This window comes from Cydia fagiglandana, chromosome 5 (genome assembly GCF_963556715.1).
Source record: "Cydia fagiglandana chromosome 5, ilCydFagi1.1, whole genome shotgun sequence".
Lineage (NCBI taxonomy): Eukaryota > Metazoa > Arthropoda > Insecta > Lepidoptera > Tortricidae > Cydia > Cydia fagiglandana.
The window spans coordinates 12,704,280-13,791,581 of NC_085936.1; the positions used below are offsets into that span (position 1 = coordinate 12,704,280).

The window sequence follows — 1,087,302 nt, forward strand, 5'->3', positions numbered from 1 at the left end:
ACAAGTCGGGTGTTGGTTTTGCCGCGGAAATTAGGTCCCGTTTTTCGACAAAGGTCAAAGACTTTACCTTGTTTTGGTTGACTAAAACGTGGACGCATTTCAAACCGTCACAAGGAACCACTTCTTGATCCATTGTTAACACTTATTAAACTAAGCGCCACAACAATGAACAAATTCACATTCACTATTTAATCAAATTCACTTAAACAAACTTTCGTTACTTTCGACTCGACCACTGACTCGGCTCAACTAAATAATAATACACTTGAAGTAAACGCGAACGCGCGCTGTGCGAACTTATGCAGCTAACTTCACACAAAATCCAAGCATAAATCGTCTTATAAAATTGCTATACATACCAACAAATAGTTACATCGTTCTTTGACGGTTTGTAGGCTGATAGTGCCCAGAGCGGGACGAAAAAGCAAGCACGGTTGCAAGCCAACGAGTGCGAGTTCGAGCAGGATAGCTAGAACATCCTCCGCCTGATTTAGTTCGCGCGGACGATGCGCCACGCCGCGGCATAATTTTGCAACACGCTCGTGCCGCGGTTCGAGGCCGCTGTGGCTTGAATTTAATAATACGGGTTCGTTTGGCGCGCGATTTTCAAAATAATCTTTATTGATCTTATCACTACGTAATTTTGGTAAGGCAATTAGTTGACTTAGGGCAAGCCCGGCTTTTGGGCTTGTATGGAAGTCCCGCCACTGCTTTACCTATAATATGGACCGCGGCTATACATTATTTGCAGCCATCACATTGTAAAGGCCAGCGCCTTAACTATTACTAAATGCAATGTAGAATTATGTCGACTGGAAAATAACTATGTACATCGCACAGGAGCAACATTTACGACGCACTGTCGCAGAATAAATAATAGTACTAGGTACAGAAGACTCATTCTCTAACAAAACGCGTCTGTCACGATCAGCACAGATATGGCCGCTAGGTGGCGACAGCGCCACGCGCGGCTTATGGCAAACCCCAAAATTGGGGTCGAACGGATGGAATTTTTCCGAAATCGCGGAGTGAGCCACGCCTGGCACTGTGACAAATTGCAATTCCATATAATTCAGTGGCGGGACTTCCATACAAGCCCAAAAGCCGGGCTTGCCCTAAGTCAACTAATTGCCTTACCAAAATTACGTAGTGATAAGATCAATAAAGATTATTTTGAAAATCGCGCGCCAAACGAACCCGTATTATTAAATTCAAGCCACAGCGGCCTCGAACCGCGGCACGAGCGTGTTGCAAAATTATGCCGCGGCGTGGCGCATCGTCCGCGCGAACTAAATCAGGCGGAGGATGTTCTAGCTATCCTGCTCGAACTCGCACTCGTTGGCTTGCAACCGTGCTTGCTTTTTCGTCCCGCTCTGGGCACTATCAGCCTACAAACCGTCAAAGAACGATGTAACTATTTGTTGGTATGTATAGCAATTTTATAAGACGATTTATGCTTGGATTTTGTGTGAAGTTAGCTGCATAAGTTCGCACAGCGCGCGTTCGCGTTTACTTCAAGTGTATTATTATTTAGTTGAGCCGAGTCAGTGGTCGAGTCGAAAGTAACGAAAGTTTGTTTAAGTGAATTTGATTAAATAGTGAATGTGAATTTGTTCATTGTTGTGGCGCTTAGTTTAATAAGTGTTAACAATGGATCAAGAAGTGGTTCCTTGTGACGGTTTGAAATGCGTCCACGTTTTAGTCAACCAAAACAAGGTAAAGTCTTTGACCTTTGTCGAAAAACGGGACCTAATTTCCGCGGCAAAACCAACACCCGACTTGTGTATTTCTCAGTCAAGTCAGTCGCGTAAGAGAAATTTCTGTAGGGCCGTCTACAAAACTCATTGGATTGTTGGTTGTTCCCATACAAATAAGATGTATTGCTGGTGTTGCATATTTTTTTCGAACGATATTAACGTTTGGAATACTTCTGGCTATAACGATTTAAATAATTTATCTGGAGCAATAAAGAGGCACATGAATTCCGGTAAACATATGTGTGCAGTGATTTCTTTTAGCAACTTTAGCAATTATCTAGTAATAGTATGCCCTCAGTGCGCTATGATTAGCTCGCCTCGTCACGCTAGCAGATGCATTTGACCCCGAAGAGTGAAGATTGGACAGTTATTACGAAAACATATCTTTCGGCTTGCCCTACTCCAAAACCCTAGGCACGCTACTGATATAATTGGTTTCGTAGAGTCGGACCAAGCTAACTTTGCATTACATTTGCAATAACAAAGGGTGGAATTTTATCATTAATGTAAAATTATTATAAATAAATATGACGGTTACATTGACAATCCCTCAATTTCTTCAGTTCAAGTCGGTATAAACTAGCTTAGACGCATTTTAACATTAATAGGTAATACATATAGGCAAGTAGTTTAATTAGAGTTTAATTAGATTTTTGTTCATTCTGTCTGAAGAGTTAAACGTCATATTTTCATATAAATATGACAATACCTAATGATGGCATTCTGCATTGTTACGGCAAAACAGCGTATCTTATACATATATCTCATTAAGTGCATATTTCCTATTTAGATACGCTGTTTTCCTATAACAAGTCATCATACCTACAATTCGTCATTGAAAATGTCATGCAAAGTTAGCACTGTAAGACTCTAAACCTGCATACCGTTTGACCGTTCTCTCGATCTCTTTTTTGCAAAACATTTTTTTAGTTAACCCGTGAAGCTTTTAGTAAAAAAACTCTCTCTGATAGAAAAAAGTTTCTGCTATTCTTAAAGTTACTTAAGTTCTTGCAGAATGTTCTACTTCATTCACTCTCCGAGGATTTACGCATCATTACCTCCCCAACCAAATCATTATTAGTAAGGAACAATAGTTTATTTGTTTTACAAGGGGGCAAAGTTGTTGTTTAACCGCTCGTGCTAGTATTGATACCCGAGTAAGCGAAAGATTCCAAAATTGAACCACGAGCGTAGCGAGTTTCTAAAAATGGAATCTTGAGCGTTGCGAGGGTTTCAAAGCATGAGGGTTAAACAAAATTTGCCCCCGAGTTAAACACAAAATTTTTCACCATACCAACCCGAAGCAAATATTAAATGTATAATATCAAACAAAATCAAACCAAATTTAATCCAAATGGATGTTATTAAATATTTATCATCCAAAATCATCATTTGAAAGTCAATTCTACCAGCAAACAACTCAAAATTTAATTTGATTACTTTGCCTCACATGTGAATAAAATGCAACTTTGCTATCAGTTTTTGAAGTGCAAAGTAAGCCTTTCCGAGCTGGTGTGGTGAAAATATATTTGTAGCTCTGCTCCGCCTCTTTATTTTAATGACTGTCATAGTTTATAGCAATATACTCGTAATATATATTTTTTTATAGATTTTTTTTTTATATCTTGGATTTATTTACTCTTAAAAATATTATAGCGTTTCTGATTTTCTGCGCAAAAATACGAGAAAATGAATTCCCAGTCCATATCCAGAATTATGAAGAGTAAAATGACAGCAGTCAAAAAAGTACTTTTTGATTCAGGCAAAATATGTTACAAAATGCATAGAACATTATTGTGTGATGGTACCTACGTAACCCTTTGGGCTCGAGTCCGACTACCACTTGGACAATAAAATTATTATAAATAGAATTAGGTGCTTATATTTTTAATAGGTTGGGTTTATTGAACTATAAGTAATACGTTTTTTGGATATAAATTCTTAGCCTTATAGTCACTTGTTTATTAATATGTACTATGTAGGCACCTATTATAAAAAAAAAATTGGAAACCCTTAAAATGTACATTTAATATTAACTAACAATATTGCCCGTTTTAAAATGTAGGATGGATATGCATTAAAACCCGATAGTTATGCACCTTTGTGACGGACGACAATGCATAATACATGTGACGCTTCAAAGAGATTCCTTGGTTCAGCGAAGCTCTGTAATTAGTATTCCGAATGCATCAAACACCGGGAAATGCAAGATAAACTGTGCCCATTTTGCATTTCGTCATAAAGATATTTGATTAAATACAGTGTTGCCAGCTTATAACTTTTTCCTCTTCATATTCGAGATGCTCAGCAAATGACTTCATTATACTCCTAAGTAACAACACAATCCGTAGGTATATAGCTTTATCTACTATGTAACTAGTGAGGTTGATTAATGTAAGATTGTTGCATGAAAAGAAAGATATAATTATAAAGCTCAATGCTACTTTGGACCATCTGTGGAACAAGCATTATAATAGGCCAAATCTAGGTTATAGATAAGTTTGCCAAAAGTATACCACTAGGTAGGTACTAAGGCACCACCAATAGTGGTTCTATTCTGTCGTAGCGAGGAATGTATTTTCATAATTTTATTAGTCATGAGGCAATGACTAAAAAGACAAAGAGATTCAAATTATGCCTTTGCAAATTATGTGATAAGTTGAGGTTAAAAGGCAACACTGATAAAAAGTTCAATATTGTATGCAGAGCTCGGCTCTGACACTACGTGATGATAACGTTATAATATAAGATTATATCTTCCTTCCCACGCTTCTAAAAGCTTAATAAGAAAATTATATATGTAATTATGGAGTAATTTTAGCCGTTGTGCTGGTTGATAACTGTGTTGAAGATCAACAACAATCTCATAAGATATGGGGACATTCATTAACGTACGAAATTCCAAGAGGCGAATTGATTTTTTTATTTGATAAATTTTAAAGATGCTTTATGTTTTTACAACAATACGAGTGCAAACAAGAATCAGGTTATCATGAGATTAATATCAGTATCAATTTCTAAGATGATTAAGTAGTCGACTATAAAATTTAACATATTAATTATTCTAAAGCAGATGTTGATGCTTGTCGGTATGGAGCGAAACATGTCGAGCATTTTTTACTTAAAATACGTGAGTAACCCATTTTAATAGATTTATCATCAAACACATATCATTGACTACCATTCTGCCCACAAACGACCTAATAAATTATCAAGGTAATACCTATCATACATTGAGTATGTTTTAAATGTAGTTATATTTGTGTAGTCTGAGTAATTTGTCGTCTGTCAGCTAATTAATCGGGTTGTGGCCGTAGGGTTAAGTTCCCGCATCAATTATAAATTTCTGTTTGACAAGTTTGATTTCATCAATTTCGCATTCAAGTGTATAATTTCAATTTACACAGAATGGACGCGTGATGAATTAATCACATGCGAATGAATAGATTGAGTCGAAATACTAGGTATTTTGTGAATATTTTTCTCCAATTTTAAACCTATACGGTACCTATTATTACATGTGAAGTTGAAGTATCTATGTAAAACAAGCAGAAAGATGCGTAAATATTTTTATTTGACTGCCAAAAACGAGAGTAATAAGTATTTCTCGAATACACATAGTATACGTGTGGGTGTACATTTGTACTTAAGTTTAATCTTCCGCAGACAGCACAGGGTTTAAGAATCGTCTCCGAAGATTTGTCTTATATATGTGAAGGAGGGTTATATATGTGAAGGAGGACGAATTGCCTATACTATTATATGTTCAAGTAGTGCAGCTCTGCAGCTGTACTCAGAAATGGAATGTCACCTTAATGTAGCAGTAGGTACCTACCTACATTGATGCTCGGTAAATTTTCATAAATTCATTACGAAATAATTAAGGGTAACTTAAAAATACTTCTTTATTATTGATTACACAGATAAACTATATATCTGGTTTAATTTATCGCCCGTATTGGCGTATTGGATTTACACCCTGTATACATACTTTAAATTGGTAGGTATCCTACCTATTTCGTTTTATTCAAACCTGGAACAGGGAAACGAATAAAACTTTTCCGTTATCTAGAATTCTAGATAAATCCAATGCCTCGCTTTAAATAACTTTTAACGAGGCAGGCGAATGCTGAAAAGTTTGTGGGCGATGCATCGATGCAGGTACAGGTAGGTACTTTCTGTTACATTCCTCCTTTACATTCCTCGTTCAGATTTTGAAACAGTCATTCCAACATGATAGAATGCGTAGCGCATCCCTCTACCGCTAATACATTAGTGCGGGCGAGATATACCAAGATTTATATCAGTTTCTTAGAATCAGAATATGGCTTTTTATACCTACGGCTTCATACTTCGCCTACATATATTGAATCAATTAAGGCCAGATTCTTTGAAATATGAACATTTAGAAATAGTTATTGAGCACTATTGGCCTAATCGTAGACCGTGACGTGAGTTACCTAGCTATATGTAAAACATTGTAAAAAAGCAACTATTAAAAAAAAAAGAATTTGAATTATCTGAATTTGGTGAAGTTATTTTTATGGTGTCCAATAATCAATCAAAAAACTATAAATTGTATAGTTCGATTTGCTAATTAAACATATTATTTATAACTTGTTTAGTAAATCGTCGTTGTTAATGCTACCTAATAAATAATAGGTAGGTATGTATTACAATTTACAGCAGGATAGTAATATATAATATAATATAACCTGCTCTTAATCGAAATTCTATATAAAAGAACAAATCAAATAACGAGAAAGCATGTTACAAACGTTCGCAAAATGTTTTACGAAAATGTAAACGGCAAAGAGTAAATAAGCGGAGTGGGTTGCCGCAGGGCGTCGCGTCGGGCCCGATCCTAAAATGGAAACGCGCCCGTATCTGATCTACATTTAATTACTAACAAGCACGTGTAATTTGACTACATACAATTTTAAACGCAACTAATGTCTGAACATAGCACAGTATAGCAGGAGCTGGGTAGCACAATGGTTCTCCTAACGTCTCTCTGGCGGGCAATAACCCATACTAAAGCCTTAGAGGAGTCCAGTGGCGAAATGGAAACAACATTTTTTGAGACCGTCTATCGCATCACTTATATAGCAGGTACCTACAATGTTGCAGGTTGCAGCAGAAATACGATAGTATAAGCGGGCGAGGATGAGGTGCTCAATTCAATATAGTCTGCGGATGCTGTTTATACTTAGGTACTTATAGCGTTTGTTACTGTAGTGTTTAGTGTTTAACTCATAATTTAGCTACTTCTGCTGCTGAATGTACGAATTAGGACACGCACAACTATATTATTTTGAAAAAAGACTTCATCACGTTATCATGAGGCTTACTAAGGGCACGGTTTTCTGGATGGTAAAATGCAAAATACCCTTAGCTTTATTGAAAAGAAATTCCATTATGAATTTCTAGTATCGCGTATTATAATATAATAAAGGACTTTTTCCTATCTGTCGCATCGCTAGGAGGAAAATCTGTTTGTTCTTGAACAAGCTCAGCAAAGAACGAATTGTTGAGTCCGAGTCAATTATGTCGGCATCCTTTTGCAAACGGTTTCAGTGGAATCCAATTAGGTACTAAAGTATTAGTTTCTTTGAAATAAAAAGGTTCGCCTTCGTTGCAAATATATTTTATAGGTTTAGCAGCAAAAAATGTAGAAGGAGCTGAAATATTATTCCTTTCTACACTTTAAAGAGGCAAATAATGTACCCACATATAAAACATTTTTATTAAAAAATTCCAGAGAGAAAATTTTATAGCGAATATTCCATTGAAAAGAGCGTGCTGCTGGGAATACGTATAAATACAAAATGTAGAATAAAATAAACCTATTTTTATACAGTGAAGTGTAATTAAACTTTTGATGATTCTGACGGGGATTGATAAATTTACAGGAAAAACTTTAGTTTTATTTAATACCATCATGCTGTACTAATAGAAACTAAATAAATCTTCAATGGAAGATCTCAAAATAACTGTAGTTAAAATATATGTAACAATATTTTTTAAAAGCTTATTGTATCCAAAATATTGTTTATTAAGAAGAGTTTAAGGTGTACCTAAGTACCTATATGCTACTTTTGTAGATACTAAGTTCAATTCAATTAACTATCCTTCTCTCTTCCTTAACTCTTAACTATTAGGCACTGGTCCCACCGCGAGCTAGTAAGCTATGAGCTATCGGCTATAAACACGAACAAAAGATAAGCACTCCCGTGTAAATAAAAGAGACACGGCGATATTTATAGTTACTCGCCCAGCGGTGAGCTTATTTACACGGGAGTGCTTTATCTTTTGTTCGTGTTTATAGCCTATAGCTCATAGCTTACTAGCTCGCGGTGGGACCAGTGCCTTATCCTGCGCAACTTCCTGCATTTTAAATTTGTATGTAGATATTATCGGGTGTTTCAGAAAGTAGAAGCACATATTCCAAATGATATAGATAGTACAATATTTTTCTTAAGTTTTACAATTACTCATTAGTCAGTATTAAAACTATTAAATTTCTACTTCTTTTGCAACAAAGTCTGGTACACTGACATCGTCAACCGTAAGACAGAAATCGCACCTTGGATGGAACCTTCGACATACGCTTCAGCACAGATTTATTTCTGATGTCTTTGGATACTTGCAACCAGTTTTTTTGGAGGCCTTGATAGAATCTGAGAAAATGAAATGGGTAGAAATAAATAAGTTTTTGCTGTCTACAACCGAGTGACTTGGTTCGGAGGGAGCCTGCAATGTTCGTTGTTAAAATCAAAGAAGTCAACTAGGTTAACGTAAGTTGGTAAAATTACGCAAATAAATTTATTAAAAGTAAATAACACGCGTTTATATTGACTAAGACATTATTTGAAAACAAATAAGTACTTGGTTAAAACCACCAAGAACGTTTAGCAAGAATTGTTTGTTTGTCAATTACAAAGCTTTATTCCGCATTTTAAATAAGTCTTTGTTGTATCCAACTAAATAAATTTTAACGAAGCCAAATTGATACTTTGCTAGAGCTTATTTTTTTCCGTGATAAGCTTAATATTTTTTCGGGGATATAATATGCCTTAGAAAGAGCCCAAAAAGTGTCGATTGAATGAATCCAAAAGGCAGCATCGCAAAGTTGGATGGTGTTTAGCAAAAATGAGTCATCCCACATCCATTTTTCAATAAAATGTCAACTTTAAGCGTCAATATTTCGAGTTGACATCTTATTGAAAATAATTTGGCCAAGCCCGAGATAGCTCGAGGCATTTAGTGTTCCGTATTACGGCTACCATCAGTTTGGCATTGACATAAACGATATCGTGAAAGTAATTTACTTCCTATATATCTCTTTCGCACTAATATGTCAGTACGAGCGAGATGCATATTAGAAAGTAAATTACGTTCACAGTAGCGTTTATCAGGGACACAGCCGCTATGGTTAACGTGAAACGTGGTGTAGATAGCTAATGCGAAGGCCGAAGGCCGAGCTCCGCGTAGGGCCGAAGGCCCGAAGCATCCAGGATGTCTGTGATTAAACACAGAACAATAGTACAAGTGTCTAAGTGCGAAGGCCGAAAGCCGAGCTTTAGCAAAATGTCAGTGCTTTAGCACAGAGCAATAGTACAAGTGTCTAAATGCGAAGGCCAAAGGCCGAGCTCCGCGTAGCCCGAAAACCCGAAGCGTCCAGGATGTCAGTGCTTTAACACAGAACAATAGTACAAGTGTCTAAATGCGAAAGCCGAAGGCCGAGCTCTGCGTACGGCCGAAGGCCCGAAGCGTCCAGGATGTTAGTACTTAAACACAGAACAATAGTATAAGATAAGTGACTACGAGTAAGTGCGAAGGCCGAAGGCCGAGCTCCGCGTAGCTCGAAGGCCCGAAGCGTCCAGGATGTCAGTGCTTTAGCACAGAACAATAGTACAAGTGTCTAAATGCGAAGGCCGAAAGCCCGAAGCGTCCAGGATGTTAGTGCTTTAACACAGAACAATAGTACCTATAAGTGTCTAAATGCGAAGGCCGAGAGCCGAGCTCTGTGTAGGGCCGAAGGCCCGAAGCGTCCAGGCTGTCAGTTCTGCGTTTAACCACTGACATCATGCGATTGCTTGATGTACTATAATAATTTTGAGTAATATTTTAAATGTATACTCCTTCAATTTGAATTTAGAACTCATTATTTTTTTTATTTGATTTTGTTTCTAGTTCCATGCCATATATATGTCGAATACCGACGGTCTTAAAGGCGGTGGGCGCGTGGGGTAGTACCTAGATGTATTACTTCACAGCTAAACCAGTATGCTACCATTGCTACCAGTGCATGAAATAAATATTCGGACTCGTTAACCATACTAGTGCCTACTATATTTCAGTACTAAATAATAAAAAGAACTAATTTCTTTAAGGATGTTAACGGATTACTTTCAAAATAAAAAGATCACATGAAACCGTTAAAATCTTTATTCAAGTCAAACTAGGCCGGCTACAACCCTAGACATCTGACCTAAGAAGATTTAGATATGGGACCGGCAACAAACTCAGAGGGACAAATCTTTTCAAAACAAGATAAAACAACACATAACACATCCATTCTTTATTTCACAAAACCAAACTAACACTTGAAATAAAACACTTAGCTAAATGGTTAAAGAAGGCTAGATTCTATAAGCTATCAGAATAATCCTTCAGGTATAAGCCTTCAGGAACGTAGCGAGTTAGGCACGAGGTTGGCTAACGAGTACGTCCGATCTCTAGCGCGGTCCGATCAAAAAAAAAAGAACTACCAGCGGCGGAGCCACCCTGCTCCCGCTTCTAGTCAAGTTGGCAAACCTGCTCGACCAGTCTACCAACATACCGACAAACTGCCACTCGTGCCTACGCTCACTCGAGAAAAACCTCTCGACGTTCCAAAGCCTTCTACCTGTCATCTTAGTTCAACAACACGCCAATAGATGGCGTTACTCTACGCAACTTTATTTCAACAATGCGCCAATAGACGGCGTTACTCTCTACACAACTTTATTTATTTTGTTACAATCAAATAATACGTAGCTCAACATTGATAATCGATTTTATACAGGCGTCTAAAATAATGAACTATAACGCTGCAATAAGTCTTTCTGGTGTCAGGCTCCGACACGGCCATCCTGCGCTACACACGTCCTCGTGTGTGGGTGTATGCATTTGATTCTGTAACAAAATACTCAGCACAGTATCTCATCGCTCGGTCATTCCTGACCAACAATTTCGGTCTCACTCAAATTACTATTAAAATCAAACTTTGTTATCAATCAAACCAGAAAAAATAATTGTTCAAAATTACTTTAACAATCCTCAATTCTCTAGTCAAACAAAAATAGTCCATCGAGCAAAGACTAAATAAAAATCATCAAATTTGCAACGTTTATTCTTGCTCTATGCATACTTCAATCATCGCCGCTATCTTGCGGATACACTTCCAAAATCATCGCCTCCATCTAGCGGATACTCTCAAATCTACGTGAAAACAGAACAATCTCAAACATCAAAAACACAAATCACAACAGCTCTAATTCATTACTCGACAGTATCACTACTATTGTCATCAATATCAATTTACGGGAAAAGTATCTGGCATAAAAAAAAAATCTTTGGTCATATGTGATAATAATCATTGTAGGACATCTTAAAATAAATAGCACACTGACTTAATAATGCCAATTTTACTCATATCCTCGTATGAACACAGTACATCAACGGGAATTCATTTTTAACAAAACAACACCAGTCCTTCGGTGCATAGCCAGTCCTTCGGCAGATACCAGACCCTCGTCAGAAGTAACCATCTCAGCCGCGTAAGTGCTACTCCTCGCAAAGAGCATTCTGCACATAAAAAGCAGACCACTTGCACCTCTTACATGCTCCGGCACTTCTGATGCGGTCACTAAACAATACCCAGTCCATCGGGCGTGCCTTCAGTCCATCGAAAGCAAAATAGTAGTGCCCAGTCCATCGGGCGTGCCTTCAGTCCATCGAAAGCAAAACAGTATTGCCCAGTCCATCGGGCTTGCCTTCAGTCCATCGAAAGCATGACAGTATTGCCCAGTCCATCGGGCGTACTTTCAGTCCTTCGAAAGTACAAGCTTTCAGTCCGTCGAAAGCAAAACCATGTTAAGAGTGAATTCCAAAAAGAAAATAAAAACAGAGTTTTAAATCATGTTACTCAGAACCATTGGTACTATCAGCGTCAACTGATCGACTGAAAATAAACATTACTGATCAAAATCACTAAAGGTCGCTTTCTACTTTAGCTTTTAACAACAGAAACTCGCTCAAGACTTCTATGCAGAAGTAAAACCTCTCAAAATAATCCCAACAAAATGGGAACTGCTCACCAGATTAATAAAGCATGATGCACGCGACCAAGTCAAAGGTGGTGGTGGTGAAGTCCGACCCAAGCACGAAGGCTGATGCTTTCCGCCTTGCAGTTGCCGTTGCTGCGGCAGATCGCGAGATGCACGATGTAGTTTAACATAGCAGACTGTTACTGAAATGATCATTTGCACGGTATCAGGTTTGTCATGTTAGCAGGCTAAACTCAAAGGTTTATGAAATGCAATGTAGCAGACACAAAAAACATGTTTCCAATGTATACTGGACTTCAAAAATCTCAGAATAAAATTTAAACTTCAATGAGTGCGTTTTATTTTATTCTATGAACAAACAAACACGTGTTCCAAAAATAAGTAACACGGTAAAATGGGCCAATACGAAAAATGACAGCTTTTACGTTCGACTGTTAAGTAGCTAACACACTACCGCACCGCACCAAGGTCATTGTGGGACGCACCCATAAGTAAAAGGGAGAAAGCGATATCTCTTTCTCCCTCTTACTTATGGGTGCGTCCCACAATGACCTTGGTGCGGTGCGATAGTGTGTTAGCTACTTTATGCTTCGCCATTACACTCACAATAAAATTCACTAATAAACGATTAGAACGAAACCTGTCCTTTTATTTCCAAATCTCCAGCACAGATGATAATGCACAGCTGCTTCTGTGTCACGGGCGTAATGGCATCTGTAAGTTGGCTCAGCTCGCGCTGCAGGAAACTGTAACATTAATTTTCATATGCGTAGCTCATGTTTCCATAGAATGCACGATTTGTGATCTATCACGACATTACGGGCAATAATTTGTCGCAATTTTAATAATTACTAAACGTTACATAGTAAGGATTACATAATCCTATGGATTGGCCAATCAGCAGGATCAATTTCTAACGGTGCATTGTATTTTTATGAAAAAAATAATTTGAGGGTAGATGCACAAGTGAGCGACGAAATAATATCACGTCGTGATAGCCGATATTTGGTTTTAATTAACAATATGGATTTCACATGAAAATAACTTAAGATCACTTAAATTTAAATGGATTATAATAATTAATTTTATCTTCATAAAAAAAAACAATTATTGAGGGTAGATTCACAAGTGAGCGATAAAATAATATCACGTCGTGATAGCCGATAGTTGGTTTTAATTAACAATATGGATTTCAAATCAAAATAACTCAAGATCGCTTCGATTTAAATGGATTATAAAAATTAATTATAAAGAAACTTAAAGATTCCAGAGATGACGTCACGTCACAATCGTTAATGCTAGACTGCCTCGATCAAAATTCACAATTTCACAATAATTCTCACCAAATAACAATGAATTACACTCACCTTTCAATCAAGGTTAGACACGTGAGCTTACCATTACCACGTGTCCAGATTATGGAATGTAGGTCACCAGAAATACACCACGCTCCCAGGTGGCTGTGTAAGCAATACATAATACCTTGACAATCCCACTTGCTGATGTCGAATACCGACGGTCTTAAAGGCGGTGGGCGCGTGGGGTAGTACCTAGATGTATTACTTCACAGCTAAACCAGTATGCTACCATTGCTACCAGTGCATGAAATAAATATTCGGACTCGTTAACCATACTAGTGCCTACTATATTTCAGTACTAAATAATAAAAAGAACTAATTTCTTTAAGGATGTTAACGGATTACTTTCAAAATAAAAAGATCACATGAAACCGTTAAAATCTTTATTCAAGTCAAACTAGGCCGGCTACAACCCTAGACATCTGACCTAAGAAGATTTAGATATGGGACCGGCAACAAACTCAGAGGCACAAATCTTTTCAAAACAAGATAAAACAACACATAACACATCCTTTCTTTATTTCACAAAAGTAAGCTACTAATGAAACATAAGAAACCAAAATAACACTTGAAATAAAACACTTAGCTAAATGGTTAAAGAAGGCTAGATTCTATAAGCTATCAGAATAATCCTTCAGGTATAAGCCTTCAGGAACGTAGCGAGTTAGGCACGAGGTTGGCTAACGAGTACGTCCGATCTCTAGCGCGGTCCGATCAAAAAAAGAAAGAACTACCAGCGGCGGAGCCACCCTGCTCCCGCTTCTAGTCAAGTTGGCAAACCTGCTCGACCAGTCTACCAACATACCGACAAACTGCCACTCGTGCCTACGCTCACTCGAGAAAAACCTCTCGACGTTCCAAAGCCTTCTACCTGTCATCTTAGTTCAACAACACGCCAATAGATGGCGTTACTCTACGCAACTTTATTTCAACAATGCGCCAATAGACGGCGTTACTCTCTACACAACTTTATTTATTTTGTTACAATCAAATAATACGTAGCTCAACATTGATAATCGATTTTATACAGGCGTCTAAAATAATGAACTAGGGTACATCGCCAATTATTAGCTAGTTTTCAATTACTGGCCACCTATACTAAAATGAATTCTGTGTATAGGTGAATAGAACTCATTTTTGTAAGAGGCGGCCAGTTATTGAACGAGTGGGTTGTGGATAAATTTCAGTTACTGGCCATTTTCCTTATACTGAAAATGAGTTTTATTTATCTGTAAATAGAATTCATTTTTGGAATAGATGGCCAGTAATTGAAAACTGGCTAATAATTGGATTTTCGTACCTTATATACTAAAATGAACTTTGTTCACCTATAAATAGAAATCAAATTAAGTGGCCAGTAATTGGGGGGTGGCTAGTAATTGGCGATGTACCCTATAACGCTGCAATAAGTCTTTCTGGTGTCAGGCTCCGACATATATATAGACTTTAATACATATTATTTAGAAGTTTAGAACTGCCAAAAAATGAAGAGTCCGTCTAAGCCAGCGGTCGGCAACCTTTTAGCAGCCAAGGGCCACATAGGTAGTAGTTAACGGAGGTGATGCGGGCCGTACTTTGTTAATATTTATGACTTTATGAGACATTTTCGTTTGTCACTATTACATACAAAATAGCCAAGGCGGCTCTCGGGCCGCAAGTGACAGGTTCACGAGCCGCATGTGGCCCGCGGGCCGTAGGTTGCCGACTGCTGGTCTAAGCTAACAAAGTGTAAGAGTGAGATAAACGTCATATTTTGATAGAAATATGACATTAATGATGACACAGTCACACTTTGTCATTGAAAATTCCTTACAGAGTTAGCTTGGTCCGATTCTATCAATAATTGGACGTAGTTTAGGGAAAAACATATACTTAATCCACGATAATCTGTTAAATAAAATACAAAAACAAAAGCCATTAATTTAAATGACGTAGTTTATGGATGAATCCTTTTCACTAAACTACATTCAATTGATAGGTACTAAACTCAGTCCGAGTTTATATAATTAGAGTTAGACCAAGAAAAGCCTGCAGCGATTTTGATAGCACTCGCAGTGTAAGCGTTATTTTAAACATCATACTTCAATGAAATTATGACGTATAAATAACACTTGCACTACGTGGGCTATCAAAATCGAATCGCTGCAGACTTTTCTTGGTCTAAATTAAAGTTTTTATAATGGAAGTACTTCTACGTCCGTCCGTCCGTACGTACGTCCAAGAAATCGCTGCAGACTTTTTACAGTCTAACTATAAATATTAAATGACTTTATTATCTCTATACGTCTTACTAACTCTATGTGTCCTATTGTGAAAACAAAAACACAACGACAGTGAAGAACGGAATTCTTAATTTGAATTTTTCAGATTTTTAGATACCTAGTCCATTGATTGGAAAGCCCGTTCGAAATTTAAACTTATTCACAATATAATAAGGTTGTATTTTGTAGATCTCTCTCATACTTATAGTAGGCTATTCAGATAAAATTAAATATCCCACAAAAATAAGCAAGCAGAATTCAACTTTGTGTCAAAGACATAAGTCATAAATTTCAATGCCAAAGTTTTTACTAAGGACCTTCTCGCTAAAACTACTGCCAAAATGAAATGACCAGTGTAAGCATCAGTTAGCTAGCCCTAAGCAACTAAAGATCAGGCTGCAGTTGAAAAACTAATAAAGATAAAGTTAAGCTGATAATTTTCCCGCCGTCTCCATGCTTCTTTAAGTTGGGTATTGACTGGTCAGCTGCCTGTTAGCTATAGTTTTCGCGAAAATCGCCAGGACAGAGGTGAAATTTTTTGTATGAAAACTTGCAACTTTAAATGCATTTTTTGACGAAACTATTGCATTCTAAAATGAAGTCAAAATCAGTCCATCGACTCAATGTTTTGCAAGCTTTCTAATGGTACCACACATGATTCTTACAAATGAAAAAAAATTCAGCCTACCCCTCTCAACCCCCTAAATTTCCCCCTTAAATAAGAAATAATCAGTTTTGACTTATTTACAATATGAGTGGTGGTAATTGCTATAACTGTTCCAAATTTTAGGTATCTACGTCAAACGGTCTCTGAGAAAAACGCATTTAACTGATTTGCATTGCAAGACCGAAGTGATCCCATAAGTGTTCCGTGAACAAAGTTTTGTACGGAACACTAAAAATTAAGTCTGTGGGGTTGACACATTATTGCGTATCAGCATCCAGTTGTGCTAATACTTTCTGGAACACCCGATATATGTGACGCCGGCAAATTGTAAGAATCCGCCGTTTACAACGGCGTCGGCACTGCACAAACGTTTCGCCGTTTGCAAATTGCCGAAGGCAATTTGTAAAATGTCGGCATTATGCATACCTTATGGCATTAACGGCGCCGTTTGTAATTTGCCGCGGAATTTTGGTCGAATTAGTTCTTCATTTTACCACGCCTGGCGCTGCACATCAAAACTATGAATAATGCTGGGGTGTCCATCAAATCAGGAGTTATTGGTCCCACCGCACTGTTTCTTTTCAAAAAACATATCCTTCACTCCTTCCTTCCTTCCTTCTTTTTATTCCTTCACTTCGCAGGGCTCCTAATTCTGGACTGTTTGCCCTTCGGGCATCTGAAGCTACCTAACGAACCTAACCTACCTACCTACGCTTTGTTCCTCAAATTTTATTGTTTCCATGGACGTCGCACTAAATCCATAGGTAGGTAGTTTTAGGTTCGTTAGGTAGCTTCAGATGCCCGAAGGGCAAACCGCCCAGTTGCGGGGCTCTCTAGTTAAGTTGTGAAGGAAATATTTTTTGAAAAGAAACAGTGCGATGGGATCATCCATGAACTCCAGATTTGATGGACACCCTGGCCTTTTTCATAGTTTTGATGTGCAGAAGTTTGAAATGTAAGCTTCAGTTAAATTAATTTTTGGAATAAATGATTGAATACCTTTAGATTTTTATTTGTAAACCATGGTCACCCTAGCGAAAACCACAACGTCTGACGTTGACGTTATTGAGCGCACTAACAATTTGCCTTCGGCAATTTGCAAACGGCTAAAGGTTTGTAAAATGCCGACGCCGTTTGTAAACGGCGAATTCTTACAAAATGCCTGCGACATATACATACATATAATAAAGTGCCTACTTCATTAGGGTTTTCGAACTCGGACCATGGCTTCTTCTACAAGCTCTACAGCAACACCGTGAAGCTAATGATAGCAACGTTCATGGTGGGCGAGGTGTGGTACATGATCACCTTCGCGTCCTCGCTGGACACCGTTATCGAGCAGCTGAATGCCACCCTCATACAAGTGATGGCTCTGTTTCGGTATAAGTACATGGTAAGTAAATAAATGCAGAGGAGTTATGTTAGTTATTCTAGTACTTTAAGATATTTAATATAGATTTTGTATTGAACTGGGAACATTATCATAGACAATTGATGCCAACTTTATGTAAATTCTTCAAATATTCTGGTATACCCCTACCCCCTAGGAGAGTAATAAGTCTCCTACACTCAAATTGAAATTATTTAGAATTAGCTTCTAATACTGTCAAGTTGCATTTTAGTAGAATTATTGAAATATTATAAATAAATGTAAATCTCACAGACACAATCGACTTCGACTTTCAAAATGTTTATTTTAAAATAATGCATTTAGCGCATGCACGAGCACGTCTACAAGAACTTGGCAACGTCCATGCAGCTCTCAAACCTAGACACGTCGACACCCGCGAGGAAGGCGCTGGTGGACTACTGGATGGAGAAAAGCGAGACATACTTGAAACTTATGCTGGGATTGGGCAGCCTGACACTAGCCGTATGGTATGAGGAGCTCACAAATATAAATAAATATACCTACTGACGAATTGAAATCCCCCTTTTTTAAGTCGGTATGAAAATATACCTATCTATTTTCTGCCCGTCTACTGTCCACGCAGTTACAGTATAATTTTATTTCAATAATATGACAGGAATGCGTGTTGTATGTTGTGTTAACGTACCTACCTTCCAGTACTAAAACAGAAAGGAAAAAGGAAAATGTTTACAGTACCGAAGTACCTATTCTAGTCAAATAAAGCAGATTTTATTTAAATCAATACTTTCAAGAGAAAATACAAGATAATCTGCTCCGCGGCTCCTTCGCAGACTTATTTGGATAGAAGTTGTCAGCGGGTATTTAAGTCAAGTCGCCAATTGTTTTGAATTGAATAATTTTCCATTTGCATTGGAGTGTCGCCAAAGCAATGAAGTCCTTCGTCAATGAAGATAGATTAAAATATTGTACTTTAAAGTACGTAGGTAATTTGAAATTCCGATTTGAGTTTGACCTAAGTTTTGCAAATTATTTAGCTTTAATATAGGTTCGAGGAATCAACATGAAAAAATAACGCGATATGTTTTCCCTTCCTGCCAGGTATGTTTTCCCGTTGGTGGATGACATAGAATACAATCTAACCGTGAACCTGTGGCTAGGCGTGGACTGGCGTAGGCCCTCGCGGTACCCCATTGTATACATCATTCACATCGTCGCCTTCCACTATACCGCCTTCTTCATAATGGTCAACGATGTCATCATGCAAGCACACCTCATACACCTCATCTGCCAGTATACGGTTCTGGCTGACTGCTTTGAGAATATTCTAGATGATTGCGAGAAGGACTTTAAAGGTAAATGAGCCGAGTTGTTTGCAGTGGCGTACTTGTTTGCAAAGGGTAAATGAGTAAACGGGTTTGTATCTTAGTTAGATACGATCCTGGAAGAAGAGTGTCCGTGAATTACCATTGCTAATTGAGATTGGTCATCAACATGCTCTTGGATGGTGTAATTGTACTTATTTGAAAAGCAAATATTTTCTAAATTTAACAGAGTATCTTAATAAGGAAGGGTGAAGGGTGCCTATAAAAAGACTTTTTGATGAGCCACATTGGAAGCTGTCACTTGACTACTTTAATAAAGGAAAAAAAATATTTGTGATGCTAAAAAAGATTTAGTTTATTGTGTATGCTATGCTATGGGGCATTATATATCTATGAAAAGGGACCTTATTGTCGATGGCGCTTACGCTGCACAGAGACGCGGGGCATTATGTTTATATCAGAGCATCGTTAATAATGGCGTAAGCGCCATCGACAATAAGATTCCATTTCATAGATGACGTCACACATATAACTTTTTTAGGTTTAAGCAGAGACCAACTTATTCGTGACAGCAGCTTCAGAGAAGTCTATATTTCCCGGCTGGGCCTCCTGGTAGAACAACACAAAAAGATTTTGATGTAAATATTAGCATACTACTTAATTATAATATCTATCCCATTTAAACCGTCTGTTCGTGACTAGGCGCTGCGTATTTTTGAGAGTTCGACCTTTTCTTGGATGGTGAAATAAAAATCCGAAATTTAACGTGCTTACTCTTATAATTCTAAAAGCTTAATCTACGTGTCCATTATTCGAGGATATTGGGGTAGAGGGGGACAATATGTCGTGACGTAGGGTGACGAAGGCGTATATAGAGCTCCGTATTGGCCGCGATATGTGTGACGCGACATACGCAACTAAGTGGCTCCTACCAGAGATGTCGCTGTGGGTCTCGTACGGAACATGCCCCCGGCCTTGAAAGATCTGGCTTTCAAGAGGATTCTTGGTCTTCTCTCCTCTCTTTATCAGGCTGAGACACCAAGGGGCAGATTTTGGTGTAGGCGCGTCTTATGATGCCAGATGCGGTGTGGATGTCTGCCACTCTTGACACTCCGTCTCGCCCAGGGATAGTCTTGACGACGCGTCCTAGATGCCATTTTAGCGGAGGCAGATTGTCGTCTTTTATGAGAACTAGTGTGTTCGGCTTCAGGTCTTCGCAGTGGCTCCTCCACTTGGATCGCGTCTGTAATTCGGAGACGTACTCCTTGGGCCATCGGGTCCAGAAATGCTGCCGTATCTTCTCCACCATCTGGTACCGGTTGAGTCGATGAGCAGGCGCGTGCTGAAGGTCCTCTGAGGCGGGCGATGTCAAAGCGCGACCGACAAGAAAGTGCGCAGGGCTCAGAGGAAGGAAGTCGTGCGGATCCGATGACATGGCGTACAAAGGACGGGAATTGAGGACGGCTTCAATTTGGCTTAACGCCGTGCTAAATTCCTCGAAAGTGAGGTGAGCGTTTCCAATAACACGGCGTATATGAAATTTACACGATTTTACTCCAGCTTCCCATAGGGAACCAAAATGGGGCGCGTAAGGTGGAATAAAATGAAATTTAATATTACTACTAGTAGCGTAATCTATGATGTCGGGACTACATTGGGACAAAAACTTGGCAAAATCGTGCATTAAACCCACAAAGTTCTTGCCATTATCCGAAAATATTTCGGTAGGCTTGCCGCGTCTAGCTATAAAGCGTTTGAGAGCTAGAAGGTAAGCATCGGTGGTTAGATCACTGACAAGCTCTAAGTGGATGGCTCGCGTAACAAAACATACAAACAAACAAATATATGCTTTAACAGTTTGAGCACCTCTGCCTTTGCGGTTTAATATGAAAACTGGCCCTGCATAGTCCACACCACAAGTCAAGAAGGGATATGTAGGCGTAATTCTCTCCTCGGGTAAATTTCCCATGAAAGGAGTAAGGGTTTTCCCTCTTAATCGCTTGCAAACAATACAATCATAAAAGATTTTTCGCGCAAGATTCCTACCACCTAGTGGCCACCAAGCATCATGCAGTTCGAAAAGAAGAGCTTGACGCGCAGCGTGTAGAAGTTTCTTATGTTCGTGGCGAAATAATAAAAGCGTAAAGTGATGTTTGCTTGTTATTAGTATCGGGTGCTTTTTTTCATAAGCAAAGTATTGCGAATAACCGATGCGACCGCCGACTCGCATGACACGATCTTCATCAATAAACAAATTTAATTTACTTAAATTATGCTTGGTTTTAATTGTTTGTTTATTAGTCAATAGCTTGTACTCATCTGGAAACGATTCAAGTTGAGACAGCCTGACTAATAAATTTGTTGATTCCCGCAGTTCCTCGACGCTAATACTGCCCGCACGCTTATTATTTTTATTGCGCGCGTTGTGAATAAAGCGTAAAACGTAAGACGCGGCGCGTATCATGCGCGAGAACTGAGAAAACCGTTCGAAAGGGAATAATGATAATGACGCTTCAGTGGTAGCGGTAAGCGCTAATTCTACGTTAGATTTAACCTCCGGAAGTATGTCATGCGTATCATTCGAACTCGGTAATTTTGGCATGTTTTTAGGGTCAAAGTTAACATCCTGCAGAAATTCAGGTCCTTCCCACCATAAACTGGATCCAGCTAGGTCTTCCAATCGAACGCCTCTCGAAACTAAGTCAGCCGGATTAACTTTACCGCTGACGTGGCGCCATGGAAGCCCTTTGGTCAGTTCATGGATCTCAGTGACCCGATTCTGCACGAAAGTCTTTAATAAATTAGGTGCCATGCGCAACCACCCTAAAACGCAAGTCGAATCAGAGTAGAATACGACGTCATCAAATTTGCAGTGAAGACTATTTATGACCCTGTCATATAATTTAGCGCCTAGAAGTGCACTGCAAAGTTCTAAGCGGGGCGTACTTAGGACTTTAATGGGAGATAATTTTCCTTTCGAACATAATAATCGTGAGCATACTTCATCATCATCATTTATTGTGCGAATATAAATGCAAGTGCCATAAGCCACCTGTGACGCGTCTGTAAAGATATGCATTTCTATGCGCGTATAATTACTGCTACCCATTACATAACGCGCCACACGGATAGTACTTATGGCCAGTGTTAATGATTTAGTAAAATCATTCCAGGTGCGCATGACGTCAGAAGGGACTTCGTCGTCCCAGTCAAGTTTAAAGTTGCTAACACACTATCGCACCGCACCAAGGTCATTGTGGGACGCACCCATAAGTAAAAGGGAGAAAGCGATATCTCTTTCTCCCTCTTACTTATGGGTGCGTCCCACAATGACCTTGGTGCGGTGCGATAGTGTGTTAGCAACTTAAGCAGCCATAAACGCTTGAGTAAGACCTTGGCTAGCATAATGGTTGGACTTAATAAACCTAAAGGGTCATAAATTTGCGAGATATGTGATAAAATAATACGCTTAGTTACTTTATCATTAGGTTTCATCAAATCAAGTTGCGAGTTAAAATAAAATTGATCATAGTAATTATTCCAACCTATGCCCAATGTCTTTGAATTGCAGTCTTTATCGAACGTTAGTTTAGTTTGCGCGTCAGACAGCAGTGCGAAATTAGACTCTAACGACGGGTCGCTAAAGTTAAATACCCACTTTCGTAACGGAAAACAACCTGATTGCAATGTTCGCGCGGTTTCATTGCATAATCGTAACAATTCAAGTTTATCCTGTGACCCAGTTATCATGTCGTCTACGTAAAAATCTTCGTTAATTATTCTTTTAACGTCGGGATCGGTGCATTCAGTGGCTAACTGTTTTAAACAACGGACACTTAAGAAAGCCGCCGACGCCATACCGTAAGTGACGCGATTTAAACGATAAATTTGAATCGGTTCGTCGGGGCTGTCGCGCCAAAGGATCAGCTGAAGGTCGCGTTGATTTTCTGCCATCAGTACCTGACGATACATTTTAGCTACGTCCGCGCATGCCACGTAACGATGCTGCCTAAAGCGTAAAATAATCGACAGAAGGTCGCCCTGGATCGCGGGACCTACCATTTGAAGATCGTTCAGTGATGTACCACTACTAGATGCCGCACTAGCATCAAAGACTGCTCTTAAGCGTGTAGTTGTGGATTCGCGAAAAACTCCATGATGTGGCAAGAAGAAATGCGGTGAGTTATATGACGTAACTTTACTCATGTGCCCTAAATCGAGGTATTCATGCATAAAGTCAGTATATAATTTTTTACACGTTTCTGAACGCTGTAATCGTTTTTCCAGCGCCAGCAAACGACGTTCGGCTTGAGGATAAGTTTCTCCTAGCACTTCGGGTGGCTGCTTGAGTGGCATGCTAACACAGAACCTTCCTTCGCTGTCGCGCGTAGTGGTGCGAACGAAATGCTCCTCGCAAGCCTTCTCCTCGTCAGACCATGCGTCCCGAGTGGTAGGTACCTCCTCAATCTCCCAGAACCGCCGTAATAGCGAATCTGTTGTTTGCGTAAAATTACATTGGATGTGCTGGCCTTCAATGCGTGCGTTTAAATTGACAGGACCTGCTACTACCATACACACTACATTGTAAACAAATCCCAAAACTTTTCACCACCTATTAAAATATCGAAATCTTTGTATTCTAAAAATTGCGGATCTGCCAGTTGTATATTATCTGGAATATCGAATTTTGCGCAATGTTCATATACAACTGGCATTGATGTGTTTATTTCCGATAAAACAAAACAATGTAAATTTGTTGTGTAGTCGCTAATGCGCGATTTTATTTGGACATTGCAGGTTTGCGTACACTGCGTCACAGTACGACCTACACCGCTTATTTCGTGAGTGGACTGTACTAATTGTGTGCCTAATAAATCACGTAACGATTCTTTTATAAAGGATCGTTGAGAGCCGTTATCAATAAGAGCGATAACAGTATGCGGTTTATTATTTTTATCAATCACGTCGATAAGCGCAGTTGACAACAAGACCGGCATCAAGGCCGGCGGCTGCGAAGGAATTCGCTGACAATGTACATTGACCGACACGGCGGCGGCCGAACTAGATACAGCGGCGGCCGAAGTGGATGCAGCGGGGGCCGTGACGTCAGCGGGGGCAGGGACGCGAGTGCACTCATCACTAGGAGGATGGATAATTGAATTATGTTTATTATTACACTTGCGACACGGGCCGAATACGCATGACTCCACGGAATGACCCGCTCGTAGGCAGTTAGTGCATAACTTGTTGTCGGCAACAAACTTAAGTTTAGATTCGTAGTTAGTATCAAGAAATTTGACACAGGAATAAAGTGGATGATTCATTTTACACATAGGGCACGGGAATTTTGGTTTTTGCTGTGATTTTTGTGGTTTGCTGTTGGTAGAAACATTGCAGTGCACTTTGTTATTGTTGTAGTTATGAGTGGAGCTAGGAGTGATATGTTTTTTGTTCACTTCGTGCTTATCGCGTATACTCGTACTTTGTGAATGTGATGCCTGCAATGTTTCTAACATATCTGCACGGTTTCTTAAAAATTTAAATAAATCATCCAATCCCAAGTAGCACAGATTAGCTGTATAGCAGCCGCATAATAAAGTACGAATACGCTTGAAGCTGGAATATAAAAGCTGCATAAGAGCTGTATAAGCGTCTTTTCAGCTTTTATAACTCTTAAATGGGCACAAATTATGCAGCCTTAAGTTCACATAGCTGCTTAAGAGCATTGTAGCAGCAATTTAATGGAATTATAAGGGGTAACAGGAGTTATAAGAGGTGTATATTTACTGGGTAAGAGACCACCAGTTACCCTTTATTCAGCTAATATGTCACATGTGCGCCCTAATACCGGGAAAGATTGACGTTGGGCTGAATAAAAGATAATTAATAACATACTTTTACACCTCTGCCTTAAAAAGCAGCTATTATTTAACATAGTGACGATGAACGCAGAGGTGAACATATTTACATTGAAGCAAAAACGTCAAGTGCAACGACACCATAAGTCATTTTGTTAAAGTGTTTAGTTAAATGTTAGCACATGATCTTTTATATATTAATGTGAGAAATATGTTTGGGAATGCAAGTTTATTGACATTATATATATACATTATCTAAGAAAATTTCAGTGCGCCACGAAAATAATCAGTATTTATTTAAATTTATGATATAAATAAGCTATGTGTAAAAACTATTTCAGTGGTTTGGACAGAATTATGAGATATAAAGTTAATAATACGTTATAGGAAATACTAAACTAATGATTTAGGTTAACAACTCATGCACAAAACCTTATTGTTACCCTTAAAAGTTGAAAAAGTAATTTCAATTTTGTAGGTTATATACAATAAAATGGCGGTCAATGTTAAAAAGCAACGTGAACCGTTAAAATTCTATTATACGTCTATTGGTTTCATAATAGTTCACTCGTTCTCCCTTATAATAAGTCAACGAAATAAAAGCTGCTTTAGCGGTAAACATGTTCAATGATAAGCAGTATTATGCGCCCCATGTGTTCCATTATACGTCTATTGGCTTCATAATAGTTCATTCATGCTTCCTTAAAAAGTCAGAATAATAAATGCTGCTTAGCGGTAAACATGTTCAGCTATAAGCTGTATTATGCGCCACATGTGTTTCATTTATATGTCTATTGGCTTCATATTAGTTCACTCGTGCTCCCTTAAAAGTCAGCGTAATAAAAGCTGCTTAGCAGTAAACATGTTCAGCGATAAGCTGTATTATGCGCCACGTATGTTCCATTATACGTCTATTGGCATCATATTAGTTCACTCGTGCTCCCTTAAAAGTCAGCGGAATAAAAGCTGCTTAGCGGTAAACATGTTAAGCGAGAAGCTGTATTATGTGCCACATGTGTTCCATTATACGTCTATTAGCTTCATAATAGTTCACTTGTGCTCCCTTAATAAGTCAACGTAATAAAAGTCCACAATTACCTCCTTATACAGCACATGGCGTAATTTTATCCACTAAACAGACCTTATAACGGTTAAAGCATTTGATAACCCTTAAAGCTGTATAGGGTCGTAGCAAATATACCTTTATATCACTCTTTGCGTATTTATGGTAGTTTTCAGAGTCGTAATGCAGCTTTTAATCAGCCCTAAGCTATATTAATATCACTGAGATCTATTATACAGCTGTAGGACGACGAGTGTACTCTTATAAATGTCTTAATACGCACAGAGCGTTAGATAGAACTAAAAGTGAGTAGTTATAGAGCTATCTGTGCTACTTGGGATTTAATCTTCATCTGAGTGTCGCCGCTCGTAAGGCTACTTTTATGTTGTTCCCACTCGCGTTCAGTGGTTTTATCGAGCTTTGACACCAAGATGTAAATAATCAGAGTGTCCCATGACGATATAGGTTCGCCTAGGACTTTCAAAGCGCGTAAATTTTTTAGTGTTGTGTCAATTAACTTTCTAATAAGTATGTGCGATTCTTTAGGCAGCGACTGAAGCGTAAATAGTGCCTTGACGTGATTGTGGATTAATAACCTATTGTTATTGTAGCGATTAAGAAGGAGATCCCATGCCACCGCGTAGTTACTTGACGTTAGTTCGAGCGCTTCTATTACTAACAAAGCACTACCAGTCAGCGATGATTTTAGGTAGTGGAACCTTTGGATGTCACAGAGATCCTTCGAATTGTGAACTAGTGATAGGTAAATATCTCTAAATGCGAGCCAGTTTTCATACGTGCCGTCAAAAGAGGGAAGTGATAAAACTGGCAGCTTAATTGCCTTCATTGTTGTGTTTTGCGAAACAGTGGGACTTTTATTTGCTGTACTATTAAATTGACTTAAAATAGACTCGGCGAGGGCCTGCGCAGTGAAATAACTATCCTCAAACTGTTCTCGTTGCGTTAACTGGTCATCGAGATTCGATTCGAAAACATTCGCTTCGATTTGAGTTTGAATATCGTTAAATTCAGTGTACAGGGTCTCTGCTCCTTGTATGCGTAGTTTTAAATTTATTCTACAAGGCTCAGTTAAAGCGTCTAAATTATCGCTACAGCTTTGAATGTGGGTTGCGAACTTTGTGAGTCTAGCCTTTATAATGCCACGTTTTTTGACCAATTCGCGAACTTGAGGTTCAATCGCGGCATCACAGATCACCCTAGCTGGCGATTTATCGCGTGATTTGCTAGTATTTGGTACTACAGTATCACCTAGTCCCATTTTGGTTAGGTTTAGTATAGAAAGCTGGAGTACTCACGTGTGGACTTTGGACCCTGATGCAACTCCGCGTTGTGTAGGTAGCGGCGAAAAGGAGTCCCAATACCGGTCACGTAATAATTACTCGTCACGGGCTCACTGGAATTGATTAAGCACGGTATTAAGCAACTGAAGACAAAGGGGGTTAGGTATAGGGTGGCTGGATGTCCGTACCGAAATATGCGCGTTTAAAATCGTTGGATGTCCAGTTCTCGTCCTACAGCTATCCGCAGTTTCCCAAATTTGCGCGTCCTTGGGTGTCTTCGTGCTGCATACGCGCCTTCCGTCCAAGAAGAAATGTCGATGCGCTTTCTCTTCCAAAGGTGCTGCTTCTCAATGGCCTCTCAATTCGTACTCGACGATTGGCGAAGAAACCGTTGATTATATCCGGTTCGAAGGACCAATATGTTCGTGACTAGGCGCTGCGTATTTTTGAGAGTTCGACCTTTTCTTGGATGGTGAAATAAAAATCCGAAATTTAACGTGCTTACTCTTATAATTCTAAAAGCTTAATCTACGTGTCCATTATTCGAGGATATTGGGGTAGAGGGGGACAATATGTCGTGACGTAGGGTGACGAAGGCGTATATAGAGCTCCGTATTGGCCGCGATATGTGTGACGCGACATACGCAACTAAGTGGCTCCTACCAGAGATGTCGCTGTGGGTCTCGTACGGAACACCGTCAAATACCTACTTCTAAGTGACACGCTAACGGTTAATTAAGTAACCGATTTACCTACGTTTTATGTCTTCTTTACTTTCGGAATTTAATTTAATGACAAACAGTTGAGCCACAAGCGGCACAAGAAGTGGCACCAAAAGACAGATCTTCATAAGGAAATCACAAAGAAAAATTTTCCTTCACTTTAAATTAGATAAAACAGCTAATGATTAATCTAGTAACTCAAAAGTCAAATTCATCCAGTAATTTATGCTTATTTCCAGATAAATCCAGATAAATCATAGCAAAACTTTATACTTAATTATAAGATTTGTCAAACTTGATGAGCTTAAAGCGTTTATCACAATTTTGGACACAGATAATCTAGACTCTAGTTTCACGTCTAATTGAATTATATAGTCATTTAACGTAGGGCCTTGTCTACTAGGCTTCTGAACAACAGGGGTACCTATTTACGTCTGTTACGCTACGTCTTACGTAGGCGAACAACGCGCGAACGCGGCGCGGCGCGGCGCGGCGAAAGCGGCCGCCGCCGCGCCGCGCCGCGCCGCGCCGCCTGACATTCGCGTGCAAATCGCGCCGCACCGCGTTCGCAACGAGATCGCTTACGTAGGACACTTCTATGGGCATCAAAGGATTGATTTCGCCGCGCCGCGCCGCGCCGCGTTCGCGCGTTGTTCGCCTACGTAAGACGTAGCGTTAGTAACTTAAGTGAGTATAATCCTCTGACATCAGACAGGAAGCCAATAAAGTAATATTTGGTAAAAAGCTGCGTAGTTACCTCGTAAATCGCGTGTAGCAATTGATGACATTATTACTAATGATAGATAATGTTAACTTTTTTCTAATATAAGAGAGTAGAGACTGCACGATCCCACAGTCAAACCGTGTAAACTGTTTTGTGGGACACTGTAATTGTATAAGATGTATATTTTTATGTTAATAAATAAAATAAAATAAAATAAATAATAAACCTTGAGATCTACTTTTCAATTGTAATTTTAGAAGGAAATTTGCAACTGCCAATTCATTTTATAACAGTAAAACAGCTCTGCAGTTGCCATCCGAACGTCGCCTTATAAATATAATGTACCTGTCTGTCTCGGTACAGTCAACACTCAGCAGCAGAAGTTGCAAGGCGGGCAAGGTGTTCAAAATTACCTTGACACGCTCATAATTATTCTCTTTACAATAAAGTCGCGTCAAGATCATTCTGGATGTACAGCAGCAACAAGCATACTTACCCGAGGATGACTGCAAGCGTCTTCAGCGCTTATATTTGTGACGTTCCACGGCAAAAGGTGCCTTATGGCGGCTGGCGCTTACGTGGCATAGCGCCGCAATAATATTGGAGCGGCGTTAATAAAAGCGTAAGCGCCAACCGCCATTGTAAGGTACCTTTACCCGTGTGACGTCACATTTTGCGGTTAAAACGCTACCTACTAATTCACTTATAACTTCAGGCACACTATGGAGCTCCGTAAGATCATAAGCCCACCGATGTTGGGACAAGTGGCGGCAAGCAGCTTGCAAATTTGTTTCGCGGGTTATCAAGTTGCGATGGTAAGAGTTTATTAAGCTGTTCCTAAATTAAATGTGACGTTCCACGGCAAAAGATGCCTTATGGCGGTTGGTGCTTACGTCGCATAGCGCCGCAATAATATTGGAGCGGCGTTAATAAAAGCGTAAGCGCCAACCGCCATAAGGTACCTTTAGCCGTGGGACGTCACAAATGCCTGTGTAAACATGTGGCCATGTTAAACCTTTACACCAAGGTTTTGCTATAAACTCATTACCCTGAAACATATGGTATAAAAATTAGTACCTATGTCGTAGTCTCTATACATTTAGGTATATGCAACTTTGACACTAGTTTTCGCATTTTCCGGTGAACACTTGGATATGACACGGGCAAAATACTTATAGTTAGTCGTTTTTAAACAGGTAGTGTATAAATATTTTGACTTTTCCTAACCTGTGAAATTGGATACCCAATAACAATAGAGGTAATTTCGAATTCGGTATCCTCAATTTTTATTAGCCTTATATAAAATCTCTTATATTCGGTGTCCGTATTCTTTCCCCTATTTTCCTGATATTCATAGTAAATAAAAATTTATATGGACAACGACTTAAAATAACAAACCTTTAAGTTCTAACTGTGCTTATACAGGTTGATTCAGCCTGTATACATATTATTATGACATTATAATCTTAGATATTATTTTCAGACGTTGACCGTGAGTTTCATTAAGTTCTCCATGAGTCTGCTGTTCCTCGGCTACAACTTGTTCGAGCTGTTCGTGATCTGTCGGTGGTGCGATGAGATTAAAATTCAGGTCAGACACCTGTTATTAAGTACAGTCGCCATCATATATATCGGAGCGGCCAAGGTGCTCATAAATATCTGAGCACGCCTCTATTGTCAAGGCATTAGAGTGCGTGTTCAGATATTGTGAACACCTTGGCCGCTCCGATATATCTGATGGCGACTGTACTATACTACTGTATATTTAATAAACTAAATCCTATACTCTGTATCTTTAGGTATTTAAAAACTAGTAAACAAAATCTACCCTCAATGGCATCTTAAGCCAGTTAAGGGTAGATAAACATTACATGATCAAATAATGTAGGTGTTCACTGGCGAAAGAGTGGACTGTAAAAAATGGGACGATAGGGGAATACTTTAGGGCCGGTTGAGCAAGAAAGTTGTTGTATGCCAAATTAACTTATGGAATTAAATTTAAGTGCGAGATAGTGTGAGACGAAGTTACCTTTGCAATCCGGTGGTTGTGGGTTGAACCGTTGGTTTCTGTCGTGGACTGCTGGTGGTGGTCCGGGCTGCCCTTGTCGCAAGCTAGAGGTAAGCTCAGAACCGTTACCTTCAGTCGGCCAACTTAGACCTAGGTTTTTCCACTGCACAGATGGGCACGGCGTCCTTCGGCTACACAGCACTGATTTTAAATAGTCTAGAGATTGGCAGTAGTGCTTTTAACAAAATTGCGAGAACATTAACGAGAATAGCGATATGTGATGTGCACTGGTAGTAGTTCTATGACATACTGGCTCTGACAGCTCATGACAGAGCAAGATTTAAATTCGAACCGTGACTTTGGTGTTGCCACAGTATTTACAAAAAAATATTCCTAAAAATACAAAGCCAAAGCTGAACATTCCGCCCACCAAAATGCATTGTATTTTGACTAAGCGAAAAGGAAACAATAAAGTAAGGTAAGTGCGATAATATTAAGTCTAAAACGAAAAAATGGACAACACAAAGGTAGCGCTCTAAAGCGACTATGCAGGCAGTGGGCACAGTTTGACCACAGGCCGTTTGTACAACCCTATGGCCGTGCGCACAGTGACCACACGACAGATCCCGTCGGATCCGGGGTGTGTGTCGATGATGCGACCCAGGGGCCACTTCATTGGGCTCGTCTGCTCATTCACAACGAGCACTAGTGCACCAATTTGGACGTTGGGTTGCCTATCGTGCCACTTCATCCGCTGGTGGAGGGTATGCATATACTCCTTGGACCATTTGTTCCAGAAGTCCTGGTGCATCTTCTGAAGCAGCTTCCAGCGTTGGAGAGGGCTAACCCGAACGTCTGATAGGTCTTCCTCGGGCACGACAGATAAGGGCTCCGTTGTGAGAAAATGGCCCGGAGTAAGGGCCGATAAGTCGTTAGGATCGGTACTGAGAGGAGTAAGGGGTCTCGAATTAAGAAGAGCCTCGACCTGGGTCAAGATGGTTAGAAACTCTTCGTACGTCAACCTCTGACTACCGATGACTCGAGCCAAATGTGTTTTAACAGCCTTGATACCGGCCTCAGCGAGACCCGAGAAGTGAGGGCTGCCTGGCGGATTGAACTCGAATTTAATCTCGCTATGCGTCGCAGCATCTCCTACAATACGTTGCAAAATATTGCTCGCGCCGACAAAATTCTTCCCCTGGTCGGATACCAACCGGTTACACCGACCACGACGCGCGACGAAGCGGCGAAGCGCGGCAAGAAACGCGTCTGAGGACAGCTCAGTGACGAGCTCCGTGTGTACAGCCTTTGTCGAGGTGCACACGAAAACGCAAATGTAACCCTTGTAGGTCTTGTTACCTCGCCCGCGACCCAGAGCTATGTCAAAAGGTCCCCCGAAATCGACAGCAGCACTCAGGAAAGCTTTGAGCTGGGCTACCCGATAAGACGGCAAGTCGCCCATGAACGGCGCAGGAGCACCGAGTGGTCGAACACGGAAGCATTTCATGCATTTTGACGTGACAGCGTGGATAGCTCGCTTTGGGGACAGTATCCAGAAATGCTGCGCCAGCAAATTATGAAGCGTCTGGACGCCTGGGTGCATGAAACGCTTATGGTACTCGTCGATCAAGAGGGAGGTAAGACGATCGTCGCGAGGTAGCAACAGGGGATGTTTAACATCGAATTCGAGAGAAGCTCGCGACAGGCGTCCGCCCACCCTCAAGAGACCCGCGTCATCGAGGAATGGAGACAATTTCTTAAATGCTTTCGGGAGAAAGTTCGAAAGATTGTTTTTCACTTTCTCGATCTCCGAAGCAAAGTGGTGTTGTTGAACAGAACGCACGAGGAACATAAGCGCCTGTTTAATCTCCAGGGGTGTTAGAGGACCGTCCAACAAGTTGTTGGGCGTCTTCCGATTTCTTACGTTGTGCACGAAACGAAAACAATAGGCGAGGACACGTTGGAGTGTCCTCAGTGCCGAGAACTTATTCATTAAGTTGTCTGTCCACGTCTCCTGCACAGAGACAGTAAGGACAGTCACCTTGCGCTCTTCGTGTAGGACATCCACGTCGACTGATAACGTTGACTTAGGCCAGTCAGACTTGTCCAGCACGAGCCAAGATGGACCCTTCCACCAGTTACTATGGTGGACCAGGTCGTCCGGCAAGAGGCCCCGCGACCCACAGTCGGCAGGGTTGTCGCCAGTCCTCACGTGTCGCCAGCAATCAGGAGCGATAATCTCCTGGATGTGGCTCACGCGGTTAGCCACGAAAGTTTTCCACTTGGAAGGGCAAGACTTTATCCAAGTCAACGCAACGCTAGAGTCAGACCACGCGTACACCTTGTCGATTTTGTGGAGAGGCTCCAGAGCCGTTGCGACCGACTCCACTAGGTCTGCAAGTAGTACCGCGGCCAGCAACTCGAGACGTGGTATAGACAATTTACGCAGGGGTGCCACTCTCGATTTACCACAGACCAACTGGACGTACTGCGTTCCGTCCTCGCCTGACGTTCGAACGTAAACCACCGCGCAAAACCCTCGCTCTGAGGCGTCGCAGAACCCGTGAACTTCGAGCGAGACGAAATCGTTGACCATACGACGCGGGACAGACACGGACCTCAACGAAGGCAGCTGCGCTTTGAACTCTCGCCATTCGGATACAAGGTTCTCTGGCGCGTCGTCATCCCACGAGACACCTGAGACCCACAGCAACTGCATGAGATATTTCGCTAAGAACGTCACAGGTGAGAGAAGGCCCAGAGGGTCAAAGATCCGAGCAATCTCCGAGAGGATGGTACGTTTAGTGCACCGACGATCTTCGACAGCCACTCGAAAGGTGAAGTCGTCTGCCTGAGGTAACCACGAGAGGCCAAGAATTTTTAGTGAGATGTCCCCAATGGAGTTGAACTCCCGAAAGTCTTCAGAATACAAGTCTGAGGAGGGGACACCGTCGAAGAACTCCTGGTGGTTCGACGTCCATTTCCGCAAATGGAAACCGCCAGAAGCTAATATCGTCGACAACTCCGAACGAAGCTTCCGTGCTTCTTCGATAGAATGAGCTCCAGACACCACGTCGTCGACATAGATGTCGCGGTCTAGAACTGCCGAACCGGAAGGGTATTCTTCACCCGATTGCCTTGCCAACTGAGCAATAGTTCGGAGAGCTTGGTAAGGAGCGGACGAAACGCCGTAAGTAACGGTCAGCAGCCGATAGTCCCGGACAGGCTCATTGACAGACGGACGCCATAGGATACGCTGATATTCAGCATCTTCCGGGGACACTAAAATTTGTCTATACATTTGCTTGACGTCGGCCGTGAAAACAACATTATGCCACCGAAAACGAAGGAGCAAGTGGAAAATGTTATTTTGCAGCTTCTGCCCTGGCAGTAGCGCATCATTTAGCGAGATGCCTCGGCTGTCCTTGGCACTGGCGTCAAAGACGACCCGGAGAGGAGTACTGGTTGACGAGGGCCTCAATACTCCATGGTGGGGGATGTAGAAGAACTTCCCCTCATCCACCCTTGGAGGGTCACACTCCTCAAGGTGGCGACAGCTTTCGTAATCCTTCATAAAGGCTACATAGTTTTTGTAGAAGTCGGAGTTACTAAGTAACTTTCGCTCCAGCGACGAAAATCTCCTAAGAGCAATGGCTCGAGAGCCCGAGAAGGTGGGTTTATTGGAAGTGTCAGCGAAAGGTAGAGGAACGACGAATCTACCTTCCTCTGTGCGACGAAAGTTAGCGAGAAAATATTCCTCGCACAGCTGATCCTCCTTCGACAAAATGACGGTGTTCGGAGAGCGGACATCTTCCAACTCCCAGAACCTCTTAATAGAGTCGTCAATTGATAACCTGCCCACGACCAGTTGACAACTGTTACCACGGAACCGAGAACGACAGATGTCCGTTGCACAGTCGCCTGCGTCACCCATCAAAATCCACCCGAAGATGGTGTTGAGGGCAGTCGCCTGGCCAGGGGCCCCATGGGTCAAACCAGGGCGTAACGAAGAAGCGAGAATGTTGACGTTCAGCAGCAAGTCAACAGGTCCTGGAATATGCCAATGAGGGTCAGCTAACTCTAAGCCCCTGATATGTCGCCATGATGAGACATCAACATGATCCGTTGGCATTTCCGGACAAATTTTTGGTAACAAATAAGCCTCTACTGTAATAGCAGTATCAGACTTCCCGAGCCTGGACGAGACAGTACATGACAATGTGCCACCGGGCCTAGAAACCACATCACCAATGCCAGTCACGGCATGCTTCCCATATTCTGCCCGGAGACCAAGCTTCTTTGCACATTCCTCGCTTATAAAGTTGCAAGCACTGGCACAGTCAAGCAAAGCCCTTACCGCTACCAAGTCGCCTTGGGCATTCTTCACCAAAACCTTGGCAGTTGCAAACAAAGAAGAGGCCGCCACATTACTTGCCACCATTGCCAGCGGATTCGATGTGTCAGACGGATGCTTCGAGCTATTTACATCCACAGCCGGGGAGGCAGGCACATTTGCATTATTAAAATGTAACAGCGTATGGTGGGAGAAACGACACTGCTCACACCGCTGTTTTGACTTGCAGGACTTGACAGAATGAGACCCCGACAGACATAGAATACATAACTTATTTTCTTTCACACATTTGAACCGATCAGCGGGGTCATATTTTAAAAAAGTTGGACAAGATACAAGACTATGAGCCAGCTTACAGACTACACACGTTGGAGCAGTGACCACCAAGGCCATTTTTGGCTTACTAGAAGGCTTACTACTGCTAGGCTGAGGGGTACTAGCAACGAAGCCCGTTGACCCTGCAGCATCTAGTGCTCGGTATCTTTTCTCAACAAAATTCTGCAATTTACTAAACTCCGGGATATCATCGGAGTTGTGTTCTAGCTCAAACTGCTCCTTCGTGCTCCTATCCAGCTTCGACCACAGTAACTGAATAAGTAAAAAGTTTTTATCCGGCAAGCTGAAACCTTTCAATATTGACAAGTTTTCAGTAAAGACCCTATGAACCCGCTGTAGGTCACTAGGCCGAGACACTTTTACAGGTTCACACTGAGTAAGCTTATCATAATAAGTTGTAGCAATTAATTTAATTTTATTATATTGCTTGTACAGCGCCTCATATGCTACCTTATAATTGTCATCGGTGACAGGATAATTTTTTATAAGGTCATATGCTTCATTTTGCACGCTCGACAGTAAATAGTGTAATTTTTCAACAGGGGCAATATCTGTTCGCTTATGTACTAAAGAATTGAACAACTGTATGAATGTTACCCAGTTTTCAATTTTCCCATCGAAAGCTTTAATTTGTAACTTCGGCAACTTCGGCAAGACCGGCTGCGGCGTCCCCGATACCCCGGAAGCCCCAGCAAAGGCCTGCTTCCTATTCTGCAAACGCGATCTCACTGCCCTAACCTTCGAGTCGAACATCGCGGTATGGGAACAAATTTCGCGGTGCTCGCTTCGCGGAGCAGCACTTAAAAGTTTTATTTGAGCTTCATGAAAGTTTTTCGCAATTGCACACAATTCACTCTCGTCACACAAAGCTAATTCAGCATCCGACAACATTTGCAAATACTCTATTCTCATTACCTGATAATCACGAGCAATCATCACCGTGTCTACGCCAGCATCATCTTTCTCGCCAGAGTTATCACTGCCTCCCATATTAATAAACACAAAACTACACAAAATTGCAGTAAATACACAAAAAAATGTTCAAAACAAACTGCAATTCACCTTCCACAACTTCAATGACAGACAGCTGACAGTTGACACTTGACAATTATGAAAAATGTTGCCAGCGCAATTAAATAAGTGACCGAATGATTTTATTAAAGCACCACTACACGACCACCAACTTTCTTGCTTACCCTCGACTTTTTTTATAAGTCTACCCTAAATTTAGAATTAAGCAGATGATATGACGAAACGAATTTGAATAAGCAACAGACAACGACAAACGAAAAACCAAAGGTCACTTTTCAAATTATCCGGTTCGAAGAACCAAAATGTTCACTGGCGAAAGAGTGGACTGTAAAAAATGGGACGATAGGGGAATACTTTAGGGCCGGTTGAGCAAGAAAGTTGTTGTATGCCAAATTAACTTATGGAATTAAATTTAAGTGCGAGATAGTGTGAGACGAAGTTACCTTTGCAATCCGGTGGTTGTGGGTTGAACCGTTGGTTTCTGTCGTGGACTGCTGGTGGTGGTCCGGGCTGCCCTTGTCGCAAGCTAGAGGTAAGCTCAGAACCGTTACCTTCAGTCGGCCAACTTAGACCTAGGTTTTTCCACTGCACAGATGGGCACGGCGTCCTTCGGCTACACAGCACTGATTTTAAATAGTCTAGAGATTGGCAGTAGTGCTTTTAACAAAATTGCGAGAACATTAACGAGAATAGCGATATGTGATGTGCACTGGTAGTAGTTCTATGACATACTGGCTCTGACAGCTCATGACAGAGCAAGATTTAAATTCGAACCGTGACTTTGGTGTTGCCACAGTATTTACAAAAAAATATTCCTAAAAATACAAAGCCAAAGCTGAACAGTAGGGTAAAGTCAGGTCGTTCAGTGACAGATCCAGGTGGTTTTGTATTTGGTTGGTTAATCAATAAATGTTATAACTACCCGACAATGTACAAATTATTTGTTTACTTTTTTTTAAGTAGGTACCTAAAGATACAGACTATAATGTACTGCCGTTGAGTACTTTTATAAATTCATTATTACTCTACCCCAATATTACAATAGTATTATGGTATTAAAGGCCGCCGGAAGACGCTGGATGCGGGTCGCTTCCAACCGGTACGAATGGAGGTCCAAGGGGGAGGCCTATGTTCAGCAGTGGACGTCTTATGGCTGAGATGATGATGATGATTAAAGTATGGTATACTTTAATATTTGATAAGCAAAATTACCAACGCAAAAACGGCCAATCAGATTTAAGTTACATTTGGAATACAAATATCAGAAACCTCGATAAACATATGTTACTGGTTACAGGGCATGCCTGAATATCGCATCCAACTTTAGCCCTAAATTCCGGTACTTAGATGCTAGATGCCGCTAGAAGTTTATGGAATTTTCCTTATTAAATCATAAAAAAGGTATCAAACATAACGTTATTAAATTTGTGCTAGTGGACGATTTTACATGTCCGACCTATGAATGCTTGATTTAAATTTCTAAAAAAATAGCAGCATATATATGATGATATACTCATCAATGTCATCATAATAGTCCGACTCGATTACATAACCTCAGCCGGCATTAAATAATTTTGTAGTCTTATTTATTTTATTATTTTTATTTTATGTTAGAGCGAGAACATCAGCAACGCGCTGTACTGCTCAGGCTGGGAGTGCGGGGTGGCCACCATGGCAGGAGTGCGCGCGCGCCTTATGCTGGTCGCCACGCGGGCCTCTAAGCCGATCGTGCTCACTGCGGGCGGCATCACAGAACTATCGCTCAACTCCTACTCTAACGTATGTGCCGCGTCAGTGTTTTATATGTCAGAACTAGAACATCAACTCGCTGTGCCAGTAACTCCTACTCAATTGTATGTGCCGCATCAATCGGCAATTCGGCATGCGCTATCTTTGTACGTCAGTTGGGTCAGTCCCTGACTGCTCAGGATCGTCAGGTCTAAGTCGATACATATTACTAGGATTCACCAATTGTATGTACCTAATCATTGCATCCTTGCTTTGCTGTGCGCTGTCATAACAGCATTATTTGAGTAATTGCACATTTTTATACAGACCTACTAGTTACTAGTAGTCTAGTAGTAGTTAGTAGTCTGTTTGGTGATATATGTAATTCAAAATAAGAATTCAAAATATTTAATGGCGATAACGTTTCGCAATTTGAAAACATTAGGACATTTGAACGTTTGAATATATTAAGTCCTAGAATTATCAATAGTATTTTGTTGTGTAAACGCATTGTATAATATGAGTACCGTACTTATGTAAGTAATAGATATGCTTTATACAACGCAAATATAAATATGTACTTAATATTGGAAAAATCTTAAAATAACTTTATTGTTTTTACATTTTCAGTTGGTGAAGACTTCATACAGTGCTCTTACAGTTTTACTTGGAATGCGTCACGAGTAAACAGCAGATAGTTTAGAACCATTCGCCCGTAGCTAAAGCTTGAACAGAGAAACTGTTCTAGATCATTCACAATTTACTTTTCAGTCGCAAAAAACACCTGTCATCAATTAATTCCACTCAATACTATCTCACAAAAATGACACGAAGACCACAAAACACGTAAAAATGGCACCTCCTATATTTTTATGTACATTGGGACATTGGTGATAAGTTTCTTACAATTGTGTAAGAAACTTATTACATCTGCACAAAACAATTTGGAATAATGTTAGTCAACGTGGTCTGGTCCGAATAGGTACTAATTATAAATAATGGAAGTGGACTCGGGCCTCAAAGTCGGAGGGACAACTGAAGTGCGCACATCGCGCCATATTAGTTCAGACAAGATGAATGTCGTTCGATACTTGATTACGCTTGCTAATCTCCAGGTAAATATATAATTATATATTTATGTATAAGTACCTAGTTGAAAATTATTAAGCTGACCGTTCAAAACTATGAGCTTTCATAATCCTACACGGTCAACTTAAAAAAAAATCGACTACACAATGCATTACTTTACCAGTGCATAAGAGGTACCTATTTACGTATAGATAAAATGATGATAAAAGTCATCGAATTAGCGTTTTCATATAATGAGTGTGGTTGAATATTTGTAACTAAAGTTAGGTACTTTTGACCTTAGGACCTTTAAAGATTAGTGCATCGTGCTCTCACATAATTTTTGTGCAACCGAGATTTACCTACTGAGAGTGATGTCAATTCAAACCATGATTAATTTAGTTTTGAAGTTACGGGCATGATGCTGCTGCTACATCACGAACTAATTTTCAATTTCAATATAAGTAAAAAAAGACTCGAAAATTATTTTGGTTTAAAGGTAAAATACATAGTTACTTGTTTGACAAGGGGGCAAAGTTATTGTTTAAATTCACTTGCAAATAGCAACCGAGCAAGCGAATTTTTCAAAATTGAAAAGTAAATTATTGAAGGAAACACAATATTTTATGGATCCCAGGCCTGAATCAAACGTATTTAATTTAATTAAAAAAAAATTATCAAATATTTATCATTATCATTCATTCATTTCATCCCTTAAAATTCAATGCCGCCAGTCAACATGAGGAAACAACTCAAATATTGCATCTAATTACTTTGTCACTCTTGTAGAATAAATGCAACTTTCTCAACGGTTTTTTATGAATAAAGAGAGGCCTTACGAGATGTCGTGAAAATAATGTTTTGCTTTTCAGAGTTTCCAAGACTCTAATGGACCACTAAAGGACTTGTCCACACGAGTGAGCGAAGTGCAGACACTTGCAAACGAGTTGAGGAACCATTCCGAGTTCACCCTTGAGAGCTTCAGACAGACCGGCTACGGTTGGCAACATCGGCAAGTACTTGTCTCAGAACCTGCGCAACTATCTCTTCCACGGCAACGTGAATCCTAAAGAAGATGGCGTCATTCTGACTCTTAACTACTCCGACCGACCTCCAGCGCCACAAGGCTCCATCACTGACAAAAAAGACGGGACCCTGTCTTATTACGTACTTAAAACTGAGGATCTTAGTAACGACGAAAGGCATAATCTCTACAGGTATTTGGACACTATCAAAGGATACAACCGCACCAAAAGAGCTGTGTTTGACATGGTGAATTAACACGTCACGTAGAGCTAGAATCTGTTTTAAAACAATAGTTACTTTACACTTGTTTGTAATAAAATAAGACCTTACAGTATTTTATAAAGCAGATTATTAAAAGTAGTAAGCACAATTACAGTTTTCTTCATTTGGACCATTAAAGGTTCAATGTACTTACGTAGCTTTAGGTACCTCCAAATAACCGATATCTAGAGTTCTAGAGAAAACTAATGCCTCGCTTTAAATAACTTTTAACGAGGCAGGCGAATGCTGAAAGTTTGTGGGCGATGCATCGATGCAAATACATACAGATACTTTCTGTTACATTCCTCGTTCAGATTTTAAAACAGTCATACCAACATGATAGAATGCGTAGGGCATCCCTCTACCGCAAATACATTAGTGCGGGCGAGATATACCAAGATTGATATCAGGTTTTTAGAATCAGAATATGGCTTCATAAAAAGCCGTAGGTATAAACCTACGGCTTCATACTTCGCCTACTGTATATTGAATTACTTAAGAGGCCGGTATCAATTTTAGTCGCAAAAATGAAAAATTGATAGACTTTTTGCTAAAGAAATAACAAGTACTGGTTTCTATTCGCACGTCTTCCCATCTTGCACTTTTACAGATATTTTATTTGAAAACAGATTTAGGTAAACGCGCGTAAAGCACTGATGTTGTCGATCTTATTTGTAAATTTCGTAAAGTTTGGATTAGTAAAAAAGGTAACTTTGTATTACACATATCCTGTACTCAAACTTTAGTAGACTACATTTTTGTTATTATGACTTAGTGTAAATGAAAGTTAGACGAAATCAATTTTCTCCAGAAATTACTTCAAATTAAGTGGCAATTTCTCTGAAAATCGACTTAATTTCAACGTAATTTTGATACTTAAACTATCGACAATATTTTCTGAAACTGTCCTTATATATCATTTATTATAATTTACCTACATTTATTGATGAATTTTTAAAATTGCCCCTTCTAATATATTACCGGTGACGCGCGCTCGCGACCTCATTATTAAAAGCCAAGACGAGAAGACGTGCTAATAGAAACCAATACTTGCTATTTAGATATTACGTAACAAAAGGTGTACAATTTCAACGACCAAATCCATCAATTTCACATTTTTGCTCTAAAATCGTTACCGGCCTCTTAAGGCCAGGTTTCTCGAAATGTGAACATACACATAGATATAGTTATTGAGCCTGTTCGGCTAATCGTACTCGTAGACCTTTGAGTTACAAAACATTGTGTAAAAAATGAAGCAATATTAAAATGGAACTTGAATAATTATCTGAATTTGCTGAATCTATTTTTATTATGTGTTACGAAAGAAAAAGTCCAATAATCGATCAAAAAACTATCAAATTGTATAGTTCGATTTACTAATCATTAATGTATTAAAAATAAATCACGGTACACTAATATTTAATGCTACCTAATAAATTATTGATTATAATTTACAACAGGATAGTAAGTAAATTTTATATGAATAACCAGACCTTAATCGAAATTCTGTGTAAGAGAACAAATCAAATAACGAGAAAGCATGTTACGGGCGATTCTCAGAGGTGACCTTTGGTGCCTGACTTCGGTGCAAAACATTTTTTTTAGCTTATTTGATATGCGACCATATTTCCTAAAATCTATCCTTAATATAAAACATATTGGTAGTGGAGGCCTCCATTAGAACCTTAGAATTTTTAAGATATTTGAGATTTAAAAAACACCGAAATCATGTGCAGGCACTGAAATCAATTTGCGTCACCGAATTCAATAATGCTTACACAAAAATCACATTTCAATTTTATATCTTAATTATATTACAATTTAATCATATTTTTCATTCTTATTTGATGATAAGCGATGTAACAAGGCTAATGATCTCGAAAACTTACATAAATTTAATAGATATAGACTCAAGATTTTAAAATAACCAAATTAAGACTCGTAAAACAACATCTCTAGAAGATATCCCACACTATTTGACTGTCCTTATATAATAGGGCGCTGTACGGTCCTGGAAGGAGTTTCAGACATGTCGATCACAAACTTGCACATTAATACCATAAAGGATAAGATGTTTTATTCACACAATCCGACCGCACACGCATTAAGAAGAAACTTATGTTACCTACATCCGATAAACAAGAAACTCTTGAGTGGTGTTCAATGCTCAAAAAATATTTAATGCAATACGGAAAACAAGTATTTTTAATAACAGAGTTTTAAATCGTGAATTTCATTAATTTGAAACTATTTGAAGTGATCAACTAATGCATGAAGATCTAATTACCTATTAATTATGATCGCCAGCACCCTCAAACACTTGCACTAAATTGTAACTCATAGATTTAGACATAAAGACATAAGATATTGAGGATTGTTGATTTACTATGTTACATTTGTGTCTATGGCTAGACTTTAGAAATATCGATCAGTAGGTACGCTCAGTGCCTTTGAAACGATCTTGACATTAGAAGGCCACTTTATTTTTAATCCCTTGTTCTTAGTCCGTGGCGCTCACGATAAAAAAGTGTGATATACGGCAAATGATGATGATGGAATTTCCTTTTGCAGAGTTGCTCGTTTTGACTCACAGATTGATTTAGGAAGGGGAGCCAACCGGATCTTTTATGTAAAATTTTTACCCCACGAAATTTGGAAAAAAATTGTTTGGCTATGTGCGCAAATTCAGTATCATTTTCAGGTAAATCAAGGATGCTAAATTCATTTCTGATATTTAATTTACACGGTTTTATATAAATAATTTGAAAAAAAAATGAAAAATAAAAATTTTCTAATCCATTTTTTCCCAATAAATAAAATTATCCTAAATTTTTAATATTTTAGTAAATTAAAGCATAACTGCCTCGTCGTCGAACGGCGTACGCCTGGGTTACAACGGAAGAACAGCGCTGGCTTTGCCAGCTACATGCTGAGTTGTGACCCTTTTATTGCATTTTGCACTAAATGTTATACATTGTATATTTGTCAACATGTTTTTGTCATCTGTGTTTGTTTGTCATAAATATTTTTTTCTATTACTGTTTTCTATTTTCAAAATTTTTCTTATTTTTATATATACACAAAAAATAAAAATTTAATGGAAAAGTCCTACTATTCCTCGTTATAAAAAGTATACACATTGCATATTGTTTAAAAATATAGAGAGAAAAAAAATGAAATGTAGATCTACTTTCGACCACCAGCTCACTGAATATTATACAAAGATATGAGTTACAGCTATAAGAATTACGGCGTTTGATGATGATGAGATACCCTTTAGCATAGTGAGTCCTTAGAACCCTTAGATCATTTTAGGAACGGGAGCCACCTTGATTTTTGGTGCGGTGTGGTTGAAAGGGTGGGGATGATTTGTCTCATACAATCATAAATTTGTGAAAGCATCTGCTTAGGTTTCTGCATTAAGTTTGGTGTCATTATCGAGTAAATTAAAAGAAAAAAAGAGAAATGAACTAATAGTTACATTATTTCGTATTTTAAAGATTTTACTACCTATATATTTGTAAACACTGTTTAACATTGCTTATTATGCTCGGCGCACAACGTAATCCGATTTAAGGGATGTAGCTATACGGAGGAAAATAATTTGAATATTAGTAAATATTTACATTATTAATTTGTATTCTGAATATTTAATTACCTAAATGATTTCTGTCTTTTGATTTACTCGAAAATGTCACCAAAGTTATTGTAGGAACCTAAACAGGTGCTTGCATTAATTTATGATTGTATGGGACAAATCACCCACCTTTCATCCCGACCGTATCAAAAGTCAAGGTGGATTTCCTTCCTAAAATGATCTAAGGGTTCTAAGGACCCACTATGTATAATAAAAAGGGATCCCATCATCATCAAGCGCCGTAAATTGCTTAGCTGTAGCTCACATCGTTGTATCTTGTTCAATGAGTAGTCGAAAGTAGGTATACATTTAATTTTTTTGTTCACATTAATGTAAAATAAATATGCCATATGTATACTTTTTATAACGAGAAATAGTAGGGCTTTTTCATGAAATTTTTATTTTTTGTGTGCATATTAAAATAAGAAAAATATAGGCTTTTATTCGGAAAAAAATAAAATTGTTTTTTTTTTATTATTTATAGGTAACTGTATAAATTAAATACCAGGTACGAATTTAGCATCCTTGAGTTACACGAAAATGATACCAAACTTGACCACATAGCAAAGATTTATTTTTTACAAATATCGGGGGGCACCCCAAAATTTTGCATCAAAAATTCGATTGGCTCCCCTTCTTAAATCAATGTGTGAGTCAAAAGGAGCAACTCTGCAAAAGGAAATTCCATCATCATCATTTGCCGTATAATTAAGTGAACACCAGGGACTATCTGTACACCCTGTCCCTTAGGTGCACCTTGCATAGTAAGTACTTACATACACCGGTTATTTTAAAAGTAGTGGGATCTAATTAACTGCTTTTATTTAACATGGCTGACACGTTCAAAAGTATCGAGGTGTAGCGCCTCAGGTGATACAGAGGATAATTAACATAATTTACGATCTACGTACGTATATTGCGCGCACTGTTGTCCACCAGCCTACCCCCTAATACAAAAACGTAATCATACTTTACCGTCAATATAATAAAATGCTTGAGTAATTTTAAATGTAAAATGTAGTTTTAATCAATGTCTGTCGCTCCTTTTGTGACATAAAATATGTAAATAAAGTGTATATATTTAAGTTCTCATTTTAAGTGAAATGTACCTACAAATTGGTTTGAAGAGAATATCAAGACAGAGAAAGAAAGATTGGGTCTACAAGTTTCAACACACGTCTGATTAAAAAACTACTCACAGTAAACTAGTGATTTTGTGTACTTTTACTCGTAGGTACTATGACTTAATTTACTTACAAACATAATTTTACGTTTATACAATGTATCTTGTACTTTTTAGGTGTGATAAATTAGTACAACAAACTAGTTTGCGAAGCAGGATTTGAATTCAGTGATCACTTTTTTGATATCGGTGGCCAAAAAATCCACCGAAACCAAGGAAATCAACACCAGTGATATCAAAATTAATCGCTTTTTGCAATAGCAATTACAGAAATAGTATGAATGATACAGAGGAGATGTAATTATGATGGATTTACATACTGTCGAGGATTTCTTAATCACTCGTATAACGATAAATGCACTAAAACTCTCGGAGTAAATTGCACCACCAATCTCAAAAAAACATAGGACCAAACCCACCGAAGGACGGAGAATCGTTTAAAAAATCACTTTATTATACTGTGACTGTACCTCTACTTTATTCAACGGTTAAGGCACAACTAAAGCATACTATATTTGAGACACTGAGTTCCTGGTCTACAACGTTGTAAGAGTAACTACATGTTTTGCAAATTACACCGATATCAGTCACTAGCCCGGGACACATCGTAAATTTGGTTTTATTCAATGATTCAAGCAAACACATTATTTTGATATAAAGAATATGATAAGTTAACTAATACCTGATGCGTGAATACCCATAATAACTCCGATCTAATGCCCCATCTTGAGTAATAATTTTTTGTTTCATATAATCTGGATGCGGGACACTCCCACCGAACATAATTTTTGACATTTGGATTTTTTTTTATGTATAAATAAATAATTTGATAGTGTTCCAGATAAAATATAGGCTGAAGATCATGCCTAAATTAATTCAGATTTATTGAACAGTAAATTCAATCATTTATTGCCCCGGACACGTAAAAATGGCCCTCCTGAGAAATGCCCAACGTTCGCAAGATGTTTTACGAAAATGTAAACGGCAAAGAGTAAATAAGCGGAGTGGGTTGCCGCAGGGCGTCGCGCCGGGCCCGATCCTGAAATGGAAACGCGCCCGTATCTGATCTACATTTAATTACGAACAAGTACGTGTAATTTGATTACATACAATTTCAAACGCAGCTGATGTCTACATAGTACAGTATAGCAGGAGCTGGCTAGCACAATGGTTCTCCTAACGTCTCTCTGGCGGGCAATAACCCGTACTAAAGCCTTAGAGGACTCCAGTGGCGAAATGGAAACAACATTTTTTGAGACCGTCTATCGCATCACTTATATAGCAGGTAGGTACCTACACTACCTACGATGTTGCAGTTTACAGCAGAAATACGAGTAGGTATAAGCGGGTAAGGTTGAAGTGTTCAATTCAATATAGTCTGCGGGTGCTGTTTTACTTAGGTACTTATAGTAGGTCAGGAAATGAATGCTCAAAAAACGTTGTAGAGGGAATGCTAGGAACACAATTTTTGACTCCATAACTTTGTTTGGACTAGTTAGGAGGTGAACATATCAAAAGTCCCCGGCTGTAGCCCCAGTGCTGGGGGGTAGAGGGGGTAAGAAGGTCGAATTTTTTGGTTTTTCATTGATATCTTGGAAACTTTGCGTCTTAGCGACATGACTACTAAGACAAACCGAAAGATGATAAAATTAGTTACAAGTTTTATCCAGTCAAATTTTTCGACATCTTGAATAGTTTTTGAGATACCCGCTCTTGAAAGTTTATTTAGGGATTTTAATTTTATCTTGATATCTACATCAGTGAAGCTGTTAGGCCATGTTTGGTATCATTTTCGTATAAATCGGGGGTGCTGAATTCATTTATGGTATCACATTGACACTATTTCGAAGTAAAACCAAAATTAAAAAAAAAAAAAATTTTTAAATCCCTCTTCACGCTTAAACCGCTGAACCAATTTGGTGTAGAAATAGTTTCAGTCTCGACACAGGACATAGGATAGTTTTTACAACCAAAAGCATCTTTTGAGGGTGTGAAAAGGGTGGAAGTTTGTATGGGGAATCAATAACCGCTGAACCGGTTTAAATGAAATTTAGGATGGTATACATCTGTGATCTAGATGAAAATGATACCAAACATGACTTCAAACCTTACCTTAAGCAGTATTAACCTCAGGAATTCAGTTTCGTCGACGAAGTTGAATTCCCCCCATACTCCATTTCACAACTTTAAAGGATGATTATTGAGATAAAAAGTATCTTATGTCCTGTCTTGGGACTTGAAATATCTGTATACCAAATTTCAATTAAATCGGTTGAGCGGTTTAAGCGTGGAGAGGAAATTAAACAAAAAAGGTATTTGTTTAAAGTTTATATGTTTTTTCTTAGGAATGGTGTCAATCTGATACTAAAAATGAATTCATCACCCCCGATTTATACGAAAATGATACCAAACTCAGCCTAGCAGCTTCACTAATGTAGATATCAAGATAAAATTTAAAGCCCTAAATAAACTTTCAAGAGCGGATATCTCAAAAACTATTCAAGATATCGAAAAACTTGACTGATTAAAACTTGTAATAATGTAGTGAAAATTATAATTTATTAGTTATTTAGATTATTATTGTGAGATAAATGAAAAACTTGTAACAAATTTTATCAAATTTTGGTTTGTCTTAGTAGTCATGTCGCTAAGACGCAAAGTTTCCAAGATATAAGTGAAAAACCGAAAAATGAGACCTTCTTTCCGCCCTCTACCCCCCAGCACCGGGGCTACTGCCGAGGACTTTTGATATGATCACCTCCTAACTAGTCCAAACAAAGTTACGGAGTCAAAAATTATGTTCCTAGCTTTTCCCTCTATAACTTCTTATTGCTTGGCCTATAGTTTGTTACTGTAGTGTTAACCTCGTAAGTTCTGTGTTTTTCCGACAGCAGTAGTCAGTGCCTGCTGTCCTTGTACTATACGAAGTACAAATCAAGAATAGTGCTTCAGACCGAAACAAAAAGATGTCGATTTTAGAGATTTTTTTAAGTGAGGTCTTATTTTTAGTATTTCATATGGTATGTTTATTATGTATAGCACCTCTTTAAGAAGGGAATTATTGAAAATATTTTATACCTGTGTGAGTACATTGGGTTTTTACACAATATAATAAAAAAGTTAAAAAAAAAATTTAATATTAAAATTAAATCATATATTTTCTCTAAACATCACTAAAGTAAAAAAAAATACTTTTTTAATACAGTTGCTCAAAAAGTGCTACTTTACGTAGCTGTTTAGCGTGCGGAAAGTTGGTTATCTCGAACTAGTGCTTTTTACTTTTCCAATTTTTTTAAATTTATACTTGTTCCAATTCACGACTACTTATTGATGAGTGTTAATATTAGTTTCCTTTAAACGTCGTAATCAGCATAAAAACCTACCGTTAATGTAAGAATACGAAAAATATTACATATTTCATATTTAATTACTTACCTCTTCATCATTATAACACGTTTATTTTTTAATATTCAATATTGAAAATTCCGTTCTTAATAAGTTGACTGAATGGAACGGAATAGCTGCCAAACGCCCATAGATATAATATACTTAAAGACGACGTCTAACCGAGCTGTCACTGTTACCACTTTTGTTTAGTGTACGATTAACAATGTTTTTCTTATTTTTTCGCAACTGTATTAAAAAACGTCGTTCGATACACGTGCGGAAATGTCATTCTTCACTCGTCCCGAGTCTTGCCACTCGCCTGCGGCTCGTGGCAAGATATCTCGGTACTCGTGAAGTAATGACATACCTTCCGCACTAGCATCGAAATGTACTATATTACAACATAACTAATCTTCTTCTTATAAAAAGGTGAATTAAAAAACCTCTTTTCTTTATTTTAATACCATACTACATCCACGGAGGTTGGATTTGGGTGTTCAAAACCTTTACTAGATCTCCAGACCTACCCCTTGCACTTTGCCCACGTCGCGCCCTTGTGCACTTGTGCTTCTACCACGGCTACGCCCACCTCATTGACCACGAGCACTTTGAAATCGATGACTAGATACACGTCCGCGTACTGCAACTTCTATTTCTCCATCTTCATATTTCGAAAACGAAGAAAAGTCCCTATTTGATTCTTGGTCGGGTTCAGGTATAAACATACGAGTATCTTCATTATCCGAATCCTTGAAGTCATAGTTATTGAGAAGTTGTGATATTTGCTTTTCATTAAACGCTAGAATAGGAAAAAAAATACTTGTAAGTTAGACCGAACGTACTACCGTAAGTTCACGAACTTCCTTAAATATACAGGTTTCTTTGAAATATTGTTTATTTTACAATATTTATAGTTTAAATATACTAATGCATTCGCATGACAACAGAAAAAACAAGTGATTAGTTGAATATAAACCGATTATCTTACCTCGTGCTGGCCAGCGACCTGAATGTGTGGCCATCTTGCGAAAAAGTGACACTGACATTGACAGTTGACTTTACCTGTCTAACATGGCGAAATTGACCATAGAATATAGAATGAGAATGACCGTGTCAGAGTTGCCGTTGTAAAAAAACTACCCGGTAAATGGGGAATGAAAAAATTGTACATTAGGCAGTTACGCCATCTATGTAGTTAAAATGTCAGGTCTGAAGTGCTATCCTTAATTTGTACTTGTACAAGTACGCGGTGACTTACGAGGATAAGTGTTTAACTCATACATTAGCTACTTCTGCTGCTGAATGGAAATGAATTAGGACCAAAGAATATAATACTCACTAGGAGAAGAACGGTAACTCCATACAAAAAAATGTCCCCAACCGTTTATACGTTTATACTAGTGGCGCCGTCTTTGTGTACCAATGGAACTAAAGTTGCCAACCGGTTTAGCCTGGCGGGTATTGGTAGGTAGTAATTCTGTTGATAAACATATTTGTTATCTTCATATCACGAAATATATGCAAGATGCAAATATTACCCCTTGTTTGTGGTATTATCAATTGATTTAAATAAAAGGCATGTTTATGTTTATAACATTATATATATTATTTATTAAAAAATGTTTTACATATAAAAATATACACTGAAAACTGGCAACTGGCAACTTAATAAAAAAATAGACATTAATAAAGCGCATTCACAAAGTTTTCAGTACCTTTTATACAAATAACCAGACATAGAAGTTTTTGTGGCATAATCGAGTGTTTGAGAAAATGAAACATCGATAAATCTGCTATCGATAAGTCTGTGACAGATTAATAATTAAAAGATGTAACTTCTACTTGCTGTAAATAACCTACAAATTTTAAGAATGCAAATCAATTACAAACTGGCACATATATAATTTCTTTTTTACTATATTTAGTGTACTAGAAAATAAAACAAAAACTCTAGTATACAACGCCCAAAGGACAGAAAACAATTAAAATATCAAAGAAGATATCGAACCTGTCGTGTACTTCGCGATAGCTATGTTATTATACAGTGTTAAAATCGATGATAAAGTTACATCGATAAGAGAAATGTCGATAGTTAATTTTGTCAATCACTTTATTTTGCCACAATAACTTCTATGTCTGCAAATAACATTAGGCATGCCTACCTTTTACACTTTACACACAGATACACTACACATTACACACGGCATTTTACACAGATTTTCAACTTGTATTCATACATTTCTTCACGGTTAATTAATACGCTTTCCAGATGCGCTATGACTCGGTTCCTTCTGAACCCACTAAAGTTGTAAATTTCACTCTGGCTGCTTCAACAACCGTTGCTCCGCATTTAGCACATTTTCTATGTGCATTGCTGTAATCCATGTAGGTACAGACTTACAGTCTTAAGTGGTACGTAGCGGTACACGTTGTATGTATTATTTAAAGAGTTAATAAATAAAATTTTCGTTATGAACTTTAACCACAGCAGTTGGACAGAGTCATTGACAAATATATTTTTTATTATGGTGGGTAGACGTACCTACCCTCCATATATTTTATGAACATTGATAAAGACAGTTGGAAGCAAATATTCATTATAAAACTTAATCGCATGTAATTAAGTTTTAAGCGTTTTAAGTCCCGTTTTATGATTAATATTGTATAAAATTCGTGATAATTTAAATCAGAGTTGGGAGCAATGTTGCTGTAGAAAAATGTTTTTATTTTTATTACTCGTAACTTTTTCCCGGAGGCCAAAGCACACATAGAAGCTTAAGGCGCACACATGCGCAATTATTTGGGGACATAACTTTCTTAGGAAGTGAACAGGCCTTGCATTAGGACACGCAACTTTGTTCGAAAGAAGACTTCATCACGTTATAATGAGGCTTACTAACGGCACGGTTTTCTCGACGGTACAATGAAAAAGTCCCTTAGCTATATTGAAAAGAAATTCCAATATGAATTTCTAGTATCGCGTATTATAATATATAAGAAAGGATTTTTTCCTATCTGTCGCATCCCTAAGAGGAAAATCTGTTCTTGAACAAGCTCAGCAAAGAACGAATTGTTGAGTCCGAGTCAATTATGTCGGCATCCTTTTGCAAACGGTTTCAGTGGAATCCAATTAGGTACTAAAGTATTAGTTTCTTTGAAATAAAAAGGCTCGTCTCCCTCCCTACTGGTTTCATTGCAAATATATTTTATAGGTTTAGCAGCAAAAAAGGTAGTAGGAGCTGAAATATTATTCCTTTCTACACTTTAAAGAGGCAAATAATAGACATATAATATATTTTTATTACAAAGTTCCGAAGAGAAAATTTTATAGCAAATATTCCAGTGAAAAGAACGTACTGGGAATACGTATAAATACAAAATGTAGAATGTGTAGAATAAAATAAACCTGTTTTAATACAGTGAAGTGTAATTAAACTTTTGATGATTTTGTCGGGAATTGATCAATTTACAGGAAAAACTTTAATTTTATTTAATACCATCACGCTTCAACTAAATATAATTAAATAGATGCCTAACATTGAAAATAAATCTTCAATGGATAAAAGATCTCAAAATAACTGTAGTTGAAATATATAACAACGATTTTAAAAGCTTATTGTATCCAAAATATTGTTTATAAAGAAAAGTTTAAGGTGTAAGAGCATGCTACTTTTGGAGATACTAGCTAAGTTCAATTCAATTAACTATTCTAATTACCCTTAACTATTGTCCTGCGCAACTTCCTGCATTATATTAGATGTATACATATAATGTATAATAAAGGGCCTACTTCATTAGGGTTGTCGAACTCGGACCATGGCTTCTTCTACAAGCTCTACAGCAACACCGTGAAGCTAATGATAGCAACGTTCATGGTGGGCGAGGTGTGGTACATGATCACTTTTGCCTCCTCGCTGGACATCGTCATCGAGCAGCTGAATGTCGTCCTCATTCAAGTGATGGCTCTGTTTCGGTATAGGTACATGGTAAGTGTAAATAAATGCAGAGGAGTTACTTTACTTATTCTAGTACTTTAAGATATTTAATATAGATCGATTGTTAAAAGCTGGCGCGTGATTTGTATTGGACTGTATATTGGATAGGATTTGTATTAAATAGACTTTCGATGCCAACTTTATGTAATTTCTTCTAGTATTCTGGTATAGGTACCCCTATCCCCTACCACACTCCTACATACAATCAAATTGAAATTATTTATAATTAGCTTCTAATAATGCTGTCAAGTTGCATTTGAGAGAATTATTGCAATATTACTTAAGTCCCTGATTATTTTAAAATAAATGTAAATCTCACTGACACAATCAGTTAGTCTACTGCTATTTTCAAAATGTTTATTTTAAAATAATGCATATAGCGCATGCACGAGCACGTCTACAAGAACTTGGCAACGTCCATGCAGCTCTCAAACCTAGACACGTCGACACACGCGAGGAAGGCACTGGTGGACTACTGGATGGAGAAAAGCGAGACATACTTGAAGCTTCTGCTGGGATTGGGCAGCTTAACACTAGCCGCATGGTACGAGGAGCACACAAATATAAATAAACTGAGAAAATAAAAACCTCCTTATTTAAGTTGGTATGAAAATGGGTCAAACACAAAGCGTGCATTTGAAAATTTAATAAAATAAAAAATTGCGTACGGTTATCAAACTTTTTATGGATTAAAAACATAAGATTACTCCTACAAAAATAAAGAACGAGGACAATCAGAACCCACGTTAAACGCTTCTCACATGCACGTGAAATGGCGGAACACTTTTTTGGGGCATTTTGTGTTTGACCAAATATTTCTGTTCGTCTACTGTCCACGCAGTTACAGTTTTATTTATTATTTAGCAATTACATATTTCTATTAGCATGATAGGATTGCGTTTAGTAGGTTGTGTTATCTTACCTACCTTCCAGTACTAAAACAGAAAGGAAAAAGGAAAATGTGAAAAGTACCAATTCTAGTCAAATAAAGCTTAAACACAGATTTTACTTAAATCAATACATTCAATGGAAAACAGGTACATGAAAATCTGCTCCACGGCTCTTTTCAGGCTTATTTGGATAGAAGTTGCAGCCAGCAGTTATTTAAGTCCAGTCGCTAATTGTTTTGAATTAAATAATTTATTTTCTATTTGCATTGGAGTGTCGCCAAAGCAACGAAGTCCTTCGTGAAGATAGATTAAAATATTGTTACTTGCGTAGGTACCTACTTGAAAGTACGTGAATAGGTAATTTGAAATTCCGATTTGACATTGACCTAAGTTATGCAGATTATTTAGCTTTAATATAGGTTCGAGGAATAAACATTCAAAAATGACGCAGATATGTTTTCCCACCCTGCCAGGTATGTTTACCCTTTGGTGGACGACATAGAATACAATCTAACCGTGGGCCTGCAGCTAGGCGTGGACTTCAAAAGGCCCTCGCGGTATCCCATCGTGTACACCATTCACATCGTCGCCTTCCACTATACCGCCTTCTTCATAATAGTCAACGACGTCATCATGCAGGCGCACCTCATACACCTCATCTGCCAGTATACGGTTTTGGCTGACTGCTTCGAGAATATTCTAGATGATTGCAAGAAGGACTTTAAAGGTATCTAATTGAGCTGAGTTGTTTGCAAAGGGTGAATGAATAGACATGACGGATTTGTACCTTAGATACGATCCTGGCAGATGTGTTAAGTGTCCGTGAATTACCATTGCTAATTGAGATTGGTCATCAACATGCTTTTGGATGGTGTAATATCATTTGAAAAGTAAATAGTTATTTGTAAATTTTACAGAGTAAGGAAGGGTGCCTATAAAAAGAATCGGCAACATGAGCTTATCAATTAACAGTGTATGACTGTAATGTGAGATGTCAGGGGGTATCAGGTTGACGATCACGGGCTTTTAGATGAGCCAAATTGGAAGGTGTCACTTGAATATTTGAATAAATATATTTGTGTTGCTTAATAATAGATTTAGTTTATTGTGTACGCTTAATTTCTTTGTTAGGTTTAAGCAGAGAGCAACTTGTGCGTGATAGCCGCTTCAGGGAAGTTCATATTTCCCGGCTGGGCCTCCTGGTTGAACAACACAAAAGGATTTTGATGTAACTATTATATTTACCTACTACTTAATTATAATTATCCATTGAAACCTTCAAATAGTTCTAAGTGAAGCGCTTACGGTTAGTTAGCAGATTTACGTTTTATGTTTTCCTTACGTTCGGAATTTAATGTTTATCCATTACAAACAGTGGATCCACAAGCGACACAAGTGGCACCATAAGACAGGTCTTCATAAGGAAAACACAAAGGAAAATTTTCCTTCACTTTAAATCAAATCCGTCCAATTAAATTATGCTAATTTTCTAGATAAATCATGGCAAAACTTTATACTTAATTATAAGATTTGTCAATCTTGATGAGCTTAAAGTGTTTATCACAATTTTGGACACTGAGATAATTTAGAGTTTCACGTCTAATAGAATTATATAGGTAGTCATTTAAAGTAGATCCTATTAGGTAGGTAGGGTAGGGTTACCTACTAGTTTTCTGAACCACGTAATACATTTTATAGACATCATTGTATTTACGTCTATTAGTACCTAACTTAAGTTGGTATGTAAATTTTGAGATCTCTTTTTCAATTGTAATATTAGGATGAAATTATCAACTGACAATTAATTTTACAACAGTAAAGCAACTCTGCTGTTGCCATCCGAACTTCGACTTATAATTATAATGTATCTGTATCGATATGGAAGTTAGAAGGTCAGATGGCAATCGCTTTCGTAAAAACTAGTACTTTTTACGTCAAATCATGGGATTAGTTGTCAAGCGGACCCCAGGCTCCCATGAGCCGTGGCAAAAATGCCGGAATAACGCAGGGAAGAAGAAGAGTATCTGTATCGGTAGAGCTGCAACAACAGGACCCCTATTCGACAAGCGACGTTTGACGTATCGTGTTGATCTCCCGTTGATGTGGGAAAAATCATAAGTTCTCGAATACGTACATTGTCAAAATTTGACATTAACAATCCACAGTTAGGGTGACAAGCAAAGCAACCGAATCACCCTTAGTTTAGAGTTGGGTTTTGGTTGTACCATATGATATTATCCACCGTTGATGGAATCAACACTCAGTATGCACTGTATGCAATAAAATCAACTGTTGATTTGACGTGGATGCGAAATCTGACAGTTGTACATGTCGAATTTGGCCCCTGTATACTTACCCGAGGATGATAGCGAGCGTCTTCAGCGCTTACTTATATTTGACCGTTCAAAACGCTGATAATTTAATACTCGCTTATAACTTCAGGCACACTATGGAGCTCCGTAAGACCATAAGCCCGCCGATGTTGGGACAAATGGCGGCAAGCGGCTTGCAAATTTGTTTCGCCGGTTATCAAGTCGCGACGGTAAGAGTTTATCAAGCTATTCGTAAATTAAATGGCTGTGTAATTTTATTATACCTATTTCACGTTACATCCATGTTACACCAAGGCTTTGCTATAAACTTGTTTCCCTGAAACATATGGTATAAAAAATAGTATGTCGTAGTCTCTGTTATGCAGCTTTGACACGAGTTTTCGCATTTTCCGGTCAACGCTTGGATGCGACATGGGCTACTGTATGGACCTGGCACAAAACCAAATAGTCGTTTTTAAACAGCTGATATATTAAAAATATTTTGACTTTTCCTAACCTCTGAAATTTAATAGAATAGAATAGAAAGTGAAACTTGAATTAACCATCTGTTTGAGGTACTAACTTAAAGACGATAAAATAAGAAAAAATTGGATACCCAATAACAATAGAGGTCATTTCGAATTCGGTTTCCCCAATTTTCATTAGCCTTAAAATCTCTTATATGTATTCGGTGTCCGTATTCCTTCCCCTATTTTCCTGATATCGGTGAGTTTCATAACAAATAACAATTTATATTTAAGAGAACGACTTAAAATAACAAACCTTTAAGTTCTTGCCAATGCTTTGCCACTTCGAGCCCTCGGGGTGTAGCCATCAGGAGATCTTCCTCAGTGCACGTCGTTGAGCACAGAGAGCACTGAGACATTAAGACATAAGAAACTTAGATATTATTTTCAGACGTTGACCGTGAGTTTCATCAAGTTCTTCATGAGTCTGCTGTTCCTCGGCTACAACTTGTTCGAGCTGTTCGTAGTCTGTCGATGGTGCGATGAGATTAAAATTCAGGTAACACACCTGTTTTTAAGTATATTTAATTAACTAAATCATAATGAATATTGCTGGCAATATTTGCAAAGCCGTTTACGTCGGACAAGTTTCGAGCGATCAACGGCTCATTGAGATTGAATGAGAACAAAGCTGGGATATTAAGGATTAAACGATTGTACGTTCGCAAAAATTGCTGTTGCTATCAAATGTTCAATACATTTTTAGGTACGCCTGAATAAATACTAAATCCTAATGTACTGCCGTTAGAGTACGTTTATAAATTCATTATTACTCTACCCCATTATTACAATAGTATTATGAATATTAAAGTATGGTATGGTACGCTTGAATACCGTGTGTGGCCTGTAATACGAGCAAAAAATTTTACTGTAGACTGTACTCCTCATACTGACCAACATTAGTTCAGCAACTTATGAAAATAACATGTGGTTTGATTTTTAATACACTTTAGCGCAATCCATGTTTTAATTATTTGCTCCTGTTACAGGCCACATCCGGTATATGATACCCAAAATTAACAACGCAAAACGGCCAAACAGATTTAAGTTACATTTGGCATACAAATAGCAGAAACCTCGATAAAAATATGTTACAGGGCAAGCCTGAAAACGCAACCTAATTAAGCCATAAATACCGGGACTTTTTAGATAAGTTTATGGGATTTTCCATAAATCATTAAAAGGTATCAATCAAAACGTTATTTGTGCTAGTGGAAGACGATTTTAAATATCCGACCTATGAAATACCTACTATATCATAATAGTCTTAACCGACTCGATTAAATAACCACTAATTTAGAAGCCTTATTTATTTTATTTTATGTCAGAGCGAGAACATCAGCAACGCGCTGTACTGCTCAGGCTGGGAGTGCGGGGTGGCCACCATGGCAGGAGTGCGCGCGCGCCTCATGCTGGTCGCCACGCGGGCCTCTAAGCCGATCGTGCTCACTGCGGGCGGCATCACAGACCTATCGCTCAACTCCTACTCTAACGTATGTGCCGCGTCAGTATTTTATATGAAGAACTCAGTACTAGAACATCAACTCGTTGTCCGCTCGGTCTGGAATGGATGGCCAGTAAGTCCTACTTTCTCGTTTGTGCCGCGTCAATCGGCATGCGCTATCTTTGTACCTCAGTCGGGTCAGTCACTGCTCAGGCTCATGATCTAGATGGAAATATAATACTAGGCTCCACCAATTGTATGTAACTATTACATCCTTCCTTTAGGATACCTGGTCGGACCGCTGGCTGCGCGCTGTCTTAAAATCAGGAACAGCAATTTTTGAGTAGCTGCAATTTTTTGCACGACTGCTCGACTGCCACAAAAAAGGAGTGTCATGTTTGTTATACGTATTCTAAAACTTTATGTACGTAAACTAACTATGGATATCACCAAACTAGCAAGACCTAAAAATATTTAATGTTGATGACGTTTCGCAATTTGAATAATTATTATTAAGCCCTAGAATTATTAATACTATTTTGTAGTGTTGTGTTTGTTGTGTGTATGTGTGTGTTTGTATTGTGTGTGTGTTGTGTAATATGAGTATCTCCTATAAGCTGGCAGCTTTATACTTTTATGTAATCTTGGAAAAATCTTAAAATAACTTTGTTGTTTTTACATTTTCAGTTGGTGAAGACTTCATACAGTGCTCTTACACTTTTGCTTCGCCTGCGTCACGAGTAAACAGCAGATAGTTTAGAACCATTCGCCCGTAGCTAAAGCTTGAACAGAGAAACTGTTCTAGATCATTCACAATTTACTTTTCAGTCGCAAAAAACACCTGTCATCAATTAATTCCACTCATTACATTATCTCACAAAAATGACATGAAGAACACAAAACACGTAAAAATGGCACTCCTATATTTTTATGTAAATTGGGACCAATTGTTAGACACTTATTTACATCTGCACAAAACAATTTGGAATAATGTTAGTGAACGTGGTCTCGTCCGAATATTAATTATAAATGCTGAAAGCGGACTCGGGCCTCAAACTCCTCAAAGTCGGAGGGACAGCTGAAGTGAACACATCGCGCCATATTAGTTCAGACAAGATGAATGTCGTAGGATACCTGATTACGCTTGCTAATCTCCAGGTAAATATACAATGGATTACTTTATCAGTGCCTAATAGATACCTAGTACCTAAATCTTATCGAATTAACGTTTTCATAAAATGCGTGTGGTTTAATATTTGTAACTAGAGTTTTTAGTGACATCAACTTAAACTTGAAATTTAAAAAAAATACTTTATTTAGTGCTTCGTGCTCTCATCAACGTTTGTGCAACTGAGATGAATCTTATGAGTAAGTAATGTCAAATCAAATCATGCATAGATGCTGCTGCCGAACTAATTTCCAATTTCAATATAAGTACAAAAAACTCTAAAAGTACTTACCGTTTAAAGGTAAAATAGTTACTTGTTTTACAAGGGAGCAAAGTTGTTATTTAAATCCTCTTGCTAATAGCTACCCGGCCTAATAACAAGCGCAAAATTCCAAAATTGAAAAGTAGAATCTTGAGCGAAACAAAAATTATCTCACGCATTTTTTGTAACATTACAAATCAAATCTAAATGAATGCTATTAAATATTTGTCATTCAGAATCATCTCTTAAAGTTCAATGCCGCCAGCCAATATGAGGAAAGAACTCAAATATTGTATCTAATTACTTTGTCACTCTTGTGGATAAAATGAGACTTTCTCATCGGTTTTTACGCATAAAGATAACCTTTGTGGTGAAAATAATGTTTTGCTTTTCAGAGTTTCCAAGACTCTGGTGGGCCATTAAAGGACTTATCCATAAGAGTGAGTAAAGTGCAGACACTTGCAAACGAGTTGAGGAATTACCACCCCGAGTTCACCATTGAGGGCTTCAGACAGACCGGCTACTACCAGGTTGGCAACATCGGCAAGTACATGTCTCAGAACTTGCGCAACTATCTCTTTCACGGCAACGTGAATCCTAAAGAAGATGGCGTCATTCTGACTCTTAACTATTCCAACCGAACTCAAGCAACACAAGGCTCCATCACTGACAAAAAAGACGGGACCCTGTCTTATTACGTACATAAAACTGAGGATCTTAGTAAGGACGAAAGACAGAATCTCTACAGGTACTTGGACACTATCAAAGGATACAACCGCAACAAAAGAGCTGTATTTGACATGGTGAATTAACACGTCACGTAGAGCTAGCATCTGTTTTAACACAATAGTTAGTTCACACTTGTTTGTAATAATAAGACCTTTCAGTATTTTATAAGGCAGATCAATAAAAGTAGTAAGCACAATTACAGTTTTTTTCATTTGGACCATTATACTCGTAGATTAAATGTACTTACGTAGCTTTAGGTACCTCCGAATAACCGTAATTTTAAAAACCCCCGATGAAAGTTTTGACAGCGCCTTATGATGACTAAAATATTACTTAATTTTATGAACCATCGAAATGCCAGAATATCACAAATCCTTTACAGATAACCGTATCAAAATCGGTGGAAATTTTTGAAAAATAAAACGGTCTAAACTAATTAAGTATTATGTATGTATGCATAAACAACATGCTAATAACAAGCATGACTCTCCGTCCTAATACTTGCAGTCTCTGTTGCGTCTTCGGTAACGAAAATACATTATTATATTTTTGTACATTGGTACCGATATGTATAGTACTTCTAATTAGTAAATAAAAAGAAATAATCAACATATATATACAGTCACCACACGGAATTGTTATGCCATTTAGTTCTTGCTAAATTGGAAATTCTATAGCGTAAGTATTGATATTGAACAACCAATTTAGGTAGGACCCTAAATGGCGCAGCAATCGCGGAGTGTGAAGGTACATGGTACCTAAATAGGTAGGTGCCTGATACTAATAATCTTTTATCTGACATCTTTTTTCTAAATTAGGTATGCTTATTACATTTCAGCCATATCAGTGAAACATTTGCATACCTGCTTTGAAAAGATCAATACGTTCGTCGAATACTTATTAATATTAATAAATATCAAAATGATAAAATAGGTAACACGATTTTGTTGCGTCAAGGGATAAGCAACATTGCCATTGTGTTGTTTTGGTTTTATTAATATGTCGGGGTTCTGACAGAGGTACGCATATTATACAAATATGATACGAATTTATGACTAAGTAAATATACGACCCAATACCCCGGGGAAATTTTGCTAGGCAGTAAATAAATATAAGCAATGAAGACAAGTTTGTTGTTATATCTATCATTACTATTCAAAATATACTAAATCTCATTGTTCACTTACAATAAAGTAAGTAGATATATTACATATATTTGTTAGAGAACTTATTTGTAGGTAATAATAACTAACTTGAACTTATTGTAGATATTATCTGAATGCTAATAATACGTAAGAAACGTAGTGGAATATCATTAAAAGTAACTAGGTATTACATTGTTGTATCAACGCCAGCTCTCATATTTCCGATACCATATGGGCACATTATGATAAAGGGCCGCTAGATAGCCGCGTACGCTAGGCAATTACAAAACAAAAACAGAAGCGCGCCCTTTGTTTACTATGACGCATACTGCGTGAACCCATGCAATCTATAAACCGCGGAGTCGTTTACCTTCCGCGCGCCGAGACGGCCGCCATGTGCGCGGACGCGTGAGTGCACAGCCCGAGTCGACGCGCGCGCAGATAGACCGACCCCGCGGCGGCGCGCGGACATGGTGCGCTGGCTGAGGGCGGCGCTCGTGCTGCTCGCCGGCCTCTGCGCCGGCGCATGGCGCCCCCCGCCGCAACCGATGCTCCTCACCACCCTGCACCGCACGCGACGAGAAGCTCCCGACAACACGCGACACCTCCAGCTGCTCGGCTGGCATTTGGAGCTTCAGGAAAACACTGCGATACGATCTCCTTACTACAACGAGTGTCAGTTTTACACAGGACGAGTGCTATACGAGGAAACGTCATCAGCGACAGTGACAGAATGCGGGGATCAGCTCTACGGGCTGCTGCAAGTAGATGGGGAGGAGTTTGTGCTGCAGCCCACAGGACAAGGGAACAGTGACGGTACTCATGTGCTCAGGCGAAGAGATGTGTTACTTTCGGAGCAGCCAGCGGCGTATAACCTCACGGGCGACACGGTATCCGATCTTGAACTTGACCTATCTGATGAGGAGTCGGCGACGCCGATGCCGCAAGTGCGTCTGCGGCACAACCATGACCGTGACGTCCAGGAATATCGCAATGTGATAGTATCCAGACCCGTGACAGGTGTGTGCTGTTTACCGAGTATCTTAGCAAATTCCGTGGCGGCATTTTTGATGGTGTATTTATTTTTGCAGGCCCCCAGGAACTGTGGTTAGAAATGGCCATTGTGGCAGATCACACAATGTTGAAGTTTCACGGTCAAGATGAAACACGAGTGAGGCACTATATTTTAGCGTTAATGAATATTGTAAGTACAATCGTTTTCGTGAAATTGAATGATGAGATATTTCTGTGTACGCTGGTATATTTAGTACATCAGTATTTTATTATTTATTAGTATAACGTTTTAGGTCAGTGCTATCTTCAACGATCCATCGGTGAGCTCGAACATGACGCTTGTGATCAATCAGTTGTACTTGGAAAACGATCCTGTTGTGAAATACGGGAATGTTAAGAAGACGCTGGAAGCTGTAAACAAATGGAACTACAGACATTTAATGAAATTGCCACCAGGTGAGGCGAATAAATAGAAACAACTGACTTTCAATTTTTAAATGAGAAAGTTTTTAAGTTTAGGAACGCAAAATCATCTAAACTGTATTAGTAAAATATATCTGATACTTTTTATTCCAGAACAATTTAGTGAGTCCAACGCGGACAAAGAGTAATGGAAGTCAAACCTTAGTTACATAGCCTTTATTTATTATTGGCTTTATTACCGAAATATTGATATTTCAATTATTATCCGCTACTGATTCAGGTTATTCCGCCCTCACTAATAAATCTGATCTTTTCTTTTACGTTCTAGTCTGCATCAGCTTATTCCAATTTATCTCACTGGAATCGCTTCCGACTAGCCAATTTACGATATAAGCTCTGTTTTCGCAACCTAATCGATCGATATACACTGGGGCACTTAAAATTGATCCTTATTGCATAACAAAACTCGGCACTACAGCTGGCAGTAATAAAAACAAAATTTTATACGAGTGGTAAAAATTTTGCGAGTTTGTTTCGTTTTCTGTTCATTTTTCCGCCAGCTTGTTGTTCTACTATCATTATGTATGTGTAATATCTATGTATTTTTATTGCATTTAGTTTAAGTGTTTAATAATAATACCTAAACATGGTCACAGTAATTAATTACACGTAATTTCAAAAAATCACTTGTGAAGAGAAATGAGAAACTTTTATGGCACAACCACAGAATAACTAATAGTACTACCGTAGCACAACTACTGGAAAGTCTATAAAGTGTCTAAGTCTTAATAACCGTCAGCGTGAGACTTTAAAACCAGAGGTCATGGGTTCAAATCCTGATTTGTAGATACATTGTAGGTGCCAATGTGTTTCTCGGAACTAAATGTGATACTCAACTAGCTTTTCGATGAATAAAATTATAGTGTGAAATATATATTAAGGATGACTCACGTTAGACCGGGCCGTGTCCGGGCCGGAGCTTCCGGAGCTTACTTTCCTTAGAAAACGGTATACCGGTAGCTCCGGGCCGGACACGGCCCGGTCTAACGTGAGTCATCCTTTAATCTCAGCATGGCCAAAGTTTCCGGGTTTCGTAAAGGCTCTTAAGCTAGTTAATCGGATAGGAGGTGAATGCATATCCACTCGCCTATACGATTGGCATAAAGGTGCCTAGGCATTAAAAATATATGTAGTTGTAAACTTACTTGAGAAATTGGGATGGATTGGGTGTCACCAGACCCGGCTGACCTAGTGGTCAGCCGTGAATGCTAAAGAGTCTAATGACATAGGTTCGAATTCGAATCGATCTAGTCTCGGTTACTGGAGACTTGGAGACCTTATACAGGTTTTCTTTCGCGAATATTTACGTGTTTTTAGGGTTCCGTACCCAAAGGGTAAAACGGGGCCCTAATAATTATTAAGACTCCGCTGCCCGTAGGTACGTCCGTCCGTCTGTCACCAGGCTGTATCTCACGATCCGTGATAGCTAGACAGTTAAAATTTTCATATGATGTATTTCTGTTGCCCCTATAACAACAAATACTAAAAAAGTACGGAACCCTCGGTGGGCGAGTCCGACTCGTACCTGTCCGATTTCTTTCTTTTAAACTTTACTTAGTACTGTAGATTTGTTTTTAATACAAATTCTGAAGATTTTAATATAGGTAATTAAAAGATTTATTTGGTGTTAACGAATATTCTTCCGCTTCCTAAGCCTCAAATCCACGATTTTCACGTTCGATGTAGGTGCTTTATGATATACCGCACTGTACATGTACGAGTAGGTACGTTTACTATCATAATTGACGCAGCAACGTTTGGTATTATTTTGCACATAAATATTCCTTTGTATATGCACCAGTCCCGAATACTCGCATGTTTTCAGACCGTGCGGGTTGGGATGCAGCGGCTTGGCTGACCCGAGCGCCTCTCGGCGGGCCGTCGGGCTTCGCGCCCGTCTCCGGGGTCTGCTCGCGCGAGCGCTCCGCCGCTATCATCCGCGACGAGGGGCTCACGAGCGCCTTCGTCATCGCGCACGAGTTGGCTCACCTGTAAGTACCTCATATGTTTCACTAGCTCGTTCACAAACCATACTTTAGGGCGTCGTTGATATTTGCGCCGCTCGGCGGGTCGTCGAGCATTGTCCCCGTCTACACGGTCTATTCTGCCTGGCGACGAGGGGCTAACGAGAAGATGCTCGAACAGTACCTTCAATTTCTCATGCAAGATAACAACACAAGTAACATGAGTTATAATTTTATCTACGGCCAAGTGCGAGTCGGACTCGCGTTTCTAGGGTTCCGTGCATAAGTCCGACTCACGCTTGACTACACATTTCTAATAGGTTTTCCTGTCATCTACAAGTAAAGAACTATTTTTTCAAAATTTTAGACCCAGTAGTTTCGGAGATAAAGAGGGGGAATGGTCATTTTTTGGCTATTATCTTAAATAACTTCGAATCTGTGTATTTTAAAAATTATAAAAAAAACATGTCTATCTTTGGTCACTAATTTACATATGTGTACCAAATTTCAACTTAATTGGTCCAGTAGTTTCCGAGAAAATAGGCTGTGACAGACGGACAGACAGACGCACGAGTGATCCTATAAGGGTTCCGTTTTTTCCTTTTGAGGTACGGAACCCTAATAAATGGATATTAGATATATTTTAACAGATGGTGCTTTGTCAGTGAATTACATTGCAAGTATACCCTAATCTGGAATTTAAATTAAGATGTTAGAAATGAGGTCAATATCATAATTGATAGCACTCTGCACTCTTGAAGAAATTACATCATTATTGACTTATTCTTGTTCTATCCATTGACCATGCAGTCTAGACACCAACTAAAAATAAACATTTGAAAAGATAATCTGTACCTATCAATAAATATAAATACTCGTAGTTATGAACACTACATGCCGATAACCGTTTGTACAGTAGTTATAGTAGCTTCAGTATCCTTTCATTATATGTAATACTATAGTGGTTCTATGTAGCATGTAGCTGTAGATGTAGACCTCACAAGCCCACATGACACATAACTTTTTGTGGCGGTTTAAAAAAATCGAAAAACTGAATCGCCCAAAAATTCTATATAATTATTTATATAATCGAACCTTCTCACAAAATTTTACTTGAACCGGTTGAGAATGCGACCAGGCGGCGTAGCACGGTCGCGTTTTTATCGCTTGTCACCATGCCTGTCACGTTCTAACAAGTATGTTAGTGCGAAAGGGATGCGCATAGTTATAGTCGATAAAAATGGAACCGTGCTGCACCCGCAGGAGAGGAGGACGATAACATAATGTTTCCTGAATCTGTATATTAAGTAACATCTGCATCGTTCTTCATTAGTAATAATTATATGAACATTTCACAGAATAACAAAAGACAGGAGGAGGAGGTTATATCGATAACCTTTTGATAACAAGAAATTACTACCTATCTCAATAGGCTTCCAGTAAAAAATCAGCCCTCTTTAAATGGGCCCCCATCGTCCCTTTTAGGATGGCCCGCTGAATGCGACATCAGTGGCCAATTTCCTTTGAAACTTTCTCGATATAAATTCAATTGCAAAAGTTTTTAGTCCTAAGTCCCATTAAGAAAGCTTCATTTCCATTCTTAATCTCATGCAACGTAACTTCAGGCATAGTTAGAGTTTTTGAATTGATGTGAAAAGTTTGAAGAAATGTAAAAAAGCAAGGATTATACATTATCATTTATCAGATTATCACACAGTTTTTATTATAAATTCTCTCAAGTATCTGTTTTCCAGAAAACGGGCTAACTATCAGCATCCCATTAAGAATTTACTAGGAACCTACTCTTGGAGTAATATGATTATGAGCAACATACATTTTTGAAACATCTCATGTTGATTTGATATTATATTAATCGTCGGCTCCTTTAAGGTTCGAAACTTTAGATATTGTCGGTAAAACTCCTATCTCCTTCGATTAGAGTTAAGAGGTTTGCCACATGAGCTTACGTTTACCTTTCAGTGCATCTAGGTCATCTTAATGTACTCGTATAGGTTCGAGCGCGATGTACAGAGAGTAATATAATGTCAATATCAAATCAAGGATTGGTTTTTAAAATCGAAATCCACTCTATGACACAACTACGTCTCATATTCCAAAACAGCACGTGTGCTCTAAAATGAGACCACTACATGCCTTAGTAGGTGTATGTGACGCTTGAAATAGCATGAGAAATTTATTCATACTAAATTCGGGTATATTTAACATATCATGCATTGGCATTTTATAAGAGGCGTTTTGCATTATTAAAACAAGATGCCGTGCCGATAGACTTAAGTATAGACTTAAGGTATTCACTTGTACCTAATGACCATTTTCGCGAACAGAAGAATGTACTAGCGTTCGTCGAACAATTCGCCGAATCTGCTTAAAAAAGTGTATAAAACCTTTATATGTATATCTGAACGGAAGATAAGGATATCGCACGGGTTTAAACGTTTTATTACCTCAATTACTCTGAAAATATATTTCTGATTAAAATTTTGCTCGTGACATCGCTCGAATTATACTGCCGAGGTATTAAAAGGACATGGAACCCTCCATGTCCTTTTATTGATACATACCTGAAATGAAATGAAAAAAAAAGCGGCCAAGTGCGAGTCTGACTCGCCCATGAAGGATTCCGTAGTAGCAAGTAACATAATAAAATTGCGGTTTACGAATTATGACGTATTAAAAAAATTACTTACAGATCTCGTTCAAACCAATTTTCGGTGAAGTTTGCTGGTTAATGTACATCATATACTCGTATTTTTTTTATTTTATCATTCTCTCATTTTAGAAGTTACAGGGGGGAGGGACATTTTACCACTTTGAAAGTGTCTCTCGCGCAAAATATTCAGTTTAGAAAAAAATGATATTTAGAAACCTCAATATCATTTTTGAAGACCTATCCATAGATAGCCACACGTATGGGTTTGATGAAAAAAAAATGTTTGAGTTTTAGTTCTAAGTATGCTAAATCCCCAAAATTTATTGTTTTTTTTTCTATTTTTGTGTGAAAATCTTAATGCGGTTCACAGAATACATCTACTTGCCAAGTTTTAACAGTATAGTTCTTATAGTTTCGGAAAAAAGTGGCTGTGACATACGGACGGACAGACAGACAGACAGACAGACATGACGAATCCATAAGGGTTCCGTTTTCACGGAACCCTAACAAACATTTTTCGTGATTTTTTTAAATCGAGCCAAATTTAACCTAAGTGAGGTTTTGGCTGGAGTCTGCCTTTGCAAATACATTGTATTAGACGTGCGCGCCGGTCGAAAAAAATCGGGCGGCGGCGCGCCACGAAAAAATCCACGGCGGCGGCGTAACGCCGGCGGCGTGGGATTTTCAACTTTTCAATATACATATAATGAGAAACCAAGATTAACTCTTAAATCAACACGGGAAAAATCTCAAAAAAACTGTGTTACATAATTTTTTTGGTTTATTGTAGAAATATCATGAAAAAAAAAACGTATGCCATTATGTTGGACGTTGCCAGGATCGGTGTAAATAAAAAGATACGCCGCGTAATGAAAAGACGTCCAGTATTTTGGACGTTGCCGAGTATAGACTACCTATTTTATGTGCATAAGGTTTTTTTAGTCTAATTCATGTTTTTTATAATAAATATAGAATAATAGCATTTTTTAATTAGAAATAAACTTACTGATAATATCAACTTATGTAACGAATTGAAGTAAAACCTATTATTTTTATATTTTTGGAATAACTTTATAGCTCGTAGGTGGCAAAATTTTACCAGTCATTGACGTCATTTATTTAACATTAAATCAAACAGAGGGTTATGCTAGGAAAATTTTATCAATATTTTCCTAACAAATTTCTCAAATGAAATCGGGTCTGTCTCTTGATGAAAACAAATCCACACACAAACAGGAAACAAACAAACACGCACACACACACACTCACACACCACATCCACAGGGAAAAAATCCATAAAAATATTTTTTTTATTTATTTGGTTCATTACTTTTTAAAATGTTTTGAAACACCTAACATCCCTCTATTTAATTTATTTACCACAAAAACTACCAGAAAAATTAATAATTTTACTCCGCGCATACTTGGCAACGTCTAACATATTGGACTTAGCAAAAGTGCCGTGTTGTCGATTACAACGGGCAAAATACTGGACATTACACTTTTTACACTTGTTTTACCCATAAACAAAAAACATTTTTATGTAATTCATATTGCCACGTAATAAACAGACCATTTAGTAACCTATTGCACATTTTATTTTAATGCTGCTTAATACCGTAATATAAAAAAAATTAAATTTGGGTAAAATGTCAGTCAGTTGGATGCTTCCTTGCAAGTTCTGCGTTCTGTAGGACTTTGACAAAAAGATTATGTTCACACTGGTTCCCAATATTTTCTTATATACTCATACTTAAAAATAACATATCATTCAAGTAGCATTAGTAGTAGTAGTAGCTTCCTGGTAGTGTAAGTACGCTACCAGAGGAAAGTAACGCTATGCTTTAATATTTGGTGCAGAATTCTTTTCTTGGGATGTCCATTATAGTGGACGTTATTGATTTAAGGGTTAAAATAAATAAAGCAATAAATTAAAAAAAAACTGAACAGTCGGAACGCTAAAGCTAGGCACGTCGCACGCGCTTTATGTCCATTTGATTTTAAATTTGTACTCTTGCGGGCTTTGTCTCTGCGCGAATTTTAAACTACCGGCGGCGGCGGCTGCGCGCTGACTCCTTATGGCGGCGGCGCGCCGCGGCGGCGCGCACGTCTACATTGTATTCACGTCGACGAGTACAATTTTGAGCGCTTGTCACGAACTTACTCGTTTCATAAACATATTGTTTCAACATCTCATGTAAACAGTTTAGTGACGTACTAAAAGTTTAAAACAACGGCCTCGAAACAATAACACGTTTCTTGGCAAATATTAGAGGAAGTGTAATTGCAGTGCAGGCCCTTTGTATCCTTAGTCGGGTGATATGTGAATTTAATTAGAATTCATTGTTTGGTTTCCATTAAGCTTTAAATGCGTCCCAGGGTCGTCTGTCGACGTCGGATGCTGCTGGCCCTTTATTGTCATCGCTCGCCGAGTGTTTCCAGTCTAATTGTGATCTCGGACGATGCTATTAAATGCACGATTAAGCAATAAGCATTCAAGTAAAAAAATGTACTAGGTAATCCCTATGAGGCCTGATAAAGATGATAATATCCCTTCCCCGTCTGGGTTGGAAACTTGGAAGGTCATAAGGTCAGTCGTTTTTTAGGGTTCCGTACCCAAAGGGTAAAACGGGACCCTATTACTAAGACTTCGCTGTCCGTCCGTCCGTCCGTCTGTCACCAGGCTGTATCTCACGAACCGTAATAGCTAGACAGTTGAAATTTTCACAGATGATGTATTTCTGTTGCCGCTATAACAACAAATACTAAAAACAGAATAAAATAAAGATTTGAATGGGGCTCCCATACAACAAACGTGATTTTTGACCAAAGTTAAGCAACGTCGGGAGTGGTCAGTACTTGGATGGGTGACCCTTTTTTTTTTGCTTTTTTTTTGTTTTATTTTTTGCATTATGGCACGGAACCCTTCGTGCGCGAGTCCGACTCGCACTTGCCCGGTTTTTTTTTCCAAAAATGAGAGCCCGTGATTATTTTTATATTAGGTTTCCAACCGCTTCCACCAGACTTTGGAGTTCTTTAGGCTGACTGATTTAAACTTTCACGATTTTTAAACATTATTAAATTGCACAACGGGACTTAATCGCGTATTTAAGTTTTAAGATTTACCTGTGACATTTTGAGGACGGCGTTGACCCCATGGTCTCGGAGAACACTGACTAAAATTGTCATCAACATCTTCTAATAGCCGCGCGAGTTTTTCAAACTACCCGCACTTCTTTTGGCATGCAATTGATTTCGTGGTTTGTTATGATTCTAACAAAAGTGAAAGAATAGAATGCTACCAGGAAAGCGCTGAGAAGTGGAGAAAAGTCCGGTAACATTGGGATATTCCGCGACAGAGCAATATTGTTTTAGATCTCAACGTCTTCCTTTTACTGGTTCACCTAAACTGAAGACTCGTCAGTGCTGTTTAAGCAGTGACAATATGGTGCCTGCCAAGCCTTTGTGTGACCGCGGGCGTGACCACAATTCCGGGCCCGTTGGTTCCGTCTGTTCCTGTCCTTGATCACGCCTAACGACCGTCTCTTGCCTTTGCACTATGTACCTAGTTTATAGCTTAAGGTGGCCATATTAGTTAGAAATCAATACAAAAAACATGTAAATGTAAGTATAATATTAATGAAGATCGTCGTAAATGTGTACAATTCATACCGATCAGGACACACGGTATGACCGGGAGGACTGCGACGGCCTGTTAGTGGCGGTTTATTTGTATACTTTTACAACTATGGGAGTCAAATCCTTTGATGGTAACAGTTATGATGATAGCAAGTTATTTATATTGTACCTAAAATATATTATTTATTTATATCCTCCTAAGGCCCCGCCATACAAATGAAAAACCCAAAATTTGCCACTGAAATTAGAATCTAGTGTCCAGGTATTAGAATTGGATTATATTTTTTAGAAAATTTTATGAAATAAAAAAAATCGACTGTTCCAATTAAATATGGTTAAAATTGTATCGAACTGAAAAAGAACTATAGGAAGGACCTTGGACATTAGAAGGATATTGGTATAAAAGTCGAATCAAATAGTACACTAAATTTCCACATGGTTGCATCCTACCACTACAGATACATGATTGGAGCTACATACGTAGTTAACCCGAAGGAATTCCCGGTCACTGATTTAGAGTCTGTTCATCGATGTGAGCCAACAAAGAACCCTTTGCACTCTAATTAGCACTTGGCCAGTTCAGTCAGTAAACGGCGACGATCGGGCTCTGAGGGCCTACCGCGAACCACGTTCGACGTGTTGCCTCCCTGTCACACTTACGTACGAATTTATAAGTGCGACAGAGAGGCAGCACGTCGAACGTGGTTCGCGATAGGCCCTCTGCACTTTCATAGCTCACAATGACCAAGCCGTGTTAATGAAATAACCAGTGAAACGTGAACTCAAGATCATTTAGGTAACCATTCTTGCACAGATTTACCCGTCACAATATTTAATGTTTGGTGACAAAAGGGCAGTGGATTTGCCATAACATTGTCGCTTTAAACAACTATCTATGCTTACAGAACTAGTTAATATTTTCCGTGGGAAGGATATATTTTACTGGGTGACTCAGATCAACTCGCCTGAAACGATAATGAACTCGGTTTATTAGTTGGGAGAATAATTGGAACCATTAAGGACCCTAACAATAACCTAAAGTTACTCATTGCGGCAAAGGTAGGTTTAATACATTTTACATATTATTATCTAATTGGAAAAAGGACTTAAGATGTTGATAATTATCGTAAAACTAGCCCTTTCATCGTTTTCAATGAAAATTTCGCCATTAACTTGGCGAGTTTACAGCATAGTGTAACAAGTTCTGTTAGAACTAAGGCATTCATTATAAACGATATGATAATTAGTAGTTAGGCTTAGGCCGATGATAAACCTGCAATAATTTGTGGGCATATTCACACTTCTTTAACTTTGTAAGCACATTAAATATAACAGTTAAGAAGTAAAATATATGTTTTCAAATTTCAATTCATACATAGCCTCAAGATTTTAAGCATATAATGTTCGAAGTAAACGTAGGTATGATTCATAAATATCGGCAGGTAGATCAGGCAGAATATTTTGAATAACATCACACTACTGTGTTAAAACTTCTAGTAAGTAATCATAAATAAACATACTTCAACTTGTTTAGTGACATCATATATATGCATGTTGAACAAAAGTGTGAAATAAATAATTTAAAAACTTGCCAACAACTTCATGGATAGTGACTAAAAGACTATAAAAGAAGATGGCAAGAGCCAATTTAAGGATAGATGCAAAAAAAGATCGCGTAGGTACAGGTACGGAAAGCAACAATATACCTAGGTAATTAGCGGATGAAAAAACGACCCAAAAATATCTGCCACTGGCATGCCAGTTACCATCACATTTACCATAATCGAGCAAGTTGCTTATGAATAACTAAACACATTACTGTAAAAGCGTAAGAGTACACTTTCGGGTATTTTGAGCACTTTTTTTCGTTACGACATATCACATGTCGATTGTACATAATTATGTTACAATCTCTAGCCCGTACGATTGCTAAGTTGAATATGAAAATATAATTTAGTAATTTTGATTCCTTTGAGTTAGGTTAATTATAGCACCTACCTTGTTTTATTTATAAGTACGAGTAGGTAGCTATATTGTTTTTAACACTAACACTACAGTAATATATTTAAATAAGTATGTATATTGTTAAGTGGATTTAACTATGTTTACAAAATCGGGTTTACGTTAATATAAATGCCACTACTTAGCAGTAATTTATGTAGCCATATTGGCTACCTATAAAATAAATATCAGCCTGTAACTGGTTCTTTACTACCATTTAATTTAATAAGAGCTATGTGTTTACGACATGTATTTAAATTGATTCCAGTTTATGTTCGATATAAAACATTCTATCTTACTACGAAATATAAGTGCTGGGGTCCATTTCTCGGACAGTATTAGACTAAGGAATATTATTAGTCCACGAACTGTCTAATCGTATGGGTTACCATGACAACATACTAATAATATTTAGACTAATACCGTTCGAGAAATGGGCCCCAGATGTCTGTGGCGTACGTGTGTATGGATATTGAAATATAGCTTTTCCTAGGCATGTAGGTAAACAAATGAGGTTAGAAATGACGCATGTTTTATTTTTTGACTATTTATTTTTTTATTTAATATTTTTTAAATCTAAATTATTAAAATTACAATCCCGTAATGGCATCTCCGAATTTAAAAGACCTGTAGGTATTAGGCACTCTTTTGTACCACAAATCCACTGCGGGAGCGTGAAGTAAGAGAAAAGCAAAATCTAAAATAAGTAGGTATATATATCTAAAATTGATCTTTGTACCTAACCATAAAACTAGGGAATGCAAATCAGTTATTTTTTGTATGGAAATAATCGGTTTTTAACCGAAACCGCGGTTATTTCTATACAAAAAATAACCGATTTGCATTCCCTACATAAAACCTATTTTGGGGACAATAAGAACTCCATTCAAAGATTTCAACTGGGATTAAACATCTTATAACCTGAAAAATCTACACCGTAATCAAACGAATTCCATCTGCTTTGCATACTTCGTGCAAACAGAAAAGCTAGCAGCTCCATCGTCAATAGCATCCCGTCCGTCCAGTTGGCTTATTCCTCAAAAGAAGTGCTCACATAAACGAAAACGAACAGTCTTAACAAGCAGAGAAAGCTAGGTACTCTGAGAAAAATATTCCTATCATAAAAATATTCAATAGGTTGTCAGCGTCTTTTTGGACAGGCAAAGAGAATCTTTACGGAAAAAGGAATAAGAATTCAGGTCCGTTGCTCAATGGACAGTAACCGCATCTCTTTGGTCTATTTCTGTACGATTAGTTCGGGCCGATTGATCTCGATTCTCGATATGCAAGGTTACGCGTATGTATCTACGTTTATATTCACTAATAGTGTACGTAAAGCATTTTTTAATATATTTATTGTATTATGCCATGGTTTTAATCCTTAAATTGATGCAGTATAAGGGAGTTCCTTTGCGCTAAATAGTCGTATTACGAATAAATAGGAAAAAAGGGTTAACAATTACCTATTGTGTGGTTATTGGGTAGGCATCATAATCATCATTGTGCAGCTATAGGTATTTAAAGCTAAGGACCTTACTAAAAAATGGGTTATATCTTAGAGGCATACTGCAAACTTTATTTACTATTATTTTACTATAAAACAAGGATACTTACTTAAATGCAGTTACTTAGCCAAGTTTATGGAGTTGCATCGTATTACTTAGCGTCGGCGTTCTAATTACCCTATGAACGTCGACCTGCCGCGAACATAGAAAAACGAAATATCGCTATCTTCGTCTACCGCTCTTGCATATTATCCAACGATAGAGAGGCAAATAGACGAACGACGAATGAAATAGCCGCGGTAAGCCCTCTACAGAGCTAAATAGACGAGTACTTCGTTAAAAGTCAGTGTGGTACCTACCATCATTTTGAGTTCGCTAGTACTTTTACAAAATCGGGGATCAAAATACCGGTCTTTTGGGCGGTTTGCAGAAGCTCGGCAAGGTTTGGGAATACTAGCCCGCGGCATTAGTGAATACAGAGACCAGTAAAACATATTCTCGAATTCTTCGAGACTTTCAGACGGTTGGTAAGAAGTAGATAACTATTATGGTTGTTATATTTCTCATAAGGTTTCGCTAATTTCTATTTATTCAGTAACCAAGTAGAAATTAAATAAGTGCACTAGAAATCTATTCAAAATCACCGCGCAATTGACTCTCCAATTATCTGAGTTAAGTCCACAGGTTAAGTCAAACCTGCATGGTTGCAACCGCTGAGTGGCTTTATTACCTTTACACTGTTAAGCTCAGATCTGAATTTATATTCAAAATATAAGGGTCTGGGATCTGATGTCTACAAAGAAGTGTAAATGCCATGCACAGTCTATCTTTGCTCATCTCAATTGAAGTTTAGGGGTAAGTTGTGCGACGCATCTGTTTCACATCTGGGTTTAAAATAAGAAGTGGACGGGTAGCTGACTTATGCAGAGTTGCAGATGAATGCGTATCAATGATACTTAATAATTTGGTCAGGCTTTAACATATTTTGATGATTATTATAAGAAAAAAGTAAATACATATCTGTCGTTTTTGGGATTTGAGGGCTACAGATAGAAAGTTGAGGAATTGTGCTTAATGTAAAAGGCACTGGGCGTAGGTAACCATTCTTAATATAATCGAGATTACAAAATAAGGATTTAGTGGATGTTTGCGGTAAAAAAAATACAAAGTATAAGTACGGTCGGTGCCCCAACTTAAGTACACAACATAAAAAACAACAAACACAACACAACACAACACAAACAAAACAACAAAAGACACAACACAAAACAAGTCCTGTTCACACAACACAACGCAAGTTCTGTTTAAATACAGAGAAAACGTATAAGAAAAGAAAGAAGAAATAAAGAGAATATCTAAAAAAATATCTAACGTCGGTAATGTGACGCGTATGGCAGCTAATAGGCACTCCAGTAAGCTGTAAAAATCTGTAGGTATGATATAGGTACCTACCGTTGAATTTAAAGGTAAGTTATCAAACGTTACGCTTCTTAGCTTTATCTTTATCAGTAGTGTTAAAAATAGCGTTAAGTGTCCGACATTTTTCTGTAAATCTCCAAATTATGCCTCAGTATCAAATGTTTTCTACAGGGCTAAATTGCTGATAATTTTACAATTTCCACATGTACAACCTCTAAATACAGAGGATAGATGCAAACGAAGTAAGTTTAATATTTAGTCAGTTAAAGATAAGCAATCCCAGATATAAGTTTAGTCATTAAATAGTTCAGTAACTTATGTTATTTTGCGGGCTTCAACTCAAACTAGATTCGCACGTGTGCAGGCTAAGTGATCCTATGGTTGCGCGAGAGAAGTTTATAATATATGTATATTAAGGACTAGTAAAATTGGGAATCAAAACTAGAAGAACTGACTTGCGTTGCGCGCAAGTCATGGCAAGGAATCTCGACTCATGTCAGTCTAAGAGACTGTAAAATTCTGACAAAAATACCGTATCATAGCTACATTTCTAAACGTACCATCGAAATAGAAGTAGGTAACTCTGTACTTCTCTGGCCTACCGCCAACATAAAAAAACGAAAATTGTGCTCTGAGTATTCGACCGGTCTACCGCTACTAGGCTACTGCCTATCTGCCTACGATTGGCAGATAATAGGCACTGGCAGATAACGATTGTAGATTTTTTCAATGTTCACTGTAGATATCGCAATTGTACTGGTGAAGATACGTTATTAAAAAACCGGCCAAGTGCGAGTCGGACTCGCGTTCCAAGGGTTCCGTATATTACACAATTTTTAACAATGTATTTTTTATGTGAAACGTGAGTGAAATCTCTTTAAAAAATCCGTAGGGGTCGGATCAAAAACTGTAATTAAGTCTGACTCACGTTTGACTGTACATTTCTAATAGGTTTTCCTGTCATCTATAGGTATAGACCTATTTTATGTATTTTTTTCAAAATTTTAGACTAATAACTTCTAAACTGTTTATTCGAAAATTATAAAAAAAATATATTTGAGATCCTTACAATAAGTTCTTTCATTTGATATGTAACATGATATAGTTTGAAAATTTTTATTTATTAATTTTTTCATTTACCCCCCAAAAGTGGCTTCCATGTTTAAAATTCATTTGTCTACGTATTTGGGTCACAAACTTACATATGTGTACCAAATTTCAACTTGATTGGTCCAGTAGTTCCGGCGAAAATTGGCTGTGACGGACGGACAGACAGACAGACAGACAGACAGACGCACGAGTGATCCTATAAGGGTTCCGTTTTTTCCTTTTGAGGTACCCTAAAAAGTTGAAAAAAAATATTTACTCAGGAATGTAGGGACTCGGACATACAAAAGAAAGTTACCTACAAGTTGAAAAAAAAGATCCGTATTTAATGTCTAGAATCAGAAAAGGTTATTAAGTCGAGTCCTAAAGTTACAAGCTAATCTAGAAAATTGGATCACTAGAGTAGGAACTTCGAGATCCGTTGGTACGTAACAAACTAACCACATGCACTTTATACTGGTTCTTCGACAGAATCGACCTCGCCCGAGTTCGGTCAGCAAGTAAAATGGCATATTTGTGTTCGATACCGCGTTCTACTCGATACTCATATTTAAAAATAACATTACTTCCACACATGTCCGGACCTTTCGAGGTTCACATGGCGTCCCGCAAATGTATTTCCGTTGCGTTGCGGTCATCTGTCACTAAAGGTAGCCACTGACGAGCCTTCCAACAGTCCAAATAGCGTGGCTGCAATCCAGAATCGGTCCGTGAATGTCAAAAACGTACAATGTTTAATATTAGGATGCCGTCCATTTGGATGAATCCATTGAAACGGCATCCATTTGGAAGGCTCGTCAGTGGCCTGCTTTAGGCGAAGAATCCAATCAACCGTAGCAGGTAATACATACTTGTCCGTTTTTTTCGGGCTCAATGTACCCTGTTTTTATGTCCTTTTCAGGGATTCACACAAAAATATTCGACATTACGTAGTCTTGTCACGATCGAAAGTGATAATTTGCCTGAGGGGTTTCGGGCTCGGCCTGGATTTTCTCCACGTGGCTATCAAATCAGTGTGCAAAATACATACAATCCGTGAGCGAATGATATTTCTTTGTTTCACGATATCTAGCTATTTCAATATTAAGTTAGGCATTAGTTTTGTGGAGCATTGTCTTTACTTTAACAAAAAAGTTGTAACTTTTTGTATAATAAATAACTAAATAAATATATCCATCATTTTTACCGACCTATTTTCTCTATATTTATTAAGTCTGAGCGCGCGTCTACCGAGGATTTGTGATAATAATATGTATTTATTAAATAGAGATCCCGACTTGAGATATTATATATACCTATACCTATCTCACATGGGCAGACAGTGGGCCATTTGCAAAGCAAGTGCCTACTTAACTGTAATTCCACATTTTCCAAGATTATTGAATGATAATGACATTATTACAAATAGTATATATTATCTTCTGTATGTATAATTCTCACAGGAGCTAATATACTTGTGTACATAATCATCGCGCTCGATTCGGATTTTGAAATAGACATCTATTAGACATCACCAAGATACGATAACGATATGGTTAAGATCTAACCTGTCAAATTTCACATTTGCGCGATTCTGGACTTACTCTTGAACGATTATAGATCCAATTCACATCTAATAGATCGAATTGCGCTGCAAAAGAGAACTAGTTGATATCTAAACCATAACGTATCTAGAATGGGTCTAGTACTTGTCGTCTCTTGTGAATACCTTGAAGTTCGAATACGGCAGATCGTTTAATTATTTAAGTAAGCATCAACATTTAGGATAGAGACACGACGTATACGCTTATCTTCATTACCTAACCGACAGTAGTGTCTGCAGCCAGGCAGATTATCTCTGCGATATTTACATGTCTCTAAGTCGAGTGTACTCGCCCTAGTTACAATGCCATGTTGTTATTCCTACAGCGTTAGGCAGGCGAGCTATCACCTCAGGTGGACCACTATATGTGGGCCTCTTAAGATGCGAAACTAGCATGTACTTACTTATTACACCGGTCACACGATTATTACAATTAAATAAGTGCTCTATAAACATAAAACGTTACATAAACGCTCTTGCTTTTTAAATTGGGTTATGACGTCATCCAGATAAAAGTATATCAAATTAATATTAGGCCTTTTTTCGCAAAGTATACTTTTTTTTAAATGACATTGATTATGATGCTTTTATGGCTAATTAAAAAAACAAAGTATCTTGTAAGCTCGTAACCTAAGCGTTTTACCCCCTATATATTTACGTTACGAATTAACTTCAACAATAATCCTACATATCTATGGCTAAATTATTTCAGGTTATTTGGACGCTCTAGATTTTGAGACGCATGCTGAATAACATCCTTACCTCTAACTCTATACGGCCATGCTAGCGCAGCCTGGAATGATTAAAATGATTTACTTCACATATATGGGATGTTTACCTACCGCGGGACATAAAGGGTAAAACCTCGGCTAGTTTATAGCCGTTCTAAATTTAACAGCGTCGTTAAGCGATGAAGCGGGTCGGATGACTCAAAGAAATATGTTTAACTAGACGATTTATCTTACAATTACCACGTGTTGGAATAGTGATGTGCCATTTCCGAGTAGGTGTACAGAGCTGAATAAAATTTGAATCTTTTGAGGAAACTACCTTAAATCCTTGAGATTTCGAGCTAATTTTACGGTTTCTCTCACGACATTTTTGAGTATGACTCACGACAGTTTAAATTCGAACAGAAACATCCTTTTATTTATTTTACCAATCTAGAATTGCTGTACGGTCAGCCAAGAAAGTGGTCTACCACTTTTCGACTCTATCAATCAGATGATAGAGTCGAAAAGTGGTAGACCACTTTCTTGGCTGACTATACGCTGCATATTCACCAACTTATAAAAAAATTTCAGTCACCTACAAACAAAGCCACAAATAAAAAAAATCCATTCTTAAATGCTTCTCATATTTTCTTTGACTATTATTGTCTTTTTTTTTTAATTATGAATGGGCTTACTCATGGCCACAGACTAGCCGAGGCGTAGACGTGGCCTACGATGAAGCGAGCTCGCCCAGAAGGTGCCTGTTCACTCTTGATTTGAAGGTTGCCGGGTTATAAGAACACGGAAATATAGACGCCGGCAAGGAATTCCATTCCTTGGCAGTGCGCATAAGGAAAGTAGAAGCAAAGCGCTTCGTGCCAATTGGTGGAATATCTACCAAGTAAGGATGGAAACCGGCCGTGCGTCTAAAATTCCGATGGTAGAATGGGGACGCAAATTTCAAAATTGCTTTCAGCAAATGAGCTAACTCAACATTTTAATGTATTTTGCCTGAAGCGTCTAATAAATAGGTATTGTTATTATTTAAGCTCTGCCAGGTAATTTCTTAGGTTTCTTTAACAAAAGCCATTCGTTTTCATATTAAAAAAAATCAAGTATAAAATGTATAATTTCAAGAATGAATATCCCGCTGGAAAATATTCCTGTACCTCAACTGTCACTAATTTTATTGTTGACAAGGTTCAGTTTTGCTTGGCAATAAATTCTGTTCGGTAATTACTCATGTCAAAGCCGGCCTCTCGGCTCTCTTCACGCGTAATTAGCTTCATTTGCTTCAATTAATGAGGACCGAGAAGTGGTCCTAGGTAAACATGAAAGGATTTTTGTTTACTGATGCTTGATTTCAGTGATATAGTTTGTAATCTGGGATTGAATCGGATACAATCGGAACTCAGAAACTCCATTTTCTTCTTATGTAGTACTACTAACTAGTACTAGTACTACTAAATAGTTTATTTTTAATAATTATTAATTAAAAAGGGGTAATTTTGAAACTCAGTAATATCTATTACATCAGGATATTTCCATACTTTGGCAACACTAATGCTACTAGCTACTACTGCAACGCTTAACGAGGCATCTCGCTTAGGTACCTACTGTTGCTATGCTATGACAGCAAAAAAGGCTTCTAGTACTTTAGTAGGTATGTTAAATAGGAAACGCGTCTGTCACGATCAGCACAGATATGGCCGCTAGGTGGCGACAGCGCCACGCGCGGCTTATGGCAAATCCCAAAATTGGGGTCGAACGGATGTACTTTTAGCTACCTGTAGCAAAGCGACGAAATCGCGGAGTGAGCCACGCCTGCTTTGGGTTACGTAAATTAACGTTACTTTTATAATATATCCCCTTATAAAAGGGACTTTTATCAATATTTTGTCATGGAAGTGGACATGCCCATACAACCATTTCTAGTCGCCGTTACGACGCGGTGTTGACACATCTTGTGTCGACACCGTCTGTTTCGGTCACAATTCCAGTCGCAGAGTCGTCGCCGTGTCGACACAGTTACCAGAAATGGGGAAGGGTCGACACATGACACAAAGTGACATAAAGTGTGGTCGCCGTGTGCACACATTGTTTCGGGTTTGCGACTACTTTATGCCAAAATCATTCATTCATTCGTTCATTTTGTTCCTGTCAAATGGAAACTGTCAGATGGGAAAATGCTTAAATAAAAATAAGTGACATTAATACGCCATCTCTAAAACGGATTACAAGACGTAATTATATATTGTTTGCATTTATATTACAATAGGACTTAAATTATTATGGGGAATTAAACTGCTCGAGTGATTTGATAAACTAAGTGTAATATAATCAACGCGCCACCACATTGTTTTAGTTTAGCCGGAAATGAAATTGTTTACTTCTCAGTGCCTGTGTTCATAACTATATTATTTGATGCATTTTTAGTACTTCGATGCGTATACTATACTTAAATAACAGAAATAACGCTTTACATACTACGAAACTTGTTAATTATGATGTATAAATATGGTTTAAGGCTGAGAAATATTGCAGTCACAAAGTAGTCGCAATGTTTCGACTTTGTGTCGACTCTGTGTTGACACATGACACGCGCTGTCAAAAGTAATAACAAAGTTACTGGATTTGCAAAATGGCTCCTTGTGTTCATTCGTTTTCAGATATTCTCAAAGTGTAAGAGCCATGCCGTGGAATAAAAAAAAGTTAATCCTCATATTTTAATCGCGATTAATTTAGTCGACCTAACATAGATTGAAATTGCATTCATCTGAATATTAATCGAATAAATTATCGATTAAATCTCGATTGAAAGTTGACAGGGGGACATTTTTGTACGTAAATGGAATGCATGTAAATATTTCCCACCTTTTCGGGGCGGGGACAAATGGGAACACACAATTTTTGGAAGTATTCCCATTTATTCCCGCAGGGAACAGATGGAACAGGATTTGAGAGTAAATATTTCCCATTTTTTCCCCCCTTATCGGGCTGGGGACAAATGGGAACACACAATTTTCGGATGTAATCCCATTTATCATTTATCCTCGCTAGATATGAGCGCCGCGCCGGCGCGCCGCCGCCGCCGACGAAATTTTCGCGCCGCCGCCGCCGACGCTGCGCTATCGGCGTGGCATCGGCGTGACCTTGTTAGATACTACTACTTTCAGGTTCAGATAATATATATTTTACCTAGTTTAGATCTTTAACGCGCCATTCTGAATAGCTTATAGACATTCAAAAATATTGAAGGTAAATTCAAACTTTTCTCTCTGGTAGATAATAACCGCGCTACTAGTCTTAGGACAATAAAATTACAAATTCTGCCAGCTAGTTAGCTCATCCGCGTGAATGCACCGCGAAATAAACCATTGCAAGCATGGTTGAATGTTTTTAAAAGGTGTATAAAGGGGTTAATTCCAGATATTAAGCGTTTTCACGTCCAAAGGTCTGGCCGTTGGCTTCGCACGGAAGGGCGTCGGAAACGGAAACGGGTCTCATTTAAACTTGGCCATCTATCTTTGACCTAGCATCGCTCGCATGGAAGTATGCCAGTATCTGAACCTCCAAGTTTTCGGCACTGTGTGGAGCTCAACTTTCGGCCTCGCTTTTAAAATGCTTGGTCATTGGTTTTTGTCCGATCTTAGCTCCACTGCAGCACGGCCTTTGGCCTCGCACGAATGCGCCTAAGTTTTTAACATTATGGCCTCGGTCTTTATCGATCTTCGGACTTGCTTACACCTGACCACTAGTTCAATCTAAGCTCTGCTCTCTTGCAACTTGGTCTTCGGCCTGCACAGAAGCGCACCGCAATCGGCGCTCCAGGCATTCGGCCGTCAGCCAAGCTCACACTTTGCGTTCGATTCTAAGCTGTATGCTTAATACTCGCAGCTCCGCCTCTGGCCTCTCGTGCTCGCATGGGAAGTCGTCGGAATCAGATCTTCGGTGTTAGGTGGAGCTCGTCCTCGAGCCTCACCTTTTGACATTAAATCAGTTTTGTTCGGTTGATTTTGGTTAACGACGGAGCTTGATTTTCCTCATCAAACATCAATTCGACTCTTTAGACTGTCGACAAGACGTTTATCTGATGACACAGTCAACGCGCTACTTTTTACTTAGCACAACAGACTGATAAGGTCCTCGCAAAGATTTTCCGGCCAGGGCCTCACCAAGATTAAGACCGGCTCTGATGCAGCGCGATACCGTTTATAAAACTATTTTCGTACCTTTATTCAATAAATTATCCTTGAAATTGAAAAATGCACTTATTTTATAACTTTCTTACAGCAAAAACATGTATTTTCGGTAAAATTTTGGTTTGAATTATTTTTTCATTAATCGAAGGTGTTTCAAGGCAACGCCGCCGATTCGCCGCCGCCGCCGACCGATTTTGACCGGCGCGCCGCCGCCGGCTAAATGCCTATCGGCGCTCATATCTAATCCTCGCAGGGAACAGATAGAATAAGATTTGCATGTAAATATTTTCCATTTTTTCCACCTTATCGGGGTGGGGACAAATGGGAACACACAATTTTCAGATGTATTCCCATTTATCCCCGTAGGGAACAGATGGAATAGGATTTGCATGTAAATATTTCCCAATTTTCCCACCTTTTCGGGGTGGGGACAAATGGGAACATACAATTTTCAGATGTAATCCCATTTATCCACGCAGGGAACAGATGGAATAGTATTTGCATGTAAATATTTCCCATTTTTTCCCACCTTATCGGAGTGGGGACAAATGGGAACACACAATTTTCGGATGTAATCCCATTTATCCTCGCAGGAAACAGATGGAATAGGATTTGCATGTAAATATTTCCCATTTTTTCCACCTTATCAGGGTGGGGACAAATGGGAACACACAATTTTCGGATGTATTCCCATTTATCTCCGTAGGGAACAGATGGAATAGGATTTACATGTAAATATTTCCCATTTTTTCCACCTTATCGGGGTGGGGACAAATGGGAACACACAATTTTCGGATGTATTCCCATTTATCCCCGTAGGGAACAGATGGAATAGGATTTGCATGTAAATATTTCCCAATTTTCCCACCTTTTCGGGGTGGGGACAAATGGGAACACACAATTTTCAGATGTAATCCCATTTATCCCCGCAGGGAACAGATGGAATAGTATTTGCATGTAAATATTTCCCATTTTTTCCCACCTTATCGGGGTGGGGACAAATGGGAACACACAATTTTCGGATGTAATCCCATTTATCCTTTATCCTCGCAGGGAACAGATGGAATAAGATTTGCATGTAAATATTTCCCATTTTTTCCACCTTATCGGGGTGGGGACAAATGGGAACACACAATTTTCAGATGTATTCCCATTTATCCCCGTAGGGAACAGATGAAATAGGATTTGCATGTAAATATTTCCCAATTTTCCCACCTTTTCGGGGTGGGGACAAATGGGAACACACAATTTTCAGATGTAATCCCATTTATCCCCGCAGGGAACAGATGGAATAGTATTTGCAAGTAAATATTTCCCATTTTTTCCCACTTTTTTTTTTTAATTTTTTTTTTTTAATTTATTTATCAAAGGCACATATACATAATCAATTTTAAAGTTACTCGCCAAACTACGTAGAATGCAGTTTGTTGGCGAGTTATCCTCGCAGGGAACAGATGGAATAGGATTTGCATGTAAATATTTCCCATTTTTTCCACCTTATCGGGGTGGGGACAAATGGGAACACACAATTTTCGGATGTATTCCCATTTATCTTCGTAGGGAACAGATGGAATAGGATTTGCATGTAAATATTTCCCATTTTTTCCACCTTATCGGGGTGGGGACAAATGGGAACACACAATTTTCGGATGTATTCCCATTTATCTCCGTAGGGAACAGATGGAATAGGATTTGCATGTAAATATTTCCCATTTTTTCCCACCTTATCGGGATGGAGACAAATGGGAACACACAATTTTCAGATGTACTCCCTGGCGTGACAATGTGACGTAACGTGACAGGTGCGACATTTCGACAAGTCTCATTGTTGCTGACGTCACAGGCATCCATGGGCTACGGTTATCGCTTACCATCGGGCGGGCCGTATTCCTGTTTGTCACCATCATTGTATTATTTTTAAAAACTTTATTATATCGGCAAAAACAGGTATTTCTTTTGCGATGTTTATGATGATAATGATGGAAATTGTCACAAGATTTCAAAGAACTTTCGGTAATTCTTGAGTTCTGTGTCGGAATTTCGTGACAATTGTCGTATTTCTTGTGACAAATGTCATTAGCTTCGCAAAATAAGTACTTATTAACTGGCGATATAGTGGAGTTTTTTTTTAATTAACATGTTGGTGGCAAACAACCACACCGCCCGTCTAATGGTAAGCGATTACCGTAGCCCATGGAGGCCTGTGACTTCAATTACAGTGATGTAGACAATAGGGAATATTAGGCAAAGCTCTGCGTAGGTGGCACTAGTAGTACACATACAGTAAACAAACATGCGTCACTACGTCACTCACATATCGCCTATCGTGAAACACGACAATCGAGGGTTCGGTTTCTGCCTCTCTATCACTCTCGCATATTCGAGCGATAAAGAGGCGGATAACTAAATTTCGATTTTCGCGTTTACCGGTAGGCACTTGTTAACAAACCGCCTTGATGCATCGATGTCATATTTTATTGTCTTTGAAAACTTGTCAAAAAACAGTTTAAGGCATAGTATGTATAAGTTAGTCTATGAATTTACTGAGTCGGTAGTACTGCACTCTGGCGGCAGAACATTGCAGTACCTAATATACCCTATTGTTGGACCTGTCACGTCCTAAAACCTATAAAACAATATTCATGACGACTTTTATGACAACATGCGTAGCCGCCATCTTGGATTATAAAATGGTCATCATTTTCGAATTCTGCACTCCGTAAAACCTATAAATCGACATCCGTGACGACGCAAGTTATCTTTATTTTCAGATCTAACCAATTGCTACAGAATACAAAGGACAAAAAAAGAAGCAAGGAGGTAATGAAACAAGCAAAAATACTGATGATTCCTCGACGCAATTGGATGATTCTTAAATTGTGTCCAGATTTTCTTGTCATAAAAGTTTTTATTTTTCACATATAACTCACACAAGCTCCGTGACATTTCGACCTTGTAATTTTTTTAATGTTTTTGTTTATATATGCGTATCTCACTAGAATAATATAATCAAGGTATGTTTATGTTTGATGGTTGAAATAGTAACTCTAAAAATTATATTTGTGTCTTATATTCCTGCCAAAGACTTTTATTTTTCCTTTTCCTTCTACACAAGTTAGGCCAAGTAATAAGAATTTAGGGCTCTCAATTTTATCTTGACTTCTACATCAGTAAAGCTACGAGGCCAGTTTGGTATCGTTTTCGTATAAATTCACAGTACCAAATTTAGTTATGGTATCACATTGACACCATTCCGAAGTAAAAACATATAAACTTATTAAAATACTTTCTTTTAAACTCCTCTTCACGCTTAAACTGCTGAACAGTTTTAATTTAAAGGTACACATATATTTTGAGTCCCGAGACAGGACATAATAAGTTATCTCAAAAATCATCCTTTAAAGGTGTGAAATGTGGTGCAGGGGGGAATTCAGAATTGAATTCTTGAAGTTAATACTTACTGTTTAAGTTTAGGTTTGAAGTCATGTTTTTTATCATTTTCAACTAAATCAAAGATGTAGAATTGTAAACCATCCCAAATTTCATATAAATCGGTTCAGCGGTTATTGATTGTCCGTACAAATTTTCACGCCACTTTTCACACCTTCAAAAGATGATTTTGGTTATAAGATCTATCCTATGTCCTGTTCCGGGACGCAAACTATTTCTATACCAAATTTCAACGAAATCGGTTCAGCGTTTAAGCGTCAAGAGGAGTTTAAAAAATACCGGCCAAGTGCGAGCCGGACTCGCGTATTAAGGGTTCCGTACATTAAGTCCGCCTCGCGCTTGGCTGCACATTTCTAATAGGTTTTCCTGTCATCTTAATAATCGTGATAGGTAAAGGACTATTTTGTGTATTTTTTTCAAAATTTAAGACCTAGTAGTTTCGGAGATAAAAGGGGGGGGGGCATGGTCATTTTTTGGGTATAAAATCAATTTGTTTACGTTATATGTCCCTCTTTGGGTCCCTAATTTACATATATGTACCAAATTTCAACTTAATTGGTCCAGTAGTTTCCGAGAAAATAGGCTGTGACAGACGGACAGACATACCGACGCACGAGTGATCCTATAAGGGTTCCATTTTTTCCTTTTGAGGTACGGAACCCTAAAAAAATTGTTTTTAAATTTTGTGGAACACGGCCTAGCACCTTCACTGATGTAGAGATCAAGATAAAATTGAGAGTCCTAAATAAAGTTTCAAGAGCGGATATTTCAAAAACTATTCAATATATGGAAAAAATTGACTAAATAAACTTGTAACAAATTAAATTAACTTTCATTTTCTATAAGTGGCCATGTCGCTACGATGCATAGTTTCCGAGATATAATCGAAAAACCGGAAAATGGGACCTTCAAAGCCCCCTCTCTCCCCCCCGCTCAAAGGCTACGGCCGAGGACTTTTGATATGTTCACCTCCTAACTTGTCCAAACCAAGTTAAGGAGCCAAAAATTGTGTTCCGAGCATTTCCCTCTACAACTTTATTGAGCATTCGTTGCCTGACCTAGTAGCGTATTGCATTTCTTTAAAAACTTTTCTGTAAAAGGTTGACGGGTGTTGGGTGTTTATATGGTTTTGGTCGATTTTTATCATTCGCATCGCCCATGATGACTTACTAGAATTACGAGCACACGAGACACAAATAGTAGTTTGACAAACCTTGGTTTTCAAGAGGTATTTTATATTGACATTTGCTGTCACAAATTTGCTGTCAGATTTAGTCGCAAACCGCACGCAAAGTGCACACAAATGTGTCGACACCTTGTTACGGAAAAGTGTACACACGGCGACGACACTTTGTTTCGAAACAATTCTAGACACATTGTGTGGACTCTGTTACGACACATCTGACATTTAGTTACCACTTTGATGATTCTGCGACTGGAATGGTTATATGGGTGTTTAATGCATGCTTTTTCGCAGTAACACTTAATGTAAAGGCCGATGCACATAGCATGCGTAATTCAGCACGGCATAGCAGATACTTGTAATGAATGCGATAGGTACACATTGCGTACGTAATACGTACTTACTACACAGAGAGGCAAAGACCTCCATTACATAGGCAACCGCTGTTGCCTGGCCTTTACACTATAGTTGCGAATGTTTCGATAGCACGTCGTCAACTTGGATGCCAACCAGTTAAATTGTGCTTTATAAGGTAAACGACCTAGTTGTTTCCATTTTAGGTCGAAGTATGTACATAAACATAAATATGCTTTAATTTCAAGATTATTCTACTACTAAGTGGACGAGGACGATATATTGCCTGCATTAGTAGGCTGTTTATTAAAATAAACTGATGATTTTGAACGGCACAGGACAAGTTAAACGTAGGTTAGGTTAGGTAGGCAGGTGACACTAATAATACGCACAGCAAATTTTAGCTGTCTGCGCCAATTTATTTTTATTGTTATACCTAAATTAGAAATCAAGTGTAATTGAAAGACAATTTGAAACTGTAATCTTAATGTGAGACCCTCAGAGGGTACCATCTACTATCTTCGCTGCGGCATTAGCTGTAGGTACTTACTTAAGTAAATAGGTACTTACCTAAAGTTAATTGAAGGCCAAATCAATCTAATAAAATCGGTTCAATAAAATCTAGTATTTTTCTGTAGTTTTTTTTATTATTTATTTATCTAATAAAATATAGTGTTATTCTTATAAATAGTCGTAGTCCCGCAAAACTCAACACTGATTTTGACTGTGGGGTCATCAGTCTCTAGTTATTAACTTAATAACTTATAGTATGTAATTAAATTACTACAATATATTATGGTAGTGTTTTTTGACTTAGTTTTAAATTTAGGCTTATTATTTTCACGTCTTATGGCTGCAGGCAAACTATTAAGTAAGTATGGAATTCTTTTCCTAAGGGTTCTATCCCCGTAGTAGTTATTCATTCTAGGAACGGATAGTTTGCCTGAAGTCACAGCCTTTGTGATATATGTATGATTCACTGGTGTTAAGGAATCAATTGAGTTAAGCTCATGGCAACTATGGTTATTGATCGCAAGTAAGTATTTATGTTTTAAACTAACAGTTACTTCCATTGTCATTTAATAATAGACTAATAGTATTTTTCACTCATTCGAACGTAATCTATGTATCAAAACAATAAAAAAAACATCTTAATGGATTTAAATCACGTAGGTATTACTGCATTGTAAGTCTGCGTGTTATAATTCATAAAAGATACTTAGATATGTTATTTTAAAGAGTATGGGCCCTTTATGACCAAAAGTGATTAAAACATTAAAGGTCGCTCGAACAAAAAGGTATCCCGGGAACCCCTGATCCACCTTTAGGGTACATATTAATTACTTAGGGTTAACATTTAACATATAATATACCTATATGAGATAAATGATAGCCAAAAAGCAAAAACCATGTTTTAAATTGGGTATTTCTGGGAATAATTAGTCATTTCAGCCGCATGGCCTCCCATGTCGATATGAGGAGCTACCGTTCGTTCTGGTTAAAATATTATATGTGTATTTGTGTTATGGTTTCTGAGAAGATATTTAGATTTCTCGAATTCATTACTCATAGATATTTGTAAGAATCAGACACATCCCTACAAAAGGTAACTATAAGTACACACACTAGACCGCTTTTTTATTTTTGAAAGTTAAGCTATATGAATGACAAATAATCCCGACTGTTAGCTTCAATTTACCGATTACTTAGTTTTAGTCAATTACTTGTATTTCACCAAAACATCTACGCCACCTTCAGTTTCCGTGTCTTAATTCCTAGGGATTCGCCGATACGGTGTCATTACAAACGCCAGGGGGCTTACCACGAAAGCCGAAATTCGTGTCTCTGCTAAGTTGGTCCAATAATGCAAGAGAGATAGTTATATAGTAGAGTTAGACGACCGAATTCCAATTCCAATATTCACCGCAGGCATTCAGAATACAAGCTATATGACATAATACCTCAGTCTTTTCTTATTCTACGCCATACTAAACCAAGAACTAACTAACTATTTATAAACCGGGTGTGGCCTGTAATATGAGCAAAAAATTAAACTGTAGGCTGTACTCCTCATGCTGACCAACATTTGTTCAGCGACTTTTAAAAATTACTTGTGATTTGATTTTTAATACACTTTAAAGTTTATTCTAAGACGCAATGTATTGCGAATTTTGTTATGTATAAGGCGTGAGAACGTGAGAAGCAACGTCAATCACAATGATATGGCGGGGCGATGGCATCCATTGGAGATAAAAAAAAAATTATGATATATAGAGTCTAAATACTTCATATTTTTTAAAAGTTGTTGAACAAAAATGTCACCGTTTGAGGAGTATAATCTATGTTTTAATTATTTGCTCATGTTATAGGCCACACCCGGTATGATGATGATGATGAATAGATGTTATTTAGTGTTGATATAGATACTTTTGTCGCGTACTTCTGAAAGGTCTGTAACAGATGGTATTGAACCCCGCCGTTTCGTGTCCTGACTAATTGCGGACGCGATGAGAATTGATAGCAGAGTTCAAAGCGGCCGCCTCGCCCGCGAACACGTACCAAATGGTACAGTCGCCATCAGATATATCGGAGCAGCCAAGGTATTCACAAATATCTGAACACGCCTCTATTGTCAAGGCGTTAGAGTGCGCGTTCAGTTGTTGTGAACACCTTGGCCGTTCAGATATATCTGATAGTGACTGTACTAGCCTTTTATTCGGTGTTGTTCTTAGAAAACAATCCCTTTTTCCTCGTAGATAACCAAGTTTAACAACCGCCTTTCCCTAATAAACTAATAAGGAAGAAAGTTACGTGATGTTTTTTATCCTAGGACAGACAAGTTACGATTTTAGATAATGATCAACAATTTTTTAAACATCCCAAACGGGTTAGGGTTCCGTACCCGAAGGGTAAAAAGTATTACTAAGACTCCACTGTCCGTCTGTCTATCACCAGGTTGTGTCTTATCTTATGAACGGTGATAGCTAGACAGTTGAATTTTTTGCAGACTATGTAGATATTTCTGTTGCCGCTATTTCAACAAATACCAAAAAGTACGGAAGTTACGGAACCCTCTGTGGGCGAGTCCGACTCGCGCTTGTCCGATTTTTAAATATGTTTATTTACTGCTTACTGCTAGCCTTTCTCCGCAGACGTTTTGTCTGGTTGCCCTTGGCATAGGCCTCTCCCATATTCCTCCACGCGTCCCTGTCCAGAGCCTGTCTTCTCCACAAGGCTCCAGCCACCTGCCTGAACTCGTCTTCCCATCTCATTTTTTGTCTACCATCATTCCTTTTTCCGTCTCTTGGGTACCATGTTGTGATGTCTTTTGACCATTTTTCTCTTTTGTCTCGGAGCATGTGGCCAGTCCACTTCCACTTTAGTTTTTTCATAGTGTGGTTTACGTCGATTATTTTTGTTCTCTTTCTAATGTCCTCCAGTTTTATTCTATCTCTAAGTTTAACATTCAACATGCTTCTTTCCATACTGTTCTGGCATACTTGGAGAGCTTTCCTTTCCTTGACAGTTAGGGCCCATGTTTGACATCCATATGTAAGGCAAGGAAGGATACAGGTGTTAAATACTTTGGACTTAATATTTGTTGGTATTTGGTTGTTCTTCACTATTTCCTTTAGTGACCAGTATCGTTTCCATGAGTTCCTGATTCTAGTGTCTACTTCTTGTTGTGTCAAGTTTTGAGGTGATATCACTTGTCCAAGATACGTGTATCGTTCTACATAAGCAATGAGGTTGTGGTCTATGTATATATCTTCTTTTACACTGTTGGTCATTAACTTGGTCTTTTCGGTGTTCATCGTTAGTCCCACTTCTTTGCTGCCGTCTGCAAGCTGTTGTAGCATTATGCTTTGGTCCCTCGGGTTATCACTCAGTAGAATAATATCGTCAGCAAACCTTAGATTTGTTAGTTTTGCTCCATTTATGTTAAGGCCAAAAGATTCCCAGTTAAGTTTTCTGAATACATATTCTAAAACTGCAGAAAACAGTTTAGGTGATAAGGGGTCTCCCTGCTTAACTCCTTTCTGCATGTTAAAAAGTTGGCCTTCTCTTTCTGTTCGTATTTTAGCTGTTGAATTTTTATATATTTGTTGGATTATCCTTATGTATTTTGTCGGTATGTTTTGTGTTCTCAGCGCTTCCCATATGTATTTATGTTTCAGTGAGTCGAACGCTTTATTATAGTCTATGAAAGCAAAATAATAGATTTTGTTGTATTCTTCATTTTTTCTATCAGCTGTTTGATTGTATGGATATGGTCGACTGTTGAGAATCCACTCCGAAACCCCGCTTGCTCTTTAGGTTGGTTTGCCTCTAATTCCTTGTTTATTCGGTTTAGGATAATTTTGGAGAATATCTTGTACAAGTTTGTAATTAAACTGATGGGTCTGTAGTTGTTAACCAGGCTTTTGTCACCTTTTTTGTGAAGTAGTATAATTGTAGAGGTGGTCCATTGATCTGGTATAGTTTCGGATCTCATAATGTCATTAAATAATTTTGTTGTGGTTCCTAAGATTTGGTCTATACATCCTTTAATTATTTCGTTGGGTATTTTGTCGTCACCAGGGGCTTTTCCATTGTTTTGTGATAGGAATGCTTGTCTTACCTCACTTTCAAGAATAGTAGGGATTTCTTCCTCATCTTCTTTATATTCTAGGAGACTGTTGGTGTCCTCTGTATCACTATATATTTTTAAATATGTACCTACCCACAATACAATACAAATAATACAGGAAGAAGAGGTTAAACAACAGGCCGTCTTATCGTTAAAAAGCGATCTCTACCTACCTATTATGTAATATAAGTAACAACACGTACTAAAATATTAGTAAACTCCTTAAGGTAGCTATTGTTATTGTTAACATACTCCTAACTAAAATAACTTATTTTTAGATGCTCGAATCGACTTCGTAAATATTCTGTCTATTTTAGACGAAATCCACGTGCACTGGTAGGTTGGTTGTACACGTGGATATTCTAACATAAACAGAATGTGTTGATTTCCGAACTATGCGTTGCGTCCGAGACGTTGCGTTCACCACGGCTCCATTAGGGATTTAAGCCGGGTCACGGAATAAATAATAGTAATAGTACAGAAGATTCACTCTCTCGTCTGTTACGATTAGGACTGATATGACCGCTAGGTGGCGCCAGCGCCACGCGCGGCTTATGGCTAGCCACCAAAATCGGTGTGGGACGGATGTACCTGTTGCAAAGCGACGAAATCGTGGAGTGAGCCACGCCTGGCCGGGTGTAAAATAAACTACAAACTATTTAATATTGGTGTGGTTATAGGCTTTAGGAACACTAGCAATAATATTTTATAGCATTTCCTTAAGTCCGAGGATCGTGATCAAAATAGAACATTATTATTCAGTCCGGTTCGCTTGATAGAAAATGCGTTTGGGAATCCTTTTCATTTTATGAATTGTATCGCTCCAGCGCATTGGAATTCTTCTACATATTTGCTATTTTCCCTTGACAGTTACTTAGGTACGAGTTTTTTCTGGTACACAATATTAAATCTTAACAATATATTATTACGGATTCTTTTCTTTGAGTTTTCGGACACGTTTCTGAGAAAAATGAGTGTTGCATGATATCCAAATGGTTAAGGTGTCAAAGTAAATAAGTAGCAGTGTTGGCCGAAACGTTAATGCAATTGAATATTCTCGACGATTAACCAGCACAAATTGAACCGTCAACTGTAACCGTCCGTTACCGTTTACGGTTCAATTTGTACTGGTTAATGGTCAATTGCAATTAACGTTCGGCCAACACTGATAAGTAGGCTCGATTAACATACAATTTCAATTAACGTATAATTTTTCATCTTCACTTTTGTTTCTTTCATATTCGTTCTTATGAAATTATTTACGTATTTGTACCCAGGTTGGGCCTTACGCACGATGGCGAGGATCAGTGCGCAGCAGCGGCGCAGCGCGGATCGGTGATGGCGCCGACTGTACTCGCCTCGCTTCACAACTTCTCCTGGTCTGCCTGCTCCAAGAAACAGCTACATGACAAGGCCAAGTCAGTACCTTCTTGAATTACTATTCACACCACCAGAACCAGTTCGTGGTGACATTCCGCGTTTCGGTGACGGCGCCGACTGTACTCGCCTCGCTTCACTACTTCTCCTGGTCTGCCTGCTCCAAGAAACAGCTACATGACAAGGCCAAGTCAGTACCTTCCTGAATTACTATTCACACCACCATAACCATTTCGTGGTGACACTCCGCGGCTCGGTGACGACGCCGACTGCACTCGCGTCGCTACACAACTTCTGCTGGTCCGCCTGCCTCAAACACGCCGCCATAGTTACTCATCATAAGTAAAAAAAGTCTATTTTATCGGATACCGAATACGCCGTGTAATCCGTTAAAATTGAATTTTCATGATTATTTGTGCTGAGATATTATTAAATTTTCAAAATAATTGTAGGTAGTACGAATTTAAATGTATATCGTACTAAGTAAGCCAATCTCCGAAGTTCCTGCTCAGTTGCAATTCCAGCTTTTAAGTTAAAGCTGATTAGTTTAGTTTTCGTTCTTAATTACTGTTTTTTGTACTCGAGTAACTTTCAGTGCCTTGTATATTTATGGAGCTCCGAGGCTGATTCGTTGTTTATTGTTCCGAAAGTAATTGCCTGAGTAAATACCTAAAGGCTCAATTTGCAAGTTTTGAAACCGTTGTTGATAGGTACCAAGTACCGGCAAACAAAGAATCAATAGAGTTTTCATCTCTTTGTGTTTTTAATATTTAAATTTAACTTTAAAACAGAGATGTTTATTTTATAGTCCTTAATTCATTATTGTAGATAGCAATCTACAATAATGATAAAAACAAGCAACTTCCCCGTATGGTTAACTAACACGGTGTTCTTGTAACTTTAAAAGTGTCACAAGTGCGTTTTCGAACCTTTATAAATTAAATACAATCATGAGAAATCGATATGTTAGTGTTGCTTACTTTTTTAATTTACTTAAGTACATCAAATGTTTGATTTCTACATTTCTCATTATGACTAAAATTACTACTAGGTAATATAAATAATGCCAAGGAACTTGTAGGAATGTGACGTATCTATTTGAAGGAAAAACGTCCGTTGCATCAAGTTGAATTTCTTTAATGAGCTTAACTGGAGTGAATAGGGCGTTGCGAGCACAACGAAGCCCATTTAAGTTGGTTGACTTGCTACATTTATAAAGTTGTCCGTATTATGATCAATATTCTTGGTAATAGAATACAGCTCTCACTTTGTTAAGTATCGTTAACATACCGAGCGTCTTGAGAATACAAGCGTACTAAGTTTCAACTGGGTAAATATGTGAAGTGATATATACAAGTATGTACCTACTAAGATATATATATATGTTATACACACCGTAGGTAGATGTTTACCTATTATGCTCTAATGACAATGAAATCACTTTTTTAAAACAAAGAACTTCTCAATAATAAGCAACTGGCGGTATCTAGGCTAACTAAAGAGTTATCTCTTTTAAACGCCTAGCTTTTATTAATTAAGTAGATATTGCATTGCAGAGCCGCTTTAATTGTTGTTTATTCTGCATGTCTAGATATCTACGTCAAAATAACTTTCTTAATTAGGTACTCCTCATTCATAACGTCGAGCTTTTTTTAAAAGTCAATACCTTGTCGTTAAAGATAAGACTATGAGTAACAATTAAAGCTAAATTGTGTCTCGGTAGTTATTTTGTTTCCAAAATTAATTATTACGTCGAAGACGAAAGAGCCGAGATTGTATCTACCGCAAGTAATGTAAGACTAAGTGTATAAGTAGAACTATTCCCTTAAAGGGAATTAGAATTACGTAATATGTAACACGGCTTACACGACGAAACGAGGAGTAGCGGAGCAATTAGTGACAATTTGGAGTAACTGCACTTAAATAAGGTCGTGACAAAGCGGACAACCTAACGCCGAGACGTAGGTACCGGAGACACGTTTATTTGACTCAGCAGTTAACTCTAATTTGAGAGACTTTACTTATCTATTATGCAAAAGTGGAAGTTATAGAATGTAAATCATACAAACGAAATAATTGAAATAAGTCGAACTATGATTAATAGTTATTGTAAATACACATCGAATTATGTAAAAATATTTTCCCTTATGTCAATATCCAGAGAGGAAAATTAGGACTACGTTTGTATGTAGCCCTTGCCGTCCCCTTTTCTTTTAAAAAAGGTTCTAAAAGCCCTGACATAATTTTTGGTGGAACAAAAGTAAAATAACAGTCGTTTTGTATTTTTTATACCACATCGGTGGCAAACAAGCATACGACCCGCCTGATGGTAAGCAGTTTGTGTTTATTTTGAATCTGGATTTCCGATTGAATTATTGTAAAGATTCAGCGTTTGCACCTAGTTTTACAAACACACTGCCGTATTCGAACTTCAAGATATTCACAAGAAACGACACGTACTAGATCCATTCTAGATACATTATAGTTTAGATATCAACTAGTTCTCTTTTGCAGCGCAATTCGGGCAACCAATGTCACTTTTACGTTAGATAGAGTAAGATATCTATTAGATGTGAATTAGATCTCTAAGTCATATCCTGTGGAAATCGTTCAATAGTATGTCCAGAATCGCGCAGATGTCAAATTTGACAGGTTAGATCTTAAACATATCGTTATCGTATCTTGGTGATGTCTAATAGATGTCTATTTCATAATCCGAATCCGGCCCACAGCCTGTGAAATAATTGTGTATTCCAGGAAATGGTGGTGCCTGCACACCCGCAGCCAGGACGACGGGGTGGAGCTGGGCGGTGCCAGGGAGCTGCCCAAATACGCCTTCACTATGGACGAACAGTGCCGAACCGAATTCGGTGACGGGTGAGTCTTAAGGTTCATGTAGACGGTGCGGAACTTTTGCATGCGATTTTAGTTAGGTGGTTATGTAATGAAATGAAACTAGCTTGTGAGTTGTCGCACCGTCTGAATAAGGGCCCCCCCACATCTGGCGTCTTTCGAGCGTCGGCGTCTACAATTCTATGGCCGACGTCGACGCAACGTCGACGCAGTGTCGACGCAACTGCGCAGCGACGTCATTTTCCATAGCGCTGGACCGACGCCGACAGACGCCGACGCTCGAAAAACGCCAGATGTGGGGGGGCCCTAAGGGTCGGTTGCACCAAACTGTTCGTATTGTTAAAAAGTTCGCTAAATTTTTATGTATGGAAAGTTACATAGTTAAAGCGCCGGGGCGCGCCGGCTGACGTTGATCAGTCTGTCGTGGTCGGTGCAACTGGCCCTAAGTCTTCAAAGGGCCATTTATCAGTGTTTATGAAACATGTATGTACTTATAATATCGCAAATCTTGGGATACATGAACGCTATTAAAAGAATATTAGCATAGGTACCTACACTTGTCTGAAGCTTTTTTACGTTTACTTAGCTTCACACCGAATTATGTGTGTAGGTACAAAATACGTATTATGTAACTAATTTATATTTTAAAGCTGAATCTAAGCCACTTTAGGGCTAACAAAAACCTACTGTCTGTATTAATAGTGTGTCTAGTTTTTTATAAAGTTATTATTTATAATAAAATAAGCACTATTTGTAACTATTTGTAAATATAGAAAATATATAAAAATATTCAAAGTTCAGGTACAAAATAGATATGCACCACAAACAAATAAATTATTTTACCAACATCGTTGATAGGGGTCACTAGCGACTAAATTACGGAGGCCGTTCCTGATAGGTACACTAACTAACTAACTAACTATTTTGGCTCAGCGATCCAAAGAGAATCTTGGCCTCCGAAACCAGAGCGTGCCACCTGTCCCGATCCTGCGCAACTTCCTGCCAGTTACTGACGCGAAGCTGAAGCAGATCCGCCGCCACACTGTCTTCCCAGCGATACCTGGGCCGACCCACTGGACGGCTACCAGTCGGTCGTCCCAAGAACGCCTTCTTGACAGCCCGATCCTCTCCCATTCTGAGTAGGTGACCGAACCAGCGAAGTCTGTGCGCTTTCGTTTCGCCGATGATATTGGGTTCGGCCACTAACTCCTCGATCTCGGCATACACATAGGTACACAGCCATGATTAACATTTTCATCAATAATTGCCTAAATTGATGAAATAGTATTATTTCAGAGTAGTTATCAAGGTTTAATTAAGACGAATCCCCCAAATACAAACATATTTATTGTTATTCGAGGCATCTCAGTACCGACACAATAGTCTTCTAATCTCAATCTTTGGATGGAAGGAAAGAGAGTAATTACCAATACAACCCGGCGCCCTCTTCAGATTAATCAGGTCGGTGAGGCACCAAAGAGCCTAAAGATTAATTAAATCTTACAGGATTTTTGCCGTTCTAGAAACTAGTTGATTTAAAACTAATTGATTTCAACAGATTTTTCGTTAAAAAATAAATAAGAAAACATTTATGTATTTTAACGATGACCGTGCAATAAATATATTTGACGTAAAATATTTACATTCCGTTTAGCCAGTTTTCAAATCAAATAAACATTACTTGTTTTCATCACCTTGCTCGTACTTGCTCTTGGAAACTAGAAGTTGAACCATTAGCAACAGAGTTAATCCCGCAAGTCCGTAAGTACATACCAACATTTTGTATCTAAGTAGTCGAACATTTATTGAACCACAATAAAACGAATTAAAAAGAAACAATAGAAGAACAAGTTACTTATTATTTTAATTGTATGTTGTCAGGAATCAACGGTGAAGTATAGAAAATAAAAGCTGCAATATTCAACAGACAAAATCACACTCACAGTTAACGGTTAAGATTAGCGAATTTTCATATTTTGACAACGTAAAAATACTCACAGTCTGCAGAGAGGATAATCCTCATAGAAAATTTACTGCGCGCTGCCAAACAACTGTGTGTAGCCGAATAAAACGAGGACGAGCGTTACGCTCACAAAGGTTCTTGCACAATCCCCTTATGAGGGATTAGAACCACAGTCGAGATCCATTTTGTCATTAGATACAGTTGGATGCGCTTCACGTCTAGGATTTGAAACAGCGGATGATTAAAAATCATTTAAATAATTACGCATTAATATATTCATAGGACATTTTTTTTTATTACACGAATTGACTAAACCCCACGGTAAGCCCATGAAGGCTTGTGTTGTGGGTACTTAGACAACGATATATATAATATATAAATACTTATATACATAGATAACAAACATGACTCAGGAACAAATATCTGTGTCATCACACAAATAAATGCCCTTATCGGGATTCGAACCCGGGACCATCGGCTTCATAGGCAGGGTCACTACCCACTAGGCCAGACCGGTCGTCAACATTCATATACTTTTTGTTTATCCACATACCAGAATAACTGTAGTATGTACCTAGTAGGCACCTAAGAAATCACCTCTCTATCTATAATTTGAAGCTAATCAGCTTGAACCATTATTATAGGAATAAAGAAAGTTAAAAGTTCGTTTAAAACACTCATTCCAGTTGAAATACGAGCGATAATTTATACACCACCTTTATTTTTTATCGTGTGCATTTGACATAGTTTATATCCCTTTTACTCTTTCCAATTTATGGCACAAGTTGCCCTGAAAAACACGCTGTCTTTAGAATTTAAGGACGTACATTTTGGAGTCCAAATATTGCGTTTAGGTACCTTTTTGAAAGACTAAAATTCAGACAGATCAGATTGGTAGGTACATTAAATGGGTCTCTTTTATTACCCCTTAAGTTTTAAGTCATAACGTATTGTTTGTCCACATTTTCGTTAGTCATAATTTGATTTTTCTCAGAAACGTGTAACTTTTCAGAGTTGCTATAAAACAAACCTAACCAAACCTAACCTATCTATATGATAACATTACGAAAATCCTGAAAAGTAGACGGTTTCAGAATTATGACTAATGATAATCTGACAATCATTATATTATGGCTTTCAATAATTATGTCAAACAAAGGGATCCGACATTAAATATACAGTTCTCTTGCAAATTGAAATGAAAAAGTGGTTGTACAAAGAGGCAGAGCCAACGCTCACCCTTTCACGACGCTCGCTTTGTTGCCGGGTCGTGAGCTCCTCACTCACTGTCCGAACCTTTAGCCCCGACATGAAGTACGGTAGAGTATATTTTTTAACTTTAACATTTGCTCCGTCGACATCGAGTTAGAGAATAAAAACAGTGGTAAGACAGTAATTATAAGCGTAAAGCTTTCGTTTTAACTAAGACAACTTATGTGACTAAAACTACTTTATAACTGTATTTTAAGGCCCAAAACCTACTTATTGATTTTTAGATCATGTACATGATTACACCGAATAATAAGTTTTTGGCAAAAATTTCGTTTTTGGTACAAGCTTTTATCGCTGATTGTACTTTTCTTACGACAGACAACTAATACTCATCGAGACAATTCTAAAAACCGCTAACACAATTAGGTTACGTTGTTTCATCACAGAGTTCCTATGGCTACCTCCTGTCTCCATCGTCAGATCAGCTCGATGGTACCATAATATTGCATTGTCATCCGATTTATACATGCATGCAAAATTTCAGCTCAATCGGAAACCGGGAAGTGTATCGTGGAGGAAGTGGAAAGATTTAATTACACACAGATAGACAACGGTCAGGGGAAACTAAATAAAAGCTTGTAACAAGACCGGTCATTGTGGCACTCTTTGGGGGAGGCCTATGTCCAGCAGTGGACGTCCTCTGGCTGATATGATGATGACATGATTACATATTAAGGTAAGGTGGGGTAAAACTATCACCGGGGTAAGATAATCAATTTTATTGTATAGTAATCCTCATACTGTTTGTCTTGACCCGAGGAGAATAAATTAGTCGCAGAATAATTAGTTAGTCCTACCTCACCTTATAGGTACCTATGTATGTAAGAGTATATTGATATTCATAGTTACTTTTTAACCGACTTCCAAATCCCAAAGGAGGAGGTTATCAATTCGGTTGTATGTTTTTTTTTTTTTTTTTTTTTTTTTTTTTTTTTTTTTTTTTTTTTTTTTTTTTTTTTTTTTTATGTTTGTTACTCCATATCTCCGTCATTACTGGACCGATTTTGAAAATTCTTTTTTTGATTGAATGTATATGCATACAGATTGGTCCCGTTTTTATCAAAACCCAGTTCTGATAATGGGATCCATGAGGAATCGAGGGAACTCCTCAAATCTTAAAGGCATACATATAGTGATTTTTGGGTTTTGATCAACAAATCAAGCATATACATCCAAAAAAGTGACATTTGATGAAGTGGAACTGCTGATGATGATCAGAACGGAACTCTTCAACGACGCATAGTTCATGGTTGGCGATTTGTCCTCTTCGTTATGTTTGTTAAGCAAGTTAAGTTTCTAAGCCACATTTTTGTCAAGCTCGAGTTCTGATGATGGGATCCATGAGGAATCGAGAGAACTCCTCAAATCTTAAAGGCATGCATATAGAGATTTTTGTATTTACATTAGAAAATCTAGCATTTTCATTATAAACTGTCGCATTTGATGAAGTGGAACTGCTGATGATGATCAGAACAGAACTCTTCAACGACGCATAGTTCAGGTTAGGCGATTTTTCCTCTTTGTTATGTTTGTTAAGCAAGTTAAGTTTTTAAAGCACATTTTTGTCAAGCTCCAGTTCTGATGATGGGATCCATAAGGAGTCGAGGGAACTCCTCAAATATTAAAAGCATGCGTATAGAGATTTTTGTATTTACATCAGAAAATCAAGCTATTTCATTAAAAACTGTCGCATTTGATGAAGTGGAACTGCCGATGATGATCAGAACAGAACTCTTCAACGACGCATAGTTCACGTTTGGCGATTTTTCCTCTTCGTTATGTTTGTTAAGCAAGTTTAGTTTTTAAGGCACATTTTTGTCAAGCTCTAGTTCTCATGATGGGATCCATAGGGAATTGAGAGAACTCCTCAAATATTAAAGGCATGCGTATAGAGATTTTTGTATTATCATCATAAAATCAAGCATTTACATTAAAAACTGTCGCATTTGATGAAGTGAAACTGCTGATGATGACCAGAACAGAACTCTTCAACGACGCATAGAGTACACGTTTGGTGATTACGAATTTCGATTTTGACTTGGACTGGGACCCGGACTCGGACCGAGAACCGGACTCATACCCGGATCCGGTTCGGACCCTGACCCGGACCCGGACCCGGACTCGGACCCGGATTCGGACCTGGACTCGGACCCGAACTCGGACTCGGTTTCGGACCCGGACCTTGACCCGGAAAACCACTATGATACCCTTAACTAAATAAACCACTATGATTACCTACCATAAAATGTAGGTATAAAGTATGATGATACCAATCTTACTAGCCCCTCCCGCTTAAACCCCCGCCGTTTAGTGGGTTAGGTTAGGTTTGAACTGCGATCCTCACAGAACCGAACAATGGTTAGGTTAGGCTAGAACTACGACCCTTACAGAAGCGAAATGCTAGTAGAAAAGTGGGTGGTTTTAACTCCTTTTCTACATAGTGTACCATCTACAATAATCTTTCACCGGCCCCCACAGAAGTCGGTTTTTTTTTCTTAAAAATTATGGTACATAAATAGTTGATCTCCTGAATAATTGTTAGGAAGTTTTATGATATACTTACAGCTTATTTTATTAAATATTTAATCACCTACATATTAATTGAACGAACTAGCTATGCCCACCTTTTTTCAAGCGTTTTACCATTATTAAAATATTATCCTTAGTTATATTTGAAAGACAAAACATCGATAATTTTTAACCGACTTCCAAATCTCAAAGAAGGAGGTTATCAATTCGGTTGTATGTTATTTTTTATTTTTTTTATTTTTTTTTATGTTTGTTACTCCATAACTCCGTCATTACTGGACCGATTTTAAAAATTCTTTTTTTGATTGAATGTATATGCATACAGATTGGTCCCGTTTTTGTCAAAACCCAGTTCTAATGATGGGATCCATGAGGAATCGAGGGAACTCCTCAAATCTTAAAGGCATACACATAGTGATTATTGGTTTTTTATCAACGAATCAAGCATATACATCCAAAAAAGTGACATTTGATGAAGTGGAACTGCTGATGATGATCAGAACGGAACTCTTCAACGACGCATAGTTCACGGTTGGCGATTTGTCCTCTTCGTTATGTTTGTTAAGCAAGTTAAGTTTTTAAGCCACATTTTTGTCAAGCTCGAGTTCTGATGATGGGATCCATGAGGAATCAAGGGAACTCCTCAAATCTTAAAGGCATGCGTATAGAGATTTTTGTATTTACATCAGAAAATCAAGCATTTTCATTAAAAACTGTCACATTTGATGAAGTGGAACTGCTGATGATGATCAGAACAGAACTCTTCAACGACGCATAGTTCACGTTTGGCGATTCTTCCTCTTCGTTATGTTCGTTAAGCAAGTTAAGTTTTTAAGCCACACTTTTGTCAAGCTCGAGTTTTGATGATGGGTCCATAAGGAATCGAGGGAACTCCTCAAATCTTAAAGGCATACGTATAGAATTTTCTGTATTTTCATCATAAAATCAAGCATTTACATTAAAAACTGTCGCATTTGATGAAGTGGAACTGCTGATGATGACCAGAACAGAACTCTTCAACGACGCATGGTACACGTCTGGTGATTACGAATTTCGATTTTGACTTGGACTGGGACCCGGACTCGGACTCATACCCGGACCCGGACCTGGACTCGGATCCAGATTCGGACCCGGACTCGGACCCGGACTCGGACCCGGACTCGGATCGGTCTGGGATCCGGACACGGACACGGACCCGGCCTCGGACCCGGACTCGGACCCAGACTCGGACCCGGACTCGGACTCGGACCCGGACTCGGACCTGGACTCGGACCCGGGCTCGGACCCGGACTCGGACCCGGACTCGGACTCGGACTCGGACTCGGACCCGGACTCGGACCCGGACCTTGGCCCGGAAAACCACTATGATACCTTAACTAAATAAACCACTATGATTACCTACCATAAAATGTAGGTATAAAGTATGATGATGCCAATCTTACTAACCCCTCCCGCTTAAACCCCCGTACACCGCACCGCATGCGCCATTAAGTGGGTTAGGTTAGGTTTGAACTGCGATCCTCACAGAACCGAACAAGGGTTAGGTTAGGTTGAAACTGCGAGCCTTACAGAAACGGAATGCTACTTGAAAAGTGGGTTTGATTAGGTTCGAACTGCGATCCTCACAGAACCGAACTGCTATCTGAGAAGTGGGTTAGGTTAGGCTAGAACTACGACCCTTATGGCTCCTCTACACGATGGGCCAACGCCGGCCACTCCAAGGGACGCATTTATGCGTTAGAGGGAGCAAGTAATATTGCTATCTCTTTCTACCGCATGGCTGCGTCCCTTGGAGTGGCCGGCGTTGGCCCATCCTGTAGAGGAGCCATTACAGAAGCGAAATGCTAGTAGAAAAATGGGTGGTTTTACCTCCTTTTCTACATAGTGTACTATCTACTATAATCTTTCACCGGCCCCCAAAGAAGTCGGTTTTTTTTTTTCTTAAAAATTATTTTGAGTTCCGTCCGAGTGATTCAGTGGATTTAGGTAGGAGTAGTTATTTGAGCCCGGTCGTAGCTATGGATAACTGAGAACAAAGGATGATTTAAGAAGCGCCGAGATTATTCAATCAAAATTATTATAATCCCGCACAAAGTACAACATTTATGGACACTCTTGCAGAAAATTAAAAACATTAAATAACTTACAATAATTAAAAAAAACAATACTTTCAGTATTTAATAATAACTCTATGAAGTACATAAATTATGATTCGCAATGTTTTAATTTTAAAGTAAATAATCTGTCATAATTTAGGTATATCTACTGAGCCTTAAGAGCCATATGCTCCATATATATATATATATGGTGGCTTTTTTTGCGGTGGATTCATATGGCTATGTGGGTACATACGATATAAATATAATAAGTTACGCTCTCATTTTAAAACGACCTGCTGAAATAGCATGAACATTTAAGTAACATACTTATTATATCTATGTCTGATATTATATTCGTTGCTATAATTTGTTAGACAACGAAAAAATAAGTTTTATATGTAATATAAAATGCATAAATAACATTCAGCGATATAATTCGTCACTAACTCACACCATTGAAATTATTGGACAATAAACCGTGTTACAAATGTAATAAAGTGCATTGTTACTTTAATTGTTTGATAGTACTTAGTGACTTTTGCTTGTCACCCGACGATATGTAACTGCTAATTGTCCGTAGGTTTTCGGTGTGCAAATCGGTGAAGGTGCGGTCCGCGTGTCGGCGGCTGTGGTGCTCGCACCGCGCTCAGCCCAACGTGTGTCGGTCTAAGCGCGGCGCGCCTCTCGACGGCACGCCTTGCGGACCCGGCCAGGTAACCAGTCACGTGTAACGTAAAGAGGCCCACAGATTACCCGTCCGCCGAACGATATCAGCCTATCAGTTTTTATTCTTCTTCTTCCTCGATTCCTCATGACTGAGGGTGCACCAAGGCTCTCCATTCTGCACGATTTTCCGCCTTCCTAATAATAATAGGCGCCTGTGTAAATCCCTGGCAGGCCTTTTTTACAGTGTCCACCCAGCGGGTTGGTGGACGTCCACTGTCAGTTGTTAGGAGCTGTCAAATTTTGCTTTTAACTGACAGGCCGATATCGTCCGGCGGACTGATAATCAGTTGGCCCCTTAACATGTCAGGGGCCGTGCCCAACATGACAATCGTACATCGACAAACCCAAATCAAAAAGCAATAAATAAAGACAGATGCAACGAAAAGCTACGATTTTCATACATTACCTATTTATGTTCCGTATGGGGTTTTCTAATACTATTCGCATTTGTATAAATAAATGTACAAGGTCAGTGTGTCAATTGCTTTGCGGAGTCACGTGAGAAGGATGGACATTATGGTGGAACATCTATATATATCTGAAAATTACAGGTCCACTGGAAAGCTCAAAGCTCAGCCCATCTATTATTATTTTACATTCATGTGTTAGCCTATTTAGGCTACACGTTTTTGCAATTGAAAAACCTATAAGTATAGGTACCTATTACGGTTCGGCAACATCGCAATGCAATGCAACACGAATACGAAAATTTTGAAAAAAGACTGCGCCCTGTCAAATTGGACTAGCACACTGATTGAACGAAGAGTGTATTGTGTTATTAACTCGAGGCTGATATCCCAGCTCGTCCGATATAAAACGGCAATTGAAAAGCTCCGCATCCGTTTCATCGTGAAATATTTCAATTTTAACTCTGCTAAAACCAATACAGATTCGCTACAATGCCGGTTGCGAAACAAAAACTCTTTTTTATAAAATCCGTAAAGCGTTGTGTTTGACGGATCTTATCAAAGCAACTGAGTAGATGTTTTAAACTTTAAACATTACTACATTTTCCCTAAGTTTGGAGTATTAGAAAACTTTGTGAGCCCTTCTCTTTACCAGCTCCTTTGTGCAGAGGGCGTGCCGAGAAACCATGAATCTAGTATTTAACTGGATCAGGCATGAGGGGTGAGGGATATGACCAAACGGGATAGTCTTATGTATATTTCAGTAGGAGTAGCAGCGACAGCGCTATTATTGTTTGTCCTTTTCAGTCTAATATTTTTTTTATTCCCCACCGTAAATTATGTACAGATTACGGGGGGCAACAAATAAATTCGACCAATCATAGCGTCGCATTGCGTATGTTTTGTCCCTCACGGACGCACGCGTATAGCACATCTATCCATCCATGCGACAAACGCTATTCTTGTTGTTTAAGCTTAGGAACATTCGACCTCCCTTAGCTTCGTTTAGTTTAAGCCAATAATGTTCCGAAGTTTGGAGTAACCGATGGATAAAAGGTTTACTTTCAACCTGTGAAGCAAACATAACAACTTAGTTTATATACATTTAGAAACTCTGAAGTCCTCCAAGTTTGCCTTGTAGGGTAAATATCCCCTCCTATCAAGAGACATCGAAAGTAAAAGGGCCCACTGATTAACAGTCCGCCGGACGGTATCGGCCTGTCAGTTAGAACAAAATTTTGACTGTTCCGAACAACTGACAGGCCGATACCGTCCGGCGGACTGTTAATCAGTGGGCCCCTTAAAATGCGACTGATCCAACTGTTATTACCTATAGTTAGATGTTTCAAGGTAGGTATCTTATTGTCATTTATGAATTGTCCATAACATTCTGACATCTTTAGAAACATTAAACTTTTAAAAGGGGTTACAGGAAGGATACAGTATGTGTCAAAGTAGATGTTTATTTCCCTTCGATGCAAAAAGTTTTATGGAACTTGTTTAGAAAACATTTGTTTCTAGGAAACAATATGTAACCCCGAATAAATTAATGTTTTCTTACAGTTCATAAAGCTTAAAGGTGGGAACATAATAGGCGATCTTATTTTATTTAGCGATGGCGATGATTACTCAGATTGAAAAAAAGTAAAAAGTAAAAGGCAATTCTACGATAACAAGTATTTAATACAAAACAGCTTGAAAACGGAACCACTTGGAGGATTAGTTAATCTTCGGCGTCAGATGTTTAACAAAAACATCACTGAAAATTATCTACAGCATATTCGCTTATGTTCGCTCCAGCCTGCCGTGCATTGATAAAAGCATGTGTTATCAGCGACACCCAGTGCTAACATTTGCATGCAGGTAAAATATTCGTGAGCTATTCACGTTGACGGTTTTATGCCGACACACGCGCGCTTGATACGATATGAGGAATGCCGGGGTGGGGCGCATACTCCGCGATCCGATCGCTGTTCGAGGGGCTAATAGACGCTGAGTATCTAAGGTAACGAATACTAATATACCTATAGGTAATACCTTACGTTGGTTTAGTAAAAAAAAAATCCGTGAAAAAAAATCCGTAAACGTAAAACAACGTATAAACGTGAATCCGTGTAAATAAAATCGATGGTAAAACACGAGTATATTATTAAGTTTTACTGAATTTGGCGGGTCGCGTACCTTGCAATCCTAAGCTCTTTAAATTCTAGATTCGTTTGCTATATTCATAAATTCATTCATTGGTTACTTTCGAATCCCGACAGTAATGCGGTAACGAACGTCACTAATCGTCACTTCGAATCAATATCAATATCTTACTCTTCAAAGGCCGCAAAAACATGTGACACGCTCTTATGGCTCTACAAATAAGATTATCAGCCGTATTCGAACAATGAGATACGTCAAATACTAGATATTGAAACGATATGGATTAGATATGTCAGTGTCAAACAAGTGTCAAAATTGACATTTCTTCAAACAAAAACGTCACTTTTTGACTTTTGTCTAGTATTTGACGTATCTCATTGTTCGAATATGGCTGAATGTCAGATATTTTTGTGGCGTTCGTTGTGTAACATATTATTGCAGGTACAACACTGCATCGAGACTCTATCGCTGAAAAATGCCGCAGTGTGTAAACTGCCTAAACTACGGCGCTGATTCAATTTGTTATATATCGGGCGGGTGCACGCTGCGGGCGACTGTAGGGCCGTAAACACATACACATAGACATTGCCTATTCTCATGCAGATGCCCGGTAAAACTATTTGACTAGTGCAATTCGTTGATTGCAATGTGAAACTGCTGTATAACTAATAGTTACTATACTCGTAAATATTTTTGCTTAGTACATTGTATGATTTTTAGTTGTTTACACCTTTTACTCGATTGTCGAAGTCGATATTACTTACCTGGCGGCATATCCAAGGTGACAATCGCTTTGTCTCTCTATCACTCTTCCTTCTTCTTAATATTAGTGTGACAATGACAGTTGCGTTGCGTTCGCTACGGAGCGTTAGCGATTGGCATGTTTTCGGCCTGTATAAATAAATTTGGTATGCTTAAAGTATATCCTCACTATAGTTCGTTTTTTTTAGCATTAGAAAGAACTTGAAAGAAGGTAAGCGATCTTGGCAAGTCTTTTAATTGAAAAACACTTTTTAAAAATCAATAACTATTACTTACGAAAGCAGAAGAATATAAAGGATCGTATTAGATTCATAATTGTTACATATTTGCCGTAACTTATTTTTAAAATGTGTTTTTCAATTAAAAGACACATCAAGATTGTTTACCTAATTTCTAATGCTAAAAAAACGAAGTATAGCAAATGATATTCATAAATTTTATTCGACTGATAAAACAGGAGCAAGCACTTTGCCGTCTGTTGGGAGCAGGACTTTCCGGTTGAAATTTACGACAGAAAGTTTTAGTGCGGTTGTAAATGTTGTATTTATACACATGTCTTGCTCTAATGCGATAGCTTTTAGAAAATAACTGTAGAGGCTGTTCATATATTATAGATTTTCGGTGGACCCCCACTTACCAGTCACAAAATTACCTACAACTTAAATAACTTACCTAACATGTATTGTATAAGTTTAACATGAAAGAACATTATTGCAGTGGTGCGTGAATCGAGTCTGTGAACCAATGCCTGGTCATGGGATCAGAAGTGAGGACAGAGTAGAAGAACCACCGGAGCGGCCACACTGGGAGGAGTGGGGGGCATGGAGCGCGTGCAACGCTGACTGCGGTTATGGGCTGCGAACCAGGTCGAGGCGATGCTGGTACAGGGGGTAAGTCGGTATAAACCACGTTTTAGACACATTTTGATGACAGAGTAGATGAGTCACCGAAGCCGCCACATTCGGAAGAGTGAAGCATGGAGCGCCTGTAAGGCTAACTTCGGCATTCGTAGCTACGAATGCCGGATAGTCGCGCTGAAATGAGTGGCCCGAATGCCATTAGACAAATTGCTTCTATGTATGTTCTAACTACAACCTAAATATGTGCAACAAAGTCGGTGCAGGGTAGCGCTCTTCCTAAATTTTGGCAGCGAATTTTACCTATTTCTAAGAATCCTAAGGGACGAAATTACGAAATAAAATTGTTTTACTAAGCCTCCACTATCATCGTGCAAAGCGGCTTGCTTTCCTCTCAAAATGCAGCATTCGGGCAAAAAAGCTTCATAACCAGCCTGCGTATTATGGATGGCTTTATCCATCTTTATCCACGTGATAAAATAACTGTCACTTTTTAACACCGTGGGATAGAAAGTGACACCTTTTTATCACGCTGTCACGTAGATAAAAACGACCATCATATCCGTACAATAAGACTATACGACAGTAGATATATTACGAGCAGAGCACTTGTTACCGCAGAGTTGACTGCGAGCTTGGCCAATTATTTTACTCTGTTAGAGGAATAACAGGAGGAATTCTTATAGAGCGACATTCAAAACTTATTGAACAAGTTTTTGTGTTTTTAATGTCAACACATTGAGGTGACCCGCTAAAATGTTAACTTCGACAAAATAAAGGCCGCCCTAAATGGCAATCTATTAACTGTATTAAATAAAATATTAGATAATGGCGCCATTACAATAGTTTACCAATGTCTATTCAAGAACTTCTCACAAATGAAGCTAACAATGACGCGAGTCAATAAAACTTTTCTTTGTAAACTAGCACTTGTTTCGTGAATAAGTTGAAAAGTTACAGTCATTGTACGTCGAGTGTTTCGATCTCAGTGAATATTGTTTTATACGGAAGCCGTATTCAGGCGCGACATCTTAATACTAATATTTTGTGAATTCAAGGCGAATTACAGGATCGTTATAATTTCATACAAATTAAATTGAGTTATTGTGTCCACCGCAAAATGCTGTGGACGCTGGATTAAATCCGACCTCGGTCATTGGAGGCCTTGGTTACTTGGTTATTTGTTTATTTTATGACATGACTGTATATCGACGTACTTATAGTACTAGTAGGTACGTGCGTACGTACGTACGACGTACTTATAATAGTAGTCCCTAGGGACTGTTAGGTTAGACTTAGGGTTCTCAAAGGTGGATTTTACATTTAGATGAAAGGTATTGAAAAAATCTTCACTTTTAAAGATTTTCATGATTTCATGGGTGCAGGTTGGTCCCTTACTCGCATAAAAAAATTGTCCCGTACTTACATGTAAAAAGTTCAGTCTTAAAAAAATCCTTAAACTTAACACTTTCAGACGTTTGGCTGACAAATATAAGTTTTCGATATTATGTATTAAAAACAATGCATATCCAAGAATAACACTGTTTTCAGGTAGCCAGCAGAGACTCGAGGTGAGACGACAAAGAGCGTAGTTTTTGTAGTGAATAGAAAAGACTTTCAAATAAAAAACTGCTGTTGTTAACTTTAAAAATGTTTAACTTGTCTATTTGTATAAAATAATTATACCTATACTAGACCAACTACTTATACAAACCAGCTCGCTCTCGGTCCGGCAATTGTTCATCTACAGGATAGGTACGATAATGCATCGAAGCACGATAAACTCGCCCAGCTTTGCAACCCTTACCAGCAAAAGGACTTTTCGAGTTCCACGGAACAAAATGCAAACGCCTTATGCACGTCGCTTCCCGCAATTTCTCCAGCCATATGTGTACAATCACATAGTAAAAATATTATACATGTATAATTACCTACTTTTGTCAATCTTACTTGTTCTACTTGGTTAATAAAGAAATTTTGTATTTTTTGTATTTGTATATATGGACAATTAGCACAATACAATTAATACATTTGAGGCAATCGAGTAGCAAATTACAAAATGATGATGATGATGATGACTTAACGCAAAATTATTCATGCAATTAATAATTAATTGTAATCTCCTTATTTTTTTTAAATCAATGTATTTTATACCGTTTTTTTGTTAAGTTCTGGTATTTACTGTTTACTTAATGGAATATCAATACCAGGCAGGAGAAAACTTATAATGACGCTAGCATTAATCTAAAATACCTTCATCACCCTATTCATCTTACCAATCAGCGTGTTAATTTAGTTTACATATTTAGTTGGAAATGACTTTTGGTGTTAAGAAACTGTGTATTAACTCTGACAGGCCTATTCGGATTTCGAGATAATCACAAGATCTAGAGACGATTTAGAGATCAACTAGATCTACATTAGATATTGACTATAGATGTGACTTGGATATCTAAGTCATAACTTGTCGAAATCATTCAAGAGGACCTCCAGAATCGCGGAAACGTCAAATTTGACATATCTATCTTACAAATTTAATACCTTTAAATTATCCATATCGTAACTTGTTGAAGTCTAGTAGAAATCTAATTTATTTTCCGAATCGAGCCGTGACTCAAAACCAAGGAACAGGGCTGAATAAACGCGCGACACACTACACTACACCTGTGTAAAAGTGACATTCCATTTCCAACTGCAGCTGCAAAACTGTTCATTTTACTATGGAAACGCGTCGCTGCTGTCATTGTCAATTTCCATAGTAAAATGAACAGTATTGCAGCTGCGGTTGGAAATGGAATGTCACTCTAAACCAGCTCTGATTTTAGGGAGGTGTCAGAGAGCGCGTGCGAGGGCGGCGCGTCTCAGGTGGCGACGTGCTGGGCCGGCAGCGCCTGCGCAGCTGTGCGCGACGCGCGCTCCGACTGGTGCCGCCGCCGGCGCGGCTCACTCATACCTCACATACACACCGACGGTACGTATGTGCGGTTATAAGGTTATTAATATTGAGGAGCTGGGCTGGCAAGACTAGCCCACCCCCTATCACGCAAAATAGGCGCTAATAGTCTTCGAGTTACGGAAAATGACGAAAAAAAAATGATGGGAAACCATAACCGATGGACACTTGCGGACGATAATAATTACTAAATAGGGCGATACATTACGCAACCACACTAGTAACTACCTATACATTTTCCCCCAAAAAAATCTAGAATATTCACACCGGGACTTTGTAATGAACTTTACACATAAAAAACCCAGAACGCAATAAATTTTAAAAAAGGTACGGTAACTTCCGACGTGAGTGATTCCCTTCCAGTACCAAAAAGTCCACTGCCCAGTTATTTTGATTCACAAACCACAAACAATAGAGCTTTATCAAGCTATTTAATCATTTGAAGCAAACAATGATAATGACGCCTTAAACACATTACGGTACCCGATAACAACCAGCCGTGCATGATTACCCCTTAATTAAGTTGTAATTTTGTTAGGCGAAGGCTAATTATTAAGTAATAAATACTACTCACACATATCAAATATTTATATTTACTGATCGTGTAGGGAGTTTAATGTGTTCACAAATATTATTATATTATATTAATAACGGAATTCTTGATTTTTCAGATAGCTACTTAGGTATTTTAATTTTATGACTTATGGGCTAGAATAACATTTAACAAAGCTAAGTACTTAATACTTCTAACTCGTGTTATACCTACGCACTACGCATACACGAATACGAGCCTTCGCAACAGTATGTGGGGTATACGAGGGAACAATTTTACTTAGACAAAAGTTAGTACTTAGTGCGAGCTCATATACGTATATCTGCTACATACTAAAGTAACTAAACACTAATCACCATGTACCTAAGTAAACAGGCCCCAAGGCGAAGCCGATCGATGTCGTGTGACCAATTCTGCGTAGTTATTAGGAATTTCTTCTATTAATTGTTAATTTTGGAGTATAATTTCCATGAACATTTATTTATACATCTTTTGTTTGTGTGTAGAGTCTCAACAATGTGAAATGTGGTGTGTGGACTACACGGGAGGAGATCCCTCCAGCTACGGCTCTCTGCCAGATGCCACGCCTTGCAGCTACGACAGACCCTACGATCTTTGTTACCAGGTTGTTACAATTATTAGAGTCATCATCATCATCATCTCAGCCATAAGAGGTCCACTGCTGAACATAGGCCTCCCCCTTAATTATTATAGAGTATACGATCTTTGTTACCAGGTATATAATAATATACAATAGAGTACTATTAAGAAACAAAAGTATGTACTGGAGAAAATTCTCTCTTGAGACTCGAACATTGAAGTCTTATGGAGATTGGTATAATAATATGTTTGCTAGAAATACCAACCTCAAGATTTTGACGAGAAGAGTTTGACGTTACGAGTCGAAGCGAAGGCAAGACACGCAATCGATCTGAGGCTTCATTTCCCATCTGCACATTATACTATATACATATTATACATTTTACTTGTCTACGAAAGGTCATTATCTATCAAGACCTCTTATTTGTTATCTACTGGCCTGGGGTAATGTCTCAGAATATAAGCGATTACACTTTTTTTTTCAGGGGGCTTGTGTGAAAGGCCAGTGCAACCCGTCGGACTCGACTTGCAACTGGTGTCCTGATGGCTACTGTAGCAACAATACGCATCTTTACCACAGGCAATTGGGAAAAGGTAAATAAATCATAATACTATTCAGTAGTATATACAGGGTGATTCAGGAGACGTGAGCAGGACTAACACTGCGCATTTCGTAAATTATAAGCAACTGTTTCGTATCAGTATTAGTGCGGTTAACGTTAATTTTCTAGTTGTGTTGAAAAAAAAAAGTTATTAATTTATTTACGACATGCATGGTCACCCTACAGTTAGAATACTAAACTACCGATATTCTGTGTCAAATTGAATGTCATCACGGTCTGGTTACTTTTGAAAACTCGTATGTCACTCAAGTTTGACGGTTTATTTTCTTCGTAATCAATATGCTGTCATTGCGGTTAAAGAGGTTTTTTGTTTATTAATTAGATCTTGTAGGGTGACCATGATTGCAGAGAATTAAATTTGCCCTCGCCAAAAATTTAAAAATAGGAAAAAGTGTGCTTGTTTCACCTAAATACGACGGTAATCGATCAATTATCAGTTACTGAGTGTGCAGGATTAGTCCTGCTCACGTCTCATGAATCACCCTGTATTGTTAGGCAAGGGATGAAATTTCATTTCGAATACGAGGAAAGGAAACTTTCTTATAGTATTTATTGAAGAAATCTTCCTGAGCAATTACGGTAAAAGGATATCTAGTTATTTATTGAACAGGGCGTTCAATATCACGATGGTAATGAATACGACAAATCCATAATCTTATAAAAATAAACCCTGGAATGTAAAACTCCGGCGCGTATCAATTTCAACCCGCAAACATAAGAGTCACTTTTATAGCACGAGGAATGAAATATAAATTGTAATCCCATACAGCGAGTTCCCTTCGTGGTTATTCCGAAAATAGAATTGGAAATTTAAAACCCAGAGCGAAAAACCGCTAATATTTAAATAGCTTCAAAAAAAATTGCTTCGGCGATGTGTATTGATATCACAAGAATGGTTTCTATAAGTATAAAAAAAACTACTCATTTGTTAGGGATTGTATAACATATATTATATATGTATCATATATTATTAATATTATTATAATCTACCTAATCTCTCACTACAAAGTGTCCACGTCCAATTACCTAAAAACTAAAACTGCTCAAATTGCCGAATTTAACAAATTTTGTCATCGGACATTAAACACGAAACAGCTACATTGTTTCCCACCGAAGGGCAAATAATAGAGCAAATTACTAATAAAAGGACTTTCATGATTGAATTATCACAAAGACGGCTGATCTCGGCATACCTACCTTTACAGCCCGAAGTAATTACGTTCGGACTCGCGCCGTATAGCCGGAGATCTAGCCCTGGAAAATGGTCAACGATTTCTTGAGCAACCGAACTAGGCAGTTTGCTTTATTATGTACCCTAGCTCAGGGGTCTCTAAAACCCGGCCCGCCCACACCCAAAGCGTCCGGCTCGCGGGAGCCAGGCTCCAGGGGTGCAGCCATAACAGCAGCAACCAGATACACCAAAAATAATAAATGAGAAAATTACGGCTTCTTCGTGTATTCCTTTTTCCCAGCTGCAAAATTTTACTGGCCTGTCACTCTGATCTCTACTTGTAACCATCTGCTAGACGCCCGAATATAATACTTAATAAGGATAGTATAGCAAAATAAGCAGGCTTTGTTGCTCTGGAGATCGTTGATCATTTTCCGGGACTAGCTCTTGGTCTAATATCTCGTTAGCCCGTTGTTCTAATTAGGTGATGAAATGTGCCTACCTTTCGGCCATAGGGGATATCGTTTCTATTTTCTATCCCTATGGCAACTTCTTATATCTCAACGACTCAAAAGATTCCCGCCGGGGAATCTATTCATAATTCGCGCCTGCATTACACCGCCACTGAAGTGGAGGAGTATGTACAGTCAGCGTCAGAGAAACGTGACCCCCCTGATTTTAAAACTATAGCTCACACGGCAACGTCGAAACATTAGTTCAACATCGCCACAGCTGTATCAAGCATCATATTATTTCAAAAAGTCATTTTTCCCTTTTGTCTCCAACCGTTGTTGGGAATCGATCCTCGGACCTCGCGGCTGTTATTAAGACTACATCATGTTCTTACATTAGTCCGTCACTTATACCATTGAGCCACCGAACACATATTATTACTTGCGAAAATATGAATCACTATCGTCAAATCGTAGAGGTGGAAGTTACTCGTATGTCGATGCGTCCTTGTCTTAGTCATAGATACTTAATATAGTCTTGTCTTTGTTTATTATTATTTCTCTACCCTCATATCCGAATCCGAAAGTGAGTAATAACATCTTTAACTAAATATGTTTAGGTTGAATTTAGTATGATTATCCCGTTTCGCGTTTTTTAAATTACAATTGAGTTTTAGGGTAACTTTGTAATAATTCGCATCCGCCGCAAATCATTACCGTCATCGTTACGTCTATTCTAGGTGTGCCGAAGTAGTAACGTTGTTACATATTATTCTCGACTTGTCCGAAAACTTGTGTCAACTGAGTTTTAAAATGGTTCGATTAAACTCTTTTATGAGATCGAAAATTTTAGTGCTTCGGGAACAAAACCAGAGTAAAAAAAATTGCACGAGAAATGAAAATAGCGGTGAGTTATTTAGAGTTTACTCCATTTCATTGGCCATGTTTTGTTAATAGACCTATTAAGTTTAAATTGTGTTTTTTTATTTGCAGAGGAACACGGTTCGCAAATTGGCTAAGGCGGTATGAAAGAACGGGTGACTTTAAAGAAGATCGGCAAGGCCCTCGTCCTTCTGCCTACACAGAGGAATCTCAGCGGCACCGTAGTATTGTGCAAATTCATACCGACGCTCCATTTACTACAGCTCGCTCAACAGCTGAGACATTTGGGGTCATCTCTTAGCACTGTCAGAAGACATTTGCACGCTGCCCAGATACACCATTATAAACCAGCAAAAAAAATAATTTGGCCAAGCCCGAGATAGCTCGAGGCATGTAGTGTTCCGTACGGCTACCATCAGTTTGGCATTGACATATCGTGAACGTAATTTACTTCTTATATATCTCTTTCGCACTAATGTGTCAGTAGTGTCAGTACAAGCAAGATGCATAGAAAGTAAATTACGTTCACACCCATGGTAGCGTTTACGTCAACGCCAAACTGATGGTAGCGTACCGCTCGCATCGTTACATTTTACAGAGGTTTGCCTGTTTTTAGGATACCTTATTCAACTACCCTATAGGAACCCTTATAGTTTCGCAACCCTTGTGGTTTTTACTGCATATTTAAGTAATGGTACTTAATGAAAAGGAATATTGTGTATATTGTTTCGACGAATCTTATACTCTCAATAAAATCAATAGATGAGGCCATAGCTGTTAATAAATATTAAATGACTTTATTATCTCTATACGCCTTACTAACTCTATGTGTCCTATTGTGAAAAAAAAAAACACAAAGACAATGAAGAACGGAATTCTTAATTTGAAATTTTCAGATTTTTGAGATACCTAGTCCATTGGTTGGAAAGCCCGTTCGAAATTTAAACTTATTTACAATATAATAAGGTTGTATTTTGTAGATCTCTCTCATACTTATAGTAGGCTATTCAGATAAAATTAAATATCTCACAAAAATAAGCAAGCAGAATTAAACTTTGTGTCAAAGACATAAGTCATAAATTTCAATGCCGAAGTTTTAACTAAGGATCTTTCTCGTTAAAACTAATGCCTAATATGAAATGACCAGTGTAAGCATCAGTTGGTAGCCCTAAGCAACCAAAGATCAGGCTGCAGTTGAAAAACTAATAAAGATAAAGTTAAGCTGATAATTTTCCCGCCGTCTCCATGCTTCTTTAAGTAGGGTATTGACTGGTCAGCTGCCTGTTAGCTATAGTTTTCGCGAAAATCGCCAGGACAGAGGTGAAAATTTTTGTATGAAAACTTGCAACTTTAAATGCATTTTTTGACGAAACTATTGCAGTCTAAAATGAAGTCAAAATCAGTCCATCGTCTCAATTTTTTGCAAGCTTTCTAATGGTACCCCACACGATTCTTACAAATTAAAAAAATTTCAGCCTACCCCTCTCAACCCCCTAAATTTCCCCCTTTAATAAGAAATAAGCAGTTTTGACTTATTTACAATATGAGTGGTGGTAATTGCTATAACTGTTCCAAATTTTAGGTATCTACGTCAAACGGTCTCTGAGAAAAACGCATTTAACTGATTTGCAAGACCGAAGTGATCCCATAAGTGTTCCGTGAACAAAGTTTTGTACGGAACACTAATAAGTTTGTTTAATAAGCATCGCGACGATCGTCTTAGTTTTGCCAAAAAATATTAGGATTTCGATTGGGAGAAGCATTTAACGTGTCTTTACATTTAAAACACTTTTGAAAAATAAGTTATAGTTAGTAAATATGTTACAGTTATGTAGCAAGGATATATAGGTATTACATTACTTTGGTTTCATAAATAATAGTTACTTTTTGTTAGAAGCGTTATTCCATAACAAGACTTGTCAAGATTGTTAACCCTTTTTCTAATGCTAAAAACAAGGTATACGAGTAGGTAAGTGTTGTGTTTCCTAAAATTGTGGTAACGTGACAGGAGATGAATATTGTTATCGCTGGCCGATAACATGCTGTTTCTCTCTGAAACGTAGTTAATGGCTCGCAAGGTTAGAATATCTTCGCGTTTTATACATACCCATTATTAATCAAACCCAATATTTATATATAGTTATCTGTTATGCAACTGCATAATAGATATTAGTAACTACTAATCACGCGCGATTCGACATTCAAAATATATCCTGTCTGGACTTTCATGACTCAGTCATTCTGATTGTGTAAGGCAAAGACAATATACAGCCACCAGCCTATATTCAATAGACAGTATCCTAGGGATTTCCCCTCCGGTTCCCTCCTATTACTTGCTATTACTTATTAAGACAGCTATAATCGCAGCCTATGTAACATACTCGTACCACAATTTTAATTAACTCACACTATAATATTGTTGTTTACAATGCAGCTGTTATGCAAAGATAAAATACCAATAAAATACAGTGTTTTTAAGATTGTTTTTATTTTATTTTTTCCTTTTTCTACTATAATATTTGATATTACCCGTATTTAGTTTCCAATAGTTCTGAACTTAACAAAACAAAGAAAAAACCAAAAAGATTCTAACGCTTTGGATCGGTCTCGAACCCGGTTTCTTAGGATCTTAAGTCCGCTTGTGAAACCACACAGCTACGCAAACATTACGTGTGATGACGAAATTATTGTACAGTTTCTATACTGATACTAGGGGGGTCACGTCTCTCTAACGGCTCGGCCACGACATCAAGCGACTTGCGACGGCGGGAGCGATAACCATAGGTTGGAGCGAAAGGTCCGATCGCTCTGTCACGCTCCAACCTATGGTTATCGCTCCCGCCGTCGCAAGTCGCTCGATGTCGTGGCCGAGCCGTAACGCTGACTGTACACCAGAAGACCGGCTACACGCTGAGGTGTTCCAGCTTCGATCTCGTCACTACGTGCACTTCAACTCTTTTGTGGTGCGCGTGCCGCGACCGTTGCAGGGGACCATCGAGTGCGCCGATTTCGGGCCGAAAGGTATCGTGTTTCGGATGTTCCGGGGCAAACCGACGTATCCGACACAAAAGCAGCCGATGCAACGGAGGCCGCCGTTTTGACGACTAAATAGTGTTTAGTTTTTTTTTAAGTTTATGACATACATATATGTTAGTCTGTAAGGTATTTGTAATATGGGCCTTGTTGCCTGAATTAAATTTCTAAATAAATAAATAAAATAATAATAGATTAAATGAAACAAATTTTGTGACTGCATACATAAAACTACCGACAGTTAGGTATTATTTGTGTTTGTTGTTATTTAAATATCTGTCAGTAGGCTGCTCTATAGAATGAGGAATATCACACTGCATTGTAATAGCCTCTAGTGTTTTTATCATTTTATCACTTCTCTCATCGCGCCTTGAAAGCGTTCAACGTTCATCCCTTTTGCACTTCAACCTACTTGAGAGAGAACGTAATATTCTATGTCAGCGATAAACATGAAGGTAATGGCCTGAACTGGAACCGTTTTACCTCCGGCAACGTGTTTCTGTGCTGAATCGATTGGTCGTCTGCCTTTACGATGGCAATGGGGTTAAATTTTCCATAATTTATTTTGTTTTTCAAGCATTGTTCGGGTAAGTAGGTATTTTGACAACATTTGCTCAGTAGTAGTTTAAAAAGCCTGGGTCGTTTCCCGGCATTTCGTGCAAATCATTTTACTGTTTTAGAACTCACAATTTTTTAAGTTTTTTTATTGAGAATCGTTGGCATAAACTTATCATTAAAACTGGGATAACAAGATGCGTTATTTTTATTTCGTAATTTAATAAAAACATAAGAACATAACGCATCCGCCTTCGTCTTGTACCAGTACTACCAGTAGGTATAAAAATTATTAAGCACCTGATTACTGACCATTTAGGTACTTTGCGAACCTTGCTAAATATATTTTTTATATGAAAGGAAAAATTTGAATTCATCCTTTTTTAATGTACCTACCTATATAGTGTCGCTCGCAGACGTAGGTATCAGCTTGCTAAAAATTAAATAGGAAGTTGTCTACTTGAGCCACAATCGATATTTATGCCATACTATTCCACAGGCTGGACACGAATAACTATGGTCCCGCACGAGGCAAACCAGCTCTCCATCCACATCGCAACACCGGTCCCGCTTTCCATAGCCATCAGAGAACGCAAGCGTGACAAACACATTCTAGAGCTGCGCAAACATTCCAAGCGGGTCGAGCTCGAACAACAGCACAATTACCTCAAATACGATCCAAATGTGCCGCAGAATTTGCAGATAATAGACCTGGATAGTAACGTGATAGATATAAAAGAGGAACGCTACGGCTGGGAGGGACAGGTGGTCGCTGCGAGCAGTTTGTTGCGGTGGACTCAGACGGACGCTGATGTGCATATATCGGCTCAGTCGCCGCTGCAGACTGATCTGATGATTATGGTGAGTACCTTATATCATTTCCAACAGCGTTTCTACACATTCTGAATTCTTAAAACGAAGAAAAATAAGTTGGGTCAAGAAGTTATGTGGAAGATAGTACAAAAAAAAAATATAAACTCGTTCCCGAAACTTTTAAAGACCTTTCGATGTCGGTACTTTATACATGACTGTAACCATGTTTCAATTTTTTGTGGTCAAGCCTTTATTATAATCTGTGTAGCTCATATACAGATACAAATATTTTATTTCGTGTAAAGCTTTCTTTTTACTAAATGAAACCTTCAACAACAATACGAACCCCGACAGTTTCAGGTCTTAAATTCTTCCATCACTCACGTATTCCATTTATATTATGAGTCCGTCAAATAAACGGCAACAAAAGGGACTAAACTATGAAAAGTGTAACAAAGTGAAACATTTGATGATAAGGGACCAAGGCTTAATTATTCAGAAGCGGTTTCAACTCCGCTCCCGAGCTATTATTAAAATCAAACCTCGGCTTATAGGACCACAAAAAACTTCATGACCCCGAGATCTATCACAACTGTGTGTTATTCCAGATCACACTTACCCTGGTTCTTTTCATAGTACTCACCTACTCTCCTTTATAAACGGGAATCCACGCTCTGTACTTAATTGAGAACTCACTCCACGGACTTCATATTTCATTTACCTTTATCGTATATTATTCAAAAAGGTTCAGTATTTTTTTTATGTAAAAGTGGAACCCGTAAAAAAAGCGGACGGAGTAATTTGGTATTTCTGATTGCTTAACCACTGTGTTATTTTTAATTCGGAATTTTTGGTAACAGCCCGATTTTCAGGATTTCGATGTAAAAAGAGTGTTTAGCAAAACTTGACGACTCAATTAGCAGTAAAAATAGAACTGAAATAAATGCAACGATGTCCTATACCTCAAGAGATAGCAGAGACGTAAATTTCGTGTTAAGGCATAGTGAGCAAGACGCATTAATGTTGATATCATAATAAAGACAGAAATCTTTAAGTAGATACCTACATCAGTAGGTAGGTAGTTTTGACTTTAGGCTTTATCGCTATTAAGTTGTGACTGTTGTGAGTCATAGTTATCTTTTTAATGTCCTTCTAATCATGATAAAAATACCTACGTATATATTTTTAATACGTAACTAATATAAACTCTTCTTATCCTTCACCATAGGCGATACCCGAGCACGAATTAGAAACAGAAGAGGCAGTCACCGTGGAGGTGTCCGTCAACTATAGCTCGCCCGCTGGCAATAGCAGGAGCCGACCCATGGAATACAGGTACAACCTCGTCAATATTACATAATATATACAATTACAAATACACTTTAATAACGGACACGAAGAAGTCATAATTCATTCATCATTATAGTTACAATATCTGGGAGACCGATCTTAGTTAGCTTGGAAAACATATAAAAACTCAAAAATGGGCGTTTTCTCACAGATAAGACCTAGCCAGATCGATTTATTGTCCCCGAAAACCCCCACATAGCAATTTTCATCGAAATCGTTAGAGCCGTTTCCGAACCATAGGTGAGAACGAAAGGTCCGAACGCTGTGTCTCGCTCCAACCTAAGGTTATCGCTGCCGCCGTCGCAAGTCGCGAAATGTCGTGGCTGAGCCGTTACGGTTCCATAGCGAGCTTATCTATCTATCATAAAGTTAGCCGAGCCGAGTCGAGCTCGGTCGTAAACCGTCCTGCAAAATTGAATGCCCGTGTGATTTACTTGCTCGCTGTAAAACTTTGTGAAGGCGTAATAAATGGTCGAAACCATCAACAAAGATTTGTGAATTAAAGTAGATAACTGGAAGAATGTATAGTATGACTGATTTAAAAGACTTACAACTTAACTACTTCCATTTTTACCTGTTAATTTAATGTTTCGCCCAAACTTAGAAATTCTAGAGATGCCATCCATATGCATTAAAGAATTATCTTAAACTTATGCGTAACTCGTGTTTATACCCACTCCTCTGGATAAGAATAGCCCAGTGCAATGTAGGTCTAGAATAACGCTTAAAAATAAGCTTTAAATAATAGAGAGAGAGAGCGTTCAAGTCGGATAATGATGAACATATTTTTTTGGTGTAGCAAGTGGCCCGTGCGCGGCCCGTGTAGCGCGTCGTGCGGCGGCGGGGTGCGCGTGGTGCGTCCACGGTGCCTGCGCGGTCAACAGTGTTCCGCGCCACGCTACGAGGCTTGCAATACGCACCGGTAAGTCTGATCAGGCGTGGCTCACTCCGCGATTTCGTCGCTTTGCAATAGGTAGCTACAAGTACATCTATTCCACACCAATTTTGGTGGCTAGCCATAAGCCGCGCGTGGCGCTGTAGCGGCCATATCTGTCCTGATTGTAACAGACGCGTCTTGTTAGAGAGTGAGTCTTCTGTACCTAGTACTATTATTTATACTGTGGTCTGGTACACACTCGTCGAGAGCCTCACGCCGAGTCTCGGCACCGCTCCGATCCAATAGGAAATCGCGAGGCGAGACAAGGAAGAGCGAGATTACAATGAAGCAGCATGTACACACTCGTCCACGGCCTGTCTCGGGGTCTCTCGACGAGTGAAGCCCGACAGGAGCGATAGAGACACACAAAGCGTTTCGTTGTCGAAGCGATAGCGATTGACACCTCGGTTAGGCCGGCAGTACGTAAGGATGTAGTGTGAGTAGGCGGGCTGCGCGTTGTGCGCCCGCGGTGCCTCCACCACGCACGTCGTGCACGCTTCGAGGCCTACAACACGCACCGGTGAGTCTGATCAGCCAGTTATAGTTGTAGGTGGCCAGTAAGCAAGGGTATGTATAGCGTGAGTCGCCGGACTGGCCAACCAATTATCGAACAGGAGTCGATGGAAAGACGCCAGACGAATTATCACGGTCTTCAGACATAAAAAACTTCGTGCCCTAAATATCTATCAAATCCAATATGATTACAGGCCAACAAGGTACAAAACTTATTGGATACCTAGACGATAAATCGTTAATCAGCGAACTCTCGACTGGTGATTTTCTAGTGTGTACGGCCTTTTTTTTTTAAGAGGGGAAATGCTTTACGCATACCACCCCGGCGCGGGGACGGGCCGGTATGGTTATGTGGGACTCTCTGTTGTGGGCTAATGAGACCCCAGGTTTACCCACTAAAACCCCTCTGTTGCCGCCTCGCTGCTATACGGCGAGGTCCCAGGAACGCCGAAGTACTCTTCCGCAACCTCGCCAGAGCGTGTACGGCCTGGTCCAACTTTAAGATACGTCAGTTACCTAATAGATCTAGAAAAGATATGGATTAGATATGTCAGTGTCAAACAAGTGTCAAAATTGACGTTTCTTCAAACAAATACGTCACTTTTGACACTTGTTTGACTTTGACATATCTAATCCATATCGTTTCAATATCTAGTATTTGACGTATACTGGAGTCAGTTACGGATCGCTGCCATATATGACCCAAAATTTTTTTATTAAGCTATGAGCTTCATCACATATGATCTCTGAGTAATTCTAAGCATTTCTAGCCTCGGAGGCGATAAGAAGCGTGCGTCTAGTCGAGGAGGGCGGAGTACAAAGATGGCCGCCACCCGTCATCATTAAAAAAAATCTGTTCTGGTCTTGGTGGCTACTAGGGCAAGTTTGGTATAATTTTCGTATAAACCGAAGACGTGGAATTCATTGCTGATATTTGTTTTTTTCAGTTTCATAGTAATTTTACAAGAAAAACGTAAAAAGATAAAAATTTGGGATGGAGGTTTTTGCTTTGAGAGCTAATAACTTTTGTATAGTGGCCAAAAGTATCATACAAAAATTACTATAATAAAGCGCAATTCATGCAGCTTCTAAACATACATGTTTAGTAATATCCTACTGCAAAAAGACGGTGAAAAAATTATTAAATGACCGCAGCGCGGGTAGTTGGACTCTCGCTAGGCGGCGTTTATCTTACAAAATGGTCGAGTACGAGTATCTACGTAGTTAACTATGCTTACTTTGCTAGATTTTATGATGACGAATAAAATGCTTTCTGTATATTTAATGTCCGCAGTTTCCAGTACACAGACATAATTCTGGTATAGGTTAAAAAAATACACACAGGTATCCCCATGTCTAAAGAGGAGGGCGGCTCGCTTAACAAATAAGATCATGTACAACCGCAATTTCAGGTTGGGTTAGGTTAGGTTCGTTAGTTACCTTTTATCCCTCAGAGCAGAAAACAGAAGCGCGAGGCGGGGCTTCGTTGGTTTGTCACCAAGTCATACTTGCATAACCTATATTAGTACGACAAATATACATAGCTGTTATGATTTCTAAATGTAAGCTCTAAGCATAATAGTTATTTGTTTTACAAGGGGGCAAAGTTGTTGTTTAACCGCTCGTGCTAATATTGATACCCGATCAAGCGAAAGATTTCAAAATTGAACCACGAGCGTAGTGAGTGGTTCGAAAAAATGGAATCTTGAGCGTTGTAAGGGTTTCAAAGAACGAAGGTTAAACAAAATTTGCCGCCGAATGAAACACAGAATTTTTCACCACACCAACCTGAAGCAAATATTATATGTAAAATATCAAACAAAATCAAACCAAATCAAATCCAAATGAATGTTATGTGCAGGTTGGTGAGTTATAGCATGAAAATTATCGTGAAAATAAATATTTTGCCTCTTCCTAAGTAGTACAATTTCTCTCATAAATAGTGTTTTAATATTATCAGCAAAAATAAGAGCGCTATTTTATTAGAATAATTTCATTTATAATAGTTATTTCTCGGACCCAATTTTGGACCCGGGTATATCCTTAAACTACGTTCAAAAGAGAGGTATGGGCACTGTGAATGTCATCTCGCTTTGTGTGGTAGGGCACAGCACAGCGGATGTCATTCCAGATCTATCCGAGCAGAGCCCAACTGGGGAAGTACGTACTTACCTCCTTACCTTACAGAAAACATCGGTCAAATAACACTAGGCCCCACTCAAATCGTTGCAAGTGCATTAAAATTAAAGTGCATAAAATTGTGTCTGTATGATGAATTATGTCTGGATGAAAGTATTTTATTCGTCATCATAAAATCTAGCAAAGTAAGCATACCTACGTAGGTACTCGTACTCGATCATTTTGTAAGATAAACGACGGTCCGCAAGATAAAAGAAAGTCCAACTACTCGCGCTGCGGTCATTTAATAATTTTTTCACCATCTTTTTGCAGTAGGATATTACTCAACGTGTATATGTTTAGAATCTGCATGAATTACGCTTTATTATAGTATTTTTTATATGATATTTTTGGCCACTATACAAAAGTTATTAGTTCTCAAAGCAAAAACCTCCATCCTAAATTTTCATCTTTTTACGTTTTTCTTGTAAAATTACTATGAAGCTGAAAAAAACAAATATCAGCAATGAATTCTACGTCTCCGGTTTATACGAAAATGATACCAAACTTGCCCTAGTAGCCACCAGGACCAGAACAGATTTTTTTGAATGATGACGGGTGGCGGCCATCTTTGTACCCCCCCTCCCCTTATTGCCTCCCAGGCTTGAAATGCTTAGAATTACTCAAAGATCATATGTGATGAAGCTCATAGCTTAATAAAAATGTTTTGGGTCAACTTCATAACTGACTCCGCTAGTATCTCATTGTTCGAATACGGGGGTATGTGACACACCGGTCGGCTACAGTCAGCCTAGATATAACGAAAGCGTTAGACAGGGTGTGGTATTTTTGAAGTGATCATAATGAGTTATGCTAGAGTTGCCTGCTAAGGTTTATGCAAAAAGATAGCTATTTTTTCCAGCGAGCTTGTACAAATCGGAATCGCTGTGGCCCGTTGGTCTCCACCCTTTACCTTTCCAGTCACAACTATTCTGCTCTTAATGGATGTTTGACGGTTGATGACAAAGTTGAGGGCAAAACACGACAATTTCATGCAACTAAAGATTTTTATTCGAGACAAAGATAAGGACGTAATATTTAGTAAATTATTCAGCCTCTGTCTCATTTCATTCTCATTTCTTCCTAAATTGCCGAGTTATCAAAAACGTTTTCAAACGCTTTGTGTGCGCTGAAGCGGATTTAATAAAGTCAGTGAGGCAATTCTGACGTTAGCGCCTAGACGCTTGCTACGGTTCGTTAAAGTCCTGAGACGTGTAAGTCTTGTATTGACGTACCGAACCCCCGCCGCTCATACCTAAACTTCTATATGACCGTTCTACGAACGTATTTATTACCTTAATTGTTCGGGCTACTAAGGTAGAAGTACTAGTGCTTGACATAAAGGGGCTGTCCATAAATTACGTCATCGATTTTTGACGATTTTTGACCCCCCCCCCCATGATCATCCAAAAATCATGCTTCAAATGAGCCCATTTCCTCCTACTTCATGCAACCGTCATCCGATGTCCAGACCCCCACCCCCTAATTTGAAATGACGTAATTTATGAATAGCCCCAAAGTGCCCATGTCGAATACTAGTGCAGCGTCGAGCACTAGTACAAGAGGTAAAACGGAAAAAAATAATCAAAAACCGGGATCGAAAAGTTCGGGGTACCTAGGATTTTTTTTGTAAACGGCCAGTAAAACTGATTTCGATTAGCCTAAGATCACACTTACATTTGTCTGAGACATAGCACTGAATCAGGGTTAGTAACGACAGTCCTTTAACCCTCTCAAAGCCGGAGAGTCCGAGGCGAGATGACGTCGCTTTGTAGTTGCGCTATTTTAGCCCGGGGAGTTATTTACCTACCGGAATTAGATTGCTGTTTGTTTAGGTTTGAACGGAACTTGCTTAAAACTTATCACGTCTATTCAACACTGATTTGCCTGTAAATGTTCTTAGGAACCCGTGTTGTACGCAAATATCTCTATTGTGTGCACATTTACAATACAAATACATTTTGCATAATACAGTTGGTATTCAAAATATAAGGTGGCACCTAACAACTCTGATATGTTAAGTACGAATACTTCTTCCAACCAAGGCATATAAAGGAAACCGCGATGGCATTAGATATTAGATACTAGTCCGTGTAGGTTCTATTCTAGTAGAAGAACTAGTCAATAAACTCGTTTTTGTCGTACAAATTGTTTAACTAATATGCAAATAATTACTTACTCCTCTGGCGAAATTGCGCATTGGCGCAGGAATCAGTGGCGAATAGTCGTATTTTGGGCGCAACGACCCAAAATACGACTGTTCGCCACTGATTCCTGTCCTGTGCCGTTTCTCGCCAGTTTTCAACACGGAGCTCGCGCAGAGCGTCCACCACATCTACCCATCGATACCTAGGTCGACCGACCGGGCCCGCCCGATCGTCTCCCATTCGCTCAAGATGGCCGAGCCACCGAAGCCTTTGTGCCTATGTCACACCTATAATGTTTGGTTCAGCACCTAGTTTTCGGAAATAATTAACCGATTTAATTTTGTTCAGATGCGAGTTCCAATGGAAGGCGGACGAATGGGAGGCCTGCAGCGCCACTTGCGGAGACTCCGGACTGCAGGAGCGGCAGCTCTTCTGCGTGCCCGTTAATCTGAAGTACGTTAAGTAAGGTGTACTTAGATCGGATATATCTTAGAGACCCAGAGCAATGTTTGTCCGTTCGGTTTTGGTATTTTCTTTTATTTCAAAAGTCGAATTTATTTGTTCTTGTACAAGTTCGCGAGGACTTTTATAATATTAGTATGTATTAGTAAGGATTTCAAAATTTAAATCCGTCTGACATCTTGATTTTGTTATTTAATATATAAATTACCTATATTACCTACCCTTAAAAACAGACTATGGGATGACAAAAGTGTACAAAAACCGACACCTGCCTAGTGTATTCTCTTCGTTGCCACGCTACTTTTTTTTTTTCCTTACTCGAGAGTTTACTCGTCAGGCGTGACCAAGTCGTTTCTTAACAGCCTGTGTTGAGAGCACGTTTTACTGCCTTGGAAATACTACTCTTTTCCATCGTCAAAATGAGCCATAAAACGGTCCAAAATATAAAGTTTATGTACTTACTTACGTATTTTTTACAGCCGACTGAAAAACGAGGAAATGTAGCGACTAGAAGCAAAAGTCATCTAAAATAATATAGTGACGTCCCACGGGTAAAGGTACCTTACGGCGGTTGGCGCTTACGCTATTATTAACGCCGCTCCAATATAATTGCGGTGCTATGCGACGTAAGCGCCAGCCGCCATAAGGTACCTTTTCCCGTGGAACGTCACCCTATATTTTATTTTTCACCCTATAAATATTTATTTGAAAGCAGAAGAACTAAAACTTGTCCACATTTTCACAGCTCCACATACCAAAGGGATCTGATTAGAGCCATGGTGTCGCCGGCGCTATGTTCGGAGCCCAGACCGGAGCAGCAGCAACCGTGCAACCGCTTGCCTTGTCCCGTCTACTGGCAAGAAATGCCATGGACGCCGGTAATACTTTTTAATAACTTAGTTTCAAATACTTAGTAATTCAATCAACTTAACAACTTAATAGGTACCTAAGAGCTGGATTAAAAATCATTGAATGAATATCATTGAAAATACAGTGATAATTGTCTTCTCAACGTCCGCCAAATTACTACGTAGCAATGAGAAAAGATATTTCTGTCAGTCATCAAGATCAAAGAACTTGATATCTAATAGGCAAACGGAACTCTAGTCCTTTTAATAGTTAATTTCCTAGGTAAAAGCAAACTGGGCTTATGCGTAGATGGTTGTCATGGTGTACCAACATGCTACATGAGATCAGTTTTAGCCGAAACGTTAATGCAATTGACCATTCTTGACCATTAACCATTACATATCGTCGGGTGACAAGCAAAACTCATTAAGTACTATCAAAAATTAAAGTAACAATGCACTTTATTACACTTGTAACACGGTTTTAGAGGGACTGGGTAGGGTGAGTAAAAGACTCCGTTGACTGGTAATCTTAGACTGATTTATTCAATCATACCTAGGCGTTTTATACATCCTGCTATCTTTACGACACATACAATATATCAACCTATACTAAGTTATCGACACGCGCTGATTATATTTTGCTGACCGCCATAACGGTTTATTGTCCAATAATTTCAATGATGTTAGTTAGTGACTTTTGCTTGTCTCCCGACGATATTGAACCGTAAACTATTATCTGTCCGTTACCGTTTACGGTTCAATTTATAATGGTTAATGGTCAATTGCAACTTACGTTCGGGCAACACTGCATGAGATAATACTTCCCCAGTGTTCAACAACGTGCGGTCGCGGTATATCGCGGCGGCCTCTGGTGTGCCCCGCCGAGCACGAGTTCCTGTGCGGCGCGCGGCCGCGCGAGCGCCGCCGCCGCTGCCGCCTGCGCCGCTGCCCCGCACCGCGCCCCGCACCCTGCGCCGCCGACACCCTCAAGTACTGCGAGTTGTTCCCTACTGAGCAGCTTCGTAGGAACTGCATTCTTCCTCAGTTCAGGAAGTATTGCTGCAACGCTTGCGCCGCTGCCGACCGCACACGCACAGTCCGGGACGTTGGTTAAATAGGATAGCTTTAATAATAGGTTCATAGACTTTTGACTGCCTATAATTTTTACGATAGATACTGTGAAAATATCAACGTTGCTAGAGTCAAAACTATCTTAACATTTTTTGCATTGGACAAAAATCGCATGTCTTTACAAAAAGGGGGCTTTAAATAAAATTTGTATTGTATTAATATTGATGTAGCATAATCTATACCTAGGTTCACATAATACTTTACCAGTTTAAATAGTTCTCGAACTAGAGTCTGTGCGGAAAGAGAAGAGTCGTGGGACTTGAGGGCGCGCCAGTGCTATTTTATGGTTTTTGCTATGCTGACAACACTAGTCACGTGATTATAGTACGACACTAAAGGTCATGATACTTGTATCCCTTTTGTTCCGGTTTTTTACCACGGCTTACTAAATGGAGCCTGGTGGTGGTGTCGGCTCGTCAAATCAATCCTCTGATTTAGCGCAGGCACTAGTTTTCTTTTTAAAACACACTCTTGTTTTTGTCTCAAATACTAAAAAGTGACAGTGCGATTGACAAAACTGCTAAAACTAGTTTACTAGTTAAGAATCTGTCCCATACAACTGTAATTTTAGTACCAAACAAGATAGAGTCTCATTTATGTACTACCTAATCTGTGCAGTCCAACAGTTATTTTAATACAAAACCGGGTAGATCGGGTAGAAATTGGGCTTTAGAACTGTAATTTTTCTATCTGGGATATATTTCACCCATTGTAAACTTGACTTGTAATGTATGTGTACTTACATTATTAATAATAAATATGAATATGAATAAAAATAGTGCATAAGTAGGTAGGCCTTATTGGGATATGTCCGGTTCTCTCATCTCACGATATTTTACTTCGCCGAAAAGTCTGGTAAATATGAAATACTTATAATTTCGTAACTAACAGAACCTAGTAAACGAACTTACAAATAAAGAAATATTTTTATGAAAAAGTTTTATTCTTTGTAATCGAAGTCTGAATTAAAATATTCAATGTCACTTATGTTTGAGCTAGCTTCAGAACAACCAGGGACTGATGTGAGGAACTGGATATGCTCGAATCCGGCACGTAGATTACGAATTCTTGCATATCACCTACTTAGCGGTCTTTTATTCGAGATACCGTAGGTACTTTTACACAATCCTGAAAAAAAATTACATATAAATATGCATAAAATGGCAAGTATCAAGACTATTTGTCAGTTATTTTAAAGATCATGAATGACCTGCATATTTATGAAAATTAATATATTTTGAATGAATATACTTACCGATGATGTACCGGAGACAAGTTACTTAGGGGGTTTATTAAATAGGTAATTATTTAATATTAAATACAACATCAATACCCGCGAATAGCGGAAACACGTTCCGCGACTTTTTGTAAGTCGATAGTCGGCTTTTAGCCGTTTTCTTCCCCCTGACAAAACCGAACAATGTTAAATATAATTTTTCTTGTGGTTTTATGTACGGTTTCATCGTGTTTTGAAAATATTTTATACATAAAACTTGCGGTTTTCGTTAATAAAAATATACAATGACAGAAGTTTGTTTACTTTTTACAAGACAGGTGTCAAAGGTTTGATTGCCATATAAAATTTAAAATGTTAGTTCCCGTTTCTGCCACGACTCTTCTCTTTCCGCACAGACTCTATCAACAATGCAGTGGATATTAAGGTATTAACAGATTTGTTAACAGTTTCGATATTTTGCATGTAGTTAGGCAACTGAAAATCGAAGTTTTTAATTTGAGTTTTGACCATCAGCAAGCGATATTATAATTATTATGTAAATGTATTTTAATTACTTTTTACATTTTATAAACAGTATTTGGTGTCACATACCTTAATAATTAGTTAGGTAATATTAATTAAGCTATTACCGAGGCGTAGATTCACAAAAATATAATTTCTTCTATCAGAATCTACCACATCAATTTATCTACTGCTTGAAATCACATGTACAGTGGCGTTCGAAAGTGCATGGACAGAATATGTCGACCGTAATGCCTTAATATTACGGTTGAAACATGTCCATGCACTTTTGAACGCCAATGTACATACCTTCGTAAATAATGTAATGTGTATTCAGTGTTGTAGGTATTGTGCTGTTTGTACGTAAGTTCTGTAAAATATATTTTATACATACTCGCATAAGCGTAACGAAGTGCCATAACTTCCATAATAAACGTGCTATTTCTAATAATAGTTGGCTTTAATTTTTTTTTTCTGTCTAATGAAGCTGGAGAAAATCTATTTCAGTGAAAACTAGTTTTGATTAAACCAAACTAAACGATACACATAAAAGAAGCATTTTTTCTAAATTATATGTATTATAAAATACATAGTCGGCTTGAGGGTTAGTTCCCAATTCGCCGGATTCTTGTTTCACCGGATTCTTGTTTCGTCGGATTCTCGTATATTCGGATTGTGGCGTACAGTAGGAAACAGGAATCCGGTGAATAGGGAACTAACCGTTCGTTCTGGCTCACCACTCCGGCCGCAGCCGAGGCAAACTCGCTTCGCTCGCTCAGCTCCGCGCGCTGTTTGGTCATGGTCTTTTGATTCTAGCAGATTACTGTGAAAAATAGTTTTCACACATTCACTGCCAGCGACCACTTGAATAATAATTCAAAGAGGCGTTTCGGAAAACTAGCTGACTAGTGAAAATGTATTTTTTCTCTTAAAATGATAATGTAGTATGTAACGTACAAACGCTTCTTCTACTAAAGAACATAACAATACTTTCACACATCATATTACAATCCTCATTCCGCATTGCACAATCCAAATGGCAAACTTCATTTCCTATCAGTCAACCATTGGGCAAACAGAAATATATCTGGTCTGAACTGCGGAACTGCGGTCATATATATTGTTTTGCCCTCAACAGTTGCCCTATATGTGTCGCAGAGGCTCCACGCGTAACGGATCAGCTTACTTAATTATCTACAGTGTGCCGGGCAGCCTCGCCCACGCTCTCCCCCAATAAATCCTCAGACGCCGTCGCACGGACAAATGTGTTTTTCCACAAAATCCACGGGTACTTCCATTCCAAACGGGCGGGCGAGCAAAATCGTGTTATATTAAAAATTCTTCGAAATTAACAGATTTTTACGAAATATTTTATTCAGGCCGCGGTATTTGAACTTTGGTTACGACCTTGGGAGCATCGATCCTGGAGTAAATTTATCTCTTCATTAAATTTGTATAAGTAGGTATGTAGTATATAACAAACCCATATCTTAGTAATATTTAGCTATGCACTGAAAAAAATATGAGCTATCGAGCACACATTAAAATTATTTCATTAAGATTAACTGCTATTACAATATCAACTAATGTACGTTCGTTCGTACGTAACGTACAAACAGTAGGTGTATAAAGTTTACTGCTTGGTTCAATAGGCTCATATGAAACTGTTTAAAGCATTAAACGTTAGTTGTTTTTAATTGTTTTAAACGATTTTTTTTTCTCAGTGTGTCGCATCCTAAAGAAGCTTTATTTCGGTCAGATTCCTAATGCCAAAAAATGGCTGTTATACCACAACACAAAAAACAACTTAGCCACGTACGGATTAACCTGAATTCTTCATGATATTCGCTCAGCTGCTTGTTGATGAAGCATGTAATGATTTTATTTTGTATATACATGTACACAGGAAGGACGTAAGTAGGTAAGGTCAGTGTGGCGAAGTCCGGCATACTTTATTATTTTTTGACTTTGGAGTGATCTAGTTCCGTTAATTATTCACCTATGTTACTGCTTATAATCGCATACCATGAAGAATTTAATACTTCTTTCTAGAGAAATTTCGTTAAAAATTTGGTATGATTAATAAACCTTATATGAAAATTACACTAAATATTAGACTAGGTACCTTGAATAGTCCATTAAGTGCCGGTTTTCGTGATACTGGTATTCTATGGTATGGTACTCCACATACTTTCTACTTTTATCCCGTACTGTTATCGTTAGCGTAAAAACTCGTTTTTAGTTAAAACATTTTTTATAAATGCCAAAATTTACTTAAGCGCTTTTCTTTAAGAACTCTACTGTAGTTCTTAAAGAAGACGCACTGTAAGACTCATAGTTCCATTCCTATCAATCACGTCCTCAATAGTACTGAAGATCGTGGCCGGTTTGTCATTGTCTGATAAAAAACCGGGCAAGTGCGAGTCGGACTCGCGCACGAAGGGTTCCGTACCATAAAGCAAAAAAAAAAAACGGGAAAAAATGCAAAAAGAAAACGGTCACCCATCCAAGTACTGACCACGCCCGACGTTGCTTAACTTTGGTCAAAAATCACGTTTGCTGTATGGGAGCCCCACTTAAATCTTTATTTTATTCTGTTTTTACTATTTGTTGTTATAGCGGCAACAGAAATACATCACCTGTGAAAATTTCAACTGTCTAGCTATCACGGTTCGTGAGATACAGCCTGGTGACAGACAGACGGACGGACGGACGGACGGACGGACGGACAGCGAAGTCTTAGTAATAGGGTCCCGTTTTACCCTTTGGGTACGGAACCCTAAAAAGGACCTGATTCGCGTCTTAATCGTGTTGGTGTCTCTTTCTAACAAATAAGGTTAGGTACCTATGTTAGGTATAAATAAAACGTTACGTCTTTTATAGAATGCGACCCTGTAATTGTAGAGTATAGTAAGAGGAATAACTTGATCATTCATTTTAACTAGATCGGATTATTTTACATTACCGCACAAGTACGATAATATAAAAAATAGCATGCGTGTGTAATATCTAGATATACACGTATATTGCGTGATAGGGTTATGAGCCTAAACGCGGTGCAATAAGTTCCACGTTACGAGCAAGTGTGTTGAAAATTAATTTTGAGTTTGGACCAATAACACCGGCCAAGCATGAGGTTTGACTTAGCAGACCTAGAAGTACCTACAAGCGCTTAGTAGTTTAACTGGGCCGATTTTTATATAGTTGTCGATTCTTTGTCTTAAATTTAACAAAAATAATCAATAAAGGATGAAGTTTATTTGCTTTGAAGAGCTCTTCATTTTGTGCGGAATAAATACGAAATCCCAATCTGGGCCAAAAAAATGAATGTCATTTTCCGTTCAGTTATTCGTAATTGTTAACTACTTATATGTTTAAATCATACGTTTTCTTAACTCAGTAGATTTTTTAGCACATATGGTGAAATTACGGTTGTTATGTATAGTTCGTTTTTTTTAGCATTAGAAAGAACTCCACAGAAGTAAGCGTGCAGTTTTTATCAGGCTCGTTATTTGTTAATAATTATTGAATTATCTAATGTAGCATGGTCAATACATATAATTTACTTCAAATTAGGTATTATCGCTAAAAGTGCCGGATTTGGAACCACAAGCTTACTTCTGCGAAGTTCTTTCTAATGCTAAAAAAAACGGACTATACAAAGTAAGTATGTAACTCTATTTATCCACAAAATTTTATTGAAATCTGAAGAAAAAGCTTAACCCTCCGTGTAACATGTACGCCAGCTAAAAATCTATATACCCAACCCAATTATTGTTTCACACGTTTACATTTGAAGAACGTTTATTCAGTGCGGCGGGTTGGTCGATTACTAAGGTCTGTTGCCATCTATTATGTACGACGAGACTGGCTGCGATATACCAAATTACTCATGTACCAACTGATCGATGCGGCCCGCCCGGAATAGGCCTTATTTTTAACGTAAACGTCCTTAGTACCCAGTTACAAATTAACTTATAGCACAGAATAAATAATAGTACTAGGTACAGAAGACTCAGTCTCTAACAAAACGCGTCTGTTACGATAAGCACAGATATAGCCGCTAGGTGGCGACAGCGCCACGCGCGGCTTGTGCCTTTCCCCAAAATTGGGGTGGAACGGATGTACTTTTAGCTACCTGTAGCAAAGCGACGAAATCGCGGAGTGAGCTACGCCTGCTTATAGTAGTTAAGTGCCTGTATCGTTAACTACCCAAGATAAAATAAATTCCAGTTCTATACTTCGTTTTTAGTTTTTAGCAGTAGAAGAAGTCCCTCAAATGTTAAATACCATTTGATATTAGTAGGTAGTTGCTTATCGTTGAAAGAAGAAAGAGAATAAGAATATCAAAAAAATAATGTGAAAGGTATGAGATATTTTGATTTTTAGTTATACCGGTAACGATACCTGGTTCGAAATTAAGATAATATTTTTATAGCGTTTGTGGAAGATCAAATCGAACATGAAAGCGAACTATTACCTACCTAACATACCTTTATTCACTGAACCACCGACCAGTACGGATATGATGGTCGTTCTTGTCTACATGACAGCGTGATGAAACGGTGTCCGTCACTTTCTATCCCATGGTGTTAAACAGTGACAATTATTTTACCACGTGGATAAAGCTATCCATAATACGCCGGCAGCGCACAAGAGCCTCTGGAATAGTCGTTCGGCGCCCATTGTCTCTGCTCCGATACAGCTAGTTATCTGCTCGCATTGTGCATAAATCTCGTTCTGTTTCCGTTCGTTCTAAGCCCGAGGGAAACTGGGTAACTGAGATACAGGCTTCTCTCTATTAAAAAAAACAGATTTTATTTTTTCAAATCTCTTTGACTAATATCTCAAAAGAAATTTACTGATTGAATTGAGAATTTATTTCAAGAATAAAAAATGTAACCAATTATATTTAAAGAATCAACGCCATGCCAGCGCAGCGCGAGTTACCTATGCGCTATTTTATTAGTTTGACCACAGACCTATATCGAGTAGACGGAAAAAGTGTATGTACCTACCTCGCGTGCCGAAACGACGATTATAAATCGTCGTTGCTCGCCGCGATGCTCAGTCCCCTCTCGACCGCTTTCCGTGTGTGACGTTCGGATGTGATAACAAAATGGCCCCTTGCTCGATAATAAACTGTTCAAACACCACCAAAAATATAGGACCTATTAATCAAGACATTTCCTTTCATTGGTAAGTACTATTTGCCCTAAAATATCTGTTATTATTTAAAAAAACAATTTATTTTGATGCTCAGTATTAATTTCATATAAACAGTAGCAGGCGCCTCTGTGTCTAATGCTACTTTTCCATTGCGGCTTTAATTTGACGCGCCAGACTTGGCAAGCATTGAAAACCAGCAACGAAAATAAAACAATCCAAACTTGTCGAGACGCGTTCAAGGTTGATTTCTCATTCGTCTGTCAAAAGTAAGATATAGTGTTGTACCCTACGATTTTCAATGCCGAATTCTTAATCGATTAAAATCGATTTTGAAGACAGAAAAAATGATAACTATTTTTTCAACCTACTATTTATGTAGCCGTGTGATAAAGTAGTAGTCAAAATGAAATCTGTACTGTTATCTTTTATAAATACGACACGCTTCTCTCTCTTTCTTTTTGCATAGTTTCTATTTGTTGTTCCTTTCTAAGTGCACTTACAAGGAAGGGTACCCAACTGTCCGACTCCGATGTGATTTATTTTGCTATATGTTATAGAGTAGTCTAAAATTACGGACACGTATTTTTTTGTAGCTACCCAAACTCAACCTGTTAGGAGAATTGGCCTTCAAAGTACTGAACATTGACCAAACCTTCTAATTTCTGAGAAGAGATTAGTTCAAAAAAATTGATAATTAATTACTGGTTTCGTTATATGTTGGAGAACATGAATAAAAAATGGGGACGTGTTTTGTCATTTCACCACAAACTCATTTTTTATATAAAAAAAAATTATATAAAATAAATAAATATATTTGAGTTGAGGTTGAGTTTGGGCAGCTAAAAAATACGGAACCCTAAAAATACGTGTCCGTTATTTTAGACTACTCTATAACATATATCAAAATAAATCAATTCGGAGTCGGGCAGTTAGGTACTCTTCCTTGTTAGTTTCGAATCTTTTTTTATTTTTTCATGACGTATTCGGCTAGCTCTTCTTTTGGCTTCTAAAATTTCTTCCCTGGTTTTATTTCGCGATTTTGATGTTTCCATAGCCTACAACAACATATATACTTAGTGAGTTATATCCAAAAAATTGAAAATTGTCTAAATTTTATACCTATACATGTACATATAAAAAAGTATTAGATACAATCTTTTTTTAGAATAAGTAATAAGATTTAATTTAAAAAATTCAATTCAAATATTCTTTAGGAATCTAGTGATTCCGTTAAATATCATTCGTCTGTTTTTATCATTCGTCTGTCTGTATCATTCGTCTGTTTTTATCTTTCGTCCGTCAGAAAATCGATGACATTCGCGTTAATCGATTTGTGATTTTTAGCGAGCGGGACCGCAGATATAAAATCCATGAGTATGAGCAAGACAGTTGAATCGTAGCGGGGCAGAGGGGCATCGGTGTCTTAGATCGGTTAGGACTTCCCATCACTAAATTGCGGCTGTGACGTCACAGTAGGTGGTAAAAAGTCGGCACGCTTGGTTTCGATATAAATCGACGAACTCTTTCCTTCTATCTCGATTATTGTTCTGTGAGTTTGACCCCTTTGTAGCGAAAAGCGCCTACGAGCAAATAATACCGTAGTAGTGCTACAAAGAAACAAGTCGTAGCACGTAGCCTGCTTAATGCTTATCCTATAAGAAGTAAAATAGTAGATACGAGTAAGTAAATAACAATGGTCCAAAAGGTAATGCTTTTACAATATATTGGCAGTGACCGGCGTCTTACAAATTAGTTACAAGTTATTATTCCTTCGTTTTATTACGGACGGACAGAGGGGCTACCGCGAAAACCGAAATTCGTAAATTGCGGGGATCTCTACTACTCCTATGAAGGCGTAATAAGAGTGACTGAGAAAAATGCCCGCAATTTGCGAACTTCGATTTTCGCGGTTATAGCCCAGTTTTATTTCTATCCTTGATACTTGTAGAAAGGTAAACACCTCCATCTCTACTAATAGAGGCGTTTAAGGTGTCAATTTGTGTCGCAGCTCCTCGGTGTACAGTCAGCATCGATAGTAGCGAATGAAACAACGCACCAAAAGTACCTACCTATCTGACATCCCAGATAACTTTCCCAAAATATAAATGTCTAAAATTTCGCTTTCAAAAGTATAAGTACAGTATTTTACAGTCTTAATTGTTCTACTCGTATATATGTATAAAGACATCACTTTTTAGGGTTCCGTACCCAATGGGTATAATTCGGGACCCTGCTATCCGTCCGTCCGCGTCCGTCCGTCCGCCCGTCCGTCTGTCTATCTGTCTGTCATCAGGCTGTATCTCGAGAAATGTAGCTTAGCAGTTGAAATTTTTACAGATGATGTATTTCTGTTGCCGTTATAACAACAAAATAAAATAAACATTTAAGTGAGGCTCCCATACAACAAACGTGATTTTTTTGTAATTTTTTGCGTAATGGTACCTACCGAACCCTTTGTCGCAAATCCGACTCGCATTCGGTCGGTTTTTTTAAGCTGTTACATTATCGTAGACGGTAATTAATTAAGTATACTTCTGATGCTGACTGTACCCACTGACTGCCCGTGACGAGGGTCAGAGCTGTGTGAGCATTAGCTTTGCCAATCGATACATATTGGCGCTGGCTCCGCCTTCGCAACTATAGCGCTAACTTTGACTACTTTGACGTAAGCGTTTTAATTAATATCGGAATGGAATCTTTATGAGCTACGAGTAGGTATTTTAAATGGGTCACTATTGTTTCCCATAAAGTTTTAAGTCATAATGTATTGTTTGTCCGCATTTTCGTTTGTCATAATTTGGTTTTTCTCAGAAACGGATATTTTTTCACCAACCTAACCTAACCCATCAATAGGATAACCTTAAGAAAATCCTGAAAAGTTAACGGTTTCAGAATTATGATAATCTGACAATCATTACATTATGACTTTCAATCATTATGACAAACAAAGGAATCCGATTTTACATATGTTATACCTATCGCGAAGAATGATATACATACATATTGCTTATAACAGTTTCTTCAAGTATCTTTTGGTTGAGCTTAATTTTTTTTAAGTGTGCAAATTATATTTCTACCATTTTTTTTACTTACCTACTTAAATATTACATAAACTTCTAAGTAAACTAATGTGCTAAACACATCCAAAAAAAATTATTACAGAGGTAAACAGAATCTCATTTGTAGACGCAAAAAATTAAGTTCAAATTTACTTAATTCCAAACGGGATCCCAGTAAGCTAGACTAGGATTGAATTCCAGTTCGTTGAATAACAGGATTTGCATCCACGATGAAGGCAATTCATTATGTCCGCTGACAGATGCGCTGAACCTTCTCCTATAGGGCCCTATCTATCTACCTGCAAAACCCGAGATACCGTGAGGAAAGAGAACAGAAATGTTCAGAGTCGTAACTTCATCCTCTAGTAGAGGAACTCTAAATATTTATTAGAGGTCTAATATTCGGGTAATATTCTAAACCGTGAATTCCTATAATCTTATCCATACATATAAGATTTGTGGAGCGGATACTTTTGCCCATAGTGGTATTTTTGACTTTTAATAACAACTTTTATCAGTCAAGTATTTGCTGATAAAGACCCAAACGGAATATCTCAACGACCCGTAGGTATTTCAGGTTTAGCGATATGTCTTGTCCGTTTTTGTTCAGCAAGTTAGGTTTTCGTCATGGTCGAGTACTGATTATGGATCCAGGAGGAATTGAGGGAACTCTTCAAATTCTATAAGCATACTCATAACATTTTCATTATTTTTATCTAAAAACCAAGCATTTGCATTTAAACACTGTTATTTGACGACTTGTAATTGTAATTGTAATTGTTATGGGGTGTACTATGGGTGTAGATAGATAATTATAACGGCTTATAATTTTTTTATTTTGTAGCTGGTTTTTTATCTATTAAAGATTATTTTTCTGTCGGGACGCTTCCTTTATGGTGCCTCTATTATGGTGGTGTGGTGGAGGGTGGTGGTGGTGGTGGTGGGTTATTTACGTTACGCCCCATTCGCTCTTATGACCAGGAGTGATCGATCCGTAAATATTTTGCTAAAGCACAAAGTCGAATTACTGAAATGCCACATTCTCTGTGCTCCAAGAATAGAATTGTTTCGCCGTAGCTGTAGTCGGCGGAAACCATCCGGAAACCCTCAATAGATCAAGGATACGTCACTGTCTCCGGACTCTCCGGTCAACTGTAGATTGCAAGTAAGTACATAATAAAAAGTCTTTATTAAATCTCTAAAAGATTACAGTATGTTATATAAGTATTTTTTTTTAATCTTTAAGGTTTGTTTATAGAGACCCCTCTTTGGGTGAAGGCCTCCTCCAGTTTTCGCCAAGTATTTCTATCTTTGGCCTTCTGTGGCCAGTCCTTGCCAGCTGTAGCCGTTATTTCGTGGGTCCACCTTTCTTTGGGCTTTCCAAAAAAAGTACATACATATTTATAATAAGTAGGTAAATTGGGTATTCATTTTGAATGTTTATTATCCAAAATTTATATTAAAAGAAAAAATAGAAAAAAATTACGCTTCCGGCAGGATTTGAACCCGCAACCTCCGCAATCCGTGCGTTAGCTCTAACCAATTGAGCTATGGAAGCCTACCAGAATCTCGCGAATTTTGCAGGTTGCGGATTTAAGTCCTGCCGGAAGCGCAAATTTTTCTATTTTTTCCTTTAATATAAAATTTGGAATATCGCTTGCTGACGTATCTGCATGTTTAAAAATTGTTTATTATCCTTCTAATTTTGATTCATATAGGAACTTTGTTTATGAAAATAATTCATTTCCAAATAAAAACAGAACCAAATGAACTGAAACACTTGATTGAATAACTACCTATTTGGTAGACACTCATTCATTCATGATCTATAAACTAACGAAAAGAAAATCAAGAACAAAACAAAGCAGTTAAATCACCCGTAAATTCAGAGATAACAGGATAAGCCAAGCTTAAACAAACTTATAAAAGTTATAAACAACTGCCCTTAACTCGGAAGCCGATAAATAATTTATTTCAAAGCAGCGACAATGTACGGTTATTGGTTAAGCGCTCGTTAAGTAACGAATTTTAGGGGTAAACTCATCGCCAACTTTGAACCCCGACAAAGCCGGCGAAGCCTTAACCTCTTAAGTTCTAGAATCGTTAGCTACGTTTTTGAATTTGGTACCTTTACTTATGTAATCAAAGTTGTCATGTAATCAAATTGTGTCTTGGAATAAAGCCTTTATGAGGGCTCAGAAGCAAACCGACGAGTTGATTTTGATCGTGGCTTATAAGCCACAACTTGGGACATCTATCACAATAATTAGCGGATTGGCAGGCGCCTCTTGGCAGGAATCAAAATTTAATTAACATTGTCGTCATTATATTGCGTCGCTCCGAGTTCTGTGCAGCGCCCAGCCATTAAATTACGAATGCTCTGAATACTGAACGTTTGTCTACAGATATTGAGCGTTGAACTTTGACTGTTACTGTTTTTGAGCCCTCAACGTTTCGTAGGTACCTTTACAACTATTAACCTTTAGGGCGCCTGTACACGGTGCCGCCTCCGCGCCGACACCGCACCGCCGCCGCACCTCCGCGCTATGTACACGGGACGCGTAAAGCCCGCCACGGCGCCGCCGCCGCGCTGCCCCATACATATCGCGAAGGTGCGGCGGCGGCGCGGCGGCGGTGCGGTGTCGGCGCGGAGGCGGAGCGGTGCCGTGTACACGCGCCCTTAGGTACCTCTCTGTATTAAACGCTGTTCTCAAATGCGACATCATGTTATGTGATGGGTCCCAAAGGAAGTAAATACCAGAAACAATTATAATTCTACTAGTAGCTTGTTTTTTATTTGAATTTGCAATTTTGTCTTAGGAGCGTTCTAACTCATTAAGTACCTAATAAAAATATTTCTTTTTAAGAGATAATCTGGACGCATATCTTAACGACTGGCCGGAGATTGCTCAAAACCGAGACGAGTGGAAATCGAGGGGGGAGGCTTTTGCCCAGCAGTGGAACACCGTATAGGCTTATAATAATAAATAATGCGCTGTTGGCTTCGGCCCCACGCACGCCTCCCAAAGGTCCGGGACCCCATGGTCCCGAAATATGGAAAGACAAACAAATAATAAGAGATAATCTTTTTCATTAGTATGAGAGACAGGGAACATCTTAATACCTACCCCACCTACTCGAAGACCGGTGAGGGCTATAGATAATACCTCCTACTAATACCTACCTATGAAAATATCCACTGTTCATAACATTCTACCGATTGTTAATCCCTTATTTTCCCCGCAACAAAATCTTTAAAAACATCAAGGGACTATAACGTTTTGTATCCGAATAAAGGGCTACGGGGCAGAAAAGTAATAATTCAGCCAAACGGTTTTACGAAGTTCGCTGCATGCTCGTGTGGGTTGAAGGTCGGCTGATATGCCGCCGCTCAATATCACACGGAGGCCGATTTTGTTTAACTATATGATTTTAATTTCGTTTTGTTACGATCTTGAGTCATGTGATCTGCCGGGCTAGCACATGATTGGCGCGACGGTATCTCGCGGACTACCCGTCCCTCTTTCTTTCTTGTTAACATAGTTAGAAAAAGACGGGTAGGTAGTCTATCTCGCCGCGAGATACTGTCGCGCCAATCATGTGCTTGGCCTACAGGCAATAAATGCTAGCGAGATGCCTATAGTAGGGTCAGTAAGGAACACAAATGTATGAAAGTGCATGCACTTTAGTCTCAGGCGATGCCGCTTGGCACGATTGTTCCTTAGGTCAAACAAAGTTGATCTGGCCCGGTAGCCAGGAGATCGTACCATGCAGACCCCCCAAGAAGGGGGGAAGGGTCGGCTCCCCAGGTCCAATCTATGCTATATTCCTTCCTAGTCTTAGCAACTAGGGCAAGTTATATATCATTTTCGTATAAATTAGGGACGAGGAATTCATTTCTGAAATAATTATTATGCCTTTCCATACAAAAAAAAAGATTTTTGTACAAAACATGAAAATGTTATGTCATTTTTTGTGACAATTTTGGATGTTACAATCACAGTGTGGCGATTTGCACTAAATAAAAAATTGGACGATGTAGCCCATGTATTCTTTATTCTGGAAAATATCACTTTATAGTAGGCATTCATACATTATTTTGTAATAAAAAAATAATTTATAGCGCGTGGCGGTAACAATTTCCATACAAATGGAACTATGCCCAAAATCAAAGATTAAAAATGTTTACTAACACACTGAATTTGACATTTTAAAAGTTTAAATATAATGTTTTAATAATTTTTCCATGCGTTTTTGCCCTTTTTTGGTACAAATTTGTTGTTTTTATTTTTCTTCCACACAAACTTTCTCCCCCCCATTTCCCCCCCTTAAGCGTTGATTTTATAAAATTTTATTTTATTTTAAACTTAAACCTGTCGCATTTAATTGATGTTGAAAATTTCAGCTTTATATCTTCAGGGGTTTAGATTGTATGATGTCTGGAAGTAAGCAGAGTTTTGTTAGATATTATAATGTATGGGATATTATGAAATAAAATGTGACAAACACATGTAGATCCTAAACTACCGAACATTTTAACCTGAACGTTTGACATCGATTAATTACAAAAGGAATAAGTTAACTATAAAAACAAATTTAAAAATATCTACCCTTAAGGGGGGAAAGGGGGGGGGGAGAAAGTTTGTATGGAGAAAAATAAAAACAACAAATTTGTACCAAAAAAGGGCAAAAACGCATGGAAAAATTATTAAAACATAATGTTTAAACTTTTAAAATGTGAAATTCAGTGTTTTAGTAAACATTTTTAATCTTTGACTTTGGGCATAGTTCCATTTGTATGGAAATCGTTACCGGCACGCGCTATAAATTATTTTTTTTTTTACAAAAAAATGTATGAATGCCTACTATAAAGTGATATTTTCCAGAATAAAGAATACATGGGCTACATCGTCCAATTTTTTATTTAGTGCAAATCGTCACACTGTGATTGTAACATCCAAAATTGTCACAAAAAATGACATAACATTTTCATGTTTTGTACAATTTTTTTTTTTTGTATGGAAAGGCATAATAATTATTTCAAAAATGAATTCCCCGTCCCTAATTTATACGAAAATGATATATAACTTGCCCTAGTTGCTAAGACTAGGAAGGAATATAGCATAGATTGGACCTGGGGAGCCGACTCTTTCACCCCCCCTTTTTGGGGGGTCTGCATGGTACGATCTCCTGTCTACCGGGCCAGATCAACTTTGTTTGACCTAAGGAACAATCATGCCAAGCGGCATCGCCTGAGACTAAAGTGCATGCTAAATGACCTTACTGACCCTATTGAGTAGTGTCCGGAGGAGCGGTGGCCAATTTCACACAGAGGGTAATGGAGTCGTTAATTATTACTAACTTTTTATGATTGAATGAATAAATTATTTATTTACCTGAAGTAATAAAGTTAATTAAGAAATCGATATACTCCGAAAAACCAGGAACAAGTGGCCATAGTCCATTCATATTATATCATGGATACGCACTTAACTGAAGACAGCGAGGAAGACCTCGAACACTTGTTTAATCCAGCCACCAATTGTAGTTCAATGGCGTAGAAAAAAATATACCTATATGGCAGGTAACTATAATTACTTCTTAATCTACACTGAGAGAAAAATCATCACCAGGAATTAAAAAACAGTTCTGTATTGGGGGAAAAAATGAAGTTTTAGTAATAATTATAGACGTTTCACTATTTCTGCAAAGTTTATTTGTTTCTACAAACAGCTCAGTAATCCCAAATATAATTTCAACAAACAGATAATAGAAATTGCAAGAACTAATAGAAATTACAAAAGTCAATTTGTTCCTATTAGTTAACTCTCCTTGTCCCCGGATTAAGTTTATTTTTGTAATTCTAAGTGTATTTTTGTTGTACTTTTCTCTCAGTGTAGTAATTGTATTTTAATAAAAAAATGTCAATAATATTTTGATGACTGATTGCATTTCGTAAGCACCAATCAGCGTTAGCGCAAGGTCGTATCAAAATAACAATAAGAAACCAGATGCCGGCGGCACCCTAGGTTAGGTTTTTTATAATGTGTTTATAACTTTTTTTTTATTGTTTTGTAAGTGTTTTTATATTTTACTTTTATATTCATATTATAATTAACCTAACTTAAGAAGAAAAATAAATAAAGAGAAACCATATCAAATCGATATATTAGAAGCAGCCTCATGGCTACATACATTAGAGCTTAAACCACACATAAGCTCTTTCGAGGAGGCATTTTCCGCTGCGAGCTGCGGGAGGTAAATCTGGCGTGAAATGAAAGCCGACCGCCGAATAATACATTGAACCACTCCTATAAATATTAGACAATACCCACAAATTTAGAAATTAAATATTGACTGCTCAAAGTAGAACACGGGTTAAGAACGTACAATATATATGTCGCAGTCAAAAGTGTGAACTGGTCAAAAGAACTTTTAACCGACAAAAACAGGCAAAACTGCTTTTGACTGAGCATGTTGGTCAAAAGTAGTTTTACCTGAAAATTATTGATTTATAGTAATTGTGACTGTTACTATCAGTCAAAAGTACTCCCAGAGATAGGTAGGTTAGGGTTATTTTTTTTTGCTACGCCCAAAAAACGAAACTGTTCCCAGAGATAGGTAGGTTAGGGTCATTTTTTTTGCTACGCCCTAAAAACGAAACTGCTGCCAGAAATAGGTATGATTTTCAGGTAAAACTACTTTTGACCAACATGCTCAGTCAAAGGCAGTTTTGTCTGTTTTTGTCGGTTAAAAGTTCTTTTGACCAGTTCACACTTTTGACTGCAACATATATATTGTCGGTATCTATTTATTTACTTATTCAAATCTAATGTCTCTATTCACAAACGCTCGTCATATCATTCCTCATATAAACTTACTTCCTCATATAAATGTATACGTACTTAATGAATTTCCAAATTGTAAACATGTCTGTATAAAAAATCCTAACTTACCATGAGTATTTTTACGAGTACGTTAAAAATATATACTAAGCGTCACTTGCACCATTCCACCAGTACAATTTGACACACGGTTAACCGCTTAACCCCGAGTTAGCGGGATGGTGCAAGTGGCCTTAAATGTACTTAACAAACAGACTTGTAACCATTGTTACCAATATTAATGTAACAACGCGCCTATTAGGAATAAAGCTAAAGCCGCTCTCAATAACACTTGCTTTTCACTGTTTTCGACATGTTAGCGCCTGCAATCGTTAGTTCTAATCGTTATATTTTCCAAGTAACTGATAGATTACTTTCAAATTTACTATATACGCTATACAAAATCTGTGTTTAGTAACGCGATTCTAACATTGCATAGGTTCATAGGAAAATATATTTCGTAGGATGCGCTTAGAGTAAATTGAAACATCAGTTTATTGAGAAACGCAAAACAGGCCTAACGAAATGCCATTCAGCCGTGCCAAGAATCTCGAATCTCGTCCTGTTTACACATTACCCCGGTTTCGTCTACCCTATACCGATTTCGATTTCAATTTACTGAAGCATTCCTATTTTTACACGTTCCAATAACGTGGGCCGTGGAATTCGAGTTCCAACCATTCTAGGGCTCTTTTGACCACCTTTGTCGAGCACGATTTTCAATAAGCCAAGTTATTGGGAGCTTAGACTGGAATTAATAGGTTGGGTGACATTTTTTTTGTGTGCGATCAATTGAATGCAAAAAAAAAAGATAAAGCTGAAAAAATTTTTGTACTTATATATATCGCTCGTAAACGTTTCTGCTTGATTAAATTAAGTTTTAAATGTATGTGCTAACCACATTGTTACTGGTGAATCCTCATTATAACTAGAAACTCCGGTGCTTGTTAAGGATAGAACATTCTTACGCAAATTTGAGTCTGAGGTGATGAATATTTCCGTATCGCTTGCAGACGTTTCAGTATGATAAAATTTGTTTGGATAAGCGCTTCCAAAGAACCTCCGAGAGACCCGTTGTACAGATAGTAGGCGCGCGACATGAGAAAAGTGGCCAGCACACAAATGACACGCTAATTGACCCTTCAGACGAGGGCCACCGGGTGCCGGGCTCTATAGTACAACACAAGCCCTCTGGGGTTCATTTTTGCAAGGTTTGTTATTACAATAAAACGAAATTACCTAGTTACATTTCCCAAGTAGCATTGCAAGCTGTATATAAGCTGTATTAAAGTTTATTTGTATACTATAAGCTGTACAGTTAGGCTGTACAAAGGCTGTATAAGCGCTTATACAGCCCTTATAAGTAAAAAAAGGGCCCAAATTATACAGCCTTTGGCGTTATTAGAGCTGTAGAGTAGCTGTATAAGCAATACATAAGCTGCATAATAGCTGCATTACAGCTATATTTCGGTGTAACAGGAAACCTTAACACTACATATAATCTCTTATAAGTACGATATAAGAATATAAGTTTTAAATGAGTTATAAGAAAGAATTACAAGAGAATAATAATCATTTAAGAAACTAAAATGTCTTAAACTTGTTCATTCGTAATATATATAGTAATGGCGACAATAAAGTGTTATAGTGGATGGTAAAAGTAAATATTATACAGGACTTGAATGGAATATTACATTATTTGTAAGTGCGGATTATTATTTATTGTGAACCTGTGTATCTTTTCTGGCAAAATATTTACGCGCCTACAAAATAACAAAGAGAAACCATAAGGAAAATATCAAAAATCGGTAAAGTTACTGTTTGTTTTTAAGGTTAGAGTATCAAAAATATTTATAAATATTAATTCTAAGGCTAAACAATTTATTTTAGCTGGTAATCATAACACGGCGTTAGTCTTCTAAATATTTGCAAGTATTTCTTTAATTATATTAACAAATACGTTTTTTTTTTATTGTAAAATGGCGACAATTTTTAAACAGCCTACAGGATAGTTGGAGAGCATTATAATCTTAGTAGCTGTGCTGTGTAATAAATGGAGTGTCTTTTACAGCTTTTGTAATTAAAACAGCTTTATAATAGAATATTTGTATTCGTTTGGCTGTATTTCGGTTCTCCGTACATAAGTTATAATTCTCTTTAGAGATCCGTATAACAAATAAAAAACCTGTACTGTAACTATCATATATTCCTTTAGTTTTATAATACACTTATGTTCAGAAATCATTACACTACTATACTTATACGAGTGTAAAATTACGCCAAAAGATTGAGATAAGCGACTCTATCAATAATACAGAAAAAAGCTGTACTATAGCTGCCATTTATTCATTTGGTTTTATAATACCCTTACAGACAGAAGTTATACAACTACTATTCTTATAGGAGAGTAAGATTACGCCATAAGTAATAGCGTTAAAACGGGGTTGACAGATACATTTGTACAGCTACAAGTGCCAAGTGATACTACAATACAGCCTGTATACAGCTTTTACGATAAAATTAGCTTGTAGTGTTTCACAACACTTGATGTTTTAAAACGGAGTTGACAGATACTTTTGTACAGCTAAAAGTGCCAAGTGTTACTACAATACAGCCTGTATACAGCTTTTACGATATAATTAGCTTGTAGTCTCTCACAACACTTTTAGTTTTATAGTAGATTTTTTATATTCTGATAAAGCACCCCATGCTTCCGCAGAATCCTTTATAATGATTTTATACAGCTTGAGCTGTATAATGTCTGTAAAGTACCTTTTATACAGCTTAAATCTTTTCTGACACTCTTATACGTCCCTTAAATCACTCTAAGTTCTTAATTGGCTGCTATATTGATGTTGCCGACACTTCCATGCTACTTGGGTTATGTCGTTCCCTAAAAAGGTTACTGTTATTAGAACTTACGTTACTAAGCATATTATTGTTGTGTTGTATCAGAGCTTCGTTAACAATGGCTTAAATTCCAATTGCTCTATCATCGCATTTTTTTACTAAAGGAGTCCGTATGCATCATCATCATCATCATCTCAGCCATAAGACGTCCACTGCTGAACATAGGCCTCCCCCTTTTGGGGAGTGAATGCCATAATCGCCACGCTTGGCAGGCGGGTTGGTGATCGCAGTCGAGTACACCGAATTTGAGGGACGCTGCTGCCCGTCCACCGGTGGTCTTGGACGTAGTTTAAGGACATACCCGGGTCCCGGGTCCGGGCCCGTATGCATAAAGGACATTAATACACAGGTACTTACATGTACATGTACAGTACTTATCATGTCGCTAAGATCATAAAGCCATTGCTTGTAGATATAAGTGAATACTGACATTAACTATATTTTGAAAATAGTATATATAGACTAATCTTCCAAACTAACTTTGTTCTAGTTACCTTTAAGGCTAAAGTAAATTGAATGTTCACCATCAATAATACATTTCATTTTTATTTACTAAGCACGTGTAGTCACGCCATTATTTCATGTTATGCTCTGATAACATCAGGCGCCTGTCGTCACCTTTGACACAAATAGAAGCACTGTTATTACCATCGCATACCGATACGATAAGCTACCTAAAATCACTAACTCGAAACGAGAGCGCTACCTACCTAAGCTACCTAAACTCACTAACTCGAAACGAGAGCGCTACCTACCTAAGTTAGCTAAACTCACTAACTCGAAACGAGAGCGCTATCTACCTAAGCTACCTAAAGCAAACCAAAAATGTTAATGTGTTCCTTGATTATGCCTCCGGTTAAAACTCCGGTTACCTACGAATATCAAGTGCAGATGTCAGACTTTTTCTCAATTTTACTTTTTTTTTCTTCAATGCAAGTGGTACCATGATGCCAGTTCAAACTTACATTTTGATATCTAGTGTAGTAGGTACATAACGTAATTTTTTTTTTTTATCATTTGCAAAAAAGCGACATGCGCGTGCATGATAATAAAATGACATCATTTCGACATTATTTCGACACCAGAATGTAAATTCAAATAGAACTCCATATAAACATTTGATTTTACTTCCAATAACAGGATCAAATGAGACACAATATCACATGACCGAGGTCTTACTTATATCGATTCCGAGTCGAATGCAGCTCAAATAGGTAATGTCCAGAATACACGGCAAGTAGGCAAGGTCTGCGTCTTTCACCGCGTGAAAGGTATGCCATTAATGTTTTATTCAAAGAGCCAGGACACCGCCGCAATCTGTTTTACTTCTAAACGACTGCATGCCGTTAGCGGGACACCGCGTAGTTTGAAAAGGCTCTTATTTGCTTCTGCTCTCTAGTCACGAACATACGGGTATTTGTGTACCTACCAAGTACTTGTAGTAGAAATTCGACTTTAATGTGTATTTGGGAAAATATGTGAAGTACTTAATCAAAATTCCTGTTAAGGTTTTTTTACAGCAGATAGACACGGCCACGCTACGCTATCATTGGTCTTTTGACAGTTTTTACGCCCATCGGACCTAATAGCTTATTTACCTAATGTTCACGCTGCGCGCTGCGTATAACATGGCACCTAATAACTGATATGTTAAGAGCCAACAGGAGTGGTCATTTCTCCATACAAACGTACTCGAATGTTTCCTCCGTGTACCGACCGATTAATATTGTCAATATCTGTGTCGGACCGTTTTGCTATTTTTGATATTTTTGTTTTTTAAGGCCTAGAGCCCTTCAAAAATGGCCGAAATGGCCTCATTGACTATGCCGCAATGAGAGGCGTAGTATTCAAAACTGATATCAATTAGCCAAAAAAGCAAATGGTCCAACACAGATAATTTCATAATCATTTAGATTTCCAAATTTGGTTACGAATGGTTAAGTTTTGGAGGAGGAAACAGTCGAGTACGAAACCTCAATTTTTGAGATTTTTCGCCTTGTCCTCTATCCTTATCGCACTAGTTTTAGGAGCCGCTTCCGTTAGCGAGACGGGTTCCGTTACCTAAAATGTTTAAAACTCAGCTCCTGTTTCGTCTTAAGCCGGATACCGACACCTATTTCTAGTTCCACATATTTACCCACAGATTACCAGTTCGCCGGACGATATCATGCCTGTCAGTTGTTTGGAACTGTCACCCTTTGCGTTTAACTGACAGGCTGATATCGTTCTAAAACCTCAATGCTGCGTGCAATTCATTTACTATAAATAAAAGCGAAATCATTCATTATTAATGGAATTCTGAAAACGGATATCTGATTTCCATGAAATACTGGGCACAATTCGCTAATTGCAGTACTGCTCACGCTAGTTCACTTTGCCATGCGTGGCTGTGCTTCCACTAGCTAAGCTTGTTTGAAATATGTATGCACATATTTATATTTGTACTTAGTTCATGGTAAACTATTGTAGTTGTTCTCAGTTCTGCCCTAGAACTGCCATAATACTTCATATAATTTAATTTAATATGATTTGTAATGTATGGGTAGGCGTGAACCCTGACACACAAATATAACCCTACTAAGTAGTTTTTTTTTACAAGATTAAGCATATCGCTCCTTGAGAAACATAGTGTCACTATACAAAATTAGGAACGATTCGAATAGTAACGTTGTTCCATTTTTGAAAAAGAATTTTCAGGCACAAATCATTTTGTATATTGACGCTGTTTCTCAAGGAGCGATATTATAATAAACAGTACAACGCTTGTTGCTTGAGGTATGCTATTAAGAGATAAATTGTATTGTATGTCCCTATGCCCACGGCCCACATGCAAAATAAATTTTTGAGGCGGAAAGCTGGTGATTGGTGTGAAATTGGATTGTGTTCGCAATTGACGTGCGTCGGCGGCCATTAGTGGCGCGCGGATTGAGCGCCCGGGCTGAATGGCAATTATTCAACGACGTATTTTAAAAACGTCACTTGTATTCGGCAGTAAAATGAACATGTATTAGCTCACGCTAGTAAAATATAACTCTATTAAATTTAACGTTTCTAAACCTAGTCAAAAAATAACAGATCCCATTCGTTAACTAAATAGATCCAAGAATGCTGGTAGGTAAACGTACTGGTGCTCGACGCGGTCCCAGTAGGTACATGTCATCTTAAAACTTAAGTCATTGTCAATAGAGGTGACAGCGAAGTGTCATAAATTATTGTCATTAGCATGTCGAGCACTAGTACGTTTACCTATCATAATATTTTTACATAAAAAATGTTATGTCTGATTTGGCCATATTTGAGAACATTCTTTTCAAAAGAAACACAAAAAGATAAACATACTCTCACCAGTCTCACCCTAAATGCACATACCGTCCGTCTCCGTTTTCTCGGGGATGAAATAGGTAGGTATGTAGCACAGAGTATGAGCATTTATGTTGTATGCAGCAGAAACATAATACTGAAGATAGAAAAGAAACCCGATCTTAGGTTACTTAATTGCGATTTATTTATGTGCCGGTGTGGATAAGGAGAGATTGATACGTTGCAACGAAGAAAAAATCGGGCAAAGCGGTTTACAAAAGGAAGAAAGATGAGTCTGCGTTTTGGGCGCCATGCCGAATAAAGCCGTTTACGTATCGCCACCAATGAAGGCACGAAGATGTGGCGGTAAACCTAAGTTACTGCCGGGAAATATTTGTTACATCTTCCTAACGATCGTTCTAACGTAACTACCTACACCACATTATACAGTTTTAATGTGAAGTCAGGCGAGGCTCACTCCGCGATTTCGTCGCTTTGCTACAGGTAGCTAAAAGTACATCCGTTCCACCCCATTCCCCATTTCCCCATTTTGGGGAAAGCCATAAGCTGCACATGGCGCTGTCGCCACCTAGCGGCCATATCTGTGCTGATCGTAACAGACGCGTTTTGTTAGAGAGTGAGTCTTCCGTACCTAGTACTATTATTTATTCTGTAGCGAAGTAGAGCTAAGGCTGATTACTTGACATTGACAGGCTGTATTTCTGCATAAAATGCCAATTCTACATTAAAGGACATTAAATTTCATCCAAAAATAATATATTCATATTACTCTACGACCCTGGGCTAAAATAAGCGGTGAGCATTATTTAAGTCAAGTCAAGTTAACGTTTGTAATCGGCATTCCGTGCCCCGAGCTATTTATCGAAGCGCCCCAAGCAACAGGTCCCGTATTCACATCGTCTACTGAGATCTGACAAGCGTTCGCGTATGACAAACCAATGTAAGCGACGCTTAATAAGCGTATTCATATTTCAAAAATATCATATCGTATCAGTTTTAGTAAATACTAGCGACTGTAGTGGTACACCGTGGGCTGGTAAAACCTGATGGTTATTTGTAAGATAACTGAGTTAAATAAAACGGGAATAAACGTATTTTATATATTGACGGAATCAAGAAAAGTGACATGACATCACATGTCAGTAAAACAGAAAAATAAACCTATCTAATGAGGTTGCGTTCTTAATCTCCAACACTCCCTACAGAACGCATACCCATTTTACCAACACAATAAGCATGTTTCTCAAAAGTAGTCCCTTTTGTTAAATTATCAGCCACCATATTACCACTGTTCACAAACAAGAACTTCACTTTAGCCTTCACAACGTTTTCTCTCAGAAAATGCAAGCGAATGTCTATGTGTTTGGTTTTCGCCTTATAACAATCTGTGGTGGCTAATTTTATAGCACTTTGATTGTCACAATGGATAGGTAGCGCACTATCTTCAGCTTGGCCTAGTTCAGCCTGCAGTTGCTGCAGCCACAGAGCTTCCTGAGTCGCTGCAGCCATCGCCATGTATTCGGACTCTGCCGTTGAGAGTGCTACGGTCTGTTGCTTACAAGAATTCCAAGAAATGCAACCGTTCTGGAACAGAAATACGAAAGCGGTCGAATCCAACTTCTGCCGACCCACATTGCCACCTCTGCAGAAACCTGATGGGACACTGGCCCACTCCGCGACAGAGAAAGCAAACTTGTTTGCTTCTCTGTTTGCGAGCAATTCACGTCTAGACGCAGGCTCAAAACTTCCACCTACGCTACCTCAATGCAGTTCCTCTATGCAGAGACTTGCTATTCATCAAAAAGAGGTACGCCGAGCTCTGCAGAATCTTGACGTGAATAAGGCCAGTGGACCAGACGGTATACCTGCACGTGTACTAAAGCAGTGTGCGCCTGAGTTGTCTTCTGTACTGACACGCCTGTACCGCCTCTCTCTCCAAACAAGAACGGTGCCGAAATCCTGGAAGCTTGCAAACGTGCAGCCAGTACCCAAGAAGGGTAGTCGTGCTGATCCCTGCAATTACCGACCAATCGCCATTACCTCCATGCTCTGTAAAGTCATGGAAAGGGTACTTAACGGCAAGCTGCTGGCATACCTCGAAGCAAATGATCTGCTCAGTGACCGTCAATATGGCTTTCGCCGAGGTCGGTCTACTGGGGATCTTTTAGCGTATGTCACGCACTGCTGCGGCGAGGCCATCGAGAGGAACGGTGAAGCGCTTGCTGTTTCACTGGACATCTCGAAGGCCTTTGACAGGGTTTGGCACGCAAGTCTCCTTAGCAAGCTTCCTGCATACGGCATCCCTGCTGACTTTTGTAGCTGGCTATCTGATTTCTTGAGTGAACGGTCGATCAGAGTAGTTATTGATGGCTGCTCTTCAGACCTCATGGCCATTGACGCCGGTGTTCCTCAGGGGTCTGTTCTCTCCGCAACCCTTTTCCTGCTCCACATTAACGACATGCTGCAACCCAGCATTGTAGGTTATGCAGATGACAGTACGGTTGTTGAGAGATATTTGGCTAGTGCAGGGGACAGCAGGGAGGATATACGTTCACAGAGAGAGGCCATGGTTGAGCGAATGAACTTGACCCTTAGTCTCGTTTCCCAGTGGGGTGATGACAATCTGGTCACGTTCAATGCCTCCAAAACGCAGACGTGTCTATTTTCCGCAAAACGGAGTCCATTCGACCTGACTCCTTCTTTCCGGGGTGCATCTGTACCTATTGCCGACAGCCTGGAACTCCTCGGCATGGAGCTGAGTTCAGTCCTCAGCTTCGGCAGCTTCATTGAGTCTAAAGCACAAACTGCGGCCAGAAAGCTGGGCGTCCTAAATAAGGTGAAGCGATACTGCACTACTACACCTGGACAGCTTCTAACACTTTACAAAGCTCAAGTCCGGTCGTGTATGGAGTATTGCAGCCACCTGTGGGATGGCTCAGCTAAATACCAACTCGCCGCTTTAGACTCAGTGGAGCGCAGAGCCAGGAGGATGATTGGCGACAAGAAGCTAACGGCTAAGCTTCAGTCTTTGGCCCATCGGCGGAAAGTCGCCAGCCTGTCGGTATTCTACAGGTTGCACTTCGGGGAGTGTGCCCAAGAGCTACACGAGCTTATTCCACCGTCCCCATTCTACCATCGGACTTTTAGACGCACGGCCGGTTTCCATCCTTACTTGGTAGATATTCCACCAATTCGCACGAAGCGCTTTGCTTCTACTTTCCTTATGCGCACTGCCAAGCAATGGAATTCCTTGCCGGCGTCTATATTTCCGTGTTCTTATAACCCGGCAACCTTCAAATCAAGAGTGAACAGGCACCTTCTGGGCGAGCTCGCTCCATCGTAGGCCACGTCTACGCCTCGGCTAGTCTGTGGCCATGAGTAAGCTCATTCATAATAATAATAAAAAAAAAAAAACATAGCCCGTGCACGATCTCCTATCCAGCGGATCATTGGCCCAGTCGGCGTCACAAAATCCGATTATTCCCTTTGAGTCATCTTTCACATAACACAGCTTAAAGCTTTTCGTTCCTTGAAGGTATCTCATAATCCTTTTAACTCCAAGCCAGTGTTGATATCCCGGACTATTACAGTACTGACTCAACTTATTCACTGCGTGAGTAATGTCAGGTCGTGTGACATATGCCAAGTAAAGCAGACATCCAATCGCTTCTCTGTATGGAAAGGTATCCTTACTGTTTTCAGGCATGTTTTCAAACTTAGCATTCACTTCTATCGGAGTGCGCACCGGTTTGCAATCGGACATCCCGAAACGTTCCAACATGAGCTTGATGTATTTTTCTTGATCCAGCATGATCACACCTGTCTCACAATTTCTAGTTATATTTATGCCAATGCATTGCCGCACTTCACCAAGGTCTTTCATGCAGAGTTCCTTGTTCAATTTATCTTTGATTTCAGCGGTAGTCTTCTTATCGTTAGTGAAGATTAAGAAATCATCGACCCACACTGCCATAAATATCATAGTTGTTCCCTTTACTAAGTAGTAAACACACGGATCAATCTTCGATCTTGTCAGTCCAATTTTGAGTAAGGCATCGTTCAGTTTCAGATTCCATTGCCTGCTAGCCTGCTTGAGTCCATATATCGATTTATGCAAGCGACACACTTTGCCGGTTTCTTTGTAGTGTTCGGGCTGTGACATATAGATCTCAGTATCAATATCACCCTGAAGAAATGCACTGATCGCATCCATTTGTGAAATCTCTAAGTCATACTTCGCAGCTAGTGCAATTAAGTAACGAACTGAAGTGTACCTTACCACTGGAGCATATACTTCGTCATAGTCAGTGCCCTTTTTCTGAGCATATCCCTTGATAACCAATCTCGCTTTATATCGAGTCACCTCTCCTTTCTCATTGGTTTTCGTTTTAAACACCCACTTACAGGGCAGAACCTTTTTACCCGGAGGCAAATCCACCAGAGACCATGTTTGATTCTTAATCAGAGAATCGTATTCTTCCTGCATGGCCTTCTTCCATTGGTCTGCCTGGAGAGATGAGAGAGCTTGGTCAACAGTCAGAGGGTCATTCAAATCAGGTATTGGACAAAAGTAACTTGTATCAACTTCATCCTTCTCTGCATACTGGACTGCTTTTCGCGGACGTAAGTCATAATCACGTGTTGGTGAATCAAGCCCAATCGAGTCCTCTGGTATGTAAGATGAGTCATCATTGTCGCCAGAAAAGTAGTCGTCACCTGAAGACGGTTCCACGTTGCTTTCTACTTCATCTTTGCAGGGTTCTTCAGGTGGCTGTTCTGCTTCGTTACTGTCGGATGTACAAGGCATGTAAATGTTGTTATCACATTTTCTGACATTTTCTAAAAATACCACATCCCTACTCTTCGTGATCTGATTCGTTTCAGGATCAAGTATTCGGTATGCCTTGGAAGACTCACAGTAGCCGACAAATATCTGTTTTCTGGACTTTGCATCCCATTTTTGGCGTTTTTCTTTAGGTATCTGTACCATAACTTCAGAGCCAAAAATTCTTAAATTTGACAGATCAGGCTTCTTACCAGACCACTTCTCCATCGGTGTTTTGCCATCAATTGCCTTTGTGGGGGACCTGTTGATGACATAAGCCGCTGTGGCCAGCGCTTCACCCCAGAAGGGCTTTGGCAGGTTAGCATCAAATAACATGCACTTGGCTCGTTCTACCAGGGTCCTGTTCATTCGCTCCGCGAGACCATTCGACTGCGGTGAGTACGGAGTGCTCGTTTGATGTTCAATTCCATGTTTGCGCATGAAGCCTTCAAAGTCTTTGTTGCAGTACTCTTTACCATTGTCTGAACGAATTGCCTTTATTTTCCTCTCTAGTTCATTTTCTACTCTGCTCTTATAATCTTTAAAAACTTCAAGCACGTTCAACTTGCTTTTCAAGAGATACACATGAACTTTTCTAGTAAAATCGTCTACAAAGGTAATAAAGTATTTCATACCTCCAAGAGATTCTTGCTCCATCGGTCCACATAAGTCGGTGTGGATAAGCTGTAGTGCGTCTGTAGCTCTCGTGCCTACATTATTGAAGGGCAGTCGGGCCTGCTTTCCCGTGAGACAGGTAGTACAGGTAACAGGACTCTTACTTTTCTCAGGAAACGGTTCAACTCCCTCGGCGCACTCCGGCAGCTTGCTAACATCTGTAAAGTTCAGATGTCCCATGCGTCTGTGCCACAGGACAACATCATTTAAGTTAGCAGAACAAGTTAGGTTGGAGACAACTTCTCGGTGTGTATTCAAAATGAACAAATTGTTTTCATGTGTTCCTGTACACAAAAGGTTGCCTTCGCTGTCGTAAATATAACAGCCGTCATTGGTGAAGTTTACTGTGCAGCCATTTTTCACCATAGCACTGACAGATAAGAGGTTTGAGCCAATTTTAGGAATATAAAGAACTTTTCTTACCTGAATTTTGCTATCTTCATTACCATTCAACATTAAGTTTACCTTTCCCATACTTTCAACTGGAAGCGGTGTCTTACTGGCTTCTATCACGTTAGGTGTCGGTGGATTTGTGACGTCATACATCCAATCGAGTCTGTTGGTCATGTGCATGGACGCACCGGAATCCACATACCAAAGGTCGGGGAATTTGGTCTGAGAAGATGCTGAAAATGCTGCAAAAAAACTTTTACTTTCTTCCTGTTTTTCAGACTGCTTCTTTTTCGGAGCACGACAATTCTTCGCAAAATGCCCATGCTTGTTGCAGTTAAAACATCGAGGGCCACTATTTGCCTTCGCTGGACTTGCTTGACTTCCATGAGCGGCCTTACTCCTCGTGAAGAACGCTGAGCTCTCAGGGCATTGAACTTCCTGCAGGAGTTTAGACTTGATGGAATCTGCGCTGATCTTGATACCCGAACTCTCCAAACCCATAATCATTGGCTTATAAGTTTCAGGTAAGCCTGCCAACATCAGCGTTCCCAGCCATTCGTCATCAATACTGAACTTAATATTTCTCAGTTTGTGGGCGGTTGACATTATCTTGTTTACGTAGTCATCGACATTTCTGCACGAGTCCAGCGTGGTAGTAATAAGGTCTCTCAACAAGGCTACTCTTCTGTATAACCCGCTATCATCAAACGCCTTTCCTAAATTCTCCCAGGCTTCTTTACATGTAGTGGCATTCTGCACATGTACATAGTTGATCGGGTCTAACAGCAAGATAAGCTTCGACTTCGCCTTTGTTTCCTTTTTACTGTCGGTATTGGTACCAGTAACACATGTCCACAATTCTTCAAGCTCGAAGTAAGCTTGCACAGCAAATTTCCAACTTGCGTAATTTTCTCTCCCGACAAGTTTATCAATATGTATATTATTATTGCCTGAATTCGACATATTTACGTGGTAACAATAGTTCGATGAACATCTGACGTAACAATATAATTCGCCGTTCAAACTCGCCCGTCGGCGTTCGAGAAATATGAAGCGTTAACTACGGCGTTTTATTCACGGACTCTTTTACTGCTTACAAACCACGCTCTGCTACCATGATGGTTATTTGTAAGATAACTGAGTTAAATAAAACGGGAATAAACGTATTTTATGTATTGACGGAATCAAGAAAAGTGACATGACATCACATGTCAGTAAAACAGAAAAATAAACCTATCTAATGAGGTTGCGTTCTTAATCTCCAACAAAACCCGACAGATTTTAACCTCGCATTCCTAAGATTTTAACCTGCATAAATTTTGCAGGAAAAAATATTGCGTTTTCTTTTTACATCTTGGCAAAAAAATAACCTTAACAACGAATAAATAACGTTTTTTTTTCACTCGAAGCTTGACTGCGATAAATGATTGCCCAAAAGCTCAAAAGCAAAAATGTACCTATACGAGACACTTTAACAATAATTGAGTCACAAAGATGAAGACAGACGTACCTCTATTTCGAAAAATTGATTTCGGGGTTGACCCCTTCATTCGGGTTGAATAATTAGATATTGACACGATGGGACGTGCTCCAAAATATGCCATCATACAGACTGGACAGCCATTAAAAGCCTCACCATAATGACTATCTTAGAGAGGTACAGCTTACATATTTTACATTAAAACAAAAAAACTAAAATTATTCCAAAATAAAATAGGCAAATGACCCAGCACTGGAACACTTTGAGCTACTATATATGAACCTCCGCTCGCGTCCTCGTTCGTTCGTTAAATTTCAAAACATCCTATCTTAGTGTAGCTCCACAACATTTGAAGAATATTCTTATGTTACTTTCATGGCTCTACTATCAACGGTTTAGGCAGTGTCTTTTCTGTCAGCATCTAAGTAACTGTCATATCCTACTTCTTCTCTTAATTTAAAATTATCAATACGATATTTCATTAAATCACGATGGCGCATACAAGCATCCAGCCCACCTGATGGTGATTGTACAACTACTTGTATAAATATTCACTGAAATGATTATTTGGTTTGTCCTCTTTTAATATAAGTAGACGAGATATAACGAGACGCTGGATGCGGATCGCTTCCAACCGGTACGAGTGGAGGTCCAAGGGGGAGGCCTATGTTCAGCAGTGGACGTCTTATGGCTGAGATGATGATGATGATGATGAATATAAGTAGCAGTTACAAAATCAACAAATAAAAAAAAATGAACCAAGACTGGGTTAAAATAAAAAAATAAGACATCCAAACACCCAAAAACAGACACAGTTACACAATATCATAGACACAGGTAGCAACAAAATATTAGGGACATAACGAACATATTTGGGTAAAAGTTACAAAAGATCGTATCTTTTTTGCCAGGATGAATTGGCTTACAAATATTGTATCAAGTATCCTACCCTTTCTCAGCATAACCCTTAATTGAGTTCGGTGTTAACTTTCCTCCCGCTTGACAAAACATCACCGAAGGGGTCATTACCTTAGGATAACCGAGACCGCTGTCATATTAACGAACGACACTTTTCGCAAGTTATTATGCGGAAAATTTCCTCTCCGCGGCTTGAATAGCTATGAAGCTCATACATTTTCGTTCGAATTGCGCGGCTTCAATGATCGAAATTATTTCAAACAAGCAAAATTTCCAAATCTGTAATTAGGTATATTTTGAATCTTCTGAGCTAGACAACAGGGTCTTTACTTGCAGGGATTATGTTGAGAAAAAGGTTTATCTCAGATGATTCCAACGGAAAAGTCGGCCCAATTTCGGATCACGTCCCGAACTACACTATAACTCAGAGATGATATCACTCCCACGTTATTTTCTGCGCGACAGCCGCCTTCATTTTCTTTGCTCTCCTAATTATTCGTCCGCATTCCACACACGCGCTCAGTGCTTTATTAAGGTTCGCTTATGAACATCCCTTGCGAATTAATAATGTTAAAATGTGTATATGTTTCTCAAAAACTTCTACCTAATTTTCATTTTAAAATAATCAAGTCTTCGGTCGAGTCGGACCTTTAAATAAGCTGCTATATACCTCCGCGAGGCTTCCATAAAACTCGCGTCGGACCGGCTTGCCGATATATTTTGAAACAATAATTGTACACCTTCTTGCTACCTTAATGAACCATAGTAAAGGTATAAGGATTAGGTATATTTTGTTACTCTCAGTCCATTAAGCACAACCGCTGCGTACCGAATTCTTAAATCCCTTGAGGCAATAAACTCTCAGGTTTATGGCATTTGGTATTGACAGGGTGGATTTCAATCATGCGACCTTATTCTGCGATATTTGCCGCGTAGAATGGCAGCAACGAAATGTAGGTAGAAAAACTGACAAGACGAGACTAATAGGTATTTAGATACCTATTTATTTTTGTTTCTTGTACTTCACTGAATAATTTAACCGAGTGCTCGAGTGCGGCCTGACTAGTACAAAAAAGTTTATACTAGGTGTTGGATGGATACTGACTACCTACTAAAATTTTGTCTTAATGTTTTTGATAAATAAAAAACTTTTACTTTTCAAAAGTATATCCATGAAGCATATTTTGAGGCATATAGGTATACAACAAGCTTACATTCAGTCGTAGTCCGTGGCGCTCACGACAAAATTCCCACTAAGTAGTAAATAAATTGTACATGGCACGGGTGACGGGAGGGCAACTAAACCTTGTTTTGACTTGTTGCTTGTACTAGAGCGAGCAAGTATTTTTCTTCGAGTAATCTATTAGTACAGCTGCCAGATGAACGAACATTAATAGTCCTAAGAAAGAGAAAGGTTTAGGAAGCCAACAAAAATACAGCCTCTTAAAAGTTTACGGGTCACGAGGTTGCGCGCAAATTAACGCAAAGCCCCAGAATACCTTCCGGCACACGTCATTTTAATGTGATCATTAACTCGAGTAACCAACTCACTCGATGCCATTTCGATCTCGAAGGGAATAGGGCGAGCGACTGGGCGGGCGGCCGGCGTCCGGGAGGCTGCGGCGCGGCCGCGGCGCGCGCGGCGGCAGTGACTGCTCGCCCGCCGACCCGAGCGCACGCCGCGCGCTCCGCCCCGGTACGCGGTATTTCGCATGCAAACCTACCCCTCCGCCCTGACCCGCCCCTCCCGGCCACAGCCTCCGCGACCTTCACGTGGATACATATTGCGCGGTGCATACGTCCATCACCCACTAACCGCTTGATAATCTGTTAACAGTTCATTGCTCATTGGCCGGCGTAACTATAGATTTTTTTAAACATTTTCTGTAAGCTAGTACGACGATGTTTAAGTTACTAAAGTTTCCAGAACTCTTCATTGTTTACCGGACACTTCTTGAAAGTTGGATGCGCTCTATTTCTAGACGGCCCATTTCTAGGAATACTTTGCGCAATATGTATCCCGTTAGTATCTGTTTTGAAATAAAGACTACTTTTCAATAAATGTTGCATGGTTGTACGTAGAACTTTGATCTGCTCCGTCGTTTCTCTTATTTTCATATCTACCTCTTAAGAATAATTAGTCTGTCCGTCACTATAGTTCGTTTTTTTTAGCATTAGAAAGAACTCCACAGAAGCAAGCGTGCAGTTTTTATCAGGCTCTTTAATTGTTAATAATTATTGAATTATCTAATGTAGCATGGTCACTACATATAATTTACTTCAAATTATTACCGCTAAAAGTGCCGGATTTGGAACCATAAGCTTACTTCTGCGAAGTTCTTTCTAATGCTAAAAAAAATGGACTGTAGTTACATTATTGTCAGGTCCTCATTTACAACTTTTCTTAATGAGTTTCCTATCTCTTTGTAAGACGTAGGTACTGTTTTGTAACTTCACCGTTTAAATACTTCAAGTAATGGGGATAGCTATAATATTCCCTGTAGACTGTAACTTCATTAACTAGTCTAGACTTAGATATTTATTACTCTCAGCGGTATCAAGGACCATCGAAACATCTAGTCATTGGCCATGCGCGTGTCAAAACAAATTGCCGGTTACGTACAGTCAAAGAATTTAACTTCTGTACCATTTCGTACCTTGTCACAATGACAATCAATATGAAAGTCGCTAGGGACCTCATACTATTGTCACTGCGACAAGGTAACACGCAATGATACTGTAATTAAATTCCTTGACGGCACACCTGTAAACTTGTAGGTTTATAAAATAAAGACTTTTCATAAGAGCTTGTAACTAGTTAATACAAGCGAAAGTGCGATTGTGCACTACAATGAATTTTACTGTCCGGCAGTCGTGAGTTTTCATGGTCCGATATGGCATGAAAAAAACGGATGATTGGCTTGTGCAATTGTCCGTCTTTTTACTCGCAGGTGCGGCGCAGTGGCATGACAAAAACGGATGATTGGCTTGTGCACTTGTCCGTCTTTTTACTAAAAGAAAGGTAACCCCTAGCCGGCCCGTGTCCGGCCAAGTCATGAATAATACTAATACCAGACGCAGTGCACAAGCATAAACACGTTATTCATGGCTGTCGTCTCGGACCGGAAAAAAACTAAAAAAGTAAAATGTCGGACGGTAAAATTACGTAGAAACTCGGACTGCCGGACAGTAAAATTCATTGTAATGCACAATCGCCCAAATAATTATTTCAACTGATTTCTTTACACGTTCATGCATTCATGATATGAACGCGTAGTCGTTACATTCTTTAAACCAGCATCGATTGGTGGATCAGTTGGCAAGATTAAATCAAAAGTAAACGACATTTATTGAAAAATAACATGATAGAGATGCTGTGCTACGCAGATCGCAAAAGTACCTGAATGAATTTATTCACTTTTAATTAATGTCTAACATACTGATTTAGAAAGCTACAACTCGATCACAAAATATCTAAATCGGATGCTAATTTTATTAAAGGGTTTTAAAGGTGGCCACTGACGAGCCTTCCAACAGTCCAAATAGCGTGGCTGCAATCCAAAATCGGTCCGTGAATGTCAAAAACGTACAATATTTAATATCAGGATGCCGTCCATTTGGATGAATCCATTGTAACGGCATCCATTTGGAAGGCTCGTCAGTGGCCTGCTTAAGACTTCCTTTTAATAATTTAATCAAAACCAAAAAGTTCATTGATTCTAAAGCGAATTTTCTCCTTTCATCTCCCGCTATAAGTATTTGGTGGAAAATCAGAAGATATTTGCATTAAATTTAAATTACTCTCTTCAGTGCCTCGCGTACAACGTCATAGCTTTAAAAGCTTTCGGGAGGATAGGAAATTTTAATGGCATTCTTTTTGTAATATTTCTTAAATGTCTAATTTGAATTTCTTTGAAATACATATTATTTTCAAAGTCTAATCATTTTTTCAATATGTCGTCCGAATTTTTTGTTACTTCATGAAAAAGCTGTTAAAAGTTCCAGTTCATAAGATAAAAGTTACCTTTGTTGCCGTACCGTTATCTCACGATTTAAATAATTATCGTTTTTTATAAAAAGGGTACAATGCTCAACAACTTTCTATCCAATTACGTTAATTTTATTTTTTTATAGTTACTAAAAGTCTAAATGCTACCAGATTTCATTTGAATCGATTCGGTATCGTCTTGGGTCGTCCCATTCGTTTTTCGTCAAGTTCTTAAATTAGTCCTATTCTGCTTTCGTCACTCATTCTACATTCGTCAGAATCGTCGGTGGCTTTAAATGTAGAATGAGTGACGAAATCAGAATAGGACTAATTTAAGAACTTGACGAAAAACGAATGGGATGACCCAAGACGATACCATCGATTCAGGCATAAAATTAGTACTAAGTAGTTATTAGTAGTACGTTTTGTGAGAGAAAAGTTCAACCAGTCTTAAAATTCACATCGTAAGTGTATTGCTGTCTAGATAAGTATGCCTGCATTTTCAAGGAACCGAATTGTAGTTGTCATATTTATGTCCTCTATGTAGAGTTAGTCCAAGAAAAGTCTGCAGTGATTTTCTTAGCCTACGCAGTGCAAGTGTTATTAATACGTTATACTTTCATAGAAGTTTGACGTTTAAAATAACACTAGCACTGCGTGGGCTATGAAAATCGCTGCAGACTTTTCTTGGTCTAACTCTACCTCTCTTCTACTATGTACCTACTTATAACTACTCGTACGCTTGCCTGCAAATGAGTCTAAATCCTATTATGTGTTAGATCACCCACTCCTTTGCTCGTCGCAGATGTATATGACGTGTTTACTGAACCGTAGTGGCCGTGGCGAGGCGAATCGCGATTACACACTAGTTTACAAACAGCTCTTCTGAATTAGCTCGTTTTTTCATGTAGTACAGTAAAGGCTGCGTAGAAGCAGTCCGGTGTGCCGTCCGCGTATAACGCTGACATGGATATTTAAAACAAGTGTGGAAACAATAAAGCCTTTGGAATAAAAGTAACCAGTAAGTCTAAAGTTGTATATTAAAACTTCATCAGCAACGTTGAATATTTTTTCAAAGTAGATAACATTAACCGTGCACCAATCACTAACCCGGGGTTAACCGGTTAAACATGAAGTAACCATGGTTACCAGTTCAATTTGGTCCACTCCAGGTTAACGAGCTTAACCCCGGGTTAGTGGGATGGTGTATGTGGCGCTCAGTGTATATAAGTAATTGCCACTTCACAAGACGCCATGCATACTTCTGCGTGTTATGTTAAGATATTCTTCTGTGTATTACAGGTTTTTGCAAACGGTAGCTAAAGCTTTTTAACCAGCACTATGGGTACTTACTCCAAGTGTAAATAAAAAAACAAAAGTATCAGTAGTCAAAAGTGTAGGTAGTTATGTTCAAAATATACATACAATAGGTATACATAACAACTAATTTATTATAATTCACAAATACATTAAAGTGGATTCCATTATTGGTTAAACGGAGCGTCCATATCATTTAAATTTATTGCTTGAGGTCATTTTCCACATCCATCGCAATCACTGAAATGAATGCGCCGCGTGAGTAGGTATGTAGGTACTGTAAACTTGTTCAAATTGTCCACTACAGAATACAGAATATAGATCTTTATTTGTAAAAGCAAATTTTACAGCCTACTATCTACTTTATTATGAATAAAATGTTCGTGACAAATTCTTTGTCATGTAGTGGTAAGAGTATAGTGTGGCTCCCACCAGCCGGCCTAGCCAAGGTTACAATCGCTATCGCTTCGACAGCGAAAAGCATTATGTCTCTCTATCACTCTTACGGATTAGTGTGACAGTGACAGTTGCGTTTCGATCGCTACGGAGCGTAAGCGATTGGCATCTTGGCTACGCGGCCTGGTTGGCACTAACATAAACGCTATCGAGGACTTAACTTATATTCTATGCATCTCGCTCGTACTCGCATATTAATGCAAGCGAGATGTATAGAAAGTGAATTACGTAGACGTTAGCTTATAATATGTCAGTTTTGACATTGTCAATGATTCATGGTATGTACCTACGAGTCAAAGAGTATACTTAATAGTAAGTATATAGGTATATTATACGGGTACAGGTACCTACCTAATATTCTTAGACTTTACTTTTGTAACTTGGTACGGTATTTATGTAGTGCCTACTTAAAAAAAAATTTTTTGGATACTTAATTCTCGCCGACTTGATGATTTTAATGAATTCATTAGCCTTCAATAAAATGCCATCATTTGACTGTCTTTATTGGCAGTTCCATTTCACCAAACCAATTCAATTCAATTCGTATATGCACGAATTAGTATAAAATAACCGAAATGAGGTTAGGGTTTGCCTATAATATTTAAGAAGTTTCCTCGATTTTTTCAGTGTCACATTATCTCCACTCATCAGAAGATAATAAGGACCTGGCACAAAAATCAAAAATTTTCATACCGGTATCGGTACAACCATTTTCGAGAAATCGAATCTAATCCTATCCTTCGAATTAAATTAAAATTTATCTGCTGCATCGGGCAGGTAATAATCGTACTAAATGTGTGTGTGTATCTTACTATAGCATCATAAATGAAAACATAAATAAATAATAAACAACTCAACAGCAAACATATTTGACATACGAAATACGTTTCATAACACAACATTGAAAAGCGAAGTAAGCTGATGTGACATAGCTATCGAATCAAAAATATGCCTACAGCCGTGCAGACAAAGTTTGCACTCTATTATGCCACTAGCTATTCAATGCAGTGCAACTTGTTCGCGAGGCCTAGTGGGAGCCTTTCAGACTACTCGAGTGTCACTGCAACGTTGTTGGCCATTGATCAAGTTTACTTGGTAGTTATAGTCATAAGTAGTACGAAACTTTAGCTTCAAGAATGACACAGTGCAAGTACTTAGTTAAGGTTCACGCTTTTGTTGAGACAGAAATGTCGATAGACCGGGAGACAGTGACACATTTTACTGGGTCATTTGTACCAGTATGGCGGTTCGTCAGGGATCTAAGTACGTAATGAAGGAAAGAAAAATGATGGTCATAGCGCTGGTACCGGCGGCCCAATCGCGTGGGCGTTAGTCGAACGTGTCGGATAAAATACGAGTGTCGAACGATTTGTTCTTTACTATCTTTAGATATCTTTACTAATTATATAGACCTACAAGCCCTTATCCGTAGGTTTCATTACCTACCTACATGAATTCACTAATAAATTAACACTGAACTGCTCAAGCTCAGGTAGGTACACATTTATTGTCAGCTTATAATACCGGGTGTGGCCTGTAATATGAGCAAAAAAATAAACAGTAGGCTGTACTCCTCATACTGACCAACATTTGTTCAGCGACATTTAAAAATAACTTGTTCTTTATTTTTAATACACTTTTAAGTTTATTCTAAGACGCAATGTATTGCGAATTTTGTTATGTTTAAAGCGTGACACGCAACGTCAATCACAATGATATGGCGTGGCGATGGCGTCCATTGAAGATAATATATATTTTGTGTGAAAAATAGGGAAAGTAAATACTTCATAATTTTTTAAAAGTTGTTGAACAAAAGTGTCACCGTTTGAGGAGTACAATCTATGTTTTAATTATTTGCTCATGTTACAGGCCACACCCGGTATATTATTTGGAGTATTTACGAATACTTTTAGCGATACTTTTCTACCTTGTTTTACAGGCGGTTGGAGACAGTAATTTAAAAGTATAATAACTTAATACATAATACCCAAATAACTTAGCGTGTAATATTTAATTTTTTTTAAATAAATGTCCGTGTGTATAAACCCCCTGTTTGAAATCTGGATATATTATGTAAGTTCTATTAAGCCATATTTTCAAAACAAACCTGTAATTTCCAAATACCTGCCGTCCCAATTTTGCCGTCTTCATTCTAATAATTTAATTCAATTCAATTTAATAAGATATACACACAATACACGTAGGAACTATTATTAACACATTCATTACCACTAAGTGCTACGGGCTCGTAGCGCGTAGCCACGGTTTCGCCGTATGTAGCGCGTAGTCGCTACGAACAGTGTACCCGACAGTCGGGTTCTTGGTGTTGAATGTGTTAATGAATCAACTATCCAGAGCTGTTGAAACAGTTTCACGGTAGTGGGTAGGTACTCCAAATAAGTGAGCTTAAGGAGAATTTCTGTTACCCTGTTGTATAATTGTCACAGAGAAAGTGGCTGCGTAGATGCTGAGAAAGTTTAAAAAAACAATAAAAATCTACATCATATTCACCTTTCTAAGAACTTTCTGTTTTAGTGTTAAAATGGAAGTTATTCTTTGTATATTTCCTTTCATCTGTTATTTCTAATGTTACACATAGGTATGTATAGGTATAGCTAATACGTCTAATAACATAGAATTAAACTTTATAAAAGAATACACAATATTTACGTTTTAAAGTAACATCATTATTTACTGAAATAAGTTAATGCAACATCAAATAGCATACATTATTTTACACACAACAGAAAATGCCAAGGAACGCTTAGAAATTATTCATATTAAGCTACGTACCAAGAGTAATCTGTTTAACCGTGACTCATGAAAATGACGTGGCTAATTATAAATATACTCTACTTTACTGTAAGTTTGTTTAGCGTGCATAAACATCGGCGAAGATAGAGCGCTCATATTTTGTAAAGAAGCGGCTTAACTATTTCAGCCGCTGAAATATTCTCAATACTTACCTACCTAATGTTCGAGCGCGTCAAATGAAGCCGTGTCTCGAGTCTGAAACTTCCGTTATTACACATTACACGACATAAACCGCTATCGCAAGGAAATGATTGCACGGAAATTGTTATCGGGTGCGGAACTCGAAATAAATTGTAATAATTTCCTGCTTGCTTCGACTTGAGATATTTAACGGGCGACTTATTCTGATTAGCCGCGGTGCGGGAAGGCTTCGCGCTCGGGGACCTTTCAAACAATAAATAGGTAGGTACCTACAAGTTCGCTCTGTCATTGTTAATAGGTGGATTATCTGATGACAGAATGATTTGTATGCTAAAACTAGCTTCATTTGCGCCCCATCATTATCGCAGTAACTATAATAATAAAGATGAAACTTATCACGAAGATAAATATTGTAGTATGTTGGTATGATAGGTACACAACGTGAAGTTTTACAAGAATTTATACCAGCCAAAACAAGTCCACGAAATATGAACTGTGTTTACTTCCATTAAATGAAGATAATATTTACTTTAAGAAATTCATCTTTACAACATTCTTTATGTGTACCTACCTACATAAATATGAAAAGTTCAGTTCAGTATTGACAAGGTTCATTCGCATATAGAAGTTCTCGATAGGACATTTATTTTCAAACCATTTTTAAATGTTGTACTTATAGTGTGGCAGTGGACAAGTCAATAAGTGAACACGTCAGCTTGCTTTTCGTTTTAGTAGAAAATCAGGTTTTAATTCGGCAAATTAAAGTAGACAGAGTTATGTAGTACGTTTATATGAGTAGGCACTAAATCCCAGGCACATACTTGAGCCGAAGAAAGCAATAACACGGGGTATATAATATATTTACCTACCGTATATTGCGAATGTCGCCGTAAAGTGCACGAACGGCAGCGGATTACCGCGGATCCCGCCGATGCATCATTTCTTTGGATTCGATTTGAAACGCGCCTCGTAGTACTCGAGCGAAATTTAATATCGATTTTAATACCGTATTAACTTGATTGCAAAAGGCATTAACTCAGAAAACATAATCATACACTATTATTTAGCTTCACAAGTGCACAAGCTGAACAATGTATTCATATGGTTGCCCATTAACTAGACTCATATTAAAACATTTCGAGGAACCCATCAGTGCGATAACTTTTATTTTAAGCCGAATTCTTCACCATATGCCACTTATCTTTGATCATGATAACTCATTTACATCTTATCCAGAAGTAGACAGCGATTGTCCGAATGTCAACCCATCGATCTGACGACCAACCACCGCGTTGCCTTGTTTACTCCGTTTCCAGTTGGTGTTGGTGCAATACAAAACATAGGCGTACCCACGGTGGGGCAAGGTGGGGCAGAGCGGCAGTTGCCCCACCCAGGTCTCTGACCATAAGCTAAGAATTTCTGTTACAACCGTACCCTGTTACAACGTACCCAGCCTCCCCTACTTCTGCCCCACCCCTTAAAAAATGCTGCGTACGCCCATGATACAAAATCTACTACTATAACACCAACAAGTCTTCTGGGGAGCTTGTCAGTGTCAGGCGTTCGACCAGTAACTCAATTGGGCCACGGCGTAAAATTTTCCCGGTTTTCATTCGCCTCGGCGATTCCGCGTTACCCCGGATATTGCTGTCGCTGACAGTATTTTGGCAAAAGCCATTAATTAAAACATTTTCACACGTTTCAGTGATTTAATTCGATTCGTCCATGTTACACTTATTTATGAGACCTATTTTTTATTCATGTCTAAATATTAACTCGTTGGTAAAAGTGTCTAAATTGATAAGTGTACTCGTATACCTACAAGTACACTTAGTGCGTCACAACACAACTGTAGTAAGTATAGGTATAATTCATTTTTAAAGTAGACGTAATGCGTAGATCCAAGCTTCAGCAGCTAATCGCATTAATTCTACGCAACATAATTTAACATTATTATACATACGAAACACGAAATATACAATCTCATGTATACATAGACATCATTTCAAATTCACGCTCATTATCATTCCGTTTTATCTGATATTTTAGATATTCCTTTAGCCGTCCACCACTTCTTCCATTATGGCTATCCACTTTTAGAAGTAACGATATTTACAATGAGCATAATACTATTAGTTCGAAGTAGTCTGTACCCAGTATAAGTAAATTCGAATCAGTAGATTTAATTTAGGGCTGGATTTTTTACATTAATCGAGTCATCTCTCATTGGTATTAAATATACTCTTTTATTGAATCAGAATCAGATTAAAATATTTTATTCGTGATAAACTAAATAAAAATACTTACTAAAGTGTAACTAAAAACTACAATTATACATAAAGTAGGTGAAAGTTAAAGTTTACCACGAAATGGTCTCGCCTCAGCATAATACTGACCACGGTCACGTTCTGGTCACGATCGCGGCCGTACGACACGGCCCTACCATAAGCGACCGTCGCCGTCTTGTCTACTGTCTATGGCAGTAGCTGACAATGAATCTGCTTCAACTGGAATGTGAAACCGAGCCATAATACTATACCAATACCTATCCTTGACTTCCTTCCATCTGTCATCATCATTTGTCCCAGCTTTTAGCCACGGCTCATGGAAGCGCTGGGGTCCGCTTGGCAATTAATCCCAAGGATTGGCGTAGACGCCAATTTTAAGGGGACTGCTATCATGCCTTCCATTCCAACCCAGGAGGAAACTAGGCCTTGTTGTAGTCCGGTTTATTACGATGTTTTTCTTCTTCGAAAAGCGGCGGGTAAACATCAAATGATATATCGTCCCTAACTTATGTAACATAAGTTGAGAATATCTTATTGATACGAGCCAGGATTTGAACCCACAATCTCGGGATTGAAAGTCACACACTCTTACCGCTAGACTACCAGCGCTTGCAACCTCAACAGCTGGAAATGTTCATTCCGCTGGTCTTATTTCTATAAAATCACCCCTCTTCTCACAAAAAGACAAGCTCCTGAAATGGCACCAATATCTAAATAAAACTAAGCACCTCAAGATACTATACTAGATTGTTTCATAGTTTTAAGCACTTGTTTATTTTTCCGGGAGACTTTATAATAATAATAAAATACTATAATACTATCTGGCACTCTTCAGACCAGGGTTTCATGAGCATAAAACAACTCACAAATAGGTCGGCTCGCACGCACCTGCACTCTATTATACGGCGAGGTACAAAGGCGGTCGAGGCTCTTTACTCGCGCCAGTAAAATTCACACCCTCAATCAAAAGGTCCTTTTACATGGAGTGAGTTTTCTTCTTGAAGGTACGACTACAAGATTAGAATAGTAACTATAACAAGAAAAATACCATGTAACATGATATCGAATGAGACAGAATAATCCAATTCGGAGACAAGTAAATGGAACGAATGATGAATGAACGTAATCAAAGACGGAAACATAGTTAAAAATAAAATATTAGCAAAACTCGAATTTACTTGGTAATTAGAACCTTAAAATGCATCTTATCGTATAGGTATTAAAACTATATATCTCATCGAATTTTGTTACGAGTATTTGTATGATAAGTAATACGAGTACCTACGTATAATCGTGGGACAAATAAAATTATTGAATGTAAACGTTTTATACAATTAACTATCACCTGAAAAATATAAAATGAAATGAGTCTAAGCCATACACCACCAGTCCGCCACCCACGACAAAAAGCCGTTAATTTAGAGATAGAGACGCCAATCACGACAGTGTGTAATTAAACTTATTAAAATTGTAGGTATCAATGGTGGTGGGCTGGTGGAGGTGGTGTACGGTTATTTATATCGTATTATGTCCTCGACATAAGTGTAAAGGTCCCCTTACAATTTGAATCATATAAAAATGTAGGACTGATATGAGAGAAAATTAAATGCTTGCTCTTTTTGCACTTTTCTAGTTCCTTAGTATTCCGTATCGAAACTGTTAAAACGGAACAATTATTCCTTGAAATCAAAGGCCTTACAAACTATTTTTTTATAGCTGTGATCTTGTTTTTATTGAATATCGTTCATATTCTCAATTCTAATTTTAATTTTATACCATGCATTTTAAATTCATTAACACTGAAATTAAGTAAAAAAGAAAATATTATTTATTGCACCAATATTATAACATTTATAACGTATTTAAATGTTGGCATATCTGCTATTAACCCATTAACGCCTGATTTTGGTATTATAATTGAATTGGCGATTAAAACTCTCTTAATGTATGCAGATTTAAATCTTCATTTGCCACTCTTTTGCAGAACACTTATTGGCGAGTACCCACTCACACTTGACCGATTTTTCACTTCCTTTTATTAAATCTCCAATGTGATAGAAATCCCGGAAAATGTCTCATCTTTTCATAAGTATTTCTGAGGACGGTCCCCGAAGTTATATATTGCTTTGAATCAAAGAATACATATTTAATATTTTTCCAATCCACTTACATCGAGTAACAACTTTTATCTCAATGACAAGTTAAATCTCATTAGAAAGACGAAACTGCGCAGAGAATCATGATTCCTGAATTTCTGAAACGGTACTTAAGGTACATAATATTTTACGGTCTTATTTAAGTTTACCTATATATGGATCTAAATCAACATGGTGTTTCATGGGTGCCGTTATGGTTATACCGCCCCATTATACGTAGTTCAAAATTTATCTAAAAATTTCATTCGCATGTTAGCGTTTCTCTGTAACGTTACCGGCTACAAACGGCCGTATTCCGATACGTTAGTGTCAAAAGTGACATAGGGCTCGATTCGGATTTTGAAATAGAGATCTATTAGATATCTTTTAGACATCACCAAGATACGATAACGATATGTTTAAGATGTAACCTGTCAAATTTGACATTTGCGCGATTCTGGAGATACTCTTGAACTATTTCCTCAGGATATGACTTGGAGATCCAATTCACATCTAATAGATATCTTACTTTATTTAACGTAAAAGTGACATTGGTCGCTCGAATTGCGCTGCAAAAGAGAACTAGTTGATACCTAAACTATAACGTATCTAGAATGGATCTAGTACGTGTCGTCTCTTGTGAATATCTTGAAGTTCGAATACGGCAGATTGATCCAAAAACGTCACTTTTGACACTGACAGATCGGTATCGCAGGTACCACCGTGACTTATAGGTAAGATTGTTCGAATCGGATCGAAAGCCATTGACAACCAGTTTTATTGTCCGTTGGACAGTAAGCGGCTACTTTGCGCCGCCGGCACGAGCCCGGCCCGGCGGCGGCTCGGCAACGGCAGCTAATACCACAATTAAGAGCGCCAAAAGCTCACCCCAGTAAATTGATATTTTACGTCCCCTGACACCATTTTCCCTCTCATTAATACAAAGCCGCTTTTTTTACCTCCCCGTGTTTTGCCTTTATCGCCACGGTTTTTACTCATTTTTCATACACTTTTTGCTGAGATTAATTGTTGCTCAAATACTTGGGCTCAAGGCATTCCTGGGCGGATTAATCTTTGTGGATTATACTGCCATCTTTCTTGTGCTCGTTCAGCTGTGTTGTTTACTTTTGTTCTCAGGATTCTGAATTATTTGATTCTCCTAAAAAGTATAAGGAATAAATAGCCCTTATTTATGTGAATGAGTGTAGAAATAGTAAAATCATAATCATAACTTAGTAGGTATATAGTTGAATATAGTGGCATTTCGTTTCTACTTTTATTCTTTGATAATTATTTGCCTTTTTGTGTTTTCTTCATTAAAGAAAAATATACGGTGTTTTTGTATTTATTTCCACAAACCTATAAGTTTATTTCTTCGGCACGCTTTTGCATATAAACATATAAACGCATATACCTACCTTGTGGAAGTCGTTAGATTTCTCTATTAGAATTATTTAACAAGCTGTAGAGTCTGTTCGGCAAGAGAAGAGTCGTGGAATGTATTGGGCCCCATACATTCCAACACAGAATAACTAATAGCACTACCGCTTATAATTACGAGTATTATCAGTCGTTACAATGAAGTATTTGAACAAATTAAATTCTTTCCAGGAAATATTTTAATTTGTTTTTATCAAGTAGAAACACTACTATATAAATTATAAACTGAAATAAATGTCATATACCAAGAAAAAATGACCAAGGCCTCCAGTGCCCCAGGCTGGAATCGAACCAGCGTCCTCTGCTATCGCGGCAGGTGCCTGAGCCACTCGGCCACCGGGTCACAGAGACATTAGTCAAATTTACCAAGTACTTATATGCACTTTTTTACTGAAGGCCATCTCTCTCGCTAGCTCGGTATCATCATGGGAATGATCCAGCTAGAAAGGTTCGAACCATACTGTTCTACCTTAGAGATGGCTAGGGGGCGCCGCAAGCCTTCAGTAAAAAAGTGCATATACTTGGTAAATTTGACTAATGTCTCTGTGACCCGGTGGCCGAGTGGCTCAGGCACCTGCCGCGATAGCAGAGGACGCTGGTTCGATTCCAGCCTGGGGCACTGGAGGCCTTGGTCATTTTTTCTTAGTATATGACATTTATTTCAGTTTATTATCAGTCGTTGGCGTTTCTTCGTAGTAATAATGATATTCGTGCGATCTATGGATAATATGTGTTTCTGAAACGCGACTCCTAAGCTGTTTGGCAGTGCAAATAAAATCACACTCGTCTCGTATCTCGTATTTATATTTGCAGCAAAACTGTGTGGGTTCATTCGACGAATGTTACAACATGTTCGTTACAGCATACGCGGTTATCACACTGATGCGAAGTCGCACGTCTATGCGTATATAGCGATGTCCCGCTCGCACACCGGAGTGGCGTGCGATCTACGTTAGCGCAACATCGGCGTACCAAGCCTGTGTATCCAACGGTGTTATTTTATTTGCTCCAACCACAGGCGAGTCTTCCGATCAGTTTTTAGGTTTTCTGAGATTCTTCACCTCTCTTTATGATTCCCAACATTTAATTACAGGTAAGTATTATGTTCGTCGAACTCTCAAAATAATATACACAGGCGGACTGTTAATCAGTGGGCCCCTTAACGGTACGATTTTCTCCATAAAGGCAACAAATCGTGTTGAAATCAGCTCGACATTTCGTTGAGATGCTGCAATTGTTGCGTGCGATATCTGGTCACTGTAGCTGTGTAGAGAGAATACGCTCAGAGGGCCTACCGCGAACCACGTTCAACGTGTTGCCTCCCTGTCACACTCACGTACGAATTAACAAGTGCAACAGAGAGGCAGCCCGTCGGACGTGGGCCTCAGAGAATTTCTTTCGAGTCAGAACTGTAAACGTTCGTTCGACTCCGCTTCAATCTACTCGTATTAGCAATAGGAACACGTAGCTTGGATAAACATGCGAGTTGCGAGTCTGCAATAAAGCTCAAGCTTCTCAGCGAAAGCTTTTATCGAAGTAAATCGATTTACATGGGTAGATTCCATCTGCCGACGTGGAATTGAAACTGGTTGCTTGATTTACTGTTGGTTACTTATTACACATCCTAAGGTTCTTTATTTTCGACGACCGAGTTTAGTAAATATGCGAGGGGTCCATTAAGGTAACGGTAGGTACAAGTGCGTAGTTTCTTGTGTGTTAATATAAGTACTTATAAAGTATGTTACACTTTTAACGTATTAGCTACAGACATGTGTGATTGTGTATACACACAATCTGGTCGCCATCAGATATATCGGAGCGGCCAAGGTGCTCAAAAATATCTCAACACGCACTCTAACGCCTTGACAATAGAGGACGAGTAGGAGGAGGAGGATAGATGGATACTTGTGAGCTCCTTGGCCAGTGTTGCCAACTGGGATTTTGAAAAAATGCTAGCTAGACTAATGTCTAAAAATATGAAACGACATAAGGCGATGGCGCATACTGTTGCTGCCAATTAAGTTGGTGCAAACTTGGCTGAGACTAAATTATGCTAAAAAATATGCCAGATGCTAAATGGAAAATTTTGGTGCCAAAGCGAGTGAAAATATGCCAGATCTGGCATCATTTATGCCAAGTTGGCAACACTGTCCTTGGTGGCTTGTCCTTGATATATCGGAATATATCTGATCACGAGACTGTACCTACTTGTATGACTTGGAACGATCTTATAATGTAATTCTGCTTTTACAAAGGCTTAAGTTCAAAAGCGTTCTCAAACTAAGTAATACAAATGTTTAGCCTAGCTATATCAAAACGGAGTACTTAAGTGAATTATATTCCTCGTAGCTCTTTGCTTGCCATAGTGTTATTACTTATTTTCCACAATTTGTAACGGTTACCCTAAGCTCATTACATTTATTTCTAAAGGCTGCGTACGACACAAGATCAACATAATCCAAGAAATAAATAAGGGCCCACAGGTGAGACAGTTGAGCCTTACCCCTCTGTCACCCCTGTCTCCCCTGCCTTGAGTAACTCTGTAACTGTATCCATATAGGTCACAGCTAGTGATGTGGCCTTCTTGGATATATTTGTAACCCGAGGTAACTTAAATAAATACATATTTATATATAGGCCAATTATACACAGATAGACCTCTACATACTTAGGCCCACTGTGAGTTCAGTAAAGCTTGTGTTGTGGTTACGTGGTACTAGATGACGATATATATAATAATCGCCTGGGTAGCGATATTACGTATAAGTACACAACTTATTGGATATCTTTTAAATGTTAATTATACTTACCTAATGCTAATAGATATAACGCTAATAATCGAAACTAAAAATAATGATCAAACACCAAAACAATAAAATATAAAAACCAAAATTCAGGTCTAGTTTCCATATGGGGCCAATACCCTAACTAAAATGCCGGAAATATTGTAGGGTAATAAATACGGAACAATCTCACAACACATCACTGGGCACGGAGACAGATGGGTGATGCGAGATTTTGCAGCGAATGTAGGGCAAGGCTGGTGATGGGGTATTTTGTTGCAAATGGGTGTATTATTGAAAGCGCGCGGAAATTAGAGTGCTCATTTGGCGTATTTGGAAACGTAAAATGTGTTACTGAGATAACATTAAACATATACAACATATTTAATCATATAATTGAGCTTGTTCGCTCGCTATATTCAGATTTTAGCGTACATATTTCATTTGAATGTCGCTTTCACATATATAAAACTAAGTAGCTTATAATATTTTTTATATGACTGCCTCCGTGTGGGTAATTTAATAAACTAATAAATCGTGCTCTACCTTTCTTGTCTTAAAATAAAACAGATAAGGTGCACGTATTATTTAATACTAATTTGCTATCTATATTTGTACTACCTAAATACAATATTTTCTAAAACACTAAATTATTTAATATAATTACAAATTCCAAGTGCATAAATAGTACAATTTGATCCTGCCCGCATACATATTTACACCGTAACGAACTGTATGCAATATCACTTCCCGAACAATTTATAAATGATAATTACTCGGGAAATAATTACAATTAAGTGTTACAAATATAAAAGTCTGTAGATGCTAGGTGTTTAAAACGCTATAATAACATTACATGCAGTGCACCTACTCCTACTGCTGTAGGTACTTTTAGCAAGCTCCTACTTTCCAGTAATAGGTGTAATTGCCTCCTCACCTGAAGATTGTGCCCAATGAAAACGAATCCATAAACGCAAAGAAACCACAACATGTAAGATATCGTTAAGAAATCTTTACCGTTAACGCTTCGTTAATGTTAACGTTTGGATTTAAGTAAGCTTTCGTGTTAGTATTTTATGTGCAATACGTTGTAACCAATGGCCTTTCAATACGCTTTCACGGGCCATAACGTCGGCTCAGGCGATATTATCCTCATATGAAGTACGGTAAGACCCCAGATCTTTTATCCACTAGATGAAGCATACAAAACGACTCCCACTAACCACGAAGCGAATGGCGCTTCCATACAAATACATTTAGGGTCGGTTGCACCAAACCGTCTGTCACCGTTAAAGCGTTTGCTAAATTCTATTGTATGGGAAGTTTCATAGATATCTGTTGCGTGACGTTAATCAGTCTGTTAACTGTGGTTAGTGCAACTAGCCTTTAGTATGCAATTATGCATGTAGCATAACTACCAATAGTATATTATTTATTTTCCGCAAAACAGCAGGTTTTTCAGTTAAACTTTTCGACTGCTAGTCTCTATAATAGATCTTCGACGCGGGCTTCCCTATTAGGTATAAAATCATAATCCTTTTGATGTCCATTGTAAATTCTAACATGATTCATGTAACATTATTTTCTCTTCATTTGCATTTCTCCTTTCTACCACACAGAATCCATTATCACCCTTATCAACCGTAAAAAATGTCATAAAAAATTGACTTCCAGTGCGAATATGATGGTCGAACGTGACAGAGTAATCGTGACAGTGCCCATCCCTTTCAGTCGAGTGAAGCTCAAAAGTGTTGTTTATTTTATCATGCGAAACGCCATCCGTCATACGCCTCTAGAAATAAAAAAAAACGATGGCATGTAGGTAATAGATAGGTAATAAAAAAGGATTGACTGTACGTCGTATTGGACCAATCTGTTTGTGTTGTTGTGTCTGTTTGTCCAAATCGTATTTCGTCCCAGTGATGTAATTGTATCGCAACGCAAAGGAAGTACCATACTTAGGTACATATTACTATTCTTAATGATACAATTGATACAGAAGCTACGGGAGGTAATCGCTGAGCAAGACGAAAAGGATTTTCCTTCAGGCTTTTACAAACTAGCTTTAGCTTTCCGATTTCATTTTAGCCGACATTCTATTTCCGAATACGGAGGGAATAACTGGAAATCAGTTATTTGAGGCAACGAATTTTTATCTCTGAGTAAATGGATAGCTTTATTCTACAGTTATCTCGATTTTTAGGGTTCCGTACATCAAAAAAAACGGAACCCTTATAGGATCACTCGTGCGTCTGTCTGTCCGTCTGTCACAGCCTATGTTCTCGAAAACTACTGGAGCAATTAAGTTGAACTTTGGTACACATATTTAAATTAGTGACTCAAAGACGGACATGTAACGTAAATAAATGAATTTTGAACATGGGGCCACTTTTGGGGGGTAAATCAGAAAGTTAAAAAATAAAGTTTTTCAAACTATATCCTGTTATATATCAAATAAAAGAGCTCATTTTGAGAATTACAAATACATTTTTTTATAATTTTAAAAGGAATAGTTTATATATTTAATAGTTTATAAAATAGCCAAAAAATTACTTCCCAGCCCCCTCCCCGCCCCTTATCTCCGAAGTTAGGTCTCTAATTGTTTCAATAACTATTTTATTTGTGAAAAACGCACCGCCTACAATCTTTTCTGCTTTTCCCTAAGGTTGACTAGTAGAGAATGCCTCATGGCATAGATTTTACCTATACGATATTATTGTTACTCAAAGTCCTGGCCTCGATTCCTAATTGCATTGCATTGTTAAATAAATAACCGACATGGGTCGTATCTTACATCTACGAAAAAATTAAGTGATTTACATTTACAACAAAGCGTGTCAGTAAACACAACAGCTACCTGCCTAATGGTTCGTATTTAATTGCTTCGATTAGATACGAGTAAATAGGTCGTTGTGATTTGTATCACAACAAACGCAGCATATTGAATTCATATTCGTTGACAACTCCAATCGATCGTACCCACGAATATGAATTCAATATGCTGCATTTTGTTCAACTGTAATTTACGTATATAAATAAATGAATAATAAATAAATTTATAAAACGAAATTTTTTACAGAAATTGACAAAGCCCCACGGTAAGCTCAAGAAAGGCTTGTGTTGTGGGTCTCAGACAGCGATTTAAATAATATGTAACTGTGCTCATCACACAAATAAATGCGCTTACCGGGAGTCGAACCCAGGACCATCGGCTTTATAGGCAGGGTCAATACCAAAAAGGCCAGACCGGTCGTCAAAAATAAACACTAACAACCATGGGAGCGGGTATCATTTCACATAGACAAACCTAAGTTATCCTGCTACGAGTATACAAGTAAAGTAAACGTAAAGTTTGTACATTTGAACATTTCTTTCTTTTTCACGTAAAACGACTACACAGATTTATTTGAAACTTGGCTTACATATACATTAAATATCTATCTATCTATCTAATATCATATGATTATAATCTGGAAAATACTTATACACACTTTAATGTTTTCTATGAGGACAAAGTCTAGTAGATCTTCTTTCTTCTTTTCAACCCTCTGTTGGGATTTAGGGCAGTGAACTCGATAATTTTTCACTGACTCCCATCCTGGGCAGTCTAGGTTCATCCCACTCCATCCCCAATACACCTCGGAACGACGCTAAGTAAATTTAGGACGACCATGTTTCCGTTTGCCGGGTGTCCTGGTCAGGGCCACTTTGGATAGGTGGGTGTCAGGTTTCCTGAGGATATGCCCAAACCAATGGCATTTCCGCATCCGGAATCCCTCATGTAAAAATATGCATATAATAAGTTTTTAGCTAAATCACTACAAAGCAACGCAATAGAATAATGAAACACATCTCTCTGAATCAAAACATTGAAAAGAAGCCTATTTTTTATAAGATTTGTTTAGGTAGGTACCTACCATCGCGCTCCGCGATTGTTGAGCCATTTAGGGTTCTAGCTAAATTGTTTGTGCAATACTTACGCTATAAAATTTCCAATTTAGCAAGAACCCTAAATGGCATAACAATCCCGTGTGGCGACTGTACATGTACAAAGAAACATGTGTCGGAGAGGTTATAAAATACTTATGCTCATGAGTAGGTTCTTTGTCTAACCATCATTTCTCCAGTGACATGCGGACTGCATTTGCTAGTCAAAGCGGCGTTGATTTAAAAGCTGCCTTTGTTGCGTTGCGAGATGAGTTTCGACGGTAACTGTGCGGTGCGGGTCGAGGCCGACACATGCGGGTCAGTGCCGGGCCTTGGCCTACCTGTTGCCGACTAATCCCGACCACACTTAACATTAATTACTGGTTTAATATTTCTATTACTAGTAACACGAATCGGAGTGTGTTATGTAGGAAAAACTATAAGGTTACACGCTATAACTTCAGTAAACTTTTTCAATTTTTCATTCAGTAAATTACTATGTTTCTGGTTGTTGGTCAAACAAAAACGAATTTAAGAAAATAAAGGAAAAATATAAGGAAACACGTTTCACGAGACTTGGTTTCCTTTGGGAAATATGTAAATACCCTATCTTATCAATTTAAACCGATGTATTTTCGAACAATATTTTATATCGGAAATTATAAAAAGTCAGTAATACTAGGGAAACTAATTTTATACACTTTACATACGGTAAGTATACCATTAAATTTTATCTTGCCTGGGCACTTCAATCCTATTTCGTTAATTAAAAAAAAACTTAAGACTGCGGTATTACTGATATGACCTAATGTTTTGAAAGAATTTTCTCTCTTTCCAAAGTTATTTTTAGTAATTTGACGGTACATGGGATTCATGGAACATATTTTTTAATAATAATAATCGTTAAACATATCACTAGTCGAGTAAAACAGGAATTGAACGCATGATGATGTCTTTGTTCTTTATTCTTCATCTAAATTGAAAACTTTCTTTTTGCAAAACAAACAAATTAATACTTAAGTAGGTAAGTACCACCCTATCTATTTAAATTCGAAGCATAGTAAATACAAGTAATTTATAGAAGCAATTTAATGCACTTAAAAAAAGCTGAAAGTTTCCACTAACGATGAGATTTAAAACGTCTTCAATGCTCAGAACTCGACAAAAGCTAGTTCCATTAAGCGCTACAACTTTTTCAGTTTCCACCTGATCGTGTACTTGCGCACAGTTTTTAATTATTTACTTAACAGGCATTATCAACGTATTTAGGTAGTACCTTAAAAAAGTTCCGACAAAAGTTACATTTATTGGTTTATTAAGTATGGCAGCGAGACGTGGGCAACGACTCAAAGACACGTGCATACCATCCAAGTTGCCGAGATGAAAATGCTGAGGTGGATGTGCGGCGTTACCAGGCTCGATAGAATCCGTAACGAGTACGTACGAGGAAGCCTGGGCGTGCGCGACATTGCCGATAAAATGCAGGAGAGCAGGCTGCGATGGTATGGTCACGTAAAAAGAAGGCCTTCTGACTACGTAGGAAATTTGGCGCTGCAACTTTCCATCCCAGGTCGAAGATCTAGGGGCAGACCCAGAACAAGATGGAAGGATGTAGTGCTAAAGGACATGAGTGAGTGCAAGTTATCCGAGGATGATGTCGTGGATAGGGCGAAGTGGAGAAGGTTAAGCAGGAAAGCTGACCCCACCACCATGTGGGATGGATAGCTAGGAAGAGAGAGAGAGAGATTAAGTAAGGCGACAGAACGTTATTTATGTTTTATAATAGCAATGTAATATAGGTAGTTTCATAATCTTTTAGCTCCGCGTTCGCTCGCTGTTTAGATAATACAGGAAAATCAAGCGAAAACCGTTTAGCAACTTCTATGGTCTGGATCCGGACCGGTACTTAATGTTTCCACTGAAAGAGGGACTTCCTTTAAAATATTTAAAGTGTCATTATGATTTCATGAACTTGTTGAAACTGACTGCAAATTAACATTAATTTTATGAGGCTTGAGGTTTCTGGCATACGTAATTATTTGTATTATGTTAGTTATTTGAATAACAAAATTTAATCTTTCCCATTAATATTTAGGTGGACTGCGCAATGTAACATGCGTAATCACTAATCATCATTGATGTGGTTTGCACGCTCGCTTGTACGTTATCACAGTATTATTACGGATGTGGATATATCGATGATTGGTTATGTTGCCAGGTTAATGCAGCTGCTCATTCTCAAACAATAACAAGTTATTTATGTGCGGATAAATGATCTCGTCCGCAAACAATTCCAATAAAGCTATTATATCCATCCATCAATATTTAAGAGCTATGCTCTTGTCGGTGGAGTAGGCCCAGGCTCACATATCTCAGCCAAAAAAAAAGATAGAGTTTCTGTCGTGTCGTACGAGGGAGTTAAAAGGCTGGCCCAGCAAAAAGCTATTATATAAACTAACATTATTTCAAAGGCACCAAAATCTCCGGCGAATTGTATTTTTATTACGTTACGGGTAATAAAGACTTTTCATCACCCTATAAAAACTATCTTGCTTGATTGTATCTGAATAAAAATAGCCGGTTCTTGGTGTCCCTTTGAGTGAAACACTAATAAAAAGGCTACTGCGCGTTTTTACAATCTTGAGTGGAGTTTCGCAGTGATAACGTCGATCAATGGAGACGAAAATGTATGACCCCTTAATTGTTTACTTTCTTTAATATCTACTTCTATTTTAGATACAATGAAATTTGAGATTTATACCTCTAAATCATTAACGTAGCATGTTACAGGTATTACGAGTATATAATTAATTGCATGTTCTCCTATTCTCCCCTTAATCAAAGACTTAAGTAATTGCGCTTTGCGAACTGATTGCGTTATTCGGTACTTAATGGATACCAAATGTCAGGTTAGAATAGCTGAATCAAGTTCTGAATAAACTTTGCTATCGACTGTCATAAATCACTCGAATAGTCGCTGGCTTCGAAACGTACCTGCTCGTCCGCTGCGAATTTATTACACTTTCTGACTGTACGTACACTCGACACAGATTTATTTGTATGATAATATATTGTATAAGCATGTATTAATAATACACACTATCGTTTTCGGTTTGTTTGCAATTCCAGGACTTAAAGGATTATCGATATTTATTGTTATTTAAAGCTATTAATTTTGTTCAAATTCAGAATAGTCTCAGCCACGTAGCATACTTCTATTTTTGGCATGATATTGATAACATTTGATAGAATAGCTTACATTTCACAGCTTTTTGCAATTTATCAAATGCCCCCTTTTAACGACAGTACCAATAAAGTCGAGTAAGATACCTACTTTATTTAAATTTTTTTTTTCTTTGTCCAGGCATGATGCGGCGCGGCTCAATGGCCATCCTCGGCGGCGGGGAACCGCTGATAGTGGTGGAAGAGAGCGGCGCGGAAGAAGAGGCCTCCTACCGAAGCCCGGTGGCCACTCGCGGGCTGTCCATCGACCAGGAGTCCCCGCCCGACCCGTACCATCTGTCGCCATGGCGCGACACCCGCAAGCACTCCCTACCCACCCCTTCCTGTACAACCGGCCCTACTGCTAGTCAGGTTAGTTCAATTAAACAGTAATTAAACCTCTACACTGTTTATACAGGGTGATTCAGGAGACGTGAGCAGGACTAACACTGCGCATTTCGTAAATTATAAGCAACTGTTTCCTATCAGTATTAGTGAGGTTAACATTAATTTTCTAGTCGTGTAGAAAAAAAAAAGTTATTAATTTATTTACGACATGGATGGTCACCCTAACATTAGAATACTAAACTAACGATATTCTGTGTCAAATTGAATGTCATCACTGTCATTACGGTCTGGTTACTTTTGAAAACTCGTATCTCACTCAGGTTTGACATTTTATTTTCTTCGTAAAAAAGGTTTTATGTTTATTAATTAGGTCTTGTAGGGTGACCATGATTGTAGAGAATTAAATTTGCTCTCACCAAAAAGTTGAAAAATAGGAAAAAGTGTGGTTGTTTCACCTAAATACAACGGTGATCGATCAATTATCAGTTACTGAGTGTGCAGGATTAGTCCTGCTCACGTCTCATGAATCACCCTGTTATGTTGTGCTGTTACCTCTTGTCTCAAAAGTATCTTATCTCTATATTCTAAACCAATTTTTTACTTCAGGTCCGCCGTCTATCAGAGCGAGGAGAAGGCGCCGCTCGCGAGGCGCGCGAAGCTGCCTTCCTAGCGACGCTAAGCCAGGTCCAGCCACAACCTGGTGGTCGAAGGTAAAGAACAAATTGCCAATACTTAGATTTCCACTCAATGGTGGATGGACGACTTACTCAGCAGATCGGCACTTAAACTTGCATGTATCTAATGAGTTAGATACATGCAATAAAGAAGTAAATAAATCTCCAAATGCAGGAAGCAGAAAATGATAGCGGCATAACGTAACTAAAGCACATAAAAAGTGTTTGTACCCAGTCATTTACTATCTGATTCTCTCTATTCTATTGCGTTACTTAATGTTCTTTAACAGTTTTTTCGCGTTGCATGTCAACAAGTCAGAATGATGAACTAAATGATGGTATTTCAGACATTCCGTTGTGACAATATCACGCGTGCCACAAGCGCTGTTCGGGCGAGGTCGCCGCGAGTCCATCGCAGCCTTCCCCGCGCTGGGCCGCCGCCGGGACTCGGTTAAGAAATGTTAGTATCGCGAAATTTGACACTCCTAAACACTATTTTTCAGAGACGCGCGCAACTTTCAAAGAAATTTGATACTTCTATACGAGTACGGTGGTTACATTCAAAATGGAATTTGAACTCTCAGTCTGCTCCGTTTGGCTTGGACCCTGCCAATTAAATATTAAACTATGTACATAGGAAGCTCCATATTCCTTTGACTTTAAGGTGCTCCTACTTCACCACATACACCATTTCCTGTAATTCTTTTTCAATAATGCATAGGATATTCGTACTTATTATTATTTTCTAATCACTGTTCAGAGACTAATCACTAGGCCTGTTCCAGGTCCACCAGCAACCGAAACATTAGGCAGCACCCATAATTTACAACTCGACATCATGGATGACATCGTACAAGCCCGGAAAGTACGCATGCGGCTTTGGAATACCTCTAGTGAACGCGTCTGTGAGGTGCAGCCACTGGACGAACGCTCGCCGATGAGCGGGTCCGTGCGATACACGAACCGTGGCCGACGCCACTCTGACTTTGTCGGGTCGCCATTGCCACCTATTCCTGCTCGCCGCCGTGCCTCCGAGATGCCACCCCCCATTCCGCCGCGAAGCGGCGCTGGCGTTGTCTGCACTGACACAGATCTCCATCACATGCTCAATGCGCTCACATCTTCTTCCACTGAAATTGATCTCTGCGGCAAGCCGGAAAGAACACGACGATTAGCCGACACGCGCTCTAGCAGCTTCGACGCGTCCACTTTACGAGACAAACCCCCGGGTTCAGGTACTACTTGGTTCACACGACGCCATCAAACCTTGGCGACAAAGAAAAAAGTAAACGAACCACAGAAAAAATCCAAAGTCACTTTTGCACCAGACGCTAAACAAGCTCCAGGGGATATAGCGGCGGTCGTGTGGGATCAGCCGTCTGGTTCGATCGTAGATGCCAGCGCCCTTGGAAGTGCAATCGAAGTGTTTCTCAGGAAGGGTGGAGCAGGAGACCCTGGAGTTTCGGGTACTACGGCCAACACTGTGAAAGAGACAGGAAAAAGTACTGGCGCACGGCCCAAAGTGCCGGAGCCGCCAGGGGCATCTCGGTCGTCGGGCCGTCCCGGTGACGAGCGCTGGTGTCCCGCCAGGCCCGAAGACGATGAAGGAGCGCAGGGATGCGATGCAACCCTCTGCTCATCATTAAAAGACCTTTTCGTGTAGACGCACCCAGTGCGGATTACCCTTGTAAATTATTACCTAGCCGTTACTGATTGATTTCTTAAGAGGAGAGTGAGATGTGCGAGAGGGTTCATGGTCTGCGGTCCGCCGCGACTCGTTCCACGACCCTTTCTCGCGTTCGATGTACCTTTTGTACTTTATGAATCTTTCAATGTGATAGTCTGTGCGCTGAGCCTAGCGCCGGTCGTCCCCGCTGTCTCGTTTCTAAGTGTAAATGCATACATATTGGCCTGTATTACCGTCGGTGCTTAAAAAAATCCTTACATGCATTCGCACAAAATTGGACCGTTTCATACCTGCGACCGACGCCCCGCTTCGCGCGCAATTATTTTTAGAGTGAATTCTATTTTCATTGTAAATTTTTAATATTAGCAAGCAAAATATTGACTTACTGTTAGATAGAGAAATATATTTGTGATGAGCGGGCGCGCGTTTTCCGCCGCGTCAGCGGTCTCCCGCCGCGCGCCCCACCCCGCTCCCCGCCCCGTGTCGTTCGACAATCTGTGTCTTGTAATCCACCGTAACATTAAACAATTCAACTTAATCATATAGCAGACAAAATTATGGAGTTTTCGGGAGAAATGTACGCTTAATAGAAGAAAGCGGCTGACTGTCGGTCGCTTCTTATCAATAAAAGTTTTTATCGATGTTATAAGTTATTTTATTTTCCTTTTCCTTAAAGAAATATTAGAAGTTAATAAGCGACGTTGTTCACTAAATTAAGAACTCTAAATTGGAGAAGTTACGGTCAGTTAATTTGATGTAGGCTCTTGGGCAAAGTTGTAAAGCCTCAGAGCAATCTACAGCCCTTAGCGACGACATCTGAGATCGCCCGGGGGACAAAGGCGAAGTTGGTAGACGCGCCAATCAATTAGTTAACTTTTACGCAGGATAACTTTTTCATATTACAAGGACAGCTGCAGGTGTGACTTCTGCCCATAAAGTTTTTTTACCTACGTGAAAATCTATACAACTACTTGTACAGTCGCTATCAGATATATCAGAGCGTCCAAGGCGCTCACAAATATCTGAACACGCCTCTATTGGCAAGGTTAGAGTGTGTATTCAGATGTTTTTGAGCACCTCGTTCGCTCCGATATATCTGATGGTGACTGTACGAGCAGGTACATAGTTTACATGACATGATAAGTTAAGTAGGTATATGGATGTCAGTAAGGTTTCTATTTATAATCATAACAATTCATAACCATATTCAAATATAGGTATTTATTTTGATTTGACAACATGATCAGATGAGACTGATGCCAGGTCGGGAAAATGATGTGTAGAACGTGGCCAGTTGCAAATATTGTACGTAAGTAAATAGTTTAAACACGTGCAAGCATTTTTTAATGGATCTTTCTTTAAAGACATTTCATCCTTATAGGAGAAAAAAAGTGTTTTTTAATACAGTTGCTCAAAAAGTGCTACTTTACGTAGCTGTTCAGCGTGCGGAAAGTTGGTTATCTCGAACTAGTGCTTTTTACTTTTCCAATTTTTTTAAATTTATACTTGTTCCAATTCACGACTACTTATTGATGAGTGTTAATATTAGTTTCCTTTAAACGTCGTAATCAGCATAAAAACCTACCGTTAATGTAAGAATACGAAAAATATTACATATTTCATATTTAATTACTTACCTCTTCATCATTATAACACGTTTATTTTTTTTAATTAATATTGAAAATTCCGTTCTTAATAAGTTGACTGAATGGAACGGAATAGCTGCCAAACGCCCATAGATATAATATACTTAAAGACGACGTCTAACCGAGCTGTCACTGTTACCACTTTTGTTTAGTGTACGATTAACAATGTTTTTCTTATTTTTTCGCAACTGTATTAAAAAACGTCGTTCGATACACGTGCGGAAATGTCATTCTTCACTCGTCCCGAGTCTTGCCACTCGCCTGCGGCTCGTGGCAAGATATCTCGGTACTCGTGGAGTAATGACATACCTTCCGCACTAGCATCGAAATGTACTATTAAAATTTCCATACATTTTTCAAATTTTCCTTTTTGTTACCGCCATACAAAGTAGGTATATGGGGAAAGGTAACACAAGAGGAAAAAGGTCTGGGATATTTATTTATCCCATTAGGATAGAAAGAGCTCGTGATTCTGAGTAGAAATAACACAAAAGTGGCAAAAAAGGTAACAATATATAAAAATGGCAAAAAATTAATGAAACGCTCAACTGACAAATAAAATAAAAACCGGGCAAGTGCGAGTCGGACTCGCGCACAAAGGGTTCCGTACCATAATGCAAAAAAAAAAAAACAAAATAAAAGCAATAAAAAACGGTCACCCATCCAAGTACTGACCACTCCCGACGTTGCTTAACTTTGTTCAAAAATCACGTTTGTTGTATGGGAGCTCCATTTAAATCTTTATTTTATTCTGTTTTTAGTATTTGTTGTTATAGCGGCAACAGAAATACATCATCTGTGAAAATTTCAACTGTCTAGCTATCACGGTTCGTGAGATACAGCCCGGTGACAGACGGACGGACGGACGGTCGGACGGACGGACGGACGGACGGACAGCGAAGTCTTAGTAATAGGGTCCCGTTTTACCCTTTGGGTACGGAACCCTAAAAACATTAAACGACTATACCGTGCGCCAAAACTAAACAAAGTGCGTAAAGTACAAACATTATCGAGCGATGTCGGGCGTATCTCGCCCATAAATCTCACTTCAGTCAAACGTGACATTACAGAGTAGAGGGCATTTAATGAGTTGATATTAAAAATACTTACGTATGCTCTTTCAACGATCCTTATTGGCTGGCGTCGTAATAATATTATCCGGCCCTTCTGTACTACGAATGTCCTAACTGCGCAAGTGCGCAATAAGTTTATCTTAAAAAAAAGTTTACTTTATTCAAGCAATTTAAGCAAGTAATTCTGTTGTCGTTGGACCCGTTCTATGAAAGCAAAGTCGGCATATTTTTGTATACAACCCGGTATACAAACTTACCCGTCCGGTATTGATTCATACAAAAATACTTTACTTTGTGTCTTTACATTATTTTGTTTGCACATCTTCAGTCAATGTGTACTTGTGTACACAAATTAGAAAATTGATTCGTAATTGTACACTAATGGATAAAAAAACAGAATATAGATAGATAACAACAAATATTAATATTACTTTTTAATAGTTCTAATTACGTTCTAACGGTTTTAAACTGCCTAACCAATGTTAATAAATCCTGTACCTATTAATTCTAAGAGCAAATCTGCGAATATACGATTACGTATGATCAAAAATCATAAGTAAGTATTATTCTTCGGTTCATATTTAATTTAACCCTAAGTGTTACGCTACGTCTTACGTAGGCGAACAACGCGCGAACGCGGCGCGGCGCGGCGCGGCGAAATCAATCCTTTGATGCCCATAGAAGTGTCCTACGTAAGCGATCTCGTTGCGAACGCGGTGCGGCGCGATTTGCACGCGAATGTCAGGCGGCGCGGCGCGGCGCGGCGCGGCGGCGGCCGCTTTCGCCGCGCCGCGCCGCGCCGCGTTCGCGCGTTGTTCGCCTACGTAAGACGTAGCGTTATGTAATAGTTATTTGTACAACAAGAGATCAAAGTTTGATATTTCTTTGAGTGCTTATTTTGAGTCCCGTGCAAGCGAAAGATTCTATAATAGATTCACGAGCGTAGCGAGTGAATCTAATTTAGAATCTTGAGCGTAGTAAGGGATTCAAAAGCGCACGAGATGTAAATAACTTTGATCTCGTGTAGTATACAAAAATTTTCACCCTAAGCAGTGAGAACATACCTAGAGGGACAGAGATAATAGAACCCAAGTATATCGAACTTGTATTAGACCCCGCATGTTGAAATGACATTTGACTATAATGGTCACTTGAATGTCATTTTGTCTCACTCAGTGAGCAAAATCGCATTTTGCTCACTGTTTTTAAGAAGCAAAGTACCCTTGTTCGAGCTGCTGAGGTGAAAAAAGCTTTAACAAACGTACATACAGAAACGACTACCTAGTAATAATTCCATCTTTCCTTCCTCCGAGCGAAGTGCCTGGGTGGATATCAATTCCATATTTCAAGCGTAATATTAGTTAGGCAAAGTGCAAACAGAAGCCTGATATTAGAACGGGTTTCAGTTAGTAGAGTTTAATGAGCAACTTTTGCAATATTGCTTCATTCGTATTTTTAACTTGGTTCTTATTTTAGCGATGCGAGTTTCCAGTAGATTTCGATATGATAATGATATGGCATAAATTTCCATGATATTATAATGAGTGGGTATGACTGGCGCTTGTCTCTTACTTTGCCGTGTCAGAGTAGTAGTATGTACTTATGTTTTATCATGTTATTGCATGCGAAAAGTATCCTGGTGATACCATTGACTAGGAATCCTCTAGACCGAGTTTAGAGCAATTATTTCATGCAACCGATGATGAAAAATGCGGGGCTGCGCGGGACGAGGTGAGCGAAATCCCGTGCCGTGATTGGTCCTTTCAAAGACACGGACGTCACACAAAGACACTTTCGACTTGAACATGGAGTAAAATTACCGTATGCGTGGCAGAGGGGGTAGCGCGACTATATTAAGTCTGGAGGATGTTTTGTCTGTGGGTGATACAATGTGTTAATAGCAATGGGCCTGCTTTATTTCTTGTCAACGATTACGGTGAGTCCTAAGCGTCCATATATATTATGTTACATCTACGATGATTATCCAGAGAACAGACTAACTAATAAATAGTAGTATTTGCGAAAGGAATTCTACAGTGTGCGAACATTTAGGCTCCAGGGTGTGATGATCACAGACCTGCCGACGGCGAGCGGTGTGGTTGGAGATAACAGCTGTAGGCATTACGACAATTTTTTCTTCTCAACACAAATCATTATAGTTACAAGTGGTAAGTAGAAAAATATCAAGGAAATGCTTTGGGTAGTCCGGCAAGGTGCAATCACCTGGCGCCTATTCGCACAGTCGTAACATTTGCCGGTTTATTGTCCAAACATTAAAACCGCTACAACAACAGTTTAATTTAAGAATGTCGGTCGAGTTGAAGAAACTCGCAGTGTGTGTTATAAAACAAACGTGGGAATACTAAAACGTCTTCATATTCTCTATTCTAGTACCCATAACGAGTATTAGAAATTCCTTGATGAATTTTTAATATTTTTATAAAATATCTCCATGGTGCATTCGACTACACCATAAGAAATCCATTTAAAACTCAATTAAAAATATTAAAATCCACAGGTTGGAAATGGAAACATAGTTTAAATTTTATTGAACTTCAACAAAACCAAAATTATCAACTTTCATTATAAGTAGGTTCTGTATGATACTTGTACACATTTTTTAGTTGCAAGAAATGCGCTAAACATGAATACGTTTTAACATGAATGCGTTGTTGTTTATGTGTATTTTTATTATGGGTTAAAAGCCTGAAATAAACGATATTTTATTTTATTTTATTTTACGTTATATTACAAAAGGGCGTTTGGGCAAATATTTATTAAATCTCATAAATGAATATTAGCACATACTTAATTAAATTAATTTTAGGTAGAGGTAACACAGTTAACGACTCGTTAAATTTACATGACTGGTTTCAACAGGATATTCACTCTACCTGTTGCGCTGACAGAATACTTTTTGTTTCTACGCCAAAGGAAACAGATGCAACACGGATATTCGGCAACGTCACAAATAAATAACCCTCTATTTCACGTCAATATATAAGGGCCCTTTTAGACTCGATCCCATGCTGCTGCCATATTAAAAATTGTACGATTTAGGTAAACTATGTAAAAATATGGGTGCACAAATCATCTCAAAAATATGTCCCATAACTCTTATGTCAGCAAATCAAGAATTATGGGACATATTTTTGAATAAGTTGGCTGCACCCATATTTTTACAGTTGACTGTGCCACTTGTAATGGATGCCTCCTGCGCCTAAAGGTGACAGTCCATTTCCAACGACAGCTGCATTACTGTTCATTTTACTATGGAAATTGACAATGACAGCGACGCATTCAGTACCATAGGTAGTGCAGCTGTGGTTAGAAATGGAATGTTACCATTACCTAGCTTAGACGTTAGCCGCTCTTTAGACGCGCGTTAGCATAACGTGTGTTGATAAGTACACGAATATCCGTGTAATTATCTTTGATAATTGCTCATGTAATTATTTTGATGATTGAAACATGCTGTTAATTACGCTACCCGCGATGGGAAGGGGCTGTGGCAGCGAGTTAATGCGTATTGGCAGCACATGCCAAACAACACGAGCAAGCTTCGTAGCTTAATAGTGCTCGTGCATTATTAATTATCAACACATATACGTATAACAGGCCATTAGCAACATATTAAAACATACTTTTCAGCGGGTCTATTGCAAACAAATTTATTTTTATAGATTAAACATCTTGTTTTCGATATACCGACGGAGGTTACATTGGTCTTGTTCGCGGATAACTGATGTCAAGAATGTTTTTATAATATGTCTATGTCACCGTAAAATTGAAAATACTCGCCAGTTCACAATATCGCTGGTTAACTTATAAATTATAAACTGACGGTAGCCCATACAACCATTTCCAGTCGCCGTTACGACGCGGTGTAGACACATCTTGTGTCGACATCGTCTGTTTCGGTCACAATTCCAGTCGCAGAGTCGTCGCCGTGTCGACACAGTTACCAGAAATGGGGAAGGGTCGACACATGACACAAAGTGACATAAAGTGTGGTCGCCGTGTGCACACATTGTTACTAGTTTGCGACTACTTTATGCCAAAATCATTCGTTCATTCGTTCATTTTGTTCCTGTCAAATGGAAACTGTCAGATGGAAAAATTGTTAAATAAAAATAAGTGACATTAATACGCCATCTCTAAAACGGATTACAAGACGTAATTATATATTGTTTGCATTTATATTACAATAGGACTTAAATTATTATGGGGAATTATACTGCTCGAGTGATTTGATAAACTAAGTGTAATATAATCAACGCGCCACCACATTGTTTTAGTTTAGCCGGAAATGAAATTGTTTACTTCTCAGTGCCTGTGTTCATAAATATATTATTTGATGCATTTTTAGTACTTCGATGCGTATACTATACTTAAATAACAGAAATAACGCTTTACATACTACGAAACTTGTTAATTATGATGTATAAATATGGTTTAAGGCTGAGAAATATTGCAGTCACAAAGTAGTCGCAAATGTTTCGACTTTGTGTCGACTCTGTGTAGACACATGACACGCGCTGTCAAAAGTAATAACAAAGTTACTGGATTTGCAAAATGGCTCCTTGTGTTCATTTGTTTTCAGATATTCTCAAAGTGTAAAAATGCCGTGGTCAGAGATGGGACTTAATAGATTAACTGTTTATTCGACTAATTAATGGAATAAAAAAAGTTAATCCTCAAATTTTAATCACGATTAGTTTAGTCGACCTAACATAGATGGTCAATTTTGGAATCCAAAATGGCGGCCATGCACTGTGTCATAAAAGTCGTCATGGATGTCGTTTTATACGTTTTAGGGGGCCCCAATTTTGAAAATGATGACCATTTTGGAATCCAAAATGGCGGCCATGCACTATGTCATAAAAGTCGTCATGGGTGTCGTTTTATATGTTTTAGGAGGCGCAGATTTCAAAAATGATGACCATTTTGGATTCCAAGATGGCGGCCATGCACTATGTCATAAAAGTGGTCATGGATGTCGTTTTACAGGTTTTAGGGGCCCCGATTTAAAAAATGATGACCATTTTGAAATCCAAAATGGCGGCCATGCACTATGTCATAAAAGTCGTCATGGGTATCGTTTTATAGGTTTTAGGGGGCGCAGATTTCGAAAACGATGACCATTTTGGATTCCAAGATGGCGGCCATGCACTATGTCATAAAAGTCGTCATGGATGTCGTTTTATAGGTTTTAGGGGGCTCCGCTTTCGAAAATGATGACCATTTTGGAATCCAGAATGGCGGCCATGCACTATGTCATAAAAGTCGTCATGGGTGTCGTTTTATAGGTTTTGGGGGGCGCAGATTTCGAAAATGATAACCATTTTCGATTCCAAAATGGCGGCCATGCACTATGTCATAAAAGTCGTCATGGATGTCGTTTTATAGGTTTTAGGGGCCCCGATTTAAAAAATGATGACCATTTTGAAATCCAAAATGGCGGCCATGCACTATGTCATAAAAGTCGTCATGGGTATCGTTTTATAGGTTTTAGGGGGCGCAGATTTCGAAAACGATGACCATTTTGGATTCCAAGATGGCGGCCATGCACTATGTCATAAAAGTCGTCATGGATGTCGTTTTATAGGTTTTAGGGGGCTCCGCTTTCGAAAATGATGACCATTTTGGAATCCAGAATGGCGGCCATGCACTATGTCATAAAAGTCGTCATGGGTGTCGTTTTATAGGTTTTGGGGGGCGCAGATTTCGAAAACGATAACCATTTTCGATTCCAAGATGGCGGCCATGCACTATGTCATAAAAGTCGTCATGGGTATCGTTTTATAGGTTTTAGGGGGCGCAGATTTCGAAAACGATGACCATTTTGGATTCCAAGATGGCGGCCATGCACTATGTCATAAAAGTCGTCATGGATGTCGTTTTATAGGTTTTAGGGGGCTCCGCTTTCGAAAATGATGACCATTTTGGAATCCAGAATGGCGGCCATGCACTATGTCATAAAAGTCGTCATGGGTGTCGTTTTATAGGTTTTGGGGGGCGCAGATTTCGAAAACGATAACCATTTTCGATTCCAAAATGGCCACCATGCACTATGTCATAAAAGTCGTCATGGATGTCGTTTTATAGGTTTTAGGGGGCCCCGATTTAGAAAATGATGACCATTTTGAAATCTAAAATGGCGGCCATGCACTATGTCATAAAAGTTGTCATGGGTGTCGTTTTATAGGTTTTAGGGGGCCCTGATTTCGAAAATGATGACCATTTTGGAATCCAAAATGGCGACCATGCAGTATGTCATAAAAGTCGTCATGGCTGTCGTTTTATAGGTTTTAGGGAGCGCAATTTCGAAAATATAACTATTTTGGAATCCAAGATGGCGGCCATGCACTATGTTAAAAGCCGACATGGATGTCGTTTTGTTGGTCATAGTCATCATTTTCGAAATCTGCTCTTCCTAACACATATAAATCAACATCTAGACGGCTTATATGACAAAGTGCACGGCAGACATCTTGGAATCCAAACTGGTCATCATTTTCAAAATCGGCATTTCCTAAAGCCTATAAAACGATATTCATGCCGACTTTTATGACAAAATACGTAGCCGCCATCTTGGATTATAAAATGATCATCTTTTTCGAATTCTGCACTCCCTAAAACCTATAAATCGACATCCGTGACGACGCAAGTTATCTTTATTTTCAGATCTAACAAATTGCTACAGAATACAAAGGACAAAAAAAGAAGCGAGGAGGTAATGAAACAAGCAAAAATACAGATGATTCCTCGACGCAATTGGATGCTTCTTAAATTGTGTCCAGATTTTTTTGTCATAAAAGTTTTTATTTTTCACATATTACTCTCACAAGTTCCGTGACATTTCGACCTTGTAATTTTTTAAGTAAATGTTTTTGTTTATCTATGAGGATCTCACTAGAATAATATAATCAAGGTATGTTTATATTTGATGATTGAAATAGTAACGCAAAAAAAATATATATTTGTGTCTTATATTCCTGCCGAAGACTTTTATTTTTCCTTTTCCTTCTACACAAGTTTGGTCAAGGAATAAGAATTTAGGGCTCTCAATTTTATTTTGACTTCTACAACAGTAAAGCTACGAGGCCATGTTTGGTATCGTTTTCGTATAAATTCGCAGTACCAAATTTAGTTATGGTATCACATTGACACCATTCCAAAGTAAAAACATATAAACTTACTTTCTTTTAAACTCCTCTTCACGCTTAAACTGCTGAACAGTTTTAATTTAAATTTAGTACACATATATTTTGAGTCCCAAGGCAGGACATAATAAGTTATCTCAAAAATCATCCTTTAAAGGTGTGAAATGAGGTGTAGGGGGGAATTCAGAATTGACTTCTTGAAGTTAATACTGTTTAAGTTTAGGTTTGAAGTCATGTTTTTTTAATAATTTTTAACTAAATCAAAGATGTAGACCATCCCAAATTTAATATAAATCGGTTTAGCGTTTATTGATTTCCCGTACAAATTTCCTCGCCACTTTTCACACCTTCAAAAGATGATTTTGGTTATAAGATCTATCCTATGTCCTGTTCCGGGACGCAAACTATTTCTATACCAAATTTCAACGAAATCGGTTCAGCGGTTAAGCGTCAAGAGGAGTTTAAAAAAAACCGGCCAAGTGCGAGTCGGACTCGCGTATTAAGGGTTCCGTACATTAAGTCCGACTCGCGCTTGACTGCACATTTCTAATAGGTTTTCCTGTCACCTATAGGTAAAGAACTATTTTGTGTATTCAGACGGACAGACATACAGACGCACGAGTGATCCTATAAGCTTTTTGCTTTTGAGTTACGGAACCCTAAAAAGATTTTTTTTAATTTTGTGGAATGGTGTCAATGTGATACCTTAAATAGATTCAGCAACCCAGATTTATACGAAAACGATACCATACACGGCCTAGCACCTTCACTGATGTAGATATATCAAGATAAAATTGAGAGCCCTAAATAAACTTTCAAGAGCGGATATCTCAAAAACTATTCAACATATCGAAAAAATTGACTGAATAAACTTGTAACAAATTAAATTAACTTTCATTTTGAATAAGTGGCCATGTCGCTAAGATGCATAGTTTCCGAGATATAATCGAAAAACCGGAAAATGGGACCTTCAAAGCCCCCTCTCTTCCCCCCGCTCAAGGGCTACGGCCGGGGAATTTTGATATGTTCACCTCCTAACTTGTCCAAACCAAGTTACAGAGTCAAAAATTGTGTTCCGAGCATTTCCCTCTACAACTTTTTGGAGCATTCGTTGGCTGACCTAAGTAGCTTATTGCATTTCTTTAAAAACTTTTCTGTAAAAGGTTGACGGGTTTTGGATGTTTATATGGTTTTGGTCGAATATTATCATTTGCATCGCCCATGATGACTTACTAGAATTACTTACGAGCACACGAGACACTAATAGTAGTTTGACAAACCTTGGTTTTCAAGAGGTATTTTATATTGACATTTGCTGTCACAAATTTGCTGTCAGATTTAGTCGCAAACCGCACGCAAAGTGCACACAAATGTGTCGACACCTTGTTACGGAAAAGTGTACACACGGCGACGACACTTTGTTTCGAAACAATTCTAGACACATTGTGTGGACTCTGTTACGACACATCTGACATTTAGTTACCACTTTGATGATTCTGCGACTGGAATGGTTATATGGGAGGAAGACTCCAAACTAACCTAACCTCCGTATGATTACCTATAAACTAACTGGTGCACAATCTTACGGCTCGGCCACGACATTGAGCGACTTGCGACGGCGGCAGCGACAACCATGGGTTGGAGCGAGACACAGCAATCGGACCTTTCGTTCTCACCTATGGTTGTCACTGCCGCCGTCGCAAGTCACTCAATGTCGTGGCCGTGCCGTTACAGTGTCATGTATAACTTACAATTGCCAGCTGTGTCGACACCGATAATGTGATAACGATTAATTTTGTAGCTTGAAAGTAACATTACAACTCTATAAAGGAAGTAAAATGTTTATCCAGCATTTCAGATTACCGCCTCCGCTGAAAAGTGTTATTAACGTCGCTTAACTTATCAACCTCCGGGATTACCTGAATTTCAGATAGAGAGCCTTTAATTTAAACTCCGTAGTAAGGAGAATTAATTACTGAGTGTGAAATAGGACGTACAAGATTGTAGCTTCGCCTAAATGTAATTAACCAGTTAATAACTTGTAGGTACTCGTATACCGGGTGTGGCCTGTAACACGAGCAAATAATTAAAACATAGATTGTACTCCTCAAACTTTTGAAACTTTAGTTCAACAACTTTAAAAAATTATGAAGTATTTAGACTCCTTATTTTTCATACAAAATAAATAAATATTGGTGGACATCTTACACAGATCAACCTAGCCCCAAACTAAGCAAATCTTGTACTATGGGTGCTAGGTAACGATATACATACTTATATAGATAAATACATACTTATATACATAGAAAACAATCATGACTCAGGAACAAATATAAGTGTTCATCACACAAATAAATGCCCTTACTGGGATTCGAACCCAGGACCATCGGCTTCGCAGGCAGGGTCACTACCCACTAGGCCAGACCGGTCGAATATATTCTTCAATGGACGCCATCGCCACGTGCGAATGATGAACAAAAATTTGATTAGCATTGTTTTTAACTTGTGGTTTCTATTCTACAGTTTTCTTTATATATGTACCTATTTATTTTGCTACAACGTACTCGTAAATTTCTAAGACTCTCTGAAACTGACGGTAGGTAAATTAATTGCTTGTCAAGAGATAATATACGGTACGCTGACACACAGTTGACATCAGCTACCTATAATACTAAAAAATTCACGGATCCCAAGGGAAAATACCTGCTCTCCAACCAGCGATCCTCGCATGTTAAGCTGAAACACTCGCGCATTTGCAAAGCGCTATTTGGTAAAATGGATTAAAGATATGTATTTATACATTTTTACATTTAAATTTTTGTTTTTTATTTGGTAGTCATACGGCGCGATTCAGGAAATGAACTAGAGAGTCACTAGATATGAAATAGTAAAGATATGTAACACTATGAAGTATTTGAACAAATTAAATTATTTTCGGAAAATATTTTAATTTGTTTTTATCAAGTAGAAACACTACTACATAAATTATAAACCTGCCTGTGCCTGATTATTATAAACCTGGGGCACTGGAGGCCTTGATCACTTTTTCTTAGTATATGACATTTATTTCAGTTTAAGATATGTAACGTTCCTCGGTAAAAGGTACCTTATGGCGGTTGGCGCTTACGCTATTATTAACGCGGCTCCAATATTACTGTGCGGCCGCCATAAGATACCTTTTGCCGTTAAAAGGGCAGTGACCAACAATTAAGCAAGGTGCAACATCACGGATTCATTTGATTAGGTAGAAGTCTGTTTTCGCTCGTCTGGGTTAATCAACGAGCCTCCCTTAAGGGATCGTAGCTTCGTAGCGGCCTACGAACTTACTAGTCGTAGCCGGCGGCTACGGAATTCTGTCCAAGGCGGAGCTGTAGGCAATTTCATTTTTTTATAGGATCTTGTTTGAAAGTATTCTTATTTCATCTCGCTTTCACGTATATATAAATGAGAATGACGTGTACTATGAACAAATGAAGTTATTTTACCTCATAAACTGCCCCAAAAAATCCTCATACATTCTGCGGAGTTTTTCTAATACTAAAAATAAACGCAGTAATTGTGTGTAATGAAAGTCCGAATAGAAACAAAATATCAGATTACGGAATGTTTGCGGGCGCGCTTAGCCACCAGCCGCTGTAATTTAATTAGGACGGGAAAGTGTATTAACCAATTTAAAGGATTGAGCGGTATTCAGTGGGGATTTTAGGTACCGCCGACATTTTCCTGTTAGTCTACCCAACTGTTAACGTTTAGTTTGGCATTCGTACCCAAAGATAAAAAATAGAGAGAGAAAAAGAGAGACTAAAGCAAGAGGTTACGAACGTTTATTAAATGGTAGTTACTTACTTACTTGGTTGGCTAGGTGACCCAAAATGAGTCTTGGCCTCCAACAAAAGAGCACGCCACTTTGATCGGTCCAGTACCGATATGATGGTCGTATTTGTCTACGTGACAGCGTGATAAAACGGTGTCCGTCTCTTTCTATCCCGCAGAATTAAAAAGTGACAGTTGTTTTATCACGTGGATAAATGTGGATAAAGCGATCCATAATAGGCTTGCAGAGCGGTATCCCGCCAGCTTTCGCCGACGCCGAGCTTAGTTATTAAATGGTGCACGATAAAATATTAAAGCGTAAGTATATAAATTAGACTTCTTTTTTTTATTAACTGGAGCTTGCCAGGTATAACGCGATCTCCACATGTTTACTGCCATTCAAAAAGATTGCACGCGTTTTTTTCAAATTTTACTACCTTTTTAAATAATACTGTCACCCCACGGGATTTTTAAGCCATTTAGGGTTCTTGCTACATTGGAAATTCTATAGCGTAAGTATTGAACAAACAATTTAGCTAGGACCCTAAATGGCGCAACAATCGCGGATCGTGATGGTACAGTCGCCATCAGATATATCGGAGCGGCCAAGGTGCTCACAATCATCTGAACACGCCTCTATTGTCAGGGCGTTAGAGTGCGCGTTCAGATATTGTGAACACCTTGGCCGCTCTGATATATCTGATTGGGATTGTACATAGCTAGAATATAAATAAATATTCCCAGGAATATCGGGCAAGTTGTTACTGTTAACACGATCGATGTTAGGATTATCGTTATAGCCTTCGGCAGAATTCTGCTGGGCGCGCAGTATAGGTACCTAAGATTAAATTAACGCCCTCTTGACCTGCATACTGGCCAATTTGAACGCACACTAATATCAGAATGACATAATATATACGAGTATGATATAATTTAAATACCTATCGTGCATTTCTTCTCATACTAGTCCGTTGTATGTATTTATTACTTTCAAGATTACCTATGGATCGAGATATAAGCACATCGGCTTTTTCTGTAGTAGGTACTCAATATTATAGGTATATTTTTAAACTCCGGCGGCCTAGCCAAGGTGACGCTGCCGCTCGCTTGCGCTTCGCCATCGAATCGCTTTGTGTCTCTCTATCACTCTTATATTAGTGTGACAGAACAACTGCGTTTCGTTCGCTACCTACGAAGCGATCGGCATGTTGTCTACGGGATCAGTTTATGACTTGTATACTCGTATTAGATTGATTAATTAAATCTACACATCGATGTATTTAAGAAAAATCCTCAGTTTCCCATTGATCACGAACGCTGTTAGGGGTTTTGTAAACGTTGGAATGTATTATTAAATGTATTTTTTGTAATTTTATACGTGATATAATGATAAATGCGCCAGAACGCTGCCGATGCTGATTAAGGGAAACCAGATCGACCAAGTGGCTACTTTTTGCTGGAGGAACCGAAGCTGACATTGAAACACGAATAAACAAAGCCCGAGCTGCATTCAGCCAGCTTAAACCTGTATGGAACGAGAATAACTAAAGTGAGGATTTTTCAATGTAAAGTCCAGTCCGACTCGCATTTGGCCGAATTTTGGATACATAATATGGGGCATTATCTATGAAAAGGGACCTTATTGTCGATGGCGCATACGCCGCACAGCATCGCGCGGCATTGTAATTTATATCGGAGCATCGTTAATAATGGCGTAAGCGCCATCGACAATAAGGTCCCTTTTCATAGATAACGTCACATATATTGAGAGATGTCAATCATACGATGTCTTATACAATTTCATTTGACTTTGCCCTAGTTCATTAGTTGGGTAAAACTCATCATCATTGGCCTGTCACATCAATAAGATGATGGTCAGCGTCTATATTAAGAGTGCGGCACTTCCGCAAATGACTATTAAGTTCAGCGCACACTCTCCATACAAAATAACCCTCATTTCAATTGCTTCCTAAACGGGGAATGCGCACAAAGCTCAATTGATTGGTCCTCGATTGGTCAGTAATTGTGTTGCACTCACAGTACTCACACCGAGTGCCGCTGACAATCGAAGCTGCCAGTTTATTCATGATATCGCGGTGTCGATGTCGATCGATTGGCGAACATTTGCTTTGATTTGGTTACCGTTATTAGGAGCCATAGCTGAGTAACTGTCTTAAAGTCTAAGAAGAACATTTTGACACCTATAGTAAAGTACTGCAGAGAGATACGGTGACAGCAGTCATCTACATACATATAAATTGTATGTAGATGACTGCTTAAAACGCATATAATGTATATAATAACGAGACCCAAATAGTTTCAGCCTGATTGTATTACACGGAGATTGTATTACAGGGTAGAGTTCGAGTGAATTTAAACGGCTGCCAAAGATATATTACGCGATTTAGAAGCGTGTTATGAATGAAGATCATAAAATACTATTTTCAGGGATTGACAAAATATTTTGTAGGAGGTTTGGAGTTAAAACCTGACTACGGTTACCGATATAAGATGTGGGAGGAATATATCCCTTCGCCTGGTAAAGGGTTAATCTAAAACTTTCATCTTCTTTTTCATCGTCTTCTTGAAACCTTTGTCCGAAGATTCCCTAATTCATTACTTATACAATATTTTACTTATAGAGATTTTTATGTTAAATGAATAAGTGCTGCTTTCAAGTTCGTCTGAAAAGTTTTTAAGAACCATAAAAGTCCATTACAAATTGATCAGTAAATGTTATTCCGATTGAGAGCTTCAACTCGGAAAATCAATCAGTTTATCTCAATTGATCTGTTGCCTCAATGAATTGACGCTCACTCCAATTTATACAATATCAGAAATGTGATGTAATATTTGTACTTACCTCTTTTTATCGATGGAGCTTTTTCCTCTTTAAATGTTATTTTAGCATTTATATCCAAAAGTAAGTAACAACTATAGTTAGACCAAGAAAAGTCTGCAACGATTTTGATAGCACACGCAGTGCAAGTGTTAATTTAAACGTCAAACTTCTATGAAATTATGACGTATTAAATAACATTTGCACTGCGTATGCTATCAAAATCGTTGCAGACTTATCTTGGTCGAATTCTACAATAATTTAATAAACGTAAACAATGTGCAATTTCTTTTATCTTCTCTCAATTAGGGTGAGAGAGAATCAATATGATATTAGGCTTAATTGTTCTTTTCACAAAAGTATTTCTTAGAGTCTCCTTTCTAATATAATATGATTCCCAGACTTTTAATATAACTTATAATATATCATACCTATATATAATTATATAATTACCTTTATCAGTCCAACCAATAATTCACGTGACGGCGTTCGACCGGAAAGCTTTGTTAATTCTAGGTACCTTCGTCTCGGCAGAGATCTAAATTCTGCTAAGCCTTTATAAGGCAGAGGGAACATATTTCCCACCTGGTTTTGAACTTTATTTCATAGTGATAGGATTCAATTTTGCATAATTCCTGCCACCCTTATGCCTTATAAAGGGTTAAGTAATGGAAGAAAAATCATTTTTTGGCTTTGAAAAGCTTATATCTATTCTAACAATGTTTAGATTATTTTTAGCCTGTATTTGTGTCTATAATTGAAGGCAGAATTAAAAAACAGAGAGGCAGAGGAAGACCGAGACGTGCGTATTTGGACCAGGCCAAAGAGAAAATCAACGTAATGACGTAGCAGGAGCTCAAAACAGTGACAGAGAGAAGAACGGAATGGCGACTCTCCACCGACAAGAGCCAGGGCTATAACCACGAAAATCGAAGTTCGCAAATTGCGGGCATTTTTCTCTGTCACTTCTATTAATGTAACTCCTTCATTGGAGTAAAAGAGAAAGATCCCCGCATTTGCGAATTTCGGTTTTCGCGGTAGTCCCCCGCAATAATGATGATGATTGTGTGAATACACTTTTTAGATACTTATATGTCATTCTTACAATAATTATTAAAGCAATGTATTTTCCTAAAAACTATATAGGTATATTTGGAGAAACCTGCAACATTTTAACAGCAAACAAGAATCGAATGTTCTTTATGTTCTGCATAACAAATGGACATCTGTAGTTTTCATTTCATAGGCATTAATTCATTAGAGATCTTAATTTTCTTTTTATGTCCAATGTAATGAATGTACCTTTAATTTCAGCCAAATATACCCCACTATTATACCGTTCATTGACTCCCAAAAACTAGTTACAAAGTAAGATAAATCAAGCTCAAATTATGGTACCAAATACAATTACATTGGAAGGTTAGGAGTCTCAGTTCAACGGCAGTGTTTGTGCTTCTCAGACCCTCTATTACCTTCGCTGACAAAGCGAAGGCCAACATTTAACTCAACCAGTGTAACTATGATCCCGTGAATCGTTACAACTATGCGTAGTCAAAAAAGGACTCCGACAAATGGGTTTTCCTTTAGTAGCTCTGTAATCGTATATATTAACATCCTAGCTCTCCACAACGTCCCGTAACTACGTTTGCTTCGGGTCGCCACTGATTGCCTATTAGTCTGCCTACTAGAATGACAAATCAGAGTGGCTTTTTGCTTCTTAAAAGGAAATAAACCACCTCTGCTGTACTAAGACAACAAAATATTTTGTAAAAAAAATTGGTGTCATTTACTTATTTCAAGATATATATTTTCCATTCGATGAGCAGATATCTTGTAAAAATAATGCAGGGTTTCTTTTTAAATATATACCGTTTGAAAAAATTGTGCGAGGAAGATTTCTGGGGTTAAAATACCTTTTATCATTGTGTATTTTGATAGTTTCTATTCTCAGCTTACCGTTAGGTACTATCATCGACCCTTTTACTTAGTCGGGTCTCTTACGGGCCATTACGTTGTTTGGAACTCAGAATTAAGTTCAATTTTGTCTTTAAAAGTGTAATATCACCGAGGCTTAGCTTTACACTAATCTAATAAGTAATAAGAATTCAGTAATATCGAGGTTATTTGACCTCGGCCATCAACCAATAACAATGTTTGCCCGGGGCCCGGGTTGGCCGATGATTTTCTATATTGGGTTGCGAGAAATGCCGAAGTATATTGCCCTTTAGTATTTCTAATATTAGTTGTTACAAGTTACGGCGTGGTGGTTTAATTTATGATAGGGATGAAAGTTTGTTAAGTAATAGGTCCTCTTAATAAATTCTCATTGTTTTTTCCTTGATTTTCTTCTTCTAACTTGAATAATTAGGTCAGGAAATGAATGCTCAAAAAACGTTGTAGAGGGAAATGCTAGGAACACAATTTTTGACTCCGTAACTTTGTTTGGACTAGTTAGGAGGTGAACATATCAAAAGTCCCCGGCCGTAGCCCCGGTGCTGGGGGGTAGAGGGGGGTAAGAAGGACGAATTTTTCGGTTTTTCATTGATATCTTGGAAACTTGGCGTCTTAGCGACATGACTACTAAGACAAACCGAAAGCTGATAAAATTAGTTACAAGTTTTATCCAGTCAAATTTTTCGATATCTTGAATAGTTTTTGAGATACCCGCTCTTAAAAGTTTATTTGGGGATTTTAATTTTATCTTGATATCTACATCAGTGAAGCTGTTAGGCCATGTTTGGTATCATTTTCGTATAAATCGGGGGTGCTCAATTCATTTATGGTATCACATTGACACTATTCCGAAGTAATACCAAAATTAAAAAAAAAACATATTTTTTTAAATCCCTCTTCACGCTTAAACCGCTGAACCAATTTCGTTGAAATTTGGTATAGGAATAGTTTCAGTCTCAACACAGGACATAAGATAGTTTTTATGACCAAAACCATCTTCTGAGGGTGTGAAAAGTGGGGTGGAAGTTTGTATGGGGAGTCAATAACCGCTGAACCGGTTTAGATGAAATTTAGGATGGTATACATCTGTGATTTAGATGAAAATGATACCAAACATGACTTCAAACCTTGCCTTAAGCAGTATTAACCTCAGGAATTAAGTTTCGCCGACGAAGTTGACTTCCCCCCATACTCCATTTCACAACTTTAAAGGATGATTATTGAGATAAAAAGTATCTTATGCCCTTTCTTGGGACTAGAAATATCTGTATACCAAATTTCAATTAAATCGGATGAGCGGTTTAAACGTGAAGAGAAATTAAAAAAAAAAGGTATTTGTTTAAAGTTTATATGTTTTTTCTTAGGAATGGTGTCAATGTGATACCAAAAATGAATTCAGCACCCCCGATTTATACGAAAATGATACCAAACACGGCCTAAGAGCTTCACTAATGTAGATATCAAGATAAAATTTAAAGCCCTAAATAAACTTTCAAGAGCGGATATCTCCAAAACTATTCAAGATATCGAAAAACTTGACTGAATAAAACTTGTAACAAATTTTATCAGCTTTTAGTTTGTCTTAGTAGTCATGTCGCTAAGACGCAAAATTTCCAAGATATAAGTGAAAAACCGAAAAATGAGACCTTCTTTCCCCCCTCTACCCCCCAGCACCGGGGCTACGGCCGGGGACTTTTGATATGTTCACCTCCTAACTAGTCCAAACAAAGCTACGGAGTCAAAAATTGTGTTCCTAGCATTTCCCTCTATAACTTCTTATTGCTTGGCCTAAATGAATATTCTTGATTTTCTGTAATTCGATTTTCCTTGTAATAAAAAACATTTACAATGTAGGTATTGTTTATGTTTGGAAATTGTTGTTCTAGCTTCCGCACACGTGCGGAAAGCAAATTGGGTCCCTCGCCTTAAAATATACAGGGTGCTTCTAACGACAGGAGCAATAAATTAAAGTATAGACTCCTTAACTCAGCCATTCTCAAAGTGTGTTCCGCGGAACCCTAGGGCTCCGCAAAGCCTCTGTTGGGGTTCCGCGAAAATATAAGAAAAAAACCAGCTCATCTATAGGTATATCTGGTCCACAGTCATGAACGAAAATTTTTAATTTGGGGTTCCGTTAAATATTTCGCTTGCCGAAAGGGTTCCGTCACCAAAAAAGTTTGAGAACCGCTGCCTTAACTAATGTATATATAATTAAATCCAAATTGTTTTAGTTAATTAAATAAAACGAAAAAACAACGGGTTGCACTCCGGGAGTGCCGACAGAAGTGAAAACTCAATGACTAGTCCAAATTGTCTGCAGCACTATGTATAAATTGTATAATTGACCCATCCTCCTTTCTATTGAAAAACTTTAGTTCCGAAATTGCTGGTCAGTGAGCTTGTTTAAAATTAGAAATTTTAATTTGTAGCGTTAATTGTTTAAAATTCGAATAGATATTGTAAAGTTACCTTGCAGACCTCGCATCGAAATATTTGGTCATCATATTTTGACTAGAGTTCACTTTTACTAGATATTTCATCAAGATGTAGCTTTATTGAATTATATTTAAATGCTAAGTTTGAGTGATATAAAGTTACATTACAATGTAACTGTGAGATCCTCGTATTTCAATTCAACCCGTACAAGATTAGAACCTTTTTCATGTAATGTCATTGAGTTTTTCTTTATTGATTTAAATGCTATCTAAATGAGTGGCCCTCTAAACGTTACGGTCACGTGATCGGGTTACGCTGTCTCGAGTTTATCATTTTTTCCCCACCTCAAAAAGTGCCCAGCGCCGCAAAAGAAGTTTTCACTTCAAAAATTCTACTTTTTTCTAACAAAATAAATCGGACCAGCAATGTACTATACAACGTATTTGTTCAGTCAAAATTCTTGACATTGACATTTCCGATCGTTATCAATTAGCTTTATAAGACCTAACATTACAATAATACAAAAAAAAACTTAAAAAATACTGTGTTTATTGATCATAAACAAGTGGATCGTACTTACTTATATAATACAAACGACAATTTAATAACAAACACAATTTAATTTCTATTTAATACCCTTGACTGACAGATTGCTCTTTCGCGCGCTTCATAACTTAAGTATGATAATTTGATGTATCCTTATCCTTGTTTTTTCAAAAACCTCGAAGTATTATTACTTTCTCTCCTCTAGACGACTTTTGAATGAACTGGAGCTCCGTCAAGTTGAAACCAAGTTATGTTTCGAATGTTTTCTGGCTGCAAAGTGCTGTTGCACTTTGTTACAATATTGCAACAACTTATATATATTCGTTTGTAGGTATACTTGTTATATTCGTTTTCTAGAGTTAATAAACATATTAACTCTAGAAAACGGGCCGTATTCAAATTACCTTCTATGAATACCGGGCCAATTATCATATTTCCGTGTAGGTACAGCTACCCACACGTTAACCGAAAATCGGTATTGGTGAGCTGTTTGTCGCATTAAACGGGGGTTGTCTGTACTTTAAATGGCTAATTTCTACAAATTTCATGATTTTGGAACTTTGAGATATTTTAATTATGATTGCTAATGATCTAAGGAATTTACAGTTTAATTTAATGCTACTGTTACACGGGATCGGCACGTTTTGGGTTTATGCCCGAAAACGATATTTTAAGCGTCTGTTAAATTGCCTTTTGCGTACGAAAAACGTAATTTCAGTTGTAGAATGCCGTGTGATATTCTTGCAGCTACTCGTGTATCTACAATGTTGCCACTCGTTAAAAATAGCTTAATTCATACAATCTTGTACCAATATGAAATAAATAATTAGCTGTTGTGGTAATATTCATTAGAAGTAAATAAGTATTTATACCCAGTTAACACTGAATACAAGACATTATCTAAGATCATGTATTTATTAACTAATTATTTAATAATAATAAAAGTTATTAAGTAATTATACTTACCCCACGCCTACACAATAATGTAATTAATTATGTTATAACGGCCTATGTGATTAAACAATCTACTACAATTCATTGGTATGCTTATAATTAAAAACTACTCGTAACAGACATAAGGTCATCATCATCACTGCCGCTACTACATTTTTGTTATTAAATTGTGTATTAATTGACATTTGTATATAATCAATATTTATTTATAATTTCCTATGTTTGATTTGATAATATTAATAAATGTTTTATTACTTACCTCACGCCTACATAATAATGTAATTAATTAACCTTATAACGCCCTAATTCATTAAACAATCTACAATATTAAATGCTTATAATTAAAAGCTACTTGTAACACACATTACGTGATCACTGCCGATACTACATTAATAATTATATTGCGCAAAGGGGAAGGGTAAGTGAAAAATTCAAACGGGGATGTTAATACACGACAGCCGCAGGCTGAAGTGAATTAAAGACTCGAGTTTGCAAAATTCTTACCCCCTGAGTTAAGGAAAAACCTGTTATTCTTAAATAAGTGACATTTCAAACAACCATCCGCCATATTGCTATTTTTTGACAGGTTAGTCAGCCAGGATTAAAAATTGTACCTACATTCGTACCTAAAAATATTTTAAACGGCTATAAAATTGATTGAATTGATGATGAAAATAAAATAAACAAATCTGTTTGCGCAATCTCTAAACTAAGATAAGTAATTCATACATCAGTCTCTAATCGTCCATACAAGCGCTGATGGCCTAGCGGTAAGAGCGTGCGACTTTCAATCCGGAGGTCGCGGGTTCAAACCCCGGCTCGTACCAATGAGTTTTTCGGAACTTATGTACGAAATATCATTGGATATTTGCCAGTCGCTTTTCGGTGAAGGAAAACATCGTGAGGAAACCGGACTAATCCCAATAAGGCCTAGTTTCCCCTCTGGGTTGGAAGGTCAGATGGCAGTCGCTTTCGTAAAAACTAGTGCTTACGTCAAATCTTGGGATTAGTTGTCAAGCGGACCCCAGGCTCCCATGAGCCGTGGCAAAAATGCCGGGATAACGCGAGGAAGAAGAAGTCTCTAATCGTCCATCACAAGCAAGTTGTAAAGGTAACAGGCCTATACTTTACCATACCACCCTAATACTCGTATTTCTTGGGAAAAAACACAAAAAATAATAAACCGATTTTGAAGAGAATCGACGAGAAAAAATGAACTACCTATGCGTTTACAAATCATATTTAGGTTGACAATATAAGCTAAGCATCATACGCTTTTGTCATAAATAAGGTAAAGGGAGGCAGTTTCTCAAAACGAATCAAAGAAAATAAAGAGAATGTGCAGACAATATAGCGAATTGGATTCCCCGGAGCGTAGGTAATGGCACGATTGTGAGGGGCCAAATCTAGTTACCGAACGACGATGTACGTGCGGCGCCGAAGATCCTCTCTGCGACTTGTGATAAGTAAATCTAGTATGTAGAAACATGATATAATACAATTGTCATCACCTTACTTCAAATCATTTGATTTCACATCATTATATCTACTAAATACCTAATGTGTGTACATACAGAAGCAATATTGCTTCTTGCCGCTTGCTCTTTCAGCGTAATACATATACATACTGCCCTCCTAAGCCGAATAGCGCTATCTCAAAAACAAATGATTTTGAAAATGGAATTCTCAGTAATAGAAACTAAAGTATAAGTTAGCAATGAATTTTCTTTTGAGATAGCGTTCTTTGGCTTAGCAGGGCAGCATATGTACCTACTCCATAACTTTAGATCGTTGGTTTATTAGTCGTTTGCCTACCGAATACGGCTACCATCAGTTTGGCTTTGACATAAACGCTATCGTGAACGTAATTTACTTTCTATGCATCTCGCTCGTACTGACATATTAGTGCGAAAGAGATATGTATGTAGAAAGTACATTACGTTCACGATATCGTTTATGTGAATGTCAAACTGATGGTAGCCGTACTGACCGCTATTTCATCCACTAGATAACCACTGCGGAAGTCGGCCCAATGATAATCCGTTCTAACAGCAGTGTACAGTGTACCCCAGCTACCTTGAGTTTGAAAATTCTTCAAGTAGGTACCTACAGTTCGTTTTTTTAGCATTAAAAATAAGGTAAACAATCTAGATGTGTCTTTTAATTGAAAAACACATTTTAAAAATAAATTACGGCAAATATGTAACAATTATGAATCTAATACGATCATTTATATTCTTCTGCTTTCATAAGTAATAGTTTTTGATTTTTAAAAAGCGTTTTTCAATTAAAAGACATGTCAAGATCGTTTACCTTCTTGCAAGTTCTTTCTAATGCTAAAATAAACGAACTATAATGCAAGTAAATAATACACCATGGATCTGCTTCATATTACTTCATTCTATTTGAACATGTGTGATCAATTTAATGGTTTAATGAATTAATCACAGAAAAACTGCTTGCCTTGTAATAAAACCCTAGTTACGAGTAATTGCCGTGAATATGATTCTTTTATTTACAAGTTTTTATTTACTTTCACCTGCCCGTTGTCTGTCTGTAATCAAATCTCATCATGTGATTCGTGTGGGACACTTCAATCCCTTGACCGGGTTTTTACATCTAGGCTGTTTAAGTCTAAAAATTAGGCAGACTGTAAAACCCTAAATTTACGTAAATATGATTTACTTGCAGTAAGTATACAGACTGGATTTGGTCCGTGCCGCGTAGAGAAAAATAGCAGGCTTATTTTCGCCTTTCTTGCCGCTAGATAAACATGTTTCTGGGATAAACTCGTTCTTATTATCTACATTTTATATCGTTGTTCGTGTGAGCAAAAACTCTCTTGGGGTCTACTGTAAAGGGCCGGAAGCATTGCCGGAACCGATCAAACAAATAGGCTGCTGGGCGTGATTGTGTTACCATACCCGTTCAGTTTCGGGTCTAAGAGAGTAGCGCATATTTTCAATTATTAGGTGTGTAAGGCTTTGATGTATTCAGAACATCAAGATACATATTTGAGGAGCGAGTCACGATTAACCTTCAGAGCCGTACTTTACTAAACATGTTTATTTACAGAGTAAAAACTATCATCATATTTTACATGTATATTATTACTGAGATACAGGCAACACACAGTCCAAGCTGCCTATGAAACTGATGGTCATGGGTTCATAACTAGCAAGGCCTGTTCACTTCCTAAGAAAGTTATGTCCCCAAATAATTGCGCATGTGTGCGCCTGAAGCTTCTATGTGTGCGTTGGCCTCCGAGAAAAAGTTGCGAGTAATAAAAATAAAAACATTTTTCTACAGCAACATTGCTCCCAACTCGGATTTAAATTATCACGAATTTTATACATAATTAATCATAAAACAGGACTTAAAATGCTTAAAACTTAATTACACGCGATTAAGTTTTATAATGAATATTTGCTTTGTTTGAGCGTTATATGTATTATTATAAGATTTATGAGTAATTTGCCATTTATAGTGGAAATAGTTTAATTTGAAACCTCAAACAGCTCGGCCTAGATCTATGACAAAGATATTTTATCTGTGCTTTTCGCTCTTGCAAAAATGGCCGCTCAAGCTAGTTCGCTTTCCTTTACAATAAAACTGAAAATTAGTTATTGTGTCGATTCACGGTATAAATGTGTGTGAAAAATAATAATACAATGCGTCTTTTCATAAAATCAAAGTTTTATTGCATAATCATCCACCATAATAAAAAAATATATTTGTCAATGACTCTGTCCAACTGCTGTGGTTAAAGTTCATAACGAACATTTTATTTATTAAATCTTTAAATTATAAATAGAACGTAGCGGTACAACCACTTAAGACTGTAAGTTTGTACCTACATAGATTACAGCAATGCACATAGAAAATGTGCTAAATGCGGAGCAATGGCTGTTGAAGCAGCCAGAGTGAAATTTATACAGCTTTAGTGGGTTCAGAAGGAACCGAGTCATAACGCATCTGGAAAGCGTATTAATTAACCGTGAAGAAATGTATGAATACAAGTTAGAAATCTGTGTAAAATGCCGTGTGTAAAGTGTAGTGTATCTGTTTGTAAAGTGTAATAGGTAGGTATGCCTAATGTTATTTGTATAATACTGAAAACTTTGTGAATGCGCTTTATTAATGTCTATTTTTATTAAGTTGTCAGGGTTTAATTTTCAGTGTATATTTCTATATGTAAAACAATACAATGTTATAAACATAAATATGCCTTTTATTTAAATCAATAGATAATACCACAAACAAGGGGTAATATTTGCATCTTTCATATATTTCGTGATATGAAGATAACAAATATGTTTATCAACATAATTACTATATACCTATAATACCAATACCCGCCAGGCTAAACCGGTTGTTAACTTTAGTTCCATTGGTACACATCGAGGGCGCCAGTAGTATAAACGTATAAACGGTTGGGGACATTTTTTTGTATGGAGTTACCGTTCTTCTCCTAGTGAGTATTATATTCTTTGTTCATAACCCCGTAAGGGCATTTGTGTGATGAGCGTGGATATTTGGTACTGAGTCAGGGGTATTTTTGTATTTATAAATAAGAATGCATTTATACCAAAAAAATAAGAATGATTTTGTTAAATTCAACTCCTCAGGGTGTAAACATTGGGTTGAAAGTATTTAACGACTTCTACGGAAACGAAATAGTTATAGCTGGAGAGTAGTGTTAAGATAGGTAGAGAAAAAAAGTTAAATGTTAGAATCGTGTAGTATACCCTTTACATCTCATTCTATTATTACACAGGCAACACCTCTCTCTATGATCAATGTTGCCACTATACACCTATCCGGGTTCTTTTTCCGTTTTCCCCTCCGCTCGAAACGTAATGGCTCCTCATAAGTCAATTTTATTTTATAACTTTTAAACATGTGATATATAATAATCCGATTTAATCGACCCTTTGACATGGACGAAATGTAGTGTAATTTATTGCAAATTAAAACTACGATTTTGTTGAGTAAAAGAAGCATTTTATTTTCGACGACATCCTTCGCCGCAGTCCTACGCAAGGCCCTGCGCCTTCATCCTGCACATCAGTTTATGTACCCAGAAGAGAGTGCTGCGAGGATACTGAAAACAAAACCGCAGAAAGGTACGTCGGAAATAGTGTCATTTTTTTGAGGTTAGAATTGCACTTCCCTCGTTTGCATATAACCTCACTTTTCTTCGATTGCTCAACTAGTCACTACAAATTAGTCCAAAATGTCGTCAAACAGTGAAAATAACGGGCACATTCCAGTTGAGAAACTGGATGGCTTGGCAAACTATTCAAATTGGAAATTTGCTATGAAGATGCTACTAACGCTGGATGGTCTATGGGGCTGTGTGGAAGGTACGGACACCAATGCGACCCACGAAAGCCGCGCTTTAGCTAAGATATGTTTAACGATCAAGCCTGCACTGTACCAGTACGTGCGAGATGCCACGTCGGCAAAGGATGCCTGGAAGAAACTCGCCGATGCCTTCGAGTCCAAGGGCCTATACCGAAAAGTGCTCTTGCTACGTCAACTGCATAAAGTAGAATACAACCAGTACAGCAGCATGTCGGAATATGTCGAGGCGGTGATGCGGCTCGTTCAACAGCTCGATGATATAGGCAAGAAGATAGACGATGATGAGGTAGCGGAGATCCTGTTGAGTGGTTTACCGCAGGAATTTGACAACCTGGTGTCGGGTCTGGAAACCGCCTGTCTTACAAGCAAACTCACGGTGGAGCTTGTGCGTGCCAGATTGCTACAAGAAGAACACCGGAGAAGTGCGAGTGACCAGGAGGGTGTGAAGGCCTACCTAGGAAGCAAGAAGAAGAAGTCATCGCCTATGTTTTGCCAGTTCTGCAAGAAGAGCGGACACACTATCAAGCGTTGCTTTAAGCGCAAGAAGGAGCTGAAGAACAATGAAGAGAATCACACTATGCTTGCATCAGCCATGGTATGCAGCGGCAGCAGCTGCCATGATTTTGTCGTGGATTCCGGAGCGTCCCAACATATGGTTGCTAATAAGGAGCTACTAGAAGAACCTAGAGGTAAAAATTCTACAATTTATATAGCTAATGGTAATAAATTACATAGCAATTGTAGTGGTAGGGTCCCTTTGTGCTCCAATATTAGCCTTGTAAATGTTCTCCATGTGCCTGACCTCTCCAGCAATTTACTGTCCGTTAGTCAAATCACTGACAAGGGTTATACTGTCGTTTTTAGTAGGGATCATTGTAAAGTCTTTGATAATGTTAAAGTCACTGGCGATCAACTGTTAGTTGCTTCTAAGGAAAATGGTTTGTATAAATATAAGGCTCAAGTGCGACACATCCTTGAGGAGGAGTCTTCCAAGCTCTTGCAAACCAGGCAAGAGACAGTGAATGCTCACGCTGTTTCGACAGTGCCAATGGATCTAATCCATAGACGTCTAGGTCATTTGTCTGAACCAGGTATGAGGATTCTTGGTGATGGGGAGAAATGCATGAACTTACTTTTTCAGAAAGAAGACACCATCAGTGGTAGTTGCGAGCCGTGCTTGACAGGCAAGATGGTGCGAGCACCGTATCCTGCTGTCAGCACGAAGCGCACTACCCAACCACTTGAACTCGTCCATTCAGATGTGGCCGGACCGATGCAAGTCGAAACTTGGGGTGGAGCTCGTTACCTTTTGACCTTCACAGATGACCATACCCGGAAAACGTGGGGCTACCTTATGAAGCATAAATCAGAGGTGAGTTCACATTTTATTAATTTTAAAACTATGATTGAGAAACAATCCGGTTTTTTAATAAAATGTTTGCGCAGTGACAATGGCCTTGAGTTTACAAACAATAAACTGGCCAATTATCTTAAAGAACATGGTATTATACATCAAACCACTGTCCCTTTCAATCCTGCTCAAAATGGAACAGCGGAAAGGGCTTTTAAAACGATTTTTGATAAAACTAGGGCTATGCTGCAGGAATCCGGCCTGTGTAACCGCTACTGGGGAGAGGCAGTTATGACAGCCATTTACCTGAAAAATAGGTCTCCTACCAGAGCGCTTTCAGGTGGAATTCCCGAGAGCTTATGGACTGGGTCTCCTATAGACATCAGTCATTTACGTGTCTTCGGGTGTACTGCTTATGCACATGTTCCTAGTCAAAAGCGTCGAAAACTTGATGCTAGAGCAAAAGCGTTAATTTTTGTTGGTTATGGTGAAACTTTTAAAGGATACCGTTTGATTGATCCCACTAAACCTCATAGAGTTATACAGTCCAGATCTGTTATTTTTAATGAGGATAAATTTATAGGTAAACATGACAGTAGTAAAAAGACTTGTGGAGCCAATTTTTATAATTACTATATTGATAAAGACAATTTTAATAATTCAATGACTAATAATGAAAATAATTCTTTTAATGCATTGAATAATTTTAATAATGACTCTCATTTTAATGTTAATGATGTCATTCAAAATAATGAAAAAGATAAATCAGCTGAGTGCTCATCCTCTTCAAATACAGTTTCAGATGCAGAGACCCTGACGCAACCGGCGTGGTCACCGCTCTCTGAGCACTACTGTACGGGCGATGAAGGTGCAAGTGACAGTCCCGGTGATGAAGATTGCGTCCCAAGGGGCGCTTTGTCTTCTCTGCCGGAGTCATCATTTGATGATCATGACGACGGTGATGAAGTGGGTGCTCCAAGGGGTCCCGTGTCTTCTCTGCCGGAGTCTGCACCAAGTGAGCCGACGCTGCCGGCTGTTTCCGACACGTCTCGTTCACGTCCCGTACGTAAAACACGAGGTAATATGCCACAGCATCTCAGAGACTATGATTTATCTATGATAGCGGAAGGATATTCGCCAGATGAGCCTGCATCATACCGCGAAGCCATGCAATCTTCTGAAAAGGAAGACTGGCAGCAGGCAATGCAGTGTGAGTATGACTCTTTAATTAAAAACAAGGTATGGATCTTAGTAGACAGACCTGCAGATGAAAACATCGTCAAGTGTAAGTGGGTTTACAAAAAGAAACTCGACACCTCAGGTAAGCCTGCCAAATTTAAAGCTAGGTTGGTTGCCCGTGGGTTTAGCCAAGTAGAGGGCATTGACTATACGGACACCTTTGCACCTGTAGTGAGGCATAGCACACTGAGAATATTGTTTTCTATTGCTACTGAATTAAACTTACAAATAGACCATATCGATGTTACAACTGCATTTTTAAATGGGGAATTAAACGAAAAGATTTATATGGAGCAGCCTTTAGGCTTTAAAAACTGTGATAAGGTTTGTTTGCTTAAGAAGAGCTTATACGGCCTTAAGCAAGCAAGCCGAATGTGGAATATCAAAATACATGATTTCTTAGCACAAAATAATTTTACTCAGAGCAAATGTGAGCCATGTATTTATACTAAGAAGACAAAGACTGAATATATTATTATTGCATTGTATGTTGATGATTTTTATGTATTTCACAATAATTGTATTAATAATATTTTACAACTTTTACAAAATAATTTTGAAGTCCGTCATTTGGGCAAATTGAATAATTGTCTAGGAATGAATGTTTATAGAGAAAATGGTATCACAACCCTAGATCAAACTGAGTACATAAAGCGTTTATTATTCAAGTATAATATGTCAGATTGTAAATCTGTTTCTACACCTTTACCGGTTAATTGTAAATTACAGAAATCAAATAAGACATGTTTAGATGATGAAGTCTATCAGTACAGACAGTTATTAGGAAGTCTAATGTATTTATCAGTCTGTACTAGACCGGACATTTCTTATGCATGTAGCCAACTTAGTATGTTTAACACATGTTTTGATGAAAATCATTGGCGCATGGCGAAGCGTGTGCTACGTTACCTAAAAGGTACTATTAATTATGCCCTTTGTTTTACAAAGAGCAATACTTTTAACCTTACTGCATACGCTGACGCAGACTGGGCCAATGACCTTTCAGACCGCAAGTCCTATACTGGCTTTGTGATTAAGTTAGGATCTAATGTAATTAACTGGGAGGCAAGAAAGCAACAATGTACTTCTCTTTCAAGTTGCGAGTCAGAATACGTAGCTATTGGAGATTGTTGTAAAGACATATGTTTTGTACGAAATTTCTTGTCAGAAATTATCGATAAAACTTTTGACACTGTCATTTATAATGATAGCCAAAGTGCTCAAAAATTACTGTTAGTTAAAGAGCACTCCCACAAAAGAACAAAGCATATAGACCTAAGGTATCACTTCATTAAAGATCTGATTCAAAAAGGGAACTTAAATGTAAGGTACTTGCAGACTGACAAAATGGTAGCAGATGTATTAACAAAACCTTTATGTGCTGAAAAACATTGTAAATTTGTGCAGGGACTTAATGTTAAGCCTTTAAAATGTTAATTAAGAGCCACTTCTCTACTTATGATTTTTAAATGTGATATTCATTCCTGTCTTACCTAGTTATAGCTGCATGTCTATATTTTACGTCTATGTGTTTTTACTAGACTTAAGCCTGCAGCATGTAATTTATTCTAAGTATGCTTTATGTAGAGCCATACTTAGAGCTTTTCTAGGCATGTAAAGTGCAAGGAGGAGTGTTAGAATCGTGTAGTATACCCTTTACATCTCATTCTATTATTACACAGGCAACACCTCTCTCTATGATCAATGTTGCCACTATACACCTATCCGGGTTCTTTTTTCGTTTTCCCCTCCGCTCGAAACGTAATGGCTCCTCATAAGTCAATTTTATTTTATAACTTTTAAACATGTGATATATAATAATCCGATTTAATCGACCCTTTGACATGGACGAAATGTAGTGTAATTTATTGCAAATTAAAACTACGATTTTGTTGAGTAAAAGAAGCATTTTATTTTCGACGACATCCTTCGCCGCAGTCCTACGCAAGGCCCTGCGCCTTCATCCTGCACATCATTAAATGTAAAAAAATATTTAATATTACGGGCTAGAGTAATGTAGAATGCTGCCAAGTTCCTTCCTCGCTAATTAATTAGAGCGAAACCTCGCTGACGAGACGTTTAAGTTTGGGTGGGCAGAAGTAGAACACCCGCACCTTTCATGGCTATAATTAGCGTTACGACGGATATGAAGTGGCTCCATACTTCTGTACAATCGTCGTCGAAATGTATTTGCAGTTTTTAGTGGATTACTATAGGTACTAGAATCACTTCATGGTCTTGCCCGGGCTCGAATTTGAGTAGGGGAGACCGAGGTGAGTTGTAACAAAGGAGAGTTGGAATATCGTCGAATTTTTGGAATCTATAGTGTGCGTTTGTTAGCTCGTAACTTGAACTAACAAACGCGCGCTATTGCGACCTAGTTTCTAGTTAATAGATTCCAAAAAATCGACGATGTTCCAACTCTCCTCTGTCACAACTCACCTCGGTCTCCCCTACTTATGTATTTATGTAGGTAGATAGTTACTACCCGTGTGAAGCCAGGACGGGTCCCAAATCTAGTCTAATTTCAAGACACACGTGTCATGAGTTCATGATTGTCATACCTTCAAATTATGATTAATTTCTGAATTAGACAATGGTTTTAAAACGAGAATCTACTTACCAATTCGCTAATGTTACCTAATCGTTTGACAGTAATGTTTATAAATATTTCCATTTTGAATTAAGATTATAATTCTTGGTAAGAGTTCTAAATAAGTCAAAATCAGAAATCGTGAAGTTTGTTCGTTAAGTGTAACTTAAAGCTAGTCCCGGCGACTTAGAGTCGTTTAGTTCAATTAAGCTCGCCCACCTCTCAGCTCTGTTAATCGAATCTCACAAGTTGTAAGAATTTGTTAATCCGCGCATTCGGCAAGCGAGGACGTGGAATGCCGAAACATAATTCAATTTCTTCCAAATTTTCGCCGACGACCGAGCTAAGATTACAAGCGCTTAAACAATTTGAATTCGGTTATTACAGTTTGTATCGGTTTTAATTGAAACAAAATATTTACTTGCCAGGGGATTGTGCGGTTCTTTTGTTCGCATTGTCTAGCGGCCGCGGATTGTTCTAGGAAAGAACGGGAGCTCATGTAATTTGAGAAAGCGGTTTAATTGTGCAAGATGCAAACTACCGCAGGCTCTGTCTGCACTGGAAATAGAGTACTCAGATGTTTATTGTGCCGATTTTACTAATATATTAAGTATTACTAAGTAAGTAGGTAGGTACTTATCTAATTTACCTGTATCATCCAAAAAATGGAATTCAAGTATTGGAAAGTAAATATTTATCAGAAATAAACTTATGAATAATAAAACTTATGCCATGACCGCCATGACATTCTTTAAGGGGTTTAACCTGTGTTACTAATCAATAATTACGAATACATATATAAAATTTAGACAATTTAATATAAAATTAATACAGCGGTGTGATAAATCTTATGGACATCATAAACTACCAGCTTACTATCGATGATCTAATTTTCCAAATCCCACGCCTAGCAGAAAGAGTGTGAAGTAAGTAAGTTGTGACCTGACAGGATTTTTCTTTCACTTGGGCGTTGTCAAATAAACACCCTCCCAAATCTCCAGAACCCTGTGTAAACACACGACCTTTCCCATCACCTTCTCGTATTTATTAACTTCACGGGATAAAGGTAAATGATTTGACCGTTCCATGAATTAGGGTGACGTGTTAACATTTACTGAATACCTACCCCATACTTATCCCTTTAGTCCGTAGCGGCAATATACTTGCCATCATACTTAAAACAAAAACGCATCTCTACTATGAGAATTACGGTTCGAAATCGAACGACTAGAAAGGAATGTCAAATGGTTAAAGGGTTATAATGGAAAGTGTACAAACTCAGACAATAAATAGTTGTTCTCTTTTGTACATTATTGTACAGCTGATTGTACCTACCTGCTGCACATCTACCAAATCCTCCTCAGTACATTTAACTATGTTAAGCTTAAACTCATCATTATTAAAAATTATGTATTTATGTTCTACTGTAGCCGTAAGAGGCATATCTTCAATTTACTTGCGTCTTTACATATTTTTACAGTGAAAAATTTTTGACTGGAAAAATTGTATTGAGTTGACTGTTGAAGAGGTCGGTATTTAAGATCTCTTAATGCCATCGCGAATCAAGAAATAGTGTAATGTTGTTTGTATTTAATTTAGTTTAAGCGCTAGATTAGTTGAGCGTAAACTACTGTTAGAGCAATGTGTTGAAATACATCAGATAGTTGTATAAACAAGACGTGTTATGTTGTTAATATAATGTTAATATAATAAGAGTTACATCTTTAGAAAAAAGTATATTTAACCTAACCCGATATTTATCTACACGCTAAATAACGAGTCGGTGCCTGTATCCATTATTTTTAATTATAATGAAAAAATATGAAATTACAGCAGAGAGCGAAATTCAATTTTCTTCCGTGCCAAGGGAAATACACTGGGTGTTTTAATGATAAACCTGAAGAAGAATTAAAACCAGGTTCTGGACTTTTAGGATGACGAAAGAGGATTTAGATAACCCAGAGATTAAAATAGAGATTGCCGGTTAGGTGCGAGTACGAAGTACTTACCTATACTTATGTTATAGATTACAGAGGCTTTGACACTTCGCATCCTATTATGACATTTATGACTATGACGAACATAGCAATATTTCCGCGCATACTCATACGGTACTGTACTATGTACCGTAAAGGAGATGGTTCTAAAGGATCTAATTTTGTATAAAATTCATGATTGATTGAATTAATTGTGAAAATTCATGTTCATAATCATACTAATAATATTTTTATTCAAAACTAGCTGTTGCCCGCGACTTCGTCCGCGTGGAATCTTATCTTCAACATTTTACATCTTTAGTACCTATAATTTTCATATCCAAGCAATGTTGAAATTAAGTACTTTTCTTTTTTAGCAAGTTGTATGAAGTTTTAAGTCAAGTGGATTTTGATGTTGGTTGCTGAAATTACTTTTCTTGTATTCTCATAATAGGTACCCTTATACAAAGATTCAAGTTCCGCATTCCGCACTCACAAAATATCTGATCTCCATAGTACAAACTTTCAACCCCTTTCTCACCACCTTGGGGGATGATTTTCAAAAATGCTTGAATTAGTTTTCATGTTTTTTAAATTATTACCTTTTTTCCAAAAAGTTAAAATGCCTAGCTTCAAATAAAATTTGCACCTGAAGACGAACTTTCATCCCCTTTTTAACCCCCTTAGAGGTTGAATTTCCAAAAACGTTGCAATCACTTTTTTCAATCACCTGTCTCGGTTTTCTTGTATTTGAATTTGATACTTTTTTACAAAGTTTCAAGTTCCTAGCTTAAAATAAAAAGTGCACCCGAAGACGAACTTCCATCCCCTTTTTAACCCCCTTAGGGGTTGAATTTCCAAAAACGTTGCAATCACTTTTTTTGTAATCGGCTATTTATGCCTTTCTACGAAGTTTCAAAGCATTTGTAATTGATTAAAATTTTCAACCCCTTTTTAACCCTGTTAGGGGATGAATTTTACAAAACGCTGAAATTACTTTTCCTGTCTTCTAATAATATCCCTAAATACAAAGATTCAAGTCCACCACTTGAAAATTTTTTTGATATCCATACAAACTTTCAACCCCTTTTTCACCACCTTAGGGGATGAATATTCAAAAACGCTCAAATTAGTTTTCTTGTATTTTAATAATATATCTTTTTACGAAGTTTCAAATTCCTAGCTTAAAAGAAAACTTTAACCCCATACAAACTTTCATCCCCTTTTTAACCCCCTTAGGGGTTGAATTTGTCAAAATCGCTTCTTATCTCTTATACACTTTATAAATGCAATCTGGTGTGCAAATTTCAACTTTCTGGCTTTTGTAGTTTCGGCTCTGCGTTGATGAATCAGTCAGTCAGTCAGTCAGTCAGGACACTTGCATTTATATATATAGATAGATTCTTACAGAACACTTTGTGCAAGTCAAAAATAAAAATAAAATTATTTACATAGAATATACAAGACCACTCAAATTAAAACTTATAACGATTGACTGTAGATAAGGTACCCAACCATACGTGTTTCTCTGTTACATAATCCCATACTCTATAATATTTCTTTATTAAAAAGATCTTTCTACCTTTAAGCTCTACTATCAGACTATATGACTGACTCCATGATTTAATATTAATATACTTAATGACTCCATAATATTATTATCTACCTTCCGACATACTGCTCTCATCTTTTACTGTGGAAACAATATAGTTTTTGAACAACTTACCAAAAATAAAAATAATAACGAAAAAAATAGAAGGTATCACCAACTTATTAGACTACCTAGCTTTTATACTAACCGCCCATTGAAACGAATACCTATAACCTGTATGCTGTCAGCTTTGAAAAATCCAAAATTTCAGCCTCAATATCGGCCAAATTATTTTTGTTTCGCAAACTAAGATCTAAAATATCTAAATAATAAATAACAAACGATGTATTAATAAAACCTTGTCATCTTAGTTGAAACAAATACCTACCTATGTGAATATGTAATGATATAAAACAATTATCTTAACTATTACAGATATTTAGACTCAAAGCATACTTTTCTCATTTCCAAAAAATCCCTACATGACGGTACTTGTAAAATTAAACAAAAGCTTACATGTAAATACTTGTTAACTGCTATGTAAAGAGCGCACAGAGACTTTATCCTACTCATCTTAACGCATATAAAGACGTTGAAACTTTTTAATTTCCCAAAGAATGCCGAAAGTTTAGATTGTTTTCCCTGATCAAAGTGTTTCGGCAAAGCTTGCAAGGGTGGCAGGGGGAATGGGCGGGGCTAGCCGGGATCAGCAACAGGTCCAGAGAGATCGATATCTGCGGGATGCTGGCGCATGCGCGCCGCACTCTGCATACACCATGCGCTCTCTGGTGTTACTCTGGCTGTCATTACTAAATCCAGGTATGTCAAAACAAATATTTCATACGATATCCTATCCAAATTACACGATTAGCGCGCCTAACAAGCCATTAACTTTGATTAGTAGGTGCGTTACAGTGTTCCCTTTTATCCCGGATAAAAACAACCTTAAAAACGAACTGTCAAAATGACTTGTCTATGGCTTCTTTGTTGATTTTCAGATAAATTCGTAAAATAAGCAAGATGTAGACTTTGGCTGTTGTATTAAGGTCGTTAACACATGTAGTCTAATTTTCCTAAAAAGATGAATCACAAATGTATCCACAGTTCCGCATGTTTGAAACAGAAATACAAAATTAACAATACTCATACAGCATCTGGTATTGGGGTGATAATTTCTAATTAAAAAGATTTTAAAACAGATATCACTACATCTTATAAAACAAAGTCCTCTACCGCGTCTGTCTGTTTGTGTTTTTGTATGTTCGCGATAAACTTAAACACTACTGAACGAATTTTTATGCGGCTTTCACTTATCAATAGAGTGATTCTTGAGGAAGGTTTATTATAGGTGTATAAATTTGTTACGGTTTTGTGTAACCCGTGCGATGCTGGGGCGGGTCGCTAGTATATTTACGGATGTTATTTAATGCAAAAATAATGTGGTCTCATTTAATAACTAAATAAAGTCAAGCTGTCTTGTTATCTTTTACAATCCAGACTAAACATTTCTATATTACACAGTTGAAACTCATTGAAATTTAAGCCGCAACTTTTCTGGATTTCTGGGAATTATATAATTACAAAAATCATATAGGAATTATACCCAGTAATATAATTATTGTTCAGGAGTAGTGTTACATTTTTTTTTTCTTATTTTTAACCGACTTCCATTTCATAGAAGGAGGAGGTTCTGTATTCGGTTGTGGCTATTTTTTTTTTTCTATGTACGTTCACCGATTACTCCGACATCCGTAGTCCGATTTGAGTAATTCTTTTTTTGTTTGATAGGAGCTACCTCCGAGTTGGTCCCATTTTAATTTGGTTCTGTTCTGATGATGGGATCCATGAGGAATTGAGGGAACTCCTCAATTTTTAAAGGCACATGTAAAGTGATTTCGGTGTTTTCTAAAGTAACTTGAGCATTTGCTTCCGAACACCGCCAATTTGATGTAGTGCACGTGTAGCCTTACCACGAGTTTGACATTGACATATTCGCTAAGTTAGCGACGCTAACGCTTTCGTAACTTACTTTTTATGCATCTCGCTCGCACTAATATGCCAGTACGAGCGAGATGCAAAGAAAGTAGGTAAGTTACACACACGCTAGCGAATAAATCAATGTCAAACTCTTGGTAAGCTGGTAAGGATAGGTACTGATCGGGGGTTAGGGTTAGGAGTTAAGGGGTCGGGTAATGGTGGTTGAAGGGCTGTTGGTTCAGGGCCGAGGGGTACATGGATCAGGGTTGATGCGCTGTGAGGTAGAGTGATCGGGGGGGTTGAGGGATTGGGTCAGTGGCGGGGCGGAGGATGGATTTAGTGTAGTGACAGGAATTATAATTTCCCAGACGGACTCGAGAAAATTCCTGATTACATATTGATTAAAGTAGGTCCACGAATTTAGTGTTAATCATGATGTTGTTTTTCATTCATGCGTCGCGCTCTTAACAATGCGTTAAAACTAAAAATGGAAAAATAAAAACTTTTTACAAAAAAAAGAAAACCGACTTCAAAAAGGATGAAATAAAATATTATCCTTTTTAAGTCTATGCGTTACCAACTGATATGTTTGAAGTCGGTGCCAAGCCAAGTAGTAACAATACCCGTCAAAAATAATCAGCTTTATGACTATAAATCCCATTAGAACTGTACTTAATAACTATTATAAATGTGCAAGTAATTTTGTCTGCCTCTTTGTCGCCTTTTCATGGCTAAACAACTGAACCGCTTTAGGTGAAATTTGGCAACAAATCCTTGAATTGTTTTATATTTTGAAATGTAGTCCTCTAAATAAGGGACGGGAAATAACTTCAGTCCCAATCCCACGCTTGCGTGCCGACAAACATGGTACGGACTGTGCCAAGAAGGTTTGATCGTGTGTTCTGAGGTGTGTTCTTAGGTACAGTCGACGTCAAAGATATGTTTACACTTTTGCACCTTACTCCTTTGTAAGGCGAAAAGTGTAAACATATTAAAAAAAAAGATAAAAGATTTTTATTCGTGACGATCACAAAACATGTACGAACATGTACAGTTTTTAACGTCGACTGTACCTACAAAAAGAACGTTCATTGTCGTCGTGTAAGGCAATCCAACGTACATCCTTATCGAATCGCACCAAAATCATGGTATGCTTCAAAAGTTGGCTTGGCACCGACTTCAAACATATCAGTTGGTAACTCGGAGTAATTAACAACGGAGACGCCATGTCTAAAATTTACGGTACAAAATAGTCTGCCGTTTTTTGCGGGGGAGGGGCACATCAAATGTATAGGTACGTCATGTCAGATAAACGTCAGTCCATACATATGGTTGACCATTGGCCGCCTATTTTCGACAGAGGGGAATGCCTGTTAATGGCGGCTCCATTGTTAATTACTCCGAGGTTGGTAACGCATAGACTTAAAAAGGATAATATTTTATTTCATCCTTTTTGAAGTCGGTTTTCTTTTTTTTGTAAAAAGTTTTTATTATTTAATGAGCAGTCTTGTCCAGTTAGCTATGTCAGTAGCCAGGTACATTTGTATTTGAATAGTGTCAGATCAAGTTAAATTGGCAGCTATTTTGATAGCACAGACTGTGGGCAAGTGTTATTTAAAACGTCAAACTTCTAGGAAATTATGACGTAGTTAACACTCGCAGTTTCACTGCGTCTCAATCAAAATCACTACCGACTTAGCTTGGTCTGTCTCTACCTTCGAGTACCAATCAGTTATAATAGCATACGATAAGGAACCATCATCATCAAAGAAACCTAACTCGATTGGTTTCATAAAAAAAGTAAAATGACGAATGCCTTTCCAGAAGGTGAATGCGACCTCCTCCGTGACAGCGTCCACGTGACGTCAGCCGCCGCGAGACCCAACAACGACCTGTGGTGCTACAAGTGCCTGGCAGAGGTGCCCGAGGACAAGTGCGCCGACCTGCGCCACAACAACTCGGCGCTCATCACCAAGTGCCACAACGACCGGCCCATGTGCATGGTAAATAGGCATTTCTGTTTAAAGTTGCACCTCCAACTTGCATTTTACTTACTTACTTGGTTGGCGCGGTGACCCAAAATGAGTCTTGGCCTCCAACACAAGAGCACGCCACTTTGATCGGCCCAGAGCGGTATCCCGCCAGCTATTTCGCGTTTTCACTTTTTTTTAGCTTTTTTTTTCGTTTTCGCAGTTTTTTTCAACTTGCATTTTAGGTTTTGGAATTTTTACATAGGTAATTTCCACTTAGAATCATGAGCACTTTCGATCCTAACACGAGAAAAAAAGTGAACCTAAAAGGTCCCTCATGTTTTGGTTGTTCTTTGCGGTCATAAAAGGTTGTATTGAAAACGTAACCAAATAGACCAAAAGAATTTCGTTCTCGGTAAAAATGGAAAGAGCTCGTGAATCTGAGTAGACATTATATGACAATTCCCAATTCTAGCACAAAAGTTGGAGGAACAACTTTAAATAGAAATGTCCAAATATTAAGGAACACAGCCACTATCAGTTGCATTAAACTCTGTACAAAACGCTCCCGATACTGATTGTGTATGGCAAGAATCGGGTGTTTCTGGTTCTGGTGCTATTTTTGTTTAGGAAATCAGATCTATAATGCTACATATGATTGGGTAACTTACCCGAGGACAAATGCGCCGACTCACGACAGCCCTGCGCTCACCGGCAAGTGCCACAACCACTGCCCAATATGTCATCCATCAATTGCTGACGCTGAATTCCTAAAAAGGCAAAAACACGTGAATAACTAGGGGAAACCTATTGCGAACTTATAAAATCTAAATGGTCAAAAACGAAGTAACTACATCTTGTTCTAGTCCCTCCTCTGTATTTAAAAGTCATTAGGTACTTTTCGCAAAAGTTATGCTGACACAGTTCCTCATTTTGCTGCTGCCATGTCATGTGGCAAGAGAAACATTCAAAGCAACGTCATAAAGCACAAATGTTCAACTATTTCCAAACAGCTAGCACGTGTACACACGATTCATTTCAGTTCCACGTAAACACTATTAAGTTTATCCATTCACAGTTCACCGTAGGGCCGAGGTACTTACCTCATTCGTCACAAGTCTTTGTACGCTAACGGCTTCTTCGAATCTCGACCTTGTCAGAACATAATGAATTTAATATGAAGGTGACAGTAAAAAAGAGTCTAGGTAGGTAGTCCATAACTAATACATAAAGGACCGTTTAAGTAATTAAACCAACTACGAAACATTTTTCACTAAGCGCCACTTTTATCGTCGTTAATTGGACACATGCCGTGCCGAGTTTTGAAGAAAGTCTGTCTCCATCTATACCAATGGCGGCGCGTCCATAAAAGCCGATTCCCACCGGCTTGCCTGTTTTTGGACATTTGAGCAGAGTTGTGAAGGATATATGTAAGCCAAATTAGCCCCGGCTTGCCTATGGATATGTTTGACGCGCCGCCACTGATCTATACCTACCTATTGATCTTGCTTAGTTCGCGTAATAGGCACAATTACAAGCTGTGTTTATGTGTTCATTCTACAAATTAGTTACCTATATTTTTTTCCGGCAGGTCAAGCGCTTCTCCTACACAACATCTAATGAAAACTCCACGACTGATCTCAAGATGTGGGCGCTCGAGCGGAACTGCACCAAGCACTGCGAACCTGGCTGCATCATCATTGGAGAACGAACGAAACTATACGCCTGCACGTCATGCTGCTCTACTTCTCTGTGCAACTACGGATCCAGTGCCAGCAGAGGAACGCTCCAACTGAAGCTGCTGTCAGTAACTCTACTCGTCGTCGCGGCGATCACCAGACTAACATTATGATCACTCCATATCTAAACAATTGTTGATGTCTGGCAAGCCAACCGAGTCAGTAGGGAATTATGGGATCAAAAGTATAACTGTGGTAGGTATGGTGGGGTGGCTATATAGTTTAGTGAGGGAGGCATCATATTATTTAGGTATAAAATATGTAAATTAATGTGACTTACGTGTTAGCCCGCTGCATCGGAGAATGAGGCCAAAATATTCATCAATCACTTGCTAAGAAACATTGTCACACACAACATTATCAACCGATCTATACACAATATCGCCACAATGTTGGGTACAGGACGCGTTGGGCATTAGGCAAGAGTTCATGGTCTTCATGTTGCTTATAATCCAGGCACTTATTCCTATAGTTTGTACCTACTAAATATATAGAAGTGAAGGTGCACGACGATGTGAATTATTAAATATCACAGCTTTCTTATAGGTTTCTATTTATTTCTCAAGCACACACAATTATGTAAAAGTTTAAGGTAAAATAAAACGTTAGTCGGTCCCAAATTCAACATAGTTAAATTAAACACAGTTATGTACCGCAAAAAAATCATGTCGAGCACCCATTGATTGACGTGACACTTGTCAGGAAGAAGAACAATAGTAGGCAATGTTTTTCTTTTGTTTTTGACATTCTTCAGAGTGAGCTAGGCGGACCTAGCTCACAGATTTACTTTACTCTATTTCTAAGTGGTGCCTTTTTCACAGAAATAAAATAATATTTACTTAATCCTACGTAAAAGTATATAAATACATAAGAGTAAAGGCTGCAGAGATTTTGATAGCCCACGCAGTGCAAGTGTTCTTTTAAACTTCAAACTTCTATGAAATTATGGCGTATAAATAACACTCTTGCACTGCGTGGACCACGCGCGCTCATTCATTCTTCCGTGGCGTGGACTATCAAAATCGCTGCAGACTTTTCTTAGTCTTACTCTAAGAATAAGAATAAGTTTATTATCAAAAGAACACATAACAGAATATGTCAGGGGTCTCCGCACTAGGCTATGCCTGTGTCGCGGGGAACCAGTTACAATTTAAATATGAGATCTAAGTTACACAATCAAGTCCAGTACCTAATATCTTAGGTATGTTTTTGATATAATATAACAGACTTAACCTACCTACATTGAGGCTTTTTCCAAGCTCTATATCGCTAATTTATTGTTAGACATTAGGCACTGACACGATTGGCTAGCCAGCAGATTGTACGAGTAGTAGGTACTTATTTGTAGTTAAGTTTATTAATCTTGAAAATGACATCGTTAATTCGCTTGTACATAGTGCTACGAATTTAAAAGGAACCAATATTAGGTGTACCTAGTTAACTTAATCAATTTCTAATAATGCCAACTTTTCATGTAAGTATAATAATAATAATACGAGGAAGTATACCTACTTACTTGATTATTCATAATATATAATATCATTACCACACTGTTAAAAATATTCAGGGAATTTTACATAATTTTAGGGCAACTTTCGTTGCCCTAACTTTTCTGTATTTTTACATAATTATGTAATTTTACAAGGCGTATGTAATTTTACATATCGACCTGATTTCATTATTATGTAATTTTACATTTATGTAATTTTACATAATCAAACAAATTGACGGTTATGTAAAATTACATTTATGTAATTTTACATAATCATACTGTCAGATATGTAAAAATCTCACTTATGTAATTTTACATAATCTGTAAAATCTCATTTATGTAATTTTACATATCCGTAAAATTTCACTAACGTACTTTTACATTTTTTTCGGTAATATTACAGGGTAATTGTATGTTTTGTTACAAATTTCGTATGTATAAATACATAAAGTTTGTGTATTAGTAATGATTTTTATGTATGATTACATTTTATTCAGTAATATTACCGAATTATTATGTATTTTGTTACAGATTTCATGTGTAAAATTACACCAACTTAATGTATTATTAATGTTTTTTTAGTATTTTTACTTTTTATTCGGTAACATTACACAATTATTATGTGTTTTGTTACAGATTTCGTATGTAAAAATACATTAAGTTTTTGTATTATTAATGATACTTTATGTATATTTACATTGTATTTGGTAATATCACAGAAGTAATATGTGTTTTATTACAGATTTCGTATGTGAATTTACACAAAGTACATGTATTATTAATGATTTTTTTAAGTATTTTTCCTTTTTATTCGGGAATATTACCGAATTATTATGTATTTTGTTACAGATTTCGTCTGTAAAATTACACAAACTTTAATTATTATTAATGTTTTTTTAAGTATATTTACTTTTTATTCAGTAATATTACAAAATTATCGTGTTTTATTACAGTTTGCGTATGTGATTTTACCACAAACTTTATGTATTTTTAATGATTTTTAAGTATTTTTCCATTTTATTCGGTAATATTACTGATACAATTTATGTATTTTTACATAAGAAAACTGTGATTTTAAATATGGGCAAGGTAAAATTACTTGTTGTTTGTGTATTATTACCTGTAAAATTAGGTAATATTTCATGTTATTAGGGGATATTTTTCTGTAAAATTCAATACAAATTCTGTACATTTACGGTAATTCTCCGGATTTAGTTATTAACCATTCGTTAGTTTTTTTTCTTATGTATTTTAATTAATGCAGCCTGTCTGCAGACTGCATTTATTAAAGTACATAAGAAAAAAAAAATACCAACTTGCTAATAGCAAAATCCTGAGAATTATCGATAGCATGTAAATGTACAAAATTTGTATTGAATTCTTTAGGAAATATCGCCTAATAACATGTAAAACGAACTAATTTTATCAGTCATAATATACAAACAACAAGCAATTTACAGTTTGGAGGTTATTTAATAAAAAACAAAATTACAAAGAAATAAATTTATTGATTTTCACACACTAAAATTATAGAGCACACGCGTATATACACGTCTACGTGCATATTATTATTATTTATTCTGTGACAGAGTACAAAAAGTAGAAGACATATACGACACTATAAATTATATCTTATGTACATAAGTACTTCTTATGAATTAGTCTTATAAAAGTTTCGGTTAATAAGGCCTATGTGAATCTAATGCGTGAAACCTATACCATTTCAAGTAACGAATTGTCTGAAAATGTTTGTTACTGACATTAATTATAGTTAGTTTTTTTAGCATTAGAAAGAACTTGCAAGAAGTTAAGCGATCTTGACATGTCTTTTAATTGAAAAACGCTTTTTAAAAATCAAAAACTATTACTTATGACTTCCTTCTTTAGGATTTATTTTAAAAATATACCTTTGTATAAATTCTAATGTGTTTTGACAGTCCACTGGATATTCCATATTCAAGTTGCAGTAAGCCGCCATCAATAGTTGTAACGACGTAGGCAGAATCTCAGTTTCGCTAACAATCGTTTTTTCTACCAGCAAGTAATATAATTATATTTTCATTATCTGTGGACAAAAAACATAATGGTTAAAACAGGTAATATAATAGGCCCCCAAATTTAATACTTCCTCCTCAAATAAGATAATTTATCGTATTACGTTAAGTGGCACTACTAGTGAGTAAGGGTACAAGTCTCGGGCAGCGCAGTTTTAAAAGGGTGTAAGTTCCATGCCCCTTTTACAACTAAGCTGCGCGACACTTGTACCCTTTTTCACTAGGGCCACAGGTTTATTCAATACATTTACGTTTTAACACTGTATGTTTCATATAGATTATATTATGATTAATTATAAATTATATGAAACATACAGTGTTATGCTTCGCAGGTAAGGCATTTTATCATTGTAATAATAATTAAGTCTCACCTAAAAATACAATGTTAGGCGCAGCTATTTCGGATAGCTCTGCAACTTGAACCCTGGTTAATGGTTCCTGGAAAAGAAAAAGTTAATAAGATTAGTAAATGGAACTACTATATTTAGGATGGTACCTCATCTGGAAGAAAATGGATTATGAATTATATCTTGGGTATTGCTCTCCCTCTATGTGACGGATGATCAAAATAGCGTGGGCCTATGTTGCACCAAACCTGAGTTCCACTAGGTACAGCCAGGGTTCAGCATCAGCTCTATCTTGTCAACTTCAAGCGTCAAATTTTTAAATTGACATCATACTGCAAAATAAATGTGGTTTGAGTCAGCACATTAATGCTTAACAGTAGGTATCCAATTATAGTCTATTCTACAATACACTACATTCTACAATTACACAAAAAATATTTCATTACGAAAAGTCAAATTAATTTAGATTTACTCACCTTTTTCAATGATATTTTTTAAAGTTGGGTCCATTATTGGAACAGCTTTCTTGATTGTTTGGTCTACTGACCAAATTTTAATAACGGGCATGTTTTACTGTAAAAGAATAACACAATTTATTAGTGTTGGTGACTATTTAATTAACCTACACAATCAAGCATGTACTAATATCGTTTTAAATTTAGATGTACTTAGCTAATAAATACTTACATTTTTTTAATGGCATACGACGAAAGCGGCTGCTCCAAGATTTTGTAGATCAGGTCCACCCTGGACGTGGACAGGACACGATATCAACTGGACTTTGTAAAGGACGCCGAGGAAACCGTTAGAAAAAAGTTGAACCGCGAACCCTTTCTGGAAGTACATAACGTTTTGAGGTCTAATGCAGATTTCACTAGATATTCGATGCAAGAAAGTAAAGGTATATCTAATACTTATATTTACCTGTTTTCTTGTATGCTATCTCCAATTTATTTACACGTTTACACAAGTACTACGTTCTACGCACAGCGAGTGAGCGAGCGCCATTTTGATGTGAACTCATGAACTGCGCAGCTACAGGTTCGTGGCGGGGGGGGGGGGGGGGGGGGGGTGCGCCTGACTAGCGATCGCGTGATCCATGTAGCTCGCGCGCCATTGGCGCGCGTTATAATATTGATCCGTGATTGGGTGTGAGCCAGTGCCGCACAAAATTCGTCCAATCCGCGAGTGCTAACGGATATGAATTCATATTTGAAGATTTATAGTTTATTTTTCGAAATTAATAATTAGGTACACAATTTTACCAATAATTGCTGACATTGGTACCTATAAATAACATCGTAAGTTTTGTTGCTTCCAACTTTGATGCTGTAATTCACATTAAGGGGTTCCCTGGAGCCAATGAATGACCTATCTGAATCCCTTAGTTTTCTAATTTTTTTTGTAGCTTATCATACGGTAAAGTTGAAAAGAATTTATGTACGAAATAGGTATCATTTGATATTTACCAATCGCTTTTCGGTGAAGAGGCAAACATGGTGAGGAAACCGGACTAGTTCCAACAAGTTTCCTAGTTTCCCCTCTGGGTTAGAAGGTCAGATGGCAGTCGCTTCTGTAAAAACTAGTGCCTACGCCAATTCCCGGGATTAGTTGCCAAGCAGTTCCCAGGCTCCCATGAGCTGTGGCAAAAAGCTGGGATAGCGCGAGGAAGATTTATTATCATAGGGTAAAGTGCCCTATTACCAGCCACCTGCATTAATCGTTGAATAACTTTTATAATATGTCCAAAACTACACGGAATGTTTGTAAGTATACACGGTGTAATATGAGGAAACCGAATAGCTTTAACCACGCATTTCTGAGGTCAAAAGAAAGAAAAAATGTAAGATGAGTTTAGGTATACTTCACCAAAAAAAAATTTTTGTTGTTGTTTTGTTTTTTCAATTTCTTGAATGTACATGTACATAAAAATAAATGTTATTTGATGTTGATTGGTAAACTTTTCACTTAAAATTGATTTTTACATTTTTTTTCGTAAAACCTACTTTTTGCAAAGCGTTACTTGTCACTTTTTGATATCTATCAAGAAGGATATTTTAGACTACGTCCCATAGCAGCAACATCACCATCAAAAAGGTCTTTTACACTGTGTAACAATAAAAACTTGTTTTTTTTTAATTAATATTATCTCTGAAACTAGGCGAATTTCAAAAAAGTTTATAGGACATTTTTGTCTCTAAATATGATCAGGAATACGCAGTTAAAATTATTCGGTTTAAAATATTTCGGTTTCCTCATGTTACACGGTGTATTTGTCCGCGATTATCTCGCGTTTAGCTGAACCGATTTTGATGTGGTTTTGAGAAAAGTGTTTGTTACATTCGGGAGAAGGTATTAGTATACATAGAGCTGAGCTGATGCTGAACCCTGGCCGTACCTAGTGGAACCAGAAAAGACAAAACTGTGGAAATATACAATTGGACAGCGCGGCAATGCCGCCAGCCTTCTTGGCACCCTGCCCAAAGGCACAGAGCTGGAGCCAGGTTTTTATTTATAATTTTAGTTTATATTGTAGTTAGTTGTAGCTTTATGTAGTTTTTAATTACATGTAGTTAATAATTTTTTGTAACATATTTGCTGTGACTTAATTTTTTAATAAAAAGAGACGTCATGATCGATTACCTTTTTTCTAATTGGGGCATTTTACCCTATCCCATATTTACTTAAAAATTAATTGGGAGGAAAACTAACTTTTTATCCCGCCAGGTGGTGGTGGCGAATTAGCGACTTTACCTCGCTTTGACATAAAAACTGTCAAACCACATACATTTTTTGTAAGTTATTCTATTCTTGTAAAATTTTCTCAAAAATGCCTATGTCTGATATGAATATTTGACATATTTATTTTTAGAGACGTCAAAGACGAACCCAAATAAATAGGTACCTACCTAGATATGTATGTAGATTTCGTATTAAGTAACTAAGTATTTCTATCTTTACATAATATTAATGAATCTATTTATCTTTAAGTAGGTATTAGTAGTAACGATGTGGTGTGAGCACAAACCGATTTTGCCTAAAATTAATTAGGTAAGTACAGTCACCTGCAATAATATGTTACTCTTCGAAGGCCGCAATAATATGTGACACGCTCTTATGGCTCTACAGATAAGGTCGTGTCAGATATTTTTGCGGCCTTTGAAGAGTAACATATTATTGCAGGTGACTGTACCTACTTACTAAGTAAGTACCTAAGTACCTTCTTAATTTCGACCGCACGGGCGGCATTCTCAGCAGGTTAAAACTTGTTCACGGAATTGTATTAGGGTATTCCACCTGTCCAGTTTCTGTTTCTTTGTCCAATGTGTGTTTTGTCTCACATTTTGCTTGAGAGAGAGAGTGAGATGCCATGACATTGGACAAACATATCATTGGACACATTACCGCACCGCACCAAGGTCATTGCGACGCACCCATAAGTAAGACCTTGACAACAACCTTGACAATGTCCTTGGTGCGGTGCGGTAATGTGTTAGCACTGTTAGCAGCTTTATGGTAACATTCCATTTCTAACCGCAGCTGCACTACCGGTACTGAACGCGTCGCTGTCATTGTCAATTTCCATAGTAAAATTGACAGTAATGCAGCTGCGGTTAGAAATGGAATGTTACCATTAGGCATTAAGTAGTTTGTGTTCTATTATATGTATGTAGGTAAAGGATAACTCACGCTCACGTTAGACCGGGCCGCATCTGGGCCGGAGCTTCCGGCGCTTAGGTACGTTTCTATGACATGACAGGCGAACACGTGATGCATTCCATAGAAAACGATGCGCCGGAAGCTCCGGCCCGGGCACGGCCCGGTCTAACGTGAGTCACCCTTAATGGGTACTCGTATGTTACCAGACGAACTCGCGGGCAAGAGCTAGGAATTCATAAATGTGAAAAAAACCGGACAAGTGCGAGTGGGACTCGCCCACCGAGGGTTCCGTACTTTTTAGTACTTATTCTCTTTATTTATTTTTCTTCTTAAGTTAGGTTAATTATAATATGAATATAAAAGTAAAATATAAAAACACTTACAAAATAATAAAAAAAAGTTATAAACACACAGTAGGTACTTATTTATTGTTATCACTCACACTTAATAATGAGAGAGTGAGATGCACTGACATTGGACAAAGAAATTGAATGCAAATTTGACAGGTGGAATACCACCCTAAGGGCCCCTTGCACCATTCCACTAACCCGGGGTTAACCGGTTAAATCTGGAGTTACCTTGGTTACCAGTACAATTTGACACTGGATTAACGGTTTAACCGGTTAACCTCGGATTAGTGGGACGGTGCAAGTGGCGCTAAGTTAGTTAAGTAGTAGTTTGGTATTTTTACTTTTATGCTGTTTAACTTGTTTGAAATAAAATAAATAAAAATGTAATGTAAAGACACACATTGAAATAGTAAATTTGCAGAAAATTAAAGAAATATTGGAAAATTTTATTGTATTGTTTTTAATTTTACTGGCATTTTTCTGAATATTACATAATAGATAAGTAAATTTACATAAAAAAAAATTCACGAAAGTAGGTAAAATCACGACACTTTTATGTAAAGTTCCCCGCGGTACGCGTGTTGTTTGCTGTTGGTGCTGTTGTTGATGTGTTGTTGTTGGTAATGTTGTTGTTGCTGTTGTAATTGTGTAGTAGTTTGTTTTCCAAAGGGAAAAAGAAATAAAGTTGTACTTTTGCTAGGACAAAAAGATCCGCTTGCGAGCACTTCATTCCTGCAGCTCGGCCTTCGGCCTCGCGTGTTTGGGAAATCGAAAAGGACGCTCCGGGCCTTCGGCCCTACGCGGAGCTCGGCCTTCGACCTTCGCTCTGCCGTGTCACGCCTAACTCCGTTAACTCGAGTTACATGAGTTACGAATAACCAGTCTAAATCGTCTTAAAAACCATTAAATATATATCTTCTATAAGAAAATTTTGAAAATCTTCATTATTTACTGAGAAAAGCATATGGCTAACTCATGTAACTTCATTTTTTTGCCGATGGCGTCAGGCACAACTCAGTTAACTTAAGTTGTATGACTGACACAACCAAAATATCAACATCGTTTCTTAAGTTAGTTAGGCATGACTGGCCGAGCGCTTGATTTATACGACAACAATATTCCTATAGTAATACGTGTCACGTCTGATCACGCAAATGTCATGTAACTTGACTTACATGACTTCGTGTGACCACTATAGTATGGAAGAGTTGATCATGCGGAAACATTTAATTCGAATAAAATGAAAACTATTCAATTATGCGAAACATAAATTAAAGGGCCCAGTCTGTGACCATATTTCCTACATGTAGATTAGATAAAATAAAAAAATTACGACGAACCGTCAACGATAACAGCATTTGAATCTTTAAAACTTTAAACGTAATTATCTCGAAACTCGACTTTTAAAGTTACATGAGATGCGCGTGACACGGCAGCGCTGGGTTTCGAAGCTCAGCGCCGCGTTAAAAACTGCCAGGGTCCCTCTATGACATTTGGTCGAGCACCACCTAGGTCTGACCGTTTGGCCGGCCCGTCCAACATTTTTCTGACCGGAAGCGGTAGACCAAAAGTCGGAATTTTCTGGAGATCACGAGACCGCCCTCTATATGAAACTGTCAAAGTCTAACACACCACGAACCTCCTTCTGGGAGAACAATTGTGTCATCAGTCAGTCGTATTGCAGCTTTATATAATATAGAAAAATACGTATATAATAAAATTATTTTTGTCCCTGACATTCCATGTAATTTTACAGATTTTATGTAAAAGTCCATTGTCTTAGTGATTACTATACAATACATATTGAATATGTAAAAAAAAAACATATTCACGGCCTCCTTAGCCTATTAGTTGATAGTGACCCTGCCTATAAAGCAGGACGTCCCGGGTTTGCATCTTGGTCAGAGCATTTATTTGTGTGTCTATTATCACGTAATATATTTGTTCATTAGGAGTTATGGATGTTGCCTATGTATTCAAGAATGTATCGATTATACATTTATACCTAAAGTGCCCACAACACAATCCTTATTGAGCTTACTGTGGGACTAGGTTAATTTGTGTAAAATTGTCCTATATATTATTTATTTATTTTACCAGTAAATTTACAGAAAATATGTAGGTATACCATTAAGAAGATATTGGTAAATTTCATTATATTGTTTGTAATATTACTGACATGTTTCGGAATATTACATAAGACTTAAGTAAATTTACATAAAAATGTATTTTTCAAAAGAAATAATAAATTTGCGAGATTTTTATGTAAAATACCCGTTCCAATTGTTAAAAATCAATTGTAGTATTACAGATATTTATGTAAACGGGCATTTCTTAGTGACTATTACATATGTATCGTGTAAAAAGACCCATTTGAACAGGAAGTTTACAGAAAATTTGTAAAATTAAAAAAATGTTGGGAAATTTCATTATGTTTTTTGTAATTTTTCTGATATTTTTCGGAATATTACATAAGAAGTAAGTAAATTGTAATAAAAATGTGTTCTCAATAAAAAATGGTAAAATTACGAGATTTTTATGTCAAATTCCCGATTTAATTGTTAAAAACACATTAAAAAAGTATTTGTCCCAAAAGTTCCATGTAATTTTACAGATTTTATGTAAACGTTCATCTCTTAGTAATTATTACATATTTATTATGTAAAAATACCATTTAAACAGTAATTTCTACAGAATATATATGTAAAATGAAGAAATGTTGGGAAACTTCATAATGTTTTTTGTGATTTTAATGACATTTTTTGGAATTTTACATAAGACGTGAGTAACTTTACACAAAAATGTAATTTTCACAAAATTAGGTAAAATTATGAGATTTTTATGTAAAATACCCATTTTAATTGATATAAACACATAAAAAAATGTATTTGTCCCAAACATTCCATGTAATTTTACAGATTTTATGTAAACTTCTATCTCTTAGTGATTATTATATATTTATTATGTAAAGCGACACATTTAAACAGTAAATTTACAGAAAATATGTAAAATTAAAGAATTTTTTGGAAATTTTATATTATTGTTTGTAATTTTCCTGACATTATTCCGAATATTACATTACACGTAAGTAAATTTACACAAATATGTAATTTGAAAAAAAAATGGTAAAATTACGAGATGTTTATGTAAAATTCTCTTTTTAATTGTTAAAAACACATAAAAAAAAGTATTTGTCCCAAACATTCCATGTAATTTTACAGATTTTATGTAAACTTCCATCTCTTAGTGATTATTACATATATGTTATGTAAAAAGACCATTTAAACAGTAAATTGAACAGAATATATGTAAAATTAAAGAAATGTTGGGAAATTTCATAATGTTTTTTTGTAATTTTACTGATATCTTACGGAATATTACATAAGACGTAAGTCAATTTACATAAAAATGTATTTTTCACGAAAATAGGTAATATTGCGAGATTTCTAAGTAAAATTCCCTCTTCAATCGTAAAAAATACATACCAAAATGTATTTATCCCGAACATTCCATGTAATTTTACAGATTTTATGTAAATATTCATGGCTTAGTGATTATTACATAAATTTTATGTAAAACTACATAAAAATTATTGATTTTACCGAAAAAATTAAAAATTTACGAGAATTACGTAAAATGTCATATTTTTCCGTAAATTTCCCAGATTTTTCAGGAATTTTACAGGATTATGTAATTTTTTTGCATGTAAAATTACATAATTTTTAACAGTGCAGCAGGTTTTCCAGATAAATATAGTTAGAAACACAAGGAACGGCTAAGCCCTAACTTAATTATTATATAATATTATAGTATTATAGCTAACCTAAATTCATCCCTACAGTAAGTATTAAGCATGTGATTGTTCTGGATACTATTCTCTTCGGGTACTCGTACCTGCTTTAGGACATAATATTAAGGAAAACGAGATGGTACATACCTATGCAGTGTGTAAATACTATACGGGCGATATTTAAACGGTAGGTAAATACCTACTATTAACAAGGGCGGTTTATCCCAAAAGAGGAATGTTCAATTTCACCAGCCGGCCTAGCCAAGGTTACAATCGCTATCGCTTCGACAACGAAAACCATTATGTCTCTCTATCACACTTCCATATTAGTGCGACAGTGACAGTTGCGTTTCGATCGCTACGGAGCGTAAGCGATCGGCATCTTGGCTACGCGGCCAGGACGGTCAATGTTGAGTCATTGAAATCATGCTTTTCTTCTATAGTTTTGTCAGATAATACTTACTAGCAAAATGTGCAATAAATGCGCCTATCCGAAATATTTTGAACGTTACAATCTATATATATGTATTAACCTTTTAACCGCCAGGAATTTTAGAGCGAGCGTGCTCGTGTCGCCACCGGCAGTAATTGTACCACGCAAAGTAAGGTTGGCATAGTTACGGGAGTTATAAATGTGCTGTAAAAACCAAATCAGATCTTTGTCTTATTTATCAGACTGTGGCGAAATGAGCTGGATATGTAATGTCTTATATATCAGACTCTGGCGGTTAAAGGGTTAATAGAACATTCCTAAGCTATTTAGAACCATTAGACTACCTATTCAAATGCAGTATCGTCAAGTTAGGTATTTATCAAAACAAAATGTTAACGGCAATGGCCAACAAACTTAAGTATAGTAAGCTGCAGAGATAACTGAACCCTCCTGCACAGAAACTTGTTTGCAAGGGGGTAAAGTAACTCTCTCTGCACCTGACTGTACTTAGGTATGTACGTAACGAACTAATGAAGTCGCTCTTGGTTATTGCCAGTTTACATGTAGCAATAAATCAACTAAGTAGTTAGAAGAAATTAAATTACTACTTGCGAGAATTTGTAGCATTATTTACTCAGCCTACCTACATCCCGAAATTAGGAAAATTTCATTGCCAATTTCATTTTAATATGAGTGCGTCGCACTCGCTTACTTTACACATTTATATTGAAATTATAATTGGTGAATAGATAAGTATATAGTATAGTATTTAATTTATACATTTACAGTAGGTACATAGTTATGGTGCTACTTTACCGCCCTAGGGAGGGATTAAGGACAATACGGTGCTTATGTCAAAAATTTAGCAGGCTGCAGGCATATTAAATTATTTGGTGAATAGGTCTCTTTTTCTACTTTTCTGAATAAGCCTCTTTGATAAACATATGGTGTATGTTCCTATTCTGTATCACCACGCAAAAGGAAGCACCATGTCAGTCACCATGTTTACCTAGTCATATTATATTAGGTACTCGTAATTGGCCGTTGAATGGCACCTTATTAGTTTTCTAGTACTTAGCCACATACTATAATATTATATATACCTACTTACAAGGAGCTGCTTGAATCCTCTGATGAAAAAGCATCAGGCCAGTGAGATGCCCAGCAGACCATAGGCACAGCACATCCTTTGTGTACAGTCAGCAGCAGAAGTTGCTAAGCGGGCGAAGTGTTCAAAATAATCTTGACGCGACTTTATTGTTAAGAGAATAAGAGCGTGTCAAGGTAATTTTAAACACCTCGCCCGCTTACCAACTTCTGCTGCTAACTGTACTACTACTTAAGTTTTAACCATGGCCATAATTCAAACAAAATAAAATCACGGTGCCTAAATTTAATCGTGGGGCAATGTTGATCACACGCAAGTAAAGGAAGATATCCGCTTACAGAAAATGGATATGATATACAGCCTTGGCCTTGATAAAGACGCTATCTGTTATTACCTAACCGTTTTTTTAGTCCATTTTGCAAAAATACCTACATTGCTACATTGATTCCGGTTTGGAACTCGCAACGTAACGAAAAATCTGTTAGTTGGAAGTGTCAAATGCCGTGATACTCGTGATAGCTATTTTCAGTACTGCAGTATCCAGCTGAAAATAGGCTGTTGACCCGCCGATGTTGTTGGCAGGTTGGATTAGCATCCAGTTCTATTACAAACTTCATTCCGATGCGTTTATTATACCTACTGATGGCCACGTGGTGTTGTCATACATATATTATGCAGTCGTAGGTGTAGAGCCACGCCCTTGCAGTGGAATATTTTACTAGAGGCTGAGGCGAGATAAGAATTGTTTATATGCTGTACGTTCAGTGTTGAAGAGTGACGCAACGCGATGATAGAAGCTAGGTATACCATATCTAAGTTATCGAGTCTGACAATATTAACAGGTACAATTAGGTCATAAAAATGTATACATTTTGTTTTTGCTATATGAAAAAAGGTGATAGATGAACGTAACTATAGGTACGTAAAACAAAGACTAGTTACAAAGAGCATGTATTGCGAGAATAGAAAGGAGATATCAAATTTCGGTCTGTTGGCAAACAATAAGTAACCAGTCTCGTATGCCTGTGGGTATAATGAAAGAAAACAAGTTTTTATGTATAAGTTAATTTATTATGAATAGACAATGCACAGAAATAAAGTCGTCGCGACCTAAACACAGCTATAAATTCTTAACGTAATTGGAATGACCCATTAGTTAACTTTATTTCATATTTCTCTTTATGACTGGGAAGGTTTTATATTTGGGAGGACATTATGTTAAAACTTAAGATATCATATTAAATTTTAATACATAATTGTCTGAGGAGTCGAGTTAGGACAGTTGTCCACAGTCGGAGATGGTGACCTTCTTGGAGGGCTTGCCGGACTGGGAGCCCAAGGCTTCAACTTGCTTGACAACATCCATGCCCTCAACCACGTTTCCAAAGACGACGTGTCTGCCGTCCAACCAGGAAGTCTTCACGGTGGTGATGAAAAATTGGGATCCATTAGTGTTAGGGCCAGCATTGGCCATGGACATGACACCAGGTCCGGTGTGCTTCAGGACGAAGTTTTCATCAGCGAATTTTTCACCGTAGATGGATTTTCCACCAGTGCCATTGTGGTTAGTAAAATCGCCTCCTTGCAACATGAAGTTGGGGATGACGCGGTGGAAGGTGGAGCCCTTGTAACCGAAGCCCTTCTCGCCGGTGCAAAGGGCACGGAAGTTTTCACAAGTCTTCGGGGTGACATCTGTCCTCAACTGAAACAATTCAAACACAAAATTTATAATTCAGTTATAATGTAAAATGCAGTTTTAAAAATATTCACGTAAACACTAACGAAGCCAAAATTTTCCTAACAAAAATGCCGCATCATTCTCAATATTACTCTGTAATAACGAACATCCTACCTATCGAAATGGCCTTAAAAGAAATCTCGACTTAGAAGGCATCTAACAAAAGTGGTATATATGACCTTCACACGATAGAGGTAATGGTCGACAAGGAATTAATTATGATGACTACATACCTATTATGGAGTGATAAGTAGGTAGGTAAAAAAATAACTAATACAATCATGCAAGTTTTAGACTGCTTTCAAAGTTTTCATGAATAGATCTCATTAATTATCAAGACAACATAAGACATGTTACATAGTTTTATAAATTGACACTAAGCTGTAAGCTAAACGGCTTCCAGAAAAAGCGTGGCCGGTCACGCCGGCCGGAAAAATATATTTAACTTACTTCAATAACAATACGTCCCATTGAACTGCCGTCGGCAGCCACATCCAAGAAAACTCGCGGTAGAGACATTTTCTTGTAGTTTAACGCAAACTACCTTAATTTCTCTCTTGGTATAACCACAATGGCGCACGGTACGACTGCGTCCCTCGTCAATGCCGGGCGGAAAAGGAATGAAGCATAGACAAAGTAAAGTGCTTAGCGCAAACGCTCTACACGCTTGTTCCACGCATTAGGCTTAATCTACACTTTCTGCTTTATTATAAATAAAATAAATATTTAATCAATAATCAAGTTATACTTGGTCAAGCAGATCTTGTCAGTAGAAAAAGGCGGCAAATTTGAAAAATGTTGGCGCGAAGGGATAGCGTCTCATAGAAAATTTGAATTTCGCGCCTTTTTCTACTGACAAGATTTGCTTGACCATCTATATAACAAATCGTTCTGAAAACGCAATGTGCAAAACTATAATATTAACTTTGATCCAGCGTATATTTTATAAAAAATAAACTTATTATAGTTATTATAAAAAATAAAACAGGAATTCAGAAGAAGCGCGCCCCTTAGTTTGTCATGTTATGTTTTAAAATATAAGAAACCTATGAAAAATATTTAATAAATTTGTGTCATGATGTGATTTTAATCTCACTATAGTTGCACCAAACAAAGTCTGCAGCGATTTTGATAGCCCACGCAGTGTAAGTGTTATGTATACGTCATAATTTCATAGAAGTTTGACGTTTAAAATGACACTTGTACTGCGTGGGCTATCAAAATCGCTGCAGACTTTTAAAGGTCTGACTATATGAACCAAAAAAAGGAAAACGTTTCCGGTTTCATTTATCCTATACCTATCCTATTAAAAAAAACTACTACTAGAGGCGCGAAACGTGTTTGCAATTGATATGCGTCAACCTGCCACTGCCACTGTGCCTGTCACTGTCACTTGGCAAGTAGTTGAAAATTGTAATTTTTGTTTATTTTTTACAATTTAAACTCAAGTCCTGTGCACATTTATAAACCAAATAAATAGAATAAATGGTTGTATACACATATTTTAGGCCCTAGTCTTGCCAAGTATTTTAACGAGTTAGTATAATTTATTCTTTACAATTCGAAATCTTGAAAAAGGTTATCTTCTTCACCCTTATCATAATTTGTGCGAGATGAATCTCTTATCAGCCGTGTGCCTTAATTGTCACGAGAATCATCGTTCTTATAGTGTATTAGGATAATAGTATTTTGTACTTCGTTTCAGATATTATTTTTTTCATAAAATGAGTTTGGAATCAGTTAAATATGAAAGGGGAAAGCTGGAAATATTGGACCAACTGCTACTGCCCCTGCAGACGAGATATATAAAAGTACAAGGTGTGGAAGATGGATGGCGGGTTATTAATAAAATGCAGGTAATTTGGCTAAAATATTAAACACATTTGAAATACTAATATTATGTAATATATTAAAATCATAAAGCAGCATTAAAAACTTTGTTGATGTGATTTACCTACATTAACAAAGTAAATATGTTCTTATATAGTCTACACATATTGAATCACTAAACTACATATTTATAACACAGATGCTATGTTTTATTTGCTCCTAAATGAAAGGAATTAAAACAGATTTATCATTGTTGCACTTGTAAATGCCACTATGTAATCTTTCAAATTTTAAGAAGAGAAAATGAATGAATTTTCTAGGTATCATATTGGTTTTCACAAATTGAGCATGTGCCTGAATTTACTAGCGCAGCAATGCTATGTGGAACTGGTTGAATTAATATATTTTCATTTACAGGTGCGTGGTGCACCTGCTATAGCAATAGTTGGCTGTCTATCACTAGCAGTTGAATTGTTAAAAGACAACAGTTTGGACAAAAAGATAATGCGACAAGAGGTAATTAAATTTATATGTTAGAAAGTCATTTATCATCCAAGTCCCAAGTCATAAATCTTTACCAAGTCCCTGTTGTGTGCTCACTTTTTTTTTGTTTATTTTTTATTATGAATGGGCTTACTCATGGCCACAGACTAGCCGAGGTGTAGACATGTCACTTTTTTTACTTTAATATAATACAACTTCTGGGGCCCGTTTCTCAAAAGCTTGTAACTTGTAATACAAGCGGATGTCACTTTTTAACAGGTTTTTGTTAGAAAGGGACTTCAACTTGTATTACAAGTTACAAGCTTATGAGAAACGGACCCCTGATATACGTTGATCTTTGATGGACTCTAATATATATATAGTCAGTATTTTGTAGAAGGCAATTGTTACATTGTTGACTTATGTAAGATTTTGATTATATGTACATTCATAGCTCCATTTATATCTGGTTCAAATATATTGACATACTATTTATACATCAGCATTAACAGGACTCCACTTTCAGTTACATTTGACAAATTGCCATGTGTACCGGAGATCGTAATTAATATTACCGTACACAGCGGGAAGAAGTTGATAACTCGAGATATTGTACCGAAGAAATTTGAACTTAAAGTAAAATTACATAAGGTTCAAATTTCTTCTATTTTTTTTCCCGAAAGTTACCAACTTCCCGCCGTGTACAGATTTGAAGTTGGCACCATTTCCACTTGCAGATTGAAGGTAAACTGAACTACCTGGTGTCTGCACGACCAACAGCTGTTAATATTAAACTGGCAGCCGATGAGCTTATAAATTTAGCCAATACTCTGAGTGCCAATGAGGATGTTTCGCCTGAGGAATTTAAAGAGAAGTTGGTATACAAATTAAATATTTATAAAATTTCTTATATGATTTTATTTAATGTATCTAAACATGTAGTTGAGTGAATTATTGATAAGATAGGAATTTATGCAAAAACAAGTAACATTGTCTGTATGTGAATTTTTTCTCTCAGAAAAGTCAACTTACATTGGTTTATTATAGAGGTGACTTTTTATCTTACACAAACTAATATTTTTTCTGTAATGTTCAAAAGAAAATGTTTAGTAAACATAGCAAACAACACTTAGGTTATATTATAATATGCTTAGAGTTAGACCAGGATAACTCTGCAACCTTTTTGACAGCACAGACTGCAAATGTTATTTATATGCCAGAAATAGAATTTATGGTGTATAAATAACACTTGCACAGTCTGGGCTCTCAAACTCAATGCAGAGTTATCTTGGTCTAACTATAGTTTCTTGCTTTTATTTACAGATTCATCAGCAGCATAGAAGGTATGCTTAGCAAAGACATAGAGGACAACAAAGCCATAGGCAAATACGGCTCCGAGGCTATTTTGAAGAATATCGAAGGCGAGGGTTCCGTGCGAGTGCTCACGCATTGCAATACGGGCTCGCTGGCCACGGCGGGGTACGGCACGGCGCTGGGCGTCATACGGTCGCTTCATCAGTCCAAAAGATTAGGTGGGTTATTTTATTTTATTAGAAGACCAACAGCGGTAACAAACAATATAAACTTATAACTAGGATACAATCATGAAGCCAATAACAGGTCTCCCTAACAGATACAAAAGAAAATATTACGGATTTGCTTAGGTACTACACTAGCACTACGTTTGTGTGTGTGTGTGTGTGTGTGTGTGCGTGTGTGTGTGTGTGTGTCTGTGTGTGTGTGTATCGTTAGACTGATTGTTGTACGTTTTTGAAATTCTATTATTATAATCTACAATACATTACAAGTACATATTTATAAACTGAAATAAATGTCATATACTAAGAAAAAGTGACCAAGTCCTCTAGCCTGGGGCACCGGAGGCCTGGGTCACTTTTTCTTAGTAAAATGACATAAATTTATTTCAGTTTATAATTTATATAGTACTGTTTCTCTCCGTCCGACGTGTCGGAAGCCGGTGTTGCTCGAAGCTGTTTCTACTTGAAATAAAAACAAATTAAAATATTTTCTGAATATAATTTAATTTGTTCTAATATTTCTCATTACTATGAGTACTTCCATATTTACTACAGAGGCCGGAAAATTCATGGACCTTAAATACTACGGATACGGACTTTAAAAGCCGTAACATACAGCCAGGTCGCGGTGTGTTACGTCTATAACGTCGCTAAGGGTAGTATTCCACCTGTCCAAATTCTTTGTCCAATGTCAGTGCGTCTCACTCTCTCATTAAGCAAAATCTGAGACGCAATACACAAGGACAAAGAAATTAGAATACTTATACGTTAAAATAAAACGTTTTTTAAATAGGTACATATTTATACTTCTCGAAAGTTTCTCAGGTCTTTTTTATCAATTTTCTTCAATAAGTTAATCAAATCAAATATAAATTTCAGAGCGCGTGTACTGCACTGAAACCCGCCCGTACAACCAAGGCGCCCGGCTCACGGCCTACGAGTTGGTCCACGAGAAGATCCCGTCCACGCTCATCGTGGACAGCATGGTGGCCGCGCTGATGCGCTCCAGGAAAATCAATGCCGTCGTTGTTGGGGCTGATAGGGTATGTACCTGTACCACAGAATAAATAATAGTACTACTGTACAGAAAGGATAGGAAGCTACAAAACCGAAGTTTGACAGCAGTTCAGGGTCGAATAGAAAACAGAAATAGAAATAGTTTATTCGTGGCATAAAAAATTGCATTATCACTTTCAGCTATTTAGGGTTGTCAAAATTTAAGTATCTTATCGGTGGTAGTGCACGCAAAGGGACGTCGAATTGTGTCAACCCTAATAATTCCTCGGAGCAATGCTGATCTGAGCGGAGTCGAGTTTGTCCGGAGGAGTTTCGCACCCCTGCCTGTACCTACACTTTAAACTGAGCATTTGTTAAAACAATTACACTACTTGATATGCAATTTTCTGTGATTTATATGTTATTTCTACTTAGTATCACGAGCTCTTTTGATCCTAATAGGATTTTCAATGTGCTACCATAGTTAGTTATCCTGGGCATTTTCCGCAAATCGACAACCATTGTGCCTATTTTGCGTAATATATAAATGGTGCTACCATATTTCCTACACTGTGTAACACAAGTAGAGCAATGTATGTAATTTTTTTTCTCTGCTGGGATGGATTTTATAAACACCAATTTATAAAACACTTAGATTTGGCCGTACAAGTACAAGGTACAACCAAGGCGCTCAGCTAGCGGCCTACGAACTAGTACAGTCGACGTCAAAAATATGTTTACACTTTTGCACTTTACTCCTTTGTAATAGGGCACAAAGTGTAAACATCTTTGACGTCGACTGTACATGAGAAGATCCCGTTCACACAATCCACTAAGCTGATCAATTTTATCAACATTACATTATTTGTTTTTTTTTAGGTTGCTGCAAACGGGGACACCGTGAACAAAATCGGCACCTACCAAATAGCGATCCTGGCGAAACATCACGACGTTCCGTTCTACGTGGCGGCGCCGTTTACCTCCGTGGACCTGTCTCTGGCGTCCGGCGAGCGGATCAAGATCGAGGAGCGTCCGGACAGGGAAATGACGCACATTGGAGAACATCGGATTGCCGCGCCAGGTTACTACGTTTTTTAAATAAAATATACTCTTCCACAAAGTCTTTGGAAATACTTCTCTTAACCTTTTCGACGCCGTGTCAAACACAAAAGCTGTCACTCGGACGCCAGGTCACCGAAGTGTCAAAACTGAAATTTAACTTTATGCATATGCACGTAGGTCTATGTTGCTCTGTGGTCTGTGACCGATTAATCCGTCTTTGGTGTTGGACCTGCGGTGCGGATATATCGGTCATTGGCGTCCAAAAGGTTAAGACTACATAGTTTTTTAAAACTTTGCAAATACTTCTCATCTTAATATCCATCTGCCTTAGCTGCAACTATTCATCATCTTTATCTCGTTGGGTGTTGCCGACTTCTTGTGACACACATTCGAAAGGTTCCGTCACATAGGCGCGTTTTCCGGGCGGGGCGTGAGCGTTTCATATGTAAAAGCGGCGCGCCTTGCTCACGCGCCACCCGCAAAACGCGCCTGTGTGACGGAGCCTTAATCCTCATCTAGAAATAAAAAAAGGCTCAGATAAACGAAAACAGTTCTGTTAGCCGCCCATAGGCATATAAAAGAAATCATATTTCATTCTATTTTGACATCATAATTGCATTCGTCTAGGCAAGTTTTGATGTCTGCGGGCGCAGCACGGTTCCATTTTTATCGCCTATCACTATGCGCGTCCCTTTCGCACTTACACTGTTAGAACGTGACAGGTATTGTGACAAGCGATAAAAACGCAACCGTGCTACAGGGGCTGGGCGGGGTAGTGGTTATTGGGTGTTTTTGCTAGTCGTAAATATTGTTTCGAGTTTAGGTATTTATTTTTATTCATCATTTTTCTCAGGCTAGGTTTTTATAATATGAATATAAAAGTAAAATATAAAAACACTTACAAAACAATAAAAAATACATATAAACACATTATAAAAAATTAGGTATTTATTATTATTACGTACAACATATTATAGCCAGCTTATTTGTTTATTTGCAGGTATCAAGTGTTGGAACCCCTCCTTCGACCTCACACCAGCTAACCTTATTACGGGAATTATTACAGAAAAGGGAGTGTTTCCTCCTGACAGAATAAAGGAGTATAAATAGATCGAGATCAAATCCTTCAGTCAGTGCCTTCAAGTTTACCAATCGTTTATTAAGGATAGTAATTTATACAATTATACATGATTATTTAACCTTTATAGCTATTGTATATCTTATCTTACTAGCCATCAGCTAAAGCATGCGATAAAATAATAAATCTACATGCTTTTTATTAATAATCCAAAAAATATGTAAGTTATAATCAAGCCTATTACTGCTCAAAAATAATATATTAAAATACTAAGACACTAAAGGTAAACTTAATTATTGAATTTCCTAATTTGACATCCTTACATCATATCATATTCATTCCATCACATAGTTATTATAATTATATGCTCTTTGATTCCATTAATATCTATACAACTTTGATTAATTTACTAACGTAATGTAAATATAGAAGATATTAGATCACCAAACTTTGAAAAGAACAACATACAACTGAAGGGATGTTTACAAAAACAACATAACTGACTGCACTGGAACCTGCCCTACCTGAAACGATTAACAAAGTTCTTAAAAAAGTGTCAACCGCTCTAAGCAGTTAAATTAAATTGTTATTGTAAACATCCCTTGCAACTGTATTGAGAACCTACTCCTTTTGAAATCTTGAGGTCTGTTAAAAATATGCAAGTTGTATCTTTTTGGACCGGTTTTAGCTCCATAAATAGCACAAAGCAACAATTCGTATCTCGCTGTGTTAATCACTGATAACTTCAACATTTAATATTCGTTATAGATTGACTCAATAGAATCGTGTTTACCTAAACACGTTTTATTCATTTTAGTATGTTCGAATAATAAAAAGTAAAGGCCAGTCTATTTTGATTTTATGCAACAATTTGTAAATCGTTTATGTTGCTTGAAGATACAATTGATTTATAAATACGCGCGCAGTGTGAAACAGCAAAATTTCGGACGGAAATGCAAACCATAGGTGTAATTTTCTTCCAACCTTTCACTTTTTATTATTCCACGATGTTGCCATTATATTCTCTGTCAAGCCATTTCCGTCAGTAGAAAAGAGCGGCAAATTTAAAAATGTAGACGCGAAAGGGTCCAAAGAAAATTTTAATTTCGCACCTTTTCTACTGACTAACTTGTTTGACCCACTATAACTCTACTCATAAACTGACAAATGGGACGCCGCAATACGCGAGAAACGGCCGAACATATCTATGTCTTTGTCTGACGTATTGCGGAATCCCCCTAGTTAACCTAAGTTAGTAACAAGCTCTCAAAGGAAATATGCGGTCTCGTCTTAAAGCCAAAACTTTCTTTTTAATACAGTTGCTCAAAAAGTGCTACTTTACGTAGCTGTTTAGCGTGCGGAAAGTTGGTTATCTCGAACTAGTGCTTTTTACTTTTCCATTTTTTTTAAATTTATACTTGTTCCAATTCACGACTACTTATTGATGAGGGTTAATATTAGTTTCCTTGAAACGTCGTAATCAGCATAAAAACCTACCGTTAATGTAAGAATACGAAAAATATTACATATTTCATATTTAACCTCTTGGGGTTCAATGTCCTAATACTAGTACAAATTACCTCCAATGAAATTTAAATCTTAATGAAATGGAATAGAGTTGCTTTTATTTTGTTTAGTTAGATTTTAAAACAAAACAAATTCAACTCTATTTTCTAATACGGTAGATTCAAATTCGATTGCCAATTTTCCTTGTATGGTGGGCCGCTAGAGGTTAATTCAAGGCCCCTACCTTTATTGTTCTATTTGACGGCGCAGCAACTAGTATCATTTCTCTCTCCTCGCTCTTTTAAAATGCCATTTGTCAAACAAGGACAACTATACTGTTGACAAGATGGACTTCAAATCCAAGTGGCCCCTTTTTAGGCGACCCAGGTTGTACATGTGTGCGTAAAAACGTATATGTGTGCTCTTTTAGGGATGTGAAAAGTCGATTTTAATCATGTCATATATCGATAAACGCTACACAGCGGAACGAAATAGCGATTAATTGAAGCTTCAATATCTTCGTTAAACATAAACATAATTGAAATGCTAATGGATAATGAATATATTATAATGTAATAAAATAATTCAATTATTGCGGACCACCTATTTTAATAGGTATTTATGTATTTTAATTAAATATCTGAACTTTCCCTTGGTTCTCTCCTGGGGCGTGACTACAAAATTGTGATATTATAACCACAATAAAGAAAAAAAGCGTTTTTGTTCATTTTAGGTATAGTTAAACCTTTGAAGTAAAATTAAAATTGCAAGAAATGTCGGTAGTTTATCGATATGACTTTATCGACATGGCTACAGCAAAGTGGGTCGCTTTGTTAATCGTACACTAAACAAAAAGTGGTCCCACTGACAGCTCGCTTGGAAGGCATCTGTATATATTCTTATATCTATGATTTAATTACTTACCTCTTCATCATTATAACACGTTTATTTTTTAATATTCAATATTGAAAATTCCGTTCTTAATAAGTTGACTGAATGGAACGGAATAGCTGCCAAACGCCCATAGATATAATATACTTAAAGACGACGTCTAACCGAGCTGTCACTGTTACCACTTTTGTTTAGTGTACGATTAACAATGTTTTTCTTATTTTTTCGCAACTGTATTAAAAAACGTCGTTCGATACACGTGCGGAAATGTCATTCTTCACTCGTCCCGAGTCTTGCCACTCGCCTGCGGCTCGTGGCAAGATATCTCGGTACTCGTGAAGTAATGACATACCTTCCGCACTAGCATCGAAATGTACTATTTTAATACAGTTGCTCAAAAAGTGCTACTTTACGTAGCTGTTTAGCGTGCGGAAAGTTGGTTATCTCGAACTAGTGCTTTTTACTTTTCCATTTTTTTTAAATTTATACTTGTTCCAATTCACGACTACTTATTGATGAGGGTTAATATTAGTTTCCTTGAAACGTCGTAATCAGCATAAAAACCTACCGTTAATGTAAGAATACGAAAAATATTACATATTTCATATTTAACCTCTTGGGGTTCAATGTCCTAATACTAGTACAAATTACCTCCAATGAAATTTAAATCTTAATGAAATGGAATAGAGTTGCTTTTATTTTGTTTAGTTAGATTTTAAAACAAAACAAATTCAACTCTATTTTCTAATACGGTAGATTCAAATTCGATTGCCAATTTTCCTTGTATGGTGGGCCGCTAGAGGTTAATTCAAGGCCCCTACCTTTATTGTTCTATTTGACGGCGCAGCAACTAGTATCATTTCTCTCTCCTCGCTCTTTTAAAATGCCATTTGTCAAACAAGGACAACTATACTGTTGACAAGATGGACTTCAAATCCAAGTGGCCCCTTTTTAGGCGACCCAGGTTGTACATGTGTGCGTAAAAACGTATATGTGTGCTCTTTTAGGGATGTGAAAAGTCGATTTTAATCATGTCATATATCGATAAACGCTACACAGCGGAACGAAATAGCGATTAATTGAAGCTTCAATATCTTCGTTAAACATAAACATAATTGAAATGCTAATGGATAATGAATATATTATAATGTAATAAAATAATTCAATTATTGCGGACCACCTATTTTAATAGGTATTTATGTATTTTAATTAAATATCTGAACTTTCCCTTGGTTCTCTCCTGGGGCGTGACTACAAAATTGTGATATTATAACCACAATAAAGAAAAAAAGCGTTTTTGTTCATTTTAGGTATAGTTAAACCTTTGAAGTAAAATTAAAATTGCAAGAAATGTCGGTAGTTTATCGATATGACTTTATCGACATGGCTACAGCAAAGTGGGTCGCTTTGTTAATCGTACACTAAACAAAAAGTGGTCCCACTGACAGCTCGCTTGGAAGGCATCTGTATATATTCTTATATCTATGATTTAATTACTTACCTCTTCATCATTATAACACGTTTATTTTTTAATATTCAATATTGAAAATTCCGTTCTTAATAAGTTGACTGAATGGAACGGAATAGCTGCCAAACGCCCATAGATATAATATACTTAAAGACGACGTCTAACCGAGCTGTCACTGTTACCACTTTTGTTTAGTGTACGATTAACAATGTTTTTCTTATTTTTTCGCAACTGTATTAAAAAACGTCGTTCGATACACGTGCGGAAATGTCATTCTTCACTCGTCCCGAGTCTTGCCACTCGCCTGCGGCTCGTGGCAAGATATCTCGGTACTCGTGAAGTAATGACATACCTTCCGCACTAGCATCGAAATGTACTATTGTGGAGTTTGTTATTGCGTTGCGTCACTTTCCATTTCGCTTACCATATTGAGACAATTTAATCATATTATGCGAAAAATTGTTCCGTGTGGACTGATATTTATAGCTCTAACACACTACCGCACTACACCAAGGTCACGGTGGGTGCGGTAGTGTGTTAGAGCTTTTAAACAATTTGAGAACATGGATACCAACATAACAGTACGAATGTCTATGATCTATGACCATGATCCATTCATTCGCTCACTTTTATGTCACCGTTCATTCATTCGTCATCGGACTTGACAGTATGAAAAAAAAAATCAGTGTGTAATCAATCAATTCTGCAGTCAAGCGCTGGGATTGGAATTTTATTGTTAACTTTTATAATGTATTATATTGTAGGGCATAGTCTTAGGTTAAAAAAGTGGTAGTTTTAAAATGGAACAATGAAAATAAAAACGTGAAATGTATAACTTGTTGTGCTATAAGTGGTATAACTGTTAAATGTTGGTGGTTTTGGGCTGGTCCGTTTACAGAAACGGAAACAATCTATGTTTCCACTCGCTTTTAGGACCGTTCTGTAAAATATTTAGGTGACAACAGTTTAGTTTCTTGTATAAATTGTACAGAATTTATATTATTGTAATGTAAATAAAAAAATATTCTTTGCTGGCGCATGCGTCAAGACGAAAAACAGACAAAGGTTTTGTGGAGTTTGAAAATCAGCTGTATTATTTTAATGTGCAATGAGTTAGTGCCCGTGGTGTGTTTGAAGAAGTGACAATGATTAGTGAAATTGGATACACAGTGTTTGTGCTCCTGGCCCTGCCTTACATTGAAAGTGGTAAGTCTGCTTTTGTCTCGTCGCGATCGTTGACAATAATATAAACATAGCTACACCATTCTTCTTGTAATTATATTCCCTACTCTCTTTCATTTATGCCCTAAGGCCCTTCAACCTTTGCTACAAAATTTAGAAATATCTTAAAGAAATAATAATGTTCTGATGAAGATGATGATGAATGAGTATGTTGTACTGAATTATCACGATCATAAATGTACAGTCCTGCTTTCTCTGTCTGATTTTTTTTCTACTAAATAAATAAGGATAATAGTGATTACAATACATAAGATTTAGTCCTGATTAGCTTTATTTATATAAAACTTAAATGTAAATTATTAACTGTCTTGATTTGAATACAATTGATTTAAAGTTCTATAGAAGTATAATCACAATATTATTTTTACACACATTAGCTGTACACCTTTGTTTGACCAAACCTTTGAGACTTGATCTTGGCATTGGTTAGGATCTAGTATCATTCATGGTTCAAGGTCTATACAGATCTGACTGCTTGATAGTGATCACAGATGTCCGAGATGCAAGGCAAACTGTTATCAACAAAGTGTTTGTACACCGCAGTAACTGCAAATCAATCTTACTTTTATTCATGCTAATATGCACAAACAGTGATTCAATTCTATTCAACAATAAACTGCTCATATTTAACTACATTTTATTATGGAAATTGTGTATGTGTATTATCAAAAAATGGCTTATGACCTCAGATATCATAGTACTGTACATAGTATAGTACGAAAATGAAGGAGATTTGAATATGGAATATATGTATTACCGGCTAGAGTAGAGTTAAGTTCTTATAATAAGTGTTTGTTTGGTTTAGTCATCGTAAATCTATGATATTGTTACTTTTCCTATCACAATTAACAATCTCAATCTCAGTAAACTGTTAGCCTGAATTCTTAATAACTTCCTGTTAATATTTTTCTGTTATCTTCAATTTTTAGCAGGAAAATAATAATGGGAACATGATTATTAAATAGGTACTTGAGCAAGTTGATTTGATTACAGAAATCCAAAACAATATAATTTATAGGGTTCCATGAAAGGGATAGTTCCGAAATTTCAAACACTCTCCTTAAAAAAACAGTCTCACTGACAGTAGCCAGCAGTGGCGGCGCGTCAAACATATCCATAAGCAAGCCGGGGCTAATTTGGATTACATATTTCCTTTACAACTCTGCTCAAACATCCAAAACCTGGCCAGCTGGTGGGAATCAGCTTTTGTGGACGTGCCGCCACTGGTAGTTAGACATCTTATTTATCTGCCCTCCCACTGCCAAGCACACCAATTGCTAACATTAAATGCTCCTATACAGTAACTACTAAAAAAAAGTAATACTGCCCATAACTCGGTAAAGTGGAGCCTTTTAGCAAACTAAAAGACATATATAATTATCATAGACTAGCTGTTGCCCGCGACTTCGGACATGTGGATTTGTATGTTGGTTATATTTTTCTACATGAGCATAGAACATTATGCAAGAAAAGATAGCGGTAGGGACTGTTTAATCATTTGTCAATAATTATACAAACACAAAATACGAAGTCTGAAGCCTCTAACTAAAAAAATTGTTGTTGATATAATCCCGCAATATATAGAGGTTTTTCAAGTGCACTATTTATTATAAACGTTCGCTCCCGATACTTTCAACCCATTTTAACTCACTTAGGGAATACACTTCTAAAAACGCTGAAATCACCTTTTTTGTTTTCTATTTCTGTGTCATTTGATTTCACTTTACAACTCACTATTTCACTTTTAACAAAAATAATCGTTCCCGATTCACACTTTTTTCACCAACTTAGGGAATTAATTTTCAAAAACAGTGATATCAGTTTTCATCTCAGTAGTTAAATAAAATTCGACCATAAATATCGCCAGGTGACAAGCAAAAGTCACTAACTAACACTATTGAAATTATTGGACATTAAACCGTGTTACAAGTGTAATAAAGCCCCTTAATAAAGAAGAAGATATTATAAAAACTTCTATCCCCTTTTTAACCACCTTAAGGATAGAATAATCAAGAATTTAGACTCATCCATTGTTTTCAATCTCCAATGCTCTATTATGCTGTTAACCAAGCCAAACCAGCTTTCCTCAATTTAAAAAATTTGGTCTTCGGTATTTGGCAAAGATACTAGGCAGGTTAATAAAGTGACATAAACGTAAACACTCCGTTTTGGTCTACTTTCATCTCCCAGTGCGGCGACGTTCGAGTATACGGCGCAAAAACCAGTTACGAAAATTCTGAATCATACTAGGAACCAGTATTACCCCACTTATTGCTCGCCGGGTCGGTATGAGAGTATGCTATTGTATATAATGAACATACGACGTTTTTAATTAGCTGTGGCTGTAGGTATGCGTTGAAGATTACACATCATTTATCTGTCTATGACTTGGCATTATCCGCTCTTTTGTACCGTTATCCTAGCCCAGTTTTGCTAATACTTATTCATACAGTTTTCTGCTCGTATCCTGGGATCCTTTGATTCGTAAATACCTATAACCATGTGTAGTCTGTGTTATAATGGTCAGTCTAAATGGGTGGTAGCGATCGGTAAGTTTAATTTCGTTTTACGTTATAATTTCCCAATGCCAGCTATTGCAGTCCAAAGAGAATTATACCACTACGTTTTAGTCGACGGTGGTGAGTAGGTAACTTGTGGATTCATAAAGTTCTTCAAAACCAGGCCAAAATATTGGGTTCATGTCAGTTCATGCCAATAGATGGACACAAATTACAAATCAAATTGAACTGCACGTGTTAAGTTTGCTAATTTTATATTTAGGATTTTTATATGAATCACCATAAAAGTAAAACCTAGCTACATACGAAACGTGAATGCTGGTAAGAACAAGCAAACGGTCCAGAAACGTAGAATAGATTAAACCGTGGAACAGTAATCCTCTCGTTTACCTCCCGAGTCGCTCGGTCAAAGATTCGCAGATATCTGCAAAAAGGCACCTACATCCTCTTAGATACAATCGACAAATGCGAACCAGGAACTAAGACTACGCTACGTTTCAAACGGAAAGAAACTATGCACACTCATTCTTCTACACTCATACGTCGTTTTATTTCCAGAGTTAACGTTGAAAGGGTCACTAGCAATACGTTAACGAGCAGCGGGGAGGAAATGCCCACTTTGAAATCTATTTGCATCCTTTTTGGGCTACGCTTCCATCTGTCAGCGAGCTATCTCTAGACTTTTAGCACTACATTCCCTCTGCAGTTCGCAATGGGAAGTGGGCTAGACTAGGTAACGGTATTTCGTTATTGGCGCAAATCTGCATTGGTGACGGGATTGAGTGGGAAGGCTATGTCGGAACTGGCAATGGCAACACGGACTACATTTCAATATATTCTAGTTCGTTTGCAAAATAGTTCTTATCAGAGTGGTGATGTTAATTAAAAATAAAAAAATAGTTCCGTCAACTTCCTCGTGCTTTCTACAAATCTTATTACATAGGACGCGTGTAAATGAGTCTCATTTTAACGGTAATTTGTGAGATATTTTGAGGAAAGATTTGTTAAACATTATGTAAAACATTTAATTAAGACGTCCGTATTTCTCGGTCTCAATTTGCCATATAAATGCTGCTTGCCGCTCTCGCTACCAATAATAGGTAACATCTTTCTAAAGTTTCGAACTCGATAATGCAAAAATCGTCAACCATCCATTTCATTCCGTCACTCAAATAGGTTTTTATTTTAATGAGAGGAAAGTAAACTAGACTATCATAACGCCAACTGCCTTTAGCCTAACGGTAACGGCAACCATTCTTTATTAGCACAAATCTATGTGGAAACGGGAACTACGTCCCTTCCATTATCTGAAAGAACGTGACCCGTTCGAGTCGTGACCTTTTTTACTGTTCACAAAATCCCCTTTACTGATAATCGAGACTTTGACAAGGGTAACACTGTCAAAAATACAGGACGCGGCGTCGCCTTAATGCGTAGCGACAGTCGCGAGTGGATATCGCCAGGTGATTTTGATTTATTCCTATCCCAGTTAGGGGTTGAAACTAGGCTGAAGGCACCGGAGTTTGTCATTCGTTCGTAAACAAGAGAGGAATGACCAACTGACTGGGGAGTGACACCGTTGATAATAATGTCGGACAATAGATCGCTAGCGTCGGCGATGCGGAAAAGCTACCTGTATTATATTTCCTAGAAGGTATGCGAAACTCGCACAAACTGATCGGTTATACATTAGTTTAAAGTAGTAATAATTAAATATATAAAGGACGTCTAGGACGTAAAATTATACATGATGATTTAACAGGTCGGCACCAGGGCACTCCAACAATTCATCATCATCATCTCAGCCATAAGACGTCCACTGCTGAACATAGGCCTCCCCCTTCTCCAACAATTATATCAACTCAATGTAGGTAACTTATATATTATTGTGATTTTAAAGAGTTAGTGCAGCTTATAGTTTCTGTACGTATAGCGTAGCGTGTTGATTTTATGATGCGTGATGTTTTGAATTATGACTACTTAATTCACAACACAAAAGACTCTTTAGGCGTTCCGTTTCTTGTACATCTTGGGTCGAGGTTCGTAACAATAACAATTGTAGTTGAATATAGGGTTTGTCAGAAACTTCCTGTTTTTTTGGCGTCTTCGAAATAACTATATAAATAACAAACTAACTACCTAGCTTAGCTACCAGCAATTAATATGTAGGTTTAATTGATAATTATGGAAATACAATAAAGTAATTGTAATGATTATTAAGGACAGGCGGCTAATTGTGTTAGTATTGCAATTCCATTGTTCTTGGGCATTGCGTAAATCCGCCGTTTGTTTCTTTTGGTTTTATACTAGACAAGGTGTTTAGATGCGCTAGTATAGTTAGCAACTAAACTATGATATAAGTATGTAGGTAATGCTTAGCTGCACAAATCTTGTGTTTTATTTAGCCAATGTCATGCTAATGTTAACAATATCCTGATTTCAATTTTAATAAAGTCGTAAGCCATTCTTAATTCCCAAATTCTACGCCCTTGTCCTCAATCAGTATACTCGTAGTTACAACTTTCATCAAACTTTTGCCAGCAGCCTTGAGTAGGTTTAATACCTGCCTCGTTTAATTTTTCATTGTGTTTAGGGCTCTCCCATAACGTTTGGCCTTTATCAGCTTATCTGCAATGTGGTTTGCTACTCCAATAGACCGGTTATTTGGTAACTTATGTCACTTGCCATAACATGGCCGTATTCTCATGTACCCAGTCGGTTCCCTAACATAAGAATCCATTTTTCTGTACAATTAGTATGGCGACGTTGGTACTTAAGTTGGGCCATCGACCGTACATATTTTTTATTTTTATTTTTTATTTATTATAATGTCACTTACAGTATACACTAAACATGACACATAGGAATATAAGCATGAAATTGAATTATACATAACTATAATAAATTATTAACTAAAACAAACAGTAAGTCAAAAACTTAAATAATATTATTATCTAGTCAGTACTAATGGTGCTCGGGGCGACTATAGCCTCGAGGTAGCGCCCGGCTGTGGCTAAGAATCTCGGTTCAGGAGTCGAAAATAAGTCCAATGAATCGTCTTGGGTCAATATGGCGTTAATAAGCTTTAGAGCTCGGTAGAGAGGGGAGTGCGAATTCGACTTACTGGTGTTTGGGAGGTTGAGTAAGGGTAGTTTACGAGGACGGAGATTGTGCCTTGAAACAGGTGGAACGTTGAAAGATACCTGCGCTAAGAGGTAGCTGTTCTTTGTCTGGCCTCGTAGTAAACGAAGCAAGAACCGTACCAAGGCTACATTTCTTCGAGCTTCGAGTGTCTGGTATCCCACCATACCCAATACGTACGGGGTTGGATACAGATACGGATAGTAAAAATACATTTTCTTAAACAAGTATCTCGCGAAGGATTTTTGCACTTTTTCGACTGTTAGGACATATTTGTCTTCATGAGGATTCCATACAATGGCGTTACAATCTAGTTTGCTTCTAACATATGAATAGTACAACAGATTCAGAGTTCGTCTATTTGAAAAGTGCTTGGTCTGCCGCTTAACAAAACCCATACGTTTTTGGGCCTCTTTGCAGGTTTGAAGAACCTGGTGATGAAATGTCATCTGTGGATCAAACCAAGTGCCTAAGTCTTTCACTAAGGCAGCTCGCCTTATCTTTTCACCCGCTATGTGATAGTCATTATGGTATGGAGATTTTGATCGTGTATATGAGATTATAGAACACTTTGGAATGTTAAGCGAGAGACTATTTTTTATGCCCCATTGGTGTACTTGATTTATATCAACCTGAAGTACGGCCGTATCCCGCAAGTCGTCAACAGGATAAGCCAGTTTTACATCATCGGCAAAGATTAGACAAAAGGAATGAGATATTTGTGCCGGAAGATCATTTATTAATATTAAAAATAATAAAGGTCCGAGATTGCTTCCTTGACCTATGCCAGATGTTACTTGATAATGTTTAGACTTGCATCCTTGATATTGCACAAATTGCATCCGTTTTGACATGTAGTCAGCCATGAAATCAAGGAGCTTCAACGACAGACCACATTGAGCCAGCTTGTGCAATAGTATTCCGTTATCAACCCGATCAAACGCCTTTTGAAAATCAAAGTACGCTACGTCGACCTGCTTGTGAACTTCCAGATTATTTGCTATAAATGTAGTGATATTCATTAGGTTGGACGTGGTTGACCTTTGTGGCAAAAAACCGTGTTGTTCATCACAAAATTCCCCCTTTAGCTGATTGAATAGCCTTTCATATATTATCGCTTCGAAAACCTTTCCAAATACACACAAGACTGCCACTGGTCCATAGTTTTTTATTTCGGATTTAGAACCGCTCTTATGAATGGGTATCACTTTTGAGGTTTTCCAAAGGGAAGGGTATTGCCCTTGTTTGATTGAGAGATTGAAGATATAATGAAGGGGTGCTGCAAAGATCTCGTGGCAATCCTTGACAACAACCTGCGGGACACCGTCTGGTCCCTGAGTGAATTTAGACGCGAGTTTCTTCAAAACCGTGCGGACTTCACTTAAATGGATATGCTCAATATGCACATGGGTTGAGCCCACGGTAGCTTTGTTAGAGGACTCCATCGCTTCTTTAGCGTCTAGGGGAGGCGGCTTATCGAGGAAGACGCTCTGAAAAAACTTAGCAAATGAGTCCGCCACTTGTCGCGGGGACAAGTCGCCGAATACAGCTGGCTCGTGACCCTCGCGATTCATTTTTACGTACGACCAAAAGGAACTCGGGTCGCGTGTGATGTTTGATTGTATAATATCTCGATAATTACTCATAGCTTCCTCAGACATTGTTTTAACAAGTTTTCTATAATAATAGAAAAATGCATAATATTGTTGATTTCTAGTCATTTTGTATAACTTATGGTAACTATTTTTCAAGTTGATGTAATAAATTAAATCAGCCGAAAACCATTTGGGGTACTTTGTGGCACTTGTATATTTTCTCTTAAGCGGAACTGCTATCTCAATTATATCATTTATCTTATTGTATAGAAAATCTACTGCCTCATCTAACTTATCTATAAGATATAGCCTTGACCAGTCTACCTGTGATAGTAGTGAATATAGAAGTGGATAGTTGGCTTTACGAAAATTTCTCACTGCTTCGGTATTATTGGTTTCCGAAGTATGCTTTATTTGAGTAGCGAAGAGTGACCTTATTTGTATAGATATATCAAGGGGCCTGTGATGCAGCTCTTCGGACACTAGGCCACTCATGCTCTCTGATACCGAGATTGAAGCGACTGCCGGGGTTGCAAGTACCAGATCAAGTATACGCTGATTGCCATTAACAATATAATTCTCTTGGGATAAATTACATGCAGATACAAACATTTCATAATCTTTGCGTATAGAAGCATTTGTCGAATATAAATTAAAGTCACCTAGTATAATTATTGGTGAAGAGTATGAATTAACAATTTTTTCGATGCATTGAAATATAGAGTGATACCTGGAGTCCGAAATACGTGGGGGTAGATACACCACACAGCAGATGAAGCGCGTTGAACCAGCTGTAATATGAGCACAGACTATTTCATCCTCTTTATTGGCTCCACACTCTAACCGGCGGAGGACTAGCGGTGCACGCGCAGCCAATAGTACGCCACCGCCGCCGCGTCCCCGTCGATCTCCGCGCAGCACTTGCCAGTTGCTTGGAAAGAGTTCGGAATCGAAAACAGAGTCGTCAAGACGTGTCTCTGTCAGTGCAATTACGTCAGCGTTGAACGAATGAAGTTCATTTTTTACAGAGGTCACTTTACCTTTCAACCCTCGAACATTTTGATAGAATAGGCTATATTTTTTAGTTCTATGCTTGGATTTGGTTATTGGTACGAAAAAACGTTTTTCCCTGGTTTCGCTTTTTAACATTTGTATACCATTCCTGCAAAGCCGTGTTCCGCGGCCAGACTGCTGGTGACATGAAGAACTCAAATTCTCGCGCTGAGACGCCTATTATGAAACAGGTATGTCGACTGTGTACTGGGCTGGGTTTCTTAACAGCCGGCCTAGCCAAGGTTACAATCGCTATCGCTTCGACAACGAAAAGCATTATGTCTCTCTATCACTCTTCCATATTAGCGCGACAGTGACAGTTGCGTTTCGATCGCTACGGAGCGTAAGCGATTGACATCTTGGCTACGCGGCCGGTATAGTTATCGCTATGCATTTTTTTCTTCATATACGATATAATATTATCCTCTGTAGTGTCTCCGTGAAAATTCCAAGCATGGATATATTTACGTGGTTCCGTCACCTTTAAATCGGAGTCATCTTCGCCGGTCGCTCTTATGACAGTTCGGCGAAACCGCGGTTTAGTTGTCCGTCGCGGCGAGGTGCCACGGTTATTGATTGCATTTTCCCCGATTACCCCATCCTCCTTTGTGCACGTAGATAACCTTGGCATTCTTGTGGGCGTGTGTGTATCAGACGCCGTCTGCCTCGATGGCATCATAGGTTGTGCGGGGAGCTCCGGTTGAATATCGTGCGGTATGGTTGACAAAAAAGAGTTAGACAAATCGGATTGCTTATTGGTCTGGGATATCGTTTCACTTAAGCAGTTTACACTGTGCGGCGGGTTTGATTTTACCGAGGATGTAAACCGACCAACTGCTGTTGCTAAATCTTGTTTTATTATTGATACTTCCGATTCCGCCGCTAAGATGCGCTTATTATGGTCCTCAAACTCCAGGTGTAGTGTTTGATATTCATCAGTCGTCTCCTCCACGGTACTAGTGAGGTTGTTTATTTCTATTTTGAGTGCATCATATTTTTCATTTAGGACGTTCGTTGACAAAATAGTATTATGGTCCGCTGCTTCATTTATTTTATGCTGCAAATGTTGAACGTCTTTCTTTAGTGCTTGGTTCGCTTGTTGTAGGCCTAAGAGCTCATTTTGTACTTTATTAATTTCTGCTTTCCTAAGGTTATTTTCATTGAATAGAGTTTGAGTTTCTTGTTTTATTTCTTCTTTAAAGCTCATTATTGCGTTACTTATTTCAGTTTGAAGTGTATTACGGAATTCTGCAAGCATCCACGTGTTATTATTTTTTAACTGTGCAGAGACTATCTCTGCCACATTTTCTAAAGTCAGCTCAGTCTGAGATCTCGAGGGAGTAGTTGGTGGGTGGTCGCTGGTAGGGCGTTGCTGGGTCTTCGAATATTGAATCTTCGTTTGTTGGATGTCGTGATACGACGGTCCACCACGGTTAAGCACCTGTGTTGATGTGCTTCCCACGACAATGTCTTCAAAACTTGTGACGTTACTATCATCTAATGACATATTTGTATCTTCAAAATGATGCTCCTTTTGTCGCAGGACCGACGGTGACGTCGCTGGTGTATTGTCATCCCGGCGCCGACGCGTGTTATTGTCACACCGAGGGCATTTCCAAGTTTTTCGCAGCTCATTGCCATGCTCTTTATAATACGCTGCGTTCATGTTTACACAGCCATAGTGATAAGATCCATTGCATTGTGGGCAGTTGAGTAATTCTCCTCTCTCAATCTTCCTGTCACACCCTAAGCAGATCATTATAATTTCGTATTATTAATATACCTGTGATGTCCGTTTACTCCTATGCATATCATGTCCTTTTTGCTCGTGCGCCAGTGTCCGCGCGCTGCAGCGGTCGTACTATGCAGCGCTGCAGCGCTGCAGCGCACGTCGGGAACAGGTTACGTGTGACGTGTGACTCACCGCTCACCGCTCGCGTATTAGAAATATTAACCGTTGGGTGATAATTTATAAAATGTTTTTGTCATTACTTTTAAAGTATTGCGTATTTTAGGAAGCGGTTTTTTTCACTATATTCTTCGTTTCACTATCTTCAAAACGATATTACACACAATTATAGTCACTTGTTTTTTCGGGCATTTATGGATTTAAAATAACAGAAGTAGCAATAACGTGACTGCTTTGCACTGCTTTGCACTAGTTACATATGTAACTTGTACGACCAGGCCGGCCGGCAATTCATTTGTCCACATATGTTAAGTTTTGCATATCTTTTGTTTGCTTGTACAAAGAAGACACAATTTAGGCACAGACGGTCAAGCGAGTAGCGGCCTTACCTGTTCCAGCATTTAAATAATTCATAGTCAACTCGCCTTTCTAATTACCTGAATCCAATGGCAACACAATGAACCTTTATGTCTGACGCGCCAGCTCTAATGAAGGACGTTTTTGCAGATCCAATTTAGATGCAGTCTCCGACGCTTATGAATCAGACATTCGTTTGAAACAATGTTAAAACGTATCAACACGTACCACTCCTAATGCAGTTTTATTACCTTTTACTTTTTGACGACATGTATTTGAACTACAAGCGGATAAGTTAATTAAGCTCGTCACAGACGGGCTTTATAGTTGTTAACGTACTTACAAGTGTATTCTGAGTGATAAGGAGTGACCGGAAATCGATATTGAACGAAACACGCATTGCACATACTTTTTTCTTAATCCTAGGATTACGAATGTAACTATTTTAAGAAATTCCAGGCATGAGAATTATCCATACAAGTTAACAACGGCTGGGCTATGATATTGAAATCAAAATCAACCAAGCGCAATCTGACAGTGCATATACCTACTGGTACTAGCTCACCTGAGCGTCTCTAAGCACTTGCAATATGGAGCTGAGCTGACGCATCGCTGTGACTGTGACTGTGACGGGTGTCGTTGAACCGGTGAGGTCACGACCAGAGTGACGCGTGCGCTTGCAAACGCACTCACTGGCTACTGACGAGGCGACAAATAGATCCTTAACTTTATTGTTTAACGCCAAATCTATAATTTTATACTAATTTCGAAGATTCTGTGGAACTGTAACCTGCTAACTTACTTGCTTTCTTGTGGTTGGTATTGTTAATCTGCTAATACAGTCTGAGTAACAAATAAGAATTATTCTTTGACAGTTTCGAATTGACCTTTATACATATGATGCTAAGGCTATCCGTTGGACGGCAAGTCTTAGCTTCATGGGTATAAGGGTCAATTCATAACTGTCAGAATACAGTTCTTATACTATCTAACTAATCTGACTATCTAAATACTTACTTATTTTTTTTTTTTTTTTTTTTTATTAGGAAAACTTACAGCTTGAGTAACAAGTTAGGTAATAACATAGAGACAGTAAGCCAATTACAAGTTTCCACAGGTAGAAACTGTATACAGTATATAGCGTGCGAACTTACAAATTTAATAAATAATACTTACTTACAATTATATTTTGCTTAACATGGAGAATAGACTTACACAGTGGACGAGAAGAACAAAAGAGAAATACTAATATATTAAAAAAAAAAAAAACGACAGAAGTAGGTACATAAGTGTTAACAGTGGGAGAAGTCTTGGCTCATTAGTTTGCGTATAGAACTAAAGCTGTCACAGAACAGATCGATGAAATCATGATGTTTGCAAAGCTGATTGAAAGACCTAGAAGCTCTTAGAAGAAAGGAGTTTTTCCTGTATTTACTACGAACAAAGGGAATATGGAACGTTTTTTTGGTGCGACAAGGTATGCGTGAGGGGACTGAGAGCATCAATTTCGCTAATAGATCAGGACAGTCTACATAGTTCTGAGCAATTTTCATAATGTAAATTACGTCAGATATATTACGCCGGATATAGAGAGGTAGAAGATGAAGTTTGGTACAATGCTGATTATAACTTTGTTTTGGAATTTTGAATTTAAATCTCAGAAAACGAATAAACTTTTTTTGGATTCTTTCAATTTTTGAAGTATAGATGTCATAACAGGGGTTCCAAACCTGAGAGGCATATTCTAGATGGCTTCTTACAAATGCACAGTAGACAATTTTAATTGATTTTAATCTTTTGAGGTTCTTGCACGATCTTAAGATAAAACCAAGTGCCTTAAATGCTTTATTCACTATTGAATCAACGTGCCGATCAAAGATCAACTTATTGTCCATTACGACACCCAAGTCTCTTATTTCACTACACTTGGAAATAACCTCATTTTTTAACATATAGTTAGAATTGAAAACATTACGCTTCCGAGTAAAGGAGATGGTGAAACATTTGGACACATTTATATCTAGTTTATTGATAGCGCAATAATTATCTAGTCTACAAAGATCTTCTTGAAGGTAAGTAGCGTCAAGGGTGTTATTGACTACTCGGAAGACTTTCATGTCATCCGCAAATAAAAGAATATTTGAGTGTTTAAAGCATTGGGAAATATCATGTATAAAGATGGTGAATAATAATGGTCCAAGAAGAGATCCCTGGGGCACTCCTGAAGGGATTTCCACCCACGATGATGAGAATCCGTTCAAGACAACCGCTTGAGATCTGTTCAATACATAAGAGGAGAACCATCGAAAGAGGTCACCTCTTATACCTACTGATAAAAGTTTTTGTAATAGCAAATTATGGTCGATGCGATCGAACGCCTTACTGTAATCTGTGTACACAGCATCGACTTGGTCTCCACTATCCAGGCTGTTTGACAGGTAATCATTAAATAATATAAGGTTGGAATCAGTAGATCTTTGTTTAAGAAAACCGTGTTGAAAGGGACAGAATACATGTTTAAGAGAGGCATACACCTGGTTATAAACCACGCGCTCAAGTAATTTGGCTACAAGACACAACTTGGATATCGGTCGATAATTCGCAACATTACTCCTATTCCCTTTTTTGTGAATAGGTGTAACGAAAGCAGACTTCCATAAGCGCGGCATGACTCCCTCTGACAGTGATCTATTAAAAAGTATAGCTAGCGGATACGAGATGCTTTCAGAGCAATTTACAAGGAAAACAGCTGGAAGATGATCAGGCCCGGCGGATTTGCTAAGGTCTAGACTTTTAAGAAGTTTCATAACATGGTCGGGCTGGACTTCGATGGACGCAATATCAGCAATAACAGAAGTTGCTGGCTCATCAAGCGGGTAAGACTGAGAACCAGGTGAAGCATTATTGGTTAAGAAAGTAGAGTGAAAATAGTCGCTGAATAAGTTGCTAATGCCTTCACCAGTGTCCGAGGTAGAGCCAGAGTAAGACATCGAGGCAGGAAAAGAGGATCCCTTGTTGTTATTTTTCAAAAAAGACCAGAAATAACGCGGATTGGTTTTTAGCGAGTCTTCACTAACCTAACCTTATTTCAATATCAACACAGTCTTTGTTAACTTACCGCTAGTCATAGCCACACTGGTGAGTTTTAAGCTACATTTTTCAACAGTGAATCCATAAGTATTCCCGAATATTGAATATTTAGTAGGTATTTCGTGAGGCCTGTGGTTTTTGGAGCCCTCTCGCGCATGAGAGGAGGCCTGTGCTCAGCAGTGGGACGTATATAGGCTGAAATGATGATGATGATGATTTCGTGAGGTACCTCCTCACTCCTGGTTACTGCCGGGGGCAGTAACAATTTTATTTGTAGCCCATAGAAGACGAATTTGGGAATTTGGGAATTGGTGGTGGTGGGTCGATTTACTTGCGACATGCAGTTTATAAGGCACATTATATTATAAGCTACACTTAAAAAGAAGCATGCGAGTGGGTGTAACAAGATGGTCGTACTGATGCAAAAAAAATGGTAATTTGGGCCAAGTGGCAATATCCTTGTTCGAATGATTGCGTTTTATTTATAAGGGCAAGTCATAAACGAGCTATATTCTTATAGTAAATACATTATAAACGCATCGAACACGCCTAGCATTTTATTTATAATATAGCTGGATGCTTTTAGAGGGATAAATGTAGTCGAAATTTCATTCTTCATCTCCGACTTTATTTTGTCCGGATACAAGAATATCCAAAAATATTGTACCTACTGACTATGACATCATTGCAAAATCAATAGGTACACGGCTGTAAGCGAATGGGTGCGTAACATAGATATAAAGGCTTGGCCACACACAGAGCGCGACGCAGCGCCGCGTCCGCGCCGCGTGATGCCGACGCGAAGCCTGGTCAAACAGGGCGCGCGCCGATCGCGCCGGCCTCACGCTCTCAACACGCCCTCAAGGCGCGCGTGAACGCGGCGCGGCCGCGCGGGAACGCGGCGCACCGCTCGCTGCCTAACGTCCGATCCTACTGATGTGACCTTGCGCGACGCGGCGGGCCGCCGCGTTCGCTCGGCGCAGCGCTGCGCACGCGCCGCGCGGACGCAAGGGGCCGCGCGGCGCGGGGCGCGACAGAAGCGGGGCGTGATACCGGCGGGACGCAGTCTGTTTGACGTCGGTAACCTGTTAGCATGTGCCGCGGTCGCGCGGCGTGGACGCGGCGCTGCGTCGCGCTCTGTATGTGGCCAAGCCTTAATGATCTGAGATGCGTAACTAATCAGCAAAGCAAAGGTGCAAGTACAGCATGCTTGTCTACTGTGATAAGTACTACCTATAATCTAACGCCGTGTATCGCGAGGTTTTCGGCTGTGGTGTAACAACTATTTTATATTTATACTCTTTCACTGGCGTTAATCATGATTATGATTTACGATTAACGTTTGCCATTAAAATAGAAATTTAATTAAATGAATAAAAAAACAAACGAGTACACTTATACACTTTAGTAACCTGTACTTATATTAACTTTTAATATAAGAGAACAAGCTATTTTTATACGTCGTACGAAAACAGGAAACATAATGGGTTCGAAGTGTAGGCGAGCATCTTAAATGGATTTACGGATAATAAAAACAAACATGTAAACATACTAACTGCCTTACATATAATATTATTAGTTAATGTATGACTTGGTGTAGTAGTCCAAATAATAATATTACAGTTACTTTTTATTCAACTGTTTTTTGTGTAGACAGTTTAACACCATATTAACTTACAGTGTGCTTTTAGAATACACTATATTCACTATAATATGCCACATCTACTCCGAATGCATGCGTTTTTAAAGTACAGTACACTATTCACACGGCCATTGTCTGACGGCTACATCATATTTGTAAACAATGTACCTAAATTAACGTGAGTGCTGCCTGTTGACTTTGTTACCTACATACTTTGATTAAAGCGATACTAATAGGTTTCAGTTATGTTTCATGGTTTGTCATATTTATATTCTAGATTGCCGTGTTTTGTAAAATTGAGCTGTCGTTCCATAATTTATTGGTTTCGTTTAGACAAGAGTGTGATTTATTTTCCTTTTGTGATAGTCGAGGGTGGAAGCCCTAAACCACGGCGTTGCATGAACAAAAGATTTCCTTTGGCAGGATTGGTCCGGGGCGCTCTCAACTTTATCTTGATATCTATATCATTTTAGTTACTAGGCCAAGTTTGGTATCGTTTTCGTATAAATCGGGGATGCCGAATTCATTCCGTCCAGCGCCGTTCAGTCCGGCACCATTCCGAAGTAAAAACACGTAAAATCAAAAATCTGGTTGGCTCCACTTCTTAAATCCATCCTTGGGTCCTAAGGACCAATCCTGCCAAAGGAAATATCTTGTTCATGCAACGCCGTGGTTGGCCTTTTTATGCTCTAAGCACCATCAACTATGAATAAAATGGCAGCTGGTTAGATTGGTTAGTTGCCATAGAACGAACGTACGTAACGTACATACCTAAGTATTAGTGTATTATTTATGAGTTTTTGTACAATCATTAATCATTTTTTAAAGCTTCATCATCATAATTTAAGAGCATGGCTCTTGTCGGTGGAGTATGCGCCAGTTTTCGCGGTCCTCGGCCAGGTTCTTTAGGTCCCTGTAAAAGCTAGTGTTTTAAAGCTTATTTGTTCCATATTCATTACATTACATAATCGAAGAGTTTAACTATTAGTTTTACTTTTCTAAAAATACATCAAAGATCTTAAATTTATCCATATATGTGAATATTGTGAATGTAAAGTTGGGTAGGCAGCCTTTAATAATAAAGGCGCCTAACAAGAATTAGATTCGTCCGTTCAACTTCACATAAGTAGCAACAGTAACGAAATCTCTGAGAAAATTGTAACTAATATCATTTTATGTGTATAGTGTATCCGTAGGTACATTTACAAAGGCTCCAGTCTACATAGAGATAGTCTTATTTGAATATTTGACTGTCGTAACGGTCAGTAAATGCGACACAACGCTATATAGAGCCGTTACCGGAATCTCTGTCACTGTAACACCGGATCCAATATCAATAGGGTTACCAGATACAAACTATAAGTCCTGACGTAATGCCTGACTTTAACAAAATCCTAACATTTTTACTACCATGGAATGGAACATTTCGAAGACAAAGACAAGGCTAGCTGACCACTCATTTCATTATCCTTATCCTTATGCGGCTCTAATAGGCACTTTGCGTGTCTCCGTTAAACGAGAAGAAAAATCAATAATATTGATATTCCAGCCGCATCCCTTCTTTGTCCTCTCCATCATAAGTATCATAACTGATCATATTAGTTAATGATTCGTTTTTTTCTTAACCCGTTATAGTGTCCCACTGCTGGGCAAAGGCCTCTCCTCTTGATCTCCTCAACTCCCGTTGTTATGCTTTTTCCGGCCTGTTACTGATGAAAATGCCTATTATGGGTCGGTTGCACCAAACCATCTGTGACCCTGACCGTTAAAGCGTTCGCAAAATTTTATCGTAGGGGAAGTTTCATAGTTGACTGCTAAGTGATGTTGATCAGCCCGCTAAATGTGATTGGTGCAACTGGCCCTAAGTCGTCATGATTATTTACATACATACATACATATAATCACGCCTATTTCCCGGAGGGGTAGGCAGAGACCACGGATTTCCACTTGCTACGATCCTGACATACCTCCTTCGCTTTATTTAAAATAGTTAAATCACCAACTCATTATCGTAGGATAAATCTCAACGTCCGGTAACCCTAGTGTAATATCTCCGGCAGAACCCCCGAAACGGGCACAAGTCTCGCCGTTAAAGCCCCGCCCCCGCCCGCGCCACATCGCCGCCAGTAATCCCTGAATAGGTAATGCAGGGAGACGGTGCAATGACATTCCCTCTGCACGTGTTGTTTTGTTGCCCATCCCAACCCTCCCGTTATGCGCGTATTAAAACGCTCGCCCGTAGACAACCTCCCGTAGTGGCCGCATTATGAACAGTGGCGGATTTGCACTAAGGGCCATCCCACATTTAGCGTCTTTCGAGCGTCGGCGTCCGGTCAGCGCTATGGAAAATAACGTCGCTGCGCAGTTGCGTCGACGTTGCGTCGAGCAGCGGCCATAGAGTTGTAGACGCCGACGCTCGAAAGACGCTAAATGTGGGGTGGCCCTAAGGCCAAGTAGGCCCGGGCCTAGGGCGGCAAATTGTGACAAAAAATTCACTGCTGATAACAAGAAATAACTCAAAAGGCTTGGCCACATACAGAGCGCGACGCAGCGCCGCGTCCACGCCGCGCGACCGCGGCACATGCTAACAGGTTACCGACGTCAAACAGACTGCGTCCCGCCGGTATCACGCCCCGCTTCTGTCGCGCCCCGCGCCGCGCGGCCCCTTGCGTCCGCGCGGCGCGTGCGCAGCGCTGCGCCGAGCGAACGCGGCGGCCCGCCGCGTCGCGCAAGGTCACATCAGTAGGATCGGACGTTAGGCAGCGAGCGGTGCGCCGCGTTCCCGCGCGGCCGCGCCGCGTTCACGCGCGCCTTGAGGGCGTGTTGAGAGCGTGAGGCCGGCGCGATCGGCGCGCGCCCTGTTTGACCAGGCTTCGCGTCGGCATCACGCGGCGCGGACGCGGCGCTGCGTCGCGCTCTGTGTGTGGCCAAGCCTAAAATGTAGTAAATTGCTGGGTGCTGAGAAAGGGGCGGCAAAGACTGCAAATCGTTGTGATATTTACATGCTCCGTCTAAGTGATCTGTGGCTTACCCTAAGGACAATTAAACGTATCTTGTGCTTAGCCGACACTCTACCTACAATATAAATGCAATTAACTATTCAAACTTCTTCCCTACTTTCTGGCCCTATGAGCCTAGCCTAGGATAAATGTACACTTAATATTAAACTATTGTAGTGTAATTAGTGTAATTACACAGTTAGCCCCCCCCCCCACATCTGGCGTCTTTCGAGCGTCGGCGTCTGTCGGCGTCGGTCCAGCGGCTATGGAAAATGACGTCGCTGCGCAGTTGCGTCGACGTCGGCCATAGAATTGTAGACGCCGACGCTCGAAAGACGCCAGATGTGGGGGGGGGGGGGGCCTTAGGTACATTAATTATTACCTATAAAGTAACATGAACTGCCAAGTAAAATCGTTATCTTTAAGATATTATGGGGGTTACTAATATTACAGCTAATAGAATAGAATTATTATATCCTTTATTTCCGATATTAAACATAACATAGGCACATAATACAAATAATCACACGTCGGTTTTGCCGGTTTAGTGCTTATCGTGTCCACATAGGCCTTCTCTTAGCTTCTACCATTCTTTTCTGTCAATACCTAGCTTTTCTGTTCCATTCAGCTCCTCTGATTTTGCTTATGTAATTTCCCCAACTTTTAAATTGGCCATAATAAATTAATAATGCATCTTTATTAACGACTTCAAATTATCTTCAAACTTGGCCAAGAACCCATACACTTTTTAACCGTCTTCAATTTTTGCCTGTATCCTAATAGTCTTTATAAAAGTCATAGAAGGTCACTTTGATTGTTTCTCATTGAACAATTGGGACAACGACCCTGCTCTCCAATATATCGAGCTATTTAATTAGCAGTTAGTTAATCGTTTAGGGGAAAAACTGCTCTATCACAACAACTAAGTGCACAAACATCGCCCTGATCCACCCTCTCATAAGCGCACCCTCTTAATTACCACAAAATGGTAGTATATTATGAAATAACCGTTATAGCAGAAGGTATATGCAATTTATTACTTAACTAATAGTGCTGCTTTTTTAACAATATGAATATGATAAAGAAACGTAATTTCGGCTAAATTGGCCTTATTATCACATTTATTAACTTTCACAAAAGAAAAGTTTCTACGAAAGCGACACGCTTTGAGATTTATCCATGCTTATGAGAATGATATCTATTATTACATAAAAATACAATTATACGCGAGTGGTATAGAGTTGCAAAAGGTAAACTGCGCCGATCATTAGTGCAAGATAATGAGCGGTGTGGATTACTTGTTGTTATAAAAATTAATAGCCCAGCGCAAGAGGTAAACCATTTTCCTTTTCAATCAACACGGTGAGTCGGTGACTCACTACCGTGGATGTGAATAAAAAAAATCGTTGCACAGCGTTGTTATTCCAATACCTTACAGAGCTCAGGAGAGCCAGCATAAGCACGCTTTCCGATTACGTTATTGCTAAGGATTTAGAAGGGATTTCTTAAACTGGTTTGCATGAGTATTTGGGTCTGTGAGCAATCTGAATACACAGCCAGGAGCTCAGCCGGCGGCAAGCCTCTAAATCGTGTTACTACAGCCTTGGAGGCCGGCCACGCTCGGCCGAGCATGACGTGGCGGTCCAACGCCAATATCTTTAATCTATTGTACCTACGATCCTATCTCGGTAAAGCTAGTAACGTATACCTTCTGAAATACACTTTTCCTTTACCCTTGTTAACGCTACGTCGGAAAATTGTGTTCGACACGGTGTCTGGGGCTTTGTTAGTATGTATATGTTATGTGGCTGTCTGTCGGTTATGAGAGTCTTGTGTAAGATTTCATTCCAACGCCGGCGAATAACATACGTGAAAACAAGTGTAGGGGACCATTGGGCAGTCGGGAGGCTCGGGCATGCCCATGTAAATTAGGTCGCCTACCTCCCCTATCTGGCGGCCTAGCCAAGGTGACAATCGCTTGCGCTTCGCCATCGAATCGCTTTGTGTCTCTATTACTCTTCCATATTAGTGTAACACTCGCAAATGCTTTACGTTCGCTACGGAGCGCTAGCATGTTATCGCATGTTGTCTATGGGGCCTGTTGTCCCAAGATCCTTTAAAGAGTTTAAAGTACTAGCGACAGAACGTTAGACTCTCCTGAACTCGATAAGGAATAAGAATAACACCCCTGAGTTGCTGTGGGGCCCACTACGGCAGTAACTTTAATCTACTACACCTATCGTCCGATCTCGGTGTCGCACACTTCGCTTGTACTACTCGTAAATAAACTTTTCCTCGTAAACCCTGTTTACGGTGACAGCAAATTTTTTATCGGATTTTTCTTGCTTAAATTGTATTGTGTTTTAGCTGGTTAATGCCAATTTCGGTAATAAAGCTAGCTGAGTGATTAGTATAAGAAGGCAGGAAATGTGATAAAAATTCTTATAAAATAGTCAATCAATTTAATTAGACTGACTTATCTTTAGATGCAGTATTATTATTGTATACTATGGGCTCGAATAACCCGACATATTATATGTAATGTAAGTAGTAGTAGTTTCTGCCGTCTTGCTTTAATAAATAAAATAAAATTCATTTATTTCAGATAGTAAGGACTCCATAGATCTATATAAACGTACAGAACAAATTTTTCTCATAACACGTCTCAACACGTGTCTCGAATGTGTTGCAGTCGTATTTTTAGATCTGTAGCTAAGAGCTACGACCCGCTACCGCTATGTTTTGAGTAGAAAGAAATGACGCTAATTAATTAGGAGACAACTTTTCTTTTCATCTTTACGCTTGCAACTTGATATGATAACAATCTGCAAGCACAAGTGAGATGCCCGAGCAAATTATGTAAAAATGAGAGGAATTGATATCAATGTGCAAACTGGATGTACTTCCCAATTTGCATACCTAAATTCTTAAATTATATTGGTGTTTGAAGAAGAATCCAGTATAACTGTTCCATGTATCGCCCTATTATATCGTCGAAACTTTTGTATCGATAAAGTCGCGCTGCGCTTAGTAAAAATCCAAGAGGGTGTATAAATGCAAAACACAGTTTGCTTTTGTAATTATAGATCCACCAACGCAGTATTGTTAATTTAAAGACCAAATTGTCTGATAGGTATTACGCGAATGTCATGAAGCCGCAATTGGTTGAATACCTAAAATACCTTCCTAACAATAATATACCATAGCAGGCACAGCATCCCATCTACTTGTCATTGTCACCCGTAACAGCTGCTCGTTTGCATCTGTTGTCATCAAATCCCTCCGGCCCCCGTAGAAGTGCCGCTGTATACCTAAGAAAATAGCCTTAAACATAACACATATTGTATCTTACATATGTACGTCGATCCAGTAGCTCTTTCTCGAAACGCGCAGCTGTATTGTTGCAAAAAGTCGCCGTTTGCGATGGCTATTAGACCGACAATGCCGACATCTGTATTACGCACGTGTGTGGTGCATTGCCAACAATACAGGAGTCAATTGCTTGTTAAGTGGCGAGGACTTTAACCATTTGTATTGATACTTGCTTGGTTTTTGTTACATAATCCAACGCCGCTGGCAAAAATGGACAGTTCTACTTATAGGCTTTTAGAATTCTGGTTTACATTCTTATTTTCAAGTTAGTTTCCTGAAAGGTAAGTTGCGGTCGGTGACATCCTTTTAGAAACATGCGTTACTCCGCAGTAAATAGATGAATTGAAACAGAATCCCTTGACAACTTGCTTCTTTGTTCGAGCCTTAATGGAACGTCGCAAATTAGCCGCATTGAGTCGCATAAAGAGACGTGATTCAACGGTACTCGGTCAGCAACATCCTTTAATAGCCGATCTGGTACAGACGTAGTTTATGAAGCAATAATTACGGGTGATTAGCGTTCATTCGCATATATGTATAGGCTTATTATGAGACGCCTTTATCTGAAATGTAAATAATAAAGATCCTTCTTATTTATAAGGAATCGGGGTTAGTAAATTTATTTCTCATGTTTTTGCATTCCCTAGTTTTGTAGTCCAGGATTTCAAAAGTTCAAAGTCCTTTTATTAGGTTACGTCTTACACAGACCAACCTAGCCCCAAACTAAGCAAAGCTTGTACTATGGGCGCTAGGCGACGATATACTGTACTTATATAAATAAACACATACTTATACTCATATACATAGAACTCAAGAACAAATATTTATGTTCATCACACAATTAGATGCCCTTACCGGCATTCGAAACCAGGACCATCGGCTTCACAGGCAGGGTAACTACCCACTAGGCCAGGCAGGCCGTCAAGTAAGTCAAGTACAAAGCGGTGTATGAATAGATTAGTATTACGTAGCTCACGGCAACTCCGGAATGCAAAGCAAAGCTCGGTATTCGTCAGCGATCTATCCATGCAAAAGTTTGTTTACGTTCTGTTCTGGGCGCCTAATAGCCCGCCCGGGAGCGGGGCGGTTACTCGCTTAGGCGGGGTCGATGACCTCTACACTGTTAGATTTCACACATCTGAACTGAGTTCTGGCAAGGTAAAAGATGTTCGGCTATAAAATGACACAAATAATTGGAAGTAGATTAATTGATAAATCAATTGAAGTATTGTCACCATTTAATCTACTTATGACTACTAAGTAAAATATATTAACTATGTAAGTATTAATGATTTGATCGATTTACATTTAGAGTACAATAAAAACCTATCATAAGTATATTTGATAAAATTAAACGTTGACGGGGGGAAACCACACCTGCCTGGGACAAGTAAATGAAAATTTAATGAAACAACGTACACGCACTCGAAGATGTCGCTTTTATAAAATTGAGGTTACATCAAATACCACCCTCTGCATAACGTCTTTATAATAACCATATTAAAGGAAGCAACTTGGTATAAAAAATAACGGTGTGTATTAGTGGACTTCATTTGCAATTCATAATAACTTATGTCCTAAAGTCATTGCCCTGTTTTCACATAATATGTAATATTAGGATATATGTAATACATTAGGGCAAAAAAATAACCCATACGTTGTTAGGACAATTGTAATTAGTGCATAAATTAGGGTATGGAAAGTGATAATTGTGGCAAAAAACAAACCGATCAAAAATCAACAACAAAGCCCGATCATAGTACCTACTTAGTGTAGGTGTACCTACCTACAGACATGCTGTATGTAGATAGAAAGCTTCGATTGAAAATAATTTGCAAGATACCAAATTGAAAAATAAATACATAATACAATTGTAGTTTTCAGTTGTGTTTTCAAGTTTTATGAGAATTTCTGCTAGGAAGTAAATAAGCCGGGTTTTTTACTTCCAATAATATTCCAATAAAGTTTACAAAGTTAATTTTGAATTACGAATTTCGCAGAAGAATAATCAGTAAAGTTCCAATATTTTTGATCTAAAGTTATCACTTATGGTTTTCCCTTAATTATCATTTTCTGCAGTCAATGGACTGCACATAATAAAAAATACTGGAACATTTATCAAAATTACATTGTTTCATAGAGTAACTGAACATTCCATAAGTAAAAGTAATGTCCATGGTTTAATTACAGTTAGTAGAGAGCACGAAAACAATTTGGTTCGTCCGGCTAGATCGCACGGTGCACTCGCCGCCCGACGACGGCAATTAGCGACATGTGACGCCGACTTCTTATGAAAGTGCTCTCCGATTCATTAAAAGGGGTCGTAAAGCCAGGAAATTAGAAGGAAACAAAAGATAGTGCGTGCCGCGCGATTGTTGCGACGGAAGATATATATGGCCGCCGCGCGAGTCTTTAACCTACTCTTAACTTATATCATCAGGTACCTACTCTGAAAATATACTTGTTTAAAATTTTGCTTATCAGAGACCTCGGCTATATCACTAGCTATTCTTTATGACATCAATACACTTAAATAATTACGAGTGAAATTTGACTATCGTGTACTATTCCCAGAAACACAACGTGGGATGGATCCCCTTCTCAATGTAAGCGGTTTGTAGCAGTCATTCTATAGATACAGTATAGAACAAGAAATAAATTCGCTCTGAGTACGTAGCTCTACAGCTGCACATAAATATAGAAGACAAGATGGAGGTGGGATCGTAACCAGTTTAATTGGCGCAGATAGTTGCTACGGTTCGAATTGACCGTGTACAATTTATCAATTTGGCCGTTTCGTAATTGTATCGCAAAGAGTCGAGCAATTTAGGCTCCATCAATGTTTGCAGATATCGAGTTCTCGTGACTGATTATTAAACTAGTCTTTGCTTTTTTTTTGTAACCAGTTATCTTAAAAAATACTAATCCGCTTAAGGCATTGAATTGAAACCATATCGACCCGTACTGGTCTTTATTACGTTAATAGCCTCAGGCCGCAACTTTGTCGGCGTTGAAGATTTCCGTGATAAACACTATCTTAAGTCCTTTCCCGAAACTCGAACTATCTCCAACTCCACACCAATATTCATTAAATTCGGTACAGCGGTTTAACCTTGAAGAGTTGATAGACAAACAAAGTTACTCTCGCAACTTTAATGGTACATATATACATAGGAGGAATTTCTTTGAATACCTCAAATAAATCCACGAATGTAGATCCACACTTGGTACTTGCAGGCCAGGGCGCAACCTTTTTCTTTGTTTTCTATCCAAAAATCTGGCCAATTTTTTTTATAAGAACTGTACCATTCCCTTCAAACGCGTTTAAATGTGTGGCGATTCAGTAGTAGCTTCGCACACCAGGGCATGGGGAAAGCGTGTATCGACGTAACTGGTCGCTAAGTAATTGCTCCCTCGTCCCTGGGGTACTCGCTCTAGCTTGTTTAGTGCTGTTGGCGAGCACTTTCTGTTCGCTGCTAACTAATAAGATTTCTTTATCCACTTTTCTACCCACTACTTGTTTGTTCTTCGTCTCTCCAAATCAGATTCATTTGGCTAATCTATCCTTTCAGAAATGTGGAATAGTGGTCTCCCGGGTTATAAATAGGTATCTGCATTTAGCAAGCATTGCTGTAATGCGTGGGAACCTCTGGAATGGAACCAGGCTATGGCATTTTTAAAGAACGTAGGTTGTTTTCTACAATCGTAACAATGTTCACAAAAAATATTTGTATGGGAAATTCCAGGTCTCTACCGAGTTACGAAAATTAGTCCCTTGTTGTGGTTAGTGCAAAGGACCTAAAACTGCTTATTCGATGTGACATACGAGTATGTATATATAGGAACTATTTCAAGGATGAGACGAATGAGACGATATCTAACTGTACACCTCACACATTATTGAATTTATTGACACCCATTGACAGCAACCTATGTTTGTCATAATTATAAGACATGGTTTAAGCTTCAGCTAAGTTATCAATCAAAAGCAACTGTCTGTGACGCTCAATGGGTTCCTAATTGAGTATCCGTTTACCAGAACGATAACAGTCCTCACAATAAGATCCTGTGTCGAATAAAAGGTGTCTTGTATCCCTTCGCTGGCACCACGACGTTGAGACTTATCGAATGAATGAACGAACTCGTTGGCCCCGATACATAAATTGTAATGTTAATCCCGCGCAGACCGAATAATACTAGATACCTATCTATAATAAACTACATAGAATTCTAATATAATTCATGCACCACTAGAGCAGATTTATTAAGCTAGAGTATTATTAATTATTCCGTCTGCGTTCCCCGTTGGCGGTTGATGGTACAAAAAATAAATCTAGACACGCGGCAGCGTGTCAAGCCAAGTTCAAGCAAAGGAACTGGCTAGCCAGCGCCAAGGGTAATATTACACGAACCACTCGGTGCCACTTTTGACCCTTCTATAACTCAAAACATCTTTGACGTAAACACATAAAACTACGTGTGTTTAATTATATCCATAAGGATATCTAGAAGCCCAAATTTCATGAAGCTAGCTCAAACGGTTATAAAGGTATGAAGGTCAAAAAGTCGTAAATTTTAAGACTGACTTATGACTTATAGTACCTAAACCTAACCTACTTCCAGATGACCTAGAAGGATGAAATTTGGAATCCAGCTTGGTTATTGTGTGTAACCGTAGGAAAAAATCTAAAAATAAAATAAAGTTAAAAAATAGGGGGGGGTCCCCATACAAAAAAACCACTTTTTATTGGGACTGACATATAAGTACCTAAACCTAACCTACTTCCAGATGACCTAGAAGGATGAAATTTGGAATCCAGCTCGGTTATTGTGTGTAACCATAGGAAAAAATCTAAAAATAAAATAAAGTTTAAAAATAGGGGGGGTCCCCATACAAAAAAACCATTTTTTATTGGGACTGACATATAAGTACCTAAACCTAACCTACTTCCAGATGACCTAGAAGGATGAAATTTGGAATCCAGCTCGGTTATTGTGTGTAAGCGTAGGAATAAATCTAAAAATAAAAAAAAGTCAAAAAATAGGGGGGGTCCCCATACAAAAAAATATTTTTTTATTGTAGTGTTGGAACCGTTACAAGCAGATATTTGAAACTACCCCAATATATGTATTATTATATTTGCTATATTAAAATAAAGTTTAGTTAGTCAAAAAATAAGTGGTGTCCCCATACAAAAAACTTGTAATACGCTCTAAACAACCGGCCAACGGTGTGTCGTCGGCGGCGCGCGGCACCACATAATTATACAAAGAACAGAAGTAAAAATCATACAGCGGAAACACAAGAAAAAACATTAAATCTCAATACCTGCCTAGTTTTCTTTACAAAAAGTATTGATATCCCACCAAAAACATAAATGTAAAAAAGGAGAGCCAAGTTCAATACAAAAATTATGCTTGGCTGTGGGGCTCACCGCAAAAAGAATGGAGATCTAAATGAGTGCCACTGCCAAGTTCTATGCAAAATCCAAATATGTATTTATAGGAACAAAATAACATTATAAACAAGTATTAAACTCTATTTCTTTGCTTTATTGGATACCTATAACAATTGCTGTTATTTAAAAAAATGTGTGATCTTAAAGTAGGTTAGATTTGGCTTGGCCAGGTTTTATCAGAATTACAATATACATAAAATGATTGATATAATGAAAACTGGCCAAGTCAAATCTAACCTACTTTAAGATCTCACATTTTTTTAAATAACAGCAATTGTTATTTATAGGTATCCAATAAAGCAAAGAAATAGAGTTTAATACTTGTTTATAATGTTATTTTGTTCCTATAAATACATATTTGGATTTTGCATAGAACTTGGCAGTGGCACTCATTTAGATCTCCATTCTTTTTGCGGTGAGCCCCACAGCCAAGCATAATTTTTGTATTGAACTTGGCTCTCCTTTTTTACATTTATGTTTTTGGTGGGATTGTGTTTATTTCGTGAGTCTACGCTTAATTAATTTTAAATATCTAGTCTACTGGAATGCCAAACATGTTCTGTCATTAATAAAATAAACTATATAAAGTGTAGACGCTCCGACAAACGTGTCTTTTTAACAAGCTTTTATTAGGTCGACTTGTATGTAACTAACTATGTAATGGAATCTAAGGTAACTAATTTAACCATCTCCCAAGGATCGTAGCGTCATGAAAATTGGCAGCTGTATGTAGTTCTGATGACAATACAATAATATGGTACTGTCGAACTGATCTGATGATGGAGACAGGTGGTGGCCACAGGAACTCTCGACCTGTATGTAACTAACTATGTAATGGAATCTAAGGTAACTAATTTAACCATCTTCCAAGTATCGTAGCGTCATGAAAATTAACAGCTGTATGTAGTTCTGATGACAATACAATAATATGGTACTATCGAACTGATCTGATGACGGAGACAGGAGGTGGCTATAGGAACTCTGTGATGAAACAACGCAACCTAATTGTGTTCGGGGTTTTTAGAATTGTCTCGATGAGTATGAGTTGTCTGTCGTAAGAAAAGTACAGTCAGCGATAAAAGCTTGTCCCAAAAATGAAATTTTTGCCAAAAACTTATTACAAATACGTGGCTCAAGTCTAGAAATAAAAAGTTATTATAACTTCAGGAATTTCGCTAAGATTATGTAACGCGTCTACACAATTTGACTCTCCATGTTTAAGTAGATTCACATTAAGTTCTATTCTGTACACAACTAATAAATAGACCAGGGGTATTTCGCCTTTAAAGCAAGTTCGAAGTGTGTTTTCTCCAACATTCATTACTAGTTCTCACCTCACTGCATTCCTGCAACAAATGAAATCTATTATCACTGAAACTTCCACACCACGGGTTCTTTACCTGTCGTAACAATCGCGAACTCCGTCAAGGGAAGTTATAGTGTTATCTTAGACTTGAATAGGGAAACTTGTTCATTTAACAGGGAGTCCGTCGGTGGTGGTGGAAGAATTAGTTCAGTTTCGCACAGTGCCTCATGTTAAAGATATAATTTAACGTTACATGGTTGATACGAACCTTTAGTTCTTTTATCTATCTGGTAGTATTTTGTCTATCTTGTTCTTGAAAATTATGGATATAGTTCCAGTGTAGACCGGGATGATAATCTTATTAGTTTGTAGAATGTGGTATCGTTGGGTAGGTAAGTAACTCTAACTAATAGGTAGCCCGCATCGCACAGTCATATGTCGTTCTAACGTTCTAAACGTTATTGATAGCATACGTTCTAAACGTTATTGATAAGAAACGATAACAATGTTCTAGGGGAACGTTTATTTTATTACAATAATCGAATTTATCTAGATTTCCTATGTTAGTAAAGTGTCATTCAATGGAATTTGCTAACTATGTAAACAAAAGTCAGAGACTATTTCAATATGGCTGTTTGTCTACATAGCAAGTTCCTATTTACTTTGTTTACTTACCTATAATAAATTGCGCCATATTTGTGGTGGCGGTGGCCTAATAATGTAATACGGCCCCGACACTATCATGGATACTGACATTACTTTGACGGAATGATGTTTTTAGTGATAGTGTAGGGAGTGTCATGAAGGAATGACGGCAAGTAATGAAGTTTATTTTAATAATTTCCGTCAGTATTGGAGTTATGTCAAAGTAATGATACTAGAAATGACATTATACTGACAGTGAATTGGTTAGAATGATGGAATCAGAGATGACAGAAAGAATGATGGACGATAATGAAGTTATTAAACATTTTTAATATTTTTGAAGAAATGTCAAAATAATGACATTATACTGATAGTGAGTGGAGCGCATCACTCTAATCCCTCATTCCGTCATTTAAAGTACTTTAGAAGAAGGTTTTATACTAACAAGAGTCATTACTGGCATTTAAATCAATAAGTGAAGTATACCTACTCTATTATCATTGCTCTAAAGTTTATTTTCACTTGACTCTTAAGAAAAAAGGAAAACATGCAGAATACGATGCACAAAGAAAATCTCTGTCCCTTTCTACAAGTTTCCATACATGAAATAAAAATTAAAAACCTTTTATTTTATGTTATTTACAACAATTTAATTATATTTTTACCGGGAAACGCGAAAATCTAAATTTAGTTATCTGCCTCTTTATCGTTCGAATATGCAAAAGTGAGGATGATGATGATGAAAAGTGATAGAGAGGTTAGATAACGAAATTTCGTGTTTCGCAGTAGACCCCCAGATTGTGATGGATTGTGGTAGTGGCGCCCCCTACGCAGAGTTTCGAGTAATATTCCCTATTCAGGGAAATAGAATAATACAGTACCGGTCAAAAGTTTAAGTTCACTCTGCGAAATAAGGTTATCATATGTAATTATGCTCAAATATAGAATATGTTTTGAATTTCAAACGTTTAATTGTTTCCACGACTACCAAATAACAATAAAAATACCTCTTGGAGGAATCGTTTTATGTTATTCGGAAAATTTGATCCATTTAATATTTTTGTTCCGTATTTCCTATGAGATTTCGTGAAGTTAGAAATCATTTAAAATGGGTCGCAAAGCCGATTTTAGTGTCGAAACTCGTGCTGTTATTGTAACTCTGTCAAATGAGGGCTACACGACGCGGAAAATCGCTGAAAAAATGAAGGTTTCTCAAACCGCTGTCGTGAGTACTTTGAAACGAAAACAAAAAACCGGTCTTAATTGCAGTCGATCTCGATCAGGTAGGCCAAAAGTCACGTCTAAAAGCGAAGACCAATTTATTTGCGTGCAGAGCAAACGCCAACGTACTCTAACTGCTCCAGAAATTTGCGAAGAACTCAACGCCACCCGAGAACAGCGAGTATCGGTTTCGACAGTGCAACGGCGTCTGCGAAACTATGGTCTAAAAGGTCGTATTGCTGCCAAAAAACCCTTGTTACGTAGTCAGAATAAAGTTAAGAGGTTGAAATGGGCCCAGAAACACAAAAACTGGACGTCTGAACAGTGGTCTAAAGTTTTATTTTCTGACGAATCGAAGTTTGAAATTTTTGGAGGGAGACGTCGTCAATATGTTCGACGACAAGTAGGCGAACGAATGATAAAGCAATGCGTGATGCCAACAGTGAAGCACGGTGGAGGATCAGTTATGGTCTGGGGATGCTTTGCGGGTGATAAAGTTGGTGATCTCGTGAGAGTCAATGGCATAATGGATAAGAAAATGTATCATAACATTTTGCAACGTCACGCTTTTCCATCTGGAAAACGGATTGTAGGCAGAGGTTTTGTTTTCCAACAAGACAACGATCCCAAGCATACGTCGAAGTTGTGCAAAAACTACATTTCATCCAAAGAGAACCAAAAAGAATTAAAATATATGGATTGGCCTCCTCAATCGCCCGACCTCAATCCGATTGAGTTGTTATGGGATGAATTGGACAGGAGTGTGAGAAAAATGCGGCCAACTAATAAAGAACAGCTTTGGGAATACCTATACATTTGTTGGAATAAAATTTCGACATCAACACTGCAAAAACTAATTACGCGAATGCCGAAAGTGTGTATGGCAGCATTGAAAGCAAAAGGCGGATATTTTGAAGAGTCTAAAGTTGGCAAAAACTGATCTTTTTTATTTAATTGTGGTTTTAAATTAGAGAATTACCTTTAATTTATTATGTAATAAAAGATTATTAAATACTTTTATTAGTACATTGTGTTATAGCTTCATTTAACCGAATTTACAGAGTGAACTTAAACTTTTGACCGGTACTGTATTACGCAATACTCTGCGTAGGGGGCGCCTCTAGCACATACTGAGGGCTTACCGCGTAATTTCGTTTTCTGCCTCTTTATCACTCTTGCGTATTCGAGCGTTAGAGACTGATAACGAAATTTCGATTTTCGCATTTCGAAGTAGACCCTCTGAATTTGCTAGTGGACTCTACGCCGACTTTTGCGTAATATTCCCTTTTGCGTTTTATTTCGTGCATGGAGTTCAATATATTTTTTAAAATATGGTCAACATCCCTATTTTGTATATTCTGTATATGGCCTTATAATAACATGTTGTAAGTATGCATCTATCCTAAAAGTAAACTCTCTGGTTTATGGCATTATTTATAAACGCGTTACTGGCCTGAATTAGCTATGAATAGTTTTGATCTTCTCGTTTTGGCCTTTATCTCTCATTTCGACTTATGTATTTGTAAGAAGGATAAAACATATTAACTAAATCAGGCCTGTAAAGCTTAAAAAGTTTTATGACTAATTGAGAATGCATAGTTAGTGTTTATGGTTGAATGTTCCATATAAGACTATCCCGTTCGAACTCTTTTTTATGACGGACTCTTTTTTTATACCTCCTTACTTCGAACCTCCACAGATATTGTTTTTACTAAACGTCAGGTCAACCGCAGAAACCCCGACTAGTTTTAATCAGCAAAATCCTAACCACTTTTTTAATAATTAATATTATTATGTACAAGTATTAGTATTTCGGATACCCCAAAAACCTGTGTCTTAAAGTGGGCTATAATGGTTTATACAAAATAAAACGAAAGAACATGTACATTAAATTACAATGAAACAACACAATAAATTGAATATAAACCAATCCAGTACTTACGGTGCACGGAAATCTCAACGCTACGACTACACATATTTCGTCGGCTAGAAGACTGGCGTCAACTAGAGATGTGCGCCGATGGCAAGATCATCGGCGGCGGCGTCCGATGATTTTTTGACCGGCGGCGGCGGCGTGATCGGCGTGAAATCGGCGTGGCATAATTTTTGATACTGCATGAGAACGTGGCTGTAGAAACTCTACATTTTAATGAGCCTTCTGAGTATTTACTAGGCTATCCAAAACATATTATGTGTGTTTTCTAAATTATTGCCGAAAATTATATCCCGTCATGTCACATGGCAACCATTTATTACCAATACCAACTTAACGGTTACCAACGGTATGTTTAAATATTGAAATAAAAAGGATAGGTACTTTAAATCGCTACATTTTAGGCAGTATTTTTACTTACTTTGTAAGCGGAATACAAATAAAACACAAAAAAAAGTTCTTTATAAGTTGTCTTAAATCTATATTGACTTTTCCCAGCCGCTGTCGCCTCACCTAGGATTTGTTACGAAATAATGGTGAACTACATACTTTACATTTGTCTGAACTGAAGTTTAACAGAAATGTATGTTGGAATAAAGATGTCATCTTTTTCGAAAGTAAAAGTCTCTGGCAGGCTGATTCGCTCAACAGAATGTCTTTGAAGTGTCCCGTGTTATGAAATATTAAGGTCTACTTTGTTTTCTTTACTGCTAGCTTAGTGATGATACTTGGTGATTTAAGTTCCTATAAGTAGGTATAATTGTTTAGGTATAGCTTATTACGAAGCTTTAACCTGACTTTTATAATTTTGATTGAAATATATATTGTTAAGTAAAAGAAGCTGATAATCACCATAAAATGACTAAGAATTAATGAAATTTTATATTAAGTATGTGATAAATAAATCAAATCATACCTATCATATGATGACCATCTCATGCGTGTCACCAGCATCATACGAGAAATCATAAAATACACAATTATAATCGTGGTGGTGACAGCTTGCTGGAGATTCTAAGAAGAAAATAGCATGTTTATGTCCTAAGATATGAACTAATTCACTGATTAAATTGACAATAAAGAGACTATTGATGTAAAACAAAATGCGTTCTACAAAAAAGCTGTGCGAGAAAATGTCAAATAATAACCTGAGATCCCAAAACTATTCTTGTTTAAATTAACGCTAAATCGTTATCATTATCACAGCTAACACCGCAACGACAAAAATGATTTGCTTCACTGGCAAATAATAAGAGAAAAAGCATAAGGATCTTTAAATTATACCTCTGACACTATCTACTCACTACGCAACATGGAATAAGACACGATAGGTATCAAAATTTCCCACGCCGATTATACGCCGGTCAAATTTATCGGCGGCGGCGGCGTGGAAAAATCGTCGGCGGCGGCGGCGCGGCGGCGCGGCGCACATGTCTAGCGTCAACTAACAAACAAGTTGTTGTCTTGCTGTTTGCGAGCGAGAAAATTCGAATATTGGCGAGAACTTTTAAATTTTAGCAGTGTTTTAAGCTGTTATTTTATATTTTAGCGCTTTGATTCACTTTGTGAATTTTGCCGGATCCGGTAGGTTGAAAAATGTGCCGGATCCGGTCGGATTACCGGATCCGCCGGACCGGATTGCAATCCCTACATATCAGGTACCTTTTTTCTTAACCAAATACTTATACATTCTTACATAACAGAAGAATCCAGTAGGTACAGTCAGCGTCGTATAGTAGGTAGCATCCTAAGTATTCAAATAGTTCGGTTCACCATATAATAGGTATGTATGGCGTACCGAACTATTTGAATAGGATAGGTACTTTGGATGCTACCTACTATATGATGCTGATTGTACTTTAAGAATAGTTTGATTCCCGGTTCGTGGTAAGAATAAAAAAAATATTTGGATACATTTTTTAACTACCAATCGTTCACACAATCATGGCGCACGCACGCACGAAAAGGTTGAAACAAATAAATATTATTTTTAATTAACTATTTCTTTTTCTGCATTTTTCTGGCTCATCGGGCATAGAGTTGCCACAGTACATAGTTTAATTACGACAGGTTAGAAATATTTGAATCGATGATTGAATAATGTCTTAGTTTTGTGTTCTTCAAAACGTACACTACAACATAACTAAGAACGGTTAGGAAAATAATAACTTAAAATTCCCCGTGAAAGGTAATGATAAAAATACTGATAGAAATACTGATAAGTGTGTGGGGAGATTTAGGAATGTCATGACCTGACTGGACCAAACGCTGGAGCGTCATGAAATTTCATGTCATTGCTAATGATAGTGTCGGGGCCGTATAACAATTAGGAGCATGTTTATAGCTTACGTATATACTCAGACCAAGGTGTTCGCGTGCGTATAAAGCACCTATTTATAAACATTAACTTCAAGGGTTACACTGAGCTGAGTATTGATTCAGCCAATCTTAATCTTAGGCCTAATACTGCTGAAAACAATAGTAAAGCCTCGCAAAGGCCTGAGATTAAAATAATAACGTAGGTATGTTAACTTAAGCTATAAATTCAGATCGCTTGAGCGTAAACTAAATTAAATTTGGTCATTTGGTCGGTATTTTCAGCGAAAAAAAAAATCTTATTCATTTTCAATATATCGAATATCGTTATGGGCTATTTAATATCAAGCATATTCCTTCTACATTTCATAGACAAGGTACTATCTGATCATTAAATGGTATTGAATTACCATCGAACTATGTTATCACAGTAACGTTACAGTCAACAAATATTTAAAAAAATATTACTACTTGCTAATGTGATGGGTTTTTATAGGTATGTAGATAGCCTAGGGTTCCGATTCGCGGAGTGTACTTTTAATAGGACACCCTCAGAACAGTGACCTAGAAGGTGTTGAATAAAAGTAACCATTGACCGTACTAATAGTAGCCTGACATTGTGATTCTATCCCGAGCTCCTGTCCCACTGACCCAGTGACACGCAGCGCTGGCAAAAACTGCCTGTTCCGTGCTACTGTACAAATAAACGGAAAAGGTTTAAATATTACAACCCCGAATGCAGCTCGAAGCTGTAAAAGCATGAAACATAATGTTTTGTAATACAATGTATTCCTGTTTGTAATGCTAGTAGTAGGAATGTAAGGTACCACCGAATGACGAACATTATTACACAAAATTTAAGTTATAGTTTTTTTCAACTAGGAAACATATCAATTTTTTTCTGCTTTCCCGTGGCTGCGGCCAAAGAACTTAGTATGTGACAACTATTTCAGTGTATCATTTTGTTATTTAAATAATACGGTTAAGTATATTTATCAGAGTAACTTTTGGAATAACCCAAAGCGCGTTAAGTATTTAAAATTGCTGAAATTAAAATATTAAACTGCGGGCATACCGTAAATTTATACTGACTGAAAATGAAGTTAGTACGAAGCAGTTACATCTAAAATTTATAGGTACGGCAATTTTTCCTTTAAATGATATCGGTAAAACGACGAGAGCTTTGCATCAGAGGTAAAAACACCGGTACTTTTCTGATACCAGTTTATAGTAATTAAAATGTTTTTCTGTTTGGGAACCGGTTTTGAATTATCGACAAGAGATCAGTATAACCGTTATGTTATCCTTTTTAATACCGGTTTCAAACAATGCTTGCAATGTTGAAGTGTTCTATGAATACCATTACCATTTATTACATATGCAGTTTAATGGTCTGCTAATATGTTAATGATCCGCGATATAGTGAACATTTGAATGCATAAGTTTACTATTTCGAGATGGTGTTTGTTTTTAATAACATAGTATCAATCTGGCAGCATGTGGTTAGTTCTGCATCCTCTGCTTAAACTACAAAAGAGATAATTTGCACAGCGGCCTTGACACAATTGATTATGATGCAACATTACATGGCACAGATTCAGTGATCTCGATTTTACTGCAATTTTGTTTACCTACGCTTTGTTTTCCGGTACGCGGCACAAGTGCGCCTTAATAATTAGGTAGGTACGAAAGGTCAAACATATACGTAACACTGAGCCTTGCAGTTAGTAAATCATAAAGGGTTCTAATTTATGTACTTATATTATCCGACCGTCAAACCTGCTGACACAATAGCCGGGCAGTCTGGTTACGCTAGTCATTACTAAAATACTTTTACTATAGGAATAGTCTATAGTAGCGTATGTGATGTGACTAACAATACAGGGTGTAATCATTAAGTGTAGCCAGGCGATAATTCCGTAAATATAACCGATATCAGAAAGCTTCAAATTGATATCGAAAGTGCGTTACCCAATGAGTAAAATTACATTAATAACTTTTTTTAAATAAAAGCAGAAATATCCCTGGCTACACTTAACGATTACACCCTGTATACAACCATGTGTTTAACTGCATCCACCGGTAGTATTGCATCCCTCCACATATTGTTATTGCTACCTACCTTTTGGATTCGCCGATTCTATTTAAGCTCAGCGAAAGTGCTGAACCAAAATAACTAGTAAACAAAGCAATACCCTCAAACAGTATCCTTTAAGAAAACGCCACGCTGGCGTCGCTAGGGTAACATGTTGCGCGTTTTATTTGCGTGCCGGCGCTAGGGTATCAATTCCAAATGGGACGTTAAATAAATCCACCGTCTCATGCTGCTGCCTCCGGATTGCATTCTGCAGCTGCGCGTAAATAATGTCGCATCGTGGACTACCATCTACAGACCCCGCGTTATGATTGTGAAACTTGCAACCTGCAAAATCATCACATTATAGAGTGTACAGCGAGCTGGACATTCATTCATAAAGTTGATAAGTTGATTTGCATTTTTGCGGCGGGGTGTAAGGGCCCCGCCACATCTAGCGTCTTTCGAGCGTCGGCGTCTGTCGGCGTCTGGTCAGCGCTATGGAAAATGACGTCGCTGCGCAGTTGCGTCGAGCAGCGGCCATAGAGTTGTAGACGCCGACGCTCGAAAGACGCTAGATGTGGGGGGGGCCTAAATAGAGCTAATCTGATGCTGCATCGAATTTACAGCGACTCTATAAACGTCATATTTTCATAGAAATAGGACGTTTATAGTGGCGCTTCTACTCTGTCGCCTGTTAAGTCGGTGACGTCGGTGTAAGCTTCGGCGGATTCTAGACGCTCTACTTGTCAAACTATACCGCGCCATTAATTTGTGACCTAGTTAATCTTACATAATGTCCACGTATAAGCCAATATTTAAAATTGACGAAAGTTACGGTTGCTCTCTCATTTAATATGGTCCGTCTAGTAGTCGAGTGATCTGTGTCGCAAGCTACCTCAAGCACCCGCTCCGTCTTAACTGCGAGGTCTACTTAAATCTTTGTCTCGCGGATTGTCGGGGTGGCAGGGGTGTGAACGTTATGCTACATTTAACCTTAACCCACGTTTCCTGAGCACGCTAATATTTTCTCTAGACACTAATCTATGCAAACTACTAAATGTATAATTCTTAAAAATACTAGATCCGATAATGTATACATCTAGGGAATTAGCCTTAAGTTAAGAAGAAGAAGAAATACCAGTTTGCTTTTATTTGATGATATATCTAGATATCTAATAACTTAAATATACTCAATGAGATATAAATAAATATCATCAGTCATCACGTATGGTCTCGGAGTAATTAACAAGGGAGACGCCATGTCTAAAATTTTCGGTACAAAATAGTCTGCCGTTTTTTGCGGGGGAGGGGCACATCAAATGTATAGGTACGTCATGTCAGATAAACGTCAGTCCATACATATGGTTGACCATTGGCCGCCTATTTTCGACAGAGGGGAATGCCTGTTAATGGCGGCTCCATTGTTCATTACTCCGAGCGTATGGTTATACTGGATAGAGATGATAAAAACATTTAAAACGCAACCTAGTTTACATGAAATTAACCGTTTTTAGTTGAAAACAAAATGTAGTCAAAACGTTGTTAGGTTGAAAGTGACGTCTCTGATGTCTCTATTCATTGCACCATCTTTTATAACTAATATATTAACATTATTAACCCGCATTCGCAAAGCGAGCTTTAACTAAACTAAACATCCTTCTGGGCTGTTTATAGGTATCTATCCGTCCTATCCCTTAGATTAATCAATATTCATGGGTGTTATTCCTCTTGAAGTTTCCCAGGAAGGTTCTGGCTCGAGTTCGGAAGGCAATTGGCGTTCGCTGCTATGACACTTCGTTGGACCTTCTGGGAATAATAATTCCCCTTCGAGTTCCGTCGAAGCTAGTTGAGGCTTAAGCGTTGGCGTGTGACGAATATTCCACGCTTATTATTGTATTAATTTAACGCTCTAACGCCCACTAATATCGAAATAATTGACATTCTAATTGTAGGTATAGTGTAGGAAATCTAAATAACTTATTAGCACTTACCGTTATCATTAAAGAACAAAAATGATTTAGACGCGAGCCAATTGTGTAAGTACAACTTGGACAAGCAGGTATACCTTCATAGTAACATAAAATTCTATAGGCTTAAATTAGTCATTTTTTTAGTAAAGAAAATTCGCGTTAAATTAAAAAATAATAAAGCTAAAAAAACATCAAATACAGAAGGCAGAAGGCTAATATAGAGAAGCGGTTTCTTATTTCCAACAAAAACTAGTAAATCTAATTGTTAAATTTCCCGTTTCCGAGTTAGATTTCCATTTCAAGGGCCTCGTCTATTGTCTTAGCGAGTGTCATTGAAGTTTCTCCAAAGTTTATAATTAATTAACGTAACGAAAAAATCCAGTCGGATAAATCGAACGGTGCTCAATTGTCGTTTAATCAAACTGCAAGTTGGACAAGCCGGGGTGAAGCGAGCACAGTATTAGGTACCTAGCAACTTGATACTTCCAAGTAGTAAGTTTCAGTAATTAACGTGCACATATGACGTTTGTTAACGACACGTACGCTACAAAAACGTATTAGATAGGTCGTAAGTGCATTGGATATTGCTACAAACATAAGACACTTGAGTTACACGCTCGGGATGTTGTCGCACTTGTCTGTCGCCCTATATTTCTACCGCTTACCGAGGCAAGCGTTTGACTCGGACTGTAAGTGTAACTTCCGATGTCAATCTCGAGTTTGTACTTATACTGCTTCGCTCTGAAAGCATTGAGAATAACATTCCACGGCGATAAGCGGCATCTTGCTACTGCGCTGCACCTAAACTCCTTAACTGTATTTAGTCGACGTGCGAAGCCACTGCGTCTGTTTGTCCTCGCTTGCCGAATTTGCAATTCGTCGTCTGACTCAAGATTGCAATAACGGCGATAACTATTGTTTCTGGGTATCTATTTAAGCGTTCAATTCTAACTTCTACAATACCTAACAAATAGGAAATCCGTATTCCTGCTCAGAGTAATTCCTGTAAGAATAGGTAACAAAATGTCTTGTCGCTTAGGTAGCTAAGACTCATACCATACGAACATTGTGTTAAACTGATTAATCATTTACCTACCTATTTATTTTTTCAGGTTTTTTTTTAGTAAGAGCTTTCTTTTCATGATTAACATAATCATGAAACACATTTTTTTAAATAGGTATTCGTAATAGTATACTTTTATTCATTTGGGAGAAAACAAATTACATAGAGTGCCATATTTGATCAAATATCAATTATAAAATCTAATGAAGAACTGCTCACAGTCAGAGACGAAGCTTTGCGACTGACTGTGACTGGCTAGGCATCAGACTATGTACGACGCTTTGTTCGGTCGCTTTGCTAAACCCTGAAATGCGGAGGTAATTTGGTAATACACTCTTTAATACTTAATCAATCAGTAACTATTACGTGAAGAATATTTTTCAACATATATAGTCAGCAAAAAGTTTGATAATCTGAAGTAAATTTACTGATTGTTTATTATCAGTAAGTGTAGCATAAATAATCAGATAATCACATAATTTTCAGGGGACTTTCGTTACGCTTTCAACTTACAAAATCGGTAACGAAATCGTTATTAGGCAATCTGAGTGGAATGTGAAGCGGGCGGCTCGAATTCAGATTTAGTGGTGCTCAATTGACCTACTTAAATAAAAAAATGCCTCCAATGTTCAAATCCAGGACTATTTATTGTTCATCGAAATTAAATTGAATCTCGTGTTTTCCCCCAGTATCTAACTATGTAACTGAGTGGGAAAGTTTTTTAAATCTACTTTGTCTGTGGCATCCCTTTTGTTCTACTTTACCCGCCGTACTTTCATTCTTAATTTAGGAAAGAAAAAATCTAGTTAAGATTAAAAGCTTTCGCGTAGCCTTTTTGAGCGGGTGGTTTTTGTTTGGTGTTATCGTACTTACCTGTTGTTGTCTTACCAATTAAAAACTTGAGCAATGCCTTCCTTGCGTGCTTGCTGAATGTCAACGAAGTCGGTGTTCCAGTTCAGATTGTTTTGCCTTAAGCCTTTCAACTGGGCCTCATGGACTGCCTGTGACACGTTTCAAGCTTTAGTTTTGCTCTACGAGGGAGTTTTGTTATTGGGAGTTAGAGTATGCATGTGTGCAAACGTATGGAGGATGGAGGAGGAGGATTTGCATTCGTTTATGGGTCGCCATTCGTGCCGTTATCAGCGTTGACTATGGTTTGCAAAACTTGAAAAAAAGACACTATTATTAAGTTGTTTCCGTTGTGTTTTACTTATTTGAAATATAATGAGAAAGCAAATGCCATTGTACATACCATGTAGAAATTTGAACGGATCTTTATGTGTCTAATGAACGTTAATGTCGTTGTTTCATCTTTCACACGTAATGTGATGGTTTCCGTGCCGTAAAATACATATATGTACTCGATTCTTATATTCGATCCTCTCGTCAGTTTTCTCGTTATTTCATTCTGCAAAATTAATCTGATAGCTAAACTTGTTAGTAGACGATATTTAAAGTCACTTATCCGAACTCAATTCTAATTAAGCAAATTGTTAATTAATTGTGTAATTGTGCAAAAATATAGTCGTATTTCAAATTTGTGTTTACAAATAATATCTGAAATTTAAAACGAGAGTGTTTTAAGTTGATTGACAGCTGATATAAATTTAATAATTGAAACTACGCAGTATACACAAAGAAGTGGATATTTAAATTAATATGCCGTTCAGTGGATTTAAATTTTATTCGTTTATTAATTCGATTTATGTATCAAATGTATAAATTATAAAGATTAACAAGGTGAGCAGCTCAAATAGCTAAGCGAGAGTGGTGTTTAAAATTATGTAAGCACAGCTTTACTAAAAATATTAAGAGAATATAAGAGCGTTGCTGCTGCATACACGTAAAACAAAGTCATCAAGGCGTCTCGAATGTCTGAAACAGGAAAAATAACAAGTACCTTTGCATAATGTTTTTCTCTTTTGTTACAGCAACCCGTCGCGAACTAAGCGAATACATCACATACTACGAGCCGCTCGAGTACGACGCGAGCGATCTGCACGAGCAACACACGCGCGCGCGGCGCTCCACAGACGCACCCGCCGACTTGCGGCTCAAGTTCCGCGCACACGGCCGGCGGTTCCACCTGCGGCTCCGGCGCGACCTGTCCGCCTTCCATGAGGACTTGCAGGTTAGTACATCATAACATAACACAAGCGACTTGCACGAACCGCAGCACTCGCATGGATCTCCACAAGATCCGCGCACCTGATTGATTAAACAACAAATAACAATCCGCTGAAAGACGTCCACTGCCAGAAAAATACCTAAGACATTAATACTTGATTATACTAGAGCAAAAGTGCGCTTTGTAGGTGAACATCTACTCGGAGTTCGTACGCGATAACTCATCCTAAGCTTGCAAATTACTCTGCGAAAAGTCCAGAGTTGATGCATGTAGTGCATAAGACGTTTTAACGATTTGCATTTCTTTACAGCTTATACTCACTCTTCAAGAATGTTGATAATGTTATGCTTTGCGTACAGGATGTAGGACAGAACAAAGCTGGAATACTAAATTGAAAATAGTTTTGGAAATTGTTCCTCTACACGATATTGCGGCCGCTTGGCTGCTACCGTAAATAATTTTAATGAATTTTCCGTTGTTTCAGGTGGAGGGCTCACAGGGGCAAATACACAATGTCGACACTTCGCACATATATCACGGGGAATTGGCTGGTAAGCATTAAATATTCTGTTATAAAGCAATAAAACAAGCAACGTCCTTGGTGAGAGATTATGTGGAAGGACGCAAATTAATAACTTCAACCATGATGATGAAATTCATCATAATTGACCAAGAACGTAGGCGCGATATATTTATAAATTATAATATTCGACTCTTTGCTTTTAGTTTTTTGAAGAAGGCTTAAAATATTTTAAGAATTTGGACGCTAACAAGCATTGGTTCTTAGTAACTCATTATAGATAATTTCGAATAAACTTCAACCGAATTACAAAAAGTTTAACCAAATAGGGATGTTTCCTCTACTTAAAATAAATTATTTCACACCGTACACGAAATAAAGCACCAGATAATAATTAGAAAAACATAGGCAGCAGTTATTTTTAAGCACTATTTCTATTTAATATATCGGATTGAAATATATAAAGTAGGTGAGTTGACTGTGACGTCACTACATTCGTTTTCATATAAATTCCATATTAGCAAATCGTTTTGACAGTTCTAAAAAAGAAGCTGATTTGACTAGTAGGAATGTAGCCTATTATCTGGAGAACATTCTTCAAGTATTTGTAACTTGTCCACACCTCTGTCAACGGTAACTGTATGTGGGAACCATTGTCTCGGAACGGAAGTACATACATACAGCGCGTATAAGAATACCCCACTCGTGACAATGAGTACAATTAAAATAACTCGTAGAGTACCTAATGCACATCGTAAAGTAACCGACAAGGAGTCGAAGTTTAGGTGGCGTGCGGTGGTCGGGCGCAGCACCCATTGTGAGGAGAACACTGCGAACACCGACGTTATCTAGAGCTCAGATATAACGCCATTGTTTGACTCACCCCCAGAGAAAATTTAATAAGTCCCGCTCGGAGCACGTCGCTCGCGATTGTGTTTCTCTTTAATCAAACAGGAGTCAAACACCGCTCGCATCGCATCTGCCCGTCCCGTGTATAATTGAGCGGGCCGATCTCTCGTTTTGAACATTAATAATGGGTGGAGAGCACTAAAACATATTTCTTTTTGCAATTACTGTCGGGATGGCGTCAAAGTCCCGGCTAATTGGGAGCTTTCCGAGCTTTCGGCGGCCACTCGACTTTTAATGTCGGCGAACGGACGGAGCCGCGCGGCAGTGCTCCCGCTCCGCAAGCTTACCTTTGCTACCTAAAGACGCTATGTAAATAATTACTCCGTCAGAATATTTGCCCCGACATTGTCCTCATTTCGAAATGTAAATCAAATTCTTTAGAGGCATTCAAAATATTTCAAATATCTGAACAAAATTGAAGGTAACGTTTACCGTGTAGGTACGAAATGTCTTGTGAAATTAAGTAAATAACCGTTACACTCATCCCGTGCAGGGCATGCGAGCCGTACTCGTATAATTAGATATTGATTTGGGCCCCCATCGTGCCAGCGATTGCTGAATGCTCGCCGTCGATAACTTGATAACCGTTTGACTGTTGTCACGGTCTCATGGACATATATACGTAGGTACATTACATATAGGGGTGATTCCTTTTGTGTGCTTGTGTTATTCATTCGAGCGAAGACTACAACCATAATTTCGTTATCGCTTTCGTTCGTGTTTACAAGTATAGCCGCAGCATCGCACCGGTGTGGTTATGATCGCGAAAGTTTGGAACAGTGCGAATGGATAAACTTGTGCGGAGGGCGTAGCGGCATCGATCGCAGTTCGTCGCCCTACTTACACCGGCTCTATGCACTTTGCTACCGAGTCGCGATTATGCATACAGGCCCTACGACCAGTTGTCGCTGTAAACGCAGATATATCTGAATGTGACCGTTATCAAAGGTCGAATACTTACCTACTTGAACGTTTCGGGGCGAGCACAATCTCGCTTCTGTCTACCGACGAAGCCGCGACTCGCAACCCATTAATTATTTATTCCTACATCTGTTCTGGAGTAACTTTTTGAATTATCTGAATACATTTTCTTTTATCGTCAATTCAGTGCTAGCTAAAAAGCAAAACAAATAACTTCCTATTCGATTCCAAATGTCATATTAGATCTAATAGCTATAAAGGAAATGCATACATAAAATATGAGGGGACGATCGCTTCCTTCCCGAAAAAAATTACCTGTTTCTGTGGCAGGGGCTAGGGGTCATATATGGACATTATTGGTTTATGGTTTATTAAACAGTTATATAATAGTAGTTTATGTGACTGCTACATAATGAGAGGCATTAAAATACGAGTGTGGGTTTAAGAAACGAACGTTAGTGAGTTTCTTAATAGGATCACACGAGTGTTTTAACCCCTCAACTGCCTTGTCCCGTATCCGTCCCAGACAATTTGGACTGTAATAAAATTAATAATTTGGTTATTAATTCAGTAGCAAATTTTTGACACTGGCGTTCGAGGGGTTAATGCCTAATTATGTACAGTTACATACACTACTTTATCTAAACACATACTTAAAACTAACTAACCACTCACATGCTTTTGGTAACTGTAGCTACCAGCTGTCACCCTTATTTTATTATAATAATAGAGGTCACTGAAAAATATCAAGCAAGTGAGTGGCTAAAAGATAAACTGTACGTCAAATGGTGGTGAATGAAAACTTTTTTCACGCATGTCACACATCCTTAGTTTTTTTTTAATTCTAGACAAAAGAATGAAGTCCCTATTCTCATGTCACTCGAGATCAAATGTCGTGCGGTTTATATTTAAAAAACATACTAAATTGACGTTTCGTATCGATAACTGTTTTAATATCTATGGATACTAGAATAGAGACCTACTTGAGTTTTGACTGCTGTTCCAAATTTAAACTCATAACCTACAAAAATCTATAACGTTATGTACATTAAAGTACAATTTTTCCTACTACCACAGATAAGAAAGTTCTCATAGTAAAATTGGTTGTAATAAAGCTTGTCATTTCCTACGGTTTCTGAACGTATTATAGAGCACTAATGACATGTGTGTAGATAAAAATTGTTATTTGACCGAAGTACACTACACTTTCGTCAGGTATTACCAATATGGTTGCCTAACTTGTCATATTATGCTATCAATAGTCGTATTCTGTGACATTTTTTTTGTACCCCCAATGAAACAGTAACGGCACTATTCAGCTATGAGAGGCTTGTTAGTGTGTTAATGGACAAAAATGAATTTTCCCATCATATTCAATCTTCTCCAAAACGGTTCGCAGTCTACGCGATAGCAATGTTTCTTACATAGGTTACTAACAGGGATGTTGCGAATATCTGCATCCGCGGAACATCCGCATTATTTTCAACATCCGCATCCGCATAGAATCGATGCGGAGCTCATGCGGATGCGGATGTCAACCAAGTCGGTAACAGGAACGTCTTAGCGGCGGCGTAAGTGCTCGGCAATTTCGTCACTATATTAACGAAATCATCTAGATCCCGAAAAGTCGGCCAAGTTACTGTTTATTCAGTTTATTAAATAAAACGCACCTATACCTACCATATTCTTGCTCAAATACTAAACGTTTCGGTTTTTTTTAAATAATAATTACTAAAAATGTAATATTTGACATTTTTTAAGTACCAAATCTTGACTTCCGCAATTTCCGCATCCGCATCCGCGGATGTGAGGCTTTAAATATCCGCATCCGCGTCCGCGGATGTCAAAAAATCTGCATCCGCAACACCCCTGGTTACTAACTCACTAAATGGCGCTGACATAAGTCGGGGGTTTTTATAATGTAGGTAAAGTTATACTAATGATGATGAGAGTTATACTAATCGAAAACATTGTGAAACAAAACAAAGCCAGTAAATGTTTAAAGTGGGTATGATACCCACATATTCGTTTTCAACAACAAAAAAAAAACATTTTAATTTTTGTATTTAAGTACGTTGTATCGAGTTCCTATCGAATATGTATTCGCCTCCATGAATCCATTGAAAAGTATGCACCTACTTTTCAATGTATTTTAATATCCTCATGGATTAATGGAAGCATATTTTCCAGCAAGTAATAAAATACTCCATGATAAATAAAATACGCCGCCCCGCAATGTACGGGAATTTTTCTGCCACCACAGCTCTTAAATTCTACTGAAAACATTTTCGGTGCCCTGCGGTTTGCGAAGGCATTTCGCTTCTCCTCCCTATTTACTTTTCGAGCCTTTGTAATTTTTTCGTGATTTCAGACATGCAGGATTTCCAAGACCTATTGGTTTGTTTTGTGAAAGGTTTACGAGTTAATACCTACACGTGTGTCAGTCCAGTCCTAAAGTCCTAAACCATCATTTGTAGACTTAGTAGTATTTGGAGAAAATTCCACGGGCTGTCCCGTACAAACACATTTTGTTTTTGTTTCGTATATTAGAACTTTTTTTTCGGCGTTTAAAGCCGACGATTATTTTTCAGGTCATATTTTTGACCAGTTACAGAAAAAGAAACTGCTATACCTGTAAATCTTCAAAAAATTCGCGTTTGTCGGGACAACGGTAGATCATTTCATGGAATGCTCCATTTAGGTTAGATACCTTTAAACTTTGAAAGAGCCGTACTGTAGTTAATGATGATATATCTTGATATCATTAACTAAAATTGACAACACAAGATTTTAAAAAGTGATTTCATAGTGCACAATGATATGGATGGGGTGCATGAATTGTTGAGTAAGTACCTACATGGTTTAAGGACATCGCACCGTATGGAATAAGCTACTGATTTTACCGTTAAGTTACCTTTTCCAGCCTTTGTTAGCTCTGGCTGCATAAAAAAATACAGTACCTAGATAGATTTAACATGACACACACACATGGCAAACAAACTTTTTGTTTGATCTGTTTGAGTATGCGGATGCATGCAGTCAAACTAATCATATTGTCAGAGCAAAACAAATGCACCTAGCCACAATGAGCTGTATTGGTTTAGTTGCGTGACTAGGTTCCGCTATGGGGGGAATATTTCACACGGTAACCCTCTGCTCTGGCGTTGATAAACTGGCCGGACAACACTGCAATTTTATTTTCGCACACAAAAACAAAACGGCTTTATCTATCTATCAGGTGGTCAAGGTAGCTTTTCTTGAAGTATGTCTAAAGTTTACCATAGTAGTTTATGTGACTGCTACATAATGAAAGGCATTAAAACACGAGTGTGGGTTTAAGAAACGAACGAAGTGAGTTTCTTAAAAGGATTACACGAGTGTTTTAATGCCTAATTATGTACAGTTACATACACTACTTTATCTACACACATATAATTACCTTCTTTTATACATTCACTAACCTCATATTTCAGCCGACATCCATCGTTACTCTCTGGCGGAACTCGCAGATTTGAGAGATGCCGTCTCCTTAAATATCTTTTTATCACTAATTTTACATGAAACTTTTGCATAAAACTTGTTGAAAAACAAGAAAACAAATTAATTTTATACCTAAAACTAATTAAAAGATAAACAACTGTACGTCAAATGGCGGTAAATGAAAACTTTTTTCACACATGTCACGCATCCGTAGTTTTTTTTAATTCATAGACAAACGAATGAAGTCCCTATTCTCATGTCACTCGAGATAAAATGTCGTACGGTTTATATTAAAAAAATATACTGAATTGACGTTTCGTATCGATAATTGTTTTAATATCTATGGATACTAGAATAGACACCCACTTGAGTTTTGACAGCTGTTCCAAATTTAAACTCATAACCTTACAAAAATCTATAAAGTTATAACTTTAAAGTACAGATTTTACCTACTACCACAGATAAGAAAGTACTCATAGTAAAATTGGTTGTCATAATGCTGGTCATTTCCTATGGTTTCTGAATGCATTTTAGAGCATTAATGATATGTGCGTAGATAAAATAACATTAAAGCTTCGATTTAAGAATTCTATACTATTGTATTTAAGAAAACAGCCTTCAAGACCGTTTCTCGACATTATCAGAATTAGAACTATATAAAATAGTAATGTCTCTTGATGTCCATTTCCGGATTATTATTAGGCACCTAATGCTACATTTTAGCAAGCAAGGTGTAACGTTTTGTCATATTTATACGTGATTCTTAAAATAGTTTATGGTAGAAATACTATCATAAACCGTAAGTCTTCATACCGAATATAGATAATTATGTATACCGATACCGATACCAAGCGGTGTCGTCGTCTTTATCGGGCGATACACGCAACCATCACCGGCCCAGAAGCTACAAAGACAAATGACATCCGTCGCTCCATCGCGCACTTCAACTAGTAACTTTATCTACTTTAGTTACTGAATCTAGTTTACGAGCGCTATCATGTTACGGAGCAATTATAAAACTAGTTACACGAGTAACGTGGTGAGTCATTTCATTGCATTTGTGACGATGTGGATAGGGTATGGGCTTGACACGCGCAGATACACGAATACACGTGGACCGTACGCGATTAGGCGTAACGTATAACATATGCCCGGAGTTGGTACCGTACCATTTCCACTATTACCACGGCAGGTGGCAATGGCATGGCTAATTTTTATTTAACGGTACATATTGGCCGTTATGTACCTATTTGTTTATTTGTCGTGTTACACTTACACACACGTAAAAAGTGGTTATGGTAATGGCCAATTATTGGTATATTTATTTACTAGGGCATGTTCAATTGTTCAATGTACGTGTTTTAAATGATATTTGGCTAAAGACTTTTTTAATTATGTTTTATTCTAAACCTTCTTAAAAATTAAATACAGCAAAAAACTTGTCCTTGGGTAACAAAAGCTCCGCGAAGGATGATCATAAATAATGATAACAAGATTCTCAAACAAGTTGTAATATCTTATCATTATCGGTATCATTACAAGCCTTAATCTCATTAATGAGCTTTCTGTGGGCCTACACTGAGAGAAAAATCATCACCAGGAATTAAAAAACAGTTCTGTACTGGGGAAAAAAAATTAAGTTTTAGTAATAGGGTCATTCTAATAAGTTAAGAGGTAATCGCTTGTATGAAAAAGTGTCACAACATAAATGTTTAAAATTTCATCTAATTATACAATATTTATATTGAAACAACTCTTTTATGTATATTTGTAAGCTAATCAGTCATTTCTTTAATTTTATACCATTTTAGAAGACACCAGGGGAGAGACCGTACTTTCTCTATGTAATAAAGAGAGAAGGGTCTCTCCCCTGATCTCTTTAAAAACCAACAAAATCGAAATTTTGACCAGCCGTCTTACAAATTCGTGCAAATTAAAGTGTAATGATTCATTTAAACAAGAATTCATACCTCCACTGTACATTTTGGAAAATTATGCGCCAGGGGAAAGACGCCAGGGGAGTGACTTTTTCATGTCAAATCAGATATAATTGCGAAAGTATTTATTGTAAATAATTAAAATAAAGTATTTATATAATCTATGCATAAACTATAGTAAATATACAAATACAATTAAGTATTTATATCAATAATTTTGAAATAAAACTGACCAGGGGAGATACCACTTTCATAAAACAACATTGTCAAGTAAAGAGGTCAATGATCAAAATGACTGACAATCGGAACCAAAAGATGACTGTCGCAGGGTTAGTGGTCAGTATTGAATGAAATGCATTCTATTGGGATTAAAATGGCAATAATTAAAATTATAAACCCAATATTTTTACATTTACATAGTGGCCAGGGTAGGAGACATAGAATTTGGGGGACAAAATTTAACATAAATATTTTTTATGAAAAATAAAAGTTTAAAGGATTTTATTAATGAAATTACAATCAATATTTGTTTTAATTTATGAAGTATACCAAATTTAATGGATTTATGGGAATTACATCTGGATAAAATTACTGATTTATTGAAAAACCTGCAAAGGGACAGGCCAGGGGAGGGACATTTTGCATGTTTGAGGTGCAATTGTGACAAAACTGAATTAATTAATTAATTGAAATTGACTGTATATAGAGGAAATGCAATTTTTTAAGGGAAATTACCATAATTTATTTAAATTGTTTTAGAAAAGTATGGATATTTATCATGGACACCGTTAATACCTCTTAACTTAGAATGACCCAATAATTATGGACGTTTCACTATTTCTGTAAAGTTTATTTATTTCTACAAACAGCTCAGTAATCCCAAATATAATTTCAACAAACAGATAATAGAAATTGCAAGAACTAATAGAAATTGCAAAAGTCAATTTGTTCCTATTTGTTAACTCTCCTTGTCCCCGGATTAAGTTTATTTTTGTAATTCTAAGTGTATTTTTGTTGTACTTTTCTCTCAGTGTAGGTCGATTTGTGTTAGATGGTCTTGTAATATATATTTATTATTATTGATGACGATTCGACCTTTATAATGCTAAAAGTAAATTTATGATTGAAGAAAGGTCACTGTTGACAGCTAACAGATCATGTCCATAACCGTCTCATAACAAGAATACCATTATCAAGTTCGAATCGCACTCATTGGGTTACGGACATGTATTTTGTACAGGCTAGGCAGTCGACAGAACATGTATCCCTTTTTTTCATATATTTATATTGCCCATTATCACTAACTCCTGCCTAGTCCTATCAAATTCATTATGACCTATCGGTCCATTTACTTTTCCTCGCTCAATCTCTTAGATAACTATATCGGAACTGATTAATGATCGTTACAAATTAAATGCAGTCAATAGAACGATTTTGTTTTGGCTTGTTTCGACCCCACGAATCTATTTAACGACACTGTTGATTTATCGCTACGTTTGCGGCCATTGCCTAATAGCGCTCGTCTGTGCTTAGCGAAAGTCAACGAACGGAGTGACCCCATGATTCTAAGTACATAAGCTTCATTATGACCAGCGATAGTAAGGGTAGGGGTGATTCGTGACAATTTGGCAATGCACTTTATTGAAACGCTAACGGTTATTTGCTATAGCTTGACGTCAGACTGATGGGGAAGTTATATTAATTAAGTACATCGTCCACATTAAGTATGTCGATCAATTAATTAAAGTAAGTGTTTGAACATTGAACACCTCGTTCCTAGATTTCGTATGTATCTCTCTGTTACTTAAATTAGAGGTCAGCTAGAAGAGATCCCTTAAAGGGATAAGTTCGCCTTTGTACACATTTACTCTATTTTCTGTGTTATGCACCTACTTGTTTTGTGCAATAAAGTGTTTATTATACTACTACTATATCAAAATTTGTATAAGATTACAGTACATATCGATTCATCAGATGCAGAATTGACGGAAATGGAATGAGTCATCTATCATAGTCTGAACGACGTTCTGTCATGTCATGTGGTTCTATACCTAATACCTATGTATATTATTTTGACGCACACAAGTCTATCTCTACTATTTAGGCCTGCGCCAGATTTAGTAAATCGACTTCACATTTTACAATAACCTTTTTGAACCGACCCTAACACTTAGCATTTTCATTGTTAGCTGCATTTGGTTACAAGAGTGCTCTACTTGCACACTCGATGCTGCTAAGATTGCAAATTTCTCAGAGCCCGGCCGTCCAGCCTCGCAACTTGCCCACTAAGGGTCTCCTAAGTTGTCGGGCTATACTTATGCGGTTGTGGTGTTCTTGCGGAAAAGTAGCCGATAACCTACATAACTTAGCTGCGTCATTATAAGTGGTATAAGACGGCCGACATATTTGAAATAGGTCCAATTAGAAAAATACCTTTTACAATATTTAATATGTAGAACTACAGAACTTTTTGTTGGAATAAGACTTTACATTCCAAGCTCCATTGTAATATTGTGTTAACAGGTCTTAATACTTCGCTTTTTTCCTTAATTATAATTACTTTGAGGAATCCTTGATAATTAACATAAAAAAACAATTATGATTAATGATACTCGCAGACAATACAAAATGCAAATTTCATAGGTAGCTTTTTCACGTCCGGTTTAAAAAAAAGATTGCTACGAGTAAGATCAATTAAAGACAACCGGAATTCAACTAGCACATACCATGTTTGTATTATAATTCATATTATTATGCATTTATTAATTTCAAGCCATTAATTTCACTTACCCGTATGTCCTTAAACTACATCCAAGACCACCGGTGGACGGGCAGCAGCGTCCCACAAATTCGGTGTACTCGACTGCGATCGCCAACCCGCCTGCCAAGCGTGGCGATTATGGCATTCACCCCCCCATAAGGGGGAGGCCTATGTTCAGCAGTGGACGTCTTATGGCTGAGATGATGATGATGATGATGAATTTCACTTACTGAAATTAATACCCACTCTGTATATGGCAGTTGGTATGTTAACCTTTTATTAGTACTCTTTCATTGGTTCGTACAACTTGTTCGACATGGCAGTCTAACCCGTCTCTTTTGTATTGCGCTATAGTTCGTTTTTTTTAGCATTAGAAAGAACTTGCAAGAAGGTAAGCGATCTTGACATGTCTTTTAATTGAAAAACGATTTTTAAAAATCGAAAACTATTACTTATGAAAGCAGAAGAATATAAATGATCGTATTAGATTCATAATTGTTACATATTTGCCGTAACTTATTTTTAAAATGTCTTTTTCAATTAAAAGACACATCAAGATTGTTTACCTTTTTTCTAATGCTAAAAAAACGAGGTATAGGCAGGAAAAACTCGTATGTGTAAAGCTGAAGTAAGACAGCTAGAGCTAAGATTCCAAAAGAGACCAAAGATACAATGTCAATGAAGGAGACTTCTTGCATTACGCCATAATTGTCAAAAGTAATTAGATATCTCTACTGGAAAACATATGGGTACTATCCCTACATATATCCGGCCGTTTGTATTGCGAATGGTCTCATATCAAATTTTTGAACTGCCTACGTACTTACTTCGCATGGGTAAACCTTAACAAATTATACACCTGAACCTTCTTCAAGAATCCCTGTATTATTAGGTGAAAACCGCACGAAAATCCGTTCAGTAGTTTTTGAGTTTATCGCGAACATACAGACAAACAGACGCGGTGGCGAACTTCGTTTATAAGATGTAGTTAGTGATAGATTAAAATGCGTAAGAAAAAAAGTTATGTTTAAGCTGTCACTTAGGGTCGGTTGCACCAAACCGTCTGTCACCGTTATAGCATTCGCTAAATTTTATTGTATGGGAAGTTTCATAGGTCTCTGCTGCTTTGACTTTGACCAGTTATACACGGTGTAACACGAGTAAACCGAATAATTTTAACATCGTATTCCTGATCATATTTAGAGGCAAAAATGTCCTATAAACTTTTTTTTTAAAACGCCTTTTTTCAGAGATAATATTAATATAAAAATAAACAAGTTTTTGTTGTTACATAATGTAAAAGGCTTTTTTGTTGGCAATGTTGCTGCTATGGGACGTAGTCTAAATATCCTTATTTATAGATGTGAAAAAGTGACAAGTATCACTTTGCAAAAAGGTTTTACGAAAAAATTAATTTTAAGTAACAAGTTTACCAATAAAATTTATTTTTGTGTACAAATACATTCAAAAAATTGCAAAAATGAAAAATAAAAAATTTTTTTTGCGAAATTTACCTAAACTCATATTACATTTTTTCCTTCTTAAATCTTTTGACCTCAGAAATGCATGGTTAAAATTATTCGGTTTCCTCATGTTACACCGTGTATTAACTGTGGTTGGTACAACTGGCCCTTAGTATTTTTTTCCTTTGCAATTATAGCTCTAGATCACGTAGTCAACCGTTTACTTTTTTTTTAACAGACGATCCCCAATCGAAGGTGTTCGGTTCGGTGACGGACGGCGTGTTCGAGGGCAAGATCATCGCCAGTGACGGCGCGTACTACGTCGAGCACGCGCGGCGGTACTTCCCGCCGAACGGTACCCGCTCGCGGGGGCCCCACTCCGTCATCTACCGCGAGGGCGATGTGGTCGACCCGTACGCGCACAGGAGACACGGTCAGTAACGCACTTACACTTTTGGACGGAGAATACCCACTCAACCGTCCGGCCCGCGACACTGTTTTCCTGTCAACCGTCCGGGGTTTTTTAGCGACGCACGCCGAGCAGCGCATTCACAACTTTCTACAAAAATTATAACTACACTGCCATCTAAATTTTTTTAGAGCTAACTATTTAGTTAGGCTACGTTGTCGCATCAAGAGAATTAGTAAATAATGCCGAAATAGTTAGATGGCTCTGAAATCAATTCTTTCTTCCACCCCTTTGGATAGTAAGGTTCCCGCGGACGGTTAAGAGCATATTTTTTTCGGATACTATGCTATCGTCGGACGGTCAAGTGGATACAAAGACACCAAGTCGCTAACACGCCGTTTTCTTACGCACCACAGACCAGCCACCCAATTTATTAAGTATATGCAATTTTCTGCGGCACACACACATTCTGACTTGCGCCAATGACGGCTCTTATGATTGTGTGCGTGCGCGAGTAAATATTAGAAAAATCTGCGTATTATGGAGTCGCAGTTTGTCTTAGCGACGTGTACTCCCTATTATTTGGGGTGGTTCTCTTATTTATCGCCGAAAATGGTATGGCCGATTATAACTTCCCAACTCACGTTTGGCGGAATTTCCTTTCGCCGAATTTTCATTTCCCAACTTATCAAATGGTTTTTTTTTATTTGCCAACCGCACAGTTACCAACTAAACGTTTGGTCTGTGTTTTATAATGCCTATTTTCAAAATGCCAACTTTCATGTCGTAGAATGTTTTAGTTGGCATAATATACACTTAGTTGTTTATTGTCTACCATTTGTTTCATTTGGTCAGACTGTGCCAATAACTTGGGGGCCTTTTGTAGGAATAACTTTACTCTAAAATCAAAAATGGCCGAGATATTTGACACGAAAGTTGGGATATTTGACCCGAAAGTTGCTGTGATGTAATTACGTTTTTTAGGTTGTTGAAAAAAAAAATAACCTCGAAGACTAAGGCGGGAGCAAAGCTCCCGCCTTAGTCTTCTAACCTAACCATATCCAAGTCGGTTCTGCCCAGGAAGGTCTTGCTCGCTCGCTTCGCTCGCTCGCTGCCACTGGCTTCAAATATTAAAATATACATTATAAAAAGTCGAACAACTCGGCCATTTTAGATTTTTTGGTATGTATCTTTTTCCTATTTGTAACTTGCCTAATGTATGAAAAGCGAACTGTAGCTTCAACGAAACGTTACTCGTCCAAGAGTTGTTCGACCAAGTGAAAGATTTGAGAAATGATAAGTCTCCCAAATGTTTAGAGGCGTTATAATAATCTGCTTTATAATAATTCTACCAATTGAAACGTTGTCACACAAAAATTTGCTAATCGTTAGTTGTCAAAGTGAAACGTCGGCGAAATGTTGGTTGGCAAATGAAATTCCGCCAAAAATAGTTCTGCGAAAAGGCAGAACACCATTTGGGGTACATACGGTGGTACTTCTAGACGAACTGGACAAACTAACGCGAGCCCAAATTGTTAACATGGTGCGAAATGTTCCACTGCATTGGGCTCTCCTTACTCTTTATCTTTTCTTAGTTTACCCCGTCATAGTACCCAAAAATCTTCCAAAGGCAAAGCATAAAAGGTTACAAAAAATAAGTTGAGAAAAAAATCTAGAAGTTGATACCCAATTAGGTAGGAATTTCCTGCTAGTATTGCACTCATCCATTAAATATTTGCGTCAATTTGTCACTGGCAATTAAGAAATATTCCGTTTTAATACGACGTGTCTGAATCTAATTCCCAAACGTAATTTGGTTTATGCACGACTAACGGGGTTGAGTTTAGTATCCCCTGCAATAACTCAACTTAACGTCAAAATGCTGTCACTGGCCGTTCATAATGAATGGGCCATTGGACGCGGGTATCGCGCCAGTTCCGTTTCGCAACATTAGATATGTAGTGCAACTGGATTAGTTGACGCAAGGTCGTTTAACAAAGTTAAATCCCATTTGCCTGCGGCGCTGTCGTCGGCTGATTGCGGCTGGTCACCGCTGGGGAGCCATTCTAGAAGGTTGTCGCACTCGAGCGACTCGTGGGCTTGTCAGTTCAATGGCCGTTATACACATCTGAAATTCTGATATGAATGTGTAATTCAGATAGGTCGATGGTCATGGAAGTCTGTCGGATAACATTGACTGATTTTTAAGAACGGACAACTAGTAAAAAATCAGGCGGTCTAGCCAAGGTGACAATCGCTTGCGCTTTGCCATCGAATCGCTTTGTGTCTCTCTATCACTCTTCCATATTAGTGTGACAACGACAGCTTTGAGTTTAGTTCGCTACGGAGCGTTAACGATTGGCATGTTGTCTACGGGGCCAGATCTTACTTTTCCGGCAGATCTTTTGGCATGCGAGTACGAGTATATTGATTGTTGTGTTATGTGATTTTCTTAAGAACTCTTGTGACCTCCCACTTTTTGTGCTCGAAATTTTAGTTTATATATAAATAATAACAACGGTTAAAGCTTGAGCAAAACTGTAAATTAACAATATATTGGTATTATTGGTATGTCGGTATACTCGGTATAGAATTGGAATGACGTCTGTACCGGAAAAGTTACCTGCCCCTGCTGCGCCAGAGAAAGGTTTACCACTACGCTTCGCGAAACTAACAGACCCAATACATAATCATAATCAGCTATATATATTTATAGGAAACTTCTACGTAGTAACTTATAGTTGTCTAAAAAGGGAAATACCAGGAATAGGTTCAAGCTGTGATGTAGATTTTTTTTCAGTGGCCCGTGAATTTTTTTTTGAGACTAGGTATCACGAGTACCTATCACGACGAGATAGAAGACAGAAGTACATTGATGGAAGTCGGTTGCTAAACGTTATTTGTGTTTTGGACTGCACCTTCTATATAATATCTACGAGTAGAAACACAGCTCAAGACAGTATAATGAATGTGAGAGAACCAAAGAATTGATTAAATCTACACCGATTACGAACAGTTCATTCGCTTACTAACTTTGCCGCTGACTATACCCAGCCGTGTCGCTACGTCACGGAATAGTGTTCAGCGCAGTTAGGTCGCGTTTAATTACCAGTTGGCACACCGGCAGAAAAATACACGGCGACTAAATAAACGAAGCCTGACATTGTTTTATACCGGCTATACCGCTGAAAACTAATTCAAATTCGTGTTAAATATTTATCCGGCCGTAGGCTTCCAGAATGGTAATTTCGTGTCAACAGCATTTGCCCGTGCATTTTTGCCGTTTCAATTTTAGCTGTTGCAAATCCATCGCTGCGGCTGCTACCAACCCAAATGTCTGACTCTCGTGGAATGCATAAGCGCAAGCCTACCGAGCTTCAATTTAAACGTTCCGCCGGAATGAAAGGGATTTTGTTACCAAAATGAAAAATTCACATTTACGAAATGACATTGGTTATCGTGCCGTAAGTGACGCAACGCAGCCCCGCAATTCGCTTAATTTTACCCGAATTCAGTGCAGGAGTAATGAGTTCGTGAAAGTGGATTTTCACAAAGTTAGTAAATAACATTCTAGGTAGCTGAATTACTGGTAACCCGCGAAAACAAATTGCTATTTGGTAAACAGGAAGGTTCCGTTTTTAGCTACATTTATTTTCATTACGAGTTATTGACTGTTACACCCGATTTTTCCGATATTTTATTTACTTTTCTGATTCGGTATCGGGTATTATTGGTATTAACGTATCATATCGTAAAAGTTGTTCCAGCTTTACAAGCAGTATTAAACATGTCGTTACGAGATAGCTTTTGCAATCTTGTTAGCTTGACGCACAATATTCTTTTTATATCGTGAAGGAAGCTAGAATACTCATGCACGTGTAGAAAAAACTCGCAACACAAGAACACGTACCAAAATAATTACGGCTTTGACATTGGCAACGCGTGCATTTACGAAACCTGCGGTGCATAAATTTTGGTACACCCGGTTGGTATTAAGAGTACGGAGGCGTGTCAGATTGTGTCGTATGGTCCAATAATTTTAGTAATACGGTGTCTTATTTACATTTGTATCGCCAAAGCCCCAGTTGTTCCAGTCCTAGATTGGATTTAGGTACTAAATGTTGCAGAGATTGATTATTTATACCCTTTTGTAAGTAGATTGTAAGGATAATTTGAATGACATCTGTTTTGGGTTTAGTTTATTACTATTGTAAAATGACTAATAAGTATTAACTTATAGCCTTATCAATAATCGACCAAGATTTCCTTGTTTGTAAATAAATAATATACTTAGGTATACGATTTTTTAAATACTACAAACAAATTGGAAAGTAAAAAAAAAGTGTTTTTATTAACATCAAATAATAAGTACAGTGGAACCTGGATAATTGCAATCTCAAGGGACCGGCCATTTTTTGTCAATTAACCAGGTTTTTCATTTAAGCAGGTCGTGTCAATTAACGAGGTTCAAAAAATCGTTGCGTCAATTATAGAGGTTTTCATTAATAGAGGTTGCGTTTCTGACAAATTTCTTTTATAGAGGTGCAAATAACCATTGAAAGTAGACACGCTTACGTTCTGGGTTTCTAGTCTATAAAAAAGCTATATATAGCTTCTGTCAATATTTGCACTTTTACACTACATTAATTACAACATTATTTTCTTATTAATCATTTGGGTTTAAAAAATTCCATTGAATTGTAGAAGAAAGTTTTATTAGAATATAAAAAGCATACTTTGTTTTTGATTTTAACAAAACTATTTCACCTACTACAGGCTGTGATAGATACCCAATAAATAAATAGCATTCTGGATGAAGACATAAATAAAATGATCATTGCTATTATAATATTGTTTCTGCTGTCTGCAAATACATTATTTCAATTACAGAGGTAATAAGTAAGACAGAGGTAAAAAAATAGAACAATAATAGAGGTAAAAAAAGAGCAGAAATAACGGATTTTTTTATCACAGTGTCAATTATAGAGGTCTTAGTTGCTATGTGGTCAATTACAGAGGCAAAATTACGAAAAGCACTAAAATCTAAATTGCAATTATAGAGGTTCCAAAATTTCAATTATAGAGGCCTCTTGGTCTCAAGGGACCGGGACCGGACTTTTGGTTGCAATTATTGAGGTTTTCCATTTATCCAGGTGCCAATTAACCAGGTTTCACTGTATAACCTATTTTCGCTCTCGTAATCAACATACCCATACCCAATCTACGTCTAATAATCATGTGTGGCTTCTGGTTTGAAATATGGACAAAATACGACGCTGCGATTATTGGCTTTGTGCTGCGAAGACAATTACTGAGCGCAAAGGCAATCTTGTTGCTTGATTGCTTTTCGTTAATAAAGTAAAGAAACACCAGTCCAAAAATACCGTAAAACATAAATATAAAATGTACGAGATCTTGAAGTCCTCCTTATTTTATAGCCCAGTAAGTTGATCCCAAAAATTAGTACTGACACAATTTTTTACGATATGTATCAGTATATCTGACTTTGACCAAGAACTAATTAGGTTAGGACTATTAGTCTTTCGTAAACGTAAATATGTACATGAATAATTGTAATTTTTTCCATTTCTTACGACTCCAAACAAAACTCTTTCGAAGTTCTTTCAAACTCTTGTTTGAAAGTCGCACGTCTTGACACCCGACTACCCGGCCATACCCGGATATAAGGGTGTTTACATAAAACACTGTCGTACATAAATCTAAATTATATTATTTATTGAGGAAGCCTCCAAACCAAATTCCATAAATCAAGGTAGCGACAAAATTGATCGCAAATTATGCGAAGGACGGCAGGATACAATCAAATCATGTATTGATCGAAAGGATATTTTCACGGCTCTTGTGACAAAATACATGTTTACATCACTGATTACTTGGCTTTGCCAAAGCCAGTAGAGCCTTAGGAGAACCTGCTATTTTTATATGACAAATGTGGCTAATATTGAACTAAGTAAATGCTGTACGTAATACGTACTCATAGACGGGTACCCACACTTAATTGATACTTAATCACCTGTTCTAATCTTTTATTTACCTATATAAAATTGTTAGTTTACATATATTTATTTTATAAATAATCTTCAAAAGTTTAGCAACATTAGCTATGACAAAACATTCGGACAAAAGTTTTCCACAAATAGGTACACATATATTTATAAGTTATAACATCATGTATTGTCTCTTGCCACGCAATTTTGAACTATTCTGACAGTTAGTGTCTACTGAAAATTAAAATTAGATACGAAAATAGCCGGAGATTTTACTAAAACCACACAGTATACGCTGTCACGGAGGTAATATAAAATGGCATTGTTAGCGGTTGTTTGTTCGACAAGAGTCCCGCTGCGGGACTCGTCCGATAATGCCAGTGTGCTCAGCAAACAAGCACGTAAGTTACTGTCTGGAGTCTGCTGCTATATCGCTATTACCTAACCAAGTCCAACGCTCCAACTGACCAGTGTAACTGACCACGATATACGAACGTATGCGTAATTGAAACTGCAATTATACTGGTCTTACCTTATTGTTCTCAGGGGCCCTTGCGGATACACTTCGACCCATAGGGATTTATACTGGTTCTAATGAACCATTGACTTGTCTGCGCCTGGTTAGTTGTTAGATGAAACGCGCCATGTATTCCGATACTTTTCGCGAGCGCGTACAAGTCGAGTTTTAGAGGCAACCATCAGCGTAACATGCCCTCGACATCCGTAGCAACTGTTCCTACGGTATCAGAGTACGCAGTTATAATGGTTCTCTTACGAATTCGACTCGATAAAATCTTCAAGTGTCAGTCCTGGAGTGTAGACGCCTTCTGGCTTCAGCGCGCAGCGCAGCTATTACGTCGGAGATATAAGTATTGGCGTTCTTAACGGCCCGGACTGGTCCATTTCAGTTGTCTTCGATGAAATGTTGTTTCACCCGGTTATTTGTTTACAGTGGCATGGATGTGCCTGCTTACTTATTTTAATATGTATTTTTATTTGCTAAATAAAAACGTAATAGCATCCCCTTTAACCATTGTGCCACTTTTCATTATCGGTGAATAAAAAACGTACATCAGTAAATAAATACATAATAGTTCAGGTCGTACTTCTCATAGAGCAAGTATTATATTATATTGACTTAATTAATAATTTGCTCACGACATGTATCGTGAACACATGAAATACATATATCACGCTAGCATCAGTTCTGAGAACAAATAAGGAATGAAACGTTTATGTTATCTTATGCTAATTAACAAATATTTGCGGTCGTTATATAATTTCCTGCCTGCTCGACGATTTCTAACTATTGCCAGTGTGCCTTTAAGTACCGCAATAGTGAATGATTCCTGGAATATTTCTAAAAGGAATATTTCTGGTATGTATTAGTGTATACAACTTCTGTACGTGGTGTAACCAGTTTCGGAAGGAGTTCTTGCATTTTGCATAAAATCTTTAATAATTTTGTCTTTTAAAGGCAAAAACAGTCTAGTTTCCTTCTTGATTTAATTTTTTTTATTTTTCCATCATCCTATACTCGTACACTGGCGGTCAAAAGTGCATAGAGATGTTTCAACCGTATAATATTAAAGCATTACGATCGACATATATCCGTGCATTTTTGAACGGTACTGTACATACCTATATGGGTAATCCCATCAGTTTCTGGTTGATTTCATAATAAAGTAAATAAACCAACTTTTTGTCATTAAAACAATACCTATAGGTTGTTCCATTCCAATATTGATTATTTAAAATTAAAATTACTGAAATAACTCAAGTCATAAGTTTTCCTGACAAGTATAGCAAAACATTTCCGTTTGATATATTCTAAAGGTTTTATGGACGAGAAATCGTATAGTCTTTCCTAAAATCGAAAACAAAGTTATTCAAGGCACTAACAAGTTGATAATTAAAGCAATATTTCATAAAGCCCTTGTTAAAACTTGTCGTTCGTCGCCCTTTCATTATAGCGTTCACAAATTCACGTTCAGTTAACCCTTCATTTATATCTGGAACTCTGTAATATCTGAAATAATTCACAGTTAATTAAATTGCACATTTACGACTCGTATACTCATTGTACATGTACATCCACAAAATGGTTTTCCAAGTTAAAACGTACATTATGATGATTGTGAAAGGTCTCGAATGGTAATCAAATTGGTTGCGTGTTGTCCTCTCTGTAATCAAGTTATTAACTCCAATAATGATTTTAATCATCCTGAACATTGTATGGGTTTATTTATAGAGCTTGCTTTTATTATTTATAAGTACTTATTACTTAATTCATTATTATATACCGAGTGTGGCCTGTAACATGAGCAAAAAATTAAACTGTAGGCTGTACTCCTCATACAGACCAACATTTGTTCAGCGACTTTTAAAAATAACTTGTGGTTTGATTTTTAATACGCTTTAAAGTTTATTTTAAGACGCAATGTATTGCGAATTTTGTTATGTTTAAGGCGTGACAAGCAACGTCAATCACAATGATATGGTGTGGCGATTGCGTCCATTGAAGATAATATTTATTTTGTATGAAAAATAGGGAGTCTATATACTTCATAATTTTAAAAGTTGTTGAACGAAAGTGTCACGGTTTGAAGAGTACAATCTATGTTTTAATTCTTTGCTCGTGTTACAGGCCACACCCGGTATATTACTTAATTTCTTCATTCATTATTAAATATTCGCTTAATGTTTTACGAATTAGAAATTTAAGAAAATACTGTTTAAATACACAGTTTTTTGATCGATTTAATGTATAAGTATTCTTAAGAGTACCTAACTTTATAGATGACGTAAAACTCAAACAAAATGTTGTTCTTATATCAATAGGAAAGTTGATAACAGTGATAAGTGATAACGCTTCTGCGAATGGCCAAATTGAATGTCCATTGAAGTTGAAGACTTTAAAGGCTTGGCCACATACAGAGCGCGACGCAGCGCCGCGTCCGCGCCGCGTCCACGCCGCGCGACCGCGGCACATGCTAACAGGTTACCGACGTCAAACAGACTGCGTCCCGCCGGTATCACGCCCCGCTTCTGTCGCGCCCCGCGCCGCGCGGCCCCTTGCGTCCGCGCGGCGCGTGCGCAGCGCTGCGCCGAGCGAACGCGGCGGCCCGCCGCGTCGCGCAAGGTCACATCAGTAGGATCGGACGTTAGGCAGCGAGCGGTGCGCCGCGTTCCCGCGCGGCCGCGCCGCGTTCACGCGCGCCTTGAGGGCGTGTTGAGAGCGTGAGGCCGGCGCGATCGGCGCGCGCCCTGTTTGACCAGGCTTCGCGTCGGCATCACGCGGCGCGGACGCGGCGCTGCGTCGCGCTCTGTGTGTGGCCAAGCCTTAATGGTCGGGAACTGACGGCCGATCCTCAGATACTCGCAAATATCGGATCCGAGTGAAGCGGCGGCATTAGCGTGGCTAGAGATTCGGAAACCAAAATACAATGCCAATGCCGTATCAATACAATATAATTTTCAGTGTATCACACTTGCACACAAGTAAAGGCCGCGTGAAGCTCTCTGGAGCAAGCGACATCTCGTTTCGATATCATTTTGATACGTCAAATGCACATTCCAGAATAAGTTCTGAGATGTGCTCGGTAATTTCCGCCATCCCGCCAGCCTGGGACCATATTCCAACCACTCGCGTAACTCAGGCACTCCAGTATAACCGTAGTTTTCGACTACTCGTACCTGTTACAGATTCCTAGATCACAGTTCCACTGGTTTATATGAGCTTTGGACGAGTTAGCTATGGGAGTTCACGGCCTGCAGGCTTCGTTAAAATGCAACGCGCCGGATGTAAACGCCAATGCGCGCTTACACGACACACCGACTGAAAAATACCTCCACAACATACCTATTCAACATTTTTAATTTCAAAATCCCGCCAGCCGTTTCGTATTGTGCTTTTTTGTGCCGCCGCGAGTCAGTTTACTGATTTGTTTTAAAAGGAGCGACTCTGAGCTATTTTTTCTAAGGAAATATGGTTTTATATATAATATTTTACATAATTGAACTGAAAACTTCTTTAGCGGCGCTGTGCACTTTTTGTGATGGGGAAAAAATGTTAACTCGCGACAGGTTACGTGACCGACAGATTCGACAGATTGATAATTCGTAAGACGGACACGTGACCTGATCGAAAAACTGTTACAATGTCATTGAGTTTTCACTTCTGCCGGCACTCCCGGAGTGCAATCCGATGTTTTTTTTCTTTAGGTAAACCTACACTTATCAGGTTTAGGTCGTTCAAGGTGAAAGTACTCGATGGTAACAAAAATATAAAATTATTCCTTTCCTCTAATTCACTGTTGGGTAAGTATCATCTTCTACCATGGGTTGTCCCGGCTTTTTGCAACGGCTCATGCATGGGAACCTGGGGTCCGCTTTGGCAACTTATTCCAAGAATTAGCGTTAGGCACTAATTTTTACGAAGGCAGCTGAATATATTTGAAAATGTTGCGAAAAGTAAACAAGGTGCGATACACGAACAGTTCCAGGCATTATAATTTGGAGCGGAAACTTGTTTAATAAATCCGAGGAATTTCCTGTATCCGTACAAAAGACTTCCATGTCAGTGTCCCGCTGCTTATTTCGCTACGGCGCGGTATCCTCTTTATTTTTCTTTCCTCCCAGCTGTGTAACTTTGCCTGCCAACTTGAAATTTGTTATGAATAATTTAAAATCGTCTCGTATAATATACCGAATCGAACCTTGGCCCTATTGGCTAATATGTCTTAAAAGTTCGACGTATATTTATTACATTTCGAAGTTGTTTACTTATTCAAGACGTATTAGGTATGCAGATTTATGAAGCTCGAAGTTTATCCTATACTAATCCGCGGGACTTGAATTATCATTATTCTTTGTACAAGTATTATGATGACGTTATTCTTGTGCTTAACGCTATTAATTCAACAATACAGTATCAAATCCATGAACTATAATCAACTAAAACGTTACCAAAATCCTCGTCAACTGCATGTTTCGTCGTCGATTTAAATCAAATCTGAATTGAATCATGAATCCTATTCATCCCATCATTTGGTAGTGTTCCTCATTAATTGATTTCGAATATTCAACTAATGCCCAACCCGACGGTAACACAGGATGTCATCACGTATTTATAAGGGTACGCCTGTGTACGAGTATATCGAGTACCCAACTACGAGTATATCGCTTCATTGTGTGTCCCGATCACATACGTGGCTGCGTTTATTTGCTATTGTTTAAACCAGCACCAAAGAGCACAATGACACTCGAGTATTAATTAACAAGCTTTTGTCAACAACGGCGCACATAAATATCGATCAATTTATTCATAACTCTTTATAAATTAAATACGCAGCTCAATGCGGATTGGCAAAAATACCATTAGCTTGCACAATACTGCTGTGTTATGATTTATGAAAATATTTTAATCAGAGTAAACAAAGTGAGAACTTATTTGTATTCATAACGTAAACTTCAGTGTAATGTTGTCGTTATTATGTTGATGTATCTAGATACTAGGCCTCCGCGCTGGGGTATGTTCAACGAGCTAGCATTGAACAGCTATTCAAACAAAATCTCTTGCTTGGTCATCTCACAATTTACCGGTTCACTACTTGTGCCAGTCATTTATGTTCTGTTATATCGTACAGGTCACGTGGGCGGGTGCGGTATCACAGACGAGGTGGTGCAGTGGATGGAGCGCATCCAGAACTCTGGTGTAGAGGACGAGGTGTCACCGTCACCGCCCGCGCCGTCAGCCAACCCCTACCCGCACCATATACCGTCTTCGCCCCCGCCACATCCTAACAGCTTGAGGGATGATAACCCTAGGTAATGCAAGCCTGGTACTTTTAGTACCTTTTGTTTTTTCGGCTTATGAGTCGACGATATAGTTTCGATAGTTTCTGGGAACGGATTTTACTACCTACTTAGATTTTATCCGAATGGCGTACAGGGATATAACCGCGAAAATCGAAGTTCGCAAATTGCGGGGATTTTTCTCTGTCACTCTAATTACGCCTTCGTTGGAGTAAAAGAGAAAGATCCCCGCAATTTGCGAATTTCGGTTTTCGCGGTAGCCGCTCAGTAGATACTTGCTTCGCCCAAAACGTGATGTTTCGCAGCCTGCATATTATGCACAGCCAAACCCGTCAAATCAGAGTAAATAAGCAGAGAAATTGGGTTTACTCCTGTTAAAGCATACATCAACTGACGTATAGCAGAGCTCAATTCGCCAAGCTCATTTACTTACTAATTATTCATAATTTGCTAATTAGACCGGGAACTAGCTACCCTCCTAGCAACATGTTAGTCATCAGCAGGATTATGCTAAACGCAATGAGTTAATTTTATACATCGTTGACTTCGTGTGTAGTCAAGATAAATTCTGTCACACACGCTCTTTAGTCTCTATCGTCTACTGAAATCAACTTTACGACCCATTGCTTGAGCATTAATGTGTTATGGAACTTGTTTTGAGCGCTGAATAAAAAAAAAATAAACCCTCTTTAACTATTGCGCCACTTTCATTAGCTTTGTTCTGTGTAGCGTATATAACTAAAGTAAGTATTAATTAAAAGCTTTCTAAGAAGTTAGGTACAGCTAATTTCAACTACAACTGCCGTTGATTTTATCACACACTATCGACCTCTCATACAATACGACTAACCATTTAAGGCTTGACTTTAGAGCGTGCCTAAAAATGTGCAATCTACAGAATTATATACACCCGGCTCGAAAACTTTAGTTACCTAAATGTTCTGGTTGTAAACTTAAATGAGCCGGCTTAAAAACGCGCGATTGTGTCCGATTTCGACTGTGACATTGTCCTCTCACAATAGACAAGTATCACATTGTATCGTTTGTATTGTATGTACTAATAATAACACTGTTAACTGACCATTGATATACTTTACGTCTTTGCATTAAGGTTCATGAATTGCCAGTTAACTGATATCCATGTTCAGGTTCTGGGACATGCAGTACCACGACAAGTACTCGCGGGCGGCGAACAGCGGTCACTCGCGTTCGCGGCGAGCGGCCAAGGAGGCGAACCGGACCAGCTGCTCGCTATACATACAGACGGACCCGCTCATATGGCGGCACGTCAGGGAGGGATTTCCTGATGTGAGTACTTTTATCAATAATGATGGGATTGGCGAACAGCGGTCACTCGCGTTCGCGGCGGGCGCCCAAGGCGGCGAACCCGACCAGCTCCTCGCTATACATACAGACGGACCCGCTCATATGGCGGCACGTCAGGGAGGGGTTTCCTGATGTGAGTACTTTTATCAATAATCATCGGATTGGCGAACAGCGGTCACTCGCGTTCGCGGCGAGCGGCCAAGGAGGCGAACCGGACCAGCTGCTCGCTATACATACAGACGGACCCGCTCATATGGCGGCACGTCAGGGAGGGGTTTCCTGATGTAAGTACTTTTATTAATAATCATCGGATTGGCGAACAGCGGTCACTCGCGTTCGCGGCGAGCGGCCAAGGAGGCGAACCGGACCAGCTGTTCGCTTTACATACAAACGTATCCGCTCATATGGCGGCACGTCAGGGAGGGGTTTGCTGATGTAAGTTCCTTTTATCAAATCATTGTATGAGGTAATTTATTCGATATTGTACGTTTTGTCAGACAAGCGATCCGTCCGTAAATGAGTAGATCGACTATATTTTTTGTTATTATTCTGTTTTCAGCCAGGCCAGGACACAACAGTAAAGATGTAGAATTTCTTAAAAGAAAATTTGGAAAGACATGACAGAAAGACTCTAAGTCATCATGATCATCACTTCATGCTTAGTAATAAGTAATAAAGGGTAGGAAAATTCTTGATGAAACCATGGTTTTAATGAGTGACCCAGGCGGACTCCAAAAAAATAATAAGCGCAAAAATAATTATTAGTGAAGTATGTGAAGTAGTTACAATAATTTAAATGAGCAACTACGGCAAATATACCTAGACTGTCTCGAATATTGAAATGAGTTGGCGATATTCATAAATGGATTCATTGTCCAAAATTGCGCTTTGATGATTATTTTATTTTTATATTGAAGCGGAAACCGCTGATATGGTAAATTACCTACTGTCGGGAATGTCTGTTGCACAATTCAAGGAAAATCGTTTTAAATGAACTATCTGAGAGAAACAATTGTTTTGACCTATCTTTTGCTGTGAGGTGAACGACCGCGAGTGTGAATGTGAACACTTAATTTTGCATTATTTCCCTGTAAACAATCTATGTCAGTAAGAGAAGTGGTAAGAACAAGGTTTAGACTAAGCGTATGCTGAGACGCAGGCGACGCAATTCTAATAGCAACGCAGCGCAGAGCAGATTTTGTAAATTGTGGAACGTCCTTGAGAAGCAGCGTGCGTAGGTGAAGGACGTTCTATACTTTTCAAATTCTACTCTGCGCTGCGCTTCGTGAACTGCGTCGCCTGCGTCTCAGCATACGCTTAGCCTAACGCGGCTATACGCTGTGTGAGCGAAACAGCTCACAGCTCGCAGTGCACGGCGCTGTCTCGCTCACACAATGGATATATAGCGAGGTCTCGCTCGCACAAGTCGACAATCATTGGCAGAATCTTAATATTCCTTTATTTGCAGCACCGAGACCCCAGCAAGAAGGCCGAAGTGGACATGAAGACCCGCGAGGAGCTGCTCTCGCTGATCGCGCACCACGTGACCGCCGTCAACTACATATACAAGAGCACGCGCTTCGACGGACATATGGAACACAGGAACATACAGTTTGAAGTGCAGCGGATAAAGGTATGTTTTTTTTTCTTTTATATTTTTCTAGGAATTCTAGGACAATCATCATCATCTCAGCCATAAGACGTCCACTGCTGAACATAGGCCTCCCCCTGACAGACGGACGACCTTGTTAATGCCGCCGGAAGACGCAGGATGCGGGTCGCTTCCAACCGGTACGAATGGAGGTCCAAGGGTCTCAAGAGGCCTAGGACAATAGAGAGGGAAAATGATTGGTCACCTTATCCGACATGACGCTTTTATAAATAACATAATAGAAGGAAAGTTTGCAGGCAAGAGAGGAAGAGGAAGGCCGAGGATAAGCGACATAACACAAATAAAAGAAAAGGTAGCTGTAATGTCGAGATGGAATGGAGTGGGCTGTAATGTCGGAATGGAGAGAGCTACACCGACAAGAGTCTTAACTCTTAAATTTACGACGATATTTTTCTGTTCTTTATTTCATGAAGCGGCGTATTTAGGGGATAGCCAGGGCAGTCGCTTGAAACCTACACCTCACACAAGTCACAGATCAACTCGAGGATTTTTTTTTAACTTCAGCTTTATTTTTCTTAGTAAAACCACAAGGGCCTTGCAAAGATATGCCACAAGTCACGCTATGGTTAAGGCTGCCGTTGATCCCATGCAAGTCTACCTACGACAGTATTAGTATGATCCTTTGGAAACACGTAAAGATAGTGCCGTGTACCGCAGTGTACCTGTCAGTGTCAGTAAATTTGTTGGCCATCAGCCGCCGGCAGATAAAGCTAAGCGGCAGTCAAGATGGCGTCAGTTATTTTGGTTTTGGCGCGTGATCCCTTTTTATATTATAAACGCGAATCTCGAAAGTAATTCTGTCCGCCTGTTACCACTTCACACATAATTGAGATGAAACTTGGCATGGAATGGAGGTAGTCTGTTCTGTAGTCCCTAGGAAGGGCAGGATAATTCTTATCACGAAATTTATTGCGCAGATGAAATCGCGAGCAGTAGCGAGTATGCTATAATATTTTGGGACAGAATATGAATATGATACGAATTTAAACGATCGTTGTATTGTATTGTATTGTAGCTCGGGCGATTTTCCGCAACTCGACGTCTTGCGCCTATTTTGCGTGATAGGGGGTGGGCTAGTCTTGCCAACCCAGCTCCTCGAGGAATCCTATCAAACCTTTGATGTTGAGTAGGACCTCAGGGAGGTCACTCGGGGATCCGAGATGTTTTGCCCTGTATGGGGCCAATCCGCTGCATTCCAACACCACGTGAGAGGCTGTTTCTTCTTCCTCCATGCATCCACGGCATAGGGGACTGTCTGTGACACCTGTTATAAAAAGATGTTTGTTAAAAAGTCCATGACCTGTTATGACACTGGTTACCATACTCAGTCGAACCTTTCCTAGTTGAAGGAGCGCCCTTGTGAGCTTACCGTTCATGCTAGGCATGGCCTGCTTGGCCTGTCTGCATCCAGTTTGGTTTAGCCAGTGTTCTGTGTGTAGTTTCCCTGTACGTGCCAGCAGCATTGAGCGTACCTTACTAAACGGTATCGGGAGGATCGGTTCCGGGCCTATCGCCCCCGCACCCGATCCTTGTCTGGCGAGCTCGTCCGCGGCGTCGTTACCTCGGGATCCACTGTGTCCTTTGATCCATTGTAAGGTGATCTTATTGTTCTGACATACCTCCATTAGTCGTTCGTGGCATTCGTGTATAAGTTTGGATGTGACTATATGGCTTTTTAGGGCCATTAAGACTGCTCTGCTGTCGGAGAGTATGCGGATGGAGGATCCTACTACCTTCCTTGCAGTGATGGCAGCCGCCGCGTTAATGATGCCCATGCACTCAGCCTGGAATACCGAGTTATGGGCTCCTAGCGGAGTGGTGATTGACATGTTCAGGTCTTCTGAAAAGGTTCCAGAGCCTGATCCGCTGTCTGTTTTGGACCCATCAGTGAAGATTCTCAGCTCCCGGGGATTCGTAGTTGTCGTCCTCAAATAATTGTATTTTGTACCTTTTGTCAAAGATGGCTTGTTTGTGAATTCGATCCGTGCCCGCCATGAGCACTGGAAATTCGCTGTATACTTTTTCCAGGCATGCTGTGTGAAGAGCTCCTGTGGTGTTAGACCATATATTGAGGGTTCGTAACCTTACCGCTGAGAGACTGGCCTCTTGTTGTATGTGTAGGTGCAGCGGTGAAAGGTTTAGCATGACCTCCATGGCTGCAGTCGGAGTGGACCTCGTGCAGCCAGTGGTGGCCGCGCATGCGAGCCTCTGGAGTCTTTGTAGCTTGTCTCGTAGGTTGCCTAGGTTTGTTCTTGGCCACCAAACCAGAGCACCGTAGCAGAGTAGGGGGCGGATTATAGTCTTATAGAGCCAAAGGGTAATTTTCGGGTTGAGTCCCCACCTCTTACCAATCATCCTTCTGCACTGCCAGAAGACTACTCCCGCCTTGTCTATGCGTTTGTTGATGTGATTGTTCCAGTTGAGTTTACTGTCGAGCGTTAGCCCTAAGTACTTAACTTCGTCGGTCAGCTGTAGCTCAGTCTGGAAGAGTGTTGGTCTGGTAAAGTTGCCAAGTGCCCTTTTATTGGTGAACATTACCATTTCTGTTTTTGTGGGGTTAACTGATAGGTCAAAATCTCTACACCAGCGTTCTACGATCCGAAGAGCTGCCTGGGTGAGGTCGCATACTGTACTGGCAAATTTACCTGATATTAATATTGCCAGATCATCAGCGTAGCCTATTGTGTAGAAGTGTTCCTCGTTCAGTTTGGTTATGAGGTTGTTGACTACTAGGTTCCACAACAGAGGTGAGAGAACTCCCCCTTGAGGGCATCCTCGCACCGCCGCTACGGCCTGCGGTTCACCTACATACCTTATTGTCCTTTGATTTAGCATGTTCATGATCCACTTTATTAGTCCAGGTTCAGCGCCGTGGCTTTCCAAGGCGTTCCCTATACTGGAAAAGTGAGTCTTGTCAAAAGCGCCCTCTATGTCAATGAAAGTGCCGAGGCACATTTCTTTGCCGTGGATGGCTCTCTCAATGCGGCTTACAACCATGTGAAGAGCCGACTCCGTAGATTTACCTGAGCTGTACGCGTGCTGGTTGTTGTGCATCGGTATGTTCTTTAGCGCCCGGTCCCTCAGGTCCCTGTCGCACAGTTTTTCCAAAGTTTTCAGCAGGAATGATGTGAGACTGATGGGCCTAAAGGATTTGGCAGCTGTGTAGTCGTTCTTACCTGGTTTAGGTATGAATACCACATTCGTTCGTTATCACACACACATCGTTATCTATGTCTAATTAATTTTAATATGTGATCATTCGTGTGTGATACGGCTGCCAAGTTGTCATCGGCTCCCACAAACCAGTAGGTATATCGTGGGAGTAAATTAACATTTAGTGCTATAATACCTAAAGCATGAAAACTGTCCCTATAGTATAGGTATAGAATATCTAATACACCTACTAGGAATAGGTGCAGAATACGAATTTTGATTAAGATGTACTTTAACGGGTTGAAAAAACTCCTCTGTATTATTATTGTACTCGCGTGTATTTAACAACGTCTAAAAAAACTAAACGCTACCCCACTTCAACTCTTCAACTTCTATAACATTAACTAATCTCCCCAATCACTTAAACTTTTATTACTACCATAGTACCGCTTCTACCCTCACGCTACATTTCGACTATTGCCAATCTCGGTCTTATAATCTGGTGGAGTAGAGTGCACATAATACAAGAGTCGCCGGGTGACACGGTTCGGTATTACGACTTACAACCCATTCTCGCGTGAGAAATGGTCGTACATCGCGCTCCCCGTTTGGTTTAATGCCTTATTTAAGATTGTACCCGTTTTTGTAATTGTATTTGTCTTTTTTGTAATAACGGTAAATGAGATGGAGCAAAATATTTCACTCGAATTCAATTAAGTAAAGTGCTTCAATTTATCATTATTAAAGTGGACGAACTTGATCCCCCTGTCAGTTACAAGTATTTGTAAAATCTCAGTGCTTTTGTTGAGTCGACCTAATAATTCGATGCTTTGATCTTTTCAGAATATTGAAATGATATTTATTTTGAGACTTTGACTGAAAGAGTTGTGTTGTGAGTGAAAGGGCAGGTGAAGAAGAAAGGATGAAAGAAAGAAGACGGATCCCTGGCAACATAAGTGCTTATAAACACCGTTTGTATAATTTGAAACTCGTTTTGTTGACGAGTGACTGAGATTCTAAGTTTGATTGCCAGTCAGTGTGATAAATAAACTGTTCTTGTACAGATCGATGACTCGGAATGCAACCACCACTACGGCACCAGCGAGACGAACCAATTCTGCCTCGAGAACATCGACGTGTCCAACTTCCTGAACCTGCACTCGCTCGCCAACCACGAGGACTTCTGCCTCGCCTACGTGTTCACCTACCGGGACTTCACCGGGGGCACTCTAGGTAAACACCTGTTATTGAACACTCTACCATAACAGTAAGGCCAAGTAGCCAGTAGTTCTGCGTCTACAACATCGACGTGCTTAACTTCCAACCATAGGTTCCAACGATATGACGGTAAAATGGGTTTTAAATAGGCTTATTTCTAATCTAAGTTTATAACTGGATCTAGATTGAAAGGTGGGGGGGCAGTGACCGAACAGGATAGTCATATGTATCTTTTAGTAGGAGTAGCAGCGAAAGAGCTATTATTATTGTCCTTGTCACAGTCTCACATTTTATTTGTTCCCCACCGTAAATTTAGTATGTACCTATTATGGTGGGCAACAAATAAATTCGACCAATCATAGTGTCACATTGCGTATGTTTTGTCCCTCACGGAGGCACGCGTAGACCAATTCTATAGGATCCTACCTTCTATGCTTCTGAGTCTTAAATGGGGCAGTGTTTTAATGTCAATGTTTTAGGTAAATTGAGTAAATATTTAATGTAACTTCGTTAATAAACTTACTTCTATTAAGAATAAGTAATAATACCGGCAGCATCAAAAGTAATGGATCAGACTACGCAATCTTCATCTATTTTCTGCACTGAAAATATTTGAATAAGTAAGTAAATATCGACTGCTGTCATTGACTATGACATTATGAATATCACTTTCAAAGGAAGCATCATTAACAGGCGGGATGATAATACACGTAGGTAGGTATGTATGTATCTAAAGATAGTGTAATTGACGAACTCTGCTACATCATTATATTTATTCAAGACAAGAATGAATCATGTTACTCAGAACTCCAGACACAAACAACGTATCATTGTTTCTGTTTCCAATTATCTTCTTAAATTGACCTTCATGAGTCAAACTGCAAGATAAATTCACCTTTTAGCAACATACTGGGCTCTAGTAAAACTTGTATGGGATAAAATAGGCAAAAAACTAAAGCATTTTTTGTTGAGTTTACTGTTTTTTCCTTAGAGTCAAGGTCGTTTGCGTTAGTGAGTAGATATAGATACCTACGTGTCTTGTGTCACGAAGAGTGTGATATAAAAAAAACTCGGTCGGTATACTTGGAACTACGTATGACCAGTATTTTAATACTACTTACGAAACATTTTGCCAAGTCTGGGTCTTTATCGGGACAAAATCCGTTCGCCCACGATCGTTTACTCGCAAGCTCTCCGTGTGTTCGCAATTTTGTCGCTCTTGTCTGATTTATTTACTTTAAGGATAAGGATTTACGACTCGTTTTCGCGAGATAAATATTTTTATTTGAATCTCAAAAGAATTCCCTCCGACGCCCAAGTTATATTTCAACAAGGCAATCTGCAGACAACGGTATCTCGAGCGAGTCTCTTTATAAGTACGACCGATTAACTTTAGGTGTCAAATCTATTTTGAATTTTCTTTAAACCGATATTTTCGGGGTCCCCTTTCGACTTTGAAATTTGACTGACAGCTGAGTTAGTTAGACATTTTAATTTTATAAGTTTGTTCATAATGTTGTTAATTTGTTTGAGTGTTCTATAAATACTTTTCATGAATGATGAATAATCTATGTACTTAAAAATTATGTATTATTAAAAATTGGTAAATGACGGCAGCTACCTCAATCCGTGTTTCCGATCAAAATTTGTCTTACCTAACATTTGAAATAAGTGCATAATATACCATTTTTACACGACTGCCCAAACAAAAAGAGTGTATTGTTCTTGTCACAGGTCTAGCCTGGGTCGCAAGCGCGAGCGGCGCGTCGGGCGGCATCTGCGAGAAATACAAGACCTACACGGAGACTATAGGCGGCATGTACCAGAGCACGAAGCGGTCGCTCAACACGGGCATCATCACGTTCGTCAACTACAACAGCCGCGTGCCGCCCAAAGTCAGCCAGCTGACGTTGGCTCACGAGATCGGACACAATTTCGGCTCGCCAGTAAGTTTTACAAATACATTTAACTTAATATTTTTGTGTTTCACGAATATAAATAATGCCTTAAATGTTAATATATTTTTCCTTTTTGGAACGTACTGTGGTGATTATTAACGTAATGTGATTATTAGATTGCCGGCCCAATGTGTTACCAATTCCGCCAGCTGTCCACCCGTCAATCAGCGCGATCGATGCGCAATCAATGACTAAAATCGCGTCCCACGTTGTCCAGAGTTGATCATCGTTGACTTTTTCATTGTGATTGACATCTGTATTTACCTATAGTATAGTGATTTTTTGGATTGTATAGGACCTAACAAACAACAACACAACAACAACAATAATGTGTGTGTGTGTTATTGTGTGTGGTATTATTATGTTGTTCAGGAAACAACATAATAAATAATAATAACAGCATAGGTACCTTCAGATCCACCCTCTGTATTTACAATTAATATTAAGTCTAATATTTTTACATTATAAATAATACCTCTTCGTTACCTAGGGGCTATTCATAAATAGCATGAAGTAGGAGGAAATGAGGTCATTTGAAGCATGATTTTTGGATGATTATAGGGGGGGGGGGTCAAAAATCGATGACGTAATTTATGGACAGCCCCCTATTAGATGAGATCCTATATTTGACAATGTTTTTTTTATATTATATTATAAATATTTTATTTATTTCAGCACGACTATCCGTCGGAGTGCCGACCAGGCGGCCAGCAGGGCAACTTCATAATGTTCGCGTCGGCCACCAGCGGCGACCGCCCCAACAACAGCAAATTCTCCGCCTGCTCAAAAGGGAACATCAGTCAAGTGCTCGACGCAGTACGGGATGGACGGAAGAGGAACTGCCTCTCGGCCAGCCAGGGATCGTTCTGCGGGAACAAGATTGTGGAGCTAGGAGAGCAATGCGACTGTGGTAAGTTTATGAAAGAATGGGGCACTCTTTGAGAGTGCTTCAGGAAGCATCAGCTGTATTTACAAGCGGTCCAAATTGAGCAAGTACTGCGTCTGCTCAAAGAGGAACATCAGTCAAGTACTCGATGCTGTACGGGATGGAAGAGGAACTGCCTCTCGGCCAGCCAGGGATCGTTCTGTGGCAACAAGATTGTGGAGCTAGGAGAGCAATGCGACTGTGGTAAGTTTATGAAAGAATGGGGCACTCTTTGAGAGTGCTTCAGGAAGCATCAGCTGTATTTACAAGCGGTCCAAATTGAGCAAGTACTGCGTCTGCTCAAAGAGGAACATCAGTCAAGTACTCGATGCTGTACGGGATGGAAGAGGAACTGCCTCTCGGCCAGCCAGGGATCGTTCTGTGGCAACAAGATTGTGGAGCTAGGAGAGCGATGCCACTGTGGTAAGTTTACGAAAGAATGGGGCACTCTTTGAGAGTGCTTCAGGAAGCATCAGCTGTATTTACAAGCGGTCCAAATTGAGCAAGTACTGCGCCTGCTCAAAAGGGAACATAAGTCAAGTGCTCGACGCTGTACGGGATGGACGGAAAAGGAACTGCCTCTCGGCCAGCCAGGGATCGTTCTGCGGAAACAAGATTGTGGAGCTAGGAGAGCAATGTGACTGTGGTAAGTTTATGAAAGAATGGGGCACTCCTTGAGAGTGCATCAGGAACTACCAGCTATATTTACAAGCGGTCCAAATTGAGCAAGTACTCCGCCTGCTCAAAAGGGAACATCAGTCAAGTGCTCGACGCAGTACAGGATGGACGGAAGAGGAACAGCCTCTCGGCCAGCCAGGGATCGTTCTGTGGCAACAAGATTGTGGAGCTAGGAGAGCAGTGCGACTGTGGTAAGTTTATGATAAAATAGGGCACTCCTTGAGAGTGCTTCAGGAAGCATCAGCTGTATTTACAAGCGGTCCAAATTGAGAAAGTACTGCGCCTGCTCAAAGGGGAACATCAGTCAAGTGCTCGACGCTGTACGGGATGGACGGAAGAGGACTGCCTCTCGGCCAGCCAGGGATCGTTCTACGGAAACAAAATTGTGGAGCTAGGAGAGCAATGCGACTGTGGTAAGTTTATGCCGAGTTTGTTGCCGGTCCCATATTGGGATACCCTCCTCCAATTGAGGGGGGATTTAAATCTTCTCGGGGCAGAGGTGTACGGTTGGAGCCGGTAAAGGTTTATTTGACGTTCATAAGCGCATTGTAATATGCCTACTTGAATAAACAATTTTTTATCTTTATCTTTATGAAAGTATAGGTCACTCTCTGAGAGCGCTTTAGGAAGTATTTACAAGCGGTCCAAATTGAGCAAGTACTCCGCCTGCTCCAAGGGGAACATCAGCCAAGTGCCCGACGCTGTACGGAATGGACGTAAGAGGAACTGCCTCTCGGCCAGCCAGGGATCGTTCTGCGGGAACAAGATTGTGGAGCTAGGAGAGCAGTGCGACTGTGATAAGTTCATAAAAGAATAGGTGACTCTATGAGAGCGCTTCAGGAAGCATTAGCGTTATTTACTAGCGGTCTATGAGGTGGTGAGGATGAATCATCAATGGTCTCTAAATAAAACCGTATGTTCCAGGCTACGACGAGCTCGAGTGCAAAGACCGGTGCTGCTACCCGCGCGTCATCAACGACACGGAGCGCAGCCTCAACATGAGCGCCCGCGGCTGCACCCGGAGGGCCATGACTCAGTGCAGGTAAACATTCAATATAATATTTATCATTATTTTCCTTTTACGTTTGAGAACAGTTTAAATTCAATTTGCATCATCCATGCACCTAAAAATTTTGCAAATGTACATAAAGTGGAGTCTTCATGAGCGCTTTGCAATGCGAAATCTAAGGATCAGGGAGGTAATAGAGGCAGAATAAGAGTGTAGGAGTAGTATCACTGAATTTTCTTTCTTCTATCACATTTATTGACAGATTTCTACCTCAAACTTACCTGTATATTATTGTACTCAGTGTATGTTCTTTTTCTCCTTATCAAACTCATACATTTCGTGTTCTTACAGTCCGTCACAAGGCCCGTGCTGCAACGCGCAGACATGCATGTTCGTAACAGCGGGCGCCAACCAGACATGTCGCGAGGCGACCGAGTGCAGTCACGCGTCCTTCTGTTCGGGCCGATCTGCGATGTGCCCAGAGCCGAGAGCTATGGACAACGGCACTCTATGCAATAACGGTAAAGTATACTATAGTGTACTGGAGTGTCAAGTTAAACCCTTTGCATATTCGTGACTGCGAGAAACCAGACGTGTGAGGCAACCGAATGCAGACACGCGTTCTGTTCGGCCAATAACGATAACGTTCGCTAAACGGTAGTTTCAAGTTAAACCCTTTGCATGTTCTTAACGACGAGACAACCAAACCTGTCCCGAAGCAATCGAATGTAGACATGCGTCGATCTGTTCGGGCTGGTCTGCGGTGTGCCCAGAACCGAGAGCTATGGGCTATGGCACTTTATTCAATAACGGTAATATCAGTATGATCTAAAATAATAAAGATGCAATTTACCTGTGCATCTGTGACACTCGGACATCTAGATATGGTGAAGGAGCTATTAACACGCCGCACAGCGAGTCTTCGCTATCAGGCAGATTCGTCGCACCGCACGCAAATCTAGCCGTACCTTAAAGATTTGTGTTCGGCTTTGAATACCTTTAATCTGTCCTATCCCAAGGGCACAACTATGTGGCGTAATTATAAGGTGTATATGGGTCATGGGATCGGACATGAATATAATATTTACGAAATTTACTCAACATTAGTTTTATTGCAGGCACCCAACTGTGCAAGTCCGGCGAGTGCAGCGACAGCATCTGCAAGCTGTGGAACATGACGGAGTGCTTCCTGTCGTCGGCGCCGACGGCGCGCGGGGAGGGCGTGACGGCCACGGCCGACCGCCGCATGCTGTGCCAGCTCGCGTGCCAGGTCGGGCCCGACCCCGACTCCTGCCAGAGCACCGCCAGCTTCGCCAAGAAGTACAACCTGCCCGAGGAGGGCATCAGCCTCCGCCCGGGCTCGCCCTGTGACAACTTCCAGGTATGTATACCGACTGACCAAACCGTGGCCCTAATAACCTAACGTCATACCTCGCAATTTAGGAAGCCGTTATACCACAGCACCAGGGATACTTCCCTATCGAACAGCTTTGTGGATGAACAGATAGATGCTCGCCGAACGTGGTCGCTTGGTTTCGGTTTCGACGCACAATAGATGCGGTGTCATGCCGGCCACTGTCGGCCGCTAATTAATATAACCCTTATAAATAAGAACAGCTGTATAAAATAATGACATAAATACATTTGTATTTGAATTTTTTGTGACATATGCGATGTGAACGATTTTGAAAGTTACTATACAAAATTTGGTAAATACGGTATTCGGTAGAATCGAGTATACGTTATACGGAAAAAAATACGCCGTGTGAATCTAGCCTTAACACCATCTTGTTTAGTTGTCAAATGCGAATAATAAAATTGTCTTAAACTTTCGACATCTTGCACGATCAATGAATCTATGTTAGGTATTATGAAATCTTAATTTCTTCAAAGATCAATTCTAAATTCTAACGTTTCGTTTTAGGGTTACTGTGATGTGTTCCTAAAATGCCGCGCCGTGGACGCGGAAGGCCCGCTGGCGCGTCTCAAGAATTTACTGCTGAACCGAGCCACGCTGCAGACGGTCCAGGCGTGGGTGATCGAGCAGTGGTGGGCCGTGCTGATCGGCGGCGTGCTGCTCATCGTGTGCATGGGCGCCTTCGTCAAGTGCTGCGCCGTGCACACGCCCTCCTCCAACCCCAAGCGGGCTCCGGCCAGGTAACATACAACACGAGGTTAATATTATATATACTGTTACCGTGTGCTTTCGTGGTCGCCCTCGTCGATGGAAGGGAGAGAACGGAGCGGGGATCTGGAATGGCTAACACTCTTATGTTTCCAGACGGCTGTCGGAGACGCTGCGGCGGCCGATGAACACGCTGCGGCGCATGCGCCACGCGCACGGCGCGCACCCGGCGCGCCAGGAGCCGCGCGCGCCGCGCCCCGGCCACCGCCGCGCCAGGCACAAGTACACGCCGCCCGCCGCCTACACCCGACCCACTGCCCCAGGTGAGTCGCTGTCTCCATACTGCATGCGCCACGCGCACCCCGCGCGCCAGGAGCCGCGCCCCGGCCACCGCCGCGCCAGGCACAAGTACACGCCGCCCGCCGCCTACACCCGACCCACTGCCCCAGGTGAGTCGCTGTCTCCATACTGCATGCGCCACGCGCACCCCGCGCGCCAGGAGCCGCGCCCCGGCCACCGCCGCGCCAGGCACAAGTACACGCCGCCCGCCGCCTACACCCGACCCACTGCCCCAGGTGAGTCGCTGTCTCCATACTGCATGCGCCACGCGCACCCCGCGCGCCAGGAGCCGCGCCCCGGCCACCGCCGCGCCAGGCACAAGTACACGCCGCCCGCCGCCTACACCCGACCCACTGCCCCAGGTGAGTCGCTGTCTCCATACTGCATGCGCCACGCGCACCCCGCGCGCCAGGAGCCGCGCCCCGGCCACCGCCGCGCCAGGCACAAGTACACGCCGCCCGCCGCCTACACCCGACCCACTGCCCCAGGTGAGTCGCTGTCTCCATACTGCATGCGCCACGCGCACCCCGCGCGCCAGGAGCCGCGCCCCGGCCACCGCCGCGCCAGACACAAGTACACGCCGCCCGCCGCCTACACCCGACCCACTGCCCCAGGTGAGTCGCTGTCTCCATACTGCATGCGCCACGCGCACCCCGCGCGCCAGGAGCCGCGCCCCGGCCACCGCCGCGCCAGGCACAAGTACACGCCGCCCGCCGCCTACACCCGACCCACTGCCCCAGGTGAGTCGCTGTCTCCATACTGCATGCGCCACGCGCACCCCGCGCGCCAGGAGCCGCGCCCCGGCCACCGCCGCGCCAGGCACAAGTACACGCCGCCCGCCGCCTACACCCGACCCACTGCCCCAGGTGAGTCGCTGTCTCCATACTGCATGCGCCACGCGCACCCCGCGCGCCAGGAGCCGCGCCCCGGCCACCGCCGCGCCAGGCACAAGTACACGCCGCCCGCCGCCTACACCCGACCCACTGCCCCAGGTGAGTCGCTGTCTCCATACTGCATGCGCCACGCGCACCCCGCGCGCCAGGAGCCGCGCCCCGGCCACCGCCGCGCCAGACACAAGTACACGCCGCCCGCCGCCTACACCCGACCCACTGCCCCAGGTGAGTCGCTGTCTCCATACTGCATGCGCCACGCGCACCCCGCGCGCCAGGAGCCGCGCCCCGGCCACCGCCGCGCCAGGCACAAGTACACGCCGCCCGCCGCCTACACCCGACCCACTGCCCCAGGTGAGTCGCTGTCTCCATACTGCATGCGCCACGCGCACCCCGCGCGCCAGGAGCCGCGCCCCGGCCACCGCCGCGCCAGGCACAAGTACACGCCGCCCGCCGCCTACACCCGACCCACTGCCCCAGGTGAGTCGCTGTCTCCATACTGCATGCGCCACGCGCACCCCGCGCGCCAGGAGCCGCGCCCCGGCCACCGCCGCGCCAGGCACAAGTACACGCCGCCCGCCGCCTACACCCGACCCACTGCCCCAGGTGAGTCGCTGTCTCCATACTGCATGCGCCACGCGCACCCCGCGCGCCAGGAGCCGCGCCCCGGCCACCGCCGCGCCAGACACAAGTACACGCCGCCCGCCGCCTACACCCGACCCACTGCCCCAGGTGAGTCGCTGTCTCCATACTGCATGCGCCACGCGCACCCCGCGCGCCAGGAGCCGCGCCCCGGCCACCGCCGCGCCAGGCACAAGTACACGCCGCCCGCCGCCTACACCCGACCCACTGCCCCAGGTGAGTCGCTGTCTCCATACTGCATGCGCCACGCGCACCCCGCGCGCCAGGAGCCGCGCCCCGGCCACCGCCGCGCCAGACACAAGTACACGCCGCCCGCCGCCTACACCCGACCCACTGCCCCAGGTGAGTCGCTGTCTCCATACTGCATGCGCCACGCGCACCCCGCGCGCCAGGAGCCGCGCCCCGGCCACCGCCGCGCCAGGCACAAGTACACGCCGCCCGCCGCCTACACCCGACCCACTGCCCCAGGTGAGTCGCTGTCTCCATACTGCATGCGCCACGCGCACCCCGCGCGCCAGGAGCCGCGCCCCGGCCACCGCCGCGCCAGACACAAGTACACGCCGCCCGCCGCCTACACCCGACCCACTGCCCCAGGTGAGTCGCTGTCTCCATACTGCATGCGCCACGCGCACCCCGCGCGCCAGGAGCCGCGCCCCGGCCACCGCCGCGCCAGGCACAAGTACACGCCGCCCGCCGCCTACACCCGACCCACTGCCCCAGGTGAGTCGCTGTCTCCATACTGCATGCGCCACGCGCACCCCGCGCGCCAGGAGCCGCGCCCCGGCCACCGCCGCGCCAGGCACAAGTACACGCCGCCCGCCGCCTACACCCGACCCACTGCCCCAGGTGAGTCGCTGTCTCCATACTGCATGCGCCACGCGCACCCCGCGCGCCAGGAGCCGCGCCCCGGCCACCGCCGCGCCAGGCACAAGTACACGCCGCCCGCCGCCTACACCCGACCCACTGCCCCAGGTGAGTCGCTGTCTCCATACTGCATGCGCCACGCGCACCCCGCGCGCCAGGAGCCGCGCCCCGGCCACCGCCGCGCCAGGCACAAGTACACGCCGCCCGCCGCCTACACCCGACCCACTGCCCCAGGTGAGTCGCTGTCTCCATACTGCATGCGCCACGCGCACCCCGCGCGCCAGGAGCCGCGCCCCGGCCACCGCCGCGCCAGGCACAAGTACACGCCGCCCGCCGCCTACACCCGACCCACTGCCCCAGGTGAGTCGCTGTCTCCATACTGCATGCGCCACGCGCACCCCGCGCGCCAGGAGCCGCGCCCCGGCCACCGCCGCGCCAGGCACAAGTACACGCCGCCCGCCGCCTACACCCGACCCACTGCCCCAGGTGAGTCGCTGTCTCCATACTGCATGCGCCACGCGCACCCCGCGCGCCAGGAGCCGCGCCCCGGCCACCGCCGCGCCAGGCACAAGTACACGCCGCCCGCCGCCTACACCCGACCCACTGCCCCAGGTGAGTCGCTGTCTCCATACTGCATGCGCCACGCGCACCCCGCGCGCCAGGAGCCGCGCCCCGGCCACCGCCGCGCCAGGCACAAGTACACGCCGCCCGCCGCCTACACCCGACCCACTGCCCCAGGTGAGTCGCTGTCTCCATACTGCATGCGCCACGCGCACCCCGCGCGCCAGGAGCCGCGCCCCGGCCACCGCCGCGCCAGGCACAAGTACACGCCGCCCGCCGCCTACACCCGACCCACTGCCCCAGGTGAGTCGCTGTCTCCATACTGCATGCGCCACGCGCACCCCGCGCGCCAGGAGCCGCGCCCCGGCCACCGCCGCGCCAGGCACAAGTACACGCCGCCCGCCGCCTACACCCGACCCACTGCCCCAGGTGAGTCGCTGTCTCCATACTGCATGCGCCACGCGCACCCCGCGCGCCAGGAGCCGCGCCCCGGCCACCGCCGCGCCAGGCACAAGTACACGCCGCCCGCCGCCTACACCCGACCCACTGCCCCAGGTGAGTCGCTGTCTCCATACTGCATGCGCCACGCGCACCCCGCGCGCCAGGAGCCGCGCCCCGGCCACCGCCGCGCCAGACACAAGTACACGCCGCCCGCCGCCTACACCCGACCCACTGCCCCAGGTGAGTCGCTGTCTCCATACTGCATGCGCCACGCGCACCCCGCGCGCCAGGAGCCGCGCCCCGGCCACCGCCGCGCCAGACACAAGTACACGCCGCCCGCCGCCTACACCCGACCCACTGCCCCAGGTGAGTCGCTGTCTCCATACTGCATGCGCCACGCGCACCCCGCGCGCCAGGAGCCGCGCGCGCCGCGCCCCGGCCACCGCCGCGCCAGGCACAAGTACACGCCGCCCGCCGCCTACACCCGACCCACTGCCCCAGGTGAGTCGCTGTCTCCATACTGCATGCGCCACGCGCACCCCGCGCGCCAGGAGCCGCGCCCCGGCCACCGCCGCGCCAGGCACAAGTACACGCCGCCCGCCGCCTACACCCGACCCACTGCCCCTGGTGAGTCGCTGTCTCCATACTGCATGCGCCACGCGCACCCCGCGCGCCAGGAGCCGCGCCCCGGCCACCGCCGCGCCAGGCACAAGTACACGCCGCCCGCCGCCTACACCCGACCCACTGCCCCAGGTGAGTCGCTGTCTCCATACTGCATGCGCCACGCGCACCCCGCGCGCCAGGAGCCGCGCCCCGGCCACCGCCGCGCCAGGCACAAGTACACGCCGCCCGCCGCCTACACCCGACCCACTGCCCCAGGTGAGTCGCTGTCTCCATACTGCATGCGCCACGCGCACCCCGCGCGCCAGGAGCCGCGCTCCGGCCACCGCCGCGCCAGGCACAAGTACACGCCGCCCGCCGCCTACACCCGACCCACTGCCCCAGGTGAGTCGCTGTCTCCATACTGCATGCGCCACGCGCACCCCGCGCGCCAGGAGCCGCGCCCCGGCCACCGCCGCGCCAGGCACAAGTACACGCCGCCCGCCGCCTACACCCGACCCACTGCCCCTGGTGAGTCGCTGTCTCCATACTGCATGCGCCACGCGCACCCCGCGCGCCAGGAGCCGCGCCCCGGCCACCGCCGCGCCAGGCACAAGTACACGCCGCCCGCCGCCTACACCCGACCCACTGCCCCAGGTGAGTCGCTGTCTCCATACTGCATGCGCCACGCGCACCCCGCGCGCCAGGAGCCGCGCCCCGGCCACCGCCGCGCCAGGCACAAGTACACGCCGCCCGCCGCCTACACCCGACCCACTGCCCCAGGTGAGTCGCTGTCTCCATACTGCATGCGCCACGCGCACCCCGCGCGCCAGGAGCCGCGCCCCGGCCACCGCCGCGCCAGACACAAGTACACGCCGCCCGCCGCCTACACCCGACCCACTGCCCCTGGTGAGTCGCTGTCTCCATACTGCATGCGCCACGCGCACCCCGCGCGCCAGGAGCCGCGCCCCGGCCACCGCCGCGCCAGGCACAAGTACACGCCGCCCGCCGCCTACACCCGACCCACTGCCCCAGGTGAGTCGCTGTCTCCATACTGCATGCGCCACGCGCACCCCGCGCGCCAGGAGCCGCGCGCGCCGCGCCCCGGCCACCGCCGCGCCAGGCACAAGTACACGCCGCCCGCCGCCTACACCCGACCCACTGCCCCAGGTGAGTCGCTGTCTCCATACTGCATGCGCCACGCGCACCCCGCGCGCCAGGAGCCGCGCCCCGGCCACCGCCGCGCCAGGCACAAGTACACGCCGCCCGCCGCCTACACCCGACCCACTGCCCCAGGTGAGTCGCTGTCTCCATACTGCATGCGCCACGCGCACCCCGCGCGCCAGGAGCCGCGCCCCGGCCACCGCCGCGCCAGGCACAAGTACACGCCGCCCGCCGCCTACACCCGACCCACTGCCCCAGGTGAGTCGCTGTCTCCATACTGCATGCGCCACGCGCACCCCGCGCGCCAGGAGCCGCGCCCCGGCCACCGCCGCGCCAGGCACAAGTACACGCCGCCCGCCGCCTACACCCGACCCACTGCCCCAGGTGAGTCGCTGTCTCCATACTGCATGCGCCACGCGCACCCCGCGCGCCAGGAGCCGCGCCCCGGCCACCGCCGCGCCAGACACAAGTACACGCCGCCCGCCGCCTACACCCGACCCACTGCCCCAGGTGAGTCGCTGTCTCCATACTGCATGCGCCACGCGCACCCCGCGCGCCAGGAGCCGCGCCCCGGCCACCGCCGCGCCAGGCACAAGTACACGCCGCCCGCCGCCTACACCCGACCCACTGCCCCAGGTGAGTCGCTGTCTCCATACTGCATGCGCCACGCGCACCCCGCGCGCCAGGAGCCGCGCGCGCCGCGCCCCGGCCACCGCCGCGCCAGACACAAGTACACGCCGCCCGCCGCCTACACCCGACCCACTGCCCCAGGTGAGTCGCTGTCTCCATACTGCATGCGCCACGCGCACCCCGCGCGCCAGGAGCCGCGCCCCGGCCACCGCCGCGCCAGGCACAAGTACACGCCGCCCGCCGCCTACACCCGACCCACTGCCCCAGGTGAGTCGCTGTCTCCATACTGCATGCGCCACGCGCACCCCGCGCGCCAGGAGCCGCGCCCCGGCCACCGCCGCGCCAGGCACAAGTACACGCCGCCCGCCGCCTACACCCGACCCACTGCCCCAGGTGAGTCGCTGTCTCCATACTGCATGCGCCACGCGCACCCCGCGCGCCAGGAGCCGCGCCCCGGCCACCGCCGCGCCAGGCACAAGTACACGCCGCCCGCCGCCTACACCCGACCCACTGCCCCAGGTGAGTCGCTGTCTCCATACTGCATGCGCCACGCGCACCCCGCGCGCCAGGAGCCGCGCCCCGGCCACCGCCGCGCCAGGCACAAGTACACGCCGCCCGCCGCCTACACCCGACCCACTGCCCCAGGTGAGTCGCTGTCTCCATACTGCATGCGCCACGCGCACCCCGCGCGCCAGGAGCCGCGCCCCGGCCACCGCCGCGCCAGACACAAGTACACGCCGCCCGCCGCCTACACCCGACCCACTGCCCCAGGTGAGTCGCTGTCTCCATACTGCATGCGCCACGCGCACCCCGCGCGCCAGGAGCCGCGCCCCGGCCACCGCCGCGCCAGGCACAAGTACACGCCGCCCGCCGCCTACACCCGACCCACTGCCCCAGGTGAGTCGCTGTCTCCATACTGCATGCGCCACGCGCACCCCGCGCGCCAGGAGCCGCGCCCCGGCCACCGCCGCGCCAGGCACAAGTACACGCCGCCCGCCGCCTACACCCGACCCACTGCCCCTGGTGAGTCGCTGTCTCACTGCTGACGGTATCGTCTTGGGTCGTCCCATTCGTTTTTCGTCAAGTTCTTAAATTAGTCCTATTCTGCTTTCGTCACTCATTCTACATTGAAAGCCACCGACGATTGTGACGAATGTAGAATGAGTGACGAAAGCAGAATAGGACTAATTTAAGAACTTGACGAAAAACGAATGGGACGACCCAAGACGATACCCTGCTGACGACCTACCCTACCCGGATATAAACTAAAAGAATACCTGCCACGCTCGAGCTGTATAGCATTTCACGAGGGTATAACACGTCCATATTACACCATCATCGCTGGCTGGTCCGAGCGGAGCTTCTATGAATTTAGTTTATTTTACAAATCGCTCGCTAGATGACGCCGTTTAGTGTACATATAGTAATAATTGAATCGCGCTATCAAAGACTTGCAGGATTTATTTTTAATACTTATTATGAATGATATTATGATATACTAGATGGTGCCGTTTCTTATTGTCAACATTTTGAACCGCAGTATTAAGATCCCAGACGAGTACGTGTGGATTTTATTTAATATACGAATCGCACACAATTAAGCTGTTCCGTGTAGGGAGTATCCCGTGTCTGACCTGCGCATCTGCTCATAGATTCACGCAAGCATAACGATGTGTTTATTCGGCAGCATCAGCGCCGGCGGGCCCCAGCGCGGGCGGGCGGCGCGCGGAGCCGTACGCGAACGCCTACCCGCTGGCCGCCGCGTACGAGATGCGCTCGCAGAAGGTCTGACACTACGAGTACCCCGGCGGCGGCGGCGGCGGCGGCGGCGCCGGCGCGGCCGACGGCGGCCTCGAGCTGGTGGCGCTGGCGCCCGGCGTGCCGCTGCTGCTCGGCTACGTGCTGCGCGCGCACCCCCCCGCCACCCCCACCCCCGCACACACCGCCACCGTCGCCTCGCAGACCACCATCACCCTGCACTCCCCCGACACGCTCGCCGTCACCAACCCGCAGCGGCAGGCCGATATCTGAACGCTCCTTCTCCCGATTCAATGAATGACACCGGTGAATGGTGTCAAGTCCGGGTTCGACGCTCGGTCGGACCCGATTGTCTTTTGTCGGTCGGCTGGCGGACGGTTTGCCTCGTAATTTACGCGTTGGTCGTCGACGAAACGTGGCGACTGCGAACATTATTAGTGAGTAAAATAATTTTCATGAGATTACGTAAAAGTAGCGTTACATTCCTGGGATTTCTAGTAAACATGTTTCGTCGACGTGGAGGCGCCGCCGATTGTATGAAAAAATGTATTTGAACTCCTACGATATGTTTAGTAAATGAAAAAAAAACATATTCATTTTTTAAACGACTCTAAACTAAACCACCGCATGTAATGTTTCATTAGTATAGTTTTTGGACGTTGAATAACCCCCTAATGTGATAGGGGAGGTTAGTCTTTCTCGACTTAGCGGTGGAAGCAGGAAGCCCCAACACTGTTGTATCCTGTCGCCCTAGTCGTAGGGCGGCATAACCGTAGACCGCTATCAGTAGCATCTCCGCTCGCGTCTACACATTTTAACTTGTACTACTCTCATTCTAATCTTATATTTTAGCGCTGATATAATCTATCAAGTTCAGACACTTTATTTTGTCGTGAATTGAAGTTTTATATCAGCGATATTTGGGTCGATAATTAAAAATGTGTTCTCTCAAATTATTCCTTTCCATTAGAATATATGACAACGCGCAATATTGGTTTAATTGGTAAGAACTATGTTTGCTCAATCAAAAAGATATATGTACCTCCTCTATTCTATGTATACTGCGAGCTCAAAGTGTGTCGATCGATTACTTCATTTACGTATTATGTTGGTTTAAGAATGAAATTATCTTTGAATTCACTAAGCCCCCAAGCCCGGGCTTTATAAAGATCCGTTACTAAATATCTCTGACGGTAACTATGAGTATATCGGCAACTTCATATGTTTATCATCAAAGCGGATTTTACTCAAGTATTTTTATAAATCCCAGAGTAAAAGGCGTATCTTAACGAGCCAGTGATACTTTAACTACACGATAATAATGGATTGTCAGAGCTGCTTATACAACAGGCATTTATGTATATTTTTGTATATAAATGAAGTAAAGAGTAAATAAAAAGCTATTATGTAAAAATATCAAACAATTGTAACTGAATACCAATACTAGTTAGTGTATAACGCATTGTTTTACTGGAATCTCCGTAATCGTAATTTTATAATCTATTTTTATTGTATTTTATTGTAAGGGGACGCGGAGGTGCCATTATACCAATTTTATAATTCCATTTGTTGAATTGATGTTCTTTTGTATTTGTTCTTAGCAAACTTTTATTGAACATTCGATTTGAACAACGTAACGCCCATTTTAGTTGTGTCTCAAACATTTGGACAAACTACAGTATGTAGTAATCATCACAACTTTGTTATTACTATTAAAATAATGCCATATTCACGTAAACACTGCCAAGCGCTTTTTCTACTTATGCGCTGTGTGATAAGTACCAGACATAGTTGAAATTAGTGAAGTGTAAATGTTTAGTTAGACACTACCGCGGTTAGATTAGTGTGTTCAACTGCCCTTATTTCCGAATACCAGATTTCATACATGATTTTCAAAGGTCCTTTTAAACACCAAACCAGAACTTCCAACATAATGTAAGTTCCCTATTATCCAAGTATTAAGAAATTTGGTATTTCGGAAATTCTTGACTTGGGTGTTTAGTAAATCGGAAATTTTTAGGTTCGTGGGCCAAGAGCCGCAACTGAAGCGAGTTCAGCCAACGAACCAGTGTTGTGACAACTAGCGGGTGGAATATTTTAGGTTGTAACTCTTCAATCTCTTGAATCATTCCGGTCACACCATTGCATTATACATGAATGATTATTTAAGTGTCTCACGGATAGTAACTTGGTACTTTTGGCTATCTGCATAAAAAATAACTAATTCTAAATACATATTCGCACCCGCTGAAGATAATACGTTCTAACAATGTCCTGAAATTATTGAAGTCACTGGAAGCTTCATGGGCTCAAATGTTTCCAAATTCTGCATTTAGTCTTCCTAAGGACTTGTACTTTTTTGTATTCGTTAAATGTTATTTTTAAGTAGATTGTAAATTATAAAAAAAAAACAACAGTATTGCCAAATGATCAAATAATTAAATTAGACTGAAAATCTTACAATGTTGTTATGGTGTTCGTGATTATGCGTTCTCTTAGTTACCTCGGTCGTCGCGCGCCGTGGTTTGTTTTCTTCGTGTTACTGGCAAACACAAACTTGCATATCACATTATAACGTTTACTCTATTACATGATATACCTACCTGTAATATACGATTACGATTGTTTGGTCGGTCGTTTCAGTTGATCTCTTTGATAGACGATATACGTTAATGGTCATACATACTACGCGTAGAGTTAACTTTCCGTCGTGCAAGCCAAAGAGCATGATGTATTTTTTATGTTTTCTATACATTTAATGTTAAGGGTCAATCTTATAAGTATACCATAGTAATGCCATTTTATTAGTGAATATCGAAACAATACGCGAATTCTCATAACTGTACTATAACATTGTATATTTGTATGTAAACCGAGAGGGTAATGTTTCCGATGTAGAGCGACTTGACCAATTGTGTAAAGATGGATCACGTAACCATCGCCGTAGTACTCAATGGCATTATTTCTCCTAAGTATAAGCTAGATTACCGTAATAGATTATTTAAAAGACAATGTGAATATTTTTAATTAATGAGATGAATGTTACAACATGTGATTTCAAAATAATAAAAAAAAACAATAAATTTTACATTAAATGTGGCATTTTTATTGCTTAGTATTAGATCCTTGAAATGAAACAAATGATATTAGGTATTTCATATTTGTTTTTAATTAATAATATGTAAGTATTATGTATTTACACGCTGGGTATAAAACTGTATACTTGTATAGTGTGTACGGATTTACACTAAACCTAACATACATTGCGGATTCTAGGACGCAGCCCGGACATAATTTTACTTACACATAGAACCGAGGCAAGCACTCGAATAAATACAGTATTTAAATTACACAAGTGTTACAGTATTCAAGTCACTGTCATGACATGATTGTTGTTAAGATTGTATTACATATCAGTCGCTACGTATTTTGTAGATCAACACTAAAGACTCCTCGTTGCTTGCGGAAAAGAGTAAGGGGCGTTTACGCTAGGTCAGTTGCCGCTTTCGGCTTACACAGCCAGAAAAACAAAAGACGTCTAATGTATTCCTGTTAGATGAGGATACTGGACTGGATACTAATTCTGGTTGCATCATATACTGTTTTGTCTTGTACACATACCAAGATTATTTTACCAACGTTCGAAACTTTGACAGCGACGGATGACCTAGCGAAAACGCACCGAGTAAATAAGTTAGCCTACTAAGGTATAAAAGCTTTTGAAGAATGTTTCACTAACACTTTTATCAGTAAAAATATTCAATTCCTGGCGTCCATGGCAGAGGCTATCCCGAATTTATTATCATCCAATTAATTAGTATGACTTTCGAAGTTGTTCATACTATTTTTTGTAAGACGACCAAGGCGGGCAGTTGTTTAAATTAAATAAGTATAGCAAGTAACATAATAAATTGAATCTCTTAGTATACCTAACAGCTTAAATAATAAAATATTTCTTATTCATAATTACAAACACGACAGGAATATTCGGAACAGTCTTTTTAACAGAATGTAGGTGTGGAATAAGTATAGTAGTAGGTACCTAACGTTTATTATAGCATCTGATGACGAATACATCATTTACCTACTTGTAACGTTAAATTGAATAACGTATGCAATTAGAATTCAGTGGCTATCAATCAGTGTTGGCTGAACGTTAATGTGATTGACCATTAACCATTACAAATTAAACCGTAAACGGTAACGGACGGTTACATTTTACGGTTCAATTTGTAATGGTTATTAGTCAATTGCATTAACGTTTCGGGTAATACTGGTGGTATAGCCTTATATATACTTAGAAGAGTTGTAACAGATTTAATTTCAATCATTCAAGTGGCTCGCTCTTTCGTATGACACAATCAAATGCAAAATCACTACCGAATGAAATAAATGCAATTGAAAAAGCTCATCGAAATTTTATAAGTGCAACAAAGGCGGGATTTCATAAATTATATTAATTACCTAAATTGTTAAATTTATCTACAACAATAAAGTATAAAAAAATTGACGCATTTTATAAATCGAATGCTCAACTTACAATTGTCTTTCATGTCTTTCATTGCCTTACAAATATTATTACGAATGCAAAAGCACTTGTTCTTGCTTGTAAACCTCATGATAAGCATTACGTATCAGTACATATGGGAAACAAGACTCCAACAAATCCATAGTCAAGAATGGTGACTCCTGAACTATGAGATCGAGCAGCAAGTAAACAGATTCACGATTTTTGATGGCTTCTTTGTCCGTTTCTTGTCCCAGACGTAATAGGGACGAAGATGCGAGAGCCAGAAATTCCTTCATGCGATCCTCAATATCGCCTTGCCCACATATAGTAAACAATGCTCCAAATATGTGATTGATCGCAGGTGCCATGCAGTGAATGTTGTTCGCGTGGCCTTCGAGAGACGGTCTGTAGAAGGATCCCTCACTGCGCGCGAGTCTCGGAAGCGACACGGCCACGAACACCATCAGCAGACACACCACTAGGTGTTCCTCCTCTTCCTGTTCGGCTTTGTTCTGCCGCAGCGCGGACGCTAAAGTAGGGTCCACTTTGCAGGACAAGCCTGCGGCGGAACACATCTCCGATATCACCCGCATGGGGTCGCCGCTGGGAAGCTGCTGCTGAAAGTCTTTAATAGAACTTATCAGGAAGGGAATTCGCCGTTCCAATACATCAAGCAACGACTCTTGCGCCACTTGGCGGAAGCTCAAGATTACGCCAATTATTGTCATCCTTTGCAAAACATTGTCCACATGTTGCAGCCTTCTGAACTGTTCTCTCATTATTTCCGGTTTATCAAAGTTAGTTCTGAGCATCTGAAGTACTTCTTTGTTCTGAACTACAAGTTTCTTCAGCTCCTGGACTTGGCTCGATATGTGCCACATCAAGGTTTCGCTCAGTAACTTCATACCGTACGGCCCGATGAGTTCAGCCAGGGCTCGCAGTTCATTAATATCGGAATATTCTTCAGCGTTGAATGGAATGGCCCCTTCTGCGGTCAGGCTCACAAACGCCTTCTGGTTCATCGAAAAACAGATGCTCCCGGCACTTACTCTTCTTAGTAAGATTTCAGAATACCACTGCGTGTATAACGACGCAATCGTCTTCTCCCCGTGGCTATCCATATTTTGCGTTTGTTGTAGCAGGCAGTTGTTGAACACTCTTGTAATATCGATGTGCACGTAATTCTCGACGCTTTGCAATACGTTCATGTATGCCTTGACACTAACCAGTAACTCTGACGGCTTCGCAATTTCACTGGTGTCTTGGTTGAACATGACCATTCCAACCAACGCCTTCGAGAATCTGTTCTCTAAATGCTGATGAAGATACTCCCGGGGAGCGAATGTGTATTCCCAAACATTAACAGTAGTGCAGTAGTTAATGGCAAAGCAAAGTTCTGTCAGCGCCATGTGTAGCTTGTCCATGGTGGTCAATTCCTCTCTAGTCTTTCTGTAACTCTCTGCTCCAGGCTTAACAATTTCAATCGTGTTTTTCTTATTCTTGTCTTTCTTTTTCCTGTTTGCCAAATGGGCAATTGTTTGTGCGCAGTGTTTCGGAAGCAACTTGTCGCTCATTGTGCATTGCTCGTCACAGATCGTTGTGATAATATTTTTTGCCTCTTTTGCCATCTCATCCAGGTATATATTTACCACCGATAAACTGCGTTCTCGAATATGATGTCTTTCTTCAGGGCATAACTCATGTGTGCAGTTCTGGAAGTGACTACAAATCAAGGGAAATGCAATGATATACCTGTTTTGAGCAGGGAATTCGAGGCACATGTGGAATTGGCTCTCGAATATCTTACTGTAAAAACAGAACAGGGACAAATCTGATGTTTCGACCATTATTTCATCGAGATTGTCAACCATTTTAGTATGGAAGACCATTTTGTCTATAAATTGCGCTAGCTCTCTATGATCAACCAGATTCAAAGGAGTTTTGGCAACCGAAGTGTAGGCCTGCAATCTGAACCAGTCCAATCGGAAAGCTCGGAAATCAAAGAGTTCGTTATCTTCAACCTGCTTGACGTTCATATTGGCAGCAGTATTGCACAGAGATGACAGTATAATACTTTCATCCTCTGGACAGACTTGGAGATTTTGTATCATTAGATTCAAAGCCACAGCATCAAATCCAGACAGATACTGGACATAGTATCTCTGCATAACTTGGCTGTATTTTCGAACCAACGCTCTTAACTCTTCCATGTGGAAGAGTAGCTCTGGGAGCTGACGGTCTACCAAGTCTTCGGCAGCCTTGCCTTTCACTTTCTGCGGTGGATTATCATTGTGGCGCAACAGCCAGAACACTTCGTCACGAGCGTAGCATAGACCGATAAATATTAACAGGGCTTTCGGACCCAACAGACCAGGCTGGTCAGTCAAGATGAGACCAAGTTCCTTTAGGGCTGTTCGTAAGAATTTTCGTCTTTCTCTGTGCTTATAGCCTGCCTTCTGTACAGCGTGGTGATAACAATCTTTTACTTCAGATACTCTTTTTCCGTAGCTTTTTATTCCATCAAAGAAACTTTGAATGTACGTGTGAATGTAGATCACCTCATCACGGAATAGTGCCAGAACCCAACCGGACTCCAAGGCACTTACCCACATCTTATTGGCATGATCTTGCGAAAGCATTTGATGACAAAGCGCAAAACCAAATATGACCCATCTCTCCAAGGATTCCAATGATACATATTCACAAGACATCGTGTTCGTTTCCGACGGTTTAAGGAGTTGCGCCGGATTGCTAACTAAACTCAACTTCTGCTCTGATCTCCAGTGTTCTGCAGTCATATTTCTAGCTGGATACACATGCCACAAGGAATTTAAGGCACTGGCCAATAATTTTTGATGGGGAGCAAATTCCTCTGACAGTTTTTTTAATGGAGCGTCGTAGTCAACAATCAGTTGTCCCAATCGCGGGAAACTGGCATCTATTTGGTTGTGGACCATTTCATGCGCGGCATTAAAAAGACCCAATACTGCTTTGCGGTCTTCAACGCGAGAGAGCAAGATCATCAAGGATACGTAAGTTGTGACCAAGTCCAGGTAATTCTTTGTCAGCTCGAAGTTGAGAGTCAAGTCAAGCGTAACTTGACACGCCGCCATTGTGTTGAGTAGATCACTAACATTATCTTTGAAATCTAAAAGATCTACAAAGGTGTAGTAATATAATGAGAGAGACTTGATTATGTCATTTCTTATTTGGGAAATGGCTTGAAGGCCCTTCACGTCAATGTTGGGGAATCTTCGGACAATGTGTTTGATTGATGATTCAAGAGTTTTGTCGGATAAGAATGCAGGTTTGGATTTAGCATCTCCACAGGCTTTCTTGATGTTGTAGATCCGCGTGAGCATACCAATGCCGCGATCGTTGAGGATTATGAGCTTCTCCGCCAGCTTCTGCTGGCTGATGTGGACTGACCTCGACATTGTAGACATGTTTACTGTAAAAAAAAAAATATTTTTGAAATAATAGCCACTACCTCAAACTTTGCATACATCTCAGTGTTTACAGTAAGTAGACATGAGTGCAGTGGTAGAATGTTAAAAATACCCCTTAGGCAAGCATTAAGCATACATTTGCTTCAAATTGCAGGGACAGGACAGGGGTTAAAATTGTAATAAAACAGGTAAGCATGAATCAACTTCTATACACGCCAAATCGAGTTCTATTAATATCTTACTATCCATTATTATTCACAACGACGGGACATAAGCAAGTTGAAAAATCGATCTTGAGTATTGCGTGTTGACCTATATTATAGGGTTGCCAACCGTACTATATTATATAGTATTGTACTATATTTTGGCTCTCTGTAGTATATACTTTTGGAAAAATATATAGTACGCTAAAATACTATATTTCCGAATACCCGTATATTACACTCATGTTTAGTATTTTATCTAAAAGTACAATATTTTTTGAAATGTCCTATATGTTTGATGCCTTATTCTGGAAAATACTATATTCCACCAAAAAAAAGTTGGCAACCCTACCTATATAGTGGCATTACGCAAAGGGTTCAAGTTTATACAACAAGACCAAGTGCGGGTAGTTCGAAAAACTCGCAAGATGTTGATGTCAACTTTAGCCAGTCTTCTCCGAGACCAAAGAGCATATAATCACTACCTACGTTTCCGAGACCACGGGGACAACGCCCACCTCGAAACGAAACGTCGGAGGTAAATTTAACATATTTAGTGCCGAAAACCCGACTATCGGGTATTTTATGATTTCGTTCCCAGGCCGGGCGTCCCGACGGTTGGGATCGTGGTACTAGTGCTTTATATGACGAAATTGCTGTGGCCTAACGCGGACGTCTTGTTTGGCTGAGTTGCAATGAAAACTTAATTTTACGCGATTAAGTCTCATCGTGGTAAATAATAATTAGTAAAAATCGTAAAGTTTAAATCAGTATCTTACCCATAATTAAACATTAAATATACAACGTGTCCCAAAATGCAACGATAAGCTGGCACCAGAAGATGGACCTGCCATGACTACTCGAGGAAAAAAATAAGAAAAATTATATCTCAATTGTCATCGACCATATCAATGACATGGTCGTTAAAAATACCATTAGGGGTGTCGAATTTTTTTTTTTTGTAATTCCATAATAAATTTAAATATATTTTTTTAATTTTATTTCCTTGAGTAGTCATGAGCAGTGGTCTATTTTATAAAGCTACAAGTTACAATTTACAAGCGGAAGTCCCGTTCTAACACATAGGGTTAGAAAGAGACTTCCACTTGTAAATTGTAACTTGTAGCTTTATAAAATAGGTCTCAGGTCCATCTTCTGGTGTCAGCTTATCGTTGAATTTTGGGAGACGTTGTATACTAAAACCCTTTTGGGTATTTAAAATAAAGCTAATTAGCGTAAAAACAAAGCTAATTGCAAAAAACTGATGTGGCTGGCAACATTGCCTAATAATATAGACATTCATTCATCATACATTCTGATAAATAACATAAATTTAGCACCTTGAGATGTCCCAGGTCCCAGGGAGCATATAATCTACTGGAAATAACACAAATAGACCTATTTATACTATTGATATCCTGTTTATGAACAATAGGTACATTTTAGCCTAATGTTGGCTTTTAGTTAACTTTTTGATAAAAATCGCATTTGTTGATTCAATATTTGAACAATAGCTTATAATTTAGAATTAACTAATGATAATGACTCACAGGCCGCGTCACACAGATAACTTCGCAAGCAGCTAAAAAAAAAATTTATTTGTTTCTCTATGTGTTTTAACTATTTTGGGGATAATTAATTTCACTTTCTGCACTAATTGATTCTGCATGGGCTAAATTAAAATAAACAAAACACAATTATGAACCTGTAATATATAAAAAATTTAATAGTTATTTACGATACATGTGCGGAAAAGAGGAAATTCGAAACAAATAAATTAAAACATGACCAAAGGGAGTGTTTTAAATCGACACAAGTTGCGAATTACCTTTAAACTTTTAACATGCACATGGAAAGTTAGGACCACATGTACTGTAAAATATATAACAATAAAGTACAAAAGAAATACACTAAGATTTAGAAAATGCTCAGTTATTAAGGTAATTTTTTTTATTTGATTGAATGGACATTTGTTTTGTATAAGTAACACAACAAATGAGAAAAAACAAAATATTTATGATATATGAAATGAAATCACATGGCAATAACAGAGGTCTACATTGCTAATAACCTAATCTACCTAAACCCATCTGCACTATACCCAATTCTAAAGTTCCTATCATGCTTGCGCATTGCCACACTGAATAAAGACGGAAAACTCAAATTTAAACTGTTCTGAAAGATACTAACATTAAACTTATTTTATTGTTAGTCCTTGAAAAGGGGGACCTAGGTTCTTCCAAACATGTCGCACGAGTGACTAAAACACGTGAGTTAACCCGTAAAATTGGCTTAAGATGGACAACTCTTCAACAATTCAAGACCCGGAATAGAAATTATTTTCTCTATGAGATGTCCACACAGTTTCTTAACCCATCCAATAAATAAAAAATAAAATAAAAAAGCCCTTTATTCATTGTAAAGTGTTTACATAAAAAATTGAAAATAAAACTATGACTTATAATATGTGTTTTACTAATGAATCCCTAGTGGGTAAAGGCCTCCTCCGTTGCCATGCCCATCCAACACCAAACACAATTTTTTTTATGTGATAGTCAGCAAACGAGCAGACGAGCCGCCTGATGGGAAGCGGTCATCGTCGCCCATGGACATAAGCAACATCACAGGAGCCACTTAAGCGTTGCCGACCCTTGAGAACCCTAAATACCCGCTTCTTGAAGAATCCCATGTCGTAGCGCAAAGGAAATACCTCAGTCAATATGATTGTTTGTATGTCCAACATTCATACCTTATCAGAAAGTGACAATGTAAGAAAGAAAAAATAAACAAATTGGGGCTTAACTTCATATACTAACAATTACAATTATGCATTTACCATGAAAAACAACAAATTCAATAGAAAATTGGATTAGGAATGTGTGGTATGAAATAATAAAGCATAGATTGTGTGTATGAGGTCACCAGCTCACTAATAGCCTTGTTGATTGAATGAAACAAATTACTATTACTACCGACCGACGCAACATTAGTGTAAATAAGTGATAATCAAAATAGTTCACACTATGAGATCCTATACAGTATTATACACCTAATAAAAGAGCTAATATTAACCCTATGTTAGTTTGCCTGGGTCCCGGAAGGCTGAAATCAGCACCACTCGGCGGATATTGAGTTCGATAAACATTCCTGGGAACCACAGTCAGAGGTATTTAGAACTTACTTGTAAATGCAACACGACAGCTCAAATACTAGCGGGAGTTGATCATGTTCCACCTTTATCAAAAATCACTTGATTGTGCACATAATTTATCCGAAAAAATAGATTTAATCATAAAATAAGTAACAGGGAGTGTCTTCTCTGCACTGGTTGACAAATTGATTTGACAGTTGTTACGGGGTTGCTGCTGTGATGAAGGACGCCTGAGCAGTATTATTATGAAAGCCCTGCTACACGGTCGCCGACAAGCCTACTAACCGTCTGACCTTGGTCTGTCCTTGGTATGTGGGTCCGTCTGAGTCGTCCGGCTAGACGGTGGCAGACCACAGTGTGTTCAGAACTCGCGGACGGACAACACGTAATGCAAGCGCACAAAATGGCCCCGAACCTTTCAGAAAGTTGGCGTGGCAAAACGTGGCATTAAGTACCTACTCAGTGGCGTATGGCCCTAAGGGCGGCGTATGCCACCCCTGGCGGATTGCATTTTGTTTTTCTTCCTTGACTTCTGGGGCGGCAAAACTTATTGGCCGGGGCGCCAAATTTCATAACCTACTCATACTAGTGCAATGACAAAAAAATAAGTTTTTGGCAAAAATTTAATTTTTGGTACAAGCTTTTATCGCTGACTGTACTTTTCTTTCCACAGGCAACTAATACTCGTCAAGATGATTCTAAAAACCCCAAACACAATTAGGTCGCGTTGTTCTAACACAGGGTTCCTATGGCCACCTCCTGTCTCCATCATCAGATCAGCTCTATGATACCATAATAATGCATTGTCACCCGACTTATATATGTATGCAAATTTTCAGCTCCATCGGAAACTAGAAAGTGAGTCTAATTTAACTTGCTTGTACTTATACGCAAGCGACCGGCCAGTCAGTGATTACCCCCAGTATTAACTCTATAATGATAAGTGAAGTTACTGAGCTTGAAATTAATACACTTATCCGCCAAATGAAAAATAAAATGAGTTTTGGTATGGATGAAATTCCTGCGGTTTTAATTAAATTATGCTCAAATGAATTAGTACTGCCTTTACGCCTCCTAATAAACCAGTCTTTAACCGATGGCGTTTCCCCTGACTTGTTAAAATGCGCAATAATTAAACCCATACTAAAACCGCGAGGTTTGGAAACTGAGCCAAGTCAATACCGCCCAATTGCACTTCTGCCCACCATTTCAAAGTTATTTGAAAAAGCTATGGTAAACCGCGTGTATAATTTCTTTGAAAAATATGGGATATTAGATAAAAATCAGTTTGGATTCAGAAAAAAACACTCCACCGTATTAGCCGTTTACCACTATATTCAAGAAATTCTTAGTCACATAAATAACAAAAACTACGCCATTGGATTACTTCTGGATATGTCAAAAGCCTATGACCGCGTATCACATGATATTCTGTTGCGAAAATTATATGGCATGGGGATCAGAGGTAACGCATATAGATGGTTTCAAACATATCTACAAAACCGGCAGCAGTGTGTACAAATCAACTGGTACTATACAAACTCGGGAGAGACAAAAACCGTAACCTCAAAAATGCGACATATAACATGTTCAATCCCCCAGGGAAGTGTAACTGGTTGTCTCCTATTCCTCGCTTATATAAACGACTTGCCCAAAATACTAAACATAAACACTAAATGCGTGATGTTTGCTGACGACGTGTCCATACTCATAAGTAGTGATAGTAGCACAGAATGTAACGAGCGCTTGTCAGAAGTATCAAAAACAGTTTGCGAATGGCTAGTAAACCATAATTTAGAAATAAATATAAGCAAAACTAAAATAATACAATTTAAACCCACACAAAAAGCCGCATTAGAAATGACATTACAGATAAATAATACAATTATTGAAGAAGTAGCTGAATTTAAATTATTAGGAATAACAATTGATTCAAGTATAAATTGGAAATATCATATTCAATCCATCAAGAGTAAATTGAGTAGCTTTATATATGCACTAAGTGTTCTCAAGGCCAATACAAATCAGAAAACCGCGTTATCAGCCTATTTTGCCTTCGCCCATGCATGGCTCCAATATGGTGTAATATTATGGAGAGCCAGCACTGATGTACACCAGTTACTCATATTACAAAAGAAATGCATCCGCATTCTATCAAATACTCGGGTACCAGATAGCTGTGTTCCACATTTCATTAAACTTGAAATCCTTACGTTACCCTCTATTTATATTCTAGAAGCAGCTCTATTTGTTAGGAAGAACATGAATTTATTTAAACAAAAAGTAATAAAATCACAGAGACGAAATAAATTAAACCAGCTAGAATTACCAATTTCAACATTAGCAATGTTCAGAAATGGTCCGTATTACCGATGTATACTAATAGCGAATAAAATACCAGACGTAATAAAAAACGAAACCAAAGATGAATTGTTCAAACGAAAACTTAAAGATCTGTTAATTAAAAGGTGCTATTACTCTGTTGAGGAATTTTTAAATGATACAACCTTATCGAACTAAAAATATAGGTACATATTAATGTAAATGTTATAATAAAATGTATCATCCTCAAATAAAATGTATCATTTTCTTTTACACTCAATTGATAAGCAATGAATAAATATTTTTAATTTATTATTAATTATACAACATAAATGTTTTTAATTAATTTATTTTATTGTCGATGTTAAATTTAACCACTTGTAAACTAGTCAAACCGAAAACTATTTTTAATAAATTTTAATTTTCTTAATAATTTTCCACTACAAAATCGTGTCATGTTGCATGCCATATAAAAATTAGGTTAAATTTACTGTAGTATTAAGTTTTAGTTAAGTACTTACATTGCTATGTACCCTAACAGGGTTCATGTGAACACTAGCTGTAAAATGCTCTTTGTAAGACCTTATGTAACACATGATTATAAATGCAATAAATGAATTATGAATTATGAATTAAGATTTGACCCGTACAAACATATTTACATACATACTTACATTAGGTATATTGCTAAGTTAATAAAAAGCTTGTAAAAAAGAAAAGGGTATATGAATGAAACGCTGACTCAAAAAACGGCATTTGTTGAATCATTTTAACTTATTAATAAATTTGCTGGACTACGCTACGGGGACATACATAACTTTCTGAGAATGAAGAGGAAGGTATTTGATGAATTATTAGAAATGCTACTGAGTACCCATGGCATGGCTATTAACCACACGAGCGCACACGGCGCGTCCTCCAAGCGAAATGGCCTAGTGCGGTCGGCGACGGGCGGCCACACGGTTCCGGACCGACCGCTCAGACCGCGGTCGCTGGCGCGCGCTCGCATGCCAAGGGCGTCCGGAGGTCAAACGAAATTTTGTTGGTAACAACTGTCTACACGGTCCGGGACAGACCAAGGCCACGCGGTCTGGGGGCTTGTCGGCGACCGTGTAGCAAGCCTTTAACATTGCAACATTGAGATAGGTAAATTAAGTGCCCCAACACACGAGCGCTTTATTAACGCGCGTTAAATAAGCGCTTGAATCTGTCCGCACTCGAAATTGGATTTAACGACCAAGGCTTAAAGTCGAAAATCCAACAACGCTTGATAAAAAGCGCCACCACTGTCGATGTCGTATCCATTTGTGTCATTCAAACGCTTTTTTAACGCGCGTTGAAAAAGCTATCGTGCGAATGGGGGCTTAGCGGAACCAAAAGGACCTCCAAAGGAAAAGGAAGAAACCTCTTCAGCCTCGACCGAAGCCAGCTACGTTGTTTTTACTCCATCCTCTGCCGCCTACCAGAATTTCTACAGTCCACTCTCCGCGCCCCCCCCCCCCCCCCCCCCCTGCGCACCCCGCTGCGACGTATAGGGCCTTTCTATTCGTTGGTTATTCGGCTTTACTTTGAACTTAATACGCTTTGGTTAAGTTTTAGTAAACTAAAAAGATAAAGATTTTCATTTTGCATAAGTTCAATCAATATATATATAACATTTTATGGCGAATATCAACCCCAGCGGCTCGCTGTGGCTCCACAAGCCATGCCCATTTGCCCAAGGGACCTACCTACCGCTAACCACGTTCGACGTGTTGCCTCTCTGTCCCACTTATGTGTTTGAGTGACAGAGAAGCAATACTTCGACTATACTTCGACTGTGACCCGGACATGGTCCGAGGTAGTCCCTCAAGCCGCCATAGCCGTCCGTACTGGGACCAGTGTAGCCACATAAATAAATTAAACATTTTAGTGAAATAAAATTGATTGAATATTTTATTATTTTAAATTAAAATTCAATAAATTTTCTTCTAAAAATACTACTGAATATTATTATTTTGGTTTGGGAAACCCTTCGTAAATCATAAAAATAAATTTGTGCGAAAAACAAATGTTACGTTCTATAACTGAATATCTATATGTATGGTATTCATTTGTTGAAAATGGAGACGTGAAGGAAGGCTTTTTGTCGGAAAACTCTGATTTCATGTTAGCGGTTGTGGGGATATCCATGTGAGTACAAGCATTTTGATATGTGCATAGTTTTCGGCGACTCATAAAACGTAAGACTTCTTTGTTAAAATACCATTCAAACTTGTGTTAGCTTTGAAATTCAAGGGAGAGACTATCGGTAGGTATAGTTCATGGTTTTACCATGCTCGATACAAGTATCAGGTATGTCATAGTTTAACAAGTAATTATATCGTATCTAATGTATTGTTTCAATGAATTCATTAAAAAGCCTTCGGGGTTCTAGGTAATAGGTGTGTAATAAATAACATGCCATGCCTATGTCAGTACCTATATAGTAGGTACCTACCACTACATGTCACGTTCGTTGGTCGGTATTATTCGCTAATACTGCCAAGTATTGAAATAACAGTTTTTTTATATAAAAATTCATTTTCGCGAATATACAACTTATTTGAATCACAATTATTACCTGTGTTACTTACTTATAAATTACTTTGATTTGTCATAGATTTCAATATGGCTGGGACTAAAATAAACACGAAGGCACGAAAAGATGATAGGAGCAAAGGAAATAAAACTTTAAATACCAATACTGAAGACACTGAAGATCACGACTTCTCTTTGCTAAGAAAACCTGTATTAACCAGTATCACAGGATTTGCTCAAGCAAAGAAAATATTTGATTTTGCCACAGAGGAAGTGAGTATTAATTAATGTTCATATTATTTTGTTACCTGAATTTATTAGCCATAGTAATTTATATTTTGTCATTGATCTACTTAAACCTTTATGTGCATTTTTCAGCTAAAGAGTCTTCTAGCCAATGAATGTGATTTACTATATGAGTGCAAAGTATGTCGCAATATATTCCGAAGTTTGGCGAATTTCATATCTCACAAACGTGTTTACTGTAAAGAGAAATTTAACTCATCAGTTCACAGTCATTTTGCCAAAAATTATTCAGCTGTAAGTAGCTTAAATTATTGTTTCAATCGAGGTTACTTTTTAGTGCACATCTTAAATAATTAAAAAACACCATGTATATTCCTGAAAGCCACAAAGTGTATCATGAGATCTCCCTATTCAACGTCTGCTTGATATTAGGATATAACTATTCTAACAACACTAATTAACACACACTAGAAAATTCAATTACTTATGATTTAAATTATGTCTCCACAAAAAATTATATAGATAGGTACTCATGCACAACACAGATCAAGTCTGATCGCTTATTAATGTACCTAGGTAATGTAGCATGTTGTTATTTTTCAGGCAAATGAAATGTTAAAAATAAAGCAGATGGAAGAAGCTTACCAAGATTCCTTGAAAGTTACCGACTTGGTGTCCAATGAGAATGAAGACCGGATTCCTCTTACAAAAGACTTGACCGGAATAATGGAAAAACTTACAAAAATCAAGGGCAAATACAATTTTGACGAACAGCAAGTAACATTACAGAAAATACCAAACAGTTCTGTAGCAGTCTTTCAGAGTCATTGTGAAGAGAACAAATATGACAATATGCTTGCTCAAGTATGTATAATATTGTTTGATTTTTAGGACACAAGGTTGTCCTTATCAAACTCGCTTGTAAAAATATTTACTAGGTACATAAGAAACATAATTAAGTTAGGTATATTTTTTATAGTTAAACTATAAATAGTTTTCAATCTGAATCTTGAGTTTTGCACAATACTTTAACATAATGTATGTAAATTTAAGGTCCAGGAAATAAACAACATGATATCACGAGACAACGCAGTCCTGCAACGTGACGGGTCATTCAATGTGCAAAGTTCACAGAATGCTGACAAGACCGAAGACTCGGACAATGTCATACAAATTAGTGATGACGAGGACAGTGACGAGGACGGCGTGCCGAAATGCAAGATATGTATGTTACAATATCAGTTATATACCTATTACCTGTATTACTAAATGTGCTGATGTGTTGTTTATGATGCACTATGACATAACATAAAGTAGCTACCTACATATATACATATTGGATAAATGAATCCTTTGAAATATTTAAATAGGTTCATATCACTTGGTTAAAGAGAGGTGATATGACAGAGGGAAAATAAAGTTGGTAAGACTTAGTTGTTGGAGGCAGTCGGTTGTTTTTTATAATTAAGGCCAAGTTAAAGAAAATTTCCAAAAAGTTAGGGAGGGTAGGTAAAGCTACCCGTTATTGGCACTCTTCACTTCAAATCAAATGAATATAAAAATTGTACATAGTAAGAAGTTTTTTGGGTGTTAAGGGATTACCCTACTTGATTGATGAGGGCCTATAGTAAAATAAGAAAGCATACCTATAGTTCGTTTTTTTTAGCATTAGAAATTAGGTAAACAATCTTGATGTGTCTTCTAATTGAAAAACACATTTTAAAAATAAGTTACGGCAAATATGTAACAATTATGAATCTAATACGATCATTTATATTCTTCTGCTTTCATAAGTAATAGTTTTTGAATTTTAAAAAGCGTTTTTCAATTAAGACATGTCAAGATCGCTTACCTTCTTGCAAGTTCTTTCTAATGCTAAAAAAAACGAACTATACCTACCTACTGTGATTGATGATACTAAATATTTATTGATTGTTTATCCAGGCGACATGCAGTTCTCTACGCAGAAGACCCTGAAGTTCCACATGAAGTACAAGCACCTGGAGAGCCGGCTGGTGTTCCCGTGTCCTGATTGTCTTGAGATATTCTCCACCTCCTGGAGCGTTTACCGGCATCTTTTCAAAGTGCACAGGTAATTTTATAGATATAATGTAATAAATTACCCTATACACAGTGGCTAAAAAATAACTGCATTCCCGTTGCTAGGGAGGTTTTGGGCAACTTTTACTATGGGACCCTTGAGACCAACCCCGAAAACTTATAAAAAACAAATTACCCTCCCATAGAAAATGGACCAGCCAAAATGAGCAGCCGCAAACCTCGTAACTCTTCCCGAGGAGTTACAAGGTTTGCTACTTTAGGTATTGTTGGCTAAGGTAGCAGTTACTAATTTTCTTGAAACGGACTTACGAGGTTTGCGACTTTAGCCGACACATAATCAATGAATCTCAATTTTTCTAGGAAATCGGCAGCACAGATCAGAAGGCTGAGAGATGCCATCCAAGGAAAAGCTTTTAGGATGAACAACCCTCCAGCTTTTTATGAGAAAAAGAAGAATTCCAAACCGATTACACCGCAAAAGATCTCTGAAGAAGAGAGATTAGATCAGGAGAATCAGGTAAAAAAAGTTACAATGAAAATCGCACGCAAACAATATTATTCGTTCTTATTAGACAGTTAAGCCCTAGCGAGTAGCATTTCTTTGCCGGTGAATATTTTCGCGTTGCTGTGTCCTTTCGAAACAATTTTACTTTCCTCATAGTCGAAATAAAAAGTGAGGGTACCCTTCACTGTGCTCAATGTCAATTAATACACCCTCGAACTATGTATTGGCAACGAGCAATAAATACATTCGGGTGCAATGGGTCATTCTTAACTAGATAACAAGCTATTACTTCCGATGTGGGCGACGGTCTTATGTGTATCAAGGTAAAGGCACAGAATAAATAATAGTACTAGGTGTAGAAGACTCACTATCTAACAAAACGCGTCTGTTACGATCAGGGCAGATATGGCCGCCAGGTGGCGACAGCGGCACTTACCTATGGCTAGCCACCAAAATTGGTGTGGAACGGATTTACTTGTAGCTACCTGTTGCAAAGCGATGAAATCGCGGAGTGAGCCACGCCCGGTAAAGGCTCACTTTCAAAGCAATGTATCTAATAAATCCAATATGAAAACAGGCATGGATGGACAACATGGAGGGCGACGGCGAGCTGCCGCGCTGCGGCGGCTGCGGGCGCACGTTCGAGCGGCGCGCCGCGCTCGCCGCGCACACGCACACCTGCCAGCCGCGCTGCCGGGCGCTGGCCCGCCGGCCCGACGCCAAGCGCATCGAGATACAGATCCGCAAGGACTACCACAAGGGGCCCACCGGCAACCCGCTCAAGGACACGGGTGAGTCGAGCGGAACCCGACTGTGAGGGTTCATTTAGACTGCCTGCGAACTCGCATGCGATTTTAGTTACATTGCGGACTGTTGGTCCAGTCCGATTCAACCGACCGATCAAAACCAGCAATGTAATGAAACTCTTATGCGAGTTCTCGCATCGTCTAAATAGGGCTTAAATGTGGAGCGGTTGATTCTCGTTCGGGCACCGCGCGGTCCTTGTTGCACAGTGTCAGAATGATTAGTATGCAAATTTTATATGTAATGTAATAATAATAAGACACTATATCCCTTGCTTCTAAGTTAAATTGTCTTAAATAAATGGGCTTCGGCCCAACGCACGCCTCCCAAAAGTCCGGGACCCCATGGTCCCGAGATATGGAAAACACTATAAAAGCTTAAGATACAAGTACCTAACGATGTAGTCGATGTTATGTAGTGGCATGGTGTTGTTTTCCTAATATCAGGGATTTTTAGGGCGTGGATTTTCGCTTTGATAATAATATTATAAATTATTGTTTACTTTCAGAAAACAAACAAACCGACGAGGAAGTTCAAAATTTGGCCAAAGCCCCGGAGAAAGACGCGGAACCTACTGAGAAAACTCCTCTTCCGGATGAAAAGAATGTTGAAACAGAGGAAAAAGCCACTGACCCAATGCCCAACCCGATTGTGAAAAACAGTCAACCCGAAATTATACCTACGCAAAAGAAGCCAGAAGTTCGCGGTAATGTACTAGAAGAAGCCACTATGGATATAATCGATGACAGATCTAGTGACAGCATAGATTCCCCTGAAAAAATAGTCAAACCTCAAACGGAAAAGAAAACCAAGCTCAGACTTCCATTTGCGCATCAAGCCGAAAAAAGTAACCTAGCCGCTTTCAAGCAAAGATTGCGAGCTGATGTGGATATGGAAAAGCTTCTCTGCAAGAAATGTGACACAAAGAACACGCGAGTCCAAGAACTACACGAGCACATGGCCGGGCACTACAAATGGATGCGCTACGCTTGCAAACTGTGTAACTTCAAGAACTATGACTTCGAAAAACTGCCCGAGCATGTCAAAGTTGTTCATAAACTGAAAGGCGATTCAGACTTCTATTTCAGTACAGTGAAGGCGCTCGATGGTCCAGAAGCTACAGAGCTGGCAGAGCCGGTTGAGGAGAGCGATGTGAACGAGGAGAGTTCGGAGTCGCGGCGGCCGAGCCGGTGCTCGAGCGACTCCAGCCGGCTGTCGGACGACAGCTCCTCGAGCAGCGCGCGCGAGGTGGGCGCCAGGAAGCGGAAGATGTACCACAATAGGAGTGGCGGCAAGAAGAGGAAGGAGAATGGTATGTTCATAGATTTTACTTTTACATATTGTATAAGGCCGCGGACTAAACGCACGCGGCCGGCGGCGCGGCAAGCGGGGCAGCCACCGCCGCCGCTGGCGACTAAAACGGGTCAAAGTCTATATATTTAGATTGAGTCGCGCGAACCACGGATTGCGACGCGTAGCGCGGGACCGCAGCTGCTGCCCCGCTTGGCTGCTACCTTTTACCTATATTTCGTTTTTTTAGCATTAGAAATAAGGTAAACAATCTTGATGACACATCAATTTTAATTGAAGAACACGTTTCAAAAATAAGTTACGGCAAATATGTAACAATTATGAACCTAATACGATCATTTATATTCTTCTGCTTTCATAACTAATAGTTTTTGATTTTTAAAAAGCATTTTTCAATTAAAAGACATGTCAAGATGTCTTACCTTCTTACAAGTTCTTTCTAATGATAAAAAAACGAACTACCTATAATTATAAATATAACAAGTCCCCCGCCGCGTCTGTCTGTTTGTGTGTTTGTTTGTGATAAACTCAAAACAACTGAACTGATTTTTATCCGGTTTTCACCTATCAATAGAGTGATACTTGAGGAAGTTTAGGTCGCGGTTTAGGCTAGGGGGCGGGTGGGTCGCTAGTGACTAATATGACGCTTTTAGAAAAGTAAGATTGGATTTCTTATTACTAATTTCTGTTCCAACATCGGTATTGTAACTTATACTTAATACCTAAAATGTTGTTTGCAGGTGAACCAGACAATATCAAGGAGGATGCTACAGACAGTACAAATAACATCGAGGGTAGGGAATCACCGTCAAATGTTAAACCGTTTGAAGAAAATTCATCTGACATAGACGACCTTGAAGAGAAACTCGCAAAGCAAGCCAACAAAGGGCAATCTTCTTCCTACGTATCGCGGAGACCTGTTCGTAAGAAGACTAAACCAAAGAATGAAGACTTTGAATACGATTTGTCTAACCTCTTGAAAATGGAAGCACAAGGTTACAGGGAATCTCAGATTGTCACACCAGTAAAGCCTATACAAACCAAGAAAAAGCTACTACAAGAACTACAAAGTAGTTACGATAATATAAATAAAGAACATGTTGGTGCTTTAGCGTTGCTCTCAAAGAAAGCAGTTGATAGGGCTGCAGCTGAATTGAAAACTACTAACTTCGGCCCTCCCACCTTCAATGTTCAAAAGGAGCTTAGACTCCCCAATATATTTGCCAGACCCATGGTACCTAAAGGGACAAGAGGAGACAAAATTTCGCCGAGAAAGGACATAACGGAAGACACAGTGAAAGATGGTCCATGCTTAAATAAAATGCCGAAAATACAGGACACTTTTTCTGTTAAAGATTTAAAAAGTAACAAGATAGTTGAAGAGTTGACAAATAACAGCAAAGCAGATCCTAAATCATCCACAAGCATACCTAACGACAAAGCTAACATTGATAATGAACAACCTGTTAACTCTGAACAAAATGAAAGCGTAAAAGCAGTCAATATTCCCTCAGTGAACATTCCTATAAAATTCCGCCGACAAAGTTTGGAAGTAATGAAGAATCCTATTATAAACAAAAACATTTCAGACTTCTCCAAAGCAGGAATGAAAACTAAAATTCTCCTCATAAAACCTATCAATAGGAACAAAGACGGAGTTTCTGTTAATACTCCACTGAAGTTTCAAACGATAAAATTAAAGGAGCCAAATAAGGGTACAACTTCCAATGAAGAAAATTCAAATGACCAAATAGTTGTGGTAAAGGTTCCTAAAGTTGAACGAAGTGTTTCACGGAATGTATCTGATAACAATGTGAACAATAACAAAATAGTAGTCCAAGCTGTAAGGCCAGAATCTGTGAGTGATGCAGAAGCTAAAATAGTCACGGACGCAGCAAGCTGCCCTGCAGGCTCGAGTGAGAATACCACTAAGAAACCTGAAATAAGCTGCGCTGAAACTAATCCTAGTTGTAACAGCAATAGAGTGGATCAAATTAATTCTAACCATAACATTGACATAGTTAGTAGTAATACTCATATTGCTAAATCCCTCTCAGACGGTGCAGACATTTTAGAAACTACTAAAAATATTGAAAAAGATAGTTGTGTTAATCAAGTAAGCAACAATATGCATGAGCCCATGGATATCCAGGAGATAAATAATACTACTCCTAATGCTGTTGTGATATCAGATAATGTTAAGGAAATTAATTCAAACTCAACTTGTAGTGTTGAAGAATCGCCAATAATTCAGAAACCTGATACTGATTTGGTAGGTTTAAGTCATGGATCGTGTACCTCGTCTAATAATGCCATAAGTCTTCAAGAATCTGTAAGTACGGATTCTACAATGTCAAATGACACTCCATCCTAATAATGATTGTGATTAATTTGTTATAATTATATTGTAGCAATAGTGCAACTTAAAATGAGTTTACTTCAAGGAAATTGAATTTTTTAGTTTTACATTATGTATTACGTGTACAGTATCTTTAGTGTGTACCTTGCCTAGTTGTTAATTACAATTATTAAGACCTATATTTGCTTTTTTTCTGAAGTCACTCCTGATACCCGCCACTCCTGGATGTACTAAGAGCAACACCATTTCTTGATCTTTATGTCTATGCAATAAAGTTCACAAATTGTTAGCAATGCGGACGATGGTATAAAAAATACGAGTTAGGTATTGCCTAACTCGTATTTTATGGCTTTCCATCGCACAAAATATTATGCTTCAAGTGGACCTCTGAAATTCCAGCAGAATAGTCCTTATTGCACATGGTCCTTGGGATTGGGGTTTCTAGAATTGTCGTATGAGTGTTATGATTACGATGCCTGTGGACAGCCTGTCAAAAGAAAAGTACCTACATTCAGCGATAAAAGCTTGTACTCGTACCAAAAAATTGCCTTTAATTCTAGAATATCAACGAAATATTTATTATATTGTGATTTTTAGTGAAGTATGCCACTTGTACCTACCGGGTAACGATCCATGTTCTAAAGAATGTGAATAATATACGTAATATTTTGTAAGAAGTAGGTAATTTGAATATTTAAAATTACTTGCTACAGTTTCTACTCCTGTCGCGACGAATGATGGTCCCTAAGATAAGTCCTATGACTACGACACAGTTAAATTTTATATGGAGTAGTTTTTATGTAAAATGTTTGCAGACAGTTTTTGGAAGTTAGCCACATTAATTTATTTAGAAACGTAACATTTAAGTAATAAAATATGCTCTAAGAGTAAAATACATATTGCACCAGTATTTTTTTTAATTAAACCCTAAAAATGAGAGTAAAAAGAACTGTCATAGGGACCAACATTCGACGCGATAGGAGGATTTATAGAACTAAGGAACGGGAGAAATGTGGTTATAAAAAAACATAAGTAGATAATCACTAGGTTTAATAAGAAATACATTACTTCATCATCCATTCACATCAATAACAGTTTAGGTGCTCTTGGCGAGGGTCTCAGCCTTGGCTACAACTTCCTCGATGGGCCCGACCATGTAGAAGGCGACCTCGGGCAGGTGGTCGTACTCGCCCTGCAAGATCTTGGAGAAGCCCTTGATGGTCTCCTCGAGCGGCACCAGCTTGCCGGCGTGGCCAGTGAACACCTCGGCCACCTGGAAGGGCTGCGACAGGAACCTCTGGATCTTGCGCGCGCGCGCCACCGTCAGCTTGTCCTCCTCAGACAACTCGTCCATACCCAGGATGGCGATGATGTCCTGGAGCGACTTGTAGTCCTGCAGGATCTTCTGCACGTCACGGGCGACGTTGTAGTGCTCGGCGCCGATGATGTTGGGGTCCATGATACGCGAGGTGGAGTCGAGAGGGTCCACGGCGGGGTAGATGCCTAGCTCGGCAATGGCACGCGACAGCACAGTCGTGGCGTCCAAGTGAGCGAAGGTGGTGGCCGGGGCGGGATCGGTCAAGTCATCAGCGGGCACGTAGATGGCCTGTACTGAGGTGATGGAGCCCTTCTTGGTGGTGGTGATTCTCTCCTGCATAGTACCCATGTCAGTGGCCAAGGTTGGCTGGTAACCCACAGCAGATGGAATACGACCCAGCAGGGCAGACACTTCAGAACCAGCCTGAGTGAAACGGAAGATGTTGTCAATGAAGAGCAGCACATCCTGACCCTCCTGATCACGGAAGTACTCAGCCACGGTGAGACCAGTAAGGGCGACACGGGCACGGGCGCCTGGGGGCTCGTTCATCTGGCCGTACACCAGCGACACCTTGGAGGTCTTGTCCTTGAGGGAGATGACACCAGACTCAATCATTTCCTGGTACAGATCGTTACCCTCGCGTGTTCGCTCGCCTACGCCGGCGAACACAGAGTAACCACCGTGAGCCTTGGCAACGTTGTTAATCAGCTCCATAATGAGTACGGTCTTGCCGACACCGGCGCCGCCGAACAGGCCGATCTTTCCTCCCTTGGCGTAGGGCGCCAGCAGGTCCACGACCTTGATGCCGGTGACCAGGATCTCTTGCTCCACGCTCATGTCCACGAACTCGGGCGCCTCGGCGTGGATGGCCGCCGTCTTGTCGGTGGGGATGGGGCCGCGCTCGTCGATGGGCTCGCCGATCACGTTCATGATGCGCCCGAGCGTCTCCACGCCCACGGGGATGCGGATGGGTGAACCGCAGTCGTGCACAGGCTGTCCGCGCACCAAACCCTCGGTACCGTCCATGGCGATGGTGCGCACCGTGTTCTCTCCCAAGTGCTGCGCCACCTCCAGCACGAGCCGGGGCTGCCTGTTCTGCACTTCCAGGGCATTGAGGATGGGAGGCAGGTTGTCTTCGAACTGTACGTCTACAACGGCACCGATGACCGCGACCACCTTACCTTGCCCCTTGCCTGCGGCTTTGGCAGCATAATCCCTCTTGTTGACGGCCGAGACAGCAGCAATTTTGCCGCATTCTGTGACGGCCTTTTCGGCAACAGACTTGGCTGCTAAGAAGCCGCTTCCAACCCTACTTACTGCCCCCAACATTTTCGATTATCCGGAGCACTTGGGTGAGGAATAATCGGCGGCCGGAATTATGTAACGTGAACACGACCGATGGCAGAAAATTTCGGTCATAGACAAAAATATAAATCGTTATCTAACACCACCCACTTCCGTCAGACTATGACAAAATAATATAAGCCAAGAACCATTCACTGCAAAAACTGTAATAAATCAGCATATTGACAGTACATTTTGTTCATTTTTCTATTTGCAAGAACTTAAAGTTTGTGTATAGGTACAAGACTTCGATTTCTTTTCCTCAATCTTTGCAAAAAGTATATTTTTTTTGTGAACGCAACTTATAGACAATTAGTAACGTTTTTTTCGGAATTGTCACTGTCAGCTGGGTACTTTGTCAAAATTGACAATGTCAATATGGGATTTGATTCGCATTGGATTTCCTCTGATCAGATAATGTGTTTTTAAATCTAATATTTTTAACATAGCGCCTAAACGTACATAATGTTTAGAAGTCGTATTTTATCCCGAGTTAGTAGAGCTTTTTCCTTTGGATAAATGTCTCCTACACCGTAATATTAGACTTCTAAAATGTGGTATTATACCTTTTCAGGTTCTATGGCAGCAACGTTTTCACATTAAAGATTATGCAAAGCCAGGGCCTGTCATTAGTGTGGTCACCGGGATTTCTCCAGTGAGGCAACAGAATACAGTAGCAGTAGAAGATAGCTATGTAAAGAAATTCATGAAAGCCGTTGGTTGGATGGATCAGTCCAGGACAGTAAGTGTCATGAATATGAAATCCTTTTTTTTTAATAATAGATATAATAAAAAAAAATAGAAAATCGTAGCAAAAAGCTAATATTTTTTGTTCTTCCAGCGTTTAAAACTCACAGGTTATTTTCTCTATGAAAGTGTGCCAGACAAAGTAGCATACTTAGAATGGTTTGAAAATCTCAATCTGCCCGACACCTTCGCCACATGGTTCACAATAACAGAACTGCATGTGTGGCTGCTGCTGGTCCGATACATGGCGGAAGATGTTGTTCCCGGTACAGAAGAGAAGAAGAAATATATCAAAGGGGATGGATCTTTTGTAAGAAACTGTATAATCGAGGCACTGTGGGCCGATGTTGGAAATAGGATTAAGTTGTTGGAGGTAATTATAGTATAACCTCTAATTGCCCAGAGCAAGCCTGCTCTGGAACTGCTCTATCCTGGAATGGAAAGCCTTCCATTCCATCTTTATCATGACAAATTAAAATTGCATTTGCCTTCTTAAGTTTTGATCTGTGGGTGGCTAGAGGATAAAATATTTAATTGATATTTAGGTATAGTACATTTAAAAACAAATATTGGAAATTGACTAAGCACCACAGTAAGGGGTCATCCATTAATTACGTCACACGTTTAGGGGGTGGGAGGGAGTCAAGAAAATGTGACATGTTGTGATATGGGGGAGGGGGGAGTCACAAGCATTGTGACGTCATTTTAACTTCATCACTATTCATCAGTAACCGAAAATTAATTTATATTTTTTTATTCGCTGTACATTTAAATATTGAGGTTTTGGAAGTAGGTAATTTTCGTTCCTAATTGGTTTTGTGTTATAAAAGTGCTAATATTTCGTTTATAAACATATTTTTTTATTAATAAATAATGACAAGTTAGTATTGCCGATTTGTTGAAAACAAAATTGCCTAAAATGTGACGTCACACCAGGTGGGGAGGGATTTGCAAAATGTGACCAAGTGTGACAAGGAGGGGGGGAGGGGTCAAAAAACCTAGAAATTCGTGTGACGTAATTAATGGATGATCCCTAAGCTCAAGAAGGCTTGTGTTGTGGGTAGTCAATCAATGATATGTATAATATATTCTGTCCTGCTAAGTCAAATAGCGCTATCTCAAAAGAAAATTTCTATAACTGAGAATTCCGTTTTCAAAATCACTTGTTTTTGAGATAGCGCTATTTGGCTTAGGAGGGCAGTATTAATATTTTAATACATAGCGAAAACACCCATTACTCAGGAACAAATATCTGCTAAACAAATAAATGTGCTGGAAAATATTTAGACTGAAATGTTAGTTGACTTTATCTTGTAAAAAACATTTCTCTGTTCCTATTTAACACAAATACTATTAAATTAAACATATTCCAGGGAGCAAACCCAGCTATAGCCAGAAAGCAGGTGTCAGAGCTGTCTGAGCAGTTTCAAGCTGCCCTTGTGGGCTACGATGAAGGCCTCTCTGATGACCGTCTGCTAGCTGCCGCTGTCTGGAGGAGGTTCTATTCTATGTCTGAGGACACGCAAGTTGAACATGTTGAGAGGATTGTCCATTTTATTAGACATCAGGTAAACATGTTTTTGCTGTATTTTTTCAATCATTAATTTGATAATATTAGATCATAATAGACTAGATTCAGAAGAGATAATAGCCAGATAATACTTTATAACTATTTTTTATTTTTTTATTATGGGTTCTTTTTGTAATATTTATACCCATTTTTATAGCCGATTGTACTTTCTCTCATTTCAATCGTCATGTCATTCAAGTACTCTTCAAGACCTGCCTTTATAAGGCAGAGAGAATATATTTCCCACCTGATTTTGAACTTTATTTCAAAGTGATAGGGTTCAATTTTGCATAATTCCTGACACCCTTATGCCTTATATATGGTTAAACTTAATATGTTTGTGTTACTTTCACCTGGGTCATCAAATCAGCTCCATGTTAGCGTATTATTGCATTGTAATCGAAATTATGGAAGTTTGCCAAATTTAAATTCAATCAGACAACAAGACTTCTCGTTGTCAAATTCAAATTTATGTTACAAAAATATGGAGTGAAGCTAAATAAACGTGTGTAAAAACGAATACTTAACATTGTTGATAATGCACTCATGCTCACTTAATAATGCAATATTTTTTCCATACTTGGGTCATATTGATAACTCTCAAGTCAAGGTTACTTCATGTCATCTCTTGCCTGTGTTACTGTGAAAGGTAACATACTTGTGTTCTACATAAAACTAACAAGACATTTTCCTTTAATTTCAGTTAAAAGTACTCGACAAAATACCGAGTGAAGACCTGAAGTGGAAACCCGAAATTACCTGGTTAAGTATACTTAAACATTAGTAATAATTTATTGATTTGTTTATAGTCTGTAAAATATGTAGTTATGTATAAATAAAAGGATTGTTATTTAAACTTTATTCTTATAAACAGTTTACTACATCAACCTTAGGATATCACATTTATTTTTTGCTACTGCAACAAGGCTTTGATATGTTACATAATATATGCCTGTGGAGTTAGGTATATAAATGTAAAGGGATTTGTCATTTTAGTGTCAACTTGACTATGAGTGGTAAGGTGAGGCATATAAAGCCCATCTTAAGCTAAATAGAAAGATTTTTAAACTAATCAGGATATTACGTAAAACTCACTCAATATAGGTTTCTCATGTATTTAAGTTTCTTAATATAACTTATAAGTTCATTTAAATTTCATCATCGTCATTCTAGCCTTCAGTCGCCCACCTAGGCCGCCCTAGGTACCAAAATAGTTATAAAATTATATTACGGCACTCTTAATTCACTTTGGAAAAGAAAACTAAGTTGAGCAAGAATAAAATAAGCGAATTGTTATTAAAAACTATTTAATTTGTCAAACGTAGTACAGCGCCCGCAGCTCATCGCATTTTTGCCTTTCCCACAAAACTGTGATAACCGTTCTACACAGATAGTCCAGTTTGCAAATCGTATTGCACCACGGCCAACTATTGTCGCTGAGCTTAGAAAAGAAGGCCGCGTATAAGTCAAGGAGCTGTTTGTTGTCTGTGACCATCCTTGTGACGAGGTTGTCCATGGATGCGGGTGATAGGTCGGTAAGTTGGAACCGTTGCTTCAGGTCGTAGAGCAGGAACCAATGAGGTCGTCGGTTTGGCGTTAAGTTCGCTTCGGTTAGGTTGTAGACGTAGTTCACGATGTTGGTTGGTTCCTGAAGTGAATGGAGATAGTCAATATCAGCAAATCATAATATAATAGGTATGCATCACGTTTTGTTGGTGAAACTAGTAAGGTAAGGGAACTATCAATCAGCTGTCGCCCAGATTATTTAGACTCAAAGAAAAAATCATGCAATTAAAATGGTACCTAGTTACTAAATTGGCGAGTTTTATTAAGACGCCATCATTGCCACTACATCTTATATAAAACAGTCCCCCGCCGCCTCTGTCTGTTTGTGTGTTTGTTCATGAAAACTCATAAACTTATTGAACGGGTTTTCATGCGGTTTCCACCTATCAATAGAGTGAATCTTGAGGAATGTTTAGGCGTATAATTTGTTAACCCGTGCAAAACCGGGGCGGGTCGCTAGTTATTTATAAAGTTATCTATAGTTCAATTACTTTATTGACATCTTTTCCATTAAGTAGGTATAGGTAGGTATATAGGCTACCTATTTAGTTTAGGCACCAATTCAAAATATGTCACAATGAATCGCGTGCAGAAAAGTGGAAGATAAGATTATTCGTATTCGAGATTCGATACATAAATGAGTGCATTAAGGTGCTTACATATGTGACAGGATCGAACGTCGCTATTTTATAATTGAGGTTATAATTGGAGTAGGTGGTGGCGCCGCCGGCGCCCCACGCCACGCTCACGGCCTGCCCCTCCGGGTTGTAGAATATCTTGAACTCGTCCGTGTGCGTGTGGCCATTGAATTCACCGGTTATTGTTGAGGCGAACCTGCAAAAACAATAACTTAGTTTAGAGCGAGTCATACCTACGTCGGATTTGTTAGATAGGTAGTAATAATTCTTTACGTAGCGTAATTTTTTTCGTTACGTATTCTTTACGTGGTTTAGGTATTAGGTACAGTCAGCCAAGAAAGTGGTCTACCACTTTTCGACTCTATCATCTGATTGATCCAAGTGCTTTAGTCATTAGGATACCTGTTAACAATCCTGTTGTATTCTCTAGTCCATGTGTGCGTGAGGTCGGACACTCCAGGCGGGATATGCGTCAATATGTGCACTTTCTCGCCGGCCAGCTCTGCCTTGTGAAGTTCGTCCACCAGCCAATCCAAGTGTTTTTTCGCATCGAGAGGGTCATAAACTAGCCACCTGAAAATTGTATTTTGTTGCAGTCTAAATTGATTATAGGTAAATATAAATCTTGCAATGGTCAAATAAATTCTACATTCATCATCATCATCATCATCATCATTTCAGCCTAAGAAAATTTGACGTTTAAAATAACACTTGCACTGCGTGGGCTATCAAAATCGCTGCAGACTTTTCGTGTATACGTCCCACTGCTGAGCACAGGCCTCCTCTCAATCGCGAGAGGGCTTGGGCTATAGTCCCCACGCTAGCAATTTCTACATTCAGTAGGTAGGTAAAAGGCCGATCGAGTTCCTTCACCTGAGAGGCGCGCTGGCGGGGAAGTTGGAGCTTAAACAGAAGCCATAGTGAAAGTGTCTTTATAAGCTCACGGCATTACGCAATCTGTCCAAATTTTTGGTATAAAGACAGATTGTGTACAGTAGGTAGAGATCAAATTTTAGTGTCTGGGATACCTATCAAAACATAGTTTATTATAGGTACTGTTAAATCTGTGATATTTGCCAATTGACAATTGACATATACTGCTGGACGAAGGTCTCCCTTAAGAAAATAACAAATCGTACACTGCCGTCATTTCACATTTTTCCACAAATTTTGCCCAGCGAACGCAAAACGGGCCTTTTAGGCCCGTTTTGCGTTCGCTGGTCACATATTCACTGGTCATCAGCTCACCAATTATACTTATAAGCCACGTTGTTATTGAGTGAGATGGCCCTCAGCCCCGGCCTGACAAGCACGGAGTACTCGCCGCGTTCTAACAACGTGTCTTTGGCGCCCTCAGGCAAGTAGAAGTCCCATTTGTCGGCTAGAGCCTCGTACAGCCAGGTCGTGTTGATTTTGTCGCCCGTCACGCGTGACGGGGCAAACCTGTGGAGGAAAATTTTGTTAATTCTCTAGTTTATTTTAAGAACGTCACGTCACATGTTATATCCGATTCAAAGGACCAATTTATGATGATTCAGTAGAGCAGCCTGCGCTGGGTTCAAACATGCTTATGGCTAATAAATATGTATCTTATACATACACCCTTCGGAGGTAGAAGTGTTCGCGTTATCATCAGAGCTCGGATAGGGTGAGCTATTTGCCTTATATATGACATAAGACATGTCAAATTATAAGGCAAATAGCTCACCCTATCCGAGCTCTGGTTATCATACAACGCTAAATGTGAAGTATCTTCTTAAGATCTTAAGCCCTTACTGCATGTAATAAAAAATATTTGTTTATATTTGAACTTTAATAGCTGTCAATAGAGTTGAATATCATATCCGCCATATATGGCATTGTATGCGGCAAAGGGTTAATTAAGCGAGACATACATTAGAGAAGGCAGATACTTGATTAAAGTACCTAACTACGAATAAACTACCCAAAAAAATACCGCTACTCTACACTTAGTAAATACATGATTATAGGCAAGTAGGTACCTTCTGATGTGCTATCAGTTTTCAATTGTGCGAAAATTATCCACGTGGAAAAAATTCGGAAACTTCGTGACATTTTTGTATGGGGAACAAAGTTTTTGGAAAATGGAAATTCCTTTAGTGTTTAAAAAAAAATCTTATAATCTTTTAACTGGTTGGATGTTTCACTTACTGGTTAGTCGGTTGTGACTCGTGGTTGCCAACAGTAGACACGACCAGCACGTGGTCGCCGAAGCTGCTTCTGATCTTGTCGACGACGTGTTTGTTCATTTCGTTTATAGCCTCGTACGTGGTCTCCCAGACGAAGTGGTCGATGGTGTCACCTATGTAGTACACTACGTCGACATTCTGAAATGGTTTTGTATGGATTGGGTATTTTTGGATCACGGTCTTTGGAGAACTCTCCTTTTCTCGTATTCAATCAGGCATCGTTTTATAGGTACCTATACTAAACAAAACTTGTTTAAGTTTTGAGAACATATTATATTTTAGCGTCTGATACTACTGATTGTATCGTAACGTAATGGATCTCGATAGTCAGTTAGGTAGTTATATGGCGCAGTCAGTAGGATCACCAACGATAAATCATGAGAGATCTAAACGATTTTGGTGAAATTTCAAATATGTTTTATTTTATATGTTTCCTAGGAAGGGCCCCTGTCCACAAACCGATATACAAACGGATTAGAGTAGAGTAGAGTAGACTAGTAGCGTGACCTTTGCCCATACTCCATGCTTGGCTAAGTGACGTAAGATGTTCCCTTCTTAAGGTAAGTCAGCTTCAAATAAATATTGCTTGCCAAAGTGACCAAATATATCGCAACACCTCCTTATATCTATGCTAACAGGGGGTGTTAGGATATGGTAAAGTAAAGTAAACGAACCTGGTGTGTTTCAGCAATCCTGTCGACGACGTCATCGTAGGCCCAAATCGGCGTATCGCAGTTCCTATAGTCTCCCCAGTAACCGGCGGGGGGATGGTTTCTTCCGGGCAGGAACCTCGTTTGGGTTAAACTTCGTGTTTCTCTATTAAAATAATGTACTTAATACATGTATTGTTTTATGTAGTCTTAAACGAACTTATTACTGAAGGGAAAGGAACGACGAAAATAATAACTAAACGGATGAATAAATAAATAAACATTGGGGACATCTTACACAGATCAACCTAGCCCCAAACTAAGCAAAGCTTGTACTATGGGTGCTAGGCGACGATATACATACTTATGTATATAGATAAATACATACTTATATACATAGAAAACACCCATGACTCAGGAACAAATATTAGTGTTCATCACACAAATAAATGCCCTTACTGGGATTCGAACCCAGGACCATCGGCTTAGCAGGCAGGGTCACTACCCACTAGGCCAGACCGGTCGTCAAAATAAAAAAGTTTTTAAGCGTTAAAAGTTGTCACAGTATCCATCACGCTTTTGAATACGAGTAGGTATAGGTAGGTACTGTTTACGTCGCATGTGCCGTTATAACAGAGCTTTTTCTGTCTAACCGGAAACATTTATACTATATTTATATTGTTTGCTCTATTAGGCTTTTTGGTTGTATTAAATATTTAGGTCCTACTTGCCGTATTTTCTACGGTACCTACTTACCGTATTTTCTGAGACACACTCAAATCCAAAACAATGTTATCGTCTTTTCTGATGAACGTTTGTTCGTATATCGAAGTGTCCAAGCTGGAATGGTACTCGAAGGCTTGGGAGGTGGTCTGGCCCTTGCGGCAGCAGGTGGGCTGGCCGCAGTACGCGGCGCCGTAGGGCTCGTACAGAGGATCGAGGTGGGCATCAGTGATAAGGGCCACGGTGAGAGGCGTGGTGTCCGTGGCTGGAGTCTGAAAAGCAGGTTATTTACTTCATACAATTTATTCCTAGTTCTAGTAGTTTAGTTAGTAGTTTGTAATTTGTTAATCCTAGTCTGCGCGGTAAATATAGAAGGTTATATATTTTCTTATGGTTCCGTCACACAGGCGCGTTTTTTGGGCGGGGCGTGAGCGTTTTATATGTAGGTAAAACGCTCACGCGCCGCCCGGAAAACGTTCCTGTGTGACGAAGCCTTTATAGAAAATATCGACGTTTTATCAGGTAAAATTTGTAAGGGGTTTTTTCTGTGGTTTTGAATCCCATGGTGCATAATTGTTTTCCTTCGTATTTTCACGGAAACGTATTACGAACTTTTCCTGCTGTTTCAGTCGGTCTCGGTACAAAAAGTATAAGTTGACTGAAGTCAAATACGAACGTTTCCGTGAAAATACGAAGCCCGAAGGAATAAACAACGCACTGTATCAGTAAAAGTAGAATGATCTACACATATTCACCTCAAACGTTGTTGTTCCTGGTGGTGAAACCCTTTACCAGAGATATTTAAGACTAAGAAGTTTTAAAACTTTTCTACAAAATTCTGTTCCAAACCTACCGCGTCGACAGTGACAGGATCAGGCAGATCCACCTGCCATTCGAACCTCGGGTCGGTGTAGACGCAGACGTTAGGGTCGCTCGCCGCTTGCAGGATCAGACCACAAAATGTCCTCGGCGTAGCTTCGGGGGTATTCTTTATTATATATGTTAGAATTGGCTGAAAAAAAATCGGTGTTAGAACTCTTTCTATACCTCCTTGTATGCCGAGGTTTTTTCAAGGGGCTACAGTATGGGGCTTTAGAAAAGGGAATGTACAGTCACCTAGCTGCAATAATATGTTACACAACGAAGGCCGCAATAATATCTGACACGATATTATTTGTAGAGCCATAATATCGTGTCACATATTTTTGCGGCATTCGAAGAGTAACGTATTATTGCAGGGGACTGTACAGGATTTTAAAGGGACAACGAATGTGACACCTTTTGGAGTTGGAGGCGTCCATAGGCTACGGTGACTGCCTACCATCAGGCGGGCCGTATGCTTGTTTGTCACTAACGTGGTATTAAAAAAACCTACAACTTAAACGGATTTATTCATGTCGTTAATTAGGTATCTTCAATATGCACAGACCCGTGAACTTCTGTAGTAGTAAAAAGTATTAGTAGGCAAAACGTGTCACGGTCGTTATCAGGTGACGTGAGGGGTACACGGGTCTTCAAATTAAACACAGGCGCTCTATCTAATGGTCCGTTTACTACTGACACAATAAACTGTCTCCCTACATACATGGTGTGTCTGACCATGGGGCTTTAAATCCAGGGCTTGATTTTACTCGCTAAACTGAGCTACTTTTTAGTTAGGGAGGCGAGGTAGCTAAATGGCGTAATTCAACGGCGCCGTCGAGACCTATCAAAATCGAAAGATAAAATAATTTCGAAAAGAAAAGCTCGTATGGCAAAAACCATTTTAGCGGTGGGTTTGGCGTGTACGGTTTTTCAAAAATGTTAAAAAAACAGTTACTTGGGCATTCTCGAGCGCGTCAGATATTCATACTACGTATGCCCCGAGTGCCTCTGATAACAACGGTATACTAATCTGCCGGTTTGCGTGGTGGGGGTAGGCATATAAAGTAGTCAAAAATGCAAAAAAAAAAAATTTACTCGAGCGCGTCAGATTTTCGGAAGGGGTGTTAAGTAGGCCCCAAGGAAGCTTCCTTTAAAAAAACTGACGATTTCGGCGTGACGATAAGTTACGATAAATTTTTGAAAATGCAAAAAAAAAAAATTTTTTTTAAATATTCGAGCGCGTCAGATTTTCATAGGGGAGGTTTATCTCGGTATCCTGAAAGCATATTTTTTTAATCTGACAAAAATGTTGGTGGGTTCTCTTAATCTGACCGAAAAAGGTTTTTTGGTTTGGTTTGGTTTCTTTTTTTTCCTTTCTTATGTAAAGAGACCTTTTTTGTGTAAAATAAAATTACCTTTTTTGTTTATTTAAACTTTTTTTTTGTAAAATGTATCGTTCGCGACTTATATGCCGCAACGCGTTCTTAGGAAGACGAAATGGCTCCTCCACACTTCCGGTCATGCGGAAACCGGCAGATTTTGTATTTTTAGTAAGTTTTAAATTATATTCTTCAAAATAAAAATAAAATAATCGCGCTCGAGAATGCCGGATTAACGTTTTTTTTTTACAAGTTCGCGACCCTATATTAACTCGGCGGCGTCAAGGACTTATCGTCAGATTAGTTAAATTTAGTCTTTAAACACTAAAATCAACCCCCAATATCTTAATCTGACGCGCTCGAGTATTTCAGACTATCCATTTTTTTTTACTAATCTGATCGTCTATCCTAGGCGCGCGTCACTACATATAGAGCTAAATACTTTACAAGGTTGTTCTATTAGGTCTAAGGTATCTCTCATATCTTAAACTGCCACGCTAGAGTATTGCCGAAAATTCCCCTATTCGCCTCCCTAACTATTACTATGGGACCAACCCTAAAATCGGGGAATTTTTTTTGGCTTTTCCATAGAAAACGTCGACATCTGATCAGCCAAAATGTATGAAAAAGTAAAAACTTTTTTCGGGATTTCGGGGTTGGTGTCATAATAAAAGTAGCTCAGTTTAGCGAGTAGAATCGAGCCCTGGATTTAAAGCCCCGTGGTCAGACACACCCTGTATACTACACCACCTGCAATCCTTATATTATTTTCCTACGAGTATAGTAACAGCACCAGTCATGGGACATTTAAGAGGAAATTTGGAGTATTTGTGATATTTCCCTAATACATGTGAATGGTCTACCGCTTAGCGTATTGAAAGATGAAAGTCCTACCCGTCTTTCATGTTTCAGGCGTGTTGTATCAAAGATACTGCAATGAGTTTCCACATACTTAACAAATTAAAACTATGCTATTTTTCTCCAGTCATGGACACCAAAGCTCCAGTAATGGGCCCCCCAGTAATGGACACTACTCTATCAGTATAAAATATTGAAATAGGTCATCAGATCTGGTCCATGTTATCATAATATTGCATTATCATCCGATTTGCATATTTAATTACGAATACAAAATTTCAACTCAATCGGAAAACGGGAAAGTGGCTCAAACTCGGCTACCAAGATTTGACCCACACTAAAAAACGATATTAATTTATCCGAAGTCCGAGCATACCTCCTGGTTGACATATTTCGTAACTACACATTACTTCTGTATTGTTTAAACATGAAATGATGGCATGGCAAGCATCATTATGTAAATTTCCCATTATAGGAGGTATGCAGTTTTACAGCTCCTATAATGGGATTGGGCCAAATACCACTATTTTTTTACATCTGTGGACTCACAACATAGTATGTTGTATACCTTATCTCATGGTAAATGCAATTAACAAAACACATTTTAGTTTTCATCAAGTATTAATTAATTAAAATTTAATAAATTAACTCACCTCTCTTAGCGAAGTTGTTAAGAATTCGTAGTGGTATTTTTTTTTCAGTGACATGACAACTTTTGGGTTGACGCCAATTTCTTAAAAAACAACCAAATTTAATAAAAATTCAAACTGAAACAGCTCTAGGACTCTTATTTATGATAATATACAGGCAGTGTTTATAAACTACTTTTAGACACTTATTTTACAGGATTTGTGGTTTTTTGTCCCATTACTGGTTCCACGCCCATCATAGGGTACACTACTATAGATACCTAAACATAACCTTACCATATTTAATCCGACTGCGCCTTTACACACATCGTGGCTCTCGATGCCTATGGACGTACAGAGAACCGTGATGGACTCAGACAGTTCCTCTTCGCTCTGACCCTCCTCCACGCCCGAGAACAGAGCCGCGAAAGCAGACCGGCAGACTAGGCAGTCCAGGGTCTGAAACAAATGTAGGTATGTACTTACGACTGTTAAAGGGGCCCACTGATTAACAGTCCGCCGGACGGTATCGGCCTGTCAGTTGTTCGGAACTGTCCAAATTTTGTTCTAACTGACAGGCCGATACCGTCCGGCGGACTGTTAATCAGTGAGCCCCTTTATGGTCGCTCAAAGGTCGCTCGCACCGACTGAATTAACTTCATTGCCACTAAGTGCTACGGGTTTCGCCGTTTGGAGGGCGTAGTCGCTACGAACACACTGTTCCCGACAGTCGGGTTCTTGGCCCTGAATGTGTGTAAGTCTAAATATCCCGCATGTTCAGGTTCACTTTGCACATAAGTTCACATAACTATACTTAGCTAATAATATGTTCAACGCACGCAACGCTTGAATATCAGTTTTCTTGGCATTGGAGTTTAGGTAAAGTAGAAAATGCTGTATAATTTAGACGACAAAATAAATAAACATCTCATAGTAGTTAGCACACGTAATAGTTATATAGATAATCCCTTTCAAAGGCTAATGCACTTTGTACAGAAGTTATGTTCGAAATTGTCTGTACATAATATGGATTGGAATGCTTCAAGTAGCAGTGCTATTATCTGTTGGCAAAACACTTAAATTTATCTTATATGTACCTACGTACGTACTAACCTATTAATGGCCGATGTATTCGTCTATATTATCAGTAATTGAGAAAACCTTTGCAAATAGGACGTGACTGGAAGTGTTTCGAGGTTTTAAGAGTTACTAGCTCTGAAAAATGGTCAGCAACGCCAAGAGCAACAAAACGGACAAAACCTGTATCTATGAGGGAGTCGAGTTAAAAAAACGCGAATTGGCTACTTAAAAACAGAATAGAATGCTCCCATCACCAGAACCACTTACCATTCTAGCATTTCCTGTGTTCTCAAGCGTCCTCGCAGTCACATATTCAGGCATACGCAGGATTTCAAACACATCGTTCATCTTCCTGGTTTCTTCCTCAGTCAACCGCTGAGTCACGAACTTTTTGAACAAGTCTTCCACCTCATCTAGAAGTAGATAGAGAGGATTTTATGATGTTTTGTATGAAATGGGCTATCTATTACACGATGTTTTGGATTTTGCAGGGATTCTAGTGTCATCATCATTGTAAATACCGGAACTTTCGGGTAAGTTTAAGGCTCTAGCGAATTATTTACTTAGACCTGCAGACATCCTAATGTTATTTTGCACAGGAATACAAGTACTATCTCTCTTGTATTCTCTATTCCGTGTTTTTTTGCACTTAAGTGGTACATAAAGGTGGCCCAGTAAAAATATCAACTGTGGGAATGGGAATCTACCAGATCTCGCTCGCAGCCGGCTCACATTTATCTAGAATTTTACAGGATCGGGCTCCTATTTTCCTTCAATAGGATGAAGGTAAGATGGCTAACTGATGGTCGTTGCCCTTAGACATTAGGTACCGACTGCTTCGACTCGACATATCATAGTGAAATTGTAGAACTTACCATGGAATACAAGATTGGCGGTACTCGTTGCCACTATCATTAAAATCACAAGAACATTCAACCCCGCCATAGTAACGAATAATTATTACGTTGACATGGATGGCGCCTGACTTTTATAGGCTATCACCTAGTCATTGAACTATCTACTAAAATTCTTGAAATACTTCGCGCTCGCACGACATGCGGGCGTTGCCACTGATTACCTATAGTATATTAACTTGTTACATATTTACTTTATCAGTTAGCTAATCCATCAGAAATTATCAATAAAGCCCTTACTGCCAATCTAATTAACAGGTACCTAATCACTTTGTTTTGTTATTACGTAGGTAGGTACATAGGTGATTTCCTTGTTGTTAAAGTTAATGTACAAAATACCCTATAATTAAAAGGTCAACTTGTCAACTTAGATAGTTGACACTTTTACACCCTTTAATTACTGATGTGACATCAATTGTTTGTTCTCATAGGGTTATTCCCACTAGTTACCACCAAGTGTTACCAGATTTATTTTTTCTTACCTCTTCCCAATGGTAACAGTAGTGGTGATTAATTGTATACCTACATGGTACTCGTAAAGAAAGAACAAAGTTACACGATAGTTATTAGGTACTTTATTTAAAACCATAGTATAACTCCTTTAGATCTTCGCATTTCTGTCTTTCCCACAAAACTGTGACAACGGTTCTACAGAGTTCCTCCAGTTTGCAGTCTGTATCGCACTGTGGTCTTGCATCGCTCATCTTGTAGAAGTAATCCGAATATAGATCTAAGAGTTGTTTATTATTTGTGACCATTCTGGTGACCAGATCGTTCATTGAGGCAGGTGACAAGTCAGGCAGTCGGAACTTTCGCGTGAAGTCGTAGAGTCTGAACCAATGGGGTCTACGTTTTGGCGTGAGGTTGGCGTTAGTCAGGTTGTAGATGTAGTTCTCGATGTTCGTGGGTTCCTGGTGGGTTAAGAGATTACTTCAAGGCTCATTATTTTGCAGTTAATTTAAGCCTCAGGCGCCTCAGCAGGTTAAGCCCAGAGGGCAGATGACCTAACACCAACATGACCAACACCAATCCGCTATGTTTGCTTACATTAAGAGTTACAACATTTACAACGTCAACGTCGGCTATAATTTGATAGGTAAACTGATCAATCTGATGATCTCTGTTTAGAAGGCTGGTCAAGAAGGCGATACCAATTGTTGTCCATATAAATACTCTCTATCCGCAGCCGTTAAACTGTTTTGTTCCTTTTATAGCTGCGTTTCGACCCGAGAATGCGTTGCGAGGGATGTGTTTTTAAGAAGCAATAGAATCACTGCACGCTGAGCGAGGAATAGAAATTAAGTGATTCTAATGGTTCGCTGGTCGAAACGCATGCCTTAACCAGGCAGGCAATAGAGATAATTATAAAGAAATAGGCAACTGTTCCATAGGTGCAATAATATCTGCATCTGAGGGCCTACCAGAAATTACTAAAATCTAAATTAGTGCATCATGAATTGTGAATAGACGTTCTTTGAATTGGCGGTTGTGGTAGACTAAGAAGAGGATTTGTACTCGTATAAAAACGTAAAGGGAAGTACCTACCGATTCAATCGCACCTACCCTTTTACTTATTTAATACTTTTCTGACTTTACTTACAAATGTGAAAGGATGGAACTTGACTATTTTATAATTAGGGTTGAAGTTCGAGAAGGTGGTGATACCGCCCGCGTTCCACGCCACCCGCACGGCTTGACCCGACGGGCTGTAGAATATCCTGAACTCGTCCGCGTGCGTGTGCCCGTTGAATTCCGCGGCAATCGTAGAAGCGAACCTTAGGATGAGTATTTTAGTACAGTCCCGAGCCATGCGTATAACAAACGCAAAGAAGAGAAAAACATCGGAAGCAGAGAGCTTTCTGGATTTATTTGATTAATTATGCTAAATAAACGGCTAACGACTAAGTCCCGTACATAAGACTGCCAAGCAAGTAAGCATACAACCATACAATGTACTGAAAGTTGTATTAATATACCTGTTTACAATTCTGTTATACTCCCTGGTCCATGTGTAGGTGAGGTCGTCTTCGCCCGGGGGTATGTGTGTCAGTATGTGTACTTTTTCGCCCGCCAGCTCAGCCGCGTGCAGTTCATTTACCAACCAATCCAAGTGTTCTTTAGCATCGAGAGGGTCGTATACTAGCCACCTAAAATAAGAATGAAGTAAGTGTATTTGTCTTGTAATTGTAAATTGTAGGCGCTTAGGTGTAGGTAATCCTGACCATAGCTTACCAGTTATACTTATAAGCCACGTTGATGTTCAAAGTGATGGCCCTGAGCCCCGGTCTGATTAGCACAGAGTACTCTCCACGCTTCAAAAAGGTGGCTCTGGCGTTTTTGGGCAAATAGTACTTCCACTTTTTGGCGAGAGATTTGTAGAGCCACGTTGTGTTCAGCTTGTCCCTCGAAACGGATGCTGAGGCGAATCTATCGGATAGTACGACACAATGTTAATTATTTTCTCCGATTTTTTTACATAAGTAAAAAGTATAGTTACTGGTATTGACCAGTATAGTATAGTTCTAGTTAATAGTCCAGTAGTAGGTACGCAATATTTTGCGTAGACGTGGACATAAGTCACATCAGCGAGACCTTTTATCATGTGTTTGCCAAAAGATCCTAAAGACCAAACGGTGGTGGTGAGTGACCACAAGAGTGACAATCTCACACGAAACCTCTTTTATAAGTGCGGGAAAGAATGCTTTACTCACATCGCTATCACGTAGCAATTAATTGATATGCTGATGCTTAGTCATTCCCTCTTCAAACAGAATGAGAGTCTATGTGAATGTGAAGTAAGTATCCACACAGTTTTAGTAGTATACTCGTATTCAAAATTCAATTCAAAATTCTTTATTTCATTAAAAACCATTACATATTTTTACCAATGGCTGGTGTCTCCCTGTAAGTTATTTACAAAATAACCTGTGCTGGGAGGCACCGCTCTTCCATATCTAATTTACAATTTATTTAGTATTATACTATCATATACTTAACTATTATGTGTGTGTGTGCGTGTGTGTGTGTGTGTGTGTGTGTGTGTGTGTGTTATTTTGTTATTTTTTACATCGTATTGTAGCTTTGGGTATATATCTAGTGCTTTGTTTAAAATATTGTATAGGTGCGAAGAACGTTTATTATATTGCCTATTAGCAAAAGTGGTGTTGGTTTTAGGTAGGTGCATGGCAATATCTTTCCTCCGTCTTGTCAAGAGATTGCGATCAAAAGTTGTGGTTTTATGCTTTCTTAGAACAGAGGTTAGTATATATAGTTTTCTGACAGTAACCAACTTACACATTTGATATAGTTTATCAGTTGAGAACCACATCCTCTTAAAGTACATAATTTTGAGAAGACTACGCTGGGCTCTCTCTACGTCTATAAAGCGAGTCTTAGCAGCGCCTCCCCAAACAGGCAAACAATAGGTTAACACAGACTGAACCAACGATGTGTAGATTTCTTTTAAAAGGTCTCTACTGTGGCCATTTAGACCCGGAACGCTTCTTGGCACCACATGTCTTAAATTTTTAAAAATCCAATTAAGCTTTCGTAAACGTAATATAACATATTCGAGATGTTGGTACCAGGACAGTCCACGATCCACAAAAACACCCAGATATTTGGTGCTATCAACTTTTAGTATAGTGGGACAGGTTTGCTGGGAGCAGTTCAGTACATTCTTACCACAGCTATGTATTTTAATGTATTTAAAAACTATTAACAGGTTGTGTATTGCTGTATATACTATGACATATATAATTTGTTTTGGCAGTATTTAACGTAAGGATATTGTTCTTAAGCCATTCATTAATAGTTTCAAGTCCAGTCTCCGTAAATTTCTGAACATCTTCCCATGAAGACCCAGTGAAGACGATGGCGGTGTCGTCTGCGTATTCAAGGGTGTAACGAAAAAGAAGAAAGTAGTATAACTTACGCAAGCGGTCACGAGGTCGGTCACCTACGCGCTGGACAGACCTGATAAAATCTGTGACACAAACCACCATAGTCCAATGTTCCCGTAACGCCGAAGACCGTGGCAAATGGAGGCACATTGCGAGGGCTGCGTTATCCACGATAGATACGTCTCATCATACAACCACGACCACTCTGTCAAGAGTGAACGACTGAGGAGGAGTATAACTTACTGGTTAATAGGTTGCGATTCATGATTGCCTACGACAAGTACGACCATCACATTGTCGCCGAAGCTCCGTCTGATTTTTTTGACCATGTAACTATTCATAGCGTCGTTTTGCTCGTATGTGGTCTCCCAAACGTGGTGGTCGATGGTGTCACCTATGTAGTACACCACGTCAACGTTCTGAAATAGTTTTTGGCCGTACACATTTATATCCAAAATTGTTTTTTATTTAATTTGTTTACCCATAAACTTTGTAATTTAACTATTCCCCGCATATTGTTTGTTTTGTACCTTGTGTGTACCAGAAATCCTGTCGATCACGTCGTCGAATGTCCAAAGCGGCGTGTCGCAGTTTCTATAGTCGCCCCAATAACCAGCAGGGGCAGCTTTCTTACGCTTATTTCTCTTATGAAATCGCATCTTTCTAATTTCCGCAGCCACTTTTAAATCCAATAACATTTCATCACCGTATCTGATAAAACTTCTTTCGTAAATCGACTCATTAATGTGGGAGTAGGAGACTTGGGCGGTTTGGCCAGCACGGCAACATGCAGGTTCAGTGCAGTCGGCCACCCCATAAGGTTTGTATAGAGGGTCGATGTGCCCGTCTGTGATTAGGGCAACTTTTAGAGGCTTGTTCCTGTAGCTAGATATCGGGCGCTGAAAGAAATAATTTGCTTACCGTTAAAACAAGATTTTTAGGCTTCCATAGTCGAATCTATTGCAGGATGTAACAAAAATAGTGGGGATCCCCACTTAAAGTCATGTCTCATGTCCTGATCCTGATTAAGAAAAAGAGGAAGAAAAAAAATTTTTTTGTCCGGAAAAAGTTTTGTCCCTTGAGGGTTGGCCGAATTGGACGAAATTTTTTTCATTTCATCTTTATCATATTTCCCATACAAAACATATTCTTTTCATTTTTGGAGCCCTAAATCAGGTAATTTGATATGAATGAATACTTTCTTGTCCATGACCGGAACAGGATCCGGAAGATCCACATGCCAATCGAATCTGGGATCATCGTAGGCGCAGGCATCAGGGTCGTCCGCCACTTGCAGGGCTAACCCGCAAAACGTGTTTGGTTCGGCTTCAGGGGTGTTCTTTATTATATAGACCAGTATAGGCTAGAATCAGATAAAAAAACGGAAGTAGACATTTGAAGTAGGTGACCAGAGAGTCCCCAAAAAACGCTCCCCGGGGAATTCGCTTTATCGTATTAGCATACGATCTCGCATTTCACAAAAAACATGGTAAGGTGCAGTAGATAGGAACTAGGTAATATGGACCATGCACACCAGAATTTTCCACATCCCGCTACTCTTAATAGATCGCCAGAAAAACCACTCATCATCATCATCGTCATCGTATAACATAATAATTGTCCGTTATTTTTCTGGCGATTCTAAACAGAGACAACGCTGAGACAAACGATCTTCTTCTTCCTCGCGTTATCCCGGATTTTGCCACGGCTCATGAGAGCCTGGGGTCCGCTTGACCACTAATCCCATGATTTGACGTAGGCACTAGTTTTTACGAAAGCGACTGCCATCTGACCTTCCAACCCAGAGGCAACGCTGAGACAAACGATATGACGTCGAAACGGTTTTTTTTACGATGTACGTCATAGTTTTCCACGACTTGATATCGCATCGTGAATTCGTGACACGATGTCCCATCGTGAACTCGTGACTCTATTGTATAACGCACTGTATAAAGGCTTGGCCACACACAGAGCGCGACGCAGCGCCGCGTCCGCGCCGCGTGATGCCGACGCGATGCCTGGTCAAACAGGGCGCGCGCCGATCGCGCCGGCCTCACGCTCTCAACACGCCCTCAAGGCGCGCGTGAACGCGGCGCGGCCGCGCGGGAACGCGGCGCACCGCTCGCTGCCTAACGTCCGATCCTACTGATGTGACCTTGCGGGACGCGGCGGGCCGCCGCGTTCGCTCGGCGCAGCGCTGCGCACGCGCCGCGCGGACGCACGGGGCCGCGCGGCGCGGGGCGCGACAGAAGCGGGGCGTGATACCGGCGGGACGCAGTCTGTTTGACGTCGGTAACCTGTTAGCATGTGCCGCGGTCGCGCGGCGTGGACGCGGCGCGGACGCGGCGCTGCGTCGCGCTCTGTGTGTGGCCAAGCCTTAATATACGTATCTACTCACCAATTGAGGTTTAGGAACCTTTTCGAGTGAATGTTCAGATATATATCGAGGCAATCTGAGTATTTCGAACACGTCGTTCAGCGTCCTGCCTTCATTTTTAGTTAGCCGGTGCTCCATAAACTTTATGAATAAGTCTTCGACTTCATCTTACAGGGAAATTAAGAAAATAAATAGTTAGAAGAACTTGAAGACTTGCCCAGGTGGGAGAATTGATTACGGCATTCGGGTTCTAGTAAGTATATACCACCTTGGCAAGTCTCCGGGACTCAGTGGTGGTTTTGCCCTCAGGCCAAGTTTCTAGGCCCGGGCCTAGGGCGGCAAGTTTTTTGGGGGCGGCAAATTTGCCAAAAAATTCGCTGATGATTATAAGAAATATTTATAGCGTCTTTCGAGCGTCGGTCGGGGTCTACAACTCTATTGCCGCTGCTCGACGCAACTGCGCAGCGACGTCATTTTCCATAGCGCTGACCAACGCCGACAGACGCCGACGCTCGAAAGACGCTAGATGTGGGGGGGGGGGGGGGCTAAAGATACAGGCTAATAGTAGTCTGATTAATATACTTTTTTGAGTAGTTGGAAGAAGCTAATGTCTCTGAATATGTACCAAGGGGCTGTCCATAAATTACGTCATCGATTTTTGGCGATTTTTTATGTAACTGGTCACACCAAATTAAAAACTCCGCCGCCCACTTCCCCGCGTGTTTTAAGATGACTAAATGGCCGGCCATTTACAGGTCTAATAAAACAAGTCTGTTATGACGACGAAATTATGTCGGGAGAGGTTTATCCCGTAGGACCTACCTATGTATATGCATCCAAAACAGAAGAGCACACTTTATTTTCTGTTTCTGTACCTACGCCTTTGGCGGTCGATGACGATTTTGAAAGTTTAGTAAGTGCCTATATAATATTGGTGGCCGTGCGTAGCCACATTCCATGACTGAATATAATATATTATGTATCTATACCGTGTGTGGCCTGTACCACGAGCAAATAATTAAAACATAGATTGTACTCCTCAAAAGATGACACTTTTGTTCAACAACTTTTAAAAATCATGAAGTATTTAGACTCCCTATTTTTCATGCAAAATATATGTTACCTATCTTCAATGGACGCCATCGCCACGCCATATCATTGTGATTGACGTTGCTTGTCACGCCTTAAACTTAACAAAATTCGCAATACATTGCGTCTTAGAATAAACTTTAAAGTGTATTAAAAATCAAACCACAAGTTATTTTTAAAAGTTGCTGAACAAATGTTGGTCAGTATGAGGAGTACAGCCTACGGTTTAATTTTTTGCTCGTATTTCAGGCCACACCCGGTATAAAAGACACGGAAAAGCGGACACTGTTGAAAGCTATTGGATTGATTCAAAATTCATGCATCTACTCTGGCCGTAAGTATATTTTAATTTGATACAAATTACAATTACAAATTAGAACTCACCATAAGATATAAATTTCGCAGCAGTCGTTGCCACCATAATTAAAACTAAAAGCCAATTCATCCTTGCCCTGTCGTTTTACCTAATAAGCATGCGATAACGCACGCGCGTTACTAACAAAAATTAAACGTGTGTAATTAATTTAGAATAGCTATGGTACACACATCAACATCAAATGTGCCATGCCATAACGACACTCGCGCTACGTAGAGTCAGACCGAGAAAAGTCTGCAGCGATTTTGATAGCCCACGCAGTGCATTGCGTCATTTTAAACTTCTATGAAATTATGACGTGTAAATAACACTTGCACTGCGTGGGCTATAAAAATCGCTGCACACGTTTCTTGGTGTAACTTTACCTATCCAATTGTCCCTGTTGTAACCTGTCCAATTCGATGGTCCATATGAGAGAGTGAGACGAAATGCACATTGGACAGGTGGAATACCACCCTTAGGTGAAAATGTAAACAGCGCCATCATAAACTACGATAAAGTAAAGCCGGAAGGCGGCTCTTTCTAGTCGTAAACTCATTGTGACAAGGAGGAGAACCCAACCCAGGACGCAACATTGATTGAACGGAATAACTTAAATGTATGATCATGTATGTGTAATGTATGATTTATTCATATAAAACATTAACATCGGGTTTCAACAGTATTTGAAGAAGTTTCGGGTTTGAAAATGTCTTCATTTTTAATGCGATATAGGCAGTGACTTAAGGTGACAATGTAAATAGCATCCTCATGAATTACAATGTTGAATATCACAATTATACATTTGACGTTTAAGTTAGAAAATACATCTGTAACAGATTAACAAAAATGACAAAGTATATTCCAGATAACAAAGTAGTTCATCAAACTTCGCTCATCTCGACGTCCTCGATGTTGAGATCCTCGAGCATCTCGGCGAGCGTGATGCGCGGCAGCGACGGGTCGATCTCGTCCGTGTCGACGGCCACGTCGCCGCGCTTGAAGATGTTGATGTTCTGCCGGAAGGCCGGGTCTTCCTCCAGGTCGTCGAGGAACTCGTTGTAGTCGCTGTTAAACAATGAACAATATTTTAAAAAAAATTGCTAACTAGCTAAATGGTTACACGATTACGCGACGTTCATATTAGACGCTCGAGCTAGCGGAAGCAGTTATAAAGTTGACCCAAAAATTTTTTATTAAGCTATGAGCTTCATCACATATGTTCCTTGAGTAATTCTAAGCATTTCAAGCCTGGGAGGCAATAAGAAATGTGTGTCTACTCGGATTTGTAATGGATTCAAACTTTCAACCCCTTTTTAACCCTGTTAGGGGATGAATTTTACAAAACGCTGAAATTACTTTTCCTGTCTTTTAATAATATCCCCAAATACAAAGATTCAAGTCCCGCGTTCGAAAAATTTTTTGATATCCATACAAACTTTCAACCCCTTTTTCACCACCTTAGGGGATGAATTTTCAAAAACGCTGAAATTAGTTTTCTTTTATTTTAATAATATATCGTTTTACGAAGTTTCTAATTCCTAGCTTAAAATAAAACTTGAACCCCATACAAACTTTCATCCCCTTTTTAACCCCCTTAGGGGTTGAATTTCTCAAAATCGCTTCTTATCTCTTGTACACTTTATAAATGTAATCTAGTGTGCAAATTTCAACTTTCTATCATTTGTAGTTTCGGCTCCGGGTAGCAAAAATCTCCAACCAAATTTTTCACCTTTTTACGTTTTTCTTGTAAAATTACTATGAAACTGAAAAAAAACAAATATCAGCAATGAATTCTACGTCTTTGGTTTATACGAAAATGATACCAAACTTGCCCTAGTATCCACCAAGATCAGAATAGATTTTTTTTAAAGATGACGGGTGGCGGCCGTCTTTGTACCCCACCCTCCCCCCCAGCCTAGGCTAGAAATGCTTAGAATTACTCAAATATCAGATGTGATGAAGCTCATAGCTTAATAAAAAATGTTTGGGTCATGTATGGCAGCGTTACATAACTGACTCCAGTAAGCGGAACGGGCGGCTCGGCGTCCGGACATATGCAATGCAAACGTATGCGTATGTATGGTCTCAGTCCAGGAAGCTCTATGCTACGATGCACGCTCCATACAACACGCCGCTGAGCGCTCGCCACTGAGGTCGTACAATAAAGTAAGGGCCAACGTCATTCAGTAGAGATAATAAAATTTAGCTTACGTTTTAACGGTGAACGACGCAACGTTTGGCGCAGCCGACCCTTAATCTACGGAAACGGGTCCGCGATATGGAGTATAGACTATTGAAGTACGAGCGAATACTCGTTACTACCAGGAATTTAGAACTGTAAACAACTACAGTATTCAAGCACTTACTCGTTTGTGAACTTATCTCCGTCATGAAGTTTTTAAGCCATGTGCTCGAGCTACCAGTTGGGCGTTGGGTATTGCTCCTTAACTAGGGACACGTCGGGTACGGCGGAGCGATACAACTTTTCTAGGTAAGACCAGTGGGCCTACCGCGAACGACTTCGATCGCTCGTCTGTTTACCTCTGGAGACGAACGAACGTCTATTAGGGTATGGTCCTGTTTTTTTTAAATGATAACTTACTCGTTGGTAGAGCTAGCTCCGTCGTGAAGCTCTTCGGCCATGTGCTTGAGTTTCCAGTTGCGTGCGCGGCGGCGCGCGGCGCGCTCGCCGTAGTGCTTCTTAACTAGGAACACGTCGGGGACCACGGAGCGGTCGAGCTTGTCCAGGTTTGAATCGTTGACGTTCGAGTCGCCCAGGTTGTAGCTGGAACAATAAGGCTTACATGTAGAACTTTGAATTGCGGAAGCTTTTTTATATACCTTTTTTTAAGGCCGGGTAAAATGTAAGTAGTGCATCCATAAAAGTAGAACGCTAAAATTGCCTTTTAAACGGGAGTTATCCTTTTCACTAATGAGAAATGAGGTAGCCACCGCAGCGCACGAAAGAAACAAAACCTTTTGTTTAAGAACCCATCAACGTGCACACTAGCGCCACAGCTAAATAATCATGATTATTTAAATTTAACAAAAGATATTGAAAAAACCGGGCAAGTGCGAGTCGGACTCGCGCACGAAGGGTTCCGTACCATAATGCAAAAAAAAAACCAAAAAAAAAGCAAAAAAAAAAACGGTCACCCATCCAAGTACTGACCACTCCCGACGTTGCTTAACTTTAGTCAAAAATCACGTTTGTTGTATGGGAGCCCCATTTAAATCTTTATTTTATTCTGTTTTTAGTATTTGTTGTTATAGCGGCAACAGAAATACATCATCTGTGAAAATTTCAATTGTCTAGCTATCACGGTTCGTGAGATACAGCCTGGTGACAGACGGACGGACGGACGGACGGACGGACGGACGGACGGACGGACGGACGGACGGACAGCGAAGTCTTAGTAATAGGGTCCCGTTTTACCCTTTGGGTACGGAACCCTAAAAAGGGAGCCACTGCGTACTATATCGTGTATTTAAACCTTTTGAATACATCAAACCAGTTTTTATGTTGCTGGATTCGTCGATCTAGTAACTCAAAACAAAAACGGCCGTTTTAACTTTAGACGCATAGATTGCCGAATCCAGCAACATAAAAACTAGTTTGATGCATTCAAAGTAGCGGCGGTTTTCAATATCTTTCGTTAAATTTAAATAATTAGGATTATTCAGCTGTGGCGCTAGTGTGCACGTTTATGGGCTCTTAACTGCTTAGGGTTTGGGCGAAAAATCTTTCAAGATAATTCATACTATAACTTACCCCATGACAGTATCACCAGGTTTGAGGACATGTCCAAGATGTGTCTTAGTGTGGACGGGGCTCACGTCGAGTCCCAGCTCGCTGGCTCTCACCACCCACACGTCGGCCACCACGTGCTTGTTGGACAACATGCCTTGCCCGGGGAATGACTTCTTTTCCTGAAGACAAATGTAGTGGGTTATAGTCGTTCGATTCGAAGCTGGCCCGAAAGGCCAATCCGTTTGTCTATTGTTAAGTAAAACGGTGCGTGCTACTACCTATGTTACTAAAAAAGACGCAGTAGGGTATTGTCGGGCTAATGCGGGCGACTGACGCGAGGCCTTAGACCACAGGCTGATACTCCTATACCACTACAGTATGTACAATGATTTTCTAAAGAAATGGAGTAACCCAGGATACCTATACAATTTTTGTCACGGAAATTATTATACAACGCAGACGAAGTCAGGCAGTAGCAGTGGCGGCGCGTCCATAAAAGCCGATTCCCACCGGCTTGCCTGTTTTTGGACGTTTGAGCAGAGTTGTAAAGGAAATATGTAAGCCAAATTAGCCGCGGCCTGCCTATGGATATGTTTGATGCGCCGCCACTGGGTAGTAGCTATCTAGAACGTTTATAAGGCATGCGGCAGATTACCGTTTACATAAGAAAAAAAAAGATATACAGACTAGACCATATTTTATAGGTACTACTTACATGTTCCTTTAAAATATCAATATCCATTACGATATATTCCACCAGCTGTTTTGGATTGCAAATTGGATTGAATGGATTCCTCCAGTACACGGTAGCTGAGACATCACACACTAAAAACAAATTTAATTAAAGTTATGGTTAATTTCATTAACATGAATCCGGAACATTATAATAGAGAAAACTAGCCTAAAATAAAAAATAATGTGAGAAACTTCTAAGCATAAACTAAATAAGTAATTTCAGACATAAATATTAGTCGCCCGTAACAGTGTAACACTACCATCAAATACTTTTTAGGAACAACTTACCCTGCCCAGTATTTGCATCTATCAAATGTATAGTGCTGGTAACTCTGTTCACCAAACAGATAGGAGAAATGCCTCCGAGTTGCTGACACAACTTCTTCGGAAGGCACACCACACTGTCTTTAGAGAGTGGCACAATCTCTATACTGAATGTGAACTTGTAGTTGTAGATGTTGCTGTGTATATCGTGCGATATTAACTTCTTGGAATGTTGGCATTTTATGGGAAGCACGGATTGTATGAAATCTACCATCTTGCGGGCGTGGCTTTCTGTTGTGTAGAAGAAGTCCAATCCGTCTGAAAGGTACATAATATTTAATTTGTGTACAAGTGCGAAAAGTAGGAAATTCGCAACGAATGGCGATAAATTGAAACACGACCGAAGAAAGTGTTTTAAATCGACACGAGTTGCGAATTACCTTTTCGCATGTAAACGTTTTACAGTACATATGGCCCTTTAAATTTTTGACATAAGCCTGTATTGTCCTTAATCCCGGCCTAGGGCGGTAAAGTAGCACCATATGTACTGTAAAATTAATTATATAACAAGCAAGTGCAATAGCCAAGAAGTTACAGCCTGAGCAGAAAAACCCGCATTGTGAGAATGAGCAAAATCTCGTATAGTTTTCTTCTTTGTATTATGTCGAACCCTACGCCGAGTCAGACGACGCTAGGAGCCACACTGTTTTTTTATTTTGTGGTTTCGTTTTATACTGTAATGCTGTGTTACTTATTTAGTCAATAAATAATTTAAATAAAATAAATAAATTATGCTCATGCGCCAACATAAAACACATGCTACTTTTGCATTATGGGATATGAAAACAATCTTGCTTGCAGCAATGATGTTTCATAAATTATAAATCAATTACTAACCATGCTTAGGCTTAATCCCAAGTGTATTCTCATGCGCCTTATGCTTCAATATCAGCTGCTCAAGATAGTAGAATGTCTTCCTGTTATTCGCGCGTTGTCTCACTTGCACCATGGCGCGCCAGTAATCTTGAGCCTCGGAGCGGTGGCAGGCATCGCACATCTGGTGCTGGATGCTGAACTCAACAATGAAAGTTTGCTGGAGAACTGCACCTCCCATTACTTCGCCTTGTACTGTTAGTTTCACCTGTTGGGTAATAGAAGGATAAGGAACAATATTGTAGTTGACTATTCCTAACGTTTTTTGTAGGTAAGAGTATAGGGTGATATACCTATATGTCTACTAACCTAAATTATCATAATTTTCATATAATATATGCACTAGTTTTCATGACTCAATCTATAAGTCACTAATAGAAACCTTTTTAATTATATTATACATATATGAGCCACTTAACTTCAAACTCGGGTAAATCCATCTGTCAGGTTATGCAATTATGGTATTAAGAAAAGGTAATAGGGTAGATATTTGCTGAGAGGGTCGAATGAATTTACTTGAGTTTAAAGTTAAACAACACATATAGGTTACAAACTTACAAGCAAGGAGTCAGTAAAATTGGAATATAAAAAATATCTGCTTTATTTTGCTAATTCTTTTGATTGATATCTACTGATCATATGGTGTAAAATTTGGAAATTTTACACTGTCTAGTTATGCCTAGTCTAAACTAAAATAGTTAATATGCAGGCACAAATTTGGAGAATAATAACATTAATAACTCTTTTTACCCTTGAAATAAAGGTTACTATAAAAAGGGTCCTCTTTCTCAGCATGTTGCTATGACAACTTATACTTCTGATTTTCAGTGGGAACATCACTTAAAACAAAAAAATAGTATTCTAGGAGTTAAATAAATAAATATTTTACTTTGATCCTCTTGGAATGGGGCTCAGTCCAGGCAAACCCCGCATCTATCAGCTTGACCCTGTTCAGGCCTTTCAGCCGCTTCAGGCACAGGGCGAGCAGCTCGCGGGACTCAAGTGCAGCCACCACCCACTCTGCAGGTGGTTGAAGATATCTGAAAATAATTATCACAATTTTTTTAAGGTTCCGTACCCAAAGGGTAAATAGGGACCCTATTACTAAGACTCCTCTGTCCGTCTGTCTGTCTGTCACCAGGGCCGTATCTCATGAACTGTGATAGCAAGACAGTTGAAATTTTCACAGATGGTCTATTTCTGTTGCCGCTATAACAACAAATACTAAAAACAGAATAAAATAAATATTTAAATGGGGCTCCCATACAACAATAAATAAATAAAATAAATAAAAAATAAAATAAAAATAAAAAGCCTTTTATTTCCTTTTGTTATACATAAGTTTGTTAATATATTTATGTTGATTTAATTTGTAGGAACCCGTTAGGTGAAGGCCTCTTCCAAAGATATCCATTTTTCACGGTCTTGTGCTATTCTTTTCCAATTTGGACCAGCAATTCTTTTCATGTCTTCCTCCCAGCGCATGTTTGGTTTGCCTTTTCGGCGCTTACCGTCTGGGCCTTTCCAGTTCGTGACTATGGCTGTCCATCTGTGGTCTTTAAGGCGAGCCACATGTCCAGCCCATCTCCATTTTAGCTTTCTAGCGTGTTCTAGAGCATCTATTGCTTTTATTGTTGCTTTTATTTTACTATGTCTTATCTTTTGTATCTTTTTTATGTTCAACATGCTCCGTTCCATTCCCCTCTGGCAAGTAATAATTTTATTTTTTATTTTTTCTGTGAACTTCCATGTCTGGCAAGCATATGTTAAGCTGGGGATGAGGCAGGTGTCCATAGCCTTCTTTTTAAGAGTTATTTGCATGCTACTTTTAAATATTTCTTTATAAGACCAATATTTGTTCCATGTATTTTTGATTCTTCTGTCAACTTCTAGTTCATTGTTCTTGTTGTTGAAACCAATCTGCTTTCCTAAGTATATATAGCTTTCAACATAGTCTAATGGTTTGTTGTCTACAATGATATCTATTTGTTTTGAGTTGGTCATGGTTTTTGTTTTATTTATATTCATCTCCAGTCCTACTTGTTTGCTTGCATTTTGGAGACCATCAATCATGGATTGCAGGTTTCGGGACGATTCCGCGAGCAGCACCAGGTCGTCTGCGAATCTGAGGTGGCTGAGATATTTCCCTTTGATAAATAGGCCTTGGTTTTTCCATTTTAAGCTGCATATGACGTTCTCTAGTACGGCAATGAAAATAGTTGGTGATAAGGGGTCACCTTGACGGACTCCTCTTTCCACTGGAAAGGCCGGACCCATGGTTTCCAGCTTCACTCTGCTGCTGCCTTTTTTGTAGATGTTTTTAAATATATTTATGTATCTGTCGTAGTCAGATCGTATAATCCGCCGTATTACATTACGGCTAGCCGTTTTCAAAAACAGGGGCGTTTTGAAATGCGGCGGTTCGACGATTAGCCGGATTGTCACTGCGATACGTTCTTCAATAAGGCGGCCCACGTTTAGCCGCATCGTACATTGTAGAGTGACCAGTTCTTTCGGTCGCCTACGTAACCGGACTTTGACAATGTTTGCAATTTAATTTATTTCTACCATGGTCCCACCGCACTACATGTGTTTCTTTTCCAAAACATTTCCTTCACAACTTAAATAGACGGAGCCCCGCAAGCGGGGCTCCTATTTCTGGGCGGTTTGCCCTTCGGGCATCTGAAGTTACCTAACGAACCTAACCTAATTACCTACCTACGCTTTTTTCCCCAAAGTGTAATGTTTTCACGGACGTCTCACTTAATCAATAGGTAGGTAGGTTAGGTTCGTTAGGTAGCTTCAGATGCCCGAAGGGCAAACCGCTCAGAAATAGGAGCCCCGCGAAGCGGGGCTCCGTCTAGTTAAGTTGTGAAGGAATTTTTTTTTTGAAAAGAAACAGTCCGGCAAACTCCACATTTGATGGACACCCCAGCGTTTGTCAGGCAGCGCCACGAGTGTTAAAAATGGGAACTAAAAACTGTCAAAGCGGCGGCTAATGACTCGCTGTATTACATTACGGCTAGTCGTGTTGAAGAACGTATGGCGCCGAATACATTCCGGCGGATTCTCATTCAGCCGCATTCAATACGGCTAATCGTTAAACCGCCGCATTTCAAAACGCCCCTGTTTTTGAAAACGGCTAGCCGTAATGTAATACGGCGGATTATACGATCCGACTGCGACATATCCACTTCCTTGATATCCAGCAAGCCTTCGATAAAGTATGGCATGAAGGACTGTTATACAAGTTAAAAACAAGGCTGCCCAACTCATACTACATGGTCCTTAAGTCATACCTACTAGAAAGAAAATTCCAAGTCAAATTTGGCGAAGAGACATCAAAACTGTATGACATTAAAGCATCAGTCCCACAAGGATCAGTCCTCGGCCCAGTATTATATTCAATCTACACTGCTGACCTGCCGGTCTCCGATGAAGTGATCACAGCAACATATGCGGATGACACAGCTTGTCTTGCAAGTGACAAAAAACCTGAAATCGCATCACAAAAACTACAAACACATTTGAAAGATATTGAACACTGGCTCGAGATCTGGAGGCTCAAACCCAGTGTAACAAAATCTGTCCAAATAACCTTCACACTACGCAAGGGAGACTGCCCACCAGTGACTATGCGAGGCGAACCCCTTCCTAGCCAAAGCTGCGTCAAATATCTAGGACTCCACCTCGACAGAAGACTTACCTGGGCCAACCACATCAAAATGAAAAGAAAAGAAGCAGATATCAAATGCAGGAACTTATACTGGCTAATTGGAAGACAATCAACTCTAACACTTAACAACAAACTACTGATATACAAATGTATAATAAAACCGATATGGACTTATGGAATACAGCTATGGGGATCAGCCAGCAACTCAAACTTAGAAATACTTCAAAGATTCCAGAACAAAACCCTAAGAAGGATCACGTGTGCACCATTACTGGTCAGAAATAGTGAAATACATGAATACACAGAAATACCAACAATAAAACAAGAGGTAAACGAATACTGCAAAAAGTACAAGGAAAGACTTCAAAACCACTGCAACGAACTAGCCAGAAACCTGTTAAACGAACAAGACTACACACCGAGGCTAAAAAGATGGCACATCCTAGGGCTAGACCAGAGACAATAAGCCCCCACGTAAACTGGTGATGGTGCTCAGTGGAACACCACCCTAAATAACAACCTAAAAAAAAAAAAAAAAAAGAAACAAACCATCTGATTATGGCTAGAACAGCCGATTGCAGATTTAAGTTGAGAGAAAAAAAAAAAAAAAAAAAATGTATCCACTTTCTATGCCTTGAGTTTTTAGAGTCGTCCATATGCTCTCGTGGGAAACTGTGTGAAACGCCTTTTGGTAGTCGATGAATGCAATGTATAATGGGCGTCGGAATTCTTGATACTTCTCGATTACAAGCTCTAAAGTGTGAATGTGGTCCATGGTCGAGAATCCTTTCCTGAAGCCAGCTTGTTCCACAGGTTGTTTCTTATACAACAAGCATGATTTTATCGGCTGTTTTTTGCATAATGGTACAGAACCCTTCGTGCGCGAGTCCGACTCGCACTTGGCCGGTTTTTTAATTGCTCTACAAATTATAGTTATTTGTAGTAATTACTAATAATTATTAGCAGTGAACAAGAAAAGGCTAAGGCATCAAGTATCTGAAATTGTAGCTGCGGCTAGCCAAGCCCCGTACAGATGTATTGTAATGTAACTTTTGATAAAATGCTTGAATGTGAGGTTAAGGGCCATTACGCACTTGCGGCTGGCCGCTTAGGCGGTTCTATTGAGCGGCCAGCCGCGATGAAACCGCGATGCAACCGCGTTATTAAGCGGCTGGACCGCTCGACGTCTTGGGTCCATTAATAAAATGGACGCCGTTGAGGTAGCTTGTGTTATATATTTGTACTACCTAAAACAACCAAAGAAAAAAAAAGATAATGGATTCACCCTTTACTAGAAACACGCAACGAATTTGGCCAGTTCGCAAGCTGTTTTCAAGAATTGAAGAAGCACGAAGATACATTTTTCTGCTATGTTAGAATGAGTGTCTCATCGTTTGAAGAATTACTCAAAGTTTTATATGACACCATCAACGGACAAGATACTAAATTTCGTGATTGTATCCAACCCGAACTGTTATTTTCTTGTTTTACTATAAAAAATTATCTACGTATTTTATTTTTAATTAGGTACTAATAAATTATTATATATCTACATGCTAAATAATATTGTAGTGGATGGATACGTCGGCTACAAACTCATCGGCGGCTCGCCGCACCCTGAACCGCCAGTGCGTATAGACAAGTTGGCGGCCAGCCGCGAAGCGGGCCGCAGCTCTTCATTCAACCGCCGCGGTTGAAATTTTGTGGCGGTTAAGTGCGTACGATCACAAGCGGTTGCATATTAAATTGCAAAAGCCCGGTTAACCGCAAGTGCGTAAGGGCCCTAAAAGTGATAATGGAATGAATGAAAATAATAAAATATCTACCTTTCACATCCTCTGCAGAAGAAGAGTGTAGCCTGTTTAGGGACACCCTCAGAAATGTCGACATGAGCCCTCAAACATGCTACACACATATTTGAGGGATTTGCTTCTATCGGCACTGCACACTGACAACATAGTCTGGAAACAAGAACCACTCGATCAGTATCAAAATAGTAGAACCGCAGACGTATAAGAAGGTTGATAAAGCAGTATCATTGAGCGGGGATTTATTAAGATAGTATTGTAACTCAGGACTTCTACATTAACCTAAAACTAAACATGGGTAACTTACATTCGCGTGCTGTCGGACGCCGTAACATTTTCCGGAGTTATATACTCCATTTTTCACTGAGTCTAGTTATTATATGGTTCCGGTATGTAATATTAAGCACAATTTTATTGAAAAATATCTCCAATCACAATCACACGATACAAGCGTGTTTTCCGTGTTTTGAGTGACAGTGACAGTTGACGTCACCACATGTGATTATGACATACAGTTTTTGTACTGTTCCAGATATAGAATAAATCGTTTTCAATTATAGTACGTAAAAGACAACCGATCAGTTGCAATGAAAAGTAACAAGTAATGATAATACCCTAATAATATGTAACATTAACAACCTGTGTTAGCTATTACAAATAAAAGGAGAGTTTTATATAAATACTTGCTTGGAAATTAATTATGTTAAATAAAGTTTTTCTATGTCTATGGCTATGTCTAATTAACGCGGTGCGGTGCGGTAGTCTGTTACGGGTTTTCAAAGTAATATACTAAATTTGATCACACCTTTATCTACTCTGTGACATTCTCCCTCTCCCCGCCCTGCCGCAACCTTCCCCTCCTCCTCTTCGTCTCGCACTTGCTGCCGCTTACGTAAATTTTTCGTAGTGAGCGTGACCCTTCTGAATTTTTTCCTATTCGATCGATCAAATTAATAAACGAAGATGTTCTCTACCGCCTGTAGAGCCGGTCGTTTGGCCGCGAAGTCGGTAGTGGACAAATCTGTAGCCGACAAGACACCCTTGGTCGCTGGAGCTCTGGTCAACAAACGTGATTATGCAGCGAAGGCCGCAGGCAAGGGACAAGGTAAAGTAGTCGCTGTCATCGGTGCCGTTGTGGACGTACAGTTCGAAGACAACCTGCCTCCCATCCTCAATGCCCTGGAAGTGCAGAACAGGCAGCCCCGGCTCGTGCTGGAGGTGGCGCAGCACTTGGGAGAGAACACGGTGCGCACCATCGCCATGGACGGTACCGAGGGTTTGGTGCGCGGACAGCCCGTGCACGACTGCGGTTCACCCATCCGCATCCCCGTGGGCGTGGAGACGCTCGGGCGCATCATGAACGTGATCGGCGAGCCCATCGACGAGCGCGGCCCCATCCCCACCGACAAGACGGCGGCCATCCACGCCGAGGCGCCCGAGTTCGTGGACATGAGCGTGGAGCAAGAGATCCTGGTCACCGGCATCAAGGTCGTGGACCTGCTGGCGCCCTACGCCAAGGGAGGAAAGATCGGCCTGTTCGGCGGCGCCGGTGTCGGCAAGACCGTACTCATCATGGAGCTGATTAACAACGTTGCCAAGGCTCACGGTGGTTACTCCGTGTTCGCCGGCGTGGGCGAGCGCACACGCGAGGGTAACGATCTGTACCAGGAAATGATTGAGTCTGGTGTCATCTCCCTCAAGGACAAGACCTCCAAGGTGTCGCTGGTGTACGGCCAGATGAACGAGCCCCCAGGCGCCCGTGCCCGTGTCGCCCTTACTGGTCTCACCGTGGCAGAGTACTTCCGTGACCAGGAAGGTCAGGATGTGCTGCTCTTCATTGACAATATCTTCCGTTTCACTCAGGCTGGTTCTGAAGTGTCTGCCCTGCTGGGTCGTATCCCATCTGCTGTGGGTTACCAGCCGACCTTGGCCACTGACATGGGTACTATGCAGGAGAGAATCACCACCACCAAGAAGGGCTCCATCACCTCAGTACAGGCCATCTACGTGCCCGCTGATGACTTGACCGATCCCGCCCCGGCCACCACCTTCGCTCACTTGGACGCCACGACTGTGCTGTCGCGTGCCATTGCCGAGCTGGGCATCTACCCCGCCGTGGACCCTCTCGACTCCACCTCGCGTATCATGGACCCCAACATCATCGGCGCCGAGCACTACAACGTAGCCCGTGACGTGCAGAAGATCCTGCAGGACTACAAGTCGCTCCAGGACATCATCGCCATCCTGGGTATGGACGAGTTGTCTGAGGAGGACAAGCTGACGGTGGCGCGCGCGCGCAAGATCCAGAGGTTCCTGTCGCAGCCCTTCCAGGTGGCCGAGGTGTTCACTGGCCACGCCGGCAAGCTGGTGCCGCTCGAGGAGACCATCAAGGGCTTCTCCAAGATCCTGCAGGGCGAGTACGACCACCTGCCAGAGGTCGCCTTCTACATGGTCGGGCCCATCGAGGAAGTTGTTGCAAAGGCCGAGACTCTAGCCAAGAGCACCTAAATAAATGTATCAATCAAGTAGTGTAAGGAAGAATTATAGTATATTTATTGGAATGAGTAACTAACGGAAAGGACTAAGGTTTATGTTTTGTTCAGTAGTAGTTTCCATTGCTATAACATTTTAAATAATGTAATCCAATATAGTAATTATGGAAGTAGTACAAATATTGTAAATATCTGAAGAAAAATCCAACTGAATCATGTAACGTCTGAACCGAACACATGTTACTTTGCGGTGCATTTTGTCGCAAATAAAATTGTAAAAAAATAATTATGATTTTTTTTTCCTTTGAGATATGATCATATCATATAGGGAGCGTGTATGCTAGGTCAGAGATTACGTAAATGGAATTTAAAAAATTGACCTAAGTGGAATAATTCGCCTTATAGACTGCAGTTTGCCAGACAGATATACACATTCGTACAGTCACCTGCAATAATATATTACTCTTCGACGGCCGCAAAAAGCTTTTATGGCTTTACAAATAAGATCGTGTCAGATGTTTTAGCGGCCTTCTTTGTGTAACATTATGGCAGGTGATTGTACAAGACAGCTTTCTTACACATTGTAAGACAGTAAAAAGATCGTGCCCCCTAAATCAAACAGCGGAAATAGATGGCGCTATAAGTTTTGTGGCAGATACTGGACTCTATCGGTCAATTATGCAAGAGCTAATAGAGGCAGATTCTTATTTTTAATGTTGGCTGAGGACCTACGTCAGAGTTGTCGCAAAATGTACTTGGATGGGTTACAATATAGCATGGTTGCATTTTTATCGCCTGTCAGTTTCGCATTTAGGTACAGTCACCTGCAATAATATTTTACTTTCTGAAGGCCGCAAAAATATGTGACTCGCTCTTGTGGCTCTACAAATAGGATCGTGTCAGATATTTTTGCTGGCTCCGTTGTGTAACATATTATTGCAGGTGACTGTACATACTTGTTAGAACGTGACAAGTGATAAAAATGCGACCGTGCTACTGCCGCTGGTCATTCGACTCATTCGAGATTATCGCGCAAATGTCCTGACATCTTTCATTTAATATACCTATTTGTTTACGCGTTCGTCTGCGAGTTCGGCGACTGTGCCTCTCAGTTATCAACTAGGACACCTATTCGAGTTCAATATGTTTAATCGCGCGTTCGAAGTGTTCGAACAAATAAAAATAACCAAGGGCGATTTTGCAATGCAATGCCACACTCGTTTGAACTCTTTGTAGTAGTAGGTAGCTTACTTGCAGGCTTTCTTAACTGGAACACCGCGAGCGCAAGCGATTGTACATATTTAGGACGACTCCTTACAGTGGTAGGTAGTGTTCTTGGTATCGGCATCAGTTAAGGAATTCATTTGAAACGAAAAAAAAAACAATGTTAGCTTAGATGTTTAATTACAAAGGTCTTATCGCTTTCCACCAACGCGAGGCGCGGACTTCTGGCTCACTTTAGCGGCCTTAGCCTTGGGGGCAGCCTTCGCCTTTGTGGGGGGAGCGGTGGCCTTCTTGGCGGCCTTGGTGGACTTCTTCTGTTCCTTGGCAGCCCTGGGAAAGTTAAGGTGTTGATTAATAAAAATAAAAACAAGTACAAGATGGAGGCCATGGAGGGCAAAAATACCCACTCAAATTATAATAATCCTGTGCTTATCAGTTTTTTTTCTCTGTGAGGTAAATAGATATTGATGTTGTTCTGAACAACTTTCGGACTCCAAAATCTGTGGGTGTTGTCTGTCAGTAACTAAGTAACAGGACTTTTTTTGTAAATATTATTAAAAAATTGGATTAGGTTGCCAAAGCAAATGTCACGCTCCTTTAGCATGTAATTGAGAAAATGATAATATGAGGAGAAAAAAAACAATTATCCAATTATTCAAAAAAACATTACAAGCCTCAATCAGTTAATTTATCCCTTTTTTACAAATACATAAGGGATCATCCATTAATTACGTCACACGAATTTCTAGGTTTTTTGACCCCTCCCCCCTCCTTGTCACACTTGGTCACATTTTGCAAATCCCTCCCCACCTGGTGTGACGTCACATTTTAGTCAATTTTGTTTTCAACGAAATCGGCAATACTAACTCGGCATTATTTTTTTAATAATTTTTTTTTTTTGACTAAATAAATATTAGTAATTTTATAACACAAAACCAATTAGGAACGAAAATTACCTACTTCCTAAACCTCATTATTTAAAAGTACAGCGAAAAAAAAATTAATTTACGGTTACTGATGAATAGTGATGAAGTTAAAGTGACGTCACAATGTTTGTGACTGCCCCCTCCCCCATGTCACAACAAGTCACATTTTCTTGACCCCCTCCCACCCCCTAAACGTGTGACGTAATTAATGGATGACCCCTAAAGACTACAAAAACATAGAAGGTAACTTTGCACCAACTAACATATTGAACATTATAATGTCATATTTTCTTAGAAAATTGATATAAAAAACCGGGCAAGTGCGAGTCGGACTCGCGCACGAAGGGTTCCGTACCATAATGCCAAAAAGGCAAAAAAAAAAGGTCACCCATCCAAGTACTGACTCTGCCTGACGTTGCTTAACTTCGGTCAAAAATTACGTTTGTTGTATAGGAGCCCCACTTAAATCTTTATTTTATTCTGTTTTTAGTATTTGTTGTTATAGCGGCAACAGAAATACATCATCTGTGAAAATTTCAACTGTCTAGCTATCACGGTTCGTGAGATACAGCCTGGTGACAGACAGACAGACAGACGGACGGACGGACAGTGAAGTCTTAGTAATAGGGTCCCGTTTTACCCTTTGGGTACGGAACCCTAAAAATGATGAGCTTGCCACACTGTCATTGCAAATGCCATGCATACTTAGCTTGGTTCGACTCTAAGCCAAAATGATGGATTAAGACAAACAATTGATAACTTATTGAGACTTGTATTTATGAATAACTAGCGACCCGCCTGGGCTTTGCACGGGTAAACAAATTATACACCTAAACCTTCCTCAAGAATCACTCTATTGATAAGTGAAAACTGCATGAAAATCCTACATAATTTTCAAGTTTATCGCTAAGAAACAAACAAACACTCAAATAGACAGACGCAGCGGGGGATTGTTTTATAAGGTGTAGTGATACCATGAGAGTATACTCACTTGATGGCCTGGTCTCTCTGAGCCTTGCGCACCTCAGGCTTCATGTTCCTCTTGGCCATAATGTCGCTGAGGGAGGCACCAACAATGGCTCTCTGGTATTTCTGGGTCCTGCGGGTGCGCTTCTTGGTCTGCTCTTCTTCTTGACCCTTCTTGAACTTGCGCCTAGACATATGCATTTTTTTTTTAATTTAAAAGAACACTGATAAGGAATTTAAATTGTGACCAATTTGATACTGATTCTTTTTTTTTGAATTATGAAATTTAAGATCCCTACAGTTTGATTAAATTTACAAAAACTGAGCAATTTGGTTGAAACTGTACATGTTAAATTACTTTAAAATTTAAATTCTACAAGACCCTTTCAGCTTTTAAATTAAGACCCCTAAAAGTTGAGGGCTTCTCGTGATAATAGGTTGTCTCTTTCATACATGAGTTACATGACTTACATGCAATTATTCTATATTCTATAAGTAAATCGGAATGAATTTTGTTTGTTTAAAAAAAGTAATGATACAAAAGAAATGCTACTTTATTTGGTTCATGAAAGATTCAAATTAGCTTGCATGAATATGTTCATTGTACATTTTAGTCTCAGGAGGTTAAGTTAGAACTAATCAACAAAATATTGTAATGTTACCTGTAGAGCACAGTCCATGTCACTTTACGAGGATTCCTCCTCATCAAGTGCGCGGCCTCACATTTTGAGTTCAAGAATGTGAAGGACTGAAAAACAAGCACGAAAAAGGGAATTAATGAGGATTGACGACAATAATAGAAAATACTTCTAGTTATTTACGTAGAGAGACAGTAACTATCTTCTTGAACTTATTATTCTTGAACTAAGCATTTATACACGAATGATTTGAAACTCGGGTAAACTTGGTTCCTACTCAGAGGTTATATTAGGACCAATGATGTAAACATGATTATTATATTCGTTTGCTGAAGGAACATTAAATTAATTTCTTTTTCTTTGAACTACAATTTAGATTAGGATTTAAACGTAATAGAATATTTACCTTGCCATCCACTTTGACCATAGTTTTCCCATGGCCGGGATAGATCTTGTATCCACTATACGCGCACAGACCGATCCTGAAAATAATTCAAGCATAGTAAGAAGGACACATAGCTTTTGATTATTTCTTAAATTGAATGAGAAATTATTTCTAGATTACACAAATACTTTAAGATATAAATGAGAATTTGCGAAAACGTACTTCATTTTGAATTGTCAAACGCGAAAGAACTGTCAAACATTCGGAGTTGTCACAACTAAACCACAGAACCAGAAAAATAACGAATGATTTATAGTCATCCCAAAGTCATCCATATTAAGGCCAAGTTCAACAACATGAGGAAGCTAAGTAAAGTATTATAAGTTACAAGTTTTGATTTAATAATAGTATTTGACGCAAGTAATCTCCCTACGTTTGAAGCAATCAATGGTTTGCAAAATTACAAAAAATAATGAGTTAAGTTTAATCAATACTTCATAAACACTTTATTTTAAACTTCTCGACGTGTTGGTAGACCCGATAGTTGTTCAAGAAATATGTTTTTTGTAGATAATCTTTGGTGTTTTTTTAATCTAGCAGCACCAGAAGATCGTCCAAATTCTACAATAAACAAGTCACTGAATTCTTTTCCTGGTGTATAAAATAAATAAATAAAACGAGTATATTAACAATATGATAACGAAGCAATTAAATAAGTCATAAATAATTGCTTACACTAGATACTGGATTAATATACTGCATCATTTACATCTCAATTCATTCATTAAACATATGCCATGGATTGATAGTTTGTTTCAAAACGTTCTAACCTAAAATATTGCAGTCGAATCGAAAATGAATCAAAATTGTGTTATCTAATTAGTTTAAATAAACATTGTGACTTGAAAAAATACTCAATCCTTTACAAATTTGTATTAGTTGAAGCGTTGCAATGTTTTGTCCAGATTTTTCTGAGTTTCAGGTAACGTAAATATGGTTTCTAAATTTAGAACAGGCCGGTAGAAATCCTTATCATTATCGAACAATAATTTTGTTTTGATATTTTGCCACAAACGTGAAACTTACTAATCAGAATCTTCTAGGCATTTATGATTGCTTGTTACTAATGCTAATAAGTAATAATAAAAGCGTACGACTTTTTATTATACTGTTACACCTGACAACAAATCTAATGTATTATGAACAAAGCAAATAATCGAATCAAACCTACTTTTATTGTTTTAGGATGTCCTGAAGAAGATGCGTGTTTTAGACGACAAGATAGTGTATGCACTAAATACATCCATTCCCACAGAGTCCTTTAGAAAAAAAGTAGATGCAACCTCGGCTTGTGCAGACTTGTACTCGCAGATTCAGAAGGGGCATACCGACCGGGAAGCCGTCATTAAAAATTGCATAGTGACTACGGCTGATACAGTAAAAAAATTAAGGGCTGCTAAGGAAGAGAGGCCTGATGATTACGATGTTTTGAAAACTTTAAAGGCAGAACAACGGAAGGTAATTAAAGTTATTCAATATCATGATTAAAACTATTATTGTAATAGTTTTTAAGTTAACCTTTAAATGCAAATTAACTACCCATATTTATTTAAATTTATTCCGATCACTCAAGTGTTTGTACTGTTAGTAAAAAAGTAGGCCCATTTTATTTACTCTATGATCCAATTGTAAAAAATATGTGTCTTCATTTATTATAGAAACAGGCACATAGATAAGAGTGTCAAAGTGTTAACAGAAGATAAGATAGATTCAGTATGATCCACAGTCTCTTAAAACCAGTAGGTTGTTTCATAAACACCTAAAAGCTCTTGTCTCATTCTAACACATGGAGTGTAAACAGAATTATGCATGTGATGTACGTAGCTAGCCTACAAATGAAATATTGTGGCTAATTAAACGTCTTGGCAGTTATTGGTTGGTTCTTGTTATTTCAATATTTTTCCTGAAGATAAAAAAAACATTATATAAAACATTGGCCAGACATGTGAGGAATTTTATATTTAGATGCACAATTGCTTGTTTATTTTTAGTCAGCCAACTCTCATTTTAGTTGCACATTGCCAATAATGCTGTATGCTGCCATGCTATTAGGTTCATATCATTAGTTTCTAGAACTTTCTTCTAGGTTGTCCAAGGTCATGGACTAATCAAGCAAAAAAAAACCCCGATAGGGAACTCGGGGATTTCAAATGGTGATAGGTGTTAAAATATATGTATTTTTATTATTAAAATATATTATACATTATTTAAACCAATTTTTAACAAGCAGATACATCTACGATCAATACTATAAAAACCTCCTTTTGTTTAAAATTATACATTATGCTTATAAATATTATCGGTTTCTCCACAGCTACGTCTTCTGCAAACTGAACTGAGTGTGGAAGAGGTGATCCGTGAAAAAACAACAAAGCTGTTTACAGAGAAATGTAGAAGCTATTACAAGCCCGACAACTTATGAAGACTGAGAATTGAAATAATTGTTTTTGAGCCTATAGTGTATATATTATAAATAGATTCAAGTTAAAAGTTGTTTGATTACATTCAATACTTAATCTAATAATATCTAAAGTACACAACACTTATTAAAACCTGCAAGCACAATTTAATGACTAAATTGGTATGGCTCAATGACTGTTGTCATGTTCTACTTGGCAGCTGCAGCTGCTTCCTTTTCAGCATGCTCGGCTCTATATTGTTTGTGGAAATCCATGTTCATTTGATGGACAGATTCTCCCCTCTTTGCGGCTGCCTTTCCTGCCATAATGGCGCCAAAACTTGCGAGAGCAGTCAGGAGCATAAGAACATTTGCGATTTTTATGCGAGCTTCACTGCGGGACCTTTCAATAATTTCAGCTCTGAAATGAAACAAAGCAGATTACTCTATTGTAGCACACTAGGTGTTGCAGCTTATCAGTTTCAGTTAATACAAGGTTGTTAATGTCTACGCTCATGATAGAATACAATACCGTCGACCTTCAGATTTTTCTATAAGTAATCACACTACAATAAAATTGTAAACAATATTGCATAACATTATCATTTCTTAGAATAATACTGGTCATTAAGCTTGGACGAATCAATGCACTTACGAGACAAATGTCGGGATTTCCTCCTTGCTCTTATACTTCTTGGTCCAAACAAGGACAAACTTCTGAAAATCTGTTGGTCGGTATCTCTTCGACATAGAACCAGAAGAACTCGATGCCGGTGTTGGAGTCGGAGGCGGGGTGGCTGGCGTACACATCCTTCTCACAAAACGTAACGCAGTTGTTCTCGGAAAAAAATGTTTAATCATTTTATAAACGTGCACAGTACTACTTTGCTCGACGAATTATTAAAAACAATGACAAAGTGTATAGTTTTCCTCCTTCCCTCTTGCTCATCATTTGACAGTTTGACACTTGACAGTCGAGTTGATAAAGTATGTTGCACACGAAATGCAAGGTCATGTGCAGTCTAAATCAAAAAAATTCGTGACGTGATTTGGTCAAATCTATAAGCAGTAACAGACTACCACACCGCGATATTGGTGAGCCGCACCGCACCCATAAGTGAGAGCGAGAAAGAGAGAGTACGGTAGTCTGCTACGGATGTTTTGCTCTTCATTGGGCTAGCAAGCGTCAAGAACAAATTAATTATCTATCGCATATTTTTCGATTTACACTCGTCAAATTTACGCGGTTTTGCTTATAACTTATAAACTCATATTAACACAAGAGAATGTATATTGTCTTTTTCTTGCAGCTACTATGCGTAGAGTCTGGCTACTGAAATTTTACCTAAATTATTGGCGGGAAATTCAAAAAATCTTGGGCTGGTCACACTTTGTGTAGTAGGAATTATAGTTTTGATACTAGACAATATCTTTGATATTCTGTGCACAAATAAGGTACCTAAGGAAATAAGCTAAATAAACGTTTAAGTGCACTCAAAGTCAGCTCACATAATTTCTACCACTATTTAAAGTACAGTCAACGACAAACACACATGTTTACGTTCCAATATTTAGATTTTATAGATATTTTTCAGAACTTTTAATTTATCCGTTTCTTTATACACTTGTCCTATTTATGAGATTCAGGCATTAATAAATTCACGTACTTAATCAAAGTAATCGGCAAATGTTAGAACTAGTACTTAAAGTATCAAAATATTTATAGAGCACCAACCTCGTATTTTGTTTACATTTGGTTAGAAGTTGTAAACATTGCACTTTTTCATTATACAACGCTACACGTCGACTTCGCACATTGTCGTAATTATTTACGAGCTTAAATAATAGTTTGTGAACCTCACTCAGCATAGAAATTATTAATATTATTTAAAATAAACCCCATAAAAACCGCAAACAATTTGAATGAATGACATAAATCGACAACTGACTTTTAGCTTTTTTTCAAATCATAGACAATTGGTGATACAACAACGAAATATCTGTCAACAATTTTTGGCTAGCCAGACTCTATCAGCCTATCCTGCTGTCAAAGACTACTAATAATGTAGCAGTTCATTTTTGGTTTTGTTGAACGCAGCTCTAAGAAGCAAAAAAAAAAGCAAAGCACTGTGACGTCTGTCTGCAAAAAAGTGTAATGCACAATCGAATTAAATCACGAATGTGGTGGCTTTAAGTTAGTGAATTTTCATGTAATCGGTGTAGTTAAATTTGTCAGTGGTTTATGTTTCATCGGTTTCATGTACACTGATTGATTTCACTACAGAAGTACAATTTCTTCATTAACAGTCCGTCGTCATCTATCGATGTAAGTTTGATTGCGAGCTTACGACTACTTTTCTCGATACGCATTCACGAAATTATGATTGTGTTATTTGGCGGTATGTCCTTGCTGCAATGATTGATTTTAATGAGCTTATGAGCTGCAGTGTTTCCACTGGTGTAGATTGTAAGCTTGTTTAGATTAAGAATTAGTGAGATGATCAGTTTCAAATTGACATAGTGATTCAACGTATTGTTTAGAATTTAGAATTAGTGGCCACTCTATTTCGCTTCTGTTACGGATGTGCTCATACAGTCATCAGATCATAACATGTTTTGCTAAAAGTATGATTGTTGTGTCATATGTTTAATGGAGTCAGTAGTGTAGTCTGCCTTATCTGTTGAATTAAATTACAACTACTTACCTACTGTAGTAATTCACATTTTGGTTAAAAAAGTGTATATTTTTAGAAGCTCTTCATCTTTTATTTAAAATGTCATAAATTATTTCCTCTTTTCTAAAGTAGCTCTCACTCAAATAATTAATTGTTGTATTGGATGGATTGCATTGATTACTTTATAATGAACAACAATAAAGGAGACATTGAAGGTTCATTTATAAATAATAGGAAAAAACTTATTTTTTAGTAATCTTACTGTAGTTAGTTTCACCATATTAAAGTACATTAAGTAAAAGCCAGGTTGATAAATAAAATTGTAATAAGTATATCTAAATATAGAATATAAATTATTGTAGTTACATTCAAGGTTACCCAGACCAATTATATTTGTATAATTAACTTGATTTTCAAGGTTGTCTGATTTTGTGTATACCTATTTGTTGATAGATTTAGTTATTAAATAAATAATTAGACTATATTGCTAACATTCCAGATTCAAATGAATCATATAAATCATTCCTATTTGTTCCTGCTTAACGGAGGCAGTCACGTCGGGCAGAGACAAATGGGAATATATCATAAATGCCTGTGAAATAATGCAGTATTAATTGATGTACTGAGCTATCGGCGGGTTATCATCTCTCTTCTACTGACAAAGTTGTTTGTACATTGTACTATTTTCAAAAATAAAAAAAATTAAATGTTATTCCAATTTTTATTTTGTTTAGATGTCTGGCGGTCACAAGCATCGGTACAAGAACGTAGGGCTCAGCGCTGACGAGTTGAGGCGTCGGAGGGAGGAGGAGGGGGTCCAGCTCAGGAAACAGAAGAGGGAGCAGCAGCTGTTCAAGCGACGGAATGTTACCCTGCCAGCGGCAAATGTTCCTGATATTGCCTTACAGGTTATTCCCGATAATAGGGCCTTTCGATCTGGCAACCCTAGATGTAACCCACTGCTGTGGCACCTACATTAATCACAAGATTTCTAATTAAGTAAATTCAATTATGGTGCAGTGGGTTCAGCTAGCAAGCATTTTTCATAAATCGTAGCGACTTTTTAGATTATAATATGCTTTCTAAAAAAATATGTATAGCTTTCGGGCTCCTCGTGAGCGCGCTGTATGTAACGTGTTTTGACACGACAAGACAGTTTTTATTATAAATCAATTTTCAATTTCATAAACCTCTTAATAAAATGTTTTGCCGCCGCATATGTGTGGCTGTGACAATAAAAGCAATGAACTAGGCACATATTGAACGCAGTATTTTTCAGGATGACATCAACATCTCCCCATCGGACGACATATCCCCCGCGATGGTGGCGGCGCTCTACAGCGACAACCCGCAGGAGCAAGTGATGGCCACGCAGAAGTTCCGCAAACTGCTGAGTCGCGAGCCTAACCCGCCTATAGATGAAGTTATACGGACCGGCATTGTTCCCAAATTTGTGGAGTTTCTGTCTTGTAGTAATAACCCTACTTTGCAGGTAAGAAATAATTTATACTTTATTTTTCCAACATGTTTTTTTAAATTATAGTTTTAATAGATAAATTCATTTCGAGTGATTTGAATTTTAATGTTAAATGGAGGTTTGCAATTAAGCGACCTAGTACAGGTACAGGGCACAGTATCTACTAGGAAAAGCGGAACAAGTTAGAGACATTTTAAGTTTGATAAGTAATTTTAGGGGTTATTCGTCGACCGCCATATTGGTAACATCGCCTCGTGATTAATTTCTTTGTTTTTGCTCATTAATGTTGTTTAAAGTGTAATATTGATAGCGTATTATGCAGTAAATTAATGTGGAAGTGTGCAGATAATGAAAAATTAATCATGAAACGCGTTTAACCACCTTTCTGGCGTCAACGCCGGGTAGCCCACGAGGGTCCTTGTAAAGTCCAGCTATCACCTTACAAGAGCTCATAACCCTAATACCGAACAACGTCGTGCTCTACGAGCATTTGGTATTTCTACCTCTAACCGTGGCTGGCTAGAGCCCTAGAGGCCATAATTTGATAGTTTTATACCGTACACTGGCTAAAGTTTATTTATTACAAATAATATTAATTCGATCCCACGTGGGATCCACTTTGACGTTGGCGAAATCATCGACAGTATCGATGGAGCCATATTACCCAAAGATTGATTGATTGATTAAGTAATTTTAAAATGATCTCTATACTGAGTTATTATTCTATCCGATAAGGTAAGAAAAACGAAATTAACAAGAAATCCGACGCAAGTATCTATTATCTACTTCAACGACAGTTGATTGTGGCACATTAGAATTCTTAATATCATTTCGAATTAGGTGGCGGACCCCTTTACAAGTCCGTTATGAGGCTAGAAAGAAGATGGTGACATATTCAACAACAACTATAGTGCGTATCTCCAGGTATTTAAATAAAAGTAAAGAAAATCTACTCCTCCTTAAGCCAGTTGAGGGTAGTTGAAACCATTACATGATCAAATAATGTAGGTTAATGTCAGATCGTTTAGTGACAGATCTAGGCGGTTTTGTATTTGGTCGTTAAACAATAAATGTTATAACTATCCGAAAATGTACAAGTTGTTTGTTTACGTTTATTTAAATCCCTAAAGATACAGAGTCAGTCGTGGCTCACTCCGCGATTACGTCGCTTTGCAACAGGTAGCTAAAAGTACATCCGTTTCACATCAATTTTGGTGGCTAGCCATAAGCCGCGCGTGGCGCTGTCGCCACCTAGCGGCCATATCTGTCCTGATCGTAACAGACGCGTTTTGTTCGAGAGTGAGTCTTCTGTACCTAGTACTATTATTTATTCTGTGACAGAGTATAAGTAACATCCGTTTGTGCAGTTTGAAGCGGCATGGGCGCTGACGAACATCGCGTCGGGGTCCGCGGAGCAGACGCGCATCGTGGTGGAGAGCGGCGCGGTGGGCGTGCTGGTGGGGCTGGTGGGCTCGGGCGCCAGCGACGACGTGCGCGAGCAGGCCGTGTGGGCGCTCGGCAACGTGGCCGGCGACTCGCCGCGCTGCCGCGACACCGTGCTGGCCGCCGGCGTGCTGCCGCCGCTAGTTGAGTCAGTACACCACTTTGCATACACATCTCACGAACATGTTAAGGTTAACTGAAAAAGAACTGGCGGTTTAGCGTTAGTTGCGTTCTCGCGCGCGACTCCATACTTGAAGTCGCGCAAGATGTATGGAGTCGCGCACGAGAACGCAACTCATGCTAGCAGCTCTGGTATGAGGGTGTCAAAAAATACGCAAAATTGAACCCTATGAGTTTGAAGTTTCTGCCTTATAAAGGCTTAATAGCCACTGGTGTTATCCCATACGAGCTCAAACGGTTGATCTTAATGACCTTTGTATATGTTCAGCCCCTTTTAACTCGTCCACAGGCGCGAAATTTCATAAAACGAAATAAGAAAAAAGCTTCATAGATACAACATATCAACGCATAATATATCCTTGTTTCAGAATTTTGAATAAATATACGAGACTATCAATGACTAGAAATGCTGTTTGGACACTGTCAAACCTCTGTAGAGGCAAGAATCCCCCGACTAACTTCGAAGCTGTTGCACCAGGTTTGTTTCTAGAATTATTGAGCCGTTTTCACGGAACGGTTATACCTATCATTGATTTTGGTACTTCCTATACTCGTAACAAGATATTCTTTAGCGTGAAATTTGATTGTTGTGTGTAAATGTTAGATTTTTAGTATGCTGTTTATTGTCTGCTTCAAAATCGAGTTAAAACTACTAAACTGATTTCAGTTGGATCGTTTTTATGACGCGGGTGATTTACAAACCGACTTTGAAAGAGGAAGATGTTTTATACGGAAAAAAAAATCTGATTGAAATTAAACATTTTGGCATTTTCATGGCAGGTATACCAGTGCTAGCGCGGTTGCTTCACCACACGGATGCGGACGTTTTGAGCGACGCGTGCTGGGCGCTCTCATACCTTTCCGACGGGCCCAACGAGAAGATACAGGCCGTCATAGACGCCGGCGTGTGTCGGCGACTTGTCGAATTACTCCAGTGAGTGTTTAAATAACAAGCTGCTTTGATGTGTGCTCGCAAGGTTTACCTTCACTTGACGGTCAGTCTGAACGGTCACACGGACGCGGACGTACAGAATGACGCGTGCTGGGCGCTCTCGTACCTCTCCGACGGACCCAACGAGAAGATACAGGCCGTCATAGACGCCGGCGTGTGTCGGCGACTTGTCGAATTACTCCAGTGAGTGTTTAAATAACAAGCTGCTTTGATGTGTGCTCGCAAGGTTTACCTTCACTTGACGGTCAGTCTGAACGGTCACACGGACGCGGACGTACAGAATGACGCGTGCTGGGCGCTCTCGTACCTCTCCGACGGACCCAACGAGAAGATACAGGCCGTCATAGACGCTGGCGTGTGTCGGCGACTTGTCGAATTACTCCAGTGAGTGTTTAAATAACAAGCTGCTTTGATGTGGGCTCGCAAGGTTTATCTTCACTTGACGGTGAGTCTTTTTGACTTGAAAACATTAAAATTAATAGATTTATTACAAACTGTTTAGGGACGTAGAGACATATAGAAGCTAACAAATGGAACGGAAATCTAGTTTTCGATAACCTCTTAACTTCCATGAAGACACCGTTTGCATTTTAATGCAATTACTATTGAATGCCGAGTTTATCTTAAGTGCCGATTGCATAATATGTAGCAAAACAATACAAGTGTCAAGTGTGTGCATGTTTCTTTGTGATGTTCACGTGGTACTCGTACTCATACCGGTTACGAACTTAACATTAGAGGTAAAGAACAAAACAAGTATACGTGTGTCTGTTCTAAACTACGGTTTTTAAGACTTTGACGTCAGACTCACATTTTAGATCCTTGCCATTTATAAATTGATCATAAAACGACAACATTTTTACACCATTAGTAGCGTCAATGAAATTTAACGGTTTTGAACTAAACCGTTTAATTTTTAAAACTTTTAACTTTTCGTGTGGCGCGTGTTATCGTGAACCCAGTCGGAATGCACAAGGGTTAAGCTCATTCCGTTTTCATACAGTCATAGTTCATCAGCTAGAAACCTGACTTTAGGTAGGTTTTAATGACATAATGAGATTCCACATACTGAAAAACTTGTTACTCGGTAGCTCGCCCACTATTAGCGTCGGTTCTAAAAGTATCAAAATTACAATACGGTGTATTCCGGTGATTCCGAAAGGAACTCTTATCACAACGGAATATGAGTGATTTTTGAATGATTTCCGGGATTATCTGATTTCCGAAATTACCTATACCCAAATGATTACAAAAATTAAAATTTCAGGCACAACAAATCAACCGTGGTCTCAGCGGCCCTCCGCGCAGTCGGCAACATAGTGACCGGCGACGACTCCCAAACGCAAACAGTGCTCAACTGCAACCCTCTCGGCTCTCTGCACGCGCTGCTCCGGTCCGGGGCCGAGGCGCTGCGCAAGGAGGCCTGCTGGACCCTGTCTAACATCACTGCGGGCAACGCAGCACAAATACAGGTGTGTATCGGAACTTTAAAGATATGTTTTTCAACCTTACACTATATATATAAAAAAAAAATCGCGACGCTCTCAGTTGTTGGTAACCTTAGTATGGCTCTTCTAGCCCCCGCTACCTCCAAGGGAGTTGCAACCCAGAGGCACAGAATAAACAATAGTACTAGGTACAGAAGATTCACTCTAACAAAACGCGTCTGTTAAGATTAGGACAGATATGACCGCTAGGTGGCGACAGCGCCACGCGCAGCTTATGGCTATAGCGACCAAAATTGGCGTGAGACAGATGTACTTGTGAGTCACGCCTGCCAGAGGTTGAAAAACACTACATTAGAGCATGTATTTATTTATCCAGTACCTCTCTTAAACCTATTGCTTACACAAAGTCTTTCGTCAGAAATGTTGCTGTTAGTACATATTATTTACAATCATTTTATAATTTTGTAGAATCGTAATCGACATCGTAATTGGTATTATCACACAACTGTAGCTACTAACTTCACTACTATTTGTGACGTCCCACGGGTAAAGGTACCTTATGGCGGTTGGCGCTTATGCTATTATTAACGCCGCTCCAATATTATTGTGTAAGCGCCCGCCGCCATAAGGTACCTTTTGCCGTGGAACGTCACATTTATTTTATTCATAAGCATAACATAAGTATCCAAATAAACGTCTGCTAATAACATAAACCCAAATAAACTGTAACTACCTAAACTCAATTGTAAAGCCCCCTCCAGACTATGCGCGTGAATCGCGGGCGAAGCCGCGATTCGCGCACGAGTGTGGAGGAGGCTTAATAGAAACATTTTGTATTTCAGGCTGTTATAGACGCAAACATCTTCCCAACACTAATAGAAATTTTAAGGCAAGCCGAGTTCAAAACTAGGAAAGAAGCGGCGTGGGCGATAACGAACGCCACCAGCGGCGGTAGTCACGCACAGATAAGGTACGACACCACGATTTGATCTATACTATCTATTATTGTTTCTATCTGTTACTTTTTAATTTAGTCTGGTCTTGGAGTAGGGCACCTTAAACTTTTTTGTCCCGAAACTTACTATTGCCTAAATACTAACCCCCTTATTCATAAACGTTTACTAAAGTTGACAAGCCAATAATAATCGTTTGTCCCTTTCCGACGTATTGGTATGATGAAAAAGGACAAACGATTATTATAGGCTTGTCAACTTTAGTAAACGTTTATAAATAAGGGGGTTATTTACGAAAGCTGGCGTAAAATCTGCGCCAGCAAATGAGAATGATGACAGTTGAGTACGAATCCCGCGCCATTGTTATTATTATTTATCATATAATTATTCAAAGAAGTCCTAACGCAAATGAGCTTGCTGCTAAATACGTAAGGTCTTACGGACTGCGTTCAAATATCTGTGCCATATTCCCACACAATGACATGGATGTACCCGTTGTGCCTGTGGACAGAAAAACAGTTGAATCACCAAACCACAAGAATAAATGGAATCGACAGTCCTGCAGTCAATAGTAGTTTGTGTTACAAGGGATCTAAATGATATATTTCCGTCAAGGGCGTACATTGAATCCTGAATGAAGCGATGGATTCTACAATAAAGTAGAATCCTGAGCGTAATGAGGGATTCAAGTATTAACGCCCAAGACGAAATAATTTTGATACCGAGTGACACATACTGCTCTTTACATCAACTATGAGGAAAAAAATAGTCTCCTACTTGTATGTCATTTTGCCGTTTTATTCTCTATCAAAACCAACAGCGCAGCACAATATTTGATGTATTTTAAAACTAATTTGAGAATTTACTTTCAGGTATTTAGTCGAACAAGGTTGCATACCACCACTATGTGATTTATTAACATTAGCGGATCCGAAGACAGTGCAAGTAGCACTCAATGGAATTGACAATATTCTGAAGGCCGGTCAGCAGTCCGACCACCAAGACAATCCGTATGCGGTGCTTATTGAAGAATGCTTTGGTAAGAAATACCTATTTTTACAATGATAACATCACTATGTTATCATTGTAAAAATATCTTATGTTGAAATTTCCCGTTCAAAGGAATACGTCTAATCTAAATCTAATACCTCTAAACGAGCAATTCTTTGTTAAAAAAAAACACTTACGGGGTTTCTATGAAATCTAACTTTCATAAAACTGAAACATTCTTACAAAACTAACACTTTTTTCCAGGCCTCGACAAAATCGAATTCCTGCAATCGCACGAAAACCTCGAAATCTACAAGAAGTCGTTCGAGATAATCGAGAACTACTTCGGGTCGGAGGAGGAGGACGGTCGGCTGGCGCCGGCCGTGTCGTCCACCACCGACTCGTACCAGTTCAACGCGGAGGGCCTGCCCACGGGCGGGTTCAACTTCTAACCGGGCCCCGACGCTGCTGCCGCTATACACGCTTATTGTGCAGTTAGTATTCCTCTTTATATGCAACGGAGAGATGTCGTTCGAGATAATCGAGAACTGCTTCGGGTCGGAGGAGGAGGACGGGCGGCTGGCGCCGGCCGTGTCGTCCACCACCGACTCGTACCAGTTCAACGCGGAGGGCCTGCCCACGGGCGGGTTCAACTTCTAACCGGGCCCCGACGCTGCTGCCGCTATACACGCTTATTGTGCAGTTAGTATTCCTCTTTATATGCAACGGAGAGATGTCGTTCGAGATAATCGAGAACTGCTTCGGGTCGGAGGAGGAGGATGGGCGGCTGGCGCCGGCCGTGTCGTCCACCACCGACTCGTACCAGTTCAACGCGGAGGGCCTGCCCACGGGCGGGTTCAACTTCTAACCGGGCCCCGACGCTGCTGCCGCTATACACGCTTATTGTGCAGTTAGTATTCCTCTTTATATGCAACGGAGAGATGTCGTTCGAGATAATCGAGAACTGCTTCGGGTCGGAGGAGGAGGACGGGCGGCTGGCGCCGGCCGTGTCGTCCACCACCGACTCGTACCAGTTCAACGCGGACGGCCTGCCCACGGGCGGGTTCAACTTCTAACCGGGCCCCGAACCCGCTACCGCTATACACGCTTATTATCAAGGAGAGAGATATATTTTAGTCCGTTGACTGTCAGGACTACACTAAATAGGCAATACTGTTAATTAGCCGTCGGTGCAGACCCTTGTCTGAGCATCAAGGTAGACGAATTGTCAGTTAACACATTTATTGCCAGGCAAAAAAATAAACAGTGCTCTAAAAACCATGCAACATCTATAGGTGGCCGGTTGCTTAAAACTTCTTTGCTCGTGTCAATCTTACTAGCCGCAATGTGTGTCCGCTAGGTGGGCTCTTTGGCGTAGCCTGTTGTTATCTATGGCTACCTATAGAACAACCCGCCTGGTGGGTTGTCTGGTATCTGAGCAAAAGTTGCGAGCGCCCACTAGGCTGGTTCCTGACAGTGAATGGGTTTAAAATGAGGATATTGGTTTATATATACTGCAACCATTGTTACGACTGTGACGATTAAAGGAATAATATGTGCCGTCTCAATCGTTGTTGCTTTAGCGTACTCATAACCTGGTTCTTATTTAGGATTTACTTTTAAATCTGTAAAAACTCTAGTTACTTCACAAGATCAACAGCATTTTCTGTAATACAAGTAACGAACAAAATCGATATAAAAACTGTTGCCTTCTTTTAACCTATCTCTCCTTTTCTGTTTTTAATTTTTCTCTTTTCTTAGCTATTATTGACGAAATACGTCACTCATCCAATTTGCTGCGCTAAAATTAATATTGAAATACATATAGTATCACAAATGATGCTCTTATTTAAAAAAAATTGTGATGTTCGTTTGAATGCATAAAACATTGTAACAAATACAATTATGTTCATTACGTATGAATGGGCACATTGATTTAAAAATGTTACATGTAATATTCTTAGTCTGGAATTCTGGATGCTCGAAAATGTTATTGGACTAGTCATCATATTGTTTTTATTAATCTGCTTATTTCTATTGCAGATGTATCAAAATAAAACTAGTGATAACATGTTAATGAAGTATGAAGCGAAACAAGGGAATATCTATGAAGTCCTAAGTGTGGTTTGCAGACCAAATCAAACACCAGAGTGAAATTATATTTGCACCAATGTAGGTACTACATGTGATTTTATTAATTTATATGTATGATAATATTGATAATTGTTAACAATAAAAGCGCTTCTTTATTATTTGCTGTGTAGATAATGGCATATCTAGATCATATATTTTTTAGAAAAATGAATATATTTTGTTGGCAACAATAGTGGCTAATATTTGTTAATATTAAATATACATACCTGTATATTGTTATGTGGAAAGTAACGTTTTAATTGACTATGTATGTATTATAACAAAATTGGTAACATCTCATGGTCCTTTTTATTTATTCCTTTCCTATTAGCCTTTTAGACCTACATATCGTATAATAAGCTTTTTATGATGTGTCCAGGAGCCGCATGTTACGACTGCCATTGCGTCATTTGATCACACGATAAAAATCTATATCCTGGCCGTATTTTGCGGTTTTTGAAAACATAGTAGATAAAATAATTAAGTCGTATCTACATAATTAGGGCCACTTGCACCATCCCACTAACCCGAGGTTAAGCCGTTAACTTAGTGTCAAATTGTACTGGTAACCATGGTAACTCCAGGTTTGTCCGGTTAACCCTGGGTTAGTGGAATGGTGCAAGTGGGCCTTAGATTACCAGTAACCCGAAAACGCATGGCGGCATACAACGCCATCTAGTTTACTTGGTAAAACACCTATGCTTGGTGTGTTTTATTATTATTATGTGATGAGATGTTGATAGGGTATTAAATAAGATGAAAGAAATCAATATTAAAAATAACATTAATATATTTAAAAACGGTATAAAAACATTTCAATTGCACAATTATCCCTTTTTCTCTTACATTTTAATGTTTACAAGTGCACAACCGTTTATTGGAATGAAATAGATTATAATTTATAAATTTTCTAAAATGCATAATAAACTTTTAATAATATAATATCCCTGTAATAGCGAAACTTGCACAAGGTCAAACCAGGAACACAGTAGAACCCGTTATTTAAGGTACTAACCTTTATCGCGTAATATACTATTTTTTTACACTGGGGTGCCGATTTTTGAAATTCGACCACTCGATTTCGTGTATTTCGTTAAATGATATCTCCACTACTAGGCGTTTAAACGCTACTAATAGAATTGAAATCGAGTGGTCAATACCACTAGATTCCAAATTACGATCGCTCGTATTTCAAAAATTAGCATTTTGCCGTTTTCACCGATTTTCGAGTGACGAAATCGAGCGATCGAATTTCAAAAATCGGCCCCCTGGTCCCGGCAACACGTTGTCATACATTTTCATAGTAAGAATCTTCTTAAGCGGGTTTTACTGTATATTAACCTTTTCGACGCCGTGTCAAACACAAAAGCTGTTACTCGGACGCCACCGAAGTGTCAAAACTGAAATTGAACTTTATGCATATGCACGTAGGTCTAATCCGTCTTTGGCGTTGGACCTGCGGTGCGGATATATCGGTTATTGGTGTCCAAAAGGTTAATATCATATCAGCAAGCCATTCCGAAATCCTGGAAGAAACTTAGTATTTTCAGGAACTTATGTTGGTGTAGCAGATCGTCCCAAAACGCCATTCTGTCCCTGAACGGATTCCTTCCTTTGGTAAGTTCAGATCCGATATTTAAATAATTCAACTTATTTGCGTTATCTACTGGGTCCCATTTAATCTGTAGAAGCGGATCATTTTCGTCGGGTGTTGGGTTTCTGAAAAATAAGAAAAGGATGAAGTTATACTCTGGCTAACCCACGTTGTCAGTAGAAAAAGGCGCGAAATTCACATTTTGTTCGGGCGGGCAAACCTAATAGCGCCTACTTTTTCTACGGACGTGACGTTACAAATCTTAGCCAGACAATTTTGAGGGATTTTTTTTACCGCGAGTTACTTACAAGTTCTTAAATCTATAAACAAGTATACAAGATTGTGGTCCCGATTTATTTAAAACGAAGCACAGGATATCGGACGCGAAATATTAGTTTATTTTGACTAATTTCTTAGATCATACAGCTGGGTTCTCACAGCTATATTCGAATGAAATGTCGCCTGCGGTATTTCCGGACCGATACGACCTTGAAAGAAAAGAGCGTACTGGAATGTCGGCAACGCAATTACAACCCCTCTGGTGGCTCTGGTGTCGCGGGTGTCCATGGGCATCAGGCGATTCGTCTACTCGTTTGCCTCCTATATCATGAGATATTGCTTTGTCAATCGTAAATACTATTACATCAATATTATCATGAATTACATACCCATATTTGGCAAAGTTGGTCCACATTTTGATAACTCTGCGTCTAGTTGTAACAGAGTCACGACTGCCCTTGCAAGGTGGCGATCCCGGGATTGCAATACGGAATATAAAAGGTATTTCTGCATGATGTCCAACACAGTTAAATAATTCCAAATCCTTTGGCAATCTCCATTCCCCGGCGTGGGTTAAGATATAGTAGTATATTGGACATTCTGGTGCAAAAGTTGTGTGCAGTTGGACAGTTTTGGTTACGTGATATATAAAAAAGAAGTCACTGATAAGTTGTATATATTGGTCTTTACTATCCTCATTCATAAAATCTTCACCACCTGAATAAAACTTCAAAATCTTTTGCCCTATCACCTGGTCCAAATTGTCTTCTACTGCTATTGGTTTTGGAACCATATGTCGCACATTTTCATTTATCTTTTTGTAGTCATAATAATTGACACCTATAAAGCGTACAAACTCACCTTCTTTACTATTGCTTCCAATTATAAATGGCACTTTATTGAAATTTCCAGATTTAACAATTAATGTTGGGCTTCTCGTAAGAAACGCGGGTTGGCCCTCAAACTCTTGTTCAATGCAGGGCTTAAAGACTGAGTCCACAAAATTACCTTCAAATCGCGCTATTCGTTCTTGGACCATATCCATCCAGGCAGATGTGAGATCATCTTTTGAGCATTTTTTTAAGTTCTCTATGATTGTCACCATGCAGCTGGTTTGTAAGCCTAACTTCATGGCCAGTTCTGTTACCACAGCGGTTGGGTTCCTATCTATAGACCAATTATTTAATGCTGTGGCACTTTGAATAATGGCTTTGTGGAATAGCCCAGTTGCCATTGGTGAAAGCATCATAAAATGCACCATAGAGCCACCTGAACATGACCCAAATATAGTGACATTCTTTGGATCTCCTCCAAAGGTATGTATATTCCTCTGAACCCATTTCAGACCTAATACTAAGTCTTTCAATCCATTATTACCTGGAGCAGATATGTCATTGATAGACAAGAAGCCAAATGGCCCCAACCTTCCATTGCAAATCACATAGACAACATCGTGATTTGTTATTAAAGATGCATCATAAATCTCTTCTACACGATATCCGAATCCATAACTGGGCATAAAAAACATGACGGGCATGGGCTTGTTAGGTTTGATGTTGGGACTGATGACCTCAAGATAAAGACAGTCCTCTGCACCAATCATTTTTCGTTCCCGGCCAACACATACTGGCATAGGCGAATTCATGGTGCAGTCTAATTCTTCAGCCCATGGAGCAATAGGTTGAGGTGGCTAAAATTAATGAAATATAAGAACAAAATGAAACTGGCAAACATAATTATAAAATGAACAATCTATCTTTGACTTCATCTTGAAGGTAATTTAATCCTATAAATTATGTGTAATGTATAATTATTTTTCTTTGTATTTTCACAGAAACATACAAACATGTCTTTTTTATTTCAGGGAGTCTCAGTATACAAAGAACTGAGGTTGACTGAAGTAGCATGACAAATATGGATGATTTCGAGAAAATACGAAGGAAAACAATTATGCACTACATCTGTACCTTTGACTAGGTAAATGTAGTTCAAGAATATCTATTAAAAATAAATCAATAAAATAATAATTATGAAATATGTACATACTTACCATAAATCGTAATGGGCCGATAGGAGGCCTGGCAAAAGGTATGCTCTTGAATTTGTAGTAAGTTCCCTCATCATTTCTGTCAATATAACCGCGTATAGGCCCCTCTCTTGTTTGTACTACACAGGTGGAATGCCCATATTGGGTATCTTCAGAGGCAGGATGCATTACTCCAAATCTATGGAATAGTGCAATCAATACTTGGTTGTTCGATCATACAATAGTTGGCTGGGATTTTAACTTAAAGATAACAAATGCATGTAAATTATATATAGATGTTTCGTCATCATATGTGTTTTTCTCATCGTTAAGTACTTCTGTTTTCAAGGTTATCGCATAAGTTTTTCTTACCTTATTAATTAATTTTACGATGTGTAACTACAAATTCTCCGAGGGTAATTACTCAATTAGATTTCCGTAGTGTAATTTTATTACTTCGTTAGAATAGTTGAGGGTATACTAAAATTAATTCATAATTTTATCACATTTAATCTAAAATCCGGTTTGGCTAAATCTCAGATGTTTACAAGCACGAGGACGTGGTACCTATCTGTCAGTTAATTAAAGAATATTTTGATTATAATTCTACACAATCTCGTATGATAATAAAATTATGATTGTTGATATCGGGCATTCGGGCCACTACCTTAACTGTCAATGTCAAATCTGTCAATGTCAATAAACTGCTGATAGCTGACGCAAATGGGCATGTTCTAAAATCATAGAAGGTTGAACTATTTTAGATTCATGTCTAAAATAGTTCACAGGCGAAATGACACAGTGTTTGCGGCGTACAAATACAAATTATTTATTTGCCAGAATACAGTTGATATGTATTATAGATGGTGACTTAAAATTAGAAGTACAGTGTACTCTACTCACAAATTGAGCACGCAAAACTTATAATAGGTACATATGTAATGTCATGCGATCAAATTAAATAACTAAAATAGCAATTAATAAAACAATAATAAAATAAATATATATATTGTAGAGAAAATGTGATCATGGCAGTTTGGTGTACTTTGTGAGCAAAGAATATAATACTCACTGACTAGATAAAAGGTTAAGGCACTGGTCCCACCGCGAGCTAGTAAGCTATGAGCTATCGGCTATAAACACGAATAAAAGATAAGCACTCCCGTGTAAATAAAAGAGACACGGCGATATTTATAGTTACTCGCCCAGCGGTGAGCTATAAATATCGCCGTGTCTCTTAAAGCGCTAGAGAGACCACTTCGAATAAAGTTACGTGAAACGGAACGATTTTTGAAACACCAATCCTGTATTAATTTTTTCCCATTCGGAAAAATACAGAACGTGTGTGCTTGATCGAACATTTTGTATCAAAAAAGAGCATTCAGGTTTCCGAATCTGCATTCCCAATTCGAATTTCTGATCAGGATTCCGAAGGTCTGCGGCCAGCCATAATGATGCATTCATCATAGGCGCCACTGCGCCATCTAACGGTATGTGGTAAAAGTAACTGGGATATTTATTTTGATTGAGTGTCCCAAAAATGAAAATCGTAGTGCGCGCTTGGCCTAACTTACATTTCTTTAATTTAATACAATAAAATTGTAATAAGTAAGCAATGAATATTTTGAGTACCCTATAAATCATCATCATCATCATTTCAGCCTATATACGTCCCACTGCTGAGCACAGGCCTCCTCTCATGCGCGAGAGGGCTTGGGCTATAGTCCCCACGCTAGCCCAATGCGGATTGGGGACTTCACATACACCTTTGAATTTCTTCGCAGATGTATGCAGGTTTCCTCACGATGTTTTCCTTCACCGAGAAGCTAGTGGTAAATATCAAATGATATTTCGTACACAAGTTCCTAAAAACTCATTGGTACGAGCCAGGATTTGAACCCGCGACCTCCGGATTGAAAGTCAGACGTCATATCCACTCGGCCACCACTGCAATTACCCTATAAATACCCCAAAGAAATTCCCTTCTAATAGTTAATTTTGGACATATATCGTCAGATATTATAAATGTAGAATTATGTGCGTGCGATAGAGAGGAACAGGCGGGTCAATGTAGGAAATTATTTGTGCTTAGCGTCCTTACTTTACTAAGATCTAAATATTTAAAACTTTAAAATAGCAAAATAAATGTACATCTCTATCCAAGCTACATCTATATATTTGTCAGACGATACTTATTCGTCGTACAGAGGGCCTATTCGAGCGATAGAGAGGCACATTTCGATTTTCGTGTTTCGTGGTAGGCCCTCTAAGAGAGGCAGATAGCGCAGAGGGACAGGTGGCCCGGGCACCACCAAAGAGGGGGCGCAAAAAAGGCTACCCTTCCGACTTGCCAAAGATGCAGAGGAAAACTTTTGTCACCGTATTTACCACCACTGTGACAGGATCGCGTGACTTATATAATTGGTTCTTGCTCCAATCACTGAACCCGATTATTTCGCGCGAGATGACAAGCCACAATAAGTGCTAGAGGGGGCGCGGCTACCCCTCTAACAAAACAAGGAGAACACACTAAAAAAAAAAGAAGCTCCAGGTTCCTATTTAGTGCGACAGGAAGATTTCATTGAATCCTATGTACAATTGTACATTGCAGTCGGCATTGGATATATCGGAGCGGCCAAGGTACATAAATATCTGAACATGCACTACTAGTTTTGAATCTTATCGTGAATCGCGCTAGTAACGGCAACGCCATCGCTAGGTACGTCTACGAGATCTCAAATAGAGATTTATCTTGATCGACCCCGAAGAAATGGCACACACATTCAAATTTCGGCGACATTAAGAGAGATAGAGCTTGCGCTAGGGATTAGCTCGCAAAAGCAATATATTTGAGGGTTTTACAAACGGGTGTGAAGGTAACGGTCCCACATTGAGGTCGGTACATTTGTGGCTTCCCCTTCATTTGTTTGAGCATATGGCGGTGCGTGGGCGAACCTTACCTACTGCGGAATCATACGGACCATTATTTTACCTCATAAAATGGGCATGTGTAAAAATTGGTTAACCATGACCGAATCAGCTGTTTGACATTTTTATTTCTTTTGAACTGGACTTAGCCACACTTAGCTCAATGATTTAAGTGGTATCCAGATTGAACTGATCAATTCGGTCGATTCGATCATGAATGAAATTGGCGTCAATCTCCAATTTTAAGCCTCCTCCACACTCGTGCGCGAATCGCGGCGCGAAGACGCGAACGCGAATGTGGCGTCGATTTTCGCAGACAGCGAAATCGACTCCACACTCGCGTTCGCAGCTTCGCCCGCGATTCACGCGCATAGTCTGGAGGGGGCTTTAGATTTATGGTGATATTACAGGCCCTCTAAATTGAAAAAAATGCCCCAGAACGGAAATACTGGCGTCACAAATTGGTTTTCTTGCGTCCGCACCTCATTTTATCGGTAATATCGGTCATTATCGGCGGTTGAATTCGGCGAGCCAAATTAGCGTTTGCGTCCGCACCTCCTGATTCGATCGGGCAATTGAATCAGATTGGCGAAAAATTTACAAATCTGGATACGCCTTTAAATTGACGACAAGTACTTATTTTCGCTCGGTATTTTCGCGGTGTTATCGACAAGGCCAAGATGTTCAGAAATATCTGAACAAACCCTCTATTTTCGACGTTGTAATGCACATTCAGATATTTTTGTGTATCTTGACAGCTCTAATACATATGATGGCGACTGTCAAATTAAGTTTTGTGCCGAGGAATTTAATAAAATAACTGATATTTTTTTCCTTTGGTACTTGGTACTAAATGTTGTAAATAACTATAAGCAAAATTAATTTACCTTTTTTGTGAATAACTCAGTCCTAACGTAAAGTAGGTAACTATTTTCAGTGACGTGAAATTAAATTACACATAGATTCATTTTTATTTATGATGCATGTGACTAGACTTTCAACCGACTTTGAATGAGTACTTACAAAGTTTATTTATCACTGACTAAATATAAAATTTATTTCTGCAATGGCCAATTCCAAGTAGGTAGTAGGTATATAGGTACGTGTGTTTGGGTCCACTAGTTCCCACGTGAATCGTAAGAACCGATACTTAGCTGTTCACTTACCGTATGAAGATCCATGAGACCCATTTTGAGTACGAAGGTCGCAGAGGTCCTTTGTGATAAGATTATTTATAAGTCGCAACGGCCATTCTATGTCGGTGTCTACGTTTTGGAAAACGGTTGCAAAACTCGGTAGGGAATGATAACTTAAAAATACAGTCACAAACTACTTCTTCTACAATCTCTCTTTGGTAGTAATAAATCAAAACGACATAGGTAAACTATGGGTAAATTTACCTTAAATGCGAATTTACGGAATACGGGTCCATTTTTCAAGTGACTTTCAATTCCGTTTCTCACACGTGGCACATCCTATTTGAATGGCCGGGGCTGATCTGTGATACCTTCCGCTTTTCGAAACCATCCGCCAGTGCTTAATACTGTCCAAATAAATGGATATTTAAGAACTTTCTTCTAAAGGTACCTACTCAATCTAAATATCATGTTTTCTTTAGTTTTTGTATACCAATATATATCATGTTAAGAAAGTCAAGGAGCGCGAGGCCGATTCGCATGTAGTAAATCAACGTTTAAATGTTACTCATTACCATGGTCACATTCCCCAGGACAACAACAACAATAGACAAGTGCCTAAAATCAAGAGTTTAAGAGTAGGTTACCTACCTTAGGTTTAAATAGGTACCTATTTGAATTTACCGAACAATGCAAATTACGCGTGTTTTTATGGTAGACCATTTCCGTACATACTTACCTACTCGTAACGATCTCGTACTTACCTAATATAAGTTTATGCAGTTAGTAAATAAATAGGATCCTACTCAATTGATTAACCAGAAAATGTAATGAGAAGAAAGTCATGATCTCGGTTTTATGACACGAAAATGAGAAATGGCGCGACTTAAGTCGCTCGGAGCCGTAAAAGGGGGTGGAATTCTGAAAAATCATCATAGGTTAGGTTCAGATGTTATCGCCCCGACGATATAAAAGGTGAGAAGCGAGGAAGTGGGGTCGCAAGGAGGAAATTGTCATTTTTCCCGCGGCCCGCGCTAGATGGAGGTTTGCATTTTGAAATGACGTTTGAAATAAATTTCCGCTAACGCCTGCGTCGCCGGGGCGTTCGATTGGAAAATTGGCCCGATAATAATTAATTCCTTCAAACCGCATCCGCTTTCCGAGGCGTTAACCAGCTAGCTCTGTTTATATCCGTTCGTTATGTTCTGATATTTTACATCGTGTTGTGACGATTTAGAGCATTTGCAGACAATATCCGGCGCAGTACGACATCATGGGATTTAGGACTGAATAAGATTCAAAGAATAAACAAATAGTAGGTATATGTTGATTGAGTTATAGTTTAACGATTACAATTACTAATTACTCAATTAAAAAAAACCTCCATGCGGAACCTCGATATCCTCACGCAATACCTCTTTATTTTTCCAGTCCTATCTCTGGACATCTTGTACATTTTCGAACCGGGCAAGAGAGACTGCGACTAATTACCGGTCGTGGGCGAGCCGCGTGCGATTGGCAGCTAGGGCCATGCGTGCGCGACAGCCAGCTTCGCTAATTATAATTAATATTGGCGTTGATACCTATTGACCGCAGGCGACAAAACATGGAAGCAATACTTACAACGAAAAAGTAACACTTTAATTAAGTGATGGTTTTCACCTCGTTTTCACAAAAAAAGGGATACTGAATAATGACGATGGCCGAAGATGGCCGATGGGGCCGAAAAGTGCTCGAGTGGAGACCACGGACTAGCAAGCGCAGCGTAGGACGTCCATCCACAAGATGGACAGACGACCTTGTTAAGGCCGCCGGAAGACGCTGGATGCGGGTCGCTTCCAATCGGTACGAATGGAAGTCCAAGGGAGAGGCCTATATGTTCAGCAGTGGACGTCTTATGGCTGAGATGATGATGATGATGATGAATAATGACGAATAATTTTCTAAGCCAGTGTACCTAGGGCCCATTAGAGTTTTACACATTAGTAAATACCTAATATTAGTCATTTCTTTGGTAGGTACCACACACACTGTACATTATGTAACATAGTTATGTAGGTATGTATATCTTCGAAAGGCCACGTGGAAGTTAGGTATACAATAAGTAAAGCCCTGTCTTAGATTGGGCCGGACGTGCGGTCACATCAATCTTATAAGCCCCAGTTCTCGACCAGTTTTGGCCTAACTTTAGTGTATTTAGCCCTTTGACCGCCGTTGTCCGGTATACAAGACAACGATAGAACGATACGCTGGCGCCGTCGTCTTGTATACAAGACACAAATTCAACCACCGAGTTAATGTGAAAATAATAACAATTGCAATTTCATTTACACTCTTGTTCATATTTTAGGTCTTTGTTTTTTCATTTATTTGCTTTTTAAGCAGCTATATAAATCCATTCTTTTATAATAAGGCTTTTAAAAAAATTGCTCCAATTTTCAATGTTTTTCATGTTCCTCGTCGCCGTTGTCTTGTATAAAAGACAGCTAGGGATGGGAATGTTAGCTCGATATGGGAATTTTTAAATTAAATATAAAGTCAGAAATATGTTTTTATTTAAGTATTTTAACACTTGTTAATCGCCAATTTCTTTTAACGAATAGTAGGTAACTACTTACTAGAATACGTAGAACGAGAGTCAGATAGGCATAACTATATGTAAAGTTCAGGCAGCTTCTTTAGCTGTATAAAGTAGAGTCAGACAAGTAAATTTGCCCTTGTAGATTGTGGACTATTTAATTGCAGAAGGATAAATAAAAAATTTAAAGGATGTTATTTTATAGCTTAGTGGGAAGGGATACACCGCAGCGACCGCTTCGCACAAGAGTGCATGGTACAGATGGACATACCTGTTTATCAGACTTAAGTTTTTTATCATAACATTGAAATTAATGTGTATTTTTATAACAACTCGTTGAACGTTTTTTTGGTAAGAGTTTATAGATTAATGTAAACCAAACTGAAATTATAATGATAGATTCTAATTCCGGAAAAATATCTTCACTCATTAAAAATTCAACCCACGTGTAATTTTCACTAAAACAGTTTCAGTAAACAAACGGTATATTGACTTTATCGACACATGATGCGCAGCTTTAACGTTACGCCAATAAAGTTTACGTACCGACAAGCGCTTACGCCGTTGACCTAGAGACTATTATTACTTAATCCGCGCGAAAACGGTCCTTGTCGGTCTGCACTGCGGGCAGTCCATGCGCGCCGTTGTCTTGTATAAAAGACTTCTCGTACAGCCTAGTGCGGCGATATCACGTCTTGAATCGACATTGTTTAGTGGTTGTTTTTTATGTTAAATCCCTATATTTTAAACATTTTCGGGTGTAAAACATATGTTTTATTTTGGCAATTTGGAATGAAATTAAAACAGGATAAGAACAAAGCTAAATTAAAAAGATTTTTACCATAAATTGTAAATATCGATATCACTATTTGCAATCCCTAAACTTTTTATTAGTTGTTTACTTAAAATTTGCTCTGGCGTGTGAGTGAGCATCTTTGCGGACTAGGTCCGGCGGCCAAAAGGTTAGTTGGTAACAAAACATAAAATTAAGCGTATGATTACAAATACAAAAAAAAACAAAAATGTATGAGTATGTACCTATATGTATATGTGAATAGGAAAAATGTGTGTGTGTATATAGTGTTGGCAGAAGAAACTAGCCTTTTGAGACTTTTGAGCAACTCGACTCGTTTTTAAGAAGCGATTAAATAATTTCTGAGTCTTTTAAGTACCGAGCCGAGTCCATTATTGAGTTTTTTTAAATTGCAACGCAAATAGACTTGAGCCTCCTATAAAAACTAAAAGTGTACATGGGCGGGCAGGCAAAACCGTTAATGAAATATAAATGAAACTGATCTACCGGAAACTCCGATTAGCAAAATTTGTCTAACTATTTGCGTCTTTACCACTTCAATACTATCTTTGTCTCTACTGCTACTAATACTAAAGTTAGGTAAAGAGGCGGAGATAGAATTTCAATTAAACAAATTCGCAGATACAATCCAGTAGTAGAACGGAAAAGACGAACAAGTTAATATTATTTCCAATAAGCTAAATTGGTCGCTGTTATATTAACGGTGACACATTTCTAAGTACTACACAATTCACTCCGGGAATAATTTAAAGGAAACTCTATGCGAAAAAAATATAGTCAGCATTTTTTCGCAGAAATAAATTGAATTTCCCAAACCTCTGTCGTGAAACAGAATTACGACACACAAAAGTTGTTTGGCATGGAATAAAATATTTCCCAATAAAATAGATTTCGCAAATACCTACTTACGTTCGACGATGAAAGGAGAGTTCTAGGTACAGAAGTAAGCTTTCACGGATATTTATATCTAGTTTTTATAATACCAGGAAAATTGTTTAATAAATATGGTGTTATGTAAATTATGCTTGTAAAACACAAGACACTTTTTCGAATAACTATATATAATAAGTAGTTCAATTTTATGTCCACGCAAAAGTTTAAATCTAATAGACCAGCTTCATAATATTGACAAGTTTGACAACAAATAATTGTCCAATAGCACGTTAATTATCCGTGACAGAATATTGGGGCATGATTGGCATTTGAGGCCTTATTATGGGTAGGGTCCGGACGGAATGCTTGGCAGTAGGGTCCAGCGGCACGCTATATTGAATTCTTAGCTTTTATGATCTTAGAATAACTATAATGCTTGAATGGTCCTTTGGACCTTTAAAATGCAATATAAACCTAAGTAAATATCTCAACGCTGAAGTGGGTAACTTAACTTCGAAAACCTAGTATTTTATACCTAAGATGCTTTGGTGAGCATCGCAGAGGCGTGAATGTTGCCAAAGCATAGATTTGGGCTTAGGTTGATCGATAGCGAGCCGTGACACGCTAGGAAGATGCATTCTGGAATGCAATCAGACTACATCGGAGTTTTTGGTGCGGGAATGTTTTAAACTAGCCAAAAACTAGGTAAAAACTGTAAAAACCGATACTATTTTAACATTTCCAAGCACATTTGGAGCTTACTATCTGTTTTTAATTCACACTTCACATTGTTAATTATTTTACAATAAACACACGAAATCATTCCAGCACCAACAACCCTGATGTATAGTAACAGCACCAGTCATGGGACATTTAAGAGGAAATTTGGAGTATTTATGTTATTTCCCTTATACATGTAAATGGTCTACCGCTTAGCGTGTTAAAAGATGAAAGTCCTATCCGTCTTTCATGTTTTAGGCGTGTTGTATCAAAGATATTGCAATTAGTTTCCACATATTTAACAAATTAAAACTATGCTTTTTTCCTCCAGTCATGGACACCAAAGCTCCAGTAATGGGCCCCCGGTAATGGACGTGGATCCAGTAATGGGCCCCCTATAATGGACAATCCTCTATCAGTATAAAATATTGAAATGGGGAATAAGTTACGGCAAAAAAATCAATGTTTGGTATAAGCTTTTATCGCTGAATGTATTTTTCTTTCCACAACCAATTATTATTGTATTAGATCCATCGAGACAATTCTAATATACCCGAACACAATTATTTAGGGTTTATTGCGATAAAGTTCCCATGGCCACCTCGTGTCTCCATCATCAGATCATGTCCATGTTATCATAATATTGCATTATCATCCGATTTGCATACTTAATTACGTACTTACACAAAATTTCAACTGAATCGGAAATCGAAAAGTGGCTCAAATTCAGCTACCAAGATTGGACCCACACTAACTAACAGGGCAAGTTAAATAAAAGTTTGGAAAAACGATATTAATTTATCCGAAGTCCGAGAATACCTCCTGATTGACATATTTCGTAACTACATTTTACTTCTGTATTGTTTAAACATGAAATTATGGCATGGCAAGCATCATTCTGTCAATTGTCCCATCATAGGAGGTACGCAGTTTTACAGCTCCTATAATGGAATTGGGCCAAATACCACTATTTTTTTACATCTGTGGAGTCACAACATAGTGTGTTGTATACCTAATAATACCTTATCTCATGGTAAATGCAATTAACAAAACACATTCTAGTTTTCATCAAGTATTAATTAATTAAAATTTAATAAATTAACTCACCTCTCTTAGCGAAGCTGTTAAGAATTCGTAGTGGTATTTTTTTTCAGTGACACGACAACTTTTGGGTTGACGCCAATTTCTTAAAAAACAACCAAATTTAATGAAACTTCAAACTGAAACAGCTCTAGGACTCTTATTTATGATAATATACAGCCAGTGTTTATAAACTACTTTTAGATACTTATTTTAGAGGAATTATGTTTTTTTGTCCCATTACTGGTTCCACGTCCATTATAGGGTATACTACTATATAACAATCAGGAGTCATCTAATCGGGCATCTCACGCGCACCAATAGCGCAAGCCGATAAGACTCAAGGTTGTATGAAAATAAGATGCGAACCATATCCAATTGTTAAAACGGAATCAGCAAAGAGGCTTCAATCGTTTCCACATTATTACTTTTAAATATCATGACTAAAACTCTCCTAGCACTTCCATCAGCATTATAGCGTATAAAACCCCGCCATTGACACGGAACTGGGTACTAGCATTAATTAACTCCCTTAAATCAAAACAACGACGCTCCAAGTCGCGGCCGCTCACTTTAAATTTAATTGTGGAGGGACGGGGAATGGCAACAAATTGTGCGAGTTTAAGTATAAATTTTGCAAGATATTTGCCAAATGAATGAAGTTAAGGAACTCGTGTTGTTTAGTAAGCAACGTGAATGAAATTATCAATCGAAATAATGCTGATTAAGTGTAGGTATTTAGTTTCAGGGGGCTATCATAGGTCAACTTTCCTAAAGAAGCCATAAATAGGGTAGCTACGTCGCTTAACCTAAACTGAATTTTAAACAGTCTGATTTTGTGGCGAGTGGCAAAGCCAATTTTATCAATAGATAAATGCGGCACTTTTTTTAATTAGTCGCGAGGGATCGATATCCCTACAAATTTCGGATTTCGCGCCGTTTTCTACTGACAAATTGTTTATAAATATTTGTCGTGAAAAACAGAAGCGCAGCTCAATAGTTTTTTTACAATAAAGCGGTACGTTAAGCGGCGGCTTTCGGTCCGGCATAGAAGTATTTAATCCCTGAATACCGTTGCGTTCCATTTACTTTCCCATTTCGCAGCAAAACTCTTTGTCAACATAGATATCCATATGCGGATTGTTTGTTTCAATGCATGTTATAAATACAATGTAGGCTAGGTCCATCCAACGTCAACAAAATTGGGATTGAATTTCATTTAAATTAAATCTCACTATACAAATTGGATTGGTATCATATTAATTCGTGCGCTAAAACGAAACCCCGTGCGACCACAACGCATAGATTGGATACGAATTTAAGCACATTGAATTGGAATTTGATGTTTACGTAGATATGCCAGTTTCGCTACGCCATTGCTTAGGTTACCAATATTTGGTAAAGTTTAAAATTTGCATTTTACTCGTAAAGCAAAGTTCAATGTCGAAATCAAGAACTTGTTCCTAACTTCTATAACCGAATTCCCAATTTGAATGGCGAAATACAGGCTGAGCTAAAGCTTTATAACGATGTGGCCCGCTCTTATAACATACTTGGGCGCGCGTGTATTAAGTACCTACATTGTTGAAATGAACCTAGGATCCGGTTTAGAAGTTTGTTATAGTTAATCGTAACCCAAATGCATGGATCAGCTCCCACTGGATCTTGTATTATGAAGTATTTAAATGTAAATCAGACGCATCAGCAGAACAACTTGTAAAGTACTTCACACCTTTTATTTGTGATTTGCGTTCACGTTTACGATTAAGCGTTGAAACAAAAACAAATATGTATCAATAAAAACTGGCCAAGTGCGAATCGGCCTCGCACATATTCCGTACCTACTATCACGCCATTTTTATATCGTTTCGTTTTTTTTTAAGACTGATGACAGATAAAGGTGGTACATATTATTGGGTTAGTTTAAGTGACGCGTGACGCCCTTTAAGGACACAACGGACGCAACTTGATTGATGGATTAATTTTTTACAAAATCCCTAATTTGGACACACAACCACTCATAAGTGGTTGTGTGTCTGTGAGTCAAATGCGACACATCTTACATGCTGCATCTAACGGCGTAATAGTGTTTTGCGAGTTAATCGTAAACCCGAAACATAGCCGGGAAATATTTATAGGGCCTGCCAATTACGAATTCGTACGACAGCTGCGCTCTAATGGAGTATTTCGTAGTCGCTCTAGCTTCAAATGAACGGGCGTCGTCACAGATGTGCGACGTAGGAGGCAGTGGCGCAATAGGCTAGCTAGTTCCTAACCGGTCAAATCCGCTACTTTTTATGAAACATCTAAACTATTTGTTACTGCTATCTAACTTACGAATTTAAATTACGAATGCAACTTTGTTTGAATAATCCACCTGCTTTGTATGACTTTTTGGTTATTTTTAAATTAGTGTATTTTCGTTTTGATTTCAGGACCATGACTGTGGTGTAGCAATTGTAATTATTCTATGTATATGCGAAACTGGAAATTTCCACGTGGTTCTTTGAGTTGACTGAATTTTATTGAGAATAATGTAAAATATTTATTGTCACCTACTTATATAAATATCATACGCAAAAAAAAGAGATGCCTTATGTATCAAGGTGTATCAAGATCTAAATCCGAACCTGCATTTTTGAATTTTACGGCTGACGCCATAACCATTAGGCTACCAGGTCGCAAAGGCACCCATTCTAATTTCATGAAACCTACTACCTGAGTTGAGTAGGCACGTACCATATATATCGCTCAAAGCATATGGCTTACGCCGCATTCAAAAATGTGGCGGAACTTCGTCTCGTCTGCGAACGTTTTCTTGCATGTAATTTTAATTTTATCCTAAGAAATCAAATTTAGACGAATCTCAAGCCAGGATTACTTGTAATAAAGGGGTTCCGTTTAATATATCCCTTTAATGTTAATGCAGCGACGTGCTTAACGAACTATGAAACTGAGTAGCTACTCTGAAGTTTCATTTCTGCGCAGCGTAGCGTAGGTAACGATGTTTTATACATGGCTATATGGTTTGTGTTTATAAACATAACTTTACAGCTCATATTTAACCTATTTTAAGTCTTTAGTAATGTTAAAAGTAATAATTAGTTAGTAGATAATAGTAATGAATAAGTTATGTTTTACTCGGACGTACCTACTCGTATATCAAAATGGGTCACTCACGTTTGTTTTTTTTACGCCAAAATGCTATGTACCTAGTCTGCGTTAGTCAGCCATCATGTGCTTCAGTTAAAGTTCCTCGTTCAAAAATTCAAAGATTTATTTATGTTCGTTGATAGAGCGAAAGTGACCAGTTTAAATACATTTGAACGTCACTATATCTAATGAAGTACTACTTATATTACCTATTTATCTGTAGTTTTGAACCAGGTAAATAGTTACAGGATCACATGAAATTCGGTAAATAGATGACCCAATAATCGGCCTGTATATTAAAAATAACTTAATTAATACTAATATGAAGGTAAGTATGTATAATTAGGCACTTACAATAAAGTGAGCATTTATAAAGTCAAACGGTAAGTTACCGTGGCCTGTTTTAAGGCTCCTCTTCACGTTGGGCCAACGCCAACGCCAACGAGGGACGCAGCCATGCGGTAGAATGAGATAGCAATATCACTTGCTCCCTCTAACGCATAAATGCGTCCCTCGTTGGCGTTGGCCCAACGTGAAGAGGAGCCTTTAAAACACACTGATAGTGTTTAGTGAGAACTCGCTATAAACGCTAATACATCCGTCAGCAGTGGCATAGGTTTAACACATTTAGGGCCAAGAACCCGACTGTCGGGTACACTGTTCGTAGCGACTACTCGCTACATACAGCAAAGACGTGGCTACGCGCTACGAGCGTAACCCCTTAGTATCAATGAATTATTAAGGCATGTGTCGTATACGCGCAGTAAGTAGTGCGCAGAGGTGACGAAAGTTTGGAAAAACTGATAGTGATTGGACACACCGAAGGCAGGAGATCACGCGGTCGTTCACCAATAAGATGGACCGATCAAGTTAAAGACTCGGCATCCTCTGCTTTCTACACGGTCGTCAGAGACGCGTTGGACAGAAACCGGTGGAGACAGATCATCCGCTCCAGATGCAACCCTGATACTGACCACGATCCTCAGACATGAGGGACCGACCAAAGAGAGAAGAGAGTGTCGTATACAGATCGGGTGCAGTAATTAATAAGATCAGAGGCATTTTTAAATGTTTGTTCTGTTCTATTAAAATCGTTTCACGTTTTTTTCTTAGAATATTTATTTTATTAATTTCTTGCGTCGTTCTTTTTACCCTTACATTTTGTATCCCGATCCTAATTTTTCATCGGCAGTTTTATGAGCGGTTTCATGTCTTTCTTTGTAAATTCCTACGCATAAAGTATAAGGAAATTCGTTAAGATGGCCGTAAAACGGTTGAGTATGAATTGGTATTTTTATAGGCGTACACAACATTTTCATTTTCCACGTAACAAATATATTAAGTGGGTGTGGGTGGGGCTTATTTCTCCATGACTAGGATAGCTTGGGAAACAGGGCTATAACCGCGAAAATCGAAGTTCGCGAATTGCGCGGATTTTTCTCTGTCACTCTAATTACGCCTTCGTTGGAGTAAAAGAGAACGATCCCCGCAATTTGCGAATTTCGGTTTTCGCGGTAGCTGCTCAGGGTAACTTCCAGAATTGCAAGTAAGTATTATAGACATTCTAGACTATCTAGTAACCTACATTCAGTCTATCAATTTATAGGAATCTATAGATATACGAGTAGGTATAGAGATGCACAGTGGGTAAAACATAAAGATCAAATGTATAATTATGTATCTAACATCTTTCATGTAACCTATGTTTAACAAAATAAATGAACTGAACTGAAGGCCGATTTTTGAAATTCGATCGCTCGATTTCGTCACTCGAAAATCGGTGGCAAACGGCGAAATGCTAATTTTTGAAATACGAGCGATCGAAATTTGGAATCTAGTGGTATTGACCACTCGATTTCAATTCTATTAGTAGCATTTAAACGCCTAGTAGTGAAGATATCATTTAACGAAATACACGAAATCGAGTGGTCGAATTTCAAAAATCGGCCCCCTGAACTGATACCTACTTACTTAGGTCACTTTTGGTGCGTTCTTCCAAGGCACCTAACCAAATGAGCTCACAAAACATGTAAAATGCTTCTAGTTTAGTAGATATTGGCACTTTTCTAAATTATCTCCGGAGTTACCCCCATGTACCTTAACATTGTTTTTAAATTGACTTACCTGATCGTAACAGACCGCGGTCGGCCATTGAATATGTATTAATGATGTGAGCCAATATTTTTTATTATCTGCTATCGGATCCCCAAGCCCGAGAATTGGGTTGTTATGATAATGTTATTGCCCTACTTATGCTGCTCTCCTAATACCGATAGATATACTTACCTAGCTCACGGCCGATCTGACGGCGGTCTCAGACAAATGGCGGCACAAATCAAGGTTGTTAATTTTTGATAAATTACTCTGTTTTTGTCTGATTTTTATCTTCCTCGTAGTCGAAATGACCTAATATTTTTACGGAGGTACGTTTCTGTCCTTCATATAAATTGGGAATTATATTTGAAATATTCTTAGGAATTGCTTAACACTTATTATTTCTATTGTCGTAAAGAAAAGACGCTTAGCACGAGAAATCTCGTACATTGACCCGCTTGTTCCTATCTCTATCGCACGCGCATATTAGGTATATTGCTGTCCCGCCCATGATGCCGGCGGTCTGTGACTGTCTGTCAGTATTTCAGCAACAGAACATCTTTTAGGGTTCCGTAGCCGAAATGGCAAAAATGGTACCATTATAGTTTCGTAATGCAAAGCCGTCTGTCTGTCCGTATGTTATCGCCAATTAAATCGGAAACTATAGGGTAGATACCTATATATTAATGACTAGCTGTGCCCGCGGCTCCGCCCGCGTGGAATTCGGTCTGTGTCAGTAAGCGGCTAATTAATTTCTAATCCTAATTTCTCTCCCTCTCCCCTGGAGGCGGAACTTGAAGTAAAGTTGACAGATGGATATGCTAAAGGACTGTAGTCCAGATAAAATATTTTACACTTAGGTACCACTAAATAAAACTACACTCCAAAATCAATAGTTGTTTTCGCATTTATTAAAATTTTACACGTGATTTTAACGACAGAGTGTATATCGGACGATACAGTAAGGTATATATATGTACGCGCGCGAGCGAAAGCGAAGCGGCCTGCCTAGCTAGAGCGCCACTCACCGTAATCTTTTTCAGACTCCTGAGGAAGACCGCGTGCCGTTTGTAACCTCAATGCGTTGCGAGAATTTTGCGAACGATTGGATTTTTTTCGGGAAGGCATGGAAATGCGTATAAAATGCGAGACCCAAATCGTTTGACTCCGCAAACGACCAGTGCCAGATTAAGATATTTTGATGCCCTAAGCATTTCTAGACCATGGTGCCCCATCTCCCTAGGGTCATCAAGATTACATTGAATTTTTTGGTAAATTGAGTGACGTTCATTGCCGCATTACAGCTGAGAATGGAAATGAGTCACATCATTTTATCACGAAAATTTACAGTGCTGCAGCAGAGTACCTAATGCTACTGCAGTCGCCACCCGAATGTCACCTTTGTCATATCTCAGGAAGTAATAGAAAAGGCGAGCGAAGCGAGCGCGAAAATTTTTCGATATAAAAAACGCAATTTGATAGACAGTTGTACAATTTTACTTTTAGTATGGAAATCAGTTACATCATTTTATCACTAATATTAACAGTGCTGCAGCAGTAACATTGCAACAAAATAATGCTGCTGCAGTCACCACCTGAATGTCACCTTTATCATATGTTAGAAAGTGATTGAAAACGCGAGCGCAGCGAGCGCGAAAATTTTTCGATAAAAAAAACGCAATTTGATAGACAGTTGTAGATTTTTACTTTTAGTATGGAAATCAGTTACATCATTTTATCACGAAAATTTACAGTGCTGCAGCAGTAACGTTGCAAAAGAATAATGCTGCTGCAGTCGCCACCTGAATGTCACCTTTATCATATCTTAGAAAGTGATTGAAAACGCGAGCGATGCGAGCGCGAAAATATTTCAATAAAGAAACGCAATTTTATAGACAATTGTAGATTTTTACTTTTAGTATGGAAATCATTTACATCATTTTATCACGAAAATGTACATTGCTGCAGCAGTAACGTTGCAACAGAGTAATGCTGCTGCATTCGCCATCCGAATGTCACCTTTATCAGACCTTATAAAGTTATTAAAACGCGAGCGAAGCGAGCGCGAAAATTTTTCGATATAAAAAACACAATTTGATAGACAGTTGTACATTTTTACTTTTAGTCCCAACCAGGCGCGAATCCAGGATTTCATACAGAGAAGGGATGGGACAGTTTTTTATCAGCCTAGCTTCGCATAGGGCTCGATATTTAAGGGTCTCAGCGAGGTTGTTTGATGCAAGAGAGGTGAAAAGATGCAAGAAAGCAGAGCTTGGAATTGACCAAGTGAATTGAATTGGCGAAGTGTGAGCAAGGCAGAAGGCCCAGCTGCGAAAGAGGAAAGCTTGGATTTGGATCCACGCCAAAGTGTAATTAAAGCAGAAGATCAACTTTGCCGTAATGTAGAAGGCCTCGCATAAGACCTAACGCCGAACTGCAAAAGAGTGGCTTGAAATCGAATCTATGCATGTAATCACGTCTCTTCTACTGCTCACTCTTTGGCTTCACTCGAAAGCGCTACTCGTTTAATTTTGTTGTATTATTAAATCAACATAATTATTATTATTATTCCATTAAATTTGTTGATATACGTAATACCCTCTCTTCTAAACTTAGAGTTAATTTGGCAAAATCCTTCCTCGGTGGCTTATTCATGTCAACACGTATTAAATTCAGCGCCATCTGTTAGTTTACCAGGGTTCTCTATAGTGGTAGCACATATTGGAAAAAAGTTTGCCCCTCCTTCCTAAGTAGCGCCATAAGATTCAGGGGCAAACTTAAGTCAATCGAGTGTTTTGGCTACCCCCCCTTTTAGGGGTTGAATTTTTATAGCCTAAAACCTGGCCGGGGATTTTCTCGACAGATTAGTAAAGTTTTCATCAAAATCCGTTCAGCCGTTTTCACGTGATGCGCGTTCAAATAAACAGACAAACAGATAAACAGACAAACAGACAAAAATTCTAAAAACTTTTGGAACGTGTTCTGTTATCGATTCTAAGTATCCCAAGCCAACTTTTTTTCAAATATCTTCCATGTACAGACTTTCGACCGTCTTCAGCTTTATTATATGTATAGATATTATTTTTATATAAGTTGTCGTAATATTAAATTTTACACAATGGAATAGAAAATAATTACTTACCTACCTAATACTTATTTTTTTTCCTACTTACATATTTGCTACTTGCTCCGTCGAACCTTTTCGTAAGTCGACTTAAGTCGAGTCTTCGCTTCGTAGGTAAACAGGCAATTTGCTTTTCCAAAAGTTTCTAGATCTGGAAACTACGGGGTATCCGAAAAAGGTTTTGGAATATATTTAAGCATATTTGGCATCAGTGACCGTACTTTGCTGAAACAAGCTTGTTGTTATATCGGCATAAAATATGATTTTTTAGCGTCATTTGGTCGAACGGGAAAATTTGTAGGCAAAATAGACATCGTTAGGAGAAATTGTGTAGCGGCAAGCAGAAACCTTAGCTTTATAGACCTGCTCGGTAAACTTTTCCCGAGTTAAACCCATTAATTAGTTCAACAAAGTTGTTTGCGTATCTGTTGGGCTATTTATTAACCTTTTACCCGGCTGACATTTCAAAAATTACAATCAAATGTCAGTTTTACTCATCGAAAATTGAACACAAGTTTGAAGTGCCGTATGTGGGGAATATATATCCCTTAGCCTGGTAAAGGGTTAAACAAAAATTTGCAAATTGATACTTTCTTTATTATAACTGGATTGAAATGGTACCTAATAAAATTACCTACGCTTGGTTGTACGTAATTATATTAAACAACAAGTTTATTCAACAAGCTCGCTGCACCAAATAAATCAATCTCAATGAAAGTAATAAAAGATTTTATGCAAACGGTTAAAACTTTTCGGTATTAATGTATGACCCATAAATTATTATGTACTCGTAAGTTACCTAGTCATTTAGCCGAATTTGCATTTTTTACTAGGGAAGGTACAAGTTTTTTGGCGTCCTAGTTCTTTGTTCAGGCGAAGGGATTTAAGCGGCACAGGCGCGATAGCCCCGGTTTTCGCCCCATTAGTTGCTCAGCGTATCCTTATCTAAATTCGTTAAATGTGCTTGCAAAGGTTTTACATACAAACTTTGCATAGAAATATCCCCTTTTATAGTATCCCAGTTTTTTGGCCATTATTTGAATATCACAATGCAATGGGTTTCGTAACTGGTTTCGTAGGAACTACATCGTACACTTTGTATAATATCAAATATAAGTGTGTTTGACATGACATTAAGATATAATGTGTGCCTGGAATTACTGCCAGTCACATTTTTTTGTATACAAGTCGCAACCCATTACTGGTTTAGGTACAGTATTTATGATAGCAATAGTAGTAAGATATCCAAAAATTATGTAATTGATACATAGAAACGAAATACCAAAGGAAATTGGCTTTAATTAACTAGAAGTATGCATAAGATATATTAGACATATAGGATAGACATTAGGTTTCTAAAACGCGTATGTCAATATCATAAACAATATCTAGAAGACAAAGGAGATTATATGTCATTCTCCCCCTCTATGATTTCTTCGTTTGGGTCCAGGATGTAGTCGTTAAGATGTTGAGGGATTTTCTTAGACCTCGTAGATCTACGGAAGATCCGTGAAGGCGGAGCTTCTTGTGGTGGAGTACTGTAGATCTCTTGATCATTATTTAGTGTACCTACATCAACAGGGTTTTCTTGTTCTTCGTCCAATGTGGGAATATCCGATCCTCCATCAGGAGCCGTTCCGTCGGGTATAGAGCCTTCATTATCGGATAAGGGAAGAGGCGCTAAGTGTCTGTTAGATACGGTAGACTCCTGGCCATTACGTCGTCGTACATATGAGTAGTTTGGATTACTGTGTAGTAACTCGACTTCTTCGACGTAGGGGTCTGTTTTCGATCGAACAAATTTCTTAAGTAAGACAGGTCCCGGAACGAGCCATGACGGAAGCGACTCGCCGACCGGTGTTCTCCGAGGGAAATTGAATAGCTTCTCGTGTGGAGTGGCATTTATCGAAGTGCAAAGGAGTGATCGTACGCAGTGGAGAGAAAGTTTCAAGACTTGTTCCCAGTTTTCGATGGGCAGGTTCTTCGATTTTAAGGACAGCTGTATAGTTCGCCAGAGGGTGCCATTAAGCTTTTCCACTTGCCCGTTACCCTGAGGGTTGTAGGGAGTAGTGCGAGAAGTGGCAATGTTACATTTCTTGAGGAAATTTTGTATTTCTTCCGACATGAAGCAGGATCCCCTGTCACTATGTATATATAAGGGCTGGCCATATTCGAAGAAAAGTTCTTTGAAGCACTTAATGACAGTCGCCGAAGATGTATCAGAACATGGGTATGCGAAAGGATAGCGTGAGAATTCATCAATTATTGTAAGAATATATTTGTTGTTCGTGTTCGAAGGCAAAGGTCCTTTAAAATCTACATTCAATCGTTCGAAGGGCGATAAAGCTTTAATCAAAGTGCCATTTGCTTTGGCAAAGCGTGGTTTGATTTCTGCGCATACGCGACATGAAGCAGTCATCTTTTTGACATCGTCTAGGTTGTATGGTAGGTTCTTTAGCTTGATCCAGTGATACATTCTAGTAATTCCAGGGTGAGAAAGCGCATCGTGCAATTCGTACAGCTTATTATTGTTCATAAATGCGCAAACTCTTGAAAGAGCGTCAGCAGCAGTATTCTGAGCCCCTGGTCTGTAAATAATATCATACTTATAGCATGACAGTTCGAGCCTCCATCTTTCAATCTTGTCGTTTTTGATTTTGCTAGTATGATTTTGGTCGAAAATGTAGCTTACGGATTTCTGATCAGTGATAAAAATAAAATGTCTGTGAATAAGGTAGTGGCGCCATTTTCTAAGGCATTCGACGATAGCACAGGCTTCCTTTTCGACGGAAGCATGTTTGCGCTCGCTGTCCGACAAAGTTCTCGAGAAGAACGCAACCGGTCGACCATTTTGTGATAATGTCGCGGCTAGAGCATAATCTGATGCATCAGTCTCCACCGTCAAGGTTTCTTTATCGTCAATAGCAACCAATGCTGCCTTTTTAATATCAGATTTAAGAAGTTGAAAACTACGCTGAGCATTTGCGTCTAAAGGGTAGTTGGAATTGTTAATCAAAGGTTGAATCTTTTCCGAAAAGTTATGAACCCATTTAGCGTAGTGAGCAAATAGCCCTAGAGCTCTCTTCAATTCTGCAGTATTGCGCGGTAACGGTAGATTTATTAGAGGCTCCAGTCGATCTTTATCTGGTTCAATTACGTTGTCCCTGACAGTATATCCAAGGAGGCTGATGGAACTTTTGCTGAAATTACATTTTTGTTCGTTTAGTGTGAGATTGTACTTCTTAGCAGCGGCCATGAATTGTTGTAAGTTTTTATCGTGCTCTTCTTTGTTTTTACCGCAGACTGTGACGTCATCAAGATAAGTAAAGGTGCCTTGTAAATGTTCTTTTTCAATTATGTGTTCGAGAGTGCGTTGAAAAGCGGCAACTCCGTTAGTGACGCCAAATGGAATACGTTTAAATTGCCATAGTTTACCACAAACTTCAAATGCGGTATATATTTTCTCTCTTTCAAGAATAGGGACTTGATGGTATGCACTCTTCAAATCAATCTGGCTAAAGTGGTTGAATTTCGCTACTTTCGAAACTATAGACTCAATGTGAGGCAGAGGATACGCATCTAGATATGTGAACTTATTGATAGTTCTGGAGTAGTCGACGACCATTCTTTTCCGATGAGACCCACCTCCAGCAACTAGTACCTGAGCGCGCCAAGGAGAGACGCTCGGCTCGATAATCCCATCTTTTGAAAGTTTAGATATCTCGGCTTGAATAAATTCTTCATCGTCTTTGTTGTGACGTCTGGATTTAATAGCGATGGGCGTAATATCAGCAGATAAGTGTGTAAAGACAGATGCTGGCGGTACTGATGCTTCCATTACGCAAATATGTAAGGGTTCTCTGGTCCCTCCGAAATCGAGCTCGACTTTCGAGTGAGTTTTGAGTATATCATGGCCGACGATAACGTCCGCGCATAGGTTGGTTACTATACGTAGAAGGCGTTGCTTATATGTGTGATTATCTATTTGGAGCGTAGCAAAACAAATGCTTTCTACTTGTGACGTGTTGCTTAGAGATGCTAGATTAATCGTTTCTTTGTGCGGATATTGTTGTAATTTCATTAATTGTGCTATATTTCTATCGATGTAGCTCTTGGAGCTCCCGGTGTCAATCAGAGCGTCGGCGCGAGTGTCGTTGATAGTTATGGCGACCGTAGCTTTTCGCAGGCTCGACGGACTTGCAGCAGAATATTCGTTTTCGTAGGAATCTTGAGATGGTATGCTCGGGATGGCATTACTCGTGGAAGGAGAGTCACGAGACCGGCAAACTGATGCAAAGTGTCCCTTCTTGGTACATAGTTGGCAGTGAGCGTGGAAAGCGGGACACTTTATTCTTTGATGTACCTTACCACCGCAAAAGAAACAACGTCGTATTGGTGGTTGAGGTACTGGGACAGCAGGAACAGCAGCATTGTGAGAATTTGTAGCTTCTTGTGAAGGCAATACTGGCAAGGCATTCAAAGTACTTGGAATGTTAACACCCATGGTTTCGGAGTCCTTTTCGGCTGTTTCGAGGCTTACTGCCTGATTATAAGCTTCGTCCATTGACAGAGATGATTTTTCTAGCAAACGTTCCCGTATTTTAGGCGACAGAATACCAGATATAAAGGCGCATCGTACAGCTTGTTCTTTATGTTCTTCAGCTGAAACGGACTTGAAATTGCACTTTTGCGCCAGAAGATGCAAGGCGCGGCAATATTCAGAAATACTTTCGTCTTGCTTTTGTTTTCTCGTCCTGAGGACATGGCGAGCCAATATTTCATTTTGGGGTTTCACGAAAGTTTTGTCTAAGAGAGCAATAGCAGATTCATAGGTTTGACAGTCTTTGATGATGATGAAAATATTAGATGACAAATGGTTCGCTAGCAGTTTTAATTTTATAGTATCATCCGTGGCATCGGTGGAAGTATGTTCGGTGAGAAAGCTAGTGAAGGTATACAGCCAATGCAACCACTTATCTCCAGCCGCGGGGGCCGTAGGTTCAACGTCAAACCGTTCCGGTCGAAGATATCTGGATAATAAATGCGATGACGTATCATCTGATTCTTTCTTCGGATCCGTCATTATTTTTCTAGTTAATTAAATTGATACATAGAAACGAAATACCAAAGGAAATTGGCTTTAATTAACTAGAAGTATGCATAAGATATATTAGACATATAGGATAGACATTAGGTTTCTAAAACGCGTATGTCAATATCATAAACAATATCTAGAAGACAAAGGAGATTATATGTCAGTAATGTTTTTTCGCGGAAAAACCATTCCATTTTTGATGAAAACTTCTTTAGCGGCGCTGTGCACTTTTTGTGATGGGGAAAAAATGTTAAACTCGCGAGAGCGTAAGATGTAAGACCCTTGGTAAGACGGACACGTGACCTGATTGAAAAACTGTTACAATGTCATTGAGTTTTCACTTCTGCCGGCACTCCCGGAGTGCAACTCGTTGTTTTTTTGTGTAGATAGACCTCTGAGTGTTTATTCGGAAAATAGTCTGTTTTGTTATACGATAATTGCTCGGTAGGTAACAAAGACAATAAAAAGACTAGTATACATTTATTATAATATACTATTTTAATTTACACGGCTACATACATTATAATATTTATAATATAATATAGCTTGGCCAATATATATTGCCACGTCAAGTTCGCTAAAGGTGACGTTCGGATGACAACTGCAGCAGCATTATTGTTGCGATATTACTGCGGCGGCATGCATTGACGCGGATGCTGTATTCTGTCAATTTGCTTGATAAAAATGAGTGACGTTCGCCGCCTCTGTAGGTAGGTACTGCCGCGATTATGAGATTTATGAGGTTCAATCTGTCTTTCATTTTATCAAGGAAATTGGCAGATACAGCCACGGCATCAATGCCGCAGCTGTAATGTCCTAATGTCGCAACAATATTGTAGCCGCAGAAGACATCCAAATGTCACGTTAAAGGTGACAGTCCATTTCCAACGACAGCTGCACTACTGTTCATTTTAAGGAAATTGACAATGACAGCGACGCGTTCAGTACCAGTAGGTAGTGCAGCTGCGGTTAGAAATAGAATGTTACCATAAGGCTCGACTTTATACGGATCAAATAGGTACCTACGTCGCGTGATATGAAACGTTCACGTTTCTATCGGATTTCAGTTCAATCTAATCTCATAAAGGGACGCGGCATCCGCGCCGAGACACAATATTTCACTTTTTATGATGTAGGTGGTATCCAGAGCCGTAAAAAATATAGAGAAAGTGCTGTGGCGTTTTTACGGCGCCTTTAATAGTGCTCTTAATAATGAAAAGCTTTGAAGAGATGTCACGTGCATTTTTACTGCATGGCCCCAGCGTGTGTTTTCCTGCAACGCTCGGTAAATTAAGTTAGCCGTTGAGAGGTTTAAAAGTGATTAAATTATATTACGGGCCGGGTACTATGGTCACAATCTATGCGGATTACTTACTTTGAGTCAATAGGTTCATAATTATGTACTTTGTAGTTTTATAGCCGTTAAACTTCTTCACCGCAAGAATTTAGCTTACATGTCCAGCGAGGGCTCGTTTTCTGTTCAGCATATTACAGAAAGTAAATTAAAATTATTAATATGCACATTGTTAATAAACTTTGGTTTCGAAAGGCACTTAAATGTTGGGTATGACAGTTTCTTGGCGGTTCTTTCACTCACTTACCTAAATGGTAAAATATTGCGAACCGCTGGTAGTTTAATTAGACATATACCTAATATTGCCCTTGTGATCTATTTGCAGTATACATTTTTAATTTTCATCTTCTGTATTACTTATAGAACCTGACTATTAATAACATAGGCTAATTACAAAATATTCAGTACGTAAGTATTTGGTATAATGAATTGAAGTCATTGCGCTAAAATGTTACCAACAAAACATAGCTCGATTTTTTATCTCACAGCAACAGCACGCACGATACATGATTTACAGTCTGGTGAAACCGAAAATTTACAAACAAAGCCTTTTTATAGAATTCTCTCCCCTACCCGAAAGGCATACCGATGCCCGTCTGAAAAAGGTCCGCAGAATAATGTTTGCGCAGTGCTAGTTGGAGACGAGCCTCGCAATCTGTCGGGCAATAAGTCAAGACTGTCAATACAACGACAGAATATAAAACATTAGCTCCCTGGGGCCAGCTCTCATATTTCAAGACGGACCTACCGTGCATTTTGAGCCGTAGTAGTGAGATTGATTAAAGTGTCGACCTTGGAATGCTAGTGACCGCCTCCCGGGTTGAGTTGGGCTTGTTTCTATCCCAAACGTCGGTTTGTGGCCGGGGTAGCTCCAAACGATGATTACTACTTGTTATGTTGCGGTCTAAACTTGTACAGAGCGCTCTATTATTACAATGGGGATAGTTAGGTCATTTTGTATTTACTTACAACTCTACAAAAACGGCACATTTTAACTTTAACGCACTTAACACATTGAACAAATTTAGCATTTTGTAATTGTAATTGGAATTGGTAATTACCTAAGTTCGTTTTATTTCTCAGTTATAGACTACTATTTAATGATGCTATTTAATACGACATCAAACCTACCCAAATGAAACAACACATAACATATGTAGTTTACATTAACCTTTTGTATAATTTATAGCTCAATAAATACTCTCCTCACACATAACATAAACATAAACAAAGAATAAAATAATTATTGCTAATGTTAAGCATAAAAGCACCAAAACACAGGCCAGCCAAACAGGTAGGACATAATGCAGAAAGGTACGTTACGCAGTAACTGCGGACGTACGGCACACATTAAATCCGTATGCTCAACCCGGCGCGTTATTCCAGGCAATAGTACGGCAATAATGTGCCGCTGTTATTATTTACGAGAGAAAAAGTGTAACCAGCGTTGATACAAAGCGAGGCGGCGAGGTTAATGAGAATGGCCGTCATTTCGCATCCGCCTCATGGGCCGAGGTGGAGCGTGTAATAAAGTTTTACGCCACGACCCTTATTACGGCTCGCAGTTCCCACGGCTCACCCGTTAGTCTGCTGGACAGAACGATTAACAATGGCTAAACAGATTTACTTGTACACAGATTCACAACAGCTAATTAACTTTGCATCCCTCTATTTACCTACCATTTTAGTTTTAACTATTATAGATAATATTACTTTTAAATGGAACATCGGTAAAGTTATTGGCCAGTACATTTTGTGAGTTCGCTAAGAACTCCGTCTAGCTCGAACGAAAAGTATTTTTCCATTTAAGTATCGTCCTACAGAGAGGAAAGCAAGGTTTTGTTGAAAACTTTCAAACAAAATCAGTTTCAAATTCATGACCAAACTTCGAGCAACCATATAAAGTTAACTCGGCCCAGAAAAATAAAGCTGGGAGCGTAATAAGCTCGAGTAACCTCTTGCCTCAAGGACGGTTGAAATGACTTCTAATTGCTCGCAAGGCGAGCCAGCGAATGCAATTAGCCGGTCAAACAATTAGCTTTTATGTAATTCTATCGAAAAAGGTAACAAGGCAACAGCAATCAATGGTAGTCCAAGGCAGGCAGGCTGCCAAGAGGATGCTGGTTCATTAGGTCTTGCAACTAAAGAGTTGCTCGGACCCAGGCTGACGCAGCGGCCTGGCTCGTTACCCTAATGATAGCGATTTCGTTCCCCCGTAGCCTTACTTTTAGTTCCCGGAACAGTTTACTGTACCCGTCGCTAATGGCCTAATGCTTCGGTTTGTGCCGCGTTTATTTTGTTACTTAATCGCTTCTACGAGTATCTAGCGATAGTAATGGACCGTTTAACTCCGCCTCGCAGCGGGTGCCTCAGCTTGCGTCTCGAGAGGAAGATTGTTTTATAATAATAAACTTATTCTATGATACTTGTAGGTATACTTAGGTATACATTTGTTCCCATAATTTGATTGAAATTTATAAAAAGAATACTTAATGTAAAAACATAATGATTTACTCATTATAGTAACATTGGAGAAAAAATAAACTTCATGTACCTAAAAGTTGGCGATCACTAATCACCTACAATTAGTGATCATTGATCTGAGAGATCGTGGTAAGTATGCAAACCTTGTCAACGTATTTTGACTACGATGCTCCGCAAATACTTCCGACTAACGACCACCAGCAATTTCGACAGTTGAAGTAAGAGAGAATTCACATAAATACGAGTACGCGGTAACATGAATGCATTTTTCTTAGTCTTTATCTTAGCGTAACAAATATATGGCCAACGGATAGTTGGGCCAGGTAGGTAATTGTCCCAGGCAAGGCTTCCTATTCCGAGGAAATGAACGCGCTCGACTCCGAGAACAATTTCCTTACTTTTATTTGCTGTCTGCCGTAATCTTGAGGTCATTCATGGTTTGTCCGAGATCTTTCGTTATTTTAGTACACGTCGTTACTCCTGCAAAGCCTCGGGTTTACCTTTTCTGTCCGGTTGCGCGCCTATGAGAAAACCCGCTATTTCCTCACTATGATTTATCTCTCGGCCTCTAAGCTCTGGGTCACTGTTATAAATGTATTCTCTCAATGGAGGCGCACTTTGCCGCTGACTAGTCTAAATTTTACAATTATTGTCTTGGTAAAATGTAATCGGATATAAAAAATATAAGCATTTTACATTGCATCATAGCGAACGTGATCTTAACTTCTAAAGGCAACTAAAAGTAGGTACGTATTGTATCTATATTGAATTTTGTGCCAGTTTTCAACGATAAATAGCTTAATTTCCGGGGAAAGTTTCAGTATGTCATTTATAAATGAGTTGTTTGAGCGAGTGCATCCGCGTAAACCGCGCCAAGCGGCGGTCGTCGTCACACTATGAAATAAGCATTAAATTAATGTTTAACTTTGAAATATAGATATAATTTTATTCCACTATATACGTATTCAATGGAAATGATTTATTACCATCTTAAAATGTAAGTACCTATTGTAATAGCGCCTTATATTGTCACTTTACACTTGGGAAATTAGTGCCTAAAATGGGAAAACGTAAGTAGAGTTAGACCGAGAAAAGTCTGCAGCGATGTTGATAGCCCACGCAGTGCAAGTGTGATTTTAAACGTCAAACTTCTATGAAATTATGACGTGTAAATAACACTTGCACTGCGTGAGCTATAAAGATAGTTGCAGACTTTTCTTGGTGTAACTTTATGTACAATTTATTTATTCTATCTATACGAAATGAATCGTTATTTTAGTTATTTATTAGGTTAAGGTTTGGTTACTTTTTTTAAGAAGTCACTTGTTGAAGCTATTAGCTTGGTGTGCTTGGATAGAATTGTCCACTCAACAGATGGCGCTGTCATCATTTTGTTAAAATTTTAAAGGATATACTTTTATACACACTGTATACTAGCTGTATATATATTTAGATTCGCCCAATAGTGATATCTCAAAGCTAGCATAAAACAACGCGGCAATTTATCTCAAAAATAAAATATCTAAATAGCTCGTTATACTGTAGGTATGAAATAGCAAGAAGCTCAACAAACCCGAGGTAATGGTGATGGAATCTATACCGTCGGACGTATTAGGTTTCACAACAAACGCTGTCCGCCTGAAAGACGATGCGCCCCCAAAACATTCAGGAGAGGACTGGAAAAGTTCAAATAACCCAAATTAAGGAGCGCAATAAAGAGACCCTTCGGAGCGCCTTGTGGGAGCAATTCATGAAAATGCCAGTCGAACGTTCCAGTAAAGATGTTCGAACCAGCATAACGGGTTGAATAAACAGGTATGCTTCGTCGCGCCTTTCTTTTACTTCGCACTTGGAGACTTTTTGCAAGTTAAAGAGAACATCCACAATAAAGGTATTACGGCTTTATACTGCCACCAACCTCGGTTTAATCGGTTTTCCTACTCGTGCAAATAAAGAAAACTGCTATCCATTTGCTACGAGAAAATAAAGCAGTGGCTTTGTTGCGAAGTACATCGAAAAAACTATTTCATGCCTTATTTTACGGTAGGAAAGTTTACATAGACCACATACAACATTTGAATAGTTAGAAAGGTAATTTTAAATGGAACTATATTGTGGAAAAGTGTATCAACATAAACTTTTGGAATAAGTGGAAAGTTATGCTCTGAATAAAAGTTGCCATGAACCATTCAGCCGTAATAAATATCTGTCTAAATCATGTTCTCCTGTGAGACAGCCCAACTGGGAGCAATCTCAGTTAGAACGACCGAAAAATATAACGTACATTTACAAATACTTGCCCCCTCAAAATAACGTATTAGGGAGCGCCGAGTATGACATAAATAGTGGCGGTGTGGAAGTCAGTCGACTATATAAAAATGAGGTTGTGAGGGATATTACGGCGGCGGCAGGGCGCCGGCGCCGGGGCTCTCGCCCTTGCTCTCGCAGTTCGCGGGCAGACCCGTCGGCGCCCGCTGTGTCGCTGGCCGTCCGCTCCGCCTCGCGACACGACAACACTCGCCCGCGACGCTTCCCGCGAGCGCTCGCCCCTCGCGCGACTCACGATCGAGTGACTTGCTCCGCCAGGTGAGCGTGAGCATGACTGACAGCTTCCGAGCACCAAACGCGCCTACTTGAAGTGTCTGTGCCGGAGTGAAAACAACATGTTTCAAACAAGTAGAACACATGACATCAGTGCTGTTGTGAACTACGATTGTATATCTCCGCTAACTCAACCGATCCTGGTTTTTAATCCAGCATAGGCTCAGGGAAGCAGAAGACAATGACTCTAATTCCAATAAAATATTTACTTTTTGTATTTTTATCGTTTTGGCAAGTTAGCAATCTAGCATCGACATGTCCAGAAAAATGTACGTGCCATAACAATTTAACCTTATCTCTAAAATGTTCCTACAACGTAACATTGAAAGAAAATCAGAATGTGTATCACGTGTCGGTGTGTTGCGACGACGAAGAGCAAATATGGAGGCAGGAGTTCGCAAACAAAACGCTATCAGAAGTGATGGTCCGCTATTGCAGCGCGTGTGGCAGCGCCGATCTCGCATCGCCGGCACTCGACACCTATTCGCTACTCATCACAAACAACAACCTTTCCAAAATTGCGATCAACGTCAACAACCGAAACTTACGACAGATAAACTTATCTGATAATAGACTGAAATCCATTACAAAAGGCCTCTTTAATAATTTTTCGTCTCTTCAAAAACTAATTTTAAGTAGAAATGAAATAATTAGCATATTTCCGGGAAGTTTTAATGGACTATCAAAATTAGAATTGCTGGATTTATCGGAAAATAACCTAACGATCTTAGCGAACGTTTTTACGCCGCTTAAAAACCTTCAGCATCTAAATTTAAGTAGAAACAACATCGAGTTCATCCCCGAGAACTACTTCAACAATTGGTTGTTGCAACACTTGGACGTGTCGCATAACAATTTGAAGAAGATGGAGCCTGGCGCGTTGCAGTTGTTGCCAAACCTCGCCCGGCTGCTGCTAACTGACAATCCTCATTTAGGAATCACGCAGCTAGACCGGCAGCTGCTGGTCGGCACGGGACGCCGGCTGCAGCAGATCGATGCGTCGCGCACCGGCCTCTACCAGGTGCCCGAGGCCTTCACCCACTCTGTGCGCTTCCTGTCGCTCGTCGGCAACCAGATATCATCCGTCAGGTGCGGCGATCTCGACAGCTACCCGTTATTGCAGTCTCTCGACTTCTCTGACAACAAAATTCTTTCGGTTGAGGATGACTCTTTGGGCAGATTAGAAATGCTCTTATTACTAAATATTAATAAGAACATTTTAACAACCGTACCTAAATCTCTACCTGACGAGCTGAAATATTTATCCGTAAATGATAATCTTGTGAAGAACTTATCTCGACATGACTTCAAAAACTTACCCAATTTGCGAATATTGTTATTGAAAAACAATCAAATACGATACATTGAAGATCATGTATTCGACGATTTATTGTCTCTCGAAATGCTGGATTTGTCGAATAATCCGATACAAGTTCTATCGTCGAATACTTTTGACGGACCTCTGTCGCTTCGCGACTTAAGGCTGTGCTACCTGAACGTGTCGGTGCCGGCGCAGGACGGCTCGTTCCCGGTGCCGTCCCCGGAGAGCGTGCAGATGCTGCACCTGCAGGCCAGCCCCGGCCTCGCGCGCCAGCTGCTCGCCGACTCTGCAGCGCTGGCCGCCTTCTCACATCTGCAATATCTCGACTTAAGAATGAATAATCTATCGGAAATAAGAAACGATTTGCTTTTCTATCTTAGTCAGTTAAAAACCTTAAGATTACACGGCAATAGCCTTAATTGTAGCGCCAAATTGTGGCTAAAAGACTGGATGAATTGGAACCAGTCCACATCAAACGGCGAAAGCTGTTACTACTCCACTTCAGAAGCCAAAGAGGATATAATCAAATACAACTGTACTTTTCCGGAAACGTTCACCATAAGCGAAAGCTTGCCGCCGGTGAATTTATATAGCACAGAAATGATAAATAAATTGTTGAGGTACTATGGGTATCTCAATAATAAAACAGAGAAAAGTTTCGACTTTACAAAACGTGACAAGATTAAACATAACTCTGTTAGCTCCGAGTACGAGTCGAAATTGAACAAAACCATTGCCAAATATACGAAATATGCTAATAGTTCCATCTCTAGTGAAAAGAAAGATGCGCTTAAGATGAAAAATACGTTAAAATTCCCATATTATGACTACTTGAACGAAACCACGGCCATCAAATCACGAGAATCCTCAAAAATATTAGAGCAAAACAAACTGTTACATGATCAATTTAATATAGATCAAAGGTTTTTAGATACAGAGCCTAATTTATCTCCAGCATGGCGTGACTCGAAAAAAGGGAATGAAGATGACATTCCAGAAATTCGGCAAAATAATAAATCTGGTAAGCGCTTGAATACACCAGTGGAAGCTAAAAAACTTTTACAAATGAACTTAGTGAAAAATGAATCTCACCCGGCGACCCTTTTAAATGTAACTCATAATGAAATAGGGCTCGTCGTCGCAGGCGGCAATCAGACAGCGGATGCGAACGAAAAATCACAGTTTTCGCCGTATCAGTCGCCTCACACAAACTATGCACAATACATGGGCACAGTCGCCGTGTCCGTACTGATAGTGATGTCTTTGATCCTTTGGATCAGTTTCCGCCTGAGATATAGGAGAAGGCGGGTGCCAATCGTGGAGGTGGAGGCTGAGGACCAAATAGAGGTGTCGAATATATCCGGTGGAGTGCTGTGGTGACACCTGCGCGCAGCCGACCCCACCCCCTTCGAATACGACTCGCTTCTGACGTAGCACTAGTAGTGTGAGTATCTACATGTTCATTCCAATTACCCTTTGATCGTCACATTCGGTTTGGTTTTACTGTGCATTTACGCGGCTGGGCACTTGGTAGTTGCATCGGCATTTGTTTACAAAGAGTGTTTGATTGGCGAAAATACGCTGCCGCTTGTGGCGATTTGAGGGTTTCGTAAAAATATTTATTCAATAATATTCATGGTAGACACGGTGAACATTCAGAAAACTAACATGTTCGCATAGTAATTTTAAATAAATACCTACAAATAGTCATAAAGTACAGGAAAATATATAAATCCACCTCCGGTGATTGCTATAGTTATTGGCCACTACGTAGTAATTGGCCACTCCTAACAAATTAGAAAGAAACAAGTTAATTGAAGCCTTATTGTTAAGAGTGGCCAATTACCTACTAAGTATGTTGTGGCCAATAACTACTTATAGAGGTATAACAGTCACCCTATTTTTATACAACGTGTATTTTTGATATAACCTCAAATTGAAACTAATTCATAAAAAATAACAGGTTATTTTTAATGTACGTTTAACTTTAAACCATAGTGTATATGATTTCAACTATGTAAAGTAAATAAGTTGAGTCAGTAAATACGATATTTTGATTCAAAATAAATTAAATGAAACCTTTAGTGATAATTATAAGTGAACGTAAAAGACGAACATTTTTAACAAAACATAAAAGTTCATCATTGGTCGTATCAAACATACACGCTGTAAATGTATTCGATAGAGTTAGATTAAGATAAGTCTGCATCGATTTTGATAGCCCACGCAGTGCAAGTATTATTTTAAACGTCAAACGTCTATGAAATTATGACGTATATGATGTATAACACTTGCACTGCGTGGGCTATCAAAATCGCTGCAATCTTTTCTTGGTCTAACTCTAGCTAATGAAGAGTTGTAGGTCATCACTTGCATCCCTTATAGTTTATTTTGAGAATGCTGTTTCCATTTTATTTAAAAACTGCACATATATTTAACCGGATAATTACGCCTTTAATTTGGGCAAACAGAAATGTAATTTGGAACAATACGTTGTTGTTTCAGCATTACGTTTAACGTAGGGAGTGACGCGACGCGAGGCTGTAGATAACGCGTTCTTTGTTTCAGTGCGGAGCGGTCGGCTGCACGCTGTATGGGAGCTGTTATGTGATATAATTGGACGTACATATTTTTCTATGGAATAAGTACAAAGTTGGATGGGCAGCGATGCTTATACTTGTTTGTGTCTAAAGTGTAAATAACCTTTGTTAACTAACTTAGGACATAGAGATAAATAACGTATTTTTGTGTAAAGTCGTAGCATTGTGATCATTAAGGTTTGTTTGAGTATAGGTAAGTGTACCTATGACCTATATTTTTTAAGAAATACGTATTATTAATTAATGTTGCTATAAAACATTTACATAGAGCAGATCTTGTCTTCCTTGTTAACCCTGTCATTGTAATAAATAACATAAGATATCTTGTAAACGATCATAAATTGGTCAGGTCATGTAGTGCCAAAACGTTTGGAATCGTACATTTGTGATCCCTGTGTTTATACAAAAATTGTTGTCGATATATTTATCAATAGCAAAAGTAAATTAAGAACAATACTATATATCAATCCGAAATGCCAATATATAAAATGAATTAAGCACGTATTTATTCACTTTCCTGATCTGTGCATTAATTAATTGGGTACAGTTCTTTGATTATAAAGTTATGCGCTTCGGCAATCTTGGTCTCTCGCAAATATTCGAAGTTACCTACATCTCTTTCTTTGGTACAGAGAATTTTATATATAAGTATAGTTAGACGAAGATTGCCGAAGCTTTGAAGCTTAAATTGTAGTCATACAATTATGACTCATTTTTGTGTAAGACTTGCTAAATACCTAAAACAAACTAACCTATGTACCTACAGTGCGCTAATTGTAATATTTTAACGAATTACGAGTAATTTCCACGTTTTGCAAAATATGTCGGTAAATTACGAGTTGAGTAGATACTTACTCAAAAACTTTGACTCAACTGTACTCAAATTGATAATCCTTGAATCTATGATTTATAAGTTTATGTACGTTATCCCATTTTAGTGATTCATAAAAATACTGGTACACGTGTAAATATATTAGTCGCTCCATGAAAACCAACTGTCATTTCTAGATGTTTACATCACCATTTTTACACCTCACCTCACCTCATTTTTATCACATTTGCATACTGTTTTACAGCTCTTTTCCAGATTGTCAAACTTCCCATAGTTCGATATGGTAACGGTTTGCTATAAGTAACTTATAAGCTGTTTATTTCCATTTGTCTCATGCCTTTACATTTTGGTCCAAGAATGTATGAACACTTCAATCTTCTTTGTGCTCTGCAAATACAGTTGTTCTGTTGTTTAGGTACTTACATGCAATGTTTTGTAGGGTACTGAGTTGACAAACAAAGAAAACAACAATGAAGTCACATGGGGTTATTTCTAACCTCTAGTTCCCCTTTAACTACAAATAGTAAAACTATGAAGCAGAGTTTTTATCCATTAATATAATTTGTAAAAACTGAAAAACTGAAAAAAAAATTAATAATCTGAAAGTCGTTTGACGGTAAAAATATCGGGCCAAGAGTATTCCCTTCTCATAATACTCAAAGTTCCGAACATTCCCAGCAGCTGCAATTTTAATAACCCCCTGCAACGGTACATCTAACTATGAATAATTTACCTGTTAAAGTGTACATTGATAATTTCCTGCAGCGTGTGTTGTGTAACATCGGATACTCGACTCTAATTTATGTACATTTTGATATCGTTTAATAGCTTTTAAGAGAACAATATGATGCAGTTGTATCTTATGTCAGTGCTCTTTAATTCGACTTATTTGTAAGTTTGCTAATCAAGTGATTAAAATTCCATAAATTATATTGCAATTCAAAAATATTTTTAAATAATATCAGTGCAGTACATACAGTCAATAACATCAGGTTTCCAGCTAGTATCTATACAATAAAAATGCCATTATACTTAAATATTTTTTTTATGGAAATCTCTTGTTGATATGTTTACTCGTAGTTAAGACAAAAAATATATTATTTCTTTTGGAGACGGTGCCGTATTTTATGTACATTGTCTGACGTCTGACTATTTGATTTAGCTTTGTTATTATGTGAGCGTAAATATGAAAATTTCTAACTTATTACGTTTTTCGAATAAGTATATTATGTATAGAATAAGGTTTACCGTCTCGATGAGATTGCATCCACAGAGGCTATTTGGCAGTATTAAACAAACGAGGATAAAAGTTTAATTTAACATAATATACATGTAGGGTAATTCGCCAGTAACTGACCACTGTTAGTAATTGTGGCCACCCTAAACTAAAAATGAATTCTATTCACCTATAAACTATTGAAGTATGGCCAGTTTGTAGCATGGAGTGACTCACACACAGCTGAGACACCCACCGCGAATCGATTTAATATATTAAAACCTTATACTAAAATGAAATCTGTTTATAGGTGAATGCATTTTAAGTTTAGGGTGGCCAAATACTAACAGTGGTCAGTTACTGGCGAATTATCCTACATGTCATATCCATACAGTTTACAATCTTAAAACGCAAAATTGTATTGGGATAACAGCCGTCAACGTACCCAAATTAAAAAAAAATACTGTGAAAAATACTATAGTTTATTGTTATTAAATTGTCCATAAATAATCCAGATCAAATTTATCATCAGTTATTGCAATCAGAATAAGCCCCTGGATCATACCTAACCTTTCTGCAACCAAGAACAAAACAACGACGTTCGAGATCATCAGTATGAATAAACAAATCTAAGTTTACGTGATTAATGCGTAGGTAGTCCCGATCACACCATTATTCATTTAAACTAAATTAAATGAAATAGTTCACCATCACTTTAACCCTCTGAAACTAAGGTTGTAACTCGATGTTTAAAGTTTGAAGGCAATCATGTGTAGATATAGATATATGTTTTTACGTAAAGTTGTAGTTTATGATGTACAAACAAATAGCTAAAGATTTACGAAATAAATAGAATCGCATTTAACAGTATTTCGTTATTTACCTATGCCCTAAAGTGATGTTCGACTTAGCAGCTCGTGACATCGCTAATGTGTTGCCATACTGATATTACAAAAATCAACGTATATTTTGAATAGCAAATTGTAGCGTTTACCCGTAATATTGTAAGTTTTTACTATTTATACCAGTGTTACGAACTGATGAAAAATTAAGTCGAATACCGCTAATGCCTTTGAAACCTAACTAGTCATTGTGATGACGTCATTCCGCTGAAGTAGATGGCCGGCGCCGCCGTCTCCCGGCAGTTTTGGAGACCCAATGCCATGCCCAACAACATACTAAAAGTTGGTAGCGGTTTCCGGCTCTGAACTATCTCTGCGACCGTTTCCCATAAGGCATGGCACTAAACTAGAAGTTGATACATAAAACATCGTCTACTGAAATGTCACACAAAATCAAACACGTACTTACACGTACAGGCTAATTCGAACGTACACTGACATCAGAATGATACTTGAATCATGTTATTTAGTTATTGTGCGTCTCGCCCGAAATCAGGTAACTTTGATCCACAACTTTGGTCTAAATTCTAGTTCCAGTAAAATATAAGAATAAGTAAGCATACCTAAGTATTTTCCAAATTATGTTGAGTACCTATATATGTAATATAGAAAGAGCATTATTTGTATATCTATGTATACCTACAAATCATAGAGGCTCGTTAAGAATCAACGTTAAAAACTGGACCATAGTTATACTACAACCTCCTGACCCCTTTACCTGATTCGAGTTGGCCTGTGTGTCGACCTTTAAACAAAGTACAAATAAAATAATGTAACGGTACTTTCAAATGAGTGACAATATTTTCCTGCGAACCATACGACCATACAGACGGATACCATGAAAATATTATGAGGTACAAATGCTTCCAAACTATTAAGTGTCACTGAAAGTAAATCTTGTCATGAGATTACATTATGGTTTGTTTCCAATTGTGTCACTTCCACGTCCCGAACAAATGATGAGGGAACCAAATAAAAATACTTTCCCTAAGAATTTATAAAGAGAGAAGAAAAGAAGTGAGCGTACGTAATGATTTTTCAATATTTGTATTGACAGAGAAAATAAGGGGCCGCGTGCGCTCTTCGTGCCTCCGGGTGCTTCAATTGATTTCAAACACACATTTTTTACAACACAACGAGGGCAGTCAGGCGAAATGTGATTATTACACTTCCTGGCGGTTTGGGGCGCTTCAAATAAATTTGACAAATATATGTTCTGATTAGGTACCTTGAAAACAGGTAGAGGTAGAAGAATAGACGGATATGTTGTGGAGGTGTAAGATTTACAAGTTTTACCCTTGGTGGTGTATTGATAAACGTCAAAATATGATGATAACAATTTTATTTGCAATGAAAAGTGAAGTGATAAGTATTGATTTTAATGTAGGTAAGTTACCTATTTTATTTAACAAACTTATTTAAGCGGACAGGGAAAACTCTTGTGAGACTTATTTTAAAACGGGTCACTCGCGTATTATTAAGTGGAGCTCGACATGTTACGATCCAATTTTCGAGGATCTTCTTCACGGAGCACTGACTCGCCTTCATTGGTAGAGGGCGCGATGCCATTTACTGCGGGCCAAAGCCCTTAGTAATACGTGAGTGACCCGTTGTAACACATTGAGGGCCAAGAAACCGACGGTCGGGTACGGTACAGGAGCATTCCATGAAATTGTCTACCGTTGTCCCGTACAAACGCGAAGTTTCTGAAGATTTAAAGGTATAAGAGTTTCCTTTTCTATGACAAATGGCCAAAAATATGCACAGAAAAATAATCGCCTGCTTTAAATGCCGAAAAAAAGTCGCAACACAGGAAATAAAATGCGTTTGTACGGGACAGCCCGTGGAATGCTCCTACACTGTTCGTAGTGAATACGCGCTACATACGGCAAAACCGTGGCTACGTGCTACGAGTAACCCGTAGCACTTAGTGGCAATGAATGTGTTATAATAATTTTAACAAAAGACAAGTAGGTAAAATGACAATCTTTGATTGCAAAATATGTTACCAAAAAACAATTAAACAAGCCAAATCAGAAAAATGCATTCAAGTCTTTGTTTTGTATCATACCAGTTAATACATTTGTGCCTTTGTTCGTAATTTGAGTAAAAAAACTGAATACTTACTTAAGAGTTTTATTAAATTTATGTAAAAAACTATATTAGCTTTAGTTGTAGTGTAACTGTTGAATTGAACGTTGTACATTGCAACTGTCAACGATATTATACTCGCTGAATACCTATAGTTTTAATTAAATGCTTTTATCGAACCTTAGGATTAAGCTGGGTTGGTAATTAAACCCGGCCAGGATTAATGACCTTTGTCTGCAGGTATACTCTTTGATTTATTAAGTCCGGTGTTTTGTTGCTTAATACTTATTAATAGACACTACATTTTAATTAAATTACTGGTAGATTTTACTGTACAATTGTTATTACAAAGTGTTATTTGGAGTATAAATTCGGAGGTTTAACGTTTACATAACAAGGCACTATTTACTGGCGCGTACTTGAGCAAATGTTGACACGCCTCAGCGACGCGACGCGCACGCGCCTATTTACGATTGCTTTAATTCAATCCCAGTCTCCGCTTACTATTTTTCTCGATTACTAATCACAAATACAATAGTCCAATTAGGAAACCGAAGGGTCGGCGGCCACAAGTGGATATGGCTCGTTGAATTAACAAATAAATTTAGTCGAAATCGGTAGGGTAGGTAGGTATCACTGTCGGGGCCCAATATCAATATTTAAGCGGGGCGCAGTCTCGCGCTCCTTGGCTGTTTGTCTTGTGCACCGCGACTCATAATGGCTGAAGGGCTGTTTACATTCCACTATGGAATAGGAATAACCTTGTTAACATTGTCGTGCCCCTCGGGATCACCTGCTTTACGTGACAGAACCCCAACCGACGGTTATACAAATGGATAACTTACTGAAATGATTTTCTTTGTCAATCTGTTTAAACAGACGTAGGTACTTTTTGACTGGCATATACGTAAAGCAAACATTTATTCATTCAGTATAATTTTAGGGCTTATAAATATTTAACGTTTAGAATGTTTAGATTATGTTTCTGAATAATTCGTCTAAATACTTATAACAAATGTAAATTTAAAGCGAATATATGTTGGAATAACTTACTAACTAGTACTAATGTTTTGAGTTGCTTGTTACAGTTGTTCCTTAATTACAAAGTGCTACTAAAAAGTTAATAACTGATTTAAAATATACGACGCGATTCGAACTTTAAGATATCGCGCCGTTAGACATTCACTACATATGAAATAGTAAAGATATGTGACGTTCCACGGCAAAAAGTACCTTATGGCAGCTGGCGCTTACGCTTATTATTAACGCCGCTCCAATATTCAGTCGGGGTGATGGTACCTTTCGCCGTGGAACTTCACATATCTTTATTATATCTTATCTAGTGCATCTCTAATTCATTTTCCCGAATCGCGCCGAAAAACTGATCGCAAGGCACAATACCAAATCAGCGTAGTAGTGCTACGTCGTAGCAGTTCGTAGCACGTACTCGTAAGTCTCGTAACCTACAAAAATCTACGAAAGCAAGAAAAGCACACGCGCTTCATTTTTGCTGTTAGAGGATGCACGTGAATTCTTACTTAAGTTATTTACTTTAATTTTTAAAACAAGTATTTTAAAAGAAGTACGAAAGACTAATGTGCAAATGCCTTTGAAATTTTATTGTTTGAGGCATTCTATCCATATTCGGCCATCTATGCATTGAAACAAGATAATAAGCTTATAATTGGTGATAGTTACATTGTTAAGCATCACTATATTATATAATTAATATTCTAAGACACTTAAACGGTTTAATTTCAGTAAATATCCTATTTTTTGCTATAAATTTCAAGCTGATCTAAAGTTAATGTCCTTACCAACTAAGTAGAACCTTAAAAATAAGAGGCAGCTGCCGGAAAATCATTTTGAGGAGCTGTCTCGGCGCGGGTAATCGATCTAAGGGCCTCGTCAACGGCGGATTACACACAAGCGTACTCTGATCTGCATGAATATCACCCGCACTTAAGGTGACCCTTTCAAGCCGCCATATTTAGAAAATTCACACAAAATTCTATGCTCAACGTCGTGAAAATTTTAAAAATATTAGTTCTTTTAGACTTTTACGTAAATGTTAGTGTTCATTGTTTTAATCAAGCGATTAGCAGCATATTATCTTATGTGTCTGAAAAAAAAAACAAATGAGCTCCGGTTTGGTTTCAAGGTGGAGGTCCTAGTGCCCGTGGTCCGCTCTTTGAAAAGTGAACCTTTGCGCAATTGTGTGGCGCAATTAAGTGGTTCTTATGTAAACGACTGCCAACTGACTGAGCTCTGAGGGAAGCTTGGTTATTTTTAGGATTAACAAACTATTGATAACTATTCCGGTTTCCTTACGATTTTTTCTTAACCGAAGAGCAACTGTTATATATCAAATGTATTTAATTTATTCACAATCACATCTTTACTTCTTCGAAACCCCGAAACTACTTCCAAAAGAAGATCACTCGATATTTCATACTTTAATATGAAAATCTACCATATTCCCCAGCTCCATATTTCAAGAAACATGTTGAAAACTCCTTAACTGAAAAACTTTAGCATCCTATTTTTATAGTTAGATCACAAACTACAGGTGAGCCCAAAACTTGGGCTCATTATACAGTCAGCAGCAAACTTGCTAGAAGCAGGCTTGGCCGTGACAGGCAGAGCTAGAATGAATTATTCAACCGAGGCCGGCCTCTGCATTACGGTCACAAAACCGCACCTACGACTACAATGCACTAAACTTAATAGCTTACATGGACAGTCCGGAAGAATGTTTATACGGTTACTTCATTCTGGGGCCCTATTTGATCCAAGGAAGTCACAAATTACGCTATGGAACGCGTTGCCATCCCCGTTAAGGCAGTGTCAGTCTGTAGCGTCGCTGAAGGCAAAATTAATGAGGTTATGGCAATAACACAAAATGTCAACTGAAGGACACGTAGGTAGGATTGTGCGGTTATATATATTTATATATTTGTATGTATTTATATATATGTACATATGTATATATTTATTTATTTAGAAGTAATTAGTAATATTGTTATGGACATGTAATTGTTTCGTATATCTATATATGTATATGCCTTTGCACCTAATGCATCACATTGTATTAAGTTATGTTCCTAGGGTTAGCTACTTCTTTTAAGTCTCGCCGTCATGTACATTTTATCTTAGTTTGACTACCATTTCATATGTATCTCTCAGTTACTTAAAGGTTAGCTGGAAGAGATCCCTTAACGGGATAAGTTCGCCTTTGTACACATTTATTGTATTCTCTCTGTGTTATGTACTTGTTTTGTGCAATAAAGTGTTTACTACTACTACTACAAAATTATGAATAACGCTTGTTTGTAATAAGTGGTCAAGACAGTGCTGTTCAATAAAATTTTGCAATACAACATGTCGCCTAAAAGTCTGTTAGCATTAAAAAAACGACAGTTTGGCCGTGCTGTCGTCCGTAAACATCAAAGAGTTGAACACCAATAAAATAAAAATAAAATAAAGTAGCCACATACCAGTGATGTAATTTTATATAATTATCTGAATTTTAACTCATCGTTTCTTTTGGTATCCGTGCTTTCATGTATATTAAGTAGGTACTAATACCGATCTAAGGGACGAAATACATAGGAAGTGGAATGTTCTTTTGAGTATATATACGTAGAGTAGAGTGTATGCTGCGCTCCTGTCTTTTTTTGGCTCAGCCATGGGAGTTTCATATAACTCATATATACTTACTCTTATTTACCTATTTTTATTTCTTAAGACTTATTAAAATAATTCGAATATACTAAGTATAATAAATCCAATTTTATGATTATTCTACCTTTCTTGTATCGTAACGCAAGTCACATCAAATGTACAACCGCAAAAAAGTCACATTAAAAACTAGAATCTTGTAAGTATTTCTATGGGTTTCAAAGTTGACAGAACGTACTCAGTAAACATTCACAAAAACCGAATGAATCGCAACTATATTTAAGGAGGATGAATAATTCAGAGGGAAAAGGGCCAGTCGCCGAACCACTTTTACGTTGTGTCAGATTTATATCAGCAACTGACCTACACTGTTTTGAGAGTAAACTTAGTACAGAGAGCTTTATAGGTCGGCTCGTCCGTTTTATTATATGCGTGAACTAGCGATACCGTAAGTACACCACTGCACCGTGCGATTACATGTCTTCGTCCTTGCGTTATCCCGACATTCTGCCACGGCTCATGGGAGCCTGGGGTCCGCTTGACAACTAATCCCATGATTTGATGTAAGCACTAGTTTTACGAAAGCCACTGCCATTTGACCTTCCAACTCAGAGGGTAAACTAGGCCTTGTTGGGATTAGTCCGTTTTCCTCACGATGTTTTCCTTCACCGAAAAGCGACTGGCAAATATCAAATGATATTTCGTACATAAGTTCCGAAAAACTCATTGGTACGAGCCGGGGTTTGAACCCGCGATCTCCAGATTGCAAGACGCACGCTCTTACCGATAGGCCACCAGCGCTCCTCACCGTGCGTGCGATTACATAATCGATCGTTAAGTAAGGTATAAAGTTTACTTGAGAAATATAATATCGAGTCAAAATGCCACAACTACACAAAACCTCGGGCATAAAAAGTATACGGCGTTGTTAATAAGGATATTTATTTCAGAATAATTTCACATTATATGTATTTATCAACCTTCTCCCCAACGCTTACCTACTTAAATCCCCATTTTAATATGAACACTGGCAATTTTCTGCAACTGGGAATTTTCGAAGTGTCGCCTCGTATTTTTAATTGAAACGACGTGAAGGTGGCAGGGGCACAAGAGCACTCGGTAAATAATTCAATTGAGCAGATTCGTGAGACTTGAAATTACCTATGTAAAAATATTACTATCGATTTACCGGTTTCTTAGTAAACAAGGTTCCGTACCTGTAAATAGAATATGTTATTAGAATAACATACACTTGAGTTTTATCTTTTTGACTTTATTAAAATTAGAAATAAACTAGGCGGATTGCGCAGGATACGGCAGCATGTATTGCATTGCGGATGACACTTTACATATGTATGCAAAATTTCAGCTCAATCAGAAATCGGGAAGTGGGTCAAATTTAGCTTCGAAGATACCTATATTTAGCTTACAAGATAGTGTGGGTCAAAACCCACACTAACTAACAAACTAAGAGGGTAAGCCAAATAAAAGCTTGTAAAAAGCCTTAAAGATATCGAACTGCCTTAACTTTAACTTAAGCATGTAATCTAGTCTTCCTCAGTCTCATTTCAATAATGCGTTGGCATCCTCTAAGTGTCGTCTTGTGTTTTTGATTGAACGGTAGCAGGGAGCGTGCATTGACGTATATCTCAGGACGGGCCTTACGGGCACTAAAAATAGTACTAGCTCAACGACGTCACTCACGAATTAGAGCCAATCGCGCGCGTGATGCGAGCTCAGGAACCAATCGCGTTGTAGCGATGTCACATCGCTGTACTGGCCCCATTCTTATGGCCCGTAAGGCCAGTCCTGAGATATACGTCAATGGAAGCGAGCAGGAGCGCTCAGTGGATTATTCAGCTGAGACAATGCAAAATTGTCGTCAGGTTGCAACTATCCGTTATTTATTGAAGATATTTAATACTGGTTTATTACCAAGTACTATCAGTACTTATACACCCACATGCTACCGACCTAGCTACCCGGACGATAGTCATGTTCTTGCTTTTTGCGCTTGATTTTATATTTATTATTTGGCGGCACAGCATGTTTGTTGGTCGAATGGTCGTTTAGTTAGTAAGGTAGTGGTACTGGTGCACAACGCGGTCCCAGTACATGTCACCTTGAAACTTAAGTCATTGTCAATAGAGGTGACAGCAGGGTGGCATCTATTGGGCGTTAGCATGTCGAGCACTAGTACCACCACCTTAGATTGATATCCTATCCATAAGAAAATGTCACCAAATCTTCGATGCAAATTGCAACAATTTTGGAACAGACCCTACAACAGCTAATTAAATATTACCTTTAATAATTTATGCAAAATGAAAGAACGAAGAAAACTTTAAAGCTGGTAAAATAAGCGAAGGCGTCAGGGCCGTCAAAGATATTAAGATGAAGGAATTAATGATTGCGGCGGTTGCGGATTTTATTTTTTAAGAGCCCTATTAGAGCAAGGAAATCCCGCAGTTTCAGGGCTGGCAGAATTGCTCGTCATAAAACCAGGGTTAGGTATTTTGCTGTGTGACTCCAAACTCATGCCTCAGCCAAAATTGACGCTTCGAAATTTATAGGTCTCGGAAAAGCGTGATACATGTTTTTGCTGTCGAAGTAAATCATGGGACCTGAGAGTAAGTCTATATATGTTATGTTTAAAAGCAATAGGTTTAAAGTTAGGTATAAACCAGCAATACGTACCTATATTTAAAAAAATTTAAGACCTCTTAAAAAAATCACATTTTAAGGTATCGTCTTGGGTTGTCCCATTCGTTTTTCCTCAAGTTCTTAAATTAGTCCTATTCTACTTTCGTCACCCCTTCTACATTCGTCACAATCGTCAGTGGCTTTCAATGTAGAATGCGTGACGAAAGCAGAATAGGACTAATTTAAGAACTTGGCGAAAAACGAATAGGACGACCCAAGACGATACCCATTTTAATACGGTTCGGTGAACTCTGGTCAATGTTATTTCATACTCGTACCATCACGCTCCGCGATTCACCATTTAGGGTCCTAGCTGAATTGGATGTTCAATACTTACGTTATAGAATTTCCTATTTAGCAAGAACCCTAAATGGCATAACAATCCAGTGTGGTGACTGTACATGTTTTAACCATAAAGATGACAGGTCACTGTATATGTAGCTGAGACAATGCAAAATTGTCGTCAGGTTGCAACTATCCGTTATTTATTGAAGATATTTAATACTGGTTTATTACCAAGTACTATCAGTACTTATACACCCACATGCTACCGACCTAGCTACCCGGACGATAGTCATGTTCTTGCTTTTTGCGCTTGATTTTATATTTATTATTTGGCGGCACAGCATGTTTGTTGGTCGTCGAAGGAATTAATGATTGCGGCGGTTGCGGATTTTATTTTTTAAGAGCCCTATTAGAGCAAGGAAATCCCGCAGTTTCAGGGCTGGCAGAATTGCTCGTCATAAAACCAGGGTTAGGTATTTTGCTGTGTGACTCCAAACGCATGCCTCAGCCAAAATTGACGCTTCGAAATTTATAGGTCTCGGAAAAGCGTGATACATGTTTTTGCTGTCGAAGTAAATCATGGGACCTGAGAGTAAGTCTATATATATTATGTTTAAAAGCAATAGGTTTAAAGTTAGGTATAAACCAGCAATACGTACCTATATTTAAAAAAATTTAAGACCTCTTAAAAAATTCACATTTTAAGGTATCGTCTTGGGTTGTCCCATTCGTTTTTCGTCAAGTTCTTAAATTAGTAGTAGTTAGTAGTAGTCTAGGAAGGAATGGTGCCAACTAAACAGACTCCGTACCGAACATGGACGCTGTGCGGACTACCTGTTTAAGTGTGGTTGGCGAGACTCACCAGCATGTGACTGCGGGGCCCCAGTACAGACTATACACCACATTATACATAGTTGCCCGAAACGGAAATATGTCGGAGAGGCCCTAGACCTTCACTCGCCTAATGCACACGCTGCCCAATGGGTGAAGAATTTAGATATCGTATTATAAATATTGTAATTGATAATTAGCGACTCTGTAAATGCCATACGAATAAATAAATTAGTCCTATTCTACTTTCGTCACCCCTTCTACATTCGTCACAATCGTCAGTGGCTTTCAATGTAGAATGCGTGACGAAAGCAGAATAGGACTAATTTAAGAACTTGGCGAAAAACGAATAGGACGACCCAAGACGATACCCATTTTAATACGGTTCGGTGAACTCTGGTCAATGTTATTTCATACTCGTACCATCACGCTCCGCGATTCACCATTTAGGGTCCTAGCTGAATTGGATGTTCAATACTTACGTTATAGAATTTCCTATTTAGCAAGAACCCTAAATGGCATAACAATCCAGTGTGGTGACTGTACATGTTTTAACCATAAAGATGACAGGTCATTGTATATTTATTTATTTATTTATTTAGATATTTAATTCAGGCAACAAGGCCCATATTACAAATACCTTACAGACTAACATACATATGTATTTTATAAACTTAAAACTAAACACTATTTAGACGACAAAACGGCGTGGCTCCGTTGTATATAGGTACTCTTTTGCAAATGAATTGACACAAAGGAAAACAGCGGTCATTAGCGGTACACTACAGCCCTACTGAGATGCCGGTGAGAAGTGTGAGGCTAACGAACCTCGCATCTGCTCTACACAACAATTAAACTGCGTGTTCAAACTGGAATGCTGAAACTGGAATTGTGGTAATTTTCAAGTTATACCTCCAAAAAATACTTGTAGGCCGCGGCATTTGAATCCCTAGTGTAAGTTTATTATTTCATAATTGCATGCATGTAGTTGATACAAAAGATATTAAATATTTTGGTTCTTACATGCTACTTGATTCGGTTTTAATAGCGTGACGTGCATTCCCGTACTTGCGTTTCGTCTATTTTTGTATGGGATTTTGAATAACGCGCCAAGCGGGACGTTTTGGAAACTCAAAACCTCGTACAAAATGAGTAAAATGACATTTAACGCAAACGCGTACGTCACGTCATATCACGCTATCGAATGAAATTTACACCGTGGTACAGGTTATTGTGACGCTTAGGTATGTTCTTAGTTAAATGTGTAAGTTAGAACGTTATTATGTAAATACTAAAATGTAAATGCTAAATACTACTGTTAAAATCAAACCCCTTACCGTAATCGGGTAACAGTTGAAGTTTCCGAATATTGATGTGAACGGAAATAGCTATTGGGTGTCTTAATATAAGTAGTCAACGCATTTACTATTATATAGTTATACATATAAATAATATTGTGTTGTGTGACCGTTAGGTACTTCTTACTCTTCAGCTATATTTTAGTTATTAACGTTAGTTTTCAGCCATTTGAATTTACGTTGGAAATAAACAGTAAATCTGTAGAAATACGTGCATCGAACGGGAAATCGCGTCGAACAGTAACGAGGTCCGGCACAAATTTAACGAAGCTTGCATTTCCTCTTTGCTACAATTAAACAACGCGTTAAAATTGGAATATTGCAGGCGATAGGTAAAATAGTTTTGTTGTTTGACTGATGTACAGTCATCAGCAATAGTATCTTACACAACTAGGGCCGCAAAAATATATGACGCGCATTTATTGCGCTCCAAATAAGAACGTGTCATATATTTTTGCGGCCCTAGTTGTGTAAGATACTATTGCTGATGACTGTACCACCTACTCAAAGGTCATGTTACAAAATGATCATGTGTCAACTACAGTTCACGCAGGATATCCGAGGAATCATATCATAGAGCGATACGAATCTACGATCAGTGGGTACATTGAACGCCACACTCTCCCATTTTTTTGCTAGAAATTTCTCAAAGCTCCTCTGCGAACTATAGGCATTGTCCGGTCGCCACCACATATATCGGGGTTGCCAAGTTACAGGTCTAAACAGTGAACACGCCTTTACTGTGAAGGTATCAGATAACATTTTCTGATTTTTGAATGACCCGCTCCGATTAATTTGATTGTTACTGACCAGAGACGCAAGATATTTTGCCGGTAATAGCTAAATCTACACATTTCTTCGAAGAACTTTCTATCGTAGCTTACCTCGGCATCATCTAATTGCATTTTAGATTTTTTTTTCAGAGCTGATTTTATATCAAAGTAATAAGTTTCGCTTGACAAGTGTAAGTTTCGAATAAAGGATACGTTAGGGCACGTTAGACCGGGCCGTGTCTGGGTCGGAGCTTCCGGCGCATCGTTTTCTATGGAAAGCATCACGTGATCACCTGTTATGTCATAGAAAAGTAAGCGCCGGAATATAGGTACATAATCTTATTAAGTTATCGTCACTTTAGATATAGAAGGTAGCCTTTTAAGTAAAACCGCTATAAATACTATAAAATACCAAAACATAAAATTGTCATTGAAGAATGATATCTAACCCAGATTCAATGAAGCATGCATTTTCTTTGCAGATGTAGCATTGAGCGTAAACGTTGTTTTATTAAAATTATGGGATTTCTTAGTGTTAACAAGCGAGAGAAATGGCAGGTTTTCACTTTAGTTGGAATTTACACTCCTTTAGATTTAGACGCTGTCATTGTGACAATATAATATAGCAAAATATTAACATGAAGTGTCATTTATATACCAGTATAAAAAATAAGTTCAAAAACTAAAACCCGACTACTGCAAATCGCGCTCTAAAAAGTATGAAACAAGATAGAATTCTTATCTAAAATTATCAAGCAGGAAATGTTATAAATGTTACCATTTTTTTATACAAAAATACAACGTAATATAATTTACTGATTTTTATATATATACAGAGATTCAGAGGATCGCCGTGGTCGTATGCCACGATTATAAACTTAAAAGTAATGTGGCATACGACGACGGCTATCCTCTGAATCTCTTTAAATATATAAAAAATTCAGTAAATTATATTACGTTGTATTTTTATATAAGAAAAATGGTAACATTTATAATATTTCCTGCTTGATAATTTTAGATAAGAATTCTATCTTGTTTCATACTTTTTAGAGCGCGATTTGCAGTAGTCGGGTTTTAGTTTTTGAACTTATTTTTTATTTAATTAATTTTGGGGTCATGATTTCGTTACTAACTTTTTGAAGTCACTTTACTTTTACTTTTTTAGTCACTTTTGCGAGGGCGTCCTCAGTACAGAAATGCACGCAGAGCGCCGCCTATATCAGGCTGCGCCCTTTAGTGCCTATGAGGGCGCCGAAGGCGCCCGGTTTTGGAACGCGTACGTCGGGCTACGCCCGACTCTTTTAGTATGACGGCGCCGAAGGCGCCCGGATTTGGAACGCGTACGTCTGGCTGCGCCCGACTCTTTTAGTATGAGGGCGCCGAAGGCGCCCGGCTTTGGAACGCGTACGTCGGGCTACGCCCGACACTTTTAGTATGAGGGCGCCTCGCCCGGCTTTGCAACGCGTACGTCGGGCTCCGCCCGACACTTTTAGTATGAGGGCGCCGAAGGCGCCCGGCTTTGGAACGCGTACGTCGGGCTACGCCCGACACTTTTAGTATGAGGGCGCCTTCGGCGCCCGGCTTTGCAACGCGTACGTCGGGCTCCACCCGACTCTTTTAGTATGAGGGCGCCGAAGGCGCCCGGTTTTGGAACGCGTACGTCGGGTTACGCTCGACACTTTTAGTATGAGGGCGCCGAAGGCGCCCGGCTTTGGAACGCGGATATCGGGCTACGCCCGACTCTTTTAGTCTGAGGGCGCCGAAGGCGCCCGGCTTTGCAACGCGTATGTCGGGCAACACCCGACTCTTTTAGTACGAGGGCGCCGAAGGCGCCCGGCTTTCGAACGCGTACGTCGGGCTACGCCCGACACTTTTAGTATGAGGGCGCCTCGCCTGGCTTTGCAACGCGTACGTCGGGCTCCGCCCGACCCTTTTAGTATGAGGGCGCCGAAGGCGCCCGGCTTTGGAACGCGTTTATAGTATGAGGGCGCCTTCGGCGCCCGGCTTTGCAACGCGTACGTCGGGCTCCGCCCGACTCTTTTAGTATGAGGGCGCCGAAGGCGCCCGGTTTTGGAACGCGTACGTCGGGCTACGCCCGACTCTTTTAGTATGCGGGCGCCGAAGGCGCCCGGCTTTGGAATGCGTATGTCGGGCTACGCCCGACTGTTTTAGTATGAGGGCGCCGAAGGCGCCCGGCTTTGGAACGCGTACGTCGGGCTACGCCCGACTCTTTTAGTATGAGGGCGCTGAAGGCGCCCGGCTTTGGAACGCGTACGTCGGGCTACGCCCGACACTTTTAGTATGAGGGCGCCGAAGGCGCCCGGCTTTGGAACGCGTACGTCGGGCTACGCCCGACACTTTTAGTATGAGGGCGCCGAAGGCGCCCGGCTTTGGAACGCGTACGTCGGGCTCCGCCCGACTCTTTTAGTATGAGGGCGCCGAAGGCACCCGGCTTTGGAACGCGTATGTCGGGCTACGCCCGACTCTTTTAGTATGAGGGCGCCGAAAGCGCCCGGCTTTGGAACGCGTACGTCGGGCTACGCCCGACACGTTTAGTATGAGGGCGCCGAAGGCGTCCGGCTTCGGAACGCGTACGTATCTTGTAAAAAAATTGACCGTTTCATACTCGTACATTTTGGCTGATCAGGACCTATATACCTATTCACGTTATAAAATGTTGCAGGACATTAAAAAAACACCATGTATAGCAGCCAAACAAATTTCTTTTGCAAAAACCTTCTTGTATCGCCGTAGTCGCGTAACACGCGGAATAGAATCTAGAGCGCTTGTAGATTCATAGTTCGAATCACCTAACCGATAAATTAATGTTTTATCTGGCGCATGCAAGCAAAGCCGGGTGTAAAAGCTAACAATATTTATATATTTGAAATGTGCTAATTGAGCTCTTTCCAATGATGTATAACACATCATCATTACTTAATTTTAGTTTATTGGTTCGTGACTTTATGACCTCTAGAGGGCGCATTGTTCATTTTTTTGTGACGCCATATAGCCTATAACCAGGGGACGATTAAGACGATTCGAATGACACATCGTTTGTTAAAATATAATAAGTACTTTAGAAGTTATGAGGGAACAGATGAACATACATACATACATACATACATACATACCCACATACATACCGGTCAAAATCATAACCCTCCTTTTGCGTTGCCGTAGTCGGGTAAAAATACCTACTCACATTGCATAAAAAACAAACAGTGTCATTTCAATGTACCTACGAGGGTTGCACTGAAAATGTCGGGAATAGAGAAAACTGTCGCATCTAGACAGTCAATCTTTATTTTAATGCATACTTAAACTCAAACTGACCACGCATATAAATTTTCTTTTGAAAGTAATCATTCTGTAATGCACACGGCTCATAATCCCAAAGTCCTTTTTGTATGGCGATTTTGGGGCCTTAGTGGTTTTGTATGAAATTCGTGGAGTAGCCAACGGAATTGAAGTTTTTTTTACATATATATGTATATAAAAGATTTTTTTACTGTTGTCATATGAATATTTAGGAATGTCGAAATCTGCCGACATGCAACTTTTTTGGCAGTCTTTTTAATTAACAGCACAAATGCGATTTTAATTTTTGACGTCGCTTTGGAATGACATGCTTCTTTAAGATCACCCATGGGATAAAATGAAAGTGACTTTCATATTTAATTTTAACTGCAAACGAGCGTACGATGAACTCTAGTTCATAAAAAAATAAGAGAAGCCCTTTGTAACTTTTATTTGTTCGCTGAGGGCATATTGAAAACCGTTTAAAAATATGATCCGAAAAATCACTTGGTCAAAAATTCAAATAATGTTCGACATACAATTTTCAAATTGCCAGTAATTCTTAAATACAAATGACAACCAAATGGAATATACCTTAAAAGTTTTATAAAGAGTTACATTTTTATAAATTATATGCCTCTTTCTATTATGTTATTTCTAAGTGTCCCATTCCCGAATATTTCAGTGCGACCCTCGTACAGACTGTAAATGACATGAGTTTACTTACTGTATTCAAGCGTCAATCATAGTAACCGCAGCCGGTAATTTTATATGGTCAATCTAGTAGATAAGTGATCTATTATTGAGATACAGGATAGGTACTCATTTATTATCCGCTTACCCCGATGAAGTGGAAGCTCATATCCTCTTCGGAAAACCTTATTTATTTTCTTTGCCAATTCTCATCCCATCGTTATCTAATTTTATTGACTATTGTTCGTCTTATTTATGATTCGGTGAATTGTGTTACGATCAGACAATGGTAAGGGCCCGCCCTATCGTACTTAATTGTGTTAAATCAGATTTCTTTTGTTACACGATGTTATTTACTGTTTAATTAAAGTCTGTTGATTCATCTTTCTGTCAATTATTTTCGCTGAGAAGCCGTCAAAGTCTCAGGGGGAGCAATTGGGATAAAATAATCTTCGTAAGAACACACACTTGACTACAAGCATGGAAGGCGTTTAGGGCAAGGCCTTCGAGACTCGTTACTTTCTATGACATCATTATCCGTTCTAAGATAACGCTTGATAATACTACTTAAGTACTTTTCTAAGCTTCAGTATGTATGCATATGTAGGGTTGAATCTGAGAGAATTTTGGTGATGTTTGTCAGATAATGGGATGTATGGTTTTTAAATGTTAAAAGTGCCAAAGGCGATGAAAATGAAACAACTAGATTTAGGATAATTATATGGTTGTTTCTCTCCTTCCAGAATCTAACAAAAATAAATTGCATTTAAAACAATAATATTGCTTTCTCAATCCACGATAATCGCCAGTCAATCAGTGCTAACTCGTAATACTTACCTTCTAAATACTCCAAGAATGATACTGTTCCTGGACACCTTACATAATTTTAATTTATCAAAACAAGTATCTAACATACCTAATTAGGTACATATACCTAATTAGGTATATGTAATTACATAGAACTACGCAGGCTCAATATTACTTAAATAGAGAAAATTATGGGTTGGGTGGGTTAAAATGCTAATATGTACCTATAATATATATATACCGTGGTATATCATGATCATGACTTTGTTTTGCACATTACATTGCTATTACTGTCAAAACCTGAGTAAATTTTTTTGTTATTTTTATGGCACCACTCACGCGCTAAAAATTAAAATACAAATTTACTCTTATTGTGTCCGTCGCCGGCAAGGAAAATATTTCTCTACAAAGGGGTCAGCCCAAAAACACTTTACATTATTCAGACACTCAATATTCATTCACACAGAAAGCTTTTATTTTCTATACTATTGCATGCTTGATGTGCTATAAGTATTTTTGTATCCAATATGTACTTGTAGATAGGTTATACAAATATTATATGTGTATGTATATTCATAAATACAGACATAAAATTATTAATTAATGTATCGCTCTCAATATTATTGAATATTGATTAGTGATTACGTATTCGCAATGCAAAATTACACGAATCGTTATGTAATCTCCAACGCAACATGTTTATCAGCAAAAATACGAGTAATGTAGAGTAATCAACATGAACCTGTCAATGGGAAATGAAAACTCTTTGATCCTAGTTACAATAAAGTAAATATGTATCGGTCTCAAAATCGACAAATATGAAAGGGGTATATAAGTTCGTCAGTCCATTTGATGTGCACAAGCAGAGATAAAACGTCGTTATTATAGAAATCAAAGGGCGAAAGTTGCAAGATTAGCCGCCCCTCTCTTCCTGATAAAGCTAAGTATTCACAGGCGATCAATTTGCCAGATTTATGGCTGGAGAAAAATACGCGGACAAGGGGTCGGTCGCTGTATACCTAACCTAACGTAATTTTTGCTGAACCTACACTTTTTTACCGCCACAGAAAATGTTGTGGCATGGAGTGACTCGTCGAGCGACCACTCCAGACAGGTCGGTAAAAACCATGTTTGTTAATGCGATGACCTATTGTGGTTAGCAGCACACAGACACGTTTTTTACCGACAAGTCTGCCTTTTTATTTTTAAACGGTTTTACTTGCTGCTTTTTTTGGTACCTACTCCGTGTAGCCTACACACAATTTTGAAGTAGGTACGAGTGGTGCTCATTCTGTGTTTCTGTTGCTGGAGCGGCCTACCTACTCAATACCGTAACTTTGGTTGGGCTTTGCGCGTAATTTTGAGAGTGAAAGATGTAAGTAGTATGCGCTCAGTGCGCCTCGCGGCTATCTATAGTGAATGCGCCGCTTTAGGCTTATTTCATGTCATTGCCAATGGTGAGCGAAAAAAAGTTAAAACGGAAACTTTTATCTACTTGACGGCGGGATCTGAGGTAATTGCTTTTGATGCCAGAAATAAAAGTTCCCAAATTTCTATTGAGAACGAACATAAGTGCTGCGGCTTTGAGGATGAGCCGAATTTTCACTGTAAAGACTTTAGTTTAGAATGTTTTATGTACTTACAGATGGATAGCATAAAGTGTGATGTGCAGCTGTACTTTCGTCATTATTGTATCTGCCATAAAGGAGTTTTATTCTATAACTTATAACCAGCTTATAACAATTTTACCAAACATCATTTTATTCTTAGCTTAGATGTCTGTCTCTCGTTTGAGTCCGGTATCAATTTTATTACAACAATGTTATCAAGAGACTTAAAAATCACAACTAGTAGCTCCATAAAACAGTGTCCCGGAACTAAAACAAGGGTATACTTGAAATTAGCTCAAAAATAATCTCACAAATTAGCGTAATGAATGTCATGTAAGTAGGTCGGCCGGGGTTGGCTCGTTATCTGGCCCGTTATTAGCGAGTGGTGAGTTTACGACGAGCATTACTGCCCTCGTAATTTTACGTCCCTTTAACTCAACGACAGAACTTGTTGATGTCTTTTGTCCAACTTCCGGGACTTCCCAGATAAGGAAGGCGCTTGAATATTCTTTTTGACGTATGAATAGATTTTTGTCGGCAAATTGTTTTGTGCGTTACGGAATTGGGGATCGGGAGGGCTTGTAGTAAATATCAATTTGAAAATATATTTTTTACGTTTGTTTTATGTTGTCACGAAATGTTACCTATGGGTTATTTACTTTTTATGCTACGACTTTCAACGACCTGGAGGATTGGCATCTCACGCGAATCATTAAGTATGAACAAGAAGCCTAATGAAATAATGACACGATTTTGATTGCATTCCCCATGCATCAATCAGCGTTAATGATTGTTAAAATCGTATTAAAACAAGATTAAACCTGTAACAAATAGTTTTGTCAGAATCGGCCTCGTATCCTTGCATCATGGCATTATTTTCGAAAAAAGTTATTTAAGATTGCTAGGGCTCTTTTTGGAAGTAGATATAAATGCTAAATCGGGCCGGATCCGGTCCGATGTGCTTTCCATAGAAAACGAAACGCCGGAGCTTCGGCGCGGCCCCGGCCCGGCCTAGCGTGAGTCATCCTTAAATCGTTACTAATATTCATTAAAAAAAAGAAAATCTGATTCGAGAGAGAGATCGAGATGGGTTCAACAGTTTTAATTGCTATTCAAATCACAATCTAGTAACTGTTCCTGTTGGCTTTGAGTTACTAAATGTGGTAAAAACTTCACATAAAGATTCACAGTTTAATCTCACACTATCGTATCCTAAATGTCCCGAAACATGTTTAGATAACAACAAAAACAACTAATTCGGTTCCAACAGCTGTTTGCTTAGTTAATAGGCACTAGAAGTTACCGCAACTACAAAACGGCCTCGTTTCAAAAAGTGTTAGCGCTAGCGATAATGAGTGTTAAATTAAATCTTTACGAGTACGATATTAGCTATTAGCTAAAGCTTCGTTTACACGAGTTTCTGCACAAGCTGACCATTTTATTAGGGCAAAAACATTAAGAGTAAATTCTATGTACAATAGAGGTGAATATGTACAATGATACAGTTCTTTGAGAAAAAAATAATCGTTTGACGTAATAAATAAGAGAATGACATGATGCTTTTTTTTAAACAATTATGGCCTGGATGCGAGTCCTTTAAGTCAAATATGACGCGTTAAAAATTGCTGGTTTTTTAAAACGACAATTTGGCCGTGACTTTGATCAACAAAGACACACGCAACGATACGATGGTCATAATTATAGGACCTATTTTACCTGTCATTTTCCATAGTCAAACGGGGGACAATTTTATTGATAGACAGGCAACGCATATTTAAAAAAAATCCCGAACCATTGACGATTACTAACTTACCATGGCGATAGGCATTTGTTTGTTTGTTTAAAGTGACATTCCATTTCCAACTGCAGCTGCAATACTGTTCATTTTACTATGGAAACGCGTCGCTGTCATTGTCAGTTTCCATCAAAGAATATAATACTCACTAGAAGAAGAACGATAACTCCATACAAAAAAATGTCCCCAAACGTTTATACGTTTATACTAGTAGCGCCGCGTTGTGTACCAAGAACTAAAGTTGACAACCGGTTTAGCCTGGCGGGTATTGGTAGGTAGTAATTCTGTTGATAAACATATTTGTTATCTTCATATCACGAAACATGGCTGACTGATATTATTAACTTCTCTCTCTCTAACGGTGAATTTCCGTCGCTTTGGCGCAAAGCATTTGTCATACCTCTGCCTAAAACAAATAATCCTTCGTTGGTTAGTCAGTTCCGACCTATTTCTATACTCCCTTTTTTGTCGAAAATCGCTGAAGCGGTGGCTCATAAACAGCTGTCAAGGTTTATTTTCTCACACAAACTTCTGAGCCCCTTTCAGTCTGGTTTTCGACCGGGACATAGCACCTGTACCGCACTGCTCAAAGTGACAGAGGACATCAGGCGGGGCATGGAGAATCAAATGGTCACAGTACTTGTCCTCGTTGACTTCTCAAATGCTTTCAACACTGTCGACCATGAGATCCTCCTTGCCCTACTTGAGCACCTCAATGTGTCGCCGTGTGCCTTAAAATGGTTCTCGGCATATCTGTGTGGACGTCAGCAAGCAGTACGTGTCGACCGCATTTTGTCGGAATGGTGTAACTTAGCCACAGGTGTACCACAAGGAGGTATTCTTTCACCCCTATTATTTTCTATATTTGTCAATTTTATCACTCCAGACCTTCGCTGCTCGTACCATCTCTACGCCGACGACCTGCAACTCTATGACCATTGTAACATTGCCGACCTTACTGCCACCATTAATAAGCTAAATCTGGATCTCAGACACATCCAACATTGGTCTGAGAAGTTCGGTCTATTCGTTAACCCCTCCAAGTGTCAGGCCATTGTCATAGGCGGCGCCCGACAGCTCCTTAAAGTCGATATTACACCTCCTGTATACTTTAATGGCACGCCTATTCCCTACAGCCAAAGTGTAAAAGACTTGGGTGTCTTTCTGGATAGTACCCTGAGCTGGAGGACACAGGTAGCCGAAATTAGCCGTAAAGTTACTGGTTCTCTTCATGCACTCAACAGGCTTAAACACTTTTTACCAATTAAAACAAAAATATTGCTCGTACAAACTTTAATACTGCCAATAATCGACTATGGTGATGTGTGTTATCCGGACTTAAATGAAGAGCTCCTGGATAAATTAGATCGTTTAATGAATAATTGCATTCGTTTTGTTTTCTGTCTCCGTAAATACGATCATGTCTCCTCATTCCGCTCTAAACTTGGCTGGTTTCCTATTCGTATTCGTCGCAAAATTCGCATGCTCTGCACCCTTTTTTCTGTTCTTAACGACCCTCAGTCCCCCGAATATCTAAAATCTTTCTTCCACTACTATGGTGTCTCTCGTGTCCGTCAGCTTCGCTCTTCTGGCAATCTTTCTCTGTCTATACCATCTCACCGAACTGGTTATATGTCCGATTCCTTCTCAATTCAGGCAGCTCGCCTTTGGAATAGTCTCCCTGTCAAAATTAAACAGTGTCCGAACAGATTTGCTTTTAAAAAATCCTTAAGTGAGCACTTTGCTGGCAGTACTGGAAAATCTTGAATGTTTCTGTTTTGTAAGTTCATCTGATTTCATATGTATGTATGTATGTATATGTATATGTAAGTAGATATATGTATTTGTATCAATATTATTTATATTTATGTATGTTTATATTAGTGTATTTATTATGATTATATTGTGTTCGTACAGGTACCTAATTGTATCATCTACTACATGTTTTTGCACCGCCTACAACTTATCTGCTTTGCCTAAAGGTTGACTGGTAGAGAATGCCTTATGGCATTAAGTTCGCCTTTTGTACAGTGTATTTCCTTATGTGCAATAAAGATTAAATAAATAAAAAATAAATAAATAAAATATATGAAAAATGCAAATATTACCCCTTGTTTTTGGTATTATCAATTGATTTAAATAAAAGGCATATTTATGTTTATAACATTGTATAATTTTATTTATTAAAAATATGTTTTACATATAGAAATATACACTGAAAATTAAACCCTGACAACTTAATAAAAAAATTGACATTAATAAAGCGCATTCACAAAGTTTCCAGTGTAATACAAATAACATTAGGCATGCCTACCTATTACACTTTACACACAGATACACTACACTTTACACACGGCATTTTACACAGATTTCCAACTTGTATTCATACATTTCTTCACGGTTAATTAATACGCTTTCCAGATGCATTATGACTCGGTTCCTTCTGAACCCACTAAAACTGCCCATACAACCAATTCCAGTCGCCGTTACGACGCGGTGTAGACACATCTTGTGTCGACACCGTCTGTTTCGGTCACAATTCCAGTCGCAGAGTCGTCGCCGTGTCGACACAGTTACCAGAAATGGGGAAGGGTCGACACATGACACAAAGTGACATAAAGTGTGGTCGCCGTGTGCACACATTGTTTCGGGTTTGCGACTACTTTATGCCAAAATCATTCGTTCATTCGTTCATTTTGTTCCTGTCAAATGGAAACTGTCAGATGGAAAAATAGTTAAATAAAAATAAGTGACATTAATACGCCATCTCTAAAACGGATTACAAGACGTAATTATATATTGTTTGCATTTATATTACAACAGGACTTAAATTATTATGGGGAATTAAACTGCTCGAGTGATTTGATAAACTAAGTGTAATATAATCAACGCGCCACCACATTGTTTTAGTTTAGCCGGAAATGAAATTGTTTACTTCTCAGTGCTTGTGTTCATAAATATATTATTTGATGCATTTTTAGTACTTCGATGCGTATACTATACTTAAATAACAGAAATAACGCTTTACATACTACGAAACTTGTTAATTATGATGTATAAATATGGTTTAAGGCTGAGAAATATTGCAGTCACAAAGTAGTCGCAAATGTTTCGACTTTGTGTCGACTCTGTGTAGACACATGACACGCGCTGTCAAAAGTAATAACAAAGTTACTGGATTTGCAAAATGGCTCCTTGTGTTCATTTGTTTTCAGATATTCTCAAAGTGTAAAAATGACGTGGTCAGAGATGGGACTTAATAGATTAACTGTTTATTCGATTAATTAATGGAATAAAAAAAGTTAATCCTCAAATTTTAATCACGATTAGTTTAGTCGACCTAACATAGATTGAAATTGAATTAATCTGAACATTAATCGAATAAATTATCGATTAAATCTCGGTTGGAAGTTGACAGGGGGCCATTTTTGTACGTAAAAATAATAGAAATGTCTTGCATGCAGATGGTAGCCAAACACTTTGTCATAAAAGTCGAGATGGGTGTCGATTTATAGGTTTTAGGGAGTGCCGATTTCGAAAATGATGACCATTTTGGAATCCAAAATGGCGGCCATGCACTGTGTCATAAAAGTCGTCATGGATGTCGTTTTATACGTTTTAGGGGGCCCCAATTTTGAAAATGATGACCATTTTGGAATCCAAAATGGCGGCCATGCACTATGCCATAAAAGTCGTCAGGGGTGTCGTTTTATAGGTTTTAGGAGGCGCAGATTTCAAAAATGATGACCATTTTGGATTCCAAGATGGCGGCCATGCACTATGTCATAAAAGTCGTCATGGGTGTCGTTTTATAGGTTTTGGGGGGCGCAGATTTAGAAAATGATGACCATTTTGCATTCCAAAATGGTAGCCATGCACTTTGTCATAAAAGTCGTCATGGGTGTCGTTTTATAGGTTTTAAGGGGCGCAGATTTCGAAAACGATGACCAATTTGGATTCCAAGATGGCGGCCATGCACTAAGTCATAAAAGTCGTCATGGATGTCGTTTTATAGGTTTTAGGGGGCCCCGCTTTCGAAAATGATGACCATTTTGGAATCCAGAATGGCGGCCATGCACTATGTCATGAAAGTCGTCATGGGTGTCGTTTTATAGGTTTAGGGGCGCAGATTTCGAAAACGATAACCAAATGGTTATGGTGGCCGCCATTTTGGAATCCAAAATGGTCAACGTTTTCGAAATTGGCGCCCCTTAAAACCTATAAAACGACACCCATGACGACTTTTATGACATAGTGCATGGCCACCATTTTGGAATCCAAAATGGTCATCATTTTCAAATTCTGCACTCCCTAAAACCTATAAAACGATATCCATGACGACTTTTATGACAAAGTGCACGGCACACATCTTGGATTCCAAACTGGTCATCATTTTCGAAATCGGCACTTCCTAAAATCTATAAAACGATATTCATGACGACTTTTATGACAAAATACGTAGCGGCCATCTTGGATTATAAAATGATCATCGTTTTCGAATTCTGCACTCCCTAAAACCTATAAATCGACATCCGTGACGACGCAAGTTATCTTTATTTTCAGATCTAACAAATTGCTACAGAATACAAAGGACAAAAAAAGAAGCGAGGAGGTAATGAAACAAGCAAAAATACAGATGATTCCTCGACGCAATAGGATGCTTCTTAAATTGTGTCCAGATTTTTTTGTCATAAAAGTTTTTATTTTTCACGTATTACTCTCACAAGTTCCGTGACATTTCGACCTTGTAATTTTTTAAGTAAATGTTTTTGTTTATCTGTGAGGATCTCACTAGAATAATATAATCAAGGTATGTTTATATTTGATGATTGAAATAGTAACGCAAAAAAAAATTATATTTGTGTCTTGTATTCCTGCCGAAGACTTTTATTTTTCCTTTTCCTTCTACACAAGTTTGGTCAAGTAATAAGAATTTAGGGCTCTCAATTTTATTTTGACTTCTACAACAGTAAAGCTACGAGGCCATGTTTGGTATCGTTTTCGTATAAATTCGCAGTACCAAATTTAGTTATGGTATCACATTGACACCATTCCAAAGTAAAAACATATAAACTTACTTTCTTTTAAACTCCTCTTCACGCTTAAACTGCTGAACAGTTTTAATTTAAATTTAGTACACATATATTTTGGGTCTCGAGACAGGACATAATAAGTTATCTCAAAAATCATCCTTCAAAGGTGTGAAATGACGTGTAGGGAGGAATTCAGAATTGACTTCTTGAAGTTAATACTGTTTAAGTTTAGGTTTGAAGTCATGTTTTTTTATCATTTTTAACTAAATCAAAGATGTAGACCATCCCAAATTTAATATAAATCGGTTCAGCGGTTATTGATTTCCCGTACAAATTTCCACGCCACTTTTCACACCTTCAAAAGATGGTTTTGGTTATAAGATCTATCCTATGTCCTGTTCCGGGACGCAAACTATTTCTATACCAAATTTCAACGAAATCGGTTCAGCGGTTAAGCGTCAAGAGGAGTTTAAAAAAAACCGACCAAGTGCGAGTCGGACTCGCGTATTAAGGGTTCCGTACATTAAGTCCGACTCGCGCTTGACTGCACATTTCTAATAGGTTTTCCTGTCATCTAAAGTAAAGAACTATTTTGTGTATTCAGACAGACAGACATACAGACGCACGAGTGATCCTATAAAGATTCCGTTTTTTGCTTTTGAGGTACGGAACCCTAAAAAGATTTTTTAATTTTGTGGAATGGTTTCAATGTGATACCTTAAATGGATTCAGCAACCCAGATTTATACGAAAACGATACCATACACGGCCTAGCACCTTCACTGATGTAGATATATCAAGATAAAATTGAGAGCCCTAAATAAACTTTCAAGAGCGGATATCTCAAAAACTATTCAACATATCGAAAAAATTGACTGAATAAACTTGTAACAAATTAAATTAACTTTCATTTTGTATAAGTGGCCATGTCGCTAAGATGCATAGTTTCCGAGATAATCGAAAAACCGGAAAATGGGACATTCAAAGCCCCCTCTCTTCCCCCCGCTCAAGGGCTACGGCCGGGGACTTTTGATATGTTCACCTCCTAACTTGCCCAAACCAAGTTACAGAGTCAAAAATTGTGTTCCGAGCATTTCCCTCTACAACTTTTTTGAGCATTCGTTGGCTGACCTAAGTAGCTTATTGCATTTCTTTAAAAACTTTTCTGTAAAAGGTTGACGGGTGTTGGGTGTTTATATGGTTTTGGTCGATTATTATCATTTGCATCGCCCATGATGACTTACTAGAATTACTTACGAGCACACGAGACACTAATAGTAGTTTGACAAACCTTGGTTTTCAAGAGGTATTTTATATTGACATTTGCTGTCACAAATTTGCTGTCAGATTTAGTCGCAAACCGCACGCAAAGTGCACACAAATGTGTCGACACCTTGTTACGGAAAAGTGTACACACGGCGACGACACTTTGTTTCGAAACAATTCTAGACACATTGTGTGGACTCTGTTACGACACATCTGACATTTAGTTACCACTTTGATGATTCTGCGACTGGAATGGTTATATGGGTGTGAATTTCACTCTGGCTGCTTCAACAGCCGTTGCTCCGCATTTAGCACATTTTCTATGTGCATTGCTGTAATCCATGTAGGTACAGACTTACAGTCTTAAGTGGTAGTACCGCTACGTTGTATTTATTATTAAAAAGATTTAATAAATACAATTTTCGTTATGAACTTTAACCACAGCAGTTGGACAGAGTCACATATATTTTTTATACAAATATATTTTTTATTATGGTGGGTAGACGTACCTACCCTCCATATATTTTATGGACATTGATAAAGACAGTTGGAAACAAATATTCAATTTTAAAACTGAATCGCGTATAATTAAGTTTTAAGCGTTTTAAGTCCCGTTTTATGATTAATAATGTATAAATTCGTGATAATTTAAATCAGAGTTGGGAGCAATGTTGCTGTAGAAAAATGTTTTTATTTTTATTACTCGCAACATTTTCTCGGAGGCCAACGCACACATAGAAGCTTCAGGCGCACACATGCGCAATTGTTTGGGGACATAACTTTCTTAGGAAGTGAACAGGCCTTGGTTTCCATAGTAAAATGAACAGTATTGCAGCTGCAGTTGGAAATGGAATGTCAATCTTACTCATTGAAATAAATTGCAGCTGTAATCTGACTGGCTGGGTTGGCCGCGTAATGGGGGTTATTACTACTACTTCCTTTAGCAAGGTTTGCTTTCACAGCGATGTTTCTGAGTAGAGCTCGAGTTTATTGAGATTATTATAGTAATCGGTCGTGGACCACACAATAAAATAAGCGGAAATACACCACTTTTAAAAAGTTACTTTTATTTTTTGCTAAATGCCAACTACAAGTGAATAGAATTTATAAGACAGAGAGAGAGAGAGATAGACAGACAGAGAGAGAGAAAGAGAGAAATATGAGAGAGAGACAAGACAAAAGAATGCGTGCAATTTTCAAACACTGTTATACTTTTCTCTAGTTTATGGAACGATCGCAGAGATAGGTATGTACCTACTTTTTGCACCATGACTGAAAATATTTACAAGTTGTTTGTCTCTAAATTTATATGCAGCACAATATTAAAAATAATTGTTCATGCACAAATGAAAACAATGGCTTGTAACTTGTAACATGGCAAACCTGCATAGTGCAGCCACCGCGCACTGGCCGGTGGAAAAGAAAAACCTAAGCCATTCGCCAGTGTTTTGTTTTTTTCTCATCAATATTCTCCTGGAATTTTGTTGCATATAGCTCTCTAGTTTTATTTATTTAATATGACTTTGTGGGATCGGAATCTAGAAGATTCGCTCAACGAAGATATTCGAGAACGTTAAGGCCAGTGCCGATATTTTATTGGTTTTGACTCGCGTACTGACGGAAATTAGTATAATATTTTATTGTTCATATTTTTTACTATTAGCTACTTTGTTTTACTATACATAATAACCTAGTTATCATTTAACTATTATGGCTCTATTTGCCGGCTACAGGCTATAGCGTAGTAATAATAATTGTATAAACGTTTTTTCGTACCTATGTGGAGTATCTGGTTAAAGTTGGGTTCTGTCTGTGCCTCGCCGACCAGACAATGTAGTTAAGTCCACTTGTCGGTTCCCTCGGAGGCTAGATGCCGTAAAAACGAGGTTAAGCCGTCCAACGACAGCGAACAGTGCTTACTTGACATTTCAATATTTTATCTAAGGACTGCTATTAAAGTAGATTCAAATCAAACTTAAGCTGCGCTGCGTATAAATGTTATCTTCTTTGTAGGACACAAAAATATTAAAATTTACCAGTAATTTACAAATGAAATGTGTATAAAATGCCAAAACAAATCTTTAATGTCTTCAATTGGAATGAAATTTTCGTTCGTTCAGATCGTTTTGATTAATAGATATGAAATATTTAAAAAATACTAGATTTTTAGCTAAAAGGCAAATAAACTAGAAAATCAAAAACCTCTCAACTTCACATTTATTAGAAGCAGGTTTAAATACTAGACTAGTTTATATTCTAAAGATATTTTAAGTTTCAAAGGCAAGTTAATAGTAAAATTAAACAAAGAAAACATAGAAGCTCGCCAATCTCGCCATCTTATTTAATTAATATGTAACTCAAAGCCAGAACTAAGGTTGCTTAAAATAATTAAACCGGTTCCTTTTATTACGATTTTCAATTAGGAGTAATTATTTGATTTTGATTTTCAAGGGGGCCAAGTCGTTGGTTAACTCCTCGTGCTAATATTGGGCTAGCTATTAAAGATTTCAAAATTAAATCACTATTGTAGCAAGTGGTTCGAAAAGTAGAATCATGAGCGTTGCGAGAGTTTCAAGGCTCGCGGCTTAAACAAACTATGCTACCGAGTGAAACACACAATTTTTCACCACACTAATGGGAAGAAAACACACGCGCACCTCATTCAAAAACACCACTTAAATGTCAATTCCACCAGCCAACGTGAGGAAACAAGTCTAAATTTGCATCTTACTATGTATTTTGGCAAAATACATAGTACCATTGTATTGTTGTATGTATTAAGTTGTAGTTTAAATTTTTCGCAGTGCCTAATACTGCGTCTACCAGGTCCAGAGGCCTATCTAATAGTGCTATATGTGCATGCAGGATACTCCATTTCTCTTATTAATATATGCGCCACAAGATAAACTATTCGGCCATAATTCAAGGGGAAAGAATCCAGAAGTCCTGTAGGAAAGTTTTGCAAACTAATCCAATTAGGAGGGGGCATTGCGGACCTGATGCTTATAGGGCTGTCACAAATAGTTGTCCGAAGCGAAGTCGCGTCCGTCAGCTTTGATTACAAGCCTACTTTTATTCTTACTTGTTTTTAACAGTTACGAATCCAAACAATTCGACTATATTTTGTCGATACGAGTACTAAGATGACGTCGTCGACAAACGAGTGATCATTGCAACTTCAATGATGTCCCATACGGGCATAGTATGTACATACTTAATTGAATAAGACATCATCATCTAAATGAGCTCTACTAGTTTCAGTCGACTCAATTTTCGAACTAATAAGCGCATTAGGCTCAATCGAATCAATCTGATAACCCTGCCCTCTACTTATTCTGCTGGGATGGTTCAGGTTGCGTTCTTCCTCTTAAACGAATGAATGAAACTATTTCTAAAATCATTTGAACTACGTAGGTACTAGGTATCGTCCAATCGTACTTCCGCGACGTCAACTCCGATTACCATTCCTTGTAATAATATTTGTTTGACCGGACACATCGATTAACTCAATGCTTTATTTTCCTTAACAAAGATTTTCTGCAAAATATATTGTGATAAATAATCCGAACTCATATAATCACAGGAGTCGAACCGTTCAATTTTTCCCCAAACAATCGCGCCCGTTATCTCTGTCTAATCGATTGTCAATAACAACAAAGCCGGAGATGAATCCACGGGGCGCTGGTAAGCCCGCGTTAATTAGATTAGTTCGCAAGTTGCTGATACCTGACCGAGATGTTCAGTTGCGGGTAACTTTGTCAAACTGCCGTCCTATCACAATAACTTTGGTACATGCTGTTTCTATGCACAGTTTAGCACGTAGGAAACATCGATTTAATCTTAATACCTTTTGTGTAATTTATAGTATCAAAATCTCCCGTGAAGGTGTGGGTAAAGTATGCGAGCTAAACGACTCAAAAATAAAATAAAATGAGAGAAACGTTAACAGATGCTAAGCTATAGAACACCACAACAAAGAAACCACTTTCATTATCACCTTTAACATAATTGACGCCCACACAAACATAATTTCCCGTGGCTTACCTAATTGAATGATGTACAAAAGTTCTCACGTACAAAGTTGAGCAGTTGTTAACAGTTACAGCAGTTCATACTGGCCACTGTCGGCCTGAAGTTGCCTCCACAGGGACACCAAAACAAAAGCTGTATTTGCGTTACAAAGATTAAACTCCATGTCTTTTTGAGTACGTATCGCAAATAATTAACGTTAATGAAAACCAAGGTTTAATTAATTAAGGTGAGCGCAAAGGGAAGAAGCGCAGGTAAACAAGAGAATTCTATTCGATGAAGTATAGGTACTTATGGCATACCCGCGGGTGCACTCGAGACTCTTACAAAGGATTTAAACCAAAGTTATTACGGAGTTGCTTTATTTGTTGCTCATAATAAAATAATTATTAAAATAATAATTATTTGTCTTTCAGAACATTTAGCGAAAACGAAACAGAGTAAGGTTAGGTACTTGCGTAATTATAAGATGCTTATATACTTTTTTGGTCATATCATGGAGTCTAAAAAGCATTGCCTAGAAAGGCAGATTATCTTGGGTCAAATAGATGGCAAGCGCGCGCGAGGAAAAGCACCCACGAGATGGTTTGATGTTATGAAGAACCATCCACCCGGTTGGCGGCAACATGCAGTGCGTGACCCATATGACTTATGATCGGACACTGTGTCGTGATCCACACCAATGAGGGACCGAGGAAGAAGAAGATATACTTACGTATGCAATGCATGTACCTACCTATCTTCGAAGATAAATCGCTGAAAATATATTAAAGGTGGTTACCTAACCACCACATTACTTTTTGACGAAGCTTACGCAAAATCAAAACTTAATTACGTATTTATTCACTAAACAGAAATTGAAAATTAATTTGCATAATAGATTAGGGTTACTCGCCCGAATTAGAGGCAAAGATGTAATTTCAGACAAGAGGTCGACGAAAGTAGGTAAGTATTTGGAAAGTTCGGGTGTTGTTGTCTGCTCGGAGTGGAGGTGTCAAGCGGCGGGCTGTCGAGACACCGGCAACTTCGCCAAGTTTGCTTGCCTGCCCTCACGCCGCCGAGGAATTTTAAGCAGGTGCCAGGTGAACGTGTTTATTCCGACCCACTCAAATATTTAACAAATAACTCGCAAAGATTCCTTATTACAAAGTTTTATAATCACAATTTACTTGTAATCTTTTTCTTATCCCGACAGTATACTCGTATTGTCGGATTAAGCGAGGCGGAGCCCAGCTGCTATAGGTGCTAAAAACGTGTATTTTGAAACATTTCCCGCTGAATGCGGCGCGGTCCAACGAAACTGTTTATAATTATTAGAATTTATGTAATATTATAAAAGTATAAGCAAAATAACACAAAGCGGTAAAAAGCATTGGAAATATTTTGTTTCATGTCGATATCCAGAATAGGGGTCCGTGTAGCAAGGTTCAGTTTAAGAACTGAATCGAAGATTAGAGCAAATATATCAAATTCGTAATCAAACTAAATAAATGCGTAAAGTACTTTTTGTCCGCCCGGCAAAAGGTTACGTTTGCTTTTGTTTTGCCCACAGAGAAGTTAATTTTCGAATAAGGCAGGTACAGGCCTAAATTTACGGGAAAATAAATGCAAAAAGGGTTGTTTGTTTGTGGCAGGACGCGAGCCAAACAGCGGCGTTAAATAACGTGGTATCTGTAGGGAAATGCGTCGAGATAGCATCGAAGCGCGTTGCCAAATTACACCCTAGCTGCGTTTTACAATAACCACGGCACGGGGTCGCGGCGGCGGCGGCGGCCACGGCCCGCTCCACTTGTCGCGACGGGAATTAATCTACCGACGCCTTTAGTGTGTTAATCACTTTTATGTGAATTCAATTAGACTTTCAAAATACCCACTGGAAAACCACAGAAAGTGAAGGACCCACGCGAAATCGCCTTTTCATACGTTTTTCAATAATGGTAATATCAAGACAGGAAAATGGGGACTACATTTGTATGGAGAAGCGGCCGTCTTCTTTCCTCTTAAAAACTCAACTGTTTAGTTTAGCCAGCTGGTGACAATTGACAGCTGTAAGAATGTAGGTAATAATAAAATACTTTTATAGGACCTCAAAAATCGAGAAAATATACTTGCCCAAATGAATATGGTATGGTTAGAACCATTGAAATCGGTATATCCAACTTAGGTAAGTAGATAAAACAGTGCCTAATTCAATTTATTTAATTTAATTTTATTAAAATCATTTTTGCCCTTTCTACATAACAGAATTAGCGAAGCTATTTTTATTCAACTCATCCTTTTAGACATGATTAAGTGGCAGCTAATTTGGAATTTTCTTGGTAACAAATTACTGGCAAACTAGCCGGCAACTATGAAAATAGCAAGCACAACAAAAGCGCGTGTGAGCTGCGGCCGCCGGCTGCAATAAAGATAAGATAGTTTATATAAATCTTCATTATATTAAACCCCAGCCGTTCTCATATTTTCAAACGGGACGTTTTAACGCTCTCACCGCTTGCGGTAAGCGGGTGCAACAAATTTCCCGAATAATAGTGTGAAGGAAAAAATGTGGGAAGCAAAAAAAGGTACCAAATATCGGAGGAGGCAAAGGGGTGAGATATATTGAGTCGTAAAACATATTTCCTACTGGAAATATTAAATGTTTAATTTATATCGTGTTTACCGCGCTTCGAGACGTCAAGATGGTCTAGCCAATTTTCTTAGTTGGAAGGCACTTTCACGAAATGGATGTTAGCCATTATTATATTCAATTTACTTAGTTCAGCATTAAATAAATTATGACAGTAATAAATGTAAGTATTAACCGAGAGTACGTACATTGCTAAGTGCTTTTATTAAATTCGTTACATAAGTTATATCTTTCAGTATTATCTAAGTTAGATTTTATTCATGTACGTTTGATCTTTTGTAAATTTTCCTGCGTTGGTGCATGAACAAACTTGAAATTCTAATGAGTTGAAAAGTTACTCGTAATAAAGTGAAGTTGTAAAAATAGCAATTAAGTTGATAAAGGGTTGGAGCGGAATGTCGTATATCAAGGACGGGGTTCCTGACGTCTGCTGGATGAGATTGTTTTAATTCGGGCAACTCCGCCGCTTCTGCGGACTATCCTTTTAACTTGCTAATCAGCTTATCCCGCCGCATGGATTTGTGTACGGAACGGAAATTTAAATCTTCCCTCCGTGACACTCTCCTAATTAATACGCGGCAATGGAACTTCTGCCATTGTGGCAGCACCGGGCATGAATACTCTTTCGTCGACCCTTTGTCGAAGCCATGTATGTATATACCTAGTATTACAGTCTTTACTTTGTGAGAAGTTAGCCTATTAGTATTAGTGCCGAATTTGTGTAGTGTGGCGTTTGTGAATCAGCCCACTGAACTCGATAAAATTGCCATGATGACCACTTGACCAGTTGATCAAGAAGATGAAGAAGAAAAGTAGAGGATCATCTGTTAGCAAGAGGACATAAATAACAAGTAGGTATACTATTGTGTCATTCATGGTGGTTTCTAAAACTTTAAGATAATAGTTTTGGTATAGCATAGCGCTAAGTACAGTTACGCGTTGATACGTATGCATTTGCATACTTAAGTAGGCATGTTTCACCAGTAAGTAGGTAGCACATTAAACGTAGAACTGCACGCCACTTCAGCTCTGAATGGAGTCGCGATATTGAGCCGCAAAGTGTTTCTGCAACGCGTTTGAAAGGCGTAGGCGCGAACTAAAAATACCTATCAAGTTTCTATAAAACACAAAACACAGCTTTTCAGTTTCCATACAGAATTGCAAGCAAGCAATTAAGTTGCGAGTGAAAAGAGGATAGGTACGATGGAACAGTGTTACAGTTTCTGGGTATCTTCCGATTGGTTGTACGTCGATTCGGATCAATTTGCCTTTGAAAAACGTTTTGTGAGGGCTATGTTTGCTTTATTTTTAAAGCCTGAACTTGTATCGATGTGGTTGCTTCGTGTGTGCTGTAGGTGTTAATACTTCGGTTTTGCACTTACCATTTAATATATATAACGATTACGTACCGTACCTACCAACCTACTACGATTTTATTAAAGTTTTATTCTTAAATAACCCTTGTAAGTGTGTTGTTAATGTATTCCTAAATATTAGAAGTCTATTTTATCTGTTTAGCTTATTTCTGTTGTTGTGTAATTATTCCAAGCTACTTTAAAACATCCCGAATCTCTGAATTTTAAATCGAATGAGCCTTTAGCGTCAGGCGATGAATGTAAATCAAGTGAATGAATGAACTAAATTGGACAGTATACCCATTCAATGCAGTTGGTGCATGGTAAGCACAATGCTTCCCGCTGAATTCATCCACTATTGAATCAGTATTCGATTGTCCCCGAAGTTCAACTTTTTTAACATAAATTTCGGGATTCCTGTAGTTATTTTACATGTTTTTTCAATAAAAAAAATACAAATTGAAGATGAAAATATTACCATGGCATGTTGATTTTATACCTTCTTTGGGATTGTGTTCCTCCTCCTCGCGTCGGTTTCCTCAATGCTGAGGGTCGTGACCATCTCGTCGAAATAGTTTTGTGTGGACCACTCGGCGCCACACACTTCTATCTGCTGCCTCGTGAAGAGCGTCGTGTACTGTGGTGTCGAGGGTGGTGCGAACCTGGTCAGTCCAACGTATCGGGCTTCTGCCCCTAGGTCTGTTTCCTTCCACTTTGCCAGTGACCACTAATTTTTCAAGATTATCGCTGCTTTTCCTGGCTATGTGTCCGAAGTACTCCAGAATCCTTCGTAGGCAGGTGGTAGAAAGTCTCGTCTGGATCTTGAGCTCCTGAAGAATCGATACATTGGTGCGATGTGCTGTCCAGGGAATCCCCAGCATCCTGCGCCAGCACCACATCTCAAAAGCATCAATGCGGTCACGGTCGGCTTTCTTTAAGGTCCACGTCTCTGCGCCATATAAGAATATGGAGAACACCAAAGTGCGCACAAGGTTGGTCTTGGTTTTCAGGGTGATGCTCCTGTCCTTCCATATCTTTTGTAGCTGCGCCATAGCTCCTTTTGCCATCCCGATTCGACGTCGCACCTCAGCTTCGCAAGAGCCATTATTACTAATGCTTGAGCCCAGGTATGTGAAGTTGTCAACTACCTCCAAGTCAAGTGTTCCGGTGAGCTCAAGCTTGCCTGTGCGATTTACGACCATTATCTTCGTCTTGGATCTATTTATAGAGAGCCCTAGTTCTCCGCTTATGCGTTCCATCCTATCCAATAAGGTGGCCATCTCAATCTCATCTGACGCTAGTAAGGTGGTGTCGTCAGCATAACGCAAATTGTGAATTTTGCGTCCACCAACGGCAATTCCTCCTCCCCAGCCATCGCATGTACGCCTCACTATGTACTCACCGTATATATTGAATAGGATGGGCGATAGGATACAGCCTTGACGAACTCCTTTTTCAAAACTGAATGGTTTGGATATTGTACCGTCGATCCTCACCATTCCTTGGCTATTGTGGTATAGTGACTGCAGAAGCGCGGTTAAATGATGAGGTACACCCAGTTCTGATAAGACTCTCCATAGACAGTCCCAATTGACACAGTCGAAAGCTTTGCTATAGTCGACGAAGCACATTATGACCGGCGTGTCAAACTCATAGCATTTCTCCACGATTTGCCTGATGTTAAGAATTTGTTCACGGGTGCCTTTTCCCTTTACAAAGCCAGCCTGTTCCTGTGGGATCTGCCAGTCGAGATAATAGCGAATACGGTTGTTTATAATGTGTAACAGGACTTTGCTAGCGTGGGATATTAGCGCGAGTGTGCGATAGTTATCGCATTTTTTGGTCGAGCCCTTTTTGTGAAGTGGAAGGATAATCGACTGAGTCCAAGCCTTTGGCCACTCGCCATTTCGCCATACGTGGTTGCAGATGTTGTGCACTGTGTCAACGCCTTTTTCACCCAGAGACTTAAGCACTTCCGCTGTGATTTGATCTGGACCTGGCGCTTTCTTAGTCTTTAACGATTCAATGGCTGCTACTATCTCCGAGCGTAGGATATCGGGTTCCAGGTCCAAAACAGACCAGTTCACACGGACATTAAGGGGATCTGCTGTGTTGGGCTTTTTGTACAGCTGCTCGCAGTAGCGACGCCATCTTTCGGCAATAGTGTCTAACTCGTGCAGTGGTTTCCCATCGCTATCCTCGATGACCCACACTTTGGGCTTAAAATTGTGTTATTCACTATAAAAATATTTTTGAGTATTAAACGGCCGCTTGACTGACACGGTTGAAACAGGATCATGTCATTCATATGACAAATGTTACGAGTGAAAGGGATCAGACTAGGGTGTGTTTAAATCGTATCAATTTAAGTAGGTTACCTATACCTACATAAAACTCCTCAAATCATATGCGACCATTGTTAGCGGCAAATAGAGAAAACCCATTAGAATTCATATCTAAAAGCGTGCTGAAAGGAGCAGTCTAAAACCTACCTCTTTATATTCACGGGGAGGCACAGGTTAAGCGGCACATACCGCACATAGTATAAATGAACCGGTAACTTTAGCAATCTCTTTTTAGCCTTAATAATTTAGTTGTAAAAGTCACCTTCGTTCAAACGAAGACAGTTGAATTTTAATTCGATCGTAAAGGATCTTTAAAGTTAGTGGGAAGGGTAGGAATGAAAATGTACAGTGGTCCGCTGACGGGCATCGCAGTTATGCTAACAATATCTGTGCTACGTGAAACTACACTTAGCCTCGGCTGACGACAGCTGCCACGTTTCGCTTAAACCTAGTGGCCGCCGCATTTGTAAGTAACTGGTTTTAAATAAATTCAAATGTTTGATTTTCGTCAGGAAAATTTTACCTATTTGGTACTTTAACAACATTGTCATATGGTTGGGCAGCAGTGCATTGCAGCTTGCAGTTTTGTTTCTTTTTAAAAATAAAGGAATGCCTCCTTTAAGTACCTAAAATGAACCAGCGTAAGGATTTAAGGTAGTTACAGGTCCCTCTACAAGGCCCGACTTATCTTTCCACACTGTATTCATAGGAATGTATAGACATAGAAGTTGTTTAACAAGACTTATTCACTATACAAGATCCAATCAGAAACCGTAAACTTTCAACATTATTTAGGTATTCTGTTTAGGTGTAGTCTTAAGCTCTTCCTTAGAATGTTCAATGTAAGAAAATTAATTCTAAAATTAGGTACTAGCTACTTAGATGTGTTTTCTCATTAAATTTGAGAGAAGATATTAAATACGTTGTTTTATATATACCTAATTCCCAAACGATAGTTAATCATCAAAAAAAATTAGGTACCTAAGTAAATCTCATCAACTGTCAAGTGTGTTTTAGGGTTCCGTACCTCAAAAGGAAAAAACGGAACCCTTATAGGATCACTCGTGCGTCTGTCTGTCCGTCCGTCTGTCACAGCCAATTTGCTCCGAAACTACTGGACCAATTTAGTTGAAATTTGGTACACATATGTAAGTCCGTGACCCAAAGACGGATATGTAACGTCAACAAATGAATTTTAAACATAGGGGCTACTTTTGGGGGGTAAACCATAAAATTAAAAATCAAAGTTTTGCAAACTATGTCGTGTTACATATCAAACGAAAGAGCTCATTGTGAGAATCTCAAATATATTTTTTTTATAAATTTACGATAAAAATTCTAGAAGTTATTCAAGAAAATAGACAAAAAATGACCATTCCCCCCCCTCTATCTCCGAAACTACTAAGTCTAAAACTCTGAAAAAAATACACAAAATAGTCCTTTTCCTAAAGATGACAGGAAAACCTATTAGAAATCTAGAGTCAAGCGTGAGTCGGATTTAAGAACAAAAATGCGGTTTAGGTTTTTTAGGGACACAGCCGCAATGGTTTAAGTGAAACGTGATAAAAAATGCGACTAAGCTGTATCTGGCACACAGCCGCAATGTTACTTGTAGTACTGATTGATTAGGTTACTAGGTATTGTCACGTGTTTTAAAAAGCACTATACATGGTGGCCAAAAAATAAACTAAGTGTATTTCCGTTGCCGACGTGCAACCCCGAAATCGCAAAGAAAAATTTGGCTGTTCAAAAAAAAAAAAAATCAAAAATATTTATTTGCATAAATAAGGGTACAATAGGTGGTATACAAAGTTTTCAGTCGCATTCCTTATTTTACCATAATATGGCGTACAAATATTCAATATGTTACCCCTAAGAGCTATATTCTGGCTATATGTACATACATGCATTCTTATAAGCTAAGTATATGGCACAATTTTACACAAAGTCAAAAAATAATAATTTAAAATGAAATTGATAATTAATGTCTTGCTTGGTAACATGTCTAATAAATATAAAATAAATAATTTCATAATCAATAAATACTTTATCAAATTATCATGCTTACAAATTACAATTTTCCAAAAACTCATCGATCGAATAATAGCAATTCTCAATTAAATATGTATATAATTTTTTTTTAAATAAATTAAATGGCAGTTCCTTAAAACTATCAGTAAAACAATTAAATATTTGTATTGCCATTCCATATACATTCTTCTTAGGTAGAGAAAGATTTGTTGTCGGCATGAAAAGTTTATTCCTATAAGCACCTCGTTTTGATGTCATAGTGATATTTCTAAAGCAAGACGGGTTTTTCCTAACGAAAATACAAATTTCGTGTATGTACAGAGCGGGTAATGTTAATATTTTTTTACTTTTAAACAGTGGTCTACAGGGCTCTCTGAAGTCTGCTCCACACGCTGCCCTAATGCATTTCTTTTGGGCCTTAAAAATTATATCTGAGTCTACCGAATTTCCCCACATAATGATGCAATATCTTAATTGTGACGCAACATATCCATGATAGGCTGTCATAGCTGTAGATTCTGACACTACATTACGAATACGATGCAAGACATATACAAAACGATCTAATTTAATTCGTAAACTGTCAATATGAGCTTTCCAGTTGCAAAAGCAATCTATGGTCAATCCCAAAAATGCGGTTGACTTTACTTCCTCTATAGGGGAGTCCTGGTAGGTAATGTTCATCGGAATATGCTTACTTTTATATGTTTGGAATTGTACAATTTTTGTCTTACTAAGATTAATATTTAAATTATTACTGTCAAGCCAATTTACTATATCTATTATTGCTTTATTAATGGTTTGCTCAAATGATTTGACATCGTCACATTTTACAAGTAGTGTGGTATCGTCTGCAAAGAGTAAACAACTATGCCCCATAGCCTTCGGGAGGTCATTTATGTACAGCAGGAACAGCAGTGGGCCTAATATACTGCCCTGTGGAACCCCATATAAGTTAGTTCTGTAGCTGGATCTATGGGTAACTTTATCTCTGCCAATAAAATTTGTAGTTTCCACACACTGTTTCCTGTCTTTGAGGTAACTATCTACCCACTCTAATGCAGGGCCTCTTACGCCATATCTATACAGCTTACTTAATAATAAGTCGTGTTTCACAAAATCAAATGCCTTACTCATGTCCAGTAATACCGCTACAATAGGAGTTTTACTGTCTAAACTTTCCATCACAGTTTTTATTAAGTGGAAACATGCTAAGCTTGTTGAACTATTTTTCCTAAAACCGAACTGATAATCATTTAAGATTTGGTGTTTAGTTATAAAATTTGATACCCTGTCGAACATAATTTTCTCCAAAATCTTTGAGATAACTGGTATCAGGGTGACAGGACGGTAATTATTTAAATCTGTTTTTGGCCCCTTTTTGTAAAGTGGTTTAACTATTGATAATTTTAACCGTTCAGGAAAAACTCCTTGCAAAAAAGATAGATTTATTATGTGACTAAGAGGCACTGATAATGAGATGGCACATAATTTTAGGACTTTAGTAGATATCCCATCGTACCCCGTGGCTTTTGTGTTGTTTAGCGCCTTTATTGCTCTGATTACATCTTCTGTACTTACTGAGTATAGGAATATGCTATCTCTACTTTGGTCAATACTATAACATTGTTTCGTCTGTTTTTGTATTCTATTAGTAATGTCAATAAAGAAATCGTTAAATTTCTCAGCTATACTTTTAGGATCGACTATTGCCTTACCATCAGATACAATTTGAGTGATTTCATTAGAATTGAGCTGAACGTCGCAATTATTTTTTATTATTTGCCAAGATGCTCGACCTGCATTTTTAGAACATTTGATAAAGCGGTTATTTGATATTTGCCTGGCAGTGTAAAGGCATGTTTTTAAAAGCTTTGCGTACATTTTATATTTTCTTAGGTACTCAGTGTTTTCTTTGCATTGCATAGTCATCTTAAACATTTTCCTTTTATTTTTACAGGATATTTTTATGCCTTTGGTTAACCATTTGTTCAAAATAGGTTTATTTATTCTTTTCACTCTAATTAAAGGAAAACACAAATCGTAAAACAGAGTGACCAAGTCGTGAAATTCATTAAATGCTACATTAGTATCATTTTCGCAAAGAATTTCTGTAAATGTTAACGCCGACATACAATCTATAAACTTTCTCAAATTATCTTGACCGTAGTCCCTTATTGTTTCATACCACACTTGCGGCTTTCTCTTAACCATCTTTTTTACTTTTAATTGGCATGTTAACGTTTGACAAGTTTCGTGGTCAGACAAAGCTAAAAAATGAGTTTGAGGCAAACAATCTGATATATTGCTTGCAATTAAATCTATGCAGGATTTTTTTCTTGTCGGAGTAGTAACATGATTTTTTAAGTTATAATTAGACAAAGTACACACTAATTCCTTTTTGAAGTTAGTTTCTTTCAAATAGTCAATATTCCAGTCTCCGCAAATAACTGTGTGCTTGTGTTTTCTAGAGATTACTTTTTGTAATAACTGATTAAGTAAATTAAAAAAGTTTTTAATATCTGATGTCGGCGTTCTGTAAATACATATTATAATTAAATTGTACATCGGAATTTCCAAACCACATGCCTCGAAGTCATATTTCTGAGACCATGAGTTGACATAGTTTAATGGTACAAATTCAATGTCAGTTTTTACAAGAATACATGTGCCTCCTCTCTTTTCTCCATCTCTACAGTAAGATGCAGCAACGTTATAATTGTTTAGTGTTAAATTAGCTATTGATCCAGCTTTTATGAAAGTTTCACTCATACATAACACGTCTATATTTCCTACGCACTTCTGTAAATCACAAATTGCAGTCTCTATAATATCCCTTTTACCTAGTATCCCGGCTATATTTTGGTGAAGAATAGTTATTTTTTGTACTTTATTCACGAAAGGAATGAGTTGCATCATTTTCCTCTAATAATTCCATATTAAGTGTTTCGACGTTTTCCATGAAACTTTTTAGGTTTTGGAAAATGGCTTTAAGCCCGAAATTTGTGACTTTTCCTGAGTGATAGGAAAACATATTGAAAGTCAGATCAAGGTTCGAATCGAAGAAGTGTGCGTACTTATGTGTACTTATGTCTTGATTAAGTAGTGTATTGAATAATTCTACTCGGTAATTGTATATCGGAGCCCCGCAAATGTAAGTTGGTGTGCATACAATTAAATTAGTGTGTGAGATTGTTGTTAACATTGTCCTTATCTCTTGTACGAGCGTCAAGTGATCGTAGTCTTCCCTAATTTTAAAATCTTCCTCACCAATTAAAATGAGGCAGAAATCTTGTCTCGAATAATCTTGAAGGGTTTCGGGCAAGATTTTCATAAGATTCCGAACCTTGCCGCCAGGGGTAGAGAAATGGAAACATTCCCATTTGTCGTAACATTGTAGCATCATATTTAATAATTTGTGGTTTTTTCGGCTGCTATTGGTGCTCACAATACATAGCTTACTATTAGTGGTATTATTTTCAGAAATTGAACTATTTTTATTAATTGCATGATCCAGTATCTCTTGTTGCGATAGTTGTGAGTCTGATGTCGAAATGTTACTATCATTATCACACGTGGCAGAAAGTTCCATCTGCTCCTGATTTTGGAGGTTTTGATTCGTTGATTTATGTATGATTTCCTCAGTCGTCTTCTGGTTCTCAACATGTTCCAATTTGCTCAGATCAACACCTTTTAATGTCCTATTAGACCTAGTACGTGGCGTGTTTATTTTTTTCGGACTTGTTGAACATATACGCGTAAGCTTCTTAATTGTTTGTTCGTGTTCTTCTATACGCTTCTTTAGCGCCCCATTTTGCAGAAGTAGTTCCTGGATCTCATTTTTAGACGAATGCAGCCTTATTTCTAAATTATTAATTTTGTTTTCATATTCCTTCAATGTTTCCTCATCGACAGCCCGAATATCGGAAGAGCTTCTATTCAAGTTATATTTTTCTGACGTCGTTGACTCAAAGGAAACATCTGATGAGAACTCCGTGTCCGAAGGCTCTTTTACCGTAAGGTGATCTTTATTTTGTATAGCTTTTCTCTTCACTACTTGGGATTTAGGAGGAGTAATATTGGCATCGGTTAAACCTCTAGATGTACTTGGTACATCGGTCTTGCTCGGTTTTGCAGGTTTCTTTGGCTTATTACAGTCCTTACACTTCCACTTAGTTTTATTTTCCATTAAATCGAATCGTTTGTGGCTGACACTAACACACGCTAAGTCATACATTTTTGAACAAGTCTGACACTTTAAATAATCTTTATTTGTAATGTTTTTCTCGCATTTGTTGCACATAAGTTTTTTCACCTTAGGAGGCATGCTGATTAATAAAGAAACAAAAATAACATAAAAAACCAAAAAATAAAAATGCAAAAAGTTTTTAACTCTCTGAGGATCGAACCCACGACTCCGCGAATACGCTGAGCAAAAACAACTCTTTATCCAACTGAGCTATCGTAACAATTACGTTATGAGACGAAAATATGCATCAAGTGTAGCGTTCTCATTAACGTCATTATGTTGATCCACCCCGAATTTTACCGAAGTTAGCACTCGCACTCACGAACTATCGATGCGTAATCATCGTTTAAATAACGTAACGTTCACTTTTTGTTGTTTTTACTTATTTCTGCTTCATTTTTATAACTTTTAGTCATTTTATTATTACACTTAAATAGCTTAGTTCTTCAGCTAACGTCACGTGTTTCATACGTTTTGACCCCTCCGGCCGTTTTGGCAACCAAGTTTCGCAACCAGTTGTTGAAAAATAAGAAATAATCTTGTTACGCAACTAGTTGCCCAAAAAGAAATTCTATTCCTGATCCACAACTACCGTAGATGACAGTGGAGTTTCGCAACCAGTTGTCGGAAAGGAATTAAATGTGTTTGTTTACAACTGGTTACCAAATAAGACTTTCATATCTCATTTCACAGCTAGACATTACGTGAAATCTAGAATATCCTATAAAAACTTTTTACAAAAAAAAGAAAACCGACTTCAAAAAGGATGAAATAAAATATTATCCTTTTTAAGTCTATGCGTTACCAACTGATATGTTTGAAGTCGGTGCCAAGCCAACTTTTGAAGCATACCATGATTTTGGTGCGATTCGATAAGGATGTACGTTGGATTGCCTTACACGACGACAATGAACGTACTTTCTGTAGGTACAGTTGACGTTAAAAATATGTTTACACTTTTCGTCTTATTACAAAGGAGTAAGGTGCAAAAGTGTAAACATATCTTTGACGTCGACTGTACCTAAGAACACACCTCAGAACACACGATCAAACCTTCTTGGCACAGTCCGTACCATGTTTGTCGGGATACAAGCGTGGGATTGGGACTGAGTTATTTCCCGTCCCTTATTGAGAGGACTACATTTCAAAATATAAAACAATTCAAGGAATTTACTTTCTTGCCAAATTTCCCCTAAAGTGGTTCAGTTGTTTAGCCATGAAAAGGCAACAAAGAGGCAGACAGAATTACTTACACATTTACAATAGTTATTAGTACAGTTCTAATGGAATTTATAGTCATAAGGCTGATTATTTTTGACGGGTATTGTTACTACTTGGCTTGGCACCGACTTCAAACATATCAGTTGGTAACGCATAGACTTAAAAAGGATAATATTTTATTTCATCCTTTTTGAAGTCGGTTTTCTTTTTTTTGTATAAAGTTTTTATTTTTCCATTTTTAGTTTTAATGTATTGTTAAGAGCGCGACGCATGAATGAAAAACAACATCATGATTAATAATAAATGCGTGTACCTATACCTACTTTAATAAATATGTAATCAGGAATTTTCTCGAGTCCGTCTGGGAAATTAAAATTCCTGTCACTACACTAAATCCATCCTCCGCCCCGCCACTGACCCAATCCCTCAACCCCCCGATCACTCTACCTCACAGCGCATCAACCCTTGATCCATGAACCCCTCGACCCTGAACCAGCAGCCCTTCAACCGCCATTTCCCGACCCCTTAACTCCTAACCCTAACCCCCGATCAGTAGCCTTACCAGCTCACCAAGAGTTTGCCATTGATTTTTCGCTAGCGTGTGTGTAACTTACTTTCTTTGCATCTCGCTCGTACTGGCATATTAGTGCGAGCAAGATGCATAAAAAGTAAGTTACGAAGACGTTAGCGTCGCTAACTTAACGAATATGTCAATGTCAAACTCGTGGTAGGGCTACACTTGCACTACATCAAATTGGCGGTTTTCGGAAGCAAATGCTCGAGTTACTTTAGAAAACACCGAAATCACTGAACACGTGCCTTTAAAAACTAAGGAGTTCCCTCAATTCCTCATGGATTCCATCATCAGACCAGAACCAAAAATAATACGAAAACACCTTGGAGGTAACTCCTTCCAAACAAAAAAAGAATTACTCAAATCGGATCACAGGTGCCGGAGTAATCGCTGAACATACTACATTTCAAAAAATCATCATCATTATCATCAAAACAATCATCATTATCAGGTCTACTTCATCAAAGTGGTGGTTTTCGGGAGAAAATGCTCGAGTTGCTTAAGAAAACACCCAAATCACTATGCATGTGCCTTTAAAAATTGAGGAGTTCCCTCAATTCCTCATGGATTCCATCATCAGAACAGAACCAAATTAAAATGGGACCAACTCGAAGGTAGCTCCTTTCAAACAAAAAAAGAATTACTCAAATCGGACCACGGATGTCGGAGTAATCGGTGAACGTACATAGAAAAAAAAAAGCCACAACCGAATACAGAACCTCCTCCTTCTATGAAATGGAAGTCGGTTAAAAATCACCTGGAACGAGCGTTTGCAGTCAACATTGCGGAGTAGGGGAAAATGGGTGGACACAAGTATTTATATGCCCCAACAACCGCACCGATTTCGACGCCCGCCACGCACAGGATATTGCTGATCTGCTTAGGTTCTCGTTAGAGATGGTGAATTCCGTGGTGTCAAATATATTAAGCAATGTTGTGGACTAAAATAAATTTTTATAATATATTGACCTGTACGCGTTATTTTGTATTTTTTGTGAAATTTAGTAAATCGCAGCCATGGTATTCGTACTACCACTCAACTAGGGGGCTGTCCATAAATTACGTCATCGATTTTTGACGATTTTTTAGCCCCCCCCCCTCTAAAATCATCCAAAAATCATGCTTCGAATGGCCCCGATTCCTCCTACGTCATGCTACCATCATCCGATGTCCAGACCCCACCGCCCTAATTTGAAATGACGTAATTTATGAATAGCCCCTAGGTAAGCTTTATAGCTTATTTATCTGGCTTTAATTATTAAAGTCAAATATATAGCTATTTTTAGCTAAATTAGCTAAAAAATCATGATTATTTTTATTTGACTAAGAATAACTTATTCCCATAAAATTTTCTCATCTACGAATTATTCCAGACAAAATTATTCCGGACGAATTATTCCAGAATAAAATCACCGTGATTTTATTCTTGCAAATTCTTATTCAAATAATGATTTTATTCCTGAATGCCCAACACTGTATGTAAGTACTTTTATATGTACATTTGTTTTCGAAGCCTTGGAAACTAGCCACATTTTCTCTAAGTGTCTGAGCTCTATTCTTCGTTGGCAACTGGATGTCAAACAGGAATAGAATTTCTTTTTACCCGACTACGGCAACGCAAAAGGAGGGTTATGATTTTGACCGGTATGTATGTGGGTATGTATGTATGTATGTATGTATGTTCATCTGTTCCCTCATAACTTCTAAAGTACTTATTATATTTTGACACACGATATGTCATTCGAATTGTCTTAATCGTCCGCTGGTTATAGGCTATATGGCGTCACAAAAAAATGAACAATGCGCCCTCTAGAGGTCATAAAGTCACGAACCAAAAAACTAAAATTAAGTAATGATGATGTGTTATACATCATTGGAAAGAGCTCAATTAGCACATTTCAAATATATAAATATTGTTAGCTTTTGCACCCGGCTTTGCTTGCATGCGCCAGATAAAACATTAATTTATCGGTTAGGTGATTCGAACTCTGAATCTACAAGCGCTCTGGATTCTATCCGCGTGTTACGCGACTACGGCGATACAAGAAGGTTTTTGCAAAAGAAATTTGTTTGGCTGCTATACATGGTGTTTTTTAATGTCCTGCAACATTTTATAGCGTGAATAGGTATAGAAATCCTGATCAGCCAAAATGTACGAGTATGAAACGGTCAATTTTTTTACAAGATACGTACGCGTTCCGAAGCCGGGCGCCTTCGGCGCCCTCATACTAAAAGAGTCGGGCGTAGCCCGACATACGCGTTCCAAAGCCGGGCGCCTTCGGCGCCCTAATACTAAAAGTGTCGGGCGTAGCCCGACGTACGCGTTCCAAAGCCGGGCGCCTTCGGCGCCCTCATACTAAAAGAGTCGGGCGGAGCCTGACGTACGCGTTCCAAAGCCGGGCGCCTTCGGCGCCCTCATACTAAAAGAGTGGGGCGAAGCCCGACGTACGCGTTGCAAAGCCGGGCGCCTTCGGCGCCCTCATATTAAAAGTGTCGGGCGTAGCCCGACGTACGCGTTCCAAAGCCGGGCGCCTTCGTCGCCCTCATACTAAAAGAGTCGGGCGGAGCCCGACGTACGCGTTCCAAAGCCGGGCGCCTTCGGCACCCTCATACTAAAAGAGTGGGGCGGAGCCCGACGTACGCGTTGCAAAGCCGGGCGCCTTCGGCGCCCTCATAGTAAAAGTGTCGGGCGTAGCCCGACGTACGCGTTCCAAAGCCGGGCGCCTTCATCGCCCTCATACTAAAAGAGTCGGGCGGAGCCCGACGTACGCGTTCCAAAGGCGGGCGCCTTCGGCGCCCTCATACTAAAAGTCTCGGGCGTAGCCCGACGTACGCGTTCCAAAGCCGGGCGCCCTCATACTAAAAGTGTCGGGCGTAGGCCGACGTACGCGTTCGAAAGCCGGGCGCCTTCGGCGCCCTCATACTAAAAGAGTCGGGCGTAGCCCGACGTACGCGTTCCAAAGCCGGGGGGCTTCGGGCCCTCATACTAAAAGAGTCGGGCGTAGCCCGACGTACGCGTTCCAAATCCGGGCGCCTTCGGCGCCGTCATACTAAAAGAGTCGGGTGTAGCCCGACGTACGCGTTCCAAAACCGGACGCCTTCGGCGCCCTCATAGGCACTAAAGGGCGTAGCCCGATATAGGCGGCGCTCTGCGTGCATTTCTGTACTAAGGACGCCCTCGCAAAAGTAATATAAAGTGACTTCAAAAAGTTAGTAACGAAATCATGACCCCAAAATTAATAAAATAAATAATAAGTTCAAAAACTAAAACCCGACTACTGCAAATCGCGCTCTAAAAAGTATGAAACAAGATAGAATTCTTATCTAAAATTATCAAGCAGGAAATATTATAAATGTTACCATTTTGTTTTATATAAAAATACAACGTAATATAATTTACTGATTTTTATATATTTACAGAGATTCAGAGGATCGCCGTGGTCGTATGCCACGATTATAAACTTAAAAGTAATGTGGCATACGACCACGGCTATCCTCTGAATCTCTGTAAATATATAAAAAAAATCAGTTAATTATATTACGTTGTATTTTTATATAAAACAAAATGGTAACATTTATAATATTTCCTGCTTGATAATTTTAGATAAGAATTCTATCTTGTTTCATACTTTTTAGAGCGCGATTTGCAGTAGTCGGGTTTTAGTTTTTGAACTTATTTTTTATTAGGCAACTAGTTGCCTAACACGATGATATATTCTTTTTTGACAACTGGTTACGAAACTTGGTTGCCAAAACGGCCGGAGGGGTTTTGACTGGTCCGTTTTCTATGGGAGGATACATTTCTTTTCGCGATTTCGGGTCCCATAGTAAATGTTGCTCAGTAGGTAGGTATAATCCCAATACCTCCCTGGTTACGGGAATGTACTTATTTTTTGGCCACCCTGTAGGTATTATCTCTCTTCGGCCTTCGCTTTTAAAACACTTGCGGAAGTTGTAGGAAGCGCGACCCATTGGACGCTCCGAGTTTCAGCTCTACGCGGAGCTCGGTCTTCAGTCTTCGCATTTAGACACTTGTACTATTGTTCGGCATTTAATTTCCTATCTAGAAGCTACTTTGCATATTTGCAGAGATATAAGCCACCACGCCAGAAAACTTCATGTTACATGTGTTGAAAACTTGATTGACTCATTCGGGTTTTTCAAGGCGTTTCACTCACGTCACGTTACACGTATAACATTTTTTTTTTAAATTGTGTGATGTACGGAACCCTTGAAACGCGAGTCCGACTCGCACTTGACCAGTTTTTTTTTTACTTTTACACCCTATCCATGTACTTAAATTGATAAAACTGCACAAATAGGGAACAGATCAAAATAAATTATATTATTTATTAAATAGTTTTGTGTTTTGAAGTAGTCACACTATTTTATATAAATTACAAACTGAAATAGATGTCATATACTAAAGAACAAGGGATCAAGCCTAGTTCGATTCCGGCCACGTTCACCGAAGGACTTAGTCATTTATTCATTAATAATAATAATTGATTAAACTGATAACGAAATTTTTGGTAATAGGCAGATTAAAAATCTTTGTTGGTGTGTAGCTATGAGTATACACATCTTTTTATGAAATAATTATGAAACATTATATGTATTCAATGTTATAATAACAGTATTCCAACTCCTATTATGTAACATCCTATCCCATCAAGTGGCGGCAACAAAGGAAAATCCTTTGGTTGTTCTGTACTGAGCCCATTGGAAATGGGTCGGATGATAATGGTGGGTAAATCCCCGTAATGCGCTTGACCCTGCCGTAATGTCTTTACGCGTCAAAATTTCGACGAATAGGTAGCAATAACTTTGTTATATTAAAATCATTGTGTCGTAATATTGAACCATTGACATTCATTTGTCTTAATTTAATAGGTAGGTACCAAACGCATTTCGAAATCTGAGCGTCATACTCGAATTCGCGACCATACCTTCTCGTAGAAAAATGAGTAAAAATGTAAATGAAGAGAAACTAAATAATCACTCCTGCTTAAAAGTGTAAAATTATTTCAATTTCAGTACTAGGGTATAGTTGCACTTGTGTCTAAAATTATTCATAAAATAATGAGCTCCTTCCTTATTCTGAGAAGTAGGAATACCTAATCAAAAAAGTAAGGTCTATAAAAACCCCGGCTTTATTAACTTATTCGAATGAAAAAAAAAATGTGTAGTTCTTACATTTGTCGTATTCTCCACAGTGATAACTTTTAAACTAAGTAGGTATGTAACCAACGTTTTGGTTAGATTAGATCCAGAAAGTTATTTGTGACACTTGTGACTGCCAGCTGTGGGTCAGTACATTTTAGGCAAGCTGTTACAACACTGTTTTGAATCTAAAACGGTCCATGTTTATGATAATCCATTTAAATCTTCAAGTTACTGGAATTTGACGATTAAGCTTAGTTTATTGGTAGATTCTTTTGACGCTTGAACTTAGACGTGAGTTTGTATTTGAATTAACTTTTTGATTAATGAGATGTATAATAAAGTTTCACAATATTACTTGTATGCTGCAGCGATGACTCAAATAATTTTTATTTGAACAATTCCGTAAAGCCGGGAAACGAGCATGAAGTTATGCGCCGTTTAGTAGGTACCTAAATGTCAAGACTTTGCGAAAAGTCGGCAGCGGTGGCGGCGCGGCACCGATTGCGCGCAATTCATATTATAGTTGCAATCAGATTTGCCTCTGCACACGACATTTTATTCGGTAAGGTTCTACTTTATTTTGAACCTTGCTAAAAATACATAAAGTCTTCTTTCCCGAGTTATGTATGACGGAATCTGACCTTAAATCACAATGAATTGGGTGGATGGAAATATATTTTGCATATTCCTTGACCTAATTCACTTGGGATCTAAGAAGTCTCAAGAACTAATCTAGAACACTCGTTATCTTCGTTTAGTACTCGGTAAGAAGTTTTAAATTGAGGCTATAATAACTTTATCTTCTATTATAAATTAAATGTAACGGTGCGTGTAACGAAGCGTTACACTATCGACCTTCATACTATTTCTGGCACCATACAAATTCTAAATTCCCCTTTTGAAATTCAAATCCTATTCCAAATTCCATTCAATGATTTTTATTTTCAGTTCGATCACATACTTTGATCGATAAACATCATTTTATCTAACAGACTGTACTTCCCAAGTTTCTAAACACGACCGTTTAAGTGTGATTTTTATTAGTAAACGTAATAATTCATAAGTGCGTGCAGTTCAGTATAGTGCTCGTTTTGTGGCCCTGCACACCTTCCAGATATATATCTACATCATCACCAAGGCACATATTGTAAGTTATTTGATTTCTAACCTTCTGAATTACGAAAGTGTTTTTATACATACCTATCTGTTAACACGTAACCTGTATTGTTACAGGTGCCTTTTTATATAATTAATAAATACCCATCATCGCCCTGGTTCCCGACTTTGATTACCTTCCATCATCCTGGTGAGGCTCCCATCTGCCCCCTCACATTAAACAATATATACCTCTATTAAACTTCTGTGATTCGCCCTTCGTGATTACACTATACTTCACTTGTAGTAGCACGCGAATGTGCTGCCATCGTACACAATTTAGAGTAACATTTTTTAAGAAAAAATATCTCACCTAAATTGGGGGTATTTCATACACGTTTTGTGTGGCGGCCATCGTGCACGTACTTTTTCTTTGCTAGTGAAATATTTTGTGTTTTAGCAAGTTTGTAATAGTGTTTAGTGTTTTTGGATAAAATGGGAAAACGCAAACATCGTGAGGAAGACGAGGAAGATTACTTGGAAAGGAAAATCCGAAGCCTCGAGAGGAAAAAGTCGAAGATTCGTCGTAGGCGCCGTCACCGTAGTTATAGCCCCAGTACGTCCTCCTATACAGATAATGAATACGAATGTATGGACCAAGATATAGGCGAACCCGATCCCTTGCTAGAGGATTCGCAATATGAAGGTAAGTTATTCAGTTACCGTCGCCTAATCATTTGACGAAATATGTCTTATGTACATGGAGCTTTGTTTTATTACGTTGTGCAATGAGTATAGTCTGTAAGGCTATTACCGACCCTAATTTATACCTCAGTTCAATCCGTGAGGTTGAACGCTGTGTAAACGGGAAGCACATTATATTCCTAGAGTATAGTCCGTGAGGCTATGCCGGAATACATTATACTTATAATACTTTGAATGAATGGAAATTGCTATCAGTCTAGACTACAGCCCGTGAGACTGTATCACGACTGTGTTTTACAAGTAATAATTAGAACTTTCGTATACCTTCGTACGTAGTTATTCTATACTTACTACTTGTACATCATTATGTACGTTCACAAGCGAGCAAGTAGGCGGTTAAAACCCTACCCACCCACAGATCATAAAAATCCTACCCTACCAAATATCGGGCAACTCATAAAGTTTACCGAACCGTTTATACGGTCTGACCAATATAGGTGTTGATCTCTGATTGAAAACATTCAGTACCTAGATGAGGGTCAGCCTAAATATATGAACTTATATTTTTTTATTACTGAATATAAAGCAGTATTGTGAAGAGATCGACCGTAATGTTACAGAATCCCCATTGATCAACGACACCGTATACGACTTAACTGACGATGAGGCCGGAGCCTCAACGTCGGGTGGGCTGCTTGCTGCCGGCGGGTTACGATCGGTGGTCGTGCAGAATGGCAGCGCCGGGCCCCGCGCGGTGGACGCGCTGGCTCCCGCCCCCGCTCCCGCGCCCGCCCCCGCCGCCGCGCCCGCGGCCGCGTCCACGACGCCAGCCGCGCCCGCGCCCGAGCCTACACCCGCAGCCGCAATCGCACGGGTTACTAATGAAACACTTGATGTACAAGAATCTGCGCCGATTATTCCCGCACTTGATCCCGGTTTATTATGTTTGTTGGGCGACGAGCCCGTAAAAGAAGAAACATTTGGTCCTTGCATTCACGATGATATCTCGACGAGATGGTCAGATATTTTGGTTAATGGAATGAAGGATGATATCAAGAATGAGATTTTAAAACGTTACGAAATTCCAGAGAACTTAAAATTAGCACAAGCCCCTATAATTAATCCCGAGATCAAGGCCGCGTGTAACGATAATGTTATAAGACGGGATAATATTCTAAGTGACAAACAAAAACTGCTCGCGACTATTATAACAGGAGTTGCCAATACATTATCGAACTTATTGACAACAGATTCCATTTCAGACAATAGCAAACATGTGACCATAAAGTCGCTCAGCGATACAGGTAGACTCTTATGTCACTTACATTTCTCAGAGACTCAGAGCAGGTGCAATTTCTTAATGCCTAGTCTAAATAAGGAGATCAAGGACAACATTAAGGACTTGAAGCGCGACAATTTACTTTTTGGTAAGGACTTACAAGAAAGCCTGAAGTCAATAAAAGCAGTGACAAAAACCGGAGCAGAACTAAGGCCGACTGTCGCAAAGCCTAAATGGACGCCCAAGCATCAGCAGGCAGGACCGTCGACATCGAAGTCTTTAAACTGGAGGGGCCAGCCGTCGTCGGCGGTGCGGCCGCCGCCTCGCCAGACGTCAGCGAGGACGAGCTTCACGCGTGGTGGGCGCAGACCGCCGCCGCCGTCCCGCTCCCGCCGCACGAGCGACCGCGACCGCCGAGCGCCGCGGCCGCACGGCCGGAGTTCGCGCCGCTAATACCGGATGCCGATGTCCAACCTCAGGCTGGTAGACTTAAATTTTTTTATGAACAATGGTTAGGCATAACCAAGGATCCTACAATATTGTCTTGGGTCCGTGGTGTGCTTATTCCTATATCGGACTGTATATCTCAATCGAACATTCCTGTTAACAAACCCGAGTCCGTATCGCATGAGACGAGTATGAACGAGGAGGTTGAAAAACTTATTAGTTGTGGTGCCATACAAGAATGTGAACCATGCCAGGGTCAATTCTTGTCGAGTATTTTTCTTATTAAGAAGAGTAATGGAAAAAATAGATTTATTCTAAATTTAAAGTCATTGAATAAGTTTATATATACCCCTCACTTCAAACTCGAGGATTAGGACAGGCATAGGACAGCAATGAGATTTTTATCAAAAAACGCTTATATGTGTACAATAGATTTGAAAGATGCGTATTTTGCTATAAATATCGATACAGAATATAGAAAATATTTACGTTTCCTTTGGCAAGGCAAAACATACGAATTCCAGGTGTGTCCCTTTGGGCTAAATATTGCTCCCTACATATTCACGAAGTTAATGCGTCCTGTTGTGCAATTCCTGCGCAATAAAGGTTTTTTATCAGTCATTTACTTAGACGACTTGTTACTTTTCGGTGACACATATTCTAACTGCTTACGTAACTTTAATGTAACAAAAGACTTGTTAGAATCATTAGGTTTCACAATAAATGTTGATAAATCGGTAGATACACCGAGTCGTACGGCAAATTTTCTTGGGTTTAACTTCAATTCTGCAGATTTTACAATTAACATTCCATGCGAGAAGCGACAAAGGATTAAAAACGAGCTTTTATACTTTAAATCCATTAAAAGATGTAAGCTTCGTAATTTCGCACACTTGATAGGATTATTAGTTTCCATTTGTCCAGCAGTACCGTACGGCTGGGTGTATACGAAGAGACTTGAAAGAACCAAGTTTCTTTATTTAAATAAAAATGATGATTATGATCAGTATATTAATATTCCAGATAGCTTAAATGCTGATTTAGATTGGTGGCTAGGCAACATAGACACTTGTAGCAATCCGATACGGTCAGGAAGTTATCAGTTAGAGATATTTTCCGATGCATCCCGTACAGGCTGGGGAGCACGTTGCTCTGATATGAGAGCCAGTGGTCAGTGGTCTACTGATGAACTTGATCAACACATTAATAGTCTAGAATTACATGCCGCGTTTTTTGGTTTAAAGATATTTGCTAAGGATTACAGAAACTGTGAGATTTTATTAAGAATAGACAATACCACTGCGATTTCATATATCAATCACATGGGTGGAGTTCGATTCCCACATCTGAGCGATTTAAGTCGACGAATATGGCAGTGGTGCGAGGACCGTGGCTTATATATATTTGCTTCGTATGTTAGTTCAGGAGACAACTCTATAGCGGATGCAGAATCGCGCCGAAAGCATGCAGATATAGAGTGGGAGTTAGCTGATAGTGCCATTCGGAAAATTTGTAATATGTTTAAGAGGATTCCAGAGATTGACCTTTTTTGCTAGCCGAGTAAACAAAAAATGTCCCAAATTTGATTCGTGGCATCGTGACCCTGACGCGTACAAGATCGATGCGTTTACTATATCCTGGTCGTCGTATTATTTTTACGCTTTTCCACCATTTTGTCTAATACTCAGGGTGTTGCAAAAGATTATAATGGATAAGGCGGAGGGCATTGTTGTTGTGCCACTGTGGCCTACACAACCCTGGTTTCCCCTTTTTGAGAGATTGTTGATTTCTGAACGAATAGAATTCCTACCTAAACCAAATTTACTGTCCTCCCCTTACAGTGTCGAACACAAGATGCACAGGAGTCTTACCCTGGTTGCCGGAGTGTTGTCCGGGCGGCGTTCATGAGGCAAGGTACTCCTCCAGGTGCGGCAGATATCATGTTAGCGTCACTCACAGAAACTACTCTTAAACAGTATAATTGTTATTTAAAAAGATGGTATTTATTTTGTAATGATAAAAGTTACAATATTTTTGATGCCAGTACAGCAGAAATATTAGATTTTTTTATGTTACTTTTTAATCAAGGTAGTCAATTTGGCTCAATTAATACTGCGAAAGCAGCATTGTCACTAATACTGAATAGTAATGTTATAAATAATCCAACTATTAAACGATTTATGACGGGAGTATACAAACTCCGGGCTCCAAATCCACGATATGATTGGACTTGGGATCCTTCAATCGTTCTTAATTATTTAAGTTCTTGGTATCCAAACGAAAGTCTTTCTTACGAGCATCTTTCTAGGAAGTTAACAACTCTTTTGGCTTTAGTTACAGCACACCGTGTGCAAACCTTATCGCTGATTAAACTTAGCAATATTCATAAATGTAACCAAAAATATATTATTGACATTACGGATAAAATTAAGACATCAGCGGTTAATCGCTTGCAGCCAAAATTGAACCTGCCTTATTTTGATGAAAATCACTCCATTTGTCCTGCAAGGACTTTAGAATGTTATCTAGATATATCATCTGCCAAACGCTCAAGCGATTGTGATTTTCTTTTAATAAGTTTTAAGAAACCATTTAAAAAAGTTTGTTCACAGACCTTGAGTCGATGGATCAAAACCACGTTGCTAGAGAGTGGTATTGATACATCGATCTTTGGTTCTCATAGTACGAGACACGCAAGCACGTCAGCAGCCAACCGGCTCGGGGTGAATATAGAACTGATTAAAAAGACCGCTGGTTGGTCAGATAATTCCTTAACATTCGCTAGGTTCTATAATAGAGATGTTCTTGCGGACTCGTCTGAAGTGTTTGCTCGTACAATATTACAAAATGCTAACAATAACTGAGGACTGTTGATTATACATAGTTAAACTAACAGAAGCTCTTGTTTTGTTTTATTTTTCATGTTACCAATATAACATACATGTTTCAATTCCTTTGCTATTTCGTGTCACTCTAAACATCTACAAGTGAAGTATAGTGTAATCACGAAGGGCGAATCACAGAAGTTTAATAGATAATCAAACGAACTTACCCGTAAGTGATGTTCGATGACTATTAAACGATGTGATTCGCCCGAGTGATTACAACCCTCCCTAACCCGAACTGGTGAAGCTCCAGATTCTACCCATTAGGACACGAAATAGCACACCTATTTGATGGCCTTCTTTGTAAGAAACGTGTATGAAATACCCCCAATTTAGGTGAGATATTTTTTCTTAAAAAATGTTACTCTAAATTGTGTACGATGGCAGCACATTCGCGTGCTACTACAAGTGAAGTATAGTGTAATCACTCGGGCGAATCACATCGTTTAATAGTCATCGAACATCACTTACGGGTAAGTTCGTTTGATTATCTATTAATATATCTAGGAATTGGACATGGGTAGGTAATTGGTAATTACCTAGAGCGGTCTGCTCTCCAATATCAAAAACGAATTCCATAATAATAAATGAGTTTTCTTTTGTTTTATTTTCCTCTCCTAGCATGTGTTATGTTGAGTCTCTTGTATTGCATGGAATGGTACGGATACCTAAACAAGTCAAGATTTCTTAAAACCAAATTCTGGCAGTCCGGTTTCAGATTAAACACATCATTTATTAACAAAGTCGTAACCCTCGGACGAACGTGACGAAGATGTGAAGCGCTGAGGTCGTAAATGTTTTTTTGCAGCGAAGCGGTGCAGCTCAGGTTGTAATTCGTAGCTCCGCCGGGTGTCCGTTACATGGCCGCTCCCGGCGGACGGCTACGGAATATTAAGTCGGAATGGGATAAAAATGGCGGCGGCCCTGGCTCAGGTGACAGTAGAATTTGACGTCGGTAATTTGACGCCTTTATCCGGGTCAGCTTCCCAACAAATAGCGGATAGGAGCCGAATGAGCGTCAAGGGGAGAATTGACATGTTTTGCATAAGGTGGCCAATGTTCTGGAATAAATTGGCGTATTACATCGAACTTCCTGGAATTACTGTCCTAGTTTCCGAATTGCTCTCGTTCCCTATTACTTCTTGATGTCTATTTTCGTGATCTTATTCATAACTTTGTTAAACAATTTTATAAATTATACCTAGATTATTTACATAGAAAACTAAGCTCTAAAGGTCCTTAATGTAGACGGAAAATAAGAGTAAGTTATTTTAACATATAAACAAAGTATCTGAAGGTCCTCCATTTCCTCTTGTGATCAATTACCCATCTTAAAATTTAATTAGTCGCTGAACTCCTTGAACATCAATAAAAATATTTTCCACTGGCGATAAATTCATAAGAAGACAGCGATTTTATGAATGAACGAGGAAAGGAAGCAATAAAAGTAATTACGGAGGAACGAGTGAAACTTGGCCGCAGTCTCGCATTAGGCGGACTTAGTGCCTGCTGCGCGGAAAACTTGTGCCAATTAATGTAAGGGAGTGTATCGGAGGGGAGGCCGAGGAACCACGACATAACTTCTGGATGTGACATTCGCAAACTCTAGCGAAAATACTCCCATGTTAATTTTATTTTTATTTTATACACCTGCCTACATTTTCGGGGTATATATTAAAAGAGATAAATTTTTCATTGAATTGATTTCATATCTTATCCTGGTCTTGTTGCTTGTCATCTTATAGACTAAAATAAATGTACGAGTCGGCAAATCTACTAATTTGTATTAGTTGAACTTTGTTGTAGTTCTTTATTCTATCTAATAATTTCTTCTTCGTTTCTTCTTCTCCTTTCTTCTGCGTCTGTTAAAGTAGGTAAAATCTTAAGGCAATGTTGAATTTATTGTACATATAGACATTGATAGGGTTCAGGTTTCAGTTCACCTTTATATACAAATGTATAAATTACAAAAAAAGGAACCCGGCTTTTATAAAATTACTTACATTTTAATATTCCGGCTGCGAAATAAGACTTCGAATACTCTTTGAATTTTTCCAGGCTAGAACTTTTTAGGTTTCCATTTCTAAGATTACTCATGCATAATGGATTCAAAAGGTACCTAAGTACCTACCTACATATTTAGAATCCAATTCATTTCAATTTTCGTACTTAAACCAAGTTTTATAGGTATGCTTAGTCTGGATCGGCCGTTCGACCCATAAGTTAGATTAAACACAACGAAGGCAAAACACAGAAATTAATTCACCCTTTATTAATTTTCAATAGGGAACACAAATTCAACATTATTAATTTCATATCGTGAACACATAAATAAACTTGTATTAGAAAACTAAGTAGGTACCAATAATAACAATCTGTCGATTCAGAAGAAGTTCTTACCTGTTATGTAATGACATACCCATACCTACCTATGATGTTTTCAATAATAGTATGTATGTACGTACCTAGTAAGAAAAATACTTAGCAAAACATATCAGATTATGTTAGGTAATAACAAATGTTGGAAGTAGTAGTAGGTACACAAAAAAAAACCATCTCTTAAATAAAATATAGGGATACATTTAAGGTACCTACCTATGTAAATCATACTTCCACTGGCTAAAACAGAATTCACGATATTAACTGTATAGTATTAATAACCCATATGGACGAATATTCCGATATTAAAACGTTTAATACCTACTATATATCTCGTGGAAAACGCAAGGATTGTTTTGTCAAGGCATGACAATTGGCAAGACTTGGCTCCAGCCCAAGACGATATCTCTGCATCATTCGAGCCGGCTCCGACCGGAGTAGAGAAAGCACTTCACAAGGAAACTTCTACCGGTAAATTGCATTCGCTAAGTAACGGCATTCCGTAAATGAAAACCCGTAAGGACCTTATCCGGTTTCATTAGTTTTACGGTTTCATTTTTGTATGTGTCAGATAATATACTCTTACACTGACCCAAGTAAACATCTTATTCAGATAAAATTTAGAGACATTTTGTTACTTAGTCTAAACAAACTAAATAAATACGAGTATCTCGACTCGGCTTAGCGAGCAATTTGTAAAAAGGTACCTACTCGAGTAGCTATAATTGGGACGTGTTCTACGAAATTGACAAGATAGGTAACATAGAGGTTCCAGTGCCCGACACAGCTCCAATAATCGATATTTTCAATCATAAGTCATAGCAATAAAGTTGACAGCGAGGTGTATATTATTGGGGTGTTTACTTTACTAAAACAAAATCCTTTATACCGTAAATTTAACTTTTCAAATAAAAGACATTCCAAACATTCACCTGTCCAAGTTTTTCGGGAAAATTACGTAAATTTCGTTAAGTACTACACGAGAGACCTTCATCGTTTCGGATCAGCGATAATCCCATTACATTTCCAGTTTCGGCAATTTGAGTGCCTCGCTCTATGGTAATAAAAAGTTATTATTGAAACGCAGGTGAGTGCCGAGTTCCCCCGAGCCTTAAGTTAGCGTCAATCTTTATGGCGGCGAGGAGTTTGTGTACCTGCATAATCTTAGCGTCTCACCGGGAAGCGTTCTGCTGCGCTCAAGTTTTTTATGGTAGATCAACGGTCTCTGCAAGATGTTACCCGTTAGGCGAATATAATACTTATATCCTCTCTGAAATATTAATAAAAGGTAACGCACGCATTGATTGTCACTTTATTCGCGATATTTTTTAACTCGTCGGGGATCGATTTTCGCATTAAGATGCTATTTATTAGTTTGAAATTATTTTAATGGGCGAAACTCACAATAATATAATTTCCTAATTTTTGAAGTTTGATGTATGTTGATTATACATGTAGCACAATACGATTGATTACTCAATATATACTCAAATGCCACTAATCTTGATGAATACTGTAATTCATCATTTACAGTCCGAGACAAACACTGCTTTGTTGCTCATAAAAGCCTTCTCTTGTCGCCATGTCACGGGACATCGGGAACATTAAATTATGTATAAGTATGTATAATGCGACTGTTCGTTGATGAAGATTTAACTTTGAATACGTGACTCCAATACAGCTTCACACAATAGGCTTTATACGACCGATAATTCTCTATAGGATAAAAATACGTGCGAACAATATTACTCTGTAAAGTTTGTAATAAGTACAGTCAGATTCCTTGAAAACCTTTATTATTAGTAAAGTTCTGTACCTACAGGGGTACTTACCGCAGTATCTGGCTGGCTGTACGTTTCGACAGAATTGTCGTTAGCAAAAAGTTTTATTTCCCCCTGCTTCCTCTCACAATAAACATCGATTTGAAGTCAACAAGCGACATTCGGCCTGCTGTGAAGTCACAGATCTTGGCAGATAAGTACCGTCCGTGTCCACCCACTGCTTGATTTATAGAATTTGTCCTGATATTAGCTTGCCAACAAAACAAGCAACGGAGAATATTCCCTATAATAAGTACATTTTGGAATTTGAGAAATACGTAGTTCGAAGGCAGTTCTAGCGAAGATTGAGATCTAGATTAGATAGTGCTACTATATATCTTTCGTGTCTCGCATCGTCGATAGCGAGTCGACTGTTTTCTTTTGTAACTGTTACGTGCTTTGTGACTGTGGATACTTACACCATGTTAGTTATATATTTAAATACCTACATAAAAATTTAAATATCTACTTAGGAAATATTAATAATCGAGGAATAAATTGTACTCATTAGTCTTATTACCCATAATAATTATACCTAAGTGAGCTTTCCGGTATTCGATCCCCGGACTATTAGTTAGCGGACTGTTAGCACGGAAGCTGGATCACTACCGACTTGGCTGAACGGATCATGTTAGTTACGTTGGAATTGGCCTGTTGATTAGTGATTGTTATACTTGTATAACTTTTAAAACTATTAGTAGTTAGCTGCGTTGCGTTATACTGTAGCGCATTCCGTAGTGCTAAACCGTAGCCCGTAGCATGTTAAATAAGGTATGTAATGAAATTACATCGAAGTCTGCCGCAAGTATCGTGAATGATTAGATGTAGGTATAACTGTACCACGTAGAGTGTGACAGTCTATTGTAATTTAAAAACAATATACTAATATCTCTTAATATTTTAGATTTAAGCCAGTTATTATATCTTGTTTGTAAATAAATGTCTATACTAATAATTACTTACCTAATTAGCATAGGATCTGAGATAATGAAGATGTAAATAAGTAGTAAGTAGCCATCGTTAATAAACACAGCTAAAGTGAACCGACGCAATCTGAGCTAACTCACTCATTATTTTCATAAGGAAAATATCCTCAGCGACGAAAAACTTCATCGCAACTTTTTCTTTCTTGCCTTATTAGCTTTCCTCTCTTTACTAAGACTACTCTTTTTCCCATTTAATTTAAGTTTTATAATTCATTTTCGGTACAGCGGAATTGCCCTGTTTAAATATCCAGTACTTAGCTTTTAAGTTCCAGGCAAAACTACTTTTCCGAGTGGGTTAGAGCAAGTACGCTTGACGTGGGTAATTACGGGGAATTATAGCGAGTTTTGCAAATTATAAGACGGGGAAAATTGTTCGCCGGAGGAACAGAATTACGAATAATATACACAGAGGGCTGATTTAGACGATGCGAGAACTCGCATGCGAGTTTTATACCATTGCGGGTTTTGATTGGTCGGTTGAATTAGACGTAACCAGTTCGCAATGTACCTAAAATCGCATGCGAGTTCGCGCGCTGTCTAAATCAGCCCTGTTTGAAGGGTGCTACAGCGCGTATCTGTAAACAAAGTTAATGGAAACTTGTATGTCACCAAGGAGAAATTAAATGTGAATTGAAAACTCACTTGTACCACCCTGCAACCTCAAGGGGAGGGAAGTTTGATAACATTGTAAGCTGAGCCAGAAGAATACGGCACTGTTAATCAACCGTTATTCTAACTTTGTTGGTTCTTTCAGGCTGTTTGTGAAAATTTGTAAGTAGGCTTAATTGTTTCTCTGCTGGTGGGAGATAACAATCAATTTTAAATATGTAAAGTGATTACATACATATTCTTTGACATGTGCTGTTAAATTAATATACCCTTTTTTACTATTGTTTAATTTGATAACTTTTGTTTAATAGTAATTATTTAAATAGGGCGTTGAATACATTATAATGCACCCACACACAGAGTTATGGGTCTGCTTATTGTATGTCACACCATTGACAAAAGCTTGTGATAATTAATATAACATATTTGTGGTGGGTAATTTTCATTTGTCAGGTTTAAAAATCATGAAAACATGTCTCACCAAATCTTCCTTCGCAAGTTTCACGCGGCGGCAGCGCGCTGTACATTACCTACGGCCCGATCCGAACTTTAAGATACGTCAAATGTTAGATCTAGATACGATATGGATTAGATATGTCAGTTAAAGTGACGTTTTAGTTTGAAAAAACGTCAGTTTTGACACTTCAAAGTTCAAATCGCCGTTAATAATGTAATTTTTTATGATAATACATATGATGTTTATAATACACTCCCTTTGTTATATTCGAGTTGACGCTTGCTTAGACGGACCCTGCTGTACAGAATAGGACATGAACAGCTTGACCTATATAAGGGCCCGATTCGGATTTTGAAATAGACATCTGTTAGATATCTTTTAGACATCACCAAGATACGATAACGATATGTTTAAGATCTAACCTGTCAAATTTGACATTTGCGCGATTCTGGAGATACTCCTGAACGATTTCCACAGGATATGACTTAGAGATCCAATTCATATCTAATAGATTTCTTACTCTATCTAACGTAAAAGTGACATTGGTTGCCCGAATTGCGCTGCAAAAGAGGACTAGTTGATATCTAAACTATAACGTATCTAGAATAGATCTAATACGTGCCGTCTCTTGTGAATATCTTGAAGTTCGAATACGGCAGTAAGACAGCAGCATTTTCAAGTCATACCGGAGATAACGAGCAGTCGGCACGGTATGTCGTAATATTTATATTTATTTTTATAGGTCTTGTTAGGACGGTACTTCATTTTGTTAGTGTATAGCGAAGTGAACGGATTTTATGTTACCTACTCAAAATGAAATATAAAACATTGTTTATTTGTTTTATTGTAAGGGTGGGCATTGGAGCTAATAACTAAAAAAACACGTTTCTGGTATTGCGAGTACAACACGTCATATTAACGTAATTAGGTCCAACTTTAATATTTTGATGTAGTGATTTTCATTGCAAATATTATATAACTAGCTGTCCCCGCGGCTCCGCCCGCGTGGAATTCGGTTCGTGTCAGTAAGCTGCTAATAAATATATAAAAAATAGTAAATTACATTACGCTGTATTTTTTTATTCAAAAAATTATAACATTTATAATTTCCTGCATGATAATTTCTTAAAATAATTGTATTTTATTGTTTCATACTTTTTAGAGCGCAATTTGTAGTACCTTAGTCCGACTACGCCCGACTTTTTTAGTATGAGAAAGTCGAAGTCGCCTAGCTTTGGACCGCGTGCAGTGCGTCACATACGTCGGGCAATTCCCGACTCTTTTAGTATGAGGGCGCCGAAGGAGCCCGGCTTTGGAACGCATTCAGCGCGCCACGTGCATCGGGCTTAACCCGACTCTTTGAGTATGAGGGTGCCTTCGGCTCCCAACTTTGGCAAGCGTACAGCGTGTCACGTACGTCGGGTTACGCCCGACACTTTTAGTATGAGGGCGCCGAAGGCGCCCGGCTTTAGAACGCGTACAGCGTGCCACGTGCGTCGGGCGTAGCCCGACGCTTTGTGTATGAGGGTGCCTTTGGCGCCCAATTTGGTAAGCGTACAGCGTGTCACGTACGTCGGTCTACGCCCGACTCATTGAGTATGAGGGCGCCGAAGGCGCCCGGCTTTGGTAACCATACAGCGTGTCACGTACAGCTGACTGTCCATCCTGTCCGCTATAACAGTCAGGAGACTGTTGCGACTGTCCCGCAGGCGCCGCAGTGCAGCCGCGCAGCGCGCGCGCATGATGGCCGGGAACCCGTTCACGCGCGCATCCGCGAACATCCCGGACGCCTATTAAGATTACATTATTTTTTTTTGGTAAATTGAGTGAAGTTCATTGCCGCATTACAGCTGAGAATGGAAATCAGTCACATCATTTTATCACGAAAATTGACAGTGCCGCAGCAGTAATGTTGCAACAGAGTACGTAATGCTGCTGCAGTCGCCACCCGAATGTCACCTTTATCATATGTTAGATTAGAACGTAATTGAAAACGCGAGCGAAGCGAGCGCGAAATTTTTTCGTTATAACAATGCAATTTGATAGACAGTTGTACATTTTTACTTTTAGTATGGAAATCAGTCACATCATTTTATCACTAAAATTGACAGTGCTGCAGCAGTAACGTTGTAACAGAGTAATGCTGCTGCAGTCGCCACCCGAATGTCACCTTTATCATATCTTAGGAAGTGTTTGAAAACGCGAGCGAAGCGAGCGCGAAATTTTTTCGATATAAAAACGCAATTTGATAGACAGTTGTACATTTTTACTCTTAGTATGGAAATCAGTCCCATAATTTTATGACGAAAATTGACAGTACCGCAGCAGTAACGTTGCAACAGAGTAATGCTGCTGCAGCGCCACCCGAATGTCACATTTACCAAACCTTAGAAAGTTATTAAAAACGCAAGCGAAGCGAGCGCGAAAATTTTTCGATATAAAAAACGCAATTTTACTTTTAGTCCCAACCAGTCGCGAATCCAGGATTTCATACAAAGAAGGGATGGGACAGTTTTCTATCAGCCTAGCTTCGCATAGGGCTCGATATTTAAGGGTCTCAGCGAGGTTGTTTTTATGCATAAAAGATGCAAGAAAGCAGAGCTTGGAATTGACCAAGTGAATTGAATTGGCGAAGTGTGAGCAAGGCAGTAGGCCCAGCTGCGAAAGAGGAAAGCTTGGATTTGGATCCACGCCCAAGTGTAATTAAGGCAGAAGATCAACTTTGCCGTAATGCAGAAGGCCTCGCATAAGACCTAACGCCGAACCGCAAAAGAGTGTGTTGAAATCGAATCTATGCATGTAATCACGACTCTTCTACTGCTACCGATTGTTTCCCAAAGAATTACGCGCCATTATTTTTGCAAATTTCGCATTCAGAAGTTAAGGTGTAATAAATAAACTCAGATAAATAAATATATACATACATACAAACACGAACGCTGAAATCACAATACACTCTCTCTCTCTCTTTTTTCTGGGTAGTCGTGAAAAAGATGGCACTGTGCAATGAGGGGTAATTAATTTACTGTCGTTTAATTTTGTTGTATATTATTAAATCGACATAATTATTCAATTTGTTGATGTCCGTACCCCCTCATCTAAACTTAGAGTTAATTTGGCAAAAACCTTTGTCGGTGGCTATTCAATTCATGTCACTACGTATTAAATTCAGCGCCATCTGTTAGTTTACCAAGGTACTCAATAGTGGTAGCACATATTTGAAAAAAGTTTGCCCCTCCTTCCTAAGTAGCGCCATAAGATTCAGGGGCAAACTTAAATCAAGCGAGTGTTGTGGCTACCCCCCCTTTTAAGGGTTGAATTTTTATAGCCTATAACCTGGCCGGAGATTTTCTCGACAGATTAGTAAAGGTTGCATCAAAATCCGTTCAGCCGTTTTCACGTGATGCGCGTTCAAATAAACAGACAAACAGATAAACAGATAAACAGACAAACAGACAAAAATTCTAAAAACTGTTGGAACGTGTTCTGTTATCGATTCTAAGTATCCCCAGCCAACTTTTTTTCAAATATCTTCCATGTACAGACTTTCGATCCTCTACAGCTTTATTATATGTATAGAAGATAGATAATCATAATAAAAAAAAAAATTGTAATTACAAAATAATTTTATGTTTACTGCAAAACGTAATTCAAGACCAAAAAAAGTAAGACAATGTTGCCACTGCAATAGGTAATTTGTTTGTAAAATAGTAAATTCCTTTTGATAAATAATCACGCTAAGATAATTTACTCCTACGATTAAAAAAAGTACTTTTATTTACTTATTTTTACATAAATACAAGACGCGCTAGTAAAAAAGTGGCAACATTTCATACTTTTTTTGGTCTTGAATTACGTTTTGCAGTTTAGTTAATAATAATGGACTTTCCCTGAGAGTTTATGGCACTTATAAGAAATATAACACTCCAACAAGACTACTAGCAAGTAGCAACTTTATAAAATACTTTTTATGGGGCAAATAAGTTCTTATTAATATACGAATACATAATTAAATCATAGAGCAGGACTGGTAAAGAAAGATAAGTTAAATCCGGTTTCTATACTTAAATGCTGATGAAATAAAATTCGATCAGCTTAACTGAATACAGATCATCGTGCCAAGAAAAAGGAAATGGCGTTTCGTTTCATGAATCCTTTGATCTTCCAAGTCTTTAATATCGGATTATGATTATTATATCAATCAGAAAATATAATCATCTTTAAAGATACAGATTTCAGTAAAAGCATGACGGATATCGCAGAAATCTACGATAAGGCTTAGCATAATGTGAGCCGTCTAGATTTAAATGGGGCACTAATTCCTTTGAGCGCCGATCCTCAACGAGTTGATCATTCGATCCGTTGGACAAAGATTATTCGACAGATGCGGGTATTCACTACGCTATCTGAGTAGTTAGTTTATAGCTGTACGCTAAATCTACGATACAAAGTACCTATGTCTAGACCTTTCCCACCTTATTCATAAAACTTATCAAACCACTGTTGTTGCCTCTTTCTATATAGTAAATTCAAATTTTATGCCAAGATGACGGACAAAGACAAACAATTTTCACAGCTTGTTTAAATTTGACGAATAACGTCATTATTCTCGAGTTTTTCATAAGGGCACTAAAAGTACCAAATACCAAAAATAGTGACCGCTATAATAGTTGCCTAAGCTGCATGCACTTGGCAAAAGATAAGAAGGCAACGAGCTCAAGCGCAGATGAGCAAACACGTAATTAAACGACCCAAACGCTAATTAATGTATCAAGAGAAGGGGCACTGAAATGAGAATTTTACAGAACGCTTCCCGTTACAGTCTACTTACTGCCTCTCGCGGTAGAAAGTTCAAATAAAACGGGATGAAATTGCATCCGCATTGCCGCCCTGCCGTAACTACGTACTTCATGCAATAGTATTGCCACAGTTACTGGCAATGAGGGCAATACTTGTCTGTGCTTGCAGTTTATTATAAATGAGATCACATACTGGGCGAAATTAGATGCAAAAAGTCGTTTTTGCGTCGCCAGCAGTTTCGTTTAGGGCGATTCTCAGAGATGACATTCGGTGCCTGACTTCGGTGCCAAATTTTTTTTTTAACTTATATAATATGCGAGTTTATTTCCTAAAATCTACCCTTAATATAAAAAATATTGGTAGTGGAGGCCTCCATTAGAACCTTATAGTTTTCAAGATATTTGAGATTTAAAAAACACCGAAATCATGTGCAGGCACTGAAATCAATTTGCGTCACCGAATTCAATAATGCTTACACCAAAATCACATTTAAGTTTTACATCTCAATTATATAATTATTTTAATCATATTTTTCAATCCTATACATAAATTTAATAGATATAGACTCAAGATTTTAAAATAACCAAATTACGGCTTATAAATCAACATCTCTAGAAGATATCCCACACTATATGACTGGCCTCATATAATAGGGTGATGGGTGGTCCTGAAACGAGTTTCAGACCACAAATTCGCACATTATAATCATTTATTCATTGCATTATTATATCCATGAAGGAGAAGATATTTGTTTCACGCAATCCGACCGCACACGCATCTAAAAAAAACTTATGTTACCTGCACCCGATAAACAATACACTCTTGAGTGGTGTTCAATGCTCATTAAATATTTAATGTACTTATAAAGCAATGTGATGCAATACGGAAAACAAGTATTTTTTTAATAAAAGATTTTAAAAGCGTGAACTCCGTCAATTTAAAACTATAATATTTGAAGTAGTCGAGTAATGCTTGAAGATCCAATTACCAATTAATTATGATCTCCAGCACCCTCAAACACTTGAGCTAAATTGTAACAAAGTTGTTGACAAAGACATAAGACATTGAGGATTGTTAAAACATTTGCTGTGTTCAATTTGTCTCTATGGCTATCCTTTAGAAATATCGATCAGTAGGTACTCTCAGTGCCTTTGAAGCGATCTCGACATTAGAATGCTATTTTATTTTTAATCCCTTGTTCTGTACATCCTGTCCCTTGGGTTCACCTTGCATAGTACTTACAAACACAAGTTATTTAAAAAAAAGTGGGATCTAATTGACTACCTACATTTATTTAACATGGCTGACATGTTTAAAGGTATCGAGGTTGTCACTCTCCACCCTTCCTTAACCTATATAAATAAATATATAAATACATAATTCCCTAATTACACTAATAATTGGCCACGTGATCGTCTAGTCTAGTAGTTAGGACCCCTCTGAAGTGAACCGAGATACCCTAGATTCTTTAATGAGTAACAGCTATATTTTGGTCTCCAATATTATTTTACTTTACCTAGATTGTAAGAAGATAATTATGGTACTGAAGATATGTTTTATTATGATATTAAAGAATAATCTGAAGGGTATTTTAATTGAGTCTCAGACACAGTATATTGAACAAATTTCAAGGCAAGATATTATTGTTTTTGTTAAATATTCGAATGGTATGAATATAATATGAATTTAAAAATGTTTTTGGTAAAATCCTGCTACGCCTATTAAGCTCCCGGGGTACTATAGAGGCAGCACTCCTGAGGTAAGCTCATTTACTCCCTAGCATTTTAAGAATAATTATATTTAACTATCATCTTCTAAACGACGTGTGATTTACTCACACATACTACCTCCATATTTCGATGCAGGTCTGGGAGCTCTTAGTCCGATAACAATATCAATCGGATCACCTACCCTACCTCTTTAGCCAGACGGGCTTTGACCAGCACTCCGGAACCTATGCGCACCTAGATGACGATGGAAAGAAGTGCCAAAGTATCCATCAGTCATCAAAATTACTTATCTTTTTATATTCAAAAGCTAGGGATACTAATCCCTTAGTCCCATTCCCCAGAACTGATAATATAGTCAGAATTCCTAGTTATCTAGATGTATAAACAAAGTACCGAGTTTATTTGCTAATTATTATGTTTATTGAAACTGAAATATCAAGATGAGCATTATTTCACTCAACTTTTCCCATTGAACTACTCTTGTCTTGCCAAAGGGGTCCCTAAAACAGAACTAATCTTCGATCCTTCCATCTCAGACCAGCCTGTACTCCTAAACCCAGCTTGATATTTAAGTATTGATCATGAAAACCTGATTGAACCACTCAGTACCTCGTCCCTACACCAGTAAACCAGAAATATAAATAGAAATTTCATAAAACATGATCCCCATATAAATTAGAAAATAGGAAAGTTAAGGCAGTAGAACCTTTACCTTTTAAACACACATATTTTAGTATAAAGAAACCATATTTTTAAACCCTTAAAGATAAATATATTATTATTATATCAACCATATCAATTTTATAAACTAGAACTAAAAGAACCCTAAAAAAACAACAAATGAGTGTGTGATTCTACCCTAACTCTAACCACTGTCCCTAATCTAGTATAACCAAAGCACAGTTCATTCTTACCATTGACCTGGTACTTTGGAATATACGCAAGTGTAGTCCCTACGAGAAGCTGTAATCATTCAGCGAGCGATTCTGAGAATTTCAACCTATAGGCTCGAGTTATTGTCCCCCCCCGAGGCATTTGGTACAAAGACTGGGTGGCAACTCGGGTAGGACGACCCTATTGTGTCTAAGAATGGTATAAATAAATATATTTAATATACGAGGTCCCCGAATACTGTAGGTTTCAAATGGGCCCGGATTACTCCAGATGATTCACACGTGAAATCTCCCATTTTACTAGCTACAGCTGGACATCGGTAGACCAAGGAGGGAGAGATATTTGGCTTTCTATGTAGGTAAAAAGATAAGCCCCAAGACAACCCTCATCTTGGTAAATAGGAAAAACCTCCTTCCATCCGTCGTTTGTCACCGTTAGGATAACAGATGAAAGGCTAGACAAACTGTCTGTCTAGACACTGATTTGGTTTCGAAATATATAAAAATAGTCTAGGAGTTTTCGGGTACAATTTTGAAACAATTATCCTTAATTATTCAATAATAATGCCATATAATAGACATTATATTTAAAACAAATAACTAAACTGAATCTAATTGATTTCTATGTCAAGAAGGCCCAAAATGATAGTGAAATACTCAGTACAGATGCATTAAATTCCAACGTTACGAAGTATTGACCCCGCACTGTCCGAACAATAACACACCTTCTAACTCTAGTCTTCCGAAAACATTCGTCCCCGAAAGCCAACGATAGATAACCAGAGTATTCACTAGACTCTAAACCTTCGTTACAAAACTCCTATTAAAAATTAATAGCAAAGTGAAAACACTCCGTTCGACAATACCCAAGCTTAAACATTATGGAAACATAAAATTGTCTCCACAACGCCAAACAAAGATACGAATTCCAAATATTAACTCTATGAGACAAAGACATAGTCTTTTCCTCGATAAAGCCAAACACTTAGAAAAATGAACAGAGTTTTTCCACTCACCAGTAATTTTGACGCACTTTATGAAAACCAAAGTCAGGTGTCGGTCCGGATGCTGAAGATAAACTAAACTTGTGACCGCTCCTCTCAGCCCTTTTATATGATTCGTTGCTAACTCAGACACGCTAGTTCAGTCAAAACATCTGTGCTGCACCTGCCTACTTGAGACATCTCTTCCAAGAATCATGTCCGAAGTACGAGCGCACCTGCGCGCCACCCCTAGTTGAGACAGAACACCTGCCTACCTCAGACATCTCTTCCAAGAATCATGTCCGAGTTACGAGCGCACCTGCGCCTCCACCCTTAGTTCAGTCACATTCACCTTGAAAATGATACCTATCTTCAACGAATTATCTACAAAAATCAACCTTACATCTTTCACTTAAGAATTATTTTGGCCCGACGAAGTAGTTCAGACACGCTCTGTAATTAAGACATTTGATACCTCAGAACCAAAGGTCGTAACGACACATTATCTGTGTAGCCCTTGTGCCTCACACGTAAGATTTATTTTTGATTGATGTCACATCTTAGAGCCATCTATGGATTTCTTACGCAACTACTTGAACGTTAGGTGTCTCGTCGATAACGCTCCGACGGTCAATACATAACTTATTATGAATTTAATTCCCTCCACTGCCCACAGATGGCGTTGTTATCAAACGTTTTAACTTAATATTTATATTGAAGTATGAGTAAAATCTAATTCAATTTCATAATTAAGGCTTTTTATTACTTAAATGTTTTATATTTATAGATAGGGCTTACGGCTAGTTACAAGGTGTAGGGCCTCCGGTGATACAGAAGACAACGAACATAATTTACTTAATTGGTTGGAAAAGAATATCAGACAGAGAAAGAAACATTGGGTCTATACGTCTGGTTTAAAAAACTACTAGCTCATAGTGAACTAGTGATTTTGTGTACCTACTATGACATAATTTACTTACAAACATAATTTTACGTTTGTACAACGTATCTTTCACTTTTTAGACATGATAAATTAGTACAACAAACTAGTTTACAAAGCAGGATTTGAATTCAGTGATCACTTTTTTGATATCGGTGGTCAAAAAATCCACCGAAACCAGGGAAATCAACACCAGCGATATCAAAATTAATCGCTTTTTAGCAATTACAGAAATAGCATGAACGATACAGAAGAGATGTAATAATGGTGGATTTACGTACTTTCGATGACTTCTTAATCACTTACATAACGATAATTGCACTAAAACTTTCGGAGTAAATTGCACCACCGATCTCAAAAAAACATAGGACCAAACCCAGCGAAGGCCGGAGAAACGTTTAAAAAATCACTTTATTGTACTGTGACTGTACCTCTACTTTATTCAACGGTTAAGGCACAGCTAAAGCATACTATGTTTGAGACACTGAGTTCCTGGTCTACAACTTTGAAGGAGTACTGACATGTTTTGCAAATTACACCGATATCAGTCACTAGCCCGGGACACATCGTAAATTTGGTTTTATTCAATGTGGTGAGCAAACACATTATTGTGATATAAAGAATATGATAAGCTAACTAATACCCTATGCGTGAATACCCATAATAACTCCGATCTAATGCCCCATCTTGAGTAATAATTTTTTGTTTCATAAAATCTGGGTGCGGGACACGCCCACCGAACATCATTTTTGGCATTTGATTTTTTTTTCTGGTATTATATAAATAATAAATAAATAATTTGATAGTGTCCCAGACAGAATATAAGCTGAAGATCATGCCTAAATTAATTCAGATTTATTGAACAGTAAATTCAATCAATTACTGCCCCGGACACGTAAAAACGGCCCTCCTGAGAAATGCCCTTTAGTGTCTAGACTATTCACTTAAAATACCTATCATTGCCGCAAAACTAGTTTAAACTGATATGGAATTTTAATTGATACTGCTATGTAATAACGTTAATTTGGATTTGATTTGGTTTATTTTGTTTGATATTTTAAAGTTACTCTGGATTGTAGCTATTACTTAATCAAATTAGACTGAATTACACTATAAACCCAACTTGACACAACCTTGTCAATGGATTTAATCCATATAAGAGCCGAGCTCAAGAGCACTCTGAATACTAAACTTCCAACTTCGACGTTTAAGAGTTAAGCTTTTGTATGTGTTTAGTTTCGAAGATGGAGGAGTGGCGGACCCGTTCGTTTGTAATTAAACGTCACTATGTTCAATTAGAGAATACCTACTCTGCGTGTTTGCCAAGAATGTCTAGGTTGGTGTGCTAGAATGTAGGTATATAGGTTTAAGGTTTAAACTTTAAGTACCTAAAATCCGCTTTTGACAGGACACGACAGAACGTGGGTAACTAGTTATTAGATGCAGTTGTGCGGTATGTGAAAATACTAGCTCGTCGAGTCGTCGTCCACCTTTATTGTCCAATTTGAACGCATGAGTTCATGACTTTATTAAACACTACCTCAGCAACGGATGGGTTAACAATGGTATGTGAATTTAAAGTACCGTGACGTATTGTTATTAGTGAAACAACAATTTCATGATTTTTTAATTGTTTTAAATAAGTGATTTGGTGCAAGTTACACTAGTGATTTTTGAATAATACATTTTAGTGTAGATACGAGTACAGTCCAGCATCAATACTAGCGGATGAAATAACACGTCAAAAGTACCTATTTGCCAATCTAGAATACTTTTCCAAATAGAGATAGGTACATATATTATATCTCTACAATTTTAGTTTAAAACTATCCGTCGCAATCAAATTGTCTTATATATAGAGGACATATCTCTTCCTGATAGGTTATTTGCAATCAGCTTTTAATGCTGACTGTACATACAACTAATAAAAAATGACCACACATTACAAATTACTATAGTACGAGATACCTCTCGTACCCATCAACACAGAAAATTTGATATATTACCTAATAATAATAATAGATCAAGATATACAAAACACTTTCCAAAGATCATAATATATGACGTTATAATATCAAAACCCACTGTTGGTGTTTATAAATGGTGTTACATTCAATGTACATATTTTATTTTGATGTTTGCCTCACTGTAAATCTTTTAGTAAACATAGTTTCGACTTCACCTTCAACTTCAGTGGTGCGAGTAACGAAGTTGTGAAACTTTGAATTGGCTGGGCTCATAATCCCGTTCGCATCCGATTTGTGTGGGCTAGTGAGCCCGGGCCCTTCCTACTAACGATGTTCGCTGTATAATGACAGATTATTCTGACGGTATAAGCTCAAATAATACGTAATGGAAATGAAGGTCCCCTCGGTTTGGCAAAACTTGGAATTTAGATTTTAAATAATGTTTACCTGGTATTTTACCCAATACATCGATGGAAAAATCAAAAATCAAAGGTACGCTTAGGTACCTGCTTATGACACTGTGGTAAAAGTTACGGTAGTGGAAAAAAGGCACGAATGGGTTCGTGTTCGGATTATGTATATTTTAAAGGCATTGCTGTGTCGTGAGGGTTTTTGCTTGGAACTTGGACACTGTCGTGTTTCTAGGTCGAAAAAAATCAAGATGAAAATAAAAATATATGTGATTTATATAACAAGTACTAATGAATTCTTAACTTTGTAAAAACCTGAATACCTACAATTAAATGTTTGTTTTTGTTGATAGGTTACATCTGAATCCCAACGTAGTACCTGGTTTACATTCCTTAAAAAACAATGACATCAAAATATAAATTTAACTTGACGAAACGCCAATCAACCAGAATACTAATAAATCGAAACAATTTTTTTAGTAAAAAATGGCACCACAGTTCCCCTCCCTACTTACTAACTTACGTTCAGTAAATTGTCCTGTTCCTTCATATTTACGGAGTTATTGCATTACAGGGTCTTGATCAGATATTAAATTGCCCACTCGAAATTCCGGCCCTTCTCGGAAGATTTACGTATACCTACGTGAATATGTAAAGATTGTTATCAATGAATAGCGTGATCGGGAACAATGTTATCTGCTAACAATTTGGTAATAATGAAGCTGTCGGAAATTTAGGAGCTTTATCATTAAAATGTAATCTCCAAGACGCAATATAAAATAATGTCAGTGAAGTGTAAAAACTTTTGGGAGTCTGTAAAAAGAAAATATCTAAAACGAATATTGTCGTCAAATAGGTTTGAAATTTATTATGTATCTCTACAAGAATCTTCAAGGAAAAATGCTTGACAAATTTTACCTTAAAGTTGTCACGGGAAACCGCGTGGGATGGAATGATTAAAATCATGATATTCACGATGATTGAATGAAATGAAAATTGAATACATTCAAAACTGAGAAATCGTGACTACGAATCATTCACCTATGATTATACCTATATTAAGATAAAAAAATATGTATATCAAAGGGAATGCTTCAAAATACAATTCAGCGTTTAAGTAGTTATTGCATGGCGCTGATTGAAATTTCAGTGTCGCGAGAACAAGCGGGTTCAGGGGGAAGATTTAGCGAATCGCGAGGTCATATTTTTAACGAACTACTAATTTAAAACTGTCGATTAAAAACAACAGTATTCTTACAAATTTGGTAATGGAATCATCATTCTTTTCAGAATTTATTTCGGATGTTACACAAAAGTAAATATAAGTAAGTATTGTAAATATGTCATTAGATTTTATCTTCATTCTTCAGGTGCCTCTTTAGTGCTGAAAGTTGGGAGTTAGTTTTTTTTATATATTTTTGTCGTTGTTTTTGAATTTTGACTCTTTCTCGTCATCTTGGACTGAACTCTTTTTCCGTTCTGGTAACCTAATTTCAAATTAGTTAAACTCACTCACGATGATAATTCATACAATTTTGATATTTTTATTTTTGAAATACATAAGCAATCTAAATCACTGTAATGGAATATTTCCCAGCAATTAACCTTGCAATAACTTCAGTTCGTACATACCTAGATAAAGCCTGGCGGACGATTCGGTTCAGAATATTTGCTAATTAGTAAAGTTTCGCTTTGACGTCGCTCTGCTACTTTACTAACGCAATGGAAACACGCTCTTCATAATAATTATCGTCATTAGCGAGCTCGTGACGATCCCGAATGTGTGCATCTACAAAGCGGAAAATATTGACTGAGCAAACTTCACACCGTTGACTTTCTCGCACAAACTTACTGGGATTGGACCTAACGCATGATGAAATATGAAGTTATAAAATGAAATCCTTGTATGTTAAATTATTTCATTATGTATGCAACCTCGGTATTCGGCACAAGGAATAGCAAAGGCACAAACGTTTTAATGGTAAACGTTGTTGAAATAAAAAGTAATAGTGTAAAGACGTTCAGGGGCCCGATTTTTGAATTTCGATCGGCCGATTTCGTCACTCGAAAATCAGCGGAAAACGGCGAAAATATGCTAATTTTTGAAATACGAGCGATCGAAATTTGGAATCTAGTGGTATTGACCACTCGATTTCAATTCTATTAGTAGAATTTAAACGCCTAGTAGTGGAGATATCAATTAACGAAATACACGAAATCGAGTGGTCGAATTTCAAAAATCGGCCCCCAGCAGTGGGTTAGATTAACCTTGTGACGTCAAAATTAAATTTATGAATTGTTCGTCTACCTAATAACAAACAATCTGTTTGTCATTATCCTTTATTGAATACTAGTGCTCGTTAATTATCCTTTTGCGATTCGTCAACCCAGCTAAATATTTGAACATGCAACAAACATAAACATTCAATTCAACCTACAACTAATAATTGAATAATCCAATCGATTTAATAAAACGGCATAAATTACAGATCATGTTGATTTGGTCGTTTTCATTTGGATACACCGAAATGTAAGTTATGTACAAATCTTGTATACTTACTTACATATGTACATAGTACTTCCCTTTTATATTCGATACGCGTTAGTGGTGGTAAAATCGAGCTTGTGATCATTAACATTCAATTCATTAGGGCATGTGACAATGCCTAATTTAGTAGCCACATCTTGCGTAGAATTAAAAGAATTTATATTCAATCGTTACCTACTCTTGGTATTAAGTTAGTCATCCGATTTTGGCATTCTCGGATTCATACGGTGGACACTGCGTGTGCGTATACCCGATTAAGCAAACCTGTCTCTATAAAATCAACGGTGTACCCTGCAGCAATAAACTAAGCTAGTGGACGGTTTAATTTATTAGTCTCATGGTAGAATGCAGGCGGCAGCGGCACTCTCATCGAAGTGCGGGCTGCGGCGGGCGGGCCATAATCTGTCTTGACGTCGCCGGGGACCAAATTTGGACCAGATTGCCAACTGCGTCTGTTTGTGGTAGCCTTATATTAATGGTATAGGTCCTTACCATCAAATAAATTAAAGAGGTTTTTCAACTTAAGATCGGTTGTTTATCTAAGCATATTTGTGTTTTTGTAATAAATACTCGTAGTACCAAAATATAAGAACGGTTAGCTTCAACAAGGTAGGTACTTGAAAATAATGAATATAAATTATAGGCTTAGTAATGTATGGTTTACATTTTGCTTTATAATTTAATAACTAACTTTAATATTTAATATCAAACAAACCATACATATAAATATACAGCCGCGGCGGAGGGCTTTATTTTATAAGTGTGAGTAGTGATTTTTTACACTTATCCCATAACGTTAAAGATATACTTATAGGATGGAGATAACATAACGAACGTAAGTATTATGTTAAAACATAGGTAAGTATACAAAGTGTTACACTAGTAAAATGATTTAATAGTTTGACTGACGCGGAACCGAATTCACCGAGCCGTTTTTACGACTATGTGTATCTATTCCAATATCTAAATTCATAGCTCTGGCAGCAGATGCATAGGTTAATCTATTTCGGTTTCGTTCGCTCCATCTGTAAGAAAGTGATTTACATAAAATACGATATTATACAGCTTTTATTCAGTCTGGCACACAGCGGGTGCATTTGACACGGGATTTATGATTTTAATAAAACTCCGCAGTCGGGAGTAACGCTTACAAGCATTGTATTATAATATTTCTTCTCGGCGACTTGTAATTACTTAAATCTCAAATGAGCAAATATTGCGTTTAATTAAAAGCCCGTTAAATATAAGTCAACAAAGCGGCAGTGTCTATTTAAATTGTGTTAAAAGTTCCGCAATACTTACTAATGTCTTGGGCGCAGAGAATGGCACATTAAGAGAGTAAGGTGTTGTTTATCCGCGCGGTTAATGTAGTAAGAGAACAGGATATCCTTTTAATCCTTTTAGCAATAAACATGAGGCGTTCGCAGGAGTTATTTAAGTTGGTGGCTTTCAAGTACAGATCACTAACATATTAGATAAAACATGTACTACCTAACATTATATCGTTACCACGCATTGGCGCACCTAAAGGTACTAATTTATATAGTATCTATTGGCTGCGTGAGCTGTAGATCTCGCGACCCTGTCTACATGGTTTAATATTTTATAAATGTATGACTTCACCATTCTGATAAAATTGGAAAGGACTAATCAGGCAAAAAACCAAAGTATTTAACTATATTTCTTTTTTTAAAATTTGACGATAATTCGTTGAAAAATGGGATTTTGTAAGATAAAAGCAAGACTAATTTCATTTCCGTTCATGACTTGTACATTACATACGCATTAATTATTAATTAATATTTCAACTAAATGTCTGAATCTGTCAAAGGTATTTCAGTTCATAATATAAAGGTATCGAATGAACCAACTCAGTAGTGTTGCACGGTGTAGGTGCTTCATAAATATGTACTTACATAAGCATGGCCACGTGTGGCGACCGACCGAGTCTTCGTATATACGTTAAAATGTATGACTTGACCATTCTGATAGTGATAAAATTGGAAAGGACTAATCAGGCAAAAAACCAAAGTATTTAACTATATTCCTTTTTTAAAATTCGACGATAATTATGCTTAACGGAGTCCTTGTAGGTTGTTCTATGCTCTCACGTCACATAATCTCACGCTAGCTCGTATCACGGAGGCTTAAAGTTTACACTAATTTTCGTATTCTGGAGCAAAGTGAGTTGGGAAAGGACACGCGCTAAGCTCCAAGCTCTAGTTTATTTTGATTCTTATCCAACCCTGCCCTGACTCTAATACGATCAAGAGACGGTTTCTCCGGTTACCTTTGTTAGGTAATTGCGACGCAAAATTCTATTACGTAGGGATTTCTTGCTAGAATGTTTGTTTAAAGTATGGAAAAGCCCTCGAAAATCACTTCATTCTTATCAATATTGTAGAAAAGTTTCGATATTGTTTGTAACCGCAGTAACTAGGGCTATGCTTATGCCTGACACGTGTAAAAGAGTATCCTAAAATAATATTTTTAAATGTGTTTACGATAGATTTTATAATTGCAAATTGAAGAAATTTTCGAAAAGTCTGAGATGGCAAGAAGTGTTGTAAAACAAGAATTGTCTATATCTTTATAATTAAGGCAGTACGTATCAACCGAACCTCTACACCGCCGTGGGTCTCAATAACCTCATATTAACGAGTTTTTGATTGTATATGGGGTGCCTAAATAATGTTTATTCCTATTAAGACTAAAGCTCTATTTTGCTATAAGTATTATCTGGAATAAAATGTTTTTTGTCAGTGTCACTTCATGTCGGCAAGCAGAGCAGAACAACTCACACTCTTGATTAGGTATAGTTAATTATCTGTGGATTACAAAGTAATATTCCATAATTTCTAAGTCTGAACATGATACAATTTTACACAAAGTTCGTCGTTTCCAGGGTATAATATTTTTGCTGTTAAATAAGTAATTTTTGAATCGCTCCCAGTTCAGCCACTGTTGATATTTCATTACCTCGTATTGTTAGACTTGAGGGTAAATTACATTAGATATAGGCCTCTTTCATGTAAAAAGATGAATGAGCCTTAATTCTCTCTCATTTCCGATGCATGGTAATTAAATGTTTACATTGAAACAATTAAGTCCATACAGTCAGTGTCAGTCGTTACGCATATAGTCCGGGAGCCGGCTGCATGAAACAAACCTCATCAAAAAATAGAATATACCTACCCTGTAGAGGTACCTGACATTTAGTAGATTCCAACGCACTTGGTCGGCCTAGGCTTAACCTGGCAGATTTTGTACAAATGGCAAAAACGTTGGACAAAAATTCATCAATAAAAACCTCATCGAAAAATAGAATGAAACTTGTATGGTAGGATACCTGACCTTGAGGACAGTAAAAAAAAAGTGGTCGGCCTCACCTTAGCCTGGCAGTTTTTGCAGTCCGACCAGATTTATTGGGTCACGTGAGAGCTACAATTTACCTCATCGAAAAATAGAATGAAACAAACGGATTATAATAGCTAAAATAAGCCTGTTGACGTATGTCTTGGTCGGCCTCACCTTAACCTGGCAGTTTTTGCAGTCCGACCAAATTTATAAAAAAATCATCAAAAAATTTTTATCGAATAATCGTATGAAACTTGTATGGTACGATAGCTGCCTTTGAGGACAGTAAAAAAAAAGTGGTCGGCCAAATCCTGTGTTGGCAGGTTCCTGTGTCCGACCAATTTTGTGGTACCACGTGAGAGCTACAATTTACCTCATTGAAAAATAGAATGAAACAAACGGATTATAATAGCTAAAATAAGCCTGTTGACGTATGTCTTGGTCGGCCTCACCTTAACCTGGCAGTTTTTGCAGTCCGACCAAATTTATGAAAAAATCATCAAAATTTTTTTATCGAAAAATCGTATGAAACTTGTATGGTACGATAGCTGCCTTTGAGGACAGTAATAAAAAAATGGTCGGCCAAATCCCGTGTTTGCAGGTTCCTGTGTCCGACCAATTTTGTGGTACCACGTGAGAGCTACAATTTATCTCATCGAAAAATAGAATGAAACAAACGGATTATAATAGCTTAAATAAGCCTGTTGACGTATGTCTTGGTCGGCCTCACCTTAACCTGGCAGTTTTTGCAGTCCGACCAGATTTATAAAAAAATCATCAAAATTTTTTTATCGAAAAATCGTATGAAACTTGTATGGTACGATAGCTGCCTTTGAGGACAGTAAAAAAAAAGTGGTCGGCCAAATCCTGTGTTGGCAGGTTCCTGTGTCCGACCAATTTTGTGGTACCACGTAAGAGCTACAATTTACCTCATCGAAAAATAGAATGAAACAAACGGATTATAATAGCTAAAATAAGCCTGTTGACGTATGTCTTGGTCGGCCTCACCTTAACCTGGCAGTTTGTGCAGTCCGACCAAATTTATAAAAAAATCATCAAATTTTTTTTATCGAAAAATCGTATGAAACTTGTATGGTACGATAGCTGCCTTTGAGGACAGTAAAAAAAAAGTGGTCGGCCAAATCCTGTGTTGGCAGGTTCCTCTGTCCGACCAATTTTGTGGTACCACGTGAGAGCTACAATTTACCTCATCGAAAAATAGAATGAAACAAACGGATTATAATAGCTAAAATAAGCCTCTTGACGTATGTCTTGGTCGGCCTTACCTTAACCTGGCAGTTTTTGCAGTACAAGTTTCACACGATTTTTCGATAAAAATTTTTTGATGATTTTTTTATAAATTTGGCCGGACTGCAAAAACTGCCAGGTTAAGGTGAGGCCGACCAAGACATACGTCAACAGGCTTATTTAAGCTATTATTTATTTAGAAATTTAATTCAGGCAACAAGGCCTATTATAATCCGTTTGTTTCATTCTATTTTTCGATGAGGTAAATTGTAGCTCTTACGTGGTACCACAAAATTGGTCGGACACAGGAACCTGCCAACACAGGATTTGGCCGACCACATTTTTTTTTACTGTTCTCAAAGGCAGCTATCGTACCATACAAGTTTCATACGATTTTTCGATAAAAAAAATTTGATGAGTTTTTCATAAATTTGGTCGGACTGCAAAAACTGCCAGGTTAAGGTGAGGCCGACCAAGACATACGTCAACAGGCTTATTTTAGCTATTATAATCCGTTTGTTTCATTCTATTTTTCGATGAGGTAAATTGTAGCTCTCACGTGGTACCACAAAATTGGTCGGACAGAGGAACCTGCCAAAACAGGATTTGGCCGACCACTTTTTTTTTACTGTCCTCAAAGGCAGCTATCGTACCATACAAGTTTCATACGATTTTTCGATAAAAAATTTTTGATGATTTTTTTATAAATTTGGTCGGACTGCAAAAACTGCCAGGTTAAGGTGAGGCCGACCAAGACCTACGTCAACAGGCTTATTTTAGCTATTATTATCCGTTTGTTTCATTCTATTTTTCGTTGAGGTAAATTGTAGCTCTCACGTGGTACCACAAAATTGGTCGGACACAGGAACCTGCCAACAATGGATTTGGCCGACCACTTTTTTTTTACTGTCCTCAAAGGCAGCTATCTTACCATACAAGTTTCATACGATTTTTCGATAAAAAAATTTTGATGTTTTTTTTATAAATTTGGTCGGACTGCAAAAACTGCCAGGTTAAGGTGAGGCCGACCAAGACATACGTCAACAGGCTTATTTTAGCTATTGTAATCCGTTTGTTTCATTCTATTTTTCGATGAGGTAAATTGTAGCTCTTACGTGGTACCACAAAATTGGTCGGACACAGGAACCTGCCAACACAGGATTTGGCCGACCACATTTTTTTTTACTGTTCTCAAAGGCAGCTATCGTACCATACAAGTTTCATACGATTTATCGATAAAAAAATTTTGATGATTTTTTTATAAATCTGGTCGGACTGCAAAAACTGCCAGGTTAAGGTGAGGCCGACCAAGACATACGTCGACAGGCTTATTTTGGCTATTATAATCCGTTTGTTTCATTCTATTTTTCGATGAGGTAAATTGTAGCTCTCACGTGACCCAATAAATCTGGTCGGACTGCAAAAACTGCCAGGCTAAGGTGAGGCCGACCACTTTTTTTTTACTGTCCTCAAGGTCAGGTATCCTACCATACAAGTTTCATTCTATTTTTCGATGAGGTTTTTTTTGATGAATTTTTGTCCAACGTTTTTGCCATTTGTACAAAATCTGCCAGGTTAAGCCTAGGCCGACCAAGTGCGTTGGAATCTACTAAATGTCAGGTACCTCTACAGGGTAGGTATATTCTATTTTTTGATGAGGTTTGTTTCATGCAGCCGGCTCCCGGACTAATAGAAAATCGTTCCAAAATTACTTGCTACCCTTTAAATATTTAATTATTTTATATAGAAACATGACTTGAGACTATTATTTCATTTTGAAAGCTACTGCGAGAATTTCAAGGCACTACTGCATACCTATTAAAACATTATAAAAAAAACAGCGCTTTTTGAAAACACAACTTCAGTGTTTCTTAGAGACTATAAATTTACAAACAAATATTTTTGTGTGTTTTGGAATGTATACAACGATTATTCAAAAGTTATCACTAAAAGCCTTACACCCTTCATTTTAGTGTGTTTACACGTTCTTACGGATAAAGTACCTAAGTACGTGTTCTCAGAAAATGATCTTGTTCCAAGTTTGAACTGGTTTGCATCTAGCGCAGATCTAGGACGAGTTGCAAGCACAGCATCTTAAGCATACATATTCTATGCATTAAAAACATAGACTACCTCACATACTTTACATAAACACCGCATATTAGGGAACTAGCAAACAAATATAGTACAAAGTCGCAAGTGTGCGTCTATGCATGGTGCATGAGCGAGTCATTGTATAGGTATTTATGCTCCCAAGGTATTCCAAGGTATCCCAAGGTATCCCATAGGTATTTATGTTCATATATGAACCCGAGTTTGTGAAAGCACTTAAGCATGTTATTTAACGTATTTATAACAAAAGAACCTCGCAGGTTGTGCGGTAAAGTAAAAATCTTATTAAAATAAGTGTTCCGTAAACAAAGTTTTGTACGGAACACTAAAAATAGTTTGACGTATCTGAAATGTAATGCAGCAGAGTAAAAAATACCTTATGTTTTTCGTAGGCCATACTTTCAACTGAATGAAGCTTATCTCTGTATTCACTGTCTAACTAAATAACATAAAACATTCAAAGCAACGTTTAGATAAAATGAATGTAAAAATGTGAAATTTGCTACACAAAGGAGGCAACAACAACAAGATATGGAGAGCGTTGAAATCTAGGAAGCTAGAACAAGAAATACCAAAGCTTTTCTAAATCGTACATTGTCCCGTGGACGAGGCCTAGAGGGGTACATTAGGGTATTGGGGCTATTTGCAACTAAGCCGGATCACAAAGTAGTAAGTAACTGGAGGCACGAATTTTCAGTTACTGGTAGGGTTGTCAAATTGTACAGGCCCGTTGTAAGTACAAGAAGAATCATTTACTTATTAACAAGACAAGAAGGATCATTTACTCATTTCTCGTATGGATTCTTACATGTCACTGGATCTTTTTATCTTAGATCGTTGTATTAAGGATTTCGAATAGCTATTTAAACATCACCTCAATTGCTTTAAAAAATTAATATAAAAATAGTATTTGACGTTTATAATTTAAAAAATACTATTATTTTAAATAAATAAAAATATGGTGGTGGTACTGGTACTCGACGCGGTCCCAGTACATGTCATCTTGAAACTTAAGTCATTGTCATTAGAGGTGACAGCAGGGTGTCATCTATTCGGCATTAGCATGTCAAGCACTAGTACCACCACCTAGTGCTTGTTTCCTTAAAACCTGAAATTTGTGCTTTTAGTGGGCCTCCTCAACTCATCAAATTACGATGTGGCGATTAAGAGCCAACAGGAGTGGTCATTTCTCCATACAAACGTACTCCTCGTTTTCCTCCGTGGTTTTTGAAGCTAGAGCAATGTTTTTTTCAACACAGATTAATATTGTCAATATCTGTGTCGGACCGTTTCGCTTTTTTTGATATTTTTGTTTTTTAAGGCGCTAGAGCCCTTCAAAAATGGCCAAAATGGCCTAATTGACTATGCCGCAATGAGAGGCGTGGCATTCAAAACTGATATCAATTAGCCAAAAAAGCAAAACGGTCCGACACAGATTTCCGAATTTGGTTATGATTGGTTAAGTTTTGGAGGAGGAAACAGAGGAGTACGAAACCTCGATTTTTGAGATTTTTACGCAGGATTTTTCGCCTTGTCCTTATCGCACTACTTTTAGGTGCCGCTTCCGTTAGCGAGACGGGTTTATTTACCTAAAATATTTAAAACTCAGCTCCTGTTTCGTCTTAAACACAGAAAAAACCTGGCGTTTGGTAACCCTACCCCCGGAAATGTTTCCACTAAAGCACAATAACGTACTTGCGAGAAGCTGTAAGCGGATTATAAGAGGTTCCGAAGTAGGCTGCTTTGAAACTCGCAAGAAAAGCAATATCCATTATCTTGGCGGGCTTTGTGGTCGCCGCTGCATTGTTGCCCACTTGCAACGCAAGACAGCAAGATATTGTTTGACTTAAGGGGAATCGGACCGCTACACGCTCAAATTAAGCCCAGCCTCATATCGCATTGTTAGCCCAAGGCCACGGGGGATGCGGGGATGCAAAGAGTCCTCTTTTATTAAAAAAGCAATTGTGAATAAATGCTGTGCAGTAAATAAATGATTGTTGACTATTTTGATATTTCGGGAGACTGGTTTTACCCCACAAATCATTTGGATTTTAATTTTCAACCAAATATATAGTACATTATTGTCGAGGCTCGGAAGTAGCTACTTGCAGGCTGAGGATTCGTTTTAAACGGACGACCTTGGGAGTCCGTTTAATTGAATCCGAAGCCAGCAAGTAGCCTTCCAGCCGAGTCATATATAGTGCTTTTCTCAAAAATGGTGCAAGAAACATAAATATCATAGAAACATTTTACAAAAGCAACGTTCTTACGTATATATTTTCACAGAGAAAAGCCCTTGCCACCTTTTTATTTTTTTAATAAAAAAATAGAAGTGTATTTTTCTGCCGAAAATACACCAACCTATTTGAGACAACTAAATAGTCGCGGTACTAATCATCTGTTTGGCTGTTTAATGGGCCTGTGCCTTCATTTGATATGGCCATTTGAACTTTTAAAAAGTTTGGAACTCGACAAATAATGGAATTTGTATGCAACATTGCAGTCCCAAAATCGAGACTGCAATGTTTTTAACTTTTTAAATTTTGACTGACCATAAACTCCGCGCTTCGCGACCTATTTTTTAGACGGCATAGTCGACTTTGCCGTCCATTTTTGAGAAAAATTAATTATAGGTACGGCCTCTTATTACTTACTTGTTTTATTTTGTCCCCAATGGGGTTATTAATAATTACCGCCAGGACAATACACAAAAGTTCTGGGCTATAACCGCAAAAACCGAAGTTCAAAAATTGCGGGCATCTTTCTCTGTCACTCTAATTAGACCTTCATGGGTATAAAAGACAAAGATCCCAGCAATTTGAGAATTTTGGGTTTCGCGGTAGCCTTTCTGATTTTTGGAACGTCGAGTGCGAGCTTGGCTTTTTGTGTCCTACTACGCACTTCACACGTATAGGTACCTAATATTATTAAATTATTATTTTGCCTTCACCCTGTTGCCAAACGAGTATAAACACAGTGTGAGATGTAAACAATAGTGTGTTGTGTTAAGACACCGCAAGCCTATTTGCCTGTGTTTATCCTAGCTCCCAACTCAGACATTAGTTAGCAACAAACAGTACATATATGTACATCTATAATTATGCTATGCATATGTAGATAATGTAGATATTGTGCCAACTTACGCATTGTTTCTAAAAATAGGGGAATCATTTTTGAATAATAATTCGTCTGAACAATATGGCTATAATAATGTAGGTTCATACCTAACCTATGCGTTCGAAGAGCGAGTGCAGTTTTTTCCTAACACCTAAATATTGACAGCCATCTAATCTACAAGGTGTAAGTACGTACTTATGTTAACGGTTAATTGGAATTCTAGGCTACGGTAGAACCAGATCCCTTACAATGTCATTATCAAAGCTTTAGTAAAAGTCGTTCAGTATGAGTAGTATGATCTAATTCATATCGCAGAGAAAGTAATATGTATATTTATTATCAGAAGTTGAAAAAACTCCATTTTGTAGAAGCGCAACTGATATCAAAATTAAGTTGCTATAAAATTTTAATATCTGAATATTTCCCCAGAGTACGGGCCACGGAAAATAGCACGGGAACTCGACCGCAAAAAGCTTTATCGCCCCTGTCTCAGATAAATTCGTGTAATTGGTCTGTGCTTTTACGAAGCAAGCGGCAAGGTTTGTGTTCTAAATGTCTAAATAACACATACTGGTATGTGCTTGCGCCAAGTTTACAAGTATGTAGTGCAGGGTATGCTGGATGTACAGTGAGCGTCAAAAGTAGCGGATCGGACTACTCGTCAAAAATATTTTCCATTTTAAATAGCTTAAAAACAGATAAATATGTGTCTTGTCCAACAAGTCTCCATCGCCATACAGCGGGGTAACGCTGCTAGTGTGATGGGGACCTTTGGACCCGGCATGGCTCAGAACGGGTTTTAGTTTCTTAAGTTTTATACATATGCATGTATACATAATACATTAATAAGATTCATAATTGTGTCTAGGGTCGTTTCTCAAAAAGTTGGCACCGCCACCTGTAAATAGGTTTATGTTAGAACTTTTTTTTCGTTATGTACTATTTTTATATATAAAAAATTAATACATATTTAGAGAGACTTTTTACACAGAGGCCTAATACTTTGAAAAAGATTTAATAAATATTGATTACAAAAAAAAATATTGTAACTACGTTTATCCGTTAACCTGCCGTGTCCCAACGCGAGGTACTGATGTTCCGAGCTATGAAAACCACACAAAATATTAACTTAATTTAACGGCATTACCGTATTTTATTAACATATATCCTTAACTTTTAAAGTATTACTATCGCATAACAATATTATACTTATATTTTAAGTTATTCGGCTTCAAAGTTTGTCCAAGGCAATTCTTAACAGTCACCTGGCGCGTCACGTTCACGACGATTGTATAACCCCCACCGCACCTTTCCCGTCTCACTCCGCACGAGCTGAAGCCGTCACTCATCAGCTATCACCTGGTAGGACGAAGACGTGGTTATTGTGCTTCGCAAATAAAACACAAACGACAAAGTATCGGAAATTGGAGTTTGTAATGGGTAAGTACTCTTTATCCTGGAGTCGATATCTTGCTAATTATGTAACCTATCGCATTACTATCAAGGTATGTAACGTAAACAATAGTTTAGTTTTATATGCCTAAGTATGGAGTTCATCAAGTTAATACATTTTGTGTATTCGCGATATAACTGCCATTTTCCCCATCACCTGCATATCGTCCACCTGGCTAAAACTGCCAGGTGGATGACATTTTGCGGCAGGTTAATGTCACTGATACCACAACTAATACTCGTAACTATATAATTATATAGCGGTTATATCGCTTTTGTGTGTTAATTTAGGAATAAAAACTATCCTGTCTGTTAAAGCTGCATATTATTGAAATTTTTGTACTTTTGTCTTAAGTCTCGTTAACCTGTCCAAAAAAGTCAGGTGAATGATGCAATGGCAGGTGAACGAAGCGTCATTCACCTGCCATATGACAGGTGATCGATAATTATTTAAAATCCACGTTACATATACTCAAACTAGATTTGTGACGTCCCACGGGAAAAGGTACCTTATGAGGGTTTTTAGTTTTAGACATATATTAAAATGTTTTGTAAAAAGTATAAGTATATGCAGATTAGTCCCGTTCTTGTCAAAACCCAGTTCTGATGATGGGATCTATGAAGAATCGAGGGAACTCCTCAAATCTTAAAGGCATACATACTTATAGTGATTTTTGTGTTTTTATTTACAAATCAAGCATATACATTCACAAAAGTGACATTGGATGAAGTGGAACTGCTGATGAAGATCAGAACGGAACTCTTCAACGACGCATAGTTCACGTTTGGCGATTTGTCCTCTTCGTTATGTTTGTTAAGCAAGATAAGTTTATAAGCTGCATTTTTGTCAATCTCGAGTTCTGATAATGGGATCCATGAGGAATCGAGGGAACTCCTCAAATCTTAAACGCATGCGTATAGTGACTTTTGGATTTTCATCAGAAAATCAAGCATTTTCATTAAAAACTGTCGCATCTGATGAAGTGGAACTGCTGATGATGATTAGAACAGAACTCTTCAACGATGCATAGAACACGTTTGGCGATTTAGATTTTGACTTGGATTGGGACTGGGGCTGGGACCCGGACCCAGACTCGGGCCCGGACTCGGACCCGGACTGTGACTCGGACCCGGAACTAGACTCAAACCCGGAGTCGGACCTGGACCTGGATCCCGGCTCTTATCTGAACCTGAACCCGGACCTAACCTGACCTGACCTTGCACCAAACCTGAGTTCCAATAGGTACTGCGAGGGTTCAACATCAGCTCTATCTTGGCCTCTTGGGTACTGCGCTCCCAAGTGCTCATCAAGACTTGTTGAATGACCAAAACAGCATGTGTCTATGTTGCATCAAACCTGAGTTCCAGTAGGTACTGCGAGGGTTCAGCATCAGCTCTATCTTGGGTACTGCTTTCCCAAGTGCTCATCAAGACGTGTCGAATGACCAAAACAGCGTGTGTCTATGTTGCACCAAACCTGAGTTCCACTAGGTACTGCGAGGGTTCAGCATCAGCTCTATCTTGGGTACTGCCCTCCCAAGTCCTTATCAAGACGTGTCGAATGACCAAAACAGCGTGTGTCTATGTTGCATCAAACCTGAGTTCCAGTAGGTACTGCGAGGGCTCAGCATCAGCTCTATCTTGGGTACTGCACTTCCAAGTGCTCATCAACACGTGTTGGATGACCAAAACAGCGTGTGTCTATGTTGTACCAAACCTGAGTTCCAGTAGGTACTGCGAGGGTTCATCATCAGCTCTATCTTGGGTACTGCTTTCCCAAGTCCTCATCAAGACGTGTCGAATGACCAAAACAGCGTGTGTCTATGTTGCACCAAACCTCAGTTCCACTAGGTACTGCGAGGGTTCAGCATCAGCTCTATCTTAGTAACCACTTTTCCAAGTGTTCATCAAGACGTGTTGGATGACCAAAACAGCGTGTGTCTATGTTGCACCAAACCTGAGTTCCACTAGGTGCTGCGAGGGTTCAGCATCAGCTCTATCTTGGGTACTGCTCTCCCAAGTCCTCATCAAGACGTGTCGAATGACCAAAACAGCGTGTGTCTATGTTGCACCAAACCTGAGTTCCACTAGGTACTGCGAGGGTTCAGCATCAGCTCTATCTTGGGTACTGCTCTCCCAAGTCCTCATCAAGACGTGTCGAATGACCAAAACAGCGTGTGTCTATGTTGCACCAAACCTGAGTTCCACTAGGTACTGCGAGGGTTCAGCATCAGCTCTATCTTGGGTACTGCCCTCCCAAGTCCTTATCAAGACGTGTCGACTGACCAAAACAGCGTGTGTCTATGTTGCATCAAACCTGAGTTCCAGTAGGTACTGCGAGGGCTCAGCATCAGCTCTATCTTGGGTACTGCACTTTCAAGTGCTCATCAAGACGTGTTGGATGACCAAAACAGCGTGTGTCTATGTTGTACCAAACCTGAGTTCCACTAGGTACTGCCAGGGTGAATAGACAGCAAGATTGAATGTTTACTTATTCACAGAAACTTGTTGTTAAATTGGGAATCGAATCGAAGGTGAGGTGGGTCAGAATCCAAAATTTTAATCATCGTGGTGGACAATAAGTTCCCTTTTTATCGAAGATGACACATTTTTCGATTACTTTTAGAAGGCATTGAAATGATGTGGTGGACAGGTGGATGACACTCATTACAGGTGAATGATGACAAGAAACCAGGTTAACGGCAACGGACACAGGTTAATGACGCCTCTCGATAACCTGTCAATATTTTCATTGGAATTTGTACTTATTTCTCGATAACCTGCTTCTACTATCGATAACCTGGAGACAAAATATCTTTCACCTGCCCTTGATATCATTCACCTGAATTTCAAACGCCTATATCTTCTAAACTAATTGAAGGAATTGCTTCCCTTCCACATTTTCTAATAGTTTAAGTTGCCTTTTAACGATCCCAATAAAAAAAAATGCGAAAATGCAAAATTTTTGAAAAACATAAATTTTAACCTGGCGGTGCCAACTTTTTGAGAAACGACCCTAGGTATATGTCGAACAATTAAATTGTGCCACAACATAAATGAGCGAAAATAAAGAAATCAAACACGAGCCGGTGTCACCAAGATACCTAGTGGTCGACAGGCTACCGACGTCATATTACAGTTACAAAGAGATGTCAACCGTTGACTGCAAACATACCCATAACCGGTTCATAACAAGAGATTAAAATCTGAATAGGGCTCCAGATTCTAGTAAAAACTGAATAATATAGGCCCTAGTGGTCAGTGAGGCGTGTTGTATTGCTATTTGTATCTACAATATTCACACTATCAACATACCGCATCAGTGCGAGTAAACGTTGTAAGCCATAGCAGTGTTTCGTAACCAACGCATTTCGGGGTGTAAAAATCACCGATCCTCTAAAAACCTTGTAAGGTGCAGCGTGCAGCGGGGCAATGTCGACTACGGGATAATTTCAACTAATCGAAATATCTTCCATGATTAACTAGAGTGCCATATCTGGACAGATAGCGAAAAAGATGTGTTGTATGTGTTTTGTGTGACTCTAGTTAATAATGTAAAACATGGAAGATATTTCTATTAGTTGAAATTATCCCGCAGTCGAAATCGTCCCGCTGCACCTTTCACTACTTTTTTGAAGATGTCGTACCTTCTTATCTTAAGAAAAACTTGGTAGAGAGGAAATTCCTCTTAAACCGCACACACTTTGCATTATGCCAGTCACATGCAAATACAAACGGCCTTCGTCTAAGGCGTATTATATTGTGCGAGCGTAGCCGAGATAACTGTGTGATTCAGGACTATTAACATCGTTTTGCGGATGACCGAGGACAGTAATTGCCGCGCGCGATTTATGTCCCTGCCCATAATTGAGTCGCCTCACTAGAGTCACTAGTTACTGTCGCTGCGATACTGCAAGCCTTTTGCCGATTGTCACTTCATTGTGTGGAACATGGAACATCCTTATTTCATTACGTTGCCTCCTTCCCATGTTTGGGAAGATTTAGGTCTAAGTTCTTATTTGATTTATCTGTTGCTTCCTGAAAATAAGAACATTGATACAATAAATTCCTACAATTTCGATACCTACAGGCAAAAACTTTAGCAAATCTAAATAACAACCAGAATGAAGGATTCAGTATCCTTAACTTTCGGCATCAAAAGAGACAACTTTTGTTTTCGTGCGTGTTTGCGACCCGTTCAATTGGTCGAAAAGCTGTAAGAAAATAAAATTCTCTTCTCAGCTTTGTGCATGATAGTACTTTTGTACAGTTAGCAATTGAGGAAATCCTCATTTCATTGTGATTAAAAAACGTTTCATACTGTAATACGTAGGTATCCATTGTAAATATCCCAACATCAATATGAATAAATCTCACAACAAACAATAAACTGCCAATCACAATCCCTGCAACCGATTGAACCGATCCCATTACACATAGGCACACACCCTATAGCCGACTGGGCCCCAAAAGTGGCGCGTAATAACAAGGTTAGAGTCCCAGAGTCCAGAGAATGTTCACATTCGGCGAGGGTAAGTCTCATTCGTTTCATCTCAAGGGACGTGATCCACAGGCGTTATTCTGAACCGGAAATGTAATTCCTTTGACTTGTATTGTTAATTTCGTTGGATGGATATTATAGAAAGGCGCGTTTGGTTTTACCCTTTTAGTTCTGTTGTTGTTTTTTTATTAACTTGTTTTTACAAGCCTTTTATTTAACTTGCCTTTATGTATGTTATTTTGTTAGTGTGGGTCAAATATCGGATGCTAAATTTGACCCACTACCCGATTTCCGATTGAGCCGAAATTTTGCATACATATGTAAATCGGATGACAATGCAATATTATGATGACATGGAGCTGATCTGGTAATGGAGACAAGATGTGGCCAACTGGCTGGCAATAAAACAACGCAAACTAATTGTTTAGAAATGTCTCGTTGAGTATTCATTGCAATGGAAAGAAAAGTACAGACAGTGATAAAAGCTTATATCTAAAATGAATACAGTCTAAGCTAAACTAATATAATCGCAAAAAGTCGTAACTTTTTTTTGTATTCTAGTATTACAATTAGTAAAATTATTAGGAAACGTCCTGCTAGTGAACACGTTAATTATAATTAGAATTCTCTAGATAGAGGCAGCGCGCAGGACTGGTTATCTTTTTGCTTTAGTGTATAAAATTAATATTATTTTAATTTTGTTTATCAAAATCAAAAAATCAAAATCAAAATATACTTTATTCATGTAGGCCTAGCAACAAGCTCTTATGAATCGTAATTAATCTTAATCTAATTATCAGAGCAATTTATTGATGTTAATATTATTCCATAATAAAATTGGATTATTATACATGTCAAATTTAACACTAAGAATTTCACAAAAGGATCGTCAAACATTAAAAAAAAAATTGTATAAAAAAAATACTAGTCTAGAATTTCTAGAATAAAATCTAAATGTCAAAAAAAGCATAAGTAACAAACAAGTAGATAGTATTACATCGGAATATCCATTACCTCATCAATAATCAAATATACCTAATAAATAAATAATCATTTCGAATAACAATTAATCCCACGTTGTATTATCATTCATGTAGTCCTGTGTGGTATAATAAGCTTTGGAAATAAGTTTACGCTTTACATAATTCTTAAATTTATTAATAGATAATTCAGTAATATGGTTTGGAAGTTTATTATAAAATCTTACACAATTACCCATTAATGATTTTTTAATTTTATGGAGCCGAGTGAAGGGCACTGCGAACTTATGTTTATTTCTAGTATTAATATTATGGATTTCACAATTTTTCCTAAAATTTACAATATTTTTATGTACATACAGAATATTCTCATAAATGTATTGACAGTGCACTGTCATTATGTCAATTTCCTTAAATTTATCTCTAAGTGAGTCTCTATGGTTCATTTTGTATATTGCTCGAATAGCCCTCTTCTGCAGAACAAAAATGGTATTTATCTCTGAAGCACCGCCCCACAGTAAAATACCATATGCCATAATGCTATGGAAGTAACTAAAATATACTAATCGAGCTGTTTTCACATCAGTTAACTGACGGATTTTGCTCACTGCAAAAGCTGCAGAGCTCAGTCTATTCGAAAGAGTAGCAATATGGGGACCCCACTGGAGTTTAGAATCTAAAGTTATACCAAGAAAAACTGTACTATCAACTAATTCCAATTCCTCATCCTTCACAATGACACTTGCTTGCACATGCCTTACGTTACTACTAGTGACAAACTTAATACATTTAGTTTTTTTTCTCATTTAACATTAAATTATTAACATTGAACCAATTTACTACTTTTGAAATAGCATTGTTTACATCATTGTAAGCTTGTTGCTGTCGTTTGACTTTGAAAATAAGTGAGGTGTCGTCTGCAAACAATACTATATCATGGTGGGTCTTAACAAGGAATGGCAAGTCATTTATGTAGATAAGGAACAGGAAAGGCCCCAATATTGACCCCTGTGGTACACCCATAGAGACCAATGACCCAGGTGATCGCTGTCCATTCACATCGACCCTTTGTATTCTACCATTTAAGTAGGACTTAAGTAAGTTCAGTGCCGATCCTCTAACGCCGTAATAATGAAGTGTCCTGATTAATGTTTCATGACAAACACAGTCGAAGGCCTTAGATAAATCACAGAAGACACCTAAAGCATCTCGTGACTCCTCCCAGGCATCGAAAATATGCTTAATTAGCTCAACACCAGCATCGGTTGTTGAGCGACCCCGTGTAAAACCAAACTGCTTATTATGCATCAAATTATTAACGTTAAAATGTCGTACTAATTGAGAAAGAACTAATTTTTCAAAAATCTTGCTAAATGTTGGTAGCACAGATATCGGTCTAAAGTTAGTGGGGTCAGAGCTGCTACCAGATTTAAATAAAGGAATTACTTTACTATGTTTCATTAGATCAGGAAACTCGCCGCAATCAACACTGTTGTTAAATATAACTACCAAGTCAGGCGCTACAATTTCTACTAAGGATTTGACAGCATGGACAGAGACTCCCCAGAGGTCACTAGTTTTTTTGACATTAATTGATTTAAACGCCTCACGGTGGGCTGAAAATCGGCCTCCATAGAAATAGAAACCGAAGTCTTAAATTTAAACTTTTTTTATTGGAATAGCTTTTGTTAGGTTTTATTATGTCCCAAAATTAATCTTAGCTAATTTGGTTGGAAAAATAATTAATTATAATTTTTTTTCAAAATCTTTGTATGGCGCGTATCAGAAAAAACGAGTTTTCTCCGAAAATAAAAAGTTAACCGTAATATCCTGACAGATGATTTTAAAACCAATTATTCTTGATTTTTCCACATAATTAGAATTTTCCTACGGGGTGCACTTTTTTTTAAAAAAATCGATATATATTTTTTATTTTTATTATTATTTTTTTTTTATTTTAATACGGTTATACTCGTTATTTTGATTACAAAAAATGAATTTGAGTTTGATCGAACCAATAACTTACGCGTAGTGAATTTTTGTTCTAAGCAAATGTATGGAGCGTACGAGTAAAACGGATTTTTTTTCAAAAATTAAAGGTATACCGTAATATCCTTGCAGATGATTTAAGTACCAATTATTAATGATATTTTGACATAACGCGAACTTTTATACCGTATGCACTTATTTAACAAAAAATAAAATACTTATTTTTTCATGCTGAAATAACTTTTTCTCATTGTTTTAATCAAATAAATAATAAACATACAAGAGTTACAAGTAGAAAATTGAAAATAAAACCATTACATCCTTTACATTATTACCCTTGTATCCTCTTTATTACATTATCTTTGTAGTTAATGAAACAATATTTAACAAATTTGACATATTGACAACTGATGAGTCTAAAATTAATGATCGTTAATAAGGTCCGGTTACAATCATTAGTAGATACTACGAATTTACTTAATTAAATAAATATCAGTAACATTATCAATAATTGGTTTACATAAAAACAGAAATAAGTATATGTAATGCTATCCTAATTAAAAGTATTCTAATGCTAATATTGGAATCCTGAAAGTTTAGTTTTCCTGGTCGCTTACTTCCGAATCCGTGTCCATTTCAGAATCAGGGTACACATTTGAGGTATCTGTCACTTCTTCTTCTTGAGGTTCCAGACAAATGAATAATTCTAAAGTTTCAGGGAAGAAAGCCTGTTTCTTTTTTCCACTTATTGTTGGCCTCATTGAAGAAAGGACAGGATCGGAAGACAAAAGTAACATATTAAAAACATCCCTGTTCGAATCTTGTCTCGTTTTTTTTTGTGAGTGATGCTCTCTGAACATTCTGAAGTCTTTGTTGCGTGCCTCGGATGCTTCTTCAGAGAGATGACCAATCGGTACAATATCATTTTGTGCAATGATATCTGTGCCATGGATCAGCAATTTATGCACTGTTGGGGGCATCTTATACCAACTGTAAAATTTAATATAGTCGTCTGCTGTATCTTTACAATAGGCTTTAAACTTTTCAGTGTCAATTACTTCACCTGATGTGACAGCTTGCAGAATTACAGCAAATCTCCGAATCAGTTGTTTGTCCAGTCCAGTGATATTAGCGGTTTTTTCGGGATCTTTGAAAAATTTTCGTGCTGTGTTTCCATCATTCGTTGTTCCAAAACCTTGTTTTACTACATCGACTAAAAGATTTAGTTCGTCTTTGAAGCGATCTTGAATAATCTTCTTCCGTAGTTCCATCTTCTGTTTAAGGCCCCTCTTTTCAGTTGCATAAAATTCTTTAAAGTCCAATCGATATGCTATATGAAGAAGGCATTCCATGGTATTGATCCGGGCATGTAAAGATGATAGTCCAAATTCATATAAGGTAGTATCAGGCACTGTTTTTTTCGAAACTTTGTCTATATTGTTCATTTCATTAGGCTTAGCTAAACATAAAACGCATGTTGCACTTGACTTAGCCTGTGAAAGATATGTGCAGATTTTGCTATCTACCATCGTCATCTTCAGCTTATGTGTCACTTTGTTGTTCCTATGTTCTGTGGGCACTAGGTTTTTGATTTCATCGTCCATTTTTTTCTTTTGAGCTAGAACAAAGTTTTTGTTCTCTTTAGTAAATGTAAATTGCTTTGGACGACAATATGAAGCAGAACATGGTTTTGGATTTGTCCAAATTGTCTTGTCGCCAGAGATAAGCTTTAGTGGCACTAAAGTCGTCATAAAAATGCTTGAGTCATCTTGTTCACTGCCACCAATTTTCTGCTTGTACCGGCTTTGACTGGAAGCACCGTCAAATCCCCATTTAGAAATTAAACTTAACTGCATGTCTTCTACTTGTTCCTGTAAACTATTCAAAATTCGTGTAACTGTTAAATCCAGCAAAGCTTGCAATGTTATCTCACACGAAAAATCAGTTACAGTAACAGATTGCGTTGGTGGATAACAATCTAATTTAGCCTTCTGTACCTTATAATACGATGGGTATAAATTTGAAGCACCCTCTCTGGTGGCTGTCTCTCGTAAAGTTATGTATTGCCATTTACTTAACTTCAAAGAAATCAGTAGACCTAATGCCTTCTCTGCTGTAAGTGACGCGGTAGAACCAGGCTTCTTGATGATTGCAGTGAATTTCTGGACTGCTTCTGGGTTCTTTAACATATATTCTATCAATGATGCAATTTCACCCCGACCATCTTCTTTTAAAAGCTTTACAGCTGAAAACACCACTTCGTCTGTGTTTTCAACGCTTAGATCGCTGCATCTGTTTTTTTTCTGCTTCGTTCCGAGGTCTTCGAATGGTTTACGTTTCAATCGCGTCATGGTTCCAGTTGATGATGTGCTTAGTGTATGAGGAATGAGATCACTGCTGGTTGATGCGTGGGCTAACTGAAGATCCAACTGAAGATAAAAGCAACTTGGCCAGTCAATATTTGCTTCTAACCAAGATCCATACATTGTTCTAAATTTTTCTGTGTTCCGTTGGCTTTTCTTCCATCTGTCAGTAGCAGCTCTTGTAAATCTTCGGCAAAATTCTTTCAAGGTGTCACGATCTTCTTCTGATAGGTTAAGGTTTGATTTAGTTAGCACTATTTCAAACAAAGCTTCGTGATTTAAACTAGATCCTTGAGATTTTAGGATAACAAACAAGTCCAAGTTCGTAATAAGACTGTCCATGGTTTATGGTCGTGTAAGTTAGCGGTTAAGAAGCTCAAGATGAACTAAAATATAAAATGTACCCCTTACCTATTTATTGCTAGTACTAATGAACACCACCATTCTACGAGTATATCATTGCTATTATAATTAGTTTTGCGTCTAATTATAAGCATAATAATTAAAACCTTAATGATTAAACTGCATTCATAATATCTACTAACGATTGTAACCGGATCTCATTAATGATCATTGATTTTAGACTCATAAGTTGTCAATGTGTCATTTGTTAAATACTGTTTCATTAAGTACAAAGATAATGTAATAAAGAGGATACAATGGTAATAATGTAAAGGATGTAATGGTTTTATTTTCAATTTTCTACTTGTAACTCTTGTATGTTTATTATTTATTTGATTAAAACAATGAGAAAAAGCTATTTCAGCATGAAAAAATAAGTTTTTTATTTTTTATTAAATAAGTGCACACGGTAGAAAAGTTCGCGTTATGTCAAAATATCATTAATAATTGGTACTTAAATCATCTGCAAGGATATTACGGTATACCTTTAATTTTTGAAAAAAAAATCCGTTTTACTCGTACGCTCCATACATTTGCTTAGAACAAAAATTCACTACCCGTAAGTTGTTGGTTCGATCAAACTCAAATTCATTTTTTGTAATCAAAATAACGAGTATAACCGTATTAAAATAAAAAAATAAAATAATAAAAATAAAAAATATATATCGATTTTTAAAAAAAAAAGTGCACCCCGTAGGAAAATTCTAATTATGTGGAAAAATCAAGAATAATTGGTTTTAAAATCATCTGTCAGGATATTACGGTTAACTTTTTATTTTCGGAGAAAACTCGTTTTTTCTGATACGCGCCATACAAAGATTTTGAAAAAAAAATATAATTAATTATTTTTCCAACCAAATTAGCTAAGATTAATTTTGGGTCGTTTCTCAAAAAGTTGGCACCGCCAGGTTAACGTTAACGTTTTTCAAAAATTTTGCATTTTCGCATTTTTTTTTATTGGGATCGTTAAAAGGCAACTTTAACTACTAGAAAATGTGGAAGGGAAGCAATTCCTTCAATTAGTTTAGGAGATATAGGCGTTTGAAATTCAGGTTAATGATATCAAGGACAGGTGAAAGATATTTTGTCTCCAGGTTATCGATAGTAGAAGCAGGTTATCGAGAAATAAGTACAAATTCCAATGAAAATATTGACAGGTTATCGAGAGGCGTCATTAACCTGTGTCCGTTGCCGTTAACCTGGTTTCTTGTCATCGTTCACCTGTAATGAGTGTCATCCACCTGTCCACCACATCATTTTCAATGCCTTCTAAAAATAATCGAAAAATGTGTCATCTTGTGTAAAAAGGGACCTTATTGTCCACCATGATGATTAAAATTTTGGATTCTGACCCACCTCACCTTCGATTCGATTCCCAATTTAACAACAAGTTTCTGTGAATAAGTAAACATTCAATCTTACTGTCTATTCACCCTGGCAGTACCTAGTGGAACTCAGGTTTGGTGCAACATAGGCACATGCAGTTTTGGTCATCCAACTCGTCTTGGTGAGCACTTGGGAGAGCAGAACTCAAGATGGAGCTGATGCTGGACCATCGCAGTACCTAGTGGAACTCAGGTTTGATGCAACATAGACACACGCTGTTTTGGTCAGTCGACACGTCTTGATAAGGACTTGGGAGGGCAGTACCCAAGATAGAGCTGATGCTGAACCCTCGCAGTACCTAGTGGAACTCAGGTTTGGTGCAACATAGACACACGCTGTTTTGGTCATTCGACACGTCTTGATGAGGACTTGGGAGAGCAGTACCCAAGATAGAGCTGATGATGAACCCTCGCAGTACCTAGTGGAACTCAGGTTTGGTGCAACATAGACACACGCTGTTTTGGTCATTCGACACGTCTTGATGAGGACTTGGGAGAGCAGTACCCAAGATAGAGCTGCTGCTGAACCCTCGCAGCACCTAGTGTAACTCAGGTTTGGTGCAACATAGACACACACTGTTTTGGTCATCCAACACGTCTTGATGAACACTTGGAAAAGTGGTTACTAAGATAGAGCTGATGCTGATCGAACCCTCGCAGTACCTAGTGGAACTCAGGTTTGGTGCAACATAGACAAAAGCTGTTTTGGTCACTCGACACGTCTTGATGAGGACTTGGGAAAGCAGTACCCAAGATAGAGCTGATGCTGAACCCTCGCAGTACCTACTGGAACTCAGGTTTGATGCAACATAGACACATGCTGTTTTGGTCATTCGACACGTCTTGATGAGCACTTGGGAGCGCAGTACCCAAGATAGAGCTGATGTTGAACCCTCGCAGTACCTAGTGGAACTCAGGTTTGGTGCAAGGTCAGGTCAGGTTAGGTCCGGGTTCAGGTTCAGATAAGAGCCGGGATCCAGGTCCAGGTCCGACTCCGGGTTTGAGTCTAGGTCCGGGTCCGAGTCACAGTCCGGGTCCGAGTCCGGGCCCGAGTCTGGGTCCGGGTCCCAGCCCCAGTCCCAATCCAAGTCAAAATCTAAATCGCCAAACGTGTACTATGCATCGTTGAAGAGTTCTGTTCTAATCATCATCAGCAGTTCCACTTCATCAAATGCGACAGTTTTTAATGAAAATGCTTGATTTTCTGATGAAAATCCAAAAGTCACTATACGCACGCCTTTAAGATTTGAGGAGTTCCCTCGATTCCTCATGGATCCCATCATCAGAACTCGAGATTGACAAAAATGCAGCTTATAAACTTATCTTGCTTAACAAACATAACGAAGAGGACAAATCGCCAAACGTGAACTATGCGTCGTTGAAGAGTTCCGTTCTGATCTTCATCAGCAGTTCCACTTCATCCAATGTCACTTTTGTGAATGTATATGCTTGATTTGTAAATAAAAACACAAAAATCACTATATGTATGCCTTTAAGATTTGAGGTGTTCGCTCGATTCCTCATGGATCCCATCATCAAAACTCGAGATTGACAAAAATGCAGCTTATAAACTTATCTTGCTTAACAAACATAACGAAGAGGACAAATCGCCAAACGTGAACTATGCGTCGTTGAAGAGTTTCGTTCTGATCTTCATCAGCAGTTCCACTTCATCCAATGTCACTTTTGTGAATGTATATGCTTGATTTGTAAATAAAAACACAAAAATCACTATATGTATGCCTTTAAGATTTGAGGAGTTCCCTCGATTATTCATAGATCCCATCATCAGAACTGGGTTTTGACAAGAACGGGACTAATCTGCATATACTTATACTTTTTACAAAACATTTTAATATATGTCTAAAACTAAAAACCCTCATAAGGTACCTTTTCCCGTGGGACGTCACAAATCTAGTTTGAGTATATGTAACGTGGATTTTAAATAATTATCGATCACCTGTCATATGGCAGGTGAATGACGCTTCGTTCACCTGCCATTGCATCATTCACCTGACTTTTTTGGACAGGTTAACGAGACTTAAGACAAAAGTACAAAAATTTCAATAATATGCAGCTTTAACAGACAGGATAGTTTTTATTCCTAAATTAACACACAAAAGCGATATAACCGCTATATAATTATATAGTTACGAGTATTAGTTGTGGTATCAGTGACATTAACCTGCCGCAAAATCTCATCCACCTGGCAGTTTTAGCCAGGTGGACGATATGCAGGTGATGGGGAAAATGGCAGTTATATCGCGAATACACAAAATGTATTAGCTTGATGAACTCCATACTTAGGCATATAAAACTAAACAATTGTTTACGTTACATATCTTGATAGTAATGCGATAGGTTACATAATTAGCAAGATATCGACTCCAGGATAAAGAGTACTTACCCATTACAAACTCCAATTTCCGATACTTTGTCGTTTGTGTTTTATTTGCGAAGCACAATAACCACGTCTTCGTCCTACCAGGTGATAGCTGATGAGTGACGGCTTCAGCTCGTGCGGAGTGAGACGGGAAAGGTGCGGTGGGGGTTATACAATCGTCGTGAACGTGACGCGCCAGGTGACTGTTAAGAATTGCCTTGGACAAACTTTGAAGCCAAATAACTTAAAATATAAGTATAATATTGTTATGCGATAGTAATACTTTAAAAGTTAAGCATATATGTTAATAAAATACGGTAATGCCGTTAAATTAAGTTAATATTTTGTGTGGTTTTCATAGCTCGGAACATCAGTACCTCGCGTTGGGACACGGCAGGTTAACGGATAAACGTAGTTACAATATTTTTTTTTGTAATCAATATTCATTAAATCTTTTTCAAAGTATTAGGCCTCTGTGTAAAAAGTCTCTCTAAATATGTATTAATTTTTTATATATAAAAATAGTACATAACGAAAAAAAAGTTCTAACATAAACCTATTTACAGGTGGCGGTGCCAACTTTTTGAGAAACGACCTTTGGGACATAATAAAACCTAACAAAAGCTATTCCAATAAAAAAAAGTTCAAATTTAAGACTTCGGTTTCTATTTCTATGGAGGCCGATTTTCAGCCCACCGTGCGCCTTTATTACATCTGAGGTACAAACATGTTCAAAATGAAGGTCTCCACAACACTCTGGAGCGTTATCTTTTAATAATGTAACAGCAGATGAGGGTGATGAATTTAAATCCTTAGTTGTAGATACTGGTACCTCGGTGAAATTTTTTTCAAATTCTGTAGCTACTTCTAAATTAGAATCTATAATTTAGACCAGCGGTGGAACAAAAATGGGTTTTGATAACATTAAAGTTTTTTCTTTTTTGATATGTTATTGTAAGCATGTTAAATAACATTCATGTAAAAAGTTAGAAAATTTTAGGTGGAGCGTTCGGCCATATTTAAATTTTTAATTTTTGCTAAATAACTATGTAAATATAAAATTAAAGTTACAAAAAACTTTAACATATTCAATAACACTTTAATTTATTCACACTATTCGGTTTTTAGAAATCTGGAACAGCTGCTTTCTGGTGAACGTAAAAACAGGAATTATTATGAAAATACAGAATTAGAGTAGCTGATATTGCAAAATTACGATATTATCTATCAACTTAGTATACATGTAAAAAGTTAGAAATGTAGACAATGTGCTTGTCTAGATATTGATTTCTCGTTAAGCCAATATTGAATTAAAGTTTGTAGAGTTAATATTACACGGTCATAATAAAGATCTTACTTCTCACACAAAAGATTAGAAATATAAAATCACGGCGACACTAAATACTGATACGTAAGTATGCATTCCGAGCTTATATTAAGTTACATTTCAAACGCGCGGCGTTTGCGCGCGCCGCGCTGTGCGCCGTGGCAGGAGGCAGCGATCGACGGTCGCGGGCTAGCGGTTAGCGCGGTGCCCTTAAAAATACGCAAAGCGTTTATAAAATTATTATCAATGGTAAATAGTTATTTTACACAGTACACTAATGGAAACTTACCTTCCCTTATTTATTTCTATATGTACTAGGGATTGCCCGCGGTTTCGTTTACGTAGAATTCGTTATCGTGTTAAGTACAGAAATAATAGATACACTTGAAAATTATTTTAGGTGCATTGTCATACAGATAACTACCCTTGTTAAAGTATTCTTCAAATTCAATACACAGGTGTCATTTCAATATAATTTTGCGTAATTTGGCGCTTTTAGGTTATAAATGACTAGCGACATATATTTTTTAAGAGCGATCATCTCCGATAATATTTACTTTATCATAAAATCAATTTCAAACTGACGTTATTCAATATTTATCATTTTAAAGTCAATATTACCAACCAACTGATCCAATTTACCTACGGTAACAACTCAAAATTTGCATCAAATTAAATGCCACTTTTCTTATCCGTTACGAACAATCAAGAGGGCCTTTACGAGCTGATGTGGTGAAAATTTTATTTAACCTTCGTCCCTTGAAACCTTCACTACGCTCAAGGTTCAACTTTACGAACCACTAACTACGCTCGTGGTTCAATTTTAGAATGTTTGAATTTGTGAATGCCTCGAACAGCCAAACTGTGGAATGAACTGTCCGATACGACCTTCAAACCTTCAAAGACCCCCATCTTAAAGGTCGGCAACGCGCTTGCAACCCTTCTGGTGTTGCGGGTGTCCATGGGTGCCGTGTCCTCGTTCGTCCTCGTTTGCCTCCTATTTAATAAAAAAAAATGTTTCGCTTGTTTGGGTATCAATATTAGCACGAGCGGTTAATCAACAACTTTTCCCCTTGTAAAACAAATAAATAAGGTAGATGAGGTGCAGGCATATGAGGCCCGGCGGGTAACAAGGCCCAGCATTCAAAAATAGCAGTTGCTCCCTATTATTCCCAATTATTCTGAATTTGTACTTGTTGCTAAGAAGGCCCACTGTCAGTGCAGGTAAAAAGGTCTAGTCCCGGGCGTTATTGAACGTATGAGATGAAATATTAGATTAAAATATTTTAAGATAATTTTCAATATTTTTAATCTCTTATTAATAAGGTCGATTTGAAGAAACTTCTATGAAATTATGACTTATAAATAACACTTGCACTGCGTGGGCTGTCAAAATTGCTGCAGACTTTTCTTGGTCTAACTCTAATAATTTTTCACGTGCTTTATTGACCTAAAGACGTTTTAAAGAATCAAAAAGTCTAATAACATTGAGGCACTTATACTTTTTAAAGGCAGTAACTAATTACAAGTGACTTTTTTTTGTTAATACATAGGTAGGTATTTACGATCATCATCATATATTTAAGAGTATGACTCTTGTCGGTGGAGCAATTTCCATGTTTGGCGGTCCTCCGCCTTCTCTTTGACAGCCCGATACGACACGACTTTGATCTTTTCCTTTATTTGATCCATGTACGCTCTCCTTGGTCTTCCCCTCTTCCTGTTTGCTTCAACTTTCCCTTCTATGATATTTTTGATAAATTCGTCGTGTCGTATCAGGTGCCCAAGCATCCTTCCTCTTCTATTGTCTATAGTTCTTAACAAACTCCTCCTCTCTCCTACTACATAGGCCACACTGAATGTTTTGCACTACTGGCCACTGGTAAACATTTAAATTATGAATTGTATATTTAAAAAAAATACAGGCTTTTGATTATGGAATGTGACAAATGTTGGCGACAAATCGATCGTCTTTTGTTTTTAATGGCTTGTCAAAGTAAGTCAGTGCGTTGAACGTGGCTTTAACGCGAAAATATTTTTAGAGCTATGATTTTGTTATGATTTTAAAAGTTCGCTTACTCCGCAAGAGTGTAGTGCTTGCCTTCAAAATGCTTTTGGGATTGAAGCACCACATCTGAGCATCGTGAGGCGTTGGTATGGTGAATTTAGTAGAGACAGTATTATTCTAGATAATTATTTTCGTGAAGGTCGACCGTCCACGGCGATCATTCAAGGAAACGTGGCTACTGTGAGACGACTCATTGAAGAAAACCCACGAATCACCTATGACGAAATTTGAGGACAATTAGGGATAGGTATGAGACAAATACAAAAGATTTTACAAGAATATTTAAAAGTCGGGAAGCCTTGTTGTCTTTGGATTCCTCACGAATTAACTTCAGTCCAAAAACAGGTACTTTTTGACTGGTGCCGAGAAATGCTGCGTAAGTACAAGCAAGAAAGTTCAAATGCTGTATATAACATCGTTAGAGGAGATGAAATCTGGATTTACTGCTACGATCCGGAAAAAAGGCATTAGTCCAGTCAATGGGTCTTTCGAAGGTGACAGGAGGCCCATAGAAGTTCAACAAGCCAAAAGCGTTGCCAAACATTTTGATCGTCTGTTTTTTTTAAACGCGACTTTTTTGTACCGTACTTTTAAATAATAAAAGAACGTTAAATACTGAGTAGTACACTACCATTTGTGTGCCCGCAGTCATTGAAAAAGACCGCGAGAGACGACCGAGAAGCCGCATCCTCCTGCGTCATAATAATGCGTCCACCGATACCGCAATAAAGGCAAAAACATTTTTTAATTACGAAAACGTGGAAAATGTCTCTTATACGGATTATAATCCAGACATTGCACCCTGTGACTTCTATCTATTTCCCAAAATTAAGGATTTAATTTGGGGTTTGACATTTAAGACCCCGGATAAGGCAGTTACTACGTTTCATCACCACGTCGAAAACATGCAGTCAAGTGATTGGGCCTCATGCTTCCAAAAATGGTCTGAGCGAGTGAATATGTGCATAGAATGTAAAGGGAAACATTTTGAGAAGCAATAAATGTATTATTATGGTTATAAATGATTTTATTCAAAAGTTACGCAAAACTTTCAGTGCGGCCCTCGTATGCGTAAAACCTCTTCGTTAGTTTTCTTTTCTTTTACGATAGAATTGCGAAAAATAGATATTTTGCAACGAGTGACGAATTTTAAAACACGGTCAAAGGGAGTGTTTTAACGTGCTTATTATAGCACCGGTCGTAATGTAGCACCAGATGTACTGTAAAAATTATGTTAAAAGATAATACTTACTGTTACGAATAAATATTTTTACTGTAAAAAAATATCCCACCAAACACATTTTCATGTAAATTTTGTTGCTAAGACGAAACCATAAGACTCGCACTGTCAAAAAGTTGTCAGATCTCTTGTCGAGCCAAGCTTCAAACTCTACAAGCCCTAACTTCACTAACTCTACACCTTAGTCAAAATATGTGGCTTGGCTGTTTCGCTACCGCCACATGGGCATACTTAAGGTGAAAAATTTATTAAATTCATTATTTTTAGGGTTCCGTACCTCAAAAGGAAAAATACTGAACCCTTATAGGATCACTCGTGTGTCTGGCTGTCCGTCTGTCACAGCCTATTTGCTCCGCAACTACTGCACCAATAAGTTGAAATTTGGTATACACATGTAAGTCTCTAGCCCAAGGACATACACGTAAAGTAAATAATAGAAATTCAAATAAAGGGGTCACTTTTGAGATGAATGATAAATAGAAGAAAAAAAAACTATATCTTGTTATAATTAATATAAGAGAATTAGAATATGAATTAATATAAGAGAATTTTGTTAGAATTTTAATTAGTATAAGATAGATATGTATATTGTCATGTTATTTTCTCGAACTCCCCATCGGCATACAAACCTCCTCAAGGTTTTGCCCACGATGGGTCTTGTAATAATAATGTACTTTATTTAGCTTATTGTTCAATAAATTAAAAATATATATATATCAAACGAAGGGGCTCATTGTAAGAATCTCAGATATATTTTTTCATAATTTTAAAATAAATAGTTTAGAAGTTATTTAAGAAAATACGCAAAAAATGACCATTCCCCCCTCCCCCCTTATCTCCGAAACTACTGGGTCTAAAATTATGAAAAAAATACACATATTAGCTCTCTTCCTATAGATGACAGGAAAACCTATTAGAAATGTGCAGTCAAGCGTGAGTCGGACTTAAGTACCTAGTTTTCCGATACCTACGGGTTTTTTAAAGACTACTCAGTTTTCTCTTAAAAAAATATATTGTTAAAAATTGTGTAATGTACAGAACCCTTGGAACGCGAGTGCGACTCGCATTTGGGCGGTTTTTGTATTATACTTACATACAATAGTTCTTGTAGAAACGAAACGGCCAAGCCACACACTTTTGGTGTAGAGCTAGTAAAGTTAGAGGGCTTGTAGAGTTAGAAGCTTGGCAAGAGATCTGATAACTTTTTGACAGTGCGAGCCTTATGGTTTCGTTTGGGCAACATTGTACATCAAAATGTTTTTGATGGGATTTCACTTCTTTTTGTAAGTTGTTTATGACAATCTTCCATCCCCTAATTTAAAGGGTTGGGGGTGATTTACTATTAAAAATCCTGAAATAAGTATCTGGGGGCATCTGTTACACAATGTACTTCTTACTGATTCCCCATATAACCCTTCACCCCGTAAGGGTAAACTTTGGGGTTGAAATCTGCCTTCACCCCGTAAGGGTAAACTTTGAGGTTGAAATCTATTCTATATCCTTCCCCATGACAATACCTATCTACATACCAAATTTCAACTAAATCGGTTCAGCGATTATTGATTTCCCATACAAAATTAAACCCCATCTTCATCCCCTTAGGGATAATTTTTTTTTGAATTTATTTGTTGTTTGTGTACTAAAACTATCTTACATACCAAATTTCAGCTTCTTAGAGGACTTCAGGAAGTACCCGGTATTGATGATCATCAAGTGAGTGAGTCAGTGACGAAGTTTTTAGATATGAATAAAATCTAAAGTATAAGAGCTATGCAATTGATATGCTTAATAAGTCCGAGAACTTTGTTTATCTGGTATAATCCAACCCCAAGTTATGAGGGTTCCAAAAAACGACGAAGCGCTTCGAGAAAAGGTAGATAGTGCCCTTGCGCTTTTCTCGTCTTGGCGGGGGCACTGCCGTGCCCCCAGATGTTAAAAGATGAGACTACTGTAACTAATAAAGATTTATGTTTAGTTACCTACTATTTTCGCGTAAACTAGACAATTTTTATATCTTTAGTTATTAAGACCCAAAATAATTATTTTCACTTATTATAAATAAATCCTCCTGTTATGAAGTATCAAATATTGTTATTTGTATATGTATAAGTCTTAAGTTAAAAACAATAAAATCTGTTATTACCTACTGTCAAAATGATTATTTTTTGCGGGATTAAGTAATACACTGGTAGTGTTCAATAAGGCCCATAATAGGACTTTTATAAAAGGTATATTTTCCAAGAGTATCGTAATATTTTTATAACTATTTTGGTATAATGAAGAAACTTAAATAAATGAGAAACCTATTTGAGTGAGTTTTTCATACTTCATATCCTGTTTATTAAAAAAAAACCATTTTAATTTAAGGTGGGCTGTATATAGGCATATACGGCCCACACGGAATATACAATAAGGTAAGTGAGGCCACTTACCTTATTGTATATTCAGGATGTATACCGTGTAATATTGATCAGTTGGTTTATAATATACATATTATGATATTGACGTTGAATAGGACAGGACATGACAATAGGAACCAGAAATAGGTATAGTTGGTCAAACCAATTTGTCAGTAAATAAAAACAAAAAACTATATTCATCCTTTTCTTTTGGGTGCTAGTACTAGTGTAAGTCAAAGATAGTATGATGATTCTCCCTGTCTATGTTTGAAATGAGACAGTCCTTTGACAAACTATGTATAGTAAAAAATAGTTGTGAATATCTTGTACATTTTTATTACAATATTAGTCAAGATAATGAAATATAGCTGGTCAAGCAAATCTTGTCACTAAAAAAAGGCGCGAAATTCAAATTTTCTATGGAACGATATCCCTTCGCACCTACATTTTTCAAATTTGCCGCCTCTTTCTACTGACAAGATCTAATTGACCAGCTGTAGGTATTTTTACTTAATAAGATATTTTAATTTCACGTAATGTCCGCATCTAATTTATATATGTGCACGGTAAACAAACAAATGAATGATAAGAAAAGACAGACAGTGTTACTGAGCGGGAGGTGGGGCGAGGGGCGAGGTATAGGTAGGCTATGATAGGCTCTCGAGCGCCGCGCCGGCGACTGACGGACCAGCGCGGCGTATGTATGAATTTCGCGCCTTTTTAACTAGATTTTACTATTACAATGCAAGCTACACACAGAAATTTCTTACTTTCCATAATATGGCTGCGTATATTATTTTATAGTAATAGACTTATTTTTACAGACTCTAATTCAATATTAGATATTATAGGACAAAAAACGTATATTAATTCTAAAGCATATATCTTATTCTTCTAGCTTTTTAGCTTGCCTATTAACTTATAAATTTAGATATGTTGTTGTGGATTTATTAAACTTTAATTCAATATCGACAAAATAATAAGCTAATTGTAGTTTGACAAAGAAGCACGTTAAAAAAAATTCTAATAATTTTACATTATAAAGCGTCATACATATTATAAACAATGGAACTTAAACATTGCACTTTAATTCAATATTAAAAAATCTTTACTAAAAATATATAAATACCTAATTTATATCTAACGCTCGTTCTAACTTTTCATCATATATAGCATATATGCTTAAAAATATGTCCTATATCAGATAAGTATCACTTTTTCAACTTTAGAATTATCAAAACTTTTAGTGCAAAAATCCGGTCCCACTATTGAGCTAATTTTGTTATCAATGTTTAGTTTAAGTTCTTTAATTGTGTGTTTCGAACGACCAGTCTCCACATTTATTACTTTCCAGGTTGCTTTAATAATGTCTGAACTACTTTTTATTTTCTGACTTAGATAATTTCGCTTAGCTATATGACAATCTACTTTAAACTTCTTCGAATACGCCTTCACATGTTCTTTAAATTCATCACTCTGATTAAACCGCCGTTCCTCCTATAAGGCATACAGTTCACGTCTTCTTTGATGTAAGTCCGCAGTAGCCCACTCACTAAAAACTGATGCACCACTAACTACGACCGATTTTGAGGTGAATATCGCATTATAATGATTCATAAAAGTGTGAAAGAATGAATTATACATACTATTAGGACTCATATCGGAAGACAAAAAGGGTAGCGCCTGAACTAAACTTAGCTTCATTCTTTCCACGCGGTCCGAGGTTACTGGTACAAAAGTTATTTGTTTTCTCATGGTATTTTTCCTAAATGCCTCAAATACCATTAATTGACCTAAGTGGTCAGATTCTAAATTGCTGATAACTTTTTTAGCAATAGGAAAAATATCTGTGAAAATATTATCCATACAGGTTGTACTAGTAGCAGTCACTCTAGTGGGCTCCATAAACATGTGGTTGAGATTACAAGATTTAAAAAGATTCAATAATCTACAAGACATTGTTGAATTTTCCATAATATTTACATTAAAGTCGCCGCATATAAGCAATTTCTTACTAGAAGATGATATTTTACGTAGGGCAGATTCCATTATGTTTTCAAATAATTCAAAATTACTTAATGGCGGCCTATACACACAGACAACAATAAATTGCTCTAATTCAACTGCACTTAGTTCTATAGTCCGTTCAACAGACATGGATACAATGTCCTTACGTTCCTTAAATTTTAACTGACTATTTAATATAATTAATGACCCACCATGTATGGAACTAAGTCTGGTGAACGAACTTCCCGCCTGGTGATTATTAAATTGGGGCATTAATTCATTATTATGTAACCAATGTTCAGTAAGACATAAAATATCAATATTAAAATCATTCAAAAAAAGTTCAATCTGCAAATTTTTTCCTCTAATACATTGAATATTTTGATGCACCAGGTGGATATACTTTCCATGTTTGCAGTATTTTTCATTATATTTATTTAAAACTAAATTGCCAGAGACAGAATCTTTTGTCTTAACAGCTAGTTTAAATCTATTAAATCATTGGTTATGACTGGAACCAATTCCAAGTTCATACTGGGCTGCTCAATAGGAGCAGAATTGTCTGCCAAATTCTTGGCAGAAATGTCAAGTAAATAGGATAGCGATAAAGCTATTTGTCTTTTATAATAATTTGAAAGGCAACACTTGCCTTTAGTCAAAAACACCATAGGCATATGGTATTTACTAACAAAATTGTTAGTGTCAATTATGCTAAACTTACTACTATATGTACAAAGATTATATAGAGATATATTTAACTTATGTCTAGTGGTATTAAGGTTTAGTAATATATGCCGAATTCAATAATTCGAAAAAGCTCTCTAACTTTTGATTAAGCTGAGTGTGATTCCATAATTTCTGCGACAAAAAGATTGGCCCAAAAAACGTTATCATTATACTTAACTATAATTTATAGATATTTTACGGAAGGTAGTCAGCATTAAAGGCATAATATAGAAAATAACATTTTTAACAAAGACTTAAGTATTTGATATTATTTTAAGACTTAAACTGCACATTGGAGAATAAGGCCCGCGGCGAACGGCGCATCATTGCCACAATACGGCCTTATTTATCCAACAATGTTACGATAAGTATCCCGGTCCCGTAGCTGTGATAATTTTCCATGACCTACAAGCCTAGTTTGTACAGTATCACCCTAATTTTTGGTCAAGTCTATGTCTACCAGAAATTGATGGCCCTGACCAACTCAATTTTACTAGCAGCGATCGAACTTACTCCTTAGACATATTTAATTACACAAACGGGTCTACCGCGATATAATTTCATTGTTTTTACCTTTAATTCCGACGTTTCAGCCGACCTCACCGACGTCTTTCCGTGACCACAGCTGGTGCAACTCAGCTGAAACGTCGGAATTAAAGGTAAAAACAATGAAATTATATCGCGGTAGACCCGTTTGTGTAATTAAATATGTGTACAAAACGCGAGAGTTTAAAGTGTTTTACTCCTTAGCCAGATATAAAATGGTAAAGTAAAATTAGTTTGATCTACGATAGCTAGGTATGACAGATAAAATTAAGAAATTGTATTTAGCTAGTTTGTTACTGCACGACACCTTGCACTTTGAGACTATGCGCTGAAACTTGGCACAGTTGATTGTTAGCTGGTCTTGAGCAGATACAGACCGGGAGCCGTCGAGAGCCACGTCTCATTTAGTGGGGGGGAGGGGGGGAAGTTCGACGCCGCCGCGCTTCACTTGGAGCAACATTTCTCTAAAACTATACCTATTAGGGCATGTGATATATCATTTTCGGATAAATTAAGGATGAAAAATCTAGTTTTGGAACTAAAACAATGCACTTTCTAACAAAAAAAAGCGTAAAGTAGAAAATCTAAAAAACGTATTTGTGATTTTTTCATAATTACCAATTTTTTTTAAAAGTGTAGCAGGAATTTGAAAACAAAAAATACAGTTGTAAAGATACACTTATTACGTTTAAGAAAATATATAGTTTATTATACAAAACTGTTGTTAAATGGGAGATAAAAAATAATAATAAGCGTGGGTCAGAGTGATCTCAATACAAAATACTATGAATGTGGGAAAGTTACTTAAAATTTGTTCTACAATCGTTTATTTTTTTTAGTTTTTCGTAAATAACTCGTAAACGGTAGCCCACAGCAAAAAGTAACCTTTTACGTTAATAATCTGTTTCAGATTTCTTATAAAATAAGTGCTACTCTTTTTCGCTACAATCAATATTTAAAAAAAATATTGAAGGGAGAAAATAAATACTTAGGTCCCCTTTTTTAGTCATTCGTAAATAACTCGTAAACGATGGCTAATAGCAAAAAAAATTTTAGTAGATGAATAATTAGCATAAAATTTCCTATATAAAAGGTTATTAAAACTTTTTGGCTAGGATCAATATTAAAAACGATATTAAAGAGAGAAAATAAATTCTAAGGTCCCCTTTTTAAATATTGATCCTAGCCAAAAAGTTTGAATAACCTTTTTTGTAGGAAATTTTATGCTAATTATTCATGTATAAATATGTTTTTTGCTATTGGCTATCCTTTACGAGTTATTTACGAATGACTAAAAAAGGGGACCTTAGTATTTATTTTCTCCCTTCAATATTTTTTTTCAAAAATTGATCTTAGCGAAAAAAAGTAGCACTTACTTTATAAAAAATCTGAAACAGATTATTTACGTAAAAGATTATTTTTTGCTGTGGGCTACCGTTTACGAGTTATTTACGAAAAACTAAAAAAAATAAACGATTGTAGAACAAATTATAAGTAACTTTCCCACATTCATAGTATTTTGTATTGAGATCACTCTGACCCACGCTTAATATTATTTTTTATCTCCCATTTATCAAAAGTTTTGTATAATAAACTATATATTTTCTTAAACGTAATAAGTGTGGCTTTACAACTGTATTTATTGTTTTCAGATTCCTGCTACACTTTAAAAAAAAATTGGTAATTATGAAATAATCACAAATACGTTTTTTAGTCTTTTCTACTTTACGCTTTTTTTTGTTAGAAAGTGCATTGTTCTAGTTCCAAAACTAGATTTCTCATCCTTAATTTATCCGAAAATGATATATCACATGCCCTAATAGGTATAGTTTTAGAGAAATGTTGCTCCAAGTGAAGCGCGGCGGCGTCGAACTTCCCCCCCTCCCCCCCACTAAATGAGACGTGGTTCTCGATGTCTACCGGTCTGTATCTGCTCAAGACCAGCTAACAATCAACTGTGCCATGTTTCAGCGCATAGTCTCAAAGTGCAAGGTCCCCATACAACGTTGTGCACTGTCAAACTAGCTATGTACAAAACCTTTGATTGACATAAAGTTTTAAGTTATAATGTAGTGTTTGTCAATTTAGCATTAGTCCTAAAACGGAAACCGTTAACTTTTCAGAATTTTCTTAAAGTTTTAGGTTTGTTGTATGTCAATTCTGAAAAGTTTCTAAACCAAACAAATTATGACTAACGAAAATGCAGACATTATGACTTAACAATAGAGACCCATACCATGGCAAAGAGGGAGAAAATAATATAAAATTTAATATATCGATTGTCTCTCTAAGAGTTGTGTCTATCTACAATACAACTCCTATACAAGTTAAACTTATAGCAGTATAAGTAACTTTTATTCGTAACTTTTACTGTACCCATCAAAAGAATCTGTTATTTTCTAATCATACAAGCCGTACAACTTTTATCGAATACTCAGCGGTAAAAGTTTTATTTGTTCATAACATTATGTGGCATCTTACAGATAAATCAGTAACGTATTTTGAATCAGATTATATCGGAAAATGTTTGTTCAGTAGGTAATTACCTTTCAGAATGTTTTTGCGCGAGAGGTCAATATACATAATTAATAGAATAATATTATGATTGTCTATTTTATTAATTTTAATAGCTTAGCTTCGGGAACGTAGGAAATACATGTATAAAAGATAAGGGTATACATAGTTATAGTAATGTAATAGTAAGATATGAATAATAAGATGGGTTAAGGGTAACCGGGGCAAGACAAACACTTGTATTGAATCCTCATACTATTAATTTGCTTCGAGAAGAATAAACTATGTTCATCTTACCCTACCTCTTAGGTACTTAAATAGGTAAAGCTTTTATTTACATTGACAGTGCGAGCTGTGTTTAAGATCTCAATTAGGTGCTTAATAGATAGATAGATAATAAAATAATTTATTTTTCACCTCAGCAGCTCGAACAAGGGTACTTTGCTACTTAAAAACAGTGAGCAAAATCACATTTTGCTCACTGAGTGAGACAAAATGACATTCAAGTGACCTTCATATTCATATGTCACTTCAACATGCGGGGCCTAATACAAGGTCGAAATACTTGGATTCTATTCGCTATGTGGGATATGTCCCTTTCACTTCGTGGGTGAAAAGAGTGAGACATAAAATAATGAAATTCATCCAATCGTATAACTGAACTTTCATAATAGACCCCCAGAAAAAAAGTTTGAATGAATCGTTCCGAACACGTAAGACTATGAAAGCAAATAATTCGTAAGTATCATTGACTTTAAAATATATAAATTAGAATCTTAATAAATATACTAATATTCAAATTTTCAACTATTTTATCGTAAAATATAAACACCACAGCCAAAAATACTCACAGAATATTATTTAAAAACGTTTTTACACATTACCTTTTTATTATTGTTTTGGAACATGTATTAGTATCTGAACGCTTCGCGCAATAAAAAAAAAATTGCGCGGTTCTTCATGGCCGTTTGAAAAAAAAATTCTTGGTTGTTCTGATGAATGAATGAATTTAAGTGAATTTATATAAATAAATATGAGCGATAGTAGTGAGGAGGAATTAATTTTAACTCCGCAGGAGTTAAGAGATACTATAAAGAATGCGGAATTAAGTTTTCTCCCGGATAAATCTCGCGAGAAGTATATGAAAGCGTACGATAATTTCAATAAATGGAGAATGGAAAAGGGAGCAAATTCTTTGTCGGAAACAGTTATTTTATCGTATTTCATACAAATGTCTGAAACAAAACAACCTTCTACAATGTGGAGTATTTTTTCAATGTTGAAGGCTACAATAAAAACTAAAAACGACGTGCACATCGAAAAATATTCCAAAGTCGTAGCATATTTAAAAAGGATATCCGTAGGACATAAATCTAAAAAGTCTAAAGTCCTTACGGCCTCTAACATAGAGAAATTCATTAATGAAGCTCCGGACAACTATTTTCTGGCGGCAAAAGTAAGTACCTCGTTGGGTTGACACGACTGACTTTTACAAGGTTTTATATATGTACATCCCTTTGAACGCCACGCCTGTCGTGCGTGGTGCGTCATCGTGAAACTTGTTAGAATGCACGAAGGTTAGTAGTAGACGCGCGCGCGGCGTGCATCAGTTGACGTCTTTGACGGTCAAAGGGATGTATACAAATTCAATCTGTTATTGTTAATTATACGCGCATTAGTGTTATTTGAATTATAGTGTTAGCAATTTTGTCGGTAAAAAATTGTAATTACTTACATTATATGTGTTTACCTATTTTATTGCAGGTCATCCTCATAATTGGAATAAATGGAGCATGTCGTACGAATGAACTCTTGAATATGACTACTGATGCAATTGAAAAGCATTCAGACAAATTGATATTAATAAAGTTGCCAAATACAAAAACAAATATCGACAGGTCCTTTGTTGTGCGCGACGAGTACGTGGAATTAGTAGAAAGGTATAAATCTTTGCGTCCAGCAAATACAAAGACAGACCGTTTTTTCCTGCAGTATCATAACGCCAAATGCACCAGACAACCAATGGGTATTAATAAGCTGGGTGCGACTCCCCGAGAAATCGCAACTTTTTTGAAGTTAGCTGAACCACACCTTTACACCGGACACTGCTTTCGGCGCACGTCGGCCACACTTTTAGCAGATTCGGGAGCTGATCTCACCACGCTTAAGCGCCATGGCGGCTGGAGGTCTAACACAGTAGCCGAAGGCTATATTGAAGACTCTGTAGAGAATAAATCAAAAATCTGCCAATGAATAGTACAATCCATACATGTGAAGAGCTCAGACGCCTCAGACCCTTGGTCGCGTCCGGGAACATCGGCACAAGCTTTTACGAGTTCGACACCAGCACGACCGGAATTCCCTACGTTTACCAACGAAGATGAAAATACGGACCCTGCCCACTCTGTACAGTCACAAAATACGGATCCTGCCCACTCTGTTCAGTCACAAAATACGGATCCTGCCCACTCTGTTCAGTCACAAAATACGCAGATTGCCAATATAAATGTCCCAAACAAAAAGATCACTTACTTGTCCATATCTAACTGCAGTAACTGTACATTTAACTTTTAATTTACTATTACCGATATCTTGTAAACTATGAGATTTTCATTAAAGATAAATTTGCTTAATCTTGTAGTCCATTAGCTGTTATATGTACCTATAAGCCCTTTAAGTCTTGCGTTGATTTTAGGGACACTCGATATAATATGCGTATATTATATAATATACTAATTAAAGCTTTAGTTTCATTTATATTACCATTTTTTCTTTCTTATTTTATTTAGTCTTGTTCTCACTGTTGAGGTGAAAAGTTGTATGTACAACACGAGATCAAAGTTATTTACATCTCGTGCGCTTTTGAGTCCCTCACTACGCTCAAGATTCTAAATTAGATTCACTCGCTTCGCTCGTGAATCTATTATAGAATCTTTCGCTTGCACGGGACTCAAAATAAGCACTCGAAGAAATATCAAACTTTGCTCTCTTGTTGTACAAATAACTATCATACATAAAACAAGAGAACATAATAAATTGGGTATGTTGTATAATGTTGTAAAATTTCATATAAAAACACTAATTATTTATTTATTTATTTAATCTTTATTGCACAAAAGAAAGATCTTATAGTACAAAAGGCGGACTTAATGCCATGAGGCATTCTCTACCAGTCAACCTTAAGGCTAAGCAGAGAGATTGTGAGCGGTGCTATAATTACAACAGCAAAAACGAACAATAAATTACGAATAACATATTAATTACCTATACAACAATACTATACACATATACTATAATATTTTTATACACATATATATTGATTGATTGTAACTACATTTAGGACATAGTTAGATTAAGCTTTAAGATAATGAGTATTATAAAGTTCGGTAAATTGAAGGTTCTTTTTTGTAATTTCGTGTTAATCTTAGTGTATTATTAGTTTCATAATATGTTTCGTCGTAATTTGTATTTTTATATATATATATATATATATATATATATATATATATATATATATATATATATGTAATTTCGTGTTAATCTTAGCGTATTATTAGTCTCATAATATGTTTCGTCGTTATTTGTATATTTATATATATATATATATATATATATATATATATATATATATATATATATATATATATATATTGTAATTACGTTAATTTTAATTAATTAATTTTACGAAACATATTATGAAACTAATAATACACTAAGATTAACACGAAATTACAAAAAAGAACCTTCAATTTACCGAACTTTATAATACTCATTATCTTAAAGCTTAATCTAACTATGTCCTAAATGTAGTTACAATCAAGAAAGGCGCTCCGCCGCAATTTTTCTACGACCATAAATTTATAAATGGACATTCTCTTACAAAGTAGTGGGCTCGGAAAATAAGTAAAGTGACAGTGTTCCAGGCAAAGTTGAGAACTTTTACCAGCTGGCTATCTCGTGTCTTATCGACTCGGGACGCGGCCGTGCTCAGACACGTATCACTTCTAACGCTATCTCACTATCCCATTTAACGGAAGCAGGTCATATAATGAGGTACCTATGCACAACAACAATATGTAGGTTAAAAACATAAGAAAGTGCCCGTTGGCTATGTAGTTATGTATACAAATTGTATGGAATTGAGATACAAAATGCTATGTGAAATGTTACGCGTGCGGTTGAAGTAATAGTTAGAGATAAAATAGGTACTCTTTCTGATTAGCAAGTTGAATGGTGGCGAAGGCCCATAGCCACGGGCAGGCCACATTGCACGCAGAGAAGATGGCCGATGGGGTCGAAAAGTGCTCGAGTGGAGACCACGGACTAGCAAGCGCAGCATAGGACGTCCAACCACAAGATGGACAGACGAACTTGTTAAGGTCGCTGGAAGACGCTGGATGCGGGTCGCTTGCAACCGGCACGTATGGAGATCCAAGGGGGAGGCCTATGTTCAGCAGTGGACGTCTTATAGCTGAGATGATGATGATGATGAGGTACTCCTTATTGGCACACCTCAGTAAAATATACAGCTTAAAGAAAAACAGTCGATTAAAGATAGAAGCAGGCAACCGGCGGTCAATATAGATACGTACTTATTTATTAAATGAACGCACAATTGCATCCGTTTGGTATTCAGGGTTTATATATAAGTAAGTACATATAGCTTTACAACAACATAAAAACTCTGTAATATTTGTACCAAAGACCGCTGGGCATCGATGTTTGGTTTAGTTGTTAGCCTTAGCAAGTGTAGCAACTAGGTCGAGCAAATAGTGTTCAGTGTTCCACGTCCGTGGCATTACGACGATGTTTGTATTAAATCGTGCTTGCAAACTGCGTGTAGTAATCTTCTTCTTCTCCGTCGAATTACTCTTGACAGAGCAGTCGTGGTCACGTTGAACGACGAACGATTCTACGCCAGTTGTCCCTGGCAGATGCTTCTCTGGCACATGTGTTAAGTGGGGTGTTGGTAAGGGCTTTTATCTGATCCGTCCAACGCATTGGGGAACGTCCTCTTGACCTACAGCCATTGACCCGTCCCTGGACAACAAGTCTCTCCATGGCCTGCTCTCCACGTCGCGTCACATGTCCGAAGTATCTGAGGATACGCGCTCTGACCGTAGCTGAGAGCCTCTCTTTCACCTTAAGTTCTTCAAGTATGGAGACGTTTGTACGGTGTTGTGTCCAAGATACTCGCGTGTAGTAATAATATGAGTGTAAAAATATTATATTTGAAATAAAATATGTATTTATTGATTGCTTTAGCGGCCGATGCAGCCGGTGAAATACGGCGTTTCGTGAACTGAAGATTTCCTTTGGCAGAATTGTCAGGCATTGATTTAAGAAGTGGTAGCCACCAAAATTTTTGATGAACATTTTTAGGGTGAGGGAGGGGGAGGGGTATTACTAAACTTACAAATAATAATAGCTTATTATTGTTAGTTTTATATAATAGGTAGGCAAGTTATTAAATTGGTAATATCTATAATTGTTAAAGATTGTGTAATCTATGCCGTACATTAGGTGTAAAAAGATTTTGTATCTGTGGTTTCCTCTTTGTCGCTGCCCTCAGCTCAATGCAGTTGTAAGATTGTGTCGTCCCATTTATTTTAATTATTTTATGTTTTACTCAGCCTTTATAACTTTTACAAACCTCTTTTAATGTAATGTTTTCGATCATATAAAACTAGATATAGTTGTGTGTTAATTTACTACGATTAATACAGACTCATATCATAACTTGGTGTTGCTCATTCGTAAACTCGGCTAGTCCCTCGTCTGCTTCCCGTGTGCTCCTTATATTCCGAACAATAATATCTATATGATACCTTAATATCAAAAAGAAGAGTTACGCGCGCAAACTTCATATTAATATCAAGTTAAGAGTTTTGGTTCCGTATACGACAAACAAGAATGCGTAAACGGCGTGTTGAGTAATGGCGCAGACGCTCCAACCATTCACAGTTGATTAAACGAGCCTTTGAAGTTACACCAGTGACAAGATGATTAATTACTGCTTATGACAACTAACTGAACGTGAAATTCTGGATGATACAAATTATTTCTACTCGCAAACAACGCGAAATGTATTTCGGATTCCTTCCTAAATACAGAAACGTTTAAAATTTGCTTCCTTCCGCAAACTCATCGTCCCGATGAACTTGTAAAGTCCAATGATGGATTACTTTTAGGATTCCGCTAAATACCAGTTAGGACTGGAGATAGACGAGGTCGTGTAGAGATCTCGAGATGGACCATTTATCAAGATAACCACGAGTCTACGTTAGATCCGGTCAGCTAAATTCTGACACATTCACACGGTTCATTAATTTTAATTATAAATGATTTTGCGCCTAATGTGTAGTGTCACAGTGACAAAGGTCAGATAGATATTTGGAAAAGAAATCCTACGAAAATTAGTTTCAAACAACAGGGCACGGTCGCAAACCGATTGCAACTAATATTTATGAAACTTTATCCTCCTCAACGCAATTTCCCAGTTCGAATGAACGTCATATTGTCGCCGCATTACTGGAAGAAGGCACATCGAGTACAATGAAGGACGAACACAGCTATAACATGTACCTATATATTTCGTTCAATAACGGGCACGAGTTTGAAACCGTCCGGTTGCGATGCCGATCACGTGCGTATTATTGGCAGCTAGGAATCAGGGAGGCTCGCGTCAACTCGACTATAGCCACCGGTTTAGAATACGCACCTGCTGGCTGAGGGCCTACTGCGAACCAAGTTCGAACTGTTGGCTCTCTGTTGCACTTGTAAATTTGTACATAAGTGTGACAGGGAGGCAGCACGTCGAACGTGGTTCGCAGTAAACCCTCTGTACATATGAGGCTATCCAACTCCAACTTACTCCTCTCAATTTGAATAGGGTCTCAACTGACTGTAAGTAAATGTATTGTACTTACAGAGCGGTGATGAAAGGTCTGAAATTGAATAGCGGGGCTTGGTGTGAATATTGAGAGGCGAGAATGAATCTTATTTTGATATTGTTGTTTATTTGTTGCATACAATTAACACTTACAGTTCAACCTTACGTGCTAATTGGAATTACATTACTTAATAGCTAGCAACATGCATTATTCGAATAAATGAGTGAATATATTATAAGTAACTACATTCGATTTAAATCTATAACACATTACTGACATTACATTAGGAGTATGACGTTATTACATAAAAGAGATCAAGGGAGTAAAATAATTGATTAAATGTCATTGAAGGATAATTAAACTGTGGGATTGCAATAATTAATTAAATGTCATGTATATAAATAAATCAAGGAATTGCAATAATTAATTAAATGTCATGGATAAAAATGAATCGAGGAATTACAATTATAGTACAAAGTCATAAAAATACAAATTCAGGTAAAGTGAAGCAGATGAGTACAATATGGGCAATTTATTAAAATTAAGTCAGTCGTACATAAGCAATGTCAAGTATTTCCAGCGAATAATTATTATAGCATATTAGGTAATGGAGCTAGTGGTAACGATTGATTCAATGTACCGATTTGATGCGCCTAGAAATTTAGACTCCGTCGTGAAAAAAATATCTAGGTCATTGTCGCTGTCCAAGATGTTGTTAAGCAACGTTAAAGCCTGGTGAAGAGGGGACGTAGCAAGCAGGCGCGTCCGACCTATTTCATATCTAGTGAATCTCTAATTCATTCCCCGAATCGCGCCGATAGTCGATATCTCATGTGTTTAAAATTTTGCACCTTATTTCTTTCGCATTAAGGCCCAAAATGTATTCAAACTGTATTCATATTTTGTGATATGGATAGTACCCCACATTTTGCTCGCACTAATATTCCGCCTGCAACTGTTAGGTACAATGCTGATCGTTAATTTAGTAACGGATGAATTTAAATGAATAACTATGCTATCAAAATTCAAGCTTTTACAGGTAGAGAAGGCTACATAATCAAAAACTGGCTTAATAGCGGCTTATAAAACAGTTTCCTCCACAGGTCTTTGTTTAAAAGTTAAATTAAAAGTCTTTACCTACTGAGTTTCTTGTAGCTAATTACCATTTACTAGAGATTTGGGTTTCAGGAAGATTAAAGCTAGAACTTTATAAACCAACATAAAATGTAATCTAGCCAATCTGTTACTTACGTTACAGTTGGGCAAGTTTTCTAGTTTTTTTTAAAGTAGCAACAGAACTCTGCAATTGGAAATTCCATCATCATCATTTGCCGTATAATTAAGTGAAGTGACTATTCTGAGCCGGGTCCAAAGGTCCAAGGGTCCCCATCTCACTAGCAGCGTTATTAACTAAAATGACGCTCTTATACTAAGTAGATAGGTACTTCAGATTGACCCACTTTACTTATTATCAAACAATAAACTAGAAACTAACAGAGTTTGTGCAGTTAAATATGGACGACTGATTCTGTTGAAAGTTTTGGTTTAACGTTCTTCGCCTGGCATTTTGCGATGCTGAAGATAAACTTTAACAGTCTGTTTTAGTTTAGTTTTCATAATAAATATTTAAAGGATGACTCACGCTAGACCGGGGCGGGGCCGGGCCGGAGCTTAGTTTTCTATGGAAAGCACCACGTGATCACCGATCAGCCGTCATAGAAAATGACATGTCGGACGCGTCGGCCGATTTTTAGGGCTCCGTACCTCAACAGGAAAAAACGGAACCCTTATAGGATCACTCGTGCGTCTCTCCGTCTGTCACAGCGTATTTTCTCGGAAACTACTGGACCAATTAAGTTGAAATTTGGTAGACATATGTAAATTAGTGACCCAAAGATGGACATGTTTTTTTATAATTTTAAAATACATAGGTTCGAAGTTATTTAAGAAAATACCCAAAATATGACCATTCCGGGCCCTTTATCTCCGAAACTACTGGGTCTAAAATTTTGAAAAAAATACACAATATAGTTATTTACCTGTAGATGACAGGAAAACCTATTAGAAATGTGCAGTCAAGCGTGAGTCGGACTTATGCACGGTTTTTATTTTCTTATACTTGTATTAATTAAACACTTCTTAGTGTTTAATAAATACAAGGTAACGAAGGTCTTAGGTGAAGAAGTGCTAAATAAATGCCGTTAATGATGATTCATTCCAATTAGAAAACTTATTTAATAAATAAACCAGCGAATTGCTTTGAAAACAATCCTTTAAATTCTAGAAACTAGTGACCTAATTATTCCAAAAAACAAACAAGAGGTGTTTATCCAACTAAATATGGCAGCAAATTAAACTCCGCGTTTCCAGCCTGACGGTCCCGGCTTCAGGATTTCTAGAACAAAATGGCACTAATTTTAACTGTATAACTGACTTCGTCTGCCCAGGTTCATTGTTCCAAGCTACCGTTTTTAATTAAACATTTGAACACTTTCGCATTTTTCGGTTTTTTAAATAATTAAGGCATTTTACTAATATAAACTTTGGCACTGTATTTAGTTAAGTACCTATGTAAGGTATCGTCGTGTGTAATAAAATGTGATGACATGAGTAGCTCGATATGCGAGGATTATTTAGGAATTATTATGTAGGTAATTGATTTTCGTAGTTTATTTTTTGTTACTACGTCGATGGCAAACAAATATACGGCCAGTCCGATGGTAAGCAATTTCCGGACCCTATAGACGCCAGCAAATCCAGAGGTGCTACATGCGCGTTGCCGACCTTAACATTTCGCACTCTCGCTGAGCTCTGGCAACCTTAAGTACCGGCAGGAAGACAACACTATGAGTAGGGTGACAATTTTATATGGCTGCGGTTTTCTGTATGTTGGAGTTACTTCCCTAATTGGGTTCTGCTCTACATCTAGAATGACATCCACTGTGCTGTGCCCTAGCACACAAAGCGAGATTATTTTTACATTCACAGTGCCCATACCACTCTTTTAGACGTAGTTTATGGGGTCCAAAAGTTTCACCAGTTGTACCTATATATACGAGAGGTACACTACACGGTGATCGGAATATACGGCCAAGACCCGACAGCGCTTTTCGTCTTCGCACCTAAATCGACTTCTGATTGTGAGCCTACAACTGCCAATTATGGATTCTGGTTCGGTATTGTTCCAAGCAATCAACTGGAATAACTGCTATGTTCTTTATAATTAATAGATCAAAGTGCCTTTAATCTGAGTAGGCGTAATTTGTCTGTACCATGCAACTACAGTTGCTATTACTGTTGCAATGATAGTGGGCGAATTCATTGTCGATTTTCTTATGGTGTTATCGTTCCCGTAATGCTCAACAGCACCTATTGCAGTCGCTTTCTAAATGTCACCTTAACGCCTAAAATAGTCTTGAGTCATATTCATATATTTGTGATCACTTTGTCCACATGACTACTTCGATATAACTAGGCGACTGTCGGTACCTACGTACAGTAGGTATTTACTACAAAGTAACCTAACAAAAGTTACATACAATTTCCAAACACAGCATGGGAATTGGATATACCATTTTATTACAGAGTTAGCCAACTTTTGTTAATAAATTTAATGTATTATTGGTAATGTTCCAAGTACAATTAAGCAGCAGCGGAGTAGAAGGATAAACAGGGATAACTCATGCAAACAAGTCAAGATAAGAACTTGGGAACAACGTCCATAGCCAGCCCTTGGAACAATAGTTGATTCCTATCTAATAAATTTGCTTTGTTCATTTAATTAACTTTGCGGATTGTTCTTCTTTCACTGTTGTGCCGGCATCGACAGTTTCAGCTTTTACATGTTACCATTACCAATCACTACAACGTGCGTCGGCGTGTGTCAAATCGGTATGGCGATGATGTTTTTTTAAACATTTATATCATTTCCACCCCTAAGATCTTTCACCTAGAAGTCGTACTTTCAATTCACCCCTTTAGGGAAGTAATTTCAAAAATTCCTTTATTAGTGTAGCTCTACAACACGTGAATAATATTGTGTTTTTCTCGAGGTCCTATTTATTTCAATAGATTCATACACACATAATTTTTGAGAATACGCCAAAACATTATCATGTGCCTTACATAGTAAATAGAAGCCGTTTAGCTGTTGTAACGCAGTGGAATCACTTAACTTAAGGCTATTGATAAGTCCTTAAGTATGCATTTTTTAAAATATAGGATAAAATAATATAACATATTATAATTTTAGTTAGAAGATAATAAAATGTTGTAACTCAGCTAATATTTTTGTTGATTTAATTAAAATGAGGAAACGAAATGTTAATAACACTTTTCAACAACAAAATCATTTTACTACTCGTCATAACGCTTTTAAAATTGCATTACCATTTCCCAAGTTACCCTATACCTACTCGTAAGGACGCTGCGTGAGCCACTAAGCTCTACGAGGGTAATGATTGAACATTGAACAAGCCTAATTAAAAGGATATAATCCTAGGCTGCGAGTGAACCCAGTAAAATTAGATGTATGAATAATTGAAAACAAGAGGCAAAAGGTACAAGTAGGGTCGTTATCGCTGGCCCTCCGGGAAATGAAGCCGCAGCAGATTTTTGGTCTCGCAAACTTTTTCCTGCTCGCTTGACAACTTGGAGAATAAATTATTTTATTGAGTTACTGTTATTCTTTTGTGAATTGAAAATGGTAAAGATATGGCACATTTTAATAAGTTGACGACTTGACAGAGCTTACCTGTGATCGTTAGCACGTCTCTGCGGCTTTACGATACCCACACGTTACATGTTACTTGACGTTACGGGCGGGGCGTAATGAGCGGTTGAAAATGAAACCAATCCTAACCGTGCGCGGTAACACGCACTGAGGATCAACTTACTGATATTCCCCTTCATTTATGTAGATTTTTTACAAGGTGGATTTAAAACATATAAAAGATAAGATGATAAAATGATTTAAAAAATATTGTGTTTAAATGCTTGCGTAGTAGAATACAACTTAGTGAAACAATGATCGTCCGCAAAATGTAGAAATGAAAGAAACAAAAAACAAAAAAAATAAGACAATCTCGAACCTATATTGAACACTGATATTGAATAGCGTAAAGTTACAAGCTATTTTTGATATATTATTAGAATCTTGTTGAATTTATTTATATTATCGATATGGATTGATCACACATTAGCAAATTGGTTAAGATTAATTAACGAAGGTATTTTTACGGGATTTTATTTTACTAAGCAATAGATAGGCTATTTTCCATTCCAGACAGAATTAGACAGAAGGCAGAATTGTTCTTCATCTTAATGGCGAATTTTATAGGTTTTTCAATAAGTACCATGGATCAATTGTACGGTCCAATCCTAGTACATACTAAATAAGACATCGAGGGAAAAATATTTCTACCCTAATTTATAAATCACCACTCACCACTATAAAACACTAATCATTTTAATAGCGAATTCCTCATGATAATGTGTATATAATCCAATAAGCTAATTGGTTTGCAATAAATAAAGAAAAATAATATAGAAAAATCAAATCTTGGAAGCTATCTTTGACCCACTTCTTGATTTCCGATTTAGCTGAAATTTTGCATTACATATGTAAATCAGATGACAATGCAATATTATGTTGACAGCTAATCTGATAATGGAGACAGGAGTTGGCCATGGGAATTCATAGGTTAAAACAACGCAAACTACTGTATTGCCTGTGGAAAGAAAATAGTACGTTGGCTAGCCCGTAGTTATCGCAATAAAAGCTTGTAGGTACCAAAAATGATACTTTGCCAAAAACTTATTAATTAATGTAAAAATTAATTTGTTATGTTGACGGGGTAGGTTTGCCTGTGACAAACATTATCGGGGAGTTACAATGTTCCAAACAAAAACCTTATTTATAAGCGGAAAAAAATATCTTATCTTCCAACGAAGTATTTTCAGACAATTTATGCCATCCTGCGTTCAAATTGGTTCTTAAATATATTCAACAACCGTATTTACTCCTTATATCACGCTAAAACATTTTCCGGGTAAAATTAAGAACGCAATATTTATAAAAAATAAGCCTTCATTTTAGGGAAATTGAGAGTAATTCGTAAAAAAGGTTCTTTCGGCTTTATGAAGAAAACAATACAAGCTCATACCTCATTAATCAATGTCACATCCTAACACGACGGAATGACCGATTCCCTCCAAACAAGAATGTTTTCTTTCTCGTGGATATTGTATTTTGAGTTTTTGGATTAAATATGTAGCGTCGAGAAGCTTTATCCTAAAACATTAATGCACCTCACTGTCTTTGAACCGGAAAATATTACTTACCTAAGGGTTTGCCGGTTGAGTGTGACATTGTAGAGTGAGCGTAGGCTATATTGATATCTAGGTATATTTAGATCGTTGAGTAATAAAAAAGTACGATTCAGTCGTATGGTTTTTTTTATCAATAAGCGTGATATTTAGCACAAAAATAAACAATAACCTAATAATAATAATTCAAAATACTGTGTTGCGTTTAGGTAATATGCGATACATATCATACATACCTGGGGGCCTAGCCCAGATAACAATCGAAAACAAAACGAAACGCTATTTTGTCTCTATAGCACTAATATGGAAGAGTAATAGAGAGACAATGGCGTTACATTTCGTTTTCTGCAAACGATTGTCATGTTGGCTACTAGGCCGCCCCCTGGTAACTGTACCGGTCTAGGTCGGCAATGCTATTTCTGTCGTCTCATTTGCAAAGAAAATGTTATCATTAAAAATAAAATACCCTCAGGTCAAGCAGACCGCATCTTGAAACATCGTGATTTTTGTAAAAACAGCTAACACAGTCCGAGCTACACAGGTAAAGGCACACAACTCGGTACAATCATGCGTCGTAATTACTAAAGAGACAATCACAATTAAGGCTGTGTCCATATTGCCAGTTTTAATTCCCGTAAAAGGCAGTTTAGCCAGTTTAAAAGGCAGATAATAACCTCCACGAGAGCACAACGGGTGCGGTCAGAACGGTGTAAAATGTGCTCTTTTATTGCTCTGTTTTAATTAAATTCTTCGCGCTCGCACTGATTCCTTTACTTTTTCATCTCTTTCTGGTTTACTCATCATTTTAAAATTTCCGTTTTCATGCAGTTGCATTTTTTATGGCCATTAAAGCGGAATTTCGGAACATTTCAACTAATACATTTTTCAAAATGCCGAAAGTGCTAATTAATGCTGAACGTGTTCGAGTTAGACTTGTGATTGTATAAACAAATTACATTTGAAGCATCACATAATATTTAGAAAAATGGCTTCTATCAGACACAATCAGATAGCAAACATTTACCGCTAAGTTGTATCCTTTGATATTTTCACATTATTTTTATAAATATTCGCTCGAAATTCTTCTAACTTTTACTAAGCGCATTCTGAAAGTTTATTATCAGATCTAAGCCTTTCGGGAATCAGACCACAATATACCTCACTCATTCACAAATGTATTCAGTACTAACAAAAACCGTCTTAGATCAGCAACTCGTTTAGCAATTAAGTAGTTAATGGTGCTCTTCCTCGTAAATAAATAAATTCCGAGTAGGTACTAACTTTCCCTTACTTATCCCGTCTTCAGAAACACAAATATTGACATAATTAATAAGAACAGATCACGTTCCTTCACTACCTACTTGTACTGAATCATAACTACGAAAATATTTCGCCTATTCCTTAACGCCAGTGCCTGTCTCCCACGATAAAATAAAACTTATGGCTATTTATAGATGAGTCAAAGAAGTTTCTACTGCTTGCCTCGTGAATATAAAAAAACTATTTAATTTAGTACCAGAAAATATCTTTGAAGTGAACATTCTTCGACGGAGAAATAATAATTAAAAACTCAGTACTCAGTACTTAAAAATGAACTTTTAAGCACTTGTCACAATGTCGATGCAGATTAATATATAGGCAATTATAATTTAGAGGTTCAGACGAAGAGAGTAGGTTAGTATAGGTACATTTCTAAGAATATTGAGTTTTATCACATCAACGCTGCTCTCATAAGTGTTTGATACCTTGAATATTATAAAAACATTTTTAACTGTCTAAGACGACCTAAAAGATCCAGACTTTTTGCTTTTCAAGGCTTGAAATTTTAAGCACCCACTATACCTGAGAGCACTTATCCCTTCTATAACTAAAGCGTCGAAGTAAAACGGCGAAAAATCATCAAAGCGAGTTACTAAAAGGGGAAGACGTGGCTTTAACCGATAGAAAAAAAAATGTATCTCGGTTCTTGTGTAAGTAACGACTTTCGATTTACTGAATACGAAAGCTCGGGAAGGGTTGCCGAGGGGAGGTATCACTCCGCATCGACTCGAGAGTATTCGTCCGCCAAATAAGGCGTAACTTACTCCGCGCCGAAATTTACGGCGTATAAAAATGAAAATCAGGTCCCGCCACTTTATTTGTGTAAAATTTCAATTTCATACTGCAATGCCCCTTGTCCTGAGGGGCTACCGCGAAAACCGATATTCGCAAATTGCGGGGATTTTTCTCTGTCACTCTAATTAAGCCGTCATTGGAGTAAAAGAGAAAGATCCCCGCAATTTGCGAACTTCGATTTTCGCGGTTATAGCCCTGAGTCGTAAATCAGCCCGTGAGCCGCTCCATTCACTTTTGAATATACGATTACGGGTTTTGAAAATATTATCTCAAGTTCCCGATGGATGGCTAATTTTAGTGCTCCAAATAAATATTTCTAGTAGGTAACATACATTATTGATAACATTTGTCTTTAGACTACTTTATTTTCTGAAGAGTGAAGATCCCTCAAGAATTATATATAATTATATCTATTTTTTTATGTAACTCCTACTGTCTCCTCCATATATTGATACATATATTGTTTACGTCCAAAATAAATTATAGAAAATGCTTTATTTGTATCAGAAACAAGTGTCTTAGGACAAATTAAAATTTTAATTCTGTTTAAAATAACACATATAAGCTTGTAAATATGTAATAATGATATGATAAGGCGTTAGAATGCAGCTGTACATAACTTCAGAGATCTTTCGCTATTTAAACACATGAGTGCTCCATTACACCCTATCCTGGTTTATTATTATGACTCTCCGGGAAATTACTTCGATATAAAGTTTTCATAAATCGAATACTTACATAAACCAATATTATCTTTTTATGAGTTCCAGAGAATCATAAAGGATGTGCTACTTGCGATATATCCACACACGTAAACAAAATATGTACTCAATATGTATTATAACAAAATAGGTCATTAAATATAAGTAGGTACGTTTACACACGCAGAGTTAGGTATACTTTTGTTTTTGAGTACAATTTTGTATTTATATCCAAAAGTAGGTAGATTAATAATATAGAAGCTTTTACAAACATTAAGGCAGTTTCCCTTGATATGATAAAATTTTAATCTATTAATTTTTCTCATGTAACGTACATATTGCAAAAATATCGTGTTCGGTCTAAATAAGAAGTATATTTGGTACCTATCTTTCGCCAATTCGATATATCGATAATACGAGTATAGTAGGTATGAACCTGTAAATCTGTGGTTGCAGTGCTTTTACCCATATAGAGATGGCGAGTGTCCAAATTCATAATAAAATATGAAAGGTTTCCATTCTATTAAGAAGTTCTTGCGATAAGTAGGTTCTATCCTTAAATATCAATTTGGCATAAAATTATTTCAAGTTCTGTGACGAATAGAAAAAGAAATAACGAGACTACCGTCTCTCGTGATCATCGCCACGAATTATGTGATTCGAGGTCTGAATATAAAACGAACTGTGGAATGGCGTGACGCGAATTTGGACAAAATTACGGTTATCGACCAAATTGGCTTCCTGATGGACCCAGCTCGGTGCTATTATTAACACTAATGCAAAATTTTCAATCCTCAAATTAGAGGATTCAAATAAAAGCAAAAGAGAATCTAACAATCACCGAACGGTTAATGATGTAACACGATCTTATTCCTGTCTCGATATTATGTCGAGTTATACTTATTTATCAAGCATTTATACGGTTCCGTAGCCAACTAAACAAAATATAAATACGTAGTCACGTCGTTAGGTTTTTCGTCGCTTACCTAGGAAAACCAAACTGGTAGCTATACTTGGTCAAGCAGATCTTGTCAGTAGAAAAAGGCGGCAAATTTGAAAAATGTAGGCGCGAAGGGAATGATATCGTCTCAAAAATTTGAATTTCGCGCCTTTTTTTGCTGACAAAATTTGCTTGACCATCTATATCTACCTAGTCGAAAAAGTGATGCATTAAAAAGAAGAATATTTTTGTTTTCATTTAACTTAATCAGTCCAATTCCAAAATTCAGTAAACATATTTTACTCTAACATACATGTTACGAGGCTTATTACACGGCGCAAGAAAGAAACTGCTTTAGTGATAACATAGACTACCTCCCACAAATCTCACATAATGGAGCGTTTAAGATAGCAGTTGAGACCATTCTACCACATACAGGCGTTTTTAAAATACTACGTCACGAGCTGTGTCACTTAACATACAATTCTACGCAACAACAGTCGATGTCTACCCATTTTTGTTTATATTTGTAATTTAGGTACACGAAAACAAAGGTAAAACTTGTAACGTTTTGAAAACAAGTGGAACCATTCTCCAATAAAAGTAACTCATTGACTGCTAAATAACGGTCGGCCGCATCGCTACGACGTACATAGCTGAAGGTCTGATGGTGGAAACCGAGAGGTTTGCAGGTATATTGCGAAAATGATTCGTTCAAACGAAATGACAATATGTCGTGATTATTGTTGAATGGAAGGGTCGACTTGAGTACAAGTTACAAGCATTTGTGAAAATGCACCAAGCAGAAAATGTAGATACGACTGAAACACTGAAACACTCTCATAAAAGGGAGCATAATATGTGGTAACCACGACTAGCGTTTATATGCTATATCTAGTAGGCGAGTGATCTATGAGTGATAAACATCATACGACATAGGGCTATAACTCGTACGATTAATAACCGTCAGCTTCCAAGCGATTTACAGAATGTGATAAACGACTGCACCTCACCCGCAGACGTTAAATGAGCTGACAACAATTTTTCAGCTCCGCTTACATTGGTATCAAGATGACGCAAGAGTCGCAAGACGATTACTTGTACTTGTGTACATGTACAGTGCATGATCTGATGTCTTTACGTCTGTCAGGGATGGCTTTCGCTTTGAAGTTTAACATATTTATTTTTTCATAGGTATTATAAGAAATACAAAGAGTTAATAAGCCTATTGATAATATGGGAAAATGCTTCATATCAGAATATCTGATGCGTATTTTTCGCCAGCCTGTGTGTCTCGCACTACTGGCCAAAGGCTTTGTTCGCATTATTGTAACGAGTCTATTATTTGTGTTTCTATTTTTAAGGTGCTAAGCTGGGCATTCAGATCGTCCCACCTTCTACAGGCCTATGAGTAAACTCACCTACCTGACGCTTGGGTATTTATACAACGTGACACCTACGTGGTGTTGTTGGAATTAATAACAACGAAAACGCAATAAACTGAGGGTCCCGTAGTAACTCGAGGTCAAATCAGCGAAACATGTATATCCAACGGACAATATTTTAGTTAGACCAATAATAAAAGTCGTTCAGCACATATTCGCCTTGTCGAATAAAAACATTATTTTCGTTTTAACTGTCCAACCGCGCGCGCTAACCAGTTAGCAAGTAAGTACATTTTCAAACTGCATTATGAGAAATTCTTGTGCAAAGATAACCCGCTGGTCTCACTTGATGCGAGCGTATGCATCTGAAAATCGCAGCTTGAACTAAAATAGGTGGGAAATTCCTGTGTATTTTGCTGCGTATTAGTTTATGTTAAACGCTGTTTGCCTTAATGTTATTCAATGGAAAACTTGAGCGCTTCCTCCGAGACTCGTTAGTTATATTTAATTTTACTGTAGCTTGTATGTTAAATATAACTTTATTCCTTATATACATATTCATGAGTTAAATAAAGTATTTACTCCTCTTTAAGAATTCATAAGTGTTTTAAAGTTTATGATAATATTAAGACTAGAGTGCCTTCAGACCGCTTAGCATGACTTGCGTTGTCCGCTTGCTCATACTTGAAGTTGGATATGTAGACGCGTTCGACAACGCAAGAGTATGACTTAAGCGGCCAGCTTCTATTAATAACACCCATTCATAAATCATTAAAAGAATATAAAACTAAATATTTAATGTACATAAAGCTGAAAAGCCAATTTTGCGCAAAAAAGTTTCAGCAGCTCATAATTCTATCAGATGACATGGACAATACCCCTAGTCTCCTGTAAATATTGTTAGGTCGGGCTCGCGGAGACGCGGGTAATCCCGGGGGCCCGGGCCCAGACTCCCGGAATCCCGGACGGGATTAGTCACTCCCGGAACCGGCAGATAGCGTCGGGCTTAATGCAATATCAGCGAGTTAGCTACACCCTTACTATTACAATCTTGGGCAATCATTATCATCCATTTCGCAAGCTTTGTTTTCTGACAATCGAGTGATTTGAGCGTGCTCGAGTGTGGATACGCCCAATATGTTTTGTATTCATCTGGAGTGTGAAGATTATTTGTATTGTAGTTGGTAAGACACAACTCACATATGTATTAACTAGTTAATTATGAAGTAAATAATGTAATCCTTATCATTTCTTTACGATTGTTACTTTGCATTATTAATATTATTTATAGTATGAATAATCTCACGTGAATTTTTCGGGCTCGGACCCTAATCTGTTAAACAAAAGATATTGTTTCCTTTATGCAGTGGTTACAATGCTTACTGCTACCCTCGGCGTAAGTAACGGGAACAAACCCATTCAAAAAGCAAATTTTCCATTCTAATTATATGGTTCAAATTCTTGAATCAGCCCATTCGGAGATAACACGTTTTTGTTATCTCAAAAAACAAGACCTCTCTAATTGTTCTCTGAAGAAGCTGTCATATGAATTTGAACCTTAATACTATCACAATAGTTGCTTTTTAAACGACATGGTTGCTTTGGCACGAGGCTGTAGACCGCTCTTAAAAGAAACAAAGGCTTTTGTTTAACAGATTATAGCACCCGAACTGGAAAAATTCACCTGAGATTATTCATACTATACATATATACATACATATAAATAGAATAACAACATAATTAATAAAAAGTTATAAACACTTAAATATATTCAAAACTAAATTAAATGAATACTCGAAATTAAACTCTTTTTGAATAACGACCTCCTATTTCGTCTAATAGTCGGTTATTGTGACCCTGCCTACGGAGTAGGAAGTCCCTTATTCGAATCCTGTGTTTATCACATATTTGTTCATATGTTTGTGTATTATATATGTCGTTGTCACTAGACAACTACCTATACCACAAGCCTTATTGAGTTACTGTGGGACTAGATCAATCTGTGTATATTAGATAAGTAAATTTCTACATGAAGGTATTGATTAAAATAATATAAGTATTTTAACTGACCATGTTTGCTTCATGAATGAAAATGCCTCATCGCATTAAGTCCGTCCTTTGTACTGTAAGGTTTTCTTTTGTGCAATAAAGGTTAAATAAATAAATATATTTGATGGGTGGTTCCTTTATCATATTGACATAGGTACTTACCTAAATAGATAGTGAAGTCTATCCGTTATCAAAGTAAAAGCTTCTAGAAACGAAATATTTTATTTTATTCTAGTTTCAGAAGAATTCCTCGGTGGCAGGATTTAGTTAGTTCTATTACTTTATTTTATCCAAGCCACATTCTATATAAAATATTGTCACCAAGCAGAATCGCGTCTTTAAATTATCGACATTAAGACCATTACTTACTATACGTATACGTACGCGTACGTGTACGTATGCGTATTTATACTATTTATTAATATGTACCTAGTACTGTTTTTTTTTTTTTCTTTAAGTGCTTATTTGCTCTCGTCGTCCTTTATGTGTATCCAAAATTCTCATAGTGCTATTTGTCCATATTAAATTGTCTTTCACCTGTTAGTATCTGATCCTTTCGCATTTTCTCAAAGGTTAGCTGGAAGAGATCCCTTTTAGGGATAAGTTCGCCTTTGTACATAACATTTTTATTTTTGTTTTGTTTTTGTCCATTTTATGTAAACCTGTTTATGTGCAATAAAGTGACATACATACATACATACTTACCCTTTTCAAACATTAAGCTCTGATATGGAATGGAGTGTATTTTTACTTCATTTTAAAGTCAAATAAATAATGTCACCTCCGGCAGCATCAACAAGAAGGAATAATATTTTCTTATCATTGAGGATCGTGGTTACGCGGGGAGATGGGTATAATTCAATTTAGTTTTTGCACGAGGGTGCAGCGGTGCGTCCGTTATCAGCCGCTCCATCGCGCCGGATGGATTGAAGGGGTCCATTCAGGACTCCATCAGCTAGATACCTACATCAGCACCTCCCTAAACTAATATCAAACGTTTTTCCTTAGTAAATGAGTTTCTGATCAAATAGACACGATGGGATGCATTGATTTCGTACATCGAATAAAAGAGGGTGTAGAGACACAGCTGTCTCTACGAGTGATGGAAGATTCCGCGAAACATCGATACTTACTTAAACACTTCATAAGATTTAGTGTCAAGCAAAACCAAAGACATCGATCAAATTTAGGTTTTATAGGTAATACAAGCTAAGCTTAAAAGGCTTGATTGATGAAGCATTTAATGGACTTAGTTTGGAGTTGTTTTATGAAGCCGAGAAGAGACTATTTCAAGCTTTGCACCGAGGTTTGTCTTTTAAATCGAAATGTATATAAATTGTAGACGGAGAGAACACATCGTATTGCTGCACATTCAAAGACAGATATGGCGCTACATATTAGCCGTCGAAGAGAGTTTATAGCCGGGAGTAAAATAGTGGATAGTGGTTTCAGCTCGAGAGTTCTCGTCTATTTGATACGCGGGCAAAAACAAAAAGGTGGTTTTGTTATAGTTTTATTACCTTAAATTGCGTAAAAAACACGATTTTCAACTTCAAGGACGTTTTGCACCTAAAATCCAAATGATAAAAGCAATAATTTTAACAACATTATTTGAGTCTTGGTTAGTTCTTCGATTTTGCAATTGTGAAATCAATTTCTAACCTAGGTGGTGGTTGTTCAGAGAGAAATACAAAGAAAACTACCTGTTTCCTCCATGTCCTTAAAACGGGGTCGATAGAGACAAGAAAGGGGTGAATACAAATAGTCAGTTTTTGTTGTCATAGACATTGAATATGGTTCTTACTCTATTGGCAAATAGTCTGTTAAACAGTTCTTTGACAGAAAGAACATTTGTACTCACACAAATTGTATCACACAAAATCAACTATTATTTTCAATCGAATGATACATTTTGTGTGAGTATTCTAAGAAAATGACAGGTAAAATCACATTTTAAGTTTTTCCCTCTTCACCCCAGCCATCCCTATTCACCTCGGTCGACAGTATCTACTTAACAATGTACCTAATTCCAAAAGATACAGAAAAAATAGATATCATAAAAGATTTAACAAAATATGTTAAACCTGTGAGAACCGAATTAAAATCTTTCAGTTTCCCAATTAAATGATTTATAAAAGAGGACAGATGTCTATTTTCCCCACGCAACTTGTATCACATTCTTCTTCTTCTAAGTCGGTCCCTCACTGCTGAGGATCGTACTTCGGTTACTAATTTTTCCTATGGCAGCTCTCCACTTCTCCCTGTCGGTTGCTTTGTGGAAAGCGTTGCTTAGTGTGATGTCCATCTGGGCGGATATTTGGTCACACCATCTCGTTGGACTTGGTCCTCTAGGCCGTCTGCCGTCCACCTTTCCCATCACCACAAGTCTCTCCAAGTTGTCAGGGTCTCTGCGAGCTATGTGACCGAAGTATCTTAGTACTCGTTGAAGACAGATGGTGGATAGTCTAGGTTCCTTTTCCAATTTGAGCTGCGCTAATATGGATACATTAGTGCGGCGTGCCATCCAGGGTATTCGGAGCATGCGCCGCCACACCCACATCTCAAATGCATCGACTTTTTTCCGAAGATCCGCTTTCAGTGTCCAGGTTTCCGCCCCGTAGAGAAATATGGGAAAGACAAGGGTCCTAACTATTCTGATTTTGGTTTTGTTGAGAATATTCCTGTCTTTCCATATTCTCTGCAGCTGAGACATTGCCGATTTTGCCATACCGGTTCTTCGTTTGATTTCGGCCTCAGATCCGCCCCTGTTGCTCAGAACAGCGCCTAGGTATGTGAACTCTTCAACTATTTCATAGCTGTTAAGGGCGTCTGTTTGCTGACGGGTATTGAATCTGTCAACTATCATGATTTTGGTTTTTGTCTTATTGATAGTTAGTCCGTATTCTCGGCTTGTGTCTTCAAGGCGGTCCAGCAATGTTCTCATTTCGGATTCCGTCGAGGCAAAGAGTGTGGTGTCGTCCGCATATCTGAGGTTAGAGATTTTGCATCCACCCACCGTAACACCTCCATCCCAGTCCTCTAATGTACGTCGCATGATGTGCTCTCCGTATCACATAAAATCGACTATTATTTTCAATCGAATGATACATTTTGTTTGGGTATTCTAAGAAAATGACAGGTAAATCACATTTTAAGTTTTGTCCCTATTCACCCCATCCCTCCCTATTCACTCCGGTACCTACTTAACAATGTACCTAATTCCAAAAGATACAGTAAAAACAGATTTCATAAAAATATGTTAGACCTGTGACAACCCAATTAAATCATTCAGTTTCCCAATTAAATGATTTAGAAAAGAGGACAGATGTCTATTTTCCCCACGCAACTCTAATATCCTACGCGTCCATTAGGCCCGTGTCCACGTTTTTTCGGGCTTTTATTTCACTTTACTGATTCCACACTTCACAGTCAGGGGAAAACATGTCACTTCGATCTGACAGTGAAAAACAACCCGCGTGTCATTTGTCAACGTCAGCTACTCAACGCGGGGCAAAACACAATTTCATAAAGACATCCGTGTTCTTGTTATGCCGTTCTTAGGCGTTTTTTACTGTGTCGCCGACATCGAGCCTCGTCTCCGAGACGAGAAATGAGCTTACAATTACAATGTTCAAATATCAAATTGTATTTACACTGCGCAAGGAGAGACAATTGTATGAGAGGCATAAATTATGTAATAACTGAAACCTGAAGCTCGATGTAACATAAGTAACATAACGTAAGCATAATATATATAAAAAAATAACAAAATATTAATAAGTACATAAAAACTACGATGTAAATCGTATGTTAAACCGGGAAGAGTTTTTATTATTTTGGTTAATTAAAACAATACTTACATTAAAATCGAATCGAAGCTTCGAGCAACACGGAAGGGAGGCGGCATTCGCACTATTTCCCCTCTGCCGAGGTACAAGATTAGCGCGTCAATAAAATCTAGCGCGAGTAATAAAACTAGTTGCACTTGGATTTTTCACTAGACTGAGTCCAGACGCGCGCGTGAACACTGCTGCACAAAAATGCCTGTTTGCTCGGTTTTTTGTTATAAAAAGAGGTCGGGGACATCAAATTTACAAAAAGAAAGTGTTACATTTCACATGTAATATTTTTTTTACATATCATACGTTTAATTACATTTAAATACAATTATTATATTTTAGTCTCAAGTAATTGTTGGATTTATCGATTTTACTCGCTCAGTACAAATTGCGGATCGGTAGAGCGACAAATCCGACTTCTCATCTCTCAGAATACAATGACATACTTCAAAGAAAATGTGTTAGTGTGCGTGTTGTGACACTAGTCACTCGTCCGTACACAAAAAGAGATCGAGGTTTGCAAGATTTGTCTTTGACGTGTGTCATTTTCTATGTATTTGTGCCGTCATTACAGAGGGCCTACCGCAAACCACGTTCGACGTGTTGCCTCCCTGTCACACTTACGTATGAATTTACAAGTGCCATAGAGAGGCAACACGTTGAACGTGGTTCGCGGTAGGGCCTTTGATTGGATTTTGTATGTAAGTGTGTGAGAAGTGCGACTGTGTGGACCTTCCCCCCGCGAAAAATGGCAGAATGATTTGTACGGTGAGATATCGCTTGGGCCCCTCCCTTCCGACGTGTCGGAAGCCGGTGTTGCTCGAAGAATCGAAGGATTACTAAAAAAACTGGAATAATTATGGCTGATTCATAAGTTAAATACGAGTATTGAGAATGAATTAAATTTCGCAATAAGGAATTTAAACAGAGGTAGACTGATACAAATAGAAAACGGCGTAATATTCGATATGTGCTTTCCATTTTTCGCTGACTAAGTGCTTGAGCTCAGTGGATAGGGACCATCATATTGGGTTTACACTGTAATCATGTAATTGGTTAGTATAAACGAACATTTTTAATAACGGTCATTTTATTTTACGATTTTCAACAATATTATTATGTGACTAGGTATGAACTTATGAAGCATGATATATCAGGAGAGCTGGAAGAAAAATTCTTAAGCAATTGATGGTAATTTTTAGGTTAATGTTTCAGGCAGTAACCCACTGTTATGACTTCAAAGGTAAATAATGCGTATGGTTACATGGATTATACATGGTATTTTGATGTGTATATATTTATGCTGCCTTAAAATAGTAGAAGCAGTACCTAACTAACTATTGTGACTAAATATAACGTGTCAGAATCATATTAATTGCTAGTGATTGATAGTGTGTCTCGATGACGAATGAGCCACGGGGGGTGCACGAACGCAAAATTAAGTGTAGCCACACATAAATACGAGTACTATCGCACCCAGCAACTATCGCACATTTCAATCGCATAAAATGGATATACTGAAATATTTATTTGTTAGTTGTGAGGATTCCTGAGAATCCGTCCCGTAATATATTGTTTTGAAAGTTACAAAAAGGAAATTGATAAATAATTCAAACGCTGCAATGCGGTCCCCGAGGAATCCACGAAGAATGTGCTTCCGTAAACCAGGTAGAGGTTACTAAAGCACGTAGTGAGAAGTAATAGTTCTCATGAGACCTCCCTAATGACGCTATCCATCTAGTGAAACACTTCGTATGAAACAGCAAACAGAAAATATTTTAGTTCCTTAAGTAACACATCTTATCTCGGCTTTAGGAGCTTTTTCTATGAATTTGTAAAGTCATACTTACACCTATAGCAGAAATAATGTATTACGAATAAACCACAGCTAAAATCAACTCACAAGTTAGGCAAATATTTTCTTTTCATTAATTAGTTTTACCTAGTCCAAAACAATATTATCCAGCTCTCAAATTTAACACATTTCTTCATAAAACACACAGATACTTACTAGTAAGTCTCCACCAAGTCACATTAAAATAATTGTCTTTAAATCCCAGCTGTCGGGCCGACCATTTAGAATTTTATTTACAATCGTTTTCCAAAAACTCTGGAATGCGAACGCAGCTAAATTATGCACAGGCCAATTCGAATGAACACTGGCTTCAGAATGACATTTAGATATCATTCTGATGTCAGTGTACGTTTTAATTGGTCTTCTAGGATATAGAGAAATGTGCTAATGTAGTAAATTACTGCAGCGGGGCAATTTCGACTACGGGATAATTTCAACAAATTTGAAATATCTTCCATGTTTTACATTATTAACTAGAGTGCCAGATATGTCCAGATAGCGAAAGAGATGTGTTGTGTGTGTTGTGTGTGACTCTAGTTAATAATGAAAAACATGGAAGATATTTCGATTAGTTGAAATTACCCCGCAGTCGAAATTGTCCCGCTGCACCGTATATAAATTGTATATATCTTAGTAGGTAATTATACGTCGTTACTACCTCTTGACACATTGTAACGTTACGTGAGTATTTGGTGAGTTTAACATTAATTACCGAGTCACGCTATTATCATAAGCTACATTATAATGGCGAGGAACTTGCGTAATGGAATTTGGAGGCTATACGCTAACAAAAAGTTAAGTAATTAGTGTTTCAGAAGCAAAAAGTTACGGAAACATGACATAAAGGGCGAAACTGCTGTTATGACATTTTTACATCAGCTTCTAAAAATGTTGTTCCCGATTCGCCTATATATATATCGCAGATATATTAGCCAGGTAGGTACCTACTTAACTTCTGGGTTAAGCATTCTAAATAAAATAAAACTCTAATTTTATAATATTTTAGGTCTTATTTGAGTTATTAAAGTATTGAAACGTGTGATGTGTGACAGACAGACAGACAGGCAGACGGACAGTGGAGTCTTAGTAATATTAGGGTCCCGTTTTTACCCCTTGGGTACGGAACCCTAAAAATAGTCAAATGGAATGCTCTAGATAACTTTTTAAAATTCGTAACAATCGTAACCATAACAATATTTAAATAGAATAACGAGGGCACTTGAAAGGTTCCATCGGGCAGATTGTTGTTTGAAAAAACTTATTAAGACGGCGCGAGAACTAGCATGAGATTTTAGTTTCATTGCGGACTATTGAGGTTACTTCCAATTCAGCCTACCGATCAAATACTGCAATGTAATGAAACTCGCATACGAGTTCTCGTATCGTCTAAATGAGCCCTTAGTCAACGGTTCATCATCCCCGCTAGCTGTAATTTGTTAACGTCATAAACAAGAAAATGCAGGCCAACTGCGGTAACCTTTACACGTTTAACCTGATTTCACAAGGCAATTCATCAGTACCTACTTAATGTAGGCTGATAACGTAGACTTAACCCTCTAAATCAATTTAATTCTCGAAGTTATCTCCTTACCATAATTATTTATGAAGTATAGATTAATGGTGTTGTTAATAAAGCAACCCAAAAAGGCTATCTCTTCATTGAATATTTGAGTGGGGGAGCGTCTTATCAGTATTCAAGTCAGCTGCTAGTTTGGTTAGGGTGCTTGCTGGAGTCTCAGAGGCGATTCCCTAAACAGGTTACCTAACCGCATTTATATCGTCAGCGGAACACAAATATTAGCATAATTAGTTCGAGGCGCACGCTCCTTAAATATAAATACATCTCCCTGTATGTAATCAATTGTATAAGCAATTCTTCGCCGGAGGCTTTCATTATGTGGGCCCGGCATTTGCTGCTATTCAGGACAAGGCCCATTCGAATTCAGACCTTACAGTCTACGGGTATGGCCGATACAATCTTTAAGAAATTCGTGAAGCACTTTTGCATAGCCTTTTGCTGAACGGAATGAAGTCAATCGTAAAAGAGATTTCACCAGATGTGTGATTTTGTAGGCTGGGAAAATACGAGTGGAATTTGTGATTTAGCAATTCTTAAAAAGGGTCATAATTGCGTTATTTCACGTATACTTTGGGGTTTTATAAGTGTAAAGCCCAGTAGGTTACGAGACGAGTAACCCAAAAATTAATTCTAGCGGCTTCTAAAAGATGACTCACGTTCCGCCCCGGCCCGGACACGGCCCGGTCTAACGTGAGTCATCCTTAATGAGGTCTAAGGTTTAGATTAGACTTCTTTATATATATTAACCTAACCCAAGCTGACTTAGTTATCTGAGTTATCTCAACTGCATATCTATAAAAAACTGAAATTAAATTTATATCACAGCGGCTGTTGTTTGAGAGGGATTGAAAAACTAAGTAACTATTATTGTTTGTTCAGTACACAGCACACAGCGCAACAAAGGAAATATAGCGACCAATATCTTTCATTTCTAGAAATATTTCTGATTTAAATTACAAATATTCTATTTAAACATTGACTTTGTTCGAACTAACTGGGAAAAGTCTCAGACAGTTTAATTATCTCCAATTGATTTATCAACCCAAATATAACTTCTTCGGTCTTCTAGTCCAATATTTTAAATTAAATAATGCGAAACAAAAGGCTAGGTTTAATTTTAAGTTTTAGCTCTAATTTCACTCACTGTTTATAGTGGAAACTTATTATACAATTCAAATCAGCTTTTCGTTAATCTGAAGTCTGATCTTTTAACCTTGTCTTATTTAAGATACCAGTTCATTTCAGTGGAGTGTGGAGTTAAGTTACGCTTTCAGGGGTGTTTGGGGTGACTTTGTAAAAATACAGAGGGCCCACCGCGAATCACATTCGACGTGTTGCCTCTCTGTCGCACCTGTAAATTCGTATGTAAGTGTGACAGGCAGGCAACACGTCGAACGTGGTTCGTGGTAGGCCCTCAGAACCGTTATTTACGCTGTCGGAAAATAAGCATCTATATACAGTCTATCATCATCATCATCATCTTCCTCGCGTTATCTCGGCATTTTGCCACGGCTCATGTGAGCCTGGTGTCTGCTTGACAACTAGTACAAAGAATTGGCGTAGGCACTAGTATCTACGAAAGCGACTGCCATCTACGAAAGCGACCTTCCAACCCAGATGGGAAACTAGGCCTGATTGGAATTAGTATGTTTTCCTTCACCGAAAAGCGATATACCCAAGTGGATACCGTAGCTCAGCGAGAATATTCATACCGCCCGTGAAAAGCGCCAAGAAGACCTAGCTGTGGCCCTCAGGTCTAAAAGTATGTAGACCTCTGGTAGCTTTTTTATTGCAGACTCTTCAAAAAATTGTACTCTCCTAGTACCTCATATTAATATCTCTTTGGTCGGAGTTTGGAGGGACCTCGATAGCGTTCGTTCTTTGTATGAATTGAGGTCATACTTTCCTGTGGACATCATAATATAAACTGACTTAAAGTCAAATTTTTGTACGTTCTTATGTGTCCCGTCTACTTCTTTCACTAATAAAATTCTTAGCCGACCACTGACTAACAGGCCGCCGGACGATATCGGCCTGTCAGTTATATAGAACAAAAATTTGACAGTTCCGAACAACTGACCGGCCGATATCGTCCGGCGGCCTGTTAGTCAGTGGTCGGCTTAGCAATGTAAGTATCTGAAATCGTTAACTTTTGTAATGTTCACAGAAAAGACGCCAGCCTTCCCGAAAGTTTTTGACCCGTTCATAATACCTACCAGTGGGGAGACACTGCTGACTTCGGTCGAACTCGGCTCCGTTCGGCTCAGCATTGCTCCGAGCAATTATTAGGGTTGGCACCACTTGACTTCCTTTTGCGTGCACGACCACAGATAAGATAATCACTTGGATTTTGACAACTCTAAATAGCCGAAAGGGATAGTGCCATATATTAGAAAGGGATAGCATGATTCGACCCTGAACCGCTGTCAAACTTCGGGTTTGTAGGAAGTGTCCTTTCTGTACGGTAGTACTATTATTTCTTCTGTGATAATATGTACATAAACTGAATAAGCAAAATGGAGGTGTTTAATATTTTCTCGTGAATTTAAAAAGTCAAGTTCAATTGATCTTCGGCCTTAACTTGCTGCTCGAGACATATACGTAGCACTCCTGTGTCCTCCGAGTTGGTTTTAATGTAAAGGCTCCTCTACACGAAGGGCCAACGCCGGCCACTCCAAGGGACGCATTTATGCGTTAGAGGGAGCAAGTGATATTGCTACCTCATTCTACCGCATGGCTGCGTCCCTTAGAGTGGCCGGCGTTGGCCCATCGTGTAGAGGAGCCATAATAAAAGCTTACCGTGATTTAAGCAGGCTTTAGTTGGTACATAGCGCGGTCAGCGACGCGGCGCTGGCGGCCGGCCGGTGCCGGCTCGGCCACGGTTCAGAGAGCACTGCATTTTCATTTAAAAACTAATTTAAAACGAACATTTCTGTTACGATTGCCCGGTAATTTTGTTTCACGTCATGTAGCATAAAGACACCTTATGAATAATAAGAATAAAATACTATTACTGGCTGCAACCACGTTAGAAACTTTCTATTGCAATACTGCAATTAATTGAAATATATTTGATTCGATGACCTTTTGTAGACATAGGTTTATTAGGTAAACCAGCATTCGCCGGATTCAGAGATGGCGGAGAAGAATTTGACACATTTTTCCTCGGTGATATCGTCCTTCGCGACCAGAACAGTCCACTCTATTAGGCACTTCTTCTTCTTCTTCTTGATAAATCTAAGTAGTGAAGATTGGAATTCAGTTCCGCATGTTTCAATTAGTCCTTTGCGAAAAATTGTGCCCACACGCATAATTCCGATACATTTTCAGATGTTAAAAATTCAGTTACTATTTGATGGACGGACTGTACTTTTCACTACGTTTCTCATCGTTAGTTTCAGGAACTCTTCTTCTTATATTTATGCCTGGGTCTAGCATGGTAGTAGGAATAAGTGAATAGACTTACCCCCAAAAACGGCGCTAGGGCGGCACGGCTGCACCGACGGCTGGTAGCCGCTGTGCATGCGATACGATACGGTGCAACGCGCGCTAATGACCCGCTGCCTAATTTATGACTCCACACAGCACTGGTCGCTTTACGAGCCGATAATTATAATGAAGCGGCTCTTACAATTTCACTTATAATTTATTTGCTCACCTTACAAAGAACAATTTGCTTAACAACATGCATTCGTGGACACAAAAGTTACTCCGTGCTCGTTTATAAAATGCTACATACGTTTTTCTGCTTGTGTTGCTGCCATGCCAGTTTATTATCTGTGAAAAGGATAAATTAGAGAAAAAAATACGTATGAGGTTTACTATTAATAGAATATAAATTAGTAAATTATTAGAATACTATGCATATTGCATGTTTTTTTTATATATTTCGGTAAATGGTTGTTATTGACTGTATTATAGACGCTTATTATTTTAGCGTGGGCATAAAATTCTTATTGGGCGCAATAGTCACTTATATTTTACAACCTGTGATATTACAGGCTCTGTCGAAAAAACATTAACATTTCATTGTTTTTCGATATTGCGAGGATTTATCGAAGTTTTCAATAAAAGCTACTGTTTTTTTAATTAACCACAGTTTTAAATTATGGATATTCATCATAATATGTTTTTTGGGGCGTAGGTAAATTTCCTCGAATTCACAATGAATTTTAATTCAATCAGCGCGATTCAGGAAATGAATTAGAGATGCACTAGATATGAAATAGTAAAGATATGTGACGTTCCACGGCAAAAGGTACTTTATGGCAGCTCGCGCTTACGCTATTATTAACGCCGCTCCAATATTCAGCCAGGGCAATGGTACCTTTTACTGTGGAACGTCACATATCTTTACTATTTCATATCTAGTGGATCTCTAATTCATTTCCCGAATCGCGCCGAATGTCTATTACCTATGCATTATGCTTCCTTGGAAGAACAAGTTACATCTATAATGATACATCTTCAACATTGATAGTCTTCAACATCTACAACTTGGAAAATTGTGACAATATTGTTGTTTTAAACTAACATATTACAATAAGACATAATAATATCTGGTTCTTATTCAATCGTCACCACACAGTCTCAGTGTAGCTTATCCCACACCGCAGTGGGTAAAGTTATAAGCTGAAAACCCAAGCGAGTCGTTCATTGTAGAGAAATTTCGCGGTAACCGTACCATAAATTTCATGCTCACAGTAAAGTTAGCGAATAATTTTCCGTGTCTCTGTTTATTTTAAGCTTTCAAAGTTAGCAGTTACTCGTTACGTAATCGAGCTCACAAATGTGGATCTTGGTTCAGTTATGAGGAAACAATTTCATACTATTAAAGCTATTGCTATTAAAAGTACGAATGAACACTACGCGCATTTTTTCTCTCATTAAAATTTTCTCATACACAATTTTCACCGAGTGCAATTGAACAAAGTTTAGCTTTCCTTGAAAAAGAAAGTAGACAAAACAAAATACATATGATGGCTAAGTTTGTTGAGCTCAGTAATTGAGAGCGGTCTCAAATCCTTTGCCGACAGCTCCTTGTAAAGTTTGAAGCCAGCTGTAAAAGGACTTTTATTATCTTTTTTGTTTCACAAAGTTATTAGAATTTGCAAAGTTGCTGAGTGTTATAATTCTGTACTCAGCAGTGACAAAATGAGAGGAAAATCTCTACAAGTGTGAATCAATTTAAAAATAGACTCGATAAACTATCTAAACAGTGAAATCGTGCTAAGTGAACTATGATTTAGACGCACCAGCATCAGCTGCCTGTCTAAAACGAAATAATAATAATAATAATAATAACCCCGCGGGGGCAGCTTGTGGCGAGCTGACGGTGAGTGGCGACACCGCGGACCCCTATTCCAGAGGGCCCTGTCATCTGGCCCTCGCCTCTGTGCTTGCCTTCACCGGCCGGCCAGAGTGGAGTCGCAAGAGCGGGACCTATGCTCCAGGTTGGAAGTGTAAAATGTCATAACGCCGGCGGCCCTTGAACGGATTACCGGGATCTGGCTACCGCAGACTCACCTCTCGACAACCTCACAGCCGCTCCAAAGTGTTGCCCTGTTGTCGCACTGTGCGTGCGGCCATTGCGGGGCCCACTCAATGAGTTGGCGAGTCACCACCTGTCTTATACAATTTTGAGACTGATTGTCACGGCAGGTGTCCGCTAGTCTCTCCCATAGCCCATTATCCAGTCCATCCAACTTTCAAATCTATAGCCCATGACCTTAGTTCCCATCGCAGCACAAAAGTGCTGCACTGCAATAGTCTTTGCACCTGGCGGGGACCATCTCTTGATGTATCACATTGTGCGTTCGGGGATAGTATCCGCTGTGTGTATCCCTTGCTTTTAGATTAAAGTGTCTTAAAGGGCCTATGCGCTGTTGGCTTCGGCCCCACGTACGCCTCCCAAAGGTCCGGGACCCCATGGTCCCGAGATATGGAAAAGACATACAAATAATAATAATAATAAAATTAGTGTCTTTTTAGAGTGAACTCGTTATGAACTCACTTGGACAAAGTAATGAAAATAATGTAGATTAGGGTCCGTTTAATTGTTCTTCAAACAATTGTTAAAATGCGGTTGTATTAAAAAAGTTCTTTTATGTCAAGTTGTTACCTACACTTGTTTTTAGACTTCCGTGACTAAAATGGCTAAAACGGAACCCTTTAAGGAATGACTCACGCTAGACCGGGCCGTGCCCGTGCCGGGTCATTTTCTATGACGGCTGGTACGGCTGGCATGACGGTTATCATGTGGTACTTTTCATAGAAGATGAGCCGCCAGAAGCTCAGGACCGGCCCGGCCTGGTCTCGCGTGAGTCATCCTTTATAGTTTCGTCATGTATACCGTCCGTCTGTCAGAGTCATTATTTCTCTTCTGGACACTTGTTCTCTGATTATTCACTAAGGTTATATAGTAAACACATGATAATGATGTCATCCCAGACGTATCCATCGACGGCGACACCAGGACAAATCAGTATCAGGTATTCAGTAAAGCCTGACGTACATGGGCTCGAACGTAGACACATATAACTTACAATATCCGAGGGTTCGACCGCCGATGTTTATTTGCGTCTACATTTTGGCACTAAATAATTAGTAGACGCTACAAAGAAGAACTTTAATGATGATGATGATGGTGATCCTTCCGACCGATTTCGACCATGGCGACCACTGCGACTCCTAGCTCGACGCTGAGTTAGCTCGGCGCTCGTGCGCCCGAATATGACTGACATAGCCGATCTTGGAGATGAACCTCCGCGCACATTGAGGGCACTTTAATATTCCTCTAGTTAAAACTATATCAAACTCTACATAATTTCAATGGTTGTACACGTTTTTCTGCTATTAGGGTTCGTTGAGAAATCTCTATTCGGATTGTAAAACCGATGCTTTATAAACGCAAGGAGAAATAAATAAACGCAGGCTACGAGCGCCAGCGCTTCGTTGAAATACCAATCGCCCGCTCGCAAGTCTTGTTAAAAACCTCAGGAAAGTTTTTCAACACGCGGCGAATCTCAGCAACACAACGGAGGAAACCCGACGTCTAATTCCGCAGCAGGGAGGCTCACGCTTAATAATTCCGTAGTTAATTTACGTCTCGTCATTCTGTACGTTGTTTCATGAATAATGTGCGCACTAGTCTCCGCTCCGTTTCGGGTAACGAGTGGTCGCGTCGCCCGAAACATAGGTGCTCATTTGCGTTACGACCGGTGAAACTAGTTTTTGTGCGTATTTAAGGAATCTTGTTTTCTTCCGCTCTTCGTTTACAGCACGCAACTTTGTTACACAGATATGTACCGTACCATCGAGGAAATAAAAATGGGCCGTATTTAAGTAACAAATGAGTGACTCCCAAGCTTGAGCTTGCATATGTATACCTCTATAAGTCATAAAGATTTTGTTGTTTAATTAAATATGAAAATTTGCCAGAGCAGAATCTGTAAGGATCAACTTAAAAATACAGTACTACCTAATATTTCTCGGTTCGTATAAATTGACAATCTAGTTTTATTATTTATTTAAACTTTATTGCACAAAAGAAAAACATGTACATAAGGCGAACCTAATGCCATGAGGCATTCACTATCAGTCAACCTTAGCCTTACTTTATAGCCTTAATCAAACTTTGTTATTGGTACACAACTACACAGGCAAGAGTGACTACTCATAGGTAACCCGATATTAGCCAAAGCAAACGTTATTGCCTATATCGTTGGATAGTAGTATTAAGCAAATCCCTGTGCCATTGTAAATTTACTGCAACCAATCCAATAAGACCCCGACGCTGTAAATTTGGTGGCATTCTGGCATTATCTAGGAACGGCGAATGTTCGACTATGCTTTTTATCGCAAAAGTCTGTTTCAATGTACCTATGTTTAGCAAGGTAGGTACATAAAGAGTAATGAAGTATCATCATCAAATCGGCCAAAATAACATTGCATAAGAAAACTTATACAATTAATCTTATAGAATAAATTAATAGGTAACAGGCGGTCTTAAAAGCACACAATTTTTTTCTTAAATAAATTAATTACTTATTGACTTTGATAGTTTTAAGAATCATCCTTAAATGGTTTCCATAATTCAGCTCGAAATGTTACATAAGTACCAACTCCGCGATCGTTTTTGTCTGTTCATATTTTTTACAAAGTCAGAAAGAAAGTAGTAAGATAAATTTTAAAAAGTTGTATTGTTAGGATACTTTAGCGCCTCCGAATGCAACTTTTCTTACACTCTTTCTTATTGTGTTAATAAACTGTGTCACAAAGTATACATTATTTATGCACTTATTTCCACAGTTGCTTTGCGCAGATGACGCATAAATTATTATTTATTTGCATCCAGCATTTTAATGTAATTTAATAAAGAAAAAAATGTTTCTTAAATATGAGTACATATATGTACAGTAAGCTGTAGAGATAACTGACCCGCCCCCTGCAAACAAGTTTATATGCAGAGATTTCTACAGCTTACTGTACTTAATTGGCCCTTGTCGCCTGTAGAAAACATACTTATAGAAGGATAGGAACGTGTCTTTAAATTTTGTCGTCTATTTTCGTACAAAGTTACCAACGGAAAGAATGCCTCGCAATGATCAAGCCAAATAAATTCTGCACTATTATAATCACGTGACTTATACTTACCTACCACGGAATAGAAACGGTACATCCGTATAAATTCGTCGGGCATTTTAAAATATTTACATTTAGAGTAACTATAGTCATTCCACCAAGTTAGTGAACTTGTAACGTAAACAAGCATTGGGTATTTAAAACCCGAACCGAATACGTAGATAGCTTTGCGGAGAATGTCGCACTTAACAAAAGCGCTCTTAACATAAGTCGAGAGCACTCAGCATTAAAAGTTAACGGGACTTGCTTTTACGCTGGTGGCTCTTATTTTCAAAGAGGCAATTTAACATATAATATAAATAATTTCGTTATTGTCAACATTCTTCGTCATTCACAATTTACGTAGAGTAAACAGAGGGCGGTTTCAAAACATATTTTCCTATTCCGGCCTTTTTTGGTAGAACGGGGTATAGTGCCATGCCTTATGGGAAACGGTCGCAGAGATAGTTCAGAGCCGGAAACCGCTACCAGTATTCAGTATTCAGTATTCATTTATTTCTTGCTTCCATGGTACATTTTTAGGTGGTATTTACATTTCTTATGGTATCACATGGACCCTGAATAGGGTGTAGCAAACATAAGTACATACATAATTCAATTAAGTTACAGGTACTTAATACATCTCTAACATAACTCTAGTGGCTTTTACAAACTTATAACTAACTTATCATTATATAGATATTTAGAATATTTTATATTAATCAATAGGTTTATTGTAGGACGTACTATGTCTAAAATTTCTTTTCTTCCATAAATTCGGTTATTGTATAATATGCTTTTTTTAATAAAAGTTGTTTTAATTTTCTTTCAAATGTATTGTTGTTTTCTTCGGATTTGATATAACTGGGGATATGATTGTAAATTTGTATCGACGTGTAGTATGGGCCTTTTTTGTAGATATCAATTTTTGGTTCCGGCAGAATTAAATCTAAATTACGGCGGGGGTTTGTATTAAAATTGAATAGATGGATATTTTTACGAACAAATGTGGCTGACTCTAAAATGCAAATTGAAGGTAAGGTTAAAACTCCTAGTCTAATAAAATGTGGTTTGCAACTAGTTAATGGTTTGATATTTACGATTATGCGTATGCATTTTTTCTGCATGACAAAGGCATCATGCGCGTCAGTACTGTGTCCCCACAATAAAACTCCGTATCGTAACACGGAATGCGCATATCCATAATATGCTGTAAGTGTACATGATTCATTTGTGTTAGATTTAAGTACACTTAAGGCATAAACAAATGATGCTAGTTTATTTTTAAGTCTTGCTATATGTCTTTTCCAGTCGAGATGTGTGTCTATAGTGATGCCCAACAGTATACAATCCGATACCTCTTCAATGTTTAATTGTTTTGCTAAGTAGCTTATGTCTATGGCGCGTTTTTGGTGTGGTCTGAACTGGATAATTTTGGACTTTTTGTTATTGATTACAAGGTTGTGTTCTTTTAGCCAGTTTACTATTGTAACATATGTTTCGGTTATATTTGTATAGGCGTCTTTACTCGTGGGGCTTTTGAAGAGTAGTGAACCAACTTTTAGTATGTTGTTAGGCATGGCATTGGGTCTCCAAAACTGCCGGGAGACGGCGGCGCCGGCCATCTACTTCAGCGGAATGACGTCGTCAAAATGACTCCCGCTTCGTTGCGAATATTGCATACTGCACCCAAATTATGCATAGCACATACACGTGTGGGGTATTAAATGAAAGCCAATTAAATAAACTATATTTTATTTATACAAAGTGTATCAAAATAAGTATGCAACAGTTTAAGAGAAATTTACAAAATAATAAAAATTACGTAAAAAAATATTTAATTATTTGGGTTTTACAACCAAACCAAAAGTCGGACGATAAAGCAATGTACTACAACATTAAAGATGACTTCTCAAGCCATACACTGATATCAATAAAATCAAAATTGGACCAAATATGTGGAAATTATGCATCAAAATGTAGATATTCGCCCATACAAATGCATAAAAGTTAAAAAAATCAAAATTGGTAATTTTCAGGATAATCCGCATAAGCTTCTAGTATGTTATTGCCAATATGACCTGGAGTCAAAAACTGCCGGGAGACCATCGCTGTTGTTCCTCAGTTACAAATAATGACGTCATATAAATAATCACTGCCGAATTTCGTAAAATGTAAATTATAGCTATACCACGAGTCTCACATACACGTGAGTTACATGTAACGAAAGGTTATTAAATGTATTATGATTCATCTAAACATTGTTTGTAAAAAAAATGTACGGTTTCAGAGCTAGAAACAACGAAATACCACTTTTTATGGAAAAAGTAGTTATGTATCAATTTTATAGCTAAACTAAAACCGTCAAAAAAAATTTGCGTATAATATTTGAAAAACTTGTTATTCAACTATATATCACAATTTAAATTTTACATTTCCGACAAAAACTGTGGACGTTGTGGAAAAAAAACTAAGGCGCCCCAACAATTCTACCTTAATGCGCTCATATTATGCAAAGAATAGTTCTATTTATCGAGTATTAAATGAATGAACATTACATAAAATACATGAAAACGACATTTTCGAATGGAACCATAATTTAAAAAAATAATAATTTACTTCATAAGTAAGCAAAATACTGTTTCTTTAAGTACCTAATCTCCTCCTTTCAAAGTCGGTTAAAATGTAGCTTTTGTGACCTCGGCTACAAAGACAAATAAATTGACACCTCATTTATCAAAATCAGTTCAGTAGTTTCATACAAACGGTACCTACACATGTACGCATAGATAGCAAATTCTGCCTTATTCGGACAAAAAATAAACATTCAATAATTAGATCTTTACTATTATGGCCTGGCGTGGCTTGGCATCTAACGTTGAAACTCTCAGGCCGTAGATGTTAGCAGGCCTAGCGGGCGTCGCCTCGATGAGTTAGCAAGATGCCTTATGGTGGCTTCGAATGATCAGAGGGGTGACCTGTATTTCGGAGGATCAGAGGGAAAATTCTGCCAGCCTTCTCAGCTCAGCCTTGAAACCCTTACACCACTCAAGATTCCACTTTTATAAGAATACCCAACTGGCGCGAAGTGGCGCAGAATAGGGCAGAGTGACGCTCTTTTGTGCCAGAGGCCAAGATCCTCTTTGCTTTGGGTCACTGAGCCAGTGATGTATGTATGTACAAGGCTAATCGAGGCTTAAATATATAATTATGTATCGCATTAAGTGAACTGATAGGGCATTTACCTCGATAAGGCATTTTGTATTAGGCATGTATCTACTTACTGGCATGTAACTTTACATTTCTCTAATAATGTAGCGTTAGGCCATGACAATAAGAGTCTATTTCATATTAATATTTACCGCAACTACAGCAGGAACTGCTATCTACGTATGTAATTATGTATTCTTTACATGAAACAACTGAACTGATTTTGATAAGTGAGGTGTTAATTTATTTGTCTTTGTAGCCCAGGTCACAAAAGCTACATTTTAACCGACTTTGAAAGGAGGAGATTAGGTACTTAAAGAAACAGTATTTTGCTTACTTATGAAGTAAATTATTATTTTTTTAAATTATGGTTCCATTCGAAAATGTCGTTTTCATGTATTTTATGTAATGTTCATTCATTTAATACTCGATAAATAGAACTATTCTTTGCATAATATGAGCGCATTAAGGTAGAATTGTTGGGGCGCTTTAGTTTTTTTTCCACAACTTCCACAGTTTTTGTCGGAAATGTAAAATTTAAATTGTGATATATAGTTGAATAACAAGTTTTTCAAATGTTATACGCAAAATTTTTTTGACGGTTCTAGTTTAGCTATAAAATTGATACATATCTACTTTTTCCATAAAAAGTGGTATTTCGTTTTTTCTAGCTCTGAAACCGTACATTTTTTTTTACAAACAATGTTTGGGTGAATCATAATACATTTAATAACCTTTCGTTACATGTAACTCACGTGTATGTGAGACTCGTGGTATAGCTATAATTTACATTTTACGAAATTCGGCAGTGATTATTTATATGACGTCATTATTTGTAACTGAGGAACAACAGCGATGGTCTCCCGGCAGTTTTAGACTTCAGGTCATATTGCTAATAAGTTAATAACATACTAGAAGCTTATGCGGATTATCCTGAAAATGACCAATTTTGATTTTTTTAACTTTTATGCCTTTGTATGGGCGAATATCTACATTTTGATGCATAATTTCCACATATTTGGTCCAATTTTGATTTTATTGATATCAGTGTATGGCTTGAGAAGTCATATTTAATGTTGTAGTACATTGCTTTATCGTCCGACTTTTGGTTTGGTTGTAAAACCCAAATAATCGAATATTTTTTTACGTGATTTTTATTATTTTGTAAATTTCTCTTAAACTGTTGCATATTTTGATACACTTTGTATAAACAAAATATAGTATATTTAATTGGCTTTCATTTAATACCCCACACGTGTATGTGCTATGCATAATTTGGGTGCAGTATGCAATATTCGCAACGAAGCGGGAGTCATTTTGGTGACGTCATTCCGCTGAAGTAGATGGCCGGCGCCGCCGTCTCCCGGCAGTTTTGGAGACCCAATGCCATGCCCAACAACATACTAAAAGTTGGTAGCGGTTTCCGGCTCTGAACTATATTCCCATAAGGCATATGACTAGTATGTACACATGGTACAACCATAACCACTAGTACTATTATTTATTCTGTGCCATAACAATAAAAGTACCTTCACTCAGTGTTGCATATGAAGTGCATAATATGCTTTGACTTTCTAGGAACTATTACCTACATAAAATACCCCCTTGTACCCCTTTCTTTTTAAATAACAAATTGTGTATAACTGCCCGGCAACAAAGTATACATGTATGTATATACGCAGGTACGTGTACAACAGAAACAAACGATGTATTGAGTCAGTAATAAAACCTATATTACATATGTCATCATTATGGAAACTATGTAGTTAACTATTACTATAGTGAAAATGGATATTTTCATATAGATTATATGGGATTCCCTTTTTATTAGAGCTTTTTGAAAAATATAATCAGATTAAAATTAAAAGGTGTGGTTCACCAAAAAAAAAATTCTATTGAAACCAAAAAGGATTTTGAAACCGGAACATTGTTCTTTTCGGAAGTCGGTTGAAAAACGGAAATTAGGAAGAATCGTCACGCCTCAAACCAAGTACGTACAGTCATTGTGCGAAAATCGTCTACAATAGCGATAAAAGAGTATTCATTCCTAATTGGTGTGGAAGTCATGTGACGCCGGTTTCGAATAGTCACGTTAATTTAAGGGCATACGTTTTTGGAACTTATGTGCAGGGATTACGATTCAGAATTGTTTAGATATTTTTAAAGTGGACTGTACCGCTACTCATCTTCCCAAGGGTATCGTAAAAGGCGACAAAGCGAGGTTTGAAATGTGCTCAGTGTAACGAGTACTTAGACCTTATTACCACACTACGGTGCCTACGTTAATCTCCAGTATTAGGTAGGTACTTAAGTTGTTGTTGTACTATGATGACACCAGCAGGTATTTCAGGTATTTTCGACTTAAATAATGAGATACCTATATAAGTATCTAGTTAAGTACCAGCTAGTAAAGATTACTCATATCTTCTAACGTAGCGTAAGGTTAGAATTTAGAATGTAACCTTACGTTCTATGTGAATATTGGGTAACCAACAAGTACTTAATGTAAAAGCTTACAGCTTGGCTGAATATTACGCTGTTTTAACTTTTCTATAGTTATACATCTAAATAAATAGGACATCATTACATACATATACAATACAATAACAATACAATTCCGAGTATCAGATAGCACTGCGCAGTACGTCCACATCACCGGCCTCAGTAAGCGGGCAAATTGACAAATATGCCAATCAGTCTTGCACTAACGCGTGCCGGCATTATGTACTATCAGTATTTGCACAGCAATGTTATGTCACCTGTGTACCATCTAACATCCTGTTATTTGACTTGTACCCTTATTAAATATACCTGTATAATTTATGTTAATGGAAGTACACAAAATGTAGCTATTTATGGGCCCTAATTCACACTTTCTTAATGTTAAATTATCTTTTAGGTTAAATCACGAAAATAATTTGGGCGTAGGCGCTCGGCGGGAATAACGTCATCACAGAGAATCTGTACTGCAAACAAAAGACGGCCAAAGCTACGCAAGTCAAACATAATTAAGTTTATAATCCTAGAGCCCAGTAATAAAGCAACAGGGTCACGCCAGCGTTTTTAGAGCGCTCAAAACACTATAAGGCACTTATTATTCACGCAACACACGTACACGGCGCGGCAAACGGAAAAATCCAATTAACTTGCCTCCGTACGGAGTTCCTACCGAAGTCGTGCCTTGAGCAGCGCCCAGCCTCGGCCTCCGCGGGAGCTCGCTCCACTCACACTTAGAGCTTTTTCACACTGTCCTACATGATACGATTATCGGACATGACTCCGGGCGAGTAAAACGTATTTATACGTTTTACTCAAACTAACTGTAAGTTTGCATACGTTATTATTTGTATTGTATTGATAAGTCGAAATCCCATCCAATATCAGTAGCAATATCTGGTTTGTTAGATACCGATATCGGGAACGTTACTCCGATATCGATGGAATAATATGGAAGCCATTAAGACAGCTAAGAACCCCATGACATCAAGTCGATTTTGTGGGTACTTAAACGTTTTATTTTGAACAATAAAGGTAGATAGGTAATAATATCTGAAATGAGTCACTCTGATACATTTTATTTGTTTCGGCGATGCATCCGATAGCCAATATTGTGTACGATAATATACACAGGGCTCTTACAACATAGTTTTCAATAACACTAATGGAATAACAACCACGTTCGTTTAAACTATGAGAGGGTGATCGGGGCTTCGTGTGTTTGAAAATGGATTAGTTTCTAGAGCAAACACTTTAATCTATTCGATAAAACTCTCAGCTTGGAACGTACAGCTTATCATCACTTACCAGTCTCATTTATTTATCACTGAGAAGATGGGCGCTTTTCTATTCAAAAAGCGAAATAAAAATAAATGAAGTGCTTACTTTTACGGGGACGTTCAAGAAGAGAAAATCTCACGTTTTTATAGAATACAAAGGAGGTTTAAAATACAAATAAGGCGGTATTGTGACGCGGAATAGTTCGCATGGGAGACTACGGGCGGCTTCACGAGAAACTTAGAATGGGAAATAAAATGCACCGGAGATCCGTGTGGAGTTCACAAGAATGTCTGTTTATTGTTATAAAACTTGTAAGAATTTTCTACACTCATGAATCAGCGTATTAAAGTTGGTTTATTTTTATATTATAAATTGTAGAAAAATAAAAGTGGTTACATATTATAACTAATAATACTTACTCGTTTTCCGTTAGCTAAAAATGTTACAATTTATTAACAATCGGTCGTGAATGTAACTGCATTTCAAAATAAGTAAGTATGTATTTCGCCTGATGCTCATAAAAGTCATACACGTCAAATATTATTATCGTATTAATATTATTTCGTACACGATTTATAAACCAAATGCTTTCCAAAACAATAAATTCTTTTGAAAAATATATTCATTTAGTATAATACATAGTACCAAAACATTGTCACAACATTTAATGTATTATGTGACACACGATGTGGAAACGATATATTGTGACCACAACTAATAGCATTATTATTTATTAATCACTCGACAATAATAGGTATAATTATACGTATTATAAGTGCTCGGAGCACTAAGCAATTTGCTTGTAATTTAGTGACAATAGGCTAATCATAACGGACAATGGTCATTAATACAGGAATGATCTGATTTACTGAGCTTACGTACAGAACAGTTGTATTCTTAGTGCTTGACCAAACTCGGCCGAATTAACAAACCAGTAACGGTGGTCTCGAGAATCGTATCAACTGCTCAATTGCGTAGAGCGCTTTGTAACTGGTAAGTCGATCCCAGCGATCGACTAATGCTCGTTAAGCGACTGAAATAACAATACAGCCCGCATACCTATGTATTCCCAGCTGAGCCGCTAAATAGATCATCATAGATACTAAATATGCTTACCGTTTAGTAATGCAAATCAACTATCACAGAAATACATTATTAACAAACCCGATAACATTTTGCGAATAATCTTGTTGTTGCGGTTTATCATAAATGCACGATAATACATTTTGAATACTTACAAATAAATCAGTTTCCAATACTAATGGAATTATAATATCAGATGTTTGCGTCAATTGCGTTACGCTTTTGTTCGATTTCTGCTCACGAACCCACTGAATAGAACACAAATGAACGCGCGAAACTTTTCTCGTTTACACGAAAGACGAATTCTAATAAATCTTATAAATCCCGCAAACTGTTTCAATTCAATATTTGATTCGATTCATTTAGCTTGAATCATTGCCAAATAGAAGTATCGGGGTAAGGTAGAATGTTATATTGATATCGTGACTATACCTATATACCTACATATGTGATCAATACAGCTCTGCTACAGAACAGAGATGTAAGTCCGGTTGTGATGTTTACTAAGTTTTCTTAGAATTCTGAGTTACCCCTTTAGTCGCTTCGATTGAACATAGCCTGTTGATTCGTATTAGGGGATTGGCTTTACGAAACACCCCTTCGTGTGAATGTAATATTAATGATCGGTCATAACTACCTCAATCCACCTTCACAACGATGCAAATTATATGAGGCGTGGGTAATTGAACAGCATGGTACACTCCGCACGCTCCCGATGGGGTCACGCGACCTGTCATTTGCAACGGGGATTTACACCCCTTTAACATTTCACCCGTCAAATTATCACCATCGACGACCCTTCCTAAATGTAACAAATAGACTATAATTTCTCAGGCTTTAGGTAGGTTTGTACATTTAAATTAACATGAATACAAGACAAAATGTCGCAAGAAATTCTACATGAGTTTAGGAAATGTGGTTCTAAGGTATTAAATCCGGCTGATTTATTTATATAAAGATTTACGCCTTTCTGTTTGCCCACGTCTTTAGCAGGCAGAATAACGGCTGAGCATGTAATTCTGTATTCTGCAGATATTCTAAATAAATCTCACGCGAACGAAAAGATTCTCGTTTGATACGCAAAAAAGTCGCAACGTTTCCCATAAAAAGCGATTTTCAGAACGAACTTATTCCGCTTGTGCCAAATAGTGGGTATGAATATCGAGACATTTAGGCTTGGAGTTATCTAGAAATTTCCGGTCACTGAAGCGAAAGGGAAGGTTGCAAGAAAATAGACGGTATTTTATACTGTCATTACCAATGTTATATAGGTATGTTAGGAATCTTTAGAACCCCATTGGTTGTGTGCGTCGTTTTAGGGTTGAATGCATTCTTCTTTATCAATAGGCAAAGTCCAGTCGTATTAATAACGCCCGGTGCTAAGGCAAGGTGAAATGGTTGGAAAAACGGTTGATCGCGACACAAAAGGGGCAGCGATTGGGGCGATTAGTGAGCATGTGTCTCCGCTCAGCGGCCCTCGAGCCTTTTATCTCCGGCCCCAGCCTGTGCCTGCCGAATATTATTAGGTAGGTATTATACTCGTATGAGTATTATGCTCAATAATCAACTAACTTTCACTAAGCTTCATAATAACATCATAATATGCAATTTAAATTATGGAAAGACAATGGTAGTGGTTGCGTCAAAATATCTCCTTTCGAATCTTAAGCACACTTAACCTTTCCATAAAACTATATAAAAATTTCGACAGCGAGAGAGATAAAATGTTTATCTCCTTTTATAAAGTGTCAATTTACGATGGAAGGGAATCGTGGCTTACGATATTTTATTAAAATATAACGCTTGTTTTATGGTAATGAAATAGACGCTCAGTATCGCAGATAAAATTTCTTAATGCACTTGGCGGCCGCAGATAGAATGGTTGACAGCCATTATTGCTTCTCCCCCGAGATATTACTTACTGGATGGTGTTTTGTATCTTTGCGACTGCTGTTATTAACGTAAAATACCTATGCGGATAAAGTTATGCGGGCTATGTCGCGTTTTAGCCCTACATTATTATTTTTTATGCTTGTTTTGTATTGGGGCGGTTGCTGATCTTTTTGTACAATACACTTTCATCTCAGATTTTTTATAGGTACGATTACTTCTAGTTTTTTCAAGAGTTATATAAAACGGAAATATTTTATAGTTCCATAAGAAAACCTTTCATTCACTGCTAACGTTTTCGTAGCGCTACGCTCGTAGCTGATCCCAGCGTTTTCTCGCTTTTATACAGAGGAAATAAGCGACTACGAACAGAGAACTCACCGAGCGAGTTCGCGGCACTTTGAGATATGCTTGTGCGAAATGACTAAGCACCACTTGCACCACCCCATTAACCCGGGGTTAACCGGTTAAACCGTTAACCTAGAGTCAAATTGTATTGGTAATCATGGCAACTACAGGTTTTACCTTAACCCCGGGTTCGTGAATGGTGCAAGTGACCCTTTAATGAATTTAAAAAAAATCACAATAAAATAATCCGGAAAGGAGAAAAAATTACCTACCTACTAAAAAATTTGAAAAAGCTGAGATATTTCAGTAGGTACAGTAGGTAAATGAAGGTAGCAGTAGTCGACGAGGTTGAACCAATTCTGAGGGTAAACAGAATGGCACGAAGCCGGTCAAGTGGGAGTCGGACACGCGCCGCTAACAATTCCGTGATTGATTAGTAAAACCAACCAACCTTGGTTTGGGTTCTAGGTAAACTCTGATTTAACTTCTGAATAGATCCTATTATCTGTACCTATTGAACACTGTTGATCTTACTAAATACGGTAATTATCACATGTTTGGTCCTTATGTCTATGTGTACAACTATAGCGCCTGTCTGGCTGCCTAAAAAGGTTTATAAAAAGTAAAGGTAGGAATATGTGGCTCATAAGAAAATATATTCCATCTTTGTAGCAAGTAGATAGGTAATATTCGGTAAGTTTCGGCCCAGACTTACAGGTACTGAAAAAGATGGTCCCTATTTTTTTTTCATGCAAACACAAGCACAACTTATATTTTAATATGCGTGTCTCATTAGAGGCCTTTGCGTCCATTGCAGACGATTTATGCATTGCTGTTGAGGCAATGGGTTTGGTGACTGTGGAGGCCGATGCGTGAGCGGCAAGACCTAACACATTTTTGGCAGAAAAAACTGATGCCACCTGAGGTTCCAGTCGCGGTTTGCTTTCTGCGACACCTGCTCTAAAGCATTAAACCAGGCTTGGTCGCATAGCCTTCTCCCCTCCACAACACAATAAAATCAAAATAATAAATAAAAACAGCAACAAACCAACAGGCGTGAGTGACACGTATTTACCTACAACGTCTTAGTTCTCCTTTTCCTTAAGTGGCAAGCCCTTAGAGTCCGAAATATTTTCTTTAGCGCGTGATTGGTTTATCAACTAGTAAAACGTTACTTAGCTCTTACACTGGTACACGTATAACTGCGAAAGGAATATTATCGCTACACGAAAACCCACTTACGATTTTTCTGCATTAGTATTGCCCTACTTGCCCTTAACATTTTGACGTAAGTATAACTTAGAGCAAGCGTAGGTACATTGAGCTAAGAAACTTCAAAAATTAAACTTTGATAGTAAGTAATAGTAAGGTAAAAAAAACAAGTCAGTATATTGACGGAGATAGATTTTGTTTAAATATCAATAGATGATGTACAGACTGTACAGTCTATTTCAAAGATATGTTTACAGTTTACACTTTTGCACTTTACGTACTTCTTTACAATAAGGCAGAAAATGTAAACATATGTTTGACGTCGACTGTACCTACTCTTGCCTCACAACGTGTAACAACCGTAACAACTAAGGGCTGATTTAGACGGCGCACGAACTCGCATACGATTTTAGTTATATTGAGGACTGTTGGTTACGTCCAATTCAACCAACTGATCAAAAACCGCAATGTAATGAAAGTCGCATGCGAGTTCTCTCACTGTCTAAATCAGCCCTAATTCTGAAAGATTTTCCAATAGCTGTTGCCGTTGTTATGCGAGGTGGGGCAGTACTTATTGCCTCTGTATTTGTTTAATATGTTTTAATTTCGATGTCTCTAAAATGTACCTAATTCTAAATATATTTCATTGTGTATAATATTCGGTTAACTTATCCAATACCACGCTGAAAGACATCTCGATGTAAATGCGAAGTAATAAAAAAACAAAATGAGAAAAAAAGAGAGTTTAAATCTTTCCTCAAAGATACGAGATAAGCAAAGCCTTCATAAAACAGTAGGATATGAATCTGCAAGTCATAAAGAATATCGTAAAAGCATTTGGCCTCAACTTGTGGACGACTTTCAATTTGTGAAACAAGAGGCGGAACGTTATGGCTTTACTCGGTTCTTACAACTGTTTTCGTACCTAAGTCTATCAAAAATACGCACGTCGTATAACAATAAAGTAACCTCTTTATTTGTAACGTCTTCACGTAGATTTCCGGTTAAAATAATACTGACCCAAAGAAGTCAGGTACCTCCAGCTAAAATACCTACCTAAATCGTGACGAAACTACGCCAGGTAAAGTCAAACAGTACTCAAAATACAGTATCCTTTCAACGAAATTACCCGTATTATTTTCAGCATATATTGACTCTAGAGTTAAGTGCCTATAAAAATATAATTTGATGAAGGCGTCAATTTCACCACGTGTGGTTATCCGACACTTTCCTTGAATACCTGCCTGTGTCCGTAATTTATTATTCATAAAATTCATTTTCACATTCGCTAGTAGCATCCGGCGAGTGGATTGATTAATGACGGTACGCGCTTGTTTTCGCCCTCGCTTCTAATGAAAAGAGAGAAAAATCTCCGGAGCAGGAGGACAAAGCCTAATACACAAAACAAATACAGTTTTATTAGTGTGAGTTTTATTATTATAGATAATTGTGTATGAGTGCCGCTGACAGCCTTTGTCTAGAAAATTGGGCATTCGGGTTTCTTAACAAACTTTAATTCTAAATATTCTTACTATTTTATGGGATTATCCCGAATAAAAATAATCCTATGTGTCAGTCAAGATAGAATGTTTCATTTAAATCTTTTAGTAGCATTGCGCGTAAAACATATTATTACTATCCACCCATAGATTCTCACAAACTACCGCGTTTATGACATTAGAATTATGACGAACTCTATTCTTCAGCTGCACTAAAAATTTATAAAGCAACCCGTTTGAGGAACTCGTAAAAAGCTGTTCCGAGTTGGAAGCGTTATCAAAGAGCATGCGATGTTTCAATTAACTTTTATCGACGTTTAACTTCCACTAATTATTAAACTTGGCTATGATAAGCCGGGCACTTTTAAACGAGCAAACATTATCCACGTTTGATATCTACGTATCCAAATAAGCTTGTCCTCGGAGTCCCCACTGGTTCCGCACATTCAGATTTGCATGTAATTAAAACTTGCACAATTAAACACAGTCGAGAAGGAAAACACAGGAAAATTGAGATAAGATTAATTTTCTGACTAGTTTCTCGGAGGAGTTTGCGAGCTAACTTTGAGAGATAGCCGCTCCGAACGTTACGCCCACCGCGAATATTACTTTCGGTATTGTTCAGCCGTTGTTTGAACGGGGCTTAACGGGCTACTTACGGGATGATATGTGGGCTGAGCTGATACTTTGGAATTTTAACTGTAGGTAAATGAAAATTGTGAAACATCTCCCGCATTGTTAAAAGAAAAAAAAATGGAATCACATATTATATGTATTACTATAAATTTGAGTTAACTCTAACCGTTCGGCTGCCAACGTGCAAAAACTTCACCTAGGTACTTCGTTTAACAGGTAAAAAATACCTAAATTTGGTTGAACAGTGTGGCAGGTCTGCAGCAGACCTGCCACACTATTCAACCAAATTTAGGTCTGCTATTAGTTTTCAACAACCCTTGGTTTATCGAGGGTTTATTAATTATACATAATTTAGCTTAGGTAAGAGATAAAATAAATTAAAAATAGAAAAGCATTCAAATGACGCGGCATCGTTATCTTTTCCGTTTCTGAGAAAAACTTAAAGAGGTAAATGATTAAAACAAACTCTCCTAAGACCGCAGTGTGTCTTCGCTGCCCTTTAATGCAGGATAACAAATATGATTATAATAAGTAATTGTAGTATTTCCATTAGGATCATAATCGATTGTCGGTAATTAATGGCTACCGTGGAAATAAGAGCTAGCACCTCACATCCCTCGTTAATCTTCACGGGACCGACGGGTTCTAGCTGCCTATATTATATGCATTGTTTGTTACTTATATGTATACCGACCGGATGGTATGGAACATGGGACTGATAACAAAATATGCCTATGTAATTACATATTTTCAGAAGATACATTGACGAGATAATTCCAGAAGTGGTTTGATCATAAATAAACAGTGATGTTACTGATGTTGTAATTTATTTAATCGCATGGCAAACAAGATTCGAATCGAGAATCGCGAGGCACACAACGCGGATAATATACCTAAGACCTAAAACTTCTATTAAAGAACCAATCCATAATAATTAATATATACATGTTATTTTATGTTAATTCCTATTAATATGACGTTTTATTTACGTTTCTACAATGTAATCAGTGGGTCAATGCGAGGGGTTAGAAGAAAATTCATAATTTTGTGTTTCCATTACTTATAGGGGTTTGTTTTCTTTTCATCAACTATGTGCTCGTGCTAAAAGCTTGTCGTACTTATGTATATTATATATGTCGTACTATTGTACATTGATCAGGAGGCTAGAAAGTAAGTAATAAGATTTAGCAAACTAGCAAAATATGATGCAAATGTACCTAGGTAATTGTGCAGTGATTTTCGACTAGTATTGAGAACGTACCTGAGTTTTGGAACAAAACCTATGGTTTATAAATTACTATTTTACTTACTTAAAATAATACAAATCAGCTTCATACAGCCAAAGCCAACGAGTCCGTATCTGGTAATAATAACTTCTTAACAACCGCTTCAGGTGAACGGTAAACTTAAAAAATATAGGCACTTACCTTAGTAATAGTATGTTACATAACGCTAACAAAAAAGTATTTGTATCAACAAATGAAAATAACCGATATTTTGTTAAAGCATTGAAAATAAAAGTAATCTTACATGTTAGTGAATCCTTTGTATATAAATTCTCACTCAGTTTCTTTGAGTAAAATATTTCTTTATTATTAAATGTTAGATAAAACGTGACAGCCTGCAAAAGTTTTACTTTAGTCCTTATTTGTGACTTTCAGTGACAAATGAAGACTGTAAATAATTTTGAAGAAATTGGAGGCTCTTTCATAGCTTTTTCTTCATATTTTATGTCTAAAATCATTGCATTGTTCACCTATTAATTCTTCTCTATAAACTTTAGCAGATACTAGTACAGTCGCCTTAAATAGTTACCTACATTGGAATAATATTGTGCAAAAAGTAAAATAAACATATCTTTAAAGACACGCGGCAAAATTTACTTTTCGTTAGTTACATAATTATTTATTCAGGTGGGTACAGTCAGTCCCAACCAGGTACGAAAAAGATAACCTTACAACCGATTAAATGTACCTAGTTTGCCTTCCTGTAGAAGCTTTAACTTAAACATTTATTAATAGGAGTTTCCCTTTACCCGGGTATTTTGACCTCTATTGATAACCTTTCAGTCATTTGTACGTATACTTATGAATGAACATTTTGTCAAACGGTAGGTATTTTTTTAAGTGATAGCTATTTCCAAAACTTGATAAATAGCTGACCATCCGATTCCGTCTAACACCAATTAATTGTTTGTACTTACATATACAAATACATACTGTAAGGCGAAGTGTTCAAATTGGTCAGCTGCACGCGCTCTTATTATTGCAATAATTTTTTTTACAAAGATATACCTAATTTTGTTCACATCATCCGCTCGGATATTGCTCCTGACTGTTTGCATTTATGGTTTTTTGTTAGCCGAAAATAGTTTAGATTTATTCGTTTAACACAGTTTAACAAATCAGGATCGCTTTCGGTCGCTTATTTCAATCCAATAAACATTCTGGCATATTTCGCAAGTAGTTAATGCTATTATCAATATCATACTAATTCAATAATCGCTCTGACAGAATTAACGTAGTTTTATGTTTTGCTCAAATAATGATTACCATTTAGGTATTTTATTTAACCCGTAAGCATTGGAAACCGTATATTTAATACGATTTGGCAGCTTTTAATTTTGCAAAGATAAATATAGTTTATTATTCAAATAGGCATAATACAATGCTTTATTTTGCGCAAAAAGAGTTAAATATGCATTCAATTATAATTTCTTATTCATTTTGAAACTGATTATATGATAATTTTACAAACATCATTTTTTCAGATGTGCGCAAAGTATGTCCGTTAATTACATACAATACGTACCTACTGATATTATCTGTATGTACCTATGTATGTATGTATGTATGTATAGTAGGTGTTGTGCCACACGTCTACACGGTGTAACATGAGGAAACCGAATAATTTTAACCACGCATTTTTGAGTTCAAAAGAAGTAAAAAATGTAATATAAGTTTAGGTCAATTTCGCCAAAAAAAATTTTTTTTTGTTTTGTTTTTTCATGTTTTTGAATGTATTTGTACATAAAAAATAAATGTTATTGGTAAACTTGTCACTTAAAATTGATTTTTACATTTTTGTATGTATGTATGTATGTAAACACTTTATTGTACATAAGACAGGTTAAATTACAATGGAACAAAAAATATATATAATATAATATATTTTTTTTCGTAGAACCTACTTTTTGCAAAGTGTTACTTGTCACTTTTTGACATCTATCAATAAGGATAATTAGACAACGTCCCATAGCAGCAACATCACCATCAAAAAGGCCTTTTACACCATGTAACAATAAAAACTTGTTTTTTTTTTTTAATTAATAATATCTCTGAAACTAGGCGAATTTCAAAAAAGTTTATAGGACATTTTTGTCTCTAAATATGATCAGGAATACTCTGTTAAAATTATTCGGTTTGCTCATGTTACACCGTGTATAACGATACATGTATCTAGAATTAACCAGTCTGACCGCAGCAGTCGCAGCACATCGTTTCCAACCCTCTAAACAAACCTCATTCCAAATGAGTCCATCAGCATTTCCATAAATAGATGCGATGGAAATCTAAACTCTATCGATCTCCAACCCGTGCGGCCGAGCTCGTCAACCTACTTGTTTATTTATTACTTTATTACCCCACTCAACTGCGAGAGGAAAGCGCCACAATGCGACTATGCGACCCCACTCTGATTGAATTTTAAACGTGCCCTGGCCAACACCATTACTTAAATACGGGATAAAATCGGAAATGTGATTGAAAATGACAAGAAGTGATGAGAAATTAAAAACCTAACTCAATTCAGTCGATATTAAATTTTCTCGCTGCATAGGTATTGGCTAATAACTTTCATACTATAAAACAAATTCCTCCGCCGCGTCTGTCTGTATGTTTGCGATAAACTCAAAAACTACTGAACGAATTGTCAGCGGTTTTCACCTATCAATAGCCTGATTCTTGTCATTCTTGAGGGAGGTTCAGGTGTATAATTTTTTACGGTTTTGTGTAACCCGTGCGAAACCGGGGCGGGTCACTAGTCATTAAATAAAAACAATGGTGGTATATATTAACCCATTTGCACACTACATTGCACTGCGTTGTTATATCATTCAACAAAAATACCTACATTTTTATCTAAGTACCAGTTATTTACATTATATCAAATAAATAGCAAACCATTGCATGCATCCATAAATTGCATTGTAATTGATAAACTTAGTTGAATCCTATCTCGTATATGTAACACGTGTTTTAAAGCAATATTCACAAAGAAATGAACAAGGTGTTTATGCTCTTGGTTTGTACTCATACACGAGGCCCCCATGAGAAGACAACCGTGTAGAGTCGTAACCTCGCGTGAAATTGCTCGTTACTTGTGAGGCAAGTACCCACACTAAAATATAAATACTTATAACGAATGCCCAAAAGCTGTGGTCCCATAAAATACCTGACCCATGTTTACGCTTACCCACTAATTAAAAACTTTTTAAATAACCAATCATTATTGAGACTTGTTTTGGATGAGGGTCAAAGGCAATTTAAATTTCATCAATGTTTATGATCGAATAAATTTACATAATAATTTTCTCTTTTGAACAATTTTGATAGGTAAATTTTTAATATGTACATTTTTATACATTCGTTTTAAATTAAATTAAAATTCATTTATTTCGAGTATCTGTGACTCATAAGTACATACACAATTCAAATACAATTATTATCATTAAAACAAACACTAAACACATACTTAATATTATAATTTTCAAAATTACTGCAACCGTGGTAAGCACATTGACAACCATCATCTATTTCTCAATGTGCTTACCACAGTGCTGCTGGGCGTATGAAGTCCGCAGCAAAATGCGATATAGGGACAAAACTTATCCGCAATCATTTCTAGGACGCTGTTGGAACTGGCGCGTACGCGTCGCACCAGGGACGCGGCTCGCAGGCGCATGGTAGCTTTAAAACACGACACATGCGCCTCCGCAAACATCCCTGACGCGCTGCAATATCGCGGTAGCCCCATCAGCGCCCTAAACGCGTTATTATACTGTACTTGTAGGGCCTTATACGATTTCAAAGTGAACTTTCGCCACAGACTGCAGGTGTAAAATGTTGTGCAAAAAGCTCTGAACAAAGCCACTTTACTTACCTTTGAGCATCGCATTTTGATCACTATTTTTTACGTGTATTTCATATTTGTCACGTAAAGGTTGGTTAAGTTTAGGTAGGTGACCAAAGTCGCAACTTTTATTTTTACCTACCTCTCTTCGGATAGTACCTATATCTGATTTAAGTATGTATCAAGTAAGTATACATATAGTCACGAATCTTTAGTCATTTTAAAATCTGAATGAAATAGATAAGGTATAAAGATGTAGTAGATATAAGTCAATCAATACTCTATTAATTGAAACAATAATAAATAATGAACGCTTATTTATATCTTAAAATGTACCTATATATATATATATATATATATATATATATATATATATATATATATATATATATATACCCTTGGCCGCCATTTTTGAAGAGAGATAATCAGATTCGTTTGTTTTAATTTCTCCGGAATTCACTTGTTTAGCTACTGAACTTTTCCCTAATCCGAGTCTGACGTCCGAGCGCGACTCAATCAAGTAAAAGTTTCGAGTTGATATTGCATTAATTATTGCAAACACATTGTTACTCAATTAATTAATAAAGTATGTGAATTTCGTATTTGTGCATGAAGTGATTAAAAACGAACACAGGAATAATTTGATTATGCGTGTGATTGAGTGCCTCTTGAAAAATATATGTCCAACTTTTGTTCCACGTTCATTACAAATGTTTAACAAATTAACGTCGTTTTACTAATGACCAACTTTACTCCTACTGTAAATCCAATGCAACTTATTACTCAAAATATGAAAATACATTAGGTGGGTAAGTATTGTCAATTTGCGGGAAGGAGTTTTATAATTAATGTGTTTAGGGATTCATGGGTACTAACTATAGAGTGATTCAGGAGACGCGAGCAGACTCAACCCTTACATACGCTGTAAATGTTAATGGGTCACTCACCATTGTATTCAAGCATACACTAGGAATCCTCTAGACCGAGTTTAGAGGAATTATTTCATGCAACCGATGATGCCAAAAACGCGGGAGTGCGCGGGACGAGGTGAGCGAAGTCCCGTGCCGTGATTGGTCCGTTCAAAGACACGGACGTCACACAAAGACACTTTCGACTCGAACATGGAGTAATATTACCGTATGCGTGGCAGAGGAGGTAGCGCGACTATGCTAAAAGTCTGGAGGATGTTTTGTCTGTGTATTCAAGTGAAACTCCAAACTTATTATAATGTTTACAAGTTTTTGGAGCATTCCATGAAATTGTCTACCGTTTGTCACGTATGGACGCGATTTTCTGAAAATTTGCAGGTGTACGAGTATCCATTTCTATGACAAATGGTCAAAAATATGCAGAAAAATAATCGCCTGCTTTAAACGCCGAAAAAAAGTCGCAACACAGGAAATAAAATGCGTTTGTACGGGACAGTCCGTGGAATGCTCCTTTTGTAAGTAGATATTTTTATTTACAAATGTTACAACCCTATACACCTTACGAATATTCTAATGCGCGGCTATATAGCCTTAATATTCCAGGGAATATTCCTCTTCAGAATCAGTCAGGTCCTGTCTTTTCTATAAAATAATCTAATTGAACCAATCTCCAATTAGCATGAGCTGTTGAATGAGAAATCGGAAGCGAGACCCAAACGTCGCGGCTCCTAATCAGAGTAACGAGCGAGCGCAGCAGACGTAACGCTGAGATTTCACTGTTGGCGTATTGGATAACTGTAAATAAATTGGGATAGAAGACAGTTGACTATAATAAACTTAAATATGGCTAAAATCTCAAATTTCATATAATAATCCTAAAGAGCCTGGCGGTCTAGCCAAGGTGAGAATCGCTATTGCTTCGCCATCGAATCGCTTTGTGTCTCTCTATCACTCTTCCTCATTAGTGTGACAGTGACAGTTGAGTTTCGTTCGCTACGCAGCGTTAGCGATTGGCATTTTGTCTGACGGGGCCTGGAGTATTGTTTATTGAAAGAGTCGGACCAAGAAAAGTCTGCAGCGGATTTGATAGCCCACGCAATGTCAGTGTTATTTATTTATTCGTCATAATTTCATAGAAGTTTGACGTTTATAATAACACGTGCACTGCGTGGGCTATCAAATCCGCTGCAGACTATTATTGGTCTGACTCTAGCCGATCTAATGCTTGTTTTAAGTTTGAATAGCGATTTCTATACATCAACAATGATATGTAGATCAATTGTACTGAAGTATTTTATTTTGTAATTTTTACTGATATCACAACTGACAGAGATAGGGGAGACCGAGGTGAGTTGTGACAAGGAGAGTTGTTGTGCCATCGTCGATTTTTTGGAATCTATTAACTAGAAACTAGGTCGCAATACCGCGCGCATAACTCTCCTCTGTCACAACTCACCTCGGTCTCCTCGAATCTATATCGGAATGTATTCAATATCTAGCCTGTACTGGTATCCATGACAGACTATAATCCTATTAGGTAACACAAAGCGCAAGTTTCGTCGCAGCAGCATCAATAACATCACTGCATTAACTGCATACCAATTAACGTGAATCAAATCAAAGCCGAGTATGCTCTAAATTACAAACGCTTCTACATTGCTACACCGTACAATCAATTAAATGCTTACCAATTATTATTTAAGGCAAAATTAAACCTCAAAATTGTCAATTATTACAATTAAATACAAAATATAACTATAGAGTACGTCTACTCTAAGTTTGCACCGATTTGGCACTCTGCAGTGACAATGTATATGCGCCATACCTACTTCAGGTAAAACTTGGCGGGCGATTTAGCGTAGAGGTACCTACTCCCTTCTAAGGGATTATTAGTCATTTCTCATTTCGATGATGATCTTCTACCTAAATTCTTATATAAAACAGTCCGTTATTAGATACTGACGGACCACATATCTACAGCCAAAACCGTTCCTCCGTTCCGTTCGTATACCTTCTTGAAATACGTAGGTATAAGTATTAAGTATACAAATATTTTACAGCTCTAATCATGAAATATTTCTTAAGAAATTGGGTTATAAGTTTTTAATGACTTTTACGCCGAAAAAGTCGCGGGCGGAGGCTAGTATTTAAATTAAAACACTAAGTGATATCAAATTCAGGCGTCGTTTATTTTAATAAAGTGTAGTTCAAGTATCATTTTGTCTTCAACACAGAATAAATATGAATTTAATTACTGCAAAGTTAGTTCCAAGTTGCGCGGTGGGAAGAAAGATTTTGATACTTAATTGAATAACTGCTCACGTTCGCAGTAAAGTTGTTGGCGCTATTCCATCCGCGCTGCTTCAAATTGATAATTACAATTTGAATACAAAAATATGTATTAAAGCAATAGAGCCGTGTTCATGTTGAGGTGATGTTGATGTGCTTTCTTATAATGTCTGCAAGTCTACCTAAATACTCGTAGATAACTAAAGTAGGCATTGAACCCTATATATAATCTGTGCCTAAGTGTAAAAATAAAATAACCGGCCAAGTGTGAGTCGTACTCACGTTGACATCACACAATTTTTAACAATTTTTTTTGTACGTGAGATGTGAGTGAAACGTCTTGTAAAACCCGAATGGGTCGGATCAAAAACCAGATGTAACGGAAAGTGTGAAAGCGCGGTGTCTTGTAGCTCAGCAACTATAACAGATTTATGCATAATTTCCAAATCAATGTTAACGTGTATGTGTATGTGTGTGTCTTGCAATAGGAGGGTGGGAATATTAATTGCATGTAAAAAAAACGCAAGTAAATATAAACGGTTTAGCACTGATTGACTAGCACGTTATCTTTTCGTAAAGTATTATTTTTGATTTTAATTGTGTATGTGTATCATACCGCTAACATTGGGTTAAAGGTCGCCTGTTTTATGTCAAAGCAAAATATTGGATTAGGTGTAGGTAGTTTAAGTCTAGGTAGGTAAGAGCGCTGGTGGCCTTGTGGTAAGAGCGTGCGACTTGCAATCCGGAGGTCGCGGGTTCAAACCCCGGCTCGTACCAATGAGTTTTTCGGAACTTATGTACGAAATATCATTTGATATTTACCAGTCGCTTTTCGGTGAAGGAAAACATCGTGAGGAAACCTGCATACATCTGCGAAGAAATTCAAAGGTGTATGTGAAGTCCCCAATCCGCATTGGGCTAGCGTGGGGACTATAGCCCAAGCCCTCTCGCGCTCGAGAGGAGGCCTGTGCCCAGTAGTGGGACGTATATAGGCTGAGATGATGATAGGTAGTTTGTTTTAGTACTAATGTAGAATGTGTTTGTAACGATGCTTGTGCGGATTACATATGTGTTTTGACGAAGCATGTGGCGGACTCAGATATTTAGATTATCGATATCTTATAACTGTCATAATAATATCATAAACAAAAGTGGCATATTTGGAAATGAATGAAGAAGAAATAGATTTCACTCGGTATTTTCTGATGACGCACTCGGCCTCCCACACGCGCTGTCACACCAGTCAATTACGTGCCCTTACACACGACCCCGTAAGTGATGACTTTGCTTTTGAGTAGGCAGGTACTCGCGTCTATTTGTACAGATAACTTATGTACCTGAGCATTTCTCAAAAAGTTTGTACTTTTCGATCCAGAAAGTTTCTATGAAACATTCCTTTTTTGTTACCAAATATGTAAGGAAATCTGGTAACAAAAAAGGAATGTTTCATAGAAACTTTCTGGGACATTTTGGGAAATATGGTGGAAGTTGTTCAGCTTCATGTACTTTAAGTACCAGCATACCAATTTTTATAGAAATCTAAGATGTGATCGAAATGTACAAACTTTTTGAGAAATGCTCACCTACACATCTCTCAAAATATATACGGGTGAATTTAATGTTCGTCAATGACGAACTTGCCGCTAAAACTAATGCACGTGACACAGGTTACATACGTATCAGGATACCTAAAGCAGATTTACTTAATGTTAAACATCTACTCGATTATATGTACATAGGTATATGATATTATTCACCGACACATCGTGCGACCGCTAAATAAGCTTATATTTATAGAAAATAGAAAAATAAACATTAGTCAGATACTATACGTAAATAAATTAGGAGACAACGTATTATCGTATATTTACTCCTAATTTAGGTCAAAGAGAGAGTCAACCCTGGACTTATATTTCACCTGGAAAAACACTATAACGAGAATTAATTTAAAAACGGTGATTAAAAAAGTTTTAATTTATACCATTATGTTTTCAATGAATAGACAATATCTACAGAATATCCTTTAAAAATATATTAAAGAACGTGATTGTCGCCGAGGTTTTACAAACTCACTTTCCCAACTTTAATTTGAAACTTCAGCAGAAAGAAAAGTTACAAAAGGAAAGGTTTGCGTGGGATTAAGTAAGGTTGTAAGGTTACGGCATGGGGGAATAATGGGAATCGGCGCGATTCGGGAAATGAATTAGATATTAACTATAGGTAGATACGATATAGTAAAGATAATTATATACTATTTCACATCCGGACCGGACCGGACTAATCCCAATAAGGCCTAGTTTACCCTCTGGGTTGGAAGGTCAGATGGCAGTCGCTTTCGTAAAAATTAGTGCCTACGTCAAATCATGGGATTAGTTGCCAAGCGGACCCCAGGTTCTCATGAGCCGTGGCGAAATGCCGGGATAACGCGAGGAAGAAGAAGATACTATTTCATATCTAGTGAATCTCTAATTCATTTCCCGCATCGCGCCGCCAGCCGCCATAAGGTACCTTTTGCAGTGGAACGTCACATATCTTCACTATTTCATATCTAGTGAGTCTCTAATTCATTTCCCGAATCGAGCCGAATGAAAGTTCTAACCGGCTCGGCTTACTTAGATTGTGTGGCTTTCAGGAATCTAAGATGCGGATTAAGCTAGACACGTTCGAACCACGACATAAATTTGCTCTCAACGCTTGGTATTTCTCACGTAGTATTTATGGACCAGTAAAACATTAAGACTAGTACTCGTACGCGTAATATGCATACAAAGTCGCATTATTCACCATTATTGTAGGCATTAGTAACATTTAACGTACCATTATTTGATCTGTAAGTACTTTACACAATGAACAATTCTATTAGTCTGTAAAGTACAGATCATCAGTATCTATCAATAATAAAAATTTAAATCGACTTTTGAAAGGTTGCTATTAATATAACCTAAAAAGGTAATGAATTTCAGCAAAATCTCTCAGTATCTACGTGCTATCATAGAGTAAGTAAGACAAGAGTGCTCAATCCATACATCAGTTTTGGTCCCAGAAATATTAGTATTTCCATAGCAACTTTCAGAGTCGACATCTAGCATCGAGTAGCAGAATTATCAGTACTTTAAGTAGTAGTAGTAGTACTGTCAAGTGACAATAGATGTAGCACCGACCGGAAAGTCTTATGTTGTTGAAATTAGAGTTTCCGGTCGGTGCTACATCTATTGTCACTTGACAGTACTACTATTACTACTTAAAGTACTGATATAATTCTGCTACTCGATGCTAGATGTCAACTATGAAAGTTGCTATGGAAATACTAATATTTCTGGGACCAAAACTGATGTATGGAGTGAGCACTCTTGTCTTACTATATTTCTCTATGGTGCTCCACAAGCGTCGATCCACAATTTCGTAGAAATCACGAATGTTTTGACAGCCAAGTAACCTTGCCTGGGGGGCATGGACGGAGATTTTAGGTATCAGAGACAGATTTAATGTTTATAGTAGCAGAATTATCAGTACTTTAAGTAGTAGTAGTAGTAGTAGTAGTAGTACTGTCAAGTGACAATAGATGTAGCACCGACCGGAAACTCTAATTTCAACAACATAAGACTTTCCGGTCGGTCGGGTCGGTGCTACATCTATTGTCACTTGACAGTACTACTACTACTACTTAAAGTACTGATATAATTCTGCTACTCGATGCTAGATGTCAACTATGAAAGTTGCTATGGAAATACTAATATTTCTGGGACCAAAACTGATGTATGGAGTGAGCACTCTTGTCTTACTATATTTCTCTATGGTGCTCCACAAGCGTCGATCCACAATTTCGTAGAAATCACGAATGTTTTGACAGCCAAGTAACCTTGCCTGGGGGGCATGGACGGAGATTTTAGGTATCAGAGACAGATTTAATGTTTATAGTAGCAGAATTATCAGTACTTTAAGTAGTAGTAGTAGTAGTAGTAGTACTGTCAAGTGACAATAGATGTAGCACCGACCGGAAACTCTAATTTCAACAACATAAGACTTTCCGGTCGGTCGGGTCGGTGCTACATCTATTGTCACTTGACAGTACTACTACTACTACTTAAAGTACTGATATAATTCTGCTACTCGATGCTAGATGTCGACTCTGAAAGTTGCTATGGAAATACTAATATTTCTGGGACCAAAACTGATGTATGGAGTGAGCACTCTTGTCTTACTATATTTCCCTTTGGTGCTATCGAAGCGTCGATCCACAATTTCGTAGAAATCACGAATGTTTTGACAGCCAAGTAACCTTGCCTGGGGGGCATGGACGGAGATTTTAGGTATCAGAGACAGATTTAATGTTTCACTAGAGGATGAAGTAAATATATCCTCTAGCCGCCCATACGTCAAACCTTGCCAAGCAAAATTTTATTTTATGTTGTCAACACAAAGTTCAAATTAGAATGGAACAGGAGAACTTTTTATAGGTATCTGGGCAGCTAGAGGATATTATGATGATTATAACTAGAGGTGTTTTCTGATTGTAATAACAGGTAATAAAATTGATCTGGATTTGTTATGGATATGATCAGTCACATCTTCGTGGTCAACTTTTCTTTTATACCTTCGACCAAATAACTTTGGCATAATATAATAATAATAGTAGAACATATAATATTTAAAACTTCCGCGTTTTGAACACATATTATTAACTCACATTTATAGATGGATCTGGGCCCCGATTCGGATTTTGAAATAGACATCTATTAGACATCACCAAGATACGATAACGATATGTTTAAGATCTAACCTGTAAAATTTGACATTTGCGCGATTCTGGGGATACTTTTTAACGATTTCCACAGGATATGACTTAGAGATCCAATTCACATCTAATATGTAGATATCTTACTCTATCTAACGTAAAAGTGACATTGGTTGCCCGAATTGCGCTGCAAAAGAGAACTAGTTGATATCTAAACTATAACGTATCTGGAATGGATCTAGTACGTGTCGTCTCTTGTGAATATCTTGAAGGTCGAATACGTCAGTAACGCGAAATTTATTCAGTCACCTTTATTTACCGACGTTTCGACACAAGTTTCATACATATTTGTCCCATACAGAAAAGATAACTTATTATTGTAATAAAACAACGGCTGATTTATTTTCAGATTTAACTGGGTTGATAGCACCAGCACATATTTGATATGGCTAAAATCCGACAATTTTCAACATCACTTTACCGCAGTTGCATGCGTCCATAGGCTACCGCTACATGTAGCCGCCTACCACCGGCCGGGCTGAATGCTTGTTTGCCACCAGCGTAGGAATATTTTGTAAATATGTAGCTACTAATTAAATACGCATGTGCGTCTTATTGAACAAACTTCCAATTATGTATAAAAGTGCCTGAATGAAATACCGCGCCGAAAGAAACTAATTATAGTGATAGCGGTACAGCCTGAAATTCGGGAATCAGCTGCAAATGGTGTTAAAGGTAAGAAAATCGGCACGATTAATCTTTAGGCCATTTGAATCAATTTAACCCGTAGCACCAAAAAAAAAAAAAACAAACGGATAGGAGTTATGACGTCATCTTTTTTTTGTATGGAAAAATAAAAAAAGTTGTTCAGAAACCTATCGTGTGTGCTATTGAATGAAAGGGCGTTTTGAGCCGGTTCTAAAAATATATCACATTATTATATTTCCGTCACTTGCATTCAATTAAAATAAAAATAATTTTCAAAACATACCAAGTTTGGGCTTCTCCAGATACGAAACCGTTGAATTATTTTTTGCAAAATATACCTCAAGTAATACCCAATATCCTCATATCTAACCCCAAGAAATTAATTTCGAAAATATTTAGTTTTAGTATTATTTTTAAAATTTTTATTAATACAAATTGTGATCTATCAATCTATCAATGAAACGGCCTCCTAGCCTAGTCGATAGTGACCCTGCCTATGAAGCAGGCAGTCCCAGGTCCGAATCCTGGTAAGGGCATTTATTTGTGTGTTTATCATCATCACACAAATAAATGCCCTTACCAGGGCTTGTATATATTTGTATATGGGCATTTATTTGTGTGATGATGATGATGAACACACAAATAAATGCCCTTACCAGGATTCGAACCTGGGACCTCCTGCTTCTATATATTTCCTGCTGCTATATTTTGCAAAAAGTAATTCAACGGTTTCGTATCTGGAGGAGCCCAAACTTGGTATGTTTTGAAAGTTATTTTTATTTTAATTGAATGCAAGTGACGGAAATATAATAATGTGATATATTTTTAGAACCGGCTCAAAACGCCCTTTCATTTAGTACCACACACGATAGGTTTCTGAACAATTTTTTTTATTTTTCCATACAAAAAAAGGTGACGTCATAACTCCTTTCCGTTTGTTATTTTTTTTTTTGGTGCTGCGGGTCAAATTGATTCAAATGGTCTAAAGATTAATCGTGCCGATTTTCATACCTTTAACACCATTTGCAGCTGATTTTGGTCAACCGCTACTACTATTACGAGTACTTAGGATTACTCGTTAATCACTGAAATAAACTGACTATGTTAATTTTTTTATATTATCAATTTTTTTTATGCTCTAGACATATACTGCTAAAGTTGTTTTAACAAGAGACTAGAGTTGGAAACTTACTGGACTTATTGTCTAGAATTTACAAACTTTTCATCGAGATTCTAAGCCTGAAAAGAACATGCGTGAAAGTTCGACATCTGTATGGTCTAATACATATTATAACGCATCTTAGGTAGAAATAGACGTTGAGGATAAATATAGTAAATTATCTATTGCATAATTTTGGCGAAACGAGTTTTAAAATTGTTGGTGAGGGCCACATAAAAAGTCAAGCGGAGGGTTTTATTACTAAAATTATATTTTATTCCCAAGTTTAGTTTAAATATTCAAAAGTTTCATAAATTTTGAAAAATACTGTGCGAAGATGCCTAAGTAACGCAGTAATAGTACATTACTACAGAGGCCGGGACGAAAGGGGTTGCCGGCCGAAGACATATAGACGGCCGAGCGAAGCGAGGCCGGATAGGTCTGAGCGCGGGCAACCCCATTTCCCGCCGAGGTATGTATAGTGCTTTTCTCAAACATGCAATGAAATAAATAAAATAAAAAATCCACGAAACCCAAGTTTTATTTATAGAAAAAACTAAAAGTAAACTACACCCAAAATGTAACCAACACGTACCTATATCATTATAAAAACATTCTATTCTATTCTATTCTATTCTATTATCACGCTTATGTTTTACACGAGTCGTGTATTTTTACTACCCGTCTATTTTCATGTATCTTTGATTTTTTCGCCTTGTATCCGTCTGACTGTCGTTTTCGTCACATAAGTTTACATAGTCTTTCATGTTGATATCATGTTTCACATACATCGTTGCTTTATGCATGGAGTAAATAAGTATAATTTCCACAGTGTTGACGAATTTGTAGTTACATTCATTTAAAATATGCCACAAAACTGTTTCTAATAAACTGTAAACCATTTTTCTTAGTTTCTCATATAATAAAATTGCCATAAGCAACCATATACACACTTCGTCTTTTACTTGGCGGCAGAGGCAGCAAGTTATTTAAAATCAATTCTGCTTACGCTGCCAATTCCAACACCTAATTAATTTCATTATTTCGTCGGAACTCATATTAAAGTCAAAAAATCAACAACGCACCATAAATCCAATAAAACAGAATTAATATTTTTCAACTTTACCTCCATAACAATTTAAAAAATATAACTACGCGTGTTTGAGTAGACCTTTTTACCGCTAACGTTTAGATTAAATATTTTGAATGTTTTTATTTGTGTAGTTAAATTTATAATTTGAAATTATAAAATTATAGAATGTATTATTTATTAAGTTCATGTTAATTTTATACAAATAAAACTGCAAATTATAGCAAACATTGTTTTTTGTTTTTTTTTTATAGGCGTAGTGGCAGAGTGTCCTTACGAACCATAAAGCAAATACTGCCTCTAGTTTTTTTTTATGAATGAATGCCACGATGCTGTGTCACAAATATCTGTGAAATGAAAATTAAAAAAGAGGACTTTGCCGGCCTAGGCCTGCAAGATGTGTATGAAATTCCATTAACGACCTTTTGTCCTAGCCGCACCTGAAACGTCATACTTCGCAGCCTATTATAAGGAACATAACATCAATATTTCATTGCATGTTTGAGAAAAATGATATTTTACCGTAATAAGTGGCAATGCTTTAAAAAAATAGCAATTGGTGTCGGTTTCGGAACAAATTGTACATTCAGAGCTTCGCTAATGAGTTCGTCGAGGGGGGGTGGAGTTGTGGCGAGGGGGAGGGGGAAGACAGGCAGGAGGACCAGAAGGGGGTCTCTCAAAGCTATATTTTACGTTTAATTGACGCGCAGCTGTCACTTAATGAGACGTAGATTTTTTTAATTTTTAATTTACTTTTATTTGGTTTTCGTTAAAATGCTAGTGATGCTAATTGACCAGGCTGCAAATAAAACTGAAATCCGAACCAACGCAAAAAAGTTAAATTGTTTTTTTTTTAAACAAGTAAATCGTTAACATTGAGGGTATTGGTTAGACTTAGAATAAAATTGGCTGTTTTAAATCTAATGCCGTGGGAATCAACACTTCATGCGGGCTGTACAGGTACACACTCGTCGAGAGCCTCTCTCCAAGAGTCTCGTCATCGCTCCAACCCAATCAAAGAACGACGAGACGAGGATGGAACACACACACTCGTATTATGTACTCGTATTATGTACTCGTATTATGTACACACTCGTTCTCGGCCTGTCTCGACGAGTGTGTACAGCCGGCATCAGGTTGATGCAACTGTACCTAGACTTTTTTAATGTTATTGAAATGCCTATAAGTAGGTACCTAATTTTAAAATGTGATGCAACAGGGGTGAATTAAATCTTGTATACGGTTCACGTGAAGTATAAAAAAATATAACATTGGCCATTTAGATCACAGAAGAATCTTTATATTATATAGAGGTACAATTGAAGGGATGTTTACAAAAACAACATAACTGCTTAGAGCGGTTGACACTTTTTTAAGAACATTGTTAATCGTTTCAGGTGTCAACCAGTGTAGTCAGTTATGTTGTTTTTGTAAACATCCCTTCAATTATACAGCATGCATTTTCACATAAGTATAATTGTGACGTTATCTATGAAAAGGGACCTTATTGTCGATGGCGCTTACGCCATTATTAACGATAATCCGATATAAATACCTACAATGCCGCGCGACGCTGTGCGGCGTAAGCGCCATCGACAATAAGGTCCCTTTTCATAGATAATGTCCCAATTTTCTAGGGCGTTCAGGCTGGTATTAAAACAGAAACCGAAAAGTATAACAACGCTTTGCAGAATTCAACTTTCCCCGCATTCCTGTTTATATAAGCCTCCCGCGAAGGGTTCTATTGGAATGTCATTTATCTCTGCGTGTGGTCTATTCCGCCCCACCACGCATAGCAACCGTATGTGACAATTGAATACTAGTAAGATTTTGTACTTTATGCCACAATAATAAGGTAGAGAATTGAACAAGTTTTTTAATCATATAGTTGTTTTTAAGGGGAGCAGCATTCGCCGCCTCAGCGAATGTCCTCTTACCGCTCCTGTACTTTATCTTCGAGCTTCTTATACGAATCATGTAATTAATGCCAATCATAAACTTGCACGGTCCCAGTTTGTCACAGATTACTTATTACGACACTGCAACGTTACTATTGTACAAACGCTCGCCACGGGAAAATAAGAACTTTCAATTGGCTATAATTTTGCGCTATGTGAAAAAACCATGAATAAAATATATCTATGAAAACATTTTCACCACACCAGCTAATAATATAAAGGCTAGGGCACCTAGTGCATAATTATAGCCAATTAAAAGTTCTTATTTTCCCGCGGCGAGCGTCCATATTACCTACTCGACATCGTTTGTTTCTCTACCACGCACTTCGCAAATATATAGTTGGCATTATATTTAACATGACTAGCAGATTATATACAATCATGGACCACGGAGCTACTAACTCGACAAATTTAAGCTAATCGCTCTCCAGGGGCCATATTTTTTCCATTCTGTATTTAACTTTTATAAATATGCCTCAAATATGGCCACCGGTCGCTTCGAGCCGCATCGTCGAAGCACTAAAAGCAAGATTTGTGTAAAACAGCACTTACCCAGTTTTATGATAACATAAAACTGGATTGTGAAAATATGAAAGAGAATGCCTAAATCAAGAGCGCATAAAAACGTAATTTGTGTTTATACCATAGAATACATCCCCAAGACTGCGCATTACTCTTCTTCTTCTCCGTCGAATTACTCTTGACAGAGCAGTCGTGGTCACGTTGAACGACGAACGATTCTACGCCAGTTCTCCCTGGCAGATGCTTCTCTGGCACATGTGTTAAGTGGGGTGTTGGTAAGGGCTTTTATCTGATCCGTCCAACGCATGATGCGAAATCTGCGCATTACAAAGCGTTCTTATAGGCTATCCATGAATGCGTGGTGGGAGAAATAAAAACTATATCTTTCAACAATCAAATTACTCAGTGATTTGTGTCACCGCATAGGTAGCCCAAAAAGTTCCAGCATTTTATATAACAATTTTTTATATAACAACCTTTGGATGAGACTAGCCCAGGACCGGGATAAGTGGTACACGAAGAGAGGCCTATGCTCAGCAGTGGGCGACTGAAGGCTAGAATGATGATGATGATGATGATATAACAATATTAACAGCCTATGTTTATCCATAAAACTCAATTATTATAGATTACCTATTTTAAATTACTCGCGCACTCCAGGGTTCATGCAGAAATCATGAGATATTTTAAACTCAGGACAAATAAAAATATACCCAAGTGAAAAATCATAAATTAATTAAGTAATACATAAAACTATTTAGCACAAGGCATAATTTATGAAAATGAAACGCGTTGTGAATGGAATTCAGTGTTACTGCAGTATTTATTGGGACGAAATAAATTGGATCACAGGATCTCTGTGTGAACCTTCGAGCAACACCGGCTTCCGACACGTCGGAATGGAGGGGCCCAAGCGATATCTCACCGTACAAATCTTTCTGCCATTTTTCGCGGGGGGACGGTGCACACAGTCGCACTTCTCACACACTTACATACAAAATCCAATCAGAAGCCCTACCGCGAACCACGTTCGACGTGTTGCCTCTCTATGGCACTTGTAAATTCATACGTAAGTGTGACAGGGAGGCAACACGTCAAACGTGGTTCGCGGTAGGCCCTCTGTAATGACGACACGAATACATAGAAAATGACACACGTCAAAGACAAATCTTGCAAACCTCGTTCTCTTTTTGTGTACGGACGAGTGACTCGTGTCACAACACGCACACTAACACATTTTCGTTGAAGTATGTCATTGTATTCTGAGAGATGAGAAGTCGGATTTGTCGCTCGACCGATCCGCAATTTGTACTGAGCGAGCAAAATCGATAAATCCAACAATTACTTGAGACTAAAATATAATAATTGTATTTAAACGTATGATATGTAAAAACAATATTACATGTGAAATGTAACACTTTCTTTTTGTAAATTTGATGTCCCCGACCTCTTTTTATAGCAAAAAACCGAGCAAACAGGCATTTTTGTGCAGCAGTGTTCACGCGCGCGTCTGGACTCGGTCTAGTGAAAAATCCAAGTGCAACTAGTTTTATTACCCGCGCTAGATTAGATTGACGCGCTAATCTTGTACCTCGGCAGAGGGGAAAAAGTGCGAATGCCGCCTCCCTTCCGTGTTGCTCGAAGGTGTGAACCCTATGAATGAAGAGTTGAGTTCTTATACTAATTAACATGTAAGCGCCAGTAGGTACCAAGCGCGTTTCGTTTTACTTGCACCATCTATTAAGTGATCTGTTCTATACAAGCCAGTCGATCGATGCTCAATCCCCACCTGGCGCCTCGGGCACAATGACACTCATTTTCTTAAAAGAAAATTTCCAACTTTTCTTCTTAGATTAATACCTATTCGGGACGATTAATATTTTTCAATTATTTCTTTTATCGTCATTTTTCGGGAGTCTATTATTGTAATGGAATGTTTTATACTACACAAAGGAGCGCATTGTAGCTGCGTGTCTGTGGATCTTTTTTAAATTAAAAGTTTTGTTTAAGGGACGAGTGAATAATAAAGACCTTAATACAAAGGCAATAGAGTTAAATAGAGGTTATACCGGGTGTGGCCTGTAATACGACCAAAAAAACCGGGCAAGTGCGAGTCGGACTCGCGCACGAAGGGTTCCGTACCATAACGCAAATTAAAAAAAAAACCAAAAAAAAGCAAAAAAAAAAACGGTCACCCATCCAAGTACTGACCACTCCCGACGTTGCTTAACTTTGGTCAAAAATCACGTTTGTTGTATGGGAGACCCATTTAAATCTTTATTTTATTCTGTTTTTAGTATTTGTTGTTATAGCGGCAACAGAAATACATCATCTGTGAAAATTTCAACTGTCTAGCTATCACGGTTCGTGAGATACAGCCTGGTGACAGACGGACAGACAGACGGACGGACGGACGGACGGACGGACAGCGAAGTCTTAGTAATAGGGTCCCGTTTTACCCTTTGGGTACGGAACCCTAAAAATTAAACTGTAGGGTGTACTCCTCATACTGACGAACATTTGTTCAGGAACTTTTAAAAATAACTTGTGGTTTGGTTTTTAATACACTTTAAAGTTTATTCTAAGACGCAATGTATTGCGAATTTTGTTATGTTTAAGGCGTGACAATGACAAGCAACGTCAATCACAATGATATGGCGTGGCGATGGCGTCCATTGAAGATAATATTTATGTTGTATGAAAAATAGGGAGTCTAAATACTTCATAATTTTTTAAAGTTGTTGAACAAAAGTGTCACCGTTTGAGGAGTACAATCTATGTTTTAATTATTTGCTCATGTTATAGGCCACAGCCGGTACTACGTGAGCTATATGCCATATATTTTGTAGTACCTGGATTAGATTTTTTAATAACAGTTGTCACTTCTGTTGACAACAGTTATGTAATAATATAACCCAAGGTTAAAACGGCTTATAATATAAATATTAATAGTAGGGCTAGGCTAGGGTTTATTGTTTATTTTTTATTAAATTTGGCTCAAAATTGTCAAGTACGTAGGAATCAAGTTCTATACATGGACGCCGCCACTGGCACGTATCTAGGTGCCCACAGCAATTCGTTTTTATAAATTAAATAGAGAGGGCGGCGACAGTCACTTTGCAACTTCGACGTTTGCGAGCATATCAAGTGGACGGTTTAGATCACTTGCATTCTAGATGGAACATACAGTCGGGTAAATAAAATCGCATACCTCGTAATTCCATCAAGAACATTTAGGGATTTTTTTCTGTTCGGAGGAGGATAAGAGGTATGCGACTTTAGCCGTCGGTATATCGAAAACACAAAGGCCACCCAAAGTGTTGCGTTAGGCACTTGTTATTTTTTAATAATTTAAGTAAGGCCTGATTCGAATTCAATCTGCCAAATTGAAAACCCTATTAATGGTACTGAAGCTAGCTGAATCAAGATTTGTTTTTCCATAATTTATTGAAAATTTGTTTAAAAATTGTTATTTATAAGTAAATTCATCATTTTCCATTTCTTCCCGCTCCTGTCGTTAGTTTTGTTGTATGCCCTCCATCATACATCCGACAGTGTTTTTTGACAGTTTCTTAGTTTGAGTCCTATCAAGAACAATGTTTATTTTGAAATATTATATTGCATATAGTTTTTGTTGTTTTAACGAACTAATTCCTTGGACACTCCACTCCATACCGTTCAATAGGTCAATACTGTGGGACTTTGTTGAATCAAGTTTTTTGGTCCGATTTCGAGGGTACTGGCTTAAGCATGCTGATTGCCTCATAAACATCGTGGATCATCTCCAAATATTATCAAAGTAATATTGGAAATCCGCATTATTAAACTAAAGCTGCGAACCGTTTCTTTTAGTGATGTTGGTGTCGATTTCTCTGTCGAAAAGTAACCAATGCCCGGTAACTGACACCACATCGACGAAATTCCTGATACGCCAGATATTTGAAGATATGTCTAGATCCTCATTGTTTCATGGATATTGCAATGAAATTACCTTTCAGTATTGGTATAATATTAGGTAACAGGTTATGTTGGAAATTAGTTATGTGCAAGTTTCTTCCATACTTATCAAGTTTTTGACAGCAATTTGGCGCCTAATTAAAAAGACGGCGGCGTTTATTTGATTTTTTTGATCATCTTAGAATTGATAAAAAAAAAAATTTTTTGGTATAATAATTTTGTGATTCTGATAATTATAATGTCGTAGTGTATATATAAAGTAAGCTAGAAAATATCCAAGAAAAATCACTCTGAATTTGTCAAATTTGTTTCGAATCAGGCCTTATGTCAATTTTAATCAAATCCCACTTTGTCGAATCAGGATAACCAGATGGTTGTGTGTATGTAGCATAGGTAAACATTTTATTAGTCTTTTTAACCTGCTCTTTATGGCTTGACAAAAATAAAAATATGTTATTTAAATAGTGACCTAGAATTTTTTTAAATGTAAGTTTTGAGAGATATTTCGTTTCGTTTCTCTGCGAACGATAGTCATCTGTGCTAGGCCCCTGAAATTCCTTTACAGTACGTAGTTATTATAGATCAATAAGGCTGACTGCAAGTCGTCGTAAATACTCCACAATGGTAACATTCCATTTCTGACCGCAGCTGCACTACTGGTACTGAACGCGTCGGTGTTATTGTCAATTTCCATAGTAAAATGAACGGTAGTGCAGCTGTCGTTGGAAATGGACTGTCACCTTTATGCAGAGTCTATGGGTTGTAGTCTAGTGAACGACCATTGAAGGAGTAAAAAGTTCCAAACGTTCACGTTTTCCAATTTTTTTAATTCATTTCGTCGTTGGCGCAGCGTTCGTTCGGTTCGGAATATTTACTCCGTCCGGTAAAATTTAATGGGAACTCATTCAAGCTAAATTAAACTGAAGTATTGAGTAAGAGATATCATAGAACTTCGACCTCGATCAGTTTGGTTTGTTATGATATTTTTGGTATATAAATTCAGATTTTTTACAGCTGTGGTAAACAAGCATTCCCTGGGGCAATAAAAACTGGAGAACCACTGTATAAATATGTAAATAGGTACTTGGTAACGTAGTAAAATTCTGACGGACGATTTTAAAACGTATTAACACAAATATCTGACTATTTATAAACCATATCAGCTTGCTAAAGGTTTTGCTGAGTCAATATAAAATACAATATATAATAATCATGTCATTTTAATTATAACCAATGTATCTTCTTCTAGACGATTATTTTTAATAAAAGCTAAAAGATTATGTAATTCTTAGTTTACATATGTCTACATGAAATAAAATGAAATACATATTTATTTTGAAGATCTTAAGTGGTACAACAAGTACAAGAGTAATTTCAGAAACCCGCGTTCATATGAAAACGTACTCTTAGTAATTCCCTGATACTCTGAGAGGTAATAAGTTTTCTTTTTGCTTTGTTGTACAGTTGGTTATATTATTCAAAGAGGAAGTCTGAGGAGGTTGCCAAGTAATTTGGCATGGCGGTGCGACGCTCCGGAGATACAGCGTTGTTTACTGCGGCGATTGGGGCTGGGTGTGTCGTAACTTCTGCTTAAATACCACATTACACAGCGTTACGCGTACGTTTTAGATTACCTATTGATTAAAAATTAGCTGGGGCGGTATAACGCCGACGTTTCGCAGCCTTCTTTACTACGGCGGCAATTGGGGCTGGGTGGTTCATACAAACAAAGACTAATAGTCCTAATGTTCAAAAATAACCTAGATGTAAGATTTATTTGCAATGCCCAAATAGGGTGCCATGCGTTGGAAACAACTATATGTTTACTGTAACAACTATATGTGCCATGGTTTCGCAATAAAGGATTCTATTCTATTCTAAATACCGCGTACAAAGCGTAACGCTGACGCGGAATTTACAAATTGATATTACTTACAACGATAAAAAATTGTTAATATATTCATTGAATTTCTTACTATGTAATAAAGTATTAGGTATTTGAGCCTATAAAATATAACAGTCGGTATTGTTACACCATAAATATGTACATCACTAATACACCAAAACAAAGCCCCCCCGCCGCGTCTGTCTTTGTGTGTGTGCTCGCGATAAACTTAAAAACTACTGAACGGATTTTATGCGGTTTCCACTTATCAACAGAGTGATTTTTGAGGATGATTTAGGTATACGAGTATAATTTGATAAGATTTGGTGTTAACTGTGCCTAGCCAGAGCGGGTCGCTAGTACTACACAATAATTATAATTTAACCGCCTAACTTAAAAACTGTCATTGAATGAATTTCAAAGTGCTAATTATTTAAATTCACAATTGATTCCTTATACATAACTGTTACATTTTTCATCGCCCACATGTTTTGAGACAAACATGTAGTCCGTTTGTACTGTTCGGAGTCTTCGGAGAAATAATATTGTTAAGTCCCTAAATAGAAATTCGTAATTTGTTGTCAACAATAGGCCCCCGCACGTATATTTTATTCAGTTTGACATCCAATTCTTTTCTCCATTGTTGTCCGCCATTGTCTGTGCCTTCGATATAGTTCCATGAGGATCAAATCTAACGTTATTTATTTGAGAAGTTATAATTGAAATCCTTGCGCAATAAGGTAAATGAAGGTATTAACGCCCCCCTTAAGGCAGTTTAAAATTCGACCATAGTTTTTAAGTATACAGGTTGCCCTCAAATTCACTTTTCCATTTTTATATGCTAATATCATGTTTGTAAAAGGTAATTACTAAGTTGCCTATACATAAATAAAGGATTAAGATGTAGAAAATAATTTATAAAGTTACTGAGTCAATTGTTACTATTACCGACCCATAAAAATGGCTGTGAGGTTATTAACGATTTTAAAGCTGCTAATTCCGATCGTGTATAAGAGAAAGTATGTGCTCGGCAGTGAGACGCATATGGTTGCTGGTGTGGTGTGGTGTGGTGAAACAAAATAAAAATGCAAATATTTGCTTCTATATATTATTCTATTTTTTATTTAAAAAAATAAAAATAGGACCACTTCTTTGCTAAGTAATTTTACTTTTAAGAAATAATCAACATGAATTTATTATGATCTCAAAAAATATATCAAATTTCATGACATCCAGACATAAACTTGTATAACTTGGATGTATTTATCTATATAAGTATGTATATCGTTACCTAGTTTCATAGTACACGCGTGTATTTATAATAATAGATACCTAACACAAAATTAAGTATAGTAATATCGATGATCGGTAATACTTTCTTATGGTTGCTATTACCGATTCCTATGAGTCGGTGATAAAATATGTAATTACGAATATAAAATTTTCTCAAACATGCAATGAAATATTGATGTTATGTTCCTTATAATAGGATGCGAAGTATGACGTTTCAGGTGCGGCTAGGACAAAAGGTCGTTAATGGAATTTCATACACATCTTGCAGGCCTAGGCCGGCAAAGTCCTCTTTTTTAATTTTCATTTCACAGATATTTGTGACACAGCATCGTGGCATTCATCTATTAAAAAAAACTAGAGGCAGTATTTGCTTTATGGTTCGTAATGACACTCTGCCACTACGCCTATAAAAAAAACAAAAAAACAATGTTTGCTATAATTTGCAGTTTTATTTGTATAAAATCAACATGAACTTAATAAATAATACATTCTATAATTTTATAATTTTAAATTATAAATTTAACTACACAAATAAAAACATTTAAAATATTTCATCTAAACATTAACGGTAAAAAGGTCTACTCAAACACGCGTAGTTATATTTTTTAAATTGTTATGGAGGTAAAGTTGAAAAATATTCATTCTGTTTTATTTGATTTATGGTGCGTTGTTGATTTTTTGACTTTAATAAGAGTTCCGACGAAATAATGAAATTAATATTAATTGTAATCGTAGGTGTTGGAATTGGCAGCGTAAGCAGAATTGATTTTAAATAACTTGCTGCCTCTGCCGCCAAGTCAAAGACGAAGTATGTGTATGGTTGCTTATGGCAATTTTATTATTTGAGAAACTAAGAAAAATGGCTTACAGTTTATTAGAAATAGTTTTGTGGCATATTCTAAATGAATGTAACTACAAATTCGTCAACACTGTGGAAATTATACTTATTTACTCCATACATAAAGCAACGATGTATGTGAAACATGATATCAACATGAAAGACTATGTAAACTTATGTGACGAAAACGACAGTCAGACGGATACAAGGCGAAAAAATCAAAGATACATGAAAATATACGGGTAGTAAAAATACACGACTCGTGTAAAACATACGCGTGATAATGAAATAGTTACGTGTTGGTTATATTTTGGGTGTAGTTTACTTTTAGTTTTTTCTATAAATAAAACTTGGGTTTCGTGGATTTTTTATTTTATTTATTTCATTGCATGTTTGAGAAAAGCACTATACATACCTCGGCGGGAAATGGGGTTGCCCGCGCTCAGACCTATCCGGCCTCGCTTCGCTCGGCCGTCTATATGTCTTCGGCCGGCAACCCCTTTCGTCCCGGCCTCTGTAGTAATGTACTATTATTACCGACCCAATATTTTTTTAAATTTTTATTTAATTGACCTTGTGACTACAAAACACTGTGATTATGTGACTTAAAAAATATAAGCACTAACACGCAGTTTTAACTAATAAAAAGTTACATATTAATGAATCTTGTTACTACACAACATCGGTCCTCCAAAAATTACATAACTTTGCGTAATTTAAGAAGAAAACTAGATAATAACGTGTATGTCGGTAATAGATTTTTAAAAAGAATAATTATTTAGATTTATACGGGTCCATTAAAATAATTGTTTTGTTATGATATAATATTATAAAAGGACGAAAAACTAAACCTTATGCTATGGTCATTACCGAATTACGGGTCGTTGATAGCTGCTATAACTAAAAGAAATGAAGCCATTACCGTCCAATTAAAATTTAATGTTTTATGGTTGCAAATGACTTTTTTTAAACAAATTGTTATACAAAATCAAGAATTTACAATAGGAAGAACACATTTAGTAATAAATAGTAAAGTACAGGGCCCAGTTTTATAAAGTTACAAGTTACAAGTTTACAGGCGTTTATTGGCAACACTTGCTCCGTTTTTTACAATTTGCGTTTTATAAAAGTACTGTGTTACAATTTTACAGGTTACAGGTACAAGTGCCTGTAGCTCAACCATAGACGAAAGTACGGGAGTTTTATAGTTTTAAACTCATAATCGAACAAGCGTTTTATAAAAATATTGTAAATTACAAGTGTAGATTGGTACACTTGTAACAAAAACTTACATACGTCTTGAGTCCTGTAACAGCACAACAGCAGTTACTTGTAGACTCGTTTTCTGAGAGATTTTAAACTTTACTCTTCATTGTTAAGCACCAACGCCAACGATTGTGCCAGGGCATGCATACTTTTCCATGCACTGACCTTATCAGTTTTTGTTAATGTATCTGAAATATATAGTAAATAGGAAATAAAGTGACAATATGTTTGATATTGATTTTATTGACGATTCGTTTTATTTTATCTACTAGGAAATGGAAAGGGATTATTGCCGATATTTGTCGTTGATTTATTAGCATTCGTCTATTTATTTAAGTATAGTGCATTCACATTATGGTAGAGTGTACTATTCATAATTTTCGATACACACCATATTTATCTATTTATCTTTGAGCCTCTACCGAAACGATACATTTTAATGTAAGAATGTGAAAGAGTACTTATTTACATGTTATTTACTTATTACGTAAATATTTCATTAAATCTAACTTAATCTGAATCTGAAAACGGCCCAAAAAGTATATCCTTGGCATGGAACGCCGCTCTCAACCACTCGATTTTTCCTTCATTTCTGGCCATTTTTCCAGTAATTAATATTTTACAGCAAACAAAAACACATAATTTAGTAGAGAACCGAGTATCTAAACACACGTTTTTTTTAAAATAGTGATGTCCTTCACACCTGTAGATTTCACATGTAATCGAGATTGACCGTGGTTCTTTACAACTGTAATTATTTATGGGTATTTATAAAACACCTGTAGCCGTTCACAGTGTATTACAGGTGCCTGTAGCCTGTACTCTTGTAACCTGTAACTTGTAACTTTATAAAACTGGGCCCAGGAGTCAATTGTTAAAATAAATATCTTAAACAGAAAAGTCACGAACTTACTTGAAGGTACAAGCGCCAGTATGACAAGACTTGCGTACACGCCTCCCGCGGCTTAATTGGCATATTTCATCTTTTTTTCGGACTACCACTCAAACTAACGTAAAACTACCCGGTACTCAAGGAACAAACGTTTGTGGAAGTTTACCTACCTACCGCTGAAATAGTTCAGGCAACGAAAACATTTCTAATTAGTTCAATAGGTCGGCAATACCTGCAGATTTTTGGTGGGGCGTTGATAGCTGCGTTTACCTTACATGTTTGCGAAAATCTTTAATTTTAAGAGTAAATACGAACAATTTAATAGGTAATAAATAAATGAACTTACAAGCAAAAGGACATATTTTTTCGACACGTGTGCAGTGGACAACAGATATATCAGAGCGGTCAAGGTGTTTACAAATATCGGAACAAAGCCTCTATTATCAAAATAGTAAGTGCATGTTCGGGTATTTTTGAGCAACTCTGCCGCTCTTATACATTTGTTAGTGACTGTAAGTAGCTATCTCTGGCAATTTCTCAAATAAAGCGCGAGAGATTTTATTTATTTCGTAAATAAATGTCAATAAAAGCGCTTTTTAACACATTCAGGGCCAAGAACCCGACTGTCGGGTATACTGTTCGTAGCGACTACGCACTACATACGGCAAAAACGTGGCTACGCGCTACAAGCATAACTCGTAGCACTTAATGGCAATGAATGTGTTAAATTGAAGTTCATTTTGACTCTTTCATAGTTTTTATAGCCTCATGGGTTATTTAGGGAAACTGTCACATTATTTACCACTTTTGGAGCGATTTTTGTCGGAACAATTTTATTTATAAATATTACTACAAAAGTATGAGCGCTTCACAACGTATAAATAAAATAACAATACTACTTTACAAATATTTGCAGCATCTATATGATTACAACGGCTCATATTTTCAAATTATTATTATTAAATCAAAAACCCATAACAGTAATGAAACTTAATACAGTTAAAAGAGTACCTACTGAAATAATAATGCGTTTTCCGCGTATTACAAAAGCGATATGTTCGGCGTCACATTCCGTCCGCGTCAATCATTTCATTCATTTCTCAGCGGCCACATATTGTGACTTCTGGGAAATAATTTTTTCTCAAACATGCAATGAAATATTGATGTTATGTTCCATAAAATAGGCTGCGAAGTATGACGTTTCAGGTGCGGCTAGGACAAAAGGTCGTTAATGGAATTTCATACACATCTTGCAGGCCTAGGCCGGCAAAGTCCTCTTTTTTAATTTTCATTTCACAGATATTTGTGACACAGCATCGTGGCATTCATCCATTAAAAAAAACTAGAGGCAGTATTTGCTTTATGGTTCGTAATGACACTCTGCCACTACGCCTATAAAAAAAAAACAAAAAACAATGTTTGCTATAATTTGCAGTTTTATTTGTATAAAATCAACATGAACTTAATAAATAATACATTCTATAATTTTAAATTATAAATTTAACTACACAAATAAAAACAGTTCAAATATTTCATCTAAACGTTAGCGGTAAAAACGTCTACTCAAACACGCGTAGTTATATTTTTTAAATTGTTATGGAGGTAAAGTTGAAAAATATTTATTCTGTTTTATTGGATTTATGGTGCGTTGTTGATTTTTTTACTTTAATATGAGTTCCGACGAAATAATGAAATTAATATTAATTGTAATCGTAGGTGTTGGAATTGGCAGCGTAAGCAGAATTGATTTTATAACTTGCTGCCTCTGCCGCCAAGTCAAAGACGAAGTTGCTTATGGCAATTTTATTATTTGAGAAACTAAGAAAAATGGCTTACAGTTTATTAGAAACAGTTTTGTGGCATATTTTAAATGAATGTAACTACAAATTCGTCAACACTGTGGAAATTATACTTATTTACTCCATGCATACGATGTATGTGAAACATGATATCAACATGAAAGACTATGTATGTAAACGTATGTGACGAAAACGAAAGTCAGACGGATACAAGGCGAAAAAATCAAAGATACATGAAAATATACGGGTAGTAAAAATACACGACTCGTGTAAAACATACGCGTGATAATGATATAGGTACGTGTTGGTTATATTTTGGGTGTAGTTTACTTTTAGTTTTTTCTATAAATAAAACTTGGGTTTCGTGGATTTTTTATTTTATTTATTTCATTGCATGTTTGAGAAAAGCACTATACATACCTCGGCGGGAAATGGGGTTGCCCGCGCTCAGACCTATCCGGCCTCGCTTCGCTCGGCCGTCTATATGTCTTCGGCCGGCAACCCCTTTCGTCCCGGCCTCTGTAGTAATGTACTATTGTTTTGTAGCTGTATTCAGAAACAAATGAAATACAAACACTAATTCAACACCAAAACAAAAGGGTAAGGGATGCTGATATTGCAAATACTATGCTTGTAGTTTCTGGAAAATCGGCGATGGTGGCCGATCATACGAGAAATTTGTAAGCAGGTCATAATATGACTCATAGAACAGATAATCGACGAAAACACACGAACATTTTCCTGTTCCTGTTTACTCGCAGTGCATCTCGCGCGTTACAATAAATACAATCTTCAACCTTAACAGATTTTAAAATGAGAATATTGCACCTGACGACTGTTATGATCAATATGACATACCTATATGTCTTCTATCTACTCGCTCACACTTCCATAGGTAAACGAGTAGCAGTGATCAAGTGTATTTTTTTGGTAACTGTAATTTTGTTACGTCATAAACACTTTCTAGAATTAGGACCCTGTTCACAATATCTGTTCCGGAATTTAAAACCGTTTTACAGAAAGAATGTGAAAATACATATGGCGTCAATTTTTATTTACGTACAAAACACCTACCCTTCCCGTATATTTGTTGTAAACATGATAGATGTTGAAATCATTTTTCACCGTTTTGATGTATGGTGCGAAAAATATTGTAACAATAGATATATAGAAGTACCTATAACGGCTATAAGATATAGCTTTGTCACTTTGACCAAAGGTTTTTGTGTTTGAAGTTGACATTCGGATTGTGACTGCAGCAGGGTTAGTACTTGCACCAATGTCACTGTCATCATATTCGTATTTAGCCCGTGATAATAATTACGAAAATGCTCGCATTTCCTTATCTTTATTACTCACTTTACTCCTGAGAATCTCAAACGGCGCAAATATGCAGCCCTAGACAGCGGCTGCATGTTTGAGCCGTTCGGCGTGGAGACGCTTGGCCCGTGGGACAAGGCGCGCACAGCGTATATAAGGAGCTGGCCAAGCGCCTTATAGACGCAACGGGTGACCGGAAGGCTGGAGCTTACCTCGCCCAACGCATCGGCGTTGCCGTACAGCGTGGTAACGCCGCCAGCCTTCTGGGCACCCTACCGGAGGGCACGGACCTGGGGCCAATATTTTATTTGAAGTTTTTTTTATTTTTTAGGTACTTTTAGTTAATTAGTTTAATTCTTTACTCCTTACTTCTCAAGACCTTCCCAATGAGCCTAAACTCGATGTCTTCATGTTTTTCCTTCGAGGAGTCCTTTAGTTACCTTCCGACTGCAACATCAGATCAGCTCTATAGTAAATATTACACTGTAATCGGAAATATAAAAATATTTCAAAAACTCAAATATACGCAGTGAAGCTAAATAAAAGTGAGTAAAAACAATTGGCAACATTATTGCCCTACTACAACCTGTAACTGGGGTCCATTGATAAGTGATTACCTGTTCGCCGGACGATATCAGCCTGTCAGTCAAATACAAAATTTGACAGCTCCGAACTGACAGGCTCATATCGTCCGGCGAACGGGTAATCGGTGGGCCTCTTTAAATCATAATCATGACTTTTAGTTATTTACCCTGATGTAGGCCTGTCAAAACAGGCCTGTCCAACCCAACCGCGACAGTAATGCAATTTGTCAAGGAAATTGACAGTGTAACCGCCCCTTTCTCGCTGCGTTCGTTCTCATGCCGATAATGATACAAATAGAGTGTTAAATCAAAGTGACATAAAATCGGAAACTTTAAGAAAAAGGTAAATTTCTTCTTAGGATAAAAAGAGCAATTTAATAAAAAAGAAACGAAAGTTATGAAGACTCGCTACCAGAATAGCAGGTTATAGGTTAGGTTACGATTTTGTGCAAATTATTTGTTATATTAAAACAATATATAATAAATTATGAAACTTATTTATAAGCATAATGTTAAGGATAACTTAGCTTAGGCTAATTATACGTTTTAACTCACATATTAGTCACTCGCGCGACGTAATCCACCTACTAAAAAACTCATCTACCAATTAAAAACACTTGATTTTGTCGATGTTATGAAACATTTTGAAACGGTGACGGTGACATGATGTTCTAGTAAACGTTTGTCTGTTATTCAAGGCTTAACCTAAAGATTTTTTAACCTTCATAACATAAAGATTTTTTGTTTGAGAACTTACGTTAATAATGTTGCAAATTCTATACATTTCAATTCACAGACAAGTTTATCATAGACGCCAAGTACAAGTATCCATCCATCTCGTGCTCAGAAAAAGTTTCCCAGAAATTTGTCTTCCAAATAGCTTATACGAGTGCAAGAGCTCACGGAGACAGATGGTAGAACCGACATTACGAGTTTATAAGGGTTATTCGGTTTTACGACTGATCCCTATAAAGGGTTTGACAATGCCTACCTACCAATGTCATTTCATTACGTATACATCAATACTGTTGTATGTAATCCTACATGAAGGAAGATGATGAAAGTATGTGGGTGTAAGTTTGATGGAGTTTAAGCGGAGCGCGTGAAATAAATTTTATTTAGAAAGACATAGACATATACCCATTTAGGCAGATTACTGTGAAACCTCCCAAATATAGTCCAGTAACTATAACAGAACATAGGTTCTCAAGTTTAAAACGTAATTAAGTAGGTAAGAGTATATAAAATAGGTAGTTACTTTTTGGTCAAGTTTGCGTTTTTTCTTCCATTTATAAAAAAAAAATATTTTACCATATAACTACTATAAGTATGTATACGACATTCAAATAATTGTCACGCCTGAACGAAGATTTTCGAGTTAACATTAGATCATAGTTGGGAGCTTTTGGAGTAGATATAGTAGAGTGGTTTTACGGCACGAAAACTCACGTAAGTATTTACTTTGGGTGTCAACGATCAAGCTTTAGATACTTAGATACCTACTAAGACTTTTAGGATTTTATTTTTCGTATAGAACTCAATCTAAAGATAAGTACATACATACATTGTAAGTACTATTTTTTTTGTATTCGACGTAGGTAGGTGCACAAAAACTGTTTGAAGAACGACACGAGTTGAAGTGATAATATAAAAAGGATTTTAGTGTTTTTAATTTTTATAGCAACATTTCCATGGCACACAACACAGAGAAAGGTTGGTTTTTGGTTTCCTAGTAAAGGCAAAGGCGTACCGATTTAGCAGATATAAGGTAAAGACGTCTGTTTAGAAATATGTCTGTAAAGGAGAGGAAGAAAGAAATATATCGATACCTTAATATCCTTTACTTCAGAGACCAGTGAGTGCAAAAGTAACCTTATGCGGTTCAAAATAAAGTTCATAATTCGAAACAGCGTCAGAATGAGATAAGAGTTTATGAAAGTCAACAGTCGATATTGCATTTTCTTTATCCTACCAATGTAATGAGATTTGCTGACATGCGTACATTTATGGAGTTAGAGGGCGCTCGGGCAAAGTATAAGATTTACTTATTCTTTGATCATGCAAATAATATTTTATTCTATGCCTAGGGGTAGGGGAACAACTACCGTTTTGCTGATGATCAATGTCGGTATTTATTCGGAGGGATGAAATGTTGTTGACTGTTGAATTTGAAATAAGAGTAAAATAAACATCAATTATATTGTTTACGAAAGATTTGAACAAACACTCATAAACGAATTTAAGTTATTACTTATTAGTTATTACATTTTATTATATACCTAGGTACTTATTTATATATTGTACTTGTGTTTTAAAATTAATGAAGTACCTAGTAGCCTTACCACGACTGCCTTTATTCGCTAATAATATGCGAGCGAGTACGAGCGATATGAATAGAAAGTAAGTTACGCACACGTTAGTGAATATGTCAGAGAAAACTGGTATATAGGTGAACTGAGTAACGCAAAATAAATAAGCTACTACAAATGAATTTTCTTCGTGAACATATCTTGTCTGACTTATAGGAACTGCAAGTGATAATCGTACCTAAGTAAAAACTTGAGAGGGTTTCTTTTTTAAACACAAACGGCTAAATCACCTACATGCTTACCCTGTCCTAAAAGGAGTGACCTCGACAGTTTTATCACTGACAATGTTTGTTCAGGTTGGTAATTTGTTGATAGAAGTAATACCTGCCGCCCTGACGAGGGCACGGACGCCTCATAGGTAAAGGTAAACACGCCTGCTATTACAGCAAACTTGGGAGACAAGGGCATTCTTTCAATCTGTGTAAATAAACCGAAATATTGTTAGTAAATATCCAGCAGGCGTAAAAAGGCGTCATCTACGTAATAAAATAAATGTTGCTTAGTAAAGCGTGTTTGAAAAAGACAGAGGGCAATTGCAACGTACATTTTAATATCTAAATTCGTAGGTTTATCATGTACTAACATGGCGAATAATAAAAACGTAAATATGAGCACTTATTATATCTGTACTGACAGGTATACTAAAACAGTTAAAATAATGGGTGTTAAAAAATTGTAGGCACCTTGCCTTTTCGAAGTTTTTTAGTTCATTCAAAAAATGCTGTTTTCTTACCCTGGACACAATAAAAATAGACTCTAACAAAGGAGCAGACAAACATTACTACCTACATGTCTACGTATTTTTTAGGTTTCATGTCGCTAAGAAGAAAATTTCAATTCATTTTGTGCCAAAATCACAAAATTCAACGTAATCACAGGTCTCACTGTTGACTTCTTAGCGTCTGCTAACAATAGTTAGTTACAACGGCTTGAAAACTGGCGGATAAGCTTTACCTAAGCTTTCCTTCCAGCGAGCTAACAAAATAACTAGCGCACAGAATACAGAATGCAAACAGTATGTTTTTCTTTAAAACCATTTATTTTTTGGTTACAAAACTGCTTGCAAAATCAAGCGATATAGTATAAATTTTTTAGATACGTCTGCCGATCGGTGGGACATGGGATATCGTATAGACTATGGAAGATATTCGGCGCATAGGCAGACCAAAAAAGAGACGGCGAGACGACTATTGACGCATTTTATAGCGACATGCTGAAGCATGCTCCAAACCGTGACGAGTGGCAGAGGAAAGGGAAGGCTTGCCCAGCGCATTAGGACACTAAATATGCTATAGTGAAAAAAAATTGAGTATATTTAGAATTTTAAGAATAAAGGAGCTACATAAAGGATGACTCACGTTAAACCGAGCCGTGTCCGCGGGTCAGAGCTTCCGGAGTTTACTTTTCTATAACATAACAGGCGATCACGTGATGCTTTCCATAGAAAACGATGCGCCGAAAGCTCCGGCAGGGACACTGTCCGGTCTAACATGAGTCATCCTTACCACTGACTTCCCCATTTAACGGAAACTGGCTTAAGGCATTCGTGACTCGAGGGAATCATTACTTACTGTCACTTTGCCTGTTCACGTTCGTTGGTCAATTACGAAATATCTAGTCATCGTGATGGCGGTAGAAGTTAATGCCGGGCGACTGCAGTGCAGACGCAGCGATTTTTGACTGGACTGGGGTGGCTGGCGAAAGTAATGTTAACTACGGACAGTTACAGCAGTGGGGTAGATAAGCGACTCAGCGCAGTGATCACATTTTATGAGAATCGGGTTTCTAAGGGACAATTGCATTCGTACTTAATTAAACCTGGACCATTAAAATTAATATTATTTCAACTAATATTAATACTCAACATTTTTTGAATTGATAACTTCTTTAGCGGTGCTGTGCACTTTTTGTGACGGGGAAAAAATGTTAAACTCGCGACAGGTCACGTGACCGACAGATTCGATAAAATGAAAATTCGTAAGACGGACACGTGACCTGATCGAAAAACTGTTACAATATCATTGAGTTTTCACTTCTGCCGGCACTCCCGGAGTGCAACCCGTTGTTTTTTTTATCTGAGTTACTGTAGCGCATACCTACTATTGATTTATTTTACAAATTATAAGAACATTCAATCGAAAAATAAATAAAAAAATTAAACAGACTATTTAAGTATAACAAACTTTATAAAATTGTGAAGTCAGATGCAGAGAAAATATACTCTCTCTTTTTATGTAGGTATGTTCTTTTATACATGTACAGATGTATCATACAAATATCATATGCCGTAACTTATACTGAACTTATTTACCTACACCTAGGTTCTTATAATACGGAGGCTTTGCGAAGATATTTGCTAATGTAGATGTGGAAGGTAGAGTTGTGCTGGGCGTGGTAAGCGGGTGCAGATGCAGGAGCAAATAATAGGCACCAAACGTTCGTTTTCGCACACCGATTTATTCTCCGTAACGGCTCACAATACACATCTATATAAAATAGAAGGAGAAAGAGCGAAAGCCAAACAATTATTCAGAAATACAAATTTAACGGGAAAAGCAACTTAGTATGACAGCCACGATAACAACGTTCGTCTCTAAGGGCTCTCTGCGCCTGCGGAAAGCGGACACAATACATCGCTGTCAGCGCTGCAGCCGAGGGCCGATCGTTAGACCGTCCAGCGCGGCGCGCAGCGCTTACAGCTGCTCTAGGATTATTTACACAGAACAGAGCTCATACATTTGAAAATTATCTAATAATAAAATAGGTCGCTCTGTCCGCGAGTAATTAAAAATATTTGGGATTTATATGACAACTATAAATTCATCCCTACATCACCCCCCTCCAGAGACCGTCAAGGGCGATAGAAAAATAAAAATAACTTAATAATAATAATCTGGAATACGCACTGTACGTCCTGACCTTGTCTTTTTTACCGTGTTTTCAGTCTCTGGAGTAGGTTGAGCAGATGGAACAGTACGAGTAATAGGTACAGTCGGCTCATCGGCTAGTATATAAGCAGGTTTAATGCGATCTATAGACACTGTTACACTTTTGCCGTTAACACGCAACTTAAACACTTTATCACCTCTTTCGAGCACTTCGTACGGACCAGTATACGCCGGCTGCAGTGGTGGATGGCTCGCATCGTCTCTGAGCAGCACGTGACTGGCAGTTTTGAGGTCCTTATATATGAACACTCGTCTATTGCTTGTATGGCGTGACGCTGGCACTGGAGTGAGATCATGGGCAAACTTACGCAAGCGTGCGACATAATCAGTCACATCAATGGTGTCATCGGGCGCCTGGGCGTGCAATAGCTCTCCTGGCAACCTCAGTGGCTCCCCGTATACGAGCTCAGCAGTCGAAGCGTTGAGATCCTCCTTGTACGCACTACGTATACCGAGCAGGACCAAGGGTAATGTGTCTACCCAGTTGCTAGTTGCATGACAGGTAATAGCAGCTTTCAACTGTCTGTGGAAACGCTCCACGAGGCCATTACAGGCCGGATGGTAGGCCGTTGTGCGACGATGCTGGAAGCCGGCTAGCTCAGACAGATGCTTGAAGAGGCAGCTCTCGAACTGTCTACCACGATCAGTTACGATGTCGTTGGGGCAGCCGAACCGTGATATCCAGCCATGTAGAAGTCCTCTGGCTACGGCTTCTGCTGTGATCTCTTGTAGCGGTACCACCTCAGGCCAACGTGTATAACGATCGACGGCTGTAAGGCAGTATTTGAATCCTTGAGATACTGGCAAGGGGCCTATAAGGTCTATATGTACGTGCATGAACCTTGCTCTGGGAAGTCTGTATGTCCCAAGTGGTGCAGAAACGTGACGAGTTACCTTGGCTCTCTGGCATGACAAACAGGTACGTGCCCATTCGCGGCAGTCTTTTTTGATACCTGGCCAAACGTACCGGTCTGTGACGAGCTTAACAGAAGCATTAGCACCAGGGTGGCTAAGGAAGTGCAAGCTCTGGAACACTTGTCTGCGCAACTCCTTTGTGACATAAGGCCTGAGTGTCTGGTCGCTCTCGTCGCAATACAGTTCGGCCTGAATACCTGGCAACTTGAACTTCTTCAGACGCAGCGAAGTGTCACTCTGTAAGAGCTCTTGCAACTCTGGATCTCTCGCCTGGGATTGCGCTAGTCGCTCCAAATCGATCGGCTGTGCGACTTCCCCAACGCGCGACAGGGTATCTGCCACCACGTTATCCTTCCCAGAGATATGTCTTATGTCAGTCGTGAATTGCGCTATAAAGTCCAAATGCCTGAACTGTCTTGGTGAGCAGTTATCCTTGCGCGAGTTGAAGGCGAAGCAGATGGGCTTGTGATCCGTATAGATTGTGAAGTCCCTGGCCTCAACCATGTGCCTGAAGTACTTTAGCGCTTCGTATATGGCCAGAAGCTCACGATCGTACGGTGAGTACTTACGTTGCGCGGGGCTCAATTTTCTCGAGAAGAACGCCAGGGGCTGCCACTCCTCGTTGACATATTGTTGTAGCGCGGCTCCCATGGCGGTATCAGAAGCGTCTGTGACAATGGCCAGCTTAGCCTGACTATTTGGATGCGCTAACAACGCAGCCTGACATAAGCTGTCCTTACAACGCTCAAAAGCCTCATGTTCTTCAGCGCTGAAGTTGACGGGATGAGAAGGTTTTACAGATCCAGTTAAAAGCGCATGAAGTGGAGCCTGAGACGCTGCTGCCCCGGGGATAAATCTGCGGTAAAAATTAACCATCCCCAAAAATCTGCGCAGCTCTCTCACGTTCTTTGGGACCGGGAATTCTTTGATGGCATCGACCTTGGATGGGAGGGGCTTGGTACCTCCGGCTGAAATGCTGTAGCCCAGGAACTTTACCTCCGTCGCCCCGAAGACACATTTGGAAGTGTTAACGACCATTCCGTACTCCTGGAATTTTGCAAACAGCTGGCGCAGGTGCTCCTTGTGAGTTACTTCATCTTTCGAGTACACTAAGAAGTCATCTAGATAGGCATAACAAAAATCCAACCCCCTTACCATCTCGTCCACAAACCGTTGGAACGTCTGAGCAGCATTCCTGAGCCCGAACGTCATATACGGGAACTCGAAGAGGCCAAACGGTGTGGTGATCGAGGTCTTCTGGATGTCTTCTGGGTTTACGGGGATCTGGTGGTACGCCTTCTCAAGGTCGATGGTGGAGAAAACCTGACAACCAGAAATACTGTGAGCAAAGTCATGTATATGCCGAATGGGATATTTATCCGGAATAGTTCTGGCATTGAGCATTCGGTAGTCACCACAAGGCCTCCATCCATTATTCTTCTTGGGGACGAGGTGCAGAGGTGACGACCAAGGTGACTCTGAAGGTCTGGCTGTTCCATTTTGAAGCATTGCGGAGAACTCGTCCCGAGCAATCTTTAATTTATCCGGAGCCAACCGTCGAGGAGAGCAAGACACAGGAGGCCCTGGAGTAGTCCTTATAAAATGTAGGACGTTGTGCTTTGGAACCCGATGAACGCCAAATGGGCGAGTAATGTCGGGGTATTCGAGTAGTATGCGATGATAATCTGACTCACCCGACACCACTTTGACTGAAGAAATTTCGTCCGTCGAACATCCAGGCAAAGCCACGACACACAAGCTAGTCATCCTGTCGATGAGCTGTTTATTCCTGCAGTCAGGAAGAAGGTCGTAATATGCCAAGAAGTCTACGCCGATTATAGGCTTCGTCACATCCGCAACAATAAATTGCCAAGCAAAGTCGCGGCGTAAGCCTAGGTTCAGTACTAAGTGAATGTAACCGTAAGTAATTATTGGTGAGCCATTCGCTGCAGCTAACTCGTAGTTGGTAGGATGTCGCCGATATTTTAGTTGAGACCTAGGGAAGACACAGACGTCGCTACCAGTATCCACGAGAAACTGTATCTTCGTTGTTTGGTCTGTAACAAATAAGCGACCGGGGCTAGGGCAAACGGCGGTCGCCATTATCGAGTGCCCCTCTCGTTTCCCGCCTGGTAATCGCACGGTTTCACGCATCTTGTTGCCTTCTCACCGAACTTCGCATGGAACCAGCACTCAGGAAACTTGCGGTAATTCGACTGCGACCTCTGTGAGCTGGAGCGATTGCGGGACTTGCTAGACGCGCGAGCACGAGCTCTTGATCGCGAAGGCCTGTCACTATCGAGCTGACTTTTTAGTGCTTTCATGTCCTTAGTCAACTCACTCACTTGACGCATGAGGATAGCCATTTGAGAGTCAGGCGCTGATGCTGCGGCTACTTGAGGAGTTGCTACGTCGTGAACACGGTCAGCCAACTCGGCGAGCTCTTCAATTGGGTCATTGGGCTTCGATGCGATCACAAATTGCATGTTGCTTGGCAGGCGAGACGTCCAGATAGATAACAGGAACTCATCGGGTATATTTGGCCCTGCCAAATGACGTAGGTGGCGGAGAAACTGGGAAGGTTTTCTATCACCCAACTCTTCCTGACTAAGTAGCTGCTTTACTTTCTTCTGCCGGGACACCGACAGTCTTTTGATGAGCTCATCTTTAAGCTTTTTATACTTGTCAGTAGCTGGCGGCGAGACAATTATATCCTCCACCTCGGCAGCATATTGGGAATCGAGCTGCGCGACGATGTAATTGTATTTGGTCGCGTCCGCAGTAATATTGGAAACATTAAATTGAGATTCCATTTGAGCGAACCATACTGCAGGTTTTTCCGGCCAAAACACAGGCACTTTTACGCCGATGCGGTAAATTTCTGTGGGTATGCTGCCCTCTTGAGTACCTTTTGTTGGTTTGCTCGGCCCAGGCAACTCCGAGTCTACGAATCCGTCATTCTCGTTATCGCTCATTTTCAGTGTTCTACGTGGTCACCAGTGTAGATGTGGAAGGTAGAGTTGTGCTAGGCGTGGTAAGCGGGTGCAGATGCAGGAGCAAATAATAGGCACCAAACGTTCGTTTTCGCACACCGATTTATTCTCCGTAACGGCTCACAATACACATCTATATAAAATAGAAGGAGAAAGAGCGAAAGCCAAACAATTATTCAGAAATACAAATTTAACGGGAAAAGCAACTTAGTATGACAGCCACGATAACAACGTTCGTCTCTAAAGGTAGACTTCCGAGCAAAGCGGCTCCGGCGACACTAACGCAGCGACACTGACGCGGCGACAGAGCGACAGTATTATATGCAGTATGGAAATGTATGAACTTACTTCCGAGCGCAGCGTCACTATCGCAGCGACAGTGGCGCCGCGTCAGTGTCGCTCGGCGATAGCGGCCGTACTTCGTCTGCGCAAGCACTGTCGCGCAGTCGCTGCGATCGCACGTGGTTTTGAGCCTATGTCAATATGTAAAATATCTAAAAAATGAATATTAAACCGACAAAAGCTCCTGAATTGGTCATCTTTCTCGTTTAAATGCTTTTTTTTTTCAAGATGCTATAAGTGCCTTCGTCTATTCTACTTTTGAAAATTGAGTTGGGTAGGCTTTGCTTCATACAGTAAAAGTTACGAAGGGAAAGATCGTGATCCTCCTCCTCCTACAAATATTTTCATAATTGATCGGTTTATCATAAGTATATCACGTCTGCACCGTATGGAATAACAACAGCGACTGTCGCCGGAGTCGCGCCGCTCGGAAGCGAATCTGCGTCAGTTAACGCTGCGACACTGACGCAGCGGCTCTAACGCTGCGGCCGTTGCGTCAGAGCCGCTTTGCTCGGAAGTCCAGCTTAAGGGCTCTCTGCGCCTGCGGAAAGCGGACACAATACATCGCTGTCAGCGCTGCAGCCGAGGGCCGATCGTTAGACCGTCCAGCGCGGCGCGCAGCGCTTACAGCTGCTCTAGGATTATTTACACAGAACAGAGCTCATACATTTGAAAATTATCTAATAATAAAATAGGTCGCTCTGTCCGCGAGTAATTAAAAATATTTGGGATTTATATGACAACTATAAATTCATCCCTACACTAATAAGGCCGTAGCTTTGTCAGGCAGAATCCCTACGGCAGCAAACCACATCTTCGTCGAGACAAAAGTTGTAAAATACTCGTGTTTTAACATTTATGATCTGCACACTGTGTTACTGGAACAATGCTTGTGTTATGAATACATAACGAGACATTAGCTCGCGTATGTTGCGAACGTTTATTAGCTACACAAATACATCCCTTGTGGTGCAGACAAGTTTATAATAAAGACTTACAACAACTCTCCGTACAAAGTTGCGTGCCTTATTGTAGATAGCGCTACAAGAGGAGGTTGAAGCTTTAAAATGACAGCGCATAGTGTAGACGTTTGATGCCATCGTAATCCGTAAGGGACAGACGGCTCGGCGATCATGTGATTATGTATCGCTTTTTTTCGTCTCGCTCAGAGGGCTCCCTAGATAGCGTTAGATCCCTAGATACCTACATTCCATTTCTGACCGCAGCTGCACTACTAGTACGAAACGCGTCGGTGTTGTTGTCAATGTCCATAGTAAAATGAATGGTAGTGCTGCTGTCGTTGGAAATGGACTGTCACCTTTATTCTGTTATTTCTAGGCCTGAGACTATTATATATTATATGGTACCATCTACAACAACAAAGACACGCAATTTCGTATGGAGATTCGCAGTATTCCAGGTCAATACCAGACATACCAGTAGGTACATACACGCACAGACACACAATACTAGCTCAGTAACAAAGCAATAATACGTAAATTAATGCGGATATTCTTTATTGCTCATCAAAAATAAGATTACCGCAAAAGAAATTTATACTAGTTATATAGAAACAAATAGTAGTCAACATGCGGTCATATCGCTCAAATGTGATGTATACGACACATTTACGTAAGTCTATATTATTGACTTGTCTCCGATTACACAAATATTACATCCCGCGTGGTAAGCGTCTACGGGGAGCCTTCTTGACTAATCGCGCCGTTAAAGTGATCACTATGAACCAAACACTTACATCCATTACGCTTAACCTTAATGTATGGGTTCGCGTTTAGCTTCCAATTGCATAAACGTGCCTAATTATTACGTCAAGGTGTGTTATTACTTATTGGAAACTTATGTAAATTAATTAAGTAGATGAAATTACTTAGTTAATCGCGACAATCTTGTTTTTGTGGCAGTTTGGTTGTCAAATCTAACTCATTTGGTAGTCTGATAGGTTACGATTGCGTAAATTAGGAATCAATGCTTAGTTTGTTTTATTTACAACATAAATAAGTCTATTTAAACATCTTGATTCAAACTAAACTGGCCTGTGTCGGTGAAAAAGAGGTGCTCTTAAAAAGCTGCCGATCTGGTGGCAATAAATAGGTCGCGTAATTATACAAATGAAAGGTCCACGATCTAGTAGTTAAGCAAACTACAATTAAAAGTAAAAAATAATAAATCTTCACCAAAAATAAAGTGAAATTGTCAATAAACTTGCTTATTTCAATGAAATGTCTCCAAACATAGGTATATAAATATAATCAAAACCAACGTTAAACAACTGTTTGGCCAGACCAAATATTAAAATGTTGGATTCGCACGAAAAATTTAATCTTAGCCAGTTTTAGTAGAATATTTTAAAGCCGCGACAAGTACTCGTAAACATTTTTCCCGTCAGCGAGTTGTGATTCTTACGAAGTGGGACGCAGCTTTGTTTGCCGGTTCATGAATAACAAGTGTACAAAGAGGAAAAAATCACATATTATTGGTTAAAATGTGCCTATCTTGTAAGTCTTTTATCTATTTACCTACAAATGTATAATTTTAAACAAAACATTTTTTCTAATTCATCAAATTCACGAAACAGACCTAGAACGTTACCGGTAGGTATTGATGTTAATGGTATTTGAATGTATAATGTTTCAAAACGTCTGTAGTGAGGCCACACAGCTGATCACAGCTGATCAGCTGCCAAATAGATAAATTATAATTATTTTTCACGCTTCAATAATAATTGGCATTCCAATGTAACTCGAGACGACACAATAAAATGGAATTAATATTAATATGATTCATTACGATTTTCCACATGATTGAACTCAAACAAAGGATGTAACTAGTATATAAGGCCAACAATTTACCAATAAAGCGTTCATTATTTACCCGACCATAGTGGTGTTACTTTCTATACTTTCTACCCGTCCGCATCATACTTCATGGCGACACTGCCAGTCGGGCTGCTTGAGACAGCCCCAGTTTAGACGCCGCCCAGTAGCCCAGCCAGCCAGCCAGACAGCCAGCCAGCCACTACCAACACCGCCTGTGCCCAACAGCAACCACCAGATGACTACAGGCCAGGACGAGTGCGGCATGTGTGCGCCGCCCGCCACCGGCGCCAGTGTGCTCCCGCACCCGCGCTACAACACCAAGGCCGCCCGGCTCCGCACCTTCAAAGACTGGCCCAAGAGCATGAAGCAGAAGCCCGAGGAGCTCGCCGAAGCCGGCTTCTACTACACCGGCCAGAGCGACAAGACCAAGTGCTTCTACTGCGACGGAGGACTCAAGGACTGGGAGGAGGACGACGTCCCGTGGGAGCAGCACGCGCGTTGGTTCGACCGGTGCGCGTACGTTCAGCTCGTCAAGGGAGAAGATTACGTCCAGAAGGTCATATCGAAGGCGTGCGTCATCCCCAAAATGGTACCCGATGTGAAAACTAACAAGTAAGCAAGCACACCAACTACTTAAGATTTTTTTTTCTCGCCTTATTAAACATACAGTTAAAATTATCATTAAGTATAAATATCATTAAATATAATCTATAATCTATAAATCAAATCTATAAATTTATAAAATCAAAAAATCAGATAAGTGTTGCAACCAACAATTAGCCTGATCAGCTAAAAGTTATTGTGACTCTTATGCTTATGCTTTAAGTTTTCAAAACGATGATTTCCTTTCAAAACTGGGGTAGCTCGTGGAAATAAATGATGTAAGCAAGGTACACCAGGATACAGCCAGGCAATAATCCTTGGAACCAAAACAATTCGAGCGAGCTCTCAATTGCAGCGGTCCTTGGGCACACGGAAAGTTTTTTGTGTTCCGATGTGTGAAAACTCTCTGATAATACATTAGTATGTATTAGCGCACTATAATAAATATTAAATTTTGTATCCTTATTACATACGTTGTATGTAAAAAAAAGGTCGGACGACCAGAGCGCTATTAAAAGGCGCTGTGTACTTTTTAAATGACAGGTGACAAGTATCACGAAGTCAGCTTACATTATTTCTTACAATCAAACAATTTTCCACAAATCACGAGCAAGAATTCTGATGAAAAAAAAAACAGGAAAATAATAGACACTATAACACTATTAGAATAGTTTTTTTTTTACAAGCACTGAATCCTTAAGACCACCAGATACCATAATTAAAAGAGTATCCTATAACGCATAATATAAACACATGTTAATGCAACAATGTATTCAATAGCTAACTTAAAAATGTAATGTTAAAAATAAGTATATAAACAAATTGTATATCCAGACATCATTAAGATTTTTATTATATTCCAATATTCCAAGAGATAATTTTTAAGAACCAAATGTATACCATAGAATTAAGTACATATACTTGTAAACCAAAAATAGTTCTGTAAATGTACTATTTTTGTCTCAAAAAAAAGGAGAGAGTTGTAGTGAGGCCACACAGCTGATCACAGCTGATCAGCTGAGAAATAGATAAATTATAATTCTTTTTCACGCTTCAATAATAATTGGCATTCCAATGTAACTCGAGACGACACAATAAAATGGAATTAATATTAATATGATTCATTACGATTTTCCACATGATTGAACTCAAACAAAGGATGTAACTAGTATATAAGGCCAACAATTTACCAATAAAGCGTTCATTATTTACCCGACCATAGTGGTGTCTTTCTATACTTTCTACCCGTCCGCATCATACTTCACGTCCATATAGTGCTCGATATAATTTAAGACATTTTGTAAGATTATTTTATACTCCAATTTAACACCTTATCATATACATATGTATGTATTCATACACCTAAAATACCTAGGTACATATTTACTAACAGCACAAAACTTAAGTAACTCACGATTCGTGAACATTTACGTAAACTTGTGCCATGAGAATGTCAAATATAGACCATTCATCGGTTTTGAGATTGAAAGTGATATTCACGTACACCTATGCCTTTAATGCATGTTTCGATCTAATTTGAGCTCTGTCTCGCTCTCATGCTATTATGATGTGTTATTGTAAAGTACATTTATATCTATACTTCGTTTTTTTTTTAGCATTAGAAATTAGGTACACAATCTTGATGTGTCTTTTAATTGACAAACACATTTTAAAAATAAGTTACAACAAATATGTAAGAATAATGAATCTAATACGATCATTTATATTCTTTTGCTTTCATAAGTAATAGGTTTTGATTTTTAAAAAGCGTTTTTCATATAAAGACATGTCAAGATCGCTTACCTTCTTGCAAGTTCTTTCTAATGCTAAAAAAACGAACTATAAGCGGTTAGCCCATCATCTATGTTTCACAGCTAGTTATGGTATATATACATATAGGTAAGGTCAATGCGGGTAAGTCCGTCTACAAGGCAAGTCCGTCAACACGTTATAACTTTTGAATTTGAAGGCGTATGCGACTTTGGAGTCCAGTCGATTAACCAGTTTTTCGCGCTAGTTCCGTCACTGTAAAACAGATGGCGCTGTGACAACCAACTTCAGAGCAATCCGCCTCAACAAGTCATTTCGTGTTTTGAACTCGAAGTCATAGTGCGACAGCCGTTCGAAAAAAAATTGTTAAAAATAGTTTTTGAAAAGATTGTGCATCAGAAAGTACCTACGTAGGTAGCATAAGAACCAGCTGTCTTTATTCTATTTTTAAAATATCAGAAATTAGCTTAGTTTTGTAATTATACGTTCCACAATTTACCATATTAAAATTTGACTAAGTTGGAAAGTCCGTCTATTATGTTCAAGGCAAGTCCGTCCGCCGGACTTTCGTTAAATCAGAGATTACCAACTGTTTTTGCGACTTTAATAATATAACGATTTGATAAGGTATTCAAAAATCCTCCTGACTTTGCGCATGATGTTACTTTATTAAATTTTGATCTAAGTAAATTAAAAGAAACGATAAAAATTCATTTTAAAATCACTATTGACCTTTTATTTCGGAAATCAAAAAAATAAATATGTTTAATTATTTGGAAAAAAAGGTTTACCACCCCATTTTTGTAGTATATGCCGGACTTGCCTTTGTTTTAAAAAAATGGTGTTTACTTCGAATCTGAACCGTATATTAACAAGTTTAAAGTACACTTTTCATTGTCTTGATCCGTTCTTTTTAGGAATTTGACTATGAACATATACGCACCCATAGATTGGCTGATATCATAACTAGACGGACTTCCCTTAAACTGCATGGGAAGTCCGTCTACTCGCCGAATTTAAAAAAATGCCATTAATTTTGCTTAATTTGTGCTTGAAATGATCTGTCACTAAGGCTAAACTATTAATTATTAAATTCTTCGTCGTATGCGATTACAAGCAGTAACATAGGTGAATAATTAACGGAACTAGATCACTCCAAAGTCAAAAAAAAAAAGTATGCCGGACTTCGCCACATTGACCTTACCTAAGGTAAATTTTAATGTCAATAATCAAATAATCCCAGTTTATATGGCATACATGCTAATACAAATATGAATATGTTTTCCTTTGTAAACAGTTGAGTTGCCCTCAGATGTCACGTTTCCAATTACGCCGTGTGCATGCCCCAGGCCCTGTTCTCATAGCTTGCAAGAACATGCGAGCATGCATCAGAGGTCAATAGGTATATCGTCAGTTGTGGAAAGAGTGTAGCCACCTATAACCAACTTGAATATTAACTTGAAATAGCCGTTTTCAGCTTTGATGGATACCGTCTGACCTCTTAACCCCAAGAAATCGTCGCTCGTTGTACAACAGAGGTGTACTGTCTTGCAAATGAGGATGGCTTGGGCCAAAAGAGAGATTAGTAGGTACCGACTCATATACTCGTACACCCCGTGTATAAATACCTCAAAATCGGGATACTATCACTACACCTTATAAAACAAACTCCCCCGCCGCGTCTGTCTGTTTGTAGGTTTGTGGGCGATAATCTCAAATTACTACTGAATAGATTTTCATGCGGTTTTCACCTATCAATAAATGATTCTTGAGGAAGGTTTAGGTATATAATTTGTTAAGCAGCCGCAGGAAAACGAACCGGTTTATGAAAGTCACGACTATTGTATCTGAACCTCCCCTTATATACTCATATTGGAAAACTTAATAAACTGTAATTATTGCTCGTTTAATTTCGTCGATCGTTAGCTTGCGAATCACGGTTATAAAAAACATCCACAAAGATGGTTTAAGTCCACCGCCAGGTGGCTTGGGTTCGACGACGTTGCCGCCCTTCCACACATCGATTGATTGAAACCACTTTTCTACCCTACCCACATACGTATTACCTAACCATTTGCCTAAGTATTACTATTATGATTGTTGTAAACATCCACAAATATGTATTTGTAAACTCCTAAACCTCTCTTAACCCCCCGTATAGCTTGCGAGCGGTTGGCAGATCCCAGAGCTTTGACAATAGCAGCAGTGCTGCACGCGTGGCTGCGCGCGCCAATTTGTGTCGCATTGTCCCGCGTACGCCCGGCTTAATACGCGAGTAGGCGTCATTGATAACGCTTGTGGGGCTAATTTCGTTACAAACGGGATGTCACCTCCGATTTCGCGATGTATGGTTGGAGATAGATTGATTAATCAGCCGTCACACAAAACGGCAAATTGATACCTATCCAATTTAGCTAAAATTACTTATAAGTTAGGCCAGTATGCAATAATATGGCACCACTGAAATGTTCTATGGAGACTTGAAGACTGAAGATGGTCATTGAAATTCTGGTAAAGTTTCAGAACTGTCATGATGAGTAGTTCTGCTGTTCACTGCCCACAAAAAAAAGTACCTACTCGTTCCTAAGTAGTCAGCAGTATATTTTTGACAGGAATTTATGCAATATAATACCCATCGAAAAACGACGATTAAGTACGCAGTAATAATTTTAATTAATTGACTCTGGAATACTTCGCAATGCTATATTTATATTTCAAATAAATTCCCAATTGATTTGGTCGAGACATTTCAAGAGGCCGAGCGTAACATACATACTTAACCCACTTGCAGCATTCCACTAACCCAAGGTTAACCAGTTAAGCCGTTAACCCAGTGTCAAATTGTACTGGTAACCATGGGAACTCCAGGTTTAACCGGTTAACCCCGGGTTAGTGAATGGTGCAGTGGCCCTTAGAGATGTAAGAGATCGAAACTTCTGCTTCCGTACAGCAGCCGGTTTCGGAATTAGCGTTTATACAATATTAAGGACGTGTGTACGGCGCCGCGGGGGTGCATCAAGGCAATTTGTGCACCATTGTCCTGCGTATGTACGAGTATGCAGTATTCCTAGTACACCTCGAGCTAACGCCTCAACAGAGCTAGCTCAACCACTCTTGCAAGTCGACGAACCTTATCATACTAATTTTATAAAGGTAGATGACTAGTTTTTATTTTTAAATTAAATGCGTTCCCTATGACCTGACAAAATAGTCTGTTTTAGATGTACTGCGCCGCAAGATTGCATGAAAGCAATTTGTGCACCATTGTCCTCCCGCATGTATTGTATACAAGTACACTCAGTATGTGCAATTATGTTGTGTATTTGTATTGCTAGTCGAACTCATGCCTCAGCGCGTGCAGGGGAGCAAAAAAAACTTCCACTAAATGTATTGAGATGGTCATTACGTGATGCGGTCTATATGTTTATGTATAACGGGATTTTTTACACACAAAGTAAGTATTATTACTAAATTACATTCATTTTAATTTCTTGAACTTCAGTTATTTTCCTATATAATATTTGAATAGACAACACTTTCTATTGCTATAGTGAACGGTAGGTATCTGTGCGCAGTTATATCGGATTATGAACTCATATTTGTTACATTGGTTTGTCTATGGCAATAACTCAGATGGCAATGAAAATAACATTCCAACTTCATCACGTACTGGGTACAGACATCATCAATACCTACGCTAGTTGCGCTAATTTAATTGTCAATACGATATTACACCTCTTGATCAGTCTTTACTATTTCTGACACAATCTTATGTATACAGTCATAAAGAGTGTGTAAGATACTTATTTAATTTAAAATTTGAATTAGGCAATATAACCCCATTTATTTATGAATTGTTCTTTTTAAGAAGCAACGATTATAACAGAGAAAAACAAATGAATATAATTACTACTATAGTTCGTTTTTTTAGCATTAGAAAGAACTTGCAAGAAGGTAAAGCGATCTTGACATGTCTTTTAATTTTTAAGAATCAAAAACTATTACTTATGAAAGCGGAAGAATATAAATAATCGTATTAGATTCATAATTGTTACATATTTGCAGTAACTTATTTTTAAAACGTGTTTTTCAATTAAAAGACACATCAAGATTATTATGCTAATTATAATTATGATTATTTTTCTAATGCTAATAAAAACGAACTACAGCTACCTACTATTTGTTATTCATAACACAAGTTATGAATTATTATTATTAGAGACGGTTTTATTATGTACACTGTTTGTTGTATTCGATAAAAATATTATGATTACAGTCAAGTTTGTAACACATTTGTTTAAAGGGCCTTTGTACAATTTGACAAACTTAATTAATAACAACAATCAATGATTTCTTAATAGGGATAAAAAAACATCTCAACTTAAGACTTGCGGGATTACGGTGAAAATCCTGATTCATCCTGATTTTTTGATACTCTAAAAGATTAAATTTAATGGGAATAATAATGAATTGAAATTGTGCTAACGACTGTCGAATCTCGATGTCATTGATTAATTGTATCCATTTCGACAGGGAAGATTTATTTGTCACACGGGATTTATAAAATCCATTCAGAGAATTTAAAAATAAACTATAGAATGTTACATTCAAGTTGAGAAAGTAGGAAACCAGCGATGACACTGTTAATTTCTTTGATATTTTGAATTGCTATCGTAGATGTTATGTCCGCCCCACCCTGGTTTAAAATCACACCCAAAAATAAACCTTCTGTGTAACCGTATTTATAAAATTGAATATCGCTTGTTGATTACTAATTTATTATTACTAACCTACTGTGCAGGCACAATTATTTTGTAACTACTACCAAAGGCAATTTAAACATAATAACCGTTATAATTACGTGGTGTCAGAGTAATTGAATTAGGCGTAAGGTATAATCGGGTTGGCAGCCGATGTCGTCAGGGGACATCACAAGCCCCGCGAGAATAACAACTAATTACCTTAACGACGTATCACACAACACCTGTTCACCAAAAACCTGCCTTAATACGACATGATAAAGTTCACTTTTAAATGGAAAGGGTCAAGTAGATGGGAAGTCAATACAAAATCTAGTCGGAATCTAGTTACCCTGGCGATTGGGCCACAACGCCTGGAAATAGCATTAAACACAGTATCAACGTCAAAGTAAGCGGGGTGAGCTGGGAAACAATTTGGATTTAGAGCATGCGAGTAATAACGACTTCGTTTAAGGATTAATTTGCTCCAAATTGGGGCGGTGGGATTACACTCTTGGTAATATGGATTGCGATATTTGCTATGTTGTACAGAATTTATCAGTTAAGCCAGGTAGATTATCGAATATCTGTTTTCTATCAAAATATCATTTCCGATTATACAGTTTTAAATATCATCAATCTAATCTGTTACACTTGTATGCACATTGCAAAAATAAAATTCAGTCATAAAGGTCATATGCAATTTTGCAGCTCACTGATCAACCGGGATAGATGCGTCACTTGAGGTAAATGCGTCTTTTAAACGTTTCTTCTAAATCTAACATTTTAGAACTATTGCAACCCTCCATCTTGGAAGTGCGGTCACTGAACTTTTAGTGTTGACGGCTATAATAGTTATAAGTAATATGTTGCCTTTGGAAGATACCTTCAAAAGACGCATTTACCACAAGAGACGCATTTAACCCGGTTGATAACTGCTAAATTGCACAGATAGATTATGGATGTATTCATTCGTCAAGTGGTCATTCAATTTTACGGTTGGGTGTAAATATGTACCTTGAACTTGACTGGACACGCTACCGCGTGTCTAGATAATAAGTAAAACGTTACAGAGATAGCCGCCCGCGCAGGTTCGTAGACTAGGTACTACAATACTGCTACGAGTTTAAAGTGCTACGTGACTAGCACGTGTAGATGTCTACGAATATACTTCCTTCTGTAAAATCAGCTAACATGCAAATATCAAATAGTAATTACTAGTGATAGTTATACCTGTTTTTATTATTTGTATTTGTTTATAAAAAAGATACAAACATATTATAAATGAATATTAATAGTCTTTAAGAACCATCCCTGTACTATATTTTTCTCAGTAAATTATTTGTTAGTATTTGTATTTGAATAGGACCTCATTTTGTCAAGTTTTCTTGCTGCCTGTTGTATACAGGAATCTCTAAATGTTCCATCAAGCGCCATTATTACTTCCATTCACGTAGTAATACTGAAATCAAAAATTATCCCTCTAATTGTGACGTACGCCTTAATGAAAAGCGGTGACATGGCCGTAATTTTATTTATACGCTGCGCGTACGCGACAGGCGGCGCCGGACCACCCGAAGCCTGTAATTGCTTAATTGGGTCGTATGTACTGCTGTTCGTCTTTGTCGTAATCAAGCGTAGTGATGTGCTGCATATTGACTTGTAGCAAGATATACACCCATACCCATACTCATATGCTCGGGTATCATTATTCATTACTAGCTTTTGCCCGCGACTTCATCTGCGTGGAATTGGTGACAGCAGCTAAAGTAGGTATAGCGCCTGGATAATGCTAATAGCAAACATTCAATTCGCGCATTGCTTACTTCAATTATTAGGCAATTCATTAACTCTTTCAATTCCACCCCCTTTTGCACTCTCTTCAGGGATGATTTCCGGCATAAAAACTATCCTATGTCCTTCCCCGGGACTCAAACTATTTCTATACCAAATTTCAACTAAATTGGTTCAGTGGCTTAAGCGTGAAGAGGTAACAGACAGACAGACAGTATAGATGTCCATTTGTATGTGGGCATGTTACATCTGGGGCCACGGGAGTGCCCTCGCCAAGACAAGTAAAGCGAATATTTTGACTAAAGAGTTTGTGAAGTTAGGGCTTGTAGATATAGAAGCTACAAAAGATTACTTGATAACTTTTTGACAGTGCGAGCCTTATGGTTTTGTCTTGGCAACATTTTACATGAAAATGTTTTTGGTGGGATGCATTTTACTCACACATATTTTTTTGTTTTCAGTTAGGATCTTTTCGTACTAGAAGTTTTTAGTAAATAAAAATACCTGTCCTCCAATACAAGTGCCAACGACACTACGCAAAGCTCGAGAAATTTACTTTAAAAACTTTGGAAACTTATATGTATAATTAATTACGCCCTAAGTTAAATTACAGAATACCTATAATCATAACATATCATGATTTTTGATATTATGTTTCATCATCATCATCATCATCATCATCTCAGCCATAAGACGTCCACTGCTGAACATAGGCCTTCCAGCGTCTTCCGGCGGCCTTAACAAGGTCGTCCGTCCATCTTGTGAGTGGATGTCCTACGCTGCGCTTGCTAGTCCGTGGTCTCCACTCGAGCACTTTTCGACCCCATCGACCATCTTCTCTGCGCGCAATGTGGCCTGCCCATTGCTACTTCAGCTTGCTAATCCGGTGGGCTATGTCGGTGACTTTAATTCGTTTACGGATCTCCTCATTTCTGATTCGATCACGCAGAGAAACTCCGAGCATAGCCTTGTCCATAGATATTATGTTTATTTCCTCATAACTAATTTACTAACAATATTGCTTGGTCTCTCCCCGTGGAAATGTTAATATGCATTGGCAATAGAACATCCCTACTCCGGGACCCTTTAGGGTATTGTTCAACAGTGACATCCCATTCCATAGATGATTGGGTAAACATTATGTACAGATATTAAGCCAGAAGTTAGCGAGACGTGATTATTATGTCCTTTGAAATGATTAACTTGTTAACTGGATCGCGCGATGTGGTAATATAGTTAATGTCAGTAGATAATTAATTTGAAACAAGCACATAATTATATATATAGTTCGCCGTGCCTGGGAATATACCAGGTGGTTATGAGATATTTATGTGGTATTCGATTTTTAAGGTGAAACGCTTGATCTTTGTTCTACTACGACAAAGATAGTTTATTATTCAAGTAAGCATATAACATTGCGCTTATGAACGTCGAGAATGCGCTTGAATGTAAGAAAGTTTCGCAGATAATTAGGTACCGAATTGTTGACATTGCCGCAATATAATATTTTAAACTTTCGCGTTTTGAACACATATTAACTCACATTTTTTGACGGGTCATTGCCACAATGTTAACCATGTCATAGTACCATAATGTACGACTAAGGTGCGTTTGGTTCGAGCTCTTGTCTTCTTGATATTTATGTACGGTGCCGAAACTTGGAGCCTGAAAAGCTGTGATGTTGCTAAGATAGACGCTTTTGAAATGTGGTGTTGGCAAAGAATGCTGCGTATATCCAAAGCATGCCATGAACGAACCCATAGATTTTTCGGACACATTATGAGATCACCAATGCATGATATGGAGAAGTGTATCATCTTGGGGCGAATGAATGGCAAACGCGCTCAGGGTGGGACTCGTAGGAGATGGTCTGACGCCATGAAGAAGACGAGTGGCGGCAGCCTGCACCGTGCGATCCACTTGGCTTATGACCGCATTCAATGGAGAGATGTTGCATGTGGTCGCGATCCTCAGCATTGAGGGAACGAGGAAGAAGAAGTACCATAATATATGATTAAAATTAAAAAGGACCACGAAAAATTTATTAAATATACCTAGATAGGTACTAGCAAAAAGGCATTCGCTTGTTTTTGGTTCATTCTTGAAAGTAGAATTACTTAATACGTAGGTATATATTTAAATATAGACGGATTAGCAAGGGACTACTCCCTTGCTAATCCGTCTATACTTAAATTATGTTTAAAATAGAGATATTGATCTATGATACCCGGGCTTCTCCGAGCTCGTAAGTCATCATTAAAATATTCAAAGGCTTATTAATTGCGCCCTTTCTAACCAAGAAATACCGCTCGCGGTTATTTAATTAAACACCTAGCTTTAATAAATATCAGCTATTTACATCACAAATGAGCTTAAGAAAAAAAAATACAAGCAGCTCTTTTTAAAATCGAGTAGATCAAACTGTGAAGGCAAGTTATTTGATACGAAAAGTTAAATAACGGCTGGCTTTATCCACGAAAATACTCGCCCCAACTTATCGAATTCAGATCTCTAGATTGCCGTTGAAGTACAAAGTTTCTAGAACTGCGAAATCACGTATTCGAGCCTTTTGTCGCATTTTGTCTCCGACGTATTAAGGACACGAAGGAATTTATGTCCTACGTTTCTGAAACTGGATCTCAGATCGCGGGGCAAATGTCAAAATGATTTATTGTCACGGATGGTCTGACTGGAGACGAGTAAATTGATAACGAATGGAAAAGAAAGAGGGAAAAGTCCAATTCTGTACAGACTAAATTCGCAACATTTGTGGAGAAAAAACTGAAGCAATTGAATAGAACCAGGGATAGCACAAACAGCATTCTAAGGATGATTGCTGATCACGTTTGTTGTCCCATAATGATAAATTTAATTTAATTAATTAAGTCTAATATAACTTTTAAGTATTAATATAGTTTTTAAGCCTTATAATATGTAATACTAACACAATGGGATCTCTGTTATCTTGAATTAAATAAATAATTGATAATTGAACAGTTTATCTTGCTGAAAGTGGGAATAACCTAATATTAATTGACGCTAAATAAGACTGTGGCTACATAGACGACTATACACCTACACAGCAATTGGCAGAACGTCAGACAAATATATATTTTTCCGGTATTCACACCCAGGAGTGCGGGCTAGGCTAAACTGATGACATTACATGAGTGAGGTTCCATGCAGTTCATGTATATACTTTTATATGACGTTTTGGCCTCTGCTTATTTAACATCGTCTTTTTCATTTATCATTTAATCAATGCAATCATGTACAACATTATAAGTATACAAGGTACACACATATGTGAACATGAACCCGGACAGGGTATAGCAATTAGTTTTAATCTTATACTAAAATCTTATTACAATAAATGCTCGTAGTTTATATTACAAAAAGCATACCTCTCAGGTAGCTTACTAAAACCATATGTTGATTTTAATCTGATTCTTTTTTCACATCACCTTTTGAACCGCATTGCATACTACCGTACTTTTAAACATTAAGCAGGAACGTAACTAGGTATGCATATTGCCAATCTTTATTATTAATTGTCTCTGGCTAAACTGTTGAAGCGCTGGAAGCTCGCATTCCTACTCACAAAAGAATTCACTCAACGTTAAGTTTTTTCTGAAACAACAGTCATTGAAACTTCGGCTGTTGAACGCGAACTCAGAATGGAAGGAATCAGAGAGCTTACGATAGATATATGAAGGATGTTTACCTTTGATTGTTGTTTCGTGCTTACTGTCGCATCAAAACGGGCACGATTTTTAATAACATGAAGAAAATCTAATTTAAACTGTTGTAAGCATTTTTAACAAGTATACCTATAGGTAATTACTGTATTTTGTAAATAAATGAATGTTGTAGTTTTAATAATAATTTTATAATTTGCATGCTGTTTTGAAATAGTAGAGCAAGGTGGAACAGTTATTAACCTAATTTTAAGACCTGTAACTAACCATTTTTCTGCAAAAAAGAAATTAAGCTAATTTTACATAAAATTAGCTTGACGTAAAACATATTAGACAGGTGACACATGAAAGGACCCTAGAGACTTTTGTTCAGGACTCTGAAATCTATAACATATTTATCAAAATCTCAAGATATTTAACTGAAACTAAATTTTCCATACTTTAGGTCTGGGGTCCTTTTACTCTTATTAGAGCATTTTGTATACCAATAAGTTAATTATGCTTGTTTTTTCTTATTTTTTATAAGGTAAATATTATATTCTTAAATAAAGCAATGTTAAAAGTTGAAAAATGCATATACATTTAAATCGAGATATAATGACTTAATTAATCCAATTTAGAATTTTTGAGAATGGAAGAACACATACAGAGAAACGGAAAATATGGAAATTATTTAGAAGATCCGCAATAGTAGAATTATACTTTTGACTAATATGCAATCCAAATACTGGCAAGGTTTATTGTAAACTGACTAAAATATAGAGGTCATTCTTTGATAGAAAACGCTAACCGAAACTTACATAATATTTGGAAATAGTCACGAGACTTAAGAACACATACAGAGAAACGGAAAATATGGAAATTATTTAGAAGATCCGCAATAGTAGAATTATACTTTTGACTAATAAGTATGCAATCCAAATACTGGCAAGGTTTATTGTAAACTGACTAAAATATAGAGGTCATTCTTTGATAGAAAACGCTAACCGAAACTTACATAATATTTGGAAATAGTCACGAGACTTATCGTAGCATCATCCCGGTACATTTTTTCTACTCGTTTGCCGTCTATCGATATACGATTGTCATCTTGGCTAGGCCCTTAGGGATAAAAAAATCCGACGCCAGCTCGCTTATAGTTAGCAATTCTAATTAGAAATCGGAGAAACACAAAAGGAAAGCGCAAACCGCGAGTCTGTGCCATTTTATTTCAAGTTTCAACCACGATCTCCGGCCAATTCGACAGTTGCCTTTTCTTGTCGTATTCTGAACCAGAAGCAACTTTGTTGAAATTAATAAGATTTCCTTCTAAAGTCCACCCTCTAGCTAATTTACATTGGACGGTTACTGTCATTAACCATTCACTTTTGCGCTTTACGTCATTGAAATAAGGTGTAAATATGTTTAGATGTAAATGAATGGTCAGTCATTGTTTAAGTTCCGGACATGGGTCCGGAACTTAAACAATGACTGCGAATAAAGACGCACATAATAACGGGTTTTCGCGAAAATTACGTCAGGAAAACTGATTTGTTATTGTCAATTAATTTTTCAAGGAATTTATAACGTGATTTCGGCGCGACATTTTTATTTTATTACCTTCAATTAATCGAATCATCACCTTGACTCCGGCAACAGTATAATAAACCTTTCGTTGACAATAAATTAAGCTTCTTCTTTAGCGTCTGCTATACGTTGGGTAATCAGTTTGACACTGCTAAGCAAGTCGTTGTAAGGTTACTGAACAATGATTTAGTAGGCGTTTGCGTAGTAGACAATTTTAAACTTATTTTTTTACGACACTAGCTCATAAAAGCTTTCTTTTACTTTTCACTAGCGCTTGTAAAGATTTTTTCAATAGTTAATGCTTAACTTAATTAGAATTAGCTAACTGTTTAAAAATTTGAGTTCTTGTTTTTTTTTTAAATAAGCATAGTAACTCAGAGTTTTGTAAATCCTCATTCACTCCGTGTCGGCTTTTTAAATTCATTCTTAATGACAGGATGTTTTGTACTTATATTATTTTATTAACGTAATTGTTATTTTTAATTTTTTTGTTTAATTAAGATAAATAAATCATTTATTTTATTACCTTAAGTTTTATTCTTATAAATGTAGTTACGATTTAAACGATTACCACTTCAATTATGTTCTACATTATTGCTTAAGCACAATAAAATCACAACCACACTCTACGTCAACATAGAGCTCTATTAATGTTGCAAATGCCAGAAAATATGTGCCAATACTTAATTTTATCCTCGCCTTTCTTTTACTCACCAAAGTAGGTTGCGAGTCAGCTCTATAATTTTCGGGACCTTTTATTAAAACCGATGGATATTTCGCCGATACTGGAATACATAAATAAGCGATGGAAATTCCTTGCATTACGCAAATAACAGAAACACTCTTCAAAGTAACTTCCCCTCCTTGGGAAACTTTGAACGGCCCGCGATTTCTTTGTTATTTTTAATATCGACTTTTTTGCGCTCCAACGGCGGTTGCTAATGGATTTTCAATATTTGTGTTGACAGACAAACAAGGGGCAAATGGAGTGAGCTCTCTGACCACAGACGAAACATCCTCCAGACTGAGCATAGTCGCGCTACCCCCTCTGCCACACATAGCAATTAGTTTTAATCTTATACTAAAATCTTATTACAATAAATGCTCGTAGTTTATATTACAAAAAGCATACCTCTCAGGTAGCTTACTAAAACCATATGTTGATTTTAATCTGATTCTTTTTTCACATCACCTTTTGAACCGCATTGCATACTACCGTACTTTTAAACATTAAGCAGGAACGTAACTAGGTATGCATATTGCCAATCTTTATTATTAATTGTCTCTGGCTAAACTGTTGAAGCGCTGGAAGCTCGCATTCCCTACTCACAAAAGAATTCACTCAACGTTAAGTTTTTTCTGAAACAACAGTCATTGAAACTTCGGCTGTTGAACGCGAACTCAGAATGGAAGGAATCAGAGAGCTTACGATAGATATATGAAGGATGTTTACCTTTGATTGTTGTTTCGTGCTTACTGTCGCATCAAAACGGGCACGATTTTTAATAACATGAAGAAAATCTAATTTAAACTGTTGTAAGCATTTTTAACAAGTATACCTATAGGTAATTACTGTATTTTGTAAATAAATGAATGTTGTAGTTTTAATAATAATTTTATAATTTGCATGCTGTTTTGAAATAGTAGAGCAAGGTGGAACAGTTATTAACCTAATTTTAAGACCTGTAACTAACCATTTTTCTGCAAAAAAGAAATTAAGCTAATTTTACATAAAATTAGCTTGACGTAAAACATATTAGACAGGTGACACATGAAAGGACCCTAGAGACTTTTGTTCAGGACTCTGAAATCTATAACATATTTATCAAAATCTCAAGATATTTAACTGAAACTAAATTTTCCATACTTTAGGTCTGGGGTCCTTTTACTCTTATTAGAGCATTTTGTATACCAATAAGTTAATTATGCTTGTTTTTTCTTATTTTTTATAAGGTAAATATTATATTCTTAAATAAAGCAATGTTAAAAGTTGAAAAATGCATATACATTTAAATCGAGATATAATGACTTAATTAATCCAATTTAGAATTTTTGAGAATGGAAGAACACATACAGAGAAACGGAAAATATGGAAATTATTTAGAAGATCCGCAATAGTAGAATTATACTTTTGACTAATATGCAATCCAAATACTGGCAAGGTTTATTGTAAACTGACTAAAATATAGAGGTCATTCTTTGATAGAAAACGCTAACCGAAACTTACATAATATTTGGAAATAGTCACGAGACTTAAGAACACATACAGAGAAACGGAAAATATGGAAATTATTTAGAAGATCCGCAATAGTAGAATTATACTTTTGACTAATAAGTATGCAATCCAAATACTGGCAAGGTTTATTGTAAACTGACTAAAATATAGAGGTCATTCTTTGATAGAAAACGCTAACCGAAACTTACATAATATTTGGAAATAGTCACGAGACTTATCGTAGCATCATCCCGGTACATTTTTTCTACTCGTTTGCCGTCTATCGATATACGATTGTCATCTTGGCTAGGCCCTTAGGGATAAAAAAATCCGACGCCAGCTCGCTTATAGTTAGCAATTCTAATTAGAAATCGGAGAAACACAAAAGGAAAGCGCAAACCGCGAGTCTGTGCCATTTTATTTCAAGTTTCAACCACGATCTCCGGCCAATTCGACAGTTGCCTTTTCTTGTCGTATTCTGAACCAGAAGCAACTTTGTTGAAATTAATAAGATTTCCTTCTAAAGTCCACCCTCTAGCTAATTTACATTGGACGGTTACTGTCATTAACCATTCACTTTTGCGCTTTACGTCATTGAAATAAGGTGTAAATATGTTTAGATGTAAATGAATGGTCAGTCATTGTTTAAGTTCCGGACATGGGTCCGGAACTTAAACAATGACTGCGAATAAAGACGCACATAATAACGGGTTTTCGCGAAAATTACGTCAGGAAAACTGATTTGTTATTGTCAATTAATTTTTCAAGGAATTTATAACGTGATTTCGGCGCGACATTTTTATTTTATTACCTTCAATTAATCGAATCATCACCTTGACTCCGGCAACAGTATAATAAACCTTTCGTTGACAATAAATTAAGCTTCTTCTTTAGCGTCTGCTATACGTTGGGTAATCAGTTTGACACTGCTAAGCAAGTCGTTGTAAGGTTACTGAACAATGATTTAGTAGGCGTTTGCGTAGTAGACAATTTTAAACTTATTTTTTTACGACACTAGCTCATAAAAGCTTTCTTTTACTTTTCACTAGCGCTTGTAAAGATTTTTTCAATAGTTAATGCTTAACTTAATTAGAATTAGCTAACTGTTTAAAAATTTGAGTTCTTGTTTTTTTTTTAAATAAGCATAGTAACTCAGAGTTTTGTAAATCCTCATTCACTCCGTGTCGGCTTTTTAAATTCATTCTTAATGACAGGATGTTTTGTACTTATATTATTTTATTAACGTAATTGTTATTTTTAATTTTTTTGTTTAATTAAGATAAATAAATCATTTATTTTATTACCTTAAGTTTTATTCTTATAAATGTAGTTACGATTTAAACGATTACCACTTCAATTATGTTCTACATTATTGCTTAAGCACAATAAAATCACAACCACACTCTACGTCAACATAGAGCTCTATTAATGTTGCAAATGCCAGAAAATATGTGCCAATACTTAATTTTATCCTCGCCTTTCTTTTACTCACCAAAGTAGGTTGCGAGTCAGCTCTATAATTTTCGGGACCTTTTATTAAAACCGATGGATATTTCGCCGATACTGGAATACATAAATAAGCGATGGAAATTCCTTGCATTACGCAAATAACAGAAACACTCTTCAAAGTAACTTCCCCTCCTTGGGAAACTTTGAACGGCCCGCGATTTCTTTGTTATTTTTAATATCGACTTTTTTGCGCTCCAACGGCGGTTGCTAATGGATTTTCAATATTTGTGTTGACAGACAAACAAGGGGCAAATGGAGTGAGCTCTCTGACCACAGACGAAACATCCTCCAGACTGAGCATAGTCGCGCTACCCCCTCTGCCACACATACGGTAATTTTACTCCATGTTCGAGTCGAAAGTGTCTTTGTGTGACGTCCGTGTCTTTGAATGGACCAATCACGGCACGGGACTTCGCTCACCTCGTCCCGCGCACCCCCGCACTTTTGGCTTCATCGGTTGCATGAAATAATTGCTTTAAACTCGGTCTAGAGGATTCCTAGTCTATGTCTCTGACACTCGGTTTGCAAGGTTCCATCTTCTTCGGGCGCCGCAACTCTCAAAAGATCGCATTTATTTGTTACTTTGTTTCAAAATCTTTGTTGATTAATTGAGTAAGTACTCAATCCCACCAAAACATTTCATGTAAAGTGTTACCAAGACTAGGAGCATAAAGCTTTTATACTAAAAATTATCAGATCTCGTAGTAGGTATCGAGACTTTTACTCTGTCAGTCCTAACTTTATAAGCTCTAACGATACCAAATTTCAGCTTCCTAGAACTTCAGGAAGTACCCTTAAGGTTTTGATGATCAACAGTGAGTGAGTCAGTGACGAAATCGGGGTTTTTTTAGACATGAATAAAATCTAAAGTATAAGAGCTATGCAATTGAATTTTTTTGTGCACCACTATTGACATCATATCCCAAGAATTTTGTTTATCTGGTATAATCAAAACCCAAATTATTAGGGTTCAAAAAAACGCCGATGCGCTTCGAGAAAAGGTAGGTAGTGCGCTAGCGCTTCGCTTTGCTCGTCTTGGAGGGGGCACTCCCGTGCACCCAGATAAACCATCTTCGCTCGACAAGTAGCTCAATCCAGATTTAACTTTTTACGGCTTAGGCGGGTTTTAATTCGACCTTGACGATCGCTCATGCGAAAAGAAGTCGATGTCGTGCATGAGATGCGCGCAAACTACCAAAATGGTCGTTGAGGTCGTATCAAAACCAGTTCATAACCATACCAAGTTGTCAAATGTGAATTGGGCTCAAGATCTTGAATATATTGTGTTATGTTTAAGCAGTGATCGTACATTTTCCAGCATTTTAGGTGCAGCGCTGTGGTGTTAACGGAATTGGTATAAATGATTTCAACCCTAATGATTAATTAGTCTTAATTACGTTAATATTAACCTTAATTTACCATTTCAGTTGAAATTATCTATACCAATTTCGTTAACACCACAGCGCTGCACCAAAAATGATGAAAAATATACGCTCACTGGTTATAATGTTTATAAACTCCGCCGTTCTGTTTTGGTTTTAACCAAAATAATGTTACATGTTTTGTTTATGTACGTGTTTCGGTTGTAAACAACGTCGCTGAAGTATCTAAATCGCAATGTTATGAAAATAAAATTAACGCGTCTTTAATAATAACTTTCCTGGTGACTTTACTCTGCATTTTAATTTTTGGTAAAGAAGAAGAAACAACATTACAAAGTATCAATCTCAATACACTTTTCTACATTATACATACATAGAACAAAATCACTCCCTACCTAAATACATCGGCATTTCCATTGTTTTACCGCCCATATATTTGTCCACGTAGCCTAGGCGCGTAAGCGTGTGTTTAGTAAACATTGCCTCGCAACATCACCTCCACGCATCTAACATACTACTTGCTGAGCAAGATAAGCGGGGGTAAAAATTATTGTCTGTTTATCTTCCCCCGTCTTCTTGTTAGCGAATACATTGTGGGCTCTGTTAAAGCATGTAATTAAACTTACAGAGCGCACTTTTGATGCATACGTATACCAAGAACTCGTACATTGGTAGGTATATGCAAAACGGATCATCGGTTCGAATCCAACCTCTAATAACCTCTTGACAACTACTCCATTTGAATGGTAGTCCCTTTATAGTAATTTTATCACATATTTGTCGGAGCCTGACACCAGAAAGACGTATTGCAGCGTTATAGTTCATTATTTTAGACGCCTGTATAAGATCGATTAGCAAGGTTGAGCTACGTATTATTTGATTGTAACAAAATAAATAAAGTTGTGTAGAGAGTAACGCCGTCTATTGGCGCATTGTTGAAATAAAGTTGCGTAGAGAGTAACGCCATCTATTGGCGTGTTGTTGAACTAAGATGACAGGTAGAAGGCTTTGGAACGTCGAGAGGTTTCTCTCGAGTGAGCGTAGGCACGAGTGGCATTTTTGTCGGTATGTTGGTAGACTGGTCGAGCAGGTTTGCCAACTTGACTTGAAGCGGGAGCAGGGTGGCTCCGCCGCTGGTAGTTCTTCTTGATCGGACCGCGCTAGAGATCGGACGTACTCGTTAGCCAACCTCGTGCCTAACTCGCTACGTTCCTGAAGGCTTATACCTGAAGGATTATTCTGATAGCTTATAGAATCTAGCGTTCTTTAACCATTTAGCTAAGTTGTTTATACGACAACGGTTTCACTCACTTGAATTTTTAGTCGCTATTGGCGACATGTTCCGGCTGCGGAGTGCACCGCGCCCCCCGCCCCCGCTCTGTCAGCGCGCGCGCAACGAGCGACGAGGCGAGCGGCGCGATCAGTGCACGAGTTGCAGCCGCCGCGAGCACTCGAGCCTGAGGAAGGACCCCCGACGGGCCCGAAACATGTCGCCAATAGCGACTAAAAATTCAAGTGAGTGAAACCGTTGTCGTATAAACAATTTAAAATATGTCTCACGAAAGTTTAATATCGATCATTTAGCTAAGTGTTTTATTTCAAGTGTTATTTTGGTTTCTTATGTTTCATTAGTAGCTTACTTTTGTGAAATAAAGAAAGGATGTGTTATGTGTTGTTTTAACTTGTTTTGAAAAGATTTGTCCCATATCTAAATCTTCTTAGGTCAGATGTCTAGGGTTGTAGCCGGCCTAGTTTGACTTGAATAAAGATTTTAACGGTTTCATGTGATCTTTTTATTTTGAAAGTAATCCGTTAACATCCTTAAAGAAATTAGTTCTTTTTATTATTTAGTACTGAAATATAGTAGGCACTAGTATGGTTAACGAGTCCGAATGTTTAATTCATGCACTGGTAGCATACTGGTTTAGCTGTGAAGTAATACATCTAGGTGCTGCCCCCACGCGCCCACCGCCTTTAGGACCGTCGGTATTCGACATATTTATGATATGTATTGCAGTTTATCATTTAAATAGGTAGTGCATTTACCTACATAAATACTCGTATTGTTGTTTCTATTGCTACTTTAAAACTAATACAAACAAAAATATTTATTAATTTTATTTGATATGTTTATAGTCGTTCATTGGCGTATATATTCATTTTAAAATAAATAAACGCCAGCTTATGAAAAGTTATTACAATCGAGGTAAATTTTAAACATACAGAAATATAATAGTTAGACTCAGTCTTGCATATTGCCCTTGTTTGCATCAGGGAACAAAATATTTTTAGTAAAACTCCTTAGAGAAACTGTTGCTCCAAATTTTACAGTTCTAATATTTTTAACAGAAACTCATACAAACTATCGTGCCCGCCCATCTATAAGTTATCGTTAAATATTGCTTGTCATGTCACAAAAACTTGTAGGGCAATGGTCGTATTCCAATTGAATGTCGAACGCGGGTATGATAATGGTAGACCTCTTTTATAATTTCTAGACAATATGTCGCACATCGCAAGTATTCTTGGGAAATTCACTCGTGTAAACAAATCGGAAAGAACAGGCACTAATAATGCTTGCTTTAAATGCAACAGCGCGTTTTACGAGAAGTATATATTCGAACGTATGCGTACGACGACAAAGTACCTATCTCTACATTTTGATGATATTTTGAATGTTTATAGCAGTCGGGTACTTCTAATAACGGAGTATATAAATAATAATAAAAAGCATTTAATACATTTGTTACTAATTCCTTATGAATTCACGTTACACAGGTCCGATCTAAAAACTCGACTCGCCTGCACTCGAACGACCAATAAGAATGAATGCGCGAGCAGGTTTTCCTGCCAGTCACGACCAGTGAACTCTATTATCATAACTAGGTACAGATTTCGGAGAGCAATCTGACCCTACTCCATTATCTACTAATACTGTTGCCGACCATGATGAATTTGCAACATTTTTTATACCCTGAACTGAGATAACTGCTTGCAGGGCCGGCGGCGGCGTCGAAATGTAGATTTTATTATCTTGTTGAACGCCACATTTATTCGGGGATTCCCACTGAATATGCTGAATTTGTGCATGTTCATATTAGTAAGCAGACAAGACTGAATATAAGATTAGAGAAAATGTTTATTTTATCTATTTAGAGCAGCGGTCGGCAACCAGCGGCCCTCGAGCCTCCCTGGCTATTTTGTATGTAATATTGACAGATGATAATGTCGAATAAAGTCATCGTCCACTTCGTTAACTGCTATGTGGCCCTTGGCTGCTAAAAGTTTGCCGACCGCTGATTTAGAGTAAGCTACTGAATTATGTCATATTGTGAATTCGGTCAACCTTTTTTTAACAATAACCTAACTATTTTAATTCAATTATTTTGCATGCTAGAGGTACATTATATACATACACAGCTAGTCTTAAGTTAAAAGTTTATTGTTATTTTGTTACATGATATAAACTAATAAATTAGAACGTAAATACTAAATAAAAGTAGCTAGTTTCACTCAATATTGTACATATCCGATACATATCATATTTATTGGAATACATTTTGGCCCATTACTTGTCAAATGACAGCGCTTTTCAATTTTAAATAAGAAATATGTAACAGCAATTATACAACTTATTAAACCAGCACAATGCCCCCAAAGTTAAGTAGAAAGCGAAGTTCACTATTTCGTACGTCGAAACAACAGTTGAGCTTGCATCAGCAATGCTCAGAAAGAGACATTTGTTGAGTCAATAGCAGATGAACAGAATGGCACACGCTAGTTAGTAATACCTGTTGTCACACGAGTTTTTCAATAAGGAGGAAATAAATAACTACTTATCTAAAGTTTACTATTTCGAACGTCATAACAACAGTTCAGCTGACATCGGCAAGTTGCTCAGAAAGAGTTATAAATACTTAAGTCAAAAAGAGTTATCATTTCTGACAATAGCAAGTTATCAGAATGCCACAACTGTGAGCAAGTGAGCAAGAAACACGGGGTGTTGCTTGCTTTGCGATAAAGAGAAAACAAAAGAATCTCAAATGAATTAAGCAAACACAATACTTTAAACTTACATAGCATGGTTTACTGCCTATTTCGTATGTCGAATCATCCACAAGCTAGTCAGAAAGGGGCATTTATGTCAATAGCAGATTTACAGAGTTCCACAAACGTGTGCAAGTTTGGTTGAATCGATTGCTGGTACCGCGCGTGCGGTCAGACGTGTGACGCGCCGCGGTTGCGGCGAGGCCTGTGTGTTGCACGACTGTACTAACCATAGGTACCTACTTACTTCGGACGTTTGTCTTAAAATTTATTTTGTCAAATTACAATAATTGTCAGTCATTTGCCAGCTTTAGGTTTGAAATCTCGTATAGTACGGCAATCTTGTCGTCAGGTATCTTGTATACCATAACAAAGATCACTCATCTGCATATGTATGTATTACTATAATTATTATCAAGTCATACCTAACCTACAGGTTCTTACTCAGATCAATATCTTCTACAGTTGCAAGTATCTATTTTAACATCGCTCATATAAATCACAATAAATTGGTCGATTGGTCCTACCTAAAGCATGATTTGGTTATGGCATTAAACAATTTCAATCTGCTTTGAGTAGGTATTTATAAAGCTATAAAAGCCATACAAATGCCTGAAAACTGTAAACTATTGTAAAATAGGTACTTATGAAACACGTAATTAAACAATCACAAATTCATAACAATATTAGGTATACGTGAAAGTAATGAATTGTATTAGCAAATAAGTGTGAATGTGCCCAATGTATACTTCCTTCCCAATTATCGAATGACGTGACGGCGCAATTGATTCACTAGATATGAAATAGTAAAGATATGTGACGTTCCACTGCAAAAGGTACAGTCGCCATCAGATATATCGGAGCGGCCAAGGTGCTCACAAATATCTGAACACGTCTCTATTGTAAAGGCGTTAGAGTGCGTGTTCAGATATTGTGAACACCTTGGCCGCTCCGATATATTTGATGGCGACTGTACCTTAAGTGGCTGGCGCTTACGCTATTATAAACGCCGCTACAATATTCAGCCGGGGCAATGGTACCTTTTGCTGTGGAAGGTCACATATCTTTATTATTTAATATCTAGTGAATCTCTAATTCATTACCCGAATCGAGCCGTGAGTCTTTATTATATATATTATATCTAGTAACAAAACCGAACGTAAAATAAAATAATATTACCATTTATAGTTGTTGACCACTAGTAAACATAGTTTATGTGTTGCTTAGTAAGTGAATACACGGCACGGAGGGGCCTTTGTTCGGGGAACTATAAAATTTACATAGGTCTACTGAATCTGCCGGCGAATCATAAAACTTTGACCAGCCGGAGGCGCGTCGGCAAAAAACGTAAACAACGCTTTAAAGTGAAGCTTCGGTTGTTGCTTCAAGAGATTTATAGAGTATTAGGGGTGCTGTAATGAAAGTATATTAAATGGCTGTTATTTTGTAAGATTGAGATTTAAGTCCCCATTGTTAGTTACTTACGGTACCAAAATATACCTACATGTTGTAATTAAATGGTTGACTCGAGAGTATTTATTTACTTAGTATTCAATCACAATATTCTGAAGTAAATCAAGCAAATGTTATACAAAATTTACGACTCATAAACAAGTCGTAACCCAGTCATTAAATAATAATGATTGCTGAGAAGCTTGCTAACTACTCTACCATTAAAATTTTCTCTCCTATTCACACTCAACCTTGTATTTAATTCATTTTTGGAAACTCATTAACACTGCAACGGTGTCCCTTGATAGAAAAAGCTGAACAAAGAGTAACCATTAGGTACATATTGTCTGTTAAGATGAACCAATTACATTCAAAAAAGATTTCCAAAAGCATATTTCATTAATTTCAGGACTAAGTGGATTTCACTTTTGTATACATATTCTAACAATAGAGAGCCGTCGCAGAAAGAAAAGGAAATGAAAATGGGATGAAATTCCCCTGTATTAGATTCTGGATTGAAATAAATGGAAGAACCGGATAATATTATGAGATAGGAATATTTTCGCGGAACGCAGATTTTAATTTGAAATGCCAAATATTGACTCAAAGTCCGGTGTAGTCGTTTGTATGGAAATAAAACTGTATCACGCAATACAAACCAAAGGCAATATTTATTTTGAATTTCACTTCGTCATCTCTCAATTTGCCCAGGATTGCGGGAAAACACATGTTACCTATTGTCCGCGTCCGTGCATTTAGGTAGGTATCACATTGAGTACCTACATTTAGAACGCTTATTACTAGGGATATTATTTACGCTGTCTTACTTTAATTACGATTTCTATTAAATTCCGGATTTCCGTAAACGTATTCTGAGTGTAAATAAAATATACATACGTGTACATTTTATTTATAGGCTTTTATTTTAAGTTTATTTAGTTTAGAGATAGTTTGTATTATTATTTGTAAGCTAATTTAATGTTTTATATTTACTTAATTATTCATGTATGTTATTATTAATAAAAGATTTACTATCTTTACCTATATGTTTAGTTTCATAGTTTCATTTTAGCTTTCTTTAATAAAAAAACAAGGTTACACGATATGCCGAGTTAGAGACGGGTGCCTATAGTAGTTGTTAAATAGAGAAAAAAAAACAAATTAAAACATGGTTCAGTGACAACACTACATTAGACAGTCGTCAACAGATCTTTGTGTTGTTTAATTAATTACGGAAAATCCTGAATTCTTCATTATAATATGGCACGTATATTTTAATCTCAAGACTTGCAACATACTACGCCCTAAGTATTCTCAGAAATTATTGTAACATGAAAAAGAATCAACAACACAACATTAACAGCTATTTCAGTTTAGCTGCCAGCCGTGACACGCCAGCAGTTCGATAACGAGGCGTAAGCGAGCGCCGCTGGGACACAATCGGCCAAATATTGGCATTTCAGTGGGATATTTTTAAACTGCATTGTGCAGCGTTCATAGCCGTGGTCATGATTTCATCAAGTTCGGAATGAACGACTTTTTTTATCAACTTGAGTGCTAGTTCTTTGTAAATGTATACTATTTCAGAAAAAGTCTCCCCTGTCGGTGTGAACATGTCAATCAATGATATATACGCATCTCACATAGTCGCTACGCATCCCGCGATCTGCAGTTCTGGTTAGCCTGAGACCTCGCGCCTGCGCTCGCGCATAGCAACTAGTATAATGTTCTCGCGTACTTACTTGTGTAAGTCGATGCGGGCAAAATAAATAAATAAAAAATGTATACCTACCTACATATTTATTTTTGTGTCAATTTTGCAGTAATTCAATAAATTTGCACTTAATATTATATAAATATGTACTCGTCAAGATAATAAATTCTTAGTACAGTGAAACCTGGTTAAGTGGGACCTGGATAAGTGAGAAACCTCTATAGCTGGGACTCATGGTGCGGTTCCGACACTTTAGCACTTAATTACCTCTGTTACTGAGAAAAAACGAACCTCTATAACTGGGATTCGTTGTTGTGATTTTATAGTCACATTTACCTCTATAATTGAGACAGAGAGTGTATTTTACCTCTTTTACTGAGACTATATTCATAAGAATACATTTTCCTAATTGTTTTTTAGAATTTTATAGGGAATTGACTTCTGTATCTGAGAAAACGTCAATCTATGACCTCTCTAACTTAGACTTCATTGGCCAATTTCCGTATTCTTACTAACTCTTAGTCTATCCACAAATTCCACATTTGCCTAATTGTGTCTAAACAACTTCAAGTTTGATTTAGTTAATTTATGTAAGTAGTTAAAACTATCGAAACGAAAGCTGAAATTTTGATAAGTAACACGAAAAAATAAATTTTCATTTATTAAATTTCTAATACGCAATGAAGTCCGTATCAAATTTAATTTAAATTTGAAATATCTATCCTTTGGAGAATCATTCAAAATAAATACAAAGAGATATTTAAACAGACTTAAAAAATATTTAGGGACAAGGATTATTTTACCTTATTTATTTTTAAAGATAATTACTAAATACCTTATTAACCACCTCTATAACTGAAATATACTCAATTCTCACCTCTATTAATGGAAGCCTCTGTAAATGAGATAGGAATTTATTTGTACCTGGCTAACTGGGAGCCTGGGTAAGTGGAAAACCTCTTTAAGTGAGACAAATTTGCTCGTCCCTTGAGATCCCACTTATCCAGGTTTCACTGTATAAGTATGTTTAACTCATGTAAGTGAATTGTAATATTCTTATGAGTAATAAATTTCTTTAAACCTATCTCTACTAGACTATAATGTACAGTCAACGCCAATTTATTTTTTATTTTTTTGCAACTCCTTTTTATTTTTTTTTGTAATAAGGAAAAAAATGTGAACATAATTATTTTAAGGGTGTGTAATGATCGCTATAACAATAAATGATATATTTTCATTAGATATAACAACATATGGTATAATTTTAAAAGATATATCACTAAGGTAATATAATCAATAATGTGTATACCAACAAGAGGAATAATTTTATATTGTATAGTTAAGGGTAGATATAAAATAAATTTAATCTAACGATTACCCAAAATAAGTTATAAATGACATAATTTTTAGCTGTATGATATTACATACAGTAAATATTTCTTCTATAAAATTGAATCACCCAACATTTATAAATTACTGAAAAAAATTACTTCATTATTATATCGTGTGTGAAATTTATATTAGGTTCAATCCATAAAATGAAATGTATGCGGAGAGCTTACATTTAGAAATCATACTAATATAGGTTTTAACATAGCAAATATGACTTGGTGACAAATCGACGAAGCCCCGCCTTGCGGGGCTTCTATTTTCTGCTCTGAGGGACAAAGATAACTAACGAACCTAACCTAACCCAACCTAAAACAGCAGTTGTACATGCTCATCTTTGTTATGCCCCGAGCCGCCTTCCTGTTTAGATATGGGGATTCCTGTGTCTATTTTTTTTTAACCTATACCATACTTGTTTCGACTCTCCTATATCAAATAATATGACTATAATACATAATAGCTAATTAATGTTATACCGAACCTTATTAAAAAGTATGTGCGTTATACTACCTTAGCATTAGGTTGAAAGATATTATAGAAAATACTTTTTATACTGTATGAGAGATATATCTGATAAAAATATGTTATTCGTATGTATATATCTAATACATTATATCCATTGATCGGTATATCGACCAACAATATAACCATAGTTGTTATATACAGTGAACGGCACCCTTATTTTAATTGTCGATTGTACACTGAGTGGAAAAATAGTCGATCAATAGCCTTTTTCTGATTCTAAATAGTTTAGTTCATAATAAATATATCGTGTAAGATGTTTATATACTCGTAGTGAAGCTGAACTGCCACAATTTTCACACAATAAAATTAAAGCGAACTTTAGTAAATACGACCAGCCCTCTACCTCTTCGTCTCAAAATTTTTCTCTCTTCGTCAATTTTTTCTTCGTTCAATACAGACGGGAGAAAGAAATTAAAAATTCAAACCAGTCCCCGCTTCCATGGCCAGACTTTCAGGGTTGTATTTATAGAATAGTCTCGCCCAAAACCCGGAATACCTGTTAAGCTCGCCCGCACCGGACGGCCTGTCTGGTCCATCCTCATTAAGCCTGTTAGGAGCCGTATTTGACTTTTATTTACATTTTGTAATATGGCGACCTGTTTACTATTTTTGAAAACGTGATTAAGTTTCGGTGGACTACGTCGGCAGTTGATCTATCTCTGCTTTGTCGTAATATAGCATTATACTTCCTTTCCAATTCTTGGCATGGACAGCGAACAGAAGTTAAGAATTCATGTGAGTAGTTACGAATAAAATATCTACAGTCAAAATTTAGAGACAAAAAATTTGTGGAAACTGTTTTCAAAAACTTCAATCAATCAAACACCCTGTATATAAAACTAATGGCTAATACCTACTCATTCGACCTCACTCAACTCACAAATATAAAACGTTCGCAACTTATAAATACAGAGGGTTGGAACTACCCGAAAAGTGTCCGAGTGAGTGAATCCTAGTAGTAGGCTCCTACAGATGTAAATAAACTAGGGGAATCCCGCAGAGAACAATTTTTCAACCACGTTGGTTTCTTGCTTTGCATCAGTGATTTAGCTGAGGGTGGGAACGACAAGGTGGTTCCGTAGTTATAATATTATGTACAATCAGTACATTAACTAGTTATTTAATGCAGATAATTTAGTGACGGGATATTTTTACACTTATTTTCAACAAACATATGTTTCCAAGAACGTGATCAGCGGCAATGATGTCAACCATATGTGATTGAATAACCTTAGGTCAAACATATGTAGAGGAGGGTAGGTTATAATGTACCGCCGGTTTAATTGTAGCACGTCTATCTAGACCCCTAAACAATTATCCAGTGGTAAATAAGGAGAGGGGGGGTGGTCGCGTGTATTTTTATTAATTGTTATTTTATTTTAATTTTATTTTAGTTTTTTGATTTTTATGTGCTTTTTCTCTCGTGTCCTTTTTACAAATAGTCTAATATAGTTGTTAAGTTCAGAGTTACTAACCATATTATGGAACCTGTCTTCTGAAATAAATGATTTTTATTTTTATTTTTATTTATTTTATTTTAAATACCTATCTAGTCAGATGTGGCATACGGCTAAAACGGACGAAAGAAATAAAATAAAATGTTTTTGCCGTAATACTTGATCTAAATTTTGGCGTGGGTTTATAACTAGGTACATAACTTGTGACCTAGATAAATAAAATACGCAATTTAAAGTATTCAACAACAAAATATAAACGTGTTTAAAAATCCAACTATCCAACTACTTAAGTTTTTGTATAATATATTTCTATTTTTAATAATTATTTCAAAAATATACACAGTATAAAAATTATACGTACGGACCGTACGGTTTAAACGAATTCGTTTTGAACTGTACTAAAACGATTACGATGTCTGATATTGAATATTCTATATTTAAACCACAAAACATACAAAATGCTTTATGTATCCATAAAGCATTTTGTATGTATCCATAAAGCATTTTGTATGTTTTGTGGTTTAAATATAGAATATTCAATATCACGTTTAAAGTTCGTGGGCGATTAAGAGCCAACAGGAGTGGTCATTTCTCCATACAAACGTACTCCTCGTTTTCCTCCGTGGTTTTTGAAGCTAGAGCAATGATTTTTTCAACACAGATTAATATTGTCAATATCTGTGTCGGACCGTTTTGCTTTTTTTTGATATTTTTGTATGTTTTGTGGTTTAAATATAGAATATTCAATATCACGTTTAAAGTTCGTGGGCGATTAAGAGCCAACAGGAGTGGTCATTTCTCCATACAAACGTACTCCTCGTTTTCCTCCGTGGTTTTTGAAGCTAGAGCAATGATTTTTTCAACACAGATTAATATTGTCAATATCTGTGTCGGACCGTTTTGCTTTTTTTGATATTTTTGTTTTTTAAGGCGCTAGAACCCTTCAAAAATGGCCAAAATGGCCTAATTGACTATGCCGCAATGAGAGGCGTGGCATTCAAAACTGATATCAATTTCAATTAGCCAAAAAAGCAAAACGGTCCGACACAGATAATTTCATAATCATTTAGATTTCCAAATTTTGTTACGATTGGTTAAGTTTTAGAGGAGGAAACAAAGGAGTACGAAACCTCGATTTTTGAGATTTTTACGCAGGATTTTTCGCCTAGTCCTTATCGCACTACTTTTAGGTGCCGCTTCCGTTAGCGAGACGGGTATATTTACCTAAAATATTTAAAACTCAGCTCAGGAGCTGAGTTCATCTTAAATCGTAATGATAGTAGTCCCTTAGAAATTAAAAACGTTTAGAGTGACATTCCATTTCCAACTGCAGCTGCAATACTGTTCTTTTTACTATGGAAATTGACAATGACAGCGACGCGTTTCCATAGTTTCATAGTCCAAATGAACAGTATTGCAGCTGCAGTTGGAAATGGAATGTCACTTTTAAGTTATGATGCATAGAACTGTTAAATACATATACTGTGTCGAACTACTCGTGGAAGCGACATAGGCTCAACTTTTTGCTCCAAAAGGGTGATTTTTCGCAACGCAAGGAACTTATAAATAGGTGACTGCGTTATGCGGCTCCATTAGCCAGAAGTTAAGCGATTTGTTAGTTTGATTGCCCACACGCAGAAATGGTACAGAAACTTTAACATTAGGCAAATATTTCACTTATCCGGTATTTATTTATTAGGTACTTTTATTAGCTAAGTATGTATTCATTCGAAACTTGCATTGTGTAACTGCTGATAAAACAAAAAACTATTGTAATAAATGCCTTACGGCTCGATTCAGGAAATGAATTAGAGATTCACTAGATATGAAATAGTAAAGATATGTGACGTTCCACGGCAAAAGGTATCTTATGGCGAATGGCGCCGCTACATCGTATCTAGTTAATCTCTAATTCATTTCCCGAATCGCGCCGTCAATACTCATTTTAAACATTGATATGTACCTTGTTGGCCTAGCCCAAGTGGCAATGTCGATATGATTTGATATAAATGTACCTACAGACGTTAAGTACATTCTTCGCAAACCCGTCAAAGAAAATAAAACAAACAATAGAAAAATGTCAATTTGTCACAGATTTAAAAAAAAGGAGGAAATCGATACGACGACGTCGTAGCTTAATAGAAAAAAGCCCGGAAAATATTTTTCATCACAAAGAGATGAAGCACCTAAGAAGACAGGGATAATACCTATAAAGAACATCAATCGTAAATCTCTACTCCCAATACTGAAGCTGAATACCAGAGTAGAATTATTTAGAGTAATACATCTTTAACATAGGGACATACGAGAGCCACGCGTAACTTAATTTGAAGGAAAGAGCGGGGGTAAGGTTACGCCCAAAATTTGTAGGAGAACGTGAATTTGTATAGATTCCAAAGTAGATTACTGTAATTGTGCTTTTGCTGTAAATATACTCGACGTCTACATGTTTCTACAGGGATTTGAAGGCAATCGTTTCAAAGAAACGATAACGAATCAAAGCGTGGATGCGATGATTAGTTGGTAGCAAGAAACCTGATCTGGAGGGATCAGGTTCGGCTATAAAAGTAAATTGAATCGTCCTCCGGGCTGTTGTTCGACAAGCACCGCCGATGCCCGTTTTCATGCTGTGTCAGTTTTTAACTTTATCGTTACTGAACAAATTGCCTGCTTTAAACGCTGACCTAATTTGGCTGAACCGCTTTAGCTTTTAATTTATACAACGGTGGCCAATATTATATACGTACCTACATCCTAATATATTAGGCTCTCACACACATAACTACCTAGTTATATTCGTAATTATGGCTAAACTGACTAAACTTCTTAAGCGGGAAAGTCGGTAAACTCCTCGTAGCAATATCTCGTAAATATTTTTTTCATAGAAAGCGAGTACGATTTTACCTTCCAATGTTACTAATAAAGAGAGTAATTGGAATAAAAACGAACGCTACGCCTAATTGGAATAAAACCCGTTTGTTACATCCCAATTACGTTCCTACCCACAATTAAATAAAGGCCACTGATACAAACTAAATAGAATTCAAATCCAAAAACCTCAGACTGAAATACGCACGCCAAAATATATCAGAGTATGAGCCCGATTCGAATTATGAAATAGACATCTATTAGACATCACCAAGATACGATAACGATATGTTTAAGATCTAACCTGTCAAATTTGACATTTGCGCGATTCTGGAGATACTCTTGAACGATTTCCACAGGATATGACTTAGAGATCTAATTCACATCTAATAGATATCTTACTCTATCTAACGTAAAAGTGACATTGGTGGCCCTAATTGCGCTGCAAAAGAGAACTAGTTGATATCTACACTATAACGTATCTAGAATGGACTGGAATGGAATGGATGTACGTGTCGTCTCTTGTGAATATCTTGAAGTTCGAATACGGCAGTATCTATTCTTTATTCACCGATATTGCAATTTAGGGTCGCTACAATAAAACTTGGACAATTAGTAGTAGTAGTAGTAGTAGTAATCACTTTATTGTACACAACACAGGTTTACATAATATTTACAGAAATAAAGGTACAAAGGCGAGCTTATCCCTGCAAGGGATCTCTTCCAGCTAACCTTCGAGTAGAACAATTAAATGTAACTCGTCGCCGGGAAGGCGAGATAAGACCTAGCGGCACCCCTCGGCACTTTCGCTATTAACAGTACCCCTACCACGAAATTGCGTGGCCGTTACGCTACGTCTTACGTAGGCGAACAACGCGCGAACGCGGCGCGGCGCGGCGCGGCGAAAGCGGCCGCCGCCGCGCCGCGCCGCGCCGCGCCGCCTGACATTCGCGTGCAAATCGCGCCGCACCGCGTTCGCAACGAGATCGCTTACGTAGGACACTTCTATGGGCATCAAAGGATTGATTTCGCCGCGCCGCGCCGCGCCGCGTTCGCGCGTTGTTCGCCTACGTAAGACGTAGCGTTGGACTCACTCGCTAAACTCACTCACAGTAGTATCGCGTTGCTAGGAAAATGCTCTTCCCGGAATTATCCCCAATAAATTGTCGGAAAGATTTTCCATGTAATGGTTCCAACCATGAGGGCGATTACTAAAAATGCCATATGGTACTTACCTACTCCGAATTATGTCTAATCAAATAGCATTCTTACCTTATTTACGCCAAAATATATTTTCGTATAATTTACATCAAATATGTTCAAGGTGAAACATACATAATGATATGTTTCGGTTTGTTAGGATGGTGAATTCAAATAAATTGGCGCACAAGATTAAGTACATTGAACGGGGAATTACCTAATTATATTATTATACATACCTGTTTGGAAAATTTCATATACAAGGGCATCTTTCTCGCATCCCTACATCAGGCCGCGTAGCCAGCATGCCAATCGCTTACGTTCCATCATAAAGGAACTATATATACTTACTTTATGGTTCCGTAGCGATCGAAACGCAAACGCTACCGCAGTAATATGGACGAGTGATGGTGGGACACAAAGCGTTTCGTTGTCGTAGCGATAGCGATTGTCACCTTGGCTAGGCCGGCGGTACTCGAACGAGATACAGTGCGAGTGAGTTGAAGGCTACGAGTAGTAAACTCTTGGTAAGGGCACAGGGTGGCCCGCCTCTCGCATTTTCAAAACTGTCTCTGAAGAGTGATCAGAAATGGCTATTAAATTTAAACGATTACCTTGTCCCTTCCAGATGCGTGTATTTATTTATAAGTTTGTCATTTGGCTCTTTTATCTTTGGATTCGATTTTAAACTAAACGCCTCAAAGAGGATTGATTACTTCCTTTATTTTTATAACTAACTCTGACTCTTACTCACAAAATGCTACTCCTATTCAAAGTAACGCTCTCATTTTAACACGACATTCTCGTAGTGAAAACATGCAAAAACGCGCGATTTCAACGTTGACAGATTCACTCCGAATCACTTTGATGTTTTCTTGAATATACTCTTAAAACTTTGATGTTAATCACTATCGTATTGCCGTGAAACTGTTTTCTAGTTACTACTAAAGTTTCCAAAGCTTGATGAAGCATGTAAACAAAAGAACTCTTTGAGAGAAAAGAAAATTAAAAGAGTGTTTACTTTATCACGCTTTTTTTTACTCAGTTAACTAATCCTTTGCTAAAGTACTGCAGTTCTGCATTTATTAACTATTTTATTACACTTTTTTTGTATTTTCTTTTCAATTTGTATGCACTCTTGGGAAATGAATATTTTAAGTCGATTCTCCACTCATAGTAATGCTGTTATCTACATATTATATTATTAAACTACTTTTTACAAAAGTAATTACAAAAATGGAATAGTTATTTACGATACAAGTGCGGAAAAGAGGAAATTCGAAACGAATTGCGAATTACTTATTCGCACGTGTATCGTACAACGTTTTACAGTACATGTGGCCCTTTAAACTTTTGACATAGGTATACAGGAAAAGTGCTGTTTCTCGCACTAGTGCGGAAAAGTAGGACCATTATGTACTGTAAGGAGTATTCACGTACAATCCGAGAGAAAAATCAATAAAGAGCCATACCATTGCCATCTAGTGTCTTGGATGGCTAACTATTTGTTATACTTATAAACAGTTTAGCATTAGGTATCTATTCATTCAAAGCTTACCCTACTACATACTACATAGGTATTTATAACTTTATAAAAACGTAACTTATTAGGCAATTACGGCTCGATTCGGGAAATGAATAAGAGATGCACTAGATATGAAATAGTAAAGATATGTGACGTTCCACGGCAAAAGATACCTTATGGCGGCAGGCGCCACGATTCGGGAAATTAATTAGAGATTCACTAGATATGAAAATAGTAAAGTTATGTGACGCTCCACGATAAAAGGTACCTTATGGCGGCCGGCGCTTACGTCGCATAGCGCCGCAATAATATTGGAGCGACGTTAATAATCGTAAGCGCCAACCGCCATAAGGTACCTTTATCCGTGGGGCGTCACATATCTTTACTATATCGTATCTAGTTAATCTCTAATTCACTTTCCGAATCGCGCCGTTACATTTAAAAGCATATTGAAGGTATTTATTTAACACTGGTATTCATGAAGCTAAGTAGTACCCATTAAATAAACGTTCAACCCAAGAGCTCTTAAGACTAAGTAAGTAGGGTAGATATGTATGTTCTGCCTCAGTTTAGTATTATAGTAGTATTATGGTATTCAAGTCCCCCCGCGGGGTGGGGGGGAGGGGAGGGGGAGGGGGACCGGGAGCGGAGGGTGCCTAACGGGGTGAGGGGAGAGGGGAAGCGCCTCGGCGACACGTGAGCATTCAAGGTCAATGCCGCGGGTGGGGTGAGGGGTAGGGTGATGGAGCGAGAGGGGAAGCGAACAAAATATGTGTGACAAGGACAAATGATAATAGCGCTTTCGCTGTTACTCCTACTGAAAGATACATAAGACTATCCCGTTCAGTCATTTTCCCCCACGCCTCATGCCAGATGGCAAACAAGCAGACGACCCCACCTGACAGTAAGCAGTCACCGTAGCCCATGGACGCCTGCGAATTCAATAGTTTACACGGATGCACTTTTATTTGCGGTTGGTTTTGTCGCTTGTGCTTATCAAATGTATGGAGTTTGTAGTTTACCAACCGTAAAGGGGTTTTTCTTTTATTATACCACATTGGTGGCAAATAAGCATACAGTCCGTCTGATGGTAAGTTGTTACCGTAGCCTTTGGACGCCTGCAACTCCAGGGTGGATACAAGCGCGCTGCCGACTGCCCAAAGATTCAATAACTTTGTTTTAAAATATGAGGCTTATATCGGCGTTTTTTTTAATACCACGTCAGTGGCAAACAAGCAGACGACCTCGCCTGACAGTAAGCAGTCACCGTAGCCCATGGACGCCTGCGAATTCTATTGTTACCACGGATGCACTTTTATTTGCGGTTGGTTTTGTCGCTTGTGCTTATCAAATGTATGGAGTTTATAGTTTACCAACTGCAAAAGGTTTTTTCTTTTATTATACCACATTGGTGGCAAATAAGCATACAGTCCGTCTGATGGTAAGTTGTTACCGTAGCCTTTGGACGCCTGCAACTCCAGGGTGGATACAAGCGCGCTGCCGACTGCCCAAAGATTCAATAACTTTGTTTTAAAATATGAGGCTTATATCGGCGTTTTTTTTAATACCACGTCGGTGGCAAATAAGCAGACGACCTCGCCTGACAGTAAGCAGTCACCGTAGCCCATGGACGCCTGCGAATTGTATTGTTACAACGGATGCATTTTTATTTGCGTTTGGTTTTGTCGCTTGTGCTTATCAAATGTATGGAGTTTGTAGTTTACCGACCGCAAAAAGATCCAGATTTTTTTTTATATACTACGTCGGTGGCAAACGAGCATCCGGCTCACCTGATGGTAAGCAGCCACCGTAGCCTTTGGACTCTTGCAAGTTCAGACTTTTGAAACCTATACATCATCATCATCATCATCAGCATTATTATCATTAGACCCTCAGGAAAACCTCGACACACCTCCGGCCCCCCTGCTCATGTAGTATTTAGGGTTTCTAGCACACTTATTTACGGTTGGTTTTGTCTCTTTTGGTTATCAAATGTAGTTTGTAGTTTGCAGACTGCAAAAAGGCCCAGATTTTTTTTTAATAATACGTCGGTGGCAAACAAGCATCCGGCTCACCTGATGGTAAGCAGTCAACGTAGCCTATGGATGCCTGCAACTTTAGAGTTGTTACATGCGCGTTGCCGACTGCAAAAAGGTTCAATAAGTTTTTTCTTTTTTTTATATACCACGTCGGTGGCAAACAAGCACACGGCCCGTCTGGTAGTGAGCAGTCACTGTAGCCTATGGACGCCTGCAATTTCGAGATGTTACATGCGCGTTGCCGATCGTTGAGATATAGACCGTGACGTATGTGACTGTAAACTTCCATTCACCGTAGAATTTGACAGATAGAGAGAGTTTGATGTATTAAACTTTACCGTATTAAGAGTTAATAAGGTCTACTGGTCTTAAATTTTTGTATGAAATTATAAGCAAATATCAGCCGTCATGAATTAAGTATTGTAACCTTAGTCAGATAATGAAGCTTATTTTAAAGATTATGAACTCTAAGTACTAGAAATAAAGTAGATTTTACTAATGCTGTAATTCTGTAATGCGACATGGTCATGAAACTCGTGCGATGTTGGGGGTATACTCTTCAATCTTTTCAATCGGAATGGTCAGAGGTCAGAGGTCAGAAAGTCCGTGAGGGACGGAACATACGCAAAGTGACGTAATTGAAAACACGTTTTAATATACCTGACAACATATCAAGCATGACCTACGTAACTTGATCGGGTTATTTGTTACCTAACATAAATCATACTAAATTCACTGGGGAATGAAAAATGTGAGAATGTGACAAGGACAAACAATAATAACGCTTTCTCTGCTACTCCTACTGAAAGATTACATAAGACTATCGTTTGGTCATTTCCCCCTCCCCCTCCCCCCACCAGTTCCAATTATAATATCATAAATGAGATCACAATACCTGCAACCTGTAACTGACGCATACGCTTTCTAAAATTAATTAAAAAATCAGAAAATAACAATGGAGTACGTCATTGACCTCATTGCGAGGCTGTGGTTTAGTAACAAGGGGTTAGGGTACAATTATAAATGTGGAGATAGCGACGAAACAAATATTGCATTCATCTCATCAATCGAGGCGCTGGCACCTGACGTGGACATTTACAAGTGGGAGGCGGCCCGGATCGATCTCAAGAAGCTGATCAAAGAACTTCTGGAGGAGAGGACCATCCTTCAGTTACACTCGGGATACCATGCGGAGGGGCTTTTGCTGGAGGTGCTAAGAAAACACAACATTAGATCATTCCTCTCCGTGCCTCTTAAACAGAAAACTTTAATCTGGAAAGACGCGGGGGTGTGGTTCATAGAGGTGACCAACCCGAAAATCATCAAGAGAACTTATGTGTTTTTTGACTTTGAATAAGTGTACGTCTGTGTATGTCTGAAATAAAAAATGTTTAAAAGTGAATGACTATTTATTCATTTACCAATCATTTAGGTATTTTATAATGTTCCCAATGCGAGTACATAAAAAAATGCAAAAGCTGGTTGTTCAAAATTCGTTGTTAATTTAATTCCTTAGTTTTCTAATGTTTTTGAAGTGAGAACTTCTTTAGCGGCGCTGGGAACTTTCTGAGGTGGGGAAAAAAAGATAAACTCGAGACAGCAATCACGTGATCGTAACGTTTAGATGGCCACTCAATTAGATGGCAATTAAATCAATAAAGAAAAACTCAATGACATTACATGAAAAAGGTTCTAATCTTGTACGGGTTGAAATACGAGGATCTCACAGTTACATTCAAACTTTATATCACTCAAATATAATTCAATAAAGCTACATCTTGATGAAATCGATAATAAAAGTGAACTCTAGTAATGGTGAATAAAACTCAAAATATCATGATCAAATATATTTAGATGCGAGATCTGCAAGGTAACTTTACAATTTCTATTCGAATTTTAAACAAGCTCACTGACCAGCAATTTCGGACTAAAGTTTTTCAATAGAAAGGAGGATGGGTCAATTATACATAGTGCTGCAGACATTTTGGACTAGTCATTGAGTTTTCACTCCCGGAGTGCAATCCGTTGTTTTTTTGTAGCTATAATAGCAACGACTTTTAGCAATATATTATGCCATATTTACTTCAAAGTTTATTGTCTTCGAGATATTCGACATCAAGTTGAACAATTTTAGGCCAATAACCTGGTTTTCTGGCCATAGCTTGTGTGTTAATTATTTTAAAATTTACATCTTTGACCAGTTTTTAGAGACGTCAAAGACGAACCCAAATATGCAGATTTCGTACATGTAAGATCCTTCACAGCAATCCAGTTACGAAAAAAGTGTTATTTTAGACAGTGTTTAAAAAATAATAATAAAAAAATAAGTATTCATTAGTTTCAAAATCCGGTAGACAAGAATGGAGATTAAAGATTGAAGAATCGGTAGCCATTTGTCTTATAATTCTATCTGAAGTGTAAATGTAGAAGTAACGGCTCAAACCTTGTCAAATATCGATGAAACCGCGGGGAGCCCCTTAAGGTGAGGTTGTGTACTGGTAAAAGCTGATTACTGTGGATAATAGTATGTAGAGCAATGTTTCAGAGTTACTAAGCGTGTGTCATCATCGTCGTTAAAAATATATCAAGTCTCGATTTCAAACAAAAACAAGACCTAACCTAATCAAAGCAAGTGCTATACCATCTATATATGCATAGTAGGTTCTGCCATCTTGTGGGTTCCATTGGAAGCATAAACGTCACATTTACGTCTCGCGCCAAAAATCAGATGGCTCCTATGCTGTATAGTTCATGCATGCTCCCTATTGTCAGTTCAGTACGGCGGCGCTTAAGCAATGTCAATGTGAAAAAAAATCCGTTTAAAATTACAAGGAGGGATTTCATATCATCGCTAAGTAGGCGAAAGTGTGTCTGCCTGTCTGTCTGTCTGTTACCTCTTCACGCTTAAGCCGCTGAACCGATTTAGTTGAAATTTGGTATAGAGATAGTTCGAGTCCTGGGGAAAATCATTCCTGAAGAGAGTGCAAAGGCGGGTGGAATTGAAAGGTTTAATGGCATTGCCTAATAATTGAAGTAAGCAATGAGCATATTGAACGATTGCTATTAGCATTATCCAGGTGCTATACCTACTTTAGCTGCTGTCACTAATTCCACGCAGACGAAGTCGCGGGCAAAAGCTAGTATTTCAATATTTTCGCTAGGATTTTTTGATTGTTTAGTACAAAAATCAACTTTACTTAAATGTAATAAGGTTGACATCTATGTTGCGGGGTAGCAGAACTTCTGTGATTGTAGCTCAACTATGCGACGCTAGAAGGGCTACTCGTCTCTTCAAAAATAAAAATCGTACATGCAATTTTGACATAATTTCCTTTACTGTAAAGTTCAAATTATTGTAATGGGCTGGGGCTCATAGGATAATCTCTTTCGAAATAAGAAAATATGGTCAATCATCCTTTAGATAGCGTTGCGTTTGTAGTAGTGTGCATGTTGACGACATAGGTTTCCAGACCGCAGAGAAGCATTATATATTTGTTAATGCCTGGAAGATTGAGGCCTGTCTGCCCATGCTGATGCTAGCTCTGAGCTTATTGCATTGCCTTTCTTGGAACTCTTCAACGTACTTTCAGTCATTGGTTCATTTGTCTTAGAGTTTGGTAAAATGACATTCGGTGTATATGTTCAGTGGGCATGCTAAGGGTTATATTTGCAAAAACCCAGGCGTTGAGTTTGGTTAATGCTTGAGAGCGCCATGTGCATTTGGCCTGTTTAGTGTCCATATTATACAGACGCACTGCTTGCCACCATTTGAATATTGTCTTTAGAGCTCTTTGCATTAGGTTGAATATCGTGTAGAGGTAGGGGCCTTTGATAAAAGAAAAGAAGAAGTTTTGAGTAGAAACGATGTTAGACTAATAATGGACTGACGGATTTAGGCTGTTAGTACTCCTTTCGCCCTGCTTTTGCTATGAAGTTTACCTTGACCCGAGTCCAATTATCTGGCACGATTCGCCACGTGAAACTTGCACGGAATATAAGGGTCAGATGCAGATTGCTGTAAACGCGCTGCCGATTTAAATGGTTTACATTTTTTCCAATGCCCATTTATTTTGTTTGGTCTAAAGGTGTTTGTTGCTATATTCCAGTAGATAATTCGTACCTTGTGGATTCGAGGATTCCTATGGACGCAAAGCTGTGTATTACTGGTTGAGTACGAACCGGGGAAGTGGGTGTGTCTGAGCAAGTTCCTCTTCCGTGTTCACAAATGTGTCATCTGGTATTTAAGGAGACCGAGATAGTTGGTTGGTGTCTTGGAGAGTATTATGTAAGTTCATGCTCCTTTATGAGTTTGGGCAGTATCAGGAGGCATCCCGTACGATTGCCCTGTCTAGACGGAACCACAGTATAAAAAGTAACAGTGAACCGACGCCTTTGATGTTTGCGTTAATGTAGCACCGCATAAGAACACAGTATGGTTGTCACAGACTTTAACACAACTACCCATAAGTCAAAGAACATTTCAAATAAGACCCGCTAGCTCTGTAAGTAGTACCGAGCTACTAACAATGGCAATGTATGCAACTCGGGTGCGCGCGGCAACAGAACAAGTCACACCAGAACAGGTCACAACAGAACAGATCATAACAGATCAGGTTAGAACAGAACAGATCACAACAGAACAGGTCACAACAGAACAGTTACAACAGAACAGGTTAGAACAGGCTAGAACAGGCTAGAACAGAACAAGATAGAACAGAACAGATCACAACAGAACAAGTTTTGAAATTGGTCTGTTTTAATTTTTAACAGAATGGGTATGGTACTACGGGTATCATAGAGCATTGACTGAATATAATAAACAAATCTGGGAGGCAAAAATAAGGTAATGGAGAAGGTTCCGTCTAGACAGGGCAATCGTACGGGATGCCTCCTGATACTGCCCAAACTCATAAAGGAGCATGAACTTACATAATACTCTCCAAGACACCTACCAACTATCTCGGTCTCCTTAAATACCAGATGACACATTTGTGAACACGGAAGAGGAACTTGCTCAGACACACCCACTTCCCCGGTTCGTACTCAACCAGTAATACACAGCTTTGCGTCCATAGGAATCCTCGAATCCACAAGGTACGAATTATCTACTGGAATATAGCAACAAACACCTTTAGACCAAACAAAATAAATGGGCATTGGAAAAAATGTAAACCATTTAAATCGGCAGCGCGTTTACAGCAATCTGCATCTGACCCTTATATTCCGTGCAAGTTTCACGTGGCGAATCGTGCCAGATAATTGGACTCGGGTCAAGGTAAACTTCATAGCAAAAGCAGGGCGAAAGGAGTACTAACAGCCTAAATCCGTCAGTCCATTATTAGTCTAACATCTTAAACTCTCGCGTTTTGTACACATATTCAATTACACAAACGGGTCTACCGCGATATAATTTCATTGTTTTTACCTTTAATTCCGACGTTTCAGCTGAGTTGCATCAGCTGTGGTCACGGAAAGACTGACGTCCCAACAAATGTCAACGGAGATATTAATAAAACAACACTAAACTACCCGAAATTAGTTTATAAAAATGTTCGGGGTAGACAAAGAAATTGCAGCTACCCGTTAAAGTTTAATGTTTATTGTCCACGGCACGACACACAACACTCACAGTATCCGTACACTGGTCCGAAGATATATCTGCTGGTTTCAACATTTGAATCACTGGTCCCCAAGTAGACGATAATTTGTAACCGTCCTCTCGATTGAAATTTTTAGGGTGTTTTTTGATTTCAATCGCCTCTCTCACGATCCGCGGATAATAGTGTCGCTCGTTGGAGAGGACTTTGGGTTTATGTAGCTCAATCCAGTGATTCGTTCCTGTTGTCAGCAAGTGCTCAGCTATTGCGGATTTGTTTACATGGCGATTTAAATCATGGCGTCGGAATTAAAGGTAAAAACAATGAAATTATATCGCGGTAGACCCGTTTGTGTAATTGAATAGTCTAACATCGTTTCTACTCAAAACTTCTTCTTTTCTTTTATCAAAGGCCCCTACCTCTACACGATATTCAACCTAATGCAAAGAGCTCTAAAGACAATATTCAAATGGTGGCAAGCAGTGCGTCTGTATAATATGGACACTAAACAGGCCAAATGCACATGGCGCTCTCAAGCATTAACCAAACTCAACGCCTGGGTTTTTGCAAATATAACCCTTAGCATGCCCACTGAACATATACACCGAATGTCATTTTACCAAACTCTAAGACAAATGAACCAATGACTGAAAGTACGTTGAAGAGTTCCAAGAAAGGCAATGCAATAAGCTCAGAGCTAGCATCAGCATGGGCAGACAGGCCTCAATCTTCCAGGCATTAACAAATATATAATGCTTCTCTGCGGTCTGGAAACCTATGTCGTCAACATGCACACTACTACAAACGCAACGCTATCTAAAGGATGATTGACCATATTTTCTTATTTCGAAAGAGATTATCCTATGAGCCCCAGCCCATTACAATAATTTGAACTTTACAGTAAAGGAAATTATGTCAAAATTGCATGTACGATTTTTATTTTTGAAGAGACGAGTAGCCCTTCTAGCGTCGCATAGTTGAGCTACAATCACAGAAGTTCTGCTACCCCGCAACATAGATGTCAACCTTATTACATTTAAGTAAAGTTGATTTTTGTACTAAACAATCAAAAAATCCTAGCGAAAATATTGAAATACTAGCTTTTGCCCGCGACTTCGTCTGCGTGGAATTAGTGACAGCAGCTAAAGTAGGTATAGCACCTGGATAATGCTAATAGCAATCGTTCAATATGCTCATTGCTTACTTCAATTATTAGGCAATGCCATTAAACCTTTCAATTCCACCCGCCTTTGCACTCTCTTCAGGAATGATTTTCCCCAGGACTCGAACTATCTCTATACCAAATTTCAACTAAATCGGTTCAGCGGCTTAAGCGTGAAGAGGTAACAGACAGACAGACAGGCAGACACACTTTCGCCTACTTAGCGATGATATGAAATCCCTCCTTGTAATTTTAAACGGATTTTTTTTCACATTGACATTGCTTAAGCGCCGCCGTACTGAACTGACAATAGGGAGCATGCATGAACTATACAGCATAGGAGCCATCTGATTTTTGGCGCGAGACGTAAATGTGACGTTTATGCTTCCAATGGAACCCACAAGATGGCAGAACCTACTATGCATATATAGATGGTATAGCACTTGCTTTGATTAGGTTAGGTCTTGTTTTTGTTTGAAATCGAGACTTGATATATTTTTAACGACGATGATGACACACGCTTAGTAACTCTGAAACATTGCTCTACATACTATTATCCACAGTAATCAGCTTTTACCAGTACACAACCTCACCTTAAGGGGCTCCCCGCGGTTTCATCGATATTTGACAAGGTTTGAGCCGTTACTTCTACATTTACACTTCAGATAGAATTATAAGACAAATGGCTACCGATTCTTCAATCTTTAATCTCCATTCTTGTCTACCGGATTTTGAAACTAATGAATACTTATTTTTTTATTATTATTTTTTAAACACTGTCTAAAATAACACTTTTTTCGTAACTGGATTGCTGTGAAGGATCTTACATGTACGAAATCTGCATATTTGGGTTCGTCTTTGACGTCTCTAAAAACTGGTCAAAGATGTAAATTTTAAAATAATTAACACACAAGCTATGGCCAGAAAACCAGGTTATTGGCCTAAAATTGTTCAACTTGATGTCGAATATCTCGAAGACAATAAACTTTGAAGTAAATATGGCATAATATATTGCTAAAAGTCGTTGCTATTATAGCTACAAAAAAACAACGGATTGCACTCCGGGAGTGAAAACTCAATGACTAGTCCAAAATGTCTGCAGCACTATGTATAATTGACCCATCCTCCTTTCTATTGAAAAACTTTAGTCCGAAATTGCTGGTCAGTGAGCTTGTTTAAAATTCGAATAGAAATTGTAAAGTTACCTTGCAGATCTCGCATCTAAATATATTTGATCATGATATTTTGAGTTTTATTCACCATTACTAGAGTTCACTTTTATTATCGATTTCATCAAGATGTAGCTTTATTGAATTATATTTGAGTGATATAAAGTTTGAATGTAACTGTGAGATCCTCGTATTTCAACCCGTACAAGATTAGAACCTTTTTCATGTAATGTCATTGAGTTTTTCTTTATTGATTTAATTGCCATCTAATTGAGTGGCCATCTAAACGTTACGATCACGTGATTGGTGTCTCGAGTTTATCTTTTTTTCCCCACCTCAGAAAGTTCCCAGCGCCGCTAAAGAAGTTCTCACTTCAAAAACATTAGAAAACTAAGGAATTAAATTAACAACGAATTTTGAACAACCAGCTTTTGCATTTTTTTATGTACTCGCATTGGGAACATTATAAAATACCTAAATGATTGGTAAATGAATAAATAGTCATTCACTTTTAAACATTTTTTATTTCAGACATACACAGACGTACACTTATTCAAAGTCAAAAAACACATAAGTTCTCTTGATGATTTTCGGGTTGGTCACCTCTATGAACCACACCCCCGCGTCTTTCCAGATTAAAGTTTTCTGTTTAAGAGGCACGGAGAGGAATGATCTAATGTTGTGTTTTCTTAGCACCTCCAGCAAAAGCCCCTCCGCATGGTATCCCGAGTGTAACTGAAGGATGGTCCTCTCCTCCAGAAGTTCTTTGATCAGCTTCTTGAGATCGATCCGGGCCGCCTCCCACTTGTAAATGTCCACGTCAGGTGCCAGCGCCTCGATTGATGAGATGAATGCAATATTTGTTTCGTCGCTATCTCCACATTTATAATTGTACCCTAACCCCTTGTTACTAAACCACAGCCTCGCAATGAGGTCAATGACGTACTCCATTGTTATTTTCTGATTTTTTAATTAATTTTAGAAAGCGTATGCGTCAGTTACAGGTTGCAGGTATTGTGATCTCATTTATGATATTATAATTGGAACTGGTGGGGGGAGGGGGAGGGGGAAATGACCAAACGATAGTCTTATGTAATCTTTCAGTAGGAGTAGCAGAGAAAGCGTTATTATTGTTTGTCCTTGTCACATTCTCACATTTTTCATTCCCCAGTGAATTTAGTATGATTTATGTTAGGTAACAAATAACCCGATCAAGTTACGTAGGTCATGCTTGATATGTTGTCAGGTATATTAAAACGTGTTTTCAATTACGTCACTTTGCGTATGTTCCGTCCCTCACGGACTTTCTGACCTCTGACCTCTGACCATTCCGATTGAAAAGATTGAAGAGTATACCCCCAACATCGCACGAGTTTCATGACCATGTCGCATTACAGAATTACAGCATTAGTAAAATCTACTTTATTTCTAGTACTTAGAGTTCATAATCTTTAAAATAAGCTTCATTATCTGACTAAGGTTACAATACTTAATTCATGACGGCTGATATTTGCTTATAATTTCATACAAAAATTTAAGACCAGTAGACCTTATTAACTCTTAATACGGTAAAGTTTAATACATCAAACTCTCTCTATCTGTCAAATTCTACGGTGAATGGAAGTTTACAGTCACATACGTCACGGTCTATATCTCAACGATCGGCAACGCGCATGTAACATCTCGAAATTGCAGGCGTCCATAGGCTACAGTGACTGCTCACTACCAGACGGGCCGTGTGCTTGTTTGCCACCGACGTGGTATATAAAAAAAAGAAAAAACTTATTGAACCTTTTTGCAGTCGGCAACGCGCATGTAACAACTCTAAAGTTGCAGGCATCCATAGGCTACGTTGACTGCTTACCATCAGGTGAGCCGGATGCTTGTTTGCCACCGACGTATTATTAAAAAAAAATCTGGGCCTTTTTGCAGTCTGCAAACTACAAACTACATTTGATAACCAAAAGAGACAAAACCAACCGTAAATAAGTGTGCTAGAAACCCTAAATACTACATGAGCAGGGGGGCCGGAGGTGTGTCGAGGTTTTCCTGAGGGTCTAATGATAATAATGCTGATGATGATGATGATGATGTATAGGTTTCAAAAGTCTGAACTTGCAAGAGTCCAAAGGCTACGGTGGCTGCTTACCATCAGGTGAGCCGGATGCTCGTTTGCCACCGACGTAGTATATAAAAAAAAATCTGGATCTTTTTGCGGTCGGTAAACTACAAACTCCATACATTTGATAAGCACAAGCGACAAAACCAAACGCAAATAAAAATGCATCCGTTGTAACAATACAATTCGCAGGCGTCCATGGGCTACGGTGACTGCTTACTGTCAGGCGAGGTCGTCTGCTTATTTGCCACCGACGTGGTATTAAAAAAAACGCCGATATAAGCCTCATATTTTAAAACAAAGTTATTGAATCTTTGGGCAGTCGGCAGCGCGCTTGTATCCACCCTGGAGTTGCAGGCGTCCAAAGGCTACGGTAACAACTTACCATCAGACGGACTGTATGCTTATTTGCCACCAATGTGGTATAATAAAAGAAAAAACCTTTTGCAGTTGGTAAACTATAAACTCCATACATTTGATAAGCACAAGCGACAAAACCAACCGCAAATAAAAGTGCATCCGTGGTAACAATAGAATTCGCAGGCGTCCATGGGCTACGGTGACTGCTTACTGTCAGGCGAGGTCGTCTGCTTGTTTGCCACTGACGTGGTATTAAAAAAAACGCCGATATAAGCCTCATATTTTAAAACAAAGTTATTGAATCTTTGGGCAGTCGGCAGCGCGCTTGTATCCACCCTGGAGTTGCAGGCGTCCAAAGGCTACGGTAACAACTTACCATCAGACGGACTGTATGCTTATTTGCCACCAATGTGGTATAATAAAAGAAAAACCCCTTTACGGTTGGTAAACTACAAACTCCATACATTTGATAAGCACAAGCGACAAAACCAACCGCAAATAAAAGTGCATCCGTGTAAACTATTGAATTCGCAGGCGTCCATGGGCTACGGTGACTGCTTACTGTCAGGTGGGGTCGTCTGCTTGTTTGCCATCTGGCATGATGCGATAGGCAGACACTCATATTGGCACGTCTGTGCATATTGAGTGATCAGCACATTTAATGTAGATCTTGCGCCTCCACTCGATAAGGGATTTCCTCTTCGATCACGTAGAATAAGTATATATAATGTGAGTATAACAAGTATTAGGAGATGAGAGTGTACAAGCTGGAAGGTATTACATCTGTTAACCGGTATACTGTGTTTACTGAATCGCCCCTTTCCACCCCGGCGCTCCGCCTATTACATGGCGACCGTGACACGTGAGGACTTTGCGTGAGGATACTGCGAGTATAAGATCATCATGGACGACGACAGTGAAGAGGACTTTGAGGACGAGGCGGCGGCGTCGAACTTATCCAGTGATTTGTCTTGTTAATTGGTAATCAACAGTACCAAAATGAGAGTTCATAAACTGAAGAATGTAGTCATAATAGTGACCGTGGCCAGTATCAACATCGCTTCATTGGCTTCAGCGGGTTTGGATTTGACGGAGGTCCAAGATGTATATCGTCGGCTGCGCGTCTGGTTACGCATTGCTGCCGGGTGCTGGGAGCGTCGTGTCGAGCGAGGTGAAAATTTTTAAGGGTATTTTTGCTTGTTTTGTATTTTTTTTTTTATCTGTGTGTATTATTTTTCTACTTAGTTAACTTTAAGGATTTATTAGAAATAATACGTGTTTTAAAAGTAGGAATAAGTTAATGACAGGAGATAAGTGAATTTATTAGTTAAAGATTGTTGTAAAGAAGTTGCAGCTGTGGATTTTAAAAAGTCGCATTTAAAACGGTAGAAAGATTTGAGTATTTACTCTTGGAGATTCAGGGTAGGTAATATTCAGGGTAGTATGGTCGGATAATTACCGATTTTTATTAAAGACGTCTCTTTCTATGCATTCTAAAAATGATTGTAACGAATTTATTTTTGCACACTCAAACTATAATCGCGGTACGATTAGTGCGAGTCAGCAAGGTCGAGGACGGGTGTATTTTCGCGAGTAGGCAGGAATCGAACAGTTTCTGTAGGTAAGATGGATAGTGTAATGTCAATGTTATTCAGCACGTGACTTAGATGACAAACGTAATTAATTTGTTTTTTTTTTCGTGTCTAACGAAGATTATGTAAATATGTGGTCTTATTATACTAGTAATCACGTAGTGGTAACTTGTTCAAATAAGGAATTTATCAGATATGAGTTAAGAGTTGCTAGTTTAGGATTCTAACGGATTATACTTAAACAAATAAACTGGACACGACACTCTGGTACTACGTCTTTAAAGCTTGGCCAGCCTAGAGTAGTAGATATCATAAATAGGACACAGGCAGATACAGAATTAATAATTTGCGCGAGTAAATAATGACGAGATTGATGGAAGATGCGTAATAGCGAACCGGTAAAAATGATGCTGATAATGGTGTTGGTGTGAACTCTACAATTTATATAAATCAAGATTCTCCATGAACGAAGGCACGCTTAGACGTATCGTTACGAGACTTGATTATGTTATGGGAAGGTCCCAATGCAGACATTAGGGTTATGGCTCATTGTGGAAAAGGTTAAATATAGTAGAGTTGTTATATATTAAAAATGAGCTCAAATGAAAAGTATGTTACGAGGTGAACTAAGTAAGGTCCTTCGCGCGGGACAAGATGAATTACCTATCTTATGTATGAATTATTTCGTTGTTAACGAAAATTACCGATCGGGAAATGATTGAAGTTATACTAAAGGATTTATTATTGTTACTAACTAGTGGACATGCTGGTAGTACTAAACGGATTGACGGTATCTAGGAGTACGAGTATTATTGGAAAAACTACATTATATAAAACGATGTATAGATTCTCATAAGCAGGATTTTAGCAGTAGACGTTTGTCGAGAGATAATATTTCTATAATTATAGCTACCTATCACAGCTACAACATCTTTTGCGAAGCATTTTTTAGATTACTTGGACTTGGATAAAGCAGACCCAACACTGTGAAACGAAAATTATGATTGTTTGTTATTGTTATTTTATATTGAACTATAATTGTTTTATCACTTGTATAATTTGTATTTTATTCTGACTTGTAAAATGTACTTGTATTTTTACCAATAAAAATCTGTATTCTGCAGGATGTAAGACAAGTATATTATAACTTTGAAATGTGAAATATTAATTGTGAAATGCAATGTTTGTGTTGGAAATAGTTTTTTAAATCAAAGTATGTAGGGAACATATAAAATACTACATTATAAGTCAAACATTGTTAATTCTAAGATAGGTGATTTAGTATTAATTAAGAATGAATGTTACTATAAATTAAATGACATATATTTAGGACTATATAAAATAAGGACATTATAGGTTCAAATTTAAAAATAATACAGATTATTTAGTAAGTAGGTAGAGTAAAGTTGTATCACCAAGAGTGTTCTTTTCAGGGGAGGGAACCCCCTACCTTTTCAGGGGAGGTGCGATAGGCAGACACTCATATTGGCACGTCTGTGCATATTGAGTGATCAACACATTTAATGTAGATCTTGCGCCTCCACTCGATAAGGGATTTCCTCTTCGATCACGTAGAATAAGTATATATAATGTTAGTATAACAAGTATTGGAGGATTAGAGTGTAGAAGCTGGAAGGTATTACATCTGTCAACCGGTATACTGTGTTTACTGAATCGCCCCTTTCCACCCCGGCGCTCCGCCTATTACATGAGGCGTGGGGGGAAATGACTGAACGGGATAGTCTTATGTATCTTTCAGTAGGAGTAACAGCGAAAGCGCTATTATCATTTGTCCTTGTCACACATATTTTGTTCGCTTCCCCTCTCGCTCCATCACCCTACCCCTCACCCCACCCGCGGCATTGACCTTGAATGCTCACGTGTCGCCGAGGCGCTTCCCCTCTCCCCTCACCCCGTTAGGCACCCTCCGCTCCCAGTCCCCCTCCCCCTCCCCTCCCCCCCACCCCGCGGGGGGACTTGAATACCATAATACTACTATAATACTAAACTGAGGCAGAACATACATATCTACCCTACTTAAGTAAGACTTCATCTCAAGCCCCCTCCAGACTATGCGCGTGAATCGCGGGCGAAGCCGCGAACGTGAGTGTGGAGTCGATTTCGCTGTCTGCGAAAATCGACGCCACACTCACGTTCGCGGCTTCGCGCCGCGATTCGCGCACGAGTGTGGAGGAGGCTTAATAACTTATAAATGTGTGTTAAGAAGGAGCACTAATTATTTTGATACGGTAATTTGCGGTTTTAAATGTTAAAACACGTTAGTATGACTGATTATAAGATTAGGTATAACATGAAAGATACATTAAAAAGGCTTTTTGTTAGGTTTATATTTTTGACACATTTGAACCTAAACCAAACATATATGACTATAAAAATCTGACAGAGGGATATCTGATAGGGGGAGTCCGGGAGACTTTTTATTTATTTATTTAACCTTTATTGCACAAAACAAAAGAAAAACCTTACAGTACAAAAGGCGGACTTAATGCCATAAGGCATTCTCTACCAGTCAACCTTTGACAAGACTTTGTCAAGACTTGCCCAGGTGCGAGCCTTCAACTACATAATATTTAGGTTCAAAAAGTGACGAATATTTTATAGTTCATTATTAATTTTTTGGCATGCATGTCTTACGTCCGAACAGGTTATTACTGATAAAATACCTATTTTGGTTTTTTTAATAACCCTCCCCATCTGAATAAGTCTCCCATACCCCTACGTATCCCGAACTATTGAAAAATCAAACTTAAGCATGTCACGTCACGACCGGACAGGCTAAGCAGTGAAACTAATACTAGTTTATTTATTGGCATGGCCAGGGCCCGCAATAAAAGAAGTGGTCATCCGTCAGGCTCTCGTAGGAATGTAATCAAGACATCCGTCACGAGTCGCGCCCGTGGTACGCCGACATCATACAGACAGAGACGAGTTAAACAAAGACTACTAACGGCTCGATTCGGAAAATGAATTAGATTTCTACTAGACATCAACATGTTACGATACGGATAATTTAAAGATATTTGTAAGACAAATTTGACGTTTCCGCGATTCCGCGATTCCGCGATATGTCAAATTAGACGTTTCCGATGTCCTCTTGAACGATTTCGACAAGTTATGACTTAGATATCCAAGGTATCCAACTCACATCTAGTCGATATCTAATGTAGATCTAGTTGATCTCTAAATCGTCTCAAGATCTTGTGATTATCTCGAAATCCGAATAGGCCTGTAAGTAACTAGTTTAACTTGTAGCAGCGTACCAGGCCGCGTAGCCAATATGACAATCGCTTCCGTAGCGATCGAAACGCAACTGTTACTGTCGCACTAATATGGAAGAGTGATAGAGAGACATAAAACTTTTTGTTGTCGAAGCGATAGCGATTGTAACCATGGCTAGGCTGGCAGTTCCTAACGGATTGCTTATGTAATACCCCTGGCGGCGTAGCACGGTCGCGTTTTTAGCCCTTGTCACCATGCCTGTCACTTTCTAACAAGTATGTTAGTGCGAAAGGGACGCGCATAGTGATAGTCGATAAAAATGGAACCGTGCTGCGCCCGCTGGAATTGCAAGTGTCTGTGGTGCGCTACCTCGTCTGTGTGTTTGGCACTACAAGGGAATGGAAAAATGGCAAACAAATGATGCCCATATGTATTAGGAATAGTAGTAGTAGTAGTAGTAGTAGTAGTAATCACTTTATTGTACACAACACAGGTTTACAAAAATAAATTACAGTAATGGAAGTACAAAGGCGAACTTATCCCTATAAGGGATCTCTTCCAGCTAACCTTCGATTAGATGAGAGGAAAACTCCAGTCAGGTCAGATAGACAAACTTACGGGATGTACAGTAATATTTAGAAAAAGTAAAGTAACGTATTGTCAACTCATAAAATACATAAATAATATTATCGAATAAAATACATAAAATACATACTAGCATACATACAATACAATACAATATATATATATAGTTTATAGTTATTTCAACTAAAAATTCATGTAGATACTAAAGTTAAAGTTAAAGTCACTTTTTAAATTTAATTTTAATTTTGATTCAGCGAGGTAATGCTGCCAGCGTCTACGGCACCTTGCCGAGGGGCGTTTTTTTATTGTAGTTTAGGTTTTATTTTTATTAATTTAGTATAATTTTAATTTATAAGTTTTTATACAACTTTTTAAATTGATGCTATCGACCGTATTCGATTCTTAGAAGTGCACGATTCAAATAACCTATAATAGACGTTAATTGATTTCTGTATGTTGTAGTTATACTGAGAAACTTATAAAAAACCACAAGATATCCAATCCGTATTAGTAACTTTTCTCTGATACAGGGGACGGGAAGAATGATCACACGCGTTTTAACGTTTGATGAATATACTCGATATTTCTTTGTCTAGTCATTGCTTTAAGTCATTTTGGGGAAGAATGATACATTGAAATTTGTAAACCGACAGTCAATTTTTTTAGTAAATCGAAATGTTTAGGTATTCGGATATATTGTAAGTAATGTATCCGATTTCATTTGTAATCCGTTTTCTCTTTGAGTTTTATTTTTTTTATCGCACGCGTACGCTTCACCATATTGAAGTATTCAATTCAGGTAAGTAATTCAGAATACTTCATGATTTCACGTTTTCGTAATTACCTGTAAACACCTTAACTAAGTACGGTAAAGAACATAAGTAGCATGCGCAGTTTGTTGATTGATACCCCTACTTAATAAATAAAAAACATGCCTGAAAAAAAAAAGGCCTGACCATCGGCCGAATATCCGGTAAGTATCAGCCGCCGAATATTTGGCCAGCGGAACTATACCTACATTTCGGTTTTTCAGGTGCGCATTCTGCAGGTTTGACCTGCTTCCTAGTGAACTTTCGTGCGGACACATTTCTAGGTTCGAAAAGAGTGCGCGTGCAAGTCAGTGGATTGTTTAAATTATTTTAAAATAATAGACAAATACGATTATGACCGTGATTGTTTCTTATATCTAATTTGTTTACTCCGTAATGAAGCAATGTTACTATCCGGTTTCCGGCCGGATAGAAGGTCAATATCCGGTATCCGGCCGGATATTAAAATAATGGCCGGTTAGGCCGGATACCGGATAGTAACCGAATATACGGTGCATCTCTAGTTTTTTCACAATTCATATGGTCATTATAATATCCATGAGTGATCAATGAAAGTCGCATATTTAACTACAAAACGGGTTTACCGTGATATAATTTCATTGTTTTTACCTTAAATTCCAATTCAATGAAAGTCCTCAGATATTAAAAGCATAAGTTTTTCATTTCCTACCTACTCGCTTTAATGTGAGAATATTATCAGTTAGCTAAGACAAAATAAATTACTATAAGACATAAATAGGAATATAAAACTAAAACTAACTAGGTACAATTAAAATAACTAAAACTAAAAATTAAAAATACCTATCAAAGATAGGTAAGATGTAATAAGCAGTAAAAGGCATATCCATTCATGGTCGTTAAAGTGGTAGAATTCTTTAATGATAGTCGCATTCAGAGAGCGCCAGTGGACCACTTAGCGCGGAATACGTAGCTAACGAGACAAAAGCTCGCTCCACGGTTATCAGGAATGTCTTCCTTGTAGTGATGATCCGGGAATATCCCCGCTTTAGACAGATTTCTGGGAATGTTGTAAGATGTATGGACTCTACTAGGTATTGTACTTATTGTAGGTATGCCATCCGTTAGCTAATCCCACTGTTGTGCGAACTGTAATATTGCCAATGTATTGTTGTGACATCGGATGCACACACGATGTCGAGGACTAATTCGAGGTTTTATATGTTATTTACTTTTTATATATTTTGTCTATGTTTTATGATATTTTGTTTTACTTTTTGTTTTTTACACTAGTTGTCATTAAATGCTGTTTGAAAGCCCAGCTTTTTCGTTTGCTCCCGAATTTTAGCTATCGAAGTGTAAATTGTCCTGGATTCCGGGACACACGATAATAATTGAATCCTAATATTGGGAAAATTTTAGTATACATAAGTTCTTTTAGTGTTTTGTATTAACAACCAAACTAAAACATATGCATCTGTAATAATTTAGACAAGACAAAGAGTGCTAACCTTAAGTAACAATCATAACGCAGCGTAAAAAATAAAATCGATGAAACAAACAGGAAAATATTCAAAACCATAACAGCTAAATTTCCAGGTTTTATTCTACGATGTCATACTTCGAGATTATTTTTTGTTTGAAAAATTGAGGCCATGAATATGCGCTCTTCACATCACTAAACCTAGAGACGAGCAATTAACGGTTAACGCATCTTTCCCCAACACCAAGTGCTTAGCGAATCGAGAACACCTTTTGACAGCTCTGTACACCACGTGATAGACTGCCTGCCACAGACTCCACATCATGAAACTTTACGGAAACTTTTCCTGGACATCGCACATAGGCCCTCTTTTGGTATAATACTACATACCACTAAGTGGTATTCCTGGACATCGCACAAAGGCTCTCTTTTGGTATAATACTACACCAAAACTTGGTAGTATTATAAATATGTAGAAACATATTTATATATATCCTCTACTAGATTTTTGTTGGTAGGTATGTATTTGTAGTTTAAATGTGTCGTTGGACGCAACGAACGGAAGAAGTGAGCGTTTGAACTATGCTACTAAAATATGGAAGCGTCAATCTTCGGAGCGTTTGAACTACTTTGAACTATGCTAATGAAATATGGAATTGTCAATTTTTGGAGCATAGTTATGCTACTGAAATATGGAAGCGTCAATCTTCGAAGCGTTTGAACTACTTTGAACTATGCTACTGAAATATGGAAGCGTCAATTTTTGGAGCATAGTTATGCTACTGAAATATGGAATCGTCAATCTTCGAAGCGTTTGAACTACTTTGAACTATGCTATTGAAATATGGAAGCGTCAATTTTCGGAGCGTTTGGACTATGCTACTGAAATATGGAAGCATCTGATAAGGTCCGTCCAGTATGTGATCAGTACCACGTGCCCACTCGTGGGTGCCCGAGCGCGACGCTAAACGGCCCTCATTTTTCCATAGTTGGGGGAAAATTGCTGTCGTATTTCCGGCTCACATGTCCTCTAAGCCGGAGACAACGAGATTATCCGCGGGGAAATAAAATGGAGACACGAGAATCATCAATCTTGCTCCATACCGCGATATAGATGGAGCTAATAAAATCGGAAATTATCTGAACAAGAAATCTTGTTCTTTCACTGAAGAGCTCTGTCAGTCCGCGAGTGTAAGTATCGAATTTAAAGCTTTTTCTCTGACATCCGTATGGGGTTCTAACAATATATAAAACTCTGATTTTATACCTAGAGGTAAGTCTACTGGCTAGTAAGAACTACGGTATCCTTTATTATTAAAGCAACACATTTATGTAGCAACTTTCTTTAAAGTTTTAATAGTGCTAAGTTTTTTGGGTTTCAAGAACTTTTTATAAGAAATACCTTTTTTGTACCAATTTGGAGTTTTGAACCATATATCTTTCATGCTCCTATTTTTCGTGATCCATCAAATCAAGTTGCAGTAAAATAAACTAATTCCTCCCATATAAAAGCTAGGTAAGAATACGAAAATAAAATAAGGGATAAATAAATGTGACACTAGTAATATGTTCAAGAAGCTTTTTAAATAATAGATACAGACACCACAAAACAGAGTATCATCAAGTTGTCCATTTCCAACCATTTCACAGATGCAGAATAGCTACGGTAATAATAGAGCGGAGAAAAGGTAAAAAACTGCAACAAAGCTTTCACAATTTAGCCAGGTTTTAATGAACGCAAGGCGATATTTCTCACAGCTCGGAAGTGCACGTGCATTTTAAGTTCTTAATCTTACCATCATAACGTGACATAGGGACCCGTAACAACTATGTGTCAGCGGATAGCGCTCTTATGCTGGTTAGATCGAGTTATCAATTCACCCGCGCTCGGCAAGCGTTTTAAATGACACTAATGGTGGCAGTTAGTGCGAGGGAGGCACCCTTCAGTGTCTATCGTTTAACATTTGATTCGCCAACGACTTTTAATGAGCAGGTACTTGTTGAACAGGTGGCATAAAGTCTAGGTGCTCTTAACTGTCTGAGGGGCCGAATAAGGGGAATGCAAACACTGAAGGCCCGTTGCCAAAAATGCGGCACTTAGAGCTAAATTTCTTGTAACTCTTGTAAGTATAAGGAGAAAGGGAAAGTATAGATGAATTAATTAAGAAGAAACGCAACTTTCACATTACCCACACTATATTTTGATAAATTAAATTAAATAATCATTTATTTTTAAATAATAATAATAACATGGTTAATAAACCATTCGAACCCAAAGATAACAGAGGCATACCTAGGTAAATATACTCCATTGGTAGATTGATAAGACATACCTTAGCTTACCTTATATGTAGATCAATAAGAAATACTTAATATGTGTCTTATTAACTAATCTATAAATGGCGTATATTTACCTATGCCTAAAATCGCCCACTGCTGAGCCTAGGCCTCTCTTCTAGTACCTACGCCACTTGTCTCGGTCCTGATCTAATCTCATCCAGAAGTGACCCGCAATTTTCTGGATGTCGTCCACCCAACGAGCCAACGGACGCCAGGCGTTTTTTTCATTTGAAAGGGGCCACCATTCTGTCATTTTTGTCCACCTGCCATCACTCTGCCTAGCAGCATGTCTCGCCCAATTCAATTTTAAGATAAAGATAAGATAAAATTTATTTCATTGAAAAATATCCAAAAATTAAAACAATCATAATACGCTTAAATTTTAGTTTGGTAATGACGAAACCCACGTCATGCATCTTGGTGCGACGATGGATCTCGACATTCCTTACTCGATCTTGAAGCTTGATACCGAGCATGGCACGCTCCATGGCTCTCTGTGCTACGCGGATTTTATGCACAGCCCCCTTAGTGATGAATATCTCGTAGTGATGTCCAAGCAAATGGTCAAACTTGAAGAGGACTGCCTATGTACTCGTATGTGAGACGTATCACATTGCCCTTATCGAATAGGGTTATTCCACTTGAGCGGCTGGAATCCGCCCAGGCGTGGTCGGCAAGCAATACCCAACTACTAACATATTATAATAGACGTCGCATGTACTCAAATTTGTATGAAACGGAGCGAGGTAATTTCTGAGTGGCGTGTCGTGACTTCAACTACTAGGTCATGTTGGCTGTGGAATAAAAACGACATACTCGTAAGTGAGCTACACTCATCTTCAAACGTTTATATTAGTCTAGTGAAGACTGTGCCTGTGATGTACTTAGGTATATAGGTACTCGTATAGGTGATCCACAAACCGCATTGACCTCAGGTTGACAGCGAACTGCCAATTCCCTCTTGTACAGTCGCCATCAGATATATCGGAGCGGCCAAGGTGTTCACAAATATCTGAACACGCCTCTATTGTGAGGGCGTTAGAGTGCGTGTTCAGATATTGTGAACACCTTGGCCGCTCCGATATATCTGATGGCGACTGTACAAACAATGAGAGGAAACCTGTGCCCACATCGGTAGGAGGACTGGGTGGTGTACCTAATATATATTTATGTCTAACAGGCCAATTCAAAGTTTAGTTATTCGACCTGTTTCCCATATGATACTTATCTGTCAGTGTCAAAAGTGACTTTTGCGGTTGAAGAAATGTCGATATGACAAATCAGTATCATATCGCAAACAGATCGAATAACTAACGCTCGAATTGAGGCCTGTAAGACTAATGTATGTTAAATAATGGCGTGTCGTAATGTGAAACGATTCCGGCATTTTTAGTAGGTACCTCATCATATTGATTTAGTATAAAGGTATATATATCTGCGCCCAAAACTATTTATATGACAATCGCCACGGGGATAAGTTTCATTATGCCCCCTTCATTGTGTTCGCTCCCCAAAGAGCACGGGAACCGTAGTCTAAAACCTATTCTCTTTGGTTTCGCGAGTTCAGGACTGCAGGTTGAGTTCTCAGATGATTGTATCTCCAACTCAATCACTGTTCGAGCCGATTTAGTTAGATGTCCTAATTTCGTAAGAGATGGCGCTGTTACAAACGCATACTAGGTAACAGTAGTTCATCATAGAATGTACATATATTATGTCAAATACGTGAATAAACGATTGGTAGGTAATTGGTATCAAAGAGAATATAATCACTACGATTGGTATTGGTAACTTGGCAACTTATTCAAACAATCACATTTGCCTTATTAGATTGACAGAGAATAGATGGAGGAACAATGTCGATATTTTGAGAACGTACTGCGGTAATTTTTTTGGTAAAACACTTTTTTTCTGCAAAAGTCTTGCGAGTGAACAACCGCTAAACGAGTGGAATATCACCCCCTGAACGGTAGTGAAACACTTTTTATTTTAAGGAAAGTTATGTGCCTGCGGCCCTACTACGTAAGTAGTTGGGACATTGGGTACACACAGACAGATGAAACTAAGATTGTCTTTTCTGTAGGTACTTAATCGTTAGGTAAGATTAAGGATACTAGAACCTATTTAAAGTCAAAACCAGTCCTGATGTTGTTTTTGAGTGAATCAACGTTGTTTTTTGCAAAGTTATTCTTAGACGTTTCTGGCTGGTTTTTTTAAAGTAGAAAATTAAAAATCTTTTATTGTTTACAATTCACTCAAGCTAAAGTTATTGGTGTTAATATCTCTGTTAAAAGTGTCGTGTCACGTGACAATTGGGTTATCCAATCAAAATAGTTTACAGATAACGCACAGTTTTACCTGTAGATTCTACGATTAGTGTCAATTTCTTTTTTTAGATTTTTATGACCAAGATGCCAGATCTCATAGAAAAAAATGGAATAGGCTATGCTGGCGCCATCTATAAAAACCTTAGCCAGTTGGGGTTAGCAGCAACTAAAATAAACGCGTAATGGTTCGTCTACCTACATAGATATACATAATTACATACATACATATCTCGCATTTAAAGAACGATTAAGTACTTATAAAAAGTGAGTGCCGGAAACATTGACATAGAAGTCATAGATACCTAGCCATACCGGCAATAACAATGAGGTATGACAGGGGCCAGTACAGCGGTGTGACACCGCTACAACGCGATTGGTTGATGAGTTCGCATCGCGTGCGCTATTGGTCGCACCTAGTTTCGTGAGACTGCATGATTGGCTGGAATTCGTGAGTGACACCGCTGAAGTAGTAGATTGTACTTCTCAAACGGTGACACTTAGATACCAAGTGACATTCTAAAGCTAGATACAAAATATTTCAAAAAAAAGCTGACAGAATTACTAATTCGTAAATGTTATTACTCAATCAATGATTTCCTAAACGACATAGATAACTGATATTGTAAATGGAATTCCTTCCCCATATTAATTATTTCTCACATTTTACTGTAATATCATTTCTTTAATAGTATAAGTACTCGTATTTTCATTTTATATAAATTGTATATGTTAGGACCTCATGACATCACACGATATACGAGTAGATAATTTTTTTTCAATAACTAATATTTTGTATTGTTTGCAAGTTTGATTGTGATATTTGTAAGAATATTATTAATGTCAAAGTATGCACGCAGCATGTTATTATTTAGGTTAGGCATTACATTAAATTTGTACATCCGCATTTGTGGATAAACATAGTGATCGAAATGTATAAAAAGTACCACCTGTATTTATTACCTATGTTATACAAATAAATTTCTGATTCTGATTCTTATGTTCAACAACTTTTAAAAATTATGAAGTATTTAGATTCCCTATTTTTCATACAAAATAAATATTATCTTCAATGGACGTCATAGCCACGCCATTATCATTGTGATTGACGTTGCTTGTCACGCCTTAAACATAACAAAATTCGCAATACATTGCGTCTTAGAATAAAATTTAAAGGTTTAAAAGTCGCTGAACAAATATTGGTCAGTATGAGGAGTACAGCCTACGGTTTAATTTTTTGCTTATATTATAGGCCACACCCGGTATATACGTCAATGGCCGGAAAATTTTTGTCTTGAGCGCACCGTCCGCACCGATCATCCTGTATTACGCTTGCTATTTGTTAACTTGACATGTTCCACGTCGGATTCCATTTAACTGAGTGGACACAAAAACATTGATCAGTTTGCTCAGGCCCGCCGCAAAATCAATATCAATTTAAAGAGATCAAAAGAAGCAAAGGGTCGAGATATTTACAAGGGATCGTATCATTGAAATACTTGCAATTTTAAAATTTCTAACATCAAAGGACGTAAATATTTTTAAGATACTAAACATAAATTGATTACTTACAGTTTTATCTAGGTGATGTACCGTAAAACGGGGTGAGTAGGTTTCGCGGGGAGAGTTGGGTTATGAATGGGGAGAGAAGGTTTGAGAGGGGGGTGAGAAGGGATTTTAAGGCTGCTGCTACAAAAATAATGTATTCCAATTTAAAATGGGGCTATAGTAATACGCATAATAATAAAAAATCGATCCAACAATCTTCCAAAATTATCTTTGTATGAAAAACCCTCTCACTCCAAATACGAGGCACTACGGGGTGAGGTGGGTCTTCCTCTTTATCGTCAAAGTTATGAAATGGAACTACCCAAAATAAAATACAAACGTCCGAACCACTTATTTACATACACCATTCAGTTTTCACATGTAAAAATAAAATTTTATCGAGGTTTGAAAGTCAAATTTCACCCAACTCACCCCATTTTACGGTACCGAATACCGATTAAAAGAAATGATGCTTTTATGTTATATTAACTAACTTAAGAGGGTAAAAAATGTTTTCATATACCTACCTAATGAATTTCGAAATCCCAACAGACTAACTAGCATGATCTTGTGAATTTTTTCGAGCATGATCAATGAGGTTTGAGATAAGTACCTATTCTCTTCTTCTTCCTCGCGTTATCCCGGCATTTTGCCACGGCTAATGGGAGCCTGGGGTCCGCTTGACAACTAAACCCATGATTTGACGTAGACACTAGTTTTTACGAAAGCGACTGCCATCTGACCTTCCAACCCAGAGGGGAAACTAGGCCTTACTGGGATTAAGTCCGGTTTCCTCACGATGTTTTCCTTCACCGAAAAGCGACTGGCAAATATCAAATGATATTTCGTACATAAGTTTCGAAAAACTCATTGGTACGAGCTGGGGTTTGAACCCGCGACCTCCAGATTGCAAGTCACACGCTCTTACCGCTAGGCCACCAGCGCTTCCGAGATAAGTACCTATTACAGTAAATTAAACATAACGTCGGCCTAAGTCGCACACCTCGTAACTCCATTTCAAGGAAATTAGCCTCGTAACTCCCCCGGAGGAGTTACGAGGTTTGCGATTTAGGCCGAGGACAAAATGTTTTTAGGGTTCCGTACCCAAAGGGTAAAACGAGACCCTATTACTAAGACTTCGCTGTCCGTCCGTCCGTCCGTCCGTCTGTCACCAGGCTGTATCTCACGAACCGTGATAGCTAGACAATTGAAATTTTCACAGATGATGTATTTCTGTTGCCGCTATAACAACAAATACTAAAAACAGAATAAAATAAAGATTTAAATGGGGCTCCACTACAACAAACGTGATTTTTGACCAAAGTTAAGCAACGTCGGGAGTGGTCAGTACTTGGATGGGTGACCGTTTTTTTTTTGCTTTTTTTTTGCATTATGGTACGGAACCCTTCGTGCGCGAGTCCGACTCGCACTTGCCCGGTTTTTGTGTTAATATTCTACTAGCACTCATACTCTTTTCTTAGTACAGTACAGCCGGGCTTTCATGTGTACGAAATCCTTACCCTGACTCCACTTATTCTAATATCTGTGCTAAGCTCGCACTTCGAATAATGGTAACATTCCATTTCTAACCGCAGCTGCACTACCGGTACTAAACGCGTCGCTGTCATTGTCAATTTCCATAGTAAAATTGACAGTAATGCAGCTGCGGTTAGAAATGTAATGTTACCCTAAGAGTAGGTACCCATCGATCACACACTGTTAACTTGCAATTCGTAAACTTTACTGCAAAGATATAAGATCCAACAGTAGTGCTGTTAGTACGCGACTATAGAGAGTCAGACCAAAGAAAGCGGCCTGAAAGACTGCAGCGGATTTCATAGCCCACGCAGTACATGTGTTATTTTAAACGTCAAACGTCGTTCTATGAAATTATGACGTATAAATAACACTTGCACAGCGTGGGCTATCAAATCCGCTGCAAACTTTTCTTGGTCCGACTCTACCGTATTGCAGCTATCGGGTTCGGTGAGATAATCCCCTGGTTATTGGTGTCGTGCCAAATGGTGTCCTGCGTGCCGACCACTGGCCGCCGGCCGTGGGACAGGATCCTGATTGGATTTATGTTTAATGCTAGCTTAAACGGGATCACTGAAGTATCGTGATACTAGAACCTTCGATCAGAAGCTTTGTTGACCGTATAAGTATACCTATTATATATCTAGTCAATAAATAATGTATGTACACACTAAAAACTATACACAATCTTGTTTGTACATTTTTTTTATTTACACGGCTTTGCTGTCTTGCTTTCTAAATAGCTAATAGTTAAAACAAATTAGAATTGGTTTCATGATATCTAATGCCCACAATATTCCTTTGTTTTTCCCAGGTACCTAACCTATCTCCTCGATTGCATCCACATGCATCAACCCAGTGCGTATTTATTCTGTTTTTTTGTACCATGGAGGCAATACCGTCTTTACCATAAGGACACCCAGGGCCCCCATCCTCAGGGGCACCGAAGGACAGACTGTAACAGTAAGTTGATTACCCATAATAAATGAAAGTTCATACCTAGTTGAAAAAAATTAGTTGAATTCGTGTTCTTTACTTACCAAAAAGGCCCAAATTTCTTATGTGCCTAAGGGCCCCAGCATATAGAGGGCACTAGCTTGGCCAAAGAGCATTCATTTCTCTAACGCTACGTCTTACGTAGGCGAACAACGCGCGAACGCGGCGCGGCGCGGCGCGGCGAAATCAATCCTTTGATGCCCATAGAAGTGTCCTACGTAAGCGATCTCGTTGCGAACGCGGTGCGGCGCGATTTGCACGCGAATGTCAGGCGGCGCGGCGCGGCGCGGCGCGGCGGCGGCCGCTTTCGCCGCGCCGCGCCGCGCCGCGTTCGCGCGTTGTTCGCCTACGTAAGACGTAGCGTAAGCCAGCGGTCGGCTACCAGCGGCCCGCGGGCGGCATGCGGCCCGCCAACCTCTCGCTTGCGGCCCGCGAGCTTTCCTGGCTATTTTGTATGTAATACTGACGAACGACAATGTCTGTTAAAGTCACAAATATTACCAAAGTGCGGCCCGCGTCATCTTCGTTAACTACTATGTGGCCCTTGGCTCCTAAAAGGTTGCCGACCGCTGCTCTAAGCCATCGGGTCTAACTACGGAATGTACATATGCGTTACAGTATATTTTTACACTACTAGGGATCTCTATCTGATCTTTGCAACTAGTGAAGATAGTTTTTGTCTGGTACCTATTACGCGTCGGTACGACGCGTGTATAGCGAACCACTATATTTACCATTCAATGGAAAGTATGTATTCAGCAGTGATAGGTGATCGATTGAGCTTCAGAGTAGTTTATGTCTGTACCCGTGGCTGCACTCTGTTTGAATTAGAGCGATTGTTTGTGAGATAAATGACGCTTTGAGGCTGAATGGCCAATAGCCATTAGTGGAAAAGGTATCGGCATATTCACTTTTAAACTTCATTTACAATGTACGGACCTGCCTATTTACTTATAGTACCTAAGTACATATTATACCTAATACCCTTCTGCCGGCGTATTACGGATGGCTTTATCCATCTTTATCCACGTGATAAAATAACTGTCACTTTTTAACAGCGTGGGATAGAAAGTGACGGACACCGTTTTATCACGCTGTCACGTAGACAAGAACGACCATCATATCCGTACTGAGATAAGTAGCAAAAGTAACCAAACGAGGGTTTAACAACTATTGCACGTCAAAGTCCTATAATTCATCACTGACACACTGAGTCACGATCATCATAATTCTAAGGTAGTGCGTGTGCGTGACGTGCACGTACGCGTGCGCTAAAATGTTGGAGCCGCACACGCACACGTTACGCAACCGGTGTGCCGTCTCTCATAAGGTTCTGTATACTACAACGCCTCACGCGCACGTGCACGTCACGCACACGCAGCCGGTGTGCACAGGCCTTTACTTCTAGCAGACCCGCAAGCTCCAAATTTAAAACAGTATCAATATTAGATATCTTTATTAGGGTTCCATACCAAAAACGTACAAAAGGAACCCTTATGGTGCGGCTCTCTTTTTAATGGATAATTTAATGAATTGGCAATTGCACACAACACTTTACTTGTACTCATGTATGTAATTCTTTATTACTCAAATTGCATATGACTGGAGGTAGCGCTATGTTCAAGTTATGATTATTTTAAATAGTAGACGATTATTTTTATAAGCATAAGCAGGATCAGCACTTTTTTGTATATCGATGATATATGTAATTTTTAAATAAAAATTTTGGATAGGTATATATGAAAACAAACAGCGGTTTATTCTATAGTACAAATATATTATTTGAAGGTTTCTAAAATAAATATTTATATTGTTACTTAATAATTTATAAAAAAAAACAATCTTATGAATTTAAGCAAGAGCTTGTTACACATCAACGATTAAACATTTGATACTATTTAAACATACATAGGTACTATTTAACTATTTAAAATCATTGAAATTTTTAATTTATAAGACACAATAATAGATCAAATGAAGACCAACTAAATTAATACAATATACCTCCTAGCATAGTTATAATATGTCAAGCGCGACTGCTAGTAAGGAGTTGCGCACGACAAAGACAACCGGTGTCTGTTATCGCTCGCACTATGAATTCAGATAATGGTGACAAACGGCAACCGTCAACGCATCATTGTGCCGTAGAAGTGCGTCCAACTTAGAGCATTTAATAACTGGAGTGGGCATTAAGGGTAAGCCCCTCTGCCGAAAAACTTGCACAATGGTGCAAACTTTTGTATGGACTGACATGGCTATTTGTACGTTACTTACAAATTATGTAGAAATAGCAATACATTTGACGTCCCCTCCCCCGCAAAAATCGGCAGACTGTTTCGTAAAGAAAATGACAGCGATGACATCTCCGTTACTAAATGCTCTAAGGCGTCCAAGGGTAAAGATGGCCGCCCCTTTACCGACTGTCGCCGTGGCTGTCACGTTAATAACCACTAATATGTAAGTACGAAACTGACGCATGACACGACAAGTGATAAAAGAGGGATCATTAAGGCTGATTTAGACGGCGCGCGATCTCGCGTACGATTTCAGTTACATTGCGGACTGTTGGTTACACCCAATTCAACTGACCGATCAAAACCCGCAATGGTATGAAACTCGCATGCGAGTTCTCGCATAGTAGTCTAAATCAGCCCTTATTTCCGTGTTGTACGCTTGCCAATCGCCACCATCATCTGCTGCACTAGAATAACGCTTTTTTTTTTCATTTCTTTCTGCCAGCGGTGGCGCCTAAGAGGCCGCCGAGAGCCATGCCCAGCTCGCAACCCAAGACGCCCCCGGCCGCAGCCCCCGCCGGGCCCCCGATGGACCCCATCACCGTCCCGGCAGCTGTACCGCCCACTGCACCTAAACACACCAAGAAAAACTAATGAAAACATCTAAAATCATTTTGATGCAAATGCGCAAGGTGTGCCAATTACGTACGATTTTCGAAAATCATAAATATAAATACATTTATGATTTAAATTAATAAGACAAGTATAAATGCCACTTAAGCGTACAGTTGCTATAAAATGATAATAAAACAAATATTGGTTACATAGGACATATGCATACGTAGGTACATCGAATATGATTATGAATTTATCCTTGAACTTTCATTTCTTATTTTGCTCAAATATGTTTCATAGGTAGGTTCTTACGTCAAAACTTCCTTTACCTCTTCGTAAGCAAAGGACGCTTAGCGCGAGGAATATCGTACATTGACCCACCTGTTCCTATCTCTATTACACGCGCATAATTCTATTACTGTCCCGCTCGTACAGTTTCGTTGACCGCCGGAGGGTCAATGTACTTACGAAATTACTCGTGTACTTAATCTATGTATTTAATAACAAAGGACGCTTCTTTGTTTAGAAGAAGAATATACGTATATATTCAAGTGTCAGTAAGTATATTATTAAGATGGTCATGTTCTAAATTGTTTGTTATAGGTATTTAATAGAAAAAAGTATTAAGCCCCTCCAGACTATGCGCGTGAATCGCTGTCTGCGAAAATCGACTCCACACTCGCGTTCGCGGCTTCGCCTGCGATTCACGCGCATAGTCTGGAGGGGGCTTTAGGACTATTTAGGACCTACCAACTGTTGCTCCAATGCCAATTTTTTTGTTTTGGTCTTTATTTCCTCCCATATCTGAAACAAGATACATTTTTATTGAATCAATTTTGAACATCCCATTTAGCGCGGAGGCATGGAATCAAACCACCTGACCGATAAGGTATGGTGGCCGGGTCCCGAGGGCACCAAATTTTGATAGGTAGGTACTTTTAATTTTTAGTTTTAGTTATTTTAATTGTAGTTAGTTTTAGTTATATATTCCTGTTCATGTCCTTTAATAATTTATATTACCTAATAAATATTCAGCTTTTTATTTACAATAAAATAATAGAACGTACGAGATCCAAACTGTTGTTGATAAAATAAATTATTAATATTTTACTTATTTCCTCTTCGCAAAAACGCATTTGTATCTTTTGATGTTTACATTTAAGAACCTCCAGGTAAATATTTTGTTCTGAATCACATATTTCACACCATACACTTTCATAAGTGTAATTTAAAAGAAAAAAATGCGATAACAAACAGCTTATTTTTAAGCTTTAATAAATATGAAATAACTAAAATTGTGCAAAAAATACAACCTAGGCTAATTTATGAAATAGGTACTTAAAGTTACAACCTTGTTGGAAAATATACAATAATTAATAGTACCCCCATTACGATAAAAGTAGATATATTATTTGCAACACAAATTTTATAAACACTTACTTCGTTTCTTGTATTCACTTCGTATTTTGTATTCACTCTGTTTGATCGGCGCCAGCGGGCTGTTTTGCGTACAGCTCAAAACGGTCTGAAATACGAAATACCTCACAATATATATCGATGTGGCTGCGCTGGCGCTGCGTCACTTTAGGCCCGGTACTGACCAGCGAGTATTTATATTTAGGTACCTAGGTACCTTACTAGGTACTTACCTACTGGGACCCGTTTTATAAAGCGTTTTGTCAGTTGCGTTAGAATAACAAATAATGGTATACCAAATGTTCCTGACAATTGTAAGATAAATTCAGAATTGAGAGTGGCATTCTCTCAACCCCTAAATCTAACCCTAAAATAAGCAATAAACTCTTTTGACTTGTTAACAGTGTTTGTGATTGTAGTTGCTAAGTATTGGGTGACTGTTTCCAAATTTTAGGTAGAGTTAGACCTAGATAACTCTGCAACGATACTGACAGCACTGACTGTGCAAGTGTTATTTATATGTCATATTTCATAGAAGTTTGACGTTTAAAATAACACTTGCACAATCTGATGGGCTATCAAAATCGCTGCAGACTTATCTTGGTTAAACTCTATCTACGTCGAACGGTCTCTGCGAAAAATGCATTTAACCGATTTGCAAGACCGAAGTGAGATTTACAAATTACGATAAGACTGTTAAGCCCCCTCCAGACTATGCGCGTGAATCGCGGGCGAAGCCGCGAAGGTGAGTGTGGAGTCGATTTCGCTGTCCGCGAAAATCGACGCCACACTCGCGTTCGCGGCTTCGCGCCGCGATTCGCGCACGAGTGTGGAGGAGACTTTAGACCGTGTCGTTTGTAGTGCAGTCGTTTTAAATATGGCGACTGATGTGCTTATTATTACTTTTTTTCAGTTTCACGATGAACTAAGGTACCTACTTACTCGTCTATGAAGTTGTGTACAGTACAGATATACATTACGAGTACTTACTTGTTAGGGTTCCGTACCCAAAGGGTAAAACGGGACCCTATTACTAAGACTTCGCTGTCCGTCCGTCCGTCTGTCACCAGGCTGTATCTCACGAACCGTGATAGCTAGACAGTTGAAATTTTCACAGATGATGTATTTCTGTTGCCGCTATAACAACAAATACTAAAAACAGAATAAAATAAAGATTTAAATGGGGCTCCCATACAACAAACGTGATTTTTGACCAAAGTTAAGCAACGTCGGGAGTGGTCAGTACTTGGATGGGTGACCGTTTTTTTTGCTCTTTTTTGTTTTTTTTTTGCATTATGGTACGGAACCCTTCGTGCGCGAGTCCGACTCGCACTTGCCCGGTTTTTTTTTAACCAGTGAGTAACCGCCTATTTGTATACCTACGTCATAGACGAAGAAAGAGCCATAGGTAATTATTGTATGGATGAGTCGGGGAATTCCTGCGGTATCTTAAGGAAATGTTGCCATATTCTGGCATTTTAAAAGTATGAATAGGTAATACAGTCATTATATGTTTTGAGACAAACAAATTAATATAGTTTTCAAACCTGTGTGACGTGATACGTCTAGGTGTACTGTTTAAAATTCACCACTCTCCCCCCCCCCTCCACCTGACGCTCGACCCCCCCTCACCTTGAAATGTGTCCCCGTTGGTAGTTTTTTGGCATTCTCACGAAAACTATAATAGATATCAAAAAAGTGTCAAGGACAGAATTAATCCTCATTAAATTTAGAACAAAAATGGTCTTATGTGTTTTATTATAAGTTGGACGGTATTCAAGCTATAAGTACTTGTATAACCTTAAAATAACAAAATAACCATACTAGTATGACGAAATGCAGAATATCTTCAAAACGGCTAGACCGATTTTAATAAAATATACCTAAAAAATCACCGCAGTGAAGCCAGCTATCAAACAAAAGAAACTACATCAAAATCGGTTCATCCGTTTCGGCGTTACGAAGTCACAGGTAAACACAGAAATACAATTTTTTTTCAACTGCACCCAATAATTTTGTAAACCGATTAATTTTGACCAATTATTTTAATGAGATCATGTCCCTTGAAGTTTTAGCTTTACGAAAAGTTAAAAAACATGGAAAACGGCCCAGTATTTTTCAAATTATCGGCATTTTCCCGATTTGTGAGTGGTTTCGTGTTATCACGCGCACGAGTTGCCCTTGACCCCTATAAAACGGGGGGTAGGGGAGGGGTTGTTATCAGTCACTTATCAGAAGTTGACCGGTACACATATCCGCATATTTTCCCGTAAAGAAGACCTGTGAAAAATGGAAACCACTGAAGCTGAAGTCTGCCAAGTCGTCCAGCTCAGCTCCTGCAAGAGGGGCGTAGCCAACGTTCAGTAGCTGCCACGCTGAATTTAAGTCAATCTACAGTTTGCAGAGTTTACCAGAGGTTCCAACGGACTGGATCCTTTACTTCAAGACCAAGAAGCGGCCGCAAAAGTGTACATCAGAGAGGGACGACCGCTTCATTGTCACAACATCTCTCCGAGATCGACACCTGACAAGCGTTGCCATCCAGCAGCGTCTGCGTGAGATACGAGGAGTGGCTGCCAGTGAGTGGACAATAAGAAGAAGACTTAAGAAAGCGAACTTGACATCCAGGAGGCCTGCAACGGGGCCCAGATTGCTGGCGCGACACCGTACAGCCCGAAGAGAGTTTGCAGAAAATCATATGGACTGGACCATTGAGCAATGGACCGCAGTTCTCTTCTCGGACGTGTGCAGAATATGCTTGAATGGATGTGACCGAAGAGGAAGAGTCTACAGAAGGCTAGAAGAACGGTTCGCCCAATGTTGCTTCTCCGAAAGTCGCGCCACGCCAGGCACGAAAACCAGCTCTGTTCGCGCGTCGTAGGAAACGTCGTCCCAGAACATCACGGATCCACCGCCATAGGCGACCCTTTCGGAGTAGCAACATTGGGCGAACCGTTCTTCTGGCCTTCTGTAGACTCTTCCTCTTCGGTCACATCCATTCAAGCATATTCTGCACACGTCCGAGAAGAGAACTGCGGTCCATTGCTCAATGGTCCAGTCCATATGATTTTCTGCAAACTCTCTTCGGGCTGTACGGTGTCGCGCCAGCAATCTGGGCCCCGTTGCAGGCCTCCTGGATGTCAAGTTCGCTTTCTTAAGTCTTCTTCTTACTGTCCACTCACTGGCAGCCACTCCTCGTATCTCACGCAGACGCTGCTGGATGGCAACGCTTGTCAGGTGTCGATCTCGGAGAGATGTTGTGACCATGAAGCGGTCGTCCCTCTCTGATGTACACTTTTTGCGGCCGCTTCTTGGTCTTGAAGTAAAGGATCCAGTCCGTTGGAACCTCTGGTAAACTCTGCAAACTGTAGATTGACTTAAATTCAGCGTGGCAGCTACTGAACGTTGGCTACGCCCCTCTTGCAGGAGCTGAGCTGGACGACTTGGCGGACTTCAGCTTCAGTGGTTTCCATTTTTCACAGGTCTTCTTTACGGGAAAATATGCGGATATGTGTACCGGTCAACTTCTGATAAGTGACTGATAACAACCCCTCCCCTACCCCCCGTTTTATAGGGGTCAAGGGCAACTCGTGCGCGTGATAACACGAAACCACTCACAAATCGGGAAAATGCCGATAATTTGAAAAATACTGGGCCGTTTTCCATGTTTTTTAACTTTTCGTAAAGCTAAAACTTCAAGGGACATGATCTCATTAAAATAATTGATCAAAATTAATCGGTTTACAAAATTATTGGGTGCAGTTGAAAAAAAATTGTATTTCTGTGTTTACCTGTGACTTCGTAACGCCGAAACGGATGAACCGATTTTGATGTAGTTTCTTTTGTTTGATAGCTGGCTTCACTGCGGTGATTTTTTAGGTATATTTTATTAAAATCGGTCTAGCCGTTTTGAAGATATTCTGCATTTCGTCATACTAGTATGGTTATTTTGTTATTTTAAGGTTATACAAGTACTTATAGCTTGAATACCGTCCAACTTATAATAAAACACATAAGACCATTTTTGTTCTAAATTTAATGAGGATTAATTCTGTCCTTGACACTTTTTTGATATCTATTATAGTTTTCGTGAGAATGCCAAAAAACTACCAACGGGGACACATTTCAAGGTGAGGGGGGGTCGAGCGTCAGGTGGAGGGGGGGGGAGAGTGGTGAATTTTAAACAGTACACCTAGATGTATCACGTCACACAGGTTTGAAAACTATATTAATTTGTTTCATTTTCCCATACATTGATTACATAGAATGACTCAATTAAGGGTACATCGCCAATTATTAGCCAGTTTTCAATTACTGGCCACCTATACTAAAATGAATTCTGTGTATAGGTGAATAGAACTCATTTTTGTAAGAGGCGGCCAGTTATTGAACGAGTGGGTTGTGGATAAATTTCAGTTACTGGCCATTTTCCTTATACTGAAAATGAGTTTTATTTATCTGTAAATAGAATTCATTTTTGGAATAGGTGGCCAGTAATTGAAAACTGGCTAATAATTGGATTTTCGTACCTTATATACTAAAATGAACTTTGTTCACCTATAAATAGAAATCAAATTAAGTGGCCAGTAATTGGGGGGTGGCTAGTAATTGGCGATGTACCCTATAATGTTTTAATGCTTGTTCCACGCGTTTGTGCAATTTTTTGGTACAAATTTATCGTTTTTTTTTCGTAACGTACTTGTGCTCGATGCGGTCATATCATCTTGAAACTTAAGTCATTGTCAATAGAGGTGACAGCAAGGTGTCATCTATTGGGCATTAGCATGTCGAGCACTAGTACGTTTACCTTACAAACTTTCCCCTTTCACCCCCTAGGAGCGTTTTCACATTGCCCGATCAGATATCGGATATTGGATGAAAGTAAAATGTGAATATGTCTCACGGGGGGAGAAAGTTTGTATGGAAGAAAAATAAAAATAACAAATTTGTACCAAAAAAGGCCAAAAACGCATAGAAAAATTATTAAAACATTATATTTAAACTTTTAAAATGCCAAATTTAGTGCTTTAGTAAATATTTTCAATCTTTGACATTGGGCATAGTTCCATTTGTATGGAAATCGTTACCGCCACGCGCTGTAAATTATTTTTTTATTATGAAAAAATGTATGAATGCCTACTATAAAGTCATATTTTTCTGAATAAAGAATACATGGGCTACATCGGCTAATTTTTTATTTAGTGCAAATCGCCACACTGTGATTGTAACATCCTAAATTGTCACAAAATTATTACATAACATTTTCATTTTCGGTACTAAATTATATATTTTTTGTATGGAAAGGTATAATAATTATTTCGAAAATGAATTCCCCGTCGCTAAATTATACGAAAATGATATATAACTTGCCCTAGTTGCTAAGACTAGGAAGGAATATAGCATAGATTAGACCTGGGGAGCCGACTCTTTCACCCCCCCTTTTTGGGGGGTCTGCATGGTACGATCTCCTAGCTACCGGGCCAGATCAACTTTGTTTGACCTAAGGAACAATCGTGCTAAGCGGCATCGCATGAGACTTAAAGTGCATGCTGTTCCATACATTTGTGTTCCTTACTAAACCTACTACTATCTCGTGGCTACCGGATTACCGGACACAGTCAGCTTTGTTTGACCTAAGGAACATTCTTGTGAATCGTGCCAAGCGGCAAAAGTGCATAATACTTACTGCACATACTTACCCTACTACGTATTAGTGCAATAATCATCGTTATTCACGAATACCTATTTTAGGTTAGGTAATGTAGTTGCTTGTAAAAGAAAAAAAAACATTTTTTGTAAGAGTTTTATTTGCAAAGAATCATATAATTATTTTACAAATATGTTCATAATTTATTATATGTATGTATTATGTAGATACATTGTCTATTTCGGATGGTTTCTAAAACATCTCTATATTTATAAACCTTTATAAACTGTTTATAACGAATAAGTACCAATAAAATCATCACATCTGCTTTTGCTCGCATTGTGCTGGATCTAGATGACGGTGACAAACAATAAACGCATCATTGTAGTTACCGCAGAAGTGCCTCCTTGACCGGCTAGCATGAGATGCGTTCTCGCGCGCGAGTCCATACTTGAAATCGAGATAGATGTATGGAGTCGCGCGCGTGAGAAGCTTATGCTAGCGGGTCTGAAGGGTAAAAATGGCCGCCCCTTTATCGTCTGTCGCCGTAGCTGTCACGTTATAACTAGTAAATACGCAAACTGACGCATGACACGACAAGTGATAAACGGCGCCATTCGGGAAATGAATTAGAGATTCTCTAGATATGAAATAGTAAAGATATGTGACGTTCCACGACAAAAGGTACCTTATGGGGGTTGGCGCTTACGCTACTAACGCCGCTCCAATTTTATTGCGGCCGCCATAAGGTACCTTTTGCTGTGGAACGTCACATATCTTTACTCTTTAATATCTAGTAAATCTCCCGAATCGCGCTGAAAAGCGGGACCATTATTTTATTTCCGTGGTACGCTTGCTGATCGCCACCATCATCTACTGCACTAGAACAACGCTTATGTTTATTTTCATTTCTTTCTGCCAGCGTAGGAGCCCATGGCGCCGCCTGAAGCCATGCCCAGCCCTAAGCCCCAGAGGCCCCCAAGCACTGCCCCCGGCGGACCCAAGCAGCTCCCGAGCGCCGTCGCCCCGGCAACTGTACCAGCCACTGCACCTAAACACACCATGAAAAACAAATGAAATCTGAAATCTAAAAGCATTTTGTTGCAAATTCGCAAGGTACCTATGCCAATTACGTACGATTCCCGAAAATCGGGAGAAGTACGAATGCCACTAATTGCCAAAAACAAATATTGGTTACATAGGATGTGTACTGTACCGCTAGCACATTATCATGACACCAATATAATTACGCACCTGCGTTATGGCTCCTCTACACGATGGGCCAGCGCCGGCCACTCCAAGGGACGCATTTATACGTTAGAGGGATCAAGCGATATTGCTATCTCATTCTACCGCATGGCTGCGTCCCTTGGAGTGGCCGGCGCTGGCCCATCGTGTAGAGGAGCCATTAGAGATAGGAACAAGCGGGTCAATGTACGAAATTCCTTGTGCTTGTGCCTTGTGCATTTGTTTAGAAGGACATGCGTGTTGTACTTAAGTAATGATTTATATTATTAAAATATCATGGCCAAAATTGTTTGTCTTATGTAATAGGAAAAAGTATTAGGTTAGGACCTACCGACGGTTGCACCTGTCTTGATTTTTTCGTTTTGATCGTTATTTCCTCCCATATCTGAAACAAATATTTATTTATAAATACGCCTATCAAAACTAGCAATAACGATCACGAAGCAAAGCCTCGGATGGACAGACAGACAGACATATGGACAAGGCAAAATTATAAGGGGAACCCTAGTCGACTACGGAACCATACAAATCACATGTGGCAACACTGTCTACTCTGTCTAGTGCCGTTGAGGGGCTTCCCCGATCCGTAAAAAAATATTGTTGTATTGTTTTATTTGCGACAAATATAACTTTGCCTTATCAATGATAATAACTCATCTAAAGTAGTGGGATTTATGATATCATTTCCAATAAGCACCTAAGTGCAATCTTTACCATTCGTATGTTATTAATTATGCAGATGTAGAGATATAAGCAGAGATCGGACAGATTTGCGTCATTGCTCGCAATAATGTGGACATGACTCAAAAATTGATTAAATAATTACTCATTTAATTATTTTAATTAATTTTTTACTTGTGATTTTATTTTTATCCCTAGTCAATAAATAGCACTTAAGTATAGATGGTCAAGCAAATCTTGTCAGTAGAAAAAGGCGCGAAATTCAAATTTTCTATGAGACGATATCCCTTCGCGCCTACATTTTTCAAATTTGCCGCCTTTTTCTACTGACAAGATCTGCTTGACGAAGTATATATTTTTGATATAAAAAATGAGTACCTACAAAAAATTAGGAAAACATATTGATTGAATTTTCTTTGATAAATCTACATTAAGTACTTATAAGAAATCATTGCGTTATTTATTGATTAGGAATCAAAATTAAATCCCACGTGATTGATAATTGAAAAATGATTAATAATTTACTTAATCAATTTTGGAGTCATGTCCACATTATTGCGAGCAATTACTCAAATTAGTTCGATCTCTGCAAATAACTGAATATATGCGCATAAAGAATACTTACCTACAACTTTGGCCAATTTATAAAATAGATTTACGACTTTGCTGGAGAATACAATACAATTGGAATAAACACTTATTTCGTTGTATTTATATGCACTCTGCTGCACTTGCTCGGCAGTCAGCCTGACGCACAACTCAAATCGGTCTGACTGAAATACGAAAGAGCTCGCAATCGCAATAAATATCGAAGTGCCTGCGCCTGCGCTGGCGCTGAGTCACTTTAGGCCCGCTACACACTGGCGAGTAAAGGGTCGCGTTTTAAGCTACACGTTACAAGTAGGGATTTATTTAGGTTTCCGAAGTCACCTGGAACCCTCATTTCGCAATGTCTGTCTGTTTGTCTTTTTTTTTTTGCTTGAACCCTATATGTATGGCGTGGCCTAAATTTTAAAAAGAATACGAGTCTTCATGAACATTTCTTGACAAAGTTAATAAAGAAGAAGATCCGAAAAGACAAAATGTGGCTAGCCTATAAGCGGTTACCGTATCCTATGGATGCCTGCAATTCCAAGAGTGTTACATGCGCGTTGCCAACCCTTTTAAAAACCTACTAACTTACTTACTTACAAATAAGTTTCCAGTTTAGTTTAAAATATCGGCGGCCAAACGCTCAAAAATATCTGATCACACCAAGTCAAGGTGAAGACTTCAGAAAATGTTATTTTTAAGTAGGTAAGTATATATATAATTTTTTGGCTACTGAACTATTATTTCTTTCAGTTTCATAAGGAAATAAAAGGTATTCGTCTATGAAATTGTGTACTTATACTGCCGAGTGAATGCAATACTTACAATACAATAGGTACTCTTTATTGCACACGTCACACATGCAGTTTACAAATTTTACAATACATGTTATTTGACCCAGTGTGTCACCACCTTACAATAAATAAATCGAATTGCGCGCAGATACCTACATACATACATTGTACATAGTATAACTACGTAATAGAATAAACACTATAAATTAATGTACCATAACTATGAGATGAGATGGGGAACTCCAGCGGTATCTTAAGGAAATGTTGCCATATTCAACCGATACATTATTAGTTAAATTAGTTATTACGATGCAGAACAGAACAGGGGACTTTTACTCAAACAGGGAGTTTACATATAAGCAAATTGTTGATAGTTGTCAGAAATAGATTTGTAGTCGCTTTCTCGCTGGCAGTTGGGCACATGCGTAAAATCTGCTCTTCTCATGTATATACTACTAAAGTAGGTAGCTATTGCCTAAACTCAATTTTATAATAAAACATTAAAGCACAGAAATATAATATTTCATCACGGTTTGTTGGAAGAAAGCCCCCTCGTCACTTATTTCTGAGGTGTAAAGCGCAAAGTTAAGGCCGAATTTTCCACGAGCAAGATTATAATATATTTGTGTCCAAAAAGATTTATAAAACTGCCAGAAAGAGAGATGAAGTTAAAAGGAATGACTCCTCGAATGTTTCAGTAGGTAGGGTTTTAGCTTTTTGCGCTTAAGAATTATAAATTATAATAGTTAAGTCTGTAAATTTTAACACTCTGGGCCCAGTTTTATAAAGTTACAAGTTACAAGTTTACAGGCGTTTACTGGCAACACTTGCTCCGTTTTTTACAATTTGCGTTTCATAAAAGTACTGTGTTACAATTTTACAGGTTACAGGTACAAGTGCCTGTAGCTCAACCATAGACGAAAATACGGGAGTTTTATAGTTTTAAACTCATAATCGAACAAGCGTTTTATAAAAATATTGTAAATTACAAGTGTAGATTGGTACACTTGTAACAAAAACTTACATACGTCTTGAGTCCTGTAACAGCACAACAGCAGTTACTTGTAGACTCGTTTTCTGAGAGATTTTAAACTTTACTCTTTATTGTTAAGCACCAACGCCAACGATTGTGCCAGGGCATGCATACTTTTCCATGCACCTTATCAGTTTTTGTTAATGTATCTGAAATATATAGTAAATAGGAAACAAAGTGACAATATGTTTGATATTGATTTTATTGACGATTCGTTTTATTTTATCTACTAGGAAATGGAAAGGGATTATTGCCGATATTTGTCGTTGATTTATTAGCATTCGTCTCTTTATTTAAGTATAGTGCATTCACATTATGGTAAGGTGTACTATTCATAATTTTCGATACACACCGTATTTATCTTTGAGCCGCTACCGAAACGATACATTTTAATGTAAGAATGTGAAAGAGTACTTATTTACATGTTATTTACTTATTACGTAAATATTTCATTAAATCTAACTTAATCTGAATCTGAAAACGGCCCAAAAAGTATATCCTTGGCATGGAACGCCGCTCTCAACCACTCGATTTTTCCTTCATTTCTGGCCATTTTTCCAGTAATCAATATTTTACAGCAAACAAAAACACATAATTTAGTAGAGAACCGAGTATCTATGACACACGTTTTTTTTTTAAATAGTGATGTCCTTCACACCTGTAGATTTCACATGTAATCGAGATTGACCGTGGTTCTTTACAACTGTAATTATTTATGTGTATTTATAAAACACCTGTAGCCGTTCACAGTGCATTACAGGTGCCTGTAGCCTGTACTCTTGTAACCTGTAACTTGTAACTTTATAAAACTGGGCCCTGGCGTCTAAATTTTGCTGCGTAAAAATCTACGTAAGGTAAACTTAAATACTTAAATATTGTCCCTTTTTTAACCCACGTCAAAAAAGAGGATTCGTGATTTTATTGTTTAGTGAAGTCGGTTCTGTTTTTGCTTATAGTTGGTCAAGCAGATCTTATCAGTAGAAAAAGGCGGCAAATTTGAAAAATGTAGGCGCGAAGGGATATAATATATCGTCTCATAAAAAATTTGAATTTCGCGCCTTTTTTACTGACAAGATTTGCTATGGAATACAGCCTACAGCAGGCGTGGCTCACTCCGCGAGTTCGTCGCTTTGCTACAGGTAGCTAAAAGTACATCCGTTCCACCCCAATTTTTGGGAAAGCCATAAGCCGCGCGTGGTGCTGTCGCCACCTAGCGGCCATATCTGTGCTGATCGTAACAGACGCGTTTTGTTAGAGAGTGAGTCTTTTGTACCTATAGAAGGTCAAGCAAATCTTGTCAGCAGAAAAAGGCGTGAAATTTAAGTTTTCTATGAAACGATATCCCTTCGCGCCTACTTTTTTCTAATTTGCCGCCTTTTTCTACTGACAAGATCTGCTTGACCAACTATAGTACTAATATTATTTATTCTGTGCCCTACAGATTATTCAAAGCACATTGTCAACCGAAACTTGCGTAGCTCGGAACATCTTTCAAGGTAAGCTCCGATTCACGCAGAGTATGATCACAACGAAGGTTGACTAACGAATTTATTTAATTACTGCAGCAATAGATGTGCACAATTTAATACTTATAAACATTATTGATTAATTTAGTAATATTTAACAACCAAAATTATTTATAAAGATTCTTAAAGTTTACCATTTCTGTTTGTGTGCCATTGCGCAATTGCGCATGAAGTCACTTCATTTCGCGGGCTTTTAGAAGTCAACCAGACTGTCATCATAATGTCATTTGTGTTGAAAGAATAATAATGTGCAAACAAATTCTTTTAAAGTGCTTTAAAGTTTAAATGTAATTACTCTCGAGTTTATACGCCAATAATGCGTAATTAACTTAGATTTTAGTTACGGTTAAGCATATTCAAAGCAAAATGAGTTCACTACTCTCTGCAGAACTTTCTGCAACATGCAATGCACTGGGCACGTTCGACAAGAGAACCGGGAAGTACTTGATAGACGACTACACTCTTAATACGGTAAAAGACTTAATAAGATACTTACGTCGTGATGGCGAGGACCACGAAATTCGGAGACATTTCGGTCAAACAAAAGTGTTGCAGACTGATCTAATACCTATGTTGATTGACCACTGGGAAAACACTGAACTGTTTGAAGTTACTCTGAGGTACTTCGAACTTTATTATTGTTTATAAAGTTTACTTTAAGCCATTAAGATTTCAGTTATGAAGTTTAATATTTCTATCATTTTATTCTAGGCTTCTGGTTAACCTAACAAACCCAGCGCTATTGCTGTACAGAGAAGAAGTGCCAACTGAGCGAACTGCCCGACATAATTATCTGCTGATATTACTCCATCTGCAGAACTATAAAGAAGAAGCATTCACCAAAGTTGAGACTTGGAATGTTTTTGCAAAGAAGTTGACTAAGATCCTGGAAATTGTAAGTAGTTTTGTTTGCTTATTCACTTCTTTTCATAAGACAATGTTTGCCATTTACATTTAAGGTTCCATTGTATATACAATATACCCCAATTTGCCTGTGGAAAAAGGAAAGATAACATATGAATATGATTTCCACTGACCAGGTAGCCTCAGAGTGCATTTCACATTTGTATTGTAGGCTCCTCGTGGATATGGATGGCTCCGGACAGACTCTATCGCATCTGCCATGCATAAATTGAGGCTTATTGTAAAATGCGCTTAATTCTGTAATTCATAATAGATAGGCACATACCTACATATTTCAGTTAACTCCATCTAATTTTAGTTAACAAATTAACTGCTTTTGTTTCTTTATCCATTTGTTTACTATGTTATTTCTTTCTTATCTTCTTCTTTGCCTGTACCTCTTATCAGTTTACCCGGAGTCGAGTCTCCTTGTATGTCAGTGCCGCAGAGCTCTGTTCTGGCATGTCTGCATACTCGGGTTCTCTTTCCGGATCTCTTTCAGCATGTCTAACCACCAGGGGCCTTACCATGATGTCCTTATTGCGATTCTGTTTAGGACCTGGAGTTGATTTAATTCTTATGCTAGTTCTTATATGATTAGGACTGGAGTGAACGAGATGAAGACACAGGGCTGATCATTGAGAGAATACTAATCCTCATCAGGAATGTGCTCCATGTGCCCTCGGACTTGGACAAGGAACGGCGGCCGGAGAATGATGCCAGTGTGCACGATCAAGTAAGAGCAACCGTGATCTTAATGACTTCCACAAACATGTCTGTGTCATCTCTTGGGTTTCATGTAATGGATTCTACTTGTAATACTTGTTTGGAACAATCTGGATCCTACATATCATTTCTGGATAATATTATTTTGTGCATTTTTTGGGATGTAAATGTAACTAAATATAGTTACATTTACAAAAATGTAACTAGATATAGTTACATTTACAAAAATGTAACTAGATATAGTTACATTTACAAAAATGTAACTAGATATAGTTACATTTACAAAAATGTAACTAGATATAGTTACATTTATAACACATAATTTTGCTAAAAGCTAATTCAGTCTTGTTACATGTTTATCACATTTACCCAACCAACTAGAGGTCTATCTGACTCAACAAATTGTGACAATCCATATCAAAAGAGACCTTATGGCAGTAGGCGCGTACGCCGCTATTGGCGTCGTGCTAATACTAATGCAGTACTATGCGACGTAAGCGCCGACCACCATGTCTTATGTGTCATATTTCAGTGACATTGACAGACGACCGGTCTGGCCTCGTGGGTAGTGACCCTGACTGCGAAGCCGATGGTCCTGGGTTCAAATCCCAGTAAGGGCATTTATTTGTGTGATGAACACTAATATTTGTTCCTGAGGCATGGGTGTTTTCTATGTATAATAAGTATGTATATCGTCGCCTAGCACCCATGGTACAAGCTTTGCTTAGTTTGGGGCTAGGTTGATCTGTGTAAGATGTCCCCAATATATATTTATTCATATCTATCATATATGTGTGTACTTTCCTTATGTAAACTCTTACTTCAAAGCAGGCACATTGCATCTTTCACTTAAACATCAAATATATTTCATTGTTTAGGTGCTGTGGGCATTAAATCAATCAGGCATACTAGACATAATCCTGTACATGTCATCAGAAAATGAAAAGCAATATTTCATGCATATCCTAGAGATCATATCCCACTTGCTGCGGGAACAGAATCCCACTGGCTTGGCTGATGCTGCACTGCAGCGGAGCGCAGATGAGAAACTGAGGGATGAACAAGAGTTACTCACTATAAGGATGTCGGAGAATAAGCAGCGGCTCAATAAAGTTAAGCAGTTTTCAACATCAAGGTTTGGATGAAAACCATTTTTTGTATAATTTTACAGTACAATTTGATTTTTATCATTTATAAACAAATGAAGAAAAAAAAAGAATACATAATGTAGCCACGAATTTGTAGCCGAATTAGACATAGCAGAACTATAAGGCCCTATACCTGCAACAAAGTTTGTTTGCAAATGTGCTTCGGCAAATGCTGAGTGGCATCCATTTTGGTATTAGAATTAGAATAAGATGTATTTTTAGGTTAATTTTTATTTTGCCACCAAATAAACTTTTTCTATTACTATTTCAAGTACACCAAGCGAATAGTTTTGCTGACTGTACATTAAGCGGTAACTTGTTTACCAAGTGTTAATGTCGTGTTCGGCAGGCTTGGTGTCGCACGGGGTTAATGACCTCAATCATTATGCTAATATGGATATGCCGTGGGAATTCCGGGGTTCGCGTTGTATTATTTCCTTCTACAATGTTTCTAATTTTAATAAGTTAATGAAATAAAATTATATTACAGTATAATAAATATAATAATGAACAGGGGTGAAGGTTTTACAATAACTAGGTAAACACTAAGCAAATAAACTTTAAATCATCACTTGTGACCATTAAGTTCAGGAATATAAATTAACATATTTTCTACTAGAAATGGGTTCTAAACCAATTCCTTATCATTAAACTAGAAAAGGATAGAATTAACTAATAAAGGGACACTGTTTGCCGTCTTTTTTGTCCTAGTTTAATTTAGACGCAAACAATAGAAAATCCAACTGTGACCTTCGACAAGCCAGGTAGTCGGGTAAATGGTTGTTTATTACTTTAGATAAGTATATTTTAAACAATACTATATTTAACACAGGTGCAAAAAAAAATATAAGAAGTATGACTTTTAGTTTATACGGGAAATTGAAATAATACTCGGTTAAAGTGTATCAATGTTTTTAAATAATAATGATACAATTTATGCATTTATTCCGTGTTCAAACGTCTATTTATAAATAAATAACATTTAATATTCAACTACTCAAATTACTTTTTCGACCGAGATCGCGGCGTTTGTGTCATGTCCATATTAAGATTTCTAGTAGGAATCCCGCAGCGTCGCACCAAGTTTGCCGAACACTGTATGTCTGACTGTTTTGTCACCACAATATGGAAGGAATTGTGCAGCGTCATCTAGTTCATTAAATTTGTTAATTTAAGTCAATAAGTAGTATCGTTTTGTGAATGATATTAACTAATTAGGAGTCAACTTACTTTTAGGCATTCCCGTTTTGGCGGTACTTACGTAGTACAAAACATGAAATCTATATCTGAAAATGAAATCATCTGTCTGAAGCCATTGAACAAGATTTCTAATCTAGACTTTAGCGGGGGTAAAAAGTCTAATTTAGTCAAGCCAAAGAATCGCAGGCCGGGTGAAAGTGGGACTATGGAAAGAAGATCAGCTTTTGCTATTAGGTAAGACCAATCTTTATTTAACACGGATTTTCCTGACATGTCGTTTATTTCAGAATTATTAGAAGCTCTTTCGTGTATGATAATTAGTAACTGCATTACGGTATCCTCGCGTGACAAGCAAAAGTCACTAACTAACGCCGTTGAAATGATTGGAAAATAAACCGTGTTACAAGTGTAATAAAGTGCATTGTTACTTTAATTTTTTGATAGTACTTAGTGACTTTTGCTTGTCACCCGACGGTATAATAACTAGTGTAAGTCTTACAACTTTAAAAAAATACCGGTCAAGTGCGAGTCGGACTCGCGTTCCAAGGGTTCCGTACATAAGTCTGACTCACGCTTGACTGCACATTTCTAATAGGTTTTCCTGTCATCTATAGGTACTTAAAGTACTATTTTGTTTATTTTTTTTCAAAATTTTAGGCCAAGTAGTTTCAGAGATAAAGGGGGGGGGGGATGGTCGGACAGACAGACAGACGCACGAGTGATCCTATACGGGTTCCGTTTTTTTCCTTTTGAGGTACGGAACCCTATAGACATACATATTTGCCGCAATCTGGTAAGATTTGGTAGCTCAGTTCTGAGCGCTAGGCCGGTGTTCCAGAGCCACTAGTACGAATTCATTATTTTTTATTTATACAAGTTTATAGGACATTTTTGTCTCTAAATATGATCAGGAATACGCTGTTAAAATTATTCGGTTTACTCATGTTACACCGTGTATACTTATATTGAAATATATTTTTGTTCGTCGTATTATCGTAAATAATGATTACAGGCTATTTTTAAAGGAATTCTGCATAGAATTCCTAAACAGTGCATACAACCCTCTAATGCACTACGTAAAGGATGTCCTGGTGAGATCCAAGGCCCAGCAGAATGACGAATCGTACTACTTGTGGGCCGTCAAATTCTTTATGGAGTTTAACAGGGGACATGATTTTCAAGTTGGCTTGGTCAGGTGAGAACAGAACAGTTCACTACCCCTTAACCACTTACGTACATAATTAAATATACAGAGGTACTTAACTAAATTAATAACTACCTAGCATAAATCTAAAATAAAGTAGGCCCTTTAAGGGTTCCCCCACATATGTCGACGCGGAATCGGCACAATCCGATAGGGAAAAGCTTTATGTGCGCGCAATAAGAGCGAAAAAGCTGTCGACGCGCGAGCAAGCGCCGGCCAAGGCGAGCCGAACCGAACGACTACTTTTTCGCTCTTATTGCGCGGACATAAAGCTATTTCCTATCGGCTTATGCCGAATGCGCGTCGAGATATCAGGGCTATAACCGCGAAAATCGAAGTTCGCTAATTGGGGGATTTTTCTCCGTCACTCTAATTACGCCTTCATTGTAGTAAAAGAGAAATATACCCGCAATTTGCGAATTTTGGTTTCACGGTAGCCGCTCTGGGGAGACCCTAAGGCGTTTATACCAAACAAGGATGTTGGCGGCATTTAATCGTTGTATCGCAATGCTTACACGTTGTACAAATGTGGTACTCATTTTTGTTTCTTCTACATTTGTTTTTAGCGAAACTATGTCGGTTCCAATGTTCCACTACGTGCAACAGCAAATGGAGAAATATTACGACATGATCAAAGTTGAAAAGAAGAAATTCGCCGTATGGGTACGCCGATTACATCTAGCCCTCCGGGCGTATAAAGAACTTCTTAACACATTGCTGGCAATGGATAAAAGTACGGATCCTAGTGTCAAAGAGTCCGCTAAAGTACTGAAGAGTAACATTTTCTACGTTTTAGAATATAGAGAGTTTATTTTAACGACGTGTTTAAGTTACGACGAAAATAAAATGCCAAGGTATTTATTAAGAGAGATATTTTAACAACGTGTTTTTGTTAAATTTTATTACTTCGGAATGTTATTGCTTTCATTCGCAGAAATAAACGCAGCGTTAGATGTATTTTTTTGTTCATTTAAATAAATGCAAATTAAATAAGTTATAAAAGAACTTAATAAATAATAATGAACTTAACGAAACATTTGAGAACTATCACATACATACCTATCAATGATCAGTAATGCACGTCATCAAAAGCGAAGTTTTTCAGACTAAAAATTCTATGTATAAATTATTTAGAATATCAGGAGCCTAAAAAGTAAGTTAAAAAAAAAACATTTTTAGATAACATTATCAATGTAATATTTATAATGTTTAACGTCTGCTAATAAAATGTCATTTTCAGGTCCTATCTCGTAGATTTAGTCGAAACGGTTCATTTATTTTTAAAAATGCTGGAACATTACGTCAAGAAAACGGGATTAGTCGTGCAGAAGAAAGTTAAAAGGAAAGCGAAATCCAAAAGTAAGTGTTTTACTGTAAATGGCTTGGTTTTGTTATAAGCAAGCTACGATACATCCGATAACAACATAATATATACGCTAAAAATACATACCTACTTAAAATGTACCTGCTATAATAAACGTGGGGCATCCTATAAACACTACCATATCTCGCGTGGTCAATGATTAAGTGTGCCATTTTCTTTATTTGCCAAATTGCGGTTCGGCTTCGTCGGAACCATATCTGTAAAAGTAATTGAATCTCAAATCTATCGGTAGAAAATAGTTTTAAAAAACTTTGAACGTTTTCCGTGTAATTCCACGCCGGTCTCGCTAAATTTTGACAAAAACATGTTACGTCATATTAAGCTAGTTTTATCGGCTTCGAAAATGATAATCCACTGAACCTCGATAACATGGAGGGATTTACTGGAATTGTTATTTAAAACGTAAGTTTCGATAACTTCAATATTCGAAATGATATAACTAAAATTAAATGGATCTATTATGGTGAATTATGTTCGCTGCAGACGGGTAAATCCCGATACGATAGCTCAGTTGACTGGGCGGCGGTCTGGTTTCCTGTAGACTCGTAGAAGCATTGGATTTTCCATGTTTCCTTTATTTCATACTTTGTGGCATTGTATTCGAATTATAGGTATCGTAATTCGAATTATTGTGACCGTAACACGGCGCTATACAAAATCAGTAACTGATCACAAATCCAGATCAAATTCATAACCTAATATTATAATCAGGAAACGCATCGCTATGAAAAAAGATCGATAATTTGATATACCTGTAGCGTTTTGTAAAATACTTAGGTAATCAAACAATTCATACATGCAGCATTTCATGAAATAAGAAACTTTGAACAAGATTACCTACCTGCTATTTTTATTTTAACGAATATTTCGTTTGAGGCGCGCTTTAATCATATTTCATATGCGCAACGTTATTTTTCGTGAATTAAAAAATAGATACAGGTTACATGCGCTCCGAAACTCGAGCTCGAAAACTGTTGCTTTTTTCCCCGGACGCCTGCAGCGCTTCAAGTATTTTCAAAGCTTTACTAAAAACCTTTTGGGATAAGGCTTTAATACAGACTGTTATTTTTATGCGGTTATCTTAGCAAACGATCATTTACAAGGCAAATTGAATCATTGATGACAATATAACCTCATAAGGCTCGTTATCACACAAAGGAAATTTGCAAATGAATTTAAATCAAATATGTTTGAATTTATTTTATTTTATAAGTCGAACGAAACAAAATAATTACAACTGTGTTGAAATTAAAAATAGTTTTTTTTAAATTACATTGAACTATTTAGAACCATGCATAGGAACATGGACCTTAAGAGGATAATTATTTTCCATCATTGTTCGATAAAGGTTATGAAACTGTTATGAAATTTTTCACATGAGTTAGTTGTACGATGATGAACTCTAATAAAACAACGCAACTGAATTATTTTCTAAAATTATGATCAACTTGACAGAAAAGAAGCGTGCGGTAGAAAAGTCCCAACCGAGCCGAGTAGAAATACCGGAGTGGGAAGAGTTGCGTGCGCAGTTAGCTGTTGTGCTCGGCGCCGGCGTCGACGAGTGCCCGCCGCCGTTTGACGCCGCCTCCGATCAAACCGTCGACCAGCAGAAGTAAGTATTCTTATAACAGATGTGAAGGGCTGCGTGGCCTGCGTGCGTACTTAGCTGTTGTGCTCGGCGCCGGCGTCGACGAGTGCCCGCCGCCGTTTGACGCCGCTTCCGATCAAACCGTCGACCAGCAGAAGTAAGTATTTTTATAGTGTTGGCTGGCGTGAGAAGGGCTGCGCGCGTAGTTAGCTGTTGTGCTCGGCGCCGGCGTCGACGAGTGCCCGCCGCCGTTTGACGCCGCCTCCGATCAAACCGTCGACCAGCAGAAGTAAGTATTCTTATAATAGATGTGATGGCCGGCGCGAGAAGGGCTGCGTGGCCTGCGTGCGCAGTTAGCTGTTGTGCTCGGCGCCGGCGTCGACGAGTGCCCGCCGCCGTTTGACGCCGCCTCCGATCAAACCGTTGACCAGCAGAAGTAAGTATTTTTATAGTGTTGGCTGGCATGAGAAGGGCTGCGTGCGTAGTTAGCTGTTGTGCTCGGCGCCGGCGTCGACGAGTGCCCGCCGCCGTTTGACGCCGCCTCCGATCAAACCGTCGACCAGCAGAAGTAAGTATTCTTATAACAGATGTGACGGCCGGCGCGAGAAGGGCTGCGTGGCCTGCGTGCGTACTTAGCTGTTGTGCTCGGCGCCGGCGTCGACGAGTGCCCGCCGCCGTTTGACGCCGCTTCCGATCAAACCGTCGACCAGCAGAAGTAAGTATTTTTATAGTTTTGGCTGGCGTGAGAAGGGCTGCGTGCGTAGTTAGCTGTTGTGCTCGGCGCCGGCGTTGACGAATGCTCGCTGTCGATTGACGCCGCCTCCGATCAAACCGTCGACCAGCAGAAGTAAGTATTTTTATAGCATATAGTGTTGGCTGGCGTGAGAAGGGCTGCGTGCGTAGTTAGCTGTTGTGCTCGGCGCCGGCGTTGACGAATGCTCGCTGTCGATTGACGCCGCCTCCGATCATACCGTCGACCAGCAGAAGTAAGTATTTTTATAGCATATAGTGTTGGCTGGCGTGAGAAGGGCTGCGTGCGTAGTTAGCTGTTGTGCTCGGCGCCGGCGTTGACGAATGCTCGCTGTCGATTGACGCCGCCTCCGATCATACCGTCGACCAGCAGAAGTAAGTATTTTTATAGCATATAGTGTTGGCTGGCGTGAGAAGGGCTGCGTGCGTAGTTAGCTGTTGTGCTCGGCGCCGGCTTTGACGAATGCTCGCTGCCGTTTGACGCCGCCTCCGATCATACCGTCGACCAGCAGAAGTAAGTAATGTTAAAAAAGTAACTGCCTTTATCATCCAACAGCGTCTAGAATAAAGAGAAAAATGTTGTGTTAACAATTTATATTGAAAGTCAACATACCTACAATAAAATGTATATGCGCAAGATTATGTACTTATACCACGGATTATTCAATAAATTTCGATTAAATAAAATGCAAACAAAATGATTGCTAATCCGCGAAATAATAACGGATCAGGGCTAACCACTTATACCTACTTGGGTATTTTATGCATGCTATTAATGAAAATTTAATTGTTTTCATGGCACTTGTATTAATGCAATTATGCAATTAATAAAAGTGCCATTAAAATAGCGAGTTCGTTTTGTAAATACCACGCGATGAGATTTTCCGATATTTTGAATGACCTCGTATTGCAATTCTCAGATTTAATCGTCGCAATTTGTGTATTGGCCGATAGTGTGTGGTGGCACAGTTATTTTTGCCTTTTAAAAATTATTGTAATAAAAATAAATGCTGCATCAAATTACAAGGTCGGCCCATAAGTTCTGTCACAAAGGTTTATACTGATAAAAAAATTATATGATATTTATACTTACTTAATTAGTCACATTGCTGTATATTTATAGCATCTAGTAGGTATATAGTATAAATCACTCTACTATAAATATGATTAAATATACGGACATCTATTTTCACAGTTTATGGTTTCACCATCCATAGTTTTTTAGAAGAGAGTCTTTGGCCTTTGCAGGCCATAGCTGTGGTTAATATACATCAAATTGCGTAAACGTATTTTCTACAGGTAATGTTAAAAGAGTAAAATGGGGACTACGCTTGTATGAAGAAGCTGTCACGTCATTTCTGCCCCTTTACACTTAAGTACCTATTACTGACACTATCAAATTGTTCTCTGTTCTCTTTGTTTAAAAAAACAACGGGTTGCACTACGGGAGTGCCGGCAGAAGTGAAAACTCAATGACATTGTAACAGTTTGTCGATCAGGTCACGCGTCCGTCTTATGAAGCGTCTTACGTCTTGCGCTGTCGCGAATTTAACATTTTTCCCCATCACAAAAAGTGCACAGCGCCGCTAAAGAAGTCTTCACTTCAAAAATTGATATCCTTTCTATGAAAACATGCTTACTAACAAAAACAAGTTTCAATTAGATTTGAAATCCTTTCCATGAAAACATGCTCACTAACCCAGATTCGCAATCTGTCCAATGAAAAACACGATGATTTGTCTGCAGGGAAACGTGCATGAAGAGCATTCAAAGGCTGATGCGGGAATACAAATTCGAGGACGCCGTCGGGATGCTGCGCGCCGCGAGGTACGTCACTACTCTATTCACTTCTTAATTATCGTGTGCATGTTTCTAATAACTACAACCACAACCATCAACGTTACACAAACCTTCTTATATTTGTAAGGTATCTATAGTCTGTACCTTTAGGTATTTAAATAAAAGTAAACAAACAATTTATACATTTAAACAACATTTATTGGTTAACCAACCAAATACGAAACCGCCTGGATCGGTCACTGAACGACCTGACTTTAACCTACATTATTTGATCATGTAATGTTTTCATCTACCCTCAACTGGCTTAAGGAGCCATTTGAGGGTAGATTTTGTTTACTTTTATTTAAATACTTAAAGATACAGAGTATATATAGTAACAACAAATGTGCATTCGTTTGACCTACTGTGTATGATGATTATTTTACAGAAAGTACATAAGGTGCTTCTTTACCACGCTCATCCACGTGTGAATAGGTGATTCGCAACTGGTGTCGATTTAAAACACTCCTTTCGGTCGTGTTTTAATTTGTCGCCACACGTTGCCTACTTTTAGCGCATGTATCGTAACGTATATTGTTGAAACAAGTATTTTTCCGAACTATTCTGATTGTATTCATTCATTACTGGGTAATAATAGCAGGGATATACACGTAAAATATCAGATATCGACATAGGTATACATATAAAGATATTCCGAACGGTCATATCACTTCAGTAATTAATAATAACAAAACTGTTACCTGCCAATAACACATATCTTCACTTCGTTATTTATAATTAAATATATTTTAACATGAGTGAGTGATACGAGTTGCAAAGTCCTACGTCATTAACGGGAGGCCAACTTCAACTTATATTCCGATATATAATTGATGTCATTTTAGTATCATTCGCAGGTGCATTTCACTCATACTTGTTCACTCGTACATATATTGGGCGACCTAGACGGACGGGCGAATGATAACAAAATGTAATAATTTTGACGTCAGAATGTAACTTCGCATTGGCCTCGTAGAATGGCACTCGTCATGCCTTTTAATTACTGATGTAGGAATGTTTTATTTTAAACAACATACCAGCATGTTACTTGTGTACTTACGTTCATTAACGATACATTCGATAAATGCAAGTTATTTGTAAATGTTACATAATAGGTATTTGCTTTGTTTAAAATTTATATGAAAAAATGAAAATGAAAAAATGAAAAAAAGTTTATTGTATAAAATATGTCCACTGTAGTCGAATTGATGTAAAATATGATAGAGTAAGACTAAGAAAAGTCTGCAGCGATTTTGATAGCCCACGCAGTGATAGTGTTATTCATACGTCATAATTTCACATTTAAAATAACACTTGCACTGCGTGGGCTATCAAAATCGCTGCAGACTTTTTTGGTTTAACTTTATGGATATTTTACATCAAAAACACATCGTTAAAATGGTCAAGACAACAGAGATCAATATTTGTTGAAATACTTGCTCGAGTTTTAATTTGTAAATTTAATTAATTTAGTAAAATCTGCAGTAAAATATTTTTAATATATGTGTGTGCTTTTTATAATATGTAAATGAAACTTTATCGAGGCGTTACATTTTAACAAGCAAAAATATGTACAATATTTATAACATTACTTAACCCACTCAGCGCTAATCACGACACGTTGTCGTTTTGTTTCTACGAAGCAGTTTCGCTACATACCGGGAAATCCATGTTATCGGCTACGACGTAGCGCTGCGACCGTAGCTCACCGGTGATTTTGTGAATCATAGCTACTCATTCCAGTTTGTTGTTTATAATGTTCAGTTAAAATAACAATTATTTATTGATAAAATCCATCACTAGTGACGCATTGCCTCGAGCGAGAATCCCGCATCCCACATATTGGCTTTATACGCAGTAGAAGTTCCTTCGTGGCGGCTATATGACCAATTAGTTATACTTATCTTGATAATGTTTATTAAATTAGTATTCTTGTAAATGTGGGCCCACATTATCTCATATGTTTGCCAAACGCAAAAACATTCGCATTCGCTTCCCCCACCGTGCTGCGCTAACGCATTACAACCGTAAAAGACATTGGAAATCTCATTAAAATGTTTAACGTATTCTCACCCAATAAATTCTAAATTCAACTGATTTTTCTAAGTTTATTACGGCTTTTATGTGGTCAGCACACACTTCGAATAATTATATATACTTACCTACATATTTTGGCAACAGTCACGGAGAGAAGGAAGAGAGACTAGAAGAGAGCATCATACTGTCTTTTCCTTACACTTGTATTATCTCCCCAAAAAAAACATTATTCACTTGTATAATTACTAATTGTTCACTGAACAGAGAAGTGTGGCCGGAGGATGGTATATTCGGCGCGAGCGACATTCAGCAAGAAGAGGAGCTAGAAATGCTGGAGACCATTTACGGGACCGATTTAGGAGTCGAAGTGCCAGGTTAGTTCTATTGAGTTTCTTAGGGGCCAAGTGACAGTTGTTTCTAGAAAACGCCAATGGAAACTTCAAAATTCACGTGACGAATCATTCGCATCTTTCTTCCTGATATATTTCACCAGCCTCTCGATTGGCGTTTGTCGTGCGTAATAGAATTAATTTATTTTTAGACAACTTCGCGGATGAAGCCTAATTTAGAAATATTTACTGAATTATTAAAATATATCCTAATTACATTTTCAGAGGTGATCGAGGAAAATAATCAAGAAAATACGGACGACGAGGAAGGTAAAACAACCCTTCTATAATTAAGTTATTTAGGACAATTTTAATTAAATTTTAATTATTAAATGTTTTCTTTGTAGACGAAGAGGAAGAAGAGGAACGAAGTGCAGCTATAGTTGAAACAGACTTTGATTTCAATGATTTTGTTCAGAGGTATGTTTTCGACATAAGTTACACGGTTCTTTAAGATTCCGCACCTTTCTAAAGAAACTAGAGTTAGACCAAGAAAAGTCTGCAGCGATTTTGAGAGCCCACGCAGTGCAAGTGTTATTTACACGTCATAATTTCATAGAAGTTTGACGTTTAAAATTACCATTGCACTGCGCGTGGACTATCAAAATCGCTGAAGACTTCTCGGTCTGACTCTATGACACACTTTAAACTCTCGCGTTTGTAGATATAATTAATGTCATTAAATTATCATGTTTTAGATTTACCTTAGGGGTCATCCATTAATTACGTCACACGTTTAGGGGGAGGGAGGGGGTCAAAAAAATGTGACATATTGTGACATGGGGGAGGGGGGAGACACAAACTTTGTGACGTCACTTTAACTTCATCAGTAACCGAAAATTTATTTAAATTATTTAGTTCGCTGTACATTTAAATAACAAGTTTTTAAAACGAAAATAGTTTTTAATCGTTTAATTTTCTTTCCTAAGCAGTTTTGGGTTATAAAATTACTAATATTTATATCGTCAAAAATATTTTGATAAAATATTAATAATACTTAGGTACTTAATTCGATTTGGCGATTTCGTAGAAAAAATGTGACGTCACACTAGGGGGGGAGGGGTTTGCCAAATGTGACCAAGTGTGACAAGGGGGGGGAGGGGTCAAAAAACCTAGAAATTGGTGTGACGTAATTAATGGATGACCCCTTACTACCAAAAGCGAGGTACGAGTAAGTGTGTCGCGTCTAAATTCGGCTGCCAGACTCGACGACTAGTATGTCAAAATATCTAACATTAATTAATGGCACACCAATATACCCGATCAGACTAGATGAGCTATTGCTTGCATGACTGGCGCTTATGATTTTCGGTACACTAAATTGCAACTCTCGAAATCTGAATTGCACTACAGGAGCATGAGCAGCGATTTCCTTGATCAAGTTAACCTAAATCCGTTTTAGAATGCATCCTCCCCAGTTTCACTACTTTGGGTACGTGCCTACTATGATTCCATGGTTAAATTAAAAGTAGTTTTTAATGGCCAAAACAATTTATTACAAAGCGTCGAGGTGGAATCTAGAATATGCTTTAAAATATGTTAGAACTACTTCTAACGCGTTTCAACAAATTTTCGCGGCGTTCTGCCAGAATTGAAAGATATGATGTGGGACGACGAGCGAAGCGAGGATAAGCGTGTTAGGCTAGCAGTGACCAATAATCGACGTTTTTTGTTGTATGTTTTGTGCATTGGGGGTCATCCATTAATTACGTCACACGAATTTATAGGTTTTTTGACCCCTCCCCCCTCCTTGTCACACTTGGTCACATTTGGCAAACCCCTGGGACCCTAGTGTGACGTCACATTTGTTCTACGCAATCGCCAAATCGAATTAAGTAAGTAAGTACCTAAGTATTATTAATATTTTATCAAAATATTTTTGACGATATAAATATTAGTAATTTTATAACCCAAAACTGCTTAGGAAAGAAAATTAAACGAATAAAAACGATTATCGTTTTAAAAACTTGTTATTTAATTGTACAGCGAATAAAATAATTCAAATAAATTTTCGGTTACTGATGAAGTTAAAGTGACGTCACAAAGTTTGTGTCTCCCCCCCTCCCCCATGTCACAATATGTCACATTTTCTTGACCCCCTCCCTCCCCCGAAACGTGTGATGTAATTAATGGATGACCCCCCTTGAGTACTCAAGTCTTTTATAAATACATGTAATTCTTCACCAGATTTTGCAGCCCGAAAGTAGTAAGCGCTTGTGCGTCTCTTCTAGACGGCTACGAGAAGAACCTACCACACACGAACCATTGCGTCACGAAAATGCTGCATAGAATAGCGTGGGACTGCAAGCGACCGGCTATGATGTTCCAAGCGTCTCTGTTTCTGGTCTTTCAGAAGATACTCAACAACCCTATGCCTCAATTCAAGGTTGGTACTGGTGCCTCAGTTGCGCCCCGGTTCAAAACCGAACAAGCGTGAGTCGATATATACATATACATACTCGTATATATATTGTATAAAAAAAAATATTATTACGCGCTGGTAACTGGCAAACAGAACGTCATCCGCGTCAGAAAGATAGGTATGATAAGATTGATAAGGTATTACGTGGACTCACAGAAAATCGCCTAGAACTTAACTGTCACGAATGTGTAGGCTTGGAATGTTTTTTGCCTAAAAACTGTTCTTATTTTATTATACCTACCATACATATATTATACTTATCTATACATAATTAAATTTTACGCATTAGATTAACAGGTACTGCTGTTGTCATGTTTTTAACAAGAAAATACGCCGATGTCGGATTTATCCTTTGGTTGGAATTAATCCAAGCGACCTTAATTAAATATTTAGGTCGAAATTAATTCCCGCCACGTGGAACGCTTACAATTGAGAAATTGAGAAATATTGGTAAAGGCTTATTTAGATCCAACTTGTTAGAAAAAAATGTAACTTAAGTTTAAACTTTCTTAAAAACGAAGCCAAATAATAAATTTAATAATTAATTTCGTTTCCTTTTGTTCAGGAGTTGGAAAAGTTCGCTATATTTATACTAAGGAAATTTACTGAAGTGGCGCAGAAAAATCCTAAAGTTTTTATCGAGCTACTTTTCTGGACTAATTCGAAGGATGCCATCGATATAGAGTGTGGGTACGACCTCTACTCCGATCAAAAGTAAGTATTCATTATATGTTTTAAGTAATATTTTTTAAAGTGTTTTGTTGTGCTTAGTGGTAGGCCTCATAATTTGTTATCTTTAGTCTGTTTTTAATTTAACTGGTTTTGTTTGACGTAAATAAATATATTTCTTTCTTTCTTAGTGTCAGTTGTTAATACCAGGTTATACTGCTGTAAGAATAGATAGCAATCACTCTTATATATCCTCTTATATAATATGAAATCACTTATCGACAACTAAATACAATCATTTATCTGCATTCATTTTCTTTACAAAACACGAGACACTTGTCTCGGTGGAATAGTTAAACTAATTCAAAATACAGTTAGAAATTGTGCTTCTTCTTCTTCCTCGCGTTATCCCGGCATTCTGCCACGGCTCATGGGAGCCTGGGGTCCGCTTGACAACTAATCCCATGATTTGACGTAGGCACTAGTTTTACGAAAGCGACTGCCATCTGACCTTCCAACCCAGAGGGTAAACTAGGCCTTATTGGGATTAGTCCGGTTTCCTCACGATGTTTTCCTTCACCGAAAGGCGACTGGCAAATATCAAATGATATTTCGTACATAAGTTCCGAAAAACTCATTGGTACGAGCCGGGGTTTGAACCCGCGACCTCCAGATTGCAAGTCGCACGCTCTTACCGCTAGGCCACCAGCGCTTCCTCAGTTAGAAATTGTGCTAATAAAATATATTTATAAATGACAGGGATAGAGTGGGCAAAGGAACATGGAGCGAGGAACAGGAAGAGGAACTACGGAACCTGTACATGGAGAACCAATCTAATCCACAAACTGATCAAGGTACGTGAATTATAAGTACATGTTACCCCTAGAAGTAATAAAGTCAGACGAAGAAAGGGAAACCACATTTATGGGCTTGTCTTACTGTTTCTCTAACCCCGGTCAAAATAAAATATGTACCTCTTACTTACCCCAACTAATAAGAGAAATGCGTGTATGTTAAATTGCTTATTTCTATACCTACTTGATTTGACCAGACGACACTTGACTAATAGTTATACTTTTTCGCGTGACAAAATCTGTACAGTCACATTTATAATAACTTTGATAACGCATTGAACAGACGTCATCGACTGGATCCTCGAGAACCTAATCGACCAAACCCGAACGCGACGGAGCGTCATCAAAAAACTAAAAGAGCTCGGCCTCATATTCCGCGCTCCCACCAAACGAAGCAATAAGGAGCGGCAGCGGGACAGAGTGCCAAAGGAGTTCAGTGAGGAGGAAGATGACATGCTTAGGCAGCTTTGGGAAGAGTTTGGCGATTCTATTGGTAAGTTTTTATAATCATTTCAGTTTAAATACGTTCACAGTAACGTCATCAAGGAACTAAAAGAGCTCGGTTTCATATACCGCGCTCAAACCAAACGAAGCTATAAGGAGCGGCAGCGGGACAGAGTGCCAAAGGAGTTCAGTGAAGAGGAGGATGACATGCTTAGGCAGCTTTGGGAAGAGTTTGGCGATTCTATTGGTAAGTTTTTATAATCATTTCAGTTTAAATACGTTCACAGTAACGTCATCAAGGAACTAAAAGAGCTCGGCCTCATATTTCGCGCTCCCACCAAACGAAGCAATAAGGAGCGGCAGCGGGACAGAGTGCCAAAGGAGTTCAGTGAGGAGGAGGATGACATGCTTAGGCAGCTTTGGGAAGAGTTTGGCGATTCTATTGGTAACTTTTTATAATCATTTCAGTTAAAATACATTCACAGTAACGTCATCCAGGAACTAAAAGAGCTGGTTTTCATATTCCGCGCGTAAAGCGCGTGTCTATTTTACCTGCCATTTTGCCCTGATAAAACTATCTTCCCTGCTGCCCCGTGTTGGTTAAATGTATAGTATAAACGCAAACCTCGCAAAGTTACTTAAGTAACGTCCAAGATTTAGCCCAGGGACAGCACACGTAGCAGTTTGATTGTGGAGCTTGCAGCAAATGTTTTGTGCAAATTAGCTGAGTCGTCGTTGTCGTTCGTCGCTTTGTCATGACAGATGCCGATTCCAATCCGATATTCTAATAATTCTATTTGTTCTTACGCACAACCCGTCCTAGTTCGGACTATTTCAGGTCTTAATCATCCCTTTTGTGTTCATTTGATTTTTGCTTCCTACGAATGACGGTATAGGTATGAAGCATATATTATTATGTAGGTATATAGGTAACAGTGGCGGCGTGTCAAAAAGGCTGATTTACATAGTTGGGTTTATAAAAAAAAACAATACGATAATAAACTTCTACAATAGAGCCATGTTGCATATGTGCATCATGCACGTTGAGTGACAAATATATTCCGATTCCGAATTGCAAAACTCACGGTGACACCACCACATTTCATAAATGTTTACACCTAAGTGTAATCAGAGCTTTGCACGGAAAACATAAATACTCAAAAATGCGCGTTTTCCCAAAGATAAGACCTAGCTAGATCGATTTATCGCTCCCGAAAACCCCCATATAGCAAATTTCACCGAAATAGAGCCGTTTCCGAGATGCCCGACATATATAAATAAACAAGAATTGCTCGTTTAAAGGTATTAAGATAGATTAAATTCAATGACGTAATTAAATTAACATCATTATGAATGATACCTACTCGTACCCCTGATTTCAAAGTAAACCGCAGCCGGGCCTTTCGTCTCGGACGAGACCGACAACCCATTGGAAAACCCTCCGCAATTTCAACTTGCCAATTCTTCATTAAGTATTTGAATAATTTATTTGTGTTTAATATTTTAATATTAAATTTAGGTATATTATTAAAACTCTTTAAATTAATTGCTGAGTGAACTTTAGATTTTAGAGGTATTTTGCGAGACGAAACAGTGCTACACGTGCTACGCCGTAACCCGTAGCAATAGTTAGTAGTCCGTAGACCACTTGGCATAGTGGCCCGCGAATTTATAAACAAGAAAACCCTTTATTGATTTAATCCACTTAGGTATTCAAAACTGAAATTCATTCAAAACACACCTGTCATTTGGCTCTTATCACTAATAGGCTAAAAATCACTTAGAGTGTAATTCGTCAACTCACGGTCACCACACATACATAGGTGTTCCCCCCACTTGTTTCAGTTGGGTCGTACTCGTGAATAGATTTAACTAGAAATCTAAATAACAAACTAAACAAAATAACAAACTTACAAAATGAAATAAAATTACAAAAAAATTGAGTTAGCGGTTAACATTGGCTGTTCTAGTATATTAATTACGAAGTAGTATAAGACTAGGTTTTCACAAAAAAAAAAACCCATACCCATGATTAATATGAGATTAATTGGCGACTATAAGCTCTGTCCCACTGCTGGGCAAAGGCCTCCCCCCTAGACTTCCAATCCTCCAGATTTATTTTAAATAGCTTGAATGCCACTTTGTTTTTCATTCTAAGTCATATCTAAATACGTTTACCGCCTAATTAAATCATTTTAAAGTGGACGTACAGTCAACCACAAGTAGTCACAATAATAGTTTTCACTAGATAAATCAATCTTTTAATACTCAGCGACATTATCCAATAATCCAATAATGACAATTGATAATTATGAATGCTACACGTAAGCCCTCGTAAGCCTTTAAAATGTTCATATAACCTGCCGGTCGGCTCGCTGAGGTCATTGACCCCGCCGTTGGAAATACTCAATAATTAATTACCTAGTTGATTGAACTCATTATCTCCATTCCAATTGTCAAATACCTATTACACGTGTAATGATAACACTGTTTAGTCAACTTGTAAACCATTGTGGTGACTTATTCTTGAACGTCAAATCTACATATTTAATAAATAGTAATAAAAAAAAATATTGACCCAAAAAAAACAATATAATAATAACAGCATAGGTACCTTCAGATCCACAGCGCAGGCTTCGTAATCATACAGATAGCTCATCCACCTCAAGTTTCGTCAAAATAAAACGTATATTTTCACATATGTTATCCGCAACACACGTCGTCATATTTAAATACATAACAAGCCGTTGATAAGCGTTCGTGCCTATCTATAATTTACAAATGTGTTTATTAGAAAGAGAATATTTCACAGAGTTTTACTAGTTATTATTATTTTAAGAGAGGGTTGTCTTTAATTATTAATTAAAGCCGTAATAACTGGCGTACACATACATGCAATCAATGACCTCATCACAATTTCTGTCATTTTGTTTCTCTGTGTATCTCGGTTCTAAACTACATATAATTTACTTTTCTGCCAGCCGTTCTATTTTTTAAGGTCCTAGTCTCGTCTAACCCCTTTTTCTTTCATAATAATTAGGTAACTATGGCTGTAAAATTTAACTACTATGATCACATGATATTTTCAATGCACCTATTTATTCATCGTAGGTGTGCCTAATCATGTGCAATAAATACATTTTACATATAACAGGTAGAAATACAAAAGAGCAGTATAATAAATCAAACCAATATATTAAATGAAATTATATTAGACGTGGCCGATGGGGTCGAAAAGTGCTCGAGTGGAGACCACGGACTAGCAAACGCAGCGTAGGACGTCCACCCACAAGATGGACGGACGACCTTGTTAAAGCCGCCGGAAGACGCTGGATGCGGGTGGCTTCCAACCGGTACGAATGGAGGTCCAAGGGGGAGGCCTATGTTCAGCAGTGGACGTCTTATGGCTGAGATGATGATGATATTAGACGTAGCACCTTTTGTACACCAGTAACGACTACAATACAATAAACGGATAACGTTAACTCCTATTGTAAAGAGTTCTATTCATTTCCCTCCACTACAGATCCGATGCTGTTAATAATGGGCCGCATGCCGCGCAAGCGACCGAAGCGAAGCTTCGTCGAGAGGATGTTGGAGCTGGGCATCATACAGGACAAGAAACAGTGTCGGAGGAAGAGGCAGAAGGGAATGAAGAGCAACGGTGAAGTGAAAGGCAACAGCGATAATGATAAGTCGAGTGGTGAGTTGCAGAGTTAGTTTCTGTAGTTCGTTTTTTTAGCATTAGAAAGAATTTGAAAGAAGGTAAGCGATCTTGACATGTCTTTTAATTGAAAAACGCTGTTTAAAAATCAGTAACTATTACTTATGAAAGCAGAATAATATAAATGATCGTATTAGATTCATAATTGTTACATATTTGCCGTAACTTATTTTTAAAACGTGTTTTTCAATTAAAAGACTCGTCAAGATTGTTTACCTTATATCTAATGCTAAAAAAAACGTACTATAGCCATCAAGTCAAGGCGTTCGTAGTAGGCCTTGTTGGCTTGAGCCTTTTAAAACTCGGTCTAGTATTTAATAATGGGTCGGTTGTAAATAAATGCTTACTATGCCCGAAACGATATACCCTATATTTTACTCCTAGAAATAATTTGTACAATTCAAGTTACATATATTTTTTTATTCAATTAAACTATTTTTTTTGTAGCCTCACTTTTTTATTTCAATCATAGATTCGTCTTCCTCCGAATCGTCGGCGCAATCCGACTCCGACGACGATGGTTCACGACCGTCATCTCCTGTTACGACGAAACCTGTCAAAAAGATCCTGAAAGCCAAGGAACTTTCCAAAAAGAAACCGGCGAAGAAACAGATCCAACTCAGCGCCAACGAGATTGCCAAGTTACTGGTCAGCGCTGTCGACGATGGTAATTTCTTTAAATATAATAAACTTATCCTTTTTTTTTTCAAAATAGACACGTCACTTTAAATATAATAAACTTATCCTTTAATTTTCAAAATAGGTAAGTATGCGGACCGGATGCGGCGAACACATCTGAAATCAAAATTTAATATAGATTACACCGCACATTAGGGTCACGTCACGTATCGGCGTAACGTTTTGAATTTAATATTTTGTAATTAATTCCATAGTGTCCTCATAACCACTTGACCGTCCGACGATAGCATAGTATCCGAAAAACATATGCTCTTAACCGTCCGCGGGAACCTTACTATCCAAAGGGGTGGAAGAAAGAATTGAATTCAGAGTCATCTAACGGAATATTTCGGCATTATTTACTAATTCTCTTGATGCGACAACGTAGCCTAACTAAATAGTTAGCTCTAAAAAAAATTTGATGGCAGTGTAGTTATAATTTTTGTAGAAAATTGTGAATATGCTGCGCGGGGCGTGTGTCGCTAAAAAAAACCCGGACGGTTGACAGGAAAACAGTCTCGCGGGCCGGACGGTTGAGTGGTTAAACTACTTTTCTCACATATCAAGGTCTCACGGAACCACTAAAGTGGGTAGCTGAAAGTTTGGAAGAAGTGGCACTCGACCAAGAGGCGGAAGGGTTCGACCCGACTGCCGAAGGAATCCCCCTACTACCCCTGTCCAGCGAGTGTGTGGATGCCATGGAGAACGAGATGTTCAAGAAAGTCTTGATGGGTATTGGGATCATGCCGCCGAGTGATGAGCAAGTAAGTGCAAGTGATAAGCAAGTACATGTTTTCGGTCTTGTGAATAATACATAATTTTCGATTAAGTATGATTTTTTTCTGTGCCGAGAAATGTTTTTGTTACTGAAGCAATTAATTATTGCCTTTTAAATGCTAGTGTATGAGTTTGTCAATTTCAGATTTGATTTCGTTTTTAAAGTGATTATTCAGTGTATTACAAAATACGTTTTGCTTCTTTTTGTTCGTTGGGGCAAATATCTTTGGTAGCAGCCTGGCTGCTAGAAAGTGACTTTTTTAAATTGCATTTTTGATACAGTACCATTCCTCATGCTTTGGTTTATTTCTTAGGAAGCATATTGGAGGATACCTAGCAGTTTACATTTCGAAACGATTAGAAAGAGGCGCGAAATTATAATCAAGGCTGTGAATAAAGAGCTAATAATAGATCCAACAGTAGACGAACCTTCTACCGAAAACGTTCCCGAAGTTTCAAATGACAATACGAAAGCAGAATCTAGCGATGACGACGACCTATTCGCCAATTTGAGAAAGATGAGAGAAGGTAATCTTGAAAACGTAAAAAGCGCTTCAAGTACCGAAGTCAAGAGGAGTCAGAAACGAAGTCGGAGCGTGGAATCGAACGAGTCGAACAGCAGAGGGAAACTGCCGAGGATTGAGGAAGAGATAGTGAATGGTGGGGATGATAGTGAGGACCTTCTCTCGTTTGCTAAGAAGACATTGCAGACTGAACTGCCGGATACGGAGGAATTTTTAAGTGGCTTGCCTAAAGCAGATTCAGGTAAGATTTATTTTTAAAGTTTTAGCCCCCACCAGTGAATAAACTGCTATGATCTAATGTTGAACGAGTCAATTTTAGTTCAAGGCTACATTCGTATAAACGGCCTAGCTTTCAGGTAACTTTTATACAATAGAGTGCCAAAATTATGGACTGACACTATGTTGTATTGTATCAGCAAGAAAGTAGTGTAACATGCATACCTATGCTCGCCTCTTTACCCACATGAAGAAGTCTGAAGAGGTCTGACTATATTTGCTTACTATATATGACTTATTTAGAAAGTCGTTTAGAAAATCGTCTAATCAATTCATTATCTCCTTGCAGACGACAGCGAAGATGAAGAGCAAATAGTATTGCCGATCAACCGAGACAAAAAGAGGCGCAGAGTCATTATCGACGACGATTCGGACTAATCAACCTTATACAGCACCGGCCGGTAATATACCACCTGCGTCTTTACATGTATCGCACCATAGAGGTTACGCGCATAGCACGTACTTGTATTGTAATACACTGACAGAGCCATTTTAAATTTAGAATGATTTTCTCCATACCTTTCTTACCTTTATGTAACACCATTATTTCGTAATACATTATCTGTTGGACATTAGAGTACGAGTTAGTAAGTAGCAAAAAAATTACTCTTAATGGTCTATACTCCTTTGTTCAAAATAATTTCACAATTTTCATAGTCTCGAGATATTTTTAGTCGGTGTTGTATTGTTTCTTCAAATGTTTCATACTTCCATTAATTATAATGACTGTAAGTAAAACAACATTTTTTAATCCCTCCTTCCCCTAATCAGTCAGATTTTTTTTTAATTGGCTGGATTCGCCTGGCCCTTAGGGAATCTAATTTTAATCCAAAAAGTATTTTCTGCGGGTATTATAATTTAAGTTTGTTTTTGCTGAGGCTATCTTTGCCGTGGCGAGCCTGAATGAAATATCAAACAGAAATTGCGCCCGTTAAATATTTACATTTTTACATGAACAAATATTTAACGTTCAATCTTTTTGCGCGCCAATCTGGGCCGATAGAGGTGAACACCGGGAAAACCGGCTAAGTGCGTATAATTGACCGAGGGAGCGCAAAGCATTTCGTTTGTTTGGGAAATTGGTCGGTCGTTTTGGTGTCTCCAGGTCGCATTTTTCACACGATTCTTGTGAAATTTTGTCAGAATTTTTACGTTAAAATTAAAAAAAAATTGGCCCCATGGGGGTTCTCGAGGGTTATACCTAACTACAACCACTAATATATTTTATACAATACAAAAAAACTGCCTCGTCTATCGACACTAAATGCTATTCAGTTCAGACCGGTTATCAGCAACTTTTATTATATCGTTTACCTAATCGGGACCGTACTGCACAACCCTTATCTATATCTAATTCCATGTATTGTCATACAGGTCATAATGAGATAAAGCACTGACTATTGCCACCCACTAATGGGTAAACCATCCGGTCCATTAATAGACTAGTATGAACTGAACATATCCGAATCTATTACTAATAAATATTTAGTGATAGCAGTTACTATTTAATGGTCCATTGATGCGTATTTCATTCACTAATTCCTGCTTATTCAGGCATATTTGTAGCAAACCGAGTGTGGCGTATTTCGAATCTCTATGCAAATTAATTTACCTCGGCCGGGCAACACAGCATATGTAAACGTCGGACAATTACACTCGAAACATGTCAAAAGGGACAATCGTTTGTTTATGCGGTGGCCTCTTAGCGGCCTTTGTTCCTATTGGTTTGAGGGTAACAGCTGTGTAATGGGTTATCGCTTGTATAATTTTTGGTCGCGCTGCAATTTGGCCTAAAAATCCTAAAACGTCAAAACTCTAGTGTTCTAAGGCAAAGTATTATATAAGAGATCTATCTTGCAGATTTCCTAGGTCTGTTTCGTACCTGCTTCAAATTGACGAACGCGGGAATACGGCAAGTTTTAAAAGTTTTCGGTTGATACCTACCAGACAAGGAGTTAGTTGTGTAGTTATTTGACGATGCGTGTTGCAGATGACTTTATATAAATACCTACCTATACAATGTATATTTTGGCAATGAACAATGTTTTCAAAGTACATACCATAGCCTACTGAGCCAGCCGGTGGAATATTATCGGCGTATTTTATCAGTTATCAGCTTATGGGTCAAATCCCTTTAAGCCGTAATGAAAAACATAAAGCGCTTTACAGTTTTATAGCTTAAAGAAAAATGCAAGAATTATCGTCTCGGACGAGATTTGAACCCACGTCCCGAAGCTAACAAACAAAAGCTTAGGCAGTTCAACTACACAAATATTTTCATTTCATCATATCCTCTATAATTTTTTATTGGTTTGCGTTACAGTACTTTTACGCTTTATGGATTTGAACTCGCCCGAAGCAGTAAAGGTGGCCACTGACGAGTCTTCCAACAGTCCAAATAGCGTGGCTGCAATCCAAAATCGGTCCGTGAATGTCAAAAACGTACAATGTTTAATATAAGGATGCCGTCCATTTGGATGAATCCAATGTAACGACATCCATTTGGAAGGCTCGTCAATGGCCTGCTTAAGTCTATTATTTTTTCTTAATTTCAAAAAACGTGGTATCGCAACAGACGGCTCTGTAATACAAATATCAAAAAACTTTATTAAACGCAGGAATTCCAATATCATTGAAGCTAGCAATATGTCGATTCAGTGCGCGCACTTGTTGGTATTTTCTTTCCACTGCGAGACCGTGTGTTCGCCCGATATTGCAAATACTCTGCAATTGCAGTATAACCAAGCGTTACTGCAAATTGGAAATATATGAAGGTATCTGCAAATGGAGCTTTTGGAGGATGTACTGGGGTTGTCGGATTTTTAGAAGGACCGACTTTATTGTAGTAATGTGGAACACGACGATATTGAGTTCAGAGTTCAGTTTGTCGTATTATTTCAGCATCATCGTATTAGATACAAACTCAACCATTTTGTATAAAAACTTTAGTGTATTTAAATAGTGCTAAGGCGGGATTTCACAATATACGGCACTGTGCCGCACAAGCTTTTTTGTACTGAAGAGCCCATCAACGTGCACACTAGCGGCACTGCTAAATACTCGTGTTTATTTAAATTTAACGACAGGTATTTAAAAAAGGAGGCTACGTACTGTATTTTGTATTTAAGTACCTTTTGAATACATCAAACTATTTTTTACGTTGCTGATGGACTCTTAATATGCTTGTGCCGCTCTCTGTCGTACACTGGTGGAATCCCGCCTTTATGTTAGATTAATTGCCAAGATGCCAAGGAAAGTATATAACAGCTTGTACCTTTAAAGTGCCTTTGTCAGTTAGCTACACGTGGCTGCGGTTTCGAACCAGTTATAGTATCTCCCAAATTAGACATGTAACCTGTTTGCCAACCTCTTAATCCTGCCGGATTAATGTATAAGTAGTTCCCTCATACCTATCCCGGTAATGGGCAGAAACGTTCACAAACTGCCCGCTACTAATTAAATAAATTCCCCTCGACCTCGTACCGTAAGAGATTAGCCCTATTATACCTATCATACAACTTGCGGAGATTAATTTCGCTGGGCCTACACTAAATCTTTTCACTTGCCATCAGATTAGCGCCCTCTCGGAAATGTATCAGTGTTTTTCTAACATTATCTAGCTCCATAAACAGTCCCGCCCTAAAATAACATTCAAATTGTTTCTACTTTGCATTTAATCTGCGGACCCGGCATAATTTGCTATACGTTACTTAATTATTACTGTACACAAAGCAAAATTTGTGTAAATAGACGGGTCCCAAAGTAAATGTAAGAGTATTTTCACCAAATCAAATACAGTTCAACATTGGTGAACAGAACTTGGCTACAATCAGAGCTTTCATTGTTTAAAAACACTCATTCCAAAATTCCAAAGGTATCTGCAGACCTTTGGAATATCCAACTGAATTATCTAATTAATTTAACAAGAGTACACATACAAAATAATAATACTTAGTTTCAAAACACTTATTACCTAAATTAAATTCCTAGGAGCGGGTCAAACTAATGTAATTAATTTTCCCACAAAGGAAATGTACCTTAATAGATATTTAGAAAAACTGAAACTGTTATTTGCTGAGTCAGTTGGAAAGTCAGAACGCCTGCGGAGATTCAAAGTATCATAAATTCGCTTTGTCTCACTTATGCTAGCCAATCCCGAATGATGTACGAGTTTCACTTTAAAACTGAGTTCGGAATCGATAGGTTACAACAGTATTAAGGCGAGCTATCGGCAGTATTGAAAAACCACTCGAAATCGAGAGCCCTGAACCAATCTGAATATATTTACACGCCAAAAAAACACAAACGATCGCTTCATCGCGTAATCCCTCGAGGCACGGCTTTCTTATTCAAATGTTCAGTCAGCTTTTTTAATGTTTCAACACAGCACATCATCAATCTTTGCGGCGCTCGAACGTGCCCATTACGACCGCCCCTTACAATTATCCAGTCGAATAAAAACGTTTTAAGTGTTAAATTAACGATATCTCTGCAGAGCTTGTCTGACTAAGTGATTAATTCTTACCCTCCTCGATAGTGAGATCTTAAGCACGACCCTTACTTAATATTCTATCTATTATTACAGATTTTTGTTAATGCTAGCAGATTCATTGCTAGGCGAGCTATAGCTAGGCGGTGAATAATTCGGGGTCTGTCTTTTTGAGATGGGGTAGGATGTTGGTCTTAAAAGATTTATTCTGCATTTTTGCTTTGTATTTGACTTATTTAAACATCGTACAACATCGATTTTTTATTTCAATGGGAGTCAGAGCACCTGCGGAACATTTCAAAAATTGAGCTTTTATAAAATTGGGAGCTATATAACAGCTTAAAGAAAATAATAGAGACTTTCATAAAATAGAATAATCACAAAGTGTCTTTATATAGGTATTCATAATTGTAGAATACCATTTGTTATTCCATTAGATCTCATAACCTGAAATTTATGATATCAGTATACTTGCTAGTCGTGGAATGTATTGGAGCCCATACATTCTCTTCTCTTTCCACACTGACTCTAAAAATAGAAGTGGGAAGTTTCGCCTGTTTATCATTAGAATTTGAACCATATTAAACAAATTCCTTCATAATTGTCATATTGATGGATAACATCCTAACATCACCGAATGTCCAGACTTTACCGTACCTTAGGGTACCTACCAAAGTAGGTACGTACGTCGCTTTTTCGGTGTTTTACCTACTATAGTAGATTGGGATTATAATTTTCACCACTGAATGCAGTCAGCTTTCATGTCGTGTTTCAGCAGGAACATTTTCAACAACGTTTTCCATGTCAATGGAGTTAATGTGGATAGGTAATATAATTTTATGGGTGCTGTTTAATCACCCATTCAGCAGGCTGTGTCAGCCGCACGGATATTACCTGGTTATCGTGCCAAATATCGTCAGTTTTAATCCTGTGCTTTTATTATTCACCGTAATGACTGGTCACCTGATATTATTATACATAAAACAAACGCGTATAGTGCAAATTAATTCCTCAAAGTGGCTTTTTTGTAATGAAAATGTTTTACGTTTTCGTATTTCGCTAGAAGTTAAATGGATTGAACGAGTAAACGACAGTAAGTACCTATACTGCATTACACACCCATATCTATTCAGTCACATAGGTATTTATGAAGAAAAAAGGTTGATCGACAGACCGGAACTAGCATACATCATACCCAGAGATGCGAAAAATACTTTATAAAAAGTATTTAAATACAAAATACAAATACTTCCTTGATATAACTATTTCAAATGCAAAATACAAAATAGTTTTTGAAAATGTATTTAAATACAAAATACTAAATAGGTATTTTCAAAATACTTTTTAAAAATACAAATACTTTGCGATAAAAAGTACTCTGAGTAGTGAATGCTTAGTCTGAATTAAAAAGTAGGTATTACTCGGGATTTCCGAGTTGAAAAGACTCTCTTTATTCTTTGAAAGCAATCCTCTATCTTAAGTGCATATTTCTAGTTGTTTGCTCATATGAACCAGTAGGATGTATGGATAATGGTTTTCAACGGCCAACTTTTAAAGCATTAATTTGTAATGTTTTACAGCTAGTATAATGCCCCTCGTTAGTGTGATGAAAACGTCTCGTTTGAGTTTCACCAGGGCAGAAAAGTTTGTTCTCCTCTTGTGCCTTGAAACCCTCACAACACTTAAGATTCCACTTTTTTAACCACTCGCTACGCTTGTGGTCATGTGCGACGTTACTAAACAGTTCCATGTTAAAAGAATGAGAGAGTTTCCAGGATTGTAACATCAGAAGATTGTAACTCCTACCTACATTACCTACTAACTATAAAGTATTTTGAAAATAAAGCTTGAACACGCCAAAACGTGGGCACACATTTTTGCTTATAAATTTTGTAAAGGGTGGTTAAATTTTATTTCTTTACTTAAATTAAAATCGCTATAGTATGAGGAACATATGATACCACAATAGTTGTCAATTGTATGATTCGTTTTCATGATAACGAGCTTTAAACAATAACGGAGCGAAATCACTTTGCACCAATAGCATTGGAAAAGTCGATTAGGCTAAGGAAACTTGTGAAAATGTTAATATATCGAGGATCGATTAGTTTTTGTGTTTTTGAAATGTTGCGGAGACGTCAATGAATGGAAAGACAACCAGAAAGCAGAAAAACACGAGATACAAATGAGAAAAAAAAAGAAACTAGGAACATACAGCGTTCTTACATAAAGACCGAAACCTAATTTTTCTTATGTTACAAAAAACGGACAAATATCTCAAATTTATGTACAAAAAGAGAAGTCAAGTTAGATTAAGAGCTAGCAAGAGCTTATCTGCTCCCAAAATAGTGGTGCTAAATGAAATTTGTATGCAAAATGTAGGATATTAAAACGTTTGATCATTTTTAACGTATTTGAGCGTGTTAGGTGTTAGACGATGGTTCTATAGAAATACATACTTCAAGCAATACACAAAATAAAAAGTTTGACTTCTATGAGTTGCTAATACATTCCCGAAGATTGCAAGATAAAAATAATGCTAAGTATCCCCATTATTTATGGTTGAGCCAGCTACTTGTGATTGCATCAAGCGATGCCGTTAATTGATTCGCATAAGGGACATTGACTATAGAAATATATGCAAGAAACATTTGCGAAAATGACCTAAACCTATTTTAAAGAAGCCACAGCTCACAGTTACTATTTTGGTAGCATTCATCGTGTTATCATTACACTATAACAGTGACGAAAGGGTATTAACATGATGGACATGCTGACAATGCCAAAAGGGTACTTTTGGGGGGATGGTAATAAATGAAGGCGGATGGCAATGGACTGGGCCCATATCAATGAATATTTGAAAAAGACACCTGTTAAAGTTATATTATCAACTTATCCGCAAATAACTCTGGCTTGGACTACTTAAACATACAGTAATCATGTCGTGCAAAGTGCCTGTGTCCTGGTCATCACGAAGTCTGTGACATGTCAAATCCTGAGGCTGAAATGATAGTCTAGTATATTAGCATGATAAACTATAATATTTTCAATTATATTCAATATATATTTCGCTCCATTAGACCTTTATTTTCTATTTATTTGTAATTTTATGTGCCCACGTTTTGGCGTGTTCAAGCTTTAGAAAATAGGTCCCAAAAACTATTTCAAATAAAATACAAAATAGTTTTCTTCAAAAGGTATTTAAATACAAAATACAAAATAGGTATTTTGCATTTTGTATTTGCATTTTAAATACAAGTATTTCAAATAAGTCACATCTCTGATCATACCTATACCTACTCGTAGATAACAATCAACCTCCACTTTACGGTACCCCACGGTAACCCACCAGGAACGGTCAAACGTTTGAACAAGTATTTTAGGCTACTACGTAAATCAAACACCTACCTATGTAGCTACCACCAGTTTGACACTGACATATTCGCTAACGTCTGGGGAACTTACGTCGTGGTAAGGCTACTGTCACAGTAGTCACATTAAACCTGTAAACATTAGTAAATGATTATGGTCCTAAGTGGCGGTAAAATGTGTTTCCAAACATTCTTTTATTCCCTTTGTCCCGCAGTTTAGAAAGCTTATACGCCCATAAAGGTAAAATTATTACCTATTTGACTCGTGAAGCTCGCAAATTGTGACGAATCAATTTCAAAGTAGCATCACGTGTTATTGAATCGTGCATTCCCGGAATAACTCCCGCAATGCAATTGTGAGCACACTCGGCAGTCGTTACGCGCAAACGTTTAAACTTCGACTCGATACGGACAGAAGTTGCCGAGATCGTTGTACGGAATGTTTCTTTTCTGAACACTTTTTCCAATCGTATACGCGAGGCCAGGCGAGAAAAAACTGGAAAAATAGAATAAATCTGCTCTCCGATTTGACATACTTGTCACAGATCGTGAGCTCACGGTTACATTGGTTTAGTAGTTTGAGCATTCGATCCATTCGACCCCGTAGCAGTGAGAACTAACGGCATCTAGTCACTTAGCTACGCAAATATAAACGAGTGTCATTCTTCTTCTTTACTCGCAACGTCGGAGAGAAAAGGATGACAAACGAGATGAAAGAATAATGGAAAGTAAATGAAAACAGCAAAATCACTTTTGTCAACCGCTTTCCTCCTTCATTGTCGGCATTCAGAAATTTTTAAAAAAACTCCGTAAGTACACAACGAGGCAAAGTTATAATAACCTTCTTGCGAATTCACCGCATGAATTTATTCTAGGCGTTTTTTGAAAAGTTTCCTGCGGCATAAGTTCCTACTTATTATAAATGGAGACACGTGCAGCGGGGCCCCTAAGCCATTATTAAAAAGCAATATAATAAACATCACCGGCTCATTGATTTAAGAAAAAGTCTGAAATGGTTTAAAAAGTCTATGATGAATATTATTATTAAAACAAGTTTAAATTCAATTACCTAAACATAAGAGTTTTACTTTTACCGTATTTTTATAATCGTTAGATTTGTTCATAATTAAGTATTTTTTGTTTACCATCATAGCCGAAAAACTTTACCGTTTACTTAGTTAATTTATGTCAGCTTTGTGAATTGACTTAAATCCATATGTACTACATTGACAAGGTATTGTTTAGTTTTGAGCATTATGTGTTTCTCTTTTCCCAGCTAATAACTAGTACAAATTAAGTATACAAATTCTCTTTCAACGTGCTTTATTGTGCCATTTCAAAATTAAATTCTGCGCTCCCGAATTCACAAACGGATAACGCTAAGATATAATTTAAAGCCGGCTCTAAAAAGTGTTTTGGTAGAGGGCATTCCATAACATTAAGGAGAGGATACGAGGGTTCGCACACTTCGCACTACCGCCTCAGGTAAAAACCAAATTGAATTTTCCCCAGCCAAATAGGACGGTATCGCGTAGATAAATCTCGAAGCTGCCTCATCCCGTACCTACGAAAAACAAAGTTTAATAGAAAAAGTAAACGCGAAAACACTGAATGTTGGAAGTTTTAATTTGCGCCAAGATTTCCGACGTTTGGAGAGTTTAGATATCGACTTTTAAATCGTCAATAATGGCCAAGTTTTGTTGTGGTTTAACGCATTCATCGCGAAAGTTTGCTACGAGAGCAATTGTTTCGACAAGCTAAGGGATTTATCTGTCAGTAGGCACGGATAGTACCTACCTAACTAGATATTGTACGATATATTTTATAGTTCAAGAATATAGCTAGGTACCTATAGCTACATAAATATTTTACACATACCTAATACATATGTTATATACTTTAATAATGTTTATATACTTTGTTGTGTTAAAAAACCGATTTCACCAATTAAATCTTTAGCCTATCTTTGACTGGTAACCTTGTTAGCAATTCATTTCGTAATCTTTTTTAATCCTAAGAAAAGAGGTAAGTAAGTATTCAGATTCAGTCCACTGAAGAGCCTACTATATTCATATAAAATGTCTGCTTAATGTCAGCCGTCCCCAGCAACAGATCCACAAGGCAAGACCACTATTAGACATAAATAGGCTTTAACGATATGCCATTACAAATAACATATCTCCACCGCCAGCGTCACACAATAGGAACCGGTAGGAAATCCCTACCAGACCCGGCCATTTAGGCAATTTATATCATGCCACTTGCGAAAGACATAAACCGATATCATGTCTAACGAGGTCGCGGTGTTCTGTAGAATAATTATCTTTATATGGGCCCTTTTAATCGAGTCTGCTCCAAACCGCGCTTTACGGTATTATAAAGTTAATGTAATTTTATAAGGGGTCTTAGGGCGTGCGTTTAATTTGAGCAGTGCGGTGGCTGCGACCGCGAGCACAAGACTGTTGTTGCTATGGATCAACGGGGTCTAGCCTCGAGTGAACCTGTATATGATGAACGCCAACAGATTCGGTCAAAAAATTACCTAAGTAATTACCGTATTTAGGTACTCTTTTGGTACGAGCATGAATTAATTACTTGTATATCCGATCGTAAGATCAGGCAGATCGTAATGTTCCTGTGTATTGTTTTGAGGATAGTCACATTGAACCATTATATAGGTAAGATAGGTTCGTTAGGTTGCTTCAGATGCCTGAAGGGCAAACTGCCCAGAAATAAGAGCCCCGCTAGCGGGGCTTCGTCGACTCAGGGAACGAGTCAAAGATTTTCACATTTCACGATATGCCTGAGCTTACGATCGGCCGCCGACATATACACGGATTTACTTAACTCTCTTATTTACTGACACTCTTTAATAAACACACTTTTAGTCATAAACGACACGACCTTATCGCCCATCCAAGCCTTGGTGTAAAATTCCACAAATCAGACTAGCTACTTACATCCAAACCAAACGTCGATCCTAAATATGTTTATCTGAAAACAACGTGAAAGTTAATTATGTCTGAATGTTTGTAACTCAATTACCTACGCAAAACGGCCGAAAATCACCAATGTCAAATGTACCTATCGGCGAGTAGTAGTAGTAGTAACTTTATATTGCATTTTCTATTATGCGTAATTTAGAGGGTCAGCAATATCACCTCTGACGCGAAATAGGCTTAATAAGCTTACAATAATAGCACAGGCTGCCTGCTTATACTGTACGGTTGGCCAACTAAAATTATGAGCGCGTACTTCGTCAAAGCTAATTTGACAAATGACGTTCACCGAGGCGTAGTTCTTATTTCAAAATGGATTGCATATAGTTGGACCAAGAAAAGTCTACAGCGATTTTGATAGCCCTGCGTGTAGGGATTGCAATCCGGTCCGGCGGATCCGGTAATCCGGCCGGATCCGGCACATTTTTCATGATACCGGATCCGGCAAAATTCACCGGATCCGGTCCCGGATCCGGTAAAGTGAATCAAAGCGCTAAAATGTAAAATAACAGCTTAAAACACTGCTAAAATTTAAAAGTTCTCGCCAGTATTCGAATTTTCTCGCTCGCAAACAGCAACACAACAACTTGTTTGTTAGTTGACGCCAGTCTTCTAGCCGACGAAATATGTGTCGTGAGATTTCCGTGCACCGTAAGTACTGGATTGGTTTATATTCAATTTATTGTGTTGTTACATTGTAATTTAATGTACATGTTCTTTCGTTTTATTTTGTACAGACCATTTTAGCCCACTTATAATAAGTGTTACCTGCATTTAAAATATAATGAATAAATATTTATAAAATTAAATAGAGAAATATATGTTGACTTTTGACGACCGGTCTGACCTAGCCAGTGGGTAGTGATCCTGCCTGTGGAGCCGCGATCCTGGGTTTTCGAATCCCGGTAAGAACATGTATTTCTGTGATGAGCACAGACATTTGTTCCTGAGTCATCGTTGCTTTCTATGTATTTAATTTTAAGTATTTGTATATTATATTATATCGTTGTCTGAGTACCAACAACACAAGCTTTCTTGAGCTTACCGTGGGGCTTAGTCAATTTGTGTAAAAATGTCCTATAATATTTATTATTCTCTTTATTTATTTTTCTTCTTAATTTAGGTTAATTATAATATGAATATAAAAGTAAAATATAAAAACACTTACAAAACAATAAAAAAAAGTTATAAACACATTATAAAAAACCTAACCTAGGGTGCCGCCGGCAGCGGGGCAGGATATTTATTTATTATTATGTTATTTTGTTCTCTTTATTTATTTTTCTTTTTCTTTTTTTTATTTTGTTATTATTATGCTACTAAATGTACTTGTACAGGTATACACGTTTATTGATTTTGTTTGCTAAAACTAAAATGGTTGAATTGAGAGCACCTTTTTGTTGGAAATGTGGGTTGGGCTATAGATATTTTAAGAGAAAAAGAAGATTTTATTTGTGGTTAAGTAATGAAAACGTTGATTTTTGAAACTTAAAACAGCCGTCATCGAATTAAACTGTTGTGAGACATACTAACATTGAATAATTTACGGTTTAGACTCACTTGTTTTTAGTCACTCGCGCGACATGTTTCGGAGAGCCTAGGTCTCCTGTTAAGACACCCGTTTTATTAATCCATTAAAAAATATCCTTAACTTCGCATATAACGCTAAAAACATGATAAAATACGTGACTTGATGAATTTTTTATCCGCAATACCAATCCGGCCGGATCCGCCGGATTGAGGCCAAAATCCGGCCGGATCCGGCCGAATTCAAAACCAGTCCGGATTGCAATCCCTACCTGCGTGCACTTGCACTGCGTGGGCTATCAAAATCGCTGCAAATTTTTCTTGGTCTAACTCTAACAACTTGTAACTATATTAGCGGAAGTATTTTTCCGATTCCTTTGATTAGACAGAGACTTTCGCTAATATTATTAGTTACAAGTTGTTAGGCAATCGGACCCCGGAGGAGGAGAGTTGTCTAATGAAAAAGTCATGGATTTTGCGGTAAGGCAAATCGAGGCCGAAGTCATTTTATGTTTCATTTTCTATCTGCATTCTGTATGCTACACCTAATCAAAGCAATTAATTCACACAGCATTGTGTTTTCTACTTACCTAATATGCTTCAGACTTGTGTGAACAAATGATGAGCCAATGTGCACATTTTTGCACCTTGATTTCAACTTTCGACCTCCATTTCGTTTAAGGAACGTCACATATTTATCTTTACTATTTCATTACTAGTGAATCTCTAATTCATTTCCCGAATCGCGCCGATAGGCAATGATGAGACGTTCCTGGATTTACACGTCCGCACACGTGTCATCTTATATTACATGCAGGCAGGCCGTATCTATAAAAAAAAGTTCCTTTATTCTTTATTTTACGGAAAAGACAGCACAGTTATCTACTAAGCAACAATGTATTTGTGTCAATGACGCGGAACTTAACGATGCCTAGTTATCCTTTGTCCCTGATGGGATACTTAGGTACTGGTACGTTCGCGGGATATCCAGGACAACGCGCTATATAAGTTTTATGCGCAAATATGAAACTCCTCCGTTTACTTTTGACGTTGCTCCGACGCGAATAAAAACCATTTTACTCCGCGTAGTCCCTGGGAAGTTTTAACGACAATGAATAGTGCTTATTCTCGAGAGTAAATTTTTAACACGTTGCAACTTTAAAAGTTGTTGGTTTACGAGTTAAGGATGATTCACACTGCACCGTTCTGAACTTGGTGTTAATACTTAGTGGGAGCTAAATAAGATAGCCGGCCTAGCCAAAGCGACAATATTTGTGTATATCTGTTATCACTCTTCCATATTCACACACACACACACACACACACACAGTGACAGTTGTGTTTCGATCGCTACGGAGTGTAAGCGATTGGCATGTTGGCTACCCGGCTCAATAGTATAGTGAACAATAAATGCTATAGGTCCATATATATATATATATACCTACCTATAACATAAGATACGATTTCATATGAAAGCCCCCGAAAACTAGACACGATCCGGTCGATCCGGTTACGGATGGCATAAATAGATTGAACTACAAAGTTGGTTTTATTTTTTATTTAGGTCGTTTATAACCTTTGATTATTTTATTTTTCGTTAAAATTGTATTTCATATGTATATCAGGAGACTGCGATAACAGAAGCTTGCATAGAAGCACGAAAGTTCTGAGTCAGCTCGTTAAGGTGTAGTGTAGCGTGCACGATCCTTTAAAAGTTGAATTCTACTCAGCAAAGTTTGTACATCGAGCTCCACATTACGCGAGTGTAAATATTATAATGCTTGTATAGCCTGACGCATTCCGTTTGCGAACTTGTTCAAACGTAAAGAATCCGTCACGCATGAATCTTGCTCCGTCGCCATCTTTTCAACGCCATTTTGGAGAATGTTTTGCGATAAAATTACACGAGGTCTACTATTTTAATCATCTAAATTAGCATTTTAATGATATTTATTAGACATAGCTAAGTATATAAAATAGGACTGATGTAGGTCACTACCCTTTTTGGCGAACTTTTCACCGATTTGACATTAGAAGTTTGAATTATTATATAAATAACTAATATTTTGACGATTTTTTAAAGCTTTTCAAACCAATAAATTTCCACAAAGGCTACAGTGCCGTAATGTTTTGTTTTTTTATTACTCGCCGCTACTTTAAATGTAAAAGATACCTTGTCTAGTCGCTTTGCTTTTGCGCTTTAACTCCAGTTTCAATAAAAATCCTAGCTAACGATGAACACACCGAAGCAAAGTCGAGCTTTCCTTATGGAAGTAAGCTAACTGTGCGTCCCCTTTTTACATAAATAAAGTTGAAATCGGGTTTGCATAAATTGATGAAAATGTGTTAAACGTGATGAAATTATTCGATTTCTATTCTCAGTCCCTTAAATAAGATTTTTTTTTAATAACAAGAAGGAGCTATATAAGTATGCGTGTGGTTTATTCTCGAAAAATATCTGCCTGTACTATTAAGTAGCAAAAGTTATTTACTTACCTATTTTACTGCATAAATTACACATGCCTAGTTGCCTACTCATACTCTACGTTTTTTAACTCATTCATTCATTTAACGCTTTCATGTGTGTACCCTAGAGCAGCATTCGATCTTAATCTTCATTTGCTATTAATGTGATTCTACTTATAGTTCATCTCGTTTCCACTAATTATGTAAGTTGAGGCAAGATTTATTAAATATATCACAATTATCAAGAAATAGCCGCCTCAAGAAATAGCTAAGCAATCTTATGGTTTTCTTTATCGACCGAACCGAACCTTGTAGTAGGTTACCTCATCCCTCCATAGATTTAGTTTACATATATGGGTTGTCCCATAAACTCACTATAATACGAAGAGGCCTGCTTATAGGGGACCTCATAAGTTATCGACTCAACCCCACGCATGTTCCTAATATATGTAGGTACCTAGATTTTAAGAATAACTTACAATTACCAAAAGTGCAAACGTGTTGGTGGTTCGAGACCTCGGCATATTTCTAGTGCAATATCAGGGCATTATCGTAGAATAATTAAAGTTTAGACTTATTCCAGAGGTTTAATAAGCCAAAAGAGATGCTAAGTATTTTTATATAATTTTAAGAATAGCTGTCAATTACCACGCAAAATCTATAACATCGTCATCATCCTATGTCCTGACCGGTTTCGGCCACGGCGACTGGGGTTGTACTAGTTATTGAGAGCGACGATTGTGGGTGTAGGTATGTACGATTGACAACGCCTTGGTGGCCCGAGGCCTCGGCGTATTCCTAGCGACATATCTGGGGCATTGTCGTAGAATAATTAAAAAGTTTAGACTCATTCCGGCGGTGTGAAGAGGTCGAAGCTGGCGGCCGCAGCTGTCAGAAAGTTGTGCATTAACTTTTCATTTACAAGTTGGAACGAACCTCGCAAGCTATGGCGAACTTCGGTGTTTTCCACCTACTTGCTTTCGTAGGATATATCGAGCAGGATGTGTTATTATTTAGGTATGTTAGTACTTCTATCAATCTTGCAGCTATTAAGTACAGTAGGTATACAGGGTGGCTACACTTAACGATTACATGTTAAGAGTAGCCAGGCGATAATTCCGTAAATATAACAGATATAAGAAAACTTCAAATTGATATCGAAAGTGCGTTACCCAATGAGTAAAATTACATTAATAACTTTTTTTAATAAAAGCAGAAATATCCCAAACATTAACTTAAAACCCTCTATATAGAGAGAAAAAAATGAAATATAGACCTACTTTCGACCACCAGCTCACGGTTCTCTTATTTATCGCCGAAAATGGTATGGCCGATTATCACTTCCCAACTCACGTTTGGCGGAATTTTATTTCGCCGAATTTTCATTTCCCAAATTATCAAATGTTTTTTTTTTATTTGCTAACTGCACCCTTACCAATTTTAAAAAAGTTATTAATGTAATTTTACTCATTGGGTAACGCACTTTTGATATCAATTTTAAGTTTTCTGATATCTGTTATATTTACGGAATTATCGCCTGGCTACACTTAACGATTACACCTGTACACCTACTGTACTTCATATAAATATAAATTATTAATAATTAATATATATGAATAATTTCGTTAGTACTTCATAAAGCCCTTATTGGCATATCTTCAATATAATAAGATCCTCAATATCGCAAGTTCAATGTTAACAAAATATTTAATCAAATTAATAAGTTATCAGTTACGAAGTAATACCGCAAGATTTAACAAAGACAATATTATTATTAATCTAGGATACCGTTCGCTGCGGCGTGCGACATCTTCCCAGACGCCTTAATATTGTTTTAATAACTTCATTTAACTTTCGTAAATTAATTTTCGTTTGATCATTTCATTGGGAGATGAGTTATAATTGAAGGGGCGTCGCAATCGCTCGGGATCCACAAACGGAATAATGTCAAATCAATTAAAAGTTGAATTCGGGCATCGCGCCAGGGCCGAAGGCCGAAGTTGATTCATTAGTGCGACGCGCGGCGTAGACTGCTTCTGTATTCCTGCTCCGAACACTTCCCGAGCAGTTTACTCAATAATAACCTTTATAATTGGGGTCTCTGCCAAGTTTTTGGCTGGTCCAGAGTAACTTGATCTCGAGATCCATAATAGCTCTGCTTATTTTTAACAAAATAATCCAAGACCTGGTTCCCTCAGAATAGATTTCCCTTCCTACTACCTATGGATCAGTCTCAATACTTCACATTATTCATGATTGCCCAGTATTTACTTGACTTTGGTATCGATTCGAATATTCTTTAAATAACATAGCATCCAAGAATACTGCGCTCCATCGCTCTCTGGCAAACCTTGAGGGAAAGCTTTTGAGCATTAGTCAAAGACCAAGTCTGAGCGCCGTAGGTGAGGATCGGAAGAATACACATATCCATGAGTTTGCGTTTCAGCGATATAGAAAGGTCTCCCTTCATGTATTCTTTCATGGACCAATAGCTCTTCCAGGCATTTTCGGAATTGACTGACATAATCAGAAATTCCATCTTGCGCTCCAAAACCAAAGTAGCCGACGTAGCCCTGACAGCCGCCAAGCTTAAATGGGACTGGGCCGGACACATCTGCCGTATGCCAAACGACTTGTGGGCCAAGAAAACTACCGAGTGGACACCAAACATAGTGCGGCGTCACGGCAGACCTAGAAGGAGGTGGCGGCACGATCTCGACGTCTTTCGGAAAGATTGGCCTAATATTGCCATAGAACGAGACACGCGTGGAAGAAAGAGAGGGAGGCCTTTGCCCAGCAGTGGGACACAACAGGCTAACAAAAAAAAACATAGCATCCATAACCTAGATGCGTAATCTACAGCAATTTTATTTAGCCGGGTAGGCTTTTTGCAACAAAGTCCGTGACAGCCGAAATCTATTTCGACTCGCCCGAGCCCGAGGAACAACACGAAGCACCGACGCGACGCCACGCGCCACTTGTCTACGCAAAGCCTGCATTAGTCTCTGTTTATAGCGCAGTGTAGTGTATGCCATTCACCAATTAGAATCAATTATTTCCATACTCGAGTTCTACTTGGGTTTCAAGCGCTTTCATTTTTATGGTCGCATGGGCCGTCACTTACCAAGGAGTTTCTCGGTACTCGTGTACGAAATATGAATGATGTGTAAGAGTATTTGCTTTATGGTGAAAGAAAACATAATAAATCTTCGTAGAAATTCAAAGATGTGTGTAAATTCCCCAATTCGCATTAAGCTGTTCTAGCTATATGTAATGTACATTAAGGATATACGACGATCATGATGATTGGAAGTGGTTTCCTTGAGATAAGTACGAATTAACATTTTGGATTGTTAAGGATTTCTACACTCTAAACGTAGCACTTATGGAATAAAGGTCGGTTATGCAAATATGCATATAAATGCGATCTGGAAGCAAATTCACAGCACATCTTACCCGTTTCGCTGTACACGGTTTAGTTTGGCTTACTGAAACGGTCACATTAGTTTCGTAGCTTAGCGGTGACCACGATCACAATTTAACCTTTTGAACGCCACAGACGGCAATTGACGTCAACTCAAAATCGTGACAACGACGCCAAAGACGGCATTTGACGTCAATCGTTTTTTGATGAAAATCTACTGAAAAACACCCTACTTTTAGGTTAGCATTATTTATTCACAAAACTAAATTGTACCCCCGTGGCGTCAGTGGCACGGCAAATGGATGCGCCGTTTGTCGTTCAAATGGTTAAACTTTGAGTATCGGTGCCGAAACCCGGGGTATTTAATTATTTTACCTTTATAAGGTTAAAACGAGTATTCTTTAGGCTACTTATTCTTAAATTATTTAAGTATTTAAAATTAATAAAAATAAAAACAGTTTATGTAAAGCCTACCTTGCGTTCGCTCAATGATAAAGCATCACTCAATATTTTGTGGACCCGCTTAAATGTAATAAAAATTAAATATATATGACTTTAATTTGACGAAATTGCATAACACTCAAACAATTACGCAAACACTGGAACGAGTATTAAACCGATTATAACAAACATTATATTACAACGTGAATAAATATAATTAATCGTTTTAATTGAATTAATGAGCATCTAGGTACTTAATAGTTCTCAGTACAAGTTCCATTAACTCCATAACTTCCATTAACTGGGTAGGTACCTATTTACCACTTGCACTCGAAACAATACAAAATTTATGAAATCCTATAAGCATTATAATTGTTTAAAACAGAATATTGACGAGAATGATGTATTAAACTCTCGTGGTTTACAACGTCATGCCGTTAATTATTACTGACGTTTTAACGCTGGTTGGTTTTCATAGTAGGAAAATAACATTTATATCGAAAATAACCACAACCTATTTAATAAAATAAACCACTGTATGCTACCGATAAGACCTCCTGTTCGTTCATTCAGATTCAATAGTAGCGGATAAAACAACGCGCCAAAGGTATATCTAAGTACCACCTCTTCTAATATTTTTACAAATAGAAATATAAGTATTATCTGTACAGGCCACGTAACAAAGTATCCTTCACAATTGTTTCACTTAAGTATAGTAGATAGTCTCTTATTGTACCTAAATATATATAATTATTATGTGAGAACGTTGCATAGGTACTATTGACGCGTAGTCCCATTTGCTACTATTGACTCGGGCTATAGGTACCTAATACCTATACTCGGTTTCCTGAAGTTATGTTTGTAATAGTTTCCTTTTCTGGTACACCTCATACTCAAAAAAACATATTAACTAAGAACTTGATTTGGTTTAGAGGTTGTTACAAAAAGTTTCTACATAAACCAATAAGTATGTAAACTTGACCATTTTCCGCATGCATTCAGCAGAAACAGTAACCAATATCGCTCGTCAAAAAATGAAGTCATAAAATGGAAATACTTTTTAGTTTTTTTCCTTGCCAATACTTGAAAATGCAATACTTATTGATAGAAGCTTGCAATAGGTTGATATGTTGCGAGAGGAGATGAGCTCAATAACATTACCATAGGTCTCCACAACTGCCCGTCTACGTACAATATTACGTACGTCTATGCACAGAAAACGTAATTTTCAGGAATATGACATCCTCGAGTGCGTGAGACGGCGGCCTGATTCGAACTTTAAGATACCTCAATATTGCTAAAGATACGACATGGATCGGATAAGACAGTGTCAAAAGTGACGTTTTTGTTTGAAGCAAATATTTTGAAGTTTGAATCAGCCCAAGAAGCTTACGTATCGGAACTTAATCAAATTAATTGAGTATTAGAATGATTAGAAACGTTGGTTGCTCACAATATTGTGAAACGTCGGCGGTAGATAGGTTAGCGGTTTCAAGCGTAGTACTACGTGTATGTGTTTTACTCCTATTTAATAGTTTTACGGAACTATTACTACGTACATGCGGTAGGTACTACATAATTTATATGCGCCTTGGTCATCTTCTTTGTCCATAAGACGATGATCTCATCAACAGGACGTAGATCCAGTAGGTACAAGGTAAAGTACCATGGTGCGAGAAAAATGTAAAACTACAACCAAATTTGTAGAGGTACGACACCGACACGCTGATATTCAGATTAAATTCAAGTTAAACATTATTAGAATTTTGTGAACTATTATTTTCGGCCTATGATAATGATTTGTATTAAATACTTATATCTCAAGTTTTAATAACTCATTAAGAGTCACACTTACTCGCGCCCGCAGCCAAAAAGTCGCTTTCATAAAATCGAAATAAGTACCTTGAGTTTTGAGATGAGAGAATAATGAAATGAGCGTAAGCGATAGATTCGTGTCTAACTTCTGCTTAATTGACTCAATTCATTGGAGCGATGCATCGATATTTAGGTACCCATTTTTGGGGTTCATAGTCAGATTTCTACCCAATAGCATTGCATGTGTATCGCTAAAGGGATAACACCCCTCGATATAGTAAAACTTCCATGGATCAGCGAAAGTAATTCGCTTTGCATTCGTTTCTGTGACTCCAGTTCGATTGTTAGACACTAAGAAAGTTCACCAACTACATTTATTCTCGCGCTGAGTCAGCGAAAGATTTGCAATTTAAAATATATTGAGAATATTGAGATATCTGAATGTTTATGTACCTAAGAAGCAATAAAGTGCAGTTTGAGTTTAAGTGCCCTGGTAATATTTTAGTGGCATTGCTTTAGGTACTTTAGAAACGTAATATACTTATACATAAATATATTTTTCCTCGTTTAAACAGTGCGTAGGCAACCGATTCGCCTCCGATTTTTTCTGTCAATATAAACATACATATGTAGGTACTTGTAGGCACACAATGTATAGTACTACGGCATATCAGTATTTTAGGTACGGTAGGTATGTACATAGGGTTTACAAATTAAAACGATATTAACCGAATCAATCATGCTCAGCATAAATAACAACGGGCTGAAGAAGCGAATGAAATAAACCGATTAATTTTTAAATCATCATTTTCATGGCTAAAATATGAATTTTTCGACCGCATTTCACGGAGTTAGCAACACTTCGCGGTAATCTACCTTTTCGGGGATTACCGTATAATCGACGCCGGAAAAATATTCCGCTCTGTATCGGCGCCACCGGTTAATTACTCTTGAATATTTATTGGTCGTTTGAATAAATCGCTCCCGGCGTAAGCCTTTCCCCTTTACGTATATTATACTCGTTTTTACAATACTAATTTCTTTGTCCCTTACCTTGTGGGTAACAATTGTTTGATAACGCTAACTTAATTCCGTTCCTTTAAGCTCAAAGCCTTTGAAAGTAAAATGGGGCTTTGAAGAAAATATTTTATGCGCCGACCTTAAATGTGTATTTTCTGTCTGACTTTCAGATCTAATACGGGTCAACCGATACTAGCACTACTTAGGTCTAGGTGTATCGATCTGTCTATCTTTTAAATAAAGAGTTAAATAGGTACCTACTTACTTAATACCTGCCCTACGAGTTTTTGTCAAGGTGCTACGACAGATTTAACGCTACGTCTAGTGGGAATCTTATGGGTATTGTTTTATCATAGATAGCCAACGTAAAATTATTTTGCAAAAAAATAAACCTGATATTCTTATTTCTTACCCAAAAAAGGCTTGGTTTTAATATCTTATTTTCATCTCTATTTAAACTAAAAGTGTCGCCCCTTTAATATGAACATCTTTAACGTGAATCCTACAGACTGCAGCAAATAAAAAACATTTAGTTAAAAGCTGCTCTTCAGACATCTAGGAATCTTTTAAAGTCGACGCTGGCAGGTATTTACAGTTGGTTTCGCTGCGAAGAATTTTCATTTCCGACGCCGTAGGTACTCGTGAGTTCTTTGAACATAAATAAATTAACTTAATCTGTCAGAGACAGTCTTATCTTACATGTTTGGACCGAACTGAACTTGAGACGATAAAAAAACCCACTAACCTCGGCTACACACGTTAACTATAAATCGTAGCGATTAATCTGTGCAGTCCGATTTGCGCAGTTTTATCTACCGTGTGTATGACAAATCGTTGTCGATTATCGTAACGATTTATCATACACACGGTAGATAAAACTGCGCAAATCGGACTGCACAGTTTAATCGCTACGATTTATAGTTACGTGTGTAGCCGGCATAACAGTTATTATGTAGCTACCATATCTATTATGCCACGTCGGTGGCAAACAAGCATTCGTCCCGCCTGATGGTAAACAGAGGCTCAATAATGGTAATTACTGTAATATTGACCATACCGCAGTCAAACTGCCAAATTTTTAAATACACCAAAGGCAATTGTAAAAGTAGTTCGTATGTCATTAATTTATTGCCACTACAAAATTAGCGACATGGTATCGTCACCTATTGTATTTTTTTGCCAAACTGGATTCCTTACGCCTTCATTCAGTCGATTGAGAGAATACATTTTAAAGCAGAGATAGAGGTAGGTTGAAAAAAGGCATACAAATATTTTAACTAGCGAATGAAAAAAAAAACAATTTTAACTCATTTAAACCATCAGTGCGGCACCGCACCAATTGGACGCAATATCATACCGACACCGACGACGCAGCTATACCTGTGTCCAATCTCGTAACCTACATTGCGAAGGCTATATCTGGTTACTGATTACGTACCTAATTACACATGCGTGTAACCAGGTGTACTCGTAACCTATCGCAAGATCAAATCATACAAGGAGTAGAAGAATGCTCTCAGTAGAGACACAACATTTTGGGAGTTAAATGGCTGACCGAACAAAGCAATGCATCTTTATTAAATTTCAAACTGATCAAGTGATCACCCAGCGAACGATACAAACGCGCGCTCACTTGAGTGAAACGTTTGATCTATTGCATCTATTGCTTCGCTCGATCATTCCAATTGGGGCCCAGGGGACGGCTCCGATATGAGCGTACGATACGGGAGGCACGGAAGGCAATATCAGAAATGTATGCACTTGGCCACGAATAAGCGGTTTCGACTTATGTAACAGTAGCGAATATTTAGAGGCAGAGTTGATGTAAGAATTGCACAAATCAATCAATTTACTAGTGCCATTTTCCGTAGAATCTTCGGAAAATTGGAATGAAGTGTGATATAAAAGTTAAATGCATAGTTGATATGTTAAATTATACATACAAGTTTGTACCTACTAGTACCACTCACCTGTGGACGAAAAAGACACCACAAATGACTAGTCAGATGATTATTGATTAATCATCTGACTTTTCTCTGCATGATAAATTCTTATCCGTAATTTGATAAGAATCGGAAGTTTCATGAGAAAATTACATTCTTTTTGCAAGTCTAGATTTTTTCCTTGCCTTTCATTAACTCACCAACGAACCGGTACTGACATCAACGAGATTTCAAAATACATACTGTATCCGCTATCCATATACACCGTGTTTTTATTGAATTCCGTTAACTTCAGGGTATGGTTAAGTACGTCTAAGAGAACTAAATGGCATAGTTAATTTAAAAAAAAAATTTTTTTTTCTTGCTTTATTTTGAAAATAAATTAAGGTTTAAAAAGTAATTAAATGTAGCATATAGCGTTGTTGTAACACGGGCATTACATTTAACTCAACCAAATAATTGAAATCTGTGACATATCAATGTCATTTCGAACATCGGGCGACCGAGATTGTATTTAAGTTTAGTAGCAAATGCATGAACTCATTCTAAACACTAATCAATATATAAACCGGCCCTAAGGCAAGTGTACACGCTTATAGAGGCCTTAAAGGAAAAAAATAAATTATCGATTATCTCCGAAATGGAGTTAATTAGAATATATTTTAAATTATGACTATAATTAGTAGGTAGTAGTATCATCAGTTATGTTTTACTTATTTTCTCTTCGCAAAACGCTTTTGTACCTTTTAATGTTTACATTATGAACCTCCAGGTCTGTTCTTATATCTTTTTGTAAGTTATATCTATATTTTTATGTATGACTGTATGTGTTCTGAACAATAAATAAAAAAAATATCGGTGTCTTTGAGAAAGTTACTAGATTTAAGCTCAGGAATGCACCCCTGAAATTAACGGAAATAAAAAAAACACGGTGTATTTATATAGTTACAGATATTTACGTATTTAGTGATATTTATCATATTGCTTAAAAAAATCAATTTTTTAAACATGCAGATACGTCTGCGAGCGATATTCCAAATTTTATATTAAAGGAAAAAATGGAAAAATTACGCTTCCGGCAGGACATGAACCCGCAACCTCCGCAATCCGTGCCCTGCCGGAAGCGTAATTTTTCTATTTTTTCCTTTAATATAAAAATTTGCTTAACAAGTTTGTCCGTCAATAAATCAATCTTGATGTCTAAAATTACCCGCGTGCAGATGAGCAAATGTCCTTAGAACAACTTACTTAAATATATACACAGGTATACCGGGTGTGGCCTGTAATATGAGCAAAAAATTAAACTGTAGGCTGTACTCCTCATACTGACTAACATTTGTTCAGCGACTTTTAAAAATAACTTGTGGTTTGATTTTTAATACACTTTAAAGTTTATTCTAAGACGCAATGTATTGCGAATTTTGTTTTGTTTAAGGAGTGACAAGCAACGTCAATCACAATGATATGGCGCGGCGATGGCGTCCATTGAACATAATATTTATTTTGTATGAAAAATAGGGAGTCTAAATAATTCATAATTTTTAAAAGTTGTAGAACAAAAGTGTCACCGTTTGAGGAGTACAATCTATGTTTTAATTATTTGCTCATGTTACAGGCCACACCCGGTATAGGTACTTATTGACAAATACTTTGTCATAAGTATATTATATCACATAGGTACCTAAATAATTATGTCTGCCATTCTTTTAAAAATACAATTACAATCGAAATTTGGACTATAATGGAATAAAAAACCGGGCAAGTGCGAGTCGGGCTTGCGCACGAAGGGTTCCGTACCATAATTTATTTATTTATTTACATAAGGAGATCCAACAGCTAACTAAATGACAATGGAATCATAAATAGATATATAGAGCCAATTACAGGAACTCGCAAATAGATATGTAGTAAAAACATATACTTAAGTAACACGCATCACACACACACACACACACACACACACACACACACACACATCGCACACATGAAAGAGATAAGACTCAAACCAAAACTAACAACATTCGCTTACATAATCAAAGCCTACTACCGGTGACAGGACACCAATTAAATAGTGTAAAAACAAAGAAAAAAAAACTGAAAAACTAAGAACAAAATAAAGTGTTATGTTATAACTTAGATAATGCAAAAAAGGCAAGAAAAAAAACGGTCACCCATCCAAGTACTGACCCCGCCCGACGTTGCTTAACTTCGGTCAAAAATCACGTTTATTGTATGGGAGCCCCACTTAAATCTTTATTTTATTCTGTTTTTAGTATTTGTTGTTATAGCGGCAACAGAAATACATCATCTGTGAAAATTTCAACTGTCTAGCTATCACGGTTCGTGAGATACAGCCTGGTGACAGACGGACGGACGGACGGACAGCAGAGTCTTAGTAATAGGGTCCCGTTTTACCCTTTGGGTACGGAACCCTAAAACGGTGTAAAAGAAGCCACGTTGTCAACTTATTTTTGAATGGATTATAATTTCTAATTTAATGTCGTCCTCTTTTTTTCTGATGGTGAAAACAGGACTAGGTACCTAAAGCACGGGCCTGGCTTAGAGCCCTCCCATAACTACAGCAAGCTTGGTTTGGATACAAATCGCATCATAAGTTAAACATCAACACTGCACTGACATTTGCACACGAAACCTCGCGTGTATCCGCCTGACGGGAGCTCAAAAGATTCACGACCGCCGAGCGCACTTACCGTGGTTATAACAAAAGCCTTACGTGCAGGGAAAACTGCAAGGTCATACGACTTTTTGACTGGCCCAGTGGCGATGCAGCTCCATTGTCCGTGTCTGTAGAACAGACGTCTTCTTGGCTCGTTGCAGTACGCTCTGCGAAACTTGAGAAACGGTATCAAGTCATATTCTTACACTTAGGCCTCGGTCAGACTAACGCCTATTGGGAACGTGCGAAGTCGGTGGCGCTGATCGTCACAAACACAAGTAAACTTATGCAATGTCCGACATTAGTACTAGCGGCAGCCGCTTGAACTAATTTTACTCCATAAGATTTAACATATAAATTCCGCCAAAATGAGGGCAACACCAGACGTGCACATAGCGAATTGTACGAACATGACATGTACTTATGTTCTTACGGGCTGACTGAAAAGTTTTGCCCGACCGACGATTATATTTTTCGTAACAGTAGGTAACGTTTAGTTATATAAAACTAAAGTAATAAGACCCTTGACACAAATAAAATATGTCAACTTTATGTGTCAACCATTTGCCAACTCTATCCAGATAAGTAAGTATACGTATTTTATTTCTGACTTGGGTACTTACTCCCCTATATAACGTGCATATACTTGTAGTAAGTGCATGTAAAACAATACCTATGGATTACTTCCAAACAACTAATAAAATCTACACAATTTTACTATTATCGAAGTTATGAAACGAGTGCTTGTGTGTAGTCCGCCTACTCGAAAGCATAATGGGAAAAATCTAGAAGACGTATTTTTATACCTATTTATAAGGTGGAATTTAATACCATTCTTATAATAAAAGTGCTATGCTGAAAGAAAAGTAAAATTTTCCCGTTCATTTCTTTAATTTACTAAAATAACTCCCGCAGGTTTAACACTCAACAAGTTATTCCATTTAAAAAGAAGTCTACATACAAGGCTTCTTTATAAATGGAATATTAGTAAAATAGAATACCTACTTAAGTGTTGAGTGTTAGAAACTTTAGTCTTTACACGTGTTTCGTATTTACCCACGCCACCCGACCCTACATTTTTAATAGGTACCTATAACTAAGGAGATGGAGTCACCGCGCACTCAATGGCGCTCAATAGAAATACAATACCCACCAAAAACATAAATGTAAAAAAGGAGAGCCAAGTTCAATACAAAAATTATGCCTGGCTGTGGGGCTCGCCGCAAAAAGAGTGGAGATCTAAATGAGTGCCACTGCCAAGTTCTATGCAAAATCCAAATATGTATTATATAGGAACAAAATAACATTATAAACAAGTATTAAACTCTATTTCTTTGCTTTATTGGATACCTATAACAATTGCTGTTATTTAAAAAAATGTGAGATCTTAAAGTAGGTTAGATTTGACTTGGCCAGTTTTCATTACATCAATCATTTTATATATATTGTAATTCTGATAAAATCTGGCCAAGCCAAATGTAACCTACTTATAAGATCTCACATTTTTTTAAATAACAGCAATTGTTATAGGTATCCAATAAAGCAAAGAAATAGAGTTTAATACTTGTTTATAATGTTATTTTGTTCCTATATAATACATATTTGGATTTTGCATAGAACTTGGCAGTGGCACTCATTTAGATCTCCATTCTTTTTGCGGCGAGCCCCACAGCCAGGCATAATTTTTGTATTGAACTTGGCTCTCCTTTTTTACATTTATGTTTTTGGTGGGATATCAATACTTTTTGTAAAGAAAACTGGCAGGTATTGAGATTTAATGTTTTTTCTTGTGTTTCCGCTGTATGGTTTTTACTTCTGTTCTTTGTATAATTATGTGGTGCCGCGCGCCGCCGACGACACACCGTTGGCCGGTTGTTTAGAGCGTATTACAAGTTTTTTGTATGGGGACACCACTTATTTTTTAACTAAACTTTATTTTAATATCGCAAATATAATAATACATATATTGGGGTAGTTTCAAATATCTGCTTGTAACGGTTCCAACGCTACAATAAAAAAATATTTTTTTGAATGGGGACCCCCCCTATTTTTTAACTTTTTTTCATTTTTAGATTTTTTCCTACGCTTACACATAATAACCGAGCTGGATTCCAAATTTCATCCTTCTAGGTCATCTGGAAGTAGGTTAGGTTTAGGTACTTATATGTCAGTCCCAATAAAAAATTTTTTTTTGGTATGGGGACCCCCCCCCTATTTTTAAACTTTATTTTATTTTTAGATTTTTTCCTACGGTTACACACAATAACCGAGCTGGATTCCAAATTTCATCCTTCTAGGTCATCTGGAAGTAGGTTAGGTTTAGGTACTTATATGTCAGTCCCAATAAAAAATGTTTTTTTTGTATGGGGACCCCCCCTATTTTTTAACTTTATTTTATTTTTAGATTTTTTCCTACGGTTACACACAATAACCGAGCTGGATTCCAAATTTCATCCTTCTAGGTCATCTGGAAGTAGGTTAGGTTTAGGTACTTATATGTCAGTCCTAATAAAAAGTGGTTTTTTTGTATGGGGACCCCCCCTATTTTTTAACTTTATTTTATTTTTAGATTTTTTCCTACGGTTACACACAATAACCAAGCTGGATTCCAAATTTCATCCTTCTAGGTCATCTGGAAGTAGGTTAGGTTTAGGTACTATAAGTCATAAGTCAGTCTTAAAATTTACGACTTTTTGACCTTCATACCTTTATAACCGTTAGAGCTAGCTTCATGAAATTTGGGCTTCTAGATATCCTTATGGATATAATTAAACACACGTAGTTTTATGTGTTTACGTCAAAGATGTTTTGAGTTATAGAAGGGTCAAAAGTGGCACCAAGTGGTTCGTGTAATATTACACTCGGCGCTGGCTAGCCAGTTCCTTTGCTTGAACTTGGCTTGACACGCTGCCGCGTGTCTAGATAGCGTTGACTCGGGCTACTTTACTTAAGGAGCTCCCGACGGACAGCTGCGAGGTTTCATGGCTTATTTCGCAATCAACTTCTGCTACTATTCCAATATTATGTAAGTGACTGATCCTAGTTCTATATGTTTCAAAATCCATGTCCCGTTGCATTATGTTTCTTCTTTGGCATCGCCGAAAAGTTGACATTATGTAGGTATTATGATAATTATTAGGTGGCAAGCCCCCGGTTTTGCCCTTCGAATGAATCACACTACTTTTTTTATAGTACCAAGTAAGGTATGGTCGGCCATAACAACGAGCTTATTGGAATGTGTAACATGCATTTTCACTGCCAAGTTGGTGCAGAGTTAGCGTGGTCAGAGTCTAGCTGTCCGATTGCTCGTCAGTGTGCCAGTGGATGTCACCTTTATGTTTTATATGTCATTTCATTAGGAATGGAGGTGGCAGCAGGGAATTAGTCGCACCAAGAAAAGTCTGCAGCGGATCTGATAGTCCACGCGGTTTTTTTATACGTCATAATTTCATACAAGTTTGACGTATAAATAGTTATTTGTTTTACAAGGGGGCAAAGTTGTTGTTTAACCGCTCGTGCTAATATTGATACCCGAGCAAGTGAAAGATTCCAAAATTGGAATGTTGAACGTTGGGAGGATTTCAAAGCACGAGGGTTAAACAAAATTTGCCCCCGAGTGAAAAACACAAAATTTTTCACCACACCACCCCGAAGCAAATATTAAATGTAAAATATCAAACAAAATCAAATCCGAATGAATGTTATTAAATACTTCCTTCCTTTCCCCTGCCCTTATCCCACGTCATGTGGGGTCGGCACAACATGTTTTTCTCTTCCATTCTCCTCTGTCTTTCGTGTCCTCAGCACTCACTCCGTTCTTTCTCATATCCTCTTTCACACAATCCATCCATCGTTTTTTGGGTCTACCATACGCTCTCCGTCCAAATGTTAAAATATTTATCATCCAAAATCATCATTTAAAAGTCAATTCTACCAGCAAACATAAGAAAACAACTCAAAATTTGCATTTTATTACTTTGCCTCACATGTGAATAAAATGCAACTTTGCTATCAGTTTTTGAAGTGCAAAGTAAGCCTTTCTGCGCTGGCGTGGTGAAAAAGACACTTGCACTGCGTGGGCTATCAAATAATAATAATGATAAATTGTATTCTATATGTAGGTCAGCCCCTAAGTTACGAGACGCAAATATACTCGTAGTGTATGCTTGCTTAACATGATTGACCCATTAGTTGATCCTCTGTTGCGTGTCGGAGCCGAAAACTTTGTGAAACTTCACTTCCGTAGGTACCTAAAATAGTCTGCTAAATCCAAAAAAAGTAACTAACATTTAGGCTTTAATTTATAAATAAAAGGGTTAAACAATATGTATTTTAATCCTAAACTAGAAAACTATAACATAACCACCTCACAGACCATCTTATTAAGTGCATAACATTTCACTTAATAATTGTCTTTAAAAATATAGGCTATATCAAGGGGCCTAGTCAAGATGACAATCGTACCTACATCGACAAACACCAAACGAAAATAATGTATCAGGATGACAGATGAAAAGCCACGTGGCTATTTACATTATTTATGTCTCGATTGATGTTTTCTATCAAGGGTTGTTATTTTGCCCCTGGATACGAAAAAAAAAGTCTTGCAATTTCGGATAGGAAAAATGTGTAAGAAATTCAAAATTGCTGACCCCAATAACTCAATATTATTGAAAGCGTAGATATTTCTACAGAAACCGACCCTTTGTTTTGCCATTGGGTTTATAAGCAACAGCGTAATTTAATATAATCTCACTATAGCCGTGCATTTCAAACAACCCAAGCTATAGCCGCAGGCAGTCTGAACTACAAACCAAATGCGGGGCTTTCATACTCCAGCAGTGTCTAACTCACTCACATTTCCATTTAATTCGGCGAGAGTGCTGATGCCGACGTATGACAAGGGATCGCAATCACATTAATAGTAACAGTTCCGAGGCCACTCATAATACGAGTTTTATTTGTCGACCCGACACTAATGGAGAGCCTAATTAAAAGGGCCGTAGCCCTTACAGCACAATGCAATTAGTGATGGACTGTTACCGGGAATATTCCCTGGGTTATGGGATTATCAGAAAATCGTACATAAAAGTAATTTAAAAATTTTATAATATCTTAAAGATTGCAATTCCCAATGTTCCTGTTTTTTGTCAATATATCTTTGACTTGACTTATTGCGCCTACAATAATGAACAATATTAATAGGTACACGCAATGATGAATATATCCGTCGTCTTCGAAAAATTTAAATGAATTAAAAACAAACACTACGAAAACTGTTGCTATCACTTATCAGCTATCACACTGAATCCTCCCTTGTTTGTTAAATATTCTCGTCATTAAATGCAATTCTTATGCCACTAGGTACGTTACCATTAGATATTTACCATACGTTTCGACTTACATATTCATTAGTTCAGTCTCGAACTCCGATTACCATATTTGCGTTCACAAGGCACAAAAGTACTTATTTATACCCCACCATCTAAACTATTTTTTATCTATAGTTTTGTAAGTTTTATTATGTTTGTTTATTCCATTTTAAATTTGAATACACGATACATCTCAACTATAGACATTGGAAGCTCCCAACCCAGCAAACATTTTTGGTCAATATTCCGAAAAAGGCACCTATTTTAGGTCGCACAATTTAGGGGACCAAAATGAGGCACGTCGAATCGACGTCGTGGGCACGTCGAGTCGACATAAATGGGGAAAAAACGCACGTGCCGGCGACGTATTTATTGACGGTAAATTAGTGATTACAACCATTAGGTCAACACTAGGTCATGTTTCCGACGTGGATTCGACGTCGCCACGACGTGCCGCGTAGTTGAAATGTACTAATTTGGTAATCTTTACCACCTTTAGACGTGATGGTGACATATTTTTATCCATATAATTACTCTGGGAGGCAATATTTAGATGAGACGCGATTCTTTTCACTCAGAAACAAAATGTCTAACCAGAAAACAACTTTAAGTCGTGCAATGATAATGGCGGCCACTAAGTCATGTAAAATAATTTAGGCCGATTACGCAGATGAAGAACGATGAAATCTAGTGCACAGAATTTTTTTTCGTGCAGTATGTTAGGTTTACATACAAAACTATCGATGGGCTTATGAAATATTTAAGTTTTCAACATTTTATAAAATGAAAATGCATATATTTGCTTGTAATTGAGTGTTGTAACAGAATATTTGTGTGTGTGAGTGTATTGACTCGATCAAAAATATTGTTTTATTTTGAATATTAGCAGAATGAAGTACCGTGCGATGGCACCATTCACGATATAACAACTTAAATTATGCAATTTCATATTTAGCATCTCGTTATAATGAAAGAAAATGGCGGCACAACCTTATGGTATTGATAGTACTTTACAAGTGATTTTAACTATACGGTCGCAATTTGGTATCTATTTTAAGTAATATTTACCTAAAATTAGTAGCTAAATCGACATAAAATCGACGACCTAAAGGTCTCCGTATAAGAAATAATTACGTCGCAAATACACCTAAAATGTCTTATTAGTACATTTGACCTATTGGTCAGAATTTGCAGTTAATTTTACCTAATATTTCGACTTATTTTCAATCACTAAGTCCCTGACTTCATGGTCCCCGTATAAGAAATAATTACGTCACATATACACCTAAAATGCCTTATTAGTACATTTGACCTATTGGTCAGGGTTCGAAGTTAATTTTACCTATTATTTCGACTGATTTTCAACCATTAAGTCCCTGACTTCATGGTCTCCGTATAAGAAATAATTACGTCGCATATACACCTAAAAGGCCTTATTCGTAAATTTGACCTATTGGTCAGGGTACGAAGTTAATTTTACCTAGTAGTTCGACTTATTTTCAACCATTATGTCCGTGACTTCATAGTCCCCGTGTAAGTAATAATTACGTCGCAAATACACCTAAAATACCCTATTAGTAGATTTGACCTATTGGTCAGGGTTTAAGGTTAATTTTACCTAATATTTCGCCTTATTTTCAACCCCTAAATCCCTGACTTCATGGTGTATTTATGAAGTGAAATTTACGTTTTATTGTCCCTATATTTTGACTTGGAAGTAAAAGTGTACAATACGTAAAATAATTGGTGACTTAGGACGTAATTTTTACTTAAATTGGTAAAATCTTCTTCGAGTCTAGGAAAAAAATACTTAAAATGTTTGCTGGGAAGGCTCTAAAAAAACCAAAACGAGATCGACAAAAAAATCTATATGTAGGTATGTTTTACTATCGAACTTGCTTACCAAAATTCACGAGAATCGACGAGAAACGTCTGAAAGAGGAGATCAGCCGGACATAGGAAAGCATTTTTTTTGGCCAAGCTGAAACAGAGACTTTCGCATTCACTCGGTCAATTACTAATATATGCAGTTACGTGAATATACTTACTTGTTTTGTAACAACAAAAACAACGTTGTTTGCATTATTCTCGTGCAAAATTTCCAATTTCAAACTACATTACTTACTTTTTCATGCGTAGTGTAGTGGTATTTAATGTGCTAGTGAAGTCACTGCAATATACAACAAACGAAAATATAGTAATAGCAATGTAACTAGGTAACAGGAAAACATTTTATAAATCTGACGATAGCTATAACTTCAAAGTTGGTTTTGGAATTATCATACATAGCAAAATTGTGGAATAACCTAATTAATAGGTCTTATTTTGAAAGAAAGTTTACATAGGCATATCCCGAGGCCACGTCTGTATAAACAGCGGTTAGAATAATATTATATCCTAGAATTTTCGGAAATGAGATGACTTATACATTCCCGACGTTTCGAATCCTTTACAGCGTTCGTGGTCAATGAATGAAGGGTGTTAAAACAACTTTGCCCTATAACATAACTTTGCCCACCTCGTCACAGTTCAGCAAACGCGAAATAACATAAAAGTAGTAGGTAAGGTACAGATACACTTTCTTTGGTGTTATAAATGTTATGGAAATATGAAAAGCAATACCACCATAATATAAATCCCGCTTAAAGTAGAATAATTTTTGACTTGCCGCGTTTTTAAAGTTGCAACATGTACAATAAATATGTACTAATTCTGTCATTCACAGCGTAAAAGGAAAACTGTCTTGAGAAATACGAAAACAACATTTACGGTAAGTAGCTTTATGTGTTTCTTACTTCCATTTAGCTCTCTAAAATTTTGTAAAATCCAGAAAAGTAGTCGTAAATTTCCTTGAGTGACAGACAGGTATTTTACTTTTATTTATATTGAGTCATAAAACTTTAGATGATACAATTTTTTTACTATTGTTTTGTTTCTACCTTTGCGATGTTAGCAGTTAACAAAGTTGAACCCAGTGTTGTTGTTGTTGTCCCAGTGTTGTGTTGTTGTTGTTGAAACACAAATCAAATCTAGATTATAAATAATATAATTTTAACACATAATTTAAGGCGGTCGTCACACTGCTCCGCATCTCGCAACGGCGTCCGTTGATGCGTTTTTTAACTTTGTATGTAGAATCTTGATTTAGTATAGAAAAAACGCATGGTACGACACACTGGCTCCGCGTCAACGCGCGGAGCAGCGAGACGCACGACGACTCGCGCGCTCGGACGGAGACGCGATGCGTGCCGCAGGGTATGAGTGACATTCCATTTCCAACTGCAGCTGCAATACTGTTCATTTTACTATGGAAATTGACAGTGACAGCGACGCGTTTCCATAGTAAAATGAACAGTATTGCAGCTGCAGTTGGAAATGGAATGTCACTTTAAGTCACACCGAGCTCCGCAGTGCCGTACGAATTTTAGTGCAAGAAGGACGTAGGTGCAATGGATATCGAGTATATCGACGTCGATAACTTTATTTTTGAAATTGAAAGTCGTTCAGCAATTTGGAATATTAAATGCGACGAATATTTTACTTAGCAAATAATCAAATGACGAGGTCGACATACGGGTGCAATTATATTTTATTTCTTCGTGTTGCCTCAAATTTTGGTAATCTCTAGCAAAAGACCCATTTATAGGTCTGGTTTGTAAATAGGGATGTAGCCATGCAGTGTCTTCTGCGTTTTATGACTCGATTGTACAAAAACAAACTGAAAGTATCACCGCAGCGTCCTGAATAAGTTCCGTTTCCATTTTATCGACAAATAGGAACTGTTTTCACCTTAACGTTCGAATGTGAAATGAACGCGAGACGGAAGTAACGCGGGACGTCGCGCATCGCAGCTCCGGACGGAGATGCGGAGAAAACTCGGACGTTGGTGCGTTGTCCCCGCATGCGAGTCCGTTGCTCCGCGTCTCGCAACGAGACGCGGTGGCAGTGTGACAACCGCCTAAGCATCTAACGGGTAAGCTAATAATGGTCATTGCTGTTATTTTAGTTTAGAAGTTATATTTTTAGGTATTTATCTATTAAATAAATAATTAGTTTGTTATTTGTAGTTACTTAACCTAGGGAAGAGCGGTGCCTCCCAAAACAGGCAATTCATTGCTTACCGGGCGGCTCCATCCCCTAAATCCCTAAACCATGGCCATGTGTATTTTAAACAAATAAAGAATGTTGTATTTGTATAATAATAATGCTGTTTAGGTATGTCGTTCAATTATGTAACTTATTTAACAAAAGTCGACAACACAATAATGATGTCACGCGATACTTAATTCCTAAAATGATGAAAATATGCGTTAGCACTAACTTTAATAGCATGTTCTGGGCGTTTATTGCAAACATCAAGGGATCTCCAGCTGTCGTTTAGTCGCCTTAATAAAACTATAAACTCATAATTAAGTTCACTAACTGCGAGCTTACCTATTCACAACAATTACAGAGCACTCGCTTCGGGTGGACAAGTATAAGCTCCACTGCAGTCAGATATAAATTCTGAGCCTAATTGTCTAGTATAACTCGTATAATAACTCCAAATATTTCAGTTGAATGTCTATGGTCAAGAACATTGATTAGCAAAAATGGATACACATAACTACACAAAGATCACATAATGAGTGATGCAAGTGCTCGGTGGGCGATATATGGCCGACAGGGATAACAACATTAACAACCTTGGGTAGGTAGAGTAGGTACCTCAGAATTCTTTGAATGAGACGCGGGTCGCCGTCGCATAAAAGATAACTTTGCTCCGTTTGTTCTCAAAACTACTGATCTTAACTTATCTTCTATAAGTTTAATTATAGTTTGTTAGAGCTCGTCGCGGCGAGCGAGCGTTTAACTGGCGTATTCTAATTTTAATTAAAGGATATGAAATGAAATGAATAAAATATATGTTGATTTAGATGTTAAAAAACCTTATTTCAGGCAACTTATGGCCCATAGATAAATACCCTTAAACTAGCATACATATTACAAAAAATATATTTTTAAAACTATAAACTACTTATAAAACACAACATGGTTGCGATGTCAGAGAGCAGTGTCAGAGAGCCAGCCGCGGAACCAGGGCCGTAGTCAGAGTTGAATTTAAGATACGGCAGTCGTAATAATTACAGATAGGGCGCAATACCTATATTATCAAAGTCAATGGTATTTCTTAAGGTAGGGCAATGGTATTTTAAGGTATTGCCCCATTCAACCAATCTACAATGTCCATCCATCCAATATAATCAACATGTCCCAAGTTCTACTTGGATAAAAAATCTAGTATTTGACAAGCTCGTGCCTAGTATTTACCTGGCTACATCTACAGCCGCTATGTCTATATAATACCTACGCTGCGGCTGACCGCCCAACGATCGCGTGACTCCTACCTACGCCTTGGCCGAGCTTACGCGAACCGAAAACCGCCACAATAAAAGTGTAGTGCAGCACTAGAGGTCTTGGAGCTCCGTACGTGCCGCGACTGTGCTAGTGCTGCGATCGATCACCGTAAATACGACAACAGTTAATCCGGGGACGAGCGAGCTGCACTTTATCTCACATATCGGAAAACACTATGATTTATAAGTGGCCAACTGTTTTGGTAAGCTTCCAATAGAATTGTAGTAATCCTTCGAAGTTTGCTAACTTCGATGGAATCTTTTCGATTGTTATGAAAGTTGTACGTCGCAGTTAATAGACATTTCGCTTCCGATTATATTATGCAGTTAATAACGGCAAATGTGGCGACGACTTTATCTACCTAAGTAACTTTAAGTAGTAGTTTGTACCTTAGGGCATGCATTGTATAAGTGCATGATAAACATGTTTACAGACTTTCATTGTGAGGTTTTTATTGTGATAGGTATTTTTAATTTCCAAAACATACACAGAATGCATAATAAAATTAACACTTAATAATTTCAGGCTCAAACAAGTGTGACTTACTACAATTTTTTTTATTACTTATAGGTAAAATATTTGATTTGAACTGAATAAATCTATAATCGAGTCGGATGTATGAGGCTAGATTGAAGCTCATATAAATAGTTTACATTCGCCGTAGGTATACAAAAGGTTGACACTCGAAAAGCAATTTCAATATTTATTGTCGAGAGCGATGACGCGTTAATGGGTTTGGTTAGTGGGTCAATCAGCACCGCTCCGTCGGGCACTATTGTGCCCTTTCATATCATGTCAAAGGGGCCCCGTCCTACTATGCCCCATATTCAGAGACTCTTACTTCGGCCAGATACCAACTTCCGTACCTTTGAAATGGTTTCTCCATTGCGGCTCGAAGGACCAACTTTTAAAAGAATTATAATTGTTATATAATATCGCATCGTTACTTTCTTGCAGTTTGTTCATTACGTAAGTACAGTCGCCAACAGATACATCGGAGCGGCCAAGGCGCTCACAAATATCTGAACACGCCTCTTATTGTCAAGGCGCTAGAGTACGTGTTCAGATATTTTTGAGCACCTTGGCCGCTCCGATATATCTGATGGCAACTGTACATGCAGTATTGCCGACAAATATAGAAAAGGAATAAATAATATTAGTAACTAATAAAAAAATATGTCATCCCCCGCGTATGAAAATTATTTAAATAATATCTATCAAAATTGCTACCTAAAAGAGCGATATTAAAATATAACTGCCTAACATGGTATAAAAATAGTAGGTATACTAATCTCTTTTGCCTATTTAACTGATACAATTTGTTTGAAGCTTTAACTTTATACTCGTATATTGCCGGAGTTTCATGCAAAAGTTTAAGGCAAAATTTACCATCCGCATCCGCGCTCATTACATAATAATTAGAGACCTTGTCACATTCAAGAAGCTAATTGCATTTCACATTTGTCCCCTGCAGTGTAAAAGTGCCTTAAGCGTAGCCTCAAATATTGAGAGAAACAGCCTCATATTTTAAATGTCTATTTTCCTTGCCGAAAATAAAATATCAGAAAACGTGTTCATGCTGCAAATTTAATTAAACCTCACTGTAAGGGCAAGGGTAAACTCGGCATTATCAAAATTTTCTAACAATTTTTTGTGCTAACTAAGTTGAATACAAATAGATTTAACTGTTTCATTTCCAAAAAGCTTGGCAACGGAGTCTATTTCATTCGTCCTGAGTCGTGTTTAATTGAATTTTCCTATCTGAAGCGAAACTGCGTGGTAACTTTGGAGCTGTCCAGCGGAACGAGAAACTATGCGGACACTAAAAAAACGCATCATTTCCATTTGGTGACAGCAAAACTAACAAAACGGCATTACAAAACGTAATGGCAAAGGAACAGCACTAGAGCTCGCGAAGTGAAGCGTAGCGGCGGCGCGCCGCACCAAATGGATTTTTATTCAGTTGAAGTTGCCCGAGCCAATTAGTCTTGCACAAGTGCATCGAGAATGCTCACAGGCTCCGCGCCTCTGAAACCAAAACTCATTACTCAACGCTCTTTAGGGAACAAACTGTACAGCTAATGCTATCCAACAACCCAGTTAAATAAATTCTCTTGACAAACACCCCAATTAGGGAGACGAGATTTGAATTAAATTACTGTCCTATTTATTATGGAATTGTCTGAAAAATGTTTTCGCGATACGGTTTTAATTAAAGTAAGCCTATCTTTTTTACAGTTGTTGAATTAATTACAGAGGTAGGTGAATTTAAATCAGCGGTCCTCCCCTTTAAGACGGTCGGTTGTGACTATGAAAGAATAAATTGGTACGAGTAATATTTATTTTTGTCAGAAAATGCTGGAAAAATATTAAAGTACACCTCGGGGAGCATAATTTTCCGTGAGCGCTCAATTAATATACTTAGCGGTTTGTTTTCCCGTCTTTCCACTGGCCTAATGCTTATACCGGTAAAAAAACACAATTACTTACAATTCTTGATCTTGAGTTACAAATACCTGCTTATTTAAGAAATAGGTGGGTACCATAGAAGGTAGGATCGCATAGAAGTGGTATACGCGTGCCTCCGTGAGGGACAAAACATACGCAAATGCGACACTGTGATTGGTCGAATTCATTTGTTGCCCACCATTCTCCATACTAATAAAAAGGTGGGGAACAAACAAAAAGTGAGACTGTGACAAGGACAAGCAATAATACCGCTTTCTCTGCTACTCCTACTGAAAGATACATAAGACTATCTCGTTCTGTCAGTTACCCCCACCACTCATGCCAGATCCAGGTATATCCTAGATTCATGGTGGGTACCTATTTGTTTGTTTGTTTGTTTCTTTATTTGCTTCATAAGATACAAGTATCATGCAAAATTGTATACAATAAAATAAACTTAGCCTAAATCATGCATAACATTCAAAATGAAATTCAGAATAACATAAATTGACAAATGGCTGATAAATGTCCTAACTTTAATTTAAAATTCCGAACTGTTTTTTACATACCTAATAGTGGACCAAGTAGGCACTAGGCATGTACAACATGGCCTTCCTACCATACCATCTCATTGGAACTGAATGTTTAACCAAGGGTAAATAACGTTACTCTTTTTATTACATCTTCAGAAGCTATAGGGCCCGTATATAGGATTAACTTTCCCGTATTTGAAACTCGTGTCCCGGATTTTCGAGGCGTTCGTTTTGTAACGTATTTGCAACGCGACGATCGAAAAGAATAAAAGTAGAAATAAGAATCGGATTGACTTATTTCTGTTTCAGCGGGTAGGTCGTGCTGTTTACTGAATCTTACGCGTAGGTAGTACAATAAACATCTAAGTATGATGACGAAGGTACTTAGATACGAGTATGTCATACTCGTACCTTTATACTTACTTACTTCAAAAGAGTTAATTAGATTGAGTGACGTGACAACTTTTCCTTTGACACACGGACTAAAAAGACACTTGTCTTATTAAAATTCCCTCCGCACGCTTTACCTCTTGACACTACACAAAAGTGGTGTTTTACAAAGAAATCGTGTCAGTGGGAAACACGTGTGTACCTACACGATGAAAGCAAAGAGATTCATCACGGCGCGAGGTGCGGCGCGGAATTGCCAGCTAGAAGGCTTATTCAGATTTTCTTTCATCACATTTCAAACTTTTATTTAGCTATCACATCACATTCGATTGGATACTGATGGCAAAGCATCTCGAAATCATATTGGTGATGTGAATGTGAATAACGCAGAAATAAATATCAAAGCTATATCATGTTTGTAAAATCTGAAAGCGCCTCCAGTCCGCATCTTGTTTAATAGGTGCTTCTGAGCCATAGCTGTTTATACATATTTATTGTAATTCTATACGCGTTGCTAAAAAAATCTGGATAAACTTGATTAAATTGTTTTACTTCATATAGTTGGTGCTGGGTTGTCGGCCCACATTATTCATAACATAAATTCAGCATAACATTTTGTTACACAAGTTAATTTGGCTCGTTAACGAGTAGGCCAGAGGAGATATGACGGCGTGGACAGGCTTCCGCCGGACTATTTTGTTTCGTTTGCCGCGTTAGCTCGTTTGCGCCTTGCTACGTGACAGGAAATAGGCGCCAACGGCTACATACGTTCAACGCTGCTGAATTTTTTGCGTCAACTTATAAATACCATCATTTGTTTACATCTCGTTAAGTGTGAGCATTTTCCATACATTACTGGTAGATGCGGTTAAAAGGTGTGAATTAGAAGACAATCAGAAAATCAGGAATTATATTGCACCAAGCTTTTCATATGGAACAAATATATATAAAAACCATTTTATCTGAAATATTTGTTGAGAAAGGGATAAGTTAAAGACGTTTTCTCAAGTTTTAAGAAAACATTTTTCATAACATTACCTACAGTATATACTCTATCGCTGGAATAGGCAAGAGTGATAGAGAGGCCGATAACGAAATTTCAATATTATATTTTCCCAGTAGGCCTATACTGGCCTATAGATACACATACCTAAGTACTTACCGACCTAATTTAGTCTCAAATGCAACCTTGCTCATCGTCGTATTGAAGGGAGATTGTTATTGAAGGATCAACAACAACAAACTCGCATAGCGTGTTTGTTTATTTACCCGCTCTGATCTTCAAATCCTGTACAAGGGATTGATTTGTTCCTGTATCGGATTTGTTCCCCGTTCCCCGTCGTGTGATGCTCGCGAGACCAAGTTATGTGTCGGCTTAGAAGCGGCTACCTATGGGGTGAATTTTTATCCCGTGCTTAGTATTCAGGGGCTGTAGGCCTATAATTCGCCTGAGGGTACGACCACAAGGGGCAACCGCGGCGCCCCCACTCGACTTAGGGGGCCTCCTTGGGGTACGACCTGTCACTCTGTCTGAATAGTCGACGCAATAGGTACATCTGAGGGGTTGACAGGAGCAAAACTTTAATTTGTATTGGAAACTGGGTCACAACATGCGATTTTAACTTAATATTTAACAATGTTGGTTTACCGAGACCCAACTACCGACTTCGTTGTAATTATAATGATCGACTTAGATTTTACGTTTCGATGTAGAATGACAAATGAAGCTATTGGCGACTGCGCCGGCAGTGATCGTCTGGGTTTCAAATATAATAAATGTTGTACGAGATAAATTTAACTTGCAACATTAGCACCCTCGGTTCGACACAACGATTACACAGCAAGTGCAATTTTTCACTGCTGCCCACCCCCGCTGCTACAATTTATGACGCGGGAATGATTTTTCGACACCCATAAGTTAGATTTATATTTAACAGGCGAAAACTTGCCAGCTCTAAATCGCGGATGTAAGAGGAAAATCATTGGTGTTGTAAAAAGTAAAATATAATACGCGCTGACTCATGCTTACGGATTGGCTTCCAAGTATTTTCACATTTGCAACCACTTCCGTAAGTGTAAGTATGTTATTGTGAGTTTGTGACCGGATTTTTCAGACCGTGGCTATTTTGGAAAAAATAAGATTGTTTATAAATTTTATAATAATCATTATTTACTACCTAGCCCTAAGAAATGTAACATGACTTTACGGTACCTAATTAGCTAATGTTTACTTGTTGTTTTTATTTTTACATAGCATCGCGGGCGGATATTTACAATTCAAATAGCTTTATTCAGTTGTAAATATCGTAGTAGTTCGAACAGAGCCTGCACCGTCCACACACAGCCAATTAGCCGGACCGAGCGCGAGATAAATGTAAGTAATTTATTACAATTCGTAGCAAACGGCCGCCATTACGTTTAAAATATAGCGCACTCAGCTTCAGTTTACACCTTCACGAATTTAATGATATGGCTATAACCAGGACCCCTATTCGACAAGCGACATTTGACGTATCGTGTTGATATCCCGTTGATGTGGGAAAAATCATAAGTTCTCGAATACGTACAATGTCAACATTTGACATTAACAATCCACAGTTAGGGTGACAAGCAAACCAAACCGAACCACCCTTAGTTTAGAGTTGAGTTTTGGTTGTACCAAATGATATTATCCACCGTTGATGGAATCAACACTCAGTATGCAATAAAATCAACTGTTGATTTGACGTGGATGCGAAATCTGACAGTTGTACATGTCGAATTTGGCCCATTACAGATTAACTTCTGTTGCAACTGACAAATATGCTGCTGCGTTATGGGGGCTGATTCAGATAACAAATGTAACGCCACACTTGCCGTAACAAAGTTTAAACATTCATGAATTTGAAGCTTGCTCAATGGATTGGTCAAAATTGTAACTTTAGGATTATAAACGAGGCCATTTATGATGAAAACAATTTGGCAAGTGTTATGTTTTACGTATCCGAATGAACTTCAGGCACGAGTTTCGCTTGTAAATCCGATCTTGTTAACGCATGAGGGGTGTTAAGTTTTACGCTTATTTTAATGTGTGATTTACTACGGCTGGGGAGCGGTGCATGTTTTATACTTGTTCCTATATTACATAATCGACGGTACTCTGTACACTTGTCTAAATTGAAAGAATGTGTTATCTACTTAATTTTAATAATACCTAGTTAATAAGTTTTGTTATTGAATAAATCCTGTTAAGTACACTAAAAATTGAAAGACTAACATGGAGACTATGGAAAATTGCTCTGTGGTTTCGTTTTTCTGAGCAATATAGGAATCGTCAAGAATCTATTTGGAATTTCTTCGCAACAATGCTTTGTTGCCGAATTTCTCACAACATCAGAAGATTGCGAAGAGGCATGTAAAATCGTTTTATGTTCTAACCATCAATAATATCTTTATTGAAAATAGTAATTAACATAATCTAAACATAAAACTAATTAAAAACTAAACTTAATCACCAAACCTAAATGTCTAATCTATACATATAATAAAGCTGTAGAGGATCGAAAGTCTGTACATGGAAGATATTTGAAAAAAAGTTGGCTGGGGATACTTAGAATCGATAACAGAACACGTTCCAACAGTTTTTAGAATTTTTGTCTGTTTGTCTGTTTATCTGTTTATCTGTTTGTCTGTTTATTTGAACGCGCATCACGTGAAAACGGCTGAACGGATTTTGATGCAACCTTTACTAATCTGTCGAGAAAATCTCCGGCCAGGTTATAGGCTATAAAAATTCAACCCTTAAAAGGGGGGGTAGCCACAACACTCGCTTGATTTAAGTTTGCCCCTGAATCTTATGGCGCTACTTAGGAAGGAGGGGCAAACTTTTTTCAAATATGTGCTACCACTATTGAGTACCTTGGTAAACTAACAGATGGCGCTGAATTTAATACGTAGTGACATGAATTGAATAGCCACCGACAAAGGTTTTTGCCAAATTAACTCTAAGTTTAGATGAGGGGGTACGGACATCAACAAATTGAATAATTATGTCGATTTAATAATATACAACAAAATTAAACGACAGTAAATTAATTACCCCTCATTGCACAGTGCCATCTTTTTCACGACTACCCAGAAAAAAGAGAGAGAGAGAGTGTATTGTGATTTCAGCGTTCGTGTTTGTATGTATGTATATATTTATTTATCTGAGTTTATTTATTACACCTTAACTTCTGAATGCGAAATTTGCAAAAATAATGGCGCGTAATTCTTTGGGAAACAATCGGTAGCAGTAGAAGAGTCGTGATTACATGCATAGATTCGATTTCAACACACTCTTTTGCGGTTCGGCGTTAGGTCTTATGCGAGGCCTTCTGCATTACGGCAAAGTTGATCTTCTGCCTTAATTACACTTGGGCGTGGATCCAAATCCAAGCTTTCCTCTTTCGCAGCTGGGCCTACTGCCTTGCTCACACTTCGCCAATTCAATTCACTTGGTCAATTCCAAGCTCTGCTTTCTTGCATCTTTTATGCATAAAAACAACCTCGCTGAGACGGTACTGTCAATTTTCGTCATAAAATTATGGGACTGATTTCCATACTAAGAGTAAAAATGTACAACTGTCTATCAAATTGCGTTTTTATATCGAAAAAATTTCGCGCTCGCTTCGCTCGCGTTTTCAAACACTTCCTAAGATATGATAAAGGTGACATTCGGGTGGCGACTGCAGCAGCATTACTCTGTTACAACGTTACTGCTGCAGCACTGTCAATTTTAGTGATAAAATGATGTGACTGATTTCCATACTAAAAGTAAAAATGTACAACTGTCTATCAAATTGCATTGTTATAACGAAAAAATTTCGCGCTCGCTTCGCTCGCGTTTTCAATTACGTTCTAATCTAACATATGATAAAGGTGACATTCGGGTGGCGACTGCAGCAGCATTACGTACTCTGTTGCAACATTACTGCTGCGGCACTGTCAATTTTCGTGATAAAATGATGTGACTGATTTCCATTCTCAGCTGTAATGCGGCAATGAACTTCACTCAATTTACCAAAAAAAAATAATGTAATCTTAATAGGCGTCCGGGATGTTCGCGGATGCGCGCGTGAACGGGTTCCCGGCCATCATGCGCGCGCGCTGCGCGGCTGCACTGCGGCGCCTGCGGGACAGTCGCAACAGTCTCCTGACTGTTATAGCGGACAGGATGGACAGTCAGCTGTACGTGACACGCTGTATGGTTACCAAAGCCGGGCGCCTTCGGCGCCCTCATACTCAATGAGTCGGGCGTAGACCGACGTACGTGACACGCTGTACGCTTACCAAATTGGGCGCCAAAGGCACCCTCATACACAAAGCGTCGGGCTACGCCCGACGCACGTGGCACGCTGTACGCGTTCTAAAGCCGGGCGCCTTCGGCGCCCTCATACTAAAAGTGTCGGGCGTAACCCGACGTACGTGACACGCTGTACGCTTGCCAAAGTTGGGAGCCGAAGGCACCCTCATACTCAAAGAGTCGGGTTAAGCCCGATGCACGTGGCGCGCTGAATGCGTTCCAAAACCGGGCTCCTTCGGCGCCCTCATACTAAAAGAGTCGGGAATTGCCCGACGTATGTGACGCACTGCACGCGGTCCAAAGCTAGGCGACTTCGACTTTCTCATACTAAAAAAGTCGGGCGTAGTCGGACTAAGGTACTACAAATTGCGCTCTAAAAAGTATGAAACAATAAAATACAATTATTTTAAGAAATTATCATGCAGGAAATTATAAATGTTATAATTTTTTGAATAAAAAAATACAGCGTAATGTAATTTACTATTTTTTATATATTTATTAGCAGCTTACTGACACGAACCGAATTCCACGCGGGCGGAGCCGCGGGGACAGCTAGTATTAAATAAATATGTATAAAATACCCCACCCACTGAAACCCCCCCAGGCTGCCCCCGAAGCAAAGGTGTTCTAAATAGTTATGCATTGCTACGAAAATAATATTCAGGCTAGAGTGTCATAGTTTAAAATAGCCCCAAACGATTGTATATATTAATTATTCTATTACGTTTGTATGTTAATGAAGGTGTGATAGAGACGGAACAATGCCAGATATCCGTTCAAATTTACCAACGTTTAGAATTAAATGAACAGTACAATACAGAGGATATTTCCTCGCACCGGCCTAAGTAAACAGATTTAGTGTCCATTAACATATCTGAGCGGGCAGTGGAGGTGCTCACATAACTTACAGGGCCAGGGTATCGAAGGCTTTGCCGAACCAGTATGTGTAGGTACATTCAAAGAATTTAATTTACTACCCATTTTGTACTGTCACAGTGACAACAGTTTGAGGTCTCTAGCGACTTCCATATTGATTGTCACTGTGACAATAAGGTACGAAATGGGTCTGAAATTAAATTCTTTGATTATACTTCGATTATACCTACATTTTAATCGCGTATCGCCACAATATCCTCCTATACATTTAGCCTGTTGCCCTACACGTGGAAATAAATAGGTATTTTTCAAGTACATACTTATTCCTATCATTGTATAAACAGAAAACTTAGGTAAGAGACCATTGAAAGGCTACTTACCTAATTTTATCTTAAGAAAATCACTGGCTACCTGTATTTAGTATTGCGAGTATTTGAAGTTCAGAAATAAACAATATTTCACGGTTGAACTGACATTAAATCACTACGTTTCCTTAAGGTACCGTTCAGATTACTGCAGCAAAAATTAAAGGTAGGTTATACCTTTAATGCCTCCGCCGAAATCGGCAAATTAATTGAATGTACATACTTGCTATAATTTAATTTACAACAATTTTGATTAATAATAATGTGATTTATTTTATTCCAATTGTTGACTTACTTGCTTCGAAGTCCCTGGTATATTCTAATTGTAATAACAGGTTATGAATATGACCTGGATTTGCCATGTAAATGATCCGTCAATGTCAAAAGTTACGTTTCTGATTGAAGATCAAATACGGTCACGTTGCAGTGGCCAAGAGTTCGCGAGGCCTATGCTCGTGCAAGCCACTAGCACACGCGGGCAGCGGGCGCATCCGGCCGCAAGCTGGGCCCAAATTGACTGGACTTACGTACTTCGAAGTCAAGAAGGTGTATTCGAATTGTAGATTCGTCATGGGAATGATCCATCAGTGACAAAAGTTACATTTCTGATTGCAGTCATGTTGCAGTGGCCTAGAGCTCGCGAGAGTCGCGAGGCCTACACTCGTGCAGGCCTTGAGCACAACACGCGGGCAGCGAGCGCATCCGGCCGCAAGCTGGGCCCAAATTGCGGACGCCGCGCGAGCAAATATGTAGAGCGGCCGCAGCGGAGCGCCCTGATTTATGATGATATATGGCGGAGCATGCCATCAATGTTGTATCATATTTTAAAATATTGTGCACCTAGTTATGCGCCTTTGGGAAAATCGTCGTTGCGCTTTTCAAAGCTGATATGTGTTAGATTTTTGATTGACACATTGTTACCTAGCAAAAAAAAGGTATTAATTCATTTGATTAAGATCTCGCACATGTAAGATTTGGTAAGCGCTACGACGAAATACTTCGTAAATACATATTTACAGCTGAAGCATTGCAGCATCTTTGCAACTGACAGTCACTTGTCGAATGAATTACTTTTAATGCTTGTAATAGGCACTGGTCCCACCACGAGCTAGTAAGCTATGAGCTATCGGCTATAAACACGAACAAAAGATAAGCACTCCCGTGTAAGTAAAAGAGACACGGCGATATTTATAGCTCACCGCTGGGCGAGTACCATAAGTACCATGTAAAATGCATCTTGACTTGTAAAAGTGACAAAGTTCTTGAATTAAAATACAACAAAATTGCGTTTCAAATAAAGAAAATCCCGTTTTTTTACCGGCAGCACCTGGCAGCAAATGTATTTTTCCAGAAACATCAGCCAACGCACATCGTTACGTATACAAAACTGCTTTCTCAATGTACTCTCTTAACCCTCCCTAAAGTTTAACTTACAGTTAGATTACTTATCGATGGCACCCCTAGATTCTATTTTGTATGATAGGCAATTTCGCACTCGATGTGACACCCCTGCATTTTTTTGATAAAAAATAATAAGCCGTAAGAAGTCGGGAGGGAAGTTCCGTCGCGTAACGACGTAGTTTCCTAACGATGACTCACATGCTCGTGATGTACGCCGAACGAGTGAAGTCTGGTCTGAGAAACAACCGTACATGTATGAATGTCTATATATTTTTAAAAAAGTAAGATAAGAATTTTAAAAACACCAATTTGCAAAGTGCAAGTGTATCGAACGCCTACAACGCCTGCCTTGTGCCTAGCCAAGGTGACAATTGTACATGGACAAACGCCAAACGAAAAGAAAAAAATGTGCAGGAATGACAGATACTACGAAAATTAACATGATACCTAGGTACTCGTATTTAATTTTCGATTGACGTTTTCTATTAACGATTGTCATCTTGGCCAGGCCCACTAATACGTTTATGTCGACACTTAATGACTGCTTGTCCTCTCCTTAAAGAGCAATAACTAAATCATAAGCAAGGAGCAGCATCCGTCTGAGTTTACCCGGCGCGGCGGCATCGGCATACTTACCGCCACATAACGAATGGCCGCGCTCGGTCAGTGCATTTTATCTGCATTGATCGGTTATTACACCGCGCGACTGTTTCCTTGCGTATTATAGGCTACAATCGTTATTTGCTTTACAAGGCAAAGTTGTTTTTACTCCTCGTGCTAAATAATATTGATACCCGGGCAAGCGAAAGATTCCCAATTTAAACAATAAGTAGCAAGTGGTACGAAAAGTGGATCCTTGAGCGTTTCGAGAGTTTCATGGCACCAGGGTTAAACAAACAACGTTGCTCCCGAGGAAAATACTAACTGTAAAATATTACAAAGCAAATCCAAATGAACGTTATTAAATATTTAGCATTCAAAATAATCACTTAATAAAAGTAAATTCCACTAGCCAACATAAGCAAACATCATATGTAACAAGTATATTTGATACTAAATGCTGGTTTTCCAATTATTTACGCTAACTAGGTATTAACTAGCTAATTAGTTAGTTTATTAACTGGTCTACGGGTGTGTAATAATCTCGTGTTATAATTACGTTAATTAGAATAGGCAAGCTATCTTTTCATATACCAGTTTCAGTAACAGCCAAATAGGTTCCCGGAAAAGTGCCTCGCGGGAGAGGCCCATTTAGGCGACTGCTTCCATTTCATATTGAGTAGCTTGACTTTAACCGTTTCCACGTGTAAGTAAACAGTGAAGCGGTTTACAAATTACATTTTAGATGCAGATAGTGGCATGTAATATCAGAGGACATTAGTCTAGGGCCCCTAATGTGGTGTTGTGCGTTGGCAAGCGCAGCGCGGCGTTCGCTGTCGATGTCCCGCCGAGATTTATCGCCCGCCCCGCCCCGACGACGTGGGCCCCGCTCTCGGTTCATTTCGAGAAAGACGATCGAGTTTCATTTTTCTTTTCGTCTCTTGACGGTAATGGACTGCTAAATGTCTGCTTGCAAACTCCGCGTCACCAGACGTCCAGATCTACATTTATATCCTTTTTACGGCCCGAACGAGGGTAGTTTTTAACGCGTCCTCAAATATAAAAAGGGAATTTGTTACACACATTTTAACGTAGCGGCGTACCGGACGTAGCTTTATGCGTATCCCTAATATCCGCATCTACCGAGATGTAAAGAGGTTTAAGAAAGACAAAGCAGCGAGAAAGGAAAATTTTATGGTTGTCTGTGCAAGAAGCCAGTCTAGTACAGCGTCATGAAAAAGTCGTAAATGTTGCGTACTCGCGTGTTCGAGTGAAATTTTCTACTTGAGTGGTCGCGCGATTCACGAACATGCAAATTTTTATGATTCTTGCCTCTTGTTCGTACCGTTTTACAATATGTTTACTTATATATTATGACCAAACATTTTACGACTTGACTGTTGAACTGGTTAAATATATGAATATGAATTTAGGTAGCTTTGCGCTCCGTTGTTAGTTATAAGTATTACTTATTATTTAAGTTCTGCAGTAAGTCTGTTTCAATAGTCTTCCGTTAGGATTCAGCGAATTCTAGAACTCTTCAACTAGGTTCAATACTTAGTCTCCTCTTACATCTAATAAGCTAAGCTTGCAAAATTACTATTATAGTTTTCGTCTTAAAGACATCCATTATTACTTATCTCCCAGTGCTAGATCCGAAGGACTGCGAAGTAATAAAATCACCTTTTGCGCATTTAATTGAAAACTGGTGCGGCATAAAATGAAAATTCGAGCACCTAGGAATAATACGAGTAATGGAAATTCGATTTGCATTTTCACTTGATAACGTTCGCAGCGAAGAGGTAAATAAGGCTTAACACTTATAGGTACCTGCTCGGGGGGTTATTAAGCAAGGCTCCGGCATTCCGCCTCGTTTCACTATTGGCGTATTTCACAATTCAGCTCACCGTCTGGAAATCTCATTAGGTACAATTCTACGTTTTCAAGACTTAAGAGGATTGCGACATAATGAGTGTACCTAATTATGCTAAGCGGAACGACATCTTGCCAACTCGGGTGGTTTATCAAAAGGACTGAGTTAAAAAGTAGAGCACCAATGGATGTTTTAATGTTGCACTTGTTTTATAAAAAAAACACATTACGGGTTTGAGTTCGAATCCTTTTAAGGTTAAAAATGGCGTCAAAGTGTCCAGCGATGGAGCGGTGCAGTCTCTGTCCTGCGACAGCTGTTTCCGTACGATTGCTATATTCCATTTTAGGTTTTTGTTTTCGGAAACTGCTGAATCAAGGACCGTTCAATTTTCTATAGTAAGGGAAACCTGCCGCATGCGATCCCTTTAAACGGGTGATCAAGTACCTAATAATTCTATTAGAACCTCACCTATATAATAGTAGGTACATGCTTACAGAGTTTGATTGCTTATTTGAACTAAGATCAAACTTCTCAACAATTAATGAATTTATAATTGACTCGCTTATTTCTGGTGAATGAAGCCCAGATACCGATTTAGCCCGTTCAGCAAGCGTCGAGCTAATTCTATTACTTATTTGGCCTAGCTTTAATTATAACTGGCGTTATCAACAGGCTTTTAAGCATTGTTTTATGCATGGCGCTCTATTTCAGCCCATTCATGGGCCAAATTGATTTGGTTATCGGTAATTTGCACTCTATAGTTCAAAGGCAAGCATTACAAATAGGCTGTTATAGGCCCAGGCGAATGAATATTGAGCTTTAGTGTTTTGTCAACTAAATACAAAGACACTCACGGTTGTTTAATGGGTATTACGCTACTGTACAGTCGCCTAATAATATAAACATAAATAAATATTGTTATTGAGCAACTTAATTCTTATATCTGAAGGACCATGTCCTGCTCAGTGCTTAGTGTGCTTACATAGGTACAGTCAGCTTTAAAGTAGCGTATGAAACACCACCACCCACCACCAAACCCCCTACCACCACCACCACCACCACCACCACCTACACACCAAAAGTATCTGTAACCCTCCAGTGTACTTTTTGGTAATTTAGAAAAGTATTCCAATACTTTTCTTTGTTGGGATATAATATCTTTACAATTTGCTTCTTCGCACGAGTATATATATATCGTTTAGTTAAATTATTAGATACTGGTAGATACTTTTGATATGTAGTCTGATACATCAAAAAACAGCTCTATTGTTATTTGTCAGGGAATGTTCAGATATTATTAAGCTTAGCACCCGGTATAGGTACAGACATATTTCATACCAAATTTTTCTAAACCTCACATTTAACACTTAAAACGGAGTTAATAAATACATACAAAAGATACATGAGCCGCAGTATTGTGAACAATTAAGCGGCCGACCGTACGTTTTAATAAACGAAAAAGCCCCGCTAAAAATTTCCAGCGCACATTATTTCGTTCAGCCCACTTTATATGTAACACCTGGTGCACTATTGATCGTTTAAGCGCTAATATCACTTCCACTAGTGCAGTTATAGACCAACACTTATAGACTCTGCATTCTGTAACATTGCGAAGACAGGCGGTCGCCAGTTATGTGCGGTTACTCACCACACATCGACATTTGTTATGAGTAGGTATAAAACGCGAGCCGCACCACTCATTTGTACCTCATACACCATTTTGGGTTGATATTCATTATTATACATGCAACATATGCACATGCATATAGATTTAAATAAGCATATCATCTTTTTTTTAAATGCACGTGCATACCTTTCGGTTTCATGAATACCTATCGATTATTATTATCTAATCTAATTTATAAGAAAATACTGTGCCAGTGCCCTTTTTTTATATGGGATAAGTATATCGTAAAAAAATAAACGTTTTCTAGCCTGTTCCTGATAGTTATGATAATATTCTAAAGCAGGCCACTGACGAGCCTTCTAAATGGATACCGTTACAATGGATTCATCTATATTATAGTTTATCGGTAGCCCATTTAATAAAAATGCAAGAAATTCTGAAAAACACTTATTTATTCGACTGCTATTTCTAACCAAAGATACATGAAGAAAGTTACATAGACAGTGGCGCTAGGTGAATAAAACTAGGAACTATTTTTTTTTAAAGCAAGACAGGCTTGACGTCTAGGAATGTAAAATTTAATCTACTTATATCCCAATACTCCCACTAATTTTACATTTTCTCTACATCTCACCGGTCTTGATACACTTAAATAGATTCTATACTATTACTAATATTACTATACTAGCCTAAGAAAGTACCAAATCTCTATTGAGACAAAATTTTTGAGGTGTCAGAGCTTTTGTTAAAAAAATCAGCTAACTGGTTTGAGCTTTGAACATATTGAATTTTTAACAATCCCTGCTCTACCTTCTCACGAATAAACTTGTACTTTACATCAATATGTTTGGATCGTTGATGAAACACAGGGTTGCTTATTAGTTTAATAGCAGCTTGGTTATCCACCAACAGAGTCATATTATTAAGAGATTCACCTAAGTCAATCCACAATTGTCTTATCCATAAAAATTGTTTTGTGGCTTCACAGGCAGCCATAAATTCAGCTTCCATTGTAGACAGGGCAATGGTTTGCTGTTTTCTACTGGCCCATACAATTGGACCATTATTCAATAAGAAAATATATCCACTGGTGGATTTCCTTGATTCAGTGTCACTTGCATAGTCTGAATCGCAGTAACCAACCAGGCCTGAATTTCCTTTATACTCTATACCTATGTGTTTGGTTGCTATTAGGTATCTTAAAATACGTTTTACAGCTTTAACATGCTCTATGCTTGGGTTATTGACATAACGACATACAATATTTACTGCAAATGAAATGTCCGGACGAGACACAGAGGCTAGAAATAACAATGAGCCTACGGCCTCTCTAAAAGGAAAACTTACTGCCTCGCCATCATTACTGCAATTTGTTAATAACACATTTGGGTCTGCTGGCGTAGAGCAGGAATGAGCATCTGACATATTAAATCTTTGAATGATCTGTTCTACATATTTCTTTTGAGTGATGCGAATGGAATATTCACTCTTAACTATTTCTAGTCCAACAAAATAATTAAGATCCAAGATTCTTACACAAAAATTTGTTTTGAGAGCTTCAATAATTAAGTTTAAAGTCTCTTCGTTAGAACAGAATATGAGACCATCATCAACATATATAATTAACAATATTTTAATATTGTTTATGTAACTTGTAAATACACAATGGTCAGATTCTGTTTGTGTAAATCCATAGGACTTAAGGAAATTGGTAAACTTTGCATTCCAACAACGAGACGCTTGTTTTAGTCCATACAGGGACTTATTCAGCTTGCAAACTTTACCATTTTCTACATGCACGCCTAGTGGAATTTCCATAAAAATTTATTCTTCAAGCTCCCCATACAAAAAAGCTGTTTTAACATCAAATTGAACAATTTTGTAATTATGCTTTGCAGCCAAGCTTAGTAAGACTCTGATTGAATCATATCGAGTAGTCGGGGAGAAGGTCTCTGTGTAGTCAACATTTTTAATTTGTGTGAAACCTCGAGCACATAGACGAGCTTTATACCTTTCAATGTTGCCTTCTCGGTCCTGTTTGATATTGAACACCCACTTTGATGTTATAGGCTTCTTACCAGCTTCTTTATCAACTATCGTCCACGTATTGTTATCCTCGTGTGCCTTAAGCTCTTCATTGATTGCTTCCCTCCATTTCATTGCATCAGAGCAGTTCATTGCTTCCTCATATGTCGAGGGCACCGGGCTTCGAGCAACACGGAAGGGAGGCGGCATTCACACTATTTCCCCTCTGCCGAGGTACAAGATTAGCGCGTCAATCTAATCTAGCGCGGGTAATAAAACTAGTTGCACTTGGATTTTTCACTAGACCGAGTCCAGACGCGCGCGTGAACACTGCTGCACAAAAATGCCTGTTTGCTCGGTCTTTTGTTATGAAAAGAGGTCGGGGACATCAAATTTACAAAAAGAAAGTGTTACATTTCACATGTAATATTTTTTTTTTACATATCATACGTTTAAATACATTTAAATACAATTATTATATTTTTGTCTCAAGTAATTGTTGGATTTATCGATTTTGCTCGTTCAGTACAAATTACGGATCGGTCGAGCGACAAATCCGACTTCTCATCTCTCAGAATACAATGACATACTTCAACGAAAATGTGTTAGTGTGCGTGTTGTGACACTAGTCACTCGTCCGTACACAAAAAGAGATCGACGTTTGCAAGGTTTGTCTTTGACGTGTGTCATTTTCTATGTATTTGTGTCGTCATTACAGAGGGCCTACCGTGAACCACGTTCGACGTGTTGCCTCCCTGTCACACTTACGTATGAATTTACAAGTGCCATAGAGAGGCAATACGTCGAACGTGGTTGGCGGTAGGGCCTCTGATTGGATTTTGTATGTAAGTGTGTGAGAAGTGCGACTGTGTGCACCTTCCCCCCGCGAAAAATGGCAGAAAGATTTGTACGGTGAGATATCGCTTGGGCCCCTCCCTCCCGACGTGTCGGAAGCCGGTGTTGCTCGAAGGCACCGGGTATTCAGTAAAGTTGATTTCTTCAAAATGGATATTCTTCCTCGGCCTCAGTAGTATAGGGGATCTCACTTCAGATGTGTTATCTGTCTGAGCCGGTTCAAAAGTAATGTCACCATCATCATTGCAGCTCTTCAAACTATCATCCACAGCTGTAGAGTCTGTGCGGAAAGAGAAGAGTCGTGGGATTTGAGGGCGCGCCAGTGCTATTTTATGGATTTTGCTATGCTGACAACACTGGTCACGTGATTATAGTACGACACTAAAGGTCATGATACTTGAATCCCTTTTGTTCCGGTTTTTTACCACGGCTTACTAAACGGAGCCTGGTGGTGTTGTCGGCTCGTCAACTCAATCCTCTGATTTAGCGCAGGCACTAGTTTTCTTTTTTAGTATCTCAGATACTAAAAAGTGACTGCGATTGACAAAACTGCTAAAACTAGTTAAGAATCTGCCCAATACAACTGTAATTTTAGTACCAAACAAGATAGAGTCTCATTTATGTACTGCCTAATCTGTGCAGTCCAACAGTTATTAAAACCGGGTAGATCGGGTAGAAATTGGGCAATAGAACTGTAATTTTATCTGGGATATATTTCACCCATTGTAAACTTGACTTGTAATGTATGTGTATGTGTACATTATTAATAATAAATATGAATATGAATAAAAATAGTGCGTAAGTAGGTAGGCCTTATTGGGATATGTCCGGTTCTCTCATCTCACGATCGTCGCCGAAAAGTCACTGCTAAATATGAAATATAATTTCGTAACTAACAGAACCTACAAATAAAGAAATATTTTATTAGAAAAAGTTTTATTCAGAACCTTGTAAACGAACGCGTTAGACCCGTCTATAATGTGAGTTAATATGTATTCAAAACGCGAAAGTTTAAAATATTATCTTGTAAACGAACTTACAAATAAAGAAATATTTTATTAGAAAAAGTTTCATTCTTTGTAATCGAAGTCTGAATTAAAATATTCAATGTCACTTATGTTTGAGCTAGCTTCGAAACAACCAGGGACACTCATAGAACTATCTTCATCTGAACTGGATGTGCTTGAATCCGGCACGTAGATTACGAATTCTTGCATATCACCTACTTAGCGGTCTTTTATTCGAGATACCGTAGGTACTTTTACACAATCCTGAAAAAGAAATTACATATAAATATGCATAAAATGGCAAGTATCAAGACTATTTGTCAGTTATTTTAAAGATCATGAATGACCTGCATATTTATGAAAATTAATATATTTTAAATGAATATACTTACCGATTATGTACCGGAGACAAGTTACTTAGGGGGCTTATTAAATAGGTAATTATTTAATATTAAATACAACATAAATACCCGCGAATAGCGGAAACACGTTCCGCGACTTTTTGAGTCGATAGTCGGCTTTTAGCCGTTTTCTTCCTGCTGACAAAACCGAACAATGTTAAATATAATTTTCCTTGTGGTTTTATGTACGGTTTTATCGTGTTTTGAAAATATTTTATACATAAAACTTGCGGTTTTTGTTAATAAAAATATACATTGACAGAAGTTTGTTTACTTTTTACAAGACAGGTGTCAAAGGTTTGATTGCCATATAAAATTTAAAATGTTAGTTCCCGTTTCTGCCACGACTCTTCTCTTTCCGCACAGACTCTAGTTGAAGTTTCAACTCTTGGCGGAGTGGATATTGGAGTAGAAGTAGTCACAGGTACTAAGGGACATTCATTGTTTGTCTCTTCGACTTCAATCTGAGCAGGTTTGTTCACAATATTGTCACTGCAAGTTTCGTCAAATATAACATCACGTGTCACTTTTATCTTCTTGGTATTTGGATCATACATCCTGTAATTTTCATTTTCATAACCAACTAAGTACAGTTTATTACTTTTCTTTTCAAGTTTTGTTCTACATGCATCAGGAATGTGAACAAAACCACAAGATCCAAATATTCTGAGGTGTTGCAGATTTGGTTTTTCGCCATACCAAATCTCAAACGGCGACTTATCTGGTGTTTGTGTTGAAGTTGTCCTGTTCAGTATGTATACTGCACATCCGACAGCTTCTGCCCATAAACTCATTGGCAGATTGCGGCTATACAGCATTGAACGTGCACTTTCAACAATTGTACGTAGTTCTCTCTCTGCTCGAGAGTTTTGTTGGGGCGTATAAGGTGCTGTGCGTTCATGCTGGATGCCATTTTGGTTAAGGTAGTTCTTAAACTCATTGTTCACATACTCCTTACCATTGTCAGTATGCAGGATGCGTATGTTGTGGCCAAACTTGTTCCGAATAATGGCATTAAAAGTCTTAAAACGTTCCAAAACCTCACTTTTATGCCTCATAAAACATACATATAAAAAGCTAGAGGCCGCATCTTTAAACAAGACAAAGTACACCATACCTTGCACAGATGATTCACTCATAGGTCCACAAACATCGCTGTAGACCAGGTCTCCAGGACACTGCTCACCTCGGCGCGAAGCATGGAATGGGAGGCGACTTTGTTTCCCATACATGCAGCCTTCACATACAAATTTTTCATCACTTATGTCTTTACACTGTATAAGTTCACTTTTCACCATTTTTTGTATTTCTTTCACATTCAGATGTCCAAGTCTCTCGTGCCAAACCTTAAGATTGTTCACTGGCACATGCACTGCATTACAACTTGCACTTGTCACAACTTTAAAGTTCATCACATACAAGTTATTATACTTTTTAGTTGCAGTTAGAACTACTTCATTGTCTTTGTAGATAAGGGCAGAATCATTCTTCTTAATTATCACATAATTATATTTCATTATAGCTCCCTCCGAAAACAAATTCCTCTTCAACTCAGGCACCCATAAAACATCTTTGAGCATATTTTCCTCCCACTGGCCGTTCAAGCACTTCTTTATAATTATGGTACCTATTCCATGCACTTTCAGGTTCTGTTTGTTTCCTAGTTTCACATATCTGTTGTCATTATCACTGTATAGATCCAGTTTCAAAAAGAAATCTTTTCTAAAAGTGGTATGTACTGAAGCTCCACTATCAAGCAGAAAAACATCTTCAGATTCTTCTGATAAATTTACACACATGACATCTTCCACATGAAATGCCAACATATTACCATTTGGTTTGTTGTATGATTTCTTTTTAGATCTACAATCTCTGGCGAAATGCCCCCGCTTGTTGCAGTGATAACAAATGAAGCGATGACGCTTATCTTCATCATTGTGAGAACTGGAATTCTTCTTCGGTTTCGCTTTATCTTGCGAGGTTACAAGTGCTACGTCAGTCTTTTCTTCTGCCGTTAAGCTGGCTTCCTCATCCATCAACCGAGCCGTCAGGTTCTGCAAGGTTTGCTGAGTTGTTTCCAGTGACAGCCAGGCCTGTCTTACAGAGCGATACTGGGATGGTAAAGTACTTATGATTTTTGTTATTATGGCCGTATCACTAATCTTCTCGTCACAATCTTTCAGCTGTTGCGCTAAACTCTCCACTTTAGATATGTGTTGCGCCATACTATCTGACGGGTTCATTTTGTATTGGTAAAATTGCTCATGAACTAACATTTTGTTAAATTCTGACTTCTTTTCGTATATTGACTCAAGTTTCTCCATAATTTGCGACGCACTGTTACAGTTTTCAATAAGCGCGGTTTGCCGGTAATCCATGGTGGACGTCATAATGAACATCGCCATGCCGTCATTTTTTAACCATGATTCTTTCTTGTCTTCTGGCTCCGGCTTAGATATATCAATGCCTTTCGCTCTTAGCGCGCACTTGATTTGAAATTTCCATTGACGGAAGTTATTTCCATCAAAACGTTCCACATTCATTTTGAGTCCGCCGAGATCCATACTTTGAGGTTATGTTAACAATGACTTCGTAATTTTTACTGTACCGAGTCCACTCACTGCTCTTTGTACTTTTATTAAATGGCTGGGCCCATAACCTATTATAGTTTATAGGAAATCGGTAGCCCATTTAATAAAAATGCAAGAAATTCTGAAAAACACTTATTTATTCGACTGGTATTTCTAACCAAAGATACATGAAGAAAGTTACATAGACAGTGGCGCTAGGTGAGTAAAACTAGGAACTTTTTTTTTTTAAAGCAAGACAGGCTTGACGTCTAGGAATGTAAAATTTAATCTACTTATATCCCAATACTCCCACTAATTTTACATTTTCTCTACATCTCACCGGTCTTGATACACTTAAATAGATTCTATACTATTACTAATATTACTATACTAGCCTAAGAAAGTACCAAATCTCTATTGAGACAAAATTTTTGAGGTGTCAGAGCTTTTGTTAAAAAAATCAGCTAACTGGTTTGAGCTTTGAACATATTGAATTTTTAACAATCCCTGCTCTACCTTCTCACGAATAAACTTGTACTTTACATCAATATGTTTGGATCGTTGATGAAACACAGGGTTGCTTATTAGTTTAATAGCAGCTTGGTTATCCACCAACAGTCAACGTCTAGGAATGTAAAATTTAATCTACTTATATCCCAATAATCTAAATGGACGGCATCCTAATATTAAACATTGTACGTTTTTGAGATTCACAGACCGATTTTGGATTGCAGCCACGCTATTTGGACTGTTGGAAGGCTCGTCAGAGGCCACCTTAATTTTGAGGTTTTGACGCTGAAAATTGGTCCACATAATTGTTTTGGACTGTAACAAAAAAAATCACTTTAGGTTTATTGTCCATATGTATGCTCCATCTAATGATAAGTGATCTGTGGGTGCAATGCATTCGTAGTCGTGCGCGGCAAGGCCGATCAATAGCAGTATGCACTTAAAGGTATATATCGGGAGAAGGGCAGCAATGTCGCGGCACGCCGCAACCCCTATATGCACGCATCGGTGCATCGCGATGAGCATGCAATGTCATTCAGCGCATCGCAATGTCAACAGGCGATGCTCATGTGTACTGATGCGGAATAGTCAAATAGGTATTGGAGTTTTTGAGTTCGGCGGTAAGGTTGCTTAAAAGAGAAAACGATTTTATCGCTGCCTATCGCTTATTTGTTTATTTCCATTTATGTTGAACAGTACAGTACAGGTGTTCAATACCTTTACTTATTTACAAATTACATACATAGGTACCTACTACTTACATATGTACATACATAATACATAGGTACATACACAGGGTACTTCCTGTAACAGGAGCAATAAATTAAACTAAAGGCTGTACTCCTCAAACTGACCTACATTTGTTCAGCAACTTTTAAAAATTATGAATCCTTTAGACTTCCTCTTTTTCATACAAAATAAATATTGCCTTCAATGTACGCTGACATCAGTGTGTTTGACGTTACTTGTCACGCTTTTAACATAACAAAATTTGCAATACATTGCGTCTTAGAATAAACTTTAAAGTATAATAAAAATCAAACCATGAGTTATTTTCAAAAGTTGCTGAACAAATGTTGGTCAGTTTGAGGAGTACAGCCTACAGTTTAATTTATTGCTCCTATTACAGAAAACACACTGTATTAAACGTGATATATAAGGGGCCGCGCCGACTACAAATGTTATGATTAATGTCCCATTGCTCGATACCTATGTTAATGCCCAATAGTTAATCAAACCTCACCTCATCATATTCATGTTTTTTTTATTTATTTTTTATTTTATTAGTCAAATAAGTAACACAGCATTACAGTAAAACCAAGGCACTGTGAAACTACAAAAAAAAATACAATACAAAGAAACTACAAATAAAAACAAATAAAAACCAAAGACAAATTAAACATTAGATTTGGGCGACGACGTAACAGCGTGGCTCCGTTGCGTCGTCTGACTTGGTGTAGGATTCGGCAAGTTGCCCCGGTACCGCCGAAACACCACACCCTTCGGCCAGAAGTCCGCGCTTGCGATGGTGTCCTGCAGCGGCCGCGGCACGCGCACCACAAATGAACTGAAGTGCACATAGTGACGCGACTGTAGCTGGTGCACCCTCAGCGTGTAGCCAGTCTTCCGGCGGACGTACTCCACCACCTCGTCGGCCCCGGCGGAGTAATGCAGGCGAGACACGTAGAGCGCCTTACTCGGTGTCGCAATTCGTAGACCAGAATTAACCGGCTCCGCAGTGCCACACAGAGTCTTACGGGGCGCCCTGCGCGCCTTGCTCTTCCTTTCCATGATGACATTTATATGAGACAGTACAGATGAGTGGTTATCAATATCATCAGGATCGTCGGGACGTCTGCCTCAGTTTAAATTAGCCACCGCTGTAGCCTAATGCGAATGAGCGCGAGTATATATCAAGGCTACGTCATAGGGCTTAGGCTTCGATATATTGTTTAGGGTCAGTCCGGTCAGTCGCGGGAGCAGACTTGCAGCTCGCAGCTGTCGTGTCGCGTTAGCTGGCGGCTGCGTCTGTGAGCGATGGCGACGTCGACGACCAGTGTATCGGACTACCCGAATGACCAAATATTTTGATGTCAGTCGACATTTCTATAAGTATGTATATCATAGTTAGTTTTCAGAAACGAAGATACCTACGGCTGTTTATGCCGCAAAATACGTATGTTTCGACATTCTCAAGGGAATCAAAATTTATAAGGTTAACCTAGAACTGGGAAATTTGGTAAGTAATATCGTCTTACACTACAAATACAGGAAAAAATCTCTAAACTATGAATTTGTAAAAAATATAAAGAAATAAGTTACATTTGTGCGGAAGCCTTGGTGACCGAGTCTGACTCGCACTTGTCCTGTATTTTTTTTTCTCAGCTACGTGCAACACGACTAACAGCGCGATTCGGGAAATGAATTAGACATTCACTAGATTTGAAATAGTAAAGATATGTGACGTTCCACGACAAAAGGTACCATTGCCCCGGCTGAATATTGGAGCGGCGTTAATAATAGCGTAAGCACCAGAGCCGCCATAAGGTACCCTTTGTCGTGGAACGTCACATATCTTTACTATTTCATATCTAGTGAATCTCTAACTCATTTCCCGAATCGCGCCGTAATACCTACTGTATAGCTGGTACTTCTAGAATGCTGACTCGCACATCCGTTTCCTCTGACAGCGAAAGCACAAAACAGATAGGTACAGAAATCAATCTACATACAAAGCGCGCTCGAGCAACGCACACATAGACACTGCTCACGGACACGATATCTCGGACCAGTTGGGACCAGTGCGAGCGCGAGTGCCATCCGCTTGAGACACGCGTCTGTGAACTTTTTTGTGCAATAATGGAGAAACAAAACAAAAAGTTATTATAACTGTACAGTGGACGGTTGTTTAAATTCAACATTAAACGGTGAATTGTCGTTTTTTAAGCTACCAGTGGTTTCAGAGAGAATGTGTATGCGAATTTATTACATTGTACATGAGAATGCGAATTTATTACACTTAAAAATATAATAATCGTGTATTTCGCCAACCTCGGAATCATCGCAAGATATTTTCTGTGGCAAATTTGTAATATAACAATGACAATGACATTAAAATTAAAATACCCATTTGAGTTATTAATGTTATTATTAATTTATATTTCCATTCTTCCCGTTTCATCCTCAACAATAAATCGAACAACTAAATACGAGATACGATATGATAGATACGAGTGCCACTACCACGATAGTTTTTTGTGCATAAGTCATAGTTCGCAACAATCGCAACCCTAGAGCGACCGCCGAGCGTAGGTATGAAAAGTAAAGTACATACATGTGATTGACTTCTGTACTTATCTATTTTGTGGCGAAAGTCAGTTCTAAATTGAAACAAATCTATTACCAGTCACTGCAGCGCAGTGGCGTAGCGTTGCTAGGCGAAGTGGGCCTTCGCCTACTGCCTCGAACCTCCAGCGGGGCCTTGCGCGATGCCCCTTCGGGCACAGTAAAAGAAAAGGGCCTCGCAGATGCGACTTCGCCCACGACTAGATTAGTTCACCCTACGCCACTGGTCCAACGTCAAATCTAGAAGGCTGTAAAGGTGGCAAACCTTACTCAGTTTGCGTCCTCTGACGATTCAAAGTTGTTTAAACATAAGTGACATTACTTTAATCTCGTTTCGACGGGCTTTAACGCGAACCGAGCCCCTTGAGAATTACGTGACAATTTTCTTTTTTGCGTGAAAGAAGTTTCAAAGCCGAAAATGTGTAGGCAGGTTTAGACAGGTAGGCAGATCTCTTGAGAATCACGCGCGAGCACATGATACGAATCTTTGCGCTTGACATTTCTTAGGTAATTTAAGTTAACCGCTTGGTTGAAATATCACGTTTTTAAAATCAGTTTGTAATGTATATCCTTGAACTGAAAAAATTAGTGCTTTACAAAAACACAGTTTTACAAATATATTCGAAGTTAGCCACATCGATGTAAAAGTCCTTAGGTGCATAATTAGATACCAATCTTGGTTTGAACTTTTGCTTGAGTACCTAGTTACTTAGATTTTAAAGAGAGATAATAACGGGAGTGGTCTTTATTTACCCGCTATGAATGAAGATTACTCTGACCTAAGACTTCACAATCCTTCACCCGACTTTCCGAGCCATTTATCCAATTACACTGACAAGAGTAATGCTCCAAGGAAAGAACTTTAGAATCGGCCTGCTCGGAACGCAGCTTAACTTAAATGAAAAGAACGTCTCGCGTAATGTGACCGGACAGGTCAGTCGGTAAACGAAATAAAATGTCCGAGTGATATGTTCGTTCCATACGTCTTCATTTCAATGACCATACATTTGCGATCGGTGCGGCGGGCTCGACCTCTCGCAGATTAATGGCAATCGGATTTTCTGTGGTTCTATTCGGCCAGACGGGATCATTATGCGTGGAACAGTACACGTAACGATCGCCGTTAACGTTCTACTCGATGCGAAGTGCATTGCAAATCATTATAATCCATTTTGAAAGCCTGCTTGAATGGGTTTTAGCGTCGGTGGTTAGTTTGATAGTTATACATATTTGGTTGCAAAATAGCGGGATGTTTGGTGCAAACCTTTTTGTGGTGTGTCTTTAGGAAAAATGTGTAATTAATTATGTCTCTTGTATTGAAACTTAAATTCACCTCTGAAATTTCATTACTTTTACCACAGCCACACAATACACATACAGATAGGATAGAAGTACCTACATTTTTAAATATAACCGGTATTGTTTTTTTACTTGTACCTAAACCGTATTATGTTCACCATAGAACAGGCTCCTACCCAGTGTTTCAGCATCACTGTAACAATGTTGTATTATATTATTTCATTTCCGAAATAAAAACATTTGTTTTGTAAATACATAGAACTCGTCCATAGCTCGACAACACTACAGACAGAAACTTCTGTGGCGTGCCATTCGCTGGCATACAAGAATATTAGGATGCATGACCAGCATTAATTAATAACGCCAATAATCCGATCGATTCATCACTTCGCGTTCGGTACGTGCATATAGCAGCTAGGGTTAGCAATCGTATTATAGCCGGCACCGTTTTAGCATTGTACCATGATTGCACCCATAGAAAAAGTAAGGGCATGGTACGGGCATGCAATGCGGAGGGATGAAAGTCATGTGACGAGAAAGGTATTACGAATCATAGTGGAGAGAGGGAAGAGGAAAGGAAAACGAACTCAAGTGAATGATGAGATAACGGGATCGACAGGCGACAGAGAGGTATGGAAGAAAAAGATACGCTGCGCCGACCCCAAATGAATGGGACAGCGGCAAGCGAATGATGACTTGAATTAATTATACAAAAATACTGTATTTCGATGGGCCCTTGTCCTTACGATGGGACTGCCTTCGCCACACATAAAATATATAGGCAAGTAAATAAATGTGTGTCACCCGCCTAATTCAGCACTCCGTTACAGTATTTTTTTAGTATTAGTACTATATTTTTTGTGAGGAATTATGCAAAATACTATAGGTATATTAGGTAGGTATCTTACCCAAAATGTAGGCAACCCTAACTAATTTGAATAGGTGCTTGCAGTGTGTGTAGGCGTGCCAGTATCGCAGAATAGGAACGAATGGACGTCATAGGTAATCTATGGCGATAGCACTTGAATCCCTCATTACGCTCAGGATTCAATATACGCCCACTCCGTAAATATGTGATTTTGCTCCCTTGTGACACAATCTGCTATTGCGAGTAATAGTTGTATTGTATTTTATTTTACGTTCTATATGATTTCAAGGACCACTTTCGCTACACAACTCATTGCGTAGCACTACGCTACGCTCGTAGCCCGTAGCAATCAAAACTTGTCGTAGCTGTATGGTCTTTATGCCTCAAACTAAGTAGACTCAGGACTTGCAATACTTGCATGCAAGGAAGTTGTACCAGCAAGCTCGATTCGTGTTTGAAGAGACCTCTACGTCCAGTAACAGGCTGATAGACACTTTAAGTCCGTGGTGCCCGTGACGTCATTCTGTAGGGTTATAGGTTTCAAATGCACATACATTATCCATCGTATGTGCATTTGAAAACTAGTTCCATTATGTATTTTATTGCATGAGAATAAGGCACACAATTGACTGAGTTTTAAATGCCCATACGATGGTATGTTCGCTGTAGATAACTCTAATCCCGTCTTTGTTTGCCGCCAGCGCAGGCTTCGTATCACACCCAATAAATATCGATACCTTTGAATATCGAGCTTCATTCATACTTAGCTCTTGGTTCTCAGTGTTTATTATTTAAACACCCCTATTTAAGTAGAGGGCGCAATGTAGACAGGAGCATCGAGGCAATGAATGAGGCTCTTATTGAAAGCTGTTAATTAGAACACAAAGCCGCAGTAAACTAATAGGCAAATGAGACCTTTCCAATAATAAATAGGTAATATATACGGTATTTGGAACTATAGGAAGGCTTTGACGTCCAATGTTGTATACTATCGGAATATTTGGACGATTATTTCAGAACATCATATATAGTGATATATTTGATAATGTAATAATTATGTACTTGTGTCTTTATCGTTATTATATTTCATCTAAATAACTGTTGCAGGGCATTTAACAGATCAGACTGTCGACAATAGTCGAAATGCCTATGTGGATAGGTACTTTATATACACAATATTTATTTTTGTAAGTTATTTTCGCGAAAGAGACACTTTAAGTACCTATCTAAGAGATTTAGCACGAGGTGAATAGGTATTATAAGGAATTTAGAGTAGGTAGCGCTATTTAAATACTTAGTTACCGAAATGGAATCTAGTCATCGTGAAGCCGACGTCTGAACGAAATTCATTGTTACGCCCTTCGGCTTTTAAATCAGCCTAAAATTTTAAAGCAAGTTTAATTAAAAGTTGCTCTGAAAGCTACACTGAAAGATAAATAATGGCCAGTAAATAACTCGTGTAACAATTATATTGTGCTTCTGAACATGAACTTTTGTTTCATTGTTCAGGGTAATTCCAACGACATTTTTAACCCCTATATTTGTTCATTATTCCAGCAATAATATACGTAGTGATAAAACGTGGGATATCATATTTATATTTCAATGCAATGAATCGGCAGCCGTTGTAAGCGTAAAATAGTAATGCGTAAAACTCACGATCATAAGGCAAAGTTTAGCAACCCCCTAAAATTTATCTAACTGGCTATTGACCCACTTGGCTTTGTACTTACACTTGCAACCCAATTATAGCCAACGTACTTCCTGTGATGCAGCCAAGTATACTGCCACCCCTTTGACATTCGGAACATTCTGTATTTGCCCAAAACGTAACCTTTATGACGACAGCAAACAGATTTAAAGCAAATTATTTTGAAAATAACAGCTAATAATTCAACCTAACATAACGTTGTATACATTCCTATTAAGCTATTTGCAGAAACCGCGTCGTCGCTTGCGAAATATCCGAGTTTTACCAAGCAGGATAGCAGCGGCATTATTGTTTAATCCGGACATATTGCAGGCAGGCTCTAGGACGCTAGTTGCTGTTTGTTTGTCGTGCAAACTTGCGGGCCATCAAAAGCATCCGACAACATGCCGAATCCCGGCATGAATAAAGTAATACCGTGGCATTAAAGTAGAGCTGACAGTTGGCTCGTGAAACTGGCGTTTTTTGCATGCATTTCAGTTAGGAGAGACTAATTCACCAGGCGCGGTGTTAGGTTTGGTATGTGGGTTGTGGGCCCTCAAGCCTCGTTCATACCAATGTCAGGCGTGGCTCACTCCGCGACTTCGTCGCTTTGCTACAGATAGCTAAAGGTACATCCGTTCCACCCCAATTTTGGGGAAAGCTATAAGCCGCGCGTAGCGGCCATATCTGTGCCGATCGTAGCAGACGCGTTTTGTTAGAGAGTGAGTCTTCTGTACCTAGTACTATTATTTATTCTGTGCCAATGTTGAGAGGCAGTTTTGTATCTTGTCTAGGATCTCGCGAAATGGAAAGAAAACAATAAGACAAGAGAGATCTCTTGGAATGGACACATATTACCTAACGTGAAACAAATACGTCTTTGGGCTGCCATTCGTGTGGCGTAACATAGTATTAGGTATATGGAAATATATCTCAGTACAAATACTGCAAAGCCCTCTTTCCAGTATTTTATTTACTTTTGAATGCTAAGTTAATATGCCCTTAAAAAAATATTTTTTTACTAAGTATAATTGTATCTTATTCCTTATTACCTACATTTAAGTAATTTTATAATATTGGTATTAGGTAAGTATTTTGGAAAGCGTGGCGAGATTAAATGCAATGAGTTTACATTCCTGATATTTTCCGTCCCTCTTACGTAAAGTGAGTGGTATTCGGAAAATAGCCATTTATTTTTAACAAAACGATACAGTTTAATAGCAACGAATCGTTCCGTCGCCGTCAATAAGTCGGGAAGGCTGCAATCCCATCGGTGGGGCGAGCGCAGACGAATAGAGCTCTTGGGCGAACCAGCGGAACGTGAACTGATCACCAGTCTATACAGGTTGTTTGGTACATCGTTTGCCAAATTAAAACGGCAGATAGGTTGAGTCATTTGCTATCTGCTCATGCCTAGAAATGCCATGCATGATGAAATGTCATGCCGTTTTTTTTTAACTACTGCGCAAGGAAAAATTTGAAATTTACGAAAAACTGGCATAGAGCTGAAAAAAGAAACTTGCGCAAAATTAAAAAATTCTAGGCCTGGGAAGATAGCAAATGACTCAACCTAATGCCGTTTTAATTTGGCAAACGATGTACCAAACACCCTGTATATACCTACTACTAGGTACAAGCCTCCTCCAAGGTCCTCTCATTATTAATTCCCACACTATCCCACGCAATACTTACCAGACCATACTATCGGTTTGGGGATTCACACGAAACTATAAATGTATTTGCAAATGAAGGTAGGCAAGCAGGATTCCTCAGATTTTTTCTCTACCTTTCTACCTACTTTCTCGGGATTTACGTAGGTACGTAGGTAAATCCATAGACCTAGAATCCGCTCGCGCTAAATCCCGAAAGCTAGCATGTTGAATCAAATCACTTACCCCAAACGCTTAAAAAGAAAAAAACCGGGCAAGTGCGAGTCGGACTCGCGCACGAAGGGTTCCGTACCATAATGCAAAAAAAGGCAAAAAAAAACCGGGCAAGTGCGAGTCGGACTCGCGCACGAAGGGTTCCGCACCACAATGCAAAAAAAAACAAAAAAAAGCAAAAAAAAACGGTCACCCATCCAAGTACTGACCCCGCCCGACGTTGCTTAACTTTAGTCAAAAATCACGTTTGTTGTATGGGAGCCCCATTTAAATCTTTATTTTATTCTGTTTTTAGTATTTATTGTTATAGCGGCAACAGAAATACATAATCTGTGAAAATTTCAACTGTCTAGCTATCACGGTTCGTGAGATACAGCCTGGTGACAGACGGACGGACGGACGGACGGACGGACAGGAAGTCTTAGTAATAGGGTCCCGTTTTACCCTTTGGGTACGGAACCCTAAAAACGGTCACCCATCCAAGTACTGACCCCGCCCGACGATGCTTAACTTCGGTCAAAAATCACGTTTGTTGTATGGGAGCCCCACTTAAATCTTTATTTTATTCTGTTTTTAGTATTTGTTGTTATAGCGGCAACAGAAATACATCATGTGTGAAAATGTCAACTGTCTAGCTATCACGGTTCGTGAGATACAGCCTGGTGACAGACGGACGGACGGACGGACGGACGGACGGACAGCAGAGTCTTAGTAATAGGGTCCCGTTTTACCCTTTGGGTACGGAACACTAAAATTGAACGGCGGAACCGAGGCCGTCTAGGTGACCTACTGTGAATTTTGAGATTAAGTTACTTATCTCCATCTCTGTTGCCCCAATAAAATAAGAGCTAGATCAACATACACTGGCCCCAGAGCCCTCGAGTCGCCCATTTAGCAAGCGTTTGCTGCACAAGGCAATAACTTCACGGCCCATAGGGCCCGCAACGGCAGAGATGTTTAAACTTGCCAAGCGGAATTTGTTTACTGTACAGCCACTTTACAAAGATACACCCCCAGTCCTACCGGGTAGGATAAAGACACAATTTTGCTTCCCACTGTTCTTAAGTAGGTAAGTACTTAACTACTTACCCCTTATTCATAAAACTTTACGGGCCTGATTTTAGTAAAATTATGTTTTATCCCTTTCTTACAGGATACGTAAGTCAAAATGACAGATAAAGGCACGATTATGAGCTAATTGAGGCTTGTAGCGCGCTTATGAGTAAGATGGTTTAGTATTTTAGTTTAGGTATATAAAACCAAACCTTGGTATAATTGAGACTAGTCTTTGGCAAAGCAGCTATGGCTAGTTATCCGATAGACGATTTTTTTGCCAAACCGTCTTTAATTTAAATTATTTACTGAACTTAACACTCTGCTCTGGCTATCGACGGAAGGTCACAGCTGTCCCTGTCCAGCGGACTGGGCTCTGCTGCCGGTTTATATCTAGTTGATAAATAGGATAAAGATTTTCATTTTATGCGCTAAAGCATATAAATAAACCTATTTATGCAGCCTACCCTTATCTCCGTCCATAGGCATAGAATAAATAATAGTACTAGGTACAGAAGACTCACTCTCTAACAAAACGCGTCTGTCACGATCAGCACAGATATGGTCGCTAGGTGGCGACAGCGCCACGCGCGGCCTATGGCAAACCCCAAAATTCGGGTCGAACGGATGGAGTTTTAGCTACCTGTAGCAATGCGACGAAATCGCGGAGTGAGCCACCGCCTGCCATAGGGCACATTGTTTATAATATAAAGTTGGTTGCAACAATACAGCCGGATCAACCTACGCTGGCCGCGGCGCACTAAATCTGCCTTCTACGCCAGTTCGGGAAGTGAGCCCATCAAAACAAGCACATTACACGTTTATTTATCGTCTTGAATCGGCCACTAAACAACGACAAGTCTAACTCTGAATAATGGTACATAGTATACCAAGATAGAGAAATATTATACTGGGTCAAGCAGATCTTGTCAGTAGAAAAAGTCGGCAAATTTGAAAAATGTAGGCGCGAAAGGACATCGTCCCATAGAAAATTTGAATATCGCGCCTTTTTCTACTGACAAGATTTGCTTGACCATCTTTACCACCAGGGCACATCAGCAGATGCACACACATAGATAGGTATTTTATGAAAATTTTGCTCGATTTTAACAAAGCCTGATGGCCGCAGGACCTAGTCCGCAATAACACTCGCAAGCCAAGGCAAATATAAAGTTGATTACTTAAACAAATAATAAAAAGTTAAGGGATTACAAATAGTGATATGTGATATCGATATCTACAATTGATGGTATAAAAAGCTGATAGATGTGTTTCCACCCAGATTGTTGTATAGTTCGTTTCTTTTAGCATTAGAAAGAACTCCACAGAAGTAAGCGTACAGTTTTTATCAGGCTCTTTAATTGTTAATAATTATCGAATTATCTAATGTAGCACGGTCAATACATATAATTTACTTCAAATTATTACCGCTAAAAGTGCCGGATTTGGAACCACAAGCTTACTTCTGCGAAGTTCTTTCTAATGCTAAAAAAAACGAACTATAGTTACCTACGACTAAAAATTCGAAATGTAAATAAGAAACATTGAACCCACAAGTTCTTCTTCAAAACTCGTCTTAGAGAAATGCAATGATGCAAATGAAACACTGTTCAAGAAATGGTTGCGCGTGCCATCTATGGTTATTTCCTCAAACTGAAAACGTAGCGCCTGTAGCGACATCCTGTCCTGCCACTGATGGTGGCGCCACTCTGCGTCGTCCTCTGTAAGCGCTAAGCGCTGTTCTTCTTGGTTGAGACAACTAACGAAACTGGCAATAACTTCCGTCTTCTTAAAAAAACCGCTTATACGCGTAATATCGACTTTTCCATATAGAGGGCAACACTAATCTACAAATCTTGAAGTACATACCTACATATAATAGGCAAACTATAGGTGAACCGCAACCATGGTAATATACTCCGCCTGGTACTCTCTTCCCGTCTTTTCTAGGTCACCTGACTGACACAAGCCTACGTCATCATGCGACAGCGCTATATGATAATATGCGATAGCGCTATATATAGCGGCCATGTTATTGTGACGTAGGCTTGTGTCACTCTGGGAATAGAAGACCATGTTTTATTAGACTATGACCGCAACCATCTTGCTTTATTACACGACTGCCCAAACAAAAAGAGTGTATTGTGTTCAGCGTTCACGTTTGTATGTATATATTTATTTAGCGTTTGATAGGTCTGTCTGTGCGAATAATTTTGGCGAGTGAATGACACTCGAGTAGCACCCAGTACCTAATTCAATGTGCAGTGTGCAACATTAGTATTATAATTATAGTAGCTGCCTAATTTAAATCGCCCGAAATATATTCCACGAGCACGTCTAGGCTCTCAATTTACATTTAGGTTATTAGGAGTAGAGATGGAGTAAATAAAAAATCAACTTAAATAAAACAGGTACATTTTATTGAAAAAAATATGTACACAGCAAAACAAATAAATAATCTTATGTTGTATATTAGTCTATAAAACATTAATTCTCATTGAAATAAAATACTATACATAACTACAGTAAGATTATGTACATAATACCATCTCGCGGGAGGCTCCGACTATCAATATATAATAAACATTTCCCATTCAACATTAAATACATGTCGGCATCTGAAGTGACATTTCTTATTTCAAAGTGGAATCTCTAAGGTTAAAATACGATATTATAAAAAACAGTAAGTAAGCTATGAGATAATTCCTTGATATATATTTTTATCGGACATGTTTAGAAATCACAAAGTAATTTTGCACATTGATAATAATCTAACAATGACTATCCATAACAAATTACCTATCAAGTGGATCCATGGTATGACATGACCTACCTATAGTTAACATTAATTCTACCTAGAGTTTTAAAAATCTTTCATTATATTACTTCAATGTGTTTAAAAAGCATTTTAAAAATGTTTTAACATAATCTCCCTTGCACCACAAAACAAATACTTATAAATTAAGCGACACTTACAGTGATATCTTATTTTACGTTAACTCAAGAGGATGACAAGGTTAGGTAAGGATATGTGTTCATTGTGATGGCATGTTGTAAGTATTGTGGGTGAGATAGTCCTGTGCGCGCGACGCGGCCGCAGCTGCCAACGGAATCTTGAGCATTTAAGCTACGGGAGGTTTAGTTCAAATTATTGTAATGCCGTTACAAGTGACTTTCTTCCTCAACTGTTCCTAGATAAATAATTAGAAAAATCAAGACCTTGTTTCAGACCATAATTATAAAAAATAATTACATGAAAGAGATCAGCAAGAACTTGTAAGTAATTATGTGAAACTCAATAAAGTTATCATTTATTACAATAATAAGTGTATAGTTGCAAAATTAACACGTACAATCGTATGTATTGTATTCATTTGGATATCAAAATACCCCTATTTTGGTGTTATATAGAAACAGGAAACATGTAAAGGTTTTATTTAAATTGAACATTGAGGCATGGTACCAAGAAACAACGAAGGCTGTGTAATATGTCAAATGTAGCGTGTTCAAAAGAAATCAAACGGCTCTCAATAACTATCACTCGAGCTGAACAAACGTGAGGTCACCAACGCAAACAAATAGTAAATCATAATCATGTACTGTACTTACTCATTATGTAACCGAAACAATGTTGATCGCGTCAACAAACGCAGGCCAGTGTTATTGTCAATTACCTCGTCTATAAAATCTACATTTAATATGCTCAATATTTTGACTAGAAATCATGTTTCACTTATTACTTTCTAACAACACACATAAAAATTTACACGGTATATAGCGATTTACTTTCTTATTCATTTACAGTACACTAAACTTGTACAATACATCGATGACAGGGGTGTACTCATAGTATTATTATTGTTGATATCGAAGATTACCTACAAGACGAACCTAGTCGTGGTTTACTCTAGCGGCCGTGGTTCACAACCACTGCTGCTCTACACGTACCTACATTTAATTTTTACTTTAATAAATCACTTTCATATAGGTCATTGTTAAGTAAATACCAAAATATAGATAATTTTCATGCCAGGAACTCTTTCTTTCTGTCCAAATTTAGTTCAATCCAACATACTATACTCTCAAATAAAAGTATTTCAACAAAGAGATTACAAGGATATATACAATATTTATCAATAAAGGTACGGAATGGTAGATAATCTCTGGTTAGTAATAACACTCTAGACACGTCGAAAACAAAAATTGTACAGATACTGTTTGTACAATCACAACATAATTTTACTAACTATTCCTACACATTGATGACATTGACTATGTGATGTATTTAAGAAGTATATACTAAATTGTAGACATACACTATTACATATCGGGAAGCTTAAACAGTAACGTCCGACTTCCGCGGTGTGACATCTGTCGGGTTTACCATCTACCAATATTTTCTTGGCATCGGACATTATAAACATTATAAAGGTCCACAGTCAAATCGTAGGGACAATTTTTTTTGCATTTTATCATATCCTAGCAGAAGCTTTTACAGCCCAAAGTGTGCCCGCACAAATAATAAAATAAATGTGATGTTTCGTATGTCATCGCGAGCTCCGCAGTCGGGTGTCGGGTTTGGCGGCGGCCGCTTTGCCCTTCCTGTGCTTGTCGCGGCTGCGCGGCCGCTCGCGCCGCCGCCGCCGGGCCGCGTCGCCGCCGCCGTCGCCGGTCGCCGCCGCCGCCGCGTCCGGCGCCGCCGGGGAGGAGCGCCCCGACGCCGCCGCCGACTCGCTCTTCTTGTCCAGTTCGGCCATCGCCTCTTGGATCGCGTTCTCGAGCAGCGTGTTTAGTTTTCTACTCCTGTTTCGATATATAAAATTGTAATTTAATATTTATCGATATGTGAGAAAAGTCAAGTGGCATATTCAGCACGTTAAACTCGCGAAATCTTTTGGGTTGGGTTAATTTTACATTAATAGAAATCACACAGTTAAATTTAAAAACAAATTATTAGTTTTCAAGCATTCGATACTAGTATTTCGCTTTCATTATTTTTCATGGTCTCAATCGGACGGTCACTGCAAGGACGAGTATCTATTTTCGGATAGGAGCTTTATCATAATCGTATAATAATATTCAAATAATAAAGGTAACGAGAGTTAAGTCAAGCAGAATTATTAGGAGACCGAATCGCGCGGAAAAAGAAGCGAGATACTAATACCGGTATACAATGAAACGGAGACAAAGTTTATCTTTCGTCGTCGACCCCGCTCAACCCTTTCAGCGCCAAGGACACCAACGAAGGTATCGAGCCACTTTCAAATATATTAGCTTCTCGTATTTCGTCCCGCATATCGAGAACTGCCGCTCATCGGTGTCGTTGACGCTGCAAGGGTTCCAGTCGTGGTACTCGCGTGGCGTCGACTCACTTCCGATGCTTGGTGCGCGCGGCGTGGTGCGCCTCGAGCCCCTCGTCGAGCGTGAGCAGCTGGTGCGCGGGCAGCAGCGCGGCGGGGCGCGGCGCGCCGAACCAGCGCACGCGCCAGCGCCCGTCCGGCGCGCGCCGCCGCAGCGCGCCCGGCCACGACGCGTGCCCGCCCACCGGGCCCCACACCAGCTCGCCCGCCGAGAACGACCGCGCCCCGCCGCCGCCGGGGCCGAGGCCGCCCGGGCCGAGGCCGCCCGGGCCGAGGCCGCCCGGGGCCGACCCGTCCGACTCCTCCCCGCTCTTGTTATCTACCGATATTGTCACAGTTTAGCCCGCGTTCGCCCCTCCCCGCTCGCCCGACACCGAGAACTACGTCGACTAAATTTATACATGCCAGAAGGTCCGACGTGGATATTGACAAAATTAAAATTACATTACACGTAAATAGTCCATTCGATAGAAGCGAGATGCTAACTTTACACAATTTGATAAGCAAAATACAAGAGAATATTTTAGAACAGTGGCGACAAGAATTTTAGTGCTAGATACATTTGCAGTAACCTTCGAGCAACACCGGCTTCCGACATGTCGGAAGGGAGGGGCCCAAGCGATATCTCGCCGTACAAATCTTTCTGCCATTTTTCGCGGGGAGAAAGATGCACACAGTCGCATTTCTCACACACTTACATACAAAATCCAATCTGTAATGACGACACAAATACATAGAAAATGACACACGTCAAAGACAAATCTTGCAAACCTCGATCTCTTTTTGTGTACGGACGAGTGACTAGTGTCACAACACGCACACTAACACATTTTCGTTGAAGTATGTCATTGTATTCTGAGAGATGAGAAGTCGGATTTGTCGCTCGACCGATCCGCAATTTGTACTGAGCGAGCAAAATCGATAAATCCAACAATTACTTGAGACTAAAATATAATAATTGTATTTAAATGTAATTTAACGTATGATATGTAAAAAAAATATTACATGTGAAATGTAACACTTTCTTTTTGTAAATTTGATGTCCCCGAACTCTTTTTATAACAAAAAACCGAGCATACAGGCATTTTTGTGCAGCAGTGTTCACGCGCGCGTCTGGACTCGGTCTAGTGAAAAATCCAAGTGCAACTAGTTTTATTACCCGCGCTAGATTCAATTGACGCGCTAATCTTGTACCTCGGCAGAGGGGAAATAGTGCGAATGCCGCCTCCCTTCCGTGTTGCTCGAAGGCAGTAACATGGTCTTGTGCGGTCAATAATCGGATTTTCAATACCAGTAGAACGATTATTGAAAAATGTGCAAGTCGCAACAGTGACAATCCATTCGACCCGATTAAGTGTTTTTTATATCACGTCGGTGGCAAACAAGCATACGGCCTGATGTTAAGTTAGACATAAATTAATTTTATAACTTAAACAGACGTATTCCTTGAAAATATGTTACAATTTTCTTTGCAACGTAAAGTGAATTTATATAAAACGTATTTTATGTATGTATTAAGCATCCTTACTTGTCCTATCATGTAAACAACTTCTCGAAGACATTATCCCACTTTTCTCTAAAATTACTCAATAATCATCACTTAAAATGTTGCTGTATACTTAAAGATACTCGCAAATTCTTGAAATCAACCAATAAAACCACCGAAAAATATAATATCCAATACATCTGATATTAGGATGTCTAGATTTTCTATGTATTTGACGTTTGTTTGTTTACATGATAAGACACGTAAGGATGAATACACTTTATCTTAATACAAGTTCCATTCTTCAACAAAATATCATTGAATATATTAACTGCAATACAGCTTTCAATTGATGTTGCACCGCCAACTATAACATGCCACTGATCTATTAAAAATCCGACTTTGTAACACTTCCAGTAATTAAATCACAAGTGCAAACTTACAGACAAAATTACATCTAGTTTGTGATGATACATTTTTTTTTATACCTTAACACAAACACAATAAGGCCGAAATTTAAAATATGCAGCCCAATAGTATGAGTCTGCACGAGAATGAGTACTTTTCAAAGGTTTTAAAATTATTGTGTAAACATAATCAATGTATAAACACCATCCACAAACTAGAGGCAACAAAAGTGTACAATAGGTGAAGCAGATTTATAATTTACATTTCCCACACCAAAGAAGAACAGTAATATGAAAATTGTGCTTTACTTACAATGATGAACAGATGAAATGATGATGGCTTTACAATGATGCGTTAGTAATGGGATCCCAATCTGTGAGCCAATTTTGTTACTTGTTCGAGTGTGGTGCAATGGAAAGCGACAGAAAGCCGGGTGGGAACGTTGGACGCAGCACGTCGCATATATTCTGATTAGTTTCCAGTACACCCTCTATTAACAGCTGTATCTTGTATTAACCCAACCAAAAGAAAACCAATGACCAATACAGTATCGCATTATGTAGAAGCTGAAATATACCAATACACGTCAGTATGTATTATCAACAAACGTCTATTCACGTAATGTCCACCAATTTCGGGTACGTAGGCGTCAGTCAATCCAAATCCAATACAAGACACAACATAATGATCAATTTGGAATTTTGTTAGCTGTGACCAAAGCGTGAGATGGTTCCGGATCAATTAGTGGCAACGGTTTTTGTTTCAAATTGTTAACAAGTTAATTTATAAAGCCCTTTTTACATGTAAAATTAGTTTTGATTATATGTTTAGATTACAATTTATTTACAGTGCAGTAAATACTGTAAAGTGAGGGATAATAAAGAATTAGTAATAAGGGAAACATTTGTAATTAAGATGTAAGTTGTTGGCCACTTTCATATTCGTGAAAAAGGGCTTCAAGATCTCATTTAAATATAGTCACACAAGTGTTGCCGACACTCAAGCTGATGGGTAGAATAGCTAAGAATTGGATTGTAGTTTAATTAGCCAAGGATCGTAAGCGTAGCGAGAAAGGATATACACAGAACAGATAGTTCTACTTACCATTTCCAGAACCTAGATTGTGTCTGTCAAATACTTTCTGGATGGCGGACGAATCGGAACTGGTTCCAGAGGGTGGGAAGTGCCTGACTTGCTTGTCGGGGGACGCTATACCCAAGTCATAGTCCTCCTTGGGCAGACCGTGGACCATTCCGTAGTTGGTCCGCATCATTTTGTCGGTTCTGTATGAGGAGCCGTCCCCGAAGTCGTTTTTCCTCTTGAAGGTGTGCGTGCGCTCGTAATAGTTGGTGGTGAGGGGCATGAGATTCTGCTGGTTGGCGGGCGGGGTGACGTTCTGGTTGTAATGCATTTCGGTGGACTCCACGGGGTTATGGTTGCGGTTCTGTCGCATGAGCGGCAAGTTTGACATTACATCTGAAAATGCAACATGTTCTTGTGTAATTGTAATGTAAATTCGTATAAAGTAATCCGTTCGGAGAGTCATCAAGGATTTACGACGTATTGAAATTTGGTTTCTAATAAATAATTGTAGTTATGTCAAGTAGATTTATATCTACTTTCAATTTCCAAAAGTGACCATTATATAGGTATGCGACGATTTGGCAGGACGGCCATTGCGTCGGTGAAAGTATTCTAGTTCCTGCGCAATTTTGCAACTTTCAGTAGTTATTCTAAATAAATAACTATATTTCCAAATGTTTAAACCAAAACTATTTTAAGACTTATGGGGAGTTATGGGGATCTTACTTTGCGCATCGGTGTCGGGGCTGAAGTCAGGCCTGGGGGCCGGCCACGCGTGCTCGCGGGACTCGGCCATGTCCTGCTCGCTGCTCGACACGCACTGCACCATCGCCTAGAAACACAAACGTTTGGGTCAAACTCAGTGTAACGTAACGTTCAGTGCCCTGTTAATCAAAAGCTTGCAACGTGTAATACAAGTGGAAGTTCCTTTCTAACAAAATCTGTAAAAAAGGCTTTTGATAAACAGGGCACAGATGTTGTATCTTTGACTAAGGATTACGACAATGATACAGATGCAGAAAATGTTGATCGGTATACCCGGTCGATTTTACAGGGAATCCGGCAAGCTAACTAAAGGGTCCGTCACACAGGCGCGTTTTGCGAGCGGCGCGCGCCGCTTTTACATATAAAACGCTCACACCCCGCCCGGAAAACACGCCTATGCGACGGAACCTTAATATAGTTAGACTTGATCTCGAACCTGCCAAGGTAGTGTGTGTGTGTGTGTGGTTGTGTGGCTCACTCACCGAGGCGGCGGGGTCGTCGGGCTCGGCGGTGGTGGTGTCGGGGCGGGAGGGGTAGCGCGGGGAGCGCGCGGGGTCGGCGGGGGAGTGCGTGGTGGTGTCGGGGGGGGAGCCGCCGGGCGACTTGCGCGCCAGCAGCGTCTGCGTCGACACCGAGTGCGCGCGCTCCGGCGCCGCGCCGCCGAAGCGAGCCTCGCCCGGGAACTTGCCGAACTTCTCCTCCTTCTCGGGCGACGGCGGCGGCTCCGAGTTGCGCTTCTGGATTTGCTTCGAGGCGAGCAGCACGTTCGGGTCGATGCTCAAACGCGAGCCGCCGCCGAGCGCGATCGACGAGTGCGTCTGGGAGTTGGACACCAGCGTGGTCTGCTGCTGGACTATGGTGGTGTTCTGCTGGACGAACGTGTTGGTCCTGTTGGTCGGCGCGAGCGACTGCTTCGGCGACAGCGGCACCATCAGCGTCTGCCCCATCTGGTTCGTCTGGATAAATTCCTGCTGGACGTTCCCGGGCCGGACCTGCTGCGCGTTGAAGGCGACGTTCGTCGGGCTCAAGTTCGCGAGGAGCGGGCTGAGCTGCCCGTTGAAGTTGGGGCTGTTCATCATGACTTGGCTGTTGGGGGAGAGGAACTGCGCGCCGGGGCTGTGCTGCGACTGTATGATCTTTCCCTGTTGATTTTGCGCCCTGATGACGACCCCGCCGTTTGCGCCGGCGGCGAAAACGCCAGGATTCTGGACGGGGGTCAAAACATTTTGCCCGTTAACCGTCTGCAACTGTAGCTGCATAGGCATACCATTCGAGTTGTCCTGTATGATCGTCCCGTCCGCGGTCATCACCATTCCGCCGATATTTGGCACTATGAACTGCTGGAACGCGGGGAAATTGGGCATTACGTTGCTCGCGTTGTTTATTAAGTTCACCGGCTGAAGTAAGTTGATCTGCTGCGACGGGGACGTGTTGGCTATTATTTGTTGAGATCCGAAGTTGCTGGAGTTGCCCTGGCCGTTCATGACTATGTGAGCGGGGGTGCCCGATTTGCCAGGCACGATCGTCAAGGCTTGCAGCATGGGCGCCGGCGATATGTTGTTGTTGGGCGACAGCTGGAAGCCTCTGGGGGAGAACTGCGGGCTGGAACTCTGCTGCGGCGAGGTGTGATGCACCATAATATTGTTGGAGTTTTGCTGGGGCGCCGTTATTTGTAGGACGTTAGTTATGCTCGCGCTAGTCTTCTTTTTCTTATTTCTCTTTTTCAAGCTCTCCGGGGACAACATAGCGACGCCCGGCATGAAGCCGGCGCCGCCTTTGCTGACGTCCATTTGGCGCGGGCTCTCGCCGGGGGACTGGCCGGGCACCAGCCCGCCGGCGACGATCTGAGGCAGCATCGTGTTGGGCTGCACCACTTGCCCGTCCACCGCCATCATGGGGGGTTGTATCACGAACGGCGTCGGCAGCGTGTTGACGACGACCTGGTTGACGACCGGCGGGCCGGCCGCCGGCACGAGCTGGGCGACGGAGGCGGTGACGTTAGTACTCGATCCCTGTATGGGCGAGGCCACCATCGTGGTCTTCGGCGGCGGCGGCGGCATTTGATTATTCGAGACGATGATCTGTCCGGTCGACGATATCAAGATCTGGCCGGGCGTTGTGGGCGGGCACGGTCTCCTATTCATTTGTATCGGCGTCGTCGAGCCGCTAGTTTCAGGTTTCGCGGGCCCGTTGCCGATAACGTTCTGGACCATCTCTAGAGGCGATTTCGATATCATATTTTGCGCCGTCGTGCCCGCTATGTGCAGGGGGTAGCTGGTCGGTAAGTTTACTGAATTTATGAACGGATCCGGCTGGTTGTTCGGTATCGCGTAGGTGGTGGCCAAGTTTACGCTGGGCGGCGGCGGCGGTCTGATAAAGTTTATCTGAGACGCGTTGATGGAGGTCGTGGCGGTGTTGGCTTTTCCGGCTAGCACGGAAGTTACCGTGTCTCTCGTGACCGAGAAGCCGCTGGCCATAGTGGTGACAAATGTTTGTACATAACATGATTGTACGAGCGAGTGCGCCGGCCCGCCGCCTAAGTGCGGAGGCGGACAATAGCCCGGCATGGAATTCTCTATTCTCTTCCTCGACTCTACCCTAAATATCTCCTGCGGGAGTTTCAACCCGGGCTTGACGCCGACCATTGATATGTTGTCCACTTCCATGAGATTTTTATTAACGTTGTGGTTCGATATGAAATGCATCATCTGAGTTCCGGTGATGGATTGGGAGGCGGGCGGCCCCGGGGAGTGGTACTGGTAGGGCTGGCCGCCGGGCGTGGGGGGGTTGCTGTTGTCTCGGTAGGAGCCGGCGCCGGAGTAGGCCGGGCTCTGTACGGGGAATGTGCAGTTGGGTGTGAACTGGGAGCCGCCGCTGCCGTTGCTGTGAGGAGTGTCAGTGTTGCGGGAGCTGTTGGAGGGGGTGGGGGAGGGTTCGGGCGGGGGGAGCTTCTCGGAGGGCGAGCCGTTGCTGGTGCTGACGGTGCCGGCCTGGATGGGCTGCGTGTCGTGCGCGGGGCTGCGCTCGAGGAAGGTGGAGGAGGAGACGGGGTTGTCGTCGAAGTGGCTGGGGCTGGGCGCGAGGCGCGCGTCGCCGCGGTTGCCGTCTATCTCCATCTTGTACATGTTGTGCTTCATGTATTTTACTCGCATCTGGTTCTCGGAGAAGTCCGCGCCGTTCCCCTTGTACACGTTGCATCCCTTGCAGCACAGTGCGCCGTCCTGGGTTTTATCGGATAGTACGCTGCTGTCGGGGGTGTTATTGGGGGAGGGGGATGCGTTGGGGACCATGTTGCTTCTGTAGACGTTCATGTCGCACGATTTATTTAATGTCTTGAACGATTTATCCGGCTGGTTGTTAGGGTAGCAGTTGTTGGCGTTCTCGTACTGGCCGCCGTCGAAGGAGGAGTTGATGCCGACTTGTCTCGATATTGTGTTGTTGAGCAGCACCGTCTGTTGCGCCAGGTAGCCGTTGGGGTCGTCCATGAAGGACGGCACGCTGTTGCCGGACATGTCCTCGCACGATTTTCCTTTAGATTCCTGGACGAGCCGCATGCCATTGTTGAACGTTATTATTTTGTTTTCGGTGCCGTTGTTCTTCTTCTTGGAGCCCTTGTTGTTGTTTTTCATTTTTTTCTTGCTCATTTCGGCGTGCGGCCAGTGCTGGCTTATCATGTTGTAGTGCTGAGGCAGCGGAGGAACGCGCGGGCACATGGCCGGGTTCATGGCATCGTTGTTGACGTAGTTATTCTTACCAGCCGAGGCGTCATCTGATATGTTCATGGGCTCCTCATAGTCCACATTGTCTAACTTTAGAGGTTTAGGGCTGGGACTCGACATGGGGTTGGGCGCGGCGTCGGTCCTCTTGACTTGCCAGGGCGGGGTCTTCGCCGGGTTGGTCTTGACTACGGCACCGTTCTGTATCACCAGCTGCCCCTGCGGCACGTACTGGTTCTGCCCCTGGAGCTTGTTCTGGTTCGCGGACTCCGCCAGTTGCGTTCTATAACCCTTCATGGCCATCTCTATCTGCTTCTGGTTCTGCTGTATAAACAGCTGCTGCTGCTCGTTGATCTTCTGCATGACCTCGGGCGTCAGCGGCTGGTTGAGCCCGCAGAATATTTGCGACTCGTCCTCCTTCGCCGGCGGTTTCTGCTGCGGCAAACCGTGCTCCTTCTTCTCCTCCTTCTGCTCCTGGCTCGGCTGCATCGCGCCCGCGACGTTTTTAAAGCTGGGATGTTTGCTGTAGCCGGTGTTGACGCCTATGATCTGGCCGTTGGTTCCCAGGACGGGCATGCCGACGTTGAGAGGATTTTGAACGGCGGACGGTTGGTTTTGTTTGGTGGGGTCTTGGGTTTCCTGGTGCTGCGTGATCCAGCCGCTGTTGACGGTGAGGTAGTGCGCGGGGCGCGGCGCCAGCTCGTGCTTGTCGTCGAGCGGCGCGGGCGCGGCGGGCGGGTAGGGCGCGCCCGCCAGCCCGGGCGACACGGTGCGGCCGTGCTCGTTCTCGTGGCCCTGAAAGCGAGGACATAATACGTATCAAAAACTGAATGCCTTTGCTCCGTGTACGGAAGCGATGATGTTCCGGACATTTGCGAGGCGTGCGGGGAGCCGAAGGTATCACCGGGAGCTCCATTCGACAATTTAATTAAATATAAGAGCTATACCGAGCGTAGTTGGCTGAAAGCGATGGGGCCATAATTGATTCAACTACAAGGTTACTTAGGACCAGTTGCACCAACCACATTTGACAGACTGATCAACGTCAGCCGGCGCGCCCCGGCGCTTTACTATGAAACTTCCCATACATAAAAAATTTGCGAACTCTTTAACGATACGAACAGTTTGGTGCAACCGACCCTTAGTCACCTACCGTAAACATGCACATCATTCCTGGCTTGTCTGTATATATCTAATTCCTAATGATATGAGAAAGGGTACCAATTCAAGCCAGGTGGTAGGCAATGTTGGGAATGTTTACGTCACCTACATTAAAGAATAACGAACAAGGTGATCCTGTGAGCTAAAGAAAAGAAAAACATACATTACAAAGTAATACCTATGTTGTTAATTATTGCACGTTAGCATAATAATGGTCATTGAATAAAGTTTAACCATATCTTGGAAAATAAAAAACAAGCAACTGTGTGAATGCTTTGCTTAATGGAGTATTTAGAGCGTTTCTAGTAGTTTCCACACCGACATCGGATGTAGCATACGATTACAAAGAAGCAAAAAGTACCTATTTTATACATTACGTTATTGTTTGTAATTCAAAAGAAAGCGTTAATGTAAGAATAAAAGGACTTGATAGGACATTTTATATCAGCTGTGTAAAAACACCAGAGAAGTTTGGAGAACCAAAGGACATCTGACATCAGACGACAATGTGAATTTGAATATTTTAAATAGAACTAAGAGCGTTTTAGCTCTATTCAAATACCTTATCTTTACAAAGTATAACATTGTTGCAAGTCGTACACTAACAAATACAAAACAAGATCATAATCTCATAAAATCATTGCCAAGGTCTGAACGGAAATGGAATCGCAAAATATTCATAATAGACAGTAAAGGCTGGCAGCGGGCCGGCACTTATTGCCGCTATGAATACTTAATGTGCTGCACACTTTGATCTCGGGGAGGGCGCTTTCTGCAACGACATATGCTACTATACGAAACAAAGAGAAGGAAACTACCCAACTAGCAAACTAAATTGTATTTATTAGCTTCACTCTTACGACTGTACGTCGAAAAACAGTCGTGTGAAAGATCTATCGTTAGCAAAAAGCCACATAAAAGCAACTCTCGACTTTTAGGCATTGAACGCTTTTTTGCTGCAATAACTTATGTAGTAAACGTGGTCTCGACAAACTCGTATCAATTTTACTCGATGGTAATCTACTCACAAAGCCTTTCAGTTGACACCCCACAAGGTATCTTTGAAGAAAAACACAAATTTTCTTTGTACCGCCGACTTTATGACATCACAGATACTACCCCCACCATTTTCGCGCTTGTCATCTCATATACATATTTGTGTTTAGGACATCATACTGAATGCATTGATATCAAATACATATACCCATATCCGAGATGGCATGAGCGAAAATCGATATCTAGAAGACTTATAGACAAATTAACGACTAACTACTAATCGAAATCCGAAACACAGCATTTGAATAAACACATAACACAATAAATAGTTAGTGGTTAGTACCTATGAAGCCGATGGTCTTGGGTTCGAATACCGGTGACGGCATTTATTTGTGTGATGAGCACAGATATTGCTTCCTGAGTCATATGTATATGTTTTTTATGTATTTAAGTATTTGTATGTTATATATATCGTTGTCTGAGTACCCATAGCCTTTACCTAACCTAAACCTTTTTGGTCTTATTGTGGGGCTTAGTCAATTTGTTTAAAAAGGTCCTATAATATTTATTTACTTATTTAATAGTATCATATCCAGTTTCTAGCTCGTTAATTTGATAAACTATTTTCTTATTACACGATAAAAAAATCTTTATTTTGTACAATTTGCTTACTTATAACGTTCTTGCATGGGTCTTGCATCAATTACCTATACGTAGTGTTAAAGACTTTATTTCGGAAAACGCCTGAATCAGCCTGTATCAAAGCTACTCGAAAACTAATCATACACTGTACGTGCGCTCAGCCAGTGACCAATTCTAAATGACATATGACATGTGAAAATTGACGTTTTATTTGACGAAACCTGAGGTGGATGAGCTATCTGCATGATGACGAAGCCTGCGCTGTAGATCTGAAGGTACCTATGATGTTATTTAGGTATACACATTTTATAGGCTTTATATCCCTTATGCATCCTCATTTTTATAGACACTAAGTTAACGGCCACTTGAATTTATTGTTGGTTTTTTTTGGGTCAATAAATTACGTACATAATTATTCTAAATGTATATATAGTCCTCCTTATCGTTTTCGATGACGGCGACCCTAAATAAATATCATGGACGTTGTCTGGCGTGAGCTCTTATGTGGCTGGCCAGGCCGAACTTGGTCTTAAATATACGTGTGACAATAAAGTTGGCCAGCTTCGTTGAGCGTGTACACGTAGGAGGGCTTAGGTCTCTCTTTCCGTAATTGGCGTTTTGTGCCTAAGCTTGTGAGGCGGTTATCCTAAATGTATGAAGTTGAAGTATGTATAAATAAGAAATGGAGTGCATACTTTGAAGTCGGCGAGGGGCCGCTCGCGCTGCACCATGAGCTGCGAGACGCTCATATTCGGATAAGCTCGCTTCTTCATCTTCTTCTTCAGGGCGTTCAACTCCGTACCGACTACTGAAACATTAAAAAAACATTTATCAATATTCATATGTAATTGATTACTGATTATGTACTGTAAACTAACTATGTTCAGAACCAACATATAAAGAATATCCTTTAAAATACAACTAGGTCAAACTTTTCTCTTTAATCTAACCCCTTTTTTTAGGGTTCCGTACCCAAAGGGTAAAACGGGACCCTATTACATACTAAGACTTCGCTGTCCGTCCGTCCGTCCGTCCGTCCGTCCGTCCGTCCGTCTGTCTGTCACCAGGCTGTATCTCACGAACCGTGATAGCTAGACAGTTGAAATTTTCATAGATGATGTATTTCTGTTGCCGCTATAACAACAAATACTAAAAACAGAATAAAATAAAGATTTAAATGGGTCTCCCATACAACAAACGTGATTTTTGACCAAAGTTAAGCAACGTCGGGAGTGGTCAGTACTTGGATGGGTGACCGTTTTTCTTTTGCTCTTTTTGGTTTTTTTTTTGCATTATGGTACGGAACCCTTCGTGCGCGAGTCCGACTCGCACTTGCCCGGTTTTTTATTAGTAAACTGGCACACTAGTCCTCACCAAAGCTCCTAAAATAAAAGAGGATACTTTTTTTAAACTTTGTAAACATTTATTAGTCCATAAAATAAGTATAAAAACATATCATTAACGAATTAAAAGCGTCCAGTAGTATAAAAACATGTATTGTCCTATTTGTACCCTTCTGTATATAATACTATTAATAACAATCATCACACTATCAGCACACAATACAATAAACACAACGTCATCAATAAACACCGATGGCAATAAATAATGAGATCAACGGCCGCTCGCGCAAGAACGGCCTAAATGCGAAATGAGCCAGCCATAGATTGCGGGCACAAAGAGTTGTCGCAATGACGTTATTGAGGGACCGACCTCGTGACTTTGTCCCGCTCTCCAGACAGCTCGGTAAATTGAAAACAAAAAGCCCCGGCCACTCATAAAACATTTGCGTAATATGCAATATTAAAGATCCACTATAACGTAGGTACTTATTAATAAAACGTTGAAAGAATAATCAATAACTTAAAAAAATACAAATTAATAAATCAAATCGTATAATTGAAAAGAAAAAGCTTAAATTATTAAATCGTCTCAATTGAGAAAGATAACAAAATCTATTAGAATATACCCTTATCGAGATTCATTTCCAAAGGAAACTGCGAACGCTCCAGATTCTGGACGGGGGAAATGGAAAATAAGCGGTTCCACAACAAATCGGAAGAGGAGAGAGCATCCGATCATCGACCCATTTGTGTATTAAACGAACCCGAGGATAGCCCGTGTGGTTCCGAGTGGGAACGTTCAATCTCCTTTGTATTAAGATTGAGTTTAAAGATACTGTATTATGTTTCTTAGCGAACATAAAGATAGCTAACACGTCGTTAATACAATACACCGTTAGATCGCACTCAAGCTAGAGCGGAGCGCTTGAAAGTATATCGTGCTTGTAATTCGATAGCGCTTCAGAATTAGTTAGCGAGCCGAATATAATACCGTTATCTATTTGCACATTATCTGGCAGATTTGCAATTAAAATACGGGTTGTGGGCGGCGCGCGGGAGTCCGCCCGGCGGGCGAGACGTGGGGCGCTGGGGTGGCGCGAGTCGTCAGATCAATAGTCGGAGGGTGCGCGCCCACGCCAGGCGGCTCTGCACCACCGCCGATTGTTTCAAATTACGTCCCTTTGTTGCCACCGATCGAGTCGCCAGCGTTTTTGTTTGCTCTAAACGGCCGACTTCCTTTACGGTAATTACGCAATTCTGCGGCTCGCCGTGTAGACTTCCCGATTTACCACCCGGCCGGCCCGAGCCAGTAATGCCGTTCGCAAACATTATCTTCTTAACGTTCTTCGTGACTATTTTTATTTCTTTTACAGCGCAATTATGAGAAAATGTTTGAATAAGTGTAATTAATGAAATGTAGTTGTTTAATCATCTGTAATCAGTTGTTTAAAAGCTCGAAAACAACATTAAGGTGGGCAAGCGAGGGGGATAAAACGGGGTCTTAATGAGTGGCGCCCGAACGGCAACCGTGGGACCGCTTATAGAAATTCGTAGGCAGGGGTTAACAAGGAGTGTAATTATACGAATCGGGTTTTTATTTTTGCTAACACGAGTTATATTTTATTTGGATTAGTTATTCATCAGGCTTATTCAATGATCGGTTGATTTAATCTCTTGTTTCTTTTATATTCCAATAAAAAAACTGCAGTGTATAATCTTTATGCCTTCTGCAATTAATCTGTAATCAATATATTGGTCATTAAATCGTTGGTATGACAAAACTACGTACCTATTAAGTGTCCTTAAGCTAGTCACTTAATTTGCAAGTCATATTGACCTGTTATTTTAGTACCCGGGATATAAATCCTTTGTTGAAACAGTGCAGTTTAATCAAAGTCTAAATAAATGTTTGAGGCGTTAGCAAGTGGCGGGGGTGTCGGGCGCAGGTTGTTCCTCCCGCAGTGACGAAGTGCAGTTACCCGCTATTCATGCACTAAATGCACCCCCGCACCCCTCGCCCCGCCGGCTGCCACTTAACAACAAAGAGATCGTTCTAGCCTCTTTGTTACAAGAAACAACTACCCTCCCGGCCAACCACTTTTCAGTGTTGCTTTAGTGCCTTGGAAGTAGCGGCGTGGCTTGTAAACTTCTCTCTCGCTTATGTTATGTGTACCTAAGTGTATAAATAAACTAAATTGCAAAATGAAGACTATGCAATAGAATGATATGAATATGACACTAGATAAACAAATAGTGAGTGTCGTGGAACACTCGGTTGGAACGAAGGAATCTACCATGCAAGATCTTTATATATTTTACATGCATGGGACTTACTTCATTAAAATCGCTCGATCGGGTGGCAAAAAATCTTGGTGCGCGAACGGATATCTTGTTAGATAATATTGACTGTAGGAAGTAATAAAGTACTAGGTACGTATACATAGACGAGTGAGATCGCGGTCTGCGGATAACGATACAAACCGTTTTAACAGGATACTGTTAATAAATCAATGGGTACATTTTTATTAAACACATTGATATTTTTAAGTTGAACAGAACATGGTTTATCATAGTGATCGGCATCTGAATATATGTACATTTACTTGTACAGGACAGACTTAGTGAAATATTTAATTATGTAAGCCTACAATAATAAATTGGCCAATCGGACAGTTTCTAGGTTTCTAGGATATAAACAGAGATGTGAAAAATACTTTATAAAAAGTATTTAAATACAAAATACAAATACTTCCTTGATAATACTATTTCAAATGCAAAATACAAAATAGGTATTTTGCATTTTGTATTTGCATTTTAAATACAAGTATTTCAAATAAATCACATCTCTGGATATAAAAACAGCTTAAATACGATATGATGGTTGATTTAGAATAGAGCCGCTTACAAATTAATAACCAACTTAACCAATATATCATGTTTAGCTATATTAATGTAATTTAGGCAATTTTTAGTGTTCCGTACAAAACTTTGTTTACAGAACACTTATTATTATTAGTTCTGGTTTTATTTTTTCGACGACCTAGACACATTCATCAGTAACTGGCCGGAAAAGCACAGCAACAGGAGCTGTGAAGACCAAGGGCGCCTTTTACCAGCAGTGGGATACTGTAATTGGACTGCGTTATGGAATAACGAACTAAGTAGTTCGTTATAACGAACTAAGTAGTTCGTTATTCCATAACGCAGTCCAATTAGTGTTATGTAACAGGCTAAGAAAAAAAAACTCCGCACCTACTTAAATTTGCCGTCCTCCACAGGAGTTTAAAGAGACGGATTATAGGACACTCCGTATATTACTCGTACAGTCAAACAGCAAAGGTTTTTGCGTATGTAGTAAACGATCTTAACATTACCTCCGGATGTTGTTAATTACTGCAGCTTAAGTAAGGCCAGCAATTTACCAAGCTCGCACTGCGGGCCGGTTCCCGTTAATCTAGTTTGGTTTACACACGTCTCATGTAATTGGATAAGGGGTTAGTGTATCCTGATTACTTTTGATCATATATTTAAAAGAATATTTATATTAATTAAATGAACATATTGGTGGCGGAGTACCAAATCTGACCTGGAATACTGGTCAACACAGCAAGGAGTCGTTGTTACAAACAGCACAAGGAAGCGGTGTCGTTTCGGATCTGGCACGGAGCCGTACCGTGTTGGCAGACGGGCCGGCTAATCTAATGGGTACTATCGTCGCATCACAATGTGACGTGACATATAATTAGATAAAGATATCGACGCGAAGATTGCACACAGCAAGCCGCGCTTTTCTGATGATATCTAATGGTCCCGGTGAAGATGAGTGGTTCCCAACTCAGATCCGGCGCGCCGCCTCACCGTGCCGGCAGCTAGGCCGGCTAATCCTGTCGGTTCATTAGTGGTGTAATGTAATTGGCAATAGGGCCGCGCGAAGAATTTGTCCAGAAAGCCGGAGTATGTTAGATGAATCTCAGTGAAGTGGGCAGCGGTTTCCGGCTCGGATCCGGTGCGCTTCCTCACCGTGCCGGCAGCCGGGCCGACTAATCCTGCCAGTTCACACTGGTGTAATTGGATGAAGAGAGCCGCGCGGAGATTGCGTCCGGAACGCCGGGCCCGCCGCTAATCGGATAATAATGCTCCCGGCGAAGCTTCTGTTAGATGAATCTTTACCCGACTGACTACTATTAAATTCGAAGACGAAATAAAAGGATTGATAGAGCAGACTTTTTAATTAAGCTCAAAGCTACTTTCTACAACTGACGTTAACATTTCATTTTGATTTAATTAGTTTAAATCAACTTTGAAGATAAAGGACTTCATAAGTTCTTAGCTAAGAACTAAATCTCATTTGCACAATCAAGTATCTTTATTGTGTTTACAATTGCTTTCATGGGTCAACCGTATTACGTGTTATGACTTCGAGGCCGATTAACGAAAAGAAAAACCTATAAACAAAACGTCGAGAAAACGGCACAATGTGAAAAGTCGTAATTGTTTACGGGTCATTTTGTGACTTTTTGCACACTTTTGTCCGCACCGGAGTTAAAAGTCCTATATTACGCATTTACCGGGATAATAGCTATAATGGCGACATGGGTTCTTGGAAGAATACCCGTAATAGGTCATTTGTACGGGACATTATATTTTTCTAACGTGTAACCTGGAATGTCTGTTAAATAGGTATTACCAAAAGAGGAGCTGTTAACGGACTTAAAGGGAAAAACACGCTGTTCACTTTAATGTCAGCGTAAAATAGAAAAAATATTTTATGTCAAAACATAAACATATAAAATATCAAAGCTATTCATCACATCCGTTTATCTACGTCTAAAGTTCCTCTAGACAAGAATCGGAAACATATTTCAAAAGCTTTCAAGAACAGACTCCATTCTGCACTATTTCTTCTTCCCGATGCAAAGAATAAAGCGACAGTCGGATGGCGGAAATGAAATAAGGCTAAGAATACGCGAGTCGGCCGGGCATGAATACCGTTGCCACAGTGTAAATAGGGAAAATCACAGTAAACTATAAACTATCTCAGTCGTCGAAACGCCGACTAATATATGTGTTATATATTAGTCGGCGTTTCGCACTTAGGCTGACGTTAGGGGCAGGGCGGGAAGGGAAGCAAGCTGGGCCGAGGACGTGGTAATTAAATCTTTCTAGCTCTAATTCTGCCTAGGGTTTCTGCTCGAGAATTCCCGAGGCGAGAAATCTCGAGAAATTTGTCCTAAGTCGAGACGGGAAAAATATGTTCAATGCCTCGAGAAATAAATCTCTAGTGATATTAAGTAAAAAGAAAACACGCGTATAACACATGATGTGTCTGTAATGTATTTCTTTAGGTAGTTAAATGAATATGAACAATGTTTTTTTTACATTTTCAGGTAGGAACCTACTTAAAACATTTATTACCAAACAAATAAAAAACTACCTTGATCCGTCCCCTATCGTTCCAGCTTTAACCGATTTTCATGTTTAAAAACTTTTGAACTATCATGATTCATGACATTCATGTAGTGTCTTTTTATTGAAAAACGCTTTAAAAACTTAGTTTTGTAACGAATTATTAAATTATAGGACCATGTAATAAGTGTAGGTAATAACAAATATTACAAAACTAAACTAAATTACTATTGATAAATCAAATCATCCCGATATATTCCTATTAACAAAATATTAGAATTTTAGCAGCTTTATTGTTACGTTGAGTAAGTACGAGTTATTAATATTACGTAGTAAAACTTCTGTTAAAAGTTTTGTCACATCGAATATTGCTGCCTAATAAAATACCATATTGTGGTTTGTTTACATTTTGTTGAATACCTAAAGAAATACACTATAGCATAACACATCGCCGGTGCGCACGCCTGCACCTATAGTTTTTTTTTGTTGTTGTATTTTTCATTATTAAGTGCAATTTATGGTGACTAAAAATGTACCTGTATGTTAATTATTGATCTCATCTACGATTCCTACGAGTTTGATTTGTACAAAAGCAAAAAAAAATTAAATAACATGGTGTTTTTTGGAGCTTTCAAAATTTCTCGAGGTACTCGAGAAATCTTGCTCGAGAATTCCCGTGCCTCGAGAAATTAAAAGGGTCGAGAAACCAGAAACCCTAATTCTGCCGCTGCCTGAGGTTACCATCATGGACGGCTTTTCGGGAAAATTCAAAGGAGCAGCGGTTGAGACTGATCTGAGCAGTGTACATATAAGTATCTCACTGCCGTCGATCAGGACATGCTGTAACATATCATACGTCAGCGGGAGCAGCATGAGCAAAAGCATAGTACCTATCAGTGGCGGCGCGTCCATAAAAGCCGATTCCCACCGGCTTGCCTAGTTTTGGACGATTGAGCAGAGTTGTAAAGGAAATATGTAAGCCAAATTAGCCCCGGCTTGCCTACTGATATGTTTGACGCGCCGCCACTGGTACCTATAAGCTGTTATTCTCGTGTCAAACTCGCTGAATCTCGTAAGCAGTGAATGCTTGTCCCGATCCCTATTAATCCAGACTAGCATTTTAGCATGTATCATCACTTGTTAAGTACCTATTTAGCGAGCATCACAAAACCTATCTACGTAATTTCCCGCTAGTTAAAAAAACTTGAGAAAGGTCAATAAAAGTGTTGATTGGCAAAAATAGAATACTATATGTCAAAACTCTTGTGCGGCATTACAATACGCTGTACAGTTGAGTCGCTCGGGCTCAATTCACGTGAACGTGGGGTCGATTTTAAGCTCCACTCAGACTTCTATAGTAACTATCGTTGATGTTACCTATATTTTGAAAATGGACTACTCGAAATAAACCCACTCTGCCAATACCGAGCATCTACTAAACACAATTCACCCTCTGTTATTTCGACAACAATTTTCTTCTCATCCCACGCTCCTTCCTTATGACATGAATAATAATTTGTTTATTGTTCTCTCATTTCTCCTTGTTTGTCCGTCAAATTGCAGATTGAGTTTCGCAAAGTAATTTGTTTACCCGGCATAGCTCCGTCGGAGCGATTAGTTCAACTTTAAGGTAAGTATCAATGGGACTTAAGTAAAATTAATTACAGCGATAGATTAAAGTTGAACCAACGGTATTAACGGCAGGGTGAGGGTAAACAAACATAATGAACGCAAAATTTATGGGTTGTACAGCAATGTCACGTAGGTACCATGTACATCTATCATTAGAGATATAGTATCGTGATGACCTTTTGTGTTACAGTTTAATGAAAGTTCATTGATACTTCCCGGTAAAAATCGACAAGTAGGAGCATTTCATATCAAAATATATTAGCTTTAACAGATCCTGTAAATAGATAAATGTATAGTGAACAAATTAATGTGCAAAATAGTACATTATTACGAGACCGGGAAAGGGGAAAATTGTGGATGAGTTTCGATTTTGCCGAACGACGCGAAGCGGAGAAGTAGAAGAACAAGAAATTAAGTGTAAACTATTTACATTTAAGTTCTTGTTGTTCAATACCTTGTTGGGCCTAAAAATTTCAATGGTTTACCTTTCTTCTGGTCCGCGATGGGCGGCGGCGTGGACGGCGACTGCGCTCGGGCCTGCAGCGTCGCCAGCAGTTTCCGCTTGTGGTTGCACAACTTGGTCAGCTCCGCGCCCGACGCCGCCTGATACGGCTTGCTTACCACCTGCGGACAATTCACAAGGTAAACGATTGACTTTGATGACTTTGTTCAGTTCGGGACCCTCGAAAAAGAAATATTTTGCCAAGGTCCAACCACTTTTTAGAAGTTAAGTTAATAACCTATATCGAATAAAGGTAACCACCGGTTAAGAGATTGTAATATGAAAAGCGAATACATTCAGCTCGCTCATCAATGGTCGGGAACCCCGATTGGAAAAATGATTGATGAGATTTTTTCCATGGTCGCTTAGTATGAACATTTATGCGTTTATATCCGGATCGTAAATACGCTGTCGTTGCAGACTAGAAATACACAGATCAACCAACGACAAGTATGACAGCCGAGTTGATTGACAGGTTTATTATGCTTTTGTATGCTGCCGAATGAAAAAGTCGTGTTTGATAAGTAGATAATGGTATTTATGCCGAATGTTGTTCCTTAAACCAACAGAAAGAAATTATTAAACACTTGAATTCTTCAGATTATTGCTCTCAGATGTAAAAATCTTTAAAATGTAGCACTAGTAGTGCAAACATTCGTCGTAAATGCTTAAGTATTATTTTTAAAACTGCCAAATCATGAACAAAAACGTCTATTCTGAAATCTCGTTGAATAGACAGAGTGGTTCCTACAATGCCCCAATGCACAAAGCCATGTTAAAATGCTAGACAACGTATCCGGAAAAAATCGTTTTAAAGTAAATAACGCGATCATGCTAAAATAATTGCCATACCTAGTGACACTTCAACAAACTGTGTCTGTCTAATAAGTAAGAACCTTTTTGACTAGTTTTTGTGATTTCTGATACCACCTCTATCAAACCCGTAATATTATCCCCTTTATAATATCCGTGTAGTGCAGATTAACTTGCACAATCGAAACAGACCATGTGCATATTCCAGAGCGCAGCTAATCGCTGTAAGTGGCTGTGCCAATGTACCATTCCAACGGTTTCGAAAAGACCTTATGTGCATATTACTGGGTTGTGCCTTAAGTCGTTTTAGCGGGTACCCTGGCATTCAGCTAGTCAGTATCGCGTTATGAGCAACACCCGTCATCGAGTCGCCGTTTCCTGGTTTCATGTTAACGCGCCGCTCGCATATTTACTGCAATCACCGCGTATTGAATGTTTTCGTCATGTGGAGTGGCGTTTTGCAGGCAATTTAGTGTTCGATATATCCGGCCTATTGGTTTTAATTGCATATTGATGATGAAGAGGTTAATGTTGATATGGACTCCGATTCTGATTTTAATTTCATGTTTTGAAACTCTGCATGTATTTTATTTACGTAATTGTTTCAAGTTTCAACCCATGATGCTACGATATTCTTCTCTAAATTCATATTAGCTATAATAGAAGTATAGATACTATAGATTAAGATTAGGATAGAAGACAAAGTACGCAACCAGTTCGTTATTTGAGGTCGAAAATGGCTGACAAAGCCACTTTAGAAACAATACGCCAAATAAATGACGTGATCATGAAAACGCAATGCAAAATCAGCCAGTAGCATCTTCAACTAAGCCATTGTGTTTGGTACTGCAGTCACACTAATGCATAGGGCATTGCGTGTCAACTATTAATTTATGAATGGGCTGGGAGCGATTAAGCGCAGTGCATAATGCAACTATGCAACGAGCTCAGCCTGGTTTGCAGGCATTACTGTACCGTTACCTGTAACTTTCACGAACTCCAATCACGCTCAATTCTGTATAGGAGACGCAGCCTTGTGATCAGGGAAGTAGAGTTGATATTCCTAAATAAATGATTATCGAGATAGGAGTTCAGGATAGGTACTGTGAAGCTGTTGTGCACGATCTGTGAACACGTCCGCAATTCATTATAGGCGGACGCCCACTGTGCACGGCTGCACACGCAAATTGCTCCCAGCTCGCCCGCTGACACAGCTGCATGTAAAGATTTGTACAAAACGAGGAAATTGCCGCTTACGGGTCTTAAGTAACTGCGGAGTTGACGCGGCCGGGGCCGGTGGGTGATTTACGACGACACTTCAAAAGTGGCACAGCGTGTGTTTAACATTCCCGATGAACAGTTAAGGCGGTATGTCAGGGTTCACCTCGCATTCGAGCGACGTTACTCAATAAATCGTCTTCACAAAACATGTCTTACTTAGTTTATGCTGTCATAGATTTCAATCACTGTCTCAGTCTCATTTCTAACAAATTTTGTTTAGGAACATCGTCTATCTATCATTAAAATTGATTCCATCCACTTTTTTAAATACTTTAAGCAATTTATATTGCATGTCTCTACTTTCAACTTGCGCCAGTTCGCTATCTAACTATAGACAAAGAAATAAAAGGCTCAGAGAAAATAAATACTTCATAAGCATATATACAAAGATAATTGCGCAAGAGAAAGTGTGTTATCAGCATGTTTCCTCAACATTGTGAATATTGTTACTTACATTTAAATCCATTGAAGTCAAATACAGGGTAACACGTACAATGGGCCTGCGGCAAGCGCAATTGGCCCGGGCATCCATAACAATGTCTTGTCAAAGAGGGGCTAATGGCAAATCCGGCTGAATGGGAATGCCTGGCCATACCGATAAGCCCACTGCAGAACACAATACCGTTCATTTCAATATGAAACCAATCCACGAGATGGATGCGGCTACAACGCCTATACTCGACGTGTCACGTGTCAACTAATGACCGAGCTCTAATTAATACTCCGCATGCATCATGTGTACAAGTGATTCCAATATGACATCGTTTAACATCTGTGGACTTAAGTGAGCTACGACCTTGGCGGAGGATAATAAACAAGTGTTCGGTGTAGTAAAAAACGACTACCGCGCACAAAGCAAACAAGTAGGTACTTTATGAGAACATCAATTTAGAGTTGCATAGGTATTGCGGTTTCAATAATTATTCTAATTATAATAAATTAGAGAGCATTCGTTTTAGGCTAGCTATACCCAATTAGATTATGATATTCTTAAGGCCGCAAGCTAAGCCCGGGCTTTCTGCGGTCTAATTTAACCTAATTTGATTTAAACGGAGTAAAATGAAACGATGGGGAATATGGAGTAATATTGAAAAGTAATCAGATAGAAGGTAAATATTTTCTCCGTACCGCCAATATCACGATTACTTACGCAAAATGCATTGCGTTTACATAACGAATCATAAAATCTATACAGGTTCATAAAACTTAATAGCAATGAAAGCTGGGTCAGGCATAGAAATGTAATTCAGAGTGATCGGTTTTAATTGGTCTTGTGTAGAATGCCCAACACATGCACTAACCTGATAATAATGTATTTGGCAAAGTTGTTTCAAATGGATATATGTATGTATCTAGGAAGAGCAGTGCGGTCCCTATAGGCCAACTGTGCGGTCGTTTTATTTGTGTGCGGCGACTGAATGTCACCCGGTAATTTGTCGGCGCATCGTCGGTAGTCGGTAGCGAGCCACTAATTAACGGGAACATTTCCATTGTTTACCTTCTAAACCTCGCATCTCAATTGACCGCGTAATCTCAAAAGCAACCTTGTTATCAATGGGGGAGAGATCTTATTTCGGTGCAATGGAGGAGAGATGAGAGTTTGAGGAGTTGATCAGTAGATTTACGGCTGCCAAACTTGCTTATATCTGAACAACCTGTCTGTCCCCCCTCGGCCGGAGTGCATCGCTCTAAAGTTGCTATCTGGCAGTGTCGCTGCTAATTACATTAAGGTGTTGCAGAATATTGAATCACTGGGTAATTTGAGCATCGTGTAAATTGCTTTAAGGGGAAAATGTAAGCAGGCAATCCGACCATACAAAACCTTTTCGTCGTCCCGTTTTAATTGTTTTCTCCTTCCCTGACAATTATATCAAGAGACATTACTTAAGGCTTGGCCACACACAGAGCGCGACGCAGCGCCGCGTCCGCGCCGCGTGATGCCGACGCGAAGCCTGGTCAAACAGGGCGCGCGCCGATCGCGCCGGCCTCACGCTCTCAACACGCCCTCAAGGCGCGCGTGAACGCGGCGCGGCCGCGCGGGAACGCGGCGCACCGCTCGCTGCCTAACGTCCGATCCTACTGATGTGACCTTGCGCGACGCGGCGGGCCGCCGCGTTCGCTCGGCGCAGCGCTGCGCACGCGCCGCGCGGACGCAAGGGGCCGCGCGGCGCGGGGCGCGACAGAAGCGGGGCGTGATACCGGCGGGACGCAGTCTGTTTGACGTCGGTAACCTGTTAGCATGTGCCGCGGTCGCGCGGCGTGGACGCGGCGCGGACGCGGCGCTGCGTCGCGCTCTGTATGTGGCCAAGCCTTAACACAACAGATGTTTTCTGGTTTTTTATGTCTGTCTGCTGTCTGGCTGGTGATGGTAAACAAAGGGCGGGTCGCATTGCAAATGCAATGCAACAATCGACGATGGACATAACTCGGTAGACAACTATGAAACTTCCCATACCTACAACCTAAAATAAAATTATCACGTTACTACGGTAACAGGCAATGCTAGCGACATCATTCAAGTAATACTTGGTGTAACAAAAAATGTTTTCTTCTACTTTTTCCCAATCAGAACACGTTACCGAATATGCCCTTAAACGGATCCCCGCTACTTTTGTTACACCCTGTATAGGTTCCTCATTCAGAGATTTTATTCTTATTACCTACTTACTTGTAAATTTAAAAGAAGAAATCGGGAAGTCGAAAACAAGTGTTTTGGGTAAAGAGCAAATCATATTGAAATCGATTATAAATGTAACAATGTAGGTATGTGCGGCCGTGACGTCCCCTACCTGAGGTCGCCGTATTCGGGTCAGGCTAGTACCCGCGCAAAGTCCGCGATGAGTGACGACAAATGAGATTAAGGCTTGGCCACACACAGAGCGCGACGCAGCGCCGCGTCCGCGCCGCGTCCACGCCGCGCGACCGCGGCACATGCTAACAGGTTACCGACGTCAAACAGACTGCGTCCCGCCGGTATCACGCCCCGCTTCTGTCGCGCCCCGCGCCGCGCGGCCCCTTGCGTCCGCGCGGCGCGTGCGCAGCGCTGCGCCGAGCGAACGCGGCGGCCCGCCGCGTCCCGCAAGGTCACATCAGTAGGATCGGACGTTATAGTTCGTTTTTTTTAGCATTAGAAAGAACTTCGCAGAAGTAAGCTTGTGGTTCCAAATCCGGTACTTTTAGCGGTAATAATTTGAAGTAAATTATATGTATTGACCGTGCTACATTAGATAATTCAATAATTATTAACAATTAAAGAGCCTAATAAAAACTGTACGCTTACTTCTGTGGAGTTCTTTCTAATGCTAAAAAAAACGAACTATAGGCAGCGAGCGGTGCGCCGCGTTCCCGCGCGGCCGCGCCGCGTTCACGCGCGCCTTGAGGGCGTGTTGAGAGCGTGAGGCCGGCGCGATCGGCGCGCGCCCTGTTTGACCAGGCATCGCGTCGGCATCACGCGGCGCGGACGCGGCGCTGCGTCGCGCTCTGTGTGTGGCCAAGCCTTTAGCGCCGTCCGCACCGCGTCATCCCACAATTGTCCTTGTTAATATAAACATTTTCAAAAGACAATCATTCTCTATCTGAAATTATACGGAGTGTTTTTCAACCCTTAGCTTTGCGTGGTGAATACATAGGTCATATACATAATATCATACTGAAAATCTTTTACTATGGGACCAACCTCGAAATCGCACAAAAACTGTTGCCTTTCCCATAGAAAACATCCACATATGAACTGCCATGTGCAACAGAATTGTTTTTTCGTCATTTCGGGGTTGGTAGGTACCATAGTAAAATTGCTCAGTATAAGAGAGAACATAACAGTTAATCTCGATAAATACGGCTTAGGATAGAAAAATCACTGGATAGACCAGTTTTGGAAAAATAAATAATCCATAATCGGACTCAAAATTGAAACTAATATTTGCTCACTCGATTAATATAATGTCGTAGATATATTATTGGCGGGGGCACTGCCGTGCCCCCCGATAATCATGGCCGTGTCGTCTCCCTAATGTCGCCGTATTTGGGTCGGGCTAGCATCCTCACAAGGTCCGCGATTGACGACTAATGAATGAAATTAGCGCCGTCCGCCCCACGCCATCTCGCAATTTAACCGCACAATGGAATCGTTTTTAATTTAAGTTTTTACAACCGGGGCGACGCGACGTTTACTTTGTTTGATATTATAAATGATTCTGCATTTATAGAAATGGCTGGCTATTACTCGTATTTCATTAGGTTTAATTTTGTAAGAGGAAATGGCTAAGAGAAAAGTACATCGGAACCTTATTCTTGCCTGTCCTCACATTTCTTCTAATAACATGTCGAAAACAAAAAAAAAAATGTTAATTACGTCGTGGCCGTGACGTCCCCAGCAGAGGTCGCCGTATTCGGGTCGGGCCAGTACCCGCGCAAGGTCCGCGATGAGTGACGTGACGACAAATGAATGAGATTAGTGTCGTCCGCACCGTGTCATCTTGTAATCTAACCTCACAATAGAAAAATTATTCTGGTTAATTTAAGTATTTACAGATTAACTAAATAAACTTTATTTACCTTGTCTGATATCATGAATGACTTTCCATTTTGATCAAAGATTAAAAACTGTCTTTATAGGTATGTAAAAAAAATGAGTATTTATTTGATACATAACACTTACACCAAATACGCAATGTGCAAACTGATTAAAGTAATATAATTTAATAATTAATAGTGTACAAATAACAACATCAATGTAAGTACATATGTAATTATTTCCATTTATCGAATAAGTAGTAGGTATGTCACTTATCTAACTTCTGTGTCGCGTGTGAATGATCAATTTTGATCAACAGTAAACAATATCCAATAAATAGGTGTTGTTTTGACTATAAAGCGCCATGTTTATGTTTACCCCACTCGAAACCGGTAATAGTATCATCCTGCAGGGGTGAGGGTTGTAACTTGTATTGCTATTTGTGCTATTGAATATCGACGGCCTTGACCTGGTTAAGGGAGGAAGATGAGGGGATGTGAAATCCCATACATGTGGTTAGATTTGGATTATTGTTCATCAAGTTGTTGGTGCGTAATGTGTAAAATAACCATGGAATGTGGAGAAGTTCTAAGTGTAGGTATGATGTGGATATTTTTTCTAGTAAAATAAGACTTAAATATATAACTTGTTTTTGGAAGGAAAATTTTTGAATTGAATAATGATTTATTAGGTACAGCCAAATACTCTTTTTAAACAATAAAAAGCCTTAAAATAGAAAATACAAACTAAAATTAAAAACTAAACTTAAAAAAAATAAACTATGAATAGAAAATTTGAAAGAGTTAATCGGTTTAAAAATACAATAATTGCCACTATATATTTTGCGTCTTTATTCGGACAGTTATTAACACACTTTACTGAAAACAATGCTAATCTACTCAGATAACATATATGTGCATAGTAAATCTGAAGTAGTTGGCTAGTCAGCCGTCAAAGTGTCAATACCATGATTGATATACAATAGCAAACCCACATACGAGTTCAATTGCCCCATAAACCACATCCTACTGGTAAGAATAGTAAGCAAAGAGGGCGAATGAAAACATTGAAAGCACAATGCGTGCTAACAGCATAATATTGTACTGTCAAAGTGAATAAGCGAGTTCAGAGCGTCGGACAACACCTACAACTGATTGTGCATTTTACTGCCGTTTAAAAGAAAAAGGCACTAAGGATGTACGGAGTATTAGCTGCGTTGTAGCTATTGTCCCTTCGAGGATGGTATACGACTCCATTCCACATCGGGAGCTGATCTCAGGGCTCACAATGGTCAATAAACAAAGCTTGTAGATTGTAGACAAAGCGAGCTCGGTTAGCTATCTCGGTATCGCCATCGCCATCGGAGCGGCAGAGCGTGTCGCGGGCGTCGGTGAATACATATATTGTGCTGTGCCATATGCACGTGTTGACTGACTGATAGTGTATGTGGGTACTAACCCCTCTTAACTAGCCGAAAGAATAATTTATGCATGTGGCAGATGGTTACTAATACTATTACTGAAGTTTAAAGGGCTATTATGGTTAATGAGTACCTTTATTTCTACCCATATTAGGTATTTTAGATTAACAATATTAACATTAACATACAAAATTATACACATAAAAGATAACTAAACTGTAAAATTCTAAAATTAGTTATTCTAATACAGCCTACAATTAATATACTACTTACAAGCTGTAAGTTACGCTCATCGGCGAAATTTTTTTTTGGATAATATTCATGATGGAGTCTCTTTTATGAATCGATGGTGAACGATTATAAGATAGCAGCCATCTCAGAGCAATACTTTCTATATATTTATTTCTATTGTCAAATTTATGACGATTTGACAATAGAAAAAAGTAAAGCGTACGTTTAAAAAAGCAATCATCGCAATACGGTCAAAATTAAATGGTTCTACCTACTGGTGCTTGGACTTACCCCTTAGGTTTTATCATTAGGCCATGGCGTTGTTTTTCATAACACTCGCGAGTCAAATATACCTAAGCTTAAAACTTGTAACGATTCATACCAATTTCAAAGCGTTATATTCCCTATCGGAATGTTACGTGCGGCCCTGCGCGCGCGCACTTTCACCGGCGGTGGGAAAGTCGGCGTTTAGAAACCGACTAAACATTTACTAGTTAGTAGCGACATACAATATCCTATTAAGGTAATTGTATTAATAAACTACAGTTCATTATAAATGAACTTGTTTTCATTATGATTTTTAAAGACTGTATAATATACTAGGGTGAATGAAATTGTGGTTTTGGTATCGATCCTTCTCATGGATAAAAGTTCACACATACGTCATAAAATTCCCTTAACTAGGTATTAGAAAAATATACACAGGTGAAAGATTAACGTTTGATTTTTTTTATTTGATCTGAGACCAAAACAAACTTGGCGGCTATTCTGGTGGTCCAACTTTCCGTACCTACCTACCTGTGATAGTAAAATTTTATGCTCATAAGCACCCCAGTGACTTATAAGCGGAGTACTTTATTTACAATTCCTAACGTAAAGGTTAAATAGGTAAATAAGCGGTATAATTTGCAACTTTCTCCCAGCGCTGCGGTTGGCATTTTGATATGTCACCATTAGAAAACCCTCGAGGAGAAAATGTTAAGCTGCTTGCTTGAGTGCCAAAAGTTCACATTCAGTACCTAACTCAACTTAATGACTTAATGAGTCAACTGAGTCAGTGTAGACTTGTTTTAAGAGAAGTCTGTCATTAAACAAAGGTACAATAAATAAAACAATGTATTAGTTTAGTATGCGAGGTTATTAGGTAAAGTCCATTCCAATAGAACTTGCAATGTATGTAAACAAACCGCCATATTGAAATTGTCTCTGAATGATGAATTTGCTAGTGATGGGCAAGAGTCTTACTTAATCCTTTACTTAAGGCCGTAACACACTATCGCACTGCATCACGAACTTGGTGCGTCGCATCCATAAGTGAGAGCGAGAAACAGATATCTCTTAAATTCAATAACAAAGAAGTAAGATACGCGTACATGCCAAGAAAAACAGTGAACGAGTAAAATAATATTGAAACCGTCAATCATTCAACAGTCATTATTTTGTCAAATGTAGGGTAGATTTTTATTTATGAACAGTCCAAAACTACCAGTTATAATTTTCCGTAGTTTAATAATAATGTTTAAAAATGGTGCGAAAGAATGGAAAAGATTATTTAAAAAAAAGGAATTAAAACGATTAGTCTGAGTTTACATATTTATTGAAATTTAAAATTGTCAAACTACCGCGTAGTGTATATAACCGCGTTGGCAGGTACAGACCGTGAGTCGCGTAGTGTGTAGCGGCTTTACGAGTATATCACCAACTTTAGTCACAACACTACCCATCATAGACAATTGTAGAATGTAAAAGAAACAAAAACGTCATTACATCAGGGCCTACTAACCTAACTTATGAAACCATTTTAAACTTTTAATGAAATATCCAAGATACAGTTATATATTGTTGTATTTTACGGTAACGACCGCTTTAATAGTGTATAGTGTATGTGTTTCAATGGTGTTTGATGAGATTATGTGAAAATTCAAGGAGAAACAGTGACAAAACAAAGTTACGTGCTTTGTTGACAAAGTTTGCAAGTTCTATTGGAATGGACTTTAGGTCATACTGACTGAACAATTTTTTCTATGGCCTCTATGGGACCAACCCCGAAATCCCAAAAAAATTTGGCCTTCCCATAGAAAACGTCGACATCCACTCGACCAAAATGTATGAAACAGCCAAAAAAAATTTTGTGATTTCGGAGTTGGTCCCATGGAAAAAGTTGTTCCGTAATGGCCTAATACCTACTCATCTCACACAATGGCTAACGGTTCAAAAATGACCCTGTATACATGGGTTTTAGCCTAAAAATGTTGGTGCCATGCGTAAGCCAGGTGCAAGAAACGCGCAACGACGTTACAAGGGCACCGCTAGGGATTAATCTGGATTAGTAAAAGGTTTGAACGAATTGAACGTCGCTCATGATGCCAAGAGAATCCCTAAATGGCCGAAGATATGTCACTGCCATTGTTCTATACTGTGCCGGAGTGGCTTAAATAAATGATGCCCAAACCGAGCTGTACATCGCAACTTTCAATCCGCGACAGCTTCGAATACAAGGATCACGACCTCGATCGATCGTTTTAAATGTCACTTGTTGCCACGCGGAACGGTTCTTTGTTCTCAGGCAGACTACACAACATCCGTGCCGTGGCCCGTGGCAACAATCGAGACGGATTAATTGGGAATCGTGTATGTATTAACTTTTCGTAGGTATCTACCTGATTTATCTGGCATACCTACCATTCCAACAAATGTCAAAGTTATAGAATAAAGACTAACGAATAATAGCTACGACATGAATAACGGCATTAGTATCCGATAAAGTGTGTTCCTTCCGCAGTAAGTAATCTTTAAACATTAGAAGGTATTTTATGGGTTTATCGCTTTACAGCCTAAACAAATACATATAGAACAATATAATTGAATATTTATTATTTATTTATTATATTATATAGAAATACATACAGTTACAACAATATTAGGCTATTTTATTATAATCGATATATGTGTGCGCTTGAGTTTACAAGGATTGTATGATGTAACGTAAGACAGTCCCCTAGATAGCTGTGAGTTGTAGTGGCGAGCAATCTGGATGGTCGTCCGTAACGGGTAATGGTCCATAAACGTCACAGCAGCCAGGCCGTGCTGTGATGTTTTTCCTATTCGCTGCGCGAGCGCCGCTCTTAGGAGAAACAGTATTACATGACCTCAAGATATATAACAACTATTCGCAGTCTACGTGTCCACTTGTACTGGTCTTCCTAAGCTTTCCCCTAGCTCGTGATTGGTAAGCTACTGGAACGCTAGCCAGGATGCGATGGTATCGAGCCCGCGGGCGCTTGCAGCCGTGCTCCACGAGTCGTTACGGCGCGAACCATAACTCTACTCACCCTTGTCACATAATCTTCGCTCGGTTTCATTGCCAATGTCATCGGTTTTGAGCCCCAATCCCACCAGTCAAGCTTTTGCGTCAAATGAAAAAGTGAGGTTCTCAACTGCTTGGTTTATTTGAGAAGGAAAAGAAGACAAAAGATATAATTATTTATAACAACCCAAATATAACACCTGGAATCATCAGTTGAACTAACGACTTCAATGTGTACTAATGGAAAAGCAAGTTGAATAATGAAACCAATAATAATACATAGCGCTCGCGAGTTATTATAGTCAGGCTCAGCGGAGCATCGCACGTGGTTGTATAATTGGAACCGTACTTTTATAGCACTAGCTATATTTATCGCTTGTTGGTTAACTCGGCCTATTTATAGACAGAATATATAGATTGAATTAATAAAGTAAGCGACAGCCAGATATCAATTTGTTAGTTCAGGTACATCCAGACATTGACATCTGTTTCTTATTACATACTTGAGTCGCTTAACTTCAAACTCGGGTAAATCCATTTGTCAGATTATGCGATTTTGGTACTAAGAAAAGGTAATAGGGTAGATATTTGCTGAGAGGGTCGAATGGATTTACCCGAGTTTGAAGTTAAGCGACACACTTGACAATGGTTGTGCCAACAGACGCAAATAGCTAAAGGATAAGATCCTGGTTAAATGGATCTTATCCTAACCACTAACTAACCATCTATCGAAGTTATGTAGACAATTCTTATAACTTTTAGCAAACCAGGACAATATTACATATTTATTCAGTACTATTTAATAGCTGAGAAGGTCCAACTCTTATCTGTTTGTATCCCATAAGCCATGTTTCAAAGAGAGATTTAAAAAAAAGAAAAAGAATAGACTTAAATGAACGAATCGCTAGAATGTTACGTGAAGTGCTCTCTATGGGAAACAACCACGAACCATCGTGTAAACGCATGTAACAAGATAATCGCTACAAAACGAGCCTTGTCAACTATGTGGAGTGGGTGTACGCTTCGTTGTGATACCGATAGCTATCCATAGCTGTTTCAATAGCTTGGCGCTTGCGATAAAACGCTACATTTTAAAGAATAAAAGGACGACATTATGACATGCATGTCAATGGGTACGTAAAATGAAAGAGCAGATCGTCGACTTCCATCCGTGTGGGCGAGATCCAAAAGCAAACTCAAAGCAACGTGGAAAGACGTCGTGCTAAAACAAATGGGAGAGCTATAAGCTTCAAGGTAGGTACTCGAAGACGATATATCGAGGATAGTGCGAAGTGGAGAATAAAAAAACACGGACTGAAATCACCATGTAGGGGGTACTTAACATCGAAGACAGATAAATGGATGTCAATAGACGCATAAAAAATCGTAAATCTTGCCAATTGGAGGATATATGTGACATCCCACGGGAAAAGGTATCTTATGGCGGTTGGCGCTTACCTACGCTATTATTAACGCCGCTCCAATATTATTGCGGCGCTATGCGACGTAAGCGCCAGCCGCCATAAGGTACCTTTTGCCGTGGAACGTCGCATATAATATCAAAAAACTAAAGTTAGTTACTCGGACTTGTAAATCTAGGCGCCGGAGTATTCGCAAATCGGTTTCGTAGTATACCTAATGGCGTTTTTCATAGAAATCTGTCAACTCTAACAAGCCGTTGATAATAGTTTGTCCTTATCTGTCATTTTGACATTGATTGTTAAAAAGAGACTAGGGACTGTCATTTTGACATTGATTGTTAAAAAGAGAAAGAGAGAAGAGAGAGAGAGATATTTAACAAGGGTTTGCTAAATTGAATCACGTTTGAATAAGGGGGTAAATATGCAACAGGCAAAACGTTAAGATGAACGAAAGTATAACTTACATTGAAATGTTTATATTAATAATGCAAGCCTGGAGACACGAGTGCTCTGCACCGCCCTACTGCAAGTGTGTAAGCGGATTACTAGCTTGAGTAGCTTGGTATATGCACAGACAAGATATCCTCCAGACTTAGCATAGTCGCGCTACCCCCTCTGCCACGCATACGGTAATTTTACTCCATGTTCGAGTCGAAAGTGTCTTTGTGTGACGTCCGTGTCCTTGAACGCACCAATCACGGCACGGGACTTCGCTCACCTCGTCCCGCGCACCCTCGCATTTTTGGCATCATCGGTTGCATGAAATAATTGCTCTAAACTCGGTCTAGAGGATTCCTAGTCTATGGGTATATGTGAATAATGAAACTGTGTTTGTAAAGGCGCTTTACTTTTGAGTCACTAAAGTCGGCAACAATGCGGTTGCAATAATAAACACGGTTGGGTGGTTTCAGTGTTGTAAATCTTTTAAGCGAAGACTTTGCCCCATATTCATAAAACTTTACAGGCTTCAATTGGTTAACCTTTTGGACGCCAATGGCCGATATATCCGCACCGCAGGTTCAACGCCAAAGACCGATTATCGGTCACAGACCACAAACCAACATAGACCTACGTGCATATGCATAAAGTTCAATTTCAGTTTTGACACTTCGGTGACATGGCGTTCGAAGGACAGATTTTGTTTGACATGGCGTCGAAAAGGTTAATTTATATTTTATACTTTTCTTATAAATACATACATACCTACTTAAGTTAAAATGTCAGATCAAGACAAATGATTAATAGCTAATTGAGGCTTGCAGCGCGTTTACAATTAGTAACGCCATGACAAATATGTTTTTAATACATGTATTTATGATTTATGAAAGTCACGTTTTACAAAAAACTAAAATTATATATTATTAAAGCATATTAAAGTATGTATTTTATAAAGAATGTTAGTAACATTCTTTAATACCGAATATAGTTTAAACCGTTTAGAAATCTATAGGATATATTAAATGAATAATCTTACGCTATATTCATGGAGAAAGTAACGAAATGCACACATATCGATAAGCGGGACCACCATAGGCCGCAATCAAATCGCTTGTCCCAATTGAACTAGATGTGTCTCATTCAATTCAAAAGTTGCGTCATTAATCCGGATACAGCGTTCGTAATATCAAAGACAAGTAATTTTTATAGACTGTTAATCAATACAAGGCGTATTCCTAGTTATTGTTGTGGATGGTGACACCGCGGCGAGCCTCTTCTTCTCTTTCCCTTCGCCCTCAAGTCACAGCGTCTTAGAAAATGTATGGAAAATGACACCTCAATAATACAAAGCGTTATGAACTTGCTATGGCAAGTATCGGTCTTTATCACTGACTTGTCTGCGTTAATATCAACTGGCATTCAAACCAGTCTCATAAATTGGTTGTAATGAATACATATGCATGCGTGATCCAGTGGTAATGAAGTGTTGTGTGATCGGCCGCGGAGTGCCGAGCGAGGCTAGCTTATATATTCGATTAAGTAGGTTAGTCTATGTATTAAGCACTCTCAGATAGATCATTTGTAGATAAAATTCTTTAGTCATGTATAATACAAATGTTGTTACATTAGAATAGACTGTTATTAAAGCCGCAATTACCTATATATTTTCCTATCTTGAAATGATTAACATAAATCTTACATTGACGGTTAAGCATTACGTAATGCAAACATTATGACATACTGCATGGTTATAAATGACACGATTAAATGATGGCTCTATTATAGAGCCAGCATAACAGTGTTAATGCAGGAAAAAAGTTCTACACGAGGCTTATGCCTATTCTGATTGAAATAACACGTTATATTTTGATCTGGGTTTTGTTATGGACATGATGTGCCAGTGTCAAAAGTGACATTACTTCAACCAGAAACGTTACATTTGATACTGATCATATCGACTATAACTATTCTGTTATTACAATCAGAATAATCCTCTAGGTCAGGATAATCCTTCCGATTCCGATCTGTTTTGTAAAATATGTCCAATTAGATAAAATTGAAAAGATTATGAGATAAACAATTTTAATAACTTAATCCGAGAATAATGAGTAATGTTGATACTTTTGATAATTTTATCGTCTCCGCATTCGATTCGGGCATTCTCCTTTTATTGGCTTTTAGCGCACGTGTAAAACAAAGCGCGAACATTTGCGGCTATTTCCCTCCATTAGCCAAACAGTGAACACTGCTTTTCTACACGTAGCGAAATAAGGATTGACGTCCAACACTCAGTGAATTAAAGTGCAGCGAAGCGTGAAGTGTCTAACGCTTCGGCTCGAAATTGCATACATCTAAAATTCCTTCTCGTTTGTCCGCGCGATCCAATAAAGGTGGGCTTTCGCATTCGTGCGACGGACAAGTTAATTCTGTCAAAGCTTGCTGCGACCTCCTCGCCTCGCCTTTGTGTGCACTTGAAATGTACAAATTGCACGGCCCAGAGGGGGGAGGGTCGCTGCACTCTCCCCCCTCCCCGCCTCTGCGCTCGCATCGATTCCTCTTTGTCCCGAGCATTCGTCTTGAGATGCACTCTGCGAGATCTCGATTTCACATTCAGACGGATCGACCCTGTCGTATCTTTTCGTGCTGTCGGCGATGGATGGGATTCCATAGACCTATCTAGCCGCTCAGCGCTGCGATTTGAATCGAGACCTGAATATGAAATGTAGCATTTGTGTTGCAAAGTAAATTGAAGCTATAAAATATGAAATCGCTTGTCGCAATCACGGCGTGGCTTCTTCAAATTTCTGAACTGTTTGTTTCATTACATTGTTACTAGTACCAAGGACACGGAATATTTAATTAGCAATTCAATTTCAACACACGTTTGGTATAGGTACCTAACCAATCATTAGGTGAGTTAATTATTAGGTACATAACTTAACTTCTAGATTCAGGTATTTAAGGCTTAACGTACGTATCTGTTCGTATACATGATTTTCTCTTTGTATAGAATATTGACATTGTACTAACCTATGGTATGGGTCTTTGGGTTTCAACTTTTAACAATTGTTGTCGACTGTTTTTTGTTTTCAACATTAGTACATATAGCTCAATAGTGGGACCGGATTTTTGCACTAAAAGTTTTGATAATTCTAAAGTTGAAAAAGTGATACTTATCTGATATAGGACATATTTTTAAGCATATATGCTATATATGATGAAAAGTTAGAACGAGCGTTAGATATAAATTAGGTATTTATATATTTTTAGTAATGATTTTTTAATATTGAATTAAAGTGCAATGTTTAAGTTCCATTGTTTATAATATGTATGACGCTTTATAATGTAAAATTATTAGAATTTTTTTTAACGTGCTTCTTTGTCAAACTACAATTAGCTTATTATTTTGTCGATATTGAATTAAAGTTTAATAAATCCACAACAACATATCTAAATTTATAAGTTAATAGGCAAGCTAAAAAGCTAGAAGAATAAGATATATGCTTTAGAATTAATATACGTTTTTTGTCCTATAAGATCTAATATTGAATTAGAGTCTGTAAAAATAAGTCTATTACTATAAAATAATATACGCAGCCATATTATGGAAAGTAAGAAATTTCTGTGTGTAGCTTGCATTGTAATAGTAAAATCTAGTTAAAAAGGCGCGAAATTCATACATACGCCGCGCTGGTCCGTCAGTCGCCGGCGCGGCGCTCGAGAGCCTATCATAGCCTACCTATACCTCGCCCCTCGCCCCACCTCCCGCTCAGTAACACTGTCTGTCTTTTCTTATCATTCATTTGTTTGTTTACCGTGCACATATATAAATTAGATGCGGACATAACGTGAAATTAAAATATCTTATTAAGTAAAAATACCTACAGCTGGTCAATCAGATCTTGTCAGTAGAAAGAGGCGGCAAATTTGAAAAATGTAGGTGCGTAGGGATATCGTTCCATAGAAAATTTGAATTTCGCGCCTTTTTTTAGTGACAAGATTTGCTTGACCAGCTATATTTCATTATCTTGACTAATATTGTATTAAAAATGTACAAGATATTCACAACTATTTTTTACTATACATAGTTTGTCAAAGGACTGTCTCATTTCAAACATAGACAGGGAGAATCATCATACTATCTTTGACTTACACTAGTACTAGCACCCAAAAGAAAAGGATGAATATAGTTTTTTGTTTTTATTTACTGACAAATTGGTTTGACCAACTATACCTATTTCTGGTTCCTATTGTCATGTCCTGTCCTATTCAACGTCAATATCATAATATGTATATTATAAACCAACTGATCAATATTACACGGTATACATCCTGAATATACAATAAGGTAAGTGGCCTCACTTACCTTATTGTATATTCCGTGTGGGCCGTATATGCCTATATACAGCCCACCTTAAATTAAAATGGTTTTTTTTAAATAAACAGGATATGAAGTATGAAAAACTCACTCAAATAGGTTTCTCATTTATTTAAGTTTCTTCATTATACCAAAAAATATTACGATACTCTTGGAAAATATACCTTTTATAAAAGTCCTATTATGGGCCTTATTGAACACTACCAGTGTATTACTTAATCCCGCAAAAAATAATCATTTTGACAGTAGGTAATAACAAATTTTATTGTTTTTAACTTAAGAGTTATACATATACAAATAACAATATTTATACTTCATAACAGGAGGATTTATTTATAATAAGTGAAAATAATTATTTTGGGTCTTAATAACTAAAGATATAAAAATTGTCTAGTTTACGCGAAAATAGTAGGTAACTAAACATAAATCTTTATTAGTTACAGTAGTCTCATCTTTTAACATCTGGGGGCACGGCAGTGCCCCCGCCAAGACGAGAAAAGCGCAAGGGCACTATCTACCTTTTCTCGAAGCGCTTCGTCGTTTTTTGGAACCCTCATAACTTGGGGTTGGATTATACCAGATAAACAAAGTTCTCGGACTTATTAAGCATATCAATTGCATAGCTCTTATACTTTAGATTTTATTCATATCTAAAAACTTCGATTTCGTCACTGACTCACTCACTTGATGATCATCAATACGGGGTACTTCCTGAAGTCCTCTAAGAAGCTGAAATTTGGTATGTAAGATAGTTTTAGTACACAAACAACAAATAAATTCAAAAAAAATTTATCCCTAAGGGGATGAAGATGGGGTTTCATTTTGTATGGGAAATCAATAATCGCTGAACCGATTTAGTTGAAATTTGGTATGTAGATAGGTATTGTTATGGGGAAGGATATAGAATAGATTTCAACCTAAAAGTTTACCCTTACGGGGTGAAGGCAGATTTCAACCCCAAAGTTTACCCTTACGGGGTGAAGGGTTATATGGGGAATCAGTAAGAAGTACATTGTGTAATAGATGCCCCCAGATACTTATTTCAGGATTTTTAATAGTAAATCACCCCCAACCCTTTAAATTAGGGGATGGAAGATTGTCATAAACAACTTACAATAAGAAGTGAAATCCCATCAAAAACATTTTGATGTACAATGTTGCCCAAACGAAACCATAAGGCTCGCACTGTCAAAAAGTTATCAGATCTCTTGCCAAGCTTCTAACTCTACAAGCCCTCTAACTTTACTAGCTCTACACCAAAAGTGTGTGGCTTGGCCGTTTCGTTTCTACAAGAACTATTGTATGTAAGTATAATACAAAAACCGCCCAAATGCGAGTCGCACTCGCGTTCCAAGGGTTCTGTACATTACACAATTTTTAACAATATATTTTTTTTAGAGAAAAGTGAGTAAAATGTCTTTAAAAAACCCGTAGGTATCGGAAAACTAGGTACAGTAGAGTCCGGTTATAACGACACCCAAGGGACCGCTGATATTACGTCGTACTAACCGGACGTCGTACAAAACAAACCGCCAATTTTAATATATTTTTCAATCAAAATAATTACATCATTTTGTATTTATTAATACTCATGCGACAATTAAAGAAAAAAGAAAACATTTCTTTTAAAATATTTTTTTACGTTAGTATTACGACACCTTGTCAAAATGGAGAGACTTGTGTGTTTAGAAGAAGCCACTTTTCAATATAAGCGTACTCACTCGTCATCCGCAAATTACTCGAATCCCGTAAAATAAAAAGACGCAACGCTTGGAGATCTAATCAAGATGACGTTGTTTTATCACACAGTTTCTATAGCCACCTCCTGTGTCCATCATCAGATCAGCTCGAAGGTACCTACCAAATATTGCATTGATATCCAACTTACATAATTATGCACTTATGTGAAGTTTAAGCTCAAATGAATAATGGGAATTGGGTTTTATTTAGTTTACGAAAGTAAGAAGAGCAAGTTTACGAAAAATCACGTGACTATTTCATCTTGCTCCGTATAGGTAAAAGGGGAGTTGGGTGAGCGGGACGGAGTAAGCTTCTTACCAACAATTTATTTGTAAAAACTACGTCGCTCGTCGCTGTAACCGGACTTGACGGACGGATTTTGTGTCAATTTCCGTCGTTAAAAGCGGTCGGTTGTTATAAGCGGAGTCGTAATAAACGGTTGTTCTTTCATAGTAGTTTGTACTAAAACCAAACAAGTGCCTATACTTACGTCGCTATAAGCGGTTGGTTGTTATAAGCGAAGTCGTACTAACCGGATTCTACTGTACTTAAGTCCGACTCACGCTTGACTGCACATTTCTAATAGGTTTTCCTGTCATCTATAGGAAGAGAGCTAATATGTGTATTTTTTTCATAATTTTAGACCCAGTAGTTTCGGAGATAAGGGGGGAGGGGGGAATGGTCATTTTTTGCGTATTTTCTTAAATAACTTCTAAACTATTTATTTTAAAATTATGAAAAAATATATCTGAGATTCTTACAATGAGCCCCTTCGTTTGATATATATATATATATATATATATTTTTAATTTATTGAACAATAAGCTAAATAAAGTACATTATTATTACAAGACCCATCGTGGGCAAAACCTTGAGGAGGTTTGTATGCCGATGGGGAGGTTCGAGGGAGTATTTTTTTACAGTAAAAATATTTATTCGTAACAGTAAGTATTATCTTTTAACATAATTTTTACAGTACATCTGGTGCTACATTACGACCGGTGCTATAATAAGCACGTTAAAACACTCCCTTTGACCGTGTTTTAAAATTCGTCACTCGTTGCAAAATATCTATTTTTCGCAATTCTATCGTAAAAGAAAAGAAAACTAACGAAGAGGTTTTACGCATACGAGGGCCGCACTGAAAGTTTTGCGTAACTTTTGAATAAAATGATTTATAACCATAATAATACATTTATTGCTTCTCAAAATGTTTCCCTTTACATTCTATGCACATATTCACTCGCTCGGACCATTTTTGGAAGCATGAGGCCCAATCACTTGACTGCATGTTTTCGACGTGGTGATGAAACGTAGTAACTGCCTTATCCGGGGTCTTAAATGTCAAACCCCAAATTAAATCCTTAATTTTGGGAAATAGATAGAAGTCACAGGGTGCAATGTCTGGATTATAATCCGTATAAGAGACATTTTCCACGTTTTCGTAATTAAAAAATGTTTTATTGCGGTATCGGTGGACGCATTATTATGACGCAGGAGGATGCGGCTTCTCGGTCGTCTCTCGCGGTCTTTTTCAATGACTGCGGGCACACAAATGGTAGTGTACTACTCAGTATTTAACGTTCTTTTATTATTTAAAAGTACGGTACAAAAAAGTCGCGTTTAAAAAAAACAGACGATCAAAATGTTTGGCAACGTTTTTGGCTTGTTGAACTTCTATGGGCCTCCTGTCACCTTCGAAAGACCCATTGACTGGACTAATGCCTTTTTTCCGGATCGTAGCAGTAAATCCAGATTTCATCTCCTCTAACGATGTTATATACAGCATTTGAACTTTCTTGCTTGTACTTACCGGCACCAGTCAAAAAGTACCTGTTTTTGGACTGAAGTTAATTCGTGAGGAATCCAAAGACAACAAGGCTTCCCGACTTTTAAATATTCTTGTAAAATCTTTTGTATTTGTCTCATACCTATCCCTAATTGTCCTCAAATTTCGTCATAGGTGATTCGTGGGTTTTCTTCAATGAGTCGTCTCACAGTAGCCACGTTTCCTTGAATGATCGCCGTGGACGGTCGACCTTCACGAAAATCATTATCTAGAATAATACTGTCACTACTAAATTCACCATACCAACGCCTCACGATGCTCAGATGTGGTGCTTCAATCCCAAAAGCATTTTGAAGGCAAGCACTACACTCTTGCGGAGTAAGCGAACTTTTAAAATCATAACAAAATCATAGCTCTAAAAATATTTTCGCGTTAAAGCCACGTTCAACGCACTGACTTACTTTGACAAGCCATTAAAAACAAAAGACGATCGATTTGTCGCCAACATTTGTCACATTCCGTAATCAAAAGCCTGTATTTTTTTTAAATATACAATTCATAATTTAAATGTTTACCAGTAGCCAGTAGTGCAAAACATTCAGTGTGGCCTATGTAGTAGGAGAGAGAGGAGTTTGTTAAGAACTATAGACAATAGAAGAGGAAGGATGCTTGGGCACCTGATACGACACGACGAATTTATCAAAAATATCATAGAAGGGAAAGTTGAAGCAAACAGGAAGAGGGGAAGACCAAGGAGAGCGTACATGGATCAAATAAAGGAAAAGATCAACGTCGTGTCGTATCGGGCTGTCAAAGAGAAGGCGGAGGACCGCCAAACATGGAAATTGCTCCACCGACAAGAGTCATACTCTTAAATATATGATGATGATCGTAAATACAGTGGAAACTGGATAAGTGGAATCGCAAGGGACCGGCTGTTTAGTTCCGCTTATCCAGGTTTTCCATTTATCCAGTTTTCCACTTAACCAGGTTCAAATAAAACGTTTTCTCACTTACAGAGGTTCTCCCTAACAGAGGTTGTGGATGCTAGTAATGTCGCTTATAGAGGTCACGTATAGTATGGTCAAATAAAAGATCAAGAAATAAATAATCATCTTTTCTCAAATATGTATGTATGTATTAACAAAAAATCGGTATGTAATCCTGACTTTAAAAAATGCAATACTTTAAATAATCCACAGTACTCGTAGGTATACAATTTTCAAAATTTCAAAAACAAAATCAATTAAACAAAATCACTCCTAATATTTATTTATGCAAGAGAAACCAGTAGGTATGGTTAAATAAATCAATGTACCGATTGTACTTTAATGAAAAAAAAAACCGTTATTTTGGTTTGTTGGCCTGAGTCACATTTTACCACATTTCTTTGAATATCGAGAATACTGTCGAACACATTTTTGTCTACGTTTGGCCGCGATTAAAAAAAACTCTGCAGTGTTTCTATTGCTTTTTCAGTCTGTTATAATTTTTAATTTATCCTGATTAAATATAAAAACTTGGTTTTGCGCTTAGGCATTGCTTATCTAACAGCACGGCACCGCACTACGGCTAAAAGAACCAAACTGAACTATTTGTGATCTCATACAAAATATGTAGTTAAAACACGAACCATAATGTTAGCGAAACACACTACCCTCCTTGTGACGGTTTATTAAAAATACAAATTTTATAACGCCTAGCTATTCCACTCATAGAGGTTTCGGAGACGGCTGCTTCCAGTTACAGAGGTAAAAATAAGAAATTTTCGAAAAAATAGATTCCGCTTATAGAGGTCCCAAAATTCCACTTATAGAGGTAATTCGTTGCCAAGGGACTGGAACCGACAACTTGGGTCCACTTAAAGAGGTTTTCCACTAACCCAGGTTCCACTTATCCAGTTTCCACTGTACCTACCTATGTATTAACAAAAAAAAGTCACTTGTAATTAGTTACTGCCTTTAAAAAGTATAAGTGCCTCAATGTTATTAGCCTTTTTGATTCTTTAAAACGTCTTTAGGTCAATAAAGCAAGTGAAAAATTATTAGAGTTAGACCAAAAAAAGTCTGCAGCAATTTTGACAGCCCACGCAGTGCAAGTGTTATTTATAAGTCATAATTTCATAGAAGTTTCTTCAAATCGACCTTATTAATAAGAGATTAAAAATATTGAAAATTATCTTAAAATATTTTAATCTAATATTTCATCTCATACGTTCAATAAGGCCCGGGACTAGACCTTTTTACCTGCACTGACAGTGGGCCTTCTTAGCAACAAGTACAAATTCAGAATAATTGGGAATAATAGGGAGCAACTGCTATTTTTGAATGCTGGGCCTTGTTACCCGCCGGGCCTCATATGCCTGCACCTCACCACAAAACAGATAAGTACAGAAGTCAATCACATGTATGTACTTTACTTTTCATACCTACGGTCGGCGGTCGCTCTAGGGTTGCGATTGTTGCGAACTATGACTTATGCACAAAAAACTATCGTGGTAGTGGCACTCGTATCCATCGTATCGTATCTCGTATCTAGTTGTTTGATTTATTGTTGAGGATGAAACGGGAAGAATGGAAATATAAATTAATAATGACATTAATAACTCAAATAGCTATTTTCATTTTAATGTCATTGTTATATTACAGATTTGCCACAGAAAATATCTTGCGATGATTTCGAGTTTGGCGAAATGCACGATTATTATATTTTAAAGTGTAATAAATTCGCATTCTCATGTACAATGTAATAAATTCGCATACGCATTCTCTTTGAAACCACTGGTAGCTTAAAAAACGACAATTCACCGGTTAATGTTGAATTTAAACAACCGTCCACTGTACAGTTATAATAACTTTTTGTTTTGTTTCTCCATTATTGCACAAAAAAGTTCACAGACGCGTGTCTCTATCAAGCGGATGGCACTCGCGCTCGCACTGGTCCCAACTGGTCCGAGATATCGTGTCCGTGAGCAGTGTCTATGTGTGCGTTGCTCGAGCGCGCTTTGTATGTAGATTGATTTCTGTACCTATCTCTTTTGTGACCTCACCTACCTTATTTATTTGTTTTACAAGGGGAAAAGTTGTTGATTAACCGCTCGTGCTAATATTGATACCCAAACAAGCGAAACATTTTTTTTTATTAAATAGGAGGCAAACGAGCAGACGGATCACCTGGTGGTAAGCGATTACCGCCGCCCATGGACACCCGCAACACCAGAAGGGTTGCAAGCGCGTTGCCGACCTTTAAGATGGGGGTCTTTGAAGGTTTGAAGGTCGTATCGGACAGTTCATTCCACAGTTTGGCTGTGCGAGGCAGGAAGCTCATTCACAAATTCAAATATTCTAAAATTGAACCACGAGCGTAGTTAGTGGTTCGTAAAGTTGAACCTTGAGCGTAGTGAAGGTTTCAAGGGACGAAGGTTAAATAAAATTTTCACCACATCAGCTCGTAAAGGCCCTCTTGATTGTTCGTAACGGATAAGAAAAGTGGCATTTAATTTGATGCAAATTTTGAGTTGTTACCGTAGGTAAATTGGATCAGTTGGTTGGTAATATTGACTTTAAAATGATAAATATTGAATAACGTCAGTTTGAAATTGATTTTATGATAAAGTAAATATTATCGGAGATGATCGCTCTTAAAAAATATATGTCGCTAGTCATTTATAACCTAAAAGCGCCAAATTACGCAAAATTATATTGAAATGACACCTGTGTATTGAATTTGAAGAATACTTTAACAAGGGTAGTTATCTGTATGACAATGCACCTAAAATAATTTTCAAATGTATCTATTATTTCTATACTTAACACGATAACGAATTCTACGTAAACGAAACCGCGGGCAATCCCTAGTACATATAGAAATAAATAAGGGAAGGTAAGTTTCCATTAGTGTACTGTATAAAATAACTATTTACCATTGATAATAATTTTATAAACGCTTTGCGTATTTTTAAGGGCACCGCGCTAACCGCTAGCCCGCGACCGTCGATCGCTGCCTCCTGCCACGGCGCACAGCGCGGCGCGCGCAAACGCCGCGCGTTTGAAATGTAACTTAATATAAGCTCGGAATGCATACTTACGTATCAGTATTTAGTGTCGCCGTGATTTTATATTTCTAATCTTTTGTGTGAGAAGTAAGATCTTTATTATGACCGTGTAATATTAACTCTACAAACTTTAATTCAATATTGGCTATACTGCTTAACGAGAAATCAATATCTAGACAAGCACATTGTCTACATTTCTAACTTTTTACATGTATACTAAGTTGATAGATAATATCGTAATTTTGCAATATCAGCTACTCTAATTCTGTTTTTACATAATAATTCCTGTTTTTACGTTCACCAGAAAGCAGCTGTTCCAGATTTCTAAAAACCGAATAGTGTGAATAAATTAAAGTGTTATTGAATATGTTAAAGTTTTTTGTAACTTTAATTTTATATTTGCATAGTTATTTAGCAAAAATTGAAAATTTAAATATGGCCGAACGCTCCACCTAAAATTTTCTAACTTTTTACATGAATGTTATTTAACATGCTTACAATAACATATCAAAAAAGAAAAAACTTTAATGTTATCAAAACCCATTTTTGTTCCACCGCTGGTCTAATATTTATGCGTTATCATTGTTATCAATCAATACACATAGGTAAAATCAGTCGATATCACGATGTTTAGTTTTTTATTGCCACATGGGTACGGGTACTTATCATGTGGAAATCAAAGAATTGAACCAAGTGAAACGTATAATTACACATTATACACTTTATAACCTTCGTCTACATTTTTACAACATTGATGTGCACGCAAAAAAACATTAACTTAGTACTACTGACTCATAATTATTTTAAATACAACATTGCTTTTAAAGCAGTAAAATGTATGTGTGTTTATTTTCTTTATTAATTTTGTTATTCATTAGCAATGAAGAGATACACTATTATTGCAGTAATTATGTTAGTATTGGATATAAACATAAACCTTCAATACAGGTTATATGCATGAGAAATTTTATTAGCGATGGTAGTGTGAATGAGACATGATAATTATTGTCAAGTAAATAAGTTGCTTCGCCTCTGTTCGTTTTGCTATCCACCCTTCACTCGATGAAAATGCGTGCAAGTTAATTTATGTGGGTGAATTTGTTTAATAGTAATAGGTATTTTTATGTGTCCAAAATAATTATTTTAACAGGCGAACCGGAATAGGACTTCACAAAGATCAAAGATCAGTCATACGTGGTCATACTTTTTCCAAACGGCGGATTGACGAATTATGATTTTAAGAAAATATCAAAGGGAAATTGTAAATCACATAAGCCACGTTTGGCAATGAACATGCAGATACATATTTTCAGCCACCTTGTTGGCTCCGATACTGAGGAATCCTATAGTTACTAATGTTATTATTACAAGTGTTATAACTGCCGCAGTTACGCGGCATTGTTCAGAAGATTGATAAATGCAGAGTTTAAATGCCGTGTGAAAACGTTACAACGAACAAGATAGTAAACTTAATTACCTCCAGCGTTGAAGACCCCTTGGAGCTAAATGGTCATTCTAACCAGATAAAATATTATCTCGGGAATGGTTCCACTTTTTGTGTAAGGTGCAATAAACGCTCATAAATTTATATAAACGACGTTTTGAGTTTGTAGTGATCATTGCAAAAAGCAGACGCCGCAGTGGGCTTAAATGGAATCATTTCCACCTTGCAAAAAGTAGTACGAGACAGGCGCGAGCATTCCGATAACTGGAAACTGGAATTGTGTGACCATAGAAACAGTAAGCAATTAAGTATTTAAGAATTGCGCGCAATACTACCTGCCAAGGGTCTCAAGAGTGTTTTAAACGTTTAATTTCCAGTCTTCATCTCATTCAACATAATAGAGGGTAATTCCACGCGTTGATATTTTTGAATGTTATAATTTAAAATATGTATCTGTTTATGGTCAAATTTTCTTTGACTGTAGACGTTACCTATTCCAATGTATTTTTTTTAATAAACTTCATACCTACAGCATGGTATGAGAAAGATTCTTCAAATAGTACGGATTACGTGCGAAGCTGGACTAATTAAGTATCATAATGTGTTCAGGGAAATAATTAATTACCTGCAAAAAGTAACATTTCCAAAAAAAGACGTAACTTTCTTATGTCATCTCTGATTAATGTATCAAGCTTCAGAAAAGTTGCAAAGCAATTTTCATGTCTAAATTAATTCATTTATACTATGTATTGTTTACCTTAGAGTCGAAACTAAAGGTGGTCTCCGGTCGTAAAGGGCAAGGCAGCCCGCACTTGCAAGTGCCGGCCGTCTGCAGGTACTCCCTCAGTTGCGGCAGCGTGCTCAAAGCCGTACCGCTAGGGCTGAAACAAGTAAAAAAACAACAATCTATTATTTCAAGAGCAATATACACTAGACAGCTACATCCTCCACGCTCCATGGAGCGCTTAATCTATGTATGTAGGTACAAACGAACCGCCCCTATAGGCATGTTTAGAATAATATTTTTAAATTACACATAATTATCAGAAAAACTATGAGAGCAAATAATACTCGTGAATTGCCAGTAATATCAATAAAATACATTTCACTAGTTATACGTTTTTTCTTATGTTATACTGTTTTCTGCTCCCGGACAAGCATACTGAAGATCCTATTGTTAAATAATTAGATCATTAATTCGCTTTTATAGTTCTCGTGCACTGCACAGTGCATCATTATATAATGTATAGATGTATGATGTTTGATGTATACTAACGAGCTACATGAGATACCATAAAAAACGCAAACAATAGATTATAAAATTATTGCGCGGCGTAATGGAATCATAACTCATAAGGTTATTAATAAAAATTAGTTGAAGAAACGAAACAAATTCTAAATTAACAATAATAATCAAATTCAATAAAAACGCGTTAAGTCATTGTAATTGAAAGAGCTTTCACTGACAGCGCTTTCAAACCAGACCCCTGTATTCCACCACGTACAGTCGCCTGCAATAATATGTTACTCTTCGAAGGCCTCAAAAATATGTGACACGCTCTTATGGTACCTTATGGTACGCTCCTATGGTAAATACGTAACATATTTATTATTGCAGGTACTGACTGTACCAAGCATAAGTTTAGTATTCCAGTATAAGTTTGATCTCTGATAACGTGTTGTTGTTTAGGTTAGGTTGGCCCTAGGTGCTGGTTGGGTTGAGATGAGTCACCTACGTTTATAAACGATTAAAAAAACAGAATCATCGCCATTCTGACACAGGCGAGTCCAAACTCAGATAAACCACGATAAACGAGCTCTCCAATTAAAGAGTTGTTACGGGTCTCAATGTCATATTAGTTTGCTCACCGGCGCTGACGCAAATAATGTCACAGAATAAATAATAGTACAGAAGACTCTCTCTCTAACAAAACGCGTCTGTTACGATCAGCACAGATATGGCCGCTAGGTGGCGACAGCGCCACGCGCGGCTTATGGCTTTCCCCAAAATTGGGGTACAAGTGGTACAACGGATGTACTTTTAGCTACCTGTAGCAAAGCGACGAAATCGCGAAGTGAGCCACGCCTGACAATGTTAACACACGGCCACAGGCGCAGGGGAGCTGAGCAGTGATTCGTGTAAACGATCGGAGGCATTATTTGCTGAAAAGCGAACGATGCAAAAGCACCTAGTCAAGCGTGAGCGCCGATTCTGCCGACTAATCATGCGGCCAACTGGCTCTCCGGTCAATCGATATTTAATTACAAGAACCCATTACCTCGCCCTGTTACGTAATAACAATGACGGTCTATTTTGTCTAAATTTGTGTTTAGAGCGGGTAAACGCACCGCATGTTTTTGTGAACTTTGCTTAAAGAATAGGTAATTTTATATTTCAAGTCGACGATAAATAGAACGGTGAGTTGTCAAATATATTTCGGTTCATGACGAAATGCTTTGAGGACATTGTTTATGTTAATAAATACTTAGGCACAAAACAGATAAGTACAGAAGTCAATCACATGTATGTACTTTACTTTTCATACCTACGGTTGGCGGTCGCTCTAGGGTTGCGATTGTTGCGAACTATGACTTATGCACAAAAAACTATCGTGGTAGTGGCACTCGTGTCTATCGTATCGTATCTGGTATCTAGTTGTTTGATTTATTGTTGAGGATGAAACGGGAAGAATGGAAATATAAATTAATAATAACATTAATAACTCAAATAGCTATTTTAATTTTAAATGTCATTGTTATATTACAAATTTGCCACAGAAAATATCTTGCGATGATTTCGAGATTGGCGAAATGCACGATTATTATATTTTAAAGTGTAATAAATTCGCATTCTCATGTACAATGTAATAAATTCGCATACGCATTCTCTCTGAAACCACTGGTAGCTTAAAAAACGACAATTCACCGGTTAATGTTGAATTTAAACAACCGTCCACTGTACAGTTATAATAACTTTTTGTTTTGTTTCTCCATTATTGCACAAAAAAGTTCACAGACGCGTGTCTCAAGCGGATGGCACTCGCGCTCGCACTGGTCCCAACTGTGCCTCTACCATCAGTTGGCAGAGTATTTTTCACTTACTTTCAGTGAATAAACGTGCCGTGAGTCACGTTTTACGTTTCTTTACGGTCTTATGTGCCTAACTTCACTCCACTCCAAACGATGCTGTCCCTTTCTAAGTATACTAAAAACAGAGCAAGAGTTATATCGGAGTTTTATACAGCGCCTCTAGGATTCACCTAAAGAACTAAATAACAAAATTGACACATTTTCTCACGTCTACGTAATTTACTATCTATATGCATCTCGCTCTCGCATATTAGTGCAAGTGAGATGCACAGAAAGTAATGTTACATATACTGATGGTAGCCGTGAATATGGAGGGTAGAGGTAAGGAGAATCCTTTATGACTTTATGAGAAAACTCCTTAATGGGAGAATATTTGCAAAAACTGGGCACGCTGTCACAGCTATTATAATTTTTCTAAATCTCTCCAGAGTAGCGAAAAAAAGAAAAACCATAAACCTAGTTTTTCATTGTATCAATACTGTACTAAAAATCATGAAGAATGGAAGATACTCGTATTTACAAGTGGAAAAACGTTTTCTCTTTTTGTATGGACGATTACGTAGTATACTTCTCTCTTAAGGTTTTTGACGGACACTTTTTCATTATTAATTACATGGAGTATTCCTTACCTCTACCATCCACTAAGAGCATTTAGAAGGGAGATGTCATCGCTGTCATTTTCTTTACAAAACAGTCTGCCGATTTTTGCGGGGGAGGGGACGTCAAATGTATTGCTATTTCTACATGATTTGTACGTAACGTACAAATAGCCATGTCAGTCCATTCAAAAGTTTGCACAATTGTGCAAGTTTTTCGGCAGAGGGGTAAGTAATAATGTCAACAAAAAAATAAAGAGTATACCTTCGAGACTACTACGACTATGATATTTGATTTATTCGGTTGTCAATATAAAACAAATGTAGGTGTTCTTTCTTCTCGTATGAGACGCCATTACTATGTAGTCTTGCTTGAGATTAATAAACATTACCTATATGGTGTTAAAACAAGCTTTTCTTTCCTGCTTGGAACCCTAATCCTAAATCCTAACAGTAAGCACTCAATGGCCACTCCAGTTATTAAATGCTCTAAAACCAATTTTGTCACTATGTTACTGACTCAACCTTCATTCAAAATTTTTTTAAAGATTTGAAGTTGCCATAGTTACGAAAATGTATAAATAAACAATGTATAAATTAAAATACCGGGTGTGGCCTGTAATACGAGCATAAAATTAAACTGTAGGCTGTACTCCTCATAATGACCAACATTTGTTCAGCAACTTTTAAAAATAACTCGTAGTTCGATTTTTAATACACTTTAAAATTTATTCTAAGACGCAATGTATTGCGAATTTTGTTATGTTTAAGGCGTGACAAGCAACGTCAATCACAATGATGTGGCGTGGCAATGTCGTCCATTGAAGATAATATTTATTTTGTATGAAATATAGGGAGTCTATATACTTCATAATTTTTTAAAGTTGTTTAACGAAAGTGTCACCGTTTGAGGAGTACAATCTATGTTTTAATTATTTGCTCATGTTACAGGCCACACCCGGTATATTGTATTCAAGACAAAAAATGCAAAATATGATTGATAATTACGTAAACATCATTAATAATCGAGTTAAAATTATGACTGCGTGTTAAAAAATAGGAAGCAAAGTATACGGCGCGATTATACAGGCTACTTTTGGCTACATATTTATTACATATGACGAAAATAGTACACACATGAGAAGAAATCTTAAAATATTAAAATAGATATGTATTATAATGGTCCGCTTCAGTCCGCATCATGACAGCGGCCGTCTCCTACTGCTAAGTAACATTATCTAGTAGAGTGTGCGGAAAGAGAAGAGTCGTGAAATTTAGGGGAGCCCATACATTATACCTACGACTCTTCTCTTTCCGCACAGACCCTACGTATGACCTTAATAGCGATCTTAATTTTATAGTACCTACCTATATGATCTCGAGTATATTTCAGTGTCAAGCGCCCCATTTCCAATACAAAATGAACCCACGCAGCGGGTTTTTGGCAATAAATGTGTTTAAATTTTCAGATTCTGAACCACCAGCAAGAGTTTTTGAAGAAAGTTTTATATTTCCTGCTACCAAGTTTACATGAAAAAAGATTACCTAGGTACCAAACACAATAATTTGAACAACGGAAAATAAAATAATACTCACTTAGTACTTAAAGAAAAATAAATAAACTCACAGAACATTTGTATGTTTTATTTTATTTAAGATAATAATGCTTAATAAAATACGTAGCAATTCTTGTGTAAATATTATAATAGGTCTTGCGGTATGTTCTTACTATGTGTTATGTGCACCCAGCAACAAAAACAGCAACATGTCTATGTACCGCTCCTTGTACCTTAATTCTTAATACATATGTAACTTCTACATGCATACGCATGCATACATGATGCAATCCGGGTTTTCATGGAAATGTTGTTTTCAATCAGCTTCTTGCCTAAAACCAAAAACTGCTCGTAAGCAATGTGATTTTCGCAAATGTAACAGTAGAAATAGGAAAATATGATGTCAAGTATAACTCATTACCTTTGTACTAAATCAGCCTTTTATCGAACTATTAATTGATTTATCCCTTAAAGTTTTGCTTGAAGTTCACATACTGTTATAAATTTATACATATTACGTTGAAAATTGCATTAATATTCGTGAAAAATCTGCGTATTTGTTGTGTTTACAAGTTGACAGAAATGTCACGTTGGAAACGCACGTATTTTTCCATAACATCTGTCACGTTTACTCGCGTAAAGTATTTACGCAGAATAATTGTGGCTCAGTTTTCATGATATAATTAGAAAGAGAGCGTTTTAGGTGTGAAGTTAGGCAAGTATGGAAAACTCGCGTAAAAACGTTTGTAACTCATGGTACAAATTGAAATTTTTAGTTCTTTACGTGACCGGTAGAGGCACTGTACAATTACTCCATACATTTTCCTTAACTTTCTCACTATCGACTGTCATTCACGGAACTCATAGTAGAGCTACTGGTCCGAGATATCGTGTCCGTGAGCAGTGTCTATGTGTGCGTTGCTCGAGCGCGCTTTGTATGTAGATTGATTTCTGTACCTATCTCTTTTGTGACTTAGGCCTCCACATAATTTCACCATGAATATACTTATTTTTCCTTTTTACATTTTAGACAGTTATTCTAGAAGCTAGATTGTGTCAAGTTTTACAAAAAAAGCTCAAATTCCTTCGTGAGAGATGAGTTTTATTAACTTTGTACCAATTAACAACTAAGGATCACAACTAAAACAACTTTAAGCAGGCCACTGACGAGCCTTCCAAATGGATGCCGTTACAATGGATTCATCCAAATGGACGGCATCCTAATATTAAACATTGTACGTTTTTGACATTCACGGACCGACTCATAATAAACGGATTCCACTGTAGTACAGTCTGTACTCGTAACTTATTTTGCTTACCGAACCAATTAAACTTAGAAGTCATGTATTGAACGTATAGCTATCGTTTAAGAGGGATCAACTGAATAATATCAACGGTGCACCTAATGGGCTATTAAGCACAATTTGCAAACAACACAATCCGTTTACGATGGCAGAGCGTCGCTGGCATTATTATACGTCTAGCTTAACAAACAGTCTCTTTCAAAAGACACACAGACATTTATATCAAGTAGAACAACCAACAAAGCTTCCGAGTAGCGACACTATAGTTTGTTTTTTTTTAGCATTAGAAATAAGGTAAACAATCTTGATGTGTCTTTTAATCGAAAAACTCATTTTTAAAATAAGTTACGGCAAATATGTAACTATGTATTATGAATCTAATACGATCATTTTCAATTAAAAGACATGTCGAGATCGCTTACCTTCTTGCAACTTCTTTCTAATGCTAAAAAAAACGAAATATAGTCGAAGGAAATCAAATCATTAGATCACTAATGGGCGGACGACGGATGCAATATACGTCAAAATCATGTTGCCTTATTTAAACCAATTTTAATTACGTATATCGTTTGACATGATTTTGACAGCGAAATGATATACATGGAAGTATTCTGTCCGCTCAATTATGACCCAACGCAAACTACCCCGCGATAGGCGGTACTTACAAACTGCTCGATTGGCAATCTCAGTACGCGACCGAAATGACAGTCAGTGACAAATGGCTAAATTGATTTATAAAAACAACGTTTTTTGTAATTAAAAATATATTCATGTGTCGTGAAGTGGTGCAGAAGTTATTTTAGTTCATACCAAGGACAGTGGAATCACTTTCCACTTGTAGTAAACAGATAACATCAGTAAAATTTGGAAAAAACATGACGATTTGTTTTCAATACTACCGTGCTAAGCTAAAACGTAACAACTGCATACGACTTTCATAACAACATACGACTTTTTAAATTGCGAGGATAATAGGGATGGTGTTATGCCAAATGAAGTAGACTATTTTATTAACTTGTGTTTGGTTTAATACAGGGTGTCTGGCTGGAAATTTATTTTTTTAAATTAAATTAAAAAAAAAAGTAAAAAACAGTGCCAAATGTCAGTTACGTCATTCGAACCACCGACTGTGCGGATTTGTTAGCCACAATGCCCCGATGGTCAGAAGTGCATCGTGCGTTCGTTATCGAGTCGTTCTTTAAAGGTGGCGATTCTTACGTTGTCGCTCGTCGACAGTTTTGTGCACACTTCAATATTCGACGAATGAGTGATGGACCAAGCGTCAATTTAATTCGTTCTTGGGTTAAGAAGTTCCGTGCAACTGGTTCCGCTATGAACAGACCTCGCCCAGGGCATACCCGGACTTCAAGGACCCCCGCAAACATTGAACTCGTTGAAAGAAGTTTACGTGAAAATCCCCGACTTTCGATACGCAAAAGGGCAGCCTCATTAGGACTTGTTAGAGCAACTGTCCATGAAATTTTGAAAAAAGACTTAAAGTTTCATGCCTTTAAAATTCAAATCGTCCAGGAATTGAAGGAAAATGACTTTGTGTTACGCAAACAGTTTAGCGAAATAATGTTGCAAAGATTTCGTACCGTAAATTCGATTTTTTGGAGTGACGAGGCTCATTTTCACTTAAACGGTCATGTTAATAAACAAAACTGTCGTTACTGGTCTCCAAGAACACACAATCCACGAATGAAACATCAAAAACCGCTGCATTGCCCCAGAGTAACTGTGTGGTGTGCTTTGTCAACGCATGGGATTATCGGACCATTTTTCTTTGAAAATGCCCGGGGACAAGCGACAAATGTCAATAGCGAAAATTATGCAAGAATGATTACGGATTACTTCTTACCGAATCTGCGAGCACATCCATCGTTCTCATCGCACACGTGGTTCCAACAGGATGGGGCAACCCCACATACGGCTAGAGCTTCAATGGATTTATTACGGCAAGCTTTCCCTGGAAAACTAATCAGTCGGTTTGGGGACATCCCATGGCCACCGCGGTCGCCTGATTTGACCCCGATGGATTTTTTCTTATGGGGCTATCTCAAAGAAAGAGTTTATAACAACAATCCGCGTACTGTTGAGGCCCTAAAAGAAAACATTGGTAATGAAATCCGCAACATTCGACCAAATTTGCTTCAGAGTGTGGCGAGAAACACGAGGCTTCGCTTCGATCAATGTCGACAACTCGATGGAAAACATTTGGATAACATTATTTTTAAAAAATAAAATCCGCATCATTCCTTAAACTGCGGATGTAATTAATAAATATATATACACAATAATACGATTTTTATTTAATATTGAAATTATAAATCTGCAGCCAGACACCCTGTACTAAGTAAGAGTTGAGTGCGGCGCGCCAACAAACTGGTTACTCCAGTTTGGCGCATTTATTGTATATATGTATCATTGTAATTGTTTATATGAATAAATGAATTAATTAATGAATGTTTAGGTATTTTATATATAATTATAAATAAATTCCTTCTTACAGATTTGTATTTTCCTTTTTTATTTCATGAGATGGAGCTATAAAAAAACTACCTAGTTATTTCAAATTAATAATCAAATTTGGTATTGCCATTTTACATTACTTTCCATTCAGATTCCCACAAGATGCTATTCGCAGAGAACTATGGAAAAAAGCGTCCAATTAGAGAGACATGAAATTGAGTGGATGCCTGGCAAGATATCTATAATGGTGTACTTTCGTTTGGGCCAAATACATTTCGCCAAATTTCACTTCCCAACAAACTTATCGCAATAGTTTCATTTCCCAAAGAAACCTTTAGCAAATTCCGCAGCCTCCTCTCTATTAGTACCTATGTAAATTGTATGCCATGCAATGGTTTACTAACGAATGGCCCAAAAACGTTTCCCAATGTATCACATCCCAAACTATGTTACATAGTATTTCGTTTCTGTAAGGACCGCAGTTCTAACCTAACCTAACCCACTTTTCTAATAGCATTTTGATTCTGTGAGGGTCACAGTTCTATTCTAACTTAACCTAACCCACTTTTCTGATAGCGGTTTCGTTTTGTGAGGATCGCAGTTCAAACCTAACCGAACTTACCATCTTTTTGGAATATAATATTAGACAATAAAAAACGTTTGCTAAATAAGTTTTTATTAACTCACATTATAGACGGGTCTAACGCGAATTATATTCAATTACCTTTATTTACCGACGTTTCGACACAGGTTTCACTGGTCGTGGTCGCGGCTGACTGATTGTCCCAGCAAAATGTCAAAACAGAGATTTGTGCATCTACCCGACGAAAAGTGTATGGAAAAGCATTATGTGTGGTGGGTGGTTTGAAAATGTGATGTCTACCCCAAACTTTTCCATACACTTTTCGTCGGGTAGATGCACAAATCTCTGTTTTGACATTTTGCTGGGACAATCAGTCAGCCGCGACCACGACCAGTGAAACCTGTGTCGAAACGTCGGTAAATAAAGGTAATTGAATATAATTCGCGTTAGACCCGTCTATAATGTGAGTTAATATGTATTCAAAACGCGAAAGTTTAAAATATTAAATAAGTTTTTGTCCTAATACAATTTGACAAAGTAAAATCATGCCAAATGATTATTTGACCAAATACATTATATGCGAAGTGTCACTTTGCTAAAGGTTCCTTTGGGAAATGAAACTATTGCGATAAGTTTGTTGGGAAGTGAAATTTGGCGAAAAGTATTTGGCCCAAACGAAAGTACACCGCGCGAACGGCTGTGGTCCCATACAAAATTTTCATTTTGCACCTTTTTCTACTGACAAACTTGCTTGACCGGCTATATACATATAAAATATTCTGAACTGAAAGTGGGGATTTATTGTGACTCCGCCTGTTCAAATATTTTTGACCCGATTCTTGTACCCATGTAAATTTTGCAGACTGTATAGCCAGTCCGATTTCTAAGATCAAGTTCGCCATACATTTACTGTGGCGTACTTGATCTTAGAAAAACGGACAGACTATACCTGAACGTGACTTCGCACTGCCATACAGATAGATAATAAAATATACAAAATACTTATTATAGCGGAATACATTTATACAACAATGATATATATTTACTTATGTTGAGTTAGTCTATCATGTCATAACAACATTTTAACTAGTTATCTTTTAATCTGCATTAAATTATTATACGTGAATTATTTGACTGGTTCTTCACTGTATGGCATAAACCTATCCCTGTCCAAGTCATATTCTAATCAAATATGAACCGCGAACTCTAAGCGGCCAGTACGTACACCAAGAAGGTTATTAGCGGATTAATGTCGCTGATTGGTAGTTATTGACATTATATGCATTTCATCTACACTTAGCTATGTACCATTAGAGTAATAAAGATGACTCTTATTTTGTTTACCAGCTTTGATTACAGGCTCTGTAAACGCGTCGTCCTATTTGAATGTAGGCGTAATTGTGTATGTGTGCTAATTTGGCCCGAGAATTTGAACGGTAATGTTCCTAAAGGCGGTTTCCATACTAAATATATGCGTTCACTGGATTTTGACGTATTATATTGCATCCATCGTCCGCCCATTACAGATCACCTAAACCCGTAGGGCCAATGATAAAAGCTTTCGAAGAGCTATCAGTCCCTACTGCTCTCCGTACTGCTAAAAACAAAACAGCGTACAAATGCAATTCTGTCATCTATATATCTATATTTGTATCTATATTATTTTATATTCTATTTTATTCTATCTATGAAAATAACAAATTCGATTACCTATCGTAGGATTGTTGTTTTTGTGTGTTGGAACCTACCTGTCACCACAACTTTAGTCGAAAGTTGCTATGAGATTGAAGTGTCTAAAATAATCTGGCAGCTCATAAACTCGATCGTTTTGAAGAGTATGAGTAGGTCTATTTGTGTGTATGTCTGTGATCGCTCCACATGATAATTCACGATTGTTCACGGTCTGGTCGCTCGGTAAAGGTAAGCCGCAACCGCAAAAAGATTTTGTTTACCAGCTTTTTTGTTTGTAGTCTCGGTTTCGACCGCTGCACGGGGTGTTCGCGGTGGTGCATCGAGTGCAGTATGTGCATTGACATGCGCTTTTACCCCAGTGAGTGACGTTGACTTATATGTACTATTACTACCATACCATACCGGTGTAGCATAGACTCTTTCAACGATCCTTCTAACTTATGTCACATCACATAGCAATTTGTTATCTTATTACATATAGGTAAATAAAGTAAATCAAGAAGGTAAGCCATCATATTTTCCGCAAATTTGTCCAATGGTTACTGGTTTGATAGATTTTCTTGAGCACCTCTTCGTAAACCGTAATTAAGTTTTCGTTTTCTCCACCTAATTTCTACGCAATACAAAGCTTTTATCCGTAGGAAATAAAGACTTGCAACAGTTCCGTAATCAATACAATTAGGAAATATTATTATTGAAGTCCGCGCATTTTGACTGGGGTATTTAGCAATCGCATGCACGTTTGGGGGAGCGTGCACGTATGCATAGCAGCTGCCTATAATAATTACTCAACACGCCAACCCTTTCGCACCTTGCCCGCTCGACGATCCTGTTGTTTACTGAATCCGCTAACTACTGGTTATTTATTACCAAAAAGATAAACGTACAGTACGTCGCCAATTAACAACGTTAATTATTGAAGAGAGGATTATTTATTGATAGTATGTAAATTGAATATTACACAAATAATACCCGTTCAACTTGTGTCTTTTTCGCACGCAATCGCAAGACAAAAGTTGAAGAGACTAGCGTAAACATAATCCCACCAAAAACATAAATGTAAAAAAGGAGAGCCAAGTTCAATACAAAAATTATGCTTGGCTGTGGGGCTCGCCGCAAAAAGAATGGAGATCTAAATGAGTGCCACTGCCAAGTTCTATGCAAAATCCAAATATGTATTTATAGGAACAAAATAACATTATAAACAAGTATTAAACTCTATTTCTTTGCTTTATTGGATACCTATAACAATTGCTGTTATTTAAAAAAATGTGACATCTTAAAGTAAGTTAGATTTGACTTGGCCAGTTTTCATTATATCAATCATTTTATTTATATTGTAATTCTGATAAAACCTGGCCAAGCCAAATCTAACCTACTTTAAGATCTCACATTTTTTTAAATAACAGCAATTGTTATAGGTATCCAATAAAGCAAAGAAATAGAGTTTAATACTTGTTTATAATGTTATTTTGTTCCTATAAATACATATTTGGATTTTGCATAGAACTTGGCAGTGGCACTCATTTAGATCTCCATTCTTTTTGCGGCGAGCCCCACAGCCAAGCATAATTTTTGTATTGAACTTGGCTCTCCTTTTTTACATTTATGTTTTTGGTGGGATATCAATACTTTTTGTAAAGAAAACTAGGCAGGTATTGAGATTTAATGTTTTTTCTTGTGTTTCCGCTGTATGGTTTTTACTTCTGTTCTTTGTATAATTATGTGGTGCCGCGCGCCGCCGACGACACACCGTTGGCCGGTTGTTTAGAGCGTATTACAAGTTTTTTGTATGGGGACACCACTTATTTTTTGACTAAACTTTATTTTAATATAGCAAATATAATAATACATATATTGGGGTAGTTTCAAATATCTGCTTGTAACGGTTCCAACGCTACAATAAAAAAATATTTTTTTGTATGGGGACCCCCCCTATTTTTTAACTTTTTTTTATTTTTAGATTTTTTCCTACGCTTACACACAATAACCGAGCTGGATTCCAAATTTCATCCTTCTAGGTCATCTGGAAGTAGGTTAGGTTTAGGTACTTATATGTCAGTCCCAATAAAAAATGGTTTTTTTGTATGGGGACCCCCCCTATTTTTAAACTTTATTTTATTTTTAGATTTTTTCCTACGGTTACATACAATAACCGAGCTGGATTCCAAATTTCATCCTTCTAGGTCATCTGGAAGTAGGTTAGGTTTAGGTACTTATATGTCAGTCCCAATAAAAAGTGGTTTTTTTGTATGGGGACCCCCCCTATTTTTTAACTTTATTTTATTTTTAGATTTTTTCCTACGGTTACACACAATAACCAAGCTGGATTCCAAATTTCATCCTTCTAGGTCATCTGGAAGTAGGTTAGGTTTAGGTACTATAAGTCATAAGTCAGTCTTAAAATTTACGACTTTTTGACCTTCATACCTTTATAACCGTTTGAGCTAGCTTCGTGAAATTTGGGCTTCTAGATATCCTTATGGATATAAATAAACACACGTAGTTTTATGAGTTTACGTCAAAGATGTTTTGAGTTATAGAAGGGTCAAAAGTGGCACCAAGTGGTTCGTGTAATATTACACTCGGCGCTGGCTAGCCAGTTCCTTTGCTTGAACTTGGCTTGACACGCTGCCGCGTGTCTAGATTTCTTTAACCTTTCATATGTCGGAACGCGGATTCACGTCAGTTGGTATATACTAAATAGGTATTGATCTCTAATCAATATGTAATGTAATGTTATTCTTTAATCAATACGAGAGGTTAAACTGCCAATTACCAATAGACATCTAACTATGAGAACACAAAAAGAAAATAAAAAAATGCAATTACGAAGTAATATGGCTCCTCTACAAACACTCGGATGAATGTATACTTATGCATAAAAGTACGTTGTGACCTAATTGTGAATACCTAAATCGATTCCGAATCGATTCTAAAATGTAGTCGAAATCTGTAGCCGAATATCAGGCGATCATGAACATTGTTTAAACATCCATGAATAGAACTGCCAATTCTACATATGTACAGTTCAGATCGATGACTAATTTATTATTCTTATGAAAATGTAAAAATAAAACAGCATTTAATATGAATGTAGACTTGTAGAGTTCTAAGAAAATATTAAAACGCAAGACATGAGAGACCCCAGTCCCCTTCGCGGCCTTGACAAATATGACTAATACATTACAGCATTATCCTCATACGACTGGACTTGTTAGATACAGATAATTTGCATTCATTGCGATATCTAAAGTCGCTATTTAATATCTAGTCTTTGAAATAATGAACATTCTTCTTAGTTACGTGACCAATTGGCTATACCTACCGGCGAACGATTTCAAACTGTTTTGGTTTCGTGTACTTAAATTAGAGTAGGAAATATTTATTAGATAACACAGTTAGATCTTTTAATTAAGTGGTATTGTTTATTTTTTTAGGGTAATTTAAGTGTTTGCACAACCAACCTGTTGTAACAAAATACTTTAATTACGAATTTTCTACTTCAAAGTATACGTATAGTTTAAAGCCTACCTTTCACACATTGGAAATTGCATTAATATAAAATATCAATTAATTGCTGTTGATATGCTCCTACCTTGGAGGATATAACCAACGGAGACGCCATGTCTAAAATTTTCGGTACAAAATAGTCTGCCGTTTTTTGCGGGGGAGGGGCACATCAAATGTATAGGTACGTCATGTCAGATAAACGTCAGTCCATACATATGGTTGACATGAGGTTGACCATTGGCCGCCTATTTTCGACAGAGGGGAACGCCTGTTAATGGCGGCTCCATTGTTAATTACTCCGAGGCTCCTACTTCAAGCAAAGCGTTGAATATTCTGTATAAAAGCCACATTAATTTTTTAATCAATATATTAGTTATACATAAGTACGTATTAAATCAATTACAACAGGACTTACTACACAAGTTAGGTGTAGGCATTCGTCGTTGTAGGTACTCGTAAGATGCTTGATATCTCAAAACAGGAAAGCAGGTGGTAATGGCGTTCCATAGATGTTTATACTCATGGCACTTAATGTAAAATCTGGCTCTACGCCAGTTTGGGTCGCCAACTTGCCATATAGGTATGCTTTAAGCCTAATCCATTCGTTCCAGGATGGTCTATCGAATCTGAACACGCTTTCAGATTGCCAAAAAAAAGATTAAGCAGATATTGATATCCCCAGTGCTTTTGCAGAAACAAATTTGTCGGAGAACACAATATAGAAGGTCTTGTGTTCTCTTTAGAAGTTCGTGGTATCTTATGACGAAGTTAAAGCTGAAAAAGGTTTGTTGATCAAACTAACTTTATCCTTGTTTTTTGTGTAAATATTTATGTTTTAAATGATGCATTCATATCCATCACCTATTCATAAAATTTTTGTGTTTATTTGTTTAAATTTAAAGTATGTTTTACTTATTTCTACACTGAGAGAAAAATCATTACTAAACTAAACTAGGAATTAAGAAACCAGTTCTGTACTGGGGGAAAAAAATGAAGTTTAGTAATAATTATAGACGTTTCACTATTTCTGCAAAGTTTATTTATTTCTACAAACAGCTCAGTAATCCTAAATCTAATTTCAACAAACGGATAATAGAAATTGCAAGAACTAATAGAAATTGCAAAAGTCAATTTGTTCCTATTAGTTAACTCTCCTTGTCCCCGGATTAAGTTTATTTTTGTAATTCTAAGTGTGTTTTTGTTATCCTTTTCTCTCAGTGTAATCAGCTAACTATGTACTAAGAAAATTTATAGAGAGAAATAAGATGAGTATCTCGTCTTTAATTCTAATTGCTTAATCGTCATAATCTTTCAATACAAAGGGCCTACCGCGAAAAAAGAAGATCGAAATTTCGTTATCTGCCTCTCTACCGCTTTTGCATATTCAAACGATACAGAAGCAAAAACAATGAAATTATGATTTACGTATTCGAGATCTGTCATCTTAGACCTCGTTTTGCAACCGCGTTTCCAACGTATAGTAAGTTCAAGTAGCTATAAATAAGGTTAGAGCAGCATAAACAGAAACAGTGGCACTCAAAATAACTCGATCTAAAACAGAGTTAACGCCCGTTCAAAGTGTTAACGACGGAGATTCGTCTCGCGCTGACCTGGCAGAAACTGGGTCGTAAACAGACCGTCACACTTCTGTAGCTCCAACGCGATTTATTTTATACACGCATTATGTTTTGTAAGGATTAGGTATTAAAGCTAGGCAAAAACTTAGAAATTCTGAATTACGTGTCGAAATAAAGTGTATGCCGAATATTTATTTATCGTTAGCTAGCTAGGTACCCTAGCACAGCACTTTATTCCGTTATTTCAAGACATGAAATTTCTGTATTATTGAGATTTCTGAAATCATAACAAATACGTATATTTAACGAGCTGCTGCTACTTTTAAATGCAGCTTAGGATAGTTTATTTCTAAAGACTTGGTTGGCGTGTAGGTACAGAACGCAGAATAAATGATAAATTCAAACTTCCACATGCAAACCACAGCGTATTTGAATGCAATGCAACTGGCTGTTTGAGCAAATGAGCACACCTTGTTAAGTAAATACTGCTAGAATGGTGTTTGAAACCAAATGTAAATCAGATACAGAATCACTGAGTCGTAAGCGAAAATTAGATAGGTACCTACTGCTATTTTACAGCTATTTAGCACCATTAGCAGAGCGGTATCTACTGGTAATTTCATAAAATTTCATATAATAAATAAATGAGATGATTTAAAGAGCACGCTAGCGATATTTCACAATAGACATTCCAGCGGACACAATGGCCCGCTCGAATTGGGTAGTGTGGGGTGACTCTTGGCTGGCGGCCACCGAATCGGTAAGACAATGCACTAAATGTTTAATCCACTTCAAGTGTAGGCAAAACAGCGATATAAACAGGTTTTAATTTAACAATTTAGCCCCCTTAATATCTGAAGAGTTAAAAGTTTTCCTTTTACCCATGTTCCGAATTATTCTTTATTGGTTTCTAACATTATTAGAATGGATAATTTAATTTTGTATGGGTGTTCCAGTTGTATCTAGTGTAATTAATTATATGTACCTATAGTAATACTAACGGATAGGCACGTATAAATAAACAGAAATATTAAACTGTTATGAAGTAAAGAAAGCACACGCTACGGATCGGCACGCGTACAAAACACACGAGTCTAATCTTACTGACTTAACTATTAGCTGACCCTATCTTAGGTAAGTACCATTTAAAACTAATTATCCTTGACATGTAATGTGCACGCCATGCCCAGTCGTAAAGGTGCCTTTAAAACAGGCAAATAATTACAATAATAAGATCTAAAGTTACGACATTTGCGTGGTGATAGCACGTTTTAAGATAACATACGTAAGATATGTAAATACCGACACCTTAAAGTATTTCTATTTATTTTAACTATAAAGCTCCCTTGAGACTTGAACATATTAATTATTTATATTCATACCTAATGTAAACAGTTTATCGTGTGTTCCACCCTATACCTCCTGGAAGACAATTACGCATCGTATGCCTTTAGTGAAGTCAACCGCAACACACGAAAGCTATTATTATGTTTCAATTACGTTCATTCACAAATATGACAACCACAACGTTAACGATATCAACAGGGCTACAGCTACTTAAGCTACTTAATTACTTAAGAGCTTTCGACACAACTTGTTCAACTGCGCTTACGTCGTTTATGTAAACGGAGGGCAAGCGCGGCCCGGTTAGGGTTGCCAGATACAATATTAAATACTGACGAAATTCATAACTTTCTTCCTCCAAACGACTTCCTGGCAATTCGTCAGGCATAAGCTTGCAATGCCTGGCAAAATTGTTAAATTTTAAACAAAATTTGTGACTTAATTCGCACCTAAAACAGCAAGGCATTTTAACGAATTTAAACAATGCTGCCTGTTAACTAAGCAGTATTTTTAGTTATTAAGTATTGTAAAATATCCATTAACTTATCAAAAATTTCAGAATTTTCCATAGTCCCCGCAACAGTCCTAGCAAATAATAAAAAACCGGGCATGTGCGAGTCGGACTCGCGCACGAAGGGTTCCGTACCATAAAGCAAAAAAAAAAACGGAAAAAATGCAAAAAGAAAACGGTCACCCATCCAAGTAATGACCACGCCCGACGTTGCTTAAATTTGGTCAAAAATCACGTTTGCTGTATGGGAGCCCCACTTAAATCTTTATTTTATTCTGTTTTTAGTATTTGTTGTTATAGCGGCAACAGAAATACATCATCTGTGAAAATTTCAACTGTCTAGCTATCACGGTTCGTGAGATACAGCCTGGTGACAGACAGACGGACAGACGGACGGACGGACGGACGGACGGACAGCGAAGTCTTAGTAATAGGGTCCCGTTTTACCCTTTGGGTACGGAACCCTAAAAAAACCCAACATGTCCATTATTCCCGACGACTGGTAACTAGCTGAAGTTCTAAGGTCCGGTTTTCTAAGGGGACCTTGCACTTTGGAGACAAAGCAAACCGCTTGGAACAGATGTTCCTGGGGGTGATCTGAGCCGATTAAGCCCGGTTGCCAAGAGGTTCCCCCCAGCAGGTGGGCAGGGGAGGGGGGGTGAAATTGCCTCCGGCGCGCCTCACTCTAAGCTTTATATCTGCATACATCTCGCAACTATATCAAGTTTGGTGTCTTTTTCGTGTAATACGAGGATGAAGAATTCATTTCTGTGCCTAAATTTTTACTCACCCATACAAAAAAATCGAGAAATTCAAAAATCAAAAAAAAATCTTCTCACTTTTTTTTTCGAAAATCCTCTACAAAATTAAATATATGAGGATTATCTCTAGAAAAAAAATACCTGTGAATAGCCCAGTTATCATACTATATAAGGACTGTATCGTTTATTATAAATACAAATAAAACCTGGTCTAACTGTTGACGTGTGTATTATTTTGTATTACTATGTTCTTAAGGTATACTCTGGGGGTATTTTTAAGCCATATCTGATATAAGAAGGTTTTACATTTATTTTATTTTAGGGACTTTATGATGATTTTAATACCGTCTAGCAATTGTAATTTGGACAAGCCTATCGAGCTTAATTTGAGACTATTTCACCGATTCCTTGGTACGATTTAAAGAAACAAAAGGTTAATATGCTGCCAAAATATGCCATCTAAGTGTCCTTTTCATGATTGCTCAATTGAACATCCACAGAATAAATGTGGTGAATTTTTATCTTTACATGAAAACGCCTTTTTATGCAACATTTTGGATTCCCGTCAATTTCTGACGGCAGCGAAATGAGGGAAACAGCTAAAAGAATCTACCGAAATCCAAAGCCTAACGGACATTCATGGCGTTGAACCATGGCTAGAACAGGTCGATAGAAACGCTCCATGATGGTTATATTGTATACCAAAGTCGGGGTTGTCGTAAGTAACATGCCATATTCTCTAAAAGGCCACCAAGCACAGATCCAAAACTTTTTTTCCAACTAAAAGAAATGATTAGACTATGCCCAGATGTTTCGCTTTACGAATCATATGTAATTGCTGTTTACATAGTACGATTTTTTTTGTGTAATATCTCGTCTTGTTCGCAAACCGTAAATTTTCTTGTAGTATTTGTCCAAAATCGTTGTAGTTACTCGGGAGGATTGGGTAAATATTGTCCAAACCATATGCTTTACGTGATCTCCCAGGACGAAATGTTACTTATTATTAAAGCATTAATTAAACTATATGTGTAATTTTTTAATAAAAATATAATACCAGAAAAAACGGCTAAGTAAAGTTGTATTTATAATAAACGATACAGTCCTTAGAATAGTAACCATGTCAAACATTTTTCGTTTATAAATCTGTAAAAAAAAATGTTTTGTGTCGCGCGGCGTACCGTGCTGAAGTAGGTACCTACTCGCATTTAGTTTAGGCACGCGTTCGCTTTAAAACTTTATTCTACATACGCAGGTAGGTACAGAAAGTAAATATTTAAAAAAAAGGGGATTAAAATACGATATATCTGAATATTGGATTATCCTATGCAGAATGAGTTGTCTACCTACTATATAGGGGGGCTACCGCCAATACCAAAAATTGTCAATTGCGGGCAAAAATGACAGCTATAACACGTTTTCTTACCGCGAAGACAGCCGTCATCGAGCGGCCCGTTCGAAAGACGATTATGGATCGAATATCGTTCCATAGACCTACCGCGAAACGGAATTTTCGGAGTTTTTGACAGCACGAAATTCGTAAAGAACTGTCAAAACACACGTTACCTCAAGAGCTAACGTTGTTATTTCGTTTATCACAGTGCTGCCAGATAACTCACCTTTCAGCTTTTTATCCCGTTTTTGTGGCAGTGAATCCGCCCAGTACTTTGCAATAATTTTGAATGTCCTCAGTTTTTGAGGACTGCTGCGGGATTATTAAATAGATATTTGGGGATTATGCTCGATCAACTCGCGGTTTCAAAGCAGTGCTCCTATTTTTTCAATTTCATGGCCTGGCAATTTCACAACTATCATAATCATGTATCATGCCCTTCGTGTATCTTATTAGTATAGTTGATTGTGCTGTGCTGAGTGAAATTGTACTGTTTGTTTGTGAATAACAGAAATGTTTCTGTCGCAAGAGAACCGGGCTGAAGAAACCCGGCAACAAGCCGCTCGTATTACTCATGGCCACAGACTAGCCGAGGCGTAGACGTGGCCTACGATGGAGCGAGCTCACCCAGAAGGTGCCTGTTCACTCTTGATTTGAAGGTTGCCGGGTTATAAGAACACGGAAATATAGACGCCGGCAGGGAATTCCATTCCTTGGCAGTGCGCATAAGGAAAGTAGAAGCAAAGCGCTTCGTGCGAATTGGTGGAATATCTACCATGTAAGGATGGAAACCGGCCGTGCGTCTAAAAGTCCGATGGTAGAATGGGGAGGGTGGAATGAGCTCGTGTAGCTCTTGGGCACACTCCCCGAAGTGCAACCTGTAGAATACCGACAGGCTGGCGACTTTCCGCCGATGGGCCAAAGACTCAAGCTTAGCCGTTAGCTTCTTGTCGCCAATCATCCTCCTAGCTCTGCGCTCCACTGAGTACAAAGCGGCGAGTTGGTATTTAGCTGAGCCATCCCACAGGTGGCTGCAATACTCCATACACGACCGGACTTGAGCTTTGTAAAGTGTTAGAAGCTGTCCAGGTGTGAAGTATCGCTTCACCTTATTTAGGACGCCCAGCTTTCTGGCCGCAGTTTGTGCTTTAGACTCAATGAAACTGCCGAAGCTGAGGACTGAACTCAGCTCCATGCCGAGGAGTTCCAGGCTGTCGGTAATAGGTACAGATGCACCCCGGAAAGAAGGAGTCGGGTCGAATGGACTCCGTTTTGCGGAAAATAGACACGCCTGCGTTTTGGAGGCATTGAACGTGACCAGATTGTCATCACCCCACTGGGAAACGAGACTAAGGGTCAAGCTCATTCGCTCAACCATGGCCTCTCTCTGTGAACGTATATCCTCCCTGCTGTCCCTTGCACTAGCCAAATATCTCTCAACAACCGTACTGTCATCTGCATAACCTACAATGCTGGGTTGCAGCATGTCGTTAATGTGGAGCAGGAAAAGGATTGCGGAGAGAACAGACCCCTGAGGAACACCGGCGTCAATGGCCATGAGGTCCGAAGAGTAGCCATCAATAACTACTCTGATCGACCGTTCTCTCAAGAAATCAGATAGCCAGCTACAGAAATCAGCAGGGATGCCGTAAGCAGGAAGCTTGCTAAGGAGACTTGCGTGCCAAACCCTGTCAAAGGCCTTCGAGATGTCCAGTGAAACAGCAAGCGCTTCACCGTTCCTCTCGATGGCCTCGCCGCAGCAATGCGTGACATACGCTAAAAGATCCCCAGTAGACCGACCTCGGCGAAAGCCATATTGACGGTCACTGAGCAGATCATTTGCTTCGAGGTATGCCAGCAGCTTGCCGTTAAGTACCCTTTCCATGACTTTACAGAGCATGGAGGTAATTGCGATTGGTCGGTAATTGCAGGGATCAGCACGACTACCCTTCTTGGGTACTGGCTGCACGTTTGCAAGCTTCCAGGATTTCGGCACCGTTCTTTTTTGGAGAGAGAGGCGGTACAGGCGTGTCAGTACAGGAGACAACTCAGGCGCACACTGCTTTAGTACACGTGCAGGTATACCGTCTGGTCCATTGGCCTTATTCACGTCAAGATTCAGCAGAGCTCGGCGTACCTCTTTTTGATGTATAGCAATTCTCTGCATAGAGGAACTGCATTGAGGTAGCGTAGGTGGAAGTTTTGAGCCTGCATCTAGACGTGAATTGCTCGCAAACAGAGAAGCAAACAAGTTAGCTTTCTCTGTCGCGGAGTGGGCCAGTGTCCCATCAGGTTTCTGCAGAGGTGGCAATGTGGGTCGGCAGAAGTTGGATTCGACCGCTTTCGACAGGGACCAGAACCGCTTGCTACCAGGAGGGTAGGAGGCGAGTTTGGCCCCTATTCGACTGACGTGGTCGAATCGAGCCTTTCGAAGCACCCGTTTGCAGGACTTGGCAGCTGAGTTAAGGCTTTTTTCCTCGCGCGAACCCTCTGTGCTCCAGCTTTGGTATCGCGGGCTAGTACCCAAGCCTGGTATGCAGACTGCTTAAGGGCCTCGGCTCGAGCACAGTCCGAATTGTACCATGCTCGGGTCTTGTGATCGAGCGATAGGTCGGAGAACGGAATGAAATATTCCATTCCCTGCCGAATCACATCCGCAACAGCCTCAGCAGAACACGAGGGGTCACCCGAAGCCCAACATCTTTATTTATATATTTAATTTATATTTGTATATAATATATATCACTTCCAGAAGTTATTTGTTAATGTAATCTACAATCAGAAGAATAACAACTTATCAGAAATCATCTAAACATACTTAAAAATCCTAAAAGCTGCATACCGCTCTTACAATGCAGGTACGCCGCGCGACAAAAAACATTTTTTTTACAGATTTATAAAAGAAAAATGTTTGACATGTTTACTATTCTATATAGTATGATAACTGGGCTATTCACAGGTATTTTTTTTCTAGAGATAATCCTTATAGTTTTAATTTTGTAGAGGATTTTCGAAAAAAAAAGTGAGAAGATTTTTTTTGATTTTTGAATTTCTCGATTTTTTTGTATGGGTGAGTAAAAATTTAGGCACAGAAATGAATTCTTCATCCCCGTATTACACGAAAAAGACACCAAACTTGATATAGTTGCGAGATGTATGCAGAGATAAAGCTTAGAGTGAGGCGCGCCGGAGGCAATTTTCCCCCCGCTCCCCTGCCCACCTGTTGGGGGGAACCTCTTGGCAACCGGGCTTAATCGGCTCAGATCACCCCCAGGAACACCTGTTTCAAGCGGTTTGCTTTGTCTCCAAAATGCAAGGTGGTGGACCTTAGAACACCGACTAAACCCTAAGCGCGACCCGATAACAAGTTGAGTCACGTAAGGGTTTCCCTCTGAATGAGTCACTTTATGTCAAATGCGAATACAAGTGCCTTGGAACTTGGAACCGTGATCTAACTAGGCCAGGTCATTCAATGCAAGGTCTTATTTTCATATTTTCCTGCTGTTTTATATTATGTAAAATATTAACCTGGATACTATACAATCAACTTACCATTGTTACAAGACCTAATTTATGTAATCATAATTAATCGTACCTACATAATTAGATTTAAAAGCTTGCTATGCCCTATCAGGATCCATGTGAGACTTACTACTAGTAACTAACAACCATAGATGCAATAAATGAATTACGAATTATTCTTATGTGCTGTATCAGACCATTCAATTTATCCGATTGTCTGAAATAATCTGATAATAGTGATAATGCATATTATATTAACAAAAACGCTTCCAGATTTCAGAACACTATAAACTGTATACTATAAAATGTGGTACATATGTTTTACTACATGGCCGTTTAAGACAAAACCACACTATTGTAACCCGACACGACGCAGTATCAACATGGACAGTATTGGACACACGACGATGTGCACAGTGCATCGCACCAGCTCACGATGGCACGCCCATCACAACACATTTGCAATATTTTGAATCTAGAAATACACTGCGTGCGTGGCATCGGGTAGCACTATCGGCAACAATGTCGATCTGCCAAAACAGATCAGGAGTTTTTCTTAGTTAAAAATCAATTAAATCCATCCGTCACGGCATTAATGACTTCCCTTTTCGACTTCCCAAAAAAGGAGTGTATTGTTTAGTAACAGTAGCCCAACTGACACCTTTTGTAACTTAAATTGAAATTAAATAACAATAAGCTTCAACAAGTTCGACCCCTTTGCTCTAACATTATTTGTGAGCAAATGAACATAATTTGGTTACACAGTAGGAGGTGTAAAGCCCCAAATGCCGACTTTGACGAAGGCTCACGTCAACATCGATCCCTTTTAATACCGAATGAGCCCGCGAGGTAAACACACACCTATTCCCGTTTACTTCACGAGCGAGGGCAATCAAGTTCTCAGACCAGTCAAAAGTGACCTCGTCAACAGTAACAACCTTGCACTATCCGTGAATGCACTTATACTGGCTCTAATGAAGTCCCTGGCCGTCTATTTTTTATTAGTTTACCAAGTGTATGCGACTTGATTCCTAAGACAGACCAATGTCAACTTTGACATCCAATATCCTTAAAGGCATTTTCAACTAATCGCATATTTTATAATATAGGTACTTGCCGGCTAATGAGTTTCAACGAATTCAATTGATCGATCAAAAGCCGCAATGTATCAAAAATAGCATGATATTTGTTGCAAGGTGAGTAGTTATAGGCCTTATAGTTTGTTTTTTTTAGCATTAGAAAGAACTTCGCAGAAGTAGGCTTGTGGTTCCAAATCCGGCACTTTTAGCGGTAATAATTTGAAGTAAATTATATGTATTGACCATGCTACATTAAATAATTCAATAATTAATAACAATTAAAGAGCCTGATAATAACTGCACGCTTGCTTCTGTGGAGTTCTTTCTTAATGCTAAAAAAAACGAACTATAATATCTAGCATGGTATTTCTCAACCTATTCTCATGAAATTTTGTGATCCGGTTCAATTATTATACGTACTTACTTTTTTTTAATCGATTCAGTTATTAGATTTTTTTTTCAAAATGGCGACTTTAGATTCTAATAGCGATCACAATACCACCCCCGATACATGATATTATAGCACTTCCCGACTGTCGTACATGTTTTACGTCATTATGCAACCCGTTTGTGTAAGCTAAAACGTGTTGACGCTTGTGGATACGGATATTTGTTTATTTTCGATCCTGTTCGACTAGAGTCTTGAATTCATATTTTTATAATGCCGATTTTATAATCGATAGTGTTGATTGACAACAACTGTGCACTTAGGTAGGTACTATCGGCCAAAGCCAGAGTCGACCACCTTAAAGGCGCATTTTGTTTGAAGCGAGAACATCTGCCAGAGGCTCGTCAGCTTTTGTCCACCAAAGAAATGCATTTCTGAGAGTCACGTAAATTCTAATTCTAATTTGTACATGTGAACAGAAAAATGAATTACTCCAGATGCTTTAAGTTTAATATAAATAAGCATGCATAATTTTAATTTCTTTATAAAAATGGCAAATCAAAACATTGATATTTGTGAAATTACGTCTCTATCACAACATTATCTAATGAAACACAAAAGCTGGACTAATCCCGCCTTCAAATGACATGTAAATTCATAATAAAGGCATTAATGTGTATAAATAAAACGAGACTGTCCTGATGACTAGCTAAATAATTATCACATAACTGAATAAATTGAACAGGACTGGCCACTCAAAGCGGGTGATTGATTTTTCATAACCTGTTGACGGCCAGTACAAAAGAGCTCTTAAAAGACTATAAAGCGACTTCTTTATACTGCTCTATCAAGTTACGGGTTAAGCATGAGAGTCCATTTTAGGCCGGAGGCATTTATATCAATGCGTCCGTAAACGAGTGAGCTACAAATTGAGCTTTTATTTATTCATGCGAGGGGAGCAAAGCTGATATGGGTCGGGGTCGCTCGATAAGGGACGTCTAATTTTGGAACCCTTCAAAAGGTGCCAAAATGCGCGTCAGTATTTTGCTTAAACGTCTACTGTCACAACTTTAGAGAACGTTATTGTTCACGAAAGTTGTATTGAATAAATGATGTTGTTCGGTTGTCTTCGGACCGCTTCGGCAATACGAACGGGTTTCGATCTTCATGTCTTACCTGTGTCAAAAGCATGTAATTAAGTCAATTCAAACGGAGTCAGTTCATGTTTCATGTTATTAATATTGCGTACCGTACCGCAGCAAGCTTTACATTAATATTAATACATAAGTTTAGTCTAATCATTAGACTCTAATGTATGCCAGATATATGTCTGTTTAAGGATAGATTATGTCTTTATTGAACATTTTTCTTGGATACGGCTTCGCAACATTGCATTGTAATTTAAATACATACAATGTTATTATCATGATCTTGAATTTTACATTGAGAAAGGAATAAAAACTCTACTTTCAACATGTATGTATAATAACATTAGTAACATAGGGCTACTTCTTCTTCTTCGCCTATCCTTTTTCCATATCATCTGGGGTCGGCTCTTCTCGTCATTCTTCGCCAGGCGTATCTGTACTTATTGGGTCGTCGAGACATCTACAATTCTACATACTTGGGCTTTCTTAAGGTTTTTGTTTATGACGGACATCCAGGTCGTAGGGGGTCTACTCTGCCCGATATTTTGAGGCCAATGTTGATGTTAGATGGTAGTTAGTTGAAGGACTTGTCTAGTCATGTGATCTTTTGCTACATAACTTTTCTATTATAAAACCTGCACCTAACAACCGTCTCTTTTTGGCCCAGTGGTTGACTGGTAGAGAATGCCTTATGGCATAAGGTCCGCCATTTGTACTTATAATTTTATGTGCAATAAAGTTTAAATAAATAAATAAAAAATAATAACACAGGGCTACTGAACTTACCAAATTAAAAGATTCAAACATATGCACACTTGACAATTATTACGCTCCCTTCGTTAGTCTGGTATCAAGTAACGTTTTGTAGTTACATTTGAGATAAAAGGCCAGGATACATTTAACAAGGATTAGGTATTTAAACACATAAGTGGTGTACATTTATGTTAAATTACATTGGCAGGTGAACGGCCGCTCTGACGCGTAACAGCCACGCGTTACCTTCACTGATATACTCGTACTACTTGCTGTTTGCTGAGAATTATGAAAATAACCTAGCCATTTCAAGGCTTTTGTTGTTTCAATAATCTACACTGTTTACTAGTTTGAATTTTGAGTCGAAATACAATAATAGTTAAAGATCGATTCGGTACAGTCATTTTATTAAGAAGAGGACTGGTCGGCCCGGTTTTTGTGATGACACAGAAACACGAAATCATCAAGTGAAAACATTCACAGCTAAATATTATAAAACGGTTTTACTTTAAATATTTCCCAACCTATGACAGCCATAACATAACCTCTTAAATGCCATAATTCACGCAAATAAAATGTAAATCTGATAAAAACCCTAACTAAGAAACAGAGGAGCGATTTCAATATGTGGTTTTTAAATACATTAAATTATATTCTCTCTTCCCCATTAAACTCTATCGTAATTTGTCTACGATAATCTCTTTTAAATTTATCTGCCTTGTACGGCACATCTATAAATAAACTCGTTTCTACAACTGAGTATCAGCACGATGCGAATATAAGTTCAGAACCGCGAACACCTGCCGCACGCAACGCCGCATCACCAAGCAAATACATTTGAACACTGAGACATGTAACGAGGTCTTGTTTTTGTGTCGAGTTAAGTGTTTTTATTAGATTCGCATAGCTAACCTTGACTCGATCCCCTCGGTTACTGGCTGTGGGAACAGATAGAATGGGAGCACACGTTTCGTTTCTTCGACCGTCTGGTGAACATGTGAGCAACGCATCCGGTGTCAAGAGTTGTTACAACATATTGTGGCAATATTTGTCCAATATGTACAGCTATTATAAAATATACTCGTATGAAAAAATACTGTGTAGAATTTAGCTCATTGTAAATAAAATTTAATATGGTAATAAAAGTGTCGACTTGAATATCTTTAAATTTTAGTATCCATGTCATCATGTCTGTTTTTTTTGCAGCCCGAATGAGGTTACTTAACTGACTACATAATTTAGCGACTCGCATGTTCTTTTATGGATATCAAGTAGGTGCATAAATGAACAATTAATTACTCGTCACGATCAAACGGCTCCCATTCGAGTGGCAATCACCAGTAGGAAGACTAATAGCCGTATCATCGGAGAAGTTCGTTTATTTGTTGTGCTGAGACGCTCTCCGAGTCTCCACCTCTCGTGCCTCATTTAATGGAGCAATAAAAAATGTTCGACTCGGCTTACGTAATTCGAATTATTTCCGCGTCGAAGCCGCGGAGGTCAACGCGCGTATGATCTTAAAACTATTGACGATCATTGTAGGTAAGAAAACCATTGTATCGCTGGTTAGGTACATACCAATAGTGTAAATACATAGTACTGTTGGCTACGCGTTAACGAGCCTATAAAGATTATATTTTATAAGCGTAAGGTATTATTTCTATTAAACAATAAGGTTTTATGTAGGTAGGTACATATCTACATAAACATTAAAAATTGAATTAAAAAGCCAATGCACAAAGCATTTTGAAGTGTAATTATAATCAATTAATCAATTATAGTGTAATCTCATAACAATTACTTACAATTTGCTCAAATCACTGCCAGGATACAGTGTTTCAGAAGTATTCTGGAGTACTTCTGTTGACTCCACTTCATTAAATAGCGCTTTTCGAGAGGACATATGCACGAAAAATACCCAAATATTTATACCCATTATACATTTTAAAACTTGAAGAGTTGATAATGAGACCGACTTTTTCAAACAAATAATTTTCCAAATCCGTAAATGCAGCATGATATAATTTTTAGTATCAAAATAAAACAATCATTAACGTGTGTGTATATTTTATAAAAAACAAAGATTTGAATTCCAAGCGAGGACTGTATTCTTTGTTTTACTTGGGCACAATATCGTATTTCACAATAGCCATTCATCACTGAGCGGGACTATAAATCTCAAATTAGGGACATTGTAAAGTTTTACTGACTGCCCGCCTCAGGTAGAGTTCATATTTCAACTAAAAGCCATTTGCTAAAACATTTTAGAGATTTATCAGGCAAGTAAAAGTAGGCGTTGTTCGGCTCTTTGATTTTAACTTTCGAGAATTTAGTATTGAAACAAATCATGCCGGGTGGCAAGGAAATGACAAAAAGCTTTGATACTGTGCATGTGGCTTATTGTTAACATTGTAAAGAAAGTCGGAACGAATTGTAAATCGGATCAGAATGCCGACGACGCCCATCGGCCGGCCGAAACAATACGCCGTAGGTAAAGTATCGGAGATGCACGGACCCTCCCGGAGTCATTGTGCAATATATCACAAAGGAGGCCAGAGAAATCCAACAGAGTTTATGGCCCGAGAGAAAACAGATTTTTGACGTCACCTCGTTTCGGCTTTATCTTGCAGTGGCCGTAAATCAACGTGGCAAAAGCCGTATCTTCGGTGTCTTCGTCAGCTGCTCTTTGGAAACTCGAAAAGGAATCCCTGATGTTACCCGTTACAGCACAGAATATTGGACGCAGGTTTTTCTTTACATAAATATTAAATCTTATACATACTCATACCTACCTTTCGAAATATTTTTTTTTAAATGTTTTAGTACATAACTTCTGTCTTTGTAAAAAAAAAAAACAAATATTAACCGTACATTACCCTAATGAATAGGAGCTGAAGTTTTGTAAACAGACCTATTATCTGTCGAACTTAATTCAAAAGCATTATTAGGGATTAGGGATAAGGACTTTTCGGGGTACTTTGGCCCTCAATTAAATGTTAAAACCACAACAGCCTCTGTCCTTAATGTCGGACAGATACTTATATGTATACGCAACCTCCTCGGATTTACACAACTTCGGAAACATCTATTCCTCTTTTATCCGAAAAGCAATTGAATTCTTTTCTAACCCCGTTTGTTACTTTATAGGAAGTATTATAGTCAATGGTTTAACGGAGAACCATTACCGGGCAGGCTGAGTTTTACAGCATTGTTAGCATTAGCATTGTGCTGCCAATGACAGATAAGAGGCAGGTAATGAGCACAGGCAGGCACAATAGAGCCTCCCTCGGCACACCCATAGTCGCTATGAAATATGAATACGGAATACGTAGTAGTAGTAGTAGTAAAATACTTTATTGTACAAAAAGAAACATAAAACATGAAAGAACACACATCATTAGTACAAAGGCGAACTTATCCCTTTCAGGGATCTCTTCCAGTTAACCCTTGAGCAGTTGAGGGAAAATTGGAGAACGGTAGACATAAAAGCTGTGCTAAACGGCATAAAGATAAAATATTTAATATCCTACAAGATAGGTAAACCTATATCCTACTATAATTATGTACCTATATACAAAGTATGGGATATGAAATATAACAAATATGTAAACAACTATATATATTTAAAATATATAATACATATAATACATTGTATATGATATAATACATATATACTAAAACTACCTAACCGCATACATCTTTTAGATTTCAAGTTCCGTCAGAAAGCCATAACTTTTTTAAATTCGCCTTTAGCGATGCGACCGATTGACACTTACGAAGAGAAGACGGTAAGGAATTCCATAATTTGACAGAGTACACAGTAAAAGACTTGTCATAGGATCGGTGTTTGTGTGGCGGGATAGCCAGAGAGAGATCTGCACTGGAACGGAGCCGGTGCCCGCTGCCGTCTGCTAAAAATTTAAACCTCTCCGAGAGATAAGGGGGAGAAGAGGGAGAGAAAAGGACGTTAAATAGAAGGGAAAGTACATGAATGTCTCTACGACGCCGAATGGGCAGCCATTTGAGTTGGGAGCGGAAAGATGAAATGTGATCAAATTTGCGTAAGCCAAAAATGTATCTGATGCAAACATTTTGCAAACGTTCAAGCTTGTCAAGTAGTTCCTCCGTGAGATCCAGAACAGCAATGTCCGCATAATCAAGAAGGGGAATTAGCATACGTAACTTTCTTTTCTAATCGGACTTGACACAAAGAATGCGTGGAGATGGTTTTCTGTTAAATCTAATGGAAATGCATCTATTCACTCTGGAAAGCAATTGAATGATTTGAATGTTTATATTATTCCGATATTTTTTACGTACTTCAGTGTACTCGTCGTATCCAAAATCCAGCATAATTACTAATAATGGACTTACAATGTAAACAAAAATCTTAGCGTCTTTTTCATAGGTACCAACACTTACCTACCATACCACCATTGCCACCCCAAAGGGAAAACAATACGGTTGGAATTCAATGATAAGATTAGGGTAAATAAAACTTAAATCTTTTGGCACAAGCCGCGAATCTAACTCATGTTTTAAAATCCTGAATCAATCGCAACCATCGTCATCCCTTGAAACATCGTTTATTTTAGTTCTAAGGGCTAACGCAAACATCAACACTCGAAGACGAAACTCTTTAATTAGTGACAGCGATACACGAATCTAGAAGTTCGCGATAGGCCCAGTACCACCGGCCATTGACTGTGCGTTATCTTAAACGCGTCTCAGATCGTCAAGCATCAAGAGATATTCCCGGGAGACAGGTCTCCGGACAGTGCCGACTGCCGAAGAACGTAAGGAGTCGCTCTAGGAGCTTCGTGCAATATCGTAAAATACAATGCAATATCCTTATTTCAGATTACCAGAACACAGAGGCAAACATCAACATTCGAAGACGAAGCTCTTTAGTTAGTGACAGAGATACACGAATCTAGAAGTTCGCGATAGGCCCAGTACCACCGGCCATTGACTGTGCGTAATGTGCGTTATCTTAAACGCGTCTCAGATCGTCAAGCATCAAGAGATATTCCCGGGAGACAGGTCTCCGGACGGTGCCGACTGCCGACGAACGTAAGGAGTCGCTCTAGGAGCTTCGTGCAATATCGTAAAATACAATGCAATATCCTTATTTCAGAGTACCAGAACACAGAGGCAAACATCAACATTCGAAGACGAAGCTCTTTAATCAGTGACAGAGATATACACGAAGCTCGAAGTTGGCGATAGGCCCCGTACCACCGGCCATTGACTGTGCGTTATCTTAAACGCGTCTCAGATCGTCAAGCATCAAGAGATATTCCCGGGAGACAGGTCTCCGGACGGTGCCGACTGCAGACGGACGTAAGGAGTTGCTCTTGGAGCTTCGTGTGCAAGCGGCAAGAGTTGGCGGTGGCGACTTATTTATAAAACAGTACAATGCAATATCTTTATTTCAGAGTACCAGGACACACACGGAGTCGTTTACACGGTAAAATAGCTTTTTGTTAATAAAGAACCTGCCTTTTTTATTTTCTTTATTTGATAGATTTTTCTTTGTATAGTCAGCAGCAGAAGTTGCTAAGCGGACCAGGTGTTTAAAATGATTTTTCATCTCTCATGTTCGGAAAGTTTACCTTTCATAGGCTGATAACCGGGTGGAAAGTAATTTTTATTTTTACTTCGAGCAATGGCTAACAGGCATATTATTCAGTTAAAAGCTCATTAGCTTCCGCATGACTGAAATTGGCGTCGTTTACAGTTTGGTCGGAAACAAATCTAAAACCATTGACAAGTGATTCGAGTGACTTATAGTTAATAAATTATGTGATTTACCTATCTATGCATCTGTTAATAATTTGTTCTAAAGAAATATACTTATCAATAATAAACCTACATTTCTCGTGTTCGACTTTCCTCATAGTCGAAATGAAATAGAGTGTTTAACTCAGGTAAAAGTAACCATCTCACCCTCTAACTATTGGCGCTCTTTCTTCGTTCGAGCGCCAAAATATTTCGGGTGAAATGGTTCTCTTTCCACTCTTGGTTAACAATCTACTATTGACGCGACTTTATTATTAAGAGGATAAGAGCGTGTCAAGGTAATTTTGAACACATTGCCCACTTAGTAACTTCTGCTGCTGACTGTATGCTGACATTTTCCCTGTAATTCATATATCAAACGACTCTTTACAGGCTCCGTCACACAGGCGCGTTTTCACGGGCGCGCCGCTTTTACATATAAAACGCTCACGCCCCGCCAGGAAAACGCGCCTGTGTGACGGACTCGTATGATTTACCTGCTGCGCTGAAACATCCTGGAGTCCTATGCATATTTTTTATAACGTTACTCTCTACATTTAAACCTGAACCGAATTATAAAGGCAGGTAATGTTCCTCGAAGTCAATAACGTAGATTAACCTTGTAAACTTTCAATTAAGAGATAGGATGGAAGGTTTTGACTTGCGCCGGGCCACGTCCGGCCAGCTGCCCGACTGGTTTGTCCACTTGCGCAGGATTGATTTAACGTTAGCGCTCGATCCGAGGCTCGCGTCGCGTACTTCATTAACACTAACTATTTATCGGGGAATCATTGTGTTTAACTATTTTGTTGATACGATATCAAACTCCTACATGCACGGTATCAGATCAGAACGGTGGATCTGACATTTATTTTACACATAGGATTCGACCAAACCGTCAATGTTTCGTCAAATATAACCAACCGTTAAAGTATTATTATTACTTTCAAACGTATGTTATTATGTCTATAGACTATATCCCATTAGGATGCTATTTCGCAGCATCTCAATACCGCCGAAAACTTGGAATTATAAAAAAATGGATCATTCCAGGCAATAAAAAAAAACGCTCAACAAACACCTTAAAATAATCTAGATTAACTAGTCAAGTTTAATTTGTTTAAATTGCTGCTTTGACGGTAAATATAGAATTTTATTCACAACAAAGTAGTCTTATAATTTCTTAAAATCATCTTCATATTTTATATTTTTGTAACTCATGTCTACCTGCGCGCCTTAACAACTCATCATATTTTTGTACCGAATGGATTTTATTTTTAGTTTTATCATGGCAAGTGCTCGTCAAGTAGTGAGACGTCAATAAACGTATTCGATTTGCTGTTGCAAACAGGTTTCTGCAACTATGCATTCGCTTTATGTTTGTCTTATTAAGTTCAATATATGTATATTGGTAGAAATGATCGTCAATAAGGGCTGTAATCGCATCGAAATACGTGCCTATTTTAACAATGCATTTAACTCTATTTATGGATTAAGAATTTTAGGTAAAAACTTTAGTAGGTGTTACATGGACACCTACTACAAGTGAAATTATTCTAACATCACATATTTGACAGTTATGAATTCACCCTTAAGCCTACCTTGTAGGCCGCCTCGTAGAACGCGTCGTTGGGTAGGATTGTGTATGGGGGTTGCGGACTACGAGCCGTCCTACAAACGGCTAAACGGCTCGTAGTCCGCAACCCCGATACACAATCCTACCCAACGAGGCGGACTACGAGGCGGCCTACACGGTAGGAGTGTGAATGTGGGGCTTTATAGATATGATGCTAAAATCTACCGTTTAACTGGTAGCCTAAAAGTCATATATACATATAAGGGTCAATTTGAAACTATCAAATATGTGATGTTAGAATAATTTCACTGTAGGTGTAGGTACTCGGGACTAATAAACCCACTTCTTTGAAAAGAAGCATTTTGCTACTGCCCTTAGATTTGATGTTGATCTCTGCTATCCTAAAAGAAAAAGGTTTTTTAAACGGTATGCCAAAAATTATGAGAATGGTAATGGAATAGTGGTTGCTTACTTTAAAATTGTTGTTCAAATTAACCATTATTTATACTGAGATTTTTAAAGTTGTAATAACATAAATTATTATATTTTTTATTTTATTCAATAAGGATACCTATTCTTGTATCTTTAACAATAATGTGGTAGGTATGTTGGTCATCGTTATACATGCTACTGCTTACAGTGTCCGTTTTTCTTGAAGGTCTGTGCTATTTACAGTTTGAGAATTAGGTATATAGGCATTTTTGAATGTGTAAGTGTATAATATTATTGTATATGTGAAAGTGATTTAAAATAAAACACCATATTGCCTATTAAATGATTAGGTAATTATAATGTAATCAATATCTTGGGTTTTTTTTAGTTTTGCAAAGCTGTTATATAGGTAACTTGTCTCTCTTGTACTGATAAATAAGATTAATTACCAAATTGAAAGCAGTAAATTTGCCGATTTAACTCGTGGAGCACCCCAGAATTACAGTAGTATGGAACTCCCATACTAGTTACCAGCACACGTGTGACAGTAGGGCGCTCCACGGGTTAATACAGTTTTAGGGTGTGTAATTTGTGTAAGGGAATGGTACAAATAAATTATTAATAATTATTTTCTTAAGAAATTGATCAATTATCATTGGCTTGCCTTTTTCCCATCACTTGGAGTTGCCACAGCATGCCTTTTTCCCCATACCTCTCTCATGCATCATCTCATTATCAACAGGAAATGAATCAATACAATCGAAAAATGAGTATGAGTATAAAGTATATACAACCCAACTTGCATCTAAATAATTAAGTTAATCTAAATAAGTAAGTAAGAAAAAATGAACTTACCTTATATACAGGACTGATGTGCCACTCACTATTCTTCTCCAACCTAAAGGCACTATAATTGTTTGAGAAGATTCACTTTGCGCAGTTCTACTGCTAAGTTCTGAGGAGTCCGGCTGTGGAGCTGTTGATGGCAGCACCGCTAACACGAGCCCATCAGGTGTCCGCACCAACTGTGGGCCTTCACCCTCACTCACTCGGCTCACACCCACTTGCTGATTCAATATACTTATACTTTGATTCACTATTGACTGGTGAGATACACTTTGTTCTAAAAACTGATAGTTCACAAAACTCTTGTCCACTAATTCTCTGTCACTATTTCTTCCTTCACTATTCACATTCACCGAGCCACTCTCCGTGAACTGATTAAAACCATGCTGAACTACAATTGGTTGCAACGGCACAGCATTATCAGAAACCCCAGGAACAGGGCATCTGGTTTGATATGTTGCTAACTCCCCTGATTCTAATGGTACTCTTGAATTGTAACTTTCTACACCACAGACTTCTGAATTAATTGAACTATTACTACAGTCTCTTCGCACAACAATATTACTTTGTCTCTCAACTGACTTGTTCTCGTCAAGTTTTAAACTTTCTTTCATAAATTGTTGAGCGACAGGAAAGAAATCAGTTCTCTGGACCAAACTATCACCTGATCCATAAGAGTTAAGCTTGCCATCATTGTTCAAGGGCTTGTAGAAGATGGTGTTGGGCGGGTTTCGGTCCGCCGCGTCGCTCTGCGTTCTGAAGAGCGCGTTGCGGGGCAGCGCGACGGGCAGGTCGTGCGGGTAGAGCGGCGGCGGCTCGGCGGGCGCCGCGGCGCCGGGCTCTAGCTGGCGCGAGTCCGCCACGTACACCAGCACGCGCGGCGCGCCGGGCACGCCTCGCGCGGCCGCCGGAGTCGCGGGCTTGCTGGCCATCCCGCACGCACATCACACTCCGCGCGAGCCGGCTGCTCACTAGCTGAACGCTGGACGCGACCCTCCGGAGCGGGCGCCGCTCCGAGCATCGCTGTCGGGCCTCCGATCATCGCTCCGCGACCTCTCCGTGCCGCGGAGGCGCCGCACCATCCTCGACCGAACGTTTCGATTCGATTGTCATGAAGCGTATCTGTGATGTTTTTATGATGGTCTAAGCGAACGGTCCTAATATTTTTATGGGGGTGCCCCTATCGGCCCCATTGTAAAACCTAATAGACCCTCAGCAGAGATAATAAAATAGGTAGCACTTTTTACAACTGTTTCTCATTCATTAGTAAAACCATTGCCACACTATCCAAGGATGTAAAAAGGTCACACAATAAAAAGAGTTCGCTTCATAATCGAGCAACAAACTTATATGGCTTCCATAAACTTTGTTTTGATCTGTAACACTACACAAATTGACACCGTATAACTAATATTCGATCACTTAAAACATTTTGAAAACGATTTCATCACAAAACGACGATGCATTGAAATGAAGCACGGCGAATAACGAATGAAGAAACTCTAGCTCTATACTAGGAATATCTGTTGGCTGACTCTACATCTTTCTTGCATTAAAAATTAACTGGTAGAGTAAAAGAGATGCAACACTGATATAAATTGTCATCTGTCGGCCGCATTAAGAACTAAAATGTCTGCATATCACTTCCTGCTTTATCGACAATTTCAGTGGCGTCATCTGTTACGTTCGAGAAAAAACACTCTTGTCTATGGAACAGTTGTCAAAGCGGATTGTTCCAAATTTGAGCAATTTAAATAATTCAAAGAATATTTTTATTATTTATATACAAACGTGATATAATTTCAAATGCGTCGCGATGAGATATTTTTATTTATCAAGAGTTAATTAAAGTTTCCTAATTATGTGATAGAACCGAGCGGCTACCGCGAAAACCGAAATTCGCAAATTGCGGGGATCTTTCTCTTTTACTCCAATGAAGGCGTAATTAGAGTGACAGAGAAAAATCCCCGCAATTTGCGAACTTCGATTTTCGTGGTTATAGCCCAGAAATGCCTCTACAATGCTCTACAATATTTTAGAACAGTATTATTGCACGTATGCCACTGGTGATTATTTCAGAACGTTACCTTTATTTGTCACTGTCAACCAAAGATATTTTGTCAAGTGTCAGTTGAGTGTAAAAGTGTAATAATATTGAAATGAAATGAAATTCATGCAGCGTGCTTTCTTACATATTCGTTGACTGTGAATTCTGTGTAGTTAATTATACATTCCAAAAAGATGAAGAGGAATAAACCCCGTGGGAAGGTACAGATGAAGAAAATGCGGAGTAACAATGAAGATCCCAAAGAAGCAAAGTAAGTTACGAGAATCACTTATAGGTTACGTAGATTTTGTTGTTTCTGAGGGCAGTAAAACTAAAGTTTTGAAAAGTAATTTAATTATACTGGAGAATGTTAAGCCCAACTGTTTCTTGAAAACTTCTGTATCTGGCTATTGTAGTGTGCCATATTTCAAATACAAGAATGAAAACATACTTTTGATGCATTAATTATTGCTGAGGCCCCAAGCCTCCTGGCCATGTAACAACCGTTATTATTTCCTTACTTTACTTAAAAAATTGTACCTAACCTACTGTACAAATACCAATTTTATTTACAGGTTATCAAAGTTGCTCTTCCACAAATCAAAAAATATGTCAGAAAAACTGAAGTCTCAAGATGATTCAAACTCAGAGTTGGACCTGAAACCTGCATGGACTGATGATGATGACCAAAACCAGGTGGCTTCTAATCCCATGTTCAAAGGCAAAGCACAGTATGCTGACAAACTGAAACAAAAATTTGAGACAATGATGGGTACACCAAGTTGGGCCAAAATCAAACCAAAAACAGGTGATGAGGACACAGACAACATTTTAAACAGAGTTGGACATTTAGAGTCCAAAAAGAGGATGCAAGCTGGTACAGGGTTAAAACCAAAGGTTTTAGAATTCAGGCCAGCTCAAGATGCAAACACTGACACAATAAATGAAGGCACTAACATATATTGTGTTGAGTTTCATCCTAAACTAAGTGTTGCACTTGTGGGTGGCTCTGCGGGGGTTGTATCTTTGCTCTCTTTATCAGGTCAGCAAAATAAAAAACTACATAGTTTTGAGTTGAAACAATGGGAAATTCATAATGCTAAATTTACTCCCAGTGGCACTCATGCATTCATTACATCAACAAGCCGACATAGACAGTACTGTTACTATGATCTTATAAAAGCTGTGCCAGAAATTATTGACCTGCCAAATCTTGTAAGAAATACCAAGAATTTTGAGTTGTCCAGAGATGGAAAGTATATTGCCATTTGTGGTGGATTTGATGAAGTACTTATTTTCTCAGCAACATCCAGGGAGTTGATTAGAAGATTGAAAAATAATTCAGACATTGTTTCAATATGTTTCTCAGACACTAGTGACCAACTGTATTGTTATGGAGTTCAAGGTGAGGTAACAATGTGGGATTTATCTACATTTAGATCATACAGGAAATTCTATGATCAAGGATGTGTGAATGGTTCCATTATCACTACCAGTCCATGTGGGAGGCTGTTAGCCATGGGCAGTGGAGAAGGCATTGTGAATATCTATCAAACTTCAGCACTGAAGGAATCAACCACATATAACCCAGAGCCGTTTCATGTTGTCAGCAGTTTGTGCACCAAGATAACTGGTCTCCAATTTAATCCAACTACAGAGATAATGGCTATCATATCAAATGTTCTACCGAATGCTGCAAAACTTGTGCACATACCTTCATATAAGATTTTCCAGAACTTTCCCACTCAAGGAAATGATATTGGTCTGTTGAATTGTATTGGATTTTCACCTAACAGTGGTTACATGGGTGTTGGGAATGACAAGTCTCGTGCTCTACTGTACAGGCTTAAACATTATAAAAATTATTAGTTTTGTCAATATAATGTTTGTAAGCAAATAATGCACATTTGGTATTTTCTTCCCATTGCCTCATCCTTAACATGTTCCCTGACCATGTTAAAGGACTAACTAGAGATGCCACAAATAATGAATTTGGCCGAATACCGAATATTCGGCCCCACCTCTCGGCCGAGTACCAAATATTCGGCATGAAATGCGAACATTTTGAGTCACAATTATTAAAAAAACTGTTCACCAACAAATCACAATGTTTGCTAACATATATTTTTATGTTGAACAGAATCAATTAATGTAGTTAGAGTCAATCAAATCAGACCCATGATAAAAATAAAATATTCTGTAATCAACAAATGCTCAAAAACGTACCATGGTATTTAACTAACTTTCCAAAAATACATTATATACCTAGTTTTTGGTTTTTTTTTTGTGTAATGTTTTTTTTTAGGTAGGTGCAACAGGTATTCGGTATTCGGCAAAGTGGCCGAATACCGAATAGTTGCCGAATATTCGTGGCATCCCTAGACTAAACCTGTTATGTCCAAAAGGATGCCTTAAAGCACATGGGCATTGAAGTGAACTTCATTTTACGATTTTTGTCATTCATTTATCAACTATGTACTTATTTGTTTGTATAAAATCTTCGATCTCATCAAAAACATTCAAGTCTTGCAACGCAGTTGTACAGTCGACGTCAAAAATATGTTTACACTTTTCGCCTTATTACAAAGGAGTAAGGTTCTAAAGTGTAAACATATCTTCGACGTCGACTGTACCACAAACATTTTGAGATGTAATGTGAAACCAAGTTGGTTATTTTAGTCAGTGACAGGGTAACTGGTGAGATACTCTAGACTTCTCCAACTTCATTTGGCTTTTACTCCCTATTTATAGCTAAAGAAGTAAACATTTTTTCAAAGTACTTACCAAATTGTGAACTAAATCCGCATATAAAAATGCCAAGAGGCAGTAGGGTTGCTAGAAAGCATGACGTAAATAAAAAATATGTTTGAGACAAAAACTTTCTTATTATATTTGTATTACAGGAGTGTATCAATTGGCTATTTTGTTGAGATTAAACATCCAATACAGGTTTTTATGACTTAGTCAAACAAATAATTTAATTTGACGTTATAAAACTGTTGACAATGTTACGTTTTCGTGCTAAACATAAATTAAATATTTATGTATGTTAACAGTGGCGGGACTTCCATACAAGCCCAAAAGCCGGGCTTGCCCTAAGGCAACTAATTGCCTTACCGAAATTACGTAGTGATAAGATCAATAAAGATTATTTTGAAAATCGCGCGCCAAACGAACCCGTATTATTAAATTCAAGCCACAGCGGCCTCGAACCGCGGCACGAGCGTGTTGCAAAATTATGCCGCGGCGTGGCGCCTCGTCCGCGCGAACTAAATCAGGCGGAGGATGTTCTAGCTATCCTGCTCGAACTCGCACTCGTTGGCTTGCAACCGTGCTTGCTTTTTCGTCCCGCTCTGGGCACTATCAGCCTACAAACCGTCAAAGAACGATGTAACTATATGTTGGTATGTATAGCAATTTTATAAGACGATTTATGCTTGGATTTTGTGTGAAGTTAGCTGCATAAGTTCGCACAGCGCGCGTTCGCGTTTACTTCAAGTGTATTATTATTTAGTTGAGCCGAGTCAGTGGTCGAGTCGAAAGTAACGAAAGTTTGTTTAAGTGAATTTGATTAAATAGTGAATGTGAATTTGTTCATCGTTGTGGCGCTTAGTTTAATAAGTGTTAACAATGGATCAAGAAGTGGTTCCTTGTGACGGTTTGAAATGCGTCCACGTTTTAGTCAACCAAAACAAGGTAAAGTCTTTGACCTTTGTCGAAAAACGGGACCTAATTTCCGCGGCAAAACCAACACCCGACTTGTGTATTTCTCAGTCAAGTCAGTCGCGTAAGAGAAATTTCTGTAGGGCCGTCTACAAAACTCATTGGATTGTTGGTTGTTCCCATACAAATAAGATGTATTGCTGGTGTTGCATATTTTTTTCGAACGATATTAACGTTTGGAATACTTCTGGCTATAACGATTTAAATAATTTATCTGGAGCAATAAAGAGGCACATGAATTCCGGTAAACATATGTGTGCAGTGATTTCTTTTAGCAATTTTGGGAAACAAAGGATCGAGGCCTCTTTGTCGCGACAATTATCAGAAGAAATATCAAAACATAACATGCGTGTTGACAACAATCGTAGTGTTTTTCAGAGGTTAGTCGATATTGTGTGCCATTTAGCACAGCAAGAACTTCCTTTTAGAGGACACGATGAGTCAAACACTTCATTAAATAGGGGCAATTTTTTGGAACTTGTATCGTTGCTATCAAAATATGACGGCGTTCTAGAAAAACATGTTCAAAGCGACAAACCAAGCTCGAGCTATTTGTCTAACAAAATACAAAATGACATTATTCATTCCGTAGCAGACGTGCGCTATGATTAGCTCGCCTCGTCACGCTAGCAGATGCATTTGACCCCGAAGAGTGAAGATTGGACAGTTATTACGAAAACATATCTTTCGGCTTGCCCTACTCCAAAACCCTAGGCACGCTACTGTATGTTAATACTATGTCAGCTAGGAGCTTAAAATAAAAATAGTACGAACACAATTATCTAAAAAGAGAAAAGAAATAAAAATCACAGTGATGATTACTTCATAGTTAAGTTACAATTAACTAACGCTAATACAATCACCATAAAGCTAATGGACCTAACATCCCGCCTTAATTATGCTTTTATTACTAAATAAAATGTAAATAGGTAATTCATCTAGCAATAACAGCTATAGTATCGTCGATGTAATACATGAAATAAACTTTATTATTTCTTTCTTTCAACAAAATCGGTATATATATAAAAATCGCCACTCACATTAAATACAAAAAAAGGTTAAAATGTGCAAATTACAGTAGCTACGATAAGCTGAAGTAACGTTACATGCGATACCTACAATTAAATATAATCATAAAAGTCATATAGGATAAGGTCCATTGGCGTGGTTGGTACAACAGTACCTCGTAAACGATTACCCCCTTATTCATAAACTTTTACTAAAGTTAACAAGCCGGTAATAATCGTTTGTCCCTTTCCGACCTATTGGTATGATGGAAAGGGACAAACGATTATTATCGGCTTGTTAACTTTAGTAAAAGTTTATGAATAAGGGGGTTAGTCTTCTTTCCCTACGAGTTCCAACTGGGATCTCAAATTCACGCCTCAGTTAAAACTAGTGTCCGACCGAAGGTTCGGTTTCGGTTTCGGCCAAAATATCATGTTTCGGCTGTAGTTTCGGTTTCGGCCAAAATACGGCCGAACCTTTCGGCCGGGCCGAAACTTACGAAATGGTACTTCGGAATAAGACCAAACGTTGGGGAATAAGTGGGACAACAATTATTACCTACTATACATGTATAGGTACAGAAATTAATTGGTTTATTACAAAACACAATTCCACTAATGAGGCTGTCAATACCTATAACGGCTGTAACGCACACACTGTCTTATTGTTTCGGAGTGAATGAGTGATTTTACCTCAATTTACTATTGGTTTGTGTTCTACATGTCCTCTACTTCAGCTTAGCCTTTGGCCTCGCTGCGCCGTGCTCGGCCTGCGGTCTCGCTCTTTAATACAATGGACATTGGTTGGAGTCTGTGCTCAACTACTTATCCTGAAGCCTGAAGAATACTTATTTTTGAAGCAAGGCTTTGACTTCGCATGAAAGTTCCCCTCATTGGGGCACTTCGGACTTTTAGGCCCAGGTGAAGATTGGTACCCGGCCTTGCGATATTGTCAACAAAAAATTTCACGCTCGCGTTTTTGGTTGGTTTTTTGGTTGACCCTGTATCTACATGTTAACTTGACTGGTGAATGAATAGAGTTAGACCAAGAAAATTCTGCAATGATTTTGATAGCATACGCAGTGCAACTAGTGCAAATGTTATATATACGTCATAATTTCATAGAAGTTTTGACGTTTAAAATAACACTTGCACTGCGTGTGTTATCAAAATCGTTGCAGAATTATCTTGGTCTAACTCTAATAATTTTCTTAAAAAACTGTTTAAGTAACATAAATTTCAAGGATATTGGGTGTTGACAGCCCCATAATATGTGTATAAAAGGGGTTTTATTTCATTTTTTCAACGATTTTAACAAGTCTACAAAAGTTTCGGTTTCGGTCGAAACTAGAGCCAAAGCCGAACATTCGGTTTCGGCAAAAAACATGTTTCGGTCGGACACTAGTTAAAACTATAATCTTACGTTCACAATAACTAATTTATTGTTATAATATTTAGTTATCTTTTATCTAAAAGTCCTGCTGTCTGGCAGTTATAATAGAGGGCTAAAATATTGAAAATAGGGCTATCAAAACATGAGTTTTACTGAATTGGTTTTACCTACAAAGATTTAGAGTCCGTCTAATCTAACTTTGGCACCAACTTGAATATGACAAAGTGTGGGCATGACATGGCCTCTCTCATTGCAAATGTCATGCAGAGTTAGGTTAGTCTGACTTTCAATTATTATTAAAACAAAATATATGGGTGGTATAAATTGTGTGAACGATTTTTTAGCACTCTATTACAACTTATCTAGAGCCCAAGGCTTAGGCACTGGTCCCACCGCGAGCTAGTAAGCTATGAGCTATCGGCTATAAACACGAACAAAAGATAAGCACTCCCGTGTAAATAAAAGAGACACGGCGATATTTATAGTTACTCGCCCAGCGGTGAGCTATAAATATCGCCGTGTTTCTTTTATTTACACGGGAGTGCTTATCTTTTGTTCGTGTTTATAGCCGATAGCTCATAGCTTACTAGCCCGCAGTGGGACCATTGCCTTATGGTTGCGTTATAACATGGTAAACGAAAATAAAGCACGTCACATTCCGTCAAGGGTATTGGAAAGTGGCATACACTATGTTGTCGTCATCACGAATTAAACGCTGCCATGGGCTTACTGTAGAGTAACTATAGCGCTCGACGCATAGTCATTGTATAGAAAGAGCAGGTTTAAAACAATTAAAACCCGCCTCAGACATTATTAAATAAACGAGAATCGGCCGTGAAGAAGTCTTCTTTACTGAGGTACTTAATACTATATTTAAAAGAATATTAATACGGTTTTACTCACGGTTATAGTTATTGCGAATGGGTCTCAACTCTCGGTGCTCGAAAGTGGAAACGTATGTTCACTTTATGGAATTCACCAACTTGCGTCACTATAAGTAGGTATACATTATGCGAAAATGATTGTTTCAGGCTAATGGCTAGGAAATTACTGTAGAGCCGATGTTTTTAAAACGTGCAAAAAATGTTTTGTCTACCACTGACACAATAGTAACACAAAATCACCGCCAAAAACACGTTAGGCGCGTTTATTTTGTATTAGGAACAGCAATAAAAGTGTTAAAATTAAAAACAGCGAATGAACAGTTTTATTATACTCAAATCGTATAACGGCGTCGTGATCTCGTTTAAGTTAAATAACGTGTGAGGTTGGTTCCCCCCGGCCTCGGGATGGGGTAGGCTAGCCTAGCTGGTGGCGCACTGCACTCGGTTCATGCCGGGGTGGTCGTCGTCCTCGTCGTAGGCGGGGCCGGCGTGCGCGCGCCGCCGCCGCGACTCCTGCTCCGGGTCCAGGTCCACCAGGTGGCACTCCTCGGCCAGCTCGGGGATGTCCACCTGCAACGACCATGTCAAGGTTACTTTTTGACTCTGAACCGGTTGTTTGGAACCACGAGTTTGAATACCGGGTCTGCGTTAAGGTGTCATTCTATGGAACATGCTAACTATGTAAAATTCATAATTCAGGGACAATTTCAATATGGCTGTTTGTTTACATAGTTAGCAAGTTTCGTAGAATGTCACTTTAGTAAACTTTCGTCATTTTAAATTGTATGTCGCGATCAGCCTAAATTCCGTCAAACTATTTATACGTTTTTAGTTTTTTATATTGATTTGACGGAGTTTAGCCGCAGGCACAAATTCGAAGAATTAACACTTAAATAACTTTTCAAGACCATTATACCTATATGTATGTTACCTTACTGACTACATAAGCTTCCTAGCCCACAAATATCTACAAAGTACGCTCGGCCGTAGTAGATCCATACTTAAATTGAAAACCTCTATCAACCTAGTTTCGTAAGGAGAGCCTCATGATGAATTAAAAATAACCACCTATGTATCCTAAAAACATCTCAAATAATTTAATGAATAACTAAATTACAAGAAAAAGCGATTACATAGATAAATCCGTTTAAAAATAATTGAGAACTTTAATATTTTGTTTGTACCTATGCATGCACAAACAACATCTCACCCTAAATTAATTTTGTCTAAATTACTTTACCCCATAAATATCTATTTTCGATACTATCTATTGATTCTGTTCCGTCGAGTATAAATATATCGTATTACTATTGCGTTTGCGGATATTTTCTTGTTTTTCTAATGGTCCAGCACGTTTTCATAACAAACAAGGGGCGTGGGTGTCGCGACCTTCGTTGCGTTATTAATAAAAACATAACACACAAACCTATACCTATGAGACAGGAAATAACACCTGTAAAGTGCCGAACAGATATCTTATTTAAATATACTCTTCAAGGGATCACGGTCACATATTGAGATACCCTCCTCCAATTGAGGGGGGATTTAAATCTCGAGGCAGACATGTAGGGTTGGAGCCGGTGTGGCTTTATTTGACGTTCATAAGCGCATTGTAGCCTACTTGAATAATAAACTATCTTTATTGAACGTTCATAAGCGGATTTTAATATGCTTACTTGAATAATAAAGTATCTGTATCTTCGTCTCTTTATTTCAAAAGCTAAGCGCTTATCATTAAAGAAATGGCACAGTTTGCTCGGCTTCCCTACTTTTTGCTCTACATGTGATGTTGTTGTCATGTCGTAATATGTACTATCATGATGGACTAATATTCGTATGGGGGCGACACGTCCGCGTGGCTATGTCCTCTAAATTCCGCAGTCTCGTCACAACAAACGTCATTAACCCAAGTTTAGCGGCCAATGATTAAGTGCTAATTTAAGAAATACAACTCATAGCTGCTTACATAACGTAACAAGTCTAGAAGTTGCATAAAAACGGTAAACAATACTATCATACTGCCCTACTAAGCCGAATATTGCTATTCTTCCTCGCGTTATCCCGGCATTTCGCCACGGCTCATGAGAGCCTGGGGTCCGCTTGTCAACTAATCCGATGATTTGACGTAGGCAACTAGTTTTTACGAAAGCGACTGCCATCTGACCTTCCAACCCAGAGGGTAAACTAGGCCTTATTGGGACTAGTCCGGTTTCCTCACGATGTTTTCCTTCACCGAAAAGCGACTGGTAAATATCAAATGATATTTCGTACATAAGTTCCGAAAAACTCATTGGTAAGATAGCGCTATTCGGCTTAGGATCAGCTTTCAATGTAACCGACAAATGGGTACATATTTTGCCTGTAATTGTTACGAATATGACAATAATGTTAGCACGGTGCGGCCTTGCCGGTGACTTGCCTATTAATCAACTGCTGAAGTACTGATTGACACTAAAGATGGCGCAATACATTGTAAATCTACGTGTATGAGATTAATTTGCATGTTTAAATCACGATTTATAAATACGTAAATCCGATTCATACCTATTCATTTGCAAGGTGACTTATATGCAATATTTTAACTCTCTTAAGAATTTAAGTAAAAAGAACTGCATTAAAATTTACTATTATTTAGTAAGGTGTATTTGGATAATTCCAAACACTTCAAACTGTCGGGTATTTTTGTAAGCCACCTACTCATTACCTCATATAAATAATAATTGTATTTTAATATAATTAATAATAATTGATTTAATTTAATTAATAATAATTGTATTTTATTATGTAATTAGTTTTAAATGTTTATAATCACATATGGATTATTTCTGGAATAAAATTTCATTCATTCATTCATATAAAATAAATTTTAAAACCCACTAGAATACGTAACCCATTTAAAAATATGTTACGGTGTCTCGCCTCAGCTCTTATGAACCTACCTATAGAATATTTTTACAATCATCGAATTTAAATTGTTGTGAGACATAATAATATTGAATTTTTTTTTTTCATATCGCGCGAGTGACTCAAAAGTGAGTCTAAACCGTAAAATTATTCAATATTTTTCCAATTTGTATGAAAGTAAATGGAGACTTACCACTGGTCTGGGCGGCAGGCAGTTCTCTAGCGCGGGAATGACTTCGGGGGGAATGTTGCTCGGGAAGTTAACTAGGAACTGGATGATGAGCTGGCCCTTGTCGAACGGGTTTTTGTACATCGGCATGCCTATAATTAAAAACAAAATAATGAAGTTCATATGTTGTTATAGAAAGCATTTCGACAAAGACAGGGTGTTTTCATGGTATTTTTTCTTCGATTTATTAGCTGACCTGGCATTTAACACTTTCCCTTTCTTACAAATACATAAGTCAAAATGACAGTAAGGACAAACGAATTGTAGCTGATTAAGGTTTGTAGTGCGTTTATGAATAAGGGGGTTAATGTCCAGATCTGCCGATTGTGCCTCTTTAGTACTTAGTGAATGTGGAAGCGATCCACATATTTTTTCGCACCAAGTTCCGCGATTTTTTGTCTCGTGTCAATGTTATTTCACCTGTCCGATTTCTTGGTCCAGTGTGCTAAATGAGAGAATACCACCCAAAGAGAGTGAATACTATACTATCACCACCTTCTCAATTGTTCGGGATTTGTGTTTGTAGCGGCTTCTGCTCATGATTACCGTACTAAGTATTGCAGTGGGCTTAAAAACTCTCCTACTCACCTTCATTCAGCACACACTTGACCTCGCCATGCTTAGTGACCTCCCCAGGCATGACCGTTATCACAATGTCTCTGTCGTCCAGGGTCCGGATGACCTTCTGGAAGCCGCACAGCGCTTCCACCAGCTCGATGTTGAGGCGGAGGATGAGATCGTTGCCGGAGCGTTTGAACACCTAGAGTTAAAGAAGGTTAAGGTTTTTTTCTTTGATACGATGGATCCGAAAAGGCTACGTTAAAATAGGCTCTAATAATAAACCGGCCGCGGTTACAGCCAATAAGCAACCTTCATCCATTACGGCAAGGTTCATAATTACGCGCTGCACACTATAGGCGTGGCATTAATGGTGGACAAAAACAACACACTAAAGACTAAATTAAATAAAAAGCAAAACAGCACAATTAAAATGTTGTATTTGTACATTACTCCAATTTTATTGTTAAAATGTGTCATGTCATGAGCTAGAACCTTGATAACACTTAACCACAAAGTACCTACTGGGAATACTGGGATTACTAGAATATTATAAGATTTATAAGACAAAAACTTGGCATTAGCGAAATAGTACAATAGAGTTGTTTCCAATAGTTGAATTAACTAGCTTCTTACAACCTCCTCCATCATCCTCGAAACGTCCGTGGTCCTTAATTTATACGCGATCAAATTCCGTGTTAATGAATTATAAAAAAAAATCTGTTAACCAGTAAATGTAACTTACTTCATGTTCCTTTTCATCTAACACGATAATAAGGTCGCCGGCCTCCAGCTCTGGTTCCTGGTCGCCTTCCCCGCTGAACACGATCTTCTGTCCGTCCGTCATGCCCTTGTCCACGTGCACCTCCAGGATTTTGCGGTCCCGCACGGTCTTGCGGCCCTGACAGAAGAATAAATAGTTTGAGACAATGTGTATGAATGAATACAAACTAGACACCGCGTGGTTAAAAACCCAGGGTATTATGGTTAAGATATTTAACTTGTAATGTTGATGTTTCTTTAGCTTTTGAGGTGTGCAACTGGGCATGACAAGCGTAAATACATGTTAGAGTTAGACCAAGTCTGCAGCGATTTTGATAGCCCATGCATGCAGTGCAAGTTTTATTTATATGACATAATTTCAAAGAGGCTTTTAAAATATTCAACATTCTTGAACCCAATAATTGTATATATTTTGAATTTACTGCATCTTGTAGTTGAGATCTGTGTGATGATTATTCAATTGGCAATATAAAATATGGTATGCAATTTTCTATACAGCAACATTCTTGGCTATGCTCCATTCATTTCTAACAGCTTGAATATACATAGCTATTGTTGCCATGTATGCCAATTAGGCTAATTGATAATTATTACCTTTGCGATGTAATTGGAATAGTGCAGGGGTTAATAAACACCGCCCCTTACCTAATAAACATATCCAATTCTTCACCACATAAAGCAACATTTTAAATTTTTGCGTGTCCTTTAACTGCTGTAAAATTCTACTGCAATAATTCTTCTCAAAAATTTGTCTTGAAATAGTGCTAAGAAAAGGAAGAAGTTAATTTACCTGGCAAACCTTGCAGCGGTCTTTAGGGTCGATGATCTCCCGCTGCCCGCGGCACTCGCTGCACACCGTCTGGATCTGCTGGATCATGCCCGGAGCCAGCTGCTGGATCTGGACCTGCATGCCGGAGCCGCGGCATGTTGGGCATGTTTGGACCGCACCCTAGACAATAGCAACATTGTAACACACATGTTAAGGTTAAATCATTTCTTTATTCCAGTAGGCCTAGCAATAATCTATTTTGAATGTGACGCCTAAATCTAACTAGGTGAGATTGTTCATCAAACCACATAAAAATGAAATACCTATCATAATTTTGATAAGGATGATCGCTGAACTACCAAGTACCAACACCAACTAACTCCGACTCCAGGGAATCGGGCTGAATGAACGCGATTCGCGCCTGCTTCCGGCCAGGTGTCCCTACACTACATCTACATCTACAACTTCAACTACATAGAAAATTGACGCTTGTACATGAAGGTCTGCTGCAATAACAAGAACACAAAGCTGAGAATTACACAACTTCTCAATCTTCCCATTCAACATAATTTTGCACACATTTTTTTTTTAATTATAATCACGGTTTTGGCGCAATCAGCAATAATCAGCGTAATCAGCTGGAGTTGCAGGCGTCCATACGCTACGGTGACTGCTTACCTGATGGTACGGGCCGTATGCTTGTTTGTCACTGATGTGGTATAAAAAAAATAAGCATTTAAGATTTAATGGAATAATCATTTTACCTTTTTCCCACCACGGCCCTCGCACTTCTCACAGATGACATTCTTCTGCAGCGCCAGCTTCCTAACAGCACCCCGGTACAGCTCCTCCAGGGTGACGGACAGCTGGTGGATGACGTCCTTGCCCTTCCGCTCGCGCCCGCGGCCGCGGCCGCGGCCGCCGCTGAAGCCCCCGCCGAAGAACATGTCGAACAGGTCCATGGGGGAAGAGAAGCCGCCGCCACCACCGCCGCCTTCTTTTAGGGCTTGTTCGCCACCTATATAAGATTATTGATATGACTAACTTTATTTTTTGGAAATCTTTTCTACAAGCAAATCCTATGTGGGTACAATTAAGGCCGAGCTACACCGTTTGAGTCACTTGCGTGTGCAGCACGTGTACGTCGACGAACTTAAGCCTAGACGTGCGAACCACCCGTCATACCGGGTGACGTGCACGTCACGCAGCGCATGCCACACAGTGTGCTGTACATATATGTCACAATGCAGCTCAGTCGTGCGTGCAGTAAAATAAAATACTCCTGCGACAGTACATCATGTTATTATTACTGCCGTTGCAAAATCTGCATGCTGTTTGAACAATTATACACAATGACATGATGTGAATGATCTCAAATGAACTGATAACTAGTCAAAACTGTGTGTCATCTCTTATGAGTTATGAGGATTCGTATTCTACAACGTAGCAGAACGCGCACGTGCACGTCCTACGGACACGCATCCAGTGTGGCCAGGCCTTTAATAAAACACATTGCCCCTGGCATTAGAGTTGCAAATTATCCAAACATTACAGAAATATAACTGTACGCACCTTGGTCATAAATTCTCCTCTTGTCTGGATTGGAGAGCACCTCATAAGCCTGGGAGATCTGCTTGAATCTCTCCCCTTCATTGGGATTCTTGTCTGGGTGGTATTTGAGTGCTAATTTTCTATACGCCTTCTTAAGCTCATCTGTCGTACAATTGGGTTTCACTCCAAGGATGTCATAAAATGTTGTTTCCTTAACCATTTTTTAATCTGAAATCATATTAGTAAAAGAGTTTTGCAAATAGTGCCATACATAAACATACAAGTTGGGAAGTTTCAAATCAAGCTTTATTTTTTTCTTAATCATTTTAATTGTTTTGTTCTAAAATTCTAAAAATTAAGAACTAAAAAAGCAAAATGTGGAAAATAATAAAATAGGTAAAGTCTATCCCGTAAACATCTAAAAATAAAGTAACCAAAAAATTCACTTGTTTGTTTGACCAATGAGCTGAAACATAACTGTATTTATAGAATTATATCATTGAATATCCCATGATGACACAACCCACCATGTTTTCTTGTTGTTTATCGGATCCAAATGGATTACACTAGGGTAGGGTTGCCATAAGTGTGGGGGCTCAGACCGGGACATTTGAAGAAAACCGGCCAAGTGCGAGTCGGACTCGCCTTCCAAGGGTTCTGTACATTACACAATTTTCAACAATGTATATTTTGATGTGAAACGTGAGTGAAATGTTTAAAAAAGACCCGTAAGGGACGATCAAAAACTAAGTAATAAGTCCGACGCACGCTTGACTGCATATTTCTAATAGGTTTTTCTGTCATCTATAGGTAAGGAACTATTTAGTTTTTTTTTTTTAATTTTAGAAGTTTCGGAGATAAAGAGGGGAAGTGGTCATTTTTTGTCTAATTACTTAAATTACTTCTAAACTATTAATCTTAAAATTATTAATAAAATATATTTGAGATTCCCACAGCTCTATCACTTGATATATAACACCATATAGTTTGCAAAACTTTGTTTATTAACTGTCTCATTTACCCCCCAATAAGTGCCCCCTATGTTTATAATTCATTTTATTTACGTTACATGTCCGTCTCCGGGTTATAGATTGACATAATATATGTGTACCAAATTTTCACTTAACTGTCACAAATAATGTAGGTACGTAAATGAGAACGCGAGCGAAGCGAGCGCGAAATTTTTTCGAGATAATAGTAGGTAGATTTTTAGGATTTCGTACTTCAAAAGGAAAAAAACGGAGCCCATATAGGATCACTTTGTTGACCGTCCGGCCGTCTGTCTGTCTCAATGCCCCCTACCAAATAACTATGATTTAGAAACCGGGACAATTTGCTTATGGGCCGGGACACCGGGACATCATGCTTCAAACCAGGACATGTCCCGGCGTACCGGGACGTATGGCAACCCTACACTAGGGTGACTGCTATAGTTATTGGCCAGTATATAGTAATTGGCCCTCTTAGTAATAAGGTTTCAATTGGCTTGTTTCTTTTTGATTTGTAAGGAGTGGGCAATTACTATAGCAGTCACCCTATACATATTTAGATATTATAATCAATGGCATCAATGCGGATTCTTGCAGCTTGAATATTTGAGGAGTATATTTGTTATGTTTTCAACCAATAGGTTTTTATTATTGGTTCTCAAAACAGCAATGTTGCCATAAAGATCATTCATTTCTTGCCTACTAGAAACCAACTTTATCAACAGCCCACAACATTGTGGTATTGGCTAAAATTAACCTCAAATATTTAGCACCTACTGCTTCCAATGTAGCTAGGTTATACAAAGAAAACCTAGAAAGTTTATCAATATTTAACTAGCCAGAGGTTTAGCCTTATTCAAGCTGTTATACCTACTTATACCAGTGCAAGCCATAAAGCTCGAGATGCATAAAACTTGCGAGTTGTATTTGAAGAAAATATATTAAACAACCAGATAATACATACTTAGGTATCTACATGCCCTAATGACACATATACAATCAGCTGATTGCTAAAGATTTACGCTCACAGTACAACTCAATCTCGTTAGAACACGGAATGACTGTACGGTTACTATACTTTTCTAGAATTCATTTCCTTTCTCCAGCTATTCATCTATTGTTACGCATGTTCAGATTTTGGTTTTAGAATTAGATACATCGAATACCTACTTAATCTAAATAATAGTACGAAATAGACAACCACCACTATTTTAGAAACGTGGTTTAGATTATACTTTAGTAAGTTACGAATATTGATTAGTTACTGTGGTGGAAAAGAAAATAGCCCGACATTACAACCATCGAAAAAGTTCCATCGATACAATCCAGAAAATTATGGCGGAGAATAAACTTACCTTAATTTAACAATTCCAAGTCTAGATTTTAACAAAGATAATAACGATACGCTACTTGCACTGCACTGTGTAAACTTCCAGAAAACGAATCACGAGCGAGCACACCACACACTGTCTCAGTTCCACAGCAACGTAAAACGTAGTGATTATATGCTCAGTGTTCCACAGAATACGGTTTGACACCAGTCTGACGCAGTCGAAGTTCAAAAATGACGTAAAATATGCGGAACACTTTATTAAAACCTCGGTACATACATGAGACGAACGCAAAACGTGGTTTCGAGAAAATTCTTGAATACAACGATAAGCAAATAAAATTACAAAAACGTGATTTCAAATACTAACTTAACATGCTATCTCTTTTACTCCTATATCTTAGTTGATAGACACTAGCGCTTAGGGTGACAAGGATTCGTTTAGACACATTTACTCTAAAATTGGTAGGGTTATAGACTGAATACCAAAGCTATTCAAGACATAAGTTTAAACTCCCTTTTATCTGAATAAAATCCGATTCTCAAAATGCGTGCATAAAGACCTCTACTTAAGTAGCTAACACACTATCGCACCGCACCAAGGTCATTGAGGGAAGCACCCATAAGTAAGAGGAAGAAAGCGATATCTCTTTCTCCCTCTTACTTATGGGTACGTCCCTCAATGACCTTGGTGCGGTGCGATAGTGTGTTAGCTACTTTACATTTACATTGCATTGCAACTACTCGCACCAAGGGCCCAACGTTTTCTGTTCTCTTTCACGACGCAGCAACTAGTATCATTTCTCTCTCCTCGCTCTTTTAAAATGCCGTTTGTCAAAAAAGGACAACCATACTGTTGACAAGGTGGACTTCAAATCAAGTGTTGCCTTTCTTGATGCGCCCAGGCTATGTATGTGTGCGTAAAAGCGTATATGTGTGCTCTTTTAGGGATGTGAAAAGTCGATTTTAATCATGTTATATATCGATATACGCTACACAGCGGAACGAAATAGCGATTAATTGAAGCTTCAATATCTTCGTTAAACATAAATATAATTGAAATGCTAATGGATAATGAATATATTATAATATAATAATATAATTCCATTATTGCGGAACACCTATTTTAGGAGGTATTTATGTATTTTAATTAAATATCTGAACTTTCCCTTGGTTCCCTGCTGGGGCGTGACTATAAAATTGTGATCTGATAACCACAATAAAGAATAAAAGCGTTTTTGGTCATTTTAGGGATCGTTAAGCCTTTGAAGTAAAATTAAAATTGCAAGAAATGTCGATAGTTTATCGATATGACTTTATCGACATGGCTACAGCAACGTGGGCCTCATTGTTAATCGTACACTAAACAAAAGTGGCAACAGTGACACCTCGCTGAGACACCGTCTTTATATATTTATAAGTCCATAACTCGCACTACTCGCATGAGATTTTAGCCTGGCCATACATGCACGGAATTTTCCGTATGGAGTGACATGTGCAAGCGAGACAGCGTCATGCCTATGTAGAGCGACGTCCCTTTCACACCTATCATTCCGTATATGGAAGGTAGAGATGAGGAAAACAATCTTCATGTATTAAAAAGTGTCCCTCAAAAACATTAAATAGGCCGCGCCGCGGCGCCACTGTGCATCGCGAACCAATTTTTGACGGTCTTTTAGCCTTGTCGGTAGTGACCCCGCTTATGAAGCAGGAGGTCGCGGGTTCGAATCCCGATAAGAGTATTTATTAGCTTTTTATTATTTGTATTTGTAGGTATTTAATACCAATATATAAATTAATATTGATATACATATGTAAGTTGAAAAAGATAGAGAACAGAAATTGTGATGACCAGCATCACTGGAGGAGGCCTTCACCCTCACAGGAGGGGTTGTTGCAGAATAAATTACACGAAAAAAATATAATTACTTACTACTTATTACATAACCAAGCATAATAGAACATTGATTTGAGGAATATTAAATATTATTGTAATACTAAACCTAATGTAAATTTAAGTTTATAATATTGTGTTTGTTTTACCGGCGAGAAATAAAAGGCTCTTTTTTGTTTTTCGTTTTTAATATTAATATAAAAGTAAAATATAAAAACACAAAACAAAAAAAAACACTCGAACACATTTTTATATATGTATAATGTAGTGGCGGATTTGCAGTCTTTGCCGCCCTAGGCCCCAGGCCCTGTAGCCGCCCCTTTCTCAGCACCCATCATATTGACTACATTTTGAGTTATTTCTTGTTAACATCAGCGAATGTTTTGTCACAATTTGCCTGCATCTGACCCTTGATCCAGTCTCTAGGCGTTGGTCGAGACTCTTCGCTATGAGACCGTCCGCTGAGACGACTATCGCAACAATGATCGTCGAGTCAACATCCCACATGGCGGTAATCTCGTATATAAAGTATTACTTACCTAAGTATCACTAGTGAGATTGAGTTGGAAATCAAAACCTGAGTGTGCGCGCTGCGCGGTAGTTTTCAGCGAATGCGAGTTCTTAGTTCGGGGCGAACTATTAGTAATTAAGACAATAACTTGGCATTTATCCTATTCATTTTAGTTTTGGTTTTGGCTGCGGCGTAACGTTTATTTTTATATTTTGCTAGAAAGTGGGCTCGCATAACTACGTACATATCGATAACATTTTTTAATATATGTTTGAAATGGTCGACACATCCAACTTTTATCAATGCTCCTTTTAGTCATTCTTGCGTAATTTCACTGATCGTCTCCATATTGGTTAAAGCTTTGCTTATTACTCTTAACATACATTTCTCTATCATTTTGGTCAGATTGAATAGATCGTCACTAGCATAAATTAACCCGCCGTATAAATCCATTTTATCGATTACGTAGTTTCTCACTAACAGTTTTCCCTCATTAGGACTCATTTGTATGAGTTTTAAACAATTATTGCATTTTACGATTTTTCGCAATTTGCGGACGATGTACCCAGCAATGTAAGACTGAACCGCGTCACTGGTTTACAGCCTCGTTGTAATCATGGTCTTCATAACCATGAATCAATGGTTACCAGATCCTTCGCTCCTAGTAAGTTCTTCAGCAAATCCTTGCCGGAAACATTACAACCGGGCGTATTAGGGAAAAACGAGACGCCAATCGGTAAACTTGTGCAAACATTTTGGGATCAGGGTGATCGTTTCCTCCACACGAATATCTCATGACGGAAAAAAAACCGAGACGACTATCGCAACAATGATCGTCGAGTCAACATCCCACGTGGCGGTAATCTCGTATATAAAGTATTAGTAGGTATCACTAGTGAGATTGAGTTGGAAATCAAAACCTGAGTGTGCGCGCTGCGCGGTAGTTTTCAGCGAATACGAGTTCTTAGTTCGGGGCGAACTACTAGTAATTAAGACAATAACTTGGCATTTTTCCTGTTCATTTTAGTTTTGGTTTTGGCTGCGTCGTAACGTTTATTTTCATATTTTGCCAGAAAGTGGGCTCGCATAACTACGTACATATCGATAATTTTTTTTGATACTTGTTTGGAATGGTCGGCACATCCAACTTTTATCAATGTTTCTTTTTGTAATTCTTGCGTAATTTCACTGATCGTCTCCATATTGGTTAAAGCTTTGCTTATTGCTCTTAACACACATTTCTCTATCATTTTGGTCAGATTGAATAGATCGTCACTAGCATAAATTAACCCGCCGTATAAATCCATTTTATCGATTACGTCGTTTCTCATTAACATTTTTCCCTCATTGGGACTCATTTGTATGAGTTTCAAACAATTATTGCATTTTACGATTTTTCGCAATTTGCGGACGATGTACCCAGCAATGTAAGACTGCACCGCGTCACTGGTGACAGCCTCGTTGTAGTCATGGTCTTCATAACCATCAATCAATGGTTCACCATTATCTAGTATATGGTCGAGGCTTTCCAGCCATGCTTGCTTAGCCTCGTTTGAACCAGTTACCATATCCTTTGCTCCTAGTAAGTTCTTCAGCATATCTTTGCCGGAAACGTTACAACCTTTCGGAGGGCGTATTAGGGAAAAACAAGACGCCAATCGGTAAACTTGTGCAAACATTTTGGGATCAGGGTGATCGTTTCCTCCACACGAATATCTCATGACGGAGAAAAATCTCTGAAAACAAGTCAAAATTATTATTCAATAAAAAATATAGGACCTCGGGTCTCAAACTATCTCCATAATTTTATCTAAATTGGTTCAGCGGTTTAAGCGTGAAGAGGTAACAGACACACTTTTGCATTTATAATAGTACTAATATTTATATGGCTATGTTCGTTTTTTTAGCATTAGAAAGAAGGTAAGCGATAAAAAACGTCCACAGCCCAAAGTTACGCCTCATTTCAAAAGAATTAAACCCAAAAACACCAGGCAGAAATATATTGATGGGTACATTAAGTATATGGACTAGGTAGGAACTGTATCCTAAAAAAATATGTGCCACCTGTCATGCTTAACGGAGCTCTCTTAGACAGAGTACAGAGTTTCAAGTACCTAGGGCATATTGTTACTGCGGACCTCAAGGATGATGTGGATATGGAGCGGGAGCGGAGGGCGTTGTGCGTAAGGGCGAACATGTTGGCTCGCAGGTTTGCTCGTTGTAGTAGTGACGTGAAGATAACGCTTTTCAAAGCGTACTGCACGTCGCTGTACACGTGTGGCCTGTGGGCGGACTACACGCAAAGAGCGTACAACGCGCTCCGCGTCCAGTACAATAACGCATTCAGGGCGGTGTTGGGGCTGCCCCGCTACTGTAGCGCTTCGGGCATGTTCGCGGGGCCCACACGGCCTGTTTCCACGCCATCATGCGCGTGCGCGCAGCTGCGCTGGTGCGGCGCGTGCGGGCCAGCGCCAACACTGTCCTGGCGATGATCGCAGATCGGCTTGATTGTCCTTATATTGTGCACTGTTGCAACAGGCATTAGTAGATTATATTTAAATGTAATGTTATTAATGTTGTGTAATCAAAATGTAAATAATGTAAAAATATGAGTATAATTAGCTTGAATTAATGAATTATAATTTATTTTTTATTTTTAAAAAGGCTTTCTGGACTTTCTCCAAAAGTAAGGCAGCATACATGATGCAGATTCCATACAAGCAGATTCATATTCATTGGATTACATAATTAGTAATTATTAATTACCTCCAACGGATCTTGAGATAGGGTTGCTGTCATCAAATACTTGTAATCACATGCAACATTCAGCATATCCAAAATTTCAAGTGTAAAGTTACTTTTAATCCAGTTAACGTGCTCCTTGACACAGGTATTTTTTTTTCGAGCTTTTCCCAGTCTGCAAGGAATTCTAAAAATTCCTGGATTGCCTGAAAAAAGTATTTCTTCATTAAGTAAACAAGCTTCAAAGCTATACAATGAAATATTAAGAGGAAAGGGGACGGCCGCTTCTCTACACAAAAGTATAGTCAGTAGTAGACATTTACAGATATTAGTAAGGAGCAAAAAATATATTCCATACAAATTTTTAAATGTTCCTAATTTTTATATTAAACTAAAAATTACAGTATAGGCTGTATAGGTGCCAAGGGATATATTCAGGTTGCGAGGCGGCGGCGGTTCCGGCATATTAACATTAACACATAATATTCACTACCAGCAACGCATAATTATATTAATTCTAATTATAATCGGCATAAATTATTCTTCACTATAAGAGGTATCTACTAACAAAAATACATTAAAAGGTTGGCTACTTCTGGTTTAAGGCACCGTCCGGCCGGTCTTTCTTTATGACGGTCTTCCCTTAAATGTTATAGTGAGTAGACGGACTTAGCTGATAGACGGTCTTCTCCGCATTGACCTTAATTTTAATCGCCAACTATTTCTTACCTTTCTTCGTCTGCAATTTTCATTCACGTACAGAGCATCTCTTGGTATACGCGAAGACATAGCTTGTATCAAATTGAATACAAGATCAATAAATTTTTGTGTTGCAGTTGAATCCTTCAATTCCTCGCAATAGGGTTGATAGTGAGCCATGGCGACCGAAATTTCGTGACCAAACACCTGTTTTTATAATATTAATAATATTAGTTTTGATGAGCCGAAAGTCCTACGAAATAAATCCGGACAATCAATGAAAATTATTGATTATATTTATAGGTACATACTTCAGTTGCAAGAGGAACATTCATTACTTGAAAACCTTTCGGTTTCAAATGCGCTGGTGTTAACTTGTAAGCGATTTTTTATTCCTGCTTTTTATACGTATCAACATGCACTCATAAATCCATTCTAACGTATATCGACGACCTTTTGTATTATTTTTTTTCGCGGCTTCAAAACATGATCTCACGGCATTTTGAAATTCTTCAGGTAGTTTTGAAATAGATGCTTGTACTACGGTATCCGATTTCTTTGCACACTGCGCCTTAGCCAAGGAAATTTTCTCTCTTAATTGGATATTCTGCAATTATATGAACGGTCGATATGAAATTCGTTACTCAAGTAGGTACAATGTATAAAGTTATAAGCCGAAAAGATATTGTAGTAATTAAAATGTGGCAACATCGTAGTGTCGTCCCGTTTTCTTAGATTGATTTGAAAGGGACGACACTACGATGTTGCCACTTTTTAATTTCTACAATTTCTTGTTGGTCTATAAGCGGGTGTGCGAATAAAAAACAACAGCTAAGTAAAGTGGTATCCAGACGGGACTGATCAAATCGGTTGATTTTATCAGAAATGAAATTGGCGTCAATCTCTAATTTTAGATTTATGGTGATATTAGAGCCCTCTACATTGAAAAAATCCAGAAATGGTATCCAGACTGGCCTCACAAATTGGTATTCTTGCATCTGCACTTCATTTTATCGGTAATATCGGTCATTATCGGCGGTTGAATTCGGCGAGCCAAATTGGTATTTGCATCCGCACTTCGATCCTGATTCGATCGGGCAATTGAATCAGATTGGCGAAAAATTTACTAATCTGGATACGCCTTAAGGGACTTCGAAATGATTTCGAAAAATATGTATGAAAACTTCTTGCTCAAGTTTCTTTTTGTATTATTTTACGTCTTCAATTATACAAATACAGTATATTATAGCGTCGCCTAGTACCCATAGTACAACTTTTGCTTAGTTTGGGGCTAGGTTGACCTGTGTAAAGGCCAGTACACAATGGGCCAGCGTGGGCCAGTCTGGGGGACGCATTTATGCGTTAGAGGGAGCAAGTGATATTGCTACCTCATTCTACCGCATGGCAGCGTCCCTTGGCCTGGCCGGCGCTGGCCCATTGTGTACAGGGGCCTTTAGATGTTCCCTAATATTTATTTATTTAATATGTTTTTGATAAAAAGCCGTAACAGACTACCGCACCATACCGCGACTTTAGTGCGGTGCGGCGCACGTATCGATAGTCGTAAGGTGGTCGCCGTACGTGCGTTAAGAGCCCCCTCCAGACTATGCGCGTGAATCGCGGGCGAACGCGAGTGTGGAGTCCAGAACGCAGACCTGCGAAATCGACTCCACACTCGCGTTCGCGGCTTCGCCCGCGATTCACGCGCATAGTCTGGAGGGGGCTAAGGATGTAGCTATAATTTGGAGCGTGAAAGAGATATTTTAACCGCACCATCAAGGTCGTGGCGCGGTGCGGTAGTCTGTTACGGCTTTAATGCCGGCTACATACGTAACGATAAATCGTTGCGATAAAACTGTGCAGTCCGATTGTCCGATTGTCGATTATCGTAACGATTTGTCATACACACGGTTCGATTTATCTGCACAGTCGGACTGCACAGTTTTATCGCAACGATTTATCGTTACGTATGTAGCCGGCATAAGACTTACCGTCCTCTTCAGACGCTTGCATTTATGTACAAGATTTGAAGCGCGCCGTTTAGCTTCTGCCATTTTTTGTAATAGAGTTGAAGTGGAATTACGGTTCTGCAAACGATTTCGTAATATTCGACAAGATTTACATCTTGGGTACTGTTGATTTCTTTCGTAAGTATCATCACCAATAATCACACCTTTACAAAATCTGAAAATTGATGTAATTATATATTAGATAAATTCGTTTTTATCTTTTATTATTCTCCTGTACCATTGTTTATGTATAAATAGTGCTTTAATCTACAGGTACCTACATAATAAGGGTTCTTAAAATACACATAAAAGTCGAGTTTTAATAGGATAGGTTCAAGAATTAAGACCTATTTAATGTACCGTTACATACAATATTTTTAATGACAAAAATGTTAAATAAAATCAAAGTTATTAGGCTTACGAGTTATCCTTTTATTTTAAATACAACTGTTACATTATGGTATATATATTCATAAGACGACTGCAAACAGTTGTATTATCGCCTACACCCATAGTACAAGCTTTGGGGCTAGGTTCCTCGTATTCGAAATGAAAAGTAGAGTGTTTAACTCGGGTGAATGGCATCATTTTAGCCTCGGACTATACTCTCACTGCGTTCATCCCTTGGTTAACAATCTACCAAAACTTACTTATTGTCGTCAATCTGAGTACCAACGCACAAAGGCCATCTTTCAACCGATTTTAAGTAATCGTAGGTGTTGTTATATGAATTAATTTTCTCCTTTAGTGGCAATTGTTCATTATTGGGAAAAATTACCTGCAATTAAATAGCAATTATGTTTCGTTACAAATTCAAATCATGCCAACCGAATTTTATTGTTACATTAATAAACACTTACAGTGACAGTTAGATCATCGTTTAAACGTATATGATGTTTAATCTTCTGAGTTTTTGGATCCATTCGCATAAATTCCAGCCCATTAGGATTTTCTGCATGTAGCCAAAAAGGCGGCAACAACGAAAATGCCCGAAACTTACTTTTAAAATTCTCTATTGGATTAATTGTTACATTAGTATCCTGATATTGACTAAACAATGGTTCCGCAAAGTCCTGTTGTATCATTTCATAATCCATTAAATTATTAGAATCATTTTGATCTTCTGATAATTCCTGTTGCTCGGCATTGATTTGTTGTTGCTGCTCGTCCTTAGGTTGATTGGGGTATGGTTCGAAAGATTCCTCTATGTGAATAGTATTGGCTTGGAGTTCATGTTCGGGAATGGGAATAAACTGATGCTCGATCGTGGGCACAGCTTCTTCCTTAAGCGTTTTTCTTTGTGTAGGAATATATTTGAGCTCTCCTTTAATAGTTAACTTTTCGTACATATTTATATTTTCTTCTTTAAAATGAAGATGGCAAATATAATCATTTGCTTTTAATGCAATTCCTAACGACTTTTTCCAACTTTCTAACCGTGCCGGAGTCTGAGAATTAATAGAAAAATGAAGAATTGTTGAAGTGAAATTGTGAATTTTATAAGAAAAATATAAAAATCACAATATAATATTTTATTAAATAACTAGCGATACGTAAACCTTCCTCAAGAATCACTCTATTGATACATGAAAATCGAACTGAAACCGTCCAGTAGTTTGTTTATCGCAAAGATACATTCAAACCCACGAACAGACAGTCGCGGCGGGGGACTTTGTTTTATAAGGTGTAGTGAAAATTACATACTTACCGTTGGTTGGAAAAAAGATACGGATTTCGTAACATTTTTCTGTTTTTTCCTCTTACGCCCACTTTGGCAACTGTTTACGATGCAAACTTTTCCCATTTTTACTATAGAAAATATATCCTATAGCGGTGGATTTGCCCTAAAGCCCCACATTCACACTCCTACCTTGTAGGCCGCCTCGTAGTCCACGTCGTTGGGTAGGATTGTGTATGGGGGTTGCGGACTACGAGTCGTCCTACCGTTTAGCCGTTTGTAGGACGGCTCGTAGTCCGCAACCCCCATACACAATCCTACCCAACGAGGCGGACTACGAGGCGGCCTACAAGGTAGGAGTGTGAATGTGGGGCTTAAGGCCTGGTAAGCCCAGGCCCGAGGTGGCTAGATAACAGAGGTGGCAGTCTATATGATGCGTACTGAGACAGGGGCGGCTAGTTTTACTGCACAAGGAAATCCTAAATTAAATAAATCACTTTATGAAAATTTTTAATAAAATTTCAAAAAACTGACAGCGCACTTCACTCAGTCAATAAGGTCTAAATTCATGTTAGTTCCCGGTGCTACGGTGTAAAACTAATTATCTACCTAGTGTTGCAGCAATTATTATTAACTACTGTTTATGTGATTACTCTCTTATTCAAATTCACAGACTTAGATAACTTAGACACTATTTTAAGTGAACCTGTTAAGTATGCTTGTATTGATAGCTTATCAAACTGGGACATTAATTACAATTCAAAAGACTTATTTATATTGCATGTTAACATCTGTTCCATAAAAAAACACTTTGACGAACTTCTTACAACCCTTTATCAACATTTGAAACATATAGACATCCTTGTTATTACCGAAGCCAATATAAATTTCTCATTATTGCCTTTGTTTACTATTAAAGGCTTCAAAGTTGACGCCTATACTCGTGAGGGACGCAGCGGGGGAGGCGTGCTCGTTTACTCGCAAGAGCGACTTGCGGCGCGTGCGAGTGAGACGGGTGCGCTGGCCACTGCGAGTATAATGCGGACAGCAGAGTGTGTTTCCATTTCCATCAATAATAATAACGATCATATTTATGTGATATCCATATACAGACCACCACGCTTCAATAAACATGATAGAGTATTAGAATTCTTAACTGAGTTTCGTAACCTACTAAAAAGTATACCTAGAACCTCTAAGGTCGTAATCTGTGGAGATATTAATATTAATTTGTTAAATTGTCATGAAAGTAGAGTCATAGAGTATGAAAACATCTTATCGGAACATGGATTTGTAAAATGTATTAAGGATGTCACACGAAGAGAAATTGTTATGGGAAAAATTGTAGAATCATGCATAGATCATATATACGTTAGAGCACCTATATCTATCATAGACTCAGCCGTCATTACACACAAGATTTCTGACCACTACTTTACTTCAGTTGTGATACAATGGAAACAGCGACTAGTAACCAGTGGACGCGGGAACACGTGCGCCGCGACTTCCCGGAATCGGCGTGAGCCGGGCGGCACGGCGACGCGTGCGCCAGCGCCCGCTGTTACTAGGCGCGTACTCGATAATAGTCTCGTAAGAGAAAAGTTATTAGAAACTAATTTTGAAGACTTGTTAAATATACAATGTCCAATTAAATTATATGAAAGCTTTACTGTTATGTTTAAAAATATTTATGATTCATGTTATAAAATACAACCGACCAAAGACTTAAATAATATTAGAGATAATAAGAACTGGATTAATGATAACTTGAAAAAAATGATCTCAAAACGGGATAGATTGTTCGTAGTTTGGTGTAATGATCCAAAGAATATGTTGAAAAGACTTGATTATACTAAATATAGAAATAAGTGTAATAAAGCAACTAAGAAGTGTAAAAATGAATACGATAAACAAAGTATATTAGATTGTAATAAAAATATTAAGAAAGTATGGGAGAAAATAAACAGTTTATTAGGAAATAATAAAATCTCATTAGATAGCTCCGTCCTTAGTAATATGGTAGACCAAGGTAACACAATTAGAGACATTTGTAATAAGTTTGCATTTACCTTTACAAACGAGATAGAGCAAATTAAGCATACATGTAACGATATATGGTTAGACAGAAACAAATATGTAAACAAGACGGACGTGTGTATGAGATGGCAACCCGTGCATAGCAAAGACGTTAAACGTGTAATTAATCTAATAGATAAAAATAAAGCGCCGGGAAGCGATCTTGTACGCATGTCTGACCTGAAGCTAATCGTAGATAAAGTATGTCCAGTCATAGCCAAATTAATTAATCTATCAGTTACTCAACATAAATACCCTAATAAGTTAAAAGAATCTCTAGTACGTCCAATCCATAAAAAGGGTGACCGTAAAGTATACTCAAACTATCGACCAATATCCATTCTCTCCAGTATAGATAAAATAGTTGAAAAATGTATAATCAATCAAACAAGCTCCTTTCTTCAAAAAAACAGTATATTAAATGATTGTCAACATGGGTTTCAGAAAAGTAGAAGTACTGCCACTCTTTTGTCCAAATTCACTGATGAAATTAATACTTACTTAGACGATAAAAAATTTGTTGTAGCAATATTCTATGATTTTAAGAAAGCATTCGACACTTTAGATACAAACACCCTTTTAAATGGAATGGCTGAATGTGGTGTGGGGCAGCCGCTAAACAAATGGTTTCGCGACTATCTCACATCACGTTCATACCGAGTGAAGATTGGAGACGACCTAAGTGATGAGACACTAGTACATTGTGGAGTACCACAGGGTTCCGTATGTGGCCCCGTGTGTTACTTAATGCATGTAAATAGCTTATGTGGAGTTCTGCGAAACTGTTCCGCACATATGTTTGCTGACGACCTATGCACCCTACGCGCAGGTACCAATATGATAGAAACTTGTCGTCTAGTTCAACAAGACATAGACTCAGTGGTAAAGTGGTCACATGACAATGGCATTATATTGAATTCAGATAAAACTAAGCTCCTAATTATACAATCGCCATATCTAAGCCCAACAGAAATGCCACTCCCTATGTATACCCATAGCTTTACTTGTCTTCATAATAACTTACACGATTGCCATTGTAAACCAATAGAAAAAGTTGATTGTGTTACATATTTAGGTGTTAAAGTAGATTCCGCATTTTCTTGGCAACAACATATAAATTATATCTGTAGCAAACTTAGAATTTTATTAGGAAGATTTTACCACCTTAGCTTTAAAGTACCAATTAATGTATTAAAGTGCTTATATTTTGCAATAGTTGATTCCGTGTTAAGCTATGCCCTTGATTGCTATGGTCTCACTTTTAAATCGTATATAGATAAAGTAGAAGCGCTACAAATTAGATTCTTAAAGTTACTCGTCAATAAAAAAACTAGAAACAGTTGTAAAGGTAATTATAATAAACTATTTAAAATTTGTAAAATACTCCCGGTCAGTTTAAAACACAAATACCTCTTAGCAATTAACAACCACAGCAATAAAGAGCAAATCTCGACACGAGTAGAACATAAACATAATACAAGATCAGTGGCTGTGCAAAAATATGAAATACCCCGCGTCACCAATTATTACGGAGACCGAACTCTAAAAAAAAGGTTGCCATATTTCTTAAACAGTCTTCCAGAAAATATCAGGCTCGAGCCCAATAAAACTAGATTTAAAACAGCAGTAAAGCAGCACCTATTGAAAATGCTTGGGTGACAATTGCATGCCTGTGCCTGCAAATGTCACCCAAGTAAAGTAAGGTATATCTGATTATATTAGTTAAGTGTATGATGTTAGTTTTTATAATATTTTACATTGATTACGTATGTAAGTAATTATATCAGAGACTCGCACCTGCAGACAAACTGTGTAAACAGTTTTGCAGGGAACTGAATTAGATCATAAGGTTATTTCTTGTATTAATAATAGTAATAAATAAATAAAAAAAATAAATACCTACTAGCGCCACCGGAGAGATTTCGAACTATTCTTTATACTGACAGCTGGACACTTTTACAACCGTCTTATCATAAAAGATAGCTCTCCTTTACTTCTACACTCCATAATTCCGTACGAAAACTGAATGAAAATTCCGTGCGTCTGAGGCAAAGAATAGGTCTGTGGCCAACCAAGATTTTGAAGATGCCATTAAAGTCCCCCTCCATAGGCTCCACGGTCGTACGCGAATCGCGGCTTCGCGTTGTGGAGTGTAGAAGGGGCTTAACTGACAAATGCCGCATCACTAATCACTATGGCCTTGGAAAAAAAAACTGGCTTGCCTTCATTATTTTCATAATATTTATTTTTGTATGTACTGCTTGCTTACCTTCGGTCATGAATAAGGTTTTTCATAAGTTGTTTTGCTTTCTTTTATTCTATTTATCGTGAAAGTTATATTACATTTTTAATAACCTTGACACTGGGCTGAGTCGGCGTATTTACAGGTAAGGTTTGTTTGGCAGAAACTTAACTTTATCGTCAAACCTCCGATTATTTTTGATTTAATTACTTTTTTATTTTTTGTTGTATTAGGTGTGGTTTAACCGAGCCCGAGTATTGGTCACGGGAAGTCTCTATTACAGAGCTGTAAGGTTGACAATTCCAATTGGGACAGTGAATGTGTTCAATGTATATTTTGAAGTGAAAACTTCTTTAGCGGCGCTGAGCACCATAAACCATTTATAGTCAGATGAAGGTAAGAAGTAAATTTTAAGTTATGAATTGACCCCTTGTTATATGACATTATTTTAGGCTATCAGTTAAACCCTAGGTCTTACCTTCATAAATATAAGGGTAAATTCATAACTCTTACAATTTACTTCTTAACTTACACCCATTTAATTACTTATATGTACTTTAACATAGATATATATTATGTATAGAAGTAGGTAGTTAACTTTTGCTCTTTTATTTATCTTTCTTCTTAAGTTGGAATTTTACTAAATGTAGGTATATAAAAGTAAAATATAAAAACACAAAACAATACAATAGTTATTTGTTTTACAAGGGGGCAAAGTTGTTGTTTAATCGCTCGTGCTAATATTGATACCCGAGCAAGCGAAAGATTTCAAAATTAAACCACAAGCATAGCGAGTGGTTCGAAATATGGAATCTTGAGCGTTGCGAGGGTTTCAAAGCACGAGGGTTAAACAAAATTTTCCTCTGAGTGAAACACAAAGTTTTCACCACACCAACCCGAAGCAAATATTAATTGTAAAATATCAAACAAAATCAAACCAAATCAAATCCAAATGGATGTTATTAAATATTTATCATCCCAAATTATCATTTAAAAGTCAATTCTACCAGCAAAAACAAGAAAACAACTCAAAATTTGCATTTGATTACTTTGCCTCACATGTGAATAAAATGCAACTTTGTTATCAGTTTTTGAAGTGCAAAGTAAGTCTTTCCGAGCTGGTGTGGTGAAAATAACTTTTGCTTATTTTTATGTTATACAGGGCGTCCCACGGCTATGCCACATGGAGGGAGAGTACCCTAAATATTGTAGATGGAATATTTTACTGAAAGAAGACATTATTTTAATTTAAAAAACAATTTAAACTGCATTCATAGATTTTTAAATAATTACATGGTTGAACCGGGAATCGAACCCGCCGCACGAGAAAAAAAATCATCCTGTAGCTTTATCATACCGATCGAAAGGCTTGATCATAAGGATTATTTTTTGCTAAATAACATAGTGTCGGAAATAAAAGGAAGCCCATGAATTTTAACATTTTTAATTCAAAATTAATCAATCTAATTTATCAAATGCTCAAAATGTAGTCTCATTCTGTTGAATACAAAGCCGCACTCTTTTGATTATTTCGCTAAATTTCACATCAAATGTTAAAATTCATGGTCTTCCTTTTGTTTCTGACACTATGTTCTTTAGCAAAAAATAATCCTTATGATCAAGCCTTTCGATCGGTATGATAAAGCTACAGATGATTTTTTTTCTCGTGTGGCGGGTTCGATTCCCGGTTCAACCATGTAATTATTTAAAAATCTGTGTATGCAGTTTAAATTGTTTTTAAATTAAAATAATGTCTTCTTTCAGTAAAATGTTCCATCTACAATATTTAGGGTACTTTCCCTCCATGTGGCATAGCCGTGGGACGCCCTGTATACCCACATAGTACCCATCAACAAAGACCCTGTTTTAAGTCTGCCTATTGTGATGGGTGGGATGAACAACTAGATACAAAACGTTACACTGTTGACTGATTTTATTTACCTTTAATTTCATTTCGAACTTTTGAGTTCAGTTGAATGTTATTTTTTATATTGCAGGTGTGGGGACTATCAGCCATAATGTTAACTTTCCAAGGTAAGAATCTTTGGGAGAGACAAAAAGAACTCAACTTAAAAGTAAAAGAAGCATCTCAACAAAAAGTAAATTTCCAAGATGTCAAATCTGCACAGGAATATTCTGACGCCGATAGACTTTTTAAGATAGACCTGGCTTCAAAATATAAAGACACGGATTACTTTATTGATATGCTGAAATGTGGGGACAGCTTGTGCATATCCAGGGCACTCAAATGGGAGTGGATCTATGAGGATGCTTACTCTCATATAATCAATCCAGACTATCTACATCACAACATTTTCCCAACAATGTCTTTTAAAATGAAGATAAAAACTTTGTCAACAATAGCTAAACATATTAGAGATGAGGCTAGAGCTCAACTTTTCTATGAATACTGCATTAATACGAACATGAAAAATAATGCGTACAAATTTGTAAAGTTTACGAGTGTTTCTTTCAAACAAGAAATTCTTTCTGATTTCGTGGCACATGACAGAGATACTCAAAGTCATAAGGACATGATTGGCAATTCATTACTTTTAGCTGAGGTTTATGGTGCAAAATGTAGAGGCAACATTTCGGATCTGTCGTATTTGTACTCTGTTAATGATGTCGAGTATCTTAAACTTGTTGAAAAACACACAAAAATAAATGATCACTGCTATTCCTATAAAGATGATTCTCGTTTCGGCAAAAAACTGTCAAGAAGTATATTAAAGAAACATAAAACGCGGATACTTAATAATCCATTACCATATTTGATGTTACTAAAAAAAAGTGAGTTGATAAAATATAGTTCGTCTGACGACGCAAGGATATTCGCTGTTGCTCTTCTTCCGAAAGAGGTCGATCGGTTCTGGAGGACGAATTATTATAAAACACACAAACATATAGTAGATTTAGTAAAAACTGAGAGCCTTTATGAGTTCATGAAACAAATTTTCTCCGACAAATATCCAAATGAGGACTTTGAAATGACCAAGGAGTTTTACGAGTCTAAGTACTATGACCTTATGACTGTTAAGGAGAGAGAAGCCTGGGCTTTGATGCATATGGAAAAGAAAACGGGTGTGATACCCGAAGAGGAGGATTACCGGTGGTATGAGTTTGTGAATTTTCCGCAGGCATTTGAAGAAATAAAGAAGAAAATAAGAATAACTACGAATGCAGATAAAAGATCGAACATGTTGGAAACGTTAATAAAATCAGCAACGTCTCAAAATGAGTTGAATATACTATTGAGCTACTATTATGAAAGGCATGTCAATGAAAGATCACATCTTAAAAATAAATTCTTAAAAAATGTCACTGAGGTTCATTCTGTATTCGAATTGGACGGTGTATGCTGGAATTTGTTTGATAAACTATTGCACAGCCTCGACGTTTATAATTCACGTTCCGGCGGAGAATGGAACGAATTTCTTTGCGATTCTTTAGTATATCACATCATTAACAAAATAACTCTTTCAAATAACTTAACTCAACATTTAAATAACAGAAGATACTTGGATAGTATAAAAGAACGCTCTGATATGTTATGTTCAGACAAAAAGGATCTTGTGTATAATTATGTATTTGAGTTTTTGACCGACAAAATTAAAGGCTTTGAATTATTGGAATATACCGAGGAAGTAAAAAAACAAGTTCGAGGATGTCTGGAGTTAATGATAAGATGGAAACGAAACTTCAAAAAGGATGGAGAATTTCCAGAAATTGCTTTAAAATTCATGAAATTAGATTTAGATTCTTTTGATAACATAGTTAATCCAAAACCTGTAACAAAAGAGAAAGATATATCAGAAGGCTTTTTAATAAGATGTTTGAAACAAGACCCAACTGTCATTTTGGAAAACTTTTCATTGATAGAGAAAAAGTTCAAATCTCTATCTTGTGATTTTAGACTAAATACGGTTTTAAAGAAAATGAAAATATACTTTTCTAATGACTTGGCAAAACAGTATTTAGACTTGTGTAAAACATCTCTGTCAAATATTTCCTCAAAAGGTGAAGATGAAAAGTATGGTTTTTTATATGATAGAAACGCTATTTTTGCTAATATTTACGCAATATTTCAGCTAGGAGATGAGCATACAAAAACCGAGTTTATGGATAAACATGCGCCAACAAACAGTAAAATAGAATACGAAAAGATTGACAAATATCTTATGTATACTCAGGAAGCAATTTGCCGACTACACTGTTACTCTCGCCCGCCAGTGCCTCTCGCAAAATCTGCTCTGTACCTGAAAGGAGACTATGTACATTTGTCTAATGACATGTTTAACATGTATCTAACGAAATTAAATCCTATTCCACGGACGGAATTTATCAAGTTTTTATTGGATTCTCCAGTGTCCATTCAGAAGAGGGGATTGCGTTTAGCGTTTCATGCATTTGAAACTAGTGAATTAAAAGCCATAGTTTCTAACGTCTGGAAGAAAACAAAAAATGTGTCCGTACGATGCAACCTCTACAAATCGATTGCGGAGAAGATAAAAAACGAAAAAAAGAAATCTCAATTGGAATTATTTGAACTCCTAAAAGAACTCACAACTCGCATACATCAGGATGACGATGAGGAACTTTTCAAATATTTTACAGGCAACAAACTACCTGAGTATTTAAGGGGTGAATATTTGGAAACTGCCTGGAAAACGGTATTAGCCTTGCCGGAAAACAAGGCAAATATTCAACGCAGAACCGATGTTGCAAAGGCAATGCAATCAAACATCGTTTTGATAGATGAATCGCATGTTGAAGCATTGGTATACGGTCACGTCCGTAAGAGGCTGTCGCAAGAAAAATTGAGGCCAGAAGAAAACTCTCACATTGAACCACTGAATGAAGCGCTGTGGGACTTTGTAGTAGAATATATCGTAAATATGGATACGGAACTGAAACAAGAAAAGAGTGTTAATGTGGTAAAACTAATAGTAGAAGAATGTTTTAACCATTGGAATGAAACGCACAATACGGAAAACTTCGTTTATCAATTATTTTTCAAGGACTTTGTGAATAAACTTGATTGTATAATGTATTATTATAAAACTACAGGCTCAAGTAGGGTGATTCGCATATTCGAATATTTGCTCGAATCTTTTGAAAATAAGTTTGGGTTAAGAGAAGTGTACTCTTACTATTGGGATTGGAAGTTGTCGGTAATAACAAGAACAGTTATAAACGGCAGAGATGAATTCGACAAAGAAGTCCATATTAGTTTTGGTTCAGAAATAGGCATGTTTGTAAAATATTTGAAGACGAGGAATTGCTATTACAATTCATTCTTAAGTAAGATTATGGGGAAAATAAAGCAATTTATGCGAATTCTAAATATTCGTAAAACTGAGTCAATAACTGAAAATGACTTGAAGGTCCTTATAGCGTACGGTCTAACTCTTCAGGAAACACTAGAGACGTCGATGCTGGCACTACATATGTTGCCTCAAGACTTGTTGACTATTTCTGTTGCCGGCAATGAGTTACAAGAAGTGATCAACACAATAAAAAAACAAGATAACGAGGAACTGAACGCTTTTATGAACGATAAGTTTATATACAGTGATTGCAAAGTAAGGAAAATTATGATTTAAGTTGTTTCCAGTGGCAACTCTTGAAAAAAAAATTCGTGTGGTAACAACTTGCTAACAGTTGAAAATAAAAATAACCCTTGCGGTAGGGGAGAGCGGGGTTAAACGTGCCGGAGGTAAGTTGATCCGATGGGAATATGAACGCAAGTAAACCATGGAGCGATTCGTATGATGTTTGTCGCGAAAAGTCAGACCACTATGCGGTTGCAGGAGCCGTTTTCGTTGCTTCCATTATAGTCGAATAGTAGTTATGGAAAATAAATCAAAAACGAGGGCACAACGAACCCCACGGATAATCACATTTTTGCTTTGGATTTTTTTTACTATCTGTTGATAGTACACAACAAATTATCATATATTTCGACGAACTGCAAAATACTCTTTTAACGTGTGTGAACTGAGATTTAAACATTTGACGGATAAGTTATAAATTTTAGCAACGGAACAACCCGCCCCATAGCGGGGTTAGTTGTTCCGTTCCGACCTATCTCATAAAAAAAAATCTGGTAAAAAAACTGTTTAACTATGCACAAAATAATATCGCTACTCAGAAACGCAAATAACCATTATTTAATATAGCGCAACCCACATACCTTATTCACACTGTTTTCATAGATCAAATTTGTATTTTATGAAAATCGGCACGTTTAACCCCGCTCTCCCCTATTTGAGTTTGTGGATACCCAGGAAGTATGTATTTGGCAAGAGTAAAGGTTTACTTACATGAACGAACATTTTAGAAATTATAAAGATTTGTATATTGAAGCGATCACCAGATCACCACCTTCAATGTGATTATGTGTAATGTATATTTGTACTTTTATACATTTGTTACACTAAATAGAGCTATGCTTTTCAAATACGAAGTTATTAATTTTTATTTATTAAGTTTAACTCATCAAGTCATCATCAAGTCATAATAAGGATAAAAAAATGCATATTGAATAAAAAAAAAACAAAAGTGTGAGAAACATTTTATTTGCAGTTGTAAAAACTGTACAAGTCCTAACAAACTTATATTAACACCTATATGGACCTTTCGCATGGCACTGCTGACGAAGTCACAACTCGCATTTGCGTACCGGATGTACTCTATGCTTGCCGATCACTTTCACAGACTACATTATAATAAAAATAGACCATAATGTCTAAAAAGTTTCTCAAAGTCTGTGGGTTATTTAAAAATTATTTTCTATGGTTCATAAAGGCGTTACACAATCCGGCCTTCGGCTACCGCGAACATCGAAATTCGATAATCTCCGTCGGTCTTGCAATATTCGAGCAAAACAGACAGTAAGACTTCGAATTTCCATATTCAGTTTTATAAATAGCCCTGTTCACACATAGACAAACTTTTGCAAACATTCATTCAATTTCTAATAAAAATTGTATAAGAAATATTGATTCTTGATTTAAATTTATAAAAACCTACGGGTTTTGAAGGCAGAATTTGGTACAAGATCTTTTATAGCTCTAGTTTTCCGCAACATTCAATATTTTACACGACGGGGGCGTTATTAGACCCGTGTAAAGATAACATACCACTGCAACGCGATATATAAATACTTATGTGCATATAAAGCACCATTTTTTGACACTTGAGTTTTAATATCTTTCTTTCTGGGAAGTTACATCTATCTAGAACACTTTTACTTAAAGTAGTACCGAATTAAAAGACTATTTAGCCACTACCCAAAAAGTACAGTTTTATAGGTGGAGTAGTAGTGATGGATGTAATGGCATTCGAATCTCGAATGTATTCTCTGTCAAACAACGTTGTCAGTAGAAAAAGGCGCGAAATTGAAATTTATATTTCTACATTTTTTAAATTTGCCGCTTTTTTCTACTGTCTGAAATGGCTTGATAGACTATAGTCTTTTGATCGGAAAATGTTAAACACTGTTAATGAAAAGCTCCCTTAACATAACAAGTTAGTACTCAGTTCACTAATAATGTTAATTTTAACAAAAAGTAAAACCTATTTAGAAAACATTACGGAGTTTCTGTCTATATATAAAATGACATATTCGAATAAATTACTAACTATGTTATAATTATTAACAATAAAATAAACGGGTCAACAAAAAAAAACTAAATTAAGTTTATATACATTAACACTTATACTGAATTTATATGATTACATGAAGTTACATTCACTCGACTCGGGACTCTTCGGTGTGACCACTAACACTATAGACTTCGTAACGAACATTTTTATTTGAAATGCAATCAAGCCACTTTAGACCATAAATCATGAAATGCAATGTGTAATGGAAATGTAAAATATGTAAAAATAATTCAATAAAAAAAAAACAATGGGCATGTTGTGGAATTTTGATTAATGTGCTATGCAACCTTAACAATAAAATATACGGTAGGTAGGTATATTGTAAATAAAAGCATAAGATTTATTTGTTCGTTTAAAAAGTTAAAATGTCGAATATATTACACTTAAGGTCACTTCTTTTGAATCCATTACTTTACAAATGAGCAAAATCATCATTTCGAGCTTCAATTATTGTCAAACAGGGTCTATAAAATAAATTAATAATGTCCATAGTAATACAATTAAAATGTTTTAACCCTACACCATACTGATAGTGACTAAAATCATGATCTACATCAAATTTATATACAAAAAAATCCTATAGAAGCTGTTATAAAAGGGATAATAAAATCAAATTCAATATTCGTTGTAACATAATAAATAATAGATATCTATAAACATTTAACAACTTTAACTAAATTGATATACAAAGTGTAATGGGCATTCAACTATTTATATAGAAAGTTGCCAACTTAAAGGATATAAGTATTGAGTTTTCCTATAAGCTCAATCAATGTGATATATGATTGATGATATTTCAACGCAGATTGACTTGGCAATTTTTAATGGTGTATGTACTTTCAACCGTGGAAACAACCTTTAAAAGGACTGAATTCTCAACTCGTATCTCCGTCGAGGCAAATTACTTTTGAGTATAGATGATTTCTTTTAAGCTGACCGTTTAAGACTATGAGAGCTAGTTCTAAACGGTCAACTTAAAAAAAATCAACTATAAACAAGGGGTGAAAACACATCCCCAACAAGAAACAATAATTAGAATGCGCAATACACTTGAAACCGTTTGACCGCCACGTGACGAATTTGATTTTGACTGACTGTGACATTACTGAAAAATCAGTATTTAACCTAGTTATTTAACCTGAATGGTCAATATAATTGATCAACTTGAACTTTGAACTAAGCGTTCGGAGTACTGAGATTTTCGCATTATTTGACATGATTATGCACGCATAATGACATGACTTTGTATTTGTATTGCAAGTAAGGTAAGGGTACTAAGTGACTTGAGCCAAAACGTGAACGATTTATCCTACTGAACATAACTTTTGGCGTAAGTCTGGATGGCGGTCAAATGGTAATCTATACGCAAGTCAAACCTAACTCGAGGGTGCAGGCCATACTCAAGCGCCTCATATGGGCCGCGTGAAGTTAGCCGGGAACATGCCTTTCTCGTTCGTTCCCTCCTTGATGCCCATTAGCCAGCCTTCCTCCTGTAAGCGAGAAATAAAAGGTCAAGACTTTATTAATGTAAATAAGTGTCAATCTATATACACAATCTACGCGCAACGTTGGTTCGTACAAGGTTTCGAATAACCCCGTACCGTAAGCAAGGGGGTGTAATAACAGGGTGGCACAGCAGGCAACTACGGCATTTGGCTTGCTGTGCCACCATTGTATACAATGCTCCCTGGCCCGAGAGGGGCCCTGATTTGACCGAGAGAATGTAAGTACAGCAGGCCTGAGGCACAGGTTTCAGTTGGTATAGATAGTTACGCCACTGCCGTAAACGCATTGGAAACCGAGACAACGCACCTGCTCCTCGGGGTCATCGTACTCGACGACGCGAATGGTGTCGCCGACGTCGAAGCTGAGCTCGTCGCTGTCCTCGCGCGTGTAGCGGTACGTGGCGCGCACGCGGTACAGCACGCCCGCCGGCAGACCGGCCAGCGTCGCCCCTGAGCCGGGAAACCATAATGTTAGGCAATGTTCTTATTATCCTTTTACCGCCAAAGACGGTAGAAGCGCACGGTTACAATTATATATTAACCTTCTTGCATTCAATAAGGTTTATAATGGCGCGTTATATATAATAGGCGTGGGGTTCAAAAGAATAAAGAAATTACTAGAGTTCCACAACCTAACTGTGCACGGACTTTGCAATGGCAAAGTGTGGACGTGTCACAATAAAGAAGGAGTTTCTATAAAAATACCACGTTTTTTGTAGCAACGCCCGATTTTGGCACGTCAAAGTCGGTCCAAAGCTTAGTTCGACTACATCAATTGGCTGTAGTAAACATAATAAACTACTGACTGTCGACGAGATATTGATTTCTATAGTCTTCGAGCGTTTCGTCGCTTGAGTGTGAGGAGTTACTCGCATCTCCTCAATGATGATTTGAATTAAATATGTGTAAAAAATTCGTCTATCTCCTCTTTCACTCCAAACTCCGCTCATGACGAATAGATACAGACGATGAAATATAAGAATGGGCCATTAAATTACAAAGTCATTGACATTTGAGATATGCAGTCTGTAGGATCTATTCTATGAATTGTTTTACCTTATTTATATTCACAATAAACAAATATAATTATCATTTTTTTGTAAATATACACAATAAATACACATTTACACAACTAAAAGCAAAGCAAAACACAAAGTGGTTAAATAATGCCAAAACTTCAAAAAGACCAGTACTTGCCTGCCCTGTAGAATAATATATAAACATAATAAAAGATACAAGTACATGATAATACATAAACCATATTATAATTATTATAAGATAAATATATATATCTGAAAATATTTACAAATTCATATGTACAATTTCTTTGCAGTCTTTATCTTATAACCAATTACCATGTTTTATACATAATTACAGTGTTCTACTACAATTTACTTACCATTTTAAAGGATTATAATAGTTTTTGTCAAGGTCCACCACCGTCACCAATATTACCAATGCGAAGTTAACTGTCTTATCATAACCACACGAACTGTTTTCTTATTTAAGTATTTAGATAAATAGGATAAATAACTTAACTTACGCATAGGTCTTATTTTCGTCACCTCCCAGCGATAATTTTAATTGGTCTGTCTCAAAATTTAAGCTACATGGTACTGCATAAAGCGATACCAACGCCATCTATGAGATGAAATGAGAAACGTACGAATATTATCGCTGCTAAATGAAAAGTATGTAATATTTACACTTACCAACGGGTATGTCGTACACTTCGTCCGTCTTCGGACTGTCATTCTCTTTGTCCTTTTCTTTGACACTCTGTTCTACGTCTACTTGTTTCTTTCCCTCGCCGTTATTATTCAACTTCTCGGGCGGTACCGGCGTCCCTGAGAATGTTGGTGTGTTCGATACTAATTCTACGAAACTAGCCTAGCTTATAGAAATAATTTACACGGGGAATGAAATAAGTTAAGTCGAAAGTTTAAGTGGTTTAACTTTTATACGGAAAATGAATTGTGAAATGGATTAGAATAGAAATAGCTTAGGTAAGCATGCATCTAACTACTTATGACATTAAGGAAAATTTACTCGCCACTTACATAGTTTCGAAGTTGTAAATATTGTAATACCTATGGATTTTATTCAATTTCTTTGCAAAAATAATAATTCACTTGTATTATTAATTTAAGTTACCTAAAATGTTTGAAGATAACATTGATTACACATTTCCAATTTATTAAGGAGTTTATATGAACTGTATAAAATAGGGTAGCAAAATATTAAATATTGGGGTATATATTGAGAAACAACTATTAACGAGTATCTAGCAAACTGAAATATGAAATGAGACTTATATTTCGACTCAGATAGCGAATATAAAGACTAACCCCCTTATTCATAAACGTTTACTAAAGTTGACAAGCCGATAATAATCGTTTGTCCCTTTCCATTATACCAATACGTCGAAAAGGGACAAACGATTCTTATCGATTTGTTAACTTTAGTAAACGTTTATGAATAAGGGGGTAAGAATTCAAACCACAGTAAGTACATAAGTCTAATAAAAATCTTGAATACAAGTATCACCATCTCCGTCCCATATGTGCATACATTCATCGAGATGATTGAGCGAAAGAGCAATCGTACCAGTATGAATAGAAACTTCTTCACCAAAAACGCCTGGCTTAAGTTTATAGACCAGTGGTTCTTAACCTTTTAGTGACAACACGGAAAAAGATTTTTGTTCTGGAAATATTAACTTGTGGATGTAGGGTAATCTTCCGTGGTGGGCCATCAGTTAAGAACCATTATTCTAGACTTTCAGCATCTAACTAACGTGGTTCGAACCCATGTGCTCCAGCAACCGCCATCACGACGCCACCAGGCGCGCATACTCACCAACGGGTATATCGTACAGTTCCTCCAGTTTCTTGTCCTCGTTGTTATTGGTGGGCGCGTCGTCGTTGGGCGTGGCCGGGGCGGGGGTGGCGGCGGGGGGAGCGGGCTCGGCGAGCGAGACGGGGGAGCGGTCGCGCTCCTCGCTCACGTGGCGCGCGGGCGCGGGCGGCGGGGAGTCGCCGTTGAGCGCGGGGGAGGGGGGCGCTACACACAGGTTAATTCATGCAACACACGGTGCAGCAAAGAGGGTTCTTTTATAAACCAATAGGTGTACGTTGTTGTTGTCTGCATCTGATTGCCTCTCGCTATCATCATAATAATTACATACTTAGGTATCACATACGGTTAGAAAAAGTATGACAAAAGGACTTTCATATTGAACATCGCTCTGAAAATGTCATGCCGTTGTATGTGATTGCGATACCTGCTTTTAGAAATATGTATGGCAACGCCTTCTTTGCTCCACAGAAATTAGGTATAAACAAATAAACATTCACGTTACAATTATTTAAATCACTCAATGCTACGAAAAATCTATCAGAGCAAGTGTTTAATGATAAAAATCACAGCACAACATTATTAGTTGAGAAAAAAGTGGCCTATCAAACAATTCCGTTGTTACTATTATGCGACAAAAGCCATTCTAGTTAAGTACTGCAATTCTAGACATCACAACACATGTATACTTTATAATACAATACAATCCCTCAACTAAGATATACAATTAACAATTGTTCCTTATCTGTTAGATACAAGTAATATTCTTTATAATCTAACAACAATTGGAAATTTATTTTAACTACAATTCATCGTCGATATTTGCTGTTGTATGAAAATACATATCCCAAGAATTCACTTCCAAAATAGGTAGAATTTCCCATTAGAGTGTAATTGCCTTGCTGAGAGAACTAATTCCTTAACCTTCACAACTTACGAATAAAACTACTAGCGAAGATATACGGCCTTGTATGTAGGTACATGTCCTAATACCTATATTTAGATTGTAATTGGACCCATTGTAATAATTAGAAAATATGTTAAGAAATGTCCTCGCCTTCTGAAGAGATCCGAAGTTCAGATAGCATTCTAACCGGCTAGCATAAGTTGCATACTCGCGCGCGAATCCTTACTTGAAGACGCACTAAATGTATGGAGTCGCGTGCGAGAACCCAACTCATGCTAGCTGGTCTGAAGTGATAAGCTAACAACAAGTTCTTGTGGACTTCTGCAATCTACGGCCCTACCCCAGCGGTCGGCCGCATGCGGCCCGCGAACCTCTCACTTGCGGCCCGCGAGCAGCCTCCCTGGGTATTTTGTATGGAATATTGACAAACGACGATGTCTGATAAAGTCATAAATATTAATAAAGTGCGGCCCGCGTCTACTTCGGTAACTACTATTTGGCCCTTGGCTGCTAAAAGGTTGTCGACTGCTGCCCTAGACTAACAGCAACAATCTTTGACCATCGGTAAACCTTATTTTTTGTTATAAAGTTTCAGTTAACAGTTATTTGACGATGGTACTAACTACCAAAGATCCTTAACGAACCATAGATGGACCTGACTGAAGTTCACAATCAGTTAACAGGTACTCACTTTGTACGGTGTTGGTGGGCGAAGCAGCGTTGCCGTTGATCGAGTTGAGCGTGTTGGTCTTGGGCGAGGAGATTGGCGAGATGTTGTTGGCGATGGATTTCTTCGTGTACGAGCCGCGCTGGCACTCGTTGGCGAGCTTGTCGGTTATCGCTTCTAGCTCGGCGAACACCTGGAATAAACAGTTTGAACATTAGTCGGGACTTACGTAGCTATCTTGAGCGAGATAACACTGGCATGTATATTAGCGATGTCCCGCTTGTACAACAGAGCTACGTACGGATCCGCATTCCCAAGTTATGCGTATTGTCTAGAACCTTATTATGTTCATGTCTAGTCTAGCGTATATTCCCTTAAATAAGCAAAGTGAACCTTATGATGTTACCTTATTGCTCTGGTTATGGAACAGCTGCTCAGCGCTGAATACCGTCTGCAGGTTATTGACGTAGAAGAGGACTCAGAAGTCCTGTAGTTCATCTCTAGTATTTCTTCCAAAGTGAACCTTATGCCGTAACCTTAGAGCTCTCGTTGTGGAAAAGCTGCTCAGCGCTCAATAGCGTCTCAAAAGTCCGCGACTCGGATACGAGTCGTAATAGTGCGCGTACATATTTAATTCATCTCTTGTGTTTTTTCCAAAGTGAACCTTATGCCGTTACCTTAGAGCTCTCCTTATGGAAGAACTCAGCGCTGAACAGTATCTGCAGGTTGTTGACATAGATGAGGACTCACAAGATCTGCTTGACCAAGTATAGTGACTCACACATGACCAAAGAGTATAGTATATTCTACTTGATTCTACTTAATCCATTTATGCCGGCTACATACGTAAAGCCCCCTCCACACTCGTGCGCGAATCGCGGCGCGAAGCCGCGAACGCAAGTGTGGCGTCGATTTTCGCTAGAGTCCTGTAGCTCATCTCTAGTCTTTCTTTCAAAGTGAACCTTATGCCGTTACCTTAGAGCTCTCGTTGTGGAAGAGCTGCTCAGCGCTGAACAGCGTCTGCAGGTTGTTGACGTAGAAGAGGACCCGTGAATCGTATAGCGCCGGCAGTTCGTCGTGGAGCTCCGAGTTGAGGACCTCGTATGTGCGTTTCGCCTCCTCTAGTTGTTCGCGGCCTTTTGTGATCTGAAATCATAATTTTCAAGGCTTAAAATAGAGTAGGTATATTATATAGTCTGTTTTAGCTAGTCATTTTACTTACATCAGCACAGATAGCTTAGCCGTTTAAATGTTGTTACTGGGTCCATATTGGGTAGCATAATAATTGATTGTCCTAATGTAATGTTACGCATAAAACTCATTTCGCATAATTGTTATTGTGCTGGAAATATTAACATTTCTGAAAAATTATAACACAAACCTAACCTAACCTACCCTATTTTATACAACCTATGCTAAATATTTTAGAAAATACTTTCTGTTTCAGCTGGAGAAAAAATATGCGAAAAGAGTTTTATGCGTAACGTAACATTACATTATGACAATCAATTATTATGCGACCAGATAGGATCCCGTTGTTACTTACATAGGATAGGGAGGGTAACTTTTAAACCGAAGGTAGCGTATTCGAAACCAGGCCTACACGAACTTATGTCCGTATTACAAATTCACTTTTCGGTGAAGGACGATATCACAAAGAAATCGGACTTATACTCAAGAGGCTTTTCCTCTTTAGGTTGGAAGTCGTTTCTGAAGAAACAACTGCCCGAGTCAATTCTTGAGATAAGTTTGATAAAGTAAGTTTAAGATGAGGATGAAGAAGGGTTAAGAATTAGGTAGAGTTACAAACCTTGACATCGTCCCTTCTCTTGGCAGCGTTGGCCTGAAGATTCTGGAAGCTATGTCGCTGGCTGTCGTAATCTACCAGCTTGCGGCCACGCTTCTCTACTTTTTTCTGAAAATACGTTAAGTATATTAAAATTACTGGTCTGGTCTGGTTTAATTATTGGTCTTCAACAGAAGGATATGATGTCACGATCCTCAGTATTGAGGGACCGACTGAAGAAGAGATTAAAATTACAAATTATCAAGTTTGGTTTGATCTTGGTTTCGTGATGCCATGCAAATATGGCGCTTAGGAGTGCAATAGTTCGAAGAGTAATGCGAATCTTAAAATTGTACCACTGTTGCCAGCAATGGCGCTACTATACTATCTAAGGTCTGTGGCATTGGCATCAGAAAAAGGTATCCCAAAGGTAAGAGATTTCTGATGAAAGATGAGGTATTCGTTGCGTGATTCTGTACTGATTTAAATACAGGGGTTTCTAGCACATTCGGTTCCTTTCATGCAGGATGAGAAGTGCAGCTAGGGGTCGTCCATTAATTACGTCACACGAATTTCTAGGTTTTTTGACCCCTCCCCCCTCCTTGTCACACTTGGTCACATTTGGCAAACCTCTCCCCCCTAGTGTGACGTCACATTTTTTCTACGATATCGCCAAATCGAATTAAGTAAGTACCTAAGTATTATTAATATTTTATCAAAATATTTTTGACGATATAAATATTAGTAATTTTATAACCCAAAACTGCTTAGGAAAGAAAATTAAACGATTATCGTTTTAAAAACTTGTTATTTCAATGTACAGCGAATAAAATAATTTCTGATGAAGTTAAAGTGACGTCACAAAGTTTGTGTCTCCCCCCTCCCCATGTCACAATCACAATATGTCACATTTTCTTGACCCCCTCCCTCCCCCTAAACGTGTGATGTAATTAATGGATGACCCCCTAGTCACCTAACTTGTGTCAGAAATCCTACAATAACATCTCATTATATGTTCTTGAATGTACATACATCAGGTCGTGTTCGGACCAACTGTTCTCCTATTAATAAATATCCTGTTAAAGTTGGACTAGATGGAACAACGAGGAACACTCACCCTGACTTCGGGGAATTGGTTGGTGTAGGTGTTGAGCGGGATGAGCACCTGGTCGCCCAGCTTGTGCGAGAAGTCCTGCCAGAGCATCTCCATGCTCTGCGCTTGCACGTACAGCAGGTCGTGGCCCGACCAGCCGCTCTCGTACACTTCAGTGATGGCCTCCATTAGAGACTTTGATGCGGTCTGGACGGCTGGAAATTTGAGATGATTGCGGTGTTAATGGTTACGTATTAAATGCATGTACAGTCGCCATCAGATATATCGGAGCGGCCAAGGTGCTCACAAATATCTGAGCACGCCTTTATTGTCAAAGCGTTAGAGTGCGTGCTCAGACATTGTGAACACCTTGGCCGCTCCGATATATCTGATGGCGACTGTACAAAGTATTACCTTTGCTTTTTTCAAAGAGCCTCCATCAAGATTTGGCAAAGTTAAGTCACAAGATGGTCGCCACAGTTTACAAACAGTTGATCTTGACAGGACCAAATACAGAATAACAGAAGTCGTGGTTTCTATTGAAGGGAAGCTTCTGCGGGTTACGTTTAACAAACCCTTTTATTATGAATGCACAAGAAAGCCTTAGAGAATATCGACTCAAACAGGTGAACCCTGAAAATAGATACAAATAAACAGTATGACTATGCTTTTAAATATCGAGAGATAATATCAGTATGTTAGCATCCTCACCTCGTATACATCTTATGTAGTTGTTGAACTCTTTCTGCAGCCTCGTGGCCTGCTGGTGCTGCCTGTTGAAATTCTGGAGGTGCTCTTCGAAGATGTCGTCGAGCGTCCGGTCTACTTTGCCCAGGTTCTGAAGGAGCTGTTGACAAACAAATTTCGATATTTGAGCAGGTCTTTTTGATGTTCCTTAAAGTGGTTAATTTTTAGGACATTAACGACTTCAAGTTATTTCAGGCATCCTCCGTTTTAAAGAAAGAGGTTTCGTCGTTTATTTTCTCGAATATAGACAATTGACTGTTTATACGTTTTATTTATTTATTACACGTATACCAGTGATTAACTCGATTTTAAAATTAGCATTGCAAAACCACAGTTGGTTTAGAATGCTACCCTAAGAGATAATTAACAGTCAGCAATATGCATATGAAATTAATTTGTCACACTCTACACCTACTTAAGCAATGTGTTTAAGACTTCTATCGTTCGTAGAACATGTAATTTCGGCTTTATACCCAAGTAACACAGTTGTTTTTAGATTACAGCTATTAGAATATTAAGAACTATATTTTATAACCTTATATACTTGTAACTATGTTTGGGCGGAGTTGCTCTTATAAATGCAGAGTATATGCGAATATGCCATACAAGGGCGTCATTGCGAAAAGATAGACGACGTGACAGCCATCGCACCCACATGATTATTTTGTAATCTCGTTTGAGCTGTATAAATATGTGTACCACGGCGCCACGAATGATGACGTAGAGTTACACCTTGATACTCGTACTGTGTGTTCTCATATAGACTAAAGATTAAATTCAGTATTAATCAAAGGAAAAGTAAGTAAGAAAGCGTGGAACGTTTTTATCAGGTGCAAAACAGGAGCATAATATCCATGTATTGACAACCGATTATGTAGTTTGCTCGAACGCAGCCCTACGGTCGGTGTCAATTATGACACTACGATTGGCGCGACCCGTTCTGTCAGACGAGGATCGCCCGCCATTACTGCTTCGGAGCGTGATTTACTTACTTGAAACTACGCCTGTTTTCCGTGTTTTTTGTATTAAATCCTTTATTTAATGATGTATGGTGTTTTATCTCTTAACCGTATAAAGTTATGGAATATAACAAGCAACCTAATTGCTATAATCGTCACAAAATAATTCGAGCTCGCTTTCCCATAGGTAGTCTTGTTTGTAATGTCTGCAAATGAAATGACTCATGGGATGCGAGAAAAATCAAAACAAAGTTATATCAATAAAATGCGATATTGTATAATTAGACGAACTAATTAAAAGTTATCTGCATGTTTATGGGTCATTGAAATACTGTGCTATCTTGGTTGGTCATACAGTAAAATTAAATAAAAAACAACAAAGTTAGTTTGTGCTTCAGATGGAACATTGTTTTCATTGTTAAATTATGTTACGAAAAACAGAAGGTAATTGTTAGTTTATCTGTTGTTTACGCTCCGCATAATTTACAGTATGTTTTTTTGTAAGCTCCAACAAAATTTGACCGAAGATTTTGTAATCGCTACGAAAATCCACGAACCCAGCGAGGTTATAAATTATCTAGAGACTTTAGACAACTGAATTTTTAAATTTGGTCGATAAAAACATACCAATCAATATGACAACTAAGCGTTATTCTTAGAGTCTGTGCGGAAAGAGAAGAATTGTGGTATGAATTGTACCCAATACATTCCACGACTTTTCTTTTTCCGAACAGACTCTATAATATTAATATACCTCTCTTCTTAATCGCTCCCCCATTGCTGAGGATAATATACCTATACGAAGAAAAATCTTTTCAAACGGTGTTCAGGATCAAATGACGAGCCATGAATATTAGGCATTATGAAATAGTTTTCATCACAATACTCGCCTTGGATGACATAGGTAGGCTGCATTCAAACCGGTTATAAAAGATCTTTACATCTAAACGAGAATTACGTACCTATTACCTACTTGATAAATTGCGACGACGCTGAACTCGAGAATGTCTAGATTTGATGATGATCGTTAATCGTTCTCTGGGGAACTTTCTTTTAATTACAACTGAGCGTTAGATGCCAATTGGCAGTATAAAAAGTTGAATTAGTAACTTAAAAAACCGGCCAAGTGCGAGTTGGACTTGCGTTCCAAGGGTTCCGTTTATTACACAATTTTTAACAATGTATTTTTTATGTGAAACGTGAGTGAAATCTCTTTAAAAATCCGTAGGGGTCGGATCAAAAACTGTAATTAAGTCTGACTCACGCTTGACTGTACATTTCTAATAGGTTTTCCTGTTATCTATAGGTATAGACCTATTTTATGTATTTTTTTCAAAATTTTAGACCTAGTAGTTTCGGAGATAAAGGGAGGGAATGGGCATTTTTTGCCTATTTTCTTGAATAACTTCTAAACTGTTTATTCGAAAATTATAAAAAAATATATATTTGAGATCCTTACAATAAGCTCTTTCATTTGATATGTAACATGATATAGTTTGAAAAATTTTATTTTTTAATTTTTTCATTTACCCCCCAAAAGTGGCCTTCATGTTTAAAATTCATTTGTTTACGTTACATGTCCGTATTTGGGTCACAAACTTACATATGTGTACCAAATTTCAAAATGATTGGTCCAGTAGCTCCGGAGAAAATCAGCTGTGACAGACGGACAGACAGACAGACAGACGCACGAGTGATCCTATAGATAAGGGTTCCGTTTTTTTCTTTTGAGGTAATAATAATTCGTGATAATTTAATTTAATAAAATTTATAATGATAGTTGTATTAAATTGAAATACTTAATTGTAAAGATAATTAGGGGACGGTTTTATCACATAGGTATCCAAAATCAAAACAGACTTCATAATGGTATATAATTGTGTATTGTGCAACTAGTAGAATAAACACCACCATTATTTTTTTCGTAATAAACAATATTTTCCCAAACGAAAGGCGATATTGATACGAACGTAGGTGTAATATATTCTAAACTCTCACTTTTCAGTAGGCGTATTATGAAAGATTTGGACACACACGGTTTTGTAAATCTACCGCCTCGAGTGCATATTAAACTTGGCACAAATGTTAATGCAACAAGTAATAAACGTTTTGTGTATTCAAAATTACGCAAACATTTTAAATTACAGATGAAGGATTATTTATTCAAGTTTTCACAGAGTGCTTAAAGAGGGAGTAAAAATATTTTTAGATGTTTTATAAGACAATTATAACCTCCTTCCTCTTTTACAGTTAAATCATACTTACTTAAAGAATTGCTAATAGTACCTAATTTAATTAGTAATAAGTAACACCGGTAAGAAAAATCAGTAAACCAATGTCTCCGATAATCCACATGAACGTCACCAAGGCAATGAAAGATGTAATTCGTTTAGTCAATTTCATTCACGTCAGAATACTCAGAATTGTAAACATCCATCTATATTTGGTATGTATCTGGTGAAAGTATAATGAATGGACGAACATAAAGCACGAGGAATACGGATTATACGAAGATACGTATGCGCATGACATGATCATTTGCATGAATGATTAAATCCGACGGCCAATGTCAAGGCGAGATCGAAGATTAGGTGAGCGAACAGGAAAACAATATAGACGGGTCTGTAACTTTGTACCTTAATTGAAGGACGATCCGTAATGTACAATTTTGAAAATTAATGTTTCTTAAAACAAAAAACCGGGCAAGTGCGAGTCGGACTCGCGCACGAAGGGTTCCGTACCATAATGCAAAAAAAAAACAAAAAAAAAACGGTCACCCATCCAAGTACTGACCACTCCCGACGTTGCTTAACTTTAGTCAAAAATCACGTTTGTTGTATGGGAGCCCCATTTAAATCTTTATTTTATTCTGTTTTTAGTATTTGTTATTATAGCGGCAACAGAAATACATCATCTGTGAAAATTTCAACTGTCTAGCTATCACGGTTCGTGAGATACAGCCTGGTGACGGACGGACGGACGGACGGACGGACGGACGGACGGACGGACGGACGGACGGACGGACGCACGGACGGACGGACAGCGAAGTCTTAGTAATAGGGTCCCGTTTTACCCTTTGTGTACGGAACCCTAAAAACGACCAAGTGCGAGTCAGACTCGCGTTCCAAGGGTTCCGTATATCACACGATTTTTAACAATAGTTTTTTTCTCAACTCCCACTCACGCTTGACTGTAGATTTAATAATAGGGGTTTCTGTCATCTTTAAATAAACAACTATTTTCTGTTTTCAAAAGGACATTTATTTTTTGATTCTCTATACGAATAATAAATTATAATGTGTACTAGGATAGGTAGTTATAGGTACCATAACGTCCATAACATAACCCATGGTAACGTACACTGCATGTTAATGTCCCTGTGTCATTGACCGTGTTATGCAGTGATCATCGGACACTAAACACGTCATGACCAATAAAATATATTATTAAATGTATACCGTGTCCATTCAAAAATTTTGAAGCAAGCACATTGAAGAGTTTCAAGAAATTTTAAACGGTAAGGTATCAGATAAAAAAACTACAAGGGTATAATAATACCTACAGTGGATCAGATAAGTATTACGATTTGTCAATAGGTTCTTGATGACCATAATTCAAATCAGAAATCTAGTAGGTAAGGGGAGATATGCCGATAATGAATTGCAATAATTTTCCGTATAGAAGTATTAGGAATTAGGAGTTGCATATTGAGAGAAACCAGAAACCACAATACAAACAACACTCGTCCAGACAATGACTAAAGAGAAAAAACTAAAACGCGTTCATGAATTAATTATACCTAACGTCATTATTATTTTATCGTAATAATAATAATGTTGATTTAGCAATCATTTACGCGGAGGAAGGAAGTTTTAATGAGTACATATAAACAGGGATTTAATAATATCAGAAGTGACGTCAATGTAAACTAAATATACTAGCAATAAGTACAAACGAAAGTGAATAATATTAATTTTACTTCAGGGTCACAATTCCAATTTTCAATTCAATATTTTAGCAGCCGGTGACATAGCAAATATATACGTACGTACCAAATATATGGTAACCTAACCTAACCATGTATTACTTCAACTTCCTATAGTTTGCTATAGTTTAGATTTGACAGTTCGCCAATAATATCGTCACTTTTTTATTCATCTCCGCTTAAACGTCATGGTTAGTTATGAAAAATTTCACGCTAGCTGATTATTTCATGCGGTAAGATTTTTTATTTGCTCTAGATTGTTGTGTGATTTTATGTTTGATTCAGGTTTTAAATACGGAAGTACTTATAAGTCTTAAGGGAAGCCAACCATAGATCTCAAACTATGTAATTCTCATCACGTGAGGTCTTCAGAAGCCTCAACAAGTGACGTCACATCCGCCGACGTTTCCTTTCGTTTTCGATTGTCTTTGACCGAGGCCTCTGGTTACACCTATTGTTTCTGCCTGAGCATCAATTAACGCCACCTTGAAGGTGTTATGCGTCTTGTTGTGGTATAATTAGGGTTTAGTTTGGATTACAGAGATTAAGATCTAGGTGTGAATATCATAGGATGTGCATTGTACAGGTGAAGTCGGTTAGGAAGTTGCATGCATTTTTAATTTAATTGAATATATCTAGACACGCGGCAGCGTGTCAAGCCAAGTTCAAGCAAAGGAACTGGCTAGCCAGCGCCGAGTGTAATATTACACGAACCACTTGGTGCCACTTTTGACCCTTCTATAACTCAAAACATCTTTGACGTAAACACATAAAACTACGTGTGTTTAATTATATCCATAAGGATATCTAGAAGCCCAAATTTCATGAAGCTAGCTCAAACGGTTATAAAGGTATGAAGGTCAAAAAGTCGTAAATTTTAAGACTGACTTATGACTTATAGTACCTAAACCTAACCTACTTCCAGATGACCTAGAAGGATGAAATTTGGAATCCAGCTTGGTTATTGTGTGTAACCGTAGGAAAAAATCTAAAAATAAAATAAAGTTAAAAAATAGGGGGGGTCCCCATACAAAAAAACCACTTTTTATTGGGACTGACATATAAGTACCTAAACCTAACCTACTTCCAGATGACCTAGAAGGATGAAATTTGGAATCCAGCTTGGTTATTGTGTGTAACCGTAGGAAAAAATCTAAAAATAAAATAAAGTTAAAAAATAGGGGGGGTCCCCATACAAAAAAACCACTTTTTATTGGGACTGACATATAAGTACCTAAACCTAACCTACTTCCAGATGACCTAGAAGGATGAAATTTGGAATCCAGCTCAGTTATTGTGTGTAACCGTAGGAAAAAATCTAAAAATAAAATAAAGTTTAAAAATAGGGGGGGTCCCCATACAAAAAAACCATTTTTTATTGGGACTGACATATAAGTACCTAAACCTAACCTACTTCCAGATGACCTAGAAGGATGAAATTTGGAATCCAGCTCGGTTATTGTGTGTAAGCGTAGGGAAAAATCTAAAAATAAAAAAAAGTTAAAAAATAGGGGGGGTCCCCCCCCATACAAAAAACTTGTAATACGCTCTAAACAACCGGCCAACGGTGTGTCGTCGGCGGCGCGCGGCACCACATAATTATACAAAGAACAGAAGTAAAAACCATACAGCGGAAACACAAGAAAAAACATTAAATCTCAATACCTGCCTAGTTTTCTTTACAAAAAGTATTGATATCCCACCAAAAACATAAATGTAAAAAAGGAGAGCCAAGTTCAATACAAAAATTATGCTTGGCTGTGGGGCTCGCCGCAAAAAGAATGGAGATCTAAATGAGTGCCACTGCCAAGTTCTATGCAAAATCCAAATATGTATTTATAGGAACAAAATAACATTATAACCAAGTATTAAACTCTATTTCTTTGCTTTATTGGATACCTATAACAATTGCTGTTATTTAAAAAAATGTGAGATCTTAAAGTAGGTTAGATTTGGCTTGGCCAGGTTTTATCAGAATTACAATATATATAAAATGATTGATATAATGAAACTGGCCAAGTCAAATCTAACCTACTTTAAGATCTCACATTTTTTTAAATAACAGCAATAGTTATAGGTATCCAATAGAGCAAAGAAATAGAGTTTAATACTTGGTTATAATGTTATTTTGTTCCTATAAATACATATTTGGATTTTGCATAGAACTTGGCAGTGGCACTCATTTAGATCTCCATTCTTTTTGCGGCGAGCCCCACAGCCAAGCATAATTTTTGTATTGAACTTGGCTCTCCTTTTTTACATTTATGTTTTTGGTGGGTACGAGGCTTAACGTATCCCATTCAGTCTTGTGCTAAAAAAAATGGTATATTGAAGTGCACCAAGAAATAACCAATCACCGAGCAACACTTAATCATTGCAACATACCGAGCTGTGTTGTTATACCCCAAATACTAAATTGAGAGTTTGATCGGCCAATTTACTACCCAATCACATTAGTTTCTGTACCAGTAATGTACTAAAAAGACAGCTGGCCCCGACAATGCCCCGATTTGTGGTGTCTGTGATAAAAAAACAAGGTTTCGGTAGGTACTTACTCAATTTGCCAAACTATAAATAGCACAACATGAGTTTAAGCATATACTTAGTTATCTAAAACATATACAAATTGTAAAATTGTCAAAGTTAAAAAGATGTGACAAACTGAGCCAAGTGAGAATCCTTGATAGAAAACTCCGACCGAAACTGAAATGAATGATGTAGTATGCAAATAATGCAAATGATCCCAGTACATTTTTACACTTCGATTGTCATTTGTCGATATACGATGTTGTCATCTTCCCTAGGTCCCCTGGGGAGACTTCATACTGTCAAATTACGGCTACACGTTTTGACGTAAACGCTATTAGCCTGACGATAGACATTACAATTTCACGGCTATCAAACAACCGTAGTTTTGAAATAAAATAAATCAATTTACGATTCTGCCCGCTGCCATTAAACCATAATAGATAGGTATCTAATACAATAAAATAAATGTGAAAGTAAATTTGTTTACTTTTTAGTTCACGTTGGGCTTTGATGGAACATTCACTAGAACTGCGAAAATAATCTCCCATCCCATCAATTTTAACGCCCATTAAAGCAGTACATATCACATTGTGATATGTAAATAACAACAATAGAGAAAAAATTATTCAGTGCCATGTCGCCATAAATTCTTCTATTGCTACTTAACATTAATTTCGATTCTGATCTGTACCGCTATCACCACTTTGACACTGACATATGCGCTAGCGTGTAACTTGTGCCTAATTTACTTTCTATAAATCTCGCTCGTAATCACAAATTAGTGCGAGCGAGATGTATAACAATAAATAGTAGGTTACGCAGATGTTAGCGAATATGTCAGTTTGATACTGCTAAGGCAGTCGTGATAAATAACGCAGAAATTAAACAAAACTTTACAGGAGTTACAAAAAAAGTATAGCGTTTAAAGCATTCTGTAGCGTTAAGTTTGATTGACTGTACCGGTATTTCATAAACTTTTTTTTTTACTAAATAATACAACTATTAAAGAGGAAAACGGCCGGTCAAGTGGGTTACTCGGGCGTCCATACAAAATTGATTGCGTATACGCGGCAATATGCGTTACGAGCACGCTATGTAACGGTAACCTGCACAACCTGCTGCAGTGGCGGGGTGTTCATGAAACTCAATTCCCACCAGCTTGCCCAAAAAACAAGCTAAATAAGACAAATTATTTAGCTTGTCCAGCAAAATCATGTCACTAATACTAGAAATAACTAATATGTATGTAGCATTGCATTAAATTTATGAATGCATTGCAAAAACAAACACAATTCGATTTAGTCAGTAAATAACAGTTGTTACCAGCGATTAAATGGACCTTAAACAAGCCTTCGACTTGAAGCATAACCTCTCGGAACTCCAGAACAGGTTAATCTTAACCGGTCCGAGTGGCTAATGCCATGTAAATGCAGACTCGTAAAATCGTAACCCTAACTGTACAACGGCGATTAAATATGCATCAGATGCATTTTGGTCCATCTGGGCATTCTGGGCACACCTTAAAAGGTATTAAATATGACGAATATGACATAGTAATGAACAAGTTGAAGGGACGTAGGCAATAGACGTATTGCCTCTACATGTAGAATAGATAGAACACCTCGTGGTTTATTTATTTTCGTTGATTCGTTGAATTCATATGATATCTACGCGAACACCGCTTGATTTAGCAAGTATACGATGAATGACTAATACTAGTAACTAATGCAAATATCATATTTATGCAGATGATATTCAGATATATATTGCTTGTAAACCATCAGAAATTGATAGTGCTATAGAAAAACTAAATATGGACCTTGCAAATATAGCGTCTTGGGCATTCGACAATAATTTAATGCTAAACCCATCTAAAACAAAATACCTTATCTTTGGCACCAAAACCCAGTTAAACAATATCAGACCCACTAGGGATGTAATGTTATCCGGTGAACCAATAGAAAGAGTATATGAGGCTCGAAATCTAGGCTTAATCATGGACAGCCAACTAAGATTTGAGAAGCATGTTGCTCAAACTGTTAGTAACTGTTTCTATAGACTTAAACTACTCTATAATATACGACCATTTATTAATGAAACCTTGCGCATTCAATTAATTGAAACACTTGTTCTGTCCAAACTAAACTACATGGTTTTGGTGTATGGCCCACGTCTCCTATCAAAAACAAAACGACTCATACAGAGGGTGCAAAATGCTTGTGCTCGGTACTGCTTCAATATCCCGCCACGAGCCCATGTTACTCCATATTTAAATAAACACAATATTCTTAAAATGCTGCACCGACGCAAGCTTCATCTGGCAGGTCTCCTTTTTGGCGTAGTAAAATACAAATCCCCATCATATCTCTTCGAGAAGTTGTCATGGATGTCCACTCGCAGGTCACTTGGGGCTCGTAATTGCAGTGTGCAATTGATGACACCTCGTCATGCGTCGGCGGCTTTCCGTGGGAGCTTTAGGTATGTCGCAACCAAGTGCTGGAACATTATTCCCCCCCCTCTCAGGAACCTAAAAAGTGTAACAAGTTTCAAAACCAAACTCAAAATACTTATACTTCAACACCAGCAGTCACAGGAGGCATTACGGCATGATACGAGTTGCTTTTAATATAATTTAATTTTTTTATTTTTTTTTTGTTGTTTAGCCGAAAATGTTACATGTTTTACAAACAAATAGTCAACTCAATAATAATGTATACCTGCTTTTTCTGTCCTTTCCTCACGATCACACAATGCGTCTGTACTTGATCTGTACTCTGTATGTATATAGTGCGTGTTGTAATTTATTTCTTCGCTTCGTCCCACATTACAATTGCGCGTGTGGTTATCTTTTTTGTCTTTATGTAACTATCTTATGTTATTTAATTTAATTCCCTTAGTGTACAGTATAAACTTTCAATTGTGTAAACTTGGCATGATCTCCATGGTCAACTGAGGAACTTTCACATTGACAAAATAAACTTCACCTCTTTAGTTATGTTGAATCAAAGTTGTATTTGAATTTATCACTTTTGCTGTATATATGTTGTCACCGGATATATGTAGTTATAAAAGTTATTTTCATATGAATGAAAGGTAAAAAAAATATATATACAGGGTGATTCAGGAGACGTGAGCAGGACTAACACTGCGCATTTCGTAAATTATAAGCAACTGTTTCGTATTAGTATTAGTGAGGTTAACGTTAATTTTCTAGTCGTGTTGAAAAAAAAAACTTATTAATTTGTTTACCACATGCATGGTCACCCTACAATTAGAATACTAACTACCGATATTCTGTGTCAAATTAAATGTCATCACGGTCTGGTTACTTTTGAAAACTCGTATCTCACTCAAGTTTGACAGTTTATTTTCTTCGTAATCATAATGCTGTCATAACGGTTAAAGAGGTTTTATGTTTATTAATTAGGTCTTGTAGGGTGACCATGATTGTAGAGAATTAAATTTGCCCTCGCCAAAAAGTTAAAAAATAGGAAAAAGTGTGGTTGTTTCACCTAAATACGACGGTGATCGATCAATTATCAGCTACTGAGTGTGCAGGATTGGTCCTGCTCACGTCTCATGAATCACCCTGTATATATTTATCGCGTTGTACGGCATGGCCATTTTTGGTATTGTCTTGTCAATGTCAAATGTCATTTTCAGCTACTGCCATAGACAGTAGTCAAGATGGCGCCGGTCGCTGCTGCAAAGGCTGCGTTCAGCTTATGATAGGGCCGTGTCGTACGGCTGCGTTCGTGGCCCACAAATGGTCTTGCCGGAAGATCAGCGCTGGCCCTCGGGTCAGTATTATGCTGAGGCGAGCCCATTTCGTGGTAAACTTTAACGCTTTCCAACTTTATTAATATTTGTAGTTTTTAGTTATACTCTTGTATGTAATCTTAGTTTTAAGTTTATCACGAATAAAATGCTTGATTCTGATTCTTAACTATAAGAATTTCAATCACACCAAAATCAATTTGATATCTCCTATAACCTGTTATTTAACGCCGTTCTACTGATTAAAATGATGGTTCTAAATCTTTGGTTCGTTTACCGATATATCTTGTAAGACTTGTAACCAAATGAGATGCAATATGCACGCCTACTTGATTTTTACTTTCGACTATAAAGTGTTCGATAGCTACTAAATAAAAGATTTGTGGCAATAACAATAATTCTATCGATCCAATGTCGCCATGATCTTATAGAATGACGTTTAGAGCAGAGTTAAAAACAACAATAAAAACGCGTGAGTTACAAAAATACAAGTTCTAAAAGTGGTTCCATTCTTAATTATTATTAATTTATTTAAAAACCTTAGCTCTATAATTGGAATATTTAAGTCTATCATCAAATTACATACCTAAGATCCTAGGGATTTGGCGAACGTCAAATAACGGAAACTCGTTAATCACCAAAGTTGCTAATAGAGATTTGATTGGACAATCCGACACGGCAATCTATTGCGGAAGGAAGAGCAAATTGGCCGACAAATCGAAGGCGCGGGAAACCTGAGGTATTGCATCCCTACTAAATGGTAGGTCCGGAATCGGATATAAGAAATGTTTATAATTAGATACAGTTCCTCGGAAGACTGAGGAGTGTGCTTACAAGTATTGCAACATAACAGGGAATATAGGGCAAACATGCATGAATTGTTAATGTTATGATGGCCGTGTTACTAGAACAAATAGGTATTAAAATTCAGGACTTAGGACTCAATACATATAGTCTAAAAAAAAGCTTTAATACTTATATGTCCACAGAATGTTTATCAACAAAATATTGTCGGGATGTGGGATGAACCGTTGTCGCCATTCATGTCTAGATCTATGTTATTGTTTTTAATGATGTATCATAAAATTCTGGTATTTAAATAATATTATTGGCTAGTATTGTGTTCTGAAGGGAATTCGTGACAACCTAATATTTTATGATAGCTGTAAACGTGGCAGCTTAGCAAGAATAGCAAGGCTACTGCATGCTCGAAGCAACGACGTAATTGCAGACTGCAAGACGAACGACAATCATGTAATAAAAACCGCGAACGACTGAACGGACGAGCAACACCGGCAAAATATAGATGAATCAGAACTGAACTTTTTAAATCCCAATAGCCCTGCTTATTTTAAGCCTAGTTCTAAGACGAGTTGAAGTGTTAACGAATTATTGTTCGTCTGTCAGGTGTAGCATTTAGCCAGATGCTTTGGTCGTCTTTTTAGAAAATAGATGCCAAATGTATTTACTAAAACTGTGTGTCACGTTAGTGTATAGAATAGATGAAAATATTATGAAAAAAGGATATCATTTTGAATACATCCAATTTTATTTGGTCTGTTAAATAAAAATCATGTATTAAATCATCGAATAACTATAAATAATAATAGACTATGGCCAATGTAGAAGAGAAGTACATAGTAAGTAACAGCTTGCGCAAAACAATAACCGACGTTAAATAATATGAAACCGTAAACGTGACCAAAGCTCGGTTAGGTTTCAAAACAGATATTTCTAGATCAGGATACAAGTGCTGACCGCAGATTGCGATGCAGTTGCAACTATATAGCCAGAGCTAACGAAGGGATTACTCTGAAACTATTGCATCATGGGCATAGTAGAGCGACTGGTAAAACTGATGATTACGTATAATTTTAAATGTTTTACAGAGTTTTTCTGCATTACAGATAAGAGCAATTCCTACAACACTAGTTGCAGCTAGGCCGAAACATCTAGCTGCAAAATCCTAGGATTTTGTGGCTAATAGTGATTTTCGGATTGTACCGTACCGTGGCCAGTCTAGTAGAAAAATGCAAGCATGTAAGTAGGTACTCGCTGGAATTGACTGTGAATTCGAATGACGTTGTTAATGCATATGTGCATTGTTAGCCGGCAAACACATCAATCTTGGTGAAGGTTGTTCGACAACGCAAGTGGCAAGTAGTTGAGCGTATTTATGAATATGTAGGTATTATGACGTAGGAATCAGTAAACCTAGTTCAGCAACTTACCAATTTATGTACTCACAGTTACCAAGTTACGAGCTTTTGGTGTTATTAACAAATTATGAAACTCTGTAGCACCCCTTTAAAAAACTTCATATATTTTGGCAACTGGTTTAGCACCCGTTTGATACGATTTCTCGTGTAATATGCCATTTTACACTGGTCCTTGTGCAACATGTTTCAATGCATTTTTATTATTTATTTTGTGGAATCACTTTGGTCTTGCAAATCAGTTATTTTATGGTTTTTGTAGCGGAGTACCACAGATAATATACCTTCTTAAGCGGGTTTTATTGTATTGATTAATATCCTACGAGTATTATCTTTCAGAACCACTTATATACCCTGAGCGGCAAACTCGTCTTCCAACCGAGATCCTTCTTTCTGTAAAATACGCCATAGTATAGTTTTCCATAATTTTATTAAATGGAATGTCCTTCGCACAGTGGAACTCGCGATATCGAAAAAAAATCGACGCAGCAATAAAATAACGTTCCCAAATTATACACACTAATGAAAAGGCCGAATTGGCAGCGTTCCGAGTCAAATGCTGTAACCGAATTAGCTGTCAGGAATCCACTCCACATATTGAAACCTTGATACAGTACAGACAACACTTTTGTTTTCCATCCATATCATAACTAGCACTTGCACTAAGCTAAATAACATGATTAACTGATCGCTGCATTTTACATTAACAGATCTTCAAATGGTCATACGCACATGCAAAATACGTCTCGGTGTCAAGACACTTGCTTCCTCGTGACCTTAATATAAAGGAAAATAAAATATTATGCTTTACTCTACTGCTCTTTATATCAGGTCACAGAGACTAAAACTAGTGCCTACGTCAATTCTTATTAGTAGTTGTCAAGCGGACTCCAGGCTCCCATGAACCGTGGCAAAATGCCGGGATAACGCAAAGAAGAAAAAAAATCATCGACAACCTTGGTCACGAGGATGTTTGTTGGTTAATTTTTATTTCACGTATCTTAGACGCTTTATTTGTCAAAGTAAACGAAAATGATACAATTGATATATACATAATAGGTATTGTTAGCGGTGTCCGAAAAACCTCTAAATATGTTCTCTCTCAGAATAGAAAATATTTGTTTTCGATGCAACTGCGCCGCAGAACAGAAATAACAGAATACATCAACTGCAAGTGGCCGCGTCCTGCGGAATCCGGCCCTTTCACCTGCCACTAGGTCGCGGGCCTGCGCTGCACGCTGGCACCAGCCTTGGACTGAGGCACTAATGTTTACTTCAAATGTATCATCCGTATAGCATTGGAGTCCTTCGATAAATGAAGACTCGTCAGTATCACAACAGTTAGTGTAGTGTAGAGATCGTCTTCAGAATGGATGTGTATACGCTATTAATATTACGTATGCTGGTAACAATATTGACTAACAATTGCATGTTACTATGAACTCGCTTCCCAAGGTTTCACATGCATGGCATCAAGTGCGTTATTCATAACAAAAAAGTAGTATTAATTTCTTATGCATGAATTTATTGACTTTCACTAGATAAGATAAGGATACCTGTCTAAACTTTTGATAACATACTACTTTCCTACATCATCGTCGTTTTACGAGCTCTAAAGGTTAATTTGACTATTACCCAGTTAATAATTGACGCCTTGGCCGAAGAGCACAGCCGTGAAATCGAAGGTCAGAGTTCAAACCCCACGGCTTGACACCGATAGAAAATAGAATTAATGAGGAGGCAATAGAGTGAAACGACGAAATTAACGTTTTCCCAGTTGTGGGTGGTCGGAATGATGGGGATTACAATGATAGCTAGTTAAGTGATGTGAGGAATTTGGTAGAAAATATCAATAGGTACTCTTGATGTAGTTACGATCATCAAAAATGATGACCTAGATATAGAGCGGGAGCGCAGGGCATTGGCTGTAAGGTCTAACATGCTCGCCCGCAGGTTTGCTCGATGCTCAAGAGAGGTAAAAATTGTGCTTTTTAAGGTGCAGTGAGTTCAGAAAACGGAGTTTTTTAAAAGCCGTAGCTCTTTTTTGGATCACAATACGGCTGCCATACATTCAATTAGCAAACTTGAGGGCTTTTTCTAGTGAGTGGAGCGATTAGAATCCTAAGTTTTTGACTTTTGCTCGATAGAAAACGATCACGAACATAGGTCTAAAACGGACTTTAAAGATTCGTAACAATTTGTGCACAAAAGATAGAAATATGAAAACTGCTTCTATGTACGCGCAATTGTATGCTTGAACGACTACCAGGATTACTTTTTTTTTTAATTTCACATTCACTAAATAAGTTCGAAAATATGATATCAGCGGTTCCGTGCACGCAACTTCTTTGATCAGATGCCCGCTGGGCTCGGATCAAAGCACACGTATCGCGAATTTAATTAAAATGACAGTTGGTTTTCGCATTTATTTCGACATTAAGTCATATACATATACGAAAAAGTATACCAGTAGACAAATAGTATTTAAAAAAACAGGGTAAATAATTATCATCACATGGAGCTCGAGTCTCATCTTAGATTTGATTTGTTGGGGCATAATGGTTGAAAAACGCAGTAAACTATCTTAAAACAATACGATTCCAATATCATTTAAGTAATTTGCTCCTTGAAACCCGGCTTAGAATGAAAAAAGTTTGAAGACTCATACTTATTGATTGGAATTAATTTTCATTATGCTGGTATTAATATTGCATACCTATTTGACGTACTTTTGTACGTCAACGTCAATGAACTGTGATGACAATGTTGTGATCTTGTATTTATGTTAGAGAACTTTTGATCTTCAAATATTACCTATTAATACGGAACATTATGTAAATATTTCGTGTACTACTTGAAAATCGTGCAGTGGTACACCTATTTTGTTGCTGTGAGGTCCGTCTAAGATAGATGTATAATGCGGTTACGTGCTGTTCTGCAAACCTTCATGAAATCAAGAATAAATAAACGGCTATGGTCTAGCCTCAGCGAGTTTTTGCGGCTTGTGAGGCCGAGATATACATTATACATACTGGCCTACGAGGCTTACAGCCCAAAACCACTGCGGTGCCTGGTTTGTGATTGCCTATGTATCGAGTGTTATACTAATTTACTATAAAATAAAACAAAGTTTTTCGTTCAATGATATTCTGTGCATATTTAATTTTATACCTCGTCGATGACAAACAAGCATACGGCCCGTCTGATGATAAGCAATCTTCGTAGCCTTTGGATGCCTGCAACTCCATGCGCGTTGCCGAGTCTAACACTCCGCACCCCTCGTTGATAACTGGCAACCATACTCACCGGCAGGAAGGACACTATGAGTAGGGTCTAGTGCTAGTGTTATTTGGCTGCAGATTTCTGAAAGGTTGAGCTCTGCTCTAGATCTGGAATGACATCCGCTGTGCTGTGCCCTACCACACAAAGCGAGATGTCATTCTCAGTTCCCATTCCCATACCTCTCTTTGGACGTAGTTCAAGGACCATATATCTTAAATATGCCGATACCGATATGTCCATATATCTTAAATATTAACTATAGAGATTCAGAGTCTGAACATATAACCGTAAGTTTACCAAAAAAATGCCGTAATAGCTGTAGGTACAGTCAGATGCAGAGAGAAAGAATCCGCCAAAATGAAATTTCCACCCTGCCAGGACTTTATTTATTGATAAAGATAACGATATATTTATTTGCAAAAAATATAGTGATGAACATAGGTGGACAGTAATTTTGGATGCGTAGGGTAGAGCGGGGAGAAACGTAACACTATGTACTTTGACCTTAGTTTCTGGTTAACCATTATTATTTTGATGAGTTTAATGTAGTCATACTCGTATATAACGTCAGTGCATGTTCTGTACATTAACGTCTTGACTAACATTATAATTGTGTATTTTGTTTTAAAAAAATCGTCTTTTGTTACTAATGACCCCGTTGGCGTGCAGAAAGTAACACGTTGTGGGTCAAAAGTAACAAGACACAGTGGGCTGTAATTTAATATAATATGACATATCAAATCAAAATAAAAACCGGTCAAGTGTGAGTCGAACTCGCGTCCCAAGGGTTCAGTACTGCACACATTTTTGAACGAGCGAGCAAAGCGAAGTTCTTAAGTACATTCAACTATTTATTCAATTCGTCCACACACGGCTGGCTATCTTAGGATAGTTAGTTACCCATTTTTTTTTGTTCAAGTATTATGTTAAGCATAGTGCCTACATTTTTTTTCATTGTTAGGCGTATCTCTGTTAATTCAAGATAACAGGGCTATAACCGCGGCAATCGAAGTTCGCAAATTGCTGGCATTTCTCTCTGTCACTCTAATTAGCTACGGTTTCATTGGTGTAAAAGAAAAATCCCCGCAATTTGCGAAATTCGATGGTCGCGATATACGGCAGTTCAGCCTTCTCACTTAGCTACTCGTACTTAAACCAATTATTTGTTCTGTTTGAGCACTAACCTCCTAAAGCTCATGCTTCGACCTTGCGTGGAGGTGCACCTCCCATATAACCATTCCAGTCGCAGAATCATCAAAGTGGTAACTAAATGTCAGATGTGTCGTAACAGAGTCCACACAATGTGTCTAGAATTGTTTCGAAACAAAGTGTCGTCGCCGTGTGTACACTTTTCCGTAACAAGGTGTCGACACATTTGTGTGCACTTTGCGTGCGGTTTGCGACTAAATCTGACAGCAAATTTGTGACAGCAAATGTCAATATAAAATACCTCTTGAAAACCAAGGTTTGACAAACTACTATTAGTGTCTCGTGTGCTCGTAAGTAATTCTAGTAAGTCATCATGGGCGATGCAAATGATAATAATTGACCAAAACCATATAAACACCCAACACCCGTCAACCTTTTACAGAAAAGTTTTTAAAGAAATGCAATAAGCTACTTAGGTCAGCCAACGAATGCTCCAAAAAGTTGTAGAGGGAAATGCTCGGAACACAATTTTTGACTCTGTAACTTAGTTTGGGCAAGTTAGGAGGTGAACATATCAAAAGTCCCCGGCCGTAGCCCTTGAGCGGGAGGAAGAGAGGGGGCTTTGTTTGAAGGTCCCATTTTCCGGTTTTTCGATTATATCTCGGAAACTATGCATCTTAGCGACATGGCCATTTATACAAAATGAAAGTTAATTTCCACAAGTTTAAGTTTTGTTACAAGTTTATTCAGTCAATTTTTTCGATATGTTGAATAGTTTTTGAGATATCCGCTCTTGAAAGTTTATTTAGGGCTCTCAATTTTATCTTCATATATCTACATCAGTGAAGGTGCTAGGCCGTGTATGGTATCATTTTTGTATAAATCTGGGTTGCTGAATCCATTTAAGGTATCACATTGACACCATTCCACAAAATAAAATAAAAATCTTTTTAGGGTTCCGTACCTCAAAAGCAAAAAACTTATAGGATCACTCGTGCGTCTGTATGTCTGTTCGTCTGAATACACAAAATAGTTCTTTACCTATAGATGACAGGAAAACCTATTAGAAATGTGCAGTCAAGCGCGAGTCGGACTTAATGTACGGAACCCTTAACACGCGGGTCCGACTCGCACTTGGCCGGTTTTTTTAAAACTCCTTTTGACGCTTAACCGCTGAACCGATTTCGTTGAAATTTGGTATAGAAATAGTTTGCGTCCCGGAACAGGACATAGGATAGATCTTATAACCAAAATCATCTTTTGAAGGTGTGAAAAGTGGCGTGGAAATTTGTACGGGAAATCAATAACCGCTGAACCGATTTATATGAAATTTGGGATGGTCTACATTTTTAGTTAAAAATGATAAAAAAACATGACTTCAAACCTAAACTTAAACAGTATTAACTTCAAGAAGTCAATTCTGAATTCCCCCCTACACCTCATTTCACACCTTTAAAGGATGATTTTTGAGATAACTTATTATGTCCTGTCTCGGGACTCAAAATATATGTGTACTTACTTACTACAGTTTAAGCGTGAAGAGGAGTTTAAAAGAAAGTATTTTAATAAGTTAATATGTTTTTACTTTGGAATGGTGTCAATGTGATACCATAACTAAATTTGGTACTGCGAATTTATACGAAAACGATACCAAACATGGCCTCGTAGCTTTACTGTTGTAGAAGTCAAAATAAAATTGAGAGCCCTAAATTCTTATTACTTGGCCAAACTTGTGTATAAGGAAAAGGAAAAATAAAAGTCTTCGGCAGGAATATAAGACACAAATATATATATTTTTTTCGCGTTACTATTTCAATCATCAAATATAAACATACCTTGATTATATTATTCTAGTGAGATTCTCATAGATAAACAAAAACATTTACTTAAAAAATTACAAGGTCGAAATATCACGGAACTTGTGAGTAATATGTGAAAAATAAAAACTTTTATGACATAAAAATCTGGACACAATTTAAGAAGCATCCAATTGCGTCGAGGAATCATCTGTATTTTTGCTTGTTTCATTACCTCCTCGCTTCTTTTTTGTCCTTTGTATTCTGTAGCAATTTGTTAGATCTGAAAATAAAGATAACTTGCGTCGTCACGGATGTCGATTTATAGGTTTTAGGGAGTGCAAAATTCGAAAACGATGATCATTTTATAATCCAAGATGGCGGCTACGTATTTTGTCATAAAAGTCGTCATGAATATAATCTTATAGGTTTTAGGAAGTGCCGATTTCGAAAATGATGACCAGTTTGGAATCCAAGATGTGTGCCGTGCACTTTGTCATAAAAGTCGTCATGGATATCGTTTTATAGGTTTTAGGGAGTGCAGAATTCGAAAATGATGACCATTTTGGATTCCAAGATGTCTGCCGTGCACTTTTTCATATAAGCCGTCATAGATGTTGATTTATAGGTGTTAGGAAGAGCAGATTTCGAAAATGATGACCATGACCAATACAACGACATCCATGTCGACTTTTAACATAGTGCATGGCCGCCATATTGGATTCCAAAATAGTTATTATTTTCGAAATCTGCGCTCCCTAAAACCTATAAAACGACAGCCATGACGACTTTTATGACATATTGCATGGCCGCCATTTTGGATTCCAAAATAGTTATTATTTTCGAAATCTGCGCTCCCTAAAACCTATAAAACGACAGCCATGACGACTTTTATGACATATTGCATGGCCGCCATTTTGGATTCCAAAATGGTCATCATTTTCGAAATCAGGGCCCCCTAAAACCTATAAAACGACACGCATGACAACTTTTATGACATAGTGCATGGCCGCCATTTTGGATTCCAAAATGGCCATCATTTTCGAAATCTGCGTCCCCTAAAACCTCTAAAACGACATCCATGACGACTTTTATGACATAGTGCATGGCCGCCATTTTGGAATCCAAAATGGTCATCATTTTCTAAATCTGCGCCCCCCAAAACCTATAAAACGCCACCCATGACGACTTTTATGACATAGTGCATGGCCGCCATTTTGGATTTCAAAATGGTCATCATTTTCTAAATCGGGGCCCCCTAAAACCTATAAAACGACATCCATGACGACTTTTATGACATAGTGCATGGCCGCCATTCTGGATTCCAAAATGGTCATCATATTCGAAAGCGGGGCCCCCTAAAACCTATAAAACGACATCCATGACGACTTTTATGACATAGTGCATGGCCGCCATCTTGGAATCCAAAATGGTCATCGTTTTCTAAATCTGCGCCCCCCAAAACCTATAAAACGACACCCATGACGACTTTTATGACATAGTGCATGGCCGCCATTTTGGATTTCAAAATGGTCATCATTTTCTAAATCTGCGCCCCCCAAAACCTATAAAACGACACGCATGACAACTTTTATGACATAGTGCATGGCCGCCATTTTGGATTCCAAAATGGCCATCATTTTCGAAATCTGCGTCCCCTAAAACCTCTAAAACGACATCCATGACGACTTTTATGACATAGTGCATGGCCGCCATTTTGGAATCCAAAATGGTCATCATTTTCTAAATCTGCGCCCCCCAAAACCTATAAAACGCCACCCATGACGACTTTTATGACATAGTGCATGGCCGCCATTTTGGATTTCAAAATGGTCATCATTTTCTAAATCGGGGCCCCCTAAAACCTATAAAACGACATCCATGACGACTTTTATGACATAGTGCATGGCCGCCATTCTGGATTCCAAAATGGTCATCATATTCGAAAGCGGGGCCCCCTAAAACCTATAAAACGACATCCATGACGACTTTTATGACATAGTGCATGGCCGCCATCTTGGAATCCAAAATGGTCATCGTTTTCTAAATCTGCGCCCCCCAAAACCTATAAAACGACACCCATGACGACTTTTATGACATAGTGCATGGCCGCCATTTTGGATTTCAAAATGGTCATCATTTTCTAAATCTGCGCCCCCCAAAACCTATAAAACGACATCCATGACGACTCTTATGACATAGTGCATGGCCGCCATTTTGGATTCCAAAATGGTGATCATTTTCAAAATTGGGGCCCCCTAAAACGTATAAAACGACACCCATCTCGACTTTTATGACAAAGTGTTTGGCTACCATCTGCATGCAAGACATTTCTATTATTCTATTATTTTTACGTACAAAAATGGCCCCCTGTCAACTTCCAACCGAGATTTATTCGATTAATATTCAGATTAATTCAATTTCTATCTATAGGTCGACTAAACTAATTGCGATTAAAATTTGAGGATGAACTTTTTTTATTCCATTAATTAGTCGAATAAACAGTTAATCTATTAAGTCCCATCTCTGACCACGGCATTTTTACACTTTGAGAATATCTGAAAACAAATGAACACAAGGAGCCATTTTGCAAATCCAGTAACTTTGTTATTACTTTTGACAGCGCGTGTCATGTGTCTACACAGAGTCGACACAAAGTCGAAACATTTGCGACTACTTTGTGACTGCAATATTTCTCAGCCTTAAACCATATTTATACATCATAATTAACAAGTTTCGTAGTATGTAAAGCGTTATTTCTGTTATTTAAGTATAGTATACGCATCGAAGTACTAAAAATGCATCAAATAATATGGTTATGAACACAGGCACTGAGAAGTAAACAATTTCATTTCCGGCTAAACTAAAACAATGTGGTGGCGCGTTGATTATATTACACTTAGTTTATCAAATCACTCGAGCAGTTTAATTCCCCATTATAATTTTAGTCCTATTGTAATATAAATGCAAACAATATATAATTACGTCTTGTAATCCGTTTTAGAGATGGCGTATTAATGTCACTTATTTTTATTTAACAATTTTTCCATCTGACAGTTTCCATTTGACAGGAACAAAATGAACGAATGAACGAATGATATTGGCTTAAAGTAGTCGCAAACTCGAAACAATGTGTGCACACGGCGACCACACTTTATGTCACTTTGTGTCATGTGTCGACCCTTCCCCATTTCTGGTAACTGTGTCGACACGGCGACGACTCTGCGACTGGAATTGTGACCGAAACAGACGGTGTCGACACAAGATGTGTCTACACCGCGTCGTAACGGCGACTGGAAATGGTTGTATGGGCTCTCTCGGATGCTTCAGGCCTTCGGCCCAACGCAGAGCTTGGCCATCGACCTTCGCACTAGCTGTCCGCACCACGTTTCAGTTTCACGTAAACAATTGCGGCTGTGTCCCTAAAACAGCCCAACCGCGTTTTTTTTCTTAAGTCCGACGCACGCTGGACTCTAGATTTCTAATAGGTTTTCCTGTCATCTAGAGGTAGAAGGTTATGTATTTTTTTTCAAAATTTTAGACCCAATTTTATCGGAGATAAGAGGGAGGGGGGGACGGTCATTTTTTGCCTATTTTCTTAAATAACTTTTAAACTGTTTCATATAAAATTATAAAAAATATATATAGATCCTCAAAATAAGCCCTTTTATTATGTAACACGATATGGTTTGCAAAACTTGGTTTTCTAATTTACTCATATTCCCCTTAAAATAGCCGCCTATACTTAAAATTCATTTGTTTATATTACATGTCCGTCTTTGGGTAGCAGACTTCCATATGTATACCAAATTTCAACTTAATTGGTCCAGTAGTTTTGGAGCAAATTGGCTGTGACAAACGGATAGACAGACGCACGAGTGATCCTATAAGGGTTCCGTTTTTTCTTATTGAGTTACGGAACCCGACTCTCGAGCCGCGAACATTTAGAAACCAGAAATTTATTTGCTAAAAACATTGTCCTTACAAAGGTATACAAATGGAATACGCAGTGATAAAAAGTGAAATAAACTGTGTGAATCGTGTTAAATGTAATGTTTTGTCATAAAGGCTGCTTTTTCTACAATCAATTGTTTTATTTCCTAATTATACGTATTTTTATACATGAAAAAAAAAAATTGGTATTATGAGATTTGATCAAGTCCAGCATAATTCACATAAATATAATGAAATTCATTGGTATACAATCAAATAAGCCATTTTATGCTGAATTCAATGATACATAATTAATATCATTTATACATATTTTTAAAGAAATGGTCATATTTCTAACACACGCCAAATTCGCGATGACCACCCATGGAGGCCACGCCACTAGACGTATATTTTTCTAAATTGGCCGCGCCACTCAACCTCAAGCCACCGTTAAATCTGAGGCGCCGCCATTCAACGGCTTGTTATGACTGTCCGTCTCCCGGCTCCCCGCCACCATAGAGACTGGGAGCCAGACAATGCCACTCTAGGGGATATGCAAATATTCAGAAAATGTATGAATTTTAATACAACATAAACATCAAATAACTAAAAGTCAAAAAACGTACTTTAGATTCGAAAAATCACGTTGCGTCCTCTCACACAACCTAATAGCACGTGGCGACCGTTTCGACTGAATGCGCTGACTGAGTGAAGGGGGCACCACTGTCTATCACTTAATAGCAGCGGAGTGGTATTTTGTCTATTAGATAAACCTACAGAGCAATAGTTACTTTCCACCCGCAGTTACTTTTGTCCCCGCTCTCCCCTACATTTCACTTGAAGAAGCATGCAATTTTTTCTTAGTAGCTAGGTAGTATAACTAAATATATACAAACTGAAGCTAAGCTAAGGTAAGTTATATAATAATAACATCATCGGAATACACATATGATTTTAATGAAATTGTCATTGAATTGATTTGTGCCTTATCGAAAGCCCTATTGATTAGAGTAGTACCTAAATAACGTTTTTCATTTGAAGACTTCTGTATTTATTCGGTTTATTTAGTTCGAGTATCTAATGAATTCGATTATTTAGTTAATTTACATTTAAGTACGTCACATGTGACATGAACAGACAAGGAGAACAAGATAAAATATATTGTTTTGTCTTCCTTCTTTCAATGGAACTTTTTTAGAGTTTCTCTTCCTCAAAGGAGGCTAGTGGTTAAGACAAAACTCAAAATACTCTCATTTGCATCTTAAAAAAAACAGGATGGGTCACTGACCTGTCCCGGTAAAGTGAGGTAGTGTGCGTGACGCGTGCTTGTGTGTGAAATGGGGTAATTTGACAGAATCTGAAAATTTTCCCCGGGCATACCTCACCTTAAAGCTTTCAATCAATCATTTTACTCGAGCAGCCTGTGGGTGAAGTATACGAAAAAAGCCTTAAATGCCCTGCGCGTGCAATATAATAATGCACTCAGAATGTTGTTGGGGCTGCCCACGTGGTGTAGCGCATCGCGCATGTTCGCCGAGGCCCATACAGACGATTTCCATGCGGTTATGCGAAAGAGAATCGTCTCGATGATGGGTCGGCTTAGGAGCAGTACAGTCAGCAGCAGAAGTCGCTATACACTCCAGGTGCTCAAAGAGAGGTAAACGTTTAAACTGTCAAAAAGTTGTTGACTGTCATGGTAGTATTTACTTGTGAGCGCTCAACGTGTCACAAATATGTTAACAGTCGCTATTCATTAATTTCTACACTTACAACAAGTCATTGATACCTTAGCTGTCAAAAAACCAATGGTATCTAAGCGGTCAACGTGTCAAATATATCTGAACAATATGGAAAAATAGACTTTAAAGCATACAAGTATGGTCGAATATTGAATAAAAGATAGCCATGCTAATTTCAGGTAAAGCGTTTTGACAATCATCGAAAGCAGTACAGTCTTGTCATTACATACATCTATCTCACGTTTTGCCCTTCAACCATTTGACAGGAGCCTCTCGGTCAACTTACTGCAAACTATTTCTTTTAACAGAATCGTCAAGACGAATGACACATAGCAAAAGCTAACTGAAGCCGAATTTAGAGCCAATTGTCAAGGCACGTCGTGGTCTCAGTAACAGGCGTTTGCTTTTCAAAGCAGAGACCGCGGGTTCAAATCTCAGTCGTACGCACCTAGAGATTACAGCTTTTTTTTTTTTTGGATTTCATTTCTATTATTAATTTGTGTCTTCTGGTTTTATGTTAATTTCGCATTAGTTTATATAATTTTTGAAGATAATGTCACATGTAGCGTATGTACGACTTTCTATCAGGACGTTGTAGGTTTGAACCCGCAATGGGCGTTACTTAGATTACTCCTGTGCGGAATGCCATTTGATATTTACTACTCAAAAATCGCGTTTGTTGTATGGGAGCCCCACTTAAATCTTTATTTTATTCTGTTTTTATAGTATTTCTTGTTACTTATAATAGCGTCAACAGAAATACATCATTTGTGAAAATTTGAACTGTCTAGCTATCACGGTTCCTGAGATACAGCCTGGTGACAGACGGACGGACGGACGGATGTCGATGGACAGACGGACAGACAGCAGAGTCTTAGTAATAGGGTCCCGTTTTACCCTTTGGGTACGGAACCCTAAAAATGCTGGTCTCTTCGAAAACTGACTAAATTAAATTATAGGATATGAAAACAATGCATTTTATTAATTTCAGACATCATGTTTCATAGTAACATTTATTGCTTAAGACCTACACAATCGATATCTAAATAGAAATAGTCTTAGTTTTATTTTTCAAAACGTTCGGGGTTCGATTCCCGAGCTGAGTACACATTTTTTTTAATGTATGAATGCAGTTTTTCGTGTTACTAAAATCGATGACATGATTCCTAAGAAGAGATCGGTGTATATCGTATAGTATCAGATTTTCCCATACTGGCCGATCTAAATGGGCCACCCTGTATAGTATATTTTACTACAATAAGTGGGCTAAATAAATATATTAACATAGGTATATAATATGATCAACGGTTTGGAAAAACAGCTGCATATGACAGTTAAAATAAAAAAACCGATCATTCTAGTAGAACCTACTTATTTATTGTATAAGTTTGACACTTAACGATAAAATACTTCTTTAAGAAAGGAGGTGTCAATTCGTAGTGCTACAGTATTTATTTTAAAGTTAAACAGATAAAATGTTGATGCTTAGTTACCATTGAAATAACAACTGCTTAGCAACTGGTGGCACCCTGGCTGCTGACGTACGTGATTGGCAGTGCGTGTAGGTATTAATGATAGCAGCTTGAATTTGATTGCTTAGTTACCACTGACTTTTTAACCGTTATTGTCATTGTGATTAAATAAGGGTGTATGTGTTAAAGAAAAACTCAGAAGTTAAGGTATTTGTGACGAACTGAAAGCCTACGTGAAAATGACATCTTAGATGTCCTTATTTTTGTGACGATTGAAGTGTATATGTTTTCTTGGACACCTTGCCCGCTCAGGTATATCTGCTGCTGACTGTACCAACAGCATTCTGGATGTCATTGCAGAAAGGCCTGAGAATCCTATACTGGCGCATTGGATTCGCCAAGTTATAGGCTTTCTTAAATTTAGAAAATAGATTAGGTTATAGTTTAATGTATGTACATATACTAGGTGTAAAAATTAACATTAGTTCCTAAGTTATACTAACAAATATGGATGCAAATCTGAAATAAATATTTTCAATTTCAATTTCAAAAAAATATGCAAATGGGAACTCTGTCTTTGGTGCTCTGCCTGTCGGATGATTCTTAAGCACCTATTATGCGTTACTGACATGATGTATGTCTTCTCGTAGATATTGGTAAACAATCGAAAGTTAAAACCAGTGTGAAAAGGGTGAACAAAAAAACCATAACTTATGCAACGTTCGACCAGTATTACGAACGTAATACTGACACAAAAAGAGATACAAAGGAAAGGAAAATAGAATAAAAAGGGAGAAGAGAAGAAGGGAAAGGAAAGGGAAAGGTGTCATATTCTTTCGTTAGTTATCTTTAACTTTGAGAAACTTGTTTCCCTGTCTAGATTTTTTTATAGGATTTACTCATATATTGCAGGTCCTCATTTTAGTAAACAGTACAAAAGAGAATTCTTACACTGCTTACAGGATCTTTTTGTCCGGTAAAAGGTAAACCGTCATTCATTAAGCATATGGAATCGTTATTGCAAACACATCAATATGTTACACAAGGCACGAGACAGGTAGTAGTACAATACATATACATATTACGATGGCTACATCAGCATTGTTTAGCGAAGTATGAACAAACAAGAGGTAATTTACCCTCCACCGGCATCCGTATGAGTGCGCTCTGTCCTCTGCTACTAATTTATATCTATAAGGCCCTATGTACATATGACTTTCGTATAAAATTACAATATTTTTCTTCTGGAAGTTTATTGCATTATTGCAAGACGCGACAACGTTTCATGTCATATTTGTTGGAATTAGGTAGGATTCAACGTACGCTAACCTGCTTACATTATTCTGGTTAGTTACCATGGTTGTTTTTATAAATATATATGTCAATATGGAAATAAACGTACAACTGAAGTTACGTGTTTTTTATTTAACAATTTTTATGAATGAAAATGTGAAATAGTTACGAAAAACTAAATTCAATTCAACACATCACCGGACACTGATTATATATAAATATGTATACTTAAATATGTATATATGTACATTGTATAAGTATTACACATTTAAATATTTTTGAGCATAATGTATGTAAGAAGGCAAAACAAAGTTTTGATTATGACAATGCGAAGGTTGCAAGAGTCCGCTAAGAGTTACGAAGCACGATTAATGCGTTAATTTTGAGATCTTAATCTTGTACAAGAGCGAAAACATTCAGATAATTAAGGTTGAGGGATATAAATATCACATAATTCCGTTATCCTCAAATTACTCGGATCATGGGTTTTCTAACCTAAATTAAAGGCCGTTTACATTCGTGTTGTTGGCAGGAAGAATTTAACATTGGGAGTATTCGAAGGTAGGCTCTTTTACGAAGAATTAAACTTGAATAGATAGGTACGTACTATTCTGAGATCATTGTCATGCTGGATAAGCCAATTGGAGTTCAAAAGACCAATTGTGATGCGAGTGTAACACTGGAAGTAACGGATATTAATAAACGAAGTTCCAATAGACTAGTTGGATAAGATCGGATAACGGATTCACTTATTTAAGGCTCATTTAGATGATGCAAGAACTCGCATGCGAGTTTCATTACATTGCGGTATTTGATTGGTCGGCTGAATTGGATGTAACCAATAGTCCTCAATGTGACTAAAATCGCATACGAGTTCGCATCAGTCTGAATCAGGCCTTAGGATATATATGACAAATAGGTATTGAAAAAATAATTGAAGCGCTTGTTGATGAGAAAAAAAAAAGGAAATATTCATTGATGTTCTTTTACCATCTAGGCGTTAGACGACTAAGCCTTCTTCAGATCAATGCCAATCATGTAGTTACACATAACATAATATCTACACAGCGATTCATACACGCGATATTTTGTAATAGTAAAACATGTTATTATACAACATAGAGCAATAGTCGGTAAGTGTTATAAATACCTTTAGGTAATTGACTGAATAATTGTGATTTTTTGTGCTGCAATTACACTACGGCGCCACATAAATATAAAAGACTTGACGACGCGACGTAAATCATCTGATTCATCTGTGCTGTGTCGTTTAAAGTTTAGAATAGAGTCAAAAATCGATTAAATAATCTAGATTCTTTTCGACTAAACCTATACCTAATCCTTGAAGTGACAGTGGTTTACATCTGACATACGAGGGGCAAACTGAAAGTGTTTAGAATAGAAAAAGCTGAAGTAATTAGGACGTTACTCTTTATTTTAATGCGTGCTTTATCTCTTTCAGACCACGCGTACAAATTTTCATTAGGATAGGATTACCCTGAAGCACACACAGCTCATTCTTCCAATGCCTTTTTTGTATGGCGATTTTAGGTCCTCGGAGGTTTTGTATGAAATTCATGAGGTACCCATCGGGATTCAAGCTTTTTTGACACAAAATAATTTAAGCAAGATTTTTTTAACAGCGTCATATGGATACTGAGGGATATCAAAAACTACTGATATACAATTTTTTGCCAGTTATTAACCGCACAACTGTGCGATGTAAACTTTTGACGTCACTCTTGAATGACATGCTTCTCTATGATCATCCGTTGAATAACTACAAAAGGGATTAAATGTGTAATTTAAAAAATAAACAGACGTACAAGAACTAGGCTTCATTATGAAACTATAACTGAAGCCTACTGTAACTCTGTTGTTGGCTGAGCCCACAGTGAAAATCGTTATAAATAGTAATACGAAAAAATTCTTAGGTCGAAATTGGAATAACGCTCGGCGTACAATTTCCAAAATTGCCATCAATCCTGAAACACAGATAACGACCAAATTGCATATACCTCAAAAAAGTATAAAGAGTTATATTTTCATAAATAATATGCCTCTTTTTGTTATATGATCTCTAATTAGCCTTTTCTAAGAACTTTCAGAGTTGCCTACGTATTAGGAATTAGTGCAATAGATGAGAATGAGATTTAATCTATGTGTCATTTTCGTAATAAGTTTAGATAGGTTTGTGTAGTTTTACATGATTAGTTTATTATATTGTGATCAGATTATTATATTGTGTACTTAAATAGTGAAAATGACACACAGAAATAAAAAAAGAGATCTGAGTAATTAACACTAAAAATGTACGTATGAAAGAAATATGTATTGACATAATTGAGAACTAGTTTAAGCTTTAACTGCCGGAAGTAATAAGCGAACGTATAAAACGTTTGATTGGGCGACATTAGCATCCATAACACTTTCGATTTCGGACGCCGCTAGCCGCAACACTATCATAAAAGATACGGAGAAAAAATATACTCTCTCATTACGTGATCAACACTAATTTTATAATAAGCGTTGAAGAGCAACCGCTATATAAACTTAAAAGTCTGCGAACATCTCACAAAATTACTAAAAGAGGTTTACTAGAAAAATAAAAGCACTCCAATTTGATTCTTAACAGAACTGGGGAAGAGTTGTATTGGAATAAGAATCTTAAATGTCATGGTCTTTTATTGCTCTGGGAGTGCCACATTATTCATTTTTCGCACGAGACTATAACAATAGGGATGACTAACAATTGAGTGAAAACAGCGTAAGTAACAAAAGAAAACCATAAACGCCATTTAACAAATGCAAAAAGAATAGTTGAAGAAATTAGTGTATATTTGAGTAGGAGTACGTGGAGATAACAAGTGCGACGGGTAAAAATAGAAAGCAAATGGACGGAGAAATGTGTGTCGATGTCGGCGCGAGCGCAGGTGGACGCGACTGAGACAAACATTAATAAAAGACACGTGCGAGAAAGGGACAGGTTCCAGTCTAACCACTTCTAAGCACACAAACAGTCTTTCGAAGAAAATAGAGAGATGTGACGGATGTATAAGGACGGCACGGGCCTGTTAGTTCAATAGAAATGTACGAATTGGCAATCGTTTAATAAGTGTTAGGTCAATATTAAAATGTAAATCTTATAGATTTTAAAATAACAATCTTTCATATGATTTCTACTAAACAAAAATTGTAATATTTAAATCTGTAATTTATCGCGGTTAAGGAAATTTTGATGATTCCCTTTCTTGTAAACGTAGACAGTAGTATTGTTGATACAAATGCTAGTTTTACATGCCACGTGTTAACCTACAAGAGACTAGGGAAAAATAAACTTAGTAGTATACTACTCTAAATTAGCAGGATGATTACATTGATTACACAAGGCAATGGTAAAGCAAATATTTCCTCAGCTGGCATACTGACAATGGTCACAACTCAAATTGCCTTCCATACTCTGAAGACGGTATTTGTATTACGACATTAACATTTAATTGTTTTCGTAGTTCGTAGCCCTACATATTATTCAAATGTCATGGCAGTATACGAATTCCATTAAATTATTAGCTAACAGGTAGCAGTAGTAGTGAAACACATTATTGTAATAAAAAAAAACAAGAAAAAAATAAACATTTGTCATTAGTACAAAGGCGAACTTATTCATTCCTGCGGCGAACAGGATTGCGATGTAGGTAGTAGGTGTAGTGTAGATGTAGGTCAACGTAACACACAGTGATTAAAATAGCATTTTTCGGAAACAACTTGCTTCAGATCAATAGCAATGATAAAGCACAAGCATTCTTAACTGTCATTTAATCGTCATTTCTCATTTCACGACATTGCTTGATTCATCTTCATCAAAAATCTAAATTGTTCTAAGTATAGGTCAAATTTAAGTAACTAGACGTAATAGACATCGGCAGAAATCATTAGTTTTTCACCGATCTTTTATTTGAAATACTTCGTGAACCAGAAAGACTTTGTACTGTAACACTTCATGGAATGTAATTGACTGATAGCGGTGGTTCTGCAATAGTCAGGAATGCAGTGAACGTAGTGCGCGAGCATCTCGCAGTGCTGTTCAGCAAATGTCACGGAGGCAATGCGCTCTGACGAAACTTGTGACTTTTAAGGCCCGAGCAGCTGAAGAGGCCTTAGATTCCAAGCTTGCAAATTTCGAACATAACTTGAAGGTGTCCTTCCACTTCATTGACAAACATATTATAAATAAAATAGGCGTCACTTCGCAGAATTTTAGTTAAGTTGTAATTCTCTCGTTATTTTTTATAGGTCATCTTCAAGATTCAGCACGTTCAACCGCTTTAGGGAAAACAATTCTGAGACATGACTTCATCAAACACACTTTCGTGTTAACGGCACTCCTTTAGCTCTCAGCAATACTCAGCACACATCGGAATTCAAACAATTTTATAAACTAAATATGTAAATGTTTTTTTTCCATATCGTATCTAGGTCTAGGTTCAATTCAGTGGCAATTTTTTGGTTTTTCATTTGTATGGCTGGGCCGTTGGCCTTAGGAGACGTCATAATTAGGTAGCGTATCGTAAGCCGAATGATTGGAGTTAAAACTGGTTGCAGACTTTGGTTGAATTTCTAAATGTACCTACAATGTTTGTAAACCAAGATTGGCTAAGCTATGATAATGATAAAGAATGATTTGCAAGCATTAACAAGTTGATAACATGACAAGATTAAATCGATACACTAGTCAAATCTAGTATCAGCTGTTTGCCTGATAAAATTCTAATCGAAACATCTTTACTTTCTTTATCTGCGGTAATTTACATGCTAAAGAAGTGAGTACATTTAATTAAACAGCTATAAATTGTAAATAAATAATTGTTCCTAGGTCTTTATTTACGGTCGAATAAATCATATCATACGATATGAATGATGATAATAATATTGATGTCGAAGATGAAGTATAAGTAGTTAATTAAAATTAGCATATTGCTTTCCGATAACCGCTACGTCATTAGAATGGAAAATTAAAACTTTTAAATAGCTTTCTTCTCGCTTATCTTCTTTGGCTGACGAGACGTTTATGGAGGGATATAAAGGTTCTAACGGATGCATATCTTAAGTAACTTCTAACTTTCATTCATACTTTCCCTAATTACTGTCTACATTCAAAAAGATTTATATGTATAACTCAATATCAAGGCCATGCTTCTGGCCGCGTGTATTAATACCGATGAGACACACAAACAGAAATAAATTCACAATCGAATACTTCTCGAGATTTGACCTCATTTCTTTTTTAGAAGTGAGCTAGCTACATGTGTCTCACTTAATTACTCTTTCTTTGAATGTTACATTTCGTATGCCATCTTCAAGACTCCATATGTTGCTTTGATTGATCGCGAAGACAGATGACTGGTGAAAGATTATATCCTTGACACAATTATGTTTATATTCTGAGTGATTCTGAATATTCTGATGCTATGATCCATATTAATATGATTAATGTATTTTTTACTTAAATCCAAACGTTGCTTTTGTAAGAAAGATTTAAATAGCAACCCATTATTTTAATACAAATGTGGTAACCAGATCATAAGCTTCAGTTAGATTAACAGTTGCTTCAACCGTGAACCATAAATAACAGAATATGACCGATGGCGGCGAGCGAGATAATGGTTACACTGGCCCAAATGTCTGTGCGCCGTGGCGGCCTTGTTTTCAATTTCGTTCAACCATCAAATCGCTCCTCAGTGACATAATGAGATGTAAAAATTATAATTCAATCGGTTACTTGGAAACGTATAATTCAATCACCTGTACGTTTACTTGACTATTGTTTATTATCATAATAGACTACAAATATAGGTTGTAAACGTAATGAAGTTTCATGGAAATAACCTGTCACTGTCAACGTTTTACTAGGCACGTCGTAATCTCATTGAAACGACACTTTATGAATGAAGTATATTAAATGGTTTCTGATTCCTACTGACCGCACATTATGTCAACTTCTGTTTCTTTCTTTGATATAACAATCCAACTCACAACGATACTAAAGAAAAAGGAATAACCCAATTACAGAAAACGGCAAGTCGTATATCAAATCTATTATGAAAAATTTATTAGCAGATTAGCACAAACCAATATATTTTTAATCTTCGCTTTATAGTCGTACGTATTAAAATTACTAAAATAATTGACGGAAGACGTGTTATCTAGTTTTAGTTTAAAGCAGGCGTAAGGCGCCGTAAACTTTACGTAACATTGCAAAGCGATCAAAAGCCAACAGTTAAAATATTTGAACAAGTAGATTACAAGTTAGATCAGAGTGGAAAAGGTCAATAGTTAAATGCTAAAGGTTGCTACGATAACAGTAGAAATACCTACTAGGTAAAAGGCAAGGTACCTTTTAGGTAAACAGTATAACTATTTGCAACAATCCTTCAAAAATAAAATAAAATGTCTAGTAATAAATAATTAATTATATTTAATTTATGTACAACACTATTAAGTAAATATAAAACATTAAATTAGCTTACAAATAATAATACAAAGTATCTCTAAACTAAATAATATTCAATAATTAATTGAATATGTAAAGTAATAAATAAAGGAATAAAGAAATGAGAACTTAAAAGTTAAATGTAAAGATGCAGATTAAATTCCACGAAGGCAATCGAGTAGAATATCGATAAGCAGGAGATGAAGCATGAACGGAGAAAACAAACGAATAAAACATGTTTTGACTTCGACCATGTAAATTATAAAAATTGGTCATTTATGCAGTTGGTTGGGACGGCCAAATTTTATACTTCGAGTGTTGGTGCCGAAATGGGAAAAACATACTTTAAATTTTAGAAACAGAAACTATAAGAGCTACTTGAAGAGCTAATTATACAGTCTGTCTGTACGAGTGCCTGTTATAGTACCTAAGTCTACAGAGTCTTAGGTACTATATAATCAATCAATCAATCAATCAAATTTTATTTCAGGCAAAAAATACAAAATACAAAAATATTAAAATAAAAATAATTACAATTAAAAATATTATCATATAAAAATTAAAATTAAAAATACATGTCAACAAATTACATTAAAATTAAATTAAAATCTACATATTTACATTAAATTATACACTGTGCCTCTGGATCCCATATAGGTCATTCCAGTGCCTCCAGAGTGAACCAGCAGGATCTCCAGGAATGAGCTGAAGCAGACTGTTGGAACTGTCACGTACTCTGCGCATTAGGGAGGCGGTGCGTTTACGGATTATCGCAATGAACGCGTCCACTCTAGCCTCCGCAAACATCCCCGAGGCGCTACAGTAACGTGGCAGTCCCATCAGCATGCGGAAACCATTATTGTATTGGACACGCAGGGCATTGAGGGTCTTTTTAACCGACTTCCAAATCCCAAAGGAGGAGGTTATCAATTCGGTTGTATGTTTTTTATTTTTTTTATTTTTTTTATTTGTGTAATTTGTCCATAGGCATAATAGTGTTTTTCTACTCGGGTACTTTTATCTGTCATTTACATAGTCACGAACGAACATATAAGGGCATACATTATTAATACTCCTTAAAAGTCTATAGTCTATTGCCCAAAAAAGCACTTGTATCGTTTTAGAGACATTACGATACGGTAAGCTAGTGCAGAGTAGCAGGTGGCACATACCGGTACATTGCTACCAACGTGACAAACGATTGAATGCATACGGTTTTTATTAAAAAAGAAACAAATTTGTACTGAGTTCATTGCTACCAACATAATAAAAAATACTTTTATACCCTACAGCACCACGACCCTGGTGCGGTGACTGCGGTGCGGTAGTGTGTAACGGCTTTAAAAAAAACATAACCATAGACATTACTCGTTTGTTCCTCGTTTCCCGCCTGTCCCGGTAATTTCTTGTTCTTTGAGTACTTTGCGTTACTATTTGTTTTGCGTTCATAAAAAGTGTTGAAAATGGACAAAGAGGACTACGTATTGTTTCTACACCTGAAGAAATATCCGCCGCAGCACAAGCAGCGACCGAAAATTTGTTGCCTAAGTACTAAATCTCAGCACCTATACGACAAATCTTATGAGAAGTGCATGGCGTGGAGATTGGAGCAGAAAACTTCGTCATTCTCTGAAAACGTCTTTGGTGTATTTTCAAAGACTAATTGGAAGCACCGGATCAGATCTATCTTTTAAGCAAGGTTGGTATAATGTTATAAAAAATTTTGATTCACATTTTTAGGGTACACAGTACAACGAGCTATATTTATGTACATTTTATATTTTTGCATTGAAACTTAATATTATTTAATTCTCCTTTTTCTTGTTACAGGTTGCAGTAATATTTGGTATTATGGGTGCTTGTCGCAGACAAGAGCTACATACATATAGTAATACCTACTATCCAAAATTTACATTGACATTTTCATAAATAAAATTTTGTTTATATTTTTTTGTATTTTATTTAATATTGCCTACTCATAGAAAAAGCATTGTATGCAACGTTGTATAAGTAGTCAAAAAATGCTCATGGCGTATTTATTAACAATGTTCGCCTTCGGCTCACATTGTTACCCACGCCACTCACATTTTTTGACCCCTCTTATAAAACTGTTGCATAAAATACTATAATAGTGTATTTATGCCGATAAAAACTCAAACTGACCATAATGAGTCCTAATTTGTGCATTATATAAAAACTTTGGTTTATGCCATCAAGTCGATACACTTAGAAAGCCTCAGAACAGAATCAGAATAGACCAAAATGGCGATGTAAGCGTCTGTCAAGTTTCTTCTACACACTCGATCACTGCTTTAACAACCTATTTAAATGCTTTCCAGTTTTCTTCTAACATGGCCTGTAAAAAGTGAGCCAGACAGAAAAAAATAGTGTTTTCACCGTATGGGGATAGAAATAGCTGCATAGAAGGCATGTTCGAAACCCGTTCGGAGGCCTCGCATAGCAAGCCGGGAGTGGGTACTTGGACAGGTTCTTTGGTACAGTTGTATACAATTTTATAGATAATAACTCAGCTGTTTAGCTAGCCATGGGACATGTCTGAATACAGCAGAAATTTTTTCAATAAACTAAACAAGAGAAAATAGACACTGCATATGATGAAATCGAGTAATTTTCATTGGGTACAATCCTGAGGTGGAGAATTATTGAATTTTTGAACTCACATAATATACCTATTGTCTAACATTTGTACTGCACTTTTTTTAGTTAAGGTAACAGAGTAATTTACATTATCTATAAACCTAACATCCTTATGCAATAGAGTCCAACCTCCTCAACAATATGTTATATTTTATTTTAATACTATTATTTTTATTTCCAGAAAATCTACTTTCAATTTGGACATAGATTAGTAAATCATATTATAAAATCTTCGTGTTGCCGACTGTACTCGTAAGCTCGATAGCAATATCAATAAACTTGTTTATCTTAAGAGAGAGCGCCTTTAATGGGTCTTCAAGGTCGTTAACAGGTATCTATTAACCACTTACAAATTTAGAAGTTTTGATTATTTTACTTAACTTGAGATTATCTGTAGATAACACTTCGATTAGGTAATTGAATATAACATTTACCACAAACAAACAAAATTATACCTATTAGCCCCCTTATTAGTAAAACTTAGCATTAAATAGAAATTTCAAAATGTCGGAGGGGCCCACTGGTTAACAGTCCGCCGGACGGTATAGGGCTGTCAAAATTTTGTTCTAACTGACAGGCCGATACCGTCCGGCGGCCTGTTAATCAGGCCCTTTAGCGACAAACTATAATCAAAGGTGTCTTAGATTTGAACGTTTTATGAATAACTCCATTAGTATTGTTTTTTTAATGCATAGTGGAAATCAATGTTTTAACACTTCTTTTTCTACTCCCGTACTTTTATTTGTCATTTAAAGGGTCGTGCACACACCTTTAAAACCCTACCTTATAGTTGTCAAGACAAGTCTTTAGTCTATTCCCCGAAAAAGAATTTGTGCATACACACAGTATCTTTTTGGCGATTTTACGATACTTCGTGTAATGACCACTTAAAAATATTGAATGAAATACAGTGTTGCCAACCTTATTTTAAATGTCATCTCTGACAAATAAGTGAACCATAGACATGTTTTTTTTTAATATCATACATTCATTCTTTTCCCGCCCGTACTTCTTGAATTAAAATACGAACGTTAACGTTAAGTGTCCATAAAATCACTATACGAAAAAAATAAGCATTTGAATCTAATTAGAAATCTGCTAAAGACGAAGAAGAACGTAAATTGAAATGATATGAAAATTGAGAAAAGAAATGCATCAACAGCTTTACGGTTAAGCTGATCATGGCAACACCAATAAATTATTTATACATATACAGGGTGTCCCAGAATTCGACGTCAAGCCGTAAACGGATGATAGACCAAGTCATAACAGTTATCATAAAAATACAAAAAAAATCCAACTCATGTTTTTTAAAAAATATGGTCACTTTAAAAATTCACTAAAAAATCCACACCCTGTAATGGTTCTTTAACTCTTGTTACTAAAAATTCCATAATTTATTCTAATTTTTTTATTAATGTGTAATCTTGAATAATTACAGGCTGTGGATTTTTTAGTGAATTTTTAAAGTGACCATAATTTTTAAAGAACATGATTTGGATTTTTTTTTGTATTTTTATGATAACTGTTATGACTTGGTCTATCATCCGTTTACGGCTTGACGTCGAATTCTGGGACACCCTGTATAATCGAGCGTAGGTCGGTGTCGCCAGTGTTGCCACATTTATCAGACACTAATCGCCCACTGCAGGACGAAGCCTTTAATCCGATACTAATGTGCTTACTCCGAGTTTTGTTGTGCCATTCGCTAATCTTTATCGCATAAGAAATTAAGAACACTACTACAGTCTTAGTTAATTTAAGCTAGATCTTCTTTTCTGACTTTAGTATAATAAAAGAGAGGAGTCTTTTTAAAAGGGATTATTTCTCTAGGCTCTTTTGAAAAAGACTTTATTATTGTACAAATATAACCTAAGATAATATATGCTTTCTTACATGACCATTACATTCTTTTTTATGTTTATAGCTCAGACCAACGTATTTCTGTTTGTAGTTGTCCTATTAATAATTAAAGTCACACAACCAAAAGATATGAAGTGTATGTTTCTCGCAATGAACACAACAAAGCAAAAGTGATTTATTGCAGCGACAAACAAAATGTCGAACACAATATCGACGCCAAAACTATAATCAAACAGCACCTAATAAGTCTGCTGTGAATAATAATCGAACGAAACCTAAAATAGCACTCGATAATAATGGTAACATGACGCTTAAATTAGCAGTGATGATATGTCAAAAACTGCAATCGTATCGTTTGACATCATGCACAGTTTTGGCAATTTGTAGCACGTAGATTATTGTCCATGTTGTCACAGACATCGGTGCCTATACATATTATGATGTAGTATTGTTTAATGTGATTTTAAGGACTGCAAGGATGTAATCATTTTACTTGCAAAACATCATACCTTCCTGGCCGGTTTCGACCACGGCGACTGTATAGTACTGATTACTGAGAGCGACGTTCGTGAGCTCTCAGGTGGCTGACATAACCGATCTTAGCAGTAAATGTACGGCCACATTCACTGCATGTCAGCACCCCTCCGACAAAATTGTAATTGATGACCGCAGGTGGTCGGGCCTTTAACTCATCGCGCTTCGCGTCGAGTTCCACTCGCCTCTGCTCTTCGAAGGCTTGCACTTTGGTACTCACTGTATGCCTCCACTTTGGCCGATCTTGTGCCAAAGTCTCCCAGTGCGATGGCTCAATGTCACATCTCCGCATGTGGCGCTTCAGCACATCTTTGTAGCGCAAAAGTTGGCCGCCCTGTTTCCGCTTGCCATTTTGCAGCTCAGAGTAAAAGATGCACTTAGCCACTCTGTCGTTAGACATACGGCAGACATGACCACACCATCGCAGCTGTCGCCGTATTAGATAGGCTTCAATGCCGCTGACATTAGCACGGCGTAGAACTTCGGTGTTCCTGACACGATCTGACCAAGAGATGTTCATAATGTCACGCAGGCATTTAAGGTGAAACCTATCCAATGTCCGAATGTGTTTTCGGTAGAGACACCACGTTTCGGAGGCATACAGGAGATTGGGCAGAACTATTGCCATGTACACAGAGACCTTTGTCTGGAGCTTAATGTCATGTGAACGGAACACCTTGACGCGCAGTTTACCGAAAGCAGCAGCAGCCGCTCCGATTCTACTGTTTATTTCGTCCTCAAGGTGGCACTTGGATGTTATTGTGCTCCCCAGATATCTGAATCTATCTACTTGCTTAAGAGAGTCGTCGCCGAGTCTAACGTCAGCGGGCGCTAGTGTCTCCAACCCCATGATTTCGGTTTTTTTGACACTGATTTTAAGGCCGAAGCGCTGACAGGACTCGTTGAGACTCGTCATAAGCGTTTGTAGACTATCCGGGGAATCCGCCACAAAGCACAGGTCATCCGCGTACATTATCTCCGTGATAGTGGCTTGAGTTACCTTCGTGCGAGCCTTCAGTCGTGATAAATTGAAAACACTGCCATCAGTGCGAAAGCGAATCCGGATACCATCCGCCAAGGCTTGTAGGGCATCTCTGACGACTACAGCAAAGTAAAGGGCGAAAAGAGTTGGCGCTAAAACGCATCCCTGTTTGACGCCACAAAACATAATACACACTCAGAGTCGGAACTCGGAAGTACGAGTATGTATAACAAGTTTAAAATGGATCTAAAGCTGCGTAATTTAAGTTACTTTACTTGAAAGTTGGGCATTGAAAAATGTGGGTGCTATTATAACGAAACTTTCAGGCACTAGTATGGTACAGTCACCTGCAATAATATGTTACTCTTCGAAGGCCGCAAAAATATGTGACACGCTCTTATGGCTCTACAAATAAGAACGTGTCAGATATTTTTGCGGCCTTCGTTGTATAACATATTATTGCAGGTGACTGTACATACCATCAAATGGACACAATACCTAAAGCAAGCCCGAAGGTTAAAATTTGTAAAGCCTCAAACTTCATACTACTGAAATCGGAGAAGTGTCTTTCATAAAATTATAAGAACCATGCACTTTATTCATTCATGATAATATTGATAATATGATAAGTTTCGTGTTAACAACCAGATACCTATTAGGTAACTAACAAAGTAAGTTGGATTTCAATCTGTTTAAATCATAGACACAAAAAGGCGCTAAAATTTTCCGAATTTTCTACGGAAGTCCATCTACCGGCGCCAATGTTGAATGGCACATGCCAGAGCCATCGCCGAGCACGACCAGACGGGAATAGTCGCCCAGCCTGGCCTGGCGAGCGTCCATATCCTACAACACAGTCAAAAGCCCTAACTCAACTTGCGTCCAGACGACTTCCAATCTTATTCTCCCGGGTTTAAGCCTATTGCCCGTCGTAGATTGCGCTGCAGATAGGCTAATGGCTACACCGTGTGACGAATATAAGTCGCGTTGCGTCTACGCCGGTCCTTACGTAATTTTTAGACGGACTAGATACGTCACTTAGATACTTCCGGATGACAAATGAATCCTGACCCCATTAACAAATCAAAGGATAACGTTGCAAGGTTAGAATAATCTCCAATAGTTTATATGGGCGATGATATTATGTTTGGATTTCGGAATATCTAAATAAGATTTATTTTTCCATATGTTATGGGATACGGAAATATCTAATAAACATCAACAGACGTTCGGGTATAAATCTCTCTAACAACAAACCTAGATATTTCGTTAGGGCACGGCGGCCCAGTGACACATTTCTTCGGCGGTAAATTTTCCGGTGCGCTACCAAGGTATATAATAATAGACGAGATAATTCTTTCTGTTCCTGTAACCTTGTTGGAGTTGAATCATTTCCACTCCCACGTCGTTTTCCATGTTGAAGTGGAGTAAGAACTAGCTTCATATCTTGTTTAAACACAATTTTAGGTCAAATATGATAAGCCGCTTAAAGTTGACTATGAATTTCGCCATATATTCCCTCGAGTAACATGATATTTGAAGGCTTCATAATGTCTGATTAGCAGGGGTCGGCTAAATGATACTTGAAGTGTCCTTTTACGTTCACTAGTCGTGATCGCTTTATTAGGAAGTCACAAGCTTGCCCACTCTATTTCGCAACACTGAAAATTCTTTAAAATAGAATATTTTTATAAAATTGTACTCCAATCGCTACGTTTTTCTAGTGTGATAATTTAGCTTCTATAAAGATTTAACTTCGGGTTCAATATACTCGAGGAAATGCTAGACAACTGTCAGTTTCACATTTCACTCATCACATTCACCACCACAAACCTCATCCTCATCCGGTTACAGACTTACATCATGTCATGTCATTAGTCCCGCAGCTGATTTCTTTGCAGCATGCAAGATGGACAGTGATTAAATAACAAACTGTGGTAAAGAGACGTGTTACAGAAAAGACGTAAACCCTTTTAATGCTGTAACCATTTACATAATCAATGTGGACAAAAGCACGCTTCCTATACCAAGTCACGTAGCTTCATTACCTTGAGCCTGGGCAAGTATCAGCTAAATGACCATAATAGAAGGTACCATTTATAGGTAGAGGGATTTTTGCGCGTGGGTTTCGGCCGTTCACCTATGTTGACTAATATGCTTGGACCTTTTCCAAAAACAGTAACCTGTTGCGGCTGGCTCGGCGGCGGTTGGTGCAGATCAAATTAGCTGACGTTATCGAAAAAATATTAGCGATTTCTTGATTTTTTGTTTGTCGAGCCAAGAGACTTTCAGAAACTAATTTATGAAAAATATTTAGCATTTCTTTGCACTCCTGTTCGATCTTGAAGTAACTTGTCTCAACGTTACGATGACATTATCACTAAAGCGTGACGCATGAGCGTTATGCGTTCTGAAATATATAATTTACAACTGACAGAGTCGAAAGTTACGAGTTTTTCAAGAACAATAACCAACGTAGCCAATTTGACTTAATTTATTATGCTTGGTTACTCATACAAAAGAAGTTTTATTCATCTTTGTAATGTATGTTATATAGCAAAAGACGTATGGTAAAATGAGTTCCATACTGATACGTAAGTTCAATATTATGCAAGCTATGCCAAAATCTTTTTCCCTTAACTGGTGCCTAATAGTCTAGATTACAATGCAAAAGAAAAGAAAGATAAGATACCTAGTAAGACCGATAACATAGAAACATCAAACAAGAGTTAAACTGTCGCAATTGCCATAACCGATATCGGTAAAAAGAGGAACAATGCAGAACATTATCGGGCGATAGTAGAACAATGAAAACACTGGACCAGAACAGACATACGATATGTTAGATACGTTATCGAAGCCAAATACAGGTGTATTATTCCAATTGATTACAGAGTGCGGACAAGGTTATAGTTACTCTGGTGGGCCCCGTGGGCCTAGTAGTTCGTCTGGCAAGTTTGTTTAGCAAAGGAAATATTTGGCCAAGACGCGCCGAATTGGAGAGAAGAGGTTCATGTTCATATTCAATCTGCGCCTGCGTTCATTATTCAGTTTTGAAATTTTGCATGTTTAAAGGTCGAGAAAATGCAAAAGGTAATTTTTACCCGGTTTTATCTTATAGCTGAAGGAAGGAGGAACACCTTAGAATATGCTGTTGTCCATGATTATTTTATTTTAGAAAATATACACGCCATTAATATACTTTTGTACAATGATTACTATCACATAAAAAAACCTTGTCATGACAGTGTTATTGAAGTGTCATTCCGTTATCAGATAACGTAAAAGAAAAATGCCTCCGTGAGTAAGTAGTGATACACTATGAAGTGGTAGTGTTTATACTGTTTATGATATATTACGATAGACTATCTCGCTATACGAATGGGGCCTCTATAAAGACCACGACATACCTAATGTTGCTGTTGTCATTGCAGAAGAATTGGGAACATACCTGTAAAAGAAAACAATTAATTTAATAATGGAAATGGTTTTTTTAAACGTTCACAGCTATTTATTTATGTAGTATAGTGTATATTTAGGTAGTCCTAGATGTAATAGATACTTAAGTATGTATGTATGTCGAGGCATGTTGTAAAGGTACGTAGATAATTTTTGCCCCCTTTATTTCCCAAACAACTGCTTTTAAATACTCGTAATTATCCATCAATACTATTTTAGTATTCATTTGGTCTCAGGACGGAAAATAGGTAGATGTAAAGAACCCGATGCTTAATGAATTAATTATCTTTATATGGAGATTACCGAATAAGGGACATACGCCGCCTCACCATGTAAGGGACGGTGCGAACGTCAAACGGGTATCACACAGTCATGCAACTAAATTGGTAACGAAATCAATTTGACTAAATTGTATTTCATCAGCAATTCAGCAGTGCACTAAAAGATTGGTTTAGAACGGAAGCGCATAGTTTAATGGACTAAAATGCTATAAAATATGGAAAAGACATAAACTTAAAATATTTTTCTACCCAATTCCATGTAGATTGCGTACTAAGTGATATCGCATTGTAACTAGGTACCTAATTTAAATTGAACGCGAAAGCATGTGAATTACTAAACAATGTTATCCACTGAAATCAGATCATTGTCGAAGATGTCTCCACGTATAAATATTAGCTAACATGTTTAGTAAACAGTGGACATTTGAAGCTACAGCCAAGTCTAACAATAGCATACAAATTCCACAATTTACGACTGGAGGCTATCGCGGAGAAAGTACAAGAAAGTGCGTGGTCGCGAAACGTACGGAATTTAGCCCGTGCTTGGCGAAATGTGGGCGTGCTTCGGAAAGCCTTATAGTTAGGAGGCTTGCTATTGGTTGATTTGACGCGTTTTGGGTAAGCTCAGAAGGATACAAGTTGTTGCTGCTTCTAGCATCACGTACCTATTTTGTCGATGGTACCTGGTCGGATTCTGCATAACGCAGATTCTTGCGGTAATAATTTTTTAGGATAAATTAGAAAAAAATAATTCCAAAATAAAGTTTTACAAACTTCAAATTATATTTTTCTCCTTCTGTTTTTCACACAACTACTTAACAAGAAAGCATTAGAGAGCCTTTTACCTCATTCGCATAACATTGAAGTTGAGTGTGCTTACATCAGAAATATATATGTATGTAAATAAATAAATAAATAAATAAAATATATACCTAAGGAAATGGTGAGGACTAAAGATGCCAACGACTATTTGGTTCAATAGTAGAAGCTTAAAGTAGAAAAAGTTTGCGGTTTGACGTAGCTCTTATCTGACCTACGATACTTCTTGTATAACTTGCATTCGGGACTCGTAACTTGGGAAATGATTTTCTAGAGCTTACACTTTCTTCGAATAACCTTGACGGCTAACCAATTTGGCAAGCCAATTTTCAGTACAAGTAAAAGTAATATACCTGCTTGTTAGCGCCTCAATACACAGTTTCTCAAAAAAGCGTGAATCGAGCGCGGGTACCTACTTACGACCTAAAGTGTGTCGTGCGTGTTAAATTAACCGGTTGCCTGGTGCCGAGAACCGCGATCGGAAAGGTAGCAATTTAAAATTCTGTAATAGAAAGGTGCGTAGCATTTTTTGCCTTATTTCATCGATATTGCAATATGCAACCTATTCAGAATGCTGGCTTTCCGTTGATGAAATATCTGTATGAAGTATAGGTACCGATTTGATAATCGAATCTTTCTACCATGGCAAGTTCGTCAGGTGCTAACGAGATAACCGTAACCTTGCCAATGTTGCGATAAGATAACTTGAGATGATTGAGGAAATCTTGGAAATTTTGTTTAAAATGTATTTTGCTACAATGCTAAATTTAACGTTCAGATCTTTATGGATTAGTGGAAAGCAGGGTTTGCAAGCGTTTGTTTTATGATTGGTCCTTCTATTTCCATCATAAAGTAAATCTTAAACAAGACAATGTCACAGCCACAAAGCCGCATGATGGAACCAATCGTTTTCACCAACATAAATCTTAGCGAGTATCAAGCGATCTCGTTAAATGAAAGTGTTCCGTGGGCGACACGTGGGACACAGAAACAAAGTCGCAGTCGTGGGTGCATTAGGCAAGGACAGCTCCCACATGACAGGTTGCCGATATTGAGTGACGTCACCGGTCGAAGACCTTTGGAATGCTGCTGCCCTGGAGTTGTCATTCATACCGCTTACAGAGTACTGGCTGTGTGATAATTGATAACGAACAGATATCGGTTTTATGAGAATTCGATTTGCCCGCACGCTCATGCAACCAAAGGGAATATGTGCATGCTAACTTCGTTACGTACGGCCTCGTAAGTTCTTTCTAAACTGGTTCATTGCACTGGTTTCGGATGGAGATACTTACAGAACTGTAAATGAGGCTAAATGGACTAATTATCGTTTGGTAACCGATTGTTAACGTCTAAACCAGGGATGTTACGTTTGGCTACGTTACGGCATCATTGTTTGGCCTTGATAACTGACAATCGAAGATAGGTAATTATTGTTGATGTTGAAGACTCGTGTGTAAATACTTCTCCTCTTATTCATAACATAACCTCACTACAAATCTCAGTTACGTAGCTAATAATCGATTATCCTTATCTGTCAGTTTGACTTACGGATTTGTAAGAAAGGGATAAAACATAATTTAATTAAATCAGGGCCGTAATACAGTTTTATTAATAAGGGGGTTAGAGTGGATTATACATAGATACAATATACTAAAAAAAAGATCTAAATAATGTTATCTGACATCCAATCCCTGACAAAATCCAGCTATTCAGCTCTTTCTCCCCTTGTTTGACCTAAAACACTACTGAATGGACTGAACATTAGAAAATTGACTGCAAACCAAACAGAGGCGAAATTTACATATGTGAAGTGCTTAGACATTGCCAGTCAACGCTTGTCTGTAGAGAGTAGAAAGTTCAGACAAAAGCGAGAAATGACCATAGACTTGTTGGGCTGTTGGCGTCTTCGGTAAAACAATGTAAGAAGATAGGTTGGAAACTTTCGACTTCCCTGTCAAACATGCTCACTCATTTGCGGTCACAAAGAAAGCGTAACTGAATCTTCTACAATTTTATTTGGTGAAGGACTTGCTGTTTTGTTAGTAAATGATCCCGATTGCATCTTTAAATAATATTTAGCGATAGACATCAGATACACTTTGATATTCTGAGCATAGATGGGGAGGTTTTGATTTATAAGTACTTACTCTGTACTTTGAAATCCATGCGACTAGAAAGAACATGAGCATTATGTTTGACGACGACGAGTTCAGCATAAACGTCAAGCTATCATCACAATGACAAACCAAGCGAATGAGTGGGAATAGTAAAAAGGCCCGGGTGGCCCATTCATGAGCGTTCCCATGACGAACACAGTTGTGCTAACTGTCGTGGCGACCTTTAGTGCCTTTGAACTCTGCAGTTGTCATCCGAAGGGAGGTGTTTGCGTTTATTGCTGTGTTTACAATAATTTAGTTTGCGCATGAGTTTCAAAAAAAGATTTGGTCTGTCGCCAAATAAGTATTAGTAGTCTTTCAGAAACGGCCAGGTATAATTTTACGTGCCTTTATTCCTTGGATCGCGTGTTTCTTCTAAATGTTCTTAATTTCTTTGTGAAAGTTGTGACTGGCGACTTTGGTATTTAATAAGAATGCGTATTTTCGGATTATTTAAAAGGTGTCACAAATTCGATGCAGGCTTAGATATAGAGGGACTAGGTTTTATACTCGTAAAACCGATTTTAATTCTTCCTAAGTAAGTAATCTTTGGTGATGCGGTGGGTGGAATGGCGTGCCAAAGTAAAAGTACTGAGGATGGTCACGCAATGTCAATAGTGATAAAGGTGTTTTTATCGCCAAGTGGGTGGATATAGGTTGGGCAAGGGCCGTAAATAAACCACTTAATATCTTGGCGGAGGCGTTATTAGGATTATATAAACATAAAGTTTTGCTCAATGTTATAGAAATTTCGAAGAATGACGAACAAGGATGATAAATGGGAATTGAAGATAGCGAGCTACATAATTGCATGGACACTTTGTGAATGTTTTCGTTCATACAGTGGTCATCCAATTTTGTAGTAAACTTGTGTAGTAAAGTAGACAAAGAGCGGGTTGAACCACGCACAATAAATGAACTGATCAACGTTAAATACTTAGGGCAGTTATAGAGAACTGCCAAACTCTTCATATTCATTAAAACAAACCAAGTACTTAAATTATAACAAAGTACATAATACAAAGTAAATTAATGTCATTCATTGACAAAAATTCGATGCATTCGGACCTTATATTTACATGCATACCTGCCATACCCTAAAAAGTCATGTTATGCCCATATCAAGTTTACATGTAAGTATTTATGGGATGGGCAAAAGCTAGGTGAGATTCGGTTCAGAATGATGTAACTACGTGTGAAACGGTTTATTTCACAGAGAAAAAGACATAAGTGAAATAACTCTCTAAACTCAATTTTACAGACTTTTTTATCACTATTTCCGTATTGTATTTGTTTGTAATGCAAATGCAATAAGGCCTAGTTATTAAGCTGCCGGTTTACGCCCAAGTTAACACCATCAAAGGAACGATGCTATTTCAGGTTTACAAAAACGTTCAGTTATATTTATTTAATTTTGAATCTTACATCACACACATACGTTCCATACTGTAACTATAGGTCGGTACATAAATATGAGACGTGTCAGAATCCTGTTATGTTATGATTTTCGTAAACCACGTTGACGGTTTGTTTTCGTATGTAAATGTTATGTTTATATATTTAGATTCGCGCTATGAAATTATTTTTAAACTCGTAGGACTGATAAGAGTTATAAGTAAAGATTATCTCAGTAACTTTAAAGATTTAAATTTTTAATAAGTAGGTACCGATCCACCACTGAATATGTATTTCACAAAATGTATAATTTTCACATATCGTCATATCATATCGATACAAATAGTCCATCTAATCCAAGGAATGTAAGATGAAGGACCGCAGTTAGTCAAGATAGGTTTGGACTAGATTGGTACCTAATTATTTGTATAATTCTTAAAACTTATACAGTTTTCGAGGGGATTGAAGTAACTAAAACGCTAAAAATTACAATGAAATTCTTGGTGTTCACTTATTTTTAGCCCTTTGAGTAAATAGTTACGTAAACCAACAATATCTACATGTACCTTGACCGGAACAATTGCGACTTGCGATTGCAGTGAGTTTTTACAAGACTTTTGAGTAACGGTAGCAGTACCGTACGAATACGAATTGCAAAAGGTATGCTAAGGAAAAAATAACAAATGCAAACTCATTATCGAGCGCCAGTGGACGTTCTTATTGTAAGTGTTACAATTATTAAAAAAAACATACCTTCATGTACCATCCCGCTCCGCGATTGTTATGCCATTTAGGGTTCTAGCTAAATTGGTTGTTCAGTACTTGCGCTATGGAATGTCCGATTTAGCTAGAACCCTAAATTCAAGAATCATAGAACGTGACTGTGCATAAATGCTGCTTCTATTAAAGAAACTGTCCCATACCTTTACAAACAAACCATTGCTTACCTATTTTCTTACTATCTATCTAAGTATTCTAAGTATTAGTGTCAGTGACTATAGAATTTACATTGAATATCACTCAATACGGTACACTTAAAACATCTCTAAAAATATGGGCAGTTATAATTATAGCTAAATGCAATTAAACCATTGCAGAAGCGTAACAAAGTATTCAACTGCTTTTAGAGCGTAAAACTCGAAGGTAAGGTAATTAACTACTATTACCACCAAACTTGCGGAGATTTAAAACTAGGTACTGTCGCCATCAGATATATCGGAGCGGCCAAGGTGTTCACAATATCTGAACACGCACTCTAACGCCCTGACACTATTGTCAGGCGTGTTCAGATATTTGTGAGCACCTTGGCCGCTCCGATATATCTGATGACGACTGTACTGTCCGAATGGTGCAGTAGCGAGTTGAAGAATGCAGTAAACGATGGGTATAATTAGCGAAGTCTTGGAAGTAATGAAGACCACATTAGTTAGACAAACAAGTCGATATAATGGTTCGCGGCGTCACAGTTTGAGTATTGCACAGTATCCCGAGATCCCTAAGTAGCTAAATGATATTAGCAGTGGCCCTCAGTTTATATTAAGTAAATCGCGTTATCGCCTGCTTGAATTGTCTATGTTTATCATTTTAAAGCTACTTGTGGCAACAAACATTTAAAGTTACTTTTTATAAAGAAACATTATGTTTGAAAGATTACAGAAATGCCGTAAGGCGACAGTGTCACCTGGGGTCGAGGACTACACACACAGTGGCAAGACATCCATATATGAATTTATGAATACAACTTCATTCATATGGCGCTGGTTTTCTTTGGGAATAATTTGCATAATAAATTGTTTCACAAATTTTAATCAGAATGTTTACCATTGGCATGGCAAAGAATAGATTATAATGACTTAAATATTGAAGTTTGTATTAAGTTAAGATACTGTCGAGAAATTACTATACTTGCACTGCATCGGGGTAGGGATTTGGGTCAGAATAACATGTAAGCAGATTAAACTTACGTAATAAAACGGGATGGTTTATTTGTTTGTGTTGTCAATCATTCATGGCTTCGCTATAGAAAATAAAATAAAACCTACTTTGTTTATAATTTTATTTATCACTTACTAGCGATTTTGAAAGACCATAAAACTTTGCTAGTTGCAGGCCAGCTAGTTCTGAGAGAGCTGGTTTCAAAGAGCTGAAATTTATTGTGCGAGTTATGGATGTCGAAGGTAAGGTTAGAGTAAGAGTTCCTTAAATCGAGATTCGATTTTGCATAGTTAGAAGATACGGATCTCGAGGTAATAGGTACATATTGGGTTTAATTCAACATTTTCAAGATACCTACCCCATCCTTACGAACCCTTTATTGGAACGAAATTCACACAATCCGAAAATGTTAAGCTTGTTATATCAGGTTTAAGAATCTTTATTTCTCAAGAAGATATAACAAAACTTCGCTTAAATGAGAAATCAATAAATTATACATGCACAATTAACATATTGTTACTATATTTAAAATATTTAAAAGATTGGCAACGCGCATGCGACACCTCTGGAGTTGCGGCCAATAAAGTACGGCAGCCGATTACTAAAGGGCAAGCTTATATGAATATGTTATCCTAATTTTGAAGACGTATTAGTTAGAATACCTGCTACATTCGTTTCAGTACGGTACCTTGTCTGTAAATTTTTCTTTTTACGAGCTTTTATTGTTTATCGGTCTGTAGTCAAATCTTGCAAGTTAAATTTGATCCACTTCCCGGTTTCCGATTGAGCCGAAATTTTGCATACATATGTAAGTCGGGTGACAATGCAATATTATGGTGTCATCGAGCTGATCTGATGATGGAGACCGGAGGTGGCCATAAGAACTCTGTGATAAAACAACGAAACCTAATTGTGTTTGGGGTTCTTAGAATTGTCTCGATGAGTATTAGTTGCCTGTGGAAATAAGTACAGTCGGCGATAAAAGCTTGTTCCAAAAATGTAATTTTTGCCGAAAACTTTCTCCTACAACGCAATTGGAAAATGACGGGACCATGTCAAGTATTGCCTATTATGCCCAACCATCACCTGCAATTCGCAATCACCACGACATGTCACCCTACTGCATGTTTGCATAACCGTTTAGAATATAATAACTCATTGTCATCGTGTGGAGGTATTAGGCCAAGGCGGTTCGGATGCCGGCTCTATGGAGGATGGAGGTCGAATTGAAACTAAACCGTTTTTTGTTTCTTTTGATACAGATAAAAAAAGATTTACTATTGACTAGCCATGAATGGGAGATGTACCTAATCAAGGACTTAACCTCAGAAAAAATGTTTGTTTTGCCAGTCATTTTTTGCATTTGCTAGACTAGGGACCTACCTATGAGATTAAATTAAAGTATCATCAAACGCTCAAGCATTTCCAAATTGCTAAGTTACACATATACTTTCATTCGGGTCTTTAAAAGAGGGTGTTATTCAAATTGCTAAATGGGCACAGGCGAGTCAAACCAGTACCTACGTGGACTCTCCCATTGTGCAGTTATTCTTATTATACTCATTTCACAGTCCCAGTTATATTGGCTAAGTAGTCTGAGCGTAATTGCCAATTCACTGCACGCACACATATAAACTTTTCATTCGCACTTGCCTGATCGTGACAGGTGTGAGAGAGTTAGTGATGACTCCGGTTCTCAGTACCTATGGTTTGCGGCTACTATCGCAATGAGAATACAATGCTAGGCGTAGATGCCAGACTAATTAAAATTCGGACATTCAGAACGGAAGGACGTAAATCCGGACAGTTGGTAACTCTGAAATGCAATGCAACAGAGCATACTTGAAGATATCAGTAAAACTTTATTTATAATATTATAAGTAACCTTTAGACCGTGCTCATGTGACTTGTTAACAATTTCACGCCACTTGAACCTCGTGATAGATCGCGAATGATATTATTATAGTTTGTATCGATCATTCTGTCAACTTGTTTGATTACCGTGTTGGTTTAACTGTGCATTGCTGCAGTGTATGCTTCAGTAATTGTGTAATTCATAATATTAATCAGCATGAATACTTTTTATTTATTTCGTGCATCTAACACTCTTCAATGTTTATATCCTACGAAAGTATGAACACTTTACAGTCAGCAGATCAAATTATCATACCATAAGGGCATAACCTTTACCTTTGTAAAACTTCCAAAAATTAAAAAATAAATAGAAGTTTTAAGTAGGTAGGTATCGGAACAAATTGGTTTTCTCTGCGGTAAGTAAACCACATTGGATTGACTTATTGTCTAAAGACAAAAAAACCGGGCAAGTGCGAGTCGGACTCGCGCACGCAGGGTTCCGTACCATAATGCAAAAAAAAAAACAAAAAAAAGCAAAAAAAAAACGGTCACCCATCCAAGTACTGACCCCGCCCGACGTTGCTTAACTTCGGTCAAAAATCACGTTTGTTGTATGGGAGCCCCATTTAAATCTTTATTTTATTCTGTTTTTAGTATTTGTTGTTATAGCGGCAACAGAAATACATCATCTGTGAAAATTTCAACTGTCTAGCTATCACGGTTCGTGAGATACAGCCTGGTGACAGACGGACGGACGGACGGACGGACGGACGGACGGACAGCGAAGTCTTAGTAATAGGGTCCCGTTTTACCCTTTGGGTACGGAACCCTAAAAACTATGAAATGATCAGGGATGGTGTTTAGCAAAAATGTGTCAACTGTCAACCCACATTCATTTTGCAATAAAATGTCAACTTTAAGCGTCATTTTTTTGAGTTGACATCTTACTCCGTAATTAATGTGGGTTGACACATTATTGCTAAACACCATCTAGTTATCTCCCAAGTCTTCGAACGGGAAAGCCTACAACTATCGATTAAAGTTGAATTTATTATGAAACGGTCGCAGGTCAACGCACCACCAGCCTCGCAGGCCAGATGCTACGACCTGGCTACGAAACGACGTATGCATGTTTCTAGTTAAGCCTTACATAGGACCTTTTATGTCCGAATGTTAACATAACTTGTCCAAGTCTAGTGAATGGATCGTGTTGCATGATCAATGAAGGGTTAATAAGTTAGAGGCTTAAGCAATATTATTAAATTTATTAGTAGATAAAGAGTAAAGACACGTTATCCATGATGGTGACCGGTTAAACATAACTTTAAGGATCTTACAGACATCTCACGATCTCAGCATCTTATTATACCTCAAAATACCTACCTTATAACCAGAGCTCGGCGGGGGTGAGCTGTTTTCAGAGTTTGCACAACATGGACATGCCTTGTCATTCGATGGTATATGTGGTGTAATTTAATAACTAAATAAATTGTTTTATTTAGGCTGCCTTTCCGCTACGATCTTTACGTCGCCATTAAATCAAATGAATTTTATTGCAAGCTTTTTTAGTAAACCTCTTCAAATAATATGTATATCCATCCATATGCTACTATTAAAGTTTATTTGTACATAAGGAATGGTCATTTTAGTTTAATTATAATTAATAAAGTTTTTATTTTAATATTTCTTTCTAAGGTGTATCTATATTAATATCTTCACTTGACATAAGTGACGTCAAAATGGCTCACCCCTGCCGAGCTCTGCTTATAACTTATAAGATTTTTCATTTGACAACGGTTCTGGCGCTAATTAAACTTCTCATATTGGCAAATTTAATATGCTTTCTTTTATTAGATTAAGCAACGGCGAAGTATTTTTTAAACCAAAATCTAGTCTACAAGATAAAGTCTTTGAATAGTTTTTTTATTATGTTGATTCTAAACTTACTATTGGGAAATTCATTAAACCTATATACCATGGGTAAAGTGTACCATGGGTAATAGATGACCTTGTATGTTTATTTATTTTCACAAACTGTGCGTGACGTGAAATTTTTCCATAGAAAGGCCCTTCAGTTTGTTCGCTATCAATTTTGCTAATTGACGAGTAAGTACGTGAACGCGATTTACCAAATAGGTATTCCGGCATGGCATTATGCCCAAATATTATATATGGGAAATTTCGAGGCACAGAATAAATAATAGTACTACCAGGGGTGCGAAACTCCTGACTTCGGTCAAACTCGGCTCCGCTCGTCTCAGCATTGCTCCGAGCAATGGAGCCGAGTTTGCCCGAAGGGAGGAGTAAGCACATTAGCACCTCTGCTTCAGGGTAGTAGGTATCTAAAACTTATAGCTACAAGCATCTTCTAGGGGTGCACCTGCATACAGTCAACCCATTTGAATTCTGGTCTGCTTGGAACCGAAGGCCTACCGCGAAAAACGAAAACACCAATTTTTCCGACATTACGCACGAAATTTCACTATCTTCCTTTCTACGCACGAATATGGAAGAATGATAGAGGCAGATAACGAAATTTCGTTTTCGATTTTTGCTGTAAACATTCGCATCATAATGACTTTAAATATGACATTCTTGAGAGATTCCATTGTACATATTATCAGTTTATGACTGGGTCAATGTTCACAGTGGATTGTTAGGATAAACAAACTTTTTGAACCTAAACATGTAAAGATCCAAAGTGCAGAATATCTACTTGGTTTGCGAGTCACACTTAGCTGAACTTAGCTGAATGGGCTAAAAAAAACCATAAGTTACAAGTTACAACACTTGCAGTTAGAATTTAGTTTAAATATGTTCTGAACAAAACAAACTAAGCATTATGAAACAAATCCCAAAACATAACAATAACAAGGTTTGCTTTCATTTTGGTATGGAGCAGAAGAAAGTGATATATAGGTATTATTTAAAGCTGCATAGTGGCTTTAACTAAGTACCTACTTGGTCCTTATGGTAGACTACCAAATTACTGTCACTCCTCACTTTGTCCTCTAACAAAAATTTATTTCAGTGTCCAAATTCAGGTTTATGATAAAAATAAATCTTATTTTTATTTTTTTAAATTTTTAATTAACATCTTATACATACCAATATACACAATTGAAAAGATTCTTTTAAATCTGAATACTGAAACACATCCAGCTAAAAGATGACCTAATTCCTGCACCAAAAATAGGTAACCGAATGCACATAATTTATGTGAACGGGATGCAGCCCATTAAATTGGATAGGTTCTTCGGAAGAATTTATAATTCATAAAAATAAGCTTTAGCTCACAAATACATAAAAATAGCAGAGTCAAAATAACTACGATATTTCTGAGAAACTAGCACAGACTGCTGTCCTGTCTCTGCTCAAGCCCACTGTTGCTGTGTTATTTTTAAATTTAGAACAGTTCCCTAGACAACTCTCATGTGCCCAGTGTCATGTTTGCAATTTTCATAAACGGTTCTACAAGTTACTCTTGAGGCCTGTGACCAAAAGCCAACCTTTGCAATTTTTATAATATATAGCTTATTAGGTGTACCTACGTAATCCAAATTTATCTCATCTGGTGCGCCTATAAATAGGTATCAGTACACCCTGGAAATGATAACGCGACGCGTGTCATAATCAATTAGGTGCCTACTTAGACTCAACTCGAGCAGCTGACGACACAATGTAAACAAAATTACGGAATTGCAGGTCGGCTCTACACCTGTGCGCGAGCAACAGGTGAAAATAATTTCACACGAACACCGGCTAGAGATCTCACTGACACGAGAAACCTGACCGGCTCTCGGATCCCGTCAAAAACCCACTTTCACGGCACTTGGCAGTCTAAAATCTTGAAAACACCGTCACATACCAAACATAACACTTACACGTAAAGTAACATAAAACGATAAATACCTTTTCCTTCGCCCGTCCGGCATGTTTTTGCACTGATTTTGCGATTAACGCACTTTTGCTTTCAGCCATTTTAATCACTGTTTCATTACCGACCGTCTTTATTTCGATACACCATCAATCTGCACCCAGATTTGGTTGCAGCTCTACACTGTCACACGTCAAAATCCAAATGCGTGTTACCCTGAGAAAGGCACTCTGGCGGACTGAACAAAATTCTAGTTTCTTGTTGCTAATGTCTTCGATAGATGGCTCTTGTCACTAAATTGAAACATATTTAATCACTTTTAAACTAGATGGCGACTTTAGAATGTCATATTTATTTTCGTAGATGTTTCACATTCGATTTCCAGTAACATAAAGATTCACAGAAATGGCGCTATAATAAATCAAGTCTGAAATATCTGGCTAAAAAAGTAAAAGGCAAAGCTGCAAAAACCATATAGTTAAAATTAAAACAAATTTATAAAAAAATTTAATATATGGCATTGCCCAAACAATGTGCCAGTTTTAATTGGAACATCGTTTGATCGTTTAAAAATTAGGTTGGTAGACTTGTCTCACTATATTATTTTACACAATATATTACTCTCATATTCTCAAACCTGTAATTTATCTGTTCTGTTTACAAACAATTTTGACAAATAATTGACAATCTTGAATCTTGAATTGAATATTTAGAAGACTCTTATTTTATTTTATTTTAGCACCGCTAGCGAACGGTTTTAATAAGGAAAGTGTATTATTTTTACTACCATGGTACAGTACTCATTGATTTCTATTTTATTCATATTTTATAAGAGCTTTCATTGATCAAAATTTCTGTTTTAGCAACCTCAAAACGAGCTTACGCGGAATGCAATTTACCGCGCGCGTAAAGCGGAGCTGGATTACTTCCAGAGGGCCTTGGACAGACAATGGCTAAACGATCGAATGGCCAACGGCCGCATGGGTCGTTGCCTAGCCGTCCTAGAGAATGAAGCTCGGATGGAGAAGGAATTCCAAGAGGTATCTAGGTTATACATTTTGGAGACTATTTCATCCTCAAAACCTAGACTAATTCAAAAATGGCACACACTAAAATCTGCCATAAAGCCGATTAAATTGCAGGGCATGCCAGGGCAAAACTGGGAAATTAGGCTTTCTCTTATAGTGCATGAAAATTATGAATAGCCATAATATCCAATGTTGTTGATTGTAGAGAACTGACCATGCCGCAATTGTCAATGCTCGAGCTAAAAAAGAAGCAGACCTTGCTAATGAAGTGGCTAAAGTCCGTCATGAAGAAGCCACAGAACTGCTGCGTCGCCACTACCTCCGTGAGCGAGATCCCGAGCTGCGGATGCTGATAAAGAAACTCCAAGCCGGTTATGTGTGCCGAGATGTGCGGCAACAGATACAGCATAATGAATATAGGAGGATGCAGGAAAAGGTAAGCAAGGAGAACGTGTTCTGGGTTCCAGCAGAATATCAGTGCTTTGCTGAAAAGAGCGAAGCATATAGCTGAGTCGGAACCCTTTTGTTTTTGCTGCAATGCACACAGAGTACAGCAAGTAAACCCATCTTTTCGTGTTTAAGTATCTTTTATTGTTAATTAAACTTTGTACATATTTTAGTTTTGTTCTGTTTGTAATGTACCTATTTTTTGCAAATTGTGTGTTTTTGCAGCATCCAAATGAACGGTTTATCTATCTATCTAACAACTGACGGACACACATGTACAAAACTATATGGTGAATCAACTTTTTATTGTCACTCATTCTCTGCTAAGGAAAGGTAAAAGGGTATATATTTGCTGAGAAAATCGAATGAATTTATCTGAGTTTGAAGTTAAGTGACACACTTCTAAAAACCTTGTATTTATAATAAGCAAGCATACATTTTTATTGCTACTGGCTTTATTTCTAATTTTATAACTTGGTTAAATTGTAATGGTAGTACAATTTTATTGTATACACAGGTAAATGTTAACAAATTATACACCTAAACCTTCCTCAATATAACTATGTATAGGTGAAAACTGCATGAAAATCCGATCAGTAGTTTTTGTATTTATTAGGAACATACAAACGGACAGGTGTGGTGGGGAATGGGGAACTTTGTTTTATAAGATGTTTAGCATTTATTGTATCCATATACATATAGTTCGTTTTTATTAGCATTAGAAAAATGGTAAACAAATCAATCTTGATGTGTCTTTTAATTGAAAAACAAGTTTTGAAAATAAGTCACAGCAAATATGTGACAATTATGAATCTACTAATACAACCATTTATATTTTTATGGTTTCATAAGTTACCTTCTTTCTAACGCTACAAAAACGAACTTTTGCAAATAAATTATTTGAATTTAGGCCGAAGAAGAAAGAGCCAATTCCATCCTCCTAGCTGCGATTGGCGATGACCAGGAAGCCCAAAAGAGGGCACTGCAGAAGAAGCAGCAAACTGCAGCATACTGCCAGGAGCTGCAACAGCAGTTGGTGAACAGGCAGAAGCAGAGACAGTGTCAGTATGAAGACGCGCTCATTGAGCAGAAGATGCTTGATGACGTCATGAGGACCATTTCTGATGAGGACCAGAGGCAAGACCTTTATTACAATCATCTCTTCTTCTTCATTGCGTTATCCCGACATTTTCCCAAGGCTCATGGGAGCCTTTACAAACTTCTTTAAAATTTAATTAGCGGTCGTTACCGCTACCGCGCGATGTACTTCGGTGGCTTGCGCGTGGCACACATATGCCTGGCCACAGTGCTTTAGGCATGTTCAGGCAAGAAATGTCTCCGCAGACTGAAACACTTGACTTCACTCTTAAAATATGAATCTGTCTATTATCTCATCAGAAAAAAATGCTTACTTTATAAAGAGATTCTCGTCTGGTATTAAAGGTGCATAAACAAAGGACTACAGTTGTACTACAGTTAGGGTTGGTTGAACCGTCTGTCACCGTGAAGGTGTTCGCTAAATTTGATTGTATGTGAAGTTTCATAGTTCTCTGCTGCGTGACGTTGATCAGTCACAAACTGTGGTTTGCAACTGGCTAAGTACTAGGTAGTGACTAAGCAGACGTAACATGCTGCCACTCTAAAGATGAGTTTTTGAGATCTCTTGACATCTTCCAAGATTAGTATCGTGAAAATGTTTTAATATTTACTTTATCTGACTGCAACTAATTAATATATTCTTGCCGCCCTGGTTTAGGGAGCTGAAACATAAGCGAGATCTCGTGGAGAAGACGCAACGCGAGATGGTGACGTTCAGGCAGGCTCGTGAAGCGTGGCAAGCCAAGCAACGTGAGCTCGCCATAAAGGAGGAGTTGGAAATTGAAAAACAAAATCAGGCCGTCTCCGACCGCAGCGCTGGCATGTTAGTATAGAATACGTTTTTTTTTTTATAATAATAAGGAAAACTTGATAAATCCACCACCTCCGGCAAGACTCTAACTTGCGACTTTCTGGAACACCGGTGCGGATCTGCCAAGCTGCAGAGGCTTGCCAGAAGCGTGCGACAAGGCTCGGAACCGTTTTTTTCTTCATACAAAAAATACCGGTATTATTACGTTCTTTTTCATTCTTTGGTTTATTATTTCATTTTTAATGGGACAATCTAATAATACGAAGTTCGAAGTTGTTACTTAAATACATGATTCAGTCCTACGTAAAGAGCATAAATTAATTAAAAATATTGGGCTATTAAGGGTTTAAAAAAGACCGGTTCCGAGCTTCCGAGCCCTGGCGTGCGAATCTTTCCATTCCTTTATGCTTAGGGCTCATTTAGTCGATGCGAGAAGTCGCATGCGAATTTCATTACATTGCAGTTTTTGATCGGTCGGTTGAATTGGACGTAACGAACAGTGCGCAATGTAACTAAAATTGTATGCGAGTTCGCGCGCCGTTTAAATCAGCCCTTACACGCCTTAGGGAGGCGCATAGCAACATCTACCGTAAGAATAATCTGTCTTAACAGGCACCGGAGCTAAAGTTACGAGTACATTGAAAATTTTATTCACTTAATATACTCGTATGTGATAAGTGATATAAAAAAAGTGTTTTATCACTCGCAGACGTTATGCTTGCATAAAATCAATAATATGTTTTTAAACAATGTCGATGTCGATTGCTTTGCAATCCCGTACCGTGTAAGCTCAGTAGTTCTGAGCGGCTACCGCGAAAACCGAAACTCGCAAATTGCGGGGATCTTTCTCTTTTACTCCAATGAAGGCGTAATTAGAGTGACAGAGAAAAATCCCCGCAATTTGCGAACTTCGATTTTCGCGGTTATAGCCCTGACCCCCCCAGCCTATACTTTATCATTATCACCCGATGAATTTTTAGGAGTATATCTGCGGCAGCGGCTATTTTTTTATAGTTTATTAGCCTAGTTAAACATACCTATGTCTATAATTAACTTCCAACGAAAGAATAAACTGCAGGCTAACGTGCAAATCGTTAATGCTCCGTGGTGTAGCGTAGTCATCTCTCTCTGTCACTGTTCCATTTTAGCGCGACACGACAGTTTCATATCGTTCGGCCTAAGCGATTGGCACGTTGACTACGCACCCAGGTAAGAAAGAAAGATACCTATCTTTCGAGTTATATTTTTTTATATACATATACTAAAGAATTTAAAAATAGTAACAAAGAAAACTGAAACATTGTTTTACAGCCGCGCAGAAAAAGAACGCCGCGAGAAAATCAGAGAGGAAATAAACGCCAAAATATGTGCTCAAGTAATGGCGGACGAGGTAAGGCAACTAGTGTAAAAAAATATTTACTTATAATTTATAAATAATACTTTTAACGAGTAGAATCATATAGGTAAACAAACGAAAAGTATATAGTTCTGCGAAAAATTATTTATTTTAATTTAAAACGTAATTAAAACAAACCTAATCTATGATTTCTTTTGTCAGGCGGAGCGTCAAGATCGCGACAACATAATCAAAGAGCTGGTAGAGCACGAAGCAGAAGAGAAGCTGATCCAAGACGATCTGGCGGCGGAGCGCAAGCAGCAGTACGTGAGGGTCAGCACCATGACGGACCTCACGGCGCAGATGGACCTTAAGAAGAGGGAGATAGAGCTCGAGAAACAGAGGCAGATCGAGTTTAGGAAGGACGTAGGTTTTGATTAGCAAATATTTAACACTTTCGACGCAATCCTCTTAGAAGAGCACGTATTACTACAGAAGAGCGGACGACATAGCGACGAGTCGCAAGCAGGAGTATGTGAGGGCCAACACCATGACGGACCTCACGGCGCAGATGGACCTTAAGAAGAGGGAGATAGAGCTCGAGAAACAGAGGCAGATCGAGTTTAGGAAGGAAGTAAGTTTTGATTAGGAAATATTATTCTGACCTATTTATAAATAAAAGTTCATGTTTTACAAAACGAGTCCTAAATTCACTTGTAGAGGATGTTTTTCAACGTTTAGTCACACGCTGAAAAGCGAATAGGTTGGTTATTCTGAACATTTTTTATAGGAGTAGGAACTAATGCAAAAAATTAACAATTCTAGCATATATGAACGGCAATTTACTATCGTTCGTTGTTTTGTTTTCGCTTTTGGGATGAGGAGCAGCAGGTAAACGTTGAAAAATAATTCAAACCTCTTTTGTTTTGTAGTCGAGTACTCCATGATAACGTATGGCTATTTTTTTTTCGTATGACCCTAAAAGTAATATTTAACACATAGAAAATATGTAACTAAAATCACTCTAAAAAAATACCATGTACTTTATTTCAGGCAGAAGCCAAGCTAGCGGCTCAGGACGCGAAAGAACATGAAAAAGAACGTATGAAGAAAGAGAAGGCGCGTCAGTACGCGAGAGACCTGAAACAGCAGATAGAGGACAACGCGAGAAGGAGGGAGAGCGACCGACGTCTCGAGGACGCGAGGGCCAAGGCTGTCTTTGACTATTACAAGGATTGGTAAGTACCAGTTTGGCAATAATATGTGCTCAGGAACTACCAAGACAATTTTAGATATTAAAAAATAGGGACTCACATAGGCACAGTAGGCAAGGACTAAGAAATCGCACTCATGTCAAATGGAAAATAACTAAAGGAATATAATTTTACAAAATTTACCTTGTAATTCCTGAGAAATGTCTCAAATTATGTACCCACACGACAGACACAACATGGTTACCATTCCTGGGCTTGTTTATACCATGTTGTTCTAGTGCAGGGGTCTTCAAACTTTTAGATATGAGCTTCCTCCTGCCTCCTCTACCATTTCGAGCAATGAATAGTTTGCAATTTGGCACTTTTCGCGACTTAAACTTGCAGGCCCGTGGTTTGGAGATCGCTGTGCTAGTCTAAAGAATTTCCGTCTAGAACACACACGACAGCTCCTATAGGCCCCGTGCATGAACCATAGGGGGCAGCATAGGAGCTCTAGGAGCCGTCAAATTTTTGGCGAGAGGCGTAAATGTGTCGTATATGCTTCCGATGTAGCCCGCAAGACGGCAGAACCAACTATGCACAAGGAAACGTACCGAAGAGAATGGTAGACGGTAGCACTCGCTTTGGCAATGTACATGTGCACATATGTTTCCGATTCGGGCCACAAGACGGCAGACCCTCCAACACGCGCGGTCCCTTTTGCAATATTCCTTACTAAAGTCAGCTTTTCCTACCAGGAAAGCGGAAGTATCGAAGGAGCGCGCCACGATCGTGTCGGAGCACGTGCCGCCCATCCTCGGCTACATCCAGCCCGGCGTGCTGGGCGCGCCCGACCTGCCCGCGCTGCGCGCCGGCGCCGGCGCCGCGCTCGACATCAACCTAGCGGCCGACAGCGGCCACCACAGGCATCCCAAGTGCAACGCGCAGTGCAGGGTTATCAGGGAGTATTAGATCCGACGACTTTCTGTGCGTAAGGGCTGATTTAGACGGCGCGCGAACTCTCATGCGATTTTAGTTACATCGCGGATTATTGGTTACAACCAATTCAACCGACCGATCAAAAACCGCAATGTAACGAAACTCGCATGCGACTTCTCGCACCGTCTAAATGAGCCCTAATTTTAGTCTTGACTGTTTTATATGGAACCGAGGAACTATCCGTCTTATACACTAATTTTGATATCTTGAGACTTTACGTGCAGTTCAGAGTTCAGTGGGAGTTTTGGACCCGCCTACGAAAGTATTTATTTTAGTTTGGTCCACTTTTGTTTAGACTAAAATATAAATTATTGAATTGCTCAACGCAACGGGACTAAATTAATAATACTCGAATATTTAATTTAATTTAATAATGTTTAAAAATCGTAGAATTTAAATCAGTGTTCCAAAACATAAATGTCCATGCTCGTTAATTGCTACTTTCGATAACAACGAACGTATACTTATAGTTCGTTCACGTGGAATGCTCAAAAATGTGATATTTTTATAAATTTACCGATATTATGACGTATTAAATTGACAATTGAAGTAAAGCTTCAAGTTTTATTTGCATGTTTCTGATTAAAAGCCTGGCAGCTAAATTGTTTTAGGGTAGGTACGTACTTGTGCCGATTAGCATAGAACGATATTTCGTTGGTTGGTTTTGTCTCGCCCGGGCACCCTCTTCTACTGTTGACTCCTCAAATAAATAACTTAAGTAAATTAAAACGAATTAAAAAAAAAACATATTTACAAAGACAACTTTATTGATTGTACGAGAAGTATAACACTCCAAGAAATTATCGTGCCCCTTATTTTATCCGCCGACCTGGATGGCGTTACGACGGCGACGGCGGGAGCGATAACCATAGGTTGGAGCGTGACACAGCGATCGGACCTTTCGCTCCAACCTATGGTTATCGCTCCCGCCGTCGCAAGTCGCTCGATGTCGGGGCCGAGCCGTTATACGACGGATATATTATGTTTTGTGGAAGCTGAATAGTCTACTCGTAACGTTAACTTTCAAACTTTTACCCCTTTGTGTACACTACAAGGCCGTACGTGGGGTGACTGCTATAGCTACATAGTAATTGGCCACTCTTAATCTTAACAATATGACTTCTTTTTGCTTGTTTCTTTCTGATTTGATAGAAGTCTTCCCTCGCTGATCTGATTTTCCGTTCTATCCTCTATCCTTATTTCATAGTTGTCCATGTCCCTCATCATGACGTCGAATGAGACTTTCAGGGGTTCCTGGAGCCTGTGTCCGTCCATGTGGGAAGGCGGCAATATCCTGTAGCGGCGCAGCATGTTGGCCAACATAGTCTTCATAGACATCATAGCGTAGTTGTATCCTAAATACAATTAAAGTACCTACTCAAATCTTAACATTCATAACTCAATACATTTGAACACTGCTATGTACCATCAGTTAAGTTCTGGACCAATTTGTATATCAATCATATCTTGAATTTCTCTACAACATCAACAACTACACGGCTGGTGGAGTAAAAATCTACGTGAGTGATCACTGCGAACTTCCAGCAAAGTCAGATAAAGCTCAAAAAGTTGGACCGGTGATCTGATCAAGTTAGCCATTGACGTATATTAAGGACTGGCCTAACGGGCAATAAGAATGGGACATCAATGGGGCCAGTACAGCGGTGTGACACCGCTACAACGCGATTGGTTGATGAGTTCGCATCACGCGCGCGATTGGTCGCAACTATGTAGCTGCGTTAGACTGCACGATTAGCTCGAATTCGTGAGTGACACCGCTGAACTAGTACCATGTTTAGTGCCCGTAAGGCCCGTCCTGAGATATTTATTATTCCTCAATGAAGTTAGCACAGTCACAGAATAAATAATAACACTAGGTACAGAAGACTCACTCTCTAACAAAACGCGTCTGTTACGATCAGGACAGATATGGCCGCTAGGTGGCGACAGCGCCACGCGCGGCTTAAGGCTAACCACCAAAATTGGTGTGGAACGGATGTACTTGTAGCTACCTGTTGCAAAGCGACAAAATCGCGGAGTAAGCCACGCCTGGCACAGTGAAAGGAAAGTTTTATAAATTCATATGAAAGTAGATGTGGCTGTTTTCCAGTTGATATGACGATGATGAAAATTATATTAAATTATGCTAGCTATTAAATATACCAAGGCAGTTCCTCATGGGCAGCGAGAAGGGCTGGAACTGCGAGGGGTGCTTGAGCGGCCCCTCCAGGAAGCGCTCCGGGCGGAACTGCTCCGCGTCAGCTCCCCAGAAGGTGGGGTTGCGGTGCGTCGCCCAGATGTTCAGTACCACCGACACGCCCTCCACCAGAGTAGTGCCTGACGCTGGAAATCATAATAGTGGCCAATATTATTTATACTTTGTTGATGTGATTTTTTGACGGTGAATATTTGAGATTAGTAAGGGAGCTGGGTAGGGGAACGGCACTAACATCAGGTTACTTGATGCCTGGGAACCCTACTACTTAAGGATCAGAATTTAACATCAGTCTAATATTTGTGCATACGACAATAAATACTAGAGAATCTATACGTTGTAAGTAGGTACTTACGAGTATATAAGTAGTAGCAGAATCACGACCTACCTAAATCTAAATACAGGACCTCTCATCCTTCCGCTCATGGCCATCAATACTCAATAGGTACCGAGACCTATTTCTTTTAAATTTAAACAAATTAATTACATCAATTTGTGTAATTAAGATATAATTTTCTTACGTAATTTCACGTCATTCATGACTTCTCTCGCCGTGACGGGCACTGGAGGGTACAGCCGTAAGGTCTCTTTGATGACCGCCTCCAAATACTTGAGCTTCGGCAGGTCTTCCACGGTTAAAGCTCGGTCAGAGTTTGCGAACACGAGATCTAACCTGTGAATGGAGTAATTACCTACCATAACGATTACTAGAAACCAAATCAAATGATATCACTATAAATTTTTCTTCCTTATGCCTAATATGCTAATGTAATGTGTCATGCTGGTCTAAGAGCTAGCTACGGAAATAGGTTTGCAATTTCTAGAGCAACGAAATCCCTCTAGTGTGTCATACTATCATTATTAATTAATCCGGGCGCCTGGCAGCTGTTCAGCGGCGGGTTTTGGTGAAAAAAAAGCATAAGCTCACGCCTCATATCACAGACGCTCACGAATATACGAAGGCCTTACTCATGGTGTAGTTTCTGCTGGACGTGGGGATGACGGGCCAGCATGGCGGCGGCGAAGGAGGCGCCCACGGCGGAGGTGTCGGTGCCGGCCATCACGATCACCATCAGCTCCTCGCGCAGCTCCAGGTCGGAGTATTTCTGCTCGAGGCGACCGGATGACTCTATCATCATGTCTAGGAATGTTTTTGGAGCAGTGTCGCTGAGATCTGTACAAAATGGCCGAAATCTGAGTAAGTACATTATGTCATTTATGTCGTAAGCACCTACAATACAATAAACTCAATAGAAGAATACTTTAAATATTTAAGCGCCAATTGTAGTTAGTATTTTGTTATACCAACTTACATAGGTACGAGTATACTATATGTACAAAGCGTAGAATTGTACATTTATTTGCATACGTGGTAAAACGGCGACGGAGAAAACAATAATTTTACGTGTTCAAAACGAGGCAGACTCCAATTCAACTGCGCTAAGTTTGCACTGACTTGGTAGTAAACAATGTAACCTAGTATACATTTACATATCCCATTAGAGCGCCATACTTGAGGCGTGAAAACTTAACGACTCTATTTCGAGTACCTATTAATTTCTTAAAACTTATACACCGTGTTTTTATTGAATTCCGTTAACTTCGGGGTATGGTTAAGTACTTTTAAGAAAACTAAATAGCATAGTTAATTTTCAAAGTAATTAAGGTTGCCTCCAGAATCTCGCGAACTAAATTGACAGGTCAATGTGCACAAATGATACCACAGTTTGGCCAGTGCTGTTCATATCGATATTTTCAAAAAAGTTTGAATTAGAGAATATCGCGAGACTTCACCGCTAGCGGCGCTACTGTTGCGGGGTCAGTTAAAATGTATCTTTAAGTAATTTAAGTTATTTTACAAATTTTACTTGGTATTTCGAAAATTGTGCAATTTTATAGTAATAGATACAAGGATATTGGATAAACATATTGTAGATTATTAAATAAATATTTTATTTTATTTGGTAGGAAAACTTACAGCTAGAGTAACAAGTTGTAGGTCACAACATAGAAACAGTGACTTTGGCTCAAAATACAAAAAAAGGCTGACCCAGACGGGGAAGTAAGATAAGATTTCTCATTTAATTTGTGTGGTGTGGACGTAAAAATTAAATCGTCTCGGTGATCCCTATTGCTTCGATTGTAAAGAAGACCAGATTAGGTCAGAATTGAAATACAGTTAGACCAAGAAAAGTCTGCAGCAATTTTGATAGCCCACGCAGTGCAAGTATTATTTTAAACGTCAAACTTCTATGAGTATGACGTTAAATAACGTGGACTATCAAAATCGCTACAGACTTTTCTTGGTCTAACTTTCATTATCGATCAATCTCATCTACCGGCCACATTGTATAAAATTAAATCACCAATTTTAGATTTATGGCGACAACCGCGAACTCTTGAAATGAACAACTTGCCCCCAAACCTGCATACTAACATTGAAATTTGTCAGTTTCGCATCCGCACCTCCTGATTTGATCGGTAACGTCACAATCTTATACAATCGATTATCGAATCAACCACTTTTCTCGTCACATTCATACAAATCGAAATCGGTTGTGACCCCTTTATAATTATGACATGGGTAGTAAGTGCAATATCTTACTTATCGATATCATTTTATCGACATATACCCCTGACTATTTTTTCTTTGCTCATAGAAGGTAGGATCGCATAGAAGTGGTATACGCGTGCCTCCGTGAGGGACAAAACATACGCAAATGCGACACTGTGATTGGTCGAATTCATTTGTTGCCCACCATTCTCCATACTAATGAAAAGGTGGGGAACAAACAAAAAGTGAGACTGTGACAAGGACAAGCAATAATACCGCTTTCTCTGCTACTCCTACTGAAAGATACATAAGACTATCCCGTTCTGTCAGTTACCCCCACCACTCATGCCAGATCCAGGTATATCCTAGATTCATGTCTTTGCTATTCCTGGTATCATTTTATTTGTCAAACTCGTGTCAATTTAGTTCGCGAGTTTCTGGAGGCAACTGTAAATGTAGCATATAGCGTTGTTGTAACACGGGCATTACATTTAACTCAACCAATCAATTGAAATCTGTGACATATCAATGTCATTTCGAACATCGATCGACCGTGATTGTACTTAAGTTTAGTAGCAAATGAATGAACTCATTCTAAATACTAATCAATACGTAAACCGCCCCTAAGGCAAGTGTACAAGCTTGTAGAGGCCTTATAGGAAAAAAAAAATTATTGATTATCTCCGAAAAGGAGTTAATTAGAATATCGGTGTCTTTGAGAAAGTTACTTGATTTAAGCTCAGGAATGCACCCTTGAAATTAACGGAAATAAAAAAAAACACGGTGTATGTAATTATAAAAAAGTAGTTAGAATATATTTGTTTTTCCGGTACCTACTTAAATATTTAAAATTTACGTCGCGTAAATATAAACTTCTAAATCTCCAGGCTTCGAGCAACACCGGCTTCCGACACGTCGGAAGGGAGGGGCCCAAGCGATATCTCATCGTACAAATCATTCTGCCATTTTTCGCGGGGGGAAGGTGCACACAGTCGCACTTCTCACACACTTACATACAAAATCCAATCAAAGGCCCTACTGCAAACCACGTTCGACGTGTTGCCTCTCTATGGCACTTGTAAATTCATAAGTAAGTGTGACAGGGAGGCAACTCAGGCAACACGTCGAACGTGGTTCGCGGTAGGCCCTCTGTAATGACGACACAAATACATAAAAAATTACACACGTCAAAGACAAATCTTGCAAACCTCGATCTCTTTTTGTGTACGGACGAGTGACTAGTGTCACAACACGCACACTAACACGTTGAAGTATGTCATTGTATTCTGAGAGATGAGAAGTCGGATTTGTCGCTCGACCGATCCGCAATTTGTACTGAGCGAGCAAAATCGATAAATCCAACAATTACTTGAGACTAAAATATAATAATTGTATTTAAATGTAAATAACGTATGATATGTAAAAAAAAATATTACATGTGTAATGTAACACTTTCTTTTTGTAAATTTGATGTCCCCGACCTCTTTTTATAACAAAAAACCGAGCAAACAGGCATTTTTGTGCAGCAGTGTTCACGCGCGCGTCTGGACTCGGTCTAGTGAAAAATCCAAGTGCAACTAGTTTTATTACCCGCGCTAGATTAGATTGACGCACTAATCTTGTACCTCGGCAGAGTGGAAATAGTACGAATGCCGCCTCCCTTCCGTGTTGCTCGAAGTCTCCAGGTTCACACTTACCATTATTGTCCCCTTTTTGAAATGTAGATTGTTGTTTTTGTTTTATTTTTATTACCTGTAAATTAACAAGGACGAAGTTAAATAGGTACCTAGAACTTGGGGGTCATCCATTAATTACGTCACACCACTTTCTAGGTTTTTTGACCCCTCCCCCCCCCCTTGTCACACTTGGTCACATTTGGCAAACCCCTCCCCCCCTAGTGTGACGTCACATTTTTTCTACGAAATCGCCAAATCGAATTAAGTAAGTACCTAAGTATTATTAATATTTTATCAAAATATTTTAGACGATATAAATATATTAGTAATTTTATAACCCAAAACTGCTTAGGAAAGAAAATTAAACGATTAAAAACTATTTTCAGTTTAATAACTTGTTATTTAAATGTACAGCGAACTAAATAATTTAAATAAATTTTCGGTTACTGATGAAGTTAAAGTGACGTCACAAAGTTTGTGTCTCCCCCCTCCCCCATGTCACAATATGTCACATTTTCTTGACCCCCTCCCTCCCCCTAAACGTGTGACGTAATTAATGGATGACCCCTTGGCTAGAATAGATAAAATGTTAATCATGTAATATTTTGTACAAGTACAGGTTATATATAATGGAAAGAATCGGTTAACTGTAGTAGTAGTTACGAAGAAAGAATTGCGCTACACTTAAGATATAAGTATATACTTAAATCATCCGTGAATTATATCAATTATATGTAATGTAGGTAGATTTATACGTGCTGGGGCGAATTTGTACTTAACTGTGAATGTTCTCATATCAAATTAATGAAATCCGCGCCAGCCTTCTTGAATCAACCTAAACTTATAGTGCGCTTTGTGACTAAGGGTTAATTAGTACTCGTACCTACCTCATCAACAAAATGACGTATGATCTTCCTATGGAAGACAAACTTGTTGTATCTCGGCAGCAGCCGGTAAATGAACTCCGGGTACATCCACGGCGACACCATTCGCTTTGCCAGTTCTTGAGACACAAAGTCGAACGCGATGAGGAAGGGGTGATTTGGATCCTTTTGACTATGCAAATCAATGCCTAATGTTGTTTCTAAAAAAACCTTAGTTGTAAGCAGAGTACTGAGTGAGGAAAGTTACCTTAATATTTTCCACAATAAGCACCAGATAGTGCATTAACATAATCGTACTAGGACAAAGCTCGAAATCTCTTAAACAGTCCTATAGTAGATTTATTATCCTACTTCAGGAACCGTTAACGGTATAACTCGTATAACTAATAAAAAATAAGTTTAAAAACTAAAACCCGACTACTGCAAATCGCGCTCTAAAAAGTATGAAACAAGATAGAATTCTTATCTAAAATTATCAAGCAGGAAATATTATAAATGTTACCATTTTTATTTATAAAAATGCAACGTAATATAATTTACTGAATTTTTTATATATTTACAGAGATTCAGAGGATAGCCGTGGTCGTATGCCACATTACTTTTAAGTTTATAATCGTGGCATACGACCACGGCGATCCTCTGAATCTCTGTAAATATATAAAAAATTCAGTAAATTATATTACGTTGCATTTTTATAAATAAAAATGGTAACATTTATAATATTTCCTGCTTGATAATTTTAGATAAGAATTCTATCTTGTTTCATACTTTTTAGAGCGCGATTTGCAGTAGTCGGGTTTTAGTTTTTAAACTTATTTTTTATTTAATTAATTTTGGGGGTCATGATTTCGTTACTAACTTTTTGAAGTCACTTTATATTACTTTTGCGAGGGCGTCCTCAGTACAGAAATGCACGCAGAGCGCCGCCTATATCGGGCTACGCCCGACTCCTTTAGTGCCTATGAGGGCGCCGATGGCGGCCGTCTTTGGAACGCGTACGTCGGGTTACGCTCGACTCTTTTAGTATGAGGGCGCCGAAGGCGCCCGGATTTGGAACGCGTACGTCGGGCTACGCCCGACTCTTTTAGTATGAGGGCGCCAAAGGCGCCCGGATTTGGAACGCGTACGTCGGGCTACGCCCGACTCTTTTAGTATGAGGGCGCCGAAGGTGCACGGCTTTGGAATGCGTACGTCGGGTTACGCTCGACACTTTTAGTATGAGGGCGCCGAAGGCGCTCGGCTTTGGAACGCGTGCGTCGGGCTACGCCCGACACATTTAGTATGAGGGCGCCGAAGGCGCCCGGCTTTGGAACGCGTACTTACGTCGGGCTACGCCTGACACTTTTAGTATGAGGGCGCCGAAGGCGCCCGGCTTTGCAACGCGTACGTCGGGTTACGCTCGACACTTTTAGTATGAGGGCGCCGAAGGCGCCCGGCTTTGCAACGCGTACGTCGGGCTCCGCCCGACTCTTTTAGTATGAGGGCGCCGAAGGCGCCCGGCTTCGGAACGCGTACGTATCTTGTAAAAAAATTGACTGTTTCATACATTTTGGCTGATCTGGACTTCTATACCTATTCACGGTATAAAATGTTGCAGGACATTAAAAAAACACCATTTATAGCGGCCAAACAAATTTCTTTTGCAAAAACCTTCTTGTATCGCCGTAGTCGCGTAACACGCGGATAGAAACCAGAGCGCTTGTAGCTAACCGAAAATTTAATGTTTTATCTGGCGCATGCAAGCAAAGCCGGGTGCAAACGCGAACAATATTTATATATTTGAAATGTGCTAATTGAGCTCTTTCCAATGATGTATAACACATCATCATTACTTAATTTTAGTTTTTTTGTTCGTGACTTTATGACCTCTAGAGGGCGCAGTGTTCATTTTTTTGGGACGCCATATAGCCTATAACCAGCGGACGATTAAGACGATTCGAATGACACATCGTTTGTTAAATTATAATAAGTACTTTAGAAGTTATGAGGGAACAGATGAACATACATACATACATACATACATACATACCCACATACATACCGGTCAAAATCATAACCCTCCTTTTGCGTTGCCGTAGTCGGGTAAAAATCTAAATATCTCATACCTTTCACAATATTTCTTTGATTTTATAGTAGGTATATTAGCAAAATTAAGTGCATAAATAAACATAAACAGTAAACACCCATGATACCGAAATTAATAAATAGGTAGCGGTTTATTTGTATGAAAAATATACGGGTATTGGGTCCCTGTCCTCCTTTATGATTTAGCTACAGTCGGGTTATCGGGTATAACGTTAATATTGGCATAGCTCATGCATGTTCCGTTATGCCATGTGCCGTTAATTGCACAAAATGATAATGAATTTTGTATCTCACAAATTTCGGGACTGTTCAAGAAATTTCGAGTTTTGTCCTCGTTCGATTGTCTTAGTCTTGTTATCTAATACCTACGAGCAATTCTTAAAAGATTTTTATACCACATTTATAAAATTCAGACATCTTAAAAACAATCTAACTACTTACCGCAAACTGAATCGAACGTGTAAGTGTTAAAATATCTCCACACGGAGAAGTCAGCGCCTCCAGCCATCGGCTCCAGCATGTCGGCCATGATCATGCTTTGTCTATTAAACACTTTTACAAATTCATTAAGGTTCTTCATACTAAAGACAGGAGCTAAAATTTTGCGCCGCGGTCGCCAGATGTCAACTGTAAATATAATTGTTAAGTACTTACATAGTATTTTTAAGTAGGTACTTATGCAATGATGCCAAGGTGTATCGAGTTACGAAACTATCTATTATGTTTAATTTCTTGACATAATTTATAGAGGTTAAAATCCGTAACCGAATGGAAGGCGTGCGGCTTTCGACCCGGAGGTCGAATGCACTCGATTTTTTTCAGAATTTACATATAATATTCTTATTTTGCGTGCCTAGGTATTACAGGTGTTTGGTAAAGATGACAATTTACGTTACCTTTCGGCGTAACGTAAATTGAAAGATGCTATTAGATGTTATGTAGGGTTATATTTTACCTGCAGCAAATATACTGCCATTGCCAATTACTGTACGTATGAATTGAGTCACGTAGCCTTTCTCCATACAAGACTTCAATATTACTTCAGAGGTTTCCGGCTCAGCAACGACTGTTAGAAAATAGGAAGAGTTAGACCAAGATAAGTCTGCAGCGATTTTGATAGCACACGCAGTGCAAAAGTGTTGTTTTAAACGTCAAACTTCTATGAAATTATGACATATAAATAACACTTGCACTGCGTATGCTATCGAAATCGTTGCAGTACTTGCAGAATTTTATAGGTCTAACTCTACTTTGATGTTATTTAAGAGTAATATGTTTGATTGTAATGTTGCCTATTCGAATAGTAAGAAAGTTATAAATACGTACGTATATACAGCTTATTAGCCATCCAAAAAGATGTGATGCCGCCATTTTCAATGGCCTGCCGGCCCAACGCTTTAAACCAAACGGCACCGTCTGCAATATGAAGGAGAAATTAAAAGAGCAGCAGTTAAAATCTCCTTAACCGACATGAGAGAAAAGATCGCGTACCTGCCACCAAATTGTGGCCCCTGGGAACAGCAGATTTTTTTTGTAACTTTAACCACTGGTTAACGATATTTTTATCCTTTTTTGGTGCTAGTTTGAAATTAAAAGTTTAAGTAAAGCTTAGTGAACTGAACGTTTTTAATGTTAGGTTATAACTTATAAGGTTAACCTATTTAAAATAAGATTGCTTATTAATTTATTTATATAGATACACAAGCAAACCATATCATAAAATAGTTATTTACTGCCTCTACGATAAGTACTAGTGCGAAAAATAGGAAATTCGCAACGAGTAGCTAATTTTAAAACACGACCGAAGCTATAAGGGAGTAGAGCTAAAATCTCTATTTTAGTCAAAAATTGTAAATAAATAACTAACTCTTATTTAAATGCTGCAAAGAAATGTGTCAGTGAAACCTTTATTTTTGCATTAAAGAATTAATTGTACTTACCAAAGTGTACCTGAGGTTGAATTTCGTTCACACGGGAAAGTTTCACGACAAGTCATACAAATCCTACAATTGTAACCTTAATACCATAGTCTAATAAAACATGGTCTTCTCTTCCCAGAGTGACACAAAGCCTACGTCACAATAACATTGCCGCTTTATATAGCGCTATAGCATATTATCATATAGCGCTAGCGCTATCATGCGTCATGCGAAAAGACGGGAAGAGAGTACCAGGCGGAGTATAATCATTATACCATGCCTTAATGTACCTTAACCTACCTATATGTTGTACATTTGCAAAGGGCCACCGTTTACGAGTTATTTACGAAAAACTAATAAAAAGTGACCTGTGAACTGATTGTAATTAACTTTCTTCCATTAATATCGCTTTAAATATTGATCCTAGAGAAAAGTGTTTAAGATGTTTTTTGGAGGAAATTTTATGTAGATAATTTATTCTTAAAAATCTATTTTGCTATGGGGCACCGTTTACGAGTTATTTACAAATAACTAAAAAGTGACTTTAAAATTATTTATAATTAACTTACCCGCTGCTTTGCCTTTTTAAATATTGATCCTAGCCTAGCGAAAAGTGTTCTGCATGTTTCTTGTAGGAAATTTTATGTTTATTATTTACGTATACGTTTTCTTTTGCTATGAGTCATACTTTTCAAATTATTAACGAATAAATAAAAACAAGGAAACTTAGAATTTATTATAATAAACTTTCCCTCTTTATTATCTTTTTAAATATTGATCCCTGCGAAAAGTGTACTGAATCTTTTTTGTTCAAAATTTTGTGTAGATTATTAACGTCTCACAGCATTTTTTGATAGTAGCCACCGTTTATGAATTATTTACGAAAAACTAAAAAACGGGACCTTAGAAGAGTTAGAAGTGATTATAATTAAATTTCCCGTCTTAAAATCTCTTTATATATTGATCCTAGCGAAAAATTTTACGAAATCTTTCTTGTGGGCAATTTTATGCAAATTACTTATGTAATAGAAAATATTTTGCTATGCGTCACCGTTTAAGAGTTATTGACGAAAAACTAAATAAAGGGACCTTTAATGTCAAATATCTCACTTCCAGTCAAGACTTCGATCGAGCAACCGGCAAATTCGGATTCAGCGGGGTCTAATTAGGTTTAAAAACCCGGTTGCCAAAAAGTAATATGCTTTGCCAGTCGAAATCGTTTTGATGAAAAATATGACCAGTCTATAAAGGCTAGTATATAAGTACTATAAAGAAATTTCACCTGTATCGGAATTTTTCATTAGATATGCATGCCCGATAACCGGATAGCACTTTTCGCCGATCGGAAGGTCTGAATGGATCTGACATAGTTCTGGCCTTCGTCGCCTGTAAACAGCACCCACGATCACTGCCACCAACACAAGCAACCAAAACATTGCTCCGCAGCCACTCCCTTACTGAACCTATTTTTAAAATATTTTGATTAACGGTAAAACTACTTCACACTCTTGTCAGATTATAACTGTAGAAAAATAGTACTGCACATGTTTATGTAGGCAGTTTACCTAGTTCTGTAGCAGATACAATTAATCCAAGCGCTTAGGTGGATGTGGGGGTCAAGTTTAATCTCACCAAAACTCACGTGGGGGAGAGCGGGGTAGTTGCGTTTTTCCGCTTTTGTAATATGTTTTTTATTTGATAATATGTTGACTTAATAGGTAAGGTACGTAATTACTTTTTTTTGTTATAAACTCAAAGTAAGTGAAATCAAACAATTTGAGGGACCGCGAGGGGACGCGACATTACACAGAAAGGTAAAAGGCAGTTGGAGGATATCTAATAGAAAAAAAATACCCCTAAGTTGCAAACTTGCGATTTTCAGAAATGACTGTAGTCCAGATAAAATATTTTACACTTAGGTACCACTAAATAAAACTACACTCCAAAATCAATAGTTGTTTTCGCATTTATTAAAATTTTACACGTGATTTTAACGACAGAGTGTATATCGGACGATACAGTAAGGTATATATACGCGCGCGAGCGAAAGCGAAGCGGCCTGCCTGGCTAGAGCGCCACTCACCGTGGTCTTGTTCAGACTCCTGAAGAAGACCGCGTGCCGTTTGTAACCTCAATGCGTTGCGAGACTTTTCCGAACGATTCGTTTTTTTTCGGGAAGGCATGGAAATGCGTATAAAATGCGAGACCCAAATCGTTTGACTCCGCAAACGACCAGTGCCAGATTAAGATATTTTGATGCCCTAAGCATTTCTAGACCATGGTGCCCCCTCTCCCTAGGGTCATCAAGATTACATTGAATTTTTTTGGTAAATTGAGTGACGTTCATTGCCGCATTACAGCTGAGAATGGAAATCAGTCACATCATTTTATCACGAAAATTGACAGTGCTGCAGCAGTAACGTTGCAACAGAGTACCTAATGCTACTGCAGTCGCCACCCGAATGTCACCTTTGTCATATCTCAGGAAGTAATAGAAAAGGCGAGCGAAGCGAGCGCGAAAATATTTCAATAAAAAAACGCAATTTTATAGACAGTTGTAGATTTTTACTTTTAGTATGGAAATCATTTACATCATTTTATCACGGAAATGTACATTGCTGCAGCAGTAACGTTGCAACAGAGTAATGCTGCTGCATTCGCCATCCGAATGTCACCTTTATCAGACCTTATAAAGTTATTAAAACGCGAGCGAAGCGAGCGCGAAAATTTTTCTATATAAAAAACACAATTTGATAGACAGTTGTACATTTTTACTTTTAGTCCCAACCAGGCGCGAATCCAGGATTTCATACAGAGAAGGGATGGGACAGTTTTTTATCAGCCTAGCTTCGCATAGGGCTCGATATTTAAGGGTCTCAGCGAGGTTGTTTGATGCAAGAGAGGTGAAAAGATGCAAGAAAGCAGAGCTTGGAATTGACCAAGTGAATTGAATTGGCGAAGTGTGAGCAAGGCAGAAGGCCCAGCTGCGAAAGAGGAAAGCTTGGATTTGGATCCACGCCAAAGTGTAATTTAAGCAGAAGATCAACTTTGCCGTAAGGTAGAAGGCCTCGCATAAGACCTAACGCCGAACTGCAAAAGAGTGGCTTGAAATCGAATCTATGCATGTAATCACGTCTCTTCTACTGCTCACTCTTTGGCTTCACTCGAAAGCGCTACTCGTTTAATTTTGTTGTATTATTAAATCAACATAATTATTATGATTATTCAATTAAATTTGTTGATATATGTTATACCCTCTCTTCTAAACTTAGAGTTAATTTGGCAAAATTCTTCCTCGGTGGCTTATTCATGTCAACACATATTAAATTCAGCGCCATCTGTTAGTTTACCAGGGTACTCTATAGTGGTAGCAAATATTTGAAAAAAGTTTGCCCCTCCTTCCTAAGTAGCGCCATAAGATTCAGGGGCAAACTTAAGTCAATCGAGTGTTTTGGCTACCCCCCCTTTTAGGGGTTGAATTTTTATAGCCTAAAACCTGGCCGGGGATTTTCTCGACAGATTAGTAAAGTTTTCATCAAAATCCGTTCAGCCGTTTTCACGTGATGCGCGTTCAAATAAACAGACAAACAGATAAACAGATAAACAGACAAACAGACAAAAATTCTAAAAACTTTTGGAGCGTGTTCTGTTATCGATTCTAAGTATCCCAAGCCAACTTTTTTTCAAATATCTTCCATGTACAGACTTTCGACCGTCTTCAGCTTTATTATATGTATAGATAGATATAGATAAAAGTTGTTGAAAGTTATATTACTTATCTATATGAAAATAAATAAGTATCTATTTGAGACCCACAGATCCACATTAACTATACATAACTAGCTGTTGCCCGCGACTTCGTCCGCGTGGAATCTTAAATTCAACATTATACATCTTTAGTACAGTCTACAACAGAGCTATGAATACAGGCAAAGTGCCAAAAATATGTATACACGACCTTAATGTACAGGCAATAAAGTACTGTATACATATTTATGACACTGCCTGTATTCATTCATAGCTCTGTTGTTGACTAGGTACCTATAATTTTCATATCCAAGCAATGTTGAAATTACTTTTTTGTAAGTTGTATGAAGTTTACATAGTGTTCTATAAAATTTCAACCCCCTTTTAACCCTTTTAATGAATGAATTTTTAAAAACCCTGAAATATCTTTTCTTTTATTCTAATAATATGCCTTTATACAAAGATTCAAGTTCCGCACTCACAAAATATTTGATCTTCATACAAACTTTCAACCCCTTTTTCACCACCTTAGGGGATGAATTTTCAAAAACACTGAAATTAGTTCTCTTGTATTTTAATTTAATACCTTTTTGCAAAGTTTCAATTTCCTAGCTAAAAATAAAATTTGTACCCCAAGACGAACTTTTATCCCCTTTTTAACCCCTTAGGGGTTGAATTTCCAAAAATGTTGCATTTACTTTTTTTGTAATCGGCTATTATGCCTTTCTAAGAAGTATCAAAGCAATTGTAATGGATTCAAACTTTCAACTCTTTTTTAACCCTGTTAGTGGATGAATTTTACAAAACACTGAAATTACTTTTCCTGTCTTTTAATAATATCTCCAAATACAAAGATTCAAGTCCCGCGTTCGAAAAAAAATTTGATATCCATACATACTTTCAACCCCTTTTTCACCACCTTAGGGGAGAAATTTAAAAAAAAACGCTGAAATTAATTTTCTTTTATTTTAATAATATATCTTTTTACGAAGTTTCAAATTCCTAGCTTAAAACTTGAACGCCATACAAACTTTCATCCCCTTTTTAACCCCCTTAGGAGTTGAATTTCTCAAAATCGCTTCTTATCTCTTGTACACTTTATAAATGTAATCTAGTGTGCAAATTTCAACTTTCTATCTTTTGTAGTTTCGGCTCTGCGTTGATGTATCAGTCAGTCAGTCAGGACACTTGCATTTTATATATATTGATAGATAGATAAGACATTTAAGATTATGATCGTGGTAGATACCTATATAAAATCATTGATACTATTGATAGATTGTAATTAAAAAAACTTAATTACAGTAGGTAAGTAAATTTCTATTACGGACTGATCGGTTATTTTTCTTAAAAATATATCAAATGCCTTTCAAATAATTAAATCGCCCCAACCAACCTGCGTCCTATTCATAATAATAGCAATTATGGTAATTATCCACGTGCACCTACTAGGAACAGAGGGTCACGGTCTAGCGTTGTGGCCGCGGGTCAAGAGCTACTTGAGAGGAACTTGCTCACTTCCGTGCATCCTTTGAATATCCTCGCACTGTTTACACGGATTGGAAACACTTTGTAAATAAGTAGATACTGTCATAAACACCTACTAAGAAATGTATATACCTACTGGTAACTTTGTAAGCAGGCGTGTGGCCCGTGGCCAGTGTAGGTACCTTTATGTAGGTATAGGTAGATGCCATGGTAGAGGGTATGTATTGTAGGTACAGTGCTGGACAAAAATAATCATTACTTTAGAATTCCGGTATATGTATACCTTATGCCTTAAGGAAAACTTGTGGCACATTTGATGGCTTATTAATCTTATTATACGTAATGAAAGTTCAAGATTCATAAAAATATTTATTTACAAACGATATCGAATCACTTCATTCTGCTCTGGCCATGTGAGTACTAACCCCGGGTTAACCGGTTAAACCTGGAGTTACCATGGATACCAGTACTATTTGTCACTGTGTTAACGGTTTAACCGGTTAACCCCGGGTTAGTGGGATGGTGCAAGTGGCGCTTAGTCTAAGAATATATTGTGTATAGAGGCCTCCTATATATTAATACCTATATGTATACCTACAATAATTTAAATAATCACGATTATTTAGCAGTGGCGCTAGTGTGCACGTTGATGGGCTCTTAACTCCTCCAAATCTTAATTTTTAAAATTTAATTAAATTTGGTATTAAAAATAATTAAATTCAACTTTACAAGAATAATACAACACTGTTCATAGGATTCAATTCAATTCCGTCTTCCCTAGCTGATCAGATTTTTTCGTTCTGTCCTCTAGCCTTATTTCATAGTTGTCCATGTCCCTCATCATGATATCGAATGAGACTTTCAAGGGTTCCTGGAGCCTGTGTCCGTCCATGTGGGAAGGCGGCAATATCCTGTAGCGGCGCAGCATGTTGGCCAACATAGTCTTCATCGACATCATGGCGTAGTTGTATCCTAAAAAATAAAAACAAATATATTCAAATAAATATACTATTGTATATTTATTCAATCATGCACAGTCCGTTACTTAATTACTGGATTAGATTCATAAAATCTTGATTTATTTTTCTACAACTACTAATACACTATGTATAGCCTCTGTATATAGACTCTGTAAATGCCATACGAATAAATAAATAGCGAAATGTATATAACCGGTGGGCCGGAAAGCTCTTTGGCCACAGAGCTCTGTGACTGTGAGTGATGATCTGGCCAAAAACTCAGGGAATCGTTGGGTGAGTCATACCAGGCAGTCGATGCAGCTGATATCAAGATGACAATAATGATTCTACATTTCGCTCGCCATCAGACACACACAAGAAAAAACTAACCAAGGCAGTTCCTCATGGGCAGCGAGAAGGGCTGGAACTGCGAGGGGTGCTTGAGCGGCCCCTCCAGGAAGCGCTCCGGGCGGAACTGCTCCGCGTCAGCTCCCCAGAAGGTGGGGTTGCGGTGCGTCGCCCAGATGTTCAGTACCACCGACACCCCGTTTACTAAGGTTGTGCCAGAAGCTGCGAATTCGTTAAAAAAGGCAATTCAGTTATCTACTTACCTCTACCTCTCTCTTTATACCTAAGATGGACTATAGTTCGTTTTTTTAGCATTAGAAAGAACTTGCAAGAAGGTAAGCGATCTTTTGACATGTCTTTTATTTGAAAAACGCTTTTTAAAAATAAAAATAAAACTATTACTTATGAAAGCAGAAGAATATGAATGATCGCATTAGATTCATAATTGTTACATATTTGCCGTAACTTAATTTTAAAATGTGTTTTTCAATTTTTCAATTTCAAAAGACACGTCAAGATTGTTTACCTTATTTCTAATGCTAAAAAAACGAACTATAGTTAGGTACTTACCTAAACCTTTATACCTAAGAACTGCTGTAAAAAAGTAATGAAATAAACGCATTTATATTTTATTTTTGAAATAGTTATACTGTTCAGTTGTATAGACTGTGCATCTTTGGTGGGTCTCTACTATTTACTCTTGTCCCAATTTTATCGTACTATCACCCTTATTGTACTTAAAATGTACAAGATATCTTATCTTATTAATTTTTAACCTTTCGTATGTGTTGGTCTAAAATCGTAGGTTCAAATCCCGGTCAAATTGTTATATATATATATATCGAAAAAAGTTCTTAAAGATGACTGGAAAAATCGGTCAGAATCCTTGTGAAACATAGAAGAAAGCTTATAAGTTCTTACGTAATGTCACGTCATTGGTGACTTCTCTCGCCGTGACGGGCACTGGAGGGTACAACCGTAAAGTTTCTTTGACGACCGCCTCCATGAATCTGAGCTTTGGCAAATCTTCCACGGTCAAATCACGGTTCGAGTTGCCGAATATCATATCTAACCTGGTGAATAAAATGATGGAAATGTAAAATCACTATCCTCATTCCTCAGGGGCCTATTTTAGATTTACTAGTTATTAATTTCGTTTAGTTGTACCACTATATATATATATATTGTATGTAAATAAATGATTTAAGTATTAAATCACTATATTTTTTGAATTTGTACTGTAACGTGTTAATGATCAAGTCGAAAACTGTATTACTTTACTTATCACTTTTTTTTGGGTACCTATAGCTTTATTTGTGATATTTATATGCGGACTCGCGTTTTGTGCGCAATCGATGTGGCAAGATATGTTGCGCTGCTATAGGACTTTATAGGTATCAACGGCGATGCGGGACCCATAAACCCACAACACCCGCACCGCAACAAGTATCTAAATAGGTAGATAAGCATCTTATTTGTAATATTACAACAGATGATGTGGTCAATGATGATGATGATGTACTTATAAAAAACTATAGGCAATTACCTGGCGGTAAAAGAGTTATTACGTACCTACTGTTATTGGCTTTTTTAAAGGTTGTATAATTTAACCGTGATAACGATCTATAGAGTTCAGAAAAACTTTGCCTTGCATAATGAGTGAAGGAAAGGCAGAGGTAGAGTCGTTAATAGGACGAAACTGGCAAAGCCTATTGGGAGTATGATAAGTATTACACTTATCTCCCTGAGTGTGTGTACAAAATCGGGATGTCATGAAATCATCAACCGTCGATTTTGTGGCGTAGGCTTTTATTTACGTCCTTACTCGTAGTGTAGTTTCTGCTGGACGTGGGGATGACGAGCCAGCATGGCGGCGGCGAAGGAGGCGCCCACGGCGGAGGTGTCGGTGCCGGCCATCACGATCACCATCAGCTCCTCGCGCAGCTCCAGGTCGGAGTATTTCTGCTCGAGGCGACCGGATGACTCTATCATCATGTCTAGGAATGTTCTTGGGCTGATTGCTGTAAAAACGTGCAAATTGTACTTGCACATTGTCCATCTCGTTGCATTATTGGTGTAGGTTATTAGGGTATATATATATATATACCTATTTTTCTCACCAGAATATGTAACTAATGTCGTCGTGAGTTAAGGGTAACTTCAGTTGAAATTGTGACTAGAATTTGTACCTAGGCTGTCCATAAATTACGTCATCTATTTTTGAGCCCCCCCCCCCTAAAATCATCCAAAAATCATGCTTGGAATGATCCCGTTTCCTCCTACGTCATGCTAATTTTTTTAAAGATTAGACGTACATTCAAAGTTATAAGTTATAAACATGATGCGAGCTTGTTAGGATTCGATTTAATTCGTTACTTTTAAAGTTAATTTTTTTTAAAGGAAAAAAAAAGCTATATTGTTGTGTTCAACATCAATTAGCTATCCATGAATAATTACTTACCTTTCTTTGTTCCTCGCCGAATCGCTTCTATCTCTTTGCGTTTCATTTGGATTATCTGAACATGAACACCGATTAAAATTAAAATACCTTTTAAATTTATAAAATATTTAAAATGTGTTTTAAATATTCATTTATTAGCCCGAAACTTCATCTGTTACTTAATATTAAACTTGCACTTTCAGACATGAAGACATTAAACATTCGTAGGTACTAATTAGAGCAGCGGTCGGCAACCTTTTAGCAGCCAAGGGTCACATAGTAGTTAACGATGTTGACGCGGGCCGCACTTTGGTAATATTTATGACTTTATCTGATATTGTCGTTTGTTAATATCACATACAAAATAGCTAGGGAGACTCGCGGGCCGCAAGTGAGAGGTTCGCGGGCCGCGGGTTGCCGACCGCTGAATTAGAGTCTTGTGCGAAAAGTCGTCGAATATAAAGGGAACCAATAAATTCTATGTGTCGCCTCTTTCCGCGCAAACTATAACAATAGATAATATGATAACTAGCCTTTCTAAAACTTGACGTATATGCCCCTAAAGGTCGAGAAATGCTAATCTTTAGATAATTGCATTGTACAGACGTCAACTGTTAATACGATAATCAGTAATCAGTAATTTATTGCTTTCATAGGTACAATTAGGTCTTACATTAGAATGGTGAACAAGCCATGAACCCTGTAAGGGCACTGCAATTTAAGTAAGTATGTAACTTACAATGTAACAATAATAATTACGTAACATAAACTTAATCGCATTATATGTAAATAATTATGGAAATATTACATTCATGAGATCTTTATAATATTTCTATTATGTAGGTATCATATACCTAACATTTTAACTTTCAAAAACTCTTGCATATTATAAAAACTGTTGTCTAGTAAATATTTTGTAAGCTTTTGTTAAATATATTATTGTTAACTTTTTCATTTTTAGGGTTCCGTAGCCAAATGGCAAAAAACGGAACCCTTATAGATTCGTCATGTCTGTCTGTCTGTCTGTCTGTCCATCCGTATGTCACAGCCACTTTTTTAATATCTATTGGAAGCTTGTTGTAAATCTTTAGGCACATTATACCTACATATTATATACATGGACTAGAGCTAATGGATAAGTACTTAAATTTGAAAATGGAACTGGAATTGTATTTCTAGGGCGTAAATTTGAGGTAGTCGGATCTTTTGGTACTGGAAAGAAGTTGTTATATTTTCTTTTGAATTTAGTTATCTCGAATTTATAAACAACTAGTCTCGTTGCCAATGAAATGATGAATGATTTAAGAAAACTTGACACGAAAAAGTTCCGAATAGGATCCCTCCAATATATGCTCTTTAATAAAATAAATGTACTTACCTATAATACTTAAATCGAACTTTTTTATGTGCAAATAAACATAAAGTAATCGCGGGGTATTGGCGTTTTCTCTCTAGCCCATATCAATTAAACTTACAAGCGCATGTTGTAGGCATGCACCTCTACCTACGAACGCTAAGAAAAATTAACTATGTAAGTACCTCGTCAACAAAATTATGTATATTTTGTCTGTGGTAGACAAATTTCTCGTACTTCGGTCGCCGCTGAAACACGAAGTCCGGGTGCAGCCACGGGGAAGTCATTCGCTTTGCCACGTCTTGTGACAGCCAATCGAATGCGACTAGAAAGCTGTGCTCTGGGTTCTTTTGACTGTTTAAATCAATGCCTAAGGTGGTCTCTAAAAAGATAAATGTGTCGTAAAAAGTCAACAGGTCCCATTGTCGCTTACCATAAGGATGAAATTTGCTTGTATCTTTATACGAATAATCTGTCAAAGCGGTCTTCTTATGGCAAGCGACGAAGTGGGACTTTTGCTTGGAAACAACACAAATAATTACCATAGCAAAATGTTGATCTTATGTCACTTGAGTAGCTAAGCTTTATTTCTGTATAAGTAGGTAACTAAAAACTAGATGATGACGTACCATAATACAATCATATCATAATTACATCATCATCATCATCATAATTTAAGAGTTTTGCTCTTGTCGGTGTTGTAATTACAATCCTTTCTTTCCTGGGCTTTCAGTCAGACCAGAGGCAGAGAAAAGTCTAGAGTTACTTTAATATCTCAGCCAAGATAAAAATAATGCGTCGTACGAAGGAATCAAAAGACCACTTACATGGTCATATTTTCAATGATTTTCCTAAAGTGTATGTATAGGCATACATAAAAATATGTAGGTAGGTATAATATATGATTCCAATTTTGCTGTTTCAAAATTAAGGCCGTTAAGGTCAACCAAAGAATTGTATTTTAATTAGAATTACCTAAACATTATTATTATTTCGTATTTACTTAAATGTTAAAATAATACTTTACATAATACACAATAATTTAAAATAATACTTTTACAAAATATTGAAAATGATTGCATGTCCTTAATTTTCAATTCGCATTCAACGCAAATTGAAATCTACATACCTACATCTTTTACGTATTTTATGAGGTATTTAAATATGTATTATGTATCCTGTAAAATTGTATGTCTGTATGATTTTGATTCCTTTTCGTCACTCTTCCGTTCTACGACACTTCACCTCACTCAAAGAAATCTTTATTCCCAACAAACTTTTAACATCCTCTAACCGTTATATGAAGAATCTTCAATACTGAAAAACCTAAAATTCTACTTACCACAAACTGAATCGAACGTGTAAGTGTTAAAGTATCTCCACACGGAGAAGTCAGCGCCTCCAGCCATCGGCTCCAGCATGTCGGCCATGATCATGCTTTGTCTATTAAACACTTTTACAAATAGGTTTAGATTCTTCATACTGAAGATAGGTGCTAAAATTTTTCGTCGGGGCCGCCATATGTCCACTGCAAGAGATGCAATATGCACTTTCAGTGTGAGGTAATCGTTACAAAATATAATTATATGTACCTACAGTCAGCTGAGCTGATGAGATATTTTAACGTCCTCCAGGGGTCGTAGTCCAGATAAAAATCGTAGGTATATCGATAAACGCCAATCGAAAAGTAAAACTAGCCGGGCTAGCACATGATTGGAGCGACAGTATTTCGCAGCGAGACAGACTACCCGTCCCTCTTTTGTTAACATAGTTAGAAAAAGACGGATAGTACTCTAGGTACCTACTTATATCAGAATGACAAACGCAATAAAAGTGACGTGAACGTAAGTAGTATATTATATACCTATTAGGTACTTATGTTTCGATTAGCGATTATTTCTAAATGTCGGCGGCCGATCGTACGATCAGACAAATCGTTAAATTCCTAGGCATGTCGTGAAATGTGAAAATCTTTGACTCGTTCCCTGAGTCGAGTCCGAGTCCTATTTCTGGGCAGTTTGCCCTTCGGGCATCTGAAGCAACCTAACGAACCTATCATACCTAATATATATTGGTTTAATTTAATGTGACTAATCGTCAAAACATTACACAGGAACATTACGATCTGCCTGATCTTACGATCGGGCGCCGACATAAATAATGATTGTCACTTGGCTAGGTCAAATACAAACTTAATCCTCATTTCTATAACTGGGGTCAAACGTCTGTGCAGCTAACCGTGTATTAACAACTGTGTAAATAATTCTATTATTATTCTATTAATCATCTATTATTATTCTATCATTAATGCAACCCAATTCGATTTTAACAAGCAAACTCCAAGTTTGCTTGTTAAAATCGAAAAGCTTAATGTCGTCGATAAATTCTTAACTGCTAAGCTATCCCAGATTAAAAAATGCGTGCGCCTTTTTCCGTATAAAATTAAGCGTTATTCATATTTACCTGCAGCAAATATACTGCCGTTCCCAATTACCGAGCGAATGAATTGGGTCACGTAGCCTTTCTCCATCGAGTGCTTCAATACGACTTCGGAAGTGTCCGGGTCCGCAACAACTGTTAGACAGTAAAGGTATATAACTAGATATTTTTTACAAGACTTTTTTTACTCTTTAACTGCGACTACCGTGATTGTCTATACCTCGTACCTAATTCATAGATGACACAACCTCATAACAGCTTATTGTAAGCAATCACACAAAGAAAATTTATTACACAGGTTGATAGGAATCGAGTAGGGAAGTCCTTCATGTGAAAGGTTTCAATCAGAACATTCTTAACTTTGGGTAGGTAGGTATGTCCGGCTAGGTTGTTGGAGAGCTAATAACCTTATTGTTTAGATAATAACGCTCTGAAAACTTACTTATATACAGCTTGTTCACGACCCAACACGATGTAACGCCGCCATTTTCAATGGCCAAATGACCAAGAGATTTGAACCAAACTTGATGCGTGCCTGAAATTTTATGTAAGATATTTATTAGGTACAATAGATCAGAGATTATTTACCTACGATTTATGATGATTTTGCATTTCTCTATAATACAAATGCATAGAAAATGCCGCTTTGTAGCATGCGTGAAAAAGGTACCTACACTGAGAGAAAAATCATCACCAGGAATTAAAAAACAGTTCTGTACTGGGGGAAAAAATGAAGTTTTAGTAATAATTATGGACGTATCACTATTTCTGTAAAGTTTATTTATTTCTACAAACAGCTCAGTAATCCCAAATATAATTTCAACAAACAGATAATAGAAATTGCAAGAACTAATAGAAATTGCAAAAGTCAATTTGTTCCTATTAGTTAACTCTCCTTGTCCCCGGATTAAGTTTATTTTTGTAATTCTAAGTGTGTTTTTGTTGTACTTTTCTCTCAGTGTATACCTACCTAATTTGTAATTAGGTAATTACCTACGTCCCCCAGGCATCGTTGAATAAATTACTACTTAATAGGCAAGTATTATTTAAAAGTTTTCTAATTGTTTTTAATAGCATATTTTTATATTCACCTACTCGTTTGGTAAAACGTTGTGTGTTTATGATTAATTCTAAACGAGTGTACCTAGATCTAAAAATGCTCCTACGACATGCATGATAACCGAAAATGCTGGCAGCATAAAATATAATTCTGCAACTAGGTAAGGTGCATTAATTGTATACACCGTGTTTTTTTTATTTCCATTAACTTCGGGGTATGGTTAACTACGTTTAAGATAACTAAATGGCATATGTAATTAATTTTCAACAAAATTTCTTTTTTTGCTTTAAAAAAAAAACTAAGTTTAAAAAGTAATTAAATGTAGCATATAGCGTTGCTGTAACACGGGCATTACATTTAACTCAACCAAACAATTGAAATCTGTGACATATAAATGTCATTTCGAACATCGATCGACCGAGATTGTACTTAAGTTTAGTAGCAAATGTATGAACTCATTCTAAACACTAATCAATATGTAAACCGGCCCTAAGGCAAGTGTACACGCTTGTAGAGGCCTTATAGGAAAAAAATAAATTATTGATTATCTCCGAAATGGAGTTAATTAGAAAATCGGTTTCTTTGAGAAAGTTACTTAATTTAAGCTCAGGAATGCACCCTTGAAACTAACGGAAATCAAAAAAAACACGGTGTATATGTATTTAATACCTAAATATAGAAACTAATTACGAATTTAAAATGCCTACAGGGGGCCGATTTTTGAAATTCGATCGCTCGATTTCGTGTATTTCGTTTAAGGAATGCAAATCGGTTATTTTTTGTATGGAAATAACCGCGGTTTTGGTTAAAACCCGATTATTTCCATACAAAAAATAACCGATTTGCATTCCCTAATTTCGTTCAATAATATCTCCACTACTAGGCATTGAAATTCTACTAATAGAATTGAAAACGAGTGGTCAATACCACTAGATTCCCAATTTCTATCGCTCGTATTTAAAAAAATGAGCATTTCGCCTTTTTCCATCGATTTTGAAGTGACGAAATAGAACGATCGAAATTCAAAAATCGGCCCCCTGATTATTTGTTTATTATCTAGATGTTGTCGTCCCTTGCGGCGGGCCTCGAAAATATGCGCCCAGTTATTCCCCATCTCCGTACCTATACAAATATTTTAAATATTTTCCTGTCCTGTCCTATGGCTTTAAAATTTTCCTTGACAAACTAAAGTACCTACCTAATTCTATGTGTCACGTTGAACAGGCCTAATTCTCTGACTTTTCTTTTTAAGTTGGATTGTTTAATGTTATTTCTACTCAGTACTCACAATCACGAAATTTTTCGATCTCAATAAGGTAAACGCACTGGAACTCAATGCGGTCCCAGTACAAGTACAAGTCATCTTGAAACTTTTATTTAGTCATTGTCAATAGAGGTGACAGCAAGGTGTCATCATCATTATGTCGGCACTAACTATATAATACGTTTACCTTAGGTACAGTCAAGGAATTTAAATTCCGACCCATTTCGTACTTTGTCACAGTGACAACCGTATGAGGTCTCTAGCGGCTTTCATATTGATTGTCACTGTGACAAAGTACAAAAAATAAGTTTAAAAACTAAAACCCGACTACTGCAAATCGCGCTCTAAAAAGTATGAAACAAGATAGAATTCTTATCTAAAATTATCAAGCAGGAAATATTATAAATGTTACCATTTTTATTTATAAAAATGCAACGTAATATAATTTACTGAATTTTTTATATATTTACAGAGATTCAGAGGATAGCCGTGGTCGTATGCCACATTACTTTTAAGTTTATAATCGTGGCATACGACCTTTATTTAATTAATTTTGGGGGTCATGATTTCGTTACTAACTTTTTGAAGTCACTTTATATTACTTTTGCGAGGGCGTCCTCAGTACAGAAATGCACGCAGAGCGCCGCCTATATCGGGCTACGCCCGACTCCTTTAGTGCCTATGAGGGCGCCGATGGCGGCCGTCTTTGGAACGCGTACGTCGGGTTACGCTCGACTCTTTTAGTATGAGGGCGCCGAAGGCGCCCGGATTTGGAACGCGTACGTCGGGCTACGCCCGACTCTTTTAGTATGAGGGCGCCGAAGGCGCCCGGATTTGGAACGCGTACGTCGGGCTACGCCCGACTCTTTTAGTATGAGGGCGCCGAAGGCGCCCGGATTTGGAACGCGTACGTCGGGCTACGCCCGACTCTTTTAGTATGAGGGCGCCGAAGGTGCACGGCTTTGGAATGCGTACGTCGGGTTACGCTCGACACTTTTAGTATGAGGGCGCCGAAGGCGCTCGGCTTTGGAACGCGTGCGTCGGGCTACGCCCGACACATTTAGTATGAGGGCGCCGAAGGCGCCCGGCTTTGGAACGCGTACTTACGTCGGGCTACGCCTGACACTTTTAGTATGAGGGCGCCGAAGGCGCCCGGCTTTGCAACGCGTACGTCGGGTTACGCTCGACACTTTTAGTATGAGGGTGCCCAAGGCGCCCGGCTTTGGAACGCGTGCGTCGGGCTACGCCCGACTCTTTTAGTATGAGGGCGCCGAAGGCGCCCGGCTTTGGAACGCGTATGTCGGGCTACGCCCGACTCTTTTAGTCTGGGGGCGAAGAAGGTGCCCGGCTTTGGAACGCGTACGTCGGGCTACGCCCGACACTTTTAGTATGAGGGCACCGAAGGCGCCCGGCTTTGCAACGCGTACGTCGGGCTCCGCCCGACTCTTTTAGTATGAGGGCGCCGAAGGCACCCGGCTTCGGAACGCGTACGTATCTTGTAAAAAAATTGACTGTTTCATACATTTTGGCTGATCTGGACTTCTATACCTATTCACGGTATAAAATGTTGCAGGACATTAAAAAAACACCATGTATAGCGGCCAAACAAATTTCTTTTGCAAAAACCTTCTTGTATCGCCGTAGTCGCGTAACACGCGGATAGAAACCAGAGCGCTTGTAGCTAACCGAAAATTTAATGTTTTATCTGGCGCATGCAAGCAAAGCCGGGTGCAAACGCGAACAATATTTATATATTTGAAATGTGCTAATTGAGCTCTTTCCAATGATGTATAACACATCATCATTACTTAATTTTAGTTTTTTTGTTCGTGACTTTATGACCTCTAGAGGGCGCAGTGTTCATTTTTTTGGGACGCCATATAGCCTATAACCAGCGGACGATTAAGACGATTCGAATGACACATCGTTTGTTAAATTATAATAAGTACTTTAGAAGTTATGAGGGAACAGATGAACATACATACATACATACATACATACCCACATACATACCGGTCAAAATCATAACCCTCCTTTTGCGTTGCCGTAGTCGGGTAAAAATGGGTCGGAATTTAAATTCCTTGACTGTACCTAGTAACATATTGGTAGGTAGACTGTTTTCCCCCTATTAGGATCGAAATAGAAATAACATAAAAAATCTAATATCCAGGTAAGGTTTCTTTAGTTTTCATTCACGGTGCAGTCTCAGTAAAAATCTTTAGTCTAGAGAGAGACTGAATAATAATCTAGACAGCATAGGTCAATATATTTATTCAGTAGTTTGCATATGACATCCGGCCGTGACGTTCAGTGACCTGAACATTCGTTCAAGACTATTGAGTCCGGTATCAGGAGGATACCTATCCAATAGGTACAGTAGAATCCGCTTAATATAACGTTTATTAACCCTTTACCAGGCTAAGGGATTTATATTTCCCACATACGGCACTTCAAACATGTGTTCTATTATCGATGAGTAATACTGACATTCGATTGTCATTTTTAAAATGTCAGCTGGTAAGGGGTTAATACGATTTCTCGCCTACTGCACTATTTAGGGCCCCCCCACATCTGGCGTCTTTCGAGCGTCGGCGTCTGTCGGCGTCGGTCCAGCGCTATGGAAAATGACGTCGCTGCGCAGTTGCGTCGACGCTGCGTCGCACGTGTTACTGTATCATACAGTACCTATACTTCCACGGATGATACGCTTTCTTGCTTACTGCATTTTTGACGTGGTCTCTCCAGAATCTTCTCAAGCAGAGTTTAGTGTACCTACTACCTACTTTAATTACGTAGGTCACTCGATAAGTTTTGAGATGCTCGAAAATTAAAATGGACCGCACCTGTATTCTATGTCTTAAAAAGCAAATTTATTCAAAAATATAACACAAGTGGTTAGCTAAACAAAAACTGCGTGTTGCAGTCATTTTACTATGTTGCACTATATATCGGATCAAGACTGGCAATAATGTTTTCAAAGTTGGTTTAGATTTAGACGAATGGAACTTTGTGTAGAGAATGATAATTAATAATACCTACGAGTATATACTCTCTGTTTCGAAAAAAATGTTTAATAGTGCTTATATATTTAATAGTTTTTTTTTAAACTTAGAATTTAACTTATCGAGTGACCTACTTAAAAATAAAACAGAATAAGTAGACCATGAGAATTCCAGATTCAAAGTTGGGGTCAAAAAAGGGGTCGAGATAGTGGCTCGAAGGGGTTTGTGTAAATATCCACACTTCAGTTTCGCGCCGCATTTTTTTCAATTTGGCCTGACACACAGTCGTGCATTTATATATTAATTTTCAACACAAAGCAAATTCACCGGGTAAGCAAAATGACCTTAAGAAGTTACATACTTAGCTCCTATCTATATATCGTTAGCTTTAGGTACATAAGTATTTCAGTGGAATTATATATTATAAATCGGACCTATGTAAGTATGTAATAATAAGTATGCCAATTTACAGGTTTCAGGAACGATCCACTGTGGTAGCTAAATCACGGACAGACAATTGAATATGGCGAATGTATGAAACTTACTAGAATCAGAATTCCTCATTAGATATGTATGACCAATAATCGGGTAGTGTTTAGCACTAATGGGTAGCTCGCTATGAATCTGATAGAGCCTTCGCCGTTCCCATCTGTAGTATACAACAACCGCCATCACTGCAACCAATAAGAGCGACCAAAACATTGTTCTAAATGCAACCACTTCACTATTTTAATAATAATGTGAACTCGGCACTCGGTACTTAAATCAGTACTGCATTTATGTTTTACCGCGCTTTGTTTAAATACATGCGCTTTAGTTGGTAGGTACTGATTAATATTATGTTGATCGGTGATGTGGAATATTGTTCAGTGTTGATTGGCCGACTGGAGAATGACGAGTAATGTTTTACGATTTATACAATTACGTTTTTTTTCTACAGTAGTTCGACTTATAAATCGAAATATTAGATGTCATATATAGTAATAAAGTGCTGGTGGCCTAGCGGAGAGTGCTGGTGGCCTAGCGGTGAGAGCGTGCGACTTGCAATCTGGAGGTCGCGGGTTCAAACCCCGGCTCGTACCAATGAGTTTTTCGGAACTTATGTACGAAATATCATTTTGATATTTACCAGTCGCTTTTCGGTGAAGGAAAAACATCGTGAGGAAACCGGACTAATCCCAATAAGGCCTAGTTTACCCTCTGGGTAGGAAGGTCAGATGGCAGTCGCTTTCGTAAAAACTAGTGCCTACGTCAAATCATGGGATTAGTTGTCAAGCGGACCCCAGGTTCTCATGAGCCGTGGCGAAATGCCGGGATAACGCGAGGAAGAAAGAAAAGTAATAAAGTGCCGAAGCCCGGGCAGTGCAGCAGTGGCCGAAGCAGTGGCGAAGGCCGGATTCGAACCGGCGTCTTTATAGCTATCCGGGCTAACGCCATGAACCACAAAAACACAAATCAAAATATTTTATAAACTAAATTTGGTATGTTCCCAAAATTGTGTAAAGTTTGATTTCCATCTTAGAAGGATTGTTGGATTATAAAATGTGGGGAATCGTAAGCTCATATGTCACTCCAAAAGCTTTGACTTTTTCATCAGTTGAGTCTTTATAATTCGAATATTTTCAGCTAGTCTAGTAGGATTTTTCGACCGAGCGAAGTTGGTTTGGGGCTTGTGTAAGATTGTCCTCATATAATTATATTTGTATAAGTAGCCATTGATTTCTTAAGTTCTCGAGGCGTGGTGTAGTTTTTTCCCATCTTGACTAAATACATATTTCTCGATAATTCTCGAGAAGCAACACTAGTACCCTTATCTTAGCATTGTAACACCCGTGATACATGGAACATTAAAAAATCAAGCACGTTCCCTTTATTACTTAACAAAATAATTTTGCTATAAATATGTCGATCTACCCTCTTTTATTGTAGCAAAAAATAATACACACAAGTGTCATTGTAAGTTAATTAGTAATTATCAAGATGGCGCCGCGGAAACAACAGATCTCGTTTAGTACTGTAAGTTTTGCACTTATTTCTTAGATTAGTATATTTTTGCATAATCTACATTTTAATGCACTTACTATCTGTTAGTGTATTAGGATTTACATAGTGGTCGTATTTAAAAACATTTAACACGTACAATACTTACATAACATTGTTACGTATCATATTTGATACATTGCCAAGAACTCATAAAAGTACATGTGTATTATATTTAATACATTGCCCAGTTGTCGTCAAAATAGGTGTACATGATGTATTTCAATTTTGATTTTTTTATACTTTTGGGGGGTTGAAATATATGTTTTCAATACGTTATACATATTATAGTAGTTTACCCTATGATGGGCGTGGAACCTGGCCGCCTAGCCAAGGTTACAATCGCTATCGCTTCGACAACGAAAAGCATTATGTATCTCTATCACTCTTCCACATTAGTGTGACAGTGACAGTTGCGTTTCGATCGCTACGTAGCGATCGAAACGCAACTGTCACTGTCGCGCTAATATGGAAGAGTGATAGAGAGCCATAATGCTTTTCGTTGTCGAAGCGATAGCGATTGTAACCTTGGCTAGGCCGGCAGTAATGGGACAAAAAACCACAAATCCTGTAAAATAAGTGTCTAAAAGTAGTTTATAAACAATTAAACACTGCCTGTATATTATCATAAATAAGAGTCCTAGAGCTGTTTCAGTTTGAATTTTTATTAAATTTGGTTGTTTTTTAAGAAATTGGCGTCAACCCAAAAGTTGTCGTGTCACTGAAAAAAAATACCACTACGAATTCTTAACAACTTCGCTAAGAGAGGTGAGTTAATTTATTAAATTTAATTAATTAATATTAATTAATACTTGATGAAAACTAGAATGTGTTTTGTAAATTGCATTTACCATGAGATAAGGTATACAACATACTATGTTGTGACTCCACAGATGTAAAAAAATAATGGTATTTGGCCCAATCCCATTATAGGAGCTGTAAAACTGCATACCTCCTATAATGGGACAATTTACATAATGATGCTTGCCATGCCATCATTTCATGTTTAAACAATACAGAAGTAAAATGTAGTTACGAAATATGTCAACCAGGAGGTATGCTCGGACTTCGGATAAATTAATATCGTTTTTCCAAACTTTCATTTAACTTGCCCTGTTAGTTAGTGTGGGTCAAATCTTGGTAGCCGAGTTTGAGCCACTTTCCGATTTCCGATTGAGTTGAAATTTTGTATTCGTAATTAAATATGCAAATCGGATGATAATGCAATATTATGATAACATGGACCAGATCTGATGACCTATTTCAATATTTTATACTGATTAGAGCAGTGTCCATTACTGGGGGGCCCATTACTGGAGCTTTGGTGTCCATGACTGGAGAAAAATAGCATAGTTTTAATTTGTTAAGTATGTGGAAACTCATCGCAGTATCTTTGATACAACACACCTGAAACATGAAAGACGGATAGGACTTTCATCTTTCAATACGCTAAGCGGTAGACCATTCACATGTATTAGGGAAATATCACAAATACTCCAAATTCCCTCTTAAATGTCCCATGACTGGTGCTGTAACTATAGTTCTCATACTATTTAGTAAGTGAACTTTGTTTTTTTTAAAGTAATGGATATTATTTAAACTGTATACTAGGACGCTGTAGCCTTATTCCTACGACACAACTTTTTGTTAACGTGTTTTTTGAATCTCTACGGGACAAAAATTTTCCACCAAGTGATCAGGTATTCGTAGATATAATTTATTTTTATAGGTATTATAGCCATTTTATGCTTTAGATTGCGGTTCAATAACAATTAATGATGATTTCTGTTATATTACATTCTCGGAGTAATTAACAATGGAGCCGCCATTAACAGGCGTTCCCCTCTGTCGAAAATAGGCGGCCAATGGTCAACCTCATGTCAACCATATGTATGGACTGACGTTTATCTGACATGACGTACCTATACATTTGATGTGCCCCTCCCCCGCAAAAAACGGCAGACTATTTTGTACCGAAAATTTTAGACATGGCGTCTCCGTTGGTTATATCCTCCAAGTATTACATGTTGTATTTTTATTAAAATCCACATTTTTCTTCTAAAAAGTAAGCAGCTCGTTTGTAGAGGGATTGGCATTGTATTAAATATGATATATAAGGTTTACTCGGGTAATTCCGAATGTCGAAAACTGTCGGATAATTCCGAAAAGAGACTTTTATTATGATGGAATTTAGGGTAATTTTCATGTGAATTTCGGAATTATCCGACATTCGGTATTACCCGAATACACCTTAGTATCATTCCGAAACTGAAAAACCCTGGATTTTTTTCATAATTTTTTAATAGTCTAGTATGGTCGTAAGCACACAAGTGAGGAGCCTAGCTGGTACAAGCAACCCCTTCGAGGTCAAAGTTAGCGTACACCAAGGGTCTGCTCTTAGCCCGCTATTGTTCAACATTGTTATGGATTACCTCACCAAAGACATCCAGTCCATCCAGACCATGGTGCCTGATGTATGCAGACGATGTTGTACTTTTTGATAAATGCGCGGAACAGCTGCAACGGACCCTGGAGATATGGAGGCATGCCCTACAATCTAATGGTTTGAGGATTAGCAGAAGCAAAACAGAGTACCTGCTATGCAATTATAGCCGCACAGAGCAGACAGCGTCAAAAATCACCCGTTCACCGTACCGGAAGTAAGCAAGTTCAAATACCTAGGATCGGTTTTGTCTGCGGACGCAAATGTGGACATGGATGTGGCACATAGGGTAAATGTAGCTTGGCTCAGATGGAGGTCGCTCTCGGGGGTACTCTGTGACCGCCGTGTGCCGATAAAGACTAAAGGCAAGGTCTACAAAACAGCTGTGAGACCTGCTATGGTGTATGGTGCAGAATGCTGGACGATCAAACAAGCGCATGAACAAAAACTCCATGTCAATGAGATGAACATGCTGAGGTGGGCGGCCGGTGTAACGAGACTCGATAAAGTACGTAACGAACACATCAGAGGAAGCTACAAGGTCGCCCCCATCACCGACAAGATTCAAGAATCTCACTTGAGATGGTGCGGGCATATCATGAGACGCGACGAAGACCATGTCGTGAGGAAAGCCCTTGCATTACCGAATAAGAGAGGCAGAGGCCCGCCTGCTACGTGGTGGTCCACTATATCAATAGATTTAAAACAGATAGTTGAACAAAGAGACAACCCAGGATCGCCCGACCTGGCGCTTGAGAACGAGGAGGAGGACCGACCCCAAATAATGGGAAGAGGCACGGAAAGAAGAAGAAGGTCAATAGGTGACAAAAAACTCAAAAAACAATTAAAATTTTAAGTCGTTTGAGCCTTGCCAAGATAAGGGTTAATATAGTTTTGGATGAGTTAAAGTTCGTGTGAGTAGTTAACACCTTGGTTCACACACAGACACACACACATACACTGCTGCTTCGTCGTCGCCAGTTTCTTGAACTTAATTGACACGGTGCCATGTGACAAGTCAAGAGTAAGATTATTTTTAATCACATTTTAAATAATTATTATACTTATTACTGAAGTTTATGCAATTGCCAATACATATGCAAATTAACAAATTCAGTTGAAGACATACATCTATCAACGATATTATATGAACGTAAATGGGGCATTATCTACGAAAATGGACCTTATTGTCGATGGCGCTTACGCCGCACAGCGTAGCGTGGCATTGTAATTATATCGGAGCATCGTTAATAATGGCGTAAGCGCCATCGACACTTAAGGTCCCTTTTACATAGATATCGTCACAAATAAACTACATATATTATTATTCAGGTAGTTGAACTTTATGAAAAACTGAGCAGTGCAAAATTCCAGTGGAATATACCTAATAACAAAGTGAACTACAACACAATAGATATTATAATAAAATACTAAGGTCAGGAATAACTTTTTATATGTATTTTAATGTACCTAAATGTAAAAAGGTAATAAAACCTCTTTGTACCTACGGTTTGTATCTGGCTGCTTTTGATACCATCACGGATAGGTACCATTAAAAATTACATTTTAATAATAATAAAAAGCTCTTTGCAGTCCTTATTTTGTTGTTTTATTGTCCGCTATTTTCTTCGCTATTATATTTCTCTACCAAAAATGTGGGAGCTCGTGCCGCTAACGCATAGGCCTCCACAGTCACCAAACCCGTTGTCTAAACAGCAATGCATATAAATCGTCTGCAATAGACGGAAAGGGCTGTCATGATGATGATGAATAATGATGATTTATCCGCTACAATATGTGAATCTAAGGAATAAAATTCGATATTATATGTAAGAAAAAAAATGCGACACAAGCCGCGACAAATCTTTGTGATTTTAACGCAGTGACAAAAGAATAGCACTTTTTTTTTCGTTTTCATTAGTCAGTATTATTCAGTAAAAAAGTTCATTAGTCAGTAAAAAAAAAGCGCTGGGGGCCTAGCGGTGAGAGCGTGCGACTTGCAATCTGGAGGTCGCGGGTTCAAACCCCGGCTCGTACCAATGAGTTTTTCGGAACTTAAGTACGAAATATCATTTGATATTTACCAGTCGCTTTTCGGTGAAGGAAAACATCGTGAGGAAACCGGACTAATCCCAATAAGGCCTAGTTTACCCTCTGGGTTGGAAGGTCAGATGGCAGTCGCTTTCGTAAAAACTAGTGCCTA

General features: G+C 38.3%; 35 protein-coding genes, 5 long non-coding RNA genes and 1 pseudogene across 62 annotated transcripts; 21 read left to right on the forward strand and 20 right to left on the reverse strand.

Moving 5' to 3' along the window:
* The first annotated feature begins 6,664 nt into the window (after positions 1-6,664).
* Positions 6,665-38,944, forward strand: LOC134664498 (odorant receptor 94a-like). 2 transcript variants are annotated; one of them, XM_063521175.1, is made up of 9 exons: positions 6,674-6,869; positions 17,583-17,770; positions 18,092-18,255; positions 18,848-19,101; positions 19,613-19,709; positions 29,455-29,554; positions 30,223-30,330; positions 38,084-38,248; positions 38,828-38,944. In XM_063521175.1, exons 1-9 carry the CDS (start codon positions 6,752-6,754, stop codon positions 38,882-38,884), a joined length of 1,251 nt encoding a protein of 416 aa, XP_063377245.1. In that variant the 5' UTR covers positions 6,674-6,751; the 3' UTR covers positions 38,885-38,944. The 2 variants fall into 2 exon arrangements, with proteins under 2 accessions (XP_063377247.1, XP_063377245.1); XM_063521177.1 differs by lacking the exon at positions 30,223-30,330 and having other exon boundaries at positions 6,665-6,869.
* Positions 38,945-39,182: 238 nt separating this feature from the next.
* LOC134664501 (uncharacterized) lies at positions 39,183-40,661 on the forward strand (annotated as a pseudogene).
* Positions 40,662-46,524: 5,863 nt separating this feature from the next.
* Positions 46,525-58,721, forward strand: LOC134664499 (uncharacterized). Its single transcript, XM_063521178.1, has 9 exons — positions 46,525-46,657; positions 52,558-52,745; positions 53,135-53,298; positions 54,118-54,371; positions 54,776-54,872; positions 56,087-56,186; positions 56,875-56,982; positions 57,812-57,976; positions 58,615-58,721. The coding sequence occupies exons 1-9, from the start codon at positions 46,540-46,542 to the stop codon at positions 58,669-58,671; spliced, it is 1,251 nt and encodes a 416-aa protein (XP_063377248.1). The 5' UTR covers positions 46,525-46,539; the 3' UTR covers positions 58,672-58,721.
* Positions 48,517-49,780, reverse strand: LOC134664502 (uncharacterized). The gene is made up of 3 exons (XR_010098259.1): positions 49,748-49,780; positions 49,152-49,558; positions 48,517-48,563 (listed from the first exon to the last, which is right to left on the reverse strand). It is a non-coding gene; the product is annotated as an uncharacterized LOC134664502 (long non-coding RNA).
* A 22-nt stretch (positions 58,722-58,743) lies between the features above and the next one.
* LOC134664500 (uncharacterized) lies at positions 58,744-60,222 on the forward strand. The gene is made up of 2 exons (XM_063521179.1): positions 58,744-59,085; positions 59,753-60,222. Exons 1-2 carry the CDS (start codon positions 58,957-58,959, stop codon positions 60,167-60,169), a joined length of 546 nt encoding a protein of 181 aa, XP_063377249.1. The 5' UTR covers positions 58,744-58,956; the 3' UTR covers positions 60,170-60,222.
* Positions 60,223-61,571: 1,349 nt separating this feature from the next.
* On the forward strand, positions 61,572-133,534 carry LOC134664503 (A disintegrin and metalloproteinase with thrombospondin motifs 1-like). 2 transcript variants are annotated; one of them, XM_063521180.1, is made up of 17 exons: positions 61,572-62,251; positions 62,323-62,435; positions 62,539-62,701; positions 64,554-64,719; positions 94,426-94,566; positions 97,283-97,402; positions 105,822-105,954; positions 110,002-110,174; positions 112,967-113,112; positions 114,154-114,272; positions 114,733-114,841; positions 121,463-121,824; positions 123,005-123,111; positions 123,926-124,048; positions 129,250-129,354; positions 130,109-130,241; positions 131,044-133,534. In XM_063521180.1, the coding sequence occupies exons 1-17, from the start codon at positions 61,702-61,704 to the stop codon at positions 131,326-131,328; spliced, it is 3,048 nt and encodes a 1,015-aa protein (XP_063377250.1). In that variant the 5' UTR covers positions 61,572-61,701; the 3' UTR covers positions 131,329-133,534. The 2 variants fall into 2 exon arrangements, with proteins under 2 accessions (XP_063377250.1, XP_063377251.1); XM_063521181.1 differs by lacking the exon at positions 123,926-124,048.
* Positions 133,535-164,369: 30,835 nt separating this feature from the next.
* Positions 164,370-190,579, forward strand: LOC134664504 (uncharacterized). 4 transcript variants are annotated; one of them, XM_063521183.1, is made up of 6 exons: positions 164,370-164,413; positions 167,617-167,726; positions 187,371-187,600; positions 188,183-188,286; positions 188,598-188,710; positions 189,036-190,579. In XM_063521183.1, exons 3-6 carry the CDS (start codon positions 187,373-187,375, stop codon positions 189,911-189,913), a joined length of 1,323 nt encoding a protein of 440 aa, XP_063377253.1. In that variant the 5' UTR covers positions 164,370-164,413; positions 167,617-167,726; positions 187,371-187,372; the 3' UTR covers positions 189,914-190,579. The 4 variants fall into 4 exon arrangements, with proteins under 4 accessions (XP_063377253.1, XP_063377252.1, XP_063377255.1 ...); XM_063521182.1 differs by having other exon boundaries at positions 164,388-164,420; XM_063521185.1 differs by having other exon boundaries at positions 164,391-164,420; positions 189,045-190,579.
* A 36,548-nt stretch (positions 190,580-227,127) lies between these two features.
* Positions 227,128-232,362, forward strand: LOC134664826 (uncharacterized). Its single transcript, XM_063521562.1, has 3 exons — positions 227,128-227,299; positions 230,282-230,460; positions 232,019-232,362. Exons 1-3 carry the CDS (start codon positions 227,167-227,169, stop codon positions 232,277-232,279), a joined length of 573 nt encoding a protein of 190 aa, XP_063377632.1. The 5' UTR covers positions 227,128-227,166; the 3' UTR covers positions 232,280-232,362.
* A 2,784-nt stretch (positions 232,363-235,146) lies between these two features.
* Positions 235,147-237,104, reverse strand: LOC134664827 (uncharacterized). 2 transcript variants are annotated; one of them, XR_010098295.1, is made up of 5 exons: positions 236,984-237,104; positions 236,747-236,893; positions 236,536-236,632; positions 236,084-236,391; positions 235,147-235,723 (listed from the first exon to the last, which is right to left on the reverse strand). It is a non-coding gene; the product is annotated as an uncharacterized LOC134664827 (long non-coding RNA). The 2 variants fall into 2 exon arrangements; XR_010098294.1 differs by having other exon boundaries at positions 236,084-236,632.
* A 9,345-nt stretch (positions 237,105-246,449) lies between these two features.
* On the reverse strand, positions 246,450-247,763 carry LOC134664563 (peptidyl-prolyl cis-trans isomerase-like). Its single transcript, XM_063521275.1, has 2 exons — positions 247,589-247,763; positions 246,450-247,102 (listed from the first exon to the last, which is right to left on the reverse strand). Exons 1-2 carry the CDS (start codon positions 247,655-247,657, stop codon positions 246,674-246,676), a joined length of 498 nt encoding a protein of 165 aa, XP_063377345.1. The 5' UTR covers positions 247,658-247,763; the 3' UTR covers positions 246,450-246,673.
* A 726-nt stretch (positions 247,764-248,489) lies between these two features.
* On the forward strand, positions 248,490-254,407 carry LOC134664554 (methylthioribose-1-phosphate isomerase). 3 transcript variants are annotated; one of them, XM_063521261.1, is made up of 8 exons: positions 248,490-248,551; positions 248,844-248,994; positions 249,386-249,484; positions 250,189-250,325; positions 250,775-250,983; positions 251,869-252,032; positions 252,865-253,066; positions 254,048-254,407. In XM_063521261.1, the coding sequence occupies exons 2-8, from the start codon at positions 248,863-248,865 to the stop codon at positions 254,155-254,157; spliced, it is 1,053 nt and encodes a 350-aa protein (XP_063377331.1). In that variant the 5' UTR covers positions 248,490-248,551; positions 248,844-248,862; the 3' UTR covers positions 254,158-254,407. The 3 variants fall into 3 exon arrangements, with proteins under 3 accessions (XP_063377331.1, XP_063377332.1, XP_063377333.1); XM_063521262.1 differs by having other exon boundaries at positions 248,535-248,674; XM_063521263.1 differs by having other exon boundaries at positions 248,550-248,678.
* On the reverse strand, positions 253,128-431,969 carry LOC134664543 (juvenile hormone esterase-like). Of its 2 annotated transcripts, XM_063521246.1 has the most exons (5): positions 431,680-431,969; positions 431,332-431,506; positions 429,671-430,971; positions 428,865-429,127; positions 253,128-253,276 (listed from the first exon to the last, which is right to left on the reverse strand). In XM_063521246.1, the coding sequence occupies exons 2-4, from the start codon at positions 431,494-431,496 to the stop codon at positions 428,914-428,916; spliced, it is 1,680 nt and encodes a 559-aa protein (XP_063377316.1). In that variant the 5' UTR covers positions 431,497-431,506; positions 431,680-431,969; the 3' UTR covers positions 253,128-253,276; positions 428,865-428,913. The 2 variants fall into 2 exon arrangements, with proteins under 2 accessions (XP_063377316.1, XP_063377315.1); XM_063521245.1 differs by lacking the exon at positions 253,128-253,276 and having other exon boundaries at positions 427,437-429,127.
* On the forward strand, positions 258,663-350,300 carry LOC134664567 (disintegrin and metalloproteinase domain-containing protein 10). Its single transcript, XM_063521281.1, has 16 exons — positions 258,663-259,196; positions 300,831-301,030; positions 301,512-301,578; positions 313,257-313,451; positions 325,084-325,264; positions 326,401-326,560; positions 328,047-328,211; positions 332,468-332,636; positions 334,356-334,567; positions 335,255-335,489; positions 337,107-337,224; positions 337,543-337,712; positions 338,310-338,572; positions 339,116-339,348; positions 339,473-339,639; positions 347,135-350,300. Exons 1-16 carry the CDS (start codon positions 259,136-259,138, stop codon positions 347,236-347,238), a joined length of 2,700 nt encoding a protein of 899 aa, XP_063377351.1. The 5' UTR covers positions 258,663-259,135; the 3' UTR covers positions 347,239-350,300.
* Positions 350,352-358,713, reverse strand: LOC134664536 (membrane-associated protein Hem). 3 transcript variants are annotated; one of them, XR_010098263.1, is made up of 3 exons: positions 358,549-358,713; positions 350,860-355,166; positions 350,352-350,804 (listed from the first exon to the last, which is right to left on the reverse strand). XR_010098263.1 is itself a non-coding variant. In XM_063521232.1 (2 exons), exon 2 carries the CDS (start codon positions 355,159-355,161, stop codon positions 351,784-351,786), a length of 3,378 nt encoding a protein of 1,125 aa, XP_063377302.1. In that variant the 5' UTR covers positions 355,162-355,166; positions 358,549-358,713; the 3' UTR covers positions 350,352-351,783. The 3 variants fall into 3 exon arrangements, 2 of the variants coding, with proteins under 2 accessions (XP_063377302.1, XP_063377303.1); XM_063521232.1 differs by having other exon boundaries at positions 350,352-355,166; XM_063521233.1 differs by lacking the exon at positions 358,549-358,713 and adding an exon at positions 358,440-358,491 and having other exon boundaries at positions 350,352-355,166.
* Positions 362,879-370,844, forward strand: LOC134664506 (uncharacterized). 3 transcript variants are annotated; one of them, XM_063521188.1, is made up of 10 exons: positions 362,879-363,012; positions 363,482-363,672; positions 363,778-363,939; positions 364,249-364,509; positions 364,699-364,870; positions 365,590-365,737; positions 366,067-366,223; positions 366,789-367,002; positions 367,524-368,327; positions 369,067-370,843. In XM_063521188.1, the coding sequence occupies exons 2-10, from the start codon at positions 363,490-363,492 to the stop codon at positions 370,698-370,700; spliced, it is 3,735 nt and encodes a 1,244-aa protein (XP_063377258.1). In that variant the 5' UTR covers positions 362,879-363,012; positions 363,482-363,489; the 3' UTR covers positions 370,701-370,843. The 3 variants fall into 3 exon arrangements, with proteins under 3 accessions (XP_063377258.1, XP_063377259.1, XP_063377257.1); XM_063521189.1 differs by having other exon boundaries at positions 362,921-363,062; XM_063521187.1 differs by lacking the exon at positions 362,879-363,012 and adding an exon at positions 363,026-363,174 and having other exon boundaries at positions 369,067-370,844.
* Positions 371,719-373,431, reverse strand: LOC134664546 (ATP synthase subunit beta, mitochondrial-like). The gene has a single exon (XM_063521249.1). It carries the CDS (start codon positions 373,330-373,332, stop codon positions 371,782-371,784), a length of 1,551 nt encoding a protein of 516 aa, XP_063377319.1. The 5' UTR covers positions 373,333-373,431; the 3' UTR covers positions 371,719-371,781.
* Positions 373,725-834,586, forward strand: LOC134664557 (ubiquinol-cytochrome-c reductase complex assembly factor 1). The gene is made up of 6 exons (XM_063521266.1): positions 373,725-373,839; positions 373,922-374,089; positions 374,189-374,467; positions 375,468-375,662; positions 376,368-376,510; positions 834,572-834,586. The coding sequence occupies exons 1-5, from the start codon at positions 373,813-373,815 to the stop codon at positions 376,446-376,448; spliced, it is 750 nt and encodes a 249-aa protein (XP_063377336.1). The 5' UTR covers positions 373,725-373,812; the 3' UTR covers positions 376,449-376,510; positions 834,572-834,586.
* LOC134664541 (sphingomyelin phosphodiesterase 1-like) lies at positions 376,955-387,288 on the reverse strand. The gene is made up of 11 exons (XM_063521239.1): positions 387,137-387,288; positions 386,529-386,674; positions 385,479-385,640; positions 382,305-382,463; positions 381,485-381,723; positions 380,753-380,894; positions 380,041-380,216; positions 379,117-379,311; positions 378,271-378,441; positions 377,890-378,064; positions 376,955-377,312 (listed from the first exon to the last, which is right to left on the reverse strand). The coding sequence occupies exons 1-11, from the start codon at positions 387,204-387,206 to the stop codon at positions 376,980-376,982; spliced, it is 1,968 nt and encodes a 655-aa protein (XP_063377309.1). The 5' UTR covers positions 387,207-387,288; the 3' UTR covers positions 376,955-376,979.
* LOC134664507 (sphingomyelin phosphodiesterase 1-like) lies at positions 387,728-392,448 on the reverse strand. Its single transcript, XM_063521190.1, has 7 exons — positions 392,276-392,448; positions 391,608-391,976; positions 391,321-391,496; positions 389,408-389,602; positions 389,152-389,322; positions 388,776-388,950; positions 387,728-388,086 (listed from the first exon to the last, which is right to left on the reverse strand). Exons 1-7 carry the CDS (start codon positions 392,285-392,287, stop codon positions 387,751-387,753), a joined length of 1,434 nt encoding a protein of 477 aa, XP_063377260.1. The 5' UTR covers positions 392,288-392,448; the 3' UTR covers positions 387,728-387,750.
* LOC134664508 (60S ribosomal export protein NMD3) lies at positions 395,717-406,539 on the reverse strand. The gene is made up of 9 exons (XM_063521191.1): positions 406,376-406,539; positions 406,087-406,221; positions 401,474-401,624; positions 400,549-400,792; positions 399,676-399,969; positions 399,368-399,477; positions 398,674-398,831; positions 397,504-397,686; positions 395,717-395,966 (listed from the first exon to the last, which is right to left on the reverse strand). The coding sequence occupies exons 1-9, from the start codon at positions 406,423-406,425 to the stop codon at positions 395,783-395,785; spliced, it is 1,509 nt and encodes a 502-aa protein (XP_063377261.1). The 5' UTR covers positions 406,426-406,539; the 3' UTR covers positions 395,717-395,782.
* LOC134664509 (ATP synthase subunit beta, mitochondrial) lies at positions 406,916-408,846 on the forward strand. Its single transcript, XM_063521192.1, has one exon. It carries the CDS (start codon positions 407,032-407,034, stop codon positions 408,574-408,576), a length of 1,545 nt encoding a protein of 514 aa, XP_063377262.1. The 5' UTR covers positions 406,916-407,031; the 3' UTR covers positions 408,577-408,846.
* Positions 409,948-454,589, reverse strand: LOC134664564 (large ribosomal subunit protein eL24). 2 transcript variants are annotated; one of them, XM_063521278.1, is made up of 5 exons: positions 454,585-454,589; positions 412,721-412,796; positions 412,339-412,424; positions 411,702-411,863; positions 409,948-410,114 (listed from the first exon to the last, which is right to left on the reverse strand). In XM_063521278.1, the coding sequence occupies exons 1-5, from the start codon at positions 454,587-454,589 to the stop codon at positions 409,976-409,978; spliced, it is 468 nt and encodes a 155-aa protein (XP_063377348.1). In that variant the 3' UTR covers positions 409,948-409,975. The 2 variants fall into 2 exon arrangements, with proteins under 2 accessions (XP_063377348.1, XP_063377347.1); XM_063521277.1 differs by lacking the exon at positions 454,585-454,589 and adding an exon at positions 412,922-413,001.
* On the forward strand, positions 413,522-415,251 carry LOC134664512 (protein MIX23). The gene is made up of 3 exons (XM_063521194.1): positions 413,522-413,681; positions 413,945-414,217; positions 415,074-415,251. The coding sequence occupies exons 1-3, from the start codon at positions 413,652-413,654 to the stop codon at positions 415,179-415,181; spliced, it is 411 nt and encodes a 136-aa protein (XP_063377264.1). The 5' UTR covers positions 413,522-413,651; the 3' UTR covers positions 415,182-415,251.
* Positions 414,923-416,130, reverse strand: LOC134664510 (UPF0389 protein CG9231). The gene is made up of 3 exons (XM_063521193.1): positions 415,813-416,130; positions 415,356-415,578; positions 414,923-415,312 (listed from the first exon to the last, which is right to left on the reverse strand). The coding sequence occupies exons 1-2, from the start codon at positions 416,016-416,018 to the stop codon at positions 415,368-415,370; spliced, it is 417 nt and encodes a 138-aa protein (XP_063377263.1). The 5' UTR covers positions 416,019-416,130; the 3' UTR covers positions 414,923-415,312; positions 415,356-415,367.
* Positions 417,296-425,768, forward strand: LOC134664569 (importin subunit alpha-7). Its single transcript, XM_063521283.1, has 10 exons — positions 417,296-417,483; positions 418,567-418,740; positions 419,112-419,324; positions 420,677-420,900; positions 421,301-421,410; positions 421,713-421,866; positions 423,152-423,356; positions 424,175-424,302; positions 425,158-425,324; positions 425,540-425,768. The coding sequence occupies exons 2-10, from the start codon at positions 418,567-418,569 to the stop codon at positions 425,725-425,727; spliced, it is 1,563 nt and encodes a 520-aa protein (XP_063377353.1). The 5' UTR covers positions 417,296-417,483; the 3' UTR covers positions 425,728-425,768.
* On the forward strand, positions 460,908-467,523 carry LOC134664513 (leucine-rich repeat and death domain-containing protein 1). Its single transcript, XM_063521195.1, has 2 exons — positions 460,908-464,110; positions 465,238-467,523. The coding sequence occupies exon 1, from the start codon at positions 461,523-461,525 to the stop codon at positions 464,040-464,042; it is 2,520 nt and encodes an 839-aa protein (XP_063377265.1). The 5' UTR covers positions 460,908-461,522; the 3' UTR covers positions 464,043-464,110; positions 465,238-467,523.
* Positions 677,890-678,419, forward strand: LOC134664682 (death-associated inhibitor of apoptosis 1-like). The gene has a single exon (XM_063521429.1). It carries the CDS (start codon positions 678,039-678,041, stop codon positions 678,417-678,419), a length of 381 nt encoding a protein of 126 aa, XP_063377499.1. The 5' UTR covers positions 677,890-678,038.
* Positions 743,891-746,570, reverse strand: LOC134664828 (uncharacterized). The gene is made up of 3 exons (XR_010098296.1): positions 746,424-746,570; positions 745,734-745,787; positions 743,891-744,999 (listed from the first exon to the last, which is right to left on the reverse strand). It is a non-coding gene; the product is annotated as an uncharacterized LOC134664828 (long non-coding RNA).
* LOC134664829 (uncharacterized) lies at positions 752,195-754,733 on the reverse strand. The gene is made up of 3 exons (XR_010098297.1): positions 754,601-754,733; positions 753,626-753,679; positions 752,195-753,097 (listed from the first exon to the last, which is right to left on the reverse strand). It is a non-coding gene; the product is annotated as an uncharacterized LOC134664829 (long non-coding RNA).
* On the forward strand, positions 758,164-782,143 carry LOC134664565 (protein timeless homolog). Its single transcript, XM_063521279.1, has 22 exons — positions 758,164-758,539; positions 758,631-758,814; positions 759,424-759,558; positions 760,427-760,683; positions 761,933-762,130; positions 762,909-763,091; positions 763,667-763,954; positions 764,341-764,459; positions 765,940-766,096; positions 768,569-768,649; positions 770,963-771,072; positions 771,313-771,357; positions 771,435-771,507; positions 773,275-773,473; positions 774,075-774,223; positions 774,938-775,032; positions 775,316-775,525; positions 779,003-779,179; positions 779,673-779,867; positions 780,446-780,642; positions 780,970-781,420; positions 781,745-782,143. Exons 1-22 carry the CDS (start codon positions 758,286-758,288, stop codon positions 781,831-781,833), a joined length of 3,846 nt encoding a protein of 1,281 aa, XP_063377349.1. The 5' UTR covers positions 758,164-758,285; the 3' UTR covers positions 781,834-782,143.
* Positions 834,587-853,736: 19,150 nt separating the features above from the next.
* LOC134664535 (uncharacterized) lies at positions 853,737-940,129 on the reverse strand. Of its 4 annotated transcripts, none has more exons than XM_063521228.1 (9): positions 938,594-940,129; positions 903,425-903,548; positions 875,822-875,960; positions 867,651-867,760; positions 860,923-864,951; positions 860,402-860,507; positions 859,697-860,068; positions 856,711-857,017; positions 853,737-856,141 (listed from the first exon to the last, which is right to left on the reverse strand). In XM_063521228.1, the coding sequence occupies exons 1-9, from the start codon at positions 939,514-939,516 to the stop codon at positions 855,886-855,888; spliced, it is 6,366 nt and encodes a 2,121-aa protein (XP_063377298.1). In that variant the 5' UTR covers positions 939,517-940,129; the 3' UTR covers positions 853,737-855,885. The 4 variants fall into 4 exon arrangements, with proteins under 4 accessions (XP_063377298.1, XP_063377297.1, XP_063377300.1 ...); XM_063521227.1 differs by having other exon boundaries at positions 867,651-867,763; XM_063521230.1 differs by lacking the exon at positions 856,711-857,017 and having other exon boundaries at positions 856,030-856,141; positions 867,651-867,763; positions 938,594-940,125.
* A 606-nt stretch (positions 940,130-940,735) lies between these two features.
* Positions 940,736-942,517, forward strand: LOC134664514 (U3 small nucleolar RNA-associated protein 18 homolog). Its single transcript, XM_063521196.1, has 2 exons — positions 940,736-940,902; positions 941,207-942,517. Exons 1-2 carry the CDS (start codon positions 940,826-940,828, stop codon positions 942,498-942,500), a joined length of 1,371 nt encoding a protein of 456 aa, XP_063377266.1. The 5' UTR covers positions 940,736-940,825; the 3' UTR covers positions 942,501-942,517.
* Positions 942,518-947,295: 4,778 nt separating this feature from the next.
* Positions 947,296-956,960, reverse strand: LOC134664515 (dnaJ homolog subfamily A member 1). Its single transcript, XM_063521198.1, has 9 exons — positions 956,936-956,960; positions 956,777-956,895; positions 954,454-954,660; positions 953,646-953,899; positions 952,903-953,061; positions 952,075-952,230; positions 951,360-951,531; positions 950,736-950,863; positions 947,296-948,208 (listed from the first exon to the last, which is right to left on the reverse strand). Exons 3-9 carry the CDS (start codon positions 954,650-954,652, stop codon positions 948,059-948,061), a joined length of 1,218 nt encoding a protein of 405 aa, XP_063377268.1. The 5' UTR covers positions 954,653-954,660; positions 956,777-956,895; positions 956,936-956,960; the 3' UTR covers positions 947,296-948,058.
* A 3,361-nt stretch (positions 956,961-960,321) lies between these two features.
* LOC134664517 (uncharacterized) lies at positions 960,322-966,439 on the reverse strand. Of its 2 annotated transcripts, XR_010098261.1 has the most exons (5): positions 966,315-966,439; positions 962,909-963,204; positions 962,628-962,804; positions 961,923-962,104; positions 960,322-960,892 (listed from the first exon to the last, which is right to left on the reverse strand). It is a non-coding gene; the product is annotated as an uncharacterized LOC134664517 (long non-coding RNA). The 2 variants fall into 2 exon arrangements; XR_010098260.1 differs by lacking the exon at positions 966,315-966,439 and having other exon boundaries at positions 962,909-963,251.
* Positions 964,325-966,136, reverse strand: LOC134664516 (uncharacterized). Of its 2 annotated transcripts, XM_063521199.1 has the most exons (3): positions 965,467-966,136; positions 965,257-965,384; positions 964,325-964,781 (listed from the first exon to the last, which is right to left on the reverse strand). In XM_063521199.1, the coding sequence occupies exons 1-3, from the start codon at positions 965,953-965,955 to the stop codon at positions 964,481-964,483; spliced, it is 918 nt and encodes a 305-aa protein (XP_063377269.1). In that variant the 5' UTR covers positions 965,956-966,136; the 3' UTR covers positions 964,325-964,480. The 2 variants fall into 2 exon arrangements, with proteins under 2 accessions (XP_063377269.1, XP_063377270.1); XM_063521200.1 differs by having other exon boundaries at positions 964,325-965,384.
* A 4,128-nt stretch (positions 966,440-970,567) lies between the features above and the next one.
* On the forward strand, positions 970,568-976,681 carry LOC134664518 (uncharacterized). 2 transcript variants are annotated; one of them, XM_063521202.1, is made up of 2 exons: positions 970,568-970,747; positions 972,600-976,681. In XM_063521202.1, the coding sequence occupies exon 2, from the start codon at positions 972,621-972,623 to the stop codon at positions 976,206-976,208; it is 3,588 nt and encodes a 1,195-aa protein (XP_063377272.1). In that variant the 5' UTR covers positions 970,568-970,747; positions 972,600-972,620; the 3' UTR covers positions 976,209-976,681. The 2 variants fall into 2 exon arrangements, with proteins under 2 accessions (XP_063377272.1, XP_063377271.1); XM_063521201.1 differs by lacking the exon at positions 970,568-970,747 and adding an exon at positions 970,920-970,998.
* Positions 976,682-977,167: 486 nt separating this feature from the next.
* Positions 977,168-1,044,516, reverse strand: LOC134664519 (myc box-dependent-interacting protein 1). 3 transcript variants are annotated; one of them, XR_010098262.1, is made up of 11 exons: positions 1,044,306-1,044,516; positions 987,799-987,934; positions 987,112-987,302; positions 986,019-986,123; positions 985,184-985,354; positions 984,233-984,401; positions 982,638-982,841; positions 981,491-981,625; positions 980,086-980,228; positions 979,557-979,763; positions 977,168-979,514 (listed from the first exon to the last, which is right to left on the reverse strand). XR_010098262.1 is itself a non-coding variant. In XM_063521203.1 (10 exons), exons 1-10 carry the CDS (start codon positions 1,044,372-1,044,374, stop codon positions 979,683-979,685), a joined length of 1,404 nt encoding a protein of 467 aa, XP_063377273.1. In that variant the 5' UTR covers positions 1,044,375-1,044,516; the 3' UTR covers positions 977,168-979,682. The 3 variants fall into 3 exon arrangements, 2 of the variants coding, with proteins under 2 accessions (XP_063377273.1, XP_063377274.1); XM_063521203.1 differs by having other exon boundaries at positions 977,168-979,763; XM_063521204.1 differs by lacking the exons at positions 981,491-981,625; positions 982,638-982,841 and having other exon boundaries at positions 977,168-979,763; positions 1,044,306-1,044,514.
* Positions 1,044,517-1,044,951: 435 nt separating this feature from the next.
* LOC134664570 (meiosis-specific nuclear structural protein 1-like) lies at positions 1,044,952-1,051,436 on the forward strand. Its single transcript, XM_063521285.1, has 9 exons — positions 1,044,952-1,045,061; positions 1,045,134-1,045,310; positions 1,045,504-1,045,734; positions 1,046,656-1,046,882; positions 1,047,502-1,047,666; positions 1,048,966-1,049,044; positions 1,049,213-1,049,416; positions 1,050,044-1,050,228; positions 1,050,942-1,051,436. Exons 1-9 carry the CDS (start codon positions 1,045,059-1,045,061, stop codon positions 1,051,153-1,051,155), a joined length of 1,485 nt encoding a protein of 494 aa, XP_063377355.1. The 5' UTR covers positions 1,044,952-1,045,058; the 3' UTR covers positions 1,051,156-1,051,436.
* Positions 1,051,437-1,052,289: 853 nt separating this feature from the next.
* LOC134664736 (cytochrome P450 4C1-like) lies at positions 1,052,290-1,063,965 on the reverse strand. Its single transcript, XM_063521482.1, has 10 exons — positions 1,063,798-1,063,965; positions 1,061,923-1,062,012; positions 1,061,552-1,061,662; positions 1,061,038-1,061,223; positions 1,058,515-1,058,711; positions 1,057,649-1,057,703; positions 1,054,367-1,054,571; positions 1,053,919-1,054,070; positions 1,053,346-1,053,525; positions 1,052,290-1,052,537 (listed from the first exon to the last, which is right to left on the reverse strand). The coding sequence occupies exons 1-10, from the start codon at positions 1,063,949-1,063,951 to the stop codon at positions 1,052,290-1,052,292; spliced, it is 1,578 nt and encodes a 525-aa protein (XP_063377552.1). The 5' UTR covers positions 1,063,952-1,063,965.
* Positions 1,063,966-1,068,479: 4,514 nt separating this feature from the next.
* Positions 1,068,480-1,071,564, reverse strand: LOC134664737 (cytochrome P450 4V2-like). Its single transcript, XM_063521483.1, has 5 exons — positions 1,071,519-1,071,564; positions 1,070,883-1,071,078; positions 1,069,979-1,070,130; positions 1,069,100-1,069,279; positions 1,068,480-1,068,722 (listed from the first exon to the last, which is right to left on the reverse strand). Exons 1-5 carry the CDS (start codon positions 1,071,562-1,071,564, stop codon positions 1,068,508-1,068,510), a joined length of 789 nt encoding a protein of 262 aa, XP_063377553.1. The 3' UTR covers positions 1,068,480-1,068,507.
* A 13,404-nt stretch (positions 1,071,565-1,084,968) lies between these two features.
* LOC134664738 (uncharacterized) lies at positions 1,084,969-1,086,439 on the forward strand. Its single transcript, XM_063521484.1, has 3 exons — positions 1,084,969-1,085,130; positions 1,085,269-1,085,920; positions 1,086,432-1,086,439. Exons 1-3 carry the CDS (start codon positions 1,084,969-1,084,971, stop codon positions 1,086,437-1,086,439), a joined length of 822 nt encoding a protein of 273 aa, XP_063377554.1.
* The last annotated feature ends 863 nt before the right edge of the window (positions 1,086,440-1,087,302 follow it).

Excerpts from the sequence above, each read along its gene's own strand:
- LOC134664498 (XM_063521175.1), top strand. The coding sequence starts at position 6,752 with ATGGTTCTCCTAACGTCTCTCTGGCGGGCAATAACCCATACTAAAGCC. Across the intron at positions 18,256-18,847 it reads AGCCTGACACTAGCCGTATG|GTATGTTTTCCCGTTGGTGG; the intron begins GTATGAGGAGCT and ends CCTTCCTGCCAG. Across the intron at positions 19,710-29,454 it reads CAACACAAAAAGATTTTGAT|GCACACTATGGAGCTCCGTA; the intron begins GTAAATATTAGC and ends TTATAACTTCAG.
- LOC134664499 (XM_063521178.1), top strand. The coding sequence starts at position 46,540 with ATGGTTCTCCTAACGTCTCTCTGGCGGGCAATAACCCGTACTAAAGCC. Across the intron at positions 52,746-53,134 it reads TGTTTCGGTATAGGTACATG|CGCATGCACGAGCACGTCTA; the intron begins GTAAGTGTAAAT and ends TAATGCATATAG. Across the intron at positions 56,983-57,811 it reads GCGATGAGATTAAAATTCAG|AGCGAGAACATCAGCAACGC; the intron begins GTAACACACCTG and ends ATTTTATGTCAG.
- LOC134664500 (XM_063521179.1), top strand. The coding sequence starts at position 58,957 with ATGCTGAAAGCGGACTCGGGCCTCAAACTCCTCAAAGTCGGAGGGACA. Across the intron at positions 59,086-59,752 it reads TTACGCTTGCTAATCTCCAG|AGTTTCCAAGACTCTGGTGG; the intron begins GTAAATATACAA and ends TTTGCTTTTCAG.
- LOC134664503 (XM_063521180.1), top strand. The coding sequence starts at position 61,702 with ATGGTGCGCTGGCTGAGGGCGGCGCTCGTGCTGCTCGCCGGCCTCTGC. Across the intron at positions 105,955-110,001 it reads CGCCTTGCGGACCCGGCCAG|TGGTGCGTGAATCGAGTCTG; the intron begins GTAACCAGTCAC and ends ACATTATTGCAG. Across the intron at positions 130,242-131,043 it reads AAGAAATGCCATGGACGCCG|TGTTCAACAACGTGCGGTCG; the intron begins GTAATACTTTTT and ends ATACTTCCCCAG.
- LOC134664504 (XM_063521183.1), top strand. The coding sequence starts at position 187,373 with ATGATGCGGCGCGGCTCAATGGCCATCCTCGGCGGCGGGGAACCGCTG. Across the intron at positions 188,287-188,597 it reads CCACAACCTGGTGGTCGAAG|ACATTCCGTTGTGACAATAT; the intron begins GTAAAGAACAAA and ends ATGGTATTTCAG. Across the intron at positions 188,711-189,035 it reads CCGGGACTCGGTTAAGAAAT|GTCCACCAGCAACCGAAACA; the intron begins GTTAGTATCGCG and ends GGCCTGTTCCAG.
- LOC134664826 (XM_063521562.1), top strand. The coding sequence starts at position 227,167 with ATGGGCGGGGCTAGCCGGGATCAGCAACAGGTCCAGAGAGATCGATAT. Across the intron at positions 227,300-230,281 it reads GCTGTCATTACTAAATCCAG|AAGGTGAATGCGACCTCCTC; the intron begins GTATGTCAAAAC and ends ATGCCTTTCCAG. Across the intron at positions 230,461-232,018 it reads ACGACCGGCCCATGTGCATG|GTCAAGCGCTTCTCCTACAC; the intron begins GTAAATAGGCAT and ends TTTTTCCGGCAG.
- LOC134664563 (XM_063521275.1), bottom strand. The coding sequence starts at position 247,657 with ATGTCTCTACCGCGAGTTTTCTTGGATGTGGCTGCCGACGGCAGTTCA. Across the intron at positions 247,103-247,588 it reads TGGGACGTATTGTTATTGAA|TTGAGGACAGATGTCACCCC; the intron begins GTAAGTTAAATA and ends GAATTGTTTCAG.
- LOC134664554 (XM_063521261.1), top strand. The coding sequence starts at position 248,863 with ATGAGTTTGGAATCAGTTAAATATGAAAGGGGAAAGCTGGAAATATTG. Across the intron at positions 250,984-251,868 it reads TCATCAGTCCAAAAGATTAG|AGCGCGTGTACTGCACTGAA; the intron begins GTGGGTTATTTT and ends TATAAATTTCAG. Across the intron at positions 252,033-252,864 it reads TCGTTGTTGGGGCTGATAGG|GTTGCTGCAAACGGGGACAC; the intron begins GTATGTACCTGT and ends GTTTTTTTTTAG.
- LOC134664567 (XM_063521281.1), top strand. The coding sequence starts at position 259,136 with ATGATTAGTGAAATTGGATACACAGTGTTTGTGCTCCTGGCCCTGCCT. Across the intron at positions 301,031-301,511 it reads CCTTCCATGAGGACTTGCAG|GTGGAGGGCTCACAGGGGCA; the intron begins GTTAGTACATCA and ends CCGTTGTTTCAG. Across the intron at positions 301,579-313,256 it reads ATATCACGGGGAATTGGCTG|ACGATCCCCAATCGAAGGTG; the intron begins GTAAGCATTAAA and ends TTTTTTTAACAG.
- LOC134664536 (XM_063521232.1), bottom strand. The coding sequence starts at position 355,161 with ATGTCTACAATGTCGAGGTCAGTCCACATCAGCCAGCAGAAGCTGGCG.
- LOC134664506 (XM_063521187.1), top strand. The coding sequence starts at position 363,144 with ATGGTTTTACCATGCTCGATACAAGTATCAG. Across the intron at positions 364,871-365,589 it reads CGTGCCGAAATGCAAGATAT|GCGACATGCAGTTCTCTACG; the intron begins GTATGTTACAAT and ends TTGTTTATCCAG. Across the intron at positions 366,224-366,788 it reads GATTAGATCAGGAGAATCAG|GCATGGATGGACAACATGGA; the intron begins GTAAAAAAAGTT and ends ATATGAAAACAG.
- LOC134664546 (XM_063521249.1), bottom strand. The coding sequence starts at position 373,332 with ATGTTGGGGGCAGTAAGTAGGGTTGGAAGCGGCTTCTTAGCAGCCAAG.
- LOC134664557 (XM_063521266.1), top strand. The coding sequence starts at position 373,813 with ATGTTTAGAAGTCGTATTTTATCCCGA. Across the intron at positions 374,090-374,188 it reads GGATGGATCAGTCCAGGACA|CGTTTAAAACTCACAGGTTA; the intron begins GTAAGTGTCATG and ends TTGTTCTTCCAG. Across the intron at positions 374,468-375,467 it reads ATAGGATTAAGTTGTTGGAG|GGAGCAAACCCAGCTATAGC; the intron begins GTAATTATAGTA and ends AACATATTCCAG.
- LOC134664541 (XM_063521239.1), bottom strand. The coding sequence starts at position 387,206 with ATGGCGGGGTTGAATGTTCTTGTGATTTTAATGATAGTGGCAACGAGT. Across the intron at positions 381,724-382,304 it reads ATCCTGTCACTGTCGACGCG|ACTCCAGCCACGGACACCAC; the intron begins GTAGGTTTGGAA and ends CCTGCTTTTCAG. Across the intron at positions 377,313-377,889 it reads CGTTCGATCCTGTCACATAT|GAACCAACCAACATCGTGAA; the intron begins GTAAGCACCTTA and ends CATTCACTTCAG.
- LOC134664507 (XM_063521190.1), bottom strand. Across the intron at positions 389,603-391,320 it reads GAATCGCAACCTATTAACCA|ATTCGCCTCAGCATCCGTTT; the intron begins GTAAGTTATACT and ends ACTATCCGATAG. Across the intron at positions 389,323-389,407 it reads GTGGCTTATAAGTATAACTG|GTGGCTAGTATACGACCCTC; the intron begins GTAAGCTATGGT and ends TTCTTATTTTAG.
- LOC134664508 (XM_063521191.1), bottom strand. The coding sequence starts at position 406,425 with ATGGAGTATATAACTCCGGAAAATGTTACGGCGTCCGACAGCACGCGA. Across the intron at positions 399,970-400,548 it reads TGGGATTAAGCCTAAGCATG|ACGGATTGGACTTCTTCTAC; the intron begins GTTAGTAATTGA and ends TGTACCTTTCAG. Across the intron at positions 399,478-399,675 it reads AGATGCAAATACTGGGCAGG|TGTGTGATGTCTCAGCTACC; the intron begins GTAAGTTGTTCC and ends ATTTGTTTTTAG.
- LOC134664509 (XM_063521192.1), top strand. The coding sequence starts at position 407,032 with ATGTTCTCTACCGCCTGTAGAGCCGGTCGTTTGGCCGCGAAGTCGGTA.
- LOC134664512 (XM_063521194.1), top strand. The coding sequence starts at position 413,652 with ATGTTTTGTCCAGATTTTTCTGAGTTTCAG. Across the intron at positions 413,682-413,944 it reads CAGATTTTTCTGAGTTTCAG|GATGTCCTGAAGAAGATGCG; the intron begins GTAACGTAAATA and ends TTATTGTTTTAG. Across the intron at positions 414,218-415,073 it reads TAAAGGCAGAACAACGGAAG|CTACGTCTTCTGCAAACTGA; the intron begins GTAATTAAAGTT and ends GTTTCTCCACAG.
- LOC134664510 (XM_063521193.1), bottom strand. The coding sequence starts at position 416,018 with ATGATTAAACATTTTTTTCCGAGAACAACTGCGTTACGTTTTGTGAGA. Across the intron at positions 415,579-415,812 it reads GAAATCCCGACATTTGTCTC|AGCTGAAATTATTGAAAGGT; the intron begins GTAAGTGCATTG and ends GTTTCATTTCAG.
- LOC134664569 (XM_063521283.1), top strand. The coding sequence starts at position 418,567 with ATGTCTGGCGGTCACAAGCATCGGTACAAGAACGTAGGGCTCAGCGCT. Across the intron at positions 423,357-424,174 it reads GCAACGCAGCACAAATACAG|GCTGTTATAGACGCAAACAT; the intron begins GTGTGTATCGGA and ends TTTGTATTTCAG. Across the intron at positions 424,303-425,157 it reads GGTAGTCACGCACAGATAAG|GTATTTAGTCGAACAAGGTT; the intron begins GTACGACACCAC and ends ATTTACTTTCAG.
- LOC134664543 (XM_063521246.1), bottom strand. The coding sequence starts at position 431,496 with ATGCATCCTGCCTCTGAAGATACCCAATATGGGCATTCCACCTGTGTA. Across the intron at positions 430,972-431,331 it reads TCGGCCCATTACGATTTATG|CCACCTCAACCTATTGCTCC; the intron begins GTAAGTATGTAC and ends CATTAATTTTAG. Across the intron at positions 429,128-429,670 it reads ACCAACTTTGCCAAATATGG|AAACCCAACACCCGACGAAA; the intron begins GTATGTAATTCA and ends CTTATTTTTCAG.
- LOC134664564 (XM_063521278.1), bottom strand. Across the intron at positions 412,425-412,720 it reads TGGTCAAAGTGGATGGCAAG|TCCTTCACATTCTTGAACTC; the intron begins GTAAATATTCTA and ends CTTGTTTTTCAG. Across the intron at positions 410,115-411,701 it reads CAGAGAGACCAGGCCATCAA|GGCTGCCAAGGAACAGAAGA; the intron begins GTGAGTATACTC and ends TAACTTTCCCAG.
- LOC134664513 (XM_063521195.1), top strand. The coding sequence starts at position 461,523 with ATGACTCTAATTCCAATAAAATATTTACTTTTTGTATTTTTATCGTTT.
- LOC134664682 (XM_063521429.1), top strand. The coding sequence starts at position 678,039 with ATGACTACAGGCCAGGACGAGTGCGGCATGTGTGCGCCGCCCGCCACC.
- LOC134664565 (XM_063521279.1), top strand. The coding sequence starts at position 758,286 with ATGAGTTCACTACTCTCTGCAGAACTTTCTGCAACATGCAATGCACTG. Across the intron at positions 771,508-773,274 it reads TTCAATGATTTTGTTCAGAG|ATTTTGCAGCCCGAAAGTAG; the intron begins GTATGTTTTCGA and ends ATTCTTCACCAG. Across the intron at positions 774,224-774,937 it reads GACCTCTACTCCGATCAAAA|GGATAGAGTGGGCAAAGGAA; the intron begins GTAAGTATTCAT and ends TATAAATGACAG.
- LOC134664535 (XM_063521227.1), bottom strand. The coding sequence starts at position 939,516 with ATGGCCAGCAAGCCCGCGACTCCGGCGGCCGCGCGAGGCGTGCCCGGC. Across the intron at positions 903,549-938,593 it reads ACATCAGTCCTGTATATAAG|CCCTAGCGGTACGGCTTTGA; the intron begins GTAAGTTCATTT and ends TACTTGTTTCAG. Across the intron at positions 860,069-860,401 it reads CCCCGACACCGATGCGCAAA|ATGTAATGTCAAACTTGCCG; the intron begins GTAAGATCCCCA and ends TTGCATTTTCAG.
- LOC134664514 (XM_063521196.1), top strand. The coding sequence starts at position 940,826 with ATGAAGAGGAATAAACCCCGTGGGAAGGTACAGATGAAGAAAATGCGG. Across the intron at positions 940,903-941,206 it reads GAAGATCCCAAAGAAGCAAA|GTTATCAAAGTTGCTCTTCC; the intron begins GTAAGTTACGAG and ends TTTTATTTACAG.
- LOC134664515 (XM_063521198.1), bottom strand. The coding sequence starts at position 954,652 with ATGGTTAAGGAAACAACATTTTATGACATCCTTGGAGTGAAACCCAAT. Across the intron at positions 953,900-954,453 it reads GAGGAGAATTTATGACCAAG|GTGGCGAACAAGCCCTAAAA; the intron begins GTGCGTACAGTT and ends AATCTTATATAG. Across the intron at positions 948,209-950,735 it reads GCCTGCCGCCCAGACCAGTG|GTGGACATCCCCGAGCTGGC; the intron begins GTAAGTCTCCAT and ends TGGTCGTTGCAG.
- LOC134664516 (XM_063521199.1), bottom strand. The coding sequence starts at position 965,955 with ATGTACGAAAAGTTAACTATTAAAGGAGAGCTCAAATATATTCCTACA. Across the intron at positions 965,385-965,466 it reads ACGATGATCTAACTGTCACT|GTAATTTTTCCCAATAATGA; the intron begins GTAAGTGTTTAT and ends ATTTAATTGCAG. Across the intron at positions 964,782-965,256 it reads ACTCAGATTGACGACAATAA|ATTTTGTAAAGGTGTGATTA; the intron begins GTAAGTTTTGGT and ends ATCAATTTTCAG.
- LOC134664519 (XM_063521203.1), bottom strand. The coding sequence starts at position 1,044,374 with ATGGCTGAAAGCAAAAGTGCGTTAATCGCAAAATCAGTGCAAAAACAT. Across the intron at positions 982,842-984,232 it reads GCCCACCAACACCGTACAAA|CGCCCCCCTCCCCCGCGCTC; the intron begins GTGAGTACCTGT and ends ACCTGTGTGTAG. Across the intron at positions 980,229-981,490 it reads AGTGTACGACATACCCGTTG|GGGCGACGCTGGCCGGTCTG; the intron begins GTAAGTGTAAAT and ends TTCCCGGCTCAG.
- LOC134664570 (XM_063521285.1), top strand. Across the intron at positions 1,045,735-1,046,655 it reads ATAGGAGGATGCAGGAAAAG|GCCGAAGAAGAAAGAGCCAA; the intron begins GTAAGCAAGGAG and ends ATTTGAATTTAG. Across the intron at positions 1,050,229-1,050,941 it reads TTTGACTATTACAAGGATTG|GAAAGCGGAAGTATCGAAGG; the intron begins GTAAGTACCAGT and ends TTTTCCTACCAG.
- LOC134664736 (XM_063521482.1), bottom strand. The coding sequence starts at position 1,063,951 with ATGTTTTGGTTGCTTGTGTTGGTGGCAGTGATCGTGGGTGCTGTTTAC. Across the intron at positions 1,058,712-1,061,037 it reads CACGTTCGATTCAGTTTGCG|AAACAACATTAGGCATTGAT; the intron begins GTAAGTAGTTAG and ends AGGTTTTTTTAG. Across the intron at positions 1,054,071-1,054,366 it reads CAGCAGAAACTACACCATGA|GTTAGATCTCGTGTTCGCAA; the intron begins GTAAGGCCTTCG and ends CTCCATTCACAG.
- LOC134664737 (XM_063521483.1), bottom strand. The coding sequence starts at position 1,071,564 with ATGAAACGCAAAGAGATAGAAGCGATTCGGCGAGGAACAAAGAAAG. Across the intron at positions 1,071,079-1,071,518 it reads TCGGCGAGGAACAAAGAAAG|CAATCAGCCCAAGAACATTC; the intron begins GTAAGTAATTAT and ends ACGTTTTTACAG. Across the intron at positions 1,068,723-1,069,099 it reads GCCCATGAGGAACTGCCTTG|GATACAACTACGCCATGATG; the intron begins GTTAGTTTTTTC and ends TTTATTTTTTAG.
- LOC134664738 (XM_063521484.1), top strand. The coding sequence starts at position 1,084,969 with ATGGTCGTAAGCACACAAGTGAGGAGCCTAGCTGGTACAAGCAACCCC. Across the intron at positions 1,085,131-1,085,268 it reads TCCAGACCATGGTGCCTGAT|CCGCACAGAGCAGACAGCGT; the intron begins GTATGCAGACGA and ends ATGCAATTATAG.